Genomic DNA, 955,377 nt, shown 5'->3' on the forward strand with positions numbered 1-955,377 from the left:
CAGCACCCTGATATAGATTATAACTTTTCATGTGAGCAGAATCTGTTTCCCATAGATTCTAACATAAGTCCAGATACATGTAGAAACTGAAGAGGGGAATACTTACAGCATTCTAGAGGTGGAAGGAACTCTAGAGACCATCGAGTTCAGGGTTGGCAAATAGGTTTCCTCTTGCCTACCAACTCTGAACAAGCAATAATGATTTCCAGGAGCTGTGCTGGTTCTGAGACTAAGATCAGGCTCCATCAGAAAGAGTGCCACAGTTGATTAGTGATGCCTGTCATGGGCTCAGCCATGACAGCAATCATACCACAGTATTGCTATCTCTGTTTTATTTCAGTCTTCCAAATATATTGATGTGGAAACTAGGACGCAGGGAGAGGTAATCTGTCAGAGGTCATTCCATTGCTTGGTTGAACTAGAGAATCCTGGCTCCTGCTAAGGGAGTCAAGGTAAGGAAAGCAGGAGATTTTCCAACACGTGCTCATAAATTTCCACCTGTGCTTACATACTCGCACACTCTGGAAACACATATACTCATGTACACACATACTCCCAAACATATACACATACACACACATACATAAACACATACAGACACACACACTCTCTGCCTTGTCACCTGGCAAGCCTCGTCCTTTCTCAGCTGGTGAGCGGGGCACAGCGACAGGTCAAGGAAGCCTGGACAGATACACCGATGATGTGTCTGTCTAAGGCTGATCCCTACAGCTGCAGTCTTCATAAGTCTTCATGCAGTTTTTTTTTTTTTTAAAGATTTTATTTTTATTGATTGATTGATTGCTATGTTGGGTCTTCGTTTCTGTGCTAGGACTTTCTCTAGTTGCGACAAGTGAGGGCCACTCTTCATCGCGGTGCTCGGGCCTCTCACTATCGTGTCCTCTCTTGTTGCGGAGCACAGGCTCCAGACGCGCAGGCTCAGTAGTTGTGGCTCACGGGCCCAGTTGCTCCGCAGCATGTGGGATCCTCCCAGACCAGGGCTCGAACCCGTGTCCCCTGCATCAGCAGGCAGACCCTCAACCACTGCGCCACCAGGGAAGCCCCTTCATGCAGTTTTTAAACTTTTACTTTTTCCCCTTTAATATTGTGGGTGGTTGGTGTGATAGAAACACTCTGTAAATGGCATTTAAAGACGAATTGGATTTTCTTCTGGCAACTGCCCTGGACTTCAGACTCACAGGCCACAGAGCCCTTCCCCATGGGCGAGAGCGATTTTCCATTTGCCCTTCAAAGGGAAATGAGAATCCATCATGTGCTGGTACATGGCGAGGGTGGCCTGCACTTTAATAAGTTTGCTTTTAAATACTGTGTCTCCAGATTGTTTCGCTTGTGCCTGCAAAGTGATGGAAGCTGCAGAGTGTACACAGTCCCTACATCAGCTCCATCCCCATCTGAACCCCCTGCCCCACAGTCAGTCCTGGGCAGATAAAGGAATGAATGAACCAAGAAATAACTCCTGTCCTGGGAGAGTCTCACAGCTGCAGAGTGGTACACAGGCAGGGAAGAAATGGGGATTATTTATTTTTCTTTAAGTTTTTCTTTTCTGAAAAAATCCACAGGCTGGGGATGTATATTTCAAGCCAGCCATTTCATTTGTTCTCATATCGACCTTACTTTTCTGGGACTTTGCATCTTTAAGTATACCAGGTGTGCCAGTTTTATAAGTAAACAAAGTGAGATGTAGTGCTTTTTTTTTTTTTTTTACTCCCTTAACAAAAAAGTAACTTGAGATCTGGGTTAAAATAATTATTGTATATATTACAGTATTTTCCCAGTGTCTGCATTCTCTGTCCAGTGCTCTCTTCAGTGTCTGAATCTTGAGTTTCATCTCTCTGGGTCTAGTTCCTTCAGAGTTGTGCACTCACTGTGTTGTGTGACTGTAGGCTGGTCTGTTGCCCTCTCTGGGCCTCAGTTTTTTCATCCATCAGATGGGATGACTTAGGGCCAGGGCAGCAGACATGGTGATAGAGCACTAGGCTACAGCAGGCGGCTCCCTTTGTGGCTCTGTATCAGGGCGGGGCAAGGTTTGACCTGCTGCCTGCAGGGGGCCCAGCATCAGTCCCAGAGTGCTGATAACAGCAGCCTCACGCCCGCAGCCTCACCCACTTCTGTTTACAGAGTGCATTCATGTCTCTCATCCCTTTCTAATCTCACAATCACCCTGTGAAGGTAGGACTTGTATCGCATTGTACGAAAGAGGAAACTAAGGCTCCAAGAGGTTGCTAATAATAAAACCCACTAGCGTTTTCCAGCTCTTATTATGTGCCAGACACTGTGCTGAGCTTGCATTAAATTGCCTCCATTTAGTCCTCAGAACAATGCAAGGGGTGGGCGCATCTTTCCCATTTTGCAGTGGAGGAAACAGGCTCAGAGTGGTGAAGGGACTTGCCCAAGACTGGACCCCTTCATGGGGACTTGCCTCAGTAGACAGCACCTGTGGGTGCTAGAGGCATTAAAGTACACCCAGAGTGGGGAGGAGATAGCTGAGAGCTCCGGAGACAACCAGGGCCTGAGTTAGACCCTAGCAATCTATTCTGCCAAGGGAGTAGAGTGCAGGCAGGGAAGGGGGTGGGGGTCAGGGGAGCAGAGAGGGTTTTCCTGGAGAAGTCAAAGGGTGGGAGGAGGGCCGGGCGTGAGCGCCAGGGCCCCAGGGTCTAAGGGCAGCCCACACTGTCCCTCTTAGCTCTTTGGCTCTTCGAAGCTCAGAGCTCTAACTCCTCCCCCTCCCCCATCCATTCCCTCATCAACTGTGGGCTCTGGGCCTGTGCCCTCTGCTCCCCACACTTGCTCACTGTAGACCCCAGCCTTAGGGGACCCCCAAAGGCTGAGTATCAGAAGGGCCACACCCCCACCCCAGTACGACCATACTGGGCACCCCACCGCACAAGGTGCAGGTGCCAGAATAGACAGTTCCCTGAGTTTTGGCGTCCTGCCCTTCCCCCAACACTGTGCCCCAGAGATCCTGATGCAAGGAGAAGCAACAGCTGAGCTTCCCAGGAATGAGGGTTTTTTTCACCTCCTCCTTTTCCTTGCCCAGGAAATACCTGCAGAAGGTGGTCAGGCTCTCGGGGAAGGCCAGGATGGCAGATGTCGGGACACTGGACACTGTTTTGGTCCAGGCTACAGTGGTGGCGGTGGTGTGTGTGTGTGTGTGTGTGTGTGCGCGCGCACGCACAGCAAGTCCTCTCAATCCCTGGATAGCCAGGGGCTTTGCCTCCCTCTTCCTGGGGCCCTGCCAAGCTCCCTGGCACTTGGTTCAATGCATTTCCAGGGTGTCAGAGCTGTTGCGTTCCCAAAGGCTGCCAAGTGGGGTAGGGCCAGGGGAGCTGGGCAGGGCCATGAGCACTCTCCCTTCCCAGGGACCCATCAGCCTGGGGATGGTCCGGGGGCGGCCCAGGAGGCCAGAGCATTGGCTCAGGGATGTCTTTCAGGAGGTGTTCAGAGAGGACCTGTCCTAGGTAGGGGTCCCTACCTGGGAGGGGGAGGTCCCAGGGACCACCTGCTTGCTCCATGTGTGTCCTTACTGCCCACCATGCCATGCCAACTTACAGACCTGCGGTGCCATCCCCAGTTCAACATATGGGAGACTGATGCCTAGAGAGGACAGGATTTGCTCAAGGTCACATTGAGCCAGTAGTAGTGTTGGGACTAGACTCTAGGGTTTCTGACTCTTGGTTCAATGCTCTTTCCACTATAGCAGGTGGTTATGCAAATTAATGTAAATCATATGCAAATGTCCATGGCTCTCTGCACCTAGCATGGGGGGTGCCTTTCCTAGGGGGGCTGATGGGGATCTCCTCCCTTCACAGACTATCAGATCTGATAAGGCCCATGGAGATCATCTTACCCGCCCCAAGGCCTGGGTCCCAGCAGGCTGTGGTGATGGGGGAGGAGTGCAAGTCGGCTCTGAACTGTGGGTGCCCGGCATTCACCGGCTGTGGGGCTGACAACGCCAGGAAACAGCCAGAGGAAGCCTCCAGGAGGGGCCCCCAGAGTCTACAAGATGCTGTGGGCTCAGCACAGGGAAGTTTTCTCACGCATCCTGGGAAGGCAGCTCGCTCTCCCCAGACCCCCTGGGTCTCCATCAATAAGCTGGCCTGAATGGAGAGGCCGGGTTGGGGGAGAAGATTTATTTCCTGGCTTTGGAGCCAGCCATTCTCCCTGCCCCCCACCTTCTTCCTGGCCAGAGAACAACGGGACATCCCCAGAGAGGCCTTCTTGGGGCGACAGGTGCACAGAGCAGGGTAGATGGCCACTGGCCTCCACAAGCTCCCAGTCCCAAGGCTATTAGGCATTTGATGAGCCTAGACTGTTCGATCTGCTTCCAGAACTGCAGCCTGAAGGTCACTTGCCCTGAGGCTCTTTGAAAGAACACCAGGCTCTGGCCCTCTCCCCAGTACCTCTGAGTACTGAGAAGCATTTGTTTGTTTGTTTATAAAGGCCAAATAATGTTGCCATATTGCCCCAAATAATGGAAAACAAAGGTCTGAAAAATAATCAGTCATCATCCCACCACTCAGACCCAACTACTGCTTACATATTAGTATGTTTCCTTTTAGGCTCAGGCCCAGGTTTGTTTCATGGTGTAATCCAAGTTAATGCTTCCCTTCACACTCTGGTCTCCTTACTTAACATGGTTACATGGACCTTTCTCTTGCGATTACATAGACTTCATACACAGCACTGTTGATACTTGAGAATCATCCACACTGGGGATATACTTTAATTTATTCAACCCATTCCTCCCCCTCTATTTACCCTGGTAAATAACACCACAGTGAACATCTCCACGCACACAGCTTGGTTGAGCTCCTCAGGAGAGCATCCCAGAAGTAGAATTCTAGGTGAGAAGACATGCCCTCCTTGACACATGTGTCTGTATTGTGGATTTGGAGCAAAGTTATTCTCAGTTCATCCTAAGTCCTGGCAGATATGCATGGGCATTGGAGGTGGTAACAAGTGTTTCCCAGACAGTGCAGGCTCGCATTCACCAGGTGCCCCTAATTATGGGGGCAGGGAATGTGAATTGGAGACAAAAGGAGCTCAGGGCTCCTGCTTCCAGAGTCCCTAACACGGGGCCCCCAGAGACCTGTCTTACGGAGGGGGCCACTCCTTGTTGGTAATTAGCGCCATCCATCTGCAGGGAGATCTGCAGCCAGCGGAAGCCCTTTAAAGCAATTTGCTCTTTTAATATCACCCCTGTGATCTCATTTAATTTTCTCAACCAAACTTTGTTTACTGAGGATGCCAAAGACTCCTGTGCTCTACCAGCCCGGGCTGAGTTCTCACCCTTTCCAAACGGTGGGTCTGACTCCAGCAGCTCTGCTGAGAATTGTTTTGCCTCTGGCAGTTTGGATTCCAAGCAAAAGAGCTGTCCCTGTCCAGCTTCAAAAGGGAAGAGTATAGTGTAAGAGATGTGGCTTTAAAGGTATGCAAACAGGCCACCACGGCTCCCAACTCTGAGCCCACACAGGGGGGAAGGCAAGTGATTATTTACTGAGTCATACTCTGTGGCATTTTGTGTATATGTCGGCAGGTCCCAGGTAATCCTCCCATGAACTCTGTCGGGTTGGTGTATGACCACCCCATTTTACAGACCAGGAAACTGAGGCTCTGTGTCACGATGACTTGCCAAGGAAGGTCCCTACCATGTCCCTTTCCTTGAGTGATCACCAGGTGACACTCTGTAGGGACCTGGGGTGCTGCTATCACAATGTAATACACCAGAGGTGATGGGGTAAGTGGCTGTGTGCCTGCCATACGTTTGTGCCACTGTCCCTCACAGAGCCACTCCAGGCCTGGCCCCAACTCCTCTAGGAAGGGAGACTCAGCTGAGCCAGCGAGCCTCCAGGCTGTCAGCAGCCAGGCTGGGAGAGAGGGAGCCACTGTGATTTATGGCCACCTCATCCCCCAGTGCCCTGCCTGGGCTGTTGTACGTACTGACTAATGGAAGCCCAGCACAGAGGGAAATAATTCTGCCAGGAGCAGGCTCTAGTGACGGGGCAACCACCATTGCCATGGGGTGAGGACTGAATAGGGAGCAGAGGGAACTGAGGCAGAGGCCAGAGACAGAGGCACATTGAAGGCTCTGAGAAAACAGATGGAGCCAGGCAGGGACTCAGGGGTGCAGAGGGTGGTACCGCCTGGCAGCCCAGCCCCTGGACCAGCTTCTCCAGGGCCCCAGTGGGGAGCCGAGAGGCGAGCCAGGAGCCCAAGGTCCCAAATGCCCACCAGCACACCAATCTGAACAATTGGTAGGGTTTTTTTTCCCCTATGTATCTGTCTATCTGTTTATTTTTGGCTGTGTTGAGTCTTCATTGCTGCGTGCAGGCTTTCTTTAGTTGCGGTGAGCAGGGCTACTCTTCTTTGCGGTGCGCGAGCTTTTCATTGTGGTGGCTTCTCTTCTTGCAGAGCACGGGCCCTAGGTGCATGGGCTTCAGTAGTTGTGGCACGTGGGCTCTAGAGCGCAGGCTCAGTAGTTGTGGTGCACGGGCTTAGCTGCTCTGCAGCATGTGGGATCTTCTCGGACCAGGGCTTGAACCCGTGTCCCCTGCATTGGCAGGCAGATTCTTAACCACTGCACCACCAGGAAAGTCCCATTTGGTAGGTTTTGATATTCACAGAACCTCAGAACTTCTCACCTAACCTCTCAATGACAGATGGGCAAGCAGGGGCCCAGAGAGAGTCAGGGACTTGTCCCAGGTCACACAGCAGTCGATTACTGAGCTGAGACAAGAGCCCAGGTTCCCTGCCTCCTTGGGATGTCACAAGAACGGTCCAGCCAGTGTGGAGCCTAGTGGAGTGGAAAGGAAGACCACAAAGAAGGCAGAGAGGTTGAGGCAAAGTAGAGAATGTGGAGTTGGTGGTTGGGGGGCAGTGAGGGTCCAGGGAGAAGGAAGGGCAGGGGGATTAAGGAAGTTTACTAAGAAGGAGGATTGAGACAGCCCCAGGAGTGGGAAGGGAAGGGGGTCTAGTGTCCTCTATCCTGGCAGGGGCAGGTTAAGGAGGGACCCTGGAAGACCACACCCTGATGGAGCCCTCTGTTAATTAGCAGGTGCTCCTTGAGGTTCTTTGCCTAGCACTGAGGGGCGAGCAGGTGGAGAGGCACCCGTAGATCTCGCCTTGTTCTTCTCCACTGGCATCTGCCAGCTGATGTGCCTGGCCTCACGGTGGGAAGAGAAAAGCCCTGGGGTTGAACCCCAGCTTTGCCACCAGCTCAGCCACCAGCTCACCAAGCCCACCATTCACCTCTGTTTCCTTATCTGTTAAATGGGATCACTCTGCCCAAAGAGAAAGTGAATCGGGCAATTTGGGCTGAGAGGAAATCTAGGTGAAGAGGAGGTGCTGGCCTCAGGTCAGGGGTCTAAGGACCCCCGGTGCCCCTCTTGGACCCTTCCCCACTCCGGGCTCACCCAGACCAGTCACGTAGGTAGCTAGTGCCTCCGTGATGGGTCCCATCTGTGAAATGGGCAGAATCAGGCCATGTCCCCGGGCTCCCGGCTCCCTGCCAGCCCCTGGCAGGAAGGCATCCCCAGCTGGGCGGTGAGCTCCCGCCTCCTCATGCCAGGTGCTGCACAGAGGGGCTATGTGGGTTTGGAAGGTGTTGCCCTTGGCTGGGGGCCCAGCAGCTGTCTGGGGCCTGACAACCAGGGCTGAGAAAACAACCCGCACGTGTTGCAGGGCTGAGATGAGGCTTGGTCCCCTCCCTGGAACCAGGGTGGGCTGTGGCCAGGTGTGTGGGGGAGTCTGCCAGGTCACCTGGCTGCAGCGGCTTCCACAGACACCTAGCAAGCCTGCTACGCACCAGGCCTGTGCCGAAGCCTCTCATACATGTGATCTGTCGGAGGTAAGTGAGGTCCTGATGCCCACTTTACAGACAAGAAAACAGAGGCCCAGGGACTTGAAGCAACATGTCCAAGAACAGCACTGCTTTACTGGGGAATTGTCGTTGTACTAAGTATTCCACACATGGTCCCACTCATTCTTCCCAGTTATCCTCTAGGCTAGGGGCTGATACAGGTGAAGAAACCAAGGCCCAAAGAGGTAAAGCCTCACGCCTAAAATCCCACAGCTGTTGATGCTGAGTCTCTCCTGGGTGCATGGGGCTCTTTCCACCGAGAGCGAGGGCCTCACCCTCCTGATGCCTCAGCTCCAGCCAGGGCTCCCCGGGTCTGGGTCTAGGCTGGAGGAATCTGTGCGTTGCCTCATGCTGACCTCTGGCCGCCAGCAGGGCCAGGGTGCAGCCCTCGTGGTCTCAACCACTTTTGCTTCTAGAGTGTCCAGAGGCCACCCCACGTCCCTCCAGACCAGCCCTGCGGCCCCTCCAGGATACCTGGCCTCTCACTGAGCTGTGTGGAGGGGCTGGCTTCCCTTTGCCTTTCCCAGAACCCTCCACTCCCGCCAAGCCAAGAGCAGTAGGATAAGCCATGTACTTGAAGAGTGTCATTTCAGAGGAAGAAGTACTTCCAAAGAGAGGAGGGGACTCTTCCAAGGTTACACAGCTGGGGGCATCCCAGGGAACCTTGCTGGAGTACCCTCAGAGAAAGGGCAGGAGGAACCAAGGATGGGCTTTGCCCAGCCGGCTCCCACCCATGCCCGTCTGCCCCCAGGGTCCCCTGGGTCCCCACCCCAACATTGCCTTTTCTCTTGGGGTTGATGCCCAGCAGAGGATTCACCTAATAGGTAAAGACTTCTTCCCCAGAGAACAAAGCATCCATAGCCCCCCTTTGTCCTCCCTGCCCAAGGACCCTGTCCAAGAGGCAGCTGGCAGATAACAAAGAATAGGCTGAACCTCAGGGCAGGCGGCCGCATGGCGCCACGTGAGCCAGATGTCACCAGATTCACACAAGTGAGCTGGGTTAGAAATGGGCCAGCCTCACCTCATAGACAGGGTGGAAGAAGGGTAAGTGTAGCTGTTCATTAGAAAAATCACAATGACTAATCTTAGACTTGGACAGCCCTTTATAGGTTATAAAACACTTTCACATCTTTAAGAAGAAAGCACTGTTCACCCACCTGAATATTAAGAAACTGAGGCCCAGAGAGATGAATTTAGTATATGGGCAGGTCTTCAACCCTAACCAAGTCCAGCATGAGTTTTCTGAGCAGCCCAGCCAGGCCCTGTGCTGATTACTTTCACATTTGTGACTCTGTTTATCTGAACAACAGGCCTGGGAGATTCACATGGGTCTCCCCATTTTATAGAGAAGGAACTCAGGGCACAGAGAAAACCTGTGGGCACAGGGCCTCAGCCACAGCCAAACTCAGCCAGGTCAGTGGGCCTGGGCCCTCTGCCCCACTCCTGACATTAAGGGGCAGACAGCCCTGGGCAGCTCCAAGGTTGCCCATCTTAGGTGTGGGAGAACACTGTCTGCTGGGGAGAACGCCTGGAACAACAGCATGGTTTGGGTTTAAGCCAGAGCCTCTAGGAGACAAGCAGACCTTTGTCATTGTCCCTACTGGTGGACAGAGGTGGGGGCACACAGGGTCGGGGTGGAGTCTCCGGTGCCCAGTCCCTTTCGTGGCCCAGCATAGGGGTGGCCACTGCAGGAGCAGTGGCTTCTCCAATTTTGCCAGCCGTCTTCAGCACCCTTGTTTCCATGCCTGAGAGCCACACCTCAGCTCAAGCAACCACACCTGAGACATCCAGTGTTCCTTTCTAGGGGCCCCACCATGGGGGCAGCGAACAGGGCTGTTAAGGGATCTCCCGTCCCCACAGTCCCAGGGAGGAGGTGGTAGTAGGTGGAGGCTAGAGAGGAAGGCTGGGCCTGGGAGTTTAGAGGCCTCTGACGGCTCCGGGTGTGGCCTATAATCCCGCTGGCTGGCCTCCCTGTTCCCTAATTAAAGTGTCCTTTTGAAAATGCCCTCCGGTCCAGGCCTGGCACTGCTGGGTGAGGCAGAGGTACCTCCCAGAAAGCTCAGCGGCTCTCACAGCTTCCCTGGAGGGCCTCTGAGCTCAGGACCTTTGGTCATCCTGGTGAGGCTAGGGGTGGGGGATTGGGGGGCCATGAGAAGGTGAGGACCTCAGGGTTGTGCCTGTCCTGTCATGGTCACCGTCCTCCCACACCCACCTCTTTCCAACACCCCTTGCTGACGGCAGAAGGCCGTCCTTGTTTAAGAGGCTGGAGAGCCTGGATCAAAGGCGCTATTGAAGAGGCTTGTCAGAGCGGGGGACGCCGGGGGCAGAAGACATGGGGAGGAGGAGGAGGAGAGGTAACAAGGAGACTGAGTCACTACAGGCCAATTGTGGTGAGTGGGCAGCGGGGGGTGGCTGGAGCCAGCTTTTTGGGCTGGGAGGAGAGCCCAGCCAAGGGGCCCAGGAAGGGGCATGTGGGCAGCTCAGGGCCATGTGGAGAGGTTTCCACTGCTGCATCTGGGGCACCTCCACCAGTGAGCAAGCCTGTTCCCCCACAGTCCCTTATGAAAGCCACCTTCTGGTCAGAGCAGCAGATCAGCCAGCTGGGTGAGTACTGCAGGGCCTGGAGGGAGCCTTAAGGGAGTCTTTCCCACACAGGAAGCCCCGAGTTGACAAGGCTGGGCTGAGAGTGCAGTGGGAAGTGGCAGGTTGGCATCCACAGAGGATGGGTCATTAAGGAATAAGAGTCACCCCATTACTGGGGCAAGTCACCCCAACTCTCTGGGCTCCATTTTCCCCTCGAGTAACTGAGGGTGAATGGGAACTAATTAGATCAGGGATGGTGGAATCTTCTTCATTGCTTGATTGGTATGGCTGTGTGGTCCTGGGCTGAGAAGGAATCTGAGGCCATGTCCAGGCCTGCCATGATGGATGATCAATTAGTGATGTCTATCACAGCCTTGGGATGGGCCAGGCTGCTGTGTATTTGCCCCTGAAATAGATTTTCTCTATAGCCCTTACATATTAATATCCTGAGATTCTGAGACCAACAAGGTCACCCACATCCTAGCTCTGCCTCTGGATCCTGAGACACCAGTGGAAATCAGAGTCTCTATTTCTCCATCTTTAAAAGAGAGAGGACTCAGCTAGACCTCTCAAATGATGTGCAAAACTCATCATTCTCAGGACTCACTGAGCCCTTCCTTGTGCCCCACCCCATGCCCAGTGCAGTGAGGGGGCTCAAGATGAAATGTACCTACCCTCTAGAACCTTCTCCCTGGGTGGGCCTGGCTCAAGCCCTGGGTCTGCCTCTTACCGACTGTGTGATCTGGGGCAAGTTAGTTAAGCACCGAACCTTGGTTAGTAACACAGGGGTGATGTTGGCTGTGCCCATGAAATACGACTGTGCGGGGAGCCATTAGCCTGGCCTGGCAGAGAGCTCAGCCCCAAGATGGGGGCGCGGATGAACGCACTGCAAGAGCAGCCTCAGCTGGTTTCTTTGCTCATTCCCAACCTCGGCTTTGGAAGGGCATTTTTGATGAGGGTGGGGCCGGGGGAGGTGCAAGGACAGTTTCAAAGCAACACAGGCCAGACTTTGGGCTCTCCTCGGCTTTCCACTCTTCTGAAACCGCAGCTCCAGCCTGAGCTGGCTTCTCTGTCAACTCCCCGGTCCCTCCCTGTAACCAGCCCCATAAAAAGGGAGCGGGGCAGGAGGGAGTCCGGCTGCAGACTTTGTAATTTGGCTTGGGGGCGGCTCCTGTTCGCTTTAACCAGGCTGTAATTACGGCTGGCACCCAACACCCCTCATTACTGGAGCCTGGAAGGAGGACTCTAATTATAGCATGCTGGGTCCTGGCTGGGGCAGTGGGGGGCCAGGCAGAGCTGGGGGCTGCAAGGCCAGCAAACAGCCCTTGGGGGTGGGGCCACCCTGGGCCGTGGGTGCCTTCCCCAAGGCGCCTCATTTCTCTTGCTTCCAGAACCTTCCATGGGAAGGGTGGGGCATAGGTCGAATCGGGGCTCCTCCCTCAGGGAGAGGAGGAACCAGAGGAGCCCAGAAGTTTCATTCATTCATGCGAGAAGCGTTTATTGAACATCTGCTGTGTGCCAAGCTGGCACTGGGGGTCAGCAGTGGGCATACACATGTCATCCAGCCAGGGGTGGTGTCCAGGCAGAAAGTGCCAGTTAGGCCATCCTGCTGCTGAAAACGGCTGAATACGTCGACTGTTCTGAGCCTTGAGTGCCCCCAGCTACTCCCCCGGGACCCCCAGTCTCCCCTGGCACAGTGGAGCTCCAGGACCCTGCCCTAGGGCCCACCCAGATGGTTAAATGTTGTATCTGCCCCTGGGACCCCAGAATCTGGTGGGGACTTGGCATTAAATAAGGAAATAACACAATGAGTGCATAACTAAGAAAAGGTGATGAGGGCAGTAAGGAAAAGAAATACCGGAGGAAGAGCGAGGGCCGCAGTATAGTTGGGAGGGTGCAGTCAGGGCCGGGCTCCCTGAGGAGGTGACCTTCAAGGTGAGACCTGAGGACGGAGGGATTCAGCCAGGTGAGGGGGGTGGGGGAAGGGCAGGTGTCTCCACTGGAGGCCAAGAGAATGGGAGGCCTGCATCTGGGGTCTCACACTCTGAGGTGTCCCCGTGCTGGGTGGAAGCTTAGACAGCGGCGGGATTTCTCCTGCACCTGGTGCCAAGAGCACCGGGCTGTGCTTAGGTCGGTCACACCGTCTCTGCACCTTGGCTTCCCCATCTGTCCACAGGAGGCCCCTTCAGGCCACAAGCCCTCCTTCTCTGCCCCCACCCCTGGCGAGGTGAGGAGGGTGAGCAGCAAGTCCTGTTTCAGTGCCGCATTTTGAGATGCCCTGACTATGAAGCCAGGGGCCCTGTAGCCAGGGTGGGGGCAGGGGCCTGAGAGCTCAGGCTGTCCCCACGAGTTATTAAGAGTCACCCGGAAGCAGACACAAAGGGAATTGTCCTGAGCTGGAGTCAGCCCCTCGCCCCCCGGCCGAGAACAATCGGGGAGGAAAACCTAGGCCATTTGTCCAGCACACAGTGCGGCAGTGACGGCAGCTGGGAAAATGCCGAGTATTTCTCAGCTAAAATTAGCCACCTACTGAACCTTTACATCAAGGGCGCCCTGAAGCCTCCATTGTTTTGAACTGGGGATCCCGTGAGGGGGGGGGGATGGGGGCAGGGAGTCTCAGGAGAAACAAGTGACCGTCCCCTCTCCCAGGACCTGGACCAGCCAATGCCAAGCCAACCCTCGCACCTCGAGGGTGCCCAGTAAGGAGGAGCAAGCAGGGGATAGATGGACAGACACAGAGGGCAGGGGTCTGGCCGCCCAAGGTCACTGAGTGTGGGTGGCTGACACAGCCTCTGGCTCCCTACTGGAGACATTCTCCCTTCACGGGTGACACTGACAGAACCCTGGGCTAAGCTTAGGGGTTTAGAAGGAAGCACAGGAAACATAAGTAAGAAAATGACTCTTCATTCTTTCCAGAGGAAGCAGCCAGAGTGGGCTTCGCTCTTTGCTCGTGGTAGACAGTTTCTACCACTGGAGTCCCAAACCCGGCTCAGAATCTTCCCTCTGCTGCTTAGCGACTGTGTAACTTGGGCCAGTTACTTATCCCCTGAGCGACTGTAGGTAAACAGTGGAGGTGGATAGACATTGTTGGAAAGATAATATAGATGAAGTAGATAGTAACAATGGTAATAATAAAAAAAAAAAGTAATGCAGCTTATACTCAATAAGCCCTTTTGACGTGCCAGGCACTGCTCTAAGCAACTTATGTGTATAGTGTGTTTCCTAGAAATATTATTACTCCCGTTTTGCAGATAAGGAAACTGAGGCCCAGAGAGGCTAAGTAATTTGCAAGAACACAGGTGCAGGTGATGGGTATCATGATCTTGATTACCACACACCGGGGCCTGATTCAAGCTAAAGCAACCAGCACCAATGCTGCCATGTAATTCCTCTAGTTCCTCTTGAAAGGTCTCCAGCTGAATCATAGAAGTGCTCAGGGAAAGGAGGTGACCTGCATTAAGCACCATTATGTGTGCTAAGTGTTTTATATTTCTGTTGGGAGGCACGGGAGTGTCGAGCAGTGGACCAGCGGCAGCACCTGGGAACTTGTTAGACATGTACGTTCTCAAGCCCCGCCACAGACCTGCTAGGTGGAAACTTCTGGGTGGAGGCGGAGGTTTTACCAAGCCTCCAGCTAATCCTGGGACATGCTGCAGTTTCAGAACCACTGGCATAGAGGTTAATGTGTATGGTCTTCGAGTCAGGGAGATCCAGATTGAAGCGCTGATAGCCCTGTTCTGTGACCTTAGGCAAGTTACTTAACCTCTCTGTTTCTCAGTTTCCTTACCTGCAAATTGGGGATCAGAATAAGATACCTGCCTCGAAGGCTGTTGGGAGGATTCAGGTAGGTGATGTACTCCTAGTGATCTGCGCAGTGCCTGGGAGTGGGTTAGCCTATAAACAGTAGCTGTGGTTGGCTAAAGGGAAAGATGGGTCTTTGTGGCCAGGGAAGCTCACGAATCCCAGCTGGAGTGCAACTCCCCATCCAGTGCAACCAAGTAGAACTGAGGGCCCAGTTAGGAAAGGTAACCCCTCTCTCCTGGGCTGAGGAGTTGGGCACGGCTGAAATGGACGTCTCCTCCCCACCTGGCTGGTTCCTGTCTTTTTGCCTTCAGTGTCAAACAAAAAGACACATGAACTATGTGAGGCTGTTTCTTCCCCCACCCTTTCTCGGTGAAAGAGCAAAGGCATCGCCAGGGAAACCAGATTTGAGAATTATAGTCTGGAGACAGGGCAATCCCCAGCCCCTGGGCTCGTGGGGCGGGGAGCCCTCGACTGCATGCAGGTGGCCTTGCAGTTTCCAGGAGTGGGTCCTGGCTCTTGTCCTTGTCACCTGTGTGTTTTTGATGATTCCTTGGAGGCCTCTGGGGAGGTGTGTGCTGCTCTCCGTGCCTTTCTCCCCGAGGGGAGGCTCCTGAGGCCAGGCGAGGCAGAGTGCAGAGCTGACAGCCCCACCTTCCTTACCCAGCTTCTGGGAGCCCCAGGTTCCCGGCAAGAACCTCTCCCCAACTGTCCCCAGGTCCCCCGAGATATCCACATGCTTTAGTGTCACGTCACACTTTCACACCTCCGGCCCCAACTCTGTAAGGTGGCCTACAGAGATGTTGTGCCCATTTTACGGATCAACAAGCTTGAGGCCCCAGGAAGTGAGCTGGTGGCCGGCCCAGGACTATTCTGGTGTTTTCTTTCCACAGAACCACGCCTCCATCCTTTCTCTTTTCCTCTTTCAGACTTCCTTATCCGCCTTGAGACATCCCTAGAAGACAGTGACAAGTTGAGTGCTTGTTATGTCCAGGCTCAGCGACATGGGACTAGTCCCCTGAAGTGGCACAGTGGCAGAGCTGGGGTTGACCCAGGTCCTACTTACTTCTGAGCCGTGCTCTTATTCATGCTTTTTTTCTGGCTCTTTCCTCCCCTCTGCCCTCACTGGGGCCCAGTCACCACCCCCCGAGAGAAGAGCCCTTTCGTGGTGCACGCAGCTGTGACCTCACACCCTTCCTCTGGTTCTGAAGGCCGAGGTGAGCAGGCCTGGCCCTGAGCCAAGGAGACCCAGCGATTACATCAGCAGGTGCAAACAAGCAGTCAGGGGCCGGGCCCGGCGTCCCACGGGTCTGGGGGTGGAGCTCCATCCGCCCCACTCAAGTCTGTTTCATTCCCTTCTTCCAGCTTGCATCAGCCTTTTGCAGCTCTGTGTCATCACAGAGTGGGCTGGGCAGCAGCTGGAAGGCCGGGGCAGGGTGGGGGATGGGGAGTGGGGCACCTGGCCGGCACCTCAAACCCGGAGGGAGATCCTGGAGCTGTTGGTCGAGATGTCAGCCAGCGCCCCTGCCAGCCCAGAGAAAGTACGCCTACTGTTTCTCACTGCGAAAAGCAATAATAAAAATTAGCAAATGCACAGGGCAGCCCAGCTGGCAAAACAGTTTCACACTTCTGACCTTGATGTTCCCAACAACCCTGGAGGGTGAAGCAAATCAAAGTGGCCCCATTTCCCAGAAGGGAAGATTGAGGTCCAGGGGGAAGTGGCTTACCTAAGGTCACCTCATGAGCCAGTGGCAGCACCAGTGTGCTTCAGCCTAAGAAATACGAGGGATTTTAGGAGCCGGAGAATGAGAAATCCCTACAGTCGTCAAGGCAGAAGTAGTCAAAGCCTACTTCCTGGAGGAGGTGGACTGACTCCTTGATGGAGAAGGAGGGAGCTACAGACAAAGCTGTAGATTTATTTCTGCACTGATGGTGGCTCAGCAGGCAGAAGGACCATCACATGGCTGTGGGGCTAGGCTGGAAGCAGACTGAGCATGAGTCTGGGAGTCAGGCTGTCTGGGTCCTTAATCTTGAACCTTTGTTGTGAGCTTCTTGTTGGTGGAACTGAAGCTTGGTTGTTGCTCTCCAGATCCTGCTATAGGCATGATCAAGGGGAAGCACTCAGAAAATGTTTGATGAATGAATGAAGGAATGGGGGTGAGTCCCTGCCCTGTCTCCCTCAAGGTGCACCTGCGCGGCCATCTAGGCCTTCCCCTGGGCCAGTGCCACCTGTCTCCCCACATCTCCACCCCTGACAGCTCAGCTGCTCTCCCAAGCTCAGGGCTAGGGTCTTCCCCACTGTTGGAACCAGAGAGAGGCAAGGGCAAGAGCATTGGGCTGAGTGCCCGGATGCCCACATTCCAGTCCTAGCTTTGCTTCCAACCCTCTGTGTGACCTGAGACCAGTTACTCCCTACCTCTGGTCCGCAGGGTATTCCTGGGAGCCGAATCTGCAAGGTCTGCCTTCCCTGGGGCCCATGGAGCCTTAGGGCTGGTGCCGGCCTTGTGGAAGAGGCAGAGCTGAGTGTGGAGGAAGGCCAGAGATGGATGTCACCTTCTTCGCTTGCCTCCAGGGCCCCAAGCAGGAACCCAAGTGGGTTCCAGGTTCAGAAAAGTACAAGAGACCCCAACAGAGCCCCTCTCACCCCCCGCCACTGCCAGGTGCTCTCAGATTTCTCTTTCTCTGTCCTTCTTGCTGTGACTCTCCACCTCTCTGTTCACCTCTCCCGGTTTGTCCCTTGCCCCATTTCACAGGTTGACAAAGGCCAGAGTCTGGGCACCCCTCTTCCTCTCTCCCTGTTGTGATTCTCTTTATGCCAATGTGATGCCAAGATACCAGGGGTGCTGCAGCCACTGACCGGCTGTTTGCACTGGAACAAGGCATTGCTCCTCTCTGGCTTCAGGATCCCCCTCTGGAAGTGAAGGGCTTGGACTTAGTTCTAAGGGCCCCGCAGCCCAGGGTCTGAGCCACCTCCTGGTGCCTGCCAGGGGGCCCACACCAGCGCTGGGGTGGGGTCTGGCCAGGTGTGGTGACGGTGCTGACGGCAGCTCGCAACGATCGCACAGGTTTTCCACTGTGCAATGTGTTGGCAGCCAGCTCCCCTTTGCGAGGAGGGGTGGCTCAACCCTAGAGCATGACGCTGGGAAGGCAGGGCAAGTTTATGCCTCGGGGCGCTCTAAGAACAGCCCTGACCCTGAACTTTCCAGGGTGGCCTGGGGGATACCTCACCTGGAAGGGCAGCGGGGATGTAACCCGTCAGGCAGCCCCGGGGCCAGAGGCTGTACCCATGGGCATTTTGACTTTTCTGGGAGACAGGGACAGGACACCGACATCTTTCTGCCCAGCGCCCAAATGTGCAAAGAGATCCTGATGTCATTGCCTAGCAGCTCCCACACCAGCTCTGCATCCTGCGGCTCCTCCAACAGCCCGGAATGTCATGCAGGAGCAGTCAGCCCAGCTGGCGTGGGCCCCTGTGACCTGTGTGACTGTGAGAGAGGGAGAGGAGATGCCTGGTGCACTTCGCTCGCGGTTTAAAAGTCCTCAGTTAACAGCCTTGAAAGAAAGGATAGGATACACAGACTGTGTCTGGCAAGACCCAGTAAGTAACAAAATATGTGCGCATCTGAAAAAAGTCAGGACCAATGTCCAGTGTTAATTCTGGTCACCTGGGGGTGGGAATGGGTGATTTTTATCGTCATCCTCATTTTTTCCTAAATTGTAATCAGAAGAGGTCAAGAAAAAACGTAGTTTCACTAGAAAGAAAAGGAGGATTTTTAAAATAAAGTCCTCACTCCCCCTGGAGTCTAGAGGCCAGTTTCTTTTACTGGCTCTGCTGCTCAGGTGCTTTGTGATCTAAGGCTAGCCCACCCCTTCTCTGGTCTCCATCCTAGAGGACAGTAATTAGATGGTCCCTGAGGTTCCATCAGTTGGTGGCATCCTACAGGATGGGGTTTCCAAAGTGACTGGTTCCCATGGCCCAGGTCAGCCCAACCTATGCCCACTGCCTCTGGCTGCTCCCTCCCACCCCCACCTGCCACCCCAGGTGTTTCCAGAGAGGCTGGGCGGCACAGATGGAGAAAGTCTTGTGTCCTCAGTGGGCCCAGCTAAACGAGCAAACAGGATTTCCAGGCTCTCAAGGAGCTTGCCTTCCAGAGAGTAGACCTGTCCAGACAGACATCAAACAATCAAGTACATGGAGATGGTAATTCCAGAGAGAGATGAACACTGTCAAGAAAAACAAACAAACCAGGACAATGTGAAGATAGCATCAAGGATGGTGAATTTACACTGGGTGGTCAGGGAGGGCCTCACGGGGGAGGTGGCACTGGTATTTGCGCTGAGATCTCAGTGACAGAGAGTCAGCCCAGGAATATCAGGAGACGGGCGGGGAGAGGTGTATTTCAGAAGGAGAGAGCAGCGAAGGCCCTGATGTGAGAATAAACCAGGCATGTACAAGGGCAGGAAACACGCCTGGGTGGCCTGGAGCCTCTGAAGTCTGGGGGTTCGGTGGTGGCTCGGACTTCATTCCAGGTGCAAATGGAAGCCATTGGAGGGTGTGAGCAGGGGAGTGATTTTTTGTATTTTACAAGATTACCCCAGCTGTTGTGAGGAGAGTGCATTTGAGGGGGCAAGAGGGGAAGAAGGGAGCACAGTGAAGGGATTCTGGGCCGGGCAACGTGGGCTTGGAGATGGTAGGAGGTGGTGGTGGGCAGTCGTGGAGTTTGAAGCACATCTTGAAGGTTTACCTGGTAGCATCAGGGTTTGGCAGCATCATGGGTTGGATGCAGGGGAGGGAAAGGGGGGTCTCCCCATGTGGGGACCTAAGCTATTGGGTGTTTGGTGGAGTCTGATATTGCAACTCAAGCTCACCCCATCCCAACTCTGGATGGGGGAGAGATGACCAAATAAAATAGCAGGTCCCCCACAGGCCAGAGTCACTGCCATTGCCTTGAAGTTGACATCAGCAACCCTAAGAAAGGAGCCACTGTCCCAGCCTGGTTGGGGCTCTCTGGGTGTCCAGGGGAGTTGGTTGTGGACTGTGACCTTGAGCAGGGCGTGGGTGGGTCTGCTGGTGTGAGCATGTGTGTCTGAGTGTGACGTCTTAGGGGCTGCACCAGGCTACCAGCGGGCCTTTCCCAGGCTAGGATGAATCTCTGTTTGGCTGGGGCATCCCATACAAGTCCAAGACTTGTCAGGCCCACAGAGGAAGGGGGGCCAAGTGCTGGGGTCAGGAAGCTGAGACCCTCTTCCCCTTCAGCAATCTAGCGAACTCTGGAGAGACTTCATTTGTTCATCTGCAAAATGGGCAAAACAATAGCTGCCGCCTGCTGGTCCCTCAGGGGCATCGTGGGCCAAAGGAGGCCTTGTGCTTTGATGGGAAGAGCTTTGTTTCTTGGTAGCTGAGAGCCTGAGCATGTCTTTTCACTCCTTTGAGCCCCAGGTTCCTCATCTGTGAAGTGGAACGCCTACTTCACAGGATTATTATATTGTCGATGTTTATTATCACATTGTGTGCTGGATAAATGGTTATTATCTGGAGGGTGGTGGATGAGGGGGTTTTGCGTTCCTTGTCTAAGAGAAGAAGGGGAAGCAGAATGCCCCCTTCTCAGGGCCCAGACCTCCAGGCACAGTGAATAGGACTTGGAAGGGGAACTAAAAATTGGCCCTAGAGGGACTGAGGCCCAGGCCGAGGGAACCCAGTGGCCAGAGGAAGGGTCTGAAGGGAGGGTCTGGGCCGGTGGGAATACAGCTTCCCCAGGTACCACTGAGAGTCTGCGGATAGACCAATGACCCAGGAGCTGTAGTGTCCTCTCTCTGTTTTGTAAGCCATGTGACCCCTAGAAAATGGGGCCCGGGCTTCATGCCAGGGCTCTGCACCTGCCCTGGGGCCTCGTCCCCAGACTCCCATCAGATCCTTCACTTGTCCCAAGTCCTTCCAGGGGAAAGATTTCTCAGGATCAGCCAGACACCCCTTCAGGATGCAGGCTCCTGCCCCAGCTGGCCATCTTGGTGAGGCTGCTTCCTGTGGCCAGCAGAGGAAGTGACATCATGGGCATGGGCAGGTCTGCAGAGGGTATGGGAAAAGGGCTGTGCAAGGGGCCTCCTTTGTTAGGAAGAACTCGGCGCCCCCCCAAGCCCACCAGCCCCCATTTGTCACCAGTAACGGCCATTGTAACCATCTCTGAGGGGGCCCCAGCCTGAACTCCACAGCCGCCAGAAGCCAGGGCCAGATGGAAGAAGGGCTTTGTGTCCAGGGAGGGGTCCTTCCATGTGGGGTTTGTGTGTTTTTAAAACATAATAATAAGTGGGCTCCTCTCCCCGCTCTCTCCCCACTCCCCACTGAGCACATCCACCTCACAGTGAATGGAAGAGATTTTCCATGCAGTGGGAGGTCAAGTCTGGCGAGAATTAGCCGGTGTCCAGGGGCTAGACTGTGATTGCTGATGATAAATGTGCCCAGCGTGGGGCGTTTCTCTCTCCCTCACCTCCCGCCTGCCCCCCATTCTCCCCTCCCAGTTCTGCTCCTCAGTGTGGGCACCGCCTCGCACCAGCCAGCCCTGCTCAGCTACAGATGCCCACCCCCTGCAGTTGAGCCCGGGATGGGGGGTGTCCCAGGCCTGGCCTTGTCACCCACCTGGGGACAAAAACCAGGGGACAGGGGTATCGAGGCCTTCTCTACTAAACCACTGCAGCCTCTGAGGTCTCTGCCCCATTGGCCAGGGGTGGACCTGGCTGAGGTGGATGGTAGTGAGTTTCCATCCCAGGCATGGGAAAATACAGAGCCCAAGCTTTTACCCATAGCCATGCCATGCTGTGCTGTCTCCCGCCTCAGCCGTGAACCAGAAATGGGGCTCTGGTCCAGCTTGGCTGTTAGTTTGCTGTGTGATGTTGCATTGGTCACTTCCCCTCTCTGAGTTGGTAGAACAGGACTCCGGGTGCCTCTGCACTCGACTTGCTGTGCTTCTGGCCTACAGGGGCTCAGGTGTCTATAGGCTGAGGAGGCTGCCGGTGCGGGGTTTCAGGACTCCCCACACACGGCTCAGCCGGAGAAGCTTTCCTGTCTGGTGCCTCTCCCTGGGGCATGGGCTCTACCCAGTTAACAGAGCACATTTGCATCTGTTTTCTCAGCTGACTTCACAACAACACCTCAAAATTGACAGGGCAGTACCTATTAGCCCCTTTTTCATAGATGGGGAAACTGAGGCCCTCTCAAGGTCTCAGTGGCAGAGTGAGGATTTGAGTTGGAGCTGGTCTGCTGGCTCTCAGGCCAGCCCGTTCCACCACGCGCCAGTCCCGTCTGGGCTCCAGGCTCAGGGTCACCGTAAGGGAAGCACAACCCCTCTGGCCTCCCCTAGCAACTAGTGACAGTCTCCCATCCAGGGATGTCTGAGCGCTGTAGTTTTAGTCTCCCCCTCCTCTCAGGGGTAGTTCTGGGAAATATGGTTTCTTTACCTTTGTCCTGAACCCACTTCTTTCATCTCCAAGGCCCCTGGCTTCTGCTTATTCTAGTGGCTTAGATTCTGGTACCTCTTAAATAAGCCCGTGGCCTTGACTTCCACCCCATCAGGACCTCCCACCTGCCAGGTGTGTCTCCACACTTGGCACTGCCCAGGCCCAGCCCCTGGGAAGGAGCATGCGGCCTGGCACGGGTCCTGCTGTCGGGTGGAGACCAGGCTCAGACTCCTCACTCTGTCCTGCAAGCGCCACTCCTGTCCCAGGGGACGGGTACCCTGTCCTGGACCCCATGGGGGACACCAAGAACCGTGTGGTGTGCTCCCTGCTTTCTAGAAGCAGCCACCCACAACTGCCAAGGAGCCTTCGAGCTGCCAGAAGCAGGGAGGCACCACCAGACCCCCACCCTGGTCACCTCCCCTCCCTACATTTTAAGTGGATTGTGAGCAAAATGGAACTTGCCCATGAGGAAGCCAGGTGGTGAGGAGATGCAAAACGGTGTCTTGTGAATATTTGAAAGAAAGGCTAGATGGCCAGGGCGGGCAGGCCGCAACCTTCAGAGGCTGGTACGCTGTCGTGGGGAAGAGGAAGCTCACTGTTTTGTGTAACCTCAGAGGCTGAAATTATAGCGATGGCTGGAGCCTCTGACAGCAAATTTCAGCAGAAAGTAAGGAAAGCTTTTCTGTTAGATCTGTCTAAAGGAGAGCCTGGCTGAGAAAGGCAGTGGTGAGCTCCCTATCCCTGGAGGTATGTGAGTCAAGGTTGGATACGGAGTTGATGGGCAGGGGGATGTCGTACGAGATGGCCCTTGCAGTAACCTTTATCCCTGTGATTCAGTGCATCCAAGTGAGCCCCACTGACAAGACACCCCATACAGGCAGGAATAGGTAAATGAGAAGCGAGGGTTTGAATGGTGCCCACCAGAGAGACTCCAATGGTCATTTTCATCCGAGGCCAGGGTGGGTGGCCTGCGTCACAGTTGGCAGAGCCCAGCAGCAAATAGTTCCTCCTCCTCCCTCCCAGCCTCCCCCCAACACTGTGTCTTAGGATCCCAGTAGGTGCTGGGTCTTTGCGCCAGGAATAACACTGGCAAGAAAGGTGACCCCACTTTAAGCAAATTCGCTTCGTGAAGAAAAACTTTACCCAACAGTGCCCTGTCCTACATTAACAGATTCCCCATCAGGCATCTTCAAATCTCAAAGTGTGGGAACCAGAGTGGGGCTCAAGAGATTGGCTCTACCAACTTCCCGATTTGACAGATAGAGGCCCCGAGGCCTGAGAGGAAGGCCACACAGCAGTGCCAATCCCCAGCTGGGGTGAAAACCCAGGGCTCCTGACTTCAGTGGTTCTTTTCCTATGTTTGACCATCTTTGGTTACATCTGTGCAGGGATGCGTTCTATTTCATACCTTCATTTTGGATTAGCTAGGCCATTCGTGTATGCAGCTGTAAAGGCAGGTTGCATTTTTGCAACTATAGGTTCAAATGAATTCTGCTATTGGAAGAAACCACACTTTATGTGGGCCATTTTCCCACCAGGGGGAAATTCATATCTGGCCTGGCAGTGGCAAAGACTCCTCCTCCTAGGGGACCTTTTCCTAGGTGTTTTATTCTCCTCTGTGAAGACGGGGCAGTGGGGAGAGCAGTAGTGAAGCCAGGGAGACAGGTGACCGAGGGATACGGCTCCAAGCCTGGCTTCCTCCCGCTGATCAGGTGACCTCAGGCAAGTCCCTTGATGCCCCATGTCTTCATCTGCAACATGGGAAGATATTGCTCACCTTGGGGGGTGTGAGGAGTAAATTAGATGAACTATTTGAAGCATCTGGCAAATAGTGGACATAAATGCCAATTTCCAGTTCAGAAGTCAGATTCAGGTGTCTACCTGTCTGGATGTGCTCCCCAGCTCTGCTACATACTAGCTTTATAGCCCTGTATCAGCTACTTAAACTCTCTTGGTCTCAGTTTCCTCATCTGTAGTATGGGGTTAATAATAGTACCTAACTTATAGAGATGTGGTTCCCAAACTGTGTGCCCAGGCACCCTAGGATGCTACAGGGGGTGCTGTGGGATATTTTTAATCTCCATGGAAACACAGCAATACCGGACAGCTGCCAGATACCACAACAACTACTAGCTCAAGATAGCTTACAATTTCAGCGTCACACACACTTCTTTCCTTTAGATGGCACCATACCTTTGCAAAGCTGGGAATTTGGCATTTGGGAGTACTCTGAGTGAGGGTAGCAATGTCCACTATGATTCCAAGATATCCCCATTATAAGTTATTGTGGCTACATAGGAATGGAATACAAATATTACCTTTCTTTCAATTTACGTGTATTATTTTTTCCTAATGGATACTAAGTTGTTAGGATATACACACACACACCTACACACACGTAAGCTGGTTGGATCTAACTACTTAATAAACAAAACCACTAGCAATTTCTTTTGGCCTTGGGGTAAAATTACTGGGTAAAAATTACCAAGACATTAAAGACCAAAAAAGTTTGGGAACCTCTGTCAAGGATTGCCGCAGGGCTCAGTGAGTTAATATAAAATACCTTCTGAAGGCCTCTGGCAGAGGGAGTACCCAGGAACCCCCAGCTTCATGATTCTTCCTCCTCCAAGCTGGAGAGGGAAGGCTCAGGTGGCCCCCCCCTCCAGGACACCTGCAGAACCTTCCTCAGCCGCTAAGGCCCAAGCCAGGGCCAAGGAGGAGGGGACGTGTCCACTGGTCAGGACAGGGGCCCAATTCAGTCACTACCCAGGCCCTGGCAGCACCTCCCACACACCTTTAATTTGTGTTCACTGAGCACCTACTGTGTGCCGGCCAGCATGTAGTCCATGGTGGTCCCTGTGGGGAAGAATCTCAGGTCGGCTCTTGCTGCTGCTTCCTTGTTTCCTGCAGGATGTCTGGGGGATGGGGATGTGGGCAAGTGGGCAGTGGCTGCATAGAGAGCCACCCAGCACTGCCCTGATGACAGGGAGGCAGTGATGAGACGCCCAGCCGTCTTCCTGCCAAGACCAGGGCTGAGTCTTCGTGCCAGGGCTGAGAGGAGGGGTGGGGTGGCAGGGTGGGGCACGGGGCCGCCAGACTCGGGCCTCCTGCCCTAATGGATGTCTAATGTTGACTTTCCTCAGTCAAGTCTCCGCCTGCTTTGTAAATGAGCCACATTAGGGTTATAAAACAAAGTCATAAATGCAGCCCACAGTGCCACAGAGAGCCAAGGCGGCCGTCACCTGGAGGCTGGGAGCTGTGTGGTTAGAAGGTAGGGCAAGCCTGCAGCTGCATCCATGGGTTCCCATATACCTGCTCTCATGGCCGCCATCCCCAGAGGGGGGTCCAGTCCCCCCATTTCACAGATGAGGTGCCTGAGGCCAGTCAGGACTGGTTCAGACCCTGGGGTGTCTGAGTCTGAAGCCTGAGCCCTGGCCTAGACTCCTCAGGCCTGAGACTGAAGCAGGGATGCTGGTGGCAGGAGGTGGGCATGGAGTCCTCTTGGCTCCACCCTGCTCTCCCTAGAACTGCCCGCCTGGCGGGAGGGCCACAGTGAGCAGCTCTCAGGCCACCGGGAGACCCATGTCCAGCTCCCTGGGCACTGTGTCATCTCGCCATCAACTGCCCACATTCCCAGACCCTAGGGGCTGCCAGTTTACCTACAGAGAAGGTGTCTCCCTGTCTGGCAGAGGAAAGCAGGTGTTTGGGAGCCCTGGCCTGGCCTTGGGAATCCTCGGTGCTGTTCTTAGTTTGGATGCCCACTAACCAGGTGACCTTGCATCAGTTTGATGGACTTCAATTTCCCCAGCTTTGAAACATGAAAAACAGTCCCGGCCTTGCTGGCCCTTTGATGAGAGAGCCCCCGTAATTGCAGAGACCCGGCCAGTGTCAGGGTCTATTAGGAATCTCAGGTATGGGGACACCCACAGTGTTATGGAGCTACTCCAAAGATAGGCAGTGTGGAGCCCGGGGCAACACTGAGGTCTGGTTTCTTGGGTTCAAACCTTGGTTCTGCCTCTTGCTAGCTGTGTGATCTTGGGCAAGTTGCTTAACTGCTCTGAGCCTCAGCTTCCCCATCAGTAAACTGGGGACCAATATAATATACCTTACAAAGTTGTTGCAAGAATTAGTTAAGTTAACTATGTAACTGAAAACATAGCAGTTAATTCCAGGGAAGCATTAGTTGCTATTTTGATGCAGCAATTTGTACCTAGGCTCCTCCTAGGCACTCATGCATGTTTATCTCATATGATCCTCAAAAGATCCCAGAGAGAGGAAGAGTGCTCATTTTCCTGCCCTCGTCATAGACAAAGTAACGAGGTCGGAGTTAAGGGCTCTCCATGGGTCACAGGGAACATGCTGGATTCATCCTCTCTCTTGCTGGCTTCCCCTTCGGTCCCCCAGGCCACGCACACATACCCCACCCACAGCCCAGAGCTTGGAGCCAGTGACAACCCATGCATTTTCTCAGAGCCCCCGTCTTAGCAGGAGCTCGTGATCCACAAGGAGATGACACTGAGAAAGCATGTTAGGCACGTTTTGTTCATTCTGCTCTTGAAGAACCATGTGTCCCTTTGGCCCCTCTGCCCATAGGGGGGCTCCCGAGTGCTGAGCGTGTCTAACCCATGGCCTCCTGGGGCCCCAGCTCCACTTGATGGACTGGAGCGCCGGGACAGTGACAGGACTGCGGCAGGCTGGCGAGGGGCTGGGCAGACACATGCACCCCTGCAGCTTAATTCGTTGTTTCCTCGGGAGCAGTTAGCAGAGGAGGACAAGCCCCCTGCCGGTTGTCCCCAGCCACCTGATTGTTTGGGGCTTGGCATTGGAAAGTCAATTTTCCTACGTGGATTGTAAACCAGTAGCCTGGCCCGGCCTGGTTTCCCTCCCTCCCCACACTGGTGGTGGCCAGGCCCCTCTCCCTTCCTGTTTGTCTCACCTCCCGAGGTGCTGTTCTTTCCAGGGAGCTGGACGGGGCCAGGGGTTCCATCTGGCCCCTTTGCGGGAGGAGATGGCCGCCGGCACAGCCTCACTGCCTTCCCAGCCTCCCAAGTGCCCTCATCCATAGGGCCGAGGGTGTGGATTTGGCTGAAGCAGGAAAGGCAAAGGGGGCGGATCAGAGCCACAGACCAGAGGAAGGGAGGGTCTGGGGGGAGGCTGCAGGGAAGGTGGTCTCCCCTGCCTGCTGCTGCCTGCCGTGGGCTTCCTGGAGGTGGCGGCACTCCGGGAACAAGCACCAGGGAGCCCAGGCCTGGTGCTGCCACCCCACCTCAGCCCACCCTCGCCCCTGTGGGCCCTGACTTGTCTCCCTGCTTCCATCAACCTGGCTGGCTGGGGCTGCACAGGGCAGCTGTGGCTTCGGGGCAGAGCCGGCCTGGTTTGAGCTCCAGCCTCAGGCCCATTTCCAGCTCTTCACATTCTGTGGCATCGCCGTGGGAAACTGGAGGGAGGCTGGGGAGGGCCGGTGGTGAGGGCTGGAGAGGGGTGTCCTTGCCCTGATGGGTCACCTCACCTCCCTGGTCCACCCTGACTCCTCCATCTGTAAAAAAGTAGAATCACACAGCATCACAGGGCTGGGACTGGCTCCAAAACACAGCCTCTTAAAAGCAGGTCACAGTGGGGAAACGGAGGCCACAGGAGTGTCAGACCTCGCCCAGGCCACAGAGGGCGTCCCAGCAGGTCTCCTCAGCTGCCTACCCCTCCTCCTCCCCCAGCCTCCTCTCTCTGCCAGGGCCCCCAGGGGATGGAGGGGACCCAGGCCTCCCAGCCTGTGACCTCATGGAGCCCTCCCACCCTCCACCCTCTGCAGGCACTGATTCTGGCAGCGAGGTGCTCCCAGACTCCTTCCCGTCGGCGCCAGCAGAGCCGCTGCCCCACTTCCTGCGGGAGCCGCAGGACGCCTACATCGTGAAGAACAAGCCCGTGGAGCTGCGCTGCCGTGCCTTCCCCGCCACACAGATCTACTTCAAGTGCAACGGCGAGTGGGTCAGCCAGAACAACCACGTCACGCAGGAGAGCCTGGACGAGGCCACCGGTGAGCCCACCCCACTCGCCGGGCACCCCCAGGTCACCCCAGACCCAGAGGGTCCTGGGCCTGGCTCCACCCTGGCTCCATGTGAGACCTCATACAGCCACGGTGCCCCCGGGCCTCAGTGTCCCCTCTGAAGTTCACCCTGGACCAAGGCTTGGCCGCTTGCCCTGTCTGACTGGGTGACCAGGTGAAACAGCACCAAATCCCTTGCTGAGAGCTAGCTCCCTTTTCCAGTTTCCTTCCATCCTGTGCTTACATCAGAGAGCAGGTCCAGTCGGGGACTAGGGTTCTTCCCTGCTCCCCCAGCACCTGCTGTGCTTGCTGTTTAAGGAAGAGGAGCCTGCTCTGTATCGCAGCCCTGCCCCCAACACCCAACCAGAATTCTAGACCATCGCTAGTTTCACAGGTCCTCTGTGTTGGTGAGAAGTGATACTGTTTTTGTTCACAGTAATGATGCAACGCTTCCTTCATAGAAATCAATTGGCTTAGGTTTTTTAAAAAAGGCCAGAAATATTAAGTAAATAATCATAGAGGTGGTGCTAGGATGTAGCCCAAGTCCTGCAGGAGAGGAGAGTGGCAGAAGCGTGGGAAACTAGGAGGAAGCGTGGGATGTGTGCAGGTCCCTGGGGGCCCCCCACCCCAGGCAGGAGGCAGAGCCTGGGGCTCCTCACATCTCCCAGAGCCCAGCCCCTGTTTACAGTACAGGACCTTCAGGGGTGGAAATCCTTTCCCCAGCTCAGGCCAGGGAGGGGGGCCACCCACTGCAGGTCACCTGCGGGCGGCCAGCTTTGGGCAGCCCCAACCGACCCCAGGCTCGGGGTGGCTCCTTTGCCCCAGAGCCTGCCTTGGCTTTGATTTCGTTTCTACCATCTCTTCCCTGACCTTTTCTTTCTCCTCCTTTTTCAGCCCTCTCTTCTTTCCTTCTGTCTCTCCTGCTTCTCCCTTCTCATCCCTGTCTCCTTTTGTGTCTGTCTTTTTTCCCTTATGTCTCTCTCTTTCTCTACCTCAGTCTCATTCTTGTGTCTCTCCCCTGACATACTCTCTTTCACTCTCTCTCCTTCTTTCTTCCTCCTTCAACTTCTATTTTTCTGTGAAAAGCTGACAGATTTCAGAACCACTCAGGCTAAAATCATACCCCAGAATGTACTTAATGTCATTCAACACTGTACCATAAAAATTGGTTAAAATGGTAAGTTGTAGGTTATGTATATTTTACCAAAAATTTTAAAGAATTTCAAGAATTTTAAAAGTTAGAGTTGGAGTCTCATTCTCACTCAAAATCTAAAAATTAAAAAATGATTTTTTTAAAAATTATTTATTTATTTATTTTTGGCTGCATCAGGTCTTGGATGCAGTGTGCGGGCTCTTCGTTGCCGTGCGCAGGCTTCTCTCTGGTTGTGGTGCACGGGCTTAGTTGCCCCGTGGCATGTGGGATCTCAGTTCCCTGACCAGGGATCAAACCTGCGTCCCCTGTATTGCAAGACGGATTCTTAACCACTGGACCACCAGGGAAGTCCCAAGAAAAGGATTTTTTATCTGATTTTTTTTTTCTTTTTTTTGGCCACGCCGCACGGCTTGTGGGATCTTAGTTCCCCACCCAGGGATTGAACCTGCGCCCTCGGCAGTGAAAGCATGGAGTCCTAACCACTGGACTACCAGGGAATTCTCCAAAAAAGAAACTTTTAAAAGGAAAAAAAACCCATATCCCAGCTGCCCCCATACTCTGGCTGTGTGACCCTGAGGAAGTCACTCAACCTCTCTGAGCCCCAGTTTCTCTCTTTGTAAACTGGGATATTAACAGGTCTTGGTGAGGATGGAACAAGGTGGTACCTGTACAGCATTGAGCACAGTGCCAGGACCCAGCAGGTGCTCAATAAACACCTGTTTCCTCCATCTTCTTTCTGGGTTTTTGTTGGCTTCTTTCCTCTTGAAACCTATTCTTACTTCTCTATCCCCCTGAGCCCCTCTGGCCCTTCAGGGCAAGGGGACAGTGTATCCTGCTAGGGCCCCTCACAGACCCTGTGATTATTAGTAACAGGGTGGCTCTTACTCCCCTGCTACCAGGCACACAAGTCCTGCCAGCCCTAGAAATCAAGACACTGTTGTCCCCATTAGCTACAAAGAATGGACAGTGGTCCAGCAGGCCACACCCTTGGCAGCAGTGTGGCTGGTTCCTCCTCCCCACCGCTAGCCCTCCCTGGCACTCTCTGAAGCCCTGAAAACAGGATGGGGGCCAAAAGAGGCGGGACGAGCCCACCCACTAGCTCATGCCAGGTCAAGGCAGGCAGCCCAACTCTGGGTGTCCTGGTCCAGGCACTGCCTGCCACTTGGCCATCATGCTGAGGGGGACACCTAGTCTGGGGCCCAAGTCTGGGAGACCAAAGGCCCCTGTCCTCCTCTTTGCCTGCTGGTGACCATTGCCACGGTGTCAAGCCCTGCTGGGTGGTAGTTTATCTGTCCAGCTGTTGGGTGCTCCTGAAACATTCTGGATGGATGACCCCCTTGAGAGGGGCCACTCCTCCAGGCTCCCAGCCTGGTGGATAAAGGGCAGGGCCCCACTCTCCTGCCCCGGGCCATGCAGCATTGCTTGTAGAGCAAGCAGTCCAGGCAGCCACTGCCAGCAGGCAGGGCCGCTGTCCCCCAAGAAGCCTCTTCTCTCCTGGTGCTCCACCCACAGCAAACACCAGCCCCCTCCAATTTAGATCCCTGGCCACCAGGAGGGGTTCCTCACTGTCTGGGCTCCCAGTGCAAGGGCCCCCCTCCCTCAGGATGCAGGAGAGTTAAGGCAATGATTTCACTGGGAGAGGTCCAGAGAGGTGTCATTCATCACTGGGCAGAGCTCTAACTGGGGCAGGACGCCAGATAGCTGATCTCAGCTCTGCTGGCAACTTGCTCTGGGACTTTGGGCCTGCCACCTACCCTCTCCAAGCCTCAGTTTCTCCAGATGTAAAAGGAAGGGGCTGGATGAGATCCAGATGAGCTGCCAGATTAGATTTGTGTCCAGCCTGGGCTGGGTGCTGTAATTGCCATGATTCATTTAGAATTTACCCTGAGTGTTTTACTCTGATGAGGGAACCGAGGCTCAAAGAGGCTAAGTAACTTAGCTAAGGTCACACAGTTGGGGAGTGAAGGTAGGGCCAGGATTCAAACCTGTCAAGAAGCAGTCCAGCCCTCCACCTAACCACCATGCCACAGGACTACAATGTGTACACTCAACAGTCCCGCCCTTGAGGGGCTTATCAGAATCCACAAGCAACCATGAGAGGATGAGCTCAGATACATGATGGCGAGGAGGAATAGCTTTAGGAATTCCGAGACCACGGGGGTAGTCAGGGAGGGCTTCCTGGTGGAGGAGGCCTTACAGTTCTCCCACAAGCTTTGGGGAGGAGCTTCGGATGGGTGCCCTCATCCAGGAGGGTTCATCCCTTTCCAGAACGTAGAGGGTTTTGTCAAGGGAGGATTGGCAAAGAGTGAGTGATTCCTTCTCTGTGGGCTGGTGGATCCAGTCGTTCAAGGAGGCCCTTGGGCCCTAGCAGGGAATCATTGAGAGGTTTGGGGTTCCCAGGAAGAGGGGCCTTCCCTCAACTCCAGCCCCACAGGCTCCTGAGCCATGACCAGAGAGAGGCCACATGCTTGCCTCATATTTGTTGAGCCCATTGTCTGTGCCAGGCCCTGGGCCACGGCAGTGAACAGGACAAAGCCCCACCTCATTCTCCTGCAGGAGATACAGTTAACACATGAACACGTCAATAAATAATACAGTTCCAGGTAATGGTCAGTGCCATGAGGGAATCAGGCTGGGTGGGGAATGATAACTGCACAGACCAATGTCCAGTGCAGCTGTGGGAGTGCTGAGCGGTACTTTGACAGCTGGTGGGGGTGGGCCAGCATCAGGGGGCTTCCCTCCGAAGTGAGGCCCAGCCCAAAACTGACGGTGACTGGGAGTTCGCTGGACACAGAAAAGACAGAAGAGAGTTCCAGGCAGGGGACTGGATGTACAACGGCCCTGTGGCTAGAGAGGCCAGGAAAACATGAGGGCCTGGAAGACACCCGGTGAGGCTGCAGTGGGTAGATCGTGCAGGGCCTGGAGGCCACGTGGAAGGTCTGGGTCTTTACACTGGGATGACTGGAGACATAGCAGGGGAATGACATGCCATTTGTGCCTTTTGAAGAGCTATCTGCAGGGTGGAAAGTCGATTGGATGGGGGCAGAGGGCTTGGGTTAGCCATTGAGTTTCCAGGTGAGCTGCAATGGTGGCTTGGGCCAGGCTCAAGGCAGATGAGATGAGAAAAATGGAAACGTGAGGCACTTGGGAGAGGAGCCCACAGGACTCGGGGGGTTGGAAAGGAGAGAGATATTATGGTCCCATGTCCAGTGTCTTCTGTCCTCAGACCTGCCCCCTGATGGCGTGTCTCTCCTCCTCCCAGGCCTGCAGGTGCGAGAGGTGCAGATCGAGGTGTCGCGGCAGCAGGTGGAGGAGCTGTTTGGGCTGGAGGATTACTGGTGCCAGTGCGTGGCCTGGAGCTCTGCGGGCACCACCAAGAGTCGCCGGGCCTATGTCCGCATTGCATGTACGCCACCCTGACACCCTCACCCCATTCTCCTGGGCCCTTTTCCCTTCCCTGTGGATCCTGGGGAGAGAATTCCACACGCAGACATCAGGGCACAGGGGTGCCAGCTCAGAAGGCTCCATGACCCAGAACCTGTGCCACCTTTGGCCCCAGGATTTCTAACGGCCCTTTTTTGCCTACTTTTATATAAGGAAGCTGCCAGCTTCCTCACCATCCCCGGTCACCATGTGCATAGGATCCCAGAGTCAGGGAGGGAAGCTTGTTCCCGCGAGTCCACCTGGTGAGGCCCCCATCTTGGAAAAGTTCTCCAGGTAAAGGCCGGGTGTCTCCGTGAACATTCTCTTGGTGTGCACTGCCACCTAGTGGCTAGAATGGGGCCCTTCAGGATCCAGCTCTGCCTGACTGGCCTCCTCCCTGCACCGCCTGACTGTGCCTTGGAACACTTTTCCTTCCTTCTCCCAGACCTGCGCAAGAACTTCGATCAGGAGCCTCTGGGCAAGGAAGTGCCCCTGGACCATGAAGTTCTCCTGCAATGCCGCCCACCAGAGGGGGTGCCTGTGGCTGAGGTGAGTGGGGACATGGGGGACTTCGGGCATGGCAGGGGCCAGCCAGGCATGATATTTACCACCAGCCACAATGCCTCAGCCTTCCAGAGCCCTCCCATTTCACAGATGGGGATATCAAGGCTAGAGACAGAGAAAGGAACTGCAACCTCTGTAGAACTCGGCGCATGCCAGACCCCAGCTGGGCCCTCCATAGGCATAACCCCACAGGATGGGGCAGAGCTGGGGCAGGAACCCCTAGGGCTCCTTGGGTTGACCCCAGGCTCAATCTCCTACAAGAGAAGTGGCCATATACACCATTTTCCCCCACCCCACCCAGAACCCAAGGCCCCAGCTTTATGTGTATCATAATACGTGCGTCTGAGCAAAAACTCAGCCCACAAGCTGATCACCCCTTCCTGCACCACGTGGCCTGTGCATCCCTGGGTGATGCCCACCTGTCCTCTTACTGCCCTGCTTGTGTTCCAGACCTGCTTCCTCTCTCCCGCTCCCTGCATTGGTGGTCCTCTAGTCAGAGCAGGGCATGGGGAAACGTCTCAGCTTTGTTGCCAGGGACCTCAGAACAGGATTGGGGAAGATGGAACCCTGGGCTTCCAGCTCAGAACCTTTGCTCTAATCACTTAGCTTCCCCCCAGCCCAGGCCCCCATCTGGAAATGAGCTCAGACAGACACCTTCTGTAATAGCTACCCCTCGTGGCTCCCACATGTGCCTGGCACTCGGCACGCTGGTCCTCGTAGCAACCCTTCAAGGTGGGTATTGTCATCCCATCTTATGGCTGGGAACACAGCACTGGGACAGGTGAAGCGGTCACCCAGGGTGACCCAGCTAGTGAGTGGCAGAGCTGGCATTTGCACACCCAGGTCTGCCAGACCAGGAACCATGTTTTTAATCACCTGCCAGGCCTCTCACCCTGGCTAAGGGAGTCGGTTTGCAGAGTTAATGATGACGACATGTTCTTATTTAGTATCAATACTTAACGTGAGCCAGGCATGGCCTCCACGCTTTCCATATACTGATTCATTTCATCCTCACAGTAGTCCTATGGGTAGTACTATTAAATATCATCTTACAGTTGATGAAATCGAGGCCAAGTGGAAGTCCCTTCCCAAGGCCACTCAGCTGGTGGGTGGTCATCTTAACCACTGTGTTCTGTAGTGTCCAGCACAGTGCCTGGCCCGTGGAGGCCCTGCCCCCTGTGTCACCACCGTGGGTGGACATGGCTAGAACTGCAGTCCTGTTTATGGTCAGGCCTCCCTTCCCCCCAAGAGAGGGCCCACTCCCAGGGTGCAGGGGATCGGGCCCTGGGCCCTCACAGCTGCAACCCTGCCCCTGCAGGTGGAATGGCTCAAGAACGAGGACATCATTGACCCCACCCAGGACACCAACTTCCTGCTCACCATCGACCACAACCTCATCATCCGCCAGGCTCGCCTGTCAGATACGGCCAACTACACCTGCGTAGCCAAGAACATCGTGGCCAAGCGCCGCAGCACCACCGCCACCATCATTGTCTATGGTGCGGCCCAGAGTGGGCTGGGGGGGGGGGCGGGGGAGGACACAGCCGACGGAGGGGGAGAGCCTGGGGCTATACAGCTGACCCTTCCCTACCCGGAAGCCAGCAGGACCTTGGTGAACAGGTGGGGAGGAAGAGGAGGCCCAGAGAGGGGAGGTGCCTTCACAAGGTCACACAGCAAAGCTAGTGGCGAAGTCAGGGACTCCTGGGTCCCCAGCCAGGAGCACTTGCCCCTTCTCAGGCCCTTTGCTTATCCCTGAAGGGGAAGACCCAGTTCTCTTAGAGTCAGGGCTAAGGCAGGGCCCAGTCAGTATCCCCATCCCCAAGCCTGTTGTTCTAGCAGTTAGGGACCACTGCTCAGGCCCGTCAGCTGTTACTTGCTGTCCCCTTGGGCGGGAGGGCCAGAGCCATGGCTGAAATGAGTGTTGTAGAAAGAGCCCTGTACTGGGTTCCAGTTCCAAGCCCCCCATTACTCATGGGGAGACCTTGTGTGTCAGCCCTCTCTGAACCTTTGTTTGCCATTGGACAATGGGGTGGGGAATAGACAATGACCTCCTGGGTCGCCTCTGGTGCTGACAGATGCAGCCCAGGTCTGCCCGCTGGTATCTGAGTCACCAGCCCTGGAGGCAGGAGGGGTCCAACTAGGAAGGACCAGGCCTCAGCAGAGGCGCCTCATCATGGCTGGAGGATGGGGCTTGGGGGGCCCACGGGGCGAAGAGCCAGGCCAACCTGCTGACAACTGCTACCCCTGCAGTGAACGGCGGCTGGTCCAGCTGGGCTGAGTGGTCACCCTGCTCCAACCGCTGTGGCCGCGGCTGGCAGAAGCGCACACGGACCTGCACCAACCCCGCCCCACTCAATGGAGGCGCCTTCTGTGAGGGCCAGGCCTTCCAGAAGACTGCCTGCACCACCGTGTGCCCAGGTAAGGCCACCGGCCAGGTGGCAGTCCACCCACGCCCAGCCCCATGCCAGCCCCAGCCCTGCCTTCTGTGCTCTGGTGTCTGCCAGTCAGGACAGCCGATCTCTCCCCGTCGGGGTACGGTGGGGGCAGAAGGTGCTTGTCCCGGGCCCCCCAGCTGGCTGACCAGGCTGGACTGGATACTCTGACCGCTGACCTCCTGTTCTGCCCTGGGCTGCGGGAGAGACAGAGGCAGAGGCTCTGAGCTTCGGTCTGAGGGATGGGTGGTCTGCTCTCCAGGCCAAGGGTTCTCAGCGTCAGCCCCCAGGCCGGGGCCCCAGAGGCTCCTGGGGTCAGAGAGCCTGTGCTCCTGCCCTTGACTGCTAGACACACCTGGCCGCTGACCCTACCTTGCTGCAGTCCTCTCTTCCTTCTGTGTTACTCTGTGGCCCCATCGGTTGGTCTGTGTTCTCTCTCTTTGGTGACATGTCTGTGTGACTGATGTGGTGTTTTTCACCCTGGGTTTGTACCTCTTTGTGTACACTTGTGCCCTGGGCTGTATCTGTGTCAGTGACCTTACGTGTCTATTTGGGCTGTCTTCGCCCACCTGGTGCTCCTGTCTCTGCACTGGCATGAGGCGTGGATTTCTCTGGATGGCATGCGTGTGTCTTGGGTTCCTCTTTCCCTGCTGCGCTGTGTGTGTGTGTGTGTGTGTGTGTGCATGCACTGCTGTGTTGTGCACACATAACTGTGTGTGCATTCTGTGCATGCACGTGTCCCCATGCACCACGTGCTGTGTCCCCACAGTCGATGGCGCGTGGACGGAGTGGAGCAAGTGGTCGGCCTGTAGCACCGAGTGTGCGCACTGGCGCAGCCGCGAGTGCATGGCGCCCCCTCCCCAGAACGGAGGCCGGGACTGCAGCGGGACCCTCCTTGACTCCAAGAATTGCACCGACGGGCTGTGCGTGCAGAGTGAGTCCTTGGAAGGCAGGGCCCAGGGTGGGGGCTCTGGAGCCAGATAAGGGCCCCCGGCCCCCCCCTCCCAGCCTGCAGTGGAGCAGCCCCTCGGGGCCCCTGCCCGCCTGCCACTCTGTCATCTCATCCATGCATCTCCCCATCACCTCCTCTACCACCCTTTCCCTGCCATCTGTGTCATTGTCTTTCCCTTTATTTCCCTCAACAGATAAGAAAACTCTAAGTGACCCCAAAAGCCACCGTAAGTCCCATTTCATGGCTGTTCTCTTTCCTCTGGGGGGATCCCTGGTTTTCCTCGGCTGGCTTTTCCAGGGGGTGGGGTGCAGGGCAGGGCGAGGGGCAGGGAGAGCTGAAGGTGCCCACTACCAGCCCTCCACGGGGTTCCCAGCACCTGACGCTGCATGTGGCATGGTCTTCATCACAGTCAGACAGGCAGACCCTCGGCTGACAGAAAGGCCCTAGGATGCCATCCTGACCCCTCCCATTATAGGAGAAGAAACTGATACCCAAGGATCCAGCCAGGATTCGAACCTAAGTATTTGGCCAGAGCTGGTGCTCCAAGCCCCACCCCTTGGTTGTCCTCTGTGGGAGGGGGCCAGCAAGCAGGCCCACACCTGCCCCTCCTGGTGCCCCTCACTGTGCCCCCAGCAGCCGACTGAAGCCTCCTAGGTCCTTGGGATGCCCGCTGCTCTGCGTCAGACCCTGGGGGCTCATCATCCATCCCCCAGGGGCTATGCTCCGCTGTAGTAAAGCTGCTTGGGCAGATTGGCGTGTGGTAATTAAACCACAATTTCCAAATAATTCTGGAATTATCAAATCAGTAGTGAGGCCTTCAGTGCAACTCACAGGGGGGCCAGACTGGTGACTGATTAGGAATTGTAAATCACCAGGCAAGTGACCCCCATGATTAGTGACGATGTCATGAGGCGAAGCCCCCAGAGAGGTGGGAGCCCAGCCCTGGGGACCTTCTCCGGCAGCTCTCCTGGGGAGCCCAAGAATGAGGAGAGATGGGGGTCCAGAAGGTGATAGAAGCAGGCAAAAATGAGGGCTGAGAGCCCTGCCCTACTTTGCTGAAGCTCAGGCCACCACCAGGAAGGAAAGCGGGCCTTCCTCTCCGAGGGTCCCTGGGGAGGGGAGGGAGTGGACAGGGGCTTCCCGGAGCTCCCAAAGGAAACAAGGGGGAAGGGCAGCCGTCTTGGCTAGGCTGTGCTGTCCGATGTAGTAGCCACTAGCCACGTGTGGCTTGAAAATTGTATTTATCTTAGCTGAAAATAAATATATTTAAAAACTCATTTCCTCAGTCAAGCCAGCCACATTTTAGTTGTTTAATAACCACCCGTGGCTAGTGGCTGTCATGGGGGACAATGCAGACACGGGATGTGCCATCATCATAGAAAGTTCTGTTGGACAGCCCTGCTTCAGACCCTGCCTCTGGACCCCAACACTTCCTTGCCTAGCTATGTGGAGTTACTTCTAGCTGAGCAGCAGCCTGACCTGCCCCTCACCCAGAGCTGGGCCTTCTCCAGCCCAGCAGCCTGTCTGGGGGCGGGGAGTGTCAACATGGGTTGCTTCCCTGAGCCCCTTCCTTCCTCCTCTCCATCCCATTGCCACGCATCTCATTCCCCTCCTCCTGCTCCCCCTCCATCCCCCCCGCCCCACCTCCTGCCCTCAGCACAGAATGGAAGGTGAGCTCAGAGCGGCTACTTGCAGAGATTTCTGGGAGCCAGGGCCTTGGGTCCTATAGGGATTGCTGCAGGCTGCTAGTGAGGCCCTAGGTCTTAATCCCAGCTCTGAAAGGACACTTAGTGGTCCCGTGACTCTGAGCCACAGGCGCCTTGTCACCTCCTGGGCAGAGAGCAATGAGTTAACTCTTGGGAGTGTTAACTCCAGGAGTCCCTTTGCCTCTCCTTGCCACACGGGAAGGGAAGCAGGGCAGGGGGGCAGGGACATTTAGACCATTTTACTTATAGAGACTGATGCTCAGAGAGTTTCAAGGCTTGCCTGAGGTCACCAGCCTGTCTGGCAGGGCTCAGATTAGAACCTAGCACAGCACCAGTCTGTCCCAGGCCCTGCCTCTCCCCGGGGACCAAGGGAATCTCTGGCTCCCTCAGGGCCAGGGTCTCTGCCCCCTGGCCCTCACTCAGCCCTCCTGTCCCCGCAGTTCTGGAGTCCTCGGGGGATGTGGCGCTGTACGCAGGCCTTGTGGTATCCATCTTCGTGGTGGTGGTCGTCCTCGTGGTGGTAGGGGTGGTCGTATACCGCCGCAACTGCCGGGACTTCGACACCGACATCACCGACTCGTCCGCCGCCCTCACTGGCGGCTTCCACCCAGTCAACTTTAAGACTGCGAGGCCCAGTAAGGACCTGGGAACGCCTGGGGTGGCGGGTGCAGGCAGGGTTCCCAGGGGGTGTGGCAGCCAGCCAGACCAGCCAGACCAGAGCAGAGGCTCCTGACTCCCTCAAGAGGTTTTCCTAGAGTTTTCTTTAAAGATCACTGGATGAGTTTGGTTAGAGAGATGCAGGAAAGAAGTAACCCAGGTGGTGAGTCCCTAAGCTTCCTGCCGCAGGTGGCAATGGAACCTTTCAGAGCTGGATGTTTGGGTAGGATTTTGTAAAAGAAGGCCCCCCGGCAGGTGCAGAGGGTGGGACGGGGCCAGCGAGGCAGGGCTGGTCTGACTGCAGCCCCCGGCCCTGCAGACAACCCGCAGCTCCTGCACCCATCTGTGCCTCCGGACCTCACTGCCAGTGCGGGCATCTACCGCGGGCCCATGTACGCCCTGCAGGACTCGGCCGACAAGATCCCAATGACCAACTCACCCCTGCTGGACCCCCTGCCCAACCTCAAGATCAAGGTCTACAACTCTAGCACCACCAGCTCTGGGCCAGGCCTGGCAGACGGGGCTGACCTGCTGGGAGTCCTGCCACCCGGCACGTACCCTGGTGATTTTGCCCGGGATGCCCACTTCCTGCACCTGCACAGTGCCAGCCTCGGCTCCCAGCAGCTCCTGGGCTTGCCCCGTGACCCGGGGAGCAGTGTCAGCGGCACCTTTGGCTGCCTGGGCGGGAGGCTCAGCATCCCCGACACAGGTGGGTCCCTGCTCTGCTCGCCCATCAGTCTGGCCTCAGCATGTCCCCTCTAGACAGTCCCAACACTCACCCAGCAGAAAATAGGGCTTCCCTGGTCCCATTTCACAGATGGGGAAAGTGAGGCCCAAGGGGAAGAAGTGATTATAAAATAGAAGACCTGGAGTGCAGTCCTGCCTCTGCCTCACAAGGGCAGGGGAACTCTCTAAACCTCAGTTTCACCATCTGGTGAGTGGGAAAGAATACCCCGATGTAGTCAACAAACCTACAGAGTGCTGTTGAAAAGGCAGGGCTGCCCAGCTCAGGTTGCAGAGCCAGAGTTGACAGTTTCCCAGCGTCATACACTGAGCTAGGCTGGGGCTGGCACTGCACCTTCAGACTCCAGGTCTTTGCCCCATCTCTACACCCCGTCTCAATGCCAGCGGCCCCTGTGCTGCTACTTGACAGCCCCTCTGCAGTCAGTGACCTGGCCTTTCCTTGCACCCAGTCCCCTCTCCCCACTCCTTGCTGGTGACCACCAGGAGCTCAGATGTCTTTCTCTCCCTGCTCCAAGATGGGGGCCAACTCCCAATCCCCTGTTCTAAGCTCCTGGACTCCCTCCAGCCCCTCCCTACTGACCTCCCTCTCCCCCTAGGGGTCAGCCTGCTGGTGCCCAATGGAGCCATTCCCCAGGGCAAGTTCTACGAGATGTACCTCCTCATCAACAAGGCAGAAAACACCCTGTGAGTATAGAGACCCCAGCCCCAGCCCGGCTGCCCCCTCCTCGGCCTCTCTTTCCCTGCTGCTTGCCCACCTTGGGCTCAAATGTCACCATTTCCCCTTCCAAGTCCAATCCTAAGGCCAGAGGTTGTTCTCCAAGGAAGACATTGCTATATCTTATTATGTTCACATTTAAACCGTGCAAAACCAGCACAACAAACCATAAAACTGAAAGCCAGTTGACCAGCTGGCTACAGTATGACAAAGGGCTACTATCCTAACTATGTAAAGAGCTTTGGGAGACCAATAAGAAAAACTGAACATCTCAGTACAAAAATGGACAAAGGATATGAACAAGTGATTCACACACACTCTCTCTTATACACACACACACACACACACACACACACACATAGCGGCCAATAGGTTATGAGAAAATCTTTGACCTAATTTGTAGTCACAGAAACAGTCATTCAGACAGGCATAAGATACTGGAAGTCTTTTTGCTTCATCAACTTGCAAAGATATTTTCAGCTGTCGTAATACCTTCACACTGGTGAGAGAATGGGAACACAGCCCTCCCACGGTGCATCGGTGGGAGCGTGGATGGGTACCAGCTTTCCAGAGGGCACTTTAGCAGCACCTATCCACAACATCCCTGGAGTGCAGAACCTTTGAAAATGGGAGCAAAGATTTGGCTATGAGAATATTGCAGAGTAATAGCAAAAATTTAGAAACGATCTCAAGGCCGGTGCCATTTTTCCTTAACCGGTGGCCTCTGGGAGCCCCCAGGGTGCAGTCCTGCCTTCTCCCATCCCAGGAGCTGGGGCAGAGCGGGGGGCCCAGCACCGCTCCCTCACTGCCTCCTTCCTGCCCTCCACCCCACCCCAGCCCGCTTTCGGAAGGGACCCAGACAGTATTGAGCCCTTCGGTGACCTGCGGGCCCACGGGCCTCCTGCTGTGCCGCCCCGTCATCCTCACGCTGCCACACTGCGCTGAAGTCAGTGCCGGTGACTGGATCTTCCAACTCAAGACCCAGGCCCACCAGGGCCACTGGGAGGTGAGGAGCCAAGGCCGGGGGGCCGGGTCCCCTAACCCAACCTGCCCCAGGAGGTGTCGGGAGCTGAGAGGAAGCCCCTTTCTTCCTGGCCTAACCTGCTTGGACCCTCTCCAGGGCCTTGGCTGATGCAACCACCTCACCCCCACTGTCACCCTGCAGGAGGTGGTCACCCTGGATGAGGAGACCCTTAATACCCCCTGCTACTGCCAGCTGGAGGCCAGGTCCTGCCACATCCTGTTGGACCAGCTGGGCACCTACGTCTTCACGGGTGAGTCCTACTCCCGCTCTGCAGTCAAGCGGCTCCAGCTGGCCATCTTCGCCCCCGCCCTCTGCACCTCGCTGGAGTACAGCCTCAGGGTCTACTGCCTGGAGGACACGCCCGTAGCACTGAAGGTAAGGCCAGGCCATGGGTACCCACACAGGCCTGCACACTGCGGGTACCTCACCCACAGCCGGCCGGCTGCATGGTACCTTCCAGTATCCCCCTCCTCAGGATCATGGTACCTGCCAGGCACCCTCTGCCACCATCAGCCTTATTCAGTCATTCATTTGTTCCTCAAACATTGAAATCGCATCAGATCCTCGAGATACAGAGATGAGTTGGGCACAGTTCTGCCCTCACCAAGCTGCGGGCTAGAGGTGGGAGACAGACCAGGGGATCACTGATGCAGGGCTAAGGGAACATCAGCCTGGGAGGGGCTGGCAGGTCCTGGTTGTTGGGGAGGGGGTCTGAGAAGGCTTCACAGCAGGGCTGACCTTAGACCTAAGCTCCAAGGGACAGGTGGGAGTTCTGGGCAGAGAAGGAAGAAGCGCATTCCAGGAGACAGAGCGGCTTATGCAGAGGCAGGTGTATCGTTCTGTGTGCCAAAGCGTGCAGGGGTGTGAGAGGTGGGGCTGGAGGGACAGGCAGGGCTCAGCCTCCCAACAACCTTAGGGTCATGGCAAGGAATTTGGAACCTATCCAGTGGGCGGGGGCAGAGACCCGGTGGACACCTGTTCATGGGTGCTCTTTTGAAAGCTACGCAGTGGGGATGGGTAGACAAGAGGCAGGGAGACCAATTGGGAGGCTGCAGCTGGACCTTGGACAACAGACAGTGACAACAGCTGGAGAGGGGCCTGGAGTCTGTTTAGTCAGTAGAATGGACAGAAACAGTGACTGATGGGAGGAACAGGGGGAGGGGGAGGGGGGCGGCTGACAGCCAAGCTCCTAGTGTGTGCAAAAGAACGGAGAGTGCCCTTAAGCGAGGGGAGCACACGGCAGATGAGAAGGGGTTTGGGGCAGGAAGAGAGAGAAAGTGAAGGGACCAGATTTTAGCACCTAGAACCTGATAACGGCAGGTGTTAATACCACCCTGTCCCCCCAGCCTCTGAGACCCTGTCCATTCTCTGCCCAGCCCTCCCACCAGTTCCCAGGATCTCAGTCTCATCCTGACAAACAGTGGAAGAGCACAGAGCCTTGGCCCTATTTAAACCCCTTTTCCTTCTCCATCCTTCCATCCCCTGCTGCTATGAAGCCTTCTCCTTTCCTGTAGCTCCAGGCCTCCTCCCGCCCATGATCTGTGGGCCTTTCTATCTCCTTTGCCTCTCAGTCTCATGTGACTTGTCTCAAACTCCAAGTTGCCGACTGATGCAACACAGGTTAAAAGGCCTTGTGGGAGAGTGAGTATCTTCTGCTGGGACCAGGCTGACCTGAACTTGCAGGAGGCCCATAATAGGTTAGAGGCTCCTGGGAAATGCTCTTGCAGCCTGGATCCCTTGGTATTAGGGCATTGGCTAACATCTAGTTATAGTCAGAGAATGGAATGGAGATCAAGAGGGAAGTTGCCACATACTGGCTTGATGGCATTGGCTAACATCTTTATTTATTCAATCCCCATCCATCCGTCTGTCCATCCATTCATCCATTCACCCATCTATCCATTCACCCATCTATCCATGCATCCATCCATCCATCCAACTTTCTGCCCATCTGTCTGTGTATTCATTTAGTCCATAATCTATCTGTCCATCCAGCCCTCACTCATCCACGCATTTATCTTTTCTTCCATCTGTTCTTCTGTTTCTATACCCATCCATTTGTATATTCATCTGCACATCATTTTGTCTGTCTGTCTGTTGATCTGTCTATCCATCCATTTGTCAACCCATCTATTTATCCATCTACTTATCCATTCATCCATCAGTCCATCTATTCAGTCATCTGTAAAGCCATTCATCCATCCACCTGTCCCACCATCTGTCCATTCATCCATCTATTTTTCCCTCCATCCATTCATCCATGCATCTATCCACACAGTAAGTCTTCTATGAGCACTTACCAAATCCCAGCGCTGTGGCTCAGATGGTTCCCTGCCTTCAATGTTACAGCCTAGTTCCCTCTGCCCACGTGTGTCCCCAAGCCCCAAACTTGCAGCAGGAAAGGGCCCTTTGGCCAAATGTGATGGGCTCCCCCTTCTCATTGCTCCCTGGCCCACAGGAGGTGCTGGAGCTGGAGCGAACCCTGGGTGGCTACCTAGTGGAGGAGCCAAAACCCCTGCTGTTTAAGGACAGTTACCATAACCTGCGCCTCTCCCTCCACGACATGCCCCACGCCCACTGGAGGAGCAAGCTGCTGGCCAAGTACCAGGTGAGCGCTGGGCCGCAGGAGGGGGAGGGATGGAGCTGGGGAGGGGCGCACTTGGGGGGCTGCCCAGAGAAGTCCAACTCCCCTCCCTGCCTCCTCCCTCGGTCCTGCAGCCTTGGTCCCCACTCCCATCCCTGTGTCTCTCTCTGTCTCCCTCCCCCTGCCACCCCTGTCCCATACTCCCCCACACAAATGTCTGTACCCGTCATCTTTAAAGAGACCTTACCATCTCTGAGAGCGTTCATGGCTGGCAGATTGTCCAAACTAATCTCTGATGGTCACATCCCTCTGCACGCGCCCATCCGTGTGACGCCATTGAGTCCACGAGGCTTGCCAGACCCAGGCACATGCACACACACAGTCACATATTCAGACTCGTGCCTTCTCACCCATATACTCCCTTTCTCAACTGAAGGGCCCTTGCCCAGCTCCTCTTCCTCTGCCCACCTGGATGGAGAGGTCCCAACCCTCCCTGAGACTGGCCCCCTTACCTGCCTCCGCCTCCATTCCCCGAGGGCAGGGCAGGCTGGCCTCGCCTCCTTGACCCTGCCCCTCCTCCCCCAGGAGATCCCCTTCTATCACATTTGGAGTGGCAGCCAGAAGGCCCTGCACTGCACCTTCACCCTGGAGAGGCATAGCCTGGCCTCCACGGAGCTCACCTGCAAGATCTGCGTGCGGCAGGTGGAGGGGGAGGGCCAGATATTCCAGCTGCACACCACGCTGGCAGAGGTGAGGGCCGGAGAGCGGACACCCCACGGGGCTGGGCGCTGCAGCGTGCGGACCCCAGGCTCCCCCTCATCTGGGGGAAAGGCCACCTCCCACAGAGCTGTGCCCCTCACCTCCCAAGTCTGAGCTGGGACTTGGTCACTCTTTGCTAACAGCTGTGACTTACTGAGTGCCGAGCCTGGGCTTGGCCTGTACCAAATCTCACCAAATCTTTACAACCACCAGGGAGACAGATACGAGGATCCCCACCTGGGAGGTGAGAAAGAAGGTTTTAGGGAGGGCAGGTATCATGGACCTTGTATCAAGCCAGCGCTTGGCCCAAGCCTGTGGCTCTCCACCGCTGTAATCCGGATTGAGGTTTATAAAACCTAGGCCACCCAGGGAGCAGTGCTAGGCCCTCCTTGCAGTGCAGTGTAAAGAGCACTGGATATAGTCTAGACCAGCGGTCCCCAACCAGTTTGGCACCAGGGACCGGTTTCACGGAAGACAGGTTTTCCACGGATGGACGGGGGTTGGTGCGGGGGATGGTTCAGGCGGTAATGCGAGTGATGGGAAGCAGCAGATGAAGCTTAGCTCGCCCACCTGCCGCTCACTTCCTGCTGTGCGGCCTGGTTCCTAACAGACTGCGGACCGGCTGGGGACCCCTGGTCTAGACCTAGCTCTACCACTAACGTGGCATGTGACCATGGATTAGTCACTTCTCCTTTCCAGACTTCATTTGCGTTTGTGTAAAAGTGGGTCCACATGGCTTAGACTGTGGCTGAGGCCCCCTGTGGCTTTGTAATCACGAGATGGCATCAGCACTGGCCCAGGCAGTGCATTAGCATGTGCACCCCGAGGGAGGGGAGGGAGTGTGCAGCCCTGGCCCTGGAGAGCTGACCTTCCAGGGGAGGAGCCCTTTGACTGAGCAGCTGGAGCCTGCCCAGAGGTGGGGGAGCGAGCCTCCAAGAGCTCACAGTCCCCAGGCAGGAAGGCCGGAGGGGCAGATACCCAGTGAGCCGTGCACAGGGAGCCCTCTGACCCTCTCACCTTTGCCCTGTGCTCTTCCAGACGCCTGCTGGCTCCCTGGATGCCCTCTGCTCCGCCCCCAGCAGCGCAGTCACCACCCAGCTGGGACCCTACGCCTTCAAGATCCCCCTTTCCATCCGCCAGAAGATATGCAACAGCCTGGACGCCCCCAACTCGCGCGGCAATGACTGGCGGTTGTTGGCGCAGAAGCTCTCCATGGACCGGTGAGTGTCGGGACAGCCCACCCGGCCTGGACCACAGCCGCCCCCCTCCCTCTGTCCCCATGGGGCAGGTGGCGCAGGCAGCCTGACGGTCCAGGAGCGGATCCGCCATTTGCGGTAGACCAGGAGCTCAGGCTTGGGTGCGCTAAGTCTGAGAAGCTGGTTCCTTGAGGAGCATCGCGCTCAGGGTGCTGGCCCTTGAGAATCAGGTAAAGCCAGGATACCAGCCAAGTGTGATCACCGTCAGCAGTCCTGTGTCCAGGACAGAGCAGGTGTTTTGGAAATGCTTGCTGGGTGACAGAATGCATCCTGGTGTCAAAACTCTTCTGGAGAACTTAAAATGCTGGATAAATATAATGGCAATTAGTCATCATTATTGTCAGGGTACACTTACTGAGAAACCATTTAATAAACCTGCATTGAGCAGATGCCATGTAGAAGACATCTTACTAAAAATGGGTGGGATCTATAAGGATGTCAAAGGCTTTGTTCCTGCTTTCAGGGGAGTGCATGGGGCGGGTGAGAGCAGGCAGAGAACGAATGTGGGATGGAGAGAGAGAATGGAGTGCTAGGTTTGGACAGCCTCTTCTGGGACCAGTGTCTTTCAATGATAGTAATAACGATGATGATGACCGATGATGAGCAGGACAGTTTCCATTTTAGAGATGAGACTGGGGCTCAGAGAGGAGCAGTGACTTGCCCAGGGCCACACAGCCTGCAAGCAGAGGGGCTGGAATTCAGACCCAGGATTGTGGGAGCCCAGAGCCCACCGTCCCGGTGCTCCTGGGATGTACTCCCAGTGCTCCCTCCACCCCAGGCTCCTGGAAGGGGCTGAGCATTTTGGGAGCCCAGTGTCCTTCTCCTTCCCTCCATCAGGTATCTGAACTACTTTGCCACAAAAGCAAGCCCCACGGGTGTGATCCTCGACCTCTGGGAAGCTCTGCAGCAGGACGATGGGGACCTCAACAGCCTGGCGAGTGCCTTGGAGGAGATGGGCAAGAGTGAGATGCTGGTGGCCATGGCCACCGACGGGGACTGCTGAGCTGCCCCAAACCCGCGGGCTGTTAGAGACCAGCAGGTGGCTGGCACAGGCAGGCCCAGGGCAACCTCCTGTGGGGCAGTTGGGCCTCCTCTGCTCCCGATCTCACAGCCAGAATCGCCCTTCCTCCTCCTCCTCCCCTTGCCCCACCCCCAGACCACGACCAGCCTTAGGAAATCCATGGACGTTGTTGTTGGGAGGACCCAGCGGTCCTTCTCCACCTCCTGCTGTCTCCTGACCTCAGACCGCTGTGCAGGAACCGGGATGGGGATGGGGCCTCTGGAGGCAGCTAGGGGAGCAAGGAGGTGGCCCTTCCACCCTCTGCCCCAGGGTCTCTTGGGGGCGTCTGTTTTAGTTGTGCTCTTCATTTTCTTCCTCAGTTACTGATCTCTCCCTCCTCCCTAAGCCCCTTTCTCCTTTCACACTGTTTTCCTCTTCGAAGAGTCAAGTACAGTTCAGACAAACTGCTTTCTCCTGTCCACAAGCAAAAAGGAAGAGGAAAGAAAGAAGGAAAGAAAGAAAGCTTCAGACTTCTAGTAAGGCTCAAAACAAGAAGAAAAACACCAAAACCACAAGGGAAAAGAAAACCCAGTTTCTTAGGAAACGCAAATGATTTATTATCCAGATATTTGGATAAGTCCTTTTTAAGAAAAAAAAGAAAAAGAAAATGAAAAAACAACACAAAAAAAATAGAAAACGCTTTTCTTGAGTATGGGTGAGTGTGGGCATGCTCGTGGTTCTGGCCATGAGCGTGTGTGTGTGTGTGTGTGTGTGTGTGTGTGTGTGTGAATCAGGGAGAGAGAGACTGAATAGGGAACACTTTGCTGCTAATGATTTTATCTTAGACTAAATTCTAACAAGGCCTCAGCTTCCACAGTTCTACAGGGTCAGATGAGGTTTGAGCTGTGGTCGCATGTTTCTTTCTAAAATCTTAAGCAGATGCTGAATCAGTAAAGCCAAGGAGCCCTGAGATCTGGCTTGGGGTGGAGTCCTGCCTCCCTCTCACAGCCCCAGGCAGGTGCTCCAAGTCTCGTCTGGGCTCCCAGGAATCCAGATTAAGAGGCCCTGGGATGGAAAATGTTGGCGGGCCAGCCTAGCTGTGAGCCAGGGAGAATTTCCAGTACTGTGGTCTGGTGGCTTCTGGAGAGGGGGCATGGCCCAGAAGGGGAGCCCTAACAGAGAGAGAGAAGTCAGGGATGAGAATGCCCCATGGACACATCTGTCTCCCAGGGTGAGGCCAGTGAGGACACGCCCACCCAGCAGCCTCTAGACCAGGTGGGCTGGAGCAGGTGGGCGTTCTCCTAATGCCCAGGAGCTGCCCTTTCCCAGGCTTGGTTACTTCTGTAAAACAGAAGGGGTGGATAAGAGGGCCTCTCTAGCTGCCGAAGCCTGGGCTTCTGGGGTCGGTGTGGCTTTGAGGAACGTGTTAGCAGCCATCCCTGCGGGTGGCATGGGAGGCTGGGAGGTGGCTGCTTGGCTGTGCTTTACACACTGGCCCGGAGTGGAGGAGGAAGGGTGGAGGGCTATTTTCCCAGCTCTGATCTCCACAGGCACCTCCCTGCAACCCTACTGTCACCCTCCCTCCGCAGTCTGACAGAGTTTGAAGGAAGCTTTGACAGGCAGCGTTGCCAGGGTGGAGGGCCTGGCATCCCTTCGCCAGCCTGTTCCAGGATGTTCCAAGGGGCCATCAGGGTCCCTTTTTGGGCCATCTGGTGATGGCTGGAACCAGAATCGTGAGCTGGCACAGAGGCCACGTCAAAGGCCTCTCCTCCTTGGCACCCAAGCCAAAGCAAGTGCCAGCTCTGGGCATTGACCCCAGGGCTTGCCCCAGCAGGTCCATGAGCATCCTGGCCTTTGAAAGTCTGGTCTCCTGGGAGGAAAGCAGGTTTGGGGGCTGTAGTCCCAACCATTGTCCCCAACCTGGCTTCCCTGCCATGCACTAGGGGGCTTATGTATCATAGTGGGATTCTCACCACCCACCAGCCCCCCTGGGGAATGGGTTGGCTGTGGGCAGTCAAGGGCCTGCTGGGTTTGAGAGAGGGTTCCTTTTTATCAGGGCTGCTGAAGGGGCCAGGCCTGCACTGGGCTTGGGCCCCTGAGGCTGAGACCATGGCTCTTCATTACCCCAGTGCCTGTGTGGACGTTGCCTCAGACAAAGGCAGTGAGCCTTCCCTGCCAAGGGTGCCTGTCCGCTACAGGCTCAGCATCCCGGCTCGCTCCTAGTCTGAGCTGTGTGGGCCTGTGTGGTAGCTTGAGGGCAGCCTGGAGTCCAAAGGCCAGCGTTCAAGCTCCAGCTTTGCCATTAAACCTCTGTGTGACTTCAGGCATATGACTGCCTTCTTGGGGCCTCTTTTCCTTTTTCTACCAAGGCCCCACAGCTGCTGTCTGAGGACTTTTGGGCTCTGATACGTCATTCTAGTCTCCTGATGGGAACGCTAGTGGGTAGAAGTTGACGGTGGTCTGCCATGTCCCTCCTCCGTGCCCCACCCTCAGAAGCATGCTGCTTCCTCAGTGCCCAGGACGGGAGCTCTTGGTGGATGAGGCCAGGCCAGCCCCCCAGGTGCCATTTCTAATCGGATTCCCAGAAATTGTGTACCAGGACCTGGAGCACAGAACCAATTGGCTGAAGCTTCCTGGGAGGGTTCAAACTGTCCAGCTTTATAATAAAAGCCTGGAAAGGATTTGCTGGCTCCATCAATCTGCCACGGCTGCTGTGACTACGTCTGCAGACTGCCTGCCTCAGGGTGGGATGGACATTTCTCCGCTTATTCAGGCCTGAGAGGTAGCCCCACGCAGCCGAGTACCTTGAGAACCGCAGATTAAGTGCCGCTGCAGGAATGCAGGGCCCTCGCGCGCTGTTGACGTCTCTCTCATCTCTGGGGTGTGTTTGTGCGTGTGTGCGTGTGTGCGTGGGCTTTTATCCACGGGCACATCAGCGATCCTCTCCGGGAACGTGACCCCACCTGTGTGTGCATGTGTGACCTCCTCGCGTCCAGGCTGGGCCATCTGGAGGTTGGCGTGCCTGGTTTTGCCCTCTCTGAGTCCACAGGGTCAGTCGGTGTATCTTCTATGTGCCTCTCCCTCGGCCTTCCCTCGCAGTGCCCTGGGCTGCAGAGGGACCCTCCCCACTCCTGGATGATCCAGGACCCTCTGGCCCCTTTTCCCCAGCAACCAGGCAGCTGAGCCAGGTCCCTTAGCAGGCCCTCTGAGGAGAGGTGACCAAGAGCCTGGGTGCAGGGAGCAGCTGTCATGTGGGCCAGGGGCTGGACCACTCGCCTGGGCCATGGACATGGTTCTGTGCTTGGGGCTGCAGGGCTGCAGGGATGGCCCCAATCCCACCTCTGTTTATTCTGTAAACTACAACCTGTAAATAACATTTAGCATTCCTATTGTAACAAAATTAATTTTTATGAAATAAATTATATTTCCTAGTCTAATAAAAAATTCAGGTTGTATTCTGTCTTTTCTTATTTTTTTTTTTTAGATTTTTTTGGTATGGACTTTTTTTTTTTTTTAACGTCTTTATTGGAGTATAACTGCTTTACAATGTTGTGTTAGTTGATGCTGTATAACAAAGTGAATCAGCTATATGTATATATACATCCCCATATCTCCTCCCTCTTGCGTCTCCCTCCCACCCTCCCTATCCCACCCCTTTAGGTGGACACAGAGCACCCAGCTGATCTCCCTGTGCTATGTGGCTGCTTCCCACTAGCTATTTTACATTTGGTAGTGTATATATGTCCATGCCACTCTCTCACTTCGTCCCAGCTTACCCTTCCCCCTCCCCGTGTCCTCAAATCCATTCTCTACATCTACGTCTTTATTCCTGTGCTTCCCCTAGGTTCTTCAGAACCAATTTTTGTTTTTTCAGATTCCATATATATGTGTTAGCATACGGTATTTGTTTTTCTCTTTCTGACTTACTTCACTCTGTATGACAGTCTCTAGGTCCATCCACCTCACTACAAATAACTCAATTTCGTTTCTTTTTATGGTTGAGTAATATTCCATTGTATATATGTGCCACATCTTCTTTATCCATTCATCTGGTGATGGACACTTAGGTTGCTTCCATGTCCTGGCTATTGTAAATAGAGCTGCAGTGAACATTGTGGTACATTACTCTTTTTTTTTAATAAATTTATTTATTTATTTATTTATTTATTTATTTATTTATTTATTTTTGGCTGCATTGGGTCTTCATTGCTGTGCACGGGCCTCCTCCAGTTGTGGCGAGCGGGGGCCACTCTTCACTGCACTGAGCGGGCTTTTCACCACGGTGGCCTCTCCGGTTGCAGAGTGCAGGCTCTAGGCACGTGGGCCTCAGCAGTTGCAGCACGCGGGCTCAGTAGTTGCGGCTCATGGGCTCCAGAGCACAGGATCAGGAGCTGTGGCACACGGGCCTAGTTGCTCTGCAGCATGTAGGATCCTCCCGGACCAGGGCTCAAACCTGTGTCCCCTACATTGGGAGGCGGATTCTTAACCACTGCACCACCAGGGAAGTCCCACATGACTCTTTGAATTATGGTTTTCTAAGGATATAAGCCCAGTAGTGGGATTGCTGGGTCGTATGGTAGTTCAATTTTTAGTTTTTTAAGGAAACTCCATATTGTTCTCCATAGTGGCTGTACCAATTTAACTTCCCACCAACAGGGCAAGAGGGTTCCCTTTTCTCCACACCCTCTCCAGCATTTATTGTTTGTAGATTTTTTGATGATGGCCATTCTGACTGGTGTGAGGTGATACCTCATTGTAGTTTTGATTTGCATTTCTCTCATGATTAGTGATGTTGAACATCCTTTCATGTGTTTGTTGGCAATCTGTATATCTTCTCTGGAGAAATGTCCATTTAGGTCTTCTGCCCATTTCTGGATTGGGTTGTTTGTTTTCTTGATATTAAGCTGCATGAGCTGCTTGTACATTTTGGAGATTAATCCTTTGTCAGTTGCTTCATTGGCAAATATTTTCTCCCATTCTGAGGGTTGTCTTCTTGTCTTGTTTATTGTTTCCTTTGCTGTACAAAAGCTTTTAAGTTTCATTAGGTCCCATTTGTTTATTTGTGTTTTTATTTCCATTTCTCTAGGAGGTGGGTCAAAAAGGATCTTGCTGTGATGTATGTCATAGAGTGTTCTGCCTGTGTTTTCCTGTAAGAGTATTATAGTGTCTGGCCTTACATTTAGGTCTTTAATCCATTTTGAGTTTATTTTTGTGTGTGCTGTTAGGGAGTGTTCTAATTTCATTCTTTTCCATGTAGCTGTCCAGTTTTCCCAGCACCACTTATCAAAGAGGCTGTCTTTTCTCCATTGTATATTCTTGCCTCCATTATCAAAGATAAGGTGACCATATGTGCACGGGTTTACCTCTGGGCTTTCTATCCTGTTCCGTTAATCTATATTTCTGTTTTTGTGCCAGTACCATACTGTCTTGATTACTTTAGCTTTGTAGTATAGTCTGAAGTCAGGGACCCTGATTCCTCCAGCTCCATTTTTCTTTCTCAAGATTGCTTTAGCTATTCGGGGTCTTTTATGTTTCCATACAAATTGTGAAATTTTTTGTTCTAGTTCTGTGAAAAATGCCATTGGTAGTTTGATAGGGATTGCATTCAATCTGTAGATTGCTTTGGCTGTATAGTCATTTTCATAATGTTGATTCTTCCAATCCAAGAACATGGTATATCTCTCCATCTGTTTGTATCATCTTTAATTTCTTTCAGCAGTGTCTCATGGTTTTCTGCATATAGGTCTTTTATCTCCTTAGGTAGGTTTACTCCTAGGTATTCTTTTTGTTGCAGTGGTAAACCGGAGTGTTTCCTTAATTTCTCTTTCAGAATTTTCATCATTAGTGTATAGGAATGCAAGAGATTTCTGTGCATTAATTTTGTATCCTGCAACCTTACCAACTTCATTGATTAGCTTTAGTAGTTTTCTGGTAGCATCTTTAGGATTCTCTATGTATAGTATCATGTCATCTGCAAACAGTGACAGCTTTACTTCTTCTTTTCTGATGTGGATTACTTTTATATCTTTTTCTTCTCTGATTGCTGTGGCTAACACTTCCAAAACTATGTTGAATAATAGTGGTGAGAGTGGACAACCTTGTCTTGTTCCTGATCTTAGAGGAAATGGTTACAGTTTTTCACCAGTGAGAATGATGTTGGCTGTGGGTTTGTCATATATGACCTTTATTTTGTTGAGGCAAGTTCCCTATACGCCTACTTTCTGGAGGGTTTTTATCATAAATCGGTGTTGAATTTTGTTGAAAGCTTTTTCTGCATCATATGATTTTTATCCTTCAGTTTCTTAATATGGTGTATCACATTGATTGATTTGCGGATATTGAAGAATCCTTGCATTCCTGGGATAAACCCCACTTGATCATGGTGTATGATCCTTTCAATGTGCTGTTGGATTCTGTTTGCTAGTATTTTGTTGAGGATTTTTGCATCTATGTTCATCAGTGACATTGGCCTGTAGTTTTATATTTTTGTGACATCTTTGTCTGCTTTTGGTATCAGGGTGATGGTGGCCTCGTAGAATGAATTTGGAAGTGTTCCTCCCTCTGCTATATTTGGAAGAGTTTGAGGATAGGTGTTAGCTCTTCTCTAAATGTTTGATAGAATTCACCTGTGAAGCCATCTGGTCCTGGCCTTTTGTTTGTTGGAAGATATTTAATAACAGATTCAATTTCAGTGCTTGTGATTTGTCTGTTTATATTTTCTATTTCTTCCTGGTTCAGTCTTGGAAGGTTGTGCTTTTCTAAGAATTTGTCCATTTCTTCCAGGTTGTCCATTTTATTGGCATATAGTTGTTTGTAGTAATCTCTCATGATCCTTTGTATTTTTGCAGTGTCAGTTGTTACTTCTCCTTTTTCATTTCTAATTCTGTTGATTTTGAGTCTTCTCCCTTTTTTTCTTGATGAGTCTGGCTAATGGTTTATCAATTTTGTTTATCTTCTCAAGAACCAGCTGTTAGTTTCATTGATCTTTGCTGTTGTTTCCATCATTTCTTTTTCATTTATTTCTGATCTGATCTTTATGATTTCTTTCCTTCTGCTAACTTTGGGGGTTTTTTGTTCTTCTTTCTCTAATTGCTTTAGGTGTAAGGTTAGGTTGTTTATTCGAGATGTTTCTTGTTTCTTGAAGTAGGATTGTATTGCTATAAACTTCCCTCTTAGAACTGCTTTTGCTGCATCCCATAGGTTTTGGATCATCGTGTTTCATTGTCATTTGTTTCTAGGTATTTTTTGATTTCCTCTTTGATTTCTTCAGTGATCTCTTGGTTATTTATTAGTGTATTGTTTAGCCTCCATGTGTTTGTATTTTTTACAGATTTTTTCCTGTAATTGATATCTAGTCTCATAGCATTGTGGTCAGAAAAGATACTTGATACGATTTCAGTTTTCTTAAATTTACCAAGGCTTGATTTGTGACCCAAGATATGATCTGTCCTGGAGAATGTTCCATGAGCACTTGAGAAGAAAGTGTATTCTGTTGGTTTTGGATGGAATGTCCTATAAATATCAATTAAGTCCATCTTGTTTAATGTATCATTTAAAGCTTGTGTTTCCTTATTTATTTTCATTTTGGTTGATCTGTCCATTTGTGAAAGTGGGGTGTTAAAGTCCCCTACTATGATTGTGTTACTATCAATTTCCCCTTTTATGGCTGTTAGCATTTGCCTTACGTATTGAGGTGCTCCTATGTTGGGTGCATAAATATATACAATTGTTACATCTTCTTCTTGGATTGATCCCTTGATCATTATGTAGTGTCCTTCTTTGTCTCTTGTAATAGTCTTTATTTTAAAGTCTATTTTGTCTGATATGAGAATTGCAACTCCAGCTTTCTTTTGATTTCCATTTGCATGGAATATCTTTTTCCATCCTCTTACTTTCAGTCTGTATGTGTCCCTAGGTCTGAAGTGGGTCTCTTGTAGACAACATATTTATGGGTCTTGTTTTTGTATCCATTCAGCCAGTCTATGTCTTTTGGTGGGAGCATTTAGTCCATTTACATTTAAGGTAATTATTGATGTGTATGTTCCTATTACCATTTTCTTAATTGTTTTGGGTTTGTTTTTGTAGGTCTTTTCCTTCTCTTGTGTTTCTTGCCTAGAGAAGTTCCTTTAGCATTTGTTGTAAAGTTGGTTTGGTGGTGCTGAATTCTTTTAACTTTTGCTTGTCTGTAAAGCTTTTAATTTCTCCATCGAATCTGAATGAGATCCTTGCTGGGTAGAGTAATCTTCGTTGTAGGTTTTTCCCTTTCATCACTTTAAATATGTCCTGCCATACCCTTCTGGCTTGCAGAGTTTCTGCTGAAAGGTCAGCTGTTAACCTTATGGGAATTCCCTTGTATGTTATTTGTTGCTTTTCCCTTGCTGCTTTTAATATTTTTTCTTTGTATTTAATTTTTGATAGTTTGATTAATATGTGTCTCGGTGTGTTTCTATTTGGGTTTATCCTGTATGGGACTGTCTGCGCTTCCTGGACTTGATTGACTATTTCCTTTCCCATTGTGGTTTTGATTTGCATTTCTCTAATGATTAGTGATGTTGAGCATCCTCTCATGTGTTGGCAATCTGTATATCTTTGGAGAAATGTCTATTTAGTGGTTTGGACAATTTTTAAAGTCTTTATTGAATTTGTTGCAATATTGCTTCTGTTTTATGTTTTGGTTTTTTGGCCTTGAGGCATGTGGGATCTTAGCTCCCTGACCAGGAATTGAACCCGCACCCCCTCCATTGGTAGGCGAAGTCTTACCCACTGGACTGCCAGGTAAGTCCCATCGGCTGTCTTCTTGAATGTCTTTCTATCAGCAATTGGGAATGACCTTCCTGCTTTTCTCAAAATTCCACAAGTTAGGGGCCAGGAGGTCATTGCCAGAGCTCTCTGAGCTCCTGGAAGTGATCAAGTTCAACTGCCTAATTTTACAGAAGGGAAGACTGGCCCAGAGAGGGATAAGAACTTCCCCATGGTCACACAGCAAGTCAGAGTCCATGCTACCTCTGGATCCCAGTCCCTGCTCCTCAGCCAGTGCTCTCAGTGCGTAAGCATTCATGGGATGTGTTCAGGAGTCAGTCATTTGAGCCTGTCATGGGCTAGGTGGTGGGCGGGAGGAGCAACAGACATGAAGCCCTCAGCATCCCTGTCTGCCTCTGAGAAGTTCAGAAGGGTGTTTCCCAGCTGGGGCTGGGGCTGAGGTCAGTTGAGAGCACTCACCTGAGACATAAGAGAATCATGCCAGCAGAAAGGGAATGATGGGAGGGCTGGGATTATGTGACTTTAGACCCAAGGCTGTCATGCATGGTTGGGCTTAATCACTGGACAAGAATGCCATATCTAAGGGGGAGGGTGGTGCCATTCCTACACAGATTGTACATTTATGTATTTACTATGAGATATTTCCAGCAGATGGCAGTAAAAGTTCTTGTTCTAATAACATCAACACATTGGTTTTAATTTTCCTATAGATGGAAATGTCTTTATTTATTTATTATTTATTTTTGGCTGCATTGGGTCTTCATTGCTGCCCGCGGGCTTTCTCTAGTTGCAGTGAGCGGGGGCTACTCATTATTGTGGTGCGCGGGCTTCTCGTTGTGGTGGCTTCTCGTTGCAGAACACGGGCTCTAGGCATGTGGGCTTCAGTAGTTGTAGCACATGGGTTCAGTAGTTGTGGCTCGTGAGCTCTAGAATGCAGGCTCAGTAGTTGTGGCACTTGGGCTTAGTTGTTCTACAGCATGTGGGATCTTCCTGGACCAGGGCTCGAACCCATGTCCCCTGCATTGGCAGGCGGATTCTTAACCACTGCACCACCAGGCAAGTCCTGGAAATGTTTGAGGGGATTTCTTTTTGCTAATTTGCACAAAGGTGTCATCTGGCTGGCAGTGGCCCTGGTCCCCTCTACCCTGTAGACCTCAGGTCTCCCTGTGTGAATTGAGTGTGGTCCCAACATTATCCAGCATGCATTGCCTGCTCTGTGGGTAAATTTTGTGATCTCTAAAGTTTGGGGTAAGAGCACCCTCTGGCTTCGTAGTAGAGAGTCACAGCACATTAAAGGCTCTGAGAAGGCCTGTGTGAAGAAGCTGGTCTCATAATGCAGGGTGTCCCACATGTATTTGGCCATGGCACCCTTTTTTATTTTTAAAATTGTTATTGGAGTATAGTTGATTTACAATATTGTGTTAGTTTCAGGTGTACAGCAAAGTGAATCAGTTATACATATACATATATCCACTTTTTTTTAGATTCTTTACCATATAGGCCATTACATATTATTGAGTAGAATTCTCTGAGCTATACAGTAGGTCCTTATTAGTTATCTATTATGGGATCCTTTTCTAAATTTTTCATGCCCTGAAGGGCCCTGCCAGCTTTGACTTTCAGGGGCCTGTGGCTCTAAGGTGTATGCCAAGGATGGCCTGTCTGTCCCACTGTGGGTAGGGAGCACCTGCGGTCTGGGTCCTCTGCAAGTTTATGGCCTAGTGGGGGAGGCGGGGGAGGCAAGGCACATACACATACACGCACACAGACCCACCACTCACATTGTCATCATTTTCTGGGGACCCAGAGTACCTGGAGCCATCACATTCGTGTGTGTGTGTGTGTGTGTGTGTGTGTGTGTGTGTGTGTGTGTGTGTGTGTCTGTATGTAGGAAAGGAAAGGGGTAATAGCCTGAGGTGGGGCAGCAGCCCAGGGAGGGGGTGGGCAAGGTCAGGTAGAGGGAAGTTATTTTGTACAGGTAGCCCCCATAGGCAGGTAGATTATCTAGGGTACCCCCAGGAGTCAAGGGTACCCTTTTAAAACTTCTCACCCTCTGCCCACCACCTAAGCAGGAGGGCCTTGTTTGCCACCTGCTCCTTGGTGGGGTGCAAAGAGTTCCAGCCTGGGAAGCAGGAGACCTGGGTTCTAGTCCTGATGCTAAGGGGGTCACTATCCCTCGCCAAGCCTCAGTTTCCTCATCCATGAAATGGAGGCCTTTGACCTGCTGCTCTGTAAGTTTTCTCTGGCTGCTGTAGTGCTGTCATTTGGGGCTGGGGGGTCCTCGTTCTAGGCAAGGGTGTGACAGCCCCACCCCTTGGACCCTCCTCTGTCACTGTCCCAGGGTGGATGATGGAAAACCAGGGGCAGGCAGAAGATGGGCTAGTTCCACCCCTGTGACCGAGTAGCTGCCCAGTGAGATGCCCTAGAGCAGAGCAGTGAGGTGAAAAGGCTGCCACACATGCCAGCCAGCCTGGCACAGCCAGCAATCTTCAGGCCACCCGCTGTTGCCCCTGAAGGGTTGCTGGGTCTGGACGGGCCACGGGCTGCCCCTTCCTCCACTAGGGACCAAAAGGAGAAAAAATCCATTCCAACCCCAGCCGACGCCTTGAGATCAGACTCCGGAAGGCCTCATCCACTGCCGTTTAGCAAATTTTTGAAATTTTGCCCATTTTAATTCAAAATATGATAATGCTTATGGTTTAAAAATTAAAGTACACAAGAATAGGTGAAAAGTAGATCCTCCTCCTCCTGTCTCACCCCCTTCCCTCCCACCCTCCCCAGTCCCCAGTCCTCCCCCATGGAGGCAATTGCTACTTTTCTTATATATCGCCTCAGGAAGATCTATGCATATACAAACATACATTTGTTCATGTAAATATTTAAATATAATGGGTTTGATTCAAGAGTCTCAAGCCCTCAAGGTATAAACATGAAATAGTTTTATTTTTCCAATAACTGCTCAGATACTCATTTTGTTGACACCATCTTTCCCCGCTGGATAGCAGCCTCCCTTAATGATATCTCCATGGAGGTCCCTAACTTTTCTCTCCCTTGCTGTTGTTAAGACAGATTCATTTTTGTTGCTAAGGCTCAACCCATCCATCCTGGAACTCCAACCTCCTCTTCAACTAAGGCCCTGGTAGCGCCCTCTACAGGCCACTGGGGGCTGCGCTGCCTGTTCTCCACACCTCCCCCTTGACCTCCCATTGCGCCCCCATTCACTGCCTTGGCCAACAATTCCCTGCTCCCAACAGCGGGATGTCTTTCTCCCTCCTGACCTCCTCCCTTGTCACTTCATCAGAAAAGCTGCCCTCAAGCAAGCTGTAGCCTCCTGTACCAGGTACAAGCATCTCACACCAAGGCCCTGGCCTTCCCTGAACTAGGAAGAGTTCTTGGAGAGTTTAGGGACTGTTCTCAACAGGTCGCCATTTCTAACCATAATCCCTGCCCTGGATCAACATTGCAGGGACAGGAGGCGCTTGAGATTAGGAACCGCCAGGCCCTGATATTTCAACACACAAACTGGTGGGGCAGGCAGAGGCCCCGACGCTGCTGCCCATCTCACTCGGCCCAGTGCCCCTCACTGCTGGGTGCCAGGTCCGGGCAGCACACATGGCTCTCGGAGCCACGGCCTAGAGGGAAACAGGGAAACCAGTGGGCAAGGGGACCACTGAAGCACAGAGAGGCTCCAACTAAGCCTGGGGTCCACAAAGACTTTCTGGAACAAATATGTTTTAGAATGCTGGGGCTGGTTTCCCTCAGACAGTTTCTCAATTATGCGTTTTGTGGAAGACGCTTTTAGGCAAAAGTCAGCAGCAATTTTCTTTTATGAAACTTCTTACAAAGGGAAGATGCTATTGTCCTTTTATTTAGCAGCTGATGGGCCAGATATGAAGGCTGCTGTCTGCCGGAGGTGCTGAAGTGGCCTCAGGGCCCTACTTGGGTGTGTGCATGAGTGTGAGGGGTGTGTGCTGGTGTCCTCTTAATGACCCTAACCTGGGAGTTGGGGGGGTGGGTGGGTGCAGGGATGGGGGTGGCACCAGCAAGTCTGTGCTATTCCAGCAGCCCCGAGGGGCTGGCCCAGCCCAGGCCTCACTGTGGGTGACTTGAATCTGCCCATCCCAGCTCCTCGGCCTAAGAAGCTTCCTCAAGGAGAGGGTCTGGATATCTGGAAATTCAGTCACTATTTGTTGATCTAATCCATAGACCTGCACAGCACAGGGAGTGCCGGGGGGAGTGAATCAGACCTGGACTCAGCCCTCAAGCCGCTCGGCGGAATAAAAAGTGAATTCTCGTAGTGGGTACACCAGGACCGAGCAGCAGCCAGCCTGAGAGGGACACCAACAGAGCACGAGGGAGCACGAGGAAGGGAGGGGTCACCAGCTGGCCCGCCTTGAAAGGTGTGGAATCTAGGCAGGTGGAGATGGGGTGGAGGGCTGGGTCCAAGGGACCACCAGGTGGCAGGAATGGCGTGATGACAAGTACGGAGGTGAGAAAGCCCATAGTGGAGCAAAGGGCTCGTGGAGTCAGAGAAGGGGCAGGGTCAGTCTGGGAAGGACAGAGGGGCCGTGCTGACCCACCTGCCACAGGGGCATAGCTCCCCATAAGGCCACCCACTCGAGGTTCACCCACGGATCTGCTCCCTGAGGCCAGGGGTCAAAAAGAAACGTCTCCAGGATCCATGCTGCTCGGTCATGTGAACAAGAGAGGCAGCCTTATTAACACTTCACAAAGAAATGTGCCCTCTCGGCTGTTTCCTGAAACATATAGGCTGTCTCAGCATACTGCCCACTTTCCACTGTCATTAGCAGCACGGGTCTCAAGGAAACAGGACGGTAAGTGTTCTGTTAAATGGCCTCTCTCATTTGGGCTCAGCGCAACAGGGAGGTGCTAGGGGGAAGTGGCGACTGTGGCTCACCCGAGACCCCACAGCCCACCCGAAAGGGAGACCCTCACTACGGGCTCAAACGGTGGCTGCCAGGCAGGAGTGAGCACCCAGGGCTGCTCCAGGCTCCTGCTCTTAGAAACCAGAAACCAGGATTAGGATTTGCATGGGAAATCATTCCATTTGTAATCTTTGGCTCAAATTTCTTTAAATACTGGGTAGGCCAAACAAGGCCCACCCAGTCTGGGACCTGCTAGGTAGTGGGAGCTGCGGAGAGGTTTTGTAGCAGTGGAGGGTCAGGCTCAGAGCTGCTCTGGTTCAGGGCTCTGCTGCCTGAGACAGGGTCCCGAGCCCCTGGCCCTCTCTGCAGACTGCCGAGAGGCCCCTGCCTGGGCGTTGCTTTCCCCCAGCTGCATCAGAAGGACAGTGGCACCTGCCCCAGTCCCCCTCCTGCATCCCTCCATGGGATGGCAGCCTCGGCTGGTCCTCTTCCCAGGAGCCTCTCCTCTGCCTGATGAAACCCAGGGCAGGGCTAAGCTGCCAGCCCTCAGGTCCCAGCGATTCCCCTATGACCAGGAGCTCAGGGACAGATGCCCTGCACTCACACCGGTAAATGCTGTGATAACCCAAGGGGGTTACACTGGGCAGGGAAGCCCCTGAGAACTGCAGGGGCTCATTGGGATCCATTTCATGGACTTCTAGGATGGCAGAGGTGGGGGTCCTTGGCCATTATCTAATCCACCCTCACCTGATGCCAGAATTCCCTTCAAAATGGCCCACACATGGGCTTGACCAATCTCTGCTTGAATACTTCCAGAGTTAGGGAACTCATCACTTATTAACAGTAATAATAACAGCTGACATTTGAGTGCTTACTTATTTTCACTGTAGGGGCTGATTTTAGGAACCAACAGGAATAAGTCTAAGTCTTCTAGTCCCTGAAAGCTTATCAAATATTTGAAAACAGCTCTCATGGTCCACCCTGGAGCCATTTCTCCCCCATCCACTACTGCAAAGGTCACAGGTTCCAGCTCGTGTCACTAGTAATGTCCCATTTCTTCATCCAGGTGCTGGTGGCATGGATGCATCCATTGTGTAAACATTCATAAACTCTACACTTATGATTTTTACACTAGGCTATATGTAGGTTATACTTCCATCAGAAAACGTCAAACAAGAACACAAAAGAAACAGTGGAAAGAATGCATTAAGGAGTGTGAGGTTGAAGGTGCAAGAAAGAGAAGGATCAGTGGATCCTGAAAGGCTCCTGAGCTGGTGGAAGGGGAGGGGTTGGGATCTGGAGCCGGAGGGGGAGCAGACCTAGGACAGAGAGGGCAACTTCCCTGTTGTAACTGGAAAGATAGAGAGAAAAACAGGAGCAGATGGGAGCATATTTGGTGCTGAGAAATGAGGAAGTTCCTCTCTGGTGGCTTCTGTTTTCTCTGCCAAGTAGGAGGCAGGAGGCAAGGCCATCTCAGGATGGGGTGTGTCCAGGTGTTTGAGGTGAGTGGAGAAGGAAGATGGCAGCCCTTCCTGTGGAGAGCAGAAACTAAGACGTGTCGTGGGACTGCCGGTATCCTGGAGGCCCATCCCAGGTTGGTGACATGAATTTAGAGTGGAGCCACTGGCCTGCTGGGGACTTTCTCCAGCAAGGCTCTTCTGCTCAGGTGTAGGTGGGTTCACCTGGGGTTTGGCCGGCAGTGCCACTGGGAGACGAGGGGCGTGGGAGTTGAGGGTATTGCCAAGATGTTACTGAAATGATGGGCTATGGGATCTAAGCTGGTTCAGGCTGGAAGGAAGATGCCCAATGCAGGGAGGGGAGACAGATGGGGTTGGGGGCTGGAGCCTCCAGGAGGTCCAGAACATTCCCCAAAGGGAGCAGTTGAGCAAAGCAGAGGAGAGGTGGTTTGAGCCAGAAAGGTGGTTAGGACTTGAACTAGTGATGTGGGAGCAGAGAGTTATGGGTCAGCAGTTATGGACGATTCCTTATCTCTCAGGAGCCACGTGCCCTGCTTGGGGGCCCAGGAAATCCTAGAAAGCAGGAAATGCACGGAGTCAGCCCAGCCTGGGAGCATGGCAGTGACAAGGAAAGGCCACGAGATGGCAGCGTCAGCCTGATGAAGCCTCAGCCTCCACCTGGTGGACTTCCTGCTGTGCAGGCTCTTATTGCTTAATCGCCTACAGGTTTTAAGGCTTTGGGTGAAATGAGGAGTTTATGTGAGCCTCCTCCCCACTCCCAACCTCCTTTCATGGAACCCCTGACTGAGTTCTGGAAGCAGAAAGGCGTTGATTTGAATCTTGGCTCTGTCGCTTATCAGCTGCATGACTCTGAACAAGGTACTAACCTCTCAGCACCCTGGGTTCTTCATACGTAAAATGAGGCTAACCAGAGTACCGACCTCACGGGGTTGTGTGTTAGGCTCAAGGAGATGGTCGCTGGGGGGAGGGGGAGGGCAGCCAGAGCTTTTTGAGAGCAATTGTTACTACTTACAGGGCCCCCCTCTGGGCCTCATAGAAGGCTGTTAGGTTGGGATGATCAGAGGAGGGAACCCAGACTTGTCTTCCTAGGGATGCCTAAACAGCATCCAAGCCCAGGGCCATCTGGCTCCAGTTCTGTCCACCACACCAGGCGGCCTCCCCAGCCAGTCCTTAGCAACACATCCCAGCTCCCTGGGGCCAGGAGCAAGTCCCTTTGTAATAGTGAGATGGCTTCTGTCCAGCACTCAGAACTTTCAGGGTATTTCCAAGCCAAGGAGTGACAGGATGCTTTCTCATAGCGCCGAGAGTTGTAAAATATCAACCCAGTGGAGAGCACTTTGGATGTTTTGAGTTTTCCTTCCTTCCTTCTCCTTTCTTCCTCCCTCCCTTCTCTTTCCCTGCCCTCCTTCTTCTCCTTCTCCTTCTTATTCTCCCTCACCTCCTCCTTTCTCTCCCCCCTTCTTTTTCTTCTTCACGTGCATTTCAGAACAATGATGATGCCCAGTGGCTGTGCAGCAGTGTACTGTTTACAAATATTTCCCTGACATTCTCTGGCGATGCCTGCAACAGGCATCAACTCCGTCCACTTGCAATGCCTCTATGCCTCATCCCCACCCCAGACACAGAGTAGAGGGCCCTCCAGGCAGGAAAGTGTTGCTACTCCATTCCTAGGCCTTATCAAAGGAGGCCTCCACAGCCAGCCCACAACAACATGGGGCCAAGGGAGCGGATCCCACCAATCACTGGGGCCTGCCCACTTGCCCAGCCGTTCCCACCCCCTCCCTGGTCCTGGAATCGGTCTGCTCTCGAGTTGGCTGCAGCCGCAGGGTTTCCTGTATCCTCTGCCCTTGCCAGCCTGTCCCCCCAGGGAGAGCACAAGTTCCTCTAAAGCAAGACCCCAGCCCTTGGCACCTTTGGGTCTTTGCACTGTTTTTACTCTCAACACTTTTGACAACAAATGTGGTGGGTTTCTTTTTTCTTATATACATACCAACAACAAATTCTCCAACTCTCTGGAAACCAGCTAGGTGTCCTACAATTCAATTCAATTCAATTCTGACACTAACTACATGGAGCCCCACACCCCACAGGTTGAGGGCTCGGTCCCATGAGGCTGCCCCCACTTCAGACTCCAGTCACAAGTATGGGGTACCCAGGGTGCCCAATCTTCTGTCCAACTTGGTGACAAAATCGAGGGTTCCCACACATCCCCTTCACTTTCAATAATTTGCTAGAACGACCTATAGCACTCAGGAAAACAGTTAACTTACTATCACTGGTTTATTATAAAGGATACAAATGAACAGGGTACCAGGTCCAGAGCTTCTGTCCCCATGCAGTTGGGGTGTGCCACCCTCCCTGCAGGCGGATGTGTTCGCCAACCCAGCAGCTCTCTGAACCCCCATCATTTAGGGGTTTTTCTGGAGGTTCATCATGTAGGAATGATTAATTAACTCATTGGTCATGGGTGATTATGTCATCTCCAGCCCCACTCCCCTCTCTGGAGGGGGGGTGTGGAGCTGAAAGTTCCAACCCTCTAATCCCTGGGTGGGTTCCTCTGGTGCCACCAGCCCTCATCCAGAAGCTATCTGGAGCCCATCAAGCCCACCTCATTAGCATAAATTCAGGTAAGGTTGAAAGGGGCTCATTATGAACAACAAAAGACTCTTCTATCACCCCCACTACTCAGCAAATTCTATGGGTTTCAGACAGTCGAGTCCGGAACAAGGGAACAGACCAAATATATATTTCTGATTCTAACACAGTATCATGGGGCCCCATTGCAGGGCAGGGGCACAGAGTAGGTCTGCTTAATGAAGGAAGTACAGTGTTCTGTGAGCCTCACCATGAAACAAGGCTGCCACTTCCCCCGGCCCCGAAAGCCGCCAGCACTGAGCCCACCCCTGTGGGATCAGGGGCATCTCCGCAGGGGTTTTAGGACCAGACAGAGCTGGTGTTACATCCCAGCTCCATCTGGGCTTCCCACAAACCCAGCTTTCACGGGTCCCTCCGTAATAGGGGCACAAGGCGACGCCGGCCCCTCAGGGCATGTGACAATAATGAGACAGTGGATGTCAGGGGCACAGCAGAGAGAGGGTAGGATAAAGGTGGCTGCCTTGGCCTGTAATTTAGACAGGAAGGTCTGGCGGCTGGTGGGAGGGACTGGTGGGACCGGGATGGTCCTGAGGACTGCGTGCTGTCGGCCCAGCTACTCCCCTGCCTCAGCCAGACAACGAGCCTCTGGAAGGTGTTGGCACACGGGAGGGTCCCTGAGGCGGCGCGGGATGTGGGGTGCGGGGAACAGCAGGGGATCAGGGAGGAGCGGGTGAGACTCTGCAGGAGTCTGGGGGCGGGTGGAGAGCTCTTCCGGGTCCTGGGGAGCAGGGCTCTGGGAAATGATGGGCTCGGGCTCCACTGTGGAGAAGCAGCTGCGGCAGCACCACGCCCGCCTGCACAGTGCACCTGGCGGCCCGGCGCGTCACTCCCTCCACCTGTGAAATGGGGCAGTCGCGCAGGGAGCGCCCGAAGGAGAAAGGTTTGCAAACCCGGAAGCGCCGGCGGTGGTGGGCGGGGCGGGGCGGGGCCTGGAGGCGGAGCCCGGCCTGCGGCCCCACAGAGCCCAGAGTCTTCGTAGTGGCCGCGGTAAGCGGGGAGGTGGCGGCGGCGACGCGGCGGCGACAGTAAGTGCGGGCCGGCGGTCAGGCGCGGGTCTGGTCCCCGCCCAGCTCTTCAGGTTCCCGGTCGCCCCCTGGGCTCGCGCAGTCGGCGGCCTCCCGCCGCGGCCCTCCTTGGGGGCTCCACGGGAGCCTCAGGACCCCGGCCTCTGTCTTGGCGCCTCTCGCTGTGACCCCTCTCCCCAGCGTCCCTCCCCTTCCTCTCTGCTCTCTCCTCCTCCCCCTACTTTCCTCTCACTTTCCCTCTTTCTGGGTCTCTATCTTCTTTCTCCCCCAGATTCTCTACCCTCCTCCCCATGGATTTCCTGAGACTGGACCTCACCGCCTGGATATGGGGGGCCTGGGTATGGGCAGGTCAGCCCAGAGTATCCAGAAGGTGGCTGACTGTCCAAACTGGGAAGCCTGAGGCTGGGGGTGTCCGCAACCCCAAGGCAGATTCTGCCATGTACTCTGGGTGGCACCGTGTGTTTCCCAGCAGTGCTTTCCCGTAGGTTAGCTTCACCAGCCCCCCTGCCCCCATTTCATAGGTGAGGAAATAGAGACACAGAGGCGAGATTGACTTAGCCAGAGTCAGTCAGAAACTTCCTGGAAACCAGCACCCAGACCCGGAGGATGGTCCGCAGTGACTCCAGGCCCCGCGGGTTTCTGCTCCTTTGTGCAGGGGCTGCCCCTTGCCCCAGGTCACCCAGGATGGGAGCAGGGCTGAGCCCAACCAGCCCCTACAGGTGCCTGAGGAGCACTCCAGGCCACAGCCAGGCCACAGCCAGCCCACCAGCCGAGGCTCTCTTCCTTACCTTTCTTTTTAATCCAAAAGCCAGCAGCTAGTTTTCATAAAGAGTAATAAGACTTTGCTCACTCCAGTGCCTTGGCCTGTGACCTGGGTGAGAGGAAATTCCAGACTCCTTCAGAAGCTTTGTCAAGGCTGAATGGTCCTGGACAAATAGATGCCTGGAGCTGAGAATGGACTCTGGCAGAGGGTGGCCTGGGTGACCGAGCTGTTGGCCCCTGCACCCACCCTTGGAGCTGGAGCATCTGGAAGGAACCACTTGGTCTCTGTTGTCCTACGTGGGTCATAATTTTTACATTTTAAACACTAATTTAGAAATGGTGTGTGTGTGTGTGTGTGTGTGCACGCATGTGCATGTGTGGCCACACTGTCTGGTTAGTGCTGAGCTCCCTGTGAGCAAAGCTGGGAAAGGGCTCTGCTCAACCAGGGGAGTCTAAGATAGACTCGCTGACTCGGATGCTCCGGGTGTCCGGCATCCTCCTGCCTGCCTGCTGCAGGGTGGACGCTGCCCCAGCAGGGGAAAACATCCTGGCTGCCCAGAGTCCGTTCATTCAGCAGACACTGATGAGGGTGCCCTGCAGTGCTGCCTTCACCTCTGCTCACAACTCACTGGCCAGGAGACCTTCCAGAAAGTCTGTACTTCGAGCCAGCAGACAAGGGTGCACGTTGCCAGCCACCTGCCTCCCAGGGACGCCAAGGAGTCCACGTGGGCCTCAGACTGCTTGGCTATGTAACCTCACTCTTACTGTGTGACTTCGGGCAAATTACTCAACCTCTTTGAGGCTCACTCTTCACCTGTGAAATGGGTCTTAGTGTACTACCTACTGTACTGGGCTGGCTGTTGTCAGCCTCAGGTGCTAGGTACAGACCTTGACACGCATGAGTACTGGATTTAATTTTAACTATCGGGAATTCTTGCTGGTTGAATGTGGGACAAATCAAGTGACTTTAAGTCCTCATTCTTTGCTTCTGATAAAAAGGAGACGATAATTCCTGTCCTGCCTAATTCCGGGAAATGTTGTGAGGCTCTCCTGAAATAGTAGCAGAGCCTGATAAGGCTCTGTACCTCTGTGACAGAGTGTTCCCATCTCACCTGGCCTGGCTTGATGCTCTGAGTTAAGGCTCAGACTCCTATGTGAGCCGAGATGCATTGATTTGTTTATTGCAGAAGGGACTACAGAGTATCCCATCCTCAGCTTTATGGAAATATTTCCCATTTATCAAGCTGCTGCCATGGCCTAGGTGCTATATAGAGCATAGAAGTAGGCATGCTACCTTGCAGCCAAACTCCGCAGCCAGCCAGCCAGGTGACAAGCCCAGGATGGCAGGGAAGATGCTGACGTTTGTCAGCATTGCCAGCCAGTTGCAGTTTACAAAAACCATTGTAAAAAGGCTTCCCTGGGTTTGCAGATGGGGATGGGGAAGGTGAGGCTCAGAGCATGGTGACTTGCCCAAGGCCATGTACACAGTTGTTACTGGCAACCCAGAATCTTCAGTTTGTCTTAGCTGCTACCACGGATGGGGAGTTGCTGTCTCATGGTGGGATGTGATGAACAGAGGTGGGGGCCCAGGCCGGAGCTGCAAGCCCAGGCTTGGCCATTGGCCTGGTCTGTGACCCGTTCTTTGGACCTCGGTTTCCCCACAAATGAAATGAGAGAGTGGACTTTTAGATGTTTCAAACCAGCTTCTGGGGGCAGCTCTAGGCACCATGAGTTGTTTTTTTTTTTTAAATATTATTTAATTTGAGTGCCTTTATTTTTGTTTATAATTTTATTTTTGAACAGATAATACATTCACAAAGTTCAGAATTTGAGAGGCACAGAAGAGTATGCAGTGAAGTCCCCACCCTCCCCATCCCCAGCCTCCCACCTCAGAGGCAACCACCGTTTGAAATTTTTTGTGTGTCCTTCCAGAGGATATACGTACATATGTGTGTATTTTCTCCTTCCCATCTACCCCATCCCTGCTTTTTTGCACAAATAGTACCATATTCTGCACACTTTTCCTGCTCCTTACTTTTCTCACATAAAGTTGAAGTTTAGAGAGCATTGTGTGCTCATCAGGGGTCCTAATTCCTTTTGTTATGGCTGCTTAGAAAGTATGCCTTGAGACCAGATTTGCCCTTGCAGATTGATTGCCACAGGCCCCACCATGCCGCATTGCCTTACTCCCCGCTACCCCACAATTATTTGCTACTCTGTTGCCCTTGTATGGACTGGGGGGAACCTGAGGTCACTTACAGTGTGACATCTTGTCCTTCTCCCTAATCTTGAAACCTGAAGCTCTCGAACCACGCCTTGGTGACCCTGTAGACCTCAGAGTGGGGACATAGTCAGCTCTGTAGGATGGGTGAGTCCCGGCCTCAGCTTCTGATCACCTGCCCCATCTCTGCTTCTCTCTCTGCTCCAACAGTGGCCATCGTCTCAGAAGATGACTTTCCTCAAAGCTCCAACTCCACCTACAGAACTGCAAGCAGCTCTCTCCGAGCTGACCAAGAAGCACTGCTTGAGAAGCTGCTGGACTGCCCACTGCCCGGCCTGCAGAGGCCCAAGGACCGCTTCAGTGGTACCTACATCATCTTCTTCAGCTTGGGCATTGGTGGCCTGCTGCCATGGAACTTCTTTGTCACGGCCCAAGAGTACTGGATATTCAAACTCAGCAACTGCTCCAGCCCAGCCACAGGGGAGGAGCCTAAGGGCTCGGACATCCTGGTAAGGCGTGTTCCTCCTGGGAGGCGGTGAAGGGTGACTTCATTTGGGTGCACCCTTCCAGGGAGGCTTGCAGTGTCCTAAGAGTATGGATGCAAATTGGGAAGCTGTGTGGAGTATAGTACGTAGATGGAATTCACTTCAGCCCTAAAACACGCTCTGTGTTGTGTTTGAGGCCTCATGCTTCACGTGGCAGGGGAAGATGGAAATGGATAAGACACAGTCCCAGCCTTCACATTGCTTAGTATTTAACTTGGGGAGGAGATGCAAATGATGATTCTGTGCAGTGTGGTATGGTAACCAAGAATCCAGAGTCCATGCCTCCAGGGGTTTGAAAGGGTGGATATAATCGTGCTAAGTTCAGCTGTGAGTTGCAGAAAATTCCATAAGAGCAGTGGCTACCACAAGATAGAAGGTCATTTTTCTCTCATGTGCAAGTCTGGAGGGGGCCAGCCCAATGCTAGGGTGATGTTCCATGTTGGCACGAACCTAGTTACTCCACCATGTGTAGCTTCCATGTTCTAGATCAGTTCATAGTCCAAGATGGCTGTTAGAGTTCTAGCCATTACATCAAATAAGAAGAGGAAAAGGACAGGCATAAGAACATAAACACTCTGGGAAGTAAAACACATTGCTTTTGCTCATATCACATTGGTCAGTCATGTGACCACAAGCACTGCAAAGGAGGCTGGGAAATGTAGTCTTTAAGTGTTGTCTTTATCCCAGAGAACCATGTACCCAGCTCAGATAGGAGTTTGTGTAGTTATGGAAGATGGGGAATTGAAGACTGGGCGTAAGTAGTCTTGTCATTAGGGGAGAGATCTCTGCAACTTAGAAGAATGGGGAGGAGACATTCCAGGTGGAAGGAGAACTCTGAGCTATGGCAGGTTGGGAGGAAAGTTCAGATGTCTATGAGGAACAGTGAAGCGTCTGGTTTTGCTATATGTGGGGTGCGCATAAGAGAGAAATAAGGCTCGAGATAATTTACTGGGCCTTGAAGGCTTTGCTTGGGCCTTGAATGTCAAGGTGAGGAATCTCAGTTTGGATGGCAGTGGCATCAAGCCCTCTCTCTCCACCTGGGGCTGCTCATTTTGTGGGGTGACTTTTCCCATGGGCAGGGAGAGTGTTAAAGAAAAAATTATTCTGCCACTTGTTAAAGCAGTAAGGAAACCTTTACTCAAGACTGTTGCAGTAAGGGAGAGAGATTGGGCTCAGCTCCAAATACTGCAAGGACAAGCGGGGATTTATAGCTAAGGAGCAAAGTGAGGGGGTTAGTGGTTGGAACGTTACTAAGAGGAATCATCAGGGTAGAGGGATTTTTTTTTCCTCATAAATTAAGGTTTCATTATAATTTGGTTTAGTATAAAAATTGTCACTAACCTTACTTAGAAAGTAGCCATAGAATTTGAGAATTATTTCTTTTTTTAATGTTGACGTATAGTTAATTTACAATGAAGGGTAGGGGGATTCTTGCTAAAGGCAGGCCAAAGACATAGACACCAAGGGTGGGGGATGAAGAACTTGATCAGATCTCGAGGGTGATAAGATATCAAGGGTGGGGGGATTCTCCATAAACTGACTTAGCAGAATTCTTGCTAAGACTGAGCTGGCAGGTGGAGATAGGACAGGGGCTAAGGTCCAGGTTTGGTAGAGAAGAGGGCTCAGTGTGGTTACTGTTTGTCAGGAGCCTCAGTTTCCGCAGCTGATCTAGGGCAGGGTCTGCTCTCTCTTGAAAGCTCATGAATGGGGGAAGCAGGGTGCTCTAAAGGCATGCCAGGCTGGGGGTTGCCAGCTGCCCCTCTCCTCCAGGGGCGCCCCAGGGGACAAGAAGAGGATACCCTAGCAGACCCTAGCCATACCCCTCAACTGGCCTAGGAGTTGGCTCGCCACCCCTTTTCTGAGAGCACCTTTGAAATCCCTGACCTAACCCCACGGAACTTTCAATGAGTCTGACGCATTGACTGAGGCATCCCTATTGTCTGTCTGGAAGGGCTCTACCAGGGCTACGCAGTCGAATCACCCAGGGAGCTTTTTAAAAATTCCAATCTGGGCCCTACCCCAGAGATTCTGATTGAATAAGGCCGAGGTGAGGTGTGGACATGGGCATTTTAAGACTTCACACTCCCTCCTCCAGCCCCAACCCCTTGATTCTGACACCCTGTGAGGGCCTCTCCCTGTTAACTGAGGAATTCACAGCCGCCTCCAGAGGCCAGAGCCGTGCGTATAAACTCATTTCTGCAGTGAAGGGCTGTCACGGAACCTAGTATAGTAATTTAGAGCGTCCTACTCAAGGCGTGGTCTTGGGGCCAGGCATCACTGGGAGTGTGCTAGTGATGCAGAGTCTCAGGCCCCCAGACTGGCTGAGTCAGGAGCTGCCAACACGCCACCCTGGTGACTGGCAGGCATGGTAGAGTTTGGGAAGCACTGGCTAGGGCAGGGCTTTTGGAAACAGACTGCAGGGGTTCAAACCCTGCCTCTGTTCTTAGCTCCCTGGCCTCTTGGTGCTGCCTCATCTTGCAGGTATGTAACAGGAGAATAATACACCCACCAACTTAGGGTTGTTGTGAGGATTAAGTAAATTAATAGGCATACAAAGCACTTAGAACGGGGTCTGGCACCACTACTGTGAGTTCCGTATAAACATTATTATTGTTACTATCCTTCGAGGGATGGGGCCACACTTCTGAGCTGCATGTGGCCCTGGTGTATTTCCAGACATCTGGCTTAGCCAGGGTGCTTATGATCCACTTTTATTTACCAGTGACTCAAGCGTCCCAGCTTTCTGCCAGCCTCCGTAAATCAGCCAGCCCGCTTGGGCTTCATCCAGAAGATCCCTGTCTGTCTGGGGCAGCACCTGGCCTTGGGTGGCCCCCAGGGCTACATTCCCTGTGCACCTGTCCTGCCTCCTCTTCTGCCCGCTGCCCTGGCCCCAGCAGCGGGCTGCCCAGGGCAGGCGAGGACGTGCGGTCCAGTCTCTGGGAGCGGCCCTCGCCCAGTGGACGTGTGCCGTGAGCGGCTCTTGCTGCAAAGCAGTCCCTTCCCAGCTGCGGGCGCTTAGCATTCCAGGCCCTGCTGCTATGCTTTATTGCCTCTTTCCAAGTGCTGGCAGGTGCAGATGTAGTACCTGCGGCTACCCGGAGCTCCTGGCTCTTGGCATCAGAGATGAGAGACCTGTCACCCCTCGATTCATGGGCCAGGTTTGGGAAGCAAGCATGCTGGGGTGTTTCTGCATTTTGTGGGCCATTTTTCTTTGCCTAATTCCTCATTCCTGCCACCCGCCTCCCCAGTTCTTTCCCCCTTTCTTCCTGATTTCCCTGCGAGAGGCGGCTGGTCTGTGCTGTCACCTGAGGGCTACTCTGCGGGGAGCGAGCAGGGGAGAGTCAAATGGGTCTGTCTCCAGCCACCACCTGCAACTCAATTAGCTGTGGGTCTGGATGTCGGTTGTTCTCCGTAGTTCCTTTTTTTTTTTTTTTTTTAAATTTTATTTATTCATTTATTTTTGGCTGTGTTGGGTCTTCGTTTCTGTGCAAGGGCTTTCTCTAGTTGCGGCAAGCGGGGACCACTCTTCATCACAGTGCGCGGGCCTCTCACTATCGCGGCCTCTCTTGTTGCGGAGCACGAGCTCCAGATGCGCAGGCTCAGTAGTTGTGGCTCACGGGCCTAGTTGCTCCGCAGCATGTGGGATCTTCCCAGACCAGGGCTCGAACCCGTGTCCCCTGCATTGGCAGGCAGATTCTCGACCACTGCGCCACCAGGGAAGCCCCGTACTTCCTTTTTATATTTCCCAGGGATGGATACCATTGGGTGGGGAATTTGACTCCGTAGGGGTGTTTGTACAGACCCCCTCCCCAGTTATGTCACTTTCAAGGTCAGCCCCCTTCTCAGGATCATTTCCTTCTGCCTGGATCAGCCTTGGGGTGGTTTAGAAAGCATTCTCAGGCTCACCTGCCCCCTTGTCTCTGTTCTCTGGAATAAGAACTTTGAATAAACTCACCACAGGACTGTGGGCTCAGAACCAAAAAAATTAGAGCATAAATGAGGAAGAATTGATAGGAAGAGATGGTGCTTTGGGGAGCCATCTTCCAAGCCTGACTCTGGGCCACCATGCTGGCAAGGGTGTTAAACACACTGTCTCTCATTAACCCTGGTTTTGTCTTTTTTTTTCAGGCAAAAAGCCAGAGGCTCAGAGAGGTTCAGTAGCCTGCCCCTAATCACATAGCTAGGAAGGGCTGTAAACAATTTTACGGAGAATTTAGGTGGGTAGATGACTGCAGAATTTGTCCTGCTCAGAGGGTAGTGCAGAGGGGACTGTCCTGGAGACAGAGGCCACCCCACACCCTGATTTGGCCAAACCCTATTATCTTTCTTCCTGTGGAGAGCCTGACCCTGGTCTGGCCTCCTTTTCCACCCTGGAAGCCCAGGTGCCTTAGCTGTACCCCTGGATTCTGGACCCAGCTTCCAAGCTGTCAGCATCCCCGATCCCTTCCCCACACCACCTCTACCACGTCCCCCTGCCCCCCACCCCAGTCCTCCCCTGGCTCTGGGGTTTGTAAACCATCCCTGATCCTGTGGGGGCCTCCTTGGCCTCTCCTGCAAGCCTGTAGCGCTGCCGCTGGGCCAGGGACTATAAGGCGGACACACACCCCCTTTCTGCCCCAGAGAAGGTGGTGATGACACCTTCTCCCGGTCATCCCCTGCCACGAGGCCTCCACGGCCCCTGCCCACACATTCTTCCCATTCACCTTGGCCTGCCCAGGGCTCCTCTCTGAGGGGGCTGCGGGACATGGCCAGGTCGTGGGTGGGACCCACAGTCCGACTTGGTGTCAGCGGGGCCAGGACCCGGGCCTGGCCATCTATTGCCATCCCGTCCATCCCCTGACCAGAGGGGCCCCAGTGGCCCAGACCAGGGAGTGGGGCAGGAGGTAGGTGTGTCTCTTACTCCTGGGAACCTCCCCGGCCTCCACCCTTCTGAACTACGGGCTCCCCATCTGGGTCCCCAGAGCCTGACGTACTTCCGCATCAGGTCCTCGCCCCACAACTCATGGTATTGAGGACTTATTGCGGGGTAACCACGCTCTCAGCACTTTGCCTGCATTAACTAATTTAACCCCCAGCACCCTGTGAGGTAGGAACTGCTATTATCCGTGGTGACAGTACCCTTTTCAAAGATGAGAATGCCTCCCCTGCCAAACCGTTTGCTCTTTGGGAATAGTGAACACAGTTCTCTTACTCTACATCCCTGTGCCCCCAGCACAGAGTTGCGCATGATAAATATTTGTTGCTTTAGTTATTATATGGCTGGGGAAGAAAGCCCCATCACCCCAATCCAAGATAGGGTTGGCATGGTTTTACAAGGGAGCAGAAGATCTGGGGGTCACAGTGGCCACCACCAAAGGAGTTCTGACGTTTCAGGTGGGTTAGCAGACATGAAGTGGGATTCCTGCATAGGGAAGGGAGCCAGGCTGATCTGGTTCAGCAGGTCTCTGAGCATCTTCTCATTTATGGCATCTTTGTCCTGGCCCAACCCCTCAGCCCCAGAAAGAAGCAGGATGGCATGACTTGGGAGCTATTCTTACCACTAAGGGCAGACATCCCAATTCAAGAAGGGTTAAAAGCAACCAGGATGAACTAGTTTAGAGGACAGATTATCAGAGGTCTTGGTAATGACCTGTTGATTTTACAAAGTCCCCGCCACACAGCCTGTACCTGCCACCATTGGACCCACCATCTTACTTCATCTGCAGGATGACCTGGTGAGTTAGGTGATGTAGCCCCAGTTTTCAGATGGAGAAACTGAGCCTCACAGATTTGGAGCCACTGACCCAAGTTCACTGACTAGCAAGTGACAGAACTGGGCTGTGGACCAGTGTGGAGGTCAGCGGAGCCTGTGCTGGTAACCAGCGTACTCTGGCCTCTCCATCTCCCCTAGCGTCCTCCGCTCTGGCTGTACAGTAGAATCACCCGGAGAGCTGTGAAAACCTACCCGCCTGCCCCACCCACCTGATTCTGGTGACATTGAAGGAGGGGCCTGGGCAGAAGCATTTTTAAGCTCTCTAGGTGAGGCTAACATGCAGCCACATGATCCAAGAGAAAGGTTAGCAGGTGGGGGTAATGAGTACCCGTCTTCTGCCTCTACCAGAGCATCCGTTGAATGGGCTTAGGCTACATCATGAGAGACTTAGGTGAGCCCTTTAGAAGGACTTCCTGCAGTGCAAGTGGTCAAAGCTGGCAGTGGAGGGGAGAATGAGAGCAGGCTCCCTACTGGAAGTCCGAGGAATGGCTTTCCTTAACCTGGTCTTCAGAGAGTGTGGGGTCCTCTCTGGGACCCTTACAAATGGAGGTGGTGATGCCAAAAGCTCAGCCTTTTTTGCACCGGTGCCGAATCAGATCTCGGAGACAGAGTTTTGGGTAATGTAGAAAAGAATAGCTTTATTGCTTTGCCAGGCAAAGGGGGACACAGCGGGCTCCTGCCCTGAAAAACTGTGTGTCCCAACGTGGAGGATTTGGTGAGGAGTTTTATAGCAATGGTTCAAGGGTGGGGTTGCTGATAAGATCAGGGTATGTGCAGGGCCTGCACTCCTCTAATCAGGTCTCAAGTAATCTTCTTTTTAAAAAAAAAAAAAAAAAAATTATTTATTTATTTTTGGCTGTGTTGGGTCTTCATTTCTGTGCGAGGACTTTCTCTAGTTGAGTGGGAGCCACTCTTCATCGCAGTGCGCAGACCTCTCAGACCTCTCACTCTTCATCGCGGTGCACGGGCCTCTCACTATTGCGGTCTCTCTTGTTGCGGCCTCTCTTGTTGCGGAGCACAGGCTCCAGACGCGCAGGCTCAGTAGTTATGGCTCGCTCAGTAGTTGTGGCTCACGGGCCTAGTTGCTCCGCGGCATGTGGGATCTTCCCAGACCAGGGCTCGAACCCATGTGCCCTGCATTGGCAGGCAGATTCTCAACCACTGCGCCACCAGGGAAGCCCTCAAGTAATCTTCTTGATGAGCTTCTCTGGTATGAAGAATGCTGACATCTTCCATTTGTTGGGTTTTAATTCTATAAAGAGCTTAAAGACACTGTTGTGTATATCCCTTGAGGCCAGGGCCCTGCCCCAGGGGTGCACTGTTGTTTCTTGGCTGCCCCTCCCTTGTCTTTGCATCTCCTGCCTTCCCTGATTAGCAATTGTTGGAATCTGCCCTTTGGAACTCAGGGAAGGTCATGGAGGCTGGAGTCTGTTCCCTACAAGAAAGGGGGGACAGAAGGGCTTCTGTGCCCAGGAGCCCCATAGGGTCCTGCTCTGTTTCACTGGATGGAGGGTCTGGTGCTCGCCTGACCTAAATGCGTTGGGCTTAATTCCTCAACGTGACTCTTCTGTCCCCTGATGCCTGACAGCCTGGAAAGAGACTTCAGCCCTTCCTCTGGGCACACGCTCAGTGTGAGCTGAGGGGTTCCATAGCCACCTTCCTCTTCCTCCTTGTTTGCCAGCCTCCTGAAAAAGGAGCAGTAGGGCCGACTGGGCCCCGAAGTGGATGTCCTAGCACCTGGGGTAACACAGGCCAGAGCAAGTGAAGCCACGGGAACAGAGGACAGGGAAATGGAGACAGTCGCGGCCTCTGCTCTCCTGGGCTGCTGTCGCTGCCAGCACCAGCCAGTACCCTCTCTGTGCTGGATCGGGGAGTGGGCTGTGACCTGATCCTGGAGGTTTAAGAGCCCTGGGTAGTTGATTTTGTGAAAGCTCTGTGCCTGGGAGGAAGCTGGATCTGTCTGTCTCGTGGGACTGCAGGGTAGCTGGGAGCAGCCCAGAGGGTGACAGAAGGACTTCCTTCAGCCCCAGTCCTAGCGGTGCCCTCCCCTGCTGTGTGGCTTGGGGCCAGGCTCCGTGGCCCCTGGGTGCTCTGAACACAGACCCGCCATGGAGCGTCCGCAGCATGTACAGAGCGCTCCAGATGTCGCCGGGAGGGAAGTCCGGTATTTACTGCGCATCTCCTACACGGTAGCTGCGATGTGAGGACTGGGCCGATTCCGCCTAACATTCACCGCCTTTACCAAACCCTCGCCCTGTGCCAGCCACTGTGCTAAGGGCTCTGATTTGTTTATTAATTCCACGATATTTATTAAGCAACCTACTGTGTGCCAGAGGCTTTCTGTTCCTTATCTGTTTTGCTCCTTACTACAGCCCTCAGGGATAGGTATTATTATACCCATTTTACAGAGAAGGAAACCAAAGCTCAAAAAATACAGGTTATTTGTTCCCAGGCACAAAGTCAGTGACTCAGGCCGGGCCATCCGAGCCCACATTGTCCATGCCCTTAACCCTGGGCTCCATATCAGCCTTTCCAGATGTTTTCAGACTACACATTTCATCTGGCAGAACCTACACGTCTGTAATGGAAACAGCAGTTTCATGAAGCAGCATCTACACTTAAAAAAATCTCTGATTGTAGTTTTCAAGGAGGAGCAAGTGATCATCCGTGCTGATCTTATAAATGGCTTACAAGCCACCCAGGCTGAGGAGGATGGAAGGTTTGCCTTTGGATTTAACCTCGTGTGGGCCCTTGGTGGCCTTGGGGAGCAGCGACATGGGGGTAGGGGCAGAAGCTGGGCCCGAGGCCGTGAGGGAGAGGATGGGGGAGGGACCGGGGAGACCGCAAACCTGGGAAATACCTCTAGGAGTTTTGCTCTGCAATTCTTTCCTTCTGGAGGATTGGAGCGGGAGTTACAGGGGATGTGTGGTCAAGAGGGTACGGATTTTCTGGGTTTGTTGTATTTTTTTTTTTTTAATTTTTATTTATTATTTATTTATTATGTTTATTTTTGGCTGTGTTGGGTCTTCGTTTCTGTGTGAGGGCTTTCTCCAGTTGCGGCGAGTGGGGGCCACTCTTCATCGCGGTGCGCGGGCCTCTCACTATCGTGGCCTCTCTTGTTGCGGAGCAGAGGCTCCAGACGCTCAGGCTCAGTAGTTGTGGCTCACGGGCCCTTTTGCTCTGCGGTATGTGGGATCTTCCTAGACCAGGGCTCGAACCCGTGTCCCCTGCATTGGCAGGCAGATTCTCAACCACTGCGCCACCAGGGAAGCCCTGTTGTATTTTTAACACAGGAGAAATAGCAGGTAGTTTGTGTGCTCATGTGAATGGTCCAGTGGAGAGGGGACTGTGGGTGCTGAGGAAGAGGAAGGAACATAGCTGAGTGCAGTCTGCGAGCAGACAGGGCCTGGGCTCGGGGCGCAGTGGAGGGGGTCCCGGAAAAGCACGCAGATGATTCATCCTGAGGAACAGGAAAGAAGGCAGAAAAAGAGAAAATGAAATAAAATTCTGGTTGTGGCCCATTAAGTGGATTTCATATCCTTTATGAACAGGGTTGCAACCTGTCATTTGAAAAGCCCTGCTCCACCCATTTGCCTGTCACCTCACATCCAGCCATAAGGATGCATTTTGCCCACAGAGGAGGAAAGTGAAGCAATAAGTGACTTGCTGATGCCACAGGGCTATGAAGACAAGAGTGGGGGCCGTAACCCAGGCGTATCTGAGTCTGCATCAGATTTCCTGGGGCACTTGGCAAACACCCAGATTCCCAGGCTCCGCTGTGCTGGCTCCTTCTCCCTGGGGTGGGCCTGGGCACTGTTGCCAGGTGCTCCTGACATGGCCAGCTGGCAGGGTAGCAGGTATCCAGGTCTCCTCTGTGCCACATGCTGTTCCTTGAGAAGCACCATTCTGGGTGTAGATGGACCATGACGCTCCTGCAGTCCACTCCTAGTGCAACTCAGATCTCTCCGAATGGAAAAGTGCCTAGATTCCATTTGGCAATCTACTTTTTAAGAGCAGAATTCTGAGGAATAGTGCTAAGTGAGTGAAACACCCTTCCTTACGCCATGAAAGCATATTAAGGCAGGATTTTGCCTGAGCCCTGTCATCCCAGAAAAGGAGAAGTTGGGGGCGGTCTGGGGGTCAGGCAGGTTGGGATGGGGCTCTAGGCTTCCTGAGCAGGGCATGGGTGAGTGGCCGCCAGGCAGAGAGGGCAGGTCCCTCCTGCCAGCTGCCCAGTGGCCTGGGCTAGCATGGATGGCTGCTCTAAACCATTTTTAAAAATTAGAACCAAAGTGAGTCATTTTTTTTTAAATTCCCTTGTCCACCCTCTGATTCTAACTGCAGACCCAGCCAGCATGCTATTCCCAGTAAATATACCTGTGACAGCTTTTTCTTCTGCTTTTAGCTCTTGCTGTGTCCTGCAGAGGGAGAGAAAAAGCCCGACCTGAAACGCTGTCAGTCATGCCTTCAGTGGCCTCAACTTCTCTTTTTATTTTCTCCCTGTGTGCTCAGGGCCCCTGTCCACAGCTGCGCCCTGCTCCCTGGCCCTCCCAGGCTATTGATCGCTCCCCCTCTGCCTTCAGTTTTACTTCTTCCTGCACACATCCTTAGAATCTAGAGGCGATTTCCTCGACAAATTAGAACACAGCCTGGGCCTTACGTGCTCCACTGTCTCCTTAATGTGATTGATCATTTCGAGTACCCGGAGAGCAGAACCAAACTGTAGTCTTTTTTTTTTTTTTTTTTTAATTTATTTATTTATTTTTTATTTATTTCTGGCTGTGTTGGGTCTTCGTTTCTGTGCGAGGGCTTTCTCTAGTTGCGGCAAGCGGGGGCCACTCTTCATCGCGGTGCGCGGGCCTCTCACCATCGCGGCCTCTCTCGTTGCGGAGCACAGGCTCCAGACGCGCAGGCTCAGCAGTTGTGGCTCACGGGCCTAGTTGCTCCGCGGCATGTGGGATCCTCCCAGACCAGGGCTCGAACCCGTGTCCCCTGCATTGGCAGGCAGACTCTCAACCACTGCGCCACCAGGGAAGCCCCAAACTGTAGTCTTTGCCGGGCGCCTTCGTTACAGGGCCATCATCTGGGAGGGGTCTGTGGCGGCAGCAGCGACCTGGGGGGCCCTCTTGGGAGTCTCGTGTGTGTGCACACACACGCACGCATGCATGCATCTGAGGCCTGTAGCAGCCTGTGGTTTCTGCCCACATGGACCCCCAAAGAAAAACAGCCTCCCTGTAGAGGAGAGGGCGTGTTGGGTGAGGAAGTGCAGCTGGGTCTGCTCAGGACTGCCTCTTCCTGGTTGTTCTCCTGGGTTTCCTTCTACAGAGAACAGCTGGAGCACCGCCAGGCCACCTCATTTTTTTTTTGCTTTTTTTTTTTGTTTTTTTTTGTTTACCGCCTCCTCTTTAGGCACATGCCACAGGGCCTGGTCCCTGTCCCCAGCCGTCAGCCCTGGGTTGCTGATGTGTGTCAGCCCTCTGGGGGCTGCAGAAGCTGAGGGTAGGTGGGGAATTTCCTTGGAAGGCTTCTTCCTCCTTGCCCTGGCCACATGATCAGGCTGCAGAAGAGGAAGGACAGGCTGGCCGAGCGTCAGCAGGGACCAAGCCCTGAATCAGCTCTCACCCCGCAGAGGTTGTGCGTGGATTTACAGGCTCCCTGTTTCTCTGAACTTTCCCTCTACCTGTTTCTGAGCCATCTCCCTGCCTACTAAGGTTCCAGCCTGAGGGTGCGTAGGGGGCACATAAAGATGAAGATCCAAGGCCTGCTTGCCCCTGGTCAGGGACCTGGCGAAGGTGGGGTGGAATGTTGACAGAAGTGATGTTGCCATTTTCCGTGCTCACCCTGCGTGGTGGAAAGACCTGGGGCTCAGGAGAGCTGGATTGTTTCTGACTCTTTGTCAAATTTGCGGGGTAACTTAGGGCTCCGTTACCTTATTTAAGAAACTAGATCGAGGCTGGCAAACTTTTTCTAAAGGGCCAGAGGGTAAATGGTTTAGGTTTTGCGGGCCACAGGATTCCTGTTTAACAGGTACTCAGCTCTGCCCTTGTAGAGTGAAAGCCACTGTGGATAATCTGTAAACAAAGGGGTGCAACTATTTTCCAGTATTTACAAAAAAAGAGGGTGGGCAGATTTGTCCCCAGGCCAGTGTTTTGCCAGGACTAGCCGCTCCCTTGTGGTTCTCCCCCTACGAGCGTTGTGAGATCCGTTATAGAGGTGCCTACCTGGCTTAATTTCTCTCCGTAACACTTATCACTGCCTGACATATTGTCCATTTGTTTATGCATTTGCCAAATGTCTGCTTGACCAGAACATCAGTTCCACGAAAGCAGGAACTTGGACTGAATCCCCTGTGAATAGCTATAGGGCTCAATATATACGAGCAGAGTGATGAGTTAATAAGCATTTGTAGAGGGCCAGTCACGCGTCAGTGCTGGACTGCTGGCGGGGAGAGGGCACGGGAGGAAGACCGTCGTCCCAGGATTAGACGCCGTGGTCCCATATTCAGGGGGTTGGAATCTCACTGTGGGGTCATTATTTTACCCGCACGCTCAGACTACACCAGAGCAGACTTCCTTCCCTGCCCCTGCTCAGTCGAGTTGCTCAAGCCTGAAACTGAGGCGTTACCTTTATTTCCCTCTGTCTTTCCACCACCACCTTCAGCCCATCAGCAAGTCTTGTCAATTCTACCTCTGAAACTTCTCAATCCCTCCAGTTCTCCCCTCCACGGTCTCAGCCTCGCTGGCCCCCAGGGCGCCCCCTTCAGTCGATTCTCCATGGAGGCTACGGAAGTGGTCTCTTTAAGACAAAACAGAGAAGCTGTCCACTGCGCCAAGTAAGGGGACAGAGGACTGGGTGTGAGCTGTGTGACTTTGGGCAAGTACCCAACCTCTCTGAGCCTCAGTGTCTTCCTCTGCAACATAGAGGGAGCAAGGACGTGATGAACACTCGGGACAGCACCGCGTGGTGGGGGCTTGGTGAATGGGTGCTGGTACCACGTTTCTCAGCTGTTTAGAATCCCACATCCAAACTCCAACCCCAGCCTGGACGCCCAGGCCCTGCCCATGCCCCCAGCCTGGTCCCTTCCTCTCTCCCTCACTCCCTGGATTCCAGAATCACCCTGGTTTTTCAGTTGCTTGAACACACCAAGCTCATTCCTGCCACAGAGCCAGCTGTCTGCTGTTCCCTCTGTCCAGAAAGCTTTTCTCCTCACCCGTCACACAGCTTATCCTTGGGTCTCTGTTCACACATTAGCATCTCACTACCCTCTCTAACATCAATCCCCCACTAGGCTCTATTTTACCCCCTTATTTGGTTTTCCTTTTTATCCCATTTGTTATAACTTGCAGTCTTTTTTTAAAACTTGTTGCTTCCTCATTTTTTTGCCTCCCTCACTAGAGCACCCCAGCTCCAGCACACGTCGGGCAAATAGCAGGGGCTCGGCCATTACTTGTTGAGTAAGTGAGTGAGCTTTGGGGATCAACAACCTTTAACATTTCTTGAATGAATGAATGAGTGGATAAATGCATAGCCCCTGCCGCCCGCCCCTCCCCTTCCATTCATCCCATCCCCTCCTGCCAGGCGACCCACTAGACCTGGCACTGATCATATGGTTTTGCTGCTCAGAGGCCTTCCATAGCTCCCTAGTACCATCTGGAATAAACACCCCTCTTCAGCCTGCTACACGGGAGCACCCGTTAGCCTCCCTCACCCCCATGTGCCCCATCATTTAACCAAACTGGAGCCTGAGAAAGGGCCAAAAGAGAGGGGACAGTGCATGAGGAGCTCCAAGGAAGGCCAGGAGGCCAGGCTACTGGCGGAGGGGGTGTCGCTGCTGGGCCCTTCCAGGCAGACAAGCACAGGACATATGGGCTTGGCTTGTGGGTGAGGGGCTGTGGGCGGAGGAGGGAGCTGAGCAAAGGCGAGGGGAGAGCTCGCACCCCAGGGGAGTGGACGTGAGCCGCAGTCAGGTGATGGGGACGCGGGGGTGGGGGGGGCGGCAAATAATGGAGCTGGGGTGAGGGTGAAAGGGAAACCGAGGAAACTTTGAAGGGAGGACACTGAGAAAAGGAGGGAGGAACCATGTGGCCTCGGGTCTTGGGGGTTCTCTTGAAGGCCTCTGATTTGGGAGCTTGGAGCTTGGGCTCAGCAGGCCACCCAGGCGGGATGGATGCCGGCAGCAGAAAGTGTTTTGGAGTCAGGGAGTGACGCAGGCAGGCGTGGGGTGCCGTCAGAGCCGGGGGGTGGGGATGAACTCCCAGGGCAGGGCTGTAGCACAGGAAGGAGGGAGCTAATGAGGCCCCTCCAATGGCAGAGAGCGCAGGGGACTGAGCCACCGAGGAGGGGGCCTGGAGGTGGCCCGTGAGTCCAGGAGGGGGCGCTGGAGGGAAGGTGCAGCGGTTTCCCGTGGCTGCTCCATAACAAGCTACCACAACCCACGTGGTGTAGAGCAGCAGGAATTTTATTCTCACAGTTCTGGAGGCTACAAGTCCAAAAGCAAGGCTCCAGCAGGACCGTGCTCCCCCTTTACCCCCGACAAAGACTCTGGGAAGAATCTTGCCTCTTCTAGGTTCCAGGGGCTCCCAGCGAGCCTTGGCTTCCCTTGGCCCGTGGCAGCACAACTCCGGTCTCGGCCTCTGCGTTCACTAGGCGCCCTCCCTGTGTGTCTGTCTCTGTGCCCTCTCCTTCTTGTAAGGACACTGGTCCTTGGATTTAGGGCTCACTCTGATCCAGTGTGACCTCGTCTTAACTAATTATATCTGCAAAGACCCTATTTCCAAATCAGGTCGCATTTGAGATTCTGTGTTGACGTGAATTTGGGGGGGACACAGTTCAGCCCATTATAGTGGGTGGCATGTGGTGACAGGAGCCTGAGGGCTCAGACCAGGCCGTGGTTATGGGTGGGCTGCAAAGAGGACCCCTTGAAGGAGTCCTTCCCCGGAGCCACCCAGGAGCGGGTAAGGCGTTCACAGTGAGGGCAAAGACTGCATTTTTAGGGAGTTTGGAGTGAAAGGAAGGAGGGTCCTGGTGGCCAGAGACAGTGAAGTCAAAGAGGGTTTTTTTCTTAGCGCAAGGGAGACCTGAGCGAGCCTCTTAGGCCGAAGAGTAGGAGGGATTAGCAGTGAAGGAGAGAGAGAGGAAATGCGGATGAGGAAGGTGGGGATTCGTGGTGGAGGTCCCCCAGAAGTCAGCTTCGGTGGAGGAAGGGCACCTTCTTGCCCTGGAAAGCTTTACACAGAGGGCAGGGAGGGCGGGGAGGCTCACTCCAGAAAACCTCAGGAACTTTGCTTATCGTCTGGCAGGAGTTCCAAAGGAGGTGTGAAAAAAGATCGCAGGCTGAGGAGGGCTTCCAAGCTATTGAAGAGCACGATGTATCGTGGCCCCAGGGAGTCTGGGCCTGGAGAAGGCCTGAGAGTCCATGCTCAGGCCAAGCATCAGGGCTGATGTTAGAACAGCATGCAAAGGTCTCATGGGGCCTTCTTTCCTTGGAGTGGCTGGGTCATCTTTCCGGGCCTTACCTGTCTGGCTCTGACCCCAGCTTTGTTGTGCCCTTGGGCCCCTGGCTACCCCATCACACCTTGGTGGATCTGGGCTCCTGTTTCCCTCACCTCTCTGAACCCTGGAACAGGCATTGCCCCTCCCTCCCTGCCTAGCCAGCCCTCCCTGTTGATCCAGGCCCCCAGCCACAAACCCCTTAGTTTTCTGAGGCCAGTGCCCCAAACAGGGGGCCTTAGAACCCACAGACAGGACGCCACCTGCACCCCTCGTGGGGGGCACCGGCCCTCTGCTCACTTCTTGGCCTGCCCAGGAGTGACTGTGACCAGTGCCAAGGTGGAGGCGCTTCCCCTGCAGCATCCCAGACACACAACTCAGCTCTGGGCTGTCCGAAGGCAGCACGTTTGCAACGGCAAGCTATTCTTGGCTCCAGCCTGCTTGCTGCTGCTAATTTCATGCTCCTGTGATCCAGGTAATGCTTTGCTGCCTCGAGCTGCCACCCCCCAGGCTTGAATCGCTTTTTCTCGCCCGGCAGGAGCCCAGCTGCCTCCGCCGTGCTCTTGAGGTGGGGGCCACGCAAAGCTGCCTCTCAGAAGCCGCTGGGCGGCCGGCCCCAAGCTAGCTGGCCGCGGCTCGTGACTAATTTGCTGCACTTATTTCAAAGTGCGCAAAATGGCATTCGGGGGAGAGGAAGCTTACCCAGGGCCTGCCAGAGATAAACGGGCTCATTTTGGGGCCTCCCTGCCTGAAGAAACCTCTTTCCCTGGACTCTGAGCTCAGAATTAAATTCTTCCAGAAGAGATGCTTAGCACGGAGCCTCTCAGCGTGGAGGAGAGGAAATGCTCCCCGACGTAAAATGCGCCTCACATCTGGCCAGCTGGCTCTGCTGGGTTTTTAGATTGTGTTTGAAGAGCATCTCTCCCCCTTCCTGGTGTTCACAAGCTGGGCTAGAGGGTCACGGCCAGAAATGGTTTCTTCCTCTCCACTGCAAGTGGATCAATGCCCTGTGCCCCAGCCACAGGGCTGCTCCACACTGACCTGCCACCCGGGGGCTGCTGGCACCTAGCGCTCCCGGGCGGGCTCTGTCCACACTCTGGGTTTTGATCCCCGCCCCCACCCGTCCTGGGGCGTTCTGCTGGGGTTTGCATGGTCAGGAGAGAAGCTGGAAGCCTGCCCAGTGCTTCCCAACTACAATGTCCTCCTTCACATGGCCTGTGCTTATCAGCAGACCGTATCCATCCATTTCGGTGACTGACAGTAGTGAGGGCTTTTCTCTCAATCTTTATTATTTTTTTTGCCCTTTTTACTGCTACTCCGATCTACAGGCCTGAGGAAATGCACAAGGGAATGGACGGTGGGGTTTAAGGAAAAGAGAGAGTTAACAGGCAGAGGGGAGAACTCAAGCCCCATCATTTGCTGGCTGGGGCAGAGGGAAGACGCCACCCTGATGGAACCTTTGATCCCGCGGGCTGGTCCCAGCTCACTGCTGGGAAGGCATGTGGGCTGCCAGTCCCGGCCTCTGGGGCAGCCAGTGACATGCTGTAATCCCAGTGACGGTGTTTGGGTTTGTGTGACTGTGAGGCAGGTGGCCTCAGCTACAGCGGCTCTTACTTTTGTGGAGCGATGATAACGATCTCCCCATCCCACCCTGCCCTGCATCAGAAAATCCTGCCACCAGCACTTTCCAAGTGTGCACCTCTGTGCAATTCATCCACCTCTGTTAGCCTCAAGCTACTTATCTGTAAAATGGGAGCAATCCCAGTTCTGACATGCTCTTACAGGCTGAGTTAAGAGCAAATGGACTGGGGTCTGTGCAGGCCACATGTAAGCAGTTTTGTTCAAATGTCAATAACCTGGTACTCTGCAGGGCTTCCGTGTCCATTGGATTACCTGGCAAGTGTCAGAGAGGACCTTTGATGTTACCTTTGCCAGACGCCGAGCCCTAGGTAATTGCAGAGTGCAGGGGTTATACTGGAGGGCAGGGGGATTAGACTAGACATTCAAGCAGCAGAAGTTTTCCTCTTTGTTCCTCAGAGCTGGGCTCGCCTCACATTGAGTTGGAGAATTCAGAATGGTGGGGCCGCTCTCTCTCCTTAGCACCCCGAGGGGGAGGGGCAGGTGCTGTGGCTGCATTCCTGCCTCCAGGCCCTGTGTTTGGATTGAATGGATCACAGGGTGCCTTTCTGTCTCAGTGCAGTAGATTCCTGTGGATGCTGAGGAAAGCCTCAGGGTGGTCTGTTCCGACAGATGAGCTGGGTTAGAGTCCTAAGTGGCAAAGAAGCATCCATCCCTGCCTTGGCGTGTGCTCTTCCCGCCTCTTGGAATGCCATTTCTCTCTCCACCAGCAACACCTTCCCATATCTGCCTGGCAAACTTCCCCCCATCTTTCAGGCTACAGTCCAAGATGGCCTCCTGTGGGAAGACCCCCCCCCCCAAACTCCCTCCTTCCCTCCCCTCCCTTCTCTTGTATCCATTGTTCTACAGCTGTAGGATTGCACCAGACTACATGCTCCCTAAGGGCATCAGGCACCCTCTCTTGTCTATTTTATACGCTAAACCACCAGCACGATGTTGGGCACACAGGGGCTTGCCACATCTTCAGTGAACAAAGGAGTGGGTAGAACAGGAAGGGGTGCTGATGTGGATGGACAGTGGCCACCCAGCCAGGCTGAGGGCTGTGGGATTACCAGCCTCTGGGTCTCCTGCCTCCTGGGGCAGACAAACCTGCTTGGGGACCTTTCATCATCTCATAAAGTCCTGCCCTGCTACATCCACCCACCTTCCAGCCCTGCCTTCTTCCTGAATCAGATACGGTCTCCCACCTGCAATTTTGTCAGACCCAAACTGACCCCCATGAGCTGTGTAGACAGGGCTGCCATGCTGCACAGCTCTGCGGCGCTCCATTCATACCGCCGTCCACGTGCCTGGTGCCCCCTGGGGCTGTGCACAGCACAGCCTCCACCGTCACAGGAGGGGGCCCAGTGCCATTGCCCTCCTCCACTCCTCCGAGACCGGAGTCCTTGGTGTCCTTGGGTTTACCTCTGGAGGTAGAGGCTACAGCCTTGTTGCAAGGTGCCTGGTGGGATAAATAACAACAGAGCCTTTTGAGGGAACTCTCAGGAATCGGTCCCAAGTGGAGGTGAACCATGGTGTGAATTATCCCCAAACATTGCATTACGTAAAATCACCCTGTGGGATGGAGATTTCAGATTGCTTCGGAGGGGGCAGCGCTGTTACCATTCTGACTGCAATGCGTTTGAACCAGTATTCAGATGTCTTCACATTTCCTTGAGTAACATGGGAGAAGGTAACCTCAACAGGCCTTGGAAGCAAATGAGACGAACCCAGGAAGTGAGTACCAGCTGCAAGTCTGCAATGTGTGGGATCGAGAATTGAACATAGGGCCTTTGCTGTTGGATGTTTCTTAGAAAGGAGCCTGAGGCAGCACCTTACCTGTGATACTCCGTGGGGAGTGCAGTCCTAGGGAAGTAAGAGTGAGGGAAAGGGGAGTGAGGCAGGGATGGAAGAGAGCAGATACAGGCTGTGGTATCACTGCGTTGACCACAGCTTTGCAACTAAACACAGCTGCTTGCTCAGGCACACGGGATGTCTCCCGAGGAGCCACTTGGAGCCACCACATTTTAGAACAGATGTGGTGGAGGCGGGTGAGGAAGGAAAGACAAGCAATGTGTCGCTAGTCTCCTTCCCATCTCCCTCCTCTCATTGGTTGAAGCCTACCTTGTGGGTGGGGCTTTGCCTTCCCCACCCTTCAGAGAGGGTCACTCGGCCCCTCCCAGAGCCACCCAGGGAGCAAGAGCCTCTGCGAGCACAGCCCAAGCAGTACGCAGGCTCAGGGGTCTCTCCTTGGCAGCTGGCCCCCCTGCTGGTGGCAGCAATGGCTTTATGACCACATGGGACCAAGTAGCAAGGCAAATGGCCTGAGGGGCAGGTGAGGTGAGCAGATCTGGGGTGGCACGTAAACTAAGTCCAGTTTCTTGAAATCAGTGCATGCTGCTTGCAAAAATGATCCTAATTTTAGCAAAGGATTTGGAGAGGAAAGGCTAGGGGGACTGATGTGGTCGGCAAGCATAACCTTCTTTCCCCTAGTGGGCAGGCACGTTGGTCCTCATGTCTGGCAAGAAGTTGAATAAAATCATGGTCAGCTGTCTCTGCCTTCGTCAAGGAACTGAATTGAAATTGCAACAGGAAGCTGCGATATTCAGAAAAACCCCCGTTACTAGGAACTCAGCTATCCCAAACCCTCACTAAATAGTAATCTACTGCTGCAGAACAGAATACTACCAACTTAGCGGCTTACAACAACACACGTTTGTTATCTCACAGTATCTGTAGGCCAGGAGTCTGGGCACAGCCTAACCCATTCCTCTGCTCAGGGTCTCACATGGCTGCAGTAAGGGGTTAGCCAAGGCTGCAGTCTCACTGGAGGCTCAACTGGAGAAGGATCACTTCCAGGCTTACTTGGGTTGTTGGCAGAACTCAGTTCCTTGCGGTTGTAGGACTGAGAGCTTCAGTTTCTTGTTGGGTGTTGGCCAGAAACCACTCTCAGTGACTAGGGGTCACCTGCAGTCCTTGCCACATGGGTTTCCTTAGCCTGGCCCCCTGCCTTCTCCAAGCCATCAAGGGAGGAAAAAAAGAGTCCAGCAAGATGGGTACCACCATCTCATGTAACATAATCCCGTCCACATAGTAGTGTATACCTGTCACCTTTGCCGTGTTCTGTTAGTTAGAAGCAAGTCCAGACAAGTCCCAGCCACACTCAGCAGAGGGGATGATACAAGGGCATGAACACAGGAGGCTGGGATCATGGGGGACACCCTAAGAGCCTGCCCACCACACCTCATTTTGCTAGAACTCTGCTTATAAGCAAAAGCAGCAAATAATTAAGTAAAAACCACCACATGTTTATATCAGGAATTAAGTTTAAAAAAAAAAAAAAAGGCTCTGTGGGATGTGCTGAGTCCACCTGTGTCACCAGCCACAGCTCCCGGATCTGAACCAGTAGAAAGATGACCCAGGGTCAAGTCCATTCTTCCCCTGCCCCCACGCCCCACCCTGCCCCCCACCACGTGCCCTTTGTAAAGCAGAGAAATGGGCTCAATCAACAGAAAGGGAGTCCTAGCCTTACCCAGTTATCAATATTTAAAAAGCTTTTCCAACATTAAAAGGAACTTCTTCTGCTTAAATATCAACAAACCAGAACATTCAATTACCTAGAAAATCCCCATTCCTAAAATGTTCAAGGAACCTGAGCCTGCTTGAAAAAACAAAGACAGAGCTTCTGCATCCCACGTGATGGCCGTTTATAGATTTGCCACAAAATGAACAGTCACTGAAGGAAGGCTGTCATGAGGAACTCAGATTTGGGGCAGTCCTGGCCCCCACCTGCAGCTGTCTGTTCCTTGGGGCCCTTTTCCATTGCTTCCAACCACCCAACGCCTGCCTGGCCTCACCTATGCCCAGCCACTATGTCAAGGCGTAATTGACTGAGTGCCTCAGACCAGTCCAGGCTCCACTGAACCCATCAGGGCAGGACAATGAGGTGGCTCCTCAAAGGAGGAAGGCTATTTCTAAGGCTCATGGTTGATGGACCACAGTAGCTGTGATTATCATTTTAATTGCAAGGCCATCACAATCTTATATTCATGGTGTGGATTTCAGAGACCACAAAGCACTCTGCAGCCTTAAAAACAGACTGTGGAAACGGTCTGTGCTTCAGACTAGAAGTGACCCATTATGACATCTTTCTTTCTTGGCCTCCACATGGCAATCAGACTCTCCCAGAAAGGAAAGATCTTACCCTCCCTTTTAAGGTCTGACGCAAATCGCGCCTCCTCTGGGATCTTTTCCCCAAACCCATGTTCATTCCCATTCTCTCCAGGACTCAGCCCCCTCGTCCTACTCCCCTACCCAGAGCTCCCTTAGAACTCACTGCTCCTACCACTGATTTGACAACAACCCCCCACAGAATTCTGACAGCTCTTCCTATGGTGTTTTGAGACATTAAAAAACCTGACACTCTATCTTACACTCTCAATGGGACACCCTGTTCTTAACAGGGAAGAAGCATGTCTTAAACTCTGCAGAGATCCCTACAATTGCCTGAGCTCTTTGCACATTGGCAAGATTTTTGCACACATTGTTCTTGGTACTTGGCACATTTGTACTCAAAATAGTTCCCCAGTTAAGTTCAATTTTGTAAACTTTCCAGAGTACTCACAGCTTTTTTATTTTTTAGGGTAAAGAATATCATTCGTCTAAAGCCCTTGTACTTGCACACGGTATGCTTAATACATGGAAGCTGTTTTCACGGCTTAGAACCTATTGTCATTACTGACCTGGGGTTCACGGTTTGACATAAAAGGACCAAAGCCAAGACGTGTCAGCCTTTCCAGTGTTTTGGCTTTTTGTTCGACACGTATATTGAGGGATGAGGTACACTCAGTAAAACCTCCCCTAGTGAGTGGACAATTCCCTGAGCTTTGAAAAATGCATACAGTTGCCACTCAGTTTCTTCCGCTGAAAGTTGCAGCACATTATAATCAGGAATCTTCGTCTTTTCTGTGGTCTCATGCACTCTTTGTCTATAATACTGTCGAGCTACTTCCAGGAAAATGCCCTTTTTCCTCATCTTGGCCAGACTAAGAGCCACTTCCCCAAGTGGCTTTGACCTTGGGTAGCAGCTCTATTGAAGGAGCAAATCCAGAGTCAGAACAGTTTCTCTGCAAGGATCAGGGCCCCATGTATTTCTAAGAGGCCTCACTTGGTTGCAAGAATGTGAGAATGTGGATGATTCATAACAAAACCCATCTGGATATCTCCAAAATTTGACAATGGGCTAAGACGACTGATAGGATAAAATTTTTCTTTGTAAACATATGTCAAGTCCTGTCTCCATTGCCTCAGACGTGGGTGGAACAGGTAGGATGGGTGGGAGCATGGATTGCAGAGCGTTAGTGCAGGGACAAAGTCCTACCCTTCCTTATGTCCCCAGCACTTAGCACAGCTCGTTGCTGGTGTCTGTTGTGTGACCGAGTGAGTGGTCTTAGGTTAGAGATGGGGCAAGACCATGCCATCTCGGGGTGGACTTACCCATCACTCGTAGGTGTCTAAAGACAGTGGAGAGAAGACCCACCAAGAGGGGCCCTGTGCGTGCTCTCAGATGGGGCCCCTCCCCTCCATCCTGAGTGACCTCAGCGGACTCCTCACTTCTGTGATTGCAGAACTACTTTGAGAGCTACCTGGCCGTTGCCTCCACTGTACCCTCCGTGCTGTGCCTCCTGGTGAATTTCCTGCTTGTCAACAGGTAGGCCGCTTTCCTCCCTCTCCCAGGCCCCTGACCTTCACCTCCAGCCTCATCCACTCCCCTTTGGTCCACAGTTGCTTCTCTTCTGCCGGCTTAAATGTGTCCACTAAAGTGGGAAGCAGGCAGTTCAGACTCCTCCATGAAGACTGAGAGTCAGATCGGTTACCTGGGGCCCTGCCTATGGAATGCCTGGTCAGGGAGCCACACGCTGCCACATGGGGTCAGAGCTGACTGTCAACAGCTGCCTGGGCCGCAGGGACACCACGGATGGTGGGTGGGGCCCGGAGCTGTCGAAAGTTAAGAGCCTGGGGACTTCCCCCAACGCAGGGGGCACGGATTCGATTCCCGGTCTGTCAGGGAACTAAGATCCCACATGCCGCGTGGAGTGGCCAAAAAAAAAAAAAAAAAAAAAATCAGAGCTGGAAGTTAAGAGGCTGGCACCCCACCACCCTGGCTCTCACTATATGGGAATGGGTCACCCAATGCTCAGTGCCAAGCTGGTAACAGCAGCTCATGAGTCGACCACCCAGCAGCTCAGTGCCAAACTGTTAACAGCAGCCCAGTCGACCATGGGCGTGGTCAGTGGGCGACTTCTGACACAGCATTTGTGAAGGGTGGGATGAACTGTGGAAGAAGGAATGATTTAGGAGATAGCCCGTGGCCCTTTCACCCCACTGGGTGACTGGTGCCATCCGTTCTCCATTTAGGTTTACAGGGGTAACAGCCTGAGCTACTTTGCCTGCATTTCCCCTAAGCTATCATTAGCTGATAAAGGTAGCTACGTTGTGATTCAGAAACTTGGGCATCTCTTGGGCACGGCCTACTGAAACCTTAGGTCGCTGGTGGCAAACCTGTTTTACCCAACTCTGCTCAGTTTGTAGTGACTACCTGGATCTCTGCTTAAACAGGATTCTACGGCAGGTCTGACCTCAGAGAGCGTGCTGTGATTGATTATTGATGTCTGTTCTGAGTCCAGGAGGAGAGAGGGCAGCGCATGTGCCTCAGGTGTGCTAAGCCTGAATAGACCAGTCTTTCCGAACATATTATGTTGTGGGGTTATTCCAATGATCTGTTGTTGCAGAAAAATGATCCCAGAGCATGGTGGCTGAAAACACTACCACTATCTCTCATGGTTCTGGGAGTCAGCAGACTCAGCCGGCAGCTCTGGTTGGCCCTCTCTCATGCGGCTGTAGACAGCTGGGGCCTCCGCGGGGCACCTCTCTGTCTCTGTCCCTCCCCTCGGTCTCTCGCAGGTTGGCCTCAGGTAGCAGGACTTTTCATGTTGTGGCTGAAGAGCAGGCGCTCCAAGAGAGCAAGGCAGAAGCTGCATGGTTTTGGTAACCTAGTCTCTGCAGTCACATACTGTCCCTTCTGCCCACTCAGTTTTAAGGGACCAGGGACCCCACCTTTCAATGGAAGGAATGTCAAAGAATTTTGCACGCCTCTTAAAACCAAAGTGAAGGCTGAACGAGCAAGAGGGAGAATGGTCTGAGATGGCCTGGGGGCCGAAAGCCAGCTGGCCCCTAACCTGCCTGCTCATGCCTGTCCCTGGCACACGGGGCTACGGTCAGTGTCCTGGCAGGAGGAACGCAGCCTCCAGAGATCCCGCCCAGAAGGAGGCAGGGAATGGTGTTATGAGCAGGGCAGAGCTGGGTCCCTGGCAGTGACTCAGAAGAGAAGGCATGAGGAAAGGAAGGGCATGCAAGAAGAGGACGACAAGGAAGAGGTGACAGAGCCATGGCGGTGGGCAGTCCCTCGGCCTCTCACCGCCCTCTCTCCTTTCCAGGCCCCTCTCATGATCCTGTGACCAAAGTGGAGGTCAGGAGATGTGCGCAGGACCACAGTGCCAGGAAGGGCTGGCCTGAGCTGGCGTCTTACCTGGCACTGCCCCCTCTGTGGTCGTGAGGTCCAGCAGGCCGGAAGCCAGCCGGGACCGGGGATAGCAGCAGCGGCAGGGAAGGCCCAGCCTCAGGGCCCTGGGCGAATAATCTCTGATCGTTGTAGTTAGCATTCCGAGCATTCATAGCCCTTGGAGGCGTTCTCTCCTTTAATCTGCAATGGCCAAGAGCAGCAAATTTATCCCCCTGTTTTACAGATGGGAAAACAGGCTGACAGAGGTGACCTGCCCAAGGTCATGTGGCCATTAAGAGGTTGGAGCCAGGATTGGAACTGGGACCCTTCTTCCCCCACATCCGTGCTTGGAACCTCTGGGCCACCTGCCTCCTAGTTCTCCAGCTTCGTGGGACCCCTCCCTGCAGCCAGAGCCGCATCTCAGACCTTATAAGTTGAGAGCCCATTTCTGCCCTGGCTTCAGGCTACTGGCGGGAAGGAGGTGGTGAAGAAGGTCTGGGTCTGTCTGCAGTGGGCACTGCCCTCCCGAGGATGGCTGGGAGCTGGCTCTGAGGGCTCAGTGTTACAGGGCATCCTCCAGAAGGGTCCTGCCCACCCCAGGGCCTGCCTGTGCCCTTTCCCGGCTCCAGGAGAGGGGTGAGGGCCATGTGGAAAATGCTCCCAGCCTCTGTCTGTTTCTGGACAGTGGGAAGATGGTTTGGAGCTAAGTTGTTTTTTATTTAATGTGCGAGATTGAAATGTCCCCTTTTCTCCCCTCCTGGAGAACCCTGGCTTTCTCTAACTGGCTCATCCATAATCGCCAAGTGTTTTATTATGTTAAATCTGTAGCATCATAAATACTTATGAGGAGGATTTACATTTTGGAGACTTATGAAGAAATCAGTCCCCTGGGGTCCTGAGCCCTCGTGAGCAACGGATGGAAGCTGGCAGCCTGGGTACATCTGGCAGCCCTCTCCAAGAATCTCATGTCAGTATGACCTGCCCCAGGGTCCCAGGGCTGGAGCTGTCACTTCAGACGTCCCCTGTGCCAGAGCAGAGCCACCAAGCCTAGGGCAGCACTTGTCTAGACTTTCCCTAAAATCCCAACAGTGTTACCACCCCCTGGGCCTCTGTCCAGGTGGAAGGAGCAGAGAGTAAGGCAGCGTGCCCCCGTTAGTGCATGTGGGGTGGACTTGGACGGGGCACATTTTATAAAGCTTTACAAGCATCGACAATAGCCCCAGGCAAGATCCCTGAGTGCTTGGAGCCCCTGCAGGGAAGCTCCAGCTGAGAATGGGTTCTGCAGCTGGCAGTTAGCTGGCGAGGAGGAGACCTGTGCAGGTGAGGGTGTGACGGGGGAGCAGAGGCAGAGTTGGCAGCTGCGTTGCTTTTGTAATGCATTTGGTGTTTACCTCCTCCTCTCACACTCTGCCCTCCTCTCCCTGCCCTGGGGGTGCCTGGGTAAGAAGTCCCCCAGCTCTCTCCAAAGCAACTTTCCTGTTCTAGCAACTACTTACCTTGTTTTGACAGGCACAGAGAGCTTCTGGGATGCCAGCAGCACTCCTGGGGTGGACCTTTCCTGCGCTGCATCTGGGAGGAGGTGGTTGGAGACAGAGGCCATTCCCAAGGCTGGCTGGGATCGCTGCTGCTGTTTCCAGCTGTCTTCCTGCCATGCTGAGGGGGTCAAAAAGCAGAGCGTGAAGGGGAGCTTGAGGCCTAGCGTGCACTGCTGGGACCCCTTAGTTATCAATTTGTGCATCCAGCAGGTGTTTACCAGGTGCCTGCCAGGCCCTATGCCAGCCCTGGGGGTGAGAACGAGATGGGGCCCTGTCCCTGTGCTGCTTCTCATGTCTCCTAGTCTGTCCTTTGCCTTCTTCTTGCCCCAAGGAACTGCTAAAACTTTGGGGCATTAGTCCCCAGCCTTTCTCTCCACTTGAATTTTTTCAGATTTAGAAGCATAGACTGGAAGAAACCTGAGCTTTTTCTTGTCCCACCTCTTCTTTTTCAAGGAAACTGAGGCCCAGAAAGGTTGAATATTTGCCTGGGGCCACACAGTGAATTGGTGGCAGAGTTGGCAGGGTTTCTGTCTCTGGACTCAGGCTCTGTGCCCCTGTGGCTCCTATCTTTGGGGTGGGTGGGGAAGCTCCAGCTCCTGGGAGAGTTGTGGGGGGACGGTGTGACAGGGTTGAGTATGTAGCGTCACCCTGAGCATCAGAGTAAGGCCTGACCACCAGCCTTCAGGGCACCTGGTGTGCATTTAAAATAGATATTCAGGGGCCCCTGGGGTCCAGGTGCTCACCTGACTGCCCACCAGCTCTTGCCCAGGCCAAGTCCCCTGCAGACCCTGGGAAGATGTGTCTTGATGTGGAGTTTCTCAGAAACAGACCCTGGAACAAGGATTCAAGTGCAGGTAGTTTATTTGGGTGGCCACAGTAGGAGAAGGGGGGAGACTGGGAAGGGATGGCAGCCAGTAAAGGAAGCCTTATCAAGCCAGCTCCCATAGAAGGTGACCGAGCTTCAGCTGCTCAGAACTCTGGCAGCCAGTGTGGAACACACACCTGAAGGGGTGGGAGCTGGGGTATTTATCCACCCACTTCCCCATCATTGGCTGAAGGCTGTTCTTGGGAGGTGTTAATCAATCACCTGTCACTTGCAGCCTGCTTCCTGGTAAGAGGGGAGGGCAGGAGGGCAGGGCACCCATTGCTCAGCGGTGGAGTCTCTGACTATGTCGCTCCCCAGCTGGAAACCCTGATGTGCCTCTACGTGTTGGTTGGCACTCTTGGTAACAAAGGAAAGAGACACAAAAAGGATTTTCTCATTCTTTCCCTAGAAAATTAAAGTCAGGGCTGCCTCCATTGCTGGATCTAGGGGAGTACAAACGTCCTTCTCATCCGCCGGCCCTGGGTTCTGTGTGTGCCTACTTGGCTTCATCTCAAATGTGACCTCTCCCCATGCAGCTGGCCAGATAGGGACCAGCAGCCCCCGACACAGTCCTGGCAGAGACCCAGCTTCTCTCTACCTTTGAGTCCCAGCGATGACTGACTGGCCCTGCCTAGGGCTCATGCTAACCCCTAACCCAATCCAGTGGCCAGAGGTATGGGTGGGACACTCTGATCACCCCAGACCAGGTCGTGTGCCCTCATTTGTGGATGGGTTGGTGTGGACGGTATGACTGTCCACCTCCGCAGGACAACTTGGCATGGAAGGAGTGCTCTTGGTGGGAGGGATGCTGGCAGACAAAGCCTGTATGCCCACTCCACACCCACTGTGAGGATCAAGTCTTGGCACTTATCAGTTGGACTAGGCCCTCCAGGGTGGGGCTCCACGTCTGTCTGGTATCCTCTGCTCTCAGTGTCACCTGCAGCCAGAGTCCATTTTAATTCCCTGAGTGTGCTACGCTCTCTCTCACAAGATATGTGCACTCACATCCAGACATACCTTACACTCCAGCTTAGGTATCGCCTCTAAAAAACCTATGAGATGCCCAGAGTGGGTTTCGTGCCCCTCAGATGTACCCAGGATGCCCTACGGCCCTGCTGATGGAGCACTTTGCACACTGGAGCAAAATGCCTGTCCCTCATCTGTCCTGTGTCCCGGGCATCCAGCCCAGTGCTGGACACACAGTGGTTGGCCAGTGTATTTGTGGAATGAACACACCAGAGAGGACGTGCCTTAGCAAGACAGCCATGGGCTGGGACTCAGCAGACCTGGGTCCTCATCCCAGCTCCTCACACCACAACCTTGAACTACCCCTTCACTTCCTCGGACTTCCTTCTGCCCCTGACACAGCCCAGGCAGCACCTGCTCTCCCTTCAGCCAAGGATAGGAAGGAAACTCAAATTAGCCTGGGGCCACAAAAACACCTTGAAAAAATCCTTTCTTGCTTTTCATGCTCATCATTTCACACCTCTTTATGTATGTATATATTTTTCCCTACCTTTCACGTCTTTCTTTTCTTATCCAAAAGAAATTTGTGTATAACTAATCTGGATTTTCTCCCAGCCGCCACCCACTGGTTAGCAGGAAAATTAACTAAACATCCAATCTGGTTTAAAGCTTAGTCTAATCTGATAATTTAAACAGCCTCTTTAGATGATGTTCTCTCTCCCTGGAATAAAAATGCAGTTTCACAGAGAGCTAGGCTTCCCTGCTTCTCCCTGCAGGACGGTGTCTGGGCAGGTTGGAGGCTGGGAGAGGTGTAAGGCTTACATGCAGGAGTGGGGTTGGATGGGGGGAGGTGGCTGTAGCTTGGCGTCAGCTGCTGCCCATGACAACTGAGACCATCACAGGAGCCTCCTTCTGCCCTGGCCACCTGTTCTGGGCCACCCATGTTCCCTTCGTTCCCAGGGAGGCAGTAGAGTGTCGTTCTGAGAGCACATGTGGGAGCAGCTGACTGACCTTGGGCAAGTTGCTTAGCCTCTGTGACCTCGGTTTCCTTATCTGTATTATGTAGGGTAGGTTAGAATACCTATTTTGTGGAGCTGGTGTGAGAATTCAACAAGTGAGCATTTAGAAACCACTTAGAAGAGTACCTAGCACAAATGAAGTACTATCTCAGTGTTTGCTTTGATGACGACAGTGCTGGTGATGATTTTCTTCTCTTCTCCCTTCTCTCCCTGCCACTGCTAAGTTTTGGGGGAAGGAATCCCAGTGGGTGGTTGTTCTGTTTAAACACTAGACAAAGCCAGCGGGAGCTCATCCCCGTGGCAGGAGGAACGGGGGTCTTGCCTCAAGACCCTCATCTCCTGTCCTTGAACCTCACAGCAAGATGCAAAGAAGCAGCATCTGAGAGCATTTGCCCTGAGCTGGGTACCGCTGCCTGGTTCTATACACTCTATACCCCAGAGATCCTCACAACCACACCTTCAGGTGGATTGATTCTCCTTTCTTTTGTACAGATGCAGAAGCTGAAACCAGAATGATAGAGTCCCTAATCCAAGTCCACACAGGACTGTGAGCCAGGAAGGCAGGATTCAGACCCAGTCCTCCTGACTGCAGAGTGCACGGTCCCAGCCACTGAGCACACCTGCTTCCCTTAAGAATGTTCACCAACCCCAGCCTGGCATGGGAGGCCCGAGGGGGTCTCTAACCGCTTCTGGTATCCTCGCCTTAGGGTTCCGATTCATGTCCGCGTGCTGGCCTCGCTGACTGTCATGCTGGCCATCTTCGTGGTGATGACTGTGCTGGTGAAGGTGGACACCTCCTCCTGGACCCACAGCTTCTTCGCCGTCACCATCGTCTGCATGGCGATCCTCAGCGGCACCTCCACCATTTTCAATAGCAGCGTCTTCGGCATGACTGGTTCCTTCCCCATGAGGAATTCCCAGGCGCTGATATCAGGTGAGAGCTGGGGTCCAGACAGCTGAGCAGGTCAGTCTACTTGGGGATTATGTGAAGGAGCCAGAGGTGAGCATGTGGTAGCCCTTGCAGAAAAAGAAATGAGTGTTAGTTGTGTTTCCATGATCTATTATTGTGTAACGAAGCACCCGAAAACTTCTTAGTGGCTTAGAACAATAAGAATCATTTCTTTGGCCCATGGATCTGCAGTTTGGGTAGAAGTTCTCAGGGACAGCTTTCCTCCTCTGCTCCACGTGGCATCAGCCAGGATAGCTCGCCTGGAGCTGGAGGATCCACTTTTGAGATGGTGTGCTCACCCAGCTGGTGTGGTGGTGCTGGCTGTTAGCTGGAAGCTCAGCTGGGGCTGGGGCTGGGGCCAGGGTTTCTCTCCATGTGGACCTCACCACGGCTGCTTGGGCTTCCCCATAGCATGGCCTCTGGGTTGCAAGAACAAGCATCCCAAGAGGTCCAGGCAGGAGCATTATTTCCTTTTATGACTTAGCCTTGAAAGACATTTAGGGGCACTTCCACTATAGCCATAAGCCTACCTGGATTCAAGGGAAGAAAACACAGACCCACATATCTCAGTGGGTGAGTATGAAAATCATACTGTAATGGGAAGGGAGACATAGTTGCAGCTCCTTTTGGAAAATACAGTCTGCCTACCAAGTGCGTTCCCTGAACCAGCGTTCCTCTCTTTCCCTCCCTCCTCTCCTCCTTTCCCTTCTCCTGTCCCCTTTCCTTCTCGTTATTTTTCCTTTCCCTTACCTTTTCCCCCTTCTTTTCTCCATCTTTTCTCCCCTCTATCTGTATTTTCTTCCTCTGTAATTTTGTAGAAGACCTATTATGTGCCAGGGATTCAAAGATGAACAAGACTCAGCCTCCCAGGAGCTGATAGCCTAGTAATAAACTCTTCTGTTACCCTGAACTTTGACATTTTACAGGGCTGCTGACATGACTTGGGCTGACCCCTTTAACTAAAATTTTGATCCTAACCTAAGCCTGTTGCCTAGAGCTTAGCAGTTCTGTTCTCTCACCCAAATGTCTCAACAAGATAAAAAGGAGCTGGGTCAGGAGGAATCTGTGCTTTCCCAGGAGACCACCATCCCTTAAAGCAAGACTGGGAGCTCAGCTGCTCTGTTCAGTGTCTCTGCATGTCCATGTTGTGTGAAGGGGTGCAGTAAGCATTTGCCCACTTGAGAAGCATTTTGCGAAGAATCTGCTCTGTGCACATTAATTGATAATGCCAAGTAGTATGTGACAGGGATGACAAATGCCTGGACAAGTGTATATCTCCTCCCCGTTCCCACACCAGTGCCAGACATCACTAATCGATCTGTATCTTTCCTCCTAAGCGTCTAAATCCTTCTCAACATAGCACTGGTTGACACTTACTGTCAACAGATCAGAGTTCAGATGTGAGCTCAAATCTGTTTGCCATTTTTGATATAAGATTAGGCTTCTGGCTGTATCCTCAGAGAAACCCTTGGGCGTAAAGTAAAATAAAAGTGGACCCATCGCTAAGTTTCCTGAGTACAATGAATATGCCCCTAGCAGTCCTTCAAGAAGGGGCATGCCTAGGCTGAGGGAAGTGGCCACTGAACACTGGATTTAATCCCTTCTGTCATCCTGGTCTCTTGTCCCCTCATCTCCCTCCATCCTGCTAGAGGATGTATTTTTCAATATAACAACCTTGCTGGCTATCTCTCCAGGAGCCAGTGACCAAGCACACCGATATGTTGGCAAGGCACCCTTCAGGTTCATCTGGCCACCTGCGAACCTTCCAGAGAAGGAGACGACTCTCCCGTGCATTTTTAAGAAAGTCCATTTTTGAAAAAGTGGAGAAATCTAGTACTCATACTTCAGTATTAATTACCCTGGGCCCTAAGCCGTTGTCACCACTGTTTGCAACTCCCAGTGGGCACCCATCACCCTGGAAGATTCGAGGTGTCCCAATCTTCCAGAGGCCTCAGTGCCACTCACCAGCCCCCGTTGTTTTTCGTCCAGAGGAGCCCATCTGTGAATTCTGTGTGTGTTGGCATCTGAGGAACAATTCATTTGTTTTGTACTGGTGTTTTTTTAAGTCCCTCGTTTGCATATATTTCCATAACTGATGAGATAAAAGTAGGGAGTCATGAAGGATGAGCTCCCGGAGGCCTGGTTTGTTGTTGATGATAATATTATAAAATCTCTACATGTTGGGAAGAGAGAGAGGAAAATCAATAGGCAATGATGTTAAGATCTCTTCCTCAGGGCAGCTAGGGAATGTCTTACGGAGTTTAACTCCAGTTCTTACAAATCACCCAGGTGGGGATTACAGCTTCTCAGAAGTTGGCACCCTCTTGGCAAAGAGTTTACCCTGTTGTTGCTGTTTTGATGTAGGAAGGACAGAAATAACCAAACACCTAATTGGGAATCTGAGAAGATTTATATGGCACTTCTCAGTACCAGACACTGTCCTGCTTTACATGTAATGATCCTCTTAATCTTCGTAACAGCCCGAAGAGGTGGGTTTTAACATCCCCATTTTACAGATAAGGAAACGGAGGCACAGAGAAGTTAAGTGACTTGCTGAAGGCCACACACGTAGAAGTGGTAGAGCCAGGATTGGACTCAGATGTTTTGATTCTAGAGTCTGTGCTAGAATTAAAACATCACTATGCTAACTTTCATTTCTTTGCCCTCCTCTCAAATCCCAACCTCTGGCCCCACCCAGGCTAATAGAACTCATATTGAGAAGGTTGGAGAGAAAAAGGGCCGTGGACTGTTTCCGGCAGAGCCACAGAGGTGTCAGGCAGAGAGTGGGTGAGGCAGTGAGGATGGGCATCGTGGTGGACGAGGGCCCAGCTGTCCCTCTCCCACCTCTGCTCTGTGCAACAATGGGCAGTGAAGTGGTGCCTGGTCAGACCTGCCAAGTAATGACAAAGCAGCTCGTGCCCACACGGACCAGTTGGCTGTTTGCAGTCAGTGGCCCTCTTGCCTCCTTGAGACTCAGTTCCCTGATCCTCTAATGCAGGCAAATCCATCCGTGCAGCCAGGCAATCCTGCATTCACAGGCACTTACTGTGTTGATCCTATTGGATGCGTCCATGTATCCATTGTTTTTTCCATTCACTGTTTCCATTTCCATCCCACTGTGGTCTCGTGGGAGGGACAGGACAAGTATGAGTGCCATCTTCCAGGCAAATAAACAGGCTGAGAGGAGTAATGATCTGCTCACACGTGACCATGTATAAGCTGTGACTCGTGGCCAGCACCAGTTGACCACCCACGGTTGTGAGGGTTCAACAGAGAAGCAAGACACATGCCCTGCTTCCCAGAAGTGACTGTGTGATTGTGGTGAAGAAGGGGACTGACATTTATAGAAAGCCTGCTGTGTGCTGGGCTCTTTCTAAACATCATCTCATTCAGTCCTTGCTCTGCAAGGCAGGTGTCATTGTCCCCATTTTACAGATGAGCAAACTCTGGTCCCAAGAAGTCATGTTGCCCGCAGGCCGGAGCCTCTTTCCCAGTGTGGTTGGTGGGCGGTTGGGCCCCGGGGCAGGGAGAGGAGCTCTCTGAGATGTCCCACCCCTGAATCTAAAGTTTCTGACCCCATCAGAAGGGCAATAAAGAGAGATGGAGGGTCGAGTGTCGAAGGTGAAACCAGGATGCGGGTGAAACCTTGGAGGCCATTTGCCTCCTCAGGCAGCAGCCTCTTCCATGCCCCTTGGAGAAGAGCTGGGCTAGGGATACCCTCCTAGAGTCAGAAAGCTCACGGCTGCAGGACCCTCCAGGTCTGCCAAGGCCTCGCCATACTGTGAGAACAGCAGCATTCTTCTCAGCAGGGACAGCGTGAAGCTGGAGCAGAGCGCGGGCGGGCCTGAGAGGCAGGGAGGATGGGCCCGCCCTGACCATCTGTGGGGTGTCCCACGCTCTCCGCAGGAGGAGCCATGGGGGGCACCCTCAGTGCCGTGGCCTTGCTGGTAGACCTGGCGGGGGCCAGTGACGTGACGGACAGCACCCTGGCCTTCTTCCTGACGGCGGACGTCTTCCTGGCGCTCTGCATCGGGCTCTACCTGCTGCTGCCGCGGCTGGACTACGCCAGGTGAGGCCCGCGCTTGCTCTCTGCGGCATCCTTCTTTTATGTATGCTTATACCTTTATCCTCTCTACTTGAGTTCTTCTGTCCTCTAGCTAGAGCCCATGTTCACTTCCTGGTTTACTGCCTGTCTCCCCGCTGGAGTGTGACCTCCCCTGAGGGCAGAAATGGTGTGGGTTTTGTTCTTTGCTGTATCCCATGCCGCGAGCTGTGCCTGGCTCATAGTCGTTGCTCAGTAGATTGGCTGGGCCGTTGGACATGAGAAGTTGGCTTTGCGTAGCAGCCCCAAGCAGCTAAGCAGCTGGAGTCTGCATGTTTTCCGTAAGAGAGGGCAGGCGGCAGAAGTGGGACCTGAGGGAGGATAATGATGAAAAGTAGCTCCTTGGGCTGAGCACCTCCCCTGCTCCTGCTGTGTGCCCAGCCCGGCCTCATGGGGCTTCTCCTTTAAAGCTCGCACACGCGCTTCTCATGGGGTGCAGCACTGTGACTTATCGTAATTATTCCCGTTCACACATGAGAAAACCAGGCTCAGAGAGGCTGAATTACTTGCCTGAGTCCCACAGCCCGTCGGCAGCAAAACCAGCGTTCGAGCCCAACTCCAAACCTCTGTTTCTAACCCCTGTCTCTTGGGGCCTCTCTCGACCCTGCAGGACCTCTTTCCTTGCCTTAGTCTCTCTCGCTTTCTCTCTCCTTCCTCCTTTTTCTTTTTTGCTTCCTGTTGCTCTTTAAAAAATAACCCATGACTTTTTCTTGCTTTTTATTCTTTTCAATGTATTTTCATAGCCATTGTCGTATTTGATATAGGAATGGCAGGAATTATATTCCCCATTATACAGGTGACTAGACGGAGACAGGGAAGGCCAGGTGCTTGGCCTGTGGTCCCACAGCGTGCGAGCCGCAGAGCTGGGGGAGAGCGCAGGTCCTGGCTCTGCCGGATCCACGGGAACCTATTTGGTGTGGGGGGCACCGAGCTAAGCAGTCCATCTTTTTCACTTAGGATATATGACAACCTTGTGCAGTTTTTACTGTATTTTCCCATTTTACCGATGAGGAAACTGAGGCTTTGGAGAGTTAACAGACATGCCCAGGTTTCTTATCTGGTGAGTTGTAGGCGGGGATTGGAACCTGGAGCCGTTTCCCGGCTGCACCATTTCCACTGCATCCTGCTGCATCCCTGGCTTGTGACTGCGAGGCCCTTCCTGACCACTGACTCCTCCTGTCCCTGTGAGAGTCGCCTCGTTAATCCCCAGAGCCCCCTGCCTTCACCAGAACCCTGAATCTGCCGGGGCAGGTTGCTCTCCCCAGTTAGAGGATTGTTGTAACTTCAGCTGGCCTCCGTGGCCTCAGGAGGATAACAGGGGACTGAGTGATGACACCAGGTACCCCAGGTGGCTACAGACCTGAGTCTGCCCACCCCCTCCCTGCCCCTTCGGGGCTGTCGTCAGAAATTACCCAGTTGTGCTCCACGATGATGTCCCTGTGATTCCTGGGGTCTGACTGGCTCGCTGTCCTCCCAGCCCCTCATATACTGCCTGACACCTTGTTGCTGCTGATTAAATTATTTTGAGTCAGTGAACAGAAGGCAGGAGGTTCCCACCACTCCTGGTGTTTCCCTGTGTCCTGTTTCAGGGAGCCTTGCGTGGGCTGTTTACACCGGGGTGGCCAACCTTCCTTGTTTCCCTGGGACTAAAGTCCCAGGGGTTCCCAGGACCGGGAGCTTTCAGTGCTAAAACCAGGATAGTCTAGGGAAAACCAGGGCAGGTGGTCACCCTAGTTTTCAGTCTCACTTAAGCAAGCCAAAATCCTTTCCAGCTGAGCACGTGAGACAAAAGAACAACCCAGGGCTATGCCAGCCCATGGAAGTTTCTATTTCTTTGCATATTAACACTTTGGTCAAGACTTCTGGGTTTACAGAAACCCATCTTAGGATGGAGCTTTAGAGCTGTGCTCCCAGGGCTGCTCAAACTAAATCTTACTTAAAAGGGAGCCCACAGGTGCTGCACCCAGGAGGGCTGGGCTAGGCTGCCCCATCCCACTCAGGAGGAACTGAGTCTCACGCAGTGGTGGAAGCTGCTGACTGCGGTAGGGTGAGATGGGGCAGTTAGATTTGGAAGAACTTACGAAGAAGAGCTTTGACCAGAAGAACTTGGTGGGCAGCTTCCTCAGAGCAGACTAAGGCAAGGACTTATTGCTGAGTAGAAGCAGAAGTAAGAATAGTCCTTTCTCTAAATAGTGATTGGGAAACAAGGCAAGGTTCAAGGCTGAAGTGCTCAGCTCAGCATTACATGGAAAAGTGATTCTGGGGAGGAGTCCTCCCACTGACTCGCTTATGGACAGTATGTAGGCTCTTAGGATGGGAAGGCTGGCAGGGATCTCAGAAGCTACAACTACAGAACCCCTCCATTTTACAGAGGAGGAAACTGAGGCCCCGAGAGGGGAGTACCTGGCCTAAGGTCACAGTGGGGAGGCAGAAGTAGTGCTGAAACCAGAACCCAGCTATCACCAACCTACTGTTCTCCCCGGCCCCACACCAGTTCTTCTGTTTGAGATATATTAATACAGTCAGCCCATGTCTCCTGGTTTTTAGGCACCCAAGGCCCAGAGAGGTTGAGTGACTCAGGAAAGGTCACACAGCAATGCAAAGAGACCCAAGCCTTTTCTACTCTGGTCAGAGTAGCAGAAATTGAAAAAATTGATCATATTCAGTGTTGAGTATATGGGGGAAAAGATACTTTTATAGGCTTATCAGTTCTTTGAACAATTATGTTTTGAAGGGTTATTCTGTGCCCAGAGATTTAGCTGCGAACAGCCAAATGTGTCTTTGCCCCAGAGAGCTGTCTTCTATTGAAGGAGACAGATGATAAACCAGTAAACCAACACAATGATTATAAATTGTGGTCAGTTTTTTTTAGAGAAACAGGTGCTCTCATGGAGATTGAAGGGTTAGGTTACTTTAGTTAGGGTAGGTAGGTGGTACAAAGCAGAGATAAATTGGTTCTACCTATCTGGAGAGCAGTATATCAATATCTATCAAAATTTTAAAGGTACAAACCTTGTGATCCAGCAGTTCTTCTTCTAGAAATCTGCTCTACTGAAATACTAATATGTATGTGCAAGGATTTATGTATAGGGACATTCATTGCACCATTATTTGTAGTAGAGAAAAACTAGAGCTAACCTAAATGTCCAGCATTAGGGGAGCAGTTAAATCGTCTATCCATACAGTGAAATACTCTGCAGCAACAGAGACAGAGCCATCTGTCCCTGTGTGAAAGGATGGCCACAAGATAACTCTTCTTTAGGCAATTGTGTGTATACATTTATGTATAATAGTTATGCATGTATTTAGGTAGTTATATAATGTATTTATATTATGTTAGTTATACGGTTGCAAAAAGTTTTACAATAGGTATAGTTCGATCCCACTTTTGCTTAAGAAACATAGCCGTGTGTGTGTGGTGTTTGCACATGCATGGAACAATATACACCAGACTTTTAATGATCTGTACCTCTAAGGAGTGAGACCAGAGGTGGGAGGTGAGAGTTCTTGTTCTACTGTATCATTCCTCTTATGTATTATTTGGGTTTATTGCATCAAGCATGTGTTACTTTTATAATTTAAGATTTTAAATTAATTTTATATTTGAAGAATAAATGCTACTTTAGCTCCACCTCTCCCCACCCCCAAAACCAAACAAAAATCAGTGAGTGAAGACTGGATCCCAGGCTCACCGTGCAGTGGTCAGTGCTGGTTTCCTCTCTGCCTGCTCATGACATGGCCAGCACCACAGAACAATGGACTGGAGTCCAGCCTTACAGGCAGCTCTGGGACAGGAAGGCTGGGGACTGTGCAGGCCTCCCTCTTGCCGCCCCGCAGCACACGTGTCATCTGAAGGCATCCTGGGGCTTAGGCTTTACATGCTGGACCTAAAGACCCCCTGAAAATCTGAAAATCCCAAGTGACCCTGCTTTCCAGCCCCTATTACCGCCAGCCTCTCTCCTGCAGGTACTATATGAGGCCTGTCTGGCCGGCTGTGTTTTCTGGTGAAGAGCAGCTGCCCCAGGACTCCCCCAATCCCCCTTTGGTGGCCCCTGGATCCAGTGACTCCCAGACACCACCCCTCCGCCCCATCTTGAAGAAGACTGCCGGCCTGGGCTTCTGCGTCATCTACCTCCTCTTCATCACCAGCCTCGTCTTCCCCGCCATCTCCAGCAACATCGAGTCCCTCAGCAAGGGCTCGGGCTCGCCGTGGAGCACCAAGTTCTTTGTGCCCCTCACCACCTTCCTCCTGTACAACTTTGCCGACCTGTGCGGCCGGCAGATCACAGCCTGGATCCAGGTTCCAGGGCCCAGAAGCAAGGTGCTCCCCGGGCTCGTGCTCCTCCGGACCTGTCTTGTCCCCCTCTTTGTGTTCTGCAACTACCAGCCCCGCGTCCACCTGCAGGCAGTGGTCTTCCAGTCTGACGTGTACCCGGTGCTCTTCACGTCTCTGCTGGGGCTCAGCAACGGCTACCTCAGCACCCTGGCTCTCATCTATGGGCCCAAGATCGTGCCCAGGGAGCTGGCCGAGGCCACTGGGGTGGTGATGTCCTTTTACATGTGCTTGGGCCTGGTGCTCGGCTCAGCGTGCTCTGCCCTGCTCGTGCACCTCATCTAGGAGGGGCGACAGCTAGACCTTGGTGCTGTGCGATGCCTGGGAGCCTCAGCAAGATGGGCAGGAAGTGCCAGGAGGGCCCAGGCGGCGAGCGGGAAGGACTGGAGTTGGGCTCTGCAGAGCACAGAGCACACCCGGGCCTCGTTGCTGCCAGGGAGCTGGGACCAGTGCTGTCCCCAGGACCAGGTAGACATTCCAGATACTTTGACAGATGTCCTGAGATGTTTTGAGGACCAAAGACACCTGAATAAGGCACAGTTACAAGTTACACAGAAAGCTCCTTGCCGATGGGTACATTCTGCCTGTTGTTATTCCCTCTTGGGGAAAGTGTTGCCAGTGTTCGGCTCTTGAGTTGTTACAGGGTGAGTGCCAAGACCGTCTACAGGCCCTTTGCCTTCTCCCAGCCTTGTTCCTTCCAGCTGATGGCAAGATGTGAGACTCCTTAGCCCTCCCTACCCAGAGGAGGTCCCCCTGGGATGGCCAGTCCTCAGGCCTAAGACCCAAGCTTGTGCAGACCCCCACTTTCCACCAACCAGACTGGGGACCCTGGGAAGACAGGCCTTCCAGGAGCCCTTCCTTCCCTGGACATGGGCTCCAGAGGGCCTCCATGCTGTACCCAGGACCAAGCATGTCAGGTCTGGATTTCAAACAGGGATGCTTAAAGTGGTCTATGGCCTGGGTCAGGGCAGGGTTTAATGTCCATGTTTACAATATGTCAAGGCCATTGGTTCAAGGGCCTAATAAATACCTGGGTATTTAATGAAAGCCTTATTGGTGGCTGTTTTAGGGTCTTGGCAGGAAACAGCGTACTCAAATTGAGTAATTTAAGGATATTTGAAGAGTGGGTGTAGGAACCCTAAGGGGTTATGCATTATATCCCAGAAGTATTGGGCTGGCCAAAAAGTGCTTTTGGGTTTCTCCGTAAGACGTTGGCCAACCCAATAGTAAGGCTGTTCTACCCCAGGCCTGAAGGGAGGGACACGTCCAGCCTGCTGTGACCCACACGAGGCATGTTCCCTCCTCCCGTCCATCTCCTCCACGCCCCTGTGGACTGAGTCACAGCCAAGGAGCAGGCGGAAGATGGAGGCTGGACTGGAGGGGCAGAGGGTGTCCAGAGGGGGCCAGTAGCCCCTTCACCTTCCTAGGTTGGTTTATTATGAACATCAGCTGAGCTCTGAAGCTTTGGTCAACAGAATTAGGTGTTGCTTTGTCCTGGTTTTTTCTGGGTAGTCGTATATTTTGAAGCTGTTGTTTCAAAAGTCAACCCTCAGGTTCTGAGGCCCGCACAGACTTGTGATTACCTGACATGAGTAGTAATTTATATTTTTTCAGGTTCCTTGAAGCCTCCCGCAAGGCTGTTCCTTGGGGGAGCAGGCTGACATGGGAATCCGAGAGAGGAAGGAACTAGATCAGACCAGGAGTTCTTTCTCAAGAGCTGTGCAGGAAGCACAGAGCTTGCCCCGAGAAGTGGCAACCCTGAGAGCCGTGAATCAACCGGCTCCTGCTCTGAAGCGCACCGGATCCGAGATGTCCTGTGGACAGCTGATTATACCGGGAAGCAGTCAGTAATCCACCCAGTGGCAGCAGCTTATCTTCCCCACCGACTCGGCTGGTACACACTCCCTCTCTTTGGCGAGAGAATTGAAGAGGACACCCTTGAAAGGTTTTCTGAAACTTGATACTTGAAAAAAAAATTTTTTTTATTTTAAAAATAAATTCTCCCCTCCCGTTGGCAGGAAGTTGAAATCTCCCCCTTGGTTTTTCTTCACTGACTTCAATGCTGTTGATCATTTGGGGCATCTGTCTGGGAGATGAGGTGACTCATCTCAACCTCAGGTATCATAAATGGGCAGCATGTCTGTTTTAAGGTAAAACAGCAGTCTGAGCTCAGAGGTAGGGACCACCCTGGAGCTAACAGAGGAGGAGGGGTGGGGGTCTCGCATGCTGTGTTGAAGGGGGGTAGCTTTCCCCTGTTAGTGAGTTGATTTGGAATTAGCATGGAGTGAATGGGGAAGAGGGTGGCCAGCGTGATGATGCAGTGTCGTGGGGAGCTGAGGAGATGACGGGCTCGGTCAGTGCCAGCTGTGCTGCTGCGGCCGCTGCCGGAAGAGGGGCCGGCTGCTTGGCTGGTGGGAGGGTTATCCAGGCTTTTGCCCACTTTTCTTTGTTGCTCACTTTAGTGGGCATTTTGCAAAGGATCATTCCTTCTCAGGGAGGAAGGTAAATAAAAATACATCTCCAAGTAGAGGGGCAGACAGTGGAGTTCAGGCACCCTTGTCCCCCATGTATTGTAATAGCAGCTCATGGGGCTTGTCTGCTCTGGTCATGTGACCCCAGGAGGCTTGTGGAACTAGCTCACATGTTTTGGGGCGTGAACAAAACTTGCTAAAGAGAAGGGGATTTTTCAGTGAAAGAGGTGGAGGAGAATCCCTGAGAAGTTGCCTTTGTCTAGTAGTACTCTGATGTAATCCCAAGTGGCAGTTTTTAGTGCATGCCCTTGTGTATTTCCATACCATACACATCTTCATTTTCCTCCTTTCATTCAACAAAGAAAGCTAGAGGCAGCCAATTGACTCTTTAACTAGTGGGTTCCTACGTGCATGGGGACATGAGGAGGCTTGAACCTGGTGTGGGTATTATTAGCAAAGACCATTCATTCTGCTGTCTTCAGCCCAGTGCTCCTGAGAACATTCGGGACCCTCTAATCAGCTTGGACGTGATGTGAGAGGGGGGTTACTGCAGGGTCCTGGCTTCTGAGACCATGGCATGCTTTACTACAGAACTTCAAATAGAAGAGAGAAAGCCAAAAGTCAGGTGAAAGATTTTATTCTACTGGAGGTTAAATTTAAAGCCCATGCTCATCTTTTTTTTTTTTAATTGAATTATAGTTGATTTACAATGTGTTAATTACTGCTGTATAGCAAAGTGATTCAGTTATACATATATATATTCATTTTTTATATTCTTTTCTATTATGGTTTATCATAGAATATTGAATATAGTTCTCTGTGCTAGACAGTAGGACCTTGTTGTTTATCCATTCTAGATATAAAAGTTTACATCTGCTCACCCCAACCTCCCACTCCATCCCTCCCACAACTGCTTCCCCTTGGCAACCACCAGTCTATTCTCAAGGTCCATGGTTCTGTTTCTGTTTCATAGATAGGTTCATTTGTGTCATACTTTAGATTCCACATATAAGTGGTATCATATGGTATTTGTCTTTCTCTTTCTGACTTACTTCACTTAGTGTGATAATCTCTAGTTGTACCCACGTTGCTACAAAGGGCATTATTTTGTGCTTTTTTATGGTTGAGTAGTATTCCATTGTATATATGTACCACAACCTCTTTTTTTCTTTTTTATAAATTTATTTATTTATTTATTTATTTTTGGCTGCGTTGGGTCTTCGTTGCTGCACGCAGTCTTTCTCTAGTTGTGGCGAGCGGGGGCTACTCTTCGTTGTGGTGCACGGGCTTCACATTGCAGTGGCCTCTCTTGTTCTGGAGCACAGGCTCTAGGCATGCAGGCTTCAGTAGTTGTGGCTCGCAGGCTCTAGAGCTCAGGCTCAGTAGTTGTGGTGCACGGGCTTAGTTGCTCCGCGGCATGTGAGATCTTCCCAGACCAGGGCTCGAACCCGTGTCCCCTGCACTGGCAGGCGGATTCTTAACCACTGCGCCACCAGGGAAGTCCAGTACCACATCCTCTTTATCCATTCATCTGTCGATGGACATTTAGGTTGTTTCCATGTCTTAGCTATTGTGAATAGTGCTGCTATGAACATAGTGGTGCACATATCTTTTTGGATTATAGTTTTGTCTGGATATATGCCCAGGAGTGGGATTGCTGGATCATATGGTAGTTCTATTTTTGGTTTTCTGAGGAACCTCCATATTGTTCCCCACAGTGGCTGCACCAACTTACATTCCCACCAACAGTGAAGGAGGGTTCCTTTTTCTCCACACCCTCTCCAGCATTTGTGACTTGTAGATTTTTAATGATGGCCATTGTGACTGGTGTGAGTGGTACCTCATTGTAGTTGTGATTTGCATTTCTCTGATAATTAGCGATGTTGAGCATCTTTTCATGTGCCTATTAAGCCCAAGCTCATCTTAACCCTGTGTGCTTTCTGAATGAAAGTATCTAGTTTCTACTTTACCAGCATCACTTCCTTGGTGGCAGCTTTGTCAGTGCCAGTTATGCCTGCGGTCTGAGTCACTGCTGCTGTCCACCCGTTGGCTGGGGTCAGCCCAATTTCCAGTCCAGCTTTGACCCAGGCAGGATCCCACAAGGAATTTCAGCCCCACTAGCCGGTGGAGGCAGGGACTAGCCACCTGGCCACAGACCCAGGGTACTGGGCAACCTTTCCCTCAGCTGCTCAGACTCCTGGCCCAATGCTCCCTGTGCCAGATGCTTTATCTGCATTATTCCCCCATCTATAGATGAACACAGTGAGGCTCAGAGAGGTTAAGTAACTTACCTAAGATCACTCAGCTACTAAGTGCCCTAGACAAGAAACCTAGGTCTTCCTGAACTCAGAGGTCCTCACCCACCCTGCCCTCATATTCCCATATTGGACCTTCACTTTCTCCTTGGTTCTGTCACCCCTGTTTCTCACTCACGGATTGCTGGAGTGTTGTTTCGAGTAGATATAGTGCCCAGAACCCTGGCCTAGTTGATCTGACTAGTGCAGCTGGCCAGACCCCGTACTGGACTGGGCCCCCATGGATGCAGACCCTGGGCCACGTCAGGCTCACCACTCTGACCACTCCTTGTCAGGCACGGCATCTTGGGCTGCTTCCAGGCCTGCTCTGTCCAGTCCATTTCAGTCCCCAGCCCCTGCCCCCCTGGTCCCATGTCCTCGTCTCCCCCACGCCAGCCCCTGGTGCTGAGGTCACCCCAGCGTGACTGCTGCTGATGGACCCGTCTTTGAACCCAGCCCCACCGGGCACTGGCCGTGTAAGTTACGAAGCCACCCTGAGCCAGTTTCCTCATCTGTAAAGGGGGTGATAAGTCCAGGAGTTGTGACTACCCGCGGTGCCAATGAACTGCCCCAGGCAAACCTGGTCACGCCCCTTCCCAGCCCACACAGGCAGAGCTGCATCAGCTCACAGCATTTGTAACAAGGTGACTCAGGGGCACAGTGCAAACCCTCTGCTCCCGCCCAGGAGCTGGCCATGCGGGAGTTACAAAGGCAGCATCAGCCTGAGAGGACAACCTCAACTTCAGGCTGCTGTGGGCTTGACTCCAAAGGAGAGCAGTGATGACGGCCATGCTCTGTGCCCCACAAGAGTCCAGTCAGCTGACCCTGTGCACCCCACTGAGAACAGTTCCTGCCCTTGACTGCAAGTTAAAGGGAGATCGGGGTCTGCAGCTTAGGATGGGGGAGTCAGTCATAGCTTCTGATGCCCAGCAGAGGCTGGGATTCTGGTTCTGCCACCTCCTAGCTGGGTCACTTTGGCCCAGTCTTGCTGACACCTTCTCACATCTAAAATGAAAAGTCTCTCAAGGCTGTTGGAAGGATTAAATATGCCCCAATATTGTAGGTCAAAGTACCTAGCATATAGCAGATCCTCAACAAATGTGTTTTCTTCACACTTTTTGCTGCTGCCTGGACAGTCTGTTGTGATGCCCAACGCCTTCCCCGTGGCGGGTACCCTGTACCCAGTGCTCAGTGCCCACCCTTTGTCTGGTCCCCAGGCCCAGCATTTGTCTGGGCCAGCACCTCCAATTCTGATGCCTGCTGTTTGATGCCCAGGCCCCTGCCTGGGTCATGCCTGACCTGGGGCAGGCAGTGTGCACGAGGCAGAAAGCTGGAAATCCAAGACCCCAGACCAAGCTCTGCCCCTCACTCTGATCTCTGGGCAAAAGCCACTTCACTTTTTTCTAAGCCTCAGCTGGAAAAAATGGACACCCCAACACTTATCCTGCCTTCATCGTGGACATGTGGCCAGGTACCCAGATGCCCTTTAGAAAGGGCCATCTGGTTGTGTCCAAAATGGTTCCGAGAGTCTGCGCCCTGGAGCCAGGACTATCTAGGTTTGAGCCCGCGCCACTTCCTAGCTGCACGACCATGGGAAAGTTCAACCTGACTGTTCTCTCAAATGACTACAGCGGTGATTGTAGTCCCGGCCTCGCGTCTGGTGGCTGTATACACTGAATGGTAACTGGGAATGCGTATAAAACACTTAGCGTTGAGCCTGGTGCATCATCAGTGCTAATCCCCTCCTCCTAGAAGGCTGTGTCTTCAGACCTTTCCTGTTTACCTGACGCTAAACTGTCAGTACTAACCCACTGCCCTCGTTTCTCTTCCTCACTGGATGCTGGGCTGGCCTCCGCATCCCAGCTGCTGGCCCCTCCCCTGCACCAAGTGCTGCCCATAGTTGGGGCCAATAGAGTCTGCTTGGAGGAGCTTCCCCAGGAATGTGGCTTTATGGTGCTGCTCACCCAGTGATGTTTTTAAAAAGGGAAAAAGAAGAGAAAGGAAGGGAAGGGAGGAAGGGAGGAGGAAGGAAGAGAAAAGAGGAGATGAGGATGGGCTGAGAGTCTGGGATCTGCTCTAGGATGCAGGCAGATTTGTGAATGAGAGTAAGAGGGTATCATTTCGGTCTCTTAAGTGCAGAGTTCTGGAAGGATTCCAGCTGTGTCCGCTGGGTCTGTCTGGAAAGTACAGACGCTTTCTTTTCCTTTTCTCCTCGTCTACTTGTTTCACCTATACACCTTTTTGGTGGAGGCAGCTGGAAAGGCATTTCTGGCCCATGGGATGACACTCTGCTTTGTTATCCCCAGGCGGGGTTTGGTGCCTTTAACCTTGGAAGAGCACTCATTGGATAAGGTGTTTCTCTGCTGGGCGATGTCACAGACCACAGTTCTAAGGGAGACTCTGTGAGGCACTGGCCTGGCTGAGAGCCTCTGAGCAGGCCTGGCTTCTATAGCAGGGCAGGGCACGGCCTGCATCACAGAAAAGGAGGTGCTGATTACTGAGCGCCTACAATGGCTAGGCTGTGCCATATATAAGAACCCTGCCAGGTGGGGCTGGCATCCCATTTCACAGAGAGAGAAACTGGGACTCAAGGGGTTAAGTCGGCGAGAGGCTGAATTGGAATTCAGACCAGGGCTGTGAGGCTCTGAAGCCTGTCTTCTCTCCACTCAGCTGCCTTAGAAGATTGAGAGGGCACTGCCAATTTAAATGGTTTGCAGATCTGAGGAGCCCCGGGCCACAGGCTGGGTGGGCGGGATGGGGTTCCAGGAGGCTGGATTAACCTGTCCAGTGTGAGTGACAACAGGCACCCAGCCTGCCCTCCGTGCCTCTGTGGGATTTGGTGCGGAGTCACTGGTCTTCAGTAACCAAGGCTACAGTCTTTATGGGCACTTGAACCACAAGCTCACCAAGCTGAAGGCAAGGTTTACAGAGATGTGATAGAAGCAGGAGCCTCACTGTGTGGACCTTACATGTCAGACGCCTTGCGTGTATCCGCTCCAGGGTACCAAGGAACCAGGGGGCCCATCTTCCCAGACACAGAGCAGAGTGTAACGTCCTGGGATCACCACACCTCCTATCCCTGACTTAAACACACACCCAGAGCTGGGAGGGGCCCTGCGGTCACCGAGTCCACACCCTGCCTCTTGGCAGGGCGATACTTGAGTTGCTCTAGACCGGCTGGCACCAGGCCTGTGCTGCCCTGCAGATTCTTCCAGATGGAGTCCCGGAGCCCCAGGGAGACTGAGCATCCTCAGTCCTGCTCTTATTCTGGAAACAGCCTCATGTTCCCAGCACACCTCTCACACACTTCGCTCTGGACAGAAGAAGGACATGGGATCTTTTCCCCAGCAGTCTCACCCGACAGCATCCATCCCTGCTGCTCTGGCCCCAGTCCTGCTCTCTGGAGTTTAATGAGGGCAGAATGTCTAATGCCCCTGGATTTCTAAGTCCTTCCTACTTCCTTCTAAGACTCTTAGCCAGGTCTCGACTGGAGACCTCTGGATGGAATGAGAGGTTCACAGAACCCTGAGATCATATTTGGAAGTTGGCGTGCTTGCCGTGGACCAAGGAGCCATAGCTTCCATCAGATTGTCAAAAGGGCCATGTTCCAAGGCTTCAGAGCCCCTGGGTGCCTGGCTACAGTGACCTGTCCCGTCCGATGGTGTCCCTGTACTGGGCACCGTGCTGAAGGGCAGGACTCTGCACCCAGGCTGCCTGACTTTGAATCATGACTCTATCTCTTATTAGTGATTTTGGGCAGGTTTCGTAACCTCTCTCAGTTTCCTTATCTATAAAACAGGGTACCTGCCCTCATGGGGTTGTTGTGAAGATTAAATGAGTTAATCCACATAAAGCTCTTCATCTGTGCTAAAGTATTACTTCTCCCCATCACCCTGTGAAGTTGGCAAGTCAAGGGCGATCCTCCCCCCTCTTCTGATGAAGAACAGTGGAGACTGTAACTCAGGAACAGAGCCTCTGCCTGCAAATGCAGCAGGTCCCTCCTGCTAGCCAGTGAGGTCACTGCAGAGAGGAAGTTGGCCTGTGACGCTCTCAGGGGTGGGAGGGCTCCAGTTAGGGAAGCTGGGAAATAAACTGGATCTGCCAGCAGTTTCAGTCACAGGACACAGGAGGCTGGAGGTGGCTTTAGGTATGAGTCAGAAGCCACACAGCTGAATGGGCCTGACACCCTGGCCTGTGAGCGTCTCCATGATGGCCTCCTTGAGGCCACCCTGTCTAATCTGATTTCCAGAGAAAGAGCTGCCGTTTATCGAGCACTATGAGCCAAGCATGTTAACATGTAATCTTAATCCATTCAATCACACCATGAGGAAGTATTACTATCCCCAATTTATCGGTGCCAAAACTAAGATTCAGACATAGCTGCTAAGTGGCAGAACTGCGATTCGCAGCCAGGTCTGTCTGACTCCAGCTCCTAAAGATTTTGACAGCAGCAATTTGCATCAGAATCACCAGAGCACTTGACCGCGTGCAGACTGTTGTACCCACCTGCAGGGATTCTGATTTCACAGGTCTGGGGTGGGGCATGAGAATGTGCATTTTTTTAACAAGTTCCCAGGCGGTGCTGATGCTGCTGGTCTAGGAACCCCACTTGCAGAACCAAAGGTGCTGGACCACCAAAGACGGATGAGGGGCTGTCAGGAGCTGATGACCTGGCCTGAACAAAGAGAGAGCAAGGGCTCCATCTGCTCCTGTTGCAGTCGAGGGCTCAGGACTGGAAGGTCTTTAAAGAAGCGAATGCATTGTGGATGCTCACACATCGTTCCTTAAAATGATCACGGATCCAGGGCAGAGACTGTGTTTAAATGCCAAGCTCATCTTCTCCACCAGCCCCCAAGGTTGGCACCCCGTGGCTTTACTCCTCAGTTGCATCTTTCCCACCTGCTCCCTTCACCATCTATATTCAGGAGGGAGGAGGGAGCGAGAAAGGGTAGGGCCTGAGGGCTGAGTCAGCCCCAGCCCACTGCTTGGAGTTGCAAGTCGGAAGGAGCGGTGGTCTCACTCCCCGGCATTCTGTAATCGGGGAGCAGCAGAGTGGGGGTGCAGGGCTGCCTCCTGCTAGGGGTGCGGTCACACCTCCTACCTGTTCTCGGGCACCCATTAGCTGCTGAGGTGGTATTAACTGTTTTTCATTTTGCTGAGTCTTTGCTGAGACTCAAAAAGGGAAATGAGCCATTACCAAACAGCAGCCCTTTTTGAAACAGAAACTGAATTGACGGCATTTTCTAATAACATTTTGTGAGCTAAGAATGCAGAAGTCTGGCCTTGCTTTAGCAAAGTTGTCCTTCAGAAGTAGTTGTCTCTGGCTCCCCTTCTGCTCACACAGTTCTGTGAGAAGGGATGGGAAGGGTCATATGCCAAAACGTGCCAGCCTGTTAGTGCCACACCAGCTGGTATTTAATGGCTGATCCATAGCCTATTGTGAGGATGTCAGGAAATTCTCCTTTCCTTGCTTTTTGCTGCTCCAGACCCTTGGGCTCTGCCCTGATGGGTAAGGACTAACCAGCTCAATTCTTGAAATAGCCAGTGTGCAGAGCTCACAATCACGGGACTTAGGGCAAGTCACTAACCTCCCTGAGCCTTAGTGTGCTTACCTGCAAAATGGGGATATTAATCTTGCATATCTCAAGATCCTGATCAGGGCAGAGTGCCCTGTAAACTGCAAAGGGTATACAAGATATTAGCTCTTGTTGTTATTATTAAACTAACTGTGGGTCCATTTGTAACCCCATTCCATGGGGCAAGGAATCTGCAGATCTAAGGGGACATGACAGCCTGGAGGTCACACCTCTTCCCCCTTCTGGACCATCCTCTGGGTACCCAGGATCCCTTGCCTAAATGGGCTCAAACTGCAACCAGGACCTGGGCAGGGTCTTTCCTAGGTCCATCCCCCCAAGGGCGGACTGCTCGAGGAACTTCTAGATTCAAGGGATGGCTGTGTGCAAATGGTGCTGAGTTGGGACATACGGGTTGGGGTAGCACATTGTGCATAGGAGACTTCTCCAGGTGTGGGACAGAGCCATCACATTCCAGAGTCAGAGAATTCCAGATTCAAACCTTCTGGGTTGTTATAACGGTGTATGTGTCAAGGTAGGAGGTTGAATATATTGTATTTAAGTTTGCTACCTGATTTATAACTAACATATTGAGACACATGGTATATGGGCCTTGCCCCGGGCCCACAGATGTTCCTTTTTATTACTAGAAGTTTGAATTCCACTTCCTTTGAGCCAGGTCAACCTCTTATTTTCCTCATTGAGTCTATCCTCCTATTTCTTCTTCTCTGTCTTTCTAAATATTCAAAGCTGTGCCTTATTAGAAATGTAGCCAGGACTAGTAGAAATTCTTCGAGATTCCAGGGGCTCCCTTTCTTCTCTTCCTTAAACCATTTCTCACCCCCTAGAGACACACAGGACAGACCGTGGGCAGGGACATGAGTCCCCTCGTCAATGGCTGGCCTCTTTTTTGTCTCCTAAGCAGTATCCAGACAGTGGGTGTCTGTACCACTTCGGGGTATGAAGATAGAGCTCCATGCTGCTGCCACTATGGTAACCCCTAAACCATGGGGACCAGATGATTCTAAAAAAAGCCATGGGCTCCATCCTGGGGGGTGGGGGAGGCCCAAGAAGCCTAGAATTTTGTACAAGGAGCAACTATAGGAAGAGGGGTCCTGCCTGGTCCTCCCCCATCTCCATCCTGGAAGGGTGCAGGTCCTCAGGTGACAGAAGGGGCGAAAGTTGGTTGGTGAGAGGTAGCAGCCAACAACTGCACGCCATGAGTTGAGGCCTCATCAGGTTCCCCTACCTCTTCCTTGGCTTGCTGTTGCTGGTGTCATTATCCACATTTTGCTCCATATAAAACCCTTTCCCAATGTCCCCTTTCCTATTCAGACACCCTTTGGCAATGCAGAGACTCTGATGCGGAACTAGGGCTGCTTGCCTCTGTGAGTTGTCTCCCCCGCCCAGAGAGTAAGACAGGAAGAGTTGCTCTTTCCCCCTTGCCTTCTGTGGTCCTGGGAAGATGCAGACAGTAGTCAGACAGCTTTTGGTGCACATCAAGTTCTGCTGAACGGCTGTTTAATCTCACCTGTGCCTGAGATGGCTATATGTAGAGGAGGAAGGGCAAGGGGAGAAAAGGCTTGCAGTGGACCCACTAGGGGCTATCTCCTGCTCCCCACCTGCCCCACAGACCCTGAGAGAATCAACCCAAATGCTGGCTATTAGACAACTCCAAGGACTCCACTGTTTTTCCAAGTGTTGAGAGTGAACTATTGGTACTGTGCTGGGTGAATTTAGGTGCCATCCGGCAGAGCATTAAACAACACAGAATCTCAGCGTGGGGAAGTTCTTCTCTTTTCAGTTCTTTCAATCCTAATTACCCATAGGAGGAACTTTCAGTTTAATTTGTGAGTATCTTCAACACCTCGCTAAAACTTGCTCTTCTTCCTTTTTAACAAAATGAGATCAGGCCTCAGTTCAAGGTCTTGCCTGCTAGAATTGAGAACAATGGTTTGTTTTTATTTGTATTTCTATTTAGAGCTTCGTACCTTCTATTTATGACAGGTGATTATTGGTTTTCCAGTGAAGTAACGATATACAGTTTGCTTTTTCTTTTTTTTTTTCTTTTTTTTTTTCAGTTTGCTTTTTAAAGTAAATTTAAGTAAAGCAGCTGAGTTAACGAATATCAAATTTAAAAGATACAGGTAGTATTTGGATATGGCAAACACTATTCAATTTTATTATTTTTAAAGGCAGGGAAACTGAGACCCAGGCAGGAGTCCCCCGAACCCAGGATGGGTAAGTGTCTCTAACATTTAGGAAGGACACAGACATCTATCTTCCCTGAAAACCATAGACTGTGTTCTGCTTGAAGGTCACAGGCTAGGTAAGGCCCCCTTCTAAGTTCAGGCTCCCATTAACTCCTTTCATGGCTGGTGTTTTCACTACTTCCATTTTAGCCAATAAAAGTGAGAACTTCTGAAGTTACTGATTGTCTCTTTTAAACTCAGGGCACAAACCTGGCCATTTTCAGAGACAAAGGGCTTCATCCCTGTAGCTAGCAGTGACTGGTAGGGAGGAGAGGAATGGGATAAAAATAGAAGTGGAGAGAAGTGTTAAGTAGAAAGTAAAAGACACAGCAGCTTCAGCATTTTTAAGGACCTGAAACCCTGGAGTGGGGCAGCTACATCTCCCAGACTGTCCCTGTCCTAAGTGGACAAAGCAATATGTCTCTGACAAAGCTCTGGCCAAAGTCACCCTTTTGTGCTGATATGACTGTTATTACTTGTTACCATGACTGTGATGATTTGACCACTAACCTTGCCTGAGCACTTAGTAGGTGTCTTGCACTTCGCTAAGATGTGACATTCTCTCATCCGTCCTCACAAGAAGCCTTTAAGTTAAAACCCTGGCCTCTGGAGCTGCACTCTGGGTTGGAAAACTGGCCTCTTGGAGCTGTGTGACTTAAGGCAAATTAAATCCCTCCCTGAGCCTCTATTTCCTCATCTCTCTAAAATAGGCATAGTAATATACCTATCTCTCAGGATCAGAATGGTTCTATAATAGTACGCTTATCAAGGGTAGAAAGTAAGCAGTCAATAACAATGTCACATTATTAATCACTATTGATACTAGCACCAGGAAGACAAAGCTTCTGATAGTCATTCTACCCAAGGTCACAGAGCTGAACCAGGTTGGCTAAATTGGTGGGGTAAGTCCAGGAGTGTTTGGGCCTCCGGGCTTCGGGGCCCAGAGCTGGGGTGGCATGGCAGGGGCTACTGGACAGGGGCCCAAGCCGCCTGGTGGGTGCTCCAAGCGGCCTCCAGGACCCAGACCCATTTTCCTGGGGCTCGGACTGGCCGGAGACTCACACTGCTGTGACCTGCCAGGTGGGATGCGGCGGATCCTCAGCCTCGCGAGGCCGTCCCGCCTAGCGACAGGTAGCGATGACCGACCAGCCGCTCTCACCTCGGCTGGCAACCGATGCCACGCCAGCCTTTGAAGCACAGCCCAAGCGCGGCTTCCGGGAGCCGCGGGGCATGCCGGGAGCCGGGCCGGACAGCCAATCCCCGCGCGGGGGCAGGCAGCAGTTGCCCGGCAACGGTGGGGGCGCCCAGGCGAGGGGGCGAGGCCTGTAAGGCTGGGCGAGCAAGTGTGGAAGCCGGAGAGGTAGGTGACCTGCAGATCCCGGAGGAGTCAGCTTTTCCAGTCCCCAGTTCCTTCCCTCCTACCTGGACTTGAAGGAAAGAGATTATCAAGACAAATGATAAGAAGCAAGAATAAACCATGGGAACTAATAATAATAAAAAGATATGCATATTGATTGAGCACGTACTGTGGGCCTGGCTCTTTACAGGGATTATTTCATTTGATCCTCATTTGATCTTGCAGGGAAAGTATGATTACTGGCCTCATTTTGTAAATGATTAACCGGAGGTTTAGAAAGATTAGGCACCTTGCCCAAAGTAACTCAGCTAGAGAGTAGCAAAGCTGGAATTTGAACCGGGTGGTCCTGAACCCAGGTGGTCTGTGTTCTTACTGAGTCAAGCAGTGGACACCCAGTTCAATTCAGCAACAGAAGCTGATATAGGCCTACCTGCAGGGGCCAATCCAGGCTTTATGGGTCCTGAAGCTTAGACAATTGGGGGGCCCTCTTTAGGAAAAAGAATAACAAATTGCAAATATAAAATCAGGTACAAAAGAAACTTGTTTAGAATGTCAACAAATCACAACAAAACACTTGCTAATTTTACAAAAACACCTGACCATGTGAACGTGTTGCTAGGGCCCTACACAAAGGCATCCTTGGCCCTTAGCTCCCACTGAAGTCCTTCAATCAGACGTCAAACTACCTTGCAGGCTTCTCTGCCCTTTCCCTGACGACCCTGCATCCCAGCCACAGGCCCTCCCTTGGCTGGGCCCTGGCAATGGGGTTTAGTAGGGCTTTTCTGGCTGTGGCAGCAAGTTTGGCCTGCCCAGTGAGCAAGCTGTAGTGCTAGAGAGTTAACGCCCTTGGTTGGAAGCAGCCCTCAAACACTGATGGACCCAGAGCTGGTAACCATCGGCAGTCAAGTAGGATGACGCTGAGAAATCTTTTATACCAGTGGTTCTTAGGGTGTGGCCCTGCAGCACTTAACCTGTTAGAAATGCACACTCTCAGATCCCGCCCTATACCTACTGAATCAGAAACTCTGGGTGGTGGGGCCCAGCAGCTGGTGTTTTAACAAGCCCTCCTAGAGAGCCTGATGCACGCTCAAGTTTGAGAACCACTGTTCTACCACACTGTTTCCCAGAGTTCCCTGTGGCCTGGAGCTCCCGTGTCTACAATGGTAACCTGCTCAATAATACACCTTTTTTTTTGTCTCCTTCCTTTGCTTGTCTCATTTCCTCACTCTTCAACTGGGGCTTCCTAGGATCATCTCCAATAAACTACCTGCACTTGAACCCTTGTCTCGGGTCTGCTTCTAGAGGAACACCAGCACAGGTGAGAACAGGAGGAGGTGTCACTGCCCAGTGAGGAGGAGGGTGGTGGCTGGCACCCACTGGATGGAGGCTGAATGTTCTGCTAAATGCTTTGCTTTCATTGTCTCATTCCCCACCCCACGCCTCCACGAGGAAATTGGGGTTGGAGGATTTAAGTGGCTTTGAACCCAAGGATTTGAACCCAATTCTGCTTCAGTCCCAACGGTGAGCTCCTTACCCACAAGGGTAGAGGGCCAGCCCACGTTATGTTCACCTGTCGCTGCTGCTCTTCTCAGGGCAGTCAGGAATTCAATTTTGTCACGAGACCTGCTACAGTCTCCGACCTTTGGGCACAGCCAGAGTGCCCACCGTGGGACGCTGAGATGATGCGTGCACTGGCCTCACGGAGGGCGCAGCTGGAGAGGCTCCCTCACTCCAGTGCTGAGGTCCCTTGGGTCCAAGGCTGGTCCCTACGCCCTCCAGCCCGCTGCTGTGCCCAAGCATGTGCCCTTAACTCAGAGCTGGAGGCTTTTCTGGCACAGATACTGACATCTGGCCAGCTCTGCAGCTGAGGGTCCTACTTGTGGGGGCGGTGGGGAAGGGTGTGTGCAGACCCTTGAACTCTGCGTCCTCTGATGTTAGAGGCCCTAGGCCGCTTGGTTCTGCACATTTCCAGGAAACTACAGCTCTCACTCCCATGTCACCTGCCCTAGCCCTCTAGGCTTGTACCCTCAAGAGGAATGGCCTTGCCTTCTCTAGGCCCACAGCACCTGAGGTCCCAGCTGTCTTTCTTGTTAACAACTTCTCCCCACTACCTCTACCTGTGATCCAGGAACGATGGCTGAGTTAACAGGTTGGGGGTAGATGGAGTAGATGGGGGGGATGCCGATGAGAGCACAGTCTTTGGCTCTGCTGCTGACTTTGGGCGAGTCTTTTTTTAATTCCCTTTTTTAGCCTTGTTTTTCTCATCTGTAAAGTGGGGAGCCCACCTCCCCTCCCTAGAGGTTGTTCTAATGATGCTCGCAGGAGATAGCAATGTACACATATGACACAGGCATGAGCAGTGATGGGTGCAGTCTGCACCTGGGGCCTCCTGTTCCCTCCATCACAACGAGGAGGGACCTGGGGGCTGGTCTTGGGTTCTCCAGGACCCTGGTCTGCCAGAAGGCTGCTGGCGATGCCCAAAAGGTAGAGCTCTCCCCAGGACACTGCCAGCCCTCCCTTCAGGGTGGGAAGAGACAGAAAGTCTTACTTGGGCAATCACTAGCTTGAGGATGTCTCAATGCCTCACCCTGCCAAAAACAGACACCCGGCTCTCCAGTTGAAATCAGGTCCCTCTATAATAATTTCTCACCACATATTTGTTTTTCCTTTGTGGCAGTTATCATGAATTATAATTATTTATCTGCCATTTTTTAGACTTTAAAATTTTATTTATTTATTTTATTTTATTTCTGGCTGCATTGGGCCTTCGTTGCTGCATGCAGGCTTTCTCTAGTTGTGGTGAGCAAGAGCTACTCTTTGTTGCGGTGCGCGGGCTTCTCATTGTGGTGGCTTCTCTTGTTGCAGAGCACAGGCTCTAGGTGCGTGGGCTTCAGTAGTTGTGGCACACGGGCTCAGTAGTTGTGGCTCGTGGGCTCTAGAGCACAGGCTCAGTAGTTGTGGCACACGGGCTTAGTTGCTCTGCGGCATGTGGGATCTTCCTGGACCAGGGTTCAAACCCGTGTCCCTTGCGTTGGCAGGCGGATTCTTAACCACTGAGCCACCAGGGAAGCCCTACACTTTTTTTAAAACGGAAAATTGTGAATCATTACGAATGAAAACGGAATAGTACACAGCCCTCATGAACCCATCACCCGGCTTCAACAATTGCCAACTTGGCGCCAGTCTTTTTTTACCTCTACCCGCACTCACTCCCCCTCCCTGTATTAATTTGAGGCATCATATCATTTCATCTATAAATATTTTGGTAGGTATCTCTGAATGATTAGGGCTCTTTTATGAAATATAACCACAATGCCATTATTACACTTAAAAAGATGAGCAACAGTTTCTTGCTATGTGATTATTGTTAAATGTTTGTGTCCCTCCACCAGGCTGGGGGCTTCATGAGAGCTTTCTCTCTTGTTCTTGGCTGTATCCATAGTGCCTGAGAGCTAGCAGACTCTTAGTATTTGTCGGATGGATGGATGGATGGATGAATGGGAGAAAGGCAAAGGACGCTGGGGACCCACCCTGCTTTCTGTGGATGCTCCTCCATCCCTTCAACACCGCGGTGTGATCGCTGCCTGGGAGGCCCACAGTCACATACTCTCTCTGACGTGAGCAACACCGTAAAACTCTCTCAGTTTCTTTCCCTCTCAACCTGCCTTCGGCTTAATCGGGCAGCAAGTCACTAATCCTCTCCTCATGGCTGCAGCCCACTCCCCCTGTGCAGCTAATTCCACCTTCCGACTTAATCATCATCCTTAGTGCTTTCAATAAGGGGCTTTGCATCTTCAGAGCCCCACTCAGGCATTAGCTGATTACTGTAATCTGTCCAACTCCCAAGGCATCAGCCAGGATGGCATGGGAAGCACAAGGCTTCCTTTATTCTCTTGGAGTCTCAGTTTCCTCATCTGTAAAACTGGGTGAGTGGACCTAACTGGCATTGGTGTGGGGAGTAAGGAAAATGAAGTAAATAAAGTGCCTGTTCCCTGACACATCAGAAGCACTCAGGAATGATGATCATTTCCCAGCATAATTCAAGGAATAACTCTCACTGGAGAGCCAAACAGATCTGGATTTGAATCCAGCTTTTGCCGCTTAAAGGGAAAATTTTCTGAGCCTCAATTTTCCCATCCTTACAATGGGGGTGATGGTGCCAACCTTTCAGAGTTTGCTAAAAGGATGAGAAGACATGATATGTGTCTGTGAGGCACTGGGCAGAGTGCTGGGCACCTAGTAAATGCTAAATAAGTGCTGGTGGTTACTTCTCTTCCCAGAAGGAGGTGGAGGCAGGGGAAGGAGAGGGAGGCTGCGGTGCCCCTGGGCAGGTACGGATCACATCTTTTCTCCTCTGTTCCCTAAGGTGTATAGTCAAAGGAGGATGCCTGTTGCACTCACCATTGTATCCCCAGCCCTTTGCTTAGCTGTGTGCTTAGTAATGAATAAGTGAATGAATTTGGTGAGGTGGGGATGTGAATAACACATCTGAACAGGACTGGATAGTTTCTAGAGGACTCAAGATCTTTATCACACAACCAGAGAAGGTAAGCAGGCCAAGGATTATACCCACATGTTACAGATGAAGAAACTGAGGCTCAGGGAGATCAACACTGGGTCTATAAGTGTTAACAGCTGGGGCTAATTCCACGCCAATTTGGCTCTGTCAGGAAGAGTGTGCCAAGCATTGGCCTCAGGAAGAGCTGGGCCTCTGTCTTAGGTGGAGTTACAGGTCTTTCCAAGATTTTCTAAAGCTGCAGGGATTCTGCCTGCTATGCCTTCTTCCTCCCACTGTGCCTGATACAGCCTGTATCCCAGTGCACTTGTTTTTTTTAAAATTTTTTGGTTGTCTTCATTAGATAAGTTTTTTCCCTCTTTTTCTTTTTTTAATTGAGACATAATTGACATCCAAGTGCACTTGTTTTTAATTACTGACAGTTTCAGCTTCAGGGCTGCCATGAAGCCCTGAAGGCTACACACTGTGCAACGCCAGGGGATGGATGCTATTCACCAGGACAGCAATGAATCACCAAGAGGTAAGTCCCATTGTGAAGCCGGAGGTGACCCTAGGAGGAGATGGGGGACCCTCCCCATGTACTGGCTGGACTTTGGTCAGGAACTCAGCTCCAGGAACCAGGGCTTCTGGGAACTCCCTGGTCTGTGCTTGCAGGCAGGGTCCACGTTTGGAGTGTGGACGTCCATGGCCTGATCTCCACCCTTCTTAGAGATAAGGGTAGGAAAGCCCTGGACCCCGAACCCTAGCTTTAAAACTTGAGGTAGTTTAGGAAAGGGAAAAAGACTCAGCCCAGTACTGTATATACTATATTACATATATAAGTAATAACTTAATCTTGATAATAAAACTCTTTGAATAGGCATCATCCACCCATTTTACAGATGACTTAACTGGACACATGGAAGTTAATTAACTTGCCCAAAGGGTCACACAGCAAGGAAGTGCGGAGCTGGGATTCAAACTCCAGGCACCGCTATGTTACCTCTGGTTGTAACCTGCGTTTTACAAGGGAGGTAGCTGAGGCCCAGAGAGGGGCAGTGACTTACCCAAGGTCACACAGCCAGCTAGTGACTGAGTAGATACTGAACCCAAGAATCTGGACTCTCAGTCCCAAAACGAGCCCATAAGGGTGCCTGGCCCATCAATTAATATTTTTGATAAAAACAAGTCTAGGGAGAGACCTAGGATGCCTGGGACAGGAATGCTGGGGGATGGGGCGTGTGTGGAGCAGATGGTGAAGGACAGTCACCAAGCTTCCGCACTTTTGGCTCTGGTCTCTCTAAAAAGAGAGCCTGTGTTCCCTCCATTTCAGGACTGCGAGCGGGGTCCCGCAGAGTGAGAGGTGCTGCACCGCACTCGGCCTCTAGGTGGCGCCCGTACCGCAGATCTGGATTCCTTTGGACAGCCGGGCCCTAGGGAACTGGTCTGTCCCTGGGGGCTGGTCTGTCCCCAGGGTTTTCAGTACGCCCTGGACAACAGCTCCCTTTCCCCCCCTCCAGGCTACTTCTGTCCTGGCTTTGGCAGCGAAGGATTGGCAGGGCCCAGACTGGGAGCTCATGCCTCAACTCAGTCCTCACTTACAAGCCCTCTGCAGGGCCCTGGGTGAGAACGTTCAGAGGGACTTGCAGATCATCCAGATGCTTCCCATCTGCTGGACTTTGGGCAGTTTGCTCAACCTCCTTGAGCCTCACTTTCCTCATCTGTAGAGTGGAAGTGGGTTTTATTGCCAAGATACTGAGAGGATCAGATGGAACATTTTACAAAATGCCTGGCCCCTTGCAGGTGCTCAACAGATGGGAACTATTAGGATTGTTCCATGGACAGTGGCTGCCTGCTGTTACTTCTGCCCGGCTGCTATTTCTTCCTCGTCTTTTACCTGTCACCGTCAGCCTCTTAACCCGGCCCTTGTGGACCTGGTACCTCCTTGGAGACGATGTAGAATGGCAATTAAGCAGAAAGCTCTGAAGTCTTGCTAGCTGGGTTCAAATCCTTGACTCTAGCACTTCCTGTGTGGCTTCGGTCAAGTTCCTTAGCTTCAGTGCTGCAGATTCTTGGTGCTCATCCACTACACATTCCAGCGTCCCAGTAGTTAGGTTGGAGCCATGTGACTAACTAGTTCCCGCTGGAGAAATGGGAGCAGGAGTGATGTGCGTGTCGCTCTAGGAAAGGCGGTTAAGAGCCTGTGGACCTCCTCCATCCCTGTCTTGCCCTGTCATGGTGGCCTGTGTGTGGCCACAGGGGAATGCGTTTGTGTTGCAGTACCCCACAGGGATATTGTGTTAGAGTATAGCTCTAAGATGGAAGCGCCCTGAGTCCCCAAGTCACCCTCAGAGGAAAGCCATCCCACCAGCCTTACACGGTATGTGAGAAAGAAGTAAATTTTTATTGCCTCTGAGATTTCAGAATTTGTTTGTACTGCACCATGGCCCAGTTTAACTTCACTGATACAGCCTTCCTTTGCCTCAGTTTTCTCATCAGTTTTCTCATTATTATTTAATAATTTAATAATTATTAAATTACTGTGAAATGGAGACAATAATAGTGCCATTCTCACAGAGTCGTTGTGAGGATTAAGTGAGATTGTGGGCGTAACCCCCTTAAGATGTAAAATTTTAGTTTTTATTACTTCTTAGGAAGGTACAGAAAAACACGAAATGACTTTAGATTCTCAGAGCAGGAGGAACCCTGGGAGGACCTTGAACTCACTCCTCATGGTTAGATGAGGAGACAGAGGCTCAGGGGGAGAAATACCTTGTGCAAGGTCATTCAGGCGGAACACGGCAGAGTCAGGGCTGAATCCTGGGTCTTCCGATCTCTGTCTGGAACTCCTCCAGATACACCTTGGTTGCTGCTCTCTGGGGCGCTTCTGATTTTATTGGAAACAAGATAGACAGACATAAGACAAAATGATCACTGAAGGTTCCATGCGGGAGTTGTCCAGAGAGTGAGGAACCTGAGAATCAGAGGACTTCCTGGCGGTCTGGGAGGCAGGCAGGGAAGGCTTCTGAGAGATGGTGGGGCTTGGAAACTGGGCTTCAGCAGAGAGCAGGGAGGGCAGTGGGCAATGGCAGGAGAGAGGACAGGGTGAGCCTAGGCCAGGGGACAGGGAGGTCTGAAGAGCAGAGCGAGTGGCCCGTAGAACAGATGAGTCAAGGCATGGTCTGTTTAACCAGTCCCCTGTTGAGGAGACATGTAACTACCCCCAGTGCTCCCCTTCCCCGCATTATAAAGGGTACCGCACTAAACATCCTTGTACCCACCTCTGTGTATTTTGCCAGCTGAGATAGAGGCTATGTCGGGAAGAGAGGTTGGGATGACGCCCAAAGGTATGCTGGGCCTGATTTCTTAGGGTGAGAGGCTTGGGGGCTTTGAATGCGACCCTGATGCTTCCGCTTAATTCTTCATGTCAGGCGACATGAAAATGGGAACAAGCTCTTTTCTGGGGTAGTTTGACTGCAGTAGGGCCCAGAGGTGGGAGGCGGGGCCAGCTGCCTCCCTCTTTATAGGACACTGGGTTTTCTGGTGTGTGACTAATGGGGCCAGGGTTGGGGCTCAGACCCTGGAGGCGGCAGCTCTTGCTTATTGCCCCCCAAGTCCAGGCTGTGGATGTGCCCAGGGGCTTTGCCTTCTCTCTGCCCCACAGTCTGCAGCCAGGGCGGGTTCTGTGGGTGGCACACAGGGCCCCACTTTGGAAGGGCCCAACCCTGTTTGAAGCTCTGTCACCACCCTTCTATGGAATGCATGCTGGAAGATTAACAAGAGAGAGGCAGCCCCTCTGTGTACCCATGTGGAAAGAGCTCCAGGATATATTTTTAAGAGCAAAAAATCAAGTTATAGAACAATATGTGAAGTGTGACTCTATTTATAAACAACAAATATTTCTTAAAATCACACACACACACATGCAACCTTATTATTCAGTTTTCCCCCATACTGACTGGTTATATCCATCCATTTACGATTCTTCTAGGGTTAGCCTAGAGATAGAGCAGGCATCCTTGATTTATTAACACTTACCACACATCACATTTTCACCCATGTCCCGGACAATGCAAGGGCCTTAGAACATTCTAACTCCATTTACCACCTTCCTGACTCATGTGCTATTGTGTTGTGTATTTTAATTTTCTCTCGTATTTTAAACATTAGTTGTATTGTTTTATACAACCAAGATTCATTTGTATTTATCCATATTTCCCTTTCTATTGCCCTTCTTTCCTTCCTGAATATCCAAGCTTCCATCTGGGACCACTTTCCTTCTGCCTGGAGCCTCCCCTTTATATTTATTTTTATATTTGGACCATTTGTATGGTTCAAAATTCAAAAGAAGAGAAGTGTTCTATGATAGATGTCTCTCTCTCCCACCCCTGCCCCCAGCCCCAAACTATATATTTGCATGTGTATATAGAACATTACTTGGAAGGATACACACCAAATTGAGAGGGGTGGCTTGTCTGTGTAGTCTGAAACGTCTGCGAGGATAACGTATTCCTGTCTCCTGTGTGCAAAGGAAAGTCAGGACCCGGGACAGGCAGCCAGGAGACCCAGTCTTTTCTGACTGACAGCCTCTCACTGTGTCTCTCAGTGCACACAGCCTCTCTGCATTATCTGGGTCCTCTTTTGATCCTTGCCCCAGCCCTGTGGGCCAGGAGGGGCAAGGTTCCCCATTTCCAGGACACCTAATGCCCGTGGCTCCTGGGTACCATTTTATATTCATCAACTCATTCAGTTCTCACAACAACTATACTAGCATTGTCACCATTTTACAGATGAGCAAACTGAGGCAAAGAGAAGTTCAAGAACTTCTCTGCCACAGAGCCAGAATTCAGACTAAACCCAAACAGCCCAACTCCAGAGCCCAAGCTATTACTAACTCCATTTTACTGATGAGGAAATGGAGTCCGCAAAAGGTTGAGCCATATGCTCTAATTCACACAGTCAGTAGCTGCAGAGCAAGAACTCATATCTGTGGTCTGGGGGTCGATACCCATACCTCACCCCCCAAGACCAGTGGTTTTCCTCTGCACATTAGAATCACCCAGGGAGCTTTCAAAAACACTACGTGTAGATGTTAGCCCAGACCAATCAAATCCGAATCTCTGATCCTATTTTTACATCCCCGACCCTCCTCCCAGGAGCTTCTAAAGTGTAGCTGGGGTTGAGAACCACTTCCCCGGGGCCCACAGGTAGGCAGGGCTTGGGATCTGACTGCTTGGGTTCAGTTTCATTCAGACTTTGCCCCCAGTGACCTTGGGCAACCTGCTTTTACATTTCTGTGCTGGCTCCGTTTCCTCATCTGTCAGATTGGATCATTAGAGTGTCTTCTTCATTGGAGGATTGAATGAGATAATCCATGCAAAGCACTTGGAACAGTGTCTGGAACAAAATCCATTTTAAACTGATGGCATTACTATTACTATTATTATTATTACTATCTGTGTAGCTTTGTAGAGAGCCTGCCCGTGTCCCCTCAGGCTCTCCGTCTGTGAAGGCACCTTGAGGTGTGAACTGCCTGATCTTGAAAGGCGTCCTCTCGCTCCAGGGTGCTCATGTCAGTGTTAGCTGGCTGGATATCGAGGCTTTGCCACTCTTTGAGAAGCCCAACCCTGCCCATTTTGTGCAGAGGCTGCAGCGAGCACGTGCCTGGAGAACCAGGGACCTGCTTCTGTGGGCTGAGTCCAGGCTCTGATTATGGTGTCGATACTACCCTCAGCCAGGACATGCTATGGTGGGCTGTGCGGAGAGAAATCGCCCACGGTGGGGAGTGGCGGACCGGGCTCCAGCTGCCCCCAGAGAAAGACAGAGGGCCCTGGGTGGAGGGCCCCTCCGAGGGGCAGGGCGGGGGACCCTGGCAGAGCAGGGGGCCCCGTGCCCACTTCCTACTAGTGCCCAGAGCACATGGTGCCGGTCCTTGCCACCAAGTGCCATTCGCGCCAATGCATAATTCATGCGCCCATGTGCCAATCTGTGCCAGCTTTAATTAGCTCCTAACTTTTTGTCATTCATTTTGCTGTGAATACCTTATAAATAAATGATGGGAGAGAGGAGCAGGGAGCGGGGCAGGAACGTGAGGGGAAGAGCCTGGCTCTTTAGGCCTCATGGGGGACAGAGAACCTTGCTGTAGAGGGGGCCAGGGAAGCCATGCCCTCGGGGGCTCCCCGGGGGCCCTCGACTCTGCAGATGGGTGGCCCCAGCCCACCCTGTTTGCCTTCCAGCCTTGCTCATTCACAAGCTGCATCGAGCCGCCACAGCTGTGCCAAGCTCTGAGGGCCCACAAACTAAACTCAGGAGCACACATGCTTGGTTTATGGTGGCAGGCGCTGCCCCGGGAGAGGGGAGCGGGCAGACGCAGACAGGAAGTAACAAACGGCTCCGCACCAGCTCAGGGCTGGGAATAGAGGGGGAGTAGGAAACGGTGAAGTGGAGAAGGAATGCTGTTATGGAGGGTGCCCAGAGGAGAGGCGTTTATGTGCGCTAAAAATAATAATCGATGCTCACGGGGAGGAGAGACTTGCTTGTGAGTGTTGTTTTGTTTTCACAGTTTATAAAGCACTTGAGTGTGTGTTCTTCTCTTTCGACCTGAACGGCAACCTTGGGAGGTATTCAGGGAGGCTGGGGGCTATGCGCCCATTGACTGCTGAGGAAACTGAGGCTCAGACAAGTCGGCTAAGACCCAGGTCCACTGCATTCTATCTCCTGAGCCTTGCCTTACACCCCCCTGCCTCGCCTCCATTCCTGGGGAAGAAAGGAAGGGTGGAAAGCTCCCCAGTGGGGCCGGGGTGCCCAGGGGCCGAGGGGGAAGCCAATCCAGTCCCAGGCGGTTTAATAGGAGGGACAGATTTAAAAGAGCAGATCTGGATTCCCTCCCCCTCCTTTCCTCCTATCCTTTCTCATTGAGAGTGCCAGTGGGTCAGCAGATTATTTGGTATTTTAGGGATACAGAGACAGTGAAGGGGAGATGCCCATTCCTCAAAGATGCCAGCCCAGGGCCACTGTGGGACAGTGCAGTCTCTTCCTCTCCATCCTTTAGCTCATCATGCTTTTCAGTATGATCATGCATCATACTGGACATCTTCGCCTCCAAGCCCATCCCCCTCCTCCTCCAGCTTCATTTGCTCAGTGATCCCCAGGCCCAGCTGTGGCATACCAGGCCCTTCATGGTCCAGCACTTACCCCTCTCCTGAGACTCCTCTCTCACCTCTCCCAGCACACCTTGGTCCAGCCCTACTGCCCCACTACCTGAAGCCTCTAAACTGTGTGATGCCTCTGTGACTTTGTACACACACAGCCCCCTCTACCACAGATGCCCTTGCTGGCCTTATCTGGCCAGGAGCACTCATCTTTCAAGGCTCTGCTTACGTGGTCCCTCCTCTTGGAAGTCTTCCCCAGTCTCCTTGGTTCGGGTGGACTGTACCCTTCTTGGGGGTCCCTCTGTCGCTGCTGAACCTGGTCCTGGCCTCAAGAATGGCATCGTCTTATGCCTTTATCTGTCATTCCAACTAGACTGTAGCTTCTCTGAGGACCAGAATAATGTCATTTGCTTCTCTGTGTTCTTAGCACCCAGTCCAGAGCCTGGAACACTATGGACCCTCCAGGAAACCTCGCTAGATGAATGAACAAAGACATGGTCCCTGTCTTTGAGGATCCTAAACTCAAATGTGTCTCTGAGCTAAAGATGAACTTGAACCCACTACAGAGATGTGGCCACTTCTGGAAATACCTGGACAAGGTCATTCCGATATGGAAGGAGCCAGTATATCAATTCTTTCTTTTCCTTCTTTCCTTCCTCCCCTCCCTTCTTTCCTTCCCTCTCTCTTTCTTACCCTTCTTTCCTCCCTCCCTCCCTTCCTTCCTTCCTTTCCTTCTTTCTTCTTTCTTAAATCTTGGGAAAGGGGGGATGGAGGTACTCTGGCAATGCTGACCCTATGTTGTACTGTAATCCCCTACAACTGACAGGAGAATCCTCATATGGTCCATACCAGGCAGGGTTCATGGTTGCCAGCAACAGAAATAAGCTCTGGCTAATTGATGCAGAAAATGAATTTACTAGTTAGGTAAGTGGGAGTGCTTGCAGAATCAAACAGAGGCTGTAGGACAGGCCCAGAAAACAGATAGGAACCAAAGGAGGCAGGTGGCCAAGAATGCAGCTGAGAATGAAGCCCAGGTCAGGCCTCAAGTGCTGTCGGTCAGGGTTTGGTACTTTCCATAACTTCTAAACTATTCTAAACTATTTCTAAACTTTGTGATTCTCTTCAGGGTTCAAAGTTGAGAGGGGAGCTTCTGATTGGCTGGCCTGGGCCATGTGCTCTGCCCTGTGGCCAGGAGGTGAGATGATGGAGAACCTTCCCTTTTAGTTGTTACAGTTAAAGCAGGGCCTGGTCCTTCCTCAGGGGGGAGCTCCCCCCAGTAGGACAGGGGTTTGCATGATGCTGGGCCCTGGGCAGGTAGCATCTCTATGGTTCTTTACAGTTGTCAAAGTGCTCTCACACTGCCCCAGGAGGAAGGCTGGGCAGATGCCATGACCTCAGTTACAGAAATGGAAACCAGAGCTCAGAGAGGCTGAGAGACTTGTCCAAAGCCACATAAAGTGGTAAGAGGTGCCCCAAAGGTTTGGGGGAGAGGCAAAGGTTTCCTAAGGAAAGGCAGGTGGGGAGAACTCTGAGCTGTTGGTGGACAACCCTGACATAGTTTGAGAGATGGAAACCCCAGCCAGGAAGAAAGGCCAGAATTCCGGGGATTAATCCCCTGGAGATTTGAAGGCGCTGGTTCAGAGGATAGAGGCTGAGTTCTTTTTACCAGCTCTGAGTCTCCTGCAAACGCTGCCATCCTGCATTTGTCTGCTTCATGTGCAGAACAGCAGGACTGCTACTCACTTCTAGGGTCAGAAAACTCCCACGGCTCCTGCGGGGAGAGTCCACGTGCATGCCCCCAGACCTTTGCTCATGCTCTTCCCTCCACCTGAGATGCCCCTTTGCTTTGGCTGCCTGTGGAACTCCTGATCATCACAGCAAAACGCAGCTCTGAAGTCTCCTTGTCCAGACAGCTTTTCTGGATTCAGCTTTCTTGAGAATCCATCACCCCACTCTCCTTGGGCTACCTCTCCGCTTTGCAACACTTAGCCTGCCACTCTATACTTGATTTACATGTCTGTCTCCCTCTTGGACTGGGACTGCCTCAAAGACAGGGCTGCCTGTTATTCACAGTTGTGTCCCCAGTGTGCGGTACTGTCTTGTTCCCCTCAGATCCATTCCCTGCTCTCCTCTGCTGTGCTTCGAATCATAGTAGGGCTGACCCCAAATCCCACCTGAGTCTGCAGCTTCTGGCTGGGGTTGGCCAAAGGGAGGTATTGGGGGCAGGCCAGAGGGCTGGGGGAAGGGGGAAGTCAGGGTATCTCTTCTTCACGCTTGACCTTAAGCAGTGTCTCTGGCAGTAGCTGTGTCTCCGGCTCCCACCAGCCAGGTCCACTGTGGTTCCATCTTCCGCTGCGTGACCCTGATCCTGGTGACTCTGCTTCCTCCCTTCATCCCTCCAGCCTTGGGGGCTAGCAACTTTCTGCTGTTGCTGAACTCTGGATTACCTCACCATCCCCGGTTTGAATTCTCAGCTCTTCCATCACTGTGCAACCAAATATGCTTTGAATCTCATTACACACTCAGAGCAGTTCTGTGGGCTGGCTGCACTCGGATAGACACCCAGGTTCCTAGCACGGTGCTTGGTACAGAGTGGGCACTTGACAAATACTTGTGGAATAAAAGTGGCGGCCAAAGAGGTTCTGTGAACAGAAGTATGATGCCCACATTGGAGGAGGTGATGGTCTCCCTGAATTCAATGCTGTTTTGTTCATGTGTAAAATGACTACAGACAGGCTGAGGAGTCACAGTTTAAGACAGAAGGTGGCAAACCAGAAAGAAAGAAGGTTCGGGGATTGGAGAATCTTTGAAGAGCACCTCCTCTAGTACTTTCATTTTGTGAATGAGGAACAGGAGGCAAAGAGAGGTCGTGTCTACCCAAAACCAGATAGAGAACAGTCTGATATTCAGAACCCAGATCTCCCAACTCCTGGCTCCATCACCCTGTCTTAAACTGTGACCCCCTGAGACCTGTCAGACCACATCTCCAGCTCTGCCCTTTGTCCTCAAACCCCAGACTCATGTGTCTAATGGCCTACCTGACATCTGCATTCAGTCATCTCACACTCGACACGTCCCGGGGCAGGGGGGCGCTTGCTCCTTTCCCCGTGGTGGTCCTCTTCCCTCGCTCCCCATCTCAGGAAACAGCACCCTGTCCATCTACTTCCACAAGCCAGAAACCTGGGGTCTCCTTGACACCACCCTCTGTCTCACCCTATAATCACTTCCTCTCCTAGTCCTGTAGATTTTTACCTCCTGAATATCCCTTCTTTCCACTTCAACACTACCACCCCAGGCCAGGACTCCGACATCTGGACAGCTGCAGTAGCCTACAGAGATGTGAGCTCCAAGAGGGCGGGGATATGTGCACACACACTTGTGTGTGTGTTTTGTTCACTGATGTGTCCCACTGATGTGTCCCACTGATGTGTCAAGATTCACAGGGGTTAGCAACTTTTTTTGTAAAGGGCCAGACAGTAAATATTTTAGGTTTTGCGGGCTGTGGAGTCTCTGCTGCAACTCCTTAACTCTGCAGTTGTACTGGGACAGGAGCCATAGCCTGATGGGCATGTCTGTGTTCCACTAAAACTTTCTATACAGAAATGGGGGGCAAGATGGATTTGGCCTGAAAGCTGCAGTTTGCTGTTCCTGGTTGAGAAGTTCCTGCCACACAGTAGATAAGTAAATATTTCTAATTGAAGAACTATGCTCTTATCATCTATTACCTCCCAATCAATTCCCCATTTTTCCAACTACAAATCAGATCATGACACTCCCACCCCTCCACCTCCATCCCAACCATCTGCTTCAAAGCCTCCACTCTTAGGATAGAGATCAAACCCTGATTAAGACCAACACGCCCTGCACAGTCTGGCCCTTTCTCCCACTGTGGCTTTGCACTCACTGTCCTCCTCACCCTTCCAGTGCTCCAGCCTCTCTGGCCTTCCTTCACTTCCTTATGTATGCCAGTTCCTTCCTACCACAGGGCCTTCGCACATGCTGTTTCTTCTGCCTAAAATCAACTCTCTCTCCATCGCTTATCCTTCAGATCTCAGCTCAGTGTTACCTCCTCCAGGAAATCTTCCCTGATCCCCTAAGCCAGGTGCCATTAAAACACTCTTTTTCCTAGCATTGATTCTGACTCTAATTTTACCTGTTTATGTGTTTCATTGACTGTCTGTTTTCCCCATTAGAGGAGCTCTGCAAGGTACAACGATCAAGCCTATTTTTTTTTTCTCCATCACATCCCCAGAACCTATTTCCATTAGCTAGCACATAGTAGCAGTAATGAATGAATGGTAAAGAACAGGAGCTTTGGAATCAGGCAGATTCTAGGTTCGGGACCTGACTCCACCACATGGGTAAACTCACTCACCTCCCTAAAGCCCATTTTATTATTGTAAAGCCAGGCTAATGACAGGACCTACCAGAAAGGCTATGTTGAGGACAGAATGAATTGAGGCGGGAAGTCTCAGCCCAGAGCCTGGCTCTAGGCAGCTATTGTCAATATGCTGACAATATGGCAACAGTGACAGATCCAGACATCCTATCACATGAGAAATAGTTAAAAGAATTCAGAATGTTTAGCCCTGGGAAGTAAAGACTAAGGCCAGGGAATGACCCTCTTCAACTATGCGAATATGGACTCTTCCTGACTCCAGCTGTCTGGAAAAGTCAAGAAATCCCATCCCTACATAGGTGCAAAAAGAAGCTGGGAGACCATTAGGCAGGTATGTAGCAGAAGGGTCTCCTGCATGGATGAGGGTGCTCAGGTGACATCAATCGTCTCTTCCAATCCGGGGTCCTCATTTGTAAGCAATTTGGGGGCATTTTGAGCTCGACTGATGGGAGAGGGCGCAGATTGGAGAGCATGAGTGAGGTGGGCGAAGGCAGCTAGTTGAGCCAAGCGCTGGTAAGTGGCCCCAAGGGCTAGAGGGACAGGCCGCTCAGTGCGACTCTGGGAGCAGAGAGGGGGCGCTTAAAGCCAACAGATGGCGCAGGCTCACCTAGCCAGGCGCCCGCTCGCTCGTTCTAGCTTCCCGGGAGCGTTTCCCCGTTCCGCCGGAGACGCGGGGCCGGCGGGAGGCGGGCCAGGCCCCTACCCCTCTTCGGGACAGGGAGGCCCTGCGGAGCGCGGCTCCAGCACGCACCTGGGGCCGCTTCCTCCCGCTTCCTCCTTGCCCGTTTAGGGGATTCGTCGGGTTGCCACAGCAGCCGGTGCCACAACATCGGCAGAGGGTAGCTTCGCCAGCACTGAAATATTCATGCCCTGAGCGCCTGCCCGGGCTTCGCAACGCTTCCGGGGGTCCGAGCCGGGCCAGGGGTGGCGGGTTCAGGGATCCTGGCGCCCATGGTGAAGGAGGGTGGGCGACGGGGCGCGGCCGGGCGGGCGGGGGCTGGGCTAGGCGGGAGGTGAGGGAGGGAGCGTCAGGAGGCGGGGACTGGGTGGCGGGGGCCGAGCAGGGCGGAGGAAGCGAGGGAAAGTTGATCGCGGACTTGAGCAGCAGAGACGGCTCGGGAGAGAGGGACGCGGGCTGCGGGAGCGATGCTTGGTGAGAAGACGCGTCCGACGGCGACCGGGCGCTGAGCCGGGCGGGGCGGGGCGGCCCGGCCCTGGGCATGGATCGCAGGGGTGCCGAGCCTCGGGGCGATTGGAGCGCGCGTCGCCTGAGCCCGCTGCGCGCCTGAAGTTGCGGCCCGCAAGCGGCCAACAGCGAGCAGACGGCCCAAGGGGACCCCGGAGCGGCCAGCACGCCGCGGATGAGCCTTCGCGCCGGCAGCGAGACGCGGCGGTGGTCAGCACCCGAGCGGGCGGCCTGCGGGGGCCGATCCAGCGGAGAGCAGAGTCCAAGGCGCGGCGCGGCGCCGCTCCGCACACGCACACGGTACCAAGAGCCGCGCATCGCCCCTTCCCTCCCCGCTTGCCTCTCCTCCGCGCCGTTCACCCGCCACGCGGTGGGAAAGTTGGAGCCGTGGGGTTGCGACCGCAGCCGCTGAACCACTTGTTCTTGGCGCGGCCATCGCCCGTGGCTGGCGCCCGGGGCCTCCTTCCATCCCGGGCCCCTAGCCAGCATTCTGCGTCCCGCTCCGAGCCCGCGGTCGGACGCGCGGCAACTTTGATTCCTGGGAACTCGAATTTCCTCCGCGTTGGCCTTGGGAGGAAAGGCACTCCACTCCCCACCCCGGGTCCTGGGCCCGCGAACATTCGAGCGCTTTGCTTTCCGCCCCTCAGAGAGGGTCTGGGTTTAGGGTGGGGAGAATTTCGGGGGCAAAGAGGGCGTTGGGATCCGATCCCCTCTCCTTCTGCGCCCTGGGTCCCCTTTTGGACAGTGGAGACGGGGTGGGGCACACTCCCACCGCGGGGTAGGCATCGGCACTGGAGGGACCTAAAGTCACGTAGCTCTCCCCTCCCCTCATCGCCTCTCAGTGCCCGCGAGAGACCTCAGAGGACTCCTGCAACCTCCCCACTCCGGTCTGGCTACGGGAAGACGCGCCCTTCGCGGAGCAGGGAGTCTTGTGCGGCTCGCCCTTTACCTCCCCAATCCCCGTGCAGGCCCACCACGGGCGGTGCTGGTTGTCCCCAGGGACTTGCGCTCAGGAGCGCGGCCCGTGTCTTCCCTGCAGGTCAGCCCGGGACGCGTGCAGAGCCCGTGCGTTCCAAGGTGGTGGCGGCACCAGCCGGCGGGCACTCAGTGCCTTGCTTTCCCGGAGCGGACACCCAGAGCGGCTGCCTCCGTGCCTCGGGCGGAGATCCTGTGCCCTAGCCGCCGGCCACCGCCCTACTGCGACTCCAGCCCAGAGCCCTTGCGCCGTCAGCGGCCCACTGGGGGCAAATTAGCCTTTCCTGGGTATAGCACGCCTCACCCTCCCCAGTAATTCGGAAAGCAGCGCCTGCTTCTTTTTCATACTTCGCCCTCTCAGACAAGAGCAGGCGTTGACCCTTACATTTCAGCCACTTAGCAAGTACCCCCACCCCAATGTGGATTTTGAAATAAGCTGGAGATGCACAGGAGAACTCTGTGTGTGTGTGTGTGTGTGCGTGTGCGTGTGCGTGTGTGTATGTGTGTTGGGTGGAGTCTGACTGTTGCATAGGGGAGAATTAGGTTGCATGGGGTGGGGTGGGCTTGAAGAGCTGGCTGGTGCCAGGTGAGAGGTGCTGATGAGTCAGCCCGTGGTGGGGGAGAGTGGACTTGGAGTTAATGTTTGGTTCATGGTGCAAGGGTAGGTGCACTGCGGTCAGCACCTATGCGGGTGGTCAGCACCTATGAGCCTGGGGAACCAGATGTCACTCTGCTGCAGAGGGGGCTGGGAGAGGCCCCTTAGCTGGGGGAATTGGGATGCTTGGTGGCATCTGGGGAGGGTGGGAAGGCAGAGTGCCTGAAAGGCAGAGAGGGAGGGTACCCCGTGGGCTGGAAAGGTGGCACTGCAGAAGTGACTGGTGTGACAGCGAGGCTCTGCTCTGGGTGGCGGAGAGCTACGAGGGTGTGGGAGGCCCAGAGATGACATCCTGGCCTCGTCTGGGCTGGGGCCCCATACACATGTCTGTCTCCGCCTTCCTGACCCCCAAAACAGCTGGGCTTCTCACATCTGCTTACCAAAGGGCTTGATTTGAGGGTTATGATGGTGGATGGTCCTGGTTGCCTCCAAAATAGCTCCTCCACCCAGCAAGTGACCTTACCTGCAAATTCACCATTTGAGGTTCATTTTTTCGAGCTTAGTATTTGAAAGGGTGCCTTTGTGAAGTGCTAATTTAAAATGCACATACTTCTGGGAGGTGAAGGTCTAGTAGAGCCTTGCTGCCCTGAGTGTGGCCTGTGCACGTGCAGCATCAGCATCACCTGGGAGCTTGTTAGAAAGGCAGTTGCACTCCACCCCTGACCTCTTGAATCAGAATCTATATTTGACAAGATCCTTGAGTGATTTGTTTTCTCAGTAAAGTTTAAGAAGCCCTGGTCCATAGTACCTTCTTGGGAATGAGCATTTCACAGCCCCTTGGTGCAGAAAGAGTGTCGGAAAGGGCAGTGGATAAGAATGTAGGTTTGAGAATGAGACTGGAAGTTCTCTTCCTGGAGATTTATGGTAGGGTTGGATTAACAATCCACTGCTGGCTCCTTGTGGGTATTCCCTGCTAATGCCAGGAGGGTATCTGTGTTTTGGGGATCTTTAGACAGATTCAAGTAGCAGCTCAGCTTTCCGTGCAATTGAAACATTACCACGTGTGAGGCATATGGGCAGTAGGAAGTGGGCAGAAGGGGGTAGGGTTGTGGAAGCTGGATAAGCTGCTCTGCCTCTAGGAGGCCTGGGGCTGGGTAGATGTTGTCCCTTAAGGGGAAAGAATTAAGTAACTGTCCTCCACTTCATCTGTCCCTCCCAAATGGGTGGAGTGACCCACTGATCACACCTCTTCGGGGCCCTCAGGACTTACGCAGAGGGAGCTGCAGAAATGCTAATTTGGGGTAGCCCGAAGAGGAGGTGATAACAACCAAACTCCACTCTTACCCCCCCTCCACCAGCCCAGGCTGGACATCCCATTTCTGATGCCCTGGTGCCATGGGAGGTCCCTAGCCCCAAGGAAGAAGGATGATGCCAAGGCACAGTGGCAAGGCACCGCTCCTGGTCCTATGGAGGAATAATGGTGACCCTGAAGCCATCAAGGCTGGCCTCATAGTGGAGATCTGAAGGACTTCAGAGGAATTTGGATCAGAACCTCGGTGGGGCCAATGGTATCACAGGTGAAAGGTCATGGCATGACTCATGCACCCCAGCCCTGCCAAAAGAGGACTGCCCTTCCTCTCTGCTGGCCTCTTGGCCAGGGGCAGAGTGGCAAGGGGGAGCCGTGGGAGGGCCTGGATCAGCATGGTTATGGGCCTAACAGACAGTAATGCTCATGTGCAAGATTCCTTCATTGGTGAGTTCAAAAACAACTAGGTCAGTAAAAGTCCTACTGTTTCCTAGAACCCACAGGTTTTAAAAAAAATTCAGTTTTAAAATGTAAAGGTGGTTTCTTTTTAAATTAATTTAATTGCCTTTGTTCATTTCTTTTGATTTTGAGCCTTGATTTGAGTTTTTCTTGGCCCTGGGCAGTCCTGTTTGTCCATTTAATAGGCGAGCAAGGTCATTCATTGAGTTGGACCCTGCTGGATGGGTTATTTCAGGATGGGATTATTTTGCCTCCAGTGGAAAAGAAGTGGGGACGGGAACAGGCTCTTCTGTGCTCTAGCCTCCTGCACCTGTGTGGGTGATACCATCAGTCAGGCCTTCACTGACCCTGAAGGGATGGGGGTGAGGTGGCCTCTCCAGCTGGGCCTCCCTCCCTCGTGGCCCTTCCATCGCACTTTTCACTACTCTGCAGTGGTCTGGCACCTCACTAGACAGTGAGCTTCTTCAGCACAAGCTGTATCTTATTCCCCCTTGTATCCCCAGGGACTGGTGCTTAATCACTGTCTGTTGACTAAATGGCTATTACATTGGCATTTGGTGTGCCTATAACCAGTTTTAACTATTCACGTTGGTTCCTTTCAAGACTGGGTAGCTAATGCCCATCTTCCTGTATTCTGGAGTCTAGGCAAATGCCCTTGGAGTAGAGATCTCAAACTCACATGCCTAGAGGGGCTAGGAAGCTGACCAAAGAGTAAAGCAGCACCAAATATAAGACAATAGGGTGTGGTGGGGACTGTGGAGAACGGAAGAGCACAGGCCCCAAGTAAAAGGCACAACTGTCGTCAAAACCCACCTCTATGGCAGAAGTCAAAATAATGGTTACTCCACGGTGTGATGACTGGGGCTCAAGGAGTGCTTCTGGAGTGCTGGAAATTTCCATACCTTGATCTGCATATCTACAATAGTGGTGAGTGATCATTTATGCAGAAGAGTCAATTCAGAAGAACTAGAGCATTTATGGAGATAAATAAAACCATATTTATTTTGGTTCAATAGGAAAATAGCTTTATTGAATTGCATAAGGCAGAAAATGCATATTCTTACCAACTTTATTGACTAGAAGGGTGTCAGTGAGAAACTTGGCATATTTAAGAAGTAGCCACATGGAGATAGCTTTCTAGTCTTTCACTGTGAAATGTAATCTGGTTCTGTCTTGGGGAGAGGGACGTGCTGCTGCTGCTTCTTGCTGGGTGTGTATTTGGGTCTCGGCATTCGTGCTCTTGCGGCTCTGTGTTACCTCGGCAGTGAAAGTCCGTGTGGCTCAGTGTATTGCCGGGGGATCGGGACTACCAGACACCTGTCCTCAGCCCCACGGGCGTCAGGCGGTGACGTGGAGAGTGACACAGCAGGCTCAGGCTTAGCGTTCGTATTTTTGATCTTTCCTTTGCATAGTCTAAAACCTCATGCAAGAGTTGGTTATTATGATCGTAAGCCTGTTCCCTTCATGATTTTTGTGAGGCGGCTTGGAGGCAGACAGAGCTGGAGTTGAGTGCCAGCTCTTCCCCTCCTGAGGGCTGAAGCCTTGCTCTGCGATGTAACCTTGCCCAGGTCTTAGTTTTCTCAGTGGTTAAATGGGAATAATTTCCAATTATATCGTAGGCTTGCTATCAGCATTAATCAGAAGAAAACTCTCCAGAAAGCCTTTTGTGCAGGGCCTGGCACACAGTACACATGCAGAACGTAGTAGCGTTTATTATTATCCCTTTCGATTCAGTCACGCGTTAGGCATACTGTATTCAAGCAAAGAGGTGAAACCTCCCCTTATTTTGAGAGCTGGACAGTCTATAAGTTCATAAATTGAATTCTGCCTAAAGATGTGTGTGGTGTGTGTGTGTGTGTGTGTGTGTGTGGTCGTGGTCTTTCATTTTGCATTAGTTATTAGCAACATTTAAAGAAAAAAACAGCATTTTCATAATAAAAATCTAGATATTGACATTTCTGGCTGGAACTGGCAACATTGGGTCTGTGTTCCCAACTGGCAGTGATCCGTTGGGGCTGAGTTGCAGCCGCCCCTTTTATTTATTTGTGTTTTATTTAAAATTTTTTTGATTGAGGATTACATACATACAATAAGGTAAACAGCTCTTAAATGAAAACGGTGGATTTTTGCATATGTGTGCACGTGTGTAACCCCAGCTGGATCAGATGCATCCCTGGTGCCTTGGCAGGGCTCCCTCAGACCCCCTCCTGCTCCAGAAGTAACCACTATTCTGACTTTGCTCTGACTTGTGTCACACATGTGAGTTTTGCAGGTGAGCTTACAGCCTTCAGTTCTCCACAGTCTCCACCGGTCCCTGTTGTCTCACATTTGACCCCGCTTTACTCATTTGCACTAAATCTTGGCCCCTTTAGCCATTTGAGTTTGTGACATTTACGCCAAGGGCTGGAAGGGTCCTTAGAGACTAGCTGGATGTACCTTGTTACAGCTGCGGAAACTGAGGCTCACAGTTGGGGAGTGGGCTTATTCCAGACCCTCTCCCTGGGTGAGGTGGGCCTGGGTGGTGGCCAATCAAGGGCAGAGCCTGGCTTCTCCCACCCCAGCAAGAGACCGGGCAGACCCCCATCTCTTGGACCCCAGCAGCCCAAGGCCTGACCCTGCAATCACAGTCACCCAAAGCCTCCCGAAGGCTAATCAGCCTAAGAGGGAGGGAGTCTGTCCTGGAGATGCATCTTCCCCAAGGCAGGCTGTTAGTAGCACTGCCTTCCTCTTTAAAAGCCATGCTCCATTTGGAGAGGACCTGAAATGCCATTTGTGACAAGGGCCCTGTGTACCACCTTGATTGTGTCTGTTTCTGAAAGAAGACTGTAATTTGGGAGCCAGTGAAATCAAGGGAGGGAAGTAGAAGAGAGAGCAAGAGAGAGAGAGGGAGGGAAGAGAGAGAAAACAAAAGGGGTGGCTGGGACCATGTCTGGGTCTTCATTTGTAGCACTGATCCCGTCCCCAAGAAATGCTGGCTTTCCCGGGACTCGGGTCAGGGTGGGCTGGGTCCCTCCAAGGGCCTCCCTTTAGCTCTGCCCCTCTTTTCTTCTGCTCTTTGCCTACAGAGCTAAAAGCCTCGTCATCCTGCCCCAGGCTTACCTAGGGCTTCACTCTCCAGCCCTCTGCATCCCTTCTCTGGCTCTGACTTGCCTTTGCCCTAGGAGGAGGCTGATTTTGCCCTTTTCTCCTGGGGCCAAGAGAGCTGATATTATCTCCCGGGAGCAGTGGTGACAGAACTCTAAGCCAGGCCTCTCTCTGCCCCGTCTACAGAGGCCTGAAGCTTTGTCTTAGGAGAGGCATGGGTGGACTGCCACAGGAAAACCAGCACATACTGGATAGTGGGGCAGGAGGTCCTCCCAAACCCATCCTCCTTTGTGTTTTAGGGTCCCACGTCCACTGCTGGTGAGACCTTTCATTCAGGCATTCAGTCAACCAATACAGAGCATCACCTGTGTACCAGGCTCTGCCTAGTAGCTGGGGATTCATGATGAGTGTCTATAGCAGTGCTGTCCAGTAGAAATATAATGCAGGCCACAGATGCAAGTCACATATGTAGTTTTAAATTTTCTAGTAGCCACTTTAAAAAAAATTAAAAGAAATAGGTGAAATGATTAAAAAAATTTTTTTATTTTTTTTATACAGCAGGTTCTTATTAGTTATCTATTTTATACATATTAGTGTGTGTATGTCACTCCCAATCTCCCAGTTCATCCTACCAGCCCCGCCACTGCTTTCCCCCCTTGGTGTCCATACGTTTGTTCTCTACAGCTGTGTCTCTATTTCTGCCTTGCAAACTGGTTCGTCTGTACCATTTTTCTAGATTCCACATATATGTGTTAATATATGATATTTGTTTTTCTCTTTCTGACTTACTTCACTCTGTATGACAGTCTCTAGGTCCATCCACGTCTCTACAAATGACCCAATTTCGTTCCTTTTTACGGCTGAGTAATATTCCATTGTATATATGTACCACATCTTCTTTATCCATTTGTCTGTCGATGAAGAAATAGGTAAAATGATTGTTGATAATCTGTTTTATTTAATCCAGTATATCCAAAATATTACCATTTAACATATAATCAATGTAACTATTAATGAGACATTTACATACTTAAAAAAAAATAAGTCTTTGGAATTTGGTGTGTGTTTTGCATTTACAACACATCTCAATTTGGACTTGGCACATTTCAAGTGCTCAGTGGCCACGTGTGGCTGGTGGCTACTGTATTGAACTGGGGGAGACAGATAATAAATACACACTCAAGACAATTACGCATGGTCAGGAATGCTACAGAGAAAACAGAGAGGGTAATTGACATGCTAAAGGTGGAAGATAGGATGGTCTGGGAGGGCCTCTTGGAGAATGGGAAGATGTGGTCCATCTCCACGGACCTGAGCCCTGGCAGGGCTAGGGAGAGGAGTGGAAAGTGGAGAAGGGCCCATGTGTCCACAGGCAGCCCCCCAGTTACTGAGCATGGGATGAAATATCCCCCTCTCCATAGAAGACCCCAGTGGAGGGGGCCCAGAATGGATAACAGTATTTTAGAAAAGCACCTTATCTCTGGGGTGTGCGTGCGTGCATGCGTGTGTGTGTGTGTGTGTGTGTGTTTCCTTATCTGTCTGTGAGAAAGATAAGGATTAAGTTCATCTTCCTGCTGCTTTTTACACTTGGGAGTTTTCCAAGCAAGGAGGAAGTTGGCCTGGAAAACTGAGGAAGTTGGGGCAACCTGGAGCAGTTGGGGTCTTGTCCTCTGGGGGAGAGGCTCTGACCTGTCCAAAGTAGGAGGGCTTGGATGTCAAGGGGTCTTGGGGTGCTTAGCAGACCTGAAGGCCCATCTTTTCTCCTGGACTTGGGGTAGGAGGAGGACTAGGAGGGGATCTTGGGGCTTAGAAGAAGTGCCGTGGGCAGAGTGCTCTGGGGCTGGGTAAATGCAGACCTTCCTTGTTGTCTGGACTTCACCTGACTGACCTGGGCCAAATGAACATTCAGGTGCCCACAGAGTCCAGTCTGTCAGGGCAGATGGTGTAAGAGAGTGAGGCTGGCTGGGCGGGCACTGGGCAAACTGCACTTGCTTGCCCCATATAAAGGGGGCACCGCTGCTACAGTTCTTGTGTGTGGTTGGTAAGCAGGCATGCAGGACAAGTGTGGCCAGACACTTTGACATTTCAAAATTCTCTGGAAATCCAGATTTTAAAGTACAAAATTTTATTTTAAATGTTAGCAACCAATTGAAGTATTTAAAAACACTGTGAAGCCGTTCATTCATTGATCAAATATTTATTGAGCCCCTACTGTGTGCCAGGCACTGTTCTAGGCCTCTGGGGTCAGTCAGTGGCTCCTGTGCTTGTGTAATGTATATTCTTGGGAAAGCCCCTCAGCAAGCTGCATGTGGCCCATGGCTGACCAGTTTACGTGTGACCTTTGCCATAGAGTATTGGGGCTGACAATAATAACAGGAAGCATTTATTAAGCACTTACTGTATGCCAGGCCTTGGGCTTAGCACTTCATATAAAATCCCTCATTTAGTCCTGACAACAACGCTATGAGATAAGGACTTCTGTTACTTGTATTTTAAAGATGAGAAATCAGGCACAGAGAGGTTAAGCAGTTTACCCAGAGTCACATAGCTAGCAGGTGGCGGGGTGGAATTTGAGCCAAGGCAGTCTGAGTCCTTAATCCTCACTCTGTTCTTCTCTCAGTACCGTACTTTGAGAAGGCCAGAGCCAGATCCCTGACTAGACAGATAGAAACTGAGTCTGGAAAGGACAACTGACCCCCATTGGGTCTGCATGGAGACAGTGACAGGGCCGGGCTTTCAATCCAGGCCTGTCAGGTATGTTTATTGCTGTGTGGACTTCACCTGTGATTGATCCTGGGTTGGGGTTGGACATTCAGGTGCCTACAGCTCCCACACACTTAAGAGTGGGGCTGGGCAATGATTTAACATCCATGGGAGTAAATGAGGGGCACAGCTCACCAGCTTAGAGGCTACAGGTCATCTACCCAGATCAAGTTGCCCCATCTGGGAAGGCCAGGTACTTCATTGCTCTCTGCACTTGCCCGGACTGGAGACCCCAGCTTGACCCCACCTCTTCCACCTGTAAAACCAGGGGGTCGAATGCAATGACTCCTGTGATTTAATCTTCGCCCCACACCTTTCCCCCCTACTATTGACCAGGCTGGCTGGCGAGCTGCCCTCTGTTTCTGGCCAAGCGTTAATCCTAAGCTGGACTCTGGGTCCTGGCCTGAGTGACTGGAGGACCATGGATTCATCTTGTGGTTTCCTCGTGTTGGTGTACCAGTGTGGTAACCTCACCGTGAGGCAGGTGAATATGTGTGAATGCTGAAGAAAGATGCCCCTGGCCGGCATGTGAAGACTGCAGTGACAGTCCTTGCATTGACTCAAGTGCTTTCATCCTTTGAGCCACAGTTTCCTCATCTGTGAAGTAGAAGGAAAAACCCTTCTGGCCAATCCACTTGATTCAGGAGGAAGGGGCTCTCGTGAGATATAGGAAAGTGCTTGGCTAAATGAATTGTGATAAATAGACATTGCAGTAAGTAAATAAATATTTATGAGTCCTCACTATGTATTAATGACTTGAACTATGCAGGATTTACAAGAGATATGCAGATAGATATTTAAGTAACATGAACATCTCTAAATCCAACAGCAGTGTCTTTGAATGGCTTGATGGCTTATGCCTACTCTAGCAACTTGACACCCATCTTTGGGGGAAACTGTACAAGTCAACAAATCAAGGGACTACTGTTTTCAGGACACTGTGCCAGTCACACTAAGGTATAGAAATAGATAAGTCCAAGAGCTTTCATGGCTATTCAGAGTACCATATTTGGGCCAGTCAATTTGGGTATGTGTTGTGAGTGTGTGTGAGTGTGTGTGTGTATGAGAGAGAGGGCGGCGGGAGAGAGAGAGCGAGAGAGAGGGAGCACACGAGCCCTGTAGCCAGTCTCCTTTGGGAATTTCAGCATCTCGTGCATGCCTGACACAGCTAAGGTTTTCCTTCTATGCTCTTCCCCACTGAACCCAAAGGTCTCCCTTCACCTGAGGTGCCGTGTAGAGTGTGAAGTGAAGTGCTGGGAGCTGAGTTAGCACTGGGATGGCTGCGTCCTGGGAAGGAGACAGGAAGGGCATGGGGTGTACAGAGTGGGGGTAGACCTGCCGGGCTGGCTGACCTGCTAAGCCGAGCCTGAGGGCTGTTGGAAACTGGAGCTCAGGCCGGAATAAGGGAGCCCATGAATAATACAGCGGGAGGGAGACTGTTAACTAGGTGACCTCGTTGCACCTGTGTGTTTCACAGCTTCCTGGGGAGACGCTGCGGGGGCGGGGTGGTGGGGGTTGCCGGGTGTCGGCGAGGGCAGAGGGGAGAGCGAAAGGCCGGGTGGAGACACAGCTCCTTCGTTTTCCTTCCCGCTCTCCTTTCAACCGTCCGGCTCAGAAGTTCTTTGTACTAACAGCTCTGTCTCCTGGCTTTGACCCAGATGGCCTTGGCCGTGTGCGCATGCGTGAGTGTGTGCGTGCGCGCATTCACACACAGGTGCGCTGGAGCCGGTAACTGGGATATTCCTGAGCAAAAGCTGAATGTGAGGCTGGGCCTTCTCCCGTGCCCTGCCCCTCAGGCCTGATTTCTGGGTCTGTTTGCTAAAGTGGGCGTCAGGCCTGTCTCTGGCCCCCGGCACTGATGTGCTGTGTCATCTCTGCCAAGGTGGCCCCCTCTCTGGGCCGCTTCTGGCCGCCACGGACAATGCAGGCTTCTGGGCCAGGACTGTGTGGTGTCCCAAGATTTGGGCTTCTGACGAGGGGAGCACCGTTTGATGTAAGTTGGGGGTAGGTAACCCTGACTTTCTCTTCTAATGCTCTGGGGGTCTGTCATTTTTAGTGTTTGTCACTGGGGCCCGGTTACAGCCACCCAGTCTCGGCACAAAGGAGCCGCCCTAGCTCCCATACCTCCCAGTGAAACAAAGAAAGCCTCTGGGCAGAGATGGGGGCCTTTTTAGGACAGAGCAGAGGGAGATGAGCTTAAATTGCAGCGGGAGAGCAGAAAGGCAGACCCACAGAGAAACTGGTTGAGCAGTGTGTCAGGTGAGGAGCGGAGAAAGGTGAGATGCTGCAGTCCATTCCCAGAGGAGGCTGACTTTACCTGGCTTTACCTTCCAAGGAGTTGTTTGCAGACCCCTGGCCTGGGACTGGGAGGCAGAGGACCCCTGGCCAGTGCCTGGGACAGGAACAGGAGCCCTGGCCTCCACCTCCTGCTTTATCCTGAGTGTTGTCGGCAGGGGCCTGACCCCTGAGGAGGTCCCAGGCCCTCCTCCCCAGGTCTGGGAAGGGACTTTTCCCCAAAGCCACACTCTGGCTTCAGCCTGCTTCCTCAGGCTTAGGGAGCCCAGGCCCAGTGCCCGCTACCCTCTTAGAACTGGGCTTTCAAGAGGTTGTACACCTCCATACACACACACCTCCCTGCACAGACTCGTAGACACATTTGCCTGTCTGGACGAGATGGGGAGCACCTCCTCCTTGGGCCTGGTCTGGGTGTATGTGACCAGGGCTACAGGCACCAGGGTTCATCTGTGGGCCTATTCCTCAACAAGGGGAGTATTTCTATCTCTGAGCCAAACTACCCAGGTTCAAATCCTAGCTCTTCCAATGATTAGCTGTGTTACCTTTGGCACTTTAATTAATCATTCTGTTCTTTAGTTTTCTCATCTAGAAAATCAGGGTAATAATAGTACCTACCTCAAAGTGTTATTGGGAGGATTAAATGAGTTATTGCCTGTAAAATGCTTAGAAGAAGTGCCTGCCATATAGTAAATGCTCAAGAAATGCTACTGTTATGCTACTGTTATTCTCAGCTGTTAGTTATTATGCTACTGTTATTGTCAGCTGTTAGTTATTATGCTACTGTTATTCTCAGCTCCTGCGTTCTGGAGGCTCACAGTCTTGCAGGCTGCCTGAGGGTGCCAGGAGTAACTATTATGCCTGTGATAAAGGCTATGTATCTAGAGGTTCAGAGGAGGTGGGGGTGGGGTCTGGGTTGGTGGGGAGCAGTCTTGGAAGGCTTCATGGAGGAAGAGGCGCCCTTGCTCAGAGGCTGTGGCTTCTCTCTGTGCCCACTGGCACTGTGCTCCCATGGTAGAAGGGCAGGAAGAGAGGCAGGGCGGTGCAGTGGTTAGTAGCATTGGTGTTGGTCCCAAGTCAACTGGAACTTTTTTAGTCAGCTTTTTAATTGCAGTATAACACATACGGAAAAGTGTACAAGTAATCCACGTACAGCTTGAATTATCACAAAGTGACCACTACCCTATAACTGCCACCCAAACCAAGAAAAAATAAATTACCAGAAGCCATCTCTCTGTCATTAGTCAAAGGTAACTTCTATCCTGACTCCTAATAGCATGCATTCATTTTGCCTAGTTTGAACTTCATAGAAATTCAATCATACCGTATTTTCTCTTGGAAATGTTTTCTTCTACTCAACTTATTTGTGAGATTCATCCTGCTGTGTATAGTTACATTTGTTTGTTCTCATTACTGTATAGGTTTCCATTGTGTGAATATACCACAGTTTACCCATACTATTGTTGATGGACAATTGGATTGCTTCTAGTTTTTGGCTATTATGGAAAAGGCTGTTAGTAACATTTGTTATGTGTTTTTTGGTATACATATATGTGTATGCAAGTCGGTTGGGTATATTTGTTCTTTTTACCAATACAAGCTTTATAGTGTAATTACTAGTTTATATATGTAGTCTTGATATCTAGTAGTATAAATTCTCTAGCTTTATTCTTCTTCAACACTTTTGTTTACTTTTGGCTCTTTGCATTTTCATATGAATTTAGAATCAACTTTTGAAATTTCACAGAAACTCTGCTGAGATTTGATTGGGACTGCATCACCAATATGTAGATCAATGTGAGGAGAATTGACATCTTTATAATACTGAGTTTCTGATCCACGAACAAAATATACTCCTCCATTTTCCTAGGTCTTAATAAATTTCTTTCAAGGATGCTTTTTAGTTGTCTGTGTAGAGGTCTTACACTTCTTTTATTAGATTGATTTCTATGTGTTTTATGTTTTTTGATACTATTATAAGTGATATTTGAAGGGTTTTATTTTCATTTCTTTTTTTTAAAAATTAATTTATTTATTTTTATTTATTTATTTTTGGCTGCGTTGCATCTTCGTTGCTGCGCAGGCTTTCTCTAGTTGCGGCGAGCGGGGGCCACTCTCCTTTGGGATGCATGGGCTTCTCATTGTGGTGGCTTCTCTTGTTGCGGACCACGGGTTCTAGGCGCGGGCTTCAGTAGTTGTGGCACACGGGCTTCAGTAGTTGTGGCTCGCGGGCTCTAGAGCGCAGGCTCAGTAATTGTGGCGCACGGGCTTCAGTAGTTGTGGCACGCGGGCTCAGTAGTTGTGGCTTGTGGGCTCTAGAGAGCAGGCTCAGTAGTTGTGGCACACGGGCTCAGTAGTTGAGGCTCGCGGGCTCTAGAGCACAGGCTCAGGAGTTGTGGCGCATGGGCTTAGTTGCTCTGTGGCATGTGGGATCTTCCCGGACCAGGGATTGAACCCATGTCCCCTGCATTGGCAGGCGGATTCCCAACCACTGCACCACCAGGGAAGCCCTTATTTTCATTTCTAATTATTTGTTTCTGGCATATAGAAGTACCATTGATTTTTAAAATATTGACCTGTATCCAACAATCTTTGTTAAATCTACTTATTGAATCTGATAGTTTATCTATAGAATCCTTGATTTTTTAACATGCACAATCATGTTTTCAATAAATAATAACGATTTTATATCTTCTTTTCCAATATTGATACCTTTTTTCTTGCCTTCCAGCATAATATTGCATTGAAGTGGTGATAGTGGACATCCTTATTTTGATTCTGGTATCGAGAAAGTTTTCAATATTTCACCATTACGTACAGAGTTTGCTGTAGGTTTTTTGTAGATGTCATTTATCATATTAGGGAAATTTTCTTCGATTACTTTTTTCAAAACTATGGGAAAATATACATAACGTAAAATTTACCATTTCAGCCACTTAAGTGTACATTTCATTGGCATTAATAACATTCACAATGTTGTGCAACCACCACCACTATCCATTTCCAAACTTTTAATCATCTCAAACAGAAACTCTGTAAACTCTGTACCCATTGAACAATAACTCCCCATTTTCTCTCCCTCCAGCCCCTGGTAACTTCTATTTTCTGTCTCTACGAATGTGCCTGTTTCTAGGTATCTTGTACAAGTGGAATCATATAATATTTGTCATGTTGTGTCTGACTTATTTCACTTAGCATGTTTTCAGGGTTCATTCATGTTGAGCATGTCTCAGAATTTCATTCCTTTTTAAGGTTGAATAATAATTAAATTATATGCATATACCATACCTTATTTATCTGTTCATCCATTGATGTCATTTGGATTGTTTCCACTTTCTGGCTATTGTGAATAATGCTGCTGAGAACATCAGTATACAAATATCTGTTTGAGTCCCTGCTCTCAGCTCTTTTGAGTATATATTTAGGAGTGAAATTATCATACAGTAATTCTACATTAGTTTTTTGAGGAACCGTCATACTGTTTTCCACAGAAGTTGCTCGATTGTACATACCCACAAGCAATGCACGAGTTACAATTTTCTCCACATCTTCAACACTTGTTATTTTTGTTATTATTAATATTTTTATAATAGCCATTCTAATGGGTATGAAGTGGTGTCCCATTGTGATTTTGATTTGCATTTCCCTAATGGCTATTGATGAGTATATTTTCTTGTGCTTAATTGGCCATTCGAACATCTATGGAGAAATGTCTATTCAAGTCCATTGCAAAGCTATTTTTGAATTGGGTTGCTTATGTTTTTTGTTGTTGAGTTGTAAGAGTTCTTTATATGTTCTGGACACTAATCCCTTATCAGAATAGAAATATTTTCTCTCATTCTATAGGTTGCCATTTCATTCTGTTGATAGTGTCCTTTGATGTATACAAGTGTTTAATTTTGATGAAATCCAATTTACCTTTTTTATTATTGTTGTTGCCTATGCTGTTGGTGTCATAGCCAAGAAATCATTGCCAATTCCACCTCATGAAGATTTTTCCCTAAGAATTTATAGTTTTAGTTCTTACATTTAGGTTTTTGATCCATTTTTAGTTAATTTTTGTATGTAGTGTAAGGTAAGAGTCCAACTTTCGCATGTGGATATTCAGTTTTCCCAGGACCATTTGTTGAAAAAGAGTGTCCTTTCCGCATTGAATGATCTTGGCACCATTGTTGAAAATATTTTAACCATATATGCAGTGGTTTATTTCTGTGCTCTCTGTTCTACTTCATTGGTCTATATTCATGCCCTTACATCAGTATTGCACTCACTGTGATTAATGTAACTTGGTAGCAAATTTTGAAATCAGGAAGCATGAATTCTCCAACTTTGTTATTTTTCAGGATTGTTTTGGTTATTTGGGGTCCCTTGAAATTGCATATAAATCTTAGGATGGATTTTTCTATTTCTGCAGAAGACACCATTAGCATTTTGATGAGGTTACATTAAATCTGTAGATTGCTTTGGATAGTATTTTATCTTAACAATATTAAGTGTAGTATTTTAACAATATTAAGTCTTCCAATCCATGAACATGGGATGTCTTCCCACTTATTTATGCCTTCTTTAATTTCTTTCAGCAACGTTTTATAGTTTTCAGTGCACAAATCACTTGCTTCCTTGGTTAAGTTTATTCTTGAGTATTTTATTCTTTTAGATGCTGTTGTAAATGGAATTGTTTTCTTAATTTTGTCTTCAGGTTATTCATTGCTAGTGTATAGAAATGCAACTTATTTGCATGAGTTGATTTTGTATCCTGCAACCTTGCTGAATTTATTTATTAGCTCCAACAATTTTTATTTTTTTATTTTTTCCAACAATTTTAAAATGGAATCTTTGGAGTTTTCTATATATAATCATGTCATCTGTGAATGAGATAATTTTACTTATTCCTTTCAAAATTGGAATTGGGAATTTATTGCCCAATGACTCTGGCTAGCACTTTCAATACTGTGTTGAATGGTAGTGGTAATAGCAGGTATCCTTGTTTTGTTCCAGATGTTAAGAATGTCTTTAGCCATTGAGTATGATGTTAGCTGTGGGTTTTTCATATATGGCCTCTTCTCTTCTGTTTTGCTAAGAGTTTTTTTTTTTTATCATAAATGTGTATGGAATTTTATCAAATGTATTTTTGCATCTATTTGAAATGATCGTGTAATTTTTCTTCCTTCTCCTGTTAATGTGCAGAATTACATGAATTGATTTTCAAAAGTTAACCAACTTTGCATTCCTGGGATAAATCCAACTTTGTCTTGATGCATTATTCTTTTCATAATCCCTTGGACACTATTGGACTAGCTATAACAGCTTTCCCTTGACTATATTTTGCATGTGAATTGTTAATATTCTTTAAAATATTTTTTTCATCTGTGTTCATGAAAGAGATTGACCTATGATTTGCCTTTCTTCTGATATCCTTGTCAGATTACAATATCAAGTTATGCTGGCCTCATTATATAAATTGGGAACTGTTTCTTCTTTTTCTGTTTGTCTGTAGGAGTTTGAATAAGATTTGTATTATGTTTTTCCTTAAATGTTTAGGAAAATTAAATAGAGAAGCCACATGAGCTTATATTTCTTAGTGGGAAGGTTTTTGATAACAATTTCAATATCTCTAGAGAAATAGGACCATTTATATTTCTGTGTTTTTGTGGGTCCATTTTGGTAAGTTGTATTTTCTGAGGACTTTATCTATTTTATATAGATTTTTATATGAATTGATATAAAGATATTCATAATATCTCCTTCACTATTGTCTTATAGTCTCTATACTTTGTAGAATCTGCAGTGATACTTTCTTATTCATTCATGATACTGGTAATATATGCCTTCTCTCTCACTTTCTTCATTGTCTTGCTGATCACTGGATTTGTCACTTTTGTTAGTCTTTTCAAAGAACCAACTTTTAATTTACTGATTTTTGTTTATTTAATTTTGTTTTCTATTTCATTAAGTTCTGTTTTTGTTAATAAATTTAAAAATTTCCTTCTACTTTTGAGTTTAATTTACTTAGTGAAACACTTTTTCAAGAAAGGTATAGATCATTGTTCTTTAGAGTTTCTTCTTTTTTAAAATCTTAATTTAAGGCTACAAAATTTCCTCTAAGCACAAAAGTTGTATGTCAAAAATTTTCATGTTGTATTTTCATTATTTTAAGGCTCAAAATATTTTCTAATTTCTGTTGCACTTTCTTCTTTGATTTACATTTTTTTAGAAGGACATTGCTTCATTTCCAAACATTTGGGGATTTCCTCATTTTTTTAATTGTTGTTTTTGAGCTTAATCTGCTATGATCAAAGAACATACATTTGAATGACTTCAATTCCTTGAAATGTTTTGAAAGTTACTTTATGGCCCAGAATGGTGGATTTTGGTAAATTATCCATTGCCTCACAAGAAGAATGTTTATTCTGTAGTTGTACACAGTGTTCATTTTGTCAGTAAGGTCAGATATGTAAGTCAGGTTGATTAGATGTTGGTATCCTTACTGATTTTTCTGCTTTTTCTATTCGTTTTTGAGAAAGTTGTGTTGAGGTCTTCCATTTCGACTGTAGATTTGTCTATTTCTCTTTCTAGTTTTCCCCAAAAGTCCCCAACCCATGGGACAAGGGCATTGGAGGGCCACCTAGATGTAAAAAGCCATTTGAAGTTTTGTGTGGTTTTTAATGCTCCTCCTTTCCCCCCAGTTTTATCATACAGATTTTCAAGCACACAGAAAGGTTGAAAGACCTATACAGTGAACACCATGTACCCCCCACTGGGATCCTACAGTTTACATTTTGTTGCATTTCATTTATCATATATGCATCCATCAAACCCTTTCTTTGGGGCTGCATTTCAAAGTTAGTGGTGTAACACTGGCTCACTTCACCCCTAAACCCTTCATCATGTGTATCATTAAGTGGTCAACTTGCCTAATTTTAAAATCAAAAGTGGGGACCTGAAACTTAGTTCAGGCACAAAGACAGCTCTTTAAGAGAAAGTGGGCCAAGTAGGGGAGAAGATGTCACCAGAAGGGTTTTCACCTGGAAGACTTAGGATGGTGATGGTGAGGCCGAGGGTCCCTCTCACCTGCCAGGCTGCAGGGATGGGGTCTGGCTTGGCCTCTGTTGAACGCTTCGCATACAGCAGTTCAGGCCTTGTGTTCAGGATAGGTCTGTTGAGCGAATGAGTGGCGTGCTTCAAAGGGCAGAAGTTGACTGTGTGATTCTGGAGGCTATAAGCCCAAATAAAGAGTGGAAGTTCCTGGAAGGCAGCTTGGAGTCCATTACAAGAGAAAATTTGTCTTTCTTTCTTTTTCTTTTGTTTCTTTTCTTGTCTTTTATTTTCGGCTGCATTGGGTCTTTGTTGCTGCGTGCGGGCTTTCTCTAGTTGTGGCGAGCGGGGGCTACTCTTCGTTGAGCTGCGCGGGCTTCTCATTGTGGTGGCTTCTCTTGTTGTGCAACACAGGCTCTAGGTGCGCAGGCTCAGTAGTTGTGGCTCGCAGGCTCTAGAGCGCAGGCTCAGTAGTTGTGGCGCATGGGCTTAGTTGCTCCGCGGCATGTGGGATCTTCCCAGACCAGGGCTCGAACCTGTGTCCCCTGCGTTGGCAGGCGGATTCTTAACCACTGCGACACCAGGGAAGTCCTCTTTTTCTTTTTTGAAATACCAAATTATCTTTTGTTTCTACAACTTTATTTTCAGGTAGGTCATATAGTGTACATACAAAATTCAAAAGGCCCCAGATGGAATACAGTGAAGTCTCTCTCTCCTCCCTCTCTCCTCCAGCCACCCAGGTTTCCCTCCCAGAGGTGGTAGGTTTTCTGGTTTCTCAGTGTCCTCTCAAATAGTCTCTGAACACACATAATGATGATGATGATGATGATGATGATGATGGTGATGATGATGGTAACACTACTAATAACACTTATTGAGAGCTTATTATATGTGAGCTTGTATTCCAAGTATTTTACATACATTACTTCATTTGATCTTCGTAGCAACCCTATGAAGTAGGTACTATTATTATCTCCATTTCAGAGATGTGGGAAACTGAGGCCCAGAGAAGTTAAGCAGCTCAGGAAAGCTCATCCACCCACACGGGCAGTCAGGATGTGAATCCAGCCGGTCTGGCTGCTCCCTTGACCTCTTGTTCTGTTCCTTTCAGTGTTTCTCGGAACCAACTGCATCGGAAGCTCCCTCCAGTGGCCTGGCAGTGGTGCATTTAACAGTGCACCAGCCTGGCTGAGATGGTGGTGAGCTCCCTGTCCCTGGAAGACATTCAACCAGATGACCCCAAAGGCTTCTCCACAAATAGCCTTGTTAGTTTCCCCCCAGCTTTAGTTTCTGCTGCTCTCCTGCCTGCAGGGTCAGTCTTCTCTCCTGTCTGTAGGGGTCTCAGGTCTGTATCCTGTTCCCTAGAACCCAAAAGAGGAGGCCTCTGAGCATCTCATAAGGAAGGATGAGGTCTGGGCAGGTGTGGCCGCTTCCCGTCTGCAGGAGGCAGTGCCGAGGCACAGAGTGGGCAGCGGGCGCTACTCAGCCACAAAGCAAGGCTGAGTCTGCCAGGAATGGTCCTCCACACTCCTTTTCAGGTCCCTGCCTGTCTCCCTGTGTTTAACCTGGCTTCTCTCCCACTTTCCATCCCCCACCCCAGGCCTGAGGAGAACCTGTTTGCCTGGAGAGGTGGGTGGGGGCATATGGGAAAGAGCTGAGTAAAATTCTTCGCTAGGAACAAATCTCATTTTCAAGAAAGTCTTGACAAAATGAGGCATTAAATTACAATATTTTGAAGAGCGTCGTAATTCTATTGCAGACAGCCCTTCATCATGGAATCTGAAAGCTGGGAAAATACAAAACTCATTAGATTAAAATAAACCACCTACTGCTCTAGAGAAAAGCTTATTTATCAATATCAATTTACTTATGATTACTCTGGCCTGCAATTTGTTATTTTTAAGAATTATGATTTGTGTATTGCTCATAGAGATGTGAAATATTTTTTCTTAAATTGAGTGTTTTAAAAAAGATGTCCTTAGTAAAGGTTAGAAAGTGGGTACTGAGGATGAGGAAGGGGGGAGGGTCAGGAGATAAATTAAAAGAGGCTGGGGTGGAAGATGGTGAGGAAGTGGGTGTGTGAGGAGCTGAATGGAAGCAGATGTGGACAGAGTAAACCTGAAGCCACGTGAAGCCTTTGGGTCTTTAAAAGAGGTTTTTTTAAATTAATTAAGAGGAAGGACGTCCTAATTTACCAAGCTGTCCAAAAGATGGAATGTATCCTATGTAGGTAGTGAGCTTTCTGTCACTGGAGGCATACAAGTTCAGGTTCAAAGTCTAGAAGGGAGGATGCTGTAGAGTATAGCTATTGGACGAAGAGCCAACTGTAGTTCTCTCCAGTCCTGGTGTTCAGTGATTCTCTGCATCTCACACACCAGGTCTGGAGGGTAGGACAGTGTGGGGCAGTCTTGCACCATGTAGAAGAGAGAGCACTGGATTGGTGGCGGGGGGGGGAGAGTCAAAAACCTCCATCTTGAATTCACTGGCTCCCGTGCTCCTGGCTCCCGGCTAGCCCTTGCTCTGTGGTACTCTGGAAAGGGCTCTGTTCCTGGAGCCAGAGCCTCCTGTGTTCGAATCCTGCTGTCGTTACTTTCTGCTGTGAGATCCCAGTCAAGTTGTGGATTCTCCTTCAGCCCCAGTTTCTTCATCTGCAGGATGGGTCAGTAAGGCCCGCTCATAGGTAGTGGTAAGGATCTATGACACTTTATAAGAAGTCTAGCACATGGTACGCACGCTCAACATGTGTTAATACCCATCCTGCCTCCTTCCTGGGCCTCAGTTTCCTTATCTGCAAAATGGACTGTCTGCTGGGAATCTCTGGGTTTCTTCTGGTTCTAGTTTTCTGCCCCAGGTGTTCAGTGTTCCTTGTGTGAGGAAGGAAGGTGGTTGGGGTGAGGGGCAAGCCCCAGCAGCTCCTGGCACCTCAAACCTCCTTCATGGCCTCCTGCACTGATGTGGGTGGTTTTCCTGGTCAAAGGACCTGCTGTCAGTTCCCCATGTGCTTGTTCTGCCTTTGGGAAACTGGATCCCCATTTCATAGATGGGAAAGTGGAGGCCCAGAGAGGAGAGGGGTAGTATGCTCGTCTGCTTCCCCCACAGCCCCGGGTCCCCTGGTCTTAAGGCTCCCTTTCCTGGGCAGCTCCATGGGTTGAGGGGAGCAAAGGGGAAAGCCTTCAGAATTTTAGCCCCCAGGCTCGGGGCAAGTCCTTTGCCTCCAGAGGAGGAGGGCAAAGCAGGAAGGCCCTGCTTGGCTGGGTCCTGGTGAGAAGCACATCTGGTCAGAGGTTAGCAGTGGACAGGCAGAGGGATAGCTAGCCAGCAGCTCTGGCAGGGCGATCTGGCCTCTGCAGGTGGGTCTGTTTGCTGGGAGTGGGATGGGAAGGCAGGGAGGGCGGTGGCGGGAGGTGACAGCTCTGGGGCTCACCTGAACAAATTCCTAGTTGAGTCAGTTGAACCGAGGTCCAAACACTTCAGGGTTTTGGGGTCATGCCTCTTAACCCCCCTGAGATTCAGTCTCACCATCTGGAAAAGTGGGTGCCATTGCAGGTGGCTGCAAGGTGCTGTGAGAGCCAGGTGACCTAAAAGGCAGCAGTAAGCCGGGCAGGCAGCACGGATGGTGCTCTCTGTCCTGTCTGAGACCACATGGCGCCGGCTCCCTCGTGGCCTGCGATCCCGGTGAGGGACGAGGCGGGGCTGTGATGAGTGTGGCAGCAGTGACATGCCCTACGCCTAATGGGCATTACTACTACTGTTGTTAGTGTTTTGTGGATTAGGCAGAAGAGACAGCGACTGCGGATGGAGCAAGGCATGAGGGCATTTGAATCGATTGGATGCTCACCACGGGCGAGGCGCGCTCGAGGGCGCTCATTTAATCCTCATAACACCCGCCGAGGAGGTGCTATTCTCTCGGTTTGAACAGAGGGGAAACTGAGGCTGAGCAGGGATTTGAACACAGATGTCTCCCTCCAATCTCCTGAAGCTCCCCGTGTGGAATTGTCCCTTTCTCCCCACCGCATAGTAAGATAGCCCGGCGGGACCCTGGTTCCTCCCTGAGCTCTTGGTTGAGCATCTAAAACTTCTTCCCCACCAAGGCCCCACTGGGCTTTTCTTTCTTCCTTCGGGAGCTGCGATAATAGTAAGCATAAAAACAATCGAACAGCATCTTGCACAATTATGTGGGGAGGAAGCAGCTGTCACAGACAATCTGGAAAAGATTTATCACTTAACTTCCAGAGAAAACTATCGGCTTACTGTAGAGAGCGAGCCCAGGCCCTATCCCCCCTGCTCCCCGTTCCCTGGGGTGGGGACATGCACGCCCCCCCCACTACCACGGGGATCCCGTTTCCCCCACGTGGACCTGGCTGAGAGCGGCTTTCCAGCACCACAGCCACAGGCTGTTCAAGCTGGAAGGGGGCGCATCCGTATCCCTGTCCTCCTGGAATGTTCACTGTGCACCTACTATGCGCAGGCTTGGGCTGGCTGGGGAGGAGCACTCAGTGTGGTTAGCACAGAAACAAGATCTCGCAGGCCCGTGTCAAGTGCTTTAAAGCAGCTGAGCAGGGATCCCAGACAGAGGATGGAGGGCCACTTCTGCCTGGGAGGCTGGGAGGGGGTCAAGGGAGACGCCTCAGGGAAGGTGACATTTCAGCCTCTTTCTGACAGGTGAGTCCCCACATGGCCAGGTGGGAGGGAGGGCCTTCGGGCGTGGGGACCTCACCAGGCAAAGGCCTGAGCTGTGACGTCCTAAGTGGCATCTTGCAGGCAAGGATACTGAAGCTTGGAGAGACCCGATGCCTTGCCTGGGGGTTACCACACGATTCACGGCTACCCCGTGATTGAAAATTCCTGTTTGCACCTAAGGAGGAGGAGGAGGAGAGGCTCAGTGCTGAATGGGTGTCCCTGAGAGACTGGAGAGCGTCACAGAGGGCGTCCTGGAGGGGGTGGGGTGGAAGGCAGGCGAGGGAACCAGTTTGGCTAACATCACAGTGGGAGAGAGAGAGAAAGAAAGAATATGAATGGGCTCCCAGTCTTAAGCCCCGGGCTTGGGGATGAGGCAGAGGCCTTTCCTAGGAGTGTGGCTGGCCGGGAGCCTGCCCTGCCCATCTGCCAGGACAACGCCTGCCCTGGCCTGGGCTCTCGAGCTCCTGTGTGGGTGAGACCACAGCAGGAAGTGGGCACCTTCGTGCTCTCTCTGTCGCCTTCATTCCCTGCGGTCCCCCCGGGGACCTGTGCCAAGGAGGCCTGGACTCTGCCACTTGATCCCTTGGCTTATTCTCAGCGTCCAGCTGATCCTCTCAGTGCTCAGTTTCCTCATCTGTGAAATGGCCTAGCATCTGCCTGTCTAGATTTGCAGTCACATTCACGGAAAGACTTTGCAGAGTTAAAATCAGCAGAGATGTCCTCCTGGCAGCGCTTAACAGTTGGGGGTTGTGCCTTAGGATGCAGCATGGAAATTGCTGGGTGACGGCTGCCCAGCGTTCCAGACTCTTTGGGGCAGGTTTTGGGGTGCAGGGGGCCAGAGTGGAAAGGGCAGAAGGAGAGAAGGAGGTGGAGACTTGGAATATATGTGGACCCCTCCATCTGTCTGGGAAGAAAGGGACATACAAAAGGGTGACCTGGCTTCCCTCTCACCCCCATGTCTTGGGGATGCTAGTGAACTAGCCGGTAGAGATTGAACTTGGTCCCACTCACAGTTCGCTTGAGTGCCTGCCTGGCCACTGAGCAAACGATCTTGACTTGTCTGTGGGTGGGGCGGGGCAGGGCGGGGCCGTGGTCAGCATCTGAGAGGCAGAGAAGAGCAGAGCCGGGAAAACCGCGTCCACCTTGCACTTTACAGAGGCGAGCCGGGGCTTTCCAAAGGCTACCCAGCAAGTGGTTGCAGGGACAGGCTCAGGACCTGGGGTCTCCATTTCCATCGCTGGCTCTCAGGCTGAAGGGCTGAAGACAAGGAAGGCAGCCTCTGTGGCACTCAGTTTCCTTGTTTGTAACGTGGGCTGCTCCTGGCCTAGGTTGGCTCACCACTGGGCATGGACTTCAGGTGTGGCAAGACGGGACTAGGTGAGGCCAAGTCGCCTCCCTAGTTGGGGGTGGGAGGCAGCGCCCAGAGAGGCAAGCAAAAGGGTCAGCACCCTGGTTGAACTGGCAGGTTAACTGGCTTAAATCTGATACACTTCAGTTTCTACACTAGCTTGCTTTCTTCCTTTTTAAATTTATTTTTTTATTCTTTAAACAGCTTTATTGAGATCTAATTCACATAGGATACTATTTACCCACTTAGCGTGTACAGTTCAGTGGTTATTAGTACATTCACAGAAAAGTGCAACCTTTGCCACAGTCTATTTTGGAACATTTTCATCCTCTTAGAAAGAAACCATACCTTTTACCTATCACCCCATATATTTCCATCACGTCAACCCTAAGCAACCACTAATCTATTTCCTGTCTCTATAGATTTGCCTTTTCTGGCTGGACATTTCATATAGATAGACTCATATAACATGTGGTCTTCTTTTGTGACTGGCTTCCTTGACTTAGCATGATGTTTTTAAGGTTCATCCATGTTGTATCAGTACTTCATTAATTTTTATGCCTGAATAATATCCCGTTGCATGGATACACCACGTTTTGTTTATCCATTTGTCCATTGATGGACATTTGGGTTGTTTGACCTTTTGACTATTAAAAATAATAATGCTCGAACGTTCATGTGCAAGTTTCTGTGTGGACATAGGTCTTCATGTCTCTTAGCTGTATACCTAGAAGTGGTATTGCTGGGTCTTATGCTAACTGTTTAATAGTTTGAGGAACAGCCAGACTATTTTAAAGTGGCTGTACCATTTTACATTCCCATCAGCAATGAAGGAGGGTTCAGTTTCTCCACATCCTCTCCAATGCTGCTATTATCTTTTTGATTATAGCTAAACTAGTGAGTATGAAGGGGTATCTCATTATGGTTTTGATTTGCATTTCCCTGATGACCAGTGACATCGAGCATCTTTTCGTGGGCTTATTGGCCATTTGTACATCTCCCTTGGAGAAATGTCTATTCAGATCCTTTGCCCATTTTTAAATTGAGTTATTCATCTTTTTACTGTTGAGTTGTAAGAGTTCTTTATACATTCTAGATAAGTCCCTTGTTAGATGTATGATTTGCAAATATTTTCTCCCATTCTGTGGGTTGTCTTTTCATTCCCTTGGTAGTGTCCTTTGAAGTATACATATTTTTAATTTTGGTGAAGGCCAACTTGTCTATTTTTTCTTTTGTTGCTTATGCTTTTGGTCTCATATCTAAGAAACCATTGCCTAATCCAAGGTCATGAAGATTTATACCTATTTTTCTTCTAAGAGTTTTAGCTCTTTCATATAGGTTTTTGATTTTGAGTTAATTTTTGTTGATGGAGTGAGGTAGGGTCCAATGTCATTCTTTTGCATGGGACTATCTAGTTGTCCCAGTACCGTTTGTTGAAAAGACTACTTTTTCCCAGTTAAATGGACTTGGCATCCTTGTTGAAAATCAGCTGACCATAGACACATGGTTTATTTCTGGACTGTTAATTCTATTCCATTGTACTGTACATCTCTCTGTATGCCAGAACCATGCTGTCTTGATTACTAGTTTTTAAATGGGATATTTGCTACTTTGTTTAAATACTGTTAGTACCCCAATGCAGATAGCTTAGAAAATACAGAAAAACATTAAGGATAAAAAAAAAATCACCTGTTATCTCACTAAGGAAAGATAAAATAAAGATGCAAATGTGTTGCTATATGTTTTCTATACAGATATATATATATAATATATAATTTATTTTTTTCCAACATAGTAGCACACTATGAATAGTCTTGTAGCTTACGTTTTCTGTTTAACAATTTGCCATGAACATTTTTCCTTGTCAATAAACGTTCTCTGAAAACATGATTTTCCGCGGCTGCCTCGTAGTCAGCTATATGAAAGTGCCCTAATTTACTCATGTAAACGTCTGTCATTGATTATTGACTGGACTGTTTTTACCAGTATAAACAGTGCTGCCGCAAACATCCTCAAAAAAAACCTCTGTGCCATGATTCTGATGATTTCCTTAGGGAAATTCCGGTCAGTGGAACTGGAAAAAAACCTGGAGTTTTATTGTGCCAGATGGCCTCCCGGAAATCTGTACCATTCCCACTAGAGGAGATTTTCACAAAAACTACCACGTGGAATACAGTCTGACTCAAAAGCTGTTTAGGAGTTGTTTATATACTTTAAATATTAATCCTTTCTCAGATATGTGATTTGCAAGTATCTTCTGCAGGTTTGCCTTTTTACTCTGTAGATAGTGTCCTTTGATGTACAAAAGTTTTTCATTTTGATGAAGTCCAATGTATCTATTTTTTCTTACCTGTGCCTTTGGTGTTATAGCTAAACCCAATGGCATGAAGATTTCCCTCTGTGTTTTTGTCTATGGTTATATATATTTCATAGTGCTGATATCAGTCACTTATTGCCTCAGTAGCTGCATAACAAAGCACTACAACAATCATTTACTCTCACTTATGTGTCTGTGGGCTGACTGGGGAGGGTCAGCAAATCCAGGCGAGGCATGACTGAGCTTGATTCTGGGCCCTGTGTGGGTTCAGTCTGCTCACTCTGTCTGGGGCATGTTCTTGTGAGGCTGAAAGGCAGGAGCCCAAGAGGCAAGCCCCTCTGCACAAGGATCATGCTTCTGCTAGTATGGAGCTTGGCCAGAGCATCCATTGGTCAAAGCAAGTCACATGGTCAAGCTCAGCATCAGGGGTGGGACAGCATCCTCTGCCTACTATGAGACCCCAGCATGGGTGTAGATGCTCAATCCTATGCAGAGTGAAGGGTTGGGACTAATAATTCGATCATCCACAGTGATGACCAGGGGGTGGAAATGAACTTGGCAGGTTTGAGGCTGAGAAATGGCTAGTGTGCCTGAAATACGGTGATGGAAGGGGTAAGGAGGAAAGTGCCACTTACGGATGCATGAAAGATATTTGTTAACTGAATTAATCAAAAGAATGTATCAATGGAAGTGAATTTACTGAGATGGGAAAAGCAAGGATGGGAACCTATTCAGAGAAGAAATTGGATCGCTGTTGGATAAGTTAAATGTTAAAGACACACCAAGAGGAGATGTTAAGTTGGCAGATGGCTGTATGGGGTAAAGTAGACTCTGCTTGCAAGGAGCTGAGGGTCTTCTTGCAGAAGGAGCATGTGTGAAAGTCTAACTAACCCTTGCAGCTGGGATAGCTGTCTCCAAAAATGTACGAAGGACAAGGGGAGCTGAGGATCCCACTGCCGGCAGATATCCAGGAAGGCTTCATGGAAGAAGTGGCATTAGAGCTGTGCCCTGAAGGGGGAGCTGGACATGCAAGGTGGGGCCAGGTGGTCCTCCAGATGGAGAGAATAGCCTGGCCGAGGCACAGAGGGAGAACACAGAGTGTGGTGACTGGCAGTGACCCCTTGAGGGAGAGGGTGCAAATTTCAGCAACGTGCCAGAGCTGGGCCAAGGTCTGTTGGCTGTTACCATGCTGGTGAGTCGGGAGATAGGAGAAAGGTGACCTTGATCAACTCTATTCTTCCTCCCCACCCTGATGGGACTGGGGATCTGAGGATCAGGAGCCTCAGCTGCCTTTTCTGGAACTCAAAAATAGAGTGAGTGCCCGGTGCTAGTGAAGGTATGGGGAAACTGGCCCTTTCCTAATCGTTGGAGGAAGTGCAACTTCGGGCACCCTCTTTGGAGAGCAGTTTGTCAACAGCTATACAAATATGAAAATCTCCCACTTCACACGGTGTATAGACATGGGAACAAGGATATTCATTGTGGCTTCATTCATTAATGCGAAAGGTTTAAAACAAACTAAATGTCCATCAGCAGAGGTTAATTACGGTCCCCCTGAATAGAACACTCCACAGTTACTAAAAAGAGGAAGGCAGCTCTGTGTGTACTGAGATAGAACAATCTTCAGGATACGTTGCTATGAGAAACAGCTAGGAGTAGGATAGCATGAATACCCCTTGATATTTTTTTAAGAGGAGAGAGCTATATGCTGTATCCTTACGTGTACCTACAGTACTTCAGGAATTCTTGATTGCCTCTGGGCATGTGTGGGCTTGGGTAGAAAGGAGACTCACTTCCTGCTCTACATCCTCCTGTACAATTATTTACCCTGTCCGTGCATGACTTCCAAAAAGGACAGAATAAAATATAGTTCCTGCTAAATGATTTTTTAAAAAGTATAGGTTGAGGGGACTCAAGACACCTAGCCTCTTGTGGAGGATGCTGGACCACCTGACACGCCGCCATGGGGGTCTCAGGCTGTGCCCCTCTCAGTCCTGCTTGGCTCACCTGCCCCCCCAACCCCCGGTTCACTCAGTGGGAGCTTTGGGGAGGGACCCAGGGAAGGGCACAAGAATATAATGGCCACAGGGTGGTCTTTTCCCTCCTTCCAAGTAGGGTCCCTGTAAGTGACCTTCCATCCTAGCAGCCTCCCCAGACAGTGGCCTGGATGGTGTGGGCTTTGAAGCGTGGCCATCAGTGGCCCTAACGGTGTGCCTGCAGGCGTCTCCTTACACGCACAAACATCTCTGTGTGTAGTGGTGGTGAATAATCCCCAAATTGTCTTTGATTTCTGCAGTGTATTTCTGTATTTCTATTCAGAGTTGAGTGCGTCTGATTTTATGGGAATTCATAGCAGTTCAGACGAAATCGTGGCACCCTGCTGTGAAAATCTCTCATTCCTGAGAAGCTGAAATGTTCAGGTGTCCCCTCCTGCCCTTTCCCTCCCCCTCTGCTCTGTCCCCCTTCCTGTCCCCTCACCTGCTGGGACGGAAAGCACTGCCTCTCGGCACGCTGAGTGCACCCTCTGGCCCTGCGTCTCCTGCCTGGGCTGCGGGGAGAGGTGGGAGACGGTGACAGGAGGGCCTGCCCGGGAGCTGAGCCCGGAGTGGGCTGGTTTCCCGGAAGAGGAGAGAGTGCCTTGCTCGGCAGCAACGAGGAGCACGCTTTCTCGTCTGTCCAGGAAGCCAGGCTGCGATGGGCTTCATCTCGGGTTTGGTGCAAAGGCATTTGATGAAACCCCTGTGGATCGGGAGGGGTTTGCGAGGAACCTGGCTCCCTCCAGCCTGGGGAAAGGGGGGGCAAGAAGGAGGGGCCCTCCAAGGTTGGGCCAGGGGCCCCCCTGCAGCCGTTCACAGAGCCCAGTTTGCAGATGTGAGAGAGCGGATGAGTACATTTGGGCACTCGTTTTACTTTTAAATTTCAGGTCCTCCCCCTGACCCCCCACCTGGGGAGACAAGAGCCCTCAGAGAGGGCCAAGCTTCAGACCTGGGCCTGGTCTCCAAGGCCTCGGCTTTAGCCACTCTGTTGCTAATGCGTCTCCGCGGGCGGAGCAGGGGGAAGTCCTCCTGATGATGGGCCTCATCGGACCTCCCCCCCGCGGTGTGGGAAGGTAGCCTGGCTGGGCTGGCAGGGCAGAGAGTCAGGGCCTCAGCGCTGGGACCCACTTTCCGGGAGGGAGTGAACTCCTGTCCCTAGAAGGGTCTGAGCAGCTGCAGAGGGGTGCGGTTAACCTGAGGACCAGCCCAGCTCCGAGTGTCTCCTCTGGCATTCAGACCTAGGACCGCGGGCCTCAGCAGAGCATAGGAAGGAACTTTCTAATCAGAGTTGTCTGTCTGTTCACAGGCTGCTGGCAACGTTTTGGTAGGGTGGACACAAGCTAGGTCTCTGATTGTTAAAACATTGAGTGTTTATTATAGAAAATGAGGAAAATGAAAATTGTATATAGAAGAATATAAAATCAGCCATAAACTCACCAGATGAAACCACTGTTTCATGTAACAGTCCTGTATGTGTGCCCCCCCACACACACTCACACATGTACACAGCCGTACACAATCTTCTGAGTGCTTCCTGTGGACATCCCACAACTGAACCAGTCCCCCTTGGCTGTCTGGGCTGTTCTGCTGTCATAAATAACACAGCAGTGAATGTTCTGTGGCCGAGTGTCCATGCACGGCCATGATGATTTCCTCAGCTAAAGTTCTGGAAGTGGAATTGCTGGGCCACGAGGGTGTACACATCTTCAGGCTCTTCATACAAATTTCAGATATTGATTGATTCTCAGCCAAGTTGCCTTAGCTTGAGGGTGTGGGAGCCCTGGTGATCTCGTCCCTCTGGTGGCTTCAAGTGCTGATGACGCCTGCATTCACATCTCTAGCCCCACCTCAGGCCTGAACTCTAGTTGAGGGTATCCTCCTGCCCCGTCCAGCATTGCTGCTTGGCTGTCAGCAGCCATTCCAAACTCACTGTGCCCCAACCTGCGCTTCTGATCTTGCGCCTCAGCGGGTCCCACCCGCAGCCTTCCCCTGTCCTGGTTAACCGCGACTCCATCCTTCCAGGTGCTTGGGCCAAAGCCCTCTGCTCGCTTCTTTCTAGCACAGCGATATCCTCTCCAGCAAGAAACCCTCTCAGCCGTACTCTGAAAATGCCCAGAATCTGCCAGATCTCACACCCGCTACCCCTACCCTGCTGGAGCCCCCAGCACCTCTGGCTTGCATCACTGTGGTAGCCTCCACACCTGTCTGCCTGTATCTGCCCTTGCCTCCTACTGTGAGTCATCAACTCCGCAGCCAGAGTGCTCCTTTAAACCTTGAGTCACTCTCATCCCTCTTGGCTGTCTGAGGACCACGACTCCCAGTTTACTAATGTCCGTGGTTGACAAGGTGCCCATGGTGGTCCCATTGTTCTCTGCCCTCATCTCTTACAGCTCTCCCCGCTGTGCACCCCGCTTCAGCCACACTGGCCTCCTCGCCGTTCCTCAGGCGTGCTAGCACATCTTGCCTCAGGGCCTTTGCAAAGGCTGTTGCCTCTGTCCAGAAGGCGTTTCTCCCAGATAACCACATGGCTTGTTCTCTTGCTTCCTCATGTGTTTGTTCATACATCACCTTCAGTGGTACTCAGACCTCTTGTCCCGCTCCTTCCCTCCTTCCTTAGCACTTACCATCCCGAACACACTGTAGAACTTGTTCACCGACTCTCTGTGTTGGGCTCCCTTAGGCGTGCCAGCTCCCCCTCCGCCAGGTCTTCAGCCTGTTCTCTTCTCTAGGCCTCTGTCTAGCGCAGTGCCTGGCCCACAGCAGGTGATGTCGGGGCAGACATGTGCAATGTGGCCACACCTCTCCGTGTAGCTCATAAGCTCTCTCAGGTGTAGATGGAGGCTTTGATTTTATTTGGGGGGGAGGTGATTCCTATGTGGGGGTGAGTCCTGGGATGCTGTAACTGTGCCACCTGCCAGAGCCTCCCCTGCTGGCCCTCAGCCCAGGCCTCCACGAGCAGCAGGTCTTTATGGGCTGATGACAGGACAAGGTGAAGGCCAGTGTGGTCAGGGTTGCTGCCTTGAATCTGGGAAATTCTGTAGTCCACTCCCTCCAGGGACAAAGGTGTTAACCTCTAGGGGATGGTGCTGGAGGAGGCATGGGGAGTGCGGAGGGAGGACTTGGTCACCCCTGACGGTGCATGCATTGTCTTATTGGTACTGGTTCCGGCGCAATGCCTGTCAGATGCCAGCGTGTAAGGGCAGACTAAACAGGAGCCAGCCCTAGTTGTACCTCTTCTTCTGGCACACGCACTCGGCCTTGCTGCTGGCTCCTGTGTACTGTGGCTGTGGAGCATGTTGTATTCTCACCCAGGTCTGGCTTAATAGCCTCTGAGTAGATGCAGGGTCCTGCCCAGGGCCTTCCCACCAGGCCCTCAATGTGGGCCTGCCCTGCGGCACGTGTCTGAGCTCAGCAAGTGTTGGGGCTGAGGCTGGGAGATGTTGGGCTTGAGCACTTACTGGCCGTGTGACCTTGGGCAAGTTGTTTAACCTCTCCAAGCCCCAGCATGTAGGACACACTACACACCACGGTGGCTGGCATGTACTATGTGCTCAGTAAGTGTTAGCAGTATGCATCCTTGAACTCTGTGCAGCTCGCATCTCAGCTCCCCTAGAAGGCTCAGGAGTTCTCTCTTTGCATGGCCCTGGGCAGTGACAGGCGCTGTTGCTTTTTGATACCTCACATGCATTGCCAGCCATTCTCATGGCCCTGTATCCTCCCACAGTGCCTGGTTCAGGGCTTGGCATGAAAACGGATGTTGAAGATTGGCAGTCTGAGGGCTTTGGGTCCTGGCTTTGGGTCTTCTTGGCAGTGGGTATGTTTGAGAGATTTCTGGAAAGCTTCCTGTGAGAATGGGTTTTGGGACAGCCGGCTCTAACCCTGCTTGTACCTCTGGGACAGGTCTCTGGCACTTATCCCAGGCCGGACAGGAAGCCCAGCACAGAAGGGTGTGTGTCTATGTTTCCTGGTACACTGGGGACAGATGAGGGTCAGTGGGAGCTCAGGCCGAATCCTGAGGATGGCACAGCCTCGCATGGTAGAGAAGGCCATGCAGCTCTGCTGGCCGGGAGGTGGGAAGACCGGGAGGCTGAGGGAACAGCTGTTTCACAGGGCGGAGCGAGGTCAGGCAATCCCGGGGGACCCATGCTGCTCGCTGCAGCCCCAGCACCTAGGGAATGCCAGCAGGCAAAGGCAGCATGTATCGCAACACCTGGCCCGGAGGTTGGGGCCCAGGGGCCTCTTCCCATTGCCACTAGCCTCTGTTCTCTCTGGACCTTGCTTTCCTCCTCTTGGCCAAAGGGACCAGAGGAAGAATAAGATCTGGGATCTCCGGGAAAACCCAGTAGTAGGATGGACCCACTTTGTCCTGCCCACTCTGCTTTACCCTTTGGAGCCTGTGTCCCTTCTACCTAGGGTCTGTGCCACCTTGCCCCAAGGCAAGGATGGAGAGTCAGGATGGAACAAAGATTGTCCCTGCTGTTGGATGCTCCAGAGGTGGCCTCTGCCAATCCTGTCAAGTGAGGGCTGTGTTTGGCTGCCCTTGACTGACAGAGGGGGGCACTGAGGCAGTGTGAGTGCCTCTGAAGGGGAAACAGACATTTAAGGAGAGAGCATGGGGACAGTGTGCCCAGCAGCGTCAGAGCCGGAGCCAGCTCGTGGAAAGTGAGGTGCATCATGCACTCGTGTGTGTTGTGCACACATGCTCACTTCTTTGTGTCACATTCATCCTGCGTCTATTGTGTTGTGTATTGTCCGCCTTGAGGGAGGGGCCACGCCTTCCCCTTTCATAGATTAGGAAACGGGGTGGGCAGGGCGGGGCTGGACAGCAGCATGGTGTGATGGAAATAGCGTGGGACTCAGGTCCAATCCTAAGTGACCTCTCTGAGCCTTAATTTCCTCATCTGTAAAATGGGGACAATAATATCTACATTTTAGAGATATTTGAGAAGATTGAATAAAGTCACACCTGTGAAAATCCCAGGCTTGTGGGAGTTGCCTAGTAAGTGTTCATTTTCCTCCTTCCTTTCTTCCGCTGCAAACTTCCTGCAACACCCAGCCGAATGGTGTGTACTCCCAGCGATTTGTGGATGATCTTCTTAGCAGATGTTGTTTAATTCTCATAACAGCTGGTTTCCAAAGGCAGAGGGCTGGAGATTTTTTTTAAAAGTCACTCACTCACTATGAGATGTCAGAGTGTCACTTAATTGCTCTGTGCCTCGGTTTCTCCACTTGTAAATCAGGGATAATGCTTGTGATGCTGGCTAGCTTCTTTGCAGCATACGGTAGGCTAATGCAAGATAACAGATGGAAAGTGGTTTGAACATTTAGAAAAAGGCGTCATGCTCAACCTCACTGGTAGTTAGGGAAATGCAAATTAAAACAACAAGGCCATTCCATTTTTCATGCTTCCAATTGGCAGCCATTTAAAAGAGGGATCACTTCCAGGTGGGCACAGAGGCCCTCTCATACACTTCTAGATGGAGTGGGAATTGCCACAGTCTTTACAGAAGGTAATGTGACAGTGTCTAAGAGAAGTTTACATACGTGCTCTGTGTTGTATTTAATTGGCCCATTAATGCTACCGTTGGAGAACCAAGATTGAGAGCAAAGTCCCAACACCGTTACATGCAGAGATATGTCCACGGTGACATTGCCTGTGTGGCAAGAACCTGGAAACACTCAGATACCCAACAACAGGGGATGTTTGTCTCCATGACGAAACATCCATGCCATGACCTGTTATCTAGCTCTGAAAATGGAGGAAGTGGATGTGGCAGTGTTGACCTGGAGGGTTGTCTGTGAATTCTTATGACATGAGGAAAGTGAGTTTCTTTTGTGTAGAGGGTGACTTCATCATCCTAAAGAGAAACAGCAGCCACTCCACTCGTACGCATTTGTAATATGAACATATCTGCTTGGGTGTGGAGAAGGGCCTCGCAGGGTACACGCCAGGCCCAAGCTGCCCACTCTGGCCATCAGACAGGTCATGTTTGGCTCATGAAAATGGAATTATTTGCCAACATTTAAAAATTGAATTCATGGTAAAAGCCAAATTTCCAGCTTTTCATTGAGAAAAATCGGAAGCTCTGGGCACACTGCACCCACATTCCCTCTTGGCTGAAATACATCAGCAGCTGCTGCTTTTGGACAGAGTGTGTGGCCTCCAAATGACCATCATTCCCACCACTGGGGTCTCCTCATTTATATGCCCTGCATGCCCCTGTGACAGGCTGCTGACCTCTGGAAACGCAAGGGGGTGGAAATACAGGGATATGATGGGCATTTGTCTTTTATTACGTGACAACATCTTAGAATCTTTTATTTCCCACATCACTGTTTCATACTTGGTAATTAGAACATTTTCAGTACAGTATTCAAGGAAAACACGAGGGCACCGTGGGCCATTGTGTGTGGTGTGGGACAGGATCCATCCTCCACTTGGCACCGGGCTGGGAGAGGGAGTCGGCTCCAGGTCCGGAACCAAGAGATCTGAGCCCTGGGCCCTTTCTGAAGCCCTTGCCCCGAGGTCTTGCAGAGATGTGAAGTCTCTCCACAAAACCCTTTTCTTCAGCTCCCTTCTCCTCCCCAAGGCTTTTCTGATCATTTATTGATGAGGGAGGTGGCATGTCAACTTGGGTCCAGATGCTGACCCCACCACTCACTACTTGGGGGTCTCTGAGCAAATTGTTTAACGGCTCTTGGCCTTCAGACCCCACCTTGTGAACCGGGGAGTTACAATGCCTCCCAGGCGAGGTGCACAGTCGGTGCTCCCTGAAGGAGGATGTGTGGGCCCTTGGCTAGGCCGTGGGGATGCAGAGGTGAGTGGGCTGTGAGCTGAGACATGGAGGTGAGACAGCGTTAACAGGGCTGACTGTTCAGCGGAAGGCAGGGATCGCCAGCTGAGGAGCGTGGGCCCCTCCCGGTGTCACTGCTGGTCTCCAGGGAGGCCTGCTCTGGAGCCGCTGCAGGCGCAAGAAGGAACCAGAGGGCCGTGGCCCTGCTGTAATGGGGCCGAGCAGGCCACGGCCGTGATGGGAGGGAGCGGCCCTCCCGCCGCCCACCCCCTACCCCCGCCCCACTACACTTAGAGATGGGAGCTTGCTTTGCTGAGCCTCTGGCAGCTGGACCCCAGCTCTCTCTAGAGCTTAGCTAGAGAGAAAAGTCCGGCTCCAGCTTTCCACAGACTTGCTGGGGGGCCCTGGTCAGGTTACCTCCCTTCTCTGTGCCTCTTTGGACACCATAGCCTGGTGGCTCCTTTCATATCCAAGGTTATGAGATGATACTGCAGATATAAAAACAGGAAAAGACATGTTCAGTGGGCACTTTGGCTGGGGGCGGGGGGGCCTGCCGACCCTCTCTGAGACCCCTGTCTTCCTGCTCAGCACCCACCTCCTGACTCTGTCCCCACTAACCAGGTTCCGCCGCCCTTGGGGGATGCTGGCCTGGAGGATAGAAGCAGCAGCCTCTCCCTCTGCCCCCTGAGCCCCGCGTGTGTCACAAACCTGTGCCTGTGCCCCCTGAGCCCTGCCCACAAGCCGTGTGGCCGGCCTCCACGAGGGCACAGAGGGGACTGTTGCCCCTGCCCTCAGCCCAGTCGTGCCACACCACTGGACGATGACAGAACCCCAGGGTACAGACCCTCTCTTCTTCCCCATGTGCCCCGCGCCCCCGTCTGCCCTGATTCTCTCTCCTCCCTTCTCAGGCCCAGTTCGCCCCGAGCTGCAGGGGTGAGGCAGTGCTGCTCAGCCTGCAAGAGCAGGCGCTCCAATAGGACGTTTCTCACCCTCCCCTCCTTTTGTCCCCAGGAGCCATGAGGTGCCACGTCGCCTCCAGCTGCCTCGTGGTCTGGCTTTCTGTGCTGATCTCTGGATGCTGTGGTAAGTTCAGTCCTCCACCTTCTCTCCCCGCAGCGAGCGTGGGAGGCCGGGCTGGACGGTGTGTGGTTGGCGTCTGTGCTCTGGGACTCTCAAGACCCTGCCTTGCCGTGTGTGTGACTGGGCACTCGCTTCCCTTTCTGGGCCTCGGTTTCTTCTGCAGCCCGCACAGGGCTGAAAATACCAGCCATCCCCAGGGCCTGGGACACATGAGGGAAGGGGAGGAGCCTTGAGAAATACTTGAGCTCTTAAGGGGAGGCATCTATGACCGTGAACTGTCCTTCTTCTGGGATGCGGGGACTGGCCCCAGTCCTAGTCCGTTTCACAGTTGTCTTCTGAGCACCTACTGTGTGACACCGTGTGCCCTACTGCGTCCAACTCTGGGGGTATGGAAGAAGTGACATTCTCGGGCACTCAGGGGCTCACCAGGGAGAAAGACACAGATAGGATTGCTCTAAGCAGGGTGGGTAAAGTGGTAATAAAGGATGTACAGAGCTCCAGAGAAGCCCATCAGAAGAAAAGATTAATTGAACTTGTGGGCACAGGAGAGACCCAGCCAGAAGGGAGATGTTTCATCTAGGCCCTGAAGACTGAGAAGTCGTTTTAAAGCGGGGAGAGGGAAGAAGGGAATCCTGGAGGAGGGAACAGCCTGAGCGAGGGTGTGGCTGCCAGGAGTCTTTCTTCTCTGCAGGGGGCGGGGCCAGCCCTCCTTCCCCTGGCCTTGCAGCAGCCAGGTCAGTGCCAGCTTTAGTGCCCACGGAGAAAGCCAGGAAAGGCCTGGGCATTTGCCTCTCCTGGACAGCGGGAGCAAAGCAGCTCTGGTCTGCACGAAGGAAGGCCAGGACAGCAGGCACAGCTGGCTCGGTGTCCCGCGGGACCAGGGTGTCCTCAGGGAAGAGCTATGGGCAGAGCGTGCCTGGCGACACAGGCAAACATATTCCTGAGGGGCGTCGGCTCCTTCTCTCACTCCGGGGAGCCGGGAGCCTCTGGAGGAAACCAGAGCTTCATGCTTGGCGGACTGCTGCTGGCATCCTGCTGCCCGAGAGTCCCTTGAAGGTCCCCTCTCCTGGCTTCCATGCTGGGAGGGATCTCTGCTGGAACGCCCCTGTGATGGGGAGCTCACTCCCATCGAAGCAGCGCAGGATTATGGCACAGCCTCAAAGACTCTCAGGGGCAGAGCCAGAAGGGGTCCCAAACCCTCTTTCCACTCCTGGCCCACTTTACAAAGGAGAAACTTGACCCCTGGAGAAGCAGCTGGCCCAGGGTCGTACAGCGCAGGGCCCAGCTAGGCCTCCATCCAGGTCTCTGTCCTCCTGCTCCTCTCTGCCCCATCCAGGGAGGGCTCAGTGAGGGGCACCTGAGACCCTCAGCTCTGACCCTCTGGGTTTGCTGTTGGTGTCCCCGGACTCCTCAGGGACTCTGTGACCTTGGACGCTCATGCCCTCCCCCGCCCTCCCCGTTAAAAAGAAATAAAACAGGTGCTAACAGCTTGGCTGCCTTCCTAGAAGAGGTGCAGTCTCCCCTTGAGCTCTCTAGATCAAAGGCGGCTCATGCATCCAAATTGCAGCAGCCATCATAACAGTGGTGCTGTGCACAGGTCACCTCTGGCAGGGAGGCAGGGGGAGGGGCAGTGAGGGCTTTTTGTCGTCATCTTGAGGCTGGGAAATGGTGGCCAGAGAGGTAGAGTGATTTGCCCAGGCCACACAGCAGCGAGTGGCAGGGCGTACAAGGCCGCACCCCTGGTCGCTGCTCTGTGCTCCCTGTCCTGTGCACCTTCCCTGTCATGAGTTGGGGGCGGGGTCTAGGGCTGTGCCCAGCATGGACCGCAGTGAGAACCACTGTGCCTTCAGGGGCCTGGGCAGGTGGGCCTGGGCTGGGCTCGGGCTTTCCTGGTTCCAGTCCGGGCTCTGCCACTTGCCGGTGTCCTTCAAGCCCTGAGAGGAATACCCTGTCCCATCCCACGGTTCTGAGTGAGGTCTGTGCTTCCTGGTCTGGTGGATGCCTTGTCCTTCCCACATCACGTGCCTTGACAGCTCCGCTCCTCCACATCTGCCCAGCTTTGCTTCCTTCCGGGATCTTTCCCTTCCTCGCTGCGTGTGGAAGGCCTGTCATCCAGCACCGCAGCTCGAATCTGCCTTCTCTGTGAGCCTCCCCCTCTCCCTTCTCCCCTCAGGCCTGTGGTGGTTAAAAGCTTGATTCTTGTTTGGGTGTTTGAAATAAATATTTAAAGCTAGTGGACCCGCATCTACCTTGTAGGGAAGGATCAGTGTGAGTGGGCCAGGGATGAGGGGAGAAGGCGTCCAGGGCAGAACAAACAGTAGGCGCCAAAGCAGGGAATAAGCATGTGTGGGGCGGGGACAGAGGGGTGCATCGTGGATGCGGGCAGCTAGACTCCTGTTCCTTCACAGAAGTCGCCCGTTGTCCTCTCCCCTCTCACGGGCACTCACGTTCCCACTTGGCCGGAGGCCTCACAGCTCCTGAGGCAGCAGTTTGCCTCTGGAGGACACAGCCTTCATGTCTTAAAAGTGTCTTTTAAGAGAACAGGCGACCTGTGGGCACCCCCCTTTCCCACCCTCCCATCACCCTCCCAGTCCCCACTGGCAGCCCAAGGCCACTGGGCTTCCTAGGATGGGAGCCTATTCCCAGATCACGGTCCTGCTTGGTATGTGGCAGGTGACGTACGTCCCCGAGGCTCTTCCCAACCTCCCGTGCAGAGGTCTCAGTGGCTGATTATCGGCAGGTCCTGTAAAACAAAATTTGAAAACAAACGATGCTGCTGCAGGTGACGTTTTTTCTGGCTGGTTTCCCTCCCACTGCCCCAGCCTGAGCCCATGCCGAATTCCCTGGTCACCCCTGAGCCTTCTACCCTGGCTCAGCTGCTTTCTGTAAGGGAGTTCAAGGCCCCCAGCAGGGATCCAAAGCCTCCCCCTCTGGCTGAGCAGGCAGCACTGTCATTAATACCAATATTAATAATAGCTACCATTTATCGAGTGCTTGCTGTGTGCGGGAGCACAGCGCTAAGTGCTTTATGTATGTAATCTCATTTTATCCTCAACACAGCCAAGAAGTAAGTCCTATTGTTATCGCTATTTTACACCTGAGTAAACTGAGGCATGGGGAGGTCATATGACTAGAAAGAGGCACAGAGAGACTACAAACAAAGGTGAAGCCCTTGACCACTGGCCTCTTTCTGAGGCTCTTGTGTGTGCGAGGAGCCCCAGGTTCCTCATATGAGAGGGTGGAAGGGTGTGGGCGAGTGCATATATGTAGTTGTGGTGGTCAGGGAGGGCTTCCTGGAAGAAGGGACATCTAAGGCAAAACTTGAAGGATAAATAGGAATTTGGCAATTGAAGGCAAAAGGGCCAGCAGTCCTGGCCAGGAGGGGAGAGAGAGGCTACAGTGCTTGCAGAACCAGAAATGACATCAGCTTGGGTGCCTGAGCAGACGGGGTGGGGGTGGAGATTCCATTAGTTCTGCCTGCTCCCCACTAGGAGGTCTCCAGCAATGAGGGAAGTACTAGCCTCTGTGTTCTTGAGCCTGGCCCTAGCTCTGAGGGAGCCAGGTCAGCAGAAATGAGGGAGGGGAGGGCTGCAGCCCACCCATGTTCAGGGCCCCTGGAAGACCCAGCAGGAGCTGCTTACGTGTGTGCTACACGATGTCGGCCCCATGTGAGACCGACCAGCCCCCCATCCCTGGTTGGTAGGGGCAGAGGGGGAAGTGCCCTCATTTGCCTCCTTCTGGGGTGTTTTCCAATACAACAACCAGTTCTCCAACTCTCCAGACACCGACTGTGTGTCCAACAATTCAATTCAATTCTGATGCTATCTACCCAGAGTTAGTGCCAGATTCCACAGATTTAAGGGTTCAGCTCTACTTCAGATGCTAGTGGTGAGTCCCAGGCCACCTGTACTTCTGACCAACTGGCTATAAATCAGGGCTTCCTACTACCCTTTCTCAGGTTCAGTTAACTAGAATGACTCACAGAACTCAGGGAAATACTTTACTTACATTTACTGGTTGAATATAAAAGATACAACTCAGGAACAGCCAGATGGAAGAGATGCACAGGGCAAGCTATGGGGGGGTGGGTGGGGTCGGGTGGAGCTTCCATGCCTCTCCAGGTGTGCCATCCTCCCAGCACATGGATGTGTTCACCAACTTGGGAGCTCATCAAATATTGGAAATCTCCAGCTCCCCTCCCCTCCCTAGAGGTTGGAGGTGGGCTGAAAGTTCCCCATCTAATCACTTGGTCTTTCCGGTGATCAGCCCCTTCCTGAGGCTCTCTGTAGAGGCCCCACTCTAAGTCTCCTCACTGGGAAAAGGGAACCCTCCTACCCTGTTGGTGGGAACGTGAATTGGTGCAGCTACTATGAAGAACAGTATGGAGGTTCCTTAAAAAACTAAAAATAGAGTTACCATATGATCCAGCAATCCCACTCCTGGGCATATATCCAGAGAAAACTCTAATTTGAAAAGATACATGCACCCCAGTGTTCGTAGCAGCACTATTTACAATAGCCAAGACATGGAAGCAACCTAAATGTCTATCAACATATGAATGCTTAAAGAAGATGTGGCATGTATACGCAATGGGATACTACTCAGCCATAAAAAAGAATGAAATAATGCCATTTGCAGCTACATGGATGGACCTAGAGATTATCATACTAAGTGAAGTAAGTCAAACAGAGAAAGACAAATACCAATGGTATTGCTTACATGTGGAATCTAAAATATGACACAAATGAACTTATTTACAAAACGGAAACAGACTCATGGACATAGAAAACAAACTTATGGTTACCAAAGGGGAAAGGAGGGGGTGGGGAGTTAGGAGTTTGGGATTCGCAGATACAAATTACTATATATAAAATAAACAAGGTCCTACTGTAGAGCACAGGGAGCTATGTTTAATATCTTTTAATAAACTATATATAGTGGAAAAGAATATGAAAAATAATATATTTATATGTATGTATAACTGAGTCACTTTGCTGTACACCAGAAATTAACACAACATTAAATTAACTATACTTCAATGAAAATTTTTTTTTTAATTTAAAGATAAAAAATAAATCACCTCATTGACATAAACTTGGGTGTGGTCAAGGGGGCTCCTTATGGATAACAAAAGACACTCCTATCACTCTGGAAATTCCAAGGAGTTTTGAAGCTCTGTGCCAGGAACTGGGGGCAGAGACCAAATATATTTCATATTATACCGCACTACTGAAGGCCTCTGGGGGGTTGCTCAGGGGACAGAGGAAGCCAGCCTTGGGGAGGCTTTGTGTGGGGGACTTGTGATATGGGGGACTCTTCATAGATGTGAAATTCCTCAGCCCATGACGGTATCATGCTGTCCCCTTCCAGAGCCAGCCCCCAACCTGAGGCTGTCACAGAGTGGTACAGGGTTACCTGCACAGGCTTCCAGGTCTGGGTTCCAGTACGGCCCATGCCACCCTTACTAGCTGTGTGACCCTGGGCAAGTTACTAGTTACCCCCTCAAAGCCTCATTTTCCTCAATAGTAAAATGCGGATGTGACAGCACATGTTGGACCATGAGGATTGATGGAGATGGTATAAGCGGCTGGTACAGAGGAGGGTTCCATAGATGGCAGCTATTATTATTGTTGTTGTTGTTATTATTGTTATTAATCACATGGCATCAGCTGGCCATTCCTTCACACAACAAGTAGCTGCTGAGGGCCTTCTAAGTGCCAAGTCCTGTTCTGGGCACCTGGGTTGCAGCGTGTAACACAGCAGACAGCCCTGTCCTTGCCAAGCTCCCAGTCTGTCTACAGCTGGGAGGCCCAGTAGGAATACAGTGTGAGCCACATGTGTGGTCTTAAATTTTCTAAGAGGCGCATTAGGACAGAAACAGGTGAAACTCATAATGTATTTGACTTAATCCAGTATAGCTACAATCTTATCATTTCCACGTCATCAATATAAAAGATGAATGAGATATTTCACACCCACTTTTTCGTACAACATCTTCAAAATCCTGTGTGTATTTTATACTTCAGCGCATCCTAGTGTGGACCAGGTCTCAATAGCCACACGTGGCTCGTGGCCTCACTGACCGAACGACCTGACAGCCTTCTGCCTGCCTACTGGCATTACTCCCCATTTGCCTCGAGGCAGAACAGCGAGCTGCCAAGGTCCTGGAAAGGTGGCTGCAGCACTGGATGCAGGTTCAGTGCCCACTGGAGCCCCTACTCTGTGCCCCTTGCAGAATGCATGGAGCTGGCATGAGGGTACTTGACTGATGCTCTTGTCCTCTAACTTCCAGGCCAGGTGAACCGACTGCCCTTCTTCACCAACCACTTCTTTGATACATACCTGCTGATCAGCGAGGATACGCCTGTGGGTGAGTTGGCGCAAGGGCTGGTGGGCAGGCCGGGTGGCGTGAGGTGGACTCCTTTCCCACAAGTGAAAGGGATCTTAGAGATTGAGCTGATCTTCCCCTGTTATTGGAAACTCTTCCATGGGGTCCCTGATGGGTGTTCGTGTGGCCTCTGCTTGGTTGCCTCCAAGGATGGGACACTCACTACTTTCTGTGGTGGCCTATTCCAAAAGAGAGGAGTTCTTAGTGTCAAAGAGTTTATCACATTGAGCCCAAGTTGCTTGACTTTCACTTCTGCACTAATTTTGTCCTACAAAATGGCTTGTTCCTCTTCCTTGTGAAAATTTGTAGATGAAAGCTCTCGTAGAGTTTGTTTTGTAGCCTTTTGTACTTTTCTGTGATTACTGAGTTTTCTGCACTGAGTATGCCTGTTGTTTTGTCATTAGAAAAAAAATTATCTAGGAAATGATCACGAGCATCCTGGTGCCCGCTTATCACCACCCGCCCGCAGCTTGAGTCACCTCATCACCCAGATCTATCCTCACGAGCCCCTCCCGAGGGCCTGGCTCCTACACCTGCAGCTGGAGGTCGGCACGCATAGTCCCATGGCCTTAGCTCAGCTCTAGGGACCCTAAAGCTTCTCAGGAAATGGGGTTGAATTGAACAAACCCATCTTGCAGCTGTGCTGATGGGAAGGCACTAGTTCTTGTGAGCACGCAGGAAAACAACGCCAGGAGGTGCCACTCACCTCCACCAGCACTCCCTCTTGTGTCCTCTCATTCTTGTCCGTGTCATTTTTGAGAAAGTGCTTGTAATCTGGGACTTCTTACACTCAGGTCTGCCTGCTTCATGGGTATCAGGGTGGGGCTGTGCGCCAGAAGCAGCATGCATCGGCAGCCAGCATGGTGCATCTTTCTGGAGCATCACTTATACTTGAAAGTGAAGCAGGATGGCTTGGAGAGGGGAGGGCTGTGAAGATACTTAACTAATAGGTCATTTAAAGCACTCTTTCATATGTGTAAAACCAAACATAGATGCAAAATCCTTCAAAGAAAATCTCTGCTTGAAGAGGGGAGCCTTAGTGGGCCCCAGACTCTGCCCTGCTGTTTGCAGGGGCACGCGAGAAGCCCCCTGCAGAGGTCTTTCCTTCCACTCTTCCTTTTGTTGTGGGTAGGTGCTGGGCACAGCAGGTGTTCTGACTATTGTGGGAATTGTCCCCATGGCCCAGTGACACTCTGTGTCTAGGGCTGTGGGGACCCACTGTGTAGAAAGTGACCACTCTTTTGACGATTAGCAGCCCCACGCATCAGCATTGTGAGGCTGGATTTGAGGATTGGTGTTTGGGCATCTGGGTGTTTGAAGTGTCCAGGAAGGAGGCAGATTGCCTCTCTGGAATCTTCTTCCAGAAGCTTAGCTCACCTTCTGAGGGGTGGAGAGGATGGCCGGCAGTCCCCTGGGGACCCTGCTGAGCTGGTTCCTCCCTTCTGAGTTGGGTCAGGGGGCGGTGTTTGTGGGCTCCTAGATTCTTCCTGGCTCCTCCGCAGGCCCAGACCTGGCGTGGGGCTGGCACGGAGCCAGCAGAGAGGGGCCCAGTGCCTGTGGATCCGTAAAAGATGAATGTTAGCAGCGTTTATCACCACTAGGGGTTCTGCTTTTTCCAGTTCATTCATCAGTTTATCAGATATAGATGGGGTGCCCCCTGTGCCAGGCCTGGGTGCTGTGGATTCAGAGAGGAATTCGACTGAGGGATAAAGAAGTCAGCGTCATGGGTAATAGAGGCTAGGTCGGCTGTCCGGTTCAGCCCCAGTGGGGATTGAAGGGGGATGAGTCGTGCCTCTGGGGGCAGGGCAGAGCAGCAGGAAGCAGGAGAGGTTAGGGGGAGGCGGTGGCCCTTGAGCAGAGTCCTGAACGGGTCCTTTCCATTGCTTCACACACTATTTCCTGTGGCTGCTTTTTATAAGCGTCTGTTTGAACCTCATCCTCCTGGAGGTTCCTTTGTGGTGGAGGCAATATATCTGGGACAGGCAGGCCCCTGAGGCAGAGGTGTGGCCAGCCACTCAGTGAGCAGGGCTGCTGGCAGGGAGAGGTGAAGCCCCCTCAGGTGAGCGGCGCCAGCCCCATCACCCCATCTGTGGCCCTGCCTTGCCCCTCTCCGCCCTGAGTGTGGGGTTCTCAGAGGCCTGTGCTGCAGGGAGGGTGACGGGGTTGGGTGGGGTGGCTATTGCTCGGCCAGTGCTGGTAGTGGTACGCCCTGGGCTGGACGCCCCCAGTGAGCCCTCCAGCAGGCCTTGCTCCAGTTACCTTTGGCTCTGGCTCTTGATTGTCTTTTGCAAACGCGGGCATCAACTGGCCTCCAGGAGTAACTCCCAGGACTCAGCCCCATTATGGCTGTGTTTGGCAGTCACAGCGGGGGTGTCCATCTGATGTAATGGGGGTTGATCCCTGGCTCTGGGAGGCCACAGGAATGAGAGAGGGTTCAGTGAGCTGGAAGACAGCTCTGCTCATCTGTCTGGGCAGGGGCCAGTGCTGAGCTGGACCGCACCCTCCTGGCCTCCTCCCTTCCTTTTGCATCAGGATGGGGCAGCACAGCTCTGCCCTGAAAGTCATGAGCCCAGTTTCTGTTCCTTGCTGTGTGGCGTTGGGCACAGTGCCTCACCTCTCTGGGCCTCTATCTCCCCATCTCACCAATGAGAGGGCATTGGAAAGATGGGCCCAGTGGCCTTGAGCTGGCGCAGTCCTGCTAGCCCAGGGTGTCACATCTCTGGGCCCTCAGATAACACAGCCCTGGAAACCTCCACTGAGTGCTGTCACCTACTTGCCCTGGGCCATTCAGAGGGTGCATATGGACTCACGTGGACAAAGCAGGGTGCAGACCTCTGACCAGCAGTGGCCAGGGTGAGGGTAAGGGTGGAAACAGCTTGTCAAGGAGACTGGCCCTTTGCCTGCCATGTGGAATGGGGTGGCCTAGAGACTTGAGTTTGAGGCTTGCCTCTCACTAACCCTTTGCTCTCTGAATCTCAGTGCTCCAAACTGTAAAATGGGATGGAATAGTCTCCCTTCTGGATTGCTGGGCTGTATACATACACTATAGTTAACTCCAAAGCTTCCACACCTAGAATGCTTTGTTGTTACACAAAAGAGAACTTATGTGTGTCCCAGGGATGGCTGGTTGGACTGTCCTGCCAGCCACGGGCTTGCAAGGGGGACAGACAAGCACATAGGTGAGCTGGGTCCAGTGGGGTGGTTGGTACCAGTGCCTAGAGCCAGAGACCAAACTAGTCTGAAAATGTCAGCTTACCAGAGGAGGAGGTCAGAGCTGTGGCAGAACAAACTTCCAGCTCTGGGACAGATTATCCGGCTTCTGCTTGGACCCTCTAATGAAGGGGAACTCATGATCTTACCAGGCTGCTCATTTCTGTGCTGTGGGGACAGTTCTGGGAATGAAAAAGTCTTCCTAATGTTACTATGAAACCTGTCCCTGCAACTACTACCCACTGAACCTAATTTTGACCACTGGAGCCTTACAGAATAATAATGATAACATAACATATGATATACTATATATATATATATAATATATATTATTATACTAACAATGTTTACTGAGTGCTTGAGGCAGTGTCTTAAGTGTTTTAATTCGTTTTTAAATTCCTTTTAAGAATGGAAGGTAGAGTTTGATTACAGGCTCTATCAGAATGTAGTTTCTGTGAGTGTGCTCTCCTGGGTTAGAGATTGGGACTTTCATTCACCCCAAACCTTCTGAGCCTTTCCATTTTTCATGCTCTTGCCGCAGTTTCTGACCGCGGGCCAGCGGCCACGTGCTGGGGAGCGGAATGGGAGGGCACGGCCCAGCCATCTGAAATCCCGTGCGGAGGCTGCATGTTCCATCTCTATCTCCTCCTATCTCAGCTTCCAATTCCCTCTGCGTGATGTTCTTTTTGTAGACCATCTCCCAGCTGGAAAAGACAGAAGCCAAATGAAGTCATTAAGTAGCTCTGCCTTCCCCTGGCCTGTTAACATCCAGGTCCCCCTTGTCCCTGTTTGTCTTCTCCAGACGTGAACCTCCGTCACTGGCAGCAGAGTCCGGCCTGGGCGGGGCAGAGCAAGAGCACAGTGAAGACTTGATGCCTGGTCAGGCTGGCTGGCATAGCCCAAACCTCGGCCCTGGCTGTCGGCAGCGAATGGCCTCATGTCACCTTTAGGATGAGGGACAGGGTGCAGGGATGCTGTCTCCGATCGCCCTCCCCAATCCACTCCAAACACTCCACCAATATTGCTCATGTCGAGATCACCGACCACCTCCCTGTGGCTAAAGCTGACCGTTAATCCTCAGGCCTTGTGGCCTTTCAGCAGTTATCTTTATTTCCTCCAGGACATCACCTCTGGCTGTGCTTTCTCAGTCTCCTTTGCCTGTTCCTCCACCTCTCCAGGACCTCTTGGCACTGGAGGGCCCCGGGGCCCAGCTCCTCTGTCTCTTCTCCATGCTCTCACTCCCGTGCCATGCCTAGTCTGGCAGCTCTGGGTACTACCTGTGTGCTGACAGCCCTGAGGCTTTTACCTTCTGCCTGGGCCTCCTCGCACCAGAGATTCTAGACTCATATACCACCTCTCCATCCATTTCCATGTGGATGTCTCAAGGGCTGTCAACCTCAGCCTAAAGCCGAACTCCCAACCTTCCCTGCAAACCCCTGCTTCCCTGCAGCCGTCCCCATCTCAGTTAGTTGCAACTCCATCCTTCCAGTTGCTCAGACTAGCAACTTGGGGTCTTCCCTGACTCTTCCCTTTCCCACCCCCCCCCCCCACCTCATATCCAGTTCATCAGGAAATCCTTTTGGCTTGATCTTCAAAATATTTCCAGAATCTTCTCACCGCTTCACCTCCTACCACCACAGGCCAAGTCTGGATTATCCCAACAGCTTCCCGATGGTCTCAGCAGTCCCCCTGCTCCCTCTGCCCTGCTGCAGCCTTTCTCACCCTCCCAGCCAAGTGGTCCTTTTCAACCTGAGACAGAGCCTGTCACAAGGTCAGCTCAAGTCCCTCCACCCACCTGGAATGTCAACCGTGTTCTTAAATGGCATCGAGGCTGTTTGCAGTCCAGACCCTGCTACCACTCAGACTTCACCTCCTTCCCCACACCCCCAGCTCGCTCCACTCCAGCCGCACCAGTCGCCCTGCAGTTCCTTGAGCATGAAAGACGAGTTCCTACCTCTTGCTCTTTGCGGTTGCTGCTCCTTTTGCCTGGAACGCGATGAACCTCCGTTGGTCAGTCAAGTCGGTTCACATGCCGCCACCTCTGTGTGGCCTTCCTGGCTTTCTCCAGGCGGGGTTCAAGGGCTGCTTCCTTTGCTTCCTCCTTCTCTATTAGTCCCAGTCGCACTGCTGTTATTACTCAGCTGCTCATCTGTCTCCCCTGTTGCCCTGTGAATGCTTCCAGGTGCCTGGGCCATCTCTGTGTCCCCTGGGCACCCCCCACTCCCTGTGCCTTGCTCATGCCTGGGGCTTGAGGTGCCTTGGGGGAGGAGTGAAGTCTGGAGTTTGTGAGTGCGGGGGGAACCTTCCAAGGCAGGGGCTGGGGCTGGCTCCATGCCGGCTCGCCATCCTTCTGGAGTCTCAGGCCAGGCGCCCCTTCCCCAGGGTGTCAGGAGTGAGGTGTTGGTGATGACAGGGATGGCTGCCCAGGGAGAGCGCCCAGGAGAGCATGTCTCCCAGATGGCACAGATGCTGTTTGTGCCTGCACTTGTGAATGGCAAAGCCCACACCGTGCGAGGGTCATGTTTTTAATCACCCCAGCTGCCTGCCCACCCCAGGCTGTATGTGGCATATTTGCTGGGGACGCTCGGGGCACCGAGCCCTGGCTGGCCTCCAGGGAGGGACACAGAAGCAGCAGCATGAAACCTGGTTTGGAGGCACCGAGCTGACTTAGGAGTTCTGAGGGGGTGGAGGGCATCTAGTCCGTCTACCTTGGCTGCCACCCCAGTCCTCACTCATCAGGTCCTGGAGGGGGACAGTGTCCCTTGGGGCTGGGTCCCAAGGTCACTCCTCCTATCCCAATTCTAAATATCCCCCATCCAAGGCCTCCCAAGTGCCTAGAGAAAGGAGTGAGAGCTCTTTATCATGGCCTGTCACCTACCACTCCTCACCTGCTCCCCATCGCGGGGACCCGCTCAGCACCCCAACACCTCACCTCTGTCTCATCGCCACACCCCCACCCGTGCTGTCCCTTCGGCAGGGAGTGCCCTTTCCACTTCCCTACCTGGTGAATCCCTACTCATCTTTCGAGGTGTAGCTCAGATGTCACCTGCCCTGGGAGGGGCCGTAGCCTCCGCCATCCCCCACCCTCTGTTTGCTTTGATTTCACCTCTATGAAAGCTCTTAGCAAGTCCTATCATGGTTATTTGTGTGTAACTCCCCATCGGCTGTTCATTTTTACTTATTATCTTAATTAATATCAACGTTACAATTAATTATCATTTTGGTATTTATGTATAATATAAGATTGTAGAGCGATACTATTAGCTAGCGTTTATTGACTGCCAGCCTCCGACCAGAGCCTCACAGTGAATCCCAGAGAAGTGGCGTCATGTCCACCATACAACCCAGCAAGCTGAGCCTCCTGGCACATGTCCTCTGTGCCAAGCACAGTGCTTGGTACAAAGTGGGCCTCAACAGTTGCTGGTCGGATGAGTAGAGGGATGAAGGAAGAATGAAAGGCTGAGTGGATGTTGAATGTCTTGCCGATTCCCCTCCCCTTGGCTCCTGGTCCCTCTATGTGTCGCCAAGGTGGGTGCTCATGGAGCCGACATCCCCAGGCAGACCCTCCCAGACCTCCAAAGCGTCTTGAGCCACAATTCAGGTGATAATGCCCACACTAATCACCTACACAGCTAAATTAGTCTTGTCAGGAGCCGTTAAGGCAGGAGCTCGGGATTCATTAGGATGCATCAGGCCCAGGCAGCGCCTGGCACCACTGCCAGACGGCTCTGATTAATTTCTCTGCAAACTCCATCAATGCCCAGCTGTTTCGTCTGGACCCAGCGAGAGCAATTTTCAGGTGGGCTGACCCGCATCGGCGGTCTCAGTAGACGGAGGAGCTGTGTGCCTGCGAGCACGCAGACGACTCCCCGCAGGGGCGGGTCCCGCTGGGCGCAGCGTGGGAGATGCGGGGGTGCTGACATGAACGGCGGGCGCATGGGCAGCACACGCTCAGGGATGGCATGACGTCCAGGCATGAGGCTCTGGAGCAGATATGAAGAGGGGAGGGTTAGAGGGGAATCTGGGAGGGGGTTGGGTCTCTCCTGGACCGTTCTCTGTACCTGGTGTCCCCTGGGAGGGGCTATTTATCCTACCCTGTATCCCTCTTCCCTTGTCTCAATAAAGGGAAGAAATCATCTCTCAGGAGAGGATGGAGAACCACAGGATGAGAATGATTTTTTCCTTAACCGAAGTGTTCCTTAGGACCACCACAGGGAAGAGGGGTTCATTGTCCCACAAAGCAGTTCCCTGGCAAGGGCTGGTGGCAAAACTACAGGAATTGAGGGACGTGGATATGAGGAGTCCAGTGGGGGTGGTTCCCAAACATCAGCTGGGTGTGTGCTCTGAGCATGGTTTGGGCTTTTCCGCCTGCCACCTGTACAGAGGCATTGTAGCTCAGTAACTAATAACAATACAGACAAAATTAGAGTGACTGAGACAATAATAAGTGCTAAGGAGAAATAACCATCTGTGGTTGAAGTTAAAGTCAGAGGTACACAGTGATAACAGCCTGTATTCCTCACCTTCACTTTTACCCCCCACCCAAGGATCCTCAGAGGGCCTGCAGTGAACAGCTAGGGCCTCCTATAGGACAATTTGATGATCACTAGTCAAACACTCCCACTTTACAGATGGGGAAACTGAGGCCCAAGTGGGGAGCTTGCCCAAGGGCCTTAGAGAGTTACTGTTGGATTCCTGCCCTAACTTCTCACACCATCTGCAAAAGAAATTCAAGAGGGCTCTGCCCATGCAGGTATGTGGTTCCTCTGGGCCTAGGGAAGAAGGGGCATCCTCCTGGGTTGGTGGGCTGTGAGCTTGGGACTTGATGTTTAGAGAAAGGGCTCCAGGTGTCTCAGAGCTGCCACAATCTGGGGTTGGAGTGCTTAGGGAGGGGAAGTGAGGGTAGCCCAGAGGCTTCCTAAAGCTGTCAGTACTGGGTGAGGTTTTGGAGGAAGGAGGTGATCTAGTATCTGTCCAGGTGATCAGATGCTGGGACCAGCTGGTCTGGGGCCCTGGCTTCCTGGTGACCTCACAGAGCAGGGATTTTACTCTTCCTTCTGGGAGGTGGGGGATGACTCACAGGACTTCTGGAAGGGCCTGGATGCCTCTGTGGCCTTGCTTCCTTTCTGCGTTTCTCCAGGTCAGCATCGGCCCTCAAAGGGGGTTATAGGACAGATTAGTACCCTTTTGGGGGGTGCTGGGCTGTAGCCTCTCCAAGAGGCCCCTGCCTGGGCACATCTGGAGCCTGTGGCAGCCCCAGCTGTGGACTGCCTCTCGATACATGGGTGGAGGTAGGGCGGGTGTTTTGGATGCGGCCATAATATCACTAGTGATAACGGTGATGTGCCACATGTCGTGCAGGCAGGCATTAATGGTCTGCACTGCACACCTGTGCCAGGCTGTGCTTGGGGGCAGTGTAGGGACACACACATTAAAGACAACTGGGAAAATGGCAACTATATTTACACACTTACTCTGTGTCTAGGTAAGCTCTTCATACACATTGCTTCACTGAATCCTTGCAGCAGACCGAGAAAGTGGGCTTTATAATCCCTATTTTACAGATGAGAAGGCAGAGGCTCAAAGAGAGTGAGTAATTTGCACAGGGTCACACAGCTTATATAGGATAGAAATGGGCCTGAACCCAGTGCTGCCTGACCCCAAAGCCTGTGCAACTTAACCACAACTTTGGGATTCTGTGTGTGGGTCATGGCTTTTAAGGAGCCCCGGTTTGGAGTGGAGAAGAGGATGTATGGTAAATGCCCAGCCCACCCCAGGCAAGTGGGAGGTGTGAGCTCCAGGGTGCTGCTAATGCTCAGGCGAGGAAGGACTTCATTCTGGGCGTGGAGAGGGGGAGGTTCATGGTGGAGGTGTCGCTGAGTGACTGGGTTTACACGCAGAAGCCACAGGAACAGCATTTCAGAAGGCCGTGGACCAGGCCCACCAGCAGTGGGGTAAGCAGCTTGTGTTGTGTCTTGGATGGCAGAAATAGGTTGTTGTAGTTAAAAAATAAAAATAATAGTAGTAATCATTAGTACTTGCGGTTTACTAGTTAGGTTACCTGAATGATCTCATTGAATCCTTACAGCGATGATGGGAAGTCTGCTCTATCATGGTCCCCATATTACAGGCTCAGAGAGCTCAATCAAGCTGCCCAAGCGCCCACGGGATCTGAATCCCAAGAATTCAGTCTTCAACATCCACACTCTTACTACCCCACTCCGCCACCCCTCAGGATTTTTGAGGGCCTTTCCTCAATCTGTCACCCAGGAAAGGGTCTCAGTGACCAAGGGTGCACACCAGCGAGGAGCTGGATGAAGGGGCAGCTTCTCCCAGAGAAGGGAGAGTGGCCAGCACAGCTTGGTCTGGGAGCACAGGCCCTGGACTCGGGCAGGAGCCTAGGTCCCAGGACTGACTCTGCTCCCATGCAGCTGTGTGAGCTTGGGCAAGTCGATTTCCCTGTTCGGGCCTTGCTTCCCCAGTTATTCCGAATATGCTAGTGCTTGCTGGACATACTGTGCAGAGTTGTAAATATTGCTGAGAAATGACTGGGGAAATAGATGAGAGTGTGAGATTAACCAGGTTGCTTGCTCCTGGGCCCACGACCTTTTCCGGTGATCAGCAGTTAAGGAGGTGGGGGCTTCAGCCAGCTGTGCTGTGGCCAGGCAGCAGGCACCCCCTTTAGGGGGGCTGGGGGGCTGGCAGATGAGCCTGGCTCAGCTGTGTCATTGGGCGAGGATGTGCTGAGCTTGCAGCCAGCCAGGAACACTTGGGCTCTCTGGGAACCAGCCGAAGGTGTGATTTACAAGAGCTGAAAATCGTCCAGCTGGCTGGGGAGACGGTGGCAGGCAGAGCCGACTTTGAACTTGTCATCACTCCCCTCACCCTGACTGTTCTTTACACGGCTCAGGGGACCTGTGAGCCTGACTGTCCAGCTACAACTTAGTCCGGAATAGGAGATCAAGTCTCTGTGTCAGCCCTGGACTTGGGTTTGGACACAGGAAAGTTGTCCTTTGGTGTAAGGATCTCCCTGACAGTCCCCTCATCTGGGTGCCATCCCCTTCCTCCTCTCCCCCATCCGGGCACAGGGCACCAAGCACTGGCAGGAGAGGCACAAGGCCTGGGTTCTAATCCCAGCTGTACCTCTTGTTAACTCTGTAACCACAGGCAAGTCCCTTAGCCTCTCTGAGCCTCTTTTGTCCTCCTCTGGAAATGGGGCTGATCATACTTGCCCAGCTGACTTCACAGGAAGCTTTAAGAAAGAGCTTTGAAAACTAAATTGCCATGTAAATGTTGTTTTTATTGAGGTATTTGTCTTGAAGTGCCTCCTCTTCCAAGAAGCCCTGCATTGCATCTGGAACAAGTGTGGACTGTTATCACCGGCTACTTAAATCTCTCTACGCCTCAGTTTACTTGGTTGGAAAATGGGGGTGATGGTCACACAGTGTATACTCATAGGCTTAAATAAGTTAATTAACCTTGGACATTAAGAAATGTGGTTGGCACTAATATATGCTAACCATTTTTGTTGTCATTGACTAGTGTTTTTCCCAACTAGGAGAGAAGTAGCTTGGGGACAAGAACGATACCCTTAAGTGGCCAAAGCCCACTGTGCCCAACACATAAATATTTGGTGTGGTTTATGTGTTACTCTTCCAAGGGCATTTTCGCTTTGCAGGTGGGAGAGGCCCAGAGGTCCCGGGTCCCACCTCCCAGCCTGACCAGGCATGCACTCGGCACAGCTGTCTGCCAACAGGTAGTGCAGGCACAGGGTGGGCCCTTGCAGCGGTGGGCGCTCCCCATCTCATCGGCTAGTGAGCACACCTTCCTGCTCATGGGCTGTCTGCCAACAGGTAGTGCAGGCACAGGGTGGGCCCTTGCAGCGGTGGGCGCTCCCCATCTCATCGGCTAGTGAGCACACCTTCCTGCTCATGGGCTGTCTGCCTCCTCCCGATGCTCCTTCGGTCCCCCTGTGCCCAGAGTTCCCTGCAGTCAGCCTGTCCCTCTTCACATGACGCTGTCCAGGGTCTGAAGACAGAAGCCTGCCCCTGAATGTGCTCTGTTTTACTCTGGAGGTCCCGGCTCCTGTAGTCAGCCCTCAGACTCAGGACAGACTTTCCCACCTGCTCACTCCTGGTCACCCTCCTATGTGCCACGTGCTGTGCCCAAGGGTTTTGCATGCCTTGCTCATTTAATCCTCACAGCTCCCTATGAAGGAGGTGGTTATTCAGCGCATTTTACAGATGAGGAAACTGAGGCTTAGAGAGATTGTCACCTGCCCAAGTCATTAAGTGAGCTGGATTCAAGCCCAGGTCTTTCTCCCTCCACAACCAGAACTCTAGCCTCTTTGCAGGTGGGTAGATCAGGGTAAGCGAAGAGGAGAACCTTCTAGCCCTGGGGTAGAACAAAGGCCTCTCCCACCATCTGTGGTCTCTCTTCAGCTTCCTCACTCTGCCCTCATACTACAGTGGATGGAGGGGATGAGAGCCTCAAAATCTTGTCCCCTCTGGCCCCTTCCCTTGAGTGAGGGGGTCTTCCTTGGCCACCTCTCTCTGTCCCCACATCCTGGTGTCATGGCACTGCCCATGGGCCCTCCTTTCCTGGGCTCTCTTGGCAGCAGGAGTGTGTGCGATGGCAGCCCTAGCACTTCCTAGGATTGATTTGGCCTTTGGAAGGATAATTCAAGATGAATATGCTGGCGTCCAACCGGAGTGAGATGGAGGGATTATTGAGTGTTGAAGCTGCTTCGCTGCATCAGCTGCTTTATGAGCTCTCCAGAGAACCCTATGCCAGGGATAACTCAGCCCTGACGGGCAGGGAGGCAGCGTTTGGGTGAGCAGTGCCGGTGGGGCCCAAGCACCCCACTGGCCCCACCTGGGTACCAAGAAGCGGCTTCCAGCTTCATTGCAGTGCAGGTCATTGTTCCTCCCCCTTTGTTCATCCTGTGCTGCCCCAGAATGTGGGGTGAGGGCAGTGGTACCCGCCTGCTGGTTCCTCTGTGGCCTCTGGCTCCAGGCTGCCTGGGACAGTGCAGGTAGAATGGAGGTGAGTGGACCAGAGCCTGTGGACAGATCTCATTGATTTCTGGCAGACTGTTACCCCTGGGGGCAACCCAGTCCCATTGCCAGGGACACTGTCTCTGCAGGCTGGCAGATGCCCTGGCAGATCAACACGGTCCGTAGTTGGGGACTCAGTGAACTACTGGGGACGTGCTTGCTGTTAACACACAAGGGCGTGAGGTTTGGGGAGCAAAGCTCCCTGTGGGGCCCTTGCAGCTCAACTCACCCCCGTCACCCCAGGCATTTGTCCTGATCAACCACCCTGGCAGCCCCTCGGTGTTCTAGGGGACCGGCTAGGGTGAAGCCAGGGTATAGACTGGGTTGTGAGCTCTTTGAGGGCAGGGACCGTGTCTTAAAGCTTGTTAGGTGGGGTCATTGGAATGTGCAGGAGGCTGGCAATGAGCACCGATGGTCTCCTTCCTCAGTGTCCCCTGTGGAGCCTGACACAGGGAATGATGGCACATGGGCGGCACTCGTTCTGTGTGTAATGACTTAAGTGTCTATCCCAGCCCAAGAGCACATTCACCCCTGGGCTGCGACACCCTTAGGTTGGGAAAACCTTTTCTGAGGAAGAGGCGTCCAGGAGAGGAAGTGACAGGAAGACTCGCTGAACACACGAGGGGCAGCTGGGGGACAGGTGGTGGGCGCTTCCCCCCGGCAGGGGTCCAGAGAGATAATTAACCGTTCTTGCCCTGGGGGTGGGGGTATTCTGGTGCCGGCAACAGCATTCTGTCTCTTTTAACACAGCCCCTATCTCTTCCTCGGTCCTCCCTCTTCTCTGTGCCCAGTCACAAGATGGGATTCGCAGTGTGATGGCAGCGTCTTGGGACAAAAACAATTTACAGTCCCTGTGTCAGGTTCCCATGCACCTGACCCTCAAGACAGCCCATAGGGCCACTTCTGCCCCCGCTTCATAGATGAGGAAAAGTCTGTGACTTGTCCAAAGTGGAAGGGCCCATTAAACGTTAGCACCAAGGTTTGAACTGGATGGTCTGGCCCCCAGCCGGGGCTTATGGTTACAGTGCCGGGCTCCATCCCCACTATTTGCCCTTGAGTAAACCACAGCTCTTCAGACCTCAGCTCCCCAACTTTGTCAGCTGAGGCTAACAGGCCCCTCCCATTTGCATTCTTTCCCTCCCACTAGTAGTTCAAAACCCCCTGAGGGACTTGTTACAACACAAGTTGCTGGCCACACCCTCTGAGTTTCTGATTCAGTAGGTCTGGCTTGGGGCCCAACAATTTGCATTTCCAGCAAGTTCTTAGGTGATGCTGCAGCAGGTCTGGGGACCACACTTTGCGACCGCTCCCCTTCCTGTGTTGCTTCCCAGCCTCTGGAATTGGCTCTGGAGTCTATTGTGAATCCTCCGTCATCCAGGCCAGCTCAGGCCCGCAGCCCTGGTAGCGGCTGCCCTGTGGGCCTCGTGTTGGGCTCTCTGGACCCGCCTCTTGCCTGCCTGACCGTCTTGCAGGTCCCCTGCCTGAGACACCGCCAGTGTTCTCTACACCTCAGCTGTGGCTCATCAACGGATAACGGATGTGTGAATTAGGAGGGGGTCTGCAGGGGTGGGGAGGCACAGCAGAGCCGAGATGCCCACGATGCTGAGATGCCCTCAGCCCCCGCCTCTTGTGTTTACACAGAGTGGCCGCGCAGCAGCGACATAATTACTCCTGACGGCCTTCATTAAAAGCTCTGGAGCAATTTACAGTCAATTAAGGAGAAAGGAACTGCTTCGTCCTTAGGTGCCCCCCACTACCACCTGCTTGGGAAGGAGTCCTGCCCAAGGAGACGTGGATCTGGTTCAGGGGCAGGGTATGTTTCAGGGTCTGTGCAGGGAGGAGGAGGGGGGTGGCTTCTGAAGCCAGTGAACCTGCTGTCCTACAGTCTAGCCATCCATCACCAGCTCCTGGCTGAGCACTCCCAGCATAGTGTGAGAGGCCATGAGCTGTGGAGGAGGGAGCTCTGAGGCTTGGCTCTGCCTCCGCACATGCTGAGGCCTCGGGCAGATCCTTCAGCCCTGGGAACCTCAGTTTTCTCATCTATAAAATGGGGCTGGCCTCATGCACTTTGCAGAGCTATTGTGATTGTTGAATGAAATAATGAATGTGGTGAGCACAGGGCCTGGCCCCCACCAGGAGCACAGTGGCAGGGATGGTCATTCCTGTCCCACTTGGGGACCTGCCCCTGCTTGCACAGGTGCTTTCAGAAAGCAAAAGGCTGTTCAGATGTTGACAGTCTGAGGTGCCCCCGAGCCTGGCTCAGTTCCTGTCGTCACTCTCTGGACACAGGAAACCAGAAGACACAGGTGGGGCGTGGACCTGTGGCACCTGCCCTTCTGGGTGAGACCTCTGAACTTAGAAAGCCTCGGATCTAAGGGGGAACACTTCCTCTTTTGCCTAAAGGCCAACTTAGGAAAATTAAAATGTTTACCGGCTGCATTTCACTCCATCTAAAATAAAAATAGCTTCATCGAGGGCCATGGGTGAAGGTGGGGGAGGAGAATGAATATTTTTACAACTTAGAATACCTACTTTATTGACTAGAAACATGTCAATGAGAAAAGTGGTACTGCTTTTTGGCTCCAAAAATATAAATATAACTGAGTCTATTTGAGAAGTGGCAATAAAGAGGCTGCATTCTGAAATTAGACCAGGGACTGCACTGAGAAGACAGGCTGCCTGGGAGGCTGGGTGATTGTCCCTGCTCCAGCCTGGTGCCCTCATTTGGTGAGATGACATATGGGCTGTGACATAGGACATGTGACATATGCCCAGCACTAAGCTTGGCACACCATCAAGCTGCTTAATCCCAGCCTGCGTGCACCCGGATGGCAAGAAGTGTTGTCTTTTCCTTCCCAGTTATTTTCTGTGCAGTTGATGCCATTAAAAGAATAATGAGGGCTGAGGACAGGGTCACCCTCCCTCCTTGCCTCCCTTCGCCATTCCTCAGCCTCTCTTCTGGGCTCTGGGAGAGATGGGTGAGTAGTGGGGAAGGCAGGGTGGACGGTGGAGGCGATTAGCGTTCTCTTACTGGCCGGCTCTTTTGCCAGAGTTTTCTCGTCCATAAATCAGGATGTTGACTCTCTCGTGACAAAGCATCAGTGGTTGTAAAGTCCCCAGGGTGTCTGAGAGCCAGGCTCCTTGAGGTCAAGGCGTCTTTGTGCTAGAACTGCTCTGTTTTGTTGAAGTTTTTTTGTTGGAGTTCCTCATTTTCTGCCCCTTTGTTTCGGCCAGGGCAGTGTCCTGCCGTCAACAGGTCAAACCCCAAGCCTGCTGGGGTTTCTTACATTGGCCGCTTTCTTATGAGGAAAGTGTAGATGTCGTCCACCCACTACCCTATCTTTGGAGGCCTTGTTAGAATATTTAATTTCACCAACACATGTAGTACTTATTCTGTGTCAGTAACTGCTGTAAGGTCCTTTAAATCCTTATAGCAGCCCTGTGAGGAAGGGTTACTATCATTTCTATTTTATAGATAGATGGGGAAACTGAGGCAAACAGTTGCAGTGACTTGCCCAAGATCATATAGCTGGTAGGTCGGGGGTGGAGCTGGGATTTGAACTTGGATGGTCCCGCCCTAGCAACTGACCTCTTAACCAGTGTGTTCTGCTACCTCCGAAGAATAGTAATGACAATAGTAATAACAGCTGTTATTTATTGAGTACCTACGAGACACTTTGTACACATTATTGCATCAAATCTTTATGAAAACCTGTCAGGGGGTTATTTATGTCTCTGTGTGGCAGATAAGGAAACTGAAGCTTGGAGAAAACAGTTAAAGTGCCGTGCTCCCAGAACTAGTAAACAGTGGAGTCAAGGCTGAAATCCGGGGCAGCCTCTTTGTGAATCCCTGACTGCAGGGTTTTAGACGATTGTCAAATGGTCATTCTCCCAGTCCGTCCTGCCGCATCTCCTGTATGCTCTGGCTCCAGAGAAGAGGAGACCCACCAGTGATCTGTGATGAGGACTTGTCTCATCCAGAAGCAATTCCACCCAGCCCCACTGTGCCAGAGCCTGGGCAAACGGTTCACCTTTACACTTCTGGGTGATGCTAAATGAGAAATAGGGGTCAGGGATGGAGGGAGCAGAGGGGGATGATAGTGCAGGGTAGCAGAACCTCTTGTGGACCATTGATTGCTGACCCTGGTCATGTGTCCCATGTGCCCCTCCCTGGCGGCAGCTAGATGTCCTGACTAGTTAAACTGAAAACTAACGGTAGGAAAGTAAAGTTAAAGTTGAACACTCCCGAGTTCAAATCTCCTTCTCTCCTGTCCTTCTGACCAAGTCCCATCGAGTTAATAAAAGCTGTCCTTTATGGAGGGCCAACTAGGGGCCAAGACTTTATATGCAATATCTCATTCAATCCACACAACAACCTAGGACGAGGATACTATACTCATATCTCCATTCCTGTCAGTATGAAATTCTTGAAGCACGTGGAAAAGTATAATGCTGCATTGTCCGAAATGTAGCAGCCACTCGCCACACGTGGCTATTTAAATGTACATTAATTACAATGAAATAAAAATATAGAACTCAGTTTCTCTTTCACCCTGGCCATGTTTCAAGTGTTCAGTAGTTGCACTATGGAGTGGCTGCTGTCTGGGACAGCACAGACGATGTTTTCATTTTCCCTGCACATTGGGTTGGACGGCGCTGGTACACAGTATCTTTGTTCTTCAAATGCGCAACTGAACCTCAGCACCCTGCCCATAGCCACTCAGCTGGGGACAGGTGGCTCCCTGAGAAAACACCTGGGCTCTTTACCAGTGTTCTCCGTGCCTGGCCCTGAGGACAAAGAACCTGCTCTCCAGGTGGCAGCTAGAACGCTTCAGGGACAAAGAGCCAGCGTGACCTACTCGAGGTCGAGAGGCTGGAGTCGATGGAGTAATAGAAACCGGGGGCTCTAAATCATCGAGTGCCACCCAGCTCCCCGGACCCCAGCCGGGCCAGCTCAGAGCCGGGGCCCTGGAGGCCAGAGGCAGCCCTGCTGGTTATGATTTTTTACAGCTGTTTACCTGACATTGTTCCATCCAGGAATGAAATAACTCTCCCCACGGCCGCTATGAATTCTTTGCTTCCCTGGGAAAAAAAGCAGCCCCTGTGATTGGAACATTGTCTGCAGTCCTGTCAGGTAGCCGGCAGTGAATGACAGGTGAGAGAGAGCAAATGGTGAAAGCCATTACCCTCTTACTTCAGTGGACTCGGGGAAATAGTCATAAATTAGTGCTCTGTGCCGAACGAGGGGAGAAGGAAAAACACAGAAAATAAAGAAAAAACTCCTCCCTGAGAAAGTCGTAATTTTCCTCCCGAGGGTGGGGGAATAGGACGTTCAGAAGGTAACGTCTCAAAAGAGCCTGCTCGGCACCCCGGCCTTTGCCCACTGACGAGACAGAGTATGGGGGCTGTGTGTGTGTGTGTGTGTGCGCGCGTGCACGTGTGTGTGTGTGTGTGTGTGTGCGCACGCACACACACCCATGGGGTCACAGGCCACCTTGGGAGGCTGCTCTTTATTATGAAGTCAGCATCTGGGGAAGAGCAAAAGGGCAGCCGGGGAGCCCTTGTGGGGCGGCATGCACTCTGACGTTGTTATTACTTAAAGGACATTGACTCTTTTTCCTTTGTGGGGGGATGGTAGGAGGAGGGGTGAGGAGGGGCTGGCACAAGGCAGAATGGCTGAGCGAGCCCCTTTGGAGACCCGAGAGAGGATCCCTGGGATTGGGGTTGCTGGGAACAGCTATCTAATTCCAGAGAGTTAAGCTGACAAACCTAAGTGTGAACTCGACTAAGAACATTTTGTGGGTGGATAATGTACACCAGTGGTTCTTAGACTTCAGTATGCCTCAGAATACTCTGGAAGCCTTGATAAAACAAACTGCTGGGCCCTGATCCCAGGGTTTCTGATTCAGCAGGTCTGGGATAGGGCGAGAATTTGCATTTCTCACCTGCTTCCAGGTGACGTTGTTGCTGCTGGTCTGGGGAGCACACTTTGAGGACCACTGATGCACGCCTTCAACAGAGTCCTTTCATGAATCCCCGGTACCCTGCCCCACAATGTCTCCTCAGCACCCACCGGGTGCTGGAGCGGCTCAGCAGGTCCAGTGGCCCTGGCCTCCTATGGTTTCCACTGGGGTGGGAGAGTCAGACACTTCTCAGCTGACCATGACCAGCCAGGCTGGACATGGGTAGTAATGAGGGGCAAGCTGAGAGGGATGGGGTGAGCACAGGAGAGAGTCACTCCCTAGGGAAGGGTCCTGACATTGCAGTCAGACAGACCCCCAAATCTCTGCGGGACATCTCTGTGAATGCCCCTGGCGCACTGGAACCAGGGTCCTCGCTGGTCTTTCCTAAGGATTCAGGAGCGAATGCGTGTCAGGGGCTCAGTGTGCAGCACAGGCACTTGGATGAACACTGTTGGGTCAGGTCTCCGGCAGGAGGGGCGTTGACAGGGGTCTTGGTGGATGCTGGGCAGAGCCTCACCAGGCAGAAGTGCAGAGGAAAGACAAGGACTCAGAGGCAGGGGCTGCTTGGGGCCTGTTGCAGGGCCCAGTGACCCCTCACTGCCCCCTTGCAGACAAGCTCCACCTGGGCTGTCACTCGACCGTCAGGCAGCGGTGGCCACTCCTCCTTGGGGCCTCTGGACTTGTTTCCACGCCACCTGTTTCTCATGAAGCACCTTGGCTTCAGCCACTAGTTCTGTATTCATCCTTCCACCTCCCAGAAGGGCTGCCCTGGACAGAGGGACCGTGAGTCCATCATCCTGGTCCCTCTTCTCCCGGCTCAGAGTTGGACCCGGTTATTAAGCTCTCTGCTGTATCCTCACATGTGTCCCTTTTTCTTTACCTTCTTTTGTCTCCTGCTTCTCCTCTGCCACTGCTCCCCTTTCTTCTCCAGATGTCCTTGCCTTTCCCTGGACCTTGTCTCCCTGGCCCCCAGGACCTTTTGGTGGCACCAGGGGAAAGGGGGTCTGTTGTGGTCCAGACAGGTGCTGTGCTGTAAGAACAACATCCTCCGCGCCCAGAGGCGTTCATCCCGCCCCTGCAGGCAGGCCAGGCCCAAGGCAGAGGACTCCCTCCCTCCTCCCTCCTCCCTCCTCCCTCCTCTATCTTTCATCCTCCATCTTTTATCCAACAAATGTCATGAGCGGAGCTCTGTCCTTGGCACTAAGGGAGTTTTAAGTTTATAGTTAATAGTAAAAGGAGTTTTCAGTCTAGTGGGAGCCACTGCCAACCGCCTGCATACAAAGATTTAAATAGCCCCAGAGCTCAGTAACCAAGAGGGTCTGTCAGGAGAGTCTACGATGAGGTCTAAAATAAATGGCAGCTACAATGAAGACATCCAGAGAGAGGGCTCATCACTGACACAGAGTAATAATAACGATCATGATAAGAAACAGTTCTTGAGTACCTACTATGGGATGGCACTCTTCTTTTTTTTTTTTTTATTGGAATATAATTGCTTTACAATGGTGTGTTAGTTTCTGCTTTATAACAAAGTGAATCAGCTATACATACACATATATCCCCATATCTCTTCCCTCTTGCGTCTCCCTCCCTCCCACCGTCCCTAAGGATGGCACTCTTCTGAGACATTATGTCTGTTAACCTGTTCATTCTCACGACTCCCTGTGTACAAGCCAGGAGACCGAAGCGCAGTGACGTACGCCCCTGCCCAGGGTTGCCTAGGCGGGAGGTGGGGCTGGCACATGGTTAGCGTTCACTGAGTGTTGTCTTAATGAATGGACAGGGAGGTATTTAGGGCAGGTTTCTCCAGGGGGAGGTGGAAGGTCAGCCTTGCTGCCCCTCTCCCTCCAGGGCCACCCATTCCACCCTGCAGCTAGAGCTGTCATTTTAAAGCACAAATCAGCATGACCCTTCTCTGTTTACCACCCTCCCTGGGTTTTCCCTCTAGTTGGACTAAACCCAGACTGCTTCCTTGGCCTGCAGAGCTCTATGGCCTGGCCCCTGCCTTCCTCCGACTTCCTTTCCTATCACCCTCCTCCTGGCTCACTCTGTTCCAGCCACATGACTTGCCTTTGGTCTTTGAATGAGCCAAGCATATTCCCGACTCAGGGCCTTTGCACTTATTCTTCCCTCTGCCTAAGACACCCTTCCCTGAGTCTTTGCAGATAGTTTGCAAAACTGGGACCTCCTCATCACTCATTTCTCTGGGAAGCCTTTCCTGACCACCCTCTCTAATGTAGGCCAGCCCTTTCTCCAGCCCCTCATTCTCCCATCACCCTGCTTTGTTTACTTCTTAACACTTCACATCTGGAAGTCTCCATTGCTTCTGTGTTTATTGTCTGTCTCCTACCCTCCCTACCCGCACATCTGGCTCCATGAGAGTGGCGACTTTGTCTTTCAGTGCTGTGTCTGGTGCCTAGCTGAGGGCTTGGCACACAATGAACCTTCAGTAGATATGGAATGAATGAATGAATGAATGAATGAATGTCAGAGTGGATAGATCTTTAGGTTGGAGAAGAAAGGACAGCATTTGAGTGGACGGATACTATAAGCAGAGTCAGAGAGTGGTTTTGTGTGCCCAGGGGAGAGTGGGTCAGGTGGTCTGGCTTTAGGGGAGGGCTTGAGGAAGGGGGTCATGGCAGAAAACATGGTATGAGAAGACAGGATCCCAGGCTTCCCTGGTGGCGCAGTGGTTAAGAATCCGCCTGCCAAGGCAGGGGACACGGGTTCGAGCCCTGGTTGGGGAATATCCCACATGCCGCGGAGCAACTAAGCCCGTGCACCACGACTACTGAGCCTGTGCTCTAGAGCCCGCGAGCCTCAACTACTGAAGCCCGCGAGCCACAACTACTGAAGCCTGGGAGCCACAGTTACTGAAGCCCACGCGCCTGGAGCCCGTGCTCGGCAACAAGAGAAGCCACCGCAATGAGAAGCACATGAACCACAACCAAGGGTAGCCCCCGCTCGCTGCAACTAGAGAACGCCCACGCGCAGCAACGAAGACCCAATGCAGCCAAAAATAAATAAAATTTAATTAATTAATTTAAAAAAAGAAAAAAGAACGAAAAGACCAGGATCCCAGCATGGGGGCCCTGAGGCCGAATCCTCATGACCTGGACTTGAGCCTAGGTGATGGTGAGCCGTAGCCAGTCTCGAGCATGGTAGATGCAGGGTCTTTGAAGCATTGCTCTCATGGGGTCACTCCTCAGTTCAAAAACCTTCAGTGGCTCCCGCTGCCCACACATCCATCCCAGGCTCCTTGGTCTACCAGACCAGGCCATCTGTGGTTACCTTCACTACCCTTCCAGTCAGTGTGGATACTTGACTCCCCTGGAGAGATCTGTGCTGCATTCCCCACACTTTCTCTGGACTGTTGTGTTGCACAACTCCAGGGACGTCGTTTGTGCACCTGGCTGGATGGCATTGCCCTGCACTTTTCAGCTCTGCCTTCTGCCCAGCTCTGTCATCCCTGCCATGGCCCCCTCTGCAAAATCCTCTCTGCTCCACAGCTGGCCATAGTCTCTGTCACCTCTGGTTTCTGGGAACTCTCCATTTGTATGATTCCCACACCCTCCCTGTTTAAGATGATTTGGGCCCCTCTTACCTGGAGCACTGGTTCTGTAGCACACAAGCCTCCCATACAGTCACCCCACACTTCTGTAGGAGCTGGAGGGAGGGTGGGGTGGGGAGATGACATGCTCTCACCCTCCACTCCCCGCCTCTCCCAGAGCTCCTCCCACACACAGCCTTCGCCGCGTCCGCCTCTGCCTTCAGGACACTGTCTCCCCTCGCTCAGGTGCTCAGGACTTGTCTTTCTCCTAGGCTCCTTCTCTGTGGGCCCGAGGAAGGCTCAGCAGACCCCTGGCCCCCCAGGAGCCCCAAAGCAGGGCTCACGTCCCTTCCATCCTAAAACACAGCCCTTCTGGACCCTGAAGCTCCCTCCACCAACTTTCCTTTCTTTCCCATTCAAGTTTCTTTTAAAAAACAAACTTATCTACAGCGTTATTGAGGTATAATTGACATATGAAAAACGACAACATTTAAAGTGTATAATTGAAAAAAAAGTGTATAATGGATTCATTTTGAGATATGTGTATACTGTACCCTTGAAACCATTACCACAGTCAGGATACTGAACTTATCCATCACCCCCCAAAAGTTTTCTTGTGCCCCTTTGTAATCCTTCCTTCTGCCATTCCCACCTTCCCTCCCCAGATAACCACTGATCTACTTTCTGTCTCTGTAGATTAGTTTGCTTTTTCCAGAACTTTATGTAAATGGAATAATACTGTATGAACTCTTTTTGTCTGTCTGCCTTCACTCAGCATAATTATTTTGAGATCCACTTCATATTGTTGCTTTGTAACTGTTCATCCCTCTTTGTTGTTGAGTTGTATTCCAAAGACAGGCCACAATTTCTTTATTCATTCACCTATTGATGGACATTTGGCTTGTTTCCAGTGTATGGCCATTCCAAATAAGACTGCCATGAAACTCATGTACTTTGTATGGACATATACTTTTATTTCTCTTGGGAAAGTATCTAGGAGTGGGATTGCTGAGTCATATGTGTATGTTTAACCTCCTAACAAACTGCCGGACTGTTTTACAAAGTGGTTGTACCATTTCACATTCCTACTCAGCTGCTCCACTCACCACACTCACCAGCGCTTGGCACGGGAGGTCTATTTTTTTTTAATTATGGAAATTATATATATATATATATATATATATATATATATATTATATATATATGGCATAAAATTTACCATTTCAACTATTTTTAAGTGTACAGTTCGGTGGCATTAAGTATATTCCCAATGTTGTGCAACCATCACCATTCTTTCCAGAACATTTTCATTGTCCCACACAGAAATTCTGTACCCATTAAACAATAACTCCATTCTTCCCTCCTCCAAACTCTGGTAGCTCAATGATGGGAGGTATTTTTAATTTTAGTCATTCTGTTAGGTGTGTGTGGTATCTCATTGTGGTTTTAATTTGCATTTCCCTAATGACTAATGATGTTGAGCATCTTTTCATGTGCCGATTTGCCATCCTTATATCTACTCTGGTGAAGTGGCTAGTCAAATCATTTGACCATTGTTGAAAAACAAGTTGTTTTCTTGTTATTGAATTTTGAGAGTTCTTTATATATTCTGGATAGGAGTCCTTTATTAGTTGGATGATTTGCCAATACTTTCACTCAATCTGTGGCTTGTCTGTTCACTCTTTTAAGCAGGGTCTTTTGAAGAACAAAAGTTTTACATATATGCAACCAGGCTTCTTGACGGGTGGTCTGCACTCACTCACTGGCTGTCTCTTGACCTCGGTCTCCTGTTTACTCCTGACCCTCCTGCCTGGCTCCTGCCCCGACATTGCACTGACACACTTCACACTAAGGCCGGCTGGTGGGGCAGTTTTCAGACCTCACCTCCCAGACTCCCTACTGTGTTTGACCTTGCAGCTCCTGTGACCTGATTCACTGTCCCCCAGGTGCCCTCCTGCTCCTCTCCTGCCTCTGTGACTGCTCCTTGGTCTCCTTCTCCCACTGAGCAGTGCTTCCCAGGAAATGCCCTCTGCCCCCTTTACATGCTCCCCATGATGGGATCTCCCCCTCCATTCGTCCCCTGACCACCCCAAGCCAGTGATGCCCAGGTCCCTGTCCCCCACCCAGCCCCCTCCCCAGCTCAGGACACATGGCCCCAGCTGTTCCCTGGCAGGTGCACTAGGAGGGCCAGAGGCACCTCTGCTGTCATGCGCTTCGTGCCTTGCTGTTTCCTGCCTTAGTGCCTGGTTTGTACACTTCCTGCTGCCTCAGATGCCCTTCTTGAGTTTCCTTTCCTCTTTCCTTTCCTTCACCCATCTCACACCATCTCTATTCCAGGAAGCCTTCCTGGAATTCCTTCCTCAGGTGTCTGTCCTCTGGCCTCTCATGGCCTGTGATATGGCCTTGCACCTCTTACATTACGTGGAAGTGATCTGTTTATGTGTTTATTTCCTTCACTGGGTGGTAATTGCTTTGAGGGCCAATATGACTTCTAATCCGTGCTCATATGCCCTACATCCACAGGTGTGCCTGGAATGGATTTGGTGCTCAGTAAATGATGGGTAATTAAATTTCAGGACTAGACCCTGGGTCAGTCCTGAGCTTATTTATCCTCAGATCCATTCTTGGCCTCTTCAGCTCTGCCCTCAATCACAGGGAGCTGACACCGTAGGCTGCCTTTCCTGGGTCCGCTGGCTTCCATCTGGGCTTAGCCCCGGCAGGAGACTGGACAGCGGGAGGAAGGGTGTCCACTGCTTGGGTGGTGACTCCAGCTCCCACCAGGTGACCATGGCCCCTCGGCTTTGGAAACACCTGTTCCTCCCTTGTCCCTGCCGCGCAGAGCCGGCAGGGGTGGCTTCCTGGTGCTGCTGATCTCTGGGTCACTGGGCCATCCCCGCTTGGCCTCTCAACTCCTCCGTCCATCACCTGTGTGACTGATTCCCTGCACTGGATCCCCTCTCTGCTCCACACTAACAGTGCTTCTCTCTTCTTGGTTGGACCCTCTCAGGCTGTCAGGGACGTGAGGGCAGGGGCCCCTCTACTGGTACCAAGGACCGGCCTGGGATCATTGGTCCCAGGAAAGTACGGTAAATGGCAGGCATGCAGGCCCAGGCCCCAGCTTACTCTGCCCTCAGCCTTTGGCCCTGAAAGTCCTGCCAGGTACTCCACAGCTAAGCCGGGCCTGCGTCCTTGCACTGGCGTCACCGAGGGAGCGGCTGAGGGTGGGCAGCTCCAGCCCCTCCCGTGCTCTTGGCCTGGCCCCTTTATCGATTAAGCCTGCTGAGTGGTGAAAGCTGAAGTGGCCCCAGGTGGTGGGGTAATAGAATCTTTAATTGTGTTCAAATGAGATTAACTTCTTATCTGACAGTTTGACATCTTTATTGTTATTAATGGCCGAATAATGCATTGTTATTTTTATAAACTCCATGGTGGCAAACACTTTCCCTTTATTTGGATTAAAACTAGATGTATCTGTTACTTCTCCTCATTACCCCAGGCGGGACTCAGGGTCCCCAGCTGGGGAGCAGGGACTGGGGTGAAGGGAAGCCACATCTGCCTAGTCACCTCCCAAGGGGCCTGAGGGACAGGCCCAGAGCTGGTCACTTGGCAACAATGTAGCTAGGGCCTCGGTGAGCCGAGGCCTCCAGAGTTCCAGTCACTGCCTGAGAAGAAGGGGTGCTTCTGGGTGCCACCCCTTGCCAGACGGGCAGCGTTCTGGGATATAGCGTGTGGATTCTGTCCTGGGCAGTTTCAAGAGAAATAGACCCAAATTGAAATTTAGGTTCTCTGTAGTACCAAATAGATTGAGAAAGACGATGTAAAAGGTAAATTAATATAAACACTCTGGAAGAACTAAGAGCTCCCTCTGCTTATTCATTTGTTCATTTGTAAGTAAGTGTTGATCACCTGCTATGTGCCAGATATAGTGTTAAATGCTGGGTGAGCTATGCTGTACTGGCCTCCAGGTTGCCTCTTTTGGGGATGGGGTCGAGGGGAGGGGTAGGATATAACAGAGGCCATGAGCATGGCTCTGCAGTCAGACTGCCTGGGTCCAAATCCTGCTACCCATTTATCCCAGGGCAAGTTACTCAACTTCCCTGAGCCTCAGTCTTCTTCTTCTGTAAAATGGAGCTAATGAAAGTATTTACTTCCTGGGATTTGGGGAGCACTAAATACGTGTGAAAACATTTAATACACAGCCTGGAGCACATAATAGCCAAACAGTATTAAAGGTAGTTATGGATATTATAGGTGCTAGCCGTCACTGGGACTGGTCTGCCCAGGGATCCCACAGTATCTGTGGTGTGGGGATAGGTCCCCGCAGAAGGACTGCTGGAGGGTCACATGAACCCTAGGAGGGAAGGCTCATGGCCCTGCCCCCAGGGCTGAGAGCTGCTGAGGGACAGTGCCCCAGGGAGCTTTGTGCTCCCTCCCCAGTGACCCGTTGCCCACTCCCAGACACCCTGTCGCCTCCACTTACCCACTCGTTAGCCCTGCTGACAAGGTCAGTAATGCTTCCGCCTTGAAGAGCTGGCACCAATGTCTTTATCAAAGCCAATATTAATTTTCACTAATTAGGAACTGCCACTAATGAGCGTCACAGCTAATTTAGCTCATCCATAACCCGGGAACGGCGCCGCTCATGTGCCAGGCTCCGGAGTTCAGGATGCTGGCACCCGCTGCCTCCTCCACCCCCTCGCCGCAGTGCTGGGGCGCCAACTGCCAGTACAGTCTGCACTGCCAAGCCGACCCAGCCAGTTCATTCTGCTGATGAGGGCCCAGTGGTCCCCATCTCCAGGGAATCCCCCGGTGGGGCCAATAGACAAGGCCCTCAGGGGTAGATCAGAGTGTGTGCCCACCAGCCCCCAGTCTGGGAGGCTTCCTATTAGGAAGGCTCTGGCTCCATTCTAATGCTTCTGCCACCTCCTCCAGGAAGCCTTCAGAGACTACCTCAGCCTGTTGAGCCCTTTCCCCTCTTGGAGAGCCTTGCCCTCACTGGAAAAACACTGGCAGTGAATTAAGGCTTGTCAATGACAGTGTTTGCCAGATTACCTTTTCCTGGGAGACAGTAGAGCCTGGTGGTCAGAGCATGGGCCCCAGATTCTGACAACTAGCAGCCATGAGACCTGTGCCTCAGTTTCCTCTTCGGTACAATGGGAAGAATAACATTACTCCTAGGGTCATTGTGAGGGTGAGATGAACCATTGCATTAGCTGCGATCATTGCTCTTAACTTTCCCAGTGTAATTCAAGGATCCACATGCTTAAATCTTGCCTCTTCTTTATGCATCCTTTGCCCCTCTCTGTGCCCAGTACTGGGCTTTCCTCGGAGCAAGCAGTGGGGCAAGAGCCCTGGCTGACAGGCTAAGCCCCCAGTGCCGTGCCAGTAATTGTTGAATGAATGAATGGACTTGGATACTTATATCTCCTGTCTGAGCCTTAGTTTCCCCATCTATAAAATGGGGCCATCAGCCTGGTCAGTCTCTAAGGGCCCTCTCAGCTCTTCTGTTCTGTGATCCTTGGAGGCTCTGGGTAAACATTTGGTGAATGGATAGATGTTGACCTCTGGCCCTGAAGACTGGAGCTTTATTTCCCTTTATTTCCCTTCCAGGCCCCTCAGGCCAGCTCCCATTTCTCAGATGGGGCTCGAGATCAGGTGCTGGTCTGAGCTGTGCAGCCTTGGAGCAGGGCCACTTTGCCTGGGCCAGGCATAGCTCTCTCTTCCCCTCACCACCCCCAAGCCATCACTTCCAGGGAGCCAGAGAGGTGCTTTACCTGGCTTGGCTGTTGGGCATGCAGCCCAACAGCAGCAATCCCCAAGAGCTGCCCAGGAGCATCCTCTGCCCCTCCGTCCTCCCCTGGCCTCCGTGGCACCTCACAGCCACTATGTGTGAACACATTTGAGGGTCATGGCGGGGGAGGGAGGGTGGGAAGCAAGGGAGTATGGGGGCAATGGGCTCAGACCCTCGTTTGGAGAAATTCCGTTCCTGCTTCCTTCCCTCAGATTCCTTCTGTGCAGCCTGAACTGTTGCTTGGGAGGGGGAGGGCCCAGGATGGCGGGTGAGGACATCTTTTTTGCACTTATCACCTCGGAAAAGCGACCTTCAGGCTGAGCCAACTTCGGGGGAAGTGCCTTCAGCTGTGACAGATTTGACTATAAATCTTTGGTATTAATGCCTGGTTCCCAAGGTCTGTCATTCTCTATGCCCGCATGACAAGCGAAAACAGTGCGTGGCCCATCTGTCACCTGAGGGGTCCCCAGCTCCTGCTGGCTTTGCCTGGGGAGGGTGGTGGCTGAGGGTAGGGGTATAAAGGGGAGGGGGAAGGTGGGGACCATCTGGCCAGTGCCTGGAGGCGGGGGATGAGCCAGCAGCCTGGAGTGCAGGACCTGAGGGATAGAGGCTGGAAGCTCAGGGTGATTCCGTGTCTGGGTTCCAGAAGCCTGGAGGAGGGTGGGAGGAATGTGATTGGAGCCTGGTTTAGCATCTCAGGTGGTTGAGATGATTTCCGGGCTTACAGACCTATGGTGATTCATTTGATGGGAGCTGAGTATAGCTGTATACAGACAGCAGCGCACACGGCAGGTAACTGTGTGAGAGACTAGGAAGGGGGGAAGATGTGTCCCCAGCTCCAATTTGCTCTTCTGGGTTCTCTGCAGAGATTCAGGGCTGGAACAGACACTTCATGGCCAGATGGAAAACTACTGACCTGGCTGAGGGGACAGAGGTGGTGTTGGGAGGGAACACGGGGCAGCTTAGAGAGGGTTTGTCTGCTAGGCTTCTTCCCCTTTGTGCCTGTTTTAAAATACATATTTTCACTTTCATGAAAATATAACACGTAGACAGAAGAGTGAATAGAACCTGAACGTACAAGTTAAAGAAATATTATAAAGCAAACACCTCTGTGATCTCACCCCGAGCCTGGACCTTTATAGCACCCCCTTCCCGTGCCTGCTTGGCCTGTTCCCTCTTCCTCAGGAGTGGGGACACGCCTCCTTCAGGGATGCTTCAGAGTGAGAACATTCTCTAAAAGAGCCTGGGAAGAACTTTGACAGAGAGGGGCCCTGGGAATGTCGGGGCTGCTTTACTCTTGACCTTGAATGACAGCCTCCATGCAGCATCCCATTTGGCCAGCCTCTCCCACTTTTCCCTCCACTCTCCCAAGGCCCCCCTCCTACCTCTCTGACCATTCCTTCTTGCCTTCCTCCCTGTTCCTCTTTGAATGTTGGCATTCCTCAGGCCTCTGCCTTCAGCCTGCTTCCCCACACCCACTATAGCCCTTTCCCTGGTCCTCACCTCTCCCATGGCTTCAGCTGCCACGTGTAGGGTCCAGCTTTACAAACCACTTCCAGACTGCTAAACATGTATGTCCACCTGTCTCCTGGACCTTACCTGAGGTATTCCTCAGGCACCTCAAAGGCAGGTCTAAACCAGAATTTGTCTCCTGCCTATCTTCCAAAATTCAGTTAGTGGGACCAGTTGCCTAAGCCAGAAATCTACAAGTCAACCTTCCTGTCCCTAAGCTGATTTACTAAGTAAGTCACTAGGTCTTGCTGTTTTTACTTCTGAAATCTCTCTCACACTGCCTGTCCTTTTCTTTCTGTGCTGGGCTCTTGTCATCTCTGCTTAGTGCAGGATTGGTAAATTCCTAGCACTCAGACCACATTTCTCTCATCCTGTGCCCATGCCAGACATCATTAGTCAATCGTTGGACTTTTTCCCTTCTCAACACAGTACCCCAGCAGCCACTAGCAATCTATAAGAATTGGTGTGTGAGATGAAATTGATTTGCTATCCATGGCCTAGGTTTCATAATAACTTCCCAATTGGTCTCCTTGCTTTCAGTGTCTCCCCACACAAATCTATCTTCTATACTACTGCCAAAAAACCTTTTTATTATTTTTATTGAGGTATAGTTGATTAACAATATTAGTTTCAAATGTACAACATAGCAATTCAAATTTTTTAATTTAAAGTTATTATAAAATATTGGTTACATTCCCTGTGCTGTACAACATATACTTGTAGTTTATTTATTTTATACATAGTAGTTTGTACCTCTTAATCCCCTACCCTTATCTTGCCCCTTACCCCTTCCCTCTCCCCACTGGTAACCACTAGTTTGTTCTCAATATCTGTGAGTCTTTTTCTGTTTTGTTATATTCATTCATTTGTTTTGTTTTTTAGAATCCACTTGTAAGTATTAAGATATAGTATTTGTCTTTCTCTGTCTGACTTACTTCACTAAGCGTAATATACCCTCCAGGTCCATCCATATTTTTGCAAATGGCAAAATTTCATTCTTTTTTGTGACTGACTAGTAGTCCATTGTATATATATACCACATCTTCTTTATCCATTCATCTGTTGATGGACATTTAGGTTGCTTCCATATCTTGGCTATTGTAAATCAGGCTGCTATGAACATTGGGGTGCATGTGTCTTTTTGAATTAGTGTTTTCATTTTCTTCAGATATATACCCAGAATTGGAATTGCTGGATCATATGGTAGTTCTATTTTTAGTTTTTTGAGGAACCACCATACTGTTTTCTATAGTGGCTGCACCAATTTACATTCCCACCAACAGTGTACAAAAGTCCCCTTTTCTCCACATCCTCGCCAACATTTGTTATTTGTGATGTTTTGGATAATAGCCATTCTGACAGGTGTGAGGTGATCTGATCTCATTGTGGTTTTGATTTACATTTCTCTGATGATTAGTGATGTTGAGCATCATTTCATGTTCCTGTTGCCATCTGTATGTATTCTTAAAGTGCCTATTCAGGTCTTCTGCCCATTTTTAATTTGTTTGTTTGTTTTTTTTGATATTGAGTTATATGAGCCATTTATATATTTTGGATATTAACCCCTTATCAGTCATATCGTTTGAAAATATTTTCTCTCATTCAGTAGTTGTCTTTTCATTTTGGCGATGGTTTCCCTTGCTATGCAAAAGCTTTTAAGTTTAAATAGGTCCCATTTGTTTATTTTTGCTTTAGTTTCTTTTGCCTTAGGAGACAGATCCAAAAAAATATTGCTACGATTTATGTCATAGAGTGTTCTGCCTATATTTTCTTCTAGGAGTTTTATTGTTTTGTGTCTTACATTTAGGTCTTTAATCCATTTGGAGTTTATTTTTGTATATGGTGTGAGAAAATGTTCTAATTTCATTCTTTTACATGTAGCTGTTCAGTACCACTTACTGAAGAGACTGTCTTTCCCGCATTGTATGTTCTTGCCTCCTTTGTTGTAGATTAATGGACCATAAGTGTGTGAATTTATTTCTGGGTTCCCTATTCTGTACCATTGATCTATGTGTCTCTTTTGGTGCCAGTACCATACTGTTTTGATTACTGTAGCTTTGTAGTATAGTTGAAATCAGAGAGTGTGCTACCTCCAGCTCTGTTCTTCTTTTTCAAGGTTGCTTTGGCTATTCAGGGTCTTTTGTGTTTCCATACACATTCTAGAATTATTTGTTCTAGTTCTGTGGAAAATGCCATTGGAATTTTGATAGGGATTGAGTCAACTCTGTAGGTTGCGTTGGGTAGTATGTTCATTTTAATAATATTAATTCTTCCAATCCATGAACACAGCATATCTTTCTATCTGTGTGTGTTATCTTCAATTTCTTTCTTCAATGTCTTACAGTTTTCTAAGTACAGGTCTTTTAACTCCATAGTTAGATTTATTCCTAGGTATTTTATTCTTTCTGATGCAATGGTAAATGAGATCATTTTCTTAATTTTTCTTTCTGATAGTTCATTGTTAGTATATAGGAATGCAACAGATTTCTGTATATTAATTTTGTATCCTGCAACTTTACCAAATCCATTGATAATCTCTAGTAGTTTTTGGGTGGCGTCGTTAGAATTTTCTATGTATTGTATCATGTCATCTGCAAACAGTGACAATTTTACTTCTTCCTTTCCAATTTGGATTCTTTTTTATTTCTTTTTCTTGTCTAATTGCTGTGGCTAGGACTTCCAATACTATGTTGAATAAAAGTGGTGAAATTGGGCATCCTTGTCTTGTTCCTGATCTTAGAGGAAATGCTTTCAGCTTTTCACCATTGAGTATGATGTTAGCTGTGGGGTTACCATATATGGCCTTTATTATGTTGAGGTATGTTCCCTCTATACCCACTTTGTGGAGAGTATACACCACAGTATACTCATGCATGAGTGTGCGAGTGTGTATCCACGAGGGCTGGAGAGACACTGGACACACACAGCTGAGATCACGTGCTTATCGGTATCATCTTAGGGGCTTATTAACACAATAGATTTCCTTCTCCTTCACACAAGATGCAAATTGGATGATGGGGTACCTGGCCCCCACACGGTGATTCAGTGATGCAGCCCGCTTCGATCTTGTGGCCACGCTGCTGTCTCTGCATGTGGCCTCTATGGTTCTCTACGGCAAGGAAGGAAGGGTGAGGACTCTCCCTGCTCCTCCATGCCTCGGCCAGGAGGTGACACACAACACTGCCTCTTTATCCCGTTGGACAGACCTGACATGTGGCCCCACCCAGGTGCCAGGGGGCTGGGAAATGAGGGGGTGCACGAGAATGTCAGGGAGGGAATAGTAAATACGTGCCTGCCGCAGGTGGCCAGGAGGACATGGGGGTTCATTCGGCAGTGTGTTTGCCCGCGTCTGTGTATTGTCATTGCTCTCTAGTCCTGCCATGTCATTTCTGTGGTAGTGTGTTTAACTGGCATTTACAAAATCCTACCGTGTGCCAGACTGTGTGCCGGGTTGACAGTGGTGAGTAAGACATGATGCTGCCCTCCTGGGCCTGACACGTTAGCCAGACCACCTCACAGATGAGGTGAGACTGTGACAGTCTCTGCAGGCCTATCTAGGCGGGCAGTTAGGGACAGTGCCCCGGCGAGGGGAGTCTGAGCTGAGGCTTGAGGGGCAGCTTGGATGTAACCAGACCAAGAGCAGGAGGGAGGAGGGTGGTCCCAGTGGGGAGAGCAGCAGGGGCAAAGGTGCGGGGGCAGGAGGGAGCTTTCACCCGCCCCAGGCATGCTAGCAGGAAGCCACTGTTGCCTTTGATGAGGGAAAGATTGGGGTTGGGATGCTGAGTGGAGACAAGGTTGGAGGAACCGGAATGAGTGCAGGAAGACCAGGTAGAAGGCAGTCATGGTCCCTGCTCGCACAGGGAGAAGGACACGGATGGGGGGACATTTGGGCGTTAGACTCAGCAGCACTTGCTGATGGGCTGGCTGTGGGATGACATGTGAGGGAGGTCGTGCTATCAGGGCTGGCCTTCCAGTTCTGGCTTTTGGAGCTAGAGAGTTAATGATGCTTTCCAGGGACCCTCCCCCCAAAGGAAGATAGAGGTTCAGTTTTAGCCTTTGGGTATCCAAGTGGGCACGTCAAGATGGCTTCGTGAAAAACTGGGGGCTTACGTGAAACAGGGCTATGGCAGGCAGCTGCCCACTGATGGCCACCCTTGGGAGTCAGGAAACAGGGAAGGAAGGGATGTGTGTTTGGTAGTCAGAAGGCCCCACAGCCCCAGGAAGGGAGCAGGGATTGTGAGAGTATCTGAGTGGTGCCGCTTCTCAGAGTCACAATAGATAAACCGGGATTGTTGGGTGTCCGAGGGCCCTAGGCCAGGCTCTGACCTGCCACGTCCCTCTGCTTGGGTGCAAGTTAGCAAAGAGTTCAGTCAGTACCAGCCTCTGTCTAAAAATGGACAATTAGGGCTCGGGAGGAAAGCTTTATGAAACTGGAACCTGGGGAATCCCTGGAGAGGGCCAGTAGGAGGGAAGGACTTCTTGGGTTTGCGATGCCAACCTGAGCCGAGCTCCAGAAACCAAGGCTTTCCTCTCCCTCTCCGAGCCGAGTCTTGGGAGGTGGCTGTGGCGGGGACTTCTGGGGCAGCCCTGGGTCTGGCTCTGCGTGGGGGTCCTCTTGCCTGCATGGGGTGAACGAGTTCCCATCAGTCCACAGCAGGGTAAGGATGCTCTGCCCAGATGGGGAGGAGTTGGATGCTGTGGGCCTGGCCTGCGTCTCGACCGTTTGAGGGCAGCTCAGTTCCTGAGTGGTGCCAGGAGAGCCTGGACTGCCCTTCCCTGCAAGGGACAGGGGAGTCAGGGGCTGGCTTGAGTCCCCATCCCACTACCCACCCTCCCCAGAGGAGCAGGAGCTTGATGGAAGGCTTTTGCAACGGGGGCAGCCAAGTCCTGGCTGTCCCAGTTCTGTGCATTCCCCACCCACAAGGCCTCATCCCCAGCAGCTTCCAGGTGGGAGGGGTCCTTCCCTCGCTCTCTCCCTCCCCTCCTCCCCCCCTTTGCATTTCTTTATCTCCTCTAGTATTGAACCTCCAAAGTACAGTTCCCTGACATCAAGAACCTCAGATCCAGAATCCCTGGTAGGTCTACCTCCTCCCCACCCACCCCTACCCCTACCCCTACCCCAGGAGAGAAACCTCTCTGTCTTCCCTCAATCACAGGACTGCTTTCAAGTTGATGCCAGAAGTTTCTGGCCCTTTGGAAAGCTTCTCTCCCCTATGCCAGGGCAGACAACTGAGGCCAGGGAGGTGAACAGACCCCACAGGGAAGGAAGAAGCTGCCCCCTCCACTCCAGGAGGACACCTTTGGGAGGGGGCTCCACTGCTTAGGACCACACAGGCCGGGCCACACTGCTGGGCAGGTGGAGGGTCCAGGTATCATCGATGCTGCTGAGCTGGTTGTTTATTTCAGATTTCTTCCAGAAGGAAATGGGAGCTTAACAGGAAAAGCCCAGTGTGACTGGAGACTCACGGGGATAAAACATCACAATGGATCTGGGGGAAGCCAAGGGATTAGGTGGTTTCAGGTGCTGGAGTTGAGCAGATTACAACATCTAGGGCGTTGGCATTTGGCCCTAAGTGTCCTGACAGTTAAATCCGAAAGGGAGCCGTGCTGAGGTGTTTCCAGGCAACAGAGTACGCGCCCATTAATCTGTAGAGGCGGTTCTTCTCCCTGGAAGCAAATCTCAAACAGGAATTGATCGTGTGGGTCTTAGTACAAATGACGATGAGGGGTACAGTCAGTCCATAGTGTCTTCCGCAGAGGTTTTGCAGAAGGTCTGAAACGCTGCTCACCTGTCCCGGCGTTGACTGTGGAGGAAGACAGGGGCCTAATGATGAATCACAACACAGCGGAGGCTGAGATTCCAAGCGGGGCTGGGCCGGGGCCTTGCTTTCTGTGAAGCTCCCTTGATAAGGGCTAGTCCTTGGGACTCAGCCACCCATCTGGTATAACCGTGCACTGCTCAGGCTCTGAAATCACACCTGCCACGGGTGACCTTCAAGATGCTTCCTAACCTTTCCAGCATGGGGTACGCCAAGCAGAGCAGACACTGACCTGCCGTGGGGCTGGAGCAGGTCCCACAGACCCTCCAGTGGGGATGATTGAGCTTTTGGGGGAGAGGCCAGGGCAGGGGGGTGGCGAGGGTCTGGGGCAGCCTCACTTTCTTAATTGGCATGTGGGGTTTCAATGTTTTAACAACCAGTGTGGCTGTTCGGGAGCATCCCAGCTAGGGTTCAGCCCTGCCTCTCCTTTTGTTCCTTTCTGTGCTCTATCCCCAACCATCCTTCACAGACTCGGGTACCCATCATCTCTCTCCTTCATTCTGTCACCTTCCTCCTGGCCCTCACTCACGTGCAGGTTTGCTTCGATAATTGCAGCCATGGGAAGGAGAACACCCCATCCTTTCCTGGCCTTCTCTGTCCTCGGGGCTTAGCCCTTTATAGGAATTAGCTGATTTAATCCTCCCAGCAGGCTGTGTGGTGCAGTGGTTATCACGCCCATTTGACAGGTGAGGACACTGAGGCTTAGAGAGTTTAAGTTGCAGTTGTGGGACTGAGTGAAGCAAAAAGCACTCTGTTGGTGTATCTGCTCACTTACACATATCGCCTGTATCTTCACGTTCATGCTCTTGCACACACCCACGCACACATGCACGCACCCGCCCTCTCAGGTGCACATTTTTACATCTTCGCCGCCTGAGCTCCTAGAGGAGGTGCTGGCTCTTGTCCTCCAGCCCACTTGCTCCTGTCGAAGTCACGGTTCTGGGACCCTCTGGTTCCCCACGCCTCCCACAACCACGGGGTGCGGCTGTGGTTTCCTGGGGGCCTGTGCCTGCAAGTGGGGGCCGAGGGCCAGCGGCACAACGGTCCCATTACTCACAGGTGGGAGGATGTGAGAACAGTCGGGCCGCTCTTAAACGTCTCTCCACATCGTCCTCATTAATAACTGTAATGCCAGCATCACTCGCTCTTAAATAGCCTCATTTATCAGCAAGCAATTTGCTGTGGCGAGGTGGCAGGGACGCAGATAAGCAGACGGGGCCGGGGTGCTGGCAAGACACCTGCCAAGTATCTTCCTCTCTCCTCCTCCATCTCCAGGGCAGTGGGAGGAAGAGGAGGCAGTGGGCAGGAAACTCAGTGAAAGGACTCTTCCAGCCTGGAGAGAGGTTCTCAGGCTCACCTCTTTTTCCAAACACAGAGCACTTGGCCAGTGCGGGGCAGGCGTGGCTGCTGGCAACACCCCGTCCTCTCTGGGCCCCAGAGCTTGAGTGGCGCTCACAGGGGATCCTCTGTCCTAGAGGCACGTGCCTATCTGTCTGACAGCCCCGTCAGCTGAGAGAGGGACTGAGAGCTGGGAGGTCAGAGCTGGGCCCTGCTCTGCCACCTCCAGGCAATGACCTTGGGGATGCCGTTTGACTGCCCAGTGTGTCATCTGTAAACCTTAGCAGTGATGATGGGCATCCTTGTCTTGTTTCTGGTCTTAAAGGGCCTGTGGCTAAAGTTTTTTCCATTAAGTATAATACCTGCTGTAGGTTTTTGGTACACAGATTCTATAGAGTTGAGGAAGTTCCCTTCTATTCCTAGTTTACTCGGGTTTTTATTACAAATAGGTGTTGATTTTAATCATATGCATTGATAGACTCTCCTTCTGTAAAATGGACACCTTGTAGCCATTGTGGTGATTGAATGAATGAATAATTTACACAAAAATTCTCGTGCACTCTAAAGAGCTATATTACTTAGGAGTGTATCTGGCTGCAAGTTACAGAAAATTGGCTGGCAGTGGTATAAACAAATAGGGGCTTGTGTTTTCCTCATAAGGAGACCTAAAAGTTGGCAGTTGCTGCAGTTGGTCGGCTAGTGGATGAATGACACCATCAGAAACGCAGGCTCTTTCTGTCTTTCACCATCCTTCCTGCGGTGACCTTTTGTCCTCAGGCTGCTACATCTACAGGCATCACCTCTGCCTCTTCATTCCAGGAAGGAACAGGGAAGGAGCCAAAGCCTTTTCCTTTGACATGTCTTTGCGAAGACCTTCCCACTTGCTCCCAAGCAGACCTCCCCTTAGATCTCACTGGCCAGAATCAGCCAAGGAAAGTGAGGCTGCTTGACTGCTTTAGCTCAGTCCTGATTCTGAGGCCAGGAATGGTTCTACCTCTCTGGAGTCAAGGATACTCCACTGGCTGCATGAAAAAATTGAAGTTGTGTGGGCAGAGAAGCCTGTGTGGACAGAGAAGGTTGTGTGTATGGAGTGGGCATGGTTTCTGGGCAGGCACATTGGCCTGTTTTCCCTTGGGTGGTGAGGACTGGTTTGGAACCCATTGCTCTAGGCTGATCTCCAGGTGACCCTGCGTCCTGCTTTCCCAGGATGCTTGGATTCTATGACAAAGCCAGGAGTAAGCAGGAGGCATGGTCTGGACTTTTCATGCTGGGATACATGGACCCAACTGACACACAAAAAGCCACAGATAAATCTGACTTATCTTCCTGGAGTGCTGATTTTATTTGACAGTGGAATGGAGAAAGAAAAATTTTGTATTAAAATAAACATGAATATATTACAGAGTAGAATGCAGAATTTATAGATTTTTAAGATGGACCCACTGGACTCTGAGCTCCTTGAAGACGGGAGCCATGTCTGTCCTGTTCGGTGTTATGCAGGCTCTCAGTGCAGCTTTATTGAGGGAATAAATGAGTGAACTAAGATGTAAACAAATAAAATATCAAACAGATTTTGAATAAATTTCATCTTTGGGGTCTGCTTCTTTAGGCTGTACATCTTCAGGATCTCCCGAGATACAAGTTCCCTTCTTCTCTGCATCTAGGGATATTTTGGCGTGAAGCACTGAATTAACATATTATTTGGTGGAGACTCCAGGCACTGTGGGACACAGAGGAGAGGGAGGCAGAGAGTGCAGGAATATCAGGGAAGGCTTCCTGGAGGAGGTGGGCCTTGAGCTGGAAAAGATGGGATGGGAGGAGGGGAGGAGCAGTGTGCTTTCGTAGTCAGGGACCAGCCTAGAGCAGAGGGTAGGAGGGGAGGGTTGAGATGGGATAAATGGGCGGGGCTCAACTGCAGGAACATGGCTTAAGGTGGCAACACTGTCTACCAAGGTTTCCCCACGTATCGACTCACACCAGGCCTCCAACAGAGCAGGCCAAGTATCACAGTCCTCATTTTATAGATAAGAAACGGAGGCTCAGGACATAGCCACAGTTACAAAGTCAGTACAGGGGAGGCTGGACTTGAACCTGGCATGGCAAACTCCAGCTCTTTTGCTCTTGGACCATTTCTCATTGCCTTAGGCCATGTTCCCTAGAGACAGACTCTGAGGTGGAGATCTGTATGCTGGAGGCTAACCCGGGTGTGCGGGAGTGAAGGGAGCAGGATTGGGCAGAAGGAGAAGCTGGGCTGTGCTGAGGTTGCAACAGCGGCCTCAGCTGATCCTCAGGGGAGCTCTGGAGCTGGGATGATCCAGACTGAGGCAGGGGGCCAGGCCTTTGTACCCTCCATCAGTCACTCACAGGGCACAGACTGTAACCTTGGGCAAGCCACGTGCTTCATGCCCTCCCCCTGTTGGTAGAAGCTGCCGCCCTCCCTCACTTCTCCAAGGTGTAGCTATAACACATTGTTCCCTCTGCCTGGAATGGTCCTCTCCTCCCTCTCACCTACAGAACCCCAGCTTATCCTCCAGGTCCAAGTTCACATGCCATTTCCTTTAGCTCTAAAATCTGTTCGAGGTATACAGCAAAGTGAAGAAGAGTAGACTCCCACTTGTATTAAAAAAAAGAGAAATGAAGTATATATATGTGTATATATCTGTATATATGTATACACACATATTTGCTTGTGAATACATAATATAAACATATCTCTGGAAAGATACATAAGAAACTGCAAACAATAGTTGCTTGCAAGGTAAGGACCGAGTGGGTGGGGGCTTTCTGTGCCTTATGAATTCTGAGAGATGTAAATTAGATCAATTATTTAATAAAAGTAAAATAAATCAAACAATTATTAAAAACACAAAGAAAGAATGGTTAAATCATTTGGTGGGGTAGGGCCTAGCTGCTTACTTTTCTCTAATATGGCCTATCACCACTGTAATTAAATAATTGATGGTGTAATTATTTATTTAGAGTCCGTCTCCACCCCCCAGATCATAAGCTTGGTGAAGGCCGTCTTGTCCACCAGTCACCCTGCGTGCAGCACACCTAATGAGCAATTGAGGAGATCCGGTCTTACGTCCTCAGGCTGGCTGCTGCTTCCCCTTCACCTGTCTCCTTCCCCCACCCCACGCATAAAAGCAGCCCACTTTCTTTCCATTTTTTGCTTATTAATGCTCTTTATGATCACTTATGCCAGAGGCCAGCCTAGAGGCCCTTTGCATAATATATCCATCCTGTACACGGGATGGAGAGTCATTGCATACATAATGTGCAGGCATCTGCATTCCTGGGGCCATGGTCCCTGCCCTTGTCTGTACCTTTCTGAGAATCTCAGCTACTGTCCACTGGGTGCTTACCCCATGCCCTGCAAGAGAGCCAGGGTCAAGCTCTTAAGGGAGTGGGGAGATGGGCCATGGACATGTTACTTCATGTGGCTAAATGCATGCTCTGATAGCAACCAGCACAAGCATCTTCAAGGGTGGGTCAGGGAAGGCATCCCAATCCCCCCACCCCACCCCACCCCACCCCAGGAGGTGTCTGGACCGAAATATGGAGGAGAAGGCACATACTGGGAGAAAGGAAGTGAAGGGCCTTCCAGACAGGGGAACTTTGGCCTTGCACCTTCTCCTGAGTACAGGATGCTGTGAGTTTGGGTACAGTGCTCAGAGAAAAAGATGGGAACCCTACCACCCAGGAATGAGGGCTACCTGCCAGTCCTGGGCCTCTGGGGCTGCTGCGTTTGTCCACAGAGTCTTTTTTTCTCATGCTGCCCAGGCTACTTTGACATTCCTTACCCTGTTGCTTGGTTAGTCACTTGTCTCCACCAGCTAATAGTGTACACCAGTGATCTACTGCCTGAATTTTGTTCCCACACTGGCTTTATTTGGCCCACTCAGGGATTCTTTAAACCTCTGCTTGGTTGCCAACACCTAAACACTGGGAAATTTTATATCAAAACATGGATTTCCAGTTTTCGTTGATTGAATCTGGCAACAATCAGAAGGCTGCCCCCTTTAGATGGGACACATATGCCCTGCAATTCAGCGCAATCCCCACCTGAACTTCTTTGTTCATCTCTGTTTCCAACCTGAGCCCGGATGACATTGAGCTATGACTTCACTGATTCCTAAAGACACTAATTAAATAGCCTGAACGTGTTTTTGTTTCACTCTTGTTATTGAAAGGTATTTTTGCTTCATAGCGAATTCTAGGTTGGCATTTACTTCCTTTCAGCACACTGAAGATATCAGTCTATTGACTTAGGCATCCATTGTTGTATTTGAGAAATTAGTTCCAGTTTAAAATGTTGGTTCCTTGTTGGTAGTCTGTATTTCTTCTCTGGTTGCATTTAAGATATTCTGTTTTTCTTTGGTGTTTTGCAGTTTTGCTATGACCTGTCTGGTGTGAATTGCTATGTAAATATTTATCCTGCTTGGGTGTCACTGGGCTTCTTGAATCTACAGATTGGAGTCTTTGGTCAATTCTGGAACATAATCTCTTCAAATATTGCTTCTGCCCATTCCTTGCTTCTGGAATCCCAGTTAAATATAGGTTAGACCTTTTAATTTTATCCTCTTGCTTCTTACCCTCTTGGCTATATTTTCCATCTCTGACTCTCTGTGCTACATTCTGGATAATTTCATCAATTTTATCTTTCAATTCACCAATTCATTTCAGGCATGTCTAATCTTCAGTAAAACTAATGCTTTTGAAATTTTAATGATCATATTTTGATTTCTACAAGCTCTATTTGATCCCTTCTTTAAATTTGCTTGCTCTTTCTTCCTATTGGCAAGCCTCTCTTTTGGTTCTTGAAGCATAGTAAACATTATATATTCTATGCCTGATAATTCCAATATCTGAAGTGTTTGAGGTCTGATTATGCTGTTTTTTCTTCAGGTTTTCAGTCATGGTGTTTAGTGTGTATGTCTTAATTTTGACTGCAAGATCCTCATTTGGTTGGCAAGGTGAGGGGAGGGATTCTTTGAGACCTGAGACCTTCAGGTGGGTCACTCCAGAGAGGATTTATATTTGTTTTTAGTAAGCACTTAGGCTCACTACTTGTCTGGGGCCACTTTAAATTAAAATTTTTTGCTTAAGGATTTTTGGACACCCAGACAAGGTGAACTTGAACTGCAAATGCATCTGAGGGCGATCTCGTGGTTATGAATCCTTGAGGGCTGTACACCCCTTTCTATTCATCACCATGATTTCAGAGAGGCATTTTGGTTTCTTTCAAAGACTCCTAGTTTGTGTGGGGTACAGATTTATTTCTAGTCCACCCTTACACTAAGGGTGTGGTTCTTGCGGTCCCTGCTTTGGTGGGGATGGTTTTCTATTAGACTTCCTACCCTGAATAGGGCATGGTGGACCCTGGGCTTTTTTTCTCCTCTTCTTTGAGCCCTGGGGGCTCTGAAAATGAAAACTCAGGTTTACCTGGTTCAATAAATGGCCCTGAGGCCTCAGGTAGCCTCTCTGGGTTTCTTCCTTCACTTAGTATTTCTGGTCCAGGCCGAGCCTCTGAGAGGGCACTGCTGCGGGCAATGTGGCCTGGCTGCGGCCCACTCGGGCACCTTTAGACTTCTCCCCCAGTGCTGTCTTCCATCCAACACCCCTCACTCACCAGCTCCCTGCCCATGCACACCCCAGGAAACACAGTCACCTTGAGGTCCCCAGTCCAGTAAACAGACTTGCACGGTTTGGGGCACATAGTTGAAGTCCAACAAAATACCACCCTCTAAACTTGACCTGAGCCTCAGCACCTGTTTACCACGTAAGGGCTTTGAACCATAGTGATGGTGGTTAATTTGACTGAGTTGCCCTTGAAGGAATCAGTTTTTTTTTTTAACAACCTAAACTAGGGTCACAGTCTATGTCCTTCATTTGTGATGCAGCTGGAAACATCACACTTTGTTCTCTGAGGTTGTCTTGCTATATTCTGTACAGTTTGTGGGAGGCAGGGGGTACAGCAAAGTTGAGGCAAAAGAGCACTTAATCGTGACAGAAGAGAGCAGGATGTTAGTCCTAACTCCGTCACAGCATAGGGGACCTCGACCAGCCCCCTCCCAGCTGCAGGTCTCAGGGTCCCTGTAAGCAGCCTGAGGGCACTGCATGGTGTCTGAGACTCTGGGCAGCTCTGGTATTCTGTGATTCCCACTAGAGTCTAAGGACCCCCTTCCCCACGGGAGCGCGGCAGGTCCAGGGGGGCCGCACTCAGGGGCTCTTGGCCGCACTGTGCACAGCTCCCCGCGGTGCCACGTCGGCCTCGGGGAGAGGGGTGGGAAGGCGGCCAGTGCCTCCTGCATCTGCCTGGTGGGTGGTGGGAGACTGTCGCTGGCATCCTGCCACGCCCTCTGACCTGCTCTGGTGGGGAAGTGCTCCTCTGCCCTCTGACTGCCCAGCCCCAGGCCTTGTCGCAGTGAAGGACAGAGGGACCCAGAGGAGCTGAAATGCATGTCCTCTGCCTCCCTTTCTAGGCTTCTTGAAACACCGGCAGGTTTCAGAAATCAGTTTAAGAGGGGCGACTCTGCCAGAGAGAGTGAAAGAGGCCAGAGTCTTGCCCACAAGTTTCTGGAAGTGAATTATACCCCGATGTTCAGAGAATGGGGGCACTGAAAGCCATGGGGGGAGAAGTGTGGGTGCCAGTCTCCGTGCAGTACCTTGGCTAAGTGGCAAGGGGACCCCTCTGCAGCCCACCCTCAACTCTTCACTTACTTGTTCCCACCTCTCGTCTACCAGTGATCACCATTTCCACCACGTGGGGCCTGAGAGCTTCCAGCTCTGTCCACAGGGGGCGGGGAGGAAGAATCTTGATTCCAATGCGAAGAGGACCTCCGAGGACTCCAGGAGTTTGCCCTCGGCCTAATTAAAAGATAAACATACCCAATCAACAATATCCTCCCAGCCAGGCAGTCATCAGGCAGGTGGGCACTGGGAAAGCTGTCTGGCTCATACTCTCTTTTCTCTGCTCCTCAAACAGAGGCAGCAAGACACTCCTTGGGATGTGCCTAGTAGAACTTGGGGATGGAGTCCTTGGCATGGCTTTTAGCTTTACAAGAACCACACTCCTGCAAACTCTAGAACCAGATTGCCTAATGTTTATACAGCGATGCATCCCTTCATCCATTGATTGATTCATTCACTCACTCAGCTGCTCAGTAGACACTAACCAAGGGCCTGTCCTGCGCCAGGCACTGGACGAGGATCTGGGGATCCAGCAGGGAACAGGGTCACATTCCCTGCCCTCAGGCCTGCTCACTGTCAGGTGGGAGAGTCAGACTGGAAGATCAGCCGCTCGTTAGGACGCAGGGTGCAAAGTGCTTTGGTTGGGGTCTGCTGTGGGAGAATCAAAGCCTCTATGGGATGTCTGGCATTTATGAAGTGCTTCCTCTTCTGTTGTCTGGCTTGGGCCTTGCCGCAGCTTTCTAAGGCAGGAGCAAGGCCAGTGAGGTGGCAAGGTTTGCTTAGATTACACAGATGGGGCCAGGAGTGGGACCTGGGCCTCTGACTCCATTTCCAGGAGCCCACACTGTACACCTCTGGACTCATCACTCAGCTGCGCAGAACCATAGTTTCTTCACTGTTAAGAGAATGTGTAGCCCCTGGACAGCCCCCTGCCTGGGGGTGTGGTGGTGAGGACGTGGAATGAACGGCCAGGAAAGCACTTTCTAAGTGTTGGGTATTGTGCACATATTTAGACTTATTATGATTATTCTCTCAGGTGTCAGGTGATCAGAATTTGGCCTGAGTGAAAAACATCTCCCCTGCCACCCAGCTAAGGAGGCCCGGGTTGCCTGTTTCATGAAGCAGTGATTTATAACCAGGCAGGGAGATGGGCAGAATCATCTAGAGGAGCTGTCTCAGACTCTGCACTCGTGTGTTCCCCCCCGTGACAGAGATTCTGATAGGCTCTTTGGATGAGAACAGCTTACTTGTTTATTTGTTCCTTCACTCATTTGTTCATTTGCTTATCCATCCATCCACCCACCCACCCACCCAAGAAAAGATATGCCTGAAGTAAAATCAGCCAGAAAACTTCCTGGCCCAATGTATCTCTCCAGTCATTATTTCCTGAACCACTGATGTCCTTTGAGGTGCTCTTGGGAGAAAGGTATTCTTGGCAAAATAAATTTGGGGAAAGCTGTATCTTCTCTACCACCTTGTGGAGCTTCACAATGCACATTAATGTAATAAAGGCTCTGAGAGGTCCTGCAGGAAAGAAACCTATTTAAATTTTTTTAATGCAATGTTCCCTAGACCATCGCGTCCAAGGAATGCTTTATCATGGAGTATCCATTAGTATCCCTCCTCGGGAATTAATGATTCGTGAAATACACTTTGGGAAGCATCCCTTTAAGCACAAAATCTTTTTTTAATTATAATGACTTGCATGGAATATGCATAAGACCTATTTTGTATGCACCTGCCTCCTTACATAGGGATGACTCATCATTCAGCACTTCCTCGGCACAGCATCGAGCACATCACCGCGAATAGCACTCTGTGATGATGTATCGTCATTGACAGGAGCTAGAGAAGGGACTTGGAGTATTTGAAGTTTTCACTTTTCAGAGAGTTTTGATCTTTCCCTTTTGTGAGCAGCAGAAGCTGTTGATAATTGCTTCTTATTATTGTTCACATACCTGCTTGAGATGTCTATAAATTGAAAAAGCAAAGAACCAGTCTGATTATAATTGTATGTAAAGTAAGGGTAAACAGGCTCTGAGTGAGGACCTGACCATAACTCTCTTTTTCATAATGCACTTGAAATTTGGTGCATGGATTTTGTACCATGAGTTTTAGCTGCTCAAAGACCTTTGGGGCTAATTTCTTACTTTTCGTCTATGTTCTGGATAAGTGAATACATGGGATGTGACTCTTGGATATATGGAGTGTTACTAAATCCCCAGCAGAGGACAGGCCCCTGTGAATCATTTGGGGCCAGTACTGAATAAGAACACTGTTTTCAAGGTCAACTGGTCCTGGATTTGAATTCTGACTCCACCTCTTTTTAGCTGTGTGATCTTGGGCAAGCTGCTAAACCTCTCTGAGACCCAGTCTCCTCATTTGAGTGTGGGAATACCTTTCTCACAGGTTTCTGGTAGGTATTAAATGAGATTGAGCCTGTGAAGTGCTTAACAGAGTGCCCATCAAACAGTAGGTGCTCAATGAATGGTATCTAGTGGCAAGGCCAGGACTAGGGTGAGACAAGCCAGGTGCCCAGGGCACAAAAACTGGGGGGACGCTCTGAGACTTGTGCAAGTAGAGGGTCAGCACTGAGAGGGAGTGCCACCTTAAATTCTGCATCCTGTGTGCCTCTCTTGTCTCATGCCCTTGCTAAGTGGGATGCTGTCACCCCACAGTTGTTCTCAGAGACCGAGGGCCTGGGAGGCCTCTGATTAGATGAAGCGACCCATGCTCACCTAGAGAACGAGCCCACCACCTGTAACGGCTTCCCCCACCTGAGGCGGCAGGTGAGCCCGCTAAAAGGACTGGCCCCAGATGAATAAAGGCATACCTGTGGAGAGATGGGACGGGGGATAAGACGAGTGGGAAAGCTTGCTCACCTGGACCCTCCAAGGTCAGGAACCACCACGGTGTGCCCCCCACCAGCCCCTGAGTAGGAGCAGGGCCTCTGCCAGCTGGCTGGACACCACTTCCCTGGCAAAACTTTTAAAAACACAAACAGTGGCAAGAGCAGCATTTGCATAAATCTCATTAGAAAAAGTGCAAGTTTCATAAATCTTGTGATAAATTAGTGCGTTATCATTCTCAAAGTGATGTATTAATTTTAGGGCAAAATGAATGGTGCTGTGATCATTGTGGGTAATTATGAGTCTCCTCAAAGAGGAAGTGATTTCTAGAGGGACTTGTCTGGCCTCCTTCTCAGTGGGAGGCGGGAGGGGGAGCAGGGATGAGGGGAAAGGTGTCTTTCTCACCTGCTTTTCTGCTTGCACCTTAGTTTCTTAGTCTACTTTCCTGCTATTTAGAGGTGAAAAGAAGCAGCCCCTTGGGTTTGGGGACACAGGAAGGTATGAGATTCTGAAGCCAGGCCCTAAGGTCCAAATTCCCTTTGAAAAGAATTTTAATTGACTGGGACCCAAGCGCATGGAAGTTCTAACCCTGTGGTTCTCAAAGCTGTGGTTCCAGACCAGCAGCCTTAGCATCACCTAGGAACTTGTTAGAAATGCAGATTCTGAACCAGGAACTCTGGCAGGGGCCTGTGAATCTGCATTTTAAACAAGCCCTCCTGATGATGCTGATGAAGGCTCAAGTTTGAGAACCTTTACTCTAACGCAGTGATTCTCTATTGGCTGCACACTGGAATCACTTGGGGGAATTATAGCAAAATACTGATGTCTGGGCCCTGGACTAGACCAATTAATTAAAACAGAATCCTTAGGGAGTAGGGCTGGGGCATCCTTATTTTTAGAAGCTGCCTAGGTGATGCTAATATGAAATCAGGTTGAGGTTCACTGCTTTAAAACCATGTATTTACTTCTTTTTTTTTAATATTGGGACTTGGAAAAATTTGAACATGGGAAGGGGCAACCGAGCAAATAATATTTTTCTTTTGCTGCCCCACCTGTGCAATTGGCCTGAGTGGAATGTGTCTGGGGGCACTGATGTAGCTAGGGACCCACACGTTTGAGGCTGTAGAGTCCCCTGGAGGAGGGTCATCAGGAATGGCTCCAGCTTCGCCAAGTGAAAACACCACCTAGATCAGTCATTCCCAATCTTGCTGGCACATTAGAACCACCTGGGGATTTAGACCTTTCCAAAGCCTGGCTGTACCCCAGCCCAATTAATCACAGCCTTGGGATGTGGGACAAGGCACAGGGATTGTTTGAAAGCTCCAGGTGATTCCAGTGTGCTGACAAGTTTGGGGACCACTGACCTAGAGGTTTTCCTACATCGTAGTTTCTTGGATTAGTCCTGGAGACTGAAGGGATCTCAGGGATCATCTAGACCTTCGTTATCAACCTTGGCTGCCCTTTGGAATCATCTGGGGTTTTTTGTTTTTTGAGAATTCTGATGCTTGAGTCCCTTCCCCAAAAACTCTGATGCACTTAGTCTGGGGGGTACAGCTTAGCATCTGGAGTTGCAAAAATGCCACAGGTGATTCTGACATGTAGCGTGGCCTAAGACCCGCTGGACTGAAATACCCCATCATTTGCAGGAGAGGGAAGGGACACCCTGGAGATGCAGCCTGTCAGCAGAGCCTGGCCTCGCTGTGGCAGCTCTCACCGGGGGGCTGTGCTGATGGGTGACAGTGGCATGGCTCATTCTGAGCTAGGGAAATGTGAGTGTTGACAGGGTGCGTGAGAGGCAGGAGGGAAGCACCGGGTCCCTCTGAGCAGGAAGGAATCAGCACGTGCCTGCAAGTGTTTGGATAATCTCTTCTAAGCCTTCAAGGGCTGGCAGTGCTCTGTTTATTTTAATGATAATGTCAAGTTCAATTTGCCATTATTTTTCCACATTTCCTTTTGTAAAGTTAATTGAACAGTTCAATGAATTGAAAAGTTTCAGGAGAAGGGAAAAAAATACCCACCCCACTATTATCACTGTTATTAAATCTGGTAACTACCACTTGGCTTTCCCGGCCCCCATAGGCCAGGGAGCTGCAGCAAGGACTTAGGAAGGTCAAACAGAATATTCCGGAGCCCCTTTATTCATGGCTATTTCATGCTCAGGCTGCTATTCTTGAGCAGAAAAGAATATCTGGTCTACCCTGGACCCGGGCTGTCAGCCCTGACGAGTCAGGCTCTTCCCAGCGTGTTTCAACCAGGTTGGAAAGCCTTGCCAGCTGGGGCTGGGTCATCTATGCCCTTCTGTCCTCCACAGTGCCTAGGACACAGTGTGGCAAACAGAACCACAATATTGTAGATATTTTAGCTGGACAGGACCTTAATGTGGTGCAGTGGAAAGAATACTGGGGAGCCCAGGACCCAGCTGAGTCTCAGCTCTGCCACCTGTAGCTATCAGCTGGGTGACCATGGACGCGTCACTGAGCTGCGCAGCCCCACTCTCTTTGGCTTGTTGGCCTCATCAAGAATGTGAACTTGTGGCACGTGTACGGCTACCCTTTCCCCTACTCACGTCACGTGTCTCTAATGGGTCACAGCATCCTTTGCTCCTGAACGGAGGTTCAGCCTCGAAATCCTTCACCACACTGCCCACAAAACCATGACCTGGGGACCAGCCTGGCACCTGAGCTGAGACCCACTTGCCAAGTTGGATTCGATTCTCCCCAAGGACCTCTGTGCTTTGGCCATTGATGTCAGCCCCCTCATAGTGGCAGTGGGGAAAGGGGAAAGGGAGGCTCAGAGAGGTGAATGACTTGCCCACGGTCACACAGGAAGTCGTGGCTGAACGCCATCCAGTGCCAGCCTTGTTAGTTCTAAGCCCCACTGCTTCTCTCTGTCTTAATAAAGGGACTTCACACTGAAGCTGCCTTCCTCTTGAAACTTCCGTGTCCTTTGATCCTATGCCCCGAGTGCCTCCCCTTGCCAAGTGCTCATCCTCGGGGTCACAGCCCATGAACCAGGGGGAAGGGGTAGGAACACAGTTCTTCCTCCATCCAGGCTGTGACTAGACCCCAAACCCATGCTCACGCTTCCCAAACGTGCCTGTGAAAGGCCAGGAAAAGCATGTGGCATAAGAGGTATGTATGTAGGTCTGTTTTGTTCACTGCTGTATCACCAGTGCCTAGATCAGTGCCCAGGACGGAGCAGGTGCTCAGGCGACGCTTGCCGACTGAAGGAGTGAAGGACTATAATTGCTGCATGGGGATTAGAAGGGTCACCGAACAATCCTAGCTCTGCCTTGTGTGAGCTGTGTGACTTTAGGCAAGTAGCAACCTCTCTGTGATTCATAAGCTTATAGGGGCTTAGAGCACGTTGGTGTCTGCTGCCAGGCGAGGCAGCCCTTGGCGATGATGGCTCTATCGCGGTTGTGCCAGAAGCAGAACAGCTCTGGGATTCTGAGACTTAGGGCCAGGTCCCTCAAATATTTAATGTCTGATCTTTGCTCTTGTGCTTTATTACTTTCAAATAAACGTAGCTCCTATCCTTCCCCGCCACCAAAGTCTCTGAGCTTATATCACTCTGTTCTGTTTAATGCCTCTCTCTGTTCTGCTGAATTAGCCTGTCACCTTAGCCATCAGGCACCTGTGTGCCCAGATGAGCCAGCTGCCCCTTCTCCGACTCTCAGGAGGAACTCGCCATCTTCCTGGCTGGTGATAAGTGGGCTGTGGAAAGCCAGGGTAATGGAGGGGAGGCCCCATAGTCTGTGCCTCAAGGGTGCTCACCTTCAGGCCAGCCAAGTAACCCAGGAGTCCAGAGCAGCCTAAAACATGGAGGGGGCCTGGGGGTCTCCCTGGAGCAAGGAGAGGGAAGCCTCAGCTTGGGGCTCAGTAAAAGGCTTTTTGATAAAACTGTGATGGCGGTGGAGGGAACGTGAATTCTGAGTCAGACAGACTTGGGTTCAAATCCTTGTTCTGCTACCTCCCAGCTATGTGATCTTGGGTAGGTTATTTTACCCCTTTGAGCCTCAGTTTTCTCGTCTGTGTAGTGGGGATGCTAACTTCTCTCTCTGGGACCATAGTGAGAAATCGATGACAGAGAATGAATGAAAACCACTGAGTTCTAACTGAATGCTAGTTTCTTTCCCCCAAGCACTTCGTGCCATCTACACTGAGTGGACCGAGCTGTAGGAGAGAGAGGACGTGAAGAGAGCCTGTGGGCTCTGGAGACAGAGACAGTTCCTTTATCCGGACAAGGGTGTTCTGATGAACGTGAGGGCGTCGGCCAATGCAGGGCAGGCTTGGAGAGAGGGGGCCGCCACACATCTCATTGCGGCGTACATGGGGCCCAGGACCACAAAATAACCCCCAAAGTTGGCTTCCCTGAGGTCAGACCAAGTTCAGGACCCCAGGGCATTAGAGGGAAGAAGCCTGACTGAAGCCAGGAGAGCGGGGAGGGGAAACCTAAGACAAATGAGATTATCCCCAGGAATCAAGGCACTTCACTGGCCTGTCTGATCCCAGAGGGGAAACAAATGAGATTGCAGGCTCCAAGGCCAGCCCAGGCTCTACGGGGCTCATCTCAGGGGAGAGGGGGAAGGCAGCAGCCCCTGGCTCCGGCAGAGACTAAGGCGGAGCAGCTAGGTCCCTCCGGACCACGGGTTGGGGGTGAGGGGGTTTCCTCCCTGAAGGGGGTGGGGCTTGTGCAGGAGGCCATGGCCATGGGGCAGGGCAAGTGGTTATTCTCAGAAAGACCTGGGCACAACCCACGGCCTGTAATCTGGGGTTGGGGGCCTACTGTCTGCTACTCCTTGCTCAGCCACTCACCCATACACAGCTCTGTCTCAAGCAGCTGTCTTCCAGCCAGGACCCCTGATCCTCTCTGTAAAATGAGAAGGGGCTTTTTTTGGTTCTCATTTCCGCTGTAATTAGTCCTTGTTTCTGAGCTCACCTGTAGACTCTAAGTGTGATTCTCTCCCTCCTAAATGCCCTGAGCCTGATAAGAGCAGACTGCTAGATCCTTGGCCCCTGGTTGGGAAGGGACAGTAGATCACGGCTGATGTGAAGTCCTTTTAGGTCACAGATTGCAAAAGGTTTGCTCTCACATGCCTTTGAGGATTGACTAGTAGTGGCTGTATGGAACCCAGTGTTGTGAAGGATTCTGAAGTTGAATATAGACTCAACAGAAAAGGGAGCTGTGATTGATTAGTAATGTTTGCTTGGGTAGGGGAACGAATGGACCAGCTCCTCGGTCCCAAGAGATGAGCGATAGTTAATCACGGAGGGGTGGGAAGATTTGCCAAGCGTGTCCCAGAACATCAGCCTCTACCTTCAAGGGGTGATGCCCGCTCCCTGCTGTGTAGAGGTACAGACAACAAATCAGGGAGATATTTATGACAGAGGTAGCATTTGAGGCATGCATTTAAGGGTGACCAGGATTTGAGAGGCAGTGAGAGGAGGAAGGGACTTCCAGGCTGAAGGAACAGCAGCAGCACAAGTATAGGAACAGGCGAGGCCCCTGTGTGATTGAGGGATGACAGTAGGGCTTTGGGCTGAGCCCAGAGGGTGTGGTGGAAACGTGACCGTGACCGGCCAGGGGGTTGAGGACAGGTTGGGAGGAGCATTGGCCATTCAGTAAGGAATTTTGTTTTACTTTTGTGTGAACTGTGGGAGGTGTCTAAGTAGGGTGTGGCACAATCAAAGGTTTGCCTTAAGAAGATGATACTGTAAGGAGGAAGCACGGTATACTCTCCTTACCCTTTATTTATTCTGTAGCACCCTCCCTGGGTTTGGGGAACATAGCTTTCATCCTTCCCCAATCCAAAACATAAAAATGAAATAAAAGGCCTTGCAGCCTGCCACTGCCCTTCCTGAGTTTCTGGCCCACCCATGGTCTAGCAGGTAAAGACTCACAGCTCCCCAGGAGTGCATGACATGCCCATCCCAGGCCTCACCCGTCAGTGCAAATAACAATAATAACAGTAACAGTCACCTTGGCAATCAGCATAGGCCCAGCAAGGCCACACAGGAAGCTATGATTGTCCACCCCTTGCCTGGAAGACGGATGTGGCCTGCTGCTAAGGAGCTGAGGCCACTGTGGTGGATGTGTCACCAGCCCTGTGCCTCCCAGGGAGGGGCATTCGAAGCCTGCTGAGCAGATCCCCACTCCCACTGGGGCCCCTGGCCTCCAGGACAGGGTTCACTGCCCGAGGATGGGGTACACTGCCAGGGATGGGGTACATGGCCCCCAAGATGGGGTACACTGCCCAGAATGGGGTACTTGGCCCCAGGGTAGGGTACTTGACCCCATGATGGAGTACATGGCCCCAGGATGGGGTACCTAGCTGCCAGGAAAGAGTACTTGGCCCCAAGAATAATGTGCATTGCCCCTGATGACCCCCAGGGTAGAGGTCATGGCCTCAGGATGGGGTACAGGGCTGTTCCTGAGAGAATGGACCACCAGCCAGTGCCCCGATATGATTCTACCTGCATCCAAACCCAGGTGCTTCAGGTTTGGACATTGGTAGGTTTTGATTATCTGTGCTTTTTCCTGTCCATTAGTGTACATAATTAAGAGTTAACTTGCTGTACCCTCTCCTCTTGTCGTGGCTCAGAGATCTTCATGACTCTGGGGGGGCTATCTTCTCCCGACACCCCTAGGCAGTTGGCAGCATTCATTTATTTACCCAATTACTATTTACTGAGTGCCTCCAGGATGCCAGCCCATGTTAGGCTTAGGGATACATCAGGGAACACGACAGGCCAGGCTGCTGCCCCCATGGAGCTAACACGAGTGTGTTTGTGTGGCAGATAGGGGGTTGGGGCAGGCAGTCAGCAAGTCAAGTGAGTAAACGAGATCATTTCAGAGGAGGGAGGGACTGTGAAGGCAGTGACTTGGGGTGTGAGGACACAGTGACGAGGTATCTCTTTAGACAGACTCTACCTGTATGATGGAGTATTTGAGGAAGGCCTCTCCTAGAAGGTAGCTCATGGCCTGAGAGGTGAATAATGAGTAGCATGTAGTGACCTAGGGTTGGAATATTCCTGGCAGAAGACACAACCAGGGCAAAGGCCCTGAGGCAGCGACAGAGTGTTCAGGATCAGAAAGAAGACCATGGCAGAGGCAGGTAAGCCCAGGGACCCCTTTGTGAGACACAGTGGGAGGATTATCTCAGGTCAGGTCACTGGGGCCTTAGATGTGATCTGGTTTAAGTTTTGGTTTTTAAATCTTTCAATTGTGGTAAAATACACATAACCTAAAATTTACCATCTTAACCATTTTTAAGTACAGAGAGTGTTAAGTACGTTCACACTCTTGTGCAGCCAATCTCCAGAATTCTTTTCATCTTGTAGAACTAATACTGAACCCATTAAACAACAACTCCCAACCCTCCCTCTCCACAGCCCCTGGCAACCACCCTTCTACATTTTGTCTCTATGAATTTGACCCCTCTAGGGACATCACGTAAGTGAAATAATACCAGTGTTTGTCTTTCTGTGACTGGCTTATCAGCATAGACTTAGCACAGTGTCCTCAAGTTTCATCCATGTTGTAGCATGTGTCAGAATTTCCTTCCTTTTTAAGGCTAAATAATTTCCATTGGCTGTAGATGCCACATCTTGTTTATCCATTCTTCCATCGATGGACACTTGGGTCGCTTCCACCTTTTGGCCATTGTGACTAATGCTGCTATGAACATAGGTGTACAGTGATTTAAGTTCTTTAAGGTTCCACTTTCCACCCATGAGGTTAGGCTGGGCCCTGACCTGGGTTGGGTTGGCACAGGGTGGAGGGGCCAGCCTCTCTGGGTTACCCGTCCGCTGAGGGTGGGGGAGGCCAAGAGCAGAGAGTCCTCCAGCAGCACTGACTGAACCGAGAGCCCTACGACCGAGGCTTTAAATCATCCTGGGTCCAGAGGAGCTTTTCTCTGCATCTAAAATGTGAGCCATAAACCAGGCTGACTTACAGGCAGTACTCACTGGTCCGGTTTGTTTATGGCCAGCATCCTTTCTGATTGGTTGATGCCTGTACTGTGGCCATTGTTAAATATTTGAATATCACCCTGCTATAAACCAGTCTCAGGCTGTGTGTCAGAGTCTCTTGCAGGGAGAATGGGAGCTGCTGTTTAAACGTTTAAACTCTGGGGTCCCCCCCGCCAATCGAGGCAGCAGGGCTTGGGAATCTGTATTATAACAAGCACACTGGGTGATTCTGATACCACAGTCTTAGGAGGTCTTATGAAGCAGAAGCAGGCCTTGTGATGAGGATTCAAGTGCAAATTGTTTATGGGGAGGAGATTCCAGGAAACACAGGTCAGGGAGTAAGGACATGAGACTGGGAAGGAAAGGAAGCCATAAAGATGCTTCGTTAACCAAGTCACCTCTGTGGGCAAGTGGAGATGAGTCCCATGGGGGACCTCCAAGAGCCAGTGTGGAACACGGCCTGTGAGTTACCCCCCTGAGAGGTGAGGGAGCTGGGGCATTTATCTACCAACTCTTTATCTGCCATCTTCCATCTGTCATTCATTGAGTGCTGCTACCAGGGGCATTAGTTCCCTGGCACTACTGGCTTGTCCTGTGTATGGTAGAGCAGTCTCTGATGGCCAGAACCCTTCAGACCTGGCAGCTGGAGGTCGGGCTGGTCTGTGTGACAATGGTATGTGCTAAGGCATAGCGGGCAGGGTACCAATAGGATCGGCTATGGAGGGCTGCCGAGCTCCCATCTCTCTACCATACAGCCCTGTGAAACATTGATTATCCTTCTTACCACTGAAAAGAACTCCAGGCCTCATTCATTGTTAGCGGAAATTTAAATGGTGTGATTACTATGAAAAACAATTAGGTGGTTCCTCAAAAAGTTTAACAAACATAGAGTTTCTATATGACCCAACAATTCCACTCCTAGGTATATACCCCCCTCCCCCAAATTGAAAACAGGTGTTCAAACAAAAACTTGTCCACAGGTATTCATAGCATCATTATTCACAATAGCCAAAAGGGGGAAACAACCCAAATGTCCATCAGCTGATGATATGGGTAAACAAAATATAGCATACCCATACAATGGAATATTACTCAGTCATAAAAAGGAATTAAATACTAATACATGTTACAAATGGATGATCCTTGAAAATATGCTGAGTAAAAAAAAAGCCAACACTTATCATATGATTCTATTTATATGAAATATCCAGAACAGGCAAATCTGTAGAGATAAACAGTGGATTAGCAGTTGCCAGGGGCTGAGGGAAGAGGGAATGGGGAGGAATGCTAATGGGTATGGGTTTCCTTTTGGGGTGATGAAAATGTTCTGGAAACAGATAGTGGTGATACTTACACCACATTGTGAATGTACCACATGCCACTGAATTGATTAAAATGATACATTTTATGTTATATATATTTTATCGCAATTAAAAAAAAAAAAAAAAAGAGCTCCAGGTATTGCACAGCCTGAGTTGCAGGGTATACTGTTTCCCAAGTGGGAAACAAACCCAGAGAGTGGTGTGTGTACCCCAGGATCCCACAGCCGGGATGGTTCTCCTGAGGGGCTGCTTCTGGGGGCACTGGGCAGGGGTTGGGCCCCACAGCTTGGCTTCATTCCTGTCTGAATGGTGCACACAGAGGTTGCTGGAAGCCTCCCTGATGGGGAAATGAGCTGCTTGTCCTGGAGAAGCCAAAGCCAGGCCCAGCTTCTACAGAATGGCAGGGCAGTTGGGCGGGGGAGTATGTGCCCAGTGGGAAAATTGCGGGGCGTCTTGTCTTAAATATAAGATTAAATTGGCACCTTTAATTAGTACACTTAGAAAAGGTCACTAGCAATTACCTGGGACACAAAGAAGGCATGAGCAGGCAAGAGCCTGTGAGGAAGCCGAAAAGGACCATTTTGAGCAGCACATAATTGAGGGGAAAATGGATAAAAGTCCAGGAAATTACAGGGTGGGTGACAGCAGCTGATGGCCCCATCCCTGTCCTGCCCAGCGCCCCCCTTCTTGGGAGAGCCTGAACATCGAGCCTGAGAGAGCCATTTGGGATACTGGGCCAAGTTGTATGGCCTTGGCTGGAGGGTCAGTGTGGCCTTTCCGGAATCCCATCGGCCAGCTGGGAGCTTGGCCCCATATTCTCCACCTGGGCTGGGCCCTGAAGGAGGTTGGCAGGTGAGGTTTCCAGTCCAAGGGGCCGCCGTGGACTCATTGCTGTACTGGGGACAAGCAGGGCCCCCATGGGCCTCAGTTTCCTCATGTGGAATCTCCCCAAGGCCTTGGGAAGTAGCTCAGTGTTCCTCAAACTTTGCCACTAAAGGACCCCTGAGGGTATCAGAAAGGAAATGTGTGTCCCCGGCAGTCGGGGGGAGGCTGGAAATTCTTTCACAGTTTTAGGTTGTGTCTTTAAAAATGAATGAAATGTTATATTGTACTCCCATTATATTCCCATGTGTTTTAGAATAAAATGGTTGCATGTCACTGAGTGACACAGATGCTTTGAGAAGATGTGCTTGGTTTATCTATGACTTCACGTACCTCCTCCTTCCTCATCTAGGAAAGAGCACTGTACTGGGAGTCTCGAAACTTGTGTTTGAGTCCTGACGCTGTTGCTCACCACTGTACTTTGGGCAAATTACTAAATGCCTTCAGTTTCTCCATCTTTAAAATGGGAAGGTTGGGGTCCCCAAAAGGTCTCTGTTCCATGATTTCACTCCTCCTTCGCCTGCTTCTCACCTCCTCTCATCACCATGGATGCTGCCATGTCCTACTCTGCTGTGTGACCTTGGAGAGGCTACTTTGCCTTTCTGAGCCTCAACTTCCTAATCTGTATAATGGGTAGAATAATGGCTACCAAACAGAGTTGCTGAGAGGATTTAATGAGAGAACCCATGTGAATGGGCTAGCACCATGTCTGGCATATCATAAGAGCCTAATGATTGCCCAGTATCTTCCTTTTCAAAGTGTTGGGCTTCCACTTAGGGCCTGATAGGGTCATGTCCATAGAAGTCCTGAATCTTGAGTTCACATATCAAGTGTTGAGATTTGTAAGGCTGTGGAAACAAATGTGGGCACTGGGCCAGAATGCCTGGGCTTTGAAGTCCAGCTCTGCCCTTTGCTAATTGTGTGGACATGGTAAATTACTTAATCAATTTGTTACCTTATCTTCCCACAAGTGGGGAGAATAACAGGAAGAATTGAATTAGGTAGTACACAGAAATCCTTTAGCCCAGTATCTGAAATGTGGTTAGTGCTCCAAAATGTTAGCTCTCATTGTCATGTTAGAATTGTCTTTTAAAAGTTGACTTAGAAAAGCTCATCGACATTCTCTTCTAGATAAAATTCCCAGAGTTTAGAATCCTTCCTTCCTTAGCTATTAATAGATCATCAGAGCTATTCAGTAGATATGAGAGTCAGTATGTGGGAAAGAAAGAGTGTCTGTCTCATTTTATAAGGTAAATTGAGGCTTTAAAAGAAGGGATTTGCCAAAGGCCATGGTTCTAACCTAACTACTCCTTGAGAATCAGATGGAGACTATAGACCCTCTCTGCAGAAAATGACACACTGTACACTCAGAACATTTTGCACAGTTCCTGGCAGTTTAGGGACCTCTTGAAGCTAAGGTGACCGGCTGATCCAGTTGTCTGGGATGTCCTGGTTTTAGCACATATCCTGGGAAATGCCTCAGTCCTAGACAAACCAGGATGGTTGATCACCCTACCTGAAGCCTACCTTGTGAGGGGTGCTGTGAACCCCAGGAGAAGATTGACCTACTCTAGGACTTCTTAGGCAGGGCTGTAGGCCAGGCATCCTGATGCCCAGGGTGGCCTCTGGCCAGGGCTTTGTTTCTTGGTGAAGGCAATGCCATAGTCCTCTGATTGAGGACAGGAGCTAGACTTTGTCACCCAGTTCTAGACTGGAGTTCCCTGAGGGTGCTCCAAATCTTCCTAACCTCTGTGTACTCTAGTGGTTACCATAAGGCCAGCACCTAATCACTGTTGAATGAATGCCAGGTTTTGTAAAATTTTCTGAATTAGAAAATATTGCTTTGTACTTTTTCTTTTTTGTTGTGAGATTTAAATATATTGAATGTACCACAGGTTTGTTCGTTTGCTGTTTTTAAATCTATCTGCCTAAAAAAAAAATCTGACTGTTCATGGACACTTTTTTTTTTTTTTTTGGTTTCCAGTTTTAGGCTATTATGAATAAAGCTTCCATGAACATTATTGTACCAGGAAAAAAAAGAAAAAAGAAAATATTGCTTCCATTTGCAAAAGACAGAAATCCAACTCAACTTACTTAGGCAAAACCGGAAAAAAAAAAAAAAAAATGACGGGGTGATTTATTAGCTCATACAGCTGAGCAGTCCAGAGGGTGGAGCTAATTGCTAATCTCAGGTATAGTTGGCTGCAGACCCTCAAACCGTCAGGAATCTCTCTCCATGTACCATTTGGCTCTGTTTTCCTCCTTGTTGGCCTCGTCCTCAGGCAGGCTCTTCCTCTGGTGCCAAAGATGGCTGCCAGCAGGACCAATTTAGCAACCCCAGTGGAAGGAGAGCGACTCTTTCCCAGTTGTTCCAGCAGAAGTCCCAGGGTTGGCTTTGATTGGCTAGTTTGGGTCACATGCTCATCCCTGAACCAATCACTATGACCAGGGAGATGGAGTGCTCTGAGTGGCTAGGGCTAAGTAGTGTGCCCATCTTGGAATGTAAGAATTGAAGGGTTGGGAGCTTGCACTCATCTGAGCCACTTGGAGGACTCCTCTAAATTAAGAAAAGAGGACAGGCAGAAGTCACAGAACGTGGTGAATGACAGTTCCCTGTTACACACTGTGACCAGTGGCCAGGGTGAAGGCAGGGAGCCCGGGACAGAGCCAAGGATGCACAGGGGTCTTGCGGTAGTCAGTGGCCTGCTGGTGGTCTGTTGGGCGGCTGCTCCCCACAGGGACTCCGCCACCTGAGTAAGGCGCTGAAGAATGGACTAACCTCCCGTCTTTGCCCTCTGCTCTCTCCTGCGGGTAATTTAGGTTCCTCTGTGACCCAGTTGCTGGCCCGAGACATGGACAACGACCCCCTGGTGTTCGGCGTGTCTGGGGAGGAGGCCTCCCGCTTCTTTGCCGTGGAGCCTGACACGGGCGTGGTGTGGCTCCGGCAGCCGCTGGACAGAGAGGTATGACCCGCCATGACCTCTGCCCCTGGCCTTCCCTAGGGAGGCAGAAGCACACACTGGGGGAGGATGGCTCGTCGTCTTCTGACCCTGAAGCAGCATCTTCCTGCCTGAATGGTGTCCCTCTTCCAAGGCCAGTACTGATGTCTGGACTTGGGGTTAGAATAGGGTGGTTTGGGGTGTCTCCAAGTAAGGGGCAACGCTGGATAGGCAAGAGGGACAGTGACCTCGGGTTCCTCCCCTGTAGAATAGCAGCTCCACGGAGTGTGCACATCTACACCCCCCAACAAATGTTCCCCCAAAGGACGTTTTCCCGAGGCACAGGAATTGATGGCGGTAGCCCTTAGCAGATTAAGGTAAGAGTTTGAACAGAACCCCAACCCCTGTTTTCTCCTCACATTGAAGTGGCCCCAGAGGTGATTTGCTCAAGATCACACAGCAATTTAGAGACAGAGCCCAGATTAGAACAAGATTCCTGACTTCTAATCTACTGCTCTTTTATGGGAAGGATCCGTATTCTGAACCTACTTCCCCAACCCAGAAGGCAGTGCTTATTCTTTAGGGAAGCCTTCAGATATCCAGTCCCAGACCAGCTCCTGGGGCAATGCTGGAGGGTCTCCACCACCAAGCAGGGCTCCGGACTCAGGGCCTCAGCTCTCCTCTCTAACTCTGACCTCCTCCCTCCCTCCGTTTTCTTTCAGACCAAGTCGGAGTTCACGGTGGAGTTCTCTGTCAGCGACCACCAGGGGGTGAGTGTCCCCTAAGGCCCCTGCTTCCCTGGGAGGCGGGGTTCTTGAGCCCTTGGGTAGAAAGAGGCTGGAGGCTGATGCCGATGCTAGCTCCCCACTCTTGTCTTGCCAGGTGATCACGCGGAAGGTGAACATCCAGGTCGGGGACGTGAATGACAACGCACCCACGTTTCATAATCAGCCCTACAGTGTCCGCATCCCTGAGGTAGGGGCCCCCAGGGTCACACTTGAGGGACATTGGGGGCCTGCTGCTCTGGGGCCACCTGGGAGGAGGCTGATGCTGGGAAAAGGGCAGTTCCAGCTCCTCCTCTCCTGCCCACACCTCAGCCCAGGCGCCAGCTCTGGTCAGGTTGGTGACTGAGCCGGCACCTCTGAGGGGCCTGTCTGCTGGTTGGGGAGAGCTGGTTGGTGGGAGCCTTGTGCCTGAGAGAGGGCCTGCCTTGGATGAGCCCTCCCAACTCCAGCCGGAGTCAGGGACAGGACGGAGGTTGGGAGGGGCAGGTTGCACCTTTTTTCCATTTACAGCCGGTGTGGGCCTTGGGCAGGTAGGTTGGCAGGCCTAACCCCAGGCCTCCCAGCTTTGGCTAGAACAAGTCCCCCAGGATGCAAGGTGCATGCAGTACCTGGAACGGGCTTTCTTTCTTGAACCCTGTGCTGTCTTGCCGGCTTTCGGCTGCTTTGGGTTGTCTGTGTACTCAGTGTATTTTCATGAGTGCGTGTGGGTAAAACCAAGCCATTGCTGGTAATTGAAAAGTGCAAATTATTGCATTACGAACAGTTTGTTAATAAGCTGGCTGCTGGCTCCTGATGGCCCCAGGGTTCTCATTGCTTACTGTCCCTCTCCCCGGTGGCTGATGGCAGTCTTCTGGCCTGACAGCGATTCAAAGACCTTGAAGGTGGAGGGTAAAGAGCTTCTAACTGGGTGTCCCTCAGGCCTGCCCTCGGGGCTCTGGGTTGGGCGGCAGCAGTAAAGGTTTGGGGTGGGAATGATGGGAGATGGAATCCACTGGGCAGAGGCAGCCTGGCATCATGGCATTGGAGTGCTAGCCCCTTTATGTTATAGGTCATTGGATCAGGAAACTGAAAGAACTTTAGAAAATATCTATTCAGTTTAATAGATGAGAAAAGTGAGGCTCAGTGTGGGAGAGTGACTTGCCCAAGGTCACACAGCTTTGACTTTGTGCCTCCTGACTCCCAGGGCAGCTTCACATTCCTCAGGGATAGATAAAGAAACCTGATCTCATGCCTCTAAGTTCCGGTTGCTGGCCCCCCTTACTCAGCTGTGAGCCAAGGGTCCTGTGCTTGTGCCAGACAGAGTGAAATAGGACAGATGTGCAGGTGGGACACACCAGAGGTACTCATGCCCTTCCCCTGATGGGGTGGGACATAGGGAGAGAGAGCCTGCAGTCCCAAGCATGGGGACATGGTGCCCTGAGCTGTGGCCGGTGTGCCCAGGACTGCAGCTTGGCTCCGGGCCCCCGCTCATTTGGAAGTCTCCCTAATTTAATTAAGGGTCTCTACGTGCCAGCCTGCACTCCAGGCCCGGGCTCAGGAACCAAGGGCACAGCTCGGAGTTAATGAGCCTTGGACCCATTGCTCAGCTGCCATCCTGGCAGGCATGGCTGCCCTGTGCCTTCCCTCACGGGGGGCAGCAAACAGCAGCAATAGCACGGGGATGAGGGGTCGCAACCCTGCTCCCCAGCCCTTGGGCCAGGGCCAGTCTTTTCCTCTCTCCCTTGCCAGGATAAGATGTGACCTCCAACACCACCCTGTTGGAATCCCCCAGGATTCTCCAAAGGCCTCTGCCTCCAAGGAGAGAGCCTCTTCAGTCATTCATTTATTTAACAAATATTTATTGAGTGTCTGCTGTGGGCTTGGCGCTGTGCCAGGCTCTCACTGAACAGAGACCTGGGAGGCCAGAGGAATATGTAATGAGGGGAGCCAGAACCAGAGGCCAGAGACCCCAGGCCTAGCCCCTGCTCTGCTCCCAGATTGCTGGGTCCATTTGGGCATGTCACTTAACCTCTCTGGGCCATGGTCCTCCTTATCTAATAAAAACAGAGGACAGGTAGGATAAAATGGCCTGCCTCCTGCCCATCTGATGAGGAGAGGGTAGGCCAAGAGGGGCCGGCTGGAAGGACACACAGTCCTTGGAAGAAGGCCTGTGTGGTTTACTTGCTTGCATGTAAACCTCCCTATCGGGTCACTTCGGTGGCCTGATACTCGATGCCCTGCTCAGGCCTGCTCCGTGTGGCCAGTGGGGATGTGGTGTCAGCTGGATGGAGGCCTGGCCCCTCCTGACCCGAGGTGGCTTGGCGCTGACCAGCCCTGGCCTGGGGTGGTCACCTGAGCTAGAGCTTAGCTGCCTGGCTCAAGCCCCAGCTGGAGTACCAGGGAAGAGTCTGCTGTTCCTGGCCCAGAATTCAGGCAGGGGTCTCCTGCTTACATTGAAGTCACCCTGGAAACCCCAGGCCCTCGCCCTTGAGAAGCACAATTCAGTGAAAGAGGCCCTATGGATGTGAATAGGATGAGAATGCAAACGAGGGAGACAGGGGGCACTGCAGACCCTGTGAGGCATCAGTCTTGAGGGGTTGCCAGAGTGATCAGAGAAATCTCAACAGGCTTCCAGAAGGAGGTGGGTTTCCACGAGAAGCTCGCCAAGGTGAGCAGCGGAGCTCCTGTGTTGTATGGTGGGAAGAGGGAGACTGGAGGTCAAGACATCTGGGTTCTAGTCCTGATTGTGCCAGCAACTGGCTGGGTGAGACTTTAGACCTGTCACTGCCCCTCTGCTGGCTTCAACTCCAACAGCTGTTAAACTGGGGAGTTGGGCCAGGCCCCTTCCAGGACTGACATGCTGTGATCTGAGGAGGAATCCCAGCGGGAGTGGTTCCTTTCTTATCCTCCAGTACTTCATTATTCCTTGAGGGCTGGCAAAGACTTCCAGTGGCTGCCTCCATCCACTCAGCTCCTCTTTTGGTCGTCCTAGCCGCCTGCACACCATCCCTAACCTTCCCAACCTCCACTCCCCCCAGCCCTAGGGGCCCTGATAATGTTTGGGTCTGTTGTGTCCAAAACCCAGGGATAGGCGTGGGGAACAAGTTACAGGGAGGTAAATCTAGGTTTACATATGGAAGAACTTTCTAATGAGACCCACCCCACAATCTACTCCCCTGCCCTGCTGAGGATGTACTGAGCTCCCCATCCCTCAAGTTATACAAGCAGAAGCAGGAGAACACCGTGTTTCAGAAGCCATCTAGTACTGAGTGCCGGAGAGGTGATGAATCAGAGGCTCCCAAACATACCCCATCAGAATTTCCTGGGGGACTGTTAGGAGGCATATTCCTGGGCCCCTGCAATTCTTTTTTTTTTTTTAATTAATTAATTAATTTATTTATTTGGCTGTGTTGGGTCTTCGTTGCTGCGTGCAGACTTTCTCTAGATGCCGCGAGCGGGGGCTACTCTTCGTTGCGGTGTGCGGGCTTCTCATTGTGATGGCTTCTCTTGTTGCGGAGCACAGGCTCTAGGCACATGGGCTTCAGTATTTGTGGCACACGGGCTCAGTAGTTGTGGCTCGCGGGCTCTAGAGCGCAGGCTCAGTAGTTGTGGCTCACGGGCTTAGTTGCTCCGTGGCATGTGGGATCTTCCCAGAGCAGGGCTCAAACCCGTGTCCCCTGCATTGGCAGGCAGATTCTTAACCACTGCGCCACCAGGGAAGTCTGCCCCTGCAATTCTGAATCAGTATTTGGGGGACAGCTGGCCCAGGAAGCTGCATTTTTAACTCCATGGTAGCAGCAAGCCCTGGAGGATGATATCTGTGGCCCTCCCCATCAGAGGGTTTCTGAGAGGTGCTGGGGTAGCCCATCTTTGAGGAGAACTTTCAGCCTGTCAACAGCTGCCTAGAGACATCACCCATGGGGACCCACGTCCTCAGGCCTGGAATAGGAGCAGATGGGAAGCGGGTCAAGACCAGGCACTGCCCCTTTCCTGGGAGAAGCTCACCCGCCCCCTGCCCACCCAGCCCTGCCCCCTCTCCCTCTGAAAGCCCCTGCCTAAGCTGGGCAGGTGTGTTTTGGTTTGTTTGTTCTTGGTGCCCCTCCTGCCCACCCCTCTCCCCTCACTAAGCTGTTCTACATGTAATTATCCATTTTATCAGGGTGAAAGGCCCTGCAATTCACTTGTCGAAGCCCTAACGAGGCAGCGTGGATGCTTTCAAGTCCGTAAAGAAAAGGGAAATCCTGCTAGAATTGGCAACTTAATTCACCAAGCCAGCCTTGACAGACCTCATTAAGCCCCTGTGTATTCATTTCAGGCTAATGGCTGTCATGCTGACTGCTGTTTGATTTGCTGTAATAGACTTTTACGGCGTTCCAATTTGCTCAGACGTATTTGCCTGTGTCTGTGCCCAGTGACGCTGCTCCAGCACCTCTGTTAGGGGTGCGTGCCCACCTCGCTGACCTTCAGCGCTGCCCCACCCCCTGTGTCCCTCCTTCCGGCCCCGCCCCTCAGCCCTCCAGCTGTGCCCTGGGGAGGTGACCCTCGGGCCTGGGTGTTTGGGCAGGAAGATGGCATGAGGTTAGAAGCCAGATGGTGCCAGGTGGCTCCTCAGGTCAAGGAGGGCCTCTGAAGTGTCAGGGATGGCCATGTCATTGAAGTTCTGAGAAGTTCAGCCTCCTTAGCTGGGCAGTGGAGGCTTTTATCCATCTGCCCTCAACCTACCTTTCTCAACTTATCTTCTGGTATTCCTCCACACGAAACCTCCTGTCAGCCAAGGGGCTGATCCAGTGCCTCTGAGCGTGTGTCTGTGTCTCTCTTTTTTCTTCTAAAACACACTTTGTACTGTTCTAACTAGTACTGGAGTGTTTTCTTTCTTCTCTCAGCCTAACTCTATTCTGCCTATCCTACAAAGCCCAAATCTGATCCGCTGTGCTTTGATCCACTCAAATCGTTTGAAATGAACACAAACATTTGTTGAGCAGCTATGGAGCAGGGCCCAGGGGTTTTCAGCTGGCTTGGATGTGCAGGGTAGAAAAAACAGACTCTACTGTTTGCCAGCTGTACAACTTTGGAAGGAATCTAACCTTTATGGAGCTCAGTTTTCTTGTCTATAAGATGGGCAACAATATTTGCCTTGTGGGGTTATTGTGAGAGCTATAATAAGGCAGGTAGGAAAAGCCCTTAGCCCAGTTTGTGGCTCATAATACATTTTAGCCACACCATAAACTACAGAATTGAGCCACACTCAGTCACCATAAACTACTGGTGATTGAGACCAGGGCCTTTGTGCTCAGGGAAGGTAATTTTACAGAGAGAAAAACAAGTAAGTAGGTGTCTAACTATGTCTAAATGTATTAAATGCTATGGTAGCTTAGAATGTGCAAAGTAGGGTGGAAGGCGTAGACCTATGGAGGGGACTGTGGAAGGAGTGACCTGGTCTATATATGGGGGCTATTTGTTTGGGACCTTAGAGGATGAGTAGGAGTTTGTTAGTCAGAGAAGCAGATTATGTTGTCTCTGAATATCAGTACTTTCTGAGATCCTTTAGCTTCTTTTCATATATTGGAATTTCCCAAAGAGGGACATGAGCTCTAACTCCTGACCAGAGATCCTGCTGGGGCGGGACAGTGACTGTATAGGTGTGTGTGTCCCTTGCAGGTGCCCCCTGTTACCTTGTAGAAACAAAGCCAGGCTGGAAGTGGGCCTGGGCCCTCTGGGTCCCTCCCCAGTTTCTGTGATGGACAGGTCCTGCATAGATCTTTGTCACCCCTGGCTTCGGGTGACCAGCTGTAACGTGGAGATGAGGCTAGAAGTGGGGACGGGTGGTGCTGGGACCTGAGAGTCCTTGCCTGAGCCTCAAAGCTGGCTGGGGACAGGGTCGGAGCCAGAACCCAGGGCTCCTGGCGCTGGGTCCCACTAGGCCACACCATCTCTCCATGTCACTTAATAAAGACAAATGAAAGTTACTCCTTGTATATCCTTACTAGAGATGGGAAAACAGGGAGAAGAGTATTCCTGTCAATCTTTTGTCAATGAAACAAAGTAAATAATTCATTTCTCTAATGATAATAATAATTTGATGTTTTGTTGTAATTCAGAGCTTCCTATGTGCCCAATGCCATACTTCCAGTGTGGGAGCTCACTGAGTCCTCACCTCATGGGGTAGCCACTCATGTTCGCATTCTACAGATGTGGACGGGGAAGTAGAGAGGTTATATAAGTTGCCCAAAGCTAGGCAAGGATGGAGCCAGGATTCAGAGACAAGTCTGGTTATGGGTTCTCTGGCAGGTAGCTTCAATTCTACCTGCAAAATGGAAATAATTATATTGCCTTGCAAAATTGTTGTGAGGATTAAAGTGTATGGGACCATGTAAGAGAAGTACTTAGCATAGTACCCAGTGTAAATGCCCAATAAATGCTCATGGTTGTAGTTGTTGTTTGTATGTCCGTCTCTCCCGTCAGACAGAACAGGAACAGAGGTTGGTCACCTGTGTGTCCTCAGCACCCAGTCTAGGACCTGTCCCTTGGACGTGAACTTCACGAATGGGCAGAGCCCTGCTGCTTCCTGTGCCTCTTGTGTGGCTGGAAGGACAGCAGGAGCATTTATGCAAAGAGCTCGTCGCTGGTGCTCACTGATGCCCTCTGTTGCCTGCCAATTCCTGAATCTCAGCCATGCCATCCCATGTGCCGTGGGCATGTGGGGAGCCTGGAGTGGCCCAGAGCCTGAGGAGGTGGACTTGCCAAACTTACTAGCACCCACTGGGCCTTACAGCGGTGCCCCCAGCTGCCCTCCTCAAGGAGTGCCCATCAGATGCTGAAAGATTTATAAACTGCATCCCCAGGTTGCAGAGAGAGATGGGGGGTGAGGGGGACTTCCACTGGCTTGTGCCTGCCGTCCCCCCTGAGGTGTCAGCTCTGCTCACGAGAGTGTCATCTTCCACGCCAGGAGAGGCAGACCGTTGACAGGCCATATTAATTTATATCTCGGGGCCACGGTGCCCGGGGGCCCCCTCTGCATCTATAACCACCCACCTATTGATCTGGGAGAGGGAGGCCAATAAATCATTTCAGGGGCTCTGGATCCTGCTGGCCAGAGTCAGAGTAGTTTGTTCTAGCCAGGTGGCAACCCTGGGCCATGTCTCTCTGTCCCTTGGTGAGCAGCCGGTGCCTGTGCCTTTTCTGGTCTCCCCCTGCTATCAGCACAGTGACGGATACCTGGAACCCCTCCTTTCTCCCAGCAGGTGGGTGTCTCAGCCTGCATCAGCAAGGACAGCGAGCTTTGGGCTTGTAGCAATGAAGATATGCATATGGGCAAAGCAATAGGGCTGCCTATTTCTACAGTCTTGAGGTGGTGGGGTGTGTGTGTGCACTTATTTAAGTAATGTCTTCTCTATGTCCTAGTGTTTTCACTGTCTTTCATTTGTCCTCATGACAACTCTGTAAGTCAGGGGAAAGTTATTCTTCCCATTTTCAAGATGAGAGAAATTGAGGCCAATACAAGGTGACTGCTTTCCCTAAGTCCCCTGGCATCAGATATGCTTGCAACTAGAGCCATAGTCTTTCTCTCTCTCATTTTTCAGCATCTTTGCATGGGTCTTTTTGCAACTTTGCCATGACCTGCTGTGGTTTGCCAAATGTTGCCCAGGGAGACGAGCTGGGGACTCTGGGCTCCGAGCACAGGCTTCCTCCCATCCAAGGCTGGATGCTGTCACACAGGCCCATGCACAGGCTATGGGGGTTCAGTGGAGAAGTTTCACTCAGAGCCCACTGCCCACTGCCCACTGTCTGCAGTGAGGACCATCCTCAATGGTCAGGACCCAGCCATGGTCATAGCGATGCCCCTTCCGTGTGACCTGCAGGGTTAGTGTGCGCCCAGAGGTAGCCTCCAAGATTTCAGTCCCCAAATGTGCATGCAACACATTTTCGTGAGAAACCAGAGACCCACACATGGGTAAATGCCAGGCTGCTCCGTCTGCCCGCAGGGAAGAGTCAACATCTTTCTGCCACCTCCTCCTTGGTCTTGGGTGCCCGGGAGGGAGTAAATGGAGTCCCACAAAACCCAGGCCCAGAGAGCTCAGCCTAGCCACACAGTCCGAAGCTCCTTGCTCCCTCCTCCGCCCTGTGGAGTGAAACCCAGGACCCCCCATCCCCCGAGATCCCTGTGGCAGCTCCTTCCATGCCCGTGGGGCGTGGCCAGGGCTGTGGGCACCCACCACCCCCCTCAACACGAGGAAAGAGGACAGTGTGGCAGCAGGAGACGGAAGGAGCCCAGATGTGATTGAAATTATTATTTTGTCTGAATGGTAATAATGTTTTTAATTACGTCGGTTTCCTCACCAATTCTCTCTGGGAGTCTTTGGGGGCCCATATAATTCCATTGCAATGACTGCAGGACCCTCTGCCATGAATATGAAGCAGGGGACTGTGTGTGGAGCCCAGCTCGTGTGCATTAGGGATTCTCTGGCACGTGCCGGGATACCTTTTATTGTGCCCCCCGCCCTTTAAATAAGGAACCTCTAAATGGAAGGAGATGATAGCTGCCTGCTGGAGATGTTCCCGCAGCATTGCTGGGCTGTCAGCCTCGTGCGCCGGAGTCCATCTGGCGTCTTTCATCTCCCTTTCTCTTTACTGTTCTCCTCTCCCCCGTGGTGGGGCCCTGTTGGAGGAAGGGTGTAAAACTCCTGCCTGCACCCCTTTTCCTCCAGGCAGTGAGGTTTCCTTAGACCTTGGGTGGGAGAACGGGTTTAGGAAACAGAGGGTTGAAGAAGGTCCCTTGTGCATCCAGGAGCAGCCGTGGCGTCACTGCGTCGTGAGAACCTGAGCCCCATCTGTGACACAGGGACCCTGGTCCCTACTGCAACACTGTGATGGAGGCAGGCACACATGGGCTCTCGCTCCACACTGGGAGGCCATGAACAAGGGGTTTAGCCTCCCGGAGCCTCTGTTTCTTCATCTATAAGGTAGGGATACATTGAGGTTGTTGTGAGAGTTCAATGAGCGCATGTGTATGAAGCAGCACCTCCACAGGGTAGCTGATCGGCATTCCTGTTGTTTGAAAAGCTCCCAGAGAACTTCAGGAAAGTTGCTTGGAAGGCCAAGGATCTCGACAGGTAGGCTCCGTTGCTGTGGGCTGATTGGTTGATATTGGGGTGTTAGTGGACAAGAAACTTACAGTCCAGTGGGAGACAGGAAACATGAGGAAAACATGAAACAAAGATGTGACAAGGAAACAATGGAAACAGAGTCACCTAGAAATAACTAGTAATAGGCAGAGAGCATTTCAAGCAGACTCCTTGAAACCAGCACCAGAAGGATCGTCGAGGTGACTCCATCCCACCACGCATTCTGCAGAGATCAGCAAAGCCAGAGAGGGTCAAAGATTTGCCCAAGGCCACCTGGTAAATCAGAGGTAAACCACTGAAGACCTAACGTAACCAGGGAAGATGCTCAGGGAGACGGGTTGCAGACCCGTGGTGAGACTGAGCGCATCCCTGGGTGGAGGCGCAGCGCTTTTCTCCGAGGTGCATGTCCAGAGCTGGGCTGGGGGCCCAGCGGGTGCTGCCTCCCGGACTCCCATAGCACCCCACACCCCAGAAGCCGTGGCCTGGCAGTCTGCCTTCTCGATGAAAAGCCCACTTGAGGGTATGGACCGACCACACGCGGTCCTGCCTTTCTTCTTCTCGGAAATTGCTCTGTGAGTTTTGTCTCAGCCCCTCTACTTACCGTAACAAGTTCGGATATTGTCAAAATGGCTTGGGGAGAGGCCTGGCAGCCCCCCATAACATTGAGGGCCCACACAGTAAGCTTGTTGTGATGCGTTCGCAGGCTGCCTGACCCACCTTGTTTTCTACCAGAAAATGAGAGAAAGAGAAAGAGGGAGGGAGGTCTCGGGTGATGGAATTATTATAATTTCTCTGATTCCTTAGCAGCCTTTAATTACTTTGCAACTTTGTGGTGCTGGCTGGAAGCTGGGAGGGGCTGAGTTCTCCCTCTTTATAATAACCTTAAGTAGAAGCCTCCTGTCCGTCTATTAAAAAGCCGGCTCTTCTCTCCAGATGTGATAATGCGCCTGAGAGATTTCACCCGGGCGTAATCACTAGGTGCAATGCAATCGTCCCCGCTCTCTGTCTTCACCATCCACTGGCCAGCCCACCTCCCCGGTGTGGGGTACTGCCAGCCACACAGAGCCGAATGCCTGGTCACGTCCTTGTCCAGGAGGGTCACAGGCTCAGGCTGTCCCCTCTCGCAGTCCTGCCCCCGAGAGAGGGAAGGGGCTTGGAGGCCTTTTCCACTGACCCTTCCCCGTCTCGGTACCTCCCAGTGTGAGCCCAGCCATGCCTCCCACCATTCCTAGCACAAACCCTACATTGAAATCCATTCCATTTGCATGAGGCTTTACTCTCCCAGCTTTCTTGTCCTCTCTGTCCTGGGTCCTCACTACAGGGTGGTCACTTTCCTGCCGCCGTGCCTTTGTTCATGTTGTGCCCTCCCCCGAGATGCTCTCACCCAAACCCACTGCACTGTCTTCCTACCATTTAGCCAGACCCTAATCTTCCTTCCTCAGAGCAAGCTGGTGGGGGAGGGCGGGGGAGGTTGGGCCTCTCTGTCACCATTTACAGATAAGCAAGCCAAGTATTAGAGGAGTTGGAAGACTTGCCCGGGTTATTCTGCTTGGAGGTGGCCCACTGGGATCATACTTAGGCCCTTCACTTGGTCTTCTCCACTGGACTTGAAGGCACAGGCCTCTCTTAGTCCCTGCCCTTGGAATTGCTCCTACACCCATTCCGTCCATCCTGGCTTCTAAACCCCACTCCTGGGCCAACCCTCTGCCTCCTAACCTTGGCCTGGCCTTTCCTTCCTGGGGTGGCCCCAGGCCCCCTCATGGGCAAGAGAGGCCAACCAGTCCCAGGTCTGGGTGCTGAGTCTTCCTCGGGGGGCTCAGCCAGTGGGCAGCCCCTCCTGTCTTGTCACCTGTCCATGCAGCTCAGCAAGTTAAAGTGGGGAGAGCTCTAGCCTGGAGGGGACAGGAACCCCACCACCTGTGACTGGGTGAGTTGCTTCCCCCTTCCAGGGCTCAATTTTCCCCTCTGTTAAATGGGACTATTAGTCCTGAGCCTGTCCACTCCATAGTGGGGGTCAAGGTCAGGACAGACAGGAAGGCCCTGAACTTAAAGCCTCATGCAAGTGGGACAGATTAACCCCTGGGGTATTTTCTCCAGTGACCCTGCAGGCTTCATGAGTTTTCTTTTCTTTTTTCTTTTCTTCCCTCCCTTCCTTCCTTCCTTTCTTTTCTTCCTTTTTTTTGAGTCTACGTATTACCTAAGCGTACATATAGAGACGTGAACAATTGTAAGTGTTCATAAGTTTATGAGTTAATTGCGAAGTGAACATATTTGTGTTACCACATCTGGATCAAGAAACAGAACCTCTCCAGCTCCTAGAAGCCCTCTTGCGACTTTTCCAGTCCTTCCTCCTCCCTCCAGAAAGTAAGCGCTGTCCTGGCTTCTAACCCCATGGATTACTTTTGTGCATTTTCATTTTATGATGTACATTCTATAGGTTTCTACCATCACCTAAGACCCAGGGTAGAGGCAGCCAGCTTCGTCTCGGAGGTCACTTCCCACAGCTGTTAGGTTAATGGTTTGAATCTTGGTCTCACAACTTATATCTGTGAGTCCCTAGGAAACTTCCTGTCTCTGATTAAATGGGTGTGGTGCTGATGCAGGGTCGCCACTGTGCAGGTGACATGAGATGATGCCTGTGCAGGGCTCAGCCTACAGCCCACACACGGCAAGGCTGGAAGGACTATCACCCGTGGGCATCACCTCTAGGCAGCCCCTCCCTAGTCGGGGGTCATCTCTGCAGGTGGATATGGAGCTGCCTGAGTGCTGGGGCAGGAGGCTGCACAGGAAACTAAATGGAGTGGTTGAAACTTGGGTTGAGAGGAAGGGGAAGGGAAGAAAGGATGTGGGCCCCTTCCCTCATACAGTCTCCTTCGATCCTCATAGAAGTCTTTCACCTGTTAAGAAGGGTGTGCTTGTCCTCATATTATAGCTGGAGAAATGGGCCCAGAGAGGTTAAGTGACTTGCCCAAGGCTACACAGCTAGTCCCAGATGCTGTCCTCTCTGTAACTGCCCCCCAAAGTGAGTCCAAATGCATTTTACCCCCAGCGTATCCACTTGGGGTTTGGGGTTTATTGTAAGCCTGCCGGCTTCTGAGAGGCCAGCCTTGGGTCTGGAGAAGGTGGACGGGGGGGAGGTGTTTGGTTGAAGTGACCTTTATTGAGTTCCGGCACCTTCAGGCCTCCACAAAGCTGCAGCTCCTACCAGCAACCCAGTCTCAGGCCTGCGTGAGAAAACACAGAAATCTTTAAAGGCTTCTTAGCAGCTTGAAGTGATTGTTGCTGTTTTTTTCCCTTCTCTATTCAGGGCTGGGGCAGGGCCAGGGCAACGGGAGAGGAATAATAAATCTCCCAAAGCATTGTCTTTCTTCCCACCTCCCCAAACCATCAGATTCCCCAGACTCAGGGGCCATGAGACCTTTTAAAAAAACAACAAAAAATCCACCCAACACAGCCCAAAAGATGGAGATGGAGGGAAATGCAACAGCAGCTATTGGGGCGGAAAGCCCTAAATGGTGTGGAAGTAATGCCTAAAGTGTGCTGGCGATTACAGACATTTCCACGGAGCCACGCTCGAGCTGCACGGGTCGGTGACAGCAGCCGTGGGGAAACAAATAAATAAGTGAGCAAGCCTGGGAGATGCCATTAACTGTTGCTGTGCAGGAGGGAGGTTTGGGGCAGGTCACTGGTGAGGAAGGAAGGAAGGTAGACAGGCTCATGCATTCATTCTTCCATCCATCCATTCATTCAGTTGTACTGAGTCCCTGTGATGTGCAAGGGATGTCACTAAAACCTTTTCGTGGTGTTCTGAGGATGGTGACCAGAATCCCACCAGGCTGGCGGGGTCTGGCCCCAGCCCCTTCTTCACCTCCCCTTGGCTCTGTGCTTTCTTGTGCCTTTACCTTCTTTCTGGTGCCCGAGGGCATTGTGCCACAGGGCCTTTGCACGGCTGTTCCCTCCCCCCTTTTTAGGAACCATTCCAGGTGTGCTCTGTTCCCAAGGCCTGATGCTGAAGGCAGCTCAGAAGTGCTGGCAAGTCCCCCACCAAGGCCTTCGGAGAAGGGTTGAGCCCGGTCTCACCAGAGTTTGCAGGCAGCAATGGGAAATGAGGGCACCTCACTCAGGGATGTTGGAGGAAAGGGTGTCATCTAATGGGACTGGGGTATGGTAGGTAGAAGAGTAGCCCCAAAGATGTCCACATCCTAATCACAGGAACCTGGGACTATGTTACCTCACGTGGCAGAAAGGATTTTGCAGGTGTGATGAAGTTATGGGCCTTCATGGGGAGATATCTGGCTGATCTGTGTGGTCCCACTGTAATCACAAGGGTCCTTATAAGACGGAGGTAGGAGTATCAGCGGAGATGTGACCATGGAATCAGAGGTCAGAGAGAGAGATTTGGAGTTGTTATGCTGCTGGTCTGACCAAGGAAGAAGAGGCCACGAGCCAAGGAATGAGTGTGGCCTCTAGAAGCTGGAAAAGGCATGGAAACAGATTCTCCCCTGGAGCCTCCAGAAGAAACACAGGCCTGTTAACCACTTGATTTTAGTCCAGTAAGACCCATTTTGGACTTCTGGCCCCCAGAACCGTAAGATGATAAACTTGTATTGTTTTAAGCCACTAAGTGGGACTTTGTTTCAGCAGAGGTAGGAGACAGATACAGGTGCTTTGAAGGCAGAGCAGTAGGGCACGCATTCTACAGCACACCCCTCCAACACCCCCAAACTCTACTTCACTTGCTCCTTTGGGACCCTTCAGGCAGGAGGATATGTGTATCCAGAGGTGGGTTGTCTGGACGTAGGTGTGAGGCTGGTGGTTGTTAGGGATGGTCCATGAAGGCCAGCCATGGGGCAGGGGCACCCAGAGCTGGGGAGGGCCCCTGGCGGGGGAGAAGCCTTGTAGAAACCAGGTGGGGTGAGGTGAGAGAGCCTAAGAGCCCATTCTGTGGGTATAGAGAAAGGGAGAGCTTGCAGATGAGGGGGTGGAGCATTGTGTTGAGAAGTGCTGCATCCAAGAACTGGCTGCCATGCTCCTGGGACCCCAGGAAGACCTCCCCATTGCCCAGAGGAGGGCTTAGCAGGTGCTTGAGTGCTGGAGACCCTCCTGGAAAGCTTGACCTCTTGGCACCAATGAGCCCAGAGACAGAGGTAGAGGAGTTTCTTCTTGGCTTACTACCAGAGCGGTAATGGGATGCGGAAGTGTTGGTCCCATGCACCTGACCCCACCCTCATTCATTTATTCACTCATTCATCAAACTTGCTGGGCCCTGGGGACACAAGAGGAGTGAGATATTGTCCCTGGCCTCCAGGAGATCCCGGCTGGGTCCTGCTCACCCACAGTGGCACCTTTAAAGCAGGGTGGGAGGCCAGTGCTTGAGGACTCGGGCAGCCACCACCCAAAGCTTGGCCCCCTCTGGATTGCTGATGGGTGGAATAGGGCAGTCACCCATCCCAGCTTTAGTGCTGCGGGAAAGCTGGGCCCCGCTGCCCACCCCCCGCCCCCGCTGCCCCCCTCCTAACTCCCAAGTTCCTTGTGGCATGTGGCATGAATGGAGATCAAGCATGTCTCCCTCCAGGCAGCAGAATTGGACACACAAACTGTAAATGAGCTTGGCAAATTGGTTCTCTCTGCTCTGTCCTTCCCCTCCACCACCCGGCCCTGCAGCAGCCTGGGTCACCTGTGGGAGTTCTCAGTCTGGGCTGGGGAGGGAGGGAGCAGGGACTGGTTTGGGTCTGAGGCCAAGAGAGGCTTCCCCCGCATCTGGGCTCCCCATCTTCTTCCTTATATCTGAGGTGAGTGTAGACCCCACAAGATAGAAAAGGCCCTTCTGGATTCAGGGGCATTACTGAGGAAGGGACAGGGCACCGAGCCCCTAGCAGGCCTGGCATGGGCTCAGTGACCTTGCCTTCCTCCCACCTCCTGTTCCAGCTTCTGTTTATACCACTTGTCGGATGTGTGGGTTCTCCTGGTCCCAAGTCCCAGGATTCATGAACTGATTAAAGATGGGATCTGTATCTTATAATTCCTTGAACCCATAAGGGCCAGGGGTACTGGGCATGAGGAAAGCACTGAATAACAGCAGTAATAACAATAATGGAGACTGTACATGCATTCACTTGGTACTTTTTATCGCCCATCTGTGGTGTAGGTATTGGGATTATCCCCACTTTTAAGGTGGGGAATCTGAGGCTCAGAGAGGTTAAGTCAGTTGCTGAGCTGGGATGTGAACACAGCTGGTGCACCTCCAGGTCCCCCACCCAGGCTGTGCTGCCTCTGTTGACAGTGGGTCGGGAGGCGGGGCCGTGGAGGTGTTCGTGGTGTGCGTGCCCGGATTCTCAGAGGACCCAGCAGGCGGCGGACCACTGTGAGAGGGGTGCTAGGTTCCTGGGCATGACTTCCGGGCTGAGGCTCCTGGCAGCCCTCTCGAGATCTGCCCCCGTCCTCCTCTCTCCAGACGGTGCCCAGTGCCGTGGCCAGCATGGGATAGCGAGAGGGTGGGATGCCGCTCCCAGTCCTAGAGAGCCCAACTGGGCAGCGCGTTCCTGGAGAGATACCTTCCCACCCCTGCACCAGGACACGCATGCGTGCACACACCTCAGGCATGACGTCCACCCTGCCTCCTTCTGTCCCGTGTGTCTCCCTCATGGGTCAGCGCCCCGGAGCGGTAAATCATGAGCCAATTGGCCACAGCCAGCGGGAGGCCAGGAGGACACGGGGAGGGGACGCTGCCATCAAGGCCATTAGCACCGAGCTGCCCAGGCAGATGAAAGCACAGCTGGGTGGGAGAAGGGTGGGCCAGACCTCTTCCTCTGGGCACTGTTCTGGAGCCCTCCAAGGTGTGACATGGGGTGGGGCACGAGCATGGAACACGTGTGCTCACGAGTTCACTGAGTGTGCAGGATTCACGATATAGACCCTTGGTTATGCCTCCCCCGTGAAAACAGTCTTCAGATGGGGACAGTCACATCATACTAAGGGATTGGAGATAAGCTCCCTCCTGCCTAGATTCTTTGGACTGGAGCAGACCTCACCCCCACTTCACACCCCTCACCTCCCATGGCAGCAGTGTATCTTAAAGGAACACCAGACTGAGATTCTTCCTCATGTCTTTGGGCCTCTCCTTCCATCTCCTCGGGGCTCAGTTTACCCATCTATGCAGTGGGGTTAATACCCTTAGCTCTAGCTGACTTCCTAACTAGTCAGTGTTGTTGTTAAGACACAGATGAGCCAATGGGTATGAAATGACATGAAGACTAGACCCCAGCTCCCCAGGTTGTGGCCCAGCTGAATTATGCCATCATGCCGTGGCACTCAGAGGGGTCTGGGTGGCATTCCTGCCCCTAGAAGGATAAAGTAGAATGAGTGTTGTGACAGCGAAGACGTGGGGCACTGGTCTGGGGCACGTCACTCACTGCTGCCTCCCTGGACATGGGTGTCAGTGTTCTCTCCCCAGGGCCGAGAGTTGTTCAGGCCTAGTAGTTGATGAGCAGAGGCAGGGCATGTGTTGTCGGTAAACTGAGGCCCTGGACCTCAGTGTCCTCTCTGTGCAGCCGGTGCCTTGGGACGGGTCCCTTCCCATAGTCTCCCCTGGGGGGCTGTTAGGCGGGCAGGCCCGTCCCTTCTGCATGGCTGGCCTTGCATCCGGCCTGTGGCAGACACGGCTTTTTTGTTTTTGGTTAAAAAACCTCACTGGAGCGTTATGATATTGGAATGTGAAGGGTAATTGAGCTGAAAGCTATTCTCTTCCTGCAACCGGCGCGTCAGGAGTGATTGAGGCACGCGGGCCTGCACACCAGCCTGGAAATCCTGGTGAAAGGCCTGTGCAGAGATGGGGCGGGGGGGAGATGGATGGAGTGGAGCCACGCCCCCAGAACCCTGGTTCCCCACCCCAGGGGTCCAGGCCTGCCCTGAAATGTGCCCCCCTGGGACTCTGAGCTGCCAGGCTGGGCCTCCACCTACCTGGAACAGATATCCGAGGTCCCCGGTGTGCTGGTACTACGTGGAGGGGCCCTGGTGACAGGTCTTGAGGAGGGGGCTGGGCACTGGACTCAAACAAGCAGAACAGATTGGTGCCTGCGTCCTCTGCCCCCTCCTCCCTGCTTGTCTTCTCCTGCCCCTACTCTGTAGAGGGTCTCTTTCTCTGCTTTCTGCATCTCTCTCTCTCTCTCTCTGCACTATCTCTGCCGGTGTTTGGACAACCCCAGTGTTTTCTAAGCCATTTTATTGCACAGTTGAATCACCTGAGGGTCTTGTTGAAATGCAGCTCCTGATTCAGGAGGTCTGGGATGGGGCCTGAGCCTGCGTTTCCACCAAAAGCTCCCATGGGATGCCAGTGCTGCTGGCCTCAACCTCACTTTGAGGAGGAAAGTTCTAGGAAGCAGCCAGGGCCAAGCAAGAGTGACCCAGATTCTCAGTGTAGGGTTCAGATGTAAGGAGACTCCCAGGGGGGCTGCAGGGCTGCCCTCTATGGTTGTGCAGGTGGTGCACTGAGCAAGCCGGAGAGTGCTGGTAAAGGCAGCCCAGGGCTGCTCATGAAGCCGTGTACCTGGAGCTGGTGGCATTGCCTGGAGAAGGAAGCACGTTTTTCTTGACACAGTAGGCCAGTACAGGCTGTGTTCTCACAGGGCAGGTCCACTCTGAAGGGCAATCTTTTTCTAATTTTGCACACAGGCATCAAACAGGCTTGCCCCCGAACTCCAGGCTGTCACGCTGTGCCTGCTTCTGCATCCCCTTGTTCCTCCTCCCTCACACTGCCCAATCTCACAGCTTCTCCTGCAGAGTATGGAAGTCTGGGGAGAAGGGAACTAGAGTGTATCATGCTTATACGTCAAGACCCAGATTCTCCCTTCAGTCACTCCAGCCCCACCTGGGTGCAGAGAGTGGGCTTGGGGCTTGCCGAGCCCCAGAAGCCTAGGAAACAGGCCCTTTCCTGCCTCTTGCCCCCTTCCCTGCCCGCAGAGTTCAGCTGGAAGGGTTAGGCTAGGACAGCCCCTCTCTCCCAACCGGGGAGAGGGACCAGATCTGCTGCAGAGAGGGGTTATCCTTGAGGAAAGATACTCAGTCCCCCCACCAAACCCAGCCTACACACCCCACCCCAGCATCTACACACACACACGCACACACACACACACACACACGTACACACAACAAACTTGGTCTCTCTGCCTGGCCCGTTATTAATTGCCATGAAGGCTGAGCTGAATGGGTCCCATAAATATGTGCTCTGGCAGCTCCAAGGAGCCGGGGCTTGTGCTGGGACGCTGCAGCTTATCTCTCTCAGCCAGGCTTTCCCTGCACAGAACTCCACTGGCATCTAATGAGCCCTCCTCGGGGACTTCTGGGCTCGTGTGCCGGGCCTGGCGAGGGCAGACAGGCCCAGCCCTTCCCGGCTCTGCCCTGCTAGCTCCCAACTGAGTTCAGGCTTTCCTCTTACCCTGCCGTATGCCCACAGCCGGGGTGGAGTGGAGCCACACACAGGACAGGCCTCTGCAGCAGGCTGCCACGCCCCCTGGGCCTGAAGCCCCCTCCGCCTTTCTGCTTCAGACCTCACTTCCCTCACCCCTCAGCACTGCTGTGCCAAGGACTGCACAGGATGGCCTTGTCATTCTTCTTGCCTGCTTGGCGTGTTATCAGCGGGCAGGTGTGCAAGGCAGGGTCCCTGGTGGTCTTGCAGGTGGGTCACCTCTTCTCTTTCTCCCTCTTTCCCAAGCACCTACCTTCCTGACAGCCTCTCATCTCACACCCCCCGCCCCCGATTTTGCATTCACAGCCCCTGTGACCATCACAAGAGGAAAGAGTCTGAATGCTTATTTTTTCCACCTCTCTGTCCCGCCAATAAATAGAGTAAAACACACAGTTAACGCTTACCGGACAGCTAATGCTTATCAAACACGTCCTGTGTGCCAGAAACCGTGTTCAGTACTTTCTAGGCATCATTGCATTCTTAGACCACTTTGGAGAAAGGTGTGTTCACTCTCCCCATTATGCAGATGAGGAAGCAGCGGCCCAGAGGTGTTAAGTGACTACCCAAGGTCACACAGCTTGCTAACAGACACCACAATATGCATGACAAATAGAGTACGTCTATTTGGACACTTTCCTGTGACATGGAGCTCCCAGCTCCTTGGGGTCATCCAGGACAAGTTCAGGCATCTCTAAATTGTTAGAAAATTCTTCCTGTGTTGGGCTGGAATATGCTGGCCTGCCGCTTGCGCTGCATCGATCCAGGTTTGCTGGCTGGGATTAGGGTGAGTCTGTGATAGTGTAGCCATGGGAGGCTGCCATGGGGTTGAACCCACCGCCTTGGCCCCATTAGCACCAGCATGTAAGGACTTGTAAGGAGCAAGAGGGGCCTCAGAGTAATCCCTTCTTCCCAGGACTCCCCCAGCTGTGGACCCCAGGGCTTCATCTCCTCTAGCTTTTGGCTGGGGCAAATAGTACTCCCAAACCCCTGGAGGTAATAAGTCCAGTGTCCCCATTCAGGATTCTGAACCCCCTTTGTTGGGGGTTCCCAGACTCCATTGGCACTAACGTACTTCCAGAATTACTCCGTTTCTTCCATTCTAAGATGCCCGTTTGCCCCTTGTTTTGAAATATATGAAGTTGAAATTCATCTGAGTTAGTCACCTACAGTCTTCGCCCGCACAAATGGTGACCACACTCACCTCACCAGAGGTGACTGCTCTCAGCTCCTCAGCCCTGCTCCATAGGAAATAGCTCAGGGCCCTGTCCTTGGGAATGTGGACATGGATCACCCCTCCCATCCCTAGGGGCAAGCCAGTTTGAGTTGGGTTAGGGACCTGAGGACCAGGGAGCCTCCAAAGGCCATCAGTGCCCTGATCCTTCTAGCCATAGACAACACCCACATTTGGCAGTTCCAGTGCAGGCAGGAAGTGCTGACATTTGTAAGCTCCTATACTTGGTCTGCATCAGCATTAGTGTGGTACCTCAGCACTGGCCCCTTCGGACCAAGATGTTCCTCTGAGTGTTCAGGTCAGAACCAAAGATGGGAATAGCAGTATTAATTTTTACATTCTGCTCCCAAGTTCAGTTTTATAAGAAGTTGAAGAGTTTTGGACTGGACTGAATATTTTTCCCTCTTGTTCAGAAGACATTTAGTCCTCAGGGAAACTGCTCGCCAGCCCTCCCGAAAAGGGGGAGTCCCTCCGAGGCCCCTGATAGCCACAGCAAAAGGCAGAAACAGCTGCTTGGGAGCTGGGGTTGAGACCCCTCCAGGGGCCTGGGTAGCTTGAGGCATTAGGACCTTCTGGAGGGAAGCCAGTCGGCCCCCTCCCTCCCCGACCCCAGCCCTCCCCAGAAGTCCTCAGGCAGGAAGGCTCTGATTGATGAACTTGCCCCTCTGTAGCTGTCACCCGTCTTCAGTTCATTACAACCCCATCTGCCTCTCACTGAGGCTTCTCTGCCAGCCTCCCGGCTGTAGCTGGGAGAGAGAGCACACGCAACAAGAGCAGCTGGGCCTTGGAGAGGCCAATCAGGGTAATGGCAGGTCCCTCTTCAGGGGAACTGAGTGTTGGGACAGGGGTGGTGGAGGAGGTGGAACTCTAGGAGGCAGGTTAACCCTTAGCCTTCTGAATCTGGAGGCTGGGGCCACAGCCAGCACCTCCTTCCACCCCCCAGGGGGCCCTCCCTGAAGTCCACCTGGACCACTCTGAGCTAGACTGAGACTCAGACAGCCTGGCCTTTTGGATCCCCACCCTTGAGCTTTCCTGATGCTAAGCCCTGGAGCTTTCAGATTGACAGTGTTCAGTTTGACCTCTGGCAACTGTTTTTAGTTGTCAATGTGCGCCCAGCACTAGAGCACCGTGGGCCATGACAGTCCCCTGCTGTTCCAGCATCTCCTGGCTGGGCCCCACCTCCCTGTGGAGCATGGGTCTCTGGTACTGCCTGACTCAGACGGCACTCAGGGAGTGTGCAAGTGAATGAGTGGGCCGAGACGCAGCATGACAGGCTCCAGAAATGCAGGCCCCCCTCATTCTAGTCCTGTCTCTGCCACTGGTCGGGAGACTTGGAGTGTCATTTCCTACTGGACTTTGGCTTCTTCACTGGCACAATAAGGATGTGACTACCTCCCTGCCCACCTCACAGGGTTAGCCCTGCCATGCTGTATTTAGCCTTCAATTTTATGTGTAATAAATTCAACAAATACTTATTGGCTCCTAGGAGATGGAAGACACACAAATGCCCCACAGCCCTGGACTCTGGGAACTTCTAGTGAGGGAGACACACGGAAACCCACATAACTGTGAGCTGAGGTTGGCTGGACAGGACACATGCAAACAGCTGCTGGAGGTGGAGGTTGAATGGCACTTGGTGGGGGAGGCAGCCTTTGCCCCTGCTGAATGGGCTGAGAAGGAGGGAAGGGCAGCCCAGGCCAGGGAAGGGGGTGTCAGCACGAGGAAAGGTGTGGAGTCAGGAAAGGGCCAGTTATGCTTGGGGAGCAGTAAGAAGAAGTCCCGGAACAGGCCCGTGGACATAAGGTAAAAACTTAGGTTGATTAGAGCCTCAATATAAAGGACCCCAGATACCCCAGTCAGTAGTTTGGATTTTTTCCTCTTAGGCAGTGGAGAGGGGTAGAGGGCTTTGGGGCCAGGGAAGGATGCAGTCATGGCTGAGCTTTTGGAAAGGGTCTCTGGTGACTGCAGAAAGGATGGATGGTGGTGGCAGAGTGAGGTGTGCAAGTATTCTCTGCCCCCCAATTACCACCACAGACTGTCTAAATCTGTAACTCCCTGTTCTAGAAAAGGCATCTTGTCCCACTTCTCATTTCCCTGCATTATTTTTTCCTGAGGTTTCAGAAAGCATCTCCTTTGAGGCTCCCACCATCCCCCGCCCCTATTCCTGGCCAGGCTCTGAATTTTAACCATTCTATTTTCTTTACCGATTTTATGATAAACAGCCCAATGTTTTCCGATGCCTTTCCTAAGTGTGTCAGGCTGTCCCTCGAGGCGCTGATGCGTCCCTTCACTCCGAGGTGCCCAATCTCATCCCCACCTGGATATGTGATTGTCCCCGCATCCCACTGGTTCCTTCCAAGTGGCCGGCACATCTCCAGCCCCCCCCCCCCAGATCCATAAGATTTGGGGGCGAGTGTCCATCATCTCAGGCTGAATCTGGGTCACGCTGGCTCATAAACTAGCCCATGGAACAGGCCCCCTCAACTCAACCTAAGGACATCTGTCCTGATTTTTCACATTTTTTCCACATCTGGAAGGGCTGGCTGCCCTTACCAACCACTAAAATACCATTAGTCTGCCGAGCACAACTCCCCATCGTCCTGGGATCCCCCAGTCCCGCTCCCCAGCTGCTCTACCCCAATTCAGTCTTTTGTTGCTGATATAGAAATAAGTTTATTTAAACCTCTCTGAGCTGGGGGCTTTCTTGAATTGTCTCCTGTTCCTGGTGTTCAGAAGAATCTTGCCAGCCTGACAAGCATGCCCATCTCCATTGCCCCCAAAATGTTACCACCACTGCCATGCACATCAGAACCAACAGTTAAACTCATAGGATGGTCAGACCAGGTTAGCTGAAACATTAGACTCAGTGGTCTTTTAAGGGTCTTTCCCCTGCCCTGACTTCCAGGTCCATTGGCTCTGTTCTGAGGGTAGTGATCACCACCTACGCTGGATGCCAAGGGAAGGGCAGGTATAGACACTGCCATGGGCTACTTTGCTTGGGACCAAGGAGTGAGGCTTGGGGATCTATAGGATTCCTTTTGCTCTAAACTCCAGGATCCTGGAGGCTCCCCGCCAGCTTGGACTGGCAGAGGGAAGAGGTCCTTTCAGCCGAGAAAGCCAATAATTCCTGGCCTGGTGCCTGAAGAGCCCCCATCGTCCGCTCCCTGCGCAGGCGGCCAGGAGAGGGCCCCTCGGGGCTAGACTCACTCTGCTGCCGGCCTGCGTCCTCTGAGGCTCTTCAGGGAAGCATGGCTGACCACCCGCTCCATGCCCAATCTTTCCATCCAGGCTGCTCATTGCTCTTTTTATGGCTTGGAGATGGTGGTTTATGGAGCAGGAGAAAGACAGCAGTGGAACTGAAGGAAGGGCAGGCTGGCTGGGGGCGGAGTGGATGGTGCTTATAACCTCTGGTTAAGCCCAAAGACATTGTGTAAATTACGGCCCGTGTCCTCCTTCATCCCCACTTTGCATTCTTGATCAGATCATCGCTTTCTGCTGGGAGAGGGCTGAGTGCTGATCCCCCCCCAACCCCCGCCACGGGGTCCAGGCCCCTCCGGCCTCTTGGGTCTTGTTCCAGGGAGCAAGGAGTCTTCACAACCACAGGCGCCAAGAGTCTGCTCATTTTTCAAGTTGATCCTGACTCACAAACGTATTGGGGTTCGTGGCATCAGACAAGGCTTTGCTCCACATCCCGGTAACCCTAGAAAACTGCCACAAGTTGAGGCCATTCAGTGGGTCTTAAGGAACAGGAAGAAAGCTTTACTGATGGGAAGACGCCCATCATAATGGGCTTTTACTGAGTGGAGCTGTGTGGGAAAGGATTTGACCTGCGTCTGCCCAGTAGCAGGGTTTCGAGTGTTCCCCATGCCCAGTGGCATTTGCCCTGGGGCTGGCTAGCTGGAGGAGACTGAGCCCTGAGGTGACACCCACCCCCCCACCCCCACAGAGGCAGGGACTTGGTTAAGCAGGCCCACGCATAGCTGGGGCCCACTTTCACCCTTGTGCACTGGAAACGTAATGATTTATGCCAGGCAAGTGGCATCACATCTCCACTTTGTTATCATCCAGAAGTGCCGACCAGGCAGGTCTCTGCATGTGGCATGAGTTTGGACACCAAGGAGAGTGCCTGAAATTGACACAGACATTGTCAACCCATGACAGTCAGGGAAATTGCCAAGGAAAGGCCACATTCTCTCGGCTGAAGTTCTGAGTCTGCGTGTCGAGGGATTAGCTGCCCTGGGCTGCACCCTGGCTGGGTGTCAGAGGGCAAGCAGGAGGGCAGGTCCCTTCGGCCTTGGTGTGGTCCCTGCCCTCAGGCAGCCCACATTCCCATCACAGGATGGAGAACCTAAAACAAAAGGAGTTTATGGGGACAGGGAGACTGGGCGGAAGGGTTACTCTGTGGGGTGCAGGCTGTGGGTGCCAATGGGGAGACAGAGTGGGGAGACCTTTGAGGGCCTGTGGGGACAGAAGGGCTTCTGTGGAAGGAGGACTTAAGGCCCCTTGGACATGGAGTGACGAAGGGGGCACATTCCAGGAAGAGGGCAGGGGAGCAGAGGTGGGGCGAGCATGTTGTAATTGGGGCTAGTGAGGACGGGGCTGGTGGGATTGAATCACAGAAGACGTTAAGGGAAGAGGAAGGGGTGGGCTGGAACAGATGGGAAGGAACAGACCCCAAGGGCTTTGAAAGGCGTGGAGAGCGTTTGCTTTCCATACAGTGGAAATAGTGAGCCTCTAAAGGTTTTGGAGTGATGGCATGACTCGATGAGAGTGGGAGGAAGACTGTCGTGAAACAGGAAATGAGTGGGCAAGGCTGTGGATTTGGGTTGGAGCTTGAGTCTGCGGTGGGACTGGAGACTCACTTGTGGACGGGGCAGAGTTGCAGACAGTGGGTCATGGAAATCCACCACCCATAATCAATCTGTACCCCTTCTGTTCCATCCAGACCCGAAAGGGGTCAGTGGGGTCAGCTGGGGCGAGTGATGTGACAGGAGGAAAGGTCTCCAGGAGAGAATGTCACCATGAGGCAAAGAGGCTGGGAGCCCCTGTGTCTGAGGTGGCGGAAGGGACCCATCACATCAGAGATCAGTGGTGTGATTGGGGAGTGGGGAGACCATCAAACTCAAAGGGTGAGCATCTCAGCCACACTCCTCATAGCACAGGAGGCCCCTGGTGTCCTCGAAGGAGGACAATCTGGCCTATAAAGTGCGACAAGAGTCAGGACAATTTGGATATTTATTTGCAAGGCTGCTCTTGAAGGTTCCATGTTCCTCTGACAGCTGTATTTGACAGAACCACTGCAGGAGCCAGTATGGACCACCCAATAGCTCCCGCCCTCCAGCCCCAGCTTCCCAGCTTCCCAGCTTCCCAGCTTCCATGGGTCCACAGCTGAGGGTCTGGGCATGGGAGCAAGAGGCAAGTGGCCACCCTTTGGAGCGGTCAACCTGGACTCCCCAAGCAGAAAAGCAGCTCAGATCTCTAATTGAATAAGGTGGGGAAATAATGGAATTTCTCCAGAACCATCGGTTATGTTTCAGAGCAAAATCATAACGAGAAAGCCGTTAGTAGTAATAAACACAGCCCAGAGGATCTGTCAGGGGCCTCACAGAGGACGCCGGGAGAGGGGGAGTCATCCCATTTGCATTTTTGTTAGCTAGCAGAATGTCACCAACACCCCCCTTTCCTCCCCCCAGAAGAAGTCAAGATTCACGAAAGCACATTAATCTGAAGGATTTTTCTCCAGTGTCGTGATGCCAAGGACAATGCGGCCAGTAATAACTTTGCCTCTTCCAAGTGGCTCTTTATATTTCCTTAAAAACTGAGTGTTATCAAGGTAATTTTCACATTCCATCCCTTCTTCCTTTGCGTACCCCGAGGAGCCCGATAACGGATGACCTCTGTGTGTGTCTCTCCTGGCTTGTCTCTGCTTCCTGCCCATCCCATCAGTCTGGCTTTCAGTCTCCCCCAGCCCACCCCCCAAAAGATCCAGGGTCTCAGCCATTGATCTAGTTTCATCACAGGGCCCCAAACTGACAGTGTCAGCGACTACATAAGGAGTCCTTATTGTGGGCCAGCGCTGTGTTGACTGATTTCAAACATCAGGCATTACCTTATTACCTTATTTCACAAACGAGGTGTTATTACCTTATTTCACAAACGAGGAGACTGAGACCAAGGAGAACAAATCAACTACTCAGATTCGCTCGGCTGGTGTAAAGCAGAACTGGAATTCACACCTGTGGTTTTCCCACCTCCGTCCTGGAAAAGTACAGTTGACCCTAAAACAACGCGGGGATTAGGGGCGCCGGCCCTCCCCGCAGTCAAAAATCTGAGTATAACTTATAGTCAGCCCTCCATATCCACGAATGCTCGTGGGTTCATTCCAACCTCCGATCGTATAGTTTTGTAGTATTTACTATTGAAAAAAATCCTCATTCAAGTGGACCCAAGCAGGCCAAACCCATGTTGTTCAAGGGTCATCTGTGGGTGCCCAATAAGTGGGTTGGTTAATTTCTCCTGCCGCTCTCTTGGGTGTAATCCAGCAGCCCCCAGCCTTGCCCATATCGCTGTGTCCTTCTTACAGATAGGAGTAACTGAGACTGACAGGCAGGGCTGATTTATTCGAGAGCAGGCAGGGGAAGAGAGAGACAAGCCTGTGTTCCCCCTGCCAACACCGCCCCACAAGGTCTCCAGTGGTCCCATTGCTCAGGGAGGAACAACTGAGACAGCAGTGAGTGAATTTTCAAACACACTAAGGGTTACCCCGAAGCCAGGAGCTTCCCACAGCCTCAGCATGTATCAGTAACCCGCCGCCAGGTCCCCCACGGAGCGTGGCAATGAGGGAACATGTCGGTCTGATGGCCTAGTTGTCCTGGCGCCTCCCAGAATTCCGGGGCCTATCTGGCCTACCCCTCACTTGACATTTGGGGAAACTGAGCTCCAGAAAAGGGAAGACACTTGTTCTTGGGCACATGATTGGCAGAGCCATTGCCTCCTCCCGACCAAAACCATTTCTCTTCCTGATCCGCCGTCATGTCCAACATAGTTTTTTCCTGTTCCTCCGATTAATCTGATTTAGCAAAACAGAAGAGAGGCAAGTGCATCAGGACTGTCTGATGCTGAGGTGAATATATTCTGGCAAATGACAGGCGGCTACAAGAACTGCCTTCTCGGGGGATATGGCACGCGATAAACTCCCAGGGGTTAACAATTCATCATAACTCTTTGTATTTTCTCTTCTTCAAATGAGCACACTTGGGTTGTGAAAGTGTACCAGGTGCCTCATTCTAGTAAGTCCTCACCAAAACCTTGTGAGGTTGCCCAGGCAGGAGTTCTTATCTCTATAGTACAGACGAGGAAACTGAGGCTGGAGGCGGCGATTTGCTGAGTTCACACGGTAAAGGGAAAGGATCAGAAATCGGGAGACAATGTAGGAGTCAGAGAGCAAGAGCCCCGGGCTCTGTCACTGCTGTCCTCACTTGATTTCCACCCTAGGAGACTGTTTCTGCCTGTCTCCTGGGCACCTAGACAGTTTCCGGTACCCCCCCACCCACCAAGTCCAGACATGAGCCCCAGAAGAGTGGTGGGGAGGCTCTCCTCCCCCTGTGTCCCCCTGTTTCTGTCTTCCCAGCTGGTGACCGCTCCCTCCAGAGGGCAGCAGCCTGGACCCATTCTCCCCACACCCCCTGCTCCCCTCCCATGGGCACCCCAGCCAGGAACCCAGAGTGAGCATCTTGGAGGATGGCGCTCCCCAGGCTGGGACCGACTCCCCTTGTGCCTTTCCCACCTGCAGCCAGGCGCTTCACGGATCCGGCTCCTTCGGGCAGGGCATCAACTCCTCAGAATAAAAATCAGAAGCGCCGGCTCAGGGCTCAGAGCCAGGGGAGGGCCGCTCTCCCCGGCTCTCTCCCTTCCTTTGCCTTTCTCTTTCTCCGATGTCTTTCGTTCCCTGCTTGTGGCTTTGTTTGTTAGACCCATGTCAAGCCTGATGAACTAAATGATGCAAGGCTGGAGATATAACAGCTCCTTTTATCTGTTATTTCAAAACCCAATTTGTTCCTGCTGTCTCCTGAGGGCTGCACTATAAACCCAGCCTCTCTCCCTCAGGAACTTGCATATTCAAGGCCCCTCTGCTAAGCCAGCTTTCGCCTTCCCTTCTTTCCCCTCTTCTCTCTCCTTCCTCTCCCCGTCCCCGTGTCTCTCTTGGTCTCTCTCTCTCTTTCTCTTTCCCCCTTTTATCCCTTGCTCTGACTCTTTGGTCTCTGTCTATCCCTCCATCTCCCTGTCTCTCTGTTTCTTTCTCTCTTTCTCCCTCTGCGGCTCGCCTCCCACCCATCTTCCCTCTTCTCTCTCCTTGGGGACAGGCTGTCTGTGTTTGCCTTCATCCTGTTAAGCAGCAGAAAAGCAGGGGTGTGCTTGCTGGGGGCGCGGTGGGCAGGGAGCAGGTTGGCTTCAACCCTTTCTTTGCTGCCTGGTCCTGGCTGGGGAGTCAGGGCCTCTCTTTTAACTGGAACCCCTGGGGTTCTGGGAAGGGGGTCCATCCCTCCCCCAAAGCAGACCAGGACTTTCTGCTCCTTGGCGCTGTGGAGCACCCATCCCACCCTCTTGGATGTTAAGTGATCAGATGGGGTGAGCTTCCTCCTGGCTCCTCACCTCCAAAGTCATGGGTGCAGGGGGCTGAGGCTCCCTCACCAACCAGCAGTTCACGGCTCTCCTGGGTCTGCACTGGGGACCCCTTAACCAGCCCTGAATCAGCCCAGACCCTGGAACAGAAAGCAGCTCCTTCCCTACACCTCACTTGGCAAGTTCAGCGTGACTGGGTTATTCAGTGCGTGTGCTGAGCAGCCGGGGACGCTGCGGGCAGTGCCTGTGTGGGCCAGTGACTTGACCGTGGTCCAGAATGTCCTGCCCACCCCAGCCTCCCAGGCCCAGAGCTACAGACCCCCGGGGACTGACAGAGGAGTGGGCGCTGCTCTGATTCGCCTGCACAACCACGCACATGCTGTTGGGATGACTTGATATGGTCTCCCTACCCTAAGAGGATCCCCCCAAGTATTCCCCCAAGAGATCAGGGAGCAGGGATGACCTCAGTTCACCCTTCCCTGCCCGCTTTGAACAGAGAAAGGAGAGGAAGGACCTGAGATGGGCCGGAGAAGACCCTTTCAGGAAGGCATGCCGCCTCCTACCTTCTGCAAGTTGTGCCTACTGGGGTTCCAGCTCAGAAATTCCCAGCAGCCCGGCTCGGTGCTCACCTCAAGTTCCCAGGTGCCTTCTAACTGCTTGGGCCTCACTGGGGGTGGGGGTCACAGGCCCCGACAGGAAGGGCCTGCCCAGGATGACACCGCAGATCAGGCTGCTGCTGGGCCTGCAACAGGGTGTTCTGCTAGTGTCCCTCGGCCAGTGCACACCTGGGATGGGTGGTCTCCGTCATGTACCCCGCTGTTTCCACCTCAACACCTGGCGCTTGGGGCCTCGGGTTCCTCCCAGGGATGCCCAGCCCAACGCCCTCCCCCTGGTGGTCAGCAGGAGGATAAGGATAGGGCCCCTCCTCGGCCAAGTCCAGCCAGAGCTCTGCTCCCCCTGCACACAATTCTCATGCAGCTGACGGTCCCCTTGGAAATAGACAGTCATCAGGCTCTTATGGATCTTTCAAACCCCCTTTTCTCCCTAATAATCCCTTCTCTGGGGCGGTATTGATTCCTAGCTGCCGGCAGCCTCTTGGTATGCCGAGGCCCGGTTTGGGGTGGATAAATCACTGTGCTGTCATTTTCACGCAGCAATTACCTGCTCTGATTCCTCTCCTCCCGGGCCCCCCGCACCAACCACATCGCCACCCGCTTATTGACAATACACTCAAGGCCAGGCCAGCCAGGCAGGGAGTCCGCGGACCTGTGAGCCACAGAGAGTCAGCAGGAGAGGAAACTTTAGGAAGGCAGGCCTGGGGCCCGGCTCTGGGCTGGAGGACAGGTGGGAGGCAGGTCCCCAGAGCTGCAGCTCCTGGGAGGAAACCCCTGCACCCCAGACACGGAGGAGGGGGTACCCCTGGGAATGTGCACGTGGTGTGGCCCAGTGTTTCAGGAGACTCTCATGTACCTGTGAACCGAGTGCTCCCAGCAAGAGTTGCTTCACCCAGCTTCCTCCCTGAGCTTTCCCAGCCCTGGTTACTTGGGGGCTTTGGAGCCCAGACCCAGCTCAGCCTTTTATTGGGTTGGCCAAAAAGTTCATTCGGATTTTCCCGTAACATCTTACGGAAAAACCGAATACATCAGGACTCAGGAAACATGTTCTTGTAAAGGACCTGTTGGTAAATATTTCAGGCTTTGTAGACCACACGGTCTCAACTTTGTTGTAGCACAAAAGCAGCCACAGACAACGTATAAATGAATGAGCACGGCTGTGGATGCTGAAATGTGAATTTCATGTAGTTTTCACATGTCATGAACTATTGTTCTTTTTTGATTTTTTTCCCAAGTACTTATTTTTCTTAATTTTTAAAAAATTTTTATTGGAGTAGTCGATTTACAATGTTGTGTTACTTTCTGCTGTACAGCAAAGTGAATCAGTTTTACGTGTACATATATCCACTCTTTTTTAGATTCTTTTTCCGTATAGGCCATTACAGAGTATTGAGAAGAGTTCCCTGTGATATACAGTAGGTCCTTATTAGTTATCTATTTTGTATATAGTAGTATGTATATGTAAATCCCAACCTCCCAATTTATCCCTCTCCCCCCTTTCCCCCCTGGTAACCATAAGTTTGTTTTCTACATCTGTGAATCTATTTCTGTTTTGTAAATAAGTTCATTTGTACTTTTTTTTTAGATTCCACATATAAGCGATATCATATGATACTTCGCTTTCTCTGTCTGACTTACTTCACTTAGTGTGATAATCTCTAGGTCCATCCATGTGCTGCAAATGGCATTATTTCATTCTTTTTTATGGTGGAGTAATATTCCATTGTATATACCAAATACTTAAAAATGTAAAAACCATTCTTAGTTGGTGAGCTGTACAAAAACAGGCAGCGAGCCTGAGTTGGTCCATAGGTCACAGTTTGCTGACTCCTGATTTCGATCTAAAAAGGGCTGTAACAATTTTTCACTCACTCCTCCTCCTCTCCCCATTTTCTGATGAGGAAACCAAGGCTCTGAGAGGAAGGATCTTGGTCACGTGAAGGAGGAGGGCCCCCTTGAGGGATCTCTCAGTGTACGAAGACCCTCTTGGGAGCTTCCATGTAGTTTTCTTGGGGATAGAGAGGTGGGCTCAGTGATTCACAGGGGGTAATCTGGGCACCACGGCCTGGGGTTGGGCCTCAGCTCCATCAACTCCATGTGGCCTTGGGCAAGTTATTTCATTTCTCCAGAGCCTCAGTTTCCCCATATGGAAAATGAGGAAGCATGGGAGAGAGGATGAAATAGTCTCAGGGATCTTCCAGCTCTGATAATGATTCATTTGTGGCTGTGATTTCCCACCCTCGTTGCTCTGTCTTTGGGATCAGGAGGCCCCACCTCCTACAGCAGGACTCAGCCGGGCCTCCCTACCTGCCCAGCGGGTGTCAGCTCTCTGGGGCCCCCTCTGCCCCCCAAGTCTTGTCCCTGGAGCAGCCTTGCTCTGGGCTTTGCAGGGAGGCTGAGCTCAGCAGGCGCCCCCCTGGGCAGGAGGCCAAGGAGATAAGGCCCGCCAAGGCCTGGCCACGGACACCTGGCGTGAAATTGAAAAGCGCCAGACTCCTGCCTCCACAGCTCAGTGCCTGAGTGAGAGAGGGCTGGGATGGTGAATGAAACTGAACCTCCCCGGCCTGCCCGCTGGGCTGGGCTCCAAGCTGCCACACTTCAGTTCCTCACCCCTCCTCCAAGCAAAAGTGCAGGAAGAGCAGGTTCTTGTACTTCTGGCTTCTTTGAGGATGCTGGTGGCTCTGGACAGAGAGCCCTTTTTCGGGGTAGGGGGCTTGGAGGGGCCTTGTGAACTCTTGGTTTTGGAGGGAAAGGGGGAGTCTTGGGAAGGGGGTTTGGGGGAGTGTGTAGACTTTGCCCTGTGGAATTACGCCCATCCAGAACCTCTCAGGACAGCCTAATGCACAGACTCCTGGAATGCCCCTCCCGTAGTCCCATTCAACAGGTCAGGGCACTGAGGCCCAGAGAGCTAAGCACCTGGCACTGGGTGCCCAGGGAGTCAGGCGGAGGCCCAGGCCCTGACTCCTGCGACAGGGCTCTCACTTCTTCAGGCCAGAATTTGTCACCCTCGGGGCCTCCTGCCTTGCAGAACTCTGTCATCCAAAGAGCCCTGAAAGAAACGTAGCTATGGCAGACTTGAGGACAGGGCCAGGGGCAAGCTCCTTATTCCTTCTTCTTGCTGTCAGAGCGCCGACAGGGTAGCACAGGTGTTGGCGATGATCCCTCCAGGGTCCAACCCCAGGGGGACTGGCCTCCTGCATGCTGTCCATGCCGGGTGACTACATGCCAGGTGATTTCCTACAGAAACACCCAGTTCCTCATAGATGATTCAGGTTATGATGGTGTGAGCAAACAGCGGGGAAAACCACCATCTTTTTTCCGATCAGTAACCTGAATTTTACCAAATCCTTGCACTTTTCTGGACCACTCTAGCAGGGGAAAAGGTTCTCTCATCTCATTTGACAGATGGAAAATTAGGGCCCCAGAGGGATACTCTGATTACCCTCAGGCCCTATAGCAGTTTAGGGGCCGAGGTGGAACTGGACCTCCCAGCATCCTATTCCCAGCCACCACCACCCGCCCCCCCATGCTGCGGGGAGGGAGGGTCCAGGGCTGCTGGGAGCTGCTACTTGCAAGTGACTCAGTCCTTCCAAAGTTGCTGAGTACTGAGGGCAGAGAGAAGACTGGTGGATGCGATCCTCGGGCTTCTTAGAGGGCTGAGAAGGCGAAAACGGCGAGAAGAAGCAAATTGGAGGCAAGAGCAGGCTGCCTCTTCTGTCCCTATAACCCTGTCCTGCTTTAAAGGGCCAGCCTTCTCCGTATGGGGTGGGGGTGGGGTGAGGAGGCAGGTCTCAGCTTTTAATCAAAGTTGCATTAGATGAAGCCTTTATTATTCGCCTGGCTTTATTATAGCTATTTTTACTCTAAGGTTAGAAGTTAATTTTCCTGGTTTTTACTGAACTCCGGTCTGCATGGCTGCCATAGGCCCAGGCAGAATGGATGAGCGTAGAGGAAAAAAAGGAGGTGCGGGGAGAAATCAAATCGAATAAACTCACTTCATCCAGCAGACCAAGCGAATAGAAGGAAAACAACTTTAATAACAGGGGAAGGTTCCAGAGGTGAGAGCAGGCTGGTGAAATCAGGCCTAATCAGCCCGAGCAGAAGGAGTTCCAATCACCCCCGGCTCTACCTAGGGGAGGGCAGAGTGGAGAGGCTGGGAGATGGGGCAGGCTGGGGGCTGGCCAGTGGGCAATCAGGGCCCTGTGAGCAGAGCCCGCCCCATGCCCCTGGCAGGGGGGTTAACCGGTTAGTGACCAGTTGAGGGAGAGGAGCGGCACACCCACTCCAGGCCCAGGGCCGTGGGCACACCGCCCTGGGGAGCACTGCCCCAACCCCGAACCCCCCTCCCACCTTCCGGCGTGAAGTCGGGGTCACCAGTGCCGCAGACAAGCCCACAAGGCAGAGAACGTTGGGCACAGCTGCCTGGGGGAAGAAGATGGTGCTTCTTTTTCTTATTCTCTCCACCTACACAGGGAGTCATATCATTTTAAGCTGACTTCTCAGCCAGCCTATCAATGATGTTCCAATTTCTTCATAGTTTGGGAGTCATTTTATGGCTAGATTGAGAGGTTAGTTGGTGGCCCGCGGCTGGGGTCTGGTATCCGTTTGTGACTGGTGCACTATGGGGCCTGAGGTCAGCCTGGGGCCTGGGTCAAGGCTACTTCCTCTCACCATAGCAGTGGAAGAGAACGAGCCACATCTGCCCTGTAAGTTACTGTCACGGAAGACACTCACGGCCACTAAACAATGGTGCTTTAGCCCAAAAGCACCAGATGCAATAGTTTGAGAGAGATAGCACTTCTAGCCCAGCCTTTCCTGGCGATTGATCGTTTAATCTCTCTAGTTCCTGCCAGAAGGAGGGATGAGGGCTGCACAGCGAGGTGGCACGGAAGAGGCATGGGTGCTCCCAGGCTGTATTCTCATATCCCGAGAGGAAACAGCTGCCGGAGGGGGAAGGAGGAGTGACTGGGAGGGGATGATGGGGCGGCTGTCCCTGACTGAGAGGGCAGGGCTGGAGAGGAGCCCACTAGGCTGCTCTCATCTACCTGGTGTTTCAATAGACGCACCTCGAGGCGGTTCCCATCTTCCGCTCTCAGTGAGCACGCGTCGCGTCTCCTGGCTGCGGGCTGCAGGTGGGCGATTTCTGTTTGCGCCGCAGGGGGACCTGGCTCTTATTCTCTAAGAATCGTTACACTTTTAGCCCAGTAAGAGTTAGATACCACGTACCATCTTCCTATTCATTCATTCATTTGTTCAAGAAATAGTTCGTGAGGGCCTATTGTGTGTCAGGCCCTGTTCTCAGAGCTGTGGACTCAGCGGAACAGAACTGACAAAGTCCCTGCTGTTGGCAGCTTCATCTAGTGGGGGAGACAAACGAACAGCACGTAAGTCTATGTCTGTTGGTGATAAAGTCCCTGAAGAAAAATAAAGCAGGCAAGGGGCTAGAGCAGGATTCATGGCCAGGGAAGGTGCCTCCAAGGACATTGGGGCAGAGACCTTGAGGGAGTGAAGCACACACTCTCCTGGGGATGGCAACTCTCCAGACAGAGGGCAAAGTGATTGCAGAGGCCACCTCCCACCCCACAGTGAGGGCAGTGCCAGGAGGGCATCCGGGAGGTACGGACACCAAAGGAAGCAACAGGGCCAACCCTAGGTGAGGTCAAAAGTGGAGGGGTTTGGAGTCATGTATAACAAGGGTGTCCAAGCTGGCCTGTCTGACATTTCCCTTCTGACCTGCTGGCCTCAGGCCCCAGGCAGGGAAGTCCCAGTTCTTCAACTTATATCCCAGCTCGGTGTCTTATCTCAAATCCATCCCCACCTCTTCTTCATCGCTGCCCACAGCCTTCTCACAAATGCCTCTTCTCCATGTTTATGTCAGCCACCTGTCTCAGTCCAAAGCGTCTCCCCCTCTATTTTTAGAGCTTGGGGAGACACAAATGGAAGAAACGGAGGGATTTGTTCATGCAGAAAATACATTTTGAATGGCTGCCACGTACCAGGCAAAGGGGTACAGTGGTACTGGGGGTACTGTGGTAAGCAAGGCAGTCATGGGGTTTCAATGCTATGCAAGCACTTTTAATGCAGTGCAATAAATGCTGTGATGGTAGCAGTACAGGGACGGGGCTCTAGGAGCCCATAGAGTCGGCACCCAACCCAGGTTCAGGAGTTAGGGAGGGCTTCCTGGAGGAGGTGATAACCAAGTTGAGACTGAAAATGCATAGGAATTTGCCAATGTGTCCCCTGCACCTCGAACACTGCTTGATACATATTAGGTGCTCAGTAATTATTTGTTGAATGAATGAGTGAATGAGGAGGAAGAATGTTCCAGGCAGGAGAACAGCATGAGCAAAGGCCAGCAGGTACCAGATCCAGGAGGTGGCGGTGGAGCTGGGAGCCGGAACTCAGGCTCAGCATCTGCCCATCTGTCACTGATGCCCTCAGACTTCCTAGACAGCGTGCCCCTCGAGGGTACTTGTCAGTGTCACTTCACCACCCAGCAGAGTCTGAACATAGGAGGCACTCAGTCCATATTTGTTGAATGTGTGAAAGGGAGAAATTTTGGAGCTGGTGTTTCCCAGCCATCTCACTAGATAGGAGAATGGGGAAAGTGCCCAGAGAGGCGTGCCCAAGATGGCATTCATTCCACAAATATTTATTCAGTACTAGCCACACACTGGGCCCTGGAGGTACAACAGTGAGCAGAACCAGATGTGGCCCCTACCCTCAAAGGGCTTACCATCTAGTGGGGGGACAGATGGTAATCAACGGGTCACATAATTACCAAGTTAGATTGGAGCCCCCAGGAAAAGCCCGGGAGGCTCTGAGCAAATAGAGCCAAAGAACTGACCCAGACTGGGGGGTGAGGGGGTCAGAGAACGTTCTGGAGGGAATGGGACTTGGTTGAGATATGAAGGCTGAGTTGGCATTCCCTGGGGGTGAAGATGAGAAAAGATGGTGGATGGACACCACGGGCTAAGGCTCAGAGGCAGGAGGCACCTACTTTATTTGAGGAGGTGAAAAAAGGCCAGAGTGGCTGGAGCGTGGACAGAAGGAGGTGAGCGGAGGGAAGCAGAGCTGGAGAGGTGGGCAGGGCCAGGCCATCCAGGGCCATAGAAGGGATTCTCTGATATTTGTCTTAAGGTCGGCAGGAGGCCACTGGGGAGTTATTGGAGCACAGGGTTCAGGGTTGTGGCACACAATCCGATGTGTGTTTCTAGGGGAGTCCGCATTGCAGGGGCCCAGTTAGGAGGCCACGGCACTGGTCCAGGTGAGAGCTGGCGGTAGGCAGGGAGGGAGAGCAGCGGACTGATGTTTGAGAGAAGAAATTGCAAGGAGGACTCTGGTTTCTGGCTTAGCACCTGGTTGCAGAGGGAATGTATAGCCATCACAGAGCCAGGGATGCGGTTTCCAGGGGAGACTGAGAGTTTGCTCTTGAACGCGTGGCATCTGAAAGTGTCTTGGTGACATCATGTGGAGGTGTCAAGTGAGCAGTGGCTTGTTGAGAACCCAGAGGGGCTTCCAGGGAGGTTGGGGGTCCCTTGGCTGCTGAAGCCAGGGTTAAGGAGCAGCTCGGCCTGTTTGAACCCTGCCAGTAACGGGAGCCAGAAGAGAGGCCCAGTGGGGTGGGGTCGGTCGGAGGCTGGCCATGCGCTCCAGCCTGCCTGCAGCCTGTCAACTGCATGGTGACAGAGTGTACTTCTTGGCACCACAGTAGATTTGGGCTCAGCAGTTGGCTCTAAGTGCTTTTTGCCCTGACGCTTGGAGACGAGCAGTGTGGACAGCAGGAGGGCTGGGGTGGGGGAGGGAGCCCAGGAGACGGGAGCCACAGCCCGCTGGGGCCTGCTGCTTGCCTGAATAAATACATGTTTACCCAACAGCTACACACGAGCCTCACATCACACACTGCCATCCTGGCGGGGGTGGGGGTGTTACGGGGCAGGAAGGGGAGAGTGTGTCTGTGTGTGGGGTGGTGACGGCCTGTGGGTTTGTGCACTGAAGTCCAGTGGCCTCAGAGGACAGGAATATTTCAAAGTCCATGTGGGATGGACAAAGCCTGAAGACATCTCCCTTCTATTTCTTCCTTCATTTAGCAAAGATCTTGGCCAGAAGTACCAACTCTTCTCCAAGTGGGAGTACTGGGAAACAGGGGAAGCAGAATCTGGGACAGGCATTGAGGTGCGCTGGGAAGAGGCAACATAGAGCCCCTGACTTAGGGAACCAGAGGAAAATATAATTAATAAGTATGTGCAACCTCCTTGTAGATTTCTGGGGGTGTGTCAAGTCTGGCAAAGGAGCGTACTATGTATTCGCTCACAGAGACACAAGGAAGAAGGAAGTAGTGCAATCCCCAGGATAGTACTTAGTGGTTGTCATTTCATTGTTTAGGGAGAACAAGGGAACTACTTTTATAAAATGAAGACTTCATTTAAGATCGGTGTTGAACTGCCCCTTATTAGATTGCAAGGCCTGAAGAGGCCGCTGCCTTTGCCACATCTGTTGGATGTAGCCTAAGCTCAGACAAAGTCCTGTGAGAGTTCTCCTTGAGAAACCAGCTCTGAGCCTGGCTAGGCCGCCTCTTTGCTGGCTGGAGGGAAGTGACAGCCTGCCTGCAATCACCATAATTGATAGCTTGTGAGGCAGAGACAGTAAATAATTGTTCCCCAAGTTTCAAGAGCTAGCGTAATTAGTACAGTTAACAATCTTAGGTGATTAATTGGTTCATTCAGTACCAGTGTGAATGGGGGAGAACATGAGCGGGAGAGGGTGCTGGAGCCCCCCAAACACCCAGCCATGGGCTACAGCCCACTTCTCGTCAGCCAGGATCTGGCCTCTGAAACAGCATCCGATAGTCAAGTGGCATTAACCTCTGAGAACTAGGACTCCCGGGGCCAGGGCAGAGGGCAGGTCATAGAGCAGGGGCCCGCAGAGTTTGGCCACATTAACAAAGACTCAAGGGAGGAAAGAATTGGATTTGACTTCCATGTTGTTTCACGTTAGCCAAAGGTCAGAAAGCTGTTGTACATGGAGATAAGACTGGCCTATTGATTCATATAGGTGGGGAAGAAGCAACTGATTCATGGAGCTCTAGACTCCCTGGGTTAGAGGGATCCCAGGAGGCCATGTAACCAACCTCTTGGCCACTGAGCTGAACTGCTCTTGGGCATCCCTGTCAGAGGAGACTGGATCGTATTTTAAAATTCTCCAGGGAAAGATGTTCTAAAACAGGGATAGCACACAGCTTTCAAATCATGTGCCAACTCCAATCCATTGATAGACTCTGCTTAGAACACTGGGTTGGGAATCCTGCGGCCAAGTCTGGGGAAGAGCTCTGTGATCGTTTGGCACTGTCTGCCCTGAGTGCAGAGGGGAGGAGAGGTGGCCTGAGTGCCAGCGATTGGCAGATCAAAACATGCCTGATTCACGCAGGCTGGTCTGACACTTTCTTCCAATGTGGTTTCCTGGGGCCTCACTTATTGCCTTTTAGAAGCAAAAATGGTCTTCATCTCAACTTCAGGGAGCTGAGAGGCTGTGAGAGACAACCAGGGTGATAGATGTAGACCCAGCTTGCTGGGAGCCTCTTTCTCACTCCTGGAAGATCTGGGAGATAACAACATGAAGCACTGAGCAGAGGGGTGGAGAGTCGGGACCAACCTGCCGGGTTCATCCAGGCTATACCTTGCCTCCCTCTGGATGCTAACCCATCCTAGGCAGATGGCAGCTGCCATCTTTTCCCTGGAAAGAGCTGGTGTACTGGGAGCTTTGTAGTAAGGCACAGCTGAGTCCCGAGCTTGGCCCCTCCTTGCTCAAACTCTCTAAACCTATTTCCTGCCCTTTACAATGGAATAAAGTCTCCAGGACCATGGTAAGCACTGAAGAGGAGAAAGTGGATAAAATTCCTAGCACAGTGCTGGTCAATGAACACCTGAACTCTCTCCCTGAAACATTAATACCAGTCGGACCAGGGAAACCTCTGGAGAGCAAATAGTGGCCATAGCTGCACCCCTTCAACCCACGTTAAGCCAAGCTCCCCCTCCAGGGCCCTCTTGCTGTTGTTCCTTCCCCCACCAACCCATCCTCAGGGCCAGAGAGTGCACACGGGGCGCACTGGATTTGGGGGCCCACCGCAATCACGCTCCTGACATGGAGGTCCTGAGCCTGGGGGAGGGCTCTGGGGAGAGAAAGTGGAATTCTCTGGGGGTTGAGGTGGGGGAAAAAGGGAGGAAAAGCAGATGCAGCAAAGTCTAGAAGAGGCTTCCCCTTCCACTACCACAGAGCCAGCCACCCCCCGGCTGCCTCCCCCGCCAAAAGGCAAAGGCACATTCGCGGCAGCAAACATACACACATATTTGCAAGCTACAGTACAAACGAGCGGCAAACCTAATGATTCGTGATTATTATTTGAAGGGTCCCACTGTTACAGATTTATTTGTCATTTCTTGTAATAACACCGAAGGTAATGAATTCATTTGTATTAATGTGAGTGTCACGCGGACTTCCGTTGATATTCTGCATTAATTAATGTACCATTAAAACAAAGTGTCGCCCAATTAATATCAAACGGAGGTAAGGCTGCCAGGGTCCTCTTCATCTGGGTTTCATTTGTAATTCATGGTATTAGCACCCCGCTTAATGAAAGTCATTTGCAATTCCTACCCATGGTCTCTCCTACTTCCTAGGGGAAGGCCAGTGCGCCCTCAGAGCCACCTTCACTGGGCACCACTGGGCATCCTTCGAGCAGGATGCATCTGGGATTCTGGGTCTCCAACTTGTCTTGGGGTCAGTCTGGTGGTCTTTGTGTGCCAAGATTTTGGCTGTCCCCAAGGCCAGTGGCAGAGTCCATGGCCCTCGGTCCACCATGCACAGTAGACCAAAGAGTTGGACTTTTCCCCCCGTTTCTCCGACAATACCTTCGGAGGAGGCCTCTCCCCAGAGCAGTAGCAACAGATGCTCCACCCACCCCCCCCAGCCTTTAGAGCCCTCAGGACCCCTGTCATGGGAAAGTTCTCAAGGACAACATAGCAGGGAACTGTCCCCCTCCCCAGGTGTGTTCCTTGGATGAGTGGATCTCCCTGGGTCACCCCCACCAAAGCAGGAGAATGAGAGGCTGCCATTACCTGGTAATAATGAGGTTTGTCACACTGATGGGAGCTGCCGCCACCATTACTGTGCGCCAGGCACTGGGCTAAGTGTTTCATAATCATTACTTCATACCCATTTTCTAGATGAGGAAACTGGGGCTCCAAGAGTTTCAGTACTTGTCCAAGGTCACATGGAAGGGAAAGAGGGGGCAGGACAGGCATCTGGGATGGTTGCCCTGATGTCTTAGTATCTTCCCGCCCTTTTGGGACCATTTGAGAGCTAGTGAGACAGAGCCGCAGGGGTGCAAGGCCCCTGGCTTCCTGACCCCTGGTGCCCTTTGTTCTTCCCAGAATGTCCTTCCTCAGCTTGTCGCCCACTCTCAGGGGCTGTGCTCTGCAGTCCTAGCACAGGGCGAACACCTACCACCAGCGGTGGGGCATTTTAACCTGTGTTCTGTCCACATGAGTGTGTTATGTATCTCAATAGAGAGCAACACACTGAAAACAAGGAAAGGGAGAGAGAAATGCCTTTATCAGTCTTTGCTTCGGTACATGCTACCTTTATATCTTCTGAAGACAGTCTGAAGCAAAGGGGCTGGCTTTGTAGCAAGAGAGCCTTGGATTAGATTTCAGGAAGGACTTACAGTCATACCCTTGTAGAGCAGGAAGGGAATGTGGAGATAATGTGCTTCAACTCCCTCATTTGACAGATGAGGACTTGAAGGCCAAAGAGGCTTGTAACTTGTCCAGGGTCCCACGGAGACCACATTGATTCCAGGTCTTCTGTCCCCCAGCCCAGTGCTCCTTGTACCTGAAGGATAAGAATGATGGATGTTCAGGGAGTCACCTCCCATCCTTGCCAGGACAAGGGAGGGGGAAGTCAGGGAGTAAGCACTGAGGTGGGTGTCTGCCACCGCTGACTACCTATGTGACCTCAGTCAGGTCCCCTCCACTCTTTGGGTCTCAGCTTTCTCGTCTATAGAATAGGGTGACTGGGTAAGGCGGTGCTTCTCCCCCCAGGCTGTACATGAGAATTCCTCTGGGAACTTAAAAGCACAGAGGCTGGGGTGAGCCCTGGCGTTGATATTGTTTAAAAGCTCCCCAGGTTTTCTAATACACAGCCAAGGGAGCGAACCACTGGACGGGGTGATTTCTAAAGTCCTTTGTCGCCATGATATTCCCAGTCTCTCTCCACTTATTGAAGATTAAACCATTTCCCAAGATCCCGCGGCCCCAGTGAGTTCCTGCAGCTGTGCTCTCCCTGTCTGGGTCCTGGTCCCACCAAGCCCCCTCTCTCCAGCCTTCACCATCCCTCAGCTCCCCTGCAGCCTCGCTTGCAGCCTCCCCCAGCCTGTCTGCCTTTAAGCCCCCAGGCACCAAGTGACAGGTTCCACTTATCACATCACACCACCTACTGCTGAAGGGCCGGCAGCAGTAGCCACGGGGATCGGAGAGGCAAAACCCACACCAGGACTAGACCACTACTCCTGCCTGCCCCGGCCTTTGCTGCCTTCTTCACCTGGCCCTTCAGAATGCACACCCAGCTGGGGACAAAGGGGCACACCGATGGGTGGAGCCCAAGGTGCAAGGGGCGGGGAGAGATGAGCAGGAGAAGTTGCATTGCTTGAGCTGTCTTCTTATTCAGAATCCATTTATTAGCCTCAGCTTCCATAGATGTAAGGCCCGCCCTAAGGAGATCTGCATATTCATTTTGTTTACCATGATTCATCATCACGCGGGGGAATGAATTTGGGGCTGGGAGATGGAGATGGAGCCTCATTTGTGAGCCATGGAGCTATGCACAGAGAGCTCAGGGCAGCATTGGAGGCCCCGCACACCCAGAGTGGGCTCCATTAGGACAGAGATGGGGGTGCGTGCCACAGGGAGAGCCCCCCAACCCTGCCTCTCATCCGGGACTTTTATCTCTGCTGAGAGCAGAGCAAGGACCTCAGCCTTCAGAGGCATCCCCTCCCCTTCCAGGCCTTCCCACCAGAGGTAACGTTTACAAAGCACTTTACGGTTTATAGACCCTTACACCTGCCCCACGAGATAATAACATTATGATAGAGCCTAAGGTTTGTTGAGTATGTGTTATGCACTAAGCGCTTATGGTGTGTTCTCTCCCATAAGCCTTATAAGAGTCCCATGGGACAGGTTTTCTTATTATGCCCATCTATAACTATAAGGAAACTGAGGCTCAGAGAGGTTGCCTAACTTCCCTAAAGTCACACAGCAAATAAAGGGTGGAGCTGGGACTCATATAGAACTTTCCCTTTCGCTCTTGCTTCCTCAAAGCCTCCCTTTATTGTGTCTCTTTTCTTCCCCACAAATAACCACTTGTAATTGCTCGTAACCGTTTTTTTGTTGGAAAGATAAAGAGTGTGAGTGTGGGCAACGCAGTCTTGTACTGTGTTGCTCCATAAACGTGTTTGGGATCGATGAATGAAAGAACGTGACAGCTCCTGATAACTGACGCCTCCCCTTCCAGCACCTTCCTGGTGACGCCTGGCTCCTGTAAAGTCCTGAGCCTGGAACCTCTAGATGGCCTAAGTCATTCTGTAGCAACCCCTTTAAACATCATTAGTAGGCCTTGGCACTTAGCCAGAATGAGAGGCTCCCAATTTATCAAGGTCATCTTGGCCATCCCCCTGCTTTCTGGACCTGGTACACTTTGCTCACTGAGCACTGAGCACAGCATAGCGCGGTGGTTAAGAGCTTGGGCCCTGGTGCAGCCTGCCTGAGTGCAAATCCCAGGGTTCCTGCTTAGTACACATGGCCTTGGACATCCAGAGAATGGGGATAGTAATTCTGTCTGCTTCACAAGCTGCCAAGAGGATTATACAAGATAGATAATGCATGGAAAGTGCTGAAAACAGGGCCTGACACACAGGAAGTCCTCAGTGGGTGTGAGTTATTACCCTAGACCCCTGGAAGGCCTTTTCTTTTTTTAAAAAATATCCTAGGGAACTCCATGCATCTATCAGTTGCCACTTTCCAGAATCTACTAAGTCTCAAGACCAGCCACGTCATGCCTCCGCCAAACCCTGTTTCTGTCCTAGACTCAGCCCCCTAGGCTCAGGGACAACCCAGGTTCTGGTTCTGGACTCCAGGGTAGCTTTTTAGAGAGGACTCTTCTATAGGTTACATCATAGCTTTCCCTACTTTTTTATCTTAGAATTTTCTGCTTCTGCAGAAGGTTGTAAAGATTTTGTTTTGGGCTTTGATTTTTCAAAATGACTTATTTTATCTCCCTCGCAGCTCTGTGTGGAAGGCAGTGCAGGGACTGCTGTACCCATTTCCTGGATGGGAAGACTGAGGCATCAAATGTTTGCATTGATGTCCTGTAGCAACAGAGAAGGAAGTCACACAGATTGTTGTTGGAAAGCCAGAACGTGACCCAGAGTTTGAGGACAGTTGTTTCTGGTTTTTTTTCCCAATCAGGCCAATGTGCATGGGGGGTAATCGTCACTGAATGGATCTTTTCCTGCCTCCAGAAGCTGGTTTCCAAGTCCCTTGTGGGGGAGGGAGCAGGGGAGGCTCCCAGGAGTCCCTCCGACTACCTTCTCAGTTTGGGGAAGGGTGGGAGGGTAAAAGTGAACAGCCGAGGTCTGGATTCCGGCCTCCACTGCCGTTACTCCTCCCATGCCATAGAGAGGGAGGTGGGAGCCCAGCCCTGAGGAAGGGGGCGGTACCGCCGCCATTGAAAACAGCATGCCATGGGGACTGGAGCTGGCGTGGGCCTGGGGGCCGCCTCGCCAGCGCGGCCCTTCCTGTCCCCTTCTTCAGCCAGCTGCTGGGCTGCTCTGCCAGCTGTGCACCGTCCAGGAGGCACCATGCCTGGTGCTGCAGCACGTCCCTCCCTCAGCTCCTGCAGGTCACAGGTGAGAGGGGTAGAGGTTGGCTGCAGAGGGGCAGGTGCAGGGACAGCGCTGGAGTGTGGGAGCTAAAGGGAAGTGGCACGTGGGGCGGGGGTGGATCTCGAAACTCTTCTGTTACTCATTCTGCAGGAAGGTCGCTGGGCTGGGGTAGGGAAGCTGCTGTGTGTGTCGGGCGGTTGAGAAAAATTACCTGGATCTCCTTAATCTCTGAATTAGAAGGTAGCTGGGGCCATTTCACACTTGGGTATCCTACCTGGCTTTGAAAATCAAACTTCTGAGAAGAAGGAAGGGAGGTCCCAGATGTCCCTCTGATGAGGCTTCTCCTAGTCCTGCACGCCCAGCACCTGTGTAAAGCAGAGCCTGGGAGTGTGGGCAGGAGAGGGTGTCTCAACCTGAGCCTGGGCACGTGTGCCTAGAAAGCCCAGGCAGCCAGGCCTCTTCCGGGAAGGGAGGGAGCATCGGTTCCCTGTGCTGGGTGGTGACATCTGCTCTCTAGGGGAGCTATCAGCAGGAATGCCTGTGGAGAGGGCACAGGTTCCTCGAGCAAAGGTAGACCAGCGCTCTGGGGGCTGCTGTGTAGACCAGTCTGACTAAAGCAGAGGGTCTCAATGGGGCAAAAATGAAAGATGAGTTTGGAAAGGGAAGCTTTGATCAGACTGGGGTGACGTTCAAGGCCCAGGAGGAGCTTGCCTTGGACAGAAAAGAGGAGCTGGTGATAGCGTTTGAGGAGGAAAATGAGATGGTGGGGGTGGGGGTGGTCAGTGCTTTAGGGCAGTGACTTTCCAGGATTAGTTACAGGAGCAGGGCCGAAAGAGGGGAGGCCACTGCAGTGGTTCAGCCATAGGGAGATTTTTTTCAATTTTTATATTAATTTTATCAGCCATATATGCATGAGCTTAAAAGTCAAATGGTAAAGCTAGGCTTATAATAAAAATAGCAGTGCCCTGCCTCATCCTTTCCCATTCCTGATTCCCATCCTGAGATAACCTCGTTCAATTTCTGATAGTTACCTTCTTATTTCCAAATTGCATGCTTATAATTTTTTCAGTTTTAGACATTATCTATCGACTTTCAGCTGTGAAGGATGAGAATTGCACTTTTGCACCACCCTCTACCTCATCTTTGCTACGCACACACATACACACACCACTCTTAATATGCTCCACCCATCCTCCCAACATAATTATATCCCTCCTTTTAGCTCAAACAGCATTTAGTGTATACAGCATTATAATTACATAAATATTATTCACAGCAGAGCCACATAGTGTACAGTACTGTCATTATATTTCCTCTGTAATTATATTTCCTCTTTTGTTTTCTCTAGAATTAATAATTACCTCTTTTTGTTTGCTTGCTTAGTGTTCTATGAACCTATCATTTTTTTCATCCCTAAATATTCTGACATAATTGAATACCTCTTCTCAATGTATTAAAAGAATATTGATTTTTTAATTCAGTTTGTATTTTTCTTGGCAACATTCTCCCTGGAGCATTCATCCTCCTGCTTCAATCTGGACTGACTGTGCTCTGGCTTGCTTGCTATTCTGGAGGCTGAATGGCTAAAGATACCTGATGTAGGTTAGGCCTGGGGGAGGAGAAGGCATTCACCCTAAGAATATCTAATATATTAGGTCCCGGTACATGGGTTCCCTATTATCCTCCATCTTGGTTTATGCCCTCATTTTGGTGGAGTACACCCTTGAGTAATTTCCTGAAAAAGAATTCATGGAATTTTTTTTTTTTACTTTGAAAAATGTGTTTATTTTACAGTCATATTTGTTGATAGTTTGGCTGGGTATAGAACACTAGAATGAAAATAGTCTTCTTCATAATGTGAAGTCATTTTTCCTTTGTGTTCTGGCTGTTAAGAACTTTGATGCCATTTTGATTCTTGGTCCTTTGAGTGTGGCCTTTTGTTTTCTCTCTGAAAGTTTCTAGGATTTTTTTTAATACTCAGTGTTTTGAAACTTCATCATTTTATGCTTCAGTGTGGAGCTGTCTTCTGAACACATAGTATGGTCTCCTTCCATTTGGAAGCATGTCCTTCAGATCTGGGAGTTTTCTTATGTTACTTCTTGGATAATTTCCTCCCCTTCTTTTGCTCTGTTTCCTCTCTCTGGAACCCCTATTAATTAGGTGTTGAATTTTCTGAACTACACTAATTTTCTTCTCCCCCATTTTCCATCCCTTTGAGTTTTGTCCTACTTCTAGAGAAAGTTCTTTATCTTCCAACTTTTCTGTTGACTTTTTACTTTCTACTAGCTCTTTCTTCCTCTTGAAAGATTATTTCAAAGATGCTGTCTTGTGTTGTCTGTCTAAGCTTGCTAAAGATACTTATTGTTGTTACTCCTTTTTACTCCTTTCTTCTCTGCCTTTCACATTATAGGCTCTTCTCAAATGTTTACTTGACCTTTAGTTGTCTGTTCATATTTAAGAGTGAGTTCACATTTACCTGCCTGGAAGCTTGCTGTGTGTATTAGGACAGGGTAGGGAGGGGTGCTGCTTATTAACCAGTGGGCTTCACCATGGGATGATTAGGTGAGGACCTGGATTTTTTTTGCGGGAATTCCAACATGTTAATATTTGTGTTTTCTCTTGGGTCAACTTTCCCTATCTCCTGCCTGGCTGTCAGTCTTCAGGAGGCTAAATGGCTAAAGAGACCTGATTGGAGATGGGAGTGGAGGGGAGATGCAGCTTTTCATTTAACCTCCCTGTTTTCAGCTGCCTCGTCCAGCTCCCAGTCTGAGACCAGAGCCCAACTAACTCAGCCCCTCCAGAAAGCAAACCTCTTATCTTCTGCAAGAGTTGGGGAAGGCATCTGGGAGTCTTACCACTCTTCTTAAAGATTTGCAGCCAGTCTTCCTGTTTTGAGCATCATCTTGAGTCTCCAGTTCCTGAGCTTTTCCAAGATTCTGAGATGCTGGCCTAAGTTTCGGCTTTCCCATCTCTCCTAAGGCAGTTTCCAGTTCCATCTATTTCCAGGATTCTGTTGGCATCTCTCATCTGTTGTCACCTCCTCTCCTATTCTTTTTGCCCTTATGAGTTTATGCATTTTTAATTTCCATATTGTCATTTTGGTGAGGGGGTTGGGACAAAAACAGAAATCAATGGATGTGTTCAATCTGCCATGTTTAACAGGAAGTCCCGATTCTGTTAAAACATTTATTGAATGCCTTCTATGTGCAAGTGACATGGCTAGGACTTCAGAGGTGGCCAAGGTAAATCACAAAGAGAAGGGGAAGGATTTGAGGAATGTTGAAGGAAGAACTGACAGGCCCTGGTGATTGATGAGGAGTGGGAGTCAAGAGAGAAGGGCACGTCCAAGATCACTCCAGCAGGTGAAGAGACTGGCAGAACTTGGGAAGTCAGGATGGGCGTTAGGTAAGCACTTTGATGGAAGTCTTCCTGGGATTCAGAACAGGCGGTACACAGCCAGAGGCTGAGAAGGAGCAGGGCCTCAGAGACCGGAGAGCACTGAACTGGTTCCATGGAGATGTAGAACAGCTGAGAAGGCCAGCGCAGCCCAGGGAAAGTGCTCGAGCCATGTGAGAGTGTGTGGGACTTGGGGCCCAGCCCTTTGGGGCTCCTCCTGCCCACAGAGCTGGCACCTCCACCTGACAGTCTGCCTGGCACTCAGAGCAGACCCAACACCTTTTAGAGTCCAGTGCACATCACCCAAGGGAGAACAGACACTGGTCGACAGAAGAGATGTTGTAAAATGATCTCTTCTAGACTCCTCTGCAGAGAGAGGTGCTGGAGCACGGTGTACATGTGTGGGTGTGTGCACACACCGTGTGCCCTCTCCCGACCAGAATGGGGCCACCTGAGATATCCACGGAGGCCTGGTGGGCACCTGCCTCTCCTGGTTCTCTTCCCTGCACCATTTCTCTCCTTGGACCCTGCTCTCAGCTGGTGCCCACACATGCCTTCTTGCCTGTTTGAGAAAGAAATACAGCCCACATCTCTCATAGACCCCATTTCCCCTCCCCCATAAGCTGGACTGCCACAAAGCCTCCCAAACTTCATACCCTCCCCAAGCACCCCAGGAGGCCCCTGGCTCCAGAGTCACAAGTGAAAAAGCACCTCTTTGGCATTCAGGGGAAACCAAGGCACAGGTGCCTCCACTTTGCCCTGGTACCACCCCACCCTGCCCACCCCCATCAGAAAGGTCTCTACTTATGACTTTAATTCTTCTTGTCACAGTGGGAGCCCATTTCCTTATCCCCAGTGAAAGTGTGCAAATTTTGAGACACCTTCTTTCTTCTGAAATTCTCTTTGGGCTAAAGCTCCCCACCAACCCTCTCTTCTCTAATCCCGCCAAACTGGATCTCCCATCTTTGGGTCCCTTGTCATCCCCAGCCCTTCCACAGAGGAAATGAACAAGTTCCGCTTGAGCAGGGGCCCTGAGCTCACTTTCCACCCTCATCTCCAGGGTCCCCAAGGTCTGGAGACACAGAGGTGACCTGATTTTGAATCCTGCTCCCACCACTTACAAGCTGTGTGACTTTGGACAAGTTGCTTCATTTCTCTGAGCTTCCATTTCCCCTATCAGGGAAAAGGAGGTAATGAGATACAATTTGTAAAAATGCTGATGGATGAAGAGTTGAATCCCTGCCCCGCCCTGACTCAGGGACCAGCAGCCCAGCCTCTGAGCCACAAGCTTGGCCCAGGAGGGTCTGTTCCCAGCTCAGAGCCACCGAGGCGCCCGCACCTTGTTGAAACTCCATCTGTCAGGAATTTATTACTAATGCATTTTATAACAGGCTTTATAATAAGATATTAAAGACTGTGGCAGCATCTAGCAAGCATTCCATAAATATTAATAATGCCTTTAGAGGTGGCACCTATGGTGGAAACGGTCGGGCTTGTTCCGAGGTTTGGTCCAGGGTTGAGAATAAATCTAACGGGCGGGGAAGGAGGGTGCACTGCGAAGATGAGAGAGTATGGCGTGCTTTTTTCTTTTTCCCATCTTCCTTTCTCTTGCTGCTTTGAATTTTTATACTTCTTTTCCTTTGTTCACAACTTTTCCTCCGTAATGTGTCTTTTGCTCTGAGTTTTCCTCTCCTTTCTCCCCAACTTTCTTCCCTCTTTCTTCTCTCACAAACTCTCTCCCTCCCATGCCCATTTCCCTTGGGCCCCCAGTTCAGCCCCTTTCATCACCCCATCCTATTTTTGTTTGTCCCCCTGTGGTCTTCCCGCCACCTTTCGCCTCGGCTCCTTTCCCCTTGCTTTACACTCTCTCCATCTCTGTTTCCCCTGTCCTGCGCTCTGCCTCTCTGTCTGGCCCTCTTCCTCCTTCGCTGCCCGTGCGCCCCCCACCTGTTCTAGTGAGCACCCTGAGCCACCTCTGTAGAAGCCCAGAGTGTAATGTGACTCACACTGCGTGTGAGAAGTGAGCTATTTATCATTATTATTAACGAACAAGATCTCTTGCACGGTAGAACTTTGCCAGAGTCTATTCCCTTGTCACCCCAAGAGCAGCAAAAAGATTTATTTGTCTCTGAATTGCGCAGGGTGGCCCATTTACAGCAGGTCCATCAGAAGTGATGTGGAGCTTAAATGGGAGCTGGAAGAGGCAGGGGCCCACCCTGTCTGCGACCTGCGTGGAGTGGGCCCCTTGCTGAGAGGGACAGCCTAGCAGGGGCAAGGGGTTTGCAGGGGATGACGCCTAAACACACTCCCCGGACCCCAGGCAGCATGGGTCATGCATCTGGGGAGATTTCCCTTGAAATGGCCCAGAAGCTGTGAGGGAGAGGATGGGGCTGGACAGGGGATGCAGTGGAAGAAGGGGCTCTGGAAGCAGAGTTGGGACAGAGAAGTGGGCTAAGAGGCCTGTTTTAGGAACAGGAGTAATCACGCCCCATGGGGCCTTTCCTCCCAAGACCAGCTGCTCCTTTCCAGCAAAAAGGTGGAGCCAGAGTTGCCCTAGAATGGGGCTGCTCCCCCACCCCCGCCGAAATGGGCCTTTTGGCCCTGGCTGCACAGCCCAGGCCCACCTGGCTATGGTTCTGTAGACCCTGAACTCCAAGGCTGGACACCGTAGGGGGTAGGGGCGCCTTCTCCCTGGTCTCCTGTCTCCAGGCAGGCAGAAACTGGCTCTCTGGGGCATCCTCCTCCAGGCCTGTCCTGGCTGATTGTGTCAAGCCCACGATCAAGCTCTCACCTGCCCACACCCCTGCCACCCCACATGCACGCTGATCATTTCAATGACCTGGACGGATTTGCATGTTAAAAGGAGAGTCTGGGGACACTTAAAAAGAAGAGGGAGCCAGCATTCGTTCACCCAGGCCGCTTTCTTCTCCCCATATTACCTCCTGTGCCCTCAACAGTCAGGAGCACTGGCCATGAGCTTTGCTTTCTGTGGCCCAGCTGTGGGCGTTAAAGGGGCCAAATCCCAGCAGGCGAGGGGCAGGGTGAGCCTGCGGCAGAGCTGTGGGGTGAGGAGGAATTGCCCGTGGCTGGATGTGTTCTGGGGGTGCCAGTGGGGCAAGGAGCCAAGACCCACGCAGGGCAGAGTGAGCAAGTGGTACCCACAGGAAGGACCGCATGGGCTGTGTCTCAGCCCCACAGCCAGAGACAGGAAGGGAGGGCCAGACAGGGCCTGTGAAGGCCGGGGCCAGGGAGGCCCTCAGAGACCCTTGTCTCCGCTTTTCTGCTTCACCGTGCTCCATTCTCACTGCAGATGGGCTTCCTCTGCCACCCTGTAACTGTGGCTTCTGGGTGACTTCCGGCCTGTCATGGTGCCCACTCTACCCCAACCAGGTAGCAAGAATCTTTTTCTCAGTTCCCCACAGAAAACTGATTGAATTTCCAAGGCCCCATCTGATTGGCCTGCTTGAGTCAGGTGGTTACCCCTGGACCAATCGCATGTGGCTTGGGTCTGAAGTCACCTGGTACAAACATGAGCACCTAGATCCATCCCTTTGAGCAGTGCTGTGGATATAGAGAGCATCTCTACTTGGAAGGCGGGTGGGCAGGGAGGCAGTGGTTGGTGTCTCCGGGTGAGGTGAGAAAAGCACTTATATATGAGTCAGGGCACCCAATTTCCAGTCACAGCTCTGCCATTAACCACCTGTGAAATGGAGAGCATAGAAGTGCGTCCCCTCACTTTTCCCATCTATAAAATGGGGAGACTAGGCTGGCTAACCTCCAAGGTTCCTTCCAGCTTCTACATTTAAGCCATCCCTGAGGGGTGTGTGGTCAGGCCTGGCCTTCATGCCCAGGAGCTTCCTTGGCCTCCAAGCACCCCTCCCACCCCTGCCTCAGACCCCACCCCTCCTGGCTCTTTGCCAGGCCTATTTAAAACCATTTCTAAGTTATGCAGAAATTGAATAGGTTTTCACTGCAGGGCATGAAACATAATCCAAGAAGGTCGGACACAGGACCATCCCTTATTTTCCCCCTTTTCCTGTCTTCTTGGATCTTGCTCTTAAATCCTCTGATCAGAGCCTTCACCCTGGACCATTCGGTATGGATGGGTGAAATACCCTCTCCTCCCTGAGGCAGGGCGCTAGAGAGCTGATGTTCTCTCAGGAGCCGTCCCTCTCCTCTGGGCACTAGCTCCACGTGGCATGTACTCTGAAGTGCTGTCTAGCTGCCTCACAGGGGACTGGTCACTCTGAAATCAGAACATGTCCATCCCTCTCATGGCAGGAGCTACAGGCTTCGATGGCGTGCTTTGTTCTGGAACTTGGGGCTGATGCTGGCACTCCTGTGATGTGCATGTTGGACCTAGAGATGGGGAGGGGGGAAGAGAGAGAGCTGTAGGTTAGCTGAGAACCTCATAAAGATCTCCTCAAGACCAGTGCCGCCGTGGTGGCATATTGGGGTGGAGGCTGGCTTCGCTGAGCCCGGCGCCCGAGGAGTACAGTTTCTGGTGTTTTGCACGTGGTGGCTCGGGGTAGGTCCTTGCAGAGTACCTGTGTCCATCAGGATCCCCCAGGAAACAGTTCATCTCGGATAGTTCCGATAAAGGCATTTCGGTGAAGAGACAACTTCCAGAGGGGGCGCAGGGCTAGGGGGACATTAAGGGATGTTGAGGCACCAGAGACTAGCAGCGCTGGGAAGCTCTTTCTACTCCTAGGGCTGGAGGGGCAAGTGGAGGGGATGGAGCCCACTGAAAACCGGGGCCAGGGATGAGGGCTGCTGGGTTGGAGCTAGAGGGATTGGGGAAGTGATGCCCCAAACTCTTTCTCCTCCTGCCTCCTCCCCAAACTCTGAGCTCATACCAGCCCCTCCTGTTGGCAGAAGCCAGCCCACAAGGGAGCCTGGGAATGCAGTCCACTGAGGCCGCCCCGGGCGGGAGAGGCGGGGCGGGGGGTGTCATGGCAGAGCAGGGTACTCGGCAGATCTGGGGATTGCAGACAGGGAATGCCCAGTGCAGTATCATTAATTGTCATCGTGTTTCTTTATGCCTCCCTGCCCTACCCTTGAAGGTGTTCTTTTCTGCCATCCTCTAGAAGGCATTCAGACAATAAAACCACAACTGCCGTCTTCTAAGCACTTATTATGTGCTGGGAAGTTTACACTCATGAGCTTGAGTACTCTTCACATTAACCCTATGAGATATTATTAACTTCGATTTACAGAGAGGGGACTAAGGATCAGAGAGATTAAGTAACTAGCCCAAAGACACACAGTGAGGCTCGGGTTCCAACAGAGGTCTTTCCATCCCTGAAATCCTAGCACTTGTCCAGTCTGCCCCCTTGTATACTTGATGCTCGTTTGGAGGGAAAGAGAGCATCTGTTTTCCAAGCCACTGAGATGGGTAGGGCAGACCTAGCAAAGGCAAAGCAGGTTCAGGAACTCAGAAGTGTTAAGGGAGCCTGCTGGGTTGGAGAAGTACAAATAGCTCTACCTGCCAGGAAATAGTAAACTGATAAGAAAAGATACTACACGTGATCTTAGCCAAAAGGCCAGAATGTGATGCCTGCCAGGAAATGAAGTGTGGAGGGGGAGAAAGCGCAGGACCACGAGGGCCCGTGTCTTATGCCGAGGGGCACTGGGGCATCATGGATGGTATGGAGGAGAGGGGCCTTGCCCATCTGCCCCTGTCCTTACTGCTGGTTGGAGAAGGACAGGATCTGAGCCTGTGTGTTGAGACTGACACTTGCCTCATGGGGGAGGGGCAGCACACTCAGAGATAAACAATGGCAACTCCATGACATTGTCCTCTGGAGGCCTTTTCCAGACTGACTAGGGGCCTTACAGAGAACACCCTTGCCTCCAGCAGATAGTCCTGGGGAAGGGCTGACAGTGTACCCGAGAGTGGTCCCCAAAGAAAGAAGCTTCTCAAGGTAGTGACCCAGGGCCCAGGTCATGGCCAGCAGCACGGAGAGGGGGCAGTAATATGAATGCCCTCCTTGGAAGGAGCCCTGCAGGTGTCAGAAGGGACCCAGTCATTGTCCCAGTGTAAAAAGATCACAGAGGACTAGGAATGTTGTCTCTGCCCTCAGCGAACTTTCAGCCCAATCCCTCACTCCTGGCTAGGGGGTACCACCCATGCTGGCAGGTGACCTCAGCAACGTGCAGAAGAGTTAGGGAGAGAACTGCCATCAAGGTTTAGAGAAGTGTTTAGAATAGAGCTTAAGAGCATAGGCTTAGAATTAACTTCACCTGAATTCAAGGCCTTCTTTGCCACTGCCTAGCTGTGTGACTTGGGTGAGTTACCTAACCTCTCTGAGCCTCAACTTCCTTTTCGAAAATGGGATAATAGCAACCACCTAGAAAGCTGCTTGTTAAAGAGCTGACAGGTGCAGTCTACTGCACAGACATGGCACATAACAGTCAGTCAGTCAGCGGGAGCAAGGATTGTTTCTTCCTTTTTGTCTCTGGTCAGAGCCTCGTTAAGTTGCCTGTCTTCAGATGTGTCCAGAGCTCACTAAGTTTGGAATAAATTTATTCACGCAGAGTTTTGCAGGCATGGCTTACATGCCAGGCATTGTGGTGGGCGTGGCGGTGATGAGAGCTGACAGTTGGGCAGAGGATGCAAATACTCAGATACTTAGAATACAATGTGCTAAATGCTGTCATAGAGATTCGTTCATGTCTTCATAAAGGGTATTTATTGGACACCTGCCATGTGCCAGGCACCGTGCTGGGCAAGGCAGATATAGCCCTAAGGCTTCCATGGAGCACATGTGCTATGATGGAGACAGGCACTGACCGGGGAATTACAGAAGAATTGTGGGTGATGAACCATTCCAGGGTGCTGTGGGACCCTGAATATAAATAGTGGCAGGGGTTGAGGGCATGGTAGGGGCTGACCCGGCTTAAGGGTCTGGAAGGCCTCCATGAAGAAGTTACATTTAACCAGAAACCCCAAGTCAGAAAGGGGCAGAGGTCTGTCTATACACAGTGTATAGCAGAGGGAATCATGGAAGACTCCCAGGAGGTAGTGATGTTTGAGCAGGCTTCGTGGGCCTCTCTGGTTACAGGCTGCCATGGCCCAGGCATGGCAGGTGGATGCCCCACCCCTGGGTGAACTAGGTAATCTCTGTGGGCCAGGCAAAGTCCCCAGACTCTCTGCCACATCCCCATATCACTTATCTCCCAGCTCCCTGCCCTTGAAACCTCCAATACGCAGACTCCTGGCTGCCCTCCAGAGCAGCCCGTGCCTGAGGCTTGGGCAGCCAAGGGGCACCTAACAGTGAAAGCAAAACTGCCAAGAAACAGGAGTTTGGGGACCAAAAAACCCTCATCCAGAACTCCAGGACGAGCAGATCATCTTTGGAACTGGTGCTGTTACAGCCACCAGGAGGCCATCAAAAAAATGAAAAAAAAAATAGATAGTGCATTTTAAATTCCTCTGAACCGTCTTAAAATAAAAATGATAAAGCCGCAGGTCTGGTTGGCTGGAGGGACATGGTTAATGGGCTTTGGGGGAATAGTCACTGATGGAGGCAGCTGCTCCAAGCTCCAGCTCACCCTTTTATTTGCTTTTTTTCACCCCCAGAACACGCCTGTGGGGACGCCCATCTTCATCGTGAACGCCACGGACCCCGACCTAGGTGCAGGCGGCAGCGTCCTCTACTCCTTTCAGCCCCCCTCCCAGTTCTTTGCCATCGACAGTGCACGTGGCATTGTCACAGTGATCCAGGAGCTGGACTACGAGATCACGCAGGCCTACCAGCTCACCGTCAATGCCACGGTGAGTCCCGGCACCGGGGGCCCAGACAACCAGAGGTCAGCCTCCTCCCACCCTCAAAGAGAGCACAGAACGTCAACCTCGTTCCGGGCCAGTCAAGGCTTATAATGGTGATGCTGGTGATCAACAACAGCTGATGTTACTGAGGGTTTGTGCTATGTCCCTGGTGCTGTGCAGAGCACTCAAATGGATTGTCTCCATTAAACCTCACAACAGCCCTATGTCATAAAAATTAAGGTACCCATTTTACAGATGAGGAAACCGAGGCACAGGAGCAATTCAGTGACTTGCCCACAATCACTCAGCCTCTGGACACCAGTGCCTGCACTGGTAACCCCATGGGGCATTCCTAGTGCAGGGTGTCCTCTCACTCTCTGGGACACAGGACAGAGGTGTCAACCCAGCTGTGTCCTGACACCACCCAACATGCAGGAGCCAGAGGGTCCAAGCATCGTAGCCACTGCTCTAGAGTGTTGATTCTTACACAGAAGGGAGCACCCGTCTGCACCAAGCACCGTGCTGAGTCCTGGGAATTCCAGGATGAGTTAGTCAGGAGAGGGAGGTGGGAGAGCAATAACTATCCCATTTCATAGCTGACACTGTTGAGACTCACAAGCTGGTAAGTAGTGGGCAGCAGGAACCCAAACCCAGGTTGTCTGACCCCCTAGGCCACTACCCCCATGGTCAGGAGTCTCCAGAACATCACTGCAGCTTGGACTCTGTTGCCAGCTGTTATCAAGGGCCTGGGGGCCAGGCAGGCCACACCCTCAGTAGGGTTCCTCCCCTGCACGCCCCTCTTCCCTGCTCCTGGAGCCTTCAGCCGGCAGCAGGGCAAGAGCCGGCCTGCTGTCTCTTAGATTTCTGTTTACAAAGCTCAGGTCAACAGTGAAACAAATCACAGGAGTCCCTCTTGACCCTCCAGGACCCATTAGCCTAACACACAGCATCCACCACCTGGCCCCATGTCACTGCAAGGGGGTTGCCAGTAGCGCTGGGGGCTCCACTTGGCAGGTCACAGATCCCAGATCCCAGGGGAAGACACACTGGATTGGGTCCAGGGTCCAGTTTGAAAGATGGCGTTCCCCCAGGATTGGACGAGATCCAGAGAGGCCCCCTACACCAGGAAATGCAAACTTTTTCTTTGTACCTGGTCCAGCGGCCCCTGGGGAGCTCACTGCTGATGACACCCACATTCTTTCCTTCTCCCCTGCTTAAGTGTTAGTTGCCTGGGAGGACGTGTGTGCTGCTATTTGTAAAACTGACTTCTGGGATCAAGGGGACTTGCAAGACCAGAATCCACTTTTTGGACCCACCGGTACCCTTCCGCAGTGCCTTGCACACCCACTTGGGAGGGTGCTCTTCCCGCCACTCTCCATTTGCACACACCTGGACCCAGAAATGCACAGATGCTTGCTATCTTTCTCACTATGAACTTGTCCCTGTGGGGTATTTTCCATCTACCATAAAAATGGCTTTGGGCCAGTGGGGAAGCGAGCAGAGCTGGGCACAGTCATGAATCTGGGTGGCCAGGCCTGTGAAGAGGCCTAGGCTCAAGCTGGGATGGTGAATGCAGTTAAATTGCCATTAATCTTCCAGCGATCAGGCCTTGAAGCAGTGGAACAGGAGGGGCCCTAGAACTCCCTTAGGTCTTGATGGCTCCCCCACCTGATGCACAAGTCCCTCTCAGGGCTGACGCTGTGCCCTTGGCCACTGGGCATTTCCTCAAGGAGATTCTCCTGTGTGGCATCGCAGGAGCAGTGTGGGTCACCAGCCACTACTGGGTGGGTAGCGGGTGGGGAAATCTGGGACTCCCCTGGGAACAAGCTGCTGAGAGCTGTAGGTGCCAGAGTGACAGCTGGAAGCCTGGCCAGGTGCCTGCTCAGCCAGATGTGCCCACTGCCATCCCCTTTCCCCAGCCATGGAGTCCAGGGTGGGCTGGATGGGGGCATCCGTGGCAGGAGCAGGGCTGCAGCCACAGGTGTGGGACAGGAAGGGCAGGTACCACGCTGGACAAAGCCAGCAGCCCACAGAAGCCTGGTAATGGCAAATCAGAACCACTGGCATCCCTGGCCCCAGAGGTCAAAGGACTTCCTGCCAGCCTTCACCCTCTGGTCCTATCTGCATAGTGGTCATTCCAGTCCCTAGCTGAGAGCTCTCACCATGGGTGGTCCCCAAGCCTGGACAGTGAGCCCCGTCATCTTGGAGGCTGGGAGGCTGTCTCCCCTGTGGTCCAAGGGGCCCAGCTCCCCCCGCCTCCAGACTCTCCCCTCCCTTGCTGCACCCACGACCCATCCCCAAAGCCCCTCCATCCTCTCCCTGGCTGCCCCTGAGGACTCGTAGGACAACCAGCCCTTCCTTCTCCGCGAAGGCTCAGCAGCTGTGTCTCTGGAGGGCAGGAGCAGGCACTAGGCTTGTTGTAACATGGGGAATGCCTTGCATCGTTCACATCACCCCAGACAGACCAAGGGAGATCTAACCCAAGGACAGTCACTCCTCAAATCCCAAACCAGAGAATTTACAAGGCCTAGAGTCCGTAGAGGTCATTCCAGTGAGTCCCTTCATCTCACAGAAGAGGAAGTTGAGACTCCAAAAGGGGAGAGAACTTATTCGAAGTGACCCAGCAAGTTAGAACCTGGGCTGATATTAGGGCCCCAGATCAAGACAGAGCAAGTTTTTATGTCAAAAGGACCTGAGTTTGAGTCCTGGCTATACACTTACCAGATGTGTGACTCAGGGCAAGTTACTTAACCTCTCTGAGTCTCTGTTAAATCTGAATAATGGGCACATAATACCTACAAAAGCAAATGAAGTGTATAGTACAGTGCCTGGTATATAATCTATTCAGCATGTAGTTTCTATTCTTGTTGGCTACTGTTATTCAGTAGCAGCAGCTATTTAAGCAGTTTATCACGTTTAGGGTAATAGAAGATGGGTTTTGGGTTTCCTTTCTTGGTGAGCTTTCATAGGACCACATTTCCAGCTAGGAGGGTTTAAACATTGCCTGCCTGGCCACATGGCCTGCATGCATGACCTCTCAGGATTCCTTCCCAGAGTCCCCCAAATGTCACAGGCCCTGGAGCTCCCCCTACTGGTTCTAAAGGAAAAGTTGCTTGACCAGTAAACCCAGCGTGTAGAGCAGGGATACAGGTTCCAGAGTAGCCCCCTCTGTGGTCAAAGGGCCTTTCTTCTGAGGAACCCCCATCCTAGTCAATTCCCTTGCTGCCCTTGGATGAGAGGGGGCAGGAAGTGGGCATGGAGGGGGCAGTGGCCCCTGACTGAATCCAGAGAAGGAGCTAAGGGCAGCACCATCCCTTTACCCCAAGCCAGTCATCCTGCCCACCAGATGCCGGGGGCAATCAGGCCTAGGCTGGGCCGGGGGCCAGAGATGTGGCTCTACTGGGCCTTGGGGGCCCTGTTTGTGTTTTCCTGCACAGGTCAGAGATCACTGAAGGTTCTTAGAGTTCCTGAGCTCCATGTGCTAATGCCCTTCACTGGGGGAGTGTGGGAATACATGTGTACATATGTGCACACATGTTTGTGCACGTGGGTGTCATGTGTGTGTGTCCATGTGTGCGCATGTCCACAACATCACTTAACCTAAGGCTGTGTATTCTTTGTCCTCTAAGGACCAAGACAAGACCAGGCCTCTGTCCACCCTGGCCAACTTGGCCATCATCATCACAGACATCCAGGACATGGACCCCATCTTCATCAACCTGCCTTACAGCACCAACATCTATGAGCATTCTCCTCCGGTAAGACCCTCCCCGGCCCTTGTGAGACTTCCCTCTGCACTTCTGGTAGGGATGGGGGCCCTGTTTGGTGGGATGGGCTCCTTGGCATTTCCTACTCCCCCAAACCCCTATGCATGGCAGTGATGGGTGTCCCAGCACAGTGAAAACCCAATTCCCTCTTATACCACACCCCACCTCCTCGTTCTCTCACTTCATCCCTGGAGGGCTCTGAGTGGCAAAGAGCAAAGACTGGCTAGTGCAAGTGACGGGCAGCAGTTCAGAAAGATGCACGTGAGATGACGGGGATGCCCATGGAAAATCCATCCTGGGCTGGAGAGCGAATCTGGACTCAGCCAGTCTCCCCAAAACATCAGTGGGGCTCAGTCATGCCCCCCACGGGTCAGTCAGTCAATCTGCCTCTCTCAGCCAGCCATCACTGCCCAAGATGGCGGCCACCTGCCATCCGCCCCGCAGGCCTTCTTAGGCTTGGCTCTTCCCTGAGAAGAGTCGGCTTCGGGTGCCCCTTCTAACTGCCCAGACTTTGGGTTTCTCAAGGCCACGTGTTCAAGAGAGGCACCTGATTGGCCGTGGTCTGATTTTTTTTTTCTTTTATTTATTTTTGGCTGCGTTGGGTCTTCGTTGCTGCACGCGAGCTTTCTGTAGTTGCGGCGAGCGGGGGCTACTCTTTGTTGTGGTGCGCGTGCTTCTCATTGCGGTGGTTTCTCTTGTTGTGGAGCATGGGCTCTAGGCGCGCGGGCTTCAGTAGTTGTGATGCGCAGACTCAGTAGTTGTGGTGCACGGGCTTAGTTGCCCTGCGGCATATGGGATCTTCCCGGACCAGGGCTCGAACCCATGTCCCCTGCATTGGCAGGTGGATTCTTAACCACTGCGCCACCAGGGAAGCCTGGCCACGGTGTGATTTTGTGCCATGTCACAAGGTCAGAGGTCGCCAGCCAGCCTGTAGATTGGCTGCCCGTGGGCCATGTTTCCACCACGGTTGTCAGCTGTGACTGGGGGTCTTAGAGACAAAGCATGCCGCTGCCCCTGGGCAGGGGCTGTGGGTGGGCAACTTTGCTCAACTGTGGGCCAGGCTTTTGTACAGACTAGAATAGAACACCCGCTGTGGGCTGATGAATTGGAAAAAGGTGGCTCCTCTGGGCAAACACAACCCCTGGACATACAGCTTGGGGAGCAGCTCTGTGGAAAGAAGACTGTGCCCCTCCTTCTGAGGGAACTAAATGTGCTTAGAGGAAAGACACAGCTTTGAGAGCAAAGGGGGGCACACACCTGAATGCGTGGCTGTTCAGGGCCCCACCTGCATGTCTGCACAGGCTCGCAGAGTTGGGTACAAGGGAGAGGCAGGCTCCCCTGACCGGAGTGCAGGCCATGCTCCTGGACCACCACGGACCAGGAAGCCTGCCCCCCAAGTTTGGGACCGTGGTCTGTCCCGACCATTGGCCTCCTCCAAGCACCATACTGCAGGCTCCAGGTATGAGGGGGTAGCCACTTCTTGGGGCCGCTTGTGGGCTGGAGGGTCTGACGAACACGATGGCCTCCTGTTGCAGGTGTCTAAAGCTGCTTCGAGGGCAGAGGGAGACATCTGAATGTCCCCACCCCAGCCGGCTCTTTCTTGGTGGTCCATGGACTGCAGGAGCTTGGGCTTTCAAGACTGTAGGTTGCCTCCCCCCAAACCTCTTTGCTAACAAGCGCACATATTCTCATCCCTGATCTTTCAGACGAGGTGGGCTCTTCCATCTGCCCCCGGCCCCTGGCCATCCCTTCTTAGCGCTCAGTGCTCCTGCATGGCTCACTCACCCTCGGCTGCTTTGCTGCAGCGCGAGAGCAGTGCGGCAAGAATGGGGTCTGCTGTGGGCATAGCGCACCATGGGTGCTCAGGAAGTGTTTTTGGAATGAGTGAATGAATGAATGGATGAACGAACGAACAAACAAATGCCCTGGTCAGACCAGCCCTCTCACTATCCTGTCATCCTCACCACCCTTCGTGCCTGCTCTGGTCACCAACCCCAAGTCCACCCATCTGTTGGTTCCCAGCTCACTGACGACCTTTCTTGGGATTTTTTTCCTGGCTTCCTCCTCACTGGCCCAGGCATAGACATCCCTCCCCCCTCTACTCTGCTGGAGTTCACCCTCCTTATGCTGCATGACTTCCCACTGAATTGTAGCCACACCCGTAACGTTCACCGATGTGTAAGTGGGTTACTTTGGGGCTCCTGGTCACCAAGGTGGCTGAGTCTTTGGGACCTGGTCTCGAACCTCCCACAGGCCTCCCAGGGCATCGTGCTCAGGGCTGAATGCAGGCAATACGGGCAAAGCCAGCTTGTCGATTGAAGTGAGGACATGATGGTGGCTGGGCAGCCAGGGGTCTCGGAGCAGGTCGCTGTACTACCACGCACTTGCTTGGCCAAATCACACGACTTCCAGACCTCTTCCTCCTCGGGGAACTGGGGCTACAGCTGTCTCAATAGTGCCTCCCTAGCCTGGGGGTTTTAGAGATTGAAGCACCCAGCAGTGCCGGCATTAGCAGATGTTAGAACACGGCGGTCATGTGTTTGGATTGGGCTGGGGGGTCCCAGCTTCAGCCTCATTTCAGAGTCTCGGTGGTCGGCAAGAGGGGTGTTGGTGTGAGTCTCCTCCGAGACCTTCCGTTTGTCTTGTTTTTCCTGGCATCCCTGTGTCGTAGCAGAGTAATGCTAAATCAAGCTATTACTACAGGTGTTCCTTTCAGATCTGCAGATTTCTGAGTTCGTCCAGCCATCCATTCTATTTTTCATTCTTTTACTCATCCTCTAGATGTTTATTAAGCCCCTGCTGTGTGCAGGGCCCTGTGCTAAGCCACACTTTCCGGATGATTCCACGGGCCCCTGCTAGGATGACTCCTCAGAACAGGCAAACGGAGCCCTTGCTCCCCTTGGCTCCTGCCCTGCTTATGCTCAGTTTCTTGGCATCTGATATGGTTCTTTCTCAGGATAAGGGGCCTTGATATCTCTTTGCCTTGCCAGGGTTGTCCATTTGGCCCCGCAAGGCCACTAAAGCCAATGTCTGGGGGGCTCCCAGGGAGCAGGTCTGAGTCCCGCCTCTTGGGTCATGACCAGGCTTGGGCAAGCCAGACAAGGAAGTAGGTTGGGAGATTCGGACTCTCCCAGCGCCCACAGAATCACCTCCGTGACCACACACCTCTGGCCTTCCTCCCTGCCTCCAGACTTGAAAGTTTACCGTGTCCCTTGCACAGCTTCCCATACACCCTAAGCCTGATTTTTCCAGGCTTCTAATCCGTTTCTGTGCCTTGATCCGGGCCCTCCATGTCCCTTTACAGTGTGGAGCCCTGATTTAACGCAGCACTTTCCGGCCAGGCCAGGGCAGAGGAGCACCATGGCCTGATCAGTCCCCCAGGCCGGGGGACCCAGGAATCCCCCATCCCCAGCCCTGCCTCTGCTGGCCCGGGGCCTCCATCCGGACCGTCGCCCACTCTCCCTCACTCCCCCTTTTTATCTGCAGCTCCCAGCGTGTACGCCTCCCTCTATCAGTGTATCAAGTCAGCATGCCTCATCTAAAGTGTATATATTACCTAATAAAATCCTTCTTATTTGGGATTATTGCATCAAATTTTAATTTCCTCACTCGAGCAACAGCATGTCGGCCTGCCCGTCAGTGAAGGACCGATAGAAGGTGAAAAGAGCGGATAAACTGCACAAATTACTGCCAGCCGATGCCTATCAGCCCTTTGACTGGAATTAAGGACTGAGAAATAGGATTTTCTGCCTCAGAATCTGCTGTGGCAGCTCCTGTCGGAAGTCTCTTCCGGCCCCCATCGGCTGCCTCCCCCCAAGGGCACCTCCCACTCCCGAAGCAAACTGCATGTCATCCTTTCAAGTCCTTAATCCTGTCATGGAAATGGGAGAGGGGGGTGGTGCTGGGCCGTCAGAGAAAGAGGTAGACGGGCCCCCTGAGGCTCCAGCTTCAGCCACTCTCCTGGCCAGCTTCTTTGGAAGGAGGCAGCCACAGAAGGGAGAGTCATGTTCCTTCTAAAGCAATCCCAGCTCCTCTCGACTCTGCCCCGACTTCCCTACTGGTACCCAAGCCTCAGAGGCTGGGGCTGCCTGGTACCCTCACTCACCCCCTCACCACACCTTGAGACTTTAAGCCAGTCCCTGAACCCTTGAGCCGCAGCCTCCCCACACGTACCCTCACTGTGAGAAGTTGTGAGAAGAAAGTGAAGGAACCTATGCAGGGGCCCAGCACAGGGCTTGGCACACAGTAGGTGCTCAACTAATGCTAGCTCTCCCTGTGAGCCCCTAGCTGTTCTCTCTATAGAATTCCCAGAAAACGCCTTCCCTCCAGGGTGGAGATTATTAACCTGGGGTCCTGCGGGGCCTGCATTTTGCTGAAATTGTTTGGAACATCACATGCACGCATAGTCTGGGAAGAGGCCTCTTAGCTTTCATCAGATGCGCACGGCAGTTCCAGGCTCCAGTGACTAGTGACAGTCACTTTTATAGCATTTTCTGTGCACCCAGTGCTGTTCCAAGTGCTTTACATGTATCACTTGCTGAGGTGTGGGACTGTTGTAATGCCCACTTTATAGATGGGGAAACCCAAGCAGTGACAAGTTAAGTAACTCACGCAAAGGATTCAGATCCAGACAGTCTGACCACAAGAGTCACACCCTTAACCCCCTTGCTGTACTGATCTTCCCCCAATAAGGAGTTGGGGCCACGCAGGCCTGTGCACCTTTAGCCTCTCTGGGCGGGGAGGAGGGGACCTCATTACCCAGGAAGCTTCCTGCTTGCAGTATGGGTTCCTATGGAGGGAAGAAGCCCTGTGGCCAGGTGGGCCCCATCTCTAGACCTTCTGGGCCCACCTACCTGCTCTCCCGGCCATGCCCTGATGCACCCCAAGCTGGGGTACCTCTCTGGAGAGCCAGCCTGGCAGAGTGCACCCCTGTAGAGGGGCCCAGGCCCGGGGCGGGCACTTCTCCATCCTCTCATCTTTGGAAATAAGTTTCAGTATATTGAAAATATAATCACTGAGACTCTGAAACAAGAGCCGTGGGTTCCCAAGAGCCCCTGTTCCTCCCTGTTAATTCCTTCTCATAACATTTCCAGTCTTTGTGGCTGCACTTGTATTAAAAGCTCAGGGTTTTATTAAAAATGGATTTATTTATCCAAAAAGATGAAAACCCAAACTTTGTCAGGAGCCTTTTAGAGCTCTCTTCGTGGAAGCTCAGGTGTGCTCTTCCTGGGGAGAGCCAGCCTCCTTGCCCTCTGGTCCTGGCTCTCCCGCTGGGCCCTCTGAGCCCTGCCCACCCAGGAGGACTCCAGGCCGCCAAGGGCAGGGCTGCCCATGGGGAGACGCTCACAGGGCTCTGAGGACTGAGGGTTCCTTGACCACCACCTCCCCTCTTTGCACAGGCCAGCACTGGCCCCCTTCCCGTCCCCCCAAGGCTCACTAACCACTCCAGGCCCTGGTCGTATGCCTGCAAGCAAGCAGCTGCCCCTTGAGGTTTATTGTGTAGCGACTGTCTGGAATGGTGCTTTGGTAGGCACTGGGCCCAGCTGACCTGGCAGGCCAGTCCCTGCCCTCAGCAGGCCAGGGGCAGCCAGGGGACCTTCATGGTGGAACACATGTGAGGCTCAGATTGGATGGGGCTGTAAAAGAGGGAGCTGACCCTGTGTTGAGAAAGCCCTTCCTGGCAGCTGGAGCTTCAGACCAGAGTCCTGCACTCTCAGGCCTGGGGACAAATCCAGGCCTCTCTTGTGTAAGGAGTGACACCAGGAAAGGCATACCCCCCAAAAGACGCCCCCCTGGAGTGATGGCCCTTGTGTAGACCCTTCAGATCTAATGCAGTGCTTCCCAAATGACCTCCCACGTACCCCTGGGTCTGAGGCTATTAAGATGTTACACAAAAAGAGTCTGTCTTCAGCTCAGAAAACGGGGGAGAACAAAGGTTAACAGATTTCTTTACCGCTTTACTACTTCTGGGAGCCTTTACCACATTAAAGCCCATTGTGCATCTCCAAGGGAGGGACAGGGAATGTCTGTTTTCCCACATTTGGCATGAATTAATACATGTAAAGTGCTTACACTAGTGCGTGGTATACATAGCCACAACTTCCATAAATGACAGTTATCACTATTATAACGACCTGTTACAGAAGCAGCATCTCCTGGCAGGCAAGGGCATTTTGGAGCCAAAGTACCTGACCTTGAATCCTGGCTTCACCATTCACTCCTGTGGTGGGACCTTGGAAAGGCCACTTAACTCATGGTCCTCAGTTTCCTCATCTGTAAAATGGAGCTGTCTCCTGGGGTAGTTGAGAGGGTGAAATAAGTTAATACATAAAAAGCGTTCACAGCAGCGCCAGGCACATAGTGAGTGCTAGAGAAGGGCCCCTGCCGCCGCAGGTGCTTCGTACTCTCTCACACAGCTCAGGTCCTCAGAACCCACTTCGAGAGATGCTTCTTTAATGGCATCTTTCTCTGACTTTGTAACAGTCTATTTCCCCCGTGGGATCTAGCTAGAGCTCCTGGGCAGGGGGGAAGCGGTGGTGGGGGGGGAGTGCAAAGGAAGGAGCCAGACCTGCTTCCTGTGTGGCCTCCGCCTCTGCGCTGTGTCCATTTCTCTGCTGGAAACATTTCCCCTGCAACATTCTCACCTTCCCTCAGCCAAACCTGGGGCGTTCAGGATTGCCGCACGCCTGGGCTCAGGAGAGGCTGGAGTGACAGCTGTGCCGGGGCAGCACTGCCCCAGGAGGGTCAGGTGGCAGATGCCCCTCCTGTGTCCTGGCAGGGAGACCAGGAGGAGTCGGAGGCACCTTGCCCCCAGGGCACTCCCTCCGGGTGAGAGGCCTGCATGTCAGGAACTAGCCTCTTTCCACAGGAGAAGGTGCTCAGATGGGGGTGGAGGGTGCATCCTCCAGGCTTCAGTCTCCAGCTGATGAACGGTGAATATGTGAGAGGCACCAACACCACAAGAGACCTTCATTAGACATGCAAATGCCAGGGTTGATATCTCCCTAGGGGTTGGGGACAAGGCTGTCCTGCTCTCCATCAGTCAGGGGAACTGCAGCCTGGGCCAGAATCTCAGGAAGGCATGGCTGGTGTGATAGGGCCTGGAGAGCAAAGTGAACGTTGCCCTGGGTGAGGGGCGACTCAGCAAGTGGTGGTGGTGGTGAAGTTAGGATCCAATCATTTGTACGTTCATTTATTCAATCAATCGGCCAATCAATTGATATTTGAGTGTGCCCCTTATATGCCAGCACCTCTTCCTAGTGAGTCTTACACCTCCAAACCCCTGCCGGTGTTGTGTCTTTTTTTAAAATTTTTAATTAATTAATTAATTAATTTTTGGCTGCGTTGGGTCTTCATTGCTGTGCGCGGTCTTTCTCTAGTTGTGGCGAGTGGGGGCTACTCTTGTTTGCGGTGCACGGGCTTCTCATTGCGGTGGCTTTTCTTGTTGTGGAGCATGGGCTCTAGGCACGCGGGCTTCAGTAGTTGTGGCGCACAGGCTTAGTTGCTCTGCGGCATGTGGGATCTTCCCGGACCAGGGCTCGAACCCGTGTCCCCTGCATTGGCAGGAGGATTCTTAACCACTGCGCCACTAGGGAAGCCCCCCAGTGTTGTGTCTTTTGCCTGGAGCACCTTCCTTTTTGTTTTCTCTCTCTGGCAAACTCCTACTCACTCTTCATGACCCATCCTAAATGTCACCATCTGTACAACCCTTTCCTCCAGGTGGACTTGTACACTCTGGGGTACATTTATGCATCTAAGCAACCTCATATCTGTATAGCAGTGTCTGTGCATATTGTGTGCTCCCCAAAAGCAGGGGTCTCTGAATCCCCATTGTGGGAGTCCCAGCCCCTAGCCCCTTCTCTCCCAGTGCTGCAGGGAGAATGAATGGGGTGTGGGGCAGAGCCATGTGAGGCAGGAGCTGCCGGTTGTAGTGCTGGATGGGGCATGGTTCAGAGGACCATGGTGGCCTCCATGGTTGTCACGGTCATCCCTGGAGATACTCACTTTCAGGATTTATGATGCTTTCATTCACAGAGTAGTTGATCCATGATCTTCTCCTTTACTCAGGCCTTAGTGAAAACTGAGTTGTTGTTATTCATATTAAGGTGGGGAAAACAGACCAGAGGGGTGCAGCAAACTTCCTAAGGTCACACAGCACTGATGTGTGTTCGAGATAGAGACCAGACCTCTTGTCCTCCTGCTGGATGCTCCTCCATCAGCTCTTCTTCCCTGGGTGGTTCATCCAAATGAGGGGAGATGGGGAGGGGAAGGGGGAGCAAGAGCATCAGCAAGATTGGGCCTCTCCAGTGGACATGGAGGTGTTTGCCTGGGGGCCTCAGTGTACGTCCCAGGGATGATGGCCTGTGTACTCGGTACCTACTTCCTAGGTTGGCCAGGAAGTCCCCATGGGGAGGGAAGCTGTGGGTGCCAGGACAGCTACAAAGAAAAACAGCAGCCTGGGGGCTGGGCGACCAAACTCAAGTCCTTTCTCTTTCCCACCCAGGGCACAACGGTGCGTGTTATCACTGCCATCGACCAGGACAAAGGACGTCCCCGGGGGATTGGCTACACCATCATCTCAGGTAAGGCCTGGGCTGCCCTGGTCCCCCACCCCGACCCAAGAAGAGCCACATTAGGAGTGTCAGGCTCTGCAGGACAGTGGAGAGATCTGTGGCCATGTGGGACAGTGGCATGAAGGGACCTGCCCCCAGGGACAACCCTGGCCAAAGGACCCAGGCAGGGGACTGACCAGCTAAAGGAGGGAGGATCAGGGGAGGGGAAAAGGAGCTTGGGATGGAGGCTTAGGTGCCTGGGGCTGCTGGGTGGTGTTGGAAGGCAGGAGCGTGCGCCGCTGTCCGAGGTTTCAGGCTTCTGGGCACTTTGGGGCCCTGAGCCCAGGTTATTGGTGACTCTTACCAGTGCTCTGGGATTTTCTTTGTTTTTCTTTACTTAACTTGATGAAAAGATGGCAGTTGTTACATCCCTTTAGAACTAATACAGCTGCAACTTTGGCTGATTTCATGCTCCTTTTACACTTCTGACCGTTAGAAAGTCATGCCTCGTCTGGAATGTTGCAGGGAGGCACATAAGCCCTCCTTTCCCACCCAATCTCTTGGTTGAGCAGAATAGTGACTGAATGCAAAGAGGGTTCTGGTTGATGGAACCCCTCACCCCACGTCCCCACCCAAAGACTAACAAAGCAGCAGCTCCTTGGCTGTCTTGGGACTAGGTGGCTTTGGAGCAAGGCGGCTGGTGAGAGGTCCAGGAGAAACTGCTCACCCACTCACACACTCCAGACCTGCCCCTGTTCTCCCACCCCCACCCACACCCCACACCCCACACCCCACACCCCACACGTGGCCTCCCTGCCCAACCCGCTGGTGAGTGAACGGTCAGCCTGGTGCATCTGAGCGTGCCAGACTGATGGCCAGGAGGATGGCAGGCCACCAGGCCAGTGTCCACCCCATTGCCCCTCCCTACCACACTGCCAAGAATAGAGAGTGGCATTTTGGGGGCACTTTCTCCCTAAAGCTCAAAAGGCACCAATGTGTAGTGATCAAGAACATGGATGGAGTCTCTTCAGCATCCTGCCTGGGGTGGATCTCCATACCTCAGTTTCTCATCCATAAAATGGGAGTAATAAGAGTATCTACCTTAGGTGGTTCAAAAGTCAGAAGACTTACTATATGTAAAGAGCTTAATTAATGTATGTAAAGTACTTTATAAGTGTTAGCTGTTATTATTATTACTGCTAGCATCTAATAATACCTTCCGGATGTTGAGGGTTAGCTGGTGTGAGGGAGACCCCTCACATCCTTGGAATGCAGGAAATCAGGGTATTATGGGCTTCCTGTGACCTACAGCTTCTAGCACAACTATTATTGTGCTTCTAAGCCCAGGGGACCCCAGGACCCAGAGCGAATGTCAGACAAGCTCATGTGGTCAGTAACAGCAGTGTGGGTTTGGGCCTCTGCTCCCCGCACCCCATTTCCTCCCCATTCTGATGCCCAGGACAGGACTCAACAAGAGTAAAGCCCAGTATGTACTTGTAGAATGAATGAATGAACATCACTCTAGAGTAATGGGTATTCAAATTCCAGTATGCCCAAGAATCACCTGGGGCTCCTACCAAAAATGCAGAGTCCTTGGCATGCATGAAGATTCTCATTCTGTAGGACTGGGGTGCAACCCAGGAAAGGTCCTTTCTCCCAGTGCTCCAGTGGCAGGTGGTCCTTAGGCCAGGATATGGAAAAGGAGGTCCTAGGAAGGAAGCCATTCTGTAGGAAGGCAGAGTCCTCCTGGGAATTAGCAGGCCCTTTCCTGGTGAGCAGAGGAGAAGGGAGGCCCATGCTGATGCTGGTATCCTTCATGAGTTTGTCAAATTGGGAAGCAAAGCAAGTGCCTCCCAGTGACAAGGGGCTTGTGCTGGAGATCTGCGGGAACACCAGTGAGCCCCAAGGGTGATGGAATTGGGGGCCTAATATAAGGTGGCAGCATGAGTGGGATACCTGGCTGGGTAAGGGATTATCTCCTCATCTCATTGTCTCTGGGCTGGTTCCAGACATACTCCTAGATGGGAGTGGGGAGCAGGGAGCCAGGACCTGGCCTGAGGTCATGGCCAGACTGGAAATAATTCCTGCAGTGACACTGGGAGGCCATCCTCCAGGGCATTGGTCCATTTCAGGTCTGTGCTGGGTGCCAGGCCACCAGCCCCAGACCCTCAGGTCCTCTCTAACCTTCACAGATGGCCCCGGTCACCCCTTTCCTCTGGAGCAGGACGCTCCAGGGCAGAGCTGCTTTGGTATCTGGGCTGGGCTCTGAAGCTTAGAGTCTGGGGACAATTGCCTGAGGCAGCATCCTGTGAGATTTCCAAAGGCACGCTCTCCTGGGCCAGGCTCCCAAGTGCAAACAACAGGACGAGAAGGGAGACCCAGGATGTGAAATGACAGGTAGGGGATGTGTGTGAAGGTGGGGGCAGGAGGCAGAAAGTTCTGGAAGGCCTGGAACACTTAGCATGGTTTTATAGGACTCACGTTGCCAGCACAGATGTGCCTTGAGGGCTTTTAGAAAGGATGACAAATGGGTTTTCTCTTACCTGCCAACTTTGATTGATTGGTAATGGCTGCCTGAAGAGGACCAGGAAGCCAAGCGGCATTCAGTTGGTAGAGTCTGCCATGGGTGTGGAAATGGAGGGGGCAGCACTGCGGCAAGTGTGTGCCATCCTCGGTGAGATAGCACTTGGATCATGTTCTCGGGGTGGCCACGATGGTCTTCATTGTCATGCGTATTTGTCACCACCCGACCTCACCCAAATCCTTTTCAGACAGCTTGAGGAAAGGGCAGTCCTCTTTCTTCCCTTGCTATCCTCAGCACCTGGCTCCCCTGCCCTTCTCCCCAGGCCTGGGCCGGTGTGGACTCCCTGTGAGCCAGCCTCAGCCCAAGCCCAAGCAGGCAGGCAGGCAGGAGGGCACAGTCCCCAGGGGGACAGGTGGACAGAGGCTAGGGTTTGGCCTCTTCTCTACTTCCCCCAGCCGGCCAGCGTAGACACTGCTGCAAAGAACATTGTCTACCGAGGTCCTGGCCTCACACACCTGCCTCTCCAGGGGCGTTAAGTCGCAGCCCTCTCCCAGGTGGCTTGGCCGGTGCCTGTTTGGCTTGAAGCAAGAAGAAGGGATGCCCTGCCCGGGCCCCTTCATGCTGACTGCCCCACGCGGGCCCTGCGTGCCCAGTGTGGGAGCCTGCTCCAGCCCAGGTGCTCTGGAACCATGTTCATTAGAAAGAAAGAACTGAGGGCCTCAGGGGCTCCTGGAGCTGGGTGCGAGTCCTGAGGGCACTGTGGGTGACCGAGTCTCCGGGCACCTCCAGAGCCTGGGCAGGTGGTCTGCCTCGGACACAGGCCTGAGCCCACAGTGATCCATGGCACAAGGTTAACCTGCCCAGCTCCCTGAGGCCCCGTCCCCTCGGGCTGTTTATCATCCCTGCAGCTGGGGGGATTTATGTCCGCACACCAGTGCTTTCCCCATTACTAATGACCCCTCTGCTTTGCCAAGAACAAAGAGGCCTTCAGAGGTAAGTTATGGCTCCATTGCCATAAATTTGTTCTCAGCCTCTTGTGGCCGAACTACGACCAAAGAAGGACAAGGTTTTTGCCCAGAGAGGCCCTGGCACGGGCCCCATCGCTCCCTCAGCCTGTGCCTGCCCTGCCACTCACCAAGGGCATCAGTTCCTCCAGGGCCTGACCTCTGGAGCTCTGTGCGCTCCTATCCCCAGTGGGCAGCCCAGCCTGTGGTCTGAGCAGACGCCCTCCTCTACCAGATGGAGGTAGTCCTGCTTCAAGGGGCAGCTGCCCTGCAGAGCGCTGGACTTGGCGTCCAGAATTCTCAGTTTGAGGCCCAGCACCTCCACCTGCTGCAGGGTGTCCAGCCAAGGCGTTTGGCCCTCTTAACCCCATAATCCTCATTCATGGAATGGAGATAATAACTCCCGTGGCAGATAAGATGATGCCAGAGAGACTCTAAAGGGCCATAAAATATTAAGCATTATTAATTGTCAAAGAAAGATCAGGACCACGGGTCCTTGGGACTCCTAGTCACTCACTTTCTCCCTAATTCATTTGAAGTAAGTGGTTGAGAGCGCAGGCTTTAGGGCCGTGTCCAGGGTGGTGACTGCTAGCTGTGCTGGCCAATACGGTTGCCCGTGTGGCATTGGAGCACTTGAAATGTGGCCAGTCCGATTTGAGCTGTGCTGTAAAGGTAACACACAGGATTTTGAAGACTTAGTATGAAAAACAGATTGTAAAATATCTCAGTAATGTCTTACATTGATGACATGTTGAAATGGTATATTCAATGTACTGGGTTAAAGATAACATACTGTTAAAATTAACTTTACCTATTTATTTTTTCGTTTAATGTGGCTACTAGAAATTTTCACATGGCACATACGGCTCGCATTCTATTTCAATGAGCAGCTCTCATGCAGAGGTAGACCGCCTTGGCTTGCCTTCTACCACCGACCAACTATGTAACCTTCTGAGCGTCAGTTTTCCAGTCTGTAAAGTGGGGGTAATAATAACCCATGTCTCACAGGGATGCTATGAGTATTCAGCGAGCTAAGACACATAAGCACTTAGCAGAGCACCTGAATTTGTAGTAAGTGCTCAACAAATGGGGACTCTTAATATCCACCCACAGTGGATTGAGGGTCTTCTCTGTGCGAATGTCCTGAGAGCTGGTAGGGCCCGAATCACTGTCTCAGCCTCAGGAACCTGCAGGCAGTCAGGGGCACAGGCTGCAATGCCTTGGTGGAACACTGTGGAGGCCAGCAGGGGCTGTGCTGATAACTGTTAACGTGGAACAATGGCTCCTTGGGGGGTCCACTAGACCGTTCTTTCTACTTTTGTGTATATTCAAAAATATCCGTCATAAAAAGTGAGAAAGAATCCGTGGGAGGGGGGCGCCTCCCCAGCCGTCACTGGGAGGTGAGGCTCAACGAGGAGAGATCATCTAAGCCAGCCCTGACTGATGAGCAGGAACCAGCCGGGAAGTGTGGAGGGAGGGTCTGTTGCAGGCAGAGGAACAGCGAGTACCAAGATCCCAGAGCAGGAGAGCGTGCAGCCGGATCGTGGCGCTCCAGTAATTGAGCATGGCTGAGCGCAGCACGTGAAGGAGGCCCTGGGAGAGGAGGCCACAGGGGGAGGCAGGGCCAGGCACGCAGGGTGTAGAGTGCCCAGCCCAGGAGAACGCCAGGCCCTGGTCCTGAGGGCAGCGGGGAACCAGGTCAGCAGGGGAGGGACGTGGTCGGGGTTGCATCGTGCGAAGCTCACAGAGGGTTGGAGGAGGGCAGGTGGAAGCAAGCAGGTCAACGGGGAGGCATTTTCATTTTCCATAAATACTGGACTGATGAATTCTGTCATTTCACTCTCTCCTTCCTGTAATTGACACTAAACAAACCCTTCTCCAGTACCCGAAGGCCCTCACCACCCTGGGGTGTGAGGATTTGGTGAAGGAGCCCAAGCTAGCACTTTCCACCACGTTCTGCATTACAGCGCCATCTCAGCCCAGGCACCACTTTCCAGACTGAAGAGGCCTAACCTCTCTCATCATCCTTTTCCCTATCTGAGCCCTGCTTCCCTGGGCCTCCTGCAGTTCTGCAATATCCCCCGGGGTGAGGGGAGGGGAACCCCATTTGTTGGGTGTCTGCTGTGTGCCAGGCACTGGCTGGACCCGTTTATCCCTCACAATAGTGTATGAGGGAGACATTATTACTCCACTTTATCGGCACGTAGAGCAAGGCTCAGGGACTTTTATAGACTGACCAAGGGTCACAGCTACAAAGCAGAAGAGCAGGGATTTGAACCCAAGTCTCTTGGGTTCCAGAATATAGCCAATTTGCATGACGACACTGGTTCTCCAAGTGTTGTCTCCAGATCAGCTTCACCTGGGAACTATATTAGTAATGAAAAATTTTGTACCCCACCCTAAACCTGAATTAGAAACTCTAGGGGTGGGGCCCACGTGATGCTGATGTGGCTGGTCTGGGGACCACCCTTTGAGAAGCTCTGGTCTAGAAGAGCACGTGTCATCAACAAGATAATATCACCCCCAAGCGGGCAAAAATTTATTCTGAGAGGTAAAAAATATCTTACTTCTTTTATGTATAAAGCACAGATATACATATGTTATATCTGTGGTATTAAAATTTCATGCAGCTTGGGGGAGCAGTCAGGAAAAATGTCTCAAATGGCTAGGGAGGTTGGAGGGACATGCGATAATGAAAAACAGGTTGAGAAACACTGGCCTAGAATGAAGAATAGGTGTGCAATATCAGGGCTGAAAGCCCTCAGTCCCAGCTTGAAAGGCAGTGGCCTCACCACTGGGTCACACTGGCGGACTTGCCCAGGTTGGTTAGTGAAGGACAAAGCTCTCACTCGCCACTCGCTGGATTTCACTTTCAATGCTACCAAGTGAGGCAGTTCCTTGAAAATACATTGAGCACTTTGAAATGAAAGCTCTGTGTGTGTCTGTGTGTGTGTGTGTGTGTGTGTGTGTAGAGAGAGAGAGAGAGGAAGAATAAGCAGTCAGACTTGCCCAAGCCCACACCCCCACATATGCCAATAACTAAATCGGGCCCCTGGCCATGGCCTGGTGGGGGACAGCTATCACAGGAGACCATCAGTTGAATCACTTCAAAGCCCTTGTGATTAAGCTGCTTGGCATGTTTCTCCCCCAAAGATGTAAAAACTCAGGAAAAGCAGATCTGCTTTGGAAGTCTGAATTGCACACCAAAGCCCCTGGCTTGGAGTACACAGTGGGTGCCTGGAAGCCCCAGAAATCTCAGGGCATCTGGCCAGGCACAGTGGGGAACGGATGGAGCCAAGAGGGAGCCAGGGAGGAGTCAGGGCAGATCAGAGATAAGTGGTGGGGCCTGTTGGTGGAGGGCATACAAGGCAAAAGACATGGGTGCTTGAGCATGGCTGGGGGTGGGAGGGTCATCAGAAGATTTATCTCATAGGAGTTCTGGATGATCGGAACAGGAAGCACTGGAATGAGGGTGATCTGCTAACAGGTTACTGCATCAGTCTAGGGGAGGACTGGGGGTTGTTGTAAAGATGTACAGGAGGGAAGTCAGCAAGGTGATATAGTGAAAATAGATGGTGCAGGAAAAGGCGGAGGCAAAGAAGCTTCCAACCTCTAAGTCTAGGTTTCTGGGGTCCTGGTGGTAGCCTAGGCAGAAAGGGACATGTTCATAAGGAAAGCTGATCTGCTTACACCTATGACTGCCACACTAGATCCATGTCAGCACGTGTACCAGATCTCCCCCATCCCACACCAAGGCAGACATCACTAATTGATCGCAGCACACTTTCCCACTGAGCCTGAATGGGCCTCCAAGCCTCCATCAGCCACTGGTAGTTGATAGGCGTTCTCTCGAGAGCTGGAATGAATGTGCCATCCAAGGTTTATCCAGTTTGCATCCATGGCTCTCTTCTTTCAACAATATTTAGGGACAGTGCCTCTGACTTTTTAAAAATTTGATTAAACATATATTATTTCCAGTTCTCTCCCACCACATACCAAAACAACAACAATAGGTCACACTAACACTAAATTCCTCCTGATGAACCACGGGAGAGCCCGCACTTCATTCTCCCTGATCCTTCTCCCTCCTCTCTTCAGGGGTATGCTTCTTCTTCGCTCCTGCTGCCCACACTCTTCTGTGCCCCACCTTTGTGATAAACCTGAGTCTTTGTTCTTCTCTCCTTTACTGAGGCCCTGCACGCTCTTTGTCAGTAGCTGTGCCTTGCCCCTTGCTTCTTTCCCATGAATCAAATTGGTCAGTGGACTTTGAAGAGGTTTCACCGCCATGGTCTGAGACCCTCCCTTTCTGCTTCTCCTCTTTCCCACACGCTCCTCATGGGCAGGAGTCTCTGACCCTTGCTCGGGACACCATAGAGCCTCCTGTGGGCCCCGTGTACTGTGGGAGCAGGCCCAGGACCTCCCACTTAGGCCCAAGCAACACCTCGATTCCTCCTCTACAGCTGGGCAGGGGATGGCCCTCAACTCAGCTCAGAAACCACTTCTCTCCAGGCCTGGAGTCTGGCAGACCAGTCGTGGCTGGAGGCTGCTTTCGGGGGCTGGGGCTCATTCTAGTTCATGCCTAGTGGTTGCTTTGGGGGGAAGTTCTAGTCTGGTTTCCCCAGGTCAACAGGTATTTGTCTTTTTAAAGATTTGGCTCATTTCTAGTTTTTCCTCATCTCTAAATAACTGCTTTTTATTGAACTGCTAGGGGCTTGAGATCCTTGGAGGGTTGTGAAATTAGCCGGCATTTGTTCTGCATTCTCTTCCTTTATCTTGGCACACTTCAGGCACACAGAACTGCTTTAGACATCGTCCTTGGCTCACGGTCAGCACTGGTCCACTTTGGTTTCATTATTCATTTTTAATAATATTGTGGACACCCATGAACCCACCAACCAACCCAAGAGCTAAACCATCATGCATACCTCACATGCCTGTGTTCCTCCTCCAGTCCGTCCCCTGCCTCCCCGTCCCATAGCCGTCTCTTTCAATCTTGCATTTTTTCATTCCTCTGCTTTTGAAAAATATTTTGTCACATTGCATATTGCTTGCATTTAGTTGTCTTTGAACTTTATTTAAAAAGTATCATACACAGTCTCCTGGGACTTGTGTTTTCTCTTCAATATGATATATCCAAGATCCATCCATATTTTTTTTTGATGTGGATATTATTTGTTCATTTCATTACTCTGTATTACTTCATCATGTGAAACTATCACAGGTCATCCATTTTCTTGTCGAATGGTGTATACACTGATTTTTGCTATTACAAACCATTCTGCTCTAACATCTTGTATATATCTCTCTCTCTGAACTTGTGGGAGAGTTTGCCTTGGGCTACATACATCCTCTCTCACCCTCACCCTAACCCCAGAAGGCGGCTGGCCAGAGCCATTTTACAGATAAGGAAACTAGACCCACAGAGCTCACGAGCTGTGCTTAGGGTCCCACAGCACATAAGTGGGGGACACAGGATTCAAACCCAGACCTTCCTGCTTCCAAAACCCACATTCTTTTTGCTATCTTTTACTATTCTGCCTGGGAAACCAAGTGATTCATGTCAACGCGCTGGTCTGCGTGCCAGACTGGAATCCTAGGATTCATTCATTCATTCATTCATTCAGTTAACCAGTGGATATTAATTGAGTGCCTACTGTGTGCCAGGCTCCATGCCAGACCCTGGGGACCAACCGTGAAGGGAAAGTCGCTGTCACTGCGCCCACAGAGCTCACATTCCAGTGAGGAAGAGATAACTAAATATCAGCAAAGGCAGTGTCTCCTGGCCATGTTAAGTACTGGGAAGGAAATACCAGCATGAGGAGAAGGTAACTGGGGTGAGGGGCCACTTAGGAAGGGGGGTCAGGAAGGCTGGACAAGGGGGACATCAGCCGCCTACCTCAGCCTCCCCAGGCTGTGGGCTTGGGAGGGGATCTCGTCCTCCCACCTCAGAAAAGCTCTCAAATATCTTTGGGGAGCTTTGAACCTGCAATGAGCCCCTCTAAGCAGCTCAGATTCCCAGCTCCCTTTTTCATCTGACTCCCCGGATGACTGCTCAGCTTTCAAGGCAGCCCCCAGCCGGGGCTAATCCGAAATAAAAGTTTTTATTTATCTAGCTTGATACCTGGTGCAAGGTTAAATCATACAAGAGAAAAAGCAATAAAAGAGAAAGATTAAGTGTAAGGCGCCGTCTTAGGCATGCCCTTTTGCAATATGGTTACAAAGATATTAAGCCTGAAGTCACCCACAGCCTCACACTGTTGTTCCCTCGCCTCTCTGGGCTCTGCGCAGCCAAAACAGGAAGGAGGAGGAGAGGATGGGGCGGAGGCCACAGGAGGGAGACACCCTGGGGTGCCCCGCAGAGAGGGTGAGCGAAGCAGATGGAGTTCTAGTGGCTCAGCCCATCAGCCACCTCCCGCCCCCACGAGGCTCTGATTCATGACTTCCTGGCGGAACAAAAATGTTGACATCTGCACCTACATTCCTGTCAGCGTCTCCATGTCATCTGTATTTATTGTGTGCCTGCTGTGGGCCAGGCACCCTGCAGAGAGAGTGGGAGAACTCTTAGTCACAGGCCCTTCTCACAGCCAGCCTGACTCAGGTCTCAACTGACCTTGAGCAGGTTACTTCTACTGTCTGTGCCTCAGTCTCCTCATCTGTACAATGGGAATGTTAATAGGGTTTATCCAAAACATTATCGTCTGGTTGATGACAAGCACATACAAAAGATACTAGGGTTCCTCAGCACAGGTGGTAATGGAGTCCCTAGAAAGGCAGATGTCACTGGCTCTTACCTCTCCTCTCTGCCTGCAAAAACCTAAGACTACAGCTCTTGGTAAGATCCCCAAGCATTGCAGGGGCCCCTATGGGCAGGGAGGGAGGCGGTTCCCATGTGCTGTCTAACTGACCTGGTCTTTTGCCCCTGATCCCTTGTGGGTGTCCCTTGCACAAAGCCAAGTGGGTAACTCACCTGGGCCACTGCTGTCAACACCCTCCGTAGCCGCTGGAATGGCCCAGCATGCCCCGGACACTCCATGACCCTGGAGCCAAAGTGGATCGTGGGCACAGACGGGGGCTGCTCCTCTCCCCTACCTGCAGCTGCACTCGGGCCCCACAGCATCCCTGCTGGACCCCTCCGTACTCCATGAGTCCCCCACCATGTAAACAGCTCCTCCCACTCCAGCCTTCAGTTCTTCTCTTGGTGGGGCCCAGACAGAGCCGTGAGGATACCATGACAGCCTCCGCACCGCCATCTCTCCTACAGAACCCATGTTTTAAAGCAATTTAAAATACGAAAGGGAAGGGAAGGGACCTTTCTTTTAGCCCACATATCAGACACTGTGCAGGCCCACCCACGAGTTCACCAGACAGGTCCAATATTGGACCCAGGGAGAACCCAACTACACAAGTAATTCATCATACAAGCCTGAAGCATGGCATGTATAACAAATGCTCCGGGAGGTCAGGAAAGTGTTTGTCCTTGGGAAAGGCAGTCCTAGAGGGATGATTTAGAGAGACCATAAGGAAGGGGGCGTCACCAGTCACAGGGCAGGATGTGAACGCACATTTAGGGGACCTCCTATCCAGCCCTAACACCCTCTTCCAACATGAGACTCACATTGGGAGAGCTTTGAATGCCAGAGTAAGGGGTCACAATAACATAGTAATAGTAGCAAACACTTTGTGGATGCCTAGGACTAGATCTAAATGCTTCTCCTGCATCAACTGTTTAAATTATTCTACTAACCCCATGAGGTAGGTACTATTATTGTCAGCCCATTTTGCAGATGAAGAAACTGAGGCCCAGCTGCCCAAAGTCACATGGCTGGTGGGAGGAAGAGCAGGTTGGCTCCAGAGCCCATACTTCTCTAGTGCCCCCTGGCCTCTCCTCCCCTCCCCCCTGCCCTGAGCACCTGATGGGACTGCCGGGGTCTGGGAGTCACTGGATCTACCTGTGGGCTTGGTTGTCTTCCTGTGCCCCTGCAGCCCCCCTCTGCCTCTCTGTCAGGTGCTCCTCCTGAGTCAATTAACTGGCTGCCCCATTCAAATATTTGACCAATATCCTGGAAACAGAGATTTCAGGGCAGATATTTTCAGACATTGATTGAAGTGAACAAACATTCTGACACAGAAGGAATTTATTGCTCACATTTTCCTTCTGCTGGGCTGTGGGGGCAGTGGGGTGGAGTCAGGCTGCCTCTGTTTTCTAGCTCACTGCCCCTCCCGCCCCCTCCTGCTGCCAGTGCACGACGATGCCCCACTCTGAAGGACCACATCAGTGAAAGCAGAAGCTGAAGGGCACTTCACAACAATGTCCAGCATAGCAAGGGTTATTTTTTTTATTTATTTATTTATTTATTTATTTATTTATGGCTGTGTTGGGTCTTCGTTTCTGTGCGAGGGCTTTCTCTAGTTGCGGCAAGTGGGGGGCCACTCTTCATCGCGGTGCGCGGGCCTCCCATTATCGCGGCCTCTCCTGTTGCAGAGCACAGGCTCCAGATGCGCAGGCTCAGTAATTGTGGCTCACGGGCCCAGTTGCTCCGCGGCATGTGGGATCTTCCCAGACCAGGGCTCGAACCCGTGTCCCCTGCATTGGCAGACAGATTCTCAACCACTGCGCCACCAGGGAAGCCCAGCAAGGGTTATTTTAAAGGAGCCAGTGACTGATTTTTCTTCTTAATGATGGTCGGAGTCTTAAATGTCCGGAGAGCCATTTAGTTGGGACTTAGGGAGCACTTTGGAAAGGACGACTTGAGGTCCTGGGATGCTGTTGGTCCTTTAGAAGTTTGTAGGGACAGAAGAGTTACCGCTTCATGAGTCAGCAGATGCTTAGTGAGGAGGTCTTGGCGAGCCAGCCTCCCTTCTTGGTGGTCTTGAGGAGACAGGATCTAGAATGGAAATTGGAAATGGAAAACCATTCTGTGAGAAGCTTAAGGATTTGCTGGGGAGGTAAACGTATGAAAAGTTGCTTGTCCATCCTTACAGCATTTGCTGAGGGACTCATGCTTGTCAGCAAGTCCTCTGGGAGATCAGAGAAGGCTGAGAGCATTGGGGGCTGGGGCGAGGGCAGCAGCTTCACCCCAACTGACCGCTGATTCCCCAGAGCGATGATTTTAAGTGACACACGGGTGGGGCGTGAAATAACATCATATCACACAGTGAGAGGGCTATTCCCTTCTCAGTTCTCTTTTAGAATTTCTATTTCTGTCAGTGCTGTCCAGGAGAAAGTCCAGTTGGGTACTCACATCTTTAACACCTCTCTACCCCTTGGCTCATCTCCCTATTTAACAAAGGAGAGCAGGCTGGAGCCTTCAGATGCCAAGCTGATGCAGCTGAAATCTCACCACGTATGCTCATTTTCTCTATTTTACAATGACTATTTATGGCCAATGAACTGGTTCTCCATTTGTGAGATGCTTAGATAGATTCTTTTAGAATGATTATTTAAGGGAGAAACGGAATCAAATGAAAGAAAAATAGAAAATAATAATAATAGGAGTAGCATACACATATGGAAAAAGGAGGGTGGCATCCAAATGACTGAGGATTGGGCAATCCTGACATCGGAGTAACTTGACCTGAACCTTTCCTTATCTGTACAACGGGAAGGACGATGGAGCTCCTGGGGGTTCTGAGAGTTGTATCGATACATGTAAAGTGCTTCGAACAGCGCCCAACACCAGGCAAGAACTCAGGAAACACCAGCCCTCTATTGGATAGAATCGTGTAAATGATACCACCTTGGAAATGGGGGAGGACTAGAGCCCACAAGGCAGTATTATTGAGACTGAAGGATGGGTGGGTTAGGTGGGGAGGAGGGCATCCCAAGCAGGCGGGACCAACTGGAGCAAAGCCTTTGAGGAAGGACTATTCATGAGATGTCTGAAGGGCAGCAGACAAGCCCACTGGGCTGTAGAGGAGGAAGGTGGAAGGTGATTTGAATGGTTTTACGGGTCAAGCTATGGAGTGTTGGTTGTTCCTTTTAGGGCACCTGTGGTTCCAAGAATTCAAGTATGCTTAGGAAGCTCAGAGAAAGGGGCCTTCTGTGAGGCTGTGGGGTTCCTATAGGAATCTGGGTCAGACCCTCCTTGGAGTCAGGCCTTCCAGGATGAGGAACTGGGACAGAGCTTGAGCCCTCTCTCCTTTCTTACAGCATTTGTGTTTGTTTCCTATGGCTTCAGTAACAAACTACCACAAACTTAAGGGCTTAAAACAACAGAGATGTTTTCTCTTATGATTCTGGAGGCCAGAGTCCAAAGTGATTTAGTTCCACAGGGCTAAAGTCAAGGTGTCAGCCAGGCTGGTTCCTTCTGGAGGTTCCAGGGGAGAATCCACCCCTTGCCTCCGCCAGTGGCTGGTGGCTGCCAGCGTTCATTGGCTTGTGGCTGGATCACTCCAATCTCTTTTTCCCTGGCCACATTGCCTTCTCCTCTTCCGTAGTCAGGTCCCTCTGCTTCCCTCTTTAAGGACATTTGTGATTATTTGTAGGGTCCAGCCGATAATCTCCCCATATCAAGATGCTTAACTGAATCACGTTTGTAACTTCCCTTTTGTTACACAAGGTAACATTCAGAGGTTCCAGGGATTAGGACCCGGATGTCTGATGGCCATTATTTAGCCTACCACAGCATCTTTGCCCCTCTCTGAAAATTTGCCCCGCTCATGTCACTCTTCTCCAGTGGTTCCCTCATGATCTTCCAGGATGGATCCATGCATCTACCTAGTGCATGATGGCTATATTGACCTCTCTCCATCATGGCTACTCTTGAAATGTCCTTTTGGCTTCTGTCTCAGCTGTCAGCCATCTCCATATTCTAGTTTTCCAGTTCCAAATTTCCTAGAGGGGGTCAGACTGGCCAGCTCATCATCACAAGCAGCGTCCACAAGCCATAGGGACCTGGCAGCCTGAGATGGTGTCATCCGGGAAGCTGGTACAGAAGAGGGCAGCAGGGCAATGAGTGGGATGAGCCCCAAATCCATCTAGTACATTTTAAAAGACAGACGATAGCCCAATGGGACAGAATAGAGCTCTTAGAACCAGACCCACATATATATATATGGGAACTTGATATATGATAAAGGTGGCACCACAAATCAATGAAGAAAAGATGACTTGTATAGTAGCTGGTGTTGGGAAAACTAGCTCACTGTATGGAGAAAAATAAAGTGAGATCCCTACCATACACTGTATACCAAGGTAGACTCCAGATGGATTAAAGACTTCAGTGTGAAAGGTGAAATATAAAGCTCATAAAAGGAAACATGGGGATATATCTTTGTGACCTTGTAGTTGGAAAGGACTTCTTAACACCCAAGAGCACATGCCATAAATGAAAAATTGATCATCAAAGGATTTCCAATTCCATTGACATGTATAGACAAAGTTAACAACAGATGGCATGTGTGGGACAGATTTTTGCAACAATTAAAACCAACAAGGGACTAATATTTAGAATATATAAGGAATTCCTGCAAATCAATAGGAAAAAGTTGGTAAAGTCAATAGAAAAATAAGCAAAGTATATTCACAGAATGGGACACCCCAAAGATTAGTGGATATACGTATAGGTACCAAAACTGTCTAGAAATCAGAGAAATGCAGATGGCAATTACAATGACCAACTTCTTCATACCCACATGGGCACATGGGCCAGGTCCTCCCTCTACCTGTTTTTGTATGATCTACAAGCTAAGAATGGATTTTAAAGATGAGTATTTTTGCAGTTGATTTGATGGTAGTAAGCACTATCTTTGAACTCCACTTAAGTATTATCCTTTGCCCCAAAATTCCATTCTTCTTACTAGTAGACCAGTGTTACAAAATATTTTGCTCAATTATTGTTATACTTCAAATTTCATCAAAAATTTTGTGGAAATTTGTTTTCTCTCTTGTTAAATAAGTACCAACATAATGTCCTCAATTTTTCCTCTTGACCTGCAAAGTCGAAAATATTTAGTATGGCCTTTTACAGAAAAGGTTTGCCAACCCCTACACTAAAGAATACTCTGTATCAGTATGGAGGTTCCTTAAAAAACTAAAAATAGAACTACCATATGACCCAGCAATCCCACTACTGGGCATATACCCTGAGAAAACCATAATTCAAAAAGAGTCATGTACCACAATGCAGCTCTATTTACAATAGTCAGGACATGGAAGCAACCTAAGTGTCCATCAACAGATGAATGGATAAAGTAGATGTGGCACATATATACAATGGAATATTACTCAGCCATAAAAAGAAACGAAATAGAGTTATTTGTAGTGAGGTGGATGAACCTAGAGTCTGTCATACAGAGTGAAGTAAGTCAGAAAGAGAAAAAAATACCATATGCTAACACATATATATGGAATCTAAAAAAAAAAAAAATGGTTCTGAAGAACCTAGGGGCAGGACAGGAATAAAGACGGAGATGTAGAGAATGGACTTGAGGACATGGGGAAGGGGAAGGGGAAGCTGGGACGAAGTGAGAGAGTGGCATGGACATATATACACTACCAAATGTAAAACAGACAGCTAGTGGGAAGCAGCCACATAGCACAGGGAGATCAGCTTCATGCTTTGTGTCCACCTAGAGGGGTGGGATAGGGAGGGTAGGAGGGAGATGCAAGAGGGAGGAGATACGGGGATATATGTTTACGTATAGCTAATTCACTTTGTTATACAGAAGAAACTAACACACCATTGTAAAGCAATTATACTCCAATAAGGATGTTAAAAAAAAAAAGAATACTCTGTATCAGTTAGAAGCCATATACTATTAGATGAAATCACCATTTTTGTAGGCCAAAAATGGTCGAATGTCATCAGTTTCATAGGGTTCAACTTAATAGATGTACAGACAGCAAACTATTGTAGATAAATCTTTAAAACCTAGTGTTGAGTGATAAAAGAAATAGAATGGAATAGCATAATACCATGTCTGTAAGTTAAAAAAAAACAATAACCACAGTAGATATTTAACAATAATACATGCATATACAGAGACATTTAGCAAAGCACTGGGTTGGTACTTCTTTGGGAGAAGAGAAGTAGGATGGGAGATAAAGGGGAAAACCCACCCAACTAATAATAAAATTTACTAACATTTATTTGGTAATCACCATGTGCCTGGCACTGCTTTAAGCAGCTCATATATGAACTCATTTACTCCTCACAGCACCCCGATGATAAAGGTACTATCATTGTTGCCACTTTACTGATGATGAAACTAAGCTCAGAGAGGTTAAGTAACTTGCCCAAGGCCACTGAGCTTGTAAACATCAGAGCCAGAATTTGGACCCAAGCAGTTTGGACTCCAGTTTTGGAGATCAAATCTGGAGTCCAATAAGATGGATGTAGTTCAGAGGGATGTAGATGGACCCAACAGATCTGAAGAAACAAACTCCCCTTTTACCTAAACCCTACACCCATTCCATGCCCAGGGAATCTCTGCTGTTTCTTTCTCATCTTGCTTCTCTGGGACTCAAAGGACCTCAGCCACTGGCCATCCTACAGGCACAGTGGCCAAGGAGTTAGGAGGTACGGACCCTGTCCCTAAACTGACTCAACCTGGAGTGATGGGATGTGCCACCCACAGGACAAAATGACCGACTGGCTGCTCCCTGAGAAGTGGCTTCGGCATTAGTATGCTGAGGTAGCAGCTAAGGGTTTTGGATCTGATAGATCTGAGTTCAAATTCTAACTCCAAGTTCAACTGCCTGTGGGACCACAACAAATCTCTTCTGTAAAGTGACGTTCAAACCCCTACCTAAAAGAGAAGGCAGTGCTTACTTAGCACAATGACTGGCACATAGTAAATGCTCAGTAAATTACTACTGTTCCCAAGTTCATTGACATCACCTAGGAGAAGTGACTCGTACTTGGGAAGAGCAGAGAGGAGCCTGTGTCATCCCATTTACCTGATTAGTCTGCCTGTTCCACTGTTATCCATCTTTCTGTACTCCTCCCCTCCTTCAAACCTTATTTTCCCACTCACCGCCTCTGGAAGCCTTCCCTGACCACCCAACTTGCCCTGTCTGCTGAGCTGATGGGAGCAGGTTGGTCACTCCCTTTCCTTTTCTCATGGGAGGTTCATGCTCGCCAACCAGATCAGCTTCCATTTGCTCTCTGACCCGCTGTCCCCCACCCTGTGCCCAGGACCGTGTCCCCTCTGGCCTATGGCTGCCTGGTTGGCTCGGGGTCCACAAGCATCTGCCTTCTTATCTTCATTCTCTTCCTCCCCATCATGGTGATCATGGAATCCCCTGGAATCCACATGTCCACCAGGCCCCTAGGACATGAGCCTCTGAACGCTGCAGGCCTGCTTGGGCCCCATCCACATTTCCCTGGGAACCTAGAAAGCAGCCATCCTTTCCTAAGGGGCTCATGTGTGCCTGAGCAGCTGCCAGGGGCCTTCACCTAAGTAATCCATCCTCAGGATGACACTGCAAGGGAGGGATGGCCTTCCCATTTCACCCCATGAGACCATGGAAGCCGACCAGGTGTGGCCTGCCTGGGATTGCCCAAGTCACATGTGGCATGGCCACCCTTATCTCACATCCAGGACCTTTCTGTCACACCCCAGCCACCTCCACCCAGAGGTGACCATCTAACATCCATGTTTCTACCATGAAATCCATCCCCCTCCTTATTTTTCCAGGGAACCAAAGGCTATACCAACCGCCTTTTCTCCGTGGCCCTTGTGACTCAGAACAGCTAATTGGGGCTTGGCTGGTGTTCAGCCTGGCCCTGGGCAGCCCCCCTGTGATTAGCACTGATGTTCCTTGGCTTCGAGAGTGATGCCTTCTGCTTGGCTCCACTTGGGAGAGGAGGGAGGTTCGCACACAGTGTGGGCTCAGCAGGGAGAAGGGACCGGCCTGGGGGGAGACCAGAAGACAGAAAGCCGCTGTGACCGCACTCCTCTTGCAGTGTAATGAGGATGTCATTGGAATCCCTCCCAAGGATGTCATGCCAGGCCCTCTACAGAGGTTGTATCTTATGTTGACAACAAGCTCTATCAGTGTCCCCGTTTCACAGAGGAGGAAACAGACTCAGAAAGGTTATATAACATTTAAGGTCATGCTAGACCAAGAAATGGCAGGTCTCTGTGAGTCTGAAGTCCACGTGCTTTCCACGGGCCACCGTGCCCCACTGGGTCTTCATGAGAACCCTGTCATGTACAGACCTTGCCTATGCTGTTCCCATTTTATGGGTGGGTAAACTGAGACTGAGAGAGTTCAAGAAACTCAAGGTCATATGGTTGGAGAAGTGGTAGACACTGAACTGGCTCCTGGTCCAGTCCTTATTCTGTCTACTGTACATAGAACTTTCCCATCCATGCTGGGAAGCCCCCCCAATTCTGGGCAGTAGGAGTGTAACTAGGAGAGGAGAGGAGATAGTGTTGCCCTGGGCTGACATGAGAAACAGATGGGAGGGGAGACTGGGTTGTTGGAGGTCAAGAAGGCCCAAGCTGCTTAAAGTCTTGGAAGCAGGTCGACTTGGTGTGTTGTGCAGGAGGGAGCGGTGTAGGGTCTTCCAGGAGGAGTGAAGTGCTGACCTGGTATCTTAAAGTGCCCCACTTGTACAGCCCGCCCTGTGGCCTGCCCCTCAGCCCGGGGTCACCACCACCCCCCCGCCCGCCACCGCCCAAGGCTCCCTCCCTCACAGGTTGGGGACATTCGGCCGCTGAGATCAGGTCTTTGTTTGAAGGACAGGTAATTAATCCCACAAAGTAATCCCAGCACACCCTGGCAGATTTATGGAGATCGCCTCTGTCCCAGGAACTCTGCCTTATCATCTTTCATTTCCCAGGCAAAGCGAGTGACTTGTTATATCACAGGCTTCATGCCAATAAGAAATTCATTTAGGGGCGTTCTCCAGGTGGAGGGAGATTGATAACGCGGGCCGGGGGCAAGAGCCTGTGGCAGTGCTGGGGTCAGGGAGGGAGGGGAGCAGAAGAGACATTATCGTGCTTTCACCTGTCCCCTTGCCGGTCTCTATCTTTCTCCCAACATCAGGGGCCCAGTTTCATGGGGCTCACCTGTCACAGGGACCCAGATACCATCCAGTCCAACCCTCCCAAGTCACAGATGAGAAAACCAAGGCCCAGAGCAGCGAGGGAGAGACCTGATTCCCAGGCTCGCTCTTTCAGCTACTCTGCCCTAGCTCTCCCCACCCGCCACTCCCCACATGCCCTGCCCTGAAGCTGCCACAGGTGCAGGAAAATGTCACTCCATCACCGGGGGGAGCTCCTCAAAACCCCCACGATGGACCTTGGAGCCTGCCTCCCTAGGGGGCTTTTATGGTGAGGAAGGGAGCAGAGGTTGGCAGTCCTGGTAGCTCACCCCCCACACAAAGAAGGGTCAGTAGAGCAAGGAAGGGGGACCTGGTCCTGGAGGTCAGGGTAGTCACTTCTGGTCTATCGGCTCTGCCTCTAGCTTGCTGGGCAGTGTGAAGGTCCTTGTCCCTTTTTGTAACACAAAGAGTTGGGGCTCATTTGATTATTCATAAATATTTATCCAACACCTCTCATGTATCAGCTCTGGGGACACAGCCATGAACAAGAGAGATAAAGCTGTTGCCCTCACGGATCTTATAGTTTAGTGAGAAAGACAGAAAATAAACAATCAAACAGATGAATGCACAAGATCATTTTAGAGAGTGACAAGGGCTTACAAGAAAATAAAACAGGGGCTGGAGGTATGATGGAGAATGAGCTGCAGCCACTTAGCTGGGGTGGTGACCTTTTTGATACGGTGACATTTAAGAGGGGCCTGAGCAACAGTGGAGGAGACAACCACGTGGAGCTATGCAGGAAATGAGTTCCAGGCAGAGGAAACAGCATGTGTGAAGGCCCCGAGACAACAGTAAGCTGTGTATATTTAAGAAACAGAAAATTGGGAAAAGAGGTTTGATGAGGCTTCAGTGTAGTGGAGAGTAAAGGATTAGGAGTAGGAAGTGAGGTCAGAGAGCTGGACAGGGACTGATCATTTAGGGGCTTGCAGACCAGGCCGAGGAGTTGGGGTTATTCCATTTGCACTGGGAAGACACTGCAATGGAGTCACTTGATCTGCATCAGGCCTTTGAAAGATGTGCTGGCTGGAGAATGGGCTGGAGAGGGGGCAAGAGGAGAAGCAGGGAGACCAGCTGGAAGCCCACTGGGGTGGCCAGGTGAAAGATAATCTGGAGGGTTTGTCACGCGAACCATGTCGGCTGCATCCATCTGTCTGTCCAGCCGCTCACAACTCTTCCATACCACCCCAGCTTCTTTGGCAGCCCTTCTCCTTCGGGAGGGCCTGGTCATTGTTCTGAGCCCCCCTGGGCCTCGCCTGCTCTTCCCTACCCCAGCTCATCCCTCCTGCATCTTCCCACAACTCTCTAGACAAAGCTCTCTCAGGGGCTGGCCTCAGAGCCACTCTGCCCACACACCCCACTGCCTCCATGCTCCCCCACCCCACCCTCAGAGCAGGTGGGCAGGCTGCAGGCACCCCAGAAGGGAAGGGACGACCTTGTCACCGCCCAGAGAAGGGGGGACAGCGTGGCAGCGTGCAGGACCGCCCTTGCCAACTTGGCAGCCCCTTGTCGACAGGAGCCAAGCCTGGTGGGGCTGGCTTCTTCCTGACACTCACACCCAGCTCTCGGTAATTAAAGCCATAAGTCATCTTCGGACGGGGGAGCTGCAGGCTGGGGCTGCCACAGCTGGCATTGCTTGGGGCTCAGTGCTGGGAGGGAGAGTGGGCACATCTGGGCAGAGGTTGGAGGGGGCCGAAGGTCAAAGACTGCCCTCCGTCTGGCCTGGGATGAAGGGTGTTTGGGCTCTGAGGCTCTGCTTGGTGCCAGGGGCAGTGCCAGGAGCTTCCTTCACAAACAAGTGTTTACTTCCTCTTTTCCATGGGCCCTGAGAGTCTCAAGCTTGCAAAACATCCCCAAAAGATGTCATCTGTCTTCAGCTGGAGCCTTTGCTTCCCCTCCCCCACCCCAGAAGTATCCATTCACAGAGCTTAGAGTGGGGGTACCATAGGGTACCCATCCCTTCAGCTGTGCTGGGAGCATCCCAGAGAAACTGCCCTCCTGCCAAGGAAGTAGGAGTCTGTAGCCCAGGCTAGCCCCTCTAATCAAGAAGGACCCCAGGCCATGCATCCTGAGGGTGGCCCAGTGGGAAGTACCCTGAACTCTGACCTGTGGCCTTTCTATTTCAAAAAAGTGATCAAAGGCCTCACACAGATTTTGGTGGCTGATCATCCACCCTGGCCAAAAAGGCAAGGACATCTCTCTTTTTCCTGTTTCTTGCTCGCTCAGCAGAAGTTCCTGCCTGTCTGAGCCAAGGGAACGGAAATGTCTCGGGACACCCCTCCCTGTCTGGCTGGGCTCACTCATCAAGCATTCTGAACATCCACTTGGTGTGGCGCATGTGACCAGGGCCTGGAGACATAATGAGACATCTGGGGCTGATGCTCATGCTGGGAGGATGAGGGCATTCTGGAAACCAGGCTGCCAGGATGAGATGGTCACACACCCCACTCACCCCACGTGCCACACACACACACACACACACACTCACACACACACACACACTCACACACACACACTCACACACACACACTCACACTCACACACACACACACGCCCCAGTCCAGGACCCCTGGCCTTCATCAGAGAAGCAGGGCCAGGATCACTGGCAAATGTGAAATATTAAATATTTAGAAAAGTACAGAAACTGACATAACATGCCTCCATATATTCACCACCCAGATAACATTTGTTGACATTTTGCCATATTTACTTCTGATCTTTCTTTCTTCTTTTTGTTCTTAAGAAATGGAACTTGACAGGTATTGTTAAAAGGACCTTTTCTTTCATTTTCAATGATCTCGGAGGCTGGGTCTCTGAGGAGCAAGGGTTAACACCTCTAACCCTAACATCAGTTTCAGAAATGGCCCCCAACTCGCATATGGTCTGTCTTGGGTGACATTAAGGAATCATCAGCTTTGTTTCATGTGATAGTGGCATGTCTGTCCACATTGAAGTCCTTATCAGAGACATATACAGTATTTAAGAATGAACTGGAATTGGCTCTAATAACTCCAGTGCGGGGGGGAGGGGTGAGTTTAAAAGAAGGAAAATTGGCAATATGTTGATAATTGTTGACGCTGGGTGATGGGTACACAGGGCTTCGTTGTGCTCTTCTCTCTACATTGTTTATCTTTGAAATTTTCCATAGTAGAAAGTTTTTTTTTTTTAAGTATGGTCCCAAAGCTGCCAGGGGACCCACACCTGGTCTGGGATCCACATCCAACTGTGTCCTGGACGGGCACCCAGACTTGAGCCAGACTTGAGGTTGACCCGTCTGGTGCCATCTCTGCCTCTAACTTGCTGTGTGATGTTAGCCAAGTTACTCACCATCTCTGACCCTCAGTTCCCCAGGGGAGAAGAAGTTTGAACCTGGTGGGCTCTAAGCATCTTCCATCTCTGACATTGGACACATCTACCTTGCATGCTCAGAGAGCCCACTGGAGGGCAGTGGGTTTCCCATACCACTCCTCAAGAGAGCCTTTGCAAAAAGGATTCTGTAGCCACATAAGTTGGAAAGACGCTGCATCACAACATCCTTGTCCTGGCAAGTTACAAGCCACATTAGCCCATTAAAGGCTCTAACAAGTCCTGCAGCGAAGATGCCTGTTCAGCATTTCCCAAATGTATTTGACCACAGAACTTTTAAAAAGTTGGCCTTTCCTATACCCCATGCATCAGAGTTCCCAGGGACACCCTCTGGGAAACCCCGACCTTCCAGTTTTCACAGTGGGAGCTCCTGCCCTGAAGGATGAATTTGCCATTTTTTCATGATGATTCTGACTCATATTCAGTAGAACACAATATTTGTTTTCCACATTGTCAAGTGGGTTTTGTACTTAAGTAAATCTGTAGTTTTCACCCCTGCCCCCCTCATCATTCCCTGATCAGAAACATCTGCTTTGATGTCACATTCTGAGTCACTGACCAGATGCTGGAAAACCCTCCGACATCAGGAAACTGGGCCTGGCACAATCTGGAGCTTTCCTGGTAGGGCCTTCTAGAAGCAATGATTCTAGGGAGGAGTAGGAGAGAAAACACAGGCTTTGACATCAGACGCTGTAGGTTCAAATTTCAGCTCAACCACTTACCAGCTATGTGACTTGGGACAAATTTTTTTTACCTCCCACCTCAGTTTAGTAATCGATGAGGATTAAGCTGCAAAGGGTGTGTCGAGTGCTGAGTTTCCTTCCTTCTCCAAAAGAATTTATAACAACTAATATTTACTGAGCACTTACTATGTGCTGAACTAAATAGATGCATTACCTGCTTTCGTCTTCCCATCAGCTCCGTGAGACAACTATTACCCCTCCCCTTTAACAGCCAAGAAACTAAAACCCAGAGAGGGTAGGTAACTTGCCCATAGTCACACAGCTTATGAGGAATGATGCTGAGATTTTAGCCCTGGTCCTAGGCACTACAACATCTGCCCTTTTCAAAAAGATCTGATCCAGATGAAAAAATGTTGATCCTCTGAACACCTTACCTTACCTGCCAGGTCAGCGTTTATTGGTCCTCGGGTAACCCAGATGGTATGTCAGGCCGTGCATCCTTGGCTAAGCGCTCATAGACAACCATGGACTCCTAAAACTGAAAGAGTCCGTGGGGACTTCCAGGTTCCCTGAATCCCCAAGCCCCCAACCCCATCCCTCAGGGCCCCTTCTGGGGGTCAGGGGGGTGCCGAGTGAGCTGGACTCCAGCATAGCCCCCTCATCTGCTTCAGCCAGGGCAGCTAGCTCTCGTTTTGGTTGTTTTATATACTGGGATTCTGGAGAAGATTTTGTCTGATTAAAGGATTTGCTACTAAAACAAAGAAATTTGAAAACCGCTGCCATAGAAAAGCCCCCTCTTTTTTAAACAGGAGAGGACCCTGAGGCCCAGAGAGGTAAAGTAACTTGCCCGGGATCACCAGCTATCCTCCTGAGCCCGGGCAGACCTCCCTCCTCTCTTCAGGACTCAGCAGGGACCAGATTGAGGGGGGCTTCTCAGCCCTCAGGGAGCCCCTCAAGGTCAGTTGTCTGGGCCGCTTCTGCCAGTTGGTAGCCAGTTTCTATGAAGATAACTGTGTCTGAGGCTGGCTCCCTGAACCTCGTCCGACCACATCTATTTCTGGGCTGCGGAGCCCTGACGGAGCACAATTTGATTCATAAATTACCCAGCTCAAGGTGTGTGTGATGGGCTCTCCTTCCCAGATTTGAAAGTCATTCACTCTGGAACTTGCGGTACTTGGGGCTGAAGGAGGGGCAGCTGTGGGTTCAGCACTCAGGGAAGGAAAGTGGCAGGGGAGCTGAGGGGACTCGGGGATTCAGAGAGCATCGCTCTGTGCCAGCTCCGTGCTTGTCGTCTCACTGAATCCTCCCAGCCACCACAGGAGACACCTTCTATTATTATCATCCCTATTTGGCAGATGAGGAAACTGAGGCTCATAGAGGTGAGATCACTTGCCCAAAGTCACGTGGCTGGAAGTAGCAGAGCTAGGATTCGAACTCAGGGCTCTCCAATGCTGACATTTTTCCCAGTCACGATGATGGCAAGACAAGGAACTGAACAAGCAGCATTTAGGGGAAGAGGTTAGACCCTGGGAAATAGGATTGGAAGGGAAGTTTCAGGAGTGCCGAGCCTCCTCTTCCACCAAGTTCAATGTGCACCAACAGCTGGCGTTGCACCCCACCCTGCCCCTCTTCGCCAGTCTTTCTTGTCTAACATCATTCAATTCCAGGCACTGCTTAGTTCCACCTGCCCCAGGCACCAGGTTCACTATCCTTGACACATACCCAGCATAGGCTCAGCACTTTACAGTTTGTAAAGCACTTTCTGGTCCCTTATCCCACTGAACCTCCAAATAGCCAAGTGAATAGGACAGGTATTCTCACCCCCAATGAGGAAACTGAGGCCCAGAGAGGACCACAAGCCCACAAGCGTGCATCTAGTCAGTTCCTTTATGAGTTCTTCAGTCAGCTTCTTTACATATATGCTTTGTCCTTCCCCCGGGGGTGGCCAGTCTTCCCGCTTAGATGGTGGGTTCCCTGGGGGAATTACCCATCACCCGCCCCCACCCCGTGCCTCATTAGAGAGGCCTTATAGTGTGGTAGGTGGTCTCTGGTGCCCCACTCCCCAAGAAGCCCAATCCCCTGGGCCTGCCTTTCCCGTGTCTCAGTGCTGGATCCGTGCAGGGGTGATGGCCCCACCAGGATGACAGACAGCACATACCCGCCTTCGTGCTTCCTTCTCCTTGGGCATCTGATCATCCTCTTTGTTTTCTTAAGAAAACCATCCTCCTTCCCCCCTCGCACTCCCACTTTGGGACAAGGTCTTTCAGATCATCAAATATCAAACGCTTCTTATGCGCAGGCTGAGATGGCTTTATCGGAGCCTGTAAATCTCCCAGAGCCCTGACACTCTCTTGAATGCCAAGCCTCAGGTGAATTATGTGGGCCAGTCTGGGGACCCAGTGCACCTCAGCGCCCACTCTTGGCCCAAGGAGGGGCTTCTGCTGAGGCTGGGCATGGGTGTTCTGGGCCCACCTGCCCAGGGTCCTGGAGGTAAGCAGCCTCCAGTCAAGTGAGCAAGTCAGCCTTTTTTTCCCTTCTCCTCACCTTGTTCTTCTCCTGGCCAGTCTCTGGCCCCCAGAGCTAAGGGAGCGCCAGCCCCACCCAGCAGAGACCACGGCAGCTAGGAGGGCCATTTGAGACCCAAAAGACCCAGGTTCTAATGCCAGCCTGGTCACTAAGTAACCAGGTGTTCTTAGACATGTCACTTCCCTGACTGAGCCTCAGTTAACTCATCTGATAGCAGTGCTGGCCTTGCAGGGTGTCTTGAGAATCCAGTGAGCTCAGAATTGCTCTGCCAACGGGCAGAAGCATGCATCTTCCCTGTCTCTTAGGGGCAGCCTGGTGTGTGAACTAAGCCTCCAGGCTCTGGAGTTAGACAAACTTGAATCCTGGTTCTGCCACTTACTGGTAGTGTGACTTTAGGCAAATCACTTAATTTCTCTGTGCCTTGATTTTCTCACCTGTAAAATGGGAATAACAATGATGATGATGATGATGGTGATGATGATGATGATGATGCCACCTGGCATGTGGAGTTGCCGTGACGAGTAATTGACCAATACATGGGAAGTGCTCAGAACCCACAGTAAGTGGCCCTGGTTATTGCTGCTTTTCTCACTGCCATCACCCAGTCCATGCTCTCATCACCAACAGGCCTTCCTGCCTCCAGGGCCTCCCCACGGCTGTGGACAAAAATCCAAACTACTTCCCTGGCATTCAAGGGTCCTGCCTCCTGGCATCAGCCACTCCTGACACCACTTCGTGTGAACTCCACTTGTCCCATTGGCTCCCCACTTTGGAAGTGATTGTCCCCTCCAGCCCTTTGCTCAGAATGCCCTCCGCCTCTCCATACTGACCCAAACCCAGCCCTCCAAGGCCTGGCGGAGGATCCCCTGCCCCAGGCCCCGTGAGCTTCCTCGCCTAGATTGATGCCACCGGGGTGCAGAGACCTTATCTTTTGCTGTTCAGACTCTCCAGTACCTTGCAAACTCTTCTTTGAGTAAATCCCTTCCTTCATCCGGCTGAGGTAGCAGTGACCATGGCGGGAAAGGTCCCTGTCCTCAGGGAGATTAAATTCAGCAAATTATTATCAGTCATGGTGGTAACCCAGGTAGAGAAAGAATTACTCGTTAAAGTGAATCCGTTTCCGAATCAGCCCACATCTAGCACCAACTTAGAACACATAGACACACATCATCAAATATTGGGGGGTTTTTGGTGGTAAATATACATAACATAAAATTTACCACTTTAAAGTGGCATTACATATACTCACAATGTTGTACACCCATCACCACTATCGAGTTCTAGAACTTTGGGGATTACTCTTTAAGGTACTTATATTAATTCTTTTTACAAATATAATTCACATAAATCAAAAAGGAAACATTGAAATGGCTCTAGAACAACGGCTCTCAACCAGGAATGATTTTGACCCCCTCAACCCTCACCGCAGGGAACGTTTGGCAATGGTCTGAAGATTTATTGGTTGTCACAACTGGGAGAAGGGGTGCTCCTGGTTTCTAGTGGCTAGAGGGTAAGGATTCTGCTAACCGCCCCACAGTGCATGGAGCAGTCTCCCACAGCAGAGAATTTTCCAGCCCAAACGTCATGGGAAGCTGAGGTTGAGAAGCACTGCTGTCACATCACTACTCGGAGATCATTTTTGTTAACATTTTGTCAACATTTCATTCCTTTTTCTATATATATATATTTTTTAAGCAACAACAAAAAATGTGCCTTATGGAACTATGCTATTTTATGACTCCTTTGGGGGGAAAATGTCTGAAACATATATCTTTCAAGTCACAAACTTCTCTTTGCAACATTATTTTTAGTTGATGACCGAATTTCATCTCATAACGTAATTAATCCCTATTGTTGGACATTTAGGTTGTTGCCGGTTTTCCTTAGTAAACAGCACCACGGTGAAAATCCTGGGAGCTGCACCTGTGGGCACATCCCTGATTATTCCCTTTGGAGAAATTTGCCTGGTTACAGAGTAAAGGTTTTTCAGGAAATCAGGAGGTTCTGATCGCAGCCCTGGCCCCTGGCAATGTCTGGCTGATCCCCGTTAAAGTGTCATCAGAGGACCAGGGGCCGCCTCTCCCTATAGGTGGGGAGCTGGATGCTGCTGTAGGTGAGGGGGCCTGGCTTGACCCTTAGCAACCCTAACATAATAGGCTTTACTATCCTTGGCTACTCAGGTTAATGTTTCATAACTTGGAGCCAGATTAGTCAGAGTCCGGTCTGTGGTCTTATTACGAGAGGTGATCATTTATTGGTGTACTTGAGCTTGGTGAAAACTGTCGTTCTGGTGAAACGCCTACAAGACAAGCAGACTGCAATTCCCACCTGCTTGTGGGGGGCTCAAAGATCATCTTTCCCTGACTGGTCGGTAATAACTGTAATTAACAAGATGCACTCAGCTCAAACAAACATGTCACTGTGGTAGGGTGGGTGTGATAGCCCCAGTTGGAATTGCTAATTGGCTGACTCTTCCTCATAGCCCTGGTGCAGTTATGGTCTCTGTGATGTGTGACATTTTAAGTCACCCTGGTACCATTCTGTCCTGTAACCTTCTACACTAGCCTCAGAATGGCGCCCTGACACCTCTGCTGCAGCCCATGCATCGTTCAAAAGCCTTCGTGGAGCACCCACTATGTATCACCAGGGGCACTTGGAGAAACCGGTCCCTGCACTCCTAGGGCTTATATTCCAGTGTGGGGAGACAGACAATAAGCAAACACATTAACAGATGAGAAGAGATGTTCAGAAAGTGGAAGTGGTTTGAAGGAAATAAAACAGGATAAGGGAGAAGAGAGTGATGAGGGTGAGAGTAGGATGGTAGGGTGACTAGAAAGGGCTCCTTTGAGGCCCCCTCAAAGGTCACCACCACCTTTGAGCTGAGACCTGAATGCAGACAAGGCACCCACAGAGATCTGCAGGGTGAAAATTCCAGGCAGCTTCAGGGAAAGCTTTGGAGAGGGGGTAGGCCTAATCTGCCCCCTCCCTGATGGTCCTTAGGAGGGGCAACAAGCTCTCAGCCTGCATCTCCTTCTCTGATTGAAAGCCAAGGTAACCCACACCGCTGGTTGCCATATGTTGGTCACAGAGCTGTTCAATGAGGCCCAGCCCAGGTGCCACCTGGGACTTGGCCCCCTTTGTCAGCAGGCAGCTAAGTAACAATTTTTAATTCATAAGATATCTTGCCCAAAGCCCATACCTCAGGCTGACTCCCAATTTTCATTATGCAGTGATACAGTCTGTACCAGTCCGAATTATATGGCTCCACTGGACAGTGATGGGCCTGCAGCCCAGCTTGTCCCACTGGCCCAGGCGGCATACACAGCACACACGTTGCTGTTTAACAGCTACCCCTGGTGGGGGGGGGGGCGGCAGGGGGAATCCAGGGGCCCCTGGGTAGGACATGAACTCTTTAGCTTAGTGAGAGCTGAGTTTAACTCCTTGTTACACCCCTTGCTATGACCTAGGACCAGTTATTCTCTGTGCCTTAGTTTTTTCATCTGGAAAATGGGGATAATTGTACCTATCTCATGGGAGCTTTGTGAAAATTGAAATATATTGTGTTGGCCAAAAGTTCATTCATGTTTTTCGTAACATCCTATATAAATACACACACAAAACAAAAAAAAGCCTTCGCACAGCGCCAGGCACAACAAATGTTGGATATTGTGGGGAGAGCCCCTCCTGGCTCATTCTGGATAAGATGGGCCATAGTTGGGGCTAACCTGGTCCAATTCTTGTATTCAGAAAACAGGCATAGCAGGGAAAGAAGGGACGGGAACCAAGACAGGCGCCACTGTAGGTGCTTTACATAACACGATCACGCCTGAGCCTCACACAGTCCCGTGAGATGGGAGCTGTTATCCACACTTTACAGATGAGGGGTTTGGCTCAAAGGAATTCACAATTTGCAGGAGGTCTCACAGCAGGTAACTGGCAGATCTGTTGTTGGTGCTTAGGTCTTTTTTGCATCCTTCGAGTTCACGCACAGTAGGCAGTCTTCACTAGGGTGCTGATGTAACAGACTCCTGGCAGAGACTACGGCTGAAAGAGGGAGCACCAGGGGGAAGGGGGTACATATCCCAGTTCTGCTCACTTCCCTGGGGAGGATCCCTGGCCCTGGCCCTGGGGAGGGCCGGGTAACCAAGTCAGAGGCCAAGTGAGGGATCAGGGTCCCACTAGTCCTCTCATCCATTCAGCAACTAGCATTTGAGTGGAATGATAGTTGGGCCCAGAAGACCAACTAGATCATGAGCATCTCATAAGCATGGCATTTTTTTCTTCTTTTCTCAACCCCATGGCCCAGCATGGCCAGACCCAGAGTATGCCCGCACCTAGTGTATGCTCATTGACCCTTCCTAATCCCTATGGGGGGGGGCAAGAACCTTCAGGCCATCCAACAGATAGGTAATGAGCATTGTTCTGGGTACCATGGGGATGGAAGCATGACACCCTAGCCCTTACCCTCGAGACGACGCTGGGTCTCTGGATGTGAGAACCGAGGAAGCCCCACAGCACAGGGATATTCTGAGGGTGCCAGCCCAGCTCTGGGGCTCAGTGGAGTGAGAGAGGGCACAGCCTCCAGGACTGGCTTCCTGAGGCTGGTGACGTTGGTAATGGACCTTAAGAACAGACAGGACCAAGGTGGGAGCCATTGGTTTTCCTTTAACTTGGGGGCAGCAAGAGTGGTTGCTGTCAGCCCAGCGGAGCAGACAAAGCAATTGAAAGTCATCAGCCTGTGTTCCCACACGCACCATCAGCCACTCACTAAACTGCTTTTCGCCCAGACCCAGCTCTGCCATGGGTCAAGATGCTGCCGGGTGAGATAACAAGGGGACAAGATGTGGGAGTGATGAGATTTGGCAGGGGCGCCTGGGGAAGGAGAGAGCCTGCTAGCCTTGAAGGAAGGAGGAGGTGGGAGGGTGAGCCCTCAAGGCCCAAAGAGAGAGCCACCCCCCTGCTCTCCAAGTCTGACCATCTACCCTCACCTTCACACCCTCCAGTCTAGTTCCCCTCTCCCTCTGCCTTTGACCATCTATGAAACAGAAGACCTTTGCTTGACTCTGCTGCGCCCTCTAGCCGCCACTCGGCCTCTCTCCCTGTTTATTACACCAAACTCCGGGCAGCAGCACCTGTACTAACAGTCCCCAGGGCCCCCCTCAGCCACTGTATCTCACAGTCTGACCTCCAGGGGCATCTGAAGATCCAAATGGGGGACCTTCGCCAGATCTTCCTTATCCTGAGCCTGTCTCGGCACTGTTTGAGCCTGTCTTGGCACTGTTTGACCCTGTCAACCATCTCTTTCTCAGAACTTCCCCTTCGCCTGCCTCTGGGCACCTGGCTCTATACTGGTTTCCCATCTGCCTCTCTGACCACTGCCTTTCTATCTGCATTTTCCTGTGCATCCTCACTGGAGCCACAGGTCTGCCCTAAAGGCCGGCTTGCCAGTACCTTATATATGTCACCACATTTTTGCCGGCAGCCCCTGTCTTCCCACTCTAGTCCCCATCCACCCCTCCCCTCCAGCTCCTGGAGGACATCGCCACGTGGACATTCTGCTGCTACATAAAACTCTATCATTTTATGAGGAATTTACCTAGAACTTTTCAGAACATAGAGAGTTTTTAACTAGGACTCCCTCTTGAGAAAAAAGCAACTTATTTGCCACCTCATTCTATGAAGGATGACAATCTCTTATTTGTCTCGCCCTGTTCCTTGTCCCTTAGCACCGGGCCAGGTACAGAGTGGGTGCAAACCTGTGTGTAGGGCAAATGCCTGCAGGGAGAAAAAGAGAGGCGTAAATCTCACTCCAGGCCAGCCACTCACCAGCCATGTGACCTTGAGCAAGTTATTTAACTTCTCTGAGCCTGCTTCCTCACATGTAACACAGGGTGTCTTCTTATAAAGTTATTGTGAAGACTGAGTAATATAATTGTGCAAACATCTTAGCTCAGTGCCTGGCACAGGGAAGTGTTCAACAAACTGTAACTACTATTTTTTAATGAACAGGGGAAAGAGGGCTGTGACTTCCCTTCAGCAGCCTTTTGTGCTTTTGCAGACTTGATTCACATCTTCTCAACCTCCCTCTTGCAAATATGAAGAGGTCTCGATGCCTGAAGCTCCTGGAGGATGTGGCTGTCCCACAAGAGAACCAGCAGAGCTAGGAATGACCTGCTTCTTCCCTTGTGTGAACGATTTAAGTCACCAGTTCCCAGAAGTCTTAGGGTGCTCAAGGTGCAGCCTCACTCCCTGCAAGGACCCCTCCCCTACCAGGTATATCCCCTAGGACAGCACCTGTCGACCCAGGGAAAGCAGCTGCCCTTCTGCTCAGCAGTGGGGGCTGAACAGGTGAAAGGCATCCCTCGGTGAGCCACCCCCAGCCCCCTGGTCCCCATGGGACTTGGATAAAGAGTGTCTGGGAGACCAGAGGGCTGACAGGGTGGTATCAGTTTCCAGGATAGCAGAGAAACTTATGTGTATGGTTTCCAAGCCCACGGCCCCCCGGGGGAGGGAGGATGGTGGGAGAGGGGTGATAAAGGAGGGAAGCAAGGAAGTGGTGACCCACCCCGAGGCCGGAACCCTGGGTGCGATGCCCTGTGGACCTGAGGGTTTTGTTCTCAGCCTTGGCCTCAGGGCTGCCGCCTTGTACATCTGGGCCCTTGGTTGTGAGGCTCTCCTGGCAAGAGGATGGGTTGGCTTAGTGCTCCCGCTGGGCGAAAGCTCTAGGCACAGGCTCCTGTGGTGGGGGTGGGTGGAGGAGATGGTCCATGGTGCTGTCTTGGTGCAGGACGGGCGGCCAACATTTACTGAGAGGTTCCTATGTGCCAGACACTGTATTAACTCATTTAATCCTCACAGCAACACTCTGGGGTGGGTACTATTATTACTCCCATTTTATCGACGAGGAAACTGAGGCCCAGATATGTAACTTGACCAAGGTGACCCAGCTAGCTAGTAGCAGAGCCATGATTGGAACTCAGGGCATAACTGCTTCTCTGTTCCACGTTGCTTTCCTTCAGGGGCCTTAGCTTAGCAAGTTCTTATACACTCAATAGTGTGATTTTATTCTGAATGCAGATCTTTTGTGTGAGACTGAAGGCATGAACCTTGCCTTCTTTTCTCTGCTGATTCTCTAGCATTTTGCACAAAGTAGGTGCTTGATATGAACTGGAATGAATGAGTGATCTGATCAGTCAATCAGTCTTTGAATGAGACCTGCCCTGCTTGGGGCACAGGGCTCACCTCCTGTCCCTGCCCAAGCTAGCATCCCAGTGAGTGCTCATGTTGCCATGGTGACAGTAGGAATATCAGAGGCAGTGACTCACTTAGATGGCCTTGTCAGCTCCCTGGGTGTAACCCTTTCTGACTGTTGGTCCTGGCAGTTAGTCACTCATACTTTGCAGGAGGCTGAGAGGTGAACTCTCCACACAGATAGATGTGTGAAAAAGAATGTGTTTGTGTGTGTGTGTGTGTGTGTGTGCGTGCGTGTGTGTGTGTTGGGGGGAGGGTCCTTGAGTTTGAATTTGTACCAGTTGAGGGGTATTTGCCTGCAGGTTGGTTGGAGAAGGTGCCTAGGCTGGGAGAGGGGTATTTTATGTGCTGGGGACAGACTCGGAGTTGGGGATGGGCAGTGTGGCCATGAGTAGGGCAAAGGTGCTGAGTGCGGGACCCAACTGAGTTTGCCAGGGGGGACAACCTTATTTTCCAAACTGAAAACCACAGCATATCGTTTGACAAGAGGCTTCTGGTTTGTGAATGATTTATAGGAAAAAACTGGCAAAGATAAAATTTGAATCACATGTAAACATTGATAGCTTCCTTTATTGGGAAGAATACATTTATATGAAACTCTGGAATGATGGGATGCCGGACAGGGGCGCTGAGGAGGCGGGGCCCGTGCCTGTGTGTGTGGTGGGGAAGAGGGTGTGAGAGGCAAGAGGCTGGAGGTCTTGCCTCAGGGCAGCCCTGAAGCTCAGCATTTAGGGGCCGAGGACCTGGCCCCTAAAGCACCCTGCGCTGTCCATGCTTCAGCCACCTCAGCACTGGTCACCCTGTCACGGGAACACCTGGTTGAGGGCTACATCCTCCACCGGAAGGTGTCCCGGGTACATTGTAGGAGCTCAATAATTGTTCGCCGTGTGGATTAGCTAATGATGAGCTGATGAAAGTACGTGTCCTCTTGTTTCCCCAGCAGCAGAATTCCTAGCTAAAAAAACTCCTTTATAGTCATGCATGTATATGCCTCCTTGCAACTCTTTCCTCCCCACTCCACAAGGGCAGCTGTACAAAAGCCCGCAGGAGGGTACCCAGGCCGCAGGACGCAGGCTTAGGCAAGGTGGAGGCTGGAGTGACGTCCCCTCCCTGGCCTGGCCCAGGTCAGAGTCTCCAAAGCCCACACTCTGAGAGTGACGTGAGACCTGGCCGGGCTCTGCCGTCAGCAGCCTCTCCCCTGCCTCAGACAACCTCTGCAGTGGGCTGGGAGTGGGCCACCTTGCCGACCAGCACAGGGGGGCTGAGAACGGCCCCTGCCTCAGAGTCTAAAGTTAGAGAAGGACGTTGTCTCCCCTCTACTTTTGCCCTAGTTAATCCAAAAGAGGATACGAGCCTGTGTGCGGATCCCTTTAGAGCCGGGGAAGGGGCGGAGCGGGGAGATACAGCAGCTTCCATGGGCGATCCTGGTATCCACCTTGTGTGTTGGAGGCCTGGATGTTAGTTCCCACCTATGGAATCCGTGTCCATCCACCCCCTTCCCCAATCCCACCTGTCTTCCAGGGTCCAGCTCAAACAACATTTATGAAGTACTTATTTTGTGCCGGGAACTATTCAAAGCCTGTACATGTGTATATATTTTTTCTCATTCATTTAATTCTCATAACCCTATGAGATAGATCCATTATTATCCTCATTTCACAAATGAAGAGACCAGGATGCAAAGTGGTTAGATAAGTTGCCCAAGGTCACACAGCTAGACAGTGGTGTAAGGAATTAATGTCACCTCCTCCATGAAGCTTTCCTTCTTTGAGCCTTCCTGTGTGTGAACAGCCTCTCCCTGCTGTGAACTGAGATGCTGATTCTTGTGGGTGTCAGAGCTCCCTTATGAGGCTGTAAGTGCTTCAGCGTCAGAAATCCTGGCAGAGTGACCTCTGCGTCCCCCACAGCGCTAAGCACAGGGCCTGGCCATAGGACAACCCGTCCAGGGGACTGCTGAATATGTGAATGAATGGCAGTGAGCGAGCAAGTATTTGAATGAACCAACACACTGGTTAATGAGGAGAGGGGAGTGGAATTGAGGGTTTCCCAGTGAACTCACAGCCTGATGAGAAGAGCACAAGGGCAAGTATGGGGGCCCAGATGGGCTGGAAGCAGCCATCCTTCAGGAACATGCTTGCCACTGTGCGCCCAGCATTATCCAGGTACCTTGAGGAATGGTCGTGAAAGCCCCCCATCTTCAGGGGACTTTCAGGCTGGGTGAAAGGAGCACATTAACACACAGGAAGCAACTGGGGAATGAACAGGGCAGCAGCTACTGCCTGTAGGGCCGGAGTGGTAAGCGAGAGAGATTAGGACCATCTTCCTGGAGCAAGAGGAGGAGGGGCTGGCACCGGGTGGGAGGAAGGGCGGCGAAGCCGAGAGACAAGGCGAACGATAAAAGACAGGAGGCAGGAATGGATCTGGGGAAACTGCGGAAGCCACCGTGAGGGCCGGGTACCTGTGGGGCAGCATAAGACAAAGCTGGTGGGTGAGAGAGGGGTGGGGTACATTTGAGCCAGTGCCATTTGTGCGTGATTTTTGCCAGTACTTTAAATACATATTTTAAATTTTAATAAATACTTAAATACTTCTAAAATTGAATTTTGTTTTTAACTTATATTTATCATAAAAGGAAACTTTATATCACTGCCATATAGAAGAGTAGAGTAAAATAGAATAGACTAGAAAGAACAGAATAGAATAGGAAATGACCGTAAAAATAAGCACAAGGGGAACAAAACAAGGCTACTGCCGTAGTCCACTGTGGCTGCCATAACAAAATACCACAGACTAGGTGGGTTATACACAGTAGAAATTTATTTCTCACAGTTCTGGAGGCTGGAAGTCCGAGATCAGGGTGTCAGCACGGTCGGGTGAGGGCCCTCCTCCTGGTTCAGGTGGTGTCTTTTTGCTGAATCCTCATATGGTGGAAAGGGCAAGGGAGCTCTGCGGGGTCTCTTTTATAAGAGATGAATCCCGTTCAGGACGGGTTCACCCTCATGACCTAAGCCCAAAAGGCCCACCTGCTAATGCCATCACCTCTGGAGGTTAGGATTTCACCATATGAATTCTGGGGGGGCACAAATATTCAGACACAGCAGTCACTGAGTCCTCACTGGGCACTGCTCCCTTTGAAAGGTTCTGAGCCTGGAGCCTGCTCTCTCTCTGTTAAAAAGGAAAAGAAGCAAGTGTTAGACAGGTTGTTAAAGACATATAAGCACCAAACCAAGACTTTCTCCTTGACTCAGTCAGAGAGCCTTGAGGAAGATTGAATGGGCATAATGTTCTCGTCCTGTGATTCAGGGCCATCTGCTGCCTGGGCTATGTGCTCCTTTGTACCCCAGAGTTCTTTGCACTACTCCTGGAACCAGCATTCATTTTAAGTTACTGATTAGTCCTTAATGTCCAGAGAGGAGCCCTGGCCCCAGCCCCATGTCCACCTGTCCTGGGCCCCAGTCACATCCTGAATTCTTCTCCCTCTTGCAGGGAATACCAACAGTATCTTTGCCCTGGATTACATCAGTGGGGCGCTGACCTTGAACGGCCTGCTGGACCGGGAGAACCCCCTGTACAGCCATGGCTTCATCCTGACTGTGAAGGTGAGAGTGGGCGCTGGGCACCTCCATCATGGGTAGAGGGGATGCCCACGCTGTGGTGCCCGCCTCCAGCGGTGCCCAGGCAGAGGGTCCAGGAGGCGGGTCACTTCTGTTCCCTTACCCTGCACTGATTCCCAGGGCTTGTGCCCAGGGCCCCTGTCAGAAAGGGCCAACGCTTGTCACATGTGGGCCTTGTCAGGGGCCCTCTGCTGGGCATTTCTCAGCCCTTATCGACAACTGCAGAGGATTGCAACTTTCATCTCCATTTCAGGGGTGAGGAGGCACAAGTGGGTGCACACCCCGTGGTCCCCTCTATTATCCCATGATTTCAAGTTCTAATATAGCCAACTCAGATTCTTAGGTTTACCTCGTTTCTGGGGTTTTCTCCCATTTCTAATTCTTGTGGCTTCCCTGGGGCTATTACCTGGTTAGGAACCAGCAATGCAGCGGGCAGGGGGCAGAAGCTGTGGTGGTCCCCACCCAGGAAAGTGTGATGCAGCCATAGCCCCCTGCCCCCTGCAGCCCCCTGCCACTCATGATTGGTTTTAATTAAAATCAATAGCTTGCTGAGGCATTCGCTGGGAAACCCGTTTAGGGTACAGATGCTGCCTGGGCCAGAGGGGTCCTCCTCAGCCCCAGCCTTCGATTGAGAGGAGGGGGTGGTACAAGGACTGAGGAGAGGGGCTCTGGGATGGAGGCCCTTCCATTGGTGTGGGAAGGATGGTGCAGCCTGGGCCTTCATTGCTCTCCTTGACCTTGAGAAGGCCTGTGACAGCAATGGATTGATTAGCCCTGACTCACCCACTGGCTCTGTCCTCTCTACCCGGATGTGCACATGTGGGCCAGCGGGGGAGGGCAAGCTAACACGGCCTTTCCCCCATCCGGAGCCAAGCCTGAGGCCCTCTCTCAGCCTCCCCTCCTGTCTCTGCTCCCTTCCTACGGAGGCAGGCAGCTCCAATGGAGAGAGCTGCTCCCTAGTCCCAGCGCCAACTCACTGTGCAACCCTGAGCTCAGCTTTTCCATCTTTATATAAAATATAAGGATGAGTTCCCACACTTGGCTGTGAATCCAAATCCCTTGGGGAGCTGGTAAAAGATACCTAGTCCTGGGCCTCTTGCCCAGAGATTCTGGTTCAAAAGGTTGGCATGGGACTGGGAATGGGTATTTTGTGGCCCAAGGACTGTGGCCCAGAGACTGGGTGCCCAGGTGTCTGAGTCCATCTATTTCTGAGTCCAACCCAGACCTTCACAGTGCCTAGCACAGTGTTCAGTCCATAGCAGATGCTGAATTAAGTCTTGGTTATCTGCTAGCACAAATGTTCTTGGCCTCAGTTTCATCATTTGCCAAATGAATAAAGACTCTCCCTTTGCCCCTAGATGAACCCCTAAATCTATCTTGTCTTCCCCACCCCACCTCATCCCCTTGGTTCTAGAATCCCACTGCCTGAGTTTGATACTTACTCTGTCTGTGTGTCCTTGTACAAGTTACTTAACCTCTCTGAGCTTCAGTTTCCCCATTGGTAATGGAGATCAGTAAAACGGGGATGCTAATGATAGAATCTTCCTCCTGGGGTTATGGTGAGGATTAGATGGGATAATTCACTTAAAGCGCAGTGCCCAGCATTGAGAAAGCCCTGGTAAATGATGACTTTTATTGTGACTATGGCCACCTTCATCCCTGGGGTGTTTATTCCTCTATCTGCAGGGCACAGAGCTGAATGATGACCGCACCCCATCTGATGCCACAGTGACCACAACCTTCAACATCCTGGTGATTGACATCAATGACAATGCCCCAGAGTTCAACAGCTCCGAGTACAGCGTGGCCATCACTGAGCTGGCACAGGTCGGCTTTGCCCTCCCCCTCTTTATCCAGGTGGTGGACAAGGATGAGGTGAGTCCCAGAACGCATGGCCATCCAGCCCAGCACCTGGCCCGGGCTGTGCAACCCTGGAAGGGATGCCAGGGGTCACTGGGCTCCCAGGTCCCCATCTGTAAAATAGAAACAAACATTGCTGCAGCCTCCCCTGCTACGTTCTGAGGATAAATAAGGCTGCAAAAATTAGTTAGTCTCTAAACTTTTGGACCAACCCCCCTACACCCTGTAAAAAATGTTTGAGCACACACCTCCAATGTATAGTTCTACATTTAGAAATGTATATACATGATCATCATACTAACCTAGTATGTACATTTTAAAACATACACACAAAAAATATAAAATTTAAAAGGTAGAGGCTCTTGTATAAATGGTGACTTTGGAAAAGTCTTATTCCTGCTTTTGGGGTAATACTGACCCTGCCTTTTCCTTGCAAGGAGTGTAAGTGCCTTCCAGAGGATCCCAGGCCATAAAGAGATTTCAGAGGGTCCAGGACACCTGCATCCCCTTGCCCAAGGGCCAGCCAGGCTGAGGCCAATCTTAAGAGGGAGGGACATGGGCCACGGGTGAGAGGGAGCTCAAGAGGGACAAGAGGGAGGGGGCTCCGGCAGGGCTGCAGCTCCCGTGAGCCTAGCTACGCCCTGTGTCATTAGGCCAAGGGCCGGGCCTGGATGGGGCAACTTCCATCCCTTCAGGACCCTCTCAGCCTGCCTCCTCCCCACCCCTCCCCTTGCCCTACCTCCCTAGCCTGTCAGCAGTCACAACCTTAATAGGATTTCTATTTATTACCGCTGGTCCCCTGGCCCACCCTGCTCAGGAATTCCATTAGGTTTTCCCGCCCGAGGTGTTCTCTGCAATTACTCCTCACGCGTGGCCATACTGGCCTTGCTCCAGGCCTGGTTCCTCTTCACTTCCTGGCCCCTCTCCTGTCTCCTGTCAGCTTCTCTCAACTGGACACAGTCCCCCCAAGGACTCAGGTTCACAAGGGCAAGTTGGCCTGTGTGTGTGTGTGTGTACATGCACAGTCACGTTTCTGTTCATGTGTGTACACATATGTGCGTGCACACATGCCTCCATCTCCTGCTAAGTATTTCCATACCTACCTGTCTGAGATAATTGAAGTATGTACTGAGCATCTACTGTTTTGTTTTTCTTTTAATTTATTAATTTTTTATTTTTGGCTGCGTTGGGTCTTCGTTGCTGCGTGAGGGCTTTCTCTAGTTGTGGCGAGCGGGGGCTACTCTTCGCTGTGGTCCGTGGGCTTCTCATTGCGGTGGCTTCTCTTGTTGTGGAGCACGGGCTCTAGGCACACGGGCTTCAGTAGTTGTGACACGTGGGCTCAGTTGTGGCTCGCGGGCTTTAGGCACGTGGGCTTCAGTAGTTGTGGCGCACGGGCTTAGTTGCTCCGCGGCATGTGGGATCTTCCCGGACCAGGGATCAAACCCGTGTCCCCTGCATTGGCAGGTGGATTCTTAACCACTGCGCCACCAGGGAAGTCCACATCTACTGTTTACAAGCAGCTATATCTGGCCACTTCAGGGAGTCCAAGAAGTGGAATCCATGGTCCCTGCCCCATGGGGCCAAATGTGTTTATGCAAATGTAATATGTAATTTTAAAACATATACAATAATGTGGAAAGTTTAAAAGGTGGAGACAAACAAGTGTAAAAACAGATTCTAACATTTTCTCACACCCCAGTAGATCATCTTGTATCCCCTGGGAGTGCAGGTCCCCCTTTGGAGACCACTGTGTGAATGAGAACCTCAGAAGAAAATCCCATCCTAGATTTCAGGCTGATAATAATGCCCAAGGGAAGAGAGACCCTGGAAGCAGCGTGGGTCCAGGGTCCAGTGACTATAGGCATTGAGGCTCCAGAGCTCAGCTGAGGAGGGGGGAAGTAGGGGCTGGGAGGATCAGGAAAGACTCTATGGTGAGAGGGGGTTCCCAAGGGCTGAGCCTTGGGGTATAAATCAGCTGGTGAAAGGGTCCTCAGGAGGGGTGATGGGGGCCAGGCTGTGGCCCACAGGGAGGACCGGAGGGAGAAACCTGTAAGTAGATGGAGGGAACAGGCAGTAACCCGTGCAACTGATTAGGGATTGTGCAGTGGGCTGCTGGCAAGGTGGGCTGGGACATAGGCCTCGGGGGGCCTTGAATGCCAAGCCAAGGAATCAGCCGAGGCCTGTGTTCAAGGCCAGCCTTGCCATTTATTAGCTCTGTGACCTTGGGTGAGTCACTGACCCTTTCTAAGCCTCACTTTGCTCATCTGTGTAAAAAAGAAATAAAAAGACAATGTATAAGTCAGTTTCTAGCGCAGGAACAAATTAACCCTGAAAGAGCAGTTTATTTCTCACTTGGACTACTTGTGCGGCAAGGGTGGGCAGGGAGACCCTCCTCTGTGTGGTCACTCAGGTGCACACTCTGCAGGATCGCGGTTGCTGCAGGAAGCAGGAGGCAGCTAAAGGGTTAAGCACCAGCTCTTCTACGCTTCATCCTGGATGTGTGACTTCCACTCAGGGCCCATCAGCCAGTACTAGTTAGGTGCCCCCACCTCACTGCCTGAAGGCTGGGGAATGCGGGGAAGCAGCTAAATCGTTGTCTCTGCCACAAAGGGTATCAACAAGGTATGTGGAGAGGAGGAGATCAGATGATACGTGTATAGGACTTAGCATGGTGCCTGCCACACACAGATGTTAACCAGGTGGGTCCAGGGACATCACCACCAGCAGGGCCAGAATTCCCAGGGCCCTGCAACTTGTTGAGGGATTTCAAGGTTACTCTGACCTCTTGGGTTTTACCTCAGGCTCCCTTTGCGGGAAGTCTGTCTGAAGCATCTGCAGGAATGCTGAGGGGCGTCTGGATCCAGCCCGCCCTAGTGACCCCTCCCCACTCAGACACAGCCATCAGCACGCCCACTGTGAACAGGACGCCCAACACCACCAGGGACCACTCTGTTGCTCTCCCCTGGGATTTGGCCAGTGTCTCTGACAGTAGAGGACTGGCCTCCTTCCCACAGGGTCCCACTTCTCCAGGGCACAGTGAGGTGCAGAGAGAGGAGGAGAGGCAGCCCAGACTATCCCACCCTAAGGTCACCGGGAGCATCTTCCAGTCTCCCCATAGGGCAGCACCCAAACCAACCCCAGATGTGGTCCTGGGCTGGTTTCTAAATAAGAGAGAGAAATTGCTTTCTCAATTGCCCTGCTCTTTTGCATCTCCCATCTCTTCTCGACTCTCCAAAACTCTGGAGGGATGCAGATCTGGCCAGGTAAATGCTCCCAAAGCCTGGTCTTGGGTGCTGATGGTCAGGCCCCAGGTTCCCAAGGTGGAGTGTTCAGCCGCATCACCAACAGGAACAAAAGACAGCAGCCACAGGCACTTGCAGCGCTGCCCAAGTGTCCAATGTCTGGGAAAAATCAGAGAACCTCAAAGAGGAATCAAGAGCTGTTGTAAAAGATTCTTCTAAATTGTCATTTTTCCGACTTCTCTTTCTGAGGGGAGACTCCATCTGTTGGGATTTGTGTCTGGGTTGAAAGTGACTCTGGATTTGCTAGGTATGGCAGGAAAATGTTTATTGAGCAGATCTGGAGAAGGGAAGGGAGCATGAGGAGAGGTCAGATCCCTTTGTTGTAGAGTCTCTAGAACATGTGGTTCTCCCTTGCACTCATCATGAGTGTGATTTTGCAGTTATTAGTGTGGTGGTCTCAAGAGTATCTGTCTTCCCATTAGGCTGAATGACCCGCAGGTAGGAGCAGGTCTGCTTTTGCTCACCAGTGTAACCCAGTGCCTCATACTCTGCCTGGCACTTGGGGGGGCACGCAGAAGTTTATTTTGGTTGAGTTAAAAGCATGATTAAATGATAAAAGAAGCAATGAGGTGGCCCAGGGCTTTATCCAAACTGGATCATCAGTCAGTATCCTTATGCTGAAGCCTAAATCCGGCTGAGTTTGCGTAGGAAGGTGACCTCAAAGGTCCACTGTGGGGCAGTAGAGGGTGCTGCTGGAAAACAGGAAGGGAAGGAGGAAGCAGTTTAACCTCTCAGTCAGCCCTTTGTGGCAGTCTTTCCTAATAAGGATGCTAATCTAATTCACAAAGACTATATAATGCCTGCCATCCCTTCCACATCCAAGATTCTACTCAGCCTCTCACTGAACCTCAGGCTCTGCCAGACCCTTCAAGACAACAGAGGTGCTTGAAAGAGGCCCTTTCTCTGTCCCAAGGACTGCATCCCTATTGTCAAGTCTCGCTGAGTAATTTCTTCCCCTTTGCCGGGCTATAGAAAACTTACAGCAGCCAGAGGAGAAAGGGGCAGGGTGGGCTGAAACCAACAACCATCCATTTGTACCGTGTGACAGTTGAGATGCAAATAGATGGTTGTAATGCAAATCACACCAAAAGAATCTCAAGGCAAAGGCCCCAGGAGTCGGCCTTGGTATGGGAGCTCATCTCTGAGTTTCAAATGAAAGGCCTCGGCAGCCTCATTCCCCCAGCTCGGCTGCTGGGCGTTCTCTTGTCTCCTCCTCGATGCTGTTCTCGGAAGCCACGGGGAGTAGCTACACACTCACCCACTTGGATCCCTACCATATCCTTATCCACTCCCTTGCCCTCAACATGATCTTTGCATTTTCCCCAGTTTGGTCAACTTTTCCTCTCCTGATCTTGCCTGCAGCCCTCCGCAGTCCTACCTACAGCTGAGCCAGCCACAGGCTGTCATGTTTTCCCATCTGCACTGATTGGGAGGGTTGGCAGTTTCTGTTCAGTTGTCCTAAAAAGCCACTCTTCTACTTAGTTGCAAGTGGATTATCTGCCTCCTGCCTCTGAAGGGTTGGGGGCCAGAGGCAGGGAGTGTGGAAGCCCATCCGTGCCTCTGGCTGCTTTACAAATTCCAGCAAAGGGGATTGTTGTTAAATACTATTTCTGTACTATGCATGACCCCACCCAGTTGACTGGGCTAAAAATGGACAGTTCCTCTCACATGCTCATTAGGAGAAATACCATCGGTGTTATATGCTACCTTTATTCTCAGGAGCTGGGAGCATTTGATCCACTTTACTTCTGACCCACAGCTTCTCAGAACAGATTTGCTGCTGTCCTTGAGAATATGTTTGCAGAGGAGAGGGGTCGGAGTGGAGAGTGGGGTGCCAATATCCCCCCAGAGAGGCTTCTGCTGCCCGGTTCTGCCCTATTCTGGGAATTGCAGTCATTACAGAATGGCCTTCAGACCTCATTAATTTGCTGGCTGCCCGAAGCCCCCTGGCTTCTGTGAGGGACTATATTGAAATGTACACAGGTGGGGGATGATGCATTCATTCACTCAACAAACGTTATGGCGCCAGGCCTGCCAGCGACGGGGAGGTGTTCTTCTGTGACTGTGAGCCCCAACGGGAGCCAGCTGATGTGTTCTGAGTCATCTTTCTTTAGGAGCCCCCTGATGGCTGTGTTAAAAATGGGCTGTCAGGGGCCATGGGTGGAAGCAGGGAAACGCAGCAACGTCTCCCGCACAGAAAACCCTCCCACCTCCCTTGACCACCTGTTCCAGCCGGCAGGTGCTTCCTAGCATGTGACTTGAGGCTCTCCTGCCCTATAGCCAATTTCCTCTTAAGATGTTTGCAAGAAGCCAGAGAACGCCAGGCCCCTTACAATGAAACCTAAAAAGTCCGCTAGAAACCACCTTCAGAACGCTTCTCAGGAGGACACTGAGTGGCCATCTTCAGCCTTTGTGACTGAGACTCTCCCGTGTTCACATCGACCCAGGGTTTTGAACTCTGACTATAGCACTCTGCTACCAGACCCGTCCGGAGCGCCCGGAGATGGTGGTGGAGCGAGCAGGGAAGCCCAGTCCCACCCCTCATTCACAGAGGGATTCCAGGCAAGTCATGTCCCCACTCTGTGCCTCAGTGGCCACTTCTGGGAAACCATGGGTTGGAGCAGTCAGCCTGAAGACTATAAATCCTAACACTCTTTTTGTCCAAGAGGACCTGGGTGGGAAGGCGGAGGGCACCGCCTGAAGCTTCCCTAACCCTAATGCTAACCAGCCCCCAACATTGGCCCATCCTCCCTCCCTGAACTTGCTTCAGCCACTTCTGCTCTCCGCTTTGGGCAGAGGGGCCTGGCGCCACTGTGGGCCTCATGCCCTGCCCCCAGCCTCTCCCTTCCCACCCACGTGCTTCTTTATTAGATACCACCTGGGGCAGCCTGGCCCTTCATGGGTTAGGAAGAAAGAGCCAGCTAGAGTGGTTACAAATAAGGGCTTTGAAGCCAGACTGCCTGGGTTCAAATCCTGGCGCAGCCACTTTTGTTCTGTGTAACCTTAGGGGACTCATTTATCCTCTCTGATCCAGTTTTATTACTTGCAAAATGGAGGCAGTAATAATACTTAGCTCATAGAGATATTATGAGGATTAAATGGGTCAATATGTGTATTTAGAACAGTGCCTGGCCCATAAAAAGCACTCTTTAAATCCTAACAATTCTTATTCCCAGCCCTGGAAGATATGTGTATTATTGTGTCCTTTCTAGGGAAAACGAAGTTGAGGTTCAGAGAGGTTAAGGGGCTTCCCCAAGGTCACACAGCCGGTGGGTCTCAGAGCTTGGCCTTAAACACTCCTGTGCCTCTTGCTCATCTCCCTACTTACAGCCATGGCTCCCCATTCTCAGAGGTTTGGTCCCACCAAGCAGGTGGGTCTCCCACCTCCAGCATGGCTGGTGGGAAGGCGAGGGGGAGGTGAGGCATTGGGGGCGGCTGCACCACAGAGGTGAGTGGGAACACATCTGGCAGGAGCTAATTCCTATTTCAGGCAGGAGATGACACTATTCATTTGTTTGAGGGGCATTGGAAAAAAAAAAACAAACGGAATTACCCACCTCCCCAAGGAGAAAACATCACCAAACAGATAAGTAAAAGAAAGCAAATGATGGGGAGAAAAGGCCATATTCCAGAATATTGGTTTTATTTGTAGGGATGAGCGGGCAGTGAGAAGGGGAGGTTGCTCTTGTTCTCCTGTTAATCTTGGCTTTGTTTTTATCCATCATCCTCATTTTCCATTCCACACGTGTTCCAGGCCTGTCAGGGAGCCCAGCCCGCAACCTTGTATTTATTTAAATTCATTTTCGCATTTGTTCCTGTTAGTCAGTCTGTCCAGCCTGCAGTTCCTCTGGCCCTTCTCCCCACACAGCCCTGCAAGGTTGTGGTGCCGGCCCCATGGGCCCCTCCCAGGCTTCCTTTTAGTCCAGGGGTTCTTAATCCAGGATGGCGGCCCACTGACTCGCCAAGGCATCCTTGACCCTGAATGGAGAAAAATCTGCATCTTTATTTTTGCTAACCTCTACCTGAACTTTCGCACTCCCTTTAATTATGAAATAGAAACAAACCACAGCGGCCTTAGTAGTACCTGTGACTCTGAGCCCAAGAGAAATCTCAGATATTTTCATATCGCATTACAGGTGTCACAGGGATCTCAAAATATCATTTACACTCATCACTACTTTGAAATTACAGTGTATATTAGACCTGCTGCCAAATCTCATTGTTTTATGCATTAAGAAGCACATAATTCTACTATAACACCCTTTTTAAATGCTTTGATAACTGTATTTCAAGATAATTAATTGACATTGTGGTCCCGTGTATTTTATTTTATGCAATTAAAATGTTATTCTCTTAAGGGGGTCTATGGGGTTTACCAGACTGTTAAGAGGGGCCATGGCACAAAAAAGATGGAAGACTCCTCCTTAATCCCTGTCCTCACTAACTGCCCCTCTTCAGCCGGACTCCCTCCTTGGGCTTTTGCTGTAAGGCTGACCTTCCAGTGGTTCTCAGAGTTGCCATCCTGAGCTGCACATCCATTTGGGGTGAGGTGGGGGTGAGAACAGGGAGGCCACTTTCTCCATGTCAGACATTCAGCTGAGGGTCCATTTTCCGGCTCTGGACCCTCCAGGCCACTGTTCAACTGGGCCCCATAAATCCACCTACCAACATCTACTTTGCAGTAGAGGCATGGGAAATATACATCCCCGGCACCCTAGGGAGTGATCCCAGCTGCCCTAAATTCTCCCTACCTGCTGATGTGACCCAAGACATGGACCTCAGCTTTCCTATTTTCCAAAGCAATTTGAACTAGAAACCAAACTCTAGAAGCAGTGAAGAGAGATGAGGAAGAGAGGAGAGGGCAGGCTGCCAGCATCTGTGGAGGCAGATGTAGGTTTCTGCTCCCTGTGGATGTGTGATTATCCAATCATCCAGGCCCTTCTTTCCCCTCCATTAGGGAGATAGCTAGGATCTGGCTGGAAATGACCCACCTCCCACTGAATCCCCCGGGGGGTATGAGGGAAGTAGATGGAATGCCTCCAACATTCTGTACCTCTCACCCAACTTGTGACTTCATCACTGAAGTAAAGCAGAGAGGAGGTAGAGGATGAGGGGTCTGGCCCGGGGAACAACCAAGGCAAGGCACATTGCCTAACCCCTCTTCCCCCAGCCAGGTGCCCATCCTGGCTACTCCTATTTCTGAAAGGTTTTCTGGTGGTTCTGTTGCAAAGCAGGGGTTAAGCGTCCGCCCAAAGCACAGTCAGCATAGCTGGGACCTGGGATCCATGGTGCCTGGGTGAGCACCGCTCTGCACATTTGTTACCCGCCTCTGCCCTGGCTGTGGGCAGGGCTCTGTCTGCAAGACCTCTGCCGTGTCACAGCTTCAATGCATATTTCTAGGGTTCCTCCCTCAAGATTTAGGCTCACCAGGAAAATATCTTTTGACTTCAAAGCAAAGCCACTCTGGAAGGAAAGCCGGGGGGAACAGGGCAGCCCCATAGGTGCTTTTTCCCATTAATTTCTCCCCGGTTGCCTTGGATGAGGTTCTTATTATGACAATGATGATTATTAGGATTTTTCTGTGCGTGGCTGCATCCCGTGGTGTGATTCCTCCCAGCATGCTAAGCTCCAACCTCCCCGAGGAGCAGAGGGTGTCACCATAAATCTACTTAGCATGCTACTTACACCAGGCCCCGTAGCCCTGGTGGGGGTGTGAAGCGGGCAGGGCCTGTTTGGCAGCTGTAGTGCCAGCACCCATACCTCACCCCTCCCCACCCAAGTACCCATGGCTCTAGAGTCCCCTCCAGCGGCTGGAGGTCATCTTCCATATTGGATCTGGGGGATTGCTCCCCTTTTACCCAGCTCCCTTCCCCACGCCCACCACCTCCCATTGGCACGGATGGGAAGTACCTCCGAGCCATGCTCCCTAAAAGCAGCGTCTGGTCTTCCTGGAGACCCCCACCCGGATCATAAACAGAACTAACAAACTTCATGCTCTCTCCATCGCCTCTTGGCTGGGTCATGCCCACTCTGGTGTCCCTTCACCATGGGCCCTGGTGAGCCCAGCCTCACCCTAGAACGTGGTTTCTAACTCCCGCACTCCCCCGCCTGCCCCATTAGCCACCCGCTGTCACGGCCCCAACAGCAACTGGTGGTGTGTCTTGTTCATCCCCGTCTTGAAGGGTAGGGATAAGCAGAGCTCTGCTAGGAGCTGTGCCTGTGTATCCCACCCCGCGACCGTGACCATGGGCTGTGAAATATCCTCATCAGCAAGGCACAGGGAGTGCAGAGCCCTGCAGAGCAGCCGTGGGGAGGGCCGGCCACCGAGGAGGCCGGGGAGCCTCGTCCCCTGCTTTCCTGGGCTCCTGCTGCCTCTGTCCCCTGAGCGGGGAGAGTGGTGCAGGGATGGGCCGGGAGGGGGGTAGGAGGCATTCGATGCAAAGCAAGGTTTCTTGGCTGTGTTGTCATTCTGTCCATGAAGGCCTAGGGCGGACGTTTCCTCCTTCCCCTCCAGACCTTAGCTTCTCCATTGAATTTGAAAAAGGAATTGGGAGTGAGAGAAGTTTTCGAGATCGGTGTTGTCATATGCTTACATCCCAAGTTGGAAGGATGTTTCGGTGCAGAGCAGAGTGTATTTCCCTCTCCTGTGTCCTGACAAGGGCCCTGAGCCTAGTGTCAGCAGGCAGAAGGTACCTCTGCTCTTCTCACTCGAGCACAACGAGTTCAGAGAGGAACCTTCCACGTGAGGTCACAGGGCAGGGCCAGCGACACACAGCGAGCAGCTAGTGAAGCACACAGGGGAGCAGGCCGGGGGCAAGAGGAAAGAGCTGCCCTAGAGGGACTCTTGCATTGAGTGGGAGGCGGGAATCAGTCGTTCGTTCATTTATTCAGCAGGTATTTGTTGAGCACCTACCGCGTGCCACGTGCTCTTCTAGGCTCTGTTCGTAAGTGAACACACAGCCGAAGTCCAGCCCTCGGGCAGTGTATGTGCCAGCAGTGGAAGGCTAAAGAAACAAATCTATGTGTATTATGTCAAGTGGTGATGAGAGCCCTGGAGAAAAAATAAAGCAGAGTGAGGGGCCTAAGGGAGTGCTTGGGAGGGGAAGGGGTTAGAGGAAGTCTCTCCAATAAGATGACGTTTGAGGAGAGACCTCGGTGAAGTGGCGGGTGAGCTGTGTGGCTGTTTGGAGGAAGAGCGTTGCAGGCAGAGGGTGCAGCGGGCGTGGTGGCTCTGAGGCAGGAGTGTGCCTGCACGTCGAGGAAGCCACGAGGAGGCCCGTGGGCTGGGGGAGGGCAGACAGGCCTGGCTGTTTTTGAGGCTCTGCTTTCGGAGGCAGGAAGATAGTGAGCAGGGAACAAGGCACTTGATCGGACCAAAGTTTCAAAAAGGACAGTCTCTGGAAACAACCCAAATGCCCACCACCTGATGAGTGGATAAACAAATGTGCTATCTCCGTACAGTGGAATATTATTCAACTGTTGTAGTAATGAAGTTCTGATCCATGGTGCAACACAGATGAACCTAGAAAGCAGGATGCTAGGTGAAAGAAGCCAGACACAAAAAGCCACATAGTGGGTGATTCCATTTACATGAAATGTCCAGAACAGGCAGATCCATAGAGACAGAAGGCACATTAGTGGTCGCAGGGGCTGGAAGGAAAGGGAATGAGGAGGGACTGCTCGTGGTACAGGATTTCCTTTGGGGATGATAAAAATGTTTTAGAACTAGATACAGGTGGCGGTTGTACAACGTGGTGAATATACTCAAAACCACTGAATCGTACACATTAAGACGGCTAAAATGATGAATTTTATCTCAATTAAAAAACTTTAAGGATGCGCTTCCTGCCTGGGTTCATAGACAGTGCAGGGCAGGACCATTCCTAGGAGGCGAGGGCAGTAAGTGGGCAGAGAGGTGTGTGCAGGGGTGGGGAGTGGTCACCTCCTGGGCGTGTTTTGAAGGGAGGGGATTTGCTGGGGTGATGGGGGTCCTTGAGAATGACTGCACGAGCTGTTTGACTTGAGCAGTTAGGAAACTGGAGTTCTTACTTCCTGAGATAGTGACACAGTAGCTTTGAGTGAGGGGAGGGTGGAATCCGTGGCTTAGCTTTCAACATGTTAGGTTTGACATGCTCGTTAGACATTCAAGTGGAAATGCCGGGAAGCCAGAGGGGGTGTGCTGGTAAACGCCCAACAAGCGGCTCTGGGGTTGGAGGACCCTAACATGTAGCACTTGGTGATCTCTATGGTGTACATACTCCTACCATGGCCTATCTCAAGCTACCAGCATGACCTCAGCTGGCTCTTGAGATCCTAGAAATCTGACAGGATCCTCTCGAGCCAAGGAGGCTCCAGCCACACTATGTGGGTCCAGGCTGGAGGGGAAAATGGGAGCGTTGCCGGCGTCTGGATTGTAGTTAAAGCCGTGGGTCTAACCAGGCTCACCTAAGGAAAGGGGTGTGGGTAAGAGCGGAGAGCAGGGCTGGGGGCTGAGGGCACCTCAGTGTTCATGTTAGGGGAGATGAGGGTGAACCAGCAAAGACACTGAGAAGGAGCCACCCCTGAGGGTGGAGGAGGGCCAAGAGGGAGCACTGAAGGACAGGAGAACGATTGAGACAGTGGTGGGGAGACGAGGAGGCAGCTGCCTGAACATCTATCAGTAGTCCCCAATTAGCATATGTATCTGTATTTACTTTTCTGTTTTCAACATAAGGACTCTTAATTACCCTCATTTGGGAAGGTTCAAATCCACTGACATTTACTGAGCAGGTCCACCAGGCTTTTTTTTGTTGTTATTTTTAAATCCACTTAACCCTCTTCTCCCGCCCACCTTCAAAGCCCTCCCTAGTACACCAGCTTGGCCCAGCCCTTAGAAGGATGCAGGACTTTCTTTCCCTAGCTCTGCAGTCTGTGCAGATATGCTAACTCATCCTATAGGAACGGGACTGTGCTTAAATAAGCAGGCCACAAAGGTGAAGTGAGAATCGAATGGATCCGAAAGGCATTCTGCTGAGTGAAAGCAGCCAGTCTCAAAGGCGACATCCTGTGTGATTCTATGACATTCTCAAAAGACAAAACTCTAGTGACAAAGAACCCATCAGTGGTTACTAGGGGTTAGGGGTAAGAGAGGGGTGACTGGAAAGGGATAGCACAAGGGAGTTTGGGATGGGGGTGGACCTGTTCTGCATCCTGTTTGTGATGGGGGAACGCAAAGCTATATATTCTAAAATGCGTAGAACTGTATACCCTAAAATGTCAATTTCACTGCATGTTAATTATAAAATTTCTAAAAATTTATATTATTGAAGACCTTTCCACCCGCATCCCCCCAAAAAAGATGACGTGAAAGGTACCAGCATAAATAGCACCATTGATGGACTTTTACGCTCAGATAGCACCATCCTTCTCTCCATTGTCATTTAATTCAACAAATATATAATACCACCCTCCTATAAGGGAGAAGGGTAGGCTGTAGGGCCATGAATGCCACAATGAGTTTGAACCTAATTCAGCAGGCAGTCGGGAGCCATCGACAGTTCTTGAGTATGAGTGATACCCTCAGAGATGTGCTTTAGGTTGACTAATCTGGACAGAAGGAGGAAGAGGACAGGGTGATGGCAGATAGCGCAAATGGGCAAGGGCTGGATGTGGGGGTCCGTGAAAAAGATGAGGGTTGGAGTGAGGCTAGGGTTTGGAATCCCAGAGGTGGAAGTGGCAGAAGCTCGAAAGGGCAGGCGAGGGAAGTGGCTAGATGGAGGAAAAGATGGCAGCTGTCACCATCTGCCACCACTCTGCTGGGCATGGCCAGGCTCCTGGTTTCATCTTTCCCTCAACTTAGTTCTTCATCTGAATGCCCTCCACCACCCTTGCCTGTTCTCTCTCCAAGTCTCTCTCTGTTTATCTTTGTTAGCTTTGCTTTGAATCAGATCGTCCCTCTCTTGCCCCCCTTCCCACTGTCTCTATCTTCTGATTTTTTCTCACACCCACACATTCACAGACACATACATGCAGCTCATTCCCTCCTGCCTGTATTGCTTTGTCTGTTTAACCACAGTTACTATGTGGCCAATATCTGTGTGCCTGGGAAGGCGTGGCATGGGTCATGTAGGTAGGGCTGTTTGCAAACCTGGGCAGCTGTGCCCGGGTTTGACTGCGGGATGCCCAAGGGCAGCTGAGTGACACTGTCATCAGGCATGGTCACCCATCTGCCTGGAGCCCAGTGCCCTGTCCCAGCCTAGGACCCTTTCCTTAGGGCATTTGAGGTGCCTTTGTTCTCAGGGAAGGGGCCCCAAGTCTGGGCAACTCCACCCAGAAGAGGGCTAGGAGCAGGAAGGAGATGAAATCACCCACTCTCCTCTGGCTCCCAGGACACCCAGGTTCATGGCCTCTAAATAGTCTTGAGTTCTACCTGCCCCCCCCCCACCAAGCCTCTTGAGGCAATGGGATCCCTCTCCGCCCCCTCCCTGCCACCCAGAGGCATGGGGAAGGTGGACTCGCTCTTGGAGAGGCAGAGGAATATAAAGTGGTGTGATTAGCGCAGGCGGGCAGAGTCCCCCTCCTGATTTCCATAAGGCATGTAGATTTCTTTGCCGTGCCACATTTCTCTCTCTGTGGGAACAGGGAAATAGTTTTAGCGTGGTAAATGGACAGAGCCAGGCGGCTGCTCAGTGCAAGGCCCACTCCCAGCTCTGCACCCTGCCCTTCCCTGCTCCGAGGCCGAGGCCCCTAGAGGGCCCAGCCAGGAAGCAGAGGCTGGACACCCCCTCCGCCAGCCCAGCGAGGCTCCCTGTCCTCCTGCTGTGGCCCTGCCCCTCAGGCCTGGTGATCTTCTGCAGAAGGGGCCCCCGGAGGGAGGGGCAGGAAGATTCTGGCCTTGGGGCAGACTGGGGTGCACACCCTTTCTTCCTGCGTTTTGGCCTCTCCTCCCTGCAGCTCTGAGTACACTTACACTTTCGCCCACTGCCCCAACCCCAGCCAAAACTCGGTGCAGAGTTTGCCAGTGGAGTGAGAAAGGGGATTGAAGCCAGGTGTGAGGGTGAGGTCCAAGTTGGCAGATTCGGACCAGAATGGCAGACCTTAATGTTAGAAAAGTGGCCGCCTGTGCTGGGAGGCCGGGCCACAAGGAAGGAATCCTTAAACTTTCCACTTAGGACAGGTGCCTTCAAACAGGGTCCCATGCAGGAGAGAGGGAGGAAAGGATGAGGGGGGCATGGCCTGGCTCCCTTGGGATCTTGTGGGGTGGAGCGTGTTGTTCTGGAATTAAGAGCTCGGGCCTCATGAATCTCACACGGTCCCTCTGCCCTTTGCTCGTGAGGTACCAGTCCAGTACCCCTGGCCTGGGCAGCAGTCTCTGCATGTGTGGGCCTGGAAAGGTCCCTTTGAGCCCTGGGCTTTCCACATAAAGCTTGCCCTTCAGCCACACCCACGGGCACTATTAAGGGGAGCCTAGCCCTCCTGACAGGTACCCCCTGAAGCCACTTTGTTGCAGTAAGTACCCACTGGGCTGATTGCTCAGGTCCCTAGAAGTCCAGGGTAGCCTAAAGATTTGGATGAAATGGCTATTTGCTTGGGGCATAGAAATGAGGCCAGAGTGGCTGGTTTCATCTCTAGGGGTGGGTAGTTAGCTTTGCTGTACCTAGTGGACACAGGTGGCACCTGTGACCCCCAGACGGAACCCACCCAGAGCCATGGTCACCAAGGCTGAGCAAGAGCTGCTAGTCAGCTGTGCACCCTCCTCATTGGTAAGGACCAGCTCCTGTGTATGAGCTGCTTGGGGGTTTGAGCCTCCGAAGTCAGCTCAGACTTTGGGGAGCACCTATGGGACACAGGGGCAGGTGTGGTTAGAACTAGATGCTTAGACTCCTTGTTTTCCACACCCAGCGCATGACCTCCACACCTAGACAGTGGTGCCAGCCGGCTCCTGCTGGGCTCTCAGACTCTCATCGTAGAGTTGGGGACCTATTATCCTAATATGCCTGAGATTGCCAAGGTTTCGGCACTTTAAGCCCACATCTCAGGAATCCTCTCAGTCTCAGGCAAACTGGGACAGCTGGTCCACCACGGGTAGTGCCCATCACCAACGATGCAGGCTTGAGAGGGGGCCCACTCCAAGGCTCTGAACCAGACAGGCCCGGAACACAGAAGAAAAAGACAGCAGAGCTGAGCTACCCCCGCTTGACGTGGGCTTTGCTGGGTCCCTGGAGTTGGGACTCAGAGCCCAGGGACAGAAGGGGTGGGGAGAGGGGCAAGGAAAGAAACAAGCTGTCGGGTGTAGCTGGGTGAGATCCCCATAGCGAACTAGGGTAAAGGGCTGCAAATTAGGAAAACAGAATTTGAAAGCACCTGTCCCTCGTTTACCTTAATGCATGTACCCAATGCACATTGTAATTCATTTCCCAGAAGAGCTGGGGCTGGCTGCAGGGGTGACAGACCAGATCCCTCTGGAGGGAGAGAGGGAGGGAGGGAGAGAGGCAGGGAGGGAGGGAGGTGTGCACATGCAGGTGAGGAGCACCTGCCCGCCTCTCAATCTCTTCTGTAGATGAATAATACACACATCTGCTAGTGATGGAACTGACAGCTCTCTAGTATTCTTTCTCCAAAGTGCCAGCTGCCAATAGTATTGAATTAGATTTCACAGGGGTTTTTGCAATACATGGAATTCACCAACAAATTACTCTTAAAGAGGGAAAATCAATTATTTGGAGCAGAGATAAGCTGAAGGCAAGGCAGCCTCGGATTGATCCTGGATACGCTGAAGGCAAGGCAGCCTCGGATTGATCCTGTCTGTGCAGGCGTGTGTGGAATTCAACAGATAACCTGGGGAGAGGAGGGCCAGGTCTGCCTGCCGGAGAGAGGGTTGGAGGAGGGGGAAACAGAGGAGGGGCGATGGGGGGAGGAGGAGGAGGAGGAGGGAGGAAGGAGGAGTTGGAGGTAGAAGGTAAAGGAGAGAGGGAGAAAATGAAAAGGGAAAGGGGAGAGGGGAGGGGGAAGAAAACAGGGAGAAGAGGGATAAAAGCAAAAGGAGAAGAGAGAAAAGATGGAGACAGAGGGAAGGGGAGAGAGAGAAGGATCAGAGAAGGCACGGAGAGGAGTGGACAGAGCAAGTGCGAAAAGCAGTTTGAAAGAGCACAGCAGGTGTTAACGGGCCCTTAGAGAATCACCCAGTCCATGCTTCCCATTTTGCAGATCAGGGAACTGAGGCCCAGAGAGATAAAACATCCTGCCCCAGAGAGGAATGGCAGATCCAGAGAAAACCTCGGATCCCTGGTTCCTGACCTCAGGCTCACACTGCTCAAGGGTCTAAACCACAGAGGAGCTTGGGAAGGGGGTGTAGGTGGACTGAGAGCCTGAAATGAGGGCTGTCCTTCACCCTGCTGCATCCTGGGAACCCTCTCAGGCCCAGGCCGACTGGGACAGTTGGTCAACCAGGCGTAGCACCCACCATCTCTGATTCAGGCCTGAGAGTTGGCCCACTCCCAGGGTGGAGAAGCTGAGGCTCTGAGCCAGGCAAGCCTGGGATGCAGAAGAAAAAGACACAGCAGAGCTGAGCTCCCACCATGTGACATGGGCTCTGCTAGGTCTCTGGAGTTGGGACTCCGTGCCCAGTAACTGGAGGGGGTGGGTGGAACACGAGGAGACAGAAGGTGGCCATTCACCCAGAAATTATTGGGGACGTGCCGGCACCAGCTCTCCCAGACTCTGAAGCTTGGAAGGTCCCTGGGGACTGAGGTGGAGTCAGGGGATGGAGGCAATGACAGTGCAGGGCTTCTCCCCATCGTCCCCTGGACTCCGACTTCACAGCGGGCAGCCTGCGCAGTGGGTGTGGGACAGCTGCCCTGGGCAGGCAGGCGGGGCCAGAGCAACTTGGTGCCCCCCGTTAAGTGTGGGGCTGGGGAAGAAGCAGCAAGTTTTGAAGTGAAGGAGTGAGGAGAGGCCGGCCCCCTGCCAAGTTCACTTGGGCATGTCTGACTGGAGTTAGTTAAGTGAAAGGATGGACAAAGGAGTGATGAAGAATACATCTTCCGTGGACTTTGATTTTCTGCCGTTCAGTAGCATGGATTAGACCAACGGGGCACAGTGGAAGAGGGAGGGAGGCCTAGGGCCCCCTGCCCAGGATGAGGGGTCCCCTCACCTCTGCACACATCCAAGCCTTTGTCCTTCTCTGCCTGCCCCTCTCATTCCTGGCCAAGCCGAGGTCTAGAAATCAGCCCCTCCCCAGGGGTACCTCTCTCCCTCCCTTCCCTTCCAGAACAATAATAACCACTCTCCTTTATTGAGCATTTACTCAATCCCAAGCACTTTACTAATATTTTGCTGCTCTTCCACAATAGCCCTATCAGGTAGGCTTCATTCTTCCCATTTTGCAGGTGAGGAAGTTGAGGTTCAAGGAGATAAAATTGTGCAAAAATCACACAGCTGGAAAGGGTAGTACCCGCATCTGGACTCAGATCTAACTCCAAAGCCTGTGCTTTTAGCCACCGCTGAAGCTTAGGGCCTCACACCTTGGAATCACTGGTCAGAGGGCTCTTCCCTAGCTGGCCTGAATTTTGGACAGGACTTCTGCGAGGGTGGCACTGACTCTGTGGGCCCATCTCCGCACTCCAGGTCCCCAGCCCCATTCCCACCTTGAGCTAAGGGTGTCCCACCAGCCCACAGAGCTCTCTGGGTGCCTCTGGGGGTCCCTGGGCCTTCTTCGTCTTGGTTCACAACACTGCAGAGTCCCTAGTCCCCTCTACGTGCATGTGACCCTGGTCCTTCCTCTTCTATTGAAAGCAATTAAGGTCCCCTCCAGGGCACATCGTGGTTCATAGGGTGGGGTGAGGGTCCCCTAGCATTTGGGTCGAGGCTGGGGAGGCAGCCCCTGCTGGCAGCGGCCGATACCTTGGGCTGGGGGCTGGTGTGCTGCCCTCCACGGGGCAGGGGACGGTGGTACCAAGACTTCAGTCACCAGGAGCAAAGCGTAGCTCGCTGCATGGGGCCAGGGTAGTGAGGAGTGATTTCATGCGTCCCTCCCCTCCAATAAATAAAGAAAGCCAAACTGTCGCAGCCCCGCGGGCAGCCAGCCGGCTCCCCAGCCCGGTGCGGGGAGGGGCCGGCGCTGCAGCTCGGCTCTGGGACCCGCGGCTGCCGCCTATCAGCCTTCTCATCGCCTCTTCTGGCTGGAAGAGAATTTAATCCACTGGGCTCCTCTTCACACACACTGGGATCCTTTTGATGTTCCTCTTTATCTCCTTTCCCAACAAAATTGCCCCTCGACAGCTCCAAGAGGGCCTCCTGCCTCTCCCCACCTGCCCCCTCCCTCCCCGCCCCACTAAGCAGCGGGCACTCCGCTCCCCACCCCCCCCCCCACCCCCGAAACCGGGCTGCGAGCAAGGAGCAAGGGCGTAGAGGAGACAGGGCCCGGAGGAGCAGGGCCGCACCCTCCTACAGCCCGGGCTTTCCTCCCCTCCACCTTGCTCCCTGATCTTGGGAGAGGCGCGCTTTGCCCCTTGGGCCTCGCTCCTGGCATTTAGCGAATGTAGGAAGGGTCTTCCAGTGCCATCCGATGCCAGTCCTTTGCACACATGAGGAGCAGCGTTCTGTAGAGGGAGCGACACGCAGGAGGCCAGGAGAGCGAGGTGACGAAGAGCTTGGACTTTGTAGGAGTCAGTACTGACCCGAGTTTGAATCCTTCACTGACAGCTGTGCATCTTGAACAAGTTACCCTCTCTGGCCTCAGTTTCCTTCTCTGTAAAAAGGGTAGACTGATGCTGACGTCACTGGGATGTGAAAATTTTGGTTAAGGTATGGGAAGCACACGGTAGAGGCTTGGTAAATGGAAGCTGCTGTTTTAGAAGGCTCTGGGCTGAGGGCTGCAGTTAATAGGGGTTTTGCACCAACTTAACGAACTGGCTAATAATCCCACACACACCTCCCGAGGGATTGACAGTCACAAGCCAAGTCCCAGCAGGAATTAGCCCTCTGGGCAGGTTCTGAAAGGGGCAGGCTGAGCATCTGAGGGAATTTAGCCGGAGGTGGCTCTGGGGTCTCAGGACAGCCATATGCGGGGTCCTGACAGCTACAGTGTCAAGCCTAGTGAACTTCCAGCCCCTGGCGGCAGATCAGCGAGAAGGGAGCTGACCTCGCTCATTGAGACCCAGAGATCTCATATGAAGGGGCCAAGAGGCCCTGGGGTGGGGAGGCGGTCGGAAACCCAGAGCTCCCGCCTGGCCAGGTGCTCGTCGTGAATCTGCACTGAGCTAGCACCACCTTCCCAGGCGTCCCCTCCGTCCCTCTGCCTGCGCACTCCCTCACCCCCAGCTGTGCTCTGTCCCGGTGATTCTCAAACGTCAGCGTGCGTCAGAGCACCTGGCGGGCTTGTTAAAACAGTGCTGGGCCCCACCCCCAGGGTTTCTGATATGGTACACCTGAGTGTGACCGCCAAATCTGCATTTCTAACAAGTTCCTCGGTGATGCTGATGCTACCGGTTCCTGCAGAACACTCAGAGAACCGCTGCTGTCCCCGAGTAGTTCTCATCCTTGGGTGCACATTAGAACCAGTAACCTGAAGAGTGTTATAAAATCCTGATGTCTCGTCTCCTCCACCCCAAGTCTAATTTCCTTGATCTGGGGTGCAGCCTAGGCATGGGGGTATTTTAAAGCGCCCCAGGTGGGTTTTTTAAAAAATTAATTAATTTATTTATTTATTTTTGGATGCATTGGGTCTTCGTTGCTGCACGCGGGCTTTCTCTAGTTGCGGCGAGCGGGGGCTACTTTTTGTTGTGGTGCACAGGCTTCTCATTGCGGTGGCTTCTTTTGTTGGGGAGCACGGGCTCTAGGCACGTGGGCTTCAGTAGTTGTGGCTCGCGGGCTCTAGAGCGCAGGCTCAGTAGTTGTGGCTCACGGGCTTAGTTGCTCCGTGGCATGTGGGATCTTCCCGCACCTAGGGCTTGAACCCGTGTCCCCTGCATTGGCAGGCAGATTCTTAACCACTGCGCCATCAGGGAAGTCCCTCCACAGGTGGTTTTGATGTGTGGCTGGGTGGAGAACTACCACTCTGCCTCTGCCCTGCTCACCCTTCTGGATCCCCGTGGGTGCCTCCAAGCTGCCCTCCCTGCCCCAGCTGATGTCTTCCCAGCCCTAACTGAGCAACGAGGTTCCCAAGGGAGTGTCAGAAAAATGCAGCTGCCTGGGCCCCACCCCTGGGAGATTCTGACACAGTGGCCCTGGGCATCTGAGTTTCTTTTTCGAGCTCCACTGGCAATTCTGACGTGCAGCCAGGTAAGGAGGGCTGCGCTGGTGTGAGTCACACATGGCCGCCAAGTTCACTTTCCTTTTTTAACCCCAGTGTTCCTGTGCTCCAGAGCCTAGAGCGGCTCCCTACTGCTCTTGGAAGCAATGTCATGCTGGAGCCCTCCAGATGGCGCCTGCAGAGGGACTCCAGGAGAGCTGCAAAGCCTCCCAGTACCCCAACAATCTCCCCAGCTTCTGTACATGGACCCTTTGTAATCAGCTCACTTGTCTGCCTCATCATTAATTATTCGTTCTCCACTCTGTGCCTTGCTTAGGCCAGTGGTTCTCAAATGGTGGTCTCAGACCAGCAGCAGTATCAGCATCACCTGGAACTTGTTAGAAATGCAAATTCACGGGTCCACCCCAGACCTACTGAATCAGATATTCCTGGGGGAGGACAGCAATCTGTAGTTTACCAAGCCTCCAGGTGATTCTGATACACGCTAAGGCCCGAGAACTTCGTGTTTAAAGCCACTTCCTCCACCTGGAATCCATTTTCCCTTCCTTCATTTCTAAAACAACCCCTCTTGGGGCAGCCTCCTCTGCTGGCGTTCTCTTAGATTCGGCCTTGGAGTGCTCAGCGATGCCGTCTTGGTTTGCTCAGCTCACTCATATTACTGGATGGAACTCCAGTACATTCCCCCCGTGCCCTGGAGCTGCAGTTGGGGGACGCCCACATCAGGCCCTGGCTCTGTTTCCCTCGGTCTGGAGGGCACCCCAGCCTGGGAGCTGGGCCTGGGCTCTTATCCTCACGCTGCCACCAACTTCTGTGAATTCCATTTCCTCCGGAGAGGTTTCCAAGCTCCAGTATTCCTTCGTCTCCACCGTGTGGCCCATGGGAAGAGGATCGAACAGAGTAACGGGTGAGGAAAAGCTGCTGAAGCCCCATCGCGTCTGAGCACCTGCTGTGTGCCCGCTCTGATGTGGCTTTGCACTGCCCCAGGGGCTCCCAACAGCAGCTCCAGAGGGTTATTCTGTGGTTATTCTGAACTGTGTCTGGCAGAGAGTAGGCAACCAGTGAATGTTTGCTCTGTGATTGTTGTTGGTATCGTCAGCTATTTGAACAATTGTGAAACAAGTTTCAGTTTTAAGTTTTAAGTGGAAAAAAATCCAACACAGCAGTGTGTAGAGCATGGTACTGTTTGTGTCGAAGAGGGGAGGTGTAGATACACAATGCTCCTACATGCATGGATTTCCTGAGGAAAGAGACCCAGGGATTAGGGTATGGTTGTCGCTGGGGAAGGCTCTCAAAGGGTAGGGGCAACAGGGAAAGGGAGTCGGTTGGGTTGTGTGCCCTTTACACTTTTGAATGAACTATGTGAAGACTTTCTGAGTCTGTGTTTATCACGTCGTTAACATTTTCTATGTTAGGAAAATTAAAACATGACAATGTTTGGGGTCGTTTCCTGCAGGGGTTCTGTCCAGGCTCCTGGGAGTAGGACAGAGGGACGTGGCCCCTCCTCTCCCAGCCTTTGACCATCCCCACCTCCCTCTGGGTGAGGACAGAGGGAGCTCAGGGATACAGGAACCCCTGCCCGCCTCACGCTTTGTGCCCCTGTACCTCTTCCTCTGTGTCCCTCCCCCTCCTCTGGATGTGGGGCTGCACAGACCTCCCGACACCCCAGCACGTGTGTGCACACCCCACACGCACCCACCCCTCCTCGGCACCCCAGAGGACGTGGCCCAGCAGATGCAGAGCGGGCTGTTCCTCTGGAGCAGGGTGTGCTCCTGGGGTCCAGCTCGGCCCCTCTCCATTACCCTGACCTCGGATCTCACCATTTTCTCTCTGGTTCCTTCTTCCTCCTTCCCGGCTCCTTCTCTGTCTCCATACCCTCTGACTGACCGACTTCCCCTGATAGAACCTGGTAAGTGAGCCTGGGAAGGGCTGGGGCTGGGAGGCATTGCGGGGCACCGTGGGGAGGGAGCTTCGGTGGGGGGCATGCTCCACCTGCTTCGGGCACAGCTCAGAAGGCCCACTCTCCCGGGCCCCAGGTCCTGTGGAGGGGCCGAGGTCCAGGGGAGGGAGAGGTGTCGGTGTCAGCTGCTCAGGGCTGTCACAGGCTGCCGGCTTTGGCTATTAGTGCCCCTTCGGGCATTTAATTGGTCCTCTCGGTCTGATGGATGGATTCCACGCCAGGGAGACTCCACAGCCCAACAGGGCCAGGAGAGCATTGCCTGCACAACCCGCGGGATCCCCTCTGGGCTGGGGACCCTGGAGGACCCGCTGCTTGCCTGGATCCCAAAATTGGCAGTGCCCTTATTTTGCCAATTTGTAGTTGTAAGCAGAAAAACCTCAAGAGACCGAGGGTTAACATGCATTTATTTCACAAATGTATCTGAGCGCCTAAGGGACAGCTCCAAGGGCATCAGAATCTTGTGAATCTCAGGCTTCGCTGAGGGTGTCCTTTCCAGCCTTGCTGGGACCACCCCTCTCTGACGGTGCAAAGGCTTCCAGGTTGCCTGGCTGCCCTTCTCTCAGCAGGAGTGGGTTCTGGGACGAAGCCCCGCAACATCCCCGGGCAACCAAGAGGCGTGCCTCCCTGCCAGCCCCTGGTTCCACAGGAACACGTGCCCAGAGGGGCTGTGCCGGGGTCCGGGCTGAGGGAGGGTCATGCAGGCCGAGCAGGAGGACGTGTCCTCCTGGTGCTGAGAGCCCAGGTCTGTAACCCACTGAGCATCTCAGCTAGGGTCGGGAGAGGCTCTTGACTGGTTAGTTCCAAATCACAGGCCACCCACCTAGGTGGGAGGGGGCTAGGCTGGGGGTAATTTCCCCACATGCAGGAGGTCGAATCGCTTTCAGAGCAGACCAGTCTCCAGGTTCGTAGTAAGCCCTGTCTCCCACCTTCAGCAGTGGCTCCTCCTCCTCATCTGGAGACTTGGGTAGCACGGAGAGAGACATCACACGTTTTGTGTGAGGACGAGCCAGGTGGCATCTGAGGGCCCCGTGAGCTCTGGCCCTGATTGGAATGATCAGAAACACCTGACCTAGAGTGAGGCCTCCCCACCTGAAACCATGGCCTTGGGCTGCTGGGCTGTAGAAGAACCAGTGAAGGTCCTGGTGTCTCTGCACTATCTGGGATTCCGTGTCCTCCCAGCCACCATGGCTGGCCACAGAGAGGGGCACATGGGGGTTCACTTTGCCACTCAGCCATCTGGGTGGTTCCCACGCCACGTGTAAGCAAGGCAGTGTTCCCCCTGATTGACATGGTCCAGAGGGATGACGGAGGAGAAGCCGTGTCCTGCTCTGGCCCTCGTGCCCTATCCTGTCCAAGCCAACCGTGGATGCTTATTTGCTTCTCTCCCCTCCCTTCTGACCCTCTTTCCTCTTCTTTCCTCCATCTCCCTACCGGGTCTTACAGCTCGGGTCACTGGGGCAGAGGAAGGGAGCAGGAGATGGAAAATGAACCAAACCCTCTGCAAGGGACATTGTGGGCATCTGATGGGGTGATGAAGGCAAAAAGAATTGGAGAAGACTTCCAGAAGGCCCAGACATGGGCAGAAGGGTCAGGGAGCCAGGCCAGGATTGCCCAGGGGAGGCCAGGCCACTTTGGAGTGGGGGATAGACAAGCCCTGCTTCAGCCGCGGCGCCCCCTCTCACTGGTTTCTTCTCCATTTTGATCCAGGGCCTGAACAGCATGTTCGAGGTGTACCTGGTGGGGAACAACTCTCACCACTTCATCATCTCCCCGACCTCCGTCCAAGGGAAGGCGGACGTTCGCATCCGGGTGGCCATCCCCCTGGACTACGAGACTGTGGACCGTTATGACTTCGACGTAAGGCCCGCTCACCCTCTCCTTGGCCGGGTGGGGGATTTCAGGGGAGGGAGGGGGTGGCACCGTCCCCTTAAATCCCCCCTTCCACCTCTCCCCATTCTTCCCTCGTGGATCTGACCCAGAGAAGCCCATTGAGCTATGGCAGGGGCTAGGCTGGACCTCCTCTTTTCCAGGAGGACGAGGAAATGTCCAAGAATTGAGTGGAATTTTATCAGGTACCATCAGAGCCTCAGGAACCTCTACTGCCCAGCATCAGCCAGCATGGCCCCCGTTAGCCCCTTCCTTCCCAGCAGATTCTGTGGCCACCCTAACCCTGTGAGTTCTGATGGCGGGGTTCATAGTAGCATACGTCTGGGATGGGCAATGACTCAGACTGGCGCTCTGGGTTGGAATGGGCAGAGGCCCCAGGGGGACTTATGGGAACGAGGGCTCCAGGAGCATGTGAGAGCTCAGCTGGCCCCTGCTCTACGTATCCAGCTCTTTGCCAATGAGAGTGTGCCTGACCACGCGGGCTATGCCAAGGTGAAGATCACCCTCATCAACGAGAATGACAACCGGCCCATCTTCAGCCAGCCACTGTACAACGTCAGCTTATACGAGAATGTCACCGTGGGGACCTCTGTGCTGACAGTCCTGGTGAGTTCCCGCTCTCCTGCAGGGCAACTGAGCTCTGGGGTCGACCATCAGGAGCCATCCAGAGGGATCCAAGGAGTCTGAGCAGTCAGGGAACGGGGTGCCCCCAAGCCCTCAGAGGCTGTGATGTTAGTATACTAGAGCATCTGGACTCTTCATGATGGGCTTCCTTGGCCAGAGCAGCACTGTGGAAAAGGGACCAACCTGGGGAAGAATGAGGTTGGGCCCAGGACACTTTGGTTTTCTGCCTTGTCCCTGAGAGATACTGAGCCTGGGTGGGCCAGGAGCCCTGGACCTGCCCTCTAATGGGGACAAGTGCCAGCCGTCTCTCAGGAAGGTGATCCTGTCTATCTGAGCACAGACACCAGGGAAGAGTGGGCTCCTTGAGGATGCCTGGGCATCCCCAGCTGTCTTTGGCTGGGACTTTGACAGGGGACTCCTCCCGGTGTCCATTTGTATCTGTTAGTACTCGTGGTCGCAAGGGACAGAAGCCTTTAAGTGGCTCAAGCAAAAAAGTAACTCCAAAGTATAAGTGATTTCAGGCATGGCTGTATCCAGGCACTCAACTGAGCAGGAATCTGACTTCAGCACTGGGCTCTGCTTTTTGGTATTGGCAGAGAGGGACACCAGCACCCTTAGGCTCACTTCTCACCAATTTATCAACCCCAGTGGGGGAAAAAATAATTCTTTTTCAATAGTTCCAGCAAAAGTCCCAGAGCTGATTCTCATTGACCCAGCTTATTGGGCCACCCTGGAACCAATCATCATAATTCTGATATACCAGAGATGGGTCATACTCCCCTAGTGGAACGGGGGGTTGGGTCAACCCCATTCAAATTATATGGGCTGAAAATGGGACAGGATATTCTATAGCGGCTTCTGTTATCAGAACAAAGAGGGTTGCTGAGCAGACCAAGGTGGTAGATGTGTGCTACACAAGCTCAGGGGCTTGCCCATAGTAGGTGCTCAATAAACGTTATGGAGTTTAACTCGCTGCTGCCCCTCCCTGCCCACTGAGGCCCCCAGAGTCCTTCCACTTCTTGCTCCGTTCCCACTCCAAGCACAGAGATTGCCCGCCGATCTCAGGCCCCTACTCCATAGTGCGTTTACTCTACAGAAAGATGGTATGAAACTGTTTTGAGCCCCCAGGCCCTTCCCATCTGACAGTTATTAATATTTCAAACAGATGTTTAGCTAGGCAGGCCATCAGATGTAAACAGTAAGTCTGCTGCGGCTGTTTTCCTCCCGCCTGCTTCCCCAGCCCATGGCTCTGCCAGCTTTCACCAAGTTGCTCATTGCAATCAGTCACCTGGTGCCTGAGGCCCCTTGGGCCCTCCTGCAGCCTCTAGGGGCCCAGCCAGAGAGCAAGTGCCAGAGGCTCTGGCCTTCTGGACCCAGAGAGAGCCTCTTCAGCCCCCCAGCCGCCTTCCAATGTTAGGATGAAGGACACCCAAGCAGCCTGTCCCCCACAGGGCCTGGAACCACATGGCAAAGAATTCGGATGTCAAGCCCAGGCTTGGCGGGTGGCCGGGGATTCCTTTGTGTCATTCTTGTTGGGGATGGAGGGTCTCACTTTGCAGTCCCCAGTTCCTGTGGCCCTGGAAAGGGTTGAGAGAGCCTAGGGAGTAGGGTGGGGGTGTGACGTGTGGAATGGCACACCTCTTGGCTGATGGCCGGCTGCAGGTGCCAAGGATGATGTGTGAAGCCCAATCCCATCTGGAGTTGGCACTGGAGAGTAGCTTCTCAAACTGGGTTTCCCCAAGCACTGGAGCAGTTCCTGGGCCTGCATGGACCTCTGCCCGCTGCCTATGACACCTTTTCCAGTCCCTCTCCCAATGTTTAGCAGTTGTATTCGGGCTCCTCTGTGGCTACCTGAAGGTCTCCGTCCAGGGCTGGCTCATCTGGGCAGCCTCTATTTCCTCAGTGTGTGTGTCCAAGCCCTGCCCACCTTCCTATCAAACCCTCAGCCCCAGGGTTTGTGGAATTGTGCAGCTCTGAGGGGGCTGTTTCACCCAACGATAAGCTCTAGCAGCAGGGCTGTGTGTCTGAAGGAGTTCAGGTCCTGAAGTGAAACAGTGGGCCCTGCATCCCTGCCTTCTCTGGGTGCTGGTCTAACTGTATTACCTCTAAGAATCTTCATTTCCCATCTGCAAAATGGGCATGAGTTCCCCCCACCACTCCCGCCGCCACCAAGGCTGCTAGGTGTGAATGACAGCTGTGAAAGCATCGCCTGGTGACCCCCACTCACCGTCATCTCCCAGTCTCCCCAAGGTACTTCCAGAGCTCCTAGCAGGTGGCAAGTTTCACGGCCACACCCGCCCCACCCACTGCCCTGGCCTCTCCCACCTGCCCTTCTCCACTCAGCCCCAGGGTTAGCCCAGTATCCCCACCTCCTTTGCTCCAGGAGGGGCTGAAATTATAGCTATCTGCTCAGGGACTGTGAAATTCCTTCTCCCTGACCTTTTCTGGGATGTTATTAAAATGTTTCATGGGCAGTTGTGTCAGAAAAAATAATTATGAAGAAAAGGAAAATGTTTCAGTTTGCACCGAAGGCCAGGCCAGAGCCTGCTGCAAGGGGCCTCCCCACCCCACGCCATGGCAGGGCCCCGTTTCTGTGCCTCATCACCTGTCCTGGGGGAAGGCAGCAGTTCACCAGGGAGCTGGGAAAGCCGGAACAGGAGGGGGCCGTCGCCTGCAACCTGGGCATCCCAGCTGGGATGGCATCCCTTCTCACCTCCCTGCTCCCTGGACCTTCCTCAGCCCAGGTTTTGAGGCCCTTACAGCCCCCAGTTATAGAAAAATGAGTTTCCACTGGTGGAGGGGAAAGAGCGGGGATGTAGCGGTCAAAGGCTTGACCTTGAGCCCCAACTCTGAAGGGTGACCACATAGGGGAGGGGTGTGTAGGGGCACATTTACCCACGTATGTTTGCTTGTGGGGTGTGTGTGTGTATGTGTGCACGCACACAGGCATGCCCTTGTGTCTGTGCCTTTATGTGTGTGTGCAACTACATGCACTCAGATACGTGTATATAACACGTGTGCATGTGTGTGCGTGTGCAGGTTCCTGTATGATGCTGGTGCCTCCCCATCCTCTAGGCTGTATGGTTTCTTTCCCTCTCATATCCCCAGGCTGCTCTGATTCTCTCCTTCCAATCCTGCCTCCTGACCTGATAATAGGGGTTGGGTGGGAAGGCTGTGGGGTATCTTCCTAGGATTCTGCTGGGCTTCGGGCAGCCCTGTAGCCTGGCCGATGGCTACCTGGGGCCTGGTGGGGTTTGTGGGTGCTGCTGGACAGTAGGAGAGCAATCTGAACGTTCAACAAATATTTTTTGAATACCCACCACCGTGTCAGGCACATGGCCCTGAGGATACAATGGTGATGTGAGTCTTGCCCTCATGAAGTTTATAATCTCTTGGGAAAGCCTGATGTTAGTACTAAGAAATGAATCTTTACATTAAGCATTACTTGCTGTGATGGAGAGATCAAGGAGCTATGAAAACCTGTAACAGGGCATCTGACCTTGACTGGGGTCAGGGAAGCCTTCCCTGAGGAAGTGGCAATTGAGTAGACATTAACAGGTAAGCGAATGGAGAGAAGCACATTGGAGAAAGAGGGAATAGCATGTGCAAAGGCCCTGTGGCTGGAATGCGGTGGTGGGAGTGTGATGTGCAAGGAAATGGAGTGCTGCTCCTCTGAGGTGGAGGGGGTTGGGGGTGGATTCAACTGTCTCTCCTGAATTGCGCCCACCCCAAACATAGCCACTGCGCTGCTTTTCTGATAGTGGAGAAGTCGTGTATCAACCCATCCACATTCTCTTACCTATTCCATCCTGGTGGCCCATGGCCAGCATTTGGGAAACAACTGGCAGAAGCTGTTCCTGGGATGTGCAAGGAGCCAGCCTGGCCTCCTGCAGTATGGAGCTCGTGTCCCCAGATTCATTAGCTCCATGTCCCCTGGGCAGTGAGAGAGGGGCCCTGAGGAGGAGCAGCAGCCAGGAGGGCAGGTCCTCCTGCACTCCAAGAGGCCTTCCCTCCCTGCTCCAGGGGCATGGGGCACAGCAAGGATGGAGAGAAGATGGAGCGCCGGACAAGACAGGATTCTTCCCCAGGCAGGAATCAAAGCAAGAAGGAGAGGTACATAAGAGCCCTGATGGGGCAGGTGCAGGGCCCAGGACCAGCTCAGTTTGCTCAGCCCAGGGATGGAGTGTCACCCCTCAGCTCCAGGCAGACAGAGTGGCCTGTGGGGGCTGAAAGGCATGGCTCCTCTCTACCCTCCGTGCCCCTCTTCCCAGCCAGTCCTTGGGAGGCTGGTACCATCTTGGGCAGGGCCCTGAATCCTGTTCTGTTGTGGACTGGTCACTCCTTCTCTGGGATTTGTTTTTCTTCTCATCACATGAGGAAAATAGTGCCTGCCCAGCCTGCATTGGTTGGGCTGTTGGGAGGCTCCAGTGCGGTGATGTGGATGTAAATAGGTAAGGGATTACAGACCTAAATTGTGGTTCTTATTTTTTTTTTTTTTAAGTATAGCTTTAACTCATTATTTATTTATTTATTTATGGCTGTGTTGGGTCTTCGTTTCTGTGCAAGGGCTTTCTCCAGTTACGGCAAGTGGGGGCCACTCTTCATCGCGGTGCGCGGGCCTCTCACTATCGCGGCCTCTCTTGTTGCGGAGCACAAGCTCCAGACGCGCAGGCTCAGTAACTGCGGCTCATGGGCCCAGTTGCTCCGCAGCATGTGGGATCCTCCCAGACCAGGGCTCGAACCCGTGTCCCCTGCATCAGCAGGCAGACTCTCAACCACTGCGCCACCAGGGAAGCCCCTGTGGTTCTTATTATCATCCGCCTTAAAGGGCCCCATCTGGCCGCCCTTCAGCCTGTGTGTAAGCCCAGCTCTGCGAGGTGGGCCTCTTTCTTCCTCTGTTACCTGGGGAGGTACCCTGACAGGATCCTACCCAGGAGGGTCGTCGTGAGAGTTCAGTGGAATGGTTGGTGAAGACACGCGGTGCCGAGCCTGGCTGGGAACACTCAGAAAATGTTAGCAAGTCATGCCAGCCTCTCGCCTGAGCTTTGATGGAGCCAGGACTCGCTTGGAGTCGTGGCCCTGCCCCAGGGAAGCCGTGTAACGTGGGCACATCCCTGAGCCTCTGGGGCCCCATCGTCCTCATGATAAAGCTAGATGGTTGGGCCGATGCTGCTTCAGGGCCTTCTGGCTCCATGCGGCTTAATTCCAATGCACTCTGCCCAAGAGGAAAAGTTGATTTTTGCTGTTTAGTTTCACTCCTGGCAACACAAACATGCTTCCTGTCCTTTGAGGGTCCCTCACCCACCCACTGTTCTCTAGAGTTCCCTTGCCTGCCCTGCCCTCCCTCTCCCAGACCCCATCTGGAAGTTTGGTGAAGGTTCCAAGGTGGTCACTTCCCTGCTCCTGGAGCTCACCAGCTTTTCCTAGTCGTCCAGCCTGGCCTCCCTCCCCAGGGGCATCGACAGAGGCAGCCCTGCTCCTGCTGGTCCCCTTCACTCCCTCCTCCCCTGCCCACTGACACCAAAGGAAAAGGTGTGTGTGATGTCACTGCCCCAGGCTGACCCTGGTGAAGGCCAGCCTCAGTCCTGGAAGAACTGAAATGCAGCATGCCTCTTCCATCAGCTGTCAGGCTGTGGGGCCTCTTCCCCAGCCCTGAGAGCCTGCAGGCTCAGGGCACACCGCCCACCCACCCCCCATGTTGCTGAATCCAAGGAATTTAACATGGGCCTCACCCCGGGTGCTGGCAACTCGATGGCCCAGCCAGGTGGTCTGGGAAGGCCAGTCCCCTGCCTCGGCCTCAGTGGTGCTCCCTGGTCCCTCTGGCCCCTTGCAGAAGGACTTGCTGCTCTGCAAGTGGGGAGACACCTCCCAGCTGCATCAGCACCTGCAGGAGGGAACTTTAGGAGCAAAGCTTTGAAACCAGGGAGACTCAGGTTGAAATTCTGCCCCTACCCTTGCTGTCTCTGTGACCTAGACAGATGCCTGCCTGTGTCTGATCCTAAGTCCCCAAAGTTTGCTGTGGCGATGATAGTAATTATATCTATCCCATGGTTTAAAAAGATGCATTTTAGACTGCTAACACCCAGAAAGCGCTGGGTGACTGACAGCTGTGATTGCTAGTGCTGTTGCTGTTTTTCTTCTCCACCATCATATTTGGGGGTCAGTGGAGCTTCAGAGAACACTGGCTCTTAAACCTAGGTCTCTGGGTTCCTGGATTCTCTGCCTTTGGCTCCAACTTCACTGGACACCGGGTCCTCTCAGTTGACACACTGGTGAGTTCTTGAGTGTCCCCGACCCTGGGGCTCTAACACTCAGGCCCCAGCGTCAAGGAGCAGAAGAGAGAGGTTAAATGAGGATGCGGCCAGAGGGCGAAGACTCAGAGGAGGCAGGCAGCAGGTGTGACAGGAGGACTGGCTTCATGCGTGTGCGGCCTGGGCATTTGCTTGGGAAGCTGGAAGTAGGAGGGCCTCACCCTGGGTTTGATGCTCTACTGTCGCCGTCTTGAGATTCTTAATTTTTGAACAAGGGGGACTGCATGTTCATTTTGCACTGGAAAATTATGCAAGTTATGTAGCCTATCCTGGCTATAGGAGCTCCATAATTCTGTGCCCAAAGGAGCTCTGTGGTTGTCCGTTGTTTTCGTCTATTCCCACGTTCCATCGGCACTGGCTCAGTAATCGCTTGCCTTGTGCCACGCTCCAAGCAAGGGCCCACCAAGCTTGTTTCGGTTCCAAATGCTGCATGAGAAACCATCCCACACTTAGCGGCATAAAGCAACAACCGTTTTGTTATGTTCGTGGATCGGGCAGGTCAGGAATATGGAAAGGGCCCAGCAGGGGAGCCCTTCTCTGCTCCTCCAAGTCTGGGGGTGACTCTAGCCACTGGCGGCTCCTCCCTCTGTCTGGTGCCTGGGCTGGTCTGGCTGAAGGACTGGCTCAGCCGGACACTGTGTCTGAGCCCCTGCCTGTGGCCTCTCCACATGGTACAGGCATCTCAGGCGTGGCTTGTAGAGAGAGCTCCTCAGAGGAAGCCTCTGGGAAATGAGTGTCCAAAGAGAACCAGGCAGAAGCTGCGTGGCCTTTTGTGATCTAGCCTAGAGGTCACCCTGCATTTCTGCTGAATGCTGTCGGTTACAGTGAGTCACTAAGGCAGGTTCACGTTTAAGAAGAGGGGCTGTAGACCCTCCCCAGCTCTCAATGGTCCTTTCCTGAGATGCCGCACATGAGCGTGGCGCCGGGAGACAGCCAATTCCTGTTCCTCCTGGATGTTGTGCAAACATAAGCAGAAGGACAGATGGGGGGAACCCTTCAAACCCCGTTATCAGCCTGGAAGTGTTCTCTGCCAATAGTGGGAGGAGGGGAGAGAAAAGAGAGTAATCCCAGGCACTCCCTGGCCGGTAAAGCTCCATGCCCTAGGCCTGGGTTGGCAGTCAAGGTCCCCACACCCTGGCCCTGAGCCGCTTTCCAGCCGTCTGCCCGCTACACCTCTCACACCCCTTCTCTCCTGCCTGACCAGAGTCCCCAGCTTCCCTGCACACCCTCTGCATTTCCTCACACCCCTCCCCCACCTAGCTCTCCCTCCCTCCTGTCTGAGACCATCAAAAGCCTGCTGACCCTCAGAGCCAGCCCAGTTGCAGCCTCCCCATAAGAAGCCATCTCCCTCTGGTAACGGGCATGTGCCCACCTCCCTCGAGGTCCTCCCCCTCCTCTCCAGCTCCCCTGCGTGACTGCACCTCGCTTTCCCTGGCTGCTCTCACCACTCCTGTGGGGGCAGCATGGCTCATGTCCTCTTCTCCCCACTCCACAGAGAACCTCCTGAAGGCAGGTTCTCTCTGTCTGGATGCCCCCATCCCTGGGCTGTGTGGCACAGAGGAGGTTTGACTCCTGTGGTCTGGAGTGTCTAGGGCAGCTTCCTCGAAGGAGGGATGGAGGCAGAGGTCTCATGGGGAAACTGAGGCATGGAAAGGGTAAATTACACACCCAAGTTCACCCAGCGAGTCAAGGGCAGAGATGTTTGTCTGAATCCAAAGCCTCGTACCCCCGTGTTTCACTGTGTGTGCCAGGCTCCCAAGCACCCGCTCTGGCGATGGGCACAGGGGGAAGACTGCTGGACAGGGAGCCCCGAGGCCTGGGCTCTAGATCACTGACTCGCTCTGTGACCCTGTGCCAGCCTCATTCCCTCTCTGGACCTTGGCTTCCTGCTCAGTCCAAGGAGAGGGTAAACTGGATGCCATCTGATTATCCTTCCTAGGTCAGGGGAGGTCTGGGGATGCAGACCCCAAGCCAGGAACAAAGACAAGTGTCCAGAAGGTGCAATGGCCACCAGATTCCAGGATCCCTTCGGCCTCCTAGTCCTAATCAGGGCATGTGATTACAAGGTCAAGGCTGAAATATGCCCAGCCCTTCAGCCTGCCTCTGCAGACAGGTATGCAGGAGCTGACCTTGCTTCCTTGGCTGCTGCTGGCAGGGCCGGGTGCCCTGTGAGCCCCTGTGTCTCCCCTATAGAAGCCTCCCCTCTGCCCCTCCCAGAACAGGACTCTGCACTCTGGGGGAAAGGGGGCTCCCAGATGCAACTACCATACTCTTTCATTCAGTGACTGTTTATCGAATGATGGCAGTGAACAAGACACACAAACATCCGTGTATGTACCAGGGGAGGAGAAAGATGGTGAATAAGGAAATACCGAGCGTGTCAGAGAGGGATGCATGCCTTGGGGGAAAGTATAGCTGGGGGCAGTAAGGGAGGAGTGCTGGGGGTGGCATTGCTACTGTATTCTACCAGGTGGTCAAGGAAGGCAGGCCTCTCACAGAAGGTGACCTTAGACAGAGCCCTGAAGGAAGGCAGAGGAGTCTGAGTTGAGGATTCTGCAAAGAGCTGCCCCAGGCTGAGGGAGCTGCAGGTGAGAGGCGTGAGACAAGAGCCTGGTGGTGGGTGGATATGCAGCGAGGAAGAGGGAGGACCAGAGGAGGTCAGGAGGTGACAGACAGGACGTGACTGTGCTGAAGGGGAGCCAGACGGATCACGGGAGGCTGCTGTGTGGAGAGTAGGCCAGCGGGAGGGGCCGAGGACGCCCAGGTGGAAGCGGGCGACTAGGTGAGAGACGACGGCCCCAACCACCCAGGTGACAGTGGAGGTGGGGAGAGCTCTCCTAGCCTGTGCTCAGGTCTGAACAGCGGCTCCACCATTCTCCTCCCCAGTCCCAGCAAGGCACACCCATCTTCATCCCCACCTGGCTGCCAGGTGCGCCCTGTACCTTCACAAACACTGAAGTGGGTGGACAGCCCCGGGTTGGAGTCCTGCCTCAGCTTCTCACCAGCAGGTTGGCCTTGGGCAGGTTATTTACTGTCCCTGAGTTTCGGTTTCCTGCTCTATAAAATGGGCAGAGTAATTCCATCTCAGCAATGTTGTAGGGTGATGCGTGGAAAGATGGTAGTCTGGAGCCCGCGCGCAGCAGATGCTCTGGTGGTGGTCCCAGCCCCTGCTGCAGGCCAAGCGTCCAGTGTTATCCGTGCTGCTCTCCAACAGTGTCCTCTCCCTGCTTCTGATAGCATTGCTTCAGCTCGATTCTATCATTGTGTAAAGCTGGTGACAGAAATTGCCAACGTGAATTATTAGCAAGTTTGGGAGATAATAGCACCCAATGGGCAGGCCCCATCCAGACGCTTTAGCAAAACCCAACAGAGGTGGGCAGGTCAACACAGGAAAGAGTGGAAGCAGGACTCCCGGCAACTGGGTCCCCTCAGCTGTCCTTCCCCTTCCTCCTGCCCCCCTACCTCTGCTCTCTTTCCCCACCCCCTCCTGACACCCCTCACCACAGGCATCTTAATTGATCTCATTGTTCTCCAATCCCTAGAGACCTGAGACTCCAGCTGTGCTTAAACAGCACAAAATCTCTTCCAATTTCCCCACCGTTTAAAAGAAAATTGAATTCTTTATCTGCAGCCTGGGGAGGGGAAGAGAGAGGCTAGACACACACACGCACGCACGCGCACACACACACACACACACACAAGCACGCACGCACGCACACACAAGCACACATAAATAGTAGTCACCCTAGCCCTGCTCCCAAGCTGGCCTGGAAGGCCTTTGTAGACACACTGTCCCCCATTTGGGGGGGTGTCTCGGCTGTACTTCTGGGCCCCTTTAATCTGCTCTTTGGTTCATCTCCAGCCAGAGGGGCCAGGCACTGGGAGGATACTGAGCTGGTTGATGGTGATTGACGGGTCCAAGTTCCTCTGTCTGTCAGGCCTCAGTGCTCCTCGGATGTGTTTATCTCTTTAATCTAAATATCAATCCGTAAAACCAAAATGGGATGGAATTAGAGGTAGGACAGGTGCTAAGGAGAGAGAGGGAGAACAGAGCTGGCTGCCCACTGCCGCCCTGGGCTTCTGGAAGGACCTCGGCAGGGCCTGTGGGTTGGAGGCCGCAGGGGACCTCCTGAGACTGGCTAGAGCCTGGGTCAGAATGGAGAGCGGGGCTCCCCCAGCTCTGCCCCTGAAGTGGATTGTCCCAGACTTTGTTCACGGTCCAACAGTTTCCCGCCATTTAGTTGCTCGACTACTTGATTTTTGGCAAATTGCTTTAAAGACTCATTTCCCATCAAGCCTTTGATGCCTCCCTCATTGGCGTCTCCAGAATCCCCCATCCTTGATAGGAGTGGCTCTGTCTGCTACTGACCTTTGCCCCTTTGCAAAAAAAACCTGGAAGGATGCTGTTGTTTATCATCATAGGCCTGGTGAGCGGGTGTTGTGAGCTTAGTAAATGGCAAGTACTTTACAGTATGTTACTTATCTCTTCTGTACCCATTGTGCAGAAGAAAGAAACAGAGGCCCAGAGTGGTAAGTAACCTATCCGGGACCAGTCAACAGCGAGTGACCAAGCCAGGATTCAAACCTGGGTCTGCCTGATTCCAAAGCCCCTGGGTCCCCCTCCCGTTTGCCAGTCACCAGCAGGCCCCCATTCCCACGCTGGGCTCCAGCCTGTTGTTGGAATCAGCTGTCTCCAAGGTCCAGGGAGATGGGCCCAGCGCTGGCCTCAGAGGCCGGAGTCACCCCATCACTGGGTGACCTTGAGCAGCTCCCTGGCTCCCAGGGCCCTGGTGTCCTCATCTGTAAAATGAAGGGATTGCGCTGGCTGCCCTCTAAGGCCCCCGACAGCCGCCTCCTGCACTGAGAGCTGTGATTCCCTGCCCTCCGCGCCCGTCAGGGTCCCCCTTCAGTAGGGTTGCTGCTGATTGTTCCTCTCAGGCAGTCACTCAGAGGACATGAGAGGGAAGAAAATATACCCCCTGGGTGAAGGGACAGTGGGTAGCTGTAAGCGTGGCCAGGGCCAGAATGAGTTCATCAATGCAGTAAAGCCAATGGCTGTACAAAGTCTACCTGTGCCTTGTGCCAGGAGGGTCAGGAGCCCTGGGACCAGCCGACAGTGGAGGGGCCCAGACCTGAGAGCTCGTCCTGGGAGCAGGTGGGAGAAAGGCTGAGGGAGCAGGGAGAGGGGCCCGCAGAGGTTTAGGGAGAAGTTGAGCAGGGCCTGTGGGTTTGGGGTGGCTTAATCTTGCTGCATAATTCTTGTCAGAGGGGACGACAGCTGTGGTTCCTGTCAACCTTGTTTCCCTTCTGGCTCGAAGTCCCGTATGCCCATTGGTTTGGTTAGTGTTTTTCAAACTTTTTCTTACCATGGTCCGTAATAAAAACCACATTATCTTCATGACCCAGAATACACACTCAAATACGCACATCCACGTGTAGAACAACTTACTAAGTGTGATAATACACCCTAGTTGTATTTTATTCTGCTAGGTTTCATTTTTTTATGAGAATTTTTAAGATCTGCTATCTTAGCAACTTTCAAATATACAATAAAGTATCATTAACTGTAGTCACCATGCTGTACGTTACATCCCCAGAACTTATTTTATAATAAGTTTGTACCATTTGATCTCCTTCACTCATTTCGCCCACCCCCACCCCTGCCTCTGGCAACCAACAACTGGTTCTCTGTAGCTATGAGCTCAGTTTTGGTGGTGGTGTTTGTTTAAATTCTATATATAAGTAAGAGCATATGATATTTGTCTTTCTCTGTCTGACTTATTCCACTCAGCATAATGCCCTCAAGGATGTCCATCCATGTTGTCACAAATGGCAAGATTTCCTTCTTTTTTATGGCTGAGTAATATTCCATTGTATGTATGTGTACTGCATCTTCTTTATCCATTCTCCATCAATGACCACTTAGGTTGATCCATATCTGGGCTATTGTGTAAAAAAATAAATAAAGTGTTGCCATCAGCATGGGAGTTCAGATGTCTTTTCAAGTTAGTGTTTTCATTTTCTTCAGATAAACATCCAGAAGTGGAATTGCTGGATCATATGGTAGCTCTATTTTTAATTTTTTGAGGAATCTCTATACTGTCTTCCACAGTGGCTGCACCAATTTACATACCCACCAACAGTGCACAAGGGTTCTCTATCCACATTCTCATCAACACTTGTGATTTGTTATCTTTTTGATAATAGCCATTCTAATAGGTATGAGGTGATATCTCATTGTGGTTTTGATTTTCATTTCCCTGATGATTAGTAATGTTGAACACCTTTTCAAGTACCTGTTGGCCATCTGTACATCATCATTGGAAAAATTCCTATTCAGATCCTCTGCCCTTTTTTTAAAATATTTATTTATTTATTTATTTGGTTGCACCAGATCTTAGTTGTGGCTTACCTGCTCCTTAGTTGCGGGCAGGTGGGCTCCTTAGTTGTGGCATGCATGTGGGATCTAGTTCCCTGACCAGGGATCGAACCCAGGCCCCCTGCACTGGGAGCAGGGAATCTTAACCACTGTGCCACCAGGGAAGTCCCCCTCTGCCCATTTTTCAATCAGATTGGGTTTTTGCTAGTGAGTTGTATGTGTTCTATAGACATGGATATGAGCCCCTTATCAGATATGTGATTTGCAAATATGTTCTCCCATTCAGTAGGTTATCTTTCATTTTGTTTGTTTCTTTTGAAGCTTAGAAGCTTTTTAGTTTGATGTACTCCATCTGTTTATTTTTTAATTTGTTGCTTTTCCTTTAAGTGTCAAATCCAAAAAAATCATCACCAAGACTGATGTCAAAGAGCTTCCCACCTATGTTTTCTTATGGTTTGAGGTCTTATATTTAAGTCTCTCATCCATTTTGAGTTCATTTTTTAAAATTTTATTAGAGTATAGTTGATTTACAATGTTGTGTTAGTTTCAGGTGTACAGCAAAGTGATTCTGTTATACATATACATATATTCATTCTTTTTCAGATTCTATTCTCATATAGGTTATCACAGAATATTGAGTAGAGTTCCCTGTGCTATACAGTAGGTCCTTGTTGGTTATCTACCTTATGTATAGTAGTGTGTATATGTTAATCCTAAACTCCTGATTTATCCCTCCCTGCCACATTTCCCCTTTGGTAACCATAAGTTTGTTTTCGATATCTGAAAGTCTGTTTCAGTTTTGTGAATAAGTTCATTTGTATCAGTTTTAAAATGAGATTCCACATATAAGCATTATCATGTGATATTTGCTTTCTGTGTCTGACTTACTTCACTTAGTATGATAATCTCTACATCCATCCATGTTGCCACATATGGCATTATTTTGTTCTTTTTTATGGCTGAGTAATATTCCATTGTATATATGTACCACATCTTCTTTAACCATTCCTCTGTTGATGGATATTTAGGTTGCTTCCATGTCTTGGCTATTGTAAATAGTGCTGCAATGAACATTGGGGTGCATGTATCCTTTTGAACTATGGTTTTCTCCGGATGTATGCCCAGGAGTGGGATTGATGGATCATATGATAGTTCTATTTTTAGTTTTTAAAGGAATCCCCATACTGTTCTCCACAGTAGTTGTACCAATTTACATTCCCACCAGTAGTGTAGGAGGGTTCCCTTTTCTCCACACCCACTCCAGCATTTGTTTGTAGATTTTATGATGATGGCCATTCTCACTGGTGTGAGGTGATACCTCACTGTAGTTTTGATTTACATTTCTCTGATAATTAGTGATGTTGAGCACCTTTTCATGTGTTTTTGGCCATCTGTATGTCTTCTTTGGAGAAATGTCTATATAGATCTTCTGCCTGTTTGTTGATTGTGTTGTTTGTTTTTTTGATATAGAGCTGCATGAGCTGTTTGTATATTTTGGAGATTAATCCTTTGTCGGTCGCTTCATTTGCAATTATTTTCTCCCACTCTGTGGATTGTCTTTTCCTTTTGTTTATGGTTTCTTGTGCTGTGCAGAAGCTTTTAAGTTTAACTAGGTCCCATTTGTTTATTTTTGTTTTTATTTTTATTACTCTAGGAGGTGGATCAAAGAAAATATCGCTGTGATTTATGTCAAAGAGTGTTCTGCCTATGTTTTCCTCTAAGGGTTTTATAGTGTCCAGCCTTACATTTAGGTCTTTGATCCATTTTAAGTTTATTTTTGTATATGGTATTAGGGAATGTTTTAATTTCATTTTTTTACATGTAACTTTCCAGTTTTCCCAGCACCGCTTACTGAAGATACTGTCTTTTCTCCATTGTGTTGTCTAGCCTTCTTTGTCATAGATTAATTGACCATAGGTGCATGGGTTTATTTCTGGGCCTTCTATCCTTTTCTGTTGATCTATATTTCTGGCCTTGTGCCGGTACCATACTGTTTTGATGACTGTAGCTTTGTAATATAGTCTGAAGTCAGGGAGCCTGATTCCTCTAGCTCCAATTTTTCTTTCTCAGGATTGCTTTGGCTATTCGGAGTCTTTTGTGTCTCCATACACAATTTTAAAATGTTTGTTCTAGTTCTGTGAAAAAAAATGCCATTGGTAATTTGATAGGTATTGCACTGAGTCTGTAGATTGCCTTTGGTAGTATAGTCATTTTGAAAATATTGCTTCTTCCAATCCAAGAACATGGTATATCTTTCTATCCGTTTGTGTCATCTTCAATTTCTTTCATCAGCATTTTATAGTTTTTCAGAGTACAGGTCTTTTGTCTTCTTAGGTAGGTTTATTCCTAGGTATTTTATTCTTTTTGATGCCATGGGAAAAGGGATTGTTTCCTTAATTTCTCTTTCTGATCTTTCATTGTTAGTGTATAGGAATGCAGGAGATTTCCGTGTATTAATTTTGTATCCTGGAACTTTACCGAATTCATTGATGAGTTCTAGTGGTTTTCTGGTAACGTCCTTAGGATTTTCTATGTATAGTATCATGTCATCTGCAAACAGTGACCCTTCCTTTCCAATTTAGATTCTTTTTATTTCTTTTTCTTCTCTGATTGCCATGGACTTCCAAAACTATGTTGAATAAAAGTGGCAACAGTGGACAACCTTGTGTTCTTCCTGATCTTAGAGGGAATGCTTTCAGCTTTTCACTGTTGAGAATGTTAGCTGTGGGATTGTCATATATGGCCTTTATTATGTTTTTTGGTTTTTTGGGTTTTTTTGCTTTTTCTGCATTTATTGATATGATCGTATATTAAGAGAATAAAAGGAAAAATTAAATTAGTTAATTTTTGAATGTTAAGTCAACCTTGCATACCTGGGATAAAACCTAGTATGTGATGTATTGTTGAATTTGATTTACTATTATTTTATTAAGAATTTTGGGGTTTATATTCATGAAGGATATTGGTCTATAATCTTTTTTATGGTAATGTCTTTCTCAGGTTTTGGTATTACATTTATCCTTGTCTCATAAAATGAGTTTATTAGTAATCCCTTTGGTATGTTTTAAAAAGTTTTCATGAGATGGGTCTTATTTCTTCTTGAATATTTGATGGGATTCACTGGGGTTACCATCTGATCCTGGAATTTTCTTTGGGGGAAGCTTTAGATTCATTTTCCTTAATAGATATAGGTGTATTCAGATTTTTTTGTTGTTATTTTTCATGTGAATTTTGGTAACTTTTGGGGGGGGGATTTGTCCTTTCATCTCAGTTGTTGAAATTTTTAGCATAAAGTTGTTCATAGCATTCTTTTTATTATCCTCTAATGTCTGTGGGGTCTGTGCTGATAATCTCTTTTTCATTCCTCCTTTTGGGGTTTTCTCTTTTTCCTTGATTAGCTAGAAGTTTGTCATTTTTGTTTATAAGTTCAAAGAATCAACTTTTGGCTTTGTTAATTTTCTATTTTATTGACTTCCTCTTATTATAATTTATTTCTTCTTTACTTTGTTTTTTTTAGTTTCTTAAGATGGAATCTTAGGGCATTGATTTTAGATTTTTCTTCTAATATATGTATTTAAAGTGATGGATTTTCATCTAAGCATTCATTAGTTGTATCAAGAAAAATTGATATTCAGTACATTCTTTGTCATTTAGTTTAAAATTTTTTCTTTTTCATTTCACTTTTTATTGAAGTATAGTTGAATTACAATATTGTGTTAATTACTGCTGTATAGCAAAGTGACTCAGTTATACATATAGCTATATTCATTTTTCATATTTTTTTCCATTATGGTTTATCGCAGGATATTGAATACAGTTCCCTGTGCTATACAGTAGGACCTTGTTGTTTATCCATTCTGTATACACCAGTATGCATCTGCTAATCCCAAACTCCCAATCCAACCATCTCCCATCCCCCTCGGCAACCACCAGTCTATTCTCTATTCTGTTTCTGTTTCATAGATAGGTTCATTTGTGTCATCTTTCAGATTCCACATAAAAGTGATATCATATGGTATTTGTCTTTCTCTTTCTGACTTGCTTCGCTTAGTATGATACTCTCTAGTTGCATCCATGTTGCTGCAAATGGCATTATTTCATTTTTTTATGGCTGAGTAATATTCCATTGTATATATGTACCACATCTTCTTTATCCATTCATCTGTCAGTGGGCATTTAGGTTGTTTCCATGTCTTGGCTATTGTGAACAGTGCTGCTATGAACATAGGGGTGCATGTATCTTTTTGAATTACAGTTTTGTCTGGATATAAGTATGACCTTTATTGTGTTAAGGTAAGTTCCCTCTATGCCCACTTTCTGGAGAGTTTTTATCATAAATGGGTGTTGAATTTTATCAAAAGCTTTTTCTGCATCTACTGAGATGATCATATCATTTTTATTCTTCAGTTTGTTAATGTGGTGTTTCACACTGATTGATTTGAGTGTAGTGAAGAATCCTTGCATGCCTGGGATAAATCCAAGTTGATCATGGTGTATGATCCTTTTAATGTACTGTTGGATTAGGTTTGCTAGTATTTCGTTGAGTTTTTTCTGTGTCTATGTTCATCAGTGATATTGGCCTGGAATTTTCTTTTTTCATGGTATCTTTGTCTGGTTTTGGTATCAGGGTGATGGTGGCCTCATAGAACGAGCTTGGGAGTGTTCTTTCCTCTGCAATTTTTTGGAAGAGTTTAAGAAGGCCAGGTGTTAACTCTTCTCTAAATGTTTGATAGAATTCGCCTGTGAAGTCGTCTGGTCCTGGATTTTTGTTTGTTGGAAGTTTTTAAATCACAGTTTCAATTTCATTCCCTGTGATTGGTCTGTTCATATTTTCTATTTCTTCCTGGTTCAGTCTTGGAAGGTTGTAGCTTTCTAAGAATTTGTCCATTTCTTCTAGGTTGTCCATTTCATTGGCATATAGTGACCTGCAATAGTCTTTTATGATCCTTTGTATTTCTGTGGTGTCCATTGTAACTTCTCCTTTTTCATTTCAAATTTTATTGATTTGGGCCTCTCTTTTTTTTCTTGATGAGTCTAGCTAAATGCTTATCAATTTTGTTTATCTATTCAAAGAAACTTTTGAATAGCTTTTCGTTTCATTGATCTTTTCAATTGTTTTCTTTATCTCTATTTCATTTATTTCTGCTCTGATCTTTATGATTTCTTTCCTTCTACTATGGGTTTTCATTGTTCTTCTTTCTCCAGTTGCTTTAGCTATAAGGTTAGGTTATTTATTTGAGATTTGTCTTGTTTCCTGAGGTAAGATTGTATTGCTACAAGCTTCCCTCTTAGAACTGCTTTTGCTGTTTCCCAAGGTTTTGGATCATCGTGTTTTCATTGTCAGTCGTCTCTAGGTATTTTTTGATTTCCTCTTTGAGTCCTTCAGTGATCCATTGGTTGTTTAGTAACATATTGTTTAGCCTCTGTGTGTTGGTGTTTTTTATAGTTTTGTGTTTTTTTGTAGCTTATTTCTAATCTCATAGCACTGTGGTCTGAAAGGATGCTTGATATGATTTCAGTTTTCTTAAATTTACCAAGGCTTGATTTGTGGCCCAAGATGTGATCTATCCTGGAGAATGTTCCATGTGCACTTGAGAAGAAAGTGTATTCTGCTGCTTTGGGATAGAATCTTCTATAAATATCAGTTAAGTTCATCTGGTCTAATGTGTCATTTAAGGCCTGTGTTTCCTTATTGATTTTCTGTTTGGATGATCTGTCCATTGATGAAAGTGGGGTGTTGAAGTCCCCCATATTTATTGTGTTACTATCGATTTCTCCTTTTATGGCTGTTAGCATTTGCCTTATATATTGAGGTGCTCCTATGTTGGGTACATATATATTTCCAATTGTTATATCTTCTTCTTGGATTGATCCCTCAATCATTATGTAGTGCCCTTCTTTGTCTCTTGTAATAGTCTTTATTTTAAAGTCTATTTTGTCTGATGTGAATATTGCTCCTCCAGCTTTCTTTTGATTTCCATTTGCATGGTATACCTTTTTCCATTCCCTCACTTTCAGTCTGTACGTGTCCCTAGATCTAAAGTGGGTCTCTTGTAGACAGCATATATCTGGGTCTTGTTTTTGTATCCATTCAGCCAGTCTATGTCTTCTGGTTGGAACATTTAATCCATTTTTATTTAAGGTAATTATTGATATATATGTTCTTATTGCCATTTTGTTAATTGTTTTGGGTTTGTTTTTGAAGGTCTTTTTTCTTCCCTTCCTCTTTTGTTCTCTTGTGATTTGATGTGTATCTTTAGTGTTGTTTGGATTGGTTTTTCTTTTTTGTGTGTGTAGATTTTTGGGGGGGATTGTAGATTTTTGGTTTGTGGTTCCCATGAGGTTTTTATATAGCAGTCTATATATGTACAAGATTGTTTCAAGATGCTGGTCTCTTAATTTCCAGTGCATTTACAATATCCTGTATTTGTACTCTCCTTTTCTCACAATTGCTGGTTTTGATATCATATTTGTGTGTGTGTGTGATTTCTTACCTTTGCATTATGTTTGCCTTTACCAGTGAGCTTTCCCATTCATAATTTTCTTGATTCTAGTTGTGGCCTTTTCTTTTGCACCTAGTGAAGTTCCTTTAACATTTGTTGTAAAGCTGGGTTTGTGGTGCTGAATTCTCTTAGATTTTGCTTGTCTGTGGCTTTTGATCTCTCTGTCAAATCTGAATGAGAGCCTTGCTGGATAGAGCATTCCTGGTTGTAGGTTTTTTCTTTTTCATCACTTTAAGTATATCATGCCACTCCCTTCTGGCCTGCAGAGTTTCTGCTGAAAAATCAGCTGATAACCTTATGAGGATTCCCTTGTATATTGTTGCTTTTCCCTTGTTGCTTTTAATATTTTTTCTTTGTCTTTAATTTTTTGTCAGTTTGATTAATATGTGTCTCAGCATGTGCCTCTTTGGGTTTATCATATGTGGGACTCTCTGTGCTTCCTGGACTTGAGTGTTTCCTTTCCCATGTTAGGGAAGTTTTTGGGTATAATCTCTTCAAATATTTTCTCAGGCTTGTTCTGTCTCTCTTCTCTTTCTGGAGCCCCTCTAATGTGAATGTTCATGCATTTAATGTTGTCCCAGAGGTCTCTGAGACCGTCCTCATTTCTTTTCATTCTTTATTCTGTTCCATGGCAGTGATTTCCATCATTCTGTCTTCCAGCTCACTTATTTGTTCTTCTGCCTCAGTTATTCTATTATGGATTCCTTCTAGTGTATTTTTCATTCCAGTTATTGTATTGTTCATCTCTGTTTGTTTGTTCTTTAAATCTTCTAGCTCTTTAAATCTTCTAGCTCTTTTTTAAACTACTTTTGTATCTTCTCAATCTGTGCCTTCATTCTTTTTCTGAAGATCTTGGATCATCTTTATCATTGCTTTGAATTCTTTTTCAGGTAGGTTGCCTATCTCCTCTTCATTTAGCTGGTCTTGTGGGGTTTTATCTTGTTCCTTCGTCTGGAACATATTTCTTTGCTATCTCATTTTGTCTAACTTTCTGTGTTTGTGGTCTCCTTTCCACTGGCTCCAGGATGATAGCTCTTCTTGCTTCTGGTGTCTGTCTCCTCGTGGTTGAGGTTGGTCCTGGGGCTTCCTGTTGGGAGGGATTGGTGTAGGCTTCCTGGTGGGAGGGATTGGTGCCTGCCCACTGGTTGATGGAGCTGAGTGTTGTCCCTCCATTGGGCATGGCCATGTCAAGGGTTGTGTTTAGAGGTGGCTGTGAGCTCAGTATAACTTTAGGCAGCCTGTATGCTGATGGGTGGGACTGTGCTCCTATCCTGCTGGTTGTTTGGCCTGAGGCATTCCAGCAGTGGAGCCTGTAGGCTGCTGTAGGTCTTGATGCCAAAATGGCGAATTCTGGAAGAGCTCATGCCAATCAGTATTCTCTGGGGCCTCTGCCACCAGTGTCCTTGTCCCCTCAGTGAACCACAGCTGACCCCCACTTCCTCAAGAGACCCTCCAAGATTCATAGGTAGGTCCAGCCCACGCTCCTATAGAGTCACTGCTTTGTGCTGGGTCCCAGTGTATGTGAAACCTTGTGTGAGCCCTCCAAGAGTGGAGTGTCTTTTTCCCCCAGTCCTGTGGAGCTCCTGCACTCAAGCCCAGCTGGCCTTCAAAGCCAAATGCTCTGGGGAATTCCCTGGCAGTCCAGTGGTTAGGACTCGGCGCTCTCACTGCCAGGGCCCTGGGTTCGATCCCTGGTCATGGAATTAAGATCCTGCAAACCATACAGCACAGCAACCCCCCCCAAAAAAAAGCCAAATGCCCCGGGGGTTCCTCCTCCTGATGCCAGACCATCAGGCTGAGGGGCCTAACGCGGGGCTCAGGACTTTAACTCTTGTGGGAGAACCTCTGCAATATAATTATTCTCCAGTTTGTGGGTTGCCCACCTGGGCGGTATGGGATTTGATTGTCACAAAAGTGCCCCTCCTACCTTCTCGTTGTGACTTTGTCTTTGAATGTAAAATATCTTTTTTGTTAGGTTCGAGTCTTTTTTGTTGATGGTTGTTCAGCAGTTAGTTGTGATTTTGATGTTTTCATGAGAGGAGGTGAGCTCAAGTCCTTCTACTCTGCCATCTTTTCCAGAATTGAGGGACTGCTTTTAGTTTTGATGCTCGCTCTCTCTTTCCTCAGCGTGTGTTGGCCACTATCCCTTTGATATGGGGTGTGCAGGTGCAGTGGTCCTTGCACACTCCTGGGACAGTGGGGCAGCCCTTGACGCCTGCTCATGGTTCTCCTAGGGGTGGCTGCTCTCTGAGCACTCACAGGACAGTGGGGCAGGGCTTGGCACCTGCTCGCAGGTCTCCTAGGGGTAGCTGCTCTCTGCGCACTCCCAGGATAGCAGGGCAGTGCTTGGTGCCTGCTTGCAGGTCTCATACCAGTGGCCCTTGCCCACTTCTGGAGCCCAGAATAGCAGCAACAACTCACGCACACCCCCCAGAGCTCCTGTAGGTGGTGTCCTGTTGCCTGGGAACACTCACAGGGAAAGAAGCTCTTACAGTGGTCCTGCCCCTCTCCTCGTGCACCCCCCCCCCAATAATGGCACCTCTCTGGTGGGCCCTGGCTTCTTCCGAGTACCCACTCAGTTGCCACAGTCTAGCCTCTTAAGGCTGTCTTGGTGAAGCCAACCCCAGCCCTCTCCCTGGGTCTGACCTCTGAAGCCTGCACTTCAGCACCCAGCCCCCACCCACACCGACAGATGAGCGTCTGAGGCTGGGGAGTGCAGGGCGGCAAGTTACAGTGCAGGTTACTCTCTGTTTTGCCTTCTGCAAACTGGTTGCTGTGCTCTCCTCCTAGGCTCCGAAGTTCCCCTCTATCCAGGCTGATCTACCTGCTGATGCAGGGACTCTTCAGGCTGCAGGAACCTTTCCTCCTTCACAGCTCTCTGCCTGGGGCACAGGCCCTGTCACCGATTCCTTTCTTTTTCTTTTTCCTCTTGTCCTACTTGGTTACATGGAGGTTTTCTTACCCTTTCAGAAGTCTGAGGTCTTCTGCTGTCATTCAGTAGATGTTCCGTGTGAATTATTCCACTTGTAGATGTGTTTTTAATGTTTCTGCGGGAGAAGGTGAGCTCCCCATCCTACTCCTCCACCATCTTGATCCCCATCCCCATTTTGAGTTAATTCTGTGTATGGTATAAGATAGTGGTCCAGTTTCATTCTTTTTCACACGGCCCAGTTTTCCCAGCACAATTTACTGAAGAGATTGTCCTTTCCCATTTGTATAGTCTTAGCTCCTTGTCATGAATTAATTGACCATATATACATGGGTTTATTTCTGGGCTCTTTATTTGGTTCCATTGATCTGTGTCTGTTTTTATGCCAGTACCATACTGTTTTGATTCCTATAGTTTTGTAGTTTGAAATCAGGGAACATGATGCCTCCAGCTTTGTTCTTCTTTCTCAAGGTTGCTTTGGCTATTGGGGGTTTGTTGTGGTTCCACACAAATTTTAGGATTGTCTGCTCTGTTTCTGTGAAAAATTCCATTGGAATTTTGATAGGGATTGCATTGAATCTGTAGATTGCTTTGGGTAGTATGGAAATTTTAACAATATTAATTTTTCAGTGCATGACCATGGAATATCTTTCCATTTATTTGTGTCGTTTTCAGTTTCTTTCATCAATGTCTTAGAATTTTCACCCTAGTATTTTCTGTTTCATTCTACTAGATTTCTTTTTTTTTTTTTTAATGATAGTCATGACCCACTAAATTGATTTTATGACCAATTAACATATGGTAACCTAAGAAGGAAACTTCTCGGCTAATATAATGATGATGATAATGATATCTCATGTTTCTCAAGTGCTCACTACAGGGCGCAGAGTGGTAAAGACCCCAGGCTCCAGACTTAAACCACCCAGGTTTATTCTGACTCACCCATTTCTGAGCTCTATGACTTTGAATAGGTTACTTGTATCAACAGTGACTCAATACAGTTACCACTAACAGAAACCCCCCAAATCTTTTCTTAAACAAAATCCAAGTGCATTTCTCTCACATTTAAAAGTTGTTTAGAGGTAAGCAGTCTTGGTTGCTTCTTTCAGGTTCTCTCCTTCACCATTCCTAGAGTATGGCCCTCATCTCCATGATCCAAAATGGTTGCTAGAGCTCCAGCCTTCACATCCAGATTCCAAGCTGCAGAATGGAGAAAATGAGGCAAATCACTCTCATTTCCTTTTAAGGAGACTTCCGAAGGAAATGCCTTGCAAACTTCTGCTTTCATCTCATTGGCCAGAACTTAGTTGTGTGGCTGTGCTTAGCTGCAAAGGAAGGTGGGAAATGTAGTATTTTAGCCAGGTAGTGTTCTACCCCCTAAAAAGCATGGTTTCTGTTCAGTTGAGAAAGGGAGTATAGATGTTTAAGTCTCTGCCAAATAACCTGTGTGTGTGCCTCAGTTTCCTCTTCTGGAAAATGGTGATCACGATAGCTCCATATGGATTTGTTGTGGGGGTTCAAGGGGATAATGTAAAGGACTTGGTAAAGCACCTGACGTGGAGTAGGTGCTAAACAAATAACAGGCGCTTGTATTGAGTGCCTGGTGCCAAACTGAACCCCTTCTGTGTGTTATCTCATCGAATCCCCATGACAACCCAGTGAGGTAGAAATTAGTGTCCTTATCTTATAGATGAGAGCCCTGAGATTCAGAGTACTTAGCTGCTTGCCAAAGGTCACACCTGTGGAGGGGGCAGAGCGGAAGCATGAACCCTTGTTTCTAGGATACCAACGTCCTTTCCCTTCACCATGAGGCAACACAGCCTCCTCATGAAGACTAAAACCCTCGTTGAGACTCCCCTGGTGAAACTATGGGGCCAAGAGGTATGACAGGTTGGAAACTGAACTTGACCGGCTGACATCCAAGCTGAACCCAAGGCCCAGAGCCCCCTCTGTCTGCCCAGCCACCTGTAGGGGGTACCCCCTGCCCAAAGGAGAAACAGGACCAGGACACACACACACACACACAAAAACCCTTTAGGCTCCCATTGTAACAAGACCTGCAACCTTCGGGTCAGAAGGTCAGGGACTTCAAGTTGGTGAAGGACCTTGGGCAAACCTCTTTCCTCCATGAACCTCAGTTTCTCTATGGAGAGAAGGCTGCGGGACCCTCTCCCCATTCTGGGACATTTTTAGAACAACGTGACTAGAATGTTTTGAACTCCTTGGGAAGCAAGTCTTTATAAATGAGATATGCTACTCTCCTGTCAGGGCGTTTCTCAGTGTGAGTTAGAACATTCTAAATACCGGAGGCGGGATGGGCAGAGGAGTGAGGGAATCCAAATGTCTGTGGACAGAGGCTGCTTCTCGGGCGTGAATGCTCCCAGCACTCCCTCACCAGCCTGCACTGATACACAAAATCTGATTGTCTCACCATCAAGCCCTGGGCTGGACTGGCCCATGTGAGTGAGGGGCTGGGGCTGTAGCCCTCTGCTGGTCTCAGGATCACCGGTGATTTATAGTTCCTGTGTCTGACTTCGATCTTAATTTCTTCTGTAGTTGTGGGGCTGTAAAATTCATTAGGGACCTGCAGGCGGAGTGATGGAGATGTCAGGCGGGCAATTGTGTGGGTATTTAATCTATCAGATGTGTGGCTTGCCATTTAGGGAGACAACAGGAGGATGTGGAATCAATATGGTTCATTAGTGAGCTGCGCATGATGGCCCAATCGGAGCCTGCCAATGGCAGCAGGCATGGGGGCCCTGCCACCTGGCTCCAAGTCACCTTGAGTGATGATGTGTCCTGGCACATGGGTGGGGACCATTCCCCACCCAGGTACCTCTCCTCACCTTCCCACTAGACCTGGAGCTGCCTGTTGCATCCTATGGGGGCAGGGAAGAAGAGGGAGGGGGTCAGACTTCGGGCAAGGATACAGTGGTGAGGTCCAGCAGTGGGGGGAGGCGTTCCCAACCATGGTTTGTCTGCATCCCCAGGGGGTTGATTGGACTGTCTTTTCCTCCTCCTTCCATCTCCTCTGCACACAAGGCCCCACTTAACTGAGCCTCGGCCACGGTGTCTGTCCCCGCATCTCTCTGGCACCCTCCCCTTCTCATCCTCTACCACGTAATCCCAGCCTGATAACTGGCCCCAGAGAGGCCTCGAGTCCCTTCTGATTGTGAACATCTCGTTCACCCCCAGCCACCCTCCTGCATCCCTGGGAAAATGGCTTTCTGCATCCCACTCTCCTTTGTTTGATGGTCAGATGTGATTTTTTTTTTAAAGGCACTCAGTTGAGTCTTCCTCAAATCCAATGGCATAAAAGAAGGAGCAGCATTGTAGAAGGGCTAGGAGCGGGATATTTTTCCTCTTTGATTTGTGTGTGCGAGTGTCAGACAGACAAGGTTTCGAGTCCCAGCTCTGCCGGTGACCAACTGCAGGACCCTGAGCCCGCTAACAGGCATCCCTGAGCCACTGGCCACTGTGGGCGCCTTGAGGGCCGGGAACATACTGCCAGGCTCACCGTTGCGTGTCCAGTGTCCAGCCTGAGGCTTGTGTCTAAGGTCTGGCTCCCCAGAGGCAGACCCTGAGACAAGGACTCAAGGACCAGCAGTTTACTTGCGAGGTGACCCCAGGAAACTCAGGTGGGAGTGGGAGGTGAGGCGAGGTCACTCAAGGGGGCACCGTGAAGCCGGTTACCACGGGGGCTTCTGGAGCTCTGTCCGCTGGGAAATCAGCGGGAAGGCTGTGTCTGAGCTATCCAAGCTCAGGGCGAGGAGGCTTGGGTACTGGTCCATCGACTCCTAGCCCCCACTGAATGGGGACAGCTTCTGGGGATGTGGACACCCCATCATTCCAACTGCTCCCTTGAGAAGAAAGCTCACAGGCCAAGAGAGGCATAGATGCTTCCACTAAAGCAGCCCCTGGTGTGTGGAGGTGGGCACAGGGGGGTTGTGTGTGGCACCAGCAGCTTCTGCCCCAGCTGGGAACTTTCCACACGCGTAAGACAAAGGTAGTATTAGTACTTATCTCATAGAGTGGGAGTGGAAATGAAATGTGCTAATACATGTAGATTTCTTGGAATAAATCCTGGAACCCAGTAAGGACTAAACAAGAGTGAGCTGCTGTTACTATTTTTGCAGTCATATCAGCTGGAGTTGCTTCAGCTGTAAAATGGGACTGTGACCCCATCTTGCTGGTTGCTTGCAGGATTAGGGACAAATCGGGTCAAGTGTCTCACACAGCGCCAGGCCAGGCCCGTAGCTTGACACTCAGCAAGGCAGTGATTGCACTTATCCCCCTGCCTCCGGGGGACACCACGCTCGTCCTCCAAGCCGGCCTGGGGACCACCAGACAGTGCCAGGCATGGGGCGCAGGCAGCCGCGGCCACCCTGACAGCCCTTGACATCCCGTAATTGCTTTCCCGTGACAACTCCTTTAAGCACAGAGCCGCTGGCCAGAGCAATTTGCTCCCCATCAATTTTTATTTCCAGGTTTTAAAATAAGATAGAAATAAAGAAGGGGGTGGAGGAGCCCAAGAACAACACTGTGTCTGCAATAACAAGCAAGCCGGGGACCCCACACCTTGAGTGCACCTGTCAGCCCAATTCTTATCCCTCCTCCCCAGCCGCAGACTGACACGTTAGTAGGCGGAGCTCAGGTCTGGCCCCCACTGGAACACCCCCCTCCTGTAGGGCTCAGTGCCACTTCCGCTCCCCCTCCACCCGGCCAGCTGCTGGCACAGCCCAGGCGGGAGGGCCAGGCTGAGAGAAGGCTCAGCAGGAGCATGTCTGCAGAGGACTGGAAAGAGTGAGTGGTTAGAATTGGGGGTGGAAAGACAAGTACTGGCTCCACTTAGACAGCGGCTCCTATGTGCCAGGCACTGGTCTAAAGCACCTTGCTTCAGTACCTTCTAAAATCCCCACACCAACTCCATGAGACAAGTATTATTATTAGCCCCATTTTACAGATGAGGAAACTGAGGTTTAGAGTGGATGTTACTGTAGTTGTTGGCAAATGGGCCAGGAGAGGAGGTCAGGGGCCACAGAGGCTGGCCCACATCAGGCCTCAGGGGCATGGCAAGCAGTTTGGGCTTTGTCTTCAATGCCCCAGGAGCCTTCTAAGCTGGAGAATGGTGTCTCGTGTGGTCAGACATTCCCTCTGGCCCTGGTGGAGGATGGGCTGCTAGCACCAGAGGAGGCGCGGGCAGATGGGTCAGGAGGCTGTGCCGCACATAGGCCGTGAAGCCCAGTGTCTTCCTCAAAGTCCCACAGCTGGATGGTTGGGCAGAAGCTGGACCAGAACCCAGATTTCACACTCCCATTTTGAAGGGATTTTCATGACCCTACACAGAGCCACAAATCCTTCTGAGGCCCTTGGTGCCTGGTCTTGTACTGTGCCTCCCAGGGAGAAGCAGGTTTCTGACCCTCCAGGGGCAGAGAGCCCAGCAGACATAGCAGAGAGACTTTACTCACATCCCACTGTTCGCTGACTCCCATAGGGAAGGTGGGGCTGAGAGAGATCCTGAGGCCTTCTCTGCACTCAGTACTATGACCGATGAGTGATGCGGCATGGGCATGTGTGATGGAGTGGTGGCCATCCACCCCAGGTCCACGATGGAACGTGAGGGAGCCCCACCACCCACCGAGTCCCCACCCTTTCCTAACTGCCCTCCCACTCGGCGATTCACCTGACCGTGTGCTCTGAGCCTCTGTCCCCATCCTCCTCAGTAGCACTCTTTTGTCCTAAGGCCTTCTGCACACTCAGAAGGCCAAGAGCAGGACCCGAGGGCTTTCCTGAATGCATCTTTCTTCCCATGACCCGCAGCCTCCCCGGGATCTCTCCTGTACCCTCTGGTTCACTCCCTGGTCCCACTGCCCACCTGGAGCACTCCTCTTCTTATCCCTACACGAAGTCCAATGGGAGGCATTTCCTTACAGATGCTATCATTTCTTCTCCCAGGAGTGTGACATGCCCCCTGGCCAGGGACCCCCAGGAAGGTGCTCAGAGCAGCAGCTTCCAACCAAACCTTATTTTGCACCCCCCGGCACTCACCATGCCCTCACCCATCAGCCCTGGCTTCCTACTCAGGTTAGATAGCCTCTTTCTGAGAGGACGAGGGAAACTGACACACCGACCATTTGCCCGGAAGTGTGGGGCAGTCCAGATGATACTTCCTGGCCATTGGCTTCTACCTCGCGTCCTAGAGAGAGGCTGAAATCCTCGTCCACAGCATGGGAGGGAGTGTGGGAACAGGGGAGAGGGCTGGGCCCCATGGGCCTAATCAGGCCAAGTGGAGGTCATCCCAGCCTCTGGGCTACCAGGTTCCTCCAGTAGAGTCCCTCCTGCCTCCCGCCGGCCTCCCCAGAGCTTGCAAGGGTGCAGTTAATCTCATGTAGTTTAAGGAGTTATTCAGAGGGGCTCAGCGAATGATGAATGTGGAAAGCACTACCAGTGAAGCACCGGGGCTCCGTGGAGCTGTTTTAAAATGCATTTTCCCATGTAAGTTTCTGCTCCATCAATCCTTATGACATGTCAAACATTGCTATTGTTTCCTGAACAAATTGTACCGTGTGCCCTTCTCTGCAGATTTGTGCACGGGAGCAGAACTGCTCGCCGGTGCCCGCTGCCTGCCACGGTTGGTGGGACCCAGGGCTGCTGGGAAGGCAGCTGGGCCCGCCTTGCTTCAGAGCAGAAGCCCCGTGCGGGGCATCCGGGCGAGCGTGCGTGACGGGGGTGTGGACGCCGGCGGGGAGTGACTGAGTGCGTGCCTGCCAGCTGCCGGCCTGCAGGGAGAGGTGCACAGGTGGCTGGGGAAGGGGCGAGGAGGGGTCCCCAGGGCTGAGGCTCGGGTGGGTGTGGGGGCTGCTCGAGACTGAGGGTGGGTGCAGATGTGCATGAGTTTCTGCGTGTGAGTACATAGCGGGATGGGGTCCACCTGAGCCAGACAGAGGAAAAGAGAGAAGGTTTCTGTGAGAGTATGTGAGGGTGGGGGTGGGACAGGGAGGTATTGGGGGCTGCCTGAGACACAGGGAGGAAGAGAGAGAGAGAGGATGTGTGCGTGCGTGTGTGTGTGTGTGTGGAGAGAGAGAAGTAGGTAGGGAAGCGAGAGGGCACAGGTGGACAAAAGAAGACACAGGGCAGGACTTTCTAGCTATAAAGAAGGGTACAGGGTGTTTAGAAACCTGAGAGAGGAGGGTGTCTGGCCCAGGGAGGGGATCAGGGGACCAGAGTGCAGCAGCGGCATCCGATGAGCGGCAGTTGGAGGCAGACCCAGGAGGAGGCCAGAGCAGGTGGGGGTCAGGGCGAGGCATAGGGCCCAACGTCAGCAGATGGGCGTCTGCAAGGCCATGACGAGGGACAACAGGGAGGTGCAGGGATCCATGGGGATGGTGTGTCGGCAAGGCAGGTAGCCTGTAAGGGAGGCCCCTGGTTCAGGGCAAATGAATGGAAGAGGGCGAGAGATGGCCACTGTTCATTGTCAAAACAGGCTGGGTCAGAAGGGGGCTCTCGGGAGGAGACAAAGAGACAAGAGGACCTGATCGCTGTTGAAATGGTGGATTCCTAGGAGTGGGCATGAGATGTTGTGATGAGCATCAGAGGGCAGGGAGCTGGGCTGAGCATAGAGCCCTGGCATCCAAGTTGAAGGAAGAGCTATATCCACAGGGTGCTGGGTGAAAAGCCCTGCAAGGGTCAGAAGGGTGCCCACAGCCAGCCAGGCTGCCCCGGCCTTTAGCAGGTGACAGCCTCCCCCAGTCTAGGCCCTGAGCCACCTGCACACACCAAGACCAAGCTTGGATGGGATGGGATTGGGGGGAACCTTTGAGGATGAAGGACCTTGGCTAAGGGCCTGCGTCCTGGGAAATGACATCCAGGGACCCCTGCATCCTCTGCTTACGGGCACAACCAGAATTGCTGGAGCCCACCCACTCAAGGCAGAGGCTGGGGGTAGAGCCTGTGACAAGAAGGAAAAGACTGCCTGTTGGGGCCTCATCTACAGGGTGAGTACAGTGACCTGGTAGGAGCACCCTGGATCCCATGGCTGAGCTCTCAAACTGCAGGAGGACGCCTCTCCTCCAGCCCCACCAATGGGGGAGGGGTGCAGGGGAGGGGAGCGTTTGAGAGCACCTGCCTTGCAGTTGACTGTATTGGGTTCATGTCCTGGTACCGTGGCTCTTTGACCTTGGGCAAGTTGACTGACCTTTCTGAGCCTCAGTTCCCTCCATCTGTAAAATAGAAATAATACTGGTGCTTCCCAAAGGGAAGGACTTCCCGAAAGTCCTTCCCATAGGACTTCTGGGAAGATAGAGTGAACTAAAGCATGGGAAATGCTGGGCACAGTGCCTGACACTGTAAGTGCTCAAAGGGAAATGGCAGGGGGTCATTTGACCCCCTCCCACCCTATATAGCCAGGGGAAAGTTGGACGTTTCTGACATGAGCCTGGCTGGTCTGGGGATCTGGCTATTCCTCCACTGCAGGCTCACCTTGTCTTAACCTTTGGAATTTCCCCCCGCCCCCCCACCGTGTGTATTTATTTTTCTCTTTTTTGTCAGCAGAAGAAAATTACACTTTTGCCGGCATTGTCCATCATGGAAATAAGCACTCGCGGATGCAATTATAAAGGCCCAAATGAGGGAATTAGTTTTGCTGGTAATGCCAGTGTTGAGGAGAATAGGAGGAGATGCCTTATAAATCAGGCGCTGGGCAGCAGCCAGTCCCGGCCGCACCCTCTCCCATGAGCTGACCGCGGGGACAGATGCTGACCCGCCGGCCGGTCTTCCTGGGCTGCAGACGCTTCCACTGGAGGAGACAGAGACATTCTGAGCCGCCTCTGGGCCTCGGTGAGAGCGGTTCTCACCAGGACCTCCCAGGCTTCTTGGTGTCCAGCCAGTGACTGCCCTGTAGACCCAAATACACTTTGCCAAAGATCTTCTCCAGGACTAGTCAACCTAAAATAGCAACCGAGTCACCTGCTAGCCCATTTTCTGCTGTACTTCCCCACACTTCTTACCACTGTCTGAAATTGTTATTTAGCTATTTCTCTCCTCCATTATTGTCTGTCTCCCCTTTCTGATTATAAGTCACATTCCAGCAAGGGCATTGTCATGCTGATGGCCGTGGCTTCAGAGCCGGGCACAGTAGCTGACACATTGGAAAAGCTCGGAAAGTATTTACTGAGCACGTGACTGAGCGCGAGTCTGATCATCATCTTGGTGAAGGTTCTTTCTGTGGTGTGCCAGGCGCCCCCCCCATCTGCCCCTCCACACCCACGCTGTCCTTCTCACCTGCTCTGCACGTGCCTGCAGGCTGACGGTGAGGGCTGCTCAGTGAGTGCTCCCCCCACCCCCCATCCCACCCACCTCGCCTCTAAGGTTTGGCCAGTAGGGAGCTTGGACGGGAGACCTGAGCTTGGGAGACTTACTGGAGATGCTTTATAAACCCCAGCCCTGCCTCCTGGGCAACCTAAGGAGCCCCACTCTGGCTGCTCACAGCCCACCAAGGTGTTTGCTGATGGGAGCACTAGCCCCCCCAGAAGGAAGGTCATGCTGGCCCTCAGTGTCTGGCAATGGAAATCCCAGATTTTACTAAATTTGGCGAAGATTTTGAGCCCTGTGCCAGGCACAACACAGTATACAAAAATAAGTTAGGTACAGACTTGTCCGTCAAGGGGAGGGAACCGGGCATACACAAGCAGGTTTCAGGGACAGCAGACTGCTGAGTATTCTAAAACAGGTCCAGCCAGGGGCTCTCAGGTCAAGAACAGCAAGCAGCCAGGGAGCTCCCTAAGGGAGGGGGCATTTGGAGGGGTGGGCAGCAGTTACGGAATGAAGGGATGATGCAACCAGGCAATGAGAGGACAGTTTGGGTGCATCAGGGAGAGATGGATACAAAATCGCCAAGGCCAGCCAGGCTCTGCAGAGCCTTGACGACAGGTGCTGGTCTGAAATTAATTCAGCAGCGGTGGGGAGCCTTTGAAGGTCTTTGAGCAGAGGAAGATCATTGTAGCCATTGGTTTTGACTTCTTACCCCTGGGCATCTTATGAGAGTCATGGCAAGTGGCAAAATGTGCTAGTGTGTACCTGCGGGTGAGATTCTAGCCCAGGTGGAATAGTAACAGGAACACAGAGGCATCAGAGAGGGGGCCAGCAGCACAGTTGAGGTGCCCACCTGGAACCCTGGTTTGGCATTTCTTAGAGTCGCCAGGTACAATATGAGAGTCAGCCAGCCTGGCCAGCTGGGCCATCCCCTTCCCCCGTCCCTGTAGCCATCTGACTGGCCTGCGAGATCCCGGAAGTGACCCTGCAGGGAGACAGAACGTCCCAGAACGTGGCAGGAGGAAGGGTGTTCATGGCCTGAGGAGGACATTTGTCCTCTCTGCACAGGCCCCTGGTCACTTCTCAAACCCTCCTTCCTAAAGTGGGCCCAAGGGTCACTGTCTGTTTGGCACGTGATTCGTCTGTTGATTTTTCAGTTGCTTAGGCACAAAGCAGGTTCTGGGAAGGAGGTTGTTGTGAAAAGTGCTGCAACAAGCAGAGTGGGGCTGGGACAGAGACCTGCCTGGGTGGGACAGGTTGCAGGGTGGGTAGTGGAGCAGACCCCAGCAGCGCCCTCTACTGGGCTGGCCAGCACGGCCAAGCAGCTCCTTGGCCTCCACAGGACGCTGCTCCGAGGGCGTATGCCACAAGCTGCTAAACGGTTTTCAACACAGGGATCTGGAGGCCAGCTCTGGCGCTTACCAGCTGTGAAATCTTGGGAAAGTTCCTTATCATCCTGCCTCTGTTTCCTTGTTTGTTAAAGACAGGGAGCAGAGGGTTCTAACAGTACTTGCCACGTATGGGTGTGGCCAAAATGAAACCGTATACATACATACGTGGTGTGGATGTGGATGCAGGTGTACCTGTAGATGACGGATATAGGAGCTTTCCTGAGCCGCCCTGATGTCCAGGCCACCCTGGCCTCGGGGATCCGCAGCCTCCTGGGGTGGGAGACACATCAGCTCCACAGAGCAGTCACAGCTGGGAATATCTCCAGCAGGGTGGAGCCCTAACCCAGCCTTGGGGAGCCAGGAGGACAGGAGCGGGGGAGCCAGGTGGGAGAGGAAGAAAGCGATCCCGGCAGAGGCAGCAGCATGAGCAGAGCCGGTCAGGCCCGGGAGCCGCACATGGTCCAGCCTGCACGTGGTCAGAGATGAGGCCGGAGCTGGCAGCCAAGGCCCAAGTACAGGGCTAAGAACACATGTAGAGGAGGAGGGCCTTCAGCAGGGCCGTCTAGTGGGCAGATTTGCTGCCTTCTCTGGGCACAGGCCCCTACCAGGCCCCGCAGCAGCCTGGCACTGGCCTGAGCACCCGGACCAGGCCCTTTGTGTTGGTGCTGGCTGCTCCCACCCTGGCAGGCGCACAGAAGTAGCTTTTCATCTTCATATTATTCTGCTTCGTGCACGTGAAAAATGAAAGTTCTCCCTCTCCTCATCACCAGGCATACATATTTCATACGGTCATTAGACAGTGGCACTAAAGGACTCACAAATCTTCCCCGGTTAGCATCGGCGGCCTGGGCGGGCAGCAAGAGGCCCCTGGGGAGAGGGGTCACCGTGGGAACCATGGCTGTGCTCAGTCCACTCGGGGAGGGAGTGGGGACTCGGCAGGGGTGGTAGAGGCCAGCGTCTGCCTGGAGAGAGAAGACAGTTCTATCTTGTTCCCAGGGGCTCGTCACCTAACTTCCCTGAGCCTCAGGGTGAAGAGGACTGGACAGGGGGACCTCGGGGGTCCTTCCCACCCTAACAGTCCGAGTGCAATTCCATAGGGCACATAGATGTGGAGGGCTTGTCCCCAGGGTCCCGATGTGACCTTCAGGGGCAGGGAACCCCCCTTGTTGCTTGGCCCAGCCCACTCTGCTGACCCCTCTGCCGCTCCTAGCCTCTCCCCTCCTTTTCCCTCTCTCCTTTTCACCCCTCGATTTCCCTTAGAATCCGCTCTCCTCGCTTTTGCCCCCATCTCTCCACCATCCCTTTCTTACTGGAATTGGTTCCTTCATTTTCCAAGTATTTGTGAAGCACCTGCCTTGTGACAGGCACAGTCCAGGCTGGGAGGCGAGCCTGGCAGATGCATCCCTACCCTCTTTGCTTCCCCAAACCCTTTCCTTTGACAAATGAGGATGCCGAGGCCCCAGGAGGTTGCTGTTTGGTCACACCGTGACCTGGGCTGCTGACTCCGACCTGGAGCTAGGGTCTCTACATTACACTCACCCCTCGCCAAGGGGCTTGATGGCATCTGCTCAGCTGCTCCCCAGACTGAGCTGCAGTTATTATAGTCTAGTAATACCATGCATGGTGGTGATCATTTGTTGGTGGAATGAAAGGGGACTTAGGGGTGCCTCCCCGCCTTCTCTGGTCCCTGAAAGGGGAGGAGAGAGGTGGGCTTATTATGAGAAGTTTTGGTCTCCTCTGCCCTGGAATAACCAGACACCTCTCCTTCTGCGAACAAGTTCTCTTCTTGGTTTAGAAGCAAGAACACGTTGAGGCGAAGGATGTGACAAGCCGGCACTGGGTTCAAATCCTAACTTTGCCGCTCTTTTAGCTGTGAAGCCTTGGGTGAGCTGTTCACTCTCTCTGTGCCTCAGTTTCCCCATCTGTAAATTGGGGATGGTAGTAATAATAGCACCTACGTCATAGGGTCATTATGAAGATACAATACGTGATAAGTGCAAGGAGTTGATAAATGCGGTTGTCGGGAGGAGTGGCTCAGGGCACGGGGGAGGGTCTTCCCTGGAATCGGTCCTGGGTTAGAGGGTGGGTTACATAGCTCGGCGTTTACCTTTCCATTTATTAGACATGCATCCCCCGAGAACCTGTGATGCTCTTGGAGCCTGGCCAGGGCGGTGAGAAGACAGAGGTCCACACACAGTCTGCTGAACACAGTGGGGACACTGAATGGAACAGTGGGTACAAGAGCCTGTCCTTAAAAGCAGGCTGCCCACAGGCCCTGGAATTGGCTTCCTTCTGGATAACCAAGTTTTCTGGAAAACTGAGATCTTAACCCTTTTGGTATAAACACTTTTTTTCATTTAAATCATTTGGAATATCTCATTTACTTCTCTGCCTTCCTGAATTCAATATACTGAACACAAGTTGGCGTTTTCTTGAAATTCGGGTTTATTGTAAAGAACACAGAATGGAATAGATTTCACAGAATCCAAGAACTTTAAAAGGAACCTCAAAAAATATTTAGTACCAAGGTATTGAGCAGGGGGAAATAGGGAGAGGCTGATCAACGGGTACAAACTTTGTTATAAGATGAATAAGATCTGAGGATCTAATGTATAACATGGTGACTATAGTTGATAACACTGTACCGTACCATTGAAATTTGCTGAGAAAGTAGAACTTAAGTATTCTCACCAGACAAGGAACCAAAGGGTAAATCTGTGAGGTGATGGGTGGTTAATTAACTCAATAGTGGGAATCTTTTCCATTGTCAATTATACCTCAATATAATATATTATCATAATTTATTGTATAATAAAGTTATAAAATAATTTTTGTCAATTATACCTCAAAGCTAAAAAATAAAAATAAACAAAAATAGGTATTGAAACATATTTTTAGCAGCAGAACCTTTATCCAGCTGTGATCTTAGAGAAGCCCTGAGTGTAAAACAGATGACCCTAAGGTCAGCCCAAGGCCTTTCCCTCCAGGCTTCTGGTGGCAGGTAGCAGTTTGCCCAGCTCTAGGGCATGGCCAGGGAGAGAGCAGAGGTCACAATGCCTGGCACAGAGTACATGCTTACTAAGTAACTATTGAATGAATGCATGAATGGTGTCACTTAGTCTGCACTGTGGAATGTAACCACGCCAGCGACAGTGCAGAAGCCCAGAGGTTCCAGCCGCAAAAGCCAAGCCTCTACTATAACTACCATTGTCCTGGACAAGGGAGGGGATGGAGAGGGGCCCCACGTAGGTGGCCTAAAGGAAGGAACCCTGGGATGGGAGTAGGGATCTCAGGTTCCGCCCCACTCTCCTTGAATCTGCTCATGACCTAGAGTGGTGACAGGGTTACACCAGACCTCACTGTGGTCTGGGCCTCAGTTTTGTGATCTGTGTGATGGGTAGAAATGTGTGTCTTCCTCATCATGTTGTGACAGTTGTGAGGATAAAATGAGGTCTTAATAAACCTGGATGCCCTTTGACAATGTAAAATATATGGAGTGCAGGCTGGCAGTGGTCACCATTGTTGCCATCATCATCAGGCATAAGGCAAGCCACTCTCGCTCCAGTCTCTTTTGACTGTAGGTGATAGAAAGCCAACTTGGACCAGCCTGGATAAAAGAGATCTTGTTGGACTCACAAACCAAACTGAGGTGGGAAGGGATGTCAGATTCAGGACTCTAGAACTACCAAGATCAGCCCCTCTCTTCATCCTCCCTACACATCCAGCAACTCCCACTTCACATCGTCCCAGCTTCACTGCCCCAGAGGAAAGCTTTTACCCCCAGCAACAATAAGAAGAATCCCAGGGAAGGATTCTAATAGGCCCCTGCTGCGGTCAGGGACCACTCCCAGCCTAGTCCCTGAGGTCACAGGACTAGGTCCCACTTGGACCACTTGTTCGAGCAGAGAGGGATGCCAAAGAAGATGGGTGGGGGTGGGCAGCAGACGGTTTCCAGCAGAAGAGGTTGCCAACCAGATGACAGTCTGCTTGATACATGCAGTGGATTATTCCCAGGGTTAAAGAAGGGGGAACACCAGAAATCCACCCAAGAGGCCTCCCCCACTAGGTACCACATCTGACTTGAAGGCTTTGGGGACTGGAGGAGAGTCACCGGAGGAGGCCACCAGATGGTTGAACCCACCCCCACTTTTGTTTGAGGTATTTTGTAAACCTACAAGTTATGACCCCAAGCCACAGGTCTAGGGTCTCTCCCCCAAGCCCTCTGAGCATCTACAGAGAATGTCTGACATGAGTCCAGGAGGGGTGGTTTCGCATAGTTAGAGATTTAGGTAGAAGACTGATCCTCCGGAACTGTGTGCTCCAGTATTAATTTAAATTGCCGTTTGTGACTGGTGAAAACCTTATTGAACAGCATGGCTCTAGAAAATTCGGCCTGGGCCTGAGGAGTTGTGTGGGGGAAGCACGGGTTTGCTGTGGACATTTCCTGCTGAGATTGGGAGCCTCGGCTGGTTCTGGCAGTAATGACTTCTTTTTCTTACCTTTGCAGGCAACAGACAATGACGTGGGCACCTTCGGGGAAGTCAACTACTTCTTCAGCGATGACCCTGATCGGTGAGCCCCTGCCTCTGGCCTTCCGAGGTGGCTCTCTGCCACTCAGCAGGCCCAGGACACTTCTTGGTGCCCAGGAAAAGTGCTGTGCCCCTGTGGCTAGGGAACTGGCCTGTGAGTCAGAGTTCATGGGCACTGCTGCTGCTTTGGCCCTGCTTGTGGTGCAGTGTTGCTCAAGTCCCCTAAACTCTCTGGGGCATAGTTTCTCTGACCCTCAAAAGATAGCTTTTAGTTTGGGGAATGAAGAAGCTTTTTTTTTTACCTTGCCTAATGTCTTTATTTTACAGGGGGGACATTTAAGCCAAGGGAGAAAAATAACCATTTTTACAAACTTTTCCGTGTCCTTTTGTTCTGTTGTTGAAAAATGAAAATCAAATGACAGTAGATTTTCCCTTTTGCTTTAGTTTCTAAAAATATCAGAGTGAAATTGTCCACACATAGTTCCTTTTTTTTTTTTAGCTCTTCAATACTTTGTTTTAATTTAATTTTTACTTTATATTGGAGTATAGTTGACTTACAATGTTGTGTTAGTTTCAGGTATACAGCAAAGTGATTTAGTTATACAAATATATGTATCCATTCTTTGTCAGATTCTTTTCCCATATAGGTTATTACAGAATATTGAGTAGAGTTCCCTGTGGTATACAGTAGGTCCTTGTTGATTATTTGTTTTATATATACTGGTATATATCTGTTAATCCCAAACTCCTAATTTATCCCTCCCCCTATCACCTTTCCCCTTTGGTAACTATGAGTATGTTTTTGAAGTTTGTGAGTCTGTTTCTATTTTGTAAATAAGTTCATTTGTATCATTTTTTAGATTCCACATATAAGTGATATCATATGATATTTGTCTTTCTGTCTGACTTACTTCACTTAGTATGATAATCTCTAGGTCCATCCATGTTGCTACAAATGGCATTACTGCATTCTTGTTTATGGCTGAGGAGTATTCCATTGTATGTATGTACCACATCTTCTTTATCCATTCTTCTGTTGATGGATATTTAGGTTGCTTCCATGTCTTGGCCATTGTAAATAATTCTGCATGAACACAGGGGTGCATGTATCTTTTTGAATTATGGTTTTCTCCAGATGGATGGCCAGGAGTAGGATTGCTGGATCATATGGTAGCTCTACTTTTAGTTTTTTAAGGATCCCCCATTCTGTTCTCCATAGTGGCTGCATCAATTTACATTCCCACCAACAGTGTAGGAGGGTTCCCTTTTCTCCACACCTCCCCAGCATTTATTGTTTGTAGGCTTTTTGATGGCCATTCTAACTGGTGTGAGGTGATACCTGATTGTAGTTTTGTTTTTTTTGGTTTTTTAAATTTATTTATTTATTTTATTTTTGGCTGCATTGGGTCTTCATTGCTGCACGCGGGCTTTTTCTAGTTGCGGCGAGCAGGGGTTACTCTTCATTGCGGCATGTGGGCTTCTCATTGCGGTGGCTTCTCTTGTTGTGGAGCGTGGGCTCTAGGCACGCGGGCTTCAGTAGTTGTGGCATGTGGGCTCAGTAGTTGTGGCTCACAGGCCTAGCTGCTCCGCAGCATGTGGGATCTTCCCAGACCAGGGCTCGAACCCGTGTCCCCTGCATTGGCAGGCAGATTCTTAACCTCTGCGCCACCAGGGAAGCCCCCTGATTGTAGTTTTGATTTGAATTTCTCTAATAATTAGAGATGTTGAGCACCTTTTCAAGTGCTTTTTGGTCATCTGTATGTCTTCTTTGGAGAAATGTCTATCTGATATTCTGCCCATTTTTGATTGGGTTGTTTCGGGGGGGGGTTGTTTTTTTGTTTTTTAATATAGAGCTGCATGAGCTGTCTGTATATTTGGAAGGTTAATCCCTTCTCAGTGGCTTCATTTACAAATATTTTCTCCCATTCTGTGGGTTGTGTTTTCATTTTGTTTATCGTTTCCTTTGCTGTGCAAAAGTTCTTTAGTTTAATTAGGTTGCATTTGCTTATTTTTGTTTTTATTTTCATTACTCTAGGAGGTGGATCCAAAAGGCTATTGCTGTAATTTATGTCAAAGAGTGTTCTGCCTATGTTTTCCTCTAAGAGTTTTATAGTGTCTGACCTTACATTTAGGTCTTTGACCCATGTTGAATTTATCTTTGTGTATGGTGTTAGAGAGTGTCCTAAGTTCATTCTTTTACGTGTAGCTGTCCAGTTTTCCCAGCACCATTTGTTGAAGAGACTGTCTTTTCTCCATTGTATATTCTTGCATCCTTTGTCATACATTAATTGACCTTAGGTGCGTGGGTTTATTTCTGGGTTTTCTATCCTGTTCCATTGGTCTATATTTCTGTTTTTGTGCCAGAACCATACTGTTTTGATGACTGTAACTTTATAGTATAGTCTGAAGTCAGGGAGCCTGATTCCTCCAGCTTCAGTTTTCTTTCTCAGGATTGCCTTGGCTATTCAGAGTCTTTTGTGTTTCCAAACAAATTTTTAAATTTTTGTTGTTGTTCTGTGACAAATGTCTTTGGTAGTTTGATAGGGATTGCATTGAATCTATAGATTGCCATGGGTAGTATAGGCATTTTGATAATATTGATTCTTCTAATCCAAGAACATGGTGGATCTTTCCATCAGTTTCTGTCACCTTCGATTTCTTTGATCAGTGTCTGTATAGTTTTCAGAGTACAGGTCTTTTTCTCCTTAGGGAGGTTTATTCCCAGGTATTTTCTTCCTTTTGATGCGATGGTAAATGGGATTGTTTCTTTAATTTCTCTATCTGAACTTCCTTTGTATAGAAACTTTAGTGTATAGGAATGCAACAGATTTCTGTGTATTAATTTTGTATCCTGCAACTTTACCAAATTCACTGATTAGCTCAGGTAGTTTTCTGGTAGCATCTTTAGGATTTTCTATGTAGAGTATCATGTCATTTGCAAACAGTGACAGTTTTACTTCTCCTTTTCCAATCTGGATTCCATTTATTTCTTTTTCTTCTCTGATTACCATGGATTACTTCCAAAACTATGTTGAGTAAAAGTGGTGAGAGTGGGCATCCTTGTCTTGTTCCTAATCTTAGAGGAAACACTTTCAGGTTTTCACTGAGAGAATGTTGTTAGCTGTGGGTTTGTCATATATGGTCTTCATTATGTTGAGGTAGGTTCCCTCTATGCCCACTTTCTGGAGAGGTTTTTTTTAATATTTATTTTATTTATTTCATTATTAATTTATTGATTTTGGCTGCACTGGATCTTAGTTGTGGCACATGGGATCTTCGTTGCAGCATGTGGGATCTTTTGTGTTGCAGCATGTGGGATCTTTTTAGTTGCAGCATGTGGGACCTTCTTAGTTGTGGAATGCAGACTTCTTAGTTGTAGCATGCAGACTCTTAGCTGCAGCATGAAAACTTAATTGCAGCATGAGTGTGGGATCTAGTTCCCCGACCAGGGATTGAACCCCAGTCCCCTATGTTGGGAGCACGGTGTCTTACCCACCGGACCAGCAGGGAAGTCCCTGGAGAGTTTTTTTATCATAAATGGGTGTTGAATTTTTTTTTTTAATTTGGGGGTGCTGCATACCGTAACCTTCTTTAGGAGCGTCACAGTACTCATTAGGTTTTTTTTTTTTTTTTTGGCTGCATTGGGTCTTCGTTGCTGTGTGTGGGCTTTCTCTAGTTGTGGCAAGAGGGGGCTACTCTTCGTTGCGGTGCATGGGCTTCTCACTGCGGTGGCTTCTCTTGTTGCAGAGCACGGGCTCTAAGTGTGCAGACTTCAGTAGTTGTGGCTTGCAGGCTCTAGAGCGCAGGCTCAGTAGTTGTGGCGCACGGGTTTAGTTGCTCCACGGCATGTGGGATCTTCCCGGACCGGGGATTGAACCCATGTCCCCTACACTGGCAGGCGGATTCTTAACCACTGTGCCACCAGGGAAGTCCCCATGGGTGTTGAATTTTATCAAAAGGTTTTTCTGCATCTATTGAGATTATCATATGGTTTTTATTCTTCAATTTCTTAATGTGGTGTATCACACTGATTGATTTGCGGATATTGAAAAATCCTTGCATCCCTGGGGTAACTCCCACTTGATCATGGTATATGATCCTTTTAATGTATTGTTGGATTCGGTTCGCTAGTATTCTGTTGAGGATTTCTGTGTCCATGTTCATCAGTGATGTTGGCCTATAATTTTCTTTTTCTGTGGTATCTTTGTCTGGTTTTGGTATCAGGCTGATGGTAGGCTTATACAATGAGCTTGGGAGTGCTCCTTCCTCTGCAGTTTTTGGAAGAGTTTCATAAGGATAGGTGTTAACTCTTCTCTAAATGTTTGATAGAATTCTCCTGTGAAGCCTGATCCTGGACTTTTCTTTGTTGGATTTTTTTTTAATTTATTTATTTTCTTAATGTTTTTGGCTGTGTTAGGCCTTAGTTGCGGCACGTGGGATCTTTCATTGAGGCACGGGGTTTTCATTGCAGCGCGCAGGCTTCTCTCTAGTTGTGGTGCACGGGCTTCTCTCTAGTTGTGGCACGCAGGCTTCTCTATAGTTGTGACGTGCAGGTTTTCTCTCTCTAGTTGTGGCACGTGGGCTCCAGGGCATGTGGGCTCTGTAGCTGTAGCACGCAGGCTCCAGAATGCTTGGGCTCTGTATTTTGCAACACGTGGGCTCTCTCACTGAGTCGCGCAAGCTCAGTATTTGTGTCATGTGGGCTGAGTTGCCCCGTGGTGTGTGGGACCTTAGTTCCCCGACCAGGGATCAAACCCGTGTCCCCTACATTGGAAGGCGGATTCTTTACCACTGGACCACCAGGGAAGTCCCTTGTTGGATGTTTTAAAATCACAGTTTCAATTCCAATACTTATGATTGGTTTGTTCATATTTTCTATTTCTTCCTAGTTCAGTCTTGGGAGATTACACCTTTCTAAGAATTTGTCCATTTCTTCTAGCTTGTCCATCTTATTGCCATATAGTTGCTTGTAGTAGTATCTTATGATCCTTTGTATTTCTGTGGTGTCCCTTGTAACGTCCCTTCTTCATTTCAAATTTTATTGTTTTCAGCCCTCTCTTTTCTTTCTTGATGAGTCTGGCTAAAGGTTTATCAATTTTGTTTATCTTTTCAAAGAACCAGCTTTTAGTTTCATCGATCTTTTCTATTGTTTTCTTCGTGTCTATTTCATTTATTTCTGCTCTGATCTTTATGATTTCTATTAACTTTGGGTTTTGTTTGTTCTTCTTTCTCTAGTTGCTTTAGTTATAAGGTTAGGTTATTCGTTTGAGATTTTTCTTGTTTCCTGAGGTAAGGTTGTCTTGCTCCAAACTTCCCTCTTAGAACTGCTTTTGCTGCGTCCCATAGGTTTTGGATCATTGTGTTTTTGTTGTCATTTGTCTGTAAGTATTTTCTGATTCCCTCTTTGATTTCTTCAGTGATCCATTGGTTGATTAGTAACATATTCTTTAGCCTCCATGTGTTTGTGCTCTTTTTACAGTTTTTTTTCTTGTAGTTGATTTCTAATCTCGTACCACTGGGGTCAGAAAAGATGCTTGATGTGATTTCAGTTTTCTTAAATTTACCAAAGCTTGATTTGTGGCCCAAGATGTGATCTATCCTGGAGAACGTTCCATATGCACTTGAGAAGAATGTGTATTCTGGTGCTATGGGACGGAATGTTTTATAAATATCAATTAAGTCCATCTGGTCTAATGTGTCATTTAAGGCCTGTTTCCTTATTGATCTTCTGTCTGGATGATTTGTCCATTGATGTAAGTGGGGTGTTATAGTCTCCCACTATTACTGTGTTACTGTAGATTTCTCCTTTCATGGCTGTTAGTATTTGCCATATATATTTGGTGCTCCTATGTTGGGTGCATATATTTACATATTTACAATTGTTATATATTGTTATATATTCTTCTTGGATTGATCCCTCTATCGTTATGTAGTATCCTTCTTTGTCTCTTGTTGTAACAGTCTTTATTTTAAAGTCTATTTTGTCTGATGTGAATATTGCTCCTCTAGCTTTCTTCTGATTTCCATTTGCATGGAATACCTTTTTCCATCCCCTCACTGTCAGTCCATATGTGTCCCTAGATCAGAAGTGGATCTCTTGTACACAGCATATATCCAAGTCTTGTTTTTGTATCCATTCAGCCAGTCTGTGTCTTTTGGTTGGAGCATTTAATACATTTACATTTAACGTAATTATTTATAAGTATGTTCGTATTGCCATTTTGTTAACTGTTTTGGATTTGTTTCTGTAGGTCTTTTTTCTTCCCTTCCTCTTTTGTTCTCTTGTGAGATTGTTCTCTTGTTCTCTTGTTTAGATTGTTTTCTTTTGTGTGTGTGTATCTATTGTAGATTTTTGGTTTGCAGTTCCCATGAGGTTTTGATATAGCAGTCTATATATATACAAGATTATTTCAAGTTACTGCTCTCTTAATTTTCATTGCATTTCCTATATGCTGCATCTGTACTCTCCTCTTCTCATGAATGCTGGTTTTGATATCATATTTGTGTGTGGATGATTTCCTACCTTTACTGTATGTTTGCTTTTACCAGAGAGCTTTCCTATTTATAATTTTCTTGTTTCTAGTTGTGGCCTTTTCTTTTCTGTCTAGAGAAGTTCCTTTAGCTTTTGTTGTAAAGCTGGTTTGGTGGTGCTGAATTCTCTTAGCTTTTGCTTATTTGTAAAGGTTTTGATCTCTCCATTGAATCTGAATGAGAACCTTGCTGGGTAGAGTATTCTTGGTTGTAGTTTTTCCCTTTCATCACATTAAATATATCATTCCACTCGCTCCTGGCCTGCAGAGTTCATGCTGAAAAATCATCTGATATCCTTATGGGAGTTCCCTTGCATGTTATTTGTTGCTTTTCTCTTGTTGCTTTTAATATTTTTTCTTTGTCTTTAATTTTTGTCAGTTTGATTACTATGTGTCTCGGTGTGTTCCTCCTTGGATTTATCCTGTATGGGACTCTGCATATCCTGGACTTGAGTGAATATTTCCTTTCCCATGTTAGGGAAGTTTTCAGGTATTATCTCTTCAAATATTTTCTCAGGCCCTTTCTCTCTCTCATCTCCTTCTGGGATCCCTATAATGTGAATGTTGGTGCATTTAATGTTGTACCAGGGGTCTCTGAGACTGTCCTTATTTCTTTTCATTCTTTTTTTAAATTCTGTTGCATAGTGGTGATTTCCACCCCTCTGTCTTCTAGCTCATTTATTGCTCTTCTGCCTCATTTATTTTGCTATTGATTCTTCCTAGTGTATTATTCATTTCAGTTATTCTATTGTACATCTCTGTTTGTTCTTTAAATGTTCTAGCTCTTTGTTAAACATTTCTTGTATCTTCTCAGTCTGTGCCTCCATTCTTCTTCCGAGATCTTTGATATCTTTACTATCATTACTCTGAATTCTTTTTCAAGAAGATTGCCTATCTCCATTTCACTTAGTTGGTCTTCCAAAGTTTCATCTTGTTCCTTCATCTGGAACATATTCCTCTGCCATCTCATTTTGTTTAACTTTCTGTGTTTGTGGCCTCCATTCCTCAGGCTGTAGGATCGTAGCTCCTCTAGCTACTGGTGTCTGCCCCCTGATGGGTGAGGTTGGTCCAGGGGCTTGTGCAGGCTTCCTGGTGGAAGTGGCTGGTGCCTGCCCACTAGTTGGTGGAGCTGGATCTTGTCCCTCTGGTGAGCAGGGCCATGTGAAGGTGTGTGTTTAGCAGGCAGCTGTAGGATCAGGATGACTTTAGGCAGCCTGTCTGCTGATGGGTGTGGCTGTGTTCTCACCCTGTTGGTTGTTTGGCCTGAGATGTCCCAACACTGGAGCCTGCAGGGTGTTGGGTGGGCCCAGGTCTTGAAGCCAAAATGGTGACTTCTGGCAGAGCTCACACCAGTGAATATTCACTGAGGTTTCTACCCCCAGTGTCCTTGCCCCCACAGTGAGCCACAGACAACCTCCACCTCCCCAGGAGGCCCTCCAAGACTCGCAAGTATGTCTGCTTCAGGCTCCTGTGGAGTCACTGCTTTGCCCTGGTTCCCAGTACATGTGAAACCTTGTGTGTGCCCTCCAAGAATGGAGTCTCTGTTTCCCCCAGTACTGTGGAACTCCTGCACTCAAGCCCCACTGGCCTTCAAAGCCAAATCCTCTGGGGGCTCCTCCTCCCAATGCCAGACCTCCAGGCTGAGGAGCCTGAAAGCGGGGCTCAGAACTCTCACTCCTGTGGGAGAATCTGTGTGATATAATTATTTTCCCGTTTGTGGGTCACCCACCGACGAGTATGGGATTTGATTATATCATGAAACCACCCCTTCTACCATTTTGTTGTGAGTTCTACTTTGGATGTAAAATGTCTTTTTTGGTAGGTTTGAGTCTTTTGTTGATAGTTGTTCAGCAGTTAGTTGTGCTTTGGGTACTTTCATGAGAGAAGGTGAGCTTGAGTCCTTCTACTCTGCCATCTTCAGGAATGAGGAAGCTTTTCAATGCTAATGACAGCACACCAGCAGCAGCAGCAACAGTGGCTGTATTTATGAAGCCCTCACTTTGTATCAAGCTCTTTGTTAAGTGCTTTACCCATGTTATCTGATGTAATCCTCACAACTAAATGCTGGAGAACTCAGTGCTAAGTACACTTATCATCCCCACTTTACTGAGAGTCTGTGTTACTTGCCCAAAGTCACACAGCTGGTAAGCACCAAGGCCAGGCCTCAGCATGTGGTCTTCACCACCTGGATACACAGCCTCCAGCAGGAAGGGGCTCTCAACCTGCCGTAGTCATTAGGTGGGTTGGTGTGCTCACTGCCTGACCTGTGCCAGCTTTGCCATGTCACTCACCAAGGTTCTAGGCCATCTCTTTCCCTTGTCTTCAGTTAAACTGAGCCAAGGGGAAGCCCTCTCATTTTCAACATGATCAAAGCCAGGTTGAATTTAGAGGGCATGTCTGTTCCTGAAAACAAAGTGTCTGATGCATCTGGAAGCCCAACAGGATGAGTAAGACAGTGTCTGTCAGCTTGGATTACTGGTCCAAAATCTGTGTAAATGACCAGGAAGAGACAGAGACTGTTAGGTGTACCTAGCTATTCTCAGCCACTCTCCAGTTGGGAGGAAGGAACAAACAACAGGACCAATTCACAGGACACCCCTGTCCCTCAGGACACCTGTGTTCGTGTGGCCTTGTCCTGATCATCTTGGATTTTTCTCATCCCTTCCCATCTTCTGGGGTGGGGACTTTCCTGGTCTCAGAGCCAGAACCATCCAGGCTCAGTGGCTGGCAGCTGTGGAACAGCTGAGAGCACACAAATGTCAACTGACAGCTCAGAGGCGGTTCCCAAGGAGATTTTCATGGAGGGATGGTCTCACTGGACCTTACTCCTCCCCCAGAGACATTTGCCAGCCTCTTACTCAAGGTTCAGCCCCTTGAGTGGAAGACATGCTCCCAAGAAAGGACCAGTCACCCCTCCCCTTGCTGGCTGCCCATTTAAAGCTTTTGATGCAAAACCATCTGGATGGAAGAATTTCTTTTTTTTAAATTGCCCCAATACGAGTTACTTTTTATTGAGATATAATTACATATAACATTATATTAGTTTCAGGTGTACAACATAGTGATTCAATATTTGTATCAGTATATGTGGCAAAATGATCACCACAATAAGTCTAGTTAACATCCATCACCATTCATAGTTACAAAAATTTTTTTCCTGTGATAACTTTTAAAATCTACTCCTTTAGCAACTTTCAAATATGCAGTACTGTATTATTAAAGATAGTCACCATGCTGTATATTACACCCCCATGACACTTACTTTAGAGCTGTAAGTTTGTCCTTTTTTTTTTTTGACATCTTTATTGGAGTATAATTGCTTTACAGTGGTGTGTTTCTGCTTTATAACAAAGTGAATCAGCTATAGCTATATATATATATATATATATATATATATATCCCCATATCTCTCCTCCCTCTTGCATCTCCCTCCCACCCTCCCTATCCCACCCGTCTAGGTGATCACAAAGCACCAAGCTGATATCCCTGTGCTATGGGGCTGCTTCCCACTAGCTATCTCTTTTACATTTGGTAGTATATATATGTCCATGCCACTTTCTCACTTCGTCCCAGCTTACTCTTCCCCCTCCCCATGTCTTCAAGTCCATTCTCTACATCTGCATCTTTATTCCTGTCCTGCCCCTAGGTTCTTCAGAACCTTTTTTTTTTTAGATTCCATATATGTGTGTTAGCATATGGTATTTATTTTTCTTTTTCTGACTTACTTCACTCTGTATGACATACTCTAGGTCCCTCCACCTCACTACAAATAACTCAATTTCGTTTCTTTTTATGGCTGAGTAATATTCCATTGTATATATGTGCCACATCTTCTTTATCCATTCATCTGTCGATGAACACTTAGGTTGCTTCCATGTCCTGGCTATTGTAAATAGAGCTGCAGTGAACATTGTGGTACATGACTCTTTTTGAATTATGGTTTTCTCAGGGTATATGCCCAGTAGTGGGATTGCTGGGTCATATGGTAGTTCTATTTGTAGTTTTTTAAGGAACCTCCATACTGTTTTCCATTGTGGCTGTATCAACTTACATTCCCACCAACAGTGCAAGAGGGTTCCCTTTTCTCCACGCCCTACCCAGCATTTATTGTTTGTAGATTTTTTGATGATGGCCATTCTGACTGGTGTGAGGTGATACCTCATTGTGGTTTTGATTTGCATTTCTCTAATAATTAGTGATGTTGAGCATCCTTTCATGTTTTTGTTGGCAATCTGTATATCTTCTTTGGAGAAGTGTCTGTTTAGGTCTTCTGCCCATTTTTGGATTGGGTTGTTTGTTTTTTTGTTATTGAGCTTCATGAGCTGCTTGTAAATTTTGGAGATTAATCTTTTGTCATTTGCTTCATTGGAAAATGTTTTCTCCCATTCTGAGGGTTGTCTTTTCATCTTGTTTATGGTTTCCTTTGCTGTGCAAAAGCTTTTAAGTTTCATGAGGTCCCATTTGTTTTTGTTTTTATTTCCATTTCTCTAGGAGGTGTGTCAAAAAGGATCTTGCTGTGATTTATGTCATAGAGTGTTCTGCCTATGTTTTCCTCTAAGAGTTTTATAGTGTCTGGTTTTACATTAAGGTCTTTAATCCATTTTTAGTTTATTTTTGTGTATGGTGTTAGAGAGTGTTCTAATTTCATTCTTTTCCATGTAGCTGTCCAGTTGTCCCAGCACCACTTATTGAAGAGGCTCTCTTTTCTCCATTGTATATTCTTGCCTCCTTTATCAAAAATAAGGTGACCATATGTGCTCTGGACTTTCTATCCTGTTCCATTGATCTATATTTCTGTTTTTGTGCCAGTACCATACTGTCTTGATTACTGTAGCTTTGTAGTATAGTCTGAAGTCAGGGAGCCTGATTCCTCCAGCTCCGTTTTCCTTTCTCAAGATTGCTTTGGCTATTCAGGGTCTTTTGTGTTTCCATACAAATTGTGAAATTTTTTGTTCTAGTTCTGTGAAAAATGCCATTGGTAGTTTGATAGGGATTGCATTGAATCTGTAGATTGCTTTGGGTAGTATAGTCATTTTCACAATGTTGATTCTTCCAACCCAAGAACATGATATATCTCTCCTCTGTTTGTATCATCTTTAATTTGTTTCATCAGTGTCTTATAGTTTTCTGCATACAGGTCTTTTGTCTCCTTAGGTAGGTTTATTCCTAGGTATTTTATTCTTTTTTTTGCAGAGGTATATGGGAGTGTTTCCTTAATTTCTCTTTCAGGTTTTTCATCGTTAGTGTATAGGAATGCAAGAGATTTCTGTGCATTGATTTTCTATCCTGCTACTTTACCAAATTCATTGATTAGTTCTAGTAGTTTTCTGGTAGCATCTTTAGGATTCTCTATATATAGTATCATGTCATCTGCGAATAGTGACAGTTTTACTTCTTCTTTTCTGATTTGGATTCTTTTATTGCTTTTTCTTCTCTGATTGCTGTGGCTAAAACTTCCAAAACTGGGCTTCCCTGGTGGCACAGTGGTTGAGAATCTGCCTGCCAATGCAGGGGACACGGGTTCAAGCCCTGGTCTGGGAAGATCCCACATGCCGCGGAGCGACTAAGCCCGTGAGCCACAATTGCTGAGCCTGTGCGTCTGGAGCCTGTGCTCCGCAACGGGAGAGGCCACGATAGTGAGAGGCCTGCGCACCGCGATGAAGAGTGGCCCCCACTTGCCGCAACTAGAGAAAGCCCTCACACAGAAACGAAGACCCAACACATCCATAAATAAATAAATAAATAAATAAAATTAAAAAAAAAAAAAAAACTTCCAAAACTATGTTGAATAATAGTGGTGAGAGTGGACAACCTTGTCTTGTTCCTGATCTTAGAGGAAATGGTTTCAGTTTTTCACCATTGAGAACGATGTTGGCTGTGGGTTTGTCATATATGGCCTTTATTATGTTGAGATAAGTTCCCTCTATGCCTACTCTCTGTAGGGTTTTTATCATAAATGGGTGTTGAATTTTGTCAGAAGCTTTTTGTGCATCTATTGAGATGATCATATGGGTTTTCTCCTTCAATTTGTTAATATAGTTTATTACATTGATTGATTTGTGTATATTGAAGAATCCTTGCATTCCTGGGATAAACCCCATTTGATCATGGTGTATGATCCTTTTAATGTGCTGTTGAATTCTGTTTGCTAGTATTTTGTTGAGGATTTTTGCATCTATGTTCATCGATGATATTGGCCTATAGTTTTCCTTCTTTGTGGCATCTTTGTCTGGTTTTGATGTCAGGGTGATGGTGGCCTCGTAGAATGAGTTTGGGAGTGTTCCTCCCTCTGTTATATTTTGGAAGAGTTTGAGAAGAATAGGTGTTAGCTCTTCTCTAAATGTTTGATAGAATTCGCCTGTGAAGCCATCTGGTCCTGGGCTTTTGTTTGTTGGAAGATTTTTAATCACAGTTTCAATTTCAGTGCTTGTGATTGGTCTGTTTATATTTTCTATTTCTTCCTCTTTCAGTCTTGGAAGGTTGTGCTTTTCTAAGCATTTGTCCATTTCTTCCAGGTTGTCCGTTTTATTGGCATTTAGTTGCTTGTAAAGTTTGTGCTTTTTGACCCCTTTCACCCATATTTCCCATCCACCTCCCACACCCTGCCTCTGGCAACCACCAATGTTCTCTGTATTTATGAACTCTGATTTTGTTTGTTTGTTTTAGATTCCCCATATAAGTGAGATCAGATTGTGTTTGTCTTTCTCTGTCTGATTTATTTCACTTAACATAATGCCCTCAGGGGATCCATTCATGCTGTCACAAACGGCAGGATTTCCTTCTTTTTATGGCTGAATAATATTCCATTGTGTGTGTGTGTGTGGTGTGTACACACACACACACCACATTTTCTTTATTCATTCATTCTTTGATGGACATTTACATTGTTTCCACACCTTGGCTATTATAAATAATGCTGCAGTAAACATGGGGGTACAGATACATTTTCAAGTTAGTGTTTTTGTTTTCTTCAGATAAATGCCCAGAGGTGGAATTGCTGGATGATATGGTAGCTCTATTTTTAGTTTTTTGAGGAACCTCCATACTGTTTACCACAGTGGCTGCTCCAGTTTATTGATACATTCCCACCAACAGTGCGCAAGCATTCCCTTTTTTCACATTCTTGCCAACACTTGTTACTTCTTGGTTTTTTGATGGTAACCATTCTGACAGGTGTGAGGTGATATCTCACTGTGGTTTTGATGTGCAGTTCCCTGATGATTAGTGATGTTGAGCATCTTTTTGTATGCCTGTTGGCCATTTGTATGTCCCCTTTAGAAAAATGACTATTCAGAGTCTCTGCCCGTTTTTTAAATTGGTTTTTGTTTTGTTTTGTCTTTTATTTTTTGGTTTTTTTGTTTCTTTTTTTTTTGGCTATTGAGTTATATGAGATCTCTACATGCATATTTTGGATATGAACCCCTTATCTGATACATGATTTGCAAAAATATTCTCCTATTCCGTAGGCTGTCTTTTGATTTGTTGATGACTTCCTTTGCTGTTCACAAGCTTTTTAGTTTAATGTAGTACCACTTCTTTTTTATTTTGTTGCCTTTGCTTTTGGTGTCAAGTCCAAAAAGTCATCATTAAGAGTGATGGCAGGAAGCTTACTGCCTAGCTTTCCTTCTAGTTTTGTGGTTTCAGGTCTTACATTGAAGTTTTTAATCCATTTGTAATTGATTTTTGTATATGATGTAAAATAGTGGCCCAGTTTAATTCTTTTGGTGTTTCTTTTTTTAATTTAATTTTTATTTTATACTGGAGTGTAGTTGATTTACAATGTTCTATTAGTTTCAGGTGTACAGCAAAGTGATTCAGTTATACTAATACATATATCCATTCTTTGTCAGATTCTTTTCCTATATAGGTTATTACAGAATATTTAGTAGAGTTCCCTGTGCTATATAGTAGGTCCTTGTTGATTATCTATTTTATATATAGTAGTGTGTATATGTCAGTCCCAAACTCCCAATTTACCCCTCCTCTCCGACGGCCTTTCCCCTTTGGAAAGGGGAAAGTTTGTTTTCTAAGTCTCTGAGCCTCTTTCTGTTTTGGAAATGAGTTCATTTGTGTCATTCTTTTTTAGATTCTGCATAAAAGTGATATCATATGGTATTTGTCTTTCTCTGTTTGACTTACTGCATTTAGGATGATAATCTCTAGGTCCATTCATGTTGCTGCAAATGGGATAATTTCATTCTTTCTTATGGCTGAGTAATATTCCACTGTATATATATACCACATCTTCTTTATCCATTCCTCTGTCAGAGGATATTTAGGTTTCTTCCCTTTCTTGGCTATCATAAATAGTGCTGCAGTGAACATTGGGGTGCATGTATCTTTTCGAATTATGGTTTTCTCCACATATATACCCAGGAGTAGGATGGCTGGATCATATGGTAGCTCTATTTTTATTTTTTCAAAGAACCTCCATGTAGTTCTGCATAGTGGTTGTACAAATTTACATTCCCACCAGCAGTGTAGGAGCATTCCCTTTTCTCTATGCCTTCTCCAGCATTTATTGTTTTTAGACTTTTTGATGATGGCCATTCTGATGGGGGTGAGGTTTTACCTCATTGTAGTTTTGATTTCCATTTCTCTAATAATTAGCAGCATTGAGCATCTTTTCATGTGCCTTTTGGCCATCTGTATGTCTTCTTTGGAGAAATGTCTGTTTAATCTTTTGCTCATTTTTCGATTGAGTTGTCTGGTTGTTTGCTTGCTTGTTTGTTTTTGGAAATTGAGCTGCATCAGCTGTTTGTAGATTTTGGAGATTAATCTCTTGTCAGTTGCATCATTTGCAAATATTTTCTCCCATTCAGTGGTTGTCTTTTCATTTTGTTTATGGTTTCTTTTGCTGTGCAAAAGTTTTGAGTTTAATTAGGTCACATTTGTTTTTGGTTTTATTTCCATTACTCTAGGAGATGGATTGAAAAAGATATTGCTGCGATTTATGTCAAAGAGTGTTCTGCCTATGTTTTCTTCCAAGAGTTTTATAGTATCTGTCCTTACACTTGGGTCTTTAATCCATTTTGAGTTTATTTTTGTGCATGGTGTTAAAGGATGTTTTAATTTCATTCTTTTGCATATAGTTGTCCAGTTTTCCCAGCACCATTTGTTGAAGAGACTGTCTTTTCTCCATTTTATATTCTTGCATCCTTTGTCATCGATTAATTGACCTTAGGTGTGTGGGTTTATTTCTGGGCTTTAGATCTGGTTTCATTGATCTATATTTCTGTTTTTGTGCCAGTAGCATACCATTTTGATGACTGCAGCTTTGTAGTATAGTCCAAATTCAGGGAGCCTGATTCTTCCAGCTCCATTTTTCTTTCTCAGGACTGTTTTGGCTGTGAAGAGTCTTTTGTGTTTCCATGCAAATTAAAAATTTTTTTGTTCTAGATCTGTGAAAAAATGCCATTGGTAATTTGATAGGGATTGCACTGAATCTGTACATTGCCTTGGTTATTATAGTCATTTTGAAAATATTGGTTCTTCCAAACCAAGAATATGGTATACCTTTCCATCTGTTTGTGTCATCTTTGATTTCTTTCATCAGTGTCTTATAGTTTTCAGAGTACAGGTCTTTGCCTCCTTAGGTAGGTTTAGTCCTAAGTATTTTATTTGTTTTGATGCGATGGTAAATGGGTTGTTTCTTTAATTTCTCCTCTGATCTTTCATTTTTAGTGTATAGGAATGTAAGAGATTTCTGTTTATTAATTTTGTATCCTGCAACTTTACCAAATTCATTGATGAGCTCTAGTAGTTTTCTGGTAGCATTTTTAGGACTTTCTATGTATAATGTCATCTGCAAACAGTGACGGTTTTACTCCTACTTTTCCAGTTTGGATTCCTTTATTTCTTTTTGTTCTCTGCTGTGGCCAGGAGTTCCAAAACTATGTTGAATAAAACTGGTGAGAGTGGACATCTTGTCTTGTTCCTGATCTTAGAGGAAATGCTTTCAGCTTTTCACCATTGAGAATGATGTTAACTGTGTCTTGTCATATATGGCCTTTATTATGTTCCCTCTATTCCCACTATCTGGAGAGTTTCTATAATAAACGGGTATTGAATTTAGTCAAAAGCTTTTTCTGCATCTATTGAGATGATCATAAGATTTTTATTCTTCAGTTTGTTGATGTGGTGTATCACACTGAATGATTTGCAGATATTGAAAAGTCCTTTCATCCGTGAGATAAATCCCACTTGATCATGGTGAATAATGCTTTTAATGTATTGTCAGATTTCTTTTGCTAGTATCTTGCTGAGAATTTTTGCGTTTATGTTCATTGGTGATATTGGCCTGTAATTTTCTTTTTTTGTGGTATCTTTGTCTGGTCTTAGTATCAGGGTGATGGTGGCCTCGTAGAAAAAGTTTGGGAGTGTTCCTCCCTCTGCTGTATTTTGGAAGAGTTTGAGAAGGATAGGTGTTAGCTCGTCTCTAAATGTTTGATAGAATTTGCCTGTGAAGCCATGTGGCCCTGGACTTTTGTTTGTTAGAAGGTTTTAAATCACAGGTTCAGTTTCAGTACTTGTGACTGGTCTGTTCATATTTTCTATTTCTTCCTGGTTCGGTCTTGGGAGAGTGTACCTTTCTAAGAATTTGTCCATTTCTTCTAGGTTGTCCATTTTATTGACATATGGTTGCTTATAGTAGTCTCTTATTATCCTTTGTATTTCTGAAGTCTGTTGTAACTTCTTTTTCATTACTAATTTTATTGATTTGAGCCTCTCCCTTTTTATCTTGATGAGTCTAGCTAGAGGTTTATCAATTTTGTTTATCTTTTCAAAGAACCAGCTTTTAGTTTCATTGATCTTTTCTATTGTTTTCTTTGTCTCTGTTTCACTTATTTCTCTCTCTTTATGATTTCTTTTCTTCTACTAACTTTGGGTTTTGTTTGTTCTTCTTTCTCTAGTTGCTTTAGTTGTAAGGTTAGGTTATTCGTTTGAGATTTTTCTTGTTTCCTGAGGTAAGACTGTATTGCTACGAACTTCCCTCTTAGAACTGCTTTTGCTGTGTCCCATAGGTTTTGGATCATTGTGTTTTTGTTGTCATTTGTCTGTAGGTATTTTTTTATTTCCTCTTTGATTTCTTCAGTGATCCATTGGTTGTTTGGTAATATATTGTTTAGCCTCCACGTGTTTATGATTTTTACGTTTTTTTTTTCTTGTAATTGATTTCTAATGTCATAACATTGTGGTCTGAAAAGAGGCTTGATATGATTTCAGTTTCCTTAAATTTACCAAGCCTTGTTTCATGGACCAGCATGTGACGGATCCCGAGAATGTTCCATGTGCACTTGAGAAGACTGTATTCTACTGCTTTTGGATGGAATGTTCTATAAATATCAAATAAGTCCATCTGATCTAATGTGTCATTTAAGGCCTGTGTTTTCTTATTGATTTTCTGTCTGGATGATCTGTCCATTGATGTAAGTGGGGTGTTAAAGTCCCCTACTATTGTTATGTTACTGTCACTTTCTCCACTTATGGCTGTTAACATTTGCCTTATATATTGAGGGCCTCCTATGTTGGGTGCATATATATTTACAACTGTTATATCTCCTTCTCGGATTTATCCCTTGATCATTATGTAGTGTCCTTTTTTGTCTCTTTTAAGTCTTTATTTTAAAGCCTATTTTGTCTGATATGAGTATTGCTACTCCAGTTTTCTTTTGATTTCCATTTGCATGGAATACCTTTTTCCATCCCCTCACTGTCAGTCTGTATGTGTCCCTAGATCTGAAGTGGATCTCTTGTACACAGCGTATATCTGGGTCTTGTTTTTGTATCCATTCAGCCAGTCTGTGTCTTTTGGTTGGAGCATTTAATCCATTTACATTTAAGGTAATTATCAATAAGTATATTCTTATTGCCATTTTGTTAACTGTTTTGGATTTCCTTCTGTGGATTTCTTTTTGTTCCCTTCCTCATTTGTTCTCTTGTGATTTGATGATTATCTTTAGTTTCATGTTTGAATTGCTTTCTTTTGTGTGTGTATCTATTGTAGATTTTTGGTTTGCGATTCCCATGAGGTTTTGATATAGCAGTCTATATATAAACGAGTTGCTGGTCTCTTAATTTCAAATGCATTTCCAGCATCCTGCATCTGTAGTCTCCTCTTCTCATGAATGCTGGTTTTGATACATATTTGTGTGTGGATGACTTCTTACCTTTACTGTATGTTTGCCTTTACCAGTGAGCTTTCACATTCATAATTTTCTTGTTTCTAGTTGTGGCCTTTTCTTTTCTGCCTAGAGAAGTTCCCTTAGTATTTGTTGTAAAGCTGGTCTGGTGGTGCTGAATTCTCTTAGTTTTTACTTATCTGTAAAGCTTTTGATTTAGCCATTGAATCTTTTTTTTTAAGATTTTTTTTGTTGATGTGGACCATTTTTAAAGTCTTTATTGGATTTGTTACAAAATTGCCTCTGCTTTTTGTTTTGGTTTTTTGGCCCCAAGGCATGTGGGATCTTAGCTCCCCCACCAGGGATTGAACCTGCAACCCCTGCATTGGAAGGCAAAGTCTTAACCACTGGACCACCAGGGAAGTCCCTCCCCATCTAATCTTAATGAGAGCCTTGCTGGGTAGAGTATTCTTGTTTGTAGGTTCTTCCCTTTCATCACTTTAAATATATCATGCCACTCCCTTCTGGCCTGCAGAGTTGCTGCTGAGCAATCAGCTGATAAACTTGTGGGAGTTCCCTTGTGTGTTATTTATTGCTTTTCTCTTGTTACTTTTAATATTTTTTCTTTGTCTTTAGTTTTTGTCATTTTGATTACTCTGTGTCTCGGCATGTTCCTCCTTGGGTTTATTCTGCCAGGGACTCTCCATGCTTCCTGGACTTGGGTGCCTATTTCCTTCCCCATGTTAGAGAAGTTTGCAGCTATTGTCTATTCACATATTTTCTCAGGTCCTTTCTCTCTCTCCTTCTTCTCTGGGGCCCCTATAATGTGAACGTTGGTGCATTTAATGTTGTCCCAGAGGTCTCTTAGACTGTCTTCATTTCTTTTCATTCTTTTTTCTTTATTCTGTTCCATGGCAGTGATTTCCACCATTCTTTCTGCCAGGTCACTTATCGGTTTTCTGCCTCCGTTACTCTGCTATTGATTCCTTCTAGTGTATTTTTCATATCAGTAATTGTATTGTTCATCTCTATTTGTTTGTTTTTTGGTTCTTCTAGGTCTTTGTTAAATATTTCTTGTGTCTTCTTGATCTGTGCTGCCATTCTTTTTCTGAGATCTTGGAACATCTTTACTATCATTTCTCTGAATTCTTTTTTGGGTAGATTGCCTATCTCCTCTTCACTTAGTTGTTCTTCTGGGGTTTTATCTTTTTCCTTCTGGAAACATATTCCTCTGCTGTCTCATTTTGTCTAACTTTCTATGATTACGGTTTCTGTTCCGCAGGCTGCAGTGTTGTAGTTCTTCTTGCTTCTGCTTTCTGCACCCTGGTGGATGAGGCAGTCTGAGAGGCTTGTGCAGGCTTCCTGGTGGGAGCTACTGGTTCCTGCCCACTGGCAGATGGAGCTGGATCTTGTCCCTCTGATGGGCAGAGTTTTGTCAGGGATTGTGTTTAGCAGGCAGTTGTGTGGTCAGGAAGACTTTCAGGAGCCTGTCTGCTGATAGGTAAGGCTGTTTTCCCTCCTCGTTTGTTTTTCGGTCTGAGGCATCCCAGCACTGGAGTCTACAGGCTGTTGGTTGGGGCCAGGTCTTTGTGAGAAAATGGCCACCTCCAGGAGGGCTTATGCCAATAAGTACTCACCAGAACTGTGGCTGCCAGTGTCTTTGTCCATGCAGTAAGCCACAACTGCTCACACATTTGCAGTAGACCTGCCAATACCAGAAGGTAGGTGTGGCCCAGGCTCTTATGAGGTCACTGCTTTTTTCCTGGGTCCTGGTGTGCACAAAACCTTGTGTGTGCACTCCACAAGTGGAGTTTCTGTTTCCCCCAGTCCTTTGGAATTTCTGTGATAAAACCCTGTTGGCCTTCACAGCCAGATTCTCTGGGGGCTCCTCCTCCCGTTGCCAGACCCCCAGGCTGGGGAGCCTGATGTGGGGCTCAGAACTTTCACTCCTGTGGGAGAACTTCTGTGATATAATTATTTTCCAGTTTGTGGCCCGCCCACCCAGTGGGTATGGGATTTGATTTTTTCACTATTGCACCCCTCCTATCATCTCATTATGGTTTCTTCTTTGTCTTTGGATGTAGGATATCTTTCTTGGTAGGTTCCAGCGTTTTTTTTTTTGTTGTTGATGGGTGTTCAGCAGTTAGTTGTGATTTTGGTCTTTTCATAAGAAGAGATCAGGTCACATCCTTCTATTCTGCCATCTTCTCTCCCAACAAGAACTTTTTTTTTTCTTTTCCTTTGTGCTTCATCTAGCTTCACTTGCTCATAGGGTACCACAGACAGAGGCCTCCACCCAGCACTTCAGACCAGACTTCCTCTGATCTATGTGTTTGCTTTTATGCCAGTACCATACTGTTTTGATTCCTATAACTTTGTGATATAGTTTGAAATCAGGGCACATGATGCTTTATTCTTCTTTCTCAAGATTAGTTTGGCTACCGGGGGTCTGCTATGGTTCCACACAAATTTTAGGATTGTTTTTTCTATTTCTGTGAAAAATGCCATTGGAATTTTGATAGAGACTGCACTGAATCTGAAGATTGCTTTAGGTAGTATGGAAATTTTAGCAATATTAATTCTTCCAATGCATGAACATGGAATATCTTTCCATTTATTGGTCTTTTTCAATTTCTTTCATCAATGTCATATTTTTCAGTGTGCAGGTCTTTCACCTCCTTGGTTAAATTTATTCCTAGGTAGTATTTTATTGTTTTTTGTTGCAACTGTAAATGGGATTTTTTTCTTAATTTTTCTTTCTGATAGTTCATTATTAGTGTAAAGAAATGAAACAGATTTTTGTATATTGATTTTGTATACTGCAACTTTACCAAATTCCTTTTATTCTAACAGTTTTTTGGGGGAGTCTTGGGTTTTCTGTATATAATATCATGTCATCTGCAAGTAGTGACAATTTTACTTCTTTTCAGATTTGAATGGCTTTTTTTTTCTCGCTTAATTGTTCTGGCTAGGACTTCCAGTACTACGTTGAATAAAAGTGGTGAGAGTGTGCATCACTATCTTGTTCTGATCTTAGAGATAAAGCTTTCAAGTTTTCAGCATTGAGTATAATGCTAGCTTTGGGCTTGTCACATATGGCTTTTATTTTCCTGAGGTACTTTCCCTCTATACCCAGTTTGTTGAGAATTGTTATCATAAATGGATATTGAAATTTGTCACATGCTTATTCTGCATTTATTGAGATGATCATATGATATTATCTTTCACTGTGATAATATAGTGTGTTACATTGATTTGCAGATGTTGAACCATCTTCGCATCCCTGGAATAAATCCCACTTCATCGTGGTATATGATCCTCTTAATGTTCTGTTGAATTCGGTTTGCTAATATTTTGTGAAGTTTTTACATCTTTGTTCATCAGGGATATTGGCCAGTAATTTTCTTTTCTTGTGGTGTCCTTGTCTGCTTTTGGTATCAGGGTAATGCTGGAATCATAAAATGAGTTTGGAAGTATGCCTTACTCTTCTGTTTTTGAGAAGAGTTTGAGAAGGATTGGAATTGATCTTTAAATTTTTGATAGAATTCACCAGTGAAGCCACCTGGTCTTGGACTTTTGTTTGGGGGAGATTTTTTTTTTTTTAACATCTTTATTGGAGTATAATTGCTTTACAATAGTGTGTTAGTTTCTGCTTTATAACAAAGTGAATCAGTTAGATATATATATATATCCCCATATCTCTTCCCTCTTGCATCTCCCTCCCTCCCACCCTCGCTATCCCACCCCTCTAGGTGGTCACAAAGCACCGAGCTGATCCCTCTGCTATGTGGCTGCTTCCCACTAGCTATCTATTTTACATTTGGTAGTGTATATATGTCCATGCCACTCTCTCACTTTGTCCCAGCTTACCCTTCCCCCTCCCCATATCCTCAAGTCCATTCACTAGTAGGTCTGCGTCTTTATTCCCATCTTGCCCCTAGGTTCTTCATGACCATTTTTTTTTTATTTTTAGATTCCATATATATGTGTTAGCATACGGTATTTGTTTTTCTCTTTCTGACTTACTTCACTCTGTATGACAGACTCTAGGTCCATCCACCTCACTACAAATAACTCAATTTCGTTTCTTTTTATGGCTGAGTAATATTCCATTGTATATATGTGCCACATCTTCCTTATCCATTCATCTGTCGATGGACACTTAGGTTGCTTCCATGTCCTGGCTATTGTGAACAGAGCTGCAATGAATATTCTAGTACATGACTCTTTTTGAATTATGGTTTTCTCAGGGTATATGCCCAGTAGTGGGATTGCTGGGTCATATGGTAGTTCTATTTGTAGTTTTTTAAGGAACTTCCATACTGTTCTCCATAGTGGCTGTATCAATTTACATTCCCACTAACAGTGCAACAGGGTCCCCTTTTCTCGACACCCTCTCCAGCATTTATTGTTTGTAGATTTTTTGATGATGGCCATTCTGACCAGTGTGAGAAGATATCTCATTGTAGTTTTGATTTGCATTTCTCTGATGATTAATGATGTTGAGCATCCTTTCATGTGTTTGTTGGCAATCTGTATATCTTCTTTGGAGAAATCTCTGTTTACGTCTTCTGCCCATTTTTGGATTGGGTTGTTTGTTTTTTTGATATTGAGCTGCATGAGCTGCTTGTAAATTTTGGAGATTAATCCTTTGTCAGTTGCTTCATTTACAAATATTTTCTCCCATTCTGAGGGTTGTCTTTTCGTCTTGTTTATGGTTTCCTTTGCTGTGCAAAAGCTTTGAAGTTGCGTTAGGTCCCATTTGTTTATTTTTGTTTTTATTTCCATTTCTCTAGGAGGTGGGTCAAAAAGGATCTTGCTGTGATTTATGTCATAGAGTGTTCTGCCTATGTTTTCCTCTAAGAGTTTTATAGTGTCTGGCCTTACATTTAGGTCTTTGATCCATTTTGAGTTTATTTTTGTGTATGGTGTTAGGGAGTGTTCTAATTTCATTCTTTTACATGTAGCTGTCCAGTTTTCCCAGCACCACTTATTGAAGAGGCTGTCTTTTCTCCATTGTATATTCTTGCCTCCGTTATCAAAGATAAGGTGACCATATGTGCGTGGGTTTATCTCTGGGCTTTCTATCCTGTTCCATTAATCTATATTTCTGTTTTTGTGCCAGTACTATACTGTCTTGATTACTGTAGCTTTGTAGTATAGTCTGAAGTCAGGACGCCTGATTCCTCCAGCTCCATTTCCCTTTCTGAAGATTGCTTTGGCTATTCGGGATCTTTTGTGTTTCCATACAAATTGTGAAATTTTTTGTTATAGTTCTGTGAAAAATGCCATTGGTAGTTTGATAGGGATTGCATTGAATCTGTAGATTGCTTTGGGTAGTATAGTCATTTTCACAATGTTGATTCTTTCAATCCAAGAACATGGTATATCTCTCCATCTATTTGTATCATCTTTAATTTCTTTCATCAGTGTCTTATAATATTCTGCATACAGGTCTTTTGTCTCCTTAGGTAGGTTTATTCCTAGGTATTTTATTCTTTTTTTTGCAGAGGTATATGGGAGTGTTTCCTTAATTTCTCTTTCAGGTTTTTCATCGTTAGTGTATAGGAATGCAAGAGATTTCTGTGCATTGATTTTCTATCCTGCTACTTTACCAAATTCATTGATTAGCTCTAGTAGTTTTCTGGTAGCATCTTTAGGATTCTCTATGTATAGTATCATGTCATCTGCAAACAGTGACAGGTTTACTTCTTCTTTTCCTATTTGGATTCCTATTCTTTCTTTTTCTTCTCTGATTGCTGTGGCTAAAACTTCCAAAACTATGTTGAATAATAGTGGTGAGAGTGGGCAACCTTGTCTTGTTCCTGATCTTAGTGGAAATGGTTTCAGTTTTTCACCATTGAGGACGATGTTGGCTGTGGGTTTGTCATATATGGCCTTTATTATGTTGAGGTAAGTTCCCTCTATGCCTACTTTCTGGAGGGTTTTTATCATAAATGGGTGTTGAATTTTGTCAGAAGCTTTCTCTGCATCTATTCAGATGATCATATGGTTTTTCTCCTTCAGTTCATTAATATGGTGTATCACATTGATTGATTTGCGTATATTGAAGAATCCTTGCCTTCCTGAGATAAACTCCACTTGATCATGGTGTATGATCCTTTAATGTGCTGTTGGATTCTGTTTGCTAGTATTTTGTTGAGGATTTTTGCATCTATGTTCATCAGTGATATTGGCCTGTAGTTTTCTTTCTTTGTGGCATCTTTGTCTGGTTTTGGTATCAGGATGATGGTGGCCTCGTAGAATGAGTTTGGGAGTGTTCCTCCCTCTGTTATATTTTGGAAGAGTTTGAGAAGGATAGGTGTTAGCTCTTCTCTAAATGTTTGATGAAATTCGCCTGTGAAACCATCTGGTCCTGGGCTTTTGTTTGTTGGAAGATTTTTAATCACAGTTTCAATTTCAGTGCTTGTGATTGGTCTGTTCATATTTTCTATTTCTTCCTGCTTCAATCTTGGAAGGTTGTCTATTTCTAAGCATTTGTCCATTTCTTCCAGGTTGTCCATTTTATTGGCATAGAGTTGCTTGTAGTAATCTCTCATGATCCTTTGTATTTCTTCAGTGTCAGTTGTTACTTCTCATTTTTCATTTCTAATTCTATTGATCTGAGTCTTCTCCTTTTTTTCTTAATGAGTCTGGCTAATGGTTTATCAATTTTGTTTATCTTCTCAAAGAACCAGCTTTTAGTTTTATTGATCTTTGCTATCGTTCCCTTCATTTCTTTTTCATTTATTTCTGATCTAATATTAATTATTTCTTTCCTTTTGCTAACTTTGGGGTTTTTTTGTTCTTCTTTCTCTAATTGCTTTAGGTGTAAGGTTAGGTTGTTTATTTGAGATGTTTCTTGTTTCTTAAGGTAGGATTGTATTGCTATAAACTTCCCTCTTAGAACTGCTTTTGCTTCATCCCATAGGTTTTGGGTCATCATGTTTTCACTGTCATTTGTTTCTAGGTATTTTTTGATTTCCTCTTGATTTCTTCAGTGACCTCTTGGTTATTAAGTAGTGTATTGTTTAGCCTCCATGTGTTTGTATTTTTTACAGATTTTTTCCTGTAATTGATATCTAGTCTCATAACGTTGTGCTCAGAAAAGATACTTGATACAATTTCAATTTTCTTAAATTTACCAAGGCTCAATTTGTGACCCAAGATATGATCTATCCTGGAGAATGTTCTATGAGCACTCGAGAAGAAAGTGTATTCTGTTGTTTTTGAATGGAATGTCCTATAAATATCAATTCAGTCCATCTTGTTTAATGTATCATTTAAAGCTTGTGTTTCCTTATTCATTTTCATTTTGGATGATCTGTCCATTGGTGAAAGTGGGGTGTTAAAGTCCCCTACTATGCTTGTGTTGCTGTTGATTTCCCCTTTTGTGGCTGTTAGTATTTGCCTTATGTATTGAGGTGCTCCTATGTTGGGTGCATAAATATTTACAATTGTTATATCTTCTTCTTTGATTGATCCCTTGATGATTATGTAGTGTCCTCCTTTGTCTCTTGTAATTTTAAAGTCTATTTTGTCTGATATGAGAATTGCTACTCCAGCTTTCTTTTGATTTCCCTTTGCATGGAATACCTTTTTCCATCCCCTCACTTTCAGTCTGTATGTGTCCCTAGGTCTGAAGTGGGTCTCTTGTAGACAGCATATATACGGATCTTGTTTTTGTATCCATTCAGCCAGTCTATGTCTTTTGGTTGGAGCATTTAATCCATTTACATTTAAGGTAATTATTGATATGTATGTTCCTATTACCATTTTCTTAATTGTTTTGGGTTTGTTATTGTAGGTCTTTTCCTTCTCTTGTGTTTCCTGCCTAGAGAAGTTCCTTTAGCATTTGTTGTAAAACTGGTTTGGTGGTGCTGAATTCTCTTAGTTTTTGCTTGTCTGTAGAGGTTTTAATTTCTCCATCGAATCTGAATGAGATCCTTGCTGGGTAGAGTAATCTTGGTTGTAGGTTTTTCCCCTTCATCACTTTAAATATGTCCTGCTACTCTCTTCTGGCTTGCAGAGTTTCTCCTGAAAGGTCAGCTCTTGACCTTATGGGGATTCCCTTGTATGTTATTTGTTGTTTTTCCCTTGCTGCTTTTAATATTTTTTCTTTGTATTTAATTTTTGACAGTTTGATTAATATGTGTCTTGGTGCGTTTCTCCTTGGATTTATCCTGTATGGGACTCTCTGTGCTTCCTGGATTGATTAACTATTTCCTTTCCCATATTAGGGAAGTTTCAACTATAATCTCTTCAAATATTTTCTCAGTCCCTTTCTTTTTCTCTTCTTCTTCTGGGACCCCTATAATTCGAATATTGGTGCGTTTAATGTTGTCCCAGAGGTCTCTGAGACAGTCCTCAATTCTTTTCATTCTTTTTCTTTTTTTTTTCTTTAGTGATCAAATGATTTAATAGTAACACACAGTGCGTTGGCTCATTTACCCTTGTAATTAGATTAGCTTTGATAAGAGTACCCCACAGCTTTTTTTTTAATCAGTCATCAATTTTATACACATCAGTGTATACATGTCAATCCCAATCACCCAATTCAGCACACCACCATCCCCACCCCACCGCGATTTCCCCCCCTTGGTGTCCATACGTTTGTTCTCTACATCTGTGTCTCAACTTCTGCCCTGCAAACTGGTTCATCTGTACCATTTTTCTAGGTTCCACATACATGCGTTAATATGCGATATTTGTTTTTCTCTTTCTGACTTACTTCACTCTGTATGACAGTCTCTAGATTCATCCACGTCTCAACAAATGACTCAATTTCGTTCCCTTTTATGGCTGAGTAATATTCCATTGTATATATGTACCACATCTTCTTTATCCATTCGTCTGTCGATGGGCATTTAGGTTGCTTCCATGACCTGGCTATTGTAAATAGTGCTGCAGTGAATATTGGGGTGCATGTATCTTTTTGAATTATGGTTTTCTCTGGGTATATGCCCCATAGTGGGATTGCTGGATCATATGGTAATTCTATTTTTAGTTTTTTAAGGAACCTCCATATTGTTCTCCATAGTGGCTGTATCAATTTACATTCCCACCAACAGTGCAAGAGGGTTCCCTTTTCGCCCCACCCTCTCCAGCATTTGTTGTTTGTAGATTTTCTGATAATGCCCATTCTTACTGGTGTGAGGTGATACCTCATTGTAGTTTTGATTTGCATTTCTCTAATAATTGGTGATGTTGAGCAGCTTTTCATGTGCTTCTTGGCCATCTGCATGTCTTCTTTGGAGAAATGTCTATTTAGGTCTTCTGCGCATTTTTGGATTGGGTTGTTTGTTTCTTTAATATTGAGCTGAATGAGCTCTTTATATATTTTGGAGATTAATCCTTTGTCAGTTGCTTTATTGGAAAATATTTTCTCCCATTCTGAGGGTTGTCTTTTCGTCTTGTTTATGGTTTCCTTTGCTGTGCAAAAGCTTTGAAGTTTCATTAGGTCCCATTTGTTTATTTGTGTTTTTATTTCCGTTACTCTAGGAGGTGGATCAAAAAAGATCTTACTGGGATTTATGTCACAGAGTGTTCTTCCTATGTTTTCCTCTAAGAGTTTTATAGTGTCCGGTCTTACATTTAGGTCTCGAAACCATTTTGAGTTTATTTTTGTGCATGGTGTTAGGGAGTGTTCTAATTTCATTCTTTTACATGTAGCTGTCCAGTTTTCCCAGCACCACTTATTGAAGAGACTGTCTTTTCTCCATTGTATATCTTTGCCTCCTTTGTCATAGATTAGTTGACCATAGGTGCATGGGTTTATCTCTGGGCTTTCTATCTTGTTCCATTGATCTCTGTTTCTGTTTTTGTGCCAGTACCATATTGTCTTGATTACTGTAGCTTTGTAGTATAGTCTGAAATCAGGGAGTCTGATTCCTCCAGCTCCGTTTTTTTCCCTCAAGACGGCTTTGGCTATTCGGGGTCTTCTGTGTCTCCATACAGATTTTAAGATGATTTGTTCTAGTTCCGTAAAAAATGCCATTGGTAATTTGATAGGGATTGCATTGAATCTGTAGATTGCTTTGGGTAGTATAGTCATTTTCACAGTGTTGATTCTTCCAATCCAAGAACATGGTATATCTCTCCATCTGTTGGTATCATCTTTAATTTCTTTCATCAGTGTCTTATAGTTTTCTGCATACAGGTCTTTTGTCTCCCTAGGTAGGTTTATTCCTAGGTGTTTTATTCTTTTTGTTGCAATGGTAAATGGGGGTGTTTCCATAATTTCTCTTTCAGATTTTTCATCATTAGTGTATAGGAATGCAAGAGATTTCTGTGCATTAATTTTGTATCCTGCAACTTTACCAAATTCATTGATTAGCTCTAGTAGTTTTCTGGTTGCATTTTTAGGATTCTCTATGTATAGTATCATGTCATCTGCAAACAGTGACAGTTTTACTTTTTCTTTTCCAATTTGTATTCCTTTTATTTCTTTTTCTTCTCTGATTCCCGTGGCTAGGACTTCCAAAACTATGTTGAATAATAGTGGTGAGAGTGGACAGCCTTGTCTCGTTCCTGATCTTAGAGGAAATGCTTTCAGTTTTTCACCGTTGAGAATGATGTTTGTTCTGGGTTTGTCGTATATGGCCTTTATTATATTGAGGTAGGTTCCCTCTATGCCCACTTTCTGGAGAGTTTTTATCATAAATGGGTGTTGAATTTTGTCAAAAGCGTTTTCTGCATCTATTGAGATGATCATATGGTTTTTATCCTTCAATTTGTTAATATGGTGTATTACATTGATTGATTTGCGTATACTGAAGAATCCTTGCATCCCTGGGATAAATCCCACTTGACTGTGGTGTATGATCCTTTTAATGTGTTGTTGGATTTTGTTTGCTAGTATTTTGTTGAGGATTTTTGCATCTATATTCATTAGTGATATTGGTCTGTAATTTTCTTTTTTTGTAGTATCTTTGTCTGGTTTTGGTATCAGGGTGATGGTGGCCTCATAGAATGAGTTTGGGAGTGTCCCTTCCTCCTCAATTTTTGGAAGAGTTTGAGAAGGATAGGTGTTAGCTCTTCTCTACATGTTTGATGAAATTCACCTGTGAAACCATCTGGTCCTGGGCTTTTGTTTGTTGGAAGATTTTTAATCACAGTTTCAATTTCATTACTTGTTTTTGTTTTTTTTTTAATTTATTTAATTTTATTTATTTATTTTTGGCTGCGTTGGGTCTTCGTTGCTGCACGCGGGCTTTTCTCTGGTTGTGGAGAGCGGGGGGGGGCTACTCTTCGTTGCGGTACGTGGGCTTCTCATTGTGGTGGCTTCTCTTGTTAGGAGCATGGGCTGTAAGTGAGTGGGCTCAGTAATTGTGTCTCGCGGGCTCTCAAGCGCAGGCTCAGTAGCCGTGGCGCACAGGCTTAGTTGCTCCGTGGCATGTGGGATCTTCCCAGACCAGGGCTCGAACCCTTGTCCCCTGCACTGGCAGGCGGATTCTTAACCACTGCGCCACTAGGGAAGCCCAATTTCATTACTTGTGATTGGTCTGTTCCTATTTTCTGTTTCTTCCTGGTTCAGTCTTGGAAGTTTATACCTTTCTAAGCATTTGTCCATTTCTTCCAGGTTGTCCATTTTATTGGCATAGAGTTGCTTGTAGTAGTCTCTTAGGATGCTTTGTATTTCTTCAGTGTCTGTTGTAACTTCTCCTTTTTCATTTCTAATTTTATTGACTTGAGTACTCTCCCTCTTTTTCTTGATGAGTCTGGCTAATGGCTTATCAATTTTGTTTATCTTCTCAAAGAACCAGCTTTTAGTTTTATTGATCTTTGCTATTGTTTTCTTTCTTTCAATTTCATTTATTTCCGCTCTGATCTTTATGATTTCTTTCCTTCTACTAACTTTGGGTTTTGTTTGTCCTTCTTTCTCTAGTTCCTTTAGGTGTAAGGTTAGATTGTTTACTTGAGATTTTTCTTGTTTCTTTAGGTAGGCTTGTATAACTATAAACTTCCCTCTTAGAACTGCTTTTGCTGCATCCCATAGGTTTTGGATGGTCGTGTTTTTATTGTCATTTGTCTCTAGGTATTTTTTGATTTCCTCTTTGATTTCTTATGTGATCTCTTGGTTATTTAGTAACGTACTGTTTAGCCTCCGTGTGTTTGCGCTTTTCACGTTTTTTTCCCTGTAATTCATTTCTAATCTCATAGCGTTGTGGTCAGAAAAGATGCTTGATATGATTTCAATTTTCTTAAATTTACTGAGGCTTGATTTGTGACCCAAGATGTGATCTATCCTGGAGACTGTTCTGTGTGCACTTGAGAAGAAAGTGTAATCTGCTGTTTTTGGATGGAATGTCCTATAAATAGCAATTAAATCTATCTGGTCTATTGTATCATTTAAAGCTTCTGTTTCCATATTTATTTTCATTTTGGATGATCTGTCTGTTGGTGTAAGTGAGGTGTTAAAGTCCCCCACTATTATTGTGTTACTGTCAATTTCCTCTTTTATAGCTGTTAGCAGTTGCCTTATGTATTGAGGTGCTCCTATGTTGCGTGCATATATATTTATATAATTGTTATATCTTCTTCTTGGATTGATCCCTTGATCATTATGTAGTGTCCTTCCTTGTCTCTTGTAACATTCTTTATTTTAAAGTCTATTTTATCTGATATGAGTATAGCTACTCCAGCTTTCTTTTGATTTCCATTTGCATGGAATATCTTTTTCCATCCCCTCACTTTCAGTCTGTATGTGTCCCTAGGTCTGAAGTGGGTCTCTTGTAGACAGCATATATATGGGTCTTGTTTTTGTATCCATTCAGCAAGCCTGTGTCTTTTGGATGGAACATTTAATCCATTCACGTTTAAGGTAATTATTGATATGTATGTTCCTTTGACCATTTTCTTAATTGTTTTGGGTTTGTTTTTGTAGGTCCTTTTCTTCTCTTGTGTTTCCCACTTAGCAAAGTTCCTTTAGCATTTGTTGTAGAGCTGGTTTGGTGGTGCTGAATTCTCTTAGCTTTTGCTTGTCTGTAAAGCTTTTGATTTCTCCATCAAATCTGAATGAGATCCTTGCTGGGTAGAGTAATCTTGGTTGTAGGTTCTTCCCTTTCATCACTTTAAGTATATCATGCCACTCCCTTCTGGCTTGTAGAGTTTCTGCTGAGAAATCAGCTGTTAACCTTATGGGAGTTTCCTTGTATGTTATTTGTCATTTTTCCCTTGCTGCTTTCAATAATTTTTCTTTGTCCTTAATTTTTGCCAATTTGATTACTATGTATCTCGGCGTGTTTCTCCTTGGGTTTATCCTGTATGGGACTCTCTGCACTTCCTGGACTTGGGTGGCTATTTCCTTTCCCATGTTAGGGAAGTTTTCGACTATAATCTCTTCAAATATTTTCTCTGGTCCTTTCTCTCTCTCTTCTCCTTCTGGGACCCCTATAATGTGAATGTTGTTGGGTTTAATGTTGTCCCAGAGGTCTCTTAGGCTGTCTTCATTTCTTTTCATTCTTTTTTCTTTAGTCTGTTCCGCAGCAGTGAATTCCACCATTCTGTCTTCCAGGTCACTTATCCGTTCTTCTGCCTCAGTTATTCTGCTATTGATTCCTTCTAGTGTAGTTTTCATTTCAGTTATTGTATTGTTCATCTCTGTTTGTTTGTTCTTTAATTCTTCCAGGTCTTTGTTAAACATTTCTTGCATCTTCCCGATCTTTGCCTCCATTCTTATTCTGAGGTCCTGGATCATCTTCACTATCATTATTCTGAATTCTTTTTCTGGAAGGTTGCCTATCTCCACTTCATTTAGTTGTTTTTCTGGGGTTTTATCTTGTTCCTTCATCTGGTGTATAGCCCTCTGCCTTTTCATCTTGTCTGTCTTTCTGTGAATGTGGTTTTTGTTCCACAGGCTGCAGGATTGTAGTTTTTCTTGCTTCTGCTGTCTGCCCTCTGGTGGTTGAAGCTATCTAAGAGGCTTGATGGGAGGCTCTGGTGGTGGGTAGAGCTGACTGTTGCTGTGGTGGTCAGAGCTCAGTAAAACTTTAATCCACTTGACTGTTGATGGGTGGGGCTGGGTTCCCTCCCTGTTGGTTGTTTTGCCTGAGGCAACCCAACACTGGAGCCTACCTGGGCTCTTTGGTGGGGCTAATAACAGACTCTGGGAGGGCTCACGCCAAGGAGTACTTCCCAGAACTTCTGCTGCCAGTGTCCTTGTCCCCACGGTGAAACAGAGCCACCCCCCCGCCTCTGCAGGAGACCTTCCAACACTAGCAGGTAGGTCTGGTTCAGTCTCCCCCGGGGTCACTGCTCCTTCCCCTGGGTCCCGATGCGCACACTATTTTTTGTGCACCCTCCAAGAGTGGGGTCTCTGTTTCCCCCAGTCCTGTCGAAGTCCTGCAATCAATTCCCACTAGGCTTCAAAGTCTGATTCTCTATGAATTCTTCCTCCCGTTGCCGGACCCCCAGGATGGGAAGCCTGACGTGGGGCTCAGAACCTTCACTCCAGTCGGTGGACTTCTGTGGTATAAGTATTCACCAGTCTGTGAGTGACTACCCACCAGTTATGGGATTTGATTTTACTCTGATTGCGCCCCTCCTACCGTCTCACTGTGGCTTCTCCTTTGTCTTTGGATGTGGGGTATCTTTTTTGGTGAGTTCCAGTGTCTTCCTGTCGATGATTGTCCAGCAGCTAGTTGTGATTCTGGTGCTCTCGTAAGAGGGAGTGAGAGCACGTCCTTCTACTCTGCCATCTTGGTTCCTCTCTCATTCTTTTTCTTTATTCTGCTCTGCAGTAGTTATTTCCACTATTTTATCTTCCAGGTCATTTATCCGTTCTTCTGCCTCAGTTATTCTGCTATTGATCCCTTCTAGAGAATTTTTAATTTCATTTATTGTGTTGTTCATCACTGTTTGTTTGCTCTTTAGTTCTTCTAGCTCCTTGTTAAACGTTTCTTATATTTTCTCCATTCTATTTCCAAGATTTTGGATCATATTTACTATAATTATTCTGAATTTTTTTTCAGGTAGACTGCCTATTTCCTCTTCATTTGTTAGGTCTGGTGGGTTTTTACCTTGCTCCTTCATCTGCTGTGTGTTTCTCTGTCTTCTCATTTTGCTTAACTTACTGTGTTTGGGGTCTCCTTTTCGCAGGCTGCAAGTTCGTAGTTCCCATTGTTTTTGGTGTCTGCCCCCAGTGGCTAAGGTTGGTTCAGTGGGTTTTGTAGGCTTCCTGGTGGAGGGGAATAGTGCCTGTGTTCCGGTGGATGAGGCTGGATCTTGTCTTTCTGGTGGGCAGGTCCACGTCTGGTGATGTGTTTTGGGGTGTCTGTGGCCTTATTATGATTTTAGGCAGCCTCTCTGCTAATGGGTGGGGTGTGTTCCTGTCTTGCTAGTTGTTTGGCATGGGGTGTCCAGCACTGGAGCTTGCTGGTTGTTGAGTGGAGCTGGGTCTTGGTGTTTAGATGGAGATCTCTGGGAGATTTTCGCTGTTTGATATTACGTGGAGCTGGGAGGTCTCTTGTGGACCAATGTCCTGAGCTTGGCTCTGCCACCTCAGAGGTACAGCCCTGACGCCTGGCTGGAGCACCAAGAGCCTGTCATCCACACAGCTCAGAATAAAAGGGAGAAAAGAAAGAAGAAGATAAATTAAATTAAATTAAAAAGTTATTAAAATAAAAAATAGAAAGTAATTATTTAAAAAAAATTTAAGTAATTAAAAAAAAGAAAGAAGAGAGCAATGAAACCAAAAAACATATCCACCAATGACAACAAGTGCTAAAAACTATACTAAAAACAACAAACAAACAAACAAAAAACGGACAGACTGAACCCTAGGACACATGGTAAAAGCAAAGCTCTACAGACAAAATCACACACAGAAGCATACACATACACACTCACAAACACAGGAAAAGGGAAATATATATATATATATATATCATTTCTCCCAAAGTCCACCTCCTCAATTTGGGATGATTCGTTGTCTATTCAGGTATTCCACATATGCAGGGTACATCAAGTTGATTGTGGAGATTTAATCTGCTGCTTCTGAGGCTGCTAGGAGAGATTTCCCTTTCTCTTCTTTGTTCACACAGCTCCTGGGGTTCAGCTTTGGATTTGGCCCTGCCTCTGCGTGTAGGTTGCCTGAGGGCGTCTGTTCTTAGCCCCGACAGGATGGGGTTAAAGGAGCAGCTGATTTGGGGGCTCTTGCTCACCCAGGCCGGGGTGAGGGGGTGTACGGATGCGGGGCGAGCCTGCGGCAGTAGAGGCCAGCGTGACGTTGCACCAGCCTGAGGCGCGCCGTGTGTTCTCCTGGGGAAGTTGTCCCTGGATCCCGGGACCCTGGCAGTGGCCAGCTGCACAGGCTCCAGGAGGGGAGGTGTGGAGAGTGACCTGTGCTTGCACACAGGCTTCTTGGTGGTGGCAGCAGCAGCCTTAGCGTCTCATGCCCGTCTCTGGGGGCCGCGCTGATAGCCGCGGCTCGCGCCCATCTCTGGAGCTCGTTTAAGCGGCTCTCTTAATCCCCTCCCTTCGCACACCAGGAAACAAAGAGGCAAGAAAAAGTCTCTTGCTTCTTCAGCAGCTCCAGACTTTTTCCCGGACTCCCTCCCGGCTAGCTGTGGCACTCTCGCCCCTTCTGGCTGAGTTCACACTGCCAACCCCAGTCCTCTCCCTGCGATCCAACCAAAGCCCAAGCCTCAGCTCCCAGCCCCCGCCCGCCCCGGCGGGTGAGCAGACGAGCCTCTCGGGCTGGTGAGTGCTGGTCGGCACCGGTCCTCTGTGCGGGAATCTCTCCGCTTTGCCCTCCGCACCCCTGTTGCTGCACTCTCCTCCATGGCTCCAAAGCCTACCCCCTCCGCCACCCACAGTCTCTGCCCGCGAAGGGGCTTCCTAGTGTGTGGCAACCTTTCGTCCTTCACAGCTCCCCGCCACGGGAGCAGGTCCCGTCCCTATTCTTTTGTCTCTGTTTTTTCTTTTTTCTTTTGCCCTACCCAGGTACGTGGGGAGTTTCTTGCCTTTTGGGAGACCTGAGGTCTTCTCCCAGAGTTCAGTAGGTGTTCTGTAGGAGTTGTTCCACATGTAGATGTATTTCTGATGTATTTGTGGGGAGGAAGGTGATCTCCACGTCTTACTCTTCTGCTGTCTTGAAGCTAATCCTGGGGGAGATTTTTGATTACTGGTTCAGTCTCCTTACTAGTAATCAGTGTGTTCAGATTTTATATTCATGATTCAGTCTTGGCAGGTTGTATGTTTCGAGGAATTTATTCATTTTGTCTAGATTGTTCAATTTGTTGGCATATAATTTTTCTTAGTAGTCACTAATGATCCTTTGTATGTCTGTGGTATCAGTTTTAAGAATTTCTGACCATCACAGTTCTTCAACATCTAAATGTCTCCAGTAGGCAGAAACTCTTGTTCACAGCAAGAAAAGGGTCATTCTGGCTGCCTCCTCTTTGATTAAATCAACACACTCCTGCCCTTTCAGTACCTGACCACCACTCCACCCCTCATGTGGTACTGATTCCTGCCCACCACATCCTGCCCCACCTCCTGTTAAACATAGCTGTTCTTCTTATTTAGGGAAAATGAAAGAGAAGGCAGATTTCAGACTTCATTAATTTCTCTCTGTTTATCACCTTGGACAAGGACAGGCTGGTAAATGCAGGCCCTTATCTGCAAGCTGCTTGAAACCAAGGTGTCCTTTCCCTTCCTCCTTCCTGCCTGACATAGGTTCTCTCTGGACAAGGACACGGGACTCATCATGCTGATTGCCAGACTAGACTATGAGCTCATCCAGCGCTTCACCTTGACAGTCATCGCCCGGGACGGGGGTGGTGAGGAAACCACAGGCCGGGTCAGGATCAACGTGTTGGACGTCAACGACAACGTGCCCACCTTCCAGAAGGACACCTATGTGGGTGCCCTGAGAGAGAATGAGCCTTCCGTCACACAGCTGGTGCGGCTCCGGGTAAGATGGTGGGGTGCCCTTTGATCTGTTTACCTTGTCCTCCTCTCTCTGGTTTCCCCTTGCCCGCCTGCTCAGGAAGCCACTGCAAGAAGTACTAACTGCCCATCCACAAAGAATTCTGCTCAGATAGGGGGTCACATTCTTTTTTTTTTTTAATTTTTATTTTTTAATCAATCATCAATTTTATACACATCAGTGTATACATGTCAATCCCAATCGCCCAATTCAGCACACCACCATCCCCACCCCACCACGGTTTTGGGGGTCACATTCTTGATCTGTATCAGGCCACCTCTGAGCGGCACTTCATGTCCCTGGTTACTGAGTGAGGCTAGTGTCTGTCTCAGCTTAAATTTTAGGTCTCCATTCACCCCCCATCTCCCTTGGTGAGTTCTGAGCAGTTCCCTGTGTAAGGCCCCCCATCCAAGCCCTTTAATGACTGCTTAGAATCAGGTACTGCTGCAGCTGGAAGGCACCGGAAACCATGGGCATAACCCAGTTCATGGAAGGGGAAGCAGGAAGGGAGCGGCAGACGCCATGAATTAGTAGAGGAGGGAGCCAGCACTAGACCTTGGAATTCTGTGCTCCAAGCATCCTCCTGCAATGAGTTACCACCACATGCTGGTGACCTCTGACCAGAAACTTCTTAATGTCCTCGTGCCCCTTCCCCACTCTGCCGACCCAGAATGACAGGACCCAAAGCCTCTATTTAGAACTTATTTCTGAAGGAGGCAGGGATGAAGGCAAGGTGGAGGTGGGCATAGGGGATACACAGAAGACAGGACCACGTGCCCTCCTAACGTAGCCATGGCTCCCTGGTGGACCCTGCCCTCCCTCCCCGCCCATCTCCTCTTACATGCAGAGTGGAGGGAGGCTCCTGGAGGCTCTCTAGGGTCAAAGACATCTGGAAAGAGCTAATTAATGCAACCACCCCAGAGACAGTCAAGAGAAAGGAGGATCCCTGACCCAATTCCAAGTGCCTTCTTCCCTCCTTGCATTCCTGCAGCATGCATTTATTAGATTACCTACTGTGTTCCAAACACTGTGCTGGATTCTACCAGCTTCAGTCAGGAAGCAGAGTTCCTGCTTTCATGGAGCTGACAGGCAGGCAGAACGAGGAAGGCAGAAATTAAACAAGAAGTTACAATCGGGAGGGGGGACGAATGGCGTGCCCAGCACAGGGCCCTAACCCAGTCCAGAGGTCAGGGAAGGCCTCTGTGCATGAGATGTTCCAGCTGGTACTGAGGGTCTAGGAGATGGCTGTGCCAGGTATGGTGGTGACCCTTTTCATCCTCTGGGTAAGGCTTGGCCTTCCTCTATTCCCCCAGGCCTTCAGCCTGCCCTCTAGATTCCCCAGGATACCTCCACACCCCAACATGAGGTGTGTCTGCTGGGAGCCAGAACGTAGCCTCCAGCTGAGGGACAGGGAGGGCCTGGATCACCCAGAAAAGGGGGCTCAGAGAGGGGCCAGCCCTCCCCTCCCACCTGCCCCCTTCTGGCCCCAGGGTCACTGAAAGCTCAAGCGCCCTGTCCGCCCTCTTCCTTCCAGGCAACGGATGAAGACTCTCCTCCCAACAACAAGATCACCTACAGCATAGTCAATGCCTCCGCCTTTGGCAGCTACTTCGACATCAGCGTGTATGAGGGCTATGGAGGTACGCGTGGGGCAGGACTGAGGGCCCAGCCTGGGGAGGAGGGTTGGCAGGTGGGAGCAGGGTTGCACATCACACCTGTCTCAGAGGGAGCCCTTCTGTCTCCCAGACACCCTGGACCACTTGGGAAGCTGCCCCACAGCTCCTGTCGTCTGGAGCAACACGTGGTATGGGGTCACCATTTCATAGGCTCAAGATCTGTGTCTCAGTTCAGCCAGATCTTTCTTTGAGTCTTAGGCCTGTGGCCAGTCAGGCATCTGAAGTTACCACAGTGTGTGGGGTCCCTATTAAGAAAGGCTACCTGGCCAGATCTGTGGTGGGGGAATGAGGGGGAGGGGAGCCAGGGAGAGGCTTGTTAGCCAAGTTTCCCCATCCTTTGGGCATGCTGTGGCCACTTCCCAGATCTTCTGGGCTATGGCCTTTCCCTGCTTGGCCAGGCACAGTTCCATACTCTGGACCTTGCCCTGCCTGCCACACTGTGAGTCCAGGAAGGGAATAGCAGCAACAACCTCAAGCTTCAAGATCCCAAGAGACCACCTGGTTTTTTTGTTGAAGCAGCTGGGGCTCAGAGACAGGGGGTGACTTGCCCAAAGCCACACAGCAAAGCTGTCCAGGGAGGCCCTGTGATCTGGCTCTTGGTGGCTTTTCAGCACCTGCCTCCCCACCAGAATCCAACCTCTTTGAACCCCTTGACACTCTCTCCCCTTACAGGGGTCACTTCCATGTCTTTGAAGACTCTGTTCCTTCTGCTGGGAAAGCCCTTCCTCCCTGTCCCTTTGCCCTGCTTCCCTTTAACCTCTGGCTAGCTTTAGGGCTCATTTGGACATCCTCTCCTCTGCGAAGCCTCCCTAATGCTTGAGGACGGTCTAGGTGTCCCCAAGGCAGAGCAGATGTGCACCGGATGACTGTGAGTGCAGTGCTCACTCCTCCTCCCACCCCACATTTGCGTCAGAGAAATGCTCTTGGAGAAGCTGCAGTCCTGGCTCTGGATGCTACAGCCCGATGGCCTCTGTAAAATCTGTGTCCCCCCTTTTAAAAACTTAACAGTCCCATGCCTCTGCCCACCCTCACACCTCAGCACCTGCTCAGCTAGAGGAACCCTCCTTGGGTTTTATATTACTAAAGCAACAACTTTGTTTCTGTTTTCCAAATAGAAAGTGGCAGTTTAATATTGTGGTAATGGCTTTGCAGACCACCCATGCCCCCCACTCCCAAGCCAATACATCTTCCCTCCCAAATTGAGAATCAGTGGCTGAGCATGAAAGATACTCCTGGTGAGAGTCCAGGCATGTGCAGTGTGCCTTTGGAGAAGACACTGAACCTCTCTGAGCCTGGTTTCCTCATCTGTAAAGTGGGGCTTACGTTACCACCAAAATAGTTACCACCTGCTGGACTCAACACTGTGCCTGGCACATATCAGGCAGTCAGTAAACCGAAGTCAGGACCATAGGGCTCCAGGAGTTCAGAGGCAGGAGGGGAAAACAAGGCAGAGCTGGCTCAGGCTGAGTCAGGCACACCCTTTCTGCCCAAAGGGGAGCCGTGCCTGGATGGACATGTAAAGTCTGCTCACAGAGGGCCTGGGTCCCTATCCTGTCATTTCAGTGATCAGCGTGAGCCGCCCCCTGGATTATGAACAGATACCCAACGGGCTGATTTATCTGACGGTCATGGCCAAGGATGCTGGCAACCCGCCTCTGAACAGCACTGTGCCTGTCACCATCGAGGTGTTTGTAAGTACCCAGGGGTGCACTGGCCTTGCCCTTCCAGGATATGGGGTGGTGAGTGCTTCCCAGAGTACTGGGGCCCTGCCAGAACCCGCTGTCCCCACAGCTCAGAGAGAAACTCAGCAGACTGTCCCAAAGGCTGTCCCCTAGCAAACTGCCTCGCAGCTCAGCCATGGAAGGCACAGGGCCCTGGGACCCAAGAAGAGCCCAGTGGTCCTGCTCTAACTTCATTCAGGGACCTCAGGACACCCTCTGAGGGGGAACAGGAGCTGGGGCTCAAGCAGGGAGGGAATGTCATAGGTTCCTTCATTTATAGCCATATTCCGTGAAGTTCAAGGGAATTCCTGGAAGGTCATCTTCTCTGTCTCTCTCTCTCTCTGGTCCCCTCTTTCTTCTTCACTTCCTTTTTCCATTCCTGTGAAGATCTAAAAGAGCCTGAAACCAAACCACAGCTTGTCTGACATGAATATCAAGCACACCTTAGTGCTTTCCGTGTCTGAAATTATGTCGCTGAATCTATCTCCACACTGGTTCATTGACCCCATGCAGCTCCCCGAGCAATCCCGGGGATACAGATCATGGTCTGACAGCAGCCCAGTGGGCCTTCCCCGCCGCCCTGCAAGACACCCACCCGCATCCCATAAAGGCTGCTGCCTGCAGAGAGGGTGAACACGTGTTGATGGAAGAGTTAGTGCATTACTGGCTCCAGAAGGATTCGATCAGATTGCCAGGTTAGGAGATACTCTGCGATTTGACACACACTCAGCAAAATCTTGCCCAGAGCAGGTTGCTGGATGACCTTCCTGTCCCAGCTGGCTTCGCCAACAGCCTCTGGTGCTGCCTTACTTCTGGCTTTAATGAGTCTCATCCTTTCAACCCAAGTCCAAGGCTCCAGGGCCAGCTCTGGGCAGGGGACCCCACTTGCTTACGGAATAGGACAGGGCAGTGATGGTAAAGTCGATGGTGATTCCTGCGGGGAGCCCTGCAGCTTGGGCATGTGGGAGCAGCATTTCGGGGTAGGAGAGGATGGAAGGTCTCTGCAGAACCAGGTCCAGTAATGGAAAGTCAGAGTCTGGGACCCTAGATCTGGCACTTCAGGCTCCAGGGAGTGGCCAGGAGGAGATCCACAGAAGCCCAAACGCATGCCTGCCTTTAACCTGCAACCTCCCACCTTGAAATGCCGAGGGTGATGGCAGAGAAGCAGAGTACGCTCCCTGCTAATCCTGGACAAGTCCTGGTATTCGTCCCCACATGGCCCCAACCCTGACCAGAGCCCCCAAACCCCCCCTAATCCTGGCCACACTTATAACCCTGACCGACGCGCCCCCCACCCCCATCACTTTCAACCAGAATCCTGCTCTACTCAAGCAAGCAGTGAATTCCTCCTGTGTGCGCGGTGCAGTAGAAGGTCCTGGGGGGATATGAAGGTGACTATGAATCCTGCTCCCCCCGCAAAGGGACACTGTGAATAGAGGGTGGAGCACAGCTTGGGAGGCGTATGGCTTCAAAACCCAGCTCTGCCACCCTCTAGCCATGTGACCTGAGCCTTGTTCTCTTGTCCTCTCTGAGCCTCAGTTTCCTGATCTACAGAATGGGGACACTGATGGTACTGCCTCATGATACTGTAAAGATTAAATGAGATCCTGCAGGTGGTACCTGGCCCCGGTAAGGTGGGCCGTCAGTACAGCTGATAAGACAGATGTGCGTACCAGCAGCAGCATCCGTGCGCCAGGCTCTCTGGTGCAAGGGGAATTCCAGAGAACTCAGCTGGGCAGAGAAGGACCCTCTCTAGGCTTTAGGGAAATGGAAATGAAAGAGGATGAGAGTAGGGGAGGTTTGGGGAAATGAGTTGAGGTGTTCCACGCCACCCAGGGATGGGCAGGCAGAATTGACCAAATGGAAATTAAAACGCCTCTAGCTCCATAGTGTGTCAACTGCTTTCACGTTTCACAGTCTCTCTCCATCCCATTCAGCAAATGAGGCTCAGGGAGGGAACATAGGTGGTACAAGGTCACCAGTGCCTTCCTCACTTTCTGGCTAGTAAGTGGCATTTGAATTTACTTCCAATCCTAATAAGCTAGGATTTGAATCCTGACCTGTCTGACTCCTAGGTTCACGTTCTTTCCACCACAGCCCTAGGCTTGGAGGTTTGGATGCTTGGATATCCCAGTCTTCATGTGACTGAGACCAGTGTGCCTCAAAGTTCACATGGATTCCCTGGGCATCTTCTTTAAATGCAAATTCTTATTTAGTGCATCTGGGGAAAGAGCTGAAGCTCTGCATTTCTAACATGCTCCCAGGAGACGTTGATGCTTCTGGTCAGGGGACCACACTTTGAGTAGCAAGGCCTTCAAAGTTCCGGCCTCATGGTATCTTGAAACCCAGGGACTGCCCCAAATCCCAGCCCAAGTCCCAACCTGTGGTCACTTAAGGAAGGGACCTGGGGAGGGCCTCTTTCTCTTTTTGCCTCAACCCCTCACATGTAGCCAGAGCAGGAAGTGGATGGCCCAGGGACAGAACTAACCTTTTATCCGCTGTGAATAAAAGAGTTACCAGCAGCCTCAGCCTCAGCCTCCCTCCCTGATACCGGGGAGCGGGGGCTCCATGTCCAGAGGCAGGTGGGAGCAGGAGTCCACCTCGCTCCCCTCTCAGCAAGCCAGCATGTGCCCTGGCCTGGAGCCACCTCAGCCCCACGGAAGGGGCGCCGTTTTCAGATTTCCTCGAAGCTGTCATGTGGGTCAGCAGGAACCCTGCACTTCCCTTCCAGGTCTGCCCTTGCCCGTGGCAGCAGGGCGGATCTGGCAACAAAGACAGGTGCCACCTTGACTGTGAGTGAACATCACCTCTTGAGCAGAGTTTTGGGATGGTGTAGTCACTTGTGTCTAAGGACCACACTTGAAAAGGTCACTGCCTCCGGGTTGGTTTTGCATGTGGGTGATTTTTAAGTAGCTGTCACTTGGCTGAGCTGCCTCCTCCCTCCACCAAACGGATCTTCTCTCAACTGAAAAAAAAAGAAAAGAAAAAGCCCCAGCAGAGATGAAGGAGGTGACGGCAGCACTTACTGCACAGGTTGGGGCGGGGGGGTGCAGATCGAGGCAACAGGGCTATGGAAGGAGGGTGTGGGCCAGCAGAGCCAGGTGATTCCTTCTCATCCACTGCTTGTTGGTTTTTAATAAAGAAGTCAAACTCAGTTTGTAGATTTCCCATTAGGGGACAATAAGCTTTTGTAGAGGGAGCCACTGAATTAGAACTAATAGTGAACGCAGCGCCAGGATCCAGGGAAATATCACCGCTAATAAGTTTCTGCCTCACGCTCTGTCACTGACATTCTCCGCGCCGCTCCGTGCAGCCAAGCAGAAGGCTTAAATATATACGTGTATGAGGCACGCGTGCCCACACCGGGGATGCCCAGGCGCGCTGCTGGGGCATCAGACACGGGGTGGGGCCTCTCACTGCCAGTTCTCGGGGGCTGGAGGGAGGGGCAGGTCTGCGGGAACCAGTGTTTGGTCCAGAGCCAGGGGCCAGATTGGGGAAGAAGAGCTTTCCTCCACCCACAGTCCCGGCACGATGGGATTCTCTAAAGTCCCACGGGGTGGACAGCCAGATACCGGGCCACCTCCTTCTCCTTTAAATTTTGTTTAAATTCGTTTTACGGAAGTATAGTTGATTTACAAGGTTGTGTTCAGGCCGCCTCCTTCTTCATATGTGCTCAGCCAGGAGTGACTCGCTACGGGAGCTTTCCTCTCAGAGGGCCCCCAGCGCTTGGGGGAGGGAGGCCCTGGGAGCCTGCATGGCTGAGAACTGAGGCCTACAGACTCCCCCGGGGGCTGCGACCCAGTCTGACCTCTGAGCTCCGTGCTGGGCTTTTGGGGAAAGGGGAGGAGGTGCTGAGTCAGGTGGGCCAGCGAGGCTTCCTCCGGGAGAGGAGCAGGGAGGAACTCTTGCGGAGTGACTGCAAAAACAGTTGGCGAGGGCGAGGGAGTCTTAAAGGGTAGGAGAGTCTCCCGATTGTGGAGGAGCTGCAGGAGCAGGCGGAGGCTGCATCCCGGGCCCACCCTGCTGGCTCAGCCCGTGGGCCCAGCAGCATCCCCTGGCCACTGGTGAGGGCTGGGCCGGAGGAGGGACTGCTCTAGAGCCGCAGCTGGTGGTGGCGGGCCGGGTTTGCCCAGGCGGGTGGAGGAGCTGCTGTTCTTGTGTGTGTGCAGAAGGGTCTAGAATTCAGGCTCTGGGAGCCACCTGCCCCTGCCTGCCACTGCATACTTCAGGATTCAGGTACTCCTTTCTCCCTTCGTTTCTAGAAGGCAGAATGTTGATACGAGGGTTCCTAGAACCTTCCACTGCCGCCTTGGCGGAGCTGGATGGGAAGGTCCGGGTGTGGGTGCGAGAACTGGAGGGAGCTCGGAGCTCAGCCGGGAGACCGGCAGGGAGAGCCAGGGGAGCTGGGGGTCCCGGGCAGTCCCAGCCGCTGCCTTCATTCTCCATCTCTCTGGCCATCACTGTCCCTTCCTGACCCCACATGTTTCCCCAAGGCCTATCCTGCCACCTTGAACTGTAGCCCAGCTAGGGGGCCACCTGGCCACCCTGTGACACCCCACCTGGCTCTGGTTATACATTGAAGCCAGAGCTCCTCGGTGCCAGCCTGCGATGCTGAGCAGCCCCGAATGCCTCCCTGGCTCCTGCAACGTGTCTCTCTTCTGTTCCAGGATGAGAATGACAACCCTCCCACCTTCAGCAAGCCTGCCTACTTCGTATCCGTGGTGGAGAACATCATGGCAGGTACGGCCTGGGCTGGGGAGGCACGAAGGCGGGAGGCCAGCAGGCATGGCGCCGACGGCATGAAAACCTGACCTTGCACACGAACGCCAGAGGCCCGTGCCTTCCCTGTGTTTCCCATGACAAGTGGAACCTCTGGAGATGTCCAGTTGTCTGCCAGCCCACAGTTCTTTACAGAGCACCTACTGTGTGCAGGTGCTCGGCTAGGCACTTGGTCCCTGCTCCCCTGCAGCTAGTTTTCCTGCAGGGAAGAGAATAATGACCAATGATTAATTCAGCAACCTTGGTTAAAGAAGAGTATGCAGATAGTTCTGAGTTTACGGGGCTGTGAGGCCGGTCCCAGGGCCCATAATGGCCGAAGGGGTCACCTTGGAGGATGGCATGTATTCCTAGGTGAGGACGAGAATGGGAGGCTCCTCCCTGGGCTGTCTCAAGTGCCAGGGCCCAGCTTGCAGACCCAGGGCCACCAGCTCCACAGTCAGGTTCCAGGGGACCTGCTGTGTCCTCAGGGCAGGCCGGAAGCTTCACCCTTACACCCAGAGTGGACGTTCTGTGGGGGAAACTCTCATATCAGGAATTGCTGCAGCAGCTGGAGGAATCAGGGACGGTGGAATCAGAGGTAACCTTCCCTGGCATCACAGGGCCTTCTAAAGAGACCCTTCAGGTACCTTCCTGGTATCTGATGATTTGCTGGGCAGGTGCCAGACTGTGCCCAGCCCACCCTTCCCCATCCCAGTCTCAGGCATCCCCTGGGGAATATCACTCTGAAGCAGCCTCCTGCACTCCCCATCATCCCCAGAGACTCTGACAAGGAGAGGCCTTCATCATGGCACTTAATCCTCTTCCAAGTTGAGTATGCTGGGATAAAGGAGTGGGTCGGGGCAAAGGTACCTGCCCTGCTCAGGACAGGACTGAGAGTCAGATCAGAGGCCCCATGGCTACCTGGAGGGGCCCAGAATGACCTGATTGTCCACAGCCCCCTGCCTGGCCCCTCACGCCCCCTGGGACTATTGATTCATCAGCATAATAGTAACCATGGTCTGCAGTTCAGTGGGAGCTACCGTGGGCCAGGCCTGTGCCCCGCATGTTTTATCCTTTGGGATCCTCGCCAACAACCCCACAAGTTGGGCTTTATAGTTAGACCCACTCTACAGAGGAAGAAGCTAAGGCTCAGACAAGTTAAGGCAATTGCCAGAGGTGCTACCAGACTCCAGCCTGGGTGTGGTGACTCTAGAAGGCCACACACTGACCCTCCTCGCCACCCTGCCAGAGCTGGCAGCTGGGTGGCAGGCGGGGGCTGAATGCCTTTGCAGGCACGGCTACAAGACAGACTGCCCTCAGAGTCTGGCCAGGCAGCTGGCAAGGCTGGTCCCCTGACCCAAGATTTCACAGAGATGGAAATGAAGGTGAGGGCCTTAACTGGACATTAAAGAGAAAATAAACACCCTTATAAGTTCTCCTTGTGATCAAGATAAAATAAGACCAAAATTGAATACAATAAATGTAGAATAATTTAATACGGAGCTTCATTGCTTTTTGAGTCAAAGTCAAAGCTGGTCAATCTGAGCATATTTAATATGGTGACCAGGCAGGGAGGGATGGGGTGGGGCAGTGGTGCACTCTCTGAGGCCGGGCCAGGAGTGAGTCGGGGACGGAGGGGGAGGACCGGATCCATCCCAGGCTCCACCCCCTCCCACGGAGCCTTGTCCCCACACAGCCCGGGAACCTGGGCCACAGGAACAGGCGGTTGAGCCCGCTCTCATCCCTGGGTCTCCCCAGCAGGGGAGGCTTCCTGCCTCCTGAGGGCTCCTTCCCCTTGGGCCTGTGCCCCTGTCCTGCCCCCAGAGCCTGGGGCTGTGAGCCCACGGTGAGCAGCACCCCACTCCTTTTGTCTCCCGGAAGGAGCCACGGTGCTCTTCCTGAACGCCACGGACCTGGACCGCTCTCGGGAGTACGGTCAGGAGTCCATCATCTACTCCTTGGAGGGCTCCTCCCGGTTTCGGATCAACGCCCGCTCAGGTGAGCCCCCTGTGGCCCTCGTCCTCTGCACCTCAGGCTGACGCTCCGTACTCAGCCTGGGGACCGGCCTCTGGGCCGGGGTCTCCTCCCTTTCACGGGAGGCCCGTGTTTCTGAGCAAGTCAGCTTTGAGCACCTGGTTTTATCCCTGAAATACTCATTTGTGTGAGATGACTGATCTTACCCCCCCCTAAAAAAATCACAGCATGCATTCATTCACCAGAGAATGTCTTTCAGTGATGAAGAGCCCTGTTATGTTTAAAATGTGTTCCATTTTACAAATATCTGGCTAACCCACTGCTCTTCAGGGACACCTTTCTTCAAGCCTAAGTGTCTCCCCTCCTCAGCTGCAGACCTCATTCTTGAATCCTGGCTCCTCTTCCTAACGTGGTGTGTGCCTCAGTTCCCCACCTACAGAAGATGCGCATATCAGGGCTGTTGTGTGAATTCAGTGAGTCATTATAGAGAACTCAGAGTAGTCCCTGGCAAGTAGTAAGTGCTGACGAAGTTAGGTTATTACCATTATTTTCTTTGGTCTTTTCACCCTGGGGCCCCCATCCCCAGCTCCCTGCTCAGCCCATGTAACTCTCCTTTCTTCCTCATTTCTCCATATGCCTCCCTCTAGCTTTCTCTCCTCCTTGAGGCAGGGAGGGAAGGGGCTCAGAAAAAAGAAATAAGAGAACCCAGCCTTCTAAAAGAAGCTGGGAAGGAATGAGAGGCCCCCGATATTCATCCATACCTTCATTCAGATATCAGTGGTGGCCTGCTCCCCTCCAGCTGCTATGCTGGGGAACAGGATGGAATAAGACATGGTCTCACCCTCACGGGGTTCCAAGTCAGCTTAGTGGGCATGCAAGGCTCCCCACTTCCAAGTACCCACTTGTGTATTAGGTAAGGGAACTTGTAGATGCCAAACAGGCGAACCCTGAAACCTCAGTGGCTTAACACGATAGAAATTCTAACTTACACGGCAGTCCAATGCTGTGTTCAGGGGACAGTCTTCCACGTGGTGATTCTGGGACCCAGGCCCCTTCCATGTTGTGGCTCCAAGGTCACTGCAGAAAGGAAAAGGGACTATGGGGTCTTGTGCAAGGAGATGTTTATGGGTCACACCTGGAGGTAACATACATCACTTGTGCCCACATCCTGTTGGCCAGAGCCAAGCAATGGCCCCGCCTAGATGCAAGGAAGGCTTGGGGAACATCATGGTCCCTGGCCTGGCAGCCCCTCCCCAGCAATCATTCTGGCCTGGGAGGGGAGCAGGAATCTTTGACGAACACTGGCCATCCCTGCCACAGGTGATCGGTGGCCCAGCAGGGCATCGAGTCTTCCTGTTATTCATGCCTCCCTGCTCAAAGTCTGCCGTCAATCTCTCTTTCATCCCCCTTTCCTGGAAGCTTGGGGAACAGATGGCTGGTGCTGACGTGTACAAAGACTGAACACACCCAGGGCTACCCTGAGCCTCCTTTTCCACCTCTGACAAAACAGGTGCCGCCCTCCCTGCTCTCAGGAGCCTCCACCCTCAGCGAGCCAGTGTTTCTAGGGAGCTCAGAGGAATATCGTTAACGAATATTAACTGCGTGCTCAGCACTGTTCTGAGTGCTCTGACCAGCATCGCCGCGACTCCGAGGCAGGTTCTAGCCTCACAGCATCCCCATTTTCCATACAAGGAAACTGAAGCGTAGGAGAGGTTAAAGTCACTTGACTGAGGACTCGCAGAGCCTGAACTTCCAACTCCAGAGCCCACACTTTCAACGCTCCATTCTATAAAGCCGGGTAGAGCCGCGTGCCACCCCCAGATACAATGGTGGGCACACTGACCTTTCAGCACCTACCCAGCCTTCCCAGTCAGGGACTCCATCTCCACCCCGGGGCCTTTAATAATGACATGGACATTTTCTTGCTGCCTTAACACGGCTCCTTCAGCTCCAAAGGTGTAAGCATTTTCCTCTGAGCAACTTGGTCAAATTAGCCAGGCCTGCTCCACAAAGGTAGCCTTAATTGGATCTAATTTCCCAGACAGGAGGAGCCATCTATCATGCCAACAAGTTCATGTTTAAAACTTTTTAGAGCTTAATTTCTTCCTCACGCTGCCAATTAACTGATACCACCCCAGCAAGGAGCGTGGCTCGGTGGGCAGACCTTTGCCAGGCTTTTGTTCCTGGCTTTAGCACCACCCCCAGCTCCCTTGTCAGCCCTGCACAGGCCAGAGACACGCCAGCATGGCAGGAAGGGAAATGTGAGAGTGAAAGAGTCCTAGGGACCACTGGCCCCGCTCCCTTATTTTATGGTAGAATAAATCAAGCACAAAGAATTTAAGTAACCTGCCCCAGGTCACACAGCTCAGGCAAGGGGCATAGCACACAGTCTCTGCCCTTGGAGAACCCTCACTGTCCTTTGGAAGGAAATGAGCATTTTCTGAGTGTTGGGAACTTCACCTAGAGTTATTTAATCCTTCCAAAGCTCTGATTTGAAAGCATACTGATCTCTCTTTTACAGATGAGAAAACTGAGGCTCAAAGAAATTAAGTGACTTTTCCAAGGCCAGGCATCTGGAAAGGGCCATAATCAGAATTCAGATCTGGGCTTCACTGTCCTCAAAGCATCGGCTCTTTCCCATGGCCCACGGGCGATGGTAGATGACCTGGCTACTGTACTGTACTGAAGCTGGCTTGTGCTGGCTCACACCTGCTCGCGAGAGCCAACTGTATACATCTCTTCCCAACTCCAGGTTCAATGCCATCAAGTGGGCAGCTTAAAATGGGCCCTGGTGGGAATATTTATAACTATGGAAATCAGCAAATACCATTTTTTGTTCCTTTGGGGAGCCAGTTGTCAAACATTTACCGTCACACCACTGCCAGGTGACTTCCACATTTTAATTACACCAAAATACAAAGAAAAGCCCAAAACAGGCTGACAAAGATTATGGTCTATTTTAAATGTTTATATTTAATAGAATAACTTGTTTATACACTAAAAAAATTCAAGGCATTATAATTGTGTCACGTACAAGGTAATTAAGGAAATTATTTTATAACTGTTAAATCTCAGTGCACTATAGGTTGAGCTATCTAGAATGAGCCACAAGTTGGAACATGCGTGAAGCACTTGGTATGTTTCAGTCCTGTTGCTGTATTTCTGTGACCATGTGAATAAACAGTGCCAGGTGCTGCTCTAAGCTTTAGAACTAAATTAGGTGAATTAATCCCATAACAGCCCTATGAGGTAGGCCCTATTATTGTTCCTTTTTAACCAGATGAGGAAACTGAAGCACAGGGGATTTAAGTAATTAGTTCCAATTGATAAAGCCAGTGAGGTAATGTCAGCAGTCTAAGTGAGAGGTCGTTTGTGACTGAGCTTGAGGCCAAATGTCCCTCCTGCCCTGTTTTCTAGCCCCTAACTCCATAATCAACCTAGATTTTCCCACATCTGAAAATACCTCCTCCCCACGGGGTTATATTGCCCAGCTCTGGGATTCGGGTTCCCAAGGCATGGGTGCTATGCCCTCTCTCCTGTGAGCACCATCTCACCACCCCCCATGCACACCTGTACATTCACACATGTGCGGCCAGGTCACTGGATCTTGCAAGCGTCTCTCTTTTGCACACTTGCTCTTTCCCTCCTTCCCCAATCCCTCCCTGGCCCACCCAAACCCTCTCTCATGCACCCCTCTCTCCTGCAGGTGAAATTACCACCACCTCCCTGCTGGACCGTGAAACCAAGTCTGAGTACATCCTCATCGTACGGGCAGTGGACGGGGGCGTGGGCCACAACCAGAAAACCGGCATCGCCACTGTGAGTGCCTGGCCCTCCCCTGGCCCCAGCTCCCCACTTGCCAGCCAGGCTGCTGCCCCCAGCTCATCTTCAGCTTGCACCACTTAGGCCCCTGGGTGCTTGTGTCCTGAGGCAGTGTGAGGCCTTGTGGGAGTGGAGGGAGGGTAGCAGGTACCAATTCATTGTCAGCCAAGGTCAGCCCTGGGACCTCCACGGCTATGGGAAGAAAGACATTCCCAGGAATTCCTTGGCGGTCCAGTAGTTAGGACGCCGTGCTTCCGCTGCAGGGGGCGCGGGTTTGATCCCTGGTGAGGAAAGATCCTGCAAGCCACACAGCGCGGCCAAAAAAAAAAAAAAAAAAAAAAAGGCATTCCCACCTGGGACATGGGGGCATTCCGGAGGAGCAAATACTCTCTCTCCTGCCCCCAAAGACCAGCTGGGAAGAAGGCATGAGCCCCATAGTTCCCTCCCTGCCTTGGCACCTGCCAAGAAGCAAGAGCAGGTATTCCTGCCAGAAGAGTGGCTCAGAGCAGGAAGCAGGGCCCTGGAGGGTTCCTGGGGGCCTGTTACCACCCCACCCCTACATTTGCAGCCTAGGTTTGCAAGAAATGATGAGAAATGATGCCTAGGTTTCCCTGCCATGGGCAAGTAGGACCCAGGAAGGCCCAGAGCCCCATCCAAGGCCTTGGTGCCTCCGAGAGTAGGAAGCTAGAGGAAAGCCATTCGAGGATCCTGACTGAGCTCCTAGCTGCAGAAGAGGATGGGGGAGTGAGACACTCCCTCTGTGGGTGAGGAAGCAGGAAGAGCAGCTGACAGGTCACTCCAGCTACTCCCCTCCTTTTCCTCATTTGCTCTCCGTCTGGAGCCCTCTCCTGACATCTCCTTTAGCCCCCATCCTTACCCAGCCAGAGGAGCTGGGGTTGCTATCACTCGGCCAGGCACTTGGCCGAAAAATCCCCAGTGCCCTATTCAGTCATGGGAAGCCCCTGCTAATAAGACTCAGAGCTCTATAAATAATTTACCTGGGTGGCAGGTGAGCAGGGAAATTGCTTGGCTGGTAACTGAGACTGACGGGGGAAGCTCTAGGGATTCTATCAGGTTCCCCACCCCAAACCTCCCCCATACTGTCGGTCACCTTCAGCCAAGACTAGGGGTGGACAGAACGAGTCCCAAGTCAAAGGAACGATTTCAGGGGTCATCTCATCCATTCCTCTGCCTCCTAATGGGACAGCACCTAAACCCTCTGAAGGGTCTTGGCTCCCTCCTGTCCTTGAAAGCCCAGGCCCTGCCCCGAGGCCCCCAAAGTGGGTGGACCTGGTGGAGTTAATGCCAAGGTGCCCCATAGGCATCTGAGTGTGTCCCCCAGCGTGGGCATTGTCCTCGCACAGCTCAGCTAGGTGCGTCCCACAGCGCCCCTTGTGGCTTTGCAGGTGAACATCACCCTCCTGGACATCAACGACAACCACCCCAGCTGGAAGGACGCTCCCTACTACATCAACCTGGTGGAGATGACCCCTCCAGACTCTGACGTGACCACGGTAAGGGGTGGTGGGAGGCAGAGCTGCTAGGCGGCCCCTCGTGGGGTGTCTGCCATTCCCACGGGAGCCCTGTGGGCCTGCCAGTGTGGTGCTGATGGACTTAATGTTTCCCTCGGAGCCAGCTCTAGGAGCAGAGTTCCAGAAGCTCTCTTGCATGGTGAAAGGCAGTCAGAGGTTGGGGGAAAGCCCTCACACAGTCCTCAGTGACAGGGGACTCCAGGCTTTGTCAAAAGGAGCACAGGCAGCCTAAGGACACAGCCACAGTGCCAGAGGAGCTAGGGCTGGTTCAGCTCGTAGCCACCCTTACCCTGAGACCCTAGGACTCTGGCCACCCCCTCAGGAGAGCCCCCAACCTCCCATCCCCCCCTCAAATCGCACAAGCTTCAGCTCTGCCCTCAGCGCCTGCCTTCACCGCTTCCATCACTGCAGCCATCGGCCTGGGTCAGCTGGCCCAGGGCTGCCCCAGCAAGGGGTTCAGAGTTCAGGGACTTTCTGGCACAGGATGTTCCAGGTTTTCACAGGCTCCTCTGTGTGCTGCGTGCAGGGAATGTGACTCAGGGTGGGGGAGGGGAGACCCAGCCAAAAACCTCAGGGCGTCCAGAAGGGAGAGCAGAGCCCTGAGGAAGCTGAGCGAAGCCAGGCTTGAGCACCCCATCGAACCGCTCTGCTCTGAGATTCACATTTGTGAGGCTTTCTTTTCCCCCTCATACTTGTGCCCCATTTGGCCTCATTCAGGGGGGCTTCTCCCCAGATGTCCGGCCCCACAGACACCAGCCAGCCCTGTGATAGATGTGAACCTGACAGATTACGGCAACCCTGCTGGGACATGCCAGATGCTGTGCTGGGCACGTCTCATGAATTCTCTCATCCTTGTGATCCCACGTGGCAGATGGGTTCCTTGCTTCCACTGTATGATGGAGAAAGTGGAGAGTTAGCATTTGAGGGGTTTGCCCAAGGTCGCAGAGCTAGTAAGATAGTAAGAGATAGTGTCAGGACTGAAACCCAGGTCCCACCTGGCCTTTATCCCTCTGTTGGCTCAGCAGTGCTCTGACAGGTGGCCCAGGTCCCGAAAAACTGGAGAACTCAGGTGGGATGAGAGAAGGGATGGTAACTTTCATATGCAGCTCTCCAGGAAGGCTGCCCCACACTGAGTGCAAGCAACCTCGGGGTGGTGATGCCTAGCCTCCCTGCCCCACGCCACATCAACCACAGCCGGTAGTGACAAGGTCCACCTGCTCTAGATGGGAGAGGATGTCAACCTGGAAGGAAGGACAGAGAGAGAGAGAGAGAGAGAACTATCACATCTGTCCTGTCTTCCTTTGTACAAGTTCAAGATCCGAATGACTCTCAACTCATGGGCAGGCCCGCCTTGCAAGGATTCCTGTAGGTTGGGGTGGGGGGGCGGTAGGGATCTGGAATCTGTGTTTTCTCAAAGTCCCAGACTGGGGGAGTCCTTCCAGCTCAGAGCCAGATTTGGCAATCACTCCCCTAGGCCCTTTTCTCTGTGCTCTCTAGGGCTACAGATCCGATGGGCACTCTCTGCTGCCACCTCATGTACACTAGGGGTCTAGACTAGGACAACCCCAGCCAGAGACCCCAAGAGCTGGGGCAGAATATTCACCTCTGAACATCTGTCTGGTCAACTCTTACCTTTACTTTACGTGACTGAGAAATTCCTCCCAGAGGGAACTGAGGAGAGAATGCGGCTGCGTGGAACAGCAGCCAGGGGTGCCATTATTAAAGAGTCCACCTGCCAGGCAAAAAGTAGGTCGGCCCGGCTGGGACTGCACTTGGCCTTGGGCAGTTCCCAGATCAGGTCCCCAGTGGCCTTCTCCGGGTCTCCAGCCTTTCCTCACATCCTCTGAGCCATGAGCAGGTAAGGACAGTGGGCCAGAGGCCTGCTGCCCAGTGCCCCCTCACTCTCCAGGAAACCTCCACAAACCTTCAGTGAGCACCTACTATGGGCCAGACCCTGTGCTTGGCAGGAGTACAGGAAGCAGCAAGTTTCCTCTCTGCCTTCAGGGAGCTTCGTGTCACTCCTAGGCTCAAACCCACCACTGGTTCCCACCTTACCCTGTGTAAAAGCCAGAGTCCTTACTGGACCTACCTGGCCCACAGGATCTGCCCCACCTTAACTCTGGGGAGATGGACATGTGAGCCCACCCCTCAGTATAGAGTGGACATGGCCGTTCCTCCCCCAGCTTGGGGCAGCCACAGGGATGGGGGACTTCAGCTTTTCAGTGACTCATGGTAGTGTTTGAGCCCTGAAAAAAAAAAATGTTAATGACTCAGAATTTCAAAAAGAAAAGAGCAGAATCAGAATTAAAGCTTGTTATATTAAACATCTGCCAAATATGTTGTGACAACCTTAGAAATTACGCTATTTAATGTGTGTAAAAATTTCATTGCATTTGAGGACAAATTGTGGGTTTGATTTTCTGGAATTCGCAGTTATGTGTGATGATTGTCAGGATGCCAGAAATTAAGAAGCCCATACATTAATTGAGTTTGTCAGAGCAAACTAATTTCAAAAGGAATAGTCATAAAAATTCTTTCAGACTTTATAGCCATGAAATGTATGTATGCATATATACATGGGTACATTGTAATACCTTTGAGAGGGGCCCCCTGGGACCTTCTAAGGCCTCACAACAGCCCTGGGTGAGGTAGGGGTTGTGGCTGAGGTGTGAGAAAAGTGGGCTTCAGGGAGGGAACAGCTAACCCAGAAGTGACATCAAGGGGGGGTGATATTTGAACAGAAACTGGCCTACCTGCTGACTCATCTCCCACCCCCCTTCACACACACACACACACACACACACACGCACGCACACACACACACACACACACACACACCTTTCAGTTTCCTGAACCTGCTGAACTCTTTCCCATCTTGGAGCCTCTGCACAAGCTCTTCCTGCCCCACCCCAGGGTGCTCTTCTTCCTCTACTCCCCACCCCTGCTCTTCCCGTGGCTGGCTCATTCTCCTCCATCTGTCCCAGCTCAAAATGCCACCTCTCTACACTCCGTTTCTTTCAGAGATGGCCACACAATCCGTGTTTATCTGTTTGTTAGGTTGCTTATTAAGAGGCAGTATAGCTCAGTGATTAAGTGGGTGCCTCTGGTACCAAAATGTCTGGGCTCTAATCCCAGCCATACTACTTACCAGCTGTGTGACCTTGGGCAAGTTACTTAACCTCTCTGTGCTTCCACCTTCTCAAGTAGAAAACGGGGATAAATTCTTTACTTGGTAGAGTTGTAGTCATACTTAATGAGCCAAAATACACAAAGTACACCGGCACATGGCGAGTGGTCAGCAAATGACAGCTCTTGTTGCCATCAGCTGCCCCCGCTGCTGGAATCACATCTGTCTTGTTCAGTGTTGAGCCCCGGTGCCTAGCACAGTGCCAGGCACATTGTAAGGGTTCAGTATTTGTGAGTGAGAGCTGTTGATGGACTTGTTCGCCTTTCGTCCCCACCCTACCTGGCTCTCCACTCCACCAGGTGGGGTTGAGTCTTCCTTGTCAGAGGCAGACTAGGGTGTGTGACCAAGGACTCTCCCAAGGGCCCCTCTAGAGGGGGCCCTGGCCACTGCCCCTGGTGTCTGAAGTGCAGGGTGATTCCAGTGATTTTTTTCAGAGATGTGTGCAGACGAGCATGTGCCATATTCGTGTGCACCGGGAGCTGGCCAAGGAGGTGTCTGTGTGCACATGTGCACCACGGGTGTCCACCCGCACGGGCGTGAGCTTGCAGAGTGGCCGTTCTCTGTTTGCAAGTGATATTTTGGCCCAAATCTCCCTCCCCGCTCCTGCAGCCTCCTTCAAGGACCTGGCTGATGGGCATTGATTTAGAGCCTTTCAAAGCCCTCCAGCAAAATAAAGGAGAGGGGAGAGGAGAGAATTATTCCCCGTCAGGCCAGGAGAAAAATGACGAGCATGAAATGGGAAATAATGAGGGGAAAGTGGTGAGATTCTATACAATCGCCCAGCAGGGAGCTTGCAGGAGGGGTCCCAGCCCACCGCCTTCTGCTGTGCCCCCATCCCATGACCAGGGAGTGGGCCAAGGGGCCAAGAGTCAGTGCCCACCCCCAACCATGGTCACTTGGAAGCAAGCAGCTGCCCAAGGTACCCCCACCCCAGCACTCAGGGGTGGTGGAAGGTATCTCAGCGCATTCAGCAACAGGCTGCTGCCCTGGAACGGGTGGTTTAACTGCTCTGTACCTCAGTTTCCCTATCCAGAAAAATGGGGATAAAAACTATCTCCCTCCTCTAACTTGAGAGAAGCATTGTAGAAACACAAGGCTTGCTGGTCTCCTCTGTCCATCAGTGGGATGACTTTGCCTGGCTGAAATGATACCAGGAGAGCCTTGTCCCCTGCTGTCGATACAGGGGTGATTGGGTCCCCATTATAGAGGCGAGGAAACTGAGCGCCATGCCTGCAGCACACTGAGGGGTCCTCAGGCCTGGAAAGCTGGGGCCTCCCCCATCCCCGTTGGCACAGCAAGGCTGGGAAGGGAGGAGATGGGCTGAGCAGCTGGGGTGGGAGTAGAGCCATGTCCCACTCTCTGAAGCAGAAGAGGGGCCCGGAGTGGCTCGGGATTCAGCGCCAACGTTGGCCTCTCTCCCTGGCCTCCCTGGGGCCCAGGGGCAGATGGGCACCCTCAGCAGGCCAGCCCATCTGTCTGTTCTGGTCTAATGGCCCCTGAGACAACGCCGGCTGAGGATTAAGCCAGAGGAGGGACAGATTCTGCTGCCAAAGCACAAAAGACCCCACATCAAGTAAGATGAAGGAGCTGACAAGGCCAGGCTGTCATCGCCACGTGTTCTGGAGTTAAGAATGACACCGTCCTGATGCGGCCCCGGGACTGCGGTCACCTCCCCCCATTGATCTTGTCCACCTCTGGTGCTGCAGTGGCCCCTGCAGCCAGGGTTGGGGGTGAGCTGAGGGGTGGGTGCCACTGCTGTCCAGGGTGGGAACTGAGTCGGCTCCAGGGCTGGTGCTGTCTGACACTGAGTCTGGCCCATGCCTCTCTGAGCTCTGCTTTCCCCTTGTGGGAGGTGGATGGTAGAGAAGTTCCTACAGAGCAGGGGATTCGTGGGCATGGGGACCTGGGAGAGAATGGGCTGCAGGGTTTGTTCCTCTGGGTTAGGTCAGCGCTGAGGTTGATCCTTTCATGGGAAGGGGCTGGAAAGTTAAACGGGCCAGAGTGTCTGGGGCCCCTGTCCTGAGACCCTCCCCCTTCTCGGGGATGGCATTCCCCTTCAGGGAAACTCAGGCCTCTCCCTCCTCCAGCCTCCCCTATCCCCAGCCCCATGACTGGCCCACCCTCCAAACCAGGAGACTTATCCATGGCTCCCTTCCCATGCCCTGTCATCCTTGGTGTCACAAGAGGCCCAGTTCTTTTCAAATTGCCTCACAATCTAAAGCTCCAAAGGAAAGAAGAGAGGGTTTGATGATGAGGAACCCAGTTCCCAAAATCTGGGGTTTCAAATCCTTTCAAAAGATCAGCCAAGGATTTGGACTCCCCAGCCCTTCCCAGCCCCTACCCTGAAGAATTCCATGGTCATGGGCTACAGGGATTCCTGCTCCCCCAAAAGCTCCATGAACATGTTACCCCACATGTCTGGAAAGGAAGGACGCTGGCGGTGTTGCCTGCTGGAGAGACCTAGAGCCACTTCCTGGCTGGGAGACTTTGGGAGACTCACTGTGCCTCATCTGTGAAATGGGCTTAATTATAGGTGTCCTCCTCGTAAGACTGTTGACACAGTCGGTGGAGAAGGCCTGGCGTCTATGAGGTTCGGGGAGCCTCCTATATGCTATCAGGTGCTAAGTGTTGCTTTTACAGATCAGAAGCCGAGGCCTGAGTGGGGAAAGGGACTTACCTAAAGTCAAAACAGTGGATGGAGAAGCCAAGGAGCCCAGGACTTCCAGTGCTGGTTCATCTTCTGAACCTCCTGCCTCCCAACCCCCAGAGATCCCCCTGCTGAAGCCAGGAGGGAGACCCACTTCCCAAGTTTGAGCGAGGATACCTCCTGCCCCCAGACAGTGGGGTGCCCGGGACCAGTGTGTGAGCTCAGACAACCTGGGCGGGCGGCCCGGGCCACAGAGACCCCCTCCCTGGCCTGGGCTCAGAGGAGGGGTCGGTTCCTCCCGGGCAGGTGGTGGCCATTGACCCAGACCTGGGGGAGAATGGCACTCTGGTGTACAGCATCCAGCCACCCAACAAGTTCTACCGCCTCAACAGCAGCACAGGCAAGATCCGCACCACCCACGTCATGCTGGACCGGGAGAACCCCGACCCCCACGAGGCGGAGCTGATGCGCAGGATCATCGTCTCTGTCACGGACTGTACGTGCCCCTCACGCCTGGGCTGTGGCCCCTGACACTCAGTGAACCGGCGACCTCCCCCAGTGGCATGTCCTCTGGGCGTCCTGGGGCCTACCCAGGAGGGCTGTGTCTTGATGACTAGGAGTGGAGTGACACCCACTTCCCAGTTGTGACCCAGGCCTCGCAGAGGGCAGAGGGAGCTGGGGGTGCAAGGCCCAGGCTGCTTCGTGAAGGGGCCCCTGGGATGGAGGGCCACTGAATCGCCTTTCTCCACCCCCCTTTTTCTCCTGCACCCCTCTTTCCCTCTCCTCTCCCTGGTCCCCCTAGGTGGCACACCCCCTCTGAGAGCCACCAGCAGTGCCACGGTGTTTGTGAACCTCTTGGACCTCAATGACAATGACCCCACCTTTCAGAACCTGCCTTTTGTGGCCGAGGTGCTTGAAGGCACCTCTGCGGGGGTCTCTGTCTACCAGGTGAGTTTCCCTTTCCTGGCCCGGGATCCTGCTCTCTGTCATCTCCCTCACCAACCAGCCAGCAAGGGAGCAGTGGGTGCTATGTGTGCCCAGCCTTGTGACGGACACTTGGCAGGGGCAGGGCAGGGGAGGCCAGCCCGAGACCATCAGACAGGACACAATCCACACCAGACTTGGAGAGCCAGTGCTCTGAGAGATGGAAGTGGAAGGCTTCCTGGAGGAGGAGGGGCTTGAGCTGGGTCTGGAAGGGAAAGCACCACAGGAGATGGTTAAAGGCAGAGGGAGGGAGGGGGACAAAGAATAGAATTCTAGGAAGCCAAATCAGTTTCTCAGGGCCTGATTGTGGAGGTCTGGCCCAAGACCCTCAGCACTTCATGCCTATAGGTGGTTCTAGAACACGAAGAAGGTCGGGCGAGTGTAGCCCAGGCATCCCGCCTCCATGGGCAGCCCCCTCCTGTGCTCTCCTGTAAACCCCAAGGCAGTGCCACACAGTGGGTGGATTCCCCCACTTTTCAGGAGACTTAAAGAGACTTGCCCAAGTCCCTGTAGCCAGGAAGAGGTAGGGCCTGATCTTGAACCTGGGCCCTCTGCCTCCTGCTTCATCACCCTTCTGGTCAGGGAGGCCCTGAAGGTACAGGTTGAGGGGAGGTGATGCCCTAACAGGGGCTATTTAGAAACACTGGAAAGCCCTCAAAGTTGAGATGGGCTTTGGAGTACGACCAACATGGGTGTGGGTCCCAACTCCACCACCTGTGTGCTGGGTGACTTGGAGCACACTATTTAACCTCTCTGGGCCTCAATTTTCTCACCTGTGAAATGGGGATCAGAAGAGTATCTGGCTGGCTGTGCTGTGGGGATTCAATCAGACACCTGTGTAAGCAACCTGGCACTTGGATTGCAGGAGATACACAGTAGCCGATGTGCTCATGATTTATGTGTCTATTGTGAGGGTTTATACCCTAGAGACAGCGGGAGACCGTGGCACGGGGTTAGCCTGATCCCATTTGAAGAAGACAGCGTTATTTGCCAGGATGCCAGAGTGGTTAACCTTGGCCATGCCCTGCAGGCCCACTGTGCTTCAGTTTCTTCATCTGTAAAAGGAGATTAAGGCTCCAGGGAGCATTCACTCTCTCCAACAGAACGTTCTCCCCAAACCCCCAGCAGGGGGAGCTGCGATCCAGGGAACAGCAGCCAGTCCCTGAGGAGAAGTCCCCCAAATAGGAGGGAGGTTGGTGAGAGAGCAGATGAGCCCCCAGACCTGGTTCTCCAGGGCTCAGAGACAGCAGAGGAAGGAAACGCCCACCAGCATAGCTTCTGAGTTCACAGAGGAACTGGCTCAGAGTCATGAGAAGATGGTGGGAGGAGCTGGGAGCGTTTAATTGGGAAACTGTCTTCAGATGCAGAAAGAGGGCTCTGACCCAAGCTCAGCGGTTCCCGAGGTGCCCTCTACAACCTCAACCAATAATGATTTCTGCTGAATGTGCAGAAGAACTTTCCCCAGGGATTAGAGCTGTGTGCAGACAAATTGGAAGTAGTGAGCCCCCCATTGTGGAAAGCATTCAAGCTGAGTCTGGATACCCTCTTATCCAACTTGTTGGATGTAAATTAGACCAGATGACTTTGACATTGTCTTTCAATCCTGAGAGTCTTAGCTTGACCCAAAGCTCTTATTTTAACTATTATTGTACATTTTTTCTCAAATGTCTTGAATCGTCTTCTGTAAGACTTTCAGCATGTCAGGGTCTTGAGTCAGGAGCTCTCATCAGGGCTAGAGGTGCAGATGGGAACAGTGTAGGGACTGGAAAGAGGTTTGCCTACACGTGGCATCGAATGGCCTGTTTAAAATAATAAGCAAATCCTCAAGTGACTTTAAAGAACAAGTTCTTGATATCATCTTGTTTTTGTTGTCTTACAAAGCAAAACAAAGCAGTGAAGGGAGTCCTTTTGATCAAGCGTTCTGTGTAGTTGAGCTGCATGTAGTTGAAGGGGTCTGAGCTGTAAACTGCTGCTCCTAGCCAGCAGCACGAGGGCCGGGGGTGAGGGAGACGGCCGAGTTTGGAGGGTCCCGAGCCAGCTGGGGTGAGCCTGGGAGGGCTTCCTAACGAGGAGAGCAGGGTTTTGAAGAGGGGACGGCTGTGGACCTGGACTCTTGTTCTGAAAACCCCTTTCCCACGCCACCCCACTCCCGGCCGCACTTGTTACATCTGGATACCTTTCAGCTCTGACATGCTGCCCCCTTACAGAGCATCTGGGAGGCTGCGCTGGGCACAGTGGCCTGGCCTGAGGCTCTGGGTTGTGGTGGGGGCAGGTGTGTCTGCCGGAGCCAGGCGTGGGTCAGCGGGAAGGAGGGAGTGCTTCTCAGGGGATGAGCGTCAGTGCTGGTGTCCCCACCCCTCACACGGCCCCTCCTCTCCCTCAGGTGGTGGCCATCGACCTGGACGAGGGCCTGAACGGGCAGGTGTCCTACCGCATGCATGTGGGCATGCCCCGCATGGACTTCCTCATCAACAGCAGCAGCGGCGTGGTGGTCACCACCGCCGAGCTGGACCGCGAGCGCATCGCCGAGTACCAGCTGCGCGTGGTGGCCAGCGACGCGGGCACACCCACCAAGAGCTCCACCAGCACGCTAACCATCCGAGGTGAGGGGGCAGGGGTGCCTCCTGCTGCACTGAACACGTGGCACGGGCCCGGGGGCAGTGGCAGGCGGCTGGGAGCCCACGCTCACCGCTGCTGTCCACTGTCCGGGCGGCACAGGCTGCCTTGCCGACGGGCGCCCTCTTCAGCTGGAGCCATTCGACACAGCAGAGCCCTCTCTGTCTCCACTAAGTCAAAAATGCCAGCAGGGCCTTCTTCCCACCTGGTCACTGCCTTCAGGGTCCCAGAGCCCAGGGGCAGTGGCCTGGACCCACTGCTAAGGTCCCCCTTTTTGATCCTGGCAGCAGCAGAGAGGGCTTGCTCCAGGGGTGGCGCCGTCGGGGTCATGAGCAGGCAGGGGAGGTTCAAAACCCTTTGTCGTCTTCTTTGGAGGGACAGACTTTCTATTTGGAGATGTAAAGGGAAGCCTCCCCTCCCGTGTGTGGGGAATGCCTGGAATCGCGGTGGAAGGGCATCACCCCCGGAAGAGGACAGCTAGGATTCCCAGACTCCCTAGGATTCCTCATCTTCCTGGGGCCCTCTCGATAATTCCCACCGTCTCCACCCTCTATCAGGGCGGGGCCAGGCCAAGGAGGGTTACTATCGCTCATCTACTCTGGCTGTATCTGTAATTCTTAAGGCAAAACTGGGACGTGGACATGAGTTGTTGACAGAGGGCCAGGAGTAACCCCAGGGAAGTAAGTTCAGTGTGTACTGGGCAGGATGTGGCCTGTTCTCTAGGACAGGCCTGGTCCCATCCTGGGTCCTGCCAGCCTCTGCGGGATGGGGGGTGGGTGGTGGTTGGCTCGGCACAAACATTCACCCTCCTTAAGCACGACCCAAGATGATGAAGACCAGAGAGAGCCGAGTGTTGTCTCTCCTGCTGGTCCAAGGCTTGTGGGCTCCTGGTGCCAGTTTGAGGACCCACATCTGTGCCAGTGATTGACAGGCCAGGTGTCCAGTCCTCTCAGAGAGGACCCCAGATTTTTTTTCCAAGGCTCAGCAGAAGCCGTGTCATCAAATGAGCCTATCGTTTCTCCTGGTGTTATCACAAAGAGGAGCCAAAGTGACGCGGGGCTCATTTCACTGAAGGTCATCCCGAGCCCCATCTGCCAAAGGAATGGGGGCCTGGCACGCAGAGCTGAAGACACAAATCTATTAGGGAAATTAGACTTTTTTGGCTGGGGTGGGTGGGGCGCGGAAGGAAGGGTAGCTCTCAAAGCCAGCTACTTTCCCTGGGACAAACTGGGGACAGGCCTCCCCAGACCCCCACCCCACCACTCTCTCACTGTGTGACTTTGGACAAGTCATTCAGTTGCTCTGAGATTCCTCGTCTATATAGTGTGTCTAATGACGGCTGCCTTGTGAGGATGATATGAGGGGCCCGTGTGGTCCTCTAGAGGAAGCACTTAGCATCACTTGGCACCTGGGGAGAGCTGAGAAATGGTGATCACCGTCATCGTCATCATCATAACTGTTGTCATTGTCGTCGTCGTTGTTAGGCATGTATTGGAAAGAGGCTGTGGGGTCTGGACAGCATGAGCAGCAACAAGCCCCCCGGGGAACGGGAGCTGTGGGAGGGTGCGGATCTCTGGTCAGCTCTGTCCTCGTCCCAGCAGCCATGGGGGTCCTCAGCTCATGACCCGCAGGTGTCGACTCCTAGGAAATGTGCTTCCTATTGGTCTGTGGCATGAGCCACTGCCTTTGGAGCTGGTTGTTTAGAGCAGAAGCCAGGCCTAGCCCTGACCACCGACTCTGCCCACAGTGCTGGATGTGAATGATGAGACACCCACCTTCTTCCCTGCCACGTACAACGTCTCCGTGTCCGAGGACGTGCCGCGGGAATTCCGGGTGGTCTGGCTGAACTGCACCGACAACGACGTGGGCCTCAACGCTGAGCTCAGCTACTTCATCACAGGTGCGGCCCTGCCTCCACCCCCTCCCAGATGAGCAGCCAGCCGGGAGAGGGGAAGGGGCCCGAGTCAGCCATCGGGTTTTGCCACTGCTGGGACCTCCCTGAGGATTTGCTCTTGACCTCTCCGGAGGGCTTTGCGCCTGGGTCCCTGTGGTCTGGCTCTCTGGGGGCCTCCTGAACCTGTAAGGGGATGGGGGTGGGGGGCGGACTTCCTGAAGTTTGTTCCAGAGGGTGGTGGAGCCAGTGACTCCTGGGGAGGAGCCCTGCCCCCCACTCCACCCCATATCAGGGTGACAAAGCAGTGACTAGAGGAATGTGGCCTTTTCCTTCCTTGGGGACCTTTCACTCATGAGGAGAATTTGCATCTGTTTAGAGGCAGATGGCTTAGACATCCCTGAGTGAAATGGTTTTCGCTTAAAAGTGTCAAGTGGCTACCACTTAGAGACCTGCAGAGAAATACTATGAGGCCATGTCCTGGCTTAACAGTAGAAGGGGAGCCATGATCGATTAGTGATGTCTGCCACGACAGTAGGCTTGGTAGGTGGTGGCAAACATGCCATGTATTAGTCATTCCTGGGTTAGAACAGTCTACCAGCATTCTTCAGTCCAGGACACACATGAGAGGTGCTGGAATGCATGGCAGGGAGCAGGGCAGTTCTTTCACATTCCTCAGCCCTCCCTCGGCCATTTTACTGGCTCAGTCTTCCCTCTGTCCATGGCCTACCTGCAGCCACATTACATACACACTCATATACACACGTGCCCGTGCACACACCAGCCTCCCTGATGCCTCTCCCCCGGAGCAAGGAATCCCAGACTACGGCCCATCCGCAGTTGCAGCCAAGGTGACCTCCCAGGCCTCTGCCTCTCCTTTCCAGATCCTTTCCCTCCTGCCCCTCCCTAAAGGAGCCCCACACCCTCAGGCCAGCTCCTTACAGGCTGGTCCTCAAGACTGCTCTGGAAAAGGCTGTTACCAAGACCCCCACATGGCACCAGCCATGGTTTGGCCCCCAGCACTACTTGTGTCTTAGTTCCTTCCCTGCCCCTTGGAGTCAGATTGTGTCCCTTGTAGATGGTGCTTCAGGCACTGGGGAGCAGATACTGGAGGCTCGGGGAACGGGGGCAAACCATGTGAGGGCAAGGGAGCACCTGGCGGCAGCCCCCAGGATGACCTCCCAGTGCCTCAAAGTGGCCAGTTCTTGCTGACCTGAGAGCCCTCCCAGCCCTAGGTTTCTCGGATTTTAATTCTGCGCATTCCACCGGGCGCTGCGCTGTGTCCTGAGCCAAGCTAGCCCAAGCCCAATGCAGTGGCGCCCTCTGCTGCCCAGTATGCCACACTGCCTCCCATCTGGCAGGGGAAGGGTCTCCACACTGTGCTGATGGAGTCCTTTCCTGGCTTGTGTCTGCCTCAGGGAGGAGGCCCTCACCCTTCCCACCTGTCCCAGAGCTCAGGAAGACTGAGGCGTGTCTCCTGTCCACCTGCTCCGACTCTTTACTCTGTGGAGCCTCCAGGCGTCCCCACTCAGAGAGCCCAGGAACGCTCGGCTGGCTCCAAAGCCCTCGGCCACATATAAAAGCCCCAACCCAGGTTAACTGCTCAGACACCTCTACCAGACAGGCAGGTGGCAGAGTGGAGAAGGACTCGGACTCGGGAATCAGACTGCTGAGTTGGAGTCCTACACCCCAAATAGGTGACTGTACCCCGTAACCTCACTAAAGAGCCGTTTTCCTTCTCCGCAAAGTAGTGATAGTGCAAATGAGAGGAAATGCTCCACGAAGTGCCTGGTACACAGTAGGTGCTCAATGAATGTTAGACCCTTATGATTTTCAGGCATTCGACAGTTCACCTAAGCCCACATAGGCCACGCCCTCATCAGAGTCCCCCAGGACCCCCTTCGCTGGCAAAGCTGAGTGGAAAGCACAGCCTTTCACCCCCGGACCACCCCTGGAGCGTCCCAGCTCAGAAGCAGAGCTGGGTGCCACTGCCCTTTCCCCGGCCGGGAGCTCTGTTTCCTGACCAGAGCTTCATTCTCTCTTGCCCACAGGTGGAAACGTGGATGGGAAGTTCAGCGTTGGGTACCGCGACGCTGTCGTGAGAACGGTGGTGAACCTGGACCGGGAGACCACAGCCTCATACACGCTCGTCCTGGAGGCCATCGGTAGGCACCAGCCCACCCACAGAGTTCACATGGGGTGGCTTTCCAGGAGCCAGGCCTTGAGCCCAAGGCTCTGCCCTGATGCCAGTGGAGAAAGGGCAACCAGACCCTCAGTATATTACTGTGCACTTGCGAGCCGTGAGGCTCGGCGCATGGTGCTACATGCTAAGGTGGTGTGGCAGGGGCTATGTGGGAGCCATGCGGGAGAGCAGCATGTAGACAAGTCACTGCAAAACCAGGAGAACAAAGCAGAAAGGGAAGAAGGGATGGCCCAAGGGTAGCAAGCACAAAGGGTGGTGGAAACATGGGGAGGGGGGTGATCAAAGCAGGCTTCTTGGAAGAAGTCGCCTCTACAAGTGCCTTGGAATTAGGACTCTTGGTGGCAAATTTTAAAATAAACTGACTTCAACAGTGTAGGCTCACAAAACCAGTCTGCGGGGAGATGGAGCTTCAACTATGACTGGCTTTGGGGCTCAGGTGATGCCACCAGGCCTCAGTCTCTCTGCATTGGCTGGCTCTGCCCCCTGCGTGTTGGCTCCGTCCTCTGGCTCACGTGGTGACAAGTCCTTGCCGCAGTCCCAGCCTTAATCTGGGTTCAAGTGCAGCAGCAGCACTCCTCGCTAGGGTGACCGTCCTTGCCTGGTCATGCAGCACTGGCCACAAGCTCCTTCTCCCAGGGAAGATAATCCAACAGCTGCCCCTGGGGCTGAGCCCTGGGAGGGTCCTGCAAGGAACCGAAGGGGCAGAACCCCTGGACACTTTAGGCTTAGAAATCAAACAGAGCAGACATCCCTGAATGCAGAGATCCAATCCATCCTGTAGGTGGGTTTGACTCCACTCATGTTTCATAAGAAATGACAATTCATTGTGAATGTTTAAAAATCAGGAGATTTTATTTAAAAGCTCAGACGTTTGATTTCTCTTGAGAAATCAGAAGATCTAGTGTCACTGGGCCCCCTCCTGCCTGTCCAGTGTGGACGGGAGCAGAGGACAGCTGCCCCTTGAGGCAGGCATGCCCAGGTGTGCGGATCTTACCTTGCTGGCCCTGACAGCAGTCGGGTTTGTCATCTCAGGACCTGTATCTGGTTCTTAGGGCTGCTGTAACAAATTACCACAGCCTTGGTGACTTAAAGAACAAACTTATTCTCTCATAGCTCTGGAGGCCAGAAGTTCAAAATTAATTGTCGACAGGGGTGCATTCCTTCCGAAGGCTCTAGGGGAGAATCCTTCCTTGCCTCTTCCGGTTTCTGGTGGCTCTAAGTGTTCCTTGCTTGTGGCTGCAGAACTCCAGTCTTTGCCTCCAACTTCACATGGCCTTCTCCTCTCTGTGTCAAATCCCACCCGCCTTTCCCTCATAAGGACCCTTGTCATGGGGTTTATGGCCCACCCAGATAATCCAGGATACCGGATACCTCATCTCAAGATCCTTAACTTAATTACAGCTTCAAAGACTCTTCTTCCCAATAAAGTTACATGTACAGGTTCCCAGGGATCTGCCATGGGTGTATCCTTTGGGGGCCACCATTCAACCCACCTCATGCCTCAGTTACCTCCTTTGTAAAATGGGGGTGATGATAATAGCGCCCGCTTGGCAGGCTTGCTGTGAGGATTGAATGAGTTAGAATAGCGTCTGGAACGTATTAGATACGGTCAGTGTTGTTCCTAATCTAAAGAGAAAAAGAGCCCCCCCTTGCAAAGGCCAGAGCAGGTGGGGGAACAGGGCATACCTGTGGCTGGTGCCCGGGAACGTGCCCCTCAGGCAGCTGCTAACACCCATCCTCTTTCACCTCCCACAGACAATGGCCCCGTGGGCAAGCGGCGCACAGGCACGGCTACCGTGTTTGTCACCGTCCTGGATGTGAATGACAACCGGCCCATCTTTCTGCAGAGCAGCTACGAAGCCAGCATCCCCGAGGACATCCCTGAGGGCCACAGCATCGTGCAGGCAGGTGGCGGCCGGGGCACAGGCAGGGCCACGCTCAGGTCAGAGCGCACACGCTCAGTGGCCTCGCAGCAGAGTGGGATGGAAACAGGAGAGGGTCCAGCTGCTGCTCCAAAAGTAGCCAGCGCTATGGCCAAAGGGGGGCCCAGGCTCCCTCCTCCCTCCCGGGGAGAGTAGGCCCCGAGGTTATGTAGCCCAAGATGGGCCCCTGCTCCCTGCAAAACAGAAGGAGAGCCTCGGCCCTCCTCTCCTCCCTCCCTCCCCCACAGTCCTCTCCCATCCCCCACTGCACCCAGAAGGGCCTTTCAGAGCAGGGGGGAGCTGGAGATGTCACATTTTCCCAGAAAGGAGTTGAGGAGAGAGAGCCAGGGCCCAGTGAGGCCCAGAACAGAGCTGCTTTCACAGGGCTTTTGGCTGAAGCTCCCCTCTTGGGAAATAAACGGGCACAAAAAGAAAGGGCTCCTTTGCCCGGGGAGCAGGAACGACAGCTTTGGGCCTCGCGGGAGGAAGGGGAGGACCTGGAAAGGAGGCTGGGTGCCCTCCCCAGCCCTCCCTGGAGGCCTCAGTTGCTGCGTGGGGAGGGAGGCCGGGCATGAATTACCCTCTTCACCAGCTGAGCGCAGGGTTTCCCATTTGGAGGCTGAGCCAAACAGAGCGAATCTGGGCCTGCCCACTGGGCCAGGCTCCCGGGCTTGGGAGGGGCAGAAGAGCGGGAAGCTGGGAGTGTGGCCCCCTCCCTGCATCAGGGCCGGGCGTGGGGCAGGAGGGGAGCCGGGGGCAGGGTGCTGACTTCCAGAGGTGCCGAGAGTCCAGGAAGCCACGGGGGGTTGCTGGAGTCTGGGGGCTGGTTCCAGAAAAGGGTTCTGTCCCTCTGAGCCTCAGCTCCTAGGAGCTTAGAGACACCCCACACGCACCAAGCTGTGGGGCCCCGCCTCCCCCCTAGCCTAAAACCTAACACCCGCCTCCCCCAGCTCACACAGGTCTCCCAGGACCAACCTGGGGACACAGCTGGGGGTATGGCAGACCTTTGAGGGCCCCCTCCTCCTCCCCAGCTTTTCGTCCTTCAGGCAGTGGGTAGCCTTACTGCCCACCCCTGTGACACCACGTGCCAGGCAGAGCACACTGGCCAGCGGGGGTCGGGGGACCGGCTGCAGGCAGAATTCAGCCTGGGATGCCTCAGGGAGAGCTGGCGGGAGGCAAAGCAGGGAGACGTTACTAATCTGGAAGGGAGGGGGACAAAGCGCTGCAGGAGGGGGTCTCCGCACTTTCTAAACCCCAAGAATTGGTTTCTATTCACACAAACTACTCAGACTGAAATCCTAGAGCCTGTGAGTAATATAAGGCAGGCCTGATTCTCCCCATTTCTCAGGGAGAAATTCAGGCACTGGTGATTTCTCCAAGGCCCTGGAAGTAAGTTTCTGGCCAAGGCGGGCTCGTTCTTTGATGTCAGACTGACCCAAAAGGAAGGTACACTGGGCCTGTCCAAGAGGGCCTGCTTGGAGAGAGAGCTTCTCTGTAGAGGCATCAGAAGGAAGAAGGGGATGCCCCCCAGGACTAGACAGGGCCACCCTTCACTCAGTCAACAGAGGCCCCATACTTCTGAGCCCAGAGCTGGTGAGGCAGAGTGAGGGGTTGGACATGGTCTCGCTCTCTGGGAGCTCCCAGGCTTGTAGGAAGGCGGAGACACAGGGATGACCCACACTGCCAAGAGGAAGTGATCCCTGTCCTCCCTTGGCTTCAGGTAGGAGATGGTTTCAGGTGTAGAGCAAAGAGGGCTTCACAGAGGGCGTGCCAAGTAAGCCGTAGCCAGGGGAGGACAGGTATTTCAGTTTACCTGGAGTCTTGGGTCAAGAAGAGGCTAGAAAGATCATTCACAGCCAGCTCCCAGTGGGCACCAAACACCAGACGAAGGAGCTCTGGCTTGATCTGGCAGTAGGGAGCCAGTGAAGGTTTTGGAGCCGGGGAGTGACAAAATCGGAGCTCACTCTGTGAGAGACTTGGCTGGCTGTAATATGCGTCGTAGCAGGGTGGGGTGGAGCAGTCCGTGGTGGGGTACAAGGTGGCCCTGGCCAGATGACTCTCTGGGGCAGGAGCTGGGCAGTTCAGACCCCTCTGCCCACCCTCCAAATTTGGGACCCAACCAAAGTGTTTAACCCCAGCATTGTGATGAGAGGTTGAAGGTTTGGGATTCTGAGAAGCCCACCTTGGTGTGGGATTACTTTGACAGTAGCCAGTCAATGAAGCAATTGCCAAAAATATAGATAGCACACCTTATGTGGTCCAAGCCTGGGGTCCCACAGCTGTCCTGGAGAGATCTGGACCCTTCCACTCGAAGGAAGGCCGCCTCCTTCCCTGGGTGAGGCATGGAGCCACTATGTTGCGTCCTCAGAGCCCAGATAGCAACACCTCCAGCTACTGGCAGTGCCTCCTCCCACTCTGACACAGCACCAGTCCTGGCCTGTGCAAGGAACTTCTTAACTCATTCTCAGCGCCTTCCTCATCCATCTTAGCGTAGGCGCATGGGGGCGGGTGGGGGGGGGGCATGCCAAGATGACAACCAAGACTGTGATTGGCTGGGTGTGTTGAGATCCTCCTGCTTGCCCCTCCTCCCAGCAGGTACCCAGCATCTGATCCACCCAAGGGTGCTGGCTGCTCCTGTGGATCACAGGCAAATGCTGGCAGGCCCAGGAAGTCCGAGGAGAAGAGTCCCTGGGTTCCCCCTTGCCTTGGGCACTGAGTTGGCACAGAGGGCAGGACACTCCCTTGTCCCCAGCAGGGGCTGAGTATTTCACTTGGCTGGAGGGAACCTTTGGCCATTCAGCAACTCGCACTGGAATCTGAGCTGGGTTTTGGCACCTGGAGGGCGGGCAGGGCTTCTGCTGGGAAGCAGGGGCGCTGCTTCCTGGAGACGGTTGCTGCCTGGTGGTCAGAGAGGGGCCCTGGGGGCCCCAGGTTTGTACTGTTCAGAGCCTTGGGCCAAGGGTCCACATGGCTGCAGGTGCTCAGCTTGGTCCAGGAGTCTTCCAGCAGGCAGCAGCTAGAGTGTCTGCAGGAGGGAAGGTATTCTTGCAGGAGCCATCTCTGGGAAAGGCCACAGGCCTGGACACACAGGGAACCAGTGGGGGTGAGCGCGTGGCCCATGTCGTTTGGGCCACTGTCCTCTTGCAGCCTGTGGTGCCAGGTTCCGTCTGAGGCAGGAGGGCCTGCAGATGGACCCTGGAGTAGGGGGACACTCCTGTCACATCTTTGTAGATTCTGTGCAGTCACAGTCGTCGTGGTCCTCTCTGCCCGGCAGGGGGCGCCTTGGGGCAGGCCAGCTATGGCGGAAGCTGTGCAGGGAGCGGCGCAGCGAGCCCAGGCGCTTCCAGAGCCGGAGCTGGGGCTCACTGGGGCTCCCCGGGTGGTGCGGCATGCACTCGCAGGCCCAGCGGCGCCTCGGGTCCAGCGCAGCGGGCTTGCAGAGGGTCATGAACAGCAGACAGGTGGCCAGCAGGAGGAAAATGCAGGCCAGGGCAATGAGCACGGGGATGGGGTCAACTGCCTCTGAGAGCCTCCCCGGAGTGACAGGAGCTGTGAGGAAGGAGAGGGGGCTGGAGCCCTCTGTGCTCATGGCTCCTGCAACAAGAATGGGACAGAAACAAATCAGCTGGACTCGGGACTGGAGAGGGAGGGGAACTTTGATGGGCTCTGGACACTGCTAAACTAGCTGCAGATAGCATTACGGTCATTTTACAAGTTAGAACAATGAGGCTGGGAGAGGTAACAGGTCTAAGGTCACACACTGGGAAAGTGATAGAGCTGGACCTGAACTCATGGAGGAGGCAGGAGGGTAGTGCCTTCCGGCATTTTAAAGTCAATTTTCATGAATTACAGTAGAGTCTTAGACTGAAAACTTGGGATCTAAGACCAACTCCATCACTAACTTGCTCTGTGACCGGGAACGATTCATCAATCATAGGAGGTTGCAGCAGGCAAGGACCCTAGCAGTTATCTAATGCCAAGACTGCAAACTGGGGATGCACCAGTGTGTTTTGTTGGGTTCTTGCAGTGTTTTTATAAATTTAAATTAATTGTGAATAGTTTTTTTAAAAAAAGAAAACCAAGATATTTCACATAAATATCTGAACATCTGGCTTCTCTTGAAATTTCAGAATTTCAACACTGGCAACATGGGGCCAGTTGCTGCCTGGCACCCAGTGGCCGCGGCTGAGCCATAGCTGACCCGTTTAGACAGGGTGCTGGCCCCCAGCTCACTGCACTCCCCGCCCTCAGGCCCCCTGCACACCTATGTCACCTGCCTGGCCCCAGGGGAATTCCTATTGGTGCTTCCTGAGGAAGACCAACCTGCTCCCTTGACAAGTGAGGAAGCTGAGGCCCAAATAAGGGACTGCCAAGGTCACACTGTGAGCTAGTGGGCAAGCAAGGCCAGAATCAGGTTTCCTGACTCCTGGCCCAGTGGCCTTGCCACCCCGTTGGCTCCCAACTCTCTCCCAGGACTCCCTGAGCAGCTCTGAGAACAGGTGGGGAAGAACCCACAGAGAGCAACTGAGTTAACAAGATGGGGCTCGAAACCCTGACATAGTCACCTGTTATCACTTAGGATCATCCCACTAGAGGGAGGACGGCAGGTGGTCCTTGTAGCTGGAAAATCAAGCTGAGCTTTTGGTTGCAAATTAAAATGCTTACAGAGCCCAGATGGTAGATAACATGTGACCAGCGGGACAGGTGGGCAGGCCTACCTGGAGAGCAGAGGCAGAGGGGCCTCGGCCAGGCTGATGGAATGCTGGAAGGCAAGCCACTGTGGTCCCCTTCCAGGTTCCCAAGAGAAGCCAGAAATCTGGATTTTTTAGGCGAACGTTCCTGATGTTTAAATATTGGCAACTAATTCAAATCTGGTTGAGAGAGAGCGGGGGGAAAAAAAAAAAGACACTGCAAAGGACAGACAAACTTGATTTTTTTAAAAATCGAAATGAGTTTTCAGATATTTAAAATACTACAACAGGCCAAACAAAATATATAAGGAGGCTACATCCAGCTTCCAGGCCAGCATTTGTGATCTTTGATTTCTACAGACACAGGACAGGAAATCCAAAAGGGGGGTCTAATAAGAAATAATCATTTATTTCTCTTTGACCTTGGAGACTTTCATGAGCCTGATGGGTAACAGATTTCCCTCCTTTTCCCAACTTGCAGCTTATTCTAACTCAGTCAAGGTCTAGCACCAACACTAGGCAGGAGGAAGGGCTTTAGGTCGTGCCGAGGCTCTGCATGTGGGCTGCAGAGTCCAAATCAGCAGGCAGAGGGGAGTGGAGAGGGGCGGCCCAGCCCCACGCTCCCCAGGCACTCACCAGCAGCCACACAGGACCTAACTCCTGGCTGCCTGTACACAGCCTCCTCCCGCCTGCAGCCTCCCCTGTGCCCAGCGACGGAGGGCATCCAGTGCACCCCACCCCCCTCCCACCCAGCTCCCACCACCACTCCTTCCAGCATTTCCAGACAGGACATGACCCCTCCCAGCTCCCAGATGGAAACTCTGTTCCCCATCTAGCTGCCCAGGGCCTCCACCTCTCAGGCATCAGGCCTAGAGAGCGCTCTGGCCAGGCCATACGTGGGTTGGCCCTTCCTTGAATCTGAGCAGGGAGGAAGGATGGGGTGTGCCCACCACCATGTCCCATGGGGAGAAAATTGCCCGTCTGTCTATCCTACCCAGGGCAGTGCTTGGCTGGGAGTAAGAAAAGGGCAGTCGGAAGTGGGAGAAGTCTCAATCCTACTAGTCCTAATGTTATTTCAAGACCTTCCCATGGATCTGGAGACCCTATCAGGCCAGCAAAGTAGGTCCAGGCTTCAGTCCTTGGGGCAGCGCTTTAAAAAAAGATAAGTGAGGCTATAATTAGCATTTGAGTATTTTCCTTCAAAGCATGAGGTTCCAAAGTGCTTGAAAACATCAAGCCGTCCCCCCTGGGACGCACAGCAAAGCCAGCTGCAGGCCCCCTTGATACCCCCTCTGAGCAGCCAGCAGGCGCCAGTGGTTCCGGGGAAAGGAGACCTCCATCAAACCAAGGCTAGGAATGATCTTGAGAGCAGCTGAAGCCTCTCCCTGCCTGCTGGAGTCCAAGGCATGCCGGCAGGCCTTGCTCTGGACATATCTCTGCAAGCTTAGTCTAGAACCTTCTTTCTTCATTCAGAGCTCCATAGAGCAGGGCACGCTGTGAGCAGAGGGGACTGACCTCAGCACGACTTTCTGTATAGCCTCGGACTAACCACTGTTCCTACCTGGGCCTTTCCACTCTCTAGAAAAGTGGAGGGATTCCCCAGGTCTGAGCACGCCCTCACATTCTCCCTAGAGTACCCCAGGAAGGGTGCAGCCCCACTTTCCTGCAGTCCCCCAGCACTGACCTCAGAGCCAGCCCTCAGCAGTCCTCAGCCGGGCAGAGAGGTCTTCTCAGCTGTCCAAGGGAGGCCCCAGGAGCACCGGGCACCACTGTGACCCAACCTGCCCTAGTCTCTGCCTTGCCCTGTGCCCCTCAGCCAGCCAGGCAGAGTGGCCTTCGCCCCTCACTCTCCAGTTAGACCTGGTTTTGTCTGGAAGAGCCTGGGCCCTGCCTTGGGGGAGGGGACAGCCAGGAGGGTAGGGATGGCAACTGGGCTGGGAGAGGGTAGCGTTGCAGGGGAGTTGGGAGCTCCCGAGCCTTCCCACGGCCTCACTCCAGCCTGTTTCCTTGGAGCCCTCTGGAGGGGCGGAGGCACTGGGGGGGATGCAGGGGGAGGGTTTCCCTGCCTCTGCACCCACAGCTCTCACCTTCCCTTTCGACGTTTGAATAGTATGGTCAGGGGCAGCCAGCGGGTTGCTATTCAGTGCCTGCCAGCCTTCAGGTTACCAGGGAGAGGGGCTACAAGCCACACAGTGGGAGGGGAACAGGCAGAGAGATGGGCCCTGGCAACCCCCAGGCCCCCCTCCCCTCAGCTTCCCAGCAAAGCACCCTCCCTTTGAGGACATCTGGCTGCAGAAGTGAGGGAGAGAGGCATTTTCAAAGGTCAGAGAGATAACAGGGCAGAAAGCACAGGATTGAGAGACAGCCAGGGCTGTGCTGCTTGTAGTTTGGGTGGGCCCTTGGAGACCCTCCAGGCGGTGGCGCGCGCACACACACACACACACACACACACACACACACACACACACACACCCTCCCCCAGCCTCCTTTCTTCCTGGAAGCCAGCACTTCCCTGGCAACCAGCTGCCTGCTTAGCCTAAGTCTTAAGCAGCTTTCCCATCAAGGACCCCCAAGCTCCCAGAAATATAACACAGATGGGGGGAGTTGTGGCTCTGCCCAAGACCTGAGCCTGGGGTCCACCTGCTTGTTTTGGAGCCTCAGTTTTTGGCATTTAGCTCTTCCCTACTGCCCTTAGCCCTTGACAACAAAAGAAGCATCCTCTGCATAGCCCCAAATGGATAGGATTGTCAAAGTCCATTAGACAACTGAGGGGTCATCTCGTCCATCCCCCTGTCTCTCAGATAATGAAACTGAGATCTAAAGAGGTGTGGCCTGGCCAGCAAGGCCAGCAAGTTAGTGGTGGAATTTGGTGCTTTCCCTAAAAAGAGTGGGCAGGCATGGGCACCAGGCATCTGGTGCTATGAGCTGCATCAGCCTAAGGATGTTCCCAGTGCCCAGAGCTCCCACTGGGATTCCTGCATCTTACACCTCGCCCTTCAGTGAACCTCATTTTCCTTCACCTTCTCTTCCCAAGCTGACTGCACACCTCATCTATGGCCTCCATCTTTCTTAGATGGTAGGAGGCAACACTCCCAGGGTGGTGCAGGCTGCCAGGGGAAGTCCCACCACGGATGGAAGACACCCAAGGGCACCCACTGGACAGCTTGGCCCTCTCCCCTGTCCTGAGCCCTTCCAGATCCGGACTGTTGAAGTGCCCCACTACATCCCTCCACCTATTAGCTCTTAAGACTTCTCATGGGAGAGAAGAAGAACTCCACAGCAAGGGGCAACCCAGCCATACCACCTCCAGTATAAATCAAGAGGGCCTCCCAGGAAAAGGTGGCCTATCTCATAATGTCCAACCTTCACCATCTATCTCTGCACCAGGCATCAGACCAGATGCTTTGCAGAGATTATTTCTAATCTTCCCATCAACCCCGCAAGGTTGGTTATCATTGTACCTACTGAGGCTCAGTGGGGTTACGTATCCATGGCCACATAGCCAGTAAGTGACAAAGCCAGGATTCATGCTTGGGTCTTCCTGACCCAGACCCTCTGTTCCTTTCACACCAACAGACTTCCCCTCCTCCCCACCATCAACACACTTTTCAAAATCCTTAGACACACAGCACAGGGTTGAAGTGATTGGCAGAGACAAGGGGGCAGATCCAGAAGAAGTGGGAGGGTCCCAGGCATTACAAAGCAAGTCACACGTACTGTGGCCCCATGGGAGCCTGCCCAGGCAGGCAGGCTCGGGCCTCTCTCTGCATCACTTTGCAGGGGAGTTCTCTACTCCTTTCCGGTATGTGGCGGGTAGAGGAGGTGTTCAGCTCGCAGTTTGACAGGACACACCTCAGGGCCAGCTGCGACTGCCAACAGCCTCAAGGCCAGACTCCTTGTCAAAAGGGCTAAGCGCCGGGCATTCTCAGAGCGAGAGCAGCATACCCCCAAGTCCCCCTGGAGATAGTCCATAAGCCTGATGTACAGCCAAGCAAGCTGGGTGGGCTGGAATACACTGGAATGATCCTGGTGTGAATGGATATGGAACCTCTGGGAGGAGGGATTTCTGGGTCTCCCCAGTGTGACTGTTATAGTATACAGTGCCTGGCTGGGAGCCCATGTGACTAGAATAGCTTCAGACCAAGGAAGTGTGGGCAAGGAGCAGTCATGCAATCCACCTACCCCAGGTGAGGCTCCTGGAACCTCAAAAGGCTGAAGGAGGGAAGTGTGGAGGGCTGAGCTAGTCAAGCCTGGATCCAGAGAGCTGCAGCGCTGTCACCCACCTTCTCCTCCGTGCTCCCCGAGAACCTGGAGGAGGGTCAGGGAACAGAGCTGGCAGGTGCCTCGCCATGGACAGGGCAGCATGGGGCCATCAGCAGACAGGTTTCCTAGTGGGGGATGAGAGAGATGTGTCCCTCTCCTCTCCCACACCCCCAGCCTCGTGGGAAACCATGGGTTTAGGCAGGATGGGCTGGGAGTGGTGTGAGGGAAGGGGAGGGGCTCCACAAACACCTTCTCTGCCTGTGGGTGGAATTCAGGGAGTAACCACGTGTCTCATTCTCCCTCAGCTAAAAGCCATGGATGCAGACGAGGGCGAGTTTGGGCGTGTGTGGTACCGCATCCTTCACGGTGAGTGGGCTGCCCTAGGATGGCGGGGCGGGGGGCAGGCCCTACTGCCCTGGGGGTAGCAGAGCTTCTCTAGGCTGCCAAGGGTTTGGGAGGTGCAGCCAGAGAGGCCCCAAGCGCTATACACACAGGGCGGGCAGGTCAGAGGGAGGAACCAGGGATGTTCTCCAGTTATTTGCACCAAGTTGGTTGTATTTTTAAGTGAGGATACATTCGATTGCTATGCTCCCTAAGTTCCTCATGTCCCACGGTGGGATATCACCCTGACAGAGGGGGCCTTGGGGACCAAGGCAGCCCCTGGCAGTGAGCTCCCAAGAGATTGAGCCTCATTGGCCCAACGTGTATCATGTGCCCATCCCTGAACCAATCACTATGGCCTTGGACACTAGGACAGCCCCCCAGTGAGCTCCCCAGAATGAGTCTCACTAGACCAACCGGAATCATGGGACCATGCCTGAACCAATCACTATGGCCAGAGACTAAAATGTGCTAATCTGCTCACTTCTGGAATCAGGGGTGAAATCACCCCTATGCAAAGCACACGGACTGAGAGTGGAGGTGGGTGGATCCCAAAGGAATATCAGCGTCCACAAGATGAGGAAATGGGAGCTTCCCCACTAAAACCCCAACAGAGAATTTGATTTGGGTTCCTTTCTTTGTAATGCCGCAGAGTCCTCTGAAATATTGAATCTACTGACACCGCTGGGTATGGGGGTCTCAGGGGATCTCCACGCCTTCCATAGGGGTCACAGAGTGAGCGTCTGCCCCCTCCCTCAAATCCTGCTAGGCCAGGGCAGCATCAGGCAGAGGCTTCTTTGCCACTTCGGGCTTCAGCCAAGCTCCTAAGACCTCGGGGCAGGGTCTGCATTCTGTGGGTCTGGGCTCCCCAGCTTCCCTCCCACCACCACCACAATCCCACAAGCATCCTACTCCAGGGCAGAGCCCATGCATATCATCTATCCCTCCCCGCAGGTAACCATGGCAACAACTTCCGGATCCATGTCAGCAGTGGGCTCCTAATGCGAGGGCCCCGGCCCCTAGACCGGGAGCGGAACTCGTCCCATGTTCTTATAGTGGAGGCCTACAACCATGACCTGGGCCCCATGCGGAGCTCCGTCAGGGTGAGGCCGGGGGCGCTCGGGCCGGGCGTGTGGGTGGTGGGGATGCGCCCTGGGACAGCTCTCGGTGAAGCCCTGCATCCTGTTCGGCGCTGACCTTGGGGCTGGGCCAAGGCCTCAGGTGGGCCAGAGTTGGCCACCAGTTGGGACCCGGTGGGGGCAGGGCCACCCCTAGTTTAGGTGCCAAATGACACCTGGAGCTCAGGTACAGTGGGGGAGCCTGGGATCTTGGACGTGTCATTTTGCTCTAAGCCTCAGTTTCTCCAGATGTAGAAAGGGGTCAGTGATACTGATGTCTATCCTAAGGGCTGAGGTGTCCTTACTATACTAACCCTCTGCATCCACACGACTCTCTAGGGTGGGCCAGGGAAATCTCACATACGTGATCTTGGAGCTGTAGATGCTGCCAGCTTCATTTTACAAATGAGGAGACTGAGGCACAGAAAAGTCACTTGTGATAGAACCAGGACTTGAGCCCAGGTCTTTGAGTCCAAGTTCGGTGTTCTTTCCATTGGAAGTGTCCCCCAGATATTCCAGTCAGCACTCCCAACTCTCCCATCAGATATATTCTTTTCTGCCCACCCTCACTCACCTCGGGTCTCTCCCCTATGGAGCTAAAATCAAATCGACCTTAATCTTCCTGAATGGTCAAAAATATGCACCCAGATATTCCGCTGGCCGGGCTGGTTGATGTACTCTCCTGCCCTGTAACAAGAGGATGACTGAGATGAATGAGGTAACCTTCAAGTCACCCCCGTCCTACCCCCACTGCACACTCAGCTACTCACAGCCCCTTCCCCTTAACCGGATGGAAAATGAGTCAGACCCTAGAGGTGAAGAGTAGGAGGAAGATGGGAAAAGATGGGGTGGGGAGCAAGCAGGGACTTTTACCCAGAACTGAGTGGGGCTGAATCAGCTCCTCTTATCACCCCATCTCCACCCCGCTGTTTCCCTCCGACTGGAAACAGTGAACAGAAGCCTGCCTCGGGTCACCATCACGAAGGAGGTGCCGGGGAGCGGGTGACTCAGCCTTGGCCCATCTTCTGCTGTTGCCCCCGCGGCTCTGCCCCAGGAAGAGATGGGAAGGGAAACCTGGGTCCTTTTAGGCTGCCCCTCTAAGTGAGATCTTCCCGGATGGAGATGGCTGAGGGGGTCAGATCCCTCGGGTATTTATACCTTGGGGCTGCTTGATTCCAGGGCCCTGGTGACTGAGGGTGAGATAGTTACCCAAATGTGCACCAAGGCAGCCCCACACAGCCACGCTCACCTGCATGACTGCGAGATATTAAATCAGCACGTGAATTACATATTGAACTCATTTAAGCCTCATAAAAACCCCATGAGGTAGGCACTGTTATTATACCCATTTTATAGATGAGGAGATTGAGGCAAGGAGGGCTTGGCCAATGTGTTTAGGGTCACATGGCAGTAAGGGTAGACAGAGCCAGGCTTCACACCCAGGCAGTCAGCTCAGAGCTGTTCTCTTAACCACGGTACTATGCTGCCTCACGGAAGGTTCCAGAGCACAGAGACCACTGCTGCCTTATCCCCAAAGAGTCATTTTTAAGGTGGGAATTTGGTTGCTGGCCCTAGGGCCAGAACTTGATGGCCCTTACAGTACCCAGCTCCCACACCCCTGAGCCCTGGGAAAGCTGGGGACCTTCCTGAAGACAGTATAGGGACTCCCTGGACACATTTTCCCAGCAGCAGCAGACCTGGCTTGTAGGGACAATCCATATTCTCCTGTTCCTGCTTCAGAGACCAGGACAGCACAGATGAGGGGCCAGGGAGTGTGAAGTGAAACGGTCCTCGTAGAGACTGGGGCCTCACGTGCACACTGCGCATGGGCACACGCACACACATCTCCTGCCTCGTCCCCTTTGGATGGCACAGCATTGGACAGAGAGTGGGGCTGGGAACCCAGGGAGCCCGGTAGCTCAGTCGCTGAGCCTTCCTGCTCAGCAAGAACTTGGCCGACCTGGCTGTTTCCTGTACATCTGTGTCTCTCAGGTTTGCAAACCACACACCATTTTACCTCCTGTCTCTGCTGCTAAAAACAAGGCTGAAACCGGTTAGAGGACAGTGGCATGCAGCCAGTCTCATGGAGGACCACACCCAGCCTCCATGCCACCTCCCTCTGTTTATTGCACTGTCAGACTAGCCCGGTGTTTTCCCCACGACCCTTGGAGTCAAGGCCATTTGGACAAGCAGACTTGGGAAGGGGGAAGGTTCACAGTTTCAAAAGATGGATGGGCAGCTTCTGTTTACAGCAAGAGAGTTCCTGAAATTCATCCGTGCAAATCCCCCCGACACCCACCCACCCCACCCAGGATCTCCCCAGCCAAGTTCTTGGTGAAGCCAGACTTAGAAGATTCTGGCTTGTGAGCAGCTGTGCTCTGAAGTAGGCACGCTAGTTTGCATAGTGGGTTCTGGGTGTCTGGACATGAAAATTTGATGGCATAGCAGGGCTACACGGGCCCCAAGAGCAGGGAAGTAGAGAAATCTTAACCCCCATAAACTTCTCCTCCCCACTGGCTCTGCCACCCCACTCACCTCACAGTTCTCCACTGGTCAGGGCACCATTTCCACTTATACCAACAGAAGCCCCTTCCCTTCTGTCCAGCTAATTCCCAGCTAACCCTGGAAGAGGAGCTGGGGCTGATCTGAGAGGCAGTGATCAGATCAGAAACCAAATATGCGTGCTCTCAGATGGGGCCTCGTGCCGCCATCGGTGCTGGTGACAACACATGTGAAATCCATGCCGCACGTCATTGCCCCTACCCCATTGGCTCCCCACCCAGTCTGCTGACCAATTCCTGCTGGCCCCGGCTCTTTTAGACTGGAAGTAGGGTGTCTCTCCTGTTTTGGGGCCAGCTTATCCCCAGGATATAGCAAAGAGTGGTAGGGTTGCTAGACCGGGAACCAGGAGAAGCCCCACTCTCTTTCCAGCTCTCGGTGACCATGAGGCCTCGGGCAAGTCCCTCCCCATCTTTGGGCCTCTGTTCCCTCATCTGGGAAAAGAGGCAGGAGCCCTGGGCCTCCTTGAGTGCCACCACTCTCTGGTCTCTGCCTATAACTCCCCTCCCCACCACACTGATCCTTCTAGACATAGCCCTGGTCCTGCCCATACCTGGACCAGACCCTCCCGTGCTCCTGTGTGTGTTGGGGGGATGGAGGTGCACAAAAAGAAGGGTGGGGTGCTGATCTCTATCTGTAACACCTCTCTCCATAAACATCTTTTGAACTGTTTTTTTGTTGTTGTCGTTATGTAAGACGTACATGTTCATTAAAGAGAAATTAGAAAATGTAAATAAGCAGTGATGAAAATTATGCATAATTCCACAATTCAGACATAGCCACTGTCTTGGGCAGGGTCTGCAGAAGCAAATCCTGAGACAAGGATTGGTGTGAAAGTGATGAGTGGGAAGTATAGGAAGTGTTCCCAGGAAAAGCCAGAAGGGGCTTGGGACCAGGAAGGAAAGGCAGCCAGCAAAGTGGAACACAGGAAACTGTGACTCAGTCCCACAGGGAGCTCTGGAGAGAGTCATCTCAGCTGCCCGTCAGTCAGTGGCTAAGGGCTGCCTTAGCCAGTGTGGGACGTAATTCCCAGGCACCTCCGGCTCTCTGGGTGTCTCTGGCTCCGGCAGCAGCGGGGGCTGGGGTTAGTACCAACAAAGAACCACAGTTCTGGCCGCTGGTGGTGAGAGCACCAGAGAAAGCACAGGAGAATCTAGAGTAGCCCGAGCACCAGCATCCTCTGCTACCACCATACTTAACGTTTTCATTTCTGTTCTCCCAGATGTATCTTGATAGTTGAATGGGGTCCCTTTAAACTTTTCAGGCACTTTTGCAAGGCCCTGGCTCATTTTGTCTTCATAACCATCCTAGGAGTGGCACAGGGCGTGAACTGTTAAATTGATGTTACCGTTTCATAGCTGAGAAATTGGACGGCCCAAGTTTCACTAATTAGCCACAGGTTCCCGCAGGATTTGCAACAGAGCCAAGAGCAAGACAAAGTTTGTTCTCTAACATGATATTTAAGCACCTGCCATGCACCAGGTACTGTGCAAGGTGGGGGAACACGATGACCAACGGGACAGCCCTAGGCCCTCTGTAGGGAGCTCACAGCTGGCCCAGGAGAGCAGTGACCAGACGCGCAGGCTTGGGTGGGCACAGCCCTGGGCTTGCCCAGCACCCCCCCGACCCCCGACCTTTCATCCCTGGCCCGGATCCTGCAGGTGATAGTGTACGTGGAGGATGTCAACGACGAGGCCCCAGTGTTCACGCAGCAGCAGTACAGCCGCCTGGGGCTTCGCGAGACGGCGGGCATCGGCACGTCGGTCATCGTCGTCCGAGCCACGGACCGAGACACTGGTGAGGCTGGCAGGAGGCAGCCGGAGAGTCCATTCCCCAGAGTGACCCGCCCCGGCGCATGCCTCCCTCTCCCGCGGGGCCTGTCATCCTCGGGCTGCCTCGGGCTCCCCCATTGAGTGGCTCCCAGGTGGGGAGGGGCTCGTGGGACAGTCTTGGTGGCATCCCCACCAGATTCCCAGTCCCAGGAGGATGGGAGTCGGGGGGAGTTGCCCTGGTTTCTGGGCAGAGAGAGGAGAGGTCACAAGCTTGGGAAGTCCGGATTTGTCATCCCAGAACCTGGCAGCTCCTGGCTAACCTTTGGCTAAGGGCTAGGCAGGGCTGGGAGGGGTAAAGGACTTGTCCAAAAGCTGGCTGAGGCCTGCTCCTCCAGCCAGCGCAGCCCAGGGCCTGGCACACACACATTTCACAAGAGGCAGCGTCCTGTTCTACAGGGCTGTGGCCATCCCTGAAGGCAGCCCGGACCTCGCCAGAGGCCCCGAGCCCTAGAGGTGGCTACCGTTAGCAGCACAAAATGAAGGAGAAAGATGGCCAGGTCACTGTGACCCTCTTCACGGGGCCTGGCTGTCTGGGCCTGTGCCCCAGGCCAGGGATACAGCCAGAGAAAACCTCCTTCCTGTGCTTCTAATTTCCCAGATCCTGCCCTTCTTTCATGTCAGCTGCTCTGGTGGCTCCCAACGCAGCCCCCATCAGCATCCCCAGCTCACCTGGAGCACGGGATGGAGTAGAGGGAGAAACAGGCCTGAAAACTCCCGAGTGATTGTTCTCCCTTAATAAATGGCACCTTTATACAGTTCAGATCACATACATTGCTGGGGGCTAATGGTTCAAGACATTTTCTGGGTCAGGAATCTGTTTGAGAAACTAGTGAAAGTTATGGATCCCTTCCCAGAAAGAATGCATGCCCAGAGTTTTGCAAATAATTTCAAGGAAGTCTGGGATTTCCTGAGTGATTTTATAATCATTCTCTTTGAAGTATGTGGACTTCAGCTAAGGAATCCCAACTCTAGCTCCTGGTTGAAGCGTGTATTCCAAGGCACAGGAATTGGGGGTGGAGGGAGTGGGGAGAACAGAGAAAGGTGACCCGGGCACTGGAATCCTTTGGCTATAGGGACCAAGTGAAGGCTTAGCCACTTCTGAGGATGCTGCCCAGGTCTAACGCTTTCTAAATCAAAGCTTCCACTACAAGGGATCCCTAATTTCCCCACCCTCTCCTTGTCCAGATACGCAAGGGAGGTGCTTGAGCTTGAATTTTACAGCTCCAGGAGCAGAACCAACCTGCTCTGGCATCTCTCTCATCTCAAGGCCAGGCCCCAGAGGGAGTCAACAGTGTGTGCTGGGCTTTGCCGTCCTTGACCTTGACCCCGTCCTCGGCAGTTTCTCTTGGGACAATCCGACCCAGAGGTGGGGGGTGGTGCACACTGGGTAGGTGAGCCAAGGCCTCTCACCCTGTCCCTCTGGGACAGCAGTGGATGTGCTGGGGCAGCTTGTAAAGCCACAAGGCAGCCCACCCCCACCTGGGACTGCACAGCCTCTTGTGCCCTCCTGCAGGGGATGGTGGCCTGGTGAACTACCGCATCCTGTCAGGCGCGGAGGGGAAGTTCGAGATTGATGAGAGCACGGGGCTTGTTATCACCGTGGATCACCTGGACTACGAGACCAAGACCAGCTACCTGATGAACGTGTCCGCCACCGACCAGGCACCCCCCTTCAACCAGGGCTTCTGCAGTGTCTACGTCACTCTGCTCAACGAGCTGGACGAAGCTGTGCAATTCTCCAATGCCTCCTACGAGGCTGCCATCTTGGAGAACCTGGCGCTGGGCACCGAGATCGTGCGGGTCCAGGCCTACTCCATTGACAACCTCAACCAGATCACCTACCGCTTTGACGCCTACACCAGTGCCCAGGCCAAAGCCCTCTTCAAGATAGATGCCATCACGGTGAGGGATGGCACAGCAAGGTTCAAGCACAGCAAGGGTTCTCTCTGAGGGCAGGAAGCTCAATTCCTGTAAAGCTAACCAGCGTTTATTGAGCTCCTTCTATATGCCCAGCACTCTCTTTTTTGTCATAAAGATAAACATCCCCGTAATACATCCCTTTAATATGCAGGGATAAGATAAAGTTTATACACAGGCAACCTACTGTCTTCTTGTTACTAGATAATGAAAGCTGTGCAAGTCATCGTGTTTCCCTTTTTACTGTGGCTCAGATATAAATTTCATGCTTCACTGCAGCAGCTAGTCTTAGTTAGGTGTCTGGTGCAGCGATGTCTTATCTACTGCCTGGATCTTACTCCTCCATCTTTGCGTTAGTGTGTTTTCTCTCAGAATCCCGTCTTTGAAAATAAGCAAGGTAGTAATTGCTACAATGTGCCAGGCCTTGTTCCGGGGCATGCTGGGGACACAGAGATGAACAAGACCCTTTGCAGCCCTCAAAGAGCTCTCAGGCTAGGAGTCGAAGTGGGAATAATCAAGGATGCAGATCAGAGCATCACAAGGGAAGATATGAATAGATCTACAGTAGAGGTGTAATGGAGCGCCTCTGGGGCCCAAATAAAGAGAGTGATCGTACCTGGCTGGGGAAGCGGGAAGCCTGCATGGAAGAGGTAATTTCCGAGTGGGATTGAGAGAGAAGTAGGGTTTCAGCGGACAGAGCTTCACGGAGAAGTTATGCCAGCAGAGGGAGTAACGTGAAGGTGGGGAAGTGGACAGAATGTCCAGGGCTGGCAAGGAGTCTAGTTTGGCCAGGGCACAGGACTGCTTGGGATACGATGTCATTGCCCATCTGACCCCCTCCCTGCAGGGTGTGATCACCGTCAAGGGCCTGGTGGACCGGGAGAAAGGTGACTTCTACACCTTGACGGTGGTGGCAGACGACGGCGGCCCCAAGGTGGACTCCACCGTGGTGAGTGGATCCCCGGCCCAGAGCCCCACGGGTACAGCCTATCACCGCTCCAAGTCCCCCCAGACTGACATCTTCACCAGCCACCCAACATGCAGGCAGGCAGTGGGTGAGGGTTTAGGTAGCCCAGGGATGGCACTGCAGCCGGCCATGCCACACCTTCCCGGGCAGCCTGGGCAGGGCTGAGACCTCAGATGGGTGGGGGAGGGGAGGCATCCTCCGCAGACCGCTGCTTGGAGCAGGGCTGGAAGAGCTGGGGCTGCTAACCGCCTGCATCTTTGCCTTTTCTCTCCCTTGGCCGCCTCCTGCCGCCTCTGCCTACAGAAGGTGAGTAGCCCGTGGACTGGTGCCCTCCCCTGTGGGTTGTCTGTGGCCAGTGCTGGCTTGGGCCCTGTGTGGCGCTGGGCCTTCCTGCCTCTCCTGGGGGAGAGGGCACGTGGACAGGACTGCAGCTGGTCCCTGCTCAGACCCCTCCCAAACTCCCCCGCCCAGCCACTCTCACACCTGAGCCCAGGCCCCTCCGGAGCACGAACTCCACATCCAGCTCTGTCCCCTCTGCCCTCCTTGTCCTGTCAAGCCCCGCCAGTGGGTCCTGGGGTGGGCGTTGCACTAACAAGGAGTATGTGGAACACCCAGTGGAGGGAACACTGAGGCCTCATCCCAGCTCTACTTCTCAGCGGCTGTGTGACAAGGCTAATTGCTCAACCTCTCTGTGCTTCCTTTCCTCGGGTCTAAAGTGGGTATCATACCAACTGCCCTGCCTTCCTCAGAGGATGTGATGGAGATGGCAGATAGGAAGCCTTTGTAAACTAGGAGGGGTGATGGGAGCGGGGTCTGTAAGGGGAACCCCTTCCCTCTCTTGGGGTCAGTGTAAGGAGTATGTGACAGTAGTCGTGTGAAGTGGGGCACCAGGGCCAGGGGAGCTGGGCAAGGGCAGCAGTGGGCATATGGTGTGAGCCACTGCCCTTGAGGGCTCTAAGTAATGGCACAGAGACCTTGTGAACTTCGGGGAGGGTGACTGCTGAGGTCAGAGGTGCAGACAAGATTCCTAGAAGGGTAGAGAAGTGGTGACCTCAGGCTAGGGGTGGATATGAAGGTGGGCCCCAGGGGCGGGTCATGGGGTGGAATCCTGCGGTGATAATGAGAACATTTAACAATCGATTCGGCTTGGGCCCCAGCCAGACAGGTCTGAGGCCATCTGTAGACCACATGGGTGTCCAGCTCATTATCAGCCTTGGTTACAGCCACGTTTTCACCCCTGCTGAGTCCTTTTCACCTTAGCCTAAAGGGATAGACCAACCCGGTGTCCAGGCTAAGAGCCAAATGCAGCTGTTTGGCATCCTGTGCCCCATGGCTCCCTCAGGGTGCCGGCTCCAGTGGCCCGGGTTGTGGCCTGGCCGTACCCAAAAGGCCCCTCCATCCACGGGGCGAGCCTGGGGTGAGTGAGGCGGCGAGCAGCAGTGAGCCCACACAGCTCCCCTCGACCCCCCAGGTCCCTGAGGGCAGCCAGTGAGCAGAGCCCCTAGGTGGCAGACGGTGGGCAGGTGCCCTGTGTCCCACAGCTCGTGGCGGGGCTCCTGGTCTTCCCCACCAGAGGATCTAAGGCTCGGGTTGAATGGAGCCCTCTCACAAGCCTCAGCAGCCTCATCCATAAAATGGGCCCAGTCTCCCCTCGCCCCCGTTGTGCGGAGTCGGGGGATTGAGGCCAGCTGGAGCCTGGTGAGCAGTAGGGCTGTCCCTCCCGAGGCTGCCGAAGCCCCTCGTGGACCAGGCAGCCGCTTCCTGTGCTGGGGCTGGCGGGGGCGTTTCAGAACGCACACTCCTACGTGGGCCCCTGTATTGCCACAGTCCCTTCACCCTCTTCCAGGAAGCAGGACCCACCCCTCTTTGTTCTGCCCTGGCTTCCTCTCAGAGGCTCCCAGGGGCCACTGCCCCAGATACACCAGCCCTGTCAGTCCCAAACTTGTTGGAGGTGCCAGGGTGGAGGCAAGCTGAGGGGCCTTTTAAAGGCACCACCATTTCCTCTGCGAGGCCGGAACCCCCAAACCACAGCTCACCTACACCTGACTCCTCCTCAGCCCCAGCAGCCCCCGTGGCCCCGAGAGGGGTGGGGAGGCAGCAGAAGGGGCAGGCTGGGCGGGGGTGGCTGGGGGGTTACTCAGAGCCGTAGGAGCTCTGAGTAACACCCCCGGGCTTTTGAGGGATCGGGGAGGCAGATTTGGGCCCTGAGACCCTGGGTGGGGACACAGGCCCATAGCTCATTCCCGTAGATCTTGGTGCCTGCCTTCCTAACTCACTCACTGATGCAGACTCCCCACTGCTGGGAGCACCTCATCAGAATAGCAAACGTGGAGGGAGCACCTACTGTGTGCCAGGCTCTGGGTTGGGCTCAGGGTACATACAGTGGGAAACCAAAATCAGACGTGGCTTCTGCCTTCACAGGCATAAGATAGAGTGGGGGAAAGACACTGATCAAATTACCACGCCAATAAATATATGCCACGAGAGAGTGGATAACAAGACATCGGGGAAATCAAGGAGGGCTTCCCAGAGGAAGTGACTCAAGCTGAGCTCCTCAGAAAGCATAGGAGTTTACACAGTAGAGAAGGAAGAGCATTTCAGGCAGAGGGAACAGCAGGTGCAGAGGCCCTGTGGTGGGAGGAAGCATGCAGAGTCCCAACAAGGCCTTGACCAGAGTGAGAGAGTTTGGGAGGGATCAGATTGCGGGGGGCTTGTTTGTTTTCTCCCTGAGAACAGGGTGGTAGACATTATTATGCCTATGTCACGGGTGAGCAGACTGGGGCTCCGGTACTCCACAGAACTCCGTGACCAAAATTTATGATGGGTGGGCAGCGTCTTGGCAGGTGAGATCCTGCCTGTCTGCCAGGCCAGAAGCAGGACAAAGACCACATTTGTTGGCTCATTTATTCCTTCCAGCATCTTGATTCCGTAGGTGTTCTCGTTCCTACTTTCATCTGAGGAAATGAAAAATCAGAGAGGTTGAATAACTTTTGCCAAAGCACACAGCTAGTAAGTGGTAAAGTTGGTCCTGCTGTGAAGCCTGGGTTTGTCGCCTACAGTTCTGACAGCTGCCTGAAATATGGAAGCGTGGCTAGAACTGAGAAGGGGATAGTCCTGATTAGGAGGGAGGGAGGATGAAGCGGAATCTTCTCTGAATCGTGGTGAGGTTCCACAGGCTCCCCATGGAGTCCTGTGCACACCAGGAGGCAGGTAGGCCTGGCAGCCCCGGAGCCCCAGGCCTGGGGAAGGAGAGGATGGGATCTGGCCTGGAGCAGGGTGGTGGGAGAAGGCCTGGCTTGGGATTGCTAGAACCTGAGCCTCCTCCCCTCCCCCAACACTGCAATCCCCTCATCAGTGAACCCGAGGGGTACCTACGACTCTGGCTGCATGGCCCATGGCCATCCATGGGCTGGAAGCTGCACCCCCAGCCAGGCCTTCTCTCCAGGCTTGCTATTCAAATCCTGCAGGAGAAGCCTGAGCTGCAGACACAAAACAATGTGCTCTTTGCGTGCAACTTGCATGTTCCCTGTTTTTATCTGGTAGCTGGAAATTCCCCTCTCTTCCCCATCTGCCTTCTCCCCACTGGGACCACCAAGCCACCTTGTGACCCCTCTCCTGCTCCTGAGCCCTGTTTCCTTCCTTCTAATCTAAAGGTGCAAGTGAAGAGGCCTTTGGGCAGTATCTGGTTGCCAGATGTGTTTTAGCTGGCCCGCACAAAAAAATTTTTTTTACTATCACCACCTAATTCCACATAAAAATCTGGATTCCTAGTTCCTTTTGAAAAACAGGAAGCTCTGCCAGTGCCAGGCTGACACACCCTCACGGATCTGGAGCCGAGTAGCCTCCGTTTCCTTTAACCAGGGCCCATGCCTTCCTGTTCTCCAAGGCCCCACCACCTCTGAGTTCCGCCCGCCAGGCCCCAGCATTTGAGTGTGTGCAGCCCTCCCCCACCAGACTTTCAGAAGAAATGCGCTCAGGGCCTCTGTGTAAAGTCAGGGTTGGCCTAGGCAGGTTCTGAAAGCTTGCTGACCTTCTAGAACTGATTGGAGGTCCGGTCCCCCCTGGGCCCACGATGGGACCCTGTGTTTGGGGTCAGGGAGGGGAAGAAGGTGGGAGGTCTCTGGCCATGTTCACACCCAGGTCTACATCACTGTGCTGGACGAGAATGACAACAGCCCCCGGTTCGACTTCACGTCCGACTCAGCCGTCAGTGTGCCCGAGGACTGCCCCGTGGGCCAGCGCGTGGCCATTGTCAAGGCCCGGGACCCCGACGCCGGCAGCAACGGGCAGGTGGGCACCAAGTGGAATAGTCCAGATCTGCCCTGTCAGTAGGGGCTCCCACAGCCCCTCAGCCGGAGGGGACCGCCAAAGCCATCCCCTCCCTGAGCAGGAAGCCGGGTCATCCAGGCTCTGCCGGGCCCTGAGCGGGTCCGCCCTGCCCTCACCGCAGTCCACGGTCCAGGGAAGGAGACAGAGCTGTGCAAGCTGTCAGCCCTGCCTGCGTCCAGGGAACACGAGGCCCAAGGCTGGCCACGGCTCAGTCCCCGCGGCAAGCTGAACACAGAGGGGGTTTAATTTCCCCAGTGACTCCTTGGTCACCTCATTCACAAACGACAAGCATCTCACCCCTATGTGCCAGCCCTGGGCCAGCCCTCCCCACGAGGACCCGGGGCCCCAAGAGATCACACTCCTCCTCCCCTGCTTCTCAGGCCCCCCTCCCTGTCCCCTGGCAAGAAGTGCTCCCCACCAGTGCAGGTTTGGGCACCCCCAGAGCACAGGGAAGAGGGGTGACAGAGCACACCAGTCTTCACACCACTTTGACCTGTCCTACAAATGGAGGTGTGTTTGAGGAGGTTTCCACTGGGTTTTAAATGCTTGCACACCCCTAGGGGGCCAAGAGATGCTGGCTCTGGAGTTGGAAGCCTATGGGTTCAAATCCTTGTTCCCTTGGGCACTTGCAAGCTGTGTGACCTTGCCAGTGACTTCTTGTTCCTGAGCCTCCTCGCTGAGCTGAAGAGAACAGCTCCCTTTGATAGGGTTGCTGTGAGAGCCGAGCAGAGCCCACGTGACACCAGGGCCGTGCCTGCTGCTCGCAGGGGGGCTCAGTGCTTCCCCGCCCTGGGAAATCTCATGTGGTGGGACTCGCACCTGGCCCCAGGCCAGTATGCTCGCATCCCCCCAAGCCCTAGCCTGTCATAGGCCCTGCACCCGCTCTGTGGACCTGCCACCCCCATTTTGAAGGATGTAACCGCTTCTGAATAAAACACATTCTTCTCCATCTCCCAGGCTGAGCAGAGTGCTCCTTGGCCTGGCCAGCCGCTTGTCCTCCCCACTTCTTCACCCCTCGCCCCTCATCCTCTCTCTTCCCTTACAGGTGATCTTCTCCCTGGTCTCTGGCAACATTGCCGGGGCCTTTGAGATCATCACCACCAACGACTCCATTGGCGAAGTGTTTGTGGCCAGACCCCTGGACAGAGAAGAGCTGGGCCACTACATCCTCAAGGTGAGCACCAACTGCCTTCCATCCCAAGAGAGCTCAGCCCATCAGCACGCCCTGGCTGTCAGCTTCCTGCTGTCACCAAGTGCCGTGGGCAGGCAGCACCCCTTAGGACCAAGGGCGTGAGTGAGGCTGACCCGGAAAGGGCATCCTGGAAGGGGTTTCTGGACCCAGAGCAGGAAACAGCAGAGGTGTCTGTGCCTGCTGCCAGAGCCAGGAGAGAAAGCCTGGCAGCTGATAGAGCCGACTCCTCCACAGACATAGCGTGACCTTGGGCAAGTTGTTTACTCTGTCTGGGCCTCAGTTTCCCCTCTTGTGCCATGGGCAGAAAAACCTGGCTTCCTCTGCTGAGGTGAGGAATAACGAAGGCCACCACTATTGCTGAATTGCTGAGACTACCATGTTTCCTGAGGGGTCTCTGGGGACCCCAGGGCCATGCTTCTGCAGGGGTCTGAGCTCTAGAACACTTTCTACAGGCCTCCAGGAAACATCAGGGCTCCTAGGGACAGGCTCAGGCTATGGTTAGGACTCTAGCTCATTGCCAAAAAGATTATTTGAGACTGTTCCTCTATTTGCCAGAGACCAGGTCTGAGTGCATGGAACAGAGGTCTTGAAGCTAAAGGCAGGAGCCCTGGGTCTGGTTGCAGGCCCAGGGTCACAGTCAGGGTCAGGATGGGGAGGTAAAGACCGTGCACATCGGAGTCAGATTGCAAAGGACGGTTACCAAACAGAGAAGTATTGGGCAACGATTGTTTGCAGCATGGGGCAGAAGTTGAAGGCCTTGTGGAGACCCCAAGGGGCAGGGGGCAGGGATGGGCCAGCAAGTCTCTCTAGCCTCTCAGTCCCCCAGCCCACTGAGCAGACAGCCCATTTGGACTCCATATTCCTGATCCTTTTAGCCCTGACTCCAGTCATCCCCCTCCTCGCAGGTTGTGGCATCCGACCGTGGCACCCCTCCACGGAAGAAGGACCACATCCTGCAGGTGACCATCCTGGATGTCAATGACAACCCCCCGGTGATCGAGAGCCCCTTTGGATACAATGTCAGCGTCAACGAGGTGAGGGTGGCTCTGGTGCCCATATAGCTGGACGTCTGGAGTGGACATTGGGTGTGAGCTGACCATGAAGCACCTGTTTAAATATCTGCCTGGGGACTTCCCTGGCGGTCCAGTGGTTAAGACGCCATGCTTCCACTGCAGGGGGCGCAGGTTCGATCCCTGGTCGGGGAACTAAGATCCCACGTGGTGTGGCCAAAAGAAAAAAAAAAAAAAAAACGCATAAATATCTGCCTGGCCCATAGTTTCTCAGATCACAGGGATGGAGATGTGGCTTACTCATTCATGATTCTATCCCTAACACCTAGGCCAGGTCCTGGAATGTGGTAACCTTTTGTGGTTTGGCTGGAAAGGAGAGGGAAAGAAGAAAGTGGCCTTTCACCATCAACAGGAAACAGAGGTTTACCCTGGGAGAGCTGCTTTTAAATAAAACAGCTCATTTTTAAAAAATGTTATTGGAGTATAGTTGATTTACAATGTTGTATTAGTTTCAGGTATACAGCAAAGGGATTCAGTTATACATGTATTCATTCTTTTTCAGTTTCTTATATAGGTTATCACAGAATATTGATAACCTGTGCTATACAGTAGGTCCTTGTTGATTATCTAGCTTATATATAGTAGTGTGTACATGTTAATCCCAAGTTCCTGATTTATCCGTTCCCCCCACATTTCCCCTTTGGCAACCATAAGTTTGTTTCCGATATCTGTAAAAACAGCTCGTGTATTACTCAATAATAGGATTGAGTCATGTCAGGAGAATTTTTGCCCAGGCACTGCTGGGTATCATGCCCAGTTGGACGTTCTTGAAGGCCTCCCTCAATTCAGAACCTGGCTCTCCCACTGACTGGCTGTGTGATTTGCACACATTCCTTCCTGGCACCTCAGTTTTCTCATCTGTAAATGGGGTTGACCTAATCTGTAGCATTATAGAGAGGAGTTAACTCAGGCCCCCGGCATGTAGTAGATACCCACAGAATGTTTGCCACCGTCATCTTTATCTTCCTCATCGTTGCCCCAGGGTAGTCAGAGCAGAGCTTTCTAGAGGTCCAGGTGCAGCCCTTGGGCTCTCAGGAACAGGAGCTAGACTTTGCCCCAAAGGCCTTGAATCCAGAATGACCACTCTCCTGCTCTCCCCCCAGAATGTGGGCGGGGGTACCGCTGTGGTCCAGGTGAGAGCCACTGACCGTGACATCGGGATCAACAGCGTCCTGTCCTACTACATCACTGGGGGCAATGAGGACATGACCTTCCGCATGGACCGCATCAGTGGCGAGATTGCCACGCGGCCTGCACCACCCGACCGCGAGCGCCAGAGCTTCTACCACCTGGTGGTCACCGTGGAGGACGAGGGCACCCCTACCCTGTCGGTGAGTGATGGGGGGTGGCCTCGGGGAGAGGAGGGTGGGAGAGGGGCAGCTCCGCCTTCTGTGTGACAGGGATGAGATGGGTGGGAGTGGAATGCCACGCGCCGATGAGTCCTCCACAACTCCTTTATCGCGCCTTGAGTCCATCAGCCTACGAGTATTTACAGAGGGCCAGTGTGTGCCAAGCTAGGGTGTCGGTTCACCCACCTCTGCAGCCACTCAGACTCTATTTAGCTGTGTTTGCTTGCCCAGTGCAGCTCTATGGAATGGTACAGATTGAGCCTGAACCTCAGGGCCTGGCTAGCCCCAACTCCGCCTGCCAAGCTGTGCCGTGTACCTGTGGGGCCTCTGTGCCAAATGGGAAAAGGTGCCCTCTGGCCTCTTCCCCTGCATCATGTTGGTGTGACACGCTGTGGCAACACATTAGGGTCGGAAAGGGCTGATGTCCATGGTCCAGTCTGATGCGTGAATGGGTGGGGCCGCTGCCCAAGGCAATGTGCAAAGTCCACAAAGTTGCAGAAGGAGGCGGGGCCTGCAGGGCTGGATGGTGATGCCACTGTGTGGGGTGATGGGCTGGGGGATGACGATGTCTACTGTAAGCTGGCTTCATGATTGTGAGCAAGTCAGAACCTCTCTGAAAACTGGTTTTGTCATCTGTAAGAGAGATAATATCTCCTTCATAGGTGGTGTTTGGGGAATTGAATTAGCTCTTGTCTGTGGAAGCACTTGGTAAACCACGAGGAGGAGGAGTGTATCAGCTATCTATCGCCACAATAACCCTGCATTATAAACCAAACAGAGAGGCATAAAACAACCATTGACTTAGCTCCAATTCTGCAGGCTGGCAATTGAGACCTGGCTTAGCTGGGTGGTTCTTCTGCTGTCAGCTGGGCTCCCACATGTGTGCATGGGCAGCTGTGTGTCGGTTGGATGGCTGTTCTTTTGGGGGTTGGCTGCCCATCAGTTGGGATAACAGGGCAACTGGGCCACCTGTCTCTCCCCTTTCAGAAGGCTGGTCAGTGCTGGTTCTCATCGAGCCAGAAAAGGTCTGGGCGAAAGAGCAGAAGCATGTAAGGCCTCTCAAGGCCCAGGCTTGGAACTGGAACAGGGTTATTTCTGCCACATTCTGTTTGCCAAAGCAAGTCACAAGGCCAGCCCAGGTTCAAAATGTGGGGAAATAAACTCTCTCTTTTGAAGGAATGAACTGCAAAGTCACATTGCAAAGAGTATAGATACAGGGAAGTGTAAGGATTGGGGACATTTGTATAATCTCTCTACCCTAGGGACCCTGATTGTAAATGAGGCCTCAGCTCTATCCTTCTGCCCCCAAAAGGTGACTCTGTTGGACCTCTCTCCTTTGGCAATGGCACTGTGGACTGTGGGATCAGAGCATGTCTGGGCGGGGCTTTTTATCTGGAGTGTCTCTGGGGAGGATGGTGGAATTGGATCAATCCCAGGAAACCACATTCTGAAAAGTCCAGGATAATACTAATCACTTCAGCCAGTCATACCCAGTGGGCCAAACGGAGACACATTTACGGGGCACATGTAACTAACTGAGAGGAGGACAGGTAGGGGTATCATTTATTGTGGCGACAAGGAGGGACTCAGTTTTGACATAACCCCTCCCTACCTGCACCTAGCTTCAGAGTGAATCATCTTCTTGGTCATCTCTCCAATAGCATTTACAGATGTGTTTGACTACAAGTAACAGAAACTTAACTATGGATTCGTAAATAAATGAGAATGCATTTTTCTCACATAACAACAATTCCAGAGAGAATTACAAACGTTGGTTTCATGCTCAGTGATGTCAGAGCTAATGTTTCTTGGCCTTTCCTTCATGGTTGCAAGATGGCTGCTATAGCTCTAGCGATCATGTCAGAGTTCAAGGCAGGAAATGACAAAAAAAAAAGAGCTATGCAAGCCACTTCTGCCCTTTGGCTAATTACTTGGGGGCCACGTATAACACTGCCTCAAATACAAGCAGGGCTCTGTTAGTGAAGAAGAGGTGGGCAACTCATAGCATCTGCCATGCTGCTCTTTTTCATCCTGACCTAGGCCAGCGAACACACCACTCTTACCCCCACTCTCCACCCTTCTCTATAACCCATAGTCTTAGAGTTTTATAGGGAGGCAGATGGTGAGACCCGTAATATTCTAAGACCCTCAGTTCGGGAGGCAACATCTGGTTTCCTTTTGGTCCCCAGAAGAAATGAGAATTAGAGAAATGTGAAATCACCCTAGCCACAGTTAGCCACCCCGAATGGTGGACCACTCCCCAAGCAGTCCCTGCAGAACTTGGGACTAGTCCCCATGGCCAGAAGTTTCATCTGTTGACCAAACTCTCCTTAGAGATCCACCCTAGCCTGGTGGAGACCTGTGAGCACTGCCTTCTCACACGCGGGCCCCTGACATTCTGGCCCTCCTTGAAGCAGGTCTTGGCCTGTTCCAGCTCCTTGGTAAGAGTGTGGGAAGTTGGGTGGTGAGAAATGCAGTCTCCCTTTGTCTACCTTCCTCATCTTGGTCATCACCAACTCTGCTCCAAGAAAAGAACTTCAGGATGACCAAGATCAGGAATGGGGTATATGTATATGTGTGTATATGGTTCCTGGGCTATACTATAATAATACAGACAAACAGCATCAGGTACCAGCTGGAAAAACATTTAAAGGAGAAAACTTTTAAGTCAAAAAGTATCCATCCTTTCCATTTTTTTTCTGCTTCTTCATGATGGGAAAAGATCACTTTTATTTGATTTTTGTTGGCGACACCACAGTGAAGAACTACAGGGACCACAGGGGCATTGTTGAGAACTTAGCACTGGACCATATTTGTTCAGTTATTCATTTATTCATTCAGCCAGTGTTCCCTGAATACCCTCTATGTGCCAGGCCCCAGAGATACAGAGATGAAGGCAGTGCGGGTCCTGCCACGATGAAGTGCAGCTGAGTAAGGGAGGCGATGAGGACATCCCTGTGCAGGGCCAAGGTGCAGATGGGGCACCGAGAAGGCCTAGGGGAAGGCTTCCCGGGGCAGGTGACACCTGGGCTGTCTTGTCAGTCAGTCACAGTTAGCACAGCAAAGGGGGAAAGCATATTCTGGAACTGGGCATCAACCTGAACAAAGACCTAAGAGCAAGCGATAATCCAGGGTGGGTCCAGGGAGCTGCAGGTAGTCTAGACCCGTGGCAGCATTCAGAGCCCAGAGCAGGGCTCTGTATCTACATATCCTCCCCATCACATTCTGTCTGGGGCAGGCTCCAAGGGCCGGTCCCAATACTTTCCCAAGTGCCCCCTCCACTCCCTCCTGGCCCAGCTAAGCCAGGGCCCTACAGCCAGTGCCCCGCCATGATTGGCATTTGTCTCTGAGGAGTGCTGGACCCTTGAAGGTTTGCTGCCACTGGCCAGACAATTACTTCTGGACAGTGAACCCTCCGGGGTCATGAGTTCTCCCAAGCCAGAGGTGACCAGAGGAGGGACCTTGTCTGCTCTTGGGCAGATTTCACTGGCTGAGTGTTGAGGAAGTAGAATCACTCCAGCATCTCCTAGACCAGCCAGAGCCCTGAGAAGCCTCAGACCAGCCATCTCGAGGTTCCAAGAAAGGTCACCGTGGTTTAATAGGGGTGCATACATCTGTCCAGAGACGCCCGGCAGACCCACACGCCGTCCTCTTGTTCCCACCTACAAGTACCTGCCTGGTTCAAACAAGCCCTCACTGGCACAGGACCAGCCTTCCTGTTGGACAAGGGCAAGTAAGAGTTATTCATTCATTCATTCTTTCATTCATTCATTCAACGTCAAGTATGTGCCAGGCCTGTGCTAGAGGCCAGGAAGTCAGAAATGAGTTGGACACAGCTCTGCCCTCAAGGAGCCTACAGTTAGTGGGGGAAATGGACACATAACAGAGAGTTGACACTCTAGGATGTGATAGAATGCTAGGAGGTCAGAGCCAGGAGCCAGGGAAGGTTCAGGACAAGGCATTTGCATCCATGTCTTAAAGGATGAGGCTTTCTAAGCAGGGGTGGGGGTGGGATTCGGCTACAGAGTCTCCCTAAAACCAAGAGAAATCCTATATCCGAGGCCTCCCATCTCTTCTTTTCTCCCTAGGGTCCCCTCCCCCACAGTTTCCTGAGAGCAGAATATTCCTGCAAGTAGCCCAGGCCATACCCACCCAGCTCTCAGCCCCGTATCACCCAGAGCTCAGAACAGCTGGGCTGCAAGTGGCATCCGGGCCAGCCTAGGCCTGTCACACAATGGTGTGCACCCAGGAGGGGAAGTCGTAGTACAGCCTCGGCCCTCTGCCTCGCTCCAGGCCACAGACAGGGAGGGCAGGCTTGGGGGAGGGGTCCAAGTGGCCGTCAGGAGACCCCTGCAAGAGGAAGGGCTGGGCCCAGGGAGGAAGGACGGAAGGCAACTGGGAGGTCAGGAGCTGAGCCCCAGGCACAGAGGTACCTTGGCAGGGGGATGGGGAGACGGAGGTTCCCGAGGGGGGCCTCCCTGCCATGCGAATCACAGCCAGAGGTTAGCAATCCCAGATAACCAGCCCTGGCTTCTCAGGCTGGTGGGGACCTGCAGAAGACACCTGTCCAGGCAGAAAGACAGAAAATCTCCCACCACCCGCTTCTGGTACAAGAGTCGCCAGCAACAGCCCCATGAAAGTCTGTGAGCAGGGGATGCTGCTCTTGGCAACTCACCTCATAGTTTTAGAGCTGAGGCTCCTCTGTTTATTAAACTTGGACCCTGCTGCTGTTTGTGAAGCCTGCTTCCCCTGGCTCAAGCTCAGGAAACCCCAGCCCGGCCCTTCCCTGTGCTGCACACCAAGTAAGTCGGCCTTCTCTGGCCCAGCATGATTAAATTCAGACCCTTCCCGTAGCCCTGCTTCTTGAGAGTGTTCTGCAGCTGCTCAAATGCTACACATGCAACTGGCTCAGTTCTTCCAAGAGACCCTGGGGCTCTGCAGGTAGATGAGTTTCTCCCTTCCCCATTCCCCTCCCACAAGCAAGTGGGGTGCACGGGCCGCCATGCCCACCAGGAGTCCTGTGGTTTCAGGGCTGCCAGGCAGGAAGGAGAGTGAAAAGACTGATGTGGAAGGAGTAGAGCCACGGGCTTGTGGGCACAGGTTTATCCCCCAGGGCCCGGTATGTACTGTGAGCAAGTCCAAGTCCTGGCCTGTAATGGCACTCGCTTCAGTGCAGAGGAAGGAGCACAGGCCTGGGAAGCAGGAGACCCAGGCTTCAGTCCCAGTTCCACATTCAACTGTGACAAGACACAAACCTTTTGGAACCTCAGTTTCCCTATGCATTAAATGGGACAGTAAAACCTTCCAGGGTTTTCCAGGGGAGGGGTGGGGAGGAGTAGGAACCAAAGAAGTAATAACACCTGGTAAAGTGTTTTGGAAAGCACAGTATTACCACGGAAGAGGCAAAGATACGGAACACATACTGCCCTTCCCTATCCTGTGCCCAAGGCATGCATTGCTAGCGGATGTCAGAACTTTCTCATTAAACTATATTGATACTTCAGAATCCCTCTTAACATATATTCCAGGAAGCCATACCAAGAGATCAGAATTGCAAAACAAAATGAAACCCATGCCCGTTGGCCTGCAAAAGCTCAGGGCATCATTGCTGTTGAGGAGAGAGCCCAGACGAAGCTGCTGGGAACTCGAGCTAGCCGAAAGTCAGAGGTGGCTCTGCCGATTGTGAGTGGTCCAGAGGACAGAACCCTGGCATCCTGGTTCAGCCCATCACCCAGTGGCTGTGTTTCAGTCATCAGCTCTACAACCAGGTCCAAAGGGCAGGCTGTTATTGGATCCCTGCCATAGAACTCACAGAATAATTAGCGAGACACAGCGTCCACGCAGGAGAGGTGACCATGCAAAGCGGGTACAGTGAATGCCCAGTGAAGGGGCTAGATGGTCAGTGCTCTCAGTGGGCTGGGACAGATGCTCATCTGGGCTGTGAGTGTCAGCTTCTCAAGAGGACTTTGCACCTAGCATCCTGGCTGCCAACCCCAGTTCCTCTTTTTGCCTTTGTTATTCCCTTTGAGTTCCCTGAGCAAATCTTAGCCCAGCCCCCAGCACAGTTAGGCCAGCCCTGGAGAGCTCTAGCTGTCACCCAGGAAGGCCTCTTCCAGGAGGCAGGGCCCCGGAGCCCCAGCTGGGGTGGAGAGTGATAAGGCCTCTGCAACCCCCAGCCCCACCTCGTCTTCCCAGTTCCCCCACCACAGAGCACTCTGTGAAGAAGGGGATGCATTAGCCCCTCTATCCCAGGCTGCCGTGTGTAGGAGGGAGCTCTGGCCAGGCAGAAGCTAGGGTATCCCCAGGGCTGGTCTTTACGAGAAGTGGCCGCGGGGTTCCTGCACACCTACCCCAGTCCATCACCACAGACCCCCAGGCAGGGCCAGCCTGATCCAACAGCAGCATATCCAGTGGCCTCTGCAGTGTGTTTTCAGAGAGTGTCAATTCCATTCCCTTAGCTTATCACTTGAAGGAAATAAAGGCAGGAGATCTTTATTAAATGTGAACATCAGGAGATAGGTTACAGGTCCCAGAATTCCTGATACATCTCTTAACAATGACTTAGTGCCTAAACGCACAAATTTCCCTCCCACGGCCTCAGACAGTGCCATGATCCATGAGCTTCCTGCCTCAGTCCCACCCTGCCCAGAAGGCCCCAGGGCTCCTCCCAGCCCCCCTTGGAGGCAGGCAGGCACCATGTTCTTGCTTCCCGATTCCGTTCCATGCACCCCAGCCCACAGGCACTGAGCCTGTGGGAACCGGCCATCAGAGCTGGCATCTCCAGAGGCACTACCACCCTGGGGCGAGCACAGAGGGATACCCTAGTGCCCTGCCCCTCCCCACAGCGTCAGGGAGGGTGCCTTTAGGGTTGCTAGGGGCAGGGCGTGTTGTCATGGATGAAGATGGAGCCTGGAGCTCAGAGTAAATTTCACTGAAAACAGGAAACCACGAAGCGATACGTTCACTAGTAAGGGTCCAGAGAAGAAGAAGTCAAGGCCATGCAGGAGGAAGCTGGGGAGGAAGTGTGGTGTCTTTCTGCTGCGGGGCCTCCGCCCTCCTCCACACAGCAGCAGCTGGCTCTAGGGTCTGGCAGCCAAATTCTTAGAAGTTGTCTCTGCCTTGAGGTTAGAAGCTGAGGTTTGGGCCAGGCCAGCCTCTCCACTGGGCAGGAACATTCTTTCTGCGCTGGAGCGTGAGGAGTCTGGTCCATGGGCTTGTCCTTCAACCCTAGGGGTAGCCTGGCCCTGCCTCGAGCAGGTATCACCCTGCCCATCCCTGCCCTCTGGGCCCCCACAAGCTGTGAGAATAGCTCCCTCTTTCTGCGGCAGCTGGCACTAAGAGTCCACAGCAGCAGATGAAACCGAGGGGTAGATCCCCAGGGACAAAGCAGGAGCCAGGGTTTGGCATTCTGGCCACTGGAGGAGTCAGTGCAGAGTCTCGAGGCCCGAGGCCCCCGCCCACCTTCTCCTCAAGGCCCCCAGGCACAGCTAGAGGCCCACGTTGACCTACGGTCTTGGGCCTGAGAAGGGAGCTTTTGGAGGCAACCAAGGGGCTCCCTGGCTTCAACTGCAGGCCCAGGGCTCACTGCTGCTGGAGAGCCTCGAGCTGTTCCCTTCTCCCACCCCAACTCCCGTCCCCAACCAGGCCAGGTGGGCTTCTCCCTGCCTGCTGGGCCCTTACCCTGGCCTGAAGCCCTGGCTCTCAGCACCCAGGCCTGGCTCAGCAGAGCCAGCGTAGGCTGCTGGCAGATGAATGCCCAGTTGAAATGACGCCCTCCACAGTGCAGTGCCCGGGGCTCCTGTCCAGCTCAAACTTTGTCCTCCCCCTCTCAGGCCCCACCACCCGTTTTCACCCCACAGTGTACAGAGACCCCTCCCCACTCCTCTCCATGCTTTAAAACTCTTTAATCGAAATTCCACAAAGGATTCCCCTCATATATGTGTATAAAAACAAACTTGGGTCATGCCCTGAAGCGGGAGATGGGAGCAGAGGGTCCAGAGCAGAGCGGGCATAAGACTTTCGAGGGACACGCCCGCCCCTCCCACCCGACAGGATCACGCTGCAGTGAAGGCTCAGCACAGATTGACTGGAACAGAGGACCAAAGACTGGGGGGCGGGGGAAGAGGGCTCCCTGGGCCTCAGGCACCTCGGAAGCAGGGTAGGGATTTAAACCCAGCTCTTACAATCCACCCACAGGTTTTGCACTGTTGCCCGAGTAGTTTTGAATAGCACCCCAAGAGTGTCACAGTTTGAGCAGTACATTATGTGGTCACCATCTCTCTCGACCGCAGGGAGCAGGCGGTGGAGCCCTCTCCGCTCGCCTTCCCAGCAGGCCCCTGGCTCTCCCCTCCACTCCCATCTGCGGTGGGTGGTGCAACCTCTGGCCTGGTTCCCATTGCCCAAGATGCCAGCTGGCTCACAGTGGCCACCGTGCCGCAGCATATACTTCCCGTTTTGGGGCTTCTGGCCAATGAATTCTGGGGACCAGAATGCAGGCAGTGGGAGCCCCCAGATTTGTGTAACCTGTTGACGGCTCCTCAGAGTTGGCTGGTAGAAGGCAGCTGGGGAAGGCTCCCACGGCCCAGGGTCAGGCAGGCCCAGCCCCAGAGCCTCATGATTACAAAGAGGTTTGACAGATGAGCAGTCTCAGGCGAGATGGGGGAGCTGGGTCCACCACAGTGGGGACGAGTCTCTCCACATCTTGTCCTATGTCTCATGCCTGGAGGGTGGCACTGGGGAGTCTGCCCGGTGCCCATCTCTGCTGTCAGGTCCCAAGGCTTATGTCCCAGGGAGAGAGGCTGCCACACAGCTGGCAGTTCTGGGGCTTCTAAGATGGAGGTCATTTGGCATCAGTAGCTGGTGAATTTCAGGTCTCTGGGGTGGGATCCCAGCACCCCACCATCCTTGAGACAGGGGCTGAGCGATCCAACGCCTTCTCCCTTCTGCCATGTAGCATCCAGAGAGGCTGAGGGTCTGGCCATCAGGAGTATTTCAAAGAGTCTGAGCTTAGATCAGGAGGGAAGAAACCAGGTCCAAGGCCAAGGGACCACTCAGAGGGCCAGCCCTAGCTCAAATGCACCTGCCCCAGGCCCAGCCACAACTGCCCACGGCCCCCAGCTGGTCTAGATGGCCTCAGAGTTTGGAGAGTCAGGGACGGGGTCTGCAAAGGAAAGGAGAAGCAGAGTGAAGTGGGGGTTCCTCTGTCCTTCATCCCCCCCAACCCCACACCCTGAGGCTGTGAGGACTCCCCAGGGAGGGCGGGGAGTGAGGCTGATGCCCTGCTCGCCGTGGACAGGTCATGACCTTGCAGGCCACAGAGCTGTGAGGGAAGAGAAGCACTTACCTAGGGAGGGGAAGAAGACATCCCCGGGGCCTGGTGGAGACAGAGGAGTGTTGGGCTCAGAGAGCAGATGCCGCCCAGACTCAGAAGGCTGCCTCTGGGCCACATAGGTCAGGGGTTGCCTGGGCTTGGTCTCTGGCATCCCATGGGAAGGTGGAGAGATCTCAAAGCCGGGGTTTTCAATTCCTTGAGTGTTGTTGCTAGAGAATCAGAATTGAAGGTCATCCGTGCTACCTGGGGCTAGGCCTCTGCCCTCCTGCCTGCCTTCCTTCTCTGCTCCCTTCCCCTCACCTGCCTTCCCACCCCAGGCCTCAGCAGCCTCTCCTAGCAGGAAGGGAGGATCCAGGGCCAGAGAGAAAAGGCCATGGGCTGCCCTCCCCACCTGCCCTGAGCTGAGGGCATCTGACCCCAGCTCCACCCTGTGGTCTGACCATCTGCCCCAGGCCCAGGAAGGAAGCCCAGGGTCAGAGGCGCCTCAGGAATCTGGGGACAGGTCTCTCTTTGGTCAGTAGAGTTAATGGCACTAGCACTGAATGTCCCCACAGCTTGTCTTGAGCTGAAGGGAGGTGTTCTTCCTGCTTGGGAGTGGGACAACCTCTGAGGACCCCTCCAACTCTGAGATTCTAGCAGAACTTCCTGTGACCTGTCTTGAATATCATCCCTTTCAAACATCAGGGGGGAGCTCTGAATTTGGTGTTGCAGGTACCGGGGCCAAATTTCTAAATGTGGCTCATTCCCAAGTACGCCCTCCGTGCCAGGCTCCATGCCAGCTTCCTGCCCAGAGTGCACCAACACACATTCCCTGTTCACTCTATCCCCAACCTGTCGCCTCCATCTGAGCCCTTGTAGCCTGACAGCCTTCTCCTTGGGGTGCCCTGCAGGGAGGGGCCACAACTCCAGATGTGCTGGCCTCCTTTGCATGTTTCAGTGTCTGCCTGGGCCCAGCTGCTTCCTCCCCTCCCCCACCCTGGCCTGGCTGACCACTGAGGCCCGAAGGTGGGTGCATAGTTCATCCAAGCATCCTGGAGCTCAGACTGCTGGGTGAGGGGTGGCAGGGAAAACAACCAATCGGCACAGATGTGTAGGCTTCAGTGGCAGATGGCAAATGCTCTTCTAACCAGCTGTGCCAGGCAGCTAAACAGGGGCCCTACTGCCCAGAAATATCTCCTTCCTGACAGCTGGCCCAGAGCACAGGGAGGACCAGGGAGGCCACATCTGTGTTCTCAGCCCTGTCGTGGTATAAGCAGTGACCAGAGAGGAGAGGGGAAGAGATCCTGGTGAAGTTGGGAGAATCAGTCTGTCCTGGCTAAAAGGTCCCCCTCCCCCTTAACTGCTGCATAAGGAGTTTGGGTGTAGATGCTGCCCTTCAGAGATGACAGCCCAGGGAAAAGAGACAGCCTGCCAGACTCTGAATCGGGGTGGCACAGCTGCTGGAAGTGTCCTCAGGAAGGTCTCCATGGGCCTTACCTGTCCATCCGCACCAGCTCCTGGGCACCTAGGGACAAACAGAGAAGCTAGTCACAAAGAGAAGGCTTCCCCAGACAGCATCCGTGCCCTCACTGGCAGATGCCCCTCGGGGAACGGGAGCAATCCTGGACAGAGCCGTGCTCAGCCCTGGATCCCACTTCTGTTCACTCAGGAAGCCCGTATGGCAGGCAGTGCTCTGCGTGTCTACCCAGCAGGTGAGGCCTCAGTGAGCGGCCCATTTTGACCGGTGATAAATGAAATTTGGGCTGCATTTTACAAGTGTCTGGGACAACATTTGTTGCCAGGAAACCAAAGGCAGCCAATGATTTCTCCCATGTCTTAACTTGGTGATGTTAGATATTCATGATCCACCAAAGGCCTGGCTCCTGAATTTGCTGTTTCCTGTTTGGACATTTGTCACGTTCTGGTCGTCAGCCATGATTTACTGGGCAGGAGTGTTGCAAGGTCAGTTCCTAATTAGAGTTCCTGGTCCTCTCTGTCCCATCCTCTGCATTGCCTAATAGAGTGGCTTTCAAGGCAACATCTCTTAGAGGAAACTTAGGGGGCCTGAGACCCTATCACTTCTCAGCCGTGCTACTACTTTCTACTCTGCAGCCAAGCTGCTGCCACCCTGCCCCACTGTGCGGGTTCCCCACCCCCCAACCTGGCCACCAACCAGATGCAGTGGCCCCAACTTCCCTCTTTCTTGCAGCTCCCCATGTACTCCCACAGATCCTTCTCGTTTTTTACGAGCTTTGCTGCTGATTACGATGGGGAAACAAGCGGTAGGGGAGGGGCACAACAACAGAACACCCATGGGAAGTTGCACACAAGTTCCTGAAATCTCTGAGGTATCAGAATCATGGCTCCTTGTTTACTGGGTGACTGCGTGGGGCTTCGTGCGGGTTTCTGCGTTCCCGCCCCTCATCCTCTCCTCTGCCCTGGGGACACCGAGTCTCTGATACTAGAGAGGTTGCCACACCCATTGGCCTCCGCAGCACACTGCCTTCCTCAGTGCTCCCAACCCTTTCTCTTTCTTTTTTCCTGAGTTTGGCTCATTCCCAAGCACACTTTCTGTTCCAGGCTCTGTGCCAGGCTCCGTGCCATCATCCTTCCCAAAGCGCACCACACAGGCTCCCGTCCACTCTGCCTCCGACCTGCCTCCCCACTGCCCCGCTCCGGGCCACTCGGCCTCTGCCCTGTGGCCACACGCCTGGCATGTCCCAGGTGACTTCTGTTGCCATAATTCCAACAGCTGCTTCTCTAGAGTCTAGATCAAGAAGAATGACCTGAATCTCCACTCCCTCTCCATTTCGTACCTGGTTTCTCTAGCATCGTCCCCTCTGGCATCTCTTGTGTCTGTCTCTGAGCCTTCGACCATGCAAGTCATTTTTTTTTTTCTTTTTGGAGAGGACAGAGGACTGGCCTCAAAAATACTTTTATTAGGAGATAAATGATTGACACCTTCCTGTTACTGCATATATTAAATCTGGGGAAAGGTGCTATGAAGTGGCTACCCATCACAGAAATGGGGCTCGTTTAGAGTTTCAGAAGACGTGCTCAACACTGGTCGTGGCACAGCCCTAGCCGGCCCACCGCACCCCCTCGAGCCTTCTTTCAGTGCAATTCTTCAGCACCCAGCTCATCTGTCCCTTCCTCTGCGAAGCCCTCAGTCTGCAAGTGTCCCAGTGCATGGAATAGGAGATACTGGGGGCTGACCCCGGCTCCCCGTGTCCTCAGGACACCCCACAGTGTTCTGGCCTGGGGATGTCCCCTCTCTGCTTTTCCTTCCTCCAGCCCGGGACAGGGGCAGAGCCTTGGCCAACCCCTCAGGGCCCTGTAAGGAAGGCTGTGCGGCGCCAAACAGGGTCAGTAGTGCGCCTCCCCCACCCAACGCCGTCCTCTGCCAGGAATTTGTTTCCCAGTTCCTGTTCCCTGATGGAGACAGCCCTGTGGTCTGGAGTAAGGGGCACAGAAAGCACCTCCTTTGCTGGTAGCCAAGCCTAGCTGAACGTGGCCCCTCCTCGTCCCATTCCCACCTCCGTGGAAGTGCTCCACAGACGGGCAGGAGCTGAGGGCAGCTCTGCAATGACTTCTCTCCCTGGTTGATCCCCTGGGTTCCTCTTTCTGCTCCAACCCCTTTACCCTCCCCCACCCCAGCCCCAACCCCAGGGTATTTGTGTAGATAGACTGTGGTGGATTTTGTGAGAGGAATAAGGGCGTCCTGAGAGGAAGGGAGAGGTGGCCACAGCCTCTGAGTGACCCAGTGACAGAGGGACAGAGGGGTGTCAAGTCGTTACAGTCTAGCCGAAGGCGATCAGGTGTAAGCCAAAGCCTTCCTGCAGAGGACGGAGGGGAAGAGGTGGGGGAGGCGAAGCGAGGGCCCACACCCTCCTGCTCTTGGAAGACTGAGACTGGACGAGGCTCATGGGTGGAGTCAAAGGAAGGGCAAGGGGCACTGTCACCCAAAGAGACGGGTGAAAAGGTATTTGTGGTCACAACTTGAAACCTGGCTCCACCACGTACTCACTGTGTGGTTCCTTAAGGGAGTTACTGAACGGCTCTGTGTCTCAGTTTGCTCAGCTGTAAAATGGGGCCAGTGGTAGGACCAAAGTCTTAGAGGGGTTATGAGGAATATGTGAGAGAATGTATATAGCAAGCTTGGCATGGTACCTGGCACAGCAGTCCTACTGGTTAGGGGTCGTCTGCTATGACGCACATGCTGATGAGCGTTTTTATTATGTGGTGGGACTATATTCCCTGAAAAGCGTGAGGTGAAAAGCTCTGAGTTTGAGTCTTAGCTCTTCCACTTACTAAGTTATATAACATTTGGTTAGTTATTTAACCCTGCTGATCTTAGGTTTCTCACCTGTAAAAGGAAAGAGTTGAAGCAAGTTATCTCTAAGATCCCTCCCAGTTCTGATAATCCAAAGGTCATTTTGTCCCAACAATTGCTACCAAGACAAGCCTACCCATACATTAAAGCAGGGCCCCAAACAATCTCCAGGTGGTAGCACTTTTATAAACCAATTTCAGCTACTCCGTATGATTATTCATTCATTCAACAGTTATTCATTGAGCGCCAAGGGGCTAGTGGATCCCCTCCTCTCTCCACCATTGAGCCCAGCTCCTTGCAAGGACTGTAGCAGCTCCTGTCTCTTGAAGAGCGGAATTGTGCCTGCCTTTAGCCTTTGCTAATGCCCGTGGCTGAGAGGGGGGCTGGGGCAGGTCACTCACACCCCCACCTAGCCCAGGCGGGCAGGGATACTCACGGCGGTTGGAGGCCACCTGCCTTTGCTTGTAGACCAGGAGCAGGATGAGGGGGAGGCAGAGGATGCCCACGATGCAGGCGCTCGTAGCCAGGGCAGCAGCCGTGATGCCTGAAAGGACAGAGGCAGCCAAGGTGAGGCCCCGTTCCCACTGCACCTCCTGAGGGGAAACTGAGGCCCAGAGAGGGAAGGCCTGGCAACAGGGGGACCCACCTTTACCCAGGCCCCACAGCCAGACCCTCACTGACTTGCAGAGGCACAGAAGGTCTGGGGACCCCAGGGGGGCCAGAGCACCAGAAATCAGGCCAGGCGCTTACAGCTGAGGCAGCTCAAGCGGGGAGAGAGAAGGGTCCTCATCCCAGCCCACTGGGAACAGCTCGACCACCCTGGGTGACAGGTTGTTCCCTGAAAAGGGAGAGCAGGCCCTTCATAGACCTCATGCCACAGAGTTCAAGGTCAGAAGGAGCCCAAGAGATGAAAAACTTTTGGAAATAGATAGCGGTGATAATTGCACAACATTGAGAGCATAATTAATGTCACTGAATCAAACACTTAAAAATGGTTAAAATGGCAAATTTTATGTTATATATGTTTTATCTCAATGAAAAATAAATGAATAAAAAGCCCTACTTATCCCCGGAGAGACTCCTTGGCTCCAGGATGGGGGCCTCTAAACTGATCTCACATGTACAATTCACGGGGAAAAATCTTGGGGCAGGAACTAGGGAAATGTGAATCCTTGTCCAACATTTAAATTTTTTTAAACTTCCTAAATTACACACAAAAAAATTTACAAGTTAAAAAAAATTCAAAAGCTTCTTCCTCCCCCTCTACCCAGGCCCCCCCCCCAAAGACATAATCACTGTCAGTTTTTTTGTGTATAGTCTAGATACATTCCCCGCATGTAGAGCATATATGGGATCACGTGACAATTGCTTTGACCACTTAGCACAGCTTAGACACCTCTCTGTATTGGCACAGAGATCTACCTCATTCTGCCTAGGGCTTTATCACGTGGCTCACCCAAAATTTATCGAAACAGTCCCCTACTGGTGTGTATGTAGGTTTCTTCCATTTTCAACATAACTAATAAAGTAGCAATGAACTTCTTGTGTAGGCATCTTTGCTCACTTGGGCAAGTACATCCGTACGTAAAACCCTAGTAGTGAAAGTGCTGAGCCAAAGAGTAAGTGTATTTTCTTTTAGCCTATTGCTAAATTGTCCTCTAAAAAAAAACTTGTACTGCTTCACGATCCCATCAACAGCATGGGAGGTTTGATTTATTTCAGTCCATCTGCTGACTCCAGGAGTTTGGCTGGGAACAGACGTGCCCTCAGAACCACAACCAGTGTAAATGCATTTCCTTCCCAGTTTTAGCCCTTCCCTCTGACAGAAAAACCATGGGCTGGGTTACCTTGTCACAGCGTCAACTTGGCTCCAGGGAGCTTTGGGGAGGTGAACGGGCTCAATGTTGCCTTTGCACTACTTACTTGGGAATAAAGGCTGTTTTTATCTCATTGTATTGCTGAACAACCTGATGGTGTAAACAAGCTTTCAGGGCGTTTGTTCAGACCTCAGAAGAGAACAAGCTGTTTTCAGGCGCTTTAGAAGTACCCGCTGGTACAAGAACAGTTGCTGTGCTGTTACAAAGACAAGTTCGACTCCACATTAAAGCAGGTTCCCCACAGATCTTAGCGAGGCTGCACTTTGACGTAGAGTATTGAAAGTTAAATGTTCTATAATTCAGACATTCAAGTATCTCTAAACCCCGTCACAGGACCTTATTTTGGGCACTGAGAAACCGGCTGCACAGCGCTCTTTTTTGGTCGTCAAAGCAGGTCTCCTCCAGACTGGTACTAGGCAGCATTTGGTGTAGTCAGTCTGTGATCACTGAGTCCAGCTCCCTGTTGGCTGTGGGTGGCTTGGCCCAGCCTCTACCTGACTCCTGTCCCCAAGCAAAGACTCCCTCTCTTCGGCCCCTCTAGGGGATCAGGACTTGGTTTCCTTACAGCCTGGCCTGGGAGTTGAGGCTAGGGCCAGGGGGCAGGGTTTGGGGAGAGTTCTGTGGGCCAGTTGCCCTCCGACACCATGGGCTCCTCTGCAGAGCACAGCCGCGCCACAGCTCCCCAGCCCTCCCGCTACGTGTGGCCAGTACCTGGGGGTGAGGTCGGGGGGTCCTGCTCTGTAGCCATCCAGAGCCAGACTCATGCTTAGAAGGTGATCAGGCACCGGCAGAGGCACCTGCCTAGCCAGCAGCAAGCAGTGTGCCAGCCCTTACACAGCGGGGTGGGATGGGAGGGGTCCAGCCTGCTCAGCGATTCTCTGTCCAGGGCCTGCCAGTAGTACGCCGAGGGAGTTTATGGAGGAGGGGGGAGTTCAGCAGAGCTGCCTGGTTCCAGGGACGGGGCTGGATGAAAGCAAACCATATACCTGCTGTGTTGCGGGGGTGGGGAGGTTGCTTCTCAGGGAGATGGGCTGCCCAGCCCCCTTCCCCAGGTTCAGTGAAAAACCACAGCCCCCCAGCAACTCGGGGCTCCTGGGCTCCTTGGGTACCACCTTCCTCCGCCCCACTCCTCTCTTACCACCTCCCCTGCCACCTCAAGCTGCTGTGAGCATTCAGAGGATTTCATAGACCAACTACCCTCCTCCTCCCCAGAGATAACGCTAGGAGACTGGCGCTGCAGTCAGAGAAGGGAAACTCAAAGAGCTTCTTGGCTGGAAGCATCATTAACTAATCAGGTACCAAGGCTGGCGGGGGGGGGGGGGGGCACCTGTCTTACAGCAGGAACTGGGATCTTTCCAAAGGCAAGTGGCAGTGGAGGGCAGTACCCAGCGGTCAGCCCTGGGGCCTACTAAGCACATGGGTCACCAGGCAAATGTTTCGAACTGTTAGAAAACAGGATATGTGTCCACTGTCTGCTGCCATCTACTTGCCATCCTGCCTTGGCACAGGGGAATGGATGAGATGACTTGGGAAGCCAGGCCTAGAATTCCATATTAGAAGTAATAGTAGCCAACACATACACAGCACTTACTCCGTGCCAGGCATGGTTCTTAGCGCTTTCTTTACACAGAGTACCTCATTTTAGCCTCGTAACAACCTGGAAAGTATGATGATAACTGTCATCCCCATTTTACAGATGAGAAAACTGAGGCACAGGGAGGTTAAGCAACTTGGCTGATTTCAGGATCTGTGCTCTTACCCCCTTTACCACACTGCCTTTCACTAGAATGGACTCAGGTTGCAACTATGGCCGACACAGTACTTAATTTTTTTTTTTAATTAGTTGCCAACATTTTAAAATTCAGAGAGTTCATGTAAGATCTGGACTTCTGACTTTGCTTGAAAATTCAGTGGCTCTGGCAACCCTGGGCCCCCTTCCTGGCACGTGGCGGTTGGAACTGCAAGTACAGACTGGCAGCTGGGTGCTCACCACAGTCTCTACCCCTCCCTACTGTCCTACCCACCAGCTCCCTGGCCCTGCGGGCATTTAGTTTTTGAGCCCTGACTCAGCACCTTAGATAACACAGGGTGCCTCCCTGTTAGTTGGAAAGGGAGACGCTTGCTCGCATCGCTCAGTGGACACACGATACCTGGAGAACGGAAGCACTGTCCAAAGCCCGCACACCCCACCCAAAAGCATAGCTGGGTTTCTCTTCATCTGAGACCACTTCCGCCTTAGTGCCAAAACTCCACCACAGCTGTAGTCTGCAGACCTCCAGAACCAAGGGCCTTGAAGGGGATCGAAAGGGGACTCCAGAGATCATTGACGCTATCTCCCTGCCCTTGACGCCGAGACAGAAGCAAACATGTCCCTTTGGCCTTTAAGTAGCCAATTCCCTGTAGACAGTAGTTCAGGGAAGCAGGGACCAGAGAGAGGCTGCACATCCCGCGAACTGGAGAGGAGGAAAATGTCAAAACCTGAGAGCAGAGGTGCCCCGCAAAGGAAGCCTGACCCTTAACAGTCAAGTTCAAGGTTCTGCCTCACCCTTGGGCTCTCATCAGCCAGACTCCTGGAATTTCCCAGGTGACTCCTGTTCCCTTAATTCCAGCAGCTGCTTCTCTAGAGTCTAGATCAAGAAAAACGACCCAGAGCTGCACTCCCTCTCCATTTCACACCTGGTTTCTCTAGCACCATCCCCTCTGGCATCTCTTGTCTCTGTCTCCAAGACTTAACTCATACAGCTAATTTTCAGAAAACGAGTGTTGACAGAGGGGAAGGCCCCAGTGCTCAGGCAGGGTTTGCACACTGAGAATCAGGCACCCTGGCTTCTCCTCTTGGCTCTGAGAGACTGGGAACAAGTCCCTTCACCCGTCTGAAACTCGGTTTCTCCATCTGTGAAATGGCGGAAGTGGCGGAGGTGTTTCTGCGGGAGCAGAAGTGGGACTGGGGGTTTGTTCAGAGTGGAAGGGGCGATGGGGAAGTAAACACTCAGGGACCCCGCCACGTGAGGTTCACCCTGTCCTGTGCACAGCACACGTGTGCGCACACAGTCATGAGGCTGCTGCATGGGAAGGGAGGGGCTGCTCGGGGTGGGGGGCCCCCTTTCCACCCTCCCCAGGGAGCTGCCAGTGGAGGAAGTGAGGAAGGCAGCGGCTTGGTGCCGAGGCCACACATGAGCTCTGCGGTGTGCAGGAAGAGGGGCTTGTTCTTAGTTCCATGTGGGTCTAACTCAGACCCAGCTGTGTGTTCTAATTTTGTTCCTGGCTGGTCCATTTGTTGCTTCAAAAAAAATGAGTAATTCGAATAGAAAGTCACCACAGCCTTTGAGTGGGGGCTTGGCCGGGGCTGTAGCTGAGCGGTTCCCATTCCTGGCTTCAGTTTTGGTGTATGTCCTCCTGGAGGGCAGGGAGGAGGCCTGCACTTTTGTGTCTCCAGGGCCTAGGCGGGGTCTGGTCCACACTGGATGCCCGATAAATACTAAGAGAGAGAAGGCTGAGGAAGCCAAGACCCCCTCCTCTCAGAAGAGGGGGGTGTCCCTAAGATGTCCCCCCTTTGCCTGCTGTCTCCAAGCTGCTGGGCATTCTCGCCTGGCCTCCTAGTGCCCAGGCACCTCTTTTTTTTTTTTTAATTATTTTATTTATTTATTTTTGGCTGCATTGGGTCTTCGTTGCTGTGCGCAGGCTTTCTCTAGTTGTGGCGAGCGGGGGCTACTCTTCGTTGTGGTGTGTGGGCTTATTGCAGTGGCTTTTCTTGTTGCGGAGCACGGGCTCTAGGCACGCGGGCTTCAGTAGTTGTGGCACATGGGCTCAGTAGTTGTGGCTCGTGGGCTCTAGAGCGCAGGTTCAGTAGTTGTGGCGCACGGGCTTAGTTGCTCTGCGGCACGTGGGATCTTCCCGGACCAGGGATCAAACCCATGTCCTCTGCATTGGCAGGCAGATTCTCAACCACTGCGCCACCAGGGAAGCCCTGGGCACCTCTTGAAGCAGTGTCCCCATCCCCTGTAGGGCACCTCTGGGCAAATGCCAGGGGGCTGACTGACACCCACCACACTGTGTGTCCAGTCTCCTACCCCGACGTGGGAAGAAGGTGATGTGAGCAGTCCCAGCTGCACTTCCCTTGTCAGCTGTGTGAATTGAGGCAGTTACGTCTCTTCTCTGGGCCTCCATTTCCATGTATGTAAAGTGAAGTTGGTGACGCCTATTTCACAGGGTTCTTATAAGAAGCCACTGAGATACCAGTACTTGGAAGGACTTAGCACAGTCCTGGCACATAGTAGGGGCTCTAGAAAAGGTGGCTCTGTTCCCCTTCCTGAGCCTCTCCTTCCTCCCTCCCCACACAGAACAAGGAGATTTTAAATCGTTGAGTCCAAGCCAGGAGGACCCCCACCACAGCCCTCCAACCTTTGCCTGTGGCAGAGGGCTAGTGGGCAGGAGCCGTGCCCACTGAAAACAAGCTCAGCAGCCTGTGGCACCCAGTACCTGTCGTGAGGGCACTTGGCCAAAGGTCACTGCCGGGGCACAGCCCCACTCAGAGAGTCAGGAGCTGGGACTCCAGGAGCCACCTTCCTCAGGCTTTGGGCCTTGGAAGGGGCATGGGCTTCTGGGGGCTGCAGCCCAGTGGCTCAGGTGAAGGAGGAAACAAAAGGGAGAGGCAGCAGCAAAGGAGGAGGAAGGGGGGTTCCGTGGGCTTGGGGTGATGAGGTCAGAGTTCAGAATGAGGACAGAGGAGAACAGAGAACCCAGAAGAGCCAAGAGGGTGGTTCCTTACTTTCACTCTCCTTGGAGGAGGGTGGGTGCACAATGCACTTGGATGGTGCTTCTTCGCCTATGGGAGCAGAGAGAAGGGTCATCAGGTGGGCGTCAGACCCAGGAGGCCAGGAAGACTTATCCAGGCTGGCATGCCCCCCCTCCTGTCACAGGTACTCAGGCTAGTGTCCCCTTGGCAACATTGGCCCAGCTGCGCACACACACACAGACACGCACACACACACGCACACACACACACACGCACACACAGAGACATATTTTCACTGCATTCCTGCCCATTGTCATGACACATGACAGCCTCAGGGGCATGTCGATACCTGCCCACACCCACACCTCTATCTAGTCTACAGCCCCTCGCCTTCTCACCTAGACACACGCACACACACACACTCGCCTAACTCACACCCCAGGTGTGAGCCATGGAACTGTGGTGAGCAGTCACACTCCCAGCCCAAGTTCATACACCCCCTCCCGTTAAAAAGTCCCACTGTCATAAACACCCCCTCCTGTTAAAAAGTCCCACTGTCATAAACAGAGCCACGTACGCCCTTCTGTCCATCACACCCAGCTACCCAGAGAGACGCGCACAGCTCCACACACCGTGCCACCCCTGTAGTGCCAGCACCACCCATACAGAATCACACAGCCTCCGGCACAGTGTCGCACCATCAGATGCACGGCGCCACCCCACATCACGCTGTCCTCCTCTCTGCTCACCCTCCCAGACAAGCACAGGCACCATCCCCAGAGTGACCCCCCCCACCCCAGCTGTCCCCCAGAGGCAGCCCTCACCTCTCTGCACCTGCAGCTCCATGGCTCCGTAGAGCCGCTGCTCCGAGTGGTGGTGCCTGATCTCCACCACCAGGCAGCAGTAGAGGCCGCCGTCCAGCAGGGTCAGGTTGCGCATGGTGATGGTGAAGTTGCCGTGGTGGTCAGAGGCTGACTCCAGCCCGTGGCGCTGGGCCAGATCCTGGCTGGTGTTGGCCTGGTGGCCGCTGTGGTGCAGGTGAAGGTCCTGGAACGTGAGGTTGCGGATGGGCCGGCGCTCCGAGCAGGCCTGCACCTCACCCCGCGAGCTGCGGTACCAGGTCTTGTAGAAGGTCACGTCATGCCCTTTGGCCAGGGGGCCCAAGAGTCTGCAGGTGAGAGTGACGTTCTGTCCCTCGGGACACACATACAGGGAATACGGCGTGGCGACCTTGAATGCTGCCACCAGACCTGCTCAGAGAGACAAGAGCCTGTCACCCGCCTGAGCCGGCACTACTCCCAGTGACCCCAGAGTAGGGAAGAACCTTGGTCTGGGGCTTCAAAGATGCGGGTTCCCCAGCCACAAGCTCCGGGCAAATCAGCTGACCTCCCCAAGCCTCAGCTTCTTCTTTAGTTCATGAACCCGGCTCCGTCCTAAGCTGTGTGGGAGGAGCCACAAGAGCTTCCCCAGGTGTAGCTGGATGAGGCATAGGAAAGACTCCAGGCAGGCAGCAGACTGGGCCCGGCCAGCGTGTGTCCCTCTCCCAGGTGGCACATGTGCTCCAGCCCCAGCTCCCATCCCCCTACTGCAAGCACCATGGCTCTGCCCACACCTGGCCCCTGGCACTTCCAGCTTCCATGCCCAGTGCCGTCGGGTGGGAAGCAGGGTGAGGAGGGGAAGGCTGTTTGGGAAAAGCAGCGCTTTGCCCTTGACGGCCCCTCTGGGGGCCATCGGCTCCTGGGCAGGCCTTGCCTTCGCGCCTCCTCATCAGTGAGCACTAATAGAGCATCTACCTGCGTGAGGCCTGTGCCGGGTGCTACATCTCACCTGGATGCTGAAGATGTGGCCTCTCCAGGGGCTTATGGCCTAGCTGGGTAGACAAGTCCGGCCTCTTGACAAAATAACCCCATAGGCTAAAGGGCAAACCCGTACCAGCCTTCAGGGCACTTGGAGAAAAGAGGACACAACCTTCCTGGGGATGGTCAGGAGACTTCTTAAAGGAAGGAGAGTCTTTGAGGTAGATGGACAGAGAGGATTCCAGCAAGTGGAAGGTGGCAGGGAAACAGGAAAACCCAAGGTGTCTAAGGGTCAAGGACAGGCAATGCAGAAAAGGTCATCTCATCCAGTCACCTGCCTGCCACCCAGGCTTCTTAGAAATATTTTCTAGTTCATTTTGTTTTCAATAAGCAAATGAAGCCATGCCCTGGTCCTCTTTATCCTACCCCAGTCTCCTAGCATTTAACCAGGTTCACCCCCTAAAGCACTGGCCCTTAAAAACAGAAAATTCTGTCTAGCTATGAGCCTCAGTTTCCTCACGTGTGCAATGAGGAAAATATTAGCTACAAGAGGCTTGTGAGAGGACAGAATGAGGACAAGAGGAGAACACGAGACGTGAGCTCTTGTGCCCCCTGCAGACATAGGAGGGATAGCTATAGTTATTAGACGCTAGTGATATTTTGATTTTAATTGGCTAAAATCAGGGGCTGTTGTGGGCAGACAGGGAAGGAGGACCCTGTAAATATGTACAGGATCAAAATGGATATGTCCTTTCCATTGCCATTGCCTGAACCCAAGATAACAACACGACTTCTTCCTCCAGATGCCCCTTCCCTGTTTTACAGCCCACCCCCCTCTCCCCTCACCTGGCAGAGCTGAAAGCCTGGCCCAGTCAGGAGAAAGGCAGCCTGGTGTAGCTTTGGAATTAGCCCACCCTGCATTGGAGTCCAACAGCTGAGAGTTACATAGACTCTGAGCCTCGGACTCCTCACTATAAAACATAGACGTGAAACAGCTACCTGCCAGAGTTGAGGCAGAATTACAGATAATTTACATGAAATGCTCTGAAGGTTGGTGCTTGATACCTCGGAAAGATAGGTCTCTAACTCATTTCTGCAATTCAAGAGACGTTAGGACATTAAGAGTGAAAACAGTTCTGCACAATAGAATGGAGAAGCCAGATTCAGATTCTCTCCCACTAAGGTGTGAATGACTGGTAACAGCTGTGGTCCAATCTTGGCGTGCCTGCATATTTAAAGCAGAGTGTGAGGAGGCAGCAAAGCCATGGCCCCAAAGAATATGTCTGCAAGGGTGGAGTTTTAAGCCCCAGAAGGTAAAAAGGAGACACACACACCAGAGCCTCCCACTCACAGCACCCACATGTGAGAGGGAGCCATGTCTGGGAGCCCCAGATTTTTGGAAAGTCATTGCCAAGGTAAGCAGGGATTTCAGAACTTCTTTAGCGAGATGCTGATCTCCCTTTCCAGCAGAAATATAGAAGCCCAGAAAGGGAAAGTGGTTTGCCTGAAGTTCCAGAAGGTATAAACTCAGAACCTAGAGCATGGGGGCTTCAGGTAAAGCAGGATCTAGTTAGAACTAGAAGAAGGAATAGCATGGGCATGTCTAACAACCCAGTAAGGTAGGTGTTATTTTTATTCCTGTTTCACCAATAAGGAAACTAAGGCACAGAGATGTTAAGTAACTCACCGAAGTTCACACAGCAAATAAGTACTAGAGTCAAAATTAAACTCAGGCACTTAGACTCTGTACTGAAAGAAACAATTTCAGAAACTGGCAGCCCACCAGCCATACTCAGCCTTCAAACATATGTTATTTGACCTTCAAAGTATTTTACTCTTTTTTTTTTTTTTTTTTTGAGATTGCCAAAATTTAAAGACCGGGAATTTGATATGAAAATTCCGACTTCTAGCTTCTCTTTGAGAATCAGTAAATTAACACTAAACCAACTTTCCTATGAGGCAGTCGTCAACTGGAGCTGACCAGCAGCCTCCTTTGTAGATGGGACACTGGTGTTCTAGCTTGCTGCAGTCCCTTCTACTCCCTCACTTTCCACCTGGCCTGCTTCATTCCCTCACCACGAATGTCCCATGGACATCTGAGTTTCTGATCCATGAGTGTGGCTCCTTGGTGTAACCAGGGAGGGATTCTACTCCCCAAGCCCACTGTTCTACAGATGAAACCCTCAGGCTCAGAGAGGAAATGATCCACCCAAGGTCCCCAGTGGAGGCCTGACTGCCAAATTTTGGCTGTGCCAGTAAATGGAAGTGGGGAGTAGCTACAGAAAGGACCCTCTAAGGAAGAATAAAAACCCACCCAGAGAGTGGACCCTGGCTTATTTCTGCCCTCTACTCCCCCTTTCCCCAGCAGGCCACAAGGCAGCTCCCAGCAGCATCTCTCCCAGCTGCTAACTGGTTTCCCCTTTTCCCAACATTCTCTTCAGCCCCAGGACTATCGCCAAGGGTGAGAGCCGAATCTAGATCCAGCAGCATTTGCAGGAGCACACACACCTTGGGGGTCACGGGGAAGCTGGCTCAGTAGAGGCCAGGGCCGCAGGTCTGGGGTGGGCAGAGGCAGACGCAAGAAGTGGAGCACAGAGCTGAGCAGGGTGGGGACTGCTGAGTGGACAGAGGTGTGGACGGGTTGGGGCCAAGATGTGGCAAGACTGAGGGTAGCTTGTGGGCAGGGTAGGTGGGGGCAGAACGGAAGCAAGCAGCAGGGCCTCCAGTGGGGCACCAGCCCAGGGCCTCCAGCAGGACGTCAGGCCCAGAGACCCCTGGGTCCAAGCAGTGGTGTTAATGACTGCAGAATTGCCCAGGAAGCGATGGAGAGGGGATTTTCAGCCCGAGGAGCAATTTCGTTGAAGACCCACAGTGGGGACACAGAGAACTGGGGTTCCGAGACAGAGTTGGGGAGGGGGCATTGCTCAATCCCTTACACCCCACATGCCCCAGAAGGACCTCTTCCCCTTTTAGAAAAAGGAGAAGCTACCCTGGGCTTCAGGTTTGGGCGTGGATGAGAGTGTTCAGTTTGAGCAAAAGGGCCAGACGGGAGTGGGCCGGGCATCTACAGGTTTGTCCTGGGGGGAGAGAAAACATCTTGTTTGTGGTGTCTGAGATTGCAGCTGGGACAACGCCCACGCCCACGGGCAGCCTGTCCTTAGGAGGACTCAAGGCCACGGCGTTAGGGAAAACAGCCCCGTGTCTTCCATGACTGCGCATGCGCACGTGTGTTATCAGGGGCTATATATAGCCCAGCTGGAATTATAATTATTTGGCCGGAGGATGTTGCTTATTGTCAGGAGCAGATCCTTCTGGACACCTGGGGCATTGTCGGAGACTGGGGAGGAAGGCCCCTGGCTCCAGGGTGGCCGAGAGCATGTGGGACAGGAAAAGGCCCCCAGCCCTGGGCTGAGCCTGTGCCCATGTGGGAACCATCCATCATTGTGCTGTTCTTGGGGCCCTGCACCACCGCCCCCAGCCCCCACCTGCTGCTGGGTAAGATGGCAGAAACACCTGGAGGAAGAATGCTGTGATCCTGGGAAATGTGAGGTCTCAGGATTAATACTCTGGCCTGGGCAGGCAGATCCCTGGGCCCCAATCCCCACTTAGCCATGCCCTTACTGTGTGCCTTTGGGCAGGTCCCATCCTTCTCTGGGCCTCCCTTTCTTCCTCCTATCTGGAGAGACTCCCCACATTCCTAGGCCCCTTCCAGCTCTGAAACCCTGTGGCAGGTGAGAAGGGCTGTCTTAGGGCAGAGGAAGGAGGCAAGAATGGGCTACAAAGGTGATCACGGGCATTTATGAGCCCCTCTTACAGGTTAGGACTTGCTGAGCACTTTATACTCATTTAATTCTCATAACGCCCCTGATGTAGGTCTCATTATCCCCATTTTAAAGATGAGGAAATCAAATCAGAAGTCAAGCGATTTGCCCAAGGCCACACAGCCCTATGTGGCTGAACTGAGACCCACACCCTGGACAAGCCAGCACTACAGGCAGCAAGAGCCCTCCACCCCTCCAGCGGGTGGGGCTGACACCTCATCCTCCAGCTACTCAGCGTAAACTGACCTCCAGTTGACTTCTGTGCTCTCCACGAAGCCAGCTTTGCTCTGCCTCAGACCCAAACCGAAAACATCATTCTTTCATTCCACAAATATTTACTAAGGTCCCAACATGAGCCAAGCCCAAGGCAGAGAGGCCATGGGGGTGCAGAGTTCCCTAAGGGACTTCCGCTCAGAATTTAGCCCTGCTTCTGCCACTTTCTAGCAGTGGGACCCTCAGCCACAGAGGGGCTCAGCCTCTTGTAAAAGCCCCAGTGTAGGGGAAAGGAGTTCTTGTTTAGCTTCATCTCAGGATGCTAGTTTTTTGTGACCTCTTTCCCTCCATAAGGTTTCACCTGGTGAAACCCTGTGGGTGTGCATGGGATGGGTGTGTGTGGGTGTAGACAGGCCTGTGTATTTACCCTGACCCGGCATGAGCTTAGTCCACAGTCGCCAAGGCAACGCCCCAGCCTTTGGAGGTGGGTCCCTGGCTTGATTAGTCAGGCCTAGGAGGCCCCACCCAAAGAGCTGAACTCTGTCCAGCTGCTAGGGGCTGTAAGCAAACAGTTACTGATGGCCTGCTATTGCTGGCCCTGTGCTAGATACAGAAGGCCAGGTCCTCGCCCTCAGAGGGGGCCCCAGACAGACATGGACCTCGTCTCCAGCTCCCTGCCAGACCCTGTCCTCCAGGACAGTCCATGGAGGATATAAGGAAAGGCTAGGCTCTGTCTTTATCAAGATGGAGAGCACAGAGGGAAAGAGGCAAGGACCAATCAGAACTGGTCCTGATTCCAGTGCTAAGCTCCAGGAAGTACCTCCGGGACAAAGGGCTGAGGGCCCAAAGCCGGCAGGTCCACCCATGGGGCTCTGTGGCCAGTGAGGACAAAGGGCATCTCAGATGTGTTTATTGATACCTGCTCCTGCAGGAAGTGTCCATTCACATTGGACCAAGGAGTCTGGGAAGGGGAAGCCAGGCTCTATCGGAGGAAGCGGCACTTCCAGCACATTGGGAAAGCATCAGTGCATCTGGGGCTGGAGGCTGTTGGCCAGCACACCTCCCCAGGGAGGGCCTGGGCGGTTGGCCAGAGCCGCACCAGTGGATGCGTCTCTGGATGACTCGTTCCTCAGCTCTCCCAGGCCCTCCCTGAGGACAACTGTATGTAGCCCAGACTACCAGCTCCAGCCAGCTACCCTCAAGATCCTGTGCTGTGAAGACTTCCTAAGGTTCAGATTCAAATCTCTTTGTGCCCTACCCTCAGTGCAGGAGGCTCGGTGGTAATGGTATAGTAGCAGGCTCTTAACTCTGTGCCAGGCATCATTCTAATCACTTTTATATGGAGTATCTTATTGAATCCTCCCTCCCTATAAGGTAGGTACTATTATCGTCTCCGCTTTGCAGATGAGGAAACTGAAGCACAGAGAGGTTAAGTAACTTGTACAGAGTCTCATGAATAGCAAGTGGTGGTGCCAGGATTTGAACCCAGGCCATCTCGCTCCAGAGGTCTGGGGTATAGAAGTAGCCAGGGATTGACCAGAGGCCCCACCTCCTTCCTGCAGATGGGCAGGCTGACCTGGCCCATGAGGCTGCAGGGTCCCCCTCGCACCCTCTCTGTAGTTGTTGGGACAGCCAGTTGGTCCCAGCATGGGGAGAGGACCCAGCTAGAGCCACTGTATTTATTTGGGGAAGGCAATGGGGGCTGGGAGAATTGGGGCCTGGAAGAAGCCCAGAAAGGCCTGCTGACCCTGTCCTGGCCTCTTAGGATGAGCACTGCCATCTCTCCCTTCTTCCAGGAGAGCTGAACTGTCCCCTGCCCCCAGCTGCCACTCCTCACAGTGGTGAGTTTTCTTTTTCAATGGAGAGGAGCTGACGGCATCTACAGCATAGGTAGTTTTACTTTCAGTTTTATGGCATTAAATAACACTGAATCACACAGAGAGAAGGTTATTCCCTTTTCAATTCTCTTTCAGTCCTGATAACATCAAAGAGAAAGTCCCAGTTTGATGCCAGTGTGTCTTCAAAACATCTCTATTATGTGCTAAGCTCTTCTTTTTTTTTTTTTTTTTCTTGCAAGGTACAGCAGGCTTGGAGCCTTCCCCAGGCTATAGTTTCCAACTAGAATTTACCTTATTTGGTTTTCCTATTATGTACTTTTATGATTTTGTTCTATTTATGGCAAGTGACACTGGCTTTCCATTTATGGCAGTGATACAAAGTTTCCTTTTAAAATCTATTTACTTAAGTCAAAGAATGAGTAGATTTAAAGAGGGTACATATGATGATGGGCAGACACTGTAGAAATCCCCAAAGTGGTGAACAAATGGACTGAAGGTCAGGAAACACCATCATGGAATTACTCTTCCGAAGTGAGTGGTCAGCGCTGCCGAGACCCTGTTACCCAGCCTGCCCAGGGCTCAGATAAAGGCGGAGTGTGCGTTTGTGGTCCCACAGTAAGTGAACAGCAGAGACAGGGCTTGACCCCCGGTCCCCAAGGGAAGTAAGATCCTATGTAGAAAGGTTAAGGGACTAGGCTGGCTCGGTCATGAGCAGAGCCACTTCATTACTGAGTTACTGATGGACACAATGGTGGCCATTGTCTTTCTCTCTGGGGATGGTCAGCCAAAGTAAACAGGCTGAATGTTAAGCTCAGTTGCAAGAAAGACCCCAATAAGACAAGGAAACCCTGAGCCCGGCTTGCCTTGAAGTGGCAAAGTCCCCATCTCTGGGGAACTGTAAGAGGAGAATCTACAGGCACCTATATGGGCATTACAGACTGTTAGTGTGTAGAGGTGCTACAGAGGGCTGGCCCCAGCACTTCAGACCTCCAGGATTCTAGAGAGTCCTGTCCCAGTGAAACCAGTCAATGCCTTCCCATGCTCTGGGCGCTCTACCGGACCCTGCAGGAAGCAAGGAGCTAAGATGGTAAACCAATGGCATGTGGCCTCCAAAAGCCAAGAGGCAGAATAATACTACACAGCCAGAGTTCACCAGGTGCCAGGCACTATGTTATGCCAGGCTCTGTGTTACGTGTGCACCGAAAATTCACAGCAGCCCTCTGAGGGCGGCGCTGTCATCATCCCTATGGGAGAGATGATAGAACTTGCTCACGGATGCTGAGTAACTTGTGCAAAGTGACAGAGCAGTAAAGGACCATCTTGGAATTTGAACGGAGCTCTGATTGACTCCCCAAGCCAGACTGTTAAGTGACAGGGTTGAATGGGAAGCCCTGGCATGCAGGGCACACGACCCCAGGTCCCTTCCATTCTCACACAGGGTGGCATCAGGAAGCCCTTGGGCATGCCCGCGCTGCTGCTAAGGGGATCCGAGGGTCCATCAGAAGCTTCACCGCAGCTCCCTGGTGCCCCCTCCCCTGGTGAGGCCAGACTGCTCCTGGATGAACGGTTGGCTTAAAACCTGGCACCTCAAACTCAGTCTTTGGGGCTTGGTCAATGCTAGTGAGGGGTCACTGCCAGTATACCCGATGGGCACCAAGGACCCCTTTCTTCCTCTCTTCTTTCCCTCTGTCTGCTTGGGCCTAAGACCACATACGTGTGTGCATGTAGGGAGGTGGCGTTCCAGCAGTGTACCTCCCACCTGGGCCACCCTCTCCTACGGAGGTCAGGCCCCAGCAGGGAACCTTTGCCCTACTTGGGGGAAAGAGAGAGCAACCAGCCCAGCTCAGCAAGGGGCTCCCCGGTATTGCTGCGTACCCCTGGCATTGGGTAGAGGCTCCCTTATGCCCATGGGCTGGCCTCAAGCCTGCTTCTCTCCACCTCAGGGCCTCTGGGCGGCAGACTGTGGATTTCCTAAGAACCGATCATTGCTGCGTCAGAGGCTTGCACCACTGGGTTACTCAACAAGGCCCTGCAACCCTGCTTGCCATACAGGGGAAGATGGGCTCTCACCTCCCCAGCCCCAGTGCGCCTCCATGGGCTAGTCCCAGAGTTTGGGACTCTTGGGTCAGCCTGTGAGGACATGGCAGGAACAATAACTTCCACAGGTCCTGGGAAGGCCAGTAGGGGAAGAAGAGGCTCTGCCACCCTTGGGGTCTGCTGGGTCCTGGCTCCCTAGGTGCCTCCCTCCACCCATTTCAACCTGGGTCAGGCCCAGGAAAGGGGTATCTGCAACTTTTCCTAGGCTCCTGAGCGCCATTATCACCATCACCATTCTCCATGGTGCTGGCCCAGCCCCAAGAGCTAGAGAACAAACAGGTCTGCACTAGCCACCTCCGTCTCACCTTCCCAAAGCATCAAGGCTTTGACAGTGAGCAATCCTGCCCAGGGCCACCCAGCACCCCAGCAGGCCGGTGAGCAGGTCTTTCCAACTCAGAGACCCTCCGGACCATGTCTGCAACCAGGCCTCCCCATCTCTTATCCCCCCTGTTGCACACTGTACTGGGTAGCAGCTTGAATATTCATTAGCACACCCATATCACAGTTAGGAATACTGAGTCCCAGAGCAGTTCAAAACTAAGAGAATTCTCCTGACTCCTTTCAGTGGAAAGCTGCTTCAGACCCTAATTATCTCCTTGAGCTGGGTCCAGGAAGAGATGGAGTACCAAGCTGTTTAAGTAGCCAAGACCTCTGGGGGTGAAGCCTCCTGGCTGTAGAGACAGTATGGAGTGAGGGGCTCTGAGCCTCTCTGCTACTGGCTCTGTGCAAGCTGGCTCTCTATGCCCGAGTTCTCTGGAACTCAGTTTCCCAAACTGGGGCTGCTGAACAGAGAGCAGCTCAGCCAGAGGAGGACAGGGTAGCGGTAAGAAAACTGAAGGGCCCCTTGGGGTCACTTGGAAAGGATGGGGCAGGGCAGGCGGTCTGTAGTGGGTGGGATGCTAGCCGTCCTGCCTGCCACCATCCCCTGCTCCTTTGGGAAGCCATGTCTGCCATGAGCCATGGCCTTGGTGCCGAGACTGCTCCTCCACCCCCTTTGGCTCTTCCTGGGGAGCATCCAGTTCAGGGCTTAGGCATCTCTGTCTGTGGGGTGTGGGCTCCCTCCTCCTTATAGGAGGCCCAGGCCAGCCTCCCAGCGCTGAGATACCATGCTGCCTGCAGGCTCCCCGGTTTCTGAGGTGTTTTCCAGCTTCTCTCAGAACCCTCCTCTTGCTCTTCCCCTGTCTTCTCCTTCCTCCTCTTCTTCTGACTCACCCACTGGGTCCCTTGCCAAGCTCCCCACCTCCCTCCTGCCTCCCTCTGACTCCCTGCGTGACTCACACTTTCCCTGAGCCTTCCCAGAGAAAAAGTTTAAAGTTTAGTTCCATAGGCTGCCTGCCGGCCCCCTCTTCCCTCAAGATCCAGCTGCTTAAGTCCTGGACAGGCAAGAAGCAGGGGCCAGGCTGCAGGTACTGGGACCTTTGCCCCCCATTCAAGGAGCCCCTGTGTCCTGACCAGGATACCACCTAGAGTTGTGACAGTCTGGACTTTGGAAGGGGAAAGTGACACCTCCCTATGTATGACTTCTGTGTTTGAGCTGAGGAAACTGAGGCCCGAAAGATGCCATAAGTTATCCAAGGACCTAGAAGGGGCTCACAGCCAAGCTGGGAAATGTCCCACATTCTCCCCAGTGCATGCCCTACACCAGTCCCTGAGCTGCAGCTTTGCTAGGATGCTGGGAATCGGCTGACCACTCAACTCTCAGCCATCAGACCCTCAGGATTAAGGACCAGAGGGCACCCATGTCCAGCTGTGGACCAGTGCCTGCACTGACTAGTGCCCACCAAGGCTCAACCAAGAGTGTCACCAGGGTACAGGACACTGGCTGAGAGTGTACAACTTCGGCACCTTGTGAGATCCTGGGGCCCTGAGGTGGAGCAGGGAGACGCCACAGGTGTCAAAAGCCAGTGGCATCCACTAGAACACATTGGGCTGTCTCCACCGTGTTTATCTCCTGTTCTGCAGAAGGTACTCGTGCCCGGGCTCTCTGGGTTGGGAAGAGCTGGACAGGCAGCTGCTTGGGCAGCTGTCGGCATACACGTGTGCCCACCACCCAGCCGGGGCACTTGGCAGAGAGCCGCCGCCCCTGCCGAGCCGTCCTAGCGGCCTCCCTGCCGCGGGTGGGGTCACGGCAGGCTGAAAGGGGCTCCCAGGGCGCCCGCATCTGACCTGGGACCCCCCACCCTGCCCCGCTGTGCTCTCCCGTTGCTCCTCCCCAGCACCCAGGCTCCACCGACCTTACCTCGGGAGGCAGCCAGGAAGAAGGCGAGGAGCACAGGCCCCCAGCGCCAGCTGCCAGCCTCCGGGACTGGGGGGGCGCCCATGTCGCCGTCGGGCAGAGCTGCGTCTGGCGCAGCCGGGCCGGAGCGGAGCCCGGGGGCGCGCAGGGGGCACTCCTGGTTCGCAGGGAGCGGACGGGACGCGGCCGGCGGGGAAACCTCCGCGCGAGTGAGCGCAGAGCAAGTGAGCGCGGCCGGCAGCCCGAGAGCCGCCCGCTCCCAGGGGCCCACAGCGCCCCCGGGCGGCCAAGGCTGGGGTGCTGCCTCTCCAAGGGCCCCCGCGGGAGGGGCTTCCCGCTGACTCGCACCCGGCTGGCCTTGGAGGTGAGGGAGCCAGTCAGTACGCCAAGAGTCAGCGCCACTTGATCGCCCGTTTGAAGCCTTTTCTTCTCTCCCCCATTACTCTTTGCAGAGGATTAATATTGTTGTAAAGCCTGAGAAGTACATCTGCGTCTAACTTAGCATGATACATCATCATCATCATAGATTGTATCAGCCCTCACCCACCAGCAGAGGCTTGTACCTGACGTCCTCCAGCCCAGCCCAGGTCCTGGCACTCCCAGTAGTGGAATGACTGACTGACTGACTGACTGAATGAATAGATGGATGGATGGATGAAATCTAACTTTTGTAAAGAGCTAGGTGAGTGAGTTGGGGCAGGCTTGACTGTAGATTCCAGAGCCTGCAACACCCTTGTGCACATGCACACACACAGACATGGCACAGGTGCAGGAGTACCCAGCAGGCTTGGCACACCCCTACACTAGGACACACACACGTGTGTGTGTGTGTGTAACATCAGGTAGTGTGTCCCACAGAAAATCATCAGTACTCCTCTCACCCAGGCCCCAGCCTCTCTTACTCCCTGCACCCTAGATGTCTGCAGGATGCTCTCACACACACACCCCCCTCTAGTCCTTTGCTCTTGCACCCCACCCAGCACTGGCACTGCTGGCGATACCTCTCTCCTCTTTCAAGTCCTGGTCTCAGAGAGAAGGGGCTCCATGGGGCAGCATTATTAGAGCCCCCCACTCTCAGCCCCTGCAGCCTGGACGATGGTTAGACCCACTTCCAGGAGTCTGGGAAAGTAGGAAATGTCAGTACCACCACCCCCATTGGTGAGGCTGGAATCCAGCCCTTTCCTGTAGGGCGGCACTCGTGTGCTCTTGCTGGCCGAAGGGGCTCGGGAGGATGCAGTGCTGGGCTCCTCGCCAGTGGTAAGTGCTCAGAGCTGTGTCTTGTGTGCAGAGCCACAAGATGAACGCGGTGGCCTTCCTTGACAGTCAACTTTACTCAAATATTTGGGGCCTCCACCACCATTTTTAATGGAAACTAATGCAAACACATTATGGAAAAGATTGCGAAATTTATATGAGCTTTCAAAGATAACAGGAGAGATTTCAAAGGTATTTCATTCTTGAGACAAATGCTTCAGGCTATTCCCCAACTCAGTGCAGTTCCCTCTCCACTCCAGTGGGAAAGTTTGAGAAATGTAAAACTAATGCATTTTCCCTCTCTGTGTGATTGTTATTTTTATGAAGATTCATTGAGACTCTAAGACCCAAAGGAATACCTCCCTGATGGAGGAGGGATTCAGACTGATGTTGGCAGGCCAGATCCTCGGAATGTCTGAGCCAGAAGGGATGTTAAAGAACAAGTCAAGTCCCTTACTAACAGACAGAAAAGGTCCAGAAAGGACCTCTGTGACATGTCCAAGGTTACAGAGCCCCATCTCAAGGCTGTCAAGCCTACCTGCTTTGGAAACAGTTCCAGCAACCACCTAACATGCCCCACCCCCCTCACCCCTCCCCCTGCCAAGATCTAGAGCTGCAGCTCAGGGGACTCATGCCCTCCGCAGGGGCAGTGACAGTCTTCTGTCCATCTGTCCATCCTTCCACAGGTGGTTCCAGAGCCAGCCAGACCCCAGAAAAGGCGCACACAAGTTGTCTACATCCAGCTTTTTGCACCACCTGCTTTCTGTTCCCTGCCCTTGGCAATGGCCTGGTCACATTCTCTCTACCCAGATGTTTTTGAAGTTGTTATAACCTTATTATTTTATATTAATCACTAATTACAGTTTGTATGAGTCAGGGTCCTGGCAGGAAAGAGAAGGCACACTCAGAAAGGGCTCAATTGAAGAAAGTTTAATGGAGGGACTGTTTACAGAGGGCTGGTGAAGCACCCATAGACTAAAAACTGCAGTAAGCCATTATCACCCACGGGTGCAGAAGGACAAAAAGAGGGCGTGAGGTGACTGGAGCCCAGTGAGGGCCAGAGGCGTGAAAAAGGGGCCACCCAGCAAGAGAAACACAGCCTCTGGCAGAACTACAGGGAGGAAAGGAGGGAGTGAGGCAGAAATGCCCCCACCACCTCTCCTCCTGTCTTCTGCCGGGACCTCCCACTGGCCAAACCATCTGGAAGCCAGATGGCAAAGGAGCCCAGGTGAGGCAGTCCACAGAGGACATCCTCCCAGGTAGAGAAGCAGAGAAGAGAGGAGGGCAGCCGAGGGACACAGAATACCAGCACATGGCTAATTTCTTTCTTCCATTTATCTCCTCTGCTTGTGAAGTGCCACATCAACCATTTCTCAATGGTTCTTGAGTGCTGCTTGCTGACTTTCGATTGGCTAAATATTATCTGTGGTCTGATTGGACCAAGCATCAGCCAAAAATGGCCAATCACAGGAGAATATGGAGTGAAATTGTCCTTGCAGTGAAGTCATGCGCTATGAGCTTTATTTTTCACAGCTCAACAAATTCTGCACGTGTAGTAGCCCCAAACCCAATGTCCTTCCTCTCAAAAATGCTGAAAATAGGCATTGCTTCCATTTACATGAACAATGGGTGAAGCTTAAAAGGGTGGGCTGAGTATATCACATTCTTGCTTTTTGTGATCTGGAAGGAGGCCCAGGGTCAGTAAGGCCCTGGCCCAGTCAAAGCTATGGGCTGGAGAACGAAATTGGGCCATTTGTAGAGACGTGGATGGATCTAGAGACTGTCATACAGAGTGAAGTAAGTCAGAAGGAGAAAAACAAATATCGTATATTAACGCATATATGTGGAACCTAGAAAAATGGTACAGATGAACCGGTTTGCAGGACAGAAATAGAGACACAGATGTAGAGAACAAACGTATGAACATCAAGGGGGGAAAGTCGCAGAGGGGGGTGGTGTGATGAATTGGGAGATTGGGATTGACATATATACACTAATATGTATAAAATGGGTAACTAATAAGAACCTGCTGTATAAAAAATAAATAAAATTCAAAAATTCAAAAAAAAAAAAAAGCTATTGCCTGGAGGCAGTTACTGGAGTTCATCTCATATGCCAATTATAATCACTAGATCTGTGTGCTAACAAGGATCCTGAGGCTGCATCTGGCCTCAGCAGTGCCATGATTGATTCGTGATGTCATGGACAATAAGAGTGGTGGTACAAGTGCCATCTTGGACCTAAGCAGTTACCTAGCTTGGTTTTGACAGAGCCTCTGTGATTTCCTCTATCAGCCTGTGACTTCCCTCGCTCTCATCCTTCTCCCTTTCCCTCGCCATGTTGGATCACACTGAGTAAGTGCAGCCTAGGAATACATCCAGCTGGCTCCACCTCAAACCCTCTAGCCAGCTGACCAAGGAACCTGATCATGCTGTTCTCCATAGGCCACCACCCACGTGTACGTGACCATCGTGGACGAGAACGATAACGCGCCCGTGTTCCAGCAGCCCCACTACGAGATCTTACTGGATGAGGGCCCGGACACAATCAATGCCAGCCTCGTCACCATCCAGGCACTAGACCTGGATGAGGGGCCCAACGGCACAGTTACCTATGCCATCGTTGCAGGCAACATCATCGACACCTTTCGCATCAACAGGCACACGGTCAGCGGCTGGTGGCGGGGTCCAGAAAGAGGGTCAGCTGGCTAAAGGGATGGGAGGGGAGCTCAGTGACACCATGGGGGTGGGAGCAGAGCAGAGATGGAGTCCGGGAGGAAACTGGGGGGGCAGCCAGTACGGGAGGATGAAAAGGTTGGGTGGGGCCCGGTTTAGAGGACAGCAGGGGATCCCTGTTATGGCCAGGATGTTAGGGCCTACCTCCCTCCTGGGGTGGTCAGAGGGTGCCCCAGACCCACCACCTGTTGATCCACCCTCGTCCCCTCTACTTATCCTGCAGGGCGTCATCCGTGCTGCCAAGGAGCTGGACTACGAGATCAGCCATGGCCGCTACACCCTGATCGTCACCGCCACGGACCAGTGTCCCATCTTGTCCCATCGCCTCACCTCTACCACCACGGTGGGTGGGTGGGTAGATGGGACACAGCCCCAACTTGGGGGTGGGGTAGGACAGGTCACAGAAAGGTCCTGTGGGGAGGCGGGGTTTCCAGGAGAAACGCCTAAATCCACGAGCCCTGTCCTGTTCTCAGCAACTCACCCAAACTTGCAGTGTGACTTTGAGGGGGTTACTGAACCTCTCTGTGTGGCTGCAGCTATCAGATAGATGATGACACCTGCTTTCCTCCCCTTCATGGGAAGAGCACAAACTCCAGTCAAACCAACAGGGGTTCATGTCCCTGATCCTCTACTTCCTAACTGTGTGACTCTGGGCAAGTCACTTAACCTCCCTGAGCTTCACTTTCCTCCTCTGTAAAGGGGGGATAATAAAAAACTGTTTCAGGGTGTGGGAGGAGCAAATGAAACCAGAAGAAAGATGACCATAGTACAGTAATAAACAGAAGTTCATAGCATTATTATTGGTAACATTATTATGCCCATAGAGAGACTTTGACAATAACAATAACTTATCCACATGAATAGCTTAAAAAGCCCTCCCACTTCCATTGAACAGTATGATTCTTCCATCATCCTATGAGGCAGGATTATCAGATCTAGTTTACAGATGAACAGGCCTGGCTGGGGTGCAGTCCTGACTAAGTTCACCCATCATCTCAGGTGCTTGTGAACGTGAATGACATCAACGACAATGTGCCCACCTTCCCCAGAGACTACGAGGGACCATTTGATGTCACCGAGGGCCAACCAGGACCCAGAGTGTGGACCTTCCTGGCCCATGACCGGGACTCGGGCCCCAATGGGCAGGTGGAGTACAGCATCGTGGATGGAGACCCTCTGGGTGAGTGGGGCCTGAGCTGGGTGATGGGGGTGGCATGACCCAGTGGGCCTCTCCCCGACCCCACTCAGGAACAGGATGAAAAAGGAAGTCTCAGGGCAATTAGCCCCACCATTGTGTGATGGGGCCTCAGTTTCCCCATCCATAAGATGATGGAAATAATCTTCTCCCAGGAATATGGTGAGAACACTCTGAAATCTGGGAGCAGAGGCTGGTAGCCTTGGAAGGTCACAGACTCCTTTGAGAATCTGATAGAAAACACCCCTGTGTCATACCCAGAGAAAAGGCTCCAGGCAAGAGGAAAGACGAGCATCCTTGCCCCAGACCTTCAGGACCCCCCAGATGCACACATGCAGGGAGCACCCAGATTTCTCTGCACATCTCATCATCCCTTAATAGCCTTCACAGCTACCCCGACTGTTCTCCTCAGTTGAAGAGCAGGGCTTGCCTGGCCAGAGCAATTTCTCAGGATAGTTTTTAGTCACTTTTTTTTTTTTTTTTTTAAAGATTTTTTTTTGATGTGGACCATTTTTAAATTTATTTATTTATTTATTTATGGCTGTGTTGGGTCTTCGTTTCTGTGCGAGGGCTTTCTCTAGTTGTGGCAAGCGGGGGCCACTCTTCATTGCGGTGCGCGGGCCTTTCACCATCGCGGCCTCTCTTGTTGCGGAGCACAGGCTCCAGACACGCAGGCTCAGTAATTGTGGCTCACGGGCCCAGTTGCTCCGCGGCATGTGGGATCTTCCCAGACCAGGGCTCGAACCCCTGTCCCCTGCATTGGCAGGCGGATTCTCAACCACTGCGCCACCAGGGAAGCCCAGTTTTTAGTCACTTTTGTAGAGTAGGAATCCCAAAGTCAAGGCCTACTGGGGCCATGCAGGGAGCACACATGGGAGAAAAGGTCTGGGCAAGAGAATAGGGAGTAGTGGGGACTGCAGCAGCCACAGCTCCGCTCTTGCCGATTGTGGGCAGGTTGAAATGCAGGCCCCGGGGTTGGGGCGGGGGAGCCCTTCCCATTTTTAAAAGAAATGCTGGAAATCCAAATCTTTGTGAAACATCCTGATTTTTAATTGAGCCCTCAATAAGTATGTATTGAACATGTTTGCTGACCACATTCCAAATGCTGAGGATACAGAATGGTAAAAAACAGATACAAATCCCTGCCCTTATAGAACATATGTTCCAGTTGGAAGATACAGGCTATGAACATAACTGGTTAAGCAGACGACTTAGTCTATTGGGAGGTGCTAAGTGCTATGGAGAAATATAAAGCCAGGAGATGGGGAATGCCAGGGTGAAGGCTGCAGTTTTAGAAAGAGTGCTCAAGGAAGACCTGTGCAAGGAGGTGACATTTGAGCAAAGACCTGAAGGAGGTGAGGAATGGGTCATGTGGACATCCAGGGAAGAGCATGACAGACAGAGGGAGCAGCAAGTGCAAAGGCCCTGAGGTTGGAGTGTGCCTGGCTTGTTCACAGAGGAGCAAAGCAACCCAGTGGCTGGCATGAAGCCAGGCGAGGGGAAGAGTAAGAAGAGATGAGATCAGAGAGGTAATAGAGACAGATGTTGGGTCTTGTAGGCCATTATAAGGACTTGGCTTTTTCTCCGAGTAACATGGGAACCGTAGGAGAGCTTTGAGCACAGGAGGGATGTGATTTGACTTAGATTTCAACAGGAGCACTCCATTTCCTGAGGTCAGACCAGACCATAGAGGTTAGGGAATGCCTGGTAGGAGCCTGTTGCAGTCACTGGGGCTAGAGATGGTGTAGCTGGGACCAGGGAAGCGGCACTGGAGATCGTGAGAGTTCTGGTATATTTCATAGACGGCCAACAGGACGTGCTGACTGATTGGATGTGAGATGTAAGCGAAAGTCAAGGATGACACCAAGGTTTTGGCCTGAGCAACCGTGCTGTTAGCAGATGGGAAGACTGCAGCAGGAGCAGGAAAGGTGGGGCGGTGGGGAGGAGGGTGAGGTTAGGTTTGAGATGTCAGATAGGCCTTGGATGTACAAGCCAGGAGTTCAGGAGAGAGGTCTGCAGTGGAGAGGGGTATTTGGGAGTAGTCACCCCAGAGATATTTGAAGGCATGAGATGAGAGGAGCACACTGACACAGCAGGCAGAGGAGAGGTTATAGAACCTGGGATGAATTTTCAATTAAGAGGTTAAAAACACAAACCCACTTCTGTAGGGCCAGGCTTGGAGCCCCTGCTGTCCAGAGCTTGCGGTGGGTCACTCTGTTCTGACATGTCACCCTTTCATGTCCCAAAAGTCCTTTCCCTGGCCAGGCACTGTGCCTTCCTGCTCTGCAACCAGCAGAGCATGGGCCTTTCTCCTGTGCTCTTGTCACACACACACAGCGGTGGTATCATTTCATGGGAGTCCTGCTCCTGTTCAGGAGGATGCCAAAGTCTGCTTTGACAGGTGGGTGCTGGGTGGGCAGCTGAGCCCCTCCCAGGAAGGGAACCTCTCTGCGCCCACCTCCAGGGTTCAGGGCTCACACTCATGCCCAGCAAACTGCAGACTGCTCCCTGCCACGGGCCTTTGCAGTCCTGAGCAGAACCTGCCAGGATAAGTGCACACAGGATCGGGGCCAGCCTAGGAACTTGGGGCCTCATAGAGGCAGGCAGAGAGGCAGGCCCCTGGGGGAGTGAGAGGGGCCAGGAGTTTCCCCAGGTGGACCCGGCCTGGGGCTCCCTCCCCCTGGAAAGGAAGAGTAGACATTCACAGCCCAAAGGTAACTTGGGGATCATGGAGCACTGCCCCCACTCCAGAGGAGATAAGCAGAGGCTGGGCGGGGTGAGGGGGATGACCTAGTGCTGTGCCGGAGTGGCTCGCCCGGGTCACGACCTCCACTCCCCACCTCTCTCCTCACCTCCGGGTTCACTGACACCATGTTGGTAATTTGAAAAACTGACAAACACTATAAATCAGGGCTGTTTTCCTGGAAAGCCAGTTTAGCGACACCACGGGTGAAAGGATGTACTCCAAGCCACCCGGCTTCAAGGTCACCTTCCCACCACTGAAGCCTGAACCTGGAGGGGGCTCCTGCTGGTGGGAAGACATCAGGGCTGCCTGGGCTCTTATAAGCCCCACTAAGCTGCGAGGAGACACGTGGTCAAAGAACAGTTGGGAGGACTTCCCTGGTGGCGCAGTGGTTAGGAATCCGCCTGCCAATGCAGGGAACACGGGTTCGAGCCCTGGTCCAGGAAGATCCCACATGCCACAGAGCAACTAAGCCCGTGCACCACAACTACTGAGCCTGTGCTCTAGAGCTCACATGCCACAACTACTGAAGCCCGCGCGCCTAGAGCCCATGCTCCGCAACAGGAAAAACCACTGCAATGAGAAGCCCACGCACCGCAAGGAAGAGTAGCCCCCGCTCAACACAACTAGAGAAAGCCCGCGCACAGCAGTGAAGACCCAACGCAGCCAAAAAAAAAAAAGAACGGTTGGGAAACAGGCCATGTCACTTGCACCTCTCCCCCTCTATCCCGGCCTTCTCAGAAACTCCAGCGGCCCTTTCTGGTCAGGTCCACTCATTGGACCCCTTTCTTACATCCTCATCTTCCGTGTAAGCCCCCAGCTCCTTCACAGGGCTGCCTGGGCTCCCTTTCAGGATGCCCCTAATGATACAAAGAGCTGCCGTGGGTCCAGCATACACAAGGTGAACTGGGCCTTATCCAGCACCAGCACAACCCTGCTATGGTACCTCTTTATTAGCCCATTTTTCAGATGAGAACATCAAGGTGAGATTTAATCACATGCCCAAGGGCACATAGGAGTGAAGTCAGCATTGCAGACCGGGATATGACTGATGGGAAGCCTCTGCTTTTAACCCTCTATCTCCAGAAGGAGTGGAAGGTTGGGGGTTTCAGGCCCCGGGGCAAGCTGCTGAGGAGGGCATTTTGCCGTTTGGGGGCCTTTGACCTGCCTACCTCCCCCACTGAGCTGACCTTGTGGGGGTCTAGCCTGGGCCCAGCCCCCAGCACCTCAGGCCTACTCCTGTGAGCCTTCGGAACCTCTTCCCTTCCATCAACGGGGTGGTTCGCTTCGGAGAGAAGGCAGCTGGCCACCTGCTTGCATGTGGCCAGGGGCTGAGACAGGGCTGGGAAACCCCTAGAAAGGGAATCCCCTGTTCTTTGGAGACCTTGGATTATCAGCCTCAGGAAATCCTGCTTCAAGTGGCTTCCGCCCCTCTAAGCAGGGTGTAGCCCATAGGACTGCTGGGAGCGGAAGGGCTGGTGGGAAATCCCAGCTGCAGGTGGGCTGCGGAGGGGCTGTTTTGGTAAATCAGAGCAGTAGGAGCTGGGGGCAGGGAGTTGTGAGGTAGGATGTGCAGGCAGAAGGGGCAGGGAGTTGTGAGGTAGGTAGAAGCAGGCAGGGAAAATCATTGGGGAGCTCGGGCCTCTGTCCTTGCGGCACCCTTGCGTGCTGTGTGTCTGTGAGCGAGTCATTGCCCCACTCTAAGCCTTTTCCCCCAGATGTCAAAAGGGAAAGTGAAGGAAGTAACTTTCTCACTCTTCCCAGTTCCTGGGGGGAGTGCATAGAGATGATCCCCTCTTCCTCACACTCTCCCCTCCTCCCTCATTCATCTTCCCTCACTTTCCTCAGCCCCCTGAGCACTCCTATCCAACTGGGACCCCACTCGCTCCCCTGTCATCCTGCCCCTCTGCTCTTCTCCTCCACCCCCTCCCTGTTCTTATCCCTCCCACCCTGGTCAGCTCTGAGTGGTAAGTCTCATGGATGTAGTGAGCTGAGATGCAGAGCCCTAGGTTCGAGTCCGGGTTCTATTGTTTACTTGCTATGGGGGCTCTAACAAGTCATCACCCTTCTTTCCTGTTTCATTTTCCAAAGGAAATGGGATGGTCTCTGAGGTCTCTTCCAGTTCAGAGCCTGAGAATCTGAGGTTCTTGCTCTAGACATCCTCGGACATCTGGCCCCTCAGCCAGGCCAAGACAAGGACTGAAGCCAAAGGGCCAGCTGAGGGTCCTCAGCAACCTCAAAGAAAGGAAATCAGGGCCAACTAGGGCCCAAGGGATGGCCATAGGCCTGGGAGAGCCCTGGCTGCGCTCCATGTGGCTCCATACCAGGGCTGAATGGAAGGCAGTTGGGGGCTTCCCTGTCCTCAGTCCCTCCCGCTCCGTCCTGCCCCGGTGCCTCACCACTAGCAAGGAGTCCCTTTGGGGTTAGCTTTGCCCTTCCACAATATCCTGTTTTACAAGATGTGGTATCTGGAAAGGATCGTACCTGGCAAAGCTTCCGACACCTTCGTTAATTGATTTCAGATCAATAGTGGTGACAAAGAGAGTGCTTGTGTAGAAAGGGAGCCCTCACTTTCTCAACATAACTGTCTTACCCAAGGTGGGTCCCTGGCCTGGCATCTCAGGCCTATCAGGGCATGAGTGGGCCCCTGCCCGCTTGTACCCCTAGGAGTTATCTGTTCTCCTGCCTCCTGCACTTCCCAGCCCTTGGCAAGTCCCATGAGGGTCTGAAGCAGGGGGTGCTGGAGGGCCCACGCCCCAGCTGTCCCTGACCATGGTGAGTAAGGCTCACTAGAGGAAGCAGGGAAAGGCCTGGGCCCTCCACCACTCTTGGCCATTCTCAGCTAACCCTGGCTTCTCCTGGGTGACACCCAGGGGAGTTTTTGATCTCTCCCGTGGAAGGGGTGCTGCGGGTCCAGAAGGATGTGGAGCTGGACCGGGAGACCAGTGCTTTCTACAACCTGACCATCTGTGCTCGAGACAGGGGGGTGCCCCCGCTCAGCTCCACGGTGAGTCTGGGGGCCCCATTCCACTGGCTACACCTCCCTGCCCCCTGAACCCTCCATAGAGACTCCTATAAACGCTGCCACCTTCGTGCCCATAGCAGCCTCAGGCTGCTCCGGAGCCAGTCCCGGCCCTCAGGGCCCCTACCAGACCTGCGAGTGCCTCGTGAGGCTCACCCGTGGAGGCTGGACCTGGGGCCTGGCAGCCACGGCCACACGGAGCTCCCTGGGGAGGCTGTGCTGTCAGCCAGGCCTCCGCACCTGTCACTCTGCCATTTCCATCCCGCCCCTGCCTCTATTTTTCCTGCTTCCCTCTTATCCTCGTTTTCATCCTCTTGCCTTTTTTGTTATCATTTTCTTGGGCTTCCTCTTTCCTCCCCACGACCAGCTGCACCTTTCCTTCCTCTGTTACCACCGCTTTGCTATCCCACTCCACCTGCCTCCTTGCCTCTTCCTCGGCCGCCATGTCCACCATCCCGTTCTCTGCCTCCCCTCTCTCCTCCATCTCCCCCGTGCCCCCTTTTCTCCTGGTCCTTCTCCTTCACTTCCTCCTCTTCCCTGACGTGTCCCAGATGCTGGTGGGGATCCGGGTGCTGGACATCAACGACAACGACCCCGTGCTGCTGAACCTACCCATGAACGTCACCATCAGTGAGAACATCCCCGTCTCCAGCTTCGTCGCCCGTATCCTGGCCAGCGACGCTGACAGCGGGTGCAACGCCCTCCTCACCTTCAACATCACTGCAGGCAACCGAGAGCGGGCCTTCTCCATCAATGCCACGGTAAGGCTGGGTCTGACCCCAGGGAAGCCCCCAGGATTTTTCCTAAAAAACAGGACCCTGCCCTAGGGGCTTTTCTACTCTGCTGTCTGGGCTTCTGTTGGTTCCACTTCCTCCTCAAGTCTCTACCCTCCACTGGGATGTGGGGTCTCCGTGAGAAGCATGGAATCTTGGATTCCTAGGTGAGCCACTTCTGGGGTCCCTGTCACCCCAAGGCTTGTCGTGTGCAGGGATGGGACCAGAGCTTCGGTATCACTTGGTTTGTACCAAGGTGCACCAAGACGTCCTCTCGTGACCTCTTGGAGTGTTACCGGCTGCTGTCACCATGGGGTCCTCAGAGGGACCATCCCTTTCAGGCAGCAAGACCTGGGCATTGGTGGGTCACTCTTGCTCTGGCAAGGCCCTGCTGACCCATTTTGGCCTTCTAGACCATATCTTTGGTGATTTAGGGAGATCATTCACGGCCATTCCTACAGGCAGAGCAGTTGGGCCTCTGTGGGCCAGAGCCCAAAGTAGGGAGCAGGTCATTGCTCAGCTCACCAGCCTCTACATCCCAGACAGGGATCGTCACTGTGAACCGGCCCCTGGACCGCGAGCGGATCCCGGAATACAAGCTGACCATTTCCGTGAAGGACAACCCAGAGAATCCACGCATAGCCAGGAGGGTAAGGCTGGGGGGCATAGTGGGGAGCAGGGCTGGTGCTGGATGTACCCGGGCGGCATGGCCCGGGGGTTAGATGCACAGGTTTTGGAGTAAGCAAGTGCTGGGTTCAAATCCCACTTCTGTCTGTCAGTGGGTGTGTGGCTCTGGCAAGTCATTGTCTCTCAGCCTCCACTCTCTCTTCTGCCAAATGGAGACACACCTTCCCCAGAATCGTGGAGAGGACTTGAAGGAGCCAATATCTGTCAAGTCCTCGGCACAGTGCCTGGCATATGGCAAACACTCAGTAAATACCAGCCATCATCTTTTCTCCCCAAATCACTGATACCTGGGCACACACGACAGTGGTGTCAGGGGTGGCAGTGGGGGGACACATGTACACAAGCACGTACTCTGGGGTTCTGAAGGGATTGCGTTTTCCAGGTGGCTTTTCCCTGAAAAGCCAAAAAGTTGGCTCTCTTTACTAAGAGGAAGTGGGTATTGCAAAGCAAACAGTCCATTTGGGGGTAGGAATCAGCCCTCTTCCCAGCCCATGAGGTGAGCCTAGGTCTGGCTCATCTCAGCTCTGCTTCTGACTAGTTGCATGGCTCAGCCCTTTCTGGGCCTCAGTTTCTGCATCTGTACAGGCCGAGGAGACTTCAGGCTGGAGGTGCAGGCCACTGGCGTCTCTCATCCTGTGCTCCTCCCCTTCCTTCCTTCTCTCACGTCCTCCCTCCTCCTTTTCTCTCCCTCTGTCACTCCCCCTCCTCTGCCTGTCCTTTAGGAGGGCCTGGGTCATCCTGGAAAGCAGCAGCATTGGGTGGTGGGAACCCAGAAGCTTGGAGGCTGGTCGCCACTCTGCTGCTAACTTACCGTGTGGCTGTGAATAGTCACCCCCCTCTCTGGGCCTTGGGTCCCCCACCTCTGCAATGGAGAAGCATCCAGGGCACTGGGAGGTTCTAAGAGATAGGATAACTGTGCTTTTGGAAAGGTATGAAGTGCAGCACTGGGTGGAAGTTTGGATGAACTCTGACCAGGGGACCAGGCCAGCCAGGAGGGTCTGGAAACTGAGACTCACCTTCCTGGCTACAGTCCTTCCTTACCATGAGATGGAACATGATTGAGTACCATTTACCTCCCTTCTCCTGTGAACTTCACAACATCTCTGTGAGGGACTTAAGATCCCCATTTGTCAGATTGGAAAACTGGGGCCCAGATAGAGGGAAAGATTTGCCCAAGGCCACCCTGTGAGCTGCTAGCACAGCAGAGGCTTGAACCACAGGTCTCCGGACCCATGGCGGGGGCTTTTCTATCATCTACCTCTCTGCCGTGACCCCGCCCTCCTTCCAAGTCCCCCTCCCACTGGAGCGCTTTGCTAGAACATGGCCCACAGCCTGCACCCCCCCCCCATCGTGTCTCCCACAGGACTTTGACTTGCTGCTGGTCTTTCTCGCGGATGAGAACGACAACCACCCCCTCTTTACTGAGAGCACCTACCAGGCGGAGGTGATGGAGAACTCTCCTGCTGGTAGGTGCTGGGCCCACCTGGGGACCCCTGCTGCTGCCAGGCACCACCTGGGCCCCAGATGCCCGAGGACCTCCCTTGTGCCTGGTGGGGGCCCAGCTGAGGCCTGGCTGAACACAGACCTGGCAAGTGCAGAAGGGTGTGGAGGGGAGAAAGGGGCACAGCTCCGAAGGGCTGGTGGGCCAGGGCTGCCAGGCCTCTTAGGGGCCACCAAAGAGGCCACAGGTCTGGTTGGATGTGGTCTTTGGTCCCCAAGGCTGTCTGAGCACAGCCCCACTGCCCCTCCTTGAGGGGCATTAAGGTGTAAGGACTACCCAGGAGGGGAGTAGGCCTACTACTCCCTGCTCCCTCCACTCCAGGAGCATAGGGCACCCTAGAGGCTTCTGAAAGCTCAGGGAGCATCTGTAATCACAGGTGGGGGGCCGGGGCCCCGCATAGGTCAGTGTGACCCTTTCCCCACACGCATGCACTGACCAGCGTCACCCCCCTTCAAAGGGACAGAATCTCCTCTTCACTGTCTCCCCAGGAGGGTCCCCTCACTCCTCCTCCAGCCTCCCCCATAGCTTGGATTCTAAGTCAGAAAGGGATGAGCTGAGATACTCCTCGTCTCTGGCTGGGTGTCTCCCCTGAAGGAATTTGAATCTTAAAACTGCCTGTGTATATGCTCACATGTGTGCCAATGCACGTCCATGTAAGGCATATGTGTGGGCTTACACATGTGCACAGACACACACAGGCACATGGGTGCCTGCACAGTGCACTCTGTGTGCAAATATGCCCACCTGCAGAGGCAGACAAGTGCACAACCTGGGGACTCCCAGGCCTGCAAGTGCTATAGTGTGAGTGCTCGTGGCCGTGTGAACGTGGAGTCCTGCACACGCATATGGGTTCCTAGCCATGTATAGTCGGACAGCTGTTAGAGCATTGTGGACACACGTGCGTGGACAGACTGGGCTGGGGGTGCATACCTAGACAGGGCCCCCACATAGGGAGGGGACGTCAGGGAGCCCCCAGACCCTCCCTCGGAGTAGCCAGCCTCAAAGGCTGCTGGGAAGGCAGGCATGCTCCGGGCGGGCCAGAGGGGCTTGCTCACCACTGTTGTGTTTTCTCCCCAGCAGGGCTTTGAGGCCGCTCCCCAGGCATCTGCGTCAGTCTGCCAAGGCTGCCGCAGCCCGGCCCAGGGTCTCCCACCCCGTCCACCTCGCCTCCCTCCCTCCCTCTCATCCATCGTCAGCCATGGCTCACCGGGACTGGGGGGGGGGATGGGGAGGGGTGGGCGGGGGGCCAGGTCGGCCCTGCAGTGACCCCTCTCCCCCGGCCCAGGGACCCCCCTGACGGTGCTCAATGGGCCCATCCTGGCCCTGGATGCAGACCTGGATGTCTACGCCGTGGTGACCTACCAGCTGCTGGGTGCCCAGAGCGGGCTCTTTGATATTGACAACAGCACCGGTGAGGCCTCTGCGCCACCCCAGCTCTCCCACCCTGGCTCCGAGTCCTCCTGCTGGGGTGACCCCGCTGCTAGATCTAGGCTCTCCTTTCTCAGTGCTGGATCCAGGCCCTCCATAGAGACCCCATTCCTCACAGTCCCCATCTTACAGCTGGATTAGGCCACCCGGGGGCCGGGTAGGAGGAACCAGGAAGACACAAGACACTTGGGGTCAACAGAAGGGACCTGCTGGTGCATAAACTCTCAGGCTCGGCAGAGAGCCCCCCCAAACCCAGTCCCCCAACTCCCTTTCCCCAGCCCGGAGGATGGGGCTCCTAGTCTGCCAGAAGAAGCCAACGGTCTGTCCTCAAACCAGACCCAAATCTCCCCAGAGACTGTGTTACATCAGTCTGGTCCTGGCTGATTTAGTGACAGGTGACAAGGAGGGATATACTAGCACCTCTCTCAACAGAGCTGGTCAATCCTCCAGCCTGGGTCATTCAGCCCAGGTGGGACTCGGGAGAATTGCAGAGGGCACCTGGGGAAGGGACAATCACGGAACACTGGCACCTACGGGACTTCCTTAAACAGTGGTTGTTGAGCCTTTGGGGAAGAGAGTCATTGGGTTGCTTTCTCTGCTCCTCTTTCACATCTGTCCCCTCCCTGTTGGTTCTCACCTGGTCTCCCACTGCATCTCTTTTCCTTTGTATCTCCCTGGCTGGTGGCGCTGGGTGCCAGGCGTGGTGACAGTGAGGTCAGGTGTCACCATTGACCGGGAGGCCTTCTCACCCGCTGTCCTGGAGCTACTGCTGCTGGCTGAGGACATTGGGCTGCTCAACGGCACAGCCGACCTGCTCGTCACCGTCCTGGATGACAATGACAACTGGCCCACCTTTAGCCCTGCCGCCCTCACTGTCCACCTGCTGGAGAACTGCCCACCAGGTACGCAGGGGCAGGCCCCAGCCCCCAGCCCCCAGGCAGGAGCTGGCTGGTGGTCTGTGGGCATTGGAGGTAGAAGTCACGTCCAGCAGGGAGAAGGATGGGCAGCAGGGTGGGTGGAGAGGGAGTCAGGAGACCCAAGTGCCCCTCACCTCCCTTCTGGGACCCACAGCGTCTTGTCTACAAAATGAGATTATTAAGGTATGTTCCGTCCATGTTCCTGGATGGAAAGACTGACTGTTTTAAAATCAAAATAGGATTAACATGATTCCCATCAAAATCAAACATGATTGGGGAGATAAATTTGATTCTAATGGTCATCTGGAAGAAAAAGGACATTTTGAAAAATAAGTATAGTAAAGCCAGATTTGTCTTACCAGATATTTATAACATATTACCAAACTACAGTATTTAAAACCACGTGATATGAACACAAGACTCTGGGACAAAGTAGCCCAGCAACAGATACCGGTAAATTATAAGGAATGTAATATGCGATAAAGGAAACAATGAAACCAATAGTGAAAACTATTTCGTGTGCAAAACATCTCTTCTTATTTAGTCTAGATTCTCACCCCATATCAGACACCAAAAAGAAACCCAAAGACATCCTAAAGGAACTGTAGAAGAGTATAAAACGTTAAAAAATAAAAGAAGACACTTCAGGTGAATATTTATCTGATTTCGGGATAAGAAGGTTCTAGGCATATAAGAAACAGAAGAATGTCAAAAAGGAAAAATACTAAATTTTGGTGCATATGAATTTTAAACTTCTTTACATCATATAATTATAACCAGTATCGAAAGGCAAACAACAAACTAAAAAAAAAAAGATATTTGTCACAAGTTATCATAATTATATAATTTATATAAATTGACAAAAATGGGCAAAGGACAAAGGCCGACACTTTGCAGAAGAGAAGGTGCAACTAATCATTAAATTATTAAAAACTCTTCGGTCTCATAAATAATCAAAGAATGTAAAATAAAATAGGATACCATTTTCCTAGAAAATTGCAAACATGCAAAAGGCATAAAAGATAGATGCTTATTTACAAAATCAAAATAGACTCACAGACTTTGAAATCAAATTTATGGTTACCAAAGGGGAAAAGGGGGGGTGGGGAGGGATAAATTAGGAGTTTGGGATTAACAGATGCACACCACTATGTAAAATAGACAAACAACAAGGACCTATATTCAATATCCTGTAATAACCTATAATGTAAAAGAATCTGAAAAAGAATATATATATGTATATGTATACGTATCTCGATATATATATCTGAATCACTTTGCTGTACACCTGAAACTAACACAACATTGTAAATCAACTATACTTCAATTAAAAATAAATTTAAAAATAAAGTAGTCTTTATATACAACAATGAAAACAAAGATAGATGCTGGCAAGGCTATGGTGGGAAGAGGGCCTTGTGAACCACCAAGAAAAGTATCTCGGTGTGATGTTTTTAGAAGAAGCCGCTGTGCTCAGCTGCTCCCCATTCCCACCCCCGCAGGATTCTCAGTCCTTCAGGTCACAGCCACAGATGAGGACAGTGGCCTCAATGCGGAGCTCATCTACCGAATAGAAGCTGGGGCTCAGGACCGCTTCATCATCCACCCAGTCACTGGTGTCATACGCGTCAGCAATGCCACCATTGACAGGGAAGAGCAGGAATCCTATAGGCTGACAGTGGTGGCCACAGACCGGGGCACCATCCCTCTCTCGGGCACAGCCATCATCACTATCCTTATTGATGACATCAATGATTCCCGCCCTGAGTTCCTCAACCCCATCCAGACGGTGAGCGTGCTGGAGTCAGCTGAGCCAGGCACAGTCATTGCCAACGTCACTGCCATCGACCGTGACCTCAACCCTAAGCTGGAGTACCACATCATCGACATCGTGGCCAAGGATGACACTGACCGCCTGGTGCCCGACCAGGAGGACGCCTTTGCCGTGAATATCAACACAGGTACAAGGGCCTGCTCCCCTCCAACCCTCCTCCTGACTCCCTGCCCCAGTCTCCTGGCTCTCTGCTTTCTCCCTTACCCTCCTTCTCTCTGTTCTCTCGCTCTGTTCCTCCCTTTCCCTCAGCTGCTCCTTCCTCCTCTTGTTTCCCCACTACTGACACCACATCCTTCCCTCTCTTTGCCATCTCTCCCCTGGCTCTTTCCCTCTCTCCCTTCTCTTCTTCCTTCTCCCTTGACCAGCTCCCTCTCTGTCTGATTCTCTTACTCTACCAGTGTTATATGAGAGTGCCCATGTCACCACACTCTTGACAGCATTAGATATTACACAGTTTTCATGTTTGTAATTTCATAGGTAAATGGCACCTTGTTTTAATATGCATTTCTTTAATAACCGGGTGGTTGAACACTTTCTTCATATATATCCGGGCCATTTAAGTTGTCTCTAAGTTTCATATATATGTATTTAATATAGAAAAATATATATAATATATATACACACACATACACATTTCTATATTACATATGTGTGTGTGTGTATACCCTTAATGATTTTCTTACACTATCACAAAACAAAGGGAACTGTGGCTTATCATTCATGATTTATGCAGCTTATTATAATCTTGATGGTTTTACCATTCTTCCAAAAGTTCAGTGTTTTTGCTCCTTTGGGGAGTTAAGGAAGGGACATGGGACAAACTTACAGGTGTCCTTCTTGGAAGACCCAGAGGAGTGACAGAAAAACTAACATGGCTATGACAAAACGCTAAAAATCATTGTTATTCAGAGAAGTGCGTAGTAAAACATCAGTGAGATATTGGTTTTGCATATGTGATTAGCAGACATTAGGATGCTGGACAGTATTGAGTATTGGTGACAATGTGGGGACATCCTATGCTGCTCTAGGAATTTTGACTAATTTCACATCTAGACAGCAATCCAACACAAAGTACACTCATACCCCATGACCCAGCCATTCTGTTCCTGAGTGTATGTCCCAAGGAAATTCTCAGGTCGATAATGGGACTCTCTGAGGATGTTCACTGCAGTGTTATTGGTGACAGGAGCTTGGAGGCAACCAAGGCATCCATCCCTGGGATGTTGGAGAGTAAAATGTGGTGGGTGCACATCATGGGATACCAGGAAGCTGTTAGAAGCAACAGATGAGACGCACACAGAGAAACATGGGTAGACCTTAAAAACAAGTACTTACTGAAAAGAATAAGAAATAGAATGAGTTATATATACCAGAATCCTATTGCATACATGTAAAATACATACACAAAAACAATACATGATTTTCGGGAACACCTTCAAATAAAAAATACACTTTAATACATTGCCCAAGGGGAGGAGAGAAGGGGAGAGGAGTATGAGAATAAAAGGGAATAGATACATACATAAAACAAGAACAGTGCCAGTGACCATAGTGTGCAGTGAACCAGAGAGTATGATTAACTCAGTATGCCTCTGAGGAAAAAGGAAAAAGGAAGACAGGAAAACCATGAGTCACTAGGAGGAATTAGCTCAGTCATGTGTCAGGTTAGCAAAATTCCTGCTGCAGTGGTTTCTCAGGACCATGGAGAGCTGCTCCATGACCCAGCCCAACTTTATGCTGTACTGTTGCCCATTTTTTTTCTGTCCTCCCTCCCTCCGACTGACTCTCTTCTCTTCTATTTTCCTTTCCAGTGTCTTCTCTGCCCCTCTTCCTTATGCTCTCCCCCTCCCTTGCTCACCTCTCTCTCCTTTCTTCCTGCCAGAGCCTCAGCCCTCTGAGTGCTCCTCTCCAACTGGGTTCCCACTTGCTCCGCTGGCTTCCTGCCCCTCTGCCTCTTCCTGTCCACCCCATCCCTCCCAAACCTCCAGCCCTGGTCAGCTCTGAGCCCTTCCATCCCCCATGCCCTACTCTGCTCCATCCCCTCTGCACCCTGAACTAACTGATGTTGACCCTCTTCTCTCTTCCTCACGGCTGGCAGGCCCACAGGTTTGAGCTCTGTTTCTCTGTCGCCTCCCACCTCATCTCTTCTCTGCTTCACCCCATCGCCTTCCTCCATACGCACCGCACCCCTACCACCCTTCCCACCCTGTGGGGCCTGGGCCAAGGCCGTGGCCCAGCCTTTGCAGACTGAATGCAGCCACCCTCTCCCCATCCTCGCTCCCCAGCCTCGGGGACGGGGAGCGAGAGTAGGAAGAGGAGGAGGAGGAGGAGGAGGCGGCGGCCCAGGGTAAGTGACTGCCCCCTGGCTGGGGCCCCGAGGAGGACAGAAGCTCAGCAGACAGATCTGCCAAGGGGGACGGGAATCCCAGACACCCCAACGCCTGAGAGGGAGCTGGGAAAAGAGAGAGAGAGGAGGTTTCACCCTAGGATGAGGCCAATGGGAGGAAGAGCCACCAGGCCCTCAAACTGGCAGGAAGAAGAGAGGTCCCAACAGAGCCAGGCCTGAGATGGGCAAAACTCAGTCTGTCCAGTTCAAGCCCAAGCCTCTGGAGGGCAGGCAGGGGCTTGGGGAGGCAGTGGGTAGGAGAGAAGGAAACAGCTCCTTGCTAGTACTGCCGTAGGGCGGTGCTCCTTTCACGGTGCTCCAGGCAGCCCCACGTAATCAAGACAAAGGGGTGGGCCTTACTGTGTAGGCTGTGCCACCACTGTCCCCTCCAGGGAACCCCCTCAGGGCTTTTTAGCTGCCTTGACCTTCCTTTATGCTTGATCTCCCTAGAATACAAGCATTTTTTGAATCTTGATAAGATACATATAAAATTTACCATCATAACCATTTTTAACCATAAGTTCAATGGTTGTGGAATACAAGCATCTTTTATTTTTTTGGCCACGCCGTATGGCTTGCAGATAGGACCCAGGCCCTCAACAGTGAAAGCGTGGAGTCCTAACCACTGGACAGCCAGGGAATTCCAACAAGCGTTTTTTAAACAAGCAATTACATAGCACTTTCTAAGTGCCAAGCACTGTTCTAAGCCCTTTACAAATGTAAATTCAGTTAATTGTTATAATCCTCCAAATAGCCCTCTGTGGTAGGTACTGTAATTATCCTCATCTTACAAATGAGGAAACAGAGGTGTAGAGAGGTTAAATAATTGCCTGGCTAGTAAGCGGTGAGTGAGGGGCAGAGTGACGTGCCCCCAGCTTGCAGATGGCTGTGGTGTCATCCCAGCCAAAGATGAAACCGGCAAGTCCTGGGTCCTTTGGGGATCATTGCCCTTGGTGGGGATTGGGAGGGTTGGCCAGGAGCCCCCCCGGCAGGCCCAGATTTTAGGGGGTTCCTCTCGGGCTGAACCTGACCTGGTCTGGTCTACAGGGTCTGTAATGGTGAAATCCCCCCTGAACCGGGAACTGGTTGCCACCTATGAGGTCACTCTCTCAGTGATTGACAATGCCAGCGACCTACCAGAGCGCTCCGTCAGTGTGCCAAATGGTAAGGCTCCCCGCAGGCATCTCCCACATGATCCCATAGAGGGACAGGCCCAGAACCGGCACAGGCCTGGCCCCAGGGAGGGAGAAGCGGGACCCAGCTACGGGGCTGCCAGTCGTCAGGCTGCAGGAGGGGTGGGGGAGGTGGCAGCTACAGTGAGGCTGAGGGTGGCCCTGGGTCCCAGCTGTCAGGCAGAGCTCAGCAGTGGGGGATCCAGAAGCCCAGAATTGTGTGTGATCTTGAACTCCAAAGGCTCAGAGTAGGGAGAAGGCTTGGTAGAGGCTGGAAGGGGACTGAGAAAAGGATGGGTTGACAGAGACTTAGGTTGGAATCCCATTGTCAGAACTGGGAAGCAGGGTGTGGTTGGATGTGAGATCGGAACTTCAGATCTGATAAGAAGCCACCTGGTCAGGCCAGAGGAAGCAAAGAGCAAGGAAAGGTGAACTGAGGCCACAGACACCACAGTGGGGGACGCAGGCACCACGGCAGAGAAAAGAGGGGCGTGCATGCTGCCTTCTGCAGCTGGGCACAGGCCACCCTGCCTGCAGCTCGAGCCCGGACAGGCTGCTAGAGGCACTGGATTTTGTGTGGGCCAAGCAGGGAGCGGGGAGGAGGGTGTAGGGATGGGGTGGCCTCACGTGGACTCTGCCACGAGGCAAGGACAGCCGCTGGGGTGGGGAGATAGGCCTGGCAGATACTGGCTGCTTATCTTTACAGCCCAGAGGCCCAAGTTTTCAGGAAGGAAGGGCAGACCTGGTCATCTCCTATGGGTTGGCCAAAAAGTTCATTCAGGCTTTTCCATGGCATCTTACAGAAAAACCCGAACGAACTTTTTGGCCAACCCAATACTTGTCCCAGGCTCAGCGAGGCAAAGGGCCCAGGCTGGTTATGTGGAGGGAACAACTCAGGGGGGAAACAAAAGGCTGAATCATGGAAAGGGTCTTAAAGATCATCTTAGTTCTGTCTCATGGGACAGGTTAGGCAACTGAGGCACAGTGAAGGCCAGGGGTTCCACCAAGGTTACCCAGCCAGTTGGCAGAACCCGAGCCCCTTTCCCAGTGGAAGAGTGAGTGACCACACCAGAGGCGAGGGTCACATGCCATGCCACCACCTGAGGCTTGGGGCAAGCTTTAGGGAGTCCCAGGAGGACTGTGAGATGCTGCCATCCTCTCTGGGTTTGGCTGAGACTTAGGAAGGCCTGGCCCAGACACACTGGGGCCCATTCATGCCACTCTCACCCCCTGCCTCCACCCCAGCCAAGCTGACGGTCAACATCCTGGACGTCAATGACAACACGCCCCAATTCAAGCCCTTCGGGATCACCTACTACACGGAGAGGATCCTGGAGGGGGCCACCCCAGGCACCACGCTCATCGCTGTGGCAGCCGTGGACCCCGACAAGGGCCTCAATGGGCTGATCACCTACACCCTGCTGGACCTGTTACCCCCGGGCTATGTCCAGCTGGAAGACTCCTCAGCAGGTAGGTGGGAAATCAGCCAGAGGAGGGTTGGGGAACATGTGTCTGTGCCTGCTTAGCCTCCAAGAGGGACCATGGCTTGCTTCTCACCCTCCAGTTGGAGCCTCTCAGTGGGCTAGGCCAGATCCAGTATGGCTAACATTCTAGTCACTCCCAGATGCCCAAACCACAGGCAAGGACAGAGTGCCTAGCTCTAGGTAGGGATGGAAGCCCCTTTCGGTGTCTGCTGGAAACCTGGAATATTCCATCACCCTCTCTACCATCCAACCTCCACAGTTAGTATCACTTAGGAAGCCAGAAGGCCAAGAGGGAAGTGTCCCAGAGGAGGTCCTCAGCGTGTTAGTGTACATTCCTTTGACTTGTGAATAGCTTTCTCACCCCTCCAGTGAGGAGAACAGCTGGATGCCAGTTATTCTCGGCCCTCTGGCCTGGGCAGTGCTGCCTGGCCACCCTCCTCCTTCAAGGGACCATACTCATCCCTCAGAGCCCCAGATCCCTCTCTTCATACTTCAGAGAGCTTCCACGAGTGAGGGGTGGCCAAAATGGCAGTGGGTGTCTCTGTGTCTTAGGGAAGGTCATTGCCAGTCGGACAGTGGACTATGAGGAAGTGCACTGGCTCAACTTCACCGTGAGGGCCTCAGACAATGGGTCCCCGCCCCGGGCAGCTGAGATTCCTGTCTACCTGGAGATTGTGGACATCAATGACAACAACCCCATCTTTGACCAACTCTCCTACCAGGTGGGTGGCCAGGCCAACAAATTGGGTCTGGGACCTGCAGCCATTCCTTGGCACCTTTGGGCATCTTCCACTCCCACCCTGCCAGCCTTTAAGTCCCGTGGGAATGACCACCCATGAGTAGCTTGATGCTCTGGGTGGTCTGCATCCGTGAGTTTCTCGGGCAAGGGCAGAGACTCTAGGACTGACCATGGCCCATGCTTTCTCCCTGCCCACTGGGCTCCAGGAAGCCATCTTTGAGGATGTTCCTGTGGGCACAGTCATCCTGACAGTCACTGCTACTGACGCCGACTCAGGCAACTTCGCCCTCATTGAGTACAGCCTTGTGGACGGCGAGGGCAAGTTTGCCATCAGCCCCGCCACAGTGAGTGGGCAACGGAGGGCCTGGGTTTGGGGAGTGGGAAGTGGGAAGGGCCCAGGGTCACAGGCTGAGAAGCCACCAAAAGTGTTACAGTCATCCCCCTGTTTCTGGGTCCTGCCACCTGGACATCTATAGCCTCAGAGGTCTTTCAGCCAAGTTGGCAAGCCCTGTTCTCAGAGTCCCAGACATCCTGTAGACTGCGGTCTTTCTGTCCCAGGAGACATGGGAGGAAGTGGCCAGTCTTTTGGAACTAGCCCCTTGTGGGACAAAAACTGAGATGTGTCTCCACCAGACCGGAAGACGTGATTCAAGTCCGTGCGACTGCTTTTTGAAACTGTCAAAAAATAGGAAGCTCTGCAGAAAGTGGGCACAGTATTTGAGCACCTACTGTATACATGGCCCTATCCTCAGTGCTGGGAGAGGGAAGAAGCGCCCATGGACACAGCTCCCATGCTCCCATGGGTCTCAGACTTGTGGGAATGCAGAAGCTCAAGAGAAAAGATGGGTGATGATTTTAAATGTCGGCAAATTGGTTCAAAGTTGCTCTTGCAGTACAGCGAGAGAGCCCTGTGGCCTGGGGGTGGCTGGCCAGGCAGGGCCTTCCCCAGTTGTGGGGCTGGAGCTGGACTTTCCCTCCCACCGCCTGCCCACATCCCCCTGCACTCTGCCCTTTCAGCAGGGTTTCTCTCCTTTTGGTGTGAACACTAAAACACACTCCTGGCCTGGCACTAGGAACAGTGAATACTTATGGAGTACTACTTTGTACCTGGCCAGGTAGTGAGCTCCAGCCTGGGCCATTCATCCCATCTCCAGGTGAACTGGGGTAGTAAGGTCCCGAAGAGCCACTAGAATGAGAGCTCCATTGGGCAGGGGCTGTTGTCTCTTCAGTGCTGTATCTCCAGAGCCCAGAACAGTGACTGCACATAGCAGATGCTCTAATAAATATCTGTTGAATTGATGAAGGACCTGACTCCACCCTCCCCCTACTAGGGTGACATCTATGTTCTGTCCTCTCTGGACCGGGAGAAGAAGGCCCACTATATCCTGACTGCCTTGGCCAAAGATAACCCTGGGGATGTAGCCAGCAACCGTCGAGAAAATTCGGTGCAGGTGAGGGACCCTTGCGTGGAGCAGAGACGCTAAGGACTGCCACTGTGGAGGCAGTAGGCAAAGCCTTTAGAGAATGGCTGCTGAAGGGCAGGAGCAGAACCACCCTGGCCCCTCAAGAGATGTGGTGGCAGGAAGGAGAGGCAAGAGATTAGCTGGGGGTTCACGATGGCTGTGGCTTAGGGAGACGGGGACTCTGTAGGAGAAACTTCTTGTGTCAAACCCCTGCTAAGGCAGCTAAACATAACTGGGTGTAACCCAAATAAAGGCTGGGGCTCAACATGGCCCAGTGTCTCCATGACGTCCCATTGAAAGAAACACAGTCCAGCAACCAAACATAATTATAAAGCACTTATCTTTATGTCTCTTAAAGAACATTCATGAGGGATCAAATTCACAACCCCATTTCCATTCCAGGTCTACTGTCCACACAGTTGCTCTGGGGAGGCCAGCATCCCACCTTTAGGCTCTATCCCCATTTCCATCCAGAGTCCCACACCTCAAGACTTCGCTTTCTCTTTCTTCCTCCCCCTTCTTTCTGCCCTTTCCAGTCCTGTCTTTCTGTATTCAGTTCTTCCAATTCTCAGCAATAACCTAACCATCCAAAGAAAAGTCTCCTGAAGGGTGGGGAGGTGAGAAGCTGGGTGGGCAAAGAAGAATTCCCTTGGGCAGGTAGGCAACAGGGCTGGGAGCACTCACACATACCTGCATTCTGTCCTGTCACATAGGCATGTGCTGCACTGGGAAAAGCACAGTGTTTGTAGTCAGAAGACTAAGGTTCCACTAGCTGAGTACACTGCCTTTGTCCTGTAACCTCTCTGAGCCTCGGTTGTCAAAGCTGCAGGGAGTGGAGGGCAGGGGCAGTGATGATGCCTGCCTCCCAGCCTGGTGGTGAGTCCAGGAGATGGGAGGTGGGAAAGCGCTTTGTGCACCGAAAGGGGTTCTTAAAATCATGGCTGTGAAGGGCTCTGTTACGGACGCAGTCAGGCAGGGCCACAGCAGCCAGGGAAAAAGGGCCCCCTGGTGTATCCATAGGACCTGCCCTGGGCTCTGGGGTCAGCAGACGGAGCCAAGTCCCGGGCCAGACACAAATCCCAGTCAAGAGGGGCCTTTGGGAGTGGAGGAATCACAGTCGAGCATTAAGGTCCAGAAATTAGAGTCAGATATATGGGGCCACTGTGGGAAGGAACAGAGGACAGAGTAGGAGATAGGTGGGGAGGAGTCCCTGCTTCAGGACCCAGACACAGATTACCTGTTAACCAGGTAAACCAGTTGCTGAGCATTTACTCAGGCCAGGGACTGCGCATATACCATCACGGACAAGCCTCACAAGCCCCTGAGAGATAAAATCCTATTGTCCCCAACGTACACCTAAGGAAACTGAGGGTCAGGGGGTTAAATAAATAGTTTGGGGTCAGACTAAACAGTGGGCACTGTCCACCGCGGCTTAATCCTGTGTGACCGGGTCACCTGAAGCAGCCCCCAATATGCTCCTGACCTTTGAGCTCAACCTCCCCTCCAGGTGGTAATCCAGGTGCTGGACATTAATGACTGCCGGCCACAGTTCTCCAAGCCCCAGTTCAGCACGAGCGTGTATGAGAATGAGCCAGCAGGCACCTCCGTCATCACCATGATGGCCACCGACCAGGATGAGGGCTCCAATAGGGAGCTGGCCTACTCCCTCGAGGGCCCGGGTGTGGGTACGTAGCCTGCTCCGCACTGATGATGCCTTAGGGGGTGGGAGGGGCAGGCTGCCTTACTGCAGCCCCAGGCCAGGCGGAAGAGGGGGAGGAGGGGGAGGAGGAGGGATGGGAAGGATGGCTCAGCCGGAGCCATGCCCTGCTCTCCTGCCCCCACCTGCCAGAGGCCTTCCACGTGGACATGGACTCGGGCCTGGTGACCACAAAGCGGCCACTGCAGTCCTATGAGAGGTTCAACCTGACCGTGGTGGCCACGGATGGCGGACAGCCCCCACTCTGGGGCACCACCATGCTCCTGGTGGAGGTCATCGACGTCAACGACAACCGCCCTGTCTTTGTGCGCCCACCCAACGGCACCATCCTCCACATCAGAGAGGTACTGCTGTCCCCCGGGGCCTCCTGCTACCTACACCCCCTTCCAGGATTCAGCCCGCTTCTCCATCCTGCAGTCATCCTGCAGTCTGAGAGGGTAAAGGGGCCCCCACTGCAAAACCAGGGAAACTGAGGCCAGAGTAGGGAACGGGCCAGCTCAGTGCCACACAGGGCAGTACTGAAGTCGTTAGTAAGAAGGGCTGGGCCAGCAGAAGCTCTTGGATTCACATCAGACTCTATCGCTTACCAGCCAAATGACCTCGAGCAAGTAACTTCTCTGAGTCTGTTTTTTCATCTGCAAAGTGGGACTTATAATAGTAGATGCCCCATCTCTTGCTCCTAAATGTCTGCCAAGAAGGACAGTCTCCCCGCAAGTCACTTCCCCTATACTTGTCTCAAAATAAACACATAGCCCCTTCCGTCTGTCTGTTGTTTCTGCTGATACCAGTGTGTAGACAGCCTGGGACTTGAGGATGAGCATCAAAATAAGAAACAAGGGGAAGTGGCTGAGCTTCTGACTATCTCCAATTCTTCTTTCATGCCTTGCTCTCAATTGTCTTGTAAAGATGGGGAAGTACTCCTTTGACTCCTGCCCTTCCCCTCCTTCCTCTCAGCACCCAAGCCCAAAATGCTCCTTGGTAGAATACTTGGGGTGTCTCCCACTTGTTCTTTGCTCCCCAAACTTCAGCATGTCTCCACATCTCAGAATGTCAGTGTTAAGTCCTTGCTGTCACTCTATCTCCTCTTTGAGGTCCCACAAGAGAAATTTCTCCCAGAGCTGAGCTCTAGGAAACTCTATGCTTTTACCTTGTGATTTGCCCTTTCCTGTGTCTACTGCAATGATGCAGTGGCCCTCTTTGCTTTGCCCACTAGGGAGCTCATAGTGGTCAGTCCACCGTGAATGATGTTGCAGGGACTTAGCACACACGCCTTATCTCCCATCCCTCAGTTTCCATCTTCCTGCCAACCATTTTTTTCTTTACCCTGATTTTTTTTAACTTATTTACTCTTATTATTGTGTATACATTCTTGTAAGCTGCCTCAAATCTTTTTTTGTAGAGTGAGGCAGGGTATCAATTAACAATAATCTAGTTCTTTTGCATGCCAAAGCCCCCCTTTTACTTAGTTTTTTCCCTTCAAGGGGTCCCTATTTTGAAAGATTCATGTCTCCCAAACAACCAGCATTTGTTAAGTAATTATCTCTGTCATCCCACTTTCTGTCAATTAGATGTAACTGCCATTTGGAGTTTCTGATTGTCGTGATCAATGAGATAAACAGTGAAACCATGCTGAGCTGAAAATTTTTGAACTAAAAGCAAAGAAACTTGTTTTTTTCTTGTGCCCTTGGCAGCCTTTTCATGGGTCAATGTCTGACGTAAATTGGGTTTTTTGATATCTCAGACTTAACTCAAAGAACTCGGGGGGCTGAGGCACAGAGAGGTGAAGTGACATGTCTAGGTCACGTGGTGATTTAGTAACAGATTAGCATGCACGTGTCCAGTCTCTAGCCACCATGTCATACCATGTCACCCTCCCTGCATGCCCCCCATTTTCAGGTACCCCATTGGGTGGATGGTGTTGTTTGGGGATACCTAGAACTCCTGTGATTGGGGTAGCAGAGAGCAAGGCAGACCTGGGAACAGAGGGTGGCTGTGGCCTCAGCTTTGGGATTCCCCTTCTGTCTTCTAAACCTCAGCATGCAGTGGGATCGGAGGGATGGGATAGCCCCTGGAAGGGTGTCATCCTGAGAGAGTCTGCAGCATGGTGGATCCCAGGCTGGACTTTCAGTGGGCAGTGGCCTTAGCTGGGGGTGGGGTGAAGGGATGTTCTGGCAGGTGCTCAGACTCCGGGAGCATCCAGCCAAGCAGACAGGCGTTTCCTAAGGATGCTAGGTGGCGAGGACATTCTGATAGGGGAGGAGAAAGAACAAGAGCTCCATCGGGTCTGGGAGCTGGGATGCTCTCAAGATGCCCCAGGAGCCTCCCTCCCGTGCCCCCTGCAGGAGATCCCACTGCACTCCAACGTGTATGAGGTCTATGCCACAGACAAGGACGAGGGCCTCAATGGGGCCGTGCGCTACAGCTTCCTGAAGACAACAGGCAACCGGGACTGGGAGTACTTCACCATCGACCCAATCAGCGGGCTCATCCAGACCGCGCAGCGCCTGGACCGAGAGAAGCAGGCAGTGTACAGCGTAAGGGGGTGGGGCCTGGCACGAGGGGTGGGGCCCAGTGTGAGGGGCGGGGCCAAAGAAGAGACTGCTCTGGGCACAGGACCACCATGTCCCCACCAAGAATGTCTGCGAGGGTAGTGACCTGTCCTCTGGGGATGCCTGCCTGGGGCCCTTCCTCTGACTGCACTTCTCCGCTCCCCCAGCTCATCCTGGTGGCCAGCGACTTGGGCCAGCCGGTGCCTTATGAGACTATGCAGCCGCTGCAGGTGGCCCTGGAGGACATCGATGACAACGAACCCCTCTTCGTGAGGCCTCCGGTGAGCTCACCCATCCCCCGCACTGGTCACACCCACACAGGGACTCACCTGCCTGCAAGCACACGTGTACACACTTTCCTGTGCCGTAGACACACGTGGTTACACGTGGAAACTGCACAGCACTTCACAGAACAAATATTTATTGAGCAGCTACTATGTCAAGGCACTATCCAGCAGTCAAAAAAGCAGACAAAAATGCCTGACTCGTGGAGCTGACATTCCCATGTTTGTATATGCGCTCACACAAGAAGCCTGAAAATCAGTTCTGCTTTAGTGAGCTGGGGCTGAACCTCTTCATGTGGACTCAGACTCTCTAACTTGGTGGTTTTTTCTTCTTGTGTGCACCTAGGATGTAATGTTCCCTGGAGACTGTGTGTGTGTGTGTGTGTGAGAGAGAGAGAGAGAGAGAGAGAGACAGAGAGAGAGAGCGCACTCAAGCTCATGCCCTCCTCATTCAAACATCCATCTAAGTGCTGGGAGACTTCAGAGAATGTGCCAAGCCCAGCCCTGCCCTCATGGCGGATGTCAGGATGTCACGGGTGACACTCCCTGAGGGCAGAGCTGGAGTGTCTCCGGCCCAGCCCTTGCTCCCTTGAGGTTACAGCAATTTCTCTCACCCCACAAGGCCTGGGCAAAAAACTCCCTCAGCACCCACAAAAACACTGCCTAGGGCCCTCTGGCAGGAGCCAGAAGCTCAGGCCTTCCCTTGGCCTCCCATGACCTCCCTCTCCCCCTGCAGAAAGGCAGCCCCCAGTACCAGTTGATGACAGTGCCCGAGCACTCACCACCTGGCACCCTCGTGGGCAACGTGACAGGCGCTGTGGACGCAGACGAGGGCCCCAACGCCATCGTGTACTACTTCATCGCAGGTGAGGCCTGATGGGGCTAGTGCCTACCTACCCTGGGGCTGGAGATGACCCAAATATGCCCCCGCCCTGCCCCTCACGCTGTGCCATGGTCCCCCCCCTCAGCCGGCGACGAAGAGAAGAACTTCCAGCTGCAGCCCGACGGGCGTCTGCTGGTGCTGCGGGACCTGGACCGGGAGCGCGAAGCTGTCTTCTCCTTCATCGTCAAGGCCTCGAGCAATCGCAGCTGGACACCTCCCCGTGGGCGCTCCCCAGGCCTGGACCTGGTCACTGACCTCACCCTACAGGAAGTGCGTGTCGTGCTGGAGGACATCAACGACCAGCCACCACGCTTCACCAAGGCTGAGTACACTGCAGGTGCAGGGACCAGAGCCTGGGCCTGGGGTGTGGGATGGCCTCTGCTCTGCCGCTTACACCCGCCTGCCCATTCCTGCAGGAGTGGCCACCGACGCTAAAGTGGGCTCAGAGTTGATCCAGGTGCTGGCCCTGGATGCAGATATTGGCAACAACAGCCTCGTCTTCTACAGCATCCTGGCCATCCACTACTTCCGGGCCCTTGCCAATGACTCTGAGGATGTGGGCCATGTCTTCACGATGGGTAGGGGCTCCAGCCACTTCATGGACTATCGTCTGGAGGAGATATGGTCTGTAGGGTTACCCCAGGGTATAGGTGGCTGGCCAGCCAACCAGCCGTGTCAGTCCTTCCATTCACCCACCCACCCATCCATCCATCCTTCAGCCAGCCAGCCATTATCTGTTAATCCTTTCATTCATCCACCTATCTTTTGATCTGTTCTCTAATCCATCTATCCATCTCTACATCTACCCAACCACTTTCTTCTCTTCTTTCTTCTTCCCGTCTCCTCATCCATCCATCCACCCACCCACCCACTGAACAATCCATCAATCCACCCACCCATTCATCTGTCCACCCATCCATCCATCCTCTCATTCATCCATCTGCCCACCCATCTACCCATTTGTCCAACCATCCATCCATCCATCCTCCCTTTCTCCTTTCCATATATCCACCTATCTTTCCGTTTGTGCACCTCACCCTCGCCTGCATCAGGCATTGTGCTAGGTAGGCACTGGGGAGCCAGAATTCTCCCCAAGTGTACAAAGCACACTTGTATGTAAAAGTATGCATGTTTGCTTGTGAATTTGCCTGTGTGGATAGCTGAGCATCTCTTTGTTAGGTTCTAGAACGTGTCCCAGTGGGTGTCACATTACCACACCTCCAGCTCCAGCCCCTTCCCTGCTCTTCTCTGCCCACAGCAATCAATCCAGCCTCCTTGGCCTGGCTTTCAAGGCTCACCAGGTCTTCTTCCTAATCCCTCTTTCTGGTTTCACAGCCCCTTACTACCCTTAAGGGCACTGTGCCCACCCAGGCTGAACTGCTCACCATCCCTTCAGCCTGCTCCACACCATCCTCCCCCGGCCTTCTCCTGGAATACCACCCTGACCTTCAACTCTGCCTTCAGATATGCTCCCGATAACCACCCTTTGAAGACTAGTTCATGTGTTGCCGCCTCCAGTCACACAACCAGACACCATCCCTTTGTCCTCTGAGTTCCCACTGCTCTTATCTTAATAAGCATAGAGAGGCTTGCTAAAGGTCACAAAGCTAGAAAGTGGCAGATTTTGAACCCAGGTCTACTGTCTTTTAAGAGAAGACTATGCTGTACCACTGCTGGTCATTTCTCAGCTATGGTTGTGGAATTACGAAGCACATGGGTATATGTAAGAGACAGAGAGATGATACTGAGGGAACTCAGAAGTGTTCTATAGCATCCCAGCATGGGACAGCAGAGTCCCAAACTTGTCCAAGTTGTGTTTTAATATGCAGCATGTTTAAATAAAAACTTAGAATTCTCCAGAAAAAGTTCACCACCCCTGGGCTTTCCCTACAGGGAGTGTGGATGGCATCCTGCGCACCTTCGACCTCTTCATGGCCTACAGCCCTGGCTACTTTGTAGTGGACATTGTGGCCCGGGACCTGGCAGGTCACAATGACACAGCCGTCATTGGCATCTACATCCTGAGGGATGACCAGCGGGTCAAGATCGTCATTAATGAGATCCCCGACCGCGTGCGTGGCTTCGAGGAGGAGTTCATCCGCCTGCTCTCCAACATCACCGGTGCCATCGTCAACACTGATGACGTGCAGGTACCCCATGGAACCCACCCTGGGTCTACGGGCAGTGGAGGGAGAAGGGGGACCAGGCCGCAGGGACAGGGCATTGCAGAGAGGTCAGGGGTATGAAAGGGATCAGTCATTTCCTAGATGCATGGCCTTGGGAAAGTCCTTCCGAGTCTCTGGGTCTCAGTTTCCTCATCTGTAAAATGGGAGCTAATAGTAGTGCCTGGTTCAGTGACTGGCATCGAGCTTGGTCCCTGGTGAGCATTCAGTAGTGATGGGTTTACTGGCAGGGTAGGGCAGGAGAGGCTGCTAGAAGAGGCGCCCATCCCATCCCTTGCTCCTGCCGCACACCCCATGATGCCCCTTCTTGCCTAGTTCCACGTGGACAAGAAGGGTCGGGTGAACTTCGCACAGACAGAGCTGCTTATCCACGTGGTGAACCGCGAAACCAACCGTATCCTGGACGTGGACCGGTGGGTGGGCGTCTGTGCTCAGCCTGTCTTTCGGTCTGCCTCCCTGCCCTGGAAGTCAGAGAGGGGACCCACTATGGAGGCACGGATAACGCCATCAGGCCTGCTGTATGGGGACTCTAACCCAGACGTGGGCAGGGCGGGTAGAGAGAACACAGTCTGGGTGTATGAGCAGAGCTCCACCCCCCTGAGCCTTACTCTCCCCATGTGTGAAATGGGAGTATTACAGCAATTGTGAGCATCAGCCAGGAGCTTGTGTGAAGGGATGGTAAACCCTGTAAGATACAAAGCTATCCGAGCTGGGTGGGCCTTAATCTTGCAAGGCTTCGTCGGGGGTGAATGTGGGGGCAGGCTGGCCTGAGTGGGACGGGCTCTCGTGGAACGGCGGAGGATGGGAGCTGAGGCCCCTGCCCCTCGCCCAGGGTGATCCAGATGATCGATGAAAACAAGGAGCAGCTGAGGAATCTATTCCGGAACTACAATGTCCTAGACGTGCAGCCCGCCATCTCTGTCCGGCTGCCCGATGACATGTCCGCCCTGCAGGTACCCCTGGTGACACCACCCCCACCATCCCCTTGTTGCCCTGGGTGCTCTCAGCCACTCATCCCTGGTCCTGCTGCCCTAGATGGCGATCATCGTCCTGGCCATTCTCCTCTTCCTGGCTGCCATGCTCTTCATCCTCATGAACTGGTACTACAGGACCGTGTGAGTGACCCCTACGTGCCCTGCCTTTTGAGATAGGCTGACCAGCCCCGCTGCTGGGACAGTCACGGAGGCAGGCAGGGCCATCAGGCCCTGAGACGCCAGCCCAGCCGCAGCCTCCTTCACCAGCCCCTCTGCTTCTTTCCAGACACAAGAGGAAGCTCAAAGCCATCGTGGCTGGCTCGGCAGGTCAGAGGGCTGTGATGGGTGGGGAGGTGGGAGGGCACGAGGGGCCCCTGAGGGCCTAGGGTGACAGCCCAGGCCCCATAGGGCTGGCTCAGGCCCAGCTCCCCAGCCCCAGCAGGGTCTACCCTCCCCTCACGCCCCAACCCTTCTCCTGCAGGGAATCGCGGCTTCGTTGACATCATGGACATGCCCAACACCAACAAGTATTCCTTTGACGGGTGAGTGAGAAGTGGTGTCCCTGAACCCTTGTCCCTGAACCCTGCCGGGTGCACTTTGGGGAGACCCACCCAGGACCCAGCTGCGGTGGAGAAGTCCCCGCTGCCTCTCAAGCACTGAGGGCATCATGGACTGGCTGAAACCTGGGGTGTGGGCGCCCCCTGCTGGGCCGGGTACCCCTCTCTCTCCACCGAGTTGGGCTCCCCACCCTGACTGGGTCCCAAGTTCCAGGGGGCGTAGGCTTTGGGCATCGGATACAGGGCGAGGCCTCTGCACCAAAGCTGATCCAGATGGACACACTGTCCTGGTTCTAGCAGGATCCTGAGGCGGGAGGACGCACCCACGGGTACCACAGGCAAGGGCCCTGCTTCTCAAGGCCCTGAAGCCCCAGTCCTGTGAAAAGCACAACTACGGCCCAGGAACCGGGGTGGAGGGGGGGGTTTTAGGGGCGAGGCTTCAAGGGCATCTGTCCACTCGAGCCTGCCTTCCTCACCCTCCCGTCAACCCCACTCCCCACCTGCAGGGCCAACCCCGTGTGGCTGGATCCTTTCTGCCGGAACCTGGAGCTGGCTGCCCAGGCAGAGCATGAGGATGACCTGCCGGAGAACCTGAGTGAGATCGCCGACCTGTGGAGCAGCCCTACCCGCACCCATGTGAGCCCAGGCCTGGGCCGGGGCAGGGATGGGGTGTGGACAGTCAGGAGGGACAGGGTGGAGGTAGCGTACGGTCTTTGCCATCGCTGGCCAAGGAGCTGGGTGGCTGGGGGGAACCGGTCCACTGCCCTGCACGCGCTGGGCACGCGCGCTGTCTACCTCAGCTCCAGCTAACGCGCCCCCCTCTCCCCAGGGAACTTTTGGGCGTGAACCAGCAGCAGTCAAGCCTGATGATGACCGGTACCTGCGGGCGGCCATCCAGGAGTATGACAACATTGCCAAGCTGGGCCAGATCATCCGGGAGGGGCCCATCAAGGTGAGCCCTCCTTGCAGCTCCTGCACCCAGACCCCTGGCTGAGCTCGGACTTACTCCAGAGGATGCAGGGAGCGGGGAGGATCCTGGGAAACAGCTTTCTCCACCTCTAGGGACTTAGCTAGACCTGCCCTCCACGGGGACAAGAACACCAAGGCAGAGAGGGGCCAGGGCCCCTGGCTGATAAGGAGCTGCTTCAGCCTGCAGTGTCCCGGAGGCCGGGACTCTGAGATACAAGCCCACGTGGGTTCTGGCTGGCCGCTGTCACCAGGCTCTGCTCTCAGTCCTCTACCCTAGGATCAGACAGCCTGTACATCCTACACTCCCCGAGTGCCTTCCATCACCCCCACCCGAGTTATGGGAGTGAGTGATGGGCGGGGCAGGCAGGGGAGGGCCTTGGTTGGGGGTTAACCCTTTCCCTCCCCCAGGGCTCGCTGCTGAAGGTGGTCCTGGAGGATTACCTGCGGCTCAAAAAGCTCTTTGCACAGCGGATGGTGCAAAAAGCCTCCTCCTGCCACTCCTCCATCTCCGAGGTAGCGGGTGGGCCGGGAGCTGTGTGCTGTGCCCCAGCCCTGGGGGTGCTGTCTCTCTCTCTTGTTCATCCTCCTCGGAGTCTCGAGATCAGCAGCTAGGGCCCAAGACTGCACTGGGCGGGGGTTCAGAGACTCAGACAGCGGGCTCTGCTTCTGCTATCTGGCCTCCACAGCGGGCTTCCCCAGGGGTGTGTGGGTGCTGAGGCAGTGTTTCTTAGATTTGACGTGCCCCAAGAAGATACCTTTGAGAGGTGATGTCATTTTAAGAAAGTGGCTGTAGGGTCAAATAGATATCCATATTTATTTGCCTGCGGTGATACGTCAACACTTTAGAAAGCCAGACTTTATCTAAAAACCCAGATTTGGCCAGCTGAACAGCTCCACACAGGACAAAAGCGCCATTTGTGAGTCTCTGCTCTACCTTACTAATCCCCTCCAGCTTCAACTGTGGACACTTCCCAGCTGGCCACAGTTAGGAGTTGATCCTGCTTAAGGCCAACGTGGTAACAAATCCAGATTCCACAACTGCAGTCACAGGGTCTTTATAGATCAAAGTGAATACAGGAGATATGAAAGATTCTCATAGGAAGCCCGTGCTCTGGAGAACGCATCTGTAGCACCAGAAGTATCCATGGCTCCCCTTTGTATCCAGTTTGAGAAACACTGTCACAGGCCGCACAGACCTGCTGCGGCACGAGCTCAGGGTTCCTCGTGTGCAGCAGGGAGGCAACAGGCCCACAGCAGGTGGGACTCGGGGCCATCCACCTGCTCAGGGCCTGGCCCTGCCCTGAACACGTGGGGGTCCCGGCCTCTTGCAGCTGATCCAGACTGAGCTGGAAGAGGAGCCGGGGGAGTGCAGCCCCGGCCAGGGCAGCCTGCACTTCTGCCACAAGCCGCCTACGGAGCTCAAAGGGCCAGACGGGGTCCACGTGATGCACGGCAGCACGGGCACACTGCTGGCCACCGACCTCAACAGCCTGCCCGAAGATGACCAGAAGGGCCTGGGCCGCTCACTGGAGACGCTGACCACCGCCGAGGCCAGCGCCTTCGAGCGCAACGCCCGCACCGAGTCCGCCAAATCCACGCCCCTGCACAAGCTTCGCGACGTGATCATGGAGAGCCCCCTGGAGATCACAGAGCTATGACTAGATGGGGGGAGCCCGACGGGTATGAGCAGCCCAACCCCACCCCTCCCGGGGCAAGAGCAGGGGCAGGACCTCCGGGCAGGGGGAGGGGCCCTCCCCCCGCAGCTCTGGGCGCGCAGCCTTGGGTTGGCCCAGCAGCAGGGCCCACGTCAGCTGCTCAGATTCCGCTTTTGCCAGACGCTCATTCGGCATCTGATCTCTACCTTCATAAAATTTGTTATTTTTTTAAGAAAACCAAACAGAAATGGTGAGTATCTAAGAACGAGGTAAGGAGGGTCACCGAGAGCCCAGGAGTCTGAGGATCATCTCAGCCCAGGCTGAGCTGAAAGAGGCCAAGCCGGCCCTCTTCCCCTCCCGCCCCGCCTCACGGCACAGGAGTCCAGCACCGGGGAGGGAGCCCAGAGCAGGCATACCCTGCCTGGCCTTGACTCTCTGACTCCAGTTCAAGTCCCAGTGCATTTCTGCCACATCCCTGGCCAGACATCCAGGTGGGGGCAGTGAGTAATCCCTGCTTCCCCACACAGACGTGGTCAATGTCAGCCAACGGCATTCTCTCCATTGCACTGGCTTTCCAAACGTGCCGGGCTCATAAAACGACTGATGTTCCCTTGGGTTTTGAATATAGAGTGTTCGTGTGTATTCCTTTTTTAAATTAAGTTATTCCCTCCATATTCTCCCCTTGGTTTTGTTCAACTGATACGCACTGAACGTTTCTGGAATGGTCTGAATTAAAAAAAAAAAAAAGCAAGTGACAAGGAACCGGCAAGTCACTCTGGCTCTGGTAAACTACCCATGGGGCTGGGCCGGGGGGTTGGGGGATAAGTACAGGGCAGCTCTGGACCCACCTTTGGGGGCACTTCCCTGACCACTTGCCCACTGCTGGCCCCAGGTCCGTCAGGGAGGACCAGATGGCATTTATCTTTCTCTGGCCAAACGGGGCCATAGGACTGCTGGGCACTTACAGGTTCACGGCCTCGGAGCTCATCAGCAGCCAAACTCTTCTGGCTGAGGTGTCACAGAAACATTCGGCCTCTGGTTGACAGACTTTATTGTTAAATCACAGAAATTTTAGTGCAAAACAAACAAAAAAATCGGTAAGTAAGTTCATTTAATAGCAACTGCACATCTTGCTGTCTGTCTGTCTCCTGGCAACTGGAAGTAGAGGAGAAGATGCAGCCAAACGGGAGAGAAGGCAGGGCGACAGCTGAGGCCCCAGGCCAGCAGCCCCTCTACCTGGAAGCCAGAGGCTTAGGAGCTTGTCATCCACATTTATTTGCAGGTCAAAAAGACCATCTGCAAGGAGGGGGTCAGAGGGAAGGGGGCTGTGCTGCCCAGAGCAACGGGGGCGCTGGGCAGCAGGGTGGACACAAGAGCAGGCATGACGCAGTCACCACTGTCCACACACACAAAAGCAGGCCCCCCAGGACCTCCACAAAGAGCTAGCAGGTTACATTCAGGCAGATTTTTTCCCCTCCCACCCCAAACCACAGAACTCCAAACAAACAAATAGGGCATCAACCAGGAAAGACAGGAAACCCGAATCAAAGGCTGACCCAAGGGTAGCGAGCCCGGCCCCACCAGGTCTCTTGAACAGCTACTTCCAGCAGCTCTATTACAGTGAGAACCACATTGTTTGTTTGTTTAAAAAGCCTAGTAATTATTCTGAGTCTCTCATCTTTCATATAAAACTGCCTTTGTCTGTCTGGCAGTCAGCAGGCCCACGAAGAGGGAAGGTCCCTCCTTAGAGCAGGCCTCCAGAGGCCTCAGCACCCAAGGCCTATCCAGGAGGACGGACAACCTCAGTCAAGAGGCTCTGGCTCATGCCCACAGCCCGAGCCCCCTCTCCTCCTCCGGGTAACCACTATGCAGGGACAGACTCAAAAGACCTCCAGTGTACGGTATGTCGGCATCCATCTAGCAGAGAGGAAAGGGACACTGAAGCAGCTACGCCAGCGGCATGCTGACAGCAATGCTAAGATGAGGGCGAGAAGAAAGGGACTGAGGGAGAGGGGTCCTATTATTTTTATAACAACAAAGCCAACAGATCTGTGTGTTCGTTCCCCCAGACACACAAGCAGGAAAAGATGCTGCAGTTTCTCTAAGACGGACCGTGCCTTCTAGTTCCACACGTGACGTTTGCAATGCTCGACAGCCTGACAGGAGAGAGGAAACAGTTTAGTCTGCAGGTGACAAACCCTACCCCTGGCCCATTAGCGCATCAGCCGGCACCCAAAAATGGGACCCGCTATCCTGTCCCAGATCAGCCGGGATGGCACCAGATGCTAAAGACCTGGGACAGCATCTCATTTAAACTCGGGGATAGTAGGTGGCTATGAGTTTCGGGGACTCATAAGGCAAGAGTCCAGAGCAGTGGATGAACAGCACCCCTACAGGTAGGACCCAGGACCCCCTTCCTCTGGTTACACACCCGAGCCCCTCCATCGAGGCCCCCAAGGCAGAACTCCTCACCCAAGAGTCAGAGGTATACACCAGCTCAGGCCAGCTCAGAAACGGGCCCGGGTACCCAGGAGGGCGACAGAAATCCACTCCACCACTGACCGTGCTACAGGGTGAGGGTGCTGGGGCAAGGGGCTCGGCAGGGTGGGCCTCCCCATCCTCCCTGCAGCGGCCCTGACGCCGGCTCACTGGTCATGAAGAACCCCCACGAGGAAGCAGAAGAAGCACAAAAAGGAACATTAACTAACAGAGGCTGAGCCGAAACATCCCCACCCAGGAACGCAGCATGGGTCACCCAGCAGTAGCTGCCCAGCCAGGAGCCAACTCCCAGGCCGTTCAAGAAGAGCTCCGCTGAGCCCTGGGTGAAGATTCAGGCCGGGCGCCAGCCGGGGCAAGAGTGACCCAAGAGGCATGAGGCCTTGTGCAAGAATCCGATGGGCTTTGTGCAATCCCTCGGGTGACCTCATGCAAATCTGACCCTGTCACCAGGGGACTGAAGGCAAAAGCAAGAAAGTGGAAGCAAAGAACACTGAAGAACGTCCACTGCCACTGCTCCCTCCTCAAAGACAAGAATGCAGTGAGCCCGGCTTTTGCTGGTGGCCGTAAGTAAGCCTAACTGCCCCTCTGGGCCTCAGTCCTCCCCAAAGACAGGGTACAGCTGACTGCCCAGGAGCCTGTTGGAGCAGATTCTCCCTCGAGCTGCCTGCCTGGCGGGGGGGCCTGGGCAGCAGTTACTGAGCTACTCACGTTGCACAGGGCTGCCGACTCCATGTTCTGGCACCAGTAGCTCGGGCCCCAGACACACTTCTCAGTTCCCAAAAGAGGCTTACGGGCTGAGGGACAGGCTCCAATTTTCTATAAGGTCAAAAGAAAGAAGGTGGAAGAATTAGATCGTCTTTTCAGCTAATCCTTTTCAAAACTGAGATGATTATCAGCTTCTAGAAGCAGCTAGAATCAGAGCTCTAATAAGCACTTTCCAGAGAAGGCAGGGTTGCTGAGTAAAGTGGTGGGGCCTGGACGCCTGGCTCTCCCACACACCACCCCAGACTCTGACCCTGGCCCCGAATCTCAGAGGAACCCTTCCAGGGTCCATGCAGCACCTCCCTCCCAGGTCACACCGCTCAGGAACCCATACCGGCCCAACGCCACTTACCAGGCACACAAAGACAGGGTCCATCACGTCCACCAGGATTTCTATCAGCACGGGCTCGTACTCCGTCACAAACTGATCACACTGTTAGGGAAACAGCAATGTGGGTCTAGGTGGGCCCAAGCAGAGTGCAGGGCCCTGGCCATGCTCTTCTAACCAGAATTCCTGGCCTTCCCAGCCCAGTGGGCCCAGGGCCTCCCTGCCTGCCCAGGTGACACACCTACCCACACCTGCTCATGTTCTTTTCCCCCTAGTGGCTCCACTGGAGCCAACAGAGCACCTTTAAGAAAATCTGAGTGGACTCCATGCCAGAGGCAGAAATGGCTGCTTCTCCCTCAAAACTTCAACCAGCAGCACACTCAGTGAGCTACCCAGCTCCTGCATGCCCCAAGCAGGTTCTGACATTCTGGCCGAAAGCAGCCCACAGCGTACCTGCTTCTGGTACGGGTCAGGCAATAAGCTGCAGCCTTTCTCGAAGGCAGCAAGGATCTCCTCCTTTGTGCTGTTTTTCTCCAGGCTGCGGTCCAAATAGGCCACCAGCTTCTTGCACACCTCACAGAAGCCACCGTCCTTCCGCGGCATCACGTGTGCTACGCAAGAGAGAGAGCACAGGCTCAGTGCTGGCAAGGCCCTCCCTAAGCCAAGAGGGGCCGGCCAGCCTCCCGCGCGCTGGGCTCACCGGTCAGTGCAGGCAGCCCCCGGCTGGCGCAGAGATGCAGCATGCTGCACACCAGCTCAGGGCTCGCCTCCTGCAGGAGGATCGACAGGATGGCGCTGCCGTAAGTGTCCACCACCTCCTGGCACTCCTGGGATAAGGACGTGGGCAGCTTCGAGCACACGCTGTCCAAAGCATGAATTATTTCTTCCTGAAACACAAGAAGAGAGGCTCATGTGAGAAGAGGGGAGGCTGCATGGGGTGGGAGAGACTCTGAAAATGCTGATGTGACCAGGGAGCCGACCAACAGCAAGGTGCCGTTTTCTCCCCCAAAGGCTAGACCTACAGAGCAGGGCAAAGAGGCTGCCTCCGGCTCCGGCCCCAGCCCCGAGGGATCCGCTGCTGGGAAGTGGTGGTTCCGACTCCCAGGCTGGTGTCTCATACCCACAAGGGCCAAACCCAGCTCTCGGGCTGGGTCCTCCCACCAGGCCATTCTGGCTCCAGGGCCAGGAGCGCTTCCCTCTGCGATGGCAGCATTTCCCGAAATCCACGTACCTCGGTCCTGTTGTTGTCAATCAGCTTGACCACCTCCTTCACCACGTACTCGCACACCTCACAGTAAATATCAGCCTTCGCTGGGACCGGATCCTTCTGCTGAAGGGGCAGAAGAATACTAACACTGAGGGCCTCACCTCACTCCTGGGTCCTGCTCCTCTAAAGGAGTGGGGCAGAGGCCAGGACGGGCTAGCGTCACACAAAGGCCACTTCCTGCTGCGTTCAGAATGGGGTGTGGCTTCCTCCCAGTGCCCAGCCCCAGACCCTGCTGCTCCTATACGGTGGGAAACCCATCCCTTTCCCCAATCCTCTACCACCACCCCAAAACCAGGAACAGAAGCACTGAAACTGTCCCCCAACCCCAAAGAGCTGTCGTTCAATGTCCGTTTGGTTACAATCACCTCATCATTCAGCGTTCATTTTGGGGAGGTGAACGGGGGAGCAGGAACAGAGAGGATTCACTGTTTGTCAGTCTACTGTCTCTAGAAGACAGCGTTTTAAACATGTTTCAGGTCTGCTCTTGCGTTTCAAGTCTCAGCGCCTGAGATTGCTTTTCCAGAGCCTACCTTTGATAAAACAGTACTGTTGAACATAATTTTCTGTGACAGTGGCAACATTCTCTGGCCGTGCCATGCAATACAGCAGCCGCTAGCCACATGAGTCTACTACTAAGCACCTGAAATGTGGCTAGTGTAACCGAGGAACTGAATGTTGTTTTTTTTTTTTTAATTTAAGTATCATCACATGTGGCTAGAGTACAAGCTATAACTCTCCATCTTCTCCAGCCACTAATGCAGTCAGCAAGATGGGCCAGAGCCTCTGAGCGTCTCGCCTGGACAAAAGGGCAGCAGCAGTGCTTCCCTGACTCTGCCAGACACAACCCTTGTGTGGTCCACGCAGTACACGTGCCGAGAGCAGACAACAGGAGGAGACGAGACAGCTAAAGGTCAAGTGACACTGACATGGGAAGTTCTGGAACAAGAAGTGCACACAAGTGCCACGTGATAAGACATCACATGGCTGGGCGCCTGTTCTGGGAACATCAAGTTTGTACCACGGCTACAGCATGGGGAAGGAGGTGGGCAAGGCCACAGAAAGCATATTGGAAAGGTTCGGTTGGAGCTGGGCACTGAAAAATGATTTCGAATGGTGTGCTAAAAACGTAGACTTGATCCCATGAGCACTAGGGTTTATAACCAAGGAAATAAATGTACGAGGGTAGAGGTGCTGCATCAATTTAGGGGATACTGTAAACTAATGGTCTCAAACTCAAATACCTTTAAAAGCCAAGCAGGGAACCAAAAGAGTGTGTGCCTTGTAGGGTGTGACAATGTGGAGTGGCAGGGCATCATAAACCAATGGCACCAGGTACCTTTCTGGGCTCCACCAGCTCCAGGGCAGGGATGACGTTCTCCGAGACCACCTTGGCAGGCACCAGAGTCTTCATGGGCATCTCCTTCACCTCGTCACAGAACCCAACCAGCCCACAAATCTCCTTGGGTTGCTAAAAAGAGCACAGAAGCAGCAGTGAGAGGCAGGCCCAAACCCACCACCCCGTGTCCCACGCTCTACACACAAAGTCGGGGTGCTGGAGGAACATCCTAGACCCAGTGTCAAAGCTGATTGCCCCCCAGACAGGCAAAGATTCCACATTAAATCTAAAGGGGCTTGTGCAAATGCAGATGTACCAGTTTCACATGGGGAAGGAGGCCATGCAAAGCTTTGAAGAGTGATCAGACAGAACCACTATCTGCTCCAGCCAGGGAGCACCCAGGGAAGCAAAACTCCTGGCACCTTTCAAGGGCAATCGAATCAACTCCAAGGACACCTGGTCTGTTCTAGAACCTGTTTTTCAGTTGAGCTGGCTCGCCCTCAGGAGGAAGTAATAAGCTACATGTTCCTTCTAGAGGAAGAACTACGATGCCCGTAAACTAACAGAAAGCCAAATGTGTTTGTTAGAAATAAAACCACACCAGATCTTTCAGTAGCAGGACCATTTAAAATGATGCATTAAGGGGAAATATTGGCTTTTTAAAAAACCACATTCTACGTTCACAATTGCACACACACACAGTACACAAGAAAACCCAGTCTCCCCATGTCATGAATCTTTTCAAGTCACAAGGTCTCCAGATTGATCCCCTTTCCCCTCCAGACACCAAACCACAGAAGAACTAGATAGTTTGGACAACATCTTGACCATTTCACTACGACAATGGCCAAGAGCAAGTAAAGTATACACACTTTGGTATACTTTGTAAAACAAATGCAACTAGCTCTGGCCTGATGGCATTTGCTCCCACCAGCAAACCATAAAGCAGCGGGAACAGGATTGCTAAAACGGGCCCTGTTAAGGGGAAAGAGTAGCTCATGGCTATGGTTCATCTTTTAATACGCAAAAGGCTCTAAAATTAAATAAGGCTGGAGAAGTCTGAAAAGTATATCCTAGAAGTATCCTATCTCTGGCAGGCTTTAAGAACAGGCAAAAATCAGAAAGGGGTTGAAGATACAGCAAGCTTTTTAGAAAAAGGACAAAGATCAGGAGGTGCGGCTGCTTTGTCTCAGATCAGCTTTGCTGTACTAGCTCCTTGAGGAGGCCTAGGTGAAAACTGAAATATTTCAACCAAAGTCCTCTCCTATTAGACTTCACAATACCTTTGAAAATCTTTAATTCTAAAAACGGATGCCAGTACTCACAGGAGGGCAGTGCTCAGTACAACCCCGAAAGGGCACTAGCGCGGTAAGTCTAGTCTGGGGGCTCGGTCCCCATGTTTTGCCACCAGTGGCCTGGCTCTTGAGTTGTCTTCGTGTGGCTCCAGAACCCAAAGGACCCCGTCACCCAGAGGGGCAGAAGTCATAATCAAGAGACTGTTTCCAGTTCTCTGGATCCAACAGACAGGGGAACAGCCTGCTCGCTATCTGCAAATGACTTGCTCATGCAGCAGAAGCATTTCTGGGGCAACGAAAAACACGACCAATGACACGCAACGCTCTCCTGAATCATGACAGAAACAAGGTGTCCCACTGAAGCTGGGCCTGCACTGAAGGAAGCTGAGGCCACCGATGGTTCCCCACCACACTGGTGGCCTGCACGTGGCTGGCTAGGCGCTGATTCCGACCAGAGTGCAAGGCTCTGCGGGCTTCATCTGCTGGGCCCCCTGAAGGGCAAGTGAGGCCCCTGACCCCTCCCAGTGCTGAATCACACAGGAGAGATGCAGAAGCTCCCTTGCCAGCCAAGTTATTAACACAGAGAGGGAGCCTGCCTTTCACAACCTTTCCTTGTATCTGTCAGAGCTGATGATGCCGTACAAAAAAAAGATGAGCAAAATTAACAACAAGCAGCAGCAGACCACTACTACAAGCAAATTCCCAGCACATACCTGATCCTGCTGTTGAACAAAAAAACAGGAAATCGGAGATGAAAATAAGAGAAAGGAAAGGACACAACAGTTAAGAAAAAATTAAAACAACAATAATCAAGCAGTTAACCAGGTATAAGGATGTCTGTCACCAGAAGTTTAGGTGAAATGCCCTTCCAGTCACCTATCAGCAACCTACCTTGTTCCTACTATTGCATGCACATGGGGACCCTGAAAGCTACTCTCTCTTTCAAGGGTCAGACCATGCTGCCCCCAGCCTGTTGGTGCACCATCCCCATGTCCCTAACACGCCACGGCAAAACACTGAGCAGCAGGTCCCCAGAAAACACGTTATGAGGGGCTTTGCTTGCTCAGAAGCCAAGCCCACCACGCCTGCAAGCCCCTCACCTCAGAATGGTGACGAGCAGCCGGGAACAGGACACAGGGCTGCTCAAATCAGGGGCGTGTGTCAGAATATCAAATACACCCGGAGGGGTCAGGGATCCCCAGCCCAGGTCTCAGGGCAATCTGCCCTCAGGTGGCCACATGCCAGCCTGGAAGGCTGGTTTGACAATGCAGGCATACCTCATTTTATTGAGCTTCACAGATTTTACAAATTGAAGGTCTGTCGCAACCCTGCTTCAAGCAAGTCTATTGGCCTCCATTGTTCCAACAGCATTTCCTCACTGCATGTTTCTGTGTCACATTTTGGTAATTCTCACAATATTTCAACTTTTTATCATTACTAGTTTGTTATGGTGAGCTGTGTGATCGGTGACCTTTGATATTACTACTATGACTCACTGAAGGCTTAGATGATGGTTAATGGTTTTTAGCAATAAAGTATTTTTTAATTAAGGTATGTACATTGTTTCTTTAGACCTAATGCTACTGCACACGTAACAGACCACAGTGTGGTATACACATAACTTTTATATGACTGGGAAGCCAAAAAATTCGTTTGACTCACTGTATTGTGATATTCACTGTACTGCAGTGGTCTGAAACCAAACCTGCAGTATCTTCGAGGTAAGCCTGTGTATTAAAAGCCCTGCCCTTTGACTCAGCAATTCCAGTCTTAGTTACCTATCTCAAGGGAAAAAACAGGGATGTGCATGTGTATCTATTTGGCCCTAAGGAGAACAAACTCAAGGACTGTAGGCCAATCTCAACATAGTTAGGAAGTCAGCATGACAGAGGAAAAAAAGGACAACTCACCCCTCACCCACTGCAGATTAGATCTCAGGAGGCCAATGCATCTTCCCCATGTAAGGATGCCTTCAGACCTCCCTGCTCTGTACAGTTTGCTGCATGGATCTAGCTGGCTTCACTGTGCTTTCTGGATATTTTCTACCTCTAATCATGAAGGAATGCCCCTACCACCTGGATGCATCAGAAGCAAGTGCAGGAGTTACGGGCTCAAGCAGCAGCTACAGCTAACACTGCTGCAGAGTGCAGGACCAACTCTGGGAGGCGGATGTTCCCCCCTCAGAACTCAGGCTGGAAGAGAGCAATCCTCAGGCCTGGCCTAGCTACGGAGCAGACTATTCCCAAGGGTCCCAGAATGAAAGCCAGATACTAGAAATCTGATGGCCAGCTCACATATGCACCGGCAAACAAACCGCCAGGAAGCCAGCAGGGCAGTCCCGGGGGTCAGCCTGCTTCAGCCTTTCCCCTACCTGGGGAAGGCAAGGGGGAGGTACTGAGTTCCAGGTGGACAGTCTGTGCTGGTCAAAGGGCTCATTTTGGCCCAATTCAGTACTCAAAGGTAAAAGGGAAACTAAACCATATAATTTTCAAAATCCTAGAAATCACAGTTTGAGACAAAGAAAAATGCTCACAAGGAGCTTCGCCTGCCACCTACCATATGCATCACCATTTGGATAGCAATTTCCGAATACTGGTTGATATAGTTCTTGCACTAGGGAGAGAGAAGAAGACTGTTAGTGAAACTCATTGCTACAACAACACACCAAAAACCCACCCTTTCCAACAGTGTCAATAGGTGAGTACCAAGCCAGTTTCCAAGAGTGGAATCATCAATGTCTGCTCTGGGCAAGTCTCAATAAGATAAAAAATGGCAATTTGGTTACTCCATACCTTACAGGAAAACATGTGTGCAAAAGTGTTCTGAAAATGTTTTCCAAAGGCCCTTAGAGATGAGGTCCTCCAATCTCCTTTCATGGCCCATACTTTCCCCGAGGTCACACGGCAACTACTTAGTGGCAATTTAGAGTGAGTGTGGCTACAAGATAACACTGCTGATCGATCCGAGATTACTTTTCAAATCCCTTCACACATTCTTGGACAGGATTATAAAGTTTAAATCCAGTATAATCCAGTTAAGTTATAATGATTTTCATAAAAATCTAGGTATTTCCTGCAGACCCTATCTGGTCATGACTGGGGAGTCTCTATACGTGAGAAAACTGAGCGTGATATGACAGCCCTCAGAGAGGTTAACCTGGGGAAGCCAACTGACATAGCAAATATACCAAGGTACTTCAATGAGGCTAAAAGATTCACAGGCTTTAAAGAAAGTTAAGTCAACAGAAAGGAACCCTTAGCTCCCAGAGCCAGCCATTCCCACCCAGAAAGGCTGCTCTAGATCCCAGACCCACGGACTTCTTACAGCTGGCCTCCCCACATCCAGTCCTGCAGAAGTTTATTAGTGGTCGGGTACTAAATGGCATTTTGGTTTTAAACATCAATCTCATGAGTGTGGGTAATGGGAACAGGGTCCAAGACATAAACCCCCCACGGGGCTAATGAAGAGTTTCTGAGCCTGGAGGACCAACATTCACCAAAGTAAGGAAGGCATCCCGGGTGAGCCTCTTACAAGCCAGGCGCGTGGCTTCCCCTGGGCAACCACCCTGCTGGCGGCGGGGACAGCACACCTAGAATTATGAATAGACAACAGCCAGGCCTGAGAACCGGAACAGGGTTCTAAGTGGTTCTACTGTTGTTTCTTAAAGTTGTGGTGATGGACTTCCCTGGTGGCGCAGTGGTTAAGAATCCGCCTGCCAATGCAGGGGACACGGGTTCGAGCCCTGGTCCGGGAAGATTCCACATACTGCAGAGCAACTAAGCCCGTGCACCACAACTACTGAGCCTGTGCCCTAGAGCCCGCGAGCCACAACTACTGAGCCCATGTGCCACAACTACTGAAGCCCATGCACCTAGAGCCCGTGCTCCACAACAAGAGAAGCCACTGCAATGAGAAGCCCGTGTGCCGCAATGAAGAGTAACCCTTGCTCGCCACAACTAGAGAAAGCCCGCGTGCAGCAACAAAGACACAATGCAGCCAAAAATAAATTAATTAATTTATAAAAAAAAAAAAAAAGTTGTGGTGACTGCGAGAAAAAAAAAAAAAAAAGTGGTCTCCTTCTCCTTCCACTCTTTTGTCCCAGGAGTTCTGTTACATATCCAAACTCAATTAACCAACCAAGTATTTAAGTACCCACCACATATCTGGCTGCTTTCCGGGAACAGGGAATTGTTTGAACATCTCTTCCTCAAAGCCCTTAGGCTGCAACTTAAAGTGGTACCCCAGGAAGTGAACTTTTCTTGGCTCCCCCACTCCTGTCTCCACAGCCCAGCTCCCTGGCCCAGAACATCCTGTGATGCACGAGGTGAGGCTCACCATGTCGGCCATGCCAGGCCCCAGGCGGTCGCACTCCTCCTTGGCATGGTCCACCAAGGCCTCGACAAAGGTGGAGTTGGTCCTCACAGCATTCTGGACGTCAGTCACCATCTGAATGCAGTCCTGGCAAACGTCCCCTTCAGCCTAGAGAGACAGGGGCAGTTGGTCTGTAAACACTGCATATTCCTAAAAATAGCTAAGCGTTCAGATTCCGACATGCTCGTAACTGCAGCACCAGGGCTGAGTCCCTGAACTGTTCCTAATGTGTTTTTACAGGCTCTAAAGGGACTGACAGGTTTAAAATCAAGTGGGCATTGATTATAGTAAAGCTTAACGGGAAGGGGGAACAATCTTTGCGTCTGTTAGATATCCCGGTTCTTCAGAACCTCCATGGCACAACCATCTGAAGGGTGGGTTGTGGAACTGCAGAATCAAGTAAAGGAATAAGGCCCCAGTTTGAGAGCTGTACGCACATGCCGGCCCCGTTTTGTGTCGCAGCTCAAACCCAACCAAAGACGGGGCCCCGGGAGGCCAGGCCCACTGCCTACCTTGCGCTGGGGCTTGCTGTGGGGCCCGTCCTGAGGGTAGAGGAGGAGGGGGACGTTGGCCATGAAGGGAGCCACCACCTCAGCCATATCCAGTTCCGGGATCTGATTGGACTCGAGCTGGTTCTGGTGATTCAGCTCTGCCAGGTGCTTCTGAAGAGACTCGCACAGGTTGAGAGCGGAGCACACCTCCCCGGGATGGCTCTGGCGGGAAAGAGGCACAAGTGGAAATCCTCTCCCCAGAAGGAAACAGGCCACCTGGTGCCTTCGAATTCTCCCTTTCCTCATCTCCTGGCTTGACTCACGTGCGCACGCCCAGCTAACAGCCATCTCAAACTAAACCGCCCAACCTGCTCGGCCGGCCGCACGGCTCCATTATAACAAATGGCTCCACCACCATCCTCCCGGAGGTGCCAGCCACAAACCTGGAAGACATGCCTAACTCCTCCCCTCCACCAGCAAGTCCCGTCCGTTTATCCACTAAGACCACGTGCAGCTGTCCGCCTCCACCGTCCCCACCAGATCTCACACCTGACCGTCCTGCCAGCTTCCCCTCTTGCAACTCCCAATTGGTGGGACCCAGACCAGACCAACCCCTTTGAAAAAGGATCATCTCACTTCTTCCCGTGAAACCCTCCAAGACCTCCCCGCTGCACTGGCAGTCCTGAAACACAGACTGAAAGGTCTTGCGTGATGTGACCCCTGCTTTCCTCACCAAAACCTTGGTCCCATCTCAGGACACTCCTGCCCCACTGGAGGTTTTTAGGGTCCTTCCGAATTCCACAAACCTGGTTCCTTGTTCCTTGCTGAAAACCCAACCTCTGGCACATGGTTTATGCATAACAGATACTTACTGAATGAAAGTCAAGCATCCTTGTAGCTGACATGAGTTATCAAATCAGCACCTGTAACTGTTATACCAGTTTACATCCCTTCACTAATTCTATGAGTTCCCATTTCCCATACCCTCTCCAACCCTTGAACGTTACAAGCAGAGTGGTCTGCTGTGCCAAAGCCATTTTGAACGAAAACTGTGTAAAAGATCTGTTGACAAAATCTCAGTCTATGAACGGACTTTCCATTTTAGTCACTGTAATCTGGTCTGGAACCTCCCCTGGGCCCCAGAGGTGCCTTGAAGGAAGAGTCTATCTATTCTCCATCACGTACCATTTGTCCTTTAATCATGTCCAGGATGACCGGGAGGTAGGAGTCGACGATCTCCTTGCAGGAGGCAGACATGTTCGGCTTAGGCAGCCAGTCACAGGTCCTCTCCAAGTACACAAGGATCTCTTGCTAGAGAGGACAGAGGCAAGGGTCGGACCAGGATGGACTTCTTCTCCACAAATGGGCTGAAAGCAAGAGGCCCTCCACAACTCGAGAAACGTGAAGGCTAGAAACAGTGGCCCTCGGGGAAGAGGACCTGGGAGAGGGCTAGTGTGGAGCCGTGGCCCTGCCAGGTCAGTGAGGCAAAAAGCAGACGCGAGCACTATTCAAAACGAAGACCCTCTGACCTGCGGTCTCACTGGCACAGGGAATTCTGAGCAGAAATCACCAAAAATGGACCTAAAGGTTAACAGCACGTGATAAAAATCCCAGTCAACCTCGGGCATTTGACGCCTGGCCCAGGAGTCAGCAAACTAGGGCCCGCGGCCTGCTTTTGTACAGCCTGTGGCTAAGAATGGTTCTTACATTTTTAAAGGATGGGGGTGGGGGACATTACATGACAGAAGCAGTCTGTGGCCCGCAGGACAGTATTACCGACCTGAGCCTAGACCATTATTCCTCGCTGGACGCCCTCAGTCACAGCTCTGTACGGAACCGATGCACGTGGCCACACGGCCACCGCTCACACGCAGTCACACACCCTGGTGGCGGCTCACCTCAGTGGCGTTGTCTTTCAACATGTCACCGGCTGCAGTGATGACGTCCTTGCATATGTCGCAGGGAAGGGATTTCTAAGAGGCAGGAACACGAGGGAGAGAGATCTGTATTTGCAGGACATAACTCACACCGCACACAGCTGAAAGCTGCCACGGCCTTTTTCCTGTTTCATCTAACCATGGCCATCTCTGACACACTGGCACATCCTCGTCCCCCAACCTAGATGAGAAGCACCGGACACCGCGGGGGAGGCTTAGATGTGACTGATCACACTACTCTGTGCTTCTACGGGATAGAAACCCTTTTCCTGTACCCTCTACCCCTCAGCGCCTTGCTCAGTGCACACGGCACAGGCTACGTTTCACATTCATGCTCACAACAGCTCTGTGAAGAAACTGAGGCTCAAAAATCAGCTGGAACTCAGGGCAGCAGAAATCAGAGAAAATCGGTAATGTGATGGAACATCACAGAGTTAAGAGGGTGCGGGCAGTGAAACAAGGCCCAGTCAGACCTCTGCGCATTCCCACCAGCACTGCTGCCGGCACTCTGTCTGCCTTCCACCTCCTGGGCAGTGCTGTGTGCCAGTGGAGGCCACACGTCACCACTGCAGAGCTCAGAGACACGACACGAAGTCTTCTAGACAAGCCTGGCATCCCTACATGGCCCAGGACCACGGAAATTCTAGCCAGTCCTCAAAGCTCTTGGGGCGCTCCCTTCTTTATGTCAACCAATTTTCAACCCATGAAGAAGGAACTAACACATCTGGGTGAGATTAAGGAACACCTGTGAATTTAGCTGCATTTAGAGAAACCGCCTTGAACCTTTGGACCTAATCAGGCTAATACTGTGCATGGGGCCACTCAGGTTACATATGCCTTTTTTTAGTGTCGTGAATTTATGATATCATGAATTTGTGCACGATGCCCGAGAGGTTCCGGTATCCACAAGACTGTCCTGTCAAGAGAGAAAGATCTAAACTCCCCCCATGATACGTTAAACTTCAAAAGAGGAAGCAGTATTAAAAACAAGATCAGAAGCAAATTAGAAACCAAATCTGAAAGTAATTTTGGCCACAGAGAGTGGTTTAAGACAGTGAATTCAGAACCTAAAAGAGCAGTGTTATTGAATTAATTCTTCTTCTCTTACTGAAGGAGTACTAGTGGCCACCGACAAGTTTTAGACCTCAAGCTCCACACAGTCAAACCTGCCTTGCACCACAGGCTGAAGCACATCCCAGAGCAAACAAAGAGCACTTCCTGTAGTCGGCTGGCCCGGCCAGCAGCGCTTGGGCGTCTCCCAAGAGGACTCAGGTTGTGTGGAGTATGCACTTGAGGTTTGTCATCTTAAGAGTATTCCCCACATTAAGGTGCTATATTTACCACTGTTTAGATGAAAAATCAGTGGCATCTTTTCCAGTTTGGCTATAGTTGGAAATAAAATTTTAGATAGCTCCCAAGCTCTAGGGTCTGAATCAGTGATCTGCCTGTTTAAAAGAGAAAAATACCAAAAAAGGGGGAAAGGATTTCAAAAGCTTAGCATCTACTTTGAGTGAGTGACCAAGGACAGAACTGCACCCGCGTGCCCAGTCCTGGGAATGGGAGCTGCACCTGCCGGTCCCTTACGTGGGGTGGAGAGGTGGGAGCTGCATCTGGAGGGCAGCATGGGGCACACGGTGGAGGACCGGCAGGACCTCGCCCTATCTGTGCCACCAGGACACTGGGCGGCCTTGGGGGAATGCAGCCTCCCCGCTCCAGCCCTCCACTCCTCCTCGTGGGTACCCCCACCCACAAACAGGTCTCAGGTTCACCAGGAAGAACAAACAAAAGGACGCAGGAGAGAGCGCTCCGTAAAGGGCAGCAGTTACAGACGACACAGAGGCCCGGCAGTCGGAGGCACTCACCACGGCCGGCTTGTTCCAGACGTTCTGCAGGCAGTGCTGCACGGCCCCGCAGTCAGACGCCGTCTTCACGTTCTGGCACCACACGGCCGAGCCTCTGGTACATTCTCTCAGGCCCAGGACGGGGCTGGCGAGAGCTGCAAGCATAATCAGTGTGAGGACGCGGCCCATTCCCACATACCAGGCCCACCTCACTTGCTTCCCCGGCATCAGGGGCCTTGGCATTTTGCGGGACACTAGGCTGGCCCCTCACCAGCTGTATGAGACACGAGCCACACAGCCAAGGAGCTGCGCTGTCACATATGTCACAGGGCTGGGAGGGACTAATCTACCTGGTTCACCGTTTTCCTCTCACACTATTTTTAAACAGTATCAGACAGATCAGTCCTTTTAATCTTTACCATCTTAAATTTCCATGAAGTAATGAAAGAAATCACAAGAGAAAAGACTGGCAGGTTTAAGAATAGAAGATTTTAACTTCTGCAGAAATGAAAAACAGCCAAAGTTAAAAAAATTGTAATGAGAACACAAAGAGTCATATCCTTATTACATAAAACAATGGCTCTTAATGTTGTTCTAGTAGAAGAGACCTTTTATAATCAATTGGGTGAGTTTTTGCACATAAACAAGGTTGCTAGCAAAAAACAAAACTACAAAGCTTGGATATCACAAAGTGTAAGTATGTCCACTCGAAACCAATTTGCACACACGGAGTTTCATCTATGGTGTAACAAGGAAAGGACTCGGGCAAAAGTCACAACCACAGAAATGGGATTAGGAAAAAAAAAACAGAAGAAAGGTTCAAGTCACCTGGAACCAAAGAAATGCAGGTTAAAGCAAGAAGGTACCATATTTTTAAAGTTAAAATAATAGCCAACGGAAAACAAAAACAAACAACCTTATCACCAAATAGTGATAAATTTGTGGAAAAAGATGCATTCTTATAAGGCTGACAGCAGTGTGACTAGTAAGTACTTCTCAAAATATATTAATATATTTCAAGAACTGAGGGAAAAAAATCTCTCTTCAAAAATCCACTTCTAATAAAACATTTTAGGGAAATCCAGTAATTCAAGAGGTAAAATACAATATGCCTAAGTATATATATATATATATATTAAGTCAAATTCAGGATACTAAAAAAAAGGCAGATGTAACCTGAATGGTCAAAACCAGAGGGAAAAAACTAGTGATATTCTTACCAAAATATTATGCAGTTGCTAAATATACTTATAAAAATGATGTATGTCAAACAGAAAAATATTCAAGAATATGAAATTGGGGTTGTACAAAAATCAGAAAATAAACAAAACAAGGTGGTTGGCTAAATTACTTTTTTAAATTCCCCATGTCATGTTGTTTGTGTGTAACTTTTAAAGAATATTTTATAAACTGCCCTGAGAGAACTATGGTATTCCTTGATTCTGGAACTAAAAACTGGGAAGAAAACTCTCACATTCACACCTCGCTAGGAAACAAGAGATTACATCGGGCCACATGCAGAAGGATGACTCCGCAGGGGTCAAACTCCAGCAGCTATCACAGGAGGGTTGAACTAACTTCTACTGTAAACAGAAAACATTTGGCTTGGGTCTGAGAAGAAAACCCCACAGCCACGTAAGAAACAGATTTAGAACCTCAGGAGTCATGCTGCATGTTACACACACACACACACACACACACACACACACACACACACACACACACACACACACACACACACACACACACACACACACCATGGGCTACAACACATGGAGGGCAGTGGGTGCTCTCTCTCTAGGAGAAGGAAGGAAAAGAAATACTCATTACTTTACTATTCAAGCTTAGCTATAGTTCCACAAACTGTTCATGCAGACACGGAGTCACAGGTCCCCAGAAAGCTTAAGCCAGATAATCTGCGCCCCTTCAGACACCACCAAACGAATTCTTAATCTGCCCAGATTACAGCCTTCTCTGCCCTTTTGCACAACCCACAACCAGTTCATGAACTCAAAAGAACTGGCCTCATTCCAAAAACTGTTGGTTTGGTCTGGTCTCTGTGGGAAAACACGTGCCAGATTGAAAACAGTACAACACTCCCCAGATGGTTAACCATAACGTAGCCAAGCTAGGCTGGGGCCTTCAGCCGTAGGTCCTGGGAGGTCAGAGGGGAGCAGAAGTCAAGTCACAAGGGTAAGGGCTCTGAGGAGTGAGGGGGTCACAGAGAAAGCCCCAGACCTGGCAGCTCCCACCAGCACTTCCCATGCTCCTCCCAGGTACTGGCCTCCCAGTTCTCCTGAATAGTACCCACTAAGTACACTGCCTGCTTCTACATCTGAATTAGGAGCTCGAATTATGAACAGGAGGCTACAAAATGAGTCTCTAGGCAAAGGAACACACAGTGATACACACTGAAGCCGGAAGGATGGACCTCAGCAGATAAAAGCAGGGCTCCCTGCACAAGGCCTGACCACCACTCTCCATCCTTACAAATACTCAGTCTGGGGATTTTCTCCAACCTTCCCAACCAGGAACAGCTGTAACTGACCAAAATCTATCAGGTTTCCAGAACACAATGCACTATCACAGGCCCAAGCAGCAAGAATACTTTGTAACTTGTTTACTCCCCCTAGGAACTTGAAACAGTAATCACCTGCTATAAAGACTTGTTAACTTGTTTTGGCCAGGCTATTCTGGACTAAAAAAGTAGCCCCTTCTATCTGAAATTAGTCCAGCTACTGCAGAACCCAAGGTCATTTCCCAATCCTAACAGTTGCTGAACGGTAACAAGCCCCCAACTCAGAACTAGAGGTAAAATATATGCCTGGTGGCCAATTGGGTAGACCTAAGAGGTCACCCAATCCAAGCCTAAAACAGATTTCACGGACACTAAGAAATGAAAACTGAAGTCCCAGCTCCTAGAAATTCAGTCCTTAGCAAGACCTCCCCATTCACCTCCAACCTAAAGCCAAATTCATAAAGGTGCATGTTATTAAAATGGTCTGTGGTGGGATTTCCTAAAATGACCCGAAACAACTGCGTGTCCTCAGGGTTGGTAATGAGGCTGAAACAAGCCTGGTGATGCCAAGTGCGCGACCTGCTGAGAGGTTCAGGGGCTTATTTCAGGAGCTGGTCTCCTGAGAGGGAATAAAACAGTGGGTCAGAACAAGTTTGGAACATAGATCCTTTCCTCAGAAAACGTACTAATACACAAAACCCTCACACCACTTCAGGGGGTTCTCAACACCTGTCCGGGGACTCCAGCTGGGGACTGAAAGCTCCCAGGGTAAGCATGGTTTTTCCCCACGGAAGTGGGAAAACAACTAAGATGAAGGCACAATTATCAACTCCATTGACTGGGACAAGCAGTGCCTTCAGGTGGGAGGGACAGACACAAGAACAATGGTGCTGTGTTGGCAGAAACATGGAGCTGCAAGGAGAATGCCCAACTGCTCGGGGGAGCCAGAGGTGGCTTCTTCAAAATGGAAACTGAACTGGCATCTGAAAGAGGGCAGCTGAAAGACTGGTGGGGCGGGGCGGGGGGAGGGGGATTCCTGAACATTCTGAGGGAGAGCAGTGATCTTTGCTGAAGGGAAAGAACACTTTTGTCTCTTCAGGAGCGGGGCTCCAGCAGACCTCAGGCCCACTGGGAAAGACCCCACCAGGCACTCATCCCTTGTGATGAGTGTCGCCCATGGTCCATGCTGTGGGCGACAGCTCGTGTTAGCGTCGCCCAGTTGTGACATGGCAGAAACGAGGGGGAGGTGGGGAGATCCAGATGATGGGCACCTAAATGGAGTGCAAGGCTCATCCCAAGAAGGCTGAGCAGGGAGCAGGGGCAGCAAGGGCTGAAGAAGACAGCTGGGAAAATGAAACTCTCTGGGTTAAATTTAAATGTGAAGTCTGTTGGGCTGAAGGAAAAAGCAGGGCAGCAAGAGCCAACAGTACAAGGACAGAGCTGGGGGTCAGCAGCTGCGGCGTGAGTGGACACAGGCAGGCAGAGCACACCTGCGCACCCTGCTTCCCGTGGGACAGGGACAAGCGCAGGGGAACACAGCAGGTCGGAAGGCGAGGCCCTTAGGAGACTGCAGGTGTTTAGCTGGGAGAGAGAAGGTTTCCGGGATACGCACAGTTACCTTCACAGGTGAAGGACACCTTCCACCTCTGACATGGGGGTGGATCTGCTCTGGGTGGTGGCTTCAGATCCCAGACCTCAGAGCGGTGGGCAGACGTGAAGGGAAGCAGACCACAGCTCAAGGTAAGGAACAGACTTAACATCCACAGGCTATAAAAGGGGAATCGGAGACTTCCCAGGTGGTCCAGTGGTTAAGACCCCACGTTCCCACTGCAGGGGGCGTGGGGTTTGATCCCTGGTGGGCAATTAGGATCCCACATGCCACACGGCACAGCCAGAAGAAAGAAAAAACTAAAGGAAACCTGTGAGAGATTAAGCAAGTTCTAACTAGTAAGTGCAGAGTCTCAACTTGAAGTCAGAGTTCTCACTCTGAAGCCTGAACTGTCCTCTAACCATCAAACTGATGCTTTAAAAAAAAAAACAAGGGAATGAGTTTGCTTGTTATGTGATGACCTCTACAAGAGTGGGAGCAACCAAGCAGAAACGAAATGCCCAACCGAGAGGGATTCTGTGTAAGAGGGATCCTGAGTGGTGAGCGGGGCTAGAAGACCTCTAGGGGCTACAAAAGTCTTCACTCTTATAATAATGAGGCAAATGACATTTTCAGTATTTACACATAACCAATATTAAAATTACCCTAACCTTTCTTTTGAGTTATTTCTCAAAACATCTTCCCAGCAAAGCTTTCATCTCTATTTTCATCTTCCCACACTGCCCCCAAAAACCAACTTCCTTCCCTGAGGCAACAGGCTGAACTCTAAGACAGTTCTTAGAATGTCTGCCTGACACCCCGGAGATTTCTGATTAAATCTGTCCTATTAAGAAGGATCACTGCTCAGGGTGAGGCAAGCACTACACTTCTTAGTTCAAGGGCCTGGCATTCGAGCCCTCAGTGACAAATGCTGGCGGGCTGGAGTCAGAGAAATGATCACTTCAGAGACACTAAAACCCCACAACCAAGTTTCATTTTATTAGGACAGGGTTTCAGTTTGTTTGTTTTTTTTTTAAAGACTTCAGTGGTTATTTCCTTAGGAAAGGGGTGGGTGCTCTGTTCCCTTCTTACTCCTAGGCTTAGAAGAAAATAAGCAGATGTGCTCTAAACCACTCCACATGTAGGTCATTTAACAAAGACAGGCTGTAGTGGAATTTTACTGTCTTGAGAACAGCTGCCATGAGCCGCATCAGTCATGGGCTTTGTGGCAGCTCTAGACTCTGACCAAAAATCCTCAGTGAGCCTGGGAGGGAGGGAAGGAGGGAGAGCTCACCATAGCCGTGTGTGTTTTAGGTGCTCTTACGATGACTTCTTAAGTGAGAAGGAGCTAAACCCCAAGTTTAGAGTGAGGCTTCTAAGGCAACTTACCCACCATCTAATAAGTTAAATGTTTTTCAAACACCGTATACTGAAAAGAAAATAAGATCTGCCTGCAAGTCCTGTCCAAATGACCCTAAGCAAATCACCATCCTTCTGAGCTTGTTTTTCATCTGTAAAATGAGGATGAAGCCATTGATCACTGGATTGTTTTGAGAAAAGAGATGACATAACTATGCACTTTCAACTGCCAGAGTATTACTCTCTCAACCATCATTCCTTATCATCATCTATCTCTCTGGTACCTTAATTTACCCACATTATCTCGACTCCCCTACCAGACTGACTCTGAAATCAGACAGTGAAGGTTCAGATCATGGCTCTACCACTTCCAGTCATGTGACCTTCAGACTTTGGTCTTCCAATCTGCAAAATGGGCCTATTACTAGTACCTACTCCAAGGGATTTGTAAAAATTAACCGACTGTACAACACAGTGCAGTGCTGGCATGCTACAACAGTCCAGTGAGCACTCTTACTATTATTATCCACAGTAGCAACTGGAAGACCTTTTTCACGTCTACCATCTTGCCCAGAACAGGTGTTCCACAAATAGCTGAATCAAGGATGTTCTATTTGCTTTCTCTACATTTAATCAGGTCATTAACTGGCAGCTCGAAGACCTAGAGAGCTGTTTCCCAACAACCTCAGAAGTTGTTGGTTACTAAATTCAAGACCCAGAAATCTCAAGGAGAGTGAAGCACAGGCCCCACTGTAATGAGCCCAGGAGTCGATACTGGTAGCTAGGAGCTAAACAAGAAGCCCCGCGTGTGCAAAAATGAGAGGTGCCCAGCGAAGCACTAGTAACACCACCAGTGAAAAGTTTTCAGTAATTCATGTAATTGGAGCTACAGGCTGATTGCCCTCCAATCCCAAGAAAGTTGCCACTTTTCACTGTTCACTGTTCCACTAAGAAGTGGAACCCACTTTTTAGAAAAGCCCCCTCAAAAACCTCTCCCTCTCTGGAAGGGCACAGAGGCAGTATGGCAACATGATCACTGCCCTGAGTGTTGGGGGTAGACAGATCTGACAAAACTCCTGCTCTGCTGTCTACTAAAGCCAAGCTTCAGAAAACTTACGCCACAATTATCTGCAAAATATGGAAAATAAGAGTGCCCTTGGGGCTTCGCTGGTGGCTCAGTGGTTAAGAATCCGCCTGCCAACGCAGGGGACACAGGTTCGAGCCCTGGTCTGGGAAGATCCCATATGCCGCGGAGCAACTAAGCCCATGCGCCACAGCTACTGAGCCTGCGCTCTAGAGCCCGCGAGCCACAACTACTGAAGCCCACGTGACAAGAGCCCATGGTCCGCAACAAGAGAAGCCGCTGCAATGAGAAGCCCGCGCACCGCAACGAAGAGTAGCCCCCGCTCAACACAACTAGAGAAAGAAAGCCCGTGCAGCAACGAAGACCCAATGCAGCCATAAATTAATTAATTAATTAATTAATTAATTAATTAACTTCCTTTAAAAAAAAAAAGAGTGCCCTCTTCTCAGGAATTCTGTGAAGATTAATAAGAAAGCACAGAAAGCACTGAGAGTGTCTGGTACTTATGAAGCTCAGTTAATTGTATACTGGATTGTTGTTAATGTGGACTTGAGGGAAAGGATGACAAAGGGAGGTGTTCACATTCTAATTTTTGTATATTGGCATAAATTAATTTTTTCTCATGTTACTTTTAAAATCAGAAAAAAATAGTTAAACCTTACAACCTGTTTCAGGGAACAATTATCGCCCAGTGTGGCACAGACCACAAGTTGCTCCCTTGTGGGAGCAATATCTATTCTCCACTCCTTTCAAAGGAATAGAGCCACAAATTCTTAGCTACATACATGGCTGCCAAAATAAAAAACCACATTTCCCAGTCCCTCTTGTAGCAGGGTCTGGCCATGAAACCACATTCTGGCTGATGGGATGTTAGTAGACGTTACTGCACTTTTAAAGCCAAGTGATGGCTGGAACTTTGGCAGCCATGATGGGCCATGAAGGAAGGGCCTAGACCTCAATGATGCAGAACACTGAGCTAGAAGAGCCTGGGTCTCCGAATTCTTTTGGAAGTAGAACCACTATGCTAGCCCTAGACTGCCTGGCTCCTGAACTCGCTATGATAGATGGGAACAGTTCAATCATAATTAAGATACCATTATTCTAGGTCTCTGTTGTCTGCAGTCAAACCTAAGCCTAACTATAATACCAGCTGAATCATCTACCTCATTCACCAAAATAGTCTCCAAATGACAAGTCTTTACTAAGGCTTACCTCCATTGCAGATATTTAAAAGTCCATGTACACCATATAATTAACAAAGATTTTCAAAACCAACCTCAGAATGAAAGGGATAATCATTCCTAGAATGTGTGTTTTATGCCCTATTTGTTAAAACAATCAGTCTTATTATTTTAGCCATATAAAATCTTTTTTATTCCTTTTAAATATTTCAGGTAACATATGCTAAATACTGTTCGAGTCTAATTATCAAAAAAAAAAGGGTAACAGAAAATGCAAGCAGCCTCCCAATCTCAACAATCAGAGCACACATTCCACAGGGCAGTGGATCTGCTGCCTGGGTAATGCATTGCCATGGCAACAAGCAGGTTGCTAGGAAACCAAGAGAGAGGAACCCCAGGAGAGGCAGTATCTACCTCAGGTCCCCCGCATTCAGACATTTCTCAGGAGAATTTGTGCACTTAGATTCCCTAAGAGCAGGAGATAACACAATGCACTCAACACTGACTACTCGATGAAACAGCTGGTGTCACAAATACCTTCGATGACAAAGAGCACTTGTCTCTTCTTTAGAGGATCTTGCTTTTGGAAAACATTCTGCAGAGCAGAATAAAAATACTGCCCATTTAATCATTCTGAATGGCATACACTTAGAGGCAGCCTGCCTTGATCTGGAGGAAGTAAGGTCCAAATAGTCCCCTTATCACAAAAGGAATCTGTGGCAATAAAGCTTTCAAGCTTGCTAGGCTGACATCCCATCACCTCTGGCTCAGATAAGCTATTATTTCTGTTACTTAAGACAAAGGTTCTTTCTTCCCTGCTTCTCCTCTCCCACTGCCCCCTTGCTTTTTAATTTTCCTCACAGGCCAGATCATTCTAGGACAAGAAATCAATCCACATGAAGAAAGCAACAGAATCCTCAGGTACACTGCCTTGTGTGATAACACACACTGAGGGGCAAGGCTGTGTGATCTTCTTAGATTGTAAAAGAATGATTCAATTTGGCATAATTAATTTTGGGAAGAGAAATTCCTATCTAGTTCATTCAAGAGCACTCCAGGGGTTCCCTGGTGGCGCAGTGGTTAAGAATCCGCCTGCCAATGCAGGGGACACAGGTTTGATCCCTGGTCTGGGAAGATCCCACATGCCGCGGAGCAACTAAGCCCGTGCGCCACAACTACTGAGCCTGCGCTCTAGAGCCCGTGTACCACAGCTACTGAGCCCGCATGCCACAACTACGCAAGCCCATGTGCCTAGAGCCCGTGCTCTGCAATAAGAGAAGCCACCGCAATGAGAAGCCCACACACCGCAACGAAGAGTAGCCCCCGCTCGCCACAACTAGAGAAAGCCTGCATGCAGCCACGAAGACCCAAAAATAAAATAAATATATTTTTAAAAAAAGAGCACTCTAGTCCTAACACAACACTGTAAATCAACTATACTCCAATAAAAAAAATTAATTAAAAAAAGAAAAAAGGAGCACTTCAGTCCAATATAAACTCCTGTCAGCAAAGCTCTTCTTCCAAAGTGTCAACCTATCAGGTGATGATCAGACATAAACTTAAATCACCTTAGATAAGATTACTCCACAACTGGACCATGAAGAAGCCCCTGACAGAAATGCCCAAGGTCCAGCCAGGTGAATGGGTACAGGCAGAGGTCAAAGGCACATCTGTATGGTTCTACACTCAGCCCAGGGTACAGCCCAGGAATCAATTCAGCCAGCCAGCCAGAAGCCGGCCCAGGCTCTATCCCATCCCTGCTAACCGGCTGGGTGGTCTCTGCACCCTTGAAGAAGACAATACTATGCTAAAAAAAAAAAAAAAAAAAGATTTCATGCAAACCCACTAATAAGGAAATTCAGTGTTCTGGGCTCATCGCACATGATTGTTTATTAAGTAAAAAGTTTCAGATACATGCAAGTGTGTCTACTATAAATGTCACTTTTGAGTACTTAATACTTAAAAGGAATACCACCTTCACTGGAAATGCTGAAATCTAAAATTCAGACCACAGCATGGATTAGGGCAGGATATGAGAATGTCCCCAGCATTCTGATTTAGTTGCTCTCACCTGAGAGGGCTGCTGTGAGGATAAAATGTTAAGCAAAAAGCACTTAGAACAGTGCTGGGTACACAATGAACTCTCAGGAAGTGTCACCTACTATGATGTCTGTAGTTCCCGCAAATCAGCTACACTGGTGGTTCACACTCAAAGCGTGGTCCACAGAACACTGAGGGTCTCAGAGATTCTTTTAGGGGGTCCATGAGGTCAAAATTCTCATAATAGTAATATGAAGATGTTAGTTGCCTTTTTCACTCATTCACTCAAAAATGAGCAGTGGAATTTTTCTGGAAGCATATGACATGTGACAGTGCAAAAGACTGAATGCAGAGGCAGCTGAAAATCCAGCCAGGTGTTAAAAAGATTGCAAAAATGTAAAATAAGCTGTTCTTCTCACTAAATAGGTTTATGTTTAGGAAAACAGCTATTTTTCATTAAAATCACAATATGTTAACATGCAATGGATTTATTTTTTTTTAAGGATTATTTTTAAAATTTTGTCAGCTTAATTTATAAGATGGTAGATATCATAGATATAACCCAGATTAACAAAAGCTCTTTGGGGTCTCTCAATGACTCAGGAGTATACAGGGATCCTGAGACCAAAAAGTTTGAGAACCACTGGGTTAAACATTTAAAAACAACTAAGTTCTGGAACTAAAAAGAGGGGAAACAACCTCCTCAAATTATAGCTGGTTCCCTTTTCAGATTTACCTCAAATCAGGCCCACCAGGGGTATCTTAGTTATGTTAGGGTCCTGTGTCCCTAACCTCTACATAAAATCCTCTCCAAAAGGCTCGGGCGGGGCGGTGGGGGCGGGGATTGGCTCTAACCTGGACATGAACTACTATTAAAAGCCAACACTTCACTTGAGTCCAAAGTCACTCTTGATTTGCAAACTCCTAAACACAATTTCTTAAAATTAGTTTCAGTTAATAAAAGAAAATGCTTTGTTTAATCGTGATAAAGATTTGGCACTACCAGCATTTAAGTTTCACGCACACCGAGCCACCAGCAGTTACTGAGCTTAAGTCCTCTTGCTACAGCTCACACCACGGTTCAGCAGGACTGAGCACCTATTACAGGCCAAACACTGCTGTACATGCTGCAGATCCAGTCAGTGACCACGACAACAAATAAAAACACATCATATGATGCCAGGCAGTGCCAAGTGCTAAGAAGAAAAATGAAGCCAAGGAAGAGCAAGACTAGGGCAGAATGGCACGGACATTTCAGGCAGAGCAGGGCGCAACTCTGGTAAGGCAACACCTAGGCACAGAGTAAACTACATGATTACCCGGAAAGGAAGATGACCCAGATAGGTAGAACACAAAATGCAAAGGTTCTGGGCAACAGTAAGTAAGCAGCCCTGACCTGATGGGAGAGGAAGGACTCTGAACAGCAGCCGAGGGCCAGGTGACATGACCTTGCAGAATAAACTTTAGGTTTTACTCCTAGTGAGACAGGAAAAGCCACATGACCCTCTGGCATCAGCGCCTGCACATGGAGACAGCATTCCAGCACAGCTGTTAAAGGAGTTCTGTTTTGTTTTTTTTACTGTAATAAGTGACATCACTAAGACTGGCCAAAAAACTTTCTATAACATCTCCTTCAATCTTATTTACGTAGTTTCCTGTCATATAAAGAATTTCTTTTCAAAAGCAGTATCTATCCAAATGTGGCCAGAATTTAATTTTACAATTTGGAAGTGTCATCAGAATCCATCTCACTTTTTCTGTGCCACAGATGTCCATCAATAGGTTTAACTAAATTGACACATCCATACAATAAAATACTCTGCAGCTATTTTTTTTAACAGCTGGGAGGTAGAAGGTGATTAAGAAGATAGGACAACTTAAGTGCAATGTGGTACTGTGGATCCACTCCTGGAACAGAAACAAGGGATTAGTGGGAAAATTGGTAAAATCCAAATAAAGTATGCAGTCTAGTTAACAGTAAGGTTAATTTCTTACTTTTGAAAAATGTACAGCGGTTATGTAAGATGTTAACAGTAAGGGAAGTTTGGGTTCAGGGTATATAGAAACTCACTGTACTAGCTTTGCAACTTTTCTGTAAATCTAAGATTATTCCAAAATTTTTTATGTTTTTTTAGAAAGGTAGTAGTATAGATCTATCTGTATTAGCATGAAATAACCTCTAAAGATACAAATAAAAGGAGAAATGCAAATGAAAACCACCTCACCCTTTTATCATGGCAAAATTTCAAGTTTGACATCAAATGTTAATATCGCAACTAAAAACCGCATATTCTGTGGGAACAGAAATTCCTAAAATCATTTGAGAGAGTAATTCAGCAATTTCTAATTAAGGTGAAAACAGATATACTCCACAACTCAGCAATTCTGTTCCTAGGTATATCCTCTAAGGAAATGTCTGTTCATGTGCACAAGAGTATTTATAGAAGCAGTTTGTAACAGAACAATAAAACAACTGGAAATAATCTAAATGTTTATCAACAGAATGGAGAATAAGTATGATATAAATGGAATACTGTAGTGTAGTGAAAATGGATGAAACAGATCTAAACTTTTCAAAATGAATGAACCTCACTAGCAAAAAAAAAAAAAAAACCTAACCCAAGAATATCTATTATTCATGAAGTGTTTAAAATATCCAAAACAGGACTTCCCTGGTGGTCTAGTGGTTAAGACTGTCGCTTCCACCACAGGGGGCAGGGGTTCAACCCCTGGCGGGGAAGTTCCGCAATGCCGTGCAGTGCGGCCAAAAAGGTAAAAAAAAAAAAAAAAAAAAAAAATCCAAAACAATACTACACATACCGCTGAAGATTACACATATATGTATGAAAGTATAAAGCCAGACCTGCAGGGGAATGATAAACACCAAGGCCAGGAAGGTGGTTATCTATGGAAGGAGGCGGGTTGTTCTATATCTTAACTAGAGTGTTATAGACATAGGTGTTCATTATCATTACTCTTCCACTTTTCCAGATGTCTAGAATGTTCCACAATTTTAAAAAAGAGCAAGGAGCGAAACAGTGTAATATGTGTTTGTGTTAAAAAGAAAACCAGAAGGGGAAATCATACACACAGCCACCTATAGGTAGCTCCGGAAGGCTCCTAAAGGAGCCGGTACCAGGCTGCCTCTGGGAAAGGCCCAGGGGACAGTGGTGGGAGGGAAACATACTTTTTACTCTATGCACTATTACACTGATGGAACTTGTTTACCGTGTGCAGTTATTATCTGAACAGTTCACCTCCACTGAGGGATGGGGAAACCAGACTGGGGCGGGGGGTGGAGAACAGACTTACCCCAGGTACCATGGTTAGGGACAACCAGCCTAGAACCTGAGTAGTCAGGTTACCAGGAACCAGCCCTGATCTGTTGGGCTGTTCTGTTAAAGACTGATGTATAAACCAAGAGTTTGGCTGCCTAGCCAAATTCTTTCCCACCTCCCTCCTGATGGCTGACGACCTACCCTAGTTTGTTTTCTGATCTGGTAATTATGTCCAACGTAACATATTTACAAGTCAATTTAGTTTTGTTTGTTGTTAAATTTACAACATCCAATGAAATGAAAGAAGGCAGGAGACATCACAAAATCAAGGGCAGAGACTGATTTTGTCCTTGTGCTGGTGGGACAAGGACATTAACAAACATGCTATTGTTTTTTTGTGGTTTAACAACAAACCCTATAGTACTTATTTACCTAAGCCTTGTCATACAGTAAGTTATAAAAGTATCACTACATCACTACATTATTAATCTCACTGTACAGATGAGGAAGCACAGTTTAAGAAAATTGCCCAAGGTCAGTCAGTGATGTGATAAAGTTAAACTTCTATTCTACAGTATCATCTCACTCCCATCATAAAGAATAATAAACTTCACAAGAAAACATGGAATTTTGACAGGTTATTTTTCAGTGCACAGGCCATTACCCAAGGCCATAATTGAGGTTATTTTCTGGAACTTCAAGGAACAAAAGTAAAGCAATGAGTGCTTTCGCCAACAGTCAAACTGTTCATCCCAATCACTGTATTTACCATAAGTTTTAAAATGATTTAAAAAAACAAAAACAAAAAACAAAACAGGCAGGGCAGGAAAATCCAGATCCTCCTTCCAGGAGGCAGAACCAAATAACTGGTGCCGGAAGCAAGGCTTAGAGTGACCTAGAATGCCTATGCTAGAAGACTGCTTCCGGAAGCTGCAGTGCACACTTGCCCAAGTGGCATGGTCTGGGCCTTGAGAGCTTCCCATGCCTTATTAGGTGCTTTCCCCCCGCCAGCAACACCCTGTCGCCCTTCCTCATCCCTATCCCGTTAAGCCACAGCCCAGCCATTCCAGCTTCAGAGCCCAAGAAAATGGAGGAGCAAGTTCTCCTTCCCCATCTAGAAAAATCCAGACCACCTGATCTAATACGCTTCAACTATCGTAGGAGGTATTGGATACACCTTGTTAAATGCAATTAAACCACTTACCAAATCCTTGTTATTTTCAGAGTAAAGTTGATTATTGACTAAAAATTGATAAACAGGGGAATTATCCAAATTCCTGGCAGGTGAGAACTGGAGTTGTTGACATTCAGCAGGCTGTGCTATAAGTTCATGTCTTGCATCTTAATAAAAATAAGCTATCAAATGAATATATATATTTGTACATAATACATTCTAGCATCCTTAGAGAGCTACCTGCCTCAGTGGCGGGTAAACAACATTCAGCTGGTTAGCCTCTACACAAGCGGCACTAACAGGGGCAGCTAAGTTTCAGGGAATATGTACCATATCCCAGGCACCAAGCCACTTGTTTTATACTTGCCACCTCATTAACACTGGGCCTGCCTTTTTCCACTAAAGGAATCACCCAACAGTATGTCCTTACTATATGATCCCATTTACAAAAAGCTCAAAAATAGTAGTTAGGTTTTTACATTTACAGTGCTAGAAGCTAACGAAGCGGTTTCCTTTGGGGCCAGTTAGATAGGGTAGTGGATGGGGAGGCACAGGGGCTTCTGGACGCTACTCCTTTACCTTGGGGGCTGCTTACAGTGGGCTTGTTCACTCTGCAGTAATACCTCAATTTGTACACTTAAAATGTGCATGTTTTTCTGTATGTAAATTACAGCCCAATAAGTTTGTAAAGTTAATAAGCACCTGGTGTTGATGGAAGGAAAAAGAGCAAGCAGTCAGGAGTCCTGGGTTCTGATTCTGACTTCCCCAGTAAATGGCCTACGACTTGGGGGAGTCATTTCTGGGGGGCCTCAGTGTCTTCACTCCTAAGAGGTTAGAGGAGATACTCTCCAGTTCTCTCAGTATACCATCACTGCCATTTCTTTTCCAGGTGGAGAAAAAGGAGGGGCACCTGGATGAGTAGGAAAACAACTCAAGAGCAAAAGTCTCTACCACCAGGACATCATTAAAACACAAAGCATAAAGCCTCTCCAGATTCAGGATGACACTCTCTGGTGCCACACTGGAACGGCAAGTTCTAAGCTCTCAGGAAGCAGATGATGGCTGCCGTCACTAGGCACCTTCGTGAACAAGCTCACTATCAATATTAAAAATTTTAGGAATACATTTCCAAAAAGCTACACTGGGGCCAGAGCTGTCAAGGCAAGCAGGCATTCATACATTGTGTTCAGAGCATGACCTTGGCATAATCCTAAAGCCTGGGCAGCAAGATTAGAACAAGGCCATTATTACACACTCCTATTTACCCAAGTGTTCAGGGGAAAGGGTATCTAGTCTAACTTAACAGTCTGGTTAGCCGTACTCCCATATATACCAGAGGAGGATTTTACACTTCCAAACAAACAATTAAGTCCTTTTCGTGTGGGTTGAGTGATTCAGAACTCTTAAGGGTCTCATGAGGAGTGACTCACTGCCAGTAAGAACAGTTTGATACTGAAAAACAAAAAAATCGTTTTCAATCAGTATAGAAAATTTAGAGACTAGCATTAGTTTATCATACTGACTATGGAATAAAAGCAGTATCAACCCCAGCAAGAAAAAGTTCCTTTGGTGACTATAAAACCAAAAATCTTTCTTTATAAGTTGACTGCCTTTCATAATCCACAAGTAAAGCAAGTTTAGGAGCTTGGTTTAAGTTTAGGAGCTTGGTTTAAACACCTTAAATCTATCTCACTTATAAATATCTTATTTGATTCCCATCAACTCTGTCATCCATTGCATTACTGTCTATTAAAATTTGGATTGCTGCATGAGTTAGAATGGAAGCTAGCCCTTAGATTACAGTTAACTAGAAACCGAAATTGAGGATGGGCCTGAAGATCAGGTTTATTGTCCTCAGTGGGCTATTATCTGAAAACATCCAGATTTGGGATCCTCTGTGTATTTAAATTAAAATCTGGCTCCAAGTCTGTCAACCTCACTCCTTTCCCTTTACCATGACGATTTAGATGAGGTTAAGAATATGAAGGCAAGAGTTGAGGGTGGAGGGTTGGTCTCGATGACATGGGAAGGGCACGGGACCCCCTTCTAATTGCAGGAAGGCAGTACAGCTGGTTCCCAAGCATTGCCTACATAACCTACGATGATTTTAACAACCATCAGTACTATTTCAGGACAATTGGTGGGTGTAAGAATACTCCTACGTACAACAACTTCTCAGGTACTTAGATTTTCCCAAAAATAAAGGCCACTGCCAAAACCAGCCAATGGCCGTGCAAGATGAAATGAGGGCTCCACTGCAAATTCATCAGGACAACAAAAACCCCATATTATCTTCAAGATGTAGGATCAAGAGTAAATATATATGCAAAGATAAACATTAATACAGAAGATATATTTATGTGCTTTCTGCAACTTCAATACTCTTAAAAACTGGGGCAAGTGAGGCCAAGGGCCAAAGTCTGTCCAGAAGTTGGGGCTCCAGTCCATCTCCATGACGTGCGTCCAGCACAAGCACGACACAGCTGCAGTAGGGGTCACCCTACAGGCCCACCCCGAGAGCTGGACCGGCAGCTTAAGGGAGCCCCAGTCCGCCAACTCAGGCCGTGAGGGAGACGCTACTTCCCCGGCCCCGCCCGCCTCGGATGCACGCCCGACCCCAGCCCCTAGGCAGCCAAGCTCCCAACCGCCTCCCGCCTCCAGCAGCCCCTCCGCCGCCCAGCAGGTACCCGGCTTTGCGCACGCGCCTGCGCAGAGCGCGCCCCTCACTAATCTCTATGGGGAGCGAAAGGGCGAGGCCCGGTACAGCCCGCTCCGGGACTAGCGGGCTGCGTCCTGCGGGATCCCCTTTCCCAGGCTGGGGGTCCCAGGGCTTACCCGCGCCAAGGAGGCTGGCCAGAACCAAGAGGGAGTACATGGCGCCTCCTGACTCCGCAGTCTGCAATGCAGAGCGTCAGCTGATCCTCAGCGAATATAAACCTGCCCCGCCCCAAAGCCGCCCACCGCGCAGGCGCAAGCTCTGTCCTGGCCAGGCGGCCCGAATTCTCCCCGCAGCCTGACTCAGCGCCGCACAGGGCGCCTGCGCAAAAGGAAGGCTGGGAGGAGGGAGGAATGTGGAGGCCGAGAGGATTGAAGGAGCATGGGAGGAGGATAAGGAGACGGAAGGGAATGGAGAGGTCATCAAAGAATACATAAATGAAGAAGTCAACGTTAGGGATTTTATATATATATATATATATATATATATATATATATATATATATATATATATATATATATATATATATATAAATATATATATAAATATCTTTCAAGCCTCACCTTTTTTCTATGAAGTACCATTTTCTATTATTAGTACCATTTTTCAGTTGAGAATCCGTACTCAGAAAGGTTATCTACTTTTTCTAAGCTCTCACAGTCAAAACTCAAACTCACCACTTGACCCACGCTGTCTCTTAAATGACGTTCATAGTATTTTCGTGGCTGGGCCTGCGTGTAACTTCATTCTGGGTCCTGACTTTCCCTCTTAACATTTCATATCCACAATCCCTTCTCCCCATGACTCACAGACAGGTTTTTCAATATTAGATATGTAGGGTTTCAGAACAGGTCTCTGAGATGTGGTACTTTGGCATGTGGATTCTTTTGCGCTAAAGGCAATGGAGAGCCTGCGGGCTCAAGAGAAATTACTGCCTCTCCCTTAACTACCTAGAAGAATTTAAATTGGGGATTTTTCCCAGAAAAGGTGTTATTACCAGGAACAAATTTTATCTAAGTGACCCCATCTATATGGCAGGGCAAACACCTAATTACCAAAAAATCTGCTCTTCTTATCTACCTGGGGATGACCCTCCTGTCCTTGGAAGCCCCAGGTCCCTATCCCATTTCTTAGCTCAGCATGGTGTATATATCTCATTTTACCTCTCTGTCTCTGACCCTCTCATGTTTGTGGGGTTCCTGCACATATGAAATTAAATTTTATTTTCTCCTGTTAATCTGTGTTATATCATTTTAATTGTTTGACCAACCAAAAAGAACCAAAGAAGGGAAGGGAAATTTTCCCCTTCCCAAAATATACAAACACTCCCAAGGCCCTATCATGGTTTGTCCCAGAGTTGGAGGGAGTGGAGGAAAGGGATTGAGAAGCAAGATGGGGGAGGATAGAAAGTGCCTGAGCCTTTGGAGAAGGGAACAAAGAGTGAAGCCCGAATTTGAGAATCAGGCTAAAAATCAGCCAGGAGCCTTTATGGAGAAAGAAGCTGCCCCACCCTGTCTAGCCATCAATCTGCATCTTACTCCAGAATAAGAAAGGCCTGGTGGCCCACAAAACCACTTGCCTTCTACCTGTGGTTGACCCTCTGGTTCTGAGCAGAGGGGTGACCCCAACCTCGCTGTCCCCCAAGGACCAAGTACCTACAAGCTGAAGGGAAGGAAAGGAAGGAAACCTCAGACTTTTAGGGCAGGCCCTTAAAGGTCATTTAGTCCCATTCCATCATTGTACCAATTGGGAAATTGAGGCCTGGAATGGGAGGGACATTTATCCAAGGTTACACCTGACCAGGGAGGGGCAAACCCAGGGTCTCATCTGTCTGTGACAATCTATAATCTTCCCTGAGGAACAGCCCACAGACAGAGGTCTCAGCACCTTTGGCTCAGCTCCTCCACCACCACCCACACAGCGAGGCTCTTACTTCCCACTGGGGAGCTGGACGGGGAAGTGTGTACCGCAGCAGGTGATGTGAAAGAGCTGAGTAAAGTTGGGACAAGATTTGGTCTAAACTGGATGCCTCACTGGTTGGCCTCAATGGCAAAACGGAGGCTGCATGGTTGCCCCATCTGCAGGCTTCCTAAGTCCAGGCACCGAATGGGGCAGATTACCCCAACAGCCAGATAAATGCAAGGGAGGTGGGGTTCTAGGACACAGCCTGGTTCCCAGCTCCTAGCCGATGAAGGAGGCAAAGCATCCCATGCAGAGGTTACAAGACCCCAAGCCAAAAGGAAACTTGGAGACCTTCAGATCACAGGCTCTCACTTGGCTGGAGTAACTGAGCTCTCAGAGCTACTTAACGACAGAGCCTGAACCCACCACGACTCTTTTTAATACCCTCCCCCCCAACTAGAGGGATATGTCCGTGTTTTTGAGATGAACTTTTGCTGCCTTTTATTTGCACACCTGCAACACAAGAGTAATATGTTCCTTCATCCACCCCCTTCCCTGTAAGGACAGAATTTTAATAAAGAATATAAAAGCAGTAAGTGGGTTATTATAATTTTTTACCAAGTCAGTAGATGCTTCAATCCTCTTAAAATACCTTCCAAAAAAAAAAAAAAAAAAAATACCTTCCAAACCATCTGTATGTAGGCAACAAGAGCTATGAATCTATTTGGACCCTTTGACCCTATAATACCATTCCTAGCTATATACCTCCCCAAAGAAATAATCCAGAGCTAAGAAGAACTTTATCCAAAGTGTTCACAGAATAGCCCTTTGTAACAGTGGAAACTGGAAAGATTTCAAATGCTGAACAATGATGGGCTAGTTAAGGAAATGGGCCGGGACAAAACAACGTTACTTGAAGCAGCTCTGAAGCATGAGGCAGAAGCAGCAAGGTGCCCTTCTCTCTCAGAAGTGGCAGGATTTTCAGAAGAGGAACAAAGAATTGGAAGTGGGAAGAGTCTTCTGACTTTGGGTTTACCCGTCATTGCATTATTTCACTCATTGCAATGTCCACGTTTTACTTCATACTTTTTAAAGAAAAAATTATAGGAAACTTTTTAAAAGATAAGAAGATCCCCTTCTTTTCCTCCCTACTATGAGCTCAAGTTTTCAGGGAACTGCAAAGATATTTTTCCTCGGAAATGTGAGCCATACTGGAGATCCTGGCGGGGTTCTTGATGACTTTCCAGTTCTGGGTCCCAGTTCCTCACGAGGCCCCACTTCCAGTGCCTGAGATCTTGTGAGACTCCCACCTGTCAGATGAATAATTCCCCTTCTGGCCCCAGAGGGCTTCCATCTGTTACTGTTTCTATTGTGCAACTGAAAGAGCACTCGGCCAAGACAGCTGATGGAACAGAGGCCTCCACTGTGAAGGCCCAGCCCACACGCCTGGCCCCAAAGCTCCACTCTGGCTCCCCCAACAGCCACCCTGGTACCACCCTGGAAGCACCCCCTCCCCCCATAACACACACACACTGCGTCTCAGAGAAGGAAGCTCAGGTTCCTCTCCTGCCAGCATCTCCCTCATCAAGACCTCCAGCCTCCAGTCTCTCCTGCCTGCATTTGCCTTTCTGCCTAGTCTGACCCCTCAGGCAACCGCTCTAGTAAGCCCCTCCCAAGGACCACTCTCCCCATCAAACTTTAGTCACTCACCTGCCAATTCCTGGCCTCTGCTGTCTTTTCCTCTCTTCCCAGCAGCCCAGGGCTGCTGGAGAAATCAATCATCCCAGCTAGGCTCACAAAGCCCTCTGTGCTACTTGGCACGTATTTGGCCCTCCCAGGTGGCCGAGTCTCCTACTATCTCCTAATATCCTTCACCTCTTTTCCCTTGATCTTCGTAATTAGTAATCAAACCCTCTATTTCTGGCTGCGTACATAGCCACCCAGAAAAAGGACTACATTTCACAACCTGCCTTGCAGCCACAGGACTTCATTCTGGCCAATGAAATAAAAGAACAAGTGCCCATTTTGTGACTTTAAGGTACTGCTCTTAAAAGGAAGAGACACAGCCCATGCAAATATTTAACAAATGGTACCGCCAGGACACTGACCATAGTGTTGGGGGAATGTCCTGGAAGGTCCCAACTGAGCCAAGTTGTTGTCTTGGAGGGGTGGGTGGTCCCAGGGGATGAGTAAGCAGGGGGATGGGCACCAGGGAATCAGCAGCTATTTACCAGCAGGTGGTACAGAAGTAGTTCAATAATTTTACTGCTGAACAACACTACTGACTTGTACCAGCTAAACGTCATCTAAGGCTGCAAACTCTTTTCTTCTTTATGCTGGATTGCAGACATAATGGCAGGAGCTCAAGCATCCATTCTGGGCCATGAGGTAGGAGCCTTGTTAAGGATGACAAAGCAACAAGATAAGAACCTGGATCCCTGATGATTTTATTTGCCCTATATTGTCCACCTCCAGACTATTTATGCAAACACAGCCATATCTTGTTTAAGGTTTCATTATCTTGAGTTTTTGTTACTTTCCAGATCTTCTCAACAATGCTCAAGCCCCGACCTCATCTTTGTCTTCTTCATGTTCATTTCCTATTTTACCTCTTCCCTTCCATCTCTGAGGAGGAAATGCCTTTTCTTCTCTTTATGAGGCCAAACTGTAGCTGCTAAACCCTCCTGTGCTCTTGTTGATCAGCTCCTGTGACCTCTAGGGCAGAATTGATATTCTGTCCATTCTTTTTATTTTTAATATATTTTTCCTTTTTTAAAAATTAGAGTATAGTTGATTTACAATATTATATTAGTTTTAGGTGTGTCCATTCTTTTTGTTCGTTCCCCATGCCTTACCAGTTGTTAAATATTTTTATTATCATCCCTCTAGCACTTTGCTCCATCCATTGTCCTTTCCTTTTTCATATCTTCAGTCTCCCCCCTCACCGCTGACTCTTCCCCCTCAGATTATAAATACACACAAGGCTCTCCTATCCTAAAAGAAATCTTCTCACCCCTGACTTTCCCTTCAGCTACTTTCTCGTACCTTCCCTTCACTGCCCTGCTCCTTGAAACAGTCACCTACACTCACCATATTTACTACTCTCCCTCCAGACTAACCCTAGCCCAGCCCACAGCTCCACTGAATGGCTTTTTGAAAGTAAATAGTACATTCCTACTTGGAACGTCCACCAGCACCTTCTCATTCCCTTTAGCCTCTTATACTGTTGATCTGCTCCTCCTTCCTACTACTCTCCCACTTGGTATCCATGACACAGCACCACTCTGCAGGATGCTGGACACCCAGCACAGAAGTCCCCATGCCCACTTCCTCACCCATCACTACTAGAACATGACTTCAAAGCCTCCTCAACTCAGTACTCCAGCTGCTAGGACCAACTGATCAAAGTTGGCTCTTGGATTGACACATATTTGCCACCTGTCAAGTGGTGAGGTTCTCTGGGAAACATGCTCTGAGACTGAGATGTGTGGGCAGGAGTTTTTAGCGCATGCTCGCAGGATCACACCTGTGAGGCAGTGAGGGCAGCAAGATAGGGCAGAGGGGGAAATTAAACTGCAGTAAAGTTGCCACTGAGGCCTCAGCCCACCCCATGCTGCAGGGGTGGCCCTGCCAAATTGTCCTCAGTTGAGGCAACATAATAGTGCCCCAGGGGAGGGGCATAACCTTGGGCCAAGGGCTCCCTTTGGCTGAGGGCAATTCCTGAATGGGGGCTAGTATGGACTAAACATTTGTATCCTGCTCCAAAATTCATACATTGAAGCTTAATCCCCCCTGTGACTATATTTGGAGGTGAGGCCCCTAAGGAAGTAATTAAGGGTGGACCCCTGATCTCATAGGATTAATGTCCTTATAAAAAGAGACACCAGAGAGCTTGCTCTCTCCCTGCACCCCGCCCCCCAACCCCAACTGCACACACCCAGGAAAGGCCATGTGAGGACATATCGAGAAGGCAGCCATCTGCAAGCCAGGAAGAGAGCCCTCACCAAAAAGCAAATCAGCAGAAACTTTGATCTTAGATTTCCAGCCTCCAGAACTGTGAGAAAATAAATGTCTGTTGTTTAAGCCCCCTAGTCTATGGTGTTTTACTATGGCAGCCCAAGCTGACCAGGACAAGGGCACAGCTGTGAGTCCTCAGCAGGCTGCCCTCCAGGCAGCAGGGAAAAGAGTTCTGTTAAAAAACAAAATTCAGCTGAGTAAATTTTTAAGATCTTATTGGCTCTACTCAACAATTCATGGGGGCTTCGCTGGCGGTCAGGTGGTTAAGACGCTGTGCTTCCAATGCAGGGAGCGCGGTTCGATCCCTGGTTGGGAAACTAGGATTCCACATGCCACGCGGCCAAAAACAAACAATTCATGAATCAGGCAGCATCCAATCTGGCAGATAGAACAGAGCTCTGAGGAGCTGTACAAAATGAAACACTTTTATGGACAGAAGGGAGAAGGAACAAAAAAACTAGGCCAAGACATGCAGCTTGGTAATGGCAAGGTCACTTTCCTTTAAGGTATGTCATGGGTCAGACAGATGTCAGATGTCAGCCAGAGGACCTAACTAATGCTGATTGCTGACTAGGTAATTCTTTTTTTTTTTTTAATTAATTTTTTTTTTATTTGGCGTTGGGTCTTCATTGCTGCATGCAAGCTTTCTCTAGTTGCGGTGAGCGGGGACTATTCTTCATTGCGGTATGCAGGCTTCTCATTGCGGTGGCTTCCCTTGTTGTGAAGCACGGGCTCTAGGCACACGGGCTTCAGTAGTTGTGGCACGTGGGCTCAGTAGTTGTGGCACACGGGCTTAGTTGCTCCGCGCCACATGGGATCTTCCCAGACCGGGGCTCCAACCTGTGTCCCCTGCATTGACAGGCAGATTCTTAACCACTGAGCCAACAGGGAAGTCCTGACTAGGTAATTCCTGAATGACTGGTTTAAGAATCCATTTCTGGGAGAGCCAACACTATAATTCTCAGTCTGGGGCCATGGGACTTAACATAGGTGACTCCATTTGGGACCTACTGTCCAGTGTTTAACAGTTCCTTGGTCTTGACAGGGAGATCTGGGGGTGCACAGCACCACTCTAACACCTCTGCTCTGAGTTGTCCTCCTTCTTCTCTGACATTTCTGCTCAGAACACAAGGCCTTGGCCCTAACGCAACACTGCAATCTGTTCCCTTGAACTCCCAGCCTTACCCCTCCATCTCATGGTCCCAGCCACTCTGCCCCACACCCTCTATGGTTGTCTGAATAACCTGTGTGTTTTCACATCTGTGTGCCCTGTAAATACCCACTTCCCCACCTCAAATTCCCTTTTCTACCTCTTTCCCTGGTGAGCTTTTGTTCAACCTTCAAAACCCAGTTAAAATGATACTCCCAGAGGGAAGCCTTTTCAATGTTTTAGGAGATGGTCAAGGCTCCCTCTTGTCCCTACTGTACTTTACTCACTGCTCAAGTAGCTGTCTGGTTATTTTCAGCAATACTTTTATTGAGCACCTAGTATTATATATGCCAAATCCTGTACCAAAGACTGTGGACACTGAATTGAAAGACACAGGCTAATAGAAAAGCCACACATGAGGCCTGATGTTATCTCACCCCCTCCAGGGAAGCCAGAGCGCCCCACCAGGTCCACGGCTCCCTTGGGGCTCCTGGTGCACAGGTCCCAGTTGGTACCTTGGGCCCGGCCACCTTCTGGGCTGGGGACGAGCACAGTGTCAGGCAGCCTGTCTGTTCTGGAAGCTGGCCACCCGCACGATGTGGCCTGGCCCCAGAGCTCTGCTCCCAGGTGTAGTCACAGTGGACTATGCCTGGCTGAGCCAATCAGGTGCTCTGTGGGGAGCTGGCCCCGGGGGCTGCTAAGAGCTCGTGTTGGTGAGTCAGCTGTGGGCAGCGGAGCCCATGGGAAGCAGCTGAGTCACAGCGAGGAAGTCTGCCAGTCTGTGAGGTCAAAGCCCTTTTGAGAATCTGCTGAAAGCTGGGGACACTCTGCCAAAATGTGCTCAGACACAACATTCTGCACTGGTTTCAGGAGATTCTCAGACCTCCGCTGTCCATCTGTGAATGTCAGAATGAGAACTGCAGTAAACCCAAAGAGGGGAAGGGACAGAACACATCACAAGGCCAGTAGAGAACAGAACTGGGACCAGTCCTCCTGGTTTAGCAGTTTAATCTCTGTCCCAAGCACCTGCCCTTTCCCTCCTGGGAAGCCTCCCTGATCCCTCCCTCCAGCCTCAGGCAAGTTTCTCTTCCTCTGACTTCTAGAGCACCCTTGCTCTGGGCCAAGCTTGGAGGGTGAACAATAATAAAGATGAGATTAGACTGAATAGTTAGTTCCTGAGCCTGAAAGGAAAGCAAGAACTGGGCTCTAACCAAACTGACTACATTAGCATATCTTTAACAAATGAAGCTTCCTAATGAACTTGAAATTTAGAGGTGGAAGAGAAGAATCAAAAAGGCAAACTGGCATTATCCAACAGCAACAACAACCACAACCACAACTGGCATTAACTGATTGCCTGTTGTATGCCAGGCTCTCTCCTGATCACTTTACATACATGGACTCAAATCTTTAAATCAAGGATTATGCCCATTTTATAGATAGAGAAACTGAGTCTCGGGAGGCTGACTTACCTAGGATATCCCTGATCCTGGCAAAACAGGATTCAAGCCCAAGACAGTTTGGGGCCGAGGCCTATGCCACACAGCCTTCATTGAGAATGCCCAGAATTGCCCAGGGGTGACACGGCTGGGACACTTACCTTAGTGCCCGAGGCATGGGGGCCATCAGGGCCTGATGCCATCATACAACCACCTTTCCATGTTCAGGTTCCACATGCCCAGAACAGGCTCTGTAACTCGCCTGACGGGCCTGATCGCGGTGGGAGAATGCTGCTTGTCTGGGCAGATAATTCTGTTCAGGTGACAGGGCTATTCCTTGCAGTAAAGACTGTTGGTCTAGCTTTCGTACTGAACTTGTGAGTTTGTGAGCCTCATTAACTGTGGGCCCTGAAAACATTAAACTTCTCACTGGGTGGGGTGGACTAAGACCCTTGGACCGCAGTAATTTCATCAAAATTGTCACACCCTATAAAACCAACTGAAAAAAGCTGAGCCCACAGAAGGGATCGTTGTGACCCTGGGAAGCAGAAGCCTGTTTCAAGGTCAGACTTGCCCATTCAGCCCCAAATTCAACTAACGCGTATTCCTGGCCAGCCCTGGGCCAGACACCGGGTATACAAGGGCAGAGATGTCTTCCTGTCCTCAGGAGGTGGCAGTCTGGGTGGGGATGCAGATGGGTGAACACCCCCTTTTCTGAGAGGAGACTATGGCTGCCGATTTCTGAGGGATCTCTTCTCCCCTCCTCTCCATGGGGGATTAGGAAGGTATGCCCCTCATGGCCCAAATCCTTTGCCCAGGAGACCCATGCAGCACCTGACTCCTTTGTAGGTTCTCCTAGGGCACAACAGGGTCAATTCTGGTGAAGTTCACGTGTATATCGAGACACGCAAAATAGAGACTGCCCCGGCCACTTCACAAACCTACACTGAAGTCAGCTTTACTTACTTACTTACAGGAAACACCTGTCAAGGAAACTTACCACACACCAATCACAATCCTCCAATTCAGCTTAGCTAGCTCACCTGACCCTAGAAAATAGGACCCACCAGCCTTATTATAAGGAAATCCCTGACCTCCTAGCCAATCTTGTCCTGTTCCCAAATCGCCTCTTCTAATGCTCTATAAAACTCCCTCTTGTCTCAGATCCCTCAGGAAGAGTGCTCCCCTGCTTGTGAGGTATTGTATCTCCCTAATCCATGGATCGTTTTTCCCTTGAATAAAGGACATCAAACATGACTAAATTGTTTTAGTTTTGTCATTTGACAGTTCTCAACAGACCCCTGTCCCTAGCCTTCGAGTGGCCTCCAGCCCCTCCCTGGAGCTGGCAGCACCACCCGCAAAGAGGGCAGGCCTGCCCTTCCAAACCCTGTCACACAAAACTAGAGAAACAGTAAAAAGATAAGTTGTGGCCTGGGGTGGGGAAGGGGTGAGGGGATGAATAGATGGAACACAGGGGATTTGAAACTATTCTGTGTGATACTGAAATGGTGGATACATGACATTATGCATTTGTCAAAACTGTAACACCAGGAGTGGACCCTGATGTAAACTATGGACTTTAGTTAATAATAGCACATCAATATTGGTTCATTAATTGTAACAAATGTACAACAATGCAAGATGGTTGTAATAGGGGAAACTGGGGAGGGGAAAGAAGGAGCATTTGAGAACTCTGTTAGTTGTTCAATTTTCTGTAAATCTACAACTGCCCTAAAAAATAAAGTCTATTAATTTAAAACAAAACACAACAGACAAACAAAAACACCCTGCCACAGAGACCAGACCTTAAAAGCCCTCCCAGATTCTGCCTGATTTGCTCCAGAGGTAAATTAAAGGGTTGTGACCCTGCAGACACACTGGGACCTCCGGTGGCTCTTATAGAGCAACGCTGAAATATGTAATGATATAAAGTAGAAAGTCAAGGCACAGAAAAGTTGTTTAATATGCTCCATTTGTGTTTAAAAGAAGAACATTGGTACATATTTTATCATATTTCCATAGAATATCTCTGGAAGAATTTAGGGCAGGTGGAAGGGAAACTTCTTACCAAACAGCCTTTAGAATTCATTTAGAAACCATGTAAAGGCATAACCCATTTAAAAAAAATAAAGATGATTAAAACTATTTTAAAAAGAAATGGCCAATATCATTAATTATTAGAAAAGAGGCTCAACATCATTAGTCATGAAGGAAGTGGAAATCAAAACGACAACGAGATACCCCTTCATACACACTAGGATGGCTATTATCAAAAAGACAGATAATAACAAGTGTTGATGAGGATGTTGAGAAATTGGAACCCTCTTACAATGCTGGTGGAAATGTAAAATGGTGCAGCCATTGTGGAAAATAGTCTGGCAGTCTCTCAAAAGGTTAAAAATACAGTTATCGTATGATCCTAGGTATATACAAAATGTCCACGCAAAAACACAAAAACTTGTACGTGAATATTCAGAGCAGGATTATTCATAATGGCCCCAAAATGAAACAACCCAAATGTCCATTACCTGATGAATGGATAAACAAAATGTGGTATCTCCATAAAATGCAATATTATTCAATGATAAAAAGGAATGAAATACAGACACTTGCTACAACATGGGTCAACTCTGAAAACATTACTCTAAGTGAAAGAAGCCAGTCACAAAAGGCCACATATTGCATGGTTTCATTTATATGGAATGTCCAAAATAGGCAAACCCATAGAGATGAGCGGTTGCCAGAGGCTAAAGGGGATGGGAAAATTGGGGGTGACAGCTAAGGAGTACAGGGTTTCTTTTGGGGGTTAATGATGTTCTAAAATTGTTTTAAAGTTGATTGTGGTGATGGTTGCACAACTCTGTGATTGAACTAAAAGCCAGGGTATTATACACTGTAAATATGTAAATCGTATGATATGTGAATTATATTTTAATAAAGCTGTTTTTTAAAAAATATTTTCAGAAAATACTTTCGGAAGGAAGGGAGGGAGGGGGAGGGAGGGAGGAAGGAAGGAAGGAAGAAAGGAAGGAAGGAAGAAAGAAAGACTTAATCTAGGCCCTAAAATGTCCAGGGAAGAGACGCCAGGGTCCACATCTCAGCTCTGTCACCTGCTGTACCAACTGTGAAATCCTGGGCAAGTTACCAAGCCTCCGTGTCCTCATCCAGAAAATGGGGAGAACGCCGCACCTACCTATCATAGGACTGCTGTGAGAATTGGATGAGATCAAGGTATTCAAAGAGCCCAACACAGGCCCGGCATGTGTTAGTTGGCACTGCATAAACAGGAACCCTGAGCAAGAGGGTGTTATAGGTGAGGGGTGGTGGGAGGGTTTTGCTTCCTTCTCACTTATTAAGAGCAGAAGGAGAAGTTTTCCTCAAGTGGACAAAGAAAGTAGGGAAACTGCCCCAGAGGCTGCATGTCCCAGGGGACAGTTGTTCTCCAATCCGCCCCACACCTACCCCCTCTGTGGGCCTATATCTGCTCCACAATTTTGGATTCTCCCAGGACCTAAAGCCACAGTCCCCCCAAGCATAACCCCCCTACAGCCGCATCACCATGGGCACCTCACCCTGGGGGCCTGCGATGGCTGGAGTGGCAGTGATGATCCCCGGCCCACTGCCCCCAACCCTCCCCGCCCAGCGGCCTGCGAGCCTGCTCTGCTGGCTGTGGGCTGGAGCTCTTGCTTCCTCTGGTCTGCCCTCAACCCTCAGGGGCTCCCACAACCGCCCACACCCTCAAGCACAGCCTGGCCGGCAGGTGCTAAGAGAATGTCTGACGACCTTCTGACTCAAGATGGTGAGAGCCTGCCTTCTACTTCCCCAAAGAGCTTTCCGTGGTCCAGGAGGTTGTGCCCCACAGAGAGGGCCCTGATAAGAGTCAGGAGACCTGGTTCCTGTTGCCCACTCATCGCAACAGCTGCAGAACCTTGGGCAAGGCGCCACGCCTCTCCAGCTGTGTTGTCCCCATCACCGACGGGACGGTGAGAGGCTGGGGCACAGGCTATCAGGCCCCATCCAGCTCTCGTCCCCATGGTGACACAGTGGCTCAGAAGCCCCGTGCTCCAGGGGTGTGTGTGTTTCTGATGGCTCTCTCTGACCCTGGGAGGAGTGAGGGGAAAGGCTGCTGATAGCTTTAGGAATGGCATTTAAAAATAGTAACAGGCTTGTAAAGCAACTGTACTCCAATAAAGATTAATTTTAAAAAATAATTTTAAAAATTAAAAAAATAATAATAACAGGCTTTTTTTTTCCTGATTACCAAAGCACGTACGTTCACTGCCTACAATTAAGAAAATTCAGGAAAGCACAAAGAAGGAGGGAAAAGTTGTTTCCCCTCTAGGGCTTTCTGAAAACCTTATCACCTGAGGACAGTAAAAAGGGAGAGGACCTTCATTCACCTTAAGCAAGGCCTTAGGTAGCGGGGCCCAGAAGGAGCTGTGACCAGCACTCACCCTCATGGGCCCTCTTCCACCCCAACCTGGAGTCACAGCCTTGAGGAAGTTCACTGCCAGCCAGAGCCCTCAGCTGCCTGGTCACATGCTCCGGTGGGAAGCCCAGCCACAGGCTCAGCCCTCCACAGAACCACCTGGCTGGCTGAGAAGGCCTGGGGTCATATGCTGAGCCACAGATATGGGACCAAAGTCTCCAAACCAAATGTCATCACTTTCAGAAAATGAGTGACAATCAAAACTCCCTTCCTCCTTGGTTCCTGGCCTCAGGCCAAGAGCAAAGGCCACAGTGGGCCCCTGCAGTATAGGGCTGAGACCCTGACCCTGAGGTACCAACACCAGTTAAGATAGAATTTTCAGTCCCTCAAAGAGCTCCCTAGGCCAAAAGTTTCCTTTTGCAGAAAGAGAAACTGAGACCCAGAAACAAGAAATTCCTCCAAGGTCACCCAGAGAAAAGCAAGAGCTGGGGCTAATCCCAAGTTTCCAGACTCCCTGGACAATGCTTTTTCTACAGCTTTGGCCTCTTTGCCCTAGAAATAATCTGCTAAATACATCAATTTGGAAGTTCACTTAATCTGTAAGGCATAAGGAACCCTGCCCAAGGAAAGAGGAGGACTGGTTATCAAACTTGATTCTGGAAGTGACAGGGACTAGGCCTCTACAGGGCTGAGAAAGACATGAGCCGCCCTCGTCCTTGGCCAGGAGCAGCTGGTAAGAAAAGGCTTAATTTGCAGGAGGTCAGAGCCCACAGGCGTGTTGGGGGCTGGGTGCCCCATGAGTCAGTGGATCTGGCACTCCTCCCTCAATTGCCCTTCCCCATTTGGGACGGCGCTGGATTCTGGCCTTCTGGGAGCCTTCAAAGGTGAGGTGTGGGTGGGTCCCACAGCCTACAGTGGAAGCACCATCTAATCTATCATCCTGACTAGAATACTTTTCAGAGTCATCTGGTCACACCACCCACCTAGCATCCTGAGCTTCACGGTGGGTTAGAGGGTCAATCAACACAGGTGTTAAGGACCCACTGAGCATGGGGTTCCACACCTGATGGGACATAAGAAGCTGAAGTTCCTGTCCTGCCAAACCTCAGTCCCCAGAGATAGTAGCACACAGCCTGGGAAAGTAGAACTGAAATCATCAAGGCTGAAAGGGCCCTTTGAGAGCTCTAGACCGGTCTAGTTTATTGCCCTTATTGTAGGACTGGGAAACCAGCAGCTTGGTGAGGCCAAGGGCCTGGCTCAAGGTCACTCCCCAGGAGATCAGGAGACCCTTTATCGGCAGGCAGGCTCTGCACATAGTAGGGCTTTAGGTACCTAGTAGGTCTAAACTCTCCCCATTAGAACCTCCAAGCTGCACTTTCAGAGGTCAGCCTGGCACGCAGCAGAGTCTCAAGAGGGGAAACTCAGGCCAGAGGCGTTAACTGTGAGGGGGAAACAGGTTGTGCAGGGCTGGGCCAGGGCTCCTGGTGCCTATTGGAAAATCTTTCCTTTCTGCCTCTCCTCTGATCTATGAATTGGGCCATTCAGATCGTAATAAACAATGTTACGAATTAAGGAAATGCCCCTGAGGGGTGAGCTTGGGCTGAGAAAGCTCAGACAGTGCCAAGACAAGAGCCCAGCTAGGTTCCTGAGTCACTGACCCTCAAAGCCATGAGTCTCGGAGGACTTCCCTGGTGGCGCAGTGGTTAAGAATCCGCCTGCCAATGCAGGGGACACGGGTTCGAGCCCTGGTCCAGGAAGATCCCACATGCCACGGAGCAACTAAGCCCGTGCGCCACAACTACTGAGCCCGCGTGCCACAACTACTGAAGTTCGTGCACCTAGAGCCGGTGCTCCGCAACAAGAGAAGCTACCACAATGAGAAGCCCGTGCACCGCAATGAAGAGTAGCCGCCGCTCGCCACAACTAGAGAAAGCCTGCACGCAGCAACGAAGACCCAACGCAGCCAAAAATAAAATAAATTTTAAAAATCTTAAAAAAAAAAAAAGGTTAAAAAAAAAACCCTTGAATCTCTGGGACCCTAATCCCCAGAGGCACAAAGCAAGGTGAGCCTGAGGCTGAGTCTGGAGTCTCCCAGGAGCCTGGCACACTGGACTTCCCAAAGCCCGCCCCCTCACCAGCTCACCTTTACACTCCCTGAGAGTCAGGCAAGGCCCGGCTAACTTTTCCTATGTGACAAATAAGCCCTAGAGAAATTAAGTGACTTGTCAAGGTCACACAGCTGCATAGTGGAGGGATTAGGTTTTAAGTTCCTTTGCTTTTAATACTAGGCCCAGGATCAGTCACCTTTCCAAAGAAGTGTGGCAGGCTCCAGAACACGGGGGCAGCCAAATATTTCCTGAACAAAACCACCTCTCACCACCTTCACTGCTACCAACCTAAGCCAGACTACTTCCCACCTCACAGGGTGGCCTCTGGGGGTCTCCTGTTTCCCTCCTTTGTCCCCCTGTTCTCCATCCTCCATGCCAGGACTGTGGGTGTGGTGAATCAGTGCAGATTTGACAAAACTCTCCCTTAAAGCCATCCGTGCCCACAGATGTCCCTGGGATACACAAGATGTCAGCACGGCTGAGGTCCACCCGTCTAGCTTTCCCATGTCCCTGTTCCTGGGTGTCATTCTCCCACTCCACACAGGAGAGGCACACCTCCAACCCCAGTCCTCTGTGGGACACCCCCATGACAACCTCCTGGAACCCAGTGAAGGGGCAGTTTGAGAGGGAACCGTGGCAGGTCCAGGCCCCAGAGGGAGCACACCAGTGAGGGCAGGTCCCAACACGGCTCCACTTCCTGCCATCTCCCAGCAGTTAGAGCTTGGAAACAAAAAGGTTGTCATGGGGACGCATGCTTATTTGAATTTAAAAAGTGAGGTCAGATGTGTTCTGACAAAAAGCAGGTCTGCTCCGCTGACTGTGGTGACAGAGCTTGATGTGACAGACATTCCTCTTAAATCAAAGGAACTAAAGCTGTAGCCCCAAGTTTGGGTGAAAAAAATATTTTTAAAACATTGACAACATACAGCAAGCCACAAAATGCATCATTGGCAAGTCTAAATTTATGATTAAAGACTTCAAATGTATTTTAAAGGGTGCTTCTGGAGAAGATGTGTGAAGATCATTGTCTTTTTAAAGCTACCTTTTCAAATGTCATTTTTACCTTCTCAGAAATGTCCCCTGTGGCCTTTTGTGGCTGTTCCTCCTCAAATGCACCCAGCTCCTTCCCACCTGGGGGCTGTGGCCCTTTGTTCTTCCCTCTCCTAGAACATTCCTCCCCCAGATATTCATTCTCGTGGCTGCTCCCTGACCACCTGCAACCAAAGTAGTCTCCACCCTCACCCTACCTGTCACCCTGTTGTTGTTTTCCTCTTGGAATCATCCTTTCCAGCAGTATGTTTACTTACTGTCCAAGGTACTTGAATGTAAGTGTGAGGAAGGAGAGTTAACCTTGCTGTATCTCCAGCCACTAGGTCAGGGCCTGGCACATAGTAAGCGCTCTGGAAACATGTTCCAGAGCATTCTCTAGATGAAGTGGGGACAGTTTGGTTCCAGTTTGGGCCACAGATAATCATTGCAGTTGGCCCTCCCTATCTGTAGTTTTCAAATCCACAGATTCAACAAACTGAGGATCAAATGTTAAAAAAAAAAAAAAAAAATTCTAGAAAGTTCCAAAAAGCAAAACTTGAATTTGCTGCACACCAGCAACTATATACAGAGCATTTATATTGTATTAGGTATTATAAGTAGAGATGATTTAGAGTATACGGGAGGACGCGCATAGGTTATCTGCAAACACAGTTGACCCTCGAACAAGGAGGGGGTTAGGGGCATCAACCCTTTGCACAGTTGAAAATCTGCATATAACTTTTAGTCGGCCCTCCGGGTATGCGGTTCCTCCATATCTGTGTTTCCACTTCCGAGGATTCAACCAACCCTGGATTATGTAGTCCTGCAGTATTTATTATTGAAAAAATCCGCGTATAAGTGGACTCATGCAGTTCAAACCCGTGTTGCTCAAGGGTCAACCGTCCTACACCACCTAATGTAAGGGAGGTGAGCCTCCTCACGTCCTGGTATCCATGTGGGTCCTGGAACCAATCCCCTGTGGCTACCAAGGGATGACTGTATTTGAGGAATGACTGAGTGAATAAATGAAGAAGCAGAGGAATGTGGATGTGAGTGCCTGCACTGCTCCCAGGCTGACAAACTCCTCACCCTCACCGTCCTTCCCGATCCAGCTCCAGCATTATCCAATTTGCTGCAATCTTCCTCAGTTCCTTAGGGGAGCGCGTCCCCCACATGCATGGAATGACCTCCACGGGTCCGCTGATAACACAGTATTGCCAGCTTAGGCAACAGATAAGTGTTATCAGGTCCTGAGAGGCCTTGGGGTGGTTGACTCCCTGAGAAGCCCGATGGCCTCAGCCCAGTGAAGTTCTGGAAGGGGACATGGGACCTGAGGCCAGAAGGAGGCCAATCCCTGCCCGGGGCTGTGCTTCAGTCTGCAACAGCCCTCATTGTTCTCTCACTATCTCTAGGCCACTTTATCTGGGTTTAGGGACACGGGACTCACTGGGAGACAAGACAGGCCTTCTCCCTGGGCAAGGGATCAGCTGACGGGAATGCAGACAGTCATTTCCTCCACCACCCTGGCTGAGCCCGCCCTGGTGCACAGGGCAGGCCGGGTGCTGGGTACTGACAGGAGGGTACAGCAGAGCCCCGTCCTCAAGAGATTCTGAAGGGGGCCATCAAGGCCCCATGCAGATGAGAAATGGAATATTTCCTGCCATGTCAGTAAACAAAGGATGTCAGTCATCAGCAGTTGCAGCCCTCCAACGTGAGCCAGTGAGCCCTGAGGAAACTCAGGATGTGAAAATACAGGACACCGGCCCCAGAGAGCTGAGGTGCATATCGAAGGAATGATTTCAGTGAGCCCAGACCCTTGCATCTTCCCATACATAGAAAAGCGCTATATTCCTTAACTTGAGGTATTTGGTTTTCTTTAATTAACAATAATCCTTTGATGTTCCCAAGTACCTGCCCTTGCGAAACGTCTATATGACCTGGCTCCCCCCCTCCTCTCCTCAGAGCAGTTCTCTCAGGGTTACTTGCGATGCTGCCTCCCGGGCTTGAAATCCTAAAAATTCCCACCGAATAAAACATAACTCTCAACTTTCAGGTTGTGAATAATATTTCCAGTCCACACAGATCAAGAGATGACCTTCCTCCACATTCTCCCATCTCCAGGGACCTCCTAAATCTCAGATATCACTGTCATCTTCATTGTCACCTCCACTGCCACCACAGATGGCTTTATATAGGCCATCCCTTCTGACGGTCTTCACAAAGACCATACAGCCTAAATGTGTCATCTTTTTTTTTAAACAAACATTAGGTAACAGAATTTTATGAGTCCTAATCCACATTCACAGCATAGTCTTCCCTGCAGATTATACGCTTATTAAAAACAGGAAGAGTCTATGAGAGCAGGGCCTGGGTCCACCGTGATGGTCACTGAATGCCCAGGGTCCAGAAGTGTCTGGTACGAGGTGCTCAACACCTTTTGTTGAATAAATGAGTCTTGGAGAAGTTAAAATGATTTGCCTGGCCAGAAAGTAGCAGAGACGGGATTTGAACCCAGGTCTCCAGGCTGATTTGGTCCCTAGTCTCCAGCTGGGCCCACCATATTTCACACCACTTGCAGTGTCTCTATACTGGTTTGCAAGAAAGGGGAAAACAGAACTGTCAGTGAGCCAACAAGCCCCTGCTCTCTCGCCTGTGAGAGGATGACCTTGGGCAGAAGCACTAAGGAAAGGAAGATAGGGCACCTTCCTCTCAGTATGAGGTAATTGCTGTGGTGCTGGGAAGATACCAGGACACGCCCCTTACAAAGTAAGAGAGAATTCCCAGCCAGATCCCTGGAGGACACTTGAGGAGGTTTGATCCTGTCCCAGAGAAGAAAGAGAAGAATACTCTCCAACCCCGCCTGACCTCTGGAAAGCAAGGACAGGTACTTTAGCTTTCAAGCCAGGCGGGAAGGAAGGGAGGAAATAAAGAGGAAAACGGAGGCCCAGGGAGGTCAAGTGATTTTCCTCAAGTCACACAGTTGGTCATAGGGCCAGCCATGATTTCAAAACCCACAGTCCCCTGCTATGTCCACTAAACCACAGGGAGGGAGGACAGGAGTGGGGAAAACTGAGTCCCTTTGCAAGGAGAAGATTCAGAAAAGGAACTGGGCTTCTTAGAAAATGAAATGGAAAATTACCTCCTTAGGGTGGGCTGCTACAGGGCTGGGGTAGTGGAGACAGTTTCCTCCCCTTCATAGACAATTTGGCAAGAAGTGCCAGGGACTTAAAAGTGTTCTTTCCATTTAGCCCAGGAATGCAACTACTGGAAATGGATCCTAAAGCCCAAGTGCAAGAAAGCATTACGTACAAAGATGCTTACACAGCATTAGTCATAACAGTAGCAGGTTGGAGATGATCCAAATATCTGACAATAAGAAAATTATTAAGGAAATTGAGACAGTCACAGAATATCACACAGCCAATTACAGTGTTGTTTGAGAGGGCTTTTTCATGGTGGGGGGAAATGCTTACATTAACATGTAGGTGGGACTTCCCTGGTGGCGGAGTGGTTAAGAATCCAAGGGGCAGGTGGGATCTAGTTCCCCGACCAGGGATTGAACCCGTGTCCCCTGCAGTGGAAGCACGGAGTCTTAACTACTGGAGCACTGGGGAAGTCCTGGAACTTGCTTTTTTCCATGTAATATAATGTATTCATTTCTCCATGTGAATGTAGATTGGTCTCATTTTTTTTTTGATGGCTGCTTAATGCTCCACTGTGGGATGTAGCAAAAGTTCCAGTACCGCACTATGGAAAACAGTATGACGGTTCCTCAGAAAACTAAAAATAGAATTACCATATGATCCAGCAATCCCACTGCTGGGCATATATCCAGACAAAACTGTAATTCAAAAAGATACATGCAGGGACTTCCCTGGTGGCGCAGTGGTTAATAATCTGCCTGCCAATGCAGGGGACATGGGTTCAAGCCCTGGTCCGGGAAGATCCCACATGCCACAGAGCAACGAAGCCCGTGCGCCACAACTACTGAGCCTGTGCTCTAGATCCCATGAGCCACAACTACTGAAGCCCGTGCACCTAGAGCCTATGCTCCACAACAGGAGAAGCCACCACAATGAGTAGCCCGGGCACCACAACGAGGAGTAGCCCCCACTCGCCGCAACTAGAGAAAGCCCACGTGCAGCAACGAAGACCCAACACAGCCAAAAATAAATAAATAAATTAATTTTTTTTAAAAAAGATACATGCAACCCTATGTTCATAGCAGCACTATTCACAATAGCCAAGACATGGAAACAACCTAAATCTCCCTCGACAGAGGAATGGATAAAGATGATGTGGTACATATATACAATGGAATACTACTCAGCCATAAAAAAGAATGAAATAATGCCATTTGCAGCAACATGGATGCAACTAGAGATTATCATACCGAGTGAAGTAAGTCAGAAAGAGAAAGACAAACACCATATGATATCACTTATATGTGGAATCTAATATATGACACAAATGAGCCTATCTGTGAAACAGAAACAGACTCACAGACTATTACATATAGAATGGATGAACAACAAGGATCTACTGTATAGCACAGGGAACCATATTCAATATCCTGAGATAAACCATAATGGAAAAGAATATAAAAAAGAATGTATAGGGGTTTCCCTGGTGGTCCAGTGGGTAGGACTCCACGCTCCCAATACAGGAGGCCCAGGTTTGATCCCTGGTTGGGGGACTGGATCCCACATGCATGTGGCAACTAAGAGTTTGCATGTGGCAACTAAGAGTTCGCATGCAGCAACTAAAAGTTCACATGCCGCAACGAAGATCCCCTGTGCCGCAACTAAGACCCAGCACAGCCAAAATAAATAAATAAATAAATATTTTTAGAAAAAGAATGTACATATGTATAACTGAATCACTTTGCTGTACAGCAGAATTTAACGCAACATTGTAAATCAACTACACTTCAATTAAAAAAAAAGTTCCAGCTCTGGTCCAGTTTTTCTCCTAACCTGCTGTGAGGGTTCTGCATCCTCCTTTGAGGTGAGGTCATCAGCTTTCAAAATCTTAATGCAAACTCCCCATCCCCCCAGCCCATGATAACACAATGCTTCTCAATCCTGACTGTACTCTACAGAAATCTGAGAACTTTTTAAAAATACACACATTCCCAGTGACCGGATTCAACGTTTTAAAAACCTTCCAGGTGGCTCCTGTATGCAGACAGGGTTGAAGACACACATTAAAGCAAGGGCTGCTCTAGCTAAAATGAGGCAGAGCAACAAACCCCACTCAATCCCCTTCTCAGCCATCCTTGAGGCTGCTCCCGGGACCACGCAGACCTCAAGAATCTGTGGAGAGTCACTGATGCAGCAACACCGTAAGTGTAGCATGGAATACTATGCTGCAAAAATAAGGTAGCCTGCACGTACCAATTGGGAAAATTTCCCACAGTGCATTGATGTCGAGTGAAAGAAAAATGCACGACATAAGAGTTGTGGGTTTCAGGGGATTTTTGTTTCTTTGGCCGCGCCGCACAGCACGTGGGATCTCAGTTCCCCAACTGGGGTTCGAAGCTGTGCCCCCTCTATGCATTGGAAGCACAGTCTTAGCCACTGGACCGCCAGGGAAGTCCTTGTGGGTTTCAGTTTTATTCAGGGGACCCTGCTGGAGACTATAGCCCGAGAAACGGCCTCTCAGAATCTCTGAGGGGACTGCTCTGAAGAGGTAGGGGGAGAAGCCAGTATATATATGATTTCAGTGAGAGAATAATAAGTGCAGTCAAGCATAAAGGTTACTCTTCTATGTATGGGAAGATTCAAGAATCTGAAATTTAGTCTGAAAAAATTTAATGAGACTTTTTCCTGAGATATCGCTAACTAAGGGGAGCCTGTTTTTCCAAAGCACAGAGCACCGCATCCTGTTTTTCACCCTGAATTCCTTCCAGGGGTACTGTACCACGGCGACCGCGGTGATTAATGACTTGATCCTTGCAGAACTGGATGGTGGGCAATATTCCTTGTTTTATAGTGAGAAAGACTATTTACTGAACAGCATGTATTATATATGACCTTTATGTTTTAAAAAAGTCTACATACATGTAATATACAAAATTTTCTGTATGTTTGCACATGCATGCAAAAACTTTGATATACACCATACCTGCAGAATCCTTATCCCAATGTGTAGTGATGCAGTATTTGTTCTCCCATTTATTTGTCAACCTCCCTTCCCTAGACAGTAAACTCTTAGGAGGCAGGGACCATGTCTATTCACCAGTGTATCTCTAGAGCCCAGACCATTCCCTGGAACACGGTGGGTCCTCAGAAAAATATTTGTTAAAGGCCGATAGAGAAAGAGAGAGAAAAAGAAAGAAAAAGGGAGAGAGAAAGAAAAAAGAAAAACTTGTTGAAAGACAGGAAGAAGGAAAGAAAAAGAAAAGGAAGGAAGGAAGGGAGGGAGGGAGGGAGGAAGGAAAGAAAGAGAGAGAAAGAAAGAAAGAAAGAAAGAAGAAAGAAAAGGAAGGGAGGGAGAGAGGGAGGGGGAGAAAGAGATGGAGAGAGGGAGGGAGGGAGGGAGCAAATTAGAACTGGAATTTTACTTCTACCACTTTAATTGGTTGAATATCTTTTAAATGTTTTCATGTAAAATAAAACACAGATACAGAAAATCCTATGGTTCCAATATATGGCTTAACCAATTGCTACAAGGTTAATGCCACCGAGATTAAGAAAAAGAAGTTGGCCAGCCAGCCCGCAAACTGCTCCACGCGCCCATCCCCAAGCACCACCCCTCCCTCCTCCAGAAGCAGTAACCGCTATCCTGAGTTTTTATAGGGCACAGTGATTGCACTTTAACCTCAAGTCGGCCGTCGGGGTGGGGGTGGGGTGGGGGTTTAGAGGCTCCTCCGGCGTCAGGGCTCAGTTCCCTCTGCAGAAACCCCTCTCCCCCAGCAGCTTGTGCAAGACCCTCCTGACCCCACGGATCCATGTGGCGGGCTCCGCAACGCTCATCCGCTTTCGAAATACAATTTTATGCAACCCTAGCGGACAGAGCTTCAGGTCGACGGAGAAAGAGAAGCGAAAGAGGATCAGAAACCGCGCGCTGAGTGATTTCAGGTTCAGAGCGGTCCATCAGGAAGGCGGCGGGGTCGCGCACCGCGCGGAGGGGAGGCCCCGGACCAGTGGGGAGGGCGGTGAAGTGGCCGGGCCGCCGCCCCCGCCTGCAGACCTGGCGCGGGGCTGAGCAGGTCCGTGCTTGCCAAGCCGAGAAGCTCGGGCGGCCTTACAGCATCCCTGTACCTACCTGCAGGCATCCATCCATCCACACAGCGGCGCAAACCGGTCCTGAAGGGACGCGCGGAAAGCGCTGCGAGTGGGCCCTTGGAGGTGGGGCTGGGAGTCCAACTAGGAAGGAAGTCAATAGGAGGACTCAGTTTTCCGAATGCTTATTGATTAATTTTAAGAACACACACTCCCCCCTTCCGGTCCGTCCTTTGGGCTCAACCACCTCCTCCAAGAAGCTGCCCTTCTCTCCCAGCTCATCAGGAATTCTCTGTCGTCCGTGCTTCTCCTGCCGGAGCTGGTATGGGCCCTGCTAGGCTTCCGCTGCCGTGGAATCTTGGGAAAGTGGTCCCTGTCCTCGTGCCGCAGCCTCCTGGTCTGTCAAGTGAGGACGGGGTGGCTGCGAGGGGGGTAGCGCTGAAGTGTGGAGCACGCCGGGCGCACTGGCATCGCCCCGCACCTGAGAGAGGAAGGAGCCTGGACGCCTGAATCCCACCTCCACCCCACTTTCCCTTGGCTCAGGCCCTGCCACCGACCTGCTGGTGTACCCCTTCATAGGCTCTCATTTCCTGAGCTCTAAAATGGAGTTGGAGAAGCTCAGGAATTGAGTATAACCACGTAAACAATAATGATGAGGCCTGTGCAGCAGCTCTGACCACATTTGAAGGAAGCATCTCTGCTTCCCAGCCCCAGCTTCCCCTCTGCTCTGTGGCCCCTCTCCTGCCTCCCTGTCAACCCCCCTCCTCCTCAACCTCTCCTGGCGCCCATCCAGGCCTCCTATTGAAAACATCTCCAAGCACAGTCCCCGTGGTGTGGATGACCAGGGGGGATTTCCACTTCAGGGAGGAAGTCAGTCCCTAAGCAGGAGCTCCAGACAGGTGGCCACTGAGTCTGTCCCCTGAAGGATGTGTTTGACCTGCACAGTCTTTTTTTTTTTTTAATTTTTATTTATTTTATTTATTTATTTTTGGCTGCGTTGTGTCCTCGTTGCTGCGCGTGGCATTTCTCTAGTTGTGGCGAGCGGGGGCTACTCTTCATTGAGGTGTGCGGGCTTCTCTTGTTGCGGAGCACGGGCTCTAGGTGTGTGGGCTTCAGTAGTTGTGACATGCGGGCTTAGTAGTTGTGGCTTGTGGGCTCTAGAGCGCAGGCTCAGTAGTTGTGGCGCACAGGCTTAGTTGCTCCGTGGCATGTGGGATCTTCCCGGACCAGGGCTCGAACCCGTGTCCCCTGCATTGGCAGGTGGATTCTTAACCACTGCGCCACCAGGGAAGCCCTGACCTGCACAGTCTTGAAGGAATTATGTTTTGTTTGTAAACATAATTTCATTTAGTTGCCAACAATCAATATAAAGAGATTACATGTCGAATTTGGGCCAGTTTCCTGTAGGGTCACAGTCACTCAGCTGAGCCCTTTGATGCGTCCACACCTAGCCCCACTGAGCTCCTCTGGGCCTTTGAAACCAAGATTTCTGCTTGAAGCTAAAGAAATGCATAGCAGTGGAGCATTGGTGAGCACAGCAGAGGAAGGATTTTGGAGTCAGGAACTCTCATCTTCTACAGATGAGAAATTCTATGAAGGCAAAGGCTGGCCTTGCCCCAGGAAATGTCACACTGGACTCTAGGCCTCGGTTTTTCCATCTGTACTATGGTCGAGCAGGCTAGATAAAGCGTCCCTGTGGACCCAGCACTTTAGACGTTTTAGGACCTATGCACTTCATGTGTGACAGTTTCTTGTTCTGTCCTCGCTTGGAGGTGGCTGCTCCTCTTTCTTCACGCTGGCCAGGAGCCAAGCGTGGGAACGCTGGGCCTCGTCCCTCCCTGGGAGGGGGCCTGTGTTCTGACATCTGTAAAACGAAGAATGTTGCCCGCCATCCAGTCATTACCCACTGCAGCCGCTGACCTACAGTACACCCTGAAAGGCATTCAGGGCAAAGATCAGGAGGAACTTTGTGCTTATCCTGACGGAACTGGCCCTCAGGTAGTTAGATACTTTCAGGAGAAAATTGTGAACCCAGTTAATTGCACCGTCCCATACTTAGAAAAGCACTAAAACCATTAACTAAGACAGCTGTTCCTCACAAATAGCAGTCACCTTCTACGAAGGGGTATGCTTGATTGCACGTGCCCCTTCATCAAAATCACGTGTATACTCGCCTCCCCCCTCACCTGCTCGGAACAGTTCTCAGAGCTCTCTGAGAGACTGTCTCCCGGGTTATAATCCTCAGGTTGACACAAATAAAATTTTCCATTTCTTCCTTAGATGACTATTGGTCACTGTTTGTTGACAGTACCCAAGGAGGCACGTTTGGTTACTGCAGTGATGTGGGAGGGGCGCCGCTGGCATTTGGGGCAGAGGCTGAGGATGCCCGATCCTGCAGTGCTCACGGCTGTCCCTCAGGACAGAAGAACTGTGCGTGTCCTCTCCTGATTCTCATATGTCCCTTCAGATATTCAAGTCAGTGAAAAAACCAGACTCCATTTCACACTTAAACACTAGAGAGTTTGCATATTTTAAAACACACGCTGAGAATGCAAATTAATGGAAAACTACAGTTTGTTTTGTATGAAACTCTACCAAGAGTTTCAGCCGTTTCAGAAAATCACAACTCTGACAGCTGCATCTCTCCCGGGATGCAAGTCCCTAAAACAGTATCCGTAAGGCCCTCCGCATTTGCAGCCAGGCACGTGTGACACTCTAATGTGCTGTGAGCGTCTGGCCACCTTGTGTCACCTTGTGCCTGCTGGTGGAATTGTCAGTGGACGTGTACCTATTGAGATGCACATAAGCTTATTATGACTTTCTTTTTCCTTTAAATATTAGGACGTTATACTGTTTTTTAAAAATTATGTGTGTAGGCAAGTTTTATTATCTGTTGATGATTTTACAGTGAGGTCCATGGACCCCCGGAGTTCCTGAGACTCTTTCAGAGCAGTACTAATGTCACCATGATGACATGTGATGATGAAAAGGCCACAGTGGGTGAAACTGCTGGCACCCCAGCAGGAAGCAAGAAAGTGGCCCTAAGCTGGGCTGTGTCCTACACAGACACACACTCACAGTGACAAAATAGGCCAGTGTCACTTAAGAGGACCCTTGATGAAGCAGTAAAAATAATAAATTTCATTGACTCTTAGCCCTTGAGTATATGACCTTTAATATTCTGTGTGATGAGATTGGCAGGTACATGGCTGTGGAGGAAAAGCACTTGTGAGCTTGTTAGAGTTGGAGTTGACTTGCCTCTGTGTCCATGGAACACCATTTTTACTTGAAAGAACAACCAACAGACACGCTGTGGGTATTCAGACTTGGCTATTTGGCAGTTTTTCAAAAATGAGCGAAGTGAGCCTGTCATTTCAAGGAAAAATAGTTGACCACATTTGTCATCAATGATGAAGTGTGAGTTTTCAAGCAGAAATCAGAATTTTGGAAAACCTGTATCCACCACTATGAGCTTGACAGTTTCCCAATATTTAAAAATTTTACTGATGAGATGAGTGGTGACGTTAACAAATGCTATTTTTCACATTGTTTAATGACCTGTGTCATCTTTTGGAAGGTCTGAACTATTCAGTCAACAGAAATTTTCCAAACGACCAATGCAGGGTACACCTGGGTAAAAGATCCACCTAGAGTACAAAATAGACCCAAACATTAAAATAAGAGAGTATGGGGACTTCCCTGGTGGTCCAGTGGGTAAGACTCCATGCTCCCGATGTAGGGGGCCCAGGTTCAATCCCTGGTCGGGGAACTAGATTCCACATGCATGCCACAACTAAGACCCAGCGCAGCCAAAATAAATAAATAAATAAATATTTTTTAAAAAATTAATAAAGTAAGAGTGTATGAAATGTTCATTGGTATGGTTTCAGATTCCACATTGTACTAACCTTTAAGAAACTACCACTTGTTGAATTCTGTGTAGCATTAAAGAAGAAAATTCACAATTATCTGCAAAGGCTGTTAAAACCCTCCTGTCTTTTCCAGCTACATACTGTGTGAGGCTAGATTTTCTTCAATCAAAACAACATATCACACCTCACACCTGTCAGAATGGCTATCATCAAAAAGACCACACATAACAAACACTGGCAAAGATACGGAGAAAAGGAATGCTTATACATGGTTGGTGAGAATGTAAATGGGTGCAGCCACTATGGAAAACAGGATGGAGGTTCCTCAAAAAGCTAAAAATAGAACTACCATATGATCCAGCAATTCCATTCCTGGGTTTAGACTCAAAGAAAATGAAAACACTAATTCAAAAAGATACATGCTTCCCATGTTCATAGCAGCACTATTTACAATAGCCAAGACATGGAAGCAAACTAAGTGTCTATTAACAGATAAATGAATGGAGAAGATGTGAGATAGATAGATAGATAGGTAATGGAATATTACTCAGCCATAAAGAAGAATGAAAACTTGCCATTTGCAACAACATGGATGGACCTGGAGAGTATTATGTTAAGTGAAATAAGTCATCATTTATATATGGAATCTAGAAGATAAAACAAACAAATGCATATAACAAGACAGAAATAGATTCACAGATACAGAGAACACTAGTGGTTACCAGTGGGGAGAGAGAGGAAGGGGCAAGATAGGGATAGGGGATTAAGAGATACAGACTACTATGTATAAAATGACTAAGCAACAAGGATATATTGTACAGCACAGGAAATACAGCCAATATTTCTGTAACTTTAAATGGAGTATAATCTATAAAAATTTTGAATCACTGTATTGTATACCAGAAACTAATATAATATTGTAAATCAACTTTACTTCAATAAAAAAAATTTTTTAAACATATCACAACAGACTTAATACCAAGGCAGATATGAGGATCTAACAGTCTATTAAGACAGTCATTAAAGGGACTTCCCTGCTGATCCAGTGGCTAAGACTCCGAGCTACCAATGCAGGGGGCCCAGGTTCGATCCCTGGTCAGGGAACTAGATCCCACAAGCATGCTGCAACTAAAGATCCCGCACGCGGCAACAAAGATCCCGCCTTCTGCAACTAAGACCAGGTGCAGCCAAATTAATTAATTTTTAAAAAGACAATCATTAAAGAGATTTGCAAGAGTGTAGGACAATGCCACTACACTGAGAACTGCTAACTTACGCATCTAATTTGAAAATAGGAGCATTTCAAAAAAAAGTCTTTCTTTGAGAAAGGATGTATTGGGCTACCACTTCACACCCACTAGGATGGCTATAATAAAAATGACAGAAAAAAAGAGAGAAATAAAACAAAGAAAAAAAAAGACAGTAACAAGTGCTGGCAAGGATGTGGAGAAATTGGAACTCTCTTACACTGTGGTTAGGAATGTAAAATGGTGCAGCGGCAATGGAAAAAATGTCTGGCAGTTACTTGAATTGTTAAACATAGAGTTAAGCAATTCTACTCTTAAGTATATATACCCAAGAGAAATAAAGATATACATCCAACATAAAAATATGTACACAAATGTTCATAGCAGCATTATTCACAATAGAGAAAAGTAGAATCTGCCCAAATACCCATCAACTCATGAATGCATAAACAAAATGTGGTAATTCCACACAATGGAATATGATTTTGCAATAAAAAGGAATAAAGTACCAGTTCACACTGTAGCCTGGGTGAACCCTGAAAATACTGTGATAAATAACAGAAGCCAATCACAAAAGACCATATAGTGTATGACTCCATTTATGTAAAATGTCCAGAACAGACAAATCTATAGAGATAGAAAGGAGATTAGTGGTTTCCTAGGGCTGGGGGCTGGGAGTGGGAATTGAGGGGTAACAGCTAATGGAGGCTAATTTCTTTCTGCAGTCATGAAATGTTCTAAAATTAGATTGTGGTGATGGTTGCACAACTCTGTGAATATACTAAAAAATACTGAATCGTACACTTTGAACGGGTGAAGTGTACAATATAAGAATTATAATTCAAGGAATGTCCAAGATGGTGGAGTAGGAAGACCCTGAGCTCACCACCTCCAATGGGTACACTAAAATTACAACTTTTTACCAAGCAACTACCTAAGAAAGAGACTGAAAACTAGCAGAAAAGATTTTCCACAACTAAAGTATAAACAAAGAACCTCAATGAGATAGGAGGGATAGAGACACAGTACAGGCAAGACCCAAAACCCAGGGTAGGTGATCACAAACAGGAGGATAGTCACAATTGCAGAGGTTCTCCCCAAGGAGCAAGGGGTCTGAGGCCCACATCAGGGTCCTCGGACCTGGGATACTGCACTTGGAAGAGAAGCCCCCAGGATGTGTGGCTTTGAAGGCCAGCAGGGTGTGGGTACTGAAGAGCCAGAGGGCAGTAGGAAACAGAGACTCTGCTCTTTTTTTTTTTTTAATAAATTTATTTATTTTATTTATTTATTTTTGGCTGCATTGGGTCTTCGTTGCTGCGTGCGGGCTTTCTCTAGTTGCGGCGAGCAGGGGCTACTCTTCGTTGCGGTACGCGGGTTTCTCATTGTGGTGGCTTCTCTTGTTGCAGAGCACGGGCTCTAGGAACACAGGCTTCAGAAGTTGTAGCACGTGGGCTCAGTAGTTGTGGCTCGAGGGCTCTAGAACACAGGCTTAGTAGTTGTGGCACACGGGCTTAGCTGCTCTGCGGCATGTGGGATCTTCCCAGACCAGGGCTTGAACCCATGTCCCCTGCACTGGCAGGCGGATTCTTAACCACTGCGCCACCAGGGAAGCCCAGAGACTCTGCTCTTAAAGGCACATGCAAGGGACTTCCCTGGCGGTCCAGTGGTTAAGACTCTGTGCTTCCACTGCAGGGGGCACAGGTTCAATCCTTCGCCCAGGTCTGAAACTAAGATCCCGTATGTGGCACAGTCAAAAAACAAAAAAAAAGGCACATGCAAAATCTCACATGCTGTGGTTTCAGCCCACAGGCAGTAATTTGAAAGGAGGCTGGATCAGACCACTTGCTAATCTTGGCAACTAGGGATATAGACACTGGCAAAAGCCATTTTTGAGTGCTCCTTCTATCTCAAGTACACTGTGCTGGCAAGTGCCATTTTGGAATCCTCCCACTAGGCTATTAGTGCCAGGGGCTTACCCGCCCACAAGCAGACCAGCACCAGCCCCTGGAGCCCCAGGCCATACGGCCAGCCACACAGTGACAAATCCCCACCTACAAACAGGGCCTCAATACAAGGGCCTTGCAGCTGCTGGGCTAGGGGACAGCACCACCTACCATATTCACAAAACCACTATTTTAAAAGATAGATGCACCCCTATGTTCATTGCAGCATTATTCCCAATAACACAGATATGGAAGAAACCTGAGTGTCAATCCATAGATGTAAGATAAAGAAGATGTGGTACATATACACAATTCAATATGACTCAATTACCAAAAACCAGGGTATCTTGCCATTTGCAACCTCATGGATGGATCTAGAGTGTATAATGCTAAGTAAAATGAGATAGAGAAAGAAACATAACGTCTAATTTCACTCAAATATGGATCTAAAAAGAAAATCACAAATGAACATAAACAACCGAAAGAGAATCATACATACAGAGAAAAAAACTGGTGGTTGCCACGGGGTGGGGGTTGGGGGTGGGGAGTGAGGAGAATACCTGAGGGAGATTAAAAGCTATAAACTGCCAGTTATAAAATAAATAGGTCATGGGATGTAATGTACAGCATAGGGAATAGAGTAAAAATACTGCAATAACTGTGTATGGTGACAGATGGGAACTAGACTACAACTAGTGATCATTTCGTAATGTATAAAATCATTATATTATACATCTGAAACTCAATAATATTGTAAGTCGATTATACTTCAATTAAAACCCAAAAATTCTAGGGGGACTTCCCTGGTGGTCCAGATGTTAAGACTCCATGCTCATATGGCAAAGGGGCACAAGTTCGATCCCTGGTCAGGAACTAAGATGCCACAGGATGTGCGGAACAACGAAATTTTTAAAAAATTAATAAAAAATTATACCTCAATTCTTTTTTTTTTTTCAATCAACCTTTATAAGCCTGGGGTTTTACAGGGGAAGCTTATCTGGTGGCCTAGTGTGGAGAACCCTGCCCCCTGGTGGCCAAGGCTAGCATAGCATCAGGGAGGCAAGGAAACCGGCGCTTGCTATCCCGGAAACGACCACAAGATGGCAGAAGAGCGCAACGTTCGCTGCACTAACCCCTGGGAAACTGCTCCCAATCTTCTGAAGCCCCACACCCAGCCAGATGCCCAAGGAACTGGGACAGGGGGCCAGGAAGAGCCAGGCTGGTGCAAAAGTGACCTTATACCGCTGTCCACAGGAATGATGCCCGAAGTGCCCCCATTAGGAGGCTAAGCTATCTTCTCTGGCTGCCACCGCAGCCCTAGGGAGGGGTCCCCCAGACCCACCAAACTCAGATCAGGCTCAGGAGGATGCAGAATTGGGCAGTAGGGACCCACAAGTTATTGGATGCCAACTCTGACCACCACGGCACCTGACTCGCAGAGAACTTGACAGATATACAACTTTCAGTCCCTAGTCGGGGCTTAATAAAACCATTCACTCAATCATTTAATCCAGAGATGTGATGGAGCACCTACCAAGGGCCAGGGACTGTACTACAGTCACTGAGGACACGGGGATGAACAAGAAGGAATAACCTCCTGCCAACACCAGGCTCCCGATAAAGTGGGAGAGACAGACCTGAACAACAATCTCATGCATGCACAAATGAAAGATCACTTAGGGGCTGTGAAGGGCGCCTGGGGGAGGGGTCTTGTTGACCCCAGGGGGCAAGAAAGAAACCTGGAGAAGGCATAGGAGTTTGTCAGGTGATACTAAGGGAAGAAGACTTTCAGGCAGAGGGAAGAGCCCGGGAGTGTGAAAGCCTGGAGGCAAGAAAAGGCTTGGTGCCCTCCTGGAACAGAAGGAGGCCAGTTAGGATGGAATGTTGCTCAGCCATGGAGCAGAACGAAGCACTCACACGCGCCACTGTGTGCCTGAATCTCCAAAGAAGCCAGGGACCCAAAGTCACACACTGTAGGATTCCGTGTAGATGAACTTTCCAGGACAAGCAAATCCATAGAGACAGAAACCGATTGCCGGTTGCCAGGGGCTGGGGGAGAGGGGATGGAGAGTGACTGCATCATGGGTAGAGGATTTCCTTTTGGGGTGACGACAACGTTCTGCAACTAGATAGAGGTGACAGGTGCACAACATTCTGTACATCCTAAATGCTCTGAACGTGACTGAGCTGATGTCCTGTGAATTGCATGTCCAGAAAAGCCAGAGCACAGTGTGTGGCGTTCAGGGAGGTCAGCCAGGAAGGACAGGCGGGGTACTGGTGGGGATCAGCCTGCCTGGGAAGGCAGGGAGGACTTTGGGGTTTGTGTTAGGGATCAGGAACCAGGGAAGGGTGAATAGGGACAGGCTCGCTGTGACCAAGCTGACCCCTGGTTGAAAGGAGATGAAATAAGAGGCAGACAGTCTAGGTCAGAGCTGATGACCCAGGGTCGAGCCAGGGGAGGGAAGACAAGGCAACACAAGGAGTAACAAGTGTTGGCGAGGATGTGGAGAAAATGGGACCATCGAGGACTACTGGTGGGAATGTCAACTGGTGCAGCCACTGTGGGAAACAATTTACATGTGAGGCCAAAAATTAACAATAGAACTACCATGTGATCCAGCCATTCCATTCCTGTGTATTTATCCAGAGAAAGGAAAACACTAATTTGAAAAGATAGACGCACCCCTATGTTCACTGCAGCATTATTCACAACAGCCAAGATAGGGAAGCCACCTATGTGTCCATCAATAGAGGTATAGATAAAGAAGATATACGTATGAGTGTGTGTGTGTGTGTGTGTGTGTGTGTGTGTGTGTGTAAGTACACATTCGAATATTACTTCAGCTCTAAAAAGCAGGAAATCTTGCTATTTGCAACCACAAGGATGGATCGAGAAGGTATCACGCTAAGTGAAGTAAGTCTGACAGAGAAAGACAAATACCTCTGGTTTCACTCATATGTGGAATCTTAAAAAACAAAAACAAATGAACATAACAGAACGGAAACAGACTGAGATACAGAGAAAAAACTGGTAGTCGCCAGAGGGGAGGAGGGTGGGGGGATGAGGGGAATAAGTGAGGGAGATTTAAAAGTATAAGCCTCGGGCTTCCATGGTGGCGCAGTGGTTAAGAACACGCCTGCCAATTCCGGGAACACGGGTTTGGGCCCGGGTCCGGGAAGATCCCACATGCCGCGTAGCAACTAAGCCCGTGTGCCACAACTACTGAGCCTGCACTCTAGAGCCCACGAGCCACAACTACTGAGCCTGCGTGCCACAACTACTGAAGCCCATGTGCCTAGAGCCCGTGCTCCGCAACAAGAGAAGCCACTGCAATGAGAAGCCCGAGCACCACAACGAAGAGTAGCCCCCGCTCACCGCAACTAGAGAAAAGCTCGCGCACAGCAACAAAGACCCAACGCAACCAAAAATAAAATAAATAAAAAAATTTTTTTAAAAATAAATAAAAGTATAAGTCTCAAGTTATAAAATAAATAAATCAAGGGATGTAATGTACGGCATAGGGAATAGAGTCAAAATACTGTTACAACTCTGTACGGTGACAGATGGCATCTAGACTTATCCTGGTGATCATTTTCCAGTGTATCAAATCACTATATTATACACCTGAAACTCATATAACATTGTAAGTCGATTATACTTCAATTAAAAAAAAAAAGAATTACAGTAAGTCCCCCACATACGAACCTTCAAGTTGGGAACATTCAAAGATGCGAATGTGCATTCACATGTCCAGTCACGTAAGTTAGTTCACGTGTCTGGCGTACATTGTCACGTGCTTGCATCCTCTACAAGAGGCTGTGCTCCCGTGTGCTGTGCTGTACAGTACTGTATAGAGTACAGTAGTATAGCATCCTTATTTCAAGCCCTGGATGTCCGGAAGCAAGCGTAAAAGCAGCAGTGATGTAGCTGGTACTGCTAAGAAGCACCAAGCGAGAACAATGGAAACAAAAGTGAAAATAATGGAGAGAGTGGAGCGACAACAGGACGAAGAAGTAACTGAAGAACCAAAGAGATTCACGACGGAGGAAACGGCAAGGGGATTTTCTTTATTTTTTAAAAAATTTTATTTAATTTTTTTATACAGCAGGTTCTTATTAGTTATCTATTTTATACATATTAGTGTATATATGTCAATCCCAATTCATCCCACCACCACCCCACCCCCGCCAACAAGGGGATTTTCTTTAGTTGAGGAGGCACTGTTAGTTTTTGAGGCACAGGATCCGAACGAAGAACGGTACGTGAAGCTTGCAGCAGCTGTTCAGAACGCCATCTAGTGTTACCATACCATCGCTGACGAGAAAAAACGAGCTACTACCCAGACATCCCTGGATCGTTTCTTTCAAGAGGGTAGATAGAACTAACTGAATCCAGCAAGGAACCAGAACCTGTGCCATCAACATCCGGCGTGAGTGAAACTGCAGCTTGCCCTCCATCTCCTATTGCTGACCAGCCTTCAGCTCTACCATCTCCCACCTCCTCTCCCTCCTCCAGTCAGTGGCTCTTCTGCCTGTTCACTCGATGCCAGCCCCTGTATGCCAGCTGTAGTACTGTACTACTGTACCCTTCAAGGTACTGTACTGTAAGATTAAAAATGTTTTATTTTTTTGTGTTTGTTTTTAATGTATTATTTGTGTGAAAAATATTATACACCTATTACAGTACAGTACTACATAGCCGATTGTGTTAGCAGAACACCTAGGCGAACTTTGTTGGCGTTACGAAGAAATTGGACTCACGAACGCACTCTCAGAATGGAACTCGTTCATATGTAGGAGACTTACTGTATAGCTCAATGCTGTTTTGTTAAAGATCAACTTTTATACAGCTAGGGTTGGATGGGGAACCTTCCTTATCGGGCTGTCCCCTGGTGGCCAAGGCTAGCATAGCATCAGGGAGGCAAGGAAACCGGCGCTTGCTATCCCGGAAACGACCACAAGATGGCAGAAGAGCGCAACGTTCGCTGCACTAACCCCTGGGAAACTGCTCCCAATCTTCTGAAGCCCCACACCCAGCCAGATGCCCAAGGAACTGGGACAGGGGGCCAGGAAGAGCCAGGCTGGTGCAAAAGTGACCTTATACCGCTGTCCACAGGAATGATGCCCGAAGTGCCCCCATTAGGAGGCTAAGCTATCTTCTCTGGCTGCCACCGCAGCCCTAGGGAGGGGCCCCGCAGACCCCGGAAACTCAGATAGGGCTGAGGAGGATGCAGAATTGGGCAGTAGGGACCCGCAAGTTATTGGATGACAACTCTGACCACCACTGCATCTGGCTCTCGGAGAACTTGATGGATATAAAATTTTTAGTCCCTCTAAACAGTGCTAATGAAATAAAACAAAAGACACTATAAGTCCTATAAACAGACCTCAAAATATTCTCTCAAGATTTTTTTCTTTAATCATACCCCAAAGATCAGACAAAAGTGAAATAACTAGCATTAGAATTTTAAATCCTCTTTCTTGCCAGATTGTCTCACAGACAATAGTGAAATAACTAGCGTTAGAATTTTAAATCCTCTTTCTTGCCAGATTGTCTCTCTGAACAAGTGACTGTCATCCAGCAGGGCTGAAGTGACTATCAGCTGCTACAGGGCTGGGGAGCAGAGGCCACCCTGGGGGCAGACCCTCTGGCAGGGACTCAGGGCGAAGGGAGTGGCTTCCTGGCAGCCTGTTTGCCTGCAGATCTACGAGCAGAAGGGAGCGTGGCTCTGCCACCAGTGTCCTGATAAGGCTACGTCTGTTGCTGCCCCAGTTCTCCAAGGGGAGATCCCACCCCTCACCTCCTGCCCTTGGCCATGGATTATTTTTATCCATCCCAATCACCAGTTAGCCTGGGAGCACTGTCATTTGGGAGCCTGGCCACCTCTGTACTATAATTCCCCAGCAGACACTTAGACCTCAGAATGGCCCCTTCCACTCACCCTTTGGTGATGCTCTGTGGCCAGAAGTCTCTTTTGCAGATTAGGGTCAGGACTCGGTGCTGTGGAGTCAAAACTGGGGCAGGGTGGAGGTTGGGCCTCTGGATTTTCTGCACCCACCTCTTCTCCACCATTAAATTGGGCTTGGACATCTTGGGAATAGGAGTGTGCCTTCTCTTCTCACAGGTGAAGGACCGGTGCTGAGTGCGGGGCTGGACGGAGCTGCACAGGGTCGCTCAGGCGCAGAGTAACCTTTGGTAACGCGCTTGCGCATTCCTCCCTGCCTGGGGCATGTTCGCTTGCAAAGGGGCCGCTTTTCCCGCAGGCCTGGCCTGGCACCCGAGATGTGGCTGCTCTCCGGCCTGAAAGATGATTCCAGGGCCCCTTTGTGCGTCTGTCATGTTATTTCACTAAAATTTAACTTCCATGATCATGCCCCTTCGCTAACTCCTCAGGAAGAAGGAACCTAGGATGTTATTGAGGGCTTACAGAGCACCAACCACTGTTGAGGTTGTTTTATTTTGGGTTTTTCAGGGCAGATTTACACTTATTTAATGAGTATTAATACATCAATATACACAGAAACCTTAATGAAAAAGAAAAAAAGGAAATAAAATCAGAAACTGGACGAACTCATTTGCTTCACTGTCTTTCCCCGACACACATCACTGATAGCGAGTCTTTGGTTAAAAAATATGCCATTTTTTTCTGGCATCATTTACTCTGGACAGTAAAGGTTTTTGTGATGTTACGGGATCCCACAACATTCTTGGGAGGTGGGCATGCTTCAGTGCAGGTTACGGATGAGGAAACTGAGGCTCAGATTTGGGCTAGGAGCTTTACCCAGGCCAGAGCTCCTTCTCTGAACACATTATTTAAAGTAATCTCCCCTGGGAGAATCCTTCTCTGTGCTTTGCCCTGCATTATATTTTTTCAAAGCACTAACCTCTACCTCCTTTGCCTAAATGGATATCATACCACACTCCATTGCGTTCCATTATATTATTTGATTGTTCGTGGCCTGTGTCTCTCCTGCACCGTAAGCCCCCTGAAAATAGGGAGCTAGGTGGCTTTGATCACAGCTGAATCCCCACACCTAGAATGGGAAGGGCCCACCGGGGCGCTCAACAAGTTTTGTTGAATAAATTCAAGGGTGAAAGCCTAGATTCAGACCCAGATCTGCCTGATTCCAAAACAGGTGTTTTTCCAACCCACCGTCCTGCCAAAGAAACCGAGGCTCATCGAGATTATGTATTAGTGGAAGCCAGCTAGAGGCTGAGCTCAGGATTTGAACCCAGGTCCTCCAGTCCCAAGCTCTCCTGGTAGAGTCCCTAGTAGGAGGGGCTACAAAAGTGTTTGCTAACCACCTCTGTTCCTTCCTCCCACCCCCTGCCTGGCAAGTTTCAAGCAAAGGGATTTGAGGGGTTGGCAGGTACCTGCGGTGTTCCTGAGCGTGGCAGCAGAGGCCATTCGAAGTGCTCCAGCGGGATGGGAGTTACGAATCTGGCTGCCCCCTGTATAAACCCCTTCCCTCCACAGCCAAGGAGGCATATGCTTGGGCAGCTTAGACCCAAGGCAGATATCCCATTGCCAGGCCTCTAATAAGAGTCAGATGGTCCTTTGTGCTCTTCAGCTGACCCCCCCCACCCCCATGGGCATTCTCATCACCATGGAAACTGGGCCCCTTGGCTTCCTTCTGAAGGCATCTTTGGACAGCATCCCATCAGCCCACAAGCCCCCACTGCCTAAGCCGGCCCTGGAGAGAGACTCCAAGTGGGCTGAGGCCTCCAGGGCTTTAGGGCTGACCTGCTGACCCAGTTTCTGACCAAGATCCCCAAAAAGGAGAGAAGGCCAGGCATCGGCTCATTCGGCAGCGATGTGTGGGTGGCTGGAACACTGTACTCAAGGCTGGGAAACGGAGGACAGCGGAGCTGCTGATCCAGAACACATGGGGCCTGACGATCAAGGGATGTTCCCTCCTCTGTATCTCTCACATAATGACAGCGGTAACAAGCACTACCACACTCTGTGCCAGGTACTATGCTAAGCACCTATGCTGCAGAGTTTGCTCTTGGCCCATCTTACAGATGAGGAAACTGAGGCTCAGAAAGGTCACACAGCCAGCAGGTAGCAGAACTGATTGCCTTGCTCTGGAATGCGTAATGCACGTCTGTCTTGGCACCAGCACGCAAGCTCCCCAGCAAGGAGAGTGCATCAGTTTTACCTCTGTCTCCCTAGCACTGAGCATAGGGTTGGACACGTAATGGTAAATATTTGTTCAATAAACTAATGGGTAATTATAAATTGCAAAGCTGTTTTCCAATATATGATTATATTTTTTTGCTCTTCTTTTTTCCCTACTCTTGACTTCTCCCCAACCTTTTTTTTTTTTTTTTTTTTAATTTATTTTGGCTGCACCGGGTCTCTGTTGTGGCATGCAGGATCTACGTTGCAGCATGTGGACTCTTAGTAGCGGCATGCATGTGGGATCTAGTTCCCTGACCAGGGATTGAACCTGGGCCCCCTGCACTGGGAGCGCAGAGTCTTACCCACCGGACCACCAGGGAAGTCCCTCCCCAATCATTTTTAAACATTTTTTTCTTCCAGTTTTATTGACATAGAGTTGACATACAGCACTATATAAGTTTAGGGTGTACAGCATAATGGTTTGATTTACCTATGTCATGAAGTGATTATCACAAGTTTAGGGGACATCCACCATCTCATATAGATACAAAATTAAAGAAAGAAAAAATAATTTTTTTCTTATGCTGAGAACTGTTAGGGCTTACTCTTAACAACTTTCATATATCATATACAGCAGTGTTAATTATATTTATCATGTTGTCCATGACATCCCTTCTTCCCCAGTAATTAAGCCTATTTTCCCTCACACCTCGAAAGGCTTTGGAATCCATAGGCCCACTAAGGGTGGAGGTGTAGGGCCACTGCCTCCAAGATGCAGCTGAGTATAATGGATAAGAATGCAGTCATTAGAGCCAGACTGTGTGGGTCTGAATCCTGGTTCTGATATTGACTACTTGGGTGACCTCTGTGAGCATCAGTTTTCTCACCTGTAAAATGGGGATAATGATGGTGGCGTGATGTTAATGAGGATGGGGTGTGAGATACCTCTCAGGCACACTTTAGATGCTCTTAGCCTCTGCTGTTACTCATTCTACCACTGAGGTGGCAACTAGCTCTGCAGGGGCTGTGACCAGCTTCGCTGGGGTGTAACCTGACAGCGCCTGGCCTCATGTCCATGCTGCACATCTCCGGCCTCTTGTCCTGGGGCTTCTCTGAGACCACTGAAGCATGGGATGCCAAGGGCTCTGCTTGGTGTCCACTCCTGCATAACCATGTGTGTGTGTGTTTGTGTGTGTGTGTGTAGCCCCTTGGGGTGGACATTGGCCAATGGGAGACAGGAGCTGGTGGATAAATTCTTCCTCCTATTCCCCCTGGTCCAACTGTCCTGAGGTGCATTTTATATGCCTTCTTGAAGGATACCCCCACCCCGGGGATAGAGCATTCATTCAAGCGCACCTAGAGGCAGCCAGGTGGGTCACACACCTTTGCTTCAACTCTGCCTCCTTCCCTGCTTCACTCCTGTCCCTCCCTCCCACCTGCTCCCTGGGGTCACTCTTCCTAACAAAGCAGTAGGCATCAGCTCTTAGCCTCAGGCTTTGCTTTCTAGGAATCCAGGCAAGACAACAGTTGTCTCCCTCTAAGGGTGTTGGAGGATGGAGGGAAGAAAAATGGCCCATCGAACTGAGAAGGAAGGCATCTTGGGATGGAAAAATGAGGCAGGCAGCTCCATCTAATCAATGGATCCATTTATTACAAGATAACTTACTCTCAGGGTGGGATCAGCCAGACAATGACTTGGAAGCATTCGAGGCTGCACTCTGCACTGCCGAGGGGCCATTCAGACCATTTTATAGTTAACCTAGGGTATGGGGGTACATGCTTGGAAACAGGACGTGCATTCCTAAGTCAAGATTTATGAATGGGTAACTAGTCTCGTGGGTGCAGGGAATAGGCAGTAAAGGTCTTCATCATTGTTTGGGGACTAACAGAGCATAGAGGTCACCTGGTCCAAATGATTATTAAACAACATCTGTGAACTACAAAGCCCTTGAAGTGATTTACTGCACAGTACAGTCCGGGATAGCGTCAGTGGAAGGACAGGAGAAACCGACAGGCCCAAGACAGCGTCAGTTATGCTAACAGCCATACGAAGGGCTTTTGCAAAGATGAAATATGCTCATTAATGTCAAGGGCTTAGATCAGGGTCTGGCATCAGTGGGCTCATCCTTCTCCCTCTTCCCCCACATCCAATCAGTCAGGAGGCCCTCTCACTCCATCTCCTAAACAAATCTTGACGAGGCCCACCACCTCCATCCCCGCTGACACCGCCTGTCCAGGCCACCACCAGCTCCTCGCCTGGACGCTGAGTGGGTTCTAACTCCAGGCGCCCCGCTGCCAAACCCTCCTTTACTCTGCATCCACGGTGACCTTCCTAAGGAACAAATCTGATTGTGCCACCCTTCTGCTTGAAACCCTCCCATTTCTCCCCATTACTCCTTAAAGAAGGAGCAAGCTCCAAACTATAATTCAAAAAGATACATGCACCCCAATGTTCACAGCAGCACTATTTACAATAGCCAAGACATGGAAACAACCTAAATGTCCATCGACAGAGGAATGGATAAAGAAGATGTGGTACATATATACAATGGAATACTACTTAGCCATCAACAAGAATGCAATAGTGCCATTTGCAGCAACATGGAAGCAACTAGAGATTAGCATACTAAGTATGAAGTAAATCAGACAGAGAAAATCAAATACCATATGATATCACTTATATGTGGAATCTAAAATATGATACAAATGAACTTATTTACAAAACAGAAACAGACTCACAGACATAGAAAACAAACTTATGGTTACCAAAGGGGAAAGCGGGGGTTGGGGGGAGGGATAAATGAGGAATATGGGATTAACAGATACACACTACTATAAATAAAATAGACAAGCAATAAGGATTTAGTGTATAGCACAGGGAACTATATTCAATACCTTGTAATGAACTATAATGGGAAGACTATGAAAAAGAATATGTATATATATCTGAATCACTTGGCTGTACACCAGAATCTAACACAACATTATAAATCAACTATACTTCAATTAAAAAAAAAAAAAAGAATGTGCAAACTCTGTAGTGTAGGGATACCCTCCAGGCTCCTCCCTGAACACGCCCACCCCACCTGGGCTCCCAGCAGGTTTCTCTTCCCTTCAGCTCTTCCCTCACTTGGTCTCTCTGCCGTAAGGGTCTCTGTGTGTCCCGTTCCCCTCTTCATCTGGCTGATATCAAGTACTGGCAGAAATAGGGAGACTTTCGTTGAACTTTTTATTGAAGAAATTTTCAAAGATGTACAAAATAGAATGACTAGTGTAATGAACCATCTTCAACAATTATCAATACATGGCCAATCATGTTCCATCTGTACTCCGCCCCCCACTGCTTCCTCCTCTTCAGATTATTTGGAAGGAAATCCCACGTATCACGCCTATCATGTCATCTGTTACTATTGGTATTTCACTATGTAACTCTATAAGAACTCTTCTTTACAAAAATAGTACCACAATACTATTATCACATCTATACAATTTAACAATAGTTCCTTAAACCATCAACTATGCCATCAGAGTTTACATTTCACCAATTATTTTATAAAATTTTTAGTAAGACGGTTTGTTTGTTTGAATCAGGATCCAAATGAAGTCCATACATTGTCTTTGATTCAGATGCCTTTAGGTTGCTTTTTTTTTCTTTAATTTCTTTTAATTTATGTTTCCTATCCACCTCTTATTTTTCTCTTTGCAATTTTCACTTGGTTGTTATTGAAAAACTTGTGTCTTTCATCTACAGAACTTTCCACAATCTGGATTGTGTCAGTCTTGAGGGTATCATTTTAACAACGTTCCTTTGTCCCTTGTATTTCCTTGAATTGGTAGTTAGATTATAGGCTTGATTGGATCCAAGTTCATTTCTACTCCTCTTCCTCCTCCTCCTCTTCTGCTTCTTTTTCTGGAAAATTCTATTTAATAGGTGATATTTTATTCTTCCATCAGGGGATGCACAATGTTTGATCTCTCTTTTTGTGATATTAGCAGCCACAGATGATCAGTGCCTGGATCTTTTAACTCATTAGGGATGTAAAATGGTGATATTCAATTCTATGATTCCTTACTTGATTATTAGCTGGGACATTTCGCAAGATTTAATGTAAAGGATTCACCAGTCTTTTTGGTTTTTTGAAGCCTGGATTACCCAGAAAGGGCTCAAGGGAACAATATTTCTTGGGTTCTTCCATGTTCGTAACCGTTTGGCTTTTATACTTGAAGGTCAGTTTCACTCGGTATAAAATCTTTTGTTCACATTTCCTGAAATATGTCAGTATATTGTCTTGTGACATAAATCATTGCTGTTGAAAAGTCAGATGACAATTTGTTTTTCTTTCGTTTATAAGTGATTTGCAGATGTAGAGAACAAATGTATGGACACCAAGGGAGGAAAGTGGCGAGGGGGGTGGTGGTGGTGTGATGAACTGGGGGATTGGGATTGACATGTATACATTAATATGTATGAAATGGATAACTAATAAGAACCTGCTGTATAAAAAAATAAATAAAATAAAATTCAAAAATTCCAAAAAAAAAATAAGTGATTTGTCTTTTTGCTTTTATTCTTTTTTTTCCTTTAAAGCCCAATAGTTTTCCTAGACATAAGTCTCAGGGTTGACTCACCCAGGTATACAGATGCTTCTTCCAGATGAAATTTCAGGCCATGCTCTCTGTAAGGAACATTTCCTTGAATTATAGTTTTTAGTACTTTTTTTGTTCCACTGTTTTGCTTTTCTTCAGGGTTCTTCATGGATTCCTATTACATGTATGTTCACTCTTCCTTTTCTATATTTTCTCTGTTCTGTCACTCTCGAATCTTTTTATCTCTTTATCTCGCTTTTAAAATGCCCTCCTTTCTATCTTAGTTTTCTTTGAAAATATTCTCTGTTATGGTTATTCTCTCTTCTGTTCCTTTTCGTTTCATCTTCATTTCTGAAATGGTTTCTTGTTCTATATAGTTATTTATTTTCTGACTTTATCATCATTCTTTTCAAAACTTTCTTCTTTTTTCCCTAATCACCTGACTTCTGAGCTCATCCAATTTTGATTTATATAGTTTCATAATTTCTATCATTTAAAATTTTTCTCTAATTTTTTTTGAAATGTTTTCATCTCCTTTGTAGACATGTTTTCCTGCATGCTTTTATTATTTGTAGGAATGTTATTTTGCAACTCATTCTCCTTTTTCTCATAATTTTACACAGGATTCAACCTTGATGCTTTTCTGATGCTCCTTTTTAAAGTAAAGTGAATTTTTCAGTATTTTTAGGAGACATCAGGTGAGTAAGGATAGTTTTCTAACTTCATGCGTCTTGAGCTCCTCATTCGGTTGAGTTTACAAAGTGATTGTTCTAATTACTATTGCTGCATAACAAATCACCCCAAATTTAGTGTATAAAACAACAACCATTTTATTGTGTTCACAGTTTCTGTGGGCCAGACATTCAGAAAGAATACGGTCAGGATGGCATGTCTCTGCATCGTGATGCCTGGTGTCACAGCTGGAAGACTGAGTGGAGATGACATGAAAGTGCTGGGGCCATCTGACAGCTCATTCACTCATATGTCTGGTGCTGGATGCTGGCTGTCTGCTAGAATACCTACCTGTGATCTCTTCATGTGGCTTGTTGGGCTTCCTCACAGCATGGTGGTTGATTTCCAAGCGTGAACATTTTAAGAAAGAAGGTGGACATACATGGCATTTGGACAGTCTTGAAAGCCACATGGCCTCTACTTCCACGGTACTCTATGTGTCAAGCCAGTCACAAAGTTCCAGCCAGGTACATAGGTCCCACAATTAAAGGGACAAAAGTCAAGGCCACATTGCAAGAAGGGCATGTGGGGGACTTCCCTGGTGGCGCAGTGGTTAAGACTCCACACTCCCAATGCAGGGGACCTGGGTTCGATCCCTGATCAGGGAACTAGATCCCACATGCATGCCACAACCAATAGTTTGCATGCCACAACTAAGGAGCCTGCGTGCCACAACTAAGGAGCCCATGAGCCACAACTAAGGAGCCCACCTGCCACAACTAAGACCCAGCACAACCAAATAAATAAATAAATATTTTTTAAAAAGAAGGGGGTTTCCCCGGTGGCGCAGTGGTTAAGAATCCGCCTGCCAACGGGTTCAAGCCCTGGTCCAGGAAGATCTCACATGCCATGGAGCAACTAAGCCCATGCACCACAACTACTGGAGCCCACGCTCTAGAGCCCGCGACACAACTACTGAGCCCGCATGCCGCAACTACTGAAGCCTGCGTGCCTAGAGCCCATGCTCTGCAACAAGAGAAGCCACAGCAATGAGAAGCCTGTGTGCACCGCAACGAAGAGTAGCCCCCGCTGGCCGCAACTAGAGAAAGCCCGCACGCAGCAACGAAGACCCAATGCAACCAAAAATAAATTAATTAATTTAAAAGAAAAAAGAAGGGCATGTGAGATGAGGAGATAATTTTTGCAGCCATCTTCAGAAAATAAAATCTGCCTCAGTAATGTATACATATGCTTGTGTGTATATATAATACATATGTATGTACACACACACATGACTTTGTACTTGTTGAGATCCCTTGATCCTCCATCCTCCAACCCCACGTTTGTCTGGAGCTTTTCTTTCTTTGTCCCTCATGTGCCTGTCCTGATTAGTTTGGATTCTACTCTCCAAGTCCCAGTGTGGGACTTTGTCATTAAAAAGAGCTCCAGTCTATTAGTTTCAGGAGTGTATAGGGGAAGCAAAAGTGAGTTTATGGGACCCAGAGGGCTGTAGCACCATCAGACCTCACTGTACAGTGGTTCCCTGGCACTTATATACAAATTGGATACTGCAGAAGTATTTTCTAGTTTTAGCTGCTTTTGAATTGGCCTGCCATGCTTTTGAGTAGAAGCTGGTGATGTGGGAATTTAACTGTTCTCAGGACCATCAGAAGCCCAGGTGTCTTCCTTCTGCTTTCTGCTACACAGAAACCAGTATCACATGAGTCTAGTAACTATGGTTTGTCCCCACTCAATTGGTATTTTGAGCTTGTGGGTTTAATCTGTCACCTAGTTTTGTTGTAGAAATTGTCTGTGGCTCTTCTGATTTTTAAATTCTAGTTAGGTTTTTTTTGTGGGGTGGGGGGGCATATTAGTCTGTTAGGTCTGTCATAACAAAATAGCACAGGCCGGGTGGCTCAAACAACAGAAATTTATTTTCTCACAGTTTTGGAGGCTAAGTCCAAGGTCAAGGTGCTGTCAGTGTTGGTTCTGGTGAGACCTTGCTTCCTGGCTTATAGACAGCCACCTTCTCACTGTGTCCTCACCTGGCCTTTCCTCTGTGAGCACGTGAGGAGAGGGAGTGAGATCTCTGGTGTCCCTTCCTCTTCTAAAGACACCCATCCTGTCAGATTAGACCCCTTATGAACTCAATGAACTTTAATTATATACTTTAAGGACCTATCTCCAAATACAGGCACTTTGGGGGTTAGAGCTTCAACATACGGATTTTGGGCAGACAGTGTTCAGTCCATAACAGGGGGAACTTGGGGAGAGGCTAGAACTACGTTCTGCCATCTTCCCAGAATGAGAGAGGCTTTGGCTCTAGTCCGTACAGGTCAGTGACCCAGGAGAGGGAGCGGAGTGGAGGAGGGTGGGGAGTGCTCTGGAGGTGAGGGGAAGATGCCATCCAGCACTTGACAAAGGCCTTCCGTGGCTGGGGTCCTGCCTACGTCTGCCTCTCATCAACTCCTGACACGTGCTGCCCTCCCCAGTATGCTCCAAGGACAGCAAGCAACTTCTCGAGTTCCTGGCATACACCGTCCTGCTCCTGGTCCCCTTGCCTTCGCACCCACAGTTGTGACTGCCCGTGAAGCCCTTCCTCGCTTCCCTGCCGCTTCTCTCCAGTTCAATCAACAGCCCCTATTTATTTTATCCTCTAGCATTTACCTTGGGTGTCTCCTTCTCTAGAAAATCTTCTTAGCTGTCTAGCTGGCCGCAGGGACCCACCATCTCCATGCTCCCAAGCTGTGTGCATTCATGCACACACACGTACACACCACACACATGCACACGCACGCACAGTCCCATGCCACCCACAGATGCCTCCTCACTGCACTTCCCTCAATTGTGTCTTTATGAGCACCTCCACCACTAGACGGTGAGCCCCCTGAGGGCAAGGCCTGTGTCTTGTCACCTGCAGCAGACTGGATCCCTGCTCTCAATTCACTCCCCTCATCACAGAATTCTCTATCTATGCCATCACCGTGGCTTCATGGTGGGTAAAATAGACCTCTCCACCTTCATACCTTTAGGTTGGGCATGGGATTTGTTCTGGCCAGTGATGTTGCAGAGGCTTTAAATGTACTTGGGTGGTTTGGTTTGTCTCTTGTATTCCTGTGATCTCTCTCGAGAAGAACATGCTCCAGGATAGCCACTGGTCCATGTAGAATGTGGGGACGTGAAGAGTAGACCTGAACCCAACCCAAAGGCTGGACCTAAGCCCAGCCAACCTGTGGCCTGAAACAGAAATCCCTGCTGACCCCCGACCTACCTAGGAATGAGGAAAATAAATACTTGTCATTGGGAGCCACTGAGATTTGCAGGATGTTTGTTTTGCAGACTTACTGCAGCAATAGCTGACAAAGACAACATTCATCCTAGTGTTCCCAAGCCCAGCACAATCCTGGGCCAAAAAATGTCTGTTGAATAAAGAAGCAAATCCAGGGACTTCCCTGGTGGCGCAGTGGCTGAGAATCTGCCTGCCAATGCAGGGGACACGGGTTCAAGCTCTGGTCCAGGAAGATCCCACATTCCACGGAGCAACTAAGCCCATGTGCCACAACTACTGAGGCTGCGCTCTAGAGCCCATGAGCCACAACTACTGAGCCCACATGCCACAACTACTAAAGCCCGCGCACCTAGAGCCTGTGCTCTGCAACAAGAGAAGCCACCGCAATGAGAAGCCCACTCACCATAATGAAGAGTAGCCCCCGCTCACCGCAACTAGAGAAAGCCCACGCGCAGCAACAAAGACCCAACACAGCCAAAAATTTAAAAATTAAATTTAAAAAAAAGTTTTAAAAAATTATAAAATAAAATAAAAAAGAAGCAAATACATCCTTTGATCCAATACCTTTGCAGTATGAGTCAGTTCAAGTCACCGCACCTTCTGAGACCTCTGCTACCTCTTCTTTGCAAAGGGGATAATAATGGTTTCTTTGTAGGGTTGCTGTCAGGTGTCAATGAAATAATGTAGGTAAAGCTCCTGGCACTTTGTGCCCAATAAGTGCCATTTTTCTTCCTCCCTCTTCACTCCCTGACATCTTTAAGTGAGCTCTTAGGTTAAAATGATGGGGGCCCAGGAAGCTGAGTGGGGAGAGGGAAGAGCTCACTCTAGGGTCTTGGGCCTCGGGCCCTTTAACTCCAGCTGGGGAAGCCTCTTTATATTCTTCCCCTTCCCCTCTTCCTTTGCCCCCAGGATTTTTCCCTGAGTCACTGCCAACTAGCTCTTCCTGGCCCGGAGAAGGGGATTTGCCCCAGATCCTAAGAATGGCTCAACAATTCCTTGGCAGCATGCAGCTGGGCTGCCTTAGGTCAGGCAGCTTACACTTCCTCTCTCTTCGTGGAAGGTAGCCACTGTGTAAGAGGCCCGACTACTCTGAAACCACCATGCTGTGAGGAAGCCCAAGCTAGCCACATGGGCAGAGAGAGGCCATGTTGAGAAGCACTAACGTGCCACACATGGGAGTGAAGCCTCTTGGACTTTCCAGCCCAGGCCACCTCAACTGCCAGCTGAACACCACAGAGTGAGTGACCTCGGTTGATGCCATGTAGAGCAGAGGAGCCTTCCAGACGAATCCAGTCAACCCACAAGATTGTGAGAAATAACACATTTTTGTTGTTTTAAGTCATTAAGTTTTGAGGTGGTTTGTTACACAACAGATAAGTTCATAAATAAACGAAACTCTTTCTCTATAATATGTTATATATAATATGTATAATATATATTTTTATTATTATTTGCACCAATGAACCATTTGAGAGGAAGGGGCAGAAATCATGACCCTAAATATTTCTGTGTGTATCTCTAATGAACCAAATATCATCTTACAGAACAGTACAGTTATCAAACTCAAGAAATTTAATATGGACACAATATTATTATTCATTCTGTCCCTAGTCATATTGGGTCAATTATCAAAATAATGTCTTTCATAGTGATTTTTTTTTTCGGTTCCAGATTCCAGTTCAGGATTACACATTACGTTCAGTGGTTGTATTACTTGTAAGTAGTTGCATAACAAGTCACCCCAAAACTTAGTGGCTTAAAGCAGCAACCTTTATCATCTCACAGTTTCTGTGGGTCAAGAATCTGGATGTGGCCTCGCTGGGCTACTTGGCTCAAGGCTGCAATCAAGGTGTCAGCCAGGGCTGCAGTGATCTCAAGATTCAACTGGGGCAGGATCTGCTTCCAGGCTCATTCAGGAATTGCTGGCAGGATTCAGTCACGTCAGGGTGTTGGCCCAAGGGCCTCAGTTCCTTGAAACACGGGCATCTCCATAGGGTAGATCACAACCTGGCAATTTGCTTCATCAGACCAAGCAAGCTGAGAAGAACCAGAGAGGGAATGCTAGCAAGACAGAAGTCACAGTCTTTTGTAATCTAAACACAGTCTTTTGGGTTCTCAGAAGTGACATTCCATCACCTTTGCTGTACTCTATTATTAGAAGCAAGTCACCAACATGGAAGCAACCTAAGTGTCCATCAACAGATGAATGGATAAAGAAGATATGGTATATTTATACAATGTAATATTACTCAGCCATAAAAAAGCATTAAATATTGCCATTTGCAGTAACATGGTTGGACCTAGAGATTATCATACTAAGTGAAGTAAGTCAGACGGAAAAAGACAAATGTTATATGATATCACTTATATGTGGAATCTAAAAAATAACACAAATGAATTTATTGACAAAACAGAAACAGACTCACAGAAACAGAAAACAAACTTATGGTCACAAAAGGGGAAAGGCATGGGGGAGGAATAAGTTAGGAGCATGGAATTAACAGATATATACCACTATATATAAAATAAATAAACAACAAGTATTTACTATATAGCACAGGGAACTATATTCAGTATCTTGTAATAACCTATAATGGAAAAGAATCTGAAAAAAAATAAATGAATCACTTTGCTGTATACCTGAAACTAATACAATATTGTAAATCAACTATACTTCAATAAATAAAAAAAAGCAGCAGCAAGTCACCAGATCCAGGCACACTCAAGGAGAGGTGATGACATAAAAGAGGGGGTGTAATTAGGGACCATCTTAGAAGCCTGCCTGCCACAGTGCTTATGCCTCTTTAATCTCTTCCAACCTGGAATGGTTTCTTAGCCTTTTCCTTTGTCTTTCGTGTCATTTGACATTTTTTTTTTTTTAATTATTTATTTATTTATTTATTTATGGTTGTGTTTTGGTCTTCGTTTCTGTGCGAGGGCTTTCTCTAGTTGTGGCAGGCGGGGGCCACTCTTCATCGCGGTGCGCGGGCCTCTCACTATCGCGGCCTCTCTTGTTGCGAAGCACAGGCTCCAGACGCACAGGCTCAGCAATTGTGGGTCACGGGCCTAATCGCTCCGCGGCATGTGGGATCTTCCCAGACCAGGGCTCGAACCCGTGTCCCTTGCATTGGCAGGCAGATTCTCAACCACTGCGCCACCAGGGAAGCCCCATTTGACATTTTAAATATTAGAGGCTAACTGTTTTGTAGATGTCCCTCAGTTTGGGTTTGTTTGATGTTTCCTCATGATTAGACTGAGGTGATTTTTTTGGCAGGAATAATTCATACATTGTGTCCATCCCAGCACATCACATCAGGAGGCACATGATGTCAGTGTGTCCCATTATTTGTGACCTCAGCTTGTGTCAATGTCAATAAAAAAATTATTCAATAGTCAATCTAAGAAAGAAATGGAAAATTTTAATTGAGCCAACCTGGGGATTATAATCTGGGAGACAGTCTTTCAGACAGCTCTGAGAACTGTTCCAAAGAGGTAAGCGGGGAGGCTAGTATATAAGTGAGTTTGGTGAAGGGTACGTGCAACCAAGCACACATCTCAGTAGAAGGTTACTATTATTCAGATGAACAGATATCTCAGTTAATGGCTTTAGTGCTTTTCTAAGTCTGGGAAAATGCAAGAAGCTGAGTTCATAAAATTTTTCCTGAAAATATCCAATTATCTGAGGGCCAGTTCTGTCAGTTTTCCTAGAGCACAAAGTGCCTCATCCTGATCCCTGAACCCATTTCAAGGTGTACTGTAAGTCAGCGACTGCAGGGGCTAACAACTTGATTCTCATAGAACTGGATGGTGGGCAACATTCTTTATATTACAATCCCCTTCCTTTCAGCCTTAATTTCGACCAAGGTTTGGGAGGCATTTCGTGACCAATTTGTCCCACGGCCTTAGGAATGCTCATTCTTAGGTCAGGAGAAGATTTTGTTGATAGGCCACTCAACATGCTATTATTGGACTAGGCCCTGTTAACAGTAGCCAAAAGCCACTAGATCCCCTGTCTTACTAGTCTGTTATGGTCCAGAAAATGGTACCCTCTTGTTGTTTCTTCCCATATCTAGAGTTACACTATTACAATCATTGATCTTATAGGATTATATATTTGCTCAACTGTTTCAAGTTGCCTAGTCATCATTATTTTTTAAAATAAATTTATTTATTTATTCATTTATTTAATTTTTGGCTGCATTGGGTCTTCGCTGCTGCACGCCGGTTTTCTCTAGTTGCTGAGAGCGGGGGCTACTCTTCGTTGCGGTGCACGGGCTTCTCATTGCGGTGGCTTCTCCTGTTGCGGAGCACAGGCTCTAGGCGCATGGGCTTCAGTAGTTGTGGCACACAGGCTTCAGTAGTTGTGGCTCGCGGGCTCTAGAGCGCAGGCTCAGTAGTTGTGGCGCACGGGCTTAGTTGCTCCGTGGCATGTGGGATCTTCCCAGACCAGGGCTCGAACCCGTGTGCCCTGCATTGGCAGGCAGATTCTTAACCACTGCGCCACCAGGGAAGCCCCCGTCATCATTATTTTTATCAGAGGCTGTCACATATGTGGTAATGAGAGAACAATAATCTTGTAAAATAGGCAGAATATAAGTAATACAGCTAGTAACATTAATAAGGTCATAAGTAAGTATTCAAGCTAAGACCTTCCATTAGATGCAGCCCAGTATCTCCCCAGGTTGTCTGACCAGTCTGTTCTGCACCAATCAATATCTTTAAGGGAAATGTTATATTGGCTTTGTATATAAAGTTCACCAAAGATGTCTGCACAGACAAAGAGAGTGGTGGGTCATCGTGACCCTTTACAAGATTGAGAAAGGAATGGTGTCTTCTAAGGAGTTACATGGCTGGTGTCAGAAGGAGAAAAATTTATCTTTCTGATTGAGCAGGTATTTCTGCCATTGGGGAGGTCTAGTTAACACATAATGGAGATGCACAAAGGTGCTAGAGGGGAGAGAGGAGGCCAAAGGACAGAGAAAGTTTTCTGTTTAAATTTTTCTTGTCTTGCCTTTAAAGTGTGAATTTTTATTTCATCAGTTGGATCACTTGGTTAAAATGGTGCTCAGGCTCCCACATTCTTAACCATCCTGCAATTCTGCCTCTGGCCTGGAAAGTTCTTTCAATTTTTCAAACACCGTTTAAGACAAAAAACAAACCTGAGACCAGTTCTCTTGGCAGAGCAACTGTGGGAAGAAGTAGAGCCTGGAAACTATCTTAGGATGAAAATTCTCAGTGTCCTGGATCAGACCCTTACTCTCTACCTCTCATTTGCAACCAAGATACCCTCACGGAAGGCCCAAGTAGTGGCTGGCATGCTTGAGGAGTGAATACCCTTTTACACCTATGTTTCTTTCAGTTGCTGGTCCCTTTACTTAGAAAGCCATGGCTCACTGCTACCTTCTTTCCTATCTGCAGAACTTCAGCTCATCTCTTAAGCCCAGGCCTGGGGTCTTCAGCTCCAGGAATAAGGCTGCCGCACTGCACAGTCCCAGGGGCCAACAGTCACATCACATTCCCCATGCCTGGTGCCCCTGGAGTTGTGCAAGCCTGTGGTCTTGCTCTGGGGACACCTATCCCCATCCCCAGCCCTAGCCTCACCTCACACAGCACACTGATTCACTAGTGCTTGTTCAGACATAGGTCTGTCTTCTCTAATCAGAAGGTGAGACTAGGCTTGTTTACCTCTATGGGCCCCCATATCCAATATGTGTTCAACAAGCATTGGGTGAACACAGGAATTCCTCAGTGACTACTCAGGTGCACCCTCCCCACCCCTGACCAACACCAGTAGCACAGAGTCTCATTCTCTACAATCTGGTGGTGACACGGTCTAAGTTTCCACCTTTGTATCCCTTGAGGGGCATCACAAAGTTCTGGCAATAAAATTCCAGACTCCGTATGTCCCGCAGGAAGGCCTCCTTTATAAGACCAGCAGGTGCAGTTAAAGGTAGCTTCTTGACAGATTTGTGAGGTTGAAATGGAGGCCCTCCCTTCTAAGAAGAGGGGAGAGGGTCTGGAGAAACCCATGTGTCAAGATACCGACTCTAAAAACAAGTTGGAGAGCCTGCAGACTGACTCCGGGGCAGAGGCCGGGCCCCTGTGATGTGAGGCGAGAGCAACCAGCGTGGCTGGAGCTGCAGAGGGAGGGGTTCCAGGAGCTTACCCAGGAAGTGAGCTGGGGTCTCAATTCTCACCAAACCCCTGGTCCCCTATTGCAGGTCGCTGTTGATAACAGAAGGGAAGCACCCAGTCGGGTTTTTCTGCTATAAGAGATACCAAGGTCTCATCTCACAGCCTTGAGTACCTTGCCCAGGTCCCCTCCAGCTGGCAGCTGGTTGAAGCTTTGGATGGTCTGGACCCAGGTAATGAGCAGGGCCCTCTGACTTCTTGCACCTGTGAGGACCTGCTCGTGGGTCCTTCTCAATCCTCTTTGGATTTCTCATCTACACATGTTGAGAATGACAGATGCCAAGTGCAGATGCTGAGGGTTTTGCTTTTTTGTTTGTGTTCCAATTCCAAGCCCTTTCCCACGCTAGCCTTGTAGCCCAGAAGTGGCTCTGCCCAGCAGTGCACTGCACCAGGCGCGGGAGGTATCACGCTTGGTCAGATAGGACCATAGGTCACCGTGAAACAATACTTATTCATTTAACCAAAGTGACAATAAAAGATTTCAAAAGCAAATACAGACATTTTAAATTACTTAAAAGCTTGGAAAGAAACTTACAATCTGTTATCAAAAGCAGCTCAACAGTCCAAAAAAACTTTGTTCTCTTCATAGAGAGAGAAAACAAACCCAGGTTTTGCACCATCTTACCTTTAATATTAGAATTCATTTACTCAATTAAATGCCTTCTAATCTTCGTTAGTCCTGACTACACATAGAATTCCTTTCTAAAGACTCTTCTTTTCCCTCTTGCAAAGCTTCCACAACTTTCTATACCCATATTAATTTGTCCCATATTTTCTTTCCCATTTGGAAATAACCAGTTTTAGGACCAAATTACTTTCTTTCTCTTAACAAAATGCATTTCCATTTCTTATACCTTCTTTTCCTTGCATACAAAGGTGTTTTCTTATTAAATTTTAGTTTTAATTAAATATATTAATTAGAATTCTCAACTCTTGAAAACCTTAATTTCTAGTGAAAACTAAGAAATAAGCAACTATGAACTGTCTTTTACATTAGCACTCTGTAGATTAGCAAACTTGTAAAATATTCAATAAACTTCCATCATTTAACTTAATTTAGCAAAACTCTAAAGTTTCAAGCTACCAAATATCTGAAGAAACTACTTTTAAGTAGACAGTCATAAAACATAATTATTCCTAAAGAGTTCTCCTTTAAAAAAAAACTTATCTCATTTACATTTAATTTACTTTAAAAAATTTCATCATACCAAGTTATTTTTCTTGCTGACAAATTCTGCAATAGATATAATAAGATCTTATTTTACCTCCAGTAAACCTAGGTACAATAAAAATATCATACTTAATGTTGATGGCTCCAAGGACATGTCTGATTAATTAAACCAGCAAAAATGAACTTTAACGCCCAAAGTTAATTTAATACTGAATACTTCCCAGTTCACATAAACCTGAAATTTCTTTGGTTTAGTTTCTTGTATATTTCTCTTTCTTTTAATAATTTTTAAAAATTTATTTATTTATTTTTGACTGCGTTGGGTCTTCGTTGCTGCACGCGGGCTTTCTCTAGTTGCAGCGGTGGGGGCTACTCTTCGTTCGGGCTTCTCATCGTGGTGGCTTCTCTTGTTGCAGAGCACAGGCTCTAGTCACACGGGCTTCAGTAGTTGTGGCTTGTGGGCTCTAGAGCGCAGGCTCAGTAGTTGTGGCACACGGCCTTAGATGCTCTGCGGCATGTGGGATCTTCCGGGACAAGGGCTTGAACCCATGTCCCCTGCATTGGCAGGAGGATTCTTAACCACTGAGCCACCAGGGAAGTCCCAAGAAATTAATTTTGTTAATAAGGTCTGGAAGTTGAGACATATCATATGTATGATGTACACACAGACATATAGACAGACACAACTAGAGATCTCATAGCTTCATTTTAACTTAGTCATGAATCAGGTATTACAATATAAAACTCACTAGTTTATAACTAACAGTTGGAATAAGTTAAGTTTTAAAAGGCCTCTTCCCTCCACCCCCAATTTTTCCTATCAGTCTCAGGAATTGGAGATGTCTAGATAAGACAGGAGTTCCTGAGAGCCCTGGTAGAACATTTACATCTCAAGGCACAGGGAGAGAAAAGCAAGTTCCTCCTAGAACTTGCTCTCTTAGGGTCAGAATTCTGAAAAGATGTTTTATCAAGCTGGCAAAACTAGTTATGGATTATCAAATGAGCCTAATCTTGGGCATTTTTCTCCAGAGTCTAAAGAATACTGTGTTCACACAGTGTTACCAAAAAAAAAAAAAAAAAAAAAAATCAGGGCTTCCCTGGTGGCGCAGTGGTTGAGAATCTGCCTGCCAATGCAGGGGACACGGGTTCGAGCCCTGGTCTGGGAAGATCCCACATGCCGCAGAGCAACTGGGCCCGTGAGCTACAATTACTGAGCCTGCACGTCTGGAGTCTGTGCTTCTCAACAAGAGAGGCCGCGATAGTGAGAGGCCTGCGCACCGTGATGAAGAGTGGCCCCCGCCTGCCACAACTAGAGAAAGCCCTCGCACAGAAACGAAGACCCAGCACAGCCATAAATTAATTAATTAATTAATTTTTTTTAAAAAATCATCTTTTCAGCTTTAGTCATGGTACCAGAACAAAAGGTGGTCCAATTTTGTAGAATGCATCCTAAAGGGCTATTTTTAGGAACTGAACTTTCGTTTAATGTTTAATGTCCACCAATTAAAATAGTGTACCTTCTTTAGCACAAATACATACACGCACACAAACACACACACACACACACAAAGATAAAAGACAAACCAATTCCAAAAGGCTCAAAGCCAAACCAGTTCCAAAAGGCTAACTTTGATACAATAGCATAAAAGCCTATACACAAAGAATTTCATGTCATTTTCCTTCCCTTTTACAAAAACAGTTCCAGTTGATGGTCCTTTCATGGTGGCCAAAATTGTTACCGAACCGAACTCGGGTCTGCTTGCGCAACAAGCAGCATAGCCAACATACTACACCAGGTTGTGGTGAAGGAAAGTACAGGGTTTATTTGCAAGGCACCCAGCAAGGGAGTGGGAGACACGCCTCAGATCCGCTCCATTTGGTCTTTCAGTGAGGGGGTTTTATAAAGGGGAAGAACAAAGAGGCTGGGATTAATCATCTTGGGACATTTCCGTGACATTTTTTAACCTTTCTTTAAATTGAAGTATAGTTAATTTATAATACTGTGTTAGTTTCAGGTATACAGCAAAGTGATTCAGTTATACATATATATGTGTATATATATGTATATATACATATATATTCTTTTTCAGATTCTTTTCCATTATAGGTTATTACAAGATATTGACTATAGTTCTTATATTGTGCTTTCTGTGACATTCAGGTTCCGGGACTCAGGATGTCTCTGGTTTAGAATTCTCTGGCCAGGTGGTCCAGGCCTCAGGGGGTCTGTTAACTTATCTTGCCCTGGAGAAACAACCTGAGTTTATACATTAATGATATCTGTAATAGCAACTTTAGCACATTAACAGTGTTACTCACAACAGCAGCCTTAGCACATTAACAATGTTCTCAACAGCAGCAATTTTAGTCAACTGACTCTGGTTGACTAGTGTTCAGTTAGCACAGGATTGAAGTCAGAGGGGACAAGAAAGGGAATAAAGTTTTGGATAGACACATTAATCATAAACTCGTAAGGGAACTCAGGTTTTAGAAAGACTCCGTTTCAATACGATGGGAGGCCGGAAGGACTTGAGGGGCTCTGGCAGAGTGAAGCCACGAGGATCTCCAGGCCACCTCCCTTCCAACCCTCCCCTGCCCCTCCCAACCCAGGAGGGGAGCTCTTCCCAGCGTCTCTGAAAGCGGGTAGGGATCCCAGCGGCTTTAAGAGAGTCCCAGGGGAGAGGCGGGCGGAGGCGCAGCGCTGGGAACAAAGGCCCACAGAGGGGTCCTGGAGAGCGCAGCTCCCCGGGGGCTGGGGCGACGGCGGCCGCTCCCCCTCAGCTCCTCCCTCTCCTTCCCTGCTTCCACCCGGAGGCCCGTCGCGCAGCCCGAGCTGCGCCAACTTCGCCAAAGGTTCCCAAGTTGCCAGGGGCGCAGGGGTGGGAGCTGGGTGGGGTGAGGGAGAAAAGGAGGAGGAGGAGGGCTCCCCGGGCGCCTTGGACGCAGTTCAGGAATCCGCCGCCACTGCCGGCCGCTCGCGGACTCGGGCCGAACGGGGAAGGCGCCAGGCAGGACCGCTTGCTCGCTGCGCAGGACGGCGCCCTCCTGGCGCCGCTTCCCGCCCACCGTGCGAACCGGCGGGGCCGAGCCTCCTTCCCTCCCCGCCGCCGTCCCCGGCCGGAGCCGCTTCTGCCTGGTCCTGCCGAGAGGAGGGCAAAGTTGCGGGCGGATGCTGCCCGCGCCGGACCCCTGCCTCGGAAAGTCGGATCCGCCCCCGCTGGAGGAGGCTCGGTGGTGGGGTAAGTAGGGCACCGGCATCCCGGAACCGCCTCTGGGCCTGGGAGATGGCCCAGCGGTGCGCACCCCACCATCCCCGATCGGGTGCGCGCGCCAAACTTTGGAGGAAGAGGGGGCGAAACCGAAGGTGGGAGAGGGAGTTCTCGGCGCGGGGAAAGCTCCACGCAGGCACCTACACCTCCAGACCCACTGCACCCAGATTCACAACTGCCACATACGCACAACTCATCGCCCATCGAGCCACAGATACACGCACACGCTTCAGACCGAACCGCACAATTCCGGAAGTGCGGGCGTTCGGATCTTTAGACCAAGCATGTCCTCCAGCCTCAAATAAATCCACTGTCTTTGTCTGCTGCCCCTGCAGCCCCACAGAGAGGTGACCCCAAAGCGAGACGGGCAGGAGAGGGGCTGCCTTGTCTTTGAAAAGTCGTGGCCGGGACCTCGAGGCTGAGTAGTGGGGAGGGGAAATCAGACATTTCAGTCGGCTCTCCGGGTTCATCAGGAGCGAGGTTGGCGTGGAAACTCGGTGTCTGGGTGATGTGTCTGGGTGTGCGCAGCCCTTCCGGAGGCGAGGCCGGGAGAAAGGAGGGAGTGACTCATAAACTCAGACCCGGCGTGTTAGGGTCTGTGAGCAGAGTAGAAAAGGCTGGCAGGCGGTGCTGCCCTGGACAGCTGGGTGGTGGCAGTGACAGGGCCTGCGAGGGAAGCACAGACCCTTCCCCCTAGCGGATGTACTTCCTCAGAGGGACTTCCAGGGGGGGTGGGCTGAGGAGATTCCAGCCCTGGGTGTGTATATGTAAAACGTGGTAGGGGATGTTTAACACTCCAAGGTCATGGAGAAAGCAGGGCAGTCCTGAAGCCATATTTATTTTCATTGCACCTGAAGTTGTGTCTGTTTTCGGATGCCCTTGGTGTCCGGGGCTCCAGGATGTTTCAAAGGTTGTCCTGGATCTAGTACAGTGCCTAGCATTGTTGGCACTTGATAAATAGTTGTTTGATGAATAATGACACCAATAATTCATATATGTTAAGGACACTCTATGAGCCAAGCCAGGTGGCCTCGGCTAGGTTGGAATTGGTCTATCTGCAGAGGAGGGGGCCCTGAGTGCTTCCAGAGAGCCCTGCCTGATCTGTTTAGCCCAAGCAGCAGGTTCTATTGTGCCCTGTGGGCTGGCACTGGGGACTTGAGTCTCAACATTGGCCTCTGCTTCCCTAAGAGGGGCAGTAAGAAAGTCTCTATTTTTGCATCTGGCTAAGCTGGGAGTGTCGTGGAGTGTTTTTGCTGGCTCCTACTGGCCTGGAAGGAGATGGGTCTCATGAAGGGTCTAGGAGCTGTGTCCTCCAGCAGTGGCTTGGCTCTGTGGTGGCAGCAGGTAGAGGGGCAATCACAGTCCCTGTACTGACTATTGGGTGGGTTCCTCTGCACCAGCTGGCATGAGCTTCCCAGAGGAGTGGAAACATCTCGTGTTCCTGGAACTGGGATCGCAAGCAATCCTGAGAATGATTCCCTACCTGCATGGAATTGGGAACGTGCCAGGATGTGGTGCAACTTGGCCATGTAATCACAAAGAAATGTGTCATTCCCCCACCCCACCCCCGGCCCTTTGTGACTAGGTTTGGTGTGCACGTGAAGCTTCTAAGTGATCTGAATGCTGAAATTAGCAAAGTATGTAGGCAGCACACAGGATTGTGGCCCCAGATGAGCAAGAGAGTGATCTGGGCTTGGCCACCCCCAATTTCAGGTGGAACACTGCAGCCAATCCCTTCCCAATATCACCTTTCCACCTTATTTATGTCTTCTGTGAATCAAGAGCTCTATGTTATCTCATCAAGACCTTACATCCCTATGAAGTTAGCGTTTTGTCACCATTTTACAGATTAGGAAACTGAGGTTCAGAAAAGTTAAGTAACTTTTTGGCGGTCACACAGCTGGTGAGGGACAAAGCCAGGATCTGAAACTGGACAGTCTGACTCTGGAACCCATGCTGTTTCCACCATGCCCAGCTGTCTCTAAGGCCCCTAACTGGTTCTCCATAGCAACAAGGAAGCAACACTGATGCACTTACTGGGTCCTGGGGCCCCTGACTACAGTCCTCTCTCTACACACACTCTGCCTATCCTGGGTTACACCATGGGTCATGGAAATCAAAGGCTGGGTGGCACCAGGCTGCTAGAGCCTTCCGTGTGGATTTGGAGTCAGGAAACGATGGGGGTTTGGGAGTGACTGCAGGGAGACGTTGGAGTAATTCCAGTGAGAGCAGATTCACTGCTTATGTGAGAAATGGGTACAAAGCTACCACTCGTGACCATACAAGTCACAAGCTTGGGTTTGGAAGGAATTGCCAGGTAAACATCCTCAAATGGATTACTATATTCCTTTCCCTTTTCGGCCCTTGCCAGGGGAGACATCTATTTACACAGGGAAATCAGCCCTCACCTGAATATGAAGGGGCATGTCACGGCTGTCCTTCCCACCACCCACCACATGCCCAGGAGGGCTAGACTCTGTGGTGATGTCTGGTCCTCAGGAGAGATGGATGGGGAGAGCCGGGGCAACCAGGGGCTGTGATAACCACGTGTCTCACCTGGCCCCCAGCTTATGCTTTCTCACACAGGCCCCACAGAGGGACAGTGGTTATCATTCCCGATTTGCTGGTGAGGAAATGAGGCTCAGAGAGGTGCAGTGGCTGCCCAAGGTCACAAAGCTAAGGAGGAAGGGCAAGCCATGCTGCCTTCAGGACTCCCTGCAGGCACTTGGGGGCAGCTGTGTTTTCTGCCTGGTTGGTATTCTATCTCCCCAGCCCCAAGGCTGAGAGGGGGTTACCCCTGTTGGGGCAGAATCCTCACAGCTCTGCCCACCCGCATCTCTACCCCCAGATCCTCTGATACAGGTGTTCGTGGCATGGGGAAAGCTGGCAACCTTAAACAAGGAGCAGAAGATAAGCACTGCCCAGCTGGCCCCTGCCCACCTTCCACAGCGAGCCCACCTGGGTGAGTGCCAGAGCGTTCGCAGTGCTGAGCCGCAAAGATATGGGAGCCCTCTCCCTGCTTCACTGTGGTGTGGACTCGCTGTCCAGGATGGAAGTTGGGAGACTGGGTGTGGGGAGAAGCTGCCCCATCCGAGGGGCGGGGGCTATTAATCTTTGTACCCCTGGCTCTGTCCTAGTGCGTGACACACGGAAGTACTTAGGAACGTTGTCAGATGATGGATGAAGACCAGGGAGGGGCTGTGAGAGCCTCTGCTGGGAAGTGGTAAAGCAGGGAGCCAAGGGACTCTGCAGTGAGGAACACTCAGAGAGGCCTCTGCCCTTCATGAAGTCACGCAGGAGGAAAGGAAAACAGCTCTCCTTTTCATTCCTTAAACAGAAATACTTGTCCCCTTCACTTAAACAGGTGGAAGAACACTGCTTGTCCTGCCCTGAGCATGGAGATTCCACGTCTGGGTGTGGGGTGGCCTCTGGCAGGCTGGACAGTTTGTTCTGTGCTTGAAAGTCTCAGCTTTCGTCTTCATCAGCCTAAATCGGGCTGGTTCTCCTGCACATCCCCACCTCTGCAAACTTGGAAGGAGGGGCATGCAGGCCATGGGAGCCCCTGACCACCAGTAACTTCAGGTCTCTAGCGGCCCATCACTCCCTCTCTATGCCTCTACCGTCCCCCCATGCCTCCCCTTACCCCCCTGCCCCACAGAGATGGCTGTGTGCTAAGGGACCGTGGGTTTTTTTAGGCTCTGGGAAATTTATCACTCTGATTCCAGAGGGCTCGCTGAAAAGGATTTGGAGGAAAAGCGTGTAAAATAAATAAGCCAATTCCCAGCTCAGCCTCTCCTGAATGCCACAAGTAAACAGCTAGCCTGGGAAACTCTGTTTTGGCCTCTGTGCTTACACCTGGCTCACTGGCTGCCTTACCAGCTCCCTCCTTCCGGCCTCCTCCCCAACCAGCCCCTCCTCCTTGACTCAGGGAGCCTCAAAAGTCAGGGAACACACCCACCGCCGGCTGTCCTTGTGCTTCGGGACACTGGGAAGCTGGCATACTGGTGGCTGGGGACAAGAGGAGCCTGCTGCAGCACAGCCCTGCTGCATCTGAGGAAGTCTCCCTGCCTCGGCCCTGCTCGAGGTGAGTTTGACTTTGTTGATGGAGAATGGTGGGGCTTTTTCCAATTTTGTGGCATCTGAGGAAGCTCTACATCTTAAACATCAGTTTAGAGTGGATGGACCAAAGCTAATTTTCTCCAAAGTGGGCTCCCATGTGAAGAAACCCTAAAAACCCCATTTACGGTGTAGGGCTTCCCGGACTAACCAGAATGTCAGGGGTCTTTGCTTTTGACCGGAGTCCTATCAGCTTAGGCCCTATCAGTTTAGGGTTCTGGTGGTGTGAGTTCACTGTTGTAAGTTTCTCTGTCTGTGGAGTATGAAGTAAACTCGTGATAACTTAATAACTTCATTTTATTCAGTTGACCCACTCTAAAACCCAGCACCCAGTGAGAAGGGGAGAACCAGGGTGCTAGGATGGGGGTATTTCCCTGGTGGGATTGGCAGCTGAGGGTTCCACTCAGTCCCAGGGAGGGGCCGGGGGGCCTTCCCATTGATGTGCCTATGCCAAGCTGGGTCAGCAAACTAAAACCCCTGGGATCTGGGGAACAGGCACCACCCTGAGGCTCTGGGTCCCACCTCCACGCAGGAGCCCCTTTGGCCTGTTGCTGTCAGGCTTCCAAGAGAGAATTTGAGGGGTAAGCCCCACGGCTTGCAGTCTTGTTTGGAAAGAGGCTGCACACCCACATACAGATTAGCACACATCATCATGGGCCAAAGTGTATACTACACACACATACACACAGATACATAAGCACAGGGATGCACTCATCCCAAAAGGCAAATTATGTAATAGTGAAGAGTACATATTCTAAAGCCAGAATGCCCACCGTACTGCTTAGTAACTGTGTGACCTTGGGTAAGTTACTTAACCTCTCTGGGCCTTACTTTCCTAATCAGTAAGAGGGGGATGGTAATGGGTTATAAGTAATGGGGCTATAAGTGAATTTGTATCTGTGAGGAGTTTAGAAATGTGCCTGTACATAGCTAGGTGTTCTAACTATTGTTCACCACATATTCTGTGCCCCAGATATTCAGGCCCAAGGGCACAATACTTCCCAGAGAGGTGCTCACAAACTTGTCAGCGAATAGGATCAATCACTTTGCACTTTCTGAGTCCTGATTCTCAGGATGTGTGGCATTCTCTGTACTAGACTCAAATTAGAATTTATTAGAAACATCATTTCATCTTCGCTTAAGAAGCTCATTATTTTATAAATTTATTTATTTATTTATTTATTTATTTATTTATTTATTTATTTATTTATTTATTTATGGCTGAGTTGGGTCTTTTTTGCGGTGCGCGGGCTTCTCGTTGCAGTGGCTTCTCTTGTTGCGGAGCATGGGCTCTAGGCGTGCGGGCTTCAGTAGTTGTGGCTCGCGGGCTCTAGAGCACAGGCTCAGTAGTTGTGGTGCACAGGCTTAGTTGCTCCACGGCACATGGGATCTTCCTGGACCAGGGCTCGAACCCGTGTCCCCTGCATTGGCAGGCAGATTCTTAACCACTGCGCCACCAGGGAAGCTCAGAAGCTCATTATCTTAAAACAATGTGGGCACTAACTCCCCCCAGAGAAGGGTATGATTCCTTTAGCAGCATCAGTTTTCAAACTAGGTTCCATGGAGCCCCAGAGTTCAACGAGGACCCCTCAGAGGTCTGATGGGAGGGGGGATCCAGGCCTCTCCCCCCATTTATCTTTTTTTTTAAATATTTATTTATTTATTTTATTTTTGGCTGCATCGGGTCTTAGTTGCAGCACGTGGGCTCCTCGTTGCAGCGTGCAGGCTTCTCTCTACTTGTGGCATGTGGGCTCAGTAGTTGCGGCACACGGGCTTAGTCGCCCCACGGCATGTGGGTCTTAGTTCCCCGACCAGGGATTGAACCCGTGTCCCCTGCATTGGAAGGTGGATTCTTAACCACTGGGCCATGAGGGAAGTCCCCCATTTATCTTTTCTACATATTGGGTTTCCTAGGAAAGTTCTGGTTCATAAGAAGGCTCCACAGCTTAGACGGTTGAAAGACCCCCTCCACAGTCTGACCCGCTTCCCATCCTGTGTGCGCCTGTCCGAGCACGCTGTGCGATGCCCGTGCCCATGTGGGCCCGTGCAGCTACCTGAACGTTGGCCCCAGGCCTCTCCCACTCTCTTCCCCACTTCCCTCCTCTCCCCTCCTCTCCAGCTACCATAACCTCCTCTCCAGCTGTCTGCAGGATTCTGGAAAGTGCTAACATGTCTGAGCCAAGATAGGGCTATCTGAGGAAGTATTTTGAAAACAAACTGGGCCACCATCCTGGCTGAGATTGCACTGATTTTCAACAAAGAATTTCGCAACTTCCGAGGTGGGCAGCTGGGGCTGTGGCCTCTGGCTGTCCTCTGGAGGATGCCTGGGGCCTGTCTCTGCAGGGTTAGGATAGACAAGCCTGAAGAGGCCCAAGATTGCAAACCCAGAACCAGGAAGGGGAAGTCATCCTCACAGGATGAAGAACTGGAACCCCCCCACCCCATCCCCCCGTGACCTCAGGGGTACAGCACCCTGTCCTCTTCTTGTTCTGAGAGATGCTACTTTCCTTTTAGTTTTCCTCCTCCTTTTCCTTCTGGTGCAGGTGCCTCGGGGCTGGGGACACAGGAAATATTAGCACTAACAGCTAGCATGCACAGCCCTGTGCTTAATTAGTGCCTTCTGGGGCCGCACTCACCGAGTTCTCACAGGATGCTCTCAAGATGGGTACCGTTGTGCTCACTGTTGTACAGACCGGCAGACAGAACCAGACAGATGGGATAAGTTGCTGGCACCCCACTGCTGATGAGTGCAGAGCTGGGTCTGAGACCTGCAGCCTGGCTTCAGAGTCAGTGCTCTTGACCCTGGGTGTGCCCGTCTTGCTGGGGCCACAGCCGGAGAGGTGGAATGGCTCACCAGGACAGTCATTTCGTAACTGTGGCCAGGGCATGCTGCTGGTATCTGACTGGGCAGTGCTGGGGAGGCTGGCCTCAGGGGCGCTGCAAGCCGAAGTCTGAGCCTCGGCCTTCCCCAAGGCTCACTGGGCAGGGCACTGCCCTCGTACACCAAACAGCCTCTTTTGCAAGGCCGGCCATCTGCTGATTGCTGCTTCCCCTTGGCAATGGCAGGTCTCAGAAAGTGACGCCGATGGCAGCAGAAGGGATTTAAATTATTGGCAAGGAAGAACTGGCAGATCGGGGGCCTCTGTCTCCCCGAAGGCCATTCCGGCAAGACAGAAACCTTACCGTGGAGTAAGCGCCCAGCTGCTCGAGATGCCGAATGGCTTCCTTTTTTTTTTTTTTTTTTTTTAAATAAAGTTATTTATTTATTTTTGGCTGCATTGGGTCTTCGTTGCTGCGCTGGACTTTCTCTAGTTGCCCTGAGCGGGGGCTACTCTTTGTTGTGGTGCCCAGGCTTCTCATTGCAGTGGCTTCTCTTGTTGCGGAGCAGGGGCTCTAGGCGTGCAAGGCTTCAGTAGTTACAGCATGTGGGCTCAGGAGTTGTGGCTTGCAGGCTCAGTAGTTGTGGCTTGCAGGCTCAGTAGTTGTGGCACACGGGCTCAGTTGCTCTGCGGCATGTGGGATCTTCCCAGACCAGGGCTCGAACCCATGTCCCCTGCATTGGCAGGCAGATTCTTAACCGCTGCTCCACGAGGGAAGTCCCCAAATGGCTTCCTTGGGCCCTGTGATCTCCCAGTGAATAGCATCCCCAGTCTCTTCTTTCACCAGCCCTTGTCACATACTTGGTGTTCCAGGTTCCAAACTGACCTCTTTCCAGATGCACGTGTCCTGCTCTCTGTAGCCTTTCCAGCTGCCCAGAACACTCTCTCCTTCCTTGTTTTCTCATGGTCAGCTCCCTTCATCCTCAGGCCTCAGCTTGGATGTCTCCTTCTAGAAGCCTCGGTCAGCGGCCCTCCCTATGGCTGCCTGCACGTCCCCGTCCTCACACGTTGCCCTGGCTGCTTTCATGGTCTGCGGTCTCCACCAGGTAGTGAGCTCTGCGAGCAGGACAGAGTCTGCCTTGTTCTCCTTGCATCTCCAGTGCTTAGCACAGCCCCAGGCATGCGCTTAGTACCCATGCCTGACTGTGAGACCATGAGTGATGGGTGTGAAACCTGGCCGCAGGAGGAAGGAGGCACTGGACGGTGCCCAGGCTCCCAGGATAGGATGCCTAGGGAGTGATCAGTGTCTGGGCAGAGGTGGTGGGAGTCATGGTGTGTGGAAGGGGGCAGCTGATGTGGACCAGAGGCCCTGTGTGGGGCAGAGAGGGAATGGGAGAGTGAGACCCTGGGCAGATGGCCTCTTGCAGTTACTACCCTGTGGGCACTGGGCTGGGATCCCAAGGATGGGCCTGAAACCCTCCAAGAGGCCCCTTTGAATTAGGTGGCCTGGTGGATGGTTGCACTACGGGCCTCACTACTCAACCCCACCAGCAAGCGGTTCTCAGTCCTGTCCCCTTCCTGGACGGACATTCATTCATCCTCTCCGGGCTTCAAAGCTGACCCCCAAGCAATGGAGGCCCCCCATGGCTGAGTCCTTTCCCCTGAGCAGAGAGAAGGAAGCCCAGCTGGCAGGCTGCCTCCCAGGGGTGGTTCCAGTTGCAGCCTTTGAGCTGTCCTCACAGAAGTAGTAGGGCCCTGCGTGCTGGGTTCCCATCCACACCACCCAGGTAGCACACTTTAGGTGCTCTGGCCAGGGCACCGCCTGTCTGGGTGCCTGCTCATGCCTGAAACCATGCCAGGTTGGCTGTGGGTAGCAGAAGGTGCCTCTAGGCAAGAAGACGAGAGGACACCTAGGCACAAATAACCACCTTTGAGTCCAACTGTGATGAGCCCACAAAGATGGACATGAGGGAGGACTTGGGGAAGGCTTCATGGAGGAGGTGGGGGTTCCAGTGCAAGAAGGGAGCCTGGGCAAAAGCACAGGCATGGGAAAGTGCAGATTGAATGGAAAGGTTGGTGAGGAGTCCAGTTGGGCTGAACTTCAATTTGTAGGATGCACAAAGAAGAGATGAGGCAGGATGGAGTTGTGGTTACATGTGTAAGCTCTAGAGCCAGGCTGCCTGCATGAGGACCCTCAATCCCCACTTATTGGCTGTGTGACCATGGCCAAGTTGCTTAACCTCTCTGTGCCTGTTTTCTCATCTGTAAAATGGAGATACTAATAGTACCCATCACGCGGGGGTGACAGGAGAATAAAATGTGTTTCTGTACAAGTGTTTAGAGCAGTACCTGGCACACAGCATCAAGAAGAGTGAGCTATTATCCTTTTTTTTTTTTTTTTAAAGCAGCTAGAAAAGTAAATTGAGGTCAGATCATAGAGGCCTTTGGATGTCATACTTTCTGTTTGCTAAACGCCTGCTGTGTGCCAGGTACTTTACAGACCTTCTCACTCAGCCCCATACAACCTAGCAAAATTGTTAGCAAAGTCTCCATTTTATAGATGAGGAAACAGGCTCATAGAGGCAGAGTAACCTGCCCAAGGTCACTCAGCCAGGTGGAGGCAGAGGTAGTAATGAAACCCAGGTCTGTCTGGCACTTAGCTCTTTCTTCAACATGGAGCTAGAGAGACGTGACAGAGGCAGCATGGGGACATCCCCTGGGCTGGAGTCGCAGCCAGGAGCAGAGCATGGATGCTGTAGCCATGGGTCCCTAGGCTGGGAGAGTGGGAGGTGACAGGGGAAGGACAGATGCAGGCAAGCCTGGAAGGCAAGGAGATGAGGAGGCCTCAAGGCCACAGCACACAGCTCACCATTCAGAGCTCAGGGACAAGCCACTGAGTCATTTTGGGAAAACATGACATCACTGAGTCTTGCTGTCTGCTTCCCACCTGCCAGTCCTCGTGCCCGAAGTCCTGCAAGGGGACCCTCACACCCAGGCAGCGGGGCCAGGTCAGCTCCCCGGCTTCCTGCTCTGACTTCTCCCCAACCTCTGTAGCCCCATCTTCCCACTGCTCCCCTCCCTGCCTGCGGCCTCCACACCACCCCCACTCGTAAACCCGAATGAGGCAGGAGCTTCTGGAAGTGATGATGAGCGTGAACAGCTTCCAAAAGGGCCTCCATGCCAGGCCTGTGATTGGAATTCTGGGTGGGAAGGGGACAGCTGTGTCGAGTTTTTAGAGCTGCTCTTCCCTTAAGAATGGTGCCTGCGGGACTTCCCTGGTGGCGCAGTGGTTAAGAATCCGCCTGGCAACGCAGGGGACACGGGTTCGGGCGCTGGTCCGGGAGGATCCCACATGCTGCGGAGCGGCTGGGCCCATGCGCCGCAACTGCTGAGCCTGCGCTCTGGAGCCCGCGAGACGCAACTACTGAGCCCGCGAGACGCAGTACTGAAGCCCACACGCCTAGAGCCTGTGCTCCGCAACGGGAGAGGCCACTGCAGTGAGGAGCACGCGCACCGCGGCGGAGAGTGGCCCCCGCTCGCCGCAACTGTAGAGGGCCCACGCACAGCACCGAAGACCCAACGCAGACAAAAATAAGTAAATAAATTAATTTATAAAAAAAAAAAAAAAGAATGGTGCCTGCTATTCCACTGGAATCACTTTTTAAAAGTAAAGCCTGGTTGAGCTGTGTGCTCATGCTATGCCAGGTCCCAGCAGCCTCCACCTTCCTAGAAGATACAGTTGAGTATCTGAGAGCTTTTTATGTACTAGGCATCCTCAGGTTGAGTGATTTATTTGTGTCAATCTGATTGCATGAGGTAGCCCCATTTTATAGATGCCATTGCTGAGGCCCAGAGAGGTTAGGTGACTTGTCCAATGTCACACAGCCAGAATTCAAACACTTGGCTGTCCAACTCCAGATGTGCCTATGCTCTTAGCCACTCCAGCCTCAAATAAAGCCATCGGAGAATCACAGGACGTGGGCTATACCGAACCTATGTCTGCCAAATGGTGTGGTGCAGACAGGAAGTGCCAGGAGAATTTTCATCTCAGAGTGTGGGTTACGCCCCAGAGCTTGTTGGAGGTTGTGGAGACATTTAGGAGGTGACAGAGAGCTCCAGCTTCTTTGGCCGAGCAAACCCTGCTGACGTGGCCATTTGGGGTGAGACTCTCCCCTCTGGAAGGAGCACCGGGGCTCAGGGGGTGCCTGTCCTGGTTTTGGTGGGCCAAACCTGGAAAAGGAGTATGAGTCAAGCAAGGGGCCAAGTGCCAGCTTCCTCAGCCCAGTCTGTGGGTGCAGGATGCCAGGCTGCTGCAGCTGCTGCTGCCACTCACAGCTCCCTCCCAGCCCGCAGGAGGGGCTGGTGGCCAGCCCTGTGCTCAGTGGCGCCCTCTCACTCTCACCACGACCTAGCAAGGGAGGCACGGTTATCCCCATTTAACAGGTGAGGACGTTGAGGCTTAGAGAGGTTTTCTGGTGCACCGGAACTCCCTTGGCCAAAAAAGAGAGGAACTGAGACTCTTTAAATCTTCTTTCTGCCAAGAGACAGACAGAAGGAGGGAGGGGTTAGCCTGCCCTCTGACACTGAGCCACGCAGGCTGGCTGTTCCCAGGCTTGCATTTCTGATTCATCTGCAATCACCAGATCCTGATGTTGCAAGGCGAATAACCTCTGGAGTGAGAAAAGCTCTGATTTCCCTTGAGCTATGAGTCACCATTTCTCTGGGAGCACTTTTGAAGCCATAGAGCGCCTCCCCAGGCTTCGAGGGGCAGGTTCCTTCTCTGCCCAAGTGCCAGCCCCACACTGGCCCTGGCAGTGCCTGTTATGGAAGGGCCAGGAAACAAAGAGCCTCCACGAGAGGCCTGGCCTTGGTGATTACCCAGCATGTGACACCCTGCCTTGCTCTCCACAGACAGGTGCCAGATTCCCAGAGGTCTGTGGGGTCTGCAGCCTTCAGGGATCCCCTGTCCCCTTTAATGCCCAAGGCCCATGTGGTCAGCACAAGTCCACCTGCCCTCTCCAAGGATGTCTGGGAATCTCCCAGGATTCCACAGTGTACAGGGCGGCTCCTCCAGACACTCCTCCCCCCACAGGAGGGAGGGGACCAAAGCCAGTTACTCCCTCCTTGTCAGTCTCAGGCCTGATCACCATAGTAATAATTTCTGGAGAGTTGTCACTTTTCTCACAGAGAAAGTAGACTGTTACATTCGACTGTAGGGCCAATTCTGCTTCTCACTGCCCCCAGATTTTCCTTCTGCGATAAGATTTTGGCTTTGCCTCTGCTTAAATTCAAAAGCGTGTTCAAATGACTTTTCCAAAATGAGAGTCTCACCTCAAAAGAACTTTGCCTCTACCTCTACAGGTAGAAAACTGATACCTGCTTTTATTTTATTTTTATTTTTATTAAATTTTATAAAATAAGTAATCCATGCCCATGGTATAAAATTGGAAAGGTACAAAAGGATATGTGGTGAAATCTCTTTCCCACGCCTGACCCAGACACCCAGGTCTTTCCACGAAGGCAACCGGCAATATTAGTTTCTTGTGTGTAAGCTGCTTTTAAATTGTCTAGTTTTAAAACAAATCATACTCCACTGGGCTTCCAGTTCCACCACCATTTTTTTTTTTTTTTTTAAAGAAATTCACGTTCTTTTATTTATTTATTTATGGCTGTGTTGAGTCTTCGTTTCTGTGCGAGGGCTTTCTCTAGTTGCGGCAAGCGGGGACCACTCTTCATTGCGGTGCGCGGGCCTCTCACCATCGTGGCCTCTCTTGTTGCGGAGCACAGGCTCCAGACGCACAGGCTCAGTAGTTGTGGCTCACGGGCCCAGTTGCTCCGCGGCATGTGGGATCTTCCCAGACCAGGGCTCGAACCCGTGTCCCCTGCATTGGCAGGCAGATTCTCAACTACTGCGCCACCAGGGAAGCCCCCACCACCATTTTTGAGGCACAACTGAAAAACTGCAGCTCAGGAAGTAGTAGGGGCCGCCTGCAGAGTGCAGCTCTGCCCAAGGCTGTCCCTTACAAGCGGTGCTGGCTGCCCACGTCCCAGTCCCCACCCCTCAGGGGTCACCTTGGGTTCACCCACCCCACATCCCTCATCCCCGCAGCTCCAGGCAGCCAGCCCCTGGCTGTCCCCAGCTTCCAAGAGTGGCTCCTTCAGGCTCCAGGTGAAACCTGTGCTCCCCACTGCCCCTTCTCCATTTTGCCCTCTGGTCTGGCTGGGCAGGGGCCTGCAGCAGGGGCCTGTGGGGTCAGGGCCTGGTGATGGTGATCTGACCAGACTGTGCTGCCTCTTGGCTGGACTGAATGTTCAGAGTCCCCTAGGGGCTCACACAGGTAAGGTCCACCCGTCTCCACTCCTATCCTGAGTGTGACCAGAGGCCTCCCTGCTCCCCTCCCCTTCTCCCCTCCTTTCATCTCCCCTCCTCCCCTCCTCTCCCTTCCTCCCTGCTCCTCCCCTCCTTTCTTCTTTCCCAACATATTCATCAGGTGCCGTACAGCAAACATTAACTCTAATATAAAGCGGAAAGTGATAAGAAATGGCACAAGGCAGAGAAGAATGCTGCTAGGAGAGCCCTGTCCTTGAGACTGGCCTTCAGCAGACCCTGCCCTTCACATCCTGGCCTTGTACCTCCTGCTGGGTGACCTTGGGCAAGTCACTTAGCTTCTTTTTTTTTTTTTTAATAAATTTATTTATTTATTTTTGGCTGTGTTGGGTCTTCGTTGCAGTGTGTGGGCTTCTCATTGCGGTGGCTTCTCTTGTTGCAGAGCACGGGCTCTAGGTGCGTGGGCTTCAGTAGTTGCGATGCGTGGGCTCAGTAGTTATGGCTCGCGGGCTCTAGAGCGCAGGCTCAGTAGTTGTGGCACACAGGCTTAGTTGCTCCGTGGCATGTGGGATCTTCCCGGACCAGGGCTCGAACCCGTGTCCCCTGCATTGGCAGGCGGATTCTTAACCACTGCGCCACCAGGGAAGTCCCACTTAGCTTCTTTGAACCTCCCTTTCTCATCTGATTAAGGAAGGAGAGGGTGGCAGTAAGGATCCAGAAGGCTGGTGGGAGAACCTGGAGCTGCCAAAGGGCTTTCTAAGAGGGTGACAGATGTGGGGTGGGGGGGACAGTGCTCTTCTTCTAAGGGAATCACTGTGAATGTGGGGGAGGGCTCTGGGGACATGTGGGGTCTGGGCTCAGCCTTAAGGCATGAATGGCGGAGGCGTGGCCCTTTGGGCAGCACTCTCCTGCCTTGGCAAATGCCTTCCCTTTTCTGTATTTCCACACAGCGATGGACCTCCTCGGCTTTATATTTTTTAAGTAGTGGTTTTATTTTATTTTTTAATTTTATTTTTTAAATATTTATTTATTTAGTTATTTAGTTGTCCCGGGTCTTAGTTGGGGCTCATGAGCTCCTTAGTTGCGGCATGCATGTGCGATCTAGTTCCCTGACCTGGGATCAAACCCCAGCCCCCTGCATTGGGAGCATGGAGTTTAGCCACTGTGCCACCAGGGAAGTCCCTAACTAATGGCTGTATTTTTGTAATAATGATAGATGTTTAACATGCAAAATTCAAGTAAAATGGATGAATACTGAGAAGAAAGCAACAAGTCACCCCTCAACCCTACATCCAGATGTAACCGGTTAGCTATCTGGTCCACATACTTCTCTAGGCATATATATAAAGAAAGGGGGGCAGTGGAGGGACAGAAAGTTTTATAAACGTGGGGGAAATGCACAATTTAATTTAGCTTTAGGCCAGTGTTGTAAAGAGGCTGTCTGCCCCCAAAGCGGCCCCTCTCATCTGTTCAATAACCTACATGAGGGCCTGGTGTGGGGCAAGGGAACTTTCATGCCAGGATCTTTTTTTTTTGTTTTTCATTTTCACCAAGAACTTTATTGAACAACGTATTCACCCTTTTGTTCCACTACCTTCTGCCATTTTTCAGGCAACTTCATAATTCTGTCTTCCCAAAACTTTTTATCTTTTTGAACAAACAACTGTTCCAGGTGCCTTTTACAGTCTTCCAGGGAATTGAAATTTTTTCCATTAAGAGAATTTTGTAAAGACCAAAATAAATGGAAATCCGAAGGTACAATGTCTGGTGAATATGGAGGATGAATCAGAACTTCCCAGCTAAGCTGTAACAGTTTTTGCCTGGTCATCAGAGAAACGCGCGGTCTTGCGTTATCCTGATGGAAGATTATGCATTTTCTGTTGACTAATTCTGGACGATTTTTGTCAAGTGCCTCTTTCAGTTGTTCTAACTGGGAGCAGTACTTGTTGGAATTAATCGTTGGGTTTTCCGGAAGGAGCTCATAATAGAGGACTCCCTTCCAATCCCACCATATACACAACATCACCTTCTGTGGATGAAGACCGGCCTTTGGTGTGGTTGGTGGTGGTTCATTTCGCTTGCCCCATGATCTCTTCTGTTCCACATTGTTGTACAGTATCCACTTTTCATCGCCCGTCACAATTTGTTTTAAAAACAGCACGTTTTCATTATGTTTCAGTAGAGAATCGCATGCGGAAATATGGTCAAGAAGGTTTTTTTCGCTTAACTTATGTGGAACCCAAACTTCAAAGTGATTCACATAACCAAGCTGGTGCAAATGATTTTCAAGGCTTGATTTGGATATTTTGAGTATGTCGGCTGTCTCCTGCGTGGTATAACATTGACTGTTCTCAATTATTGTTTCGATTTGATCGCTATCAACTTCAACTGGTCTACCCGACCGTGGAGCATCGTCCACGAGAAATCTCCAGCACGAAACTTCAAAAACCACTTTAGACACGTTGCATCAGTCACAGCACCTTCTCCATACACTGCACAAATCTTTTTGTTCATGCCAGGATCTTTAAAACCTCTTTAAATTCAGACAAATTACAAAAAGGGAGCCAGCTGAATCACAGATCTTCCTTGACTTATGATGAGGTTACATCCCGATAAACCCATCATAAATTGAAAATGCATTTAATACACCTAATCTACCAAACATCATAGCTTAGCCTAGCCTACCTTAAACGTGCTCAGTACACTTACATTAGCCTACAGTTGGGCAAAATCATCTCACACAAAGCCTATTTTATAATAGAGTGTTGAACCTCTCATGTAATTTATTGAATACTGAAAGTTTATAACAGAACGGTTGTGTGGGTGTAGAATGGTTGTAAGTGTATCAGTTGTTTACCCTCGTGACCGTGACCGTGTGACTGACTGAAAGCCCCAGCTGATCGTACGGCATATCACTAGCCCCAATTCATGTACGGTTACTACTGAATGTATGTCGCTTTTGCACCATCTTAAAAGTCAACGATCTTAAGTCGGGGACCTTCTGTAGTACATTCTGGCTCTAGAACAGTGGATTTCAATCTTTTGTACCAAAGCCCCAGACAGAGACACACACACACATCACTGAAACGAAAGTCGTATGAAACCCGTGCGTATCCTTATTACGCATCCTTAATACACTCTGATATTTTCTGTCTATACAATTCTGTTCTTTAAGAAAATAAAAGCTTGTCCAACCTACCAAATTGATTGCACAACTGAAATTTGAAACGTATGGCTCTAGAACAGTGATTTTCAAACTTGAGCGTGCATCAGAATCACTTGCAGCGCTTATTAAGACAGCTTGCCATGCCCACCCCGAGAGGTTCTGATGGAGGAGGTCTGGGGAGGGGCCTGAGAATGTGCATTCTGTCAAGTTCCCAGGTGCTGCTGGCCCAGGACCCCACTTTGAGATCTCACCCTCCTAGAATATGTTTTAAGACAATGTGCTCCCTTGGCAGAAACTACCAGAAGATTTTCTGTATTCAACAGATAATAATTGCTGATGGCTAGCACAAGAATTGTAGGTCTCTGGCATTTTTGAGAATGCTTATCAGGCACTGTCTTTGGGATCTTCAACACCACCCTCCTGAAATCCAGCCCACTATTAACATCAAGTGCTGAAAAAAGGTCTGCTAGGCAAAAGGACATTTATGCCCAATCCTGGTTGAATTGCCTGCCTCTTAATACCAAGCCCACAGAACATAAAATGCCCCCAGCCCTTTTGAAAACACTGTTCTATAGGCAATGAAAGGCGCCATTTACCATGTGGATTTCACCTTTCTGTTTTTTTAAACAGAAGAAGGTAGGTGAAGTGTGACCACCCCATGGAGAAAGCTGTCCCCTGGCTCTGGTTGGGGTCTGGTGGGTTTCACTGTCCCTGGATTGCCAGCTTTAATGGGAAACTCTTCCTGGCCTGAGTGCCCGCATCAGCACCCGAGCTTTCCAGCCTGCTAACTTCTGAAACTGGCCTATGTTCCAAACTGCCTCTGTTCCTCCAACCAGGGGACTCAGCCCCCACCCCTAATCCTTCCCCGTCCCCTTCCCCTTCGTAGCCTTGGGGCCCTGCCCCAGCCCTGCAGTTTTCCAGAAGCCAGCCCTCAGCTGGGAGCAGCTTCGTGAGGGAGAGAAGTGTTAAATGGGCACAGAGCCCTTCTGTTCCATTAACAATGGCCCGTTGATGACTGGATTCTGCCCGGTTGGCCCCCTTGACTGGACTTCGGAGAGGAGGAAAGACTCCAGCCCCCCCGGCAGCTACTTCTGGGTGTGAGGTTGATTCAGAGGCCAAGGCCTCTGTCTGCCCACAGAACCTCATTCTTCAGGCCCTGATGCAGCAGTGAGAGACCCTCTCACCCCTCCCATCCCATCCCAGGGGTAGTTTGGGGCCCCAGGAGTGATTCACTTCAGTCTAATTCAACAAGCATCTATTGACCAGCTCCTGGGCACTGAGGCTCAGTGCTAAGTAGCTGTGGGAATAAGAATAACTGCTGACATGAATTCAGTGCTTATTATAGTCAGCCCCACCCTGGCTACCCAACAGAGTCACTAGGGAGCTTATAAAAATTGCAAAGCATAGACACTTCCTCCACCCCCAGATTTGCAGGAGTGAATCCCGGGCACTATTTTGTAAAAGCTCTCAAAGTGCTTCTCATGCCCAGCTGAGATTAAGCATCACCAGTCTCCTACTGGCTAAACACTGTGCTGAGCATTTAACTTGCAGCATCCGGTTTCATAGGGTACGTGCTTGTGGGAGGCTGAATAATGCCCCCCCTACAAGATCTCCACATATGAATCCCCACATCTGTGGACATGTTACGTCACATGGTAAAAGGGGCTTTGCAGTGTGATTAAGGATTTTGAGATAGGGAGCTTATCCTGGATTATCCAAGTGGGCCCAGTGTAATCATCAGGGTCCTTATAATAGGGAGATTTGACTACAGAAGAGGCGGTCTGAGTAATGCATTAAGAAAGACTCAACCAGCCATTGCTGGCTTTGAAGATGGAGGAAGGGGCCATGAGCCATGGAAAGCAGGCAGCCTCTAGAAGCTGGAAAAGGCAAGGAAGAAGGTTCTCCCAGAGACTCCAGAAGGAATGCAGGCCTGCTGACACGTTGATTTTAGGCCAGTGAAACTGATCTTGGACTTGACATTCAGAACTGGAAGATAATAAATATGTGCTGTTTTAAGCTACAAAGTTTGTGGTAATGTGTTAATACAGGGCTATTACTAACCGTATTTTATAGACGAGGCACAGAAATATGAGGCACTCCCTTGGGGTCCCACAGCTAGTGGATGGCAGAGCTGGAACAGGAGGAACTCAGGTGCATCTGACCCCTGAATCTGTGCTCTCTCCACCTTACCGCACTGCCCCTACTTTGCAGCCAAACAGACATGGATTCAAATCCCAGTTCTGCCATGTTCTGTCTTTGTGTCCTTTGCTAGTGATGGGTACATCTGGCCAGGGGGGAGGCTGCATGGGGGAACATGTGACGACCAATTGGAATGCTAGGGTGGGCCAGGCTGTTTCCAGGTGGAGCACCATGTGGAAGAGTTTGGACTTGATTCTGAAGGAATGGAGCCCATGGGGTGCCAGCCTATTCTTCCCTCTGCATTTCATGATGCTGCCTCAGACCTTCAGGCCCACTCAGTCTCTGGGATCTGGCCCTACTGCAGCAACCCAGCTCCCGTGCAGAACTGCAGGGTTGGGGCCAGGAGCAGCATTCTACTCATTGTCACCTGCAGCCAGTGACAACTGCTTGTCTGGGGTGGCGAGTAAGCCCCCATTTCACGGAAGGCCAGCAATGGCCCAGTGCCTCCAAAGCACATCTCTTCGAAGGCTCTCCTGCAGCCTTGCATTTGGGGCCATGCATGTCTTAGAGAAGGAATGTGAGATATAAAGAGGTCCAGAGAGTTGTTCAGAGTCATACAAGTTGGTACAGGTCCTGGCCAAGACTCTGATCTGCCCACTGCTGTACAGCTCCTGCCTTTTGGCTAAATCTGCCCGCTCACCGCTACAGCATAGTGGTTGAGTCCGTGGACTATGGAGACAGACTTCCTGGGTTCAAATCCCACCTTATAACTGAGGGCAAGTTGTTTGGCCACCGCTTGCTTTAACAGGGGGTGGTGATTATTATCTATGAAGGTACCGTGGTACCTTTCTCACAGGGTTGTTCTGAGGACTAAATATATTTATGTGTGTGAAGTGCTTGGAACAGTCCCTGGTTCATTAGAAGTGTTAACTTCTGTTATGATTCAGCTCCCCTAGGGCAGAGACTCCTTTCCTCCCTCTATTCCCAATGCCTCTTCCCATGCTTTGCCCAGAACAAATACTCAGCAAATGAATTTACTGGTTGAATGTGAGCTTTTATCAGCCAGAGGCTCACTAGGTACTTTCCCAAATATATTCACTTTTCAAAAATTCCACCTTAGTTATTCAAACCCTTCTCCTCCTCCTTCTTGCCTGGGAGCTGCAGAATTGCCATAAAGCAGCCTGAAGCTTGCTCTGCCCAGTGGTAGGTCCCGTGAGCAGTTCAGAGATAACCAGGCATCCCTAGGTATCACCAACCCTTGAGTGCAAGGTAACTGGCACAGTTAGTATGGCTGCCCAGATCTCCTCAGTTCAAGGCCATGCCTGACCCACCTGCTCAGGCCTCCTTGGGGTCTCTGAGCCCTGCGGCAGCACAGCTTGAGCACCTATTCCCGAGTGGCCTCCTAGCTCCTCTCCTATCTGAAGCTCACACCAGGCCTTCCAGCTGATGAGAGGGTCAGATGTCGTGTCATCCCCTCCAGAGTCCTGTCCCCGTCTTTCTTCTTCCCCTACTGTGAGGATGGGCTTCCTCATCATTTTACTTCCTCAAAAAGCCCCCAAGCTTGTCCTTGCACATGAATAGACTCCAGGAGGGTGGCCAGTCCATGGTGTTCCAAAAAGCCAAACTCAGAATTCCAGATTGGACTCAACTCCTTCATTCCTGCCCCAGGAAGGCCATTTCTGCTCAATCTTACCACCCACCTCTAGCTCCATTTTCCAAACACCTCTTTAAAACCTGCCTACTGTTGTGGCGGCTGGTTTTCTTTTCTTTTTTTCTATTTAATTATACCTTTTTTGGTTTTGAGATAATTACAGATACATGTGCAGTTTTAAGAAATAATACAGAGAGATCCCTTGAACCTGTTACGCGGTTTCCCCCAGTGGTGCAAAACTCTAGTGCAATATCACAACCAGGATACTGATGCTGATATAGGCAAGATTCAGAACATTTCCATCACCACAAGGACCCCTCATGTTGCTGTATTATAGTTATGCCCACTTCCCTTCTGCCCTCACCATTCTTTAACTCCTGGCAATACTAATCTGTTCTGCTATCTTATAATTTTGTCATTTCAAGAATGTTATATAAATGGAATCATGCAGTATGTCACCTTTTGAAATTGGCTTTGTTCACCCAAATTTTGTTCACCCAAATTCATTCAAGTTGTTGTATCTGTAGTGCATGCCTTTTTATTGCTGAGCAGTATGCCACGGTATAAGGGAGCTGGTTTTAAATGGACCACTCAAACATAGGCCTAAAAGCTTCCCAAGTACCGTATCCCAAGTAAAACAAGAATACTGGCATGTTCACCCGGCATCCACCCCTGGTCAACAAGAGATCAGCAACCCTCCTGTCAGTATGGCCTTGCTGCTGAGCTAGGGTGCACACCGGCAGCAGCTCTGCTGTCTGAGATGCCCGGAGGTGGCGCTCTCTAAGGAAGCTGGGTGCTCTCTAAGGCACGGCTCTCAATCTTCGATCACGTAGGGAGCTTTAAACAATTGATGCCCAAGCCATACCCAGACCAATTCAATCATAATCTCTGGGTGTGGGACCCGGGCCTCAGCAATTTCTGAAACTCCAGATAATTCTCACACGCTGTCAGGGTCGAAAAGCAGTGCTCAAGCAGATTCAGCAAATGCACAACAGCATGCTACCCCCTCTAGCCGCAGCAGACATCACCAAGCAGTCACTACACTCTTTTCCTGCGGAGATCGACCTTTTCAAACACGCTTCAGGCAGCCACTTCCAACTGACCGACCTTGGCCCAGGAATTGAAATTGACTTGCCCTCCCAGCTGAGAAGGCTGAAACTGGCAACTGCCATATCCAGGTGTGTCTAGGCCTGGGGCCTGATGCATTAGGTGAGCGGCCCTCCAAATCATGCCAGAAAGGAGGGTCCTTGGCCCGTAGTAATAGCAGCAGCAAAGCCACAGCAGGCAAGGATTTTCTGGGCTGGTTCCATGGGAAAAGGCAAAGTGAATCAGCCAGTGTCCTTCCCCTGCGGCAGCCTGCAGCCCAGCTGGGAGAGAGATGTGCATGCAGAGTGTAAACCAACAGTGCCATCAGCATAGACAGGATCTGGCTCACACTGGTCCAGACCTGTAATAATGACCAGCCTGTGTGCAGTCCTCCTTATTTTCAGAGCCTCACACAAGCTTACCTGATGCTCACAACAACCCTGTGGGTCTGACCCAGGCTCAGAGCAGTTCAATACCTTGCTTAAAATCACCAGAGAGGGCTTCCCTGGTGGCGCAGTGGTTGAGGGTCTGCCTGCCAATGCAGGGGACACAGGTTCAAGCCCTGGTCTGGGAGGATCCCACATGCCATGGAGCAACTAGGCCCGTGAGCCACAGCTACTGAGCCTGCGCGTCTGGAGCCTGTGTTCCGCAACATGAGAGGCCGTGACAGTGAGAGGCCCGCGCACGGCGATGAAGAGTGGCCCCCACTTGCCGCAGCTAGAGAAAGCCCTCGCACAGAAACGAACACCCAACACAGCCAAAAATAAATAAATAAATAAATAAATAATTTTTTAAAATCTTATAAAAAAAAAAATCACCAGAGAGGGGCTTCCCTGGTGGCGCAGTGGTTAAGAATCTGCCTGCCAATACAGGGGACATGGGTTCGAGCCCTGGTCCAGGAAGATCCCACATGCCGCGGAGCAACTAAGCCCGTGCACTACAACCAGCTACTGAGCCTGCACTCTAGAGCCCGCGAGCCACAACTGCTGAGCCCACGTGCCACAACTACTGAAGCCTGTGCTCCACAACAAAGAGCAGTCCCCGCTCACCACAACTAGAGAAAGCCCACGCGCAGCAACGAAGACCCAACGCAGCTATAAATAAATAAATTAATTAATTAATTTTAAAAGTCACTAGAGAATAAATGGGAGAGCTGGCACCCAAACCAAGTCTGATTTCAAGTGCCCCCTGTCTAGCCCTCAGAGCAGTTAGACATTGACAGCCTGGACCTCTCTCCCCACCTTCAGACTCCGTCTCTCCTCTCCAAGGGCTGGGTATAGATGGACCCCTTCGTGGCCATTGATCAGCCCAGACAATAGCAGTAGTCAGTGTGGGCTAAGACCCAGGCTGCTCCCCTCTCTCCTACCGCTACCTCCCCTACAGATCTGGCGCCTGGATGGTGGGCAGAACTCCCTGGTGAAAAAGAGAAGAGTCACAAGGAATAAAGCTCCTGCCTACTGTTAACAGGAAGGATTAAATGGGGGCTTGAGGAAACTGTGGGACTGCGGACCACCCTGGACGATCCAAATTCTGTATCCTCTGCATTGAAGACAGTAGGATTGGAAAAAAAACCAGGGAGCAAAAGAAATTCTCCTCTCCATCTGTCCCTTACATGGACATTCTCCGCTGCAGAAAGTCTCCTTAGGAATGTCAGTCAGTAGGAGAAAGCAGGAAGGGGATCCTGGGCTTATGCACTGAGGGTTTTTCTCTTCCCAGTTATCTCAGAAATCCTGTCCTGGTGGCTCAGCACCACAAAGGCTAATTTTGTACTTGCATCACATCTGATGCAGGTGGGGTGACTCTCCAAGCAGCGGCTCAGTATCTGGGCTGCTTCCACCTTGTATTAAGCTAGTTGGAACATTTGGCCTCCAGTCTTGCCACAGCAAGAGAAGAGAGGACCTGGGGAATGTGTGGGATCATTTTAAGGACCAGGACTTGAAGTGGCTTATATCACTTTAACCTACATCCGCACAGGTCAGAACCTGGTCACTGGCCCAACCTAACTGCAGGAGGGGCTGGGGAAGGTAGAGGGCATGTGGATACCTGGTGAGCACCAAGTTTCTGCCAGTTGTTTCCCTAGAATTTCACCCACACAATATATTATGGAACATTTGGTTCTTCAATATAGTATGGGAAAAAGTGGCACCACGCATCATTTTGATTTGCCTTTATATGGTTTCTTTAGGCAATTGGCCTCAACCTTTTTCTGCTGTAATACCCATGGCAGATTATGTTCACACTCAAGACACACTCCAATGGACTTGCCCAAATTTTCCCAAAATCCAAAAAACACTTTGTAGGAAAGCCCTAAGACTTTTAAAATTTTGGCTGTTATTCATAAAAACATATAAAGGCATGTGAGTAACAATATAAAATTAGCCGTATGAAGATCTTTGCCAGCTGTGGTGTGGAATGGATTGGCAGCCGTTCTGTGCAGTGTCCTAGGCTCTCTGTAACACTACCTCCACTCTCGTTCATGAAAGCACAAGCCAAGCGAGGGAGAAAGGTAGAATTATAAGAACCTTGCATCCATTGCAGTTCTTTTCAAAAGCAATTTTTTTTTTTTTGGCAAATTTTGATGCTTTAACTATTCTTAGTGACCTCACCATTAATTGTAATCTGTGGTGTTTTGTTCAGTAAAGGCCTTTATGTGTTAAATGAAAGGCTTGGAGGATGGATGTACAAGGCACATGTGCTAGAATGGAGGGTTTGTGTAGGAGGAGACCTGGAATTTGGCTGGCATTGAGGGGTGATGTCAGACAGCAGAATGGTAAGCTAAAGGGGGGTGAGGACTTTTGTTTGGTAGCCAGTAAGGATCCCGTAAAGTTGGAGGGGCAAACTGGTTTTATCTCACATGCCAGCTCTAATGGATTGGCACTGCACTGAGAAGGCTTATGAGGCTACATTTAGTCTCAGCTGAAAAGAGGACAATGACTGATTAGTGATGTCTGCCCCAGGCATAGGACTGCTGAGTGGAATGTGTACCATTTATTTGACATCCCTGTGCTGAAGGTTATTGAGTGGGCTAAGCTACGAGAGTCAGGGTGATAAAGTTTGGCGGGGCCATCACTAACCTGGGAGGCAGGAGACCTATGTAGTAGTTCAAGTTTTGTCACCATCCAGTTATGCCTTGGTCAAGCACTTCCCTTCTCTGAACCTGAATTGCTATAGATGAAAAATGAGGAAGGGTGGATTAGAAAATTTCCAAGCCCTTTCCAATCCTGACGTTCTGCAGTTTTAGGGCAAAAGCCATGTTTTTCATGACTGGTGGGGTAGTATACAGGACAGATTTCTCTTGGACCTTTCCGAAAGAAATGCACACTTGCACAGTTGAAGGCAAGTACAGCTAGAGTTGGAAAGCCGAGCTGCTTTGTGTAAGGCTGCTGGCCTGAGTCCCTGCTGACAGCATGATTTTGTCCTGGGGGCAAAATCCACTGGCATTCAACTTGACCTCAGCCTGACAGATCTGAGGCCTGATGCCTCTGTTCACCACAGCCAGAGTGGAGCTGGCTACTCCGCAGGGGTCCATTGTACCCCGTGGCTTCTGTCATTCTGCAGCCACACTCCTGTCAGCGCACTCAGCACTTCCTGGAGATGCGGGGCCGTATGGAATTTGTGAGCAGCTCTGGCCTATAGGGAAGCTGGGGAGAGAGCATCCTTAAGGGTTCTGCCTATGGTGTTTCTGGGTCTCTCTCCGGCTGCTCTGCTGCTTCAGGGCTACAGGTGACTGCAGTGCCTGGGACAGGGAAAGTCAGCAAGTTTATCCCCAGATGAGGCTGAGAGTGAGGATGAGATGCCCAGAGCCAAATGCTATCCGTAAATGAGCAGATGTTGGCTCTGCCTGAGGGGTGTTTCTAGCTGTGGTCAGATCAGGTTATCACCCTGGTATTTTTAGGGGACTGAGACCCCCACCCCACTGCAACCATTCCAGTACTTGCCACTAGTCACAAGCCACAGAGTCTGCTGCATCTGTAAAGACAGGGTGAGTGGTTCCTTAGTAGGACCATTTATCACAACTTGGGCTTGGATTAAGCATTTCACTAGCATCTTATTGAATTCCTCATGACCACTGAGTATACAGTAGATGCTGTAAGTGTCCCATTTATAAATAATGAAACCACTCAAGTTTAAGTTCCTTTCCTAAGGTCACAGGGCTTCAAAGTCAATATGTAAAAGCAAAGAAGTCAAGACAGTCACTGTATAATTTGTTCAGGCTTTTCCAAAATGTCTGTCTGTGTCTCTATGTCTGTCTCTCTGTCTCTGTCTCTTTCCCTCTCTCTCTCTCTATATATAAAATCAATGGCATGTTAATCATCTTCCTCACTAACATGGGGGAAGAGAAACTACAAGAAACTCAGCCAATTCTTAAACACAGTTATGAATCCATTCATTCACCTCACAAACGTTATGAGCCCTGCCACGTGCCAGGCGCTGTGGGTGCAGCAGAGAACAGGAATGCTGTCCAAGGAAGGAACCAGGGATCCTCCTGGAGTCCTCTGTTGCCCTCCTTCACCCTGCCTATTGTTTATGAATTCTTTTTTTTTTTTTTACTGTGGAAAATAGACATACCATAAAATGTACTATTTTAACCATTTTTAAGTGCACAGTTCAGTGGCATTAAGTGCATTCATGTTGTTGTGCCACCTTCACCACTATCCATCTCCAGAACTTTTTCATTTTCCCAAACTGACACTATGTCCTCATTAAACACCAACTCCCCATTTCCCCTCCCCCCAGGGCCAGGCAACAACCCTTCTCCTTTCTGTCTCTACGAATTTGGCTCCTCTAGGTACCTCATGTACGTTGAATCGTACGGGATTTGTCCTTTTGTGTCTGGCTTATTTCACTTCATAAGCATACTGTCCTCAAGGCTCATCCACGCTATGCAAGTCACAGGCACCACGCGGGTTTCCCTAAGGTTTCACGTGTCTGTCCTTCCTCTGTCCACTCCGTCCCTGCTTGCTCAGGCCGCCTCCTCTCTCCTGGACCAGTGCAGAAGGGACAGGCTGCTCACCCGGACTCCAGTCCTTCCTTCTTCCGATGCATTTTCCACGCCGCTTCCAAAGTAACCTTACATTTCTCTTTTTAAGCTTCAGATGAGATTTTAAAGCTTATTAATTAAAGTGGTACATGGGCATGGTTGTCAAAAATTCAAATCCAAAAGGGTAGAAAGTGAAAAGAATCATCACTTAATGCTCCATTTTTGTAGCTGCGCATCAGCGTTTTTAACCCCTGCCTGGCTTGCTTTCCTTGAGCCAGTGCCCCGCAGTTACTCAGCCAGCCCTGTCTGCTGAGACACGCAAGTCGCTTCTCACACGCTGGACTTCCAGAGCTGGGCGCACATCCTTGGCCACGACTCTCGGCCCACGTCCAGGTCGGTTCCAAACAAGCCAACAGACTCCTCACCAGGCTACCTGGCTGCATGCCTGTGGGCCGCCCGCACTCCAGCCTCTGCTGCAGCTCCTGACTGGGCGACGGCTGGAAAGCCCAGAGCAGCGGGTCGGCTCCGACGTGGCCCAGGGCCTAGGGTTCAGCGTGAGAGGCACGGGAGGTACCTGTGCGGATAGGGAGGCTGGGACTGTTCTCGGGGCCCGTATCCGCGCAGCCGTCAGCGTTCTGCACAGGATGTGCGTCTCACACAGCTGAGCAGGCCCTGGTGAAGTGGCTGTGTGCGATGGGGGTAGAGAGTGTGCTGCCCGATACCCCCGCACAGCCAAACGGGGCCGAGGGGCAGCGGGGTCTGTCCCGGCCGGGGCTGGCTCCCTCCGAGTCTGTGGAGGCCCCACCCCCACCAGGCTGGCCTCAGCCCCGTGGTCCACCTCGTGGCTCTGGCCCACAGCTTCTCACGAGTTCTTGGATGCCCACTGCCACTCAGGTGACACATACCTCCACCTTTGGAGCACGTACTCTGGCTCTATCTTGGCTGAGGTTGGACATGTGCCCAAAAGGAAGTTTTAGATGGTTTGTTCTTGGGAGAGGAAGCTGGAGCCCTGGGATGTGAGGGACCTGGGGAGGAATGATAGCCCCGGGCTGCGCAGGGGACCATCCATCAGCCAGGCCTCCATCCACTTCCTCGTTCTCTCATTCCTTCTCTCACTGGTTCATCCATTGGCTCCTGGCCATTTACTCTCTTGTCAGACACTAAGCTCGACAGCCCAAGCCACCTCTGGACGTCCCTCTGTGAAACAGAACCTTGCCTGGACAGGCCACTGGATGGACTCCTGCATCCCCCAAGCAGAGGTCACCTATGAGCACGTGTGCTCCTGCCCTCCGTCTCCACTCTAGGGGATCCAGAGACAACTCACAGAAAGCCCCCTGAGGGCTCCCTTCCCAGGTGTCTGCCGACACGGCATGGCTGGGGCAGCCTCCCGGCCCCCTAGGGCTGCAGCTCATGAGTTAGTTCAGAATTTTCCCACGATGGGCCTCACTGCTCACACCTCTGCCCAGGAGCCTCCTCCGTCTCAGCTCCTGGCCTCCCTCGGCTCAGGCGGCTCCTCCTCCTGCCCAGTGGAAACGGTGTGAGTAGGGCCTGCCACAGCTGAGGCCCCAGTCCCCACTGTGCTCTTGGCCCCGAGCAAGCCAAGGGAGGGGAGTGGAGCTTTGCTGCCTGATGCAACGTCGGGCAGGGCCCATCCCTTATCAGAGCGCCGTTCACAGCAGACCCTGGGACCCCACCCCCCCACGGGAGGCAGCGGCGGGCCCAGGGTCTGCCTGGGAGCCATCCAAGTAGAAAACTGTTCTCTTGTGAAGGCCCCTTGCCAGGTCACGAGGGAGGCCTGAGCAGAAAGGCCTCCGAGGGGAGAGCCGGGTAGGGGAGCTGGTGCCTAGAGTTTCGGGCCTCAGATCGCAGCCTGCTTTCTTTCCAGTGCTCCCTCACTGAGATTGCCTGGGATGCCTTCGCTGGTTTCTGCCCTCCCTACTGTTAGCACATAGCTGGAGACACTTGGAACTGAAAGCCACAAGGCCTAGTTTCTTTATCCTCAAAAAGGCATCCCGGGTTGATATAATTAAAGAGACTGATGTATGTGAAGCCCCAAGCGCCAAGGTTTGCCCATAGTACACACTCGTAGCACACACAAGTAGTATATACGTGTAGTATCCACTCAGCCCATGCTTGTAGTACACACTCAGGGCATATAATCAGTGCACACCCACAGCACAGGTCACAGCGCACACATATGCTTCACCCAGGGAACAAGGGCTTTTTCTTCTTCCTCTTTGTATTTTCCATCAACTTAGAATGATTAAGCATCTCACAGTGGGCTAAGTGCTTTGGAAAAGGCATCCATCTATTCATTCTACAAAAATTATGAGACACCTACTATGCCTGGCGCACATGGAGCAGGGCATTGGGCATACAAAGATGAAGCAGACAGAGAGCTCTCCCCTCAGGGAGCTCACATTCCAGTGACTGAAACAGGCAGCAAACAAGCACATTTCCATCCCGGAAGGAAATAAAGCAGGGTGCTGAGAGGGAACATGATAGGGAGAGGGGAGATGGTCAACATTAGGTCAGTGGTCAGGAAAGGACTCCGGAGGAGGGGACATTTGAGCTGAGTACTGAGTATAACTGGGCCCAGGACGGCTGCCCCACTCGCCACTGCATACAGGCAGAGCTGGGCTGGCACACGCCCCTGGCCTTCTTCAGCACTGACCCTGGTGCCCTGGAAATATGACCTCCACTGGCATCCCAGCAGGGACGTATCACCTTTTCCTTTGGCTGTCACAATTTCCTTTTGCTGGTGTTGGGGGGAGGAAAGGTATCAAGTACTCCCCTGGGAGATGGCATCCGTCAAGAAAAGGAAGAGATTTTTCATTCTTCCCATGAGCTACGTAAGGGGGGCGCCACAGGTTTGGGGAGGGAGGTAGCACAGAGTTTTGTCCAGTGTCACAGATATCACAGACACACTTCTTGCAAAGGGCCTCCTGCAGGCCAGGTTCTACCTGAGTGACTCCCATCCCAGCCCTGTCCTCGTCCCTCATGACCCGTGACCTCCTGGCATCTGTGACCCTCTGCTACCCCCGGGTCTAAACCTCTCTCGCCTGCCTGCCCACTTGCCTGCTGGCCTGCCAAAGCTAACCCTAGGGGTAGCCTGCCTGGGCAGGGCAAAGGAGCCAACAGCCTGCCTGCGGTTCCATTTGGAGGGAGTTTTCACCCTTGTGTCTTCCTTTTAGGGCAATGTCGTGAAGGTTCTCAGGAATCTGGTATTATTCGGGGGGTGAGGGGGCTGGGACAGTGACTCAAAAATAGAAACAGTGCCCGGAAGGGAGGGGAGGAGAAGGTTCAGGATCTTTGTCATCGAGGCAGCCAAAGTTCTAAATCTTACCAAAGATGTTAGACCCAAAAGAGAGAGGACAGTGAACGCAACTCCCCCTGGGCCACACCTGACTTTTCTCCCTCTCCCATGTACCAGATCGTGCTCCTCACAGCAACTTTATGCAGTAGGAACCACCCTTTCCATGCTACCAGTGAAGAAAGTGAGGCCCAGAGAGGTTAAGTCACTTATACAATGCCACACAGCATGGTAGACATGCAGAAAGGACGAGAGCCCAGGACTTTTTGTCCTAGCTCCTTCTGCTTCCCTCACATCATCAGACCCAGGCAACTCTCAGCTGAGAGCCGAGAGGGAAGAAAGCCAGGATTTCAACGCTTTGTGCTCTGCAGACTCAGTACTGGGGCTCACCCTCCCAGCAAGATAGGTGGCCTCGTATCCCACCACAGGCTAAACTGGGTGCATGGGGAACATGGCCCTGCCCGGCATTCTGCAAATGAATGCTGACAGCCTTCCAGGCACCAGCTTCAACGGGTTGACTCACCAGTGGTTTGCTGGGCAGCTGATATGTGGTGGGTGCCATTCTAGACGCTGGTCCTGACTTCAGAGAACTTGCAGTCTGGGAATGGGAGACAGACAGACCATCAGCTGGAAATCCCAACCACATGTGCTATGGCGGGGGTGGGGAGGGGGTGTCACTGTGGAACATCAAGAGGCTGGAATGACGTAGATCTGGGAGGGGTGATCAGGCTACTGCTGGAGGAACCTTGGGCAAATTAATTAATCTCTCTCAACCTCAGTTTCCTCATCTGTAAAATGGGATGGTCGCTACCTAATAGGGCTTTTGTGAAATGAGGAAATGCAAATCAAGTGCTTAGCATGACACCAGGCATAGAGTAGTAACTTTATAAATTTCAATAAATTTCATCTACCCATATCCTTCTAGTTGACTCTTTCAACCAGAGTGTAAGCCCCATGAGGGCATGGGCCAGGTCTGCTTGTGCACTGCTGTATTGCCTGTGCCTAGAATGGCACATAGTAGGTGCTCAGAAAATATTTGTTTAATGAGTGCATAGGAAATGGCCCAGAAGAATTAGGAAGAGGCAAAAATATTCAGTTGCTCTTGAACTGGCCTTGCAGCCCTCTTCCCTCCTGGCTCCTCTCCAACTACCCACACTCACAAAGCACCCCAGCATTCTGCCAGGGAGAGCTGCCCACTGCCCTACCACCACTCTGCCCTGCACAGCTGAGGAGCTCCACTGCAGCTGCCAGGGTACACATCTGTCTTCTCACAAGCCTCACTGCTTTCTCCAGAGGGTAGATTTTCTGGCTGTCCCTAAAGCCACTTCCATTGTGTGATGAAGGTACAGCCCTGGGACCCTCCTTTCTGCCCTCCCACTCCCCCATGTCATCAGCTTGGAAGAAATCCATCTTTCCCAGAAAGAAGGATGGTCCTGGATGTCCTGCACAAGGTCACAATAAGATTTTTCCAAACTTGGAGCAGACTGTCTCCCATGGATGAGGGTCCTCGTGGAGAAAGGGATAGACTTTTGGAAGAGGAGGTTGTGCTGGAATCTTGGGGCTTGTGGTACGGGACAGTGTGTGTGTGATGGTGAGGACGAGTGAAAGAAATGGTGATTCAGGCTCCACTGGGCAATGGTGTTTTTACTCCACCTTTAAAAAATATATACACTTTGCGTTAAGAGTCATTTATTCCTTTAACCATTCTGTCATTTAGCAGCCATGCGTGAGTGTCTCCTGTGTGCCTGGCCCAGTGCTAAGGGATAATGAGGGACCCAGACAAACTCCCCGCCCTCCACAAAGGGATGATCAGCATTGAACAAGTCATTACAAGTGGGCCTGCTTTATGACAAAGTCTCAGGTGCCAAAGGGAGTCTTTGTACTGTGGCGGGGCCGAGGGGGCCCTAACCTATCCCAGGGAAGCTGCCTGACAAAGCTGAGACCTGAAGGCCGAGGCCATGTGAAGGATTTTGTTAGAATTCACATGCTATGGTGGAAAACCTTTAATTTTTAAAAATTTATACATCCAGGACTTCCCTAGTAGCACAATGGTTAAGAATCCACCTGCCAATGCAGGGGACACCGGTTCAATCCCCGGTCCGGGAAGATCCCACATGCCACAGAACAACTAAGCCCATGTGCCACAACTACTGAGCCTGCGCTCTAGAGCCCGCGAGCCACAACTACTGAAGCCCGCGCACCTAGAGCCCATGCTCCGCAACAAGAGAAGCCACCGCAATGAGAAGCCCATGCACCACAACGAAGAGTAGCCCCCGCTCATCGCAACTAGAGAAAGCCCGTGCGCAGCAACGAAGACCCAACGCAGCCAAAAAAAACAAAAACAAAAATTATACATCTGCATGGTAAAATTTCTAATAGTGCACAATGTTACACAGCAAACGTTAAGACTCACCCCACCCTTCTCTCCTGACCTACCCGTCCCTTTGTTACAGGCCTTGTGACTGTGTCACAGTCCACTTTTCTCTCCCTTAATTTTTTTTTTTTCAAATGGGATCATACTACATCAGAGGTTCTCAACCTGGGATGATTTTGCACCTCCCCCCTGCCCAGAGGACACTTGACAATGTCTGGAGATATTTTTGATCGTCACATCTGAGCAAAGGGGATTCTACTGTTATCTAATGAGTAGAGGCCAAGGATGCTGTTAAACATCCTACAAGGCACAGGACAATCCCCACAACAAAGAATTATCTGATCTAAAATGTTATTGGTGCTGACATAAAAAAGAACGAAGTAATGCCATTTGCAGCAACATGGATGGACCTAGATTGTCATACTGAGTGAAGTAAGTCAGACAGAGAAAGACAAATATCATACGATATTGATTATGTATGGAATATAAAAAAAGCGTACAAATGAACTTATTTACAAAACAGAAATAGGGTCACAGATGTAGAAAACAAACTGATGGTTACCAAGGGGGAAAGCGGGGGGATAAATTGGGAGATTGGGATTGACATATACACCCTACTATATATAAAATAGATAACTAATAAGGACATACTGTATAGCACAGGGAACTCTGTAATGACCTATATGGAAAAAGAATCTTAAAAAGAGTGGATATATGTATACGTATAACTGATTCACTCTGCTGTACAGCAGAAACTAACACAACATTGTAAATCAACTATACTCGAATAAAAATTTTTTAAAAAGTCAATAGTGCTGAGGCTAAGAAACCCTATCCTATATAAACACACTATGTCTGCAGCTTGCTTATCTATAATATATATACATTATTTATACATAAAATTATAACATATTGGGTTGGCCAAAAAGTTCATTTGGGTTTTTCTGTAACATCTTATGGAAAAACCCGAGCGAACTTTTTGGCCAGCCCAATATATAGTAGATTATTCACGTCAGCATTAGTAGATCCACCACATTATTCTTTGTGGCTGCATAATAATCCATTGCTTGCTCCATCATATTTTATTTAGATTGTTTCACTCTTTTGCTATTGCAAACATGTTTATCGCAAGGAGTATTCTTTTCATCCACTTGCCTTTCAGTCATGTGTGAGGTCAAAGGAAGTGAGGATGGAAGTGACATGGACGAATCAGAAGGTTCATTGGTATTTTGAATGACCTCATTTCAAGTCTCTGGGGCATAGTCCATTGGGAGAGTGGGTCTGGGGTTCTGGCACAACAGGGCTGTGGTCCCCAAAAGTCTGGTGGAAAAGCTCCTGTTTGTTCTCATCTACAGACAAGGGTGTCCTGACCACTCATCTCTCCACAGGACCAGGTGTCCCCCACCTGAACGACGAGCCAGGTCCTGAGTGATGGCCCCAAGCTGAGTGCCCACGGCCCCACCCTTCCCCATGGAGAAAGGACTCACTTTGCCCCAGGACTGCCGACACTTTCTGCACAGCCTGAGAATGAGGAGCAAATATGCCCTTTTCCTGGCTTTTGTGGTGGTGGTTTTTGTCTTCATTGAAAAGGAAAATAAAATCATATCAAGGTGAGGGATGCAAGCACAAGTCTTCCCTATCAAGGTGGGGTGGGTGGGGGCAGAGAGGTAGCTATAGGGCTCTCTGTGGACCTACAAAGGCAATCCCTCAACCAGTAATCATCAGACCTCTCCTGTGCCCAGGCAGTAGGTCATGCCCATGTCCTCATGACTGCACAGCTGTGAGACTTGGGCTCCAGACTCAGGCAATTTGAATTGGAATCCTGATTCTGGCACTTTTTTTTTTTTTTTTTTTTTTTTTGGCCGCAGCGCACATCTTTCAGGATCTTAGTCCCCCCACCAGGGATCGAACCCATGACCCCTGCAGTGGAAGTATGGAGTCCTAACCACTGGACCGCCAGGGAATTCCCCTGATTCTGGCCCTTTCTAGCTGTGACAGCTTAGACAAATTATTTCACTTTTCTGTCTTAAGTCCCTCTTCTGTAAAATGTGACTAATGATGGGGCCTGCCTTGTTGTAAAGATTAAATAAGAACATGTAAAAGCATTTAGCCCTGTGCCTGACACACAGTTGGTGTCCTGTACTTGCTGGCCGTGGTTATTACTATTAATTAACTTCCTGGCCTAGGATGATGCCTCACATTAACAGCATATCTCCTATACCAATCTGAAGTCATGGATGAGGGTGAGGCAGGGTCCTGGTACAGATACCCTGGTGGGCAGGGCTGCCATGTTCAGCTGCCCAGGTTGTGCACTGTTCAACTCCAGGGGTGTGCACTCACAACGGCTACGCTGGGAATGCTGCCCCCTAGAGTTGGCAGTGTACCGCTGTGTGCAGTGGCCCTGCTAGTGGGCCTGCTAGACACAGAAACATTTCACAGACCTTCTCTCCCAAGCACAACCCCTGCAAGAAAGCATCAACCAGGATGGGTAGGTTAGGAATAGGGCTATGTAGTAGGCACTATGTCAGTGCCCTGCCTGGGTTCCTTAGCATGGACTGCTCTAGTTTGTGCCTACTGGGTCCTACTGCAAGCTTCTGCAACTTTCCACCTGAGGGCATTCTCTCCACCTGCACACTGGCAAGCCACAAGTCCTGGGGAGTAAATGCCTCTGGGAGCAGCCCGCAGTCAAGGCCAGCTGGGAGCTTCACACCCCTTGGGTAGAGAATCCTGAGGTGTGATCTATCTACCCCATCTCCTGGGGTTCCTCCAGCAGAGCGATTCGGCCACAGGGGTAGCCTGCTCACCCTTATGGACCTTCCTCTCCTCCCTGCCTCCCTTCCCTACCCCTCTACCCGTTCTTCCTGTGATCAAGTCCCAAATAAACTACTTACACTCAAATCCTTGCCTCAAAGTCGGCTTCTGGGTGATTATCCTGGGATGCTCCTCAGGGTGGCACAGGGGATGGAGTCCCCAGTCAGTCACTGACCCCGGTATCCCTCTGTTCTCACAGGGTCTCGGACAAACTGAAGCAGATCCCCCAATCCCTGGTAGATGCCAATAGCACCGACCCAGCCCTAGTCTTGGCCGAGAACGCATCCCTCCTGTCCCTGAGTGAGCTGGATTCGGCCTTCACGCAGCTGCAGAGCCGCCTGCGAAACCTCAGTCTGCAGCTGGGCGTGGCGCCGGCAGAGGAGGCTGCGGAGGAGACCGCAGAGTGGGAGCCGGAGCAGCAGCCAGAGTCCCGCCCACCCGCCGAGGCCCCGCCCCGGCGCCACTTGCTCCTCATGGCCACCACCCGCACGGGCTCCTCGTTTGTGGGCGAGTTCTTCAATCAGCAGGGCAACATCTTCTACCTCTTCGAGCCGCTGTGGCACATCGAGCGCACGGTGTCCTTCGAGCAGGGCGGCGCCAACGCCGCGGGCTCGGCCCTGGTATACCGCGACGTGCTCAAGCAGCTCTTCCTGTGCGACCTGTACCTCCTGGAGCATTTCATCATCCCGGCACCCGAGGATCACCTGACCCAGTTCGTGTTCCGCCGGGGCTCCAGCCGCTCCCTCTGCGAGGACCCCGTCTGCACGCCCCTCGTCAAGAAGGTCTTCGAGAAGTACCCCTGCAAGAACCGCCGCTGCGGCCTCCTCAACATGACGCTGGCCGCCGAGGCCTGCCGCCTCAAGGAGCACATGGCAATCAAGGCCGTCCGCATACGGCAGCTGGAGTTCCTGCAGCCGCTGGCCGAGGACCCCCGCCTGGACCTCCGCGTCATCCAGCTGGTGCGCGACCCCCGTGCTGTGCTGGCCTCCCGCATGGTGGCCTTCGCCGACAAGTACGAGACCTGGAAGAAGTGGCTGGCCAAGGGACAGGACCAGCTGAGGGAGGAGGAGGTGCAGCGGCTGAAGGGCAACTGTGAGAGCATCCGCCAGTCCGCTGAGCTGGGCCTGAGGCAGCCGGCCTGGCTGCGGGGCCGCTACATGCTGGTGCGCTACGAGGACGTGGCCCTTAGGCCGCTGCAGAAGGCCCAGGAGATGTACCGCTTTGCAGGCATTCCCCTGACCCCGCAGGTGGAGGACTGGATCCAGAAGAACACCCAGGCGGCGCACGACGGCATCTACTCCACGCAGAAGAACTCCTCGGAGCAGTTTGAGAAGTGGCGCTTCAGCATGCCCTTCAAGCTAGCGCAGGTGGTACAGGCTGCCTGCGGCCCCGCCATGCGCCTCTTCGGCTACAAGCTTGTGCAGGACGCCGCCTCACTCTCCAACCGCTCCGTCAGCCTGCTGGAGGAGCGCGGCACCTTCTGGGTCACGTAGGGGACCCGGGGCGTTGAGCAGCCCTCCTGGTGAAAGTCCCGCCTTGCCTGCCTCACCCAGGCCAGCTGGGAGACTGCAGCGCCGCCGCAGGGGTGGGCAGGAAGACGTGCAGGGCGTAGGTGGCGCCTGCGCTGTAGAAGTAGGCCCCCAGCCCGCTCGCTTCCCCGCCCCAGCTGTGGGCCTGGAGCTTCCCGCTGAGAACAGGACAGTGGCCGGTCCTTTTGAGGGCTGTCAAACCCAGACCTAGGGGGCTGTGGTCTCCTGAGCAGGCCCAGGCAGGCCCGAGCCTATTGACAAGCCTTTCTCTTCTCTCTCTCCCTCTCTCTCCCTCTCTCTCTCTCACACACACACACACACACACATATACACACACAGAAATATACATGAAACACACATAGGTGCCTGTAGACCCTGTGGGTCAGAGTCCACAAATATTTAACAACCGAAAGGGGTTTCAGACACTGACTAGTCACAGTCAGACCCCCTGCTGTACTCAGTGTCAACCTTTCAGTTTCTGAATTTCTCCATAATCCAGTGTAGCATCTGGGTGGGTCCCTGGGGAGAGGTGAAATCAGCTCTATATAGAGCTACAAAACAAACATACACATATAAAGACAAATACCTACACTCACACCACACGCACAGGCAGAAGAACATAAAAACACAAACACACACACACACAAAATCTTCCCTGTTGCTTTATGCTTTATCTGTATCACACACCTAAAGAAAAGCCTCTGGTTACCTTTTTAGAGTTATTCGGGGAAGGGGGAATGATATACGGTCATGGGCCATGACCCTGTTCCCCATCCAAGTTTGAGGCTGAACGGTGGATACAGAACTGCCAAGTCCATGGCCTCTGCCCACCTTAGATTCTCGTGGCTACCTCCCCTGACCCATTCATGTCCTTGCTGCTAGCAGGCAGCATGGTTTGAAATGGCATGGCTGACCCTCGTGTGATTGCAGCCCGAAGGCCCTGTCCTAGCTCAATTGGCTCCCCAAGAGCAGGTCCGTATTTGAAAGCTGCCTCAAGCCTGACAGGCAGGAGCATCGGTGGTCCCTGGAGGCAAAAGGCAGCTCGTGAGTCCTGTCATTTCCAGCCAGGCCTCTGTGGGGCAAGGCCCAGAAGGAAATACAGAGTGCTCTTGAGGGAGAAGTCACATCAGGATACCCCGTCCCCTGAGAAGACAGGGGAAAGAGGTCAGCCACATGGTTGGTCGTCATGGTTATGTGGTTAGTGTCTGGAATTCCTCATTTAGGGCTCTGGGAAGAGTATTGCTCAATGTGGGATGGGGTGAGTGTTTTTATTTTTTATTTTTTTTAAGTTATTTATGGTTTGGTTTCTTGTGGCTGTGTTTTCAGGTTTGTTTCTGCAGGAGTGCTGCTTGGAAGCATTGTGGGCTTGAGGGGCTGAGGGGGGCCGGGAAGACCAGTGGGGAGCACTTTGGCTCCTGCTGGAGGAAGAGGAGGAGGAGCCTTCCCCCAGAAGGACCAGAGCCGAGGTGGCCACATGGCAGCCCACAGTGCCCCATGGGCTTTTCTGTTTGATCCCACGTGGAACAAATCTCAGAAACCAGTGGCGTTCTTTGCTGAGTGTCCAGAGGCAGCATAAATTAGCAATCCTCACCCCCACCCCAAGAAGAGGCCAGATTTGAACATCTCTCCCAGGTCCTAACATATTTCCTGGGGCGTCAGGGACCTATGACCAAGCAGCAGATGTCCCCACAGTGGAAGCATTTCCCCCATTCCCACCCCAAACTGGGGAGCAGAACTCAGTACCACCTCAGAACTTGCAGAAAGCATCAGCAGTTCACTAAGGGCTGTTTCTGATTTCCTGGACAACCTCTGTATCAGATCCATCTCATTGTCAAGCCCAGAGGGCTGAGTTTTGTTTTGAGTATTATGGGGAGCAGGGAAATACAGGATCTGGGTCCAGCTAGTGTTGCCATAGGGAAGAGGGGGGTGTGTCCTGGCAGGAAGCCAGCCTTTGAAAAGGTGAGGACAGTGGCCATCTTGTGGGATCCATTACAGTCAGTGCGTTTGAGCTGCTGGGTCTCCATCACCATGGATTCAGCCAGTCGAGGAAGTCTCTAGGTTTTCCATTCCAAGAATAAATTGTGCCGGGAAATGGCTCTAATTTGGGGTCCAAAGGGACTCCAGCTCTGAAAACTTGATCCTGGGGCAGAGTGGGGCCAGGATGGTTCTGGCAGGCCCAGAAGTACTGGCCATTCTTCCCCAGCCCTTGCCCTGCTCCCTCCACTGTTCCCCACCTGGGGGTGGTAGGGGGCAGGCACCTCTATCCAAGGCCCTTTCTGGTTCCTGGGGCCCTCCTAGTGTGGACTGCAGACTTCTTCCTTCTTCCCTTCCTATGCCTCTGGGGCCAAGGCCTCCACCCCTGAGCTCTGAGGACTATGCCGAGAATGGACCTTTGGGACTTCTCAGGACATTAACAATTTGTACACTGCAGGTTGACTTAATTTATTTATTTTGTGAAAAAGAAGAGACAGAAAATATTTTATTTTTTGCATGGACTCAAAGCTGTACCCAAATCAAAAAACACAATAATAATAGAAACCATTCACTTCGTACATACAAGGACACTCCAAGACGATTCAGAATACACGAGAGGACAAAACTGAGAGCGTGAGAGTCACGATGGCCGCGGGGTATTTTTTTAGCTCGGTTTCCTCTTGTTGATTTGAAGATGTGACAGTAAGGCCCTTTCTGCTATATTATCTTTGTCCAGGTATCTGAAATAGGACACAACTCAAGAGAGTGTTGCCTTGGGCTCAGCAATGCTCTGGGAACCCTTGGGGTTTAGGGAGGAGAAGGAGGGATGACGACTGACTCTACACTCCCATGGGACCTGGTTGGAGTAACGCGTGAGGGGTTTTCAGCAGGGAGCTGCGCTAGGGGAGGTGGTCCAGCTGGGAGCTAGTGCCTCCTTTTCCAGCAAGGCCAGCCCTGGTTTCTCTGCTCCCTCTGGCCCCCACGAGCCTTCCCCTCCACAGCACCCACCTGCCCGGAGACAGAGGGAGTGTTGAGGCCTCACCTCCGCCCACCGCCAGCTTCCCCGGAACAAGAGGCTCATTCAGCAATGAGCGTTTATTCGTTTTTCTTTTTCTTCATGAAGACCTCTTTAGCCCAGCCTATAAAAATAGTTCAGAACATTCCAGGCCTTGGTGAGACAGGGCAGTGTCCAACACCCTCAGGCTGTCGCCACTGCTGCCCATTCCTGGCTTCTCCTCTGGGCCTTGTTTATAAATAAACCTTGGAGTGGATGAGGACATGGGGGGAAGGGTCTTTGGGAGCAGGATTTTTTGGGGAGACAGGATTCCTGAGTCCCATGAAGAGGGAAAAAGAAGAAGCAGATGTGCAGATCTCTGTAGCACGGCCATTGCAGGTTATCACCAACTTATTACTAAGGTTGAGAGACATAAGCAAATTCTAGCCCTCTGTCCCTTTATGTGATGCACTCACTTGAAAATAAGTAACTAAATGAACAGGAAAAAAAAAATGTTTGTCTGCCAGCACCCTCAGCCTGGGAGCTATGCCAGAGGCTGGTCTAATGGGGCAGCTGCTGACCAAACCCTTAAGAGCAGAGGACCCAACCAACCCATTACAAGAACATCTTTCCCTCCACCTCTGCTTTCTGAACGAGCTCCAGGAGGTCCCTGTCCCAGAAGACGTATGCTTGGCCTAGAGAGCAGACAGGAGATGTAAGCATCAGATGGTCTGGTCCTGACCCTGAAGGTCTCTTCCAGCCCTGATTGACTATGAGGCCCTGGATTATGAAGGACAGGGGCAGAAGACTGGATGGCTGTGTCCCCAAGGCAGTCCTCTCCCACTCCCATCCCCAAAGGCTGAAAGCAAAGGTGGGTCCCAGAGGGATGGGTTCCTGAGGCAGGGAGAGTGGGGTGGGGGAACAGATGCCTGCAGAGGATGCTCCTTCTTTAAACTTGTGCAGTCTGACGAGCTTCAAGGAGTGGATCTTGTTAGTCTGCACAAATTTAAAGAAGGAGCGTCCTCTGAGTTCCAAAGTTAATGGGTTTGCCTGTGAAGATTCCTAGCACATGGTCCAGCTAGAAGGGAGGGAGGCGGCCCAGGGTTTCCTGAATGTAGCCACATGGCCTTTCAACTGCCCAGGGTTTCAGAAGAGTGGAAGCTGCTCTTTACCTCAAAAGGATGAAGCAGAATTGGCAGCTCAGATGTCTTAAGAACTTCAAGATCCTAGGGTCTTGTGACCTTTGTCATTCCATACTGTGCATGGGGGACTAATTAGTTATGTGTTTCCAAGATTACATGGTGCCATCTTCAGGGCCTAGCTCATATTGTAGACCAGGTATTTTATTTGTATTTATTTGTCAAATAAAATGACCTATGTTCCTGGCTTCTTCTAACATTGGGCTTGAACTGGTCACCCTCTAAAGTCTCCCTTTCATCTGTACTTTCTAGGCCAAGTCTGCCTGGCTCCCCTTCTCCCTCCTGGTTCCTGCAAACTCTTTTTGCCAAGAATTTTGGCCCTCTGTCATGTTTCGTGGCCGCATAGTACAGGATACCCCTTCATGGCCATACGTGGCCATGGTATGTACATATGTGTCCACACGTGTGTATGTGTAACATGTAGCTCAGCCTGCTTGGCCATGTTGCTCCCAGCCCCCTTGCCATCAATGTCCCAGATGTTCTTGTCGTGGCTACAATCTCCTGGAAACACAGGGGCTGCCTTCAGAAAGCTGGTGGCCACCACCAGTCAGGATCTTCTCTGCAGAACAGAATGTGAACCCATCACCTGATGGCTTACTTGATTTATTTAATTAAAAATGAAAACGCGCAATGAGCAGAATCTGAAGTGTCTCTGTCCTCTTTTTTGCGTTTATTCTCAGCAGCAATTGGGTTGTAAAAATTTAACAGGAAAATTTGTATGTCAATTATATCTCAATAAAGCTGGAGTGGGGAGGGGAATAGGGGGGAAAAAAAGTAACAGGGAAAAAAATTAGCAGCAGTAGGAAAGGGGTAACTTCCAGCATGAAGCAGGTCAGAAAAACTGCCTACTCTTGAGGGGTGAAAGGCACAAGGGAAGCACGATTAAGTGCAGAGGGTGTGATGAATGTTCTTTTACCAGAATGGCAGAGCTGGTGATAACTGTTTGGAGTTGGCTACAAGGATGAGGTCTGAGAGATAAATACCCAGGCACTGTCGGGCAGGGACAAGAACATTAGCTAAAGGTCAGGGGACCTGGGGACAAGTCCTAGCCTTGCCACTCTCTGGCCCTGTGACCTTGGGCAAGTCATTTCCCTTAATCTGTACCCCAGTTTCCCTTAGAATGAAAGGTGTAATTAGTAGTTGACAAGCATTGTTCCAAAAAAGTCCCTTTAGGGATGGATTCAAGTCAGTTGAAAGGGCAGGCAATGCTCTCACTCGGAGCAACTGTGCGTTGATTCACTTCACATGTTGAAAGAGTGCTTAAGATTTCATCTGGCCTTCAACAAAATCTCAAAAATCACCTGAGATTGCCAAGAACCCTCTCAGCTAAGAAATTTAATGCAATTACATTGCTGTATCAGTCATATCAACTTAGTGCAAATTAAATTTCCACGCTTTTGTTTCCTAACAGCCACCTGGAGGGAACGGGCATTTCCTCAGGGAAAAGGGCGAGGGTTCCTTTTGGAACACAGGAAGACAAAGCTGGTGGAGCTTTGTGGGTCTGGGGACAGACGGGAAGTAGGAACAGCAGCAGCCATGAGGAGGCAGAGAAGAGCTGAGCACTGGGGACAACGGCCCCTGGAGTAAGGGGGTGACAGAGTGAAGCACGATGTGAGGAAATGAGACCTCTTCCCCAAAACTCAAACCTGTATCTCTGTCATTCCACCCAGGCCAGGCCTTGGAAGCTCAAACCATTTCCCTCCCAACCCTTAAAATAGAGGAGTCAGCACGATGACATCCCGACCTGGGTGGAACCTCGGCCACCCCGTCCCCAGCCAGGTGCCATTGCTGTGTCCAATCTGCTGGGGACTGGATATATTTAGTTTAATTTCTAGGCTGTGTTTCCTACCACAAATGGCCACCTGGAGAACCAAATTGCCCTAATCATAGAGCAGAGACTAGCGACCTCCCCACCCACCTGCCCCCTCAGCCACCAGCCTAGGCTGAGCCTCTTTCCACTCCCAGACCTCTTAGGGTTCCTGCATCTTCCTGCACTACACCCCAAGTTATCCACCCTGGAAAGGAGCCGAACACCCCATGGGGTCTCAGAGGGGCAGTCAGCTGGCTCCATCCCTGCAGGCAGTTTGATCACCAGCAGAGAGAGGCCTTGGACTTGTGCCACTTGCTCACAGAGCCCTGCCAGGCCCCGCACTGCCAGGTCCTAGAGTCTGTAGCAGTGCCCCAAGTGTTTTTGGAGGAACTGTTGTCACCTAACCTCTCTTAAGAAGTCATAGTGCACATTAGCGCATTAAAGGCTCTTAGAAGCCCTGCTTTCCTCTGTCTGACCCAGCTTACCAGGATTCACTCATAACAAGTTTTATGGGTGGAAATCTTTTACCATGAAAATTTTTTTTCTTTTTTTTGCCAAACAAGATTTTCAAGACTTTGGCATTCTATAGAACAATGTGTACCTACCAGATACCTGCAAGTGCAAGACTAAAAGCCATGGTAAGTAGACAATAAGGTGGTAGGTGAAGTGGCTGGGGAGAAAAAGCCCAGGGTTTCAGGGCCCCATCCCACTTTCACATCATTCTCACTGAGCTGCAGGCCAGGAGCAAGAGTCAGCCTGTGGGGGGAGTAGCAGCCTCAGGGTCACTCTGGGTCAGAGTTCACAGCTCCGAGGCATCCGTGCTGCTGTCATAAAACCTCCCAGTCGCTTGAAACCCTTCGTGACCTCAAATCAACCCACACCTGCAGGGCCTCTGTGGCATTACCCAAAAGATGTGTTGACCCCCACAGAGAGTGGAGACCCTGGAGAACCAGGCCAGGCATAAACACCACAGGACACTATTGATCTGAGAAACTAGAGCTTGGGGTCATTCTTAAAGGAGCCATTTCTGAAACAGCCGGACAAAGGTTACCAACAGTAAACAGGTTCCCTGGAGATGTAATCCCCTAGTAGCTAGTAAACCCCTTGCTAAATGCTGCTGTGCAGTTTGTTAGAAGAGCAAGCAAGTAGTAAAGACTCAGCAGGAGACGCTTGCTCAAGAAAATCAGAATAAGAGAAAGAAAGAAGGAAGGAAGGAAGGGAGGCGGGTACGGAGAGAGACAGCTAGGAGGGGACATTCTCATGAGATGCAGGGGAAGAATAAAGCCAAGTTGCTGGAAAGAGCACCCATGAGAATAGCCAAAGCCATGATGCCCAAGCATTTAAGGGATGTCAGGGTCAGGCCAGGCCCAGGTACACACATAGCCCTGCACAGCACTGGCCATGGACCAAATCTACCCTGTGGATGTGTGGTCCATGAATGGTCTGCTTCTGTTTTTAACAACTGGCCACCACTTTAAAATTCAGGGATTTTATATAAAAACCAGATTTCTGCTTCCTCTTGCAAACTGGGTCACTTGGCTTGAATTACACCACAAGCTGATGCTGAGACAAAGGTTTGAGAGCAAATGGTTTATGTGGGAGCTGCAGACAGCCTGGCAGGGGAGGAGGGGAGGAGACAGCCAGCCAAGGGTGCAGGGTTGAGCCAGCTGCCACCTTGGACAACTGGAGCTGAGCGCCTCCAGGAAGCGCATAAAGCTTGAACCTTGGAATGATCTGAGTCGAGGGGTGAGGTGAGGGAGCCGAGAGCATTCCTACATCAAAGACCTGTCAGTCCCCACCTCCTAGAGCAATGGAAATAAAAACAAAAATAAACAAATGGGACCTAATGAAACTGAAAAGCTTTTGCACAGCAAAGGAAACCATAAACAAGACGAAAAGACAACCCTCAGAATGGGAGAAAATATTTGCAAACGAATCCACGGACAAAGGATTAATCTCCAAAATATATAAACAGCTCATTCAGCTCAATATTAAAGAAACAAACACCCCAATCCAAAAATGGGCAGAAGACCTAAATAGACATTTCTCCAAAGAAGACGTACATATGGCCAAGAGGCACATGAAAAGCTGCTCAATATCACTAATTAATAGAGAAATGCAAATCAAAACTACAATGAGGTATCACCTCACACTGGTTAGAATGGGCATCATCAGAAAATCTACAAACAACAAATGCTGGAGAGGATGTGGAGGGAAGGGAATCCTCTTGCACTGTTGGTGGGAATGTAAATTGATACAGCCACTATGGAGAACAGTGTGGAAGTTCCTTAAAAAAGTAAAAATAGAATTACCATATGACCCAGCAATCCCACTATGGGGCATATACCCAGAAAAAAAACATAATTCGAAAAGACACATGCACCCCAATGTTCACTGCAGCACTATTTACGATAGCCCGGTCATGGAAGCAACCTAAATGCCCATCGACAGATAAATGGATAAAGAAGATGTGGTACATATATACAATGGAATATTACTCTGCCATAAAAAGGAACAAAATTGGGTCATTTGTAGAGACGTGGCTGGACCTAGAGACTGTCATACAGAGTGAAGTAAGTCAGAAAGAGAAAAACAAATATTGTATATTAACGCATATATGTGGAATCTAGAAAAATGATACAGATGAACCGGTTTGCAGGGCAGAAATAGAGACACAGATGTAGAGAACAAATGTATGGACACCAAGGGGGAAAGCGGGGGGCGGGGTGGTGGTGGTGGGATGAATTGGGAGATTGGGATTGACATATATACACTTATATGTATAAAATAACTAATAAGAAACTGCTGTATAAAAAGTAAATAAATAAAATTAAATTTTAAAAAGTTGTTCATATTTATACTTAAAAAAAGAATTAAACATTATATTGGTACAAAATCTCAGAGTTGTTAAATTATCAGGATCTAGAAAATGCCAGGTATATATTAAAATTTACCTATGCCAGTAAAAAAAAAAAAAAAAAAAAAAAAAAAGACCTGTCAGTCTTTGGCTGAAGGTTGTTCCTGGGAAGTATTAATTCCCCAGCACTTGCCCTGCTGGCAGAACAACATTCAGAATTCTGGAAAAAGCTATCAGGCCCAGAGAGGAAGGAAGATACAAGTGGTTGAAAGTCTCCAGAGCACAGCGCAAGTTTCCAATGAAAGGTGTGAGGGAGAGGAGGGGCCTGACAGCACCTGCTCCCTGGGGTGGTAGGTCACCTGGGGCTCTCATCCCAGCAGGAACAGCGGGCCTCAGCTGGGAGAAGGGCGGGGCCCAGTCTCCCTCTGGTCTCTCCAATACTAGGCAGCACTGATCACGGCATCTGCATTGATGTTTTACTTCCAATTCCAACAGAGACATCCTCTCTGTCAATCCAAAGTGAGAAAGCAACAGGTTCAGAGGGCCACAGCTGTGACTCCATTCATTAGGACAGCTCCCCAGGCCCTGGAGTGTTTGAGTTTTCAAACCACAGCTTAAAGTCCTGGTGGAATGCTGGGGTCTGGGCTGGCTTTCCCGACAATGCTCACCAGGGGACCCTTAATGCTCAGAACTCAGGAATAACATGGTTAGTCTGGAAACCATGGGCTCTGCCTAGGTCTGCCTGGTCAGAACACCATGGAACTCAACCTTCCCTTCACCATCTCTTACCACACCCACCTGGATTTCTCCTGCCCACCCCTACCCCAAAACAGCTGCTGCCCACCTGTGCGAGAGGACAGAATAAGCAGTGAGGAGGAGCACAGGTGCTTTTCCCACCTGGAGGGTGGACAGAGCCAGCCGGCATCCAGTCCATACCAGAGCTACCCTCCCTTGAAAGTTTTCAACTTCTTTCTGCTCTGAGGCACATAGTAGACGATGCTCACCTGTGGGGCCCAACACATCCCTTGGGTGTGCTGTTGTGAAGATCAGCATGGCAATCTCCAGTGCCTGAGTTCAAATGCCACCCCGTTCTTGCCCACCTAGGAAAGTTCAACAGGGTGACCAAGGAGAGTGTGTAAAAAGGCCTGGAGGATGAAGAGAATTTGAAGAGTTTGGGGACCGAGAAACAGTTTGCTCTGGCTGAGGTGATGATGAGACAGGAGGCTGGAGAGGAAAGCTAGGACCTGAGCGTGCAGGAGCCTCTAAGCCATGATAAGAAGAGATTGGACTTGATCCCAAGAGCTATAGGGAACCGTTGAAAGGTAGAATGAAGCAGCGTGGCCTGGCCTGATCAATTATGTCCCATTTTACAGATGAGAAGAGAGAGGCACAGAGAGCTGACATGACCGGTAGTGTCAGGATATGAATCCACATCCCTCCTCCTTGAAGACCCTTCTGTCCCATCTTTTGCCTCAAGTCTCCCACTTCGATCTGTTGAGACCCCAAAGGCCACGAAAAGGCTGTGGAGGACCAGAACGAAAGGCTTTCCTTTGAGATCATACAGAACAAGTCTGACCCCTCCCCTATGTGCCAGCTTTTCAAAGTCAGCCTGAGTCTGCTCTTCTCCGGCAAGGTGTCCTAGCTGTGTGACCTTGGACCAGTGAATTGCTGTCTCTGAGCCTTGGGTTGCTCATGTATAAAATGGGGATAATATCAATGTGAAGGACAGGGATGCATGTAGTGTGTCTGGTTCATGGTAAGCCCTAAATAAACAGTGGCTGCTGTTACTTGAAGATAGAGGCCCTTCACCCTATTCACCCTCTTCTGGATGCCTCTCAGTTAATCAACGAATCAACAGGTATTTTGAAGGCTATAGGGAAGCTTAAATAGAGCATACAGTGGAACCTGGGGCCAAATAGAATAGGTCCCTCAGCATCTGCCCCAGGCAGTCAAGCTGTCCCCTGCAGGACAAATCCTGAAAACCAGTGCTGAGATTCCAGGGACAGACCTTGAGATGGCCCACAGAGCAAAGGGCAACTCCCAGAGTTTGGGTGAGTGAGTAGGACTAATCTCTTTCCTTTTGGAAGCTTTCATTAATTCCACTTCTGTATTTCAGCAGTCTCTTTCCTCTGACTTGATCTTGATTTCTTTAAGCAGTTTCCTTTCCAGGAAAAAAAAATGCCCTCTGCCTTCTGTCTGTATGAGTGGAGAGACTGACTCTTGAGAACCAAGAAGATCTGGGTTTAAATCAATTCATTCAAAACATTGTCCAATGGGAAGCACTTCTCCCCCCTTCCCTGGCCCTGGAGCGGTCTGGCTGGCCCAAATGGAGGTGTGTTCACACTTGGTCTGGAGCCTACCGCTTCCTGAAGGAGGCAGGTCTCACTTGGCTGGGAGCAGAGCAACAGCTGAGAAGACATGTGTCAAGACATCACCTTGGAGGTACTTCCCTGGTGGCACAGTGGAGAAGACTCTGTGCTCCCAGTGCAGGGGGCCCGGGTTCGATCCCTGGTCGGGGAGGGGAATTGGATCCCACTTGCGTGCAGCGACTAGGAGTTCACGTGCCACAACTAAAGAGCCCATGTGCCACAGCTGGGGAGCTGGCAAGCTGCAACTAAGAAGCCCACGTGCTGCAACTAAGGAGCAGTGAGCCACTACAAAGGAGCCCGAGAGCAGTGGCTGCAGGGCCCGCCTGCTGCAGCTGAGACCCAGCACAACCAAATAAATAAATAAATTTTTTTTTTTTTTTTAAAAGACTTCCCTTGGAAGTAGGAATCCAAGGACCCCATTACAGGGACATGCTCCCGACAGCTTACTTCTAGATGTCGTGCCCTTCAAGTTCTCTTTCACGGGTGGTTAAGCCTCAGTGAAAGGCTTCACATTGTCTCCCACTATGCCTGACACAGCACAAGTGGTGGTTGAATAAATGAATGAATGAATGAATGGTAAGGAAGTTTAAGAGGCACTTGGAATAAACAATTTTTTTTCAACTGTAGTAAAATACACATGACATAAAATTTACTGTTAGTGACATTTAGGACATCCATAATAAGCAACAATCACCACTATCTAGTTCTAGAACATTTTCATCACCCTAAAAGGAAACCCTCATATGCCCTGCAACCACAAATCTGCTTTCTGTCTCTATGGATGTGTCTGTTCTGGACATTTCATATAAATGGAATCATACAATATGTGACCTCTTGTGTCTGGCTTCTTTCACTTAGCATAATGTTTTCAGAATTCATCCATGCTGTAGGATGTATTCGAATTTCATTGCTTTTTAAGACTGAATAATAGTCCATTGTATGGATATACCACATTTTGCTTATCAATTCATTAGTTGATGGACACTTGGGTTGTTTCCATCTTTAGGCAGCACTTTCATTTAATGAACATTTCTTGAGCTCCTACTATGACCCTGGCACCATCCTGGGGACTTGCTCATTATCTATTATTGAACCCTCAGTACTGCTCTCAACTGGGTGGAAATTATTTCTCCATTTCAAATATGAAGGAACTGAGGCTCAACAAGGTTTAAGGAACTCGCTGAGATAGAAAGTAGCAGAAACAGTTCAGCCCATCAAACACTGGCTGGCAGAGCCACTAAGCCCGTGCGCCACAACTACTGAGCCTGCGCTCTGGAGTCCACGAGCCACAACTATTGAGCCCACGCACCGCAACTACTGAAGCCTGTATGCTCTAGGGCCCGCGTGCTGCAACTACTGAGCCCACGTGCTGCAACTACTGAAGCCTGCACACCTAGAGCCAGTGCTCAGCAACAAGAAAAGCCACTGCAATGAGAAGCCCGTGCACTGCAACGAAGAGCAGCCCCGCTGGCCAAAAGCCCCGTGCAGCAACAAAGACCCAAGGCAGCCAAAAACAAACAAACAAACAAACAAAAAAACCCGCCAGCTGTGTGCTGCAGCATGCAGCCCCCCTGCCAGGCTGCAGGGCACAGAAGTGAAGAGTACAGCCCCTGTCTGCGCAATAAAAGACATCCCATGTCAGACTTGCCAGGCAGACTCAGTATCACTTACTTCTATACTTTCCATTTCATTGGAAAATCAGCAACAATTCCAGTATGGCTTAATTTGTAATCATCTGTACCAATAATTTCCCACTCAGGGAAAAATAAAACCCACCATCAGACCCCGTGTCTGTGTCAGTCCCTCCCTGTATATGACTGATGGGACTGTCCAATTTGAAGTGGTTTGGGCCTCACTGGTTCAAGTGTAAGTCATCAGCTCCTTTCTGCCCTTTACAATGAGACAGCGCTCAGTCCATTCCTGTAGCAACAGCTCCCTGAGCTTTATCAGTCTCCTCAAGAGGCCCAGGACCTCCACTCACTCAAAATACCTCTCTCAAAACCCTCCAGATACTCACAATTGATCAATAATCATAATGATGATGATTTATTGAGCGTGTACTATGTGCTAGGTACATGCCCAGTACCTTCCATGCATTATCTCCTTGGATGATCCTCCCAACCCTGTGAAATGGGTGATTGATTTGATAATTTTACTGATTATCCCCCATTTTATTGATGAAGAAACTAAGCCTTGGAGAGGTAGACCCTGGGTGGACCAGGTCGCAAACCCAGGTCTTTCTGCTCCAGAACTTGACCTCAGAACAGCTGTGCCACACCACTGTGGGGACATCTGAGTGCTCAGAGCCTGTGATACACTCATCCCTCTCCTTGGTGACAGGATAAATAAAAGGCAGGTAACTGTCAGCCCAGTTGTCAATCCTGCAGATGTTGTCTGCCTCTGTGAACAGTGCTCATGGGATCCTGGCCAAGAAAGAGGCAGCGGGACCAGAGACTCTCTTTAGAACTTGGCTTTCAATGCCAGCAGGGCAGAGCTAAGGCAGGGAAACATCACACGTGGAGCTGCCCTCCAGATACAAGGCCACAGTAAACATAGGCATAAAACTCAAATTCAGCAGACAGCCAAGAAATGCAAACCAAAACAAAAATGACCTCTTAAATTGGCAACAAATTTTTTTTGGCCTCACCGTGCAGCATGCAGGATCTTAGTTCCCCGAGCAGGGATCGAACCTGTGCCCCCTGCAGTGGAAGCGCAAAGTCCTAACCACTGGACCGCCAGGGAATTCCCAGCAACAGTTTTTTAAAATAGTAAAACCCAGTGCTGGTGAAGGCATAGATAAACATCCATTCACCTGCTGGGAGGAAAGTTTGATAATATGCATCAAACACCTTAACATTTTTCATAACCTTTCATCCAGCAAATCTAGTACAGAAATTTATTCTAAGGAATTAACTGTGGCTGAATGCTAAGATTTAATGCTTTAAAACATTAAATGTTGTTTATAATAGTGAAAAACCAAAAAAAAAAAAAAAAACCCCTTAAGTGTTGAATAATAAGGAATTGGTCAAACAAATTACGGTTACACATATGATGAGAAACTCTGCAGCTATTAAAATAATCATGCAGAAGACCTTTTATGACAGTTAAAGATGTTCAGGATATATTAGATAATAAAAGAGGGCTATAAAACTCCATTTATATAAAATATTCTTTATGATGTGAATATATTTGCACAGAGAAATGATTGGAAAGACATTAACCAAGCTCTTGACGGTAAATTACTTATCTAAATTTTAAACAACTTTTTAAAACAACATGTATTCCTTGCATTCATCACATAGTGTTTAAGAGTGTAACCTCTGGAGTCAGGCTGCCTGAGTTCAAATCTCAACTCCATCCCTGATTCATGGAGACCTCTCTTGAAACCTTTCAGTTTTCAAGTACAAATGGGGGTAATAACAACGCCAAAGCGCCTGCTCAGGGGGTGTTGGGAGGCTCTAAATGAGAAGATACGTGTGATGTTCCCAGTACAATGCCTCACGGTAATTTATCATCACCATTGCTATGATTACTATGACTAATTATGGTTATGATTACTAATACAACTTGTGCAATTAGAAGGGAGAAAAGCCTGAGCATTTGCCTCAGAAAGCCATGCCTGCCAGCTGCCCCCCACAGGGCTGGCGCTCGCTGTCGACTTCCTGCAAGGCTTTCAGCTCACACTTGCCAGGACTCCCGTGTTCCGTCCGCCTCACCCCTATCCACAAAGAGGAAGAAACAGCCTAGCAAACACTGGTCTGCTGGCCCCAGAGTGAGACATGGAAGTTTACAAAAATGTATAAGCAAATGTTTGGTTTGGGAGGAGAGAAGGAGCACAGGCTGCACCGAGAAAGGAGACTTTTCAGAAGGCCCTGGAGGAGACTGCCCTTTACCACTGGGCCTCCTTCTTTCCCCTGTTTGTTTCTTCACTTCATCCTGACCAGCTCATTTTCTCTGAGGCACCTAGCCCCAATATGGGGCTGATTTGAATAAACCCAAGACATCTCCCTTAGCCCAGGAAACTTGGAAGAAGCCAAGGAGAAACCCCACAGTGTTGCCAGCAGAAGCCCTGAGACGCAGAGACAGACAGGAAAGAGGAGGGTGGTTAAAAACTAAGTGAAGACCAGGATGTGCCTGGGGCACAAGGTGTGTACATGAGGCTGATGTGTCCAGAGATAGAGAGGGATGAGCCAGAGAGAGATGGGCCCCTCGAGCCAACAGCACATTTCGGCAAGCGTCCACCTGCCCTTGGTTTCCCTCCTCTCCTGTGGCCCGTCACTAGGCAGGAGCTGGCTCACAGGGATCACAGATTTCGCCAGATGTGGGAGAACCAGATCGAGGGACATGTGGTTGCTCCCCTACACAGACACACACAGACACACAGACACACAGACACACAGACACACACGCCCACACCTCCTTCCAGGCTGGGAAAGCAGAGGGTATGGAGTTCCAGCCAGACCCCATCCTCCAGTTGCTTTAACCCAGACACATACTTCATTCCGTTCTGCTTGAAAATACCAGTACACCCGTAAAAATTCTAAATTCTAGTGACCCCAAGACGAAGCAGAGTAATTGTTGCTGGGTGAAGCGTCAGGAACGGCCGACAAGAACATTAGATTGAATATGAAAGAAAGAAGTGAATGAAGAAAAAAAAAAAAAAAAGCTGTGATTCCTAGAAATTCCCACTCCACCCACTTCCCACAACTATTCTGTTACTCCAAAATGAGAAATTAATTCCTCCAGGATTAGGGTTGTGAAGAATGTGCCAAAACCCAAGAAAAAGGCTTTATGTTTGCAGGGTGTGAACTGGGCTTAGCTGGAACTCACTAAGATGCAGCTAAGGGAGCCTGGGCTCCACTTCTTTACATTTGAGTCTCAAAATACAGTTTGTCAAGGATGCCCTGAGCAGGTTTGGGGCCGGCCTCCTCTGTTACTGGTGTTGGTAATAGAGCAGAGTGGGCAGCAGTATTAATTGCGAAGATAATTTTTGTCTTGTTCTCGCTTATGTATGTAGAAGATGTTCAAAGAATGGGAAGGTCACTGTCCCCTTTCCCCTTATAGGGAGTAGAGCCCAGCTGCTCTCAACCTGAACTCTGAACCTCAGCAGGGAGAAGATAAGCCACCATTGAAGAGGCCGTGAAACTCAACCTTCACCCATCCACTACTTATTTTAAAAACACAGAACTTCCTAAACTAACCCAGTAGTTTTCAACTCTGGATATGCATTAAAACCACCAGCCGGTGCTCAGACTTTCCTGTGCATCAGCATCTCCTGGAGGACTTGTTAAAACACAGATTTCTGGGCCTCACCGCAGAGTCTCTGATTCAGTTGGTCAGGGATGGCACCTGAGAACTTGCCTTTTAACCAGTGCCCTGGTGCTGCCGGTGCTGCCAGTCTCCGGTCCACACTTTGAGAGCCACTGCCTCTCCCTGTCCTCCGAGACTGACTCAGTTGGTTTGGAGTGGGGTCTGGACATCCGCTATCTAAAGGGGCTGAAACCGAGCAGGACACTGTAGGGCTCCTGGGCACAAAAGCCTTTCTGTGTCCCCCTATTTCTTGATTACAGGAAATAGGTTTCATTCAGCCTCCATGACCTTCCCTGAGTTCAGACAGGCAGGTTCAAACAGTCGCTAATTAGGGAAGGGAGGGGGATTTGGAGACAAGGGAGGAAAAGTCAAGAAAAAATAGTGCAGCCTTGGGGCAGGGTCCTGGTTCCTCCTCAAAGGACATACATAACAATATCTTTGAGCTGTTTTGCAGAAACTGAAACCCCCATCAACTGGGAGAAGTTAACTGTATGCTGCCCAAGAGCACGGAGACCCCGAACTGTTGGAACCAGAAGGTTGATGATGCTTCCCACTTACCTCACCATCAGCCAATCAGAAGAATGTCCACGAGCTGATCACGCCCTCCTCTTTGAACCATTGCTATAAAACTCCTCACTACCCCCTCCAGGTCGGGACACACAGTTTTGAGAGCATTAGTCCTCTGTGGCCCCCTTTGCCTGGCAAAGCAATAAAGCTATTCTTTTCTACTTCACCCCAAATTCTGTCTCTGAGATTTAATTTAGTGTCAAGGTACACAGGCTGGATACGGCATCAGGGCCCAGGGGATCCTGGGAGAACCACTGCTGACCCCACAAGGGCCAATTAAGGTGAGATCAACTACAAGAGCACATTGTAAAAATCAGTACAAATAGCCAGTTAACAGTTAAGTACTTACTAGAATCCAGCTGTTCTCAATCATGGCCTTATCTAACTTCTATTCCTTTTTTACATCAAAGACAAATCTTGACATCTCTCTCTGACTTGCATGTCTGCAACTTCACAGAGGCCATTTCTGCACGCCCCTGCTCTGCTTCTGGTTCTGGCTGAGCTTTGGGGCATCAGCACTTTGTCACAGCTCCCAGCTCTCAGTTTGCAGGTTTGTTGGTGTCTTAACGTTCTCCCTCTTACCTTTGTTCAAGAGAAACGTTCCCTTTCCTTGCACATGGCACAGAGAGCCCCTATGGCATGGCTTCCTTATGACACAGCTCAAGGAAAGTTGACTTACCTTGATCCATGGAAAAGCCAAGGTCCGCTGAGCTCAAGACCGTGACTGTCTCTGGGAAGGGCAGTCTGACTAGCAGCACATGGCTGATGAGCTGATCCTTGGTCTGCATGGGCATAAATCCCCCTCCCAGGCCTGGCAGCAAGGGAGGGTTGGGCCTCCAGCCCCCGCTGTGGGAAGATTTACAAAACAAAGAGCAGATGCTTTGAGTAATCACTTCATCATAGAATGAGGCCCAATGCGTTTACATCAGGAAGGGAAGGGTCAGTGGATGCTGGCCAAGTCCTGCTCAGAGGAGCCTCAGAGAGACAGGCAGGTAAGCACATTGACCAGGCAGCCATATGAGGAGCAGAGAGAGGAGAATGAACACACTTCACTTCCCCTGGGCCATGCACTTACAAGTAGTATCTTATTTAATCCCTGCAACAACTCCACAGTAGATGCTGTCATTGCTTCTCTTTTGAAGATGAGGAAACAGAGGCTCAGTGAGGTCACACATCCTGCCCCCAGTCACACAGGTGGTATGATAGCTAACATTTATTGAGTCCTTACTATATGCCAGGCACTGCTTCAGTTGCTTTACACATATTGACCCATTTAATCCTCACAACAATCCTAGAGGTAGTGTATTAGTCTGCATAGGCTAGGTTTTGCTGTGGTAACAAACAGCCCCCAAGGTCTCAGGGCCTAACATAACAAAGGTTTATTTCTTATCTACACGAAGTCGGCTGTGGGTCCACGAACCTCTCCGGGGCATCTTTCATTCATGCAGTGACCCAGCAAGTCAGGTAGCTTTGATCTTGTCACTCAGCCTACTGAACAGGAGGCCTTGGTGCTGAGGCAGAGGAAAAGACAACTCTAGGGTCTTGGGCTGGCTCTTCTGTTCTTTTCCCCAGAAGTGACTCATGTCACTTCAGCCCACAGACCATTGGCCAGTGCTAATCACGTGGCACCTACCCAATTGCAATGTGGGTGGGGAATATAGGGGAACAAATAGAATGTTTGCTGACTATCACTATCTCTGCCACAGTAGGTACTATTATTTTTTTTACCTTTGTTTTTTTTGGCCACGCCCCACAGCATGTGGGATCTTAGTTCCCCAAGCAGGGATTGAACCCATGCTCCCTGCATGGGAAGCGTGGAGTCTTAACCACTGGACCAAACCACCAGGGAAGTCTCTTTATCATTTTTTTAATTGAATGAAATTGAATGAAAGATTCTTTAAATTCTGCAGTGCTTTACAATTTTCAAAAGTTTCATGCACATGATTTCAGATAATCCCATAATAACGCTTTTATTTTCCCTTACCCCTCCCAGTAGGTAATATTATTATCCTCACTTTACAAACAAGAAAACTGAGACCGAGAGGTGAGGTGAAATGCTGTATTAGTTTGCTAGGGCTGCCATAGCAAAGCACCACAGACTGGGTGGCTTAAACAACAGAAATTTATTGTCTCAGAGTTCTGGAGGCTAGAAGTCTGAGATCAAGGTGTCAGCAGGGTTGGTTCCTTCTGTGGGGTGTGAGGGAGAATCTGTTCTATGCCTCTATCCTAGTTCCTGGTAGTTTGCTGGCATCTTTGGTGTTTCTTGGCTTGTAGAAGCATCACCCTAATCTCTGCCTTCATCTTCACCTGGTGTTCTCCTTGTGTAGGTCTGCCTCCAAGTTTTCCCTGTATAAGGACATCAGTCATATTGGATTAGGGGCCCAACCTACTCCAGTATGAACTGATTTTGACTCATTTCATCTGCAACAATCCTATTTCCAAATAAGGTCACATTCCGAGGCACTGAGAGTTAGGAGTTCAACATATGAATTTTGGAGGACACAATTCAACCCATAATTCTTGCTCAAGGTCACACAGAGCCAATAAGGTGAATAACTTGTACCCCAGTCTGTCTGACTAATTTTAACTCTCCATCCAAGGTGATAATTACTTCCTCTGAAATGGGAGGTCTATAAAACATTTGGAGCCATGTTGATGATGAGAATTAATCATGTTATTCTTGTCAGTCTCCGAAAGCAGGGATCATACCTTATAAAACCACTCTTACACTTGCCCTTAAGAAACATGAAACCCATTTAAACAAGGATTCTTTTAAATAAAATCTTCAAAGAGGATGTTGGAAACCTCCAAGAAATTAAAATCCCTCTCCCTACCTACTGTCTCCACTCAAATGGGATGCAGTGTTCTCCTTAGAACACACAGCTGTGGGGCTCTCTTCTCTCATGGTCCCACCCATAGGCCTGGTCTAGAAGGAAGACATCTCTGCCTTTCCCATCTTTACCAACCGGAATGGTGACCTGGTCCCAACGTCCACCTGGGAGGTGTGATAGTTGACCTACTGCCCCTTTTAGGGTCTGATATTAAACAAGCTGGACATAGGAAAGGGTGTGTGTGCTTGTATGCTGATTCACATACCTTCCTACCCTCTACCCCAGGTTCCTACCCCTTACTCCTCCCAGCCCCACTGGACCCAGATCCCATCTTTATTTTCTTAAGTCTTCATCTCTGCCCATTGCCTCCCCCAAGGAGTCTCCTGTTGGATTGGTGTAGAATTTTGCTTAGCCCAGATAGGAAGAAAACAACCCAAAGGTTTTAGAGTCTGGGTGTCAATGGTCATGCATGTCATTTCATAACACCTTCCACCTGCAACAGCACAGCACACCTGGTGGAGACGCCCAGTGTGCAAGGCCACACCCAGCAATGGGCTGAGCATCTCATCCAAACTCGCAGAGGCCCTGAGATACCTCTGTGGAAGATGAAGGAGGCTGGCACTAGTTAGAGTGGTCAGGACAGATTTTAATCAGTGATAACCACTGCAGTAGGGAGAAGAGTCCAGTGTGAACTATACTCAACTGGGACTTGCGCAGAGGTGACTGGGCATTTTCAAGGGAGAATGAGAGAATGCGGGGGGTGGTGAGCAGGGGCTCAGGAGAGTCAGGGAAGTGAAGAATTACAAACAAACAGGAAGGAGGTGTTGGTCCACGTGAAATCCCTCGGGGTTGGCTTACTGGCCTTATGGAGGTTAGGCTCCGCCCCTCCCGCGGAGTCTGGGAGGTGGGCCCCCTCTTCAGGTGACGGCTGGAACAGTCAGTTCTTTTGGCAGCCTCGAGTTTTCCCACTCAGGCACTTTAAGAGGGGCCAGCATCATCCTAGGGATGTGGCCCTGGGCTGTTAGAAACTATGTTAGCGTCTGTTCAGGTCTTTATAGGCCAAAGTGGAGGCCTAGTCCAGAAGGAAGCTCCGAGGAGCCTGGCTGGGGTTGGGTCAAGGAGAGAATCCCTGTCACTTCCACCATTCTCTGCGTTTCTTCTATGAAAGCGGTTCAGCATTCCACTCAAGGCCACGTACCTGGTGAATGGTGAAGCCATACCTGTCCTCCCGAGTTCCTCGCCATGTCTCTCTGGCTTCTAGCTTACCGTGTCTCTCCCTGGGTCTGTCCACTCACATTACCCCCACCCCACCCCCACTCACTGCTCAGGGCTCCGCCAGGAGGATAACGTGTCTGTGAGGGTCAGGCTGCCAGGAAGGAGGCGAGAGAGTGGCCTGAGCAAGTTATCCACCCTCAGGCTGGGGTCCTTACCCTTCCAATGAAGGATTATAGTGCATCCTCAAAGGGGGTTGGGCTAGAGAAATGGAAATAAAAACAAAAATAAACAAATGGGACCTAATGAAACTTAAAAGCTTTTTGCACAGCAAAGGAAACCATAAACAAGACCAAAAGACAACCCTCAGAATGGGAGAAAATATTTGCAAATGAAGCAACTGACAAAGGATTAATCTCCAAAATTTACAAGCAGCACACGCAGCTCAATATCAAAAAAACAAACAACCCAATCCAAAAATGGGCAGAAGACCTAAATAGACATTTCTCCAAAGAAGATATACAGGTTGCCAACAAACACATGAAAGGATGCTCAACATCACTAATCATTAGAGAAATGCAAATCAAAACTACAATGAGATATCATCTCACACCGGTCAGAATGGCCATCATCAAAAAATCTAGAAACAATAAATGCTGGAGAGGGTGTGGAGGAAAGGGAACCGTCTTGCACTGTTGATGGGAATGTAAATTGATACAGCCACTATGGAGAACAGTATGGAGGTTCCTTAAAAAACTAAAAATAGAACTACCATATGACTCAGCAATCCCACTACTAGGCATATACCCTGAGAAAACCATAATTCAAAAAGAGTCATGTACCAAAATGTTTATTGCAGCTCTATTTACAATAGCCAGGACATGGAAGCAACCTAAGTGTCCATCCACGGATGAATGGATAAAGAAGATGTGGCACATATATACAATGGAGTATTACTCAGCCATAAAAAGAAACGAAATTGAGTTATTTGTAGTGAGGTAGATGGACCTAGAGTCTGTCATACAGAGTGAAGTAAGTCAGAAAGAGAAAAACAAATACAGTATGCTAACACATATATATGGAATCTAAAAAAAAAAAAAAATGGTCATGAAGAACCTAGGGGCAAGACGGGAAAAAAGATGCAGACCTACTAGAGAATGGACTTGAGGACATGGGGAGGGGGAAGGGTAAGCTGAGACAAAGTGAGAGAGTGGCATGGACTTATATACACTACCAGACGTAAAAGAGATAGCTAGTGGGAAGCAGCCACATAGCACAGGGAGATCAGCTCGGTGCTTTGTGACCACCTAGAGGGGTGGGATAGGGAGGGTGGGAGGGAGGGAGACGCAAGAGGGAAGAGATATGGGGACATATGTGTATGTATAATTGATTCACTTTGTTATAAAGCAGAAACTAACACACCATTGTAAAGCAATTACACTCCAATAAAGATCTTTTAAAAAAATAATAATAATAATAAATAAATTTTTTTAAAAAGGGGGTTGGGGAGGCCAGAGACCCCGTTCAGAAGCTAATGATAACAGTGGACAGTTATTCAACACTTATGAATACTTATGAAGGCCAGGCACTTCACCTGATTTTTTTTACCAAAAAGCCAGTAAAAATGCTTAGAGTCCTCTGCCACCAAGATGTGTGGGCCACTTAGATTGAGTCAAGTCAGTCATCTTGGCCAGAGGATGAAGGAGGCAGACAGGAGGGCTCCTTCTCAGCTCTCAGACCCTGCTGGTCTCCTTGGGTCTCTGCCCCATGAAGAGAGGTCAGTGTGAAGCTGTGGGCTTGGGGTCCAGTGTCTGGGCGACCTGTGGTTAAGAAGGTAGCTCTAGGGACTTTCCTGGTGGCACAGTGGTTAAGAATCCGCCTGCCAATGCAGGGGACACAGATTCGAGCCCTGGTCTGGGAAGATCCCACGTGCCACGGGGCAACTAAGCCCGTGAGCCACAACTGCTGAGCCTGCGCTCTAGAGCCCGCGAGCCTCAACGACTGAGCCCGTGCACCTAGAGCCCGTGCTCTGCAATAAGAGAAGCCACCACGATGAGAAGCCTGCGCACCGCAACGAAGAGTAGGCCCTGCTCACCGCAACTAGAGAAAGCCCGCGCTCAGCAACGAAGACCCAATGCAGCCAAAAATAAATAAGTAAATAAATAAATTCATTTAAAAAAAAAAAAGAAGAAGAAGGTAGCTCTGACGTCCCCTGAGCTGGACTCTAGTCCAGGCTCACCGTTCGTTAGCTGGGCACCCTGGCCTTGTTAGTCTCATTTTCCTCATCTGTAATAACTCTTAGAGTTAAATGAATGCTGTGAGGTTTAATGAGATAAGACAGACAAAGAGCTTAGGAGAGAACCTGGCATGTAGAAAGCCTCAAAAATGTTAGCTGACACTTAAGGCAGGGATGAACTTCAAAATCACATCTCCTCTGGGAGATGGGGAGGGTGGACAGTGGTGACTAAATGCCACCCCCCAACCCGGTCCTGTAGAGCCCCAGGCCAGGGCCTCAGGGCAGGTGCACCTCCAAGCCCCAGGGAGCCCCAGTGTGGAACCTCCTTCCGGGCCGCCCTGCCAGCCTCCTCCAGCCCCTGGACACCCTGCCCTGCTCTGAGGCAGGAGGCCACTCCCACACACGCCTGCCCAGGGCAGCCTCCACTGTGTGACTCGGCTCAGAGGGAGGCTAGGGGTGTGGGTGGGGGGCAAGGCTGGGAACCTTGAAGACAAAGAAAGAGCCCTTTGCTGTGGTTACTGAAAAGAAAAGAAATTCTCCTGTTCAAACCCAGCCCCTGCAGACAGCCCCAGCCTCGGACTCTGGGCCCGTCCAGGTCCCTCCTGGGATCTTGGGACCCCTGTCCTGAGGGACGAGCCTCCCCTGAGCTCCTCGTCTCCCCTCAGGGCACTTCCCATCCCAGCACTGGTTCCCTAGTTGGTAGCAGCAGAATCCTGCCTCCCACGGTGATATCTCACATGCGCCTGATTAAAAACAACAAGATAAACCCCAAACTAAAAGCACAGCTGTTATGCTTGAAGCCCTGTCCTCCAATCCAGTTTTTAATAATAATAACAATAATAGCTATCATTGTGCTTTGCTGGGAGGACATTCGACTAAATTCAATGCTCACAGTAACCTCAGGGGTAGGTATTATTGTTATCCCCATTAAACATATGGGAAAACTGAGTCACGGAGTTAAGCCACTTGCTCAAGGTGATACAGATCAGAGCGAGGACTGTATAAAGGCCCCCAGCAGCCCCCTCCTGACTGCGGAGGCTCTCTGCGCCTTCTCCATCCTCAGGGACACATGTGGCCATCCTAGTGCCCATCCCTCGCCGAGGAGTCTCTGCTCTCAGGGGTGGGCACAGAGAACCCTATGGCCTAAGCACCCGCCTCTGGCCACCTTCCCGTGTTTACCCTGAGGCTGCCATCCCGACAAAACTTCCTTGTCCTGTCCCAGGAGGTGGCAGGTTTTTAAGGACATGGGTTTAGTACTGGGCTCTTTATCATCAGGACTGGGTTTCCTCTCTCGGAGGTGGAGAAGTTGCAGTCACAAAATGTGTGGAGAGTGATGTTAAGCTCGCCACCTCTACCTCTGCTCCCTGCCTGGGAAACACGGTTCTACCTGTGTGCCATGTACATACACAGCACACTCACACACACACACACACACACACACACACACATACCTGCAAACGCACGCACGCACGTACACGTGCGCACGTACATAGCCTTCCAGGAAGCAGGGGAAAGCAAAAAGGCTCTTTCTTGAGTCTTTGAATGGCCTCATGGGATTCCTGCACATCTGAAGTCATTTACAAATTGTGGTGTGTGTGTACACTTGTGCGTATGAAGTGCAGGCTTATGCAAGACATAATTTGCAGGTCCCGGTGCAGAATGAAAATGGGGGACCCATTGTTCAAAAAGTATTAAGAATTTCATGATGGCAACAGCAAAACATTAAACCAAGCACAGGCCCCTTCTGAGCACAGGCTGCGTGTGACCGTACAGGCTGCACACCCAGGAAGGGGGACCCACTCACAAGAGTGGGTTGTATGTTTATACTGCAGGCACTTTTCTAATTAGAAGGCTCAGGGCTTTCGTTAGACTCTCAAAGGGGTCCATGACCCTCTAAAGGTTAAGAACCATTTGGTAGCAGAAGGCTGGTGTTAGAGTCGTGGGTTTGGGTCCCAGGCACATGGTTTACTAGCTGTGGGACCTGGACCACATTCCTTAACCTCTCTGAGCTATTTTCTCATCTGTAAAATAAGGGTTATAATAAAGCCTGCCTCACAGGGTTAGTGTGACAATAGTAAAACTGAGCAGGACCCTGTGGGGCTCCTGGGCAAGGAAGCCTTTCGGTGTTCCCCATTCCTTGTTTGTAGGGAGCAGATTCCAGCCTCCACGACCTTCCCTGAGTTCCAAAGGGCAGATACTCTGATAGTTGCTAATCAGGGAAGGCAGGAGATGCAAAGACAGGGGAGGGACAGCCAAAAAACAATAGCACAGCCTTGGGGCAGGGCCCTGGTTCCCCCTCAAGGAATACACACAACAGTTATCTTCTGAGCTCTTTACAGAACTAAAACCCCCAACAATTGGAAGGTGAATTAGCGTTCTTTATTCCAGGAAAGACCAGGTTAAAGGAACCAGAGAAGCTCATCAAAAGATTACCTGAGACCAGATTAGAAGAGGGCAAGCCCTGCATACCCCCAATCCTTATCAGCAACCCCACCCTTGAACAATTGCTATAAAACTCCTCACCAATTCCTCCCGGGTTGGCACACATAGTCTTTGAGGGGCACAAGCCCACTGTGTCCCCCTTTGCCTGGCAAAACAATAAAGCTATTCTTTTCTGTTTCACCCAAAACTCTGTCTCCGAGATTCGAGATTCTATTCAGCACCGATGCACAGAGGCCGAGCTTTCAGCATCAATAGGGGCCATGAGATAAAGAGCTTAGCACAGAGCCTGTCACATTAGCTCCCAGGAAGTAGTCTGTTAATGAACTGAGTTCATTCTGTTTTGCTTGTTACATTTGACGTTACATCCTTTTGCCAGCTTGATCTCAGCAAGCTGTGCCTTCCGTAGATGTCCTCAGCAGGCCCAGCACAGATCCTGGCAGGGGCTCTTGGGGACACGAGCTGGTGTTTCTGAAGACTGGCTTGGTGTCTTGGCTGGTCTTTCCCCCAGACCTTGCCCTGCTGGCTGACCTGACTGATTTGGTCTGCGATGCCTGGGCCACAAGGCTATGTGACAGGTAGCAGCAACCTAGGGGGCCCTAGGGCTGGTGGATGATTTCTAGGTTGAGCTTGAGAGGACTGGGCCCCTCAAGAGGACCTCATAGCTTTTAAGTCCAGTGTCACACTTGACAGAGCCTCTCTCCAAACTGGGGCACCCAGGAGAGGGTTCTTAGGAAACCTGGGGCCCAGGGGCCCTTGGCGGCCCGTATTTCCCCTCTGATACCCACATGGTGGCCCCTCGGGGGCCTCTGTGCTGCTTCAGCAATTATCTCCACTGGGCCTGCCAGCATCGCAGGGAGAAGGGCCACTGTGGCCCAGTCACCCCTTCCTTCCTTTCCCCCAGCCTGGTGCCACGGCCCACACCCCACCCCGACCCGCTTCAGGGTGGAGACTCCTAGCGGAGAGGAAAAGGGAGAATCAGGGCTGAGACCACCACACCACCCCCAGCGTGATCAGAGGGAAGTCTGCAGCCCCTCAGGGTCTCCATGGCCATATTTGTAACATGCAGGGGGAGCACCTTCATGTCTGCCCTGGCGAAGCCCTCACCCATACACCCAGGAAGGTGTTTCAATATGTACAATGTGTATCTTTGTACTGACGAAGAGTGGAAGCAACCAAATGGCCATCCAGAGGGGAGTGGTAAGTAAATGGCAGTTGAGAACTAAAACGTTGCCTGCCATATCAGTAAACAAAGGATGTTGCAGCCATCAAGCCATTACAATACAGCCGCCCTGAGAGAACTCAGGATGGAGACAAAGGGGCTGCCCACTGCCACGCCCATCTAGCAGTCAGCTGCTGCAGCCACCCCCAACAGTGCACCTGAGGAAACTCAGGATGAGAAAACACAGGCTACCGGCCCCAGATAGCTGAGGTGCATATCAAAGGAATGATTTCAGTGAGCCCACGCTCTTGCATCTTCCTATACATAGAAAAGTACTAAACTCCTTAACTTGAGATATCTGGCTTTCTTTTATTAACAGTAATCTTTTGATGTTCCGACTACCTGGTCTTTTGCTGCAAAAACTCCTGGCTCCCGCCTTGCCTCTTCTGAACAGTTTTCTCACAGTTATCTGAGATGCTGTCTCATGGGCTTGAAGTCCTCAGAAAATCTGCCAAATAAAACATAACTCTCTGCTTTTAGGTTGTGTGTGTTTTTTTTTTCAGTCGACACAGTCATATTAGCAACGTTATCCAGCATTTCTTAAAAGCTAAGTGGGATGACACAGAAAGGTGTCCAGGATGTATTTTTAAGAGAAAAATGAAAATTGCAAGATAATATATACAGTGTAAATCATTTCTGTAAATATAAACTATACATTCTCTAAACATATCTCTGCACAGGGAAAGGTCTGGAAAGATGTATTTCAAGTTGATCATAGAGGCTGCCTCTGAGAGGGGAGGCGCTGAAGGGGTGGTCAAAAAGGACCTAAAGTCCACCCTTCTGGAGCCCTTGCCACAGGTCCTGCAAGCGTGTCCCAGACCCTGCCGGGATGGAATTCCTAACCCCAGGGCCAAGGCCATGCTACACTGCTGGCATCTTGGGTGGAAATTCTGATTGGCTCATGAATAACCAGTCTCCCATCCACTGATAGCAAAATTGTTCCAAACATCATTTATTAGCTCCCCACCAAGGGCCAGGCATCCCACCCTCCCACAACAGGGTGGGTATTAGAGTCAGGCAGGGACTGCCAAGAACGGTGGCAGGTCTGAGATTTTTCCTCCGCTTGTAAGCCAGCAGTCAGCCTGCCAGTGCCATGAATGCTGGCAGAAGACTTCTGGGACAGAGACAACGGACTTATTAGGTAAAACAGGTGACACAAGCTCCATGTTTGCCTTGGTTCCCTTTGCTCCCTTGTCTCACGGGCCAAGTGGGAGACAGGCGTGAGGAAACGCTGTGCCCATAGGGGGTTTGTGTCACGGCTGAGGAATCCTGAGATTAGGAAACCCCCAATCTTATAAAGCGGCTTCTAGCAAACCTGCCCAATCTTTGCCTTGGAGGGAGACATTGTTTTTATTCTCCTGGAAAGCAAACAAATCTGCCCTCTACCCAAGGGAGACACTATATCTGCCAAGGCTGTTTGCTAGACAAACACCCTTGAAAAGATAGTCCGGAGCAAAAGGTGTCACGGGACTCCAGAAATTCCAGAGGCCCTCTGGAGAACTGTCTCCAGAACTAACACCGGCAGCCTGAGATGAGGCACTGAGATGTTGAGTTCCTTCCCCAGGGTCACACAGCTAGGACACAGCAGAGCTGGGGTTACACCAGGTACTCTGACTCCAGCACCCTTGCTTTTTCCTCCTTGCCTTCAAAATGGGCTGCTGGGCCAGCCTGGTAACCAAAGAAACACAGACAACACTGCTTCAGAGGGAAAATCCACTCTGAGTTCCCAACAACGACCTACAGAAGAACTGCAGGAACAGAGCCTGTCTGTGGCTTGGGACCAAGCACTGCCCACACGTTCCTGACCTGACTCCCCCGGGGGGATGAGAAAAGAAAATTCCTCTCCAGCTGCCCCTGGGTGACGTTAGAGAAGGGCTGGAAATAAGGAATGAGCTTCTGGAGACTGGATAAATGCTCTTTTCTTTTGCAGAAGGAAAATAATCTCATGCCATTCCATATTGATTTAAACATGAAATTTATTTATGGAGTAGAAAGAGTTGGTGTTGGCTTTCAGCGCCCAACCAGGAAATGGTCTGGGCTTGTTTTTGTCTCCTCCAGCACCCTGTCCCCTGGTGACCTAATCTGATTTTTCAGACTTGAAGGCTGGATCCTCTTCCCTGGTTCTCAGGCCTCCCCTGACCCACCTTCTCGTCTCTGGAGCCATTCCTCGCTGCCCGGAGGAGGCGCAGAGAGGGGCCAAGTCTGTCGTCGAGGTTCCTCTATTGCTTACTGCCCTCATCTGTAAAATGGGGACACACGTCTGCCTCACATCTCCCTCATCAATAAAAAGCAATTAATAGTAATAATAACAGTAATAATAATAGCTTCTAATTTGGTGAGTTGCTAATACATGCATCTGTGAGGTATTAGGATTCTTCTTTACAGATAGGGAGACTGGGATCAGGGATGCTGGCAAAATTGGCCACTGTCACATAGTCACCCTTAAAGAAATGTCTGCCTCCTGTCACTCTGCCCCTCCTGAATTCCTCCTTGCCACCGAGGAAGACACATCTCCAACATCTGCTCCTCTGAGCCCTGTCTGAAGTTGCACAAGGTTTATATACTCAGAGGCTTGGGCAGGGCTGAGGCTGGGATCTTGTCCTACAGACAGCAAGTCCCCTTCCCCAGGAGCTGCTCTATATGAGGCCCTTTAACGTTGTTTAACCTCATGGCAGCCCTGAGAGAAAGAGCTTTATCACCATTTGCAGGTGGGCAAACTGAGGTCCTGAGAGTATTACATGGCCAGACCTTATGGCTGGTGGGGAGCAGGGCAAAGGCCCCACTCTGTAGGCCTGGCTTCTTATCCCCACACCGCAAAGCCTCTGAACCAGCAGGTTGTGATATGGCCTCAGTTTCCCCTTCTGCAGCATAGGGACAAGACCCGGCTTCTCACCCTCTGAGATCCTGAGGGGTTTCTATGTTGCCTTCAGATGAACTCTGCGCTGTTAGTTTGGAAAGACAAGGAGAGGATCCGTGACATGCCGAAAGTCACCCAGTGAGCCACAGCAGGGCCAGCCACGGTCTGAGCCCTCTGCCTCAAAGCCAATGCTCAGTCACCCACACCTCACGGACCAGGCCTCTGCAGGGAGGTGACGGTGGTAGGTGGGCCGAGGCCCTGTCTCAGGGAGGGAGCTGAGGGAAGAGTCCCGGGTAAGTCCCAAACAAGCTCCCAGGGCAGACGGGAAATTACAGGGTAAGGGAAATTACAGGGTAAGGTGGCTAGTGGCGAGGCCGGGGTGGGGCTGGAGGACGGAAGAAGAGGGACGAGCAGGCCTGATGCCCACACTTTCCTCCCCGGGGGCGGCTGGCAGCTGTGAGGACAGACACCTGCAGCCAGGTATATCTGGGGGCACCCACCTCAGGAAAATTCCACCAGCTGAGGCTGGCAGGCACAGGGTGGGGATGATCCAGGGGATGCCCCTCACCCCCTTCCCGGCAGGGTGATGAGCTATTGTCCTGCTAACTAAAAAATTTCGCTTGCCACCCGGTTCCATAAGAATTAGGTCATTAGTCACTGCAGCTGCTGACCTTCAACACACCCAGGCGTTCAGGACAGAGATGAGGATGAGGCACTCTGTGCTCTGGGACAACTGAGAGAACAGGCCTTCAGACAGGTAGGCATCTTCAGGAGAAATTTTTTATGAACCCGGATTCTTGCAACTTCCCATACTGTACTTAGAAAAGCATTAAAAGCACTAACCCAGGCATCTGCCCCTCGTGACCAGCAGCAACTTCTACCGAGATATGTGCTTGGCTGCAAGTACCCCCTTCATCAAAATCACATCTATGCTGACCTCCTGCTCTACCTTTTCAGAGCAGGGCTCTGAAAGAGGCTGTCTCCTGGCCTACAGTCCTCAGAAAGTTCCCCAATAAAACTGAAACTCGCAGCTCTCACGTTGTGCATATTTAGTTCTGCCTGGGACTCTTCCTGCCCCTCACCCGTCAGGTCTCAGTTTAAACTCTCCTTCTGCCTCCCTGCCCTGCGTGAGTGGGGCAGCCCCCTCCTCACCCCCACCTGCTGGGTGTTGGTGCCCAGTGACTGTTGGTTCTCTGCTTTATTTCACATTCCTCGTCCTGGACCACCAGCTGTGAGCCCCTCAGAGTCTCGGCCTTGCCTGGTTCTGCTTCACCGCTGCCGCCCAGCGCCCAGCTCGGGCTGACGTGCAGCACGTGCTTGGTCCCTATGAACAGGGCCCAGGATGCGCCTGCCCATTTAATCGCATAACAGGAGGGTGAGGGACTTGTCCTACGGTTCCAAGAAGCAGCAGAGAAGCAAAGCAGAGGACCTCTTAGGGGAATTGGGGCCCAGGATTTAAGAGAGCCCATCTGGGGCTAGACTCCTCTCCCCAGAGCCCTCAGAGCCGGGTGAACTGACCCCCACCCCAGCAGTCCCCACCCTCGCTTAGTCACAGAGTGTGGAGGATGGTCCCTTGAGGGGAAAAAATTCGGGTGACAAATAGCTCTTTCCACCTGGCCCCATGGTGGGAAGGTGGCTCACCCTGTCACCACCCCCAGCCCAGTGTTGGGGGGACTCTCAGAATTCTGCATGGAAACTTGGGGGTTCCTGCAAGCACAGGGGGCTGCCATCTGGTGACCCAGAAGCATAGGCGGGGTTCTCAGGAGAGTTTGCGCTGTGTCCCCAAGAGTTTGGGATACTGGAAAGCAGAGAAGTGGGTTTGTGAAGGCAGGAGCCCAGGCCGCTGCCCGGGCAGGTGCTGAAGGATGTGTAGATGAGAGGCAGGGCCTGGTCCGACATGAAAATGCGTGGCCCTTGTTCAAAGCTTACTAAGCAAGACTAACATCAACAGTGGTAAGTCATGTTGACCACACACTTTGATATGACGTGACGAGAAGGGCACTTTACTGCTATGGGATCCCCCCACTCTCTGCAGGACCGCCTCCCCAGAGGCAACTATGGGGCAGGAATTGAGAAGAGGAAAGCCAGTGGCCAATACAAATTTGAAAAAACGCTCAGCCTCATGAGAGTTCAGGAAAATGCAAATTAAAGCCACTCTGAAATCCTGTTTTTCACCTGCGAATAGTCAAGAATTTCAAACATCAAACAGCAACAGCCAGGGACACTGAGGGTGCCTGGGACAGGCAGCTGCGCTGTGAACACGCTGCATCACTCTTTCAGAAAATAATCTGACATTTTCTTCTGAAACACAAAATACACTCACTTTAGCCCAGCAGCCCCCCAAACTGACAAGTTTCCTAGAGGAACAGAAGGACCCACCAAAAGGATTTATAAAAAGGAGTGGTTTTCTGATATAGTTTGAAATAGTGGGGGGGGGGGGAACCCTAAGTATCTGAAGAGCCATTTCTCTACAAGAGAAATTATTGAATGAACATGGTAGATTCTTGCTGTTGCATATTATGCGTCTGTTGAAAAAAAAAAAAAAAGGATTAGGCACAGCTCCATTGTCTGAAGGGCTGTGCACATCCTGCTAAATTTAGAAAGCATGTTGCAGAGTTGGGACACCATGGAGACTGTAGGCGAGACGATCCAGCGTGTAAAACTGTCCCACACATTACAGGACGTTCAGCATCCCTCGTCCCTTCATGGTCGCACCAACTCTGCCCTCTCATTGTCAAAAAAAGAACAGCAGAAACGCCTTAACATATTTCCAAATATTCCATGCTAAAAACCAGTGATGGTGAGGCCTGGGGTGGGGTTTTTGTTTTTGTTTTTAACGAACATTAGCAAGACCCTAGCTGTATAGAAGTTTCCTCGTGCTTGGCTGTTGCGGGAATGGGGAAGGGGGAGGGAGAAGATCCCTATGCCTGGTTCCATTTTTGTATGGATTCACTAGGCAACACAGGTCACTCATGTAATTACCAAAGTTACCAAGGAGAAACACCTTTTAAAAGAAAAATAATGAAAGAGTAACAAGAGCAAAAGTAAAATGGAAGGAGGAGAGGGAGGGAGGCTCCTCTAGAGACCAAAGCCCCCCCCCCCCCCGCCCAGCACTACATACACTACACACAGTCCCTGCCCCTGCCAGTGCAGCATCATTGGGGTGTGGACGGGGAACATTGCCGTCATCCCAGTTCTACAAGGATCAAGCCATTAGCCACTGCAGCTACCGCACTGGCGGCACACCCTGAGGGGAATTCAGGATGGAGAAAACCAGGAAACATTCTGTGCTTTGGATACTGGCCCTAGATGGTTAAGATGCATATCTAGGCAACCAATTCAATGAACCCAGATTCTTGCATCGTGCATAGTAGAGAGCATAGTAGAGAGCTAAAATAATTAACTGGAGATGTCTGTTCTTTGTGAACTTTTGATGTTCAACCACGGTTTTTTCCTGGCTCCTCCCTTGTCTCTTCGGAGCAGTTCCTCAGAGCTATCGGAGAGGCTGTCTCTCACGCTATAGTCCTCAGTAAGACCCCTGAATAAAACTGAATTTGTAACTTTCAGGTTGCGCATTTTTTCTCCAGTAGACAGGGGTGAGCCGGTGGCAGCACCTGCCGGCCACCTCCCTGGCCACATAGCACTGGCAACCTCCCCCCGGTCCGGCAGCCGTCCTCCGCTCGCCACAGAGGCCCCTTTTTCTGCTGGCTGTTTTCGTTGGGCCCTGCCCACCTCCATGGGCAGCCTCTGGCCACTGCTGGTGGCACCAGGACAGGCCCTTGCCCGCTGCTGAAGGCTTGCTTTATGGACATAAAGATTCCAGGGCACCCAGGCCCTCGGAAGGCAGCTGTTTCCACCTTCCTGCCACATTCCCACCCCACTCCCCCAACCCCAGCTCCAGGAGGGAACACGCCGCTCCTGTTCTTCTTCATCCCACGACCTAAATCATTGCTCCCTGGGTAGGCAGCGAGGCCAGGTCCCCCACAGTCCACATCACAGGCGTTCTTGACAACCTGCTAGCTGGAAACCAGGCCCAGCACCTCCCCTCCACTTGGCCCTCTCCCCTCCAGGAGGCCTGGGTGAGGCTGAGCCAGGAGCCCCTGACTGCACCCCAAGGCCACGGCAGGGGGCAGTTCCAACTCGTGTATTTCTCATTTTTAAAACACCGTATGTATTTAAACATGTCCTGTCTTGTTCCAAAAATATAAAACAGCCACAAGGACACACAAGATGCAACCAGCATAAACTAAGACCAGAAGATGCTCATAATAATCTTGCGACAGAGATTTTTGGTATAGTTTAAAACATGGAAACTTTAGAAGCCACTTAACGTCCAACCCTAAGAGACTAGTTAAATAAATTACAATATAGTTACACAATAGAATATTATGCAGTCATAAAAATTGAATTTATAGCTAGATAACCTAACTTATTTATAAATAGTTTATTTATTTATAGAACCTAATGCTAAATTTGTATGTCTATATGCCTCATGAGCTTCTTGAAATGACTGTGGCTCCCAGGAAATTAAGAGCCACTATCCTATAGAGGGGCATGTAATGCCATGTCTAGATATTTATGTTGTATATAAAACGTATGTGTTACAAAGTCCCCCGCTATCTAGCCTGAGGGTGCAGGACAACTTTGATGTGGGGCTGAGGGGTCTACCAGTACAAATGGTCTATCCATCTGGGGATAGACCCAAAGGGGAATGGCTTGCAGCCCCTCTACTGGCCCCATTCAGGAAAGGAGTCAACTCATTCCCTCACAGAGGGGTAGGGTGAGATGGGGTCAGAAACTCTCTCTGTTCACCTCTTAGGAGGACAGTCAGCGACACATCCCAAAGAGTCAGCCACTAATGGTGGACTTTCTGGCACAAGCAGCAGAATGTTTGCAGGTGACTGAAATCAGAACACACAGAAAGCTATTCACTCCACGCAAGGCTAGGAGGCTCTTACTACCTATCCCCAGGAGAAAATCCCCAGAACACATTTTAGATTGCTCTGTTTACCTATTGCTGAGCAACAAATCACCCTAAAACTTAGTGGCCCAAAGCAACAACAACCGTTTTATTATCTCTCATGGTTACTGTGGGCCAGGAAATCAAGGATGGGCTCAACTGGGTAGTTCTGGCTCAGGATCTCATGAGGTTGTGGTCAGATGGAAGCTGGTGTTGGAACAGCATGGGACTGGGCTGGCTGGGGGATGACCAAGCATCTCTCTCTCTCTCCATGTAGTCTCAGGGCCTCTCCATGTAGTCTCAGGGCCTCTCCTTGTGACTGCTTCACGTGTGATAGCTGGGCTTCCTAACAGCACGGTGGTTATCACACAGAGCCATCACCAATATCCCAGGCGGGCAGAACAACCTGAGGCAGATGGAAGCCCTATGACCTTTGACCCCTGTATATTTGACATCGACACCCTTAGTCTATCTATCTTTTATCTACACAAAAGTCAGCCATTTCATGCCTCAGTTGACCCACAAACACTTTGACCTATGATGGCACAGGGGTACTGTCAGCCAAGGAATGGACTTGGGCAGTGGCCATCTTTTTCTGAGTTTTAGACAATTATTTGAATATACTTTTGAGTTTTACCCATAATGTTTGATTTTTAAAAAATAGGTAGAAAACAGAAAAGTGAACTTGTTGATGGAAATGATGAAAAAGATATGGGCTTCCACCCCAGGCCAGTTAAGGCTGAGATGGAGTCAAGAGGGGCTCCACTGGCCTGAGTTGGATGGTGATCAATCTTGAGCGAGTTGGCCATGAGTTCTCTTGTGAAGAAAAAGAGCAAAAGCAAAGGAACAAAATAGAAGAATGTATACTACTAAAGTATTTTGGATGATATGACACAGTGTCTGGGATTTGCTTTGACATGCTCCAAGAAACAAACAAAAAGTACAAGGAGGGGCAAGATTGGTCATGAGTTGCTAATTGTTGAAGCATGGAGGTTCATTATTCCATTCCTTCCATTTTTGTGAATGTTTATCATTTCCATAATAAAAATTAAATATAAATTTATATTACATTAAAAATACAACATTAAGCATCACATCTAAAAGCCAAACTTTTAGATGTAATTAAATTGTAATTAAATTTTAGTGTAATTAAATTCCTGAAAATGTCCTTTCCCAACTATTGTACACTAATGATTTTTGTTTTATTTTTGGTCGCAGAATGCGGGATCTTAGTTCCCGGACTAGGGATTGAACCCATGCCCTCTGCAGTGGAAGCACAGAGTCTTAACCCCTGGACCACCAGGGAAGTACTGATTTTTCACAAGGATTATCAGGGTCATATTTATATAGAAGTCAGTAACCATCTGTACTGATGTACTTAATTCCATTGCGCAAACAATGCAGAATTTTCCTTGCAAGAGAAGGGTATTATATATGTGCAACCACAACAAAAATAATCTCAATCCCTGAATTCAGAGCTCTTGAAGCAATGAGGGAGTGTTAATTAACAGAGATAGCAGGTGTTGGCAGCGGGAGCAGGAATATTCTGTATGGTTTGAATTTTCTTTTGCTGTGTGTATGTGTCAATTTTTCCAGCTTAATTGATTTATTTAGAATAAGAAAAAGCTGTTGAATAGGTACTATTGGCTGTTCCTTTCTTTTTCCTATGGTATTATCTTTACTACTTTTGAACTCGTTTTGTCTGCCAAGGGAGTAGTTATCACTAGCAAACAAGAGATAACAGGCATTGGGCTTCCCTGGTGGCGCAGTGGTTAAGAGTCCGCCTGCCAATGCAGGGGACATGGGTTCGAGCCCTGGTCTGGGAAGACCTCACATGCCGCGGAGCAACTAAGCCCGTGCGCCACAACTACTGAAGCCCATGTGCCACAACTACTGAAGCCCGCGCACCTAAAGCCCGTGCTCTGCAACAAGAGAAGCCACCACAATGAGAAGCCTGTGCACCACAACAAAGAGTAGCCCCCACTCTCAGCAACTAGAGGAAAATCCGCGTGCAGCAGCAAAGACCCAACACAGCCAAAAATTAAATAAATGGATAAAATAAACTTTTAAAAAAAGAGATAACAGGCATCAAAGATAAAGAGAGAATGATGCAAAAGTTTTAAATGGAATAAACTCTGGTCACCAGCTTAATCCCACTTCTCTACTTTGCCCCCACTCACCACCTCTGACTTGAAAAAAACCGGTTGTTCCATTTCAGCCCTAGGACGTCTCCCAGGCCTGCCCAATGCCATGACCAGGGCGCCATCTGGTGGCTTCTGAAAGAAGTGCATAGGCCGTGCTCTTTTTCTGAGCTCACAAGCAAAATTGTAGTTTCTACTGGGGGTCATAAACTGATGCTCCACAGGGCAAACCTGACATACAGATGTACTGTCTATAAATGTACAGATGTATGGATCGCAATGCTTTTACATGTTTTTAATATGTTGCCAACATTTAAAAATCCAGATGTGGGACTTCCCTGGTGGCCCAGTGGTAAAGAATCCACCTTACAATGCAGGAGACGCGGGTTAGATCCCTGGTCAGGGAACTAAGATCCCACGTGCCACAGGGCAACTAAGCCCATGCGCCACAACTACTGAGCTCGGACGCCTCGACTAGAGAGCCTGTGTGCTGCAAACTACAGAGCCCACACGCCCTGGAGCCTGAGCCTCACAACTAGAGAGAGAAAACCCGCACGCCACAGCTAGAGAGAAGCCCAAAGGACACAATGAAACATCCCGCATGCCTCAGCGAAGATCCCGCGTGCTGCAACTAAGACGTGATGCAGCCAAAAATACATAAATAATAAATCTTAAAAAAAAAAAAAACCCAGATGTTTTACATACAAAGTCTGATCTCTGGCTTCTTTTGAAAACCGGATCTGAGGATGCCTGGGGCTGAGGCCTGTGCTCTCCAGTTATCTGTCTGGCCTCTACTGTGGCCACTTTGGTTTCTGTTCATTTGTCCTACACAGAATCCCTGTAGTGTGTTGAACAGTGTCTCCCAAATATACATGTCCACCTGGAACCTCAGAATGTGATCTTATTTGAAAAATAGGGTCTTTGTGGATCCAGTGAGTTAAGGATCTTGAGATCATCCTAAATCCAATGACTGATGTCTTTATAAGAAGAGGAGAGGGGGAACTCCCTGGTAGTCCAGTGGTTAGGACTCCGCACTTTCACTGCTGAGGACGCAGGTTCAAACCCTGGTCTGGGAACTAAGATCCCACAAGCCACATGGCGCCACCAAAACGAACAACAAAAAAACAGGAGAGGACACAGAGACCATCATGTGAAAACAGAGACATTGGAATGATGTATCTACAAGCCCAGGAGCGCCAAGGATCGCTGGCAAACACCAGAAGCTAGGAGAGAGGCATGGAATGGATTCTCCCTCACAGCCCCCAGAAGTAACAACCCCACTGACGCATTAAGTTTGGAGTTTTGGCCTCCAGAACTGTGGGAGAATAAATTTCTGTTGCTTAAAACTACCGTTTGTGGTAATTTGTTACAGCAGCCCTGGGAGCCTGCTGACAGTTCCCAAGAGGTCCTCACCTATTTATAACATCCCCCAAACAGGCCTCTGCTCTAAAGCCTGCGGGAACGGGGAACTTACTACCTCCCACCTGTATGATGGACTAATTGTTGGAAAGTCTTTCTGCTAAACCAATACATAATACAAACAACATAAAATCAGGTTAGAGTCTGTAAAGAGTGAGGCCTAAGAAGAAAGAAATCCCTGCTGGTTATGGGCTCAGGGGTTTCATGGAGGAGGCAGCACTTGAACTGGGCCTTAAAGGATGGATATGATCGAAACAAGCAGAAACAGGTGTGGTGGCGGCCATGTTCCAGATGACAGAGCAGTGGATGGCCCAGAGGTAGGAAAGAGTGGGCCATGTACAGATCCATAGATTCATTCATTCCCTTCTAGGAATATTTATTCTCTGAGCAGTGAGTAGTGAGCTTAGTTGGAAGGGAGGTGTGTGGCTGGGTGGCGTCAGTAGGTTGGAATTAATAGTGAAGCGTCTAAATCTTTAAAAGTCCTGGTCTACCAAGAGAGCTAAGTAAAATATGTGACATTTATCCACATCCCTGGGTTAATTTCTTCAGGCGAAACTACTCTACTCGCCGCTTGTATAGAGGACTGCTGGTTTGTATCTTTCCAGGAAGTTTCCCTGTGTCCCTTCCCCTGGTCACAGCCCATGTTCTGGCCAAAAGGGTGGTTACGTGATCCAGGCTGGCCACCCACAGCACCCCACCCACCTGGCAGCAGCGATGGGTCCAGTCAGAGTCTTTCCCTGCCACTGATGTGCAGACTCTGGGAGCAAGCAGCTCTCTCTCTGCTGGAGCAGCAAGTTCTATGCCATGCGGAGAACGCCCATCAGGAGTCGGAGATAATGAGGCCAACAGGTGAAAAGAAACAGTAAAGTGTTGATGAAAGATGGGCAGCACCGGGGAGAGCCCTGGGGGCACTCACCTCACAGTCGCTCTCCTGGAGGCCCTGGTTCCTAGACTTTTTCCTTCACTTCCAAGAGCTGCCCCAGTATCCTCCCCCTTCATGAGTGCCGTTAAATTCCTTCTCTGCCTAGGCCAGTATGAGTTGAGTTTCTGTTGCTTGCACTGAAGGGTCCTGGCTGATAGGTCCTGTTTCCACACTCTCCCACCCACACTGGCCAAGCAGCCAACGAGAGCAAAGGAGGGTGGTTCCCATTCAGGCCAGCAGCGCCCCCTCCAGTCGAGAGAGGTCACCCCATGCACTTTCTGGTGAGCATGTGAGCACTTGGTGCTGTTAGGGTGACATTGAAAAAGCACAGGGTTGTGACTCCAAGTAAAATCCAAGTAAAATGCAAATAACATAATGAATGAAAGCCTCTCTGTCTGTGATGTCTCTACCCCAAAAGACACCAATTTCCATCCTTAGAGAGTCATTCCTTTGGGCTAGGGCTCCTTTTGAAATATAAGCTGGGAGAGTAGTTCAGGAGGCAGGAAGTAGGCCAATTTGCCAAAAAATTTATACACCTGAATGCACCAAATTCACTAAATTTAAAAAATTATAAAAACTTGTTTATTTTAACTAAATATAAAAACTGGTTTCTTTTAACTAAATCTAATTTTCAGCACTTGGTTTCCCACATAAAATTACTGGGACACTTTAGCTTGGCAGCAATTTGCAGAAAGTTTCTACAGGAAAGGGTAAAATTGTTTACGCACCTGAAGAGAAGTGAATCTCTAATGAAGATAAACAGCACCAGGAGTGACAATATTTTAAAGGTGGATGTCAGGCTGAACTGGGACAAGATAATTCATCTAGTCACTCATTTATTTAACATATACATCCTGGTTACCTGTCCTGTGCCAGGCTCAGGACTCAAGGATACACATGTGACAAGACATGACCCATGCCCTCAAGGAACTCCAGCAGGGGAAAACCCAGGGAATCAAGGAGATGCAGCCCAGTGGTCTTAGGACAGAATATAGGCCTACACAAGGCCAATGAGGAACAGAAGCAGCTTGGTCCTCTCTGCCTGAGGAGGTGAGAAGGAGACATGATATTTGAGTTGGGTTTTGAAGGATGTGTAGGAGTTCACCAGGAGGAGGAGAATAGAGAAAATTTTCAGGCAGGAAGTACAGACTAAACTAAGGTTCTGAGGCACAGGAGGTGGAGAGGAAGATGAAGATGAGGAGGAACAAAAGGGGTGTGGTATCCAAATCACCAGGCTTCTACAAAGCCAGTCAAAAGGAATTTGACTTTCACTCTGTGGGTAATAGGGAGCCACTGAAGGTATTATGTAGAGGAAGCAAATCACCCTGTCTCCATGGCAGTTGTGACCAAGATGGACCAACAGTGCTAGAAAGGAGGGGGCTATAAGACCAAGGTAGAGGCTGCTGCAGTTGCCCAAGCAATAGATGAACAGGGCTAAGTTAGAATTTATTCATTCAACAGATATTTATTGATCACCACCTGTCTAGAGACAGGCGCTAGCTCTGGTGATCACTGCTGGGGATTCAGCAGTGGGTAGAAGCTGGGCGATAGAAGGGGAGGCAGAGGAAGAGCATTCCAGCTGGAGGAAACAGAATGTGGGGGCCCTAACGTGGGAAAGATTTGGGTTCTTTTCAGGCAGGGAAGGAAGAACAGTGTGGCTACAGCCTCATGACTGGGAGGCTGGGAGAGGCTAAAACTGAGGCTGCAGTGGAGCTGGGGCCAGGGCGTTGCTCATCCACATTTATCTCTGCCCTTCAAGGTCCAGTGTAAATGCCACCTCCACCAGGAAGCCTCCCCTGATCACTGATTCATCTCTCCCTCTCTCAGCTCCCTGCTACTTTTACCAGGATGACCACTGGAGTGGTTTCTGGCCTAGAGTGGATATTCCATAAATGTTTTATGAATAAATGACTGAAAGAGGGAAAAAAGAGTGGTATGAGGCAGATAGTGAGAGGTGGTGGGTGGTCACAGAAAAGCGGGAAAGCTGGTGGCCTGGGGGGAGAAGTGTCAGCCTGGGTGATAGTCCGGATGGTGTTTTTCGGACTTCAGGTCATGACAATTTAGTGAGCACAACAGTAAGCATGTTTTAAAAAACTAAACAGAGTTAAAATATTAGAATGCAGAGTGTGTGGGAAGGGTTGGTATTGCTTCATGAAGCCTTGCTCTGGTTACACACACACATCCCAACGTAAAATCTACCTCTTTCTGTGGTCAGGGCAAAAGAGTTCGAGACCATCAGAATTCAGATATAGATTTGGCTCTTGTATCAGAGACTAAAAATAACAATGATTTAGACAAAATAAACACCTACGTTTCTCTCCACTGGCTGGAACAGTGACTCCGGGGTGAGTGGGGCCCAGGCTCCTTCCCCTGGTTACGTCACCTCAAGATGGAGCTGCTGTATCTGTGTTCCTGGAAGTGGGAAGGGACAGAAGGAGTTGGGGGGGCGGGGGGCATGGCTGCTTCTCCTGAAGGCCACCACCAGGAAGTGGCATCTGTCACTTCTACTCTCATCCAACTTTCCAGCAGGGAGTCATCTGACCATGTGGAGCTGCAAGGGAGGCTGGGAGGTGTGGCCTTTGGGCAGCCAGATGCCCAGCTAGAAATAGGGGATTCTGTTGCTATACAAGGGGAGAGTGGACGTAGGGTCATCCTGCAGCTCCCATGGGCTTTGGGATCTGTTGCCTGGACATAGGCCCTGCAGGCTACATGCCAGGCCCTCCTCCCCTGGGGGCCGGGGAGGCCTCCTCCCATCCTACTCCACACCCCGTGTCATCTCTCTGGATACCAGTGGCCCCCAGAGCTCCCCACGCTCTTTGGATTCTGTGAGGAGTGAAGAAGATGGCCCACGTGGCTGTTCCCACGGCACTGGGCCTGGTGCAGAGGAAGCCCTCTGTGAAGGAAGCCGTCTGCATCCATGTTTCCTTCCACCTCACTTAGCATGTTTCTGCTCTCCTCCTAACTTAGCCCGGCTAACTGTCACAGCCCCCAAGAGCCCCCGATACCCAACAGTCTATGGATACCCTTCATCACTCACTCAGCCTTGTGCCCTTTGCCTCCTGTGCCTCAGCCTCAGCATCTATAAAGGGGGACTAGTGAGAGGACTTGGCACAGACAGTTGTGTGACGGTGTCCTCATCCATAAGATGATGAGGGCTGTTGTAAGGCTTAGGTGAAATCATGCACGAGAAGGCTCTGGCCGGGCTGGGCCTGAGATCACCGCCTGCCCTGGCCACGGGCTGGGGAACTGTGTCAGCCACGGGACCTCCTCGGCCTCCTCACTGTCAGGTGGCAGTGTGCACGGGCTGAAGGGGACAGTGCTTGCCTTTCCCTTCCTGTTCCCCCAACTGTAGGAAACACCCTGCTCCAAAGGGTGGCCCCAGCCTTACCCACCTCCAAATGTCACGAACAGAAGAACTCAGTCCTTTGAGCCTTCAGAAAGATGGCTGCCATGGCCCACAGCCCTTCTCCAGCGTTCTTTTTAAAGCATAGTTAATTTTGCTTTGCAAATGTGTGAGCCCTTGGGGTTAGAGGAAGTGTGGAATGTGAGAGGGAGAGCAAGAAAATTTTGAGCCTGTCAGGATTCCTGCCTTTTCACGCTGGCACAGAATCACAAAACTGGGCAGTCTAGTCCAACCCCTTCATCTCACAGCTGGGGAAACTAAGGCTCGTGGAGAGGTGCTGACCCAAGTTTGGAGCCAGGACCAGGTGAATCCCAGGTGTCCTCACTTCTTCCGTGCTCTTCCCCGGCACTCAAGCTCCCATCCATGTTCGCCCATGACTTGTTTCCGAAGACGCGGGATCTCTGCGTTATTTACTGTCTCACTGTGGGAATCACAGAGCAGTGGCAGCGGAACGTGGAGGCTGACACTGGAGTCGGCCAGGCTGGGGTGACATCGCGGCCACAGGAGTGAACCAATGTCATTCCCCTGGAGGCTTAGTTGTTTCCTGTATAAATGGGGGTGGGTGGGTAACGATACTAGTCTCTTGGGTTTGTTGGGAAGATTAAACAACATACTGTAAAAAGCACATAGGACGCTGATGGGAATATAGAAACATTTGTGTTTTCCTCCTTTCCCTCACCTTTGTTGCTCAAAAATAATTTAATAATAATTTTTTTTAAGTTAGTGGGGTTTTTGTTGCTGTTGTTTTGTGTTTGTTGTCTTATTTGTTCTTGGGCAAACCCACCCCCTCTCCAAACCCACCCCCCCACAAAAGGTGTGAGACCAGCCAAAGGCACAGGGCCCACAGGGCAGGCGTGGGGAGGCTGGTTCTGTATGGGTTTACGTGTGTTTTTGTTTGTAGATTTGTTCTCAGGTCCTGGCTGTTCACCTAAGAGCAGTAAATATACAGTCCTTGTCTCTAGGAGGCTAAATCCCGAGGAAAAACGAGGCGCCAGAACAAGGTGGTTCCCACAGTACAGGGAAGGAGGGGAGGACCAAGGCTGAGGGATCACATCCAGGAGGAGCAGTGGCAGCAGGGCATCCCAGGGGCAGCTCACTTACTGCCATCAGCACTTGGGCCTGTCCTGGGCGATGCTCTTTGTCGATGGCCCTGGAAACCCAGGTGGCCGGGATATGGTGACAATGGATGAATTGTTCCAGAAGCCTGGGCCCTGACTGGCCTCTAACTCCCCATGGCCAGAGCAAATGCTGATCGTGAAGTGCAAATGCCAATATTTCCCGGCACGCTGAGGATACTCACGCGGACGCTTCCCAAGGGGTGGATGCAGGCGCCCTCAGCAGGCTGCAGGCTCCTCGACGATCCAGTACCCAGGCCTGGCTTGGTGACTGATAAGATGTTAGATGAAACAATAAAATGGAAGCCCTCCTGTCGGGACCTCCTGGCTCCTGCCCTTGAACTGGCCTGCAGGCCTCACACCGTCCCCACCCAGAGGTGAGGGCCCAGTCCTGGCTCCTCACAAGCTTATTCCTGCCCTGGCCTCTTGCACATCCTGCCCTCACCTAAGGGACACACCCTGCTTCTATCTGCTTAACCTGGGTGCACACATCTGGCTGCACATCAGCAGCACCTAGTGATGGCCCCAACCCAGAACAATGAAATCAGAATCTCTGCGGGTGGGGCCTGGGGGCCTGGACTCCCCCAGATGATTCTGATGTGTGGCCAGGGTCGAGCCACTAGATGATTCTTACCCATGTAGGGGGCCTAGCTGATGTCCCATTCCTCCAGGAAGCCTTCCTGACTTACCCCTGTGCAGGTGATCATCCTCCTCTGAGGACCTGTGGGCCATGCAAGGAGCAGTCACTGGGCACTGATGGCAGCCTGCTTTGTGTGGGATGGTAATTAGAAAACAGAATTCAGGCTTTGCCCCACACTAGCTGCATATCCTTGGTCAAGTTACCAAACCTGAGACTCAGTTTCCTCATCTGCAAAATGGGCATTAATAACAGTGCCTAACTCATGGGCTGGCATAAGATGCTTCCACTGACCAATCCAACCTCAAGGACCCCACACCTCCCCTATGGCTCCTCTATTTCCAAAATCACAGGTTCCCACAAGCCCAGAGAGTGCACCAGTTTCTACAGATCTCCATCTGCATCTCCAACCTACTTTCTCCTGCATCCTGCGTGCTGGGAGAAGCTCCTGGGCGAGTAACATCCATCCTCACACTTCCTTCCAGGAAGACTCCTGAGCCTCCAAGTCTGACCTTGCAGGTGACAGTGAGAAACATCAAAGGGCAGAAAACCAGCCCACACAGCCTCCCACCACCCAGGAGGTAGCTACCCTTCCTTAGTATCCATTCTAGCCAGACGGGCAGAGTCTGCCCTGGCTCTGGGCTGGCATGGGAGGCATAACTAGACATTTATGCAGGGTTTTCAATGTTGAGAAAGCACTTCTACGTGATCCTTGTGAGATGACTTCTTCTCCTCATCTGCAGACGACTTGACCAAGGTCATGGTTAGCAAATTCTAGGGCTAGAGTTGAGAGTATCAAGAAATTGGAAACAATAGAAATATCCAAAAATAGGGAAATGGTTAAATTCATTAGAGTACATCCATATTGTGGAATATTCTGCAACTATTAAAGTTATGTCGGGGTGGGGGAGAGGGATAAATTAGGAGTTTGGGATTAAAATATATACAATACTATATATAAAATAGATAAGTAACAAGGACCTACTGTATAGCACAGGCAACAATACTCAATATCTTGTAATAACCTATAATGGAAGAGAATCTATATATGTAACTGAATCACTTTGCTGTACACCTGAAACTAACACAACATTGTAAATCAACTATATTTCAATAAATTTTTTTTTAAGTCATGTCTTCAAATAATTTTAATGACATAGAGAAAGGTTCATAATAGGCTGAATAAAAAATGCAGGACACAGAGTTTGATCTCTGTTTTGTGATACAGATGTATTTATTGGCCTATCTACAAATATACATTGCATATACATTTGCAATAATACCAAAAATGTTTCTAAGTTGCTTCTGGTCCTCCCCTCAGTAAATCAGGCCCCTCCTCGCAGCCCCACCCTCTCGGAGGCCTAACATATGAAGGTGAATAAGGGAAGCGTGCTGACCACAAGCCTGAACCCTGGGACCTTGTTTTGTGAAAAATGACACCAAAGGGGAGAATAATCAGAGCAGTGCCAGTAGGTGGTGTTTATAAAGTTTTTATTTTCCGTTTTCTTAAAAATAACATTTGATTTCCTTTATGCATGTGTGGAGTGTACTTGTTTCCTTAGGCTGAGTTAATAGGCAGATAAAGACAACACGAGGCGGGGTCCCCAAGTGGAGGCGGGGGGCAGGGGTGAATGTGAGGGGAGGCGGGGAACAGGGGAGAGGAAGAGGGTGGGGTGACCCACGGGACGCTTGAGTGCCCATCAATGCACAGACACAGTCTAACACTTTGTTTTTCGATTTTTTTTTTAAGACATCTAAAATTACTGAGAGATACGATTTCAGCACTTAAATATACAGACGGAAATCCAAGCACTTGAACACAATTCTTAACTCTAAGCTCAGTTATTGCACATAACACAGTTTAAGTAGGCTTCAGGCTATAAAGCAATTTGCTCTGCTTGGGACTTCCTCGGATGTCTCCAGTCTCCTTTGGCACCCCCGCTGTCTCTTCCCTTTGACCCCTGCCAGCCCACAGCCTCACGATGATGCCGGGGGTCGGTTGATTAGCCATTCATTCTCCCCAAGGGCTGCGGGGGAGGCTTTGGTGAAATGGAGGGTTCCCATGTTGATCCCAATGGACCCCCACCCACTCAGGTGAAGCTGAAAGCAGATGGAGCTCATGAGAGGTGAGTGGGTGGCCTGCCCACTAAAACCAGGCAGGCTGGCGTGAGGACAGAAGTGTGACCACTGGCCACATGTGGTCACAGCCCCAGCGGGACAATGGGGGCAGTCACACCCCCTCACACTCTCATCAGCTTCACCTCCCTCCTCCTCCTTCCTGAGCTCCCACACCTCCTTCCCCATCGCCCTGAACCCTCTCTGAGTGGTCTCTCAAGGCACATTTGTTCGCTCCAACTCCAACCTGCCCCATCTTAGACATGCCCGTCTCTCCCAGCGCCAGTGGGTAAGAGGCCAGGGGTGGCCAAGGGCAGCTCCAGGGCCAGGCAAGAAACTTCTCTGAAAATTTGGTTGAGCTCTTTCCAACACAGCCCGAATCCCGCTGCCTGCCTAAGCCAGGGGAGTGGGGACAGGACAGAGAGAGGACACCGAGAAGAGGGACAAGGGAGGGGCCAGGTGGCAGACAGCTTGATCAAGGGCACACATCCAAGGAGCTGAGGAAGGACCACCCTGCAACCTTGCTCACAAGGAAACCTGCACCTTGTCTGACAAGAAGTGACTTGGAGGCCTTCAGCCCACTGGGCACAAGCTGCTTGGGCTAACTTTGCAGGGGGCGGGTGTCTCGGTCCCAGAGAGTGGGGTGAAAAGCAGTGTAGGGGTTTCAGAGACAGGGCAATGCTGGACCTCTGAGTCCCACCAGGGTCTAGTTCAGCGCCTTTTGCTTTCTCTCTACAACATATTTACAAGGTCATAAAAACGTGCACAACCAGAAGACCCAGAGAGGGCATGCGCCCTCAGGAGGGGAGGGCAACGGTAAGAGGAGAGGGGCACCCCTCCCTCTCTGCCCCCTCCCCACCCCAGAACGCCCCAGCATCCTCAACAGCCACGCCCAGGAGACGGTTCCAGAAGTCTGAGCCAGGGCAGAGGGGAGAGACAGACAGACTCCAGTCCTAGCGAGAGCAAGAAGTTTCAAGTAGCTCTGAGAGGAGCTGTGCTCAGACGGCAGAGGGCTGACGTGAACCGGAGTTTCCCTGAACTGAGCGGGGACCAGAGGAAGGACTGCGCGGACAGGAAGGGGAGAGGGCGAGACAGGCGAGGGGGACCGGGAACAGCGCGACACCTTAACACTCAGAACTGTGCTGTGGAATGAGAAGCGGTTCACGGCGCTAACTGGAGTTTCGTTATTTCCCCCTAGGGAGGGCTTGTAAGATGTGGATTCCGGGGTGGAAGGAAAGAATCCGGGGAGCCAGGCTGGGAGGCTTGCCCAGGGAACCTTACCACGTGGACCCCACACCCTGCCACCACCCAGCACACAGGGCGCTCCTCCTCATATGCCAGGCCCCCAGGGGTGGTCCCTAGGCTCGCGCGTGTGCGCGCGCACACACACACACACACACACACACTGCACTCACCACACACCAAAGGGCATCAGAGGCCCAAATCCAGGCAAGAAATTCTTCACCAAAGGTGTTAAAAAATTTGCTTCAATAGGGAGAGAACGGGATAGGGTAAGGAAAAAAAAAAAAACATGGGGCACTTTCTCATCCATGCTGGCTCCCACACGGTAAGGAGATTTGGGGGAACAGTGAGGCACGGCCTCAGATTCTGGTTGCCCTGGACCTGTCCCCTCTGACTTTTCACAACCCTGAACACCTCAGAGCTTGAAAGGCCCTCCACTAGAGCAGCCCTAGGGGACCCTCAGAGGGGATGGAGGGCAAGCCCGGGGGCTGAGAGGAGTGGGGCTGGAAATGGCCCAGGGGTGCCTCTCTCTTGAGAAGGAGAGATGGGGAAACATCCTGGTCTCTGAGGGCAGAAGTTTGCAGCTTTCCACTGCTCCTCCTTCACAGGGTCTCAGGGACAATGCTTTCTGTTGGTCTGGATGGGAGGGGAGCATTTATTAAGGGGTCAGGGAGGACGTGGGTGCATACACACACCCCTGGGCAAGACCCAGGCTCTTCACCTGCGGCCTGATCCTCAGGTTCCTGGAGTGGGGGACCCCAGCAATGGAGACAGGGGAAGGTGTGGTCCTCCCTCAGGGCTAGGAGGAGCTCACCTGCATAACCACAACCCACTGCCCCTACAGAACAGCCCAGACCAGGCCCCCACCTGAGAGCCACAGAAAGGGGCCTGAGCTGTCCCAGGGCCTGGCATTCAGGGGTGCCCCATCTCCACTCCTAAGAGCTCTACCTGGATCTGCAAAGGCATACTCTCCCTGTCAAGCTGGCCCCTTCTCTTCCTCACATGGTCCACCCCTCCCCTCCCCAGCAGCTTGCCAAGGCCTTTTCCTCCCTCACCTCTCAGCTTCTGCCCCCAGCTCTTTCTCTGCTACCTCCGGTCACACTGGCTTGGGTTAGGAGGAGAGTCCAGCAAAGGGAAAGCGCTCACTGAGGCGGGTGTCCCAGCCCCTCTCATCTGAGTCTGGTGGATGCGTCACAGCCAAACTGGCCAGCAGACAGCTCCCTGCCCTCCCTCCCCTCTGCCCCCAGGGATGGTCCCTAGGCCTCATCCCACAGGCCAGGGCTTGACTCCAGAAGGGAAAGAGAGAAGGGCAGGGGCAGGAGGAGGGAGGACTGATTGAGGTGAGGGTAGCAAATCAGGACAAGGAATCCCAGGGTGTCAGGGTGGGCCTGGATGGGGCTGGGGGACTGGCAAGGGGGTATCTCATTTAATCAGTTTTGACCTTGCAGTGTGTGTATGTGTGTATTTTAAAACTAAAATGGGAAGAAAACAACTACAAGGAGGCCGAAGGGGCCTTTGGGTGACTCACTCTGCCAGTAGCAGTGTGGACCAAGGACACGTTTTTCAGTGCATGCCACACACACACACACACACACACACACACACACACATTCACACATCCCGGCCATACATGCCACACACGTGCCATGCACACTCACACTTCTGGTCCTCCCCGTTGAAGCCAGGGTAGCTTCAGACTGTATTTTCTGGATCTGTTCGCAATCTGCCTGCTTCTGTCCAGGTCTCTGCTGGCCTGTCTCCCCGGCCGTCAGCACCCTGGCCTGCCCCAGCTCCCCGCGGGCCATCTACCAGATGTAGCCTCCGTCATCCGCCTCGCCCGCCTCGCCCTCCTCCTCCGCCTCCTCGCCTGCTTCCTCTGTCTCCTTCTCCTCCTCGTCCTCCCAGCCGACACCGCTCCCAAAGTCCCCTGAGAAGCCCACGATGTCGTCTGTGAGGGGAACAAGCCAAGGGGCACGTTAGCATCCTGCTAGCAGGAAACCTTGCCACACCGAGCTGGGCCTCCAGCTGCCGTCCGGCCCTTACCGCAGTCAGGGCTCCCGTGCATGCGGGTGCCAGTCAGCTCCAGGCCCAGCTGGTCCACACACCAGCAGTCGCCGCCGCTCTGGTCGCACTGCATCTTCCGGTAGTAGCCATCCTCGTCACAGCTCGGGATGAAGACTCCTGAATGGGGCACGCCCCGCAGGGTCAGAGCAGGGGCCTCGGGGTGAGGGCTCTTCCCAGAGGCGGCCCTGGGACCTTGGGTTCACAGGGGCCCAGACCCCACCAGATCCCAGCCAGCCCAGGTACTGACCACCCAACAAGCTCAGACGTCCAGGGTTGGACGCCAGCATTTATTCCAGCTTGACTGGCCAGGAACAAGAAAACCTGCCTTTCTAAACCACCTGCTCAGCCCCTGCAATGGCTCCCATCTGCCTCCACAGTTCCCAAGTCCTGCAGGATGGCCAGTCTGACCTCGTTGTGCCAGACGCCCTCGATCCTACAGCTGCCCCTCTGCCTGGCTGTCTCCTGCTGGCAACGCCAGCCTCTCCTCCCAGCCCTCTGATTCTGACCTGCCCTCAGGCTGCTCCTCTGTTCACTTAACAGACACCGGCTGACATCCCCACTCCGGGGACCCGGTGATAGACTCTGCCCACTTAGTAGGGGTGAGATACATAGAAATGTTAACACCAGGCACCCCAGGACATGTGCCCTAAGGCCCAGCGCACATGCTCGGGGAATGCAGACCAGAGAGGATTGCTTCCAGGAGGAAGATCCTGGCTTCCTGGCAGAAGTGGCACTAGTGCCTGCCCCCAAAGGCCACTGGGTTCTCAGTCAATACGGCTTTGCAGGGAGGTTCCAGTGTTTGGTTTCATATGAGTTGGTCTCACTGCCCAGTTAAAGGCCAAGCTGCACCAGGAGCTATAAGGCCCCATGGGATCTGCCCCTCGGACCTCTGTCCCCTCAACCACCACGCTCAGCCACACGGGTCCTTTCTGTGTCCCAAGAACGTTTTCCTGCCCTCAGCTCTGCTCCTGGCTACCTCGTTCTCATCCCTCAGGTCTCCTCTTGAACACCAGCTCCCCAGAGAGGCCTTCGCTGACCCCAGGCCGACTTCTGTCCACTGAGCTCTCCCTCAGCACCATACATACAGGAGCCACAACCGGTCGCTCTGTCTTTCTGGTGTGTCACCTTGTGGGTTGTGTTTCCCCAAGTATCCTGTGTGCTTTATGAGGCCAGGGACCACTACTGTCTTGCCCATCAGTTCTGACCTAGGCTGGGTTTGCTGTTGTCTCTCCAGGGCTGGCACTCAAATGTTTGCTGAGAACACGAGCATCTGCTATGGCGGGGCCTCCCTCGAGCTTTGCACACACCCTGGCTGAAGTAAGTTGAACAGAGGGTTTTAGGAACCTTCTGTATCCCTACCTCCAGCCCCGGCAGGAATGGACACAAAATTAGTGCTTAAAACACACTTACTGAGGGGCTGGTTGGGAGACCTTTCCCCACCTCGAGGATAAAGACAGGAGGGGGTTTCCCTCTCCTGTCTTCCTAAGCCAGGGCCTCCTCTGAACTCAGCGTCTTCCATGATACCCAGGGGCTAGAGCCTCTGGGCCTCAGAGGGACCCCGGGGCACCCGACTCCTCCTCTGAGCCCAGCCCAGCCCCCTCACCTGGCTTCTTCTTGGCAGCCTCCTGGATCTGGATACGCTCCAGCTCTGCCAGGCAGGGGGGCTCTGCAGGGAGAGAATCAGCCTCTGATGGGGGCTGTCCCACGGTGCTGATGGGACTCACTGAGCCCCCTCAAGGCTTAGAAACCCAGTCAGAGGGCTCTGCAAGATGAAAATACCCAGGCTCTGACACAGGGCTGCCCCACAGTGGGATGCACTGATCCATCTAAGGACTCCAAAACTGGCACAGGGGCTCTGCCAGATAAGAACACCCAGGCTCCAACTGGGAGAGGCTGTTCCATGGCTGTGGGATGCGCTGAGGCCCCCCCAAGAAGCCCAGGGCTCTCTGAGGGTATTGGCGACTCATGGGGTGAGTAAACAGGATTCAGAAGAGGAGGTGAATGCACAGATTCCCCAGGGTGAGAGGGCCCGGGGGCAACATAAGACTGGAGGGAACATTAGATGGAAGGCTGAAAATAACTGGCAGCCAAATCTAACTTGTCTGTGACCTTGAGAAGTCCCCTAGCCCTTCCCAGCGGGGGCGTGGCTGGCTGTAAAATGAGATCAGCTCCCAGCCTCCTGCCCAAGAAGGCTACTGCACAGAATGGACAGCACGAGCTCCAAAGGCCTGGGAAGTAAAAGTGCTGGAGCTGTGCAGAGAGCGCAGGAAGGCTGGGCAGTTACGGGCAGTAAAACTGGTCAAAATACCCCACACTGGCAGAGGGATTTGTGATTTACATGGTGCTCTGCACCCAGATTTTCTCACTTCATCTTCACAACAGTCTCTGAGGTATTGTTATCTCCCCATTCGGACGAAGAAACTGAACTCGGAAAGATTCAGTTGCCTTCCCAGTGTCCCAAACCAGCTTATGGCGGAACCCTAGAGGAAGCCCCAGCCTCGGGCCACAGCTGCTGTATACTCCCATCACACGACCACAGTGGGGACCAGGCCAAACACCAGAGGCAGAGCACGGGCTACCCCACCTCTGGCTGGTCAGCTGACCCCTCGGAACCTCAGTTTAACCATCGATGATGGTTATCACTTGGCCTAGATGATCTCTAAGCACATGTCCCGCTCTGGCTCAGGAGATATAAAGCTGACAAATGACGTTATATCTCTAAGGCTAATGATCACACGCATAATCACATATTTGGGGCAAGTACTGTGAGATGGGCCTAAAGGTGGAATCACTGAGAAGCCAACTTGGCTTCAGCTTCTGGAACCCTCAGCCCCTTCCAAGCCCTCCAAGAGGCCCTAGAAATTTTACATTTGTAGTTTTTAATACTCTTCCTTAAAGCAGGCCTCCGAAAGTGCATAAGCTTCAGGACCCACAAAATCCACCTTGGAGGCTGCCAAGGAAGGGAGTTCAAGTGCTGGCTTCCCTGGGCTCCACGAGATGAGGTGCTGAGAGAGTGCAGGAAGTGGGGGAGCAGGAAAAGTTCTGGGCATGGGGAGGTAGCCAAGAGCGAGCCACCCCGACTCCCAAAGACAGCCTGGAGCAAGGCGCAGAGCCCGCACAGCAGGGCCGGGGAGGGGCCACACTCACTCTCCCTCCAGAAGCAGAAGCACCACTCGGCGGTAGAAACACGGCCATCCTTGTAGGTGTCGCAGGAGTTGAAGAAGGGGCGGATGCAGACCTCGTACTTGTCCAGGTTGACGGCAGCCAGCTCTGTCTGGTCCAGGAAGAGGTCGGCACTGGTGTCCAGCTTGGAGAACATCCAGCCGATGGAGTCCTTGCAGCTGGCCCCCAGGCTCTTGTCCAGCCCTGGGGAGAAGGCCATGGTTCAGACCTGCTCAAGGTAAATCGCTCCATCCATCTGTCCATCCATCCCTGCACCTCTCTGTCAGCCCCAGCCCTCTGTTCAGGGTCAGGACAGCTCAGGATCCAGCCATGGCGTTGAGAAATTCAAGAATGGCTGAAGGCCCATCCCTCTGCCTCTGCATAGGACTGCACCCAAACCAGTCAAAACCCTGTTTTGAAAGCCCTTCAGGGAAAATAACTCCTTGGCTACCCATTTCAGGGTTTAGCTTCCTTCCACCCATTTTAAGAAGTTCTTCCTGTTAGCTATCCCAAATCCCTCCTGTCTGATCAAGCCTCCCTCCCCTTGTTCTGAGGTTTAGGTTCTTTTAGGGGTTCAGGGTCTGGCAGGAGGGAGCAGAAGTGGGTGTTCCCCAGTGCAGCCAGGTGGCCCAGCGTGCCCCTGTCTCCCCATCTCCCACCTCCTCCCCTGCAGAGCCACCAGCTCCTGTACCCCTGGCCGGGCGGGCCCCACTGCCGGCTGAGCCGTTCTGCTTGGAGTTCTCATGAAGGAGCTGGAACCAGTCCCGCAGCCGATCGCCCAAGTCAGCCAGGTCCTGGCCCGTGCAGGTCTCTGCAGTCGGCAGAACAGGGAGAAGGGGGTGGAGGGTGAAGGTGGGGTGAAGCAGCAAGCATGGTCTCAGCTGGGGGTGCTGCCCTACAGGCCTGGCGGCTGGGCAGTGGGATGCCAGAGGGAAGGGGAGTTAGAAGTCAGAGGCTCTCTCTCCTCCTCTCCCACCTTCCTCCTCCGCCTCACTCCCTAGCACTAAAAATACACAGCGCAGTCTCCCTGTGATGAGGCCGGAGCCCTCCTGCTCCATGTAAAGCAGACCTCCAGACCCACAGGTCCCTCAGGCCTGTCCCTGTCTTTGCTACTTCTCCCTGCCCACTGCAAACCTCTCTTGCCATCCCAGGGCCCTGAAGGAGGCGCCCCGGGGCCCTGGCAGTGAGCCGCCCCCAGCCCTAGCCTGGCTGTGGCCCAGCACTCATTACCTGGTTTGCCGTCTGTGGAGGAGGTGGCGGCCTGCTCTGTGGGGCAGGGGCAGGGGCCGTCGCATCTCACCGTCAGCTGCTTGCTGCTCAGGCATGCCTGCTGCTCCAGCTTACACTGCACGGAAAGAAAGGTCGGGCTGGGTGACGGGGGCACTGCTAGGGGCACCCTCCAGCCAACCACGGCAGCCACATCTGCCTTCCCCCTTGGAGATGGGAGGGACAGACCCACGGACAGCCTGGAGCGGCCCTCCTAATCCCCCTGGAGGCCACAGGTGTACAGTGGTCAGGGGCAGCAGGCCCAGGAAGGGGGGGAATCAAAGGCTCCCAGGAGCCCCACTCCGCACCAGCCTGCCTCTCTGCACATTTGTCCTTCCCAGGAAACCCCCATCCCCTCACCCCCACTCACCTACCCCTCCTTGCCCTCTTGGCCTCTCCTCTTCCTCCCCACAGTCCCTTGGCCCCTAGGTAACCGGCTGTGGGCCCCTCCCTCATGGCCTTCCCACAGTCACCTCCATGGGCTCTCTTGATAACAAACAGCTACTGGCTATTGAACACCTGCTAATTCCCTGGCCTTTACAGTTTCGAGAGGGGTTCATCCATTCCTCGCCCTTCAAGTGTTTTCCCCTGGTCGTGTCTGGTTTCTCCCCATGGGATGACCGCTCATGAGAAGCGGGTCCTCGTAGCATTTTACAACGTGATCTCACCTGGCCCCCGACAGCTCTGTGAGGGAGGAATTGTGTTTCTCGTGCTCAGCAGAGAACACGGAAGCTCAGAGAAGCCCAGTGACTCAGCCAAGGCCACGGGGCTGGGCTGGAAGCCAGACCTCCCGATGACCTCCACCTCCCCACAGGGCAGCGCTGGGAGCCTCAGACCACAGCCTCCTGCCCAAACCCCGCTTTGCCCTCAGGTGGTGTGACTCAGCGCTCTCCTCTCTCTACCAGCTCCGCCTATGTCCTCTGTACCCCTCCTCCATGCAGCTTCTGCCCCTTTGCTTATTCTCTCTCTCTGCCTTATTCTCCCCGGGTGACCTCATCCCCTCCCCAACTTCAATCATCACCCACAACGGGTGACTCTTAAATCTGCATCTCACCCCAAAAGGGTTCCTAAGCCCCAGAACCCAACTCCAGCTAACAGTCCATGCCCTCCAAACACCAAGCAACTCCTCACAGCCAGCAGAAGCATTCACAATTAGCACCCGCATTTCTATGGTACTTTAAAGTTTATAAAATGCTTTCACAAATCCTGTCTCATTTAACCCTCACAAAAATCCCATCAAGCTGGAATTCATTCACCCAACCACCATTCCCTCCCACACTGTCATCTCACGGAGGTTACTTCCTCCTGCCCCAGAATGCCTGGTGCTTGCTGGTGAACCATCCTGTCCACGTGGATATCCACCCATGGGAAGATTTCAACCCCCAGCACCTGGATGACGGAGCTCCTTCCTTCCATTGCCCTCCATACTTTCATGAGGCCCTTCCCTCACTTACTCTGACTTGCAGTTACCGGCCTCCTCCAGGCCCCAGCCCCCACCTGCACCTGCCCAGGTCAGGGGCAGGGTCTGGCTCAGACTCCCGGGCTTGGTGCCCCTGCTGTGGTCGGCCATGCTGAATGCGCCGACAAGTGCATCCAGCCCCACAGCAGCACTGGGAGCCCCACAGAAGGCCCAGCTGAGCTGTCCTCTCTGCTCCCTGCGGACTCCAGTGCACCCCACCCCCACCCCACCTGGGGCCAGGGCTCCTCACCACTGAGCTGTAAGTGTGGCCATCAGAGCCGCAGACAGAGGCGAGGTGGGCCATGTGACAGGGCTTACACATGGTGTCTTTGTTTCCATGGAGTTTCAGGGCAGGCTGCTTGATCCTACAGGAGGAACGGAATGGGAGGGCACAGGGATGGAAGCAAAAATGAGAGACGGACAGGGCAAGGGAGGGTTCAGGAGACTGTTTCCAAAAAGAAGTTGCTCTTGGTGATCTACAGTAGATGCAGCTGCCTCCCTGCCCCTGCCCACCCTCCCATCACCCCCAGCCAGACCCTCTTCTAGCTCATAAAGGTGGAACCAACAGGGCAGGGTACAGACCCCCAGCTTCCCCTTTCCAGCAGGGCCCTCAGGTTGCAACTCCAGGTCCAAGTGTAAGATGTAAAAGGGACTCACACTTGCGTAAGGGGTAAGACCAAATCAAAGGTTGCAAACTGATGGCCCATGGGTCACATCTGGAATGTAGGATCATTTTGTTTGACCACCAAGGGTTTTTGTTTTTAATTGGGTTATTCATGAACATTTGCAAAATGGAAGAGTTCACATAAAAAAACCTGGATTTCTGGCCTAGTTAAAATGGAAGATATGGGAGTCCTGGTCTTGCATTTCCACAAGGCCTGGGCTCACCAGAGTGGTCTGTCACCAAGCTCTCTTCATGCATTTACATTACCTGCCAGGCCCCTACAGGCATCTAAGATTGCAACTCCAAGTCTCTGGTCTCTGATTCTATGATTAAGGAGAAAGGGGAGGGAAATGGAACCTTCTCCAGGGGTCTTGGAATCAGGCAGGGTCTTGTCCTTGGGCTGGAGCTAAGGCCTCAAATGCCCCTCACTCCTTCCCTCCTCTGCATGCCTCAGAAGCTACAACCTTAAATATTTCATGAAGTTGTTCCATGTCAGCGCTGGAAGGAACCTCAAACTATCTGGACCAACCCATTTGTCTTACGGATATGGACACCGAGGCCCAGAGAGGAAATGTGCTTTTCCCTGGGTCCCACAGTTTGGTGTCTGATCTCATACAGTGTGGTGGTTTTGAAATATGTCCAGAGATTCTTGGACACTCCTCCCTTCAAAACATGGAACCTAATTCCCCTCCCCTAGAGTGTGGCAGTACTTAAGACTCGCTCCTAACAAATAGAGGTGGCAGAAGTAACAATGTGTGACTTCTAAGACTAGGTCATAAATGTGGCTTCCTCCTTGCTCTCTCTCCCTTGAATGACTTGCCTTACAGGAAGCCAGCTGCCATGCTGTGAGGACACTCAAGCATCCCTATGGAGAGGTCCCCTTGACTAGGGCCAACAGCCAAGTGAGTGAGCTTGGAAGTGGATCCTCCAGCCTGAGTGCTGCCTTCAGATGATGCAGCCTCAGGCAGCATCTTGACTGTAACCTCCTGACAGTCCCTAAGCCAGAACCATCCAATAGAACCACATCTGATTCCTGACCCTCAGAAACTGTGTGAGATAACACAAATTTGTTGTTTTAAGCCACTAAGCTTTGGAGTAGTTTGTCCCAAAGCAAAAGATAACTGATCCTCTCCTATGTATTAGTTAATCCCTTGCTCTTTAAGCAAACCCCCTCCAGGCCTCCCACCTCCCCCAGGCCCTCACCTGTGCTCCAGCTTCTTGCGGCTGATGCACATTGCCCGCTGGTAGCCCTGGGCAATGCACACTTTGTGACGGCTGCACTTCACCTTCTGGCAGGGGTCCTTGGTGGTATCCAGGGCTGCAGGTACACAGAGTTAGGACACAGGTCACCTGGGACTCACTGTTAGAGAGCCCAGGAGCCCCCAGCCCCACTTCTGAGCTGGGAAGCCCCTCTCTCTATCAGCCCTTGATAACCAGAGCTCCTCGGCTTGGAAGTTCCATCCCCATTTGGTCTGGCTCCCCAAGGAGCGTCCAAAGCCATGATCAGGACTTGCCCTCTGGTCTCAAGTCCTCACGGGTGTCAGTCACCTTCCCCAACGTGGGAGGGGCATGTTACCTTCATCTCCTTGCTGATTGTCCTCCCAGCTCTTGATGTAGTCGTCCTAGGGAAGGACAGAGGGGGTGAGGGAGAAGGGAAGGGCTAAGATTTACATCCTAGAGCCGAAGTTCAACTCCAGGGCCAACAGAGGAGAAGGCTGGGCCACTGCTTCCGCATGCCAACTGCCACCATCCTCGTGGTTTCCCAGATGACCCCTGTCCACCCAGGCCCTGACAGCTGCCTCCCCCAGACCTCTATCCCACTAAACCCATGTCCAGAATCTCTTCCGGCCTCTCCCCTAAGTTCCTTATTCCACACCCCCCATCCCACACTGGATGACGCAGGGGAGGAGAAATTGGGGTAAGTGTGCAAGGGAGAAGAGAAGAGAGTGGGGTGTGTAGCTGCAGATACATATGCAGTGGAGCCCCAGGCAGTACTCACCTCCACCTCCTGGGGATCGGGAAGCAGCAGCAGGCCACGGGAACCGGAGCAGGAGGAGAGAGGGAGAGATGAGGATTTTAGGGTGAGGCCTACCCTCAGACCATGTGGTCAGGGCTCCCCAGGCCTCATCACGTGACTGTGGATGCTGGGCAATGGTCTTTGAGTGCTACCGTCCTCTGACCTCTATGGCCTCCAACTGAGGATAGTACTCCTATGTCTTTACAAAAGAGAGCTTAAGGCCTGGGCCCACTCAGGGCTGGCCTTAGGAGCAGTGGAGGTGAGCCCCATGGCTTTAAGCGTGAGGCCCCAGCCCTCTACTTCAGGCCCTGAAGCTGGTCCCAAAGGAACCAGCCCTGACCCCACCATCAGGACAGATGTCTGAGGGGCCCATACTGCCTGGGAAGTGATTCTCATGCCTATGCCCTGGCTGTTCCAGAAACACCCTCTCTCTTTCTACCAGGGTCCCTCCCTCCCTAGGCAGTCCCCTCCCCTGACACCTGTTTTTCAGTCAAGGTCTGACTTGCGTGCAGAACTCAGATGGTGCACTGAGAGAAAGGGGGACCATGGCCCCTCCCAACAGCTTCCTCAGTTACCATCGTCCAGCTGCAAATCCTCAGACTCAGAAGATCCTGAAAAGGTCCTCTGAGGTCATCTGTCCCAGCCCCTTCTATGTGCAGGAGAGGCCGGGAAGTCCAGAGACAAGAAATGACCTGACCCAGGTCCCACCGTCTCAGAACCCAGGTCACCCAACGCCCAGCACAGACCTCTCCTCTGGATACCGCACACTGTCGGGCACCCAGGGCACCCGGGAGCTCTCTCCTCACCCTCCTCCGGCCACAAGTCCCTCCCCTGGGCCTGTGGACCCCACAGTGGCCAGAGGCAGAGCAGCTCCCACCCAGCCTAGCTCACTGGCATAAAACCCCAGCTCCTTCTGGTTTCCCCACTTTCCCCTGTGGAGTGGAGGCAGCAGCTGAAAACCAGTGAACAGCTCCCAAGGTGCTCCTGGTAGCAGCTCTGCCAGGCAGGCGGGAGAGGGCTTCTCAGGACTGGAGGCTGGCAGTGCCAAGGAGCCAGCTGCCGGCCTCCTCTGCATGGGGCTCCGGGTGCTGGAGGACAGGGGGCAGGAGAAGCCACGTGCAGCTGCCTCCTCGTCCTGAGTCCCACCCAAGGATCAAAACTATGCAAGGATGAGGGCAGAGGCCACACTCTGGGGTAGGGGTGGGAAGGGACCAGACTCCTGTCAGGCCTGGGGAAGAGGGCATGGGGGTCCTGCACCAGAGGGCACCCACAGGGCCTTGAAAGCCCAAGGGCTCTGAGGCCTCTGATGTGTCCCCTGGAAGTTGACAAGCATCAGGAACAGGCAGGGGCAAGAGCCCTTATCAACACAGCCTCCTGGGCAAAGGCCAGAGAGGGGCCATGCTGATCAAGCGGTTGGCATCAGACCCAGGTAGAGCACGCTGGGGTCAGGTGCAAACCTGAGTGTGTGCTTCTGCACACGCACACGTGTGGGCATTCATTTGGGTCTTCACACGTGCACACTCATGGGCGTGTGTCCCAAAGCACCTGTGTGTGCAGGCATGCGTGTCCTCGTCTGTGAGCATCTGTACCCATGCACACACCTGAAGCAACAGTGTGTGCTGGGTGTTCGTAGGAAAGGACACTTCAAGACAGTTCACCCAGAGCCAGTTGGTTTTTATCTAGAAATGAAGTAACAACCCACATATGTGTCCAAGCAGCCAGTGTCCTGCAGTCCTTGGACCCAGGAGCAGCAGGAGGAAAGCCACAGGAGGGGCTTCTGGAGAACCTGGCCTGGGCGGCCCCCTGGACACTGGACAGACCAGCCCAGGCTCCTGGCTCAGGCACCCACCCAATCCCACAGGACATGGCTGGAACCCTCTTGAACCCCTGGGCAAGCTTCTAAGAAGACCACCAGGCAGCTGACAGGGAACTGCGGCATAATTTCCCTTTATGCCAGGGCCAAAGGAAGCTAGCCCAGACCCAGCTCTTCTTCTCCAGGAACTCATCAGGGTGGAGGGGTCCCTCCCCTGGTGTCCACTCACCACAGGTGGGAAATGAGGCTGAGCATGGCCAAGTGGTTGAGGCCAGGGTTACAAGTTGGGGCAAAAGTAGGGACTGGCCTGCATGGAGTTGGGGTCTTCCCATCTGCTCCATCATCCTCTGGAAGGGGAGTGGGCATGAGGTTGTGAAGAGGACGGGGGAAGTGGCTTGTGTGAGTCACCTGCTCTCAACCAACAAGGTCTGTGTGCCCCAGAACCGACCCACACCTGAACTGGAGCAGGGAGGGGTGTTAGCCGAGGGCCTCGATGCCTGCTCATTCCCTCCCTCACTCTGGACCTAACCTGATGCCTTAACCTCCAACCAGGCTGTGAGCAGAAACCTTTGGGACTCAGAACAAAGAAGGTTCTCAAAGGTCAATACCAAGAATTTCTGATTAGAAATCCAGGGGGGAGTGGGCTGGGGGAAGAGAGAGTTCTAAGAAAGGGCTATTTCACCATCCAGCTGCTTTGTGAGAGCCCTGGTGGGGAGCCATCTCCACCCATCCCAACCCAAGTGAGGCTAAGACTCCCCCTGATTCAGGATACAGGGATTGAGCCCCTTTTGTACACAAGGGTTGCCCTGGGTTCTAGCTAAGCTCCTTGTCTCCGCTGTGGTGGATGAGGTTGGGGGAGGCCTAAGTGGTTCTGGATCCCAGGACCCTCACTTCCAGGAGAATGGGAGCAGCCAGCCAAAGAGGGGGATGAGGAGGAGAGAGGGCCCTGGAGTCACACACAGAAGCCCACGCTCCCTTACCAGCGTACCTTGGGCAAGCACCTTGGCCTGTAGGAGCTCAGCACCTATCGCCTGGACCACTCAGAGATTAAAGGAGATGGTATCTGAAGGGTGCCTGGTGTCCACAAAATACTCAACAAATAAAAGATGTTATAGCAGAAGAGACCAGAGACTTCAGGTGGAAAAAATGGTGGAGGGACAGGAAATGGGCAGGGAGAGGCCACATGAGGGGCCCCTGCAAATGGAGAAGAGAGCGGCCACCACTGGGAGAGCAAGAGACCAGTGGGGTGTGAGGAGAGTTGCCCCCAAGGGGTCTCAGTGAGAGGAGCAAGTCCTGTCCACTCCACCTCCTGCTCTCTCTCCAGCCTGCCTTCCCCTCACCATGCCCACTGGTCCCACCCTAGCAACCCCGGCCTCACTTACTGCAGCATCTCCTCTGGGCTCTCCCTGACCCCGCCCACCTTCCACACCCCTGCAGCCACAGGGATCTGTCTAGAAGATCTGATCATGTTTCTCCCATCTTAAAACTCTTCACTAAATATATAGCTTGCTCTCATTTTGAAAAAAAAAAATATTTAAAGATGATTAGGTAAAAAGGATTCATATCAAAATGTTAACAGTGGTTTCCTCTAGGGGAGAGGAATAGAGAATTTGGGCATCTTTCTGCCTTTTTCCAAGTTTCTAAAATTTCTACAATGAACATGTATTACTTTTGTAATGAAGGGGGAAAAAAAACCACAATAAATATTATATTTAAAAACCCTCCCAGGGTTCCCTGTCACCTACAGAAGAAAGTCCATCTTCTCTGAGTCTCTTCCTGTCCCCATGTCCTTCCAGTGGATGTTTCACTCTGGCCAGGCCTCGGCACAGCCTTCTTCCCCCTCTGGAATGTATGTTTGCATCCAGCCCCTGAACTTCTATTTATCTTTCAAAACCTGGCTTTCACACTTCATCTTCCCTAACCTCGCCCCATATCTAGTTTTCCTTCAGGTGGACTGCACCTAGTAGAAGTTTATTACTGCTCTGGTTACACCAAGCAACGCCACTGCTTCTGCCCTATTTAGGTGGCCAGTTCCCTGAGGGCAGAGACCATATAAAGTTCACCTTTCTACGCCCAGCACCTAGCAATAGTAAAAATACCCTAATAATAGCTAACGTCTTCTGAGCAATTACTGTGTGACAGGCATTGCGCTACGCGCTTTGCACTCATTGGCTCATTTTACTCTTCATGAGAATTTAAGAGAAAATCACTATTATCATCCTATTTCTCAGGTGATAAAATTGAGGTTTGGAGAGGTTAAGTGACTTATACAGGATCACACATCAAGAGCACAGCAGGAGAGTATTGGTACCCCCAGAACTGGGATTCCAGAATCTGTGCCCCTATAACCAGGACTCTGTATTGCTCCATAAATTTTCACAGATAAAGAAAGTCCCAGGCCAGGACTGGACCCAGGAGGCCCAATCCCAGCCCATGGGTGGTTTCTCCCACCACACCAGCTCTGCTCCAACCCCTAGGCAGGGAGTCTTGTAGCAGAGTAGAGAGACTGGCAGTGTGGGGGAAGACACCTGGGGGCCCCCCTTCTCCAGGCATTTCCAGAACCCTCTTCACAGGCCCCTGGTTTGGCTGGTTTGGAGCTAACCCATCTCCTGCTTTGATCTCAGCAGCTCAGCCCGGTTGCCATGGAGACAGGGCCCACTGTGCCAAGCTGGGGGAGAAACGGCAGTGAGTGCGCAAGCCTAGTCGGGCTTAGGGGGCACATGCTGGGTGTTTCCAAGCGCTGTTTACTTCCTGTCATTTTAATTAGCACCCAAATCACCCGCTCACTTCACAGCTTGAATTAACCCAATCTCCCCCAGCCTCTCCATCTGGTGGGGAGGATGGGACACAGCAGTGAATCAAGCAAAAGAAGAGCAGCGCCCCAGGGCTAAAAACCACCTGGGCAAATCTCCACGTGCCTCTTTGCAGCACAGTGTGATGGAGAGACAGACACCCCCCACCCTCGCCCTGGCGTGGAATCAGGGCACTGGGTACTGGTCTGGCCTGGCCTCTGACTGCCAACAAGACTGTGGCCTAGAGAGCCTTGCCCTCGCTGGAGCCCCTTCTCTCACCTATAAAGTAAGGGTGACTCCCTTGCCTTCCTCCCTGAGCTGCGGAGGGACCCAGTGCGATAACGGCTGTGAGAGCACTCTGTAAACTGTGAAGCTCTATACTTGCAAAACTCACGAAACAGGAGCACTGAAGCTGGGTTCTTCGGCACATACGGTGGGAGTCTGGGGCACTTCTGGGTCTCACAGTCACAAGGAGCCTCAAACGCAGACTTCTGACGTCTCCAATTGAGGCGCTACAGCCAGAGGCACACCGACAGGACCGAAAGATGTGCATCATGAGGCTTTAAAGAAACCACAACTTCTGTAACCCTATTATGGCATTTCTTCATTTTTTAATAGATCGAGAACCTCTAAAAATGGAAGTGGGCCAGGCCTCTCTCAACCTCTGAAAGGCCCCGTAGCCGGCATTATTTTGGCCTCATTCCTCAGGCGAGGGAACCTCTGATGGAACCCAGTCCACTGAGAAGGCCCAGGAGTGGGGAAGTTGTAGTTGGGGTCCCCTCCTACCTCACCCTGCAAAGAGCCGGGGAGCACAGAGGGCGGGACCCAGAAAGGAACAAGCAGGGGTGAAGTGGGGCCCTCCTGGCTCCTTCTCAGCTGAGGCCTGACACAGGCCCAGGCGGAAGGCATCTTGAGGAGGCGGCACCCTCCACATGGAGGAGGCTGGGAGGGGGGCAGTCATTAAATATTTGCCCCTCTCTCAGAAGGAGCGGCAGAGGCTGTTGTGCCTGGACAAACAGACGGAGTCAGGCATCTGGCAGACTCCCCGCCTCCCACCTCCTCTCTGCTCGGAGGAATTTCCTTGGAGGACAAAAATGTGCTTATCACTGCCCGCATGCCAGGAGCTCCACCTGGCCTCAGGTATGCCCGCGCTGACCCCCCATCCCCACATTCCGCGGGGCCTGAGCTCTCCACTGCTCTAGGGGCATCTGGCCCCAGTCCTTGGGTTTCTGGTTCAGGCAGTGGCCCCAGGGGTCCATAGAGGGCGGAGAACAAGAGAGAGGTATAGGGGAGTGTGGGCCTGGAGTTCTGTTCTGAGCTGCCTCAGGACCTCTGTTTCCTTTCTGGAACATGAGTGGGGGGCAGGATTTAAATCCCAGGGATCTCTGAGGAGGGCCAGACACTGGAGCTGAGAAAACACAGACATGGGGTTGTGAAAGAGCACATGGGCTTGGGTGTGCTCGGTTCCTTTATCTGTAAAACGTGGAGGCTCAGCGCTCAGTGCTTAATGCTGCTGAGGCGCCGCAGTTCTGCTCCCCCACTCTCCTAAACTGAGAACTTTGAGAAGAGGGGAAAAGGAGCCTGAACAAGTTCAGACTCTTCCACGTCCTCTAACCTGTGCAAGGGAGCAAGGGATCAGGGAAGGAGCCAGCAGCTTGCGTCCAAGCAGGAGTAAGACACTGGCCCGGCCTGGCTTGTCCTTCCTGCTGTGTGCAGCCTTGACCTCTTCTCAGATGTCAGGGAAGAGAGCCACAGGGGCAGGATGCCCTGCCTCAGGGAACCTGGTCTCCACCTGAGGAAGCCCTGTGCTCACTCACCCACAGGTCTGATGGGTGGGTCACCTGCTCGGTGGGCCCATTGAGGTGGGGGGAAATTTTGAGCCCCCTCCTTCCCAGGAGAAAGGGGAAGGCTGGCTGCAGCCAGGTCCAGGCCCACAGACACAGGGGAGAACAGGGAGGCCTGCGGGATAATGTTCCTTCACGGCAGCATTTACTCCCTTATCCTACAAATGAGTCATTGGAGTCAGGGTGCCGGGGTTCTAGCTGTGACTATCCCAACCCTTCAGGGTCCAGAAAGAGGAAGAGATCACCCCCAATAGTCAGCATGGCTCAGCCCAGAGCCCCAGCTCTCCCTTTGCCCTCTACCACCTGAATCCACAGTGCTGCTCCCTGGGGAAAAGAGGGAGGGGCCGAGGACAGGTTAGTTGAGACCCTTTCTGGCTCTCCTATTCCACGGTGCATATACTCATACTGAGCACCTACTGTGTGCACAAAAACCCCATGCAATGCTCTGAGGACGGGGTGGTAAGGTCACAAAGCAGTCTATCCCCAGACCCCACCCTCAGGGACCTGCCTTGGGAGGAATGTGATAAACACCAGCAGGAGGACTCTTGAGATACAAGCCCACAGCGTAAGTGATGATGCAAAGCAGCACCAACATGTGCCAAATGTGTTTATGACCAATAAATGCTGCAGCAACCCCAAGGAGGGGCTACACATACAACTGAACACTGGCTGAGCCCTCAGGGGGTCAGAGGCTGCGACATTTCAGGAATCACATCACCCTACAGCTTGCAGCTGGGCCTGGGTCTGCCCGCCAAGGTTAGACACATTTTCCCTGTCTATAGCCCTAAGAAGACCCACATTACACTTACAAGGGAACCTACACAGTGGCGGTATGGCCATCCTCAGCCTGGTGTTTGCCCCAGGATGCCATTAGGCCTCATTTCTCAGGTTTCTTGGTCTCTGGTTAATACATACTCAACCCTGACCTGGCCACAGATACCTCCTCAGGAGCAAAAAGAAAATCCTTTTCCTAAACCCAAAGTCCTGCTGCTCAGCTTGTGGCAAGGGGGTGGTGGGGGGTTAGGGGGGGTGGGGGATGTGTGCAGGTGGAGGGCTGTGGATGCGCTCTAGCGCCATCTTCCGGAGTCACAGAATGACAAGGGCTGCCCATTAAACCAAGGGGAAAATCAAGGGCCAGAAACTGGAAGTGGTTCCCCCAGGGAGGAAGACAAGCTAAGTACCCTCCCAGGGCCCTTGGGGCTCAGGGTAGGATAGAGCTCTTCCACTCCTCCAGACAGCCCTCTGACCTTCTGGAGAATGGAGGGGGTGGTGTTGGCTGGCCATCCTCTGCAGACTGCCTGGAAGTTGAGAGGAGACTGAGATGGCCTCTCTAGGCAAAGAGTGCTCTTCTCTCCCTCTCTTCCCAAGGCCTGGAGCCCCGCTGGGTGTTCAAGAGTCTCTCACTGCACTACACTGCTCTGGGCGACGCCAGCCCCTCCAGTGTGGGACAGGATTTGAAACCAAAGTGGAGGTGGAGGAGGAGGAGGCCAGGGCAGGACCCAGCCTCCCATCCCCAAATCCCAATGATGGAATCCATCCTGACCCAGTTTGGGGTTCTTCTCACACACCCACACTTATCCATGAACACCTGTGCAGCTCATTCCCACACTTGCACTGGTTCAGTAGTATGGGATGGGGAGAGGGGAGGGGTGGTAACAAGGGAGCCCCTTTGTGGCTGAAACTTGCTACTGGCCTACTTGGTGTTCATAAAAACATGAGAATCCTAAGTAGCCAGCAGGTGATGTTTCCCTGGGCCAGACCCCAGGTTCATGGTGAACACAGGCCTAGACGAGGTGCTCAGATCTGCAGTGAATGAGTGAATTAGTAAACATACATCGGTGTCATTCTCATGAGGCATGGTGTGGGCTAGCCCCAGAAACACTGATCCATCTGCTGGTTTTTCTATGGGGTTGGAGTTTCTTTCTATATTGCCTGAAATGGATGCCCCCCCAGCCCTCTGACAAGATGTCTTCATGTTTACGTGTCCGTTTCAGTCTCCTAGACTGAAACTGAAGTTCAGAGAGGTTATGTGACGTACCTGGCATAATGTCGCCAGGCAGTGGCAGAGTCAGAACCTGAACCCAGGCCTCATGCCTCTCCTGGGTAGAGAGCTGCTCTGGAGGGTCGCTAGGCCAGGCTGGTGGCAGGCTGCCAAAGACACTGAGAGCCTTGGCCCCCCCCTTCCTAGGAGGTGCTCCTCCTGCCCAGGCATCCTTGAGCCCATAGGGCACAAGCCAGGGTAGACTCTTCTTTTCCATCTCCACTAAGGGTTAGGCTTAGAGTTCTCTAAAAAGCAAAGTTGAGTTAGAGGACCTGGGTTCAAATCCCAGCTCTGCTGCTTACTAGCTATTTGACCGTGGATAAGTTACTCAGCTCCTCTGTGCCTCTGTGTCCTATGTAGGGTGGACTATAAGGTAACGGTAACTATCTCACAGGTTGTTGGAGGGCACAAGAGGCCACAGGGATGAAGCGCTGACTGCAGGGACTGGCAGATGTAAGCACTCCCTGCAACCAGTGATTCAACACGTGCTAACTGCGTGCCTCCCGGGTGCCCGGCACTGTGCTGGACACTCATAAATATCATTAAAATGTAATGGAAGTGGAGTACAAAGCAGAGAAGAGCCAAGAAGAAAAAGAACGGTCAGTGCTGTCCAGCCAGCTCTTGGAAGCTGCCAGGAAGAATGCAGGAAGAATGCTGCGTAATGGGCCTGTCTCCTCTCAAGTGTCCATCTCTATCTACCAGGCTCTGGATGCTCTGTTCCAAAGACTGCGGTAAAATCCACCCACTTCTGCAGGGAGTGAATTCGGAGATAGTAGCACTAGGGAGTAGGGCTCTGAAAAGCCCAGGCCTGCACAGAGCAGGGCACAGCTAGATCCCCATCTCCTCTGACTTGAAATTCCCTCCTCCCGGCAGCAGGGCAGAGATCTATCCTGACACATGTGAGAGCCCCGCGCCCACTGGAGGGGAGGATTACTCTGCCAGTAAATCCTTCACAACACCCGACCCCCCTAATAATCCTAGCGCTCAGAGGAAGAATGCTAAGCTGAACTCCCCACTAACCAGCTCAGACCAATTCCACACTGGAGCAACGGCCCACGCTTTCCTTCTCTCCTTCGTTCTCCTGACCACTTAGACATGATTCCCTCAATCTCCCCCCTCAATTCAGTCCAACCATTAAATGGAGACATTTCCCTCACCCACACTATCGACTCCTTGATCCTATTCCCCAAGAATATTCCACTCCCCCTGCTTGCTTGCCTCCCTTCCACTGAGGCAGAGTGGGGGCCCTGCACCATTTTGTGACTGATTATCAACAAGGTTCTGACTCCATCTGGCAATGCCTCAGAGGTTCAAAAGAAACTCCTACCTCTCTTTTGAGAAGCGAAGGAGCATATTTTCAAGAAAGCTTGCCTGATGAAATGTACATAAAGCTGATGTTACTGTGTCCAACTAGAGGGCCTTCAGTCCGTAGGGTGGGAAGTGGGGCCTCTGCTAACAGGGGAGGAATGAGAACTGTATGCAGTCCTGGCAGAGCCCCTGTGCACGGTCTGTGCACTGCACAACTCCAGGGGGCACCATTCACACTATGGCACCCCTAGAGTTATGCAATGCAGTGGCTCTGAGCTAGCAGCCTCCTGCATTTCTGCAGAAGCTGCCAAAGGATCCCTATAGCCAGGTCCTCCTGCCCAGCCTTCCTTGTCTTCCTTCTCTCCCTGACCCCGTTCTCCTATAGCCAGGGCTACCTTAAATGGGGTTTTAGAGGAAATCTACCCTATAAATGCCTGAGGCCACGCAAACCAACACATGCTTTGAAGTTTTCCATGAATCCTATGGGGGCAGGTCCTGCAGAATTTCATTCTGGTGGCTTTCTTCTGATGAGCATGGGAGGAAGGGGGAAGTGATTGGCATCAGTACAGGGAGACAGGTGGGCAGCCCTGTGCCAGGGGGTCATGCAGTCAGTCATCTATCCTCACCCACAGAGTTGGCTATTGGAAGTCAGTGGAGGAAGGGAGGTGGGTAGGAACCTTTTATTTTTAAACCTGTACTGTTCTGATTAAGCATTTCTTTTCCCTCTGACCTTCACTAGGCCCATTTTGGAAGATCAAACTGCCAACGAGTCAGAAGGAGGCCTGGACAAGTGACACATGGATTCAGGATGGGCCAGCCTGCTGCCACCCTCTCGCTGCTGTGGCCGGGCTGCTTCCCAGGCAGCGGCAGGAGACTGCAGCTAATCTGTGCTGGGCCTGCAGGGGACGTGGAAAAGGTCTTGCTGGAGCTCCAGGCTCCTGTCACCGGACCAGCCGTGGGGTGGGGCAAACCGCCCACTCGGGCCCAGGCCACTCAGCCCTGAGGACCAGGCAGCATGCGAGTCCTAATGAATTACAACCTACCCGTTTGACTTTGGAGATAAACAGTCACTTGTTTCAGGGTAACAAAAAGATGCATATTTCTGCCAGTTTCCATCATTTGGCTGGATATCATATGAAGTATGTGTGTTTTAAACACATTGCTAAGGAACTTCTGGATGCACACAATTTAAGATGAGAAAGGTCACGGTGTGGCCTGTGTTATACTAGGTGGGTCTGATGAGAGAATCTGGGGAATGAGGAGCAAGAATTGGGGTCGTAGGAGAGATTTTCTGGGGACAGGGTGTTGGAAAGCACCAGATCGCGGGGTACCATCGTTCCTCTCCTCCGGAGCATCCGGGCCCATCCTGCACCTCACACCCCAGCCCCGACCCTTCTCTGGGTCCCAGCCACGCCCTCTGCCCTCCCCTCCTCACTCCTACTTCCCCTTCTGCGAACACGGCAGCCTTCAATTTCCCCTCTGATCTACAGGTGCCCGTAAACAAAGTGCTGCAGCGACGCCCGCTCCTCCGCAGCCGCCTCCCCACCCCCTACCCCGCAAAGTCCGGCACAGGGTTAAGCCTGGGTTCCATCGGGCGTCCCCGAAGGGCTCCCATACCCAGCTACTGGGCTCTCCCCTCTGCTTTTCAAGTCCACTGGGCTAGGGAGTCTTCCCTCCAGGTTGGAGCTCCCCAACTTCTGGGCCGCGCTCCCCCATGAAAGGGTGGTCCTGGAAAACCAGCCTCCATAAGTGCTCGCGTCCCTCAGCATGGGGACCCCAGACCTGGCTGTCGGGGCCACCCAGAGGTGGCCTCCGGTATTTTCACTGCCTTCACCAGCCCCCCCATCACGGACACGCCTTTCACCATCTCGCCTTAGGAGGATTGCTAAGAGCGCCCCCCGACCCCAACTCAAAGCGCCAACCAAGGGCCCTGTCCCCTTCTGTCTCTCCCTTCCCCAAAGCCCAAGATGAGAATAGAAGGCAAGCGCAAGACGATGCTACCGTCCCCGCCGGCCCCACCCAGACCAGCCCCTTCTGCAGTGGCCCGTATGTGGAACCTGCAGCATCCACCCAGCTGGGGGACACCTGGGGATGGCTCACCAAAAAAAAGAGAGGATTAGGTCGGAGGCCCAGGCAAAGCCAGGGTCCCCGCCCCTCCCTCCCTACTCCCCTCCGCCCCCTTCCCCCCGCCCCACTGCAACCCGCACCCCTCTCCGCTCCCAGCCTGAAGGGGAGACCTCGTCGCTTACGCACGCCCCCAGAGCAACTCCTCGCGCTGGGCGGGTGTGGGACTGGGTGTCCCAAGCCCGCCAGCTCCCGGACTGGGGAGTACATGAGGAGGGGTCTCGGGAGCCCGGTGGGTGCTCGTTGTTTACTCTTGGTGCAATTAACCGGCTGGGCTGCGGGAGCCTGTGGCTGCGACGTGCAGCCGCCACTCCCGGCCCCCGGGTCTCTGCTCCAAAGCTCCCTCCCCAAACCCCCATCCCCAGCCCTCGGCCCTCTCGGCCCCGCAGACTCACGTCTCGGAAGCGGTTCCAGTGCTTGATCTTGCCGCTGTACTGCGAGATGGACGACAGCCATTGCTCGTCCTCCATGAAATTGCCGGGGGTCTCGCCCTCCTGGAGCCTTCTGGCGTCGCCTTCGGCCAGGGCAGCTACTGTGACGAGCAGCAGCGGCAGCGCCAGCCGCCCGCAGCCCGGAGCGTGCATCGTGGTCTGAATTCGACCTAGGGTGGGGGAGTGGGGGTCTTGACTTCTGCAGTATTTTAATGTCCTTCTTCCCACCCCGCAGTTGGGGGAGCAAACGCCGTCGTCTTCCTCAGCCCTCCTCCTGCGGTCTGACTCCGGTGACAGACGGATAGTGGGTCGCAGCTGAAATGTGACCTGGTTAGGAGATGCACTTGTCTGAAAAAAGCCCAGCGCCGGACGTGGAGAGGAAGAGAGAATCAGAGAGGCTGCGCCAGCAGGGGCCGTGTCTGTAACTGTAGCATCAGCATCACGTTTGACATCATCATACCTGGTTAAAAAAAAAAAAAAAAAAAAAAAAGGAGGGGGTAGATTTCAAAGGGAAGCGCTAGATCAGAGCGCCAAACGCCAGCCAGCCGCCGCAGCCGCAGAGCCCAGCCCAGCCCAGCCCAGCACTTAGGGAGTTGCAAACCTTGGAATCCAGATCTGGAAATGTCCCTGCTGTCTCTCCAAGGCTGGAGAGCAAGAAGGGTGCCGGGTCTCCTCAGGGAAGATGGGAGTGAGGAAAAGACGAAACTCTCTGGTTACATAGCCAGGCTCAGGTGTCTAAAATGGAATTTGGCCACAGACACTCTTTCTCTCCCCTTGCCTCCCACCCAGAGGGGCCTGCGCCATAGCCCTGACAGCTGGCTTCCTGCGAGTTACGGCTCTACAGTAATGGGTGGCTTCGTTAAGACAAAAGCCATATAACAACTGGCTGCCTGAGAACTATTGCGGCCCAGCCCCACATGCTCTTTTCAAGGCAAGGCCTGAGCACTGAATAGCTGGTAAAACAGAGGCAGATGTCCTCCTCCCTAAGCAACTGTTTAAGGGCTGTCACCCTTTTTGTTAGCTCTTCTTAGGGCAACCCTAAAAGGCAAATGTCTGGCCATTTCATCTGCCTTGAGGTAAATTTGAAAAAGGCACATTTGCTATGGTTTTGACTTCAGTTGATTTTAATAAGCCACTGGGGAAAGGGGTGTGGGGAGGCTGGGTTTGTTTGAGGTGTTTAAGTTTTTGTTAAAATTGTGATCCTTATCATTGCCTTTAGAAATGTGTTGACATACACATTTCTGGGCACAGTCCCAGGATCAGAGCAGAAATGGGGTGAGGTTTACATCACAAATAAATTGAAGAGGAAACAGATAATCTGACAGGACAAAACATATTAAACTTTTGGGACCCAAGCCCTAGATTGTGTTTTTATTTAAAAAAACAAACAAACAAAAAACTTGGCTGCTGTGATGTTAAAAAAAATAAAAAATCAAAGGCAATGAATAACATGATCTTAATCAGTAGGAAAGAAACACAGGTTGAAAGGTTCATAGTCACCCTGAGTCTGGCTTGCCTGGGAATTCTGAATGCATCAATGGCTTGGGTTGGGGTCCCTTGGGAAAACAGAAAACAACAGCTCCCTTTCCATGTTTTTTCTTTGCAGTCAGATTTAGAGGCGGTGCTGCAATGAGGCCCTGGCCATTGATGTCTTCATCTCACAGTAAATAAAGCTGGCTTGCCTTGCCCAGTTGTACACAGCCACAGTGTATAATGGAAGAGCAATCTATTGTCATATAGACTGGGGATGGAATCCCTCTTACTAGCTGGGTTCTTGGGCAAAATACCTAATCTATCTTCTATATGATACCACCCATCTCAGAAGATTGCTGTGAAACCCATGCAAAATTACATACTAAGTGCCTGGGCATAGTGAACATTTTTGAAATGTTAGGTCTTCTTCCCTCAGGTTGGGAAGAGGTGGCTATGATGTCCCATAGTTCTGAATACGTACTAACATTTGCCAACTTTTTCCATTTCAATCCTCGTCTTTTAGCAAACCTAATTACATGTCTCCAAGACACTGAGGAGGTAGATCCTAGATGTCATAGCTCTCCCATTCTAATACTATCTTATGAAGTCCCTGGTCTTCTGAAATTACTACAGTTGCCCAATAAAGAGTTTGGAAAGGCACTAACAAGATGCCCATCTATAAGACAATAGCTCTTTCCAGACCCCTGAAGGTCAAAATGTTTCCCACACTCCTCCAATGGGACCTGCCTTCTGTAGCACCTTCAAGCTGGGTCAATATTAGCCCTGGGCTTAAAGCAAATCAATAACAGTCCAGGACTGTTAGTTAATCCAATAGTAAAGCTATTTAGGAGGGAAAATCCAAATTTCCAGATGAGGGAGAAAAGAGCTGTAGAAAATGGACAATAACTACTGTTTATAAAGAAGAAAAGGTTTTCCTAAATTTTGAGGGACTTACTGGCAGGTCAGCCTTTTCAAATGAAAGGGGCCCCAAAGCTCCTGGGTGTATCTGATAAATGGCACATATGTTTCATGCTTTTCTTCTGTTTGTATTTAATATTTAGCAATACAAAATGGAGGAAGGAACCTCAGTTTCCAAAGAAGAAACTTAAATTTAACCACATCTTAAAACCATTTAATCTCATTTCTAGATGACCTCACAGACATAAAAAGACAAACACACAAAGATGTTCAATCCAGAATTATTTATAATAGCCAAACCTGGAAACCAAATCAAGGTCCATTAGTTAGGGATCAACTAGTTAAATTATAATACATATAACAGGCTATGGTACAGACATTAAAAATAATGTAGATCTGTATCTACTGACAACTAATGTGATCCACTACATATTACTGGGTAAGAAAAGCTCATTGTAGAAAACCATGTGTCACTTGATCCCATTTGGTAGGAAGTTGACAGTATAGTGCAACATTTCTCAAACTTTCTGGTCTCAGGAGTCCTGTACACTGAAAGATTACTGAGGATCCCAAAGATCTTTTGTATTTGTTTATGTGAGATATACAGTATAGACATTGATATACTGTACTTGAAAATAAAACTAAGCCTGCCTCTCAATTTTTCTGTGAACCTAAAACTGCTCTAAAAAATCTTTTTAAAAAAACTTAATTAAAGGAAGATACATGCTTAAATGGAAATTTCTCTCCCAAATAATGAAGGGAGGCTTGTTGCAGAAGATGATCCTGAGGTCAGGATTTGATAGATCATTGATAACACGCAAATATCCCTTTAGCCAATAGATTTTAGAATTTGTCTTGGGAGAAAAAGGTTTTACAAGAACTGTCAACAGTTTGTAAAAAGTACAGTGATTTCAATCTTTGCCTCAAAAAGAGTTTGCAAACAAGTAGTGAAATGGTCAAGAGAGTGAAATGATGAACCACCTACAAACTTGAAAACAACTTTGTTGGAATCAGTAAATCTGAATTGAAACCCAGGGTTTCTTTAATATCTTGGTAGACTCTAATATCTATTGTAATTCTGATTCTCAAGGGTTTGCAAGTTTGCCTACTTTTTTTTTTTTTTTGCTTTGTTAGCATCAAGTGATTAGGTCTTTGGAAGAGGAGGCCTTCCTGCTTGATCAGAAGCCCAGGGCTCAGTTGGCCAGCAGACCCCAGCCAGCTAGCTAGCTATGGTAAAATGTTTTGCCTACACAAGAAAATCCATCTTTCTGAGCCTGCATTACTGACAAGTAAGAATAGTCTATTTTTAAACTAAAGCTGCATTTTAAGCAGACAACTTACTAACTTGGGCACAATTAATTAAATATACAGTTAATTTTTATAACTATTCTGGCTCTAGCATTTGTTTCAGCAATGTCCTGTGAAATTGATGAGAGCTTCAAGGAATTTTGTTTTTATTTGGACATGGGGAAGAACTGACAGTGGTGTGGAATTTATTGGGAGTATAAATGTGGTTATCTAAATAAGGGATTATTGTTGTAAAGTCTATCAATAAAAATTTAGTGATTAAAAAAACAATTAAAAAAAAGTGTATTTAAAAATAACAATACCTAACCCATATTAACAAAATAACATATTTTATGAAAAAAATTATATTCCCCACCCCCCCACACACCAAATTAATAAGAGTAGTAGTATTGTTACTGTTTTACACTTTGGCAAATCTCTTTAATGTCTGGCTCAGAAGAAAGGTAGATTACCTTCTGCATTATAGCAAGTGTATTAGTTTGTTAGGGCTGCCATAACAAAATACCACAGACTGGGTGGCTTAAACAACAGCATTTATTTTCTCAATAAATTCTGGAGGCTAGAAGTCCAAGATTAAAGTGTTGGCAGACTTGGGAATTCCCTGGTGGTTCAGTGGTTAAGACTCCCTGCTTTCACTGCTGAGGGCCTGGGTTCAATCCCTGGTTGGGGAACTAAGATCCCACAAGCAGCAAAGCAAGGCCAAAAAAAAAAAAGAAAAAAAAGGTGTTGGTAGACTTGGTTTCTCCTGTCTCCTCCTGGCTTGCAGATGGCTGCCTTCTTGCTGTCATACATGGTCTTTCCTCTGTGCATGCACATATCTGATGTTTTTCTTTCTTTCTTTTTTGGTTGTCAAATGATCCTTTATTGAAATATTTTCCTTTGCTGTCCTTAACTAGCTGGGCATTCCACTGCACCACTGTTGATGTCATCCATGATGTCATGAGGGTGGCAGCCATCAACACTGCAGTCCACAGACTGGGCAGTCCCTGGGATCTCTTTAATGGTTCCAGATAGTTCTTGAGCTAAAAATAAGTGCCACATCTGTTGGGCAATGTTGACAATCTCATCAAAAATTGTATGTCCACTGTGCTTAATGTTCTGCTTCTTTCTGTCTCTTGGCCATTCCTTGAAGGCTTTGATGATCAGGGCAGAGGCAGAAGGAACTTCCTCAGTCTGGCCCTGTCTGTTCTGAATTGGTCAGTTTCACTGTCATTCTCGGACCCTTCCAATCACCAGTTACTAGGCAATATCATCAACCAAACTTTTTTGGAGACAGACCCAGGGAGCTGATCTCAGTAGTCAGGGGTCCAATGTTTCTTTGTGTGTCCAAATTTCCTCTACTTATAAGGACATCAGTCAGACTGGCTTAGGGCCCACCCTAACAGCCTCAGCCTTATTATAACTTAATCACCTCTTTAAAGGCCTTATCTCCAAACAGTCACGTTCTGAGGTACTAGGGGGTGAGGGCTTCAACACATGAATTCTCAGGGGACACAATTCAGCCCATAATAGTAGCTATAATGGGAAGTAGCTAGTAAAAGCACAGCAGAAGTACTGAGAGCAAACTGAGTTTACCTCTAAAAACATGATTCTATAACCTAAACCTACCAACTTACAAAATTCTAGAAAACACAAAAATATACAAACATATATTCTATTAACCATCAGTGTGATGATGTTACCATATCACATAGCCTCTGGAAAACTCCACTGTACACTCAGGAGAGAATCAGAGTGAAAAAGGCTAATTATGCCTTAATATTTTTATGAAAATAGTAGGACCTTCCCACCTCTCCAAAGGATCTCAGGGACTCTGAGGGGTACAAAGACCACATTTTAAGAACCACAGATACAAGCTTTATGACCTCAGGCAAATATCTTAATCTCGTTAAACTTCAGTTTCTAAAATGAGGTTAATGATAAAACCAACTTAAGTGGGCTTGTAAAGATTTAATGAATAAATACACATTATTCACAAATAAATGACAAATGTGAGCATTCTGCTAATATTAGCTGTTATCATTTGTGAAAAATTAGTTAGCAACATGATACATGTGCTTAAATGCATAGGAAGTAGTAACCTCTGGATGAGGAAATTTATTTTTTAAACAAATATTTAAATTGAAGCATAACACTGGAAAAAGCATAAGACAAAGTAGATAGCTTGATGATTTTTTACACAGTAATCTTAATTTACCTTTGTTTGAGAGATCATTTTATTAATAACAACAAAAAAGTTATTGATAAACAACCACAACAGCAGTCCCTTTTCTCACCTATAGCATCCTTGGGTTTTGCTATCCGTCTCCCTGTAAGCATCAAGACAGAATCTGAGAGGTGTTCCTTGACTCAATACCCCTCTGGTACCATCAGGTTCTCTTTGGCACCAGGAAAAGCACACAGTGCAAGAGTAAACCTGAACCAAGCTTTGTGTCATTATGAAGCTGGATTCTTATCAGTGTCCAATTTAGTAAACTCTGAAGTTCACTTAAAAAATAACCATTATAGGACTTCCCTGGTGGTCCAGTGGTTAAGAATCCGCCAATGCAGGGGACACGGGTTCAAACCCTGGTCCGGGAAGATCCCACATGACATGGGGCAACTAAGCACGTGCACCACAACTACTGAGCCTGCGCTCTAGAGCCCACGAGCCGCAACTACTGAGCCCATGCCCCACAACTACTGAAGCCTGCACACCGCAACTACTGAGCCAACGCACTGCAACTACTGAAGCCCACACGCTCTGGGGCCCGTGTGCCACAACCACTGAGTCGCGTGCTGCAACTACTGAAGCCCGCGTGCCTAAAGCCCATGCTCCGCAACAAGAGAAGCCACCGCAATGAGAAGCCCGTGCACCGCAACGAAGAGTAGCTCCCGCTCGCCGCAACTAGAGAAAAGCCTACGTGCAGCAATGAAGACCCACACAGCCAAAAATAAGTAAATAACCATTATAAGAAACATTTATCATGTTTCTACCAAGGGTATGGAGTTCATTTGGGGGTAACTCATTGTGCCCCTTCAAAAAAACACCAATATTATTCTCCATAACAAAGTTCCTTATATAATAACACAGATCTTGTGTAATAATCATGGTGAGAGATTTTTTTCCCTTTCTCCTCTTAGAGGAGTTGAAGGTGAATTCAGTGCCTCAAAAGCCAACTGGAGGGATGTTAGGTGCAATTTAACTCTATTTCAGTGCAGAATGAACTGCAAAGTGGTAATACTAAGGGAGACTGGATTATAAGCACAGAAGTAAATCCTCCATCCTTGACCCCATTACAGTTTGGTGAAAGGGGACCTGGAATCTTGAAAAATTCTTTTAGCTCCATCAAAAATTATTTGCTAACACTGTTGCTCTTTTCGAAAAGTTCTACATCAAAACTACCTGCTACTCCCCCTTCTACAACAGTAGTTTAAAGTGTACTTTCTTTAGAGCTACATTGTCTCAAAACTTTGTCTATTGGCTTCTAGAAAGAAAACTTAAAACACAAAATTTTTTTTTCCAATTCTACCAATACCTACAAACTTACAAAACAAACAAAAATACATAAGCACACACTCTATTAACCATCAGAGTGATGATGTCACCATATCACATAGCTGCTGGAAAACTCCACTTTACAAGCATGAGAGAATGAGAGTGAAAAAGACAAATAACTTGTGAAAAATTACTTAACAGTATGATAAGTCCTTAAACGCATAGTTACCTCTAAATACTAAATAACAGAATTTCTAATTCTGTTAAGAATTTAGCATTTGATATATAAAGTTACATTCTCCAAAGATAAAAATTTTTTTCCTAAAAACATAAGTCATACCTCTGATACTCAGAAGAAGACATCTTTACTTCCTGGTCAAGGTTGCCCAATGGCAGCTGTCAGAAAGAAATCAGTAAGACAGAAGCGGGACCAAGAAGAGATGCGGGCACTGAATTTCAGTCGACTCTGCTATTCAGTACTACCTCTGGGAACACTCATTCCCATATGCCATTTAACAATCAGAGGTGAGTGAGGTAAAAGCTCAACTTAAATAAAAAAATGAATATTACCAGTAGAAAGCTTTCTGGGGAAAAAGCAACCCTGCAGGCACCAATACATAATTCCTGGATGAAAAATATGCTATGCTAGTGAATAAGTGATGGCAGCAATGTATCCCAACACACACTGACTAAGGGGGCCAAACTGAAAGTATATAATAATACTAAAAGAAAAACACAGTTACTTTAGAAATTCATTTATTCACAAACGATCTGTGCAGTCACATTGATAACAAATCTCTGAGTGTTATATACAGCCCTTACCATGTCGTGGCCTTTATTAACACACGGGATTCAGAATCATACTTCTCAAATAGAAAGTAAGAATCAAGATTAAGACTAAGGAATGAAGGAAAGAGAGAGGCCATGGAGGGAGAAAGGCTGTGAGGGGGTAGAGATGAGAGGAAACAGTGAGGCTGGAGCTCCCCAGCAGAGAGTGTGGCAGGACTGATGCGTGGGGCAAACCTGTGCTGGGAGCTCCCTCCCTTTGCTGGTCTGCAGCAAGGAAGGAGTGAGTGCCTCCTGTGGCTGACACTCTCCCAGGGAACTCTGCATAGTCCTGCTGATATCACCATTGTTTTGATTGCTGCTGCCCTGAGAAGTAAACAGAAAAGAGGTACAATACTGCAGCTCCATCAGTGGCATGGGAAGGCGAGGGTTAGGCTAGGGTGAAGGAACAGGAATCTAAGAAATATAAAAGGTACCAACTTCAGAAGAAAAAGGACAGATCAAAGTAAAAGGTAAAAACTTTACCAGTTATTTTGCTAAAGTTTAAATTCTAAGTAGTAAAGGAATTGAAAGCAGGGTCTCAGATATTTGTACACCCATGTTCATAGGGCATTATTCACAATAGCCAAGAGGTGGAAGGAACCCAAGTGTCCATCGACGGAAGACTGGATGAACAAAATGTGGTTCAGTCGGCCCTCCACATCCATGGGTTCCACATCCGTGGAGTCAACCAACTGCAGACCAAAAATATTCAGAAAAAAAATTACAGAAAGTTACAGAAAGGAAAACTTGAATTTATTGTGTGCTGGCAAATATTTACATGGCATTTACATTGTATTTGGTATTATAAATAACTTAGAGATGATTTAAAGTATACAGGAGGGTATACATAGGTTATATGCAAATATTATGCCATTTTATATAAGGGACTTGAGAATCCAGATACCAAGGGAGGTACTGAAACCAAGGGAAACCGAGGGATGAGTGTATATACATCGATGGAATATTACTCAGCCTTAAAAAGGAAGGAAGTCCTGACACATGCTACAAAATGGATGAACCTTGAGGACATTATGCTAAGTAGAATAAGCCAGTCACAAAAAGACAAATACTGTATGATTCCACTTATATGAGGTATCTCAAGTATTCAAATCCATAGAAAGAGAAAGTGGAATGGTGGTTGCCAGGGGCCTGGGGGGGTGGGGGGGAAGAAGAGTTGCTTAAATGGGTACAGAGTTTCAGATTTTCAAGATGAAGAAGTTCTAGAGATATTTCACAACAGTATGACTATACCTAACACTACCAAACTGTATATTTGAAAATGGCTTAAGATGGTAAATTTTAGGTTATGTGTTTTTTACCACAATAAAAAACAAATTCCAGGTATTGATTAAAAGAGTACAAGGGGAAGGAAAAAATACAAACCTTCTAGAATCTGTAGATATTATCTAGGTGGAGAGATTAATAAGATCACACATCTGTAATTCTCTTTTAAAGTATTAATATAAGAGTTTAATGGTTGAGGCAAAATCAGTAGGTATATAAGAAATAATGTAAATCTGAGCTCCACTGGGCTTCAGAGGTACATTTTCAGAGAAGAGCTTTGGAAAGAGAGGTAGACCCTGTGAAAGATGAACAAGCTAAGGGTTACAGGCGTATGTTCTCCCTGTGCTCACAACCATCTCGCTGACAGTGCGATGACTGTGGACCACCATTAGACACCATGGTATCCTTGGGAAACCACCCAGGAAAGTTATCACCCAAATTTCCACATCCCTCCTTGGCAATTAAAATGATGATACTTTCCCTCAGCACCTTTGTGAGGATGTTTAATTTCCAGTGTTTCCCAAGATCCACCTCAGGAGAAGTCAATTTGTCCACAGGAGGCATAGTTTCCAAAGCTGTCTACTGTGAACCTCTGAGAGATGTGAATTGAATTGAGCTTTAGGGTACCAAAGCAGAAGTTCTCAAATAGCTGAAAAGGAAGAATAAAAACTCAGAGTGAATATCCAAAGAAAATCATAGATGAAAACATTGAACATCAGATTCTCTTGTAAAAACACCACAACAATCCCGACAAACCTCCTGTGCTTTCTTTTCAGTATTTATTCTGAAAAATGATCCTGGAGAGGAGGGATAGGAGCAGGAGTGAGAAAAGAACAGCAGCTCTTCGTTGATTAATTGAAAAGCCTCCTCGGACAAAATGCACTAGAGAAAGAGCTCTGAGAAGTCAACTCCAAAATGTATCTATTGAGCAGATATGATCAGGAACTCGTAACAAACATCCTAGGGCCATACCCTGATCCATAGGGCCTAACAAAGCTGCTTCTATGACTTTCAGTTACTGACCATGCAGGATGTTAGTTTTGTTACAGCCAGGATAAAATTTGATATAATATATTCCCCCACCTCGTCAACAACATTTATTAGAAACACTGACTAAAATAAACAGAAGATAAGGTTCCTGCCCTACAAATAATTCTGATAACCCAGCGAGGAGTACAGAACACTTTCGCACACAAAACAGCCAGAGGAACACTTCTATTGAATGATATAACAAGTACAAATGATAATATTTATCAAAAACCTTTCATTAGACTTTGGATTCAAGCCAGCATCCTAAAGTAAATGCTCTTTACTACAATTCTTTACTTAAAAAGCTTTCAACTTTGTCAGAGGGAGGGATGAGCCACACTCTGAGAAAGACCTGCTCTTGTAATTAGTACAGTTACAAGGCAGAATGCAAAATGACATCAGAATTCATTCGAGGAAAATTAAGCCACACTGCTTAGATAAGGAGTGTCAAAGAGTAAAGGTCTGACCTTCTTCTGTTAGGATGCAAGAGTTGCTCTTTCTTAAAATGTCAGCACGATCCTGAGAAAGCCTTTCAGTACGTGAACCAACAATGCTTGAGTAGAACCTAAAGCTGAGACCTTTGCACATTAGCAAGTGACTGTCTTGTCTCTTCACTTATTTTTATAGTATCTCTATAGCCATGGACTTCAGCCACTGTCACCTTTCCTCTTCCTGCAATTAATGGCCTAGCAAAATGCCTGGGGTTCATTTAAAGTCTAACTTTATAAAGCCCAGTAAATACTGATTCTTCAACATGACATCAACTTGACCCCAAAGATCTATTTAGAGGTTGTGTGCTTCATTGTCTTGTCTTTCAGAAAGGTGATCAGCTCTTGCCTGCATTGATTTACACAATTAACTTCTCTTCCTGGCTTCAGCAGCCTGTTCAAACCATATCCACCCTTTTGTGCAAAGAAATACAGCCCGAAATGTTTATCGGCTAATCCCTTTGCTGAACGTTAATTTGAAGTGAAAGCCACGCCAACAAGACTGACAGATTTACAGCTTTACAAACTGAAGCCTTCTAGGTACAAAGAAGACATAACCAAAGGGGCAATAAAAGACAAGGCAAAACAAAACTGAAAGGGAACTCATAATACTTTCAACAAGTTCGTTTTTAGGGATTAGCAGTCCATGGTTCTTCTCTTTGTACCTATGCTTCCAAGTGATGGAGACACCACAGCTAGGAGCTGGAAAGTACTTACCTCTGATTTCACTTTGCCTTTTAAATACTTATAACCTCCAGACGGCATGATTTGCCAGGGAGATTTCTCATGCTTTAAGTTTGAAGCAAAGAGTAAATACGGTGATAATGAAGTTAGCTGGGATGTGATTTCAATGCAGTAATCACACAAATTAAGAGAAGACTGAACACAAATTCTCATGCTCCTCTAAGGCAAGAGCAGCAGGTGGAAAGACTGAAGTCAGTCTAAACTTACGACAGGCACGTGGGAGCTCGGTGGCTGTGGACAGACGACACCACCCATGGTACAAGATCATAATGGGTAAAGACTCAATAAGATGAACAAGTCAAAGTACCTTCCTTGTAAACTGTAAAGCACTACTGAAAAGTAAATATTTCCTATGATGTTTACAACATCTCTCCGCTCTTCTTAACCTGTCCTTATTCTACCTTCACAGGCTGCCATCTTCTTCCACACCTTTTGATAACATCATAATCAAATGGATTTCTTATCCAAAGTCCCTAGTGCAAGGCCAAGCTTCATTTTAGCCTTTCTTGTCCCCATGTTCTTGTTCTCTCTCTCTGTTTATGACGATTTAGTAACAATTTTTCATAGTTATTTTATTGTTTAGTCATTGTTTTATCTTTAGTCTTAAGCTTCTCTTTTAGTTCTGCCAATTATTTCTGGTGACTCGTTAAAATATAAGCTCTACAGAAGAAAGATCTTTTATGTTCTTCAAAGCTGAATCCCACTATGTGCTGTGACTGTATCTATGCATATGATCAATAAGCATCTGTTGGATAAAATGACAACAAAATCGAATGTTGGAGATGTCTGTGTACTTCACGTAGGAAAAGAGAAAACTATAACATGGCCTTGTTTAGATGGATATAAAAATCTCATTTATAGATCACCACCTAGGAATCCTTGAACAAGACTTACCCAATGGTATCACCTCTAATGCAACCTCAATTGTAACTACTTGTGAAGAAAGAATTTATAGTTATTAGTAATGGAAATTTCACATATTCCTTTAAATTTCCATGTGTTTCTTATTTGTCAAAGCCTAGTCTTAGCTCAAATTTCTGATCTAGAATGTCACAGAGCACCTGATATTGTGCATTTCCATGTAAAGAGGCATATGATGTGGTGTTGTCCCCCAGGCAACTGCCATCTGGTTAGGGAGATGGGGTATGTGTCAGAAGAGAGGCATGTTGATGACATGGGTGTGTTCACCTTGTGAAAAGTTACTGTATTATGTATTCAATTAAAGTTTACCTAAAACAGTATAGGTGGCAAAGGTTAAGTGTGGGAGGAGAGGTATAGGCAATTAATAAATGCAGCGGGAGGTAAGAAAACAATGGATGTAGAGGGCTGGGGCATCTAGAAAAGCCATCTGGAAGAGTCAGAAACTGAGCTGGGCCTTGTAGCAAGTCTAAGACTTAGTGAAGAGGAGGAGGGAGGGCAGAATGAAGGCAGAAATGGGTATGGACGGTCAAGTAGACCAGGTTAGATGTAATGGAGGGTTCCTAAAAAGAAGCAGTGAGAAGACTAAGGCTAGAGACATAAGGAAGGAAAATCAGATTAAGGGGGGCCCTGAGGGTCAGGTTCAGAAGTTAGACTTCATTCTAGACGGTGGGGAACCTGAAGGCTTCTGAGTAAGCTGGTGGCCCAAGATGAAAACCAAGGGAAATTAATCTGGGTGTGGCATATTGATTGTGCTGACTGGAGAAAGGAACAAGAGAAGAAAGAAAAGGAGACCAGGGTAGCAGTTAAACTGTGAGATACTGAGTGCCAACTGACTAAAAATAGTAGTAGTGGGCCTGGAAAGATTGGAGCAGATGTGAAATACTATGAAGGAAACACAGAACAGACTGTGATTTTCTGGATGAGAGGAAGGAGATACAAAAAGAAGATGAGAAAAGTCATGGATGACAGGGTAAAGGGATATGTGAGGGTACCACTGATAGCGACAGAACATTTGAGTGGGAGCTATTTTATAGGGAAAAACAAAAAAAATTCAGATCTGTTTACACACTCATTCTGTGTCTTTAGCTGTGTGTCTCAAGCCCTTCTCCAACCAAGGGTTTGCCTGGTATGCTCTGAGAATATATATTAAAGACATGAAATCGTAGCACAGTTAAGTGGAAGCACATCACCATAAAAACTTTACAACTGTCTATTTTTTTAATTGAGTAGTAGTTCTCTATGTATTAGGGAAATGAACTCTTTGTGTGATGAACTGCAAATATATTTTCCCTCAATTTGTCATTTGTCTTTTTACTTTACTTATGGTGATTTTTACCATGTCAATTTAAACTTTTATAAACTCAAATATATCATAACAGATTTTTAAAACAAAGTTACCTAATGCCAATATTGTTATATATTAAAAAATCAAGGTGAACAACAAATATATACGTTGACAACAACACTAATGAAGTAAATATCATAAGAGCTAAATGATCTGACTGCCTCCTCACAACCCCAAGAAGCAGACACTATTATTAACCCCCATTTTAGGGTTGAACCTGAAATTTAAAAGGCTAAAGTAACTTGCCCAAGAATACACAGCAAGTAAACAGTGGAAAATTGACATTCATAAAGCTGGAAAAGAAAAAAAAAAAAGGAAATTAAGATTCAAACCCAGAACTTATATACAAAACAGAAACAGACCCACAGACATAGAAAACAAATTTATGGTTACCAAAGGGGAAAGGAGGGGGGAGGGATAAATTAGGAGTATGGGATTAACATATATACACTATTATACACAAAATAGATAGCCAACAAGGACCTACTGTATAGCACAGGGAACTACACTCGATATTGTGTGATAACCTACATGAGAAAAGAATCTGAAAAAAAAAAAGATATATATGTATGTGTAACTGAATCACTTTGCTGTACACTGGAAACTAACACAAGACTGTACATCAACTATACTTCAATTAAAAAAAGAAAAAAAGATTCAAACCCAGGTAGCCTAACTCTAAGTCTGAACTCTTTAACCTCTGTACTCTACAGCCTTTCCTTGTGGGTGACGCCCCTTAAAACCTGGCCCTGTTAAACCACAGAGATCAAGCTTGACTCACAAAACTCCCAAAGACTGAAATGAACATATTTTTTCCTTGTTATTCCTACTTTCATTGCCACCTCTTATCCTGGACCTCATTTAAGAATCAGATGGCTCTAGTTCAGCTAGAAGAATTTTAATTGAATTCTGGATGAAAATAAGCACAAATCAACTAAATGGCTCCATTTAATTAGGTACCTGAATGGAGAAGAGGAAAAAGCTTAAACTACAAGTTTAAAAAAAGAAAAAAGAAACGTGGTTGCTCTTTATAGGCTAAAGTAGTTCAAGAAGAGCAAAGTGGTCTATTGTTTAGAAAATAAAAGACCTAACAGGAAATATTTAAATTAAAAAAGAATCAGGGCAAAGTATTTAAATCATATTGAGTTTTTTCCCCTCACTGTTGTTTTATAACAATTCCTTGGGGATTTTGAAACCTAAACCTTTTTCTTTCTGAAAACATTTCTCTCTGACGCACACACAGAGCCCTGTTGTGTTGGAAGCCAGCATTTTTTAAAGCCTGTCGTAAAGGAACAAAACAATGAACAGCTGCACAAAACTACAAATATTTGATAAGGAAATAAACATAGAATTTAAGACTGCCAATATTTGTGATATCACTTGTAAGTAATAAGTACTGATTTGGACAATTTAAGAAAATTTAAAACCCAAGTAAGTGTAAGGTATGACATTTGAAAACTGTTAAGCATACAGCTGCTATCCTTTATTGACTACTCACAGTTATCTTCAGAAAATTAAACAAAGTTTTCCTATTACCAAGTAAAGAGACAAATGTGGACCACCAAGATGAAAGGTTTTTGGTCAAAACCAAAGCTTCCCTGACAGAATCTCAAGACAAAGATCTAACCATCCTGCTGTCCCTTGCTCACATGATCTGTGAAGCCTACCATTTTTAGTTTGTACATGTTTGTTTCCTAGGGAGAACACAGAAGAAATTATTGATTTCTGGTAGTGTAGTGGTATACACTGAAAGAAAACAAATAGCAAGATTTAAGGGCTAACTGTGGTCATCTTCCCTTGCATTCATTTCAGACCTTCTACTCCTTCCTCTCAGGCTCTATGACACAACCAACAAAGACCAGAAATAATTCCACATGTGACTAGGCTGCAAAGATGAGCCTCAAAATCTCAGCGAGAGGTGGGGAGGAGAGTAAAGAGGAACCTCCTAATATCTGTGACCTCAAGTTACAAAACTGAATGAATGGCCAATCCTCAACAGCATAATGACAGACATGTTGGGGATCCTTGTCCATTGGGCTTCCCAAATGAGGCTCGCTCTCTTTCTTCAATCTTAGACAAAGTAGTGGTCACTCTCTTCAAAGATCTCTCCTTTAAGAAAATCTATTTCTTGTGCTGGGTGGCCTCAGTGAACTATTTGCTATCTGATTTGACTTCAAAAAGAGGAAATTCAGTTTTGAAGTCTAAAATGGAGATTCAAAATATGTAAGTCCTGGCAAAAGAAATAAAAGCAAAAATGAACGAATGGGATTTAATTAAATTTAAGAGCTTCTGCACAGCAAAGGAAACCAGTGACAAAATGAAAAGACAACCTAATGAATGGGAGAAAATATTTGCAAATGATATGGCTGACAAGGCGTTAATAGCCAAAATATACAAACAGCTCATACAATTCAATAACAAAAAAACCACCCAATTAAAAAATGGGCAGAAGACCTGAATAGATATTTTTCCAAAGACATACAGATGGCTAAAAGGCACATGAAAAGATGTTCAACAACGTTAATTATCAGGCAAATGCAAATCAAAACAACAATGAGATAACACCTCACACTTGTCAGAATGGCTATCATCAAAAAGTCTACAAATAACAAATGTTGGTGAGGATGTGGAGAAAAGGGAACCCCCCTACAAGGGACCCCCCCCTACAAGGGAACCCCCCTGGTAAACTGGTACAGCCACTATGGAAAACAGTATGGAGGTTCCCTATAAAACTAAAATAGAGTTACCATATGATCCAGCCATTCCACTCCTGGGTATATATCCCCCCAAAATTTAAAAACACTAATTCAGAAAGATACACGTACCTTAATGTTCATAGCAGCACTATTACATCATAGCCAAGATATGGAAGCAAACTCAGTATCCATCAGCAGATGAATGAATAAAGAAGATGTGGTATATACATATATTTGTGTGTGTGTGTGTGTGTGTGTGTGTGTGTGTGTGTGTGTGGTATATACAGGAATATTACTGTGCCATAAAAAAAGAATGAAATTCTGTCATTTGCAACAATGTGGATGGACCTAGAGAGTATTATGCTTAGTTAAATAAGTCAGACAGAAAAAGACAAATACTATATGTTATTACTTATATGTAAAATCTAAAAAATAAGAAATGAATGTATATAGCAAAACAGAAACAGACTCACAGATATAGAAAACAAACTAGTGGACACCAGTGAGGAGAGGGAAGGGGGGAGGGGCAAGATAGGGGTATGAGATTAAGAGACACAAAATACTATGTATGAAATAGATAAGCAACAAGGATATACTGTACAGCATAGGGAATTACAGCCATTACTTTGAAATAACTTTTTTTTTTTTTTTTTTGGCCGTACCATGTGGCGTGCGGGATCTTAGTTCCCCCACCAGGGATCAAACCCACATCCCCTGCAGTGTAAGCACCGAGTCTCAACCACTGGACCACCAGGGAAGTCCTAAAATAACTTTAAATGGAGCATAATCTATAAAAATACTGAATCACTGCTGTACACCTGAAACTAATATATTATAAATCAACTATAGTTTTTTTTAAAATTTATTTATTTTTGGCTGCGCTGGGTCTTCATTGCCGTGCGCAGGCTTTCTCTAGTTGCAGTGAGCAGGGGCTACTCTTCGTTGCGGTGCATGGGCTTCTCATTGCGGTGGCTTCTCTTCTTGCAGAGCACGGGCTCTAGGCGCGTGGGCTTCAGTAGTTGTGGCTCACGGGCTATAGAGCGCAGGCTCAGTAGCTGTGGCGACGGGCTATAGAGCGCAGGCTCAGTAGCTGTGGCGCACGCGCTTAGTTGCTCTGTAGCATGTTGGATCTTCCCGGACCATAGAGCGCAGGCTCAGTAGCTGTGGCGCACACGCTTAGTTGCTCCGTAGCGTGTTGGATCTTCCCGGACCAGGGATCGAACCCATGTACCCTGCATCGGTAGGCAGATTCTTAACCACTGCACCACCAGGGAAGTCCTTATACAATTTTTAAAAAATGTTAAGTCCTATGAAATTTATAGTCATTCCTGGTATGTGCAAGTTAAACTAACCCTTAGTACATAATCTGGTACAAATGAAAATAAGTACTGGTGTTCAATTAATGCAAGGATTTAGAAGGATGCAACGGGTCCTGTTTCTCCCCCAAGAAGGGATGATTTCTATTGTTTTCATGTATGGCAATTAGACTTCGGAAACCTAAAGTAAACAGGAATGGCAAACGCACGCTACTCTGAAGTTTTCCCAGTGTTTTTCTTCTATAATCTGTTTTACCAGCTTCTATTTCTCACAATTACCTCCTGTTTACAGATAAAAGTATCAGTAATAACACTATTTTGTACTTAATAATAATGCTCCCCCACCTACCTCCCTACCCGGGATGGTATGCGGATGAATAGAAGACAGTCTGACAAGCACTTTGAGCTCTTTGGAAGGCACTCCCACAGGAAGCCTTGCTGAGGCTAAATAACACCTTTCATCTAAGGATCTAAAAAGTATCTCACAAAGCCCAGCTCATTAACCCTTCAAAAAATCACTGTGACATAAACCAGAGCTCAGCATTATTATCCCCATTTAAAAGATAAGAAACAGAGACAGGCTAGGACCACTAACATTGTGATATAAATTTAAGAGTTCCTGGGACCAGGCCTAGAACACAGGCCAGTAGAAGGCCATGTCCACATGGCAGTGTGCATTTGTCTCACAATCTGAATAACAAATCTGTACCAAAGAATGCCAAGTGGGGAAGAAGTCCCATCCTTGGGCTATGCATATGCAATCAGACAGCAAAGGAAGCGTCCACTTGGTTTTGTGGCCAAGAAAGACAAACAAGTAATGTGAAAAAACTATAATCACAGTCCTTGGAAGATTCTAATTGAAAAACAACAGAACAAATAATGGTATATTTCAGAAGCATTCTTCACGAAATTGTACCTCCAGGTACAAGAATGATAAGACTTTAGGTAGTAAACAGAAAGATATGGACAACAGACTAAAAATATAATAGATTTGAAAACTATCACAGCTCTTCATATGTCATATTGCCAATGTCACTTAGAATTAGGATCACAAGTAAGTTTTTTCTTTTCCCACAGGTAAGTTTTGTTTGTTAAAATTCCCCAAACCTAAAAAAATGATTCTGAGTTTCTGCCAAGGCACCAGGCAATTCAAATTCTCAAGCCTTCCCGTACCTTGCATTTTTCTTCTGGCTACGTGCAATATTACTCTTGAAGAGAGTAAATACGAGAGATTGTGAAGAGATAAGAAGGAAAATGGTGATCCAACACATCAGGTCAAAAACACCTTCCATCTACTTGAAAAATATTCATACAGGCTGCACTCACATTGATTCTTTCTAAATCATCACAAAAGAACACAATGGAGCCTATCCACACTAAGGTAAGCCATGTCCCTCTACACATACACAAACATACCCAACTTCACCTGGAAACCAAAGGTAGAAACTTCTTTTCTATTGAAGAGAGAGATCAAAACAGTTCTTAGGGCAAACTAGACTTCAATGCTTTCTTATCAATAACCACATAGCTACTCTCTCCCTCAATTTCTCCATCTTTAAACAGGGACAATACCTTACAAGGATATTCTGCAGTTACAGGAAGATAAATTATCAGATGGAATTTTGAGCTCTATTATTGTCACTCACCAACTATAACGTCCAATGCATCATTACAGGACAAAAAGCAGCTTCCTTAAAAGAAAAAAAGAAAAGGTCTAGAAGGAACTCTGATAGCTTACAGTCTCTGCAGTCATCAACTGGTTTCACGGGGCTATAATATTTTTAAAGAATGGAATAGAAACATCTACTTCAGAATAAAAGACAATGTGATTGTTAGGTGGTTACTATCCTACAGTCATCTCCAAATACAGCCCTAACTCCGCCTGAGACACCACATCTAATCTGAAACCTCAAACTGCAGTGATCAGTGGTGAGAGCCAATAATGATAGCTAATAATAGCCAATAAAAATAGGACATAATGTGCTTCCAAAAGGCCAGAGGCACCTCAGATCGAGGGAGCAAGTCAAGGCCAGTCTGTGGGAGGAGTAATTCTTATCATCAATTACCTCTAAAAGGAAAGCAGCAAGAAGAATGTAACCAGTGGATCAGTTACGATTTTTCAACCTATCAGCACATCACTCCTGCTTTGGGCATCTCCATTAAAACAGTACCAAAAAGCTTGCATGTCACCAGAGCCCAAGTCTCATCTCCACTGACAGCAGTGGCATAGGAACGTTATCAAGCTGCTCACACAGAATGGGAATGTGAACTTCCCTCTTTGATTCTGCTCTCCCAAACCACCTGCCTCTCTCAGCTGCAGAGAGCACGAGGAATGTTATAGGCCTGACCTGAAGAGGCGCCAGGCAGAAGCCAAACAGCCAGGGAATGAAGGCTTTAAAACCTCCTTCAAATAATTACGCAGTGTTGCACTTTTGGATGTTTGGCCTGAGCCTCACTGCTGACGTGAGGATTATCAAGTTTAAGACTCTGCTGGTAAGGCCAAATGACCTATTAGAGAGTGAATTAAAACTGCTATATACAAACAGGATGCCAGGCAGTTCTGCTGAGCACCTCAATACTCAAAATGCCAAAGGACTTCCCCTCCCTGCAGAGTCTTTTCAGTTTTAAAAAGAAGCAATAAAAAAATGTGGGTGGAGGTAGGAGGCAGGAGAGAAGAGGCTGTGCTGACACGGCTGAAGAACCCAGACCTCATCTCAGCACACAGCAGCACGCTCTGCTGGTTTCCACAGCAGCAGGTAGAATTAGCATCAGAGATGGGCCGCTGGGAGTTGAGTTTGCTGCAAAATTTCTTCCAGAGAAAGCCCTGCCTTCAGGCATGGATATTACTGCTTCACCAGGGAAAAACTGCCCCAGGTGGCTGCTGGCTAGCAGGGTCTCTTCAATGCCCTAAGCCTGTGACCACCAGCCCTAAGGGCAGATGCCCTTTCAGAACTAATCTAGGTAACGTTTCTGCAGATAAATTCTTTCCCTTAGAAGGAGGCTGCATAATGCTCATTCAAATCTGTTACCACTCTTACTTTCAGTTTGGTCATCTTCCCTCAGGGATTACTCATAATTGTCCCTCAAACAATAGCAACAGGAGGTAAGTGTTTGATCTTTGTATTATATATGAGAAAGGAAGTGCACGTCAGCAGAAAGCAGCAGAGATGATTTCTGCTCAGCCTGGGGGTCTCTAGGCAAATGGCTTTAGGGAGGCGGGGCACCAAGAGGCTGACTAGTGTGGCAAGTGACAAATTCAGAAAAAGAACAGTGAGAAAAGAGGAAAGGTCATCAGGTACAGCCACCTCCACTCCAACTTTTCCAACAGGAGAACAGCAACAAGAAAAGTTAAAGAGCAAATCAGATGTCCCTCGGCAACATCAGGCACCAGCAAGAGCACATATACGTATAAATAAGAGCTGTCCAAAAAATAGCTGTTTGAAATGCTTCCTTGGAAGGTGAGAGAGAGGTTGCCACATGTTATCTTAGATTTTCAACTAAGTCATCTTATCTTATTAGACAACAAGACGTGAAATATTTATTTTGTCCTCTGTCAGGACCATAGGAAACCTGCCTTCAGTAGCACCACTGGAACATTATCTATTATGACACACACTTACTTGTCTGTAATCCAGTCCAGATGGCCTCCTCCCCCTCTGCAAAGGTGTGGGCTAAAGGTCAGACAAAAGGCCTTGGAAGAGGGGTAGGGTTATCATCCCCACACACACCTCAGGAGTTGCAAGACCTCTCCAATTTAACAAACTGGTATCAATGTTTTAACCTACAACTGAGAGCGCAAACTTTGAACTGGAATTCTGGTTGACTTACATCTTGTTTTTCTACTTTTATTTTGTAATAATAATGTTCATCTACGAGCATTAGTTCTAAAACTGTTTCACCATTGAGATATGGGAAAGAAGACATGATTTCTTAAGAAATCGTCACAGCTTCATCGTGAACTTCACTCTCACTTCCCTTCTCTTTCCACAATGTCCTCTAACATTTGGAATAACGCTTAGACATTGCTGGCACCAAGCCACCTAATCTAATATGGTTTCATTTGGTCTGGTCTCTAAACAATAGGCTGTCTCAAGGAAGACAGTGCCCTGTCACCATCTCTAGGTGCAGATTTATATTTGGTTACTGGTGTGTTTACACTGTAGCTAAAAAACCACAATGGAATGAATGTATACATACAATGGAATATTATTCAGTCTCAAAAAGAAACTAAATCCTGATACATGCTACAATGTGTATGAAACTTGGAAACATTATGTAACTGAAATAAGCCAGAATCAAGGTAAATACTGTATAATTCCACTTACATGTGGTACCTATAGAGCCAAATTCATAGAGACAGAAAGTAGAATTATGGTTGCCAAGGGTGGAGGGGAGGGGAGAATGAAGAGTTATTGTTTAATGGGTACACAGTTTCAATTTGGGATGGTGAAAAAGTTCTGGAGATGGATAGTGGTGATGGTTATACAACAATGTGAACCTGCTTATTAATGACACTGAATTATACACTTGAAGTGGTTAAAATGGTAAATCTTATGTTACGTATATTTTACCACAACTTAAAAAAAATAAAATAGACCCAAGTGAACCATAACCCAACTCCCTTCACTTGTGAACTACACCCAAAATGATATACTAGACCCCTACAAATGAATATATAAAAGAAATAAATATTCCCCACAATAACAACAGGCACCTTGTCAAAAGAGTTCATAGGAATGGGATCAGAGGGACCAAACAATCGAATATTTATCCCCATCCCCCCCCAAATGCACCAAGCATGTAGCTTAGTGTTTTATCTTTAGCAGGTATTCAATAAAATATTTTTCATCCTGATAAAAACCAGAAAAGATTTTAAGAAAAGTAATTTTAATCTCATAATTCTTTTTCATTCTTATTGTCTTTGCCTATTTCTTGTCTTTGTGCAGGTTAGACTTTCCAAACCCATCATTCCCTGCCTGAGCCAAGACAAGGCATGAAGTATCCCAGTACCACTGCAAAGATGAATAACCAATAAACATAAATTCAAAAGAGAGTGAAGGGAGAAAAAAAAAAACCATCTTGTATGAACAGACAGCAGCAGACCAGGGAGGGTGCATCTTTCTAGAACAGATGTTGGCTCTGTCAAAAATCAGCCAACTGCTCATTTTCCAGTTTCATTTTAACAATGGTTGTGCCTCACTGACAGTCATATCTTTAGCTGCTCTCATCAGTGTTTTAAGATTTCACTTTCCAGGCAAAGTGACACATAAAACAAATTCAGAGGATAAGTTTTGGTGAAATACTGCTTGGATGTGAATCTTCCCCCTGCCCCCAACCCAATAATCTAAAACAAGATAGTACCAAACCAAACTGAAGCATTTCAAACTGTACTTTTCCTTATATATCTGATGCTCTAAGAAATTGCTCAATCACCTGTCAGAAGTCTTTCAGACTTTTAACATATAATACATTATTTCTATTACTAGCAAAATATGAAAAGCCCCTAATGACTTCCTGCATCTCCCATTTGCTCAAGTTTTGTTTTATAATCATCAAGAATGGAGGCAGACTGCGAAAGTGGAAAAGGGGGAAAAGGTAGTGGACTGCCTTCTGTTTTCATAGAAAACCTTATAATACTTGTTATTTCTTTAAACCATGCATATGTATAACTTTTGTTTTTAAAAGAATATAAGTTTCCTGATAGCAGGGACCATGAGAGTCTTGTTCTATTAAAATCCCCAGTGCTCCACCTGGAGTAGCTGTTCAAAAAGTATTTGTTATTCAAGTAACTGAAGTCACGGTTCTTGAAGCTCTAAATGGCTCCTCGTAAGGCACAGCATTAAGATCACAGTGCTTGTGATGCCTCCAGGGACTGCAGGCAGGGTCTGGCCCCTGCAAAACTCCTCTCCCTGACTCTTCCTCTAGTGCCTCTTTCAGGTGCTCACATGCACATTGTTCCTTCCTGCCTCAGGAAATTTGCACATGCTGTTCCTTCTACCTAAAAAAGCTCTTCACCACCATCACCTAGTTCTCTCCCATAAATTGGTTAGACTTCAGCTCAAATGTCACTTCCTCCAGGAGATCCTCCCTGTTTCCTGTCCCCCTCTCTTCACCAGCCTGATGGGGCAATGGTAGGCCTATCCCAGCATCCCCAAGGACCTTGTAGGTTATGTTAAGGTATTTACTCTTCTATCTAGAAGAGAATAGGGAGCCACCAAAGTGTTGCCAGCCAGGAAAGATAAGATCCAATATGCTGGTAGGTCTGGGGTTCAGAGAATTATGAACAGCAGCAAGCAGCTTACTTGGGACACAGACGACCCTTGCTCAACAAACAGTGGTCTCATCCTACCTCCCCAGGGTACCTCCAGTAATTCCCTATGGTAGTGTTTTCCAGAATGGGGCATGACTATCACTGGGGGCTCTAGGGATAATTTTAGTGGCATATAACTAAATATTTTTCAAAGAGTAACATATTTATTTCAACGGGGATTCAAAAATAAAACTTGCATTCTAAACCCATGGGGGGAAAAAAAAAAAAAGAATGGAGGCAGAGCCATATTTTATCACTAACAGAGCAAAGCAAGAGTGGCCGTATTTTGGCAAGATGTCTTGTCACAGGTTCCTTTCTAAATGCCACATTTTTCTGCTACTCATGCTGATTTTATTTATTTATTTATTTATTTAAAAATTTATTTATTTTTATTTATCTTTGGTTGCATTGGGTCTTCGCTGCTGCGCGCGGGCTTTCTCTAGTTGCGGCAAGCGGGGGCTACTCTTCGTTGCGGTGCACGGGCTTCTCATTGCTGCGGCTTCTCTTGTAGCAGAGCACGGGCTCCAGGCACGTGGGCTTCAGTAGTTGTGGCACGTGGGCTCAGTAGTTGTGGCTCGCAGGCTCTAGAGCACAGGCTCAGTAGTTGTGGCGCACGGCCTTAGCTGCTCCACGGCATGTGGGATCTTCCAGGACCAGGGCTTGAACCCGTGTCCCCTGCATTGGCAGGCGTATTCTTAACCACTGTGCCACCAGGGAAGCCCTATTCATGCTAATTTTAAAATTAACACAGGTTTACTTACAAGTTCACTGGTCTTTAGTTTTCATTCAATACTTTTTATTAATACCTTCTGTAATAAGGCATAAATGAAAATGCAAAAGAAATCACTGTTCATGTTTAAAGTTAATTAGTGCACACCACAGAGAAACACAAAATTATTTTTGGATGTATTTTGAAATAAAAGGAATTTAAATGTAAATTCAAGCTCATTATTATTCCTATCAGCTGAACCTTGCTGATGTGAAGTAATAAAGTTGCAATCAAATTTAACTGAAAAATGAACTTCACTTATTAATGGAGGATTGTGAGTATGAGTTACAGGTATATTTGACTTGGGGCTCTCTTTTCTTGAATTTAGTAAACTAATTTTTAAAAAGAAACATTTGCTAGAAAAGAGTTAAGTAAATGAAAATTCAATAGGACTGACTGCCGTTAACTAAATATTTATGACATAAATAATATATCTTGAAGGTCTATTAAATACAAGCATCATATCTAATCATAAAGCAGAAAGGGCACTGGGTGAAATAAAAAAAAATTGAACTAAACAGTAACCTTTAAGACAGTGGTCAGCAAACTTTTTCCATAAAGGGTCAGGTGGTCATACATTGTTCATCACAACTACTTAACTTTGGCACTGTGGCGCAAAAGCAATCAGTGCATAAACAAATGAGGACAGCTGTGTTCCAATAAAATTTTATTTAGAGACCCTGATATTTGAATTTCATATAATTTTTACATGTTATAAATTATTCTTCTTTTACTTTTTTTCAACCATTAAAAAAATATAAACACCATTCATAGTTTGAGGTCCATACAACAAAACAGGGGATAGGCCAAATTTGGTCCTTAGACCACAGCTTGCAGGACCCTGCTCTGAGAGTTACAATTTCAAGTAAGGGGCAAAAAATATCCCCTTTGTCAAACAAAATCTTTTTCTTTTCTTCTGCCAAAGGAAGATTCTATAGAAATTTATAGATTTCTGATTTCTACGGAAAACAGTTTTAGCCAATCCAGAAAAAGCTTCCCAAATGCTTGCCAGGCACAAGAGACATTGCTAAGCGCTGAGAGGCACGTGAATGGTGTCTGCACAAAGTAAGGAGAGGAGGGAAGGCATTAAGAGGTGGAAGCATGCCATAGACTGGGATGGTCCTTACCATTATGGAGGAGGTAACACCTGTATTGGACTTTGAAGAATGAGTAGGATTTGGATAGAACAAGATTGCAGTAAAAGAAAAACAGAAAGATAAGGACAAAACTTTAGGAAGTAGTCATACAAGGCAGTGAATTAAAAAAAAAAAAAAGTAGAACCAGAAAAAGGAAAAAAACCAGGAGAGCCAACTGCCACTGAAGCCAAGAGAAGACAACATTTGAAAGAGAAAAGGGCTTACAACTCTCAATGTGGTTACTGGGAAAAAATTAAAGTAGGTTAAGGCTCTGGACAAAAGGGGGCTACTGGTGCCTTTTTACAGTGCGGTTTCAGTGTAATGACAGAGCTGACAGATAGGTTTCATGGAATTAAATGGAATAGTTTGAAAAGGATGTTGGTGGGAAGAATGGCTTTAAAGAGAAATGGACTCTATTTTCTTACATAAAACAAAACAAAACAAAAAACATTCTAGTGAAAGATGCAGCTACCTTATTAGTAGCTTGCTCAATATGAAACATCTTAATCAGGAAGTTGTTCCTTACATTAAATTCTTATACCCCTTGAAATCAAATGGGCCAAATTTTGTAGTAAGATCAGGAATTAACAGAAGTTACATCTATCCTAAATGCTGGAACAGAACATAGGCAAGACTTCAACAAACTTTTCTGGAAGATGGTTATTAAAAAAAAAAAAACCCACAACCATAACAAATGGTTAGTGTCCTATTCCCCTCCCAAGAGCATGTCTGTCTTTCCATCTTCTTTTTTTTTTTTTTTTTTTTTATAATTTTTTACATTGATGTAGTTTCAGTCTTTCAGAAAAGTTACAAAAATAGTAAAGAGAATTCCTGGATACCTTTTACCCTTCTTTCTTTTTTCTTCATAACCTACTTTAAGAAAAGCATTCTTTCACTGATTTCCTGGTTTTTGTTCTTTGTAATGTGGATACTGCCAACAAAATCTGGACACTCATTTTAAAAAGTGCTGGGGCCTAAGTAGTTTAGTTAATGTTGTCCATGATTCAGTCACAAGTTGTAGGAAAGAAAAGTGCAATATAGGCTCACTCAACAAAACTGTTTGGAATTCATTTGGCTTCTTTAATCTGTAGGTTGATGTCTTTCATCAGCTCTGGCCCATTCTCTCTCTCCTCTCCTTCTGGGACTCCAATTAAATGTATATTAGATCTTCTCACTTTATCCTATATGTCTCTATTTCTCTCATCTGTAATTTTTACCTTTCCCCTCCGCCCATGCAACATGTTGGATAATTTCTTCTGACAATTTCCACTTCACTACTTCCCTCTGCAGCTCCATCTAATTTGCTAATTTGCTGCTAAATCCATCCACTGAGCTTTTAAGTTCAGTTATTGCCTTTTTACAGTTCTAGCATTTCTACTTGGTTCTTTTCAAAACTGCTACATCACTTTTTCTTTGCAATAGTTCCCAATTACCTGATAAAAAAGTTGTTTTTAGCCTAAGTCTGATAATTCTAGTATTTCATGTCTTTATGAGTTCTGGATGTCTGTTTGCTTATGGTGAGTGGTTTCCTCATATGCCTAGTTATTTTTGTGTATTGGCTGTTTTGGGGGCAAAAGTTCCTTAGAAGAATATTTTTAGGCAGAGGGTGATAGAACTTTTTCCAGAAAGGATTTTTCTTTACTATTGCCAAGTACCTGGGAACACTACCAGTCCAGAGGCTCTTTCATCCAAGTTCAAGACTCCAAGGTCTGTTTTCTGCTTTCAGAACCCTAACAGTTAATTTTTGCACTGCCTGAGGATCCTCTTTGTCAGACTTTTCCCTATTTTCTATCTCTCCACTTTGCCAGAGATTTCCTTAGCTTTATCTTCCAATCCTTAATTAATATATACATATGTGAGTATATATGTTATTTCTATGAACTCTCTTCTTACAGAAGCCTTTTCCACAACATCTTGCTTTTATTTTCCAAGTAAATTCTCCAGAAAGTTGTACATTTGCTCCTCTAACAAGCTGCCTATTTTACATGATTGTCAAGAATGATGTGATTGCTTCCAATGCTGTGGATAAAAGCTCTTACAAAATATTAGTATGCCCAAGTGAAGTTAATAAATGTCAACAGTGTATAAGCATAAATAGCTTAAAGAGAAAGTGACACCTGCTTAGTGATTTTACTTAAATTAAAATTTCGGGAATTCCCTGGCAGTCCAGTGGTTGGGACTCGGCACTTTCACTGCCGGGGCCCAGGTTCGATCCCCTGATCAGGGAACTAAGATCCCGCAAGCCGTGCAGTGCGGCCAAAAAAAAAAAAAATTTCAAGTCATAGAAATATCAGGTAGTAAAAATGACACCATAGCTACGGTGGTAATGAGACATAGCAACTTTTTTCTACATTCAATTTGCTGTTATTCATACTGATATAATAGTGCAATGGAACATTTAGTGATAGATTTTCAAGGAAAGGCTTTCTGCGAAAGGTGAGTTTTGAAAAAAAAACTTCTAAAGAAGAGCCATGTGACTAAGAAGTAATTTTCAAGAACAGTATGTAATGTGGCTTAATACTGAATTGGATAATAAAAAACACAATATTTTCTTCCTTAGAAATAACATACTTTCTAAATGCTAGTCTTCCTCTGTAGTCATTAATATCTTTTTAAACAAAATTACTACCAAGTTCTCAATCTAATCTCTCTTCCCTTGAAAAAATAAAAATGAATTCATCTTTTCAATATTCTTCTAATACTCTGAAACAAGTAATCATTGAAAACAAGCCTCTTCACTCAGAGTATTTAAGAACTTAATTGTGCCTTTGTTACCTTAGGACAAATAGACCACAGAGTTGGCCAGGGAAGGACATGTGAGGCACATTCTGCTTTTTGACCTTGGTAGTAGTTACAGTGTTCACTTTATGATTATTTGCTTAAAAGTACATATACGTTTTATGAACTTTTATCAAAGAGAATAAATAGTATGTATTTTTAAACAGCTTCCTTTATAGAAACTTCTCTAAGTAAAGAAAACTAAATAAAGCTCTCATTTAAATGCATTCATTCTAACTGTCCTTTTAAAGAACTTTAAGAGGCAGCGATGGAGCAAAAGCAAAAATGAATGAAATACTTGAGTTACTCTCATTTACATCTTTCAAGAAAAGTCTCAATGTACCTAGCTAGATTTAAAACATATTTTCAGACAAAGTACTATTAAATATTAATATAGTTAAATACTGCCAATTCCCTCTTTCTCTAAATTTAAGTATTCTTATATATAAAAAGAAAAAAAAATTCATCTCTTTTTTTACTTGGTTTATATGTTCCAGGATTTTTTTTTTTAAGCATCTTTATTGGAGTATAATTGCTTTACAACGGTGTGTTAATTTCTACTGTATAACAAAGTGAATCAGCTATACATATACATATATCCCCATATTCCCTCCCTCTTGCGTCTCCCTCCCACCCTCCTTATCCCACCCCTCTAGGTGGTCACAAAGCACAGAGCTGATCTCCTGGTGCTATGCAACTGCTTTCCACTAGCTATCCATTTTACATTTGGTAGTGTATGTATGTCCATGCCACTCTCTCACTTCGTCCCAGCTTACCCTTCCCCCTCCCTGTGTCCTCAAGTCCATTCTCTATGTCTGCGTCTTTATTCCTGTCCTGCCCCTAGGTTCTTCAGAACCTTTTTTTTTTTTGGATTCCATATATATGTGTTAGCATATGGTATTTGTTTCTCTCTTTCTGACTTACTTCAATCTGTATGACAGACTCTAGGTCCATCCACCTCACTACAAATAACTCAATTTCATTTCTTTTTTATGGCTGAGTAATATTCCATTGTATATGTGTGCCACATCTTCTTTATCCATTCATCTGTCGATGGACACTTAGGTTGCTTCCATGTATCCTGGCTATTGTAAATAGAGCTGCAATGAACATTTTGGTACATGACTCTTTTTGAATTACGGTTTTCTCAAGGTATATGCCCAGTAATGGGATTGCTGGGTCGTATGGTAGTTCTATTTTTAGTTTTTTAAGGAAATTCCATACTGTTCTCCATAGTGGCTGTATCAATTTACATTCCCACCAACAGTGCAAGAGGGTTCTCTTTTCTCCACACCCTCTCCAGCATTTATTGTTTGTAGATTTTTTGATGATGACCATTCTGACTGGTGTGAGGTGATACCTCATCGTAGTTTTGATTTGCATTTCTCTAATGATTAGTGATGTTGAGCATCCTTTCATGTGTTTGTTGGCAATCTGTATATCTTCTTTGGAGAAATGTCTATTTAGGTCTTCTGCCCATCTTTGGATTGGATTGTTTGTTTTTTTGATATTGAGCTGCATGAGCTGCTTATAAATTTTGGAGATTAATCCTTTGTCAGTTGCTTCATTTGCAAATATTTTCTGCCATTCTGAGGGTTGTCTTTTTGTCTTATTAATGGTTTCCTTTGCTGTACAAAAGCTTTTAAGTTTCATTAGGTCCCATTTGTTTATTTTTGTTTTTATTTCCATTTCTCTAGGAGTTGGGTCAAAAAGGATCTTGCTGTGATTTATGTCAGAGGGTTCTTCCTATGTTTTCCTCTAAGAGTTTTATAGTGTCTGGCTTTACATTTAGGTCTTTAATCCATTTTGAGTTTATTTTTGTGTATGGTGTTAGGAAGTGTTCTAATTTCATTCTTTTACACGAAGCTGTCCAGTCTTCCCAGCATCACTTTTTTCCAGGATTTTTAAGTATCTAAAGAAATGGTACTTTCACAATGCCCTTTGATTTTGGACCTATAGTACTGTCTATTCCTTCCCAAATATATTATTGTGCCTTTATTTGTAACAAATCATCTCTGGTGAGTACAACCTAGGGCTCTAATGTCTCCTCTTCACTTTGCAGTTAGAAGCTATGCTTTTAAACAGTTACTACTGTACCCCTATTCAATCTGCTGAGAGCACAGTCTTGGAATACTGATTCGATTGCATAAGGCCATTTCATAAGTCCCCCAAACAGACTGCCATTAAGACCACTTCTCTCTCCAGAAACTGGCAGTTAATGACCATTCTACTTTTAGCTAGCGAGGGAGCAGTTATTTCCTGCATTACGTCTTTAGATCAGCATGATTTCTCCATTTACAAGTTTATCACTGCATTATAGACAAACTACATCTTTGCTCCTATCTCTTAGATGAGAAATGGAAACCCTCTAACAGGACACTATCCTATTAATCTGGCCTAGGTCTTCTTCACTTGTATATCCTCCTTTCAGAGCTATCTGTCAGTCTTCCATAAAAAAATGCTATTACTAAATATATTCCTTTTCTGGTTTGAAAAACACATGGAATGATTCTTTAGTTGTCAGTTCTCTTTCAAAGTCTTTCTTAGAGTAAGAAAATTCTTATTTTAACTAGGAATAACCAGATACTAGTCTGTAACAGCTGCAACAACTCTCAAAAGAGCTATACAAAAGAAAAATGTGGCTTCTACCTCCAAGAGTTGGAGTTTTTTTTTTTTCTTATTAAGGCATCCAAAACACATAATACTACACCAAGCCAAAAGGACCAATTCTCTTCATGGAGTAGAATAGCAATTGGCTGTTACTCATTAAATTCTTACAGCAATGAGCAATGACTTGCATTCTCGTTTTGTTTCTCTTTGAATAGCAGATGAAGTTGATTTTTTTCCAAGGCTGCTTCCCATCACCAGCATTCCTGATCCTTGACCTATGTAGCTGTTAATATGCTGTACACATATGCTTGGGATCCTTATCAACCAATGCAGTTAACCTTTCTGTTTATTCCAAGTCAGTTCCTATCTTGTTAATGAAAGTGATTTTTTTCCCTTTCTAAACATAATAATTATATCTGGTACAAAAACTATGTATAATCCATCAGTTTTTTAAATCTTTTTTTTTTTTTTTTGCAAGAGATTCAGGGTCCATGGGTTCTAATGTTCTAGTTGAGAAAGACTTGTCTTGTAATTCCAAAAAGTGGGCTGCTATAGCTACTTCATAAATACAGGTATTACCGCTTGTGTGTTTGGGGGCTAGTTGTTGGATGCCACATTTTATCTTTATTCTCAAAGAAAAGTTAATTCCTTTGATTAAATGTAAGTGAAAGATTATATTTTCTGGAACTAATGATTAAAAAGTAATATACTGGGGGTACTTCCCTGGTGGCACAGTGGTTAAGAATCCGCCTGCCAATGCAGGGGACACGGGTTTGAGCCCTGGTCCGGGAAGATCCCACATGCCACGGGGCAACTAAGCCTGTGCGCCACGACTACTGAGGCTGTGCTCTAGAGCCCACGTGTCACAACTACTGAAGCCCGCACACCTAGAGCCTGTGCTCTACAACAAGAGAAGCCACTGCAATGAGAAGCCCGTGCACCACAATGAAACCCAATGCAGCCAAAAATAAATAAATAAGTTTATATAAAAAAAAGTAATATATTGGAAATTCTATTAAAAGATACTTTGTTACAACTACCTGGGTTCAAAGGTACTTCCCCTCCACCTCATAATTTGCCCCCATCATTTTATACTGTAATTACCTATTAACCGGCTGTATCTCTCAAAGACAGGAAGCTCCTGGAAGGTAAGGACTGTATCATAATGACTTTTATCTACAGGGCACATAGTCTGACAGATGGTATACAGTCAATAAGTATTTCTGTTGATGTTCGTATTATATTCAACTCAAAAGTCTAATTCTTAATTAGCCAGTTTTAGACTAACTGGCACACCCATTGCCCCAACATTTATGTCTAGTCAGATATTTTCACAATTCAGATAGGCCCAGTTTCAAATATCTACTGATCTCTACCTAAACACTGAGCATCTTTATGGAAGACAGGAGGTACATTGCTAACTTGTGAGCTTTGAATCTTTTTGTTCTAATTCAGACTCTGCTACTATCTAGCGTTAACCTTTGGCAAAACACTTTAACCATACTGGATCTCACACCCTTAGAGAGTAAAATGAGGAACTGGATTAAATAGTTTCCAAGTACCTAGCTGGGCCCAGCTCTAAAACTCCGATTAGGCATTAACAGTAAAGGTACAACTACTATAGCAAGTTTTCGTCAACACTAGAGGGAGCTACAGCTGTGTCATCACTGGGGTGGGTTAGGAAGATTTCCAAGCCGAGCATCTTTAAATGGAAAACTGACTTTCCAGAATGAGAGAAATTAAATATTAAATGAGAGATCCATAGTGTTCATACAGCAACTTCTCAGGCTCCCTGCTGTTACCTCCCTCTTATAGATGTCAAAGCACCTCACACTCCACTTGCATCAACATACCTTTTGGGCTTTAATTCTAATTTCAAAGGAACCAAGTTGGCTTGAGTCATTCCAACAGATTTCTTTCCCCATTCGTCTAGTTTTTTTCTTAATCAAATTAACAATAACAAAAAAGCAAAGTAATTAATGCTATTATTTAAAAAGCCCCAGGAAATGAGCTAGAGGAGGAGAAAGATTCATACAATGAAGCTGTAGCCTGGGAAAATAAGTAAACTGCAACTGAATTCATTAGCAGCTTGCCACTCAAACAGAAGCTACAATAGCTACTTTGAAGACAAGAAACTTACTCAAAGAGAGAAAAGGTATCAAGTAAAAGAAGGAATCAACAATGCGCTGCAAAGCCCCTTCCCCACAAGGCAGGAATGCCTGCCTAAGTGAATGCTGTCATTGCCCTGTTGGGCTCTGCAGTGAGAAGCTTGCAGCTGCTGAAGAGTGAAGTCATTAATTATACGCAATGAGGTCATATTAGGCATTTGGCAAGAAAACTGTCAAGTGATAAGATAAGGGAATGGAGGAAGGAAGGAAAAAGAAAAAACATTTTTAAAGCTAGAGCTTATTCTGAAGTTATTATATACATACTCTCCCTCCCAGCTCCAAAAAACACCCATGGCCTTGAAAATGTATGACCTACATCATTATAGAACAAGTAAAATGAAGAATCAAAAACCTCTCTTGGGCTTCCCTGGTGGCGCAGTGGTTGAGAATCTGCCTGCCAATGCAGGGGACACGGGTTCGAGCCCTGGTCTGGGAAGATCCCACATGCCGCAGAGCAACTGGGCCCGTGAGCCACAGCTACTGAGCCTGCGCGTCTGCAGCCTGTGCTCCGCAACGAAGAGAGGCCGCGATAGTGAGAGGCCCGCGCACTGCGATGAAGAGTGGCCCCCGCTTGCCACAACTAGAGAAAGCCCTCGCACAGAAACGAAGACCCAACACAGCCAAAAAATAAATAAATAAATGTAGTCATTTAAAAAAAAAAAAAAATCTAGAAAAAAATTAAAAAACCTCTCCTTTGGTATCAACTTATGTTTCTCTTTGCGCAGAGGCACAATGGTATGTTAACCTGATAGAGAGGGTATAAACTGTGGATGCTACAGAATGTGGTCTGTGGGAGAAAGATAAATGCAATCCTAAAGAACCCTTTTTATTTAAATTTCATAGGTTAATTTAACGCTCAGAAGCAAATCCTCAACAGTCAGAAATGGACCACCAAGTCTTTAGCACATGGGCTGTTCCTGAGTAAAAATAGATTATACAGGAACTTTGGAGAGCGACTTTGTGGGTGAAGAGAAAAATCTACTAGAACAAGACAAACTATTCTTTTTCACTTAAAAAAATGCACACTCAGTCCTCCAGAGGTAAAGTACAGAGCAAGACTCACAAGGTTAAAATCAACTTATTCCTATGGATCCAAACAGTCACTAGACTTGTTTCTTAAATCATCAGTTTCAAGTACTCTAAGAGATACCAACAGCCTTTTAACAAGTCAAAAAAGATTTCTCTTTTAGGACAATGAAAAAAAATTTTAACAGTCCTTTCAATCAATAATCCTCATGGGAAATATGAGAAAAATATACTTTACTGTTAAAAGGAGAACCACTTATTGTCCTCCCTTATTTTAGGACACATGCCAAAGGTTTCCAATTCACTCTGCTTCATACTGACCTTCAAAATGTTTCGGCCATCAAATGATTCTCTTTCCTTGAAGATATATTTGCCATCCGTTGTGTAGAGGTTGTACCTGCCTTCAGCTGTAAATATTCCAAAGACAATGTTAGAAGAGAAGCTTGGGTTATGCATCTGTTTTCTCTTGGACTTCTACAGGGACAACTAGCAAGATCTTCATGTACTACCTGGAAAGTGACATAATATGGAGGGAAATACATCAGGCTATGAGTCAAGAGACCCAGCATCTAGTCTCAGCTCTGTCATCAACTGATATATATTTATTCATTGAACACTGTCCAAGTACTCACTGTACATAAACTACATAACTAACCATATTCTTAGGCAGTTTATGTCTCCTCTATGGACCTCAGTTCCTCATTTACAAAGTTAGAGGTTAAGACTAGGTGATTTCCAAAGGTTCCTTGTAGTCTAAAACCCCAAGATTTTGTATAAGCTACATGCATTTTTAAATACATAAAAATATACAGTCCACACATTAACTAGTCAAAAATGCCGGCAACTATGCTTTGGATTGATTTAAGGACTCACCCCGAATGAGAAAAACCTCTTCAGTTACAATCAAAGGTATCCTGACATTCTACACAGAAATCTGCAAATCTATGACCTTAGCCTCATCAAAGCTGTGTTCTAACTCCTTGCATTAATTTAGCTTGCTTATCCGAAAAGATGTCCTTCAAAAGCAGCAGAAAAAGGATATCAAAGGAAAGGGATAACTGGCAAGAAAAAGCAAAACAATGTATTCTATAGCCTTTTCAAGAGAAAAACACAAGACAGAGAAGAATCCAGGGTATATAAAATTCAAAGCATCTGCAAGAATTACTTAACTATCAGAATATTTTCTGAAATATCAACCCTTTCCTGCCCATCAACAGACACTCAAAAATATTTGTATTTCTACTTTTGAGTATATTCTTTTATTGTATATAAGTATGAAGATTACCACGTCAGAATTGATAAAACACATCCAAAGTGCTAACTCCATGAACATAATATATTTTAGCTAGCCCACTGGAATTACACCTGGGTAACTACAGGACTATTTTTCTAATGAGAACTATTCTCTTAATCCAAGATCCCAATCCCATGCAAATTTCACAACTTAAAAATAGGTTCCTTGTTAAAAGGAGATGTGAAACTTTAAAGTAAATTCATACTAAGTAAATGTCAATAAAAAAGCAGTAATGAAATCTGAAGATTAAAATGTTTAATGACAGGTGCAAAATCTATAAGTAGCACTAGCCATAAGGGGAATGTAAATCAAAGTCACAATGAGATACCACTTCACACCCAAAATGATGGCAATAATAAAAAAGACAGATAATAACAAGTGCAGATAAAGATGTAGAGAAATTGAGACCCTCATATACTGTTGTCCCTCCTTATTCATGGTTTCGCTTTCCATGGTTTCAGTTACCCATGGTCAACCGAGGTCCGAAAATATTAAATGGAAAATTCCAGAAATAAACAATTCCTAAGTTTTGTATTGTGCACCATTCTGAGTAGCGTGATCTGTCCCACCCAGAAAGTGTCATCCCTTTGTCCAGCGTATCCCACCCTCTGTTATCAGATTGACTGTCAACGTATTGCAGTGCTTGTATTCAAGTCACCCTTATTTTACTTAATAATGGCCCCAAAGGGCAAGAATAGTGATGCAAGCAATTCGGATATGCCAAAGAAAAGCCATAAAGCGCTTCCTTTAAGTGAAATGGTGAAAGTTCTTGACTTAATAAGGAAAGAAAAACATCATATGCTGAGGTTTGCTAATATCTACATTAAGAATCTTCTATCCGTGAAATTAGGAAGAAGGAAAAAGAGATTCGTACTAGTTTTGCTGTCACACCTCAGAAACTGCAAAAGTTACGGTCACAGTGCATGGTAAGTGCTTAGTGAAAATGGAAAAGGCACTAAATTTGTACAATAAAAAATTCTGAGAGAGACAGACAGCACTCACATACTTTTTATTACAGTGTATCGTTTAATTCTTCTATTTTATTATTAGTTGTTAATCTCTTACTGCACCTAATTTATAAATTAAACTTTATCATAGCTATGTATGCATAGGAAAAATACAGAATGTGGTATGTAGTTTCAGGCATCCACTGGGGATCTTGGAACGTATCTCCCGCGGATAAGGGGGAACTACTGTCCTGCTTGTGGGAATGTAAAATGGTGCAGCCACTTTGGAAAACAGTCTGGCAGTTCCTCAAAAAATTAAACATAGTGATATCATAATGCAGCAATTTCACACTTAAGTATATACCTAATAGAAATGAAAACATATGCCCACACAAAAACACATACATAAATGTTCACAGCAGCATTATTCATAATAGCCAAAAAGTGGAAACAACAGAAATGTCCATCAACTGATGAATGGATAAATAAAATGTGTATGTCCATACAATGGATTATTATTTGGTAATAAAAAGGAATGACATTTGATACATGCTATAACATGGATGAACCTTATAAACATTATGCTAAGTGAAAGAAGTCAGTCACAGAAGATCACACATTGCATGATTCTATTTATATGAAATATGCAAAAAAGGCAAATTCATTGGACAGAAAGTAGACTGGTGGTGCCTAGGACTGAAGAGTAAGGGGAAAATGGGGAGTCACTGCCAATAACTATGGAGTTACTTTTTGGGGTGATGAAAATGTTCTAAAATTTATTGTGGTAATGGTTACATTACTCACTATACTAAACATTATTGAATTATATACTTTAAATAGGTGAATTATACAGTATATGAATTATATCTCACTAAAGCCATTATATTTAAAATATATGTCAATAGGAAAGGATAACTAGACTGTGAACACAGAACATTCTCTTACATGAAGCTCTGGTGCCAACTGAATATACATCTGGATCCACACAATTTAAAAGATACAGATTTCTATATAATTCAACTCTTTTATGTTAAGATGTTAGTTAATAATGGGGTATGGTATAGTTGTAAGAGCTCTGAACTAAGTTTTAAGGACTAGGACAGATGCAGAATGTATTATTGATAGTATTAGATGTCTAATAAAATACTGCACTGTCCAAAAACAGTAGCCACTAGCCACATGTGATTATTTAAATTCCTTTTTTTTTTATTGGCCATGCCATGCGGCATACAGTATCTTAGTTCCCTGACAGGGATCGAACCTGTGCCCCCTGCATTGGGAGCTCGAAGTCTTAACCACTGGACCTCCAGGGAAGTCCCTATTTAAATTTAAATTAATTAAAATTAAAAGTTCACTTTCTCAGTCGCACTAGCCAGCCATCTTCAAGTACTCAATAACCACATGTGGATAGTGGCTACCATACTGGATTTCACAGATATGGAATATTTCTATCATCACAGAAAGTCCTATTGGATGGTGCTAGATACAATGTAACTTCTGAGCCAATGAATTAGAGCAGCGATGCCCAACCTCTTTGGCACCAGGGACTGGTTTCATGGAAGACAATTCTTCCACAGACCAGGGTGGGGGGAATGGTTCAGGCAGTAATGAGACCAATGGGGAGCGGTAGAGGAAGCTTCCCCTGCTTGCCCGCCACTCACCTCCTGCTGTGTGCCCTGGGGGTTGGGGACCCCTGAATTAGAGTGTACCTTATTTTTTTTTTCATTAATTAATTAATTAATTTACTTGGCTGTGCCGGGTCTTAGTTGCAGCACACGGGATCTTAGTTGTGGCATGCATGAAGGATCTAGTTCCCTGACCAGGGATCGAACCCGGGCCCCTTGCATTGGGAGCACAGAGTCTTAACCGCTGGACCACCAGGGAAGTTCCTAGAGCGTACTTTAGAGTTCTGAACCTCTGTCTTTACGTGATGATGTTAAAATGTACACCACCTCAGGGGATCTAACTGTTTTCCAAGATTAAAACTAACTGTCCAGGGCTCCCCTGGTGGCAGTGGTTAAGAATCCGCCTGCCAACGCAGGGGACACGGGTTCGAGTCCTGGTCCGGGAAGACCCCACATGCCGCGGAGCAACTAAGCCCGTGTGCCACAACTACTGAGCCCGCGTGGCACGACTACTGAAGCCCGTGTGCCTAGAGCCTGAGCTCCGCAACAAGAGAAGCCACGGCAACAAGGAGCCCGTGCACCGCAACGAAGAGTAGCCCCCGCTCAGCACAACTAGAGAAAGCCTGCATGCAGCAAAGAAGACCCAATGCAGCCAAAAATAAATAAACTAGAAAAACTGTCCAGAAAAAAATAAATACCACAAACTCCTTTAAATGTTCCCATTAGATAACTTACATTATAATTTATATCAAATATTCCAGAAAAAAAATTTTTTCTGGAATTCCAAATGTTCTTCTGCAATACCACTATCCAAATGAAAGAAATATATTCCATCAGAACAAGAATAAGTATAGCGCTTCGGATTCTATTAACTACCCAGAGTCCATAGGCTTTGACTGAAGTCATTTGAACGTTTTTTGATCTCAGTGCTCTGAAAGGTAAAACACTGATTTATTTAGAAAAGCCTTAAAGAAAATACAATGTAGCATCATAGAACAGTTAACACTAGAACCAAAAATTGTATTAGCTACATATCTCTTAGTCCAACAATGGCGCTAACCAAACCAAACAACTTACAGTTGAGATCTCTGGTATGTAGCTGAAGAAATTAAAAGATGTACTTTGGGGCTTCCCTGGTGGCGCAGTGGTTGAGAGTCTGCCTGCCGGTGCAGGGGACACAGGTTCGGGCCCTGGTCTGGGAGGATCCCACATGCCGCGAAGCAACTGGGCCCGTGAGCCACAACTGCTGAGCCTGCGCGTCTGGAGCCTGTGCTCCGCAACAAGAGAGGCCGCGACAGTGAGAGGCCCACGCACCGCGATGTAGAGTGGCCCCCGCTCATCGCAACTAGAGAAAGCCCTCGCACAGAAATGAAGACCCAACACAGCCAAAGATAAATAAAATAAATCAATAAATTTATAAAAAATAAATAAATAAATAAATAAAATAAAATAAAATAAAAGATGCACTTTGGTAAAAAGGGACACAAAAACTGTCCTAAACTATAAATCTATAAATAGTTCATGGGTTCTGATGGAGTCCTGATGGAGTCCTCTTCCAACGTAGACTTTCTAAAACCAAGGTCAGGGTCCTAACACAAATGTAATAAAACCTGAATATGGAGTTTTGGTGCTGGTATATTTTAAACAACAGGGCTTTGAAGAAGAAGCTGCACATAACTTGAATTTGTAGCTCCTGATCAGATAGATGCTGACATGTGTGCTAGACAGCTTTCACTTGGTGGGTGAGGATGGGAAGAAAAATAATCCTTATTAAAATGTAGATTATTATGCCAAATAAAGGGTTAAAACAGGCATTTTTATATGAAGGTTTAGATTCATGAGGGAAAAAAACATTACTATAACACAAGGTTTTTCTATCTTCGTGCTACTGACATTTGGGGCTGAATAATTCTTTGTTATGAGGGGTTGTCCTGTGAATTGTAGAGGGTTAAGCAGCACCCCTGATCTCTACCCATTAGATGCCAGTAGCAACTCACTCCCAGCCCCCTAATTGTGACAACCAAAAATGTCTCCAGACAATCCAAATGTCCTCTGGGGGCAAAACTGCCTCTAGTTGAGAATCACTGCTCTAACATTTACCTTTACTAGTTAATCTTCTTTCTTGTTTTATAAAAAAAAAAAAAAAAAAAAAAAAGCTGCCATGTATTTCATGGGACATACCTACACTAAAACAATTATTCATTTTTCACCTGAAATTTACTTGGGCATCCTGTATTTTTATTTGCTATATCCGGCAACCCTATGTGCGACAGAAATAAAAGATTTGGAATGTTACAGTCCCATGCTAGATATGTCCCTGCCCCCTTCCACTGCGCTCATCAAAACAAGCTAATGGATCTAAAACAGAAGATGTAGCAGAGATTCTTTGATAGCCCATTCTCTTCAAACCCCAGGGACATCATTAGGCCTTGTTGATCACAAACTGTGCTGTGGTTCTATGAAGCACTTACCATTGGGGTCTTTCCTGAATAGAGTATTCATGACTGTAGCATGGAGTTTCACACTATTCCACTCTTTCACTATTAGTCCAGATGCCTGAAAACGTTCCAGTACTCGATCAACCAATTCCTGCAGCCTGGAGAAATTGAAGAAAGAAGTACAGAAATCTTAGTAAACTCCTGAACCCTGATTACTAATTCACATTTATGAAGCATCTACTCTCAGCAATCACCGTACAAGGCCCTCAAAACAAGAGGAAGTAAATAAGGCTGCAGTCCCCACCATCATGAAGCACACAGCTTTGTGTGGACAAGACACCTGGAAACAACTGCACATCATGATGAGTGTAAGGCAGTGACTATACTTGGAGGGGCCAGGTTTTCACAGGAGGTTTAAGCATGGCCTTGAAGGAAGATGGAAGTTTATGATCTTGGAAATCTTGCACAAGAAGCCAGACTCAGCAGAGAGCTGTCTAAAAGAAAGTGCTTTATTGGTTCATCCAGTCACAGAACCAAAAGCTACTGTGGTTGATGTGTTTCTGCCAGGATCAAATGAGGTCTGGCATGACTCTAAGACATTTGCTCATTGGGAAGGAGCATGCACTGTGAAAATCCCAGCAGCCCTGGCCACTACATCAGGGTTCAATGAGGTAGAAGTGTAGTACCAATGAAGACAACTATAGGAAAATCCACGGGCCACATAACTGATGCCTCCAAATGGACTCCAGCTGGCTCTAAGCACTAAGGGTTCTACAGTGGGTGAGTACTATCTTGATGATGGCTGTTCATTCCAATACCTCCACCAGAAACAATTCTTGCACAGGAAGTTTTCACTCTGTTCAGGTGTTTTGATCAACAGCTTAAAGAACGCTCTTTAACATTTCTTGTAAGGCTGGTCTAGTGGCAATGAACTCCTTCAGTTTTTGTTTGTCTGAAAAACTCTTTATCTCCCCTTCAATTCTGAAGAACTTTGCCAGTTGCGCCACTGAGAGGGGGTCATTATCCCATCGAGGATGTGGTGGAGCAGATCTTGGCCCTAGGCCTCAGGAAGCAGCCATCTTCCGTGACCACTCACTGATCTGATGGTGAAGTTCAGCCTGTGGCTTTTACATAGTGTGACCAAATGTCCAACCTGAGCCTGAAGTTCTCACTGAACATGGGTGCTGATGTGGAGGTCTGCAGCAAATGACAGAGCAGTGCACCTGGTGAGTGCAGGGAGCAGCCTGTTCCTTTCAACCTTGCCCTTGGCTTTTTCTGAGATTTGTGCTGCATGCTAATTGACTTCCCCAGCTCAAAATCTTTCATTCCTCGCCAGTGTACTAATGAACAATAGATTTCACATTTTTTAGATTTTACATTTTAGATGTACATACTAGTAATACTCTTTGTGCCACATACCACTTCTTTTCCCAGATGCAAGTGGCCCTGAGATATCTGTAGAGTTGGTGAATCTTCCACTGCTTCTTGGGCCATGGCTTGTGGTAAAACACTGTAGCCCAGTGAGCAGCTTCTCCTTGAGCAGGGCTGGATGGGTCTGTTTTATGTGAGATGTGCGCCAAGCCCACCTTGCATGGCCCATTTGTGGGAGTTTTCCTGAGGCCACAGGGCAGTCTCTCTGGTTGCAGCAGCTGAGTTGCTCAATGCCTGTCTCCACACAGATAGAGCAGCCTCTGGTACCCCTACCCCCCAGTTATCTTTCACCCATTTAGACATGGGCAAAACAACCCTTTTCCGCTTGCACTCGTACGCTGCAGCAAGAGGGAGTTATCTTCCCCTAGAGATTGAGTGAGAAGCACAAAGGATTCTTTTCCCTTTCATGTTTTTCAGGCTTCAAAGTTCCAAATTAATCTTGTTATAATCCTAACTTCTCTATCTTAATTGTTTTTATTTTGTCTACTAACCAAAGAATATTTAAACATGAGTAAGCTACAATTCTTTTATTTTTTTATTTTTTGGCCACATGGCATGCGGGATCTTCGTTCCCTGACCAGGAATCGATCCCGTGCCCCCTGTAGTGGAAGCATGGAGTCTTAACCACTGGACCGCCAGGGAAGTACCAAGTAAGCTATAATTAATAATAATAAAATAAATACCCATACCCTCACCATTGACCTCCAGAAATAGAACACAGGGCTGGAACTATAATGGTCAGACCATGGGAAGCCACGGAAATCTTTTAAAAGGGAATGATGTGGTCAGCTACCCATTTGTGAAGCTGACTCTGTGGCACAGTGGGAGATGCTTTAGAAGGGGAAGAGACGAGCGGTACCAAGGTCACCTAGGTGGTACTGACAGTACTAATAGTAGAAATAATAACAAACATGATGTGTCACGCACTATTCTAAGCACCTTATATCTGTTAAATCATTTAATCCTCACAATAAATTATTATCCCTACCTTACCAATGAGGAAACTGAGGCACAGAGAAGTTATAAAACTTGACTAAAGTCACACAATAAATAAGTGATAGATCCAAAATGAGAACCCATGCAGTCTGGTTTCAGAGGACAAATTTTAAGGACCATGCTATAAAGTAGAAAGGGATGAAGATCTAAACTATGACAGGGGCAGTGAGAACCAAGACAAGGGAATGGATTCAAAAGAGCTTGTGAGAGAGAAGTTGGGGCCCTCAGATACGACAGTGTTATAGCAGAGGAAGCAGCTGAGAGCTACTCCCACGAGTTCACCTTAAATGAGCAGATGGGTCACTGACCAAGGTGGGGAGTGGTGGAGAGGGTTAATAGTGTGTATACTTTTTCATGTGTGGCACCGGATTTCAAATGGGACATGTCCAGGAGAGAGATGGAAATAACAAGCCTGAAGCTCAAGAGAAAAATCTGGGCAAAAGACACAGATCTGGGAGTTATCAGTGCAAAAAAAGTAGTTAAAAGCATGGGATAGATGCAGTCACAGGGTGAGGGGGAATCAGAGCAAGCAAGAAGAGAGCTAAGGACAGAGCCTTTACGGGACACTCCTATGTAAGGGGCAGAGAAGGAACCAGTAGGGACAATCGATAAGGATGAGGAACAAGAAAAGGAAAACTTCAGGAAGGCTGAAAAGAGAATTACAAGGGGTGCAAAAAGAGGAATAATCAGTATAGTACAATGCTATAAAAAGTAAAGTACGAAAAGGAGCAAAAAATGCTTACTTATTTCTTACAATGAGAACATTATTAGAGACCTTTGCCAGAGCAGTTTCGCTGGCACACTGGCGATGGAAGCCTCATTGCAGAGGACCAAGGGAGAGGCCAGACAGACGGGGAGGGGATACATGCACATAAACTCAAGAAACTTGCAAGGAAGGGAAGAAACTAATTGCCTCGGTAATTAGATACAGAATTGAGGGCAGGTTGTTTGTGTTTATTTTCAAGGAGGAGAAAGAGTTGAAAACGCTTACTGACAACAAGAAACTATCCAACAGAGAAGGAAGATGAAACCTTAGGAAACAGAGGGGATCAACAGAACAAGATCTCAAAGAAGACAGGAAGGGCTGGTGTGGGAATGGGAATCATACAAAGGATGAGCAGAACACGTCCCTGCCCTTGAGCAGCTTACATTCTGGTGGAAGGAGACAGATAGTAAACAAATATACATACACGACATCAGGTGGTGCTAAGCACCATGAAGAAAACAAAATGGAAGAGAGGGAGGAGAAAGGGATTGAGGGTAAGTGTACTATTTTAGACATGGTGATCAGGTAAGGCTTCCCTGATAAAGTGACACTTGAGCAGAGACCTAAGGGAACAGCATTCCAGAGAAAGGGAACAGCAAATACAGTCATCTGAAGCAGCATACTTGTGGCATGGCGTAGGAACAGTAAGAAGCCAGTGTATGGAATGAAACTGTGGGGAGAGGTGATGAGGTGGGAGAGGAGGGAGGACCAGGTCACAGGGGCTTACATAAGGCTCTTAGGCCCCTGTAATAACTCTGTCTTCTACTGAGTGAGGTGGCGAGCTTCTGGAGGGTTTTCAGCAGAACAATGACATGATCCAACTGACATTTTAAAAGGAAACCTCTGGCTGCCCTGTGGATGACACACAGTGGTGGAGGCAAGAATGGAAGCAGGAAGGCAGCTGAGAGGCTGTGGCAACACCCCAGCTGGTGGGCGTAGCAGCAGTGGGGGTGGTGAGGAGGGCGGTGGCTTTTATAATATACTGCAGTCAGGAGTTGAAGGTGATTCTAAAAGAAATTTTGTCCTGAACAACTGAAAGAGTGACTATCAAAGAATACACCGCACTCCAGGTTCATGAGAAATTCTGTGGAGAGGGAAGGGCAGCGATGAAGTGGAGGCAGGCTGAAGCCAGACTGTGAAGGCTCCTGTGAGCCAGGCAGGGCTGTAGTCTTATTTGGTAGACCTAGGAAAGCAAGACGGGGTTGTGAGAAGCAAGATATGCAGGGGAAAACTAAAGGCCTGAAAGCCAGTTAAGAGAGATGCTGTGCTTCCCTGCATAGTTATCTTAATTTTTTTCTGATTACAAAAATAATACATGTTTGTTACAGAAAAAATGGAAAATGCAGAAAACAACAAAAAGGAAAACAACCTTACCATCCACAGATAAGCACTTAATTTTCGGTTAAATAATTTTTAAGTCTTTTGCTACAGATAGATAAACATCAATTTTAAAAAGACAGAACATTTTTCTATAACCTGCTTATTTCACTTAATATACCCTGAATATTTTCCCATGATATAAAATATTTTTCTCAAGTATTTAAACCAGCAATGAGAAGGGCTAACCAATAAGACATTAGTAAGGATGGAGAAAGAGGACTGATTCAAGAAAACGATTTTGTTCCTACATTCCTAAGGGGAAAATAAAATACATTCACGATGCACGTAACTCTGATTTTGCAGTTTAACTTACTTAATTGTGCATGTGGATCTCCAAGCCAAGACCTACATTATTGGGTCTAAAGTTTCTGATTAACTAACACCATCTCATAAAGTTTAAAATATTTTAAAATATTACAACATAACTTAGGTCTAAACATAACCAAGCACTGCAAAATGCACCTCAATTTCAAATCACAACAGAATGATGCCTCACTGTTCCCTCTCTCCTGTTAAAGAAAAAGAAGTGCGGACTTCCCTGGTGGCGCAGTGGTTAAGAATCCGCCTGCCAATGCAGGGGACACGGGTTCGAGCCCTGGTCTGGGAAGATCCCACATGCTGCGGAGCAACTAAGCCCGTGAGCCACAACTACTGAGCCTGCGCTCTAGAGCCCATGAGCCACAACTACTGAAGCCCATGAACCTAGAGCCCATGCTCCGCAACAAGAGAAGCCATGGCAATGGGAAGCCCGCACACCACAACAAAGAGTGGCCCCTGCTCGCCGCAACTAGAGAAAGCCCGCGCACAGCAATGAAGACCCAACGCAGCAATAAATTAATTAATTAATTAATTAATTAAAAATAAAAGTAAGAAAAAGAAGTGGACAGGGAGCTCAGCTGTAGAGAAACAGGGAGCATGTAATACTAGAAGAAGGAAATTAAATTGACTAAACGAAAGAGTCCAGTTTCCAGCTTTGTCTTTCTGGCAAATTAAGATTTCTGCCTCAGAACTTTGAAGAGATTAAAGTCCTTTAAAATGTTCTAGTCTAACCTGCTCACTTTACACAAGAGGAAACGAAGCACAGACAGGTTGAGTTGCTCAGTCAGGGCAGAGGGACGGGAATCTAAGTCTCCTGGCAGCCAGCTCTGCTCTGCTATCAATTTATTATTGTGCACTTCCACGAAGCCAGCTCTTTATGTTATTCACTGCCTTACCCTGGCACCCAAGTTAATACCTAATTGACATATCATCAGTGCTCAATGAATAGCTGTTGCAGGTATGTATGCATGAATTCATAAATGACAAATCTTTGGAGTTCTATTAAGACAACTTAAGGGTGCTTATAAACAATCACTAAATTTCAGGCTGCTGTCATGGATACTACATTTGACAATATGTCAGTATATTTCTAACATTATAGTCTTTCAATTCTTACTTCACTGATCCTTTCCTGGTTGACTAAGAATGAGTCACAAAGCTTCTCTATACCTTTGCATCCTCATAAGTGAATTAAAAATAATATAGGGTTGCTATGAGAAAAATAATAAATTACTCTTACGCAGCTTTATCATTTAGATAGTGCTTTGTGTTTGAAAACAGAAGCCAATTATCAGTGCCTTGAATCTGAGCTCTTAGTTTAAAGGCCTATAAGTGCTACAAAGCTCAAGCATTCCAGAGCCATCTTTATGGATGTGGAGTTGTACTGCAGAATGATCACTGACTCCCTAGAAAGTGCAAATTCCAGGCTTTGGTTTGGGCTTTTTTTCCCCCAATTTAATTCAGCTCTATCCAATTAACATTTCTTGAGTTCTTACTGTACACAGGCACCACGGTAGTCACTAAAAGAATTAAAAACTAAGCAAACATAGCTCTTGTCATTAAGGAGCTTACAATCTATTAAAATAACTATAAAGAGGACTTTGGTAATGACACAAGCAATACAAGGTGCTTTGGTAATTTAAATGTGGAAGACGTCACAGCTGGGTTGAGACTAGAATAGGTTACCAGGAGGATGGGCTCAGGACAGGAAGCTAACTGTACTCAATTCATCTTTGTAAATCAGCTGAAAAAATAAATGACTTAAGTAAACAAACATTCACTGAACATCGACTATGAGTCATGAATTATAAAAGCTACTGGATATATAATGCTGAATGAGACACTCCCTGCCCCCAAGAATCTTAAAGTCTACTTGAGAAAAAAGAAGGAAAGATAGCAAGAAGGGAATGACAGCATTTGGACAAAAAGAGATGAGGAGTAACATGAAAGAAATTTTAGTCACAAGAAACAACATTAACAAAGACACAAAGGATCATCAACAAGCAGTGAAGCTGGCTAGGGCTTGGGGCAAGTCCAAGATAAGTGGAAGATCAAGTTAAAATATTAAGTTGGTTTCATCCTGGAAGATACTGACTGCTAGACTGAGGAATATGAACTAATTCAAAGGATGATGTGAAATGATGGGAGATTTTTAAGCAAGGGGAAGTCCTACTGTATATAAGCTATGGCTTAGAAAGGCTGATGTAGTAGTAGATCATAGGATCTATAGACACTGACATAAAAGTAATGTCTAGGTTATGTTTTATGAAAAGAACAAGCTATAGAACAACATGAATAATGTGATCCAGTTTGTGTAAAACAGTACGCATGGACAGCGACTCTCCGCAGTGTCTGCTCTGCTTACAACCTATTGGGGAGGAACACAGGAGGAGTCAGAGCAGGGGAAAGGGAGCCATTTAAGTTTCACTTTACCCATCTGGAAGGCTTTAATTTTATGAGAGAAAACAATATAAAAAGAAGAAGCTCAGCTATGAAAGGAAGATGGCAAACTGGAAGATGCTACAGGGATGCTGAGCTGCACGTTGTAGAATCTAACTACATCTCTCTCATCTTCCTTTCACCCAACTTCTCAAAAGAGTGGTCTGTCTCCAATTATTCTTTTTTTTTTTTTTTTTTAAAGCTTGATGGTATTCACATTGCTTAATTTGTGTCATGCTTTATTTATTTATTTATTTATTTAATTTATTTATGGCTGTGTTGGGTCTTCGTTTCTGTGCGAGGGCTTTCTCTACTTGTGGCAAGCGGGGGCCACTCTTCATCGCGGTGCGCGGACCTCTCACTATCACGGCCTCTCTTGTTGCGGAGCACAGGCTCCAGACGCGCAGGCTCAGTAACTGTGGCTCACGGGCCCAGCTGCTCCGCGGCATGTGGGATCTTCCCAGACCAGGGCTCGAACCCGTGTCCCCTGCATTGGCAGGCGGATTCTTAACCACTGCGCCACCAGGGAAGCCCTCCAATTATTCTTAATCTCCTTTTTTTGCCCCACTATGAGCATAGGCTTTACAGTCAAACACAGCTAGGTCAAACCATAATTCTACCACTTACATGCACATACTGATTACTACTGACCTTGGTATGACAAAGTATACCAAGTGTCCCTGAACAACTGTAACACTTGCCTGCTTTATGAACATTGTTTATATTTTTAAAAAATCTTACAGATAAGCTAAAAGAAAAAAATTACTTATTATCCAAAAATAACCACTGATAAGATGCTTATATATTCAGACTAACTGGTTTATTTCTCTCTTACTCTCTCTTCCCACTTTTGAGGGGAAAAAAGTAAATGTATATTTACAAATTGTTCTGTAATCTGTTTTTATCACATAATACTCTATAGTGAATAAGACAAACCCCCTGCCTCCAAGAATCTTAGAGTCTATTTGAGAAAAAGAAGGATAACAAGAAGGAAAGACAGCATCTGGACACAAAAAGTTTTTATTTCACTTTTGTTCTTTAAAGATTTTTTTTTTTTCTGGGTAAACAATTCCAGCTTGACAGTTATTTTCTCTAGAAAACAGTCCGCTGTCTTTTGGCTTCTGTTGTTGATATTGACAAGTCCACTGTCCGGATAACTGTCAATCCTTTGTAGGTGACTTCTTTTATATTCTTTGTCTTTAGTGTTCTGCACTTCCATCCTGATTTATCCTGATATGGATTTCTCTATTTATTCTGCTTGTATTTATTCTTTTTTCTCTTGTCTTTGCTACTGCCTCAATCCAAGCCCCTCTAATCTCTTCACATGGACATCTCATGTGACCCTACCTCTCCTTCATTATGTCTCATCCATACGTGGAATTTGCTAGGCTTTTTCCTGCCACATGGTTTTTGCTCTGCATTTTCTTTTGCCTAGAATTTCCCACCACCCCTTTGCCTGAAAAATCCCACTCCTCCAGACCTCAATTCAGTTATCAATTCCTCAAAGAGGCTTTCCTTACCCTGCCCTCCCACAATCTAAACTGCCATATTTTCTGTCTTTAAAAGAGCACCATTTTCCCCCTGCTTCACCTTTATCACACTTTGCAATGATATATATACGTGTTGTTAACATCTGTTTTCTCCATTAGTCTGTAAATTACATGGGGGTAATAACTGTGTCTGGCTTTACTGACCATTCTTGCTTTTTTTTCCTTTGGCCATGCAGAGAGGTATGTGGGATCTTAGTTCCCCAACCAGGGATCGAACCTGAGCCCCTGCAGTAGAAGCGCAGAGTCTTAACCACTGGACCACCAGGGAAGTCCCTTTACTGACCATTCTATATTCACAGCTAGCACAGTGTCTGGCACACAGTGGGCATTTAATAAAGTTTTGTTGAATAAACAAATGACCAATGAAAATCAACATTCCTTTTACATGGCATATAACACTGCCTCTAGATCTGTACTTAGTATTTATTCCCTCTTCCTAACATGCTACTCCCTCAGCCTGCAAACTCCTTATTCAGTAAAGAAACCTCCTTTCTGAAGCCCTCCTTTACAAAATTTGCCCACACATGGGCAGAGTTTTGCTGCTCATTTATGTACCACTAGAATCTCAATCACAGCCCTCAACCTAGTGTATTCTAGTTACCAACATCTGCCTCCTCCATAAGAAAGAAGCCCTAGGGTCTACTGCATCTCACATCCTGGGCATTTGAAAAGTGCCTGAGGGAAAAGGGCACTGAAAATGCCCTGCAGGGTGGAATAATTGATGGTGTCAGGTCTTTGAGGAGATAAGAAGGAATGGGGTCCCAGAATAAGTAAAGGGATTAGCCTTATCAGAGAAAACTTATGCAATTCTTCAGAAAGAGAGTGAAATTGAGTGGGGTGGGTGTGATGAAAACAGGTGGACTGTGAGGGAAAAAGGAAGGAAGCTGACTTGGCTTCATGTTCTCAGTATAATGTGAGGAAGCTATTCTTCTAAAGGGGCAAGGGTGGAGGCCTGTGACAGTAAGAAACAGAACAGAATAGCCACTGTGTTCAATGCTTAAGTCTTAGCAACAGCTGACTACTAAGTAATTTGAATGCAAATTCCCTACACAGTCAGGTTTTACAAAATCCAAGGATCTATCAATAAGTGTAGCTACACTGTCCCAGCTCTGTTTCCAGAGGAAAAATTTGATCTAAGTGGTTCCATTCTTTTAAAGGTCAGGCACTTCACGGTCAAGCATTTTAAGGGAATCTTTCATCTAAAATATATGAAATCATACAAAGAAAGTTGACTGTGTTTTTATTATAACATGGCCTCTCCTCCATGCCTCTGCATTGAGCAGTGTCTCTTCACATAAAGAAACACAAATGACTGAATGTGCCTTAAAAATAGGGCCATGTCTTACTCATTTCTGTATCAATTTACATGGTCTTTCAAAATACCTTGCACAAAGGAGGCGTTCAAATAGTTTTAATATTGAATTAAATAAGAGGTGTACAAGTCCCTTAGACACTGCGATTTGGGGAGGGGACTTTACAAAACTTGTTTTTTTGTTTGTCTGTTTTTTAGGCTGCACCAAATGGCTTGCAGGATCTTAGTTCCTCGACCAGGGATTGAACATGGGCCCATGGCAGTGAAAGCGTGGAGTCCTAACCACTGGACCACCAGGGAATTCCCAGTAATGATATTAAGACACTTTTTTTCTCCAGTTTTATTGAGATATAATTGACATACATCACATACACAAAAACTGATTCTATACCATTTTTTTCCTCCCTTACACTCAAAATTCACTTCCATTGGAATTGAGATAGAAGATAACTGAGATCATCAATTCAAATTGAGATAAGAGAAACCTTCCAAGAGATCCTCTAGGAAAGCAAATCAATTTGGGGGCCTGCCTAGAGACACAGATTTTTCCCTAGAGGGTTTTTTGTTCAGTGTGAGTTCTTTTCTACCCTGCCCTAAAGAAAAGACCACACAAAAACAAACTTCCAGTTCAAGTTGGGCTCCTCTGCTCACCAAAGGCCTTGCACAGACTAATAAATGGTACTAATATTGCAAAGGGCTCTGGATGCCTAGGCTAGCCTCAGAAATAGCCTGCGTTGCAGACTGAGAATTCCCAGTAGGGATCGAGGTGTGGTAATAAAAAAAATTAAAAATAGCAAACATTTTTAATGTATGTTCTGATGATGTTAGTATGTGCCAAGCACTGATCTAAGCATTTTATGTATATTAATTTAACCCTAATAATCCTATGACGTTTGTATAGTTATCATCCCTATTTTGCCTTGGTATTCACTAGATCTGCATTATGTCACTTTTGAAACTACCATCCTAATATGCCATCCTTCCTGCCTCCTATTATCCTGGAAAACATGAAGGAAGCACTGAGTTCCATAAAAACTAGATCGCTACTATCAATATCTACCATCCAAGTAATTCAATAATTATCAAACTAAAAGTCTGATACTTTTTCCTACAACAAATTCCTCTTGCAAGATATTAACTTACTATTTCAGAAAAAGAAAGAATTTACACACTCCTTACAATAATAAGACCTCAAAGAAAAGGAATCAAAACTACCTGAACTCCCAGGGATTCTTCTAGGCACCTCTCAATTAAAACAAAGAAGCATTCCAGAAGCATACCTGTTGGAGCCATCTTTCATACGGACTTTGGCGTAAAGAACATCCACCATGCCAGGATCATCATTCATGTATTCTATCCCTGCCACTTCTACTTCCAGGGGTTTGCCCCCGGAAATGTCACTGCAAAGGAAAAAACATTAGATTTTTTGTAACTGTTTAAGTTAAGAGGGCTATTATATTTTGAAATATGGTTAATATACATAGTCAAATATTACAAAAATGAAGTTGTTGCGGTTTTTTTAACTAACATGATTTAACCGTCCTTCTAATTTCAAAACTGATACATGTTTAATGAACACAAACTAGAACCACAAGTATTTCCAAAGTCACACTATATCTATCCCAATACCAGTTTATTAGCATGTCTAAGAAATGTCTCAGAAAAGGCCTAGTGATGACAGTTCTGATTGACGAAGACATTTACTACGTTGCCCATCTCTCCGGTTTTACCTTATTATTTCTACAAATTGCAGACAGTATTTCACTCATATAACAACAGTGAAGGTGTAAACTGGTATCACATCTTTAAGAGCAATATGGCAATATTTATAAAAAGCCTTCAAGAATAGAAAAACTTTGCCCAAGCAATTCTATTTCTAGGAGCCAAACCCAAGGAAATAATTATAAATTCAGGTACATTCCAACCACAGCCAATAAAGGAAAGTTCTTTCAGAAGAATTCCAACTGATAAATGTAGAGGTAATGACGGAATTAGAATATCACCATTTTGCAACTCCTGATGAAATATTTAATCAATTCCATTATTTGTGCAAAAGATGGGGATAAAAAATTTAATATATATACATATTTATATGCTTGTACATACATAAAATCTCTGAAAGGATATAGTACAAAGAAACTGCTAAAATCTGTTGCCTTTAGAGAGGAGATCAGGGTGCTTGGTGGGATAACAGTAGGAAGGAAACTCTTCACTGCATATCCTTTGTACTTTAAAATTTTTGAACCATGTAAAGTATTATTCGTTAAAAAGTTAAAATAAAAAATATATGCAAAAGAAGCCAAACACAGAAAGTGTATATACTGCACATATATGCAAAAGAAGCCAAACGCAAAAGTATATATACTGAATGATTCTATTTATATGACATTAGAGAACAAGCACATTTAATCTGTGGTAACAGAAATCAGAACAGCAGTTACTTTTAGGAGAAGTGAATTTACTGGAAAAGAGCATGAAGGAACTTCCTAGGGTGATGGCAATGTTCTACATTTTGATTTGGGTGAAGTTACATGGGTGTACACATTTATCAAAATTCATCAACTACACTTAACATCTGTGCATTTTACTGTAAGTAAATTACACCTCAAAGAAAAAAAAATACATATATGCAAACAAAAAAGCGTGGGAGTACATGCCCCAAAGTGTTAATAGTAATTATCTTCAGGTAATATTACAAGTTACATCTTGTTTATCTGCAATTTTTTTTTTTTTGGACGCACTGCTCGCCTTGCGGGATCTTAGTTCCCCAACAAGGGACCGAAACCGTGCCCTTGGCAGTGAAAGCATGGAGTCCTAATGATTGGACAGCCAGGGAATTCCTGTTTATCTGCAAATTTTGGCTTTTCTAAAGCTAACATGTATTTCTTTTATGTTAAGTAAGACCCACCATCCTGCTTTCTTCCCAGGCCCCTTAAACAGACTTATGCTTTAACTAGTAAAGGCCTTGCTGTGCCAACCTGAAACCCAGCTAAAAATCAGCTCACCAAACAGCCTTCTCCAAGCCCCATGAGGCCAGGGACCCTATCCATCTTTTCTACTCCTATATCCCCAGCACCTGGGACAGTGCCTTATATAAAATGGGTACTCCATAAATCTCTGATAAACATTGATTGGATGTACCACTATAAAGGGAGAAGATGTCCTGAACAATTTTGAGAACGTGGACACACGCCTATATTGTCATTGAATAAAATGTGGTACTGGCTCAAAGACAACAGACTGTTAGGATTAATCAAAAAATAATTCCAAATAAGGCAAAACAAAAAAGTTTTCTTGATATTTAATTGAGGCCCAGGGAGATCCTTTTATAGCCTAGGAATCCTAATGGTAAAGATTCCCTTAAAACACCAAGGCCATTATTATTGCACAAGACCAGAATTTTTTAAGAAACTAAATAACTCAACTATTTTAGACAGGCACTTGAATGAGAAAAATTACGACCTCGATCATAAGTATCCCTATAACCACCTTCAATAAGTGGGATATTCCAAAACACAAATCAAGCTCTGAATTATTATCTGATTGAAGTCTTTAGCTTCAATCAACAATACAAACTTCCCTGGTGGTGCAGTGGTTAAGAATCCGCCTGCCAATGCAGGCGACACGGGTTCGAGCCCTGGTCCGGGAAGATCCCACATGCTGCGGAGCAACTAAGCCCATGTGTCACAACTACTCAGCCCATGTGCCACAACTACTGAAGCCCGTGCGCCTAGAGCCTGTGCTCTGCAACAAGAGAGGCCACTGCAATGAGAAGCCCGTGCACTGCAACCAAAAACAGCCCCCGCTTGCCGTAACTAAAGAAAGCCCGCGCACAGCAACGAAGACCCAATGCAGAAATAAATAAATAAATAGATAGATAGATAGCCAGCCAATACAGTGTATCTCCATTTCTAGTTATAGCCAAAGAATTCAATATGAAAGACTGCCATTAAATCCTATCAAAGGGCAGTCAACAAAACTTTTGGGAAAAAAAAAATTAATACTAAATGTACATTCCTCTATGATTTTTCAGCTCTAACCTTGCATAGTTAGATCACCAGAAAACACCATACCACTGGTTTAGTTTCCCACTAAAATGTTTTTACTGGGTTATATTTAATGTTACACCCTCAATTTCCAGGGGTCAATACAAGAAAGAGCAACGTGAACAATGTTTTTATATCTTCTGCCAAACTCCTGTTGAAGACACGGCTCATCATCGTCTGGGTTCTTTATGTTAAGATTTATACAACTTTTTCTTGGGTTGAGAACCAGAAAAGGATTCTCTCCTGAAAAATTATGTTCCTTTTTATCATCTGGAATTTAGTTCAAGTGTGTGTGTGTGTGTGTGTGTGTGTGTGTGTGTGTGTGTGTTTTGGGCCACAGTGCCCAGCTTGCAGGATCTTAGTTCCCCCACCAGGGATCAAACCTAGGGCCCCGGCAGTGAAAGCGCCGAGTCCTAACCACTGGCCTGTCAGGAATTCCCATAGTTCAAGTACACTGATGCTTGAAAACACCACTAAATGTTAAACTTCTAGTACAATTATTATCTCACCTCGGTTTTTAGACAGAATTTTCTTCCCATTCCATCTTTATGGTTTCTAATCTGTCTGACTTTAACATTTCTTTTGTATATATGTCCTCACTCTAAACTACCTCAAACCACTGGAATTAGATGCAGCACCAAAAACAAAACAATGAAACAGATTCAAAGTCTGCCTTACAAGTAGAAACAAACTCTTCCAACCTATCCCTAGGATTCATCAAGAGGGAGAATTAAAGAGCAGGAGAGAATCCAATGGTTTGCCTGATAAATGCTCTTTGTCTTGGTGACCAAACTATGCCACCTGGGATACCACTGAGCACACTCTTCAATGGAGAGACATCTGAGGCAATAATTAGGGACATTTGTCCATGAGTATTTTTCCTCTTCTTCTCTCCTCATTCTTGTTCCTTTTTAACTTCTTATTTGGTTTTACTTCAGGCCTACTGGGAACACTTAGGTATGAGTAGAGTGTTACGGGAGCTAAAGAAGAGCTGCACCTTTGTCAGACTATATACTCAGAGACATGGCACTGTTTGTGTTCGACATATCACAAAGAAAAGTCACAAGGGACACATTTAGTGCTTCAGCACGTACTGAACATCATGAATAATTCATTTGAAATCTACACAGCTACATGAGCTTTTAGCCTAAGAAACGAAATCAAAGTTCTATTTCTGGTCAGGTGACATCCCTTAAACTCAAATACCACCCCCAAATTTAAAACGAATATTCAACCACCCATTTCTTTAAAATATCTGTGTATCACCACAATTTTAATTAAACACCAATATAGCCACATTTAATACCTCAATTTAAAAAGCCATTAAATTAAGCTACAGCATGTTATATAGTAGACTATTCATTTCCAACGTTTTCCACCTCTATATTTTAATTTGCAATCTTTACATCATAAAAGGTTCAGGTTAGAAATGCAATTATTTATTGACATTTTTTTCTAAGCATACCAAGTACAAAGACTGAGATGGAAGATGAAGAATAAGGAAGACAAAGAGGTTAGGTAATACATTTTACACCAGGGCTTTATTATAAGTATCCTTTTTTTTTTTTTTTAGGAGGCTTTTCTTCCTTTTAGGAAAACAAGGCACTTCTGGACAATACAAACAACCAATTCTGATTCTCACCCCCCTAGCCAATCAGGTAGATTAATTTTGCACTATATACTTTTAAAACAAGTGTGTATAACAGAGGGAAGGTGAGAGAAGAAGGCTGGAGAGGCCTGCTTTACTTGCTGGTTTCAAACCTTTCCAGCTTTTTGAAAAGAGCAACTTTAAAAAATTTTTGCCTGCATTGCAGATTTTTGGCAGGGTAACGTGTCCTATTTCAAAAGCTTTGCTGAATTTGAAAAACTACAATTACTGTTTTCATCCTGTCATGTCAAAAATTCTTAGGAACTATTAAGGCTGCTCTTCATTCCCTATGCACACCAACTCTGACACGCTTAAAGGGTTCAGATTTGGCATTTAGTCACAAAAGACACCAAGAGACATAAAAGGGAGGAACTCAACTAAATCCTCACATAGCTCAGGATAAGTCTTCAGTGATTAAAATCCTGTGACCTGATTTTCATAAGGTAAAAAACCAAATACTTCTCTAAACAAATATTTTATCCGCCTTTAATTTTTTTGTTAGCAGGATTATCCTAATGGCAGCCAAAAAATGCAGCTGCTTTCAGTTTTGTTTAGCAAAAACTAATCTGGGAAGTTAAAGTACCGGAAGTGATTTTTAAACAAGGTAAAATTGCTCTGCTTTGTAAGGTAAAGCATAAAATTTTATTTTATGCAAGGAAAACTGTAAATATCTAATTACAAACACCAAATTATTTTGAATTTTAGGTAAGATAGAAAACAGTTGCCCATCACTATGCAAAGAACAAGACAAAGAAGTATTCTTTGCTGTTTGAAATTCAGAAAGAATAGGCAGCTGCAAACACGATCAGCTTACGATTTTGCTCAAGAAAAATATTTTGTCTTCAAAACAATTAATGGAAAAAAGAGACTGGCCCACAAATAAGTCTTTGTATTACAGTTTCATATACAACATAGCTCGAGAAAAAATTTAAATCCTTTTACCTTGTTTTACCCAATGAACCAGGTAACCCACTTCTACAAGGCCATGTCAGAATAGCATAGGACCTGTATTTTACAATTGAATAAAAATAAAACTATTCAAGTGAGTTAATTTTCAAGTTCCTCTTGTTTTGCTTCAATCTGAAGTAAAAGGAGCAAAGGAAGGGGGGCTCAGAAGAGATGATCCTTTGAAACAGAGCTGTTAGGTCAGATGTATATGCAAATTAAAATCTTACAGTAAAAAGAATAACAACTCTGCCGTCAGAACAGCAATGTTTTCCCTGAGCCAAAACCGACTGCTTGGACAGTTTTTGGTATCCTTACTGACTCAAACAAAATTACCTTTATTAAAAAAAAGAAAATTAAAGACTGCATTTCCAAAATACAATGAAGACTCTCCTAGGGAATCATGTTATAATGTCTGAGTTACTATGGTAAGCACAATAACGGCCCTCCAAAGATGCCCATGTTCTACTCTTCGGAATTTTTAAATATACTACCTTACATGGCAAAGAGGGTTTTGCAGATGTGATTAAGGCTAAAGAGTTTAAGGTGGGGAGATTACTCTGGATTATCTGGGTGGGCTCAATTAAATCACACACATCCTTAAAAGCAGAGAACCTGTCCCTGCTGTGGCCAGAGAGAGAGATGTAACAGATTGAGGGTCAAACAGATGCAACATTGTTAGTTCTGAAGATGGAGGAAGGAGGCTACTAGCCAAGTACTGTGGGTGGCCTCTAAATCAGGAGTTTAAAGACAAGGAAATAGATTCTTCCCTAGAGCCTCCAGAAAGGAACACAACCCTGCCAGTAACTTGATTTTAGCCCAGTGAAACCCCTATCAGATTTCTGCCCCACAGAACTGTAAGATTATAAATTTGTGTTGTTTTAAGCCACCAAGGTTGTAGTAATGTGTTACAGCAGCACAGAAAACTAATATGGTAGCCTACACTCTTCTATAGATAATGAAGAGAATTTCCTTTTTGAGAAAAGAATGGGATGTCCTTGTTAAAGAACAAAATTTGCCAACTGAACTGGTAAAATTTAAGGTAGAGCCTTTCCACACAAATCTGTAAATATATGCTTTAAATCCATTTTAAACCTTTTAGACAATAATCCAATGTTAAGTGTTACAAATGGGTGAGTCAACAAATTTTGTTCCCATGTCACCCAGCTCCCTAGTCCAAAAACAAGTCTGTGATACCAGAAAGAAGCCAGTACAGGGTGACCACCCTTCCCCACTCCTGTGGATTACTCACTCAATGAATTCCTCTTTACACTGCTGTAGCATCTCACATGTCTGCTGGATCTCTTGCTCACTCAAAAGCACCAACATCCCAATAGTTAGGTGAAGCTTTTTAGGATTCTGGAAAATGCTGCTATCAACCCCGTGATCCTATTATCAAAGGGAAAAAAACAAGAAACTCAGCCCATACAAAAGTACATGGTAGGAACAGAATTGAGTGCAGAGAAATAAACCCACACATCCATGACCAACTGATTTTCAACCAGGCTGCCAGGACAATTTAATGGGGAAAGAAGAGTCTCTTCAACAAATGATTTTGGGACAACTGAATATCTACATGCAAGAGAATGATTTGAACCCATACCGTATACTATATACAAAACCTATGTCAAAATGGATCAATGATATAAGAGCTAAAACCATAAAATCATAAAACTCTTAGAAGAAAAAGAGAGGAAAATCTCCATGACCTTGGATTTGGCAATGGATTCTTAGATATGACACCAATAGTATGACAACAAAAGAAAAATCAGATAAATTAGACTTCAAACTTTAAAACTTTTGTGTATCAAAGGACTACCAAGAAAGTGAAAAAGACACTATCACAACACTGTTAATCAACTATACTCAAATATAAAGTAAAAAGTTAAAAAAAAAAATCAAGTGAAAAAGACAACCTACAGAATGGGAAAAATATTTGCGAACCATATATCTGACAAGGGTCATATAGTATCTATAATATATAAAGAACACTTACAAAGCTCAACAACTAAAAGACAACTCAATTTAAAAAAAGAAAAAGGGATTTCTCTGGTGGCACAGTGGTTAAGAATCTGCCTGCCAATGCAGGGGACACGGGTTCGAGCCCTGGTCTGGGAAGATCCCACATGCTGCGGAGCAACTAAGCCCATGCGCCACAACTACTGAGCCTGTGCTCTAGAGCCCGCGAGCCACAACTACTGAGCCCACATGCCGCAACTACTGAAGCCTGCACGCCTAGAGCCCGAGCTCCGAAACAAGAGAAGCTACCACAATGAGAAGCCCACGCACCACAACAAAGAGAAGCCCCCGCTCGCCACAACTAGAGAAAGCTTGCACACAGCAACGTAGACCCATCAACGAAGACCCAACGCAGCCAAAAATAAATAAATTAATTAATTTTTTTAAAAAAAGAAAAAGAAAAAGGACTTGAGTAGATATTTCTCCAAAGAAGAAATACAAATGGCCAACAAGCACATGAAGATGTTCAACTTCTTCAGTCATTAAGAGAAATGCAAATCAAAGCCACAATGAGGTACCATTGCACACCGATCAGGCTGCCTATAATCAAAAAAGTGGAAAACAAGTGCTGGCAAGTATGTGCTTCATGGGTATGGGATTCCCCTTTGGGGTGATGAAAACATCTGGAATGATATAGAGTTGGTAGTTACACAACACTGCTAATGCACAAAAGGCCACTGAATCATTCATTTTAAAATGGTTAATTTTATGTTAGGCGAATTTCACTTCAATAAAGAAATATTTTTTTAAAAAATGAACTGGTAGCCTGACAAAATGTTATGCCCAGGAAAAACAGAATGCTACCTAATTATAGGTTCTAAGAATAGCTTTAGTTCCTCATCAGCTTTATTAGTTCCAGAGCAACTGGGCCTCTTATGGGCTTCCCCAAAGATAATATACTCTTTATAAAAAACAGTTTCTATCTTAGCAGACACTGCAGTATTTTCAGGTAAAATATTTTGTGTTCAGAACTGTCCCAGGCTTCCCTGGTGGTGCAGTGGTTGAGAATCCGCCTGCCAATGCAGGGGACACGGGTTCGAGCCCTGGTCCGGGAAGATCCCACATGCCGCGGAGCAACTAAGCCCATGCGCCACAACTACTTAGCCTGCCCTCTAGAGCCCGCGCGCCTAGAACCTGTGCTCCGCAATGAGAAGCCACCACAATGAGAAGCCAGAGCACCTCAACGAAGAGTAGCCCCCTCTCGCCACAACTAGAGAAAGCCCGTGTGCAGCAATGCAGAAAGAGAGAGAGAGAGAGAAAGAGAGAAAGAAAGAAAGAAAAAGAAAGACAGAAAAAAAGAAAAAGAAAGAAAGAAAGAAACTAACTTATTAAAAAAAGAATAAACTGTCCCAAGCAAAGATGAGTAAAAAATGAATTTGGAGAGATATCCAGACACTGGAGTTGCCACATCAAATATGGTCATCCTTTTCTAGCATAATCATTCCTTGCACTTTAAAACTTCTGTCTCCCCCACTTTTAACCTGACAAGAAATTCACTTAGTACACAATTAACCATTTTAGAGTGTACAAAATTTAATGGTATTTAGTGTATTCACAATGTTGTACAACCACCATCTCTCTTTAGTTTGAAAACTTTTTCAGCACCCCATAAAAACACTTCATCCTTATTAAATAATCACTCTCTATTTCCCATTGCTCATCCCCTGGTAACCTCTAGTTTGCTTTCTGTCTCTTCAGATTTGCCTATAATGGATATGGCAAATAAAACGAATCATACCATATATGACCTTTGTGTCTGGCTTCTTTCACTTAGCATGTTTTCAAACTTCATTCAAGTTGCAGCATATATCAGTACTTCATCCTTTTTCATGGCTCAATAATATTCCACTGTACGCATATAACACAGTTTGTTTATCCATTTATCCCTTGATGGTCATTTGGATTGATTCCATCTTTTGGCTATTATTAATAATGCAGCTTTAAAAAACATTTGTGTAGGGCTTCCCTGGTGGCGCAGTGGTTGAGAATCTGCCTGCCAATGCAGGGGACACGGGTTTGAGCCCTGGTCTGGGAAGATCCCACATGCTGCGGAGCAACTGGGCCCGTGAGCCACAACTACTGAGCCTGCGTGTCTGGAGCCTGTGCTCCGCAACAAGAGAGGCCGCGATAGTGAGAGGCCTGCGCACCGCGATGAAGAGTGTCCCCCGCTCGCCGCAACTAAAGAAAGCCCTCGCACAGAAACGAAGACCCAACACAGCCATAAATAAATAAATAAATAAATAAATAAATAAATAGATTAAAAAACAAAAAACAAAAAACATTTGTGTACAAGTTTCCATGTTGACATATGTTTTCAACTCTTTTGGATATATACTAAGGAGTGGAATTGCTGGGTCCTATGATGACTCTATGTTTAACTTACTGAGGAACCACCAAACTGTTTTCCACAGGAACTGAACCATTTTACATTCCAAGCAGCAATGTACGAGGGTTCCTATTTCTCTACTCTTTCACCAACACTTAATATTTTCCTTTTTAAATTTTACTATAGTCATCCTAGTAGGTGTAAAGTGTTATCACATTGTGGTTTTGTTTGCTTCTCACTATTGACCAATGATGCTGAACATCTTTTCATGTCCCTGTTGGACATTTGTACCTCCCCTTTGGAGAAATGTCTATAAATCCTTTGCCCATTTTCTGTCTTTTTATTGTTGAGTTATAAGGATTCTTTATATATTCTGATAGTAGTCCCATATCAGATCATGAATCCCTTTTGAAGATAATTAGGTCTCAAATTTCATTAAACTCATTTTGCAAATGAAGACAAGAAAAAAAAAAGTTGTGAATCTTATCCTCTAACAGGAGCAAAGCAGGAATTCTTCTATCTCTGAATTGCAAGTTCTTATCCCATAATCTGATCCCTAGACTAATAAACCACCCCAAAGGCAGAAAAATGTATTTATCAAATGCAGATAGCTTATATCCTGCTCATGGTTTGCCTAAGACTGCCTGATTTTTGCCTTGGCAAGAGGAATTAATAGATTATTCATTTTCTGAGTGTTAATGGAGCTTGAGCTATTTTTACAGCTGATGAAGAGTTTTATAATTCTACACATCAACCCAAACTTCCTCATTTAATGAAAGTGATTTTAAGGAACAATCAACTTTAAGTGTGTCAAGGAAGGCTAAGTGCAATGCTTATCACCCCAGCTGCTGTAACCCATGGCAGAATCTGTCACTTTAGAAAGGCATGCAAAGCCCCCCAAATGATTCCAATATGCACAACCCCATCCCAAACTACAGTTGAGAATTGCTCCCCTAATAATACAAGCTAATATTTCTTGAGCCTTACTCTGCCCCAGGCATTACTTATGAACTTTTTATACACAAACACCCTATGAGCAAAGTATTGGGTTGGCCAAAAAGTTTTTCCATAAGATCTTACGGAAAAAACCAAATGAACTTTTTGGCCAACCCAATAGTATTATCCCCATTTTACAGATGAGGAAACTGAGGCACAGAGAAATAAAGCCACTTTCCCAAAGTAACACTGTTAGGAAGGGATGAAGTTAAAATTCAAACCCAGGTAGTCAGGTCCCAAAGCCTACACTTTTGATCAATATTACTCTGCCTCTCTAGTAATAGTTGCCCAAAGGACTCTGGAACAATGAGGCCATCACCCAGAGGCAAGGCATTATACATTTCAACAAAACTCACACAATAGTCTGATCACCAGACTAGTCCTGAAAATAAGGCAAATCTCATAATTCCATGAAAAGTAGTTTTAATCCTTGTCTTTTCTGAGATACGAGCATCAAAAGCATAAGCATAACCCATGAAGAAGAAAAAAAGGATTAACTGAACTTGATCAAAGTTAAAAACTTGTGCTTCAAAAGATACATTAGGGGGCTTCCCTGGTGGAGCAGTGGTTGGGAATTCACCTGCCGGTGCAGGGGACACGGGTTCAAGTCCTGGTCCGGGAAGATCCCACATGCCGCGAGCAACTGGGCCAGTGCTCCACAACTACTGAGCCTGCGCTCTAGAGCCCGGGTGCCAAAATTACTGAGCTGGCAGGCCACAATTACTGAGCCCGCTCGCCCAGAGGCTGTGCTCTGCAACAAGAGAAGCCACCACAATGAGACGCCCGTGCACCACAAGGAAGACGCAACAAAGCCAAAAATAAATAAATAAAAGAAATAAATTTATAAAAAAAAAAAAAAGATACATTAGGAAAGTGAGAAGACAAGCCACAGAGAAAAAATTATTTGGGAGAAAAATATTTGCAAATCATATATCTGATAAATTTAAATATTTTTAAATTTTTAAAAATTCAATAATAAAATGATACACAATCCAATTTAAAAATAAGCAGAGTATCTAAATAGACATTTCACCAAAGAAGATATACTAATGGCTAATAAACATATGAAAAGATGCTGAACACCATTAGTCTTTTAGGAAATGCAAATCAACACCAAAATGAGGCATCACTTCACACTCACTAGAATGACTATAATCAAAAAGACAGACAATAACAAGCACTGGTGAGGATATGGAGAAACTGAACTGCTGAATACATTGCTGGGAGGAATGTAAAATGGTGCAGCCCCTTTGGAAAACAGTTTGGCAGTTCCTCAAAAAGTTAAACATGAATTTTCAGTACAACCCAGACGTTTCATTCCTAGGACTCTACTCAAGAGAAATGAAGATGTAGGTCCACATAAAAACTTGTAAGTGAATGTCACAGCAGTATTATTTATAAGAACCGAAAAGTGGAAGTAATCCAAATGTCTATCAACTGGTGAAGGGATAAACAAAATTTAGTACAGTCATACAACGAAATACTACTGGGCAACATACACATGTAATAATATGAATAAACTACCCAAACAATAACTAAGTAAAAGAAGCCAGATGCAAAAACTACATATTATATGATTCCATTTATGTGAAATATTCAGAAGAGGCAGATCTGTACAGACTGAGACAGATGGTTGCCTGGGGTTAGGGCTGGGTCTGCAAATAGGCATAAGGGACATTTCTGGAGTGACAGAAATGTTCTAGAAATACATTTAGATTATGGTTATGATTGCACAACTCCATAAATTTACTAAAAATGATTGAATTGTACACTTGAAATGGGTGGGTTTTTTGGTATGTAAACTGTACCTCAATAAAGCTGTTAAATATAAAAATGTGTATGCCTTTTCTTTTTAAGAGCATCTTAGCAATCCTGAAACAAGTTTTCACCTATAACTCAACCTGTTGAGAGCTATCCTCATGGAATAGTTTACTTGACCTCTGATCAACTCTTATTTGACCTTTCATATTTGATGACTTCCCAAAGGTCTTTCAACATATAATGTTAAAAACACCATATAGATACAGAAATCTTTGTGGATGGCAAAGCTGTTATCTCAAACCACTGAGGCAAATATGATTTTTGTTAATAAATGATACTGGGGCAACTGGACAGCCATTTGGAAAAAGAATAAAATTATAATCATTCATTACACCACACACAAGAATAAACTCCAAATTAAAGACTGAAACGTAAAAAAACAAACTATACAAGAAAACAACATGGGTAAATTCCTCTTTAACCTGAATGTAGAAAAAGGCTGTCAAACTAAGACTAGAAATCCAGATGCAGTAAGACCAATAAATCTGATTACTTAAAAAGAGAAAACTTTTACATGGCAAAAAATATAAGCAAAGTTAAAAGACAAACAATACACTAGAAGAAAATATTTGCAACATATATCACAGATAAAGGGTTAATATCTCTAATATATAAAGAACTTTTAAAAATCAAAGGAAAATGACTAAAAATGCTACTGAGCAATAGACAAAAGACATAAAGAGACACTTCACAAAAATAAAAATGACTCAAACATGGGAAAATGCACACGGTTATTATGTAAAAAAAATTCCAACTCTCAGGAAATATATATTGAGGTGTTAGGGGTAAAGGGTCATGACATATGCAATGCACTTTAAAGTAGTTCAGAAAGAATGAAAAAAGAGAAAGAGAGAATGATAAAACAAAGTAAAATATTAACAACAAGTGAATCTGAGTAGAGTACTATCCTTAGTCCTATAACTTTTCTGTGAGTTTAAAATTATTAGTATCCTACTGTTACTATAACAAATTACCACAAACTTAGTGGTTTAAACCAACATAAATTTATTATCTTACTATCTAGAAAAAAGAAGCTCTAGAACTTTTCTTCCCTTACCTTTTTCTTTGGGAGCCTACCACTTCAGTCAACTTGAGTTCCCTGGCCACAAAAATAGTAAATACTGGGAAACAAAACAGAGAGAACACAAAAGAGCAAGGAAAGGAACCCACGGGATACCTAAAGGCAACATAAACTGAAGTCTTTGGGGGAATTCTGAGTCATAAGAGTTCAAACAGGCTTTAACTGTATTGTAGATTATACAATGCATATGAAACCCTATTGGACAGTCTTTTAATAAATGGAGAAACACCCTAAATTTTACCCTGCCTAGGAATGCCATCTACCAAGAAAAGCTTTTCTCTTACTGAACTATCTAAATTTAATGTGGAACCAAACAATCTTCAAGGCAATGGCATAGATCTCTAGAGCCACTATTTTTCTTTGCTTGGAATATATCATATTTCTACCCACAAGCTTCTTCACTGAAATGAATACAGGCCAACAACAAATTCTTTTCTCCAGGGGTTTAATTACACTGGGCCCTGCTCCAAGTTCACCATTACTCGGAGCCTGAACTATTTTACTTCGTTAGGTTGGCCACCCAGGCTGGCGCCTGAAAATTCTAACGGTGGTGACCTTCCACCCAGCAAGCAGAAGCAAAGGGTGAAGTAACAGGAATTCCCTAGGGTGGTTCTATCTAGACTGGGGGGTTCGGTTCTTTATGGCTAAGTCACATCTATGAGTCTCAGTTTCTTTATTTGTTAAATAAGACCTCATCTAAGGAAAAAAATGCATGCAAAAGCTACCTCCACAGAAAGCTTATGTGCAGGCCTAAGCCCCAGTTCAGAGTTCAAAGTCGAGTTCTAACTCAGCAGTCCCAGGTGCAAGACCTTAACCCTCTCATTCAAACTGCAGCTCCATGATTTATCAGCAGTCACCACATGATCACAGCGCCTTCACTGATATCACTTTTAATCCAGCTCTCGGGGTCCACGGGGGCAGAACTGCTGGCAGTGCTATCAGAATGAACAATTAACAAGGAATAGTGAAATCTAAAAATGTCATGCTTGGGGAAAAGGCCAGTAGAGAGAAGTATGGATTAGTCCACTTTTTTTTCCTTAAAGCCCCAGTAAGAACTCAAACCATTCTGTCCACACAGTTGGGATATAATATAGGTACATCTGCCAGAGCTATCAGCTGGCAGAAGTGAAGTCTCTCTTCAGACTCAGATCCCAAAGGTCATGCTCCATTACATGAGAGTTAAGAAAAAAATGCCTATGAATCTGATCCAAATGTGTAGCACCCAGAACATATATAATTTACAGCACTCAGCCTTGACAGTACGTGCTGAGAGCCAGAAACGAAAAAAATAATCCTCAAATTATATTCACATATATCATCTTCCAGGAATTCCAGGCATAACAAAGGTTTGGGATTTAGCTCCAAAAGGTTTCTAACCTGGAATACAGAGTTTAGGGTTCTAATTCCAACTCTGCTATAAACCAGCTATGATCAGGCAAACCATCTCACTTCTTTAGACCTCGGTTTCCTTCTCTGTAAGATGAGGGAGATGGCCCAGTTTACCTCTAACTCAAAGGTCCTATAGATTTTTTTACATGCTTTCACAAAACCTGTAAATAAGTACAAAACAGGTATTTGTGAGGGGTCTACCAATTCACTTCCTGATATTCTATGCAAAGAAAAAGAGGAAATAAGTACGGAAGCCTTCCCCTATGCTCATTATATTTTCTTTCTTTTTTATGGCCAAATCCCAGACAATCACTCCTGGGTGGGTGATATATACCTCATTCACATAGGAAAGTTATTCATATAAGACCGGTGAAAAGAGCATTTGGCTTTGCAACCAGATAGGCCTGGTTTCAAATTCTATTTCTGCTACCTATCCATAGTATTACTTGAGGTGAGTTACTCACTGCTCTGAAACTCAATTTCATCATCTCTAAAACAGACATTTCCTTCTCAGGGTTGTTCTGAAGCCTCTGGCACATAGTAGTATGGAATAAATACAGGCTTTCCCCCTTCTTGCTTTTTATATGACTAGGCCACACTCTAAACAAATGCCATCTTTACTCTTCCTTTTAGAGCACCCTCAAGAGCTAATTAGGCTCTGCTGAGTCATTTCTATTCTTTAAGACTGTTCACAAATGCTGACTTGATTTGAGAGTCTCTGTATGTTATTAATCAAATAACTGTTATGCTGAATAAGCTTCAGAAAACAGGGTTTTGACTCTTCTATCTTATAAATTCTATCCAGACATAATTACAGGAAAGTGGAGAGGTTCTTAAAAACAAAGGACAAATAGTCAAGGATCAGCTTTTACAGTGACCAGAAAAAATGAATGTTCTCACGCATGGTCTAAATATCCTTACCCACCTGAAAAGGAGCAAAAAGCATCTCCCCTTAACTAAAGGATGCATCTCCCCTTAACTAAAGGATACATCTCTCTTATGTTGATAAGCACAATGAATAGTTAAATATACTTTTCTAAAAACTTAACTATTCCTCCATAAGTTACTTGTAAGCACTAGCTGGCAATCCATCTACCAACCTACATTTATTCCCAAAGACAGACAATGATCACTTAAACATTAGTGATGAGTTAATGGTACACCTCCTATTCAAGTCAGACCCTCAGCTCCTTCTTGATGCTACACTTACCCTCATCTCCTATACGGTAATCCGTGCTATTATTACAACAAGAGCAAACACAGTACTAACTATGCACCATGCTCTGCTCTAAACACCTTAAATTTATTAACTCATTTACTCTTCATATCAACACTAAAGGTAGGTACCATTATTATCCCCACTTTAGAGAGACCTCTAAAATACCTCTGGAACATATCCCCTCCTGAATATGCCACAGGCCTTCGTCTTTTTTTTTTTTTTAATTTATTTTATTTTTATTTATTTTTGGCTGCATTGGGTCTTTGTTGCCGTGCGCGGGCTTTCTCTAGTTGTGGCGAGCGGGAGCTACTCTTTGTTGCAGTGCACGGGCTTCTCACTGAGGTGGCTTCTCTTGTTGCAGAGCATGGGCTCTAGGAGCGCAGGCTTCAGTAGTTGCAGCATGTGGTCTCAGTAGTTGTGGCTCACGGGCTCTAGAAGCGCAGGCTCAGTAGTTGTGGTACACGGGCTTAGTTGCTCCGCGGCATGTGGGATCTTCCCAGACCAGAGATCGAACCCACGTCCCCTGCACTGGCAGGCGGATTCTTAACCACTGCACCACCAGGGAAGCCCTCAGTCTTTTTTTTAATAGACGGTATCAATCGTCTCTAACTGGTAGCTGCCTCTCGTACCCCACTCCTTAACTCTCAATCCATCCTCCACATTGCCTTCAGAGGCATTTTTCTACAATGCTAAGTTAATCACATTAGTCCCTACTTAAAATCTTTGCCGGTTCCTGACTATAAGATACATTCAAAATCCTTAATCCACACATGACATTTCACAACCTGGATACAATTCACCTTTCCACTCTTGACTCCTACCTCTTCCCTACCCTACTCACTTTCCAGGTTGCAGACTTAACAAACTCCTAACTCTTCCCTGAACACAGCAGACTAGAACACCTCCATACCTTGCAAGTGCCAGTTCCTCTGCCCAGAATGCTCATCCCCCTTTGCCAGAACTCTTGTTCTTCTTTCAAGACTCAATTCAAGTGTCACCTCCCTTAATAAGCCTTTTCCAACCACTGGAGAATCTCTCCTCTGTGCACCCACTGCACTCCTTCTAATAGCACTTAACTCACAGTACTGTAACTATTTCTATAAGAACACTATTTCCCCCCAGTAGAGTATGGGATCCATAGGGTAAGAGTCCATTGTTAGCACAAAATATATAGCCTGGACAATGGTAGACATTTAAAAAACAGTGAATGAATGAATAAAAGATAAACACTTATTCACAACAATCATCTCCATCCAAATGGTACACTATATGAATCTTGTAACATCTCCTTTTCTTACTTTCTCACCTAACATTAGAACTCAGGAGTTCACAACTTTTATTACAACCAAAAACAACTACAGGCACACCTTGTTTAATTGTGCTTCACTTTACTGTGCTTCGCAGATATTATGTTTTTTACAAATTGAAGTTTTGTGGCAACTCTGAGTGGAGCAAGTCTATTGCCGCCATTTTTCCAACAGCATTATTTTTAATTAAGGTATATACATTTTTTAGACACAATACTACTGCACACTTAATAGACTATAGTAAGGTGTAAACATAACTTTCATATGCACTGGGAAACCAAAAAATTCATATGTCTCACTTTATTGCAGTATTCACTTTATTGCAGTGGTCTGGAACCAAATGCGCAATATCTCCAAGGTATGCCTGTATCCGTCTTCATTCTAAATTAGTTCACAAGATAATTACAAATCCTACAACTCCCGTTACACATGAAAAATCCTAAATTATCCACTAAAGCTTTTATACATAAATTTTCTTCTTCAGTGAATACTACTAAATGGAAGAAAATAACCCTAACTTGGGGAGAGGGGATGGACCCCAAATCCATTAGCCATTTCTGACCAGTGTCAGCCTTCACACCACAGTATGAGCAGAATGATGTAGTTTTTGTTCTATAACCTGTTCAGGTTCTCCAGGCAGCCTGAGAAATCCCCTGTTGCTTCAGACAGATCTACAAGCCTTCAGAATGCTCCACCAAACACAGCTTTGAATTACTATTTTTCATTACTGATGTGCTTTTCTACTGGACCCTGCTGTGAGATAAAATGGAATTATATTAGCATTACTAGCTATAGATAGATTGAGAGACATACAGGGTTTTAACATACTTCTTGAACTTGCAGACAGTGAGACATCTTTGAATCTTAATGCAAGAGAGGAAAGAGTGAAAAAATAAGGTGCAGTTCATCTGCAGATCACATAGATGAAAAACACCTTGCTGGTGTCTGTGAGCAGCTAAATCCTACATTGAATACTCAGTCTTAGACAGGTGAAGCACAAGGATGATGATGATGATGTCTGTAGTCAAACATTTCTTATATAATTGATCAGCATAAAGAAAAGTGATTTCAGGAAATGTTATTCTAAAAGGTAAATCCAGGGTTTCCTTAGAGAGTCAAGGATGAGGTCAAGGACAAGCATGCTACCAAATAAAGGGAGAAAAGGGGCCCACTATTTTAAAGGAAGAAAAGAGTTCAAGGGTGAGGGAAGGATAGGATGAGAGCCGGGAGTAGAAAAGTCAGCTGTATCAAAAATGTGACCCTCACAACAATGTTTTAAAAAGAACATTAATAGCTACGGTAGGCAGAATTCTAAGAATGACCCTCAAACACCCTTAACCTCGTATAATCCCCTCTTCTTTGACTGTGGGTGGAACCTGTGAATGTGATATCACGGCTGCGATTATACTAAGTTATATGGCACAGCTGACCTTAATACAGGCAGATTATCCCAGTAGCCTGACCTATACACATGAGCTCTTTAAAAAGCAGAGTTTTGGGGCTTCCCTGGTGGCGCAGTGGTTGAGAATCTGCCTGCCAATGCAGGGGACACGGGTTCGAGCCCTGGTCTGGGAAGATCCCACATGCCGCGGAGCAACTAGGCCCGTGAGCCACAACTACTGAGCCTGCGCGTCTGGAGCTTGTGCTCCGCAACAAGAGAGGCCGCGACAGTGAGAGGCCCGCGCACCGCAATGAAGACTGGCCCCCACTTGCCGCAACTAGAGAAAGCCCTCGCACAGAAACAAAGACTCAACACAGCCAAAAATAAATAAATAAATAAATAAATAAAAATTAAAAAAAAAAAAAGCAGAGTGTTCTCTGGCTGGTGGCGAGGTCAGAGACTCAAAGCACAAGCAGGATTTGACAGAAGTGAGAAGGGCCACATGTCAAGGAAACAGGGACTTCAGACCTACAGCCACAAGGAACTGAATTCTGCCAACAATGTGAATGAACTTGGAAGTGGATTCTCCTCCAGGGCTTCCAGATAAGAGACCGGTCTGGCCAATACCTTGATTTTGGCCTTGTGAGACCCTAAGCAGAGAACCCCCTCGAGTCCACCAGGTCTTCTAATCTACAGAACTACTACAATACTGTGAGATGATAAATGCGTGTTGTTTTAAGCTGCTAAGATTGTGGTAATTTATTACACAGCAATAGAAAACTAATAGAGTAGGGTACAAATGTAATCTAATAAATTCCTTTCCCAATATAACTTTTCACCTCAGAGATCCCAAAAGGACTTCTTTTATTTGACATAAGCTGCAAAGGAGGATAAATTTACCTTCTCAAAGAAAGAAAAATGAATAATATTAATGAATTTTTAAAAGATAAAGAATCTCACCTTCTTCAGTCCTAATACAGGAGTGAAGATGGATATCCCTAATGAACGAAAGTCCTTCTTAAATAATATCAGATCCACGTGTTATCTTTTTTTTAACTATTAGGGAACAGAATATGATTTGGAGTTGAAAAACCCAAGCACAACTGGAAAGGCTCTGCTGCTCTTTTTTGAATACTCAAATACTGTACAAATTACTATCCAATTCTACTCAAGGCTAGTCCCAAGGAAAATACCTGCTGAAAGATTGGTACAAGGGGTTACAGACAAGCAACCATCAAAAGATCTTCAATTCAAACAGTTTTTTTTCGTAGGGCTGTTTTTTGGGGGTTTTTTTTGGCCATGCCATGCAGCATGTGGGATCCTAGTTCCTCAACCAGGCATTGAACCTGTGCCCCCTGCACTGGCAGCGCCAAGTCTTAACCACTGGACCACCAGGGAAGTCCCTAAACAGTCTGTTTTTTTTTTTTCTCTTCAAATAATTTCCCACAGTGACTCCCAGGACTAATTTCAGTATTTGTTCTATTGGACTGTATAAATTACAGCCATTACTAGGTCCTACACAACTTTGTATCATCTATCTGACTTAGCATGGTGGCACCCACTAGCTGTGGTACCCTGTGGTACCTTGGGAAAATTATCCTCTCTAAACTTCACTTTCTTAATCAGTAAAATGGAAAATCAGTATCTACCTCATAGGGATGGACTGAAGATTAAACAAAATAAGCATAGGAGGCACTCAGAACACGGTCTAGCACAATGCAAGAGCTATTTTTTATCAGATCAAGGTCAATTAAGTAAATAAAAATAATGGTAAACTCAGCCTTGTTTACAATATTACAAATTATTATAAGAAAACATGTATGAATAGCAGCATTATTCATAAAAGCCCAAAAGTAGAAACAACCCAAACATTCATCAAGTGGTGAATGCATAAACAAAATGTGGTAGAGCCATATGATGGAATATTACTTGGCCATAAAAAGAAAATGAAGTAGCGTTACATGATAAAACATGAATAAACCTTAAAAACACTGTAAGTGAAAGACGCCCAGAGACAAAAGGCCACATATTGTGTGATTCCACTTATATGGAATATTCAGAATAGACAAATCCAGAGAGACAGAAAGTAGATTAGTGGTTGTTAGGGGCTGGGAAAAGGGGGCAATGGGAAGTGATAGCTTAATGAGTATGAGCTATCTTTTACGGGGTGATGGAAATATTCTAGAATTAGATGGTGGCAATGGTTGCATAATGTAGTGAATATACTAAAAACCACCGAACTGTGCACCTATGTTATATGAATTATATCCTAATTTTAAAATGTATGAGAATGTCTCCTTTTGACAATGAAGAATTAACTCCTACAGGACTTGCCTCCTGCCATCAATAACTAGAAAACTAGATAAAATACATAAAACAAATGTTTTCAGACACTGGATAACAGATGGTGCTAGACAGACTGAGCCCCATCTTGGCTTTCTGAATGGAGACAATTTCCACACAGGGGTACAGAGTGGGGAACCCAAACAGAGCCCAATGATCCCAATGAACTGAGGGGACAACTCAATTCAATTCTGGAATTTGGGAATGCAAAGGCAAATAAAATCTGTAGGACCAAGCACTGAAGAGGAGGAAGCCAAAAAAAAAAACAAAACATAAAAAGACTCCAGAAATCTGCATAAAACTCTCTTTGAGACTTCAGCTGAAGGACAATCTGCACATGCACAGGGTGAAATTCACAAGACCAGATGAAAAACAACTACTGGGGAGCTGTATGCCTAACAATACCCAAAGCTCAAACAGCATGGTAACATCCAAGTTTCCACCAGCCAGAGTGGAGACACCACTCTTGAATACACAGAACACTGAATAGAGATTCCAGGAGGGACACACCTTAGGAGTGAAGCTAAACTAGCCCTAGAGAAAGGAATACTCCAGATCTGCCCTTAAAAGGCTTAAACACAAGCTTTGGAATGATTATGCTGATCCACAAGTAGCTATCTTCCAGAACCAAGTTTCAGAATCTCTAAAGAGAAAAAATAAAATTTGCTCTCAACAGAGTAAATTCACAATGTTCAACACCCAATAAAAAATTAACAGATACACAAGAAGCAGAAAAATGTGACCCATAAGCAGGTAAAAAATCCATCAATAGAGGGCAGACAGCAGAAGCAAGAAGAACTACAATCCTGCAGCCTGTGAAACAAAAACCACATACACAGAAAGACAGACAAGATGAAAAGGCAGAGGGCTATGTACCAGATGAAGGAACAAGATAAAACCCCAGAAAAACAACTAAATGAAGTGGAGATACGCAAGCTTCCAGAAAAAGAATTCAGAATAATGATAGTGAAGATGACCCAGGACCTCGGAAAAAGAATGGAGGCAAAGATCAAGAAGATGCAAGAAATGTTTAACAAAGACCTAGAAGAATTAAAGAACAAACAAACAGAGATGAACAATACAATAACTGAAATGAAAACTACACTAGAAGGAATCAACAGCAGAATAACTGAGGCAGAAGAATGGATAAGTGACTTGGAAGACAGAATGGTGGAATTCAGTGCTGCAGAACAGAATAAAGAAAAAAGAATGAAAAGAAATGAAAACAGCCTAAGAGACCTCTGGGACAACATTAAACCCAACAACATTCGCATTATAAGGGTCCCAGAAGGAGAAGAGAAAGGGAAAGGACCAGAGAAAATATTTGAAGAGATTATAGTCGAAAACTTCCCTAACATGGGAAAAGAAATAGCCACCCAACTCCAGGAAGTGCAGCGAGTCCCATGAAGGATAAACCCAAGAAGAAACACGCCGAGATACATAGTAATCAAACTGGCAAAAATTAAAGACAAAGAAAAATTATTGAAAGCAGCAAGGGAAAAACGAAAAATAACATACAAGGGAACTCCCATAAGGTTAACAGCTGATTTCTCAGCAGAAACTCCACAAGCCAGAAGGGAGTGGCATGATATACTTAAAGTGATGAAAGGGAAGAACCTACAACCAAGATTACTCTACCTGGCAAGGATCTCATTCATATTCAATGGAGAAATCAAAAGCTTTACAGACAAGCAAAAGCTAAGAGAATTCAGCACCACCAAACTAGCTCTACAACAAAAGCTAAAGGAACTTCTCTAAGTGGGAAACACAAGAGAAGAAAAGGACCTACAAAAACAAACCCAAAACAATTAAGAAAATGGTCATAGGAACATACATATCGATAATTACCTTAAACGTAAAAGGATTAAATGCCCCAACCAAAAGACAGAGGCTTGCTGAATGGATATAAAAACAAGATCCATATATATGTTGTCTACAAGAGACCCACTTCAGACCTAGGGACACATACAGACTGAAAGTGAGGGGATGGAAAAAGATATTCCATGCAAATGGAAATCAAAAGAAATCTGGAGTAGCAATACTCATATCAGATAAAATAGACTTTAAAATAAAGAATGTTACAAGAGACAAGGAAGGACACTACATAATGATCAAGGGATCAATCCAAGAAGAAGATATAACAATTATAAATATATATGCACCCAACATAGGAGCAACTCAATACATAAGGCAACTGCTAACAGCTCTAAAAGAGGAAATCGACAGTAACACAATAATAGTGGGGGAATTTAACACCTCACTTACACCAATGGACAGATCATCCAAAATGAAAATAAATAAGGAAACAGAAGCTTTAAATGACACAATAGACCAGATAGATTTAATTGATATTCATAGGACATTCCATCCAAAAACAGCAGATTACACTTTCTTCTCAAGTGCGCACAGAACATTCTCAGGATAGATCACATCTTGGGTCACAAATCAAGCCTCAGTAAATTTAAGAAAATTGAAATCATATCAATCATCTTTTCTGACCACAATGCTATGAGATTAGAAATGAATTACAGGGAAAAAAACGTAAAAAACACAAACACATGGAGGCTAAACAATATGTTACTAAATAACCAAGAGATCACTGAAGAAATCAAATAGGAAATCAAAAAATACCTAGAGACAAATGACAATGAAAACACAATGATCAGGGGCTTCCCTGGTGGCACAGTGGTTGAGAATCTGCCTGCCAATGCAGGGGACAAGGGTTCGAGCCCTGGTCTGGGAAGATCCCACATGCCGCGGAGCAACTAGGCCTGTGAGCCACAACTACTGAGCCTGCGCGTCTGGAGCTTGTGCTCCGCAACAAGAGAGGCCGCGATAGTGAGAGGCCCGCGCACCGCGATGAAGAGTGGCCCCCGCTTGCCACAACTAGAGAAAGCCCTTGCACAGAAACGAAGACCCAACACAGCCAAAAATAAATGAATAAATAAAGGAATTCCTTAAAAAAAAACAAAAACAAAAACACAATGATCCAAAACCTATGCGATGCAGCAAAAGCAGTTCTAAGAGGGAAGTTTATAGCTATACAAGCCTACCTCAAGAAACAAGAAAAATCTCAAATAAACAATCTAACCTTACACCTAAAGGAACTAGAGAAAGAAGAACAAACAAAACCCAAAGTTAGCAGAAGGAAAGAAATCATCAAGATCAGAGCAGAAATAAATGAAATAGAAACAAAGAAAACAATAGCAAAGATCAATAAAACTAAAAGCTGGTTCTTTGAGAAGATAAACAAAATTGATAAACCATTAGCCAGACTCATCAAGAAAAAGAGAGAGAGGACTCAAATCAATAAAATTAGAAATGAAAAAGGAGAAGTTACAACAGACACCGCAGAAATACAAAGCATCCTAAGAGACTACTACAAGCAACTCTATGCCAATAAAATGGACAACCTGGAAGAAATGGACAAATTCTTAGAAAGGTATAACCTTCCAAGACTGAACCAGGAAGAAATAGAAAATATGAACAGACCAATCACAAGTAATGAAATTGAAACTGTGATTAAAAATCTTCCAACAAACAAAAGTCCAGGACCAGATGGCTTCACAGGTGCATTCTATCAAACATTTAGAGAAGAGCTAACACCCATCCTTCTCAAACTCTTCCAAAAAATTGCAGAGGAAGGAACACTCCCAAACTCATTCTATGAGGCCACCATTACCCTGATACCAAAACCAGACAAAGATACTACAAAAAAAGAAAATTACAGACCAATATCACTGATGAATATCGATGCAAAAATCCTCAACAAAATACTAGCAAACAGAATCCAACAACACATTAAAAGGATCATACACCATGATTAAGTGGGATTTATCCCAGAGATGCAGGGATTCTTCAATATACGCAAATCAATCAATGTAATACACCATATTAACAAATTGAAGAGAAAAACCATATGATCATCTCAATAGATGCAGAAAAAGCTTTTGACAAAATTCAACACCAATTTATAATAAAAACTCTCCAGAAAGTGGGCATAGAGGGAAACTACCTCAACATAATAAAGGCCATATACGACAAACCCACAACAAACATCATTCTCAATGGTGAAAAACTGAAAGCATTTCCTCTAAGATCAGGAACGAGACAAGGATGTCCACTCTCACCACTATTACTCAACATAATTTTGGAAGTCCTAGCTGCAGCAATCAGAGAAGAAAAAGAAATAAAAGGAATACAAATTGGAAAAGAAGAAGTAAAACTGTCACTGTTTGCAGATGACATGAGATACATAGAGAATCCTAAAAATGCCACCATACATATCTCTATGCAGATACACAGAGAATCCTAAAAATGCCACCAGAAAACTACTAGAGCTAATCAATGAATCTGGTAAAGTTGCAGGATACAAAATTAATGCACAGAAATCTCTTGCATTCTTATACACTAATGATGAAAACTCTGAAAGAGAAATTAAGGAAACACTCCCATTTACCACTGCAACAAAAAGAATAAAATACCTAGGAATAAACCTACCTAGGGAGACAAAAGACCTGTAGGCAGAAAACTATAAGACACCGATGAAAGAAATTAAAGATGATACCAACAGATGGAGAGATATACCATGTTCTTGGATTGGAAGAATAAGTATTGTGAAAATGACTATACTACCCAAGGCAGTCTACAGATTCAATGCAATCCCTAACAAATTACCGATGGCATTTTTTACAGAACTAGAACAAAAAATCTTAAAATTTGTATGGAGACACAAAAGACCCCGAATAGCCAAAGCAGTCTTGAGGGAGCTGGAGGAATCAGACTCCCTGACTTCAGACTATACTACAAAGCTACAGTAATCAAGACAATATGGTTCTGGCACAAAAACAGAAACACAGGTCAATGTAACAAGATAGAAAGCCCAGAGATAAACCCACGCACCTCTGGTCAACTAATCTATGACAAAGGAGGCAAGAATATACAATGGAGAAAAGAGAGCCTCTTCAATAAGTGGTGCTGGGAAAACTGGACAGCTACATGTAAAAGAATGAAATTAGAACACTCCCTAACACCATACACAAAAGTAAACTCAAAATGGATTAGAGACCTAAATGTAAGACCAGACACTATAAAACTCTTAGAGGAAAACATAGGAAGAACACTCTTTGACATAAATCACAGCAAGATCTTTTTTGATCCACCTCCTAGAGTAATGGAAAATAAAAACAAAATAAACAAATGGGACCTAATGAAACTGAAAAACTTCTGCACAGCAAAGGAAACCATAAACAAGATGAAAAGACAACCCTCAGAATGGTAGAAAATATTTGCAAACGAATCAACGGACAAAGGATTAATCTCCAAAATATATAAACAGCTCATGCAGCTCAATATTAAAGAAACAAACAACCCAATCCAAAAATGGGCAGAAGACCTAAATAGACATTTCTCCAATGAAGACATACAGATGGCCAAGAAGCACATGAAAAGCTGCTCAACATCACTAATTATTAGAGAAATGCAAATCAAAACTACAATAAGGTATCACCTCACACCAGTCAGAATGGCCATCATCAAAATATCTACAAACAATAAATGCTGGAGAGGGTGTGGAAAAAAGGGAACCCTCTTGCACTGTTGGTGGGAATGTAAATTGATACAGCCACTATGGAGAACAGTATGGAAGTTCCTTAAAAAACTAAAAATAGAATTACCATATGATCCAGCAATCCCACTACTGGGCATACACCCAGAGAAAACCATAATTCAAAAAGACACATGTACCCCAATGTTCACTGCAGCACTATCTACAATAGCCAGGTCATGGAAGCATCCTAAATGTCCATCGACAGACGAATGGATAAAGAAGATGTGGTACATATATACAATGGAATATTACTTAGCCATAAAAAGGAACAAAATTGAGTCATTTGTTGAGACGTGGATGGATCTAGAGACTGTCATACAGAGTAAAGTAAGTCAGAAAGAGAAAAACAAATATCATACATAAACGCATGTATGTGAAACCTAGAAAAATGGTACAGATGAACCGGTCTGCAGGGCAAGAGTTGAGACACAGATGTAGAGAACAAATGTATGGACACCAAGCGGGGAAAGCTGCGGGGGGGTGGGGATGGTGGTGTGCTGAATTGGGCGATTGGGATTGACATGTGTACACTAATGTGTATAAAATTGATGACTAATAAGAACCTGCTGTATAAAAAATTAAATTAAATTAAAAAAAAACTAATACTAAACTTTCTTTGGGTTATTTGTATGGAAATATGTTAACATAAATGTTTCAGACATTATATGGAAAAAAATCTATCAATAGATATACATCTAGAATGCTATAATATTATGCTAATGTATTAGCAGATAATGACTTTAAATAGCTATTACTTATAAGCTTAACTATTTTAAGGAAAATGTGAAGATACTGAAGAGGGAAAAGGACAATATCAAAAAGAAACAAATGGAGCTTCAAGAGATTAAAAAAATAAGTGCAAAAATGAAAATTCCATTTGATGGGATTAACAACAGATTAGACACTTCAGAAAAAAACAGTGAATTGGAATACGCAGCTACAAAAACTATCCAAACTGAAGCAGAGAGAGGAAAAAAAAGTCTGGAAAGCAAATGAACAGAGCTTCAGTAATCTGTACACCAACATCAGTTGGTCTAATACAGGTGAAATTAGAGTTACAGAGATGAGGAAAAGGGAAGAGAAAAGATATTTGAGAAAATAATGCCTTAAAATTATCCACCCTTGGAGCAACATTAGCAAGATGGCACACTAAGAAGATCCAGGCCCTCATTCCCTGACAGAAACACCAAATAAAGAATAACATACAGACCAAAGCAGCTTTGGGAAAACTCCAGAAACCAGTTAAAAACCAGCAACAACCAAGCAAATGCCTAACCAAAGGAAAGCTGCACTCAAAATGGTAGGAAATTTCATGTTTTCTATCTATCCTTGGCCCTACACCCCTTCCCTAGGACATTACAACAGGTCAGAAGGAAGCCACACAACTTCTGCTCCTCCGTCAGGGCAGAAGGAAGAGTGAAAGTGGTTTGCAATGCTCTGGCTTGTAGGAGGCTGCCTGAGGAACTGGTTTCTGTCTTGCCTAACTTGGAGTGCAGTTTGGAACAGTGGCATAATCTAGTTATCAGGTTGGGGGCCACTATAAGAAATGTTAATTGCCTGCAGAGGGAGAGAAGGAACTACAGGAGACAGAAGATCTTCAGGCGCCTGGGGACAAGAGATTACAGGCAGAGGAATACAACAGAACAACTAAAGCTCTAAGATGAAGCACTGGGGTGAGACCTTAGAGAAATCAAGACATTTAAAAGCAGCCGTGTGTGTGTGTGTGTGTACACACACACGCATAGGAGAACTAGAACAAAAGCACAAATACAGGCCAAGGAAGATGCATCCCCAGAAAAGGTTTGAGAGGACCCTGAGATAAATCTGAGACAATTGAAGCATCAAAATAATTAAGCACAACAGTAAATTATAAGCCCTTGAGAAAAAAATATAATTTATGAAATCACACCAATAACAAATAAATTTAAAAGTAAGGGGAGGGGCTTCCCTGGTGGCACAGTGGTTAAGAATCCACCTGCCAATGCAGAGGACACAGGTTAGAGCCCTAGTCCGGGAAGATCCCACATGCCGCGGAGCAACTAAGCCCGTGTGCCGTGACTACTGAGCCTGCGCTCTAGAGCCCGTGCTCTGCAACAAGAGAAGCCACTTCAGTGAGAAGAAGCCTGTGAACCGCAAGGAAGAGTAGCCCCTGCTCGCTGCAACTAGAGAAAGACCGTGCGCAGCAACAAAGACCCAACGCAGCCAAAAATAAAATAAATAAAATAAATTTATAAAAAATAAAAATAGATTTTTTTAATTAAAAAATAAAAGTAAGGGGAGAAGGAAGGTCCCCTGCTTACAACAGAATGTAGAAAGCTGAATACTAAATGTAGAGCAAGGGCTAGAAACATTTTGCAACCATCATGATAAAGATCAGGTAAGGAGCTTCCCTGGTGGCACAGTGGTTGAGAATCCGCCTGCCAATGCAGGAGACACAGGTTCGAGCCCTGGTCCCAAGAAGATTCCACATGCCACAGAGCAGCTAAGCCTGTGTGCCACAACTACTGAGCCTGTGCTCTAGAGCCCGCGAGGCACCACTACTGAGCCTGCGTGCCACAACTACTGAAGCCCATGAGCCTAGAGCCCATGTTCCACAACAAGAGAAGTCACCACAATGAGAAGCCCGCGCACCACAACGAAGAGTAGCCCCCGTTCACCGCAACTAGAGAAAAGCCCGTGTGCAGCAACGAAGACCCAATGCAGCCAAAAATAAATAAATTAATAAATTAATTAATTAATTTTTAAAAAATCAGGTAAGAATCACCAGTGGATGCTAAGCCTGGGGAAAATGCTGATGAGAAGCAGGATACAGTCGGCCCTCTGTATCCACAGGTTCTGCATCTGCAGATTTAACCGATCCCGATCGAATTTTTTTTTTTAATTCCAGAGGTTCCAAAAAGCAAAACTTGAATCTGCCACACGCTGGCAACTATTTTCATAGCATTTACACTGTACTAGATACTATAAGTAAGCTAGAGATGATTTAAAGTATACAAGAGGATGTGCATAGGTTATATGCAAATACTATGCCATTGTATATGTGACTTGACCATCTGAGGATTTTGGTGTCCACAGGGGATCCTGGAACCATCACCTACAGATACCAAGACACAACTATATTTGCATGATCTTAGAGTATCTCCCTGCAGACTGCTTATTAGTTGCAAGGAAGATATAAAATACAGTTATTACACTTAGGAGCAATTTGGGCAATATCTTGACTAGATGTAACATCACTTACGAAAAACAGATGAATGCTGTTATGTCCCCAGGTGTGATATCCTCAGAAGGACACAACATCACCTATGCAGTACTCTAACTGAGAAAACATAATATCAACTTAGACATGAGGAAACATAAGACAAATGCAAAAAAGAATGCTCTGTTGTTTAAAAAAGGTTGGAAGGGATGCATTCTTCAAATATGTCAATAACATAAAAGTCAGAATGGGTATGAAATATTCCACATAAAAGCGGTTAAAGGAACATAAAAATTAAATGCAATTCCTGACCTTACCCTGGAACTTGTATTGGAAATATTATAAAGGACATTATTAGATCATACAGCACTACTGCATATGAGTATTCCTCATATTATTTTTTAACACTTTTTATAAATTTGAAAACATTTCCAATAAAAAAGGTAGCCAAACATATTACACACAGAAGAACAAAGAATTACAATAGATTTCTTATCAGAAACTGTACAAGCCAGAAGACAACAGAATAATGTCTTTATGGTGTTGAAAGAAAAAACTATCAACTTAGAATCCTATAACCAGTAAAAATTATCTTTCAAAAAAGAAGATGAATTAAAGATTTTTTTCAGACAAAAGCTGAGAGAAAGTGTATCCAGCATCAGCAAACTTGAACTGTAAGAAATCTTACAGAAAGCTGTTTATATATAGAAGCAAGATTAATGACAATTAAACAAAGGACAGGAGGGAGGAAATAGATGATACATTGTGAGGTTCTTAAATTATATGTAAAGTGGTGTAATATTATTTGAAGGTGATGGATTAAATACATATTGTAAACCTAAGAGCATTTACTTAAAAAATAAAACAAACAGGTGTAGCTAAGAAGCCAATAGTGTCAAGAAAATGAAATTTCAAAAAACCTTAAATCTAAAAAATGGTAGGAAAAAACAAAGGAAAGATAGGACCAAAAAAATCACAAAATGGTAGATTTAACCCCACCTATATCTATAGTTACATTAAAAGTAAACAATCTAGTCATTCCAGTTAAAAGGAAGAGATGACAGACCAGATTTTTAAAAATTCAACTATATGCTGTCTTTAAGAAACGTATTTAGAATACAAAGATACAAATATGCTAAAAGAATAAAAATATATATACAATGAAAAATACTAATCGAAAGAAAGCTGGAATGGCTACATTAATATCTAAAAAAGTAGACCTCAGAACAAGAAATATTGTCAGGGATAAAGAGGGATATTTCATAATTATAAAGGAACTGATTTGCCAAGAAGATATTAAAAAAAATGACCGAATTGAAAGGAGGAATAGATGAACTGAAAGCAGGAATAGATGAATCCACAATTACAGTGTGAGATTTCAACAGTCCTCTCTCAGTAATTAACAGAACAAGTAGACAGAAAATCAATATGGATACAGATGACAATGATCAGTAACACTCAGACAGCACATATAACATTTATAGATCAACCAAAAAACATCAGAATGTACATCCTTTTAAATGTACACAGAACATTTACCAAGATAGATAATATTCTGTAACAGAAAACAGGTACAAATTCATTTAAAAGAATTGGAATCATACAGAATATGTTATCTGACCAAGAGAATTAAGTTAGAAATCAGTAATAGAAAGATATCTGTAACAGTGACAAAAAAAATCCCCAAAAGTAGAAAGCTAAACAACAAACTTCTAAATAACATGGGTGAAATAAGAAATCACAAGACTTAAAACCACATGTGAATCGACAATTATCTCAAAAATGTTTACTTAAAATACTTAAAACACTAAAATACTAAGAAAGGTCTCAAATCAATGATTTAAGTTTCTACATTAAGAAGCCAAAAAACGAAGAGCAAATTAAACCCAAAGCTAAGCATAAGAAATGCAACAATAAAGACAAAAGCAGAAATCAATGAAACAGAAAATGGACAAACAATAGAGAAAAATCAATGGAACCAAAAGCTTTTTTTTTTTTTTTTTTTTAAAGACCAATACAATTGATAAACCTCTAGCCAGACAGATCAGGAATAAAAGAGAGTAGACACAAATTACCAATATCATCAATGAAAGAGGGAATATCACTTCAGGGCTTACAGACATGAAAAGGATAATAAAATATTATGAACACCTTTATTCTAATAAAATTCAAAAACTTTAGATGAAATGGACAAATTCAAAGATACAAACTACAAACACACACTCAAGAAGTAAATAACCTGGATAGTTCTAACGACTAAATAAATTTAATTTAAAAACTTCTCAGAAAACTAAAGATCTAGATGGCTTCACTGGTGAATTCCATTAAACATTTAAGGAAAAATGATACCTACACAAACTTACACAAACTCAGAAAATAAGAAGGGAACCCTTCCCAACTCACTTTACTCATTTGGTTTTGAATCATATGGTCAGTATTACCCTGATATCAAAACCAGATGAAGACTAAGAAAATGATATAAATGAACTTATTTACAAAACAGAAATAGACTCAGACATAGAAAACATACATGTTTACCAGAGGGGATAGCAAGGGGTGGGGTGGGGAGTGTGTGTGATAAATTAGCAGTTTGGGATTCACATATACACACTACTCTGTATGAAATAAACAACAAGGACCTACTGTATAGTACAGGGAACTATATTCAATGTCTTGTAATAACCAATAATGGAAAAGAATCTGAAAAAGCATACACACATAACTGTACACCTTCAATCACTCTGCTGTACACCTAAAGCTAACACACACACACAAGAAAAAAAAAGATGAAGACATCACAAGAAAACTAAAACCAATACTTCTCATGAACATAGATATAAAACTCCTTAATAATTAAGTTCTAGTAAATCAAATCCAGCAATATATAAAAATGATAATACATTAAGACCAAGTGAGGGACTTCCCTGGTGGTCCAGTGGTTGAGAATCCGCCTTCCAATGCAGGGGACATGGGTTTGATCCCTCATCAGGGAACTAAGGCCCTCATGTTGCAACTACTGAGCCCTCGCACCAACTAGAAAGAAGTCTGAGTGCCACAACTAGAGAAGCCTGCGCACCACAACTAGAGAGAAGCCTGCGCACCGCAACAAAAGATCCCACATGCCGCAACTAAGACCTGAAGCAGCCGAAAATAAATAAATAAATAAATATTTAAAAAAAAAAAAGACCAAGTGAGGTTATCTAAGGAGCAAGGTTAGTTTTAACATTACAAAATCAATTATGTAATAAAGCATATTTACACTATGAAGGAAAACTATATAAATCTCATAAATATTAAAAAAAGATTAACAAAGTTTAATATCCAGTTGCAATGTTTTTTAATTCTCAGCAAACTAGGAACAGAATGGAATTTCCTCAACCAGATAAAGGGCATCTGTAAAAACCCTACAGCTTACATTAAACTTAATGATAAAAGATTGAATACTTTCCGCCTATGATGATCAAGAACAAGGAAAGAATGTCCCCTCTCACCACTTCTATTCAACACTATATTGGAGGTCCTAGCCATACTAAGTGAAGTAAGTCAGAAAGAGAAAGACAAATATCATATATCACTTACATATGGAATCTAAAATGTGATACAAATGAACTTATTTATAAAACAAACTCACAGACACAGAAAACAAATTTATGATTACCAAAGGGAAAAGGTGATTGGGGAGAAATAAATTAGGAGTTTGGGATTAGCATATACAAACTACTATATACAAAATAAATAAACAAAAAGGTCCTACTGTATAGCACAGGGAACTATATTCAATATCCTGTAATAAACCATAATGGAAAAGAATATGAAAAAGAATATGTATATGTATAAATGAATCACTTTGCTGTACACCAGAAACTAACAAAACATTGTAAATCAACTATACTTCAATTAAAAAAAATAAAAAAGACACCACCAAATGTTGGCAAGAATGTGGAACAACCTAAACTCTCATATATCATTTGTGGTAGGAAGAGGCACCACTACTCTGGGAATAGTTCTAAGTTTTCTATAAAATTAAACATATATCTGCACTTGATCCAACAATTATACTCCTAAGTACTTGCCCAAGAGGAACAAAAACATGTACTTAACACAAAGATTTTTGTACAAATGATTAAAACAGCTTCATTTATAAGAGCCAAAGACTAGAAACCACCCAAATAGTTGAATGGATAAACAAATTTTGGTACATTCATGCAAAGGAATATACTTAGCAATAAAAAGAAATGAACTACTGTAACACACACCAACATGAATGACGCTCAAAAATGTTATGCTGAACAAAAAAAAAAAGCCACACAAAACACTGTATACTGGGGACTTCCCTGGTGGTCCAGTGGTTAAGACTCTGTGCTTCCAATGCAGGGCACATGAGTTCGATCCCTGGTCGGGGAACTAAGATCCTACATGCTGCACAGTGTGACCAAAGAATTAAAAAAAAAAAAAAGACTATATACTGCATAATTCCATACATATGAAATTCTAACAAAGGGAAATCCAATAGTAACAGACAGCAGATAAGTGGTTGCCGGGAATCACTAGTAGGAGACGAGATGGCAGGAAGCGGAAGTGGCTGCAAAGAAGTAGTGTAAGGGAACTTTTTGGGGTGATGGAAATGTTCTACATCTTGTTTTTGATGGTTGTTGCACTGCTGTATATGTCTGTCAAAATTCATCAAAGCATACTCTTAAAATGGGTGCATTATATTGTTCGTAAGTTGTAACTCAAAAAGGCAGATTTTTAAAATGAAATGGAAAAAACTATCAAAACTTTTTAACCTTTAACCTTCCCTTAACCCATGTATTCCAGTTCTAAGAACTTATCCCAAAATGTACCCCAAAGAAACCATCAGCCAAGATCACAAAGATGCATTTACAAAAATGTTCTTTATAGCATTATTTAATAGAAATAATTTCTTTCAATGGTCCATCAATAGGGTATTAATTAGTCAGGGTATATTCATAGACTAGGATACTTCATAGCAACTGGAAGCAGCAATTAGATTTACTTACATTGACCTGAAACATGCTGTTAAATCGAAAAACTAGGGAGGTTCCTAGTGGCTTAGTGGTTAGGATTCCAGGCTCTCACTGCTGGGGCCCGGGCTCAATCCCGGTCAGGGAACTGAGATCCCACAAGCTGCGTGGCGTGGCCAAAAAAAAATCAAAAAGGTAGTTACAAAACAGTGTGTGTAACTTAATTTTAATAAATGTATATAATACATACATATGTAAATTCAAAAATGTATGAGCCAACTTTATACCAAGAGGTGTCATCTTTTTCTTATAAGTAAGAGAATGTTGAGACCACTCCTATTTTAGAGACGAAGAAACTCTCATCAGAGATGTCAAATGAGTGTCAGAGAAATCAAAACAAGACTGAGGGCCACACAGTCTTTCAGGAAACAACTGCTATCTCAATGAACAGGCATACATTCTTCAAAGTTACTACAAAGGAACTCTCCTAAGTTGGAAAAATAAAAGCAGAGTACCAGGGACTTCCCTGGTGGCGCAGTGGTTGAGAATCCGCCTGCCAATGCAGGGGATATGGGTTCGAGCCCTCGCCCAGGGAAGACCCCACATGCCCTGGAGCAACTAAGCCCATGCGCCACAGCTACTAAGCCTGCGCGCTACAGCCTGCTAACCACAACTACTGAGCCTGCGTGCCACAACTACTGAAGCCCACGTGCCTAGACCCCATGCTCTGCAACAAGGGAAGCACCGCAATGAGAAACCCATGCACTGCAACGAAGAGTAGCCCCCGCTCGCCGCAACTAGAGAAAGCCCGCGTACAGCAACAAAGACCCAATGCAGCCAAAAATAAATAATAAATAAATAAATAAATTCATATTTAAAAAAAAAAAAGCAGAGTACCAGTGGAAAATGCCTACATGGTTTTACAGTCATCTGTCGTTCTAACATCAGAATGAAATTCAGTAAAAACTTTCTTCCATATAATAAGTAGATAATGGTCCCTTATTAACTCTTTTATGCTGTGCTTACTTCCCTGCTGTTGGCAGGACTTGATTTAAAAGCAGGAAGAAGACAATGTCAGTATGGAGTCTCCCTGAAAGCAGGAAGGAAGTACTTTGGACTGATTAAGGCCAGCATGACATTCATAGTGGCCAAACTCATTCCAGCTGAGTTAAAGTAATCATTCCAATATTTGTTCCCTGTCAGGATCCAAAAGAAAAGTGAGAAACTGTTCACACATATACACACACACAGAGAAAGAAAAAGGCTAATTTATTACAATCTGCTTGTTGAATATCAGGTATTTGTAATACTCCAAAAAATAAATAATCACTGAGCTTCAATAAGTGGTATTTACAAGGCAAAACAACTCCAGAACTTACCAACACCACCCCCACAAAATTTACCAGACCATACTGAAACTTCTGCTTTTTTTTTAACATCTTTATTGGAGTATAATTGCTTTACATTGTTGTGTTAGTTGCTACTGTATAACAAAGCGAATCAGCTGTATGTATACATATATCATCATGTCCCCTCCCTCTGGCGTCTCCCTCCCACCCTCCCTAGCGCACCCCTCTAGGTGGTCACAGAGCACCCCGTCCTATGCGGCTGCTTCCCACTAGCTATCTATTTTACATTTGGTAGTGTATATAAGTCCATGTCACTCTCTCACTTCGTCCCAGCTTACCTTTCCCCCTCCCCATGTCCTCAAGTCCATTCTCTACATCTGCATCTTTATAACTTCAGCGTTATTGATCTTCTCCTACCCCACCCTCCACTCCCACTGAGAATGAAATCATCTTGCTATGAAATGTTAAGAGGAAAAAAGATACTGATGGTTTACTAATGACAATTAGTAATATTCTGATGGTTTACTAATCATATATATGTATGCATACACATATATATAGTATTTGAGTATTGAACTTATAAATGTACCTTTGTTCAAGCACATAAATGCCACAGAAGTCACCTAAAAATAGATTATACAATTCCATACTGTCTACTCACATTTGCCCAGTCTGAATCTTCTCACCATCATAGCCTACTTCTTAAATAATTAAGTTGATCAACTGTCACCCCCTGTCCCATAAAAGTACTTGGATTCTAATACTTCTATATCTGCATACCTGTATCTCACTATATTCTAACACCTAAGACCCAGCTTGAGCAATGTGGACAGGACAGACAAGAGAAGGGAAACAGAGAAGGAAGAAAGGATCTTGTAAAAATTTTCACCAAAAACATTTTCACTGACCTTGCCCACAGCTATCAAATATAGCGCTCACCTACTCTGAATACTCCAAGTAATACTAACAATTTTAACCTAACCAGTCATAAAAATATCAGGAGTAGCAGTCACCATTTATTAAATGCTTATTCTGTATCAAGCACCATGCTGAGTACTATATGTTATCTCATTTAATCCTTCCTGCAACTCTCCAAAGCAGGCTGTAAAAATTTGGAGAGGTTCACTTGCTCAAGTCTACACAGATTGAGGAACCCAGAATCAGATGTAGGTCCATCTGTCTCAAGAACCAAAAAAAAAAAAAAAATACTAACCACAGTTCTATTTTATTCCACATGCTTTTATTCCTCTCTTTATTACGAGATTAAGAAAACACAGCATGGGGCTTCCCTGGTGGCACAGTGGTTTAAAATCCGCCTGCCAATACAGGGAACACAGGTTTGAGCCCTGGCCCGGGAATATCCCACATGGATTTTTTTTTTTTTTTTAAATAACTTTTTGGGACTCCTCTGGTGGCGCAGTAGTTAAGACTCTGCCTGCCAATGCACGGGACATGGGTTCGATCCCTGGTCTGGGAGGATCCCACATGCCGCGAAGCAACAAAGCCCGTGTGCCACAACTACTGAGCCTGTGCTCTAGAGCCCGCGAGCCACAACTACTGAGCCTGCGTGCCACAACTACTGAAGCCCGGGAGCCTAGAGCCCGTGCTCCACAAGAAGCCTGCGCACCGCAACGAAGAGCAGCTCCCGCTCGCAGCAACTAGAGAAGGCCTGCGCGCAGCAACGAAGACCCAATGCAGCCAAAAATAAAAATAAATAAAATAAGTAAATTTTAAATAAATAAATAAATAAAAAGAAAACACAGCATGGACATCCATATGCAAAAAAATGAACCCCAACCTAAACTTTACAGCTTATACAAACTTAACTAGGTCACAGATCTAAACATAAAAAAGCAAAACCATAAAAATTCTAAGGGAAAACCTTTGTGACTTGGGGTTAGGCAAAAAGTTCTTAGACATGACATCAAAAGTTCAATCCATAAAAGAAAAATTAATAAATTGGACTTCATCAAAATTTAAAACTTTCGCTCTGTAAAAGTCACTGATAAGAGAATGAAGAGATAAGCTACAGCCTGGGAAAAATATCTGGAAATCACATACCCTTGAAAGGACTTGTATCCAGAATATATATAAAAGAACTCTCAAAACTCAACTGTAAGGAAACAATTTTAAGTTGTGTGAAAGATAAGAATACCTCACCAAAGCAGATATAAGAATGGCAAAAAAGCACATTAAAAAGATGTTCAACATCATTAGCCATTAGAGAAATGCAAATTAAAACCACAATAAGAGGGACTTCCCTGGTGGCACAGTGGTTAAGAATCTGCCTGCCAATGCAAGGGACACGGGATTGATCCCTGGTCTGGGAAGATCCCACATGCCACGGAGCAACTAAGCCTGTGCACCACAACTACCGAGCCTGCGCTCTAGAGCCTGCGAGCCTCAACTACTGAGCCCAAGTGCTGCAACTACTGAAGCCCGCACGCCTAGAGCCTGTGCTCTGCAACAAGAGAAGCCACCACAATGAGAAGCCTGCACACTGCAACGAAGAGTAGCCCCCGCTCGCCGCAACTAGAGAAAGCCCGCACACAGCAACAAAGACCCAACGCAGCCAGAAAAAAAAAAAAAAAAAACCACAATAACATATCACTACACACTTATTAGAATGGCTAAAATGAAAATGCCAACACCACCAAATGCTGGCAAGGATACAGAACAATTGGAATTCTCTTATGCTGTTGATGGGAATGCATAGTACAGGCACTCAGAAATAGTTTGGTAGTTTCTTATGAAGTTAAACATATACCTACCATATATCCCAGCAATCCCACTCCTGGATATTTACTTTAAAGAAATGAAAACTACGTTCACATAAAAACCTGTACACAGATGTTTATAGTAGTTCTATTCATAACTGCCAAAAACTGGAAACAAATTAATGAAAGGGGACAAACTAGTGAAACATACCACAACTCGGATGAATCTGAAAGCCAAAACCAATCTCAAAAGGTTACATACTGTATGATTCCACTTATATTACATTCTCAGGAAGACAACACTATAGCAACCAAGAAGAGATCAGTGATTGCCAAAGTATGGGGTGAGGAAGAGGTGACTGTAAGAGACAACATGAGGAAGTTTTTTGGGGGAGTAGAGCTGTTCTGTATCCTGACTGTGGTAGGTGGCTACAGAAATCTATACACCCACAAAGTGCAGAATAGTGTGGATATTAGGATGATCCTTTTGTGTCTTTAGCATCCTTTAAAGGATATTTCTGTAACATAAAAACTTACGTGCTGATATGTCTATATATTTTTTGCAGTTCAGAATTAAAAGAAACCATTAGAAATGGTTCTCTTTTTCAGTGGGAGAAGAGACTTGTATCTTTCTACTGTTTGAATTATGAGTCATTTTTGTACTCTTCTTTATATTTTTTCTTTAACTTTTTGTTTTGTTCTGTTTGCTGCTTACCATGGAGCACTTCTCCAGTACTTCCTCCTGGAACTTCAGAAATCGCTCCTGAACCTCAGCTTCATTGAGGAAAAAGGCTAGAAAGTGAGTGAAGGGCTGCTTTCTTCTAAAAGTGAGCAAAAGAACATCAATCCGAGTTCGGGCTGAAATTACACCACTTCGATGCTGGCCAGTGATTACTGTAAGCAAAAACAAAAAAGAAAAGATTAAAATCTCAAGGTCCATCAAATGGTTGTAAAATAGGTGACCTCTTGAAACTGTCATCTCTGGGGAATAAAATTGTCATGAATGTGTATATAATTCTGAACAGGGGACAGTACCAAGGGTAAGAAAGCTGTTAATGAATTCAGTCTAAGCAGAATGAGGTTTAAAAACAGAATAACCTTAAGACCATCTGATGAAGTAGAAAAATGAGTTCAAAAGCTACAAGCAATCCCTCATACCTTGCTGGTATGAATGTAAATTGGTACAGCTGCTATGGAAAAGTTTGGCAGTTCTTTGAAAAGGTACACAGAAAAATACCATGTGATCCAGGAATTCACTCCTAGATAGAAACTCAAAGGAAGTAAAAACAGGTGTTCAAAGAAAAAACCTGTACAGGGACTTCCCTGGTGGCACAGCAGTTAAGAATCCGTCTGCCAGTGCAGGGGACACGGGTTCGAGCCCTGGTTTGGGAAGATCCCACATGCCACAGAGCAACTAAGCCTGTGTGCCACAACTACTAAGTCTGTGCTCTAGAGCCCTTGAACCACAACTACTGAGCCTGCGTGCCGCAACTACCGAAGCCCGTGCACTTAGAGACCGTGCTCTGCAACAAGAGAAGCCACCGCAATGAGAAGCCCGCACACCTCAATGAAGAGTAGCCTCCGCTCACTGTAACTAGAGAAAGCCCATGCACAGCAACGAAGACCCAATGCAGCCAAAAATAAATAAAAAAATAAATAAATAAATAAAATTTTAAAACCTGTACAAATGTTCATAGTAGCTCTATTCACAAGAGCCAAAAGGTGGAAAAACACAAACGTCCATTAGCCAATAAATGAATAAATAAAATGTGGTATTTCCATACACTGAAATACTACTCAGCCAAAAGAAAGGAGTGAAGTATTGATACATGCAAAAACATGGATCAATCCTGAAAATATTATGCTAAGTTCAAGATGCCAGACACAAAGGCCACGTATTGTATGTTTCCACATATAGGAAATACCTAACAGGCAAATTCAGAGAATCAGAAAGCAGATTAGTGGTAGCCAAGAGCTGGGGAGTAGTGAGGAATGGTGAGTGATTGCTTAATGGGTATGGGGTTTCCTTTTTGGGTGATAAAATGTTCTGGAACTAGACAGTGGTGAAGGTTGCACAACACTGTAAATATACTAAATGCCACTGAATTCAACACTTTAAAATGGTCTAAATGGTAAATTTTATGTTGTGTATATTCTACCATTTAAAAAAAGAACAATATATCACACAGAAATTCAAATAACAATAAAAAATTAAGAACAAAAAGAGTGGAGCTGTCATGTAAATTTTACCTCAATTTTTAAAAATACTGTGGCAGAATTTTTAGTGATTCACTATAGTAGAAGAGCAGAAGAGAGTCTACTACAGTATATACAATCCTACCCTAACTGTATGAAAATATAAGGTTAAAGTAAAAGTTTTATCTATATCTGTATTGAGGTATGAATATCAAATTTCCACGCCTTGGTGTAATTTGGTCTTCTTTGGTCTGGGCTGTCTTTATATATATGTAAACGAAAATAGGGGGAAAAGCCACAAAGCCTTAACACCACTGTCTGCAAAGAAAAACAATCATTTAGGGATTACACAACCTCTGTTTAAGCAGAGATTAATCTTCTAGGTTCCAGAACTGGCAGTGCTTGGTCCAAAACAGAAACTAAGGAAAGGTACAGAAGATAGGAACAATGAACAAAACTGGCATTTTAACAGACTATTTATTAAAGAGGAAAGGACAGACTTCTGAATATAAAATACTGAAGTATTAACTCTAATAGTAGCAAAATGTGCTATGTACTTTCAAGACCACAAAGCTTGTTCCTTCCAAGCAACTGTAGAAGTTAGGACAAACAAATGGAATTATTTCTTTAATACTTCCCATTAAAGCACTTGAAATTTTCTAAAGAACAACCTATCTATTTCTTAATAAGAATGAAATTATCATACCCATTTTGTTGTAGAGAAACAAGATGGAAATTTCTAAGAAAAGAAGTAAATTATGAATGAATTAATTAACAGAAAGCCTAAAAACTGTTTGCCTAAGTAAAAAATTGACATAAGTAATAACCAAAAAATGTAAGAAGCTGAGATAGGATATTTTCTAATGACATTATTTATATTTTCAAATAGGATACTTTGAGAATCCAAAAGACTCAGATGCCCAGTGAAGGGAAGTATCCTAGCAGGCATTCAAATAATGTGCTATAGAAATACTGACAAAGGAGGATTTAATGGTAAACTGGGACAAAATTAAAGGAAAGTAGAAATTATAATTATTTCTGCAAGAGACAGAAAACATGGTGAGAAAATAAAAGGAAAAGGGATGGAGGGGATGGAAGCTTAAAATTCATGTTTATGTTTTATTTCTGTAAAAATTTAGTACAATATGCTAAATCTATTATTTTCCATTAAGAAGGTAGTTCATTAGAGAATAAGACCAATAAGACATTTTCAGTTTTTTAACATAGAAAACTGAAAAGGGCACTTCAAAGGTCCTCAGGCTGATTTCCAGAAAAAGATTCAAAGTTGAGCAAACAATTACTAAAGAGCAAATATGATGTGGTTAGAAATATTCTAAAACATTAGAATATTATATCTGAGAAGACCAGAATTCACATGGCATGGGTCTAAAGACTACAATAAGGGATACAGAGGAAGAAAACAATTAAAGGCATTGATGTGAAACTTTAAAAAAACCAATTGCCTAACTACAATGACAATAACATTTTAAAAGCATCTTCTTACATCTCATTGCCTGAGACTTCAAAACAGACTAGACCAGATCCTTATCTAGAGGAAAAATTAAAACCTACTAGATCATTTGCTTCTCTAGTTTCTCTAATTTAGGAGAGGAGAAAGAAAATAACTAATTACAGCATATACCACACCAATGCACCTGCAGTCTTGATTTCACATAACAACCCTATTTACTGTAAGCAATAAATTTGATTTTTCTATATACTTTACTTCCCTACAAGACCAATAAGCCAGTTTATTGTCTTGTTTTTCAGTTAAATTAGTTCCACTAAACTCTTACTTTTAATGATTAGACACACTTATTTTTCACACTTAAATATTTGTGGTTTCTAAGTCAAAATGGAATCTTAACAATCTGTCTAACCTTTTCTGGATAAGTTTTGGAATGCCTCCAGTATCTTAAAATGGCTAACATCTCTACATTTACAGCATGTAATAATTTTTACAAAAATAAAAATTGTTATCCATCTGTTGCTATATGCATAGAAAAAATGGGGAACAGATTCAACTATTAACAGCAATTATGGCTGAGGTTCGTAACACAAGAGACTTCCCTTTATACTTTATATATAATTTCTACAAGTTTTTGTTTTTGAAACCATGTATTAATTTTTAAATCAGGAAATAAGCTTTAATGCAATTAATAAAATTACTTCAATATTTGTAACCCGAACTTTAACACTTAAGGAAAGACCCAAGTTTTTTTAACTGTAATTCTAAATATTTATTTCAGTGAGAGTCCTTCAAAAATGTCATTAAAGTCCTAAAGCTAAAGTTTGCTGAAGTTACCAAGGGGTTGGTAACTTCAGGGGGTTGGAAAATTCTAGCACTTCACTGTCCAAAACAGGAGCCCACACGCAGCTAGTTAAATTAAAAGTTAAATGAATTAGAATGAAGTAGTATTTAAAATTCAGTGCCTCAGTCACACTAGCCACATTTCAAGTAATCACGGTCCCATGTGGCTAGTGGCTCCTGCACTGGACAGTGCAGATACACAACATTTTCACAACCACAGAAAGCTCTCCTGGACAGGCTGCCCTAAAGTCAACTGCTACTTATCTGCCACAGTGATTATTCTTACACAGCACAAAATGAAAAGAGTACTTATTATTTTTTTCTCCTAAAACTTAATACAACCCATGAGTGTTTATGGGAAATGGATTATTGGAGGCTGCTGCACTTATTCGACATTGAAGAAGTCCTACTGCTTTAGGATGAGTTTTTTAAAATTCTGTCCCTCCAGTGCCTCTCACTCAAAGCCACTTTACAACACAAGCCTATGCCCTTGGTTCACACTGTTGCTTTAGTACAGACACTTTCTGATGTGATTTCTATTGCTAAACTATTTTTCCTCACCTGACCAGTTATTTGAATCAGGTTGTTGTTTTAATTATTACTCTTACAATTTCCTTCCTAGTCTACAAAGCAAGATAAAAACAAGAGAACAATATGGAAAGGGCTGAACTTTATTTCAAATTTGCTGATCTCACTGGTTTTCTCTAATTCTAACTTGAAATAATTCACAACTTCATTTCAAGCTACTGAAGCATGAAAGAAATCTCCTCATCCACAACAAAATCTGGAAGCTTTATTCCATCAGTGCGTGGTGAAGTATAAAATTAAGGCCCAGGTACTCAATCAAGATAAGGTTGTATGACTACATCTTTCTTCATTTGGGAGACTGACACTGATATAAAAAGGCCAACAGCTACAGAACCACATAAAGAATATAGTCACCAAACACCTCAGTTGGGTCACATTATTCCATACACACACACAAATGATTCCAAATATAACATATATATTGGGTCTCACCAATTTCTCCTTCTTGTCCAGGCTTAGGAATGCTTATGGAAGTTTTGGTCTCCACTTCTAGTTTCTTCCTAGTGTCGCCTCTCTTTCCAACTATATGCCTATAATATAAAGGAAATTAATAAACATAAATCAAAATGTACAAGAATAAAGAACTCCATCATGTTTAAATCATATGTGGCCAGAGACACTCCCTCATAGAAAAGTGCTTCAGTAAAAACTCAGTATCTGTAGGGGAAATTACAAGTCATACAGCTTTATAGAACATACTGCATTACACTCATTGGCAAAATGATATCCTACAGCCAATTCAACCACATAGAAAGAATAACTATGCTCAATGCCTGCTTGCTTCTCAAAACTATATTCAGGGACTTCCCTGGTGGCGCAGTGGTTAAGAACCCGTCTGCCAATGCAGGGGACACGGGTTCGAGCCCTGGTCTGGGAAGATCCCACATGCCGCGGAGCAATTAAGCCCGTGTGCCACAACTACTGAGCCTGAGCTCTACAGCCCGCGAGCCACAACTACGGAAGCCCACGTGCCTAGAGCCCATGCTCCGCAACAAGAGAAGCCACCGCAATGAAAAGTAGCCCCCGCTCGCCACAACTAGAAAGCCCACGCGCATCAACAAAGACCTAACGCAGCCAAAAATAAATAAATAAATAAATAAAACCAAAAAAAACCTATATTCAAAATCTGGGTCTGCACTTCAGTGAAAGGAAAGCTGGCACAGTCTCACAGGGCACTTGAATGGGTCTACAGTTTGAAGGGGGAAAATCTTGTTTTCTTAGAGAGCAAATTAACTACATTATGAGTTCATCCTAAGGGAATTATCCTTGATTAATTAAATAAAGGTAAAGAGCTTAACAAAGAGCAGGGTTCACCAGTCAGGACAGATTCAAGCACACAGAGTAAAGAGGTAACCCTCAGGTTGAATTCAAACACATAGGCACGTTTTGCTTGGGAGATTTCACCTAAAAATTGGGAAATTTTACCTAAAAATATAGATTTCTAACTTCTTTTGAAAAACTGGGAGATCTGACTACTCATGGCAAAAATAGGCTGGAACATGAGCTCGTTCCTAAAAATGGAACATGAGCTCATCACAAATCCTGTCCCTCCCTACTGTCTTTCACTGACTGCACCTCAATCATCTGCTGGCTCATTTGCATTACTTGCCTAGGCCTCCTAGCATAAATAATTCTGACAATCCAAGGTTATCTTCTGAAACCCATAGTAATTAGATGTGTTAAAGCAAATGAGACTACCGGATCCCAGGAGAAAAGTTTCAGAGTCTATAAAGCACTAAGAGACCATCACAGGACCATAAAGTTAAGAGATAAAACTTCCTCATCAACAGTATTTCAGCTTCTATGATTTCAATTACAGTATCCAACAGCACAGGTGACTATGTTTAAAACTCTGCATTTGTTTTTTACAAGGGATAACCAAGCCCGGTTATTTCCATTGAGATCTACTGTAGTAAGCCAGTTTTTTATAAAACAAGATGTTTAAAAGAGGACGAGAACTCCACAATTTCCATGTGGTTTTTCTCTGTGTTGGGCTAGGGATTGTGCAGCACCAACTCCGTCAGGCCTTTGTCTTTCCAGGCCTTATCAACAAGGGGAGCTTTCAACCAGGCTCCTGTTTGTTAGCACATGGCTAGTGGACAAACTTACCATAAAGTAGTTGGCTCAAAGTGTTATTAATAGTCCAGGCACCTTAGGGAAGTGGTTGAGGTTAAAGACGCTTTAGAATCAAACCTTGGGCAAGTCATTTAACCACTCTAAGCCTATTTCCTCACTTATAAAAATGGAGTGAATAATACCTAAGTAACATAAGGTTGTTTTAAGGATTAAATGTGATCATATATAAAAGGGCTTCCTAGTGACTGACACATAGCTCAGTACAGCCCATGCCATCCTCATTAAGCCCATGATGGCATCCTTCCAGTTAAGAGTACCAGACCCAAAAGAGGTTTACATGGAAAGCCTAAAACACTCACTACAATAAAACAGATATGCAATGAAAGGGTGACTCCTTTATTGAATATGTAAGTGGAAATTCTTGCCAGATCAAGTGGTTCTCAATCTTGGCTACACACTGGAATCACCTGGGAGGCTACAAAAACTAATGATGCCTGGGTTCAGCTCCCAGAGATTCGGACTCAACTGGTCTGGGGTGCACCTAGGCATCAGGAATTTTTAAAGCTCCCCAGGAGCTTCAAATGTGCACCTGAAGTTGAGAACCACAGTATTAGATCCAGTCCATGGACACGTGTATCACCATTAGGCTTTGATTATAAATTAGTTTGGTCAAGTAATCTCTTCCTTGATCCAAATAACCTTACATAAATGATTCATAAGAAAGAAATCTTCCTTGTATGACAATTATTTCTCAATAAGACAGGAAGAGAGGGAGGGAGGAAGGAGTCTTCCTAGTAAATATTGTCTATTAATTAGGATTTAGCAGAACCAATACCTAATCTAAATTGCAAGTCATCTGGAACAAAATGAGTACTTAGAATATATAGAATTCAAAAGGTCATCAAGTTAGAATCAGATATTTAAGGAATCTTTACACAGCTTAGCAGTAGCAAATATATACATTAAGGAAGACATGTTGCATTGATTTTATCAGGAACCTGAGCCACAACTTTCTAAAATCATGTTTCTTAGAAGAAAATGTCATTGGAACCTGAGAGGAAAGTGAGCTGTCAGGATTAACATTTGGTTTCACATTCAGCCACATTCCATAAGAATTTCATCCTTAATAGGTGTTTCAGGAGATTCTCAAGGTTGACAAAAATGAAACTACTTGCCTCTTGGAGCTTAAAGGTATATGATTCCATATTTGTAGGTCTCCTCTCACAGAGGATCAAGGACAGACTTTATTCATCTGGTACAACACAGAAAAAAAATCTATGACTTCCCAGACCAGCCTATCTCCAGAGGCACAAGCCCAAAAGAAGCCAGTCAGCCACATAAGCTAACCGCATTAGTGGTTAATAAGAGACAGAATGTGGTCCATCACGCAAGCAAGCAAGCACAGACTGAAGTGATGGCAAAGCTTCCCAAGCAATTTACATATAACGATAACTCTGGAAAAAGCACATCAGTATTTGACAAGCATTGGAGAATAACAGGACACATTCCTACCTTCAAGAAGCTTCCCATCTAGTGGGAAAAATATCAAATAGCACACAAATAAATACAAACATAAGACTGAGAAATGCTACAAAGGAAAAGTAGATGGTATTATGAAAACATATAGTAGGGTAATCAATGTGGCGGTGGGGATGTCGGTGTCAAAGCAAGCTTCCCTAAGGAAGGAGAATAAAACTAGCTAAGGAACAGGAGAGATTAAAAGGCAAAGGGAACAGCATATGCCAAGGCTCAAAGGCAGGAAGGAACACAGCACATGTGAAGAACTGAAGAAAACCAGTTAAGCTTAAGTGCAAAAGCCAGGGAAACAGTGGTGTGAAATGAGACTGAAAAATCAAGGCTAGCTAACTCATGTTCAAGATTTTGGCCACTGCTCTAATGGAAGAGAATTCCGTCTTCAGAGGAAGGATGTTAATGGATTTCAAGCAAAGGAAGTAAAATAATCAGGTTTGCCTTTTAAAAAGATCATTCCACCCTCAATGTGAAGAACTGATTGGAAGAGAGAGCAAGAATCAATGTGGAGAGACCAGTAAGTAGGCTACTTGAAGTAATTCACAGATGAGGCAGCAGGGTGGCTGTAAAGAAAGAGATAAGTGGATTCAAAAGATATTTAAGAAGCAAAATCAACAGGACTTGGTGACACATGTGAAATGATGAAACTGATCTACAATCAGTCGTTAGAAATTCTAGGACATTAAACACTAAACCATTTTATCACTAGTAATCAAGCATTGCAGTAAGTGTGGAAAAGAGAAGAATCCACTTCCTACTATGTTTCCTAGAAATGCCTTCCCATGAAGCTAACGGGGGCTCACTCACTTGTAGAGCAGGCTGGGGGCCTTCACAGTACACCGGAAACCTTGCGGGGTCTGCACCACCTCATAGGCTTCACAGGACTCTTCTGCACACTCCACGAGACCTGTACAGAAATGGTAACATCTCGCTCAGAGCTGCTGCTCTATGGACAACAGTCTGCTTTCTCCCCAGCTGTCCAACCACTCTCGAGGTTTAAAAAAAGCAATACACACACACAAAAAACAGCCATACACTTTACACTACAGAACACTGCTTTGACATTCCTTCTGACCTGCTCTTAGAAGAAAAATAAAGAATAAAAAACACATGACTATTTTAAATCTTCCAATCTTGGAACTGTAGAAAAGGAGTATTTACATACCACTATTTAACTGTTTTCTCCCAGAAAGCTAAGACACAATAAAATTTTTTGTACTGTTTTTTCTTTTGGAGATGTGTTTCATGTAACATAAAATTCATTCTCTTAAAATGTACAACTCAGTGGGTTTTAGTATTAAAACACAAAATCACTTCAGTGAATGAGGTAGGAGTGATACTGGAGAACTTCATACAGCCAAGACAAAGAGAAAGGAGGAGGGTGAAATAAAGGAGCTTAAGGCCCCAAGGCAAAAGGGAAACAGTGCGGAGGACCAAGGGGAAGACTATTCCCCAAGGCTCAGGGCCTAATGGAAAAACTTACAAACCAAAAGGAAAAGGAAGCAGAGAACCTGAAAGGCCCTATTTGTGCGTTAAACCCAAGTCCAAGTTAATCAGCCTGAAAATACTGCCCATCTCAACGGTTTAGTTTACTTCTTAAAAATCATCCCTATTTTAAATAGTAATAACGTTGGTTGTGTATTTGAAACTGCCCGTATATGACTGCAAAGAAGAAAAGAAAAATTACAACACAACAATAATAATAACAACAGCTAACACTGGGCACATGTTCATTTATTTCAATAATTTATAGAAATTACTTCATAGCTTTACAGATAAAAGAACTTCATTTTGCCACAGGTTATTAATGGTTAATATTAATAGTTAACTAAAATTACCCCATATTACACTTAAGCCTTTGCACAAAGATGAGACACAACCTGATGTATGAACTGAGAGCACCTCATCAAACTCACTCATCTGTCCCCTCGGACATCAACACAAAGGGAGCTATGAGAGGCCAAACATCTCAAATTTCAGGGCTCACACAGAAATACACTGACACAAAGAATTGCTTCTACAATACGGAGAACATTTTACTTCTAATCTGACCAAAGATCAACCAGGATTACCTTGATAACAGTCATCATCTTCGTCTTCATGTTGATAAGTCTGCTCTTGGATGGGATTCTTCCTGTAAACCCGTCCACCAATTCTTATAAGCTGTGGACGCAGAACTTCCATGATACTTTCTCCAAACAACAGTCCTGTGAAATACTGAAAAATAAACGATCACCTTACCTTTTGTTTTAATCATAAATAAAACCCCACCTCTATTATGTGGATCTTTATGTAGGCCTAAAAGGGCATAATTGGGCATCAGTTCACAGTACATCCTAAGCAAAAGCAGCATTGTTTCCACTAGATTTCCTCTATCTAGAAGCTGTCTTTAATCAATTGCTGCATTTTCCACTACACTACTCCACTCCTGGCACACTCTAGACAGTAATTTGTAAGCTATTCAGCATTCCCCCCAAAAATGATTAAAAGATACTGAGCCCATCCATGACTTTGAAAGAGAGAATAGAGCTCTCTTCATTACTTTAACCTAAAGGGAGTAAAATGCAACCTTCTGTGCTTATCTAAACATTTGCAAAGTGTCTTACCCTCACTATCCAGCACGACCTTTAAGAGAATTAGGGATATTTAATACACTTATCCTCAAGGGGAGGACAAAAAAAACCCTAAATTCTTTTAGAGGTGCTAGAAATATATACCCAACAATTAGATCCAGTTGCCTATCAAAACAAAGTTAAAATATGACTTAACCAACATGGTTCTCCAAACCAACACATTGCTGAGGGGAGGAATCTGATTTCCGTAGGTCACTGCTCAAAAACTGTACATCACTCACAGAGAAGCCAAGTTTCCAGTCATCATTTAATGAATCAGTAATTTATGAAGCAAAGGTTCCTTACGGGTTAGCTGTGGTTATGTTTAACCGGTGTTCCTACCACGTATGTTAGATGGTCTTGAAGCCCAAAATAACTTAAAAGAGTGCCCCCCCCCCAAAAAAAACAATCCTTACTAAATACACTAATGCTCAATCCAACCTCAGCAAGTAAGTCACTTTAATTGGTAATTTAATTGGTAATTTGCTTACAGAACCAAGAGGAGATTTCGTGTTGTGAGAAATAACAATATAAAAGGTAAACAGACTTGAATGTCGGAAGAGGGGGCATAATTAGCAATAGTTTAATGACAATATACCCTAGTGCCCAATTTCCCAGGACCTCTCACACGCACACAAAAACTCTCCACAAACACAGACTTTAATGTTAAGGTCGGGCCTCAGACTGAGCTCTAGGGGGGAGATAGGGTTGTCTCAGAGACAGGAAACCCTTCATCTGCCTTTCCTATACGGCCCTGGGCTACGAGACTGCTCATTAGGAATGATGGGAAAATAACCAATTTCACCCTGCTTCGCGGTGGTTTGGAGAGAGAAAGAGAGACAGAGAGGAAAGCAGAAGGCCTGCAATGTCGTGGGGGAAGATGAAACCCTGAATCATAAAAACGAGCAAAAATAAAACGAGTACGTCAAAGCAAGCGAAGAGAAAGTGGCTCCACTGCCGTAGGAAAACCTCCGTGGACACAGCAGACGAAGGACCCGGAAGGCCTCTTCGAGAACGCGTTCCCAGCGCCTCTCCGCCCCGACCACGCCCACCATTGCACGGGCACGCGCACGCCGCGGCCTCGAGCACGCCGCCGCCCTCGTCGCAGTAAACGCGGCCGCTCCGGCTGGCCTTGGGGGCGGGGCTGTAGAGGAACGTGCCAAAGCCGCGGAGGTAAGTGGTCGAGGGCTCAGGGACCCTCGGGAGCTTGGTGGAAAGGGAGTTGATCCCTAGGATCCTACCTGCAGTGACTAGTAAAATGGAGAAAGTAGGTGGAGAAACAGGAGCCTGCCGCAGAGGGCGTGTTAAGAGGAAATTTCCTCAGGCCGCACCAGACTAGTGCGCATGCGGACCGAGGGGTGGCGCCTGCGCAGTGGGGCGGCGCCGATGTCGACCGCTGGGGACCGGGGTGGGGGGGGTGAGGCTTGGAGTTAGCTTGGGAACCGTTGGCATTCTGCCCCCTCCGCTTTTCTACCCCTTTCTTTCCACCCGACCTGTTTTTAGCTGCAGCATCTTTTTGAATGGTAATCCAGCTCTTTGGAATGATTTCTTAATGATGGAGTTTAATGATTTGCTTGTAATAATTTGCCATTGTACCAGGGTACTTCCTTCAACGTCTTTTTGATACGGAGACTTTTTCAAAAGGAAGGATTCTTTTTAAGAACATAAGCTTGTATCTGCTAGGAAGGAAAGTAGTTTATGAATACGAGGTCATCCCTATCATACATGAAGTAAATGTGTTGATCATCTTATCACTGTGAACACAACCATGCTGTGTCTCCCCAAATAGCATTGCTCTACTCTAAGGATCTCTACTGCCAATAGTTCCGACTTCCTTGATAGGGTCAAATACTTCATCATCAGTATTTAAACATTCAACAAAATTTTACTGAGCACCAACCTTAGGCTTGGCAGCCTAATGAGAGAAACAGTTGTGTGAATAGATCTGCAGAATAAGGAAGAAAAAGAAAATGGTAATGGACCAACCCTCATGACACCAAGCTTCTCTATCCCCTGCATAACCTTTGCTGAGCTGCTAGCTCTGTGTTCTGTTATTTGTTCATCATTCATTCAGGAAACATTGTGATCCAGGTTCTGTGCTAGGCTTCGAGGGTAGAAAGACAACTCTTTCCCCTTTTCCTAAGAAAGGGGTTCTTCCTAAGATCTTGAACCTTAAAATGAAAGTGTCGAGTGCATTTTCCCTCCTCCTGAGCAGGCCCTTTCTCCTCTAGGAGTCATTTGACATTGACACTCTATGTCAAATGGGAAGAATTAGGACATTTCCCATGAGTAAGTGTGTTGAAGCATAAGTATGAAAAACTGGGATCTGCAGAGGAAAAAAAAAGATTCAGGACTAAATATCCATCAGTGATTTTGGGTAGCTAATATTAAGTATTTACTCTGCCTATAACTGTTCCAAATGCTTTAGTTATATTAACCTTCCTGACACCTCTGGTGTAGGTACTATCATTATCCCCATTTTAGAGATGAGGCAACTGAGAAGCAGAGAGGTTAGGTGATTTGTCCAAAGTCATACAGCAAGTTAAGTAAAAAAACCAGGACATGAACCTAGGCCAAGAGGCTTCAGAGTCTGAGCTCTTAACCACTATGCTGTTTTACCTCTCACATAGCACATGACATGCCAATGAAGCGATTGCTTAAAAAATGGCACGGCAAATAAGCTAAAGTCCCTACATCTCCGTTTTGTTTTGTCATCTGTAAAATGGGGGAATCGGATTAGATGACCTTTAAGGAATCTTGTGATTCCTGTGAAATGTTTAACTCATTTAGCAAACATTTATTTAAATCAGCAGCTACTTAGTATAGGCCAAGCATAATGTTTGGTTCTGGTGATCAGAATGCCTGCCTTCATAGAGAAGTTACAAACTAGTGTTTATTGTTGGTTTCACTTTAACTCCTGTTACCACCTGCTGGTAGCATGCAAAATTTAACCTAAATCTTTAAAGCTAGAAATTACTTAGGTGTATCTTTCCACCTCAGCAGAAAACTGCTTATTTATGTTAAAGTTAGTGCTAATTCTGCACTCCACTTTTCAACCCTGGCTGTTTTGTTTATTTTTTTTTTTTATATCTTCTAATTCCTGTACCTTTTTTTAAATAAATTTATTTATTTTATTTTTGGCAGCGCTGGGTCTTCGTTGCTGCGCGCGGGCTTTCTCTAGTTGCGTTGAGCGGGCTTCTCATCACGGTGGCTTCTCTTGTTGCGGAGCATGGACTCTAGGCACGCGGGCTTCAGTAGTTGTGGCACACGGGCTCAGTAGTTGTGGCTCAAGGGCTCTAGAGCGCAGGCTCAGTAGTTGTGGTGCATGGGCTTACTTACTCCGTGGCATGTGGTATCTTCCTGGACCAGGGCTCAAACCCATGTCCCCTGCATTGGCAGGTGGATTCTGAACCACTGTGCCACCAGGGAAGCCCTGTTTTTTGTATTGAATGATAGTAGTTCTGAGTTTGCAGGAAGACTACAGTATTCTTTTTAGAAACATAAACTTTTTAGAATCTTTTGTAAATGTGTAGTATAAGCTTCTGTTTTGAACTTTTTTAAGGAGTCGTGTATTCGGTACAGATTTTTCTCATTTACATTTGGACTTTTTGATTTTTTGATGTGACATAATATTAAACACTCACCATTCCTCTAATTCCTAATAGGCCTTGAATTTTAAGATCATTCCTGTACTAATATTTTGTTCCAGTTTTGGGACGCCACCAAGTGATCAATTTGGGTATTACATTTGAATGAAAAAGTTGTGGGGTTTTTTTGTTTTTTGGTTTTTTTTAATGAAAGGGCCAATATGTATTTCCTAACCAATTCCCCTTCCTTGGGAACAGAACACACTGTTATTCTGGAATTTTATTTGGAAAATTTTATAAGTGAATTTCTTGGTGTGGCTGGGTCAGGATGTGTCCAAGACAAACTACCCTATGAGGCATGGCTGTTTTATCCTCATATAATTCATTTCCTCAGTTAAATTGCTACCTTGGCACTGCCGTATCACCACTTCATAAGCTATAAATCACCCACAGTCAATCCCAAGTGACATAAACAGTTTGCTAATGGTAGGAAGTAGTGTTTCGAGTAGAAAAGCTAAGAATAAATATATTTTCACTTAAAATCCTGAGTGACATTTTGGCCTGAGGCATCAATAAAAGATCGTGGAGTACAGAGGGCAGAAAAAATTGGAGCTAATTCTTGACTTAACTGTATGCTGGCTTTCATGGCAGCTAGAATGAAATGTTGTCAACCTCACTTCCATAAACTTGCCAATTGCTGTTTTTCTTTCTCTGTAGTGCAGTGAGAATTCTACTAGAGAGGAAATGGCTGCCTCTTCATCATCCTCCTCAGCCGGTGGGGTCAGTGGAAGTTCTGTCACTGGATCTGGTTTCAGTGTCTCAGACCTTGCCCCACCACGGAAAGCCCTTTTCACCTACCCCAAAGGAGCTGGAGAGATGTTAGAAGGTGATCTCATGCTGCTTTTTGCTGAATAATTGGATTCAGACCTGCTATGAATATTAATTGTAAAGAAGCTATTAAGTGGATTAGAGACAAGTTTGCCCTGATTTCAGCTCCATATTTCATTTCTTGTCCCCATTTCAAAATAATATCTTTAAAACATAAATCTTTCTCTAGAATCAGAATTTTGGAGCTGAAAAAGACTTTGGAAATCAAGGAGGTCATCTAGAGTTATTTAGACCCAGCAAAGATAAAGTAATTTGACCATGTGAAAGGACAAAGTCAGCACTGGAACCAGGAATTCTGTTGAGCTCCTGCTCCAGTTTGCTTTATCTTGGCACCAGTCTGCTTCCCTATGGTTGGTAGGTTTGATATATTTTTTTCTAATATAATTCATCGACAGATAGATTAAGAGATTCTGAGAGGAAATAAAAACCAATTTACTACTCTTGTATGTGAAGATGACTCTCCTGGCCCACTGCAGGACAGTGCTGTGTGGTTTTTCTAGCACTGGAGCTGGATTTGCATCAAATCATCCCCCATCTTATTCAGCACACATTTGCAAACTGGCTGGCCACGATCGGGGCACAGGCTGTAAGCATGAAACAGCATTGGTACCTAGAATTTATCAGATTCATGTCATTTTAGGATCTGGACCAATAAATTCTTAATAGGGAGCATAAAAATCACCGGAAGAGCTTATTTAAAGTGTACCTTTCTGGCTCACCTTAGAGATTCCAAGTTAGTGTAGGTTACAGCACAGGAATCTCCATTTTGACCAACATCCAGGGGATTCTCATGAAAATGGTCCTTAACTGTTAAACTATTCATCATACCTTGAAAAAAATTAGCAAAGAACCTATCAAGGATTCAAAATCTACTTGATTCTAGCACATCTGTGCTTAATTATATATTGATCTTTTTTGCTTTAAATATTGCAAATCTCACTAAGTATATTTAAAAATCTGGAAATGTCTGAGAAAGGTACAAACTGTAGTTAAGAGTTGGCTTTTGGGGGTAATCTTTATTCATTTATATCAGGTATAATAAAAAGCAGAGGTTTGGATTAAGCCAGGACAAACAGAAGAATCATTTGTGACAGGAAAACATGGGAAGGCTGGAACCATAAGGCTTTTTAGAATTGGTTCAAGTCATGATTAGTAGACAGTCAGTGATACATCTGAGGTGTGTGTACTTCTGTCTTTGCCCTTTTGTTTTCTTCAGTTGTGTTAGCTGAATACTCAAGCTAGCATCACTGAGTCTGGAGGTAGCGAATATTTGGTGCCTTGTTTACCATATTTGGCGCTAAAAATAAATTATGACTTCAGTTATATGCAGCAGAGACCTGGTATTAAGGAAGCTTCCCACAAAACAAACCAGAAGTTGGAGGAACTTAAATTGCTTAATGAGCTTTGTAGCAGGAGAAGAGGAATCATCATTTAACAATGGACCCTAAGATTGAAGTCATTTAAATTCTAGCTACAGGAGGAATTTAATACAGGAGGTACCTCCTTGGTCTCAAAGCTATCAGCATTCTTTGTCAGTGTACACCAGATTACTTGGAAACACTAAAGAAGAAAGGCTTCTAAAATTACTCTAAATGTTGATATTCTAACAAGTTATAGTTCTATCCACTTCTATTCCATCCCATTATGCTTCATGGGGGACTGTGTTGCCTTTCTATTGTAGAATGAATTTAAATTAAGTTTAAATTCACAGTGCACAGTTTTGATTCTCTTCCTCGGGTTTAAAGTTTCACCTACATTTTAAAGCTGCTTACATTTAAGGACAGACTATGAAAACTTAGAGATGGTAGTCCTTGAACTATCCTGGTCAAATGAAGAATGTTAAATTGAAAAGAGTACCCTTAAATGTGAGTTAATAAGGATGCTAGTTTGGAAGCATCATCTACCATGTTTATAGGTGATACTATTATGCAAGTAATCTAACACACGTGAACCTGACCATTTTTCTTAACGGTAGTTTAATCGAATACAGGCAAAGCTTGTTTTGTTGGGCTTCGCAGAAAGTGTTTTTTTTTTTTTTAACAAATTGAAGGTTTGTGGCAACCTTGCCTTGAACAAGTCTGTTGGTGCCATTTTTTCAACAGCACTTACTTCGTGTCTCTGTGTCACATTTTGGTAATTCTCACAATATTTCGAACCCCCCATCAGCAGAAAGATTACAATTCACTGAGGGCTCAATGATGGTTAGCATTTTTTAGCAATAAAGTATTTTTTAATTAAGGTACGTACATTGTTTTTTTAGACATAATGCTGTTGCACACTTAATAGACTACAGTATGGTATAAACATAACTTTTCTATGCAATGGGAAACCAAAAAATTAGTGTGACTTGCTTTATTGCAGTTGTCTGGAACTGAGCCCACAATATCTCTGAGATATGCCTGTATGAAAATAGAGAAGGAATAGTTGCCTCTTCAGAGTAAGGAACAAAAGCAATTAGGAATCAAGGTTGAATGCTGTCTATAATCTTAACAGGTTAATCTGATCTTGTGTCCTCCTAAATCTAGGATAATAAACCCAAATAACCTGTACTTAACCTTGTGAATTAACTTTTTTGTGTACCTGCTGTCTGATAACAGACATCTCACATAAGCAGTATACTGTACAGGACTTTTCAGCATTCCCCTGCCCTTGGCTAGGATTGTCCTTACCCAGTTATTAGTAAGCAAATTAGAGACTGCCTTCCAGCCCAAAAGGGGCTGAATTTTAGTGACATTGTAGGCCACTGAAGCATAAATTATCTGCCATTGCCTGTTTTCCTGCTGTGAGGTAATATTCTTTTAAATGAATTTGTTAGCATCCTATTTGTTGGAGTTGGCAATGGTGTTAGATTTGGACAATTTACTGAACTTTTCACCATTTATAACCTTTACTTGTCCCTTAACAGGAAAGCTGATGTATTGCTACTTGGTGTGCTACAAAGGGTTTGATTACAATTTCTAAATGGAAGACAGATTGCCCCAGGCTGACTCCTCTGGAGAAATTCCAGGCTTTAGATTGGTACAGATATCACATCTAATAGGATGTGGCTAAGAAGCAGTAGACTTTGTGGTTAATACAGAGCTGCAAATCAGCAAAAGTGTGTTCCATAGACATATAGAGTGGAAAAGTGATATGCAGGTGCCTTTTTGAAAGATTAGCTTACGTCCTTTTGCTTTGAAGTTCATTACCAAGGGAAATATGCAAATGTATAATTTAAGCATTTATCCTAATAACACCTGTGATTAAATGTAAGTGGGAGGTAGCACTTGCAAGAGCTTCCAAACAAATCTTGGCCTGGTCCTAACAGCCAGAATCCCCGCTGCCTTGTGTGAGATCCTAAAGTTCAGGATCAAACCACCTGAGAAGTGAGCTCTAATTCTCTATGCTTTGCTCTTCCTAAAATAAAACAAATTATAATTTGATCCTTTAAGCAAGGGTATGAATGCTGGCATATTTACACAAAAGAGGCATAATAAATTGCATCATTAGTGTCAAATGTTCACACAGTCCCTCTTCCTATAGTGGGATTCATAGTTATTTTCTGGCCATTGCCCTTATCTAAAAAACTCAGTAATATCATTAGCTTACCTAGATCTTTAAACTGGACAGCCAGTATAATATTTAGTTAATTGAAAATAAAAAGTTTTTTGCTCAATTTAGATGATATGCTCACAAATGACTTACATTCAGCCAGAGGAATAGGGGTGGGATGAGGGAATAGGATCATATCCTGTGTAGCAGAGTATTTAGAAAAGAGATTGGATTTAAATAATAACACTCTCCCTGAAGTCTACATCACTATATGAAAGAAATTATATTTTGAAATATTATACAATATGTATGTATCAATGCATAATATATTTTCATACATATGTATGGAAATAATTATATATATTATTTTTGCATGAGTTTTGAAGATAATATTAGAAGCCCTCTTGGTTGTATATTCAAGCTATTTGGATACAGTATCTATAGTTTTTCTTATTTTTTTACCATGAGCTCCTGAAATAAGGTCTGCCGTGCGTGAAACTCAGCATGAAGCCAGGATGTGTTAGTCCTATCTCCTTGTCACTTAATACCTGGCTGACGCACCAACCCATGATTGATGAGTGAGTGCGTGACACCCAGTAGTGCTGGCATGAACTACCGCCTAAAAAAAGACAGCTGTGTCCCCTCCCTCCATTTGTTTTAGGATTTTTGCAATAAGATCCCTTCACCGAATGGTTTCGGCTACCGCTTTAAAAGTCACATTTTCCTACATGAGTTCTTTGTCTTTGGGGGTATGTTTTGCTGTATCAGCCCTTGCCTGACAAGGAAAAACATGAACTAGCTTATGTTTCACAATCATCTTTCAAGTACTGGGGTGACTGAGTTAGCTACCTTCTTGTAGCCAGTTCTTGGCACCAGTACAATGCTAGGTTCTGAAGTTGCACCATACCCTTATGGCCATGCAAATTGCAGTGTTTTGATTCAGTTGGAAAATCAAGGTTACAGTTGGCGTTTACAGAATGAAGCTTCCCAGCAGTGTTTTGTGATGGGCATAGTGATGTAATTTGAAATATAAAATATCAACAATAGCTATTTTTCCTCAGCTTTACTTTTTAGAATGAAACTGCTTAAGAGTTTTGGTGTACCTTTGTATTTTGAAAGCACGGGAGCCACATGGCCAAATATGTAAGCTGTCAGTGTTTGCTTGACATACACAATAGGAAAACATTAAGAAATTGTCAGGTTAGGATGGGGGAAATGTTGACCAGGACATCAAACTGGGGTTTCTTGTTTTTGTTTTTTTAACACTATTTTTAAACTCTTTAACAAGCGGAGGGACTATTTTAATATTCTAGGTATAGAAGAAGTAGCTTTTATAACACAACAGTGTTAATTCTAAGTGAAACAGAAGTCCTCTTTGTAAACACTAAAAACTAGACCCCGAATGTAAAAGCAGGGAAAAGAATGGACATGTTTACTAGGTTTATCAGGCACCATTAGATTAAAATGGATTAGAGCAGATTAAAACTTTTCCTCTTCTCTTTGTAGATGGCTCTGAAAGATTCCTCTGTGAATCCGTTTTCAGCTATCAAGTGGCGTCTACGCTTAAACAGGTGAAACATGGTAAGCACATGAGTGTTGTGTACTTAACTGTGAGAATAAATTTATTGGGGGGTGGGAGGGGGGACTTAGAAAGGTGAAAGTGCTCTGTAACAAAAACTCAGCAAGGCTATTTAAGTGGACTTTCCAAATTACCTGCAGACAAGAACATTGTATGGTCTTAATCCAGACATAATGTCCACATTGAGGCTTAAAGTTGAAGTCAAAGGGGTTAGTTTTCTAGGGGAGTTAATGCTTCCTACTCCGCTTGTATTGCTTTTTCCTCTCCTTTCTGAAACCTTCTTTTACTGTTGTCCTCCATTGGTTACCATCATTATCTGCACCTTTGGGTATTTATGTAATACCTCTTGGTCTAACTGGACTCTTAAGATCCTGGTAGCACCTTTTCTGTTCCATCATCCCTCACCAGGTCTTCATTTATGCATCAGGGAACTCTGTTCTCCCCACCAAACCAGACCATTTCTCCATAGAGAGCATAATGTCGGGGGGGAAAGCTGCAATTGCCTGTAACCCTAGGTTTTTAGTATACAAATCACAAATTTAATACACAAATGGAATGGAGGATAAGTACTACTTTTTCTCTTTTTTTTTAAGATAAGTCTTCTAACCAACACAGGGTAAGACCCCATTACTAGAATCTTGAGGGGGAAATCCTTCTAGAAATTATTTTTAAATCAGTAATCATGTTGGTGGTTGGTATATTATATATTATCTCCTTGATTCTTTACAGATCAGCAAGTTGCTCGGATGGAAAAACTAGCTGGTCTGGTAGAAGAGCTGGAGGCAGATGAGTGGCGATATAAACCCATCGAGCAGCTGCTGGGGTTCACACCCTCTTCAGGTTGACCTTGCCTGGACAGTCACCTCTGGGGCACAGCAAGTGCAGGTCCAGTGAGGAACTTTTCTTACAGCTTACATAGCCATCCAGAGATTCACAGCTCCATCACTGAATTGTTCATTCACATCCATACTTGGTTTCTCTGTATCTATCCACAAGCAACAAATACTTAAATGTGTGATCTTACAAGGACATTTTTTGTTTATTTGTTTAAAAAACTACTGAGAATCAGATTTAGGCAATTGGCATCACAGAACCAGGAGGTTTGGGTTTAAGAGAGATTTATAAAACTTTACAAGCCAGGACACATGCCACAATTGGCCAACAGAATGGCATCCCTCCTGTCAGTTTATGCAGTTCCTAGAATCCTCACCAGTCAAGTCCGAGGTCGGGATCTGGAGTTATAAAATACAGCATTTCTGACCTAAAACTGTTCTTTTTGCAGATGAATGTGATTTCAACTCAGGACCTGTCCAAATTAGGAATTTTTTAATGTTTGGGATTTTTTTTCTATTTTTAGACATCTAATTCTATAGATTCTATCTTTTTCTGACCTCCTCTAGGCATGCCAAATGCTGGCAAAAAGAACTGCTTTTTGAATGTTGAAGTTCTGGTAAAAATAAAGCAGTGAGCAAAATCCTCTTAAACACAGAAATCCTGAGTTCATCTTGTTGGTGGGCTCAGGCAATTCTGTAGCAAATAAATCCTTTGACAGAGCTCCAAATTGGTTTCTTTATCCTTTCAAAGCCTCAGGGATTTGGGATAGGGGAAAGAGGTCAAATTACTTTTTATAAGAAGGGAATCTGAAAACCATTTCTCCTAAGCAAATGGTAGATTTGCTTTCTCTCAGGGATATTTGTCTTTTTAGAAGTATATGAATTTATCATCAATATCTGAGTAGGTTTTTTACCATGAAAAGGAAAAACCTGGAAAGCTAAGAGGTGTCTTTTGTTTTCCCTCATGGGACCCCAGGGTCCACACTGCACAGTTAGGAGAATCATTTATTAAATTGTATGTAAATTTTGCCTCAGACAGCATTTGCCTTTCTCCTCATTAATAACTTGTACCTGACCTGCTTAGAGTTGGTTAATTATGAATAAATAAGATCCCAGTAGCAAATGGCCTTAATCTCAGGAGTTCAGAATGTTTTAACACATAGTATATAACAGGCAGGTGGTGACCTCATTGAGTCGAAAAGGAATCTGAGCACAGGGAAGTTAAAGACCTGCTCATGGCCACGTAGCCCAGACAGAAGAAAATCTTGGAACTTGGAATAGATTGCAGTTGATTGACAATTCAGCCCACTAACCTTGTCTCTGAAGCACATCAGAACACAAAAATTACCAGTCCTCAAACTCACCTACTTCCATATTAATACTTCTTAACCTAAACTAGTTCCATATTTGAAAGCCATTGAGTTTCCTAACATTGTCCTTTTTGGCATCAACCATCTTTATGATTACCAAAGGAAAAATTTAAAATACCTAGTCTGCAATAAACCTTTAAATCATATTTGCAGTGACAGTTCACAAGCAATCACAAACTTTCTCTCATTTGATTTATGTAACTGTACAGCACAGACGCTGTATTACCTCATCGTTACCCTTTGGTATTTGAACTTACAGAATTTTTTTCTCGGGCTTCCCTGGTGGCGTAGTCGTGAAGTATCCGCCTGCCAATGCAGGGGACACGGGTTCAAGCCCTGGTCCGGGAAGATCCCACATGCTGCGGAGCAACTAAGCCCGTACGCCACAACTACTGAGCCTGCGCTCTAGAGCCCGCGAGCCACAACTACTGAGCCCACGCGCCACATCTACTGAAGCTCATGCACTCTAGAGCCCGTGCTCTGCAACAAGAGAAGCCACCGCAGTGAGAAGCCCACGCACCGCAACGAAGAGTAGCCCCTGCTCGCGGCAACTAGAGAAAGCCCGTGCACAGCAACGAAGACCCAACACAGCCAAAACTGATAAATAAATAAACAAAAATAATAAATAAAATAAATTTATATTGTTTAGGGATTTTATAGCTTCATAGCTTTCCTTAATTTCTCCCAGATATACGATTACATTAGCATAGTTCATTTAAAAAAAAAATTTTTTTTCTCTTTAAGTTGGACATTTCCTTTTATGACCTTAGAAATTGAAGAGATCCTAGAGTTGAGCAGAAGTACTTTCTGAAGCACCTTTCCCAGTGATGATTCAGCTTCTACTTGAGTGCTGCCAGGAACGAGACCCTCACTATTTGAGGATGGCCCCTCCCTCTCTGCACCTTTCTGTTGGTCATTATGTCTCATCCACAACTCCTATTACCATGTTTTGGGCTTGAAAATGGACCTGTTGTTGCTCATCTTTCATCCCCTCTGCACTCATTATGTGCCAGCCACTCACAGGCATTAATCATAATCCTTTCAGTAATGCTGTAAGATGTGTAACACCCCCTAATACAGAAGAGGAACTTGAAGCACAAAGCAGGCATTACTACATGCCAAGGCTGCATAGCTAAGTAAATGGCCGAGTCTGGATTTGAACTCAAAGTCTGCCAGACTCCAAAGCTAAGATTATTTTAGTTGTATCATGGGCATCCCATTGAGCCCCAGGGCCTTGTACAAAGGAAAATCCTAAAACCTTCTTTTTTCTTTTTAATGATAAAATGAATTAACTACCTGGAGGAAATAAGCCTTGTCACTACCCTCCCTTCTTCCTCCCAGTGCTTGGTGATAAAGAGTATTAAGTACAATGAAGGCCTCTTCATTTAAGAACTGATAGGAATTAGGGGCTTCCCTGGTGGCGCAGAATCCACCTGCCAATGCAGGGGACACGGGTTCAAGCCCTGGTCCAGGAAGATCCCGCATGCCGCCGAGCAACTAAGCCCATGTGCCACAACTACTGAGCCTGCGCTCTACAGCCCACGAGCCACAACTACTGAAGCCCATGCACCTAGAGCCCGTGCCCTGCAACAAGAGAAGCCACCGCAATGAGAAGCCTGCACACCGCAACAAAGAGTAGCTCCCGCTCGCCACAACTAGAGAAAGCCCGCACGGAGCAACGAAGACAAAACACAGCCAAAAATAAAAATAAATTTATAAAACAAAAAAACTGATAGGAATTAGCTATATGTTAGTATCTACATAACCTTTTAAGATTCAGTATAGTGAAATGTAGTTAGATGCTTAAGGGGTACCTACCTAAGTGAGCAAGGAGGAAGGCAAGAGGGCAGATGGCAGCTAACAACCAGGACTGCACAGACAGCCATCCTAAGAAAGCGGACGGTAACGGTGCCTCAGTGCACAAAACACTTTGCAGCTTCCAAAGCATTTTCACATATGTCGTGTCTTCAGTCGCTCATCAACGCTGTGAGATAAATGAGGCAGGTAGTTTACAGTTGAAGAAACCAGTACAGAGAAGGTAAGGTACCAAGATAATTATCCAAATTATAGTTAATAATATAGGCCTTTCAAATCTTTGTCTCTGTGCATTCTAGTTCATCATATACTAGAAAATCTGAAGGCAGAACTTGCTGTTAATAAAGAATTGTTCATGTTGGTTTGATACATAATTCCATATAAGTGTTTTGTCTCATGGTAATGAGACATAAATAGTAAACTTAAATAAAGTTGGTTTTGGGACTTCCCTGGTGGTCCAGTGGCTAAGACTCCACGCTCCCAATGCGGGGGGCCTGGGTTCGATCCCTGGTCAGGGAACTAGATCCTGCATGCTGCAACTAAAGATCCTGCGTGCCGCAACTAAGACCCAGCACAGCCAAATAAATAAATTAATATTTTTTTTAAAATAAATAAAGCTGGTTTTACTTTTATGTAGTCAAAAATCTTACTTTCTGACTTTATCCAGGATCAGCATTAAAGTCCTGAGTTTTCACTGATAAGCTTTAATGTGTTAGTTATTAGTGCCATCGCATGGCTGATACTGACCTGGAATGACAGTGGTCTGGAACTCTAAATCACGTTCCTGACCCTAGGACCCCTCTGCTCTGTCCATTTGCTTGCAGCCTGTGGCTTCCCTTCCCCCAAATGGTTGGGAGGCCTTGAATCTCTTGTTCCCGATCAGAACACCAGACACTGAAGTGATAGAAACTTTGGACCTTAAGGCCAAACCAAAGGTAGAAGAAAGGAGGTAGGACCAGGAGATGCCTATCATCCACAACAAAGAAGAGGAACCTGCCCAAGGATGTGGTTCCCTTTCAGGCAAACCCAAGAGATACTACACTTGGAGGAGAAGGCCATTCTGCCTCTCCCTCTCCTTTTGCCAAAGCACCTAACTTTGCCTAAAATATCTTGCCTGGCCTCCTTGTAATTGCCCAAAGTTCCAACCAAGACAGATCCTTTCCACAAAAGAGATAAAAGGCTTAACTAACAGATACATGGGAAAGTTTTGGGTTGCAGGCAGAGTACAGATGATACCAGATCTTCTCCTGTTTCCCAGAGCTGAGTTTGGGATGGAGATGGCACCAAGGGTGAAGAAGAATGGGAGAAGGAGGCGGGAGCAGGATGCTTTGCCACTAGCCTGCCTTGTTAATTTGCATCTGGTCAAAGAGGGAGTCTGAGAATTTTAGAGCTGAATAGAAGAGACCTTAGAGATCATCTAGTTCATCCCCCCTGGTTGACAAATAGGACATTGGGACCTTGTCTGTGTCATTCATTGCTGTATATTCAGTACCTAGAACACTACCTGGCACATAGTAGGTGTGCTACAGGTATTTACTGAGTGAATGAATGTATGAATCTGTTGCATGTTTACCCTGTTTTAGAAGCTGTGCTAGCTATTTACAGTGCAGCATCCACAGTGGAGAAAAGCCTGACGTAATTGAGATAGGTGGTGAGAAGAGCCAAGACAATAAGCCAGAGCTCAGCCCAGGGTTCTCTGTAATGCTGTACTGACAGGTGGAAGCTATGGAACAAATGGAAACTGTGTCCAAAACAGCCATGGGAGGAGCCTGGGCAAATAATGCTGGTGGCCCGCTGCCCTTCTCATAGGCTCCTGCACATGGGCCCGATGGTAGTTCCACATGTCAGCATCCATGAGCTGGTCTCCACCTCTCCAGGTACTTTAATTTCTGCAGCCTGTCAAGTCTCCCTAGAGGAACTGTTTATCCAGAATCCGCTTACTTCATTTTTATAATATTAGCTCTTTAGGGAAGGTAATGAAACAATATAGTTTATTACCAGCAACAACAGAGAGGATGTTTATTTCCAAATGTCTTTTACTCATTTAACAGACATTTATTGAGCACTTACTATGTGTTTAGCGTCTGCTAAATGCTGAGAATATGCTGTCAAAAAAAACACAGTCATCAGCCTCAAGTTTATAAATATGTTAAGAGAGACAAAAGAGTAATTTGCAGTGTAAAAAACTGTCTGATAACAGAAAGCATGAAATGCTATAAAATCAGAGACAGCTAATCCAGCTGAGCAGGGGTCAGAGAAGACTTCCTAGGAGGATGGTGTTTAGGCTGAGACCTGAAGAACAAGTGGGTGGGGTGGGAAGGAAGGACTTTCTAGATGGAAGGAACAAAATATGCAAAGGCTCAAGAGTGAGGAAGGACATCGTGCTTCTTTGGGGCTGCAGGTGCTTTGTTATGGCTGATTCATAGAGTATAAGGACAAGAGGATAGATTTTATCTGCGAGTCACTCAAGAAGTAGCATATATAGGACTTGGTGACTGGTCAAACTTGGAGAACTCAGGGAGGACACCCAGGTTTCTTGTGTCAGTAGCCAACGGACTGGATTCTATTCACGAAGACAGGAGTACAGGGAGAGGAGCAGGGTCAAGGAGATGTCAGTAGGCAGGTGACTCAATGGTCTACATATAGTTCAGGAGAGTGAGCTGGACTAGAGTTAGATCTGGGACTCACCCACCTAGAGACATGCAACCAAAGGTGGGCATGGATGGTATTGCCCAGGGAGACAGCCCACGGAGTGAGAAGAGAATTGGAACCCTGGCATCTAAGGCAGAGGTCCCCAACCTTTTTGGCACCAAGGACCGGTTTCGTGGAAGACAATTTTTCCACGGATGGCGGGGGTGGATGGTTCAGGCGGTAATGTGAGTGATGGGGAGCAGCAGATGAAGCTTCGCTCGCCCGCCACTCATCTCCTGCTGTTGTCCTAACAGGCCACGGACCGGTACAGTGGCCCAGGGGTTGGGGACCCCTGATCTAAGGGACAGGAAGAGGAGGGGGAGGAGCCCAGGAAAGCAACTGGCAGGAAGTCACCAGAGACAGCCAGAAAATGAGGAATGTGGTATCAGGGAAACCAGGAGAAAGGATGTTTTAAGAAGGAGGCTGCTGGACTTCCCTGGTGGCGCAGTGGTTAAGAATCTGCCTGCCAGTGCAGGGGACACGGGTTTGGGCCCTGGTCCAGGAGGATCCCACACGCTACGGAGCAGCTGGGCCCATGAGCCACAACTACTGAGCCTGCGCTCTGGAGCCCGCGAGCCACAACTACTGAAGTCCACGCACCTAAAGCCCGTGCTCCACAACAGGAGAGGCCACTGCAATGAGCGGCCTATGCACCGCAGCGAGGAGTGGCCCCCACTCGCTGCAACTGGAGAAGGCCCGCGTGCAGCAAAGAGGACCTGATGCAGCCATAAATAAATAAATTTATTAAAAGAAAAAACAAAGGAGCCTGCTGCAAATACCAGTATCTGGTATAGCCAAGCAATTAACTGATGGGTGGAGAAGGCCTTCAGATTTTACCAAGGAACTTGTTGGTGACCTTGTCTCAAGAGCAGCCACCTTAGTGGTACAGTGGGGGCAGAGCCAGACTGCTGTGGCTGGGAGAGTGAGTGGAAGGCGAAAATATGGGGCCAAATCTAGGCAACATCTTTAAGAAGTTCAGTGGGAAGCAGAGGCAAAAATGGGGGACAAAGAGGGTGATGGTTAAAGGAGGACACATAGTCAAGACGTTTGTTCTGGGGAGGGGTCAAAGAGAAAGAGGGTATAATTGAGGGTGTAAGGTCCCTGAGGAAGTGGAAGGGATGGGATCCAGAGCCCAGGTGGAGTGATTACCCTTAGAGGGAAGGAAGGCAAAAGGATAGTGCTGATGCGGGTAAATGTGTAGGTGAGGTGGCAGGAAGTTAAGGGAGTTCCCATCAGATGGCTTCTATGTTCTCTGTGATGGAGGCGGCAAATTGGTGTATGGCCTGTGGCAGGGGGAGGGGGAAGCAGGAACAGTGGGCTTGGGAATGGTCCCTGTGAAGAATGGGAGGGAGCTGACCAGGGTCAGAGGATTGCCAAGCACATTCAGGGGCCATTTCCAGTCTGAGTCCCTGAATTTGCAATGGCACCAATCGTTGGGGAAGTATACCAGCAGCTCCTAGCAGCCTGGCAGTAGGAATGGAAAAAATGAATAGTTGGTGGTTACAGTTTTACCCAGTAAGGGCAAGGGGGTAAGCAAATTGTTGGTCTAGGGCTAGCAAAGGAAGGAAGTGAAAACAAGAAGAGGTTACCAGAGAGAAATTAGAAGGGTCAGACATTTCTTGAGGGCCTACTATGTCTCTGGTAATATGTAGGCAATAGAAATACAAAGATGGAGCAATAGTTCCCAAACCTAGCTGTGCCTCAGAACCAAGCTTAATAAAAATACCCCCTGGCCTCATTCCTGGGGTCCAATAGGTCTATGACTGGGGGTCTCGTGTGACTCTCCTGCAGCCAGGTTTGGAAACCACTTGGACCAATGAAAAAGCAGACAAGTAAACAGACATATGGAATCTATACAGCGCCATAACTCCATGACTCTGGTCTATATGGGGTGCTGTGGAAGCCAAGAAGTCTTGGAGGTGGGAAAGAAAGGGAAATAACAAGGAAACTTTCCTAGAGAAGGTGAGCCTGGGCCTGAGCATGACTGCTCAATTGGGGTTAGAGGGGAATAAGCCAGAGGACCATTCCAAGTACAGGGAATAGCACATGCATAGGCAGGGCCGCATTCATGGAACTCCAAGTCATTTGGTGTGGCTGGAGCTGAGCATGTAAACAGGGGAAGGGTGCAACCTCTCAGGAGAAGGAAGCAAGAACCAGATTGTTTTGAGCCTCATTCACCGTGCTCTACTTTCCATCAAAAGAGCATTTCTCTGACACGGACAGGGTACACCTAAGAAAAAGGCCAACACTCCTGACTTTTACAATAAGTAACTTAGGAAGCAGGCTCCTCAAGACCTGGAAGTGTTAGACCCTTAGGCTGGTATAACGCATCAGGGGTGATCTTTACAGGCCACTAGGCAGTACTGTTCACAGTATTTTTGCTCTGGCTGGAAAGTAAGTATTTACAGATTTGTATTTATTTACTTATTTTTAGGGAAAGGCAGATGTTCTAAGCTCAGAATTATTGAAGGAGCCTCCCTTCTGGGCTCTGAGCCAAACCAGGATAAGAGGCAGCTTGAAGGGATCAAATATAAAGTATATGGACATTGCGGAGAGATGTTTTTCCCCCCAGATGGTTTCTCCTCCTTCCTTCCCTGGCCCTGAAGGCCTGAAGTAAAATCCCACACCCTCTCTCCCCCTCCTTGTTCTCAGAAATCTCCAGGCATATATTTGAAGATAAACCACACAAGCATGGGCATTTCATCTGTTTAGCAAACCCAAAGGTCATGTTTGAGGGCTGTTGAAGTCAGACTCTACCCACGTAACTTTCTGCAGAGTCTCCAAAATATAGTAAATCTGGAATCATCTGTGAAGTCAGGGCAACTTAGCTCTCCAACATAGTGCCTAGAGGACAACCTAGGACTTTCTATCCTGGACCAGTGTCACTGCCCAGAGAAGACTCAAGGCTCATTCTGTGATCCCGCTTCAATGCTCAAGGCTAGAGTGCTTTTTGAAAGCACTCCTGATCATGACAAGGAAAATCAGACTCTCCCAGCCAGCCTGAGATTGCAGCTGGAGGACCAGGTGCTATGGCCTCCAGAGACCTATGGACTTAGGAGCCAGGAAGAAAGCAGGACATCGAGCCAGGAAGAAAGCAGGACATCATCCCCATGCCATCTCTCAGTACAGTGGAGTATTCATTCCGAGAGCTAGAAAAGAAGCAGAAGGGGGGATGGAGGACCAAGGAGGAGGGCAGCGCCTTGCTGTCTGGGAGCATAAGCTCTGGCTGCGCCTGTAGTTAAGCCTTATCCACTATGCTGCAGCCAAGGGGCATCCTTATTAGGCAAATAGGAAAGCAGGGCCTTAGCTTCAGAGTTCTGCAGCTCTTCATGACCCCGGGGATCACTGAGTCCAAGGACAGAGAAACCATCTCCCATTCTGAGCCTCTGCAGTCTCTTTTGAGTCCTGCTGGCTCTGTGGCCAAAATGAACTTTCCATGAAAAAGAGTTAGGCTCCTGGAAGGTGCCAATTTAATACTCTTCAATTTAAAAGCTGCCAAGGGGGATGGGAAAGGCTTCAGTAATGAAGGCATGAGTGACCATGAGGGCCTGGGCTCAGCACCCACACCTCTCATTTTGGCACAGAGGCTCTCAGGGTAGGTACAAGTCATACCCAGGCACTGGGGACTCATCATGGTTAATATATAGTGAGGAGTAACTATATGTGGGGCATTGTGCCAAGCACTTCACACACATGATGTCATTTACTCACTGGGAGAGGGCGACAGAAAGGCCATGTGGGGCAGAAGAAGCCACCAAGGAATGGCAGGAAAGAATCCCATAGACTAAGAGCTGAAGGGCCTTAGCAACTGTATTCATTTGAGCTAGGGCTGCCATAAGAGCCTACTAGGGCGGCCATAACAAAGTACACAGACTGAGCAGCTTAAACAGAAACTTAATAGTCTCACAGTTCTGAGGTCTAGAAGTCCAAGATCAAGATGTCACCGTGGTTGGTTCCTGCTGGAGGCTGTGCAGGAAGGGATCTGTTCCAGGCCTCTCTCCTTGGCTTGTAGATGACCATCTTCTCCCAATGTCTCTTTACATCATCATCACTCTATGCATGTGTCCGTGTCCAAATTTCCCCTTTTTATAAAGATACCAGTCATATTAGATTAGGGTTCACCCTACTGAACCTCACTTTAACTCAACTACCTCTATTGAGTTCTATCCCCAAATAAGATCACATTCTAAGGTACTGAAGTTAAGATTTCAATATGTAAATTTTGAGGAGGGACACAATTCCACCTGTAACAGCAATGATGTCTAACCAAATCCTCTACTTTTATAAATGAGGGTATTGAAGCCTTGAGTAGGAAAGTGACTTGCACAGGGTCACACAGCAAATTGGAAAAACTGAGACTAGAACCCAGGTCTTTGGGGGCTGCAAGTTCTGTGCAGATTTCCCAGTGTGCAGTAGCAGCACTGCCAGCTTTGGGAAGCTCCTTCTCCAAGAAAGGAACCCCTGAGCTTGGATAAGTATGGGAAGCACCCAGTCAAATCTCTTTATAGGCATGGGGTGAGGACACACTAAAACTCTCTTACAAACCAATATTTGGGAAAAGACTCTGAAATGCCAGAGTGGAAGGAGCCCTATTAATGGAGCTTAATATAAGCACTGGGGTTTATTTTCAATGGCCAGGCCCCTCATTAAGGAGGCAGATATGTGGTGTGTTATAAAAGAAGAGCTTTGCTCCTTACTTGTAGCCCCCAGTAGCGCAGGGAGCCAGAGTACGGCTGGGTGCTGCTGGCTGCTCACAGACTCTCCCCGACTGTTCACTCTCTCTGGGCTTGTGTCTGCCTCCGGGCTGGCATCTGGCCTCCATACCTGGCCATTCTGCAATCAGCTGTGAGAACTCACTAAGAAAACTCTTTTGCAGGTCTCATGCAACGTGCAGGAGCAACATGGGTTTAAGAGCCTTGCTCTCACAGATTCAAAAACAAGGAGGCAAAAATTGAGATTGAATATAGTATGGAAGTGTGGGTGACACCAAACCGCAGATGAGTTGATAGGCTGCGGGGAAGGAAGTGAAAAGTTCACCTTGTCCTTCCCTGTAACAGAGGGCTGTTGGTTTTGCAGAGGTTTGCTTTTTAAAAATTTTTTCATTCAATAAAAATAGCTTGGTGGGACAACATATTATAGCATTCGTGGAAATAAAAACTAGGAACCACATCATAGGATGTTCTGCTCCAAACTTGGCCCTGGTTCCCCAGGCAGCTCCCAGTTCCTTTTGATTTATGCAGCAGCCGTGGAGGCCCTCACCCCATCCCAGGTGGGGCCTGGACTTCAGGGAGGAAGGGTGGAGGTGGTTCAGAGGCATCAGCTGTTTCCCTGCATGTGAGCCAAGACCCTCGCCTCGGCTAGAAACTCAGCTTTGTCCCCTGTGTCTGCCTTCCGCACTGTGAAAAGTTTCCATCACAAAGGGCTGATTCAGGAAACCAAGGTTAGAGGCAAACGGTCTTATTTGAAAATGGTGAAGGCCAGCCAGGCTTTGGGCTTCCTGCATTGATTGCTCTCCTGGGGCCTGGGACCAGCCCACCAGGGTGGGGCGGGCAGCTCTGCAGGTTACAGGATGTGAAAGTGGGGACTGAGGTTAGGAAAAAGAATAAAAGGCTAGGACCAGAACACACCCAGCAGAAGGCCATGTGCAGTTCTCCTCTTCAGGGTTTCCTGTGGGTACACTGAGAACATTGTGTTCTGGCTGTGAACTTACCCGGCTGAGCCGGCTCCAGGCTTGGCCCCTGGGTCCTAGTGCTGCCTTTCACTAGCCTCAGCCTTAGGTCACCTGCACCGCGTAAAGCCCACTGAAGGACCCCAGGAGGCCACTTCCATTGTGCCCTCCCTACAGTGTGAGCCTCCAGTGACCGGACTGTGGGCACTTACCTTCCCATTCATCCTGAGGCATCTTCGACTTGCTTGGCACTGTCACGTAATAGCATCTCATGTTCCTCATGACAAAACCTCCTTCAGGTGACAAAACTGAGGCTCTGGGAAATTGGGAGGAACAACCAAGGTCAGTAATTCGAGGTTTTTGGACCCAGATCTCCTGACACTTTAGCGATAACTATTTAAAGACCAGCACTTCAAACCCTTGAAATGAATGTAAGCCTTTACCTTCGAAGTTTCTCTCCAGATGAATTTGACAGTAAGGTGATTTCTTAACGAATTCTCCAAAACAGCTAAAAGCTCTGGCATGTGGTGTAGGGCTGACCAGAGGAAACTGGAGAGCCCAGTGCTCTGTCTGCCCTGTGCCTCAGCTCCCTGGACCTGCCACCAGAAGCCTATGTGCAGCCCCACACTACGCCCGGATTGTTCTGGGCCTGGGTAGGGTCCTGAAACTCAGAGGCAGACGCTGGGCCCCAGCCCAAATAGCCAAGAATCAATGGGCCAGGAGAGAGGGAAAGGGACTCAGGAAGGGGGTTGAACTATCTGGTTAGAAGAGATTTTTGCAGTTTTTAAATTGGCTTCTGGATCATCAATTCCTCTACTAGATGGTGAGCCTCTTTTTTTTTTTTTTTTTAATAAGTATTTTAATTAATTAATTTATTTATTTTATTTTTTTGGCTGTGTTGGGTCTTCGTTTCTGTGCAAGGGCTTTCTCTAGTTGTGGCAAGTGGGGGCCACTCTTCATCGCGGTGCGCGGGCCTCTCACCATCGCGGCCTCTCTTGCTGCGGAGCACAAGCTCCAGGCGCACAGGCTCAGTAATTGTGGCTCACGGGCCTAGTCGCTCCGCGGCATGTGGGATCCTCCCAGACCAGGGCTCGAACCCGTGTCCCCTGCATTGGCAGGCAGATTCTCAACCACTGCGCCACCAGGGAAGCCCCGTGAGCCTCTTTTTCCAAGTCATCTTTGCATCCTGTGGGTATGCTGGTCCTTGATAAACGGTTGTTGAACGACCTGAGTGGAAGTCACTCACCGGAAGGCCTTGCCTGTAGCCATGGATCACAGTCTTTCCCAACTGCACATTGAGCACCTACTGTGTACTAAGTAAGCAATGATTGATAAAGGGCACACAATTGCTAAAAACAAATGTACAAACAAAGGAAAGGCAGCCATGGTGTCTACCCCTCCTAGAGATCACAGTCTAGTGCAAAGAAAGGCATTCAATAAGCAAGAACAATCCCGAGGATCCAGGGTTATCCTAGGTGGAGTCCAGAGTGCTGTGGGTGAGCACCGAGCAGGGAGACCTAAGAACATTGGGGGCCCAGGAAAGTCCTCGAGGGAGAGCTGTTCAAACTGAGACCCAAAGGGAAGTTAGGAATTAGCCAGACAGAGGAGCCTGGGAAAGGGAACTTCAAGCAAAGGTAACAGTGCTTGTGAAGACCTGGAATTTAGAGATCAGGTGGCTCACTGATAGAACTGAGAAAAGTCTTCTATGTCTTCCGAACCCCACCAGTGGGAAATCTAGTTCTCACTCCAGGGGAGAACCCAGGCATTATTATTGTCCATAAAAAAGGAATCCTACTACTTCTCTGTGGGCTTCCCCTAGGCCCTAGACTCCAAACCAGAGGAATCCTAAAAGCTGACTGGGATATATCTTGAGGCAGGAAGGCCATGGGTGTGGCCAGAAGGGGCAGGTACTAGTCCAGGCATTGGGACCCTGGACTGAGATACTGGGCAAGTCATTTCCGACCTCCCTCTGGACCTCAATTTCAGGCTTTATGTATTCTCAGTAGTTAGCCTGACATTTAGACCTTCCTGAACTAATGAATGACTGCAGTTTCCATCTGGGAAAAGACTTCTTCCAATGCTAAGATTCTGGGTTTGAGACCCACAGTCAGTCATTCCCAGGATTCTTTTGGCAACAGAAGTGCCATGAAAGGGAGGAGGACAGTGTCCAGCACACCCACAGTAAATGTTTGTTGAATGAATGACTGCTCTCCCTGAAGTCACTCTAAATGCTCTGATGGATCCTTGCTTCTCTCAACAGCTGCTTTGATCTCCATTCACTCCTAACCCTGTGCAGTCATTATCACCCACCTACTTCATAGGCAGACATCAGATTTAGTTGTGAAAATAAACCCTAGGTCTTGCCTTTAGGGCTCCATCCTAGGGGAAGAAGATGGAAGATGACTGCAGGAAGCTGAGAGGCAGTGTAAGGAAGAAAGAGAAAAGCCTAAGATGGTCAGAGTCTGAAAATCAGTGCACATTCTCACGTAACACTCCCTGGCTTAGAAACCCCAAACCTGCCAAGGGCTCTGCCCCCTCCGGTGAACAGCTAGAACTCACCAGGACTTGCTGGAAGAGCTCTGGAAATGGACAAGCGCGCCCTGAGCCACCACATTCCCTACTTGCCCTGAATCAGGCGCTATGGTAAGGGCAAGAGTTCCCAGCCGGGCACACCCTGAAATGCATTTTCCCTCTTCTGTGGGTTTCCAGGCTAGCCCGCAGAAGCCTGATTCATCCACAACCGCAGTGAAACATAGAATTAATTCCGGCTATACCCTGGGTGAGCTAGGCCATTATGGCAACCAAACCACTACTTACAGCATTATCTTGTTGGGAAAATGTGTTCTGAGCTCCAAGCAACCAAATTATAAGTGGGACATAGGCACACCCAGGTTCAAATCCCAGTTTTAACACTTCCTAACCATGTGGTCATGGGCAAGGCACCATCCTCCCCAGCCTCAGTTTCCTGCTTTGTAAAAGAATACCTCCTTGAGGAGGTTGGAGTGCTGACTGAATAGACCCCCATGAAAATGCCCCATGGCCCAGGGCAGACGTCTCCCTCCTGCCTTTCACAGGCACTTTAGGAGGGAGACCTGGAGATAAGACTCCAAACACAGCCCCTCTGAGGACGGTTTACCCAGCTTGCATGGTGGCAGCATTACCACTGGACTCAGGCTCAGAGCAAGTGTTTCTGAGATAAATGAGCTGCTGTCTTAGAAATCACAGAACATTCCTCATCTTTGACCTTCTCCAGGCTTGTATTGGCTTCTCTGAGCCAAGAAACTTCTCCTGCCCCAACTCAGCTCCCTCTCTCCCAATCTCTCCATGAACAGCATTGTTCTGGTTTTCTTTGCTCCTGATCCTAGTCAGGGGCTTCGCCTCCAGAAGGGGCCAGAAGCCCGGGCCTTTCACCCAAGCCTGGACGTGAGACCACAGGAACAAGCAGGAGGAGGGCAAAGACCCAGGGGGCACCACCAGCACCACCGTGCCCTGTGAAAGGCAGACTGCTCCTGCCGCCTTTGGCTTTGGCCCCTCCTTGCTCTGTTTCCAAGCTGCAGCCAGAACGGTCTGTACCCGAAGGATGGTGAAACAGCCAAGGAATCCGTAGGGTCCTAAAGGTCGACCTTCTTCCTTTCCTTGCCCTTGTTCCCAAAAGTTAAGGTTTCCTGGTCTTGGGCTCCCTGTCCCCTACCCAGGGTCACAGGCACTGTGGAGGTCAGTCATCTTGAATGAGCCTCCCCTACACTGCCCTGTGCTTCCCACGTTCCATTTCCACAGCCATCCTCACTTCTCCCCATTTGGAACCACAGAGCCTTCCCAGACCCTTCCCCCATCTGTCCAGGAGCTGCAGTACTTCTCACTGGGTCTCCACTGCTGCAGCCCCACCCCACCTCTTTAGCCAACCCCCAACCCCATCCGCAATCCTGCAATAGCCAAAAAACAAAAACCTCTTGTGAAAGTAATATGAGCTCATGGTAAAAATCCAATTTCCAGGGCTTCCCTGGTGGCGCAGTGGTTGAGAATCCGCCTGCCAATGCAGGGGACATGGGTTCGAGCCCTGGTCCGGGAAGATCCCACATGCCGCAGAGCAACTAAGCCCGTGTGCCACAACTACTGAGCCTGTGCTCTGAAGCCCGCGAGCCACAACTACTGAAGCCCGCATGCCTAGAGCCCATGCTCCACGAGAAGAGAAGCCACCACAATGAGAAGCCCGTGCACCACAACGAAGAGTAGCCCCCGCTCGCCACACAGTTAGAGAAAGCCTGTGCACAGCAACAAAGACCCAACACAGCCAAATAAATAAATAAATAAAATTAATTTTTTTAAAAAATCCAATTTCCAGTGTTTCTACAAAGCAAAATAAAGGTAACCTTACTTTTTAACCTGAAAAAAAAAAAAGGTATAAAGTGAAAAACTAAAAGCCTCTCCCACCCCTCCATCCCTCAGAGATAACCTCTGGGGGCAGTTTTTCCAGTACCCTTCTAGATGTTTTCTCTGCACATGTAAGTGTGTGTCTGCAGGGGAGTGTCCTCTGTTTTTCTTTCAAAATGAGATTAGAGGTTACAAATTGTTCTGCAACTTGTTCTTTTTGCCTAACAACGTATCGGGCATTTTTCCAAAACTGACCTCACTCTTTTTAACACCCACATAATACTCCATGATTTGGATGTACTATAGTTTATTTAACTGTTATCCTGCCACAGACACTCAAGGTGGTTTTTTTTTTTTTTCAGTTTTTTTCCATCACTATCTAACTGGTTCCTGGCCTCAGGTCTCAAACCTCTGATCTGCCTTCCACACCACTGCTTGATTGCAACACCAAGTCTGACTATCATTCCCAGCTCAGCTGTCTTCCTTGAGTTAGGGTTATTCACACGGTGTCTTATCTCCCCTCCTAGGTCTTAAGCTCAGGACAGGGTGTTTGCCTTGGAGGTCCTGACAAGGAGCACTAGGCCTGTCAACTCCGCAGTTTTTGAGCCAATCTCAGTGCTGCCCTGGGGAAGTAGAAGGAGGTTCTCAGGCCACATGGACACTCATTTTCTTTTTCATATATATGTATTGGGAACTCTGGGGACCTGGCTTTGTGCAGGTCACTGGAGCTCTGGGATGAAACAGATACAGACCTTGGCAAGCTTACAGTTTAGTGGGAAAGACAGGCATTATACATCCACACAGATAAACACATGGATAATTACATATGAGATGAGTGCTTTGAAAGGAAACAACAGAGGAGAAGGGATGGGGCCACCAAGAGAGAGGGCCAGTGAAGCCAGCAGACGATGGGATCTGGTTCCCATTCCAGGCCACTTCCCCTTTAACCTTCTCATCTGACAAGAAGGGAAATACCCCTTTCAGTTTTAACTTTCTGTGACAATAATACACGCTATCAGAGTTCAGGGGAAGTAGAGTTCCCCACTGCCTGATAGGGGTCAAGGGAGACTTCTCACTGACATCACATTGACCTTGAGTCACAGGCGAGCTCTACTTCCATTCAATTCTGGGCCAAATACTTGTTAAGTGTATACCATATGTATCTAACATATAGAGGTTAGGGGTGTGTGTGTGTTGGGGGTAGTTGTGGTGGTGGGTGTTTAAAGATTTAAACTAGGTGACCTCTGAAGGAGTTTACAAACTGATGGAACATCAGACCCAGGATAGGATAATTTCAATATACATCAAGTGAGAAGAGAGCAACTCATCCACAGCTCTGGGAACTGAGCGCTGGCTTCAAAGGCAAGCAGTTCTGGACTGGACTCTCTGGCCCTGCACTCTCTGGCCAGGGAACATGGAGCTTCCCAAGTGTGCTCAAAAGGGGCTCCTGGAGGGCCCTGAGCTGAGACAAGCTTGGAGTGTGAGTCAGAAGGAGCTAGAAGGGCATCTGGGAAAAGTAATCTGTGTGAAGATGGGAGCAAGCTGGAAAGGAAGACACTTGAGACCACAGAGGAAAAGCATCCCACAGGGCACAGGGCACAGGGCACCTGGACAAAGTCAATTATACCAGCCTGGAAAGAAAAATCCAAGCCAAAAAGAGCATTTTATGGAGGGCAAGCAGCCCCCATTCTCCTTCCCAGGGGCCAAGGATTTCATGCCCTAGAGAGGGCACCAGATGGGAGGAGACAGAAATCTGCTGTCACCTCTGCCAGTCTCACTTCCACGTCTATGTGTCTGTTTCTCTTTAGAGTGATTAAAAATACTGTAAACTATATGCTTACACTTTGTTGATGTTCTCTTTATGATCCACTGTACATGGCTGTATATATTTTGCACATCTACATACATATTACTGTGCAAAGTTGTATACACAAAGCCAGGCATACTGTACTTTATAGAAAATTTAAGAGCGTTTCAGAGGTAATTAGAACCATCTGTGATTTTCCCCTCCTGGCTTTGGGAGGGAGGTGCAGCTAGAGATAGTCAAGGGCCAGCCCTGGGGGTTTGTGAGGCCAAGGTAAGGAGCCAGACTTGCTCTAAAGGCAGTGGGGAGCTATTCAAAGGTTTGAGAGGGAGGCCTTAGTGAAGCTGAACAAAAGTAAAATAGAAAGTTCCAGGCTCTCCCTGTTTCTACTTAAGATAACAGAGTTACTTCCACAATCAAAGCAGGAAATCCCAAACCAGTTCTGTCCACAATTCATCTCTGCCTCAGTTTCCCCATCTGTGAAGCGAAGCCTCACCTGCCATAGTATGGGGCTGCAGGACCACAGGTCAACTTTGGCAAGCAATGAGGCCCATTTAGGCCGGCCTGGGCAAAACCCAGGGACATTGTTGCCAAATCCGAATATCATTCCTGGCCTCCAAGGCTAACAAGCTCTGGACGTGGTGCATCCAGGTTCAGATCCCGTTCCTTGGGAAAAGAACTTGGTGAATTTTCTGAAGGCCTATTGATGTCCTTCTTCCCTGGGCCAGAGACTCTTAAAACTTCCTGGGAGAATGAGGCAACATGCCTCATTGTGCAGCCCTCAGCAAATGCAGCAGCTGCACCGAGTGCTAAAGAAAAGCTCCCATAATAACCATGTGTGATAATAAAAAGATAAAGAGGCAAATAGGTATGTAGGTCAGCTCAAAAATAGCCACCCATCCATTTGGCCTGGGTAACCATTTGTGCCAAGTAGGTCCAAAGGGTTTTCTTCCTTCCCCTCCCAAGCTAATCTTCCCTGCTTTTTCATAAGGCTGCCTTAAATAAAAGTCCCCGGAGGCTGCCCGGGCAGTTCGGACCTGCAGCCCTATAGGAACAGGCACTGCTCCCGGCACTCCCTCCACCAAACAAATCCTGGGGTCAGAGGGCACAAGGGCTCTGCCTCTCTGACGTGGGTTCTTGGGCCTAAGTCAGGGTGTAGGGTGGTGACTCACAGACACTCCCCCGCCCACCCCCATAAGGTTCTGCGTGCACCCAGGACGCCTCCCCCACCCCAACAGAGACGGCTTTGTTAGCGGACCCGGCCCGAGGAGAGTTACTGCCTCAGGGTTGTGAGGGCCTCCTCAGCCTCTCCTCCCTCCCCTTCTCCCCGCTCTTCTGCCCTCCCCAGAAAGGCGCCGGCCGCTCGCCCTGCCCCCCCACCCAGCAGCCCAACAACAATAGTGCTGAGCTCAGCATCTCCGCAGCCTGGCGGCCTTCCTCTAGGACGGTGGGAGGAGTCTCCTTCCTCCCAGGAGTGGGCGGGGTCAACGCTAGCCCCGCCCTTCTCCCCTGTCTCACTTTCCCTCCTTCCCCCCACCTCGTCCCCAAGACGCACGTTCTCCAAGTCACGTCCCCGCTCGTCCCAACACACACCAGGGGGTCCGTGGAGACAGACCCCCGCCCTCCCCAGTCAGCTGCTCAGCATCTGTCACCTCCCCTGCCCGGCTCCCCTGAAGGCGCACCTCGGCCGAGGGTGGGGGGCGGGAGGGGAGAGGAGAGGGAGCAGGGGGTCTTCCCTTCCCCCATCCCCGCTGGCCCCACTGCAGACCAGCCACAGCGGGGAAGTCAATTCAGCTCTTGTGTGCTCCTCTTCCCAGAGCAGAATCCAGAAATCTAGATTTTTGTGTGTGTGTTTCTCTGCGTGTGATTTTTAAATACAAAAAGATTCAGCCGTAGCTTCTGGATTCCTACGCCAAAGTCTGTCCTTTGTGGGTTACAAACGGAACAGCTGGGGGCGGGGAGAGGCTCCTCTTTTGGCTCACCACGTCCCAGATGAGCCCTCCTGAGCTCTCAGGGAGGATACCTGGAGGGAGGATGTGACAGAATCAGTGTCACTTCTGGGCTTGCGGTTGTCTAGCTGAAGGGGACCCCATGGCGACAGTGAGCTTTGCCATTGAGTCAGCACTGCTGGGCCCTGCTGAATTCTGCAGGGGAAGGAAGAGCCTCATCAGATAAAAACAAAGAGCCAAACCAGCAGAGAAAGTTTTTTGTCAATAGCTCCATATCGACTCCAGGTGTTCACTCCACCTGTTCTACACCACCGCTCCCCAACGTGTACTGCCCCCCTTCCCAGCCATACAGTTCCTCTGGCTCACAACTAAGTGACAGGGGCTTGGAATCAAGGAAATCAGCCTAGATCTAGAGTCACGGCTCCAGCCTGCTGACTGGCTATGTGACCTTAGGCAAGTCCCTGCACCTATCCGAACCTGTTTTCTTACCTGTAAAATGGCACTGATGAGGCCTGTCTCATCTACGCTATGCAAATGTAAGCCTGGATTCAGGCTGTCCCCACTGTAGCAGCTTCTGATTATCCTTGTCATCCCCCCACCCCCGCCTTGATGAACAAAGCTCATCCTGACCCTGCCTCCCCCCCTTTGATATATGGCAATTGGAAACCCTCAAAAAGCAAGAACGCTGAAAGGGCTGGAACTGGGACGTCTGTTTCTACCTTCTCTGGCCGGCCTCCTCCAGATGGTCCACCACCCTATGGGCTGCCCTCCACCCTGGGAGTTTTAGAAAAGGGGCTCCATAGAACTTAAATCTTTTTTTCTTTGTTATGATCTTTGTGGAGGTTGAATAGGCCTTTGAGATTCTCTAGTTCTGGGTTTTCAAAACTGGGGTATGAAAATCCCAACAGTGTCTGAAGCCACAGGATAAACACAGTGTATCTTTTTGTTAAAAAGGGTTTTTTGGGGGCAGGGAAGATTAAGTAATTGAAGTATTAAGTCATTTTAAAGTTTGCTACTGAAATTAACACAAATTCCCACACATGGATAAAATATAAAATAGAATGCAAGATTGCATTATTTGTAATAAAAATAATAAAATAAAATAATAATTTGTAATGAAAATACTGGATTTCAAAGACACGTTACGCTTCCTAGGTGCTGCTTCAGGCCACAGCTCGGAACCCTATTCATCTTTAGCAGCCAAATAGCCAAGTAGCCTGAACTCAGGTCAGCTGACTCCTGTCCCCTCACGGGGCCTGGGCTTGCCTCGGAAAGCCAGTTAGCCTAGGCTTTGGGTACTAACTGGAGAGGGGTGTTACCTCAGCCTCCCTCCACTTCACTGTTTTCTTCCCTCATAAGAGTTCAGAAGCTAGGATGGAAGAGGGATTCTGAGAAGCTGGCCAAAAGCTGACCCCGCAGATGGGATTCCTTCCTGAGAGGCAGTCCAGTGTGTTAGTGAGAAAAGAGAGACAGTGCCCTGGAATCTGGATCCCTAGGACAACTCTGGCTGCGGGGGAGATGAGGTGCGGGAGCAGTGGAAGTCTGGCAGGCCGTCGTGCCTTTCACCACTGCAGGGGTAACCTGAGCTCTGGCAGGATACTCAGGCTACCCTCCTAGCTCCACCTTTGTCATGGTGGTTTAACAAGCCAGCCCTTGGTGGCGTTCCTTTTGCCCTTTGCCCTGTCCCCAGAGGAAATGACTTCTTGTGAAACCTAGGAGCCCATTAGAACTGGCTGGCTGTGAGCTCACCATTACCACGTGTGGGCCTAGTCTCCACAGCTGTGTGCCATCTCACCCGCCCCGAACCCACCCCCAACCCACAGAGAGGCTGGGAAGCTAATCCAGCGTTCCTTCCAAGGCCTACCTTTCTTCCTGACAGGTCAGTCTGCAGACATCCCAACTAAAGATGAGCATCAGGACCGCCCAGAGAGCTTTGTACAAAAGGGACCCATCCAGACCTACCAAATCAGAATGGGGATTGGGGAGGTGGGTTTCAAGCTCCACAGAAGGTTCTAATTATCAATCAGGCTAGAAAGCCACTAGTTGATGGTAGGATTACAGGGCACTCACTCTGGACCTCAATTTGCTTTTCTGTAGAATGGCATTATATTCATTCCTTCGGGTGTAAGTAGATAATATAATTCAAAAGCTTCTTTGAAAGGCTGCACAATACAATGTATTGTTAGTATATCCATTTCAAAAAGTAGCTTCACTTGCAAAAAGATTCCCCACTGAATTTTTAATTCTCCCTCCAATAACAGTCAAAATCCTGCTAAAGCCCTCAGCTGTCAACAGCTTTTCACAGCCTTCCTAGTAAACCAGGTGCACTTATAATCTTGCTATTTTGACCAAGTTGTTTGTTGTTTTTCAAGTAAAAAAGCCACAGGAGTCCTGGGAACACTTTTGCTGGCTTCATTGTCCCCACGTGCCACCACCACTCCACCCTCTCCCCACCACCCGGGCTCCTCCTGCCGCCTCCACTCCCCTCAATGACACGTTTCCAAAAGGCTGTGGAGGCACCCCAAGCAGAGCCGCGCAGGCATGCTGGCTGGCCTTCAGGGGTTCCCATCCTGAATTCTGGGGTTCCCAGGAACACACCCCCACCCCAAGATCTGGTTTAACTCCCCAAACCCGACTGGGGCAACTTGCCAGACTGAGGTCCTGGGAACCGGTGCACAGGACAGAAACCGCCAGAACAGGGAGGGGCAAGTGGCCTGGAGTGTGTGCTCACTGACTTGAAATTGCAGGCTGCTGTGGGTCCTATGGGACCTGGGAAGAGGCAGAGCTGGGAAGAGGCAGAGCTTCTGCACAGGCATGGCTCTAGCCACAGAGACTGGGACATGGGGCCTGGTTACCAACTCCAGAGGCCTGAGTCACTGGGGACATGACACTAGCCCACTCCTGCTGGGAGTTCAGCCATCTCCCCATCAGGGTCATCTTGATGCAGATTCCATGTTGCACATTGTGTCTATGTTAGGAGTGCTTTCCCCAGAAGACACATGTAAATGCACAGACTCGAATGGTAATAGTGCCCTCTGGAGTTGTGCAAAGGGGCATCCCTACTCCCACCAACAAGGGAATATAAACTTCAGAAGTATTTTGAGGAGAGTGACTGCTTGGTGAGTTCAGGGTCTCCTTTGGGATGATAAAGATGTTTTGGAATAGATAGAGGTGGTGGTTGCACAACATTGTGGATGTACTAAATGCCACTGACTTGTTCACTTTAAAAAGTTTAATTTTACATGTGAATTTCATCTCAATAAAAAAATTTTTCAGTATTTTAAGGCACTTGAAGGGAAAGTACTAATTGCTTTAAAAGATTTCCCACAAGTCAGCTCTCTGCACAATGCACCTCTATCCCCAACTTCCTGGGGTTGCCGACTATACTCCAACTGGAAGAATTAGGTTGCCTTAGAAGCCCACTTCCTGACCTGAGCTGAGGAAGAAGGGAGATATTCAGATACATCCAACACTCTTGGCAGCACTTGTCAGAAAGGGGATAGAAAGGTAGCATGGAGTTCTTCTGAAGGCTCACCCCAAAGGCCACCCAGATCCTGAGAATCCAGATGTAGGTCTGCAGTTCTGGGAAAATCCACCTTCTTGCTTTATCCATTCATTCATTTATTCATCCAAGGAATATTCACTGAGACTCTACTATGTGCTAGCCACTGGAAGTTAAGAAGAGTAGAACTCCACCCTCAGGAAGCTCATAGTCCGGTGAGAAGACCAAAGTGGAAACAGTTATTAACAGAGATGTGCATGGGGTGTGAGGATGACCTGAGGAGGGGCACCTAAGGGATGGTGTATTGGGTTGGGCACTGGGGAAGGCTTCCTGGAGGAAGGGATGCCACAGCTGGGTCTCCAAGGCTGCTGGCGGGAACATGTCCAGGCAAGCCTGACCTGCAGCCAGCCTAAGCCTGACGGGGAGAGAAGCAAATGCAGGGTTCATAGGATCTTTGAAGGATTTGAAGAGGCCTGGCTCAGAGGCTAGGAGATGGAGCTGCCTCCTCCTTGCAAGTACCACTTTTGGGACCCCCCATCCCATCTTCAATGCAGAGACAGGTGTGTGAGATGGTAACCATGTCTTTCCAGCCCCAGCCATGTGGAAGGGATCCTGCCCTTCACCTCACAGGATGAACCATGACCCTCCACCCTAGCTCCTCGGAGGGGCTAACAGTTAGGAAACTCCCCTCCTACATCCAAAGGTTCTCCTGACAGACAATGGTACGGGGCTTTGCCCCCCTCCTTCATAGGGGTGAAGAGTTTCAGTGGGGAAGCCATTTAGCCCTCCACCCTCATCCCTCTGCAGCCAGGCCTTCTAGCAGGTGGTTGTTTACCCTATAGCCCACTCTCTCCTCTGGGAAAAACCTCCAGGGTTAAGATTGCCTGTCCTTTTTTGAAAATGATGAGACAACAACATTAATGGATTTCTTTTGAAAAGAAAATTACCCAGTGCCCATTAACATAGCCCTTCCCCATTATAAAAAGCTGTTTTATTAACAAAATGAGACAGCAGCACACTGCTTCCGTGATGGCTACTTATTGAATGAATGAATGATTCCTAGTGAACTGACCTTTCCAAAATGGCACTGGATTCTTTTGCTTCTGAAACCTCTATTTTTCTTAGATTAGTGTTCCACATTTTTCTGAATTTTTTTTTCATGCGGGGTCAGTGGAGAGAGAGAGAAGAAAAACACCCTAAGTCTATATCCTGCTGTCTCAGATGTCCCCAGCCCAGTCAGCCTGGGAGGAGTGAATGGTCTTGATGGATTAATTCCCTGATCTTCAGTCCTGACAGAAAGACACACCCATACAGGTCACCCCAACTCTTTCCTTCCCACCTCAGTAAAGGGTGATTTCAAGAGGATGTCATCTACCCTCAGTCCTCCAAGCACTTCACCTAATTGCCAAGACCTGGTGTCTTTAAGGTTCCCAGCAAGTGACTAGAGCTTGGAGGATAGGAAGAAAGGGCCAGTGTTCAGGCCTTGAAAGCCCCAGCAGCTAACAGACTATTCTATTCTGCAGCAGTCTTTAAGATATCTCCTAATCTGAGTCGTCTAATTTATTTTTTATCCATAAATTTGTCTCCAGAGATGGTTCTCCCATCTGGAAAAAGGGGATGGGGTGCAGGGCTTGATTCTGGTCGTTTACAGTTCTAAGTCTTGGTTTGCCCGGAAGGCCCACGGGTCAGCCTTTTTTTTTTTTTTTTAATGGGAGGGGGTGTGGATGGCAGCGGCCCGGACTCTTCCGGCGGCAAGTGTCTTCGGTCACGCGCAAGTCTGCCCCGAGGCGACGCCCGCCAGTCTGATCTGGTTAGGCTCTGGCCCGCCCAGGGACGGGAGCGTCTGATGTAAGTTTGGTTCTCTCTTCCATCAGGATCCTGTGACCCAGATTGATATATCTTTAAATAAATAAAGGTCGAATCCGTCCGAACCCCTTCCCACCGTCAGCAATCTCTGTCAGTCTTCGAGCACCGCCGTCGGGTCACATTTTCTGTGGCCCCCTCCTGAATGACGAAACAGGGGATAGCGATTTCACTCCGGGGCTTTTCCGGAGATTTAGGTCTTCGGTCCTGATGCAACTCTCCGGCTCTTTTACACAAAGCGTTTTGGCAGTGAGGGGCGCTAGGACCCGGCGGACGCCCGGGGCCTCTCGGCCGCAGCGGGCGGGGGAGGCACAGCCGCACCTCTGTCCGTCCTTACGGCCGGCGGGTGGGTCAGTGTGTCCCTCTGATATGGGTCCCAGCTCCCAGCTCCAGAACCAAGTGCTAGGAACCGGGGCCCATCAATACTCTTTTAACCACGTTTCCCGAACCCCCTCCTTGGAGGCAGCTGGAGGCTGGGAGCGGAGCTCCCCCCACCAATTAATCCATCCCCTGCGGCTGTAGAGTAACAAGCGGGCGGGCAGGTGGGGCCGCCGGGAAGAGGGAGCACGGTGCCCGGAGCTGCCCAGTCTTTGGACCCCACCCCCATAACCCGACCCTTCGTAAGGCAGGGTTAGCGTGGGGTACGTGCACGAGGGCCGGTGGATTAACGTCTGCTCCCCGCGCCGCAGTTCCACTGGCATCCACTTGTGCGCCCAGTTGTGCCCAGAGCTCACAGGCTCTCAGACGCTGGGGGCAACCGTTTTCCCTGCTTGTTGCCCCCCTCAAGTTCCCCTGCCTCTTCCCCCGCGCGGCCGCGGCCTACCCCCTCCCCCAGCAATACGACCCTATAATAAACAAGTCTTTCCTAGATCCTCCCCTGCCGCGAGCGCCCTCGGGGACCTTGGCAGCTGCAGCCGCCGCGGATCCCTTTCCAGAAAGGGGGCGTGGCCGCGGCTCGCGGGTTTGGCCGGGTGCTTTCTGGGGCCCAAGGGGGGCGGGGCCAGGCGGCTGTCACCGGGCAGGAGAGAACGTTGCGAACGTGCGCCCAGAGTCCATTGGTCGAGGTGGGCCACACTCCCGGGTCTGGATTGGGCCGCGGCGCGGAAGGGGTGTGGCCTCCCCGCGCTAGTCCTTATAGGTCTCTCTGCTCTGGTGCTAGGGACCGCGGCAGGCCGAGGGGGAGGTGCGGGTTGGGAGAAGGGACAGGTACGGGCAGAGCTCGGGGGTTGGCACCAGTTCGCGCACTCATTCAAGCGGCAGTACGCACTTGTCCCAGCAGTTCTAGCTGACCGCAGTAGCTGGTGAGTGTCCCTTCTGTGTGTGCTGATCGCTCCGCGGAGAAGCCTCACCCGTGGGGGTCCTAGCGCTCTCAGCCTGGAGCAGCCCCCAGACTGACGCCGGGCCCGCGCCGCTCTTGTCTTACAGCGTCTTCTGCGCTCCAGCACCCTGAGCTCATCTGCAAACGTCCTGGCGTCCGTCCTCACCATGCCTAGCCTTTGGGATCGCTTCTCGTCGTCCTCTTCGTCCTCGTCCTTGTCCCGAACTCCCAACCCAGATCAGCCGCCACGCTCAGCCTGGGGGTCGGCGGCCCGAGAAGAGACACTCGGCCGCTGCGCGAGCCTGGAGAGCTCGGACTGCGAGTCCCTGGACAGCAGCAACAGTGGCTTCGGGCCGGAGGAAGGTAAGCCGTGTGCGGGAGCCGGACGCGAATAGAGGGGCGGGGGAGGTGAGAAAGCACCGCGCTGGAAGGAGTCAAAAGCCACCTTGGCTTCCTATCCCATCAGAATCCGGATTGTGGAAGGAGGCGGGCAGAGGAGGGGGACTGAAGTATAGGGTACGAGAGTGGGGCGGAAACTGAGGCACAGAGTGGGAAGGAGTGCTGGTTTCTTAGCGAAACAGCACCTCCCCGTTCGGAGCTGCTCTAACTCCCTCCCCTACGTGCTTTCCCTTGCAGATTCTTCATACCTGGATGGGGTGTCCCTGCCCGACTTCGAGCTGCTCAGCGATCCCGAGGATGAGCACCTGTGTGCCAGCCTGATGCAGCTGCTGCAGGAGAGCCTGGCCCAGGCACGGCTGGGCTCGCGGCGCCCCGCGCGCCTGCTGATGCCCGGCCAGCTGGTGAGCCAGGTGGGCAAAGAACTACTGCGCCTGGCCTACAGCGAGCCGTGCGGCCTGCGGGGGGCGCTGCTAGACGTCTGCGTAGAGCAGGGCAAGAGCTGCCACAGCGTGGGTCAACTGGCTCTCGACCCTAGCCTTGTGCCCACCTTCCAGCTGACCCTCGTGCTGCGCCTGGACTCACGCCTCTGGCCCAAGATCCAGGGGTTGTTTAGCTCTGCCAACTCTCCCTTCGTCCCTGGCTTCAGCCAGTCCCTGACGCTGAGCACGGGCTTCCGAGTAATCAAGAAGAAGCTGTACAGCTCAGAGCAGCTGCTCATTGAGGAGTGTTGAACTTGGGCCTGGGGGGGCGATACTGACCCCATGACAGAGACAGTTGAACTTTTGGGGTGGACATTGGCAGTCAGAAGCTGAGGGACTGATGTCTGTCATTAGAAAACTGACAACAGCCACCTGCGGGGAGGAAGGTCAAGGTGAGGGGAACACGGTGTTTCCCTAGGAAGCTCACTGAGGTGTGGACAGGTGGCTCCCACTTGGGCTCACACGCCGCCCCTCAGTCCTGTAGCATGAAACAAAGGCTTAGGGGCCAACCAGGCTTCTGGCTGGATGTGTATGTAGCATGTACCTTATTATTTTTATTGTTACTGACAGTTAAGACAACAGTGGTGTGACAGAGCCATGAGAGCAGCTGGGCTGCACTGGCATCTGCAAGGGATGTGTGCTCACGGCAGCCGGCTCTGGTGGGAGGGGGGAGGTCATCGAGGTGGTTTGTGTATCTCATGGTCTGAAGGGACCAAATGTTTGTTCTTTGTTGTTTTTGTATCTTTTTTTTTTTTTTTTGATTGGAGCTTCACTACTGACCTGTTCTAGGCAGCTATCTTACAGACGCATGAATGTAAGAGGAGGAGAAGGGGTGGGTGTTGGGATCACTTGGGGATCTTTGACACTTGAAGAAAAAATACACCTGGGAGCTGCGTGTGGCCCATCCCCGGATGTGTAGTGAAGGGTTGAACTGTGAGGGGGTGGGGCTGATTGGGGTGGGGGCTGGAACCCCTCCCCCAGAGGAGTACCATCTGGGTCTTCCATCTAGAACTGTTTACATGAAGATACTCGCTGTTCATGAATACACTTGATGTTCAAGTATTAAGACCTATGCAATATTTTTTACTTTTCTAATAAAAAAAAAACATGTTTGTTAAAACGGTTGTCTCTCATCAGTGCCATGAAATAAAAGGGAGGGGGATGGGTGCTGGAAAAGGTGGGTTTCATCACACTCTGGTGCAGCTGTGTGTTTCTCTGTCCCTTTCTGGGGCTGCCTGCCAGCTTGGTAATGGAGGTATGTAGACTGAGTGCCATCTGTGTCAAGAACGCAGGCTCCCTTGGCTCTGCTGGCTGAGGCTACCAAGGGAAAGCACTCGAAAGCCTTGGAAGATAGGGAGTGAGTCAGACCTCTCAGAGCCACAGTCTCAGTAGAAAGAGCTCACCTGGCTGCCCTGGGTTAGAAGGGCCTGGTACAAAGGACTCCTGAGCCCAAGGTCCTTACAGGCACTTAAAGGACTGCAAGAGGCTTTTTTCCTTGTGAAAAAAGGCACAGTTCTATTTGTTCTGCAGTGAAAATTACACATTTTATCTCTGGATATGAAAAGGCTAGGGAGCAGGAGCACTAAGAAATGGAGTTTGAAAAAGACTTAACTGGGTTCAAGCCTCTGACTAGACAAGGAACCTAGGGCTCAGAGAGGGGCATGACCTGCCAGGCAGGAGCAAAATACACAACATATGTAGGAGGTGTGGTGAGGGCTTCAAGAGCCAGGGGACTACAGGCCTGTCTTCATGAATGTTCTCGGTGACCTGGACTCATTGCACTCTCTGGGCCCCAATTTCATTATCAGTGAAATTGGGATTGGGCCAGATGAAGGCCAAGGCCCTTCCCACTCCTCCCTCCCAGTGACTCTCGGCCAATCCTCCCACACCAGCCTCTGGAGAGTTGTTATCTCCCTTGTTTCTCTTCCTGGTCTCAGACAGGCCTTGTTTGCTCAACTGTAAAACAGTAGTTCTTCCACTTGATTGTATACTCAAATCTCTTGGGGCCTGAATTAAACACAGATCTCCCTGCCTTGGAGGAGATTCTGACCACATGTGTCTGGGGCAGGGCCCCAGGAATCTGCATTTTCATCCAGGATCCTGACACAGGGTCTTGAACTTTGGGATGGTTTAGAAGACTCGCATCTCTTTGATAGAATGGAATGACTTACTCCCCAAAATGAATGAACCGTTTAGAACTAGATTTGAAAATGGTAATAACAAGGAAGAGGGTGCCCAGAGTAGTTTTAAGAGTCCTTACTTCTTAGCACATCCTCCTAATAGCTACCCTGGGAGGGGTGGGTGGGGCAGGGGTTAGTGAAGTTTTACAGGTTAGTAAACAGAGGCCCAAGCCCTTGAATGACGGTCTTCTTCTGACCATGGCTGACCTTGCCTGCTCTCAGCCCCTCAGGGTGGAGCTGAGAGTGAAGCAGGCTCAGCACTTGGGTGGTATCTGGGGGCACTTTCCTGGGAATTGAGATCAGGGCCAATGCTCATGGCTATGCTTCCCTGACCCTCAAAGAGGAAAACAAAAAGCCGTGTCTGGCTCCAGAACAGAGAGTCTCATTGGTGTTTGGAGGCAAGAGCTAGATGCGGAGGTAAGCATTAACCCTCTCCTAGACCGGGAAGCATCAAGCACCCTCAGCTCATTCTCTTAATAATTTGTCTTTAATTTTTGTCAATTTGATTACTATGTGTCTTGGTGTGTTTCCCCTTGGGTTTATCCTGCCTGAGACTCTCTGTGCTTCCTGGACTTGGGTGGCTATTTCCTTTCCCATGTTAGGGAAGTTTTCGACTATAATCTCTTCAAATATTTTCTCAGGTCCTTTCTCTCTCTCTTCTCCTTCTGGGACCCCTATAATGCGAATGTTGGTGCATTTAATGTTGTCCCAGAGGTCTCTTAGGCTGTCTTCATTTCTTTTCATTCTTTTTTCTTTATTCTGTCCCATGGCAGTGATTTCCACCTTTCTGTCTCCCAGGTCACTTATCTGTTCTTCTGCCTCAGTTATTCTGCTATTGATTCCTTCTAGTGTATTTTTCATTTCATTTATTGTACTGTTCATCTCTGTTTGTTCTTTAATTCTTCTAGGTCTTTGTTAAACATTTCTTGCATCTTCTCGATCCTCCATTCTTTTTCTGAGGTCCTGGATCATCTTCACTATCATTATTCTGAATTCTTTTTCTGGAAGGTTGCCTATCTCCACTTCATTTAGTTGTTTTTCTGGTGTTTTATCTTGTTCCTTCAACTGGGACATAGTCCTCTGCCTTTTCATTTTGTCTATCTTTCTGTGATTGTGGTTTTCGTTCCATGGGCTGCAGAACTGTAGTTCTTCTTGCTTCTGCTCCTAAGCTCCTTCTCTTAGATGGTCAGATTGAGGCTGGAGGAAAACTTGGGTTCCCAAGAAGTCTCAGCTAAGATGCCCTTTTCTGAGGGCAGACTGCCTTTCCTCATCCTCACAGGGCTTGAAAATCCCCCCAAATAGGACAGAAAGACCCCAGGTTAGGGCTCTTAGGTCTCCTAAGATGTGGCAGGGAGCTTTGTCCTACATATTGGGCTCTTGAAGAGAAGATGGAACAGGCTCCCTTGTTGCTAAGACTGAAAGCTAATAAAGCATATGAGACTTCCACATAAAATCCAATTTTGGAAAATGCTTTCAGAAATTGTTCTATTTAGCCTATAAAATTTGTATTGATTCCCTCACTTTGTATAGGATTCCCTCCCTTAGTTCTATTTCCCACCCCAGCAGAATACTACTGGAGAACCTACCATAGCTCCCTATTATCAGATTCCACTGTATGCCTTTGAAGACCTTTGGTATCAGGCCCTATTCACCCTACCCAGGCTGACAGCCTCTACCACTCTCTACCACTCCCCTGGCCTGTCCCCTCCTCTACCCCCAGACTCTGCTCATTCCAGTGCCCTCCACCAGGGATGTGATCCCTCTCTCTTGCCTGAAAACCCTGCCCTTCCTTTAAGGCCCAGAGCAAGTCCCAGCCCTTTTATGACTCCCCTCTGCCTCACCCAGCCTCATCCTTCACAATTGCAGTGTAGAAAATTCAGCAGTTGGGCTTCCCTGGTGGCGCAGTGGTTGAGAATCTGCCTGCCAATGCAGGGGACACAGGTTCGAGCCCTGGTCTGGGAAGATCCCACATGCCACGGAGCAACTAAGCCCGTGAGCCACAACTACTGAGCCTGCGCATCTGGAGCCTGTGCCCCGCAACAAGAGAGGCCGCGACAGTGAAAGGCCCGCGCACCGCGATGAAAAGTGGCCCCCGCTTGCCGCAACTAGAGAAAGCCCTCGCACAGAAACGAAGACCCAACACAGCCAAAAATAAATAAATAAATAAATAAATAAATTTATAAAAAAAAGAAAAGAAAATTCAGCAGTTCTCCAATCTCATTGTATGCACTTGTTTTGTATCCCACTCCTGGGTTCCCTTCAAGCCTGGTTGTCAGACTGCTTGATCATCTCCCTCTCCCTGGGCTCAGACAACACAAGATTCCCCCACCAGCCTCAGACTCTAGGCTAAGGAGAGAGGAGGGCAGAGTAGAAACACTTCATTGTTTTACTCTGCCTGACACCTAGTTTAGAGGAATACAGAGGTCCTAGAAGGGAAGTGGTGTCTTAATGCGTAAGACCACCAAGCAGTAGAGTTAGTGAAATCTGGATTCAAATCCTGGCTCAGACATTTCTTAGCCAATGACCTTGAGCACGTCACCTTCAGTTTCTCTTCTGTAAAATGGGGATAATAGTGAGGAAATGATGTATTCAATATATAAAGGTATAACTGGAGTGTCACCACTGGCAGAGGAAGCCAGTGGCTGTGCAAGAGATGGGGCGCCTGGGCTGCGGTGGAGCAGGCACCCTGTGATAGGGACCACCTTTGACTGCCTCACCTCTGGTCCGCCTTTCCTCTAACGTTCAAAAGTCATCATCTTAACAACAGTCACGTCAATATGTAACCTTAATAAATTCTGGTAAAAAAACATCACTGTGAGCTAATGTGCTCAGACTGCTTCACTTCTAAGCGGTATTTTCCTAAGCCCAGTGTATGTTAAGCACCCTAGATAAGGTTCCTTTAATTCTACCTCATGTTTCAGAAGGAAATTTGAAGGCTCAGAGTGGCTCAGTGAGCAGGGCTGCAGGGCTAAGATGGGAAGTGTGGTCTCCTACCTCCTGGGCCTTTCACTCAATCCACTGAGCTCTCCTGGTTCCTCAGTTAAGGTGTCCTGGTCAGCCTCATCCTGCTTTTACTGCTGGAGGTGGCCAGTATTGCGGGGGCAGCCCAGTGGAAGGCTGAGGAAACATGAGGAACAGAAACCAGTCCTAAGTAATAGATTATTACAGGACTCGGTAATTATCCTGAAAAGGGGGCTCTTTATGAAGGAATCACAAATTAGAAAACAGCCCATTAAACCCAGACACGTCCACGCAGGGGCCCAGCTGGGGAGTCTCCATCTCAGTCCCAACAATGGGCAGCTGCATGGAAACATCTGTGGCCATGTGGTACTGACGGCTCTGAGGGCAGACACTGATAGACCGTCACTTGATTACTGCATTCATTCATTCAACCTATATATAATTAAATGGGTCCATGGATCTGCTAGAGAAAGCCAAAGTAAGTGGGAACCCATAAGAAGCTGATGTCAAAATCAAAATTCTCTCTCTTTCTCTTTCACACACACTCCCACATAATCACACACATACATTTACAAGCAAAACTGTGGGGCATAAGAAAAAAGAGAAAATGGGCACACACTCAATTTTCCCTATCCCTAACTTCCCAGGGAAAAAAAATCTAAAAATATAGAAGGATTTTTAAATTTTTATTTTATTTATTTTTGGCTGCATCGGGTCTTAGTTGCAGCACGCAGGATATTCATTGAGGCATGTGGGATCTTTCGTTGTGGTGTGCGGGCTTCCCTCTAGCTGTGACGTGCAGGTTTTCTCTTCTCTAGTTGTGGCGCACAGGCTCCAGGGCGCCTGGGCTCTGTAGTTGTGGTGCGTGGGTTCCAGAGCGCGTGGGCTCTGTAGTTTGCGGCTGGCGGGCTCTAGTTGAGGTGCACAAGCTCAGTAGTTGTGGCACGTGGGCTTAGCTGCCTGGCGGCATGTGGGATCTTAGTTCCTCGAACCTATGTCCTCTGCATTGGAAGGCGGATTCTTTACCACAGGACCACCAGGGAAGTCCCAATACAGAAGGATTAAAAGTATATAAGATAAAACTAATTAAACTGTATACTTAAAATGGTGAATTTTATTGAATGTAAATTATACCTTAATACCAGAATTTTTTTAAAGTATATATACACAAAAATTAAAGTGGATCACAGTCCTAAATGGAAGAACTAAACTATAAAAACTCTTAGAAGAAAATATAGGAGTAAATATTCATGATCTTGGATTAGACAATGATTTCTTAGATATGACACCAAAAATACAAGTTTAAAAGAAGATCAACAAGTTGGACTTCATAAAATTTTAAAACATTTGTGCTCCAAAGGACATAATCAAGAAAGTAAGAAGACAGCCCACAGACAGGGAGAAAGTATTTTGCAAATCATATATAAGATAAGTGATTTTCACCTAGCATATATAAAGAACTCCTGCAACTTAATTAAAAAATGAGCAAAAGATTTGAATAGACATTTCTTCGAAGAAGATATACAGGGACTTCCCTGGTGGCACAGTGGTTAAGAATCTGCCTGCCAATGCAGGGGACAGGGGTTCAATCCCTGGTCTGGGAAGATCCCACATGCCTCTGAGCAACTAAGCCTGTGAGCCACAACTACTGAGCCCACACACCACAACTACTGAAGCCCACGCACCCTAGAGCCCATGCTCTGCAACAAGAGAAGCCACCGCAATGAGAAGCCCATGCACCGCAACGAAGAGTAGCCCCGGCTCACCACAACTAGAGAAAGCCCACTCGCAGTGACGAAGACCCAATGCAGCAAAAAAAAAAAAAAAACTTATGGAAAAAAAAATTTTAAAAGATATACAAATGCCCTATAAGCATTTATGAAAAGATGTTTAACATTACTGGTCCGTAGGGAAATGTAAATCAGCGCTACAGTGGGATACCATTTCATACTACCAGAGTGGCTATAATCAAAGAGGTGGATAAGAACAAGTATTGGCAAGGATGTGGAAAAACTGGCACCCTCATACATTGCTGGAGGGATTGTAAAATGGTAGAGCCATTTTGGAAAGTGGTTTGGTAGTTCCTCATAATGTTAAACATGCAGTTACCATATGACCCAGCAATTCCACTTCTCAGTATATACCCAAGAGAAATGAAAACATATGTCCACACAAAAACTTATATATGAATTTTCATAGCAGCATTATTCATAATATCGAAGGGGAAACAACCCAAATGTCCATCAACAGATGAATGGATAAACAAAACATGATATATCTATCTAACAGAATATTATTTGTCAATAAAAAGAAATGAATAATCCATGCTACCACATTTGATGGGCCTCAAAAACGTTATGCTAAGTGAAAGAAGCAGATCACAAAAGACCACATATTGTATGATTCCATGTATATGAAATGTCCAGAATAAGCAAATCATAGAAATAGAAAGATTAGTTGCTTAGGCCTGGGGGACTGGGGGGAGTTGGGGGTGAATGCTAATAGGTATAGAGTTTCTTTTTGGGGTGATGATAATATTCTAAATTAGTATATTCACAGAGTTGCAGAACTCTGTGAATATACTAAAAACTGTTAATATAATAACTGTTATATAATTAGAAATATAATAATTAATATAATTAAATTAATATAATTTAATAGGTGAAATTTATGGTATGTAAATTATATCAATAAAAATGTTTTTTAAGTACATGTTTTTCAAACCCATAGAATTGAACACCTAATAAAAGGGCACATTTTACTGTATGCAAATTATACCTCAATTAAAAAAACTTTAACACACATGAAAAAGTACAAAAAATGAGCTCTAGAAGTTTTAAAACATAAATTATAGCTCCATAATTAGGGTCCCATTTAGTGTAAATATGGTAAATTTTTCACTAAGTAAAGGAAAGCAAAGAGAAGCCATGAGCATTTTGGTTCAAATTTTATTTATTGTCTGTCTCTGCCAACAGAATGTCAGCCTACATTTTTTGTGTGCCTAGAACAGTGCCTGGCTCATAGAGAATTCTCAATGCACATGTATGGAAGAAAAGAAGGATGGAAAGGACCATGACATCTCAAATCCACCATCTCCTGGAGAGGCCCATTGGAGCCACTTCCAAACACTTTTTTTTTTTTTTTTATAATTTTTTTTTAATTTATTATTTATGGCTGTGTTGGGTCTTCGTTTCTGTGCGAGGGCCCTCTCCAGTTGCGGCAAGTGGGGGCCACTCTTCATCGCGGTGCGCGGGCCTCTCACTATCGCGGCCTCTCTTGTTGCGGAGCACAAGCTCCAGACGCGCAGGCTCAGCAATTGTGGCTCATGGGCCCAGCCGCTCCGCGGCATGTGGGATCCTCCCAGACCAGGGCTCGAACCCCTGTCCCCCACATTGGCAGGCAGACTCTCAACCACTGCGCCACCAGGGAAGCCCCAAACACTTTTTTTTTTAATTGTGGTAAAATACACATAACATAAAATTTACCATCTTAACCATTTTTAAGTGTACAGTTCAGTAGTGTTAAATATATTCACATTGCTGTGCAACCAAGCTCCAGAACTTTTTCATCTTGCAAAATGGAAATTTTATATCCATTAAATAACAATACCCCATCCCCCCCCCCACCCCCCCCACCCCACCCCCGCCATCCAGCCCCTGGCAATCACCATTCTACTTTGTGTCTCTATGAATTTGATGTCTCTAGATACAACACATAAGTGGAATCATACAGTATTTGTTTTACTGTGCCTGGCTTACTTCACTCAACACAAGGTCTTCAAGTTTCAATTATATTGTAGCAAATGTCAGAATTTCCTTCCCTTTTAAAGCTGAATAACATTCCACTGTATGGATATACCACATTTTGCTTATCCTTTCATCCATCAATGGACATTTGGGTTGCTTCCATCTTTTGGCTATTGTGAATGATGCTGCTATGAACACGGGTGTACAAATCTCTTTCAGACCCTGCTTTCACTTCTTTGGGGTATATACTCAGAAGTGGAATTGCTGGATCATATGATAATTCTAGTTCTAACTTTTTGAGGAACCACTATACTGTTTTCTATACCATCTGCACCATTTTAAATTCCCACCAACAGTGCACAACACTTCTAAGCACTTTTATGCCTCTCCACATCTCAGCCCAGGTCCAAATTACCCCAACAGTCAAGTCCACCACACCCACGCCTACAGGTAGTAAACTGTAAAGAGCCGAATGAGGGTGATGAATCTGCAGTATCCTATACGTTCTAGGAATTCGGAGACAGAGTGAGGACAGGTTCCCAGAGGAGGAAGGATGAGAGTTCAGCCCTGAGCATGTGAAGGCAGCTTTTCTCATTCTCTCACCTAGGCCTCCCCCCAACCCACATTCCCATTCCCTCGGAGGGGAGGGGAGGGGGTAATCTGAGGGCTGGCGACAGAATAGTAGAGCTGATTTGGGCTGGCACATCTCAGAGGACAGGAGAGCGGCTTGGGTTCCCAGGAGAGAAGGGCTGAGGACTGGAGAACCTGCCCCAGTGGCCCCTAACCAATTCTCAGCCTCCAAAAATTTTGACTTTTGCTATCACTGATTGAGCAAATATATTACAAACCTGTGACTTCAGTAACAATGTTAAGTGAATACATATTTTACTCACCAAAATTGCATCTACGGACATTTAAAAAGCAGCAGGACAAATATGAGCCAGATGTGCTGTGGACACAGTGTACAGACAACACCGGGCAATCCTCCTTGGAACCTGCCGGCCCCTGGTGATAACTTCAAACCCTCTTTTAAGTCCCCCCAGAAGTTGGCAGCTGGAAGAATGGGAACTGCACACTCCACCAAGGGGCTAGAGGAAGGGCAGACCTAGGGCTTATATTTATCTTTACATCTTTAACTCACTTCACATATCACCAGTCCTATGAAGGAGGTACTGTTATTATTATTCCCATTTTACAGATGAGGAAACCGAGGAACATGGGGCAATGGAATGAGCTTGAACTGGAAAGGAGAGACCCGCAGTCTAGGGTGATTTTGCCATTGACCTTGTTCCTTTATCTTTGAACTGAGGGGGTGGGACTGGATGACATCAAGAGCGATTCTTTACAGCAGAGCTCAGCTGCCAGCTGCTGCCTCTCCCCAGCCCCACCCTGTCACTGCTCCCTGGGTTCAAGCCTGGGGTGGGTTGGGGGTGGGGGCAGGAGGAAGAACAGAGGCCACCCTGCAGGGCACTGGGCAAATGCTTGACTGCTTTCTGGGGCAAGTCCAAGTCTGGAAGGAGAACGTTAAGAAGAAATTTCCACGGCCCTTTCCCCAGCCAGGGATTTTCCACTCTGCCCAGGCAGACATGCCTCTCCCAGGATCTGGCAATCCATAGGTGTTAATGAACGGCTCGGCTGAGTGCTAGGAAGAGTGTAAGACCTGATTCTGGTTCCAGCCCTGGGAAAAGGGGCAAGTTTGTGGGGAAGGCATGACTGCCCCAGAAAGATGAAGAGGCAGGGTGGGAACTGGGATGGTGTAAAACATAGTGTTCAGTCTTAGAAGAATCCCAGAGAGAGACCAGTGGGGACAGGAACCACCAGGGGAAACTTCCTAGAAGAGGGGACCTGAGCTGGAGGGCCAGAGGAGGGAGGAGGTTTTCCGGGGGCAGACAGGAGAGAGCAGAGCAGATGAGATGGGGAATAACGTGGACCAGCTTTACAAAGGTTGCCATGAACACAGGGACAGTGCAGTGGCCAGGAGAGAGTTGGATGAGAGAAGCGGAAAGTTTGGTGAAGCAGATGGTGCAATACAGGAGACAGATTGCAGTCACAGGGGCTTCGCTGTGGCCTTTGCACTAGCTGTTCCCTCTGCCGGAAACACCCTTCCCTCACAGCGTCACGTGGTTGGCTCCATGTCGGTCACGCTCCACAGGGAAACCTTCCCTCGCCACTCCCGCTACAGCAGCCTCTAGCAACATCTCCGTGCTTCATTTTCTCCCCGGCACTCACTACCTGCACTTTCCCTGTTTCCTTCAGTGGCCACCTCCCTCCTGGAGGATGGGAGTTCCATGAGAGCAGAGGCTGCGATCTGGCTTGTTCTTCATCGACTCCTCAGAGCCAGGCACATAGCAGGCCCTCCATAAATACTGTTGAGTTTAATTGAACTGCAACTGGGTGCTATGATAAAAGGAAGCCTATAATAATATTGTCGTTTTCTTCCTGAGCACTACTATATGCCAGGCACTGTGCTAAGCGCTTTACAAACATTATCTCATTTATTCCTCTGAACAGTTCTATGAGGGAGGTACTACTATTAGCTCTGTCTTAAAGGTGAGGAAATTGAGGTCCAGAGAGACTGGTTACGTTGCTCAAGGACACGCAGAGCCAAAATTTGAACCCACACGTTTATCCTCTCGACTAGCACTATCTGATAGAAATATGAGCCACATTTAAGTAACTGAAAATTTTTCTAATAGCTACATTACAAAAATAATTAGGCAAAAGTAATTTTAATAATAGTTTAAATATTTAATAATATTTAAAATTTTAATCTGATATATTAAAATACTATCATTTCAACACATAATCAATATAAAAATATTAATGAGGGCTTCCCTGGTGGCGCAGTGGTTGAGAATCCGCCTGCCAATGCAGGGGACACGGGTTCGAGCCCTGGTCTGGGAAGATCCCACATGCCGCGGAGCAACTGGGCCCGTGAGCCACAACTACTGAGCCTGCGCATCTGGAGCCTGTGCTCCGCAACAAGAGAGGCCACGATAGTGAGAGGCCGGCGCACCGCGATGAAGAGTGGCCCCCGCTTGCCGCAACTAGAGAAAGCCCTCGCACAGAAACGGAGACCCAACACAGCCATAAATAAATAAATAAATAAATAAATAAATAAAATTTAAAAAGAAAACAATCTGTACTTAGAGTTCATAAAATTTGCAGTTCACCACAACTACTGAGCCCGTGAGTCACAACTACTGAAACCCGTGCACCTGGGGCCCGTGCTCTGCAATGAGAGAGTCCACCGCAATGAGAAGCCCGCGCACCGCAACGGAGAGTAGCCCCCCCTCACCGCAACTAGAGAAAGCCCGCGCACAACAACGAAGACCCAACACAGCCAAAAATAAATAAATAAATAAATAAATGTTTTTTAAAAATTTGCAGCTGAAAAAGTAGATCCTCATGTTCAAGTTGTTCCAAACATACTAAAATGTTTTCTAAGCACTGCATGGAGTATCACTTTTTTTTTTTTTTATTAATTTATTTATTTTTGGCTGCATTGGGTCCTCGTTTCTGTGCAAGGGCTTTCTCTAGTTGCGGCAAGCGGGGGCCACTCTTCATTGCGGTGCGCGGGCCTCTCACTGTCGCGGCCTGTCTTGTTGCGGAGCACAGGCTCCAGACGCGCAGGCTCAGTAGTTGTGGCTCACGGGCCCAGTTGCTCCACGGCATGTGGGATCTTCCCAGACCAGGGCTCGAACCCGTGTCCCCTGCATTGGCAGGCAGATTCTCAACCACTGCACCACCAGGGAAGCCCGGAGTATCACTTTTTAAGCTTAAATGTAAACTGATTAAAATTAAATAACATGATAACTCAGTTCCTTGGCTGCACTAGTCACATTTCAAGCACTCAACAGCCACCTGTGACTAGTGGCCACTGTGGGCTGTGCAGCCTCACCTGGTGTGAAGGCAGGTTGGGTGCGAGAGGCCCGGGGGGAGGGATTTGGAGCAGCCTGGGGAGCAGCTGTGGAAGAGAACGTGTGGGGAGCTGAGGTGGCAGACCTGGGCCCACCTAAAAATGAGGCGGGATGACCAGTCACGAATCCCACCAAGTAGCACAGGTCTGGCCCACTCACAAGGGGATCCCCTCCTATGGGCGCTACGTAGGTCTGGGCTTCTGCCCACCAAGAAAGTGATGGCCCTAAGACCCCTGGGTGGAGCAAATGGTGGCTCCTCTCAGAGCTTCTATCCCTTCCAGCACCACTACGAAGGGGTCCTGGGGGGGTGTGAGCCTGGATCTGGGCAGGCTCAGGCTGGGGATGGAATGATCTCCCTCTGCCCTCCCAGACCTCCCAGCTGGAGGGCGTGGTCAGGAGTGGGGCCCTGGCTAAACAACTCTGGAGTCAAGTACACCTGAGTTCCAATCCCAGCTCAGCCAATTCTTTGCAGTGTGACCTCAGACAAGTCAAGTCCCCTCTCTGAGCTCTGGCTTCCACATCTAGAAAATGAAGACCAATAATGAAATGCTTGAGACTCTGATGATACCTACAGAGTGCCCAGCTCATAGTAAGTGGTCAATTAACAACAGCTAGTCTTCCTAGATAATGTCCTTTTCCTGATAAAAGCAGGAAAGTAGACTGGAGAATGTTCGCGATCACTGGAAAGGAGACGTCCAAAGTGAACTGTAGACAGAGTGAGTTAATCTGGGTGTATGAGGGTTCCCTCCTCAGGGCTCCCGCACTTCCCCTCTGTGACACAGACCCGGTTAACCGTTGGGAGTGGGGAGGGGGATATGCCACTCCCACAGGCCCTGGGTGCTGAAGCATGACGTAAGAATGGCCAAGAGCCACCTTCCAGAAATGGGGCGGGTGAGTCAAACTGAATCAGGGTGAGGTCACCCTGGGTCCCTGGAGTTACTCAGAGTGACCCTGGTACATGCCTGGCAGGAGTGATGGGTGAACTGGCCTCCAGGAAAGCAGGTGGGGCTGGAAACCACCCAAGACAAGGAAACTGATGGATGGAAACTCCTGGCAGGCAGAGCATGGCCTGAGAGGCAGCAGGCAGAGGCCGAAAGTGGCCTTGGTCTGGGTATTTCTGAGGGTGAGGCAGCTCCAACTCCCTCTCCCAGTCAGCACCCCACTTGAGCCAGGAATACTGGTCCCGGACCCCAGCCTTCCCCAGTTCAACTCCCCAGCCCCCAAACCTTTGCTCTGCTGGGTCCTCCCAAGTGCGGGGGCTGAGACAGCCCTGAGCCGACCTCTGTCCTCTGCCCACCAAAGGTCTCTCTTGGCTCTTGTCACTTTGTCCTGCCAACATTTTCAACATTTCCTCCCTTGTCTGTCACCCCCTACTGGGACTGGTGCCCCTGGAGGTAGGACAAGTGTGTCTTGCTCACTGCTATATGTCCTGGGCACAGCTCAGACTCTGATACCCCACTGAGTGCTTAGGAGATACTTGCTGGGGCAATAGACTCAAGACCTTGGTGGGTTCTCATCGCATTTCTAACGCTCGTTATGTGGCTGTGGGTCAGTCTTTCCGAGCCTTGTCTCCACATCTGTAAAGTAGGAAACATAATCCCCACGAAGAGCCTGGGAGAACCAGGTCAGAAAGCGGGGAGGATGAAGCGTCCAGCCAGCTCTAGGGAGTTTCTGATGGGTCACACTTCAGACACAGCTGTGAGCAAGTCACCCTACAGAAGAGGAAACTGAGGCACAAGGAAGCCATGCTAAAAGCCTGCCCAGGGAGGACTGGTGAGCCCTTCCTGCCCCACCCATACCCCCACCCCTGGCCCCATCCTGTCCCTGCTTTGGGAGATGGCCTTTCCCCATCACCTTCCTGTATGGGATGGGGCCTGGCTCCTGGCGGTAGGGAGGGTGCTGGAGACAGCACACAGGGCTGCCTCTGGTGCTGGGTGCTGGGGTCACAAAGCCCGGGCTGTGTGTGTGTGTGTTCATCACTCCAAAAATATTCACTGGATCCTCACTACACCCCAAGATGGAGGCAATGCAGCCTAATGGTGAGATGCTGGGACCCTTCCTAAGTTTCAGTCTCCTACCTGAAAAAGAGGGCTCTGAGCATGACGCACGTCCAGTACTCAGCACAGGGCCCAGCTCATCATTAACACTTAAGATATAGCAAGGGTTTTTGTTTGTTTGTTTTTTAGACTGTCAGCCCTGTGACAGCACGAGGGACACTTGTTTTGGCCATCCTTAGCCACAGCCTTTACCTTTAGTAGGTGCCCAGGTAGATGAATGAATGAGTAGAAGGAAAGAGAGAACGAAGAGATGGAGGGAGGAGGAGGTGGAGAAGAGAGGAAGGAGCAGCTCTGTTCTGGGCTCTGCCAGTTTCCGTGCCCACTGCATCCTCCCTCGCCCACCCAGGAGCTGCCTCGAGGCTCCTATCACTGTGTGCTGCTGCGTGTGGTCCAGGGAGGAGAGCTGAGCTGAGATGGGAGTGCTGGGTCTAAATCCTGTTGCCAGTTGACTGAACTTAGCCTCCTCAGTGTTCTCCTCTGTAAAATGAGGATGATCGTACCAACTACCTCACTGAATTGTAGGAAGGTCCAAAAGATGTCTATGAATACACTGAATACATTTGTAAACTGAAGAGTGTTAGGGATTATTAACTTGGTGGAGTGATAGGCAGTGTGGGCTCTGGAACCAGACTTCCTACATTCAAATTCCTGCTCCACTGATTGCAAACCTTGGGCAAGGTGCTTAACCTCTCTGGGCCTCAGTTTCCTTATCTGTAAAACAAGGAAAATTACAGTACTCACTTCAGAGTTGTGAGATTTAAATGGGATAATGTATGAGAAGCTCTTAGATCAGTGGAGAGCGCGTGGCAGGCGCTCAATAAATGGTGGCCATGATAACAAAGCCTGCTCTCAGGAAGGATTCTGTGAATTATTTCTCATTAAAGTATGAATGAGTAACAAGACTATGCCCCCTCTCGCAGAGGAATTTGAATCTTAACAGGAATTAAAGGAGTGAAATCCCATCTAATGATAGAATTTTTAAAAGTAAAGGAGGGGGCTTCCCTGGTGGCGCAGTGGTTAAGAATCCGCATGCCAATGCAGGGGACATGGGTTCGAGCTCTGGTCCAGGAAGATCCCACATGCTGCGGAGCAGCTAAGCCTGTGCGCCACAACTACTGAGCCTGGGCTCCAGAGCCCGTGAGCCACAACTCCTGAAGCTCGGGTGCCTAGAGCCTGTGCTCTGCAACAAGAGAAGCCACTGCAGTGAGAAGCCCACACACTGCAACGAAGAGTAACCCCCGCTCACCGCAACTAGAGAAAGCCCGCGTGCAGCAACAAAGTCCCAACGCAGCCAAAAATAAATAAATACATTAAAAAAAAAAAAAAAAGTAAAGGAGGAATATAGCGGGTAGACAAGGGCCTTCCTAGGGTCCCTCACAATCACAGTTGCTGCCTGCTGCACAAATCCTGCCAGGTCCCAGAGGAGGACCACACACAGGGGAAGGGAGAACACAGCCTCAGTCCCCAAGGAACCTCCCCTGTGCTTGGAGAAACAGGAAGCAACTAGACCCCAGGACAGTGCATAACTCCAGCTAAATATGGAGTGGCTTTGGCAGCATGGTGGGCAACAGCCCAGGCCCAGCTATCAGAAAGGCTCCAGGAACCCTCTAGGGAACAACAGGAGCCAGGGCCAGAGGTGGGGATGGGCACCAGATGTGATGAGGACTGACCTGGGACCAGTGAGGAAGGGGTGGGGCGCCTCATCTTCCACATCTATGTTTTCTCTACTAGGACCTCAGTACCAGGCTGGCACCTGTAGTAGAAGGGCCATGCGTTCTGGAGTCAGACTGCCAGGGCTCAATCCAGGCTCTACCTCTTTTCAACTGTGTGACATTTTGACGTCAGCGTGGAGGACACAGGTAGAGCTGGAAGCTGGCATCCATCTCCCATCTCTTCCGGTCCTTCTTTGGAGAAACATTCCTCCCGCCTTCTTTTCAGCTCATTGGAACAGGTGAGGCTGCAGCCATGGGGCCTGTGACCAGACCCACCAATCAGCACTAAATCTTCCTGGGCAGGGCCTTTTATCTGTGTGGTCATGTGACCACCAACTGTCTAATTAGAGTAAATCCTGGGACCTGTGTCGCAATTACTAAGAAGAGACCCTTTTCTACTGACCTGGAATTTGGGATGTTATGAACCTGGAGCTGCAGAAGACCACTCACGGCAGAGTGCAAGGATTCAGTCTTTATGATGTTTTAGAGCCTCCTTCAGTTTCCCAGAGCCAGTAAATTCTCTTCTTTGGCATAAACCAGTTTGAGTCAGGCTTTCTGTCATTTGCATCAGAAAGAGTCTGAAATTTCCATGGTGAACTTTCTTAACCTCTTTATAAATTTCAGTTTCCTCATCTACAAAAAGGGGATGATGATAATAGCATTCTTCAGGAGAAAGGAAGGGTTGTTCTAGGATGATTAAAAGGATTGGTCAGGGTCCAACACTTCACATAGAGCCTGACATATGTTAGACATTCAAAAAACGTCAACTTTTAGGTGCTCTGTGTTTGTTAATGAATCTGGCCCCAGGAGGTGAACTGCAAGGGCGTCTGGGAAAAAGCCTCTTCCTGTAACTCTGAGGGGTCCCAGGAAACTCTGGGGGTGGTGGTGGTGTGGGGGGCACTCTGCAGGGAGTGATCTGCCTTGTCCATGCAGATCACAGGTGCCACCAAGAAAGACTCTAGTGGGTGTGATGATTAATTTTCCTAGTCCTCACGATCTAATCAAGCCCATTTCACAGGTGAAGGATGTGAGGCTCAGAGATTACGTCCAATCCAATGCTAAATCCAGCGCCCACTCTACTGGCTCAGTCCCTCCCTTGGAGCACATCAGTGTGGTCCCATGGTGGGGCGAGGTCTCAATCCCAACTAGGCTAAATTAAGTGGGTCCGCTGTTGTTAAATGAGGGCTTCCATTAGCAATTCTAGGTGGTTTTGAAAGGGCAAAAAGGAGTTATAAACACTCTCTCCCTTCCTCCCTGAGGGCGGCTCTATCTTTAACCCGCCGGCTCCTGCACAGGGAACTTTCTGGAGAAGGCTCGGTTTCCCCTTTCTGATCTCAAGCAGTGAAGGCACTGTCACCAGTTACAGGCGGTTTACCCCCCAGAGAGAGCCTGACGCAGTTTTGCTAGAGGAAACCACGCAAGCCTCAAGGCTTGGCACTACCCTTCCTTCCGGACAGACCAGGATGCCTGGGGGTGGGGGAGGGAACGGCACCTCCTACTTCCCTCCAGATAACCGCCAACCGGGCCAGATCATTCTCACGTCTGGGAATTGAGCTCACCTTGGGCTTTTCTCACGTAGCCTCCTTGAGCCTCAGTTTCCTCACCTGTAAAATGGCACCCACCTATTTCAGGGTCGTTTTGAGGGCATAACGGAAGGAAAAGTCCTAGGGTGTTCAGCACAAGGATCGGCACAAAGTCATGAGTGTTCGAACCCTCCCCCCAAACAGAGAGAGGGAGGCACCTGTGTGCTGGCGAGGACAGAGAGGATTCGAACCCGGGTCTTTTGTGACTCCAAGCCCAGACCTTTACCTCCAGTAACTTCTGCCTCTTTTACTAGTGAGATCCTCCCCACCCCCTTCCCTAATATTTTTTCTCTTCAGCCTCCCCGCCACTCCCCGCCTCCTCCTGGCAGCCCTTGGGGACCTCCCAGCCGCAGCCCCAAGGAGCCAGACCTCCCAGGCCTGAACTGCTGCTAAGAAAAACTGTTTCCTCCCCGGTCCATTTACCCAGCTCCACGTCTAGCCAGCCCCGCCAGAGGAAAAGGCCAGCGAGATGCTCCCCACCCCGAGCCCTGACCGACTCCTGGACACAGCTCCACTGTAGCCACGATGTCCATGAGAAGTGGGATCATGTGCCCCTGGGTCTTCCTGCCGGATGGGAAGCGAAACCTGTCACCCCCTCTAATGCCCCAGTGGGGTCTCACCCAGTCTGCCCCGGGTTGGTGCCTTCTGATGGCGGAGGAGGGATCTCAACCTCAGTGGCCAATGAAAAGGCTCATGGGGGTGCTTTTAGTTGTCACAGCAACAGGGAACTGTATCTTTCTACCCCCATCCTGCAGAGCCCACTCTTCCAGGGACCAGCCAGGTCACAGTCTGCGGCCTCAGTTCTACCTTAGGACGGGGGGATGTCAAAGTAGAGGGACAGTTAGGGCCCAAACCCTTCACAAATGCTAACAGTGTAGATGAGCCCCACGTGAACAACACTGATAAGAGGAGGCTGCCTGGAGAAGGGGCACTATGCGTAGGCTTCTGTTAGAAGGGACAAGGAAACCCAACGTACTGTACTGGAGTGGCCACAGCACTGCAGGGGCAGGGCACAGGGCTGGGCAAATTTAGGTAGAAATGAGTGGAGTAGGTGCTTAGCATGCAGTTTAAGGCTTCCAAGCCGAGACTCACCCAGGACAGGGTGGGGGACCAAGGTGAGCAGCCACAGCCGAACTGTGGGTCTCACAGACCTTCAGGCAGGAAGAGAGAACCAAGGGTCACCGAGGCCATTACCTTGCCTCCGGGCAGCTTGCACTCCGTCTTCAGTACAGTCACGTCCAGCCTTGGGCATTCATTAACCTCATACTCTACCCAGGAAAGAGGAAGGTGACCAGGTTCATTGTCCCCATTTTACGGATGAGAAAACTGATGCCTGCCTGGTAAAGTATCTCACCCTTGGGCCCTAGGGCCTGGCGTTGGGTCCAAGCAGGGCTCTCCAGACCTTTAATTTCCTGGCGTGGTAGCTTGTCCAAGGAAGCCCCATGCCACAGTTCTGATGCTGTCCACCCTTGCTCATGATACAGGGATGCTGGGGCCACCTGAACCGCATATTTAACAAGGCAGGTGAAACAGCACAGAGAACCCCGCCCCTGCCTCTGATAGCTCTGGGGGTGGGGGGTGCAGTAAGTGCCTCCTTGGTCACTCTGAGAGTGAATCCAGCATCACTCCACACTCCCTTTCTCAAGAAGCCCACAGTCTAGGATGTAAATTAGTGAAGCCACCATGGAAAATAGTATGGAGGTTCCTTAAAAAACTAAAAATAGGGGTTCCATGGTGGTGCAGTGGTTAAGAATCCTCCTGCCAATTCAGGGGACTGGGGTTCGAGCCCTGGTCTGGGAGGATCCCACATGCCGCAGAGCAGCACCTAAGCCCGTGCACCACAACTACTGAGCCTGCGCTCTAGAGCCCGTGAACCACAACTACTGAAGCCCACGAGCCACAACTACTGAAGCCCACGCGGCTAGAGTCCGTGCTCCACAACGAGAAGCCACCACAATGAGAAGACCGCACACCGCAACGAAGAGTAGCCCCACTAGTCACAACTAGAGAAAGCCCGCACGCAGCAACGAACCCAACGCAGCCAAAAATAAATAAATAAAATAAATAAAATTTTTTAAAACCCTAAAAATAGAGTTACCATATGATCTAGCAGTCCCACTCCTGGACATATATCTGGAGAAAACTCTAATTTGAAAAGACATGCACCCTAATGTTCACTGCAGCACTATTTACAATAGCCAAGACAAGGAAGCAACCTAAACGTCCATTGACAGATGAATGGTTAAAGATGTGGTATATAGACACAATGGAATACTGCTCAGCCATTAAAAAGAATGAAATAATGCCATTTGCAGCAACATGGATGGACCTAGAGATTATCATACTAAGTGAAGTAAATCAGAAAGAGAAAGACAAATATCATATGATATCACTTATATGTGGAATCTAAAAAAATGATACAAGTGAACTTATTTACAAAACAAAAACAGACTCACAGACGTAGAACTAACAAACTTACAGTTACCAAAGGGGAAAGGGTGGGGAGGGATAAATTAGGAGTTTGGGATTAGCAGATACAAACTACTATATATAAAATAGATAAACAACAAGATCCTACTGTATAGCACAGGGAACCGTATTTAATATCCTATAATAAACCATAGTGGAAAAGAATATGTGTATGTATGAATAACTGAATCACTTTGTTGTATACCAGAAACTAACGCAACATTGTAAATCAACTATACTTCAATTAAAAAGAAAAAGAAGAAGAAGAAGCCCACAGTCTAACAGGGAGACAGATCTGCAAGGACCGCACAATGTGAATAAATGCTGCAGGGACAACCTGGACAGAACACAGAGGCTCACAAGAGAAGGGGTGCCCGAGCCTGCTCAGCAAAGCCAGGGGTGACCTCACAGAGGAGGCAGCCTTTCAGAGGCCACAAGACATGTGGGCCTTTGCCAGGTAGATGAGCAAGGGAAGGGAGTCCCAGGAAGAAGGAACAATATCTTCAAAGACCTAGAGGCCTGGGCGAGCCTGATGCATGGGGAAACCGCAAGTCAGGAGGACTGCGGCAGGACCTAGGCTGTGGAGTGAATGCCCAGGACAGGACTGTGTGCCCTGCAGTTGGCTGTTTCAATACCCTTCTGAACCAGCAGGTACCCACATTTGCTTTTCTCCAAATGGTAGAGTCATAGACCCTCCAGAACCACTTCTGAAAATCCCACTTTGAGAAACGCTGGATTAGAAGCTAACCACTGTCAACTACGGCTATACGCCAACAACGTGGATGAAATTCATGGGTATCAGGTTGAGAGAAAGAGGCCAGGGACCAAAGAGTCATTCTATATGACCCACTTATATCAAGTTCAAAGAAGTCAGGATAGTGGTTACCTCTGGGGAGCGTGGAAGGTCTTAAGGAGGGTGTCCAGGGGACAGTAATAATATTGTGTTTCTTGATCTGAGTGTTGGTTTCACAGATGTGTTCTCTTTGTGAAAATTCATCCAGCTCTATACTTCAGCTTTGTATATTTTTCTGTATGTAGCTTCTACTTTAAAAAGAAAAAAGACTGCTTTCCATAAACGTCAGTGCAAAGGTAGATACCAAAATTTTGTGCTCACATAATCGGCTGTAAGCCAGGCATCCAGATGATATAGAATATGTTTTTATTGATTTTTTTTAGATTATTCCAAAATGAAAACACAAACATTTTATTGTCTCATAGAGAGCTCTCAAGCTCCAGAGAACCCATCCATATACAGACCCCCGGGGCTTGAAAAACCCCAGGTCAAGAGGAAGCATTACAATGCTCAGTCCTGGGCCTGGGAGATGGAAGATAAATGAGGGGCCTGGAGCCTCTTCCCTGGGGCAAAGGGAGGTGGTGTCCTCTTCCAATAGAATGTCTGGTGCTGGGAGGCTGAGGACCCCCAGGCAGAGGGGACTGTTTCCTCCAAAACCTCTGAGTCTTAGACCCAGCTCCATCACAGCTGAAATGGCTGTGAGAGGCGGGTCTTCCTGGCTTGGCTATGAGTTCCTGGAAGGCAGGGGCTTCTTTCACTCTGTGTCCCTGGTGCCCAGAGAGGGACCTGGCACACAGTGGGTCTCAGAGGAACCTTTTTGCCAGGGCCTCTTTGCCGAACCCCACATTGAGCGTGGAAGAGGGGGGTCCGTTTGGGAAGTTGTGGTTTCCCAGTCACTGGCTGAGTTCCACACCGCAGGCTCGCAAACCATGGATGGGCGATGTTGCAGGAGGGATTCAAGGGTGGGGTTTGAGTTGTCCAATTCCCCCTGGAGGGGAGAGCTGGAGGCAGAGGGGGCACTGAGCCTTGGGGACCATGAATATGGGCAGGAAATCCTAACCCTGCCTGCCCACCAGCCTTGCTGGAGTTGGTAACAGCCCAGCTCTGGGGGAGACAGACTGTTCCAGAACCCAGAAAGGGCTGCATCTGCGGGCAGGATGCTCAACATCCGCTCAACAGGTGTCTCCTCCTGTCCTCTGGGACATCCCTTCTCAGCCCTCCCCAGACTCTGCCACTCTTGCCCACTCTCAAGAACCAGCCTCCTTTCCCCACTTTGCTGTCTCCACTCAGCCAGCATTTCTCAAACCACCTTTATGATTTCTGCCCTAACCTTGTGCTACACAGAGTATTATTTACTTAATAGTTTTTCTTTAAAACAATGTTCAGTTGTTGTTGTTGTTATTGTTGTTGTTTTAACTTGCCCTTGTTCTAAGCAATAATATTTGTGAAATCCTGGATTTGATGTGCCAGTTTCATTTTTTTCTAACACACATTAAATTTTAATTTAAAATACTTGTTCTTGTATCACCTAAAATTACCCTGTGTACCACCACAGTGGAAATGATTTTGTACAATGGTTCAGCCAGGATGGGTGGTTATTATTATAAATAATAATTATAGCCTCACGTTAACAGCAAGTTGTATGCCTCTTCCATGCATTTGCATCTGCAGTCTCATTCAATCTCTCAGTTCCTGCACTATGGACGTCATTGGCCCCATTTTACAGGTGATGAAACTGAAGCTCAAAGAGTAGTAGTGACTTGCTTAGGGTCACACAGCCAGTTAGGATTTTGGTCCTGATTCAAGGGTCTAGTGACCTGGAGAAGGCAGGGAAGCAAGAGGCATTTTTCTGTCTCCAACCAGAACTACAAGAGCCACAGGATGGCAACTCATGGAGTAGAGAGTTTGGATTAGACATGATGAAGGACTTCCTGGCTAGAAATGTTTAGACATGAGAATGACTGACCAAGGAAGGGTCTGGAATGCCCAGCTTCCCAAGTCCTCAAAACAAGACAAAGGCTTGCCCAGCTGGGATCATGCCAGTGCTGCCTAGAGGCAGGAGGATGGACTGAATGACCTCTCCAGGCCTCATCCAGGCCCAGAGATTGGGTGCATGTTTCCCCAAAGCATCTATTAAACAAGGAAAGGCATGTGGAGGCTCCCACTTAAAGGAACTGGGAACACCTTGTCTTGGCCCTGCCTTGTGAGGGAGTGTCAGCAACAGCAGGTCAGGGTGGCAGGGCATTAGCTCGCCCCCTTCCCTTCCCACTGCTCTGGCAGCTCCCAGGACACATCTCCAAGGCTGGGAGTTGAAGGCCTGGCTGTTCTCAGAACCACTGGGGCTGCTTGGCCACCTGAGCCAGGGAACCTGCATTTCTTCAATCCTCTCTAGTGGATCCTTTTCAAAACTCCCTGATCTGAAAAGTTAGACACGTACTAACTTAAGGTGTTGCCTCTCCAGGGGATGAATTGTATTTTTTTTTTTTTGAAAGTCATAGTATTTATTTCTCAAAACAAAGAGGGTATTATCTTCCTTTCTTTAAAAAAAAATTATTTATTTTATTTTTGGCTGCACTGGGTCTGTTGCTGCACACAGGCTTTTCTCTGGTTGTGGTGCACGGGCTTCTCATTGCGGTGGCTTCTCTTGTTGTGGAGCACAGTGCGTGTGCTTCAGTAATTGTGGCACATGGGCTCAGTAGTTGTGGCTCACAGGCTCTAGAGCGCAGGCTCAGTAGTTGTGGCGCACGGGCTTAGTTGCTCCGTGGCATGTGGGCTCTTCCCGGACTAGGGCTCGAACCCGTGTCCCCTGCATTGGCAGGCGGACTCTTAACCACTGCGCCACCAGGGAAGCCCTATCTTCCTTTCTAATTAGACAAATAGGATATGCCCAGTTGTTTAAAAATATCAAATAATATAGAAAAGTATAAAAATGAATGTAAAATTACCCATTTTTTTTTTTAAATGCCATAGGTTCACTTTAAAAAAATATTTATTTATTTAGGCTGTGCCAGGTCTTAGTTGTGGCATGTGGGCTTCTTAGTTGCGGCATGCACGTGGGATCTAGTTCCCCGATCAGGGACCGAACCCAGGCCCCCTGCATGAGGAGTGCGGAGTCTTACCCACTGGACCACCAGAGAAGTCCCAAAATTACCCAAATTTCTATCATCTAGAAAATAGTGCTGTTGACAGTTTAGAGCACATCCTTCCAAAATTTTTTTTCATGGTACAATACACATAACATAAAATTTATCATTTTAACCATTTTTAAGTACACACGAATCATAGTTTTATAAGGTCTCCTGAATATCGGACTAATAATGCAACTTCAGAAACCTCCATGGGCCAGTGGGGAAGATGTCTGGGGGTAAGGGCCCTTCTGACATTGCTCAAGTGGAAACACAGATGCAGCCAGCCACTGTGTTTGGTAAGGTTGGTCCTGTTAAAAAATTAAAGCCAAGAATAACTCCATTTGGGTGTATGGAGGAAAGCAGGTCTGTCTCTTGACAGGGCTGCATGAGGAGAACTGAGGGGCATGGTTTTGCTGAACTTCTACAAGAGAACAGTCTGAGACAAGGAGGGCGAATGTGTCTGTGATTATCCATCAGGAGCCTCAGTGTAAGTTGTTTCTCTCTGCCCTGGCCTCTGGGGTGATCAGGAGCTGGGAACTTTGGAGGACAAGAAGGGCCAGGACGTGGCAGCAAGTCGGGTACAGATAACCAACCCTGGGGAATAACAGGCCCTTGGCAGGAAGGCGGCAGCCAGCAGACCAGGGAAGAGCGGCGTCAGCCTCCTCCACTTACATGGCCAGGCCAGAGCTTCCTTCCTCCAACCCTGCGGAGGGCAGGGGGCTGTGGGGGAGCCTCCAGTTCCCAAACAACGATTTCAGAGGGTGGTTGGGATGCTTTCAATCATGGAACCCCAGGCATTGATTCAGCAGATACCATGTGTTGGCTTCAGAAGATCCCTGAACTTGAGGAGCTGAAACAACCTGGGCAGGGCTACCCCCTCACCCCTGTGTGTTAACTGCACCCCCTTCCAGATCAGGAGTGCTGGCTCTCTTTGTTGATCTCCCACCACATTTACCGTGAGCCCTCACTCAGCCTTTCACACCCTCATTCCTGTTTTTTCCCTCTGTGCACTCCAACTGAGCTGTAAGATTCCTGAGGGCAGCTACTGGGGCTTCAGGGGTCTTCATAGCCCCCTGTTTTTGCCCAGTTCAGTGCCCCGTACAGAGCAGATGTTTAGGCAACATCCACATGGTGAGGCCTGTGTGAGAGACCCTGGCAACAAGAGCAGTTGGGGTTCTGAAAGAGGCAGTTCTAAGGCCCTCCGGATGGTTTGCAAGGCATCCAGGAGGAGGTGAGGAATACCTAGGCTCTTGGAGGTAGCACACAGTTCAGCTAATGGAGACGGAGCAAGCAGAGGGGGCATTCTGACGGGAGGACCTGCCGGGGCAGTGATGGGGTCGGGGCCGAGCCCCGGGAAGTCTCTCATGCAGTGACTCCCAGGTTGAGATGCCCTTGCTTGCAGGCCTACACCTGTGTCTGCCAGGAGGCGAGGGTGAGATGCAGGGGCTCCGATTACAGTCATGACCCGGGATGGTCTCGGGGGTGCCCCCTTTTCCAAGAAGCTGACTTTTGAGGAATTTGCCTAGCCACAGAAATCGTGATATGTTTGCACTGGCCTCAGCTGTTGATTAAACCTCCATCGGTGCAACTACCAACCCGGGAAGCACACTCTTTTATTCACAGTGTGTCCCCCGCTCCTGTTTTTCATGTTTATGGGCATCAGGTGGTTTGCAGAGGGATCCACACCCAGCGCACCCAATGAGGTCAACCGACGAAACGACAGCCGCCACCCTGCGGACCCTCGTTCTGGGAGCTGCAGGCTTGGGTCACCATCACCCCGGGCACGCCCCCTCCCTCCCGCCTTTACCCACCCCCAGTGCTTCTCTTCTGTCCCTGCTCCAGCCTCGCGCCTGCCCAAACTGTTGTTTATCAACACAGACCAGAACATTCCGCTGCCAGCAGAAACACACATGGCGATGGCGCTGCCATCCCACACCCTGCTGTCAACACACTCCCACGCGCTGTTGGCTGCTGTCAAAGCTGTGCTCACACACACATTCTCACCCCCTCCTGCCAACACAGCTGTTCCCCGCTGCTTGGAATCAGGCCCTCTGTCTCACACACGTGTTCTCTGTGGGTTTTTCTCATGTGTACTCATAGCAGAGGCTCACACTTGTGGACCAGGCCAGCACACAGTCTGCCCTCTGACCTGGGCTGTCAATCTCATCACTTGCAGCTGTGTGACCTTGGACAATGGACTTAACCTCGCTGGACATCAGACACCTCATCTGTAGAATGGGGATTATAATTACCTTATAGGCCTTTTCCCATAGGCTCAGGGGGTTGGGCGAGAGCACAGGCAACCAGGAAGTGCTCAGTGAGTGGGAGCTCTGAGGGTGGTGATGATGAGTGCTGTGTATCCTCTCTGGAATCTGGCCATTGGTTTTCCTTTCCCACGTCCGGCTGCTGGCCTCACCTTATGTTCACACCTTCCTGGCCATGTGACCTTGAGTGAGGCACATCACCTGTCCACTTCTCATATCCTCGCTGGCGAAATGGGTTTAACAACTGCCTGGCCTGCCGTGAGGGGCACGGGGAACAGGTTACCATCGTGCTTTGGAAGCCCATCAATGTGGTCACAGCTGCAGGGTGTTGTGGAAGAAAGGGATTTGAACGGGGCGACAGCCAAACTTGGGCTTTTTAGCCACTCTCCACCTCCTCTCATCTCCTCAGTCAACCCTCAAGCTGGAGTCAGTGTTTCCATTTGGGCTCTGCGGTGGGGCTGCAGTCCACCCAAGAGGCCGCCGCGGGGGCCTCGCTAAGCTGCCCACCTCCCCCCACCCGCTCCTTCCATCAGGCACAGCTGCTCTTCCCAGCAGGCCCAGTCTGCCGCGCCGAGCCCTCCAGCTTACTCACCTTCTCCTGCTCTCTCGCTTGCCTCCGGCCCTCTCCCTGTGTTCCCCTCCACCCTGTTGTCTTCTCCAGGACCCTTTCTGTCTTGTCTCTTCAACCTTGTCTTTCCTTCTCCTTGGCCAGCGAACCTGCTCTAGCCTTTTCTATTCTGGGAAACAGAGAGGTGTTCTTTTAGAGGGATATAGAAAACAAATGTGATCAGAGAACCGAGGCAGACCTGGGCTGAGAAGGTGGGTGTGCGTCACGCAGAAGCAGGCTCTGCAGCGGTGGAGCATCGAGTCAGGCCCTGTGGGTGAGCTGGGCTTCGCCCCACGCTGTAGCAACGTACCTTCCTGCCCCTTGATGGAAACAGGTGAAACTGCTGGAGGGCAGATCCTGGCCTGGTCCATGCTCAGAGGTTATGGCTTCTCCCTTTGACTCTGAGAGAGTCGCAAGCTCCGGCTGCCACTGGGAGGCCACTGGAGATCTGTTGGCTCAGGGGAACCATGGTAACGGGGCTGTCTCTATCCTTCGGGGCACTGGAAAGAGCACAAATGGAAACCCATATACCACATGTCTAGCTATCCAAAATGTACAAGTCAAGCTAAGAAGCTGTCAAATAAAATGTTTTATTTTCCTACCTCCATATATAAACCTTCAGAATGACCTCGAAAGTCAAGTTTGAATTTAGAATTCTTGGACTCTTCAGAGTCCCTCCCCAAGAACACGGGGACATGAGAGAGCTGGGTTGGTGTGTGACAGTGTGTGCAAAGTTGGCTGATTTGGCATAAACATAAACTATGTTTCAATCTGATCAGTACCTTATGCTTTTAATTTCCTCCTAGGCTAGTGCAGCCAAAAGAGCTAGAAGGCAGTATGCACAGTGGTTATGAGCTTCATTCAAATCCCAGGGCTGCCAAAATCGAGCACTTAATCTTTTTGAGGCTCAATTTCCCCATCTGTAAAATGGGACTAATGATACCTCCCTGATTAAGTTATTGTGATTACTAAGAGAGATAATCCTTGTAAAGCCCTTAGCATGGTCCTGGAACACAATAATTGCTCAATAAGCTGTGAGCTATTATTTCTATTATAATTTCTCCACATGGGCAATGATAGCATCAGAGCAGGAAGTCATCCGCCTGTCTCTTCACTGCACACATGATGAAACAGGTCACTCAGCTAAGCAGAAGCAGATATGGAACTTGGGCTTCCAACTTTCCCACAGTCTTGGGTTTTTCCCTAGCTAAAAATAAAAAATAAAAAAATGGCGGCCCAATAATGTGAATACCCTTAATTCACTGAACTGCACACTTTTAAAATGGTTAATACAGCAAATTTTATGGCATGTTCATTTTACCACTGCGTTGGTTGGTTAGGGCTGCCATAACAGCCTACCACAAATTACCACAAACTGGGTGGCCAATTACAGAAATGTATTGTCTCACAGTTCTGGAGGCTAGAAGTCTAAAGGTATCAATAGCGTTGATTCCCTCTGAAGGCTGTGAAGAAGAATCTATTCCGTGCCTTACTCCTAGCTTCTGATGGTTTGCTGGCAATCTTTGGCTTTCCTTGGCTTGTAGAAGCAGCACTCCAATCTCTGCCCTTATCTTCACATGGTGTTCTTCCTGTGTATATGTGGCTCTCTCCGTGCGCCCAAATTTCCCCTTTTTATAAGGACACCAGTCAGACTGGATAGAGTCCACCCTATTGACCTCATCTCAACTAAAGACATCTGCAATTACCCTCTTCTTGAATAAGGTCACATTCTGAGGTACTAAGGGTTAAGACTTCAACACAGGAGTTTTGTGGGGGACACCGTTCAGGCCACGACAACCACAATGAGAAAGTGCGGCTACCTTGTACTCAATACCAGATTATAGGCAGGGGAAAAACACCTTTGGTGACATATCAGGGCTATGCTCATAGTAAGTCTTCAAGATGTGTTTCTTGAGGGACTTCCCTGGTGGCGTACTGAATAAGACTCCGCACTCCCAACGCAGGGAGCCCGGGGGTCCATCCCTGGTCAGGGAACTAGATCCCGCATGCATGCCGCAGCTAGGAGCCCGTGTGCCACAACTAACACCCAGCGCAACCAGATAGATAAATATATATTAAAAAAAAAAGATGTTTCTTGACTTGTGTTAAATCTGGTGCCAATAAGCTAAAAGGGCTGGACTCCCCCATTTTCCAAAATGAGTCCTTCTCTGGCCATGAACTAAAAGGATTTTTAACGACCAGTACTGTTTCCAGACAAGTACTTAATAAACTCTTTAAAAATAATTGGTTCTCTTTGGTTGGCTCAACTCTGCAATCCTGGACACCATCTTGTTTTTACTACTTCTATCCTCAGAGAAGAGGTGAAATTCAGCTAGAGCAGGCTGAATTCTGTATTGTCTTGTTTTGCATGTGAATAGCTTATTTTATTTAAATGTTTCCCTTTTTTTTTAAGATTGACTGATTGATTGATTGATTGATTGCTATGTTGGGTCTTCGTTTCTGTGCTAAGGCTTTCTCTAGTTGTGGCAAGCGGGAGCCACTCTTCATCGCGGTGCATGGGCCTCTCACTGTTGTGGCCTCTCTTGTTGCGGAGCACAGGCTCCAGATGCGCAGGCTCAGTAGTTGTGGCTCACGGGCCTAGTTGCTCTGCGGCATGTGGGATCTTCCCAGACCAGGGCTCGAACCCGTGTCCAGTGCATTAGCAGGCAGATTCTCAACCACTGCGCCACCAGGGAAGCCCCGTTTCCCTTTTTTTATGGAGAAATTCTTCAAACAAATAGAAAAGTTGCAAGAATGGCACAATAAACACCTACATACCCTCCACCTAGATGCAATGATTGTTAACCCTTTTGCCACATTTGCTTTATCTGCATCAAGTTTTTTTGGTGAACCACTTGAAACGAAGTTGCTGGCATCATGATGTTTCAGCTCCAAATATTTCAGCATGAATTTCCTAGGAATAAGCTGTTCTATATAATCACACGGTGATTCTCACATCTGAGAAAAACAGTTGTTCCATAATATCATCTCATATCCAGTCGGTACTCTAATTTGACCAGGCTGATTTTTCAAAAATTCTGAATCTAATGAACTCCAAATCTGTGAGGCTTAGGGTCTTGACAGTATGACTTGTGTAATGGGAAATTTTGGAGCTGAAAATTAACTTAACATCTAGAATCCTTCAGGCCCCACACATTAATGTTTCTTTTTCTCGTTTCCTTTGGCTAGCAAGCTAGCTCTATGAAAGCTCAAATGCATGCTTGGGGTGGGGCACTCCTGGAATTCCTTCTATTCTAAGACAGTGGCCTTTTGAGGAGTACCTGCAGGAAGACCTGTTTGGTCTGGGGACCTGCTACACTTGCCTGGGACCTCCCTGGGGGGAGTCGCCAAAGGGAGCTGGGTGGGGAGGGTAGCACGACCGACCTTGACCGGGGTGGAGACTCCCAGACTAAGCACTGCCTCCTCCACTGCTGGCCGGGTGCCAGTCTGGCGTGGTTGCCAGTGCTGCCATTGTCACAGGCTCTTTCTGGGGAGTTCCAGATGGCGGCCCAGAGGGTCATCCTGGCCTCCCAAAAGGCTGCTGCAAAGCAACACTGAAAGAAGGAAAAGAAGAAAATTCTGCAGTGAACTTCCCTGAGTTTGGGGGGCACGGTCTTCTTTCTTTCCCTTCTCTGCAAATCCAGGGCTCAGGATTAAGCCTTCAGTTTTAAAAACTGCTTCATAACTAGGAACAGCATTAATCCATAGAACCGTGCAAATAAAAAGGGGGGCCAACAGGGATGGAGGGTGTGGGGGGAATATCTGGTTTGTGATTCAGAACTGCCTTCTCCTCCAGCCCCCAGGCTTGCTCCAGCTTGCCTGCAAGTTCCAGCCAATGTATTTCTGGATGGGATGGGAGCCAGGGGTCAGATAAAGTTCCAACATATTTTGCAGCAGGCCTGACACTTTGCCCAGTGCTCTGGGCCCGTGAAAGCTGCCAGGATGGTGTGTTGGGAAAGCTAGGCCAGATGGAGCTGGTTTAAATGGGTTTGAGGGAGCGGGCAGTTGACTAACTGGACAACTCAGCAACACCCAGCCCGGTAACACCACGAACCAACGTGGCTGCCTGGGCCACTGAAGGGCCTGCACGCAGTTCCCAGGAAGTCACTAGCAGCCACCACGCTAATCCCCACCCCCCGCCCGCTGCATCTCCAGGACCAAGATCTGTACTCCCATCTTGTTATCTTTGGTAAAACAAGTAAACGCTTAACATACCATCACCTGACACGCATTATCTAATTTAATCCTCACAACAGCTCAGTGAAGTAGGTACTGTTATTACCCCAGCCAGACAGATAATAGCAAACACATGTAGATAACAGCTACACCTACATGTATGAGGCCCACTTCTAAACACTTGCCATGTGTTACCTAGTTTACTAGGGAAACCGAGGCACAGAGGGGCAAAGCCAGTCGTCCAGGGTCACACGGCTGGCTGGTAGGTGCGGACCTGAAACCGCTGGAAACTAGGTGACTCCAGATGGAGGGTCCACCCCTCACCACCCCGTGATTTTCCAGGTGGGGAACCTTTTCTGAGACAGGCAGGGGAAGAGAGACTGGGTTGAGATGCGAAACAAAGTGAAGGCGAAGGTCTGCACTCTTTTCCGCTTCCTGACAAGCATAATGAGAGGCACCCGTGGGAACAGAAACTCAGACATCTGACCCTGAGCCCTTTGCCACTCTTCCTTCCTCTCCCCTGGCCCAGTTGGTCTGAACTGTGTTGTTCCAGGCCTCGTGGGAGCCACTGTGGGACAGACAGGGACAAGTGGGCAGGCCGCAGAAGGGCTTTTGCTCTCATCAAGCTGCATCTGACACTTCTCGACTCCGAGGCACCCGGCGGGCAGTGAGAAGCTGCCCTGTGCACCTCCCACAGCCGAGGCTGACTGTTCCAAATCTGGAACTGAGCCGGCTGGGCCCCCCCTGCATGAAGGCCAGGCTTCCTGTCACATTTTGGCTCTTCTGATAGCCCAAGGCCATCTGCAGTGATGTCACCTGGCAGGTCGAGATGCGCTGCCTGGTGTCAGTCCTGCTATGGTCATTGTCCTCACCAGCTCTGCTTTCACCTGCACGCGTGGACAAACGCACGCACGCAGAGGAGCTGCTGTCCCCCGTCCCAGCTGCCCGCACACACTCATGGCCTCTGGACTGAACGCCGAGGAGGAAGCGTCAGGCCTTGCCTCGGAGCACCTGGCTGCGTGCTCTGAGGCAGCCCCTCCAACACAAAGGAAGGATAAGAGAGGACTCTCAGAGGAGATGATGTCTAAGCAAGGCTCTAGGTACATAATAAACTGTGACAATGTCTATATCCTGCTCCTCAGTGGTACTTAGGTTGATGTATGCCGTCTTGACATTTTCTTATGTTTACAGACATATCTATGCCTTTATCTATATACATGCTCTGACTCCTGATATTTTTAATTAGAAAGGGACTGACTTCCTTTCTTCACTTCTCAAGGCATCAGGAACACTCTTCCATGTGGGTATATATTGATCTAATGGCTGCGTAGTATCCACCGTATGGCTGTACCATCATTTGCAACAGCAGTCCCCTACTGATGGACATTTAGGCTGTTCTCAATGTTTTTGCTAATCAATCATCCATCCTTTCTTCCTTTCCATAAATATTTATTAACCTCTTACTATGTGCCAGGCACCTTGATCAGTGCTGGGTATATGGAGATGAAGAAAATGGACATGGTGGACTTCCCCGGTGGTGCAGTGGTTAAGAATCTGCCTGCCAATGCAGGGGACACGGGTTCGAGCCCTGGCCCGGGAAGATCCCACATGCCGCGGGGCAACTAAGCCCATGTGCCACAACTACTGAGCCTGTGCTCTAGAGCCCACAAGCCACAACTACTGAGCCCACGCGCCACATCTACTGAAGCCCCCACGCTCTAGAGCCCGTGCTCTGCAACGAGAGAAGCCACCGCAGTGAGAAGCCCGCGCACCGCAACAAAGAGTAGCCCCCCTCGCCGCAACTAGAGAAAGCCCGCACACAGCAACGAAGACCCAAGGCAGCCAAAAGTAAATAAATTAATTAATAAATTTAAAAAAAAAGAAAGAAAATGGACATGGTCTCTCCCTCACAGACCTTTCAGTCCAGTGGAGAGATAAACTTCTAATCCCAAGACGCGGTAAGAGTTAAGGAGGGAAGAAACAGGTAGCTCTAGAGGGAATAACAGGGCCCCTGCTTCACTGGGCACTTGAGAAAGACCTCTCTGGGGTGGGGACATTTCAACGGAGATCTATATGAGAAGGAGCCAATCATTCGAGGAGTGTAGGGAAGAGCAGTCTGGGCGGAGGGAACAACGTGAGCAAGGGCACAGCTGTATGTGTGTGTGGTATGTTTGGGGAAGTCTGAGATTCCTCCTAAGGCTACAGTGTAGGGGTGTAGTTGCAGTGAGGCTAGATAGGCTGGGTGAAATTCACGAGAGAAAGCCTTGAATACCAAGCCAACGAATTTGGACTTGATTCTCTAAGCAACAGAGCCACTCATGTCACTGAGTCTAGACACAGAATACTGAGGGCTCCTGCCTAGAAAGCCAACGAATTTGGACTTGATTCTCTAAGCAACAGAGCCACTCATGTCACTGAGTCTAGACACAGAATACTGAGGGCTCCTGCCTAGAAAGACCCAGGAGAATATTAATGTTCGAGAGGAAATCTCTGCTTCAAATGGAAGGTTCCTTTTCCTGCTTGCTAGGAGTTCAAAGCCTGTCCTGAGCTTTAGGGCCAGGCATGTTACCTTATTACTGAGTCCCCCTGAGAAATGTGGCCCAGAGAGATCAAGGCATTTGCCCAAGTGAAACAGCAAACCCATGCCAAAGGCAGAACCTAAGGCCCCAATTGCCGGCCTTCGGCTCCAGCCCTAAACCCCACCTTCTCTCACCTGGGCGTTCTTTCTGGCAGCCACTCAAAAGCAGGAGGAGGGTGAGAAAATGCACTTTAAAGAGAATTTGTGTAGCACCCACGAGTGTCAAGCACTGTGCCTGGCCTGGGAGGTACAGGCCAGTAAGGCCAGCCTGGAGGATACTCACAGCCCCCGAGACCTGCATGAGTTCCCCATCATCTTCACTCTAGAAATTCTCCCTGCGCCACCCCCTCCCGCCCCGAAAAGTTGTTACAAAATCATGCGTAACAAAGTGGCCAGGAGTTTCCGGCCTTGCTAAACTGGCTTACTCAATTTCCCTCATTTGTCCGCTCGGACCAGACGGAGCAAAGGGCAGCCATCAAAGGTGTCTGGGACGAGGCTCCGGCACCTGCCGGGTGAATGGGCCGCTGGGGACTCAGTCTGGCGGTGGTCTGGGCCGGGGGAGGGCGGGGGGGACAAGGCCGGGGGCAGCCCGGTGCGCTGGGTGTGCAGTGTGCGCCACGTGCAGGAGGCCGCGAGCTGCAGCGGCCTGATGAGGCAATCGCCGGCAACGTGCGGCTGGGCCCGTGCGGGGCGGGGACTGGGGCGGAGGGGAGGGCGCTGGCGGGAGCCGCCAGCAGCACTTAACCCCCTCCCGGCTCCCTGCTCTCTCGGCCACCTGTGCTGGGCTCCAGGTGGGGTGCCGCGCTGGAAGCCCTCTACGCCGCCGCCGGCACTGGCTCGGCCCAGCGCCCTGAGCACACGCGTGGGCACGCGCGGGCGCACGGCCCGGGCAGGCTTGCTCGAATCCCCCCTGCCTCCCGGAAGCCCTGGCTCATTATCCCCGGGCTGTTGGTGTTCTCCTCCGCGCTGGTCCCCCCACCGCCGCACTGTGCTGACAGACACGCGAGTTCCTGGTGCGAACCCGCCCACACGCCTGGGCAGCTCCCCGTGGGCGCCGCACGCGCGGGGGCCCATCTGCCCCACTGGATTTGGAGAGCTATTCTAAGTCAGCCCCTAGATTTGTTGTCCTATGCTTGCTGGAACAAGCGCTGTGGCTTTGGGGAAGTTGCTTAACCTCTCTGAGCTTCAGATAAGTCATCTGTCGAATGGGGTTGATGATAGTACAACCTCACTGGATTGTAGTAGGAATTAAATAAGACAGTGTCTATAAAGTGTTAAGCCGCAGCGATCATTAGGACTCACCCAATAAATGATAACCATGATGATTTTTATAGAGGAGAAAATTGAGCTACACGCCCAGCTGAGCTCAGAGTGTCTGTAACGGGCAAGACTGGGCTTCTGGGTTTTGTTTTTGTTTTCTTTCCTATATCATGTTCATCTTTTCTGCCATATCACCCCTCCTCTCCTCGCCCAGGGCCTACAATATCTCTTGATATTTGTGCCTACTACACGGCATCAAAAACTCTTTTTCGAGTATGTGGCACCTCAGGCCCTGCCAGCTACACCTGTGGCCTCCCAGCCTGGACTGTTGCCAGCTCTGGCCCCTGACTCATTGCAGTAAGTCACTTCCTGCCTCAGTCTCTCCATCTGTACTGTCCGGATAAGAGGCCTCCTCTCTCCAGTCTCCTGGAACTAGCAGAGGATGACTCAGACAAGGGTGGGGAAAGCCCACAGACACAGAAAAAGGCTCTTACTGGAGCCAGGGGCCACCGACTGATGCAAGGTTTGGGTTTTACGTGCAGTCCAGCAAGCGGGAACAGGGATGGTTTGGGGAAGGTGTAAGGAGCCTGGGAGAGCAGAGGAATTCCTGCCCCTCCCCAACATCAGACAGCTGGGGTTCGGGGACAGAGCCTCAGCCTAGGAGTTCAAGGGGAGAGCACTAGGTCTAGACTCTGCCACCCCCAGCTCTGTGACCACCAAAGGTTCATGATCCCTTTGATCTGTCTGCCCTTTCTGTCAAGTGGGAGTCGTGGCATTTCCCTTGCTGGGCTACTGTAAGGAGTGAAAGTGGTAACCCCGAGAGAGGGCAGAGTACACTCTGTGTTTCTAGGTGAGGGCTCAGGGTGAGGGAGGTAAGACAAAAGAAGGCAGCCCCCAAAGGCTTGGCATAGTCTAGTCACCCCAGGCTAGTGTCCAAGGGCCCCCTCCCCCAAAAGTCAGAGATCAGTGTACCTTCAGCCAACTCTAGACGTAACAGACCCCCACTTACACCCCATGAGGCACAAGAAATTTGGACTCAGAGTGGGTCCAGGGAATTCCCTGGCGGTCCAGTGGTTAGGACTCTGCACTCTCACTGCCAAGGCCTTGGGTTCACTTCCTGGTCGGGAACTAAGATCCCACAAGCCACATGGCACAGCCAAAAAAAAAAAAAGAGTGGGTCCAAACCTGGTCTCTACCATTTGCTACCTGTATGATGTGGGTGGAACAAGTTACTTACTGTCTTTGGGCCTCCACTTTTCCACACATAAAATGGGGACAGTAATGCCTGCTGTATGAGGCTGTTGTGAGGATAAGAGATAATGAGGTAAATATGAAGCGTTCATAACAGTGGCCATTGCTATTGTTGTAAAATGCAGTTTTTTTTACTTCACTGCTCCTCACCTTAACCTATCACAGGTGGAATATTATCATCTTGGGTCTTTGGGTTAGAAATGTGTACTGAAATCTGTAGTGTCTTTTTTTTAAGTTGATAGCCTCATGCCATGAGCTTTAATGGAAAGAGGTCTGTTTGCTGGGGGACTTTATAGACAATACTGTATTTGACATGTGACGGAGGCCTTATATGACACCCATTTTACAGATGAGAAAACCGAGGCAGGGAGAGGTCGAATAACTTGTCTGCTAGAAAATGGCAGCGCCAGGATTTAAACCTGACTCCAGATTGTCCCACCACACAGGGCCCTCCCTGCCTGTTGTGTTTCTGCTCTGTGTGTTGTCCTGCCCCTTCCTGAGTGGGCCTCTTAAGGTGTCCCCAAGGCCAGGGACAGTCATGATTATTGCTACCTTGTCTCCCAGGGTGTGGCTCAAGCACACAGTGGGTCCTCAGTCTATGCTGCTGACCAGAGAAGTTGAGTCCCGCTTAGCCGGGGGACGAGTCCTCTTAGGAGGGAAGTGACTCACACGGGCCAGCTGTGTCTGTGTGTCTCCGAGTGCGTCTCTGTTGTGGGTAGGGGTGGGGTGTGAACGTGGTCCTGTGGTGATGATGTGGAGGGAAACCCAGGCTGGTGATCCAGTTGCTGCTGTCTCTGCCAGCCCCAGCCAGGGCCAAGCCTGCCGAGTCACAGACCCCCCGGCCCTTCCCAGGCCCTGTCTGCTTGAAGCCTCTCTTCTCCTCAAGCTCCTACCCCACCCCGACACTCCTTGTGTCTCAGCCTTTCAGATGCTTCCTCCCCACCTCAGCGCCCTAGCTGAGCCTGGGAAGGGGTGGGGGCGGGGGTCTCAGGGCCATCCTCCTCCTCGGCCCAGTGCAGGCATCTGGCTGGGGCCATAGCTGGTTTCAGCTCCTCCTCCCCTGCCCCAGGAGAAGCTCTTTGGGTATGTCTAAGGCTGAGCCCTGCTATTTTTAGATGGCATCCCCTCCCTCCCCCTCCCAGCCTCATACCAGCTGGGGGAGGAAATGACTCACCTCAAGCCTAGACAGGTAGAGGCCGCCTCAGTGAGCCCCAGGCAGGCCCTGCCTGGTTCCAGCTCTAGGGCTGCCCCGCCCGGGGTCACCCCAGAGTGGCCTGCCCCCCAGCCTGAGGATAAAGCTGGGCTGGGATCAAGGCCCAGGATCCCACCAGGCTTTTCGTGGGCTCCCTCTGCTATTTCTCTCACAGGGCCTGGGGCAGGACACCTCCAATAGGTTGTGGACCCTCTGCTCACCTTAGCAGACTCTGGGCCTGTGCTAGGCCCCAGCCCAGTCTGAGTGGACTGACCATGGTCCCACTCATTAGCCTCAGTGGAGACCAGGGGTATAGAATGAAGAAAAACCCTGCTTAGTGGGGGACGGGGAAGGCACGAAGACCCTGGGTATGTGTGTGCTGAGTAGGGTGACCAGTTGTCCCAGCTTGCTCAGGTATGAGGAATTTCCTGGGACCTTCAGTGCCAAGCAGGAGAGTCCTGGGTAAGCCGAGACTGTTGGTTGCCCTGGCACTGAGTTATGGTCTGTATCTTGGGGAAAGGGCAGGTGTTGGGAGCTTGTTTGGATGTCCTGGCCTAGTCCCACCCAGTCATGGCTGGAGGACCAAGTTCCTGGCCCGAGCCCTCTCTGCAGTCAGGGGATGGTGAACAGAAGTCCACCTCCGAGGGGAGGGACTGCGCCTGGGCTGTGCGAAAGGCCAGGAGCTCTGCACGGGCTGAGAGACCTGGGCAGCACCTTGGTCGGGGTGCCTCTCCTTGCTAAAGCCAACGAGGGGAAGGTTGGGCCAGTCAGCACAGGGCTGAGTGCAAGGGTGAGCAGAGCCGGTGTTGGGGGAGGAGGGGTGCTGGGGAAAGACACTGGGAAGAGCAGGAAGTAATGACGAGAGCACAGGGTTGGCACTGGGGAGGCTCAGTTCCGGGCCCACTTACCGCCGGGTGCCTCAGTCTACTGTAAAATGGGGGAGAGGGGCACCTGTCTGCCTGCCCCAGCTACTTGCAGTAAGGACTCTGAGAGAATGCCTGGGGCAGTGGGTGGCAGGCTGGAAAGCTGGGGCTCGGGTAGTTGGTTAGTTGGAGAGGACTTGCTGGGGCTGACAGCCCACAGAGCTCTCAGCTGGTCGGGGAAGTGGGCCTTTGCCCTCCTCTCCAGCCCAGATCAGCATCTGGTCAACACAGCTCCTGGCCCTGAGGCCTCGCCTCAGGGGTCATATTAAAGGAGCTGTGGCTGAGGCCCAGACCTTGATGGGGGGACCCCGCTTTGCCATTGTCCTCCTCATCCTCCGGGTGTTGGCTCTTTTCCACAGACCAGGAGTGAGTGGCCTAGGCAGCAGCTCTGACACAACTGAGCTGGGCAGCCTGAGGCAAACCACTTATCTTTTCTGGGCCTCAGTTTCCTCATTGGTGAAATTGTGGGGTTAGATGAGGTCTCTGGTTTTTCAATATGTATTTTTGTAGTAGAAACTCTTCTCCAATCAAAGTTCCAGCTGCACTGAACGTTTGTTGTTTAGTGGGTGATTGAAACACTAAACAGCAGGGCAGGGCTGCTGGCCCCCTCTCACCTTCACCCTCGCACCCCCGGGGGCCCAAGGGCTCAGGGGGACACAGTATGAGACCCTTCTTTGGGGTGCCTGCCGTTTCTAACACTCTTATTATTTGTGCCTCGATGGCAAAGGTGTCCTTGTTTCCCTCTCTAGGTAGCCCAGAATTAGACCCCAAGCCCAGCACTTGGCACCGCCTACTAAATTCTCAAACTCCTGGTTCTTGCTGACACTGAGGTCTGTCTCAGCCTTTGTTACAGAGTTCAGTGGGCCCACAGGCCCCTGGTCCTGTCTCAGGGAAGTTACAGGACCAAAACCTACGCCACAGCTAACCTTGTGGGGCACTTCTGGGCTTGTGAAGGACTTCCATGACCTCATCTCATGTGCCCCCCGACAGCCTGCAGGACAGGCCTGAGAATCCCATGGGACATGGATCTTGGGAGATCGTCTCAAGATCCCCCTACCTGGGGTGCAGAGCTGGGCACCTAGCCAGGAAGCCAGGTCCTTTCCTGGAGCCACAGTCTGGGGCACCTGGCCAAGGCCCAGGCTTTCCTTAGCTTATCCCCGGGATGCTGGCATCTGCAGGCACCAATGACAGAAAGAGGAGGTAGGAATGTATGAGGAAGGCAGGAAAGAGGGAAAACTTTCTTCCTCATCCTGGGGGTCTGGGGCAGTCATTCTTCCCAGCCTACCGAACAGGGAGGGTTACCCCCACCCCACCCCATCACCTTCCCTGCTGAAGTCAGAGAGGGGCGGGGAGGGGAGGGAGGGCAGGAGGAGGAGGGGACGCCAGGACCGCAGAAGCTGGGACTGCACGAACGGGTACAGGAGGATGCCAGAGGCCAGGCAGCTGACCCGGGGTCACCCAAGGCCCCTGGGGAGGCCCCCGCCAACGCTGACATCAGCAGTGCCCTGGAGGGACGTGCAGTCCTCACGCTGTCTTCTCTGGCTCTCACGACAGCAGGCATGGGGAGGGGCCAGAGCGGAGTCAACAGTTCCTCGAATTGTGTTACCGCCCCGGCCTGCCAGCTCCTGAGCTAATAATACAAACAGATGTGGGTCACACAACTCCATCCCACGGCCTGAATCCCGCCCTGCTGCGTGAACCCCAGGCTCAAGTCCTGGGGCCCCGGGGTGAGGCCCTGTTTGTACAAAGCCCACCCCAGTCAGGCTAGCAGCCCATAGGTTCCACAGGTGACAGAGGCTGACATTAAGGACTCAATAGGTGAGGTCTGTGGAATGATGCTAATTGTAACAAAAATTTTTAAATGATACAAATGAAATATGATACAAATGTCCTTTACAGCCGAGGCTTGAAATCTGATCTCTGGACTCTGAGCCCAGTGCTTCAGTGCTGAGAAGGGACCAGAAGGAGACTGAGGCCCCTTGCAGTCCCAAGAGAAATGGCCCCAAGAACCACCACCCCCCTGCTGTGTGAGCCTGGGGCTCACAGCCTGAACGCCATGGAAACAGTTGCTACCCGTGTGGCACTGTGGGAGGCTGTCTGACACACAGGGCCCAGGATGCCATCCTCAGCACCCGGGGCCCTGGGTTGGTGACCAGCAGGTAGCAAAGCCTGCCAGCGGTGACCCTGAGGCCTGTGGCCAGGGCAGCACTGGGGCAGCCCAGGGACAGAACTGGGTCTGTGTCCAGGCGTGGGTGGTGCCAACTGGCACCGGCCTGAGCACTGGAGAACACATCCTCTTCCACCCATTAGGGGTGGGGAACACTTTGGACAGCGGTCAGAGGTCCCCTCGAGGATGAGCACTGTTTATGATTCTCATACTAGCCCCTGGTACAGCCATCCCCCCCTCAGGGAGAGGAGAAGTGGTGGGCATTTTCAGCAGGACTCTGCTTCCCCCATGAGGTGGGGAAAAGGGAGAGGCCTCACTCAGTGCTTATCTCACAGGAGCCTGGTTCACATATGCTATCCACCCAGCTGGATGCTGGTCCTCACTGGAGCCCTGTGAAGTTTGGCAGAAGTGTCCCTGGTCCTGCATGTGGGTTTATGGCTACAAAGCTACCTACAGGGTGACGCTGGGCAGGGTATGCGAGGTGGAGAAAGCTGCGGAAGGACAGCCACGAGTGGCCATCAGAAAGGTGTCTCAGTGCTGGGGGGTGCCCCTTTCTTCCTCAGCAGTGTTCATGGAGGCCCCACTGTGTGCAGGCCCCAGGGCTGCAGCACTGAACAAGTGGACAGGCCCCAGACAGGCCCTTGCCTCTTCAGGCTGTGAAGCCTTCTTCCAAGAACTGCACGAGCACCTTCAGTGAGAGGGCAGGGCAGGCCCAGGCTGCGGGAACACAGGCAGGCCTCCCGGAGGACAGTGGCGGAGCCACAGGAAGGCTCCGGGCAGAAGGAGCTGGGCGGCGTGTCAGGGGAGGGTGGGTGGAGCAGGCTGCATCGGGCAGCGAAGTCAGAGTGTGAGGGCCTGCAGGTCACCTGGAGACAGGAAAAGGACCTCACTCCATCCTCCCGGCCTCCACTTCCCTCATCTGTAAAGAGATCGTCAGCATCCTCCTGCACTGTTTGGGTGCCAGTCTCTTGGGCCCCTTCACTGTGTCCATCAGAAAAATGGCAACAATCCATCCAGTTAAGGTAGTGGGAGTGCTGACCAGAGTCCCTGAAGGCCCTAAGCCTGACCTCTTGGCTGTACGAGTACCAGCTCCACCGGAGAACTGTACCCCGTCCTCCCCAAGGAAAACTCCAGCCCGAGTCAGAGCTACAGAAGGCAGCCAGGCCCTCCCTGGGACTTCGTTTAGACTAAATTAATGAAGGGAAAGGGGAGAATGGGGTAAACAAGGTGTGGCAGTCAGACTCCCCACTCTTCTCCCAAGCAAAGCCCCAACTCCTGGGCTCTGGGAGGGCTGTCTGGCCCTGGGGGTCCTAGAGATGCCCCTCGCACCCCTTGTCCTGTCTGGGCCCTGGACCTTTATTTCCTGCCCAAACAGCTGTGGGGCTATTGGAAGTAACAGGAAGCCTGGGCTCTGTTCCTGGTGAAACATCCCTCCATGAGGGTCAGGGGGGACAGGGGTGACAGTGTGAATGCCACGGCCTAGGCCTCCAGCTTTGCCAACCTCTGTGCCTACTCCCCTGCTCGCCTCCCGCATGGCTGGCCTTACAGGGCTGTCTCCCTGAGGGCAGGGCCCAGCACCAAGAAAGGCTCAGACACGCTTGCTGAATGCTGAACAGAGTGGACAGGGGACAGCCAGGATTCGGGAGGCTCAGGGTCTCTTGTTCATTCATTCCCAGTGAAGTTCTTTCTCTGCCCAAGGCCACTGGGTGTGACTGGCGAGATGACAATCATAGATTGGGGACCTGGCATATGCATTGTTCCCTGAATGCAGTCCCTCCTGTACTTACCCAGCTTCAGGACTTTGCCCACACTGTCCCCTCTAGCCAGAGTACTCACCCCACCCGAGGCTCTGCCCAAACTCTCACCTCCTTCATAGATGCCAGTTTCTTTACCGAGAGTCCCCAGCCAGAGCCGCTCGCACCTCCACGCTCCCAGGTTTGTTGCCGTCACAGTCCTCTGCCCACTGGGGTCTGCTGAACGCCGGTTCACCTACCCGGCCGGTAGTTCCTCCAGGGCAGCCCGAATCTCAGCCGCCTTTGTGGTTTCAGTGTCTGGAGTGGGATTTGACACCCAGTTAGTGCTCAGTTAATCTTTGACTGAGAATGAATAACAACACTTAAATGGAGCTTCCTATGTACCGGACTGATTTTTTTTAAAGTGTGTATATGTGATAACTTTTACTCCTCAAAATAACCCAATGAGGTAGGTGGTTTTATTACCTGCATTTTGAAGATGAGGCCACTGAGACAGAGGGAGCTTAAGTGACACACCCAAGGCCACCCAGCCAGTACGTGGATCAGCCCAGGAGGCAGCTGGGCTGTGGGGTCCACACTGACACCCAACTGATCCACCACGCTGCCTCTGGGGTGTGACTCCAGCTCAGGGAAGCCGCCCTGCATAGCAGGGTGGACACCTTTGTCATTGCCGGGAGAGAGAGTGCATGGCTCATAAGGGCAGCCCGGCCCCGACTCCAGCCCCTCAGATTAAGTCCATTTCCTTAGTGTGGTCTTTCCCCCCTTTCCCACCCTTCTGAACTCAGGACTCCTGCCACTCTACCTGGCACGAGTGGGTTTGATCCCCTCGAGGACAGCAAATGTTTTCAGAATGATTGCTCTGCCACATAGACCCCAAAGATATGCACAGCTTCATGGAGACCCTTGGGCATCACCTTCCCTACCTCAGGCCTCAGTTTCCTGCTCTGGGAAATGGGCAGACTTGCTCAAATCACATGGTGTGACCTTTGGTAAGGATTCTGAGCTGCTCCAGAGCCGACACTGTTGTCAACAGTCTATTTACCCGAATCTGTCTGTGCGCCTGCCCTCAACAGCCAGGTGACCCTGCCCAGGGAACTCGGGGCAGGGATGAGGTTACAGTCGGGCTGGGGTGTGTGTTCCTTGCCCCTTGGAGCAGTTCCCTTCTCGAGACCTGGGGGCAGCCTGGGACAAGGAGATAAGCTGGCTGATCCCAGGAGCCTGGACGGACTAGGCGCTCGTTTTGCCACCTGACAGTGGGTGGGGACGCTTGTCAAAGGCTCTTTTTTGCAGCAAACAGTCGACGGCGTCTGTCCCACCCCTTTTGGCTCATGGAGCCACACGGCCGAGGGCAGGGGGTTCGGGTGGGTTAATGGGGGCGGCTGGCAACGCCCCTGCCAACTGCAGCCAACAAGTGGCAGCTCGCAGACTGGGCTGGGCAGGCCGCGGTGACCCGGGTGGGGGCAGCCAATGAGCTCCCGGGCTGCAGTGGCACCACCGGGCAGCCTGCCTGTCTTTGGCTGGAGCGGCAGCAGGAGGGGCCTGGGGCCACCAGTCAGGGCTGCTGGGCCCTGTCTCTGGGAGGCCCGGGCAGATCTGCTGCTCCATTCACGTAAAGCCCTACTCGGGCTGCCACATTTCGAACTTCTCCAGCCCTCTGGGGGAGGAGGGTGGCTGGGAAGGCTGTGCAGCCAGAGACAGAAAGAAACTCAGAGAACTTTTCCCTTGCTCTGGGCCAGGGTGGGCTGGAGCTCCTCCCAGCTGGGGAGAGGGAAATCTGCTGGGCTCACAGCAGGCCTGATGGAATCAGAGGGATGGAAGGGAGGGAGCAGGACCAAGGGGAGGTGGGGGCTGTG

General features: G+C 49.5%; 11 protein-coding genes and 3 long non-coding RNA genes across 27 annotated transcripts; 6 read left to right on the forward strand and 8 right to left on the reverse strand.

Annotated features, from left to right (window-relative positions):
• Nucleotides 1-10,193: 10,193 nt before the first annotated feature.
• On the forward strand, nucleotides 10,194-50,165 carry UNC5B (unc-5 netrin receptor B). 3 transcript variants are annotated; one of them, XM_082407335.1, is made up of 17 exons: nucleotides 10,194-10,266; nucleotides 27,519-27,743; nucleotides 32,168-32,311; nucleotides 32,774-32,877; nucleotides 34,211-34,391; nucleotides 35,143-35,310; nucleotides 36,094-36,258; nucleotides 36,470-36,502; nucleotides 38,423-38,617; nucleotides 38,959-39,348; nucleotides 39,980-40,067; nucleotides 40,936-41,104; nucleotides 41,264-41,497; nucleotides 43,581-43,730; nucleotides 44,292-44,456; nucleotides 45,504-45,685; nucleotides 46,559-50,165. In XM_082407335.1, the coding sequence occupies exons 1-17, from the start codon at nucleotides 10,209-10,211 to the stop codon at nucleotides 46,722-46,724; spliced, it is 2,817 nt and encodes a 938-aa protein (XP_082263461.1). In that variant the 5' UTR covers nucleotides 10,194-10,208; the 3' UTR covers nucleotides 46,725-50,165. The 3 variants fall into 3 exon arrangements, with proteins under 3 accessions (XP_082263461.1, XP_082263463.1, XP_082263462.1); XM_082407337.1 differs by lacking the exon at nucleotides 38,959-39,348; XM_082407336.1 differs by lacking the exon at nucleotides 36,470-36,502.
• A 15,251-nt stretch (nucleotides 50,166-65,416) lies between these two features.
• Nucleotides 65,417-109,273, forward strand: SLC29A3 (solute carrier family 29 member 3). Of its 3 annotated transcripts, none has more exons than XM_082408564.1 (6): nucleotides 65,417-65,525; nucleotides 68,719-69,017; nucleotides 91,539-91,621; nucleotides 98,565-98,791; nucleotides 102,713-102,875; nucleotides 106,875-109,273. In XM_082408564.1, coding segments are annotated over exons 1-6 (1,425 nt in total). In that variant the 5' UTR covers nucleotides 65,417-65,524; the 3' UTR covers nucleotides 107,527-109,273. The 3 variants fall into 3 exon arrangements, 2 of the variants coding, with proteins under 2 accessions (XP_082264690.1, XP_082264689.1); XR_014249317.1 differs by lacking the exon at nucleotides 65,417-65,525 and having other exon boundaries at nucleotides 66,113-69,017; nucleotides 106,875-107,885; nucleotides 108,856-109,273; XM_082408563.1 differs by lacking the exon at nucleotides 65,417-65,525 and having other exon boundaries at nucleotides 66,113-69,017.
• Nucleotides 109,274-122,488: 13,215 nt separating this feature from the next.
• Nucleotides 122,489-138,203, reverse strand: LOC309635689. The gene is made up of 3 exons (XR_014248968.1): nucleotides 137,985-138,203; nucleotides 128,456-128,570; nucleotides 122,489-124,265 (listed from the first exon to the last, which is right to left on the reverse strand). It is a non-coding gene; the product is annotated as an uncharacterized lncRNA (long non-coding RNA).
• A 500-nt stretch (nucleotides 138,204-138,703) lies between these two features.
• Nucleotides 138,704-573,694, forward strand: CDH23 (cadherin related 23; the record flags this gene model as incomplete). 3 transcript variants are annotated; one of them, XM_082407240.1, is made up of 68 exons in its annotated part: nucleotides 138,704-138,719; nucleotides 175,115-175,186; nucleotides 181,476-181,553; nucleotides 240,350-240,492; nucleotides 241,191-241,238; nucleotides 241,351-241,443; nucleotides 296,198-296,392; nucleotides 300,016-300,144; nucleotides 308,657-308,735; nucleotides 345,598-345,710; nucleotides 347,412-347,600; nucleotides 371,782-371,931; nucleotides 372,409-372,567; nucleotides 409,915-409,979; nucleotides 446,268-446,505; nucleotides 448,055-448,160; nucleotides 449,760-449,887; nucleotides 454,585-454,657; nucleotides 456,557-456,673; nucleotides 460,356-460,468; nucleotides 461,878-461,985; nucleotides 468,144-468,333; nucleotides 468,640-468,785; nucleotides 471,205-471,424; nucleotides 473,185-473,337; nucleotides 475,380-475,493; nucleotides 477,287-477,435; nucleotides 486,713-486,773; nucleotides 487,743-487,891; nucleotides 492,127-492,262; nucleotides 493,811-494,199; nucleotides 495,062-495,163; nucleotides 499,322-499,471; nucleotides 500,556-500,684; nucleotides 501,608-501,736; nucleotides 502,876-503,103; nucleotides 539,076-539,297; nucleotides 539,590-539,709; nucleotides 540,366-540,546; nucleotides 546,178-546,311; nucleotides 546,878-547,087; nucleotides 547,642-547,749; nucleotides 549,150-549,252; nucleotides 550,573-550,698; nucleotides 551,414-551,617; nucleotides 553,135-553,593; nucleotides 556,900-557,016; nucleotides 558,270-558,494; nucleotides 559,061-559,230; nucleotides 559,454-559,591; nucleotides 560,579-560,698; nucleotides 562,218-562,395; nucleotides 562,560-562,771; nucleotides 564,770-564,961; nucleotides 565,144-565,257; nucleotides 565,997-566,126; nucleotides 566,229-566,480; nucleotides 566,560-566,721; nucleotides 568,037-568,293; nucleotides 568,642-568,739; nucleotides 569,159-569,279; nucleotides 569,362-569,441; nucleotides 569,587-569,627; nucleotides 569,782-569,842; nucleotides 570,364-570,493; nucleotides 570,687-570,809; nucleotides 571,235-571,339; nucleotides 572,158-573,694. In XM_082407240.1, 67 exons carry the CDS (start codon nucleotides 175,120-175,122, stop codon nucleotides 572,482-572,484), a joined length of 10,056 nt encoding a protein of 3,351 aa, XP_082263366.1. In that variant the 3' UTR covers nucleotides 572,485-573,694. The 3 variants fall into 3 exon arrangements, with proteins under 3 accessions (XP_082263366.1, XP_082263365.1, XP_082263364.1); XM_082407239.1 differs by lacking the exon at nucleotides 571,235-571,339 and having other exon boundaries at nucleotides 138,705-138,719; XM_082407238.1 differs by lacking the exons at nucleotides 138,704-138,719; nucleotides 175,115-175,186; nucleotides 181,476-181,553; ... (23 more) ...; nucleotides 477,287-477,435; nucleotides 571,235-571,339 and having other exon boundaries at nucleotides 486,494-486,773.
• LOC309635687 (uncharacterized protein C10orf105) lies at nucleotides 477,609-486,399 on the reverse strand. Of its 4 annotated transcripts, none has more exons than XM_082407246.1 (2): nucleotides 483,829-484,058; nucleotides 477,609-481,047 (listed from the first exon to the last, which is right to left on the reverse strand). In XM_082407246.1, exon 2 carries the CDS (start codon nucleotides 481,040-481,042, stop codon nucleotides 480,671-480,673), a length of 372 nt encoding a protein of 123 aa, XP_082263372.1. In that variant the 5' UTR covers nucleotides 481,043-481,047; nucleotides 483,829-484,058; the 3' UTR covers nucleotides 477,609-480,670. The 4 variants fall into 4 exon arrangements, with proteins under 4 accessions (XP_082263372.1, XP_082263370.1, XP_082263371.1 ...); XM_082407244.1 differs by having other exon boundaries at nucleotides 477,609-482,324; XM_082407245.1 differs by lacking the exon at nucleotides 483,829-484,058 and adding an exon at nucleotides 482,172-482,235.
• Nucleotides 509,598-535,652, reverse strand: VSIR (V-set immunoregulatory receptor). Its single transcript, XM_082407243.1, has 7 exons — nucleotides 535,381-535,652; nucleotides 524,201-524,626; nucleotides 523,410-523,466; nucleotides 517,201-517,308; nucleotides 513,929-513,956; nucleotides 512,465-512,661; nucleotides 509,598-512,281 (listed from the first exon to the last, which is right to left on the reverse strand). Exons 1-7 carry the CDS (start codon nucleotides 535,460-535,462, stop codon nucleotides 512,244-512,246), a joined length of 936 nt encoding a protein of 311 aa, XP_082263369.1. The 5' UTR covers nucleotides 535,463-535,652; the 3' UTR covers nucleotides 509,598-512,243.
• PSAP (prosaposin) lies at nucleotides 573,516-605,823 on the reverse strand. Of its 2 annotated transcripts, none has more exons than XM_082407242.1 (14): nucleotides 605,666-605,823; nucleotides 588,630-588,763; nucleotides 586,729-586,803; nucleotides 586,016-586,141; nucleotides 584,852-585,052; nucleotides 584,304-584,447; nucleotides 582,525-582,581; nucleotides 578,674-578,805; nucleotides 577,302-577,397; nucleotides 576,771-576,957; nucleotides 576,524-576,681; nucleotides 576,095-576,175; nucleotides 575,689-575,796; nucleotides 573,516-574,637 (listed from the first exon to the last, which is right to left on the reverse strand). In XM_082407242.1, the coding sequence occupies exons 1-14, from the start codon at nucleotides 605,703-605,705 to the stop codon at nucleotides 574,602-574,604; spliced, it is 1,575 nt and encodes a 524-aa protein (XP_082263368.1). In that variant the 5' UTR covers nucleotides 605,706-605,823; the 3' UTR covers nucleotides 573,516-574,601. The 2 variants fall into 2 exon arrangements, with proteins under 2 accessions (XP_082263368.1, XP_082263367.1); XM_082407241.1 differs by having other exon boundaries at nucleotides 577,302-577,400.
• Nucleotides 605,824-656,742: 50,919 nt separating this feature from the next.
• On the reverse strand, nucleotides 656,743-668,507 carry LOC309635533. Its single transcript, XR_014248880.1, has 2 exons — nucleotides 663,460-668,507; nucleotides 656,743-662,202 (listed from the first exon to the last, which is right to left on the reverse strand). It is a non-coding gene; the product is annotated as an uncharacterized lncRNA (long non-coding RNA).
• On the forward strand, nucleotides 663,053-708,348 carry CHST3 (carbohydrate sulfotransferase 3). Its single transcript, XM_082406889.1, has 4 exons — nucleotides 663,053-663,184; nucleotides 696,576-696,797; nucleotides 698,198-705,305; nucleotides 706,068-708,348. Exons 2-3 carry the CDS (start codon nucleotides 696,658-696,660, stop codon nucleotides 699,489-699,491), a joined length of 1,434 nt encoding a protein of 477 aa, XP_082263015.1. The 5' UTR covers nucleotides 663,053-663,184; nucleotides 696,576-696,657; the 3' UTR covers nucleotides 699,492-705,305; nucleotides 706,068-708,348.
• Nucleotides 708,349-745,475: 37,127 nt separating this feature from the next.
• SPOCK2 (SPARC (osteonectin), cwcv and kazal like domains proteoglycan 2) lies at nucleotides 745,476-770,501 on the reverse strand. Its single transcript, XM_082406921.1, has 10 exons — nucleotides 770,308-770,501; nucleotides 757,550-757,595; nucleotides 757,177-757,291; nucleotides 755,560-755,674; nucleotides 753,815-753,929; nucleotides 753,276-753,395; nucleotides 752,570-752,788; nucleotides 751,026-751,088; nucleotides 749,402-749,539; nucleotides 745,476-749,306 (listed from the first exon to the last, which is right to left on the reverse strand). The coding sequence occupies exons 1-10, from the start codon at nucleotides 770,494-770,496 to the stop codon at nucleotides 749,164-749,166; spliced, it is 1,263 nt and encodes a 420-aa protein (XP_082263047.1). The 5' UTR covers nucleotides 770,497-770,501; the 3' UTR covers nucleotides 745,476-749,163.
• A 7,758-nt stretch (nucleotides 770,502-778,259) lies between these two features.
• Nucleotides 778,260-874,505, reverse strand: ASCC1 (activating signal cointegrator 1 complex subunit 1). Of its 3 annotated transcripts, none has more exons than XM_082406890.1 (11): nucleotides 874,398-874,505; nucleotides 872,617-872,751; nucleotides 871,352-871,451; nucleotides 867,371-867,468; nucleotides 862,559-862,737; nucleotides 829,356-829,492; nucleotides 822,745-822,864; nucleotides 811,306-811,430; nucleotides 805,290-805,375; nucleotides 780,122-780,281; nucleotides 778,260-779,040 (listed from the first exon to the last, which is right to left on the reverse strand). In XM_082406890.1, the coding sequence occupies exons 2-10, from the start codon at nucleotides 872,726-872,728 to the stop codon at nucleotides 780,165-780,167; spliced, it is 1,074 nt and encodes a 357-aa protein (XP_082263016.1). In that variant the 5' UTR covers nucleotides 872,729-872,751; nucleotides 874,398-874,505; the 3' UTR covers nucleotides 778,260-779,040; nucleotides 780,122-780,164. The 3 variants fall into 3 exon arrangements, with proteins under 3 accessions (XP_082263016.1, XP_082263017.1, XP_082263018.1); XM_082406891.1 differs by lacking the exon at nucleotides 874,398-874,505 and adding an exon at nucleotides 874,081-874,214; XM_082406892.1 differs by lacking the exon at nucleotides 874,398-874,505 and adding an exon at nucleotides 874,081-874,206 and having other exon boundaries at nucleotides 872,617-872,761.
• ANAPC16 (anaphase promoting complex subunit 16) lies at nucleotides 874,206-884,302 on the forward strand. Its single transcript, XM_082406919.1, has 4 exons — nucleotides 874,206-874,329; nucleotides 877,461-877,629; nucleotides 882,669-882,743; nucleotides 883,471-884,302. Exons 2-4 carry the CDS (start codon nucleotides 877,488-877,490, stop codon nucleotides 883,584-883,586), a joined length of 333 nt encoding a protein of 110 aa, XP_082263045.1. The 5' UTR covers nucleotides 874,206-874,329; nucleotides 877,461-877,487; the 3' UTR covers nucleotides 883,587-884,302.
• Nucleotides 884,116-919,554, reverse strand: LOC309635529. 2 transcript variants are annotated; one of them, XR_014248874.1, is made up of 5 exons: nucleotides 919,386-919,554; nucleotides 915,978-919,072; nucleotides 895,331-895,434; nucleotides 893,358-893,532; nucleotides 884,116-886,928 (listed from the first exon to the last, which is right to left on the reverse strand). It is a non-coding gene; the product is annotated as an uncharacterized lncRNA (long non-coding RNA). The 2 variants fall into 2 exon arrangements; XR_014248875.1 differs by lacking the exon at nucleotides 919,386-919,554 and having other exon boundaries at nucleotides 915,978-919,372.
• On the forward strand, nucleotides 909,749-911,923 carry DDIT4 (DNA damage inducible transcript 4). The gene is made up of 3 exons (XM_082406912.1): nucleotides 909,749-909,908; nucleotides 910,033-910,288; nucleotides 910,562-911,923. Exons 2-3 carry the CDS (start codon nucleotides 910,093-910,095, stop codon nucleotides 911,053-911,055), a joined length of 690 nt encoding a protein of 229 aa, XP_082263038.1. The 5' UTR covers nucleotides 909,749-909,908; nucleotides 910,033-910,092; the 3' UTR covers nucleotides 911,056-911,923.
• Nucleotides 919,555-955,377: the final 35,823 nt, after the last annotated feature.

This window comes from Balaenoptera borealis (genome assembly GCF_965194805.1).
Source record: "Balaenoptera borealis genome assembly, chromosome: 10".
Classification (NCBI taxonomy): domain Eukaryota; kingdom Metazoa; phylum Chordata; class Mammalia; order Artiodactyla; family Balaenopteridae; genus Balaenoptera; species Balaenoptera borealis.

Coding starts and splice junctions, on each gene's coding strand:
- UNC5B (XM_082407335.1), top strand. CDS start 10,209: ATGGGGAGGAGGAGGAGGAGAGGTAACAAGGAGACTGAGTCACTACAG. Junction 27,744..32,167: donor GAGCCTGGACGAGGCCACCG/GTGAGCCCACCC, acceptor TCCTCCTCCCAG/GCCTGCAGGTGCGAGAGGTG. Junction 40,068..40,935: donor AACAAGGCAGAAAACACCCT/GTGAGTATAGAG, acceptor ACCCCACCCCAG/CCCGCTTTCGGAAGGGACCC.
- SLC29A3 (XM_082408563.1), top strand. CDS start 68,652: ATGGGTGAGTCCCGGCCTCAGCTTCTGATCACCTGCCCCATCTCTGCT. Junction 69,018..91,538: donor CTAAGGGCTCGGACATCCTG/GTAAGGCGTGTT, acceptor CTGTGATTGCAG/AACTACTTTGAGAGCTACCT. Junction 91,622..98,564: donor AATTTCCTGCTTGTCAACAG/GTAGGCCGCTTT, acceptor TCCTCGCCTTAG/GGTTCCGATTCATGTCCGCG.
- LOC309635687 (XM_082407246.1), bottom strand. CDS start 481,042: ATGAGCACAGAGGGCTCCAGCCCCCTCTCCTTCCTCACAGCTCCTGTC.
- VSIR (XM_082407243.1), bottom strand. CDS start 535,462: ATGGGCGCCCCCCCAGTCCCGGAGGCTGGCAGCTGGCGCTGGGGGCCT. Junction 523,467..524,200: donor GGAGCTGCAGGTGCAGAGAG/GTGAGGGCTGCC, acceptor CTGCTCCCATAG/GCGAAGAAGCACCATCCAAG. Junction 512,282..512,464: donor TGTCTTCTTCCCCTCCCTAG/GTAAGTGCTTCT, acceptor TTTCCTTTGCAG/ACCCCGTCCCTGACTCTCCA.
- PSAP (XM_082407241.1), bottom strand. CDS start 605,705: ATGTACTCCCTCTTGGTTCTGGCCAGCCTCCTTGGCGCGG. Junction 584,448..584,851: donor ACAGCAAGCCCCAGCGCAAG/GTAGGCAGTGGG, acceptor CTGTCTCTCTAG/GCTGAAGGGGACGTTTGCCA. Junction 582,582..584,303: donor GGCCTGGCATGGCCGACATG/GTGAGCCTCACC, acceptor CTCTCTCCCTAG/TGCAAGAACTATATCAACCA.
- CHST3 (XM_082406889.1), top strand. CDS start 696,658: ATGGAGAAAGGACTCACTTTGCCCCAGGACTGCCGACACTTTCTGCAC. Junction 696,798..698,197: donor GAAAATAAAATCATATCAAG/GTGAGGGATGCA, acceptor CTGTTCTCACAG/GGTCTCGGACAAACTGAAGC.
- SPOCK2 (XM_082406921.1), bottom strand. CDS start 770,496: ATGCACGCTCCGGGCTGCGGGCGGCTGGCGCTGCCGCTGCTGCTCGTC. Junction 751,089..752,569: donor CTTCTGCTTCTGGAGGGAGA/GTGAGTGTGGCC, acceptor CTCTCCCTGCAG/AGCCCCCCTGCCTGGCAGAG. Junction 749,307..749,401: donor GCACGGGAGCCCTGACTGCG/GTAAGGGCCGGA, acceptor TTCCCCTCACAG/ACGACATCGTGGGCTTCTCA.
- ASCC1 (XM_082406890.1), bottom strand. CDS start 872,728: ATGGAAGTTCTGCGTCCACAGCTTATAAGAATTGGTGGACGGGTTTAC. Junction 829,493..862,558: donor TACTGGAGAAGTGCTCCATG/GTAAGCAGCAAA, acceptor CTTTGATAATAG/GATCACGGGGTTGATAGCAG. Junction 822,865..829,355: donor TGTAAAGAGGAATTCATTGA/GTGAGTAATCCA, acceptor TTTCCTTTGCAG/TGACATTTCCGGGGGCAAAC.
- ANAPC16 (XM_082406919.1), top strand. CDS start 877,488: ATGGCTGCCTCTTCATCATCCTCCTCAGCCGGTGGGGTCAGTGGAAGT. Junction 877,630..882,668: donor AGCTGGAGAGATGTTAGAAG/GTGATCTCATGC, acceptor TTCTCTTTGTAG/ATGGCTCTGAAAGATTCCTC. Junction 882,744..883,470: donor GCTTAAACAGGTGAAACATG/GTAAGCACATGA, acceptor GATTCTTTACAG/ATCAGCAAGTTGCTCGGATG.
- DDIT4 (XM_082406912.1), top strand. CDS start 910,093: ATGCCTAGCCTTTGGGATCGCTTCTCGTCGTCCTCTTCGTCCTCGTCC. Junction 910,289..910,561: donor TGGCTTCGGGCCGGAGGAAG/GTAAGCCGTGTG, acceptor TTTCCCTTGCAG/ATTCTTCATACCTGGATGGG.